The sequence below is a fragment of the Notamacropus eugenii genome, chromosome 7, assembly GCF_028372415.1.
Source record: "Notamacropus eugenii isolate mMacEug1 chromosome 7, mMacEug1.pri_v2, whole genome shotgun sequence".
Taxonomy (NCBI): Eukaryota; Metazoa; Chordata; class Mammalia; order Diprotodontia; family Macropodidae; genus Notamacropus; species Notamacropus eugenii.
In genome coordinates this window covers 77,102,414-77,926,460 of record NC_092878.1, presented here as the reverse complement: position 1 = coordinate 77,926,460, position 824,047 = coordinate 77,102,414, and the positions used below count along the sequence as shown (strand labels likewise).

At 38.7% G+C, this 824,047-nt stretch overlaps 1 protein-coding gene, 1 long non-coding RNA gene and 1 pseudogene across 12 annotated transcripts; all 3 read left to right on the top strand.

Moving 5' to 3' along the window:
* The first annotated feature begins 222,580 nt into the window (after window positions 1–222,580).
* FOXN3 (forkhead box N3) lies at window positions 222,581–734,190 on the top strand. Of its 11 annotated transcripts, none has more exons than XM_072622991.1 (7): window positions 222,581–223,842; window positions 438,948–439,504; window positions 511,198–511,334; window positions 587,444–587,508; window positions 695,024–695,086; window positions 712,280–712,385; window positions 726,069–734,190. In XM_072622991.1, the coding sequence occupies exons 2-7, from the start codon at window positions 438,962–438,964 to the stop codon at window positions 726,607–726,609; spliced, it is 1,455 nt and encodes a 484-aa protein (XP_072479092.1). In that variant the 5' UTR covers window positions 222,581–223,842; window positions 438,948–438,961; the 3' UTR covers window positions 726,610–734,190. The 11 variants fall into 11 exon arrangements, with proteins under 11 accessions (XP_072479092.1, XP_072479085.1, XP_072479094.1 ...); XM_072622984.1 differs by having other exon boundaries at window positions 695,024–695,089; XM_072622988.1 differs by lacking the exon at window positions 222,581–223,842 and adding an exon at window positions 414,768–417,383 and having other exon boundaries at window positions 695,024–695,089.
* On the top strand, window positions 265,096–312,395 carry LOC140513910 (uncharacterized). The gene is made up of 2 exons (XR_011970414.1): window positions 265,096–266,286; window positions 266,831–312,395. It is a non-coding gene; the product is annotated as an uncharacterized lncRNA (long non-coding RNA).
* LOC140513364 (calpain small subunit 1 pseudogene) lies at window positions 482,632–483,450 on the top strand (annotated as a pseudogene).
* Window positions 734,191–824,047: the final 89,857 nt, after the last annotated feature.

The following is an 824,047-nucleotide window of genomic DNA, read 5'->3' as shown; positions in this document are numbered from 1 at the left end:
CTGACCCGTTCCTGAATGGTAATCCTTCCTACAATATCTCCAATACGAGGTCATCCACTGTCCACTTAAAGTTCTCCAGCGAGGGGCGGAGCCAAGATGGCGGAGTAGAAAGACGCACATACACATAGCTCCGAACCCACAACCCACAGAACAGCTACAGGGGAGCAACTCATGGCGAATTCTGCACCCAGAGGCCACGGAATATTGGAGCGAGGGAGATTTCTGTTCCGGAGGGACCTGCAAACCTCTTGCAGGGGGTCCTTCGCGCTGCGGACTGGGTGCCGAGACTGGGAGCTGAGGGCAGCCCTGCAGCGGCCGCGGCACCAAGAGGAAAAGATCCGAGCGGGCTTCAGGGACGGGACCTCCAGCGGCCACGCGGGTCCCTCCACCCGCAGAGGGACCTGCAAACCTCTCGCAAAAGGTCCGTCGCACTGCAGACGTGGAGCCCAGCCCAGCCCAGACCTGCTGCGGCCACGGCACCAAAAGAAACAGACCCGAGTAGGCTTCAGGGACGAGATCTCCAGCGGCCGCACAAGTTCCTCCGCCCACAGGTGACGGGGGTCGGTGAGAGAGTCTCTTTGGCGGGTCGAGAGGGGAGTGGGGTGCCCGCATGGCTTGGGCCCCCCCCGGGAGATAGAAGCTGAGAGGCAGCTGCAGACCGGGGCTCCCCAAGCGGGCGGGAGCCTGGATCCATTGTGGAAGGTCTGTGCATAAACCCCCTGAGGGAACTGAGCCTGAGAGGCAGCCCTGCCCCAACCTGACCACCTGAACTTAATTCTCACACTGAATAGCAGCCCTGCCCCCACCAAAAGCCCTAAGGCTGGAAGCAGCATTTGAATCTCAGTCCCCAAACGCTGGCTGGGAGGACCAGGAGGCGAGGTGGGTGTGAGAAGAATATTCAGAGATCAAGTCACTGGCTGGGAAAATGCCCAGAAAAGGGAAAAGAAATAAGACTATTGAAGGCTACTTTCTTGGAGAACAGACGTTTCCTCCCTTCCTTTCTGATGAGGAAGAACAATGCTTACCATCAGGCAAAGACACAGAAATCAAGGCTTCTGTGTCCCAGCCCACCCAATGGGCTCAGGCCATGGAAGAGCTCAAAAAGAATTTTGAAAATCAAGCTAGAGAGGTGGAGGAAAAACTGGGAAGAGAAATGAGAGATATGAAAGAAAAGCATGAAAAGCAGATCAGCTCCCTGCTAAAGGAGAACCAAAAAAATGTTGAAGAAATTAACACCTTGAAAACTAGCCTAACTCAATTGGCAAAAGAGGTTCAAAAAGCCAATGAGGAGAAGAATGCTTTCAAAAGCAGAATTAGCCAAATGGAAAAGGAGATTCAAAAGCTCACTGAAGAAAATAGTTCTTTCAAAACTAGAATGGTACAGATGGAGGCTAAGGACTTTGTGAGAAACCATGATATCACAGAACAAAGAGAGAAGAATGGAAAAATGGAAGATAATGTGAAATATCTCATTGGAAAAACAACTGACCTGGAAAATAGATTCAGGAGAGACAATTTAAAAATTTTGGGACTACCTGAAAGCCATGATCAAAAGAAGAGCCTAGACATCATCTTCCATGAAATTAAAGTTCTCCAGCAAAAGGAAATGCACTTTCCATTGAAGCAGCACATTGTACTTTTTGACAGTTTTAATTGTTGGGAAGGATTTTTTCCCCTTATATAGAGAATTCTTTCTTCAAGTCAAATATTTCTTTATTTATGATTTATTGAGAACTGACTATATGCCAAGCACAGTACTAAATACTAAGGTATAAAGAATAAGGCTAAAAACCAACAATAAGAGGCAACACTTGCTCTCAAGGAAATCACAGTCTAGTGGGAAAACAACATACAAATACAAATACAGGATAAACTGGAGATAATGTCAGAGCTAGGGCAGCTACATGGCACAGTGGCTAGAGCACCTTGCCTAGAGTCAGGAAGACTCATCTTATTGAGTTCAAATCTGGTCTCAGATATTAGCTGTGACCCTGGGCCAGTCACTTAACCCTGTTTATCTCAGTTTCCCCATCAGTAAAATGAGTACAGACTCCAGAATCTTTGCCAAGAAAACCTCAATTGGGGTCATGAAGAGTCAGAAATGAATGAAAACAACTAAACAACAACAATCTCAGAGGCATTAAGGCAGACTGAGAAAGTCTTCTTGTAGGAGGAAGAACTTTAGCTGAGAGTTAAAGGAAGCCATAAAAGAGAGATAAGGAAGGAGAGGATTCTAGATACGATAGATAGCCAGCGAAAATGCACTAGATTGTAGAGATGGAAGTGATTGTGGAAAGAACAGCAAGAAGGACAGTGTCACTGGATTACAGTGAATGTAGAGTTGAATAATGTATATGAAGACTGGAAAGGAGAGGGTAGCTAGGAGGTACAGTGGATAGAGCATGGACCATGGAGTCAGGAGGAACTGAGTTCAATTTGACTCCAGATACACACTACCTGTGTAATGTAGGCAAGTCACTTAACCCCAATTGCCTCTCCCCCCAAAAAAAAATACTGAAAAGTTTGAAAGGGATCAGATAATGAAGGGCTTTAAAAATAGAATAGAAAATGTTGTATTTGGTCATAGAGGAAATAGGGAACTATTGGAATTTACTGACTAGGTGGGTGATGTGATCAGGCCTGCACTTTTAAGAAGATCATTTTGAGATCTGAGTGGAGGCTAGGCTGGAGTGGGGAGAGACTTGAGGCAGGAACACCAATCAGATAGGTATTATGATCATCTAGGTTTGAAGACATGCATCAGGTTGGTGCCAGTCCTCAGAGAAGAGAAGGGTATATGCCAGAGGTGTTAAAAAGGTAGAATTGATGGGACTTACAACTGATGCACCATGGGGCATGAGAAAAGTTGAGGATGATACCTAGGTTGTAAGCATGGGTGACTGGGAGGACAGTAACAGTAACCAGGAAGTTAGTAAAAGGGATCAGTTCTGGGAAAAAGATGATGAGTTCAGTTTTTGCCAGTTCTGTCCTTTGGGACCATGCAAAAATCAAGTCTTTCTTCTATATGATAGCCTTCAAACAGAATCACGCATTTTGACCTTCAGGGCAGGGGTATACTGGAGTTAGCTTGTAGCGAATTTTTTATTTGAACATTTACCCCTCAGAAATCAGCAAAGGCTACAAATTTGGGCTTTATTTATTGTTTTGTTGAGTAGCATTAAAGAGGATTGAGAAAGGCTTCTTGTAGAAGGTGAGATTTTAGCTGAGAGTTGAAGGAACCAGGAAGCAGATGAAGAAGCAAAGGATTCCAGACGTGACAGTCAAGCCTATACAGTTTAGACTTTAAGAAAGTGGTGGAGAAAAAAAACAAACAAAAAAAAAAGTGATGGAGAAAATGTTAATAATGGAAATAAAACTTAAAAGTATGTCGCAAGGGTGTGTCCAACCCCCTCCTTTTAAAAGAAGTTCAATGACTTGTTCAAGGTCAAACAGAGAGTAGATCACAGAGCCAGGATCTGAACCCAGATCTTGACTCCAAATCAAGTGCTTTCTCTATCAAATACTTGAAGTTAATTAACATTCTCTCAAATATTTTCTTCATCGGATAAAACCTCCCTAATTGCCTTAATCCTTATACAGCATTGTTCCAACTCCTCTCAATATCTTGGTGGTCTTCTCAATGTATTTCAATTTATTGATAGCCTTTCTAAAATGAACAGAGTTCTCTGGATGTGGTATAACCAGGGCAGAGAACATTTGAGTAAATAGGGACTATGGGAAACCCTTCTCCCTTCCCTTCCTGCCAGTGCTCCCTTCCCACCTCACCCTACATCCTCACCCAAGCAGGAGAGAATTCAGGATCCCCACTCCACTCCAAACTTTGGCTCTACTCCTCCCCTCCCATTGACAGTAGACTGGGCATCTACAGCCCTTCCTCTCTTGCTAGTCTAACAAGACCACTTACAGCACCCAGATTCACCAACTACAATCCTTCAACCACCAGGCTGGACCATCTGCCTTCCACTGGTCCACTAGGCACTGACCTCCCACTGTATACTCTTAGGCATTGTTATCTGCTAATTAATGCACCCAAAGGAAGACTCCTGGACCTGCCAGTCTGTCCTAGAGCTATACAGTCTTAGGACCACCAGACCCTCCATCTTCCCTGCAGCTCAAATTTCTTATATGTGTTTTCTCTCCTTGGATGAGAATACTCTCCTTAAGAGCAAGATTTATTTTACTTCTCTTTTTCTGTAAACTAGGACCTTAGCACAGTGCTTAGCATATAGTAAACACTTAAAAAAATGCCTTTTTTGTCCACTTATTCATTCATTCTTTGCACTGCACTTCTGGTGATGCAGCCTAAGGTCTTTTTCTAGTAGACTTTTCATTATCACAGTTAATTGAATAAAACCAATAAAATAAAACCAATAAAAATAGTTGGTTTGGTCAATATATCTGTGCTATTTCATAGCTACCAAATAGATTATTAAAAACATTGAAAGCTCAGTATCTAAGTGCCTACCCCTTCCTAAGTGTATAAGTTGATCTTTAAAATGTAAGTGTAGAGACATAAGGAGAACTTGGGTTTAGAGTCAATATATTGTTATTGCCATTACATCATTTCAGTCAGGTCTGACTCTTCATCCATGGAGTTTTCTTGGCAAAGATATTGGAGTAGTTTGCCATTTCCTTCTCCTGTGACAAATGGAGGTTAAGTGACTTAGCCAAGGTCACAGGTAGGAAATTTCTGAGGCTGGATTTGAACTCAGGTCTTCCTGACTCCAAGCCCAGCACTCTATCCACTGTACCACCTCACCGCCCCAGTATAAAGCCAGTATACCTTGGTTCAAATCCCAGCCTTGCCAATTGACCTAAAATTAAGGAATTGTACAAATTCACTTTCAGCTCTAGGGAAAGACCTATAATCTCATGACTTTACATTTTCCCATTATAAATTTCATTTTATCAAATCTAGACTACTATTCTAGCCAGTCAAGTTTTTGGTGGATCATGCCAGAAGTTTTCCACTGTTAGCTATTCCTCCTAGTTCTGTATCATCTGTCCCATCCCCCAGTAAAATGTAAGCTTTCTAATGGCAGAGACAATGTTATTTTTGACTTGGGTCCACGTTATAAAGCACAGTGCCTTAAATATAATAAGTATTTTTAATAAGTGTTTGTTGAATAAAATCTGCAGATCTGATAAGCATTCCAGATATGTCTTCATTCCAAGTAATTGATGTTGAAGAGACCCAGACCTAGGACAGTGCACTGTGGCACTCCACAATTGATTGCCCTCCAGGATGACATCAGTCCATTAATTTGCATTTTTTTTTTGGTCTAGTCATTCAACCAGCTGAAGCTGGTTTTATACCACACTAATTTGTTATTCTGTGGCTATTTATACTTTCCATCTTTTCCATAAAGATTTCTTGAGAGATTTTTGGAATGTACCTTGCTGAACTATGCATATTATATCTGTGGCATTTCCCTGATCTCCTAATCACTCCATAAAAGTGGAAATGAAATTAGTACAGCATTACTTGTTCCTGATGAAGTCATGCTGGTTCACAAGAATCACTTTCTGCAAATACTCAATACCCATTCTTTTACAGAGGCGTTCTTGAATTTTGCCAGGAATCAAAGTCAAGTTCCACTGGCCCATAGTTTCCAGAATCCACCTTCACTTTTATTTTTTTAAAAGTGTAATACTTGTCCATTTCTTGTCCTTTAGGACTGTCCTCCATGATTTTACAAAGGAAAACATTAGTAACCCAGCTATCACATTTAAAAGTTCCCTAGAATACAGATTATCTAAGCCTACCTTGAATTCACTGAGGGCTGCTAAGTACTCTGTTATTATTCATTCATTTTTCAGTCGTGTTCTACTCTTCAAAACTTCATTTGGGGTTTTCTTAGCAAAGATTCTAGAGTGGTTTGGCATTTTCTTTTCCAGTTCATTTTACAAATGAGGAAACTGAGGCAAACAGGGTTAAGTGACTTGCCCAGGCTCACACAACTAGTAAATGTCTGGGGTCAGATTTGAACCCAGCAAAATGAGCCTTCTTGACTCCCAGTCCAGCACTCTATTCACTGTGCTACCCTAGCTTCCCTTAGATACTCTATTACCATATTTTAAATTTGGATTTCAAATCCCTATTAACACTTTTAGGAGGTTTCCTCCTTTCTAGTCTAAAAGTAATTCACTTTAAGAGAGAAATCAGATGCAAAATAGGCTTTGAGTTCTGCTTTCTTTCCCATCTACTTCACACGGAGGTGATTTCCCTTTTAGCTTCCTCTTAACCCCAGATAGTTTTAAAAAGCCCTGTTTATTAACCTTATTAATCTCATCTTCAGTTTTCTGCCCCTGCTTCCATGTTGTAAACGTCTCTTTAATATCTAAGTTGGTTGGTATGTTTCCCTGTGCATTCATGCAAATCTCTTTACCACTATCACTAGAATAAATTGTGCTTGTCATCAGAATTTCATTCTTGAATTTAACTTTCCCTGGAAAATCTTAGACAATGAGATCCCACCTAGCCTTTTTCTGAACCCTTTGAAATCCACTCTCCCAAATTCCAGGTTTCATAGGAAACCATACTGGGCATTATTCTCTTATTGATTATTAAATGTGGTCACTTCCCAATATCTTTACTTTGGACATTTCTTGCTCTGTGTGAGTCAGAATCATATCCAAAATAACTTCTTTCATCCACATTCCAAAGGATGACATTATCAGAACTGAGAATCAAGAATACCTCAGCTGCATAGATAAGAATGTTTCCATGATGTCAATTACTTTGATTTCAGCATTTCTAATTAGTTTGCCTGAAGGCTTTATCACTGAAAAATGAAACATGGCCATTTTATGTTGGAATCAGTGATTAATGTGGGAGTAGAAGTAGGATATAGAGAGGCAGGATGTAGAAAGAGGCATGAATAGAGGGCTAACCTTGGAGTAGAAAGACCTGGGTTCAAGTCCAGCCCAGTCCAACACACGCAGGGCACATTTACAGGTCTGCTCCCAGACAACTCTAAAAGAGTAAGTTGTGGTAAGCAGCTAATCTAGATTGTTGGAGGACATCTCCACACCAAGTCAATTATATGAAATTATACACACACACACACACACACACACACACACACACACACATATACCATCCCCCTCACCTTATTTGTCATTTAGGGGATTAGACAGAGAATTTTATTTGAAAACATCCTATCCCCTGCACTACTGCTCAAGACAGGTCTTTCTCCCTTGAATAAAAAAAGTTAAATCCATACAAACACTAACTTCTTTAAAACAGGGGTTTTACTTCATTTCTAACTTAAAATAACCGTACTTTTGCATACTTTACAAGTTTAATAGTAAATATACAATTCAACAAGCATTTATTAAGTACTTCCTGTGGCTAGGCACTGGATTAGATAGAGTTTCTATAAGATGCCAGTCCTTCTTTCCTATAGTTTATGGCCTAGTAAAGGGATAAGACATACATAGATATGTCTCTCGCCACATATTCCCCACTTTCTCCATAACTACAGGAGAAGGAAGAGAAGTCAAGATTGGCTGTTAATTGGGAGAGTCAGAGCAGAAGTGATAGGATGCAGTAGCAAGACAGAAGTGATGACTGAGTCAAGGAAAGGGAGATGCCAGGGCAGAATGGCTCAGAATGGGCCAGCTGTTGAGTTCACCTTCCTTGAATTGAATTTGCTGAGCTAACCCAAAAGGAAGTGTGTCAGAAGACCCTCTTAGCAACAGGGCAGCAAAGAAAAAAGTGCTATACCCAAGAGCTTCAGAGTATATTTACCTCTGCATCCCATGCCTCATTCCTTAATGAGAAAATGAGTTGTCTTGGGTCCAGAATTCCAACATCTTCACCTAACTGGCCCTTCTGAATGACATGAGTAGAACATCAACTGGGACTATGTTTTATTGTCCATACTCCTTTGTCTACTTATAGGACAAGTAGCTGTAGATGAGTAAACAAATCAAACAGTTCCTTTCCTAGCTACCAAACATTCAAATTATGCTTCAGAGAGAGCAACTCCAGTGGACTGGCCACATTGTTTGAATGCGAAGTGTACACTTAATGGAGTTATGGAGAACTCACATGGGGCAGGCGATCATGGTGGTTCAGAAGAGGTATCAGAAGGACACTCTCAAGAACTTTGGAATTGATTGTATGACATAGGAGACACTGGCACAGGACAGCTCAGCATGACATGCCCACATCAGAAAAGGTGTTGTGCTCTATGAGCAAATTAGAATTGAAACAGCTCAAAGGAAATGTAGGATGTGCAGATTTAGAGTATCCACCCCAAATGTTCACACAGACTGTCTGTGCCCAATATGTGGTAGAGCATTCCAAGCTTGTATCGGTCTGATGAGCCATAGTCGAACACATTGAAACTTGACTCTATCATAGTGATGTCATTTTGGTCCTCTTTGAGAACGAAGGACAGCAACTGCTATGGACTATTGGGGTAGGACCTGAAATAGATTGTGGGCTTACAGCTATATGGTATGTGTTTTATTGTTATTTGTCCATTTTCAAAGAAGACCAATGTCATCACAAGGTGGCTATCTTGACTTGTGTGTAAGTTGTATTTAAGGGAGGCAGAGCTGTGTAAAGTTGTCAGCCTCACTCTCTTCCAGAGTCATCTAAGTCTAGTGGCAGGCAAAATCACTCTGACTAGTGATGGCCCAGGATGCAATGGATGACCTTCACATCTTCAATGTGTTACCAAGCTGTAGCTCTCCATAATGGCTACTCCAGCCACCTTTATGGTCTTTGGAACAAATTGTTCTCATCTTCCTATTCTACTGGGGGGAGTCTTCATATGCTTGGGGTAAAAATAGCTAACTCACCAATAGGTTTGAGACTTGTCAGTTACTCTAAACCTGCGTTAGCCTGTCTGTCCAGGTTTCCCGGGGTGTGGCCATTGAGCAAGCTACATCTTCTTAGAGCCACAAGGTGAGAATTGGGTGAATGAGGTGGACACCAAAAGTGGATGAGTATCTCTGAAAAGGACTCAGTAAGCCTTCATACCAGAGGTGTTCATCCTCCTTAAACAGAAAGAAGTGGGCTACGGTGGATAGAGAGCTGACCTCTAGGCTAGGAAGACCTGCCTTCACATGGACTGGTTATGTGATCCTAGGCAAACTACTCTCTCAATGCTCTTGGCAATTACCCAAGTCAATGAGTTCCAGAGAAGACACTTACACTGACAGAGGAAATTTCCTCATATGAGAGTTCTTTATATAATTGAAATCACAGATCCTGTTCTTATCCCTAGGTATTATTCATTGCTTTTGCTTTTCCTAAGCCAAAAGTAGAACTAGAATGGTGCATATAGTTGATGATGTTCTGTTGTAATTTCATTATGCCAAAATCATATGGCTAGGGTTCAGTGAAACATAACAAATGCAAGGATATGGAGCGGATTGTGCCTACACTGCACCATCTAAACTCATGAGACAGTGTGGCCATTCCAAGAGAAGAAGCTAGATTGAGGATAGGCTGTTTATTCTCTCAGAACCACGGAGAACTCAACATTTCCATAACACTTATGGCTAGGGATATGCTGGTGAATGTTTAACTGGATCTCTAGGAGGAAAACATACCCCAACATACTTTTGAGTTTAATTTGCATTACAAACATTTTCTCCAACACTTTCTTAAGTCTATATGTTCAACAAAATAGCAAGCAGACCCTGATTGCAGCATTTGCTGATTCCCAAAATGTGAATACACTAAAAATTTAACAAGTGGCTCCACAAGCAGGTGGCGGGGGTGGAAGGATGGCATGGTGATTTAGAGTACAATCAAGAGAAAACAAACTGGTGAGATAGCAAGATAGACTGTCAGATGTACATTGGCCTACTGTTTTGATATGTGTGAATGGTAATGATTCAATTGCCTCTGAACCAATTCTGGTTTTTATAGAGAAACTTCCCAATGGAACTTCCCATCCCTCTCAGAGAAGCAGTCAGAACCACCCTCCTTGAAATATTGGAGGTGGCATCAGGTTTGGCACCATGCCAATCATAATGTGGCAATGTCATTGCAAATCTGAGAGATCTGCAGCTTTGAGACCGTTAGCTGGAGACACTAAAAATGATTTTATTTTAATTTAAAACTGATTTTCCTGGTTTTTCAATGTTTCTATTATTATGTCATAGGGGTTTCACTGTTTAATATATCTAGTCTAATCCATAGTTTATTACACCAAGCAATCCACAGGACATGCAAATGGATTCATAGAGTAGATTTTTCATATTATGTTAATAAGAAAGTAATAGCAAATTTCACTTTTTCCAAGCCATGATATTGTAGGAATAATGCTAGACTTGGATTCAAGTTTCCACTCTGAAACTAATTGCATGACCCTGGATAAGCTATTTCATAAAGCAACATTTCCTTTTGTGGGTGTTCTTTATATCAATTGAGTCAGAGGTCCCACCAGAATCTAACTAATTCACTCAAGTTCTGTTCTGGTTTTTATATTTCTTGTTTATCAGTGCAGGTTCTTGGCCTACCCATCTGGCATCTCTTCCTCTCACTACATGAGCAACCCACTTCCTTTTCCAGCTCTGCATGGCTTCAGTGATGCCTTGTATACTGTTGTTCAATCATTTCTCAGTCATCTCTGACTTTTCATGACCCCATTTGGAGCTTTCTTGGCAAAGACACTGGAGTGGTTTTCTTTTTCCTTTGGCTTATTTTACAGATGAGGAAACTGAGGCAAGCAAGGTGTAGCACCAATGAGATATTCACAGCGCCTATTGTGATTATGAATATGCCAGTGCCAAATTGGTTTGAATGGCAACCAAGATATTATAAAAGTTGAAAAGAATCTCATTACTCTAGCACAAATTCCTCTTCAATTTTTCCATTTGGATTCCCCAGGATGTAGACTAATGCCCAATCTATGACAGAGATGGAATTAATTTTCTAACCCCGAGTCAAAGAGACTGAAATTCAGAACTGTACTGACAGACCAAATCTTGAACCCAGAAAAAGAAAAAGAAGGTGAAATGACATACTTAATTCATTTTAGCTTGAGAACTAGTGAGGGGAGATGTTTTTTGGTTGCCCAGTTAAATAAGGCTATGGCTGTGTTGCCACTACAAGTGAAAGAGGGAAAAGGTTGCCTAGCAGCTTCATTCCAACACACGGCAGCAGATAGCAGCAGAGGACCTGAAGAATCTGAAAACCAGCAGATGGTAGCAGAGAGCAACTCAGCCAATATAGCCTCAAAGGTATACTGCAATAATGGAGAGAGATGTCCAGCAAAGAGCAGCCTAGCAAAGACAATAGAGCATCACAGAACTGCAGCTCAGTAAAACCAGATCACTAAATGGCATCAAGAGTACATGGTTTTGAGTGATTTGGCTTTGAACCCCAACCACAGGAGGCCCACAAGGCTACCTAAATTTTCATCCAACTTAAAGTATCAAGTTAAAGTATCAAGGTACGTGCTAACCCTGTCTGGAGGATTTTGTCAAGTTTTTAATAGAATTTCTCTCTGTATTCTATATGATAGATGATGGTACATAAGTAGAAATTATCTTTATAGCTGTTTATTTGCACTCATCATGAGTAAAATAATCAAGGTTCCCTGAGATTTCACCAATTGCTCTATTTTTTTCTCCAAATAGAACCTGTGAACCATTCTTCCATTTAATGGAAGCTTCTTTATAAATGAATGAGTACAGCATTTATTAAGTACTTACTATATACAAAGGACTGTGCTAAGTTCTGGGGATGTATATAGAGAAGTAAGAGAGCCCCTGCTCTCAAGGCACTCACATTCTAATGGGGGAGATAACACATATGAAAGGTTTCAGCTCCAAATCAGATGGAAATATCCCGTGGTCCTTAGGATGCTAAGCAAAGAAAATGCTAGTACTTTTCTCTTTTATGTGTTCTTCTTTCATTTATAGTAGAAAATATCAATGTAGATATGGTTCATTTCCTCCAGTAATATATTAACTTGCTCATTAGACAAGGATTGATCATGCATTAAGAATATCAAAATTAAACTAATATTTGTAGGTGGGCTAAAATCAATGGAATTCTTATTATCTTCTGTCCCCTTTCTCCTTACTCTCCCATTGTAATTGTGAAAACAAAGCCATAGAGAGCCATTTTGTTTTTCATTTGTTTCATAGGACACCATAACCAAAAAAAATTCACTAACTAACAGCCAGCTTACCTTCCTTGACTAGGCTGGTCCAACTTGCCTCACTTGGCTAGGTTGAGCTTTAGAAGCAACCACATTCTGCCTCTGAGCCCACACATGACAGAAGTTGCCAAAGCTTGAGTTCTACAGGCATAGCATTCAAGACATTCAAGTGATCTCCCTGCAACAATTGTGCTACAAGTTGCCAGGAATTGAAATAATTCATAAAACCAAAAACAGAAATAAAAATAAGCAATTGCAATCTAATCCCCAGAGCCCTAACTAGATTCTTTACCCTCAGTATTTGTTGTTTGTTGCTGAGTCATTTCAGTCATGTCTGACTGTGTGCCATTTGAGGTTTTCCTGGCAGAGATATTGGAGTATTTTGCCATTTCCTTCTCCAGCTCATTTTATAGATGAGAAACTGAGGTAAACAAAGTTAAGTGACTTGCCCAGGGTCACCCTGTATCTGAGGCCAGATTTGAGGATGTGGTCAGTGTTTAGGACTCAGTATTTAGTACAATTTAAAGAGCTTAAATTCTTTACATATAAGTAAGTAAATAGACAAATTTATATATTTAGCAGGAACATACTTAATTTGTTTATATATTTTAGCAAAAATATATATCAAATATATTCCTGCTATCTTTTGGAGGGGTTGAGGAGTTATAGACCTTTCAGTAGTAATTTAATTATCTGTAGTAATGAGTGTTATCTTTGCATCTCAGGTGAATGAATGAATAAAAAAAAAGTATTTGCCCAGCACTATGATAGAAGTCACCAGGGGTCTCATATATGGCTTTTCAGGCAGACCTCTATTAACAATTAAAAAGGTGGAAGCCATTAAAAATGTATAGTGGTACTGATGCTACCTCTAATGAGCTGATTTATATTAACCTGTGGAGACCACAGCCAAAGTCATTCCCAAAAACCATTCTCCACCTCTTTACCCATGCCAGCCCTGACCTTCTGACCACTGACTTTACGATCAGAATCCTTTGCTCCAAATTCTGATTTTATTGCTTACTACGAATGTGACTCTGTACATGTCACTTATCCTCTCTGGATCTCAGATTCCTCTGCTAAAAATGAACTTCAAAATCCTTTCTAACTCTAAATATATGAGCCTATGATTCTCCTTTGGAAAACATTCAACTCTTTCCCTAGGGTTATATCCCTGATCCTTGTAGCCATCAATGTCCTACTTTTAGTAGTCTTAGCAACTGCTTTTGCCCATGATTGATGATTAGAAAAACAACTGCTGACCAACTTCTCTTAAGTTGAACAGACTTCTCCTTATCTCATCCTCTTCTTCAGTAGTTAACCTGTGCTGGATTAGGTTTTATTTGAAGAAATCAGGGTTGTTGTTGATCCTTTGAATGCTGACCCATGTGTGAGAGTATATGGGTAGGTAATAGACCATCTGGCCCTCATCTTAGCTTAGATCAATAAGAAGAGGTTATGTGACCAGGGATTCCAGTAACTCAGTAATAATGGTATATAATTACTCAGCTCTCTGTTATTGAGTTTTGAATACACTAGACAAATTGAAAGTCTGAGAAGCAAAAAGCTTCTTTTTTCATTCATTTTATTTTTGAGAAGGATAAAATTATATGAGGTTCATAGTCCATGCCTTATACAAATGCAAAGTTTACCATAGCTGTGATTGAAATACTGATTACACTCTCCTTTTTTTTTCAAAATCAAGAAAGGGGAGGGGTGAATAGGAGCTTATTAATTTTCTGGGTTTTTCTCTTGGAAATGAACATGCTGGCACAATTTTAATTGGGTTTTAGTTGTTGTTGTTGTTTTAATTCTCACAGCGATGGCTTGGCTGTGCCTTTGGGGACTACAGAGAGAAACCAGCATCTGGTGTTTGAGGATTCTAGGGATTTGCACCATATTTTTGTGTAATAACTATACAGTAAATAAACAGAATGAATAATTAAGTGAATAATGAGTTTCTCAAAAAAGATGTCTCTTCTAAAGATATCGATAGAAAATCTCACGTGTTCCACACTCCCACTTGGTGTTTCTACTGTGTGCCGATGGTGTGTCATTCCCCCCATGGAAATTAGTGAGAACATTTTCCAGGCAGAAACCAAGAGTGCCATTAATCAAGATACAAATGAGATACCTCGCTCCTTTTAATTTTTCTTGAAAAGGCAAGGATATCAGGTTTGGGCATTAAAAAAAAAAACTATCCTCATCCTCTTCCCCTAGATGTATAGTTCCTTCATTTAAATGGTTATACATTTGAATTTCATTGTTTCTACAGAAAGGGTGCTGAATTTGGAATCATGCTAACTGAATTCAAATCCTGACTCTGATACATTTGAAATCATGCGAACTGAGTTCAAATCTTGGAGTTATTACACAGAAGTACCTATGTGACCTTGGGCAAGTCACTTAATTCTGGGCCTCAGATTCCTCAACTGTAAAATGAGAAAGTTGAACAAGGTAGCATCTGAGGCCTTTTCCAGTTCTAAATATTTAACACTGACCTAATGACCTGCTAAGAGCCATGTTAGCTGACTAATACTGGTCATCCCCTTCATCACTGGTCTCTAAGCATTTTTTTTATTGTGTACCATGATCAGAAAAAAAAGAAAACCTCTAACATACACACTATGGTATGTTAGGTAGAACATAGGTAGAAATGATAAGATACACACGTACAATTACATTATTCTATCATACATTATACATACACAAAAACAAAAATTTTAAAGGATGAAGTAAAAATTAAATGAATAATATTTTAAATAATTTTCATTTTATTTACATTTTTGCTTTCAAAAAAGTATTATTCATTATATCATAGAGCAATATGATTGAGTATACTGTCTTCTTTTTAAAATCTTAGTTGAACATTTTATGATTGCCATAATTCAAAAGTTTGGTTCTAAGATCAGTTTATTTCAATAGTTGGATGTAATAGATGTCATAGCTTTAAAAAATAGATACATCACAAAGATATGTAGATCCAAGTGGAAAGAGTACATAGATGGCTTGATTAATTAAATCATGAAATTCATTTTTCAATCTCATCCACCAGTTACACAAATGCTTTTTTGAAATTTGTCTTTTCATCTTCCTTAATGTCAATCAATAATTACTACAAACTAACCAGGCGAGATTTTTAATATTTAACAAATGGATTTAAAATCCAGGGAAACTATCTTCAGAAGTTTTAAAGAGATTAGAAAATTATCTCCAACTTTTTTAGAGTGAACAAATATGAATATTTTAGGCATATATCATGTAGTTTTAGGTAATAAAATCTTGGAATAATAGAAACATTTCCTAACGTCCAGTTTCAAAATTCTCTCTCCATGTAGCACTAGCTGGTTTTAAAAAGCACTTACTTTCTTACTCATTGTTAAAATCTCACCTTCACCTTACAGAGACAGATTAAGTTTGTATGTATGTGTACATGTGTGTGTTTAATATCTATAAGGTTTATATCTATAATATTTCTGTTAATAACCATTTTCATTGCAGAAAACGTACATTTGTATAATTTTTAAAGAAACACATAATATCTTTACATTTAACAGTTCTAAGTACTTTGCTCTGAAATCATCATTTTTTAAATCTGATAATGTGGCTATCAAAGAGTTTGTACCAAGAGTAGAAGTATTGGCTTTGCCATTTTCTTGATTTTAAATTGTGTTTGTATTATTTGCATTGTCATCAGTTTCTTTGAAGGAGTCTTTTTGAAGTCAATTGTCCATTTTGTGTGTGTAAAACTGGATAATATCATCTATAATCCCACTTAATCAAGAGCAGGTCAGCTAAAGTCCAGCAAACAAATGAGGATGCCACTCATCCTCACTCACTCATCCCTCAGGATACCTCAGTATACCTCAGGTACTACTCATAATGTGACCAACTGACATAGAGAATAAGTAAAGTATCAATCTGTATAATAAATGTAGATCATTATCATAGCATTAGTATAATTTTTATATATATATATATATATATATATACATATATATATATATATATATATATATATAGTATTAGTATATATATATATATATATATATATATAGTATTAGTATAACACCCCACTGAAATACTCCCTCCAACTGGCTCTCAACACTTGTGGATTGGGTCCCCAGAAGGGTGACTACTACTGTCTAGTTTAGGGGTAACTGCATGGATAGATATTCTTACTACTGAAATTTCTGAGCCCCCACCATTGTGCTTCCCATTATAAATCAGGACTAAAACTAGTTAGCATTTAGCAAAGGTATTTACTAAGATGATATAGGAAGAGCAGTTGGTATAAAACATCTCAAAAAACCTGGGCTGCATTCTCTCACATACTCCCCAGCTGACTCTTGGGACTTGCCCTAAATTGTCCTCATACTTCACAATTAGGGAAGAAAAAAGAAAGATCTTCAAGAACCCAGTGACTTGTCTTTATATAATCCCTGACATATCCGTTCTTAGAACTCAGCAGCCACTTAAGAAGACCCATCATCACACAGTACAGTCCCCTGCACATGGCTAGAAGTAGGCTCCCCCAAGCTCCTACATGATAAAATGGAATCAGGCAGGGACTTAAGTAAGATTTAATTTTTTTCTTATTTTTTTTCCAGATTAAAAACTAAATGGAAATAAAAGTGCTAATAGTTTCTTCCCACATCCCAGTGAATCATTATGCATGTCCCACTTTAGAGTCCACTACCTGAGATGACCTCTGAGTTCCCCTCTAACTCTTAACTGAGTAATACTATACTGACCGGAAGTTTTGTTTATATAAGCAGCCTTCATTTTTTAGACAACTAGGTGGTATAGTGGATAGAGCTCTAGAGCTGAAGTCAGGAAGATCTGAGTTCAAATCCAGCCTCAGACACTTTCTAGCTGTGTGACCCTAAGTTAAGCAAGTCACTTAGCCTTTATTTGCCTCAGTTTCCTCATCCATAAAATGGGGATAATAATAGCTCCTACCTCCTAGGTTTGTTGTGAGGATAAAACAAGATAATAATTGTAAAGTACTTAGCACAATCCCTGACACTGTGCTTACTATAGTAAGAGCTATATAAGTGCTACTATTATTATATTAAGTTTGGCTTATATAAACAGCCCCCATTTTTAGACAGCTAAATGGTACGGTGGATAAAGTACTGGGCCTAGGGTCAGGAAGACCTGAATTCAAATTCATCCTCAACTGTTTGTCCCTGTACAAGTTATTAAACCCCCACGTCAGTTTCCTCAGCTGTAAAATGGGAATAATAATCACATCTACCTCCCAGGGTTGTTGTAAGTATCAGATGAGATATTTATAAAGCATTCAGCACAGATCTTGACACATAGAAAATGCTTAATAAGGGCTTGTTCCCTTCCATCTCCACTTTAGAAAATACATCTTAGGGTAGATCTCTGTAGACAAGATCTTAACTGTGCACACACCAGTTTGTGGTGTGGCCTTCGTGTCTTCAGAACATCATTAAAAGTAAATAAGTTAGTAAGGAAGATGATTGGCTAAACTGTCCATTTTAAGCAGCATTTAAAAACAGAGTGCCATAATGAAAAGCAGAGAAAAATAGGGACTTCTGTCACTTCATTATGTAGCTGCAGTTGGTGGTACCTACACAATACAAACATCTTTCACTAAGACAAGGTCTATCTATATGTTCATTAATAATATGGTCCTTACAGGTTCTAAGGCATCAATTCAACTTGTATTTACTAATTATCTAACATATTTCAGGCACTATGATAAGCCCTGGGATACAAAGACAAAAATGAAACAGTTCCTACCTGGAAGAGTTTCTATTCTATTGGAATGGTTCCTTACACAGGTTCATGATCATCAATGAGATACCAAGTTTGGTTGTTAGTTTATTTTTAGAAAGAGAAATCTCATTTATTTATTTATAATTTTATTTTCAACTCAAACACAAGAACACAAATATAGAATAGAGAAAAAAACCAAAAATATATCATAAACTTAAGTATTGAAACTTAAATACAAAGTTAAAAAGGAAAAAAAAAGCATGTCAGGTGCATAGCAGAACATAAGAGAAGATTCAGATTATATAACCATAAATTTTCATTTCAAAGAAAGCCTATATGATAAATCATATTTGTTGCATTGAAAATTGTCCATCTTTTCTTTGCTTCTTTGTGAGTTCTTTTGTTCTCTGCTGTGCACTTTTTTACTTTGTTTTTCCCCCCTTTTCCCCACCCCCAGAAGGCTACAATAAAGTTTAGATATGTTTCTCTACAGCTATTTGTTGGGGTTTTTAAAACCAAATTCACATAAGAAAAGTAAGGATCCAAACTACCCCACAATGCAGTCACCAACTTCTCATCTGGTTAAATATTGACATCAATTACTTGGAATGGTTGAGTTCCTGAAGATGTGTCCTACTCCATGGTAAAGTACATGGTTTGTATAAGTGAGGTCAATCTGGCATCTTCATCAGGCTCAGTGATCCCCAGGTATAGCTCTAAAAGTAGAAACAATAAATAAAACCTTGCCAGACACTACCACACCCAAAAAACAAAGAAGCACCCCTAACACATGTGAAAAGTGGAACTTTTCTATACAAAAAGGGAAAGCTAAGAAGTCAACTTCAATGCTACCAAATGATATACTTCAATATCTGTGCAGAGTTGGGAGATGACAGCACCCTTCCTATCTCCAACTTTGTTGAATTCTCAGCTAGCCATACAGAATATTCTTTAATAAATCTTGGTTGGACATAAAAGTCTTTTGCATGAGATTTTCTTTTTTCACTCCCTGGTGTAAACACTGACTTACCATATAATCAATGGGTTTGAAGAGGCTTTTGCCACCAAATGTAAGAATTGACACAGAGGGCAGGGGAATTAATCAAGGCTCCTTCTCATCCTAAAACTCCCACAAGGAGCCCTCATTCGAATATTTATACTGAGAGACCCTAATTCAAGTACCCATTATAAGTGATATTTGTCCATCATATCAGGAGAAAAGTGTTCTAAATCTTTTTAAACAACTCCAACTGTGTTTTGTCCAATGTTAAAGCAACAACTCAAAATCTATTTTTATCCCAGTCCTATGAGATTATTTGCCTTTGTAATACAAGAAGTTTTCCTTCAAACTAGTTAACATTAATTTTATGCTTACTCATTGTGTCACATGCTCCAATTCAATTTATTTTAAAGCAGATTCTTGGGGGAAAATTGTAAAACTAATTTGAATTGATTCTTTAGAGACTCCATTTTAAATGAAGTACTATAAAACTGGCAAAGTGAAAAAGTAGGATTGAATTGCATTCTTCAACTATCCATTGGATCCTGAAGTCTCTTTTTTGACAGTGGTCAGGGTTTTGATATGATATGATTTATACAATTTTCATAATGTTTGTCCTAAACATGGTTGTATTTAAGTTTTAGTTATTTGATCACCAACAGTACCTCTAAAAAAAAAAGCAAAACAGCTAATTCCATTGGCTGAAACAATCAAAGAGAAGAAATCTGTTGCTTTCATGCAAACCTAAACCCAACTCAACTCCCAACCTAAATTGACCTCTTGATTTAAAAGCAGATGTTTTCATTTTAGAGAATGAATATTTGTGGGCAAACTCTGGAGTGGGGGGAAAACTCCTCCTTCCTCCCACTTTGTACAAGTTATACACCTCTTTTTCATATTTGATGGATTTACAATTTGGAGAAAGTGCAGAAATAATAGTTGAGAAGCATGACGGCTCAATTTCCTGTCATGCACACTACCAGAGGAGTGTTCATTATTCCATCAGCCCAGGATGTTTCAACCCTAACCAGAAACAGCAGTTAATATATTGAGAAAGGTGCCTCATTCATTGAGAAAGGGCTTCGTTTTTATTGATTTAGTTTTTGATCAATGGCCATGTGACAAAATACAAGGAAAACACATATCTGCTTCCAAGCTAGGACCCTCCTCCTTCCAATCCCCACCACTTCCAACCAGTTTCTTTTGTCTGTTAAAAAGGGGCTTTATTTTGTGTTATATTTTTCCCCAGGGCCTCTAAATAATGACATCCACCCCTGCTGATTTAGTATATTAGCAATTGCTGGCAATTGGAGTTTTTCCTAGCATCAGTTATAAAATCATAGATTTGGAGCTAAGAAAGTCCTTTGTTAGAGGCCAACTAGTCCACCATCATCATTTTACATATGAGGAACTAAGGTTGGAAGAAGTTAAGAAGAGACTTACCCAAGGTCATACTGGTAAGTGCTTGTTGTTTAGTCATTTTTCAGTAGTATCTGACTCGTCATGACCTCATTTGGGGTTTTCTTGGTCAAGAGACTGGAGTAGTTAGTCATTTCCTTTTCCAGCTCATTTTACAGATGAGGAAACTGAGGCAAACAGGGTTAAGTGACTTGCCCAGGATCATAGTAAGTGTCTGAGGCCAGATTTGAACTTCAGGAGATGAATCTTCCTGTCTGCACTGTGCCACCTAGCTTCAGAAAGGTCCATCTAGAGACAATCCCCCCCCCCCATGTTACGTATGAGGAACTAAAATTAGAAGTTAAGAAGAGACTTGCTCAAGGTCACACTGGTAAGTGTGACTGGTAAGTAAGACTGAAGATTAATAATAATATTTATAGATTGCCTTTAAGGTTTGCAAAGTGCTTTAGATATCTTATTTATTGCATGAGTGAATTAATCCATAGTTTCTGGAACCAAATTAGAATAGGCTAATAAGTAGTCCAGTACAACCCAACAAGCACCTACTATATGCAAAGGTTCTCTGCAATGTAGAAACAAAGATAAATCCAAATGGAAATCTGCCCTTACAGAGTGCAAAGTGCCATTCTCAACCCTTTCACATCATGGAATTTCTACACTTTCCTCAGGATACTTTGTGCCTGGTATTTAACAGATGACCATCTGACGTAGACCAAAAGTGGACACAATTGTCAATCCAGATATTAAATATTAATAAAGCTTAGTTTCTTTTTAAGGATTAAAATAAATGGAATTAAAAATGCTAACATTTCCTTACCATTCCCCATTATATTATCCTGGGCACCCCATAGAGTATGCATGCCTCACTTTGGAAACCTCTGGGCTGGACAATAGCATAGTGTATGGGGTTGGAACTGACTGAATGATGAGATCCAAAGAGCAATAATTAGTGGTTCCGTGCCAATTTGGAAGAAATGTAGTGCCCCAGGGTTCTATATTTGGCTACATACTTTTTATCAATGACTTCAGTAGAGACAGCATGATTGTCAAATTTGCAGATGACACTAAGGGAGGAGGACAGAGTTGACCTGCTAGATGATAGAATTGGGACCAAAAAGATCTTGATAAACTATAAGACAGCTAGGTGATACAATGGATAAAACAACTGGTCCTAGAGTCAGGAAGACCTGAGTTCAAATCCAACTTCAGACATTTGCTAGCCATGTGACTTTGGGCAAGTCACTTTACTGCTTGCCTCAGTTTCCTCATTTGTAAGCTAGGAATAATAATACCACCCATATCCCAGGATTGTTGCGAGAGTAAAATAAGATATTTGTAAAGTGCTTTGCAAACTTTAAAATACTAAAATACTAGCTGTTGTTATCATCATCATCATTTTTAAAGATTGGGCTGAATCTAACAAGATGAACTTTTAGTAATGATAAATGCAAAGCCTTAGATTTATGTTCAAAAAATCAGTTTCACAAGTACAGGAAGTCATAGACAGATGAAATTTTACCTGAAAAAGATCTGGGGATTTTAGCAGACTGAAGCCCCAATATGAGTTAACAGCGCTATATGATAGCCAAAAGAAATGATGCAGTGTTGCCAAGATCATAATTCTATAGGACTTTGCTATGGTTCAGAACACTTTGTCTGCCATATAGAACAGTTTCTTCACTATTTGCTAATGTTCACTATGGCAACTAGGTGGCTCTATGTATAGAGCACTAGAGCACTGAACATGGAGTCAGGAAGAGCCTATGACCAAATATTTAACCCAAATTTACAATAAAGTACTATAAATATCCATAAAAGAATTCAAATCCAGCCTCAGACACTTACTAGCTCTGTGACCCTGGGCAAGTCATTTAATCCTGTTTGCCTCAGTTTCCTCATCTGTCAAATGAGCTGGAGAAGAAAATGGCAAACCACTCCAGTATCTTTGCCAAGAAAACCCCAAATGGGGTCACAAAGAGTCTGAAATGTTTGAACTAGTCCCCCCGTCTTTCCCATCTCCTTTGATGCGTTTTCTCTCCATTTTCCCATTAGATTGTAAGCTCTTTTGGGGTCAGGGGTTATCTTTCTTTTTTATTAATTGTATCCTCAGCACTTATCACATAGTAGGTGCTTAATAAATATTTATTAGATTGGATTTGGAAGGGAGTCAAGCCTTGGATATAAAACTTGGAGTCCTCCTTTCCCAATTGAGAAACAATGAAAAGAAGTTTAACTTGAACCTTAAAACTACATTCCCCCAGACTGATAATAAAAATGCAAAATAAACTTCAAGTCTTATGTGGTTACCCTCCCCCTTTCTGTTGCTACCATGATGACACCACAGTGGTAGAAGATCACTATGAACCTGTGGTCCCCTCCTCCCATCAGTTCCAATCTCCTAGAACCTCATTTTGAAGCATTACCCAGAGCCAGGGGTAGGGAACTTGGTGGGGAAATTGCGAAGTCTGGATTCAATCAAAGGGACCTAGAGGGCCACATGTGACCTTGAGGCTGCAGGTTCCCCATCCTTGACCCAGATCATCCATTTTTTACTCCTTTCCTACCTCTGTTCCTGACAGTATTTTGCCACCAAAGCTAAACTACCTTCTCATGCTAGAAGATCTCTCTGCCATTGTAGCTCCTCCTCTCCTGGAACTTCCATTTTAAGGAAAGAAAGTCATTCTTCATTCTTCTCCCAACTCTCCTCCTAACTCTCCAGGTCCTTTCTCCCCTTCCTTCTTCACCCCACCTCCCACTCTTGGTCTCTTTTTCACTTGTGTTTGTGTTCCCAGTGCTCAGCACAGTATCTGTTATAATAAATGCTTATTGACTCAAGAAAGGGGCAAAAGGTGAATCACACAGTTTTTTAAACTGTCTATAGGTATTTACTTAACCATTAGTACTGTAAATACTTTAAGAAGGAAAGCATTTTCTCGTAGAACGTTTCTTCACATCACAAGGAACACCACAGCTTCTTCAAATACAATTTTGGAACCACCAGCCTAAAATGTGAAGAAAGAAATTGAAAGAAAGCTCCCTGGACCCATATTTAAATGAATATTTACAGGTTCCCTATCCTTTGTTCTTTGTCTCCAAAAGGGTGCCAAAGTTGAATTAGAGTAAAACGGTTGAGAAACATTTAAAATCTACATAATGATATTTGGAAAAGACCAATATAGATATTGTGATATAATGCAAAAGCAAAAAAAAACTTTTGCAAAACAAGAAATAGACACACAAACACACATATATACATGCATTTAATACGTGCATATAATGTTTCATATGAAAAGAGACCAAAAAGCGTAACTGTGTAACCTTTTAAGTAGTTCTAAAAAGTCCATTATATAAATAAATGATTTAAATATCAAGAAACTTAGTTCAGGGAACATGAATTTCAGCTTTATTCTGTTCCATTCTAATGAATAGATTCCAATTTGAGCTGAGTAAAAATTAATTTTAATATATGTTTCATATATAATATTATGGACAACAATATATAATTGAATTTATATAAAAATAATGTATAACAACATATAATGAAAAATATATACATGAATACAATAAGAATATATACTTTATTATGTAATATGCACCTTCGTTCTCAAAAATGTTCATCCATAGCATGCAGCTTTCCTACACAGAGAGATTACTGTATTTGAAAAATTATAAAGCCTTAGAGAGGCCTCACAATGGGGATGGTCCATTAATCTGAATTGACTGGCTGGTTGACTGAACTGACCACTTTAGTCAAAAGAGCCAAATCAGTTGTGCATGTAGGCATAGATGAAGAACAAGATCAAACACAAACGATCGAAAGTGACCAAAAAAATGTAAGAATGAGCCAAAGAGAAGTCAGTCAGCAGAAAATTTAAAATGTTAATACAAATTGAAAGGGTCCTCTAGTGCAGATTGAGATGCATTCTTTTGGACATGGCCAATGTGTAGATCTGTTTTGATTGATTATGCTTGGTTTTTTTTACAAGTTTCTTTTTTCATTTTTAATCTGGGCAGAGGGATTTGACAGGGATGGGAAGATAGTGATGAAAGTGATACCCAAAAAAAGAAAGGAAAGAAGATCATTGTAGCATTTGTTTTAAAAAATGAACAGAAAACAGGAGGTTCAGAAGGATTCATAAACAAGTAGGATAACTGAAATTAACATGTTAAATTTATAATATAATTTAGAAAAGAAATGAAAGCTATGTGTGGAATTATGGGATTTTATATGCAATATCTTTCTGTTCTTTGTGTGTAGAAATGTTCATGTTTGTTAATGTTTACCAAGTTCTGTTTAACAAGAACAAAATTAAAACAACTATTTTTTAAAGAGTTCTATATGTGGTCAGGCTACAGAAAGTTGTCTAAAAGTGGGATGAAGCGTAAACAGATAGTAAATAATGTACGGGCATTAGAGCCAGGAAGACCTAGGTTTAAGTCCTGCTTCTGAAATAGACTTCCTGTGTCACCCCTGCTCTTAGTGCCTCCCAGGTAGTTACTTAATATAATAAGTAACAGGTGAGTTACCAGATATGCATCTGTGGCAGGACCTTATAGACTGGGATGTCACGTAATGATTTTCAGTAATGAAATCACAAGTCCAGAGTGGACAAGTTCCAAGAGTGGAATTGGTTGTCCTAAGAAGCAGTAGTTTCTTCCTTCCTGGAAAAGAAGGCTGGATGGCCACTTGTCAGGGATGTTATAGAAGGATTGCTTGTTTAAGCAAGGGTGGGACTCTAAAATTGGCCTCTTGAGATTCCTTTCAATGGAGCTGTGGTTATCCTGTGATCACTAGAATCAGATTTACCCTCACTATAACAAGGATTGTAGGTTAGTCTGATGAATGTTTTGTAAACTAATTCAAGATCTCTGAGTTGATAGATTTAAAGGAAAAAAAATCAGCACCACTAGAATGGATAAGGACTAGAGTAGCACAAACACCTTAAAACACTGCATATGGGAAGTGTAGAATAAATATTTATTAACTGAGGACACCCTCCTTCAGATGAAAGAGATCAAGGAATAGTAGATCGAGGGCCAGCCTTAGAGTGGGTAAGACCTCAATTCAGTCTTACGTCTGTATGACCAAAAACAAATCACTTAACCTCTCAATGTCTCAAACAACTCTGTAAGAATATTAATTGTGGACTGAACTGAGTTCCCTACACTGATGCAATACCTCTTTCTCCCTCTTCCACCTCTGAAAATGGTACATGAGTTCTTAAAGTATCTTTCAGCCTCATGATTTTATTCTACCAGTAGAAAAACCAAAAATGTTCCAGATTGCAAAGTTCCCAAAGGGAGGTTAGGAATGAGACAGAAATTTCAAATCCTTGATTGAAAAGCTATAGCTCAGAATCCTAGCTTTACCTTTCAACTCTTTCCCTGTAAAATAGAATTTATGCTATTAGTTGGATTGCTATGCCAAACACTATGATATATTGCTCTTCTGAATTAATAGGAGCTTAATAAAATCACTTTAAGCTAATGGCAACAAATGCTTTCAGCAATTTGATTATCCAGTAATATGCTGTAATTACTACTATTATTTCCATTCAGGTAGGCAACAATTACTTAGGTCTCTAGGTAAATTTACAGTAGAAGGAAAAATTGAATTTAGAAACTTAGCACCATTTCTCAAAAGCAAATTCAAAATCAAACAATAATACCCATTGCAATTAACTATCCCTTCAGTTTACTCTGTGTTTTAGATTATAGGATCATGGGGTTAGTAAGTTTTAGACCTAGACAGGATGTTGAAAATCTTCTAGTCCAGTCCTCTCATTTTACAGATGTGAAAACTGCAGCTCATTGTTTAAGTGACTTAACCAAACCCACCCTGGTACTAAGTCTCAGAACTAGGATTCACTCCTAGATTCTTTTATTCCAAATCAATCAGTCAATCAACATGCCAGTTGACAAGCACCTATTGTGTGTGTGGCACTGCAGACACAAAGACCAAAAGAAATGCTTGTACTCAAGGTGTTTGCTTTCTATCAGAGAATACAACATGCAAACAAATATGTAAATACCAAACATGTAAAAATCAAATACTAAATAAATATGGTGGGAGAGGCACTAGCACTTAGGGGAAGGAGGTGAATCAGAAAAGGATTCATGTCGTAAGTGACTCAAACTGAAGAAGTAGCATAACAGTGCTCACTGTTCTATACTATTTGGGGGCAGGGGGGAGTGTAATACTCTGGTTAAAGTGGAAAATAACTTCATTCATTTGGATCATTCAACTCCAAGTTTATTAGTGTAGGTTACAAATCTATTGAAATGAAAGTAAGGTTTCCACCTGGACTATTCCAAAAAATATTGCCTCCAGAGCAACAGGTATCCAAAAGTCTGAGGAACTGGATTAAAAGTTTGCTATTAACTCACTCTATGACCTTGGATAGGTCATATTTTAGGAAGGACATTAACAAACCAGAGCAAGTTCCAAAGATGGTGAGGGAACAAGGAAATGTCATACAAAGATAATTTGAAAGGACTTGGGATGTTTAGCCTAGCAAATATAAGACTTAGGGAAGACATCATATAGCTGTCTTTAAAGATCTGAAGGATTGTTAGATGGAAGAGGAGTTAGGCATGTTCTGTTTGGCCCTTGAAAATAGAGCTGAGAACAGTAGGTGTAAGCTATAGAGAGGCAGGATGGTGTAAAGAAAAACTTCCTAACAGCTATAGCTGTCCAAAAGTGAAATGGGCTGCTTCAGGAGGTAATGGATTTCCCCTTACCTAGAAGTCTTTAAGTAAACCTCAGATGAACATTTGCTAGAGATGTTACGAAGGAGATTCTCCTTGAGTATTGATTGGCACAGATAGTCAATCTGAAGTTCTATGATTAATTCCCTTGCATTGGCTTTATTTTTCCCATGTGTAAAATTATGCGTTTGGAAATAATAATCTCTAAGGTGCAACCAACTCAAAAATTCTTGGAAATTCATACGAAAGTTCTATAAACACTGCACTTTCCCTTGCTAATGTAGACCTGAGTAATGCCTGAGATAGGAGCATTACTATAATAAAATTAGAAAAAGACCCAATTGAATAAATGGACCTTGTGTCATTGACTAATTGCCAAATTCTTTGCCATCTGGACCTAGAAACCATACATGGCCTCTCAGACTCAACCTTTTCAACTCTGGGACTCCCACCCTAGGGTCCTTGTGGCTCTAGTTAGTAAATGGCTCATGTGTGATCCACTATATCAGACTCACTGCTCCAGCCATCCTTCATTTTACTCTCCTGCCATCTTCTCAACAACTGTCTTGCCACAACCACCCACCCACCATCTTGCTACAGGTATCTTCCCTGCTTCCCTGTGCTGGAATCATAATTAAATCAATACTACCACTCCCTAAACCTTCTGAAGTCAAAATGTTCCTGGCCATCACTCCCCTATATGTTTTGTGTCCCCTTATTATAATGTAAGCTCTTTGACAGCAGTAACTGTCTTCACTTCTGTTGTATTCTCAGTGCCTAGCACATAGAAACTACTTAACTTAAATGCTTTTTCATTCATTCATTCATTCATTCATTCATTCATTCGTTCATCATTACACAGTTTTAACTCAGTTGGTCCCTCTAATTTCTTCTGTATAAGGATCTCTTAATGTGGTACCTCTTTCCACCAAAGCAGATAAGGACCAAGTCTATAACTTAAAGTGTTGTAGAGCTGTCTAGGACACTGAGAGTTCCAAGGGCTTGCTCCTGGCCACATACCTAATATATATCAGAGGCTGTAGTTGAACCCAGATGTTTCTGTTTCCAAGACAAGTCTGACATCCGTTATTATGTGCTTCACCTCAAATATTAGTGCTTTAATTAGGTGAAGTGGAAAGTATGCTGGGCTTAGAGTCAGGAAGACCCGAGTTTGAATCGTGCCTCAGACATTTATTAGCTCTGTGACCCTGGACAAGTTACTTAACCTCTCTGTCCCTCATCTGTAAAATAAAGAAGTTGGACTCAGTGGCCTTTAAGGTCCCTTCCTGATCTAAATCTCTGATTCTATGAATGGCCAATTTGTGGATCTTTCAAAATCTAAATGGAATGACTTATTCATACCTGAGATAAGGATTTTAGCCTTTCTCCTAAGAGAAAGGCTCTGGTCAGCTTCAAGATGTTCCACTGATGTTAGCCTTTAGATCATTCAAGGTCATGGAAGTGGTGCTGTTCCTACACGTCTGAGGTCATTCACATGAAAACAAATTCTTCCCCTTTTTGATTCTCTCTCCATGTCAAATGCCACCCCCATGACTTGGCCCATTGTTGTACTTCATTTTTATTTACTTTCTCTCTCGGCTCTTATTGATTCACACAGCTTTAATTATCACTTATACACAGATGATATTCAAATTTGCACTTCATTTCCAACCATTTCAGATGATGTCACCCTTTGCATCTCCCCAAATTTGGCTCATATCTTATCTTGGAAGAGCCACAATTTTCTCTGATTGAATATGGATGAGATTGAAGGTTTGCAGTTTAGTTGTAAATAAACCCTAAATGTATGGGAGTTAATTTATCTCATTGATATCCTACCCCTGCAGTTAAGAGTATGGGTGTTCTTTGACTCCAAATTATCCCTCGCCATTCACTAGGAGTCTGTCACTGCCAAATGATTAATCTCCACAAAATATCCAAAGATATTTGACAGTTTCCATCATCCTTGATCTTGGCCTGGATCCTGGTTATCTCACAGCTGGAATTTTGCCACCATCCTTTGGAAAGGCCTTCTCTAAGCCTCTTGTTTACAGCCTGCTCAGAATATTTGCTGCACTTTGGACTGGGTCTGTACATCACAATACCCAAGACACTCTTTCCTTTAGGCAGCTGAGCTAGTTCTTGTGTGCTGGATAAAATGTAAATTGTTAACATTACAGTCAAATCCTACATATTCATACAAAAGCTTCTGATGGTGGGCTCCAAACTAATTACCTTTTCCTCATTCCTGTGTGCTTTCTCCTTTCACTCTCTATTATTTTTCCAGAATTCTTTTCTTTCTCCTTTTTTCCTTTTTTCTCTCTCTCCTTTGTCATTTTCTCCCTTTCACATTTGTTTTTTCTCTCCTTTTTCTTCCTTTTGCTCCCTTGCCTCCTCCTTCTACCTTCTCCTCTTCCTCTTCCTATCTCTCTTTCTCTCAAATTTTATGTTATTATTTCCTCTTATTTTTAGGAAAGTACTTTGCACCCAAATTAACTTATAAAGGATATTTGAAGAAAGATGTCATCTGTATCCAGAAAAAGAACTGATAAATAGAAGCATGTATAGCATAATTTTACATACATATATTTATTTGTGTTTAATGGTGGCCATTTCTAGGGTGGGGGGAGGAGGAAAGAAAAAAAGAAATTTACATGATAACTTTATTGTATGTTTAAAAGGAATAGCAAATTGTACACAGGAGACTTTCAGTTTCATGTGCAATCATCTTTTTTATTATACTATGTTATAGAAATGCTTCTTTTATTCCATAAATTAAAAAATATTCTTTTTAAAAAAAGAAAGTACCTTGCCCCAAACCTTGTCTTTAAAATTAGATTTCTAAAACCCAAATTTTTATATGAAAGCATCGAGTGTATATGTATATACATTTCAAATATTAAGACTTAGTCTTTTCCCTTTGTAATCTTTTGATTCTTTCTTTCGATCTACATTGGGGTGTTTTACATAACTCAGTGAAATTATTATTTCAGCTGGACTAAACTGAAAATCTCCAATCATATACACCAATGAGTACAAAAGAGCATGTTTAGAGTTGTCAATTAGCTGATTTGTCTTCCTTACTTCAGTTGGAGCTAATGGTTCATTCAACACATTTTAATTAAAAGCAAATACATGGAGGCCTGCTGAACGTTCTGGTGTCTGGTAGCTTAGCTTGAAAAGGAATGGCAAAATATTTTTATCAGTGACCATATTAGTTTATCCATTTCTCAGAGTAATAATCACTGATCTTATTATTTTCAAGATGACAGCTGCATTGAGTTAGGCTGCTTTAAAGTGTATTTTGGTACCCTATGGATTTATAACAAAATTTTTTTTTCAGTGTCCCTTGAGTTTCTGAAAAGGGACTACTGCCAACAATGCCACTTCCTTGGATGAAATCCCATCAGCATCAAGACTTACAGACCAGCTGTTCTCAGTGGTGAAGGTTTGTGTCAGTACAGCAAGGAAATGATCTCCTCTGTGTGTCACTCTCTGTCTATAGCCTGGTAGATCAGTCTTAGAAAGTTGCCTGAGGCACTGAGCTGTCGAGTGACATGGTCAAAGAGTAAGAGGAAGGGTTTGATCTTAGGTTTTCTTGACTCTAAGACAAGTACTATATCTATTATACCACATTGGGTTTGGGGAGCACTAGCCATTCTTTCTAACCTGTGTTTCTGTCACTCACCCAATGGAATGGCAAGGAAGTCTTTTGTCCTGTTGACAAGAACTTTTTCTCTGTAAAAGATGTGCGTGCGTGTGTGTGTGTGTGTGTGTGTGTGTGTGTGTGTGTGTGTGTGTGGATATATGAAAGAATGTATATACGTTAAACATTCAATATTTGAATAAGAGCAATATAACTATACATCTATATCAAAAAAGTAAACCACTGGCAACCATCATATTGATGAGATACTTTACTCTTGAGCCTATAATTAAAATGTGACAGTACTCAAATCCACAAATATCAATAACCTGTTATGTGCAAGATATTCTGTAAAATTCTATAGAGACTACAGAGGTTAATAAGAAATACTTCTTGCCTTCAAGTTGCTTAGAGTATAACTGGGGAGAGAAGAGATAAATACACAAAGTATAAATGGCAATATTGTTGTTCATCATTCATTTTTGAGGAGGACCAATGGTATCATGGAGTGATGTTTTGACTTGTATATGAATTGGATTTAAGTGAGGCAGAGTTGCACAAAGCCATCAGCCTCACTCTCTCTTCCAGGTTATAGAAGTTCAGTGGCAACACAAAAGTCAAGATGACTGGTGATAACCTTGGCATCTCCAAATGCCCTGCTTCAGTACCTGCTTCAGCTGCTTTCATGACTGTTGGAATAAATTGTTCTCATCTGCCCATTCTACTGGAGGGAAGTCTTCATATGCTTGGGGTAGACATCCCCCTAACTCACCAGTGGGTTTGAGGCTTGTTGGTTAATCTCAGCTTGATTTAGTCCATCTGCTGAGATACTCTTACCAGGGTGTGGTTACTGCACGTGCTACAGCTTCTTGGAGCCACAGCAGAGAGTTGGGTGACAGGTGTACACTAAAGGTGGTGAGCTGAAAAGAACTCAGAAAGTCCTCACATAAGAGGCGCTAGTCCTTACTGAACATAACTTAAAGAAGTATATGAGTAATTGTCATCGCTATAAAAGGTCAGATCTACATATTTAGAGGAGGGAGAAATCACTAGGATTTCTCAAGGACCAAGGACAAAGTACAAATTTTATCTGGCATTAAAGACTCACAGTCTCATCTCTACCTACCTCTCCAACTTTATATTTCTATTTCCTCAAACGAACTCTCTTTTCTAACCAAATCTCCTTGCCCCCCAAACAAATCATCAGCATTCATGCCCCTAAGACTTTTATCATTCTATTCTCCCCACCTGGAATGCTCTCTCTCTTCATCTCCACGTGTCAAAGTTTCACCCTCCCTTCAAAACCAAGTTCAAGTCCCATTGCCTCCAAGAAATCTTCCATGACTACCTCAATCCATAATCACTTTTTATCTTCCCCCTGAAATATTACTTGTCATGGGAAAGTGATTTCATTTTTAGGCTCAAGTTACTTTTCTGTTCACTGTCTCTTAAAAGGGCAGGCTTATATTCAAAGGTTTCCCACAAAATGATAGTTATGAAAAGAGTATTACAAATAATGAGGTGCAAACCCCAGAAACTAGAGAGGTTATACAGATTAGAACATACTAGATAATATAAGAGTGAATGAGTTCTCTCACTGGAAGCCAGATATCTCAGAGAGACAGAGAGAGAGAGAGACAGACAGACAGACAGACAGAGACAGACAGAGAGACAGAGACAGACAGATAGAGACAGAGATGTAGATGTAGAGACAGACAGAGACAGAGAAAAGAAACAGAGCATGATAGAAACAGGGAGAGACAGTCAGAGACAGAGAAAGAGAGTTTCCAGTCTCATCCAGGGGAAATTCCTCAAAGTCTCAAGAGAAGCAAGATGCAAATGTGAAACATGGTGGGGAGAGGCAAGGGAGTTTCCATTACATGTCTGTCACTTTACAGATTCTTTTTCTTTTTATCTTCAGGTTTAGGTCTGGAACTACATATGCCCTCTCTAAAAGCAGGAATAAAAATGCCTCTCTTCTTTGATGGTCTCAAGACAATTCTGTCACTCATGCAAGCATGCAGCATCAAATAACCATGCTCTCCACCAATGAAGAGATTCTTCTGCAAATACTAGACCTGAAGTGCAATTTCCCTATGTTTTATATCCTCAAGTTCTTGGAGGGAGAAAATCCTATCTTTTGCCTCTTTGTATCCCTCTTAGTGCCTAGCACAGGTGCGGGGAAGCTGCGGCCTTGAGACCACATGTGGGCCTCTAGGTCCTCAAGTGCGGCCCTTTGATTGAATCCAAGCTTTACAGAACAAATCCCCTTAATAAAAGGATTTGTTCAGTAAAACTTGAACTCAATCCCACTTGAGGACCTAGAAGGTGGCCTCAAGGCTGCAGGTTCCCCTCCCTCCCATCCTAGCATAATGCCCTTCCTATATATAAGAGTTGTTCAGTGTTTATTGATGAGGAGGAGGAAGGGAAGATAATTGTCATTTGGCAGGGAAACAGAATCAGTAAAGATTCAGAATATTGTCCCCCAAAATAGGAATATTTTTTATAGGAGGGAATGTTGGGTTAAAATGTCAGGGGAACATATAGCTGTTGCCTATTTTTGCCCTTTGGACACTGGAGGTCCTTTGCCTTTAATCTTCAGCAGAAGTTATAAAAATAACTTTTACAACCTGACAGTGCTTTTCTAGACTCTGATAAAAGGAAATTTTATACAGCTGTGTAGATACTAACATTACGCTGCTTTTGATCTATGACTCTTGGAAGTTGTGAGGGTCTGTTTTTCAAAATTCAAAACTAAGACTTAAAAGAATGAGAAAAATGCTTCCTGTATTTCAGTTTTGATTACATCCCCTCTCAGGAAGATTAGTATATGTGCACCAGGATCAGGTCAATATATAGACCAATGGATAAAATAATGGTTTGTGAATTGGGTATCTCTTTCTAGTTTGATATGGGGGAAATTGATCACAGTGCTTGAAAAGGAAGGAAAAAGCTACCCAACTATCATTATTTTCTCTTGTGAGAGTCTCTAGATTTAAGCTAAAGCTACATTATCCTTTTTGCTCATTTTTCTCTTAAAATGAGTCTGTCCTGGTTGGATTCCCATTGGAAAGGGACTTCATCTGGAGGTTGACAGATAAAGATGGTGCCATAAGGTCTTTGACCCTTGCTGACCCATTCTTTTTTTTAATATATAATTTATTTATTTTTCAGTATTCAACATTCACTTTCACAAGACTTTGAATTTCAAATTTTCTCCCCATCTTTCTCCACCCCACCCCAAGACTGTGTGTACCCCAACCACCCCTTCCTCCACTCTGTCCTCCCTTCTATCACCCCCCTTCTCCCATTCCCTTCTCCTCTATTTTCCTTAGGGCAAAATAGATTTTTATATTCCATTGCCCATACATCTTATTTCCCAGTTGCATTCAAAAGCAATTTTAACATTCATTTTGAAAGCTTTGAGTTCTGTATTCTCACCCTTACTCTCTCTATACCTGCACTCATTGAGAAAGCATGCAATTCGATATAGGTCATACATGCGTAGTTACGCAAAACAGTTCCATAACAGTCGTGTTGCAAAAGAGTAACCACATTTCCCTCTGTCCTGCCCTGCCCTCTATTTATTCCATTCTCTCTCCCTTGACCTGTACCCCCACAATAGTGTTTACTTCTGATTATCTCTTTCCCCAATTTCCCATCCCTTCTATTATCTTCCCTTTCCTATCCTCTTCCCTCCCACCTTCCTGCAGGGTAAAATAGATCTCCATCCCCAATGGAGAATGTATTCCCTCCTTAAGCCAAATCCCATGAAAATAAGGCTCACTTATGCCCTTTCATCTCCTCCCTCTTCCCCTCAATTCTAAAAGCTCTTTCTTGCCTCTTTTATGTGAGATGATTTGCTACATTCTACCTCTCCCTTTCTCTTTCTCCCAGTACATTCCTCTCAAGAGTAAATTTTATTTTTTAGGTATTCTCCCTTTATATTCAGCTAACCCTGTGCCCTCTGTCTATATATACATACATACATATAGATATATATATATGTACACACATATATACATAACTGCACATATACATACACATATATACATATGCACACATATACATATATATGCCCATATATAATATACATACATACATACATACACATACACACCTACATATATACATATATTCTCTCTAACTACCCTAATACTGAGAAAGGTCTCATGAGTTACAATTATCATCTTTCCATGTAGGAAAGTAAGCAGTTCAACTTTAATGGCTTCTGTTTCCTGTTTACCTTTTCATGTTTCTCTTGATTCTTGTATTTGAAAGTCAATTTTCTATTCAGCTCTGTTTTTTTCAACAAGAATGCTTGGAAGTCCTTTATTTCTTTTTTTTTAATTAATTAACTAATTAATTAATTTTTTATTTAACTTTTAACATTCATTTTCACAAGATTTTGGGTTCCAAATTTTCTCCCCTTTTGTCCCCTCCCTCCACCCCAAAACACCGAGCATTCTAATTGCTCCTATCACCAATCTGCCCTCTCTTCTATCATCCCTCTCTGCCCTTGTCTCCATCTTCTCTTCTGTCCTGTAGGGCCAAATAACTTTCTATACCCCTTTACCTGTATTTCTTGTTTCCTAGTAGCAAGAACAGTACTCGACAGTTATTCCTAAAACTTTGAGTTCCAACTTCTCTTCCTCCCTCCCTCCCCACCCCTTCCCTTTGGAAGGCAAGCAATTCAATATAGGCCATATCTGTGTAGTTTTGCAAATGACTTCCATAATAGTCATGTTGTATAAGACCAACTATATTTCCCTCCATCTTATCCTGTCCCCCATTACTTCTATTCTCTCTTTTGATCCTGTCCCTCTCCATGAGTGTTGACCTCAAATTGCTCCCTCCTCCCCATGCCCTCCCTTCCATCATCCCCCCCACCCTGCTTATTCCCTTCTCCCCCACTTTCCTGTATTGTAAGATAGGTTTTCATACCAAAATAGTGTGCATTTTATTCCTTGGAAGTCCTTTATTTCATTGAAATTCTATTTTTTTTTACTGAAGTATTACACTCAGTTTTGCTAGGTAGGTGATTCTTGATTTTAGTCCTATCTCTTTTGACCTCTGCAATATCATATTCCAAGCCCTTCAGTCCCTTAGTATACAAGCTTCTAAATTCTGTGTTATCCTGATTGTATTTCCACAATACTTGAAAATTGTTTCTTTCTGGCTGCTTATGAAATTTTCCCCTGGAACTGAGAACTCTGGAATTTGGTTACAATATTCCTAGGAGTTTTCCTTTTGGGCTCTCTTTTAGGAGGTAAACGATGAATTCTTTCCATTTCTATTTTACCCTCTGATTCTAGAATATCAGGACAGTTTGCTTTGATAATTTCTTGGAAGATGATGTCTAGGCTCTTTCTTTTTTTTTGATCATGGTTTTCAGGTAGACCAATAATTTTCAAATTATCTCTCCTGGAGATCTCTTTCCAGGTCAGTTGTTTTTCCAGTGAGATATTTCACATTTTCTTCTATTGATTTTGTTTTATAATTTCTTGATTGCTCATGTCATTAGCTTCCATTTGCTCCATTCTAATTTTTAAAGAACTATTTTCTTCAGTGAGCTTTTGGACCTCCTTTCTCATTTGGCCAATTTTGTGTTTTAAGGCATTCTTCTCATTGGCTTTTTGGACCTCTTTTCCCATTTGAGTTAGTCTATTTTTAAAGGTTATTTTCTTCAGCATTTTTGGGTCTGCGTTAGCAAGGTGTTGACAAATTTTCCATGATTTTCTTGCATCGCTCTTATTTCTCTTCCCAATTTTCTTCTATTTCTCTTATTTGATTTCCAAAATCCTTTTTGTGCTCTTCCATGGGCTGAGCTCATTTCATATTTTTTTGGAGGCTTTGGATGTAGGAACCTTGACCTTACTGTCTTCCTCCCCTTGTATGCTTTAGTCTTCCTCTGGTTGTATGCTTTGATCTTCTTCATCTGAAAGGATCTTTTCACCAAGAAAGTAACTTTCTCTAGTCTTATTTTTCCCCTTTTTGAGCATTTTTCCAGTCAATTATTTGACTTTTGAGCTCTTTGTTAAGTGGAGAGTGTACTACCCCAGGTTTCAGACATTTTGTGCTGCTGTTTTCAGAGATATCTCTAGGAACCTATAAGTCCTCAGTTCCTCCAAAGTGGTATAATCAAGGGAGAGTTGTTTACTCCTCTCCTGGCCTGTGCTCTGGTCTGTGAGCAAACACAAGCACTCTATACTGCCCTGGAACTATGAGGATTCCCTCTCCACAACCACCACCAGCTCCACCACACTAGCACTCCTCCTAGCCCCAGGACTCACTCAAGACTGAGACCCAGATCAGCCACTCAATTCCCCCACTGTCTGTAGGCTGAGAGCTCCAGAAGCTGCTTCTGCTGCAGCAGTGACTGCTGCTACCCTCGGGCTGGGGCTGGGATGATACCATGCTCCCCTCTTACCCAGGTGAGAGAGCTTTCTCACTGACCTTTGAAGCTGTTTTTGGTATTTGTGGGTTGAGAAATCTGGAAACTGCAGCATCTGCAAGAGCCCTGAGGCCTCCTCTAGTCTGGTTTGTGCTGGTACAGTCCATACTGGACTGTGCTCCACTCCAAGCCCAGTTCAATAGACCCTTCCTATTGGCCTTCCAGGTTATCTTGAACTGGAAATCTGCTTCATTCTGTCATTTTGTGACTTCTACTGCTCTAGAATTTGCTTAGAGTCATTTTACAGGTATTTTAGGAGTTTTGGGGGGAGAACTTGAGCAGGTCACTTCTACTCCACCATCTTGGCTCTGCTCCCAAGAGAATAGTTGTACAATGAGTTCAAGCAGAGTCCCAAAGAAAAGCATGACCTGGCCACTGGAATAAAAAGAGTGTTCTAAGGATTTTTTCTTGCTCTCCATTCATTAATTCCTGCTATTTCAGGTGTTCCTGGTACAACACATGGATTTCTCCAAAAATCTTCATTTCAGAGAAAGCAGAGAGACTTACAAGATTCATTACATCTCCACAAGCAATCTCAGTTTCCTCAGCTCCAGCCTGACACCACAGCTCTGAGTCTCATTCTCACATCTTCCAAACTACCCTAGCCTCAGATTCAAATGTGCTTGCTGACCCATTCTTGGTGTCCCACTCATCTTCTCTAGCAATTTCTTCTTAGTTCAAGAAAGTTCCTTCTACTTCTAGGTGTCAGGTGGGGTTCCAGACTTGACTGTGGATTTCTGTTTTTATTGAATCAATGAATGAACTAATCAGTATATTTCTCAGAATCTCAGAATTTCAGAGTGAGAAAACCATCTACTGCAGGGATTCTTAGCCCTCTTTGAATCATAGAAACTCTTTGGCAGTCTGGTGGAGCCTATGGACCCCTTCTCAGAATAATAAAATGTATTAATAATAATTGCCATTATTATTATAGCAAGCACTTATATAGCATTTACTATATGCCAGGCACTATGCTAAGTGCTTTACAAATATTATCTCATTTGATCTTCACAACAACCCTGTGAAGTACGTGCTATTATCTCCATTTTACAGATTGAGAAAACTTGGGCAGACAGATCTTAAGTGACTTGACTAGGGTCACATAGCTAGTGTCTGAGGCTAGATTTAAACCAAGGACTTCCATCCACTGCACCATCTAACTGCCTCTAAACAGTTTATGAAGTACTGTTTCCCCAACAGCAGCCCTGTGAATTAGGTGATGCGTTATTGTCATTCCCAAGGTGGCCTATTCCATTTTGTGTAGGTCTAATTGTTAAGAAGCTCTAAATTGTATTGATCTGAAATCTGCCATCCTGCAACTTATGCATTGCTTCTGGTTTTCCTTTTTGGGCTCCTTCTCCCAAATAATGCTATTAAATTATTTGAAGGCAATTTTAGGTCCTGATTAGTGTGAATAATGAATCCCCTGGAAGTGGTCACAGTATTCATATTCAACTGGTATATTTCCACTGGGCTAGAACAAATGACCATATTTAACATAATTAACTTCAAATAGTGCAAATTTGAATACATGTGTGTGCTTCAGGGGAGTTATTATTCATACTACTCAATACTTAACCAGAGTCATCTTCTCTCTAGTTTTCTTTTCTCCTTCAACTGATCCATGGATGACATGATTTCAAGGCTGCTCACCATTCTCACCATTCTTTTCTGGGACTTCTCGCACATCACTGTCCTTAGAAAAATGTAGCAGCCAAAACTAAACACATACTCCAGATATATACTGGCCAAATCAGATTTTAGTGGATAATTCTTTCATTTTAAGAATAATCCCAACCTGAAATCATGGGGCAACCCCAGGACAATACATCAGAACTCTCTCTGGTCTTTCAATCCTCTGTCTGATCTTGTCTTTCATCAAGAAATGCTTCTTTTTCTTCCTTCTTTCCTTCCTTGTTTTCTTTCTTTCTTCCTGGAATACCTGATATTTTATTTTTTTAAGGATTTGAATAATATTTTATTTTTCTCCAATTACATGTAAAAACACATTTTTGACATGAATTTTTTTAAAAAATTGAATTCCAAATTCTTTCCCTCTCTTCCTTCTTCCCTTCCCTGAGACAGTAAGCAATTTGATATAGCATATACATGTGAAATTATTCAGTCAGTGTTTCTTAAATAGAATGCTAGAATATTAGAACAGGAAAAGACTTTGAAGACCGTCATAGTTCAAATGCCATTTTATAGACCAGAAAACTGAGGCCCAGAGAGGAAGAGGGACTTGCTAATAGTCACATGGCTCATTGGCAACATATTCAGGATTGGAACACAGATCTCTTCATTCTAAACCTACCACTCTCTCTCTTATACCTCTGGAGAGTGTTGGCAAGCTGCATGCCAAGTAGGGTGCCCTTCTTAGACTGATTGCCAAGTTTGAAGCTAATGACAGCTACTTGTCTTTGGATGGGTTGCCCCATAGAACCACTGAACTTTTTTTTGTATACAAACACTCTGAATTCATAAAACCCACCTTACCAAAACAAATTGTGCCAACATCATAGTGGCTTCTTTTCCACACAATCTGCATTTCTGGAACACTACCATAATTTGAATGGTGTATTGCCATTTTGTGCATATTACACTGTGCAGGCAGCATGTGTGAAACTTCCTTATAATAATATCGTGTTTTCTTACAGCACTTTAGCACAATGTCTTTGCTAATTGTACAATAAATAGCTGCTAATTAATTGATTACAGGCAGCATGGCAAGTGGAAAGCATTGAGCTCAAGTCTCCACTGTGTCCTTACTACTTACTAGGATCTTACTTAGTTACTTTACTTACTGGGCTCTTGGATACATTTCTTTCCTCTCTGACCCTCAGTTTCTGTCTTCATCTCTTATATTTTTTGTGGGTTAATCATTTTCGGTCGTATTCTATTCTTCAAAACCCCATTTTCAAGGGTTTTCTTACAAAGATATTGCAGTCATTTGGCATTTCTTTCTCCAGCTCATTTTACAGATGAGGAAACGACACAAATAGGGTTAAGTGACTTGCCCAGGGTCATACAACTAGTAAGTGTCTGAGGCTGGATTTGAACTCAGGGCTTCCTAATTCCAAAGACAGCATTCTATACAATGTGCCATTTACTTGCCTTCATCCATACTTACAGTGTGAGACAGCTTGGCATTGTGAATAAAGAGCACACCTCAGAGTCAAGAAGCCACCATCTCCCTTATGAAGTAACTCTCAGTTAAATGTAAGGTCCTAAACAACAAAATTTATGAAGGCAAGGGTCCTCAATTATCTAAACTTTGTATTTCCCACAACAATCAGGACACTACTCTACCTGTTAGATTAGAGACATCTCTACTCCAAATATCTATGTGGACAATTTGTGCCTGACCTGTGGTAGAACATTCTGAGCTTATATTGGTCTGATCAGCCACAGTTGGACATAGCTTACCTCTACCCCAACACAGTGATATAATTTCATTTCTCCTCAAAAACAAAGAACAATTCTCCTGAAAGTAAATATTAAACACAATTGTTGAATGAATGAGAACTGTTATTATAATGCCACAGTGTCCATATTTCCTAGTCAATCATATTTATTTTTATACTCTTTGATTGTTTCTATCCACTTAAATTCTCAAGCACTGCTCCATGGACAGTACAGTTATCCCTTATACCCTGTGACTTTCCCCATCATGCTTTCAATATATTGGAGGTTGGCATAAGAAATTAAATGGGAATTTGGGGGGGGGGGAGTTTTGCAGAAGCCACAGATGACACGTAAAGTCTAGCAGATGACACAGAAAAGTTTAGAAACTCAGAAATACATAAAATATATATGCCTTGTGTTGTATGATATCAACATTTTCTTTTAATGCTATAGTAATTCAGATTTCTATGGTATGAAGGGATAGCCAAAAAATTTTACTGGTATGTTCCAGATCACAGGAACACCATGTCCCTAACCCCTATGATATGGAAGGGATAACTGTATTATAAGATCCCAATATCAGTCAACTAGCATTTTTTAAGCTCCTATTATATGTCAGACACTGTGCTAAGCCTGGGAAGGAGGCAAAGAAAGTGGAAAAACAAACTTTCAAGGACCTCATATTCTGATGGGGTTTTTATATATTGCTTTTCCTTAAAAAAATGCCCAGGCTTTGGGGGTAGAAACAGAAATCTTTACTTTGGGAATTCTACATCTTTGTCTCATTTCTTTTGTGTGCTCTTGGATGATTTGCATCCATGTAAGGATGGTTGGTCCCCTACAAAGGCCTTGCTTCACATTTCTTCCCTCCCATCCTTTCAACACTCTTGGTCTGGGCTTTACTCCAAACCTAAGACTTTCCTCTTTAATCTTCTTATTGGGTTAAATTATTTCTGTTAAGGTGCCCAGAATATTTTCAGCATCCTTACTTTCTGAATATAAGCTTCTTTGTTGTTTCTTTTCCCCTTGACTGTTCCAAATATATCATACTGATAATGAAACCAGAAAGGCATTTACGTTCAATATGATTTTACAAAAGTAAATAGCTCAGAGCTGCCATTTAGGAGCTCTGTTATTAGGTTCATATTGATGTCAATTTCAACATGCCAGTTAGGATTCTCATAATTTCTATGGAAGTATCTATGTCTGTGTTTATATGATGCTCATAGTTCCTAATATAGTTATTATATTGCAACCTTATATTGCAAAGTTCCTAGCATGGTGAAAATATTTGAAATAACTAGATATTTTATTTATGAGCTTCTGTAAAGAATTCCAAGTACTTAGTGGGCTATTTCTTCCTGATCATGGGGACCCAGGAACATTCTGAAAACTGATACAGTGTAAAGTATAGTCATTTTTCCATGTTCACTGTCAAGGAAGGCCCTGCCCATGGTTTCTTGATCTCATTAACCTTGATCTTTCTTGCCCTCATATAAAGAACTGGAGTCTCGGTCAATCAAAAGATTCTATTCAAGATGAGCTTGAAAGGATATTTACATTGTTTTAAATACCATATTTATATAAATCTCAGTGTTGTTGGTATTGTTTCTCTTTCATTCTCCAAGAGGACCAATGACATCGCACTTGCACATGAATTGGAGATGAGTGGAGCAGAGCTGTGCAAAATCATCCTCACTCCTCCAGAGTCATCAAAGTCCAGTAGCAAGATAAAGGTCAAGATGACTAAAGACAACCCAGCAAATCTCATGTAAATGAAAGCGTAGGAGTGTAGTATGCAAAAGGGAATTTTGTTGTTGGTAAGTAGTGTCCAACTCTTCATGACCCCATTTGGGGTTTTCTTGGCAAAGATACTGAAGTGGGTTGCCATTTTCTTCTCCAACTCATTTTACAGATGAGGCAACAGTGGCAAACAGGGTTAAGTGACTTGCTCTGGGCTACACTGCTAATATGTATCTGAGGCCAGATTTGAACTCAAGAAAATGAATTTTTCTGACTCTAGGCCCAACAATCTATCCACTGTACCACCTAGTTGCCCTAGGAAAAGGAATATACTATATTATTTTTTAAAAGATCAAACACTGGAGGATCTTTATTTTCTTTTATCTGCAAACAGTACATTTTGAGGAAGGAAGTAAGTGCAAAAGGTGATATTTTTCCTTTTCAAAATTTGTGGCTCTTAAAAAGCTAAATATTTCTTTCAGTTCAATTAACAAATACTTCTCATGTGCCCACATGCTTAAGATACTAGATTAGCTCCTGGAGATGCAAATATAAAATAAGATAGTACCTGACCTCAAGAATTTTGCAATTTCCTGAAGGGACAGAAGTGGAGAGTGAATTATACATGTGGGCTTGTATCTGTGTCTGAAGATAAAATGTGCTCAAATAACTGTAATGCAAGGTTGTATGTGATAAGTGAAAAGGTGATGTCCAAAGAACTCATTAAAAAAAGTCTGAGGAGGGAGATACCACTTTCAGCTGGAGCTACCAGGAAAAATTTCCTGAAGGAAGTTAACAACTGAATTGGGTTTTGAAAGGCTTTAGCTTCCTACTTTAATGGTACTTGATTAAGATGCCATGTAGTTTTTTTAAAGGTGATGTATTTGTCAAAATGTATAGAAGCTACAATTTTATTACTAAATTATTAAATCTAGATTATCATTCTATTCCACCAAGATTTGGGTGGATCATGACAGAAGTCAACTGATATATTGACTTCTCCTTCCAGTTCTATGTCATCTATCCTCCCAGTAAAATATAAATCCCTTGAGAGCACATACTTTTTTGCCTTTGAATCCTCATCACATATATAGTATCTTATATATGGCAAGAACTTAATAAATGTTTGTTGAATTGGATGGAATCTATAGATTCCATAAACATCCCATTTATATCTTCATCCAAGTAATTTATAAAATTTTGAAAATATTCAGACCAAGGACAGCACACTGTGGCATTTAATCTCATTGTGGATCTCTCTTCAGGATGACATCTTTCCATTCATTTCCACTTTTTCTGGTCTAGTCATTTTACCAAGTTCAAATCCTTCTGTGATCCAGTCTACATCTCTCCATCCTTCACATAAAGATATCTGAGGAGACCTTAGAAAATACCTGGCTAACACCTATACATATCATGACTATAGCATTTTTTTGATATCCTAGTCACTCCACCAAAAAAGGAAGTGAGTCCTTCCATTAGTCCAGCATTACTTGTTCTTAATGAAACCATGCAGACTTATAGGAATCACTTTCTGCAAATGCTCATAAACTGTTCCTTTACATTCTAGAATTTCTCCAGGAATTAAAGTCAAACTTACTGGCTATAGTCTGTAATGGTAATTTAAATGGTAAGATCTTTCCCATTCATTAAGCCCATGTAACCTGCTTAAATCATATAGAAGCCCAAGTCACATGTGGTGGGAGGAGCTTGCTGAATTGGTGGAGCAGAGCTTGGAGGATGTTGGTGAGAGCTGTTAGCGCAGAGGAGAGAAGACACAGGCAGGCAGGCACAGCTAGTCTGGTGAGCGTCTGTTTGTGGGAAGGCCTGGTGGTATGGGGAGTGGGGTAGAGGATGGGGTGAGGGGAAGGCTTGGGAATGGCTTTGTCTCCTGCAGTGCTAATGTATATTGACTTCTTGGTTACTATGATGGATATGGCTTTCTGGTATCTGAATAAATGTTTTTCTTTTGCCTCTATATGGAGAGTCTTTTATACTTTGCAATTCAGAGATAAACTGGCATATTCATAATCACCTTTGGTGTTGCGAATTGAATATTGACTTGGTGATACATAGTCAGAGGATGTGCTGGAGCCAGCTCATAACTCCTTTCAAAAACCCATTGTTAATACAGGAAGGTGGGGGACAAGGGGATAAACAGGGTGGGGGGGACAATGGAAGGGAGGGCATGGGGAGGAGGGTACAATTTGAGGTCGACACTCACAGGGAGGGACAGGATCAAAAGAGAGAATAGAAGTAATTGGAAGCAGGATAGGATGGAGGGAAATATAGTTAGTCTTATACAACACAACTATTATGGAAGTCATTTGCAAAACTACACAGATTTGGCCTATATTGAATTGCTTGCCTTCCAAAGGGAGGGGGTGGGGAGGGAAGGAGGAAAAGAAGTTGGAACTCAAAGTTTTAGGAATAACTGTCGAGTACTGTTCTTGCCGCTAGGAAATAAGAAATACAGGTAAAGGGGTATAGAAAGTTATTTGGCCCTACTGGACAGAGGAGAGGATGGAGACAAGGGCAGAGAGGAATGATGGAGGAGAGAGCGGAGTGGTGATGGGGGCAATCGGTGTTTTGGGGTGGGAGGAGGGGACAAGGGGGGAGAAAATTTGGAGCCCAAAAATTCTGTGAAAATGAATGTTAAAAGTGAAATAAATAAATAAATTTATTTTTTAAAAAACCCATTGTTAAATTTTCATTGAGAGCATTTATATCTCAGAAATCATCAATGGCTGAAAATCAAAGCTTGATTTATTGTTTTGCTGATTATCTAGACTTAAGAAAGTATTAAAGTGCAATTTAAACTGAAAAGTACACATATATACATTTTTCCCTGTTAGTAAACATTTACCAGCATATTCCTGCCCAGTTTCCAGAATCTGCCACCTTCTCCTTTATAAAAATTTAGGATAATATTTTGTCCATCTCTTGTCTTCATCCTTCACCACTGTTTTCCATGATTTTTCAAGAACATCAGTAGTCCATCAATCTTATTTAAAAGTTTCCCGTCATATGTTTCTGCCTTCAACTCATTGGTAGTTGCTTTCTTAGTATATCTGCAGTTATCTTGGATTTCAAATCTCCATAAACTATGTTTTGGTTCTCTTACTCCAAGTCTGAGGGTCATTCTCTTCACTGGAGAAAACAGAAACAACATGATTGAGTAGTTCTGCTTTCTCTTTATCATTCCGTCCATCCCAAGCATCACCAGTGAGAATGAAAGACATCATATGATCCATCTAAATGATTCACTGCTATTCAGAAAAGGTAAAAACACCTAGAGCAGGGGTTCTTAATCTTTTTTTGTGCCAAAGACTCCTTTGGTGAACTAGTGAAGTTCTCCATTAGTCTGCCAGCTCCTTGAGAGGAGGGATGTCATTTGTCTTTCTTTTTATTCCCAGTGCCTGGCATATAGTAGAAGCTTAATAAATGCTTATTGTTGTTATTGAAGTCTATGTGCTGCCATCTTGGAATGATTTTAAATGCATAAAATGAAACACATCAGATATACTGAAATATAAATATGCAAAAACCAAGTTCACAGACCTCAGATTAAGAACCCTAGACCTAGAAGAAGGCCATTAGTACAATGGGAAGATTCCCTGTGGACTGTCTACTAACTATTATAGACAAGAATCTTAGAGAAGACATGGATGGATCTTAGCCTGCCCTGGCGAAGAGAATACACATATTAGTGAGATCACAGAACTAATGAAATCTTGAAAAATCTACTTGTAACCTCCTGGCTAGATTTCAGTAAAATTTTACTTAGGGTTGGTCAAATATTTTAGAAATCTAAATATGACTTTTTTCTGCGAAATTTCTCCATCTTCCAGTAATACAACATCAGATTTCAAATTCCATTTTTATCATTGGGTCAATGGTAAACTTATAAGAAAAGTGGTGTCAGATAAATGATGTGCTGAAATTCACTTGGAGACACAGAAAAAAATGATAAATTAGATAGCAACACTTTCTTCTTCTCTCCATCTGTCTCTCTTTGAATCCCTATCCAGGCGAAAGGAACTGGCATTGTAGGAATGCAAAATACACAATAGACTCCTTGGCAGAAAGATCTAATATGGATGTAATGTTTCTATGGCTAAGGCATGTCACAGACATTTGTCTAAAGCTATATTTTCCTCAGTGGAATATTGGCAAAGCAAAATGCCATTCCCCAAAACATCTTCAGCCACTTTGGCTGTCTGGTTGCACAAGGCAGATATTTAATACAATCTTTATTGAATTGTGGGACCATAGATCTAAAGCTGGAAGTCACTCTAAAATTCATCTAGTGGGCTCCTTATTTTGCAGATAAAGTCTAGAAGTTAAGCGCATTGTCCAAGATGCCATAAGTAGTAAGTGGCAGAGCTGAGATTCAAACTCAACACTTGAACTGTAACATACTCTTTCCTGATTTATAACAATTGCAATAATAATTATTTACATGTTGCCTCTCCCTTGAAATGTAATTTCCTTGAGGACAGGGAGTAGTTTTTGCATGGTATAGGACAGATAGAAAATGCTTTGTAAATATTTATTGACAAACTGATGTTCATATGGCACATTAAAGCTTGAAAAGCAATTTATATTCATGGTGTCATTTGGCCTTCACATCAGCCCTTTACAATACATACTACAGGTATCATTATGCCCATTTTGTGATGGGAAAACTGAGGCTATGATAAGTTATGTGTCAGTAGCAGGTCTGCATCTAGTTCCTCCTGACTGAAAATATGGTATTCTATCTACTTTGCCTCTAACTGCTTTTCTGATTCCTGAGCCTAAAGAATAGGAATGTTAGAACTGATCCAATCATTCTGGAGAGCAATTTGGTACTATGCCCAAAGGGCCATAAAACCGTGCATACCCTTTGACCTTCTACTAGACTGATACCACTACTAGGTTAGCAACCTCAAGAGATTTAAAAAAAAAAAAAAAAGGAAAAAGATCTATATGTGCAAAAACATTTATAGCAGCTCTTTTTGTGGTAGCCAAAACCTGGAATTGAGGGGCTGTCCATCCATTGGGGAAAGGCTGAACAAGTTGTGGCATATGATTATAATGGAATACTATTGTGCTATAAGAAATGATAAACAGGATGTTTTCAGAAAAACCTGGAAAGACTCACATGAACTGGTGCAAAGTGAAGTGAGCAGCACTAGGAGAACACTGTACACAATAACAGAAATATTGTACAATGATCAACTGTGAATGACTTATCTGTTCTCAGAAATACAATGATCCAAGATAATTCCAGAGGACTCATGAGGAAAAAGGCTATCCACCTCCAGAGAAAGAACTGATGAAGTCTGAATGCAAATTGAAACACACTTTTTTTACTTTATTCTTGTTTGGTTGGGTTTTTTTGTCTGTATTTTCTTTTACAACATGACTAATATGGAAATGTGTTTTGCATGACTGCACATGTATATAATTGCTTGCCTTCTTAATGATGGAAAAGGGGTAGAAGGGAGGGAGAGAATTGGGAGCTCAAAATATTAAAAAGTAAATGTTGAAATTTTTTTTACACAAATTGGAAAAAATAAAATATTTTAAAAAGAATATTAGACATTAAAACATTCTTATCTTACTTTTGTATAATATGTAAGGGAGGGTTTGATCCCCATATGTTCATTCATTCAATAAATATTTATTTATTTATTTTTATTTTTTATTTTTAACACAGTTTATAACAGATAAAGCAATTCCAACTTTTGGTCAGGTGATACTTCTTTTTAAAGCATTTACAATATGGGCCACAAAAGAAATTTTTTTTAAACATTAACCAACTGAAACACAAACAATATTTATGTTGCTAACTTCACAAACTCTTGACCTAATTGTCTCCACAGTATTACTAAGAATTAAAGGACCCTAACTTATTGTTTTGTAAACATTTATTTTTATTATAAATAAAAATATATTTATTAAGTGCCTAATATGTGCCAGGCACTTTTGCTAAGTGCTGGGGATTCAAAAAGAAGCAAAACATTGTCCCTGCTCTCAAAGAGTTTACAATCTAATAGAGGAGTAGTGGAGGTATATAGGGCAGAGAATCACTCATCTTTGAGTTAGGGGGTGCCACAAGGGAATATCCTAGTCCCCACATGTGAGGAGGATGTAGTTGATGCTGCTGGTTCAGGAAACTTCCTCCTAGAATGAATGAATGCACAAAGCACTTTGTTACTAATCTGGAAGGACTAACCTATCTTGGCCTAGGTTTCTCTAGGTTTAACCTAGAATTTCAAAAAGTCAAAATCCTCCACATATAATATTCCACAAAGCTACCACAACTTTGGCTTGCATCTCACCCCCACTTAGAATTTTGAGCTCTAGGAAAATCTCTTATTATAGTGTACATTTTCTCATTTCTCATTAAGATTCTTATCCCTATCTTAGTTTCATATAATACAAAAGGATAAAATACTTATATAACAAATTTAGGTGCCCTTACAAGAAAGAATTGGGGAGGAAGGGAAGAAGGAAGGAAAGAAGGAAGGAATGAAGGGAGGGAATAAAGAAGGAAGAAAAAGAAAAGGAGGGAAGAAAGAAAAAAAGAAAAGAAGGAAGGAAAAAGAAAGAGAGGGAGGGAGAGAGGGAGGGAAGAAGGAAGGAAGGAAGGATGAAAAGAAGGAAGGAAGAAGGAAGGAAAAAGAGAAAAAGAAAGAAAAGAAATAATAACACATAGTATTGCTACTATCTAAACAGCTGCTACCTTCTCAGGTAAAAAAGACTTCATCAGTTCCTGTGGGGTAGGCTCCATTAATGATTTGAGTTCACAACTTCATTTCTTGGGCTTCATCGACAAAGTCTGTAGGAGGAAAGGGAGAGCATCATTCCATCACCTTTTCAGCTCCCGTGGCCTGAGTCCCATGAAGTCACAATGTCTGCATGAAATTCCAGCTGCATCCCCAGCAAAGTGTTCCTGTCTGAAAGCCAGAACTGACCTTCTCAGCAGTGACCACAGGATACTGTCTGTTTCTCCTTTGGCTGGACACCAACAAATCTCTATATAGCAATTCTTTAAGACCACAAGATCTTAAAGAGTAGTTGCCTGATCTGAATTGATAGGAGTTTTCCCTCCTAGAAACTCCCAACACAGAAAATTCCAGGCCTAACCCTTCCCATCCACCAAAATGTACCAGTCACTATGCCAGTCTCTGGGGATATGACCAAAATTAAAATAGCACTTACCATCAAATAGTTTATACTAGTGGAACAGAGCAACATGTGAGTAGGGAAACTGAGAGAGCCAAAAAGGCCCCATATAGACAACTGCCCTTGAATTGATTCTTGAATTAACCCAGGGATTCCAAGAAGAAGTGAGGGAAAAGGGCATTCCAGGCATAGGGGACAGCCTGTTCAAAGGTGTGGGGATGGGAGATGCAATGCCAGGATCTGGATTAAATTGAGTTAAAGTACTGATGACAATGGGAAGGACTAAAGGCAAAAGGAAAGGGGGATGGCAGAGAAAAGCATAGATAGTGTCATGGAAATAAAGAGCATGAAAATAGACAGACTTCAGGAGATAGTGGAGGATCGAAGGGCTTGCCAGGCCCAGGTCCATGGGGTTGCAAAGAGTCAGAAATGACTGAATAGCTGTACAACAACATGGATGACTTTGGTTCTATAGAACTATATAAGTGTAGAGTTTGGAGCAATAAAAGGTTAATGAAGGATGGAGAGTCATGAAAGGCTTTTTGACAAGACTTAACCAGGTAATAATTCCACATGATTTGAATACTATTTTAAAATTAACCAGGAGCATTCCATTCCATGAATTCATTTGATATTCTTAACAATGCTCTGAATTAGTTAGGCAAGATAGAATTACAGCATCTCAGATTTGGAAGGGACATTAGAACCCATCTAGTTAAATTAAACCAAAATATCTGTTTAGTCTACAACATAGCTGAGAAGTAATTGTCTTGGCCTCTCCTTAAGCAATCCCAGTGAGATGGAGTCCTCCCAAAAGGGCTTGTTCTAATTTTGGTTTGCCCTAATTGTTAGGAAGTTTCTCCTTATATTAAATCTAAATATTCTACTTTACCACTTCCATCTTTTTCCTGTTAGTTCTTTGTGGCCAAACATGACAAGTCCAATTCTTTCTCCCAATAAATAGGCTTTCCAATATTTGAAGGCAACTCTCATATCCCCTAGGTAGCTAAATCGCTCAGCGGATGGAATGCTGGACCTGGAGTCAGGAAGACCTGAGTTCAAATCCATTTATCACCTTTGTGGCCCTGGCTAAGTCATTTAACCTCTGTTTGCCTTAGTCCATTGGAGAAGGAAATGGCAAAGCACTCCAGTATCTCTACCAAGAAAACCCATGTGACCCATATGGGGTCACAATGATTTGAACAGGACTGAGCAACTGAACAACCATATCCCCAGAGGTTTCTTTCCTCTAGTTAAAAATCCCTAGTTCCTTCAATTGACCCTTCATAATATGCTCAAGGTGCTGCACCATTTTGATTGTTCTCCTCTAAATATTGAATAGCCAAACAACATATTCCTAAAATTTAGTGCCCAGAACTGAATGCAATACTGTAGGTGAGATCTCACCAAGGCAGAATGTCAAAGGACTATCACCACCCTAATTCTAGATATCGTGCCTCTTAATATAGAGAAGGAAGTATTTATTAAGCATCTACTATGTGCTAGGTACTGTGTTAAGCATTTTACAAATATTATCTCCTTTGATCCTCACAACAACCCTGACAAGTAGATGCTATTATTATCTCCATTTTACAGTTGAGGAAATGGAGGCAAAGAGAGCTTATGTGACTTTCTCAAGGTCATACAGCTAGTAAGTATTTGAGACTGGATTTAAACTGCAGGTCCAGTGCTTTCTTCACTGAACAACCTTTGCTACACTAAGATTAAGTTGGCTTTTTGGCTGCCATAGCACAACTTTGAATCATTGATTTTGCAATTCACTGAACCCCCAAATCTTCAGACCAACTCTGATCCAGTCTTTCTTTCCTCATCTTGTACTTTTGAGACTGATTTCCTTTTTAATTTTAATTTATTTATTTATTTTTAGTTTTCAGCATTCATTTCCACAAGATTTTGAGTTCCAAATTTTCTCCCCATCTTTCCCCTCCCCCACCCCAAAATACCATGCATTCTGATTACCCCTTCCCCTCAACTGCCCTCCCTTCTGTCACACCCCTCCCTTTCCTTATCCCCATCTTCTCTCTTTTCTTGTAGGGCAAGATAGATTTCTATACCCCATTACCTGTATTTCTTATTTCCCAGTTGCATGCAAAAACAATTCTCAACATTCATTCCTAAAACTCTGAGTTCCAACTTCTCTCCCTTCCTCCCTCCCCACCCATACCCACTGAGAAGGCAAGCAATTCAATATAGGCTATACATGTTTAGCTATGCAAAAGACTTTCATAACAGTCATGTTGTGAAAGACTAACTATATTTTCCTCCATCCTATCCAGCCCCCATTTCTTCTATTCTCTCTTTTGACCTTGTCCCTCCCCTAAAGTGTTTACTTCTAATTACTCCCTCCTCCCATTTGTCCTCCCTTCTATCATCCCCCCATACCCCACTTATCCCTTTCTCTCCTACTTTCCTGTAGTGTAAGATAAATTGTCATACCAAATTGACTGTGCATTTTATTCCCTCTTCAAGCTGAATGTGATGAGAGTAAGCTTCACTTTTTCCCTCTCACCTCCCCACTTTTCCCCTTCATTGAAAAAGCTTTTTCTTGCCTCTTCTATGAGAGATAATTTGCCCCATTCCATTTCTCCCTTTCTCCTCCCAATATATTCCTCTCTCACCCCTTAATTTTATTTTAGATATAATCTCTTCCTATTCAACTCACCCTGTGCCCTCTGTCTATATATGTGTGTACAATCCCTTCAAATACTGAGGAAAGTTTCAAGAGTTACAAGTATTATCTTTCCATGTAGGAATGTAAACAGTCTAACATTAGTAAGTCCCTTATGATTTCTCTTTCTTGTTTACCTTTTCATGATTCTCTTGATTCTTGTGTTTGAAAGTCAGATTTTCTGTTTAGCTGTGGTCTTTTCATCAAGAATACTTGAAAGTCCTCTATTTCATTGAATGACAATTTTTTCCCCTGAAAAATTATACTCAGTTTTGCTGGGTAGGTGATTCGTGGTTTTAGTCCTAGTTCCATTGACTTCTGAAATATCCTATTCCAAGCCCTTCAATACCTTAATGTAGAAACTGCTAGATCTTGTGTTATCCTGATTGTATTTCCACAATATTTGAATTTATTTCTTTCTGACTGCTTGCCATATTTTCTCCTTGACCTGAGAACTCGGGAATTTGGCTACAATATTCCTAGGAGCTTTTCTTTACAGATTCCTTTCAGGAGGTGACCTATGGGTTTTTTCAATATTTATTTTACCCTCTGGTTCTAGAATATCAGGGCAATTTTCCTCGATAATTTAATGAAAGATGATATGTAGGCTCTTATTCTGATCATGGCTTTCAGGTAGTCCCATAATTTTTACACTATCTCTCCTGGATCTATTTTCCAGGTCAGTTGTTTTTCCAATGAGATATTGCACATTATCTTCCATTTTTTCATTCTTTTGGTTTTGTTTTGTGATTTCTTGGTTTCTCATAAAGTCATTAGCCTCCATCTGTTCCATTCTAATTTTGAAAGAACTATTTTCTTCAGTGAGCTTTTGGACCTCCTTTTCCATTTGGCTAATTCTGCTTTTTAAAGCATTCTTCTCCTCATTGGCTTTTTAGACCTCTTTTGTCAATTAAATTAGTCTATTTTTAAAGGTGTTATTTTCTTCAGCATTTTTTTGAGTCTCCTTTAGCAAGCTGTTGACTCACTTTTCATGATTTTCTTGCATTGTTCTCATTTCTCTTCCCAATTTTTCCTCCACCTCTCTTACTTGATTTTGAAAATCCTTTTCAAGCTCATCCACAGACTGAGACTATTACATATTTGTTTTGGAGGGTTTGGATGTAGAAGCCTTGACTTTGATGTCTTCCTCTGACGATACGCATTGTTCTTCCTCATCTGAAAGGATGGAAGAAAATATCTGTTCGCCAAAAAATTAACCTTTCTATAGTCTTATTTTTTTCCTTTTTTGGGGCATTTGTCCAGTCAGTTACTTGACTTTTGAGTTCTTTGTCAAGTGGAGTTTATACTCTAGGGACATGTACATTCTCAGATCCTCCAATGTGGCACAATCAAGAGAGAGGAATTTACTCCTCTCCTGGCCTGCACTTTGGTCTGGAAGCAACCATAAGCACTCTTCTACCCAGGATCTGCAAGTAGGATTCCCTGCCCAGAACCTCCACCAGCCAGTGCTCCCCCTCACCCCAGGACTACCACTCAGGGCTGAGATGCAGATCAGCTGCCCAATTTTCCCAGGGTCTTTAGGTGGAAGGCTACAGAAATGGATGCTGCTGCCACCTGGAACCAGGTCTAGACACCATTTCCTTCTCACCCAGGTGAAAGTGCTTTCTTATCAACCTTTGAAGCTATCTTTGGCATTTGTGGGTTGAGTAATCTGAGAACCACAGCTGCTCCCTGTTATTCCACCCCCTGAGACCTGCTCAGGTCCTGTCCCTGCCACACAGCCAAGGCTGGGCTGGGCTCCGTGGGCTGTGCTCTGCTCCAAGACTGGTGCAATAGACCTTTCCTGCATGACTTCCAGGCTGCCTTGGGCTGGAAGTCTCTTTCACTCTGTTGTTTTGTAGCTTCTGCTGCTCTAGAATTTGTTTAGAGTCATTTTTTACAGGTATTTTACAGGCTGTGTGGGAAGAGCTTTTACAGTTCCATTCTTCTACTCTGCCATCTTGGCCCCACCTCCTGAGGTTGATTTCTTTAACCCAAGTGTAAGCTTCATACTTCCAATGAATCTTAAAGCCAAAAATCTTAAAGCCTTAGACAAATGTTATAAATAAATATAATATTTAAATAAATAAGTTGAATAAAATAAATACAAAACCATCCTTATGTAATTTTACCTCAAATAAATATACCATAATAAAATAGAATATATAAATTACTCATCCTTACTGCATTTCACTTCATTAGACATAGTTCAATAGTTTATTCTTTTAATATCATTTTTATTTCACTGTCATTCAGAGCTGTCTCTCATACTTATGCCACCTGCAGATTTGATAAGAAAACTGAGGCTTGGAGAGATTAAATAATATAACCAAGGTCTGTAGCTACTAAGTGGCAAAGTCAGAATAGAATTCAGATCTGTCTGCTAGTCCCGTGTTGTTGGGTTTTTTCCCACTCTAATATCAAGTAGAGGGGGAGAAATGGTACGATAGAAGCTAGAACCAATTTGAAGAATGCTGCAGAGATAAGAATGGACATAGTATATTTCTGAGATGATTAGGAGACCAGCCTATCTAAAGGGGAAGCTATGTGTTTGTGAATTAGAAGTAAAAGAAACGAGGTGCACTGAGTTCAGGGTCTACTGATCTGAACACCCTGGGCCTATTCTGCTCTAAACTCCTCTGGTCACTTGTTCCCTTTGATTCTCTGCCCAATTCCCAATTTCTGCTTTCCATCCAGCTGTCTCTTATTTCTGGAACATCTTCCTAATTGATACATGCCAGGTCCCATGAGCTGACAAGCTTTCAATCCACAGAAACAAATGATACAAGCTTAGATGAAAAGCCAAACAAAAATATAGTAAGCAGGAGGTGTTTTGTGTGAGCGGCAATATGAAATGAGCAAATTTCAGGGAGGTATTTTTAGAAGAGGGAAGCTGGCATATGTCAGCACCTGGTCTTTCTCAGTAATAGGGCAGTTTGGTGGCAGGTATTAAATGAAACAAAAAGGGGGGCAGTGAGGAGGAGGGTAAAAAAAAAACACTCCAACCCAGTAGAAGATAGAGCACATAGCAAGGAGAGGAGAGAGTTCATCACTCTCTGTCATCTTGTGTATATCTATAGACTGTTCAGTCCTTAGGGCAGGAGACCTTGTCTTTTGTGTTTTGTAAAACATTATTGTATTAAAGGCCGTGGGCACAAATAATAATATGGTCACTGCACTTAGGACTCAAGCCAGGAGAAAATATGTGGTGCCCCTGAAGCCCCAGCCGGCACTAGATTTTGGCTTAACAAGAGGCCAATCCATCCAGGGGAAATGTCAGCTGCTGCGCAAGGCCGAAACAGGGATGTACAAAGGAAAAGCCCTACAGTACAGAAAGGAGGAAGGGCACAGGAAATGTATCTGCATGGAGCAAGTACTGATGTCATGTAGCCTAAAGGAGTCAGGCAGAAATGATAAAGGGGGAAAGGGGGAATGTGAATGCAAAAATGCATACCTGTGAGTCACATGTGTTGGAGGGGAGAGAGAGAAGAGAATTTGGATTTTCCATCCCTGTCAGTGGAAAATACCAATGAGTGCTGGCAGTGGATTGGGGATAACAAACAAAAGAACAAAGTCTCCCCTGCCCCTTAGATGCTTTGGATGGTGTTCATAAACAAGCCGTTTTCTCTCTCTACCTAACCTATTCTTACCCAGGGGAATGAGGAACACAAACATGGGTTAAATGGGAGAAGGAAAAGTGTAAGTGTAGAAACAAGCCTGGATTCAGAGTCAGGAGACCTGGATTCTAACCTCAGATTTATTGATGACTAGCTATGTCAGTCAACAAACATTGTTTATTAAGCATTTATTATGTGTGAGGTACACATAATAGTAAGACACTCAGTGTCTTCATCTTTAAAATGAAGGCATTTGAATAGATGGTTTAAGCTCCTTTTCAGTAATTCAATTCTAAGACTATGAGAGGAAAAAAATTAGATCCTAAAATATCCAGAGATATAAGTGGCAGCTAGATAGGGCAGTGGATGAAGTATGAGACTTGCTGTCAAAGAAGACTGTGTTCAAATACTGGGTCAGGCCCTCACTAGTTGTGTGACTCTGAGCAAGTGTATTGATAAGGTATTTTTTGTTTTAGTATAATCAAGTGCCTTTGATTGAATAATATGATTAAAGATCTTCCCCATCCACTAATGGGCCTGGGAAGATTTGTAGGAAGGTCCACACCTTTTGTTGATGAGGCGCTGGTTCTCTGGGGTTGTGATGCCCTCTGGCTCTAAAAAATGCATAAGCACTCAGAGGTGAGATTTTACTTTGGGGCTTACAGACTGGAAGAGTTTGATTGGCCAGACCAGGACTCTGGGAAGCCACTAAGCAGTACCCCCCCCATCCCCCTCTTTGAAAACCCAGATGTTTGTGCTTCCCTCTCTGGTAAACTATTATGTATGGTCAGGTAGTTGCATCTGAATGTTGATTTGTGATATAAGTATTGCTTACTGTCAGACAGTTTGGAAGTGCTATCTGTTGATTTAGATTTCTCTCTATTTTCTCTGAAGTTCAGGGTGCTGACTTTATCCCATGAACTAAGTGAATGATACATGTGCATGATTAAAGTAATTGTTAACCCCTCAAAAGTTGCCTTTCCTTTTAGAAAAGCAGATCAAAGAACCTGGGATAGCAGCCCTGCCCTGTGTATGTCAGGGTGCTTACTGTTACAGCAAGTCACTTAATATCTCCACGTCTGAGTTTCCTGACCTGTAAAATGAGTTGGTGGGGGGCGGGGGGGAAGACTGTGATGGCTTCCCTTCTTGTTCAGCTCTACAGCTATGATTTTAGGTATTGCTAACTCTTTTCTGTCTTGTTCTTTAACAATGGTTATCCCAAAAAGGCAACTCATACAGTGTCAACATGATGACCAATTCTTAATTTGGTACATTCATAGAATCACTGAATTTTAGATGGCTTTTGCAAGGATTAAATGTGTGTCAAATATTTTGCAAATAAAGTAAAACGCAGCTATTATTATTATTTAAACCAATTTCCAGTTGAATTATATGAGTCTTTTCAGTAATATTATACACCTAACAATAAGGAGATGGCCAGTCAACAAGCATTTATTGAGCACCTACTATGTACCAGACACTATGATAAATTATTTAGTCAGTAAGGATGACCTTAGGAAAATTCCTCCTCCACGGGAAGAATAACCTCAGAAAGGCTGATTAATCAATAAAGATGACCTTGGGAAAATTCTTTCTCCCTATATCACCTCCCTAGGCTTCAGTATGACATTTATTTCTAAGATCCCTTAAGATTCTAAAGTTCCAGTATTCCAGTCCCAAGGAGAATTGAGATATCAGACCCACAGCCACTATTGCTCTGGTTTTCTGTCATTAACTATTAGCTAAATATGAAAAGCAACTATCAATACTAGAAAAAGCACCAGAAAAGGAGACATAAGACCTGGGGTCGTGGTCCCAGTTTTTTGGAACCATGGGGCTAAAGAATGACATGACCAGAGGCAATTCAGTGATGATTAAGCACCTACTGTGTGCTAGTTCTGAGGATACAAAAATGGAAACAATATAGTCCCTATTCTTAGGGAGCTTGCCATCTAATAGCAGGTAATGTGACATGTACATAAATAACGGCCTCTGGTTCCCCACTCCTGGTATAGTAGACAAAGAGCTGGCCTTGAAGCTAGGACGTCTGGGTTCAAGTCTCCTTCTTATACATATTATTTGAGCCTGAAAGTCATTTATTATCTCAGTACAGTAGGCAGCTCTCTCTCTCTTTCTTTCTGTCTCTGTCTCTCTGTCTCTCTCTCTCTGTCTCTGTCTCTCTCTCTCTCTCTGTGTCTCTGTCTCTGTCTCTGTTTCTCTCTCTCTCTCCCCCCTAGATCTCTATCTTTCTGATCTCTTCTTTCTTCTTCACTGATTGATTTTTCTTCCCCTATCCCCTGTGTGTGACTGTCTCCTAAGGTTTTGTAATTAGTTTTCCTCTCTTCTCTATTTACACTCCCATAGTGACCTCAATCCTATTACTTCAACGAATACATCTATGAAGATATAGAAGAGCAGTTATAGAAATCAAGAATGTTAAAAAAAAAAAAAAGTGGTCCACATTGTTGAGTGCTCAATAAAGGTCCAGAAGTATGAGTACTAAAACCAATGAAACTGACAATTAAGAGGTAACTAGAGAGGGGAATTTCAGCAGAATATTTAGGATGGAAACTAAATCTCAAGAGGTTAAGGAATGAGTGGGTGACTCAAGAGGAGAAATAGAGGATGACATCTAGAGTGAATAATATGGTCTAATGAAGGTTTTTGCAGTATAGCAGAGACCAAGGTATGTTTATAGGCAAAGAAGGAACCAGAAGAAAGGTAATAGTTGAAACTGAAAGCTAGAGAGGGAATAACTGATGGAAAGGAGGAAACAGGGAAGAAGAAAATAAATGGTAGATTAGTTTTGGTAAGACTAAAGGAGTTGGCAAATCAACTCATGTCTCTGGAACTCAGTTTCCGTATCTGTAAAGAATTTAATTTATCTAGAAAATTGGATAATAATACATACACTAAGCATCTGATAGGGATACTGTAAAGATCGAATGATTGAATAGCTCTTCTCTTTGGATCCTTCACAACTGACCCCAAACCATGTTATATATTACTGTCCTTCCCTGCCCCATCTGTGGATTATCCAGACTGAACTTCACTTTGTTTCTCACCTATGAGCTCCTCATCCCAGGCCTTTGCATGGGTTGTTCCCATGTACCTGGAATGTGAAATCTCTTTACTTCTGCCTTGTTTCTTTTAAAACTCAGACCACATGCCATCTTCTTTAAGGGGCCTTTGAAAAGGCTGTGCTGGTAAATGTTCAACAACCACCTGTTGGGGGATTGGTGGGGAGGAGGGAATGTGCATACAACACACTTTTAAGTTTAGTTGGCAGTGTTAACTTTTTCTGTACTAATTCCTTAAATCTAGACAATCAATAAAACAATAAATCAAAAAGGGGAAAGGACCTACATGTATAAAAATATATTTATAGCAGCTCTTTTTATTGTGACAAAGAACTGGAAATTGATGGGAGCCCAATCAATTGAGGAATGACTGAAGAAGTTGTGGTATATAATGCAAAGGAATACTATTGTGCTATAAGAAATGATGAGCAGGCAGACCAGGAAAACCTAGAAAGAGTTATATGAATTGATGCTGAGTGAAATGAGCAGAACCAGGAGAACACTGTACATAGTAAGAGCAACATTGTGCGATGACCAGTTATGATTGATTTAGCTGTTCTCAGCAATACAATTCCAAAAGACTAGTGACAGAAAATGCTATTATCTACATACAGAGAAAGAACTGTGGATCCTGAATGCAGATGAAAGCATAACATTTTCACTTTTTTTTTCAGGGCTTTTCCCTTTTGTTCTGTTTCTTCTTTCACAACATGACTAATGTGGAAATATGTTTAACATGATTGCACATGTATAACCTATATCAGGTTGCTTACCATCTTGGGGAGGGGGGTTGGAAGGGAAAAAAAATTGGAACTGAAAATCTCATAAAAAATAAATGTTGAAAACTATCTTTACATGTGATTGGAAAAAATTAAATAATATTTACTAAATTAAAGAAAAAGAAAAATAGTAAATTGAGGTCTGTTTTTTGATGCTTGCTAATTTCTGAGGTATAAACGCACACAGTGAAAATTTAACAGTTCGTCCAGTTGGTTCCAGATTCTGTTGGCTGCCTACATCCACTGCCACTACCGACTTTTTCCGTCACTGCCATACATTTCTCACTTTCAATTTCAGATCCTGGAGGCCAATAAGCCTCTGGGCTAATGAATACCTTTCTAATTCTTTGGTCAGTCAGACATCCATAGCCCCATACTGCAAACAGACAAAGATGCTGATTCACCAGTCTCAACTACATATCATAGTTGTCACCTCCACCTGAGTTTAGATGAAGAACTTCATTTACTTTTTTCTTTGGCTCAGGCTATAAGTTGTGTGGACAACTAAGTGGTACAGTGGGTAGAGTGCCCAGGCTGGAGTCAGGAAGAGTCATTCATCTTCCTGAGTTCAAATCAAGCCACAGACACTTACTAGCTATGTGAGGGTAAGTCACTTAACTCTGTTTGCCTCAGTTTCCTCATCTATAAAATGGCCTGGAGAAGGAAATGGCAAACCACTCCAGTATCTCTGCCAAGAAAACCCCAAATAGAGTCGGGGAAGAGTTGGATATAACTAACTGACGAAACAACAAAAGTAGTGTGCCCCCCCACTGTGTCTACACCTCCCAAAAAATCTTTCTTTGTTAGAGGATAAACATTCACACCTCTCTCTATTTGCCTTTCAACTCCAGTCTCCTACAATCCTTTCCTATCCATCACTCAGGCTCTGAGAAGTTTCTTAAAAGAAACTAGAAATATCTGCAAAGGAAAGGCAAAAGCTGACCACTGTCCACTCTGCTATAATGATGATGATGATGATGGCTAGCATTTATTTAAATGATGCTTTAAGATTTATGAAGCACTTTACAAATATTATCTTATTTAGTCCTCATAACAATAGAGTGAAGGAGGTGTTATTATTATTCCTGTTTTACAGATGAGGAAAATTAAGCAGAAAACGGTTAAGTGCTTGTCACACATTTATCTGAGGTCAGATTTGGCCTCAGGTCTTCCTAACTCTTGGCCCAGTGCTCTTACCAACTATGTCACCTTGCTGCCATGCTACAAAAACAATGGATCATGTTTCTGTTGTATTATTACTAATATTATTATTATTATGGGCATCTAGGTAGTGCAGTGGATAGTCAGACCTGAAGTTAGGAGAAGAGTTCGAATCTGGGCTCACACACATACTAGGCTAGGCAAATCACTTCATCCTGTTTGTCTAAGTTTCCTCATCTGTAAAATGAGCTGGAGAAAGAAAAAGTATCTCTGCCAAGAGAATCCCAAATGGAGTCAAGAAGAGTTGGACATGAATAAAACAACTAAACAGCAAAAAAAAGTAGTAGTAGTAGATGATTTCTTAAGTTCTTCTTCCAATCTCTCCCTACCCCAGTCTCCAGTGAGAATCATGAAAACTTTTATAGGATCATCAATTTATAGCTAGAAAGGAATCTCAGAAGCTACCTGGTCTAACCCCCTCATTTGGCAGATGAGGTGATGAGGCTGAGGGAAGTCAAATAACTTGTTCAAGGTAATAAGTATCAGAGATGTGAACATTTGAACCTTTAGACCTAGTACCAAGCTGCATCTATATAAACCCCAAGATCTGGTAGCTTGCAGATATAATGACCATATTGCAGGTGAGGAAATGGAAGCCCAGAGATTAAATATTTTGCCAATGGTCTCAAAGTTAAAATGGGAGATGGTGGAGGTGGAACTAAACCCAGGTTTTCTGACTCAAAGTCCAATATGACTTCTATTCTCCTTCAAGGTCCCTCAGTGGCAAAGGCAAATTTGGAAAAAGCATTAGTTAACAGTGAAACTTGCTAGGCTTCCCTGTTTTACTTTAGAGTGTGCAGATATTTTGAGAAGGTAAAATAGAGGCTACTAGACTATATCACTACCCGTTAATAAGATATTCAAATCATAAGAACTCAGAGTTGAAAGGAATTCTCAGTGTTACATGTGATTCCACCTTCCACTCCATGCAATTCTCATATTTCCTGACTCTCTGAAACATTTCACAGTATTGACCACCCTCTCCTCTCTGAGTTTCAGTGACACTACTCTCTCCTGGTTTTTTTGCCTGTCTGGCTGTTCCTTCTTAGTCTCCTTTGCTAGGACTTCATCCATATGCTTCCTGTGGGCATGTCCCAAAGCCCTCTCCTCAGCCTTCTTCTCTTATCTCTACATATAAGACTCAGTGATTGCATCAGGTCCCACGGGTTCAATGATCAGGTCTATGCAGATGATTCTCAGAACATTGCTCTTTCTCCTGAGCTCAAGTCTCATATCACTAACTGCCTACCGGACATTTTGTAAAGGATGTTCTATAAACATCTTAAATTCAATATGTCTAAAACTCAGCCCATCATCTTTACCCCCACACCTATCTTTCCTCAAGCTTCACTATATTTGTCACTGTTACCACAATTCTTTTAGCCATCCGGGTTTGCAACCTCAGGGTCATCCTCAGCTTCTTAGTTTACCAAATTCGTTTGCTCAAACACCTGTCAAGTCTTGTCCACTTCTCTCACTTACATTCAGTTCTCTACACTGATAACCTTCTTACCTAAAATGTCTGGTTTCCTTGGCTTATTTCAGAATTCAGCTCAAATTCCATCTTCTTCGAGGGGCCTTTCCAAACCTTCTTCTCCCACTCACCCCCACGCTCTGAGATTATCTCTCATTGACACATCTATGCATATCTTGTATGTACAATTTTTTGCATGTAATCCCCCCCATTAAAAGGTGAGTTTTGTAAGAACACGGCCTCTGATTTTGCTTTTCTTTGTACCTGCAATGCTTAGCACAGAGTCTGGGACATAGTAAGTATTTAATAAATACTTGTTGATGGATTGACTGTAGCTATTCAAATTTTCTGAGAACAATAACATTAATGCTTCCTCCTCTCCCCTTCTCATCTTCTCTTTTCCTCTTGGGGAGAGTGAATTCCCATTCCAAAGCTTATCTGTGTTCTTCAAAGTTACATTTATAGTTCTGTTTAATTGGTTTTGAATACTGACTTAGATAAAGGTTTGATCGATCATAACTGCTTCTGCTACTGTGAATATAGGGAGCTGCAAGATACAGGAGCAGGAAGAAAGTGAGAAAAAGGGACAGTGAACAGATAGACCTCTTCCCCACCACCTCTCAGAACTGTCAAGGGGTCATACTTGCTGGGGGCCCCGAAGCTATATGATAGAGAATATAAGTTCATATTTTATATGAATATATTATTTCTTCTTCAATAAAACATAACTTCACAAAGTGAGAGAAATATGGGTCTGGTCCTTTTCCCCTAGGCCAAAATTTGAGCTTAATATAATGGTGCCTGTCAAACAGGGAGTGGACTGCTGTTGTGGTCACAAAACCTTTTCCCCATTGCTCTCCTCCACACAAACTAAGAGAAATCCCTCCTTAAGGTGGGGTTGGGGGTAGTGGTGGGGAAGGTGGAGTCAATTGCAATGATTTTAAAACAGATGATGAGAGAAGAAAAGGAATGGCAACAGAAGAATGATAGTGTCCATATTCCAAGGGTGAGGGCCACAGGGAAGGCAGTAAGATTCAGGTAGTGGGTCAGCTGGTGAACTTTACCACTTCATACAAACAACTTCTCAGTGGTCTGTTATATTTTATTTATCTGTTTGTTTAAACTGTATTACCCTAAAGCAATTGATCAATCAACATTTATTAAGCCCTATTACTTGCTAGGCACTGTGGCTAAGGAAAGAGGCCAAAGACAGACTCTGCTTTCAAGGAGATTACAGTCTAATGGGGGAGACAACATGCAAATAATATATAGAAAGCAAGCTATATACAAGATAAATGGGAAATAACAGAAGGAAGACGGTAGAATTAAACAATGTCAAAATAACAAAGATTCTAATCTAGTACCTGGGAAGGACAGATGAGGAGGTTAAAATACAGTAACCAAGGAATGCCAAAATAGTGGAATCTTTTCTCAGGCAAACCTTCTATCTATCTCATGCTCTGCTATTATTTTTTTCTGTCTTTCTGAGTTGCTCTTCTGGAGCCCTAAATGGCTGGTCATTAACATTGATTCAACAAGCATTTATTAACCATCTAACATGTAATTTCCTATCACTGGAAGAAATATAAAGATAATAAGATCAATTGAACAAAGTTGTCAGTACTAGAAAATAAGGTCTGAATTATTTCAGTTTCCTGAACAAGAAATCAATTGTGTGTTTTCCTTGAGTAAAAATTAAGCCAATTATTCTAAAAGCAAATTGAACCCACTAACTTTAGGGATTCAAATTGGTCTGGGCAAAATGCAAAGAAAGCAAAGGGAGACGGGCAGTATAAGGAAACATTATAAGAAAAGGATAGAAAAATAAAGGTCAGTTTTACGTGACCACCATGAGATCAATCAGAAAAATTAAAGCAATAAAGGTATGAAACCATTAGTTCAAATTACTCAAAGTACCATTTCCAAAAGTCATTCCTAGTATATCCACCCCTATATGGGAAATCATTTATTTCAGATTGGTATTCAGTGTTATCCCCTTACCTAGCATGTATTATGGTGTGGTAGCTGAGCTGAAGTTCTGGGTTGGCCACTCAGTCTCCGTAGGAGCTCAGACAAGTTACTTAACCTCTCCATCCTTCAGTTTCCTCATCTATCAAAATATCAAATAATAATGAAAGTACTCATATAAACTGCATGGCACTGCACAAATTGGGGAGGGGAATAATTACACTAATTATATTTACTAGTCATTTGAACAAGAGATGGTAAGAAACCAGAGATAATAAAGATGCCATTTATAAGATTCCAAGAAAGTCTGTAATAGATAAACTCCATTTGGTTCAGAATTCTATATTTTTAAAATAATTTCTTCTAGATACTTTAGTTTCTTTTTCTATGAAAATGAAGTGTAGCTAATATTTACATAATGCTTCAGGATTTGCAAAGAGCTTTAAAAATATCTCCTTTGATCCTGACAACAATCCTGTGAGAAAAGCACTGTTATTACTCTCATTTTATAGTTGAAGAAACTGAGGCAGATAGAGGTTAAATGACTTCCCCAGGGTCATGCAGATAGTAAATCATGACTGGCTGGCTCCAAAATCAGTCCTCAATCATGCCACCTAGCCATGTCACAGAATCACATAATTTCAGATTCAAAAGGGACCCCAGAGGCCATCTAGTCCAAGTCCTTTACAAAGATTCCTTCTACATCCTCTACTTGAGGATCACTAAAGATAAGGGAATTCATCATTTCCCAGAGAAGCCCATTCTAAGCTTTGGGTACTACTAGTGGTTAGGGAGGGTTTTTTTTTCTTTCTTTAAGCTGAAATTAGTCTCTCTATAATTTGTCTTATTCTTCATATCCCTCTACTTCATTTGCATGACTAAAGGAGAAATATGGATATGTGATACTTTCTAAGAAAAAATGGAGGAGGAAAAGCATTGAAATGGGAGTCAATATAGTGTTTATCCAAATTTAATGAGGGCAGAAACTAATAGTCCAATAACCTTAAGGATTTGCAAGTATTTCTAATAGCCAAGAGACATTTTAAAGTCATTTTTAAAGATTAGTTTATAGGTTCAATAAGTTAAATATTTTAAAAGGATGTATGTGGAGACAATAAGTTTATAAAATACAATTTTGCTTTGTCTGCATGATATTTTCTATTTCATTAGGCATCTCAGGATAGACAGAATATCTTAATCTAACGTGAACTTTTCAAAAAGATTTTTTCAATATTTTGATATGATTACTTTCTTTTGTAATCCTATGTATTTATTTTATGAATTTAAAACCATTCTGATCTTCCAGAGTAGACCTTCTCTACTCTGTGGAGTAGAGAAGTACTTTGCTGAGCTCTCCCAATATTCCCCTCCAAATAACTTTTACAATACCTCAAATCAAATTCTGGAGCATCAAAGCCAATAAAATAACAATGTGAGACATTCTTTCAGCCCAAGGCAACTTAAGAAGTCAGAAAGAGAGATCTGTGACACAAGGGAGATGGCTGATCCAGAGCCTGAGTGGATGAACCACCAGTGATGGGACTAGGTGGTAGCAATAGAGGCAGCAGTTTCAGGGGCTTGCAAGCCAGAGATGGTAAAGGAACCTGGCAACTGGTCAGAAAGAGATTCTAAGGTACAGCTGTGTTAGCACTAGAAGCAGGATGAGATGTTGTTTGGCAGCTCTATTGCCAAAGAAGAGTACTTCTGTCAAGAAGGAGTGGGAGCCCTGAAGGGCAGCATCACTGCCAACCCAAATGTTCAGGGACCCTGAGTAACAGTAGAGTTTCAGGTCCTAAGAAAGGAAAGAGGCCCAGAGAAACAATGCTGATTAAATTTCCAAGGGATCAGGGCCCTTTGAGTAAGAACCAAGTGCAGACCAAGAGAGCACTACTGTTCCCAGATTATACAACCTAGGAAGCACCAAAAACTTCAAAACCCTCAGAACTAGCTCTGAAAACAACAATGAGAAAACACAGGAAGCTGGAGACAGAATCCCTAGGCCCCCACCAACTCAAGGGGAACTGAGTCCAACATTAACATAAAATTCCAAATCAAGAAATAAGGTGGGAAAATGAGCAAACAACCAGAAAACAAAAACCAGAAAAAGCTACTATGGTGGACAGGGAAGATCAATACACAAACTCAGAAGAAGACAATGAAGTCAAAATAACTACAAGAAAGGTTTTGGGGTTGTTTTTTTTTTTAATGTGAATTGGATACAAGCCCAACAAGAATTCCTAGAAATGCTCAAAAAAAAAAATCGAAATCAAGTAAGAATGGTAGAGGAAAAATTAGGTAAAAAAAAATTAAAGTAAAGGAAGAAAATTATAAAAAGTCAATTAAGAATCTGGCAAAAGAGAGAAAAAAACCCACTAGGAAAATAACACCTTAAAAAAAAGAATGGGCCAGATAGAAAAAGAGGCATAAAAATTTACTGATGAAAATAATTTCTTAAAAAGCAGAATTGACCAAATGGGAAAAGAGGCATAAAAACTCACTGAAGAAAATAATTCCTTGTAAATTAGAACTGGGCAAGTGGAAACTAATACCTACATGAGACATCAAGAAACCATAAAATAAAGTCAAAAGAATGAAAAAAATAGAAGAGAATGTGAAATATCTCAATGGAAAAACAACTGACCTGGAAAATAGATTGAGGAGAAATAAGTTAAGAATTATTGGATTATCTGAAAGCTGTGATCAATGAAAGAGCCTAGGCATCATATTTCAAGAAGTTACAAGGAAAACTATCCCTATATCCAAGAACCAGAGAGTAAAATAGAAATTGAAAGGATAACCACTTCAAATAAATCCCAAAATGAAAACTCCCAAATATTATAGTCAAATTCCAGAGCTCCCAGGTCAAAGAAAAAAATATTTCAAGCAGCAAGAAAAAGAAACCATTTAAAAACCATGTAGCCATAGTCAGAATCTCACAAGATTTAGCAGCTACCTCTTTGAAGGAGCAGAGGATTTGGAACATGATATTCTGGAAGGCAAAAGAACTATGATTATAACCAAGAATTACCTACCTAGCATAACTTTCCTTCAAGGAGAAAAATGGATATACTTTGAAATAGTAGACTTTCAAACATTCCTGAAGAGAAGACCAGAGCTGAATAGAAAATCTGACTTTTGAATAAAAGACTCAAGAGAAACATAAAAAGGTAAACATGAAAGAGAAATCATAAGAGATGCCATAAATTTAAATTGATTACTTACTACATGGGAAGATGATACATCTATCTTCTAAGAACTTTATCATTACTAGGAGAGTTAGAAGGATTCTACATTGAAAGAGTGTGTAGAAGTGAGTTGATTATGTTGAGATATAAAAAAATAAATGGTTGAGAAAAAGGGATGATTTGGGGGAAGGAAGAGAGGAAAAATGGAGAAAACTATCTCATGTACAAGAGGTGTTCAAGAAAGAGCTTATACAATAAACAAAGAAATGGGGAGGATAGTCCTTGAACGTCATTCACATCTAAAGTGTTTCACAAAAGGGAAATAGCTATATGCATACTCAATTGGTAATAGAAACCTATCTTAATCAGGAAATGAGAGGAAGGAGATATAGGAAAAGGTGTGTGTGAATAAAAAAAAAGTAGGACAGATAAAAGAAGACAGCAGTCAGAAGCAAAACAAAGAAACAAGGATAAGTAGAAGAAAATAGGATGGAGAGAAATGGACACTTAGTAACCATAACTTTGAGTGTGAATGGGATGAACTCATCCATAAAACAGAAATAGATAGCAGAATGGATTAAAAACCACAATCTAACAGTATGTTATTTACAGGAACCAAGGAGATAACACATGGAGTTACACTTGAAACAGAGAACCACAGACAGAGTTAAAATAAAGGGCTGGTGCAGAGTCTATTATGTTTTGGCTGGAGTAAAACTAAAAAGGCAAAGGTAGCAATCATGATTTCAGAGAAAGAAAAAGTGAAAATAAACCTAATAGAAGGGGATAAGCAGAAAAACTACATCTTGCTAAAAAAGGAACCACAGACAATGAAGTAAACATATGCAGCAAATGGCATAGCATCCAAATTCCTAAGGCAAAAGTTAAATGAACTATAGGAGGAAATAGATGTCAAAGCTATTCTAGTGGGAGACCTCAACTTCCCTCTCAAAGTTAGATTAAACCATAAAATAAATAAGGAAGAAGTCAAAGAGATGAACAGAATCTTAGAAAAGTTATATATGATAGACGTCTGGAAGAAGCTGAATAGCAATAGAAAGGAGAATATCTTTTTCTCAGCTATGCATAGCACCTTAATAAAAATCAACCATGTATTAGGGCATAAAAACTTCGCAATCAAATACAGAAAGGCAGAAACACTAAAATTATCCTTTTCAGATCATGATGCAATAAAAATTACATTTAATAAAAGGTCATGGAAAGATAGATTAAAAATTAATTGGAAATTAAATAATCTAATCCTAAAGAATAAATGGGTCAAAAAACAAATCATAGAAATAGTTAATAATTTCATTAAAGAGAATGACAACAATGAGACAATATTCCAAAACTTGTGGAATGCAGCCAAAGCAGTACTTAGGGAAAATTTTATATTTCTAAATGCATACATCAATAAGGGAGAGAAAGAGCAGATAAATGAATTGAACATACAACTAAAAAAATTATAAAAAGAACAAAATAAAAATCTCCAATAAAACACCAACATGGATATTCTGAATATCAAAAAATAGATTCATAAAACTGAAAGTTAAATTGAACTAAAAAATAAAACTAGGAGCTGGCTTTATGAAAATAAAAGCCAATAAAATGGATAAACCACTGGTTAATTTGATTTTTAAAAAACAAAACTAAATTATTAGTATCAAAAATGAAAAATGTGAACCACCACTGAAGACGAAATTAAAGCAGTTATTAAGCATTATTTTGCCCAATTACATCTCAGTAAAACTGACAATTAGCAAAACTGAAATGAATGAATATTTATAAAAATATAAACTGCCCAAATTAACAGAAGAGGAAATGGAATACTTAAATCTACCCTTCTTAGAAAAATAATTTGAAAAAGCCATCACGGCGCTCCCTGAAAAAAAAAATCCCCAGGATCAGATGGATTCACAGGTGAATTCTACCAAACATTTAAGAAACAATTCCAATACTACATAAGCTATTTTTAAGAAATCTGTAAAGAAGGAATCCTACCAAATTCCTTTTGTGACACAAATATGGTTTTGATAACCAAACCAAAGAGAATGAAAACAAAGAAAACTAACAGATCAAATAGCAGTGTATTGTCATGCTTAAATGGCTCTGCTATCCTCATCTATAGAATGTATGCTATATATTAACCAATATAAACATATGATATTTGTACAACCTACCTCACATGATTGTTGTAACAAAAGAAAACTACAAGACTATATATAAATGTTAGCTGTACAGAAGCTTTTTCTGTTTTTTACTTTCATTTTGGTTTGTACTCACCTCAATTCATTTATTCATTCTTCATCCAACAACATTGACTCATTGAAGTATACTTATTTTAACTGACATTTACAGATAATACTTACAGTAACTTAGAATCTCTTATAAGTAAATAAATAAAAATAAAAAAATAAAGTCAGCAAAGGGATATGTGAATTGGGTGAGCTGGGATCAGAGAAATGAAAAGTAGAAAAGCAAAAGGAAAATAGCTTGGGAAAAAAATAAAAATAAAAACAAAGAAAAAGTAGGAAAACAAAGGATGCTAGCAGTCAGTAGTCTCTCCAGGGACAGAGCAGAATTGAAAGGCAAACTCCATTCATCTAGACATGCAGTCCTACACACAGATTAAGTATCATACTATGTCAGTCTGTTGCAAAGTACAATTGATTTTAATTTTGTGTATGGATTTGTAGGCTAAAAACAGTAAGCACTTTAGAGTGGATAGATGGAAAGTGAATGGCACCAGGGGCCAAAGAGAGCCCAGTACTATCTAAAGAATGTCACCTCTCTTCCATTAAAGACATAATGACTCTGAGTGGGACTTCCATCATTAATGGAAGTGTCCCACACACATTTTGTCCAACTAAGAAAACAAAGGAAATTAACCAGTAAATGACATTCAAACACAAATCAAAACGAAGCCAAAATTAATTAACATCCTGACTAGAGGTGCCTAAAAATAATGAATTTAAGAAAGAAGAAAGCAAGTCCCTCCCTTAGATAATTGATGGCTAATGTTTTAGTCATGAAGAAGGAACAACTTTTCCGTTCATACATAGCTAACTCAGGGACAAGGGTTCCAATATTCCAAAAAGAATTCCTTTAGTTCAGTGTGGTATGGCAACTTGTTATTTTAAGCAATTTATGCACATATTTACATATACTATCAAGCATATTTTTGAGTCAATCCTTTCTATAACCTTACTTATCCCTACAGGTAGTAAACGATAAGCACTAGTATTAAATATTACCCAAGGTTTTGTATATGTGTATACCAATAAAACCACGTACTTATTAGGGACAATAACTGACTTCCACCATGCTTACCCTGTACAAATTATGTATGCACTCAACTTCCAATCAAGAAAATAGCTTATTCCCTGCCTCAAGCCTTATATTCACATGAGAATTTGAAAAGCTAATTCTCTACAGTTAAAAAACTGAGATAGCAAGATACATTCTCCTACAGAATACAGTAAAATGGTGATGGAACTGAAAATCAGGAGCTTTCTGTGAACCTTACCCCTACTCTTTCTTCTTCCCCAACCCCCAATCTATTCTATCAATCTAAGAATTGAAATTCTTCCTGGAGCACCTGAAAAGATTTAGAAAGAACAGCTATGTTTGCTGCATACTGATAACCATCCCTAATCTATTCTGAGAAGGTCAAGTTTTCCATAGTTAAAGCCTGTTATTTAGGCCTGGGAGAAGTTAGAGGCTGAGCATTTGATTTCAGAGTGTCATATACCATACCTACATGGAATAGGTTAGATGTTGTAAGGATAACTTCTCAATAGGAGAAGTTGACAGGTTATGTTTTCTTGTTAGTGACCTATGGCATCTGCTACCTTCACTACCTCAGAAGCCTGCTACACTTGAGATTTGATGGGACACACAGAAAGATTGGCTCCTCTGTAGCTAGAATCAGAGCAAAGGGAAGGAGCTGAAATTGACTGAAGATGAGTTAAGAAAAGCATATCCAGTGTTGTAGAGTACCAGCAGTGGAAAGAGTGAGGGAGATAAGGAGGAAAAAGGAAGTCCTATGAAAATCTGCCTCTCTCAGAAAACCTTGTAAAATCCTACCTTTTCCTGATGCTCAAAGGTGTTCCCCAAGTCTGGAGTCCCCTGCTTGGGAACCTTTCTACCAACTCAAGGCACAACTCACCTTTTAGATTCTTCAAGATGTTAATCTCTACCTCCTTGATGCTACTTTCCTGTACTATTATTAAATTTATTTTTCCCACTATCATACTGTTTAGAGCTTGACTAAAGGCTATTGTTAAATGTTCCCTATTTCAGGTTGTAGCAGGAAGCACCCTAGCATACCCAGAATGGCCTGCTAGCACAGCTTCTTTGATCTGCTTTATAAAAGAAAGAGAGCTTCAAAGGGGTTAACAATCCTTCTTTAAATTAAGCATATATAAGGCATTCACTGATTCAGGGGAAAGGTCAACACCCTCAATGTGGAGAAAATACAAGCAGAGAAATTAGCACAAAGATTAACAGATAGGGCTCCTGCTGTCTGAATAAAGTAATACAACCACCTACATACATCATCCAAAGGGAGAGCACAAACCTCTGAGCAGGTAGGGGGGCTCTTAACAAACAGCTACTCAGAGTCCCATCCAGGGAATCAAAAAGGCCTTTTCATAAGTGAGCTCCCAAAGCAAAATACCAACCTTCCAGTATATTAACAAAGACTTGGCCCCTGATTGGCTCAAAACCAGTAGGCATGAAACCTATGTGACTCAGCACATCTATGAATTATCAGGGTTCAAAGGAGGTCAATCCTTCAGATGCTTTCAATGAGCCTGGGAAACTGAACTCCAGAAAGAAAACAACAACAAAAAAAATCTCACTTTGCTTGGGCTTACACAGGTATGTCCATTTTTAATCCCCCAAAGAAATCATAAGGTCCTTGGAGGTGAGGAAGAACTTCTTTTCCATTTCATATCCCCAATACCAGACCCAGTGTTTTGCACATATCAGGTACCTAATCAAGACTTGCTGAATTTAATTTATTTATATTTGTAGCCAGTTGTCTTGTCCTCTAGCGCCTAGCACAGCGGAAGCCTTCAATAAGTATGATTGATGAGTAAGGAATGAGTGAAATTCCCATAATACTGTATAATTTGGGCCCAGTGCTAGGCAGTGGTCTGCCTGTTGCAGCTGTTAAATTTTCAATGTGACTATTTATACCTCAGAAATCTACAAACACTACAAATCAGGACTTGACTTATTTTGTGATTGTCCAAACTTAACATGATGAAAAACATGTTAATAATACAGATTAAACTTAAAAGTATGCCAAACCTACTCCCCCCAACCCTGAGAGTCAGTTGTTAAACATATCCCAGTATCCATTTCCTAAGAAGATTTCATTTGGTGGTTTATACTATAAATCTTCCAGAAAGATATGAGAAGGGTAATCAAGCTGTGGGAAAAGGTAAATGAGATCAGAGACTCAGAATCATTGATTTAGACCTTTAAGAGGTCTCCTTTTACATACCAAGAACATTGAACCTAGAAAGGTGTTTTATTCAAGGTCATATAACTTTAAATGGCAGAATAAGAATTTGAACACACATCCTCTGACTTGAAATCCAGTTATATTCTAATTACACCATACTATGTCCTAGTTTTCAGTTCCTGTATTTGGACAGTAGAAGAGATTCACTTAATTTCCTTCGGCCTTTGTTCTCTCATCATAAAGTTGAAGAGGTTAGACTAGATGACCTTTGAATTCCCTTCCATCTCTAAGTTTATAATGCTCTGAGATAATCCCAGGTACTCACCTCATCTGGGCAAAGGAAGCTTGGACATTTAAAAAGTATATATATTTTTTTAAAGGTGTAAATTATAATGAATTTGGCGTCAGAAGGTTTGCAATTTGCTTTTGCTACTTACTAATCATAACAATAACCTTAAGTTCTCAATTTCCTCATATGCAAGAAAGAGGATACTGGTCTAGTTGATCTCTCTCCCATTTTTATGTCCAAAGATTCTATGATTCTGAGTCAAATGCTAAGGCTGCCCTGAGCAGAAAAAGGTGGTCTACTATGAAGAACTGAGAACAATTCTTTGCTTCAAGAATGAAAGCTTTTTGAGGGCAGAGATTGTGATTTATTTCATTTCGCTGCTCCCCTAGGGAGCCTGAAATAGTACCTTGCACACAGTATGTGCTTAATAACTTTATTGAATAAGACTAAATTCGTTCTTAGAAATTAAAGATGGAGAGATTGGGGGGAAGGGAAGTACTTTCTTTAAGTGAGAAAGGATACGTAAAGCGTCTTGCAAATTTTAAAGTGCTATATAAATACTGGCTATTATCATTATTATTTCAATTTGCAGGGTTCCAAAGGTCAGATTCTTTGATGTGTTCATTTGCTTTGCTAAAAAAAAAAAACTTCTTCCTTTTACAAAAATTTTGTTATAAAGTAGGAATTCTTGGGGAGGGGAATATTCATGAACTATTCTAAAAAATTTTTTTTGATAACTGTATTTCAATATATTTGGTTTCCATTGTAATTCTCTGTTTTAGTCATTTAAAAACATTATTATGAGAAGGGGTTCATAGACTTTGGCAGACTGTCAAAGGTGTCCATGACCACAAAAAAGATAAGAACCCTTGTTGTATGGTTCTCTGCGAAGGGGAGAGAAAAATAAGAGAGAAATCTTTCTGACTGCTCCTTCTCAGTCTCCTCTGCTGCACCTTCATCTAAGTCACACCTGCTAACCATGGGTGTCCCAGGGGTGTCTCTTGGGCTCTCTTTTCTTCTCCCTCTTTACTATTTCACTTGATGGTCTCAACAACTCTAGTGGATTTAATTCTCATCTCTATGCTAACAATTCTCAGATATACTTAATGCAGCTCTAACCTCTCTGCTGACTTCCAGGATCACATCTCAAATTGCCTATTGGGCACCTAGAACTAGACATAGTTCCCTAGACATCTTAAACTCCACATGTCCAAAACTAAACTCATTATCTAATCAATTGGTACTAAACTGTGTAAATGCTTTTCATAGGGTTCATACAATCGTTTACCTAAACCTAAAAAAGATTTCAACGTTGATCAAGTCCATCTCTCTCATTTTTCAGATGAAGAAAATGGGGGCCAGAGAGTTGGAATGATTTCTCTTAAGTCACTCAAGCAGTCAGCATTAGAGATGCAATCTGAACCCAGTTCCTCTTACTACAAAGCCTGGGAGTGCTCTTTGATAGTACCCAGTTCCTGCTCACCCACTTGGGCCAAGCAACTAAATTCCTCACTTCAGCACCTGACACACTCCATCTCAAACTCCTTGTTTACCCAGGTGAGGAAGTTAAGACCTAAAAAGGGGATCAGGTACATCTGAGTCCTGAACTCTGAGACAAAAGACTTTTGGACCTGATTGAAGATAGGGGTCCACTTCTAAGTCATCCTCCCATGGTACTCCTTCCTTCTCTCTACAAATTAGTTAAAATGATTAGTTTAGGAGAAATACTCTGTATGTAATTTCCTTTCCTAATAAATCACCACTGAATTTTACTTACACATCATACTGAAAAGTTGAGCTGTCTAAAATGTCAGTTTATTTTAATATGTGCCTTTTGAAAATGTAACCTTTTATCTGGGTATTTATTTAGAATTTTTAAAAAATGAAAACAGATATACCCATGTGGTTTTTGCTTAAATCTAAAAATAATCAGAATATTACCCTTTTCTCCTTGATTATCTCTTCTCTCTAGGCTTTTGTGCCACTACTATCTCCTAGTTCTTCTACTAACTATCTGGTCATTTCTTCTCAGTGTTCTTTACTAGATCTTCATCCATGGAATTCCCACAAATGGTGCTTTTACTACAGGATTTTTTTCCATCTATACTATTTATATTGTGTTATGGTTGGTAAGTCATTTTTTCAGTTGTGTCTGACTCATCAGACTGGGATTTTCTTGGCAGAAATACTGAAGTGGTTTGCCATTTCCTTCTCTATTTCTTTTTAAAGATGAACTGAGGCAAACAGGGTTAAGTGACATGTTAATGTCACACAGCTAGTAAATGTCTGAGGCAGGATTTGAACTCCTGAAACTGAGCATTCCTGACTTCAAGCCCACACACCATTCACTGGACCATGTAGCTGTCAATTTATATAGTATAGGGATTCAATTTATATAGAATAAAGATTCAATTATTTTCACTATACTGATAAATCACAAACCTATTTATCCAGACCTAATCGCTCTCTTGACTTCCAGTCTCACATCTCCCACTGCCTGTTGGATATCTCAAAGAGGATGTCCAACAGACATCTTAAACTCAACATGTTCAAAACTGAACTCTATGTTCCCTCTTTTTCCCTATTACTGTCAGGATTCCATGATCCTTCTAGTCGATCAGGCTTAGTCAGTTAGGGGTCATAATTTCCTTCTCACTTTCTCACACCATCCCTCCATATACAATCAGTTCTCAAGTCCTGTCTTTCTCCCTTTACTTTGCTTCTCCCTCTCTTCTCTGATAGGTGAAGGTCATTATCACCTCAGGTCTGATCTACTTGTTGTAGTTGTGTCCATCCTCTGTTTTCAAAGAAAACTATGACATCAGAGAAATGATGACATAACTTGCACTTGACTTTGAGTGAGGGAGTGCTGTGCAAGGTCACCAGCCTTACCTTCTCCTCCTGAGCCATCTGGATCCAGTGACTTGCAATGGGAGACCTTGGTCTTTTTTGGCTAAGACCTATTCAGGTACTCCGAGTGAAGGACATGATCCTAGAGAGATGGGCTGAACACTTCCATAGCGTTCTCAATAGATCATCATCAATCAATGCTGAGGCCATTGACCCTTTCCCTCAGGTTGAAGTCAATTGCCTGCTGATGGGTCTCCCTGCCTCAAGGAACTCCAGTCGATCCTCCTTGGGTCAGCTGTCAAAGTGATTTTCTTAAAGGGTAACCTAACCAAGTCATTTTCCTACTCAATAAATCTAATGGCTCCCTGTGCCCTCCAGGATCTAATTTAAAATCTTTGGTGGGCATCCCACCTTTCCATTCTTCTTACATCTCTCCACCCCCTTCCTCCCCAACTCTTCCATCCAGTGACACTGGTTTCCTTGCTGTCCCTGGAACAAGACACTTGATCACCGGCATTCTTTCTGGCCATTCCCCCACACCTAGAATGCTTTCCTCCCTCATCTCTACCTCCAGCCCTCCCCAGCTCTCTTCAGGTGCCAGCTAAAATCCCGCCTTCTCCAGGAAGCCTTTCTCTGACCCCTTTAAAGCCAGTGCCTTCGCTCTGTGATTGTCTCCAGTTTATACTGTAAATCAATCTCGCCTTTGTTAGATGTTTGCACATTGTCTCTCCCATTAGCCTAAGCTCTTTGGGACCAAGAACTTTCTTTTGTCTACCAAATTTAGCACTGGTAGGAGTTTAATAAATGTTTATTGAATGACTGTAAAAACAAAAGAAATCAATAGATTAAAAAAATACTATGGGAAATTAAACTTTTTAAAAGAGAAAAATTTCAGGGATCTTTTTTGTTCCCTAGACTCAGGGCACAAAATGAAAACCAGAGGTCCAGGGCACTTGACAGGGCTCACTTTGATCCGTGGATGTGGGGAAGGCCAGGTGGGGGGGACCGGGGAGGGAGCAGGAACTGGAGACATCCTGGCACCACTCTGCCTCCAGGGTCCCCTCTTAGGAGAAACAGAAAGCCCTCTCCCCACGCGCATGCGTCTAGTCCTGTCTGGATGCCTATATTTTATGATCAGGAAAAATCCTAGCTGGAGACCGCAGAAACCCTGGGAGGGGAAAACAGACGCCAAGATGCTGTTTCCTAGGCGACTGGATTCCTCCCCAAGCCGCTGTTTCCTAGGCTGCGGCACTCCGCCTCCTCCCTCTTCCTTCTGAAGCTGGTCCAGGACTGGGGAGGAGAGAGAGAGGAGAGAAGTAGGCGGGGTCATTGGTTGCTATGGCACCGGGGCCACTTCTGTCCAATCGCTGGTTTAGCGGAGGGATTAAAGTCTCCATCTCTGCAGCGTAAATGAGCTTGAGGACTGGATGAGTGTCAGTGTGCCTGATGTGTGTGGACGTGCCAGGCTGGTTGTAGGCGCTTAATAAGCGCTTGCTGTTTTCTTGTCCATTAGCGGAGCTCCGGCTGAGTCAGATAAACGTCCTCACTTCACGTCTGGCCTCACAGACAGACATTCCAAGTTTTTTGGTAAACATTAATAACCGACTAGACAAAAGCAGAGTCGTCATGCCTCCACCTAAGGATAGTAAAGAGATTCTAAAAGAGCAGTTTACAGCATGCTGGTAGTTCAATGTATAGGATGTTAGATCTGTAAGGAAAGGGCATCTAGACACAACCTCTTCTACTGAAAAAAAAATCTGAGTACCAGGGAGGGAATGTAAAAAGTAGGGGGAGTCTAAAAATAAAAAGTTATCTTGACAGTTTGCATATATTTAGAAATGGACATGAATTTTGAAACTTTTGTCTTGCAGCTAAGAGTAGGAATTGAATTTTCAAGGACTACCCTGAAATCACTAACGTATACTCCAGAGGAAAAAAACAAATGAAGCTTACACATACTTTATTGACAACAGTAAGAAATTCAACTGATGAATTTTTATGGGAATAATAAAGTGTCTTATGTGCAAAAACCAAACGATCTATCATATGTTTTTATATTGTAGAAGAAAACTGATCCTATGGGTTTCATCGGATAATTTCAGTTTGAATTGTAGAACTAATGGAACATTAGGAGTAACATCATTAGCTCCAAGGAATTGCTTATTTTCAACTCTTTCACAGTCAAAACAGATTCTAGAAATCTTCCATATTCCAAAATAAATTATATAATTCATCTTTTTCAACCACAGGATAAGTCGTAAATCTGCTTGAAAGAGAACATGAGTTCATTTGTAACGACAATACAGTTTTAATAGAACTAACATATGTATCCCAGAAAGATCTGGCTACTAGCACTCTTCCAAATAAATCCTGTATTTGTCTCAGAAAAACATTTAAGTAGAGGATCCTCTTTCTCCATTATTGAGAATTTTTCACAAAAGATATTATTTGCTTTTAATTTGGTAAAATTTCAAATCCATTTAGACCTTTTTGTTCCCCCTTCTGGAATATAAATTCATTTGTTGTTGTTGTTCAGTCATTCACAGTCATGTCTGACTCTGTGATCCCATAGACAATAGTGCTCCATAACCTTCCAACTTAAGGTTCTCATCTTCCAAATCTTTTAGCATTTTAATAGTTCATGGTTGTTTTGTTTTGAGTTGTTTTTCTACAAAGATACTGGAGTGATTTGCCATTTCCTTCTCCAGTGGATTATCTTTCCTCAGAGCTCTCCACCATGATCTGCTGTGTTGGGTTACCCTGCATGGCATAGTTTGTTGTTTCATAGGGCCAGGAAGGAATATAAATGCATCATTGCTGATGATTTTTCAGTTTTCTGTCCATTACTTGTGAATTCACTTGGTTCATTTTAATTCTGGCAATTTGATTTTATTCCTCTTTTTTTTTTTTTATCAAATTGGCTAATGACATCAGTTTTGTAATTCTCTAAAAACAGATCTCAAGTTTCTTTTCATCATTTAGATAGTGGGTTTGCTTCCACTTTTATTTATTTATCCTCTAATTTTAGATATTACCTCTTTTGTTATTATGTAGATTTATTAATTTATTTAGCTTCTTAAAATTATATACACAATTCATCAATCTTCTTTTATTTTGCTGCTATATATTTTGGAGCTATAATTTTTCCTCTGATGACTGTTTTAGCTGCATCCCTAAATTTCTAGTAGGTTGTCTCATTGTTATCATTCCCTTTTACATAGTTATTAATTGTTTCTTTGATTTGTCCTTTGTCCCACTTATTCATGATATTGTTAGTAAGTCTAAATTTATGCCTCTATTTTTTCTAAAATTCCCTGTATTAATTACTATTTTTGTTATATTGTGGTGTATAAATCATGAGTTTAACCTTCCATCTTTCTGACATTTATTTGTTATTTCCTTGTACCCTAGCACGTGATCATTTTTTGTAAATGAATCATTGATGCTAAGAAACACATATGTTTTTTATTCATAAGACACCAGAATTCTTTTACATCTAATTTTTCCAACAATCTATTTAGCAATATTTGTTTTTTTTGGTTTATCTTTCTCTCAGATTTATTTTGCTTTTAAAGAGAAATATTAATGTCTCCTGAAAATATTGTTATTATTTTTTTTAACTTTTTTCTTACTTAGACATATGTCATTTGCTCTCTGTATTTAATAATAGAACTGTTTTATTTCTTATGGTATCATTAAACATAACATAATTTCCTTGTATATTCCTCTTGATATCGTGACTTTTTATTGTGACCTTATCTGAAATTATAATTGTAACTCCTGGTCTTGGGGAATCACCTGACAATATAATTAATTTTGTTCCAGACTTTCAGTTTCATTTTGTGTGCATCTTAATTTTTTAAACATATTTCTTGTGTGCAGCAAATTGCAGGATTTTCTTTTCTTATGCAATCTGCTATTATTTTACATTTTTTGAGTTTAAACCATTCACCTTGAAGGCTATTAGGTTTGTGTGTCTAGTCAATGAGAGTCCAGTACTTATAGACATATGCAGCTGACTCCATCTAACACAATGCCCTATGTGGACTTCAGAGCATGTATACACATTCTTTATCTGCTTCTGATCTATTAACTATACATCACGAAGAAATGAACTTCTGATTGAATGCTGAACCAGAACTGAATGTGCATTCAAAAGACACTAAAGAACCACAGTGAGCCACTTACTCTTTTCCACCTGGTAGTATTTGTGTTAGGAGTGGACAATTAGTAACCTTCTAGTTAAGGGATAGAGAGAAGAATTGGCCTTATCTGACAACACAGTGTGACTTCTCTTCTGGTTGTGTCTAATCTTCCTGCCTTAGGTGACAGTATTAGAAATGCAATTGGCTAACCTGTGGCCTTCTGAGCTTTGAAAGTTCAGAAGAATGAAGCAGGCATCCAATGATAACAATACAGGTCAAAGTTTGTTGACCACAAAGCCCAATGAGAAACAAGGCTGGAAGCAACTGATTTGATCCAGTACATCAGTGATTCAAAAGGAAACCAAGAGGGATTGCTTGTCCATTGGTTATAATACATTCAGAAGTGAATTTGCTTGGGGCAATTGTTTTAAGTCTTAGCCTACTCTCCTTAGGGACCAAGATTTTATAGGGGAGAGTGTCCTCTAAGATGTCAGGGAGAATAGTTTATACTTCTTCCTATATATTCTCAGCAAATATGCCTTTGTAAAATCTAATTGATGTTAATTGTTTAAATGATACTGATAGTGCTAATTAATGGTTCCCTTAAAGATACAAAAGAGATACTGACTTAACTGGTGATTAGGTTGTTGTGTTTGTCCTTCATATTTGAAGAAGATCATGACATCAGAGAAATGATGACATGACTTCCACTTGACTGGAGGGGGGACTGTACAAGGTCATCAGCTTCACTTTCTCTTCCTGAGCCATCTGGGTCTAGTGACCAGATATTCATCAAGATGACTGGAGATGGCCCAGAATGCAATGGGAGACCCTGATCCTTTTATACTAAGGTCTTTTCAGGTTCTCACTTAGAGTGAGGTAATACCCATTCAGTGAATAGGGAGAGTCAAGAGATGGCCCCTCTAAAAAAAAAAGAATCAAATTGAGAGGATGAGACCTTCAGGGTTCCTGACAAAAAAGAAAAACAGTTACTATTTACATTCACGTTGAGCCACAGGACCAAGAAAATAGTCCTTAAGGAGTGCTTGGGCAGGGACCTATTGTTGTCCAATCAATGAGCTCCAGAGTAAAATGGGTTTAAGGTCCAGTCTTTGAGAAAGAAATCTAGCCAGTAAACCCCAAGTTAACTAGGCAACTTTCGGCCATCAAAATGCACCTTCCTTTGGAGAGAAGGAGAAGGAAAGGGAGAGAGAGAGTGGAGTAGGAGTGGGAGTAGAGGAGCTGAGTTACCAAACTGGCTGGGTCCCCATTCAGGAAGCTCACAATACTCACAGGTTGTGTTTGTCCTTTGGTCTTGAAGAGGACCATGACATCAGGGAGATGATAATGTGACTTTGATTCAAGTGTGAGTTAGGATAAGAATCAGCAGCGCTAGCTGTGGGACTTGACTTGATACTGAATGAGAGTAGGGATAATAATTCTAAAATATAAAGGTAATCTTGCTCTGGGACCTGACTTGCTGGTGAGAGTAGAAGTTAGGTTAAAGATCCCCAGAGTTTATAACGGTTACATTCTGTTTATCAGTTTGTTCTCATTATCACTCATTTTTTCTTTTAAGTAAGCACTTGATCCCAGTAATTAGTTTTGCTAACACCAGTTAGATCCTAGTCTTTTTCCCCTTACAGTTCCATAATCTCTCCAAAGTTTCTTGATTTTACTTAAATACTATTCTTGCTTTCTTCCTTCTTATTCATTAATGTATTTTTATCATTTGATTCTTTCCTCTCCCAGTCCAGAAAAGAATATAACTCAAAATTCTCCCTGTCCTCATCACATCCATCTTAACTTTAGTATTACTAATTTGTGGCTCACTTTTCCAAGAAATTTCTATTTACTCCTCTTTTCTTCTTCTTTTCCTTTTTATTCTCTTCTGGAATCTAGTCTCTCAATCATGGGATATATATATATATATATATATATATATACTTGTATATTCTTTCTTTTTTCTTTCCATATTGTTGTTCATTGTTTATACATTGTTTTGTCCTTAGTCTCAGAAGATGAGCTTGACATTGGGAAAATGATGTTATGACTTGCAAGTGAATTGGATTTAAGTGAGGGAGGGCTGTGCAAAGTTACTAGCCTCACTCTCTTCTCCAGAGCCATCTGGGTTGAGTGGCAAAAGGTATAGATCAAGATGACTAGAGATGGTCCTGGATGCAATAGGAGACTTTGGCCTTTTTAAGCTAGACACTTCGAATCACAATTAGAAAAACTCCTTACAGTGAAGATTCAAAGACTTGGGATCAGTTCCAGATGAGAATTCACAAACACCTTGTTGATTTGCACAGTCCTTCTGACATTGTTAAACAGATTACTTCTATCAGCATTGCACCAAGTGTAGAAGTTGAAGTCATCACTGCAGATGCCTAATCAATCATCTCTTTTAATAAATTGATTGGAACTATTAAATTTTATTTGATGTCTTTTGAATAAAAAAAGTATATAAAAAAGAATATTTTTAAAAAGCAGGTCTCAGTTTGACTGAGGCAATGCCCATTCAGTGATTAAGGCTAGGTAAAAAATGAGGCAATGAATGGCCTCTTTTACCTAGTCAAAAAAAAATAATCTGGGAGGGAAAAACCTTCAGGGTTTCTGGCCTAAACAGAAACAATTGCTATCTACATTCACTCTGAATGAACAAAGCAATGACCAAGCTGGGACTCATTGTTGGCCAGTCAATGAGTGTCAGAGTGATTTGGGTTTAAGGTGTGATCCTTAAAAAAAGAAATCTAGCCAATAACTCCAAGACATCTTGTGAGACTTCCATGATCAAAATTTATATTCCTTTGGGCAGAGCATGCACAGGTAAGGGTATTATACCCTATGTAGGTACAGGGAGGAAAGGAATAAAAGAAGGAAGGAAGGAACGAAGGAATGAAGCAAGGAAGGAAGGAACGAAGGAATGAAGCAAGGAAGGAAGGAACTGCATTGCCCAACTGAAACTGACCAGTTGGGTCCCTGGTGGGGCAGCAACTACTACTCCCAGATTATTGTTTGTCCTTCTTTCTCAAAGAGGACCATAACATCAAGAAGGTGATCATGACTTGCAAGTGAAAAGGATTTAAGTGAAGGAGGGCTGTGCAAAGTCACTAGTCTCACTTTCTCTTTCCAAGTACTTATCACAAAGTAGATCTGGGGTCAAATGCATTGCTTTATCCTTTGTCAAATTCATCAATTAATATGATCATTGATCACATTATCTTCTTTTCCCCATATTTTTGTTTGTTTAGTTTTATTTATTTTGTGGAAGACTTTTTTATGTCTTACTCCTTGAGATCTTAATTCATAAAGAGGAAAGTATGGTATTGTAAAATATACTTAATGCCTGTCACTTGGCTCTGTACATGACTTATGTGTCTTCCAGTGATGCTGTCCTTTAATTCTCTTTTGACAAATTTTCATATGTCTGTATTTTTGTGTTCCAAATCTGTCATTCTGTTTCTCAGAACAGCTACTCCCTTAGGGATATTCTCTATCATGAATTTTCAATTACCATTTGTTTTATTGATATTTTTTTGAGAATTTTGATTTCTACTTTCGTTATCAATCTAAATTTATTTCATTTAAAAAATTTACTCTTTTGAACTATTATAGGCTATTTTGACTTTATTTCATTATTCCTGGGAATCTTATAGAATTTGTTATCTTATTCTCTTTTACACTGGTTGTACTCGGGTCACTTCTGGAAAAATATAATGTTTCTTCCTTGTGTTGAGAACTTTTCTTGATGCTGTACTCATTTTTCTTTTTTTTAGTATTTTTCTGACTTTTCACCTGGGTGAACGCTTTATTCCCAATCTTTCTCTGTCAGCCTTCTTGTCCTTTGTTCCTTAAACTTTTGCTCATGGAATTTTGAATCAGGTCTTTGCTTTATTTAGCATCTTCCTTAGTTACTGTCAGGACATTTCACTTTTCAGATCATTGGCACTGGACAATTTCAGAGACTACCTCAAATTGAGAGTTGGGCTTTCTGACAAGTAGAGAAATTCAAAGAGGGGAGGGGATGGACATTGGAGATTCAACCTGAGTCACTACCAAGAAGGGAGTGATAGAAGCCACTCCAAATAAAGCTGGAAACAGGAGTCTATATGGTGGTTTGTGCGGTGGGGATGAGTGGGGTCTCAGCCTTCTGTGGTTATCTCAGTAGGCAAAAGAATTTTTAGGAATCCTAGATGCCAGGCAACTGAGACTGGTTTGACCTTTTCCCTTACAGGTTCCCAGTTCCCAGATGCTTTCAGGCCTATAGCATCTCTGAGCACATTAAAGTAATAAAGTCATTCATTCCAACTGCTGCCTCACACAAATTAAGATAAACTATTGTGATGAAACTAGGTTAACTGAGATCCAACATACTGATTTCTTCAAAGTTTGTAGCAATCTTATGAGAATGTAGCACCACCATTTTTCCTGCTTCTAGAAGGTCTATTACAACTTCAGAAATTTCCCAACGTACAAGGACCATTTATGCTAAACTCAAAGTATCATCTCTCACAACCAGATACCCTAAGATCAGAAAAATGCAAGGTTATCTCTTCTACTCATCTTTTCATGTTCCCCTGGACTTGGACCCTTACTCTAAAGCTCCCAAGATTTTGTTTAGTCTTCTAACTTCATCCCTCACCATGTCATAAGTAACAGGGTAAAAATAACTTTGGTAGAAAGTAGATAACATACTTAGTCTGTTTTTAAAAATATTAGGGGGCCTATCTTTAGATAGATTTGTACTTTGGCTTTTTAGGGAAATGCTGAGGATTTTAATTTTTATATTAGTGGCGAAAACCATGACTATTTTAAAGTAGCTAAGGCACGAACAAAAAGCATTTAATTTTCTTCAGTGAAATTTGAATACTCAATACACTGTTGACAAATAACTGAAGTGTTCATCAAACCCATAGTCTAAAAAACTGACACAAATTAAAAGTCCTTCACTGCATCCATTCAATAAAAAATACTGCATAAGATAAAAAATTATATTTCTATGGTGAAATATTCTATTTTTGTTACCATTTAGTTGTTTCAGTCATGTCCAACTCTTCATGACCCCATTTGGGGCTTTCTTGGCAAAGATACTGGATTAGTTTGTGATTTCCTTCTACAGCTCATTTTACAAATGAGGAACTGAGGTAAACAGGGTTAAGTGACTTTCCCAGTGTCACTTACCTGGTAAGTATCTAAGGTCAGATTTGAACTCAGGAAAATAACTCTTTTTGACTTCAGACCCAGAGTTCTATCCACTGAATTAACTAGCTGCCAAAATATTGTATTAACAGAATATTCCCTTAACAGAATTTTTGAAGTATCATATTTTGAATATAATATTGATATGATAAGATATTTGAAGAATTTGTGAAGATACAGTGTCGCTCTCAGAAATAAATGTCATTTACCAGAGCTGTAACTGCCAGTTTGGTAGTTCTACTACCTAATGGTAGAACTTGTGCCTTCAGTTCAACTTGATAATTCATAATGTGCAAATGATACAAAAAGTCATTGAGAGAAATTCCATTGAGCTGGAGTGAGAAAGGGATTATTTTTTATAAGGGACTACAAATGAGTTTTATTTATAATGGTTAACTGGATGGATGCTAAGTTCAGTTGCTCCTGCAATGATGAATGAGTTCATATGTTGCACTTTTTTGCTCTCTAAATTTCAGTACACTAGGGATAAGCCCTAGCTATCTACTCTAATTATCACTCCAATACTTGCCATACAATCAATATCTAGAATTCTATTTCAATTTGAAACAGGATTTCTTAACCTGAGGTCTACAAACTTATTTTTTAAGATGTTTCACTAACTGTATTTCATTAGAACTGGTTTCCTTGTAATCCTATTTATTTTATTTTATGTATTTAAAAACATCATTTTGAGAAAGGGTCCATAAGCTTCACCAAATTACCAAAGGGGTCTAAAGGTAAGAATTCCTGTTCTAAACCAAATGCATCAAGAATTAAGTCCCTCTTTGTACTATCACTGAAGAAGCTTAAAACAGACTCAGAATTAAATATAAATGCATATAGTCTTGCTATATTATCTAGTATCTTACAAAACCATTTTTGAACATTTTATTTGGAAAACTGATCCATAAGGGTATAAAATTTTATATAGACATTGCACATGAATAACAAACTAGATATGAAACAAGACAAAAGTGCAATGAGTTGCATATGGAGATCCCCAAAACAAACATAAGAAAAACCTTACATTTTTTAGCAACAATTTTTTCTACAAATCACGAAAAAGTCAAATTTATGAAATTGTGGGCCACCCAAAAGGCATTGGCAAAACTCATAAATTACCAATGAAAAGCTGAGTAAAAGAAACTGTATAAAATATATTTTAATGTAACATTTTTGTTATTCTAAACTTGATAAACATCAATAAACATGAATGTTTCTGCATACAGAGAACAGAAAAAGAGAATTGTCTATGAAAACTAATCTCCTTCATATACCTGCATTCCTTCCCAAAATATTTAACAAATTCGACATATTGGTTTCAAAACCATGTAAAAGATATCAGAGATGTAGAAACCACAAAAGGTATGGTTTCAGAGAAACTTGAGATGACTGGCATAAACTGATGCAAAGTGAAGTATGCAGAACAAGGAAAACAATTTCTACAATGATAACATTGTAAAAAATAAACAACTTTGAAAAATTCAAGAACTCTGATCAATACAATGACCTACCATGATTCCAGAGGACCAATGATGAAGAATGTCATCCACTGCTTGACAAAGAGATATGGGAATGAAGATGCAGAACAAGACATATAATTCTTGATGCGGCCAATATGGGGAATTTGTTTTGCTTGATAATATACACTTAATAAAAGGGTTTTGTTTTTCTTTTTTTCTCGTAGGGAGGATAGGGGAAATGATAGAAGATAAATACTTGTTAATTTTTTAAAAATCTTAATGTAAAAAGTGAATCTGTTTAATGCAGTACTTCTGAAATTACAACTGCAGTAAAAACATTGTTTGACGATAAAAGGTACAGTAGAAAAAGTACTGCATTTGTAATCGAGTAACCTAGATCTGAGTCTGATTTTGGGCAAACCATTTAACCTCTCTGGTCCTCAGCTTCCCTATCTGTAAAATGAGGAGAATAGAGTAGACGCCCACTAAGGTCTCTTTAAGCTTTATATCTATCGTGCTATGATCCAAAAATATATAATGATTGAGATTCAGTAGGAATAGATATTGAATTAAGAGGTAAAAAAGGTGCACATGTACTCAGTACTTTGATGGCTCCTCTAATCCTTCACCCATTGTCCCAGTCTTCTCCTTTGCTTTTTAAGATAAAATTTTATTGATGCCTTTTGTTATTACATGGTAGCCATTCATGGACAAACCAATATTCTTTTAAAATAGCTTGAATAAAAAAAAGTGTAGGCAGAGAACAAAAGAAGACTTAGAAGGAAGTACCAAAAAGCTGGGTAGCTTTGAAAATAATATATAGTATTTATTATATAGTTAAAAATAAACAGTTTGAAATGGAAATTTATGGTTTTATATTGAATCTTTTCCTTATGCTGTATCACATACATGAAAATGTTCCTTTGTTTTCATTTTGTATTTAAGTTTAAGCTGAACAAAAAAAACATTTAAAAGAAAAAAATTCATAAAATAGCTTGAATTAAAGAAACAAAGGAATGAATGAATGAATAAATGATAAAATAAAATAGTTTAGCTATCAGCATGTGACAAAATCCCTAAATTATGGGATGTTGGGAAAAGTCATTTTGACTCTGTGAATCAGCTCTAATATTTCTAAAACACAGTTTGAGCAAATATAACTATAGCCAATGTAGCTGACAAGATCTGCTACCTGATTAGTTTTTAGTCCTTTATCAATTCAGGATTCATTACACATCTGATTTAACACAACTTTCACCCCATATACATTACTGATCATTTTAGAGACAGTACAGAATAATTAAAGAGGCACTATAGAAAATGAATAAATTTATTACCATGCCTTATTTTATTAATGACACTGGAATGCTTATGACTATTTACATATAACATCACAATCGCTAACATTTATATAGTGCTTCCTAGGTGCCAGGCATTGTGCTAAGCACTTTATAATTATTATCTCATTTGAACCTCACAACAACTCTGGCAGGTAGGTGCTAATATTATTCCCATTTTACAGAAGAAGAAACTGAGGCAAAAAAGTTAAGTGACTATGGTCATACAACTAGTAAATATGTGAGAAACTCTGAGGGTCCTCCCCTCCCAGACTGACACTTTTGTGATAATAAACTGAGCCATCTTTGTCTCAGCCCTTAGTCATTGAATGGATACTACCTCAGACAAACTGAGACCTGGGGAAGACCTTAAGTTAAAAGGATCAAAGTAATCCCCTGCATCCTGGGCCATTCCCTGTTATCTTAACTTTTGTCTTGCCACTGGACTTCAGTGATTCTGGAGGAGAGAGTAGAGATGATGACTTTGCACATCTCTGCCTCACTCAAATCCAATTCACTAGGAAGTCAAGACATCACCCTTGCAATGACTTTGGTCCTCTTAAAGAATGAACAACAAAGTGTGTGAGGCTAAATTTGAATTCGGTTCTTCCTGATTCCGGACCCAGAGTCCTATGCACTGCACCATATACCAAGTGGGGAAAGGAAATAATCAGTCTGCCTCTGTTCCAGCTAATCCTCAGCAGTCTCAAGACTTTTCAACTTTATCACTTATGGTTATATTTTCAGGTACTCTGTGTTTATCAAACATGAAATCCATTTTGCAGACTTACCTTTTCCCATTTTCCAAATAATCAGTGACCTTAAGCTTTAAGCATCTTATCGTTATTACAAACTACCGAGCTCTCACCTAATCTAGCATTAAACTCTTGATTTACTGACTTACCTATGCTCCTTCAGTCTCTTAGAGATTTAATATAATATGTACTCTAATGAAACATTTTATCATAAGAATAAACCAACCTTTCTCCTCCAGCTTTTTTTCCAAGCTCTTCATTTGCTGACATACTTTCATCTTCTCTATTCACATTGTAGAAACATATTAAAAACCTCATTTTTTGTAAAACTGAAAATGTTGAGAAATAATATTTTCCTCTAAAGCCCTTTCCAGAGTGCTGGGAAATGCCTCTTGGAAACATGAGTGATAAGTGAGAAAAACAAAAAGGCTTTTCTTAGAGAAGTGGATTATGGATGGTAGCTTAACTTTTGTCTAAAAGGAATTTTAGCCTCTCCACCCACCTAAAGCTATTGGTGCTGGAATCCACCCTTCTTCACTGAGAAAGGATTGATGGAAGGAAAGAAGTCTTTCTATTTATTCCAAGAGTGAAAGAATGCTAAACTCAATCTGTATTTTAGGATGTCATCTCCTTTTTCAAGATTCCTATCAATGTTACCTGAAATCTTGAGGCAGTAAGTCACATTGGAGAGCATATGCCAGTCTGGACATCTCTCTCTTCAAGCTAGAAATGACTTGAATATATATTGTTGTTGTTCAGTCATTTTTCAGTTGCATCTGACTCTTTGGAACCTCATTTGGGATTTTCTTGGCAAAAATGCTGGAGTAGTTTGCCATTTCTTTCTTTTCTCCAGCTCATTGGCAGGTGAGAAAACTGAGGCAAACAGGGTTAAGTGACTTACCGAGGATCACATAGCTAGTGTTGGAGGCTGGATTTGAACTCAGGAAGAGGAATCTTCCTGACTCCAGATGTAGTACTCTATACCAAGGGTGGGGAACCTGTGGCCTCAAGGTCACATGTGGCCTTCTAGGTCTTTGGGTCTTTTAGACTTCTAGGTCCAGGTCCTTAGCCTTTGGACTGAGTCCAAATTTTACGTACAAATCCTTAAAGGGGATTTGTTCTTTGAAGTTTGGATTCAGTCAAAGGGCTGCACTTGAGGACCTAGAGGGCCACATGTGACTGCCAGGCTGCAGGTTTCCCACCCCTGCTCTATCTTCTGCTCCACCTAGCTGCCCCTTGAATACACATACATGTGTGTGTACATACACATGTATACATGTGTAAATGTGTTTATATATACATGAATGTATATGTATGTATATATGTTAAATAAAATTGTTTCTGGCACACTTAAGCCTAAATCACAGAGTATAATATTAGTAGTAATATTTTTCAACATTTTTACTTGGTTTTTTTTCCCACAATGAAGTAAAACAGATGTCAGCTTATCTTGCATTACAAAAATGACTTCTTTGCTATAAAATGTGGCATTGTCTTATTTTTACAACTGTAACTTTATCAGGTATATCACTAAGTCTGAATTGATAAAGAACTAAAAGCTATTTACGCATAGAATAAGAATAGCTAATATTGATATAAAACTTTGAGGTTCATTAAGTGCTTTTCATTTGACATTTCATTTGATATTGACAAAAGCCCACTTAAGGAAGTTCTACAGGTATTATCTTCACTATACAATTGAGGCTCACAGAGTTTAAAAACCTTACCCATGGTCACACAATCAGTAGGGGTCAGACAAATTTGAGCCCATACAAATTTGAGCCACTACACTGTCTCTTTAACTGATCGAGCTTGAGGCGGAAAAAAACCTCACTATAAACGTTTATCCCTGGCGCCTCTGTTTCAAAAGAATTCTTCCACTAGTTGGATCAAATTACTACTTAGTCACTCCTTTGACTTAAAGAAAGCCCGTTCCAAAGGTTTCCCATTGCCTTAAGATAAGGATTCTTAAGTTGAGGTGTGTGTGTGTGTGTGTGTGTGTGTGTGTGTGTGTGTGTGTGAACGTGTGTGTGTTTATATTTTGATCCCCGTATTTCAATAATATTGGTTTCCTTTGTAATCATACATATTTTCCTTTTTGCATTTAAAACCATTATTCTGAGGGCTTCATCAGATTTCCAGAGAGGGCCATGATACAAAAAAGATTGATGATAGCTGCTCTACTATTAAATATAAACTCCTCTGTTTAGTTTTTAAGGCTCTACACAAGCTAACCCCCATCTATTTTTGCAGCCTCTTTGGATATTTTCCCTACTTCACTCTAGGATTCAGTCAAACTCTCTGCTCCTCTCACAGGACATTTCATCTCCCATCCCCTCTCTTTACACTTGAATATCCCCCCATGGCTAGAATATTCCTGTCTTACTTCTACCTCATAGAGTCACTTTCTTCCTTCAATATCCAGCCTAGATACCACCTTCTGCATGAAGCCTTTCTAGATCACTCCAAAGATTCATATCTTCCCACTCAAAGTACCTTACATTTATTTTATATGTATGTATATTTTATTGTTATGTGATATTTGTTATGTTACAGTTGTACTGTATTGTACGTGTATGTATGTGTGTATGCACATATGTGTACTGTTTCTTTTTTGTTATCAATTCTTCATGACCCTATTTGTGCTTTTCTTGGCAGAAATACAGTCGATGTTGGTCATCTTCTCCAGATCATCTTATAGATAAAGACACTGAGGCAAACAGGGGATAAGTGACTTGCCCACGGTCCCACAGCTAGGAAGAGTCTGAGGCTGGATTTGAACCCAGGTCTTCCTGACTCCAGGCCCTATACTTTATCCACTACGTCACCTAGCTGCCCACGCACATGCGTGTGTGTGTTTCTATTTATTAACTATTATTATCAAATACCTATTATGTGTCAGACACTGCACTAACCACTTAATAAATATTATCTCATTGGAACATCACAACAACCCTGGGAGGTAGCCAACTATTATTATCCTTGTCTTATTATTGAGGAAACTGAGGCAGACAAAAGTTAAGCAACTTGTTCACAGTCACACAGGTAGCATATCTAAGGCAAGATTTGAACTCAAGTCCACTAGACTCCAGACCCAGTGCTCTACCTGTTGTTGTTTCATTATTTGTACTTCTATTCCCAGCATCTAGCACATTGTAGGTGCTTAATAAATGTTCATCGACTATTGAGTAAAGCATTCTCTTTATAAGACTCTGGTTAAAACATACCTATGTTATAGAAAGGAGTCATCTATTGTTGCTTAGATGAATTTAACAGATTAGTTATTAGTTTAACAGAATAATAAAAATTAAGCAACGAAGGAAGGTAAGCAAAAAGGGAAGAATCCCAGATATGAGACTTGACCAAAGGAAGACAGGCCTACGATGTGTAGTGAGGAAGCCTAAGTAGCCAGAGAAGAACATGAGGAAAAGGAGATAAGGGATTATGCAAAAAAAGGATGGAATGGTGGGAGAATCACCAAAGATGAGCTTTCTCACTTTGTAATTTTTTTCTGGACCCTATTCTATCTAGCAGGACCATTACGCTATTTTACTGTCACTATTTCAGTGAACTGGAATAAAGTAGTAATTTATTAAAGTATTCTCTCATGTCTTGAAAAGGCTAATGCTCTCTTAATGGGGTCTAAACTTACAGCAAACAGATACCCGACTCATTTGACCATATTTCTAGGTGACAATTTTAATAACGTTAGTCAGTCAACAATATATGACTGTCCATTTTGTGCAAAGCAGTCTACAAGATGTATCCTATTATACAAAAGTAATAGGATAGTAGATCCTTTCTAACTCGAAATTTATGATCCAGTGACTGAACAGAAACACATGTACAGGACTTAACATTTGCAAAAAAAATTATGCCAATAAGGGGCAGCTTCTGATATAAACAAAAAGGGGACAGGTAAATAGGGAAGGTGCAAAAATATAATGGGTAAATTCAGTTTCGTTTTTGTTTAGTTGAGTCTGATTCTTCGTGCATCTGCTTGGAGTTTTCTTAGCAGAGATACTGGTGTTTAATAAGTACTAGCTGACTTACTATATGATCAAATTGCAAGTACCATTAAATTCCCAGAAGAATATGGTGTTCCAAAAGTGTTAATATAGTTTGAAGCTAGCTTAAAACTACATTAAGACATCGAGTTTATGTATATGTATGTATGTATACACATACATGCACACACATACATATACTTGTGTATATATATACAGGTATGTATATATGCATATATACATGCATAAATCAAGTATCAAACTATATATAGTAATATGTACATGTTTACACACACACATATTGTTGTCTAGTTGTTTCAGTCATTTCTGACATCATAGCCCATTTGAGGTTTTCTTGGCATAAATACTGTAGTGATTTGCCATTTCTTTTTCCAGCTCATTTTACAGATGAGGAAACTGAGGCAAACAGGGTTAAGTGACTTGCCCAAGATCACACAGCTGGTAAATGTCTGAAGCCAGATTTGAACTCAGGAAGATGAGTCTTCCTAACTCTAGGCTTGGTGCTCTATCCACTACATCACCTACCTGACCCCAAAATACATATGCATACAGTGAATACCAAATGTCTTAATGCATATCCAGCATATACATTTAAATATATGCATATGTGTTTGTTCATGTATACATGTATATGTACGCACACATATATGCACAACTACACATAAATACATTAGTGTATTTAGAGGATGTCCCAAAAGTATTAGGGCAGTTTGGGACCATTCTGTATATCTCCAATTCAATCTTCTTAAACAGAAGTAATAAGTAGTGCAGTACTATGGTTTCTGAAGTCAGGTAACATATAAATATATATTATATAGATAATAATAATATATTATACATCATATAGAAAAGATCATCATTATTTCCAGTTAATTTTTCTGACTTTCTACTCATTTATTCTGTGTCTTATTTTTCCCAGTTTCCCAGCATATTCTGAATAGAAGAAAATTCTAAACATAGTATGACATTCTCTTTCTGTCCATTTCCACATAGTTTTGCCCATTTTGTTTATGACTTTCTTTTATTCAGATTAATCATCTCTCTGTTAGAAACACCACTGGGAAAGATTGTCTAAGGTGAGTGTTGTCGTGTTGGCATTGAAGAACATTAATGGAAGTTAAATGCAGAAATTCTAGCATGCTGAGATAAGAGCTTACAAAAGCAGAACCTTGTTAATTTACTCCTCAGTCTTTTCAAAACTGAAAGATTGAGGATGGCTCATTAATCTCTAATATTTATGTGGTTTTGATATTATCAAGCAATGGCACATTGCCCCCCCCCCCCATTCTTTATTTTATCCTTGTCTTCTTTCAGCTTGCCTGATAATTCATTTAATTGGATTTTCCCTACATTAAGGAGGTGGGTAGATCCACAAAGACAAGCGCTGATTTGACCAGCATCAGTCTATGATCTAGTCTTCTAGCACAAACATCACTTTTGGCCTTAAAGTAGGTGCATAGTTCCCCAATGTGCTTAATTCAGAGGAAAAATTTAAGGCAGAAACAGGACCAGAGGGTACTTAAGGCCTGCCTCTTATAATCAGGCTTAGAGTTCACCTTTGCGTGTCAAATATGTGCACTAGGAAAGCTCTAATAGTGACTATAAAAAATAGTTAAGAGCATGATTTCCAAAGCTAACTAGTTCCTTTTCCCTTTTATCCAAACAATGGAGAATAGTCCTCTCCAAAGCCATGCTTACCTCCTCCCATTTCATCCTAAACCATCCTTCTCTATCTAACCAAACCTTCCTTGACCCTGATGGATAGATACGCCCTTGTCTCTGCTGTTCAGTTGTTTTTGTTGGGGTTTTTTTCCAGTTTTGTCTGACACTTCATGATTCCATTTGGGATTTCTTGGTAAAGACACTGGAGTGGTTTGTCATTTCCTTCTTCAGCTCATTATACACATGGGGAAACTAAGGCAAACAGGGTTAAGTGACTTGCCCAGACTCACACAACTATTAAGTGTCTGAGGCCAGATTTGAACTCAGGAAGATGAGTCTTTCTGACTCCAGGCCTGACCCTCTAACCCATTTTGCCACCAACAGGATAAAAGGCACCAGTAGTAAAGCTAGTGATAACTAAAATATTTTTTCTTCCTCAGACTCAGAGAATATATGTAATTCCAAAGGAATCAGTCCTTGTCTGACCAACCCAAGCGAAGCAGGTAAATGAGTGACCCCTGTAAAGGCAGAAAGTACATAGGCAGAGACAACTCTTTTTCTGACACTAAGACCCTAACAAAGAGAATAACCTAGATGATCATCTTTAAGGTAAACAAAGAGCAGAATGTAAGAAAAAGAATTTAAGAAAGACTTTGGCCAACACAGGAGCTAAATGGTATCCAGGGGTAAAGAGCTAGGCCTCAAGTCAGGAAGACTCATCTTCCTGAGTTCAAATCTGGCCCCGGACACTTACCAAGTGTGTGACTCTGGGCAAGTCACTTAGCCCTGTTTGCCTCAGTTTCCCCATCTGTAACATGAGCTGGAGAAGGAAATGGTAAACCACTCCAATATCCAATCTCTCTGTTGAGCAGATAGTAGACTTCTTTGTATGGTTTACCCTCTGTTTTACAATAACCAAAGTAAAGACAACATTGTCCTTACTTTGAATAACTACAAGAATCTTTCATTTGAGCTCAGCTATTTTTGGTGTTGTTTTCACTTACATTTTTGTAATCACAATACATATTTTTCCAGTTTTTCCTCTTTGCATCAGTACATATTATACCATTCTAGTGGAAAGAGCTTTGGACATGGAGTCAGAAAGACATAATTTATGAATCCTGCTTCAAGCACTTACTTAGCTATGGCCTGGCCCAATCACTTCTCCAAGTCTCAATTTCCTCATCTGTTAAATGGGGTTAATAACAGCAGCTACCTCACAGGGTTGTTGCACAGCATCAAATGAGATAAAAGCCGAAAAGTATTTTGCAAACTGAAGCCAATATAAATGCTAGATGATATTTTTTAATATCTTAGCAGAGATAGCATTCCTATTCAACAACTAAGAAAATGACGCTATTCAAATTGGGACAAAGGTCAAGAAGAAGAAAGGAGAACTTTACCTCTTCCTCCATTCCTCCTGGTCATGCGAATTTTGCTACTGGGCCCCAAAACTGTGTTCTTATTTCTCCATAATTCTCTTTATACATATACCAAGAGCCATGTCAAATACTCTAATAGACTCAAGTACCATCTGTATTATAGATGGCACATGGTTCTGTCTCTCCAGCTTTATATTTTTGATTCAGTTGCATATCACAATTAAATTGCAGGACATTTCAAATAATAACTAGCGGTAATAATAACAGTTCATGAAAGAGCTCTCAGAATCATGAAACCTGGCTTTAAATCTGTTAACAACAACTGTCTATGAGAACACAGTCATCTCTTTATTTTTTCTGAGCCAAAGTTTTCTTGTTTGTTAAAGAAAACAAATTGAATTATTCCAGGGTTATTCTGAGAAACCTTTTATGACATATGTGATACAGTGGGCCTGAAGCCAGAGGATCTGAGTTCAAATTCAGCCCATGCTACTCACTATCTCTGACATTGGACAAGTTTGTATTCATCTCATTATAAATGAATGGATGAACAAAAAAGCATTTATTAAATACTTACTATGAGCCAGGAACTATAAAATGGCAGGAGGGAGTATTGGGCTAGAATTCCAGGGTGGGCTAGATGTTCCCTTAGTTACCTTTTAGCTCTAAAATCATGATAAATGTGAGCTATTTGCATTTTTTTTGTATTTTTATATATTTATATAGTTAACACTTTAAAAGTAATTTCCTCACAATAACCCTGAAAGAAGTATTAGTATAATATTATTATTATTATTAAGCATGTCATTTTACAAAATAAAAAAGGAAAAATAGCTTCCTTCACCTGTGAACTTAACTTCAAAATAAAGAAATAAAGGAAAGAGGGAAAGAAGAGGAAGAAGGGAAGGAATTTCCAAAGATGGGAGGGAATACGAGGCAAAGATTGTCTGGGAATAGGGACGCCTGAATGCTTGTTGAAAGTTGAGAAGTCTTTGGGGGAGGAAAAACAATCAATATAGGTTATGAATCTTTTAGTATGGTCTTATGGTAAAAAGTATCTCTTTTTTAAGATTTAAAAATAATTGGCCATATGCATTAGCTTGGGTTACTTTTTTTTTTAAGGAAGAAGTTTAAGTAGGGATGGGGAAAGCAGATGAAAGAAAACGAAAACAAAACAATACAAAAGCACTTTGTTTCAAAAAGATTTTAAAATATTAGACTTGCTAAAGAATGTGCAAAATAATGAACAATAAACCTCTAAGTGATGCCTAGTATATGAGTTGCAAATGCAATATTCTCATTGGGATCACTTCTGCTATATGGTAGCAGTTACTGACAATGTTGTCAAAATAAGAATTCTATTTTTTACCTCCAAAGAACAATTCTTTTCTCTATACCATTCAAGGCCTGGATTCCTAGAGGCATATTCTAGAAATGTGTCCGTACTTGAGATCAGCCCTGTATGGCTAACATTATCTTTCTTTTAGAGGCAGCTATCCCTTCTTCCCTTGTTCCTTTCAGACCAGCTAGCCTATACTGTAAGCAAGGAAACACCATAATGAATTCTAGAAAGATGCAATCTCTGCCATCCAGCTGCTTATAATCTGAGTCAGTGCACATAGGGTTGGGGTTTTTTTTTATTTTTTTTTTTGCATTTAAAAGTTGTCTTCCATTGTAAATATTCTTCTTTTGCTGTTTTAATATATTATCCCTTTGGCAAGTGATGAAAGGAGGGATGATGAGGTTAAAAAAGATTGAAAAGAACAAGAAGAATAAGGTTTAGTTCATTGATTCATTCAGTATGTTGAAAGTGCAGATCTACAAAGCACCCCAATCAACAATCCCATGACTACCACTTTCATCTCTGTCCAAGTGAGCTAGTCATTATCTCTTCCTATTGAGTTTTTTATCTCCAGTCTCAGAATGTGGACACTTTTTGCTTCTACAGTGAACATGGAAGAATCAGAGGAAAAAAGACAGGTGATACCAAGAGTAACAGTTAATTTATTAACTGTTAGTTTAATAACTGTTACTCTCAGCATCATCCATCTTTTTAAGCAGTTTAATAACTGTTTTTCTCAGCATCTCCTGCCTTTTTTTTCTTTGGCCCTATAATAAAGGGCTAGAGATTGAGCCTGGAACTATGATGTCATTAGTAAAAGGAAGTTCTAGCTGAGGAAATTCACCCTGCCAATGCAGGTCAATATCTTCTTTACAACTTACAGTCTTAAATGATTGTCTAGAGCACCAAGAGGTTGGTTAATTGACTTGCCCAGGGTCATGCATCTGGGGTGTGTCAGAGATAGGACTTGAACCCAGATGTTCCTGGCTGTAAGATCAACTTTCTACCACTATTCCACACTATTGATTTAAAAGTTGGTACTCTAAATGAGTACCAACGAGTGAGAATCTTATCTCAGGACTAAACCAAATGACATCAGTGTTGATATTTTAGTTGTTTATTAAACCTAAGAATCTAAAAAGTTGCAGCTAAATGAGAACCTGGTATACAATTCTCCTAGAAGAAATCAACAAAAGAGCTATGTCTAAAAATAACAAGAAACTCAATTTCATGGAGAACTTGGTCATCTCACTATGTAGTCAAAAAACTATCTCAAATATAATTGCTAATTATATGCCAATGTCTATTGCAGAGGATGAAAATGTAGAAAATTATTTGAATTAAAATGTAGAAATATTATTTAAACAATGCAATAAAACCCTTTTAAATAAATTAATATATACTTTAATCCTGTTAGTTGATAGCATCATGTTGGTTGTGTCAAGTTCCAGAACACTGCAAAGCCTCCTACATGAACTATATAACCACTCAAAAGATTCTGCTATTTACACAGGGGGAAAGTACCAAAGTGAATGAAGAATGCTTATTGTCCAGATTACAACATACAAACAACCTATAGAAATCATCCATATGTACATTTGTATCTATACATACATATAAATGAAACCCAAGAACTTAGAAGTTGTAGCTAAATGGAAGCCTGGTACTTAGATTCTTCACTACATACATACATACACATCTTGGTCAGAACAAACTAGGCTTATAATTAAAGAGATGAAGGAGATGTCCTTTAGGAAATTGCAAAAGTGTTTCATGAATTCCTATTTTGTCCAAACAAGGTGGCTATAGTAGTTGATGTTGTTGTCGTTCATTCTTCTTTTTCGAAAAGGATCAATGACATCACAACAACAGTGTCTTGACTTGCCAGCCAATTGGGTTTGTGAGGCAGAACTGTGCAAAGTCACTGTCTCCTCCAGAGTCATTGGAGTCCAATGGCAAAACAAGAATAAAAACGACTGGTGATGACCCCAGATGTAGTAGGTTTCCTTGACCTTTTTAATTTAAGGTCTTTTGTAGGTCTCAGTTTGTCTGAGGCAGTGCTCATTCAATGACTAAGGGCTAAGTGAGAATGGAGACAAAAGATGGTCTAATTTACCATCATAAAAGTATCAATCTGGGAGGGAAAGACTTTCCCAGAGCTTCTGGCCAGAACAGAAAAAATTGCTATATGCACTCACTCCAAGTGAATAGACTGCTGAGCCTGAAGTCAGGAAGATTCATCTTCCTGAGTTCAAATCTATGTGACCCTGGGCAAATCTCTTAACCCTGCTTACCTCAGTTTTCTCATCTATCAAATGGACTGGAGAAGGAAATGGCAAACCACTCCAGCGTCTCTGCCAAGAAAACCCCAAATTGGGTCACAAAGAAAAGGACACAACTGGAACAACTGAACAACAACAAAATTTATCCATGAAACAAAAGCACAGTGTTTTACATGATTGCATGTATATGAACTATATTATATTGCTTACTGTCTCAGGGAGGGGAAAGGAGAGTAGAGAAAGAAAGTGAAGGATAGAATTTGGAACTCAACAAAAAAAAGTTTAAAAATTCTTTTAACATGTAATTGGGGAAAAAAATAAAATATTCTAAAAATAGAGAAAGATGGGCCACTAAACCATGCATAAAGATCCCTAGGAGTGCATATTGAATTAGAAAACCACATATTAACATTATCTATGTCTTATTGTATTTTTATTTATTTTGTTAAATATTTCCCAATTACATCTTCATCTGGTTCTTGGAAAGTATTGTGGGCAGCATGAGGCATGTGTTTGATAAATCTAACCTACAGTACTGTGAAGTTACATGATTTGTCCAGGTTCGCGCAGACAATATATGTGAGAGGAGTAGCATTAACAAGATTTTCCTGACTTTGAGACCACCCATATTCACTATGGTATGCTGCCTCTATGAACATAGAGGAGGATAGTGAAAAAAATTGTTGGAAGATATGACTTAAGATCAAATAATGAAAAAGGACAAAATATTCTAGGTTACATAGGAGCCTCATACTTATATCTCATGAATGATTTCTTGAATACTTTTTTATATCACAATAATTTCCTTATATAATCTTCCTTCATCCCTACCCCAACTTTCTTGCCACCAAAACTTTGTTTGTATCAAAGCCAGTCAAGCAAAAACAACCAACACAGCAACTTGTCTACCCATGTCTGCCAAATTCAGCAACTGTAATCATCTGACATCTGGACTCAATAGTATTCAGTTCATTGATTCTGAATTCAGTTGTCTTTTTGTGTTATTTTAATTTGCATTGTGATGAGAAAGGCATGGCATACACTGGAACTGTTGTAAAACAGCTCTAACCTGACCTATTCAAATGGGCTTCTAAGTTGCACAGTAGATATAGCTCCAGACCTGGAGTCAGGAAAACTCATCTTCCTGAGTTCAAATCTGGTCTCAGATACTTGCTGTGTGGCAAGCCACTTAATCTTTTTTACCTCAGTTCCTCATCGATAAAATGAGCTGGAAAGAGAAATGGAAAACTCCAGTATCTTTGCCAAGAAAACCCCAAATGGGACAAGACTACAATGACTGAACAACAACAACTGATGATAAAAAGTTAGAAATGGATAAATGAAAAGACATCAAAATAAATTATCACTATTTCTATTAGAATTTTAATGTAAAGTGAATTATATAAAGTGTTAGCAAAAAGACTTTATATATTACCTCAGCAAATGCACTTTTGATTTTTTCATGAAATAGAGATAGGGCAAGGGTAGCAGCAATTTAGGATATAAACTAATTTGCAAAACTTCACAGAAGAAAGTGGCAGAAGATTATATACAATGTTACTTCATAAAACAGAAGTACCAGAATGAAAAAAAGTTTGCAGAAGATTTAAGACCAATTAAAATCACCCCAAGAATTCTTAAAAATAAACTTGATGGCAGACAACAATTAGACTAAAAATGGAAAAGACTCATCAACATTATTATAACAAAATATTTTATTCCCCAATAACACTGGTGCCTGTAACATCTCAATTTGACCTCTAATATCTCATTTCTCTATTATCTCAATCCCCAATGTGCCATATATAGAAATGGAAATAGTAGTAAAAAAAATGAAGTCAGGAAGAAATGCTAATCCAAAACATACTCAGAAGCATTCTATGGTAGGGATGGCACAGTTTTGAGAGTGTTGTGGGATCAATTCTCAAGGTATTAGAAAAAAGTAAAAGATACTGGACAGTTGCAAAAAATGACAAATGCCATTACTACTCAAAATAAGTGATGTAGAGCAGATTTGTCAAGCTAAGGTTCACAAACCAAATCTGGCCCACCACCCATTTTTGTGCAGTCCACAAGCTAATAATGTTTTTTTTGTAACATTTTTAAATAAAACTTTATTAGCTTGTGGGTAATATAAAAACAGTCCAAATGGAGGAGGGATTCCCCATTATTGAAAAATTATATGAAAAAAATTTCCTTTAGTAGAACAAAATATAGCTTTAAAAGCTTTCCTCCAAAAAAAAATCTCCTTCTTTCAAAAATGTTTTTTATTTTATTTTCAGTTCTAAATTCTCTCCCTTTCTCCACCCACTGTTCTCCATCCATTCCCTGTAGATGTTGTTCTCCAGACATTCATGGTTTCTGATAATTGTGCTCATGGCATTATATCCTTAACTACTACAAAGCCTCATAAATGGGACCAAAAGACCTTGGCCTGATCTTGGAAACAACAAGTAGATGAAGACTCCCTATCATGCAAACTTTGACACGTGATAGATCAACAGTTCATTGAATTGGTCCATCAATATATATATCTTGCCAGTCCAGTATATATTGTCTCTACAGACAGGCAACAAACTGAATAGGAATAGATGTGATTATAAAACTTCCCCACTTCGCTTTAATGAGAAACCCCAAATGGGATCAAGAAGAACCAGACATGATTGAAACAACTGAACAATAAAACTCTATTGGAGTGCCCCAGGTATCTGGTCTTAGCACTATGCTATGGCAACAGATTGGATAGTGAGGAGTTAAGGATGATACTGAGTTTGTCATACTGAGGAGGGACTGGAAGGATGGTGTTGCCCTTTATAGTAATAGGGGAGTAAAGTAATACAATAATAGGGGAAGGAGAGTTTAGGAGACATATTGAGATTAAGATGTCTACTGGACATCCAGATCAGTACTCTGAAAGGTAGTTGGAAATATAAGATTGCAAGTCAGAAAAGATTTTGAGGCAAGAAAGGTAGATTTGAGAATCATCAGAAGGGAGGTGGTAAATTAAATCAATGAATGTTGATAAGGTCAGCAAGTGAAGAAGTTCAGAGGAAGAAGAGAAAAGGGCCCAAGACAGAACCCTGAAGGATACCTGTGCTCACAGGACATGATCTGGAGGATGATCCAACAAAAGAGACAAAGAAAGAGGGGTCAAATATGTAGGAAGAAAACCAAGAGAGAATGGTCTCCCAAATATCTAGCTAAAAGAGAGTATTAAGGAGGAGAGAATCATCAACAATATCAAAGACTGCAGAGAAGTCAAGGAGAATGAAGACTGACTTGAAGATATACATATATTCACATATATGCACATACATACATACACATATATCTGTTTCAACCAGATTAAAATTGGGAATTCCCAGATGCTTGAGCACTACATCTGATTATATAATCAGATCCACCTGATCTAAATGTTGTATTATTCAGAAATTTATTAACAGGAAATGTATTATTTATTTAGAGGGAAGTACATTTCTGAAATTCCCCCAATACTAAGCTTCAGTCTAGCAGTTGACACTTACTGGTGCTGACTAAAGCTAACCAGAATAGAATAGAGGTAGTTGGATGTTGCTGTGAATAAATAGCTGGACCTGGAGTCAGAAAGATGAATTCAAATCCAGCATTAGACATTGACTAGTTGTGTGTCCCTGGCAAGTTATTTGAACTCTGTTTGCCTCAGGGTCCTCACCTGTAAAATGGAGATGAAAATAGCACCTACCTTTCAGAGTTGTTGTAAGGATAAAATATAATAATGTTTGTGAAGCACTATATAAATGCTAAGTATTATTTTATATTAACATGATCCTCATACCTTCCCCAGGATAAGCTCATCACCTGAAATCTCATTCACATTTTCTCAGCACTCTCAATGCCTCTCCCCTCGATTGACAGTCAGGAGAGAAGAACGACAAACTCCTCCCAAAGTCTTCCTATACGGAGAACTTACAACTTTCCAGCTAGACTCTTCATTTTCCATCAGCTGCTGTGTGTGGTTTTGACCCTACAAACATGAACTCTACCTCACCCCTTTTGAGTTCCTTTTGTATATTGCCTTCCCCCCATTAGATTATAAGCTTCTTAAGGACAGAGACTGTCTTTCTTTTTCTTATTTGTATCCACAGAGCTTAGCACAGTGCCTAACACTTAATAGGAACCTAATAACTGTTTATTGACTGACTGACTGATGGACTACAAAACATCTTCATCTACACTGTTAGCCAAGTGGCAGAGTGGGAACCCAAACTGAGAATTAGCATTCTCTCTGATCATAAACTCCTGCCCTTCTGCCTTTTCCTCTGCCTGACTTCTAAACCTGTTCTTCCTCCTCACTGTGCCCTCCAGGCTCATTATCCCTCTTTTTTCTCCCAGTATATTTTCCCTAACCTGGCCTAACTTTTCTCTCTCCCCACTCTTGCCCATACTGTTCCTTTATGCACTGTCCTCTGTCTTTGATTTCCTTGTCCCCTGGTTCTTCCACTGTCACATTTTCCTAATTCTTAACTATGAGTCACCCCACCATCTGATTTCTCTGTTCTAACTCCCATGCATATGGATGAAGTCTTGGACTCAGATTCAGAAAGACGAGGGTCTAAGTCCTGCCTGTGGCATATACTAGCTATGTGACCACGCCATGCTCAGTTTCTTCAACTATAAACATTGTGATAATGCCTATAATACTTAACTCAAAGGGTTGTCTTAAAACTCAAACTAGATAATGCATGTAAAGTGCTTTACAAGCTTTAACACATTACATAATTATTGATGCTGCTGCTACTGATGTTATTGAATGGACCTGTACTGACTAGATCTACTACAAAAATCTGATTATTTAATATTACCTAGGGATGATCAATATCACTACTGCATCGTGCTTTTTAAGGCTATTTTCTATGTGCTCTGTTTTTATCTTGTCTCTAAGTACATGGAGGAGCAGAAGAAAAGAGGAAAAGCAGGAGAAGAGAGGAGGAGGACAAGGAGGATTCAGCTCTGCTGCCAAATAGAATATAAGATCCTTGAAGGCAAGAATTGTTTTTCCTTCATAGTCTCAGCATCAAGCTGGACTCTAGTTAACGTTTAACAACAAATGCTTGTGGATTGATTGCTTGGAAATACATTTATTCTTCTTTACTAACCCTTTCTTTGTCTATTCAATGTTATTCTAAAATTTCTTTTCTCAAGACCACTAGGCCACCCTCTATTCTTCCTCTCCCAGGAAATGATCTTACTTCCTACTTTACTGAGAATATAAGAATATCTACCATGAGCTCCTTTTCCTCCCATGCGCTATACTTCAAAATTTCTTTACATCTTGACTCGCCCTTCCTTTGCTCCAGTCTCTGAAAGAAAGGTAGCAGTACTTGCCAGGACTAACCCCTCTACTTGTGTCCTTGGTCCCATCATTTCCTTTCTCCTCCTTCTACTTACTGCGCGATAGGGGAAGGTAGATTTCCACCTCACAGATCTTTTGCAAAGAACATGGAAAAATTGCTAAAATTGGTGCCCTTTCCTTTGTGGGTCTTACAAGAATGGGCAAAGCTAACCTCCTAATTTGATTCTCCATTAACCAAATTTTGTCTAACCGACTGGCAACTCTATTGCTCTTACATGCCACGTGCAAAGCACTCACTGGATGAATGTGGTCATGTATTTTTGTTAGAACTGAATATTTTCCAAGAGATAAATTTGTCTAGAATGTTGGCTGAGTTGTATTCAGTTTTATGTTTGCACGCATAGTACTGCTGCTTCAGTAGACACAGTTTACTCCCAATCTGCAATAAGTCTTTCACTTCTTCAGAAATATATATTCTATTTTTATAGCTCCCACTCTATGATGCTTGCTATGCTAAAGTCCCAGAGGAAGCTTACTGTGTTTGAGATCCCAGAGAAATCCTGAATACATTTCCGTACTAAACTACAACTTAGCTGTCTGCAGTATCCTTCCATCTTCATGGTTTTGCAGTAGAAGAGGGTTCTGGGAACTTAATTTATACCTGATATACAATTTCCACTTTGAAAATAGTGTTTATATCACTAACCCAAGGATATACTAAGAAAGTAGGTCACAGAAAGACTTAAAAGCATTGGATTTCTACACAGTAGTAAAAAGGGATTTTTTTTTTTTAACAAATGTTGAAATCAAACTCTAGTTTCCAATGTGCTGAAATTGTTGTTCTTGCTGTGAAGCAACAGCTAACAAATCCAGTAAGCAATCCAGCCTCTGAAATAGGAGCCAGAAAAATATGGAGTCATTTTAAATTAACAAGTATTGCTTGCTGTCCATATCTCCTATAATAATGAAGAAAATGAAGACTGAGTTTCACAGAGCTTTTAACTCTGTCACTGAAATACCATGAATGCTCAGACTTAAACTAAGTCTTGCATTTCTCCATTAGAATATGAGGCAATGAAGAAATAAATAATTGATCTGACAAGTTTTCAAGTACATTACATTACTTTTCATAAGCAAGGGAGTGGGATCAAGGAGGTCAAATGCTAAAGTAACATGACTTTATGAAAAATACAACCAGTGGAAGAACAAGGAGAAAAGGAACTCAAATGTATCCCAATTTTACTTTTAGGTTCCTATAGTCCAGGGATTCTTAACTCTTTTGAGTGTGCTATGGATCTCTTTGGCAGTCTGGTGAAAACTATGGACTTCTTAAAATGTTTTTTAATGCATAAATACATAAGATTATAAGGAAACCAATTTATTGAAATGCAGTTATCAAACATTTGTTTTAAAATTAAAGTTAATGGACCCTGCTTTGGGGGTGTGGATATAGGGGGAAGATTTATGAGCCCTAGGTTAAGAACTCCCACTCTAGCCCATTTACATCCACCAAAACAGCTGCTTTTGTTGTTCAGTTGTTTTTAGTTATTTCTGACTCTTCGTGATCTCATTTTGGGGATTTTTTTTGACAAAAACACTGGAGTGATTTGCCATTTGCTTCCCAGATTATTTTACAGATGAGGAAATCGAGGCAAATAGGTTTAAATGACCAGAATCACATAGCTAGGAAGTGTCTGATGCCAGATTTGAACTCAGGAAGATGAATTTTCCTGACTCCAGGCCCAACATTCTCTCCACTGTACCACATAAGTGCCTATTTTTGTCTGAAACTTCCCCTAGCAACCAGAATTAGTCATTTGACACCACAACAAAGCAAAATTGTTTGCTTAAAAGAGAATCCAACATAACTAACAAGGAATTAAAATAAAAAGCAGATACTCAGCTATTTCCCTAAATTACCTCTTCCAATTCCTCTGATACTTGATAAATACAATTGCACCCGTTGCTGCTCCAAGATGTCTTATTAGCCCAGGACTGCCAGCAAAAACAAACAAAAGCAGAAATGAAAAAGGTCCAATGACTAGCCTGTTAGATGAACAGGGGCCTCCAGGTCTGAAAGCACACTGTCTTGGCACATGGTAAGTGCTTGATCAATCCTTGTTTACTTGATAGGCACTTTAGACTCAATGTCCACAAGCTTTAGATTGATCTGATGGAGGGCAAATGACCTGTTAATAATAGCTGAAGGAGTAAAATACAGCTGCAGGATGTGGCTTCAGGTCCTCTTCCCTTTACTTTTCCTTCCTCTCTAGCTCTCTTTTCTGTTTCTGTTGCTCAAGTCCCCAAAGAAACTTTTTTTTGCAATATTCCATGCCTGGGTAACATACCAATAAAGGAAAAAAATGATAAGGCATGATGGGTGACCTGTGTTCGCTATTATGTCTGTGCAGATAAAAAGGCCAGGCCAATCTCCACCTTCTCCCTTTTCCCTTACCTCCCATTACACTTTCTTATGGAGGTAAAAATGTGGTATATACAATGGAAACTAGACTAGATATTAAAGCTTTCATTCCTCTGAATTCTTTAAGGTCTCCCTAGCCAGGAGTGGTGGCTCACAATTACAATCTCATCCTCTCCACATTATGGTATTGACCTTTCATGGAGTCCTTCAACCTCCAGGCACCTCCGTTTCTTCATCGATAGCCTATGAAAACTTCTCTGGTTTTGTATCTTCAAAATTCCGCACTTCCCTTTAACCAAAATCAACTGTCTGTTTCATCTTCTGGGTATAAACCAGCCCTAACAGTCAGGCTTCTAACAGGTTATTTAGGGATTTTAGGTTTTTGGGGGGTTATGTTTTGTTTTCATTGAACCTCTGTTTTCATGGGGTAGAATTCTCCCCATCATGGAAATAACTCTACCAAAACACAGTCTTGGAGACTCTAAGGACTAAGCACTTGTGACTAAAAAATTAAGTAACTCACCTGTGATCTTCTAAAGTCAGTATAGGTCAGAAGGTTCCCCTCCCAGATTTACATTTTTGTGATGGCCTAATTTACCATCACAAAAATGGACATTGACTGAGACAAACTGAGGCCTAGGAAAAACCTTAAGTTAAAAAAGGCCAAAGGTCATCCACTGCATCCTGGACCATTACAGGTCATCTTGACTTTTGTCTTGTCACTGAATTCCAATGACTCTCGAGGAGACAGTGAGGCTGATGATTTTGCACAGTTCTGCCTCACTTAATTCCAATTCACAAGTAAGTCAAGATGTCACCCTCATGATGTTGTAGGTCCTCATCAAGAATGAAGGACAAACAACTACTACTGCTACTACCACTACCACTACCACTACCACTACCACTACTACTATTACTACTACTACTACTACTACTACTACTACTACTACTACTACTACTACTACTACTATTACTACTACTACATGTCAGAATCAGAACTTGAACCCAGGTCTTCCTGACTGCAAGGCAGGAGTATGCTAGAGCTAGCTCACAATCAATTGCTAAATTTTCTGCATGATCATTCGTACCTCAGAAGTCAGCAAACTACAAATCAGGGTTTGATTTATTGTTTTGCTAACTGTCTGGACTTAAGAAAGTGATGGATAAAATGTTAATAATGCAAATTAAACTTAAAAGTATATGTTGCACATTGTGTTCTGCCTCAAGTCATTTGTTAAACATTTGCCAACTCACTTCTGCTCTGAGGTGAGTTCTCTAATTATACCACAGTTCATCTCAAAGGTTATCTTTTCGGAGGTAGGCAGTCACATGTTAATTTTTCCTCCCAAAGAATCCTAGAACCAACTTCCCTTGGCGACTAAATATTCTCTTTTTCCCTTTTAAAAATTAATTTTTTCTCTTATTAATTTGTCCCACTAACTTGCCCTATTGAGAGAATTTTTTTAAAAAATAAAAAATGAAACCCTCTGTTTATGAATGTACAGTCTAGCAAAATAAATTCCTATATCAGGCATTTTCAAAAATGTATTTTTACTTCATTGTAAGTTTTTCACCTCAGGGAAGAGGGGAGTATCATGTTTCATCTTCATTCTCATGGACTTAGGATTTGGACTTTGAGGGCCTTGGGCTTCAGTTGGTCAGAGTTCTAAAGTCTTTCACTGTTGCTTTACACCTAGCTCTTATTCACTTCACTAGGTTAGTGTTCGTAGAGATCTTCCAAGTTTCTTTTGTATCTGTTCATTTCATTAGTTCTTGCGGTACAATGTTATTCCTCTACATTCATATAATATCCTTTGTTTAGTCATTCTTAACAGGAAGACAACCCTATTAGTTTCCAACTTGTGGCAACCATAAATAAATTTTCTAAAAGTATTTTTGTACATATAAGGCCTTTTCCTTTTTTATTGATTTCTTGGGGGAGAATGGGGTGTTCTAGGCCTAGTAGCTGAATCAAATGGTATACATGGTTTAGTAACTTTTGAGGAATAGTTCCAAATTGTTTTTCAGAATAGCTGGACCAATTCATAGCTTCATTAACTGTCTAATGTGGACCAATTATCTTATGGATCCTCTAACATTTGCTGATTTCTTCTATTGTCAATCTTTGCCAGTCTGAAGGGTGTGAGTTGCTTTAATTTACATTTTTGTAATTATTATTGATTTAAGGGTGTTATTTAATATGACTGTTGACAACTTGTATTTCTTCTCTTGAAAATTATGTGTTTATATACACTGACCATTCATCTTTTAGTTCTTAGTCTTATAAACTTGAATGTGTTTCTTATATATCTTGAATGTAGACCTTTATCAAAGAATCTTACTGTAAAGTGTCTTCCCCCAGTTACCTGTTCCCCTTCTAATTTTAACTACCTTAGATTTGTTTATGCAAAACCTTTTTAATTTTATATGATCAAAATTGTTTTTCAAGCCATTTTTGACCAAGAGTGTATACTTCTCCCACTAACTATAGTCTTAGGGCTTATCAAACACTACACTACCATGCTTGTTTACTACTGTATTTTGTATACCTAATCTGTTTCATTGATAGATCTCTTTCTCTTAAACAGTACCAAATCATTTTAATAATATTGCTTTGTAGCACAGTTAGACATCTGTAACTGATAGACCCCCTTCTCATTTTTTTCTTATTTCTGGACGTTTTGTTCCTCCACATGAATTTTGTTATTAATTTTTCTAGCTTTATAAAATATTCTTTTGGTACTTCAGTGTAGTACTGAAGAAGTAAATTAATTTAGGTAGTATTGTCATCAAAATTGGCTCAACTTGTCCATGAGCAATTAATGTATCTCTACTTATTTAGGTCTGTCTTTATTTTTACACATAGTGCTTGTTTTATAGTTGGATTCATATAGTTCCTGGATGTATATTGGTAGATAAACTCCTAAATATTTTATGGCTTCTATAGTTATTTTTGAATGGAATTTTTCTCTCTAGCTCTGTCTCTCTGTCACTCTTTCTCTCTCTCTGTCTCTCTGTCTCTCTCTCTGTGCATATGTGTGTGTGTGTGTGTGTGGTTGTGAGTAGCTAAAGCTGGACCTTTGTGGAGACCTACATCCACTAGTAGACAATAATTCGACAATGTTCCTCTATTGGGTTCCTTGATGACTTAACCTCTTCTATTCTTCCATGGGAAAGATTAAGAAAAACTACTAAAGAGGGATGTGGATCTAAAACTGGGCAAAAGTATCCTGGGTTGGAGGAAAACAAGGGTTATAGTGGGTGTGAGTGAAATCAGAGCCTCTCACCTCCACCTATGCCATGTTCCTTAGGGACTGGTAACCATAAGAATGAAATATGGCAGCTGCAGCAGTTTAGGGATACTCAAGAGCAAGTTGGAAAGGGGGGAAAAAACTCAGACCCTAAGAAAAAAACAGTAGTCAATCCATGAGGATGCTACATGGAATGGATTCAAAGTGTCTGGAGTCATTCATGCTACTGAGAATAGAACTGGCAAATCTACTCTTTCCCATCCTGAGCTTCATTCCCACTCTTACTGTTTCTCAAGAAAGAAATGAATTTTATTTATTCTTAATCCCAATCTTATTTCTTCAAGATAAAATGGTTAACAATTGTATCACTAGAGCCATCTCGTCAAGTAACTCAGAACATAAAGCAACTTGCAAGATGGCCAATTACATATTTTACATTTCACCAGCACTGTCTCACTTAAAGCTCACATTTTCTATAAGCCAAGTCAGAAGGCTGGGGTTCCTTTTCTTGTCAGTGGCTTTCTTTTCTGATAGAGAAGCTTCTCTTGAGTCCAATCAGTTCTAATCATTGGACCTGGGACTTGTGGACCTCTCCAATTCAAAAGCTTATCTTCCATCTTGGAGATAGCTTGTTCTCTGATCATCATCCCCATCTCCCCCTCAATGGGAACTTGGATTCTACCTCTGGAAACATCCTAGGCTTTGATAAATGAGATCTCACCTTATCTTGCCCAATCCAGGTCTCTACCTTATTTCTCAACATTCTTAAAACCATACTGCTCCATGTGTACCCAACTTCCTTACTTTCCAGTTCCATTTTATATATTATCTTCTCCCATTGAATGTTAAACATAGAGACTATCTTGCTTTCTTTTGTGCTCTGGAACTTGGCACAGTGCCTAGTACATAGTAAGCACTTAAGTACCCTATCCAACTTCTTATCTATTCATCTATCTATCCACCTATCTATCTGTCTTTCTATCTACCTATCTAGAGCAATGATCAATCACAAGAAAGAAATAAAACATAGTTCCTTCCAAGGACAGGGTAGAGAAAGCACTCATCTGAGCTCTCTCAATATTCCCTTCCAAACAACTTTAAAATAACTCCTCAAATCAAATTCTGGAGTGCAGTGCAAACAATAGCTCAGAGTGAGACATTCTTCTAGCCCAAGACAACATAGGAGGCTGGAGATATCTGTGACATGGGAGAGGAGGCTGAGTCAGACATAAAAATCAAGAAATAGGGTAGAAAAATAAGAAAACAACAACAAAAAAAGAACCTGACCATAAAAAGTTAAAGTAACAGGGAATATATTCAGAAGAAGGCAATGAAGATAAAATAACTATAAGCAAAGCATTAAAGAAAAATTTGAATTGGACAAAAGTCCAACAAGAATTCCAGAAAGATCTAAAAAATTATTTTTAAAAACAAGCAAGAGTGAGAGAGGGAAAATTAGGTAAAGAAGTGAAAGCAAAGGAAGAAAATTATGAAAAGACAATTAAGAGTTTGGTAAAAGAGGCAAAAAAACTATAAAGAAATGACATCTTAAAAAACAAAAGTGGGCCAAATGAAACACTAAAATTCACTAATGAAAAGAATTCTTCAAGAAGCAGAATTAGCCACATGGAAAAGAGATACAAAAGCTCACTGAAGAAAATAATTTCTGAAAATTTATAATTGGACAAGTGGGAGCTAATACCTCCACAGGGTATCAAGAAACAATAAAATAAGAATAAAATAATGAAAGAAAAACAGAAGAAAATGTGAAATATATCATTGGAAAAACAACTGACCTGGAAAACAGGTCAAATAGAAGTAACTGAAAATTTTTAAATTTCTGAAAGCCATGATCAAAAAAAGAGCCTAGAAATCATCCTTCAAAAAACAAATAAGGAAAACTGCCCTAACAGCTTAGAACCAGAAAATAAAATAAAAATGTAAAGAATCCAACAAATATCACCTGAAGGAGATACTAAAATGAAAACTTCCAGGAATATTGTAGTCCAATTCCAGGGATCCCAGATCAAAGAGAAATCATTTCAAGCAGCAAGAAAAAAAACATTCATAAGATTTAGCAACTACCAAACTAAAGGAACAGGGGGCTTGGAATATTATAATACAAAAGACAAAAGATCTAGGATTACAGTCAAGAATCACCTACCTAGCAAAACTCAGTATAATCCTTAAAAGGAAAGAAAGCTTATGGATATTTAAAGGAAAAGAGGACTTTCAAGTATTTTTAATGAAAAAACCAGAGCTGAATATAAATGTTAATTTTCAAGTATAAGACTCAAGAAAAATATAAAAAGGAAAACATGAAAGAGAAATCATGAGGGATTCAATAAGTTTAAACTGTTTTTCTATATGGGAAGATGATTGATGTGTCTTCTAAGAACATCATCATTATTAGGGCAATTAGAAGGATTCTACATAGAAAGAGGAGGCAGTAGTGAATTGGATATGTTGAGATAATGTAAAAAAATGGATAGGTGAGAAAAAGGGATGCTCAAGGGGAAGGGAGAAGGGAGAGGAAGAACGGGGAAATTATCTGACATAAAAGAGAATTACAAAAAGAGCTTTTACAGTGGAGGGCAAAATAGAGGGTGGAAGGACAGACAACATTTGCACCTCATTCCCATCTAAATTGACTTGAAGAGGTAAATAATACACATTCAATTAGTAATAGAAATATATTTTACCCAACTGGGAAGTAGAATAGGAAGGGGAAATGAAAAGGGGGGTAGGAGATGTGATAAAAGAGAGGGCAGATAAAAGTAGGCAGTGGTTAGTAGCAAAACAGACTTCAGGGGATGGACAGAACAAAAAAAAGGAGAAACAAGGATAAACAGAAGAAAACAGGATGGAGGCAAATGCACACATAGAAATCATAACGTGAATGTGAATGGGATGAACTCACTCATAAAATAGAAGCAAATAGCAGAATGGTTTAGAAGCCAGAATCCAACAATAAATTGTTAACTAGAAACACACGTGAAACAGAGAGACACACACAGAGTTGAAATAAGAGGTTGCAACAGAATATATTATGTTTCAACTAAAATTTAAAAAAAAGTAAGGGTAGCAATCATGATCTCAGACAAAGAAAAAGCAAAAATAGACCTAATTAAAGGGGATAAGCATTAAAACTACATGTTGCTAAAAGGAACCATAAACAATGAAGTAATATCAATATTAAACATATATGGACCAGATGGCATAGCAACTAAATTCCTAAAGAAAACGTTAAATGAAATAAAGGAAGAAATAGGCAGTAAACTATACCCATGGGGGACCTCAACTTAACTTCTCAGAACTAGATAAATCTAACCATAAAACAAATAAGAAAGAAGTCAAGGAGATGAATACAGTCTTAGAAAAGTTAGGTATAATAGATCTCTGGAGAAAACTAAAGGGGAATAGAAAAGGGAATACCTTTTTTACAGCTGTGCCTGACACCTTCACAAAAATTGACCATTTATTAAAGAATAAAACCTTCACAACTAAATACAGAAAGCAGAAGTGTTAAATGAATCCTTTTCAGGCCATAATGCAACAAAAATTACACACAAAAAAGCCACAGAAAGGTCATAGAAGCATATTTCAAAAGGTCATTGGATACTAAATAATGCTAAAGAATGGATGGGTGGGTCAAAGAAAATCATGGAAACAACTAATAATTTCATTAAAGAGAATAACAATAAGACAACATTCCAAAACCTGTGGGCTGCGGCCAAAGAAGTACTTAGGCTAAATTTTATATCCCTAAGTGCATGCATCAATAAAAGAGAGAAAGAGCAGAACAATGAATTGAGAATGCAAAAAACAAAAAAAACCTAGAAAAAGAACAAATTAGAAATTCCCAAGTAAATACCAACATGAACATCCTGAACAATCTAAATACAGATTAACAAAATTGAAAGCAAAAAAAGCCATTGAACTAATGAATAAAACTAGGAACTGGCTTTATGCAGGTGAGGGAGAAATGAATAAACCATTGGTTAACTTGATTTTTAAAAAAGAAAGAAGAAAAATAAAGTTGCTAGTATCACAGATGAAAAGGGTCAATGTTCCATCAATGAAGAGGAAATTAAAGCATTTCTTAGGAGTTATTTTGCTCAATTATATGACAGTAAAATTGACAATCTAAGTAAAATGGATGAATGTTTGCTGTTCAGTCATTTCAGTCATGCCTGATTCTTTAAGATCCCATTTGGGGTTTTCTCAAGAAAGATTCTGAAGGGGTTTGCTATTTGCTTCTCCTGCTCATTTTATAGAAGAGGAAATGAGGCAAACAGGATTATGTGACTTAAGTGTCTGAAGACAAGATTTGAATTCAAGAAGATGAGTTTTCCTGACTTCAGGCCTGACACTCTATCCACTGTACCACCTCGCTGCCCTAGATGGATATTTACAAAAATAAATTGCCTAGATTAACAGAAAAGGAAATAAAATATTTAGATAAACCCATTTTAGTAAAAGAAGCTGAACAAACCATCAATAAGCTCCCTAAAAATATCACCAGGACCAAATGAATTCACAAGCAAATTCTATCAAACATTTAAGGAACAATTAATCCCAATAGTATATAAACTATCTGAAAAAACCAGTAAAGAAGAATTTCTACCAAGTTTACTTTTATAACCAAAATACAGTTTTGATTCCTAAACCAGGGAGGGGCAAGAACAGAGAAAGAAAGCAGAAGGCCAATTTTCTTAATGAATATTGGCACAAAAATTTTAAATAAAATACTAGCAAGAAGACTCCAACAATATATCACAAAGATCATGCACTATGACCAGGTGGAATTTATACCAGGAATCCAGGTCTGGTTCGATATTAGAAAAACTATCAGCATAATTGCCCATGTCAATAACAATAAAAAAATTTATATCAACATATGCTAACAAGCTCTTTAACAAAATATAATACCCATTCCTATTAAAAACCTTAGGAAGCATAGGAATCAATGGAACCTTTCTTAAAATGATAAGTAGTATCTATCCAAAACCAAGAGGAAGTATTATCTGTAATGGGGATAAACTTAAAGCCTTCCCAGTAGAGTCAGGAGTGAAGCAAGGATGTCTATTATCACCACTATTTTCCAGTATTGTACCAGAAATGCTAGCTATAGCAATATGGCAAGAAAAAGAAATTGAAGGAATAAAAATGGAGAATGAGGAAACAAAACTCTCACTCTTTTCAGATGATTTGATGGTACACTTAAAGAACCCTCAAGAATCAGCTAAAAAAACTGGTTGAAACAAATGAACAACTTTAACAAAGGTGCAGGATATAAAATAACCCCACATGAATCATCAGCATATATATATATATATATATCCAACAAAACTCTGCAGGAAGAGATAGAAAGAGAAGTTCCATTTTAAATAATTGTAAACAGTATAAAATACTTGGAATTCTACATGATAAGACAAACAGGGATTATGCGAATACAATTACAAAACACTTTTCATACAAGTAAAGACAGATTTAAACAACTGGAGAAATATTAAGTGCTCATGGGAAGGCTGATCCAATATAGTAAAAAATGACAATTCTACTTAAGTTAATTTATTTATTCAGTGCCACACAAAGAATTATTATATAGAGTTCAAAAAAATAGTGACAAAATTCATCTGGAAAACAAAAGGTCAAAAACATCAAGGGAATCAATGAAAAAAAATAGGAATATTAAGGAAGGTGACCTAGCAGTTTCAGATTTCATATAATATTACAAAATGGTAATCATCAAAAAATCTGGTTCTAGCTAGGAAAAAAGTGGTGGATCAGTGGAATAGATTAGGTACACATTATGCAGTAATAAAATACCATGGTAATCCAATGTTTGATAAGCCCCTAGATTCATGCTTTTGGGGCAAGAACTCAACCCTTGACAAAAACTTCTGGGACAACTGGAAAGCAGTTTGGCAGAAGCTATACATAAACCAACACCTCACTCCATACACCAAGGTAAAGACAAAATAGATAAATGATTTAGATATAAAGGGTGATATCATAAGTAGATTAGGGAAACATAGAAAAATGCATCTGTCAGATAAGGAAAGAGTTTGTGACCAAACAAGAGACAGAGAAGATTATGGAAAACGAAATAGATAATTTTGATTACATGAAATTAAAAAAACATTTACAGAAATATATCTAATACAGCCAAAATTATTAAGAAAACAGGAAATGGAAAATTTTGCATCCAATTTCTCTGATAAAGGTCTCATTTTTCAAATATCTAGGGAAGCCAGCCAAACTTATAAAAGCAAGAGCCATTCCCCAGTTGTTAAATGGCCAAATTTGTCATTTTGACAAATGGTCAAATGAACAGATAGTTTTCATAAGAAGAAATCAAAGCTATCTATGGTCACCTAAAAAAAATGTTCTAAATCACTACTGATTAAAGGAATGCAAACTAAAACATTTTTGACAGAGAAACTCACATCTATCAAATTGACTATCATGGCAGAAAAAGAAAATGACAACTTTTGGATGGCATGTGAAAAATTGGGACGCTAATGCATTATTGGCAGAGTTTTGAACTAGTCTAGTCATTCTGGAGAGTAATTTAGAATTACAACCAAAAGGCTATAAAACTGTGTATACTCTTTGACCCAGCAATACTACTGCTAGGTCTGTATCCCAAACAGATTAAAGAAAAGGGGAAAGGACTTATTTGTACAAAAATACTTGTAGCATAAGATAATCAATATCAAATTTCTTGTCTTCTTAGAATGAGGGAGGGGCAGAAGTGAGGGAGAGAATTTGGAACTCAATATTTTTTAAAAGGAGGGTTAAAAATTTTACATGCAATTGAGAAATATTTAATGAAATAAATAAAAATGTTTAAAAAAGAAAAAAAACACAAATTAGCAAAGGCAGCCAGAGGCCTAGGTGCTAGCTTACCTATTTGATTTTACTTCAGCTGAAGCACAATAAATTCTGCTCCAACCCTTTATCTTTACTCTGTATGTGTCTCTGCTTCAGTTGAATTTCTTGTATGATTCCAGTTTTTGATCCACTGTGTTATTTGCTTCCATTTTATGGGAGAGTTCATTCCATTCACATTCACAGTTATGATTACTACCTGTGTATTTCCCTCCATCCTATTTTTCCTCCTATTTGTCTTCTTTCTCCTTCTACCCTTTTCCTCCTCAACAGTGTTTTGCTTTTGTCTACCACCTCCTCTAATCTGCCTTCCTTTCTGTCAGACCCCACCATCCTTTTCTTAATCTCCTGCCCCTCCTACTTCCCTGTTGAGTAAAATAGATTTCCATATCCAAATACTGTGCATATTGTTCTCTTTTGGGGAACTGATGAGAGTAAGGTTCAAGCAATGCCCATCGTCCACCTACCCAACATCCCCTCCACTGTAATAGGTATTTTGTGCCACTTCATGTGAAATAATTTACCCCATTCTACCTCTCCTTTTTTCTGCACCCATTGTACTCCCCTTTCTCATTCCTTAATTTTTTTCTGTCATTCCCTCACAATCCTTCATATCCTTATCCTCTGCCTACGTATGGTCCTACTAACTGTACTATTAATGATACATTTTTAAAGAATTACAAGTATTGAAAAACCATGTTTCAGGGAGCCAAGATGGTGGAGTAGAAGCAGAGACTTGCTAGAGCTCTCCTCCCAAGCCCAGCTAAATACCTGTAAAAAATGACTCTAAACACATTCTGGAGCTGAGGAACCCATAGAATGATGGAGTGAAGGAAATCTCCAGCCCAAGACAGCCCGGAAGGTCTATGAGAAGCATTTATCATGCTTCGCTGGGAGCAAAGCATAGTCCAGCATAGACCATGCCAGCACAAACCAGAACTGAGCAAGTCTCAGGGGGACTGAATCTCTGGCATCTGTGGTGGTTTCTAGATTTCCCAACCACAAAACACTGAAGATAAATTGGAATGTCAGTGGAAAACACCTGTTGGATCTATGTGAGAGAGTAGACTAGTCCAGCCCTGGCCCTAGGGTGGCAGAGGGAGTTGAGGAGTCTAGGGCAACCACAGCACCAGAAGGGGCAGCAATAGTGGCTGTTTCTAGAGCTATAGGCCCACAGATTATGGGAGGCTGACAGTACACCTCTGTATCCCCACTGGAAGCAGAGAACTACCTTGACAAAGAGCTCAAAATCAAGTAAATGGCTAGGGAAACAAATGAGCAAAAACTGGAAAAAGAATCAGACTATAAAATCTTACTTTGGTGACAAGGAAGACCAAAATATACAAACAGAAGAAGACAGCAAAATCAAAGGTCTTCCATCCAAAGCCTCCAAGAAAAATATGAATTGGTATCAGGACATGGAAGAGTTCAAAAAGGATTTTGAAAATCAAGTAAGAGAAGCAGAGCAAAAATTGGGAAGAATGATGAAAGTAATGCAAGAAAATCATGAAAAACAAGTCAACAACTTGCTAAGGGGGATCCAAAAAATGCTGAAGAAAATAGCACCTTAATAAATAGACTAACCCAAACGACAAAAGAGATTCAAAAAGCTAATGAGGATAATGTTTTAAAAAGCAAAATTGGTCAGATGGAAAAAGAAGTCCAAAAACTCGCTGAAGAAAATAATTCCTTAAAGACTAGAATGGAGCAGATGGAAGCTAATGACTATGAAAAATCAAGAAATTATAAAACAAAACCAAAGGAATTAAAAGTAGTAGACAGTGTGAACTATCTCATTGGAAAAACAACTGACCTGGAAAATAGATCCAGGAGAGATAATTAAAATTATTGGACTACCTGAGAGACATGATAAAAAAAAAAAAGGAAAAGAGCCTAGACATCATCTTTCCAGAAATTATCGAGTAAAATTGCCCTGATATTCTAGAATCAAAGAGTAAAATAGAAATGGAAAGAATCCATGGATCACCTCCTGAAAGAGATCCCAAAAGGAAAACTTCTAGGAATATTGTAGCCAAATTCCAGAGTTCACAGGTCAAGAAGAAAATATTGCAATCAGTCAAAAAGAAACTATTCAATTTTTGTGGAAACACAATCAAGATAACACAAGATCTAGCAGCTTCTACATTAAGGGATTGGAGGGCTTGGAATATGATGTTCCAGAGGTCAGAGGAGCTAGGATTAAAATCAAGAGTCACCTGCCCAGCAAAACTGAGCATTCAAAACTGAGCTTCTGCAGAAAAAGACAGAATTCCAATGAAACAGAGGGCTTTCAAGCATTCTTACTGAAAAGACCAGAGCTGAATAGAAATTGAGTAGAATACGAAGGGATATCTAAAAATTAAAATTAAGGAGTAAGAGAGGAATATATTGGGAGGAGAAAGGAAGAAATAGAATGGGGTAAATTATCTCTCACATAAAAGAGGTAAGAAAAAGCTTTTTCAGTGTAGAAGGTGGAGGAAATGAGAGGAAAAGAGTGAATTTACTCTCATCAGATTTGGCTTAGGAAAAGAGTGAATTTACTCTCATCAGATTTGGCTTAAGAAGGAAATAACACATATTCTCAATTTTGCATGCAAATCTATCTCACACTACAGAAAAGTAGGGGAGAAAGGGGTAAGTGGGGAATGGGGGAATGATAGAAGGGAGGGCAAATGGGAGGAGGGGATAATTAGAAGAAAATACTTTTGAGGAGGGACAGGATCAAAAGAGAGAATATAATAAATAGGGGGCAGAATAGGGTGGAGGGAAATATAGTTAGTCTTTCATATCATGACTGTTATGGAAGTGTTTTCCATGACTACGCATGTATACCCTTTATTGAATTGTGTACCTTCTCAGTGGGGATGGGTAGGGAGGGAGGAAGGGAGAGAAATTAGAACTCAAAGTTTTAAAAATGAATGTCAAAAATTGTTTTTGCATGAACCTGGGAAATAAGACATAGAGGCAATGGGTGTAGGAATCTATCTTGCCTTACAAGAAAATAGCAGAAGGGGATGAGAGAAGCGAGAGATGTGACGGCAGATTGGGGGAAGGTAATTGGAATGTACAATCTCTTGGGGTGGGTGGAGGGGAGAGATGGGGAGAAAATTTGGAACTCAAAATTTTGTGGAAGTGAATATTGAAATAAAAATAAATTAATTAAAAAAAAGAATTCCAAGTATCATCTTCCCCTACAGGGATATAGTTTAGCTCTACTCAATCTGTTATGTTTTCTCTTCCTTTTTTATCTGTTTGTGCTTCTCTTGGGTCTTGCAACTGGGAGATCAATTTTAGTTTAATTCTGATCTTCCTCTTATGAAAGCTTGAAATCCTTCTATTTCATCGAATTATTGTTTTCCCTTGATCACTTAATTTTTTCCAGTAAGTGATTCTTGGTTGTTGTCTGATCTCCTTTGCCTTCCAGAATATCGTGTTCCATGACCTCCAGTCCTTTTAATGTTGCAACTGCCAAGTCTTGTGTAATCTTGATTGTGGCTCCCTGCTATTTGAATTGTTTCTTTCTGGCCACTTATAGTATTTTTTCCTTAACCTGATACTTGTGAAATATGGCTATAATGTTCCTTGGAGTTTTTATTTTGGGACCTCTTTCCTGAGATGATTTGTAGATTCTTTCAATGCCAGTTTTTCCCTCTCATTCCAATATATCAGGGCAGTTTTCCTTGATAATTTCTTGAAATATACTGTCCAGGTCCTCTTTTTGATTATGATTTTCAGGTAGCCCAATGATTCTGAAATTGTTTCTCCAGGATCTATTTTCTAGGTCAGTTGTTTTTCCCTTGAAAGTATTCCCAGAATGTGTTTTACATTTCCTTCCATTTTTTTTATTCTTTTGAACGTGTTTGATTGATTCTTGATGTCTCATAGAGTTATTAGCTTCCACTTATCCAATTCTCATTTTTAAGGTGTTGTTTTCCTCAATTATCTTTATACTTTCTTTTCCATTTTATATTTGTTAAAGAGTTGTTTTCTTCAGTGTATATTTTTTCCATTTGGCCAATTCTAAAGCAGTTGTTTTATTTTTCTATGCTGTTGACTTTTTTCATAATTCTCTTGCATTTCTTTTCCCAATTTTTCTTCTACTTCTCTTATATGATTTTAAGCTCCCTTTTGAACTCTTCCATGAGTTTTTCTGGTCTTGAAACCTCTTCATGTTTTTCTTTGAGGTTTTTCCCATAGGTGTTTGGATATTGTTATCCTCTTCTGAATTAGTGTCTTGATCTTCCCTGCCACCATAATAATTTTCTATTGTCAAATTCTTTTTTTGTTGTTTTTCACTCATCTTTGTTGGCCTTTTCACTTTCTTTTAAATTTGAGCACTGCTTCCTGGATGGTAGGGGCACTGTATCAGGCTTCTCATGTCAGTGGCTATATGCACTGGCTATTTACCTGATGAATGCTATATTGATGTTGCCCTGCAACCCACTTGAGACCCTCATGTCTGGTGCTGCACTGAGGGGGTGAGATGTGGGGTGGCTGCCTAGTTGATTCCATACTCTATGTAGGAGTAGAAGTGAGAAGAAAAGAAAGAATACATCCCATTCCCCATCCTCTACCCTCCTTTCACAGAGAATCTAGAGTTACACAATTTGCTAAACAGGAGAATTAAGAGACACAAAGACAAACAGATACAGAGAGAAAATGGAAGCTATTTTTTCTTAAAAGGTCCATTTAGTCACGACTTCTTCCACCTCAACAGCCAATGAAGGAGATCCTTTCATCATCTTCAAGTGCCCACGTACTTTGGTGTTGTACTACCACATGATCAATCAGAAGCAGTCAGATAGTTCATTATTTCCAAATGTTGACTGGCCAGTATATATTTCAGGAAGGAATGCTCTGATACTGCTCCTTAAGAAAACCTTTCTATATTTTCATGGTTGATCTATGTTTTATTATTCAAATTTGGCCAAGAAAGAGTCCATATGTGGTAAAATATATTGGAAAAAAAGTAGATTTTAAATTGTGATAGATAGATAGATAGATAGATAGATAGATAGATAGATAGATAGATAGATAGATAGATAGATATTGACCAAAGAGAGAAGTTATCTTCCTAATTCCTGGAGATTCAAGCCAGGAAAAACAGCAAATTACTGATCCATATTTGCATAGTTTCCCAAAATAAGAGAAAGATCGGAACCACCTAAGATGTAAAATGCATCAGCAGTTGGTGGAGGGAGATGATAATTAATATTTCTGAGGCTGCTGACTCTGCCAGTTCTTTCCATTGTTCTTGGTACAACAGATTTGAAAGGAAAACCATTTCCAGAAGGGGTAGAGCTGAATGTGTTGACTAGAGAGAAATTCACATGTGAAGGGAAGAATTGAGAAAGAATGAGCTGTTTTTAGCAACATAGGGGTCTACCAAGAGGAAGTTACTTAGTGCCTTCCTCATCAGACTACAAAGCTCTAATGTTTATTTACTAAATTTATAACCTTTTCTCTTACCTACACTTTCATTTCCAAATACATATCTCCCTCTTAAAGAATAAAAAAGAAGACAAAAAGCTGTTGATCAAAACTAATGATAATAGTAATTTGGCATCATAGAAACATCAGCACATCAACCATATTTGATAGCATAGACACTTTCCCACACCCATAGATTCCCCTCCTCCATCTCTGTAAAGAAGAGAGGTGGGCAGCTAGCTGTTTTGTTTTTTCTTTCTGGTCATGACACACTTCAGTTTTCATGTCCAACCCAACTTGTATTACCCAGTTCTCTTTTGCTTGAAGATATGCTAAATACCCTCAGCAAGTCTGATGATAGGGTAAAGTCTACTTTTATCATCAGTCATGTCCCTGGAATTCAAATCCTCTCTCTGATTGCTTATTACCTGTATACTTCTGGGCAAGTCACTTAACCTCTTGGGTCTACATTTTTACCTGTAAAGTGAAAAGGTTGGATTACATGACATCTGAATTCCCTTCCAGTGTTAGATCTGATTCTATAATCCATAATTTGATGAGGCAACTACATAGAGCAGTGGATAGAGTACTGTGTGGAGTCAGGAAGATCAAAGTTCAAATCTAGCTTCAGATATACTTACTAACTATAAGACCTTGGATAAATTATTTAATCTTTATTCATCTCAGTTTGCTTGACTACAAAACAGATAAGGAGCAACTAGGTGGTACAGTGGATAGAGTGCTGGGCCTGGAGTTAGGAAGACTCATCTTCCTGGGTTCAAATCTGGCCTCAGACACTTACTATCTGTGTGACCCTGTGTGAGTCACTGAACCCTGTTTCACTCAGTTTCCTCATCTGTAAAATGAATTGGAAAAGGAAACAGCAAACCACTCCAGTATTTTTTGTCAAGAAAACCCCTGATGGGGCCACAAAATGTCAGACACAACTAAAAACAACTGGACAGCAACAAAATAGAGACAACAACACATATCTTGCAGGGTTGTGAAGATCAAATGAAATAGTTTGCTTAAAAAAAAGTGCTTAGCACTGTGCCTGGCACATAGTAGGCACCATATATGGTGCCTTTTTCTTCCCCTTCATGATGGCCCCTGGTCAGTTTGTTCCTTCACTTTAGAAGTTCATTGCAAGTCTAAAAGTGATTTTGTATACTATGGATTAAAGTGACCAACTGAGTAGGCTAGATTCTAGTTTTCTAGAAGCTTTCACCACACTCCAAGCCTCATCCTTAAAGGACTTTGCTTCCCCCTGTGCCCCTTCAGAAGAATAGAGTATGGGGGCTCAGTCTTTGGAGAAGTGTTCATATGATTAGGCCAGAAGAGACTCTGGGCAGCCGCTAAGGAATCCCTCAGCTTTGAAAACGCAAACATTGGTGCTTCTCAATCTGGTAACAATATATGTATTGTCTATGGTCAGACAGTTGGAAGCCCTGTCTGTTTGTCTTTCTGTTGGTAATTTCTTCTTGTAATTTCCGTTTGTATTTTCTCTGAAGTTCAGGGTGCTGACTTTTCCCTCTGAGCTAAGTGAATGATATATGTGCTTGATTAAAGTAGATTGTTGACCCCTCAAAAAAAATAGAGTATTACCAGACTTCTCCATTTATGAACATATCTCTTACAGAAAAACAAATATATCTTGTGTCCTCAATGTATATTTGTTAGATAATGATTGGTTAAAAGGCATAATTTATTTATGCCTTCCTGATGGGCTCAAAAACCTATTGTAGCAAGAGGAAGATCAGGAAACTTTAAAATTTCTTATGCCTGCTTTCCCTACAGACACTCACATGAACAAAACATGACTGTAACTAATATGACTGTTTAGATCCAGCTAAGACTGCTGCCAGTCTTCATTAGTACTCTCTTAATTTAGGTCAGATGCTATGAAACAACTGTCCAATCTGCCATATAGAGAATTCATCAAAAAAATGGCAGCATGGGATAAAACACTCACTTGAGAATTGGCTTGCATTCTGTATGCAGACTAACTTCCAGAGAAGGCTCAAATCTAATTTAAACGGGGACTGCATGGTTTTTTGATGGAGAAATGAATGGGCTGCAGCATGGCCAATCTGATATTGGGCTATTGTAATGCACTTTGATGATTTCATGACTGATTTAGGTGAAATGGTCGTTAGTAATCATGAAGATAGTTGAAATGAGATCAGCTATGATGTAGGCCAGGCCTGTTTAGCCATAATGTGTGTGTATTTAAAAACACATGTATTTGGTTATGTATTATATATGTATTTAATGTTTGTGGGTGTAAAGGGAATGAAGGAAATAAGAATTTAATAAGCACCTACTTAGCTAGTGACTATGCTAGGTGCCTTACAAATATTATCTCATTTAAGCCTTATAACAACCCTGGGTTATTATGAGTAGGATAGGGGTCAGCCTGGATCTGTTTTCTAGGTCAGTTGGGAGGTAGATACTATTAGTATCCCCATTTTATAGTTGAGGAAACTGAGGCAAACAGAAGTAAAGTGACTTGTACAGGAGCATACATCTAGTAACTGTCCATGGCTGGATTTGAACCAGGCCCAGTCCTCTATCTGCTGTGCTGCTTTGCTTCCCCTAGTGGGGACTGGTTAATGTACAGAGTGCATCAGTGTGCTCAGCAGATTTCCCACAGAGGAGAAGCTGGAAAGCCTACTTCCAGGAGAACTGTGATGGTGTGTAATGGAAATGCCTTAGAGAGACATTGGAGAATGAATAGTCAATCTGTAGCTGGCTCTGGTCTGTTAACCATGCTGTGAATAGCAGCCTCCTCTTTGATTGGACGCACAGCTGGACCTGGAGATGCCTTCACAAAGGCACTAGCTGCCAGAGATTTGGTTGTCTTGTTCTTTGGCTATGCTCTGGTGGCTTGATCCCTTCACTACTAGCTTCTGGTGAGAGGCAGTGACCTAAGGAGAGAGGCACTGACCATTCCTCATGCCCGCCCTTCAGGCCCATATGGCCCCAAGAAAATGAGCCTCAGTTTTTTCCCTAGCCTCCAGATACTTGAGAGTCAGTCCATTGTCCTGTTTTGTAGTCACAGTATAGATGCCCTGAGGAGAAAGGGGTGACATTTGGGAGTGACCTTTGTTCAGCTAGTCAACAAGCATTTATTCAGTGTTTGCTATGTGCCAGGCCTGTGCTAAGTACCTGAATACAAACAGAAGGAGAGAGAGAGAGACAGAGAGAGACAGAGAGGGGAAGGGGGAGGAGGAGGGAGAGGGAGAGGAAAGGAAAGGGGGAGGGATAGGGAGGAGGGAGAGATCTTGCCCTCAAGGAGCTTATCTAAAGGAGGAAGACTACACACAAAAGGAAGCTGAAGGGGAGGGATTGGAGGAGTTTGGTTTTCAGCCTAGTGAGAAGTGAAGAAATGGTTGGCCTGGGTGCCTCCCTTAAATGGAAATTCTGGGAGAAGCCATTCAGTCAAAGGGAGAGATTGAACAGTCTGAGCATACTTCTGGGGTGTGAAGTCCAGACCGTAGCCTGGTGAGAAACAAAGAGGGACCCAGCCTAAGCTGAAACAAAGACTCATCTGGCAAAAATACCACCTTTGCATGTGAACTCAGTGGAACCAATATTATGTAGAGACTGTTAATCCTGGGCTCACTCCTCCCAGAGACTGGCATAGGGTAAAGGGCTAGAGAAGGCCCTACTAGGGCCTTTTATTAAAGGAATTTGTTCTGTGAAGTTTGGATTCAGTCAGAGGGCCTCACTTGAGGACCTAGAGGGTCCCATGTGGCCTGGAGGCTGCAGGTTTCCCACCCCTGGGCTACTGTGTGTCCCAAGGAGAGATATGTTTGTACTTTCATTTTTAGTTATATCATTGAAATAAATGTCCTTTGGTAAAATTTAATTGATGTTAAATGATGCTAGTACATCATCCATGACTGGTGTCTAAGGGAAGAGGAAACAGTCCTAAGCCAGTGGGAGCTTGAGGCAATAACTTTAAACAGAAGCAATCTCCTGACCTCTTCGGGTACACCAGGAGGTGCAGTGGATAGTGTCGGGTCTAGAATGGAGAAGTCCGGACTTCAAATCTGGCCTCAGACATTTACCAGTGGTGTGACTCTAGACAAGTCATTCAATCCTTTTTGCCTCCGTTGGCAATGTATCTGCCAAGGAAACCCCAAAGGAGGTCACAAAGAGTTGGACAAAGAAACTTGAGAGGAATACTTAACTGGCCTTAGCAGGCCTCCCTCCGGGAAAGTGATGACAGAGCATGATCACTACTTATACATACATACATAGGCGTGTAATATGTTTGTTTATGTTTTACATGTACATCTTATGTATATTACATATATAGAAAGAAAGAGCTAGAAAGAATTCAGAATGCATATATCTATATCAGAGAAGTAGTTGTCATCAATGAATATTTAAGATATCATGAATTATAATTCAACTACTTAGTCTAAGAAATTGCTCTATCATGCATGGCTATTGATAGATAATTATTCAATTACCTATCTCAATCTACTATGAAAGCTGTAGATTTATTTCCACAGAAGAAAGGGAAAACATTCTATTGCTAAAATAAAAACTGCCTTTTCTTGGATTAGAAGTCAGGGGATACTGGGTAAATCTTTTGATTTCTTTTTCTACAATAAAATCCAGATGGGCTAAGCTAACAACAGTAACACAAGCAAAAAAAGAAAAAGATTGGCAGAAAGAAGTCATCTTTGGTAATTAACTCAATTGTTATATCTTACATTACTTAGTGAGATATTCATAAACTTAGTTTGCAAGATAATGTGGCTCATGGTCTCTGATTTTTCCCAATACAATTTTCAGCCCCTGGTTCATTTTTTTCCCTCAGAGATAATTAAGTAACTAGACAATAATAAAGTAGGTCTTTTTTCATTAGAAACAGAAAATGCTATGCCCACAAAGAGCACTTTTAGTAAAATCTCATGTATTCATTTAAATATTTATACATTCAAATCTGATACTCCAATTTATATGCACTTCTGTAGATGGATTTGCAATATGAAACTAAGTAATTACTAAGAATGTGCAATATATATTTTTTCCAAAAAGATATGAGTTTTAGAATAAGTATGAAGAATAAATACTCTGCATGTTTAGAAAGTGGATATAAAATATAGGGAAGGAATGATTATCCAGATTATTCAGTATTTTTAAAACTGCTTTTGAAGAAAAAAGAAGCTATTTTTATCTTGCCTATCCAGGTGGTTTATCCACATATCTTGCATTCATTGGCTAATTATTCAAACCTTCAGCTAGAATACAAGAATATTAGGACTTCAAGATATCTTCATTTTATAGATGATAAGACTGACAACTCATAATCCTTAAAATATTACAAATATACAGCTTCTGAGTGATCCTAGGAAGATGCAACTCCACAAACATTTAAAAAGCATTTATTCTGTGCTAGGTGCTGTGGATGCAAGGATAAAAATACAGTTTCTGCCTTCAAGGGGGCTTACGTTTTTATACTTTTGAGACTGAACATTCTAAAGATATGATCCACAGTTTCTGTCTCAATGACTCCCAGTGTGAGCCACCTTGGACTTCCTAAGCCATGTCCACCATAATTAATAATGCTCATTGCTATATGTGTCTACCTGTTACTTCCAAAGAACTTAAAATTATTACTAATATAAATATAAAATAATTATTATCACTAACAATAATGCTAGACATTTACATAGTATTTTATGGTTCACAAAGTAGATACATTCTCTCGCTTCAGCCTCCCAACAGTAAGTCTCTTAAAGGTGATTATTTTTACAATATTGCTGTTACAGCATTCTCCGGGTTCTGCTCATTTCACTTTGCATCAGTTCATACAAGTCTCCTAGGTTTTTCCAAGACCAACCTCCTTTTCATTTCTTATGGCACAATAGTATTCCATCACAATCATATGCCATAACTTGTTCAGACATTCTCCAAATGAGTAATATCTCTTTGATTTCCAATTCTTTGCTACCACAAAAAAAGCTACTCTTATAATAGCTTTTTTTTTTTTAACAAGGAGAGGAGTAGCTAAGTAGTAGAACGGATAAAGCACCAAGTCCAAAGCATTAAGAATTGAGTTTAAAGAATAGTTCAACACTTCAGTGTTGCATTTAAAAGAATTAATGACAAGAACAAGTCAAGAAAAAGGCAATCAGGACAGAGAGATTTAAAATGATGACATGTGAGGACGAATGAAAGGATCTAAGGATGTTTATCCTGGAGGAGAAAAGAATTAAGGGAGATCTGATAGTAATCTTCAGATATTTAAAAAATTGTGATGTGGAATAGACTTAGACTCATAGGTGTTGTGAGGCTCAAATAATGAATGTAATTTGTTCAGTCTCTTTGAGTTGTGTCCAACTCTTTGTGACCTCATTTGGGCTTTTTTCAAAGTTATTGGAGTGGTTGGCCATTTCCTTCTCTAGCTCATTTTACAGATGAGGAAACTGAGGCAAACAGGGTGAAGTGACTTGTCTAGGGTCACATAGCTAGTCAGTGTCTGAGACCAGATTTGAACTCAAGAAGATGAGTCTTCCTGACTCCAGAGTCAGTGTTCTATCTACTGCTCCATTCCTTTGCAAGTGTCAAATACTATATAAATGCTAGTTATTATATTATTAGAATTATCCTACAGTTATCAAGTCTCCAGTCTAGTGATGTTTCATTCCCTTAACATTTTAGTGGATTCCTACAGAGACTGATGTTTATACAGGGGTGTATCAGTAAGTATTTTTTAACAACCAGGGCTGGGAGGTGGAGGAGGGAGACATGGAGAGAGACATGGAAATGTATATACACCATACACATTTTTATGTTCAATCTGCATTAATGACATTATTTTAAATCCAAGCCAATCAACAAAACAATATATCAAGCCCTGAATTGTAGCCATTGCTGATTACTGAGATGTAAATGCTCAAATTAAAATTTTAACAACAGACTCTCAAAAGAAGGTATGAGCTGATTCCAGCACCCCCATAGTTAAACTTGTTCTGTTTATGATGAAATGGCAGTAAATGATGAAAGGTAGAACTAGGACCAACAGATGTTGGCCCAATAGACCAAAGTTTTTCTAGCAATTAGGACTCTCCAAACCTAGAACAGATTTCCTTGAGAAATGAATTTTGGCACTGAAGATGTTTACATAAGAGCCATGTTCCCTTTTTGTAGATGTTATAGAATAGACTTACGTAGTAGATAGGGTACTAGACTAGATTGGATTCTTTGAACTTTGAGAATCTTTGATTATATGATTGTACACCAAAGGTTCAAAATTCATGATTTCATCCTGGTTTTGATATTAAGAAATGGCTTATTTTCTTTGACCTGCTCTGTCCAGGGATGAAGTTAAGGATGAAACCTGAGAGGCAAGATGACAGAAAGGTCCTCCAAAAGACCAGTTAGGACTTTGCATGATGCTACAGGTCTGGCACCAAGTTAAGGGCCAGCAGAATTCATGGTAAAGTTAAGTCCGTAAAGAATCCTAGGCAAAAGAGCATGCCATTCAAGCCAGGACCTGAAGAACTGGAAAGATTTCAACAGACAGCTGTTGAAGGACGAGGGAAGAAATTCCAGGTGTGGAAAATACCATGAGAAAAAATGAAGAGACAGAAAGGTTTGGATATGCTCAGGCCTTCAGCCTCCTCAACATATGTGTAAAATATTCTCTCTGTGGATTCTGTAAACATGAGAAAGTAGATGTCCAAACAGATTAATTACCATCATTTCCTAAGGAAGTTTAACCAATGTAGGTGAATTGACACAGCAAGGAGAACAAAATAGCTTAGAAACCTCCACCAACAAATCCTTGCTCTCCTTCCCAAACAGAGAGAGATAACAGCCAAGTCCTTAGAATATAAAAAATTTTTAAATCATACTGCAAGGATGCTGCAAGGTTATAAATGATACTAGTTCACAAAATAGCAAGAAGCAGTCAAAGGAGGAAAAAACAAATTGACAGAAAATTTGTCAAGATATGTAATTAAGTCATAGCATATCAAGGGCATTTAAGGATGAAACTAGAAGAAGGAAAAGAGAAATAAAATGAAAAATATCTATGAAGATTTCCAAAATAAACTTCTTTTCTCCTTCAGTGATGATGGAGTGACCATATACCAATTTTAACGTCACATTCACCAATGTATTACATTTGGAAGTAGATATGGAATTAAAGAAAAATTAACAGCACTAATAAAGATAATGATAATAATAACTGGTGTTTAGATAGTGCTTACTATGTGCCAGCCACTGTATTAAGCCCTTTACAAATATTATCTCACTTGATCCTCACAATAACCCTGGAAGATAAGTACTATTATTATCTCCATTTTACATTTCAAAAAACTGAGACAAATAGAGGATCAGTGGCTTGCCCAAGGTCACACAACTCATAGGAGCAGCTAGACTAAATCAAATATACTCAGAAGATGTCCTTGCTGGAAGTGACCAAGTTTTGAGGACACAAAGGCATCGTTCCTGGAGCTATCTAAAAGAGATTTCTGAAAGATACCCAAAATTTGGTAATAATTACCTTATTGTTACACTGATACCTTATTACAAAAAAAGTGCCTGGAATAATGTTAACCACTAACGTATATATACATACCTACTTTTCCATTTTTCCAAAATCTTTTTGAGAATAGTCTATTCCCATATTATAAAAACTTTTGTTGAAGATATGAGAAAGGAAGAGATAGACTTTTCCAAGCAACAATTTGTAGTAGAATACATATTTGCATTCAGTCAGTTGACTTTAAAGTGCTGATTTTATTGTCTGCTGACTATATATTTTTTAAAACATTTTACTTGGTAGAACAAAATTCTATCTCCTCCAACAAGGCATCTCCAATGGACATTTAAAATCATACAAGACTCCCCTCAGCAAGCTCCAGGCTCCTGGTTTTATGTCTCACTTGATATTAATAATCAGACAGTCCTCAAACAAAATTATTCCTGTTGGTACATCTTTCCCTAAGAGGAAGAGAGTGGGCAGGATTGCCTTTGGGAAATTCCATAATGCATTTAATGATCTCAAGCTTTTCCCAGAAACAAAGGGGCCATCATTTCAACACATCAATAGTACCACCATGATGTTATGTAGCTTCAAGTTATAGAATAATGCTCATTTTATCTAGTGTTTATTAAATTCAGAATTTGAAAAGAAAAGAAAAACAAACAATAGTCCCCAAAGAACTAAAGTGGTTGGTTACTCAAAAAGTAATGGAGAAGCATGTAGTAAGTGCAATTAGGCTATAATATTTAACTGAAATAACCATGCAGAAGAAGCAGTATAAAAGATATCAGCAAAGAAATGTCCGACTGGAAAAGCAAATGAGTCAGTTATGCAGCAAGATGGAGAAATAACCAGTAGACAGCCTGAATCGCTCCACAGGCATGCAGTGTCAAAAGAACAAAAGGAAAGCTGCAGAACTTGGAGTGGACCTCCCACTGAGGATTTATGGGAGGATGTGGAAATGAGTTGCACATAATAAGATGTGAGTAGGTTATGATCTGTATTGCTGAAAAGAATACCTACATCAATGAGTTCAAAGGCCATTATTAAAGTATTGGAACAACAGAAAGTAGCCACATGGGTTATGCTTAGCACAGTATCTAGCAGTAGTGTTATTGTTGTTCAATAATTTTTCAATTGAGTCTGACTCTTCATGACCCTATCTAGAGTTTTCTTGGCAAAGATGCTGGAGCAGTTTGCCTTTCTTCCTCCAACTCATTTTACAGATGAGGAAACTGAGACAAACAGGGTGAAGTGACTTACCTAAGGTCACGCAGCTAGGAAGTGTCTGAGGTCAGATTTGAACTCAGCAAGATGAGTCTTCTTGACTCCAGATCCCATACTTTGTCCACTGTACCACCTAGTTACATTCTGGTAATAGTAGCCACTTAATAAATGATAGATGACTGACTGACTGATTGGTAAATATTACCTTGTTGATTACCATTTTTGGAGGTAGTAATCACGGTCATTCCCCAATTACTTTGTTATCTTCTCCTTTTTCTAGTTTCTTGAGACTCAGTCCCAAATCACCCTCAAAATTATGTCATTCAACCTAATCTAGCTACTTTACCCATTTGTTTTCTTTAGTACCATTTTTTACTTCCTCATAAAGCAAATGAGGAGCTGTCATGATGGAGTCCAAATATAGGGACTCCATTGTCCTTAATGGAAAGAATAGTTTATTGTAGAAATTTGAACAGATTTTCCCCATTTTTTGTGTTTGTTGTCCTTCTTCCAATTTCATCCTTAAATGCTCTCATAATGATCTGATTTAATTGGATCTCATGCCAAACTTTCTGCAAAATGTTTTTTTCCCTCCATCATTTCTCACTCTTTATGAGGTGATACTGCCAATAATCTTCCACCATCCTCCTCCACAAAAATTTACAAAGAGTTTATATTCCGAACAAGTGTTGCTTTTGATTGCCACATGTCTCCACTTGGCAAGGAGATGGTGTATCTGCTAACTAAAGGAATATCTTGAGTCTTTGAATCTCCTCCTCACAGCCATTGATTTACAACAACAGTTATAACTTCTTTAGGAAATGGTCATTATCTATGATAGATAGAGAAATGGCCCTGGAAGATAAAAAACTCCAGGTCAAATCCAACCTCGGATACTTCCTAATTGCGTGACCTTTGTGGCAAGTCATTTAACCTTTGTCTGTTTCCTCATTTGGAAAATGGGGATAAAAGTAGCACCTATCTCCCAAGCTTGTTGTGAGGATCAAGGGAGTTCATATTTATAAGGTACTTTGCAAATCTACAAGCAGTATGTAAAAGTGTTCTATTACTGTTATTGATAATAATAGCTAATGTTTATATAGCACTTACTATGTACCAGGTAGAGTGCTAAGTACTTTACAATTATTATATCATTTGATCCTCACAACACCCCTGGAAGGTAAGGTGTTATGATTATCTCCATTTTATTAACTGAGGCAGACAGAGGTTAAGTGACTTGCCCAGGATCATATAGTTGGTAAATGCCTGAAGTCACATTTGAACTCTGGTCTTCCTGATTGCAACCTCTGTCCTCCATTCACTGTGCTGCCCACCTAGGATTATCTAACTCACACGATCGTTAGACTTGTGATTTTGTTAGGGAATTCCCAATGCAGAAACTCACCAATACAAATCATTTAGTGGACAAGTCCTAAGGGGTTGTCTGAGGTACGTAGTATATTAAGTGATTTGTCAAAGATTCCCCATCTAAGCAGTTTCAGCAGCAATTAGAATCCAAGTCTTTCTGACTACCCAGCATTCCATTCATGCTGTCCATTTTTTTGTGTGTTCATAGGTGAAAGCTACAGGGCATCTGAGAGGTTATCTAGTCCAAACTCCTCATTTTACAAATAAAGTGAGATCCAAAGACTTAAATGACAAATGAGTCATATGCATCAGAGGCTGAATTTGAAGCCAGGTCCTCTGCCTTTTTTCCTCTGTACCTCCACAGATCTGTTGTCTAAATAATCACATTGGAGCTGTTTTGATTGCATCCCATATCTTCTCATATTTATTCTTTTTTTTTCTAACTTGATGTTGGTGTTAATTATTGCACTAAAAATTCCAGAGCCTGACTGTACACAGACTGCTGAAGCAGAAATGGCTCCCACTGCAGTAACTAGTCATTTTCTGTCTGCTAAGATAGAGCCAATTTCACTTTTTTATGATGTTATTAGGGAAAGATATTTCTGTATAGTCTACAAGGCACATATAATTTTTTTCTTGATTCCACACCATATCTTCCAATATATTTTCACCATCTTCACTATGCCTACCTTTCCATTGGAATTCCCTAACATCAAAATGTATGTTGATTTAATTAGGAGAATATTATCTAGTTATTTCATAGAACTCTTCTAGTTTTTCAGCCTCTGCAAAATATGTTGGTACATGTTGTCATTGAGTCATTTCAGTCGTGTCCAACCTTTCATGACCCCACTTGAGGTTTTCTTGGCAGTAGAAACTACTACAGTAGTTTGCCATTTCCTTGTCCAGTTTATTTTACAGATGAGGAACTAGGGTTAAGTGATTTGCCCAGGATTATATAGCTAGCAAGCATCTGAGGACAAATTTGAACTCATGAAGATGTCTTATAGCTAACAAGTGTTTGACCTAGCTACAGGGTCATATAGCTAGCAAATGTCTGAGGACAGATTTGAATTCATGAAGATATCTTTAGGAGTCCACTCCCAGTGCTCTATCTCCTGTGACACCTAGCTGCCCCACATTGGCACATAATCTGCAACTATTTATCTTCATGATGACCTTTTGGTTTATGTCCATCGTGAATGCTGAGGGGGAGTATTATCAAGTGTTCTATTAAATATTATTTCTTGCTGCCTTCAGATAAAGCCAACTCTGCCCATTCCTTTATTGGCCTTGCCTACTAGAATACTCAGACATCCTTCTAGTTGAAAATTTTTATGTCTTGTGCTTTCATTTATAGTGATACAACAGTAGGATATGCTACATTTGAAATCTAGGGTATGCTTCAACAACAGTAACATTCCACATCAGCTCAGCTCCTATACAGCCTTCTGTAAACCTACAGGGTGGAGGTATGTCATTGAATTAATTACCCAGCAAAGGACTGTAATTCTTGCTTTGTCCAATAGGTGGCTGTCTACCCATCAGAGATTTTCTGATAAGATTCTGTAATTCTTTGTCAGATGTGCATGCATGAGCTCATTTCCACCAAGTTACCATGCCTTCAAATTGCCAGACAAGAAAGAAACCAACAAGTTTCTGAAACTAAACTAAGGCATGATCAATCAGTCAATCAAAAAGCATTTGTTAAGGGCTTAATAAGTGCTGGGCACTGTGCTAAACCCTGCAGATGCAAAGAAAAGTTAAAAACAGTCCTTGCAGGAGCCAAGATGGCGGAGTAGAAAGACACACATATGCTAGCTCCAAACCCACAGCCCATAAAATATCTGTAAAGAGGAACTCCCAACAAATTCTGGAGCAGCAGAAGCCACAGAACAACAAAGTGGAGGAGATTTCTGTTCCAGAGGGACCTGAAAACCTGATGCAAAAGGTCTGTGGAACACCAGACCCGGAGCCGAGCCCAGCCCTGCCTTGGCTGCATGGCACTGAGAGGAACAGATCTGAGCAGGCTTCAGGGACAGAATCTCCAGGGGCCACGAGGGTACCTCCACCCACAGGTGGTGGGGGTTGGTGAGAGAGTCTTTTTGGGTGGCCGACAGGGGAGTGGGGTGTCCTCATGGCTCGGGCCCCCTCGGGAGGCAGCGGAAGGAGTGGCAGCGGACAGGGGCTCCCCAAGCAGGAAGGAGCCTGGATCCATTGTTGAAGGTCTCTGCATAAACCCCCTGAGGGAACTAAGTCCCATGTGGCGGCCCTGCCCCCACCTGAGCAGCTGAACTTAATCTCATATTGAATAGCAGCCTCGCCCCCACCCAAAGCCTTGAGGCTGGGAAGCAGCATTTGAATCTCAGACCCCAAAGTGCTGGCTGGGCGGATCTGGAGGAGAGGTGGGGGTGGAAAGAAAACTCAGAAGGCAAGTCACTGGCTGGGAAAATGCCCAGAAAAGGGAAAAAAAAATAAGACCATAGAAGGTTACTTTCTTGGCGAATAGATATTTCCTCCCTTCCTTTCTGATGAGGAAGAACAATGCTTACCATCAGGAAAAGACACAGAAATCAAGGCTTCTGTATCCCACACATCCAAAATAAATGGGCTCAGGCCATGGAAGAGCTCAAAAAGGATTTCGAAAATCAAATTAGAGAGGTGGAGGAAAAACTGGGAAGAGTAATGAGAGAGATGAAAGAAAAGCATGAAAAGCAGGTCCACACCTTGCTAAAGGAGACCCAAAAAAATGCTGAAGAAAATAACACCTTGAAAAATAGGCTAACTCAATGGGCAAAAGAGATTCAAAAAGCCAATGAGGAGAAGAATGCTTTCAAAAGCAGAATTAGCCAAATGGAAAAGGAGGTTCAAAAGCTCACTGAAGAAAATAGTTCTTTCAAAATAAGAATGGAAGAGATGGAGGCTAATGACTTTATGAAAAACACAAAACAAAACCAAAAGAATGAAAAAAATGGAAGATAATGTGAAATATCTCATTGGAAAAACAACTGACCTGGAAAATAGATCCAGGAGAGACAATTTAAAAATTATGGGGCTACTTGAAAGCCATGATCAGAAAAAGAGCCTAGACATCATCTTTCATGAAATTATCAAGGAAAACTGCCCTGAGATTCTAGAACCAGAGGGCAAAATAAATATTGAAAGAATCCACCAATCACCACCTGAAAGAGATCCAAAAAGAGAAACTCCTAGGACCATTGTGGCCAAATTCCAGAGTTCCCTGGTCAAGGAGAAAATATTGCAAGCAGCTAGAAAGAAACAAATCAAGTATTGTGGAAATACAATCAGGATAACACAAGATCTAGCAGCTTCTACATTAAGGGATCGAAGGGTGTGGAATAGGATATTCCAGAAGTCAAAGGAACTAGGACTAAAACCAAGAATCACCTACCCAACAAAACTGAGTATAATACTTCAGGGGAAAAAATGGTCTTTCAATGAAATTGGGGACTTTCAAGCATTCTTGATGAGAAGACCAGAGCTGAAAAGAAAATTTGACTTTCAAACACAAGAATGAAGAGAAGCATGAAAAGGTAAACAGCAAAGAGAAGTCATAAGGGACTTACTAAAGTTGAACTGTTTACATTCCTACATGGAAAGATAATATTTGTAACTCTTGAAACTTTTCAGTATCTGGGTAGTGGGTGGGATGACACACACACACAGAGAGACAGAGAGCACAGAGTGAATTGAATAGGATGGGATCATATCTTTAAAAAATGAAATTAAGTGGTGAAAGAGAAATATATCGGGAGGAGAAAGGGAGAAATGGAATGGGGCAAATTATCTCTCATAAAAGAGGCCAGCAAAAGACTTTTTAGTGGAGGGAAAATGAGGGGAGGTGAGAGAAAAACATGAGGTTTACTCTCATCACATTCAACTAAAGGAAGGAATAAAATGCACACTCATTTTGGTATGAAAACCTATCTTACAATACAGGAAAGTGGGGGAGGAGGGGATAAGCAGGGTGGGGGGGATGATGGAAGGGAGGGCAATGGGAGGAGGGAGCAATTTGAAGTCAACACTCTTGGGGAGGGACAGGATCCAAAGAGAGAATAGAAGCAATGGGGGGCAGGATAGGATGGAGGGAAATATAGTTAGTCTTACACAACACAACTATTATAGAAGTCATTTGCAAAACTACACAGATATGGCCTATATTGAATTGCTTGCCTTCCCAAAGGGAATGGGTGGGGAGGGAGGGATGAAGAGAAGTTGGAATTCAAAGTATTAGGAACAACTGTCGAGTACTGTTCTTGCTACTAGGAAATAAGAAATACAGGTAAAGGGGTATAGAAAGTTATCTGGCCCTACAGGACAAAAGAGAAGATGGGGACAAGGGAAGGGAGGGATGACAAAAGAGAGGGCAGATTGGTGATAGGGGCAATTAGAATGCTCAGTGTTTTGGGGTGGGGGGAGGGGACAAATGGGGAGAAAATTTGGAACCCAAAATTTTGTGAAAATGAATGTTAAAAGTTAAATAAATTAATAATAAAATAAAATAAAATAAAATAAAAAATAAATAAAAATAGTCCTTGCCTTTAAGGAGATCCGATTCTATTGGGAGATACAACATGCAAAAATATTACACATATAAGACATATGTAGTGCAAATAAAAAGTAATGTCAGAGGAAGGCACTAGTGGGGAGGAAACTGGAAAGGTGTTATTGCAAAAGATGGGTTTTAAACTGAGAGCTAAAAAAATACACAAAAGTCAGGAGACAAAGATGAGGAGGGAAAACATTCCAGGCATGGAGAAGAGTGAAAAAGCTCAGACTTAGGGGATGGAGCGTCATGTGCTAGGAACAGCAAGAAAATTGCTATTGCAGGATTAGACTTACACCTGTTGGATGAGTCATGAATTACACTTCCTCATTGGATAATTCAGTGACATACTGCCATCCTGTAGACTCTCAGAAGGCAGTACATGAACTGTTACATTGAGGGAAGCAATGAAAAAGAAGACTGGAAGTATAGGAGGGTTGCAAAGGCCTTAAAAAGGCAAGTAGAGGATTTTATATTTGACCCTAGAATCTATAGAACCACTGGAGTCTATTGACCCGGGGAGTGACATGGTCAGAACTTTTCAACAGCTGAGTACAGGATCAATTAGTCAATATGGCTCTGAATTATTGGAAAATTATAAGAAAATATATGGCTTCACCCCTAGCACACATCGGAAATTTTGCCTTTTCAATCAACAACCTCCACATAGGCAATGATAATTTGATTCACAATGTTCACATGGTTTATTAAACAGCAAAACATGTGTAGGGAAGGGTGGCTTAAAACAATGAAAATATTTATATTTGCCAGAGAGTAAAATATCATTTCTCTTTCTTCTTTAGAGTTAAATGCTGCCACATTCCATTTTCTTAAATAACAGAATTCCCTTATACACATATACATGTATGTATGTAAATATACAAATAAATTATATAGTGTTTCGCACTTCATCTTATATCTTAAAATACACAGATATTTCTATTTTATTCCCAAAGTTGAATATTAATTACATATTTACAAGCAAAGCTTTGTCATCCAGAGACAAAAATTAACATAGAAGGAGAATGACAATGTGGGAAAGTATCAATCTGTTTTCCCTAAGAGTATGTGAAACTGATTGATAGCTCTCTCTTTGGCAGACAAAGCAAGGATCCCCAATATCAGTTTCTAGTCGAATTTCTCATCTGGGAAACTTTACGCTTGTAATAAATAGGCATAGTCAGGCAAAATGAATCCACACAGGAATCATGTACAAAAATGTATATCTCTTTCTGCACTTGTTTCTGTTATTTCTCTTTCAGGAATTGGAAGAATGAGTAAATAAAAAGTACTTCCTGGACAAAAACTTATTGTGATGCTGGGGACTCCCAAAACAAACCCAGAAGCAAATAACTCCAAAAATTAATAAGTAAAAACTCAGAGAGGAACATATTGGCCACAAGATCAACTAGAATTCCTGAAAGAAATGGCACAAGAGTTTAAAAAAAGAACTATAAAAAAGATATTGTAAATGAAATGAGAACACTAGAAGAAAGAATTAGATAAGAAATGAGAGTTTTGCAGGGAAAATTAACAGCTTAAGTCCAAGTGACAGACTCCTAGAAAATTAGAAAGGACCAAAAAGAAATTAATGACTACTTGAGACAGTAAGACATATAAAAACTATGCCAAACAGATAAACAAAACATAAGAAAATATTAGATATCTCATATAAAAAACAACTTACATGGAAAATGAATTAAGGAGAAATAATTTTAAAATCATTGGACTACCTGAAATTCATGATCATGAAAAAACTGGTAGATCTAGGCATGTTTGTAGGCAGAAGGGAAAAAGCCAGTGGGATCAAAGGTACAAATAACACAGTTCCCATTTGCAAGAATGGCCATCTTTTTCTCTGAGACTAGAGTAATTCATTCCAATAAACATATGTTAACATACCCTGCATTACATAAGACTCTGGGGGTACAAAGATTAAAATGAAAATAATTCCTCTTCCCAAGAAGTTGACTTTGGAGGTGAAGGTGTGCATTCTTTGAGAAAGCAAAGATCAAAATGACCCTTTAGAATCATAGGTACACAGAGGTACAAAGAAGTTTACACTGCTATATTTTTTTATGAATGTGGCAGCTCCTACTCCAGCTGTCTATCTGACACCTTTTACAATCTTAAGTTAATACGAAGGAAGAGAAAAGCCTTTTCTAATATCCACCTGTGTTATTCCAGGCTGTAGCAATCCCCTGCTGCTTAGAGTCCCTTTCAACTTATCTCCCTTGGAATATTTCCCAGGACAAGTTGTCTTTAAATAATAAAGTTCTCTTTCCTCCTGATGGGCAAATGCTTGTAATGACTTCCATGAAACATTTGGGTCATTTGTAGCCCTTGAGGCATTTATGTGATTCTCATCATTACAAAATACATCCCATTAAGATGATACATAATCTGAAGAGAAGTTAATGAACCTGCACCCTGGCCAGATAATTCAAACTTTAAGGGTGATATTAACTAAAATAAAATAAGAAAAAGAAGAAAAATCAGGTTCATTGTACACCAGAGAGCACAGGCTTTATCCTTTTGGTTCATAAAGCCAAATCTACTACTCAAGAGCTTTTCAGAGTGTTATTAGAGGAGCCGAAAAACACATCTATGTACATAATTAAGTACTCCCTTGGGGACCATAAAAGGACTGGCCCTGGCTCCACAGGGAAACATGTGTGAAGCTTGATTCACAAGCCAGGAAGAGAATGGCATTACCTTTACCCTTGGTGTAAAACAGAAATGGAAGATACTGTATACGCCTATATGCCATGGGAAGGAAAACATTTGCTCAGCACCTGCTAGCAACACACACAATTGTAAAGGGAACTGAGATTATATTGGATCCTTCCAGTCTTTAACCTAGAGCTTAATGTGTGTACTAAAGCAGTCAAAGTATAAGACCTATATTTGACCTACTTCAAAGATTTAAGGAAAAAGCCTAGTGTAGATCATTTGGGCAGCAAGGGGAGATGGGAAGGGAAGGATTGTTTTAGAGGCAGTTGCATCAGAGCAGAAAAAGGCACTGGATTCAGAGCCCAAGAACCTGGGTTTGGATTCTGGTTCTGCTGCTTGCTAACTATGTGAACTTGGGGGAGTCGCTTCATCAGTCTGGGCCTCAGTTCACTTATCTGTTAAATGAGATTTTATTTTTGGACTGGATGATCTCTAAGGTTTTTTCCAGCTCTAAATCTATACGATCCACTAATCTCTTTTTTGGTTGCCAAAAATGTAATTTACAAAGCAAATAGCCACTGGTTTTGCAAAACCTACTGAAACACAAGGTCTTCTGTTCCCCTCATGACTCTGTAGCAGCTGTGAACTATCAAATACTATTTCTAGGAGTGTGCTGACATCAGTCGATGATCATACATCAAGCTGCTTTGGCATGACACACTGTGCATGTTTAGGTTGTGGAAATGGAAGAGCTAAACAGAGTTAGAGTTAACTCTATTTGAAGCGTCAGGACCATATCCAGGTTTGCCAAAGCAATACCTTCCTGTATCAGTCATTCCCCAACCTCTGAAAAGGCTATACTAATGTGGGAGATGAGAAAAAAATCTTACTTATGGTAAAACAAAGCAGTGGAGAACTTCCAAAAGTATGAAATGTAACTTCAAACTGATTCTACAGATTATTTTTTTTATGTAGGTCCCTTCTCTATATTTTTTAAAAATAAGTTTTATTGTTGTTGTTTGTTTTAATACCAAAGTAATTTCCAGATATACATTACCTTTCCTGCCCCTGCCATATCACCTTTTTGTGTTTTGTTTCTTTGTTTTTTGGACTGAATCTCTCCATCTCAGCCAAGCTGGGAGTGTAGCAGCCACTCACAAGCCAGTCTCAGCACAGTAACCTTGACCTGTTCTACCTCTGAGTAAGGCCAGTTTTCCTCTCCTTAGGCAACCCAGTTTCCACCCATTCCTCCTTCACCTCTCCCCCCTCTCAGGGGCTTACTACATTGATGTTGGATTTATTGAGGACACCTGATTGGCTTCCCACATTGCAGCTCAGAACTCTCAAGCTTAAGCAATTTACTAACCTCAGCCTCTCCCAGTAACAGAAAATACAGATATTTGCCACTATGTCCAGCTACATTAACATTTTGTGAAGCAAAATGAAGCCTCAAAAATGAGAATTTCTACAAGATGACTCCCACATATTTACTAAGCTCATATTCTAAGATTTCATGATAGATTTAATAATAGAAATAACTTTCTTCAATGATCTTCTGATGGTTAGACATTAAGTGAAGCATGGAACATTGAGACATACTTGCCAAAATATTTCATCACTGTTACTGAAGGTGCCTAGTACGGAGTCCAGATGGAAGGGGGAGTCCATATAGATATCGACATCTTCCACATACCTCTTTTTGCAGGTGATTCTACATTGATTGTGTTAAACCCTGAAATAGTAGGGTCCTTCCTTATTGAGCTCCATTACCATTCAAAATAATTCAATCTAACAATGCACACAAGCAAAACCAAGTGGATGAAGAATGCCTATTTTCTGTATTATGCCATGCATTTAGACTTTCCATCAATTTGGTCCATTAGTACACAAATTTTGGACAAACACTGCAAATGAACAACACGAAAATTGAAGAGGAGGAAGACAGAGGCTGAGGTAGATTTTGGGAAGTTGTACAAAACTTTCAATTATACCAGGTGACTGGGACTTAGAGCTCAGAGAAGGTAGAGACTACTGTAGGTTGTTTGCTATTTCCCAAACTTGGCATTCCATCTCCTATCTTGGTGGCTTTGTATGTAGGCTGTCCCTTATACCTATAATGTAATCCCTTCTCACTTCTACCTCTTAGGATCCTCAGTTTCCTTCAAGGTTCAGCTCAGCTGTAACCCTTATAGAAAGCCTTTCCTGATCCAACTAGTTGTTGATATTTTCTTCTTTCTCAAATTATCATGTATTTGCCTATCTGGCTATATATTATATTCCTGAGTAGACCAGAAGCTCTTTGATGACAGGGACTGTTTTTGTTTTTGTTTTTGTATTTATAGCTTCAGCATCTAACAACATAATAGCTATTTAATAAATGCTTGTTGATTTGAATCAGATTAAATGACCATAAACTAATCCCTGAAACAAAACTCTATTTAAAAAAACTATTCTATACAACATGACTAATGTGAAAATATGTTTAATAGGAATGTATATGTAGAGCCTATATCAGATTACATGCCATCTTGAGATGGAAGGGAATTGGAGGGGGGGAGAAAATATAAAACTTTTGTAAGAGAATGTTGAAAACTAAACATAAATAAACTAACTTTAAAAAAAAACAGTATTTTCCTAGTAATGTCATATGACAATGAATCATAGCACACCATAGTCTCTGAAGAATCAAAATTGTAGGGTATCTCACAGGGCAATTGATGAGCACAAATGGGCTGTAGCATATTATAAATTATGATTCATATACACAAGAAGTGTTTTAAGAGAAATTATCCAGAAGATATGTATCCTGAAAAGAAGATGGTCCAGTTATGTTACAAGAGTGGTGGATGAGTGATGGAAAGTCCAAATCCTGCACTACTACCCAAAGAATGGTAAAAGATCTAGAGGAAGGCCATTAGAACACTAGATTTCTGGACCTCTTTCCATTCTTACCCTTGTGGAAGATTTATAGAAGGATATAACCAAGAATTACCCAGAATGAGAAAGTATGACTAGGTTGTAATCTGTACCATTGGAAGGGGTGCTCATATCAATAAGCTTTCAGATCTATTGAAATAATGAGGTATTCTCTCAATGACACTGTGTAAGTACAACTCATGGAGCAATACTATCTCTGAAAAATCAAAATTATAGGTCACTTAAAGTGCAATGAAGAAACGGTATAGTAGTCATAAGAAGGCTACATGATAATCAGCCATAGTTAGGGGGAAGCAGTATGGTATAGTGGATGGAACAGTGATACTAAAGGCAGAGATCCTGGGTTCAGGTCCTACCTTTAATATTTGCTACCTCTACCTCCTTGGGGAAGTTATTTAACATCACTGGGCATCAGTTTCCTTCTTCATCTGTAAGATGAGATGACCTCTGAAGTCTCTTCCAGGTTTGGGCCTTTGAGCTATGCTTGCATGTAAGCAGTTGTAAATGTATATATCTAACACAAGTCGTCATCTAACATGGAAGATTGGTGCTACAGTGGAAGACAGAGTAACATAGTGCTGATGTGCAGTCTGAAATACAGGGCCTAAGTCTAACAAGTTGAACCTGGGCCCCGGTAACAAAGGAGGATTTGTGTTATAGAGATTTGTTTAAATATCTAAGATCTGAGATCTGGCCAGCTCTGTCTCCAGGGAGACTGCTATTTCTACCTTTCCGTGGAGTAGAAAGAAGGTCTTGCATCAACATTCATTCCCTATAGTTTCAGGAGGGTTGTTGTGTTAGAATTTTATCACTTATACATGAGATATTTTCAGTGTAAGGATTTGGTGCTCTTTTGGGGTTCAAGATAAAAATCATTTTCCTGTCACTCCAAAGGGGAGAAGAATAGTTAACTTGAGTTCCCATCCACCAAATGTTAATTACACAAGTCAATCAATCTAAAAACAATAAGAATTCTAATATGGCCTACATACAAAACTTCTCTAATTTACAACTCAGACTCCCCCAAATTCTCTCCAACTCAACATGTCCAAAGCAGAGTTCTTCCTCTTTCCTCTCAAACCCACCATTGTTCCTAAGTTTCCCATTTCTCTCAAGGGCACCACAATTCTTCTAGTTATCCAAGTCTGCAACTCTAGAATCATTCTCAGTTGTTCTCTCTCTCGCATCCCTTGTATCCAATCAGCTGCCAGTTCTTATAGATTCTACCTGCATAACAATGTCTTACATATAAATCATTTTGTCCACTCATACCACATCCAACCCAGTTCAGGCTCTCAACAGTTTTCATGTGCACTATTGCAATTGTCTCCTAATTGCTTTTCCAATCTCTAATTTCTCTCCTCTCTATTCCATCCTATACACAGCTGCCAGATCTCAAGATATTAGCAAGAGGCTGAGTAACTATGGATAGTCTTATCTTTAGCATTGGTTTTAGCATTTATGGTTGGCTGGATAACACAATTCCATTTTAATACTTCATAGATTCATTATTTCATTCTCATCGGCACTCCTTTTATCTGTATAGGTCTTGGTTAAAATATTCATCACTCTATAGTTCTCCTGGTGATGAATATCCTCAAACTTAGCTATGCTTGGATGACCATACAGGGTCATCTTCTGCAGCCTGTATTTCACAAACATAGTCCTCAGAAATCTAGGAATCAATACGGTAAAGCATCAAAGTAGGATTTCAATGGAAGAACAAACTTGAACCAAACAATTTAATGAATAATCATTTATCAAGCACCTACTATGTACAAGCAATCAGCAAACATTTGTTAATTCTCATTCATTAAGCAAGCAAGCCACTGTACTGAATGCTAAGGACACAAAAATAGATGAGATATAGTGTCTGCCTTCAAAGAGCTTACAAACAAGGAATTTCACATACACAATAAACAAAACCATAGACATCAAAACTGAGAACTGGAAGGATTTTTGTACCAAGCACAAGCTGACTCGGTTCTGCCATCTAGGGTCAAATTTACATCCTCAGCAGGATGCTGCGGAACATTAGCTAATTATGTTTACACAGTCATAGACTTAGCATTTAAGTATTTATTAAGCACTTAGTATATGTCCAGGACTATGCCAAGTGTTGAGAATACAAAAAAGCAAAAATCAGTTCATGCGCTCAAGGAGCTCAAAATCTAATGTGGGATGTTAGAAGTCCAGTTACCTCAAAGGATCATAGATGTAAAACTGGAAGAGACTTTGAGGGATGAGACTAAGACCCAGAGAGATTCAATGACTTACCCTTGGACACACAACTTTAATAAGGGCCAGAGCCAGGATTCTAACTGTGGTCCTTCAATTCCAAGTCAAAGCCTCTTTCCATTACACCATACTGCCTCCCCAAAATAGATAACTAAAACCTAATTAAAATCAGAGTTTTATCAGAGATGACTCACCATTCTTCTTCCCCCCCAAAAAACCCCAAAGCAAACTATATAAAATGGCACCAGGAGACCATATGTACTTTTTAAAATCATATTTACAACCTAAATTCCTGCTAGAATACCTTATAAGAAGGAACATTTTAAATTACATTTCCTCTTCTATGTCAGTTTCCCAAAAATTCATAATGTAAAGTTTATACATGTGTAAATTGATAACTAATGTGGGTTACTGAGTCACAATAAATAGTATTTAAACCTTTGAATCAAGAAGTGTGACCATATCAACCTCCCCACTTACTCTCCAACTCAATAAACTACAGAGGCTTCTTTTAACCTCCACTATCAAATATAATTATCTTATATACATATATATGACATAAACATAATATTTCTCAAATATAATAATGCTCTTTGCTTTGAAATCTCTTCACAGCTTAGCCCCTTCACTCCTTTCCAATCTTCTTATACTTTACTCCCTCCACATAGTCTACAATCCACTAACACTAGCCTCCTTTCTGTTCTTTACACAAGATGTGTCATGTCTCAGCTCTTTGCCTTTTCTCTAGTTTTCCCCATACCAGGAATGTTCTCCCTCATCCCTGCTTCTGGCTTCCCTGGCTTCCTTCAAATCCTAGCTAAAATCCTATCTTCTACAGAAGCTTTTCTCAACCCTGTCCTTAATGCCTGTGCCTTCCCTCTGCTGATTATTTCTAATTTGTCTTGTATATAGCTTGTTTGTACATAATTGTTAATATGTCATCTCCCTCATTAGACTGTGAGCGCCTTCAGAATAGGGACCGTCTTTGGCCTTTTTATTGTATGTTCTTGCAGAGTAAATGATTAATAAGTGTTGATTGAGTAATTGATTAAAGTCAATTTAAACAGGTAGTAATAATCATTTACACTGATGTACAGTTACAAAGCTTTTTCATAGGCATTATTTTGTTTGATCCTTATAGTAACCCTTGGAGCTAACTGGTACTAGTCACAGAATCTCAGAGTTAGAATAGGCTTGAGAGAGCATTTAACTGATTGTGATAAGATGTCCTCTGAGATCCTTTCCAGCTCTAGAGCTATGATCCTTTGAATCCAGCCTGAACAGAAATTTCCTCTATGGTGTCTAGAGATCCTTGGCATCCAAATCCTTAACAAATAGTCATTTAGCATTCTCTTCAAGGCTTTCAGATCTAGGAAACACTCTGTGAACTGAAGTAATCCCCTTTTATTTGAGGTAGCTCTTTTTTTAAACATTTATTTTCAGTTCCAAATTTTGTCCTCCCCTTCCACCCCTGAGAAGGCAAGGAAAACAAAACTCATTACAAATACATGTGTGTGTGTGTGTGTGTGTGTGTGTGTGTGTGTGTGTGTGTGTGTGTGTGTGTGTGTGTGTAGAGAGAGAGAGGGAGAGGGAGAGACAGAGAGAGAGAGAGAGAGAGAGAGAGAGAGATGAAAAACAAATTGCAGTAGTAGCCAAGGTGAAAGAAAGAAAGGGGGAGGGAAGGAGAGAGGGAGAGAAAAGAAGGAAGGAAGGAAGGAAGGAAGGAAGGAAGGAAGGAAGGAAGGAAGGAAGGAAGGAAGGAAGGAAGGAAGGAAGGAAGGAAGGAAAAGAAAGAAGCAAAGAAAGAAAAAATAAGTTTTGCTCTGTACTCTGAGCCTATCAGTTCTCTGTCTGAAAGTAGATAGCATGTTTCATCTTTAGTGCTTTACTAAGTCACAGTTGATTAGCTGTTATTGTGTACGTTGTGTTACTGCTGTTATGTACATTGTTCTCATTCTGATCATTTCATTTTGTATCAGTTCATACATCAGTTCATTCCTTGGTTTTCTGAAACCATTCCCTTCACCTTTTCTTACCACACAACAGTATTTCATCACATTCACACAACTTCTTCAACCATTTCCCAATTGGTGGGCACACTCTGTTTCCAGCTCTTTGCCAATACAAACACATACACACAAAGCTGTTATGAATACTTTTGTACATATGTGCCCTTTTGCTCTTTCAATGATCTCTTTGGGGTGTAGACCAAGAAGCAGTATTGCTGGGTCAAAGGGTATGACCAGTTTTATAGTTCCTGGGATATAATTGCAAACTGATTTCCAGAATGGTTAGACTAGTTCACATTTCTACCAACTGTGTACCCATTAGTGTACCCATTTTCCCACATCCTCTCTAGCATTTGTCACTTTCCTTTTTGGTCATCTTAGCTAATTTTATGAGTATAAAGTTGCATCTCAGAATTTTTTAATTTGTATTTCTCTAGTTATTAATGATTTAGGGCACTTTTTCACATAACTATTGAGAGGTTGCATTTCTTTTTCTAAAAAGTCTGTATCCTTTCACTGTATATCAAATTAGGTACTAGCTCTTATTCTTATAAATTTGACTCAATTTTCTATACATTTTAGAAATGAGACTTTTATCAGAGAAACTTGCTGCAAAGATTTTTTTCCCTCAGTTTCCTGCTTTTCTTCTAATTTTAGCTGCATTGGTTTTGTTCAGGCAAAAACTTCTCAACTTTAATCAAGCTATTCACTCTACTTTCTGTGAACCTTTCTATCTCATTTGGTCATGAATTCTTACTGCATTCATAGATCTGATAGGTAATTTCTTCCATTCTCTACTAATTTGCTTAGGATCTCATCCTTTATGACTAAATCACGTACTCACTTGGAGTTTATTGTGATAAAACTTTAATGCCTTGTTTGAACTCAGCCCTGCATGGTTGAGAAATCATAGCATATTTGTTTAATACTTATTATGTTATTGTGACCTCAGAAACTTTCTAGGGGAACCAGATCCAAAGATTAATATAAGGAATTTTCTCCCCCTATACATCTCAAACAACCTACGTGCCTTATCTGGAAACTGCCTCTGTGCTGACCAGTCAGCTGCTGTTTGCTTATTCCTTTGTTTAAATCTTATATATTGTATAACTTACAAACACTTGAGAGGAGTAGACTGCCCCTTTTTTGGCTCTCCCCTCCGCCAGATAACTTAGTAGAAAACTTCCTTCTAAATTATTTCAGTACTGATTTTATCCTTGGTACATCACCACCCTAATATATGGTGTGAAATGCTGGTCTATGTCTAATTTCTGCCAGACTACTTTCCAGTTTTTCCCAAATAATTTTTGTCATATAGTGACAGTAGTCAATATCTTTGGGTTTATCAAACACTACGTTACTATGTTTATTTGCTTTGTACATTATATTCCTTATCTGTTCCACTAATCACTCTATATTTCTACCCAGTACCAAGTTGTGCTAATAATTATAATTTTGTAGTATAGCTTGAGATCTGATACTTCTTTCCCATTTTTCTTTTCAATTCCCTTGATATTCTTGTTCTTTTTTTCCTTCAGATAAATTGAGAAAAAGAGAGAGATAAAGAGAGAGACACAGAGTAAGGCCTCTACCAGAAAAGCTATTATACACAGAATTACAAGTATCCCTAGAGTTTATGAGTATCTTTAAGATTAACAATTGCTTAATCAAGAATTTCTGTTTTGTTTCCCTCCTTCATTCTATAATAGTGTGAATTACACATCCACAATGGGTAATTGTCCTTAGGCTCCTAGGGAATTCCATGCATATGTTATCCCAGGAGTTTTGGGGTTGAGGGTTGGGGGTGGCGGTAGGAAGAAGGCCACAGGTGTAACTAGAATAGAATAACTGGATTTTTATCCCAAGGCAGAAAATTTAGAGGGTAGTAATAGTATCAGACTAGAGGGAAGTCACTCCTTCCTCCACCTGCCCCACCCTTACCTCTTCTGTGAGGCACTCGCCCTCTTTCCTTCAGCAGCCTACAAAACTTTTATGTCATGGGGTGGGATCCTTTCCTCTGGTGGCCCCCACATATTAGGTGATCCTACCACTTCCACTAACTGCTATATGGTTATTCAGTCCAAGGCGAAGAAATTGCTATTTATGACTTTACTGTGAAAATAATAATAATAATAAATATTTATATAGCATTTTAAGGTTTTCAAAATACTTTCTATACTATGTAATATGCTGTGTGTGTGCATGTGCACAAACTTACTTGACATTCAAAAGTACTCTCTGAGGGAGGTGCTACCATTAATCCTAATCCTATTTTATGCACAAAGAAACTGAGGCTGAGATCAGGAGTGAACTTCCAAAATGTACCTGGGCCATTTATGTCATAAGAGAATATCTGACATAGTGATTACTTATGGTATATGCCATTTCTATCACTCAGCATCGAACCTATATTCTGCTCTATCACTGAGATTGTTCTGAAAGTTCAAAAGAATTACAGTAGGAAGAAATGGTAGATTTAAGATAGGCTGAACCCTTTTGGGCCTGGTATGCTATAGTCCACGGGGTCACAAAAAGTCCTACACAACGGAACAACAACAAACCCCTTAGGATACAACTGGCTTGTCTGTGCAAAGAGGAGCTGACCTAAGTAAACCTGTTGAACACAAAAAAGGGCCCAGATGTTACCAAGTGAGTATCCCAGAGAGTCTGGCATTACACTGGCACTTGTTGTGTTCTGCTAGTGTTTCGACACTCTGGGAAAGCAGCCCAGGGCCTGGTCTCACCCTCGGGTAGGTGGCTAATTCTCTGGGGAGTGCAAGTCTGTGATGATTCAATAAGTTAGACACAATCCAAGGAACATATTTGCAAAGGTAATTAATTCAAGACTACCCTGCTCCCTAGAGACTTGGTTGAGAGCCCCAAATGTTACACTGATGACTAACTGACATGATCCAACCAATTGCCAAGTCCTGTTGATTCTAGCTCTACAGTATTTTTGAGATCAATTTCTATCATTCACTTTAAGCCATTCCTAATCCTAGAAGGCATTCCCAGCTTCACCTCTACCTATCAGAATCCTATCTCCCTTTAAGTTCAGGTACCACATCCTCTATGAAACCTTCCCTCTTAGCCTAACCTGTCCATTACTGCATCCTTCCTCCAATTATGGAACACATATTGTATTCTCCCATCAGAATGTAAGCCCTTTGAGAGTAAAGATATTCATCTTTTCATTCACTTATTTAACCTCTCTTTGCCTTGGTTTCTTTATAAACATATTTTGTTGTCGTTCAGTTGTTTTTCAGTTGTATCCAACTCTCTGTGTCACCATTTGGGGTTTTCTTGGCAAAGATTTGCTGTTTCCTTCTCCAGTTTATTTTACAAATGAAAAAAATTAGGTAAATAGGATTAAGTGACTTGCCCAGGGTCACACAGATAGTAAGTATCTGAAGCCAAATTATATGACTTTTGAGTTTCCTTCCAGTTCTAAAGCCTGGTTGGAATTTCTTGAATGAAATCTTATCCTTTGTTTTAGTTTGACCACCTAAAGATTAGTATGAAATATCTATAAAAGACAGGACTAGAGGAAGATTTTTCAGAACAATCTTCAGAGAAGAATATAATTTATAATATGGATAATATAAATGAATATATGATGATGATAGCCACTTGATTAGTAATGACACTTACTACTTAGAATAGCTCACATTTTTATATCTCCTTAAGTTTTCAAATCCTGTACAGGTTATTACATTTGATCCTCACAACAACTCTGGAAGGTTAACACTATTAATATTCCCCATTTTACAGATGGGGAAACTGAGACTGAGGTTATGTGATCTCCCAGGGTTACACAGCTAGTAAGCATCTGAAGAGGGAGATGAACTCAGATCTCTCTAACTTCAAGCCCAGAGCTATATTTATTGAGCTCCCTTGAATTAAACCATATATTATAGGGTTAAAGTTCATGAGAGGTCAGAAGAGAGGCAAATAATGATAACAGATAACATTTATAGAATATGTAGCTAGGTAGCACAACGGATAGAGTAGAAGTCAGGATAACCTGGAATCAAGAAGACTCATTTTCCTGAGCTCAAACATTCCTCAGACGTTTACTAGCTGTGTGGCGGTGGGCAAGTCACTTAACCCAATTTGTCTCAGTTTCCTCAGGATCTTTGTAAAGGAGATGGAAATGAGAGATGAAGCTTGATGTGTGGAAAACACCAAGTAGGCCAGTATGGTTGGACTGTGGAAGGATGTGAGGTCAAGGAACAATTTCCAAGGAAAGGAAGCAAGCAGTCAAGTTGTGAAGAGCTTTAAACATAAAACAGAGGAGTTTTTATACAGACAAAGGAGAGCAATGTGTGTCTAAAAAATCTAGAAATGCTTCACGAAAGAGGTAGCACTTAGCCTGGAACTTGAAGGACCGGTAGAATTTGACAAAATCAACAGTGGGGAGGGAGAGGGGGGTATTTTATTCTTTTTTCTGATATTCTACATATATACACATATAATATATATACATATAAAATGTATGCATATCTATACGTACATTGTGTGTATATATATAATATGTGTGTGTGCATATATATATACATATTATATATATATACACACATTTATACATACAGAGAGATGCAATTAGGTGGCATGGTGGAACAGTAGATAGAATTTGAGGTATAGAGGAACACCTGAATTTCAATCCTGTCTCAGACATTTACCAGCTATATAATAACCCTGGGCAAGTCTCTCAGCCTCAGCTCTCTGAGCTCTCTCTCACCCTCTGTCGAATGTGGATGATAACAGCATTCTCCTTCCAAGGTTGTTATAAAGATCAAATGAGTTAATATATGTATAGCATACCACAAACCATTCAACTCTATATAAATGCTTTTCTACTGTTAGGAGTAACTAGTAGTCACAAAAATTTACGAATGGGAGGGAGGAGGGAGCAAGGCAACACAAACTTTAGGAAAATCTCTTTGGTGGCTATGTGGTGTATAAAATGAAAAGGGGAGATTGACTGACTAGAGGCAGGAAGACCAAATAGGAGGCTAATGCAATATAGTCCAGCAGAGAAGTACCTTAAGTGTCTGTAGGAGTGGAGAGAAGGAGGCACATCTGAGAGAGGTTATAGTTAGAAGATAGATTGGGCAGCAGATTGGATCTGTGGAGTAGACAAAAGTGAAGTCTGGTTGTGAGTGAAGTGATGCTGTGAGCCTGGGTGACCCCTCAATAGTTACAGGGAAGCCAGGAAGATGGGTGGATTTGTGGGGAAAGAGAGGGAGTTTCTGTTTTGCACAAGGTGAGCTGGAATGCCTACACCCTGTTTAAGATGTCCAGTATCAGTTATATGCAAAGCTCTTTAAATAATTTCATTCAGTGCTCACAACAGCCTAGTGAGGTAGGTAGGTCAAGTGTTTTTATTCCATTTTATAGCTGAGAAATGGAGTGTCAGAGGAATGAGAGCAACATGAGACTGAGTACTCTGGGAAGGCTTCATGAAGGATATAGCACTTAACCCAGGCCTCTAAATATGAGGATGATTTGAACAAGTCAGCAGTAGAGGGGAGAATGAGGGGAAGGAGAGGGAGAGGGAAAGAGAGGAGGAGGGGAAGAAAGAGGAGATTTTTATTCCTTTTTTCTGATGTTAGCAAATCATTGTATTTAGGCTTAATGTCAGGAAACACTTCTCAATTCTTAAGCTGTCTGAAGGTGGAAGGGGGTGCCCCAAGAGCTGGGGTCTGATGACCACTTGTTGGATCCATGATAGTGAAGTTACCTTTTGTGTATGTGTTGGACTAGATGCATGCAGAGGTCCTTTCCTACACTAAAATTCTATCATTATATTACTCTGTGAAGGTGCAGACAGTTAAGACGGCTACATTTGGAAACAAGAAATTTGAATTCAAACCCCAGATCAGCCAATTTTTTTTTTTTACCTCTGTGACCTTGGGCAAGTTACTCAACCCCTTTAGGGCACATTTTCATTACTGGTAAAACAAGGGGATTCAAACTAGATAACTCCTAATATCTCTTGAGGGTAAAGGCTGTTTGAGGCATTTTATTCCTATCTTCAGAGTTTAGCACAGTACCTGGAACATACGAAATGTATGTTGATTAATTGGATCCAGATGAGACAACATAGGATTTAAATCTGAAAATAATCTTTTTTTTTTTTGCTATTAAAATAGATGTATTTTTTTAAAGAAAAGGAAAAAAAGAATTTCTTACAAATGCTAGAGTGAAAAAATGAAGTACTAGACTATGAGTCAAGGCATCTGAATTTTAACCCCAGCTCTGTTTTGACATGCTGTTTGACCTTGGGTAGTTGTTTGATTTTTTTTAACCTCCTTAGGCTTCAGTTTTCTCTTCTATGTAAACATGAGGTTTTCAACTTCTTATCTCTAAGGAACTTTCCTGTCCAAGTTTTCTATGCTATTTAACCATAAGGAGGGAAAGGGATGAAATAAAAAGGAGGAAAGAAAATAAATGAAATAAAATTTGATTTAAACTTTTACTTTAAAAGAAAGAGGGGAAAGAAAAAAGGGAAGAAATAAAACAGAATACAGGTAATGATAACTCATATAGACAAGAGACTCAATAGGTAAACACTTGAGATATTTTAGGGTTTTTTCTCCCACTTGGCAACCTGAAAGTTTTATCTGCAGTTTACTGTTAAAAATTGCTTCCCTGCTAAGAAACTACAGGACTTTTTAGATGCAATTACACCTATTCTACATACAGGCAGCTCTCTTCTTTCTTTCCTTTTCCATTAATGAGCCATTGATGACTCATGAATAAGTTTTAAGAACCTCTTTAGAGACTATTCTGTTCTCATGAAAATCCTCTTCCATTTGTGCCCTTTCAGGTGTTCTATTTGTGGTTGCCTTGATTGCTTATATTGGTGGCATATTCCTTTAATTACCATAGCTTCCTTTTGCTGGCCTCAGCTTCCTTCTCTGACTTCTTCCAAAGCTGGTGACGATACGTCAGTTTTCAATGTAACCCAGCTCTTCTGAGAAGTACCACAGCAATTTCAGTAGATAAAGAAGTATTTCAATGAAGCTACTCCCTGTGGTCTAAGATGGTGCAAGATGATAACCTGAAACCTGCAAATGTTCCCAGTAATGGGACCAGAAATGAAAATCAGGTCCCAACCTGCTTCAGTCATAGCAAAGAACAAACCCTTGTGGCCAGGCAAAAAGATGGAAGGGCTGAGGGAATCAGACCATGCCTGCGGCCCTTCTGGAAGCCTGAAGCCAATTCTATTTCAGATATCTGGTCAGGGACAAGGAACAAAGCTAGTTCTCAATGGGTAACCATGCAAAGAGATTGAGATGGGGAAGAAATTAGCAAAAAGTCTTTGCACCACCAGAAGTCAGGGGGAGAGGACAGAGATTACACTGAGGCCAGGGCCAAGTCAAAGTTGCAAGAAAAAAATGCTTTTAAAAAAAATATTCATTTTTGTTTTAAAAAATCATCAGAATAAATGGGCTTTTCTTAAATATGGCAAACAGTATCTTTCCAAAACCAAAAGCTAGCATTATCAATAACGAAGAAACATTAGAGGCCTTTCCATTAAGATCAAGGGTAAAGTAAGATGTCCACTGTCACCATTAGTACTTGATATAGTTCCAGAAATTGCTAGCAATTGCAAGAAGACAAGATAAAAGCATTTTCATTCAGCATTTACAAAATCTAAAAGGAAATAATAGAAAAGGAAATCTCACTTAAAATAACTAAAAAATGACTAAAATAACTAAAAAATGAATAAAATATGAATAAATGAATAAAATATGAATGAATAAAAGTGAATAAATATCTACCAAAGCATGTATTAATTAGGGAAATTGTTGTCTTTTTTCCCAAGGTAGGTTATATTTTCAAGCTTTTGTTCCTCAAACTCTATATTACTGTGGCCAATTATTTCTTATTCTTCCTTGTCTAGTCTTTTTCATCTACTTTTCTATTTTCTATTTTCTGACTATTACCAAATAGTTTTGATTATTACTGCTTTATAATATAGTATGAGTACTGGAAGTGTGACATCCCCTTTATTCCTTCTTTTTTCACGATTTCCCTTGATTTTCTAAATCTTTCCCTCCAAATTAATTTTCTTATGAGTTTAATTGGTTTAATAGCATTAAATCTATATTAATTTTCATAATATTGCCACATGCCCAGATAAACAATGAATATCTCTCCAATTATTTTTTCTGTATTTCTTGAATAATCACAAGTTCAAGAATTAAAAGGGAAATAGAAAAACAAAGTAGGAATGCAAGGTTATTAGCACTACCATATCTTGAACTTTCCTATAAAGCACTGGTTTCCAAAGTGAGAGCAATGTCATACTCTCACTCCCAAGGGGTATATGATCAACAAATCTCTGAACACGTGCATCATATCCCACCCTAGCTATGCAGGTAAATGGTTAATAACCAATTCTCAGGGGGGAAATGTATATACAATACACTTTTAAATTTAATCTATAACATTAACATTTTTTCCCATCACTTTCTTAAGTTGTGGAAATTAACAAAACAATAAATCAAACCTTGATTTGTAGTATTTGCCAATTTCTAAAGTATAAATACTCCCACTAAAATTTTAATAATGGGCCAGAAAGAGTCAGCTGGAGTTTACTCCTGTATCTTACCCTCCCTACAACAGCCAACTTACTTCCAATATCTACAACCACTCTTTACTTATCATAGTGCAATACTCTACCAGTCCACCTTCATTTTTTCCAAGCATTTCTTTCCCCTTGAGAGCTAGGTATCCCCCTTCAGGAGCAATAATGCCTTTACTCATAGCAGCTATATATCAGGAAAAAACTATTATCATAAACAAATTGGAAGAGAAAGGAAAATATCTTTCACATCTATGAATAAAGAGAGAATTTTTAACCAAACAAGGGACACAGATTACCATAAAAGATAAATGGATAATTTTGATTACATAAAATTGAAAACTTTTGCACAAAAGCAACCACACCATTAAAATTAGGGGAGAAATAATTAGTGGGGAAAAATCTGCATAGCTATTTTATCAGATAAAAGTCTAATATCCAAAACACATTGATATTAATTGATTTTTATTAATTGATATTAATTGATTGAAATTGATGTTAATATACAAGAACAAGAGACATTTCCCAAAAGATAAATTGACAAAGGATATGAACAGCAGTTTTCAAAGAAAAAATGTTATAACCAAGAGATAGAAAGCATTATGAGATATATTAAATATAATAAATATATAAATTATATTAAATATAAAAATTTTTGCACAAAATCAGTGCAACCAAAATTAGAAAGAAAGCAGAAAGCTGAGAAAAAAACTTTCAATAAGTGTCAATACCTCATTTCTCAAATATATAGTTAAATGAGTCAAATTCATAAAAGTAAGAGCCATTACCCAAATGGTCAAAGGATATGAATAGGCAGTTTTCAGAGGAAGAAATCAAAACTATCTAGTCATATCAAAAAATGCTCTAGATAATCATTGATTAGAGGAGTGCAAATTAAAACAACTCTGGGGTACCACCTCACACCTATCAAATTGGATAATATGATGACAGAAAAGGAAAATGATAAATGTTGGAGAGGATGTGGGAAAATTGGACACTAATGCACTGTTGGTGGAGTTGTGAACTGTTCCAACCATTTTGGAGGACAATTTAAAGCTATGTCCAAAGGACTACAAGACTTTCATACACTTTGATCCAGCAATACCACTACTAGGTCTGTATCCCAAGGAGATTTTTTTTAAAAGGGGGGAGGATCTATTTACACAAAAATATTTATAGCAGCTCCTTTTATGGTGGCAAAGAATTGGAAATTGAGGGGATGTCCATCAATTGGAGAATAGCTGAACAAATTGTGGTATATGATTGTAATGGAATACTATTGTGCTATAACAAATGATAAGCAGGATGATTTCAGAAAAACCTGGAAAGACTTACATGAACTGGTGCAAAATGAAGTGAACAAAACCAGGAGAATAGCATATACACCAAGAGCAATATTGTACAATTATTTCTTATAAATGACAGCTATTCTCAGTAATACAGTGATTCAAGACAATTCCAAAGGACTCATAATGAAAAATTCTGTCCACCTCCAGAGAAAGAACTGATAGATTCTGAATGCAAATCAAAGCATACTGGTTTTCACTTTCTTTCATTTTTTGTGGGATTTTTGTCTGTATTTTCTTTCACAAAGTAACTAATATGGAAATATGTTTTGCATGACTGCACATGTACAATCTATATTAAATTGCTTACCATCTCAGGGAGAAGGGAAGGGAGGGAGGGAGGGAAAGAATTTGGAACTCAAATTTTTTTTTAAATGAATGTTAAAAATTGTTTTTTTACATGTAATTGGAAAAAATAAAGTATTGTTTTAAAAAGAAGAAATGCAATCTAGCAATAATTATTAAAAAGAAAAATGTAAGTTTTTTTTAAATGCCAAGTTTTAGAATTTTTAACTTCTCAGACTGACACTGAGAAATTGGACTTACCCAGATCATATAGATTATTTAGACATCAAAGGCTGAACTCAAATCCTTGTCTTCCTGCCTCTTAGACCAACCTTCCATCCCTTTCAATGAAGCTATAGTTGTTTTACCTATTAAATTAAATTAAATTTTAGCTCAGCAGACCTAGATGTCATGGGATCACAGATTTAGGTAAACTAATCCACCCTCATTTTAGTTTATAATTTAAAAACAATTTCTTCTTTATTATGAACATAACACACATGAACAGTTCAATATGCAAGAAACAGAAAATTGTACATGAAACTGTGAATTTCCCTTGTGTACTGTTTCTTTAAAAATAGTGTATATTAAATTAAACATGGTAGCAACAAATTTGCCTTGCATGCCTATGTTCTAAACTTCCTTCTGTTCTCTTCCTGTGTGTATTTCAATGTTTCATTGACAATATTTTCCTTCATTTCTTTTTTTATATCGCTGTTACTACCCACCAACTTTCTTCCAAAAAGAAGCTCTCCCTCACTAAAAACAAGTTTAGTCAAACAAACCAAAACAAACATTGGCCCTAACTGAAAATGTTTATCTCATTTTCTATCTCTAGTATTTTTTATCTACTATGCCAATTCAAATAAAAAAGAAATAATGTCTTCTTTTAATAACATCTCACTTATCTAAAAGTCATTTATCTCAACACAATTGAGAACCATAAAGGAAACAGACCAAAAAAGAAGGCCTCCATAGGAGCTAAAATAGATATTGCTAAAACCATGATTTTCCTCAAACACTCAAAAAACAAGCATACTAAGGGATCACATTCTGGAGAAAGAAAAACAATTCTTAAAATCATCAACAGAAATTCAAAAGCATATGGTTCTGGACCTATTTAGTGTGAAGGGGAAACAACATATTTGAATAGCTCTTAAGGATATCATTATATTACGATATGGTACAATAATCAATGCTTTGAATAATGAACTTAAGACATGTAGAAAAAAATTAAATTTTCTGGCACTCTATCCACTGTGCCACCTAGCTGGTATGGTGGGTGAAAGATGAAATGACTGAGGAAACAAAGGTTTGAATTTCTGAGCATATTGATTTGTTAAGTAATGCATGCCAACTGCCCAACAAATTGGGACTACTTGCTTTCCTCAGCTTTGGTACTAGACCCTGAATACAAGGAGAAAGGGACTTTTATGCATGAAAAATAATTAATCAAATAAAGCCAATTAATTTTTTAAAATGAACCAGGATACAAAATTAGGTAATCTGATTTGTAATTGAAGGAAAGATTAGGCACTTTCTAAATTTGCAGGGGGAGAATGAACAGGTGCAGTTGCCTGAAATCAGAAAAGGAGCTGTCCAACTCCCTCCAAGTATCTGTGAACAATCAAAGGAACATGGAAACAATAACTGATTGATCAGTAGAGGGCCAATTTTCAAATAAGACATATGGATCGCGTGAGATGTACAATTGTAAGAAAGCTCCTTGCATCAGTCTTTAGATCTGACTGGATTTCTGGTCAGCATAAACTAGGTCCTTTAGTTAAGCGTCTCTAAGCAGCAGACAGAGGTGGTCCAGTTTCCCAGACATGCAAGGTTAGGTTTAAACAATACAATAAAGTTTTTTCCCCATTCCCACAATGGAATAAAGTTTTCTCCCAGGACAGAATTTGGACTAGATCCATAACTGAACAGAAAGGAAACTGAGCTAGCCTCCAGAATTGAGTCACAAGAGGTAATCAGTGCGGTTCATTCAATTTCTACCACCACTTACTGTTCCAATCCACTTAATTCCTTCATTTCCCCCAGTTGATAGAGAACTGGCATTAAAACCAAGAAGACCTGGGTTAAAATGTGGTCTCTGACACAAATGTGACTGAGCAAATCATTTAACTTCTCAGTGTCTTGGCAGCTCTCTAAAACTAAAGATGTAAAGAAGGTATAGACCAGCATTGATAGAATTTCTTTACTAGGGTTCCCTATATCAATGCAATTATAAATCTAGCTTGTTGAAAATTCTAAGGATGAACAAAAATATTTTTAACTCTTTTTGAGATGGCAAAGAATGGGAATCTGGGAGGTGCCCACAAATTGGGGATTCACTGGAAAAGTTATAGTATATAAATGTGATGGGATACTATTTATAAGAAATTATGAAGAAAATAGTTTCAGAGAAACCTAGGAAGATTTATACGAACTAATGTAGAGTCAAATGAACAGAACCAGGGGAACAGTTTATACAAGGATAACAACATGGTAATAACAAATGACTTTGAAAGAATTAGGGACTCTGACTATTGTAATGAACAACCATGATTCCAGAAAAATGAGGATAAAGCATGCTACTACCTCCTAAGAGAGATGTGATGGCCTCAGACTGCAGAATGATGTATACATTTTTTGGACATGGCCAATAGGGAAATTTGTTTTGCTTGACTATACATATTTGTAACAGGGGTTTCATTTTTCTTTTATTCTCTATTTGGGAGAGAAAAGTATTTCAGACAGATGATAGATAGATAGATAGATAGATAGATAGATAGATAGATAGATGATAGAAAGATAGGTATGTAGATAGGTAGCTAGAGAGATAGAGATATGATTTTTAAAAGAAATAAATATTTATTAAATTTTAAAAAGTTTAATGCTTATTCTGTTCACTCAACAATCTCTGTCATATAACGAATAAGTGATAGAGCCAAGATTTGAGTCCAGAATTTTTTAAGACACAAAAGTTTATATCTAAAAATGGTTCCCAAAAAAAGCGCCTAAAGAAAGCGTTTCAGTTATGAGGAAAATTCACTGTGATTGAAATTTTTTCTTCCACATGTTTGGATAAATGAGGTAATGCTAAAATGGCACATGTATCAATACTTCAAAAAGCATATAATTTTGTCAGTGTAAATACACCCTCCATTGAAAGAGGTCATGTTCCCTTTAGTCTGAGATTTCCTGAGGCTGAAAAATCCATCACCCTCTGGCCTACGATGATTCTCTCTAAAAGTAGCAAGGCTCATTCTTACACAGCTAATGCCTAGCTCATTACAAGCCCCACCCCCAGTTTGGCAGGACTTGCTGTATTTATTCTTTATTACTGGAGCCTTCATGAAGCCAAGAGTCTCCTTGCCATGTTGCTATTATATCCTCTCAAGATAGGAATAAACCATTTAAACAGAAATATCAAAGCAGTCCTTCCAACTGTGTAAAATCCCACAGAAAATGTTGTAGCACAGCTGCCATTCCACAAGGACTCTGGGAGATGCAGCAGCTGGCCTGTTGTAATGAGCATTTGCCAAGTTTGGGTTGACATCATGTTGGGTCAACATCATAGCAACTGCAGTGGGAATCACTGTTGGCAGGAGTTGGGTCAGCTTTACAAAGCAGGACCTCAGGCAAACCCTGCATGGCACACGTTGGACTTGGAATGGTTAATTAGCATTCACTCTCAACCCTCCCCAGAGTTCCCCTCAGGTTCCCTACCATTTTGGGGCTTTTTCTTATTTTTATGAACACATTTTTCTTTTTGTAGTTATTCAATCATTTCAGTTTTCACTTACTCTACATGATCCCATTTGAGGTTTTCTTGGCAAACATACTGGAGTGATTTGCCATTTCCTTCTCCAACTCATTTTACAAATTAGGAAACTGAGGCAAACAGGGTTAATAAGTGACTAGCCCAGGATCACCTAGCTAGTAAGTGTCTGAGGTCAGATTTGAACTCAGGAAGACTCATCTTCCTGACTTCAGGTCTCATGATCTATCACTTTTACTTCCCAATATATCTCTCCTTCTTCTACAGACATGCCTTGCAACAAAGATTTCTGCAAAAAAGCAGTTCAACAAAACCAACCAACATATCAATCTGATAGCATATGCAATACTCTCTACTCATGGTCCCCCATACACTTACTTTTGCAAAAAATGAAAAGATGTGCATATGTCAACTCTTCTTTGGGGCCAATATTTTGTTCAACATTTGTAGGTCAAAGTGCAGTCAATATATTGATCAGTTTTGTTAAATTGCTTTTTAAAAAATTTTTGTTATAATGAATGGAAGCAGTAAGAGGAAAGAAGGGAAGGAGATACAAATAACAATAATAGCTAGCACATAAGTGACAACATGGATAGAATGCTGGGCTCAGAGTCAGGAAGACCTGAGATAAAATTTGCAGGACTAGAGGCCCTTCCTGGGTAAGGACTGGATTGAAGACCAGGAAAGCAGTGACCATACCTCTCCCAGAATCATACCATCTTGGAAGCACCAAAAACTTGCACACATCCCAAAACTAGCTTTGAAAACAGCAGCTGAAAAAGACTGAAACTTCAGATGGTGCCTTTTCCACTCCTAGGTGAACAGAGCTCAGCTTTAAAATAAAGTGCAAAGCCAAGAAATAGATTAGAAAAATGAACAAACAACAACAGCAAAAAGAGAATTTGATCATAAAAACTACTATGGTGTTAGGGAAGACCAACATATAAACTCAGAAGAAGACAACAATGTGGGAAAAGCTACCCAAAAAAGCCTCAAAGAAAAATGTTAATTATATACAAACCCAACAAGAATTTCTGGGAGAGTTAAAGGGAAAGATAAGAGTGATAGAGGAAAAATTGGGGAAAGAAATGAGAGTGATGCAAGAAAATTATGAAAAGAGCATTAAGAGTTTGGTAAAAGAGGCACAAAAAATAATAAAGAAAATTGCATCTTAAAAAACATTGGCCTAATGACAAAAGAGGTACAAAAAAATGACTAAAGAAAAGAACTCAGGGGTAGAGCCAAGATGGCAGAGTAGAAAGATGCATATACTCTTCCTCCACAGCCCATAAAATACCTGTAAAGAATGACTCTCAACAAATTCTAGAGCAGCAGAAGCCACAGAACGAAGGAGTGGAGGAGACTTCCAGCCTAGAGTGACTTGGAAGGCTGATGGAAAAAGTCTGTCACACCAGATGCAGAGTGGAACCCAGGCCATCTTTGACCAGGCTGTGCAGGGAAGAGGACTGGAGCAGGCCGTGGGGGTGGAATTCCTAGCAGTAGCAGAAGCAGTTCACAAATCCCTCAACCCACAGGCACCAAAGGTCAGTGAGAGGGTTTGTTCAGCTGTCCCAGAAGGGAGCAGGGTCTCCCCCATAGTTCTGGCCCCAGGTGGCAATGGCGGAGGCCTCAGCAGGTAGTGGCCATTCCCACAGCAGGCAGCAGCTGACACCCATTGTTGCAGGGCTCATTGTGAAGCCCCTGGGGGAATTAAGCAGCCAATCTAAACCTCAGCCCTGAGTGTTGGTGCAGTAGAACTGGAGGTGAGGCTGTTGTGGAGAGGAAATTCTACTACTTGCAGATTTGGGGCACAAAAGTTTCTGGTTGCTCCAAGATCAATGTGCAGACTTGATTATACCACCTTGGAGGAACTGAGATCTTACAGGAACTGAGATCTATACAGATCTTACTCTTGACAAAGAACTCAAAACTCAAGTAACTAGTTAGGAAAATGCCCAAAAAAGGGAGAAAAAGTAAGACTGTAGAAAGATACTTTCTTGGTTAACAGGTATCTTCTCCCATCCTTTTGGATGAGGAAGAACAATGCTTACCACCAGGGAAAGACATAAAAGTCAAGGCTTCTGTACCCCAAACGTCCAAAATAAATATTCAATGGGCTCAGGCCATCCAAGAGGTCAAAAAGGATTTTGAAAATCAAGTAAGAGAGGTGGAGGAAAAATTGGGAAGAGAAATGAGAGAAATGCAAGAAAATCATGAAAAGCAAGTCAACAACTTGCTAAAGGAGACCCAGAAAAATGCTGAAGAAAATAACACCTTTAAAAATAGGCTAACTCAATTGGCAAAAGAGATTCAAAAAGCCAATGAGAAGAATGCTTTAAAAAGCAGAATTAGCCAAATGGAAAAAGAGGTCCAAAAGAAAATAGTTCTTTAAAAATTAAAATGGAACAGATGGAAGCTAATGACTTTATGAGAAACCAAGAAATCACAAAACAAAACCAAAGGATGAAAACGTGAAAGATAATGTGAAATACCTCATTGGAAAAACAACTGACCTAGAAAATAGATCAAGGAGAGACAATTTAAAAATTATGGGACTACCTGAAAGCCTTGATCAAAAAAAGAGCCTGAAGAAAAGAACTCCTTAAAAAATAGAATAGGTCAAAAGGAAGTACAAAAACTCACTGAAGAAAAGAACTCCTTAAAAATTAGAACTGCCCAAATAGAATAAGAGGCACAAAATCTCACTGAAGAAAATAATTCCTTACAAATCAGAATCTGAAAAGTAGAAGCTAATGAATATATGAGACATCAAGAAACAATAAAACAAAATCAAAGGAATGGAAAAATAGAAGAAAATGTTAAATCTCACTGGAAAAACAATTGACTAAGGAAATAGATCTAGGAGAGATAATTTAAGAATTATTGGACTACCTGAAGGCCATGATCAAAGAAATAGCTTGGACATCATATTTCAAGAAATCATGAAGGCAAATTTCCCTAAATCCAGAGGGTAAAATAGAAATTAAAGAACCTACTGATCACCTCCTGAAAGAGATCTCAAAATGGAAACTTCCAGGAATATTATAACCAAAGTCAGGAGTTCTCAGGTAAAAGAGAAAATACTTCAAGCAGTCAGAAAGAAACCATTCAAATATCGTGGAACCACAGTCAGGATTACACAGGATTTAGTGGCTTGCATGTTAAAAGAGCAGAGAGCATGGAATATCACATTCTGGGAGGCAAAAGATCTTGGATTACAACCAAGAATCAGCCAGCACAATTGAGTATATAATCCTTTGGTGGGAAAAATGGAAATTTAATGAAATAGAGGATTTCCAAGCATTTCTGATGAAATGACCATAGCTGAAGAGAAAATTTCATATTCAAACACTATTCAAAAGAAGCACAAAAAGGTAAATATGAACAAATAATCTTAAAGATCTCAATAAAGTTACACTGTTTGTGCTCCTGTATGGAAAGATTAAATATATATATAAACTCTTAAGAACTTTATCATTATTAAGGCAGTTAGAAAGAATTTACATAGATAGAGGTCATAGATGTGAGTCAATTATCTTAGAGTGATCTCCAAAAAAAATGTAAGGATGAGAAAGAGGAATGCATTGGAAAAAGGGGTAAGGAAAAAGTAGAATGGGGAAATTTTTCTCACATAAAAAGGTCATACAAGGAAGGGCTTTTACAGTGGAGGGAAAATGGGGGAGGTAATGGGAAATGTTTGATTTAACCTTACACTTACTGGAATTGGTTCAAAGAGGGAAGTATACATATGTGTGTGTACACATACATACATGTGTACATATTACATACACACATGTGCACATACATATATTCACATACACACAGTACACATTCAGTTGTGTGTAGAAATGTAACAATAGGGAAATAGGAAAGGAAGAGGATAAGAGAAAGGTGGCGGGGGAAGAAAAATTATAAAAGGGAGGACAGATTAAGGGAGGCCATGGTTAGAAGCAAAATATACTTTTGAGGAGCAACAGCATAAAGACAGAAGAAGCAACAGAAGAAAACATGATGGAGCGTAAAGTATAGTAGTCATAACTGGGAATGGGAATGGAATGAGCTCATTGATAAAACAGAAGCAGATAGCTGAATGGACTGACAACTGGAATCCAATAGCATGTTGTTTACAAGAGACACACTTGAAATAGAAAGAATCACACACAAGATTAAAATAAAGGGCTGGAGCGGAACCTAATATGCTTCAGCTGAACTAAAAAAAAAAGCAGAGGTAACAATCATTATCTCAGATAAATCAAAAGCAAAAATACATTTAACTAAAAAGGATAATCATGAAAATTATATTTTGTTAAAATTTACCATTGACAATGCAGTAATATCAAAAATGTTCATAGCAAGTTTCTCTGATAAGGGCCTCTTTTCCCAAAAATATAAACAACTAAGTCAAATTTATAAGTTTATAAAATTTATCCAATTTATAAATTTATAAGAACCCTTGATAAATGGTCAAAAGATATAAGCAGGCAGTTTTTAGAAGAACAAATCAAAGCTATCTATAGTCCTGAAAAAAATGGTCTAAATCACTATTGATTAGAGAAATGCAAATTAAAACAACTCTTCAGGTACCACCTCACACCTAGCAAAACTGACGAATGCTGGAGGGAATGAGAGAAAAATAGGCACACAAATGAACTGTTTTTGGACCAATGAACTGGTCCAACCATTCCAGAGAACAATTTAGAGCTGGGCCTAAAAGGCAATAAAACTATGCATACTCTTTGACCCAACAAAACCACTACTGTGTCTGTATCGCAAAGAGATCAAAGAAAAAGGAAAATGACTTATATGCACAAAAATATTTATAGCATCTCTTTTTGTGGTGGCAAAGAATTAGAAATCGAGAGGCTGCTCATAAATTGGGGAATGGTTAGACAAACTATGGTATATGATTGTGAAGGAGAACTATTTCGGAAATGATGAGGGGGTAGTTTCAGAAAAACATGGCAAGACTTACATGAACTGATGCAAAAAGAAGTGAGAAGAACCAGATAACCAGATATACAGAGTAACAACAATGTTGCAATGATGTTAAACTGTGAATGACTTGACTATTCTGATTAATACAATGATCCAAAGGAGTCATGAGAAAAAAAATTCTATCCACCTCAAGAGAGAGAACTGATAAATTCTGAGTGCAAACTGAAGTATAATTTTCTGATTCTCTTTACTTTTCTTGCTTTTTTTTAATGGCTTATATGGAAATATATTTTGCATGATTTTGCATGTATAATCAATATCATATTGCTTGTCTTTTCAGTGGGTAGAGGAAAGGTGTGAGGAAGGGAGAGAATTTGAAATTCAAGATTTAAAAAGAACAGAATGTTTAAAATAAATAATAATTTTTAAAAAGAACAGAATGTTTAAAATAATAATTTTTAAAAAATTTTAAAAGAAGTAGAAACAGACCAATGTTATCTTTATATAATCTTTACATCATCTTCCATGGAAAATTCTCAATGTCATAAAGCATTACAAAGTATAAGTATTTATAAGGCAAGAACTATAACTATGGACTATTCTTCTGCATTAAGAACAGCCCACCAAAGAACACTGACAACAGTAAAACAGTCATTAAATATATGGAGTGAACTAGTTTTAAAAAAAAAGTACCCTCAGATGCTTCCTAGCTCTTAATATTGGGCAAGTCTATCTGCCTCAGCTTCCTCAACTGTAAAATTATTTTGCAACCCAGCTACCAGGGTTTTTGAGAGGATCAAATGAAATCATATTTGTAAAGCATTTTAGCACAGGACACACAGTACTTATTCCTTTCCCTTGCCTCTGTACCACTTTCACTTTAAGATGTGCAAAGTATTTTATTTATGTGTCTGTGTTTGTCCTTCATTGCCAAAGAAGACCATTCTATCAGAGAAATAATGACATGACTTGCATTCGACTTTGTTCTTTGAGTGACAGAGGGCTGTACAGGTCACCAGCCTCACTTCTCCTCCAGACCCATCTGAATCCAGTGACCAGATATTCATCAGGATGACTGGAGATGACCCAGGATGAGGCAATTGGGGTTAAGTGATTTGCCCAAGGTCACACAGCTAGTGCGTGTCAAGTGTTTGAGGTGAGATTTAAACTCAGGTCCTCTTGAATCCTGCACTGGTACTCTATCCAGTGCACCACTTATATTGGAAAATACACTGGGATACACTGGGGAAAGAGGGTGATATAAAGACAAAAAGTATCAATAAAATTAAGAAGAAATAACCTCGACCTTAGTATTTTCAAAACAAAGGTTGAAAACTTGGTTCCACAGAAGGGTTGAGAAAATGAATGTCCCTATCTTTCATTGCACATGTGGGAGGCTATGGGTATCAAATGCTGCACATATCATCAGAATGGTCAATGAGTTGGTTTGATTTGTTGACCTGCCTTTACTTTCTCTTCCTTTTTTAATTCTGGTTAAAAGTGAGGACTCACCGAGAAAATGTAGAAGTATGGGAGGGGTGGGATATATCTGGAAGTGAATGTGATATAAAGACAAAAGTAACAATTTTAAAAAAATAAAACTTTTAAAAGTTGCTGCAAGATGACGGTGGCATTCAAGAAACCTCTTTGCTGCCATTCTGCCCATTCCTGTAGTATTTTTACTCGTCCTATTGATTGTCTGAAAAGAACCCCTTAGAGATGCTGGGGAGAATTGGAAGAAAAGCAACCTCAGACATCGGTTTCAACCTTTCCTTTCTTCCATATGACTCAGTGTAACTACATAAAATGCATGGATAATCTCGCACTTGAATCTTACAGGTTACTCTTTGTACGACTTTGCTTTAGGAACAGGATAAGCCCTTATTAGTTGTCTAATAAAAATGTGCCTCCATGTGCGTTTGTGTGTGTGTGTGAGCACATGTCTATTTGTGTATGTGTGTTTATCAAGGAGCCCAGTGGTTTGCAATGTTTACTGCACAGTTTAATGGCTCACTAAACAAGGTTTTACATTAAAAGTTTTTCCCCATCATATAATGAAGGAATTAACCATCAGTTTTGAATGTAAGGGCTTCTCAAAGAGCATGCATCTGCTGCACACTTGTGTAACTCAAATAAATTCTGGAAGGAAATGTTTTTTGCTAATTCCTTTTTCAATGAACCAAGTGGTTTGCCCACTGAACTGCTCCTTTAGTTTAATGCAAATTTCTGATTAAATTAACTAAAATGATGATTTTTTTCCATGATAAATCTTTATTTTTTTTGACCCCTTCAAATCTAATTTGACTATAGTAAGGTCTAGTCTATAAACTAATCTTGGCTGCAATTCTAGGCTTCTTTCCATTCCATTTATTGTGTCTTCTATGTGCCAGGCACTGTACACAAATGAGGCAACCCCCCTCCTCCCACTCCAGGCAATTGGGAATAGAAAGGCAAAATAAATGAGAAAAGAGCTAAAATTTTATTTCTGTAGATATTTACCATAACATGGACCTATAACATGATTTGTAGCAGGTATGATACAGGAGCAGTCAATGTATTCAATTGTTTAGTCATACTTCACTTGTGTCTGGCTCTTCCTGACCCCATTTGGGGTCTTCTTGGTGAAGATAATGGAGTGGTTTGCCATTTCCTTCTCCAGCTCATTTTACCAATGAAGACCTGAGGCAAACAGGGTCAAGTGACTTGCCCAGAGTTACACAGGTAGGAAGTATCTGGGGATGGATTTGAACTCCAGAAGATGAGCCTTCTTGATTCCAAGCCCAGTGCTCTATCTACTGCCCCATGTAGCTGGCCCCTCTTTATCTCATCTTGGCTAGAAATATAGTCCAATGGCAGCATTGATCAGCAAGGAAATGTTTATCTATTTTTCCATCCTAGGCCAATTCACCCCTCCTTAGGTAGCCTGGTGGCCCCTTCTCTTGGAGAGGGGGGTAGTGGTGGTTGCCATATTGGAGTTAGTGTAGACACTAAATCTTCCTAAAATATAAGGCCATGACTTGTTTGACCATGTCATTCGCTTAATCAAAAAACTCCAGGGTGTCCCTATTACCTCCAAGATCAAATATAAAATTTTTGTCTGACTTTTAAAGTCCTTCATTATCTAAACTCTTCCTATCTTTCCAGTCTTCCTAGACATTACTCTACCTCCACATTCTCAGTGATCAGTGACATTGGCCTCCTTGCTCCTCCTTGAACAAGATGCTTTGTCTCTCCCAAGTCTGCTCATTTTCTCTGGCATGGAATTTCCCATACATGGAATGCTGTTCCTCCTTGTCTCTGCCTCCTGGCTTCCCTGACTTCCTTTAGCTTCCAGATAGAATGCTACCTTCCACAAGAAGCCTTTCTGGATCCCCCTAAATGCTAGGACCTTCCCTCTGTTGATTATCTCCAATTTATCCTGTAGATCTTATCTGTATGTAGTTATTTGCATGTTGTTTCCCCATTAGATGGTGAGCTTATTGAGAATAGAGTATGTTGTGAAATTGTTGTGAAGTTGTGTGCCTTTCTTCTCACTCCCTAGTGCTTAGCACAGTGTTTGGCACATGTTACTATTGATTTGACTCATCTAGTCTCTTCTTCTCTCAACCCTAAATAAAGTGCAAGATGCTTCAGTTTACTGAAGCAGTTAACCTGATAGACCATTCAAGCAGTGTTTAAATTCAATTTAAGAGGTGCTGGAGGTGATACAAATTAAGACATTTATTAAAAGAAAGAGAACAGGTGGAAACCAAATGCCCCAATTGTTCATTCCCAGGAACTCTGAGGTGATAGCCCCAATCATCTCCAAATCTCATCTTCTTGTACTCTGTGGTATGCTAGAAATTCCAGTAGGTACCAGTATAGAGAACCCTTACCTGCATGAGGTGAATCAAAGTTCTCCTCAAAGGAAAGGTTCTGCATACAAAAAGAGAGCTAGATGGAAACATATTTGCTTTGTTCCCATGGCATGATCGAGGACAGTCTTGTGCAAAATAATTTAGGGAAGGGAGATATTGCTGGGAAAAGGAGTCATTGGGAGGTGAAGACCAATGCTATATGTCTGCCACATTAAATATTAAAGACTCAGGCCTTCTAAGCCAAGATATGGGCTCTTAGTTTGCTGTAATACTCTTAAATACTCAAATGGGCTTCTGGTCTCGTGGACTTGAATGTTTCCTCCAGTAATACAGATTGTAGTCCATTCATGCCTGCCCATCCTATGCAATTCATAAACTATGTTCTCCCATATAGGAGACCTTCCCAATATCCATCCTGAAGGCCTTCCTCACTTTCCCTTGACATCATGAAGGTCTGGTAGAATACTCTAGCTGTCCACCTATAATCTCTCACACTCACCCTATGACTAGTCCATCTTCTTTTGCTATTATACATTTCTCTGACGAATCAATCAGTAAAAATTTATTAAGTGCCTATTATATGCCTGTCATTGTGTTAAAGAATACAAAAAAAAAAAGACAAAAACTGTCCCTACTCTCAAGGTGGGGCAACTGGGGTACAGTGGATAGAGCACAGGGCCTGGAGTCAGAAAAGACTAGAGTTCAAATCTAACCTTTGACACTTACTAGCTGTGTGACCCTGGACAAGTCACTTAATTTCTGCATGAATTAAAAAAAAACTAAAGAGGGGAACTGGCAAACCACTCTTTTTTAGAAGCAGCTCAGTGGCATGGTAGATAGAGGGCTGGGCGTGGAGTCAGGAAGATTCATCTTCCTGAGTTCAAATCTGGCCTGAGATGTTTATAGCTATGAGATCTTGGGCAAATTACTTAATCCTGTTTGCCTCAGTTTCCTCCTCTGTAAAATGAACTAGAGGAGAAAAACCAAACTACTTCAGTATCTTTGCCAAGAAAATCCCAAATGGGATCTTGAAGAGTCGGACACAACTGAAAAACAACCAAAAACCCTCAAGGAGCTTACAATGTGATGGGACATCTTTCTCTCCTTTTCTTTGAAGTTTCTCATTGGCTATTAAGTTGCAGCCTACTTGTACCCACATATGCCTTTCTACTGCCGTCTATGTGGTATTCATTTTCAATTTCTAACAATTTAAACTACTTTGTTCCCAAGAGGCATTGCACCCATTCCCTTTCCGCTGACCTGGACCCACACATGGTGGTAACTCAGTTAAGTCTTTAGGAAGACTAATCACTTAAAAGAAGGGTCAGGTTTTTTTTGTGTTCCCACTTTTCTACTCATTATGTTCCCAAGCCAGCTTTCCAGGGTTAAAAAATATATGCATACATACATACACACACATATGAGAGCTTACATTTGTGTGTTATTAGGTTTCTCCAAAGGAAGAAATGGGAATGTCCTTATAAACAATATAAGTTATGGGACAGCTATTTATTTCCTACACACAAAAGAAGTACTTAAAACATCAAAGACTTATTCGTAAGCATGCATTGAAAGTGTGGTGGAAGAAATATTATAACTCTTCCCCCCCATGTAAATTCACTTAATTTTTCTTTAAAAGGCTTTGACATTTCCATGAAATTTGGTTAGTTCCAGAGAATAAAAGCTCAGACTGTTGATACTTCCTCATCTCCTAAATACAACGTAGCAACAAGAAAAACAAGGAACATGCTGATACTTGGCTAGTGGATCATAACAGGTAAGTTCTCTTAGCTGAGTCAATCTGAAGTGTTTTCCATGACTATATTTGTAGAATTTCTGTGTATTGCAATGGCTAAGTAAATTTGTTTTTGTTAACTATTCAATGATCTACCCATGTCTCATTTTGTTCCAATAGCTAAACTGTGATCCTCTAGGTCCTCAAGTGCTGTTCCCTTGACAAGTTTGGATTCTGTCAAAAGGCTGCACTTGAGGAACTAGAGGGCCACATGTGGCCTCAACACCACAGATTCCCCACCCCTGATTCTAACCCAAACTAACAAAGGACTAGGCTGACTTGGGTCCTACTCAGAAGAACTGACTTAGTTTTACAGGGTTGGAACATAATGGGCTTGTTGTAATGGAACATAAGCTGCACAGAGAAAAGTGAGCCCTGATTGGCCTTCAAGCTTCTGACAGTGCTATCATTTGTAACTAAAAATGATATCAGAGTAGCTAGGTGGCACAGTGGATAGAGTGCTGGACTTGGAATCAGGAAGCCTCATCTTCTTGAGCTCAAATCCATCCTCAGACACTAGCTGTGTGACACTGGGCAAGTCACTAAACTCTGCTTGCCTCAGTTTCCTTATCTGTAAAATGAACTGGAGAAGGAAATGGCAAACCAAGAAAAACCTCAAAATGGAAGTCAGGAAGAATTGGACATGACTGAAATGACTGAACAACAACAACTTAAAATGACAATTGCTTATTATGAGGCACTTCTTGTAACACAGCACACTTGAGGGAAGCTAGCACAGGTTCACTCTAGATATGGTCAGAAAGGCAGACACCTTCAGAAGGGTTAATAATCTAACTTTATTCTCGTTCAGTGTTCCAGTGTTCTCACAAGGACTGCTGACAATGGGACCACTAACTCCTACAGCATTCCCTAATCACCCTTCTCACAGAGGTTGGTGAGAAGGAAGTAGAGGGGGCAACTACCCCAATGCCTTGATGGAGTCAATAGAGACAGGCATAACTTATGCACTCCCCTAAATTCCCTCAAGCCTTGATGGGGGCTGGTCAAGGCTGTAACAGCAAGGACACTGACATACACAGGAGGGCCTGCTGTACAGGTTCTTAGATCTTTTCTTCTAAAAGGAAAGCAACTTTTGAGAGGTCAACAATCTACTTTAATCAAGCACATATATCATTCACTTAGTTTAGGAGAAAAAGTCAGCACCCTGAACTTCAGAGAAAATACAGAGAAATAAAGACCAACAGACAGGACTTCCCAGTGTCTGGCCATAAGTAATACATACATCACAGATCAATAGACAGATCCAACTGTCTGACCAGAGAGAGTAGCACCAATGTGTGGTGCTTCTTTTCAAAATGGGAGATGGGGAAGGGACTACCCAGAATCTCATCTGGCAAACAAACACTTCCAATGGGAAAGCCCCAAATAAAACCTCACTTCAGAGTATTTATACACTTTTCAGAACCAGAGTGCATCATGACCTTTGAGAACCAGTGCCTCATTAGAAATTAACAAAAGGTGTGGGCCTTCCTACAAAACAAATCTTCCCTAATCAAACTTCCCTTAATGGGTAGGCCCATTAATGGGTAGGGAAGATCTTTAACTCTCATTAACATTACAAAGGCCAACACAGATTCCCCTATGTGTTCCCCCCCAAGTCTTGATGGGGTCTGGTCAAGGCACACACAGCATTCCAGCTTGTGCATTCAATCCTAAAGATTCCCCCTTTACTCTCTCTCTCAGAGGTCTCCTCTCTTCCCAAGCCTTGATAGTGGCCAGTCAAGGCACACAAAGCATTCCAGCTTGTGCATTCAACCCTAAGGGTTCCCCACTCACCGATCAGGGCCCACCTGCTTTATAGTCCCCTTCCAATCTACAAAAATGATACTTTTTAGGGTAACAGATTGTTATGGCCATGGATCCTGCAAAAACCGAACTCTAAGAACAAAAATTCTCTTTACACTGCATCCCCCCACATACACACACACACACACACACACACACACACTCCTAGGAATTTAGAGAATAATTACCTGTGACCATTCAGCAAGAAAGCAAAGTGAGTATGTTCTGTGTCCTTAAGAAGTGTACCTTGAAGAAATTGTGCTAAATATACTTATTTAGCATATATTAGGAATAGCTAAGTGGCACAATGAATTTGAAGCCTGACAAAGAACTAAGTTCAAATCTGACCTCAGATACTCAGATACTTCTTAGCTGTGTTACAAGTCACTTAACTTCTGTTTGTCTCAGTTTCCTCATCCATCAAATGATAATAATAGCAGCACTTACTTCCCAGAAATGTTGTGAGGATCACATGAAATTATATTTGTGAAGCACTTAACACAGTATCTGCCACATAGTAGGCATTTAATACATGTTAGCTGTTATTATATCACATGACTTGGAGTTTGTTTCTATAAAATGCACATAACATTAAGTTATGGAAGTTTATCTCTGATTTCCCTTGCAAAGGGTCATAGGTAGTAGAAAGGATAAGTGAGGTCCATGGAGATTCCAATAAACCTCATTTTTCACTAAATTTCAACTTCTAACTCTAGCAGCATTGTCTGAATTGTTTGATCTCTTCTTTATTTTATTTTTTATCCCTCTAGTAGATAATAAAAGGCAGGGAAATAATCACCACAATACAGAGGAAGGAGAAATCAGGCTTCTGGTAATCTTCCTCCAAATGGTTTTGAATTGATAGATCTAGAACATGATTGACAATCACAGAATCCTAGGTTAGATAGAATTTCCATAATCCAATGCTTCCTCCAATCATGAATCCCATCTACACCATCCCAGACAAATGATCATCAAGCTTTCACTTGAACATTATTAATGACATAGAAACTCCACTACCTACTTAGTGGTGGTATCTAATTTCACTTTCACAGTGAAATTTCAGTTTCACTAAAAGTGAAATCTAATTTCACTTTCAGACAGATGCAATTATTAGGAAGCTTTTGGGATTAAAAATAATAATGTTCATGTTGATGATGATGATAACTAACATATGGAATGCTCTTACTATGTGCCAGGCAGCATTAGGCTGAATGCTTTACAAATGTGATATCATTTGCTGCTCACAACAATGTAGGGAGGCAGGTGCTATATTATCATTAGCATTTTACAGATGAGGAAACTGAGGCATACAAAGGTTAAGTTACTTGCACAGGATCACACAGCCAGTAAGAATCTGAGGCTGGATTTTAACTCGGGTCTTACCCTTTGCACCCCCTAGCAGGACCCCCAAAGCGGATCAAAGTGATAGAGCTTGAAAGGACCAACCCCTTTATTTTACATGTGAGAAAACTGAGGCCCAGGAATGTTAAGTGCCTTGCCCAAGATAGTAAACATCAGAAGTGGAAGGTTTCTTCATTATATTGAGTCAAAAGTCCTATAACTTCTATCCACTAGAGTTATTTCTTTGTTCTGGCACCCAGCAGAATAAGATTAATCTCTCCTTCACTTGATAGCTTTTCAAATACTACAAAACAGTGTGACTTTCCATTCCCCATCCTCTGAGTCATCTCTTTTCCAAAATAAATCTCCCTAGTTCCTTCAGACTTTCCTAGCTTAGTATAGTTTCTAGTGCCCTCATCATCTCGGTTCCCTTTATCCAGATGTGTTCCAGCTTCTTAATATGTCTTTTAAAATATACTTACATTCATTCATTTGTTCAATATACATTTATTAAGCTCCTTCTATGTCAGTACACTGTGTGCGGTGTGTTGGAGGTGATATAAAAGATCATAGGATGGGAGAATTTTGGAGCTAGATGGAATTTTCTGAGTTAATCTAATTCATTTTACATTTGAGGACATTGAGGCTTATAGGGGTGAAGTGACTTATACAAAAGCACAAAGCTAAGAAAGGCAAAGGCAGAATGTGACCTAGGTCTCTCCTTGCTTGACTCCTACAACCTGATATAACAATGCCCCTTCAATGAGTCCCTGCACCTCTCCCCCAACCCCCATTAATACATAAGCACTGTTTCTAAATCTAAAGATGTTTGATTAATATGAGTTATATTCTTATTTTCTTTCCATTTGTTCATGTTTATACACTTGAATGCATGTATCTATAGATGTAGTTAAAATAACATATGTTGAGACAAAAATACATGTTTAAGGAACTGATAAAAATATTCATCATCATCATCATCATCATGACAGCATTTATATAAGACATGAAAGGAATAAACATTTATACAGTGGCAGGCAAGTGCCTGGCTACAAATATTATCTCATTTGATCCTCACAGCAGCGCTGGAAGGTAGGTACTATGATTATCCCCATTTTACAGCTGAGAAAACTTAGCTAGAAATTAGTTGACTTTCCCAAGGTCGCATAGCTAGTAAGTGTCTAACTCGGTTTTTCCTAACTCCAGGTCCAATGTTCTACCCACTGCACCAACTAGCTGTATTTATATAATACTTCAAGGATTGAAAAGAGTTTTACAAATATTTTATCATCACAGCACCTCTATGAGCTAGGTGCTATTACTGTCCCCATTCTACAGATGAGGAAACTGAGACTTGGGAAGGTTAAGTATCTCTGCCTAGAATTACAGCTATTAAGTGTAAGGAGCTGTATTCTAACTCAGTTCTCCTTAATTTCAGGTGTAACCCTCTAACCCCTGGACCACTTAGGTGCTACTGGATAAATGATCAATTTATTCAATCAATGAACAGTGAGTTTGTAAATCCAAATTCCAACATGATGGAATTTCATAATGTGATTAAGATGGAAAACATAAAGAAATGTGGAACGATCTATATGAAATAGCGTGAAAGAAAACATTGTCTTCCCTCTTCTGATCAAACATATATGTGTGTGTGCGTGTGTGTGTGCGTACATGCATGTGTGTATATATACACATATATACATCCAATGTGTGTACATATATGCATATACATATAATGTGTGTATTTGTATGTATGTGTGTATATACATATATATGCACACATATCTTCAACACATTGCATCCCCTAACTTAAATGCAAGTCCTAGAACGCAAGGATCATCTTTGGTCTTATCTTTGTATCTCAGTGTAATGCCTCCCACCTGGAAGATACTTAATACTTGTTCTAGATTGTTGAAAAACAGAACTAAAAGTTCTGTACCCAGTGACTGTATAAAAGGGAAAACATCTTCATGGAGAGATGAATGAGGTAGGGTGGGGGCATGGATTAAAAAGGACAACAGAGGAAGGGTTTGACAAGTTTCTATGGACATTCTCAAAGCTGAAAATTCTGTAATCAAGAGTAAGTGGTTGTAAGCATGTTTAATTGGTTTTGTTGCCATTTGAGGTTGTTAATAAATCATGAATGAAGACAAAATAAACACGAGCTATTATTGTTCTAAATGGTTGATAGTAACCATTATTTAAATCAATAGTCCGCAATCTGTTCCCCTCACTTTTGCACTGGTAGTTTTAGTTTTGAAAATTCTACACTGTGCTTTGTGTATAACATTTGTTTGGATAAAAGATTGTTGAATGGAGCTAAAAAACTCCCTCCAATCAGAGGGCATTCTGGGGCTTAGATTTCTTCTCAGGCCTAACTGAACGTTCCTGAGGATTGAACAAAAACTCAGTCCCTTGAGCCTGGATATTCTCTCCTCTAGAGGTCCTCCCAACGCCATTGCTGTGGGTTCAAGCCTCAGGGCACAGGGGGGAATCTTACATGATCATAAGCTTAGAGACCTTTGAAATCCTCAAGTCCAGTCTTCTTACTTTAGCAGCAAGAAAGCTGAAACCCAGAAAGCTTAAATGATTTTTTCCAGGATAACAGTGTATGCACCCATCACTCTTCTTCAACCCCTATCATGGTTTATTGGACACTATTCCTTCTCCTTCTTAAAGTGATCTTCTAAAAGGATGTCTGACTATTCCAGTCCCCTAATCAATAAACTCCAGTACCTATTCTCTCCAGAATCAAATATAAACCCTTCTATTTGGTTTCCAAAGTATTTCATTATCTAGCCCCTTTCTACCATTTCAGGCTAACACTTTACTCTTCTACATATACTTTATGATCCAGTGACACTGGTCCCCTTGCCATTCCTGGACTAAGACACTCCATCTCCAGATGCTGGGCATTTTCGCTGGCTGCCCTCCCATGTGTGGAATTTGCTCCTTCCTGTCTCAGTATCCTTTCCACTGATGTCTCAGCTAAATCCACCTCTCCTCCCCAAAGAAGATTTTTCCTATTTCACCTAAACTTTAGTGATTTCCCTTAGAGATTAAACTTGATTAATCCTCTATATATCTTGTTTATACCTAACTGTTTACATGTTGTCTCCCCCATTAGACTGTAAGATCTTTAAGAATAGGAACTAGTTTTTCCTTTCTTCATATATACAGTACTAAGTACAATGCCTGGTACATTCAGTTGCTCGGTCATTTTTCAGTCATGTCCCACTCTTTGTGACCCCATTTGGGGTTTTCTTGGCCAAGAGAGTGGAGTGGTTTGCCCTTTCCTTCTCCAGCTCATTTTACAGATGAGGAAATTGAAGCAAGCAAGGTTAAGTGACTTTCCAGAGTCATACAGCTAGTAAATGTCTGATTTGAACTCAAGAAGATGAATATTCCTGACTCCAGGCCTGCCACCTAGCTACCCTGGCACATAGTAAGTGCTTAATAAATGCTTGCTGACTTGACCTAAAAAATGCCTGATCTGGTGACCAACACTTGAGCACTAGATCTATATGGAGAGAAAATGAGTTGGAGTCCTGGTTTTACCACTTATTTTATTTGTTATCCTGGGCAAGTCATTCCCAAGCCTAAGTTGTTTGTCCTTTGTTCTCTAAGAGGACCAGTGACATCATGAGTGATGTCTTGACTTGCTCATTAATTGGATTTAAGTGAGGCAGAGTTGTGTAAAGTTATCAGCCTCACTCTCTGTTCCTGAGTCATCCAAGTCCAGTGACAGGAGAAAAATCAAGATTACCTCATTAAGAAAGTGAGGGGCTGGACCAGTATCAGTAAATCATTCAATATTTATTAAGTACCTACTATGTGCCAGGCACAACGATAAGAGCTGGGAATTATAATAGGAGACCAAAGACAGTCCCTTCCCTCAAGGTGCTCACTGTCTAATGGGAAAACCTCTAAAGTCCCCAGCACAACATATGACTTTCCAATGACCCAAACTTCCTGAAGAAGGTCCACTTATAGAGGGGAGGAATTTAAAATAATTCTACCTGGACTGTGACCATAGGATCACAGAGATGGAAGGAACCTTAGAGATCATCTAATCCAACCTCTTCATTTGACAAGTGAGGAAACTGAGACCTCCAAGGTCATACAGGTAAGAAATAGAAGAGCTAGCATTCCAATCCAAGTCATCTGACCCCCCAACCCAGCGTTCCTTCCACTGCACAAGGCTGAATCAATCCATTGATCCTGCTCACCCCAGGTCTAATATGCCGTTGGGCCATACTAGGCTATGATGGTGGAAAACTGGGAGCTTTTGTCGTTGTTCAGTCATGTCCAACTCTTCATGACCCCACTTGAGGTTTTCTTGGCAAAGGTACCAGAGTAGTTTATCATTTCCTTCCTCAACTCATTTTACAGATGAGAAAACTGAGGCAAACAGGATTAAGTGACTTTTCCAGGGTCACACAGCTAGTAAGTGTCTGAGGTCAGATTTGAACTCAGGTCACTCTATCCATTGAGTCACTTAGCTGCCCTCTCTACCTAGCTCTCCTAAACAGGGAGCACCATCTTCTAAATCAGAACACCAACACGCATTCCAATTCTTCCATTAACTAATTGTAAAGCCTTGAGCAAGTCAACTTTACTGAGATCACAGAGACCTTAGAGGTCATATCATCCAAGATCCTTATTTTATAGATGAGGAAATTGAAACTCAAGGAAGTCCAGTGAATGACCCAAGGTCACACAAATAGTAGGAAGCAGAGATGGGATTGAATCTAGGCTCTCTGATGCCAAATGGAATGCTTCCCATTCCCCGCCCCCCTGCCCCAATGTATCAACCTGCCTGTCTGGGTCTCATTTTCCCCATATGTAAATTAAGAAAGTTGGACCAGACTATTTCTAGGACTTCAAAATCACAGTAACCCTTAGTCTCTTTTGCATAAGGTAAATTATGATTCCTTGGACACCCTCTCACATCTTCATAAAAGCCTGTATGGAAAGCACTGACTTGAAAGATATGCTTTGATAAAATGTTTACTGGAGAGAGAGATCTGGTCTTGTTTTTAAGAGCACTACCCTCCCAGGTCCATTTACACCAGCTAATTCCTTTTCAAAACATTGTTTTAACATCATGTTGACACAGCCTTTGTGTTCCCTGCTGAGGCCTGGCATGAGCCCTGCTTTTCCTGCCCATACCCAAGGACATGATGCTGTTTCTCCTCTGGCCTCAAATTCTCTGTATACTTCTCCTTTTTCTTCTATTCCTCTGTTTCAATATCATGCCAGTCTTCTTGGAGAGTGAAATTACATTTTCTAAAGGTCTTGAAGTTTTATAGGGTACAGACTATGAATAATCAATATTGAGCACCTTCTGTGTGTTCGGTCCTGTAATGGGCCTTAATATTGCTTCATCTGTAAATAAGGGCGTTGGAATGAGTGATGGCTAAGGTCCCAAATAATTCTGATTTTATTCTTTTACTGCCTATCCTCTCTTGAACTAAAAACCCCTGTTTTTGTCCCCAGCTGTCCTCTGGCTCCTACCTGAGTACCTGGGCTCTCATGTGATCTCTTATTCTTTCAGACCTAGTTATTAGCATCACCTGATGGCGGCGGGATGACACAACAGATAGAGTGCTGGACCTAAAGTCAGGAAAACCTGAATCCAAATCCCCCTTCAGACACTTATTAGCTGTGTGACCGTAGGCAAGTCACTTGACCTGTTTGCTTCAGTTTCCTGAACTGTAAAATGGGGAAATTAATAGCACCTACCTCATAGGGATATTATAAGGATCAAAAGAGATAATATGAGGCCCCATATAAATGCTAGCTATCTATATTATTACTGTTGTTTTTTTATTACTATTATTCTGAAGGAATTAAAGAAATAGTTTATCTAATTGCCCAGACACATTTGTACACAAAATACTTTGACCTAATTATGTCAAAAAGATGCTTATAACTCAATAGGGCAGCAGAAGAAGTGATTTCCCACATGCCTCCATTCTACTAGTCCATCACAAGAACTGAATGGAAAATGGATTTGAAAAGAGAGTTAGATCTAATGTATCTGATGTCCTTTATTTTCTATCCCACCATGCTTTTTCTATGAGCTCTCTCCTAATTTCATTTAGACCTATATTTGTTTTCACAACTATTTAAAGTCAAGGTCACTGAAATTATTGATTATGTTCCTTTTTCTTAAGAATTTTAAGATGTTTTGTTTTTATGTTATAGTCATTTGTGAACATCTGATTAAGTAACTCTAATCATATGGTATGGACTGCCCCTCCCTTGGAAACAGATCAAAGATAATCTAAAACATTTACCAAGGGATAGTTCAAACTGCTATAGACACAATTACAAAACAAAAAAACAATTACTTAAGTAATTGGAGGGACATTCAGTGATCATGGCTGGGACAGACCAATATAATAGAAAAGATGATGCTACTTAAATTAGTTTCTAGGCTTAGTGCTATAACAATCACATTAGCAAGATATACTTTATAGAACTAGACAAAATAATAACAAAATTCATTTGGAGGAATGAAAGGACTAGCATTTCAAGGGAAATAATGAAAAAAGTAGAAATGTGGCAAGAATAGCACTTCTAAACCTCAAATTATACCATAAAGTAGTAATCATCAAAACTATTTGAAACCATCTTTAAAAAAAATAGCAAGTAGATTAGTGGAATAGACTAGGTAAAGAAGAATCAGAAAAAGCTGACCTCAGTAATACAGTGTTGATAAACCTGAAAAAATAAATTACTTGAAGAACTCCCTGTTTGACAATAACTGCTGGGAAAACTGGAAAGCAGTCTGGCAGAAACCAGGGTTAGACCAATACTTTATACCATATGCCACAATAAACTTAAAATGGATTTGTGACCTGAATAGTTGAGGTCATACCATAAAAGGATTAGAAGATAACCAGCTCAGGTACCTTTTAAAGGAAGCTCTGGCTGGTCAAAATTTCATTTTGTTTTGTTTTTTAAAAAACACTAAATCTCCCTCTCTTGCACTACTCTGGAAGTATAAGGGCTACTCATGGGCCTGAATCCCCTCTGATTGAAACAGGAGATTTAACCTGCTCCATTTTTTCCATTGTGGAAATACTTACCTCTCCTTAAACAATCTAAGCCTCGCCATATTAATGATGAACTTAGTGTGGGATATACAATTGTCTTGGGTCTCTGTGGTTTAAGAGATCCACCAGCCTCAAATCCTTTGGTATAAAAGATTACAGGCCTGTGCCATCAGAGCCAGAGGTCAAAAATCCTCAACTAAAAAAGGAATAAAATCATCACAAAGATAAAATAGATAACTTTGAGTCTATGAAATGAACTTTGCATGAATAAAATCAATATAGTTAGGATAAAAAAAGGAAACTGTCAATGGAGGAAAAAAGTTGGGCAAACTATCTCTAATAAGGGTCTGATAGTCAAGATATACAGGGAAAATAAATAGATGAGACCAAGAGCCATTCTCTGATGGATAAGTGATTAAAGAATATGAGTAATGTTTCTCAAAATGAGAATTGCAAATTTAAAACCATATATATGGAGGATTGCTACAAATCACTAACATATGATGTTTTAACTCCCATCTCTATACCTTTGCCCTGGATGTCCCTAATACCTGGACTGTTCTCCCTCCTCACTTCTTTCTCTTAGAATTCTTGGTTTTCTTCAAGATTCTACAGAAAGCTTTTCTGGGCCCCTCCAGTTGCTGGTGCCTGCCCCACTAAGGTTACCTTCTAGCTCGTTGGTACATAGCTGCTTCTTGTTGTTCAGTTGTATCCAATACTTTGTGACTCTGTATGAGGTTTTCTTGGCAAAGAAACTGGAGTGATTTGCCATTTCCTTCTCCAGTGGATTAAAGCAAACAAAATTAAATTACTTGCCCAGGGTCATACAGCTAATGAGTGTCTGAGGTCAGATTTGAGCTCAGGTCTTTCTGATTACAGGCCCAGTGCTCTATCCACTAAGTCAGTCATCTACCTTCTTCTGTATATCTTGTATATATCAATAATAATAAGTAGCATTTGTATAGTACTTTAAGGTTTCCAAAGTATTTACATGTTAACTCATTCTATCATCACAGCAACTCTATGCAGTAGTTGTATCAGCAGCAGTATCTCCATTTTATAGATGAGGAAACTGAGATACAACAAGGTTAAGTGACTTGCCCAGGGTCACACAGCTAGGAAGTGCATGAGGCTGTTATTTGAACTTCTGAGTCTGGGTCCAACACTGGTCCACTGCATTGTCTAGCTACCTATATATGTACCTATAGAAGTGCTTGAGGGACACTGAAAGAATTAGATAACTTTCAGAATATTGGGTAGATGTTCTTTGGAAGATTTACAGGAGGATATGAATAAAAATGACATAAGAAAGTCTGGATGAGAATACACACAACAATGAAAGCATGAATCCACTGAAGCAACTATTATAGCCTTTCAAGATACCATTTTGTTATGTCGTTGTTCAGTTGTTTCAGTGGTGTCCAACTCTTTGTTACTCCATTTGGGGTTTTCTTGGTAAAGACACTGGAGTGGTTTGCCATTTCCTTCTCCAACTCATTTTATAGATGAGGAAACTGAGGTAAACAGAGTTAAGTGACTTGCCCAGAGACACAAAGCTAGTGTCTGAGGCCAGATTTGAATTCATGCTATTATTTTCTTCAGCATTTTTTTGGGTCTCCTTTAGCAAGGTGTTGACCTGCTTCTCATACTTTTCTTTCATCTCTCTCATTTCTCTCCCCAGTTTTTCCTCCACCTCTCTTACTTGATTTTCAAAATCCTTTTTGAGCTCTTCCACAGCCTGAGCCCATGGTATATTTATTTTGGATGTGTGGGATACAGAATCCTTGACTTCTGCGTCTTTCCCTGATGGTAAGCATTGTTCTTCCTCATCCGAAAGGAAGGGAGGAAATATCTGTTCACCAAGAAAGTAGCCTTCTATGGTCTTATTATTTTTCCCTTTTCTGGGCATTTTCCCAGCCAGTGACTTGACTTCTGAGTTTTCTTTCCACACCCACTTTGCCTCCAGATTCTCCCAGCCAGCGCTTGGGGTCTGAGATTCAAATGCTGCTTCCCAGTCTCAGGGCTTTGGGTGGGGGCAGGGCTGCTATTCAGTGTGAGGTTAAATTCAGGTGCTCAGGTGGGGGCAGGGCCACCATATGGGACTCAGTTCCCTCAGGGGGTTTATGCAGAGACCTTCAACAATGGATCTGAGCTCCTTCCTGCTTGGGGAGCCCCTGTCCGCCGCCACCCCTGCCACTGCCTCCCGAGGGGGCCTGAGTTATGGAGACACCCCACTCCCCTCTCAACCAGCCAAAGAGACCCTCTCACCAAACCTTGTCACCTGTGGGTGGAGGGACCTGCGTGGCCACTGGAGATTCTGTCCCTGAAGCCTGCTCGGATCTGCTCCCCTCGGCGCCACGTGGCCAAGGCAGGGCTGGGCTCTGCTCCAGGTCTGGTGTGCAATGGACCTTTCCTGTCAGGTTTTCAGGGCTCTCTGGAACAGAAATCTCCTCCACTCTGTTGTTCTGTGGCTTCTGCTGCTCCAGAGTTTGTTGGGAGTTCTTCTTTACAGATATTTTACGGGCTGTGGGTTCAGAGCTAGCATATGTGTGTCTTTCTACTCCGCCATCTTGGCTCCTCCCCCCAGATTTGAATTCATGAAATTGAGTCTATGCACTCTATCCACTGTGCCATCTAGCAGTGGATTATTTTTCTATAATGTGTTACATTTCTTTGTTTTTTTCTAGTTAATTTATTTATTTAACTTTAGTTTTCAACATTTCACTTCCACAAGATTTTGAGTTCCAAATTTTCTCATCTCTCCCTCTCCCCACCCCAAGACAGTGTGCATTCTGATTACCCCTTTCACCAATCTGCCCTCCCTTCTTTCACACACACCCTCCTCTTATCCTCTTTCCCAGTAGAGTAAGATAGATTTTCATACCAAATTGAGTGTGCATGTTATTCCCTCCTTAAACCAAATCTGATGAGAATAAGATTCACTCTTTCACCCTCACCTCTTCTCACTTACCCTCCATTGTAAAAACTATTTCTTTCCTCTTTTGTGTGAGATAATTTACCCCATTCTATTTCTCCCTTTCCCCTTCTCCCAATATATTCCTCTCTCACCCCTTAATTTTATTTTTTTAGGTTTCACCCCTTCATATTCAACTCAGCCTGTGCCCTCTATCTATATATGTAATCTTTTCAACTACTCCAATACTCTAACCTTGAGAAAACTCTCAAGGGTTACAAATATTATCTTTCCATGTAGGAATGTAAACAGTTCAATTTTAGTGAGTCCCTTATGATTTTTCTTTCCTGTTTACTTTTTCATGCATCTCTTGATTCTTGTATTTGAAAGTCAGATTCAGCTCTGATCTTTTCATCAGGAATGCTTGAAAGTTCTCTATTTCATTGAATGACCATTTTTTCTCCTGAAGTATTATACTCAGTTTTGTTGGGTAAGTGATTCTTGGTTTCTTTTTCTTTTTTAATATATAATTTATTTGTTTTTCAGTTCTTAACATTCACTTCCACAAGAATTTGAATTCAAAATTTTCTCCCCATCTCTTCTCACCCTCCACCCCAGGACAGCATAGACCCCATTCACCCTTTCTTCCAGTCTGTCCTCCCTTCTATTACCCACACTTCTTCCATCCCCCTTCCCCTCTATTTTCCTGTGGGGCAAAATAGATTTCTATACTCCCTTATCTGTATAGCTTAATTTCCAGTTACATGCTAAAACAATTTTTAACATTCATTCTTAAAGTTTTGAGTTCCATATTCTCTCCGATCCTCCCCATCCACCCTCATTGAGAAAATAAGCAATTCAATATAGGTCATACATGTGTAACAATGCAAAGCACTTCCATAATAGTTATGTTGTAAAAGACTAATCACATTTCCCTCTGTCCTATCTTACCCTTCATTTATTGCATTCTCTCCCTTGACCTGTCCTCCCACAATAGTGTTTGCTTCTCATTATCCCTTTCCCCAATTTACTGTCCCTTCTATTATCTTCCCTCTTCTATTCCCTTCCCCCTTGCCTTCCTGCAGGGTAAATAGATTTCCATATCCAATTGAGAGTGTGTTATTCCCTCCTTAAGCCAAATTCCATGAGAGTAAGGCTCGATTATTTCCTGTCATCTCCCCCCTCTTCCCCTCCATTGTAAAAGCTCTTTCTCCCCTCTTTTATGTGAGATTTGCTACACTCTACCTCTCCCTTTCTCTTACTCCTAGTACATTCCATTCAATAGTAAATTTTTAAAGTATTCTCCCTTCATATTCAGCTCACCCTGTGACGTCTGTCTATGCATACATATATATACATATACACATACACACATGTACATGTACATACCTACACATACATAATATACACATACATACATACCCACACACATGTACATTTACATATTCCCTCTAACTACTCTAATACTGAAAAAGGGCTCATGAGTTACAAGTAACATCTTTCCATGCAGCAGTGTAAACAGTTCAACTTCAGTGAGTACCTTTTCATGTTTCTCTTGATTCTTGTATTTGAAAGTCAAATTTTCTATTCAGCTCTGGTCTTTTCAACAAGAATGCTTAGAAGTCCTCTATTTCATTGAAATTCCATTTTTTTCCCCTGAAGTATTATACTCAGTTTTGATGGGTAGGTGATTCTTGGTTTTAATGCTATCCCCTTTGATCTCTGGAATATCATACTCCAAACCCTTTAATCCCTCAGTGTAGAAACTGCTAAATCCTGTATTATTGTATTTCCACAATCCTTGAATTGTTTCTTTCTGACTGCTTGCAATATTTTCTCCTTGACCTGGGAACTCTGGAATTTGGCTACAGTTCTCCTAGGAGTCCTCCTTTGGGGATCTCTTTCAAGAGGTGATCAGTGAATTCTTTCCATTTCTATTTTACCCTCTGCGTCGAAAATATCAGGGCAGTTTTCCTCCATAATTTCTTAGAAGATGATGTCTAGGCTCTTTTTCTGAACATGATTTTCAGGTAGATCAATAATTTTTAAATGATCTCTCCTAGATATATTTTCCAAGACAGTTGTTTTTCCAATGAGATATTTCACATTGTCTTCTAATTTTTCATTCCTTTGGTTTTGTTTTATAATTTCTTGGTTTCTCATTAAGTCATTAGCTTCCATCTGCTCCATTCTAATTTTTAAAGAATTATTTTCTTCAGTGAGCTTTTGAACCTCCTTTTCCATTTGGCTGATTCTGCTTTTTAAAGCATTCTTCTCCTTTTGGACTTCTTTTGCCAATTGGGTTAGTCTATTTTTAAAGGTGTTATTTTCTTGAGCATTTTTTGGGGTCTTCTTCAGCAAGCTGTTGACTTGCTTTTCATGATTTTCTTGCATCTCTCTCATTTCTCTTCCCAATGTTTTCTCCACCTCTCTTACTTGATTTTCAAAATCCTTTCTGAGCTCTTCCATGGCCTAAGACCATTGCATATATTTTTGGAGGTCTTGGATGTAGAAGCCTTGACTTTGATGTCTTCCTCTGATGGTATGTTTTGCTCTTCCTCATCTGAAAGAAAGTAAATGGAAGAAAATACCTTTTCATCAAGAAAATAACCTTCTATAATCTTATTTTTTTCCATTTTGGGGCATTTTCCCAGCCAATTACTTGACTTTTGAGTCCTTTGTCAAGTGGAGGGTATACTCTAAGGACCTGTAAGTTCTCAGTTCCTCCAAGGTGGCACAATCAAGGAAGAGGAGTTTACTCCCCTTCTGGTCTGTGTTCTGCTCCATGAGCAACGACAAACACTCTTTTCTGCCCAGGATCTGCAAGTAGGATTCCCTCTGCACAGCCACCATCAGCTCTACCATGACAGCAATCCTCCTCACCCAAGGATCACCACTCAGAACTGAGACCCAGATCAGCTGCTCAATTCCCCCAGGGTCTTTAGGTTGGGGGATCCAAAAGTGGATGCTGCTATTGCCCTGGGGCCTGGGCTGGGGCTAGACTTCACTCCCTTCTCAACCAAGTGAAAGAGGTTTCTTATTGACCTTTGAAGTTGTCTTTGGCATTTGTAGGTTGAGAAATCTGGGAACTGCAGTTGCTACCCATGATTCTGTGCCCTGAAGACTGTTCCAGTCCTGTCCCTGCTGTGCCACATGGCCAAGGCTGGGTTGCACCCCACTCTGTGCCTAGTGTGATAAGCCTTTCCTGTTGGCCTTCCAGGCTGTCTTGGGCTGGAAATCTCTTTCACTCTGTTGTTTTGTGGCTTCTGCTGCTCTAGAATTTGTTTAGAGTCATTTTTTACAGGTATTTTATGGGCTATGGGGGGAGAGCTAGAACAGGTCAGTCCTACTCTGCCATGTTGGCTCCAGTGATTCTTGGTTTTAATCCTATCTCCTTTGACCTCTGGAATATCATATTCCAAGTCCTCTGATCCCTTAATTTAGAAGCTGTTAGATCATGTGTTATCCTGATTGTGTTTCCACAATACTCAAATTGTTTCTTTCTGCTTGCTTGCAATATTTTCTCCTTAACCTGTGAACTCTAGAATCTGGTTACAATATTCCTAGGAGTTTTCCTTTGGGATCTCTTTCAGGAGGCAATCAGTGGATTCTTTCAATATCTAGTTTTCCCTCTGGTTCTAGAATATCAGGGCATTTTTCCCTGAAAGTTTCTTGAAAGATGATGTCTAGGCTCTTTTTTTGTTCATGGCTTTCAGTTAGTCCAATAATTTTTAAATTGTCTCTCCTGGATCTGTTTTTCAGGTCAGTTGTTTTTCCAATGAGAATTCACATTGCCTGCTATTTTTTCATTCTTTTGATTTTGTTTTATTATTTCTTGATTTTCATAAGCTTCCATCTGCTCCATTCTAATTTTTAAGAAATTATTTTCTTCAGTGAGCTTTTGCACCTGCCTTTCCATTTGATCAATTCTGCTTTTTAAGATATTTTTCTCCTCATTGACTTTTTAGATATCTTTTGCCATTTAGGTTAATTTACTTCTTAAAGTCTTATTTTCTTCAACATTTTTTGGGTCCCTTTTAGGAAGCAGTTTACTTGTTTTTCATAATTTTCTTGTATCACTCTCATTTCTCTTCTCAATTTTTGCTCTACTTTTCTTACTTGATTTTCAAAATCCTTTTTGAGCTTTTCTATGGCCTGAGACCAATTCATATTTTTCTTGGAGGCTTTGGATGTAGAAGCTTTGACTTTATTCTGTTGTATGTTTTGATCTTCCTTGTCACCAAAGAAAGACTCTATAGTCTGATTATTTTCCCCATTTTTCCTCATTTCCCCAGCCAATCACTTGACTTTTGAGCTCTTTGTCAAGGTAGCTCTCTGCTTCCAGTGGGGGTGGAGGTGTATACTGTCAACCACTTTATCCCCCCACAATCTGTAGGTCTAGAGCTCCAGAAAGAGCTGTTGCAGCTCCTACCACTGCTACAGCCTCCTCTTCCCCCTCTGTTGCCCTGGGGCTGGGCCCAGATCATACACCTCTCTCACATAGATCAGACAGGCTTTTTCCACTGACCTTCCAAGTTGTCCTTAGTGTTTTGGGGTCAAGAAGCCTGGAAATCACCACAGCTGCCAGTGATTCAGTCCCGCCACCCCCAGGCCTGCTCAGACCACACTGGACTGTGCTCCACTGCCACCCCAGCACGATAGATGCATACTGTCAACCTTCTAGGTTGTCGTGGGCTGGAAATGTGCTTCATATTGTTATTCTGTGGATTCTGCAGCTCCAGAAATTGTTTACAGTCATTTTTACAGATCTTTGGGGGTTTGGAGAGAGCTCAAGCAAGTCCCTGCCTTTACTTTTTACTTTTTACATCTTGGCTCCACCTATGCATTACATTTCCTAACAGAGATTTCATGCTATCCCTTCACTGGCATGTTTGAGAGGTTAAGACCTAACAAAGGTCAGAAGTTTTCTCTGAGGTCAGCAATTTTTTTTTATTTCATCTTTGAATCCCCATAGTAACTTGTATATACATAGGTTCAAAATACTTGGCTGTTGAATCTAATCAAAGCCCTTTCTACCTCCACTCTTGCTCTAGTTCCATATTCAAAAATTAGTCTAAATAAGCCGTGGCAATACAAGCATATTTGTCCTGTAAATATAAGACATGACTGAAATAACGTGATATTATCATTTATGCTTTGGTGGACTTAAGTCAGCAGTCAGGAAATGTGGGTTCAAGCAGTAATGATTCTGCCACTTACTATTAATCACTTGGTCAAGTGACTTATCATCTCTTCTCTTTTTTCCTCCTATCTGGGAAATGGGAATAGTAAATTCTAACCTTTCTATCTCACAGATTATTTGGGAGCATTATAGGATTATAGCTTTACAACTGGAAGAGACCTTAGAAGCCAACAAGTCTAAATACTTCCTTTTATAGATGAAGAAATTGATGTACAAAGAGGTTAATAACTTCCCAGGGTCATGGATAGCGAGTGCCTTTAGCAGGATTGATACTCTGGACCTTCGGATTCAAGTCTAGTAATGACCTTTACACCACTGGCAGCCACAATGAGATAATAGGAATGTTTTTTGAAAACTCTTTGGATCTTACATCTAGATTCCTCTGGGGTTTTAAACCTGGGGGCCTGAGAACTTTCCATTTATATGTTGATAACTATATTTCAAACTATATTTTCCTTGGTAACCATATGTATTTAATTTTATGCATTTTAAAACATTATTCAGAAAAGAGGTCTGTAGCCTTTGCCAGAATGCTAAAAGGGTCCATGGACAGAAAAGGCTAAGAATATTTGATAGTCAGAGACCTAAGAGGCTGTCTAGACCCACCCCTTACTTTACAGTTGAGAATACTAAGGCCCAAGCTTTCTAAGTGAAGTGTCTTGCCAAGACAGTGCCTGGCACAGAGCAGGTACTTGACATATGTTTGCTGATTGATTGATTGCCCAACGTGGCACTGGTAGTGTCAAAAATAGGACTCAAACCCAGATCCTTTGACTCCATTACCAGTGCACTATTCACTGTATCACCCTGATTCTTCTTGATGGTCACATTTCTTTTATTATTTTTTTCCATTTTTCCATCCAAAAGGTTACCCTCTACAAAATGGATACGGCACTTTTGGACTAACATCAGGGGTCTGATTACTAGGCACCCTGGACCTATCTGAATACTGAATTAAGCCTAGGGTGGTCTCTACCACAGAAGTATATTGTAGTGAAACAAAGTAGGCAAAAACAAAACAAACAAAAAAAAATGAAACAAAACAAATGTGCACTTTGCCTCTTTTCCTGGAGAATTTCAGGACTTAATTAACATGTGTAAAGTGATCTGAAAGACTGGGATGAGAAGAGCCAGAGAATTGCAAAGTGTCATTATTACCACCTGAGGCAAAAGAGCTGGAAAAGGAGAGAGAGAGAAGAGGGAAAGGAAGCAAAGCCTGAAGAGGAACTAGAGCCCCCTTGGCTTCTGCAGCCAGCTCTTTGGCCCATGGCCAAATTGGATTCCTCTCCTGGCTTTGGCTTGAACTGTTTTCTCAAGGCCTACATCCCAACTCTGCTCCCAATTCAGCCCTCTAGATTAAGAATTCTTAACCGTAGGGAGGCAACTAGAGGAGAGAATAGGGATGAGGCACAGGGGCAAAACTTGGGGATTAACCCAATTTTTAGAAGGCAGAGTCAAAGAAGAGCAGAGATCATGGGCCATCATAGAAGGTAGGAGCTGGAAAGGGACCCCAGAGGGCATCAGACCAGATCTTTTTGTTTTACAAAAGCAAACTGAGATCTAAAAAGCGAAGTAACTTGTCCAAGGCCATACAGAATCACAAAATTTGAGAATTAGAAGGAACTCCAGTGGCCCATATACCAAAGGAATCTCCCCTAAAATATCCAAAAGGGACACAGTAGGTAGAGTGCCAGTCCTAGAGTCAGGAGGACCTGAATTCAAAGCTAACCTTAGACACTTACTGGCTGTGTGACCCTGGGCAAGTCACTTAACCCTTATTGCTTCAAAAAATAAAAAGTAGCCAACAAATGTTCATCCACTCTCTGAAGCCACCCAAGGAGCGGGGAACCCACCACCTCTTAAGGCAGCTCATTCTACTTTTGGATGATTCTATTAGGAGATTTTTCCTAATGTTAAGCTTAAAATTGGCCCCTCTGTGAATGTCCACCCCATTGCCCTTGGTTCTGTCCACTGGTGCCAATAGAACACGTCTAAGCCATCCTCCAGGACAGTCTTCCAAATATGTAAAGATATAATATGTGTGCAGGTCAGAATTCAAACCCAGGTCTCCTGGCCTCTCATCAGTCATTACCAAGTCTGGAACCTCAGAAATCTTCAGCAATGGAAGGGAAATACTCCTTATCATCATCCCCTAACTCCTTGAAAATTCCTGGATTTTCTCAACTAGGGGATAAATTTTGCAAAAATACAATATAGTGAATAAGCCATAGAATACGTTTTGTTCATTCATTCTGACAAGCCCAGTTTCGTTGTAATAATTTAGGGCTGTCACCCACAGTAGGCTAATAAATGCCCCGTAACATGAAGGGTGAAAGTAATGGAGTCCAAGACACAAGCTTTAAATCTTCATTAGTAACAGAGTAAAGCTGGTAGGTTCACAGATGATGGTGAGGCTTGAGAAGATGAGCAGTATGAGGATGAAATAGGGCTCTAGTAAATCTGAGAATTCCAGAATTGTAGAAGGGAAAGGGACATCAGAGCCCATCTGGATCAACCCTTCTTTGGAGTCCAGTCCTCTCTGTGACATCTCTTACAAGTGGTCATTCAGCATCTGCTCTAATATAGAGCTCTAATCACAAGAAAGTCCTTACCTCACAGGAAGAGGCTCATCCCATTATAAGTAACTCTTACAATTGTTAGGAATGTTTGCCTTATGTTGAAATTGAAATCTGCCTCCATATAACTACAGACACAGCGTGGTGTAGGAGGAAAGATACTAGAGTTAGAGTCAGGAAATTTGTGGTTATGTCTGATTCTTCATGACCCCTTTTGGGGGTTTTATTAGCAAAGATACTAGAGTGGTTTGCAGTTCCCTTCTCCAGCTCATTTTATATATGAGGAAACTGAGGCAAACAGAGTTAAGTGACTTGCTCAGGGTCACAGTTACTAAGTGTCTGAAGCCAGATTTGAACTCTTGCTTTCCTAACTCCAGGTCTGGCATTCTATTCATTGCTCCACCTAGCTGCCCTTAGAGTCAGGAAACACATGAATTTAAAGCCCACCTCTGATACTTTCTAGTTGTGCGACCACGAAAAGTTGTTGGACCTCTCTAGACCTCAATGTGTTCATCTATAAAATAAAAATAGAAATTTCTAGAGTGCATACCTCATAAGGTTATTGAAAAGATCAAAGAAGATAATGTAAAAAATAAAGCATTTTGCAAATATATATATACATGCATATGTATATAATAATCTACATAGATAGATGGTATAGAAGAAGAGATAGAGAAAGTGATAATGAGAGCAATAGAGATAGAGATAGATATTTTTACTTCTAAGTGGTTATTTCATAAATAATCCTGTTTAGATAGGGAGCTGCCAATGAGGAATGCCCTCTACCTCTGCAGACTGGCACCTGCTCTACTTGCCAAAGTCTTAGGGAGTTGACTGAGATGCTTAAATGTTAAATGACTTGCCCAAGGACACGTTACCAGTACGTGTCAGGGGTATGATTTGAACCCAGGTGTGATTTATGATATATAAATCAAATAGTATATTTATTTATACACATCAAGTGTACACACACACATGCACTCTCAGATGCTGTTTCTACTTTTTGCCAAGCCAAATTTTCAGATGCCCAGGACACATCAGTACTACCTTAACAGCCAAGACCAAGAGGAGATGTTTAAAGTTCTAATCATCTGTTTGTTTGTTTGTTTTCCAGTGGAGTTCCTTCTAACTCCTGATATTCTGAATGGACACATGCCAAATGGTTAGCAAACTCCTATCCCTTCTTAAACTCCTCATCCCAGTGATAGGAACCCTCAACTGACAAAAAAATCCCCCCTAACTTTTTCTGTTTGCTTCCTCATCTCTACATCCTCAAATTTCCCACTCTATTTCTCCCTTCCCCTTCACTGTGTCCTCTGGAATTCCCACTCTGTAATTAAGAAACTTCCTTGTTCCTATTGCTCCTTCTTGTTTCAGGCACTTATTAACACTTGGCTGATGGCCTTCCTTCTTATCCCCTAACTTTGTAGCACTACATGCTTGGCCATCCTTTCTAGGGCTTCATTTTCTTCATACGATGCCCTCCAAGTCGTTGTTCTCAGTGAGGGAATAGAAATACTTCTTGCTCCCCACTGTTACTTCCAGACACTACCACCATCACTCTTGTTCTCTGATGTTCATGAACACCCAAATATATCACCTAATCCAAATCCTGATGCCTGTTTTCCACTGATCCCCCAGATCATTTTCTCTACCTTTTCAATCAGTTGTTTTTGTTCATTTGTTTCAGTTGTGTATGACTCTTTGTCACTCTATTTGGGGTTTCTTGGCAAAGATACTGGAGTGCTTTGTCATTTTCTTCTCCAGTTCATTTTACAAATGAGGAAACTGAAGCAAACAAGGTCAAGTGACTTGCCTAGAGTCACATAACTAGTAAGCATCTGAGGCCAGATTTGAACTCAGATCTTCCTGACTCCAGACTTGATATATATCACTTGAGGTAGTATTCACTGAAAACTAGTGCTTTTCCTATGAGCTAGGAGGTCATAGTTTCCCTCTTATACCCTAACCCCTGTCATCATACAAGGAACTTCAACATAAATGTTGAAGTTGTCTCAAAGGTCCTAACTTCCATGTTCCTCAATCTACTCAACTTCCATGACCTATGTACTATAAACCCTTTGTGTTACCATCACCCACCAAGTGTTCTACTTCCATCATTTCCTTCTTGAATGACATCATTTTCAAGAACTCTGCAATTCTATTATCTAATCACAAGCTTTTATTCCATTTCTCCTCATTCCTTACTACTTATTAGACTGATCTATGTCCTCACTGGGACCCCCAGCCTCTCCATCTCTCAATACATCCTCAGGCCATCACCTCAGCTTTGACTGTACTCTTCTCCCTTCAATCTGCAATCTCCATCCCTTAGTGAAACAATTCAGCACTACACTATCCTCTCTTTAATCTTTCACTCCTTTATCCTATCAATGTTCATGTCTTGCCAACACCTGCATTATTTCCCCCATCTTATTCATGAGCTGATGAGTAGAGTTGGAGGAAAGTCACAATTGAATCCACTACAAATTTGTTACCTAATCTCAACTGGGCACTCACTGCAGCAAAGCAATTATTCTACTCCTCCCTTATGAATTTTGTCCATTTGCCACGGCAGCTACTGAATAATACTTCCACACCCAAATTCTGCTATTCACTGCCTCATTCCCAACTCCACCTCCCCAATATCAAACATTAAAATGTGACTTGAAATTTTCAATGAAAGGAAAATGTTGGGGTCCTATGACATCTGCCACAAACACTTATATCATTGTCAGCCAAAGCTAACCTTAGGACAAAGAGCCACTATTATTCAGTCTTTAGATATTTTCTGTGTCCAAGGTCTCAAACAGTTTATAGCATAGTGTAGCTTACTCAAGTTCACACAGATAATAAATGGCTTAATTAGAATTAGAACACAGGTTCTCTGGACCTTCCATTTTGGTTTAAGAAATGTTCTGACATATGGAAATCTAAAACTAAAGAGCATGTCATTTGACACTTTAAAACTTTTAAAAAGTTTTCTCATTTTACAGAATAATTCATCAGTTGGAGTCCTTTAAATAAATCTCCTAATATTTATAATTTAACAATATAATAACAATTAAAGAGATAAGTTATAGAATTATAAGAGAGACTAGAAGGACTTTAGAAATAAAATAACAGTCAAAAGCCATCAGAAATGAAAATAAAGAACAAACTAAAATGCTCCAGGCATGGGGGAAGCATGTATTATGCATCTACTGTGTGCCAGGTCCTGTGCTTAGCTCTTTATAAATATTATCTCACTTGATCCTCACAACTACCCTGGGACATAGGTGCTATATTATTCCCATTTTACAGTTAAGGAAAAGGAGGCAGACAGAGATTATGTGACTTGCCGGGGGTTACACAGCCATTAATTGTCTGAGGAGGGATTTGAACTGAAGTCTTCCTGACTCCAGACTCCAGTAGTACATGCATTATGCAAGGCAGCTAGATAGTTTATACACAGCTTAACAGGGACATATCAATTTTACATGTAAAGTACACCAAGCTCCTTTGGAGTAAGGAGTATGTCATGTTAACCCTTCTATACATCACAGTACCAAGAAGAGTACCTTATACAAAGTAAATGCTAAAAACAAAATATTTTTCTTAAATTGAGTTGAATTGGAAAAGTTGAGGGCATGTACTCTCTCAGACATTTACTGTCTGTGTGTCCCTGGGTAAGTCACTTCACCCTGTTTGCCTCAGTTTCCTCATCTGTAAAATGAATTGGAAAAGGATATGGCAAACCATTCCATCTTTACCACAAAAACCCCAAATGAGGTCACTTGGTCAGATGTGACTGAACAAACTGATTCCTACAAAAATACCATTGCAGGGAATAATACTTTAAACCAGTGGTCTCTAGATTTTTTGATAGTGCATAGCTATCAGAAAAAAAAACAGCATGTGCATTCTTCCTCAATATGTGTATATTTACTTAGTTTTGGACAGTGTGGTACATAAGGAGTGGTTCTTGTAACAGGGAAGACCTGGGTTCAAGCCCCACCTCTGCCACTGGTTGGTTATGTGACCATAGGCAGGGCATTTAATTTCTCTGATCTCCAGGCAATTCTCTCTAAGACTGTAAGTCATAGAGAAAGTTCTGATTTTCAGTGACAGGAATTTCCTCATCAGAGAGTTTTCCATATCAATAAAAGCACAGGTCTAGTCCTTATCCCTTATAACTTACAGACATTTTCTATTGTACTAGTAATTATGTACATCATAAGACTTACACAGAAACAGAAATTTTAAAAGGTGAAATAAAGATGAAATAATATTAAATCTCAGAGTCAGTAGGGAAGGGGGTAACATAGACTTACATTTTGGGGAAATCATTTTGGCAACAACACAGAGGATGGATTGGAGGGGGCAGAGGCTTAAAGTAGAGAAACCAATTTGGAATATATTGTAATAGTCTAAGTGAGAGGTGAAATGAGGTTGAAGTAGGGTGCTAGATATGTGAGTAGTGGGAAGACAGATAGATGAGAGAAATATTATAGAAGAAGGAAAGATAAGAATTGGCAACTGATTAGATATGTAGGATAAGGGAGAACTAGGCACTGAAAAATGACATTGAGCTTATGAATCTGGATGACTAGAAGGACAGTGACAGGAAAGTTTGAAAGAGGGGTGGGTTTGGGAAAAAAAGATAATGTAATGATATCTATGATGCAAGTCAGAACCCATGAATTCCTGCTCATCCTGAGTGACTCACTCTGCAGTACCAAAATAAAAAGGAAGGAGATGGAACACTTACTCATAGGTCACTGCCCTGAACTTCAGAATTCAATCTCTGAGGGGCACCTGCCCCAGCCACAAGGTAAAATGGGGAGGGGGCAGTGGTAGGATATACCGGAGGCTTGGAAGGGGAGTGTGGCTGCAGAGATTTTCCCAATGGCAACCAAATCAGCTGCTGCTGTCAATGCCTGGTAGGTTATAACTGTCTTATGATTGCCTCAGAAAGAGGGACCTGGAAGCCTCTATATTGGAGGGAGGAGGTGGTTTGCAGGAGTATTCAGGAGAAAAGATAGGTATGTTTGTGTTGCAAATAGGTCTCAGGACTGATACGGGGGCAGTATGGGACAAGACTCATCTTCCCACCTTTTGAATGATTGGTCATGGTCAAGCAACGGGCAGACTTTGTGAGCTGTTTTGTTTTGTTTTTATTTTTGTGTTAGTCACTATTTTTTGAAATTCTACACATAACAAAAAAGAGAGCATTTCCATATACAAGGTAGAACATAAAAAAAGATTGCAAATGTAACTGTGATTCTGTACTATGTACAGCTTGTCTTTTTTTAAAAAGTGTGTAATAAATTCAACTTGCTACTTTCAAAGCTTTGTTTATTTGTGCCTCCTTTTGAATTTCCTTCAGTTTTCTTTTATATGTCTCAATGAACTTTTATTTCTTTTCTCTCTCTTTTATTTGGCAAAACTGTGACTGCCCCTTGATCCCATTTATTCTCTCTCCATCCCCCATTAAAAGGAAACAAAATCAAACCTGTTAACAAATATAATCAAGCAGAACAAACCTATAAATTTGTCAAGTCCAAAAATGAATCTCTAATTTAGCACCTTGAATCCATCATATCTCTTGGTTCCCTCATGTTGCAGTTGGCTATTGCATTGATTAGAGTTCTTAAGTCTTAAAATAATTTTTTACTTTACAATATTGTTATTATATAATTATTCTGGTTGTGCTCACTATAATCTTCTTCTGTGCATATAATTCTTCCCAGATTTCTCTAAAACTATTCCATTCATCATTTCTTATGGTGCAATATTATTCTATTAAATTCATATATCAGACTTTGTTAAACCATTTCCCAACTTATAGGCAGCCCTGTTGTTTCTAGTTTTTTAGTACAACAAAAAGAGCTTTTATAAATATTTGCATCCATGTGTGTCCTTTGTCTTTTTCTTTGTTCTCTTACAGAAATGGGGAACCTGAGGCCTCGAGGCCACATGTGGCCCTCTAGGTCTCCCCTTAATAAAAGGATTTGTTCTGTAAAACTTGAACTCAGTCAAAAGGCTACACCTAAGGACCTAGAAGGCCACCTGCAGGTTCCCCACTCCTGCTATAGGGTATAAGTCTAGTAGTATTATGGTGAGGTCAAAAGGTATGGACAGTTATTTGGCAGGCATAGTACCAAATTACTTTCTATAGTGGCTAGAGCAATTTACAGCTCCACCAGCTCTATATGAGTGTACCTGTTTCCCCAGCTCTTCCAATGACTGCCATTTTCTTTTTTGTCATCTTTGCCAGTCCGATGGGTTCAAGATAGAACCTCAAAGTTGTTTTAATTTGTATCTCTAATTTTTAGTTTTTTTGGAGCAATTTTTACATAGATCTTGAAGGCTTTGATTTTTTTTCTTTCAAGAACTGCCTATTCATATCCTTTGAACATGTGCCTATTGGGGAATGGCTTTTGTTTTTTATATTTAAATCAGTTACCTATATACTGTGAATGTAAAATCTTCATCAGAGAAACTTGCTACAAAAATTTCCCCCCAAAGTAACTATTTCCCTCCTAATGTTAACTTCCTTGATTTTTTTGAGTAAAACCTTTTTAATTCTAAGTAATAAAAATTATCCATCTTATCTTCTGTGATCTCTCGTTTGAGGTCAAACTTTCTCTTCATTGTAGTGAAAGCTATCACCTCCCTTACTCTTGTTTATTATCTGACCTCTTTCATCTAGTTTCTCCAGCCTTTTGGAGCTTATCTTGGCATATGCCATGTGATGCTAGTCTAAAACTAATTTCTGCCAAAATGCTTTCTATAGTTCCCAATAGTGTTTGTTAAATAGTGAATCTTAACCTCAGTAATTAGGGCAACTGTGTATATCAAATACTTTGTTTTCTTTTTGCATAGAAGGCTTAGATCTTCTAGCTGGAACATTTTTCCAGTATCCGTAGGCTTTCTCTTTGTATAGATCTAGGCTGGAAAAATGCACTCGTCTGATTTATGTTCTCCTAAGTACACTTTCTCTGATTTCGATTTTGCTAGAGACTTGGATAAATGGGTTTTCTTTGGTAATTGCTATATATTTTCATCGTGGAACTGGCTTCTCTTTGAATTTAATGATCATTACTCAGGCTAGCATTCTTTTTTTTTCATTCTTACCGGAGTAGTTTTAGGAGAATTAAGCTATTCTCCCCATCACTCCCATCTCAGCTAGAAGTCTATCATTCCCACTTTAGAGACATAGCTTACGCTGTTATTAGTAGCAAAATCATGATACTGTAACAAGAACACTAGATTAGATGTTAGGACACTTGGATTCTTGCACTAACTGTTACACTTACCAGCTATGTGATTTTCACTTAGACTTACAAGCTTTATGATCCTTAGTTACACAATGGGCCTGGTGGGACCACACCTTTTCTCATGGGTTCTACCAAGTACCTGATCGTTGCAGGAATTCAGGCTCTCCTCAGTGTCACAGCAGGTGGCCCTTAGGGCCACATGGGTGGAGTTTCCTATAGGGAAACATTAAGGGGGAAGATGGATGAGGCCAACCCTACTTCAGGTTGCCAAAGGCAAAGACTCTGGGAAGAAGCTGGCATTAGAGGAAATGCCATTTTCCTTCATGTCCCTATCCCCAGTTGTACAAGGGGCTTCAGGGAACTTCCCCTTGTGTGAGATCTGGGACTCCTCTCCATTAAACTGAGTTACATCTCTCCCACTGGAAGAGCTCTTTCACCCTGAATTGCTTATGTTCTCTTATGTATACTTTCTCTGATTTCTGTTCTACTACAGATTTGGGTAAATGGGTTTTCTTTGGTAATTACTTCATGTATTCATTGTAGTATTTGATGAGTATTTGGTGAGAAAGGGGTAAAGCTTTTAACATAGAGTGTAGGGTCCTCCTGCTTTCCCCAGTAATGAACCACATTCACAGGTTAGCTTGAACCTGACAACCTCATCCTCTAGACTAACAATATTTAAGGGAACAGATAGATATAATTCTAGCCCAGGGGTGGGAAACATGTGGCCTTCTAGGTCCTTGGTTGTAGCCTTTTGACTGAGTTCAAGTTTTACAGAACAAGTCCTTTTGTTAAGGAGATTTGTTCTGTAAAGTTGGAATTCAATCAAAGGGTTGCACTTGAAGACCTGGATGGTCACATGTGGCCTTGATGCTGCAGGTTCCCCATCCCTGTTCTAGCCCTTTCTCTGAAAAGAACAGAAGAGTCTCTGGCTACCACCACCTGCTTCCCTTTCTGGAAGGAATGAAAGTTTCCCTCGGAGAAGGGTAGGGGGGATATGAGGATAGAAATGTCTATTCTGACTCCCTTTGAAACATGCAATACCCCCATGATACAGATGGGAGGGGAAAATCTTTGTTATATTAACATGATGCTACAATTCAGAACAAGACTCAAAGAAATAGTATAAACATTCAAGTTCCACTTTGGACTTGGCACTCTCCTGCCACCCCAGTGTTTCTATTGATTAACAACTCTCGGGGGAGGAGCCAAGATGGCAGAGTAGAAAGATACACGTATGCTAGCTCCCAACCCACAGCCCATAAAATACCTGTAAAGAAGAACTCCCAACAAATTCTGGAGCAGCAGAAGCCACAGAACAACGGAGTGGAGGAGATTTCTGTTACAGAGAGACCTGAAAAACTGACACCAAAGGTCCATCATGCACTAGACCCAGAGCAGAGCTCAGCCCTGCCTTGGCCACACGGCACCAAGAGGAGAATTTCCGAGCAGGCTTCAGGGACAGAATCTCCAGCAGCCGTCCGCAGGTCCCTCCACCCACAGGCGCCAAAGGTCAGTGAGAGGGTCTTTTCAGCTTGCCAAGAAGGGGGTGGGGTGTCTCCATAACTCAGGCACCCTCAGGAGGCAGCAGTGGAGGCAGCAGCTGACAGGGGCTCCCAAAGTGGGCAGGAGCCCGGATCCATTCTTGAAGGTCTCCTTATAAACCCTGAGGGAACTGAGCCCTGAGTGGCGGCCCTGCCCCCACCCGAGCACCTGAACTTAATCTCACACTGAATAGCAGCTTTGCCCCCCCCCCCCCCGAAAGCCCTGAGGCTGGGAAGCAGCATTTGAATCTCAGCTCCTAAGTGCTAGCTGGGCAGATCTGGAGGTGAGATGGGTGTGCAGAGGAAACTCAGAAGTCAAGTAACTTGCTGGGAAAATGCCCAGAAAAGGGGGGAAAAAAATACGACCATAGATCATAGACTTCCTTGGGGAACAGATATCTCCTCCCATCCTTTCAGATGAGGAAGAACAATGCTTACCATCAGGGAAAGACATAGAAGTTAAGGTTTCTGTATCCCAAATATCCAAAATAAATATTCAATGGGCTCAGGCCATGGAAGAGCTCAAAAAGGATTTTGAAAATCAAGTTAGAGAGGTGGAGGAAAAACTGGGAAGAGAAATGAGAGAGATGCAAGAAAAGCATGAAAAGCAGGTCCACACCTTGCTAAAGGAGACCCAAAAAATGCTGAAGAAAATAACACCTTGAAAAATAGGCTAACTCAATTGGCAAAAGAGGTTCAAAAAGCCAAAGAGGAGAAGAATGCTTTCAAAAGCAGAATTAGCCAAATGGAAAAGGAGGTTCAAAAGCTCACTGAAGAAAATAGTTCTTTCAAAATTAGAATGGAACAGATGGAGGCTAATGACTTTATGAAAAACACAAAACAAAACCAAAAGAATGAAAAAAATGGAAGATAATGTGAAATATCTCATTGGAAAAACAACTGACCTGGAAAATAGATCCAGGAGAGACAATTTAAAAATTATGGGGCTACCTGAAAGCCATGATCAAAAGAAGAGCCTAGACATCATCTTTCATGAAATTATCAAGGAAAACTGCCCTGAGATTCTAGAACCAGAGGGCAAAATAAATATTGAAAGAATCCACCAATCACCACCTGAAAGAGATCCAAAAAGAGAAACTCCTAGGACCATTGTGGCCAAATTCCAGAGTTCCCTGGTCAAGGAGAAAATATTGCAAGCAGCTAGAAAGAAACAAATCAAGTATTGTGGAAATACAATCAGGATAACACAAGATCTAGCAGCTTCTACATTAAGGGATCGAAGGGTGTGGAATAGGATATTCCAGAAGTCAAAGGAACTAGGACTAAAACCAAGAATCACCTACCCAACAAAACTGAGTATAATACTTCAGGGGAAAAAATGGTCTTTCAATGAAATTGGGGACTTTCAAGCATTCTTGATGAGAAGACCAGAGCTGAAAAGAAAATTTGACTTTCAAACACAAGAATGAAGAGAAGCATGAAAAGGTAAACAGCAAAGAGAAGTCATAAGGGACTTACTAAAGTTGAACTGTTTACATTCCTACATGGAAAGACAATATTTGTAATTCTTGAAACTTTTCAGTATCTGGGTAGTGGGTGGGATCACACACACACACACACATGCAGAGAGAGAGAGAGACAGAGAGACAGAGAGAGACAGAGAGACAGAGAACACAAGGTGAGTTGAATAGGATAGGATCATATCTTAAAAAAATGAAATTAAGCAGTGAGAGAAATATATTGGGAGGAGAAAGGGAGAAATGGAATGGGGCAAGTTATCTCTCATAAAAGAGGCAAGCAAAAGACTTTTTAGTGGAGGGGAAAAGAGGGGAGGTGAGAAAAAAACGAAGCTTACTCTCATCACATTCGACTAAAGGAAGGAATAAAATGCACACTCATTTTGGTATGAAAACCTATCTTACAATACAGGAAAGTGGGGGAGAAGGGGATAAGCAGGGTAGGGCGCATGATGGAAAGGAGGACAATGGGAGGACGGAGCAATCTGAAGTCAACACTCTTGGGGAGGGACAGGATCAAAAGAGAGAATAGAAGAAATGGGGGTCAGGATAGGATGGAGGGAAATATAGTTAGTCTTACACAACATGACTATCATGGAAGTCATTTGCAAAAATACACAGATATGGCCTATATTGAATTGCTTGCCTTCCCAAAGGGAATGGGTGGGGAGGGAGGGATGAAGAGAAGTTGGAACTCAAAGTTTTAGGAACAACTGTTGAGTATTGTTCTCGCAACTAGGAAGTAAGAAATACAGGTAATGGGGTATAGAAAGTTGTCTGGCCCTACAGGACAAAAGAGAAGATGGGGACAAGGGAAGGGAGGGATGATAGAAGAGAGGACAGATTGGTGATAGGGGTGTTTTGGGGTGGGGGAGGGGAGAAATGGAGAGAAAATTTGGAACCCAAAATTTTGTGAAAATGAATGTTAAAAGTTAAATAAATTAATTTTAAAAAAACACAACTCTCTCTGTCTGTCTTCCAAGTGATCATTCAAATGCACAGTCAGTTCACATCAAGAATTATACAAGGTGTTAGGGATATAGAAATGAAAAGAGAAAAAGTTCTTACTTACAAGGAGCTTACATCCTATTGATGGAAACATCATATAGCCAGAAAAGTTAAATTTTCTCTCTCTGTCTCTGTCTGTCTGTCTGTCTGTCTCTCTCTTTTCCTCCCTGTCTCCATATATATGTATATACATGTATGTATGTATATGTATGTAGGTACATATGTATGTGTGTATATATATACACACACCAAAAAGTAGAAAAATATATGATGTTAGTTATGTGAAAGCAATAACAACTGGAGATCAGGAGAAACCACATATGGGAAATGGTATTGAGTTGTTTCTTAAAGAAAACTAGTCATTCAAAAAGGTGAGAAGATAGAAAATTCCAGTCATTGGGACAGCCTATATAAAGGCTCAGAGCTGGGGGATAGAATGTTCCATACTGGAAGCATCAAGCTAGAACATAAAGAGCTTGAAAGGGTATGATGTGAAATCAGTCTAGAAAAATAAACTGAGGGGAAAAAACTACTAAAAAAAAAAGCAGAAAAGAAAAAGAAGTTGAGGGCATTTGGTTGGCGCAGTAGACAGGGCACTGGGCTGGTAACCAGAAAGACTCATCTTTGTGAGTTGAAATCCAACCTCTAGACACTTGCTAGCCATGTGACCCTGAGCAAGTTGCTTAACCCTGTTTGCCTCACTTTCTTCATCTGTAAAATGAACTGGAAAAAGAAATGGCATACTACTCCAGTATCTTTGCACAGAACACCACAAGTGGGTTACGGAGAGTCAGATACAATGGAAACAACTAAACAACATAGAAGGTAGTACTTGTTCTGCATATTGAAAAACAAAAAGGATTCTTAGAAGTGGAGATGTTGAGACAATGCATGCTAGGTTACGGAGGAGAGTGTCCAGTTCAAAAGCAGAGATAAAACATCGAGTAGGAGGAACAGAGAAGACCAATTTGCTATGCATCATGGAGTGAAGGAACAATTATATATGATGACACTAAAAAAAGAAAAGAAAAAGAAGTTGAAACCAGATTATGAAGGGCTTGCAAAACCAAACAGAGGAGCTCACAGTTTATCCTAGGGGCCAAAGGCAGCCACTAAAGCTTCTTGAACAGGTGAATAATATCAAACCTGTCAAACTCATGTTTTGGGAATATCAGTTTGCAGTTGTGTGGAGGATGGATGGGAATAGGGAGAGACTAGAGACTAATTAGGTGGCTATTGCATCAATTCAGGCAACAGGTGACATGAGATTGAACTAGGGTGGTGTGAAAAATGAGAAGGGGAGGGATACAAGAAATTCTGGGAAGGTTAAGTCAACAATTTTTGGAAACTGATTAGATACTAGTTAAGGTCTGTGGATCCCGGTGTATGAGATGCCCTATCAATTTGTCCTCTATATTCTTGTTTAAGTCTATTTAAAACACTTTCAATAGCCTTTTCCTGAGCCACAGTTGGAAAAAATTAATTTATATATGCTACCAAAGACAATTCTTCTTTTCAAAGGAAGTGGAAAAGTAGATATTATCTGAAGGCAGAGGAAATAGGTTCAAATCTCAGCTCTACAGCTGAAAATCCGTGTAACCTTGGACAAATCAGTAAACCACTCTGGGCTTCAGTTTTCTCATCTGTAAAATGAAAAAGTTGTATCAGATGGCTTCCAAGATCCCTTTCTACACTAAATTCAATAGGCATTTATTAAGTATCAGCTATGTGGTAGGCTATTGTTAAGTGTAGGAATATACAAAGATGATCAAGAAAACAATTTCTGCCCCCAAAGGAGCTCATATTCTATGAGGGAAAAGCAATACATACACAGATAAATAAATACAAAGTATAAACAAAATCAGCATAAAATAATTTGGGGATATGTGTGGTAAATGCTAGAAACTATCAGGGGGGGAATCAGGAGGGTTCTTGTAGGATGTATCACTTGAGCTAAACCTTTAAAGCAACTAGAGAGGTTATAGGAGAGGGAGATGAGGAAGGGGACACAGGGATTTTCTTGTACCAAAGGTACAGAGATGGCAGACATATGGAGGACACCAAGTGGTACAATTCAATTGGAATGTTGAAGACATAATTGTCCACTCTGCCATTTACTAGCTAAGTGACCTTGGGCAAATAATTTCCTTCTTTGGACCTCAATTTCTTTTCTTGTCAAATGAGGGAATTGGATTAGAGGAACTCTAAGGTATCTTCCAGCTCTGATATTCTATGATTGTAAGTTTGCGACCTCTGGGATCATCCATTTGACATTTTCCCATATGCCTAACAAATATGGATAGGAATTTTCTAAGTGCCTAAGCCACAAAACAATCATCTATATGAATTGCATCTTTTTTTTTTTTTGTTTCTAGAGACACTAAAGGATTTTGGAAGTGCAAACTTCTTTCCTTAGTGATTCATTTCCAAATTTTTGTGTCTTCTCATCTGAAATATCTTATGGTCTTAGAAATATGGTAAAACAAACCAAAAAATTTTAAAAATCACACATTCCTCAGGCTCCAAAGTCAACCAGGCTGCTCTTCTAGACATTTCATCATTTGTCAGAAGCATTTATTTTTGTTGCCCAAAATCTTATTTAAGATTTTAGGTCCATGGAAATTAGTTGTTCCATGTCTCTTGGAAATCATCTATTTCCTCATTTATGTCATAATAGTATGATAGGTGACTTTAAAAAGAAATGGAAAGACTTGTATGACCTGATGCAGAGAGAAGTGAGTAGTTAGAAGAGCAATTTATGCTGTAACATCAATATTATAAAAACCAGTAATTTTGAAGACTTGTGGAAACTGAAGAATCAAATGAGCAGAGCCAAAACAGTAATCTATATGACTATAAAAAACAACACAGTAAAGACAAACAACTTTGAAAGCTGTTTGGATTCTGATCAACATAATAACCAACTATGATTCCAGACGACCAATAAGAGCTGGGAGATTATAGGTTTAGGGCTCAGAATGAGATTTTATTTTTTAATATGGCCAATGAAGGAACTGGTTTTCCTTGGTTATGTATATTTGTTATAGGGGACTTGTTTTTCTCTTTTTTATTTTTCATTGGGGTAGAGGGTGGGAAGGAAATACAGATTTCTGTTAGTTAAAAACATAAAATTTAATTCAAAAAAAGAAATAGTGAGTTCAGCATCCAATTCCTGGGTTTCTTCCGCCTCTACCACCAGGTACTATCATGGAACAGAATGTACAAGTCTAGTTTCTAGCTTCAATTAGTGTCAAGTGATCCTAGCATCCTATTAAGGTTCTGGCATAACAGCCACATCTAGATTGTGAGGGGAGTACTCCTCAAATATTTTCACCAAAGGAACTGCCCAGTTCAGGTCATCTACCTCCAACCTCATCATAAAAAAGGGTCTTCCCTCCCAGGTCTGTTGAAAAGGTTCGTGGCTGGGTCATAGAATCATAGCTCTCAGGTTAAAAAGTTCCTTAGAGGTCATTTAGTCTAAAAGACATTTTATACATGAAAAAATTGAGATATAGGGAGATTAAGTGCCCAAGGCAAAATCTGAAACCAGGTTACATTGTTTTTTTTATAACTCAGTTCCTACTAACCTAGGTGGTCTATCCCCAATGCTTCTGATAAAATGTACCAATGATAATATTAGCACAGTTTGAGTGACTATGGCCAAAGGAGCTAATTTTGTGAAGAATTCCTACTCTGCCACTAACTGAACAACCATCTGCTTTTGATCAGTCATTCACCTAATTTGTAGGTATACTATGTTGTCACTGTTCAGTCATTTTTAGTCATGTCCAACTCTTCATGACTCTATTTGGGGATTTTCTTGGCAAATATACTGAAGTAGTTTGTCATTTCCTTCTCTAGCTCATTTTACAGCTGAGGAAACTAAAGAAAACAGAGCTAAGTGACTTGCCCAGGATGACATGGATTATAAGTGTCTGAGGCAGATTTGAACTCAGGAAGATGAATTTTCCTATCTCCAGGCTCACCACTTTATCCACTGAGCCACCTAGCTGCCTCTATACATTACCTCTATTGGAAACTCTGCAGGGGTGGGGAATCTGTGGCCATGAGGCCACATGTGACCTTCTAGGTCCTTGGATACAGCCTTTTGACTGGGTCCAAATTTTACAGAACAAATCCTTTTATTAAGGGAATTTCTTCTGTGAAATTTGGATTCAGGGGAGTAGAAAGACGCACATACACATAGCTCTGAACCCACAACCCATAGAATGGCTACAGGGAAGTAACTCACGGCGAATTCCGCACCCAGAGGCCACGGAACATTGGAGCGAGGGAGATTTCTGTTCCAGAGAGACCTGCAAACCTCTCGCCGGGGGGTCCTTCGCGCTGCGGACTGGGCGCCGGGACTGGGAGCTGAGTGCAGCCCTGCCGCGGCCGCGGCACCGAGAGGAAAAGATCCGAGCAGGCTTCACAGACAGGATCTCCAGCGGCCACGCGGGTCCCTCCACCCACAGAGGGATCTGCAAACCTCTCGCAAAAGGTCCGTCACGCTGCAGACACAAAGCCCAGCCCAGACCTGCTGCGGCCACGGCTGCGGCACCGAGAGAAACAGATCCGAGCAGGCTTCAGGGACGGGATCTCCAGCGGCCGCACAAGTCCCTCCACCCACAGGTGACAGGGGTGGGTGAGAGAGTCTCTTTGGCGGGTCGAGAGGGGAGTGGGGTGCCCCCATAATTCAGGCCCCCCCCCCCCCCGGGAGGTAGAAGCTGAGAGGCGGCTGCAGACAGGGGCTCCCCAAGCGGGCGGGAGCCTGAATCTATTGCGGAAGGTCTGCGCATAAACCCCCTGAGGGAACTGAGCCTGAGAGGTGGCCCTGCCCCGATCTCAGCACCAGATCATAATCTCATACTGAATAGCAGCCCTGCCCCCGCCAAAAGCCCTGAGGCTGGAAGCAGCATTTGAATCTCAGACCACAAACACGGGCTGGGAGGATCAGGAGGTGAGGTGGGTGTGAGGAAAATATTCAGAGGTCAAGTCACTGGCTGGGAAAATGCCCAGAAAAGGGAAAAGAAATAAGACTATAGAAGGCTACTTTCTTGGCGAACAGGCATTTCCTCCCTTCCTTTCTGATGAGGAAGAACAATGCTTACCATCAGGCAAAGACACAGAAATCAAGGCTTCTGTGTCCCAGCCCACCCAATGGGCTCAGGCCATGGAAGAGCTCAAAAAGAATTTTGAAAATCAAGTTAGAGAGGTAGAGGAAAAGCTGGGAAGAGAAATGAGAGACATGAAGTCAAAGCATGAACAGCAGATCAGCTCCCTGCTAAGGGAGACCCAAAAAAATGTTGAAGAAATTAACACCTTAAAAACTAGCCTAACTCAATTGGCAAAAGAGGTTCAAAAAGCCAATGAGGAGAAGAATGCTTTCAAAAGCAGAATTAGCCAAATGGAAAAGGAGATTCAAAAGCTCACTGAAGAAAATAGTTCTTTAAAAATTAGAATGGCACAGATGGAGGCTAATGACTTTATGCAAAACCAAGAAATCACAGAACAAAGAGAGAAGAATGGAAAAATGGAAGATAATGTGAAATATCTCATTGGAAAAACAACAGACCTGGAAAATAGATCCAGGAGAGACAATTTAAAAATTATGGGACTACCTGAAAGCCATGATCAAAAGAAGAGCCTAGACATCATCCTTCATGAAATTATCAAGGAAAACTGCCCTGAGATTCTAGAACCAGAGGGCAAAATAAATATTCAAGGAATCCACAGAACACCGCCTGAAAGAGATCCAAAAAGAGAAACTCCTAGGAACATTGTGGCCAAATTCCAGAGTTCCCAGGTCAAGGAGAAAATACTGCAGGCAGCTAGAAAGAAACAATTCAAGTATTGTGGAAATACAATCAGGATAACACAAGATCTAGCAGCCTCTACATTAACGGATCGAAGGGCATGGAACAGTATATTCCAGAAGTCAAAGGAACTAGGACTAAAACCAAGAATCACCTACCCAGCAAAACTGACTATAATACTTCAGGGGGAAAAAATGGTCTTTCAATGAAATAGAGGATTTTCAAGTATTCTTGATGAAAAGACCAGAGCTGAAAAGAAAATTTGACTTTCAAACACAAGAATGAAGAGAACCATGAAAAGGTGAACAGCAAAGTGAAGTCATAAGGGACTTACTAAAGCTGAACTGTTTACATTCCTACATGGAAAGACAATATTTGTAACTCTTGAAACATTTCAGTATCTGGGTACTGGGTGGGATTACACATGCACACACGCTCACATACATAGAGACAGAGTGCACAGAGTGAATTGAATAGGTTGGGATCATATTTTTAAAACATAATGAAATCAAGCAGTGAGAGAGAAATATATTGGGAAGAGAAAGGGAGAAATTGAATGGGGCAAATTATCTCTCATAAAAGAGGCAATCAAAAGACTCATTAGTGGAGGGATAAAGAGGGGAGGTGAGAGAAAAACATGAAGTCTACTCTCATCACATTCCACTAAAGAAAAGAATAAAGTGCACACTCATTTTGGTAGGAAAACCTATCTCACAATACAGGAAAGTGGGGGATAAGGGGACAAGCAGGGTGGGGGGGATGATAGAAGGCAGGGCATGAGGAGGAGAGTGCAATTCGAGGTCGACACTCATGGGGAGGGATAGGATCAAAAGAGAATAGAAGTAATGGGGGACAGGATAGGATGGAGGGAAATATAGTTAGTCCTATACAACACAACTATTATGGAAGTCATTTGCAAAACTACACAGATATGGCCTATATTGAATTGCTTGCCTTCCAAAGGGAAGGGGTGGGGAGGGAGGGAGGAAGAGAAGTTGGAACTCAAAGTGTTAGGATCAACTGTCGAGTAATGTTCTTGCCACTAGGAAATAAGAAAAACAGGTAAAGGGGTATAGAAAGCTATCTGCCCCTACAGGACAAAAGAGAAGATGGAGACAAGGGCAGAGAGGGATGATAGAAGAGAGAGCAGATTGGTCATAGGGGCAATTAGAATGCTTGGTGTTTGGGGGGGGAGGGGATAAAAGGGGAGAAAATTTGTAACCCAAAATTTTGTGAAAATGAATGTTAAAAGTTAAATAAATAAATTTAATAATAAAAAAAAAAAAAAAAAAAAGAAATTTGGATTCAGCCAAAGGGTCACACCTGAGAACCTAGAGGGCCACATGTGGCCTCGAGGCAACAGGTTCCCTGCCAGGCCTAGAGGCCTGAGGGCTACCCAAGTCTTCCCTTACCTCTATCGGAGGTCTTCGGTTGGCCAAACCGGATGCTCGTATGAGAGAAAGGACGTTCCAGAGTTGAACAAGGGTTGAGCTTTATTTCAGGGTCTAGTTACAAGTGCAGGGGAATTCTTCCTTAGGAGGGAGCGAAGAATCTCCCAAGGAGGCAAAGATCTTACAATAAGAGATTGGAAGTAGAAGTATAAGCGGGGAGAGAGGGGGAGGGGAGAGAGGAGAGAGGAAAAGCGGAGCCTTCTGTCCTGTCCGCTCCGCGCCCCTCCCGCCAAAAAGAGCACTTCTCTAAGCTGTAAAGGTGTTGCATTCCTTCCTCTGGCCCCATAATCTCCTGTATTCTCCCTCCAAGGGGCCGTCCCGATTCTCTGCCAAAGAATGCATCTGTTGAAGAAATGATACAAAGATGTGACAGGGTAGGAAGTCAGGTCTACTTGGCACAGGTGCAAGGGAAGTACCTGGCCGCAGCCTTAAGTAATATCTCTTTGGAGAAAAAATGTTGTAATTGCGGAAAACCGGGACACCTTAAGAAAGAGTGTAGGAAAGAAATAAGTACAGGGAGGGGCCAGGACCCTTGTTTTTCATGTGGAAAGCCAGGTCACCTAGCTAGACAATGTAGGAAGTCGGGAAACGGGGTGAGGGGCCCCTCGAGGGCCCCGAAAGTGTACCCTTTGGCAGAGAATCGGGACGGCCCCTTGGAGGGAGAATACAGGAGATTATGGGGCCAGAGGAAGGAATGCAACACCTTTACAGCTTAGAGAAGTGCTCTTTTTGGCGGGAGGGGCGCGGAGAGGACAGGACAGAAGGCTCCGCTTTTCCTCTCTCCTCTCTCCCCTCCCCCTCTCTCCCCGCTTATACTTCTATTTCCAATCTCTTATTGTAAGATCTTTGCCTCCTTGGGAGATTTTTCGCTCCCTCCTAAGGAAGAATTCCCCTGCACTTGTAACTAGACCCTGAAATAAAGCTCAACCCTTGTTCGACTCTGGAACATCCTTTCTCTCATACGAGCATCCGGTTTGGCCAACCGAACACCTCCGATAGAGGTAAGGGAAGACTTGGGTAGCCCTCAGGCCTCTAGGCCTGGCAGTTCCCCATTCCTGCTAGGGTCATAGTAGTTGGGGGAGGGAATAATCTCTTTGCTGTGCTTGTGTTAGTGAGAGAATTTTGAAATAGCTGACCATAAATTCCCTACAACCTTTTACAAAGGCACATTCAAGAGATAAGGAAAAGTTCAGAAGTCATTCATTGACAAGGATGTAGTTGTCACTGGCTTGGTGAGTAATTTATTTCTAGGACCTAGGTCTGTGTCCAAGGCCTCAGGCAACTAACAGTCTAGTCTGGCACATAAGACTTCCTAAGGAAAATATAAAACACATTAGGAACACAGATATACACAGAGAAAGTCATGCTGGAATACCACACCCCCAGATCTGTACTATTCTGTCATAAAGATATCTCACCTAGTTCTGCTATCTGTTCATCCTTCCTCCCTCACAGATCAATTGCTCTGCCTCCCCAATTATGATAATAATAGTATTTAGGATTAGGAATGGAAAAAAAACCCATAGTTTATGGACAACTCAGAATCCTCAAGTGTACACATCATTAATATTTTTTTTCAGAAGAGAGTTGAAAGGTACGAACAAGACAAGTATTGAATAACATTATGAAAAATAAAACTGACCCTATCTTAATAGATAGGAAACTAGTTATAGATAGTCCCTTCAAAATCAGCTGTCTGTGTGCAGACTGCTTAGAGCAAAGGTCAAACTAAATTCTTGCTAAAGAGGAAATGCCAAATTTCTCAAAAGGATAAAGATGAGAAGATGACACTGCATATAATTACATTTACTGCTGCAACTTAACCTGTGTAAAAAAAAAAAATTATTGACTTAAAAAATAGTGTAACTAGGCTTTGCATAAGTCCAGATCACCTAAGATGAAGGTTACTCATGTGTGAGACAGCAGGGACTTGCTTACTACATAGATAGGAAGAGCTTCTTTCCATTGGTTATGTAAATGGAACAGGCTGCATTTTTAAATGTGACTGAAGTTCCCTCTCTCTCTGTCTCTCTCTCTCGTTTTTCTCTTTCTTTCTCTCTTTCTTTGTCCAATGGCTTTCCAAGGTTGAAAGTGTTGCTCAGTCACACCTTAGGCATTATGTACTAAGCTGGGTGAGACCAGAAGGTCCACCTTTCCCTTTAGCCCCTGTGACCCCCAAAACGGGCTTGAGTTCTCTTTTGTTTGTTCCTTGTGGGTCAGCCTCAGACCTGGGAACTCAAGCCATGGCAACCTTGGATCCAGGACTTCAGTCTAGGTGCTGTAGCCAGACCATTTAGGGAGTCCTAAGAAATCAGAGTCTATGGACATAAACCCAAATGGGCCTTGGCCTTGGAAACTGGTCAGCTGGAAGGAGTTACAGAAGGTTCACATAGATTCTTTCTTCATATGCTGTCATGATTCTCTTGAATTTAACTCCTTAATTTCTTCCACATGGAGATGCTGTTGGGGACTATACATGTGTTAGAACTCCATTATTTGTAGATACACATTTTGGACAGGCAGTATGAGTGAACACATATCTGGGTCCAGAATTGAATAGAAAAATGATAGTGAGTGAATGAATGAATGAATGAAAAAGCATTTATTATTTGTCATGAGCTAAGCACCTGGTTTTGCTGAGAATACAAATAGAAAAGTGAAGCAGTTCCTTCTCTCAAGGAGATCACACTCTAATGGAGGAAATAGCACATATTCAGGAATGGGGGTGTGTGAGGTTCAGTTGTAAGTCGGATGGCAAGGCCTGGGAGGCCTTAGCATATGCCAGAAGGGTGAATGGTAATACTCAGGAGGTAGCAGCAAGGCAGTTGATAAGGTTTGGGGATGGGGGGGTCTGTGTCCCTCTGTCTTACTGTAAGGATTATAGTTAGTTGGTAACTCCCTACTCATTGAAGTCATATGACTGGCTCTCAATAAATGTTTGTTGATTGTTTACAAAAGTTAGATCCACTCAAGAAAGTGAAAGTTTTGCCACTACTGGGGGCTAGAGTCTAAAGAATGACAGTCAACCAACCAACATTTATTAAGTACCTACCGTGTGCCAGGCACTGTGCTAAGCTTTGGGGATACAAAGAAAGGCAAAAAAATAGTAACTGCTTTCAAGGAACTCACTGTCTAATGGGGGAGATTGCATACAAACAAGATACACATATATAATATGTATATATGTGTATGTATGTACACATACATAATTTGTAATGTAATATGTTATATACACATTATATATAATATACACATTAATAATGTATACATTATATACATGTAAACATAAAATGTAATATACATACTTATACTATGTAAGCATTACATATATAAAGTATATGTCATATACATATAATGTAATATATACATAATGTTCAATGTAATATATTATATACGCATTATATGTAATGCATACATTAATAACGTATATATTATACACATATGATATATACATTATATATAACGGAACACATATTATACATATCATATACATATAATGTACACATTAATAATGTATATACCATATACATGTAATATAATATATACATACTATGTAATGTAATATATATAATTTTATATAATGTTCACATATATAATATATACACACATAATGTGTAATGTAATATATACATATAACATGCACATTATGTACGTATAATATACACATCATATATACATAAGGCAATATGTCTATACATGCACATGTAATATGAAATGCAATATAATAAATCACATTCACTAACCTTAGAGGGAGGGCACAAAGATTAAGGACTGGGAAAGGCTTCTTGCAGAATGTGAAACCCGAGATGTGGTCATTCCGCTTCTGCATGAATACTTCCAAGGAGGAGGAACTCACTACTTGTCAAATTGCACTTTTGGATAGCTCTTAATTGTTAAGAACTCCTTCCTGATATCAAGTCTAAATTGCTCTCTTTATTCCTGGGTCAGGTCTTTCACACCAAACAGAAGAAATTGAATCTCTCTTTTATATAACATTCCTTCAAAGCCACAAGGACAGGCATCCTGCTCCCTCAGAGTCTTCCCCAGGCCGGATATGTTCAGTTCCTCTGACCTATCCTCATGTATCATGGACACAACAATATGCCCAGGGTCTGAAGACAAACCCAAAGGAGCACCAGGAACATTTTGAATAAGGTCCACTTCATCATTTCAATTTGTAATAAGGGGGAGGAAGTAGTATTCTAATAGCAGCTTACCTTCCAGGCTTGTTGTAAGGCTCAAATGAGATAACTGTAAAGGCTTAGCACAGTGTCTGGCATATAATAGGTTCTATATAAATGTGAGCTATAATAATTATTATGATCATTAATATAATATCAATGACAATAAATTTATACTTTAAATAGTATGAATAATAGGTAGCAATACTTTTATTATTATATTCAATGAGGCAAAATGCCACTTTGTATAAAGACAGAATGGATAGTTGACACTATGATGCTACTTGGATCACACTTGCCCCAAAGTATTTCTCTTCCTGGGGCCTGCCAGTTCTTTGAAATTCCCACATTAGCCATTTCTCTTATGTCCTGATACTGAAGGATGCAAATGTATCATTCACTCATCTCACAATTTTTTATTGAGTCTATCCAATAGCATATTTATTCATAAATATTCATTATGAATAAGCATTAAATAAATGCTACATAATAAGCAGATATGCTATGGCCTTTTAACACCATATCACTAGTTAACTTATCAGTTCTCATAGCTCAACTATTTATTCCCTTCATGCATTCAACATCTTAGACCTATAAACCAATCCCAGGCACTCCACAACTCTAGTACCAAATCATCTGCTCTTTGAATATCACCAAATGAAGCATATCCAAAACAGAATTTATCTTTCTTCCACAAACCCTCCCCTTTCCTAAAATTCTCTGTTTCTGTAGGGGGCACCAACCTCCTTCCAGTCACATAGGGTTTATAACCTTGGAGTCATTCTCAGCTCTTTCTCAAATTCTTACCCCTGACATCCAATTAGCTGACAAGTTTTGTTTGTTTGTTTTGGCCTCTATGTCTCGCTACTGTTCTTTCTTTCCACTCACACCAAAACCAGCCTAGTTCAAACCCTTGTTGTCTTTTAACTGGACAATTACAATGGCTTCCTAATTGGTTTTCCCACCTCTGGTCTCTCCCCTCTCCAATTTATTTTCAACATGGTTAACAAATTGGTATCCCTAAAGCCTGAAATATATACTCCCTTCTCACCTCCATCTCATGTAATACCGAACTTCCTTCATGTACAATCCCCTAGAGAAAGTCTATCTTGATCCCTTCGGTGGCTAGTACTCGTCTCAAAAAAAACTTCTACAAATTTACTATTTAATTTTCTATTGATGTTTTCTCCCAATGGAATATAAGTGCCTTGAAATCAAAGACCATTTTATTTTTGCCTAGTACGGTGCCTATCTTGCTTGATTGATACTTGTTGAATTATGAATTGGGGTTTTTGTTTGTTTGTTTGGTATAAGTCATCTAGTCCAGGCCCTAACTGAGGCCCAGAGGGAAGATGGGACTTGCCTAATTCCCAGCCAATTAATGGCAGAATTCCTATCTTCTAGTCATTCTACCACATCTCAGGTCTGGATAGAATGCCACAGTAAGGGCTAGAGAGATAGATAACTAGAAGGGATAAAGGAAAAAAGATTACAGGCAGAGCTATAAACAATTGACCATTTCTGTCCTCTTGTGATATCCTTAATGTTAAATAGGGCTGACTGGTGAAGGTAGGGTTGGAAGTTGGGTGGGATATGGAAGGGAGAGTTGATATTCCAGCTAGAAGAGCCCCTGTCCCCTGTTATTTACATTTTATATGCTTCACAATTAATTCTGAGGTACCAAGTTCCTTCACACAGTCCTAGAGGACTGTGTGAAGTTATCTTGCATAGACTTAAATGAAGAATATTCAGGGAGAATTCTCCCCTGGGCACAGCCCGAAATCATTTCCTGAAGTTAGGAGTTGAGCAGTGAGAACCAGCATGGTGAAGACAAAAAAGTATTATTTTTACAGTTAGAAACACCTGGGTTCAATATTTATGAAGAAGGAGCATGATACAGTGGAAGGAATGTGGGGTTTTTTTTTATAAGGGAGAATGGGTTTAAACTTGGCATCTTACTCAATTTTGGTATCACCATTCTGCGCTCAAGTTTTCTCATCTAAATTTGAGGATTGGACTAAATGACCTTCAAAAATATCTCTGTACTTATGATTCTATGATCTAAAGTCCTACCTCTCACACATACTAATTATGAGATCCTGGGTAGGTCCCTTAACTACTTAGTGCCCCAAACCAACAGTCTTTGCTACTGAGGTGTCTCTGATCTACATTAGTAGAGGGAGTTTCCACACTGAGATTTTTACCCAAGCCAAATCACAAATCTGGACCTAAAAACACATATGCAGTGCTTTGTACATAATAAGAACTTAATAAATGCTTTATTCATTCATTCAAAAAGCAAAAAGAATTTGGAAAAAAAGAACATTCAATCACTCTCTTCTTTCTTCTCCCCTACCAATTAAACCCATTGCTGATATTGATTGACAGCTCCTCCACCCAGTGACACTGGTAGAATAGGGAAAAGGATGTATCTTCTCCCTCTCTACTTTGATGTGCACCCCTCCCCAGCTATGTCTGGGGGTCCCTTTGATACAGCATAGGAATGTGACTCAGGTGTCACAGTCTTAAATTTTCAAGGAGAATTAAGGCTACCTCTATGAATGCTTTTGTTGGGGGGCGGGGAAGCAGTTGAAGGTGGCAGATGACTTTTGGGACTCACTATCAGTCTCTCAGAATTTCCTTTACTGAGCAGGCGAGGAGGAAGTGGACCTACCACACACAGAATTCATTGATGATTTTCCCATGGGTCCACCCAGTATGAGATGTGCAGCCTGACTTGCCTTTCCTAAAGGCATTCAGAAATGTGATCTCCATAAGTCCTTGTTACACATGCAAGCTTGGGTAGTGAAGCACTGTACTATCCATGTCAGGAGCTGCCTAGTTGGTCATCTTGTGTCAGGAAACCTTGTGGTTTCAGTATTTGTCAAACCTTAGGACAGTGCAGCCACCGTATAGCCAACATCACCTTGGAGAAAAGGTCACCCTTGGAGTTTGCAAAGTAAAGGCCAGTTCTTGGCCTTTGATAAAGGGGAAAAAGGCAAACGCTGACAGGGAAAACCTCTCTCCTCCAGGGGAGATTTCTTGCTTTTTATAACTAGGCTGGGAGCAGATCTGGACATCTTCTCTGTGTAGGTCTCAATCTCAAAGCATCTTTGTCATTAACCAATTTGAGAAAAAAATCTGAAAGGAATATTGGTTTAAAACAACAACAACCAATAACTATAATAGATCTTCATTCTGGCAAAAGACTTCAAAAATGCATAGGCAATGATCATCGTAGTTGTGGAAACTTACTCTGAGTTATAGTATCTGAGATTCACATTTCCACTTTGTAAAGTAGGATCATAGATTTTAGACATTCCTGGAAAGGGTCTTAGAAATCATCCATCTAAATTATTTTTACATATGAAGAAACTGAGGCCCATAGGGGTTAAATGACTTGTCCCAGGTCACGAAGGAGGTACACATGAATGGTAGGATTGTCTTTTTATTGGACATAAGACAGGGGTGTCTTTTTTTTTTAATAGACAACACCCAATTTGTGTAACATTTACAGTTCATAAAGCTTTGTCACTTCTATTTCCTCACAACAACCTAGTGAAGTAGATAGGGCAAGTATTTTCATTCCTTCCTTTTGACAAATGAGGAAGCAGGCTCAGAGCCAAGAGAGTGACATCCAAACAAGGATTATGTAGGCAAACATAAGGGCAACATCAGGCAGCAGCTAGGTGGCTTAAGTATACGGAAGGAGGAGCTGAGTTCCAAACCAGTCTCAGCTACTTACTAGCTGGGTGAGCCTGGACACGTCATTTAACCTCTGTTGGATTTCATTCATTAATGAAAGAAATGGCAAACCACTACAGCATCTTTGCGAAGAAAACTCCAAATAATGTTATGAAGAGCTGGACATAATTGAAGGCCCGCACTAGAATCTGGTTCTTCTGATGTCTAATAGATAATCTTCAATTATATTTATTTAGATGTAGTTATGCAGGAATATCATAATATTTTCCATATATATTTGACTACAAAAGTATAACAATATGATATAGTCTGGCATAACTGCTTCTAGTCACTTTTTACAATTATGATTTTTAGGCTCTCTTTAGAATGTGAAGAAAGGACTTGATATTTACTATACATGTGATCTTGGGCAAGTCACTTAACTTTCTGAAGTATAAGTTTTCTCATTTGTAAAAAAAATAAAGGGGGTGGGGAGCAAATAATATGTCCTGTGAAGTCCCTGCCAGCTCTAGATTTTAAATTCCTATGATCTTTTAAACTAACAACACTGAACTTGACTTAAAGTCCAGTAGAATTATGCAAAGGCTCTGAACCTCTTTCGTGCCATGGACCCTTCTGGCAGTAAGATGAAAAGCCTAGTACAAATGTGATTTGTTGCTATATTTATAATTCAAGGAGATGCTAAATTTCAGTTCGAGATTAGTGAAAATAAAGACATATATCTTTATATGTATATATGTATACATGTGTATGCATATATGTATGTATTCCCTTCTCCCCCAGTCAAGTTCACAGATCCCTTGAAATCAATCAGCAGATAACAGGTTAAGACCTTCTGGTCTTGAGCATCACTATCAGCTGTACTACCACTTGGAAACTGAAAGTTTACCTTTCCTGTGGCCTGCAGTGACTAAACATGTTGATCCAAGGTCATAGGATATAGATTTAGGGTTATCATAGTGTCATAGATCAAGAGCTGTCAGGAAACTTAGATGTCCACCAAGTCCCATCACTGCATTTCCAAGTTGAGGAAATTGCATCACAGAGTTTAAGTGACTTGCCCAAAATCACACAGGTGATAAAGTATATTATCTTATGTTAATTATGGTTCTGCTTTTGAACATTCATTTGGGCTTTCTTCTTTTCTGACCCATCATTTCCTTTTCCATATCTAAAATACATGCCCACCCACTCTATAATTCTCCCTGTGGAAATCTGCAAGGTCTGCCTCAGGTGCTATCTCTTCAATCAAGCTTTGCCTCAGCTGAAAATGATTTTGCTTTCTTTTTTTTTTCTTCAGGGTGTTTTGTCTGGATCTCTCTTTTGCCCTTAACACATTCTATATCATAGCATATTTATTTTTGGTAGATGTCACTTTCCCTAATACACTGAAAGTTCCTTTAAGGGAAACAATAATAATCTGCTAGCTCTGACTGGCTAGCTGATATTTAAATTTTCAGTGTGAGCGTTTACTCGGAAATCTTCCAATGCTACAAATCTGGGCTTGCAAGATTTTTTTTTTTTTTTTTGCTGATTGTGAAGAGGCGCTAATAATGCTGAGTAAACTTAAAAGTGTGTCTTGCATTTCCCTCCCCCCAATCTATTGTTAAACATTTACCAGCACTCCACTGGTAATAGTTTACACTTACATAATGCGCTAAGATTTGCAAAGTATTTTACATACATTATCTCATTATGGGAGTCTTTGAAAAAATATCCCCAGGGCTTTGCACACAGCAGGTGCTTTATAAGAGTCTACTGAATTAAATGAATCCAAATGGAATACAATGTTTGAACTTTTAGGTTAATTTAGAGGTCATTTAGTTCCACCTCTTCATTCCACATTTAAAGAAACTGAGGCAGAAAGAGGGGAAATGATTTTCTCAAGGATGAGTAATTCCAATTTGTTGCACTAGCAAATTTTCACAGGTGTCTTAAATACTAATCAGATCTTATTTCTGAAGCAATCTATGTCAGCACTAATCCCCTTATTTTTATTTCTTCTTGACATTTATATGTGTGAATAGCTTGATGAGATTTTTGAGGTTTTATGAAAGTAAAAAACTTGCATGTTTGAACATGCAGCCTTCTCCACCCTTGCAGCCCAAAGTGATTTCTCCCTCTTCTGACCTCCCACTTTTTAAACTGTAATTATGAGTGCTCCGTCTTATTCCTCCCATATAATTATAAACACCTGTAGAGGAGGGTGATCTTCTTTGTCTATACAGAATGCCTAGCACATAACTTTACACATAAGTACTCAGGAAATGGTGCTTGTTTTTAAAATTATTCATTTAGAGTTAGGATAAGATATCTTCTTGTCCAAGTGCTTCATTTTTACAGTTAAAGAAACTAGATCCCAGGGAAGTGAAATGATTTGTCTCGGATCACACAGATACTAGATTTGAACCCATATTCTCCATAATCCCATGTTATCTTCATGATTTGTTTTCTGTCTCTGACGTCGAAATTCAATCCACCAGTGCAGATTAACAACTTATTTGTAATTTACAGTCTTGGAGAGTTTGCATAGGGCTCTGAGACGTTAAGCAGCTTGCCAATGGTCCCAGGCTGAAGTTAAAACCAAGTTTTTCTGTCTTTCATTCCCTATTGATCCTGGTCATATCTCAGATTCAGAAAAAAGAAGATGCAAAATAGCTGGTGGGGGATGGTGGGAGGAATTAATTGGAGAACTTTAAAACGCTGTTAAAAAGAAGAACCTTGCCAGTCCGGTATGCTCTAAAAAAACCCACATTTTCTTTGCGTCTTCTACGATCTTCTGTACTTCACGCACACGAGCGCACGCTTTGCATCGTGGGGACCACAAACCTTGTTTCTTCCCGTCACTGCCGGGCCCTGGAGGTTCCTGAGAACCTCAGACATTCTCAGTCCAGTTGCATTTCACCCTTTCCCCCCCTTTTTGGAGTCTTTGCCCATGACCCCTCTCCCTGCTGCCCCCCCGCCCCCCAGTTTCGCGAGTAAGAGACCCAGAGGCCCTAGTGGTGGGCACAAGGACGCCTTCCCTCCGCAAACCACACAAAACAAACCCAGGGCTAGCTGGTCAGCGGCGTGTTCACCAGCGGCCACCTCGTCTCGTGGGGCCAGGGTGCCGGGCAGAGGGCGTGATGAGCACTAGGACCCAGCAGGAGTTTGGGTAGTTCTCGGGGTTTCAGCAGTCCCTCTGACACCACCAGAGCCCCGGGAGCATGGAGCCTGGGCTGCGGCCGCGGTCCGCTCGCAGGCAGAGTTCTCGAGATTGAGCCGAACCAGGATGAGAGGATTAAGCGGGAGACTCTAACCCAACTGGAACGTCAGCCTGGGCCGAGGGGAGCCCCAGCAGGGGGGCAGAAGAGAAAAGGTAACGAAAATGGTTTCCATTTCCTGCCTCTTAATCTCCAGCTCGAGGTTGAGCATTGTCATTAGAAGCCTATGAAATGTAGAGGCAGCTGCATTCAAAAAATAATATTGCAAAAATAAAATATCCCACAAACTTTAATTTTTTCTTTTCTTTTTTTAAAAAAGGAGTTTCCCCCCGCCCCTTTAAAAATTTTCCACCTGGTTTTCGCATTGATTTACAGCATGCAGTGAAAATAGGAAAGCCTCAGACATGATCAAGGTAACTTTAAAAAAATAGCGTTATCTTAAAACTTAAGTTCACTGGTTTAAAAAAAAAGTTCCCCTCCCCCAAGCATTTGTCGTCGAGGGTCAGCGTCGTAATTGTTATTTTGTCCATTGCATTTCCGTGGCGTCTGCCAGGAGAGAAGACTCTTGTAAGTGACTCAGTGAATGGGGACAGTTAATGACTCGCCCGACGTGCAGAGGAGCTCCAGATGTTACTTTTATGGCGGTGGAACTCCCACGGGAGATGTGCAGTTCGGCGGAGTGGACCGGGCTGCGCTTCCAGCCGCTTCATTGTTGTGGGAGCGGTGTCAGAGCCGCGGACGTCTAGAGCAGCCTCCCGAGCGCCGCCGGGGCTGGGCAGACCCGGTAGGGTGTCCCCGCCGGAGAGTTGGGGCTGAAGGGGAGAAAAACGGTTCTCGTTCCGAGGCGAAAACCCTTAGGTTATCGGAAGCGCTTCGAAAATGACATTCCAAGAAGGGAAGCGTGATTCTTAGCGGTTTCAATGGTGGGTTTCTTTTCTTTTTTTCTCTCCCATCTTAAGGCAGGTGGTGGGCTGGTTTTTTTTGGAGGGGGGAGCACTGGAAAGTAGTTGGAAGATTATAATAATGTAAAAATTATCTCATCTGAAAGGGCTGGTTTGTTGGAGCCTGCCGCAGACAGTGTGCTTTCAATTGGTGGACGAGGAAAAAGGATCATTTTCCTAAGCTTGGGCAGACATCCTCTTGTATTCCTTTTGTTCCCGTCGTTTTCATGGATCGCCAGCTTTGACTTACTGGGGACCCCAGCCCAGAGGATGCCTATGCGGAAAGTCTGACCCAAAGGGCTGAAGCCCGACTTTTTCTTTAGAAACTGACTGGTCAAGTGTATTAGGACGGACTCTCATGAAACCTGTCAGAGTACACTTAAAAAAACAAAAACAAAACCTTTCTCCAATTTCAGATGACTTTTTTTCCCAGGGCAAATACTGTTACTGCAAGATTGACTTTTGAAATTAGGGGCAAATTGTATTGGTTATTTTTTTTAAATGATTGATTTTTAAAATCTACATTTTTTCCCCCAAGATAAAACAGGCCATTCCAGTGGCAAATGCTATTGCAATAGTCTCCTGCTGCCATCTTCTTATAAATATACTAGCCTAAGTAATTCTCTTTTTCTTCCTTACTGTACGTTGTAAACTGTAGAGGATTTTGACCTATTTTTTTCTATTCTTCCCCCCACCTTAAAAAACACCACCACCTAAGTATGTGTTGACTTCGGCAGATGTGTGTTTAATTCAGTGTCTGACAGTCCTGGTGGTCTGAGCCACCACCATGTTTCATGCACCAAATGTAAGACTGTGGATTAAAAAAAAGTAAAAGCAAACAGTGAAAATTAGAACGGATTTCACTAGTAAACGCTGTGAAGCGCTCTCCTTCCCTTTCTAAGCGGCGAGCTTACAAGACCTGTGGAAATTGACATGGGCACTGTCCCTCGGTTGTTAAAGCAGCGCCGTCCTGTGAGTTGGGTTAAATGCACAAACACTTTTCTGATTGGCCTAAAATTCAGAGACAGGAAGTGGATGGTATCTACTACCCGAAGAGCGGAGACGGGTTGCCATGGAAACTGAGAAGACTAACCATCTCGTCTCCTCCACCCCCCTCCCCCCACCCCCACCACTCTAAAAACAACAGAAAACAAACCCTGCGTGTCATCACAAATGCCTGCAGAACATGTTGGCTTCTGTGAGATTCCCACAGCATCTGTTGAAACCTGAGAACGTGCCTGTCAAATCAAGGTCATTTTCCAACAAAACTCTTAGTCTCCTGTATTTCATAACCGTATCGAACATGCAGAGAGCAAAGACTTAGGAAAACGAATGTGCTGACTTTGCATTTTCTAGTTCTAAAGAGAGGTTTAAAAGGACCGGGTTTGGAGACAGTGTAATTGAGATCTTAGCTCCAAAGACCAGCACTACTCTTAGAAAGGCTTTTCAGGGCAGTCAGGGCTGGGCTTTTTTACCTGTGGGGAGAATATATCTTAATGAAGTTTTTCTATATACCAGAGTGTGTTCAAAGTTGAGCTAAAGCATTTGAAGTAGGAAAAAAATGAGCTGTGGGCATTTAGGAATTTTGCTTGAAAGCAACCTGGGAAGAAAGACTTGCTGGGATTGGAGCTCTCTAAGAGACTTCAGACATAGCAGCTAGGTGTAGAGTCAGAGGAGGGGGGCAAGTTCTAGTTCAGCCAACCTTGGATTGGAAACAGGAACTGATTCAACACTGACTAGATCGTTTGTCTCTGTGTGCATATCTATGTACGTATTTATTGGGTTAGCTTTTGAAAAGTTTCCCCAACCTATTGGGGAAATTGCAGTGTTGCCTCAGATTTCAGAGTAAAAATGACATCCAGGCCACACTGGCCAGAGAGGACCCCTCTTAACTGGACAGCTGTTGGCTTGGTATTTGGCAGAAAGTAAAGGGCTCTTTAAAAAAAAAATGGCTTTGCGTTTCCCAGTTTTAAACTTCTGAATCTGATCAGACCCGATTTCTTCATCCTTTATGGCCCTTGTTAACGATTTAAGTATATGTTTTCTTTGGAAGGCTTTAATTTCTTTATATTCCCTCAGAAGTATTTCCTGTCCAAACAATGTATTATATGGGCTTTTAATGTTCTCTCTTAATCATACATACTCAGTTTGACATCTCTCTAAAATCACCACTTGTCTTCGCTAAAAAATGCCCTTTGTTTTAATCACTTAATTATATCTGCAGTAAAAAGAGCCCCAACATAAATGTTTACTGGGTTTATCTAATATTCTGTAGCTATGTAACATATAGAAGAGCTTTTGTGATTTGGCAAATATTTGGCAATCCTATTAAGTCAGATTTTAACTGATTTGGAATTTAGTGAAGAACTCAGACTTTAATAGCCCAAGTGTTCTCTTCTAGCAAAGGATTTCCTGTTGGGAGACTTCTTATCTGAAAGTGTGTTCATTGGCAGGAAATATGTCAGTTGCTTGTTTTTACAAACTGAAGGAAATGAACTGGATTCATTGGTTTCTAGAGTCTACCTAAATTCTCCCTTGCCCCTAACTCTTTTTTTCTCTATAGTTCTTTCTAAAGTTGTTATTGCAGTAGCGACTTTGGGGAAACAGCTTAGCCACAAAAGGAAAATTAAACCGTATCACCATTTATTCCATTAAGTTTGGGGCTTGTTATTTTTTGACTTGACAGTAAAAAGTAAAATCTAACGTTACCTTCCTTGTTCAGTTTGTTTCCCACGCAGGACCCTTCATCCCCTGCCTTCATGCCTTTGAACGCAAGTGGGCCCCTAGCTAGGAAAGCTCTCCTTTCTGAGCTCTGTCTCTTGGGACACCTGGTTTTCTTTAAGGCTCAGCTCTTGAGTTTCCTCTTACTGAAGGCCCTTTCTGATCCCTTCCCCCCACTTTGATTCCCTTCCCTCTATTACTCTTTTTATTTTGCATATCTTTTGTATTTATTTATATGTATGCCTGTTGTTCCTTTCCTCCCCAAGTAAGCTCCTTGAGGGTTGAAACTTTAATTTTTTTATCTGTATATCCTCTTGGCCTAATACCTGCCTGTTTAGCAGGTGTTTATAAATTCTTGTTGAATTGAGCTTAATTTATTTTTTGGATACAAGTAAACTAATAATAAGATGTTGAGAAAAATACAAATTAGTCTTATTTGTCAATTAACAGCGTGTTTACCCATTAAGGCTTAATTGCATTTTCTTTTTTAGCAAAGAAATCTGTCTCAGTTTGAATAACTAGTTGAGAATGCTGTTGAAATTCAACATTAGATTGGCCTGGTCATTAGATTATTCTAAAGAAGAGAAGGAAGTTACTCCTTTTAGAAATGGTAATCAAAGATAGGAAAGATACATTATGAATGTAGACCAGGTAAGTTTCCAACTTAATTGTTGTCACAAGAATGTTGTTGTCAGAAGAGATGAATGGATGCCTATGGCCTCCACCTTGGCCCTGCTAGCCTAGGCAGTATAGCTCCCCTCACCCCCTTTTTAGTTGGTATTTCCCTTGTATTTGTATGTAAACTCCCCAAGGGTAAGGACTTTCTTACTTACTTGTGTTTGTATCTCTAGCCCACCGCACCAGCCTGGTAAACAGTAAGGGCATAATAAATGCTCTTTATGTATGTCTGTGTAGGTGAGGTATACAGTTTGGGACGCTGTTGTTTGCATGTTGTATCTCTCATACAGCTTTGAGCCCCTAGACAATAGGAAAGTGCCTGCCATGTAATAGGTGCTTAATAAATGCTTATTGATTGATTGATTATTGACTAGAAGTGAATTTTGTCAGAAAAACAGGAAATAATCTTTCTTGGAGGTTGTGATACTTATTTAAGTTAATGTTTTGTTTTGTTCCTTGATAAAAATCAGATTAAGGGGGTGTTCCTGAATGAGGCAGTTATGAACAGCCAGGGAAGATATCTCTTTTACAAAGTAGTACGCTTACCAAAGGAAACTAACAGTATATGCTTGGAACATACCAATGTTTGTTGCTGTTCAGTAGTTTTTCAGTTGTCCCTGAGTCTTCATGACCCCATTTGGGGTTTTCTTAGCAGAGACACCAGAGCAGTTTGCCATTTCTTTCTCCAGCTCATTTTACAGATGAGGAAACTGAGGCAAAGAGAGTTAAATGATTTGCCCGTAGTCACACAACTAGTAAGTGTCTGAGGTAGGATTTGCACTTAGGTCTTCCTGACCCCAGGTTCTGAGTTCTTTGTGCCATCTCACTACCTACAAACCAATGTTTAGATCCTAGCAAAAAGGGACTAACAAGGTAGACTATTTGTACTTGGTGTCTTCTGTTTTTAAACATTTGCTGCCCCTGATATGAACCATGCTTTTTACAAGTAGGTTCATAAATTCTCTTCGAGCTTTCCATTTTAGAAATGAGACTGAAGCCATTGAAATGATTACCTCAAAGGTGCTTATTCGATCTGGGACTAGAATCTGTCTCCTGATTCCCATTTCATTGTTTCGTTTTGTTTTTTATTATAACATTCTTGCTCCTAAAAAGTGGGGAATTTAAAAATTTAAATTAAATTATGTGTATCATTGCTTAAATAAACATTTTTGTTTTTTATTTCATAAAAAATTAGGAGTGACATTTTAAAGTGGACTTTAAATAAGTCCAGCCTCCTTGACTGGAAGTAGCACGATGTACACCAGTGGTATCAAACTCAAATAGAAGAGTGGCCACTAATCTGAAGATAAAGGTCTTGTGGGTCACATGTTTATGTCTTAGAAAACCACATATCAACATTATCTTCATTGCATTGTATTTTTATTTATTTTGTAAAATATTTCCCAATTATATTTTAAATTGTTTCCTCTAGCACTGGTAGGAGTGTTGTGAACTGGGATCTTCATCTGATTGTGTTTCACACCTCTGATGTAGATAGATGCAGCTTGGCACAATGGGCAGAGCACTGGATTTGGAGTGACCCTTACTAGCTCTGTGACCTTGTAAAACAAGTTGTTAATCTCTAGCCTCAGTTATACTCATCTGCAAAACAGGCATAACAATGCTTTTCCCCCTTTTTTGAAAGTTTTTGTTTTATTTTCAAATTTTCTCCCTTCAACTTTCCCTTTCCCCATCCACTGAGAAGGTAAGAAAAATAAAGCTTATTATAAATACGTATTGTCAAACAAAACAAATTCCTGTATTAGCCAACATCCTGAATCTGCAGTCTAGAGTCTATCAAGTCTCTAGAGGAGAAAAGCCTGTCCCTCCATTGGTCCTTTGGAATTGTGATTATTTATCATGTTGATCAGTTTTGGGGTCTTTCAGAGTTGTTTATTTTTACAATATTCTCATTACTGAGTAAATTGTTCTCCTGGTTCTGGGCTTACTTCACTTGGTATCAGTTCATACAAAGTTTCCTGGGTCATTGTAATACATGTATTATCTAGTAGGTTGTCGTGAGGGTCAAATGAAAATTCTTTTAAGTGCAAAGTGCAACCAAAACATGAGCTGTTACTATTACTCGTCAGTTCTTGCATATAGGAATTGGAATTAGATGTCCATTTTCTGCCATCCAGCTTAGCCATGTAACCATAGGCAACTCACTTGACCTCTCTGAGGCTCACTTTCCTCATTTGTAAAATAGGAATAATGCATATTACTGGTTCTAGGTGCCATAATAGTATTCAACAACCAATTCTTAAGAACCTGTTCTATGGAAGGCTCTGTGTTAGGTGCTGAAGATCTGGAGATAACCCAGAATAGTCCCTTGACTTTAGGAGTTTTGGTTTTACTTGGTGGATACATGTGCATAGATAAGCAAACAAAAGTATATAAACCTATAGATTCATATATTTTATTATATATTCTTGATCTTAACTATTAGTATTCTCTCTTGAAATTATTGTAATATATAATGTAATATATTATGTATACTATATTATCTAGAAATAATATGGAGATTATTGAATATATTATTTACAACATATAAGTTATAAATAACAAACATAATGTTATAAGTAACATACATAATCCATGGTATATACATATATTTAAAATATATATATTATATACATATATATACAGTATAATGATTTAAACAGAAAAAGAAGTCACTAACAGCTGGGATCAGGAAAGATTTTTCATCAGAAGTAGAGTCTTAGTTATACTGTGAGAGAAGCTGTGGCGTCTACGAAGCAGGAAGAATGAGGGAGAAATAAACTATGGATAAGGGAGATGGCCTCCTCTATTGCAAGGGGAATAGAGAATGGCGGGTTTTGTGGGGAAGTGTTTTCTAAAATCTAGTGTTGGAGCAATGTAACTCTATGTGTTATGATGATCATCTGGAAGCGTAATCACACCAAAGAGAAATGAAAAAGATTTCTTTTACCTTTGCCCAGAAACCCTCAACTGACCAATGGAACCTGAACATTTTTTCTGATGCAGATTCTTTAATACTAAAATTAGAGAATAATAACAATGGTATCCACCTGTATCCAACACTTTGCAAAGTGATTTCCTCATATTAACCCTTTGTGGTAAGTGGGACAAGCCACACCAATGCAGGAATCAGGAGGACCTGAGTTCAAATCTCACCTCAGACACTTTGACACTTACTAGCTTGTGTGACCTTGGGCAAGAGACATCTTGTACAAAATGAGGCTTTTGGACTAAGTCTCTACAATGTCCTTTCCAGATCTACAAATTCTATCCTTCTTTTTGTGTGTCTGGGACATGTAAGATAGGAAGGGCTTATCTCTTTAGCTATATACAGTTTCATCCCTTCCAGATCCAGTTGCTAGCATCGGCACCACTCAACTTTACTTACTCAAGTGTCATACTGAAAGGGACCAACTGTTCATTGGTTAGTCTGCTTACTTAATCACACAACTGGAAGGCATATCTAATTGGAAACTGAGGCCCAGTAAGGGGAAATGACTTGCCCATGAAGCCATTTAACAAGAAACCTAGAATTGCAATCCAGGATTCCCAAGACAAAAATACACCAAATAGTCTCATAGGTGCTAAGCTCAGTTGTTGCTATGCTACTGAAAGATGGCAAATACTGTCAGCTCCCTCCAAATTTCATCACTCTGGAGCAAATCCCAGTTGCCTTACCCTAGTTAATGGCACTGTGTCTGGTGAGAAAGGGATTAGAGTGGGAATAGCAGGAGTAGATTTTGTATATATGACTAGATTTCTGTATTTTGCATAGAAGAGATAGAAATGCAGTGGCCATTCATGTTGCTGTTGTGTTGCTAATCACTACAGAAACTTTAACTTGGGCCAGTTTCCCCAATGTGTGCTGGTTTACCCTTCCTTGGGCAGCCTGGAAGCCTTTGATGTGGGGCTTGGAGTGGGAGATTGGTTGGTTGGTTGTTGTCCTTCGTCTTTGAAGAGGACCAAAATGACATCACCATTGTAAAGTGAAATTTCAGTGTGTCCGACTGTGGCTGATAAGATCAATACAAGCTCGGAATGCTCTACCACAGGTTGAGCACAGATGGTCCATTTGAATATTTGGGGTGGATATCCCAAATTTGCACATTCTGCATTTACTTTGTGCTATCTCAGTTCTGCTTTGCTCAAAGAGCAGAGCACCTCTCCTTACGTGGGCAAGCCATGCTGAGCGGTCCTGTGCCAGTGTCTCTCATGTTGCACAGTCAAATCCAAAGTTCTTGAGAGAGATCTTGAGAGTGTCCTTGTATCGTTTCTTCTGACCACCACGTGATCGCCTGCCCCATGCAAGTTCTACATAAAATAGTCTTTTTGGCAAGCATATATTTTGCATTTGAACAGTGTGGCCAGCCCATCAGAGTTGCGCTCTCTGAAGCATAGTTTGAATGGTTGACAGTTCAGTTCAAGCAATGACTTCAGTGTCTAATACCTTATCCTGCCAGGTGATCCTCAGAATCTTCCCAAGACAGTTCAAATAAAAGTGATTCAGTTTCCTGGCATGGCGCTAGTAGACTGTCCATGTTTCACAAGCATATAACAATGAGGTCAGCACAGCGGCTCTGTAGACCTTCAATTTGGTAGTCAGTCCAGTACCTCTTCTCTCCCAAACCTTTCTTCAGAGCCTCCCAAACACTGAACTAGCTCTGACAATGCGTGCATCAACCTCATTGTCAATGTGTGCATCTCTGGAAAGTACACTACCAAGGGAAGTGAACTTATCCACAGCATTCAAAACTTCTCCGTTTGTTGTAACCAATGGTTCCTTGTATGGATTGTGAGGTGGTAACTGATGGAGCACCTGTGTTTTTTTTGGTATTAATTATTAGGCCAAAATTAGCACAGGCAGCAGAGAATTGATCCATACTTTGTTGCATGTCAGCTTCAGAGGCTGCATTGAGTGTGCAATCATCTGCAAACAGAAAATCATGTGCCAACATTCCCTCCACTTTGGTCTTGGCTTGTAACCTTTTCAAATTGAAGAACTTACCATCAGTACAGTAGTTGACCTTGATGCCGTGTTCATCCTCATTGAAAGCATTTGTCAACATGGCTGAAAACATCATGCTAAAAAGCATGGGAGCAAGCACACAACCCTGTTTCACTCCATTGGTGACTGGGAAGGCACGAGAGCTTTGTCCATTATCCAGAATCTGGGAAAATATGCCATCATGAAATTGACATACAATATTGATAAACTTCTCCGGGCAACCAAATTTTGACATAATTTTCCATAAGCCCTCACAACTAACAGTGTCAAAGGCCTTCGTCAGATACAAATGTTGTGTACAGACCTCTGTTCTGCTCCTGCTGTTTCTCCTGGAGTTGTTGGGCAGCAAACACCATATAGACTGTTTCTCAGCCCATTCTGAAGCCACACTGGCTTTCAGGTATATGCCTATCTTTCAGGTGAAGGATCTTTGCCTGCGATGACTAAGAGAGAGATCACTCTGTGATTGTCGCAGAACAATCTATTCCCTTTGCCCTTATAGAGATGGACAGTGGAGGCATCCTTAACTCCTGGGGGATAACCTCCTCTTGCCATATAACCTGAAAAGTTTCAGTCAGCATTTGTATGAACAGTGGTCCTCCTACTTTGTAAATCTCAGCTGGAATAGAATCAGCACCAGGTGCTTTGCCGCATGAAAAGGAGCCTAATGGCCCTCAAAACCTCTTCTTCAGTTGGAAGTTCAGTAAGGAGGGATTGACTTCAACCTGAGGTAAATGGTCAATGGTCTTAGCATTGATTGATGATGGTCTGTTGAGAACACTATGGAAGTGTTCAGCCCATCTCTCTAGGATCATGTCCTTATCACTAATCAATGTGGCTTCATCAGCACTGAGTAGTTGTGATGCACCATAGGCTTTTGGTCCATAAATAGCTTTTAAGGAGATCATATAAGCCCTTTGGTTTGCTACTATCAACATAAATCTGAATTTCATCTGCCTTCTTATTGAGCCAGGAATCCTGCATCTCTCTAAGCTTTACTTGTACTTTGCTTTTGATGGAATTAAATGCTGCCTTCTTAGAGGTAGATGAACTATCCTAATGGTAAATCCGTGGAGTTCTCGTTTTTCATTTAGCAGCTTTTGAATTTCCCCATCATTTTCATCAAACCAGTTTTGGTGTCTGTGAGTGTTCTGACTCAGAGGAGCAAATGCAGTGGTGTATACCAAATCTCTGAGAGCTGCCCACTCCTTTTCTGTTCCACTGTTGCCAACTCTGTGTTGGCTCAACTTTCCCTCCAAGTCAGCAGCAAACTGTTCATGCTCAGAGAAGAGCTCTAATTTGTTGACATTAATTCTTCTGGTAGTCATTTTGCCTTGGGGGTGGCACTTTTGATGAAAGCAAATATTTAGCTTGAAAAGGATAAGACTGTGATCAGTCCAGCATTCTGCACCACACATTGTCTTTGTCACTCTCACATCTTGTCTGTCTCTTCTCCTTACAATCACATAGTCTATTAGATGCCAGTGTTTGCTGCGAGGGTGCATCCATGAAGTTTTATTGCATTTAGGTAAATGAAGGACAGTGTTGGTGATGAGAAGATCATGCGATGCACAAGTTTTCAGCAGTAAATGACCATTGCTGTTGCTGTTTCCAACTCCATTCCTCCCTAAGACTCCCTACCGAGTCTGGTAGCCTGAGTCTACCTGTCTGGTGGTACTGGTCCTCCCTGAACACACCCTACACCCCTGGAGTGGGAGCTAATCATAATATGGATGCCCAATTGCCTTTAGCCTTATCTGAATTTAAACAGTTCATCAGCCTCAGTTTTCTCCAGTGACAAGAGAGATACGGGCAAATCTGGGTTTAGTCTCTATGACCCAGTCTCTCCATTATACCTGACCATTTCCAATAAAATGATAGGTCAATTAGACAACAATGAATTTACACCTAGATTTGTGTGCAATCACTCCCCTGTGTATTCAGTAGAAGGATGCTTGCAGAATCCTGGATTTAAGAGAATTTAGAGGTCAGCTAGTCTGACTCCTACTTGAAACATTAATCTTCCTTCTCTAAAGTATCACTGACAGTTAATTCACCCTCTACTTGAATACATTTACTGACCAGGAACTTTGTTATCTCTTAAAGTGGTTCATACTATTTTTGGATTGCTGTAATTACGAGGTTGTTTCCTATTTTGAAGTGAAATTTGCCTCTCTAGCTTTTACTCAATAGTCCTAGGTTTGTGGGTTGTTGTTGTTTTTTTTTTTAATGGCAGTTAGGTGGTGCAGTAGATAGAGCACTGGGTTTGGAATCAGGAAGATTCATCTTCATGAGTTCAAATCCAGCCTCAGATACTTACTAGATGTGTGACCTTAGACAAATCACTTAACCCTCTTTGCCTCAGTTTCCTCATCTGGTAAAATGAGCCAGAGAAGGAAATGGTGAATCGCTGTAGTATCTTTGACAAAAAGAAAAACCTAAATAGGGTCACAAAGAGTTGTACACAACTGAAACGACTCAACAACAAAAGTAATAATTTCACCCAATAGTCTCTTACCCAGAAGCTCTCTAGGGCCAAGAAAATGAAATTTAATCCTTCCACAGAATAATCTTTTAAATATTTAAGTACAGTGAAGCAGCCCATCTTAAGTGTACTCTTCTCCAGAACAGATATCACCATCTGACTGTCATCAAGCTTTCCCTGCCTACTCCAATCCAAATCAGTCTCTCCTTTATCCGAATATCTATTACATTTACTTTATGACTACATAGTTTGTTTTTTGAAGCACTTAAGTTCTGCATTTGTTTCGTTGGTGTACATAAGTCTTAGAACTGGAAGGAAATCTAAAGTTCATCCTTCTGACCCTTCATTCTTCTGAAGAAGCTGAGATACAGAGAGGGAGAATGCTTTAGCATTCTCAGGGAAATAAGGAGCAAATTTGAAATTGGAACCTCCTCTTAATGCCTCCTTGTATTTACCCATTGCACTGGAAGCCTTCCTTTCTTTGAGGTCCTTCTGTTCTATGGGTATGAGTATAGTAATTATTCTGTCCATGTGTTAGCGCTTGACCTTGATACACGATTGATCCACTTTCCTAAGTTCGTGTGGTACCTCTAGTGTTCAAGTTTTTTCACAGTTCACTAACAGGAGTTAAACCATTGCATCTGCCAGGGGTTTTAATATACTAGAACGTAGATCATCTGGGTCTGGTAACTTGAAATAACAGCCCAGAGATAGGCTGTTTTTCCATCTCCTCATTTCCCTTTGAGTTTTGTTTTTCTTTATAGGAAAAAGCAGTACAATAAGAGTTGAGTAGTTCATCCTCATTGTTGTCTGGTATTATCATTTCTCCCACACATTGGAGTAAGTCTTATCCTTTCTTTGATCCTCCTCTTTCCTCTACTGTGGAATGATGATGATGATGATGATAAAAGATTCTCTTTTTTCTCAGTATTCCTTGCCAACTTCAGCTCATTCTGTACTTTAGTGTTTTCGATGATACTCTTAGAGGACTAATTCTTTTGTATTCATCCTCAGTTACATGGCCCTGCTGCTATTTGAATGTTTTTTTTTTAATGTGAATTGTTGATGAGTTCCATGTACTTTAACTTTTTTTTAAAGCAGCTCCTTTTTTTCATCATTATCAGAAAAATTTCTTAGATCTTGAGAATTTCACTCTTGAGTATCTTTTATTCCATTTGGGTCAACTTCCCTTGAAGAATATTAGGTCAATGGACCCTATCTGTTCTCTTTCTAAACTCTTTGAAATCTGCTCTCTCTCAACCTAGAGTGTTATCAGTCTATGCTTGGCTTTTCTTTCCTTTTTTGTTTTTGAAAAGTCCTAGAAAGCCCTTCTGGTACTAACCTAACCTTCAGTCTCCTTATTCATTATTCTCCTTCCCATACCCAACTTCCCTTTCTAAGCTCTGTGCTATAGCCAGCTGGTCTTCCCTCTGTTCCTTACACATAACCTTTCATCTCCAGTTTCCCTGCCTTTGTATTTGCCAGCGCTCCAGCTTTGAACATCGTCCTCCTCATCTTGACTGGTAGAATTCACCTCTTCTTCAAGATGCTCCTTAAGCCCTGCCTCCACATGAATACTTTTCCTGCTCTCCTGTCCCCAGGTGCTTGTTCCCTCTTTCCGTAATTACCTTGTATTTATTTTCTATTTATTTTAAAGATATTGAAGTACACCCTGTCTCCTCTGATAGACTGTAGGCTCTTAGAGACTAAGGATTTTGTTTCATTTTTTGTAACTGTATCCCTAGGACCTGACTCAGTACCTGGTAAGTTATTAGTACCAATAAATGCTTGTTGATAGGTCAATAATGAACTCTGATAAAATAATCACTTGCTCCCAAGGTTCTCTTCATTTTTATTTCAGCATCCAGTTCCTCTTTATTGTTCAGAATTCAGTCTAAAATACCAGCTCTTTGTCATTTCCTTCACTTTTTAAGGGTGATATTGTCATTAAACGAAATCACAATTCTTGGGGTGTGGAGAAGAATATAGAGAGAGTTTTTAACAAACATCGAATGAGTTGAAGTTCCCCATGACCACAACATCTCACTTCTGATAGGAGTTTTAGTTAAGGCATGATAGCTGTCTCTAAATATCCGAAGACCTGTGATTTAAAAAAAATAGAGTCTCATTCTGCTTTCCCCTAGAAGAGAGGACGAGGATCAACTGTTGTTAGAAATTGCAAGAAATTGCAGCTTCATTGCCAATTTGGAGATGTTTCCTGAGCCCTTCATCCAATTTTTCTCTTTTGTCTTGGGTGGTCTGGTGTAAACCTGTTTGATGATATAACTTGTGTTTCTCTCTCCATCGATCCAAATGCTCTTCTTTCTCAGGTTCCTGGATTTCCTTACATGGGTTAATCTACTTAATATGCAATCCTATTCCATGGTTCCCTTTATAGCTATTCTGCTCCTTTCCCTTTCAAAGCTGTACTCCAGGCTTGGGTCTCATCCTACCAAGTCTCAGTGATAATATGGAAAGACTGCTGAGTTTGGAGTTTGAAAGACCTGACTTCCAGACTACCAGGGCTCTGACACTGCCCTGTCATCTCTGAGCTTCAGTCTCCTTATCTGTAAAATGAAGGGATTAGGGCAGCATTACTTCTAAAGTCCCTCTCCCAACTCTCTTTTATACATTGCCATTTTCTTCTTTTCTCTGGGATCTTTCATTCAGCCTGTTGATCACTTCTATTTTTGTGCATGGATTTTTACTAAAGCTGTGGGATTTATTGCTGACTCGATTGGATATTTTCTTTCCTGTGAGTTACTTGTCTTTTCTTCTGTAATTCTTCTCCCCATGTTATACCTCTGCTCCAGTATATCAGACCCCAATTCTCCCATTTTTTTTAGTTTAAAGCTCCCTTGATCAGGGGTTGATCAATACTGAAATGATTCAGTAGAGTACAGGGTTCTTAACCCATTTTTTTTTTGTTATGGTTCCTTTTAGCAGTCATAAACTCCTTTTCAGAATATTTTTAAATGCAAAAAATGAAATATATGGGATTACAGAGGAAATCGATTATGTTGAAACATAGTTATCAAAATACAAAAATTATGAACTCCAGGTTAAAAACCTCTGCTCTAGTGTTATATTTTATACTTTGTATTTGTGTCCTTGGTGCCTGGCACATGCTGTTCAGTCATTTCAGTCATATCCAGCTTTTTGTTTGGAGTTTTCTTGGGAAAGCTACTGGAGTAGTTTGCTGTTTCCTTTTCCAACTCATTTTACAGATGAGGAAAGTGAGGCAAACAGGGGTAAGTGACTTGTCCAGGATCCCACATCTAGTAAGTATCTGAGGCCAGATTTGAACTCAGGAAGATGAATCTTCCTAACTGTAGGTCTGTTGCTCAATCCACTGCCCCAACTACTTCTGGCACATAGTAGATAGTTCATAAATGCTTGTTGATTGTTATCCACCAACTGCTTTTTGGACAAAGATCTCATATTGAGTGTATCGAAATTTAATATTTATAGATAATTTAAAAGCTGTGATTCACCTTTTTCTTTTTCTGCCATGTTGTAGTAGTCCCCGGGTACCACACACAAAGTTTGGGATCATTTTGTACTTTTTATGTCTTTCATGGGTTGCCATAACCAAAGAATTCTTTACTTAGGGATCAACCCACTGGTACTTAGCTTTTCTGTACTTAGGTTGGCCCTCAGAGGCCTGCACTTAGAATCTTTCCAGCTTAGTAGACCCTGTCAAAACTTGGGCTTCACTGGCATAACCTTTAAGAAGCCAGGGGTTACATTTATGCTACAGTGAGTCATTAGAGTAGAACATTTGCCAAAGTCACACAGCATTTTGGTGCCTTCACAAGGACTTGGACATGGAACAGAGATATCTTTGCCCTAAAAACAAGAAGACCATATATGTGAGTAGAGTTTCCTACATTCTCCTCCTCCTTCTTTCTCCCTGACCCTATATATAGTAAGGGTACTAATTCTCATGCTGTGCTTTCCTGCCTTGTGACAAATATTTGAGTCAGAGAGAGAGGTGTCCATGATGGGAAGTATGTGTGTTATTTTTTTTTCATCATAACCTAAAGGCTCATGTCCTCATGTAGTGTTTTGTTCAAAATGTGTTAGATGTGGTCGTTTTATTACTTACTATCACAGGATAGATAATGAACTGGACATATAATAATGCCTTATATAAAACCAGTATTTAAGATAAGTAAGCACACTTTTCACCTTCCTGTATCACCTCGTGGAATCTGTGATTTTACTGGTGAGGGTGTTCTGCCATCTTCTCTTATGCCTTAGTATTTAGAAGTAGATGGACTCATGACTTGTCATGGCCAAAATCATCATTGATGGGCAATCCTCTGGTAATGATCCTTTCCTAACTTAACTACTCTTTGCTAGATCCATACTGAATCAGCATTTCCTAATGAAACTTGTGCTTTGAGTCACTAAAGGAGGAATTGGTGGAGAAATTGCTATGAATTTAGAGTGAGTTTTGGAATAGAATGGGTCTATCTTGGACAACATCTACTGTAAGATGATTTAGTTATTCAAGTTCTCTTTGGATGCTATTAATAGAGCAGTTTTATCAATCACTTTCTTTTTATATGTTATCTTCTCCAAATAGAGGGGGAGTCCTTGAAAGCAAAGACTGTCTAGCTTTTTTGGTTTGCATCCACAGTGCTCAGCATAGTGCTTTACACATAATAACTGCTTAAGAAATATTTATTCATTCAGGTTCCATGGCATTGATTCCAAGTGTAATAGCAGAAATGCTCTGATCTAGGATGAAGGACATTTGTCTTCAAATTATTTGTATGACTTTGGGCAAGCCACTCATCTCTGTATTTGTTACCTTATCTATAAAGATGGGATAATACCTTCCCTGCCTATCTATAGAACTATTATGAGGTCCAGATAAAGTAATATATCTGAAAACATTTTTACAGCATTTCTCTTAGAAAGATTACTTCTGTTAGAAAGTTTCACTAGCTTATCACCAAAAAGCATTTATTAAGCATTTACTATATATGAGGCATATTGCTAAATGCTATGGATACAAAAAATGGTAACAACAGGGGCAAAAGACATCCCATGCTTATACCTTAATGGAAGATATAATATACAAACAACTATGTGCATGCAAAATATACAATATGTCCCAAAAGTCTTAGTGAAGTTTTAAGCTTTAGTGTGCCGAGATTTTTGGACACCTATGTGTGTTTGTCCTTCGTTGCTGAAGAAGACCATGCCGTCAGAGAAATAATGACATGACTTTGTTTTGAGTGAGGGAGGGCTGTGCAGGTCACCAGCTTCACTTCTCCTCCAGAGCCATCTGAATCCAGTGACCAGATATTCATCAGGATGACTGGAGATGACCCACGATGAGGCAGTTGGGGTTAATTGACTTGCCCAAGGTCACCCAGCTAGTGAGTGTCAAGTGTCTGAGGTGAGATTTGAACTCAGGTCGTCCTGACTCCTGCACTTCACCATCTAGCTGCCCCTATACCTATGTACCTACAAGTGTAAATGGGAAATAATCTCAGAGAAAAGGCACTAATAGGGAGAGGAACATTAGGAAAAATCTCTTGCAGAAGGTAGGATTAGAGCACCCAGGTGCATATTCTCAAGATCTTTTTTGACTTGATGATTTCTCTCATCTCACATATCCAGTCAGTTGCCAATAACTTTTATACCCATACATTTCTTTCTGCTCACATGATTGGTACCCTAATTCAGGCCTTCATTATTTCTTACCTGGACAATTGCAATACTCTTTTAATGGAATTCTACTACTTTCTCTCTTTGCCCTTTCTAATCAGTTTTCCATTTAATTACCAAATTGATATTCATAAAGCACAGATCTAACCATGGCTTCCTCTGTTTAAGAAACATCAGTGAAGGAGGGTGGAGTCATGAAGGCAGAATGAGAGTCAGTATTTTTTCCTAGCTTTTTCAACATATCCCATCCACAGCAATCTAGAAAATGCAAGAGACTGAATTCTGATCAGAAAATTAAAAAAAAAAAAAGTGACAGTGAGTCATTTTTCCAGCCCAGGGCAGCTTAGAAAAGACAGATCTGCAGACACTGGGATGGGAACTGACCAGGAGCATAAGTGGTATGGCAAAAGCAATAGGACTGAGACTAGTGTCTAGTCCTCTAGTGATTAGGGACAGACTGGGAACCAAGAAATCTCCAGGGCAGGAAGCAATGGACAAAAAAGAGATCCTAGTAGACTCCTGAACTAGTACTGGTGCAGGAACAGGTGCCTTCTGGAAGTTTTGTCATCAACTACCCAATTCTAGGTCATAGATACTGGGGGAAAAGGAATGGTATTAGTTCTGGAGTGCCCTAGCTGATTAGTGAGTACAAAACAAATTCTGGAGTTTCAGTTAGTCATGGGACTCGCAGCACAGGAACACAGTAGTGACTTAGTTCCAACTGTTAGTCCGTCACATACTTCTTCAGTGGAAAAAAAACCAAGGCAGGAGACCAAGACCAGACAGGAGGTAGCAGTTCAGTCTCTGAACAAGGAGAGCCTCTTAAAGGGCAAACAGTGACTGAGTCTAGCAACAGTCTACTGAAACTCAACTATATACAAACCAACAAGCTCAAAGTTTATGGTTGAGGAACTCACACAGCTCAGACCAGGAAAGCATTAGACATAGCTCTCTCTGGATGATACCACTTTGGAAGCACCAAAAACTTACAGGCCCCCAGACTGAGTTGTGAAAGCAGCAGAAGGATAGAAAAAGAAAGACAAAAGGTCAAACCAGAATCTCATCTCCGTAGGTGAGCAGAGCCCAACACTCACATAAAGTTATAAAGTAGACTGAAAGAATAAGAAGACAAAAAAGGAACCTAACCATAAAATCTGCTATGATGACAAGGAAGCTCAAGACTGAAGCACAGAAGAAGACAATGACTTCAAAATATCCACAAGCAAAGCCTCAAAGAAAAATGCAGATTGGCAAAAAGTTCAAAGAATTCCCAGGAGAGTTAAAGTAAAAGCTAAATAGATTTTTAGAAAGAAAAAAAAAAAAAGAAAGATTTTTAAAAACTAAGGGCTAACTAAGAAAGTCAGGAAAAGAGAATTAATAGCTTAGTCTCAGAGGTACAAAACTTACTGGAGAAAATAACTCATTAAAATTAGAATTAATCAAATGGAGGCTAATGACTTCATGAGATATCAAGAAATAATAAAACAAAGTCAAAAGACTAACAAAATAGAAGAAAATATGAAATCTCTGACAGGCAAAACAATTGATCTGGAAAAAAGTCTAAGAGAGAGAATTTAAGAATCATTGGTCTGGAAGCCATGAACAAAAAAGAGCATAAACATAATATTTCAAGAAATTATAAAAGAAAATTGCCCAAGTATCTTAGAGATTGAAAGAATTCTCTAGTTACCTCCTAAAAGAAACCCCAAAATGAAAACTCCCAGGAATGTTGTAGCCAAAATCAGAGCTCCCAGGTCAAGAAGAAAATATTACAGGCAGCCAAAAAGAAAGAATTCAAGTACTATTGAGCAATAGTCAGGATCACACAAGATTAAGCAGTCACCACTAATCAAGAAAAGGAGGGTTTGGAATATGATATTTTGATAGGCAAAGAAGCTAGTATTAGAACCAAGAATAACCTACCCAGAAAAACTGAGTATAGTTCTGCGAGGGGAGGGGGAAATGAACATTTAGTGAAGTAGGACTGTCAAGCATTCCTGATGAAAAGACTAAGAGCTGAATAGGAAATTTGACATTTAAATACAGGATTTAAGAGAAGCATAAAAAGGTAAAGATGAGTGAGAAATCATAAGGAACTAAACATGCTTAATCTATTTACGTTCTTGTATGGGGTGATGATATGTGTAACCTCTCAGAAGTTTATCATCATTTGGGGGGGGTGTCTTAGAGGGAATTTAATTAGACTAAAAGCCTGGGTATGATTTTATTATATTGAGATGATTTCTAAAGAATGGAGGAGGGAGAAAAAGGAATGCTCTGGGAGGGGAAGAAAGGAAGAGGAAGAAGGGGAAAAATATTTCACATATATGGGGTACATAAGGAAAAATTTATACAATGGAAGGGGCAGTGGAAGTGTATGGGCAGCACTTGAATCTGACTCCCATCTGAACTAATTCTAAGTGGAAGACTATACATACACACAGAGTTAGGTACAGAGATTCATGTTACCCAACAGGGAAATAGGAGGGAAAGGGATTAAGAGTAGGGAGTAGAGAGGAAGAATAGATTAAGGTGTCAGATACAAATCAGACTCTTGAGGAAGGGGCAATGTAAAAAAGAGTAGTATATATTAGAATAGGATAGAGAGAAATACACAGTAATAGTAAATATGAATGTGAATGGGATGAACACCCATAGGAGATCAACATCCAACAGTATGTTGGTTACAAAAAACATGCTTGAAACAGAAAAATACATAGAGAAACAGATGTGCACATAGTTAAAATAAGGAGTTGGAGCAGAATCTATTAGTGTGTGTGTTCATCCTTGGTTGCTGAAGATCATGCCATCAGAGAAATGATGACATGACTTTCACTTGACTTTGTTTTGAGTGAGGGAGGGCTGTGCAGGTCACCTGCCTCACTTTCTTCTCCAGAGCCATCTGAATCCAGTGACCAGATATTCATCAGGATGACTGGAGATGACCCAGGATGAGGCAATTGGGGTTAAGTGACTTGCCCAAGGTCACCCAGCTAGTGAGTGTCAAGTTCTGAGGTGAGATTTGAACTCCTGAACTGATGCTCTATTCACTGCACCACCTATGCTTTAGCTGAAGTAAAAATGTCAGGGGCAGCAATCATGATCTTTCAGGCAAAGCAAAGCAAAAATAGACCTAACTAAAAGAGATAAACAGGGAAACTACACTTTGCTATAGAAAATAAATTAAGGTAAGGCCCATACTGAACATATATTTACCAAAAGGCATAGTATCCAAATTCTTAAAGGATAAGCTAAATGAGTTTTAATAGGAAGTAGACAGTAAAACTATAATAAGGGGGGACATCTATTTATCCTCTCAGACCTAGATAAATCTAACCATAAAATAAACAAGAAGTTAAGGGAGATAAATAAAATTTTAGAAGTTAGATATGATAGAGCTTTTAAGAATACTGGATGGTAATAGAAAGGAGTATATCTATTTCTCAGCTGTTCATGACAGTGTCACAAAAATTGACTATGTATTAGGGCATAAAAGTGTTACAAATAAGTTGAAAAGAAGAAATATTAAATGCATCTTTTCCTGACCATAATTATGCAATAAAATTGAATTTAATAAAGGATCATTGAGGCATAGGTTTAAAATTATGGAAATTAAATAATGCATTCCTAAGGAATGGTGGATTAAAGACCAATCTTGGAAACAATCAAAAATTTTGTTAAAGATAATATACCGAAATTTATGGGTGATAGCAATATTTAGGGGAAAATTTGTATCTCTGAATGCTGTCATTAATAAAAGAGAGAACAAACAGATCAACAAATTGGGCATGTACCATACAAATTAGAAAACCAACAAATTAAAACTCCTAATTAAATGCCAAATAGAAGTTCTAAAAATCAAAGGAGAGATTAATGAAATAGAAAGTAAAACAACTGTTGAACTAATAAAAGCAGAAGCTTTAAAACAAACAACAAAATAGATAATCCATTGATTAATTTGACTTAAAAAAAATAAAATTATCAATGTCAAAAATGAAAACTATAAATTCACAGCCAGTAAAGATGAAATAAAAGAATTTATTAGAAGCTCTTTTGCCCAACTATATGCCACTAAAACTGACAATCAAAATTAAGTGGATCAATATATACAAAAAAATAAATTGCCAAGATTAATAGAACAGGGAACAACATAACTGTCTTAGAAGAAGAAAATAAAGAAGCCATAAATGAACTCCCTAAAGGGGAAAAAAACCAGGACCAAATGGATTTACAAGCAAATTATTTCAGACATTTAAAGAACAATTAATTCCAATATTATATAAATTACATTACTTTGCTACTTTGCATACTTATTCTGTACAAAGAAAGGAATCCTACCAAATTCAGTGACATAAATATAGTCTTGATACCTAAATCAGGGAGAATCTAACCAGAAAAAGAAAACTATAGACCAATTTCCCTAATGTATATTAATGCAAAAAATTTAAATAAAACACTAATAAGGAGATTACAGCAGTATATCACAAAGATTATATCACTATGACCAGACTAGATTTTTGCCAGTAGATCAGGACTGGTTCAATATTAGGAAAACTATAAGCATATAATTGACCATATTAACAACTAAAACCATATAATTATTTCAATAGATGCAGGAAAACTTTTTGACAAAATGCAACACTCATTCCTGTTAAAAACGCTAGAAAACACAGATATAAATGGAACTTTCTGTAAAATAAGTTGTGTATGATAGGTAAAATAAGCTAATAAATAGGCTTATTTTAAAAATAAGTTAGAAGCCTTTCCAGTAAGATTGGGGTGAAGCAAGGATGTCCAGTTTCACTGGATTGGAGAGTATGTGATAGGAAGTAAGGTGTAAGAAGACTGGAAAGGTGGGAGGCGGCAGGTTATGAAGAGCTTTGAAGGTGGAACAGTGTTTTGTATTTTATCCTGGAGGAGAGAGGTAACCATTGGAGTTTACTGAACAGGGAGGTGATGTGATCAGACCTGCACTGTAGGAAAATCACTTAGGAGACTGTTTGGAATGGGGAGACTTGAAGCAGACAGACCCATCAACAGGCCATTGCAGTAATCCAGTCATGAAGTGAGTGTTGGCACTGTCAGAAGGAAGAATGGGGCATATAGAAGAGATTTTGTAGAGGTGATATTGACCAGCCTTGGCAACAGATTGGAACTACGTGATGAGAGATAGTAAGGAACCCAGGGTGACTCCTGGGTTGTGAGCCTGAAGCACTGGGAGGATGGTGTTACCTTCTATAATAATAGGCATGGTAGGAGGTGGGGAGGGTTTAGACTCCCTTGAGGCCATATATGGCACTCTAGGTCCTCAGGTGCAGCCTTTTGACTGAATCCAAGTTTTACAGAACAAATCTTTTTCTTAAGGGGATTTGTTCTGTGAAGTTTGGATTCAAAGGGCTGCACTTGAGGACAGAGGGCCACGTGTGGCCTTGAGGCCACAAATTCCCCACCCCTGGTAGAGAGAAGGATGAGCTTTTTTTGGACAAGTTTAGTTTTGAAGAAGGGCAGTGGGGTGACACAGTGGATAGAATGTCATCCCTGGAGTCAGGAAGACCTGAGTTCAAATGTGGCCTCAGATTCTTTTTTAGCTATTCAACCCTGGGCAAGTCCCCTTACATATTTACCTCATTTTTCATCTGTAAAACGGGGATATATGTGAATAACATCTACCTCCCAGGGTTGTTGTGAGGATTGAATGAGATAATAATTATAAAACACTTAGAACAGTGTCTGGCAAGTAGTTAGCACTATATAAATGTTGTAATTATCATCATTATCGTTATCAATTTTAGTGACTGTCATCTCATATGGCAAATTACCTAATACCCTGGTTGAGGCCTGTGTTATAGAAAAATGCTGAGATATTTGTATCCAAAACATAATTTTAAATCTGCTAACCAAAACATGTCCATTGAGAATAGGAAGTAGTATCCTGAATAGCATCGTCTAAATTCCAGGAAGGGTCAGGATGTAAGCTACAGGATGAGGGAAGGCTGTAATTAAGGGTCAGCTTCAGTTAATTTTGATTAAGTCCCCGTTGTCCTTTCCTTGGCTCAGATATGGTGCTAAAGCACATCACTGAAGACAGATCTCTGGCCTGGATTCAGTATATGGGGGAGGCAGGAGGCAGAAGTAGGACGACGCTGGAGGAGAGGAAGAACAGGGGAGATGATAAACAAAAGAAAGAACCCCAGTGAAGAGAGTGATTTGAAAGTTGTCACTAACCCAGAGGATTTGAGTAGACAGGGTGAAACCTTAGTATGTTTTACTTGTGAGCAATGCTACGTTCCCCACCTCCCTGCCCAAATTCACTGCAAAACTGGGGTCAGGCTGTGATCACACAGTAGTTTAATGGGTCTTAGGTGCTCTCTCCCCCAAAGTTATTACTTTTCTTATTTAGCTTCCTTTCTCTCAATGTGAAATCTGGGGGTGGGAGAGGGGGAGTGTCTCTAGATCCAAGGAAAGGAGACGGGAGGGGAGAGAAGAATCAGTCAATCAATGGGAGAGAGACTGTATGAAAATTAAATGGGCTTAGCTCTTCATAAAGACCTATTTTTAAGCTTTTGTTGTCCAAATTTTGGATGACCAGGATTATAGCCCCCATTTATAATACTGTTCCAAAGGAGCTGATTCTCCCTCCTCCCAACCCCACGAATTGCCTTATATTTTCATGGAACCAATTAATGAGGTTTGTCAGGGTAGGCTTGTAATAGTTCAAGGCAAAGAGAGAAGAGATGTCATGAGGTATTCTATGATTAATTACTAAATGAATGTTACAGACAATAATTGCTGTAGGAGCTATGGAACTTTAGGGCAGGAAAGGGACCTTAGAGATAATCTAGTTCAGTCCTCATTCTCCAAATAAGGAAACTGAGGCAGAGACAAGTGACATAGAAGATCATAGAGTTAGAGTTGAAAGGGACCTTAGGGGTCATTGAGTCCAATCCTTTCATTTGACAGATGGTAAATGTGATACCCACATGTGATACCCACAGAGGTTAAGGCACTGGCTCAAGGTCAAACTATTCTTGAGTGCCCAAGGTGGGATTTGAACTCAGGTCTTCATCAGCTACCTAACTGCCAAGATCACACTAATTAATAAGAGAGAGAGCTGTGCATGATCTCCCCAACCATCCAAAATCTAGCTTAAATGCCATTGACTCCTTATAGCTTCCTTTGAACCCCTGGAAGCAAGTTCTCTGGCATATGACCTCATACTATTTAATATTCTTCCAGTGTACCTGAAATATATATTCTATTCCCCAATCCCTGTAGATTATAAGCTTATTGAGGACATTGTCATATTTGTATTGCCCTTCCCCCTGTGCCTAGTACAGTTTATTGCACATTGGTGAATGAATGAATGAATGAATTAATGAATGAATGAATGAGCCAGTTGAGGACAGAGATAATGACATATTTCTGTGTGTTCTCTACAATTTCTCTTGGTCCAGACCTATGATTTTGTGGATGTAGGAAACTCCCCCTGTCCCCCTCCTTTGCCTGAGCAGATCAGTAGCTTTTCTATAATTTATAGTCTTAAAGAGTTTATTTTGGAACACTGAGAAATTAAACCATTTGTCCAAAGTCACACAGTGTATCAGAGGTGGCACTTGCATCCAGGTCTTTCCTGCTTCCAAGGGCAAATTTCTATCTACTACATCATGGCACCTCTTAGTACCTGGGATGTAATGACTTGCTTTAGTACAGAGTTGTTTGGTTGAGTGACTTCTCTCTTGCCTGGCCTTGAACTACTCTGCTTGTTCCTCCTTCCTCTTGTCTGGTTCTCTGTGCTCAACACCGTTTCCTTTGCAGATGGACGGCCATGGGCAGTGCTCCTATGGAGGAGGGCAAGGGGGCTGGGAAGCTGATTCCTAGCTGTTTTCAGGCCCCTCCTCTCTTCTGCTGCCTGAGTGTAAAGGCAAACTTTTCCTTGGTCCTGCCAGCCATCAACCCACCACCTGTCCCTGGAGCTTTTGCCTCTCTTGGCCAAGTTGTCTGCTTTCCAAGTCTTTGAGGGTGCCAGCTCCCGGTTGCTTGGCGGTTCAGAGTTTCTCTTCCCCCTGGAAGCAGAAGGAGGACTCTCTTAAAATAGCCCGTGGAGTTTGGTGATGTAAATACAGCCACAGAGACCTTTACAGAGTCAGTTGATTGTCGAAAATAAAAATCACTGGGTAGACATAAACCTCCCAATTCGTTCTTATGGCCAGGTTTTGAAATGCAGCACCATCTACTACTGTTGCTAAGTAGTTTCAGGTTAGAGTGCAGCTGATTTCAGTGTCTACTGGGATGGCTTCAAAGGCATCTCTAATTTATGCTGCTTGGTGCTTACTGTGACGATTCTGATGTAGATCTCAGTTGGGTCTTCTTCCTCTCACTCCTCCCCTCTTGGAATTGAAGCTGTGACTGTTGACTGTTCATAAGACCTATGCGTACCTTGGAATTTTCAAACATATTATGTTTGACATATTATGTTAAATGATTTTTTATAAAGTTCTCCCATCTCCTGCCCCCCACCCCACCTTTTTCTGTCCCTCTCTCCTTGACTAAAAAATTGCTTTCAGAATGAACTGGTCTCTTTCTCTCTCATGAGATTTTAAAGAGGCATCATTTGGCTTTTATTTAGTAATTTATTCCTGTGGAAATGATAGATGTCTCTCTGTCCTATGGAGAATTATCCCCCTTTGAGCCTTTCAGCAGTGGCGTTTCGTGTGATTACTCAGTATTATCCTGGTGGGAGAGAGGGGTCCTTAGAAGTCATAGAATCATAGATTTAGAATCCAAAGGGATCTTATTATTCTTGTTGTGCAGTTGTGTCTAACTCATTACGAACCATATTTGTGGTTTTCTTGGCAAAGATACTAGAGTGGTTTGTCATTTTCTTCTCCAGGTCATTCTACAGATTAGAAAACTGAGGCAAACAAGGTTAAGTGATTTGCCCAGGGTCACACAGCTAGGATATGCCTGAAGTTGGATTTAAGACCTTAGAAACCACAGTGGGGAACCTTCATCTTCGAGGCCTCATGTGGCTGTCTAGATCCTCAAGTGTGGCAAAGGGCTGCACTTTAGGACTTAGAGGGTTACATGTGACTTCAAGGATGAAGGTTCCCCACCCATGATCTAATCCATCCCTGGAAGACCAACTTCCTTTTTTTTTTTTTTTTTGTTTAAGGAAGGCAGTGCTACATGTGGTGCCATTACATGGCCCATAAGTCTTTACTGTATTCTTATGATCTCCCAGTTTAAGTGAAAACCCTGAGCTGTTGTTTTCCTTAATACCGCTAATGAATTTTCATTTAAAGCTTTTCAGGGCTTCATGCTCTACAAATCAAGCCCCCTGACGGGGTACAGAGCATTTCTGAGACCCAAAGGGGCTGATTCTTCACAAGGTCCTTGTGACTTAAGTTGGTTTTTGGAAGAGAAAAATCAGAGTTTAGTGAGAAATGAATTCCATGAGTGCTATTTTTTCAAAGCCCCAGGAATAGAGTTCCTCATCCTGGGCTTCATTCCCAGCACTACCTTTTCTATGGCCACTTTCATGTTAGAGAGAAGACAAAAGCATTTCAGGGTGAAGGCCGCCCCCTAATACTACTGTCTCCATCCCACTTGTGCGGAACATTTACTTCCTCTAGAAGCAGAGAAAAATCTTAGTTCTAGAAGGGACCAAAGAGATCATCTCAACGTTTTTGTGTGTGTTAAGAACCTCTATGGAAGCTTGTCCCCCAGAAAGTTAAAAAAAAATTGAAAGAAAGGAAATGCTAAATTTCAATTAGAGGTTAGTAAAATGAAAGATCAAATTCTTTTTTTTTCTCATTCATGTTTACCAATACTCTGAAATCTGTGAATTGTGGGTCTCAGGTTAAGAACCTTTGATCTAATCTACACCCTGCCTCTATTTTAAGGAAGGCAAACTAAGGCCTCTAGAAAAAAAAGTTGTTTTCTCCAAGATCACTCAGGCAGTGTGAGGTAAAGAGCCCCTGATCTTATTCACCCCTTCCTCCCCCCATTTTACAAAAAGGTAGACTGAGAAATAGGAAGGGGAGATTTGTCCTTGACGTTTAACTGTCAGGCAAAGAATCTGTTCTAATTCAACTCCTCTAATTCAATTGCCTTCCTAATTCAATTCAGATTAATTCATTTTACAGAAAGGGAAACTAAGGTCTAGAGCGGGGAAGTCCAAGGATGCAAGGTGTGGTATAAGAGCCACAACTAGAAACTACCTTTTTTGATTTCCTGTTCAGTGTTCTTTCTCCTACACCAAGTGGCTGATTTTGTGTGAACTTTTGCATAGAGGCCCACATCTCACATCCTTAGAGTTGCAGGAATGTTCCTTCTCACTTTAATATGAGAACTCTGACAGCCATCAAGGTTAATGACTTTCTCAAACTACACAAGATGTTCCTCTGATTCCTGTATGGATGGTCAAAATGGAGCTGAAAGTGTATCAGTCAGAGAGGCCACCTGAAATAAAGGACCAAGCTTTGGAGTTGTAGTTAGAAGTTTTTTTGTTCTTATTCAGGTCTTTCAGTTGCCTCTGACTCTTTGTGATTCCATTTGGGGTTTTCTTGGCAAAGATACCAGAGTGATTTGCCATTTTCTTTACTAGCTATTTTAGAAACAGAGGTAAACAGGGTTACGTGACTTGCCCAGGGTCACACCACTAGTGAGTGTCGAAGGCTGAATTTGAACTCAGAAGCTCCTATCTCCAGGCCTGGTGTTTAAGAAGACCAAGATTTATATCCCAAGATTTATTATATATTTATATTTATATTTATATAGACACATACTAGCTGTAGGACCCTGATCAAGTTTCTTAAACTGCTCTTGAATTTGTTTCTTCATCTATAAAATGAGAATAAAAATCTCATCTACTTCACAGTATTATTGTGAGGATTAAATGACGTAATACCTATAAAGAACCAGACAAACCCTAAAGGGCAACAAAAATGTCAGCTATCATCATCCATTTTATCATTGTCATCAATACATAGATTCTTCTGAGGCAGTGGAGGGCATTTTTTTCAGTGGTAAGTGCTTCTTGGTGTTTGTCTTCCTGGGGATTGTAGAAAGGCTCCCTAAGTTCATTGTAATTAATCTTTCCTACTTGTCCTTAAAACCAGGGTAGCTAGCCGGACCAAAGGAGAAGAGCCAGAACTTGTCTGTGACGCTGACAAATGACCATGATATTTTTTCCTTAAAATTGGAGGCAGCTTCATATCTCTGGTCCTGGAGTTCAGTAGACCTGAATTTAAAACCTCCTTCACACACTTACTAGCTGAGTGACACTGGGCCAGTCACTTAACCTCTGTGTGCCTCAGTTTCCTCATCTGTAAAATGCATTCTTTCCCTACTCTCACCCCCTTTTTATATTTGCTTCATTGCTCATGAAGCTTAAAAGAGTCTTATAAAATTCCAAGGGCTATGGGTTGACCATCTTGGACCAAGTGGGGAAGCTAAATGGCTCAGTGGAGTCAGGAAGACCTAAGTTCAAATCTGGTCCTAGACACTTACCAGCTGTGTGACCCTGGGCAAGTCACTCAACCTCTGTTCGCCTTAATCTATTGGAGAAGGAAATAGCAACCCACTAAGTGTCTTTTCCAAGAAAAACCCATGGACAGTATTGGGATGCCATCCATGGTCCATGGGGTCATGAAGAGTCCGACACCACTGAATGGCTGAACGGTAACAACCTCCCAGGGTTGTTCTAAGGATAAAAGGAGATAATATTTGTAAAAACTCTTTGCAGACCTTGAAGTACTAACAGATGCTAGTTATTATTAAACTGTACCTAATTCATTTTTTAAAATACTGAGAAGAAAGGATAGCACTTTTCATCTGTTTGATATCACACAAGAGTTGGAAGGGCCCTCAGAAGTCGTTCCCTGTTGAATGATTATTCAGCCAATGTTTGAGGGAATTCATCATCTCCAGAGGCAGCCCGTTCCACTTTTGTACATTTCTGATTGTTAAGTTTTCCCTTGCTTTAAACTTCAGTACACATCTTGGCATAATGAGTGTTATTTGTTTTCTGTGTGGTAGCTCATGAAGTAGTTAGAAGATGGGGATGTCTTGAACATCTCTGTCCCATCCCTCCCCATTTCTTACCTTCTGCAGGCATCCTTGTTTCCTTCAGCCTGTCTTAGTATGGTAGGACTTTAGACCTCTCATCACTGCCTCTCTACATTACCCCGTTTCTTCCCTACTTCTGTTCTCTGGATCTTTTCCAGTTCATTCATATCTGTTCTAATATGTGATATCCCCATCTGAACACAACATTCTGTATGTGGTCTGACCACAGGCCCAGTCTGCTGTGTCCTTGTTGTGGACACTGGTTGTTTTAGGCCACCCACATTTTGGGGATTAGGGCTAGATTTCTTTTTTAAGGACCATGCCTTAAACCCAAATCATTCCTGCTCTCTTTGATTGGCAGATAGTAGTTCCCAGCTGAAGCTTCACTTGGTCATTGTTGAACTCTGATGACTCAGAGTGAGTGTAAATAGTAATTGTTTTTGTTTTGGCCAGAAACCCTGAGGGTCTTCCCCTCCTGGACTATAGTTTTGCTTTGTTTAGTTTTTGTTTTTTATTTCGACTAGGCAAAAGAGGCCATTCTTTGCCTCATTTTTTTTCCCTAGCCTTAATCATTGAATGGGCATTGCCTCAGTCAAACTGAGACCTGGGAAAGACCTTAGCTTAAGGTCAAGGTCATCCAGAGCCATCTCCAATCAACTTGATATGTGTCTTACCACTGGACTCAGATTGTTCTGGAGGAGAGAGTAAGGCTTGTGACTTTGCATAGCCCTCCCTCACTTGAATCCATTTCACTTGCAAGTTATCTCCTCATGTCATGGTCTTCTTCAAGAAGAAAGAACAAACACCAAGACTGCCCAAAGGGCATAAAGTTAGTTCTGCTCACACCATAACTACAATTAGAAATGGTATTTCCCATCCCCACCCTCCACTTTTATATTTGCATCACTGCTCAATGAAGCTTGAAAGATTGTTGTAAAACCCCATGGGTTTTACATGATCTCAACTATGCTCTGCTTGGACCAAATGGCTACCCTCACTTAAAGATTAGTCTTATGATGTGTCTTCTCTGTTCTTAAATTCTTAGAGTCCACTTGATTCAGTTTGCCCAGGTGTTCATATAGTTTTGACATTTAATGGGTTTTTTAGGAACTGCTTCAGGGTTTTTATTAATCACCCTTGTGGTTGCATAGAGGAATTTCGATGTGGTTATTATGAATTCCGTCTCTCTCCCTGATTCTCCCCTATCCCCAACAATTTCCATATTTGTTCATTCTGACTTTATAATAGACTAAAACGGAGGGTTTCATCGGTCCCCAGCAGGCATTTCCAATTACCTAGATTCAGAGATTAACTCACAGCAAATAGAACAGAGTTTGAGCTGTTTGAAGTTATTGGTAGTAAGACATTTTCTCTTTCCCTTACTGTAAGCAAATTTGAGATGCTTGGTGGCTGGCCCAACAGTCTTCCCTTTGTGAAATGATCAGACTCCTCCCTGAGAACATGAGAGGGGTTGGGGTGAGGGGAGCGATTTGCTTGGTTGGCTGGAGTCACTGCTGAGGCACGGGCCTATTCAGCATGTTGGTCTTAAGGGTTTTCTCCAGGAGGGCTGGTTATCAAGGTAGATGGGGGAACACAAAAAGATGCCTATCTGCATAATCCACTTCCTTAGGACAAAAACAGTATAATCTGTGCCTGGATTTTTTAATTAAAAGTGTTTGAGAGTGACTCATGAAAGGAAATATGAATGTGCCTGATGTCTGTTGATGCTCAAGATTAAACACTCAAGGAGGAGCAGCGAGGGGCTGATGGCTTGGCTTTCTTAAGAACCCCTCCTTGCTCACCCCTAGGTGTGCCTGGAGTCTAATGTGGGGTTCCCACCTGTTCCCTGCTTTCCTCCTGTTGTGAGAAAAGTTATGATCACTTAATGTTTACTGGCAATCATAGCTCCTGCTTTTGACTCTGACAGGAATAGAGAAGCTTCTTGGCACTGAGCAGGTCTCTTTTCGATGATTAGAGTGATTTTCCCTGATTCTACCATCTTCAGAACAGATTTCTGTGGCTACAAATAAAAAAGAAAGCAGCGATATCACTTCACCACTTTACTGGCATCCTGTGCTCTGAAAATATATTGAGTGAAAATACCTGTTATTGCTGTAACTGTCATTTTTTACTTTTCCTTGGGTTGTGACTGTATTGTGGTTGGGGGTGGAGAGGAGGAGTGGATGTTGAGGGTGTGTGTTACATGTGCATGTGTGCATGTGTGCATGCACTGGGTGGTGGGGGTAGAGAGGGATGAGAGTAGCAGAGGGGAGAAGAAGAATCCATTTGGAAAGTTAACAGCTGAAGGATTCAGGTAGAATAGTAGACATCTGATCTCAAAGTCTTAGAGATAAGGGAGAGATCTAATACCCAGCAGGTGAACTACCTTTCTAATTCCACACTAGCTTGCTGTGACACACATTATTCACTTCCACTTGGAGGGTATTTTAATCTTTATTTGCTTAAAGCCTACTTTGTGGAGGTAGCAATATTTCTGACCAAGATGACACAATTTGTTAAAGAAAGGAAAGGAAAAGAGCATTTTTATTAAGGGCCTGTGTGTCATCTGCAGTTGTGATCTCATTTTGATTCTCACAACAACCCTAGAAGGTAGGTGCTAATGTCCCCATTTCACAGTTGAGGAAACTGATCAACTCTCCCACTTAGCTACCTCTAAAATCTAACTTTAAAAAAAAAAATCTTTTAATATATGTAGGATTGGGTAGCTCTGTGGTATAGTGGATAGAGGCAGGCCTGGAGTCAGGAAGATCTGAGTTCAAATATGACCTCAAATACTTACTGTGTGAACCTGGGCAAATCACTTAACTCTGTTTGCCTCAGTTTCCTCATCTGTAAAATGAGCTAGAGAAGGAAATGGCCAAGCATTCCAGTATCTTTGCCATGAAAACCTCAAATGAGGTCACCAGGAGTCATAAATGACTGAACAACAATAACAAAGTTATGTAGGATGGATAAAAGTATATACATATGTACATATATCTCATATATGTGTGTGTGTGTGTGTGTGTGTGTGTGTGTGTGTGTGTGTGTGTGTGTATGAAGAGAGACCCAGAAGGGATATTTAAAGTCATCTAGGTTAACCCTCTCATTTTGTAGATAAAGAAGCTGAGGCCTGGAAAAGCTAAGGGATTTGCCCAAGGGTACAATATATATTTATGTAAAGAGATCATAGAGTAGTAGATTAAAAAGGGATATTTTAAGTTCAGTAACATCTTACAGATGAGAAAACTGAAGTCAGAGAGGTTAATAATGGGCTTCCTGCCCAGTATCACTATATGTATGTATATATGCATATATACATACATGATACATGCATATCCTATATAAAGTACATATATTTTTTCCCTATAGAATCTTATAACTTTCATGAATGAGACATTAGGCAATAAAATGGAATTCTTGAGGGCCTAAGATTTTTTGGAATTTATACCAATATTATATTCTTGTCTAAAAAGGGAAAGAAATTATGTGGGTGTGTATTTAAAAGCTTAGAGATCTTTTCCTCAGCATTCAAAAGCATCCAGTTAAGTCTGGTTAAGCCAAAGTTCCTGAAGTGGAAATTGTGAAGTATTCCATGAGCCTCCAATGCTACAGCTTGTGGCTGTTTTGATATTTATAACATGTTCCCCCTAGGACTCCCACTGCTAACTAAAACGGGTGTCTCTGGAAAATTAACTTAGGGGCCATTAAGGACTGGGGGAAAAAGGATTGAAAATAAGTAGACTACAGTGTCAGACTGAATTTTTTTTTCTATGTAATTATCTTATGCCAAGAGTCAAAGAGTTCTCTGCTCTCCTAGCTTGAGACAATGGGCTTATCCCTAAAACACTTAAGCCCTGGGGTTCCTCTGAATGAAGTTTCATGGCTTGTAGGAGATATGGGAGGATATGTAGAAATGCTTTGCTGAGTCGTAGGAGGGAAGATGTTTCCGATGCACGTGTTCTGCAGAAAAGGGGTAACCCCAATGTCAGAACATGAGTTTCTTAACCTTAAAACTCTAAATAGCCCTTTTTGTGAAAATATATGCAGACTCAAAAGTTCTCCAATTTAGGGATAAGATGAATTACTGTTGGTTGGTGTGGTAATCAGTAAAGTAAGATGTTCAAAGTACTGTTATAACAGATTGGGAGATATTGAAGAGAGGGGTTATAGACTATACTAGGTGACCTAGATGGATAGAAAATGGAGTCTGAAGTCAGAAAAGACCCAAGTTCAAATCCTCTCTCAAACATTTACTGTCTTGATGATCTTAGGCAAGTCACTTAATCTCTTAATGCTTCAGTTTTCTCATCTATAAAATGGAGATAATAATAGTATTGTTGTATAGATTAAATGAAATAATGTTTATAAAAGCACTTTGCAACTCTTGAAGTGCTATATAAATGCCAGCTATTATTACTATTAGGGCAGCTAGGTGATTGAGAGCCCTGGGCTTGGAATCAAGAAGACTCATCTTTCATGTGTTAAAATCTGGCCTCAGATACTTACTAGTTGTATGACATTGGGCAAGTTGCTTAACCCTCTTTGCCTCAGTTTCCTCATCTGCAAAATGAGCTAGAGAAGGTAATGGCAGACCTCTCCAGTATCTTTGCCAAGAAATCTCCCAGTGAGGTCACAAAGAGTCAGACATGACTGAACTGAAAATATTATTATCTTTGTCATGAGTGAGTGAATACAGTAACTTCAAACAGTTTTAAAAAAATCTTCAATTTCTATTTCTTTTAAAAGAAGGAAGGAAAGAGGTATTTATGTAGTTCCTACTATGTACTAGGTACTGCATTAAGTGCTTTTTGCAAATATTTCATCTTCACAACCCTGTGAGATAGGTCCTGTTTTTATTTTCCCTTTACAATTGAGGAAACTGAGGCAAACAGAGTAACTTTCTCAAGATAGCACAGCTACCAAAGGGTGTCTGAGGATGGATTTGAGGTCATCCTGCCTTCAAGGTCAGCACTCTTATCTACCTAGAGGTCTTAGAAAGTTGTGTAGGGGCACTAAGAAGTCAAATAGTGGAATAGTCAAGTAGAGACATGAATGGAACCCAGGGTCTCCTGACTCCAAAGCCAACTCTGTCTTCTTCTCCATCCTGCTTCTTGCTAATGAGGGCCATCTCCAGTCCTCCTGATCTATATATGGCCACTGGACCCAAATGACTCTGGAGGAGAAAATGAGGCTGATGACTTTGCATAGCCCTCCCTCACTTAAAACCAATTCATGGCATCATCTTCCTGATCTCATGGTCCTCTCTGAGAACGAAGGACAAACAATAGCTTGTTGTTTCATAAGCACTTAAGAGAGAAATGAAGATGTTTTGGGGTTCCTAAAAAAAGTGGGAAATGTTTGTAGTTGCCAAAAACTGGAAGTCAAGGGGATGCCCATCAATTGAGGAATGGCTGAATAAATTATGGTATATGAATGTAATGGAGTACTATTGTGCCATAAGAAATGATGAACAAGAAGACTTCAGAGAGGCCTGGAAGGACTTATATGATCTGATGCTGAGTGAAAGGAGCAGAACCAGGAGAACTTTGTGCACAGCAACGACCACAGTGTGCGAGAGTTTTTTCTGGTAGACTTGGAATTTCGTAATAATGCAAGAACTTATTTTTAAAAAAATCCCAATGGTGGTTTTCTAAGGCAAAATGCCTTCCACACTCAGAGAAAGAAATATGGAAGTCATTCGCAGAATGTAGCAGATCATGTTTGTGTGTGTGTTTTTGTGTATCATGTTTTGATTTGTTATATGATTTCTTCCATTTATTTTAGTTCGACTACATAGCATGACTATAGTGAAAATGTACCCAATAGGAAAGTATATGTAGAACCTATACAGAATTGTATGTGGTCGTGGGGAGGGAGGGGGGTAGTGGGGGTAGGTGTGGGGGGGATAAAATCTTAATTTTATGGCAGTGATTGTAAAACATTAAAAAATAATAATAATAAAATTAAAAAAACCTAACCAAATAAAAATTTAATTAGTTTCTTTGAAGAAAAAAAAGTGGGAAATGCTCCTTTTAGTGTGAAGACCCCTTTCTAGGGGTCACAAAATCACAAAATGACAAAATCTTAGAGCCCACCTAAATCAACCACATGCTAAAAAGGGATCCTTTCTGTAATCCCTTGTAAAGTGGTCATCTAGAGTGGTTATGTTAGACACAGCCCATGAGGCTCCCAAGGGCACCTGAGACTGATTAAAATATAATGAGGGAATATTTAACAAAATAAATCAAAATGCAATAAAACATCAAAAATATTCATATGTCATTATGTGTGTTGATAATGTGGCCCGCATATTTCAGTTTGGCAGTACTGATCTAATCTGGGCTTAAAGACTTCCAGTGATGGAGAACTCCTACTTCCTTAGATGGGCCATTGGGAAAAAGGACACCAGGAATTATAGTTATCATCTCTAAACCTGGTGTCATTGTCAAGAGGTCATGAAATTGAAAGACCTGCTCCTGGAAAGTTTTTGGAAGCTAATTGGAAAAGGTCAGCAATTGGAAAAGAGAGAACTAAGAAGAGATTCCCCAGTCTGGCAAAATATAGACTATAATGCTTGAAGACCTGGGTCTTCTATGAGATAGGGAAAACCCTAGAGGCCTTCCCATTTGGTGGAAACTGTACTTAGTGATGGAGATTTGCCTGGTAGAAAGTAACCTGGAGTCTCTGTGGACTTTTGGGACAAGGCTCAGTAAAAGTTGATAGTTTTTCTAAAGGTTCCATTTTGGATTCTGCTTCTTTTCTTTTCAAGATATTTAAACAAAACATCCTTCATTTATTTTGAAAGGTATCTGGGCAGGCTAGGATAATGGGATCAGACAGTGATTCTCTCAGCTTTTGTGTGGGGCAAGAGCTGTGAACCGAAGTAAGAAATTTCCAAAGTGAAATTAGGACCTTTGTGATTAACATGAGGGTTGCTGAAAAATGGGAAATTTCAGCTAACGTTTTGTGAATTAGTAAGGGGAAGTAATTATAAGACCTGGAATTATATTCATTCACACAAACCTCAGGCTGTCCAGTCAAAAATTTGGCTAATGTTTTCTGAGAAGATTTCTTGTGACTCCTCTAGAAAATTGAACTTCCTCTGCTTTTGATAATAAAGATCAGAAACTTGCTGTAGTACTAGGTAGCTTGATTCTCTTCTGCCATACTCTTCCTCTGCAAAAAGTTACAGAGAATGTGCTTTGTTATTGAATTCATGAAGGTCCTTGATGCCTTATAGCCCCACATTTAGAATATAAGAATATAAGCCCTTTGAGGGCAGAGACGTTCATTTTTTAATTTTTTAATCCCCAGATCCGAATACACACTTTTGGGATATGGAGAAACTTGGTGGTCTGTGTACTCAGAAGCAGTTAAAAACCAAGAAAAAAAAGCTAGGTGGCACAGAGCCTGGAGTCACTGAGTTCAAATCTGGCCTCAGACACTTAATAGCTGTGTGATCCTGAACAAGTCACTCAACCCTATTTTGCCTTGGTTTCCTCATCTGTAAAATGAGCTGGAGAAGGAAACAGCAAACCACTCCAGTATTTTTGCCAAGAAAACCCCAAAAGGGGTCAGGTAGAGTCAGACATGACTGAAACAGGACTAAACAATGACAACAAAAATGTTTCCTAAGTTTCTGAAATTTTTTTCCTCATTTTCCGGGACACAGAGAAGCCTAAATGCATTTATTATTCCTGGAACATTTTGGTCAGAAGGGAGAAAAAGATGTGCATGTACTTTTGGGTGGGCATTTTTTCCCGGACCTGTGATTTCATTCATGGAGGACCATGAATGACGATGCATGGACTTTGTAGCTTTTTAACCTTAGAAAGTGGCCAGGGACACTAGGAGGTTCAGCAATTTGCCCAGGATCCATATAGTCACTGTGTATTGGAGGTGAAACTTGAACGTTATTCTTCTTTCTCAGAGGCTAGCTCTCTTTGCAGTACCCCAGGTTTCCTTTCCCTTGAGGTTACATATACATGTACACTCATGCATACGTATAACACACACACATATATATGGATATATATGTGTATATTTAATGCATATATTTACCATATATCATCACATATATTTAATATATTTAACATGCTATACGTATATTTAATATATATTAACATAATTTAAATATATGTACATATATTTACTTATTTACATATATACTATATATACACACACATATATAGTGTGTATCTAATATACTATATATTTCCCATTTGAACAAATCAGTAAACATACTTTAAATTAAATATTTGCCAAGTATAAGTTCTCTTCTTGTTAAATTATTGATGACAAACTTTACAGTACTCTATTGGATTTTAGGATATTTCATTTTTGAGTGACCTGCCATTTATTAGACTTTATTTGCCCCTGAAATCCATTTCTAATTCATACTGTATCTACTTTGAGATTGCTCACCAGAAATCTATTCCCAAGTTTCTCTTTATTTTAGTGAAATATCTCTAGCTCAGCACCTTTCCCAAGGTGGCTGATATAATCATTACCCTATCTCTTATCATTCTTCATTTCCTTTGCTGTCTCTGTCAAACTGAATGGATAGCATATTGGGTGACATTCAGAAGTACTGGGTAAATCTCCCCCGACCCCAATCACCTTTTTTTACACCCTGGAAAGAGGGTATTTCCATAAACTCCATGGTTTCTCCTGGTCACAGTTAGAGTTTAGAGTGATCCTACTGGTTATTCTGACTGCCTCCATGTGCTAGGCTGACAGTGCCTGTTCCCAAATAGTAATAATTGTAAATGTCTTTGCATTTAAAGCCACAATCCAGTTACCCAGAGCAATAGACTTATTTGCATGGTATAGATGGCCTGCCAGACCCAGTGTGCCTTTGTCACCTCCCTGCCTTCTGAGATGCCTCCCTCCTATTAGAAACTTGATTTTTGGTTTTTCCTGGGGCCAGCTGGCAAGAAGACTCCAGCTTGTCATCACAGAAATAAAATTTGTCACCTCTGTGTTCCTAACCCCTGTTCTCTCATGTTTAACCAGCACTCTGAATTGATATAAACATGTCAGGTTTCTATTTATATTTCCTAATTAATTCTAAAAAAAGAACGGATGATGGACCTAATGATAGAAAAGGGGGAGGGCCCGGTAGAGCCAAAAGACACATTTTATCTTTGCTTTAAAAAAAGCATTTAATTGAATGAAGCTTGAAAGTGTGTTAACCAATTTCAAAAATACCTTAGAGTGTTGGTAGCTTTCATTCTTAGAACTTCCTTAAAAATGACCTGGATTTTTAGGCATGTCTGCTCTTAACAAATATGATGATATCAGCAGACAGCTTGACCCTTCATTTCTCCACATGCGTTGGGAATCAAGTAGTTCAATACACTATTTTGGTGAGAAGCAGTGTACTCTAGTAGAGAGAGCCCTGGGTTTAGAGTTAGGGGTCCTGGATTTGAATTTTGACTTTGTTATTTAATAATGTGTGTATCCTGATCAATCATTATCTTTTTCTGGTCTTCACTTCCCTCATCTGTCAAATAACGAGTTAAGCCAGTTAGGTATCTCAAAGGATAGGGTGTGGGGCTGAAAGTTAAAAAGAACTGATTTTTAATCCTGCCTCATACTCTTTACTGGCTGTATGACCTTGGGCTATGTGACCCACTTAACCTCACTAAGCATTAATTTCTTCATCTGTAAAATGGGAATAGTAATAGCCCCAACTTCAAATTGTATAATAAAGTAAATGTAAATTTATAACATAATATAATATATATAATATGGTAATATTATAAAAAAGTAAATGTATAATAAATGTAAATCTGTAAAATGGGGCTATTAATAGCACTTACTTTAAATGGTTGTTGTGAGGATCAATGTATATAAAAAGTATTTTGCGAACTTTATTGAACACTTTATAGACACTGGCTATTATTATTAGGTGATTCTTTTCTGGGTCTGAATTGTATAATTTTGCATGTTTTTTCAGATAAATAAAATTTCCCTTTTCAGCACCAAAACAATTTTTATATGAACTATTTTGGGTGGAAATCTTTCTAAAATAGATTACATAGAAACTGTCCAACTATTCCAAAAGCAGTTTGAAATTATGCAAGAAAATAGCTAGCATTTTGATGCTTTAAAGTTGCAAAGTGTTTAAGAAATATTACTTCATTTAATCTTCACAACGACCATTTCAGTCTTGTCTGACTCTTTGTTGACTCCATTTAGAGTTTTCTTGGCAAAGATACTGGAGTGGTTTGCCATTTTCTTCTCCAGCTCATTTTACAGGTGGGGAAACTAAGGCAAAGGTTAAGAGACTTGCCCAGGTTCACACAGCTAGGAAGTGTCTGAGGTCAAAATTTGAGCACAAGAAAATGAGTCTTTCTAACTGCAGGTCTGGTTCTCTGTCCACTGTACCACCTACTTGCTCTGAAGCTGTTACTTTTTATCCGTTTTGTATGCCATGTATATGGCTGTCCTGCATGTTGCTTACTTACTTTCTGTTGTCTTTTGTTCTCAAAGAAGACTAAAATGTACGGGGTGTCCACCTGTGGCTGACCAGACCAGCATATTGTCTGACTCAAAATGAAGAAAACAGAACCGGAAAATCAGTATGCTGATAATATAAATGAAAACAACATTAAAATACATCAGTCATCTGAAAAAATGAAATGATTAATCTTAGAGGATCAAAGAGAGGTGGTGGGCTTGGGAGAAGGAGGCAGAATGTTGACTAAACTGTTATATACAGTGTGTTTGACTATGCCTTTTTGGTTAGTAAGCATTTCTACTGTGTACTAGTAGCTAGGTGGTACAGGAGACAGAAGATAGGGCTTACTGTTAGAAAGATCTGAATTAAAACCTGGCCCCAGATACTTATTAACTATGTGACCCTGTGCAAGTTACTAACCCTGTTTGCCTCAGTTTCTTCATCTGTAAAATGAGCTGGAAAAGGAAATGGCAAACCACTTCAGTATCTTTGCCAAGAAAACCCTAAATGGGGTTACCAAGTCAGACATAATTGAAATAATTAAACAACAATGACTATGTACTAGGCATTGTGCTAATAAGTGGTACGGATACAAAAAAAGGCAGAACACATTTCCTGCCCTTAAATTTTCAGTGTGAGCATTTACAGCTCTGAAGTTGGCAAACTAAAAATCAAGGGTTTGACTTACTGTTTTGATGATTGTCTAAACACTTAAGAAAGTGATGGAAAAATATCAATTAATGCAGATTAAATTTAAAAGTGTGCCATGCGCATATTCCCCAGAACATCTCTGGTTATATAAGCAAGGATTCTGTGGGGAATTAGATGGAGGGGAAATTGAGAAATGAATACAGACAAAAATCGACAAAATGATACGAAAAACCAAAGAATTAGATGTTTCCCTGCTCCCTTAAGCAGACTAAAATATCCTCTATACTGAACATAATTTAACATTTTCTTGATGACTTAGTTTCATCACAATGAACATCCATTGATTATTGTATGTTGGTCAAAAAACAGCAGTTGAAGTGCAACCATTCAACAAGACAAGTTATTTCCTCTCCCTTTGCCTCAGTTCCCTCATCTGTAAAAACAGGGTACTAAAATTTGTATTGTCTGCCTCACAAGATGGTTGTATAGAAAACACTTTGTAAACTTTAAAGCACTTTAGCAACATGGTATTTTACTGAAATAGTACATTTATAACATATAGCATATACATTACATATAATTATATATTATATAATATATAGCATATACTTTATATTATCATGTGTTATTTATAATAGTGTTGGTAACTTTCATTCTTAGAATTTCCTTATATAATATAACATATATGTATAATTTATTATTTATTTTGTTATGTATGATTATATATTATATATAAAACATAATAGTATATTTCACAATAGAAATTCACTATTTGTTATCAGATATATAGCAACCATATATGTCCCAAGTGTTGAAGGATGCTAGTTTGCTGTATGGTCTCCATAAACTGTGGAAATAGCCCAGAAGTCTCACAAATAGTGACTGAGAGAATAGAGCTCAGTGAACAACAGACCACAAATTCATTGTGAAGGATTGAAAGTTTCAACAGACCAAGAATCACAGGCTAAAAGACATATTGTGAAGAACTCATAAAAATGTGCACACATCCATATTTTGCACATCTGGAACTAGATACGAGTCTATGTGCTGATGTAGGTGAGGCACTGTCATCAACTAGGCAAGCCAAGTCATCATAGTGCATAAATCATGGGGGAGGGTAGCAGGGGGCGAAGGATTTTGTTTTGGAAACTCAGGTCACCATAATAAATTTTCAGAGTCAAAAGAGACTTCAGGGTCCACGCCATGTCCAGCCTATTGTAGAACCTTTCTAGTTATGTTCTAGGAAGAGGAAGCCCACTCCCTCACGCCCAATCTACGTTTGCCTTCTTTGCAGCTATATGGGATCATTGATGTTGAACTGGATGGGACTTCAGAGGATATCTCGTCCAGCTCCTTCTTTTTCACACATGAGGAAACTGAAGCCAAAGAGGGGTTATGTATGTGACTTAACCAAAGTGACATTAGTAGTAGTGTCAAGAACTGCTTGAAGATTTGAGATTCAAACCCAAGTCCTTTGACTTTTGAGGCATTGTTCTTGACATTGTACCATGTTGCCCCCCTAGAGATATTTGGTAAATAGCATAGTCTAACTGATGAGAGGAGTAGCTATGTTTATGAGTAAAATTCCTTACTGGCTCTTGGTTGTATTCTTTTATCCTGGAGGTCATCAGATTTGTTGTTCTTCTTTAAGTCATTTCAGTTGTGTGATCCCATTTGGGGTTTTTTTGGCAGAAATACTGAAATGGTGTGCCATTTCCTTTTTCAATTCGTTTTACAGATGAAGAAACTTTACAGAAGACAGACAGGTTAAGTGACTTGCCTAGGGCCACATAGCTAGTAAGTGTCTGAGGCTAGATTTGAACTCAGGAAGATGAGTCTTCCTGATTCCAAGTCCAGAGCTCTATCTACTGGGCCACCTCACTGCTTGATCACCAGGTAAGTCAGTTGTAACTGTGGTTTGAAATCGTCTTGGAAACTACTTGCTATGATTTTAAGAGACAAGAGGGTGAATTTGGATCCAATTTCCATTTCTTTCCCACAAGCCTTTTAGATGGCATGACTGCCTTGATCAGACTTGCGTAATATTTGGGGAGGGGAGTGCCTTTCAAAGTATAGACATGACCCAAGGTTTTTGGACAGAATGTAGGTGCTTAAACTAAGGATCTCTGAGGTGGATTAGATGTGTTAACTGTGTGTCTGGGTCCTAGTCTAGACCTCTGTGGGAGTCATAAATTTAAACCTATTTGTTGCATAATGCTCAATCTGAAAGTGCAGCTGCAGAAATGAGGAAGTGGGCCCTATTGGTTGCCAGGAATCAAAAAGCAGACAACAGCTGGGACTGCAGAACAGACGGGAAATCTTAGTGGAAAGACATAAGCTAGTTAGTTGACTGTTCTCCTAGGATTTGGGTGGTTCTCATCCCTCTATGCTCCTTTCTCCCCAGACTGAGTCTTCTCCCCCTCATTCCTCTTTGCTTCAGATATCTACTGTAGGGAAACTAGGTCACCATAACTGGGAGCATGAGAAGATACCAAGAAGGATGAAATAAAGAAATGACAACCTTTAGAGGACAATGTGCAATTCTTTCCTCGCTGTTTGCCCAAGAGTAGCCCACATCCATCTATGAGACCTTCTCATCTATGAGATCTTTTTTGTAGATACAGTTGTGGATTTCCTACCTATTTCATACACTTGACCATGACTCTTGGGAAAGTTCTAGTGAAGCCAATGGTAAGTTCAAGCTGTCACATCCACTTCTGGTCTCTGCATAGCTAGAAATATGACCCCAGATCTTTGTTGCTCCATTGCTATAGTTATGAAGCAAGGATGCCACCACTCCAGAAGTAACTGGGTAGCCCAGAACACCTTATGTATCCTGGTCACTCTTCAGCTGAAGTGATTATTTGTTGACTTCTGCCTCCAAGAGAGACACCCTAGGGCAAGGGTTTCTAACCAGGGGTCTATGAACTTAAAATTCTATAACCAATTGGTAATAAACCAACTTTTTAATCAATATAATTGGTTTCCTTTGTATTCCCACATAGTTCATTTTATATTTAAAAATATTACTTTGTGAAGTAGCCCATAGGTATCACCAGATTGCCAGAGATTTGGTTGGTACAAGATTCATGATATAAAAGGTTTTAAGATCTCTTAAGAACTTCTGGCCAAGGGAAACTGTTTGGATATGTTCTATCATGGAACTCTGCACTTAGAACATCTGGTGACCAGGCCCTCTATTCCCTATGTGTGAATCTTTGTTTCTTTTGGGACCATACTAGGCAGTGATTTAAGAGAAATAAGTCTTGTATTTTATGTTGGCAAGGGGCCATATTTTCCTTTTAGGTCCATATTTGTCATTACACATGTCTACATGGGATCAGAAATATCTGGATGTGGGTCTTGAGCTAAGAAAGGGAAGGGGAGAAAGAATTGGCCACTGATGAAAATAGTTATGTTTGAGATGTTTGATGCATGTTTGAGAGTCTTTTTTAAAAAAGTCCCACCTGTGTCTAGTAGTTGGAGGGGGGAGATATCCAAGAAAGGCACAATATTACTGGCTGTTGTTTTAGTATGGATTAGATTTATCTAGAGCACTGGGCTTGGAGTCAGAAGGCCTGAGTTCAGTTATGGCCTCAGACACTTATTTGATGTGAAACCCTGGGCAAGTTACTTAACTCATCTGCCTCAGTTTCCTCAACTGTAAAATGGAGATAATAATATCACTTACCTTCACAAAGTTATTGTGGGGATCAATGAGATAATATTTGTAAAAGCTCTTAGCAGAGTTGATAGCACATAGTAGGTGCTCAACACATACTTCCTCCTCCTTCCTGGAGTCAGTATGTATTAAGTGCCTCCTCTATGCTAACCACTGCTAGGCTGGGGATACAAGTACAAATGAGCATGTTCCTGTGTATTACTAGATATCTTTTTATGTGTATCTCCTGTGGCAGATACCTTGTTTGGTTCATTTTTGAAACCTCAGTATCTAGCCCATAATAAATGCTCAATAAATATTTACTAGTCATAATGAACACTTGACAAACTTGGGGAGTTTGAGTTTAGAGAAGTAATGGTAATTTGAGATGAAATGGAGTAAAAAAAAGGGATTTTTGGCTTTTGTTTGCTTTTTTGACTGTTAGGGTTTGGGATTTGCATTTGGTTGTTTTGAGACTAGCTAGATATGTGATTGCCTTTTAGAGTCATATGAGACTGATGAGGGATAAGGTAGAATAGAAAAATGGAAACTGATCTCAACTCGACACTTAGAAAATGATTCCTTTCTTCCTTTCCTTTTTTCCTTCCTTCCTTTGATACTCATGTATTATGATTTGGTAGTGTTCTTGTTGCAGAGGACTGCTCTGTTTCTTTTTACTTTCCTTGTCAAGTATACCAGATTACCATCACTGGGCCTTCTTTCCAGGTGATGGAGGATTGGGAGTAACTCATTTTCTACAGTTCAGAGAGGCAAGCCCTCTGCTTGGATATATCCATGGCTTTCATCATCCCTTAATGTCTGCCATTTTGGTGAGCCCTGTGTATGGTTCTGGAGCAATACAAGCTACAACCCCAGCCTGAGGCAGACTCCTGTGAACACGCCCCACACACTGCAGTGGTGACCCAAGGACGAGAAGACCCAGGACCAAGCACTGCAGGTACCATAACTTGCACACTTGCACTTATCACTCTCAAGTGGTCTCTTCTCAGCCTTTACTACCCCACTGCCCTTTCATCACTTGCTTTCTCACCATGAGGTATGGGTCTGTTCAATCCAGGATACAGCAGCACCCTATAAGTCATTTCTGACCCACTTACATAGGTACTGGGGCAGTCTGCTGTTATTAGATCCAGGTGTTTCCCATATCCCCAGTGTGGTGCAGTGTGGAAGGAGACTGCCCTGTGCCTGCAAGGTAATGCCTCTGCTTTCTTCTATTACAAACCCCATGTTTATTGTTTGATACAGACATCTCTAGTCTTTCTCTCCCCCCACTTAGGAGGAAAAACAAATGTGGGGAGAACAAAACAATATTCTCCCCATCCCGTTGTATCTTAGGAATATAGGTGCTCTGAGGGCAAGGACTTTCTGAATATTGCCTGAATATATGCTGAACGTAAACATGAATGAAGGATTCCAAGGAGAAAGAATTTAGATAATAACAACCCGGTAACAGTCTGTAGTTTTAGGATTCTAGTGATGGATACCAATGATACTGCTACCTCTTATTAACTTAGAAGAGCATTTCTATGACACAGCCTGTGTCCTGAACTGGTAATTTTTGAAAAAGCAAAATAATGAGGGCAGTGTCTTGTGATTTTAAAAGCTAAGCAGTCCGTGCATTTAAAAAAAATTAGCTATTTCTTCCCTGTAGGAAAGTAAAGAAATCTGCGATAAAATAATAATTAAATGCTGACAGTGCTAAATTTCCACCCAGTGTGAGCTGGCAGCAGTTTCATACCAAAACATTAGATCACTTGAAGAAAAAAAAAAAGTCTGATTAAATCCCTCTGTAGGCTTTTCTGATTAGCCCTTCTGAAAAAGAACAGGACACAGTAATGAGGGGGTGCATCTGACAGTCGCAATTTGCCTTTGGATAAAAGGTAAAAGTAAAGTGTGAATGTATGTGGAGGTTTTGAAGGAATTACTTGTTGGTCTTTGCTGGTGGGATTTGTTTTTTACTAATCATCAGTTTCTAGCATACTTGAAGAACTCTACCAGCAAGGAATCTGTGAAATCACAATTACATTGTGTTACCAGGGTACAAAATAAAAAATTAACAGTTTAAATGCCTAATGCTTCTCAATTCTCCTCCAGTCACCCTCCCTCCTTCTCTCCCACACCAGACAGCTATTCTTGTACTTCCAGGTTTGATGACCTTGGCACATGTTGGACCAAAGAGTATCTCCATCTATTTACTCCCTGCCCAAGGAATTTAAACCAGACTTGAGGGATTACTGAGGGAAGATAGAATGATACAGTAGACCCAAGGATGATTCAACCAGTAATCCATAGTGTTTCCACACACTTTCACCAAACCACCTGCTGACCACCATGTTTTCCTAATCTTTTTTAAAGTTGTCTCTCTTCTTAACCGTTTCCATCTTCTGCCTTATGAGACAATGACTTCTCCATTGAGATGGAGACTTGTAGAATATTTACACCAGAAGTCACCTTTGAAGTGATATTTTGCAGAGGGGAAAGTTGAGGTGTAGAGATGGGAGGTAATTTATCCAGGGAAACACAGTCAGCAGCAGAACCAGCTCAAGAATCCTAATCCCAGTCCATTGCAGAATCCCACACTGTACTAATGTTGCTTCTATAGGGGAGAAACAAAAATGGTGACAGACATGAGTTTCTGGCTCAGTAGCTCAGACATAAGGTGACAAAGACCCATGGGAAGAGTCAGCTCCATTCTCAGTGCTTATTTTTCTTCCAGTGTTTCAAATGTAGTAATCTTTTCACTTCATTATTAGTGATAGTATAGGTTTCATTTTTTTTTTTTTTGGCAAGAATTTGGGCAAAGCCAATGACTCAACATAAGGAATGAGCTTGGAAAGGGCCAAGTCGAGAGGTAGTGCTGGGAAGGATCCGAGTTTACACAATTATTTACAAAGTATCTCAAAGTTATTTTGTAGTTAATGCAAAAACTGTAGCCTGGCTACTGTATACTCAGGCCCTCTATGAATAGCTTTACAAAGAGATTCTGCTGGTTTAGAGACTTGCCTCTGTATTGGTGATCACCTTTATCCCTACTTTTCTCCTGGGTTTGGTCGGTCGTTCCTTCTGTGTCCTCATCTACTGGCTGATGCTTCTAAAGTCAGATTTCTGTGTGAGTCAACACCTGCTGGTGGTTAGCGCAGCTGCTAGGCTTGACAATGAAACCCTTCCTCTGCAAAGAGAGAATGGTTTAAGTTGTGATTCAAAAGAGGGAGTAAGTCCCTTCTCTTCACTGGGTACTTAACATTAACTTTCTGATATTATTACTTATGTTTATATGAACTTAATGACTAGATTGCCTCTTTCATGGAATTCTTGTCCTTTGTATCTTTTTCTTACCTGGTAATATAAATATAAAAGCAATAATAATAAGCATTTGTATAGTACTTTAAGATTTGCAAAGCAATTTTAAAATATTATCTCGTTTTGATCCTCACAACAGTCATTAAAGGTGGATGCTATTATTATCCCCATTTTATAGATGAGGAAACTAAAGCAGAGGTTACCTGACTTGCTCAAGGTCACACGGTTAAGGAAATGTCTAAAGTTGCATTTGAACTCAAGTCTTCTGACTGGTGCTCCATCCACTGTGCCACCTAGCTGCCTAGGTTAAACAACTTGTCTATTATTATGCGTTTAGAGTCAAAGGAATAATTTGAATCCAGATCCTTCAGATTGTACCTCTAGAACTTTATCCATTAAGCCATGTTACCTGCTTTCCTTGCACATATTATGGGCTTGACAAAATGTTTATTAGTTGTATGGTTGGTTTATAATGAGTATAGTATTTCAGTAGTCTTCCAGGATAAATTAGGAGTATCTAGATGCCCTTGACAAATTCAAGTAATCTTGCTCAGAATAAGAAGATCCTTGGGCACAGAAGGAACTGGTAGATGTGAATACTGAACCCTCACTGTAGCAATATTTAAGAGATCATGGAGAAAGGGTAAAGGGTCATAGGGTTGATAAAGAACGAATGTCTTCATTGTCCAAAAAAAAAAAAAAGAGAAGGGAAAAGAGTCTGCCCACTAAAGACTAGTAAGTTTGACTTGGAATTTTGTGAAAATTGTAGAATGAATCATTAAAAATGTGTCAGTGAATGTCTGGGGTGGGAGATGGGAAGTGATTAATTACACTGAGCCAAGAGGCCTTCCAGAACAGGCCACACCACACCAACCTTATTTCTTTTTTTCAGCTTGGTGCTAGTAGATGAAAGGAATGCTGTAGGTGAGTGGTGTACTTTATTCAAGTAGAATGTAATGGTGTAATCTACTCCAGTAGATGGGACTTTGTTGTTGTTCAGTCCTATCTGACTCTTTGTGATGCCATTTTTGACAGAGATATTGGATTGGTTTGCCATTTCCTTCTCCAGTTCATTTGACAGATGAGGAAACTGAGACAAGTAAGTGACCTGCCCAGGGTCACACTGTCAGTAAGTGTTGCAGGCCAGATTTGAACTCAGGAAGGTGTACTTTATCCAACCAAGTGGCCCAGAAAGGGATTTAGAAAACCACAAATTAACATTATCTGTATTGTATTGTACTTTTATTTATTTCGTAAATTGCATTTCATTCTGGTTCTAGTCACTTGTTCAACACCTTTCCTATATATTTCTAGATTTTAGCAAAACATTAGAAACCATTTCATACTCTTCTTGTGGAAAAGATGAAAAATATGGGTTAGAAGATAATACAGTTAGCTGGATTCAGACCTGGATGAATGGACAGAATTAAACAAAAAGTTAATGATTCGTTGTCAACCTGACAAGTGTTCAGCTGAGTACCCCAGGGATCTTTACCCACAGGGACGAGCCCTGCGTTGCTGAACATAAAGTCATAGCTGGAGTTTGGGGAGGGACATTCATCAGAGACCATATGGTCCAGCCCCTTCATTCTACAGATGGAGGAATTGAGTCTGAGGTAGGTGAAGTGATTTATCCCATTTGTCACCTAAGGTAAGCATGCAAGGCAGAATTTGAACTTACATCCTCTGTAAGAGTAAACTGACTGGAATTAAAATACAACAACAAAATTTAACCTGAACTCTTCTAGTTAAAAAGCAAACAAACCAACCCAGCTTCACAAGGACAAGATGGGAAAAGTTTGCTTAGCTTTTCTGTAAAAGATCTGGGGATTTTCGTGTGTTGTATAATATAAGCTCAGCATGAAAGAGCAGGGCTTTTTAAAAACAGGATCCTGAATTGCATTAAAAAACATTTCTTCCAGGAGTTAAGGAGGTGATAGTTTCTTCCCCGGTTGGTCTATATCTGAAGTATTGTGTTTGATGCTGGGTCCCACAATGTAAGAAGAACACTGCTTGCCAGGAGACAGTCTAGAGTGGGGTGGGGTGGGGGTGGAGCAAGGGATAATTGAGGGTCTTCATGTTCTGTCATATGAACATGGATAAAACTGGAAATGTTTGGCCTGGAAAGAGAAGCCTTAGAGTGAGATAGCTGAAGTAGTATTTGAAGTATTCTGTACTGGAAGGACTGTCGTGTGGAAATGGGATTAATTTGTGAGTTAATTAATTAAATAATAAGTGACACTCTGCTTCTTAATAATCCTGATGGCTTTGGACTTCAGTTCAAAGGAACTGGAAAAGCCAAATACTCTGATCATGGAGCTTTTGCCCTTAAAAGATATCTAGATTAGCTTTCTCTGCATTTCTTTGATTCAAAGGTTAATGTAGATATATTTTAAAACGGATCACCTGTTAGTACAATAGAACACAAGATTTGTCATTTCAAACACATGGAAATCCTTTATCTTAACTGTTTAGCTATGAGTATGTTATAGTGATGTAGCTGTGGGAAGTAACACATGTCATGGAAAGAGCCCTCATCTTGGAATAAGAAGAGGCAGATTTTTTTACAAAGGAGAAAACTTGATTTTCAGAGAGATGACTTGGCCATCAGTCATATGGCTAAGTTAGTAAGTGTCTGAGCCAGGACTAAAAGTCAAGGCTTCCAACTCCATGTCCAATATTCTCTTCCAAAACAATGTCCAATACAATGCTTTCTTTCTCTGGCATAAGGGACCTTGGTCAGTACTAATAGGTAAATAACATAAAATGTACAGAGAAAAATCTAAGAAATGACATCTCAGTGTCAGTAGTATATTTATGAGCTAAAAATGAACTCCGTAATCTGCTTAAGTATGCCCCAGTGATATGTAAATCATGTGCAATATGATGTATATACTCTTGTGACATTTTTCTGGCACATGCTTGGATGTACTTTTTTGCCTAGAGATTGGCCCCAGGATATCAGTCTAAAGCAGATAGGTTATCACTGTGGCAAACGAGTCTATATTCTTTCTCAGTTTTTGTTCAGGGATGAAGTTAGAATCCATCAGGAACTAGTATTGCTGCCTTTTCTCTAATATCATCCTTTTCCCCCTCCTGCATGGGTGTGTTCACCTCCTCTTACCTAGCATGAAATCATATATACAGTTAGGTACTTGATAAATGTTTTCCTGTAATGTGTCTTCAGGATATACCTTTTTAATGCATCCTCAACGTGTGTCATTCTCAATGGAATTCTCTGTCATTGCACAAGAAAAGTGTATTTTTCATTTAGTTTCTCATCTGTAAAATGAGCTGGAGAAGGAAATGGCAAACCACTCTAGTATCTTTGCCAAGAAAAGCTCAAAAAGTAGTCACAAAGAATATGATACAACTGAAATGACTGTAACAACAACATTTCATGTACTACAATAACATGCCCAACGAACCTCATGTGTATATTTCTCATTGGACAAATCCTGATGTTTGCAAGTAGTTGGGGAGTGGGAATGAGTTGAAGTTTTAGGGTTGTTGGACTTCTCTCTTAAAGGGTCATTTTAAAATGGTGGAAGGTTCTACATAACTCATTTGGAGCTGAACTGCTGTGTTACTGTTGAGTTAGTCCACACCTAGGAATTCCTACTCACTGGTCAATGGGACTAAATCTTTGGCTGAGTCATGAATTAAAATATCAGTAGTTTGATATAAGGGTTATCCTTGAGGTTTAGGGGGAGACAGTAGCAGAATCAGAATGAAGAAATCTTTGGAAACATGGTTCTTTAAGCTGACAACTGTACCTTTTTATGACACACACAGACACAATGCACTTAGCTGTTGATTCAAAATGAACAAATGGATAGAAAATAGAAATTGGTCGTTGAAGAGGAAGTAGGAATTTCTTTCCCAACCTTTTCTGTACTTGTATAAGCAATTGTGGAACAGCAGAAAGATAATTTCAGCTCTTACAATTTTCTAGCCATGTGACCTTGGGTTAATCATTTACCCTCTCCAGAATGTTTCTTCATTTTTATTTGTTTATTTAGGTAGTTAGATGATACAGTGGATAGAGTGCAGGGTCATGAGTCATTAAGATCTGAGTTCAGATTTGGTTTCAGAGACTTACTGGTTGTGTGACCTTGGGCAAGTCATTTAATGTCTGTTTTGCTTCAGTTTTTCCAACTGTAAAATGGGGATAATATTACATCTACTTCTTATGGTTATTGTGAGAATTAAATGAGATAATGTTTATGAAGTGCTTAACATAGTATCTGTCACATAGTAGGTTCTATATAAATGCTAGCCAATATTACTGTTAATGATGTCTATTATTGTTATATTTTGGTATGGATTCACAAATTGTGCTTTTTTGCTGTAAGGGATTTTTACTGTTGTTTTGCTGAGAGATCACAAAATCTGAGATTTGGAAGGAACTCAGTTCAACCTATACACTTTAACATTCCCAACTCAGTTTCCTCAGTTCAAAGATGAGGGGAGTAGAAGTAGGTAATTTCTAAAATTTCTCATAATTCTAAAATAATGAACCTAGAGATAGTCTCCCCCGGAAGACCTTCAGTGATGGAGATCTCACTACCTCAGAAGTTGGTCCAACCTTTTTAGGGGCAGCCCTAATGCTTTATTTCTTACGTTTGAATCAAAATCTGGCTTTATGTCTTCTATCCTGTGCTCCTGGATTTACCTTTTGGGGCCAATTACATCAGTATTTTAATTGAGGAAAATAAATGGCCTTCTAAATTTCACATGCTCACTGTACTATTTCTTTAATTCTTTGGCACATTGTCTTGCTTGACTCAAACATAAAAAAGGGTTGAAGGTTTTTTTTTGTTTTTTTAAAGAAAAGTTAGAATAGAGAATTTTCTTCTTTGTCTATGGGCTGGGAATCTAGCTTTGGATGGATCTCACAAGGATGAAAGGGGAGAACTAACTTGAGTTGACTTCTTACAGCTGCAAAAATGATGTTATTTTCCCAGTTCTAATGAACCAAGTGGCTGTGTCTGTATTTCTTCCTTGATGTGTCAATCTTTATTTCTGGGATCTGAGTAGTAAACCTTGAAAAAGTTGTGAGCATCAAAACCTAACCCAGTTATTCACTGCTCCTAACTCTGCCCAAATTAACAAAGGCGTTAGCCTTATAGGTCTCTTGGTGCCTTCTGCTAGTGGAATTAATCTCTAGGGTCATTAGTCTCAGGTTGGTAACTGTTCGGGTTGCCTTGGGACCTAACTGGTGTATTGAGCCTTTGTAGAAGGCACTACCCTCCTGCTGTACTTGAAACTAAAAGTTTTGCTTTCCAGGGTTGGCTGCTTGCAGAATTTTGTTCAACCTTTTACTGCTTCTTTCTCTTTCATATTCAATTAAATTCAACAGGCATTTGAAAGCACCTGAAAGTCAGGCATTGTAAGTGCAGAGATAAAAAAATGACACAGTCCTTACCCTCAGGGAATTTACAACCTAACATTAACATAATAAAATTAGCACATAGTTACATATAGCACTGTACTTTCTTAGAATGTGATCTTCTTGAGGACAGGACCATGTTTTTACTTTTCTTTGTATCCCTAGTGCTTAGCACAGGGCCTCCTAGGTCTTACTAAGTTCTTAATAAATGTTTATTGATTTATTAGTAGCAAGCTAATTAATGTTGGTATTTTTTTCCTTCCTTAATTTCTGTGGCTCTCAGTTTCCTTGTCTGTTAAGTGACTTTCCCATGGTCACCCACCTACTAAGTAGAGCCAGGATTCTAGTGAAGTTTTTCTACGTTGAATTCTTCTATTGTTTCCGTTCTACAAAGGTGCCTCTATCTTACAAAGATTGTAAGATTTAGTGCTGGAAAGGATCTTAGATGACTTTCTCATTACCCGTACCATAAACTACTACCAGGAAGAACTAATACTCTGGCTCCCCACTTTCCTAATCAGTGACTACTTTCCAAATTGTTGTTTGTCCTTCATTTTTGAAGAGGACCTATCATCATGGGGTGATGTCTTAAGTGAGGCAGAGTTGCACAAAGTTGTCAGTCTCACTCTCTCTTCCTGAATCATTGAAGTCCAGTGGCAAGGCAAAAATCAGGATGACTGGTTGATGGCTGGGATGTAGTGGATGATCTTAGTATTTTCAGTGTCTGAACAAGCTCTAAATGTGCCAAAGTTGCATTTGTGGTTGTTGGAACAAATTATTCTCATCTGCCTACTCTGCCCAGGGGGAAGTCTTCAAACGCTTGCTTCATGTGCTTGGGGTAGACATCCCCCTAACTTACCAATGGACTTGAGGCCTGTCACTTAACCTCAACCTCCAAAGCCACCTTTCCTTCCTTCCCTCCCTCTTCCCACCTCCAGTTCTGGAGCCATGAACCAAGATCAAAATCAGTCCTGCCACTGTTCCTGGATAGGGCATGTTAGGCTCTCCTATAGCTCTATTTGCCATCCTTGTAATCTTCTGGAACAAAGGGCCTTTCATGGCCACCATTCCCTTTTGCATTTTGCTTCTCCCATTAGAATGCAAGTTCTTTCAAATCAGGGACTCCTGTCTTTGCTTCAACATTTGTATCCTCATTACTTAGCACAGTTCTTGGAGCATAGTAAGTACTTAATAAATGCTTTTTCATTTACTCCTCTAGTACAACTAGGCAGCTAGGTGAAGTCAGGAAGACCTGAGTTCAAATGTGGCCTCAGACATGTCCTAGATGTATGTCCCTGTACAAGTCCCTTAACCTCTGCCTGCCCCAGTTTCCTAATCAGCAAAATTGGGATAATATTAGCATCTACTTCCCAGGTAGGTGAGGATTAAATATCATATTATTTGAGTATTTTGCAAACCTTGAAGCACTAAATACTTGCTCTTAAATTATATTATAACTCACTTTATAGATGAGAAAACTGATTGCCCAGATAGATAAAATGACTTGCCCTATGTAGGTAGTAAGTGGCAGAGCTGACTTTTTAACTCATTGCACTTCCCAATCCATTGTATCTTCCTATCATGCCAACATTCCTAAATGAAAATTAATTTCATTAATTATTTGTCTTTGGAGGCAAATTGCTATTACTTAATTAGTCCACTTGAAGTGCGTATAAAAATTTACTTTCAGAATTGTTCTCTCTGACTTTTGAAAAATAGAACCATAACATTCTAAAGGTAGAAAGAATTTTAGAGAGTATTTAGATGTCTCCATTGTAAGCATAGAAAAGTTAAATATAGATGACTTAACTTTGTATTTAATGAGAGGCAGCATGGCAAATTGCATGGAGTGCTGTACTTGGAGACAGAAAGACATGGATTCACATTCTGCCTCAGTAACTTATAACTCTAAGTCTGGACACTTATCCTTTCTTTGCCTTACTTTCTTTATCTGTAAAATGAGGAGGCTGGTCATGATGGTCCCCAAGGTTCCTTCTGGTTCTGAATCTGGGATACTGTGATCATGTGGCCATGTTTTCTCTTCTTTCCCTTTCTCATTAAAGTGGAAAGCATTACTCAGGTTGACTTTACTCATTCCAACATCTTCAGAACCATTCTAAAATGGCGATGGGCACATCTCTTGGGTTAACTTATTACACCACAAACTCCTAGAGTGCTAGGAATATCCAACTTAATCTTTCTTTCTCTCCTAGTTCCCAGAAGTATTCCTTTATGTATAGTAGTTGCTTAACTAATTATTTGTTAGCTTGTATCAACTTTTGGAGAGATAGATGATTCCATTAGTGAGCAAATAAAATGCGTTTAGAATCTAACCCTATAGAGCTGTTTGAAAAGACTGCTTCATGTATACGTGTCATGATTATAAATTTGAAGACTCCATACCATGCAGAAAAGACAAGGTCCTCACAAAGCCATTATATTATACATATGTCCAGAGTAAAGATTAAATTTGGTCTTTAAGACAGAAAAATTAACACATTCATTCTTGAAAAGCTGTGTTTAGACTGCTGTTGTCAAGTCTAATCATTTGGTTGTTTGAAAGGAAGCCCTCTTAGTTTGTTAATTCATTAAAACTAGTCAGTAAAGAGATACCTGAATTTCACAAATATATTTGAATTGCACACTTGCTTTTGTTTGCTGGGACGACTGCCAATTTGCTCAGAGTGACAGTTCTCAATAAGGCGTGGGTTCTTTCTTAAGCTAATAAATGATTATCCTTTCATACACCAAGTACAAACAAACATGGATTTAAGGAGCTCTCCAGGAAGTGACCCAAGTTCTCTTCTGACATAAGAAGCGCTAGAGAAACCCACAGGAAGTTCTCAATTGAAGGAGAAAGATGCATCTCAGGCTCACAGATTTCCCCCATTGTCTCTTCAGAATGAAGAGTGAATGAAGTCTGTAACTACATACTTTTTTTTTTTTGGAGTGCCATTAAAGTATTATAAAGAAGACAGGCTAGTGCAATCAGGTTTGCTTAAGTGATTGTCATTTTCAGAATGGCCACTTTTGGCCTTGAGGTTGTCATCATATCTCTCAAACTCTTGGTAGGTAATGGAGACTTCAAACTTAAACCTCTGCTCTAGCCTACAAACCAGAGAATGTCATTGTATCCCACTTCAAAGCCTGATGGGATTTTAAAGATCCCTGAACCCTGGAAAGATCTGCTTTCTTTTAAAGCGTAGCCAGGCACATTCATAGGCAAGTTCCGCTATTAGGCAGAGAGACCTTTGAAATGATGAAGATCTAGCCTTGAGTTTCCAATATTGTGTGATGTGGCTTTGTGTTTTGCTAGTCTATAAAGCATTCTCTCTCCCCTACAATGATTGCTTTGTATCCTGATGATAAATGTCCGACAGGCATATATTAAAAACTTTACCTTTCCTGTCAGAACACGAGTAAGAAAAGCAGGTATGTTACATGGTGATTTCACTCCCTGGATGCCTTTAGATGAAGCGCTCACCCAAGGACTCTTGGTTGCCTTAGCTTGTGAGGATTATAGCCGACATGGAGAGGGCTGGTGTTTCAGCTTCCTTGCTATCTCTGATCAGTGATTGTCTGAAGCCTGTTGGTGACAAGTTACTCAGGTGTAGCCTGGAGTCTGCTGCTTGTCAAGGACACTCTTGCTCTTTTTTTTTTTTCCTTTACCCTTGGGCTACACCAAATGTTCTGGGTTTCTCTTTGCTGTCTCCAGCAGATAGATTGGTGGAGCAAACACCCTTAACGTGCAAAAGGATGGATGGAAGATTTTCATTTAATTATCTGGGAATGAGGGAATTCTTGCCGGTGCTGGTAATGGCTCATTACTTTATACAGAGCGTCCTCCAACTGGATGAGGTCATTGGAAGTTCTGATTTTTGAAATGGAGGCACAGATCTAGAAGGGACTGTGGAGATATTGAGTCTAACCTCACATTACAGAAGAGCAAAAGTCTGAAATAACATGGTGTAAAGCATAGAGTTCTGGGCTCAAATCCTGTCTTGTATTAGATAGGTGACCTTGGCTAGTCCTTTAATCTGTCTTGGCTTCATTTTCCTTATCTGTAAAATGAAAGAGTTGGTCTCAATGACCTCAAAGGTCCTTTTGGACTTTATATCTTTGATCACATGAGTCCCAGGAAGAAGTGACTGGCATAAGGCCAGAAAGATAGCAGTAAATTCTGAACCATAATCCAAATCTCCTGACTCAGTCCTGCATTCATACTATGGACCTTCCTTTCCATTACTGATAACTTTAAAATAATTTTATTTTAAATGAACAAATTTTTCTTCCTCCCATTTTCCCTGGTAGTACAGTAGATAGAATGCTAAGTCTGAAGGCAGGAAGACCTGAGTTCAAATCTAGCATCAAATACTTCCCAGCTGTGTGATCCCAGGCAAGTCACTTAAACTTTATTTGCCTCAGTTTCCTCAGTTGTAAAATAGGGATAATAATAGCCTCTACCTCCCAGGGTTGGTGTGAAAATCAAATGAGATAATATTTATAAAAAGGGCTTAACATAGTACCTGCCACATAGTAGGCTCTATGCAAATGTTCATTCCATTTTCCCTTCCCCAGTTTAAGAAAGAAATACAGACAGATGTAACTCTTGTTAAAATATTCATTTGTTGGTTAAGTCAAAAAAATGCCTGCCTGTTTTTGCATCTTGTGCTCATCAGCTCTTTATCAGGACATGAGTGGCATGCTGCCTCACCAGTCTTCTAGAATCATGGTTTATCACAATATTTAAGTCTTTCAGAACTGTTTGTCTTTATAATGTTATAGCTCTATAACTTGTGCTTCTGGTTCTGCTCACTTTGTTTTGCATCAGTTCTTAGAGGTCTTCCTAATTTCCTCCAAATGTCTCCATTTTGTAATTTCCTATAACACAATAGTATTCTATTATATTTGTATACCATAATATGTATAGCATTTACCCAAAGGTGGGTACCCCCTTAGTTGCCCTTTTTTATTACTACTGCAAAAAGGACTTCTATAAATATTTTTATACATATGGGTTCTTTTCCTCCTAATTTGATCTTTTGGGGTTAGTGGTGTTTTCCATTTTTTTTTTTTGAGGATAAAGTCTCAGACTCAAAAAGAGATGGTGAAAACTTGATTGTTTTATTTAATAAAGACTACCCCAAAGTGAATTTTATTATCTTCCCCTCAAACCTACCCTTCTCCAGAATTACCTCTTGTATCTGGACACCTCTTAGTTTGTGACCTAAGTGTGATCCTTGAAATACGTAGTCGTCAAATGCTGTGAATTCTTTCTCCTTAATAAAAAATTCTTTCTCTCATAAGGTGCAGAGTAGGTACCAGTGTTCTCACCACAAACTCATTCTACCACTGAAACAAACAAGCATCTCTTATGTTGGTCCCCTTCTCTTAATTCACGTAGCTGACACCCTGATTCAGGTCATCTTCTCTATGTTCATTTTTCTCTGTCTGAAATCCATCCTAACTATACAAGTCTATCCATCATAAACTTCAGGGGCTCAGTATCATCTCCAAGATCAAATATAAAATCCTCATTGGCATTCAAAGCCCTTCCCAACTTTTCTAGTCTTAGACCTTATGTCCTAATGCATACTAAGATCCAGTGACACTGACTTCTTTGCTGTTCATTGAGCAAGATACTGTGGGCATTTTTACCCCGGGACCTCCATGCCTATAATGTTCCTCCTCTTCCTTCCTTTAAATCCCAGTTTAAAAATCTATCCTCCTGCAGAAATCTTTTCCTGATCCCACTACATTCTAGTGTCTTACTTCTGTTGATTATTTCCAATTTATCCTGTATCAATTTGTACATAATTGTTTGCCTGCTCTCCACTGCCCCCCCATTAGATTGTAAGCTCCTTGAGAAAAGGGACGTTATTCACTTTCCTATTTCTGTGTATGCCCAGTGCTTTGCACGGTGCCCAGCACACAAGTAGGTCCTTAATAAATGTTTATTGATATTACCACTTAAAAATCTACTGTGATTTCCTTTGGCCTGGAAGAGAAGATGCAAACTCCTTAGACTAGTATTTCAAGTCATCCATGGTCTGGTTTCAACATATCTTTTCAGTTTTATTTGACGTGATACTCTTTACTTAGTCTACATTCTAGCCAAATTGGACTACTGACTGTTCAGTGAACTTGGCCTCGTGTTTTGCTTCATGTATTTGCCGCTGTTCCTGAAATGTGCTCCTTCTACATCTCCACCTTTCAGAAACCTTGCTGTACTTAGGTTCTACCATATCCTTTGTGAAACCTCCTCTGGGACTGCTGGCATCAGGGTTCTTTTTCCACTCAAATTAGCTTGTATTTAATTATGTGGGTATCAATTCTGTTTCCTCTCAGTAGACTAAAAGTTCTTTGAAAGAGGTAATGTTTTATATTTGTATTTGTGTTCCCCATACTAATCACAAGTACTTTACATCTAATTGGTTGGTTGTGGTCCTTGGTTCTTACAGAGGACCGAAATAGCATCACTGTTTTGGAGTCGAGGTATAGCATGTCCAACTACGGCTGATTGGGTCAATATGAACTTGGAAGGCTCAACCACAGGTGGGAAACAAATAGTCCATATGAACATTTGGAGTAGAGATAGCTCTAAATTTGCACATTTACATGTAGTAGGTGCTTAATGAATGCTTACTGGAATAAATATATTCAGTTTCATCCCCATTGTGCCTGGAGTGTAAAATGGGGATGACAATATAGCACTTACCTCCCAAGGTTACTGTGAGGATCAAATGGAATAATATTTTATAAACTACATAATTTATATGATAATTCATATTTAATAACAAACAAAAGTTTTATTATTCACTTGTGTCTGACTTTTTGTGACCCCATTTGGGCTTTTCTTGGCAAAGATGGTGGAATAGTTTTCCATTCTTTCTCCAGCTCGTTTTACAGAGGAGGAAACTGAAGCAAACAGGGTTAAGTGACTTGCCTAGGGTCAAAAAGCTTAGTAAATACCGAGGCCAGGTCTGAACTCATACCTTCCTAATTCCAGGCCTGGCACTCTTATCAAATGTGCCACCCAGCTTCCTTAGATACAGGTTTACAAAGCCCTTTGCTCACAAGGATTCTATGAGGTAGGTCTTAATAGGTATTTTTTGTGCCTGTTCTGTAGAGGAAACTTCTGTGTCAGGAGTCATCCATGGTTACACTGCTGTTAAGCATCAGATCATGGATTTGCATCCAAGTCCAGAGTTCTTTCTACTCTATATGTCTAATACTTAATGATGGCTTTGATGAAAATGAGGTCTGTGATATTTATGTCTGCCTCCATTTCCTTTTCTTTCCTGGTCCTTAAAGGTGACTTAATGAAGTCTCATATCATAGAGCCCTTCTGAACAGGCAGGTAGGCATGGACTTTGCGTTCTCCTTGTGAGTGCCCCATGAACTAGATGGCAATGAAATGAAAGTTGGGAGGAAATAAAGATGCAGGCACTTTCCAGTCTGAAGCTTCCATCCACTGATACCAAAGTGATACTCTGAGGCAGCACCAGGAGACCACTAAATGCAAGTGTATTTGTTATACTCTGGCTTCCATAGAGATCAAACTGCAGAGTCTGCCTTACCTGCTTGTACCTCTGTGGAAGGTTTTAAACTTGGAAGTCTAAGTCTGCCTGGTTTGGACTTGCCAAATGGGAGGAGAGCGTCCAGAAATCAGAGAAGGGAATTCCATGGATATTTGGATTCTCAAATGGATTCTTTGAAATTTCTCCCATCATGTTAAAATTTGAAGAGATTGTTTTATTGTTTTTCTCCTCAGTGGTGGGTTTTTTGGAATTGTTTTTATTAAACCTTTGAAGGAAAGTTGTCTGGACATACACAAAACCTTAAGTAGTATCCCACTGTCTGGAATTAAACTTTAACTTTTCTATCTAGAAGGTTTTTAGAGAAATCTAGGTTTCAGTGTTGGTATATGAAGGAGACAGCGTGGTATAATGGAAAGTACACTGACTCTTCATTCAGAGGCTCTGCATTACAATCTTATCTCTCTGACATAATCTGTGTGTCTTTGTGCAAGTCACATATCATCTCTGTGCCTCACTTTCCTCATCTACATGATGAGAGGTTTGGTTTACATGACTTCTGAGGTCCCTTCCAGCTCTTTGATCCTATGAGATTGGAGAGCCTTAGTGGGAAGTGATCTTAGAATGACCACCATTGCTAAACTGGGATTCATTTTTTTTGCAAGGGAATAGCAGTGGAGAAAGACTGAGTTGGTGAGAGGACAAGAAATCACCTCAAACAAGCACAGTTTGAAGGAACTGAAGGTGATTAATCTGGATAAGAAAAGGGAATGTAATGTAATGTACATCCAGTTTTCTCATTTTTGTGGTAATGGAGGAGAGTAGAATTTTGGCTAGTTCAACTCTTGAAAAATTTGAAAATAATTTCTGTTTAGCTTGAGAATGTGCTTTTGTACTTGAACATCTGAATATGGGTGTGTCTGATGTTCCCAGTATTCCTTGCAAATAAGATAATGATCTTACCCTCTTGCTCAAGTCCCTTTTATATCTTATCTGTGCCAGGAATCATTATATGACCTTCTCATCAGACCAACAAGCTTTGGCTTTTTATAAACCTGCCCAGGAAAGAGGAGAGGTGGTTTAAATGTTGGGATTTCAAAGGCCTCTCTGTTGCAAAGTCACTGGAGGGAATTAAGAGGTCAGAAAAGCTGTAATTAAACAAATTGGATGCCAAATTGTCAGCAGCAAACCTGCAGTGCCAGAGAAACGAACCAGTCAAGGGCTTGCATAGAGTGGGTCAGTCAGTTTGAAAGAAAAATTTTGCAGGCATTTGGATAATTTAGTAGGTTGGTCATCCTGAGGTGACTTCAGGTTTTCCTTCTGTCTGCTTGCTGAAGAGTTATATTGCTATATCCTGTGTGAATTTGAAAAAAATGTATTTACTTACTAAATAAACTTTATAAAGAGAGGGGCATATGTAGATGGGATCATTAGAAGAGACTGAGGATTGACCATTCATTACCATTTTTTTCCTCTCTCTTCTGCCTTCTATAATTTTTCTTATCGTTTGGCAGGCTGGAAAATGAGAAGAAAATATGATTTGGTGCAAAAACACTGGTCTTGAAATCAAAAGAACTGGATTCAGATGTTGTCTCTGCCCGTTCCTAGCTGTATGACCTTTGGCAAATCCCTTCCCCTCTCTAAGCATCACTTTCTTTATAAAATGGGAAAAAATGAGCCTTTGCACAACTTAACCTGGGATAATAATGATAGCTAACATTCTGCAAAGCACTTACTATGTGTCAGGCATTGTGCTAAGCACTTTACGATTATTATCTCGTTTGATCCTCATGATAACCCTGCAGTGTAGGTGCTTTTATTATCTCCATTTTACAGATGAGGAAACTAAGCAAACAGGCTAAGTGACCTGCCCATGGTCACACAGCGAAGAAGTGTCTGAGGCCAGATTTGAACTCAGGAAAATGAATCTTCCTGTTTCTAGGCCCAGAGTTCTGTTCACTCCACTAGCGAGGTGCGCCAGAGGGTTAGTTATCGTGAGGGAGTTATTTTGAAAATCCTAAATCACTTTATACTCATGAATTATTATCAGAGCAACATCTTACTGTTAAATTTTGTTATTCCATATTATCTATGAAATTTGGCTTTTCTTTTTTTCCTTAGGATCATATTAAATGTCATTTAAAAAAAATCTCTGCCAACCAATTGACTAAAAGACATAGAGAGGGTCAAAGGATTTAGAATTGGAGATCTTAAAGTTCACCAATCTTCTCATTTTACAGATGCGGAAATTGAGACCCAGAGAGATAAAGTGACTTGTTCACAGTCATGCAAGAATGAAATGCAAAGAATGAAAACAAGACTTGAACACAGGTCCCCTGACTTTAAATACCATGCTCTTCCCACTAGCTGGACTTCCTTTTGCTTTGTGGTAGACATGCTCCTTATGGCCCCTTTGAACATTAAAAACTTACCTACTTCTTGTGTCTTAAGGGCATATGGCTTGTTAGGGAACAATCATGATGTATAAATTTCCATCAAACTGCATTTTATCATCATCCTGGTTACAGAGTACTCTGTTTTTAGCTACTGCTATGCATTTTAATGTGTTGTAAGAAACATGGAAACGCTTCTCAAGTCATAATGAATCCATAATGGATATGTGGAACTGACCGAGTCCTGGAAGCAAGTATGAGGGTGCTGGAGTACTGAAGTGGTTTGTATAAAATCATCTACATTAGACAATGGGCAGGATTTGGCATCATCCACTCCTTCTAGTAGATGTAGGGGCAAAATTGTCCATTCAAATTGGCTTTGTAGACAGTCTGCCCTCAATCGCTTTCATGGAAATTCTGCACCAGATCATAATAATGGGTCATGGATTATACTGTCAGAGGAGGAAGAGCATTCTGTGGGATTTGTGGAAGCAGGTTTTGCTTCTGGATAGGCCATAGCCTATCCAGGCAGGAAGGAAATGAATTTGAACAATTATGCAAAAATGATGCGATGACTTTTTTAAACAAAGGAAAGGAAGAGTGAAGAAAGGGACTAAAAATTAAGCCTGAATGTATTTTATGATAATTTTATTGTCCTTGGGAATAAGACTACCTCTGAGCCCAACTCAGTAGAGTGAAGACAGAGATGAGATTTGAACCACCCTGAATCCTTTTGGGAGTTTGATCAGGTCAGCGAAGACAGGGTGGTGTCCATAGATGAACCAAATAAATACCAAATGAAGTATCACCCATGATAGTGGTTGAAAACAGGAGGTATCCTTTACCTTCTTCCCCAGTCCTAGGCCTACTGTGACAATCATAGAATCATTGAATGTCAAAGCTAGAAGGGACCCAATTAGTTGGTCCAGTCCTTTCAGTTTACAAAGAAGGATACAGAGACACAGGTAGCTAGTGGCAGAGTCTGTACTTTAGAAATGACAGAATGGAGGCAGAAACTATATCATCATTCTTTATCTCCTCCCTTCTTGCCACTCCTTCCTGTTCCCCGCCCCCCCAACTGCTTAGTTGAGGGCCAGACATGTCATTAGTGCTTATTTGTCCATGTGCCGCATTTGGTGCCTCTTGTTCACCCCAAATGTTGGGATTAAAATAGAGCCAGGCATAAAGATGATGGCGATAACAGGAAAACTACTAATAATACAGTTAATAACGATGTTTCTTTAAGGTTTACAAAGCACTTTTTTCAAACATCCTATAAGGTATTTAGTTCAAGTATTTATTAATTAGGGGATCATATATTCTTAAATCAACAACTTAATTCTTTATCAACTTAATATTGTATATCAGTATAACTCATTGAACTTGCTTTGTAGCTATTTATATTTAATTTCAGTATGTAAAGTATCACAGCTTTTCAGCCATTCCTTGTGAAGTCTCTCTCCATGAGGATGCTTTGTTTCATTTGTTCTTGTTTTCTCTTATCATCATAGTTGGAATGTTCTTTTTCCTTATAGTTTTGTTCATTGCAATTGCATTATTTTATCAAAAGTTTTTCCAGATTTCTTCAATTTCTCTTACTGATCAGCCTTCACTTCATTATAGTATTCCAATACTCAATGTAGCATAGCTTCTTTAATGATAATAATAATTTTGTTGTTGTTTAGTCAATTAGCCATGTCCCAACTCTTGGTGACCCCATTTGGGGTTGTCTTGGCAAAGATACTGGGGTGGTTTGCCCTTTCCTGCTCCAACTGATTTTATAGATGAAGAGAGTGAGGCAAACAGGATTAAGTGACTTGTCCAGGGTCATATAATTAGTGATTGAGCTGGATAGGGCCTCTTGACTCCAGGGCCCTATCTACTGTGTCCCCTAATAATAATGTGCCAGGCACAACGATTAACTCTTTATAATTATTATCTCATTTGATCTTCATAACAACCTGGGAGAGGGGTAAGTGCTATTATTACCCCTATTTTACAGATGAGGAAACTGAGGAAAACAAAGGCTAAGTACTTGCCCAAGTCATACTGCTAGTAAGTGTCTGAGGTCAGATTTTAACTCCGGTCTTCCTGACTTCAGTTCCTGAGCTCAGAGTGAATACACTGTGCCACCAAGCTAGTCTGCTGTTGTTGGGCCTTTGAGTCACCTACCTTTTTTTCAGTCATATATATATACATATATATAAAACAACCTTTGAACTGATAGTTGTTATTTTTTGTAATCCTTTTATGGTGTATCTGCAACAATGCAATTCTTGGATCAAAAGTTTGATTATTTTTGTGGTAGTTCAAGCATTATTATCACACTGTTAGGAAAGAAATAAAGGGAGATTTAATGGAAAGCCCAGAGTTCCACAGGTAGGAAAAAGTATGTATCAGTGCTTTCATTTGAATCTGGTTGTGTTGAGTTCAAGTCTACCCCTACCACAATAATATTGTGACTCTCTGACCTCTGAAACCCATGGAGAGCCTGGGTTCAAAATGGTGGGAACACCAAAGACAGCGATAGCCACAAGGGAACAGAAGAAACTTTTACTGGATGAGATCAGTTATCATTTCCAATAGGAGAGGGAAGTTTTGCCTATGTGAAAAGTTTCCCAACATTACTGGCCCCATCCATCTGAATCAAGCCCACTTCATCTTTTTTGTGTCTCATGGAACCCCTTTGTCAGTCTGGTGAAGCCTATAGATCCCTTCTCAGAGTAATACTTGTAAATGCTTCAAAAAAATAGAATCACAATGGAAAACAATTATATTAAAATATAATTTTCAAAATATATAGATTAAAAAAAGATCAAGCTAAAACTTGACTCCCAGTGAAGAATCACTGAATTCTGGAGATTTCAAGGAACCCAACTAGGATAGGCCTTTTTATTTAGACTCCCCCCAACCCCCACAAGGGAGTCGAATAGCTCTCTAGCCAGTTACATATAAAGATGTTCACCTAACCAGTGTCAGAATGTTACCTGACTGTGTAAGGGTTGTAGATGATTCGTCTAGGATTAGTCAGAGAGTGGTCACTGCTATGGCTAGAACTAGGGAAGAATCCTTCTTCAACCCTGTCCTTCCATATAATGTCTTCTTGAAAATTCCCTGCCTATTACAAACACCACACTTAGTGTATTGTCCTTGTTAAAGTTCTGTCTTTGCACAAGATTTGATCTTTAAAAGAATAAAAAATTTTAAAAGCAAACAAAACCTCCATGGTCCTCAGAATCAGTTCAGTGGATGAGCTGGATCGTCAGTGCTCTAGAGAGGGCCTTGAGGTAGGCAAGTGGGGGGAAGGGAGAACTTCCTAAAAAGTTTCTGAACTGTAAGGCAAAATGGATAATCCATCCATGAGTATTAATTGGGCCTTCCTAATGATTCTCATAATATAATCCTCAGCTGCCCTTGATGCTGTCTTTCCTCCTCTCTCTTGAATTTGGAAAGAAGGGAAAATGGTAGATTTGGATTCTGTTTAAATCTATCAAAATCAAGTTTAGTTCTAAGTGATAGAAGACTTTACTGTGTGTAGTTCCTGCTGCCTGGAGACATCATCCAAACTCCAAAAGCTTGCTTGTTGCTTAGCAACATTTGCTGAAGGAAGATAGATTTTTGTGCCATTGGCTCCCTTTTTTTTGGCTGAGGTGATATCTATTAAAATCACTGTTCCAATACATGGAATCAGAGCAGTAGCTTTAGCTTAGCTTCTGAGAATGGTTGGGTTTTGTTCTTGGTAGCTCAGCCCTGTGCTAGGATTGGTGGAGAATTTTTTTTTTTTTTGGCTTCTGGTCTCTGCTACTAATTTCATTGACTTCTTTATAAAGACTTACAGCCCATTCATTGTTACTCAACTTTGCCAGAGCTAAAGAGTTTCCTCCTTGTTCCAACATCACCTTTAACCTGAAAGCTCATTGGTTAATTTTCTACCAAACATGCCTCTTAGACTATTACCTAGGAAATCAGAATTGTAGGAGTCTATGAAATGGAAAGAACTGTAGCCATTTAAATTAGAGGTTCTTAACATGGGTTTCCAAGGACCTAACTTCTAAGGGGTCTTGAGATAGAATTGATGGGGTCCATGAATTTGGATAGGAATCCCTCCCCTTTACCTCTTTATTTTCATTAACTTCTAACTGAAACTGAACATTTCCTTCAGTTGTGAATTTTAAAAACAAACCAAAAAACCCTTGTATTATGAGAAGCACAGGGCTTCACCACACTGCTGAAGGGATCCAACACATTCTCTCTGTCTCTCTGTCTCTGTCTCTGTCTCTGTCACACACACACACACACACACACACACACACACACACACACACACTAAGAACCCCTATCTAAAGTAACCTATAAGCATTGAATTTGAATGTGAAATACAGCAAACAACAGTATTTGCATCAGTTAACATTTATTTAACGAATGCAAAAATAAAGCAGTTTCCTGGCAACAACCCTGAGAGACAGAGATACTACAAGTTAACATTCCCATTATATAGATGGAGAAACTGAGGTCCATAAAAGTGAAAGCCTACCTGGAGTCATGTGGCTTTGACTGTAAGCAGCATAGCCTGGCCTTGAGCTCACATCTTTTGTGTGTGAGTCCAAGCAGCTCTATCATCATCCTTTCCATCCATCCTTCAAGTAAAAACAAGAATGATTTTTCTACTTTATTTATTTATTTTTTTAGTTAAGTGATTCAGCTGCAGGATTGATCGCTTCCATCACATAGAGAGCAGTATACACTCTGCTGCTGGGGCCTTTGTTTTACTCGTACTGTTTATGTAATGACTGTGTTAGGGAAAGAGGCGATTGTTTTCCAAGCCCAACGTCAAGTGGCTGGTGTTATCTTGAAGATCTCGGTGCATTAACCCCTCGGTAGTAAAAGAAATGAAAATCCCCAAGAATGCCATCTAATTAAACTACACTTGCATCTCAAATTAGAATCCTGTTAACAGATCTCAGAGAATCCCTCAGGAGGAGAGAGGAGTGGTGGACTTTTTTTATGAATAAACATTGGCACCTCATCCTTCTCATTCACTCTGTAAAATTCAGACACCAGTAAGCACCGGGGTGTGTGTGTGTGTGTGTGTGTGTGTGTGTGTGTGTGTGTGTGTGTGTGTGTGTGTGTGTGTGTGTGTGTGTGTGTGTGTGTGTGTGTGTGTGTGTGTGTGTGTGTGTGTGTGTGTGTGTGTGTGTGTGTGTGTGTGTGTGTGTGTGTGTGTGTGTGTGTGTGTGTGTGTGTGTGTGTGTGTGTGTGTCTGTGTGTCTGTGTGTCTGTGTGTGTCTGTGTGTCTGTGTCTGTGTCTGTGTCTGTGTGAATTGGCACAAATATGAACTTGATAAAACCATGGGCTGTTGCATCATGGGACAAATGTGTCCTGCTTCTTTGTCTGACCAGTGTACAGTGTTGTCCTGGTGATAGGGCAGCCCCTCATCTCTATTTGGCAAAGCTTTTAAAGGTTGTTTACAGCTAGAGGAAACTGTAAGGTCATCCAATCTGACCCCTTGTTTTATAGATGACAAAAAAAAGAGGCCAAAGAGGTTAGGTGGCATATCCAAGGTCACTTAATCAATTAGCAGCACAGCTGAGACTAAAATTTCAGTGTTTCATTTTTTCCCTTTGGGGCAGCTAGGTGGCATAGTAGATAGAGTGCTGGACCTGGAATCTGGAAGAGTTATCTTCCTGAGTTCAAATCCAGCCTCAGATACTATCTAGCTATGTGAACCTAGGCAAGTCACTTTACCCTGTTTGCCTCAGTTTCCTCATCTGTCAAGTAAGATGGAGAAAAAAATGGCAAACCACTAGTATCTCTGCCAAAAAAATCCAAACAAAGTCATAAAAGTATCAGATAAGACTGAACAAAACCAATATTTTTCCCTTTAAAGATTTTTTTAATTGATGCCTTTCTTTTTTTAGTATCAGGATATACCCCTAGCACCACTACTGCTTCCATTAGCACTCCTTTTGTAATTAGGAAAAACTATTAGACAAAACGAACTTGAGCCATAGGTTGTATCAAGAGATACAACCAGCAGGAATAAGGAGGTGATATTTCTGTATTCTGTTCTGCTCAGATCATGCCTGGAGTGTTATGTTCTGAGGGCCATGGAAGGAGGAAGGTCATAAGGAGATCATGCATAGATCAACAGGATTGTTGAAAGACCTTGAATTCCTCTCATCTAAAGATGAATCAAAGGAACTGGGGATATTTAGACTGGAGAAAAGAAGATTCCATGGGTCCATGAACCCTGCTTTCAAACAACAACTCTAGGCTTGTTGTCAAGAGAAATTTGGCAACATGTAGTATATGAGTTGCCTTAGAAGGTAGTGAGTCCCCCCTTCGCTGGACAGGCAGAGGCTGGATAACTACTTGCCAGGTTTGTTATAATGTGGATTCCTTCTCAGCTATGAAATCGTGCCATGCTTCCTCATCTGCTTCATTTCTCTTGATTGTAACAATAATTAATTGCACTCATGCCAGAATTTATCCAATGTTTCCTCACCCTACGGACACCCACGTTGTTTCTCATTTTTTTTTTTTGCTATCAGATGTTCTTTTTACTTAATATCTAGTATTACTTTCAAAAATGAAATAACTTCCTCTCCCCCATCCCCTAAAAAAAAATAAAGCTGAGTAGTGGGAAAAAAACACAACTTGCTATTAATTCTTTGCTAGGAAATAAAATGAATATGAATTTTGGGTGAGAAGGATTGGGATTTAGATTTGATAGGGTGATAACTATTGACTACATTCTGTGTTTTTGTAATTAACTTTATAGGAGCAGATGCATTTCTTTTTCCTCTATCCTCACCTCTTTTGGAAAACTCATTTTAGTAATAAACAAGTTCTATGAAGGCCTCAGGTACACATTCTCAATTAAACATCAAATTCCATTTCAGTAGTTATTACAATGGTCTGTGACAGAATATTTCTAAGCCCCAGTCCATGACTCACTTATTTCAAGTAATATTTCATGCTACCAAATTCCGATACAGCAAAGCAATTTGGACAGTCTCTTCGAGTTTGTTGGAATAAGATTTGACCTGGAGGTCATAGCTTCTATGTATTTTATTAAGTTTTCTCTCAAACTGGTTACTTTGGGACCCCAGACAACTTTAAGTGAAAGTTTATTTCTCATGTGCCCTAAGAGATTCCAATGTGAAGAATTCCTTGAGTTCTGGAATCATCAGAGCTTTATCAAGGCCAAGGTGAAGGGACATTTTCTCTGCCAGGAAAATAAAAATATATTTGCCTCATTTCAATTTAGCCAACATTATGTTCCTTCTCTCCAGTATGAAGCCTGCTTCCCAAAGCTTTCTCAGTGTACTCAGAGAAATATCCACTGGTCTGCAGCCACTAGTACCTTTTTCTGCCATTACCTTGTGGATTTGAAGGAAAAGCCTGAAAGTGTTTATCCTGATGTTTTCTAGCTTGTGATTTCCAGATGTATTCAGACAACTAGATATCAAAGCAGATCAAAATTTTAAAAACTAAACTAAAAGAATGATCTACACATTTAATGCAGCTATATAACAGTGGGTATGTGCATTTCACAGACATACACACAAGTATACACAGAGTGTCCCAAAAGTCTCAGTGCAAGTGATTTAAGCTTGCTACATATATACTTTTTATTATGTAATTGTACTAAATATGTAATGATTCTTCTCATTATACTTTTAAAAAAAATCTATTAAAGCTCAAAACTGTGCGAAAACCTTTGTAGCTGTACTTAATATATGTGCAGATGCTACAGCAAAGCAATCAGAAAATTTAGGGCAGAAGTGGGGAACCTGTGGTGGCCCTTTGACTGAGGTCCTTGTGTGGCCTTGAGGCTACAGGTTCTCTACCCTTAATTTAGGGGTTCTTAACCTGAGGGTATATGTGAACTTGGATGAGAAAAAATTATATCTTTTCATTTATTTCTAACTAAAGTTTGGCATTTCCTTCAGTTATGAATGTAGACACCAAATATTATTCTGATTGGAGTTCTTTAGGCCTCCCCAAACTACCAGAAGGGATGTAAGAAAAGTTAATAACCCATGATTTAGAAGTAGTTATTGATAACTTGTTGCTACTTGTTTCTTTAAATATATATCTATATACATATATTATGATGATGATTATAAGTAGTCTTGAAAGTTTATAATGCACTTTCTTCCCATCAACCCTGCGAGGGGAGTAATGCCAGTATGATTACCTTTAATTTTACAGATGAGAATACTGAGTCTAATGATTGGTTGGATTTGGCCATCCTCCCAAGTATTTCGTATCTTTTTTTTATTAAATTTCATAGTCATACTTTATAAATATGGAGAGGGCAGGGTGGAATAGTGGTAGAATGCTGAATTTGGAATCAGGTGCTAGTTGATTGATTTAATGCATTGGATTGAGAGCTGAACTTGAAGTCAGGAAATCAGGAAGATCTGAATTCAAATCCAGCCCCTTATTAGGAGGTCAAAATACTGTATTTTGACTTTGGGGAAAAACACATAACTTTTGAGTACTCTAAACAACTCTCTCAAACTAAGGTGCAAAGACTCTGCTGACCTACTTTGGTAAAAGGATTTTCCTAATGTAGGGGAGCAACGAAATCACAGGTTCATTCCCTATCCCTGCTGTCCAGGTCCTTTGAATATAATATCCAATTGTTTTTTACTGTATAAAGTTAGTTTTAGAAATCAATTTTTAACAAAGTTATCTGGATATGAAATTTCAGAGGAAAGTAGAAATAGAACCAGGCAAAAATAGCCTCAACTTCTGCTTTTGTACTTTCATGTTAGATACATTTCCTTAAAAATCAAACTTGTGATGATTTTCCCAGAAACTCTCTTTGGGACTGGAGGAGAAGGGTGTTTCTTATACCTCATTTTTGCTTTTTAAAGTGCAATTTGTGAATGGTTTCTAGGAGATAAAATAAGAGTGAATTGGTTTATTTCATCCCTTGAAAAGTGTGTGTGTGTGTGTGTGTGTGTGTGTGTGTGTTTAGAGGGAGGTGAGAGGAAGAAATAGATTGTCTTGGGGCCTTGACATTAGAACTTTCTAAAAGTGGAATGAACTGCTTGTGATCCTGGATAAGTCACTTAACCTTGTCTATAAAATGAGAAGGCTGGAGAAGGAAATGGCAAACCACTACAGTATTATTTGGCAAAAAAAAAAACCCAAATGGGATCATTAAGAAACAACTTAACAAGAAATGAACTCCCAGTCACTGGGAAGTCTTCAAGCAAAGGCTGGATAATAAGGACTGTTGTAGAGGGTGATTGATGTAGGTAGCTACTGGACTAGATGAATCATGTCTTTTCGATTCTTTGAACCTATCATGGCATCGTACTTCAATCCTGTGCCTCTCCAAGGAACTACTTTTTGTTCGTATTAAATGTGGTCTCCATTTATTTAGGTTGACTTTAGTCAAGTGAGTAGAACTTTTTTCTGAATAAGACACTCCTTGACTGTTCCAGAGGATTATGAGGCATTGTAATGACTTTTAGATCTGTTTTCTTCTTAGCTCCTGCCTCACACCAAGAGGTGGCCTTTCTCCTTTGCCAAGGCAAACCCTTCTCTGAGCACAAGGGATTCTGTTTCATCATCCCCACCCTCTTCCTTACCTTCATTCACTCCCTGTTCCTTCCCTATTGTCTGCAAACAGACATATCCATATCCTTAAAAAAACCCTCACCTGATCTGTCCATCCTGGCCAGTTTTTTTCCTCCTTTTCATGACTAAACTCCTTGAGAAGACAATTGGTTCCTCCACTTGTCTTTATATTGATCTCTCTTTAACTCTGCTCCTTTTGGCTTCTGACCTTATCATCTAATGAAAACTTTTCTCCAAAGTTGCCAGTGACCTTTTTTTTTTTTAAAAAAAAAATTAATTTATATACTTTTAGTTTTCAACATTCACTTCCATAAGTTTTAAATTTTCTTTGCCTCCCTCCCCTACCCCCTTCCCAAGATGGTGTGCAGTCTGATATAGGTTCTACATATACATTCCTATTAAACATATTTTCACATTAGTCATGTTGTATAGAAGAATTAGAATGAATGAGAGGAGCCATTTTTCCTGGTGATTTCATCAGGTCCCATGGATTCAATTGTATCTCTAAATGATTCTTAGATCTGTTTGTCCAGCCCTTACCTCTCTCTTTACCTCCATTCTTGCACCTCCAAACTGTGTATTAGACATTTGGAACTGGGTGTCTTATAGATGTCTTAAATTCATCATGTCCAAAATTGAGCCAATTATCTTCCCTACCCCTTCCATTCCTACTCTAAATCCTCCCCTCTTCCTAATTTTGCTTTTGATGATGAGAGCACTACCGTCCTCCTGGTTACTTGAACTCAAAACACTAGGTGTCAATCACTGTCATCTCTGCTCCATTATCCAAGCAGTTGCCAAGTCCTGTTCATTCAACCTTTTTTTTTTTTTTAAACATTTCTTGTATATCTCTCCCCTCTTTCTCTCCTCTGATACTGCTGCCACCATCCTGGTGTAGACCTTCATCACCTCATGCCTGTGTTATTGTAATAGCCTGCTGGTGGGTCTGCCTGCCATGAGTCCCTCCCCACTCCACTCTAGCAGCTGTTAAAGTGATCTTCCTAAAGCACAGGTCTGACCATGGCTTCCCCTTCATTCAATCAACTCTGATAGCTCCCTGTTACCTCTAAGATCAAATATAAAACCCTTTGGCTTTTAAAGTCCCTCACAACCTGTTCTCTTCTTATCTTTCAGACTTCTTACATGTTATACCCTTCCACACTCTGAGATCCATCCAGTGATTCTGGCCTCCCTGCTGTTTCTTGCATAAGACTTTCCATCTTATCATTGTGACATTTTTAGTTTAAGGAACAAGCTGATAAATGTTTTCTGATAATTCATATTTAATAATAATAACTAGCATTGACATAGCTCTTTAAGGTTTCCAGAGTGCTCTACATACATTATTTCATTTGTTCCCTCACAACATCCCTAGGAGAGAAGTGCAGTTATTATTTCCATTTTACAAATGACCAAAAGGCTGAGAGAAGTTGAATAAATTGCCCAGGATCACACAAGTATCTGAGGCAGTATTCAAACCCAGGTCTTTCTTATTGAATGTTTTGGGTTGCGTCTACATTTTTGTAGCACTTGGAAGTGTGTGAAGAATTTTCCTCCTAAGAACCTTGTGGGGTAGGCAGTGCCAGTATTTTTACTACCACTTTACAGATGAGTAACTGAGGCTAATGATCTGTTGGATTTGACCCTCTGCCCAAATATTTCACACATTTTAATAACTCTTATTATTCTTCTTTATAAATATAAGGAGGGCACAGTATAAAATGATAAAATGATAGACTTTGAGTTAAGTACTGACTGAGTGCCCTGGCCCAAGACAAGTCACATAATCTTTTTGAGCCTGTTTTCTTACCTGTAAAATGGGGATAATAATACCTGCAATAACTTATAGGGGTCTCGTGAGGTTTAAATAAGATAATGTAAGTAAAGAGATGTGCAGATCTTAAAATGCTATATAAATGTCAGTTGTCATTACAGCATTAAGAGAAACTGATGAAGACTGCTGTGCCTTCCCCAGGATTCTGCAGTGATTAGGCCCTAGGGCCTTGAGTAGGAGAGTCACAAGTCCTGCCTTCTGGCTAGAGTTCTGCCGCAAACAGATACAGTTTTTATCTGCCAGCTCTAACTCCCTGTTATTTGAATACTGACTCAAGAGCTGTATGTTAAAGCCAATTCTATCTTATTGGACTAGGTTCCCTGGTATGTGTTCTGGAAAAAGTGATGTGCATGCTCAAAACTTATTTTTGGGAGATTGCCTAAGAATACTGATGTGGTTCAAATCTTTCTTCTCCTGGGAAAAAGCTTCTGGAGATGGCTTCTGATTAGGCAAGATAATTGTGAACCCTGCACTACTTTAGGGGTTGAGCTATTGGGAATCTCTCTCTGCCATATCTCTCCTTTCCCCAAGATAAGAAATCAACTTCTTTCTTTGACTTGTTTTTGCTGCCTCTCTTTCTCTATCTCTATCTTTACTGCTTTCTCTACCTCTTTCTCCTTTTTCTCTTTCTATTTCTCTGTTTCTATTTTTTCTCATCCCTTTTTCTTGTTTTTATCTTTCTTTGTTCTTCCAGTGGCTACCACAGTGCTTGGCACATGGCAAGCGCGCGCGCTCTCTCTCTCTCTCTCTCTCTGTTTGCTTCCCCTTCCCCCCACTTTTTATATATATTTGTGTGTAGATGTATATACATGTGTACACACATGTATAGATGTGTATATGTACATGCATGTATATGCATATGTCTATATGTATGTATACATAGATATGTATATGGGCACATGTATATTTGAGCGTGTATATAGATGCTTTTTTTCCTTATTTTTTCCTTTTCTTTTCTGCTTTTCTCTCTTTTGCCCCTCCCTTCCTCCTTCCCTTTCTCTCTTTCTCCTTCCCTTCCTCCTTCCTTCTTCCTTTCTCTCCTATAGTAGGGTAAAGCACTAAGAATGACACTATTGAAAAGGTCATCAATTTTTTTAATGTAATATTGTAGTGAAAAATATTAAACTAAAAATTTTTAAGTACATGAATATAGTATTTAAAAATATGGTGGAGGTTTTATTTTGTTCATGTCAGGAATCTAAGAAACTTTGCAGTGTTTTCCATTTATATTTTTGAAGTGCTATTAAGTTTACCCAAGTTTGATCAATTATATAATGTAATAAACAACATGGTGGAGGTAGGGGTGGAGAACAAACGATCTGAATTACATCCTGAGGATAAGAGAACTTTTTTTGGTATTAAAAGTAGAAAAGCATTGTCTGAAATGTTGATTTTTCCTAATAGTATTATTGAATAAGCTTAGTATAATTAGAGAGCTTTCAAGCAGAAGTTGCATGAGACAAGTTGCAGATTAGATTCCTGCTCAGGCATGGGTGACCATTTCTGTGAGTCTATATTTCTGTGATTCTCTCGAAACTGGTATAGGAACATTCTAGTGTGGAAACTTGGCAGATCATCAGTGGACATGGCTGTATTGATAGATGTTTAAGGACTGGCTCTGGGAGAAAGATGTATACAGGACCCACTTTAAAATTTAACTTGTATTAATATTTTTCCATTTATGTCTTAAATATCAACAGAATAATATAATAATAATAATAATATATAATAATAGTAATCAACAGAACAGTAATTAAGCCATGGTTTGTAGAGTTTGCTGATTTCCAAAATGCAAAATGGTCACTGACAATTTAACAGGTGGGGAAGCCCATGGGACATTGATCCAGCATACCACTGGATCTGTAACTTCTAGTCCAGGGGTGGGGAACCTGTGACCTCAAGACCACATGTGGCCCTGTAGGTCCTCAAGTGTAGTCCAAAGTTCACAGAAGGCCACAGGTTCCCCACCCCTGTGTAGTCTAATAATAATAATGATAGCTACTAATAGCTAACTAATAATACACTTACTATTTGCCAGGCACCGTGCTAAGCACTTTACAATTATCATTTCATTTGATCCTCACAATAACCCTAACAAGTAGGTGCTATTATTATCCCCATTTTACAGGTGAGGAAACTGAGGCAAATAAGGATCAAGTGACTTACCAAGGCTAACATAGCTAATAAGTGTCTAGGACTGGATTTGAACTCAGGTGTTCCTGGATCCAGGCCCAGTGGTCTGTCTTCTGGGCCACCAGCTGCGCGGAATCTAGGCCACTGAGAGGTTAAGTGACTTGTTCACAGGTCCTCAGGTAGAAGGATCAATGGTAGAACTTGATTCCAGGACTTCTCATTTCTAGGACCAGCCCTCCAGCCACCAGACCATATTTGTTCCATAACTTTTAGTGACCTTATCAAAGACCTTTTAGATGGATGGTCCTGTGCTAGAAGGTGGATATGGAAGAGGATGGGTGGTAGATATTAGGTTAATCTGTTATTATGTACTCATTTTATATCCAATATTTCTGTTAAAGATAGAATTTTTTGAAAACCAAAAATCAAAGCATAACCTTATTTTACTTTTTATATTAAAAGTATGATCATTAAAAAAATCGCTCTTTCTAGTATGTGTTGGGTCTAAGTTAATTCTCATCCATGTATACTTGCAAGGGACCCTAGAGGTCATTTAGTATCTCAAGGTACTATATAAAAAGCTGTCTCATTTTATACATGGGAATACTGAGTCTTGGAGAGAGATGGAGCATTTTATTGAAGGCTGCATAAGTAGTATACAGCAGAACAGTCATCTAAACCCAGGTCCTCCTAAAGAGTCCAAATTGTTTTCAGAAATAGGGTTGCCCCTCACTCATTTCTACTTCATTTTTAATTATTCAGATTTACCATTCAGCAGCCAATTTCTCAGGGGAGGAGACTAATTTTTACTATACATCTCATCAAAACATAGTTTGCACAGAGACCTTGGGACCACATTGACTTTGACATTTTAAAATGCTAGCAAGGTGCCAAATTAAATTTTTTTCTGTAATTAATCCATTTTGAACTTGCTTTTCAACTGTGGTCCATTGGTTTTGCTCCAGTTACTAAGTCAGAGAATAAAGTCTGCTTCTATCATGCAGCAGATCTGGGCTGCAGTAGGTTAAATTTTCCTTCTAGTGCTAATGTAAAATCAATCTACAGCTTCTAATCCATCTCTTTTGGCATTTCCTTTGAAGATTCTTATTAAGAAAAAGCATTATGAAGAATAAGCAAAAGCAAAGCTGAAGAGAAATGAAATCAGTTAAAGAGGGTGGGGGACCCACTAGTATGTTGTAAAGAGCATTGGACCTAGAGTTAGAGGACCCAAGTTCCAGTGCAGGCTCTAACATATATTCCCTCCATGACTCTAGACAAGTCTCTTTTACCCACTGAATCTCCAAGGTTTCTTCATTTATAAAATCAGATGTTGGGAGCTCATACAGTAGAAAGAACACTGGATTTGGAGTCAGTGTTCTGGGTTCAAATTCTGCCTCTGTCATGTCCTACCTGTGTGACCTTGAGCAAGTTACTCTCTTTTCCCTCTGGGCATCTGTTTCCTCATCTGTAAAATGTATGGTTTAGCCTGGAAAGACTTACATGAACTGATACAAAGCAAAGTGAGCAGAACCGGGAGAACATTGTATACAATAACATCAACATTGTATGGTGAACAGCTGTGAATGGCTTGTCTTGTCTCAGCAATACAACGATCTAAGACAGTCCCAAAATATGATGAAAAATGCTATCAGCCTCTAGAGAAAGAACTGTTATTGTCTGAATGCCAACTGAAGCATTCTTTCTTCCTTTCTTTCTTCCTTTTTTCCTTCTTTCCTTATTTTCTCCTTCCTTTCTCTTTCTTTCTCTTCTTGCATAAAATGACTAATATGGAAATATTTTACACAGTTGCACATGTGTAACCTATATTAGACTGCTTTCTGTCTCAGGGATGGGGGAGGGAAGGGAAGGGGGGATAGAATTCAGAACTTAAAACTTAAGAAAATAAAACCAACAAATGTTAAAAACTGTTTTTACATGCAATTGAGGGAAAATTAAATATTATTTTTTAAAAATACGGCTTGGGCTAGATGGCTTCTAAGGTCCTGTCTAGTTCTAAATCCATAATCCTATGATTTCTGATGACCTTTCTAGTTTTAACAGAATGGAATTCTGGGGCAGATATGAGGAAAAAAAGTTGCCCAAATGCTGAATGAGCAAGCTAGAGCAATGTCGGGAAGTAGATATGGCACTAATGGGAATGCACACACATGTTCCATTTGTTGTAAAGACATCGTGGAAAATAGTATATGTGCTTTACCCATAGTCAGTTGCAATCCAAGGACAAGTTCACAGTGCCTCATTGGTAAAGTAGTTTATACACTACATTCTCTATACTAGGTCACTAGAAAAAAAAAAAGATGGCTTTATCTGTAGAACCATGAATAAGTGTCTTTAAAGAGTGCTGCTTGACAATTCAGGGGTACAAGAAGAATAATTCAGACCAAGTACTATTCTGTGCCTTGACCTGTGTTCTTTCTACAGAAAAGAGCCTGGAAAAATGCTCGGGTTGCACATTTTGTGGCATGAGAGGGAGGTTTTGATCAGCCTACGGATGCTCATGAAAAATAAATACTGACTTGTTCTTATATGGACTGATCCTTCAAGATCTCTCAGAGTAGGTTTCCAGCTGAAATTTCACCTCAATTAAAAGAAAACAGCTAGATCTTGTTTAAGACATTCAACATGCCTTGCCAGAGTAAAATGAATGTGAAATCATAAAAGGGAAATGTTCTGTTGAGATAAAACAGCTGTCCTTTTCATTTGCGGCTCAAATAATTCATCTTCTTTTTTGTAGCTTCTTTAAATGGGAAAAGGTACTAAGGAGAGGGGTAAGGAGTGTTTATTGAATCTTGGGGTTGGGGGGGGGGGTAGGGAAGTTACATTTGCCCCTCCCTGCACCATCCCAAATGAAACCTGACAGGTTTGGGAGCTTGGGACAGAATCCCTGAAAATTCTGACTTTTGGCATGAATGGAAGAGAGGATGAAAGATAATTCATAAAATTGGTATGTCCTTAACCCTGGTAACTTTTCATGCTCCAAATCCAATTTTCAGAGCTGAGTACTGTTGGGGAATCATTCCACGGAGGATAGACTAATTCCTCCCTCCTTATAGGGTTTCTGCAGTTAGACAAACTTGCTCCAGGGCCAGATGCTCTTTCTAAAAGGGTCACTGTCCCACCCTGGCTACTCCACAGACATCCTTTTCTCAAGGGAGCAGGACCTCTTTTGGCAGATCTGCAAGGGCTCACTGGCTTGACTTTTTTAATCAAAGTAGTGTTTTGGTACCTGTAAGGAAAAAAAGAGGAAAGTTATGGTATATATATTATATATGTGTGTGTGTGTGTATGTGTGTGTGTGTGTACACATATATATGTAGCATACTGTGTGCATTATGTATGCATTATGTTGTATAGACTAATATGTGTATATATTGTTGTTTCAGGCATACTTGACTCTTCATGACCACATTTGGGTTTTCTTGGCATAGATATTGGAGTGATAGGCTATTTCTTCTCCAGCTCATTTTACAGATGAGGAAACTGAGGCACAAAGGGTCAAATGACTTGCCCAGGGTCATATAGCTAGTAGATGACTTAGACCAGATTTGAACTAAGGTCCTCCAGGACTCCAGGCTGGCTACTTTATCTGCTGTGCCACCTACCTCTCCCCATATATAATTTAAAAAAAAGAAAGTGGAATCCTGAGGTGAGTAGGTCAGATAGGTTTACAAATATGACAATTATATTCTAATTGAATCTTTAGTAGAATAATCATGTGTGTTCCAGTTGCTTGATAGGGAAATAAAAAATAAGATAGTGATTAGCTTAAGGGAGGTTTATCAAGGAAACCTTTGCGTAGGTAAGTTTTGAATAGTTTGTATTCGTCACAAAAATAGGGTCCTATGTCTAGGATTCTGGGTCAGAACTGCTTATGTAATGTAACTTCAAAGAAAGATTTTTATTACTGACTTTAGTGATATGTAAAGTAGGGGGAGGATGTGATTCTTCCTTTGTCCTCCTTGCCAAGATGTAGGGAACAATACTGAGATAGATGATGCTTGTGAAGATACTCAAATGTTGTCTCCATCATGAAGCCTTCCCTGATTTTCCCTGTCAATTAATGACCTTTCCTATCTTTGAGTTTATCTAGGCATTTAGACCTTAAAATCTTTTAAATTAAACTTAATTAAAACCTTTTTAATGCAGGATGGGTGGTGGAGTGAGTGAACAGAGTAGTGCTTAGGACCTGGGATCAAGAAGTAAATTGTTGATGTTCAGTCGTTTTTCAGCCATGTCTGAACCTTCATGACTCCCTTTGGGGTTTTCTTAGCAGAGATACTTCAGTGGTTTGCCATTTCTTCTCCAGGTCATTTTACAGATGAGGAAACTGAGGCAAAGAGGGTTAAGTGACTTGCCCAGGGTCACATGGCTAATAAATGTCTAAGACAGAATTTGAACTCTGAAAGTTGAGTTTTCTGGCCTCCAGGCCTCCCACTCTATCCATTGTGTCACCCAGCTGCCCCAGAAGCAAGAAGACCTGAATTCAAATTTGATCTCTGACATTTATTAGCTGTGTAACCCTGGGCAAGTCACCTGTCCATTCTTAACTGCAGTTTATTAAACTGTAAAATGGGTATTATAACAGTACTCACCATCCAGGGTTGTTGTGAGGATAAGATGAGATAATTTGTGTAAAGCTCTTTGCACATCTTAGAGCACTATATAAATGCTAGCTAATATCATTATTGCTATCCTTGTTGTTAATGTACTTTTTTGGTGACTCACCCTCTAATTCAAAAATGAATGTGGAAGAACTCTTTCTGCCAATAGACAACATCACCCGCTGTGCAACGTAGGCTTACAGAATTGCCTGGGTCTCTCCAAAGTGGAGTGATTTGTCTAAGATCACACAGCCTTTATATGTCAGTGACTGGACCGGGTCCTGGGGTGTCTTGGTTCCAAGATACTATCTATTCATGACCCCATGTGTCCTTTTCAAGGCAGATTAGAATGTTTGGTTCCTAAAAATGTACCATAGTTGAAAAACTTGCTTTACAAAGACCCTTTCCCTAAATTAGACGGGTAGGAATATAGCAAAAAAGGAATCTTTTTGGCCTTTGATTCATCTGGCCTCTTGCCATGTGGTGTGACCAGTTTTTTTTTTTTAATGTTCTCAATTGCCACTTTAATAAGTACTAATTTTTTAATATATTCTTCATTGATTATTTGAACTTCAGAAAAAATTGATGGTAAAAAGATCTTTCCTTAGCCATATTTTCTATTTTGTTTGGACCTGGGAAGGGGACCCCTTTCTCTCTCCAGAATATATACATACACACAGAGCACACTTCCTCTTATATTTTGTTAAAGGCTAAACATAACAAGTTGACTTCTCTATTATATGTTTTCATTCTTGTGTCAGTCCTCCATAGGAAGAACACAGAATCATGGGATGTTGGAGCTGGAAGAGATCTTAGGGGTTATTTAGTTCAGCCTACTATTTAAAAAGTGAAGAAACTGAAACACAGAGAGGAGGAAATGATTTGTGTTAGATCACACAGCATGGTGGTGGTCTCTTGACCTGTGGTCTAGATTTCTTTCCATACTCTGCAGTGCCTTCTTTCACTTTGGATCAGCAACCTCCCAGGATGAGTTTTTATAATCCTTTTATCGACTATAGAGTTGTAATCTCATAGAATCCTAGGATTTATAACTGGAAGAGATGTTGGATATCGTTTAGTCCAATGCCTTCCTTTTACTGATAAGGAAACTGAGTCTTAAAGAAGGAAAATGACTTTCCTAAAGTCACAAAGGGGGGCAGGTTAGGTGGTGCTGTGGAAATGGATTATCCACAGATAGATATGGTTAGAGTACTGGGCCTGGGATCAGGAAGATCAGATTTCAAATGTGGCCTCAGACACTAGTTTTCTGACCCTGGGCAAGTCATTTAACCCTGTTTGCCTCAGTTTCCTCATATGTAAAATGAGAGGGCAAGAGAAGGAAATGGCAAACTGCTCCAGTATCTTTGCCAAGAAAACTCTAAATGAGGTTAAGACGAGTCAGACACAACTGAAAAGACTCCAGAACAAAAACAAAAACGGTCACAGAGGTAGTAAGTATATCTGGGTCCTCCTTGACTCCACTACTCTCCTGACAGTGGCAGAATTGTTCTAAATAATTACCTGTGTGTCCCAGTCTCACCAAAGATATCTGTTTAGATGCTGATTAAAAAAAAATGGGGCGAAATCCTGCTTGCTGACATCCCTGTACATTGGAGTCTGCAGTTATACTGTTTACACAACTAGCAGACTTGTTTTATTCCCCAGAGATGAGCTGAGGGTGGGGGCTGCACTGTGTTAGATCTGATCACTTATAACATTTTCTTTTTTCTTTTTGCACATTACTTGAGGTTTGGAAAGTTTAAGAATAGATGTAGTTTTATATGCATTAATTTAAACATAGGGTTTGAAGAGAGAAGTGGGTTTTAAAAACATAGTTGTGACATGTTTATTGTAAACATGGTAAAAAATGGAGCCTAAAATTATGCTGCTGAAATATATACTACCTTGTCAACAAGTAAGCATTTATATTTGGGTATTTCACTATGGCGTTTTCTTTATATATTAAAAATTAAAAAAACAAAAACAGACTGGTGATCCTGCCTAGAATATTTCACCATCTTCTGACTAGGGACAGAGTTGGACTTCCTCCTGTATTATACATTTATTTCTTTTCCAAATATAAGTCCTTTGTAGGTGACTTTGGGTTTTTACTTTTGTAGTTTTGGGTTTTTACTTGCCCCCGGCTCTTGCTTCCTACTGGAAATCATAATCGTCTTACTTTTGGCATTGCAAATTTCCTGATTCTAACCTTCTGAAGTCACAAGTTTGGGATTATATGAAGGGATGTGAAGGTCTCCAGACAAAGTGAACTTCTAAATCCAGATTTAGTCCTCCTTAGCATGAAAGTATTCTTTGAAACAAGCTTGGGATGTTCTGATCATATTTGAATTTCAACAAATAAGTTCAGTTAGATAATATCGAAAATATATTTAAGAATTGCAATTTTTATTTTTGAAATTCAAAAAAAAATGTCTTCTTAGGCCCAATTTTTTTTTTAAAAAAAGAAACTAAGTGCATTTGGCCCATTTAATCATCAATCATCCAGAAACATCCTTCTTGCTGTTTTTTAAATCAGTATTTTCTGTTTTCTACCCCTGTGCAGGTTATGTTCAGTTCCTGGAACACATTGAGTCCTCTCCTTTACTTCTCAGAATCCTCCTGTTGTGAATCACTTTTCAATTGTGTCTTATTCTTCCTGACTCCATTTAGAGTTTTCTTGTCAAAGATGCTGGAGTGATTTATCATTTTTTTCTGCAGCTCATTTGACAGATGAGGAAACTGAAGCAAACAAGCCCAAGTGACTTGCCCAGGGTCACATGTCTAGTAAGTATCTGGGGCCAAATTTGAAATGAGGAAGATCTAGGCCTGGTGCTTTATCCACTGCGCCACCTAGCTTCTTTCAAGACTCAATAAACTCTGGAGCACAGTCCTTGATCATAGTAGGCACTTAATAAGTGTTTACTGAATTGAATCAGTAAGTTCCAGAATTATCCAGAATTAAAAGAAATATAATGCATCCCTACACTGGAAAGCATGAATAATCAGATTTTTCTTGCATGTTTTGCCCTCTCCCTTTATAACAAATGGCAGAGTAACTACTTAGTGCAAGAGGTTTATTTTTAAAAACACGATGAAACAGAACAATCTGTTCTGATCTAGGGAAAGTCGTGAATATTTACTAAATATTTAGTATAGTGATGTTAAATGGCCACAATCTTTAAGTGTGCACTGAACATTTCATTAAGGTATGCACTTAGGGAATTTTATTTTATTTTATTTTTTAAAGCAAACTGATTACTCAGTCAAAAACATTATTTTTATTCCTCACACTTAAACTTAATTTAAAAATTTTAAGAATCATTAAAGAAGCATTTGTCAAGTGCTTACTATTGCAGATATTGTGCTAAACACTGAAATACATATAAAAAGTAAAAGTAACCCCTTGCTCTTGAGGAACTTGCATTCTAATGCAAGAGACATCATAAAGGGTTAAAGCTTAAAATTTCACTAAGAATTTTGGAATATTCTGAGTTGATAAATAGGTACAGACTCTTTACTTGTGTGACCCTGGGCAAGTCACTTAGCCCTGTTTGCCTCAGTTTCCTCATCTGTAAAATGGCCTGGAGAAAAAATGGCAAATCACTCCAGTATTTTTGCCAAGAAAACCCCAAATGGGGTCACAATAAGTTCAACACAACTGAACAACACCTTCTATCACCTTTTCCTTCAAAAATGGTCAAAGCTAGCATATGATCAATCCTGATATGCAAAGTATCAACATGTCTTTAAAATGGATCCACATGCTGTGGAAAAGCCCATATTTTGGATGATTTTTCTCTGCTAGTTCCCCACATGGAACAAAATGAAGATCCATCAATGTTAGCAGTAAAGCCTGATGATTTTTCAACACATCTGCTGAGTTCCAGGGAATTTCAATTACTTTGGTGCCTGCCCACAAAAAAAAAAGGGCAGAGGAGTTAGCTGTGCCCACACAGAAGGACCTGGCTTAACTTGAGATATGTAGAAAGAATTATCTTGAATTGAGAAATGTTTGCTGGAAAAGATGTCAAGTTAAAATTCTGTGCTGTGTTGATGTTGCTTTGTGACCTTATTTTTGCATAAATATCATTTACTTAAATGTTTACATAAATATTATGGAGGAAAAAGCCAAGTGGGTGAAGAATAGTCAGTTATGGCTTATCGTGGCAGTTATTATGGCAGAGTGGATAGAGACAGCTTGTCTCAGATCCAGAGATACCTGAGTTCAAATACAGCCTCTGACATATATTGGTTTTATGACCCTGGATAAGTCCCTTGACCTCTCAATGATCCAGGCTGGCCCACTGTCTAAAACTATAAATTGAAGAGAGGGCGCTGACCTGTATTAGTATGTGGAGTTTCCTATCTCAGTGAAAATACCAAATTCAGCCCCCTGTCCCCATCTCCTGTGCTCTCCATTAGTCAAACAGCAAACATTTATTAAGTAACTATTCCATGCCAGGTCCCTCTATGCTAGGCACTGAGATTACAAATATGAAGAATAAAATAATTCTTATTCTCCAGGAACTTACATTTAATTATATGGATTAAGTAATAATTAGTAACTTGTGACCCTCGGCAAGTCATTTAACCCTGTTTGCCTCAGTTTCCTCATCTGCAAAATGAGCTGGAAAAGGAAATGACCAACTGCTCCAACATTTTTGCCAATAAAATAATTCATTCATCCATATCTCTGCACTGGACAGATACTCCAAATGGACAGTGAGTTGGGCCTTGTAATTAAACAGGAAGGATTGTTTTGGGGAAATGGTAGGAGTCTTTTACTGACTCCTAACTTTTCTCTGAAATATAAGACACTTTAAAAATCTCTATATGCCTATCAAATTGTCCATTTGCCTTCTAAGGTGTGTGTAACTAGTACATAATTATGTTTTTACATCTTGCCTCTCCCATTAAATTGAGAGTTCCTTGAGGGCAGAACCAGTTCTTTTTCTTTTTTTTATATCTCCAATGCTTAGTACAGTGCCTGGCACATAGTAGGTACTTAATAAATGCTTATCTATCAGTTGATTGAACTTGAACCCATTATTCTTCACAGTATTGGACAGGGGACTAATGAAAGGATGAAAGTTGGATTAGTTGATTTGGAGTTGTTGGTGAGACACCAAGGTGAAGACATTTACTGGTAGTGGACTGGTCCCAGGCTACATGGAAGATTCTCAGTAAAGACAGTTGAATGAACAGTGGAATGTCTTCCCTCCTCATTTCTGATGATTGGAACCCTTAGAGCAATTCAAGGCTCAGCTCAGGTGCCATGTCGTTGAAGAGATTTTTCCCAGTTTTCCCATTTGTTTGTGCCCTGCTCACAAGTCATTTTGCATTTATTTGTATATATTATTCGTTTTCTTAGCCATGAACATACTGTAATTTCTGCCATTTGTATGTGTTTGAAGGCTTGAAAAGTATTTGCAAATATTATTTTATTTTTGCAACAATCTTGGGAAGTAAGTGCTATTATTATCATCCACATTTTGCAGATTGGGAAATTGAGGCAGAAAGCTGGGGTCACCCAGCTAGGAAGTGTCTGAGGCCTGTTCAGAACTCGAGTCTTCCTGACTTCACGTCAGCTCTCTATTCCATTGCATCACTGCAGTCCTCAACAGAATGTTAAGTTCCTTAAGGTCAGGGATTCTCCCTACACTTCTGTATGTATTTGCATTGCCTGGCCCACCATCTGACATACAGTGGACCCTTCCTAGAATGATTGTTGGTTGGTTGAATACGTCTGTCAGATGCTTTCCTTGGTTCATACATGTCCACAAGTACATCTTGGCTGCTATGGTTCTATATGCAGTAGAGTAGCAAGTTGCTACTCTGGGTATTTCTGTTTTAATAACTGGAGTCTCTTTGTACATTACCCCTCAATACTATTTAACCAAAATTGAAAATGCCCTGTTGAAATGGCAGCAGAGTGTGTTATGTTTAGACTCAAGGAATGTCCCTATTAGAAGGACCTCAGATATTAATCTAGTAAACCTGTCCTTTCAAAGAGGAAGAAACTGAGGTGCAGAGAAGGAAAGAGACTCTCAGTCTGGTAAGAGTTCAACATTTTGTTGTTATTGTTAAGTCATTTCAGTCATGTCCAACTCTCTGTGACCCTATTTAGGGTTTTCTTGGAAAAGATGCTGGAGTGGTTTGCCATTTCCTTCTCCAGCTTATTTTACAGATGAGGAAACTGAGGCAAACAGGGTGATGTGACTTGCCCAGGATCACACAGCTAAATGTCTGAGGCCATATTTGAATTCAGGAAGATGAAGTCTTCCTTTCTCCGGGCCTGGAGCTCTATCTACTGTGCCACCCAGCTGTCAACCATTTTACTTGCATTATAAAATGAAAGAGTAAACAGTGAACACAAAGAAAGCAAACTTACCCCCAGTCCACTTGAGAGAGGTATAGGTTCCCTAAAGTGCCGATAGCCAGTCCATATAGTATCTGCACAGGATGGTCCTCACAAAGAACACCAGCCCCCATAGTCCTTTTGGCTGCATGTGGGTGAAAATGTACTCTTTTTCTTTTGCAATTTGAAGCATTTAATTGCTCATTTTAAAAAATCCCCTTGGCATTTTGAAAATGCTAGAGCCTTTTTTGAGTTGATTTGCTTTGACTTAGATGATGAGCACACCTGCTCCAGAGTCCCAGTGGCAATTGGGTTATAACAATTATGGTCCTTTAAACATACTTAAGGTACAAAAAGTGGTTGGAACAGACCATACAATAGCCAGGGACCCTCAACATTTATTATTTGGAAATCCCAAAGCTGAATATTTTCCCCCTTTTAATTATGTGTGTTATTTTAACAATTTTGAACGTTTGAGTGCATTCTGACTTATTTGGCATTTCATTAAATAGCTCTACCTGTAATTAAAGCATTTGGGCAGTAAAAATACCCATTTTGTGTAATGGTCACGTGGGCCACAGTTCGACTCACAAGATGTCGCCTCTATAGGGGACCTCAGGGTTATCTAATTTAGTCTGCCTTTTGTGGATGACGAAACTGAGACCCAGTGAAGGAAAGAGACTTGTTCAAAGACAGTGCCTAACATTTAATAAAGTAGTTAATAAAGGTTTATCGACTGACTGACATGACCAGTTAGTGGCCGAGCTTGGACTTGAATCCAGTCCTCTTCTCTGCAGGCCAAGGCTCTGTCAGCATGGTGCTTAGCATACATAGTAACCTCTGGGCTTGCTTGACTGACTGTGATTGGTATAACATGCAATGAAACAGAAACTTTGAAAAAAAATTTTTTTCATTGCCTTTGGACACACAAATAGAATACCAGACTTGGAGTCAAGAAGATTCAACTTTCTGAGTTCAAATCTGGCCTCAAATACTTCCTAGCTGGGTGACCCTGGGCAGATCACTTAACCCTACTTGCCTCGGTTTCCTCTTCTGTCAAGAGAGCTGGAGAAATGAAATGGCAAACCATTCCAGTATCTCTGCCAAGAAAACCCCAAATGGGGTCATGAAGATTCGGACATGGCTGAAAAACGACTGAACTGAGAGCTAGTTGTCTTGAAATTGGCCTCTTAAATTAAAAATGGAATTTTTGCTGGCTCAGATGTTACCTTCATCCTTACATTGTCAAAAATGACAAATAGAAGAAGATGAATTTAGGCTCTTGGATTCTCTCTCTGTTTCTTAACAAGGTTGATACAGATAGATACATGTGGAGTGCAGTAGGGAAAGGAGGATGCACAGATGGAGTGGAGACTATAAAATTCCTTGAAAGCACAGGCTGAATGTGTGATGAACTAAAATTAAACCTATATGTGAGAGGCAGTGGGATGTAGTGGGAAAAGACAAGCATTGAGCAAGGAACCAGGAAGCCTGGGTTCCAGACTGGGCTCTGCCACTAATTGGCTGTGAGATTCCAGATAAGTAAGCCACTCTCTCTGAGAGCTCAGTTCCCTCATCTGTCAAATAAAGGAGTATGGACAAGATGATCTTGGAGGTCTCTCGCATTCTATGAAATGAATCATTTCTTGGTAGTTTTCGTGAATATTAATGAGGTACTGCTGTTGTTTCAGAAATAGATTTGAATAAAGCTACATCGTGTCTGCTACAGATTAACCAGAATGACCAAACTTAGGAGTACAACTGATGACATGCATCTTCTATAAATAAAGAGTGAGGGTGCTCAGGATAGAGTGCTCAGCTTGGAGTCAGAAAGACCACTCTGGATTTTCCTATGTTCAGATCTGGCTTCAGACACTTATTAGCTGTGTGACCCTGGGCAAGTTACATAACCCTGTTTGCCTCAGTTTCCTCATCTATAAAAAGAAATGTTAAACCACTTCAGTATCTTTGTCAAGAAAACCCCCCATAGGGTCACTTAATGCTATTTACCTCAGTTTCCTCATCTGTAAAATAAGCTGGAAAAGGAAATAGCAATCCACTCCAGTTTCTCTGCCAAGAAACCCCCAATGGGGTCACAAAGAGTCCAAAAACAACTGAAAAACGACTGAACTGAGATCAGGACTGTTACATACATTGCAGCTTGATGGTTCAGTAGATAGAGCTCCAGATCAGACATCAGGAAATCTCAAATATAAATTTGTTTTTAGACCCTTACCATCTGTGTGATCTGGGGCAGCTTAACCACTGACTTGATTTCCTGAACTGTAAGATGACAGTCAGAAGAATTCCTTCCTCATAGGGTTATTGGGAGTATCTAATGAGATATAGTATTTTCAAAGCCCTGAGCTGACTGCAGGTACTTCATACATCCTGTTAGACATAGTATCAGTGGTTTTTCTGCTTCATTGTTTTCCTTTGTAACAAGTAACAACCAAGGGTTATACACTGCTGAACCCTGGCAAGACCATGTAGGGGTGTTCTCAAGGGGAAAGAATGGGAACATCCAGAAATCACTCTGATACAGAAAAGTGGAGTCATCAGGGAGGAGGTGAGACCATGAGCTTTTGATCACAGTCAAGTTTAACCAATCCTAGGGCCAAGGGTAAGTCAGTTTACAGTAGTCAAAAGACCTTTTGGGCTTGATGGTAGAAATGGCCAACGCTGTTGTAAAGCTTCTCTTTGTCCTGTGTGGTATATCAGTGGCAGGGGCTGAAGAGCTGTTTTGACCAGTCTTTTGACCAGTCTTATGCACAGTCTTATGGTGACCTCTTTCTAATTCTCTCCGCCCAGCCCCTGTAATGCCAGTGGGATACCCACAGCAGCTGCTATGGATATGCATGTGTATTTCCAGGGTAAATTTAGAAAATATAAACTCGCTTCCTCAAAAGATGAAACTAAGACATTTATTCAAACATCAGAAAGCCAAATCCATCATAGTAACAAGGACATCTATATACATTATCAATTCACGGAGCATAGGCAAAATCACTCCCTTTTTCACTAAGGCTAGCTGCTCTGCCTGTACATCTCCCTTTCCCTCCCTGCCTCTCCCTCTCCCTCTCTCCCTCTCTTTCTCCTTCCATTCCTCCCTCTCTCTCTCTCTCTCTCTCTCTCTCTCTCTCTCTCTCCCCTGCCTCTTTTCTCCTGAAGAAAAAAAAGGAAAAAGTGTCAGAATCTTTCTTCTCTCCTCAACACTCTGGAATAATCATCAACTTTATGGCACTTAATCTCTGTTTGCCTCAGTTCCCTCACTTGTAAAATGAGGATAATAATAGTACCTACCTCACAGGATTGTTGTAAGGATCTCTTCCTTTGTGTTCATGTGTGTATACGTGTGTGTGTGTGTGTGTGTGTATATTTGTGAATGGAAAGTAAGAGGAGATTTCAGGATGAAAAAATTTGAAAGCTGTTTTTATTTTACTCTGTTTTGGACATGTACCTTCTGGCTTCCAGACATTATATTTTATTACATTTTAAAATATATTAAAATATATTTATATCTTGGTTTTGGTCTGAACCTATGATTTCATCAGTGTATGCGTCAGAGGGTGAGTTTGAATGGTTTTTGCTGTTTACAATGCTAATTCCTCTTCAAACATGCCTCTCCTAAATATAGTTAATTTGATCTGAACAAACTTGTGAGGTGAGGAGAGCAGAGAATATGATTCCCATTTTATGGATGAAGAAACAGAGGCCTGGTGATGTAAGGTGCTTTGCTCAAAGTCATACAGTTGATTAACATCAGAGCCACAATTTGACCCTTAGATTGGTCATCTTTCCTCTTTGCCTTGTATTAACTTTGAAACTGGACACTGTCAAAGCTGCATTGGGGATGCATATTTTAGGAAAACGGTCTTTTGGAAGAGATCTGTCAACAGGCATTATTGAATGCTTACTATGTGTAAAGTGCTGGGAATAAATACAAAGAAAGGCAGAGATAGCCCCTTCCCTCAAGGATCTTACATTCTAATGGGAGAGATAATGCACAAAAAAACACTTATGGACAAGGTCCATATAGAGTTGACTGAAGTTGATCTCAGGGGGTGAGGCAGTAGCAGCTGGGGACCAATGAAAGGCCTTTTGTCAAAGGTGGGATTTGTGATTTGAAGGAAGGAAAGGAAACTTACAGGCAGAGAGAAGTGATGGGTAGAATGTTCCAGGTGTGGGAAACAACCAGTGTAAACACACGGAAATAAGAGATGGACTGTTGTATGTAGGAAACTACCCATTAAATTGAATGAGTTCTCTAAGCTGCATTGCATCCTGTCCTCCCCTGACTCCTCACTTCCATTTTACTCCAGTTAGAGAGGCAGTGCCGTAGAGTGGAATGAACTCTGGCCTAGAAGTCAGAGAACTTGGGTTTGAGTTCTATCTGGACCATTTATTAGCTGAGTGATTTGGGGCAAGTCACTTAATCTCTGACCCTCAGTTTCCTCATCTGTAACAGGAGGGGGTGACCTCCATAGTCTCATTTAGCTCTAAGTCTAAGGATCCTGGTACTCTGGAGAGAGGTAGAAGTGGATCACTTTATAAAATACTGTGGCTGTCAGTTCTCTTTAAGGCAGAGGGGCTTAATTAATTGAAAAATTTAAAGATAAAAATACCCCTGGGAATTTGGACTGACCGCCCTCAGCCTTAAGCTCCGTAGAAGCTGAGATAGTTTAAGGATCTGTCCAGAGGTCGAGTTAGATGCTTTTTTTTTTTTTTTGAGGTAATCAAGGTTAAGTGACTTGCCCAGGTTCACACAGCTATTTATTAAGCATCTGAAGCTAGATTTGAACTTAGGTCCTCCTGATACCAGGGCCAGTACTCTATCATCTGAACCACCTAATTGCCCCTGTCTGAATCAATTCCTGAGTAGCCTTGGGGATGTGGACTAAATTGGAATCTGTTCCCAAAGGAATCTAAGGCCTGTGAATCATAAAAACATAGAAATGTAGACCAGTAGAGCCAGAAGGCATCTTAGAAATTATCTGTCCCAACTTTCTCATTTTATGTTGAGGAAACTGAGGCCCAGAAAGGGTAAATGATCTGGCCATAAAGCTGGCATTTATATAATGCTCTAAAGTTTACTGTGTTTTACATACATTATTTCACTTGAGCCTCTTGACATCAGTAACAACAATGATAATTAATAATAATAGCTAGCAACTGTCGAGTTTTAAGATTTGCAAAATGCCATATATATTATATATGATTATATATAATATACATATTTATACACACACACACATATCTCATTTGTACCCCACACCAACCATGAGAGGTAGGTTCAATTATTATCTTCATTTTACAGGTGAGGAAACTGAGGCAGATAGCAATAAAGGGACTTGCCCAGGGTCACACAGCCAGTAAGTGTCTGGGGCAGGATTTGAACTCAGGTCTTTTACAAGTCCAATTCTCTCTCCACTGTGCCGTCTGACTGCCCAACGTTATGAGGTCAGAACTCCAGGGGATCAGTACTATAGGTATCATACTACAGAGCATTGCTAAATCCCTTGTATAGACCAAGAAACAAAGTTGTTGAGAGGATACTAATTATCATAGCAACAGCTAGCATTTATTTAGCATTTACTGTGTGCCAGGCATTGTGCTAAGTGTTTTGTAATTATTATCTCATTGAATCTTCACTACAATCCTGGGAGGCAAGTGCTATTATTATCCCCATTTTCCAGATGAGAGTCTTAAACAAACACGGGTTAAGTGACCTGTCCAGGGTTACAGTTGGTAAGTATCTAAGGCTGGATTGGAACTCTCAGACCTAGCACTCCATCCACTGCGCCACCTAGTGGCCTGTCCTTGGTCCTGCATGTAATGTCAAAAGTGGCATAGGGATTCAGGTATTCCTGAGTTTAATCAGCTGGAGCATTCTGTCCCTTTGTACCATACTACCTGTCTCTGGGTTTGTGATTCTTAATCCACTCCGATCTCCTCTTACACTACACCATGAATCCTCAGGCTTGCCTTTCCATCAGTCTGGTCTCCTGAGATCCTCTGAACAGGGATAAGTGGAAGCTAAGGTGACCTCCTTTGGGTATGCTTCAGGGAAGAATGAACCCTGCAGGCCTGCCATAGCCTGCATCAGTATCACTAGGGAGCAACAAGAAATGGTGATGCCTTTGGGAATGAGCTGAGCTTGGTGAGTCACCTGACAGTAAGACTAGTCATCCTTAGTCCCTGGGCTATAATAATAACTCTCATTCAGGTAGTCATTTAAGGTTTACAAAATGCATTTCTCACGACAACTCAATATGGCAGGTAGAGGAGGGATTGTGGTCTTTATCTTAGAGATCATTGTGAAGCTAAGAGAAACTGAGGACTTGCCTCTGACAGTTATTGTGAAGAAGGTGGGGACACAGGTTGGTACAGTTTAAAGAACACTGATACCAAGTCTAGGGCCCTGAGTTCAAATCTTGTCTCTGATGCTTACCATCTGTTTGCTTGAAGGGACTTTACAAACCATGGACCTTTGGCCAAGTCACTTCAACTCCCTTGGTCTTGGTTTCCATACCTGTAAAATGTTGGGGTTGATCTAGAGGGTCTTCTAGAGTTAGGATCCTATGACTAGTCATTCAGGATGCCTTTATTAAGCACTTATCTTTCAGGTACTGATACAGGCTACTAATGCCAGACTAGAACCTAGGCCTTTTGACTCCAAGGCTAGTGCTTTCTGTTGTGCCATGTTTCTTTCCATTTTAAAAGTGACATTCCTGACCCAACAACCACTAAGTATTTATTAAGTGCCTACTGTGTGCTGAGGAACTGAGTTAGGTACTAAGACAAAAGCAAAACTGTCCCTGACCTCAATAAGCTTACATTTTTAGTAATATGTACACATACACATATGCAAAAGAGATCCATGGGAGGGAGATACCAGTAGCCTTATGGAGCCAGAAAAAGCTTAACGGAGGGGGGCTGTGGGGAAATGCTAGAGCTGAGCCTTTGAAGAAAACCAGGGATTTCTAAGAAGGAGATAAACCCTGTGAGGGTCCCCTTCCCCCATGTCAGGTAAGTAGAGAGCTGAATGTTCCATGCCTTCCGCCCTCTCACCTGGTTTCCCTTGTAACTTTTCACAATGTGCATGTTCAGGATGGACAGCCATAGAACAGAATGAAATGTGCTGTCTATAGTGAAAGTAGAAGCAGCATTCTCTATAGCACTAGTCTTTTCAGGGTGTAGGGCAGACCAGCAGAGAACTTCTAGCTGGATTCTACCAAAAGAAAAATGTAGCAGTCCTGATCTAGGAGTTAGGAAATCTGGGCCCAGACTGAGGTTTTGCCACTAACTCTCTCTGGGACCTCAGACCACCAGTCTCTTTCTCAATCTGGGTCTGAATTTTCTTATGTAAGTAATGAAGGAAAAGTCTTGTTTAGCAGCCAGAAGGTTCCATGCTAAAGAAACCCACAGATGTTTTGTGTACTTGTACATTGCATATTAGATGATCTCTAAGATTCATTAAAAAATTATTAAGGGTCTCCCTTTCCAACTAGAGACAATTAGGTGACATAGTAGACAGAGGACTAGATCTAGAGACAGGAAAACTTGAGTTTAAATCCTGCCTCAGACATTTACTAACTTTGTGACCCTTGATAAATCACTTAACCTCTGTCTGCCTCAGTTTCCTCCTCTGTAAAGTGGGGATGTCTCCCAGGGTTGTTGAAAAGATAAAATGAGGCAATATTTGTAAAGCACTTTGCAAACCTTTTAGTGCCACATTGTTGTGGGTTAGTCATTTCACCTGTGTCTGACTCTTCGTGACCACGTTTGGGATTTTCTTGATGGTGATACTGCATTGTGGATACTGCCATTGCCCTCTCGAAGGGCCATGTAGCTAGCAGTATTGTTAACTCTATGGTCCTAAGTCTCATACCATCATAAAGCCCACCTCCAAACTCTTTTTTTTTTTTTCAAACAAGAATTCCCCCTATTTTTGCTTTTAAGCATGTCCCCAAGGCATCCACATTTGTATGCAGGAGTAGGAGAGAGCTATCCTCTGGGAGGTCTGACTGCCAGGTCTGATCTACTTCATGAGCCTAGGGCTCTGAAGGAGGATGGAGCCTGTCAAGTTGAACTGGTGAGTGAATAAGACCTACAGAGGGGGAATTTCTTTCTTTGTGAGAACACATACTCGAGTTTCCAGAGGGAGATGTGTTCCACCATACAAAATAACTGATGCTTTTGAAGTATGGAAGAAATTATTTTGTCATTTTAAAAATAAGGGTCATTATCCACAGAGTTAAGCCATGAACCCTTTGGGCCATGCTGATAATAGCCAAATTACTGATTAGCCTTCACAAATGAACTCTTTTTAATGAGAGATTATAATTAATTGCTTGTGTACAGTTGTAGAAAAAGCACCTGTTTAGAAGTTAGAAGGCATGAGTTTGAATTCCATTTCTCACATGTGACCCTAGGCAAATTACTATCATTTACTCATCTGTAAAATGGAGGTTAGGATACTTGCCTTACCTACTGCAAAGGGTTTATGTGGTTATAGATTTAAAACTGAGAGGGCTCATGGAAGATTTAGTCCAACACTCCTTGTTTTATAGATGAGGAAAGTGAGGCATAATGGTGGCTAAGTGACTTGCCCAAAGCTCCACAATGTAGTTCATGTCAGGGATGGGATTCAAATCCAGGACCTGACTCCAGAGCAAGGTGATTTGTGAGACAAGTGTTTTGTAAGTCTTTAAGCAATATAGAAATGTGAGTTAGTATCATTAATTAATCAATTAATTAATTAAAAAGAGTAGGGCGTCCTAAAAGTTTTCTTCTCTTTGGATATAGAGTGTGCCGCTTGGTAGAAGAACATAAATATAAACTAGTGGTGTAACAGAGTAATGTGGAGGAAAGAATGCTGGCCTTAGAATTCATAGAGCAGGCAGACAAAGTTCCTAGTACTAGACTTACCAGTTATTTGAACCTCAGTTTTCTCATCTATAAAATGGGATTACATGAGATAATTCTAAGATCTCTTCCAGATCTAACATTATTTTTAAAGTCCTTTTCAGCTCTGAATTCCTGTGTTCTGATACTAAGCTCAAAATAGCTCTGAAATTGTGCTTTTGCCATCATCATGGCATGAAACATGATGGGATTCTGTAGAATATGAAAGGATATCAAAGTGAACCTGCAATCTAAGTTATAAAAATTATAGGATTGTCCTTATAGCTTGCTGGAAAATGGAGTTTTTCTTTTGTGATGGTACTCACAGCTAGAATTTGGGTGGGTGGGAGGAAGGTGATGATTTATGCCCATGAACCATAGTGGTGGCGAAACAGAGCTAAGCCAGCCTTGTCTGTTTTCTAGCTCATACCTGCAACCTCTGTCTCACTAATACAGTAGGCCAACCATTTATTAAGCACCTACTCTGTGCAAAGTTCTGGACTAGGCAAGAGAGATTCAGAGGCCAAAGTGAAATAAGTCCTTGACTTCAAGACACACCTGCCACATATAAAGAAGTTTTCCCATGCTTGATGGAATGAATGGATGAGAACAGTTTGTTTAGTGGCCCTGAAAACAGCTGAAGCAGGTGCTGTGGAGCGCTTAGAGCTTGGTCAGACATGGAAGACACCAAAGTCATCAACCGCCTCCCTGGTTGTTGTTGGTCATCTTGACTTTTGTCCTGGCCCTGGACTTCCATGACTCTAGAAGAGAGAGTGGGGCTGACAACTTTGTGCAATTCTGCCTCACTTAAATCCAATGCACATACAAGTCAAAGTTTCACCCAATGATATCGTTGGTCTTTGAAAATGAAGGATGTACAATAATGACATACAATGAACAGAGGCAGTACTGCCTGTGTATAGGAATGAGATCTCTTCCACTTTTTAGGTAGTTTGGGGACAATGACTATATCATTTTACTTGTCAAAGTATGGAGGAGACATTTCTAATTCACAAACATGAGTATTAAGATTTAATTAATTAATAAAATTTTTAGAGGTGTCATTAAATGCTTCATTCCTAGCCAAGTCACTCCACACTGCTATGTGTAGTTCTACCAAATCAATTCAGTAGGTCATATAAGAGAAAGGACATTGGATTTGGATTCAGAAGACTGGCAAATCACTTAATTTTACTTGGTCTGTTTCTTCATCTGTAAAATGAAGCAGGGGAGGGATTAATTAAATGCCTCCTGTGCATAGGACCCTGCCCTTGTTATTTAGATATAAAGCTGAAAAAAAATGGTACAGTTTTACCCTCAAGAACTTTGTAATATTAGAAGGAAAGACCATAGAAACATGATAGCTCTAGACCTGAAAGTCAGAGGCTAGCCAGTCCGACTCCATTTTGCCAATGAGCAAACTGAGGACCAGGGAGGTTAAATCACTTGCTCATGCTTACATAGCTTGTGAGTGTTGTAAGTAGGATTTGAACTCACATCCTCTGACTAGCACTCTTGTTCTTTCCACTGAACTACATTGTATATATTAGCTTGGACAAATAGTTACACTGTAAGGTAGAATGTGATAGGGACAAAGACAATGTTCTCTAAGAAGATTTTTGGAGGAAGAGAAGACTTTCAGAATTGGATTGAGATAAGCTTGGTAAGAGAGAGAGAAAGAAAGAATGTGTGTGTGTGTGTGTGTGTGTGTGTGTGTGTGTGTGTGTGTAGAAATAGAGAATAATGGGGGATTAGAGACATATATATGAAATCCTTTCAGTTTTTATTTAATGGCCCTTGAATTTGATAGCAATGTCTAGTGATGATATCCACAGGATACTATGAGTGAAGAAGGAAGCTGGATACTGATTATTCATTGTTCATTTCTCATTCATGTTTTCCATCATTTTTCTGTTAGTGAAATGACCAACTTAAAGTATAAGTATCTCTCTGTCTCTCTCTTTCTCTCTCTCTTTCTCCCTCCCTCCCTCCCATTACTCCTCTCTCTTATTTTGTCTAAGAACATATAATTGCATATATATTGTATTTGCAACATATTTGCATATATTTTTAGATACATATGTCTAAGAACACATATTTGTTCAAAGTTAAATGCCTTTCCCAGCAAGGTATTTCTGAGAGTTGTTTCTTGTTTTTAACTCTCATCTATGGTATTATTAAATGTTAACTGCTAGATGCAGTCAGGTTCTCAAATTTCTTAAGTGTTTTGTGGCTACTCAGGCTTTTTTGCTAAAAGCAGCCTTTATTTTAAAAAAATGGTCGATAATTCTTGGTTTTTTCACATTACCTTAATTTCCAAACATATCCCTCCTCCCTTCCCTACCCTTGCAATCTTTGTAGCATCCCTGGCAAAAAAAAAAAAAAAGTCTATAAGAGAAGGAAAAAGCAGGTCAGCAAAACTAAACCAACAAATGATGAGCAGTGTTCCATGCCCATAGTCATCCATCTCTGGAAAGAAGGGAAGGCCAGGCATTTTTCTTCTCTTTTTTGGGATTAAGTTTGGTCAGTATAATTAAAAAGCGCTCAATTTTGTTGTTGCTCTTTTCTGTTGTCATCTATATATGATGTTTTCCTGGTTTTGCTTACTTCACTTTTGTTTGAAGAATGGGTCTTGCTTATCTCACCCTGGCTTGAAGTGCATGGACCACTCATGGGCCCAGTCTCACAATTGATTAGCATAGAAACTTTGACCTGTTCGTTTTCCAGCCTGGGCTGGCTCATCCCTCCTTAGGTGGCTTGGTCCCTCTCTCCTAAGCTATAAGCTTCCATTCCTCCCTTCCCAGAGGCACCATATTGGTGCCAGACTTAGTAAGGAGACCTCATTGACTTTAGCTTTATGGCATTTCAGAACTCTGGAGCTCAGGAGACCCACTAGTCCCAGCCTCCCCAGTAGCAGAGATTTTCAAGCATGTATGTGCTGCCAACACATTTGACCTTACTTCACTTTGCATCAGTTCATATGAGTCTGTGCTTCTCTGCATCCCTTATATTTATTGTTTCTTATTAATATTGCATTACATCCTTATACTACAGTTTGTTGATCCATTTCCAGGTCAATGGACATCTACTTTGTTTTCTCTTATTTGCTGCTATGAAAGTGATCAACCTTTGTTTTTATGGTTATCTTCATTGTGAGGACAGCCTCAATGCCATTCTCCTGTCACAGTGGGATCCAGGGTCCCTCAAGGCAGCACAGGGCTTTTTTTGGTTCAGGTATTAATTTCATCATCTCTATCACTTTAGGAGTAGATAGCCTGGGCAAGTAGTGTATAGATCCTGCGTAAGTCAGTTAACCTTTGCCTCAATTTCCTCATCTGTAAAATGAGCTGGAGAAAGAAATGACAAATCACTCCAATATCTTTGCCAAAAAAACCTAAAAATGGAATCATGAAGAACTGGACACAACTGAACAATAACAAAATACATAGTCTGATTTCCATACCTACATGGCTGACTACTAGTCCTTTGTTGTGACTACACTGTTGTGTGGTACGGGTGCTGATTTTAACTACTTGTATAATTTTCAGTGGAAATTCACACTGGTGTAAAGCCTAGATATAGATTTTTAAAAGCTCCTATGGACGGATTGGGGCAGCTTGGTGGTGTGGTGGATAGATAGATTGCTGGTCCAGGAGTCAGGAGGACCTAATCTGGTCTCAGACACTTACTAGTTGTGTGACCCTGGACAAATCACTTAACCTTATTTGCCTCAGCTTCCTCATCTGTAAAATGAGCTGGAGAAATAAATGGTAAACCACTGCAGTATCTTTGCCAAGAAAATATCAAAAGAGGTCCCAAAGAGTAGGACATGACTGAAAATGACAAACAAAAACCTGAGCAAATCATCTCTCTGGTGGCTTTTTATGCTGTGGATATAAAGATTCCACTTCAGGAATTTAACATGGAGATCACCATATGGAGTCACAGACTCACTCTTTTCATACTTTTTTCTTAGCCTAGTACTATTCAGCCTTGTATTACTACTAGTTTTTCTCTTGGCAAGTCATGTCATTTCTCTCAGCCTCAGTCTCCTTATCTGTAAAATACAGGGATTGAATTTGATGGCTTGGAAAATTTCTTCCTTCTCTAAATCTGTAATGTTATGAAAGCAGCATTTATGTTCCAGGAGCTTAACCAGAAGAGTCCTCTGATTAACTTAGCTTCTAGCTCCATGAGTGTTTGCTTGGGGTGGTCATTGCATGGGTTTCATTTATTGTAGAAGTCCTGACTGATTCTTACTCTTAAAGGAAAGGAGTTTTGTGGGAGGAGCCATTCTGTTTCTGGCTCATAAAACAGTAGATTATTTTCAGAGAGCTATGAAGTTACAGTCATACAACTGGGAATCAGTCTGAAGGGGCCTGCCAATTTAACAAGCCCTAAGTGCAGAGAATTACTTCAGTTCTTTGTGGGCTATCAGGAGTCCTTCATGGCTTTTCTGCATTGTTTATTAGCTCCTGTGAGTCTTTTGTAATTTTCTGTGGGATGGAATGCAAGTGTATTTATTTACGTAGTATATGCATAGATGGCTACCATGAGTGCTTGTATGGGATCTGGAATCCTTTACCCCATGTCTGGGGAGACCTAGACAAGAAGTTATATTTGGAGTATTTGGAGATGTTTCCCAGAGCAAACTCAAGGTGGGATTGTAAAGGAGAGGAGAAAGGAAGTGAGAAGATGAGAGGGGGGAATGAGAAGAAAATGAGAGAATTTTTGATACAGTTCTCAAAACTGGCTTCTTAAGCTCAGGATTTGTACAAGGCTTTGGGTTTTTATATGTGTGCAGTATGTATGTATATACATGTATGTATATATGTTTATATGTATGTTTGTGATTATACATGCATGTGTATGCATATGTACATATGTTGCTGTTTAATAGTTTTCAGTTGTGTTTGACCCTTTGTGACCCCTTTTGGGATTTTCTTGGCAAAGATACTGGAGTGGTTTGCTGTTTCTTTTTCTAGCTCATTTTACAGATGAGGAAACTGAGGTAAACAAGGTTAAGTGACTTGCCCAGGGTCACACAACTATTAAATGGCTGAGGTCAGATTTGAACTTGGGTCTTCCTGACTCCATGCCTGGCACTCCATCCAATGTTCCACTCAGGTGTGTGTGTGTGTGTGTGTGTGTGTGTGTGTGTGTGTGTGTGTGTGTGTGTGTGTGTGTGTGTGTGTATGTGTATGTGTATGTGTATGGAGTGAGGGGAGACAGAGAGAGAGAGAGGTATTAGATATACCTGAATAGATAAACAGCTTTAACTTATGGTTGATGACTGAGCTAGCCCTCTGAATTGGTTAATGGGAATCTAAGGCTTAGTAACTCTGGATTATACTGTCAGGTCATACTTTTCTGAAGGAGTTTTCCCAGGTGAACAATGGTTATGATTATGTGTAGTCAATACTGAAGGCTTTTCCTTGTGTGGAGGGATGTTTTATGCCCAGGCAAACTGGCTTTGTTTGTGGGCCTGGACGGGGTGCTTGGAGCTGGTCTTAGGTGCTTACATGAACTCTCCTTACTGTTAAGTGGTGGCTGTTTTCTGTTATTACTAATAGAGGCTCTAACACACTTGGTTCACAGCAACCCCCTAGAGTAGCTAGTAGGTATATTTTTATAACAAAACCTATGTTTTTATTTAGGCACTGCTTTTTCACTTTACCTGGGTGACCTTGGCCAAGTCCTCTAGCTACTTTGTTTACCTTTCCTCATCTTTAAATGAGAGGGTAGAATAAGACACCCTCTGAGATTCTTTCCAGCTTTGCATCTGTGACCTCCATTTTACAGATAGAATCCTGGGGCTAACAAAGATGAAAATGATGTGCCCACGTTTACAAATGGCAGAGTCTGAATTTCATCATATGTCTTTTGATGTCTGAATGAGTGCACTTTCTCTGTGATCTGGAACCTAGAGCTCAGATCTAAAGTCTATCCTATGTACATCTAATTCTGTGAAATTACTTAAAGATAGAGGCAGGAAAAAAATGTTATCACTTCCATGTTGTGCTGTCAAATGTCACCACCCCTTTGTTGGGGCCTTCATCCTCTCTTGCCTGGACTTTTATCATAGCCTCTGAACTAGCTTCTCCCTATCTGTAGTCTCTCCCTTTTCCAAATCATCCTTTCCAAAGCTGCTTAGTAAACTCCTTACTCCGGCATTTTAGGCTACAATCTGGCTTCAGCCTACTATTCTGACATCATTTGCTACTTCAGGGGCCACTGGGCCATGTTGTGAATGGAGTGCTGACCTTGGAGTCAAGAGGACCCGAGTTCAGATGTGGCCTCAGACACTAGCTCTGGACTGGTCATTTGATCTCTCTGAACCTTAGTGCTTCCTCTGTACAGTGAGGGCACCTCTAGCTCTTATTCCTGTAACCTGACTCTTTCATGCTCTGTACGAGCCTACTGGTTTTTCTCAGAACTCAGTCTACTGCCTCTTGCCCTTCTACATGTAGGCAGGCCATTGTTCCCATGCTTGGAAAGTATTCCATTTTCAACTTCCTTGGTTAAAATCTTTCTCTTCCTTCAAAGTTCAAGTTCAGTTGTTACTTCCTTTATGAAATTTTCTTCAATCTCATCTTGAAAGTGTTCTCTTCAAATTTTCCTAGAACATTTTTGTCTGGGCCACTAACTTGGGTTCAGAAAAATCCAAGTTTAAATCCTGCTTCAGACACTTTCTAGGTGGGTGACTGGGCAAATCATTTGCCCTATCTCAGCCTCAGTTACCTTGTAGGTAAAGTGAGGATAATCATTGTACTTACTTTACAGGCTTGTTGTGAGGATAAAAGAAGACAGGGTAAATGATACTGTTTATGTCTGTGACCTTCTCCATTTTACAGTAAATAAAGTAGTTTGCAAACCTTAAAACGCTATACAAATTCTAGCTATTCTATCTTTTTTATATTTCTTTATGTGTAGGTTGTATTGCTCCATTGGACTGTAAACCCACTGAGGGCAGGAAATGTGGTGTTTTTATATGTGTATGTATGTACGTGCATTGGTTTGAATATAGTTCATGCTTAATAAATGTTGGTTGAATTATGGAGACGGGAGATTGCCAATTAACTTCTCTTTTGAGCATCACTGTCAACTTCCCTAAAATTCTCAGATGCCCAAAAGTTCAAAATATCTAAACTACAGTTCAAAAAAAAAACATCTTGACTTTCTTCTGTGCATTGTTACGATGAGCCTGCATTTCTGAGCTGTGACTTGAAGGCTAAACTTTCCAAAACCCACAGATGGCAGTCCTCAGTGAGTTTATGGAGGGATGGGGACATGGTCTCCCCTCACCTCACATGAATGCCCTGGCAATATTCACAGGGTGGTTGTTAGGACCAGATCAGCTAAGGTATGTGAAAGCACTTTTTAAATTGGAGAGCCTTATATGAACTGAGCCTTGTATGAGGCAATCAGAACCAGGAGAACAATTTACACAATGACCACAGTAATGTAAGAGAAAGACAGGAAGAGATCACAGATCTGTTCCATGCGGTGACTAATTGACTCTATGGGACTCATGATGAAAAACTCTCCTCTCAGTACCAGGCAAGGCAGGAGCCTGTAGGTGAGGAATGGGGCATGTGTTGTCAGGTGTGATCAATGTCTCTGTTACTTTATTTTGCTTAATTCTGCTTTTATTTTTATTACAAGTGAGGGTTCTATTAGGTATAAAATAATTGGGAAGTAACAGTAATTTTTTTTTAAAAAGCATCAAAATTTTCTTTTCTTTTAGCTTTTAGTTTCAGGTATAAATATATACCCGGGAATTTGAAAGAAATAGATTAATGAATTGGAAATTGTAGCAGATGTGTTGGAAAAGGGAGAGAGGTTTTGAAATTTTTCCGTGATATTATTGTACGTACTGTATTTCACAGCATAATTGTTGCAGATTTTCTGACAATTTTTTTTCTGCAAAAAAGTGGGATGTGACCATTATGTGAAGCTTTTTTAAAAGTTGTGCTGGTATTATTTAAAAATCGTTTATTACTAAACTATCTTTGGTATAAGATTACAATGCACAGAATGCTCATGAATATACATTAAAATGGAATGCTGACAATGTGCATGATCTGAGAATTCTAGGCTGGTGGCTTGCAGTGTTGGAGAGATAAAAGCGTACCCATATGCCACTGGTGAATGCATTGCTGCTCTGTTTACCTTTTAAGTGGCCTCATGAATAGAACTGTAACAGGTGATGGTTATGTGATGAAAGATTATAAAGCAATTTTTGGACTGGCGAAAACAAACAAAACCCCCAAAAAACAAATGAACAAAATAAACCAGGGTGTGATAATTATGCAGCGGCAATGATTATACAATGAAATACAGTAGGTATTTCTGTGTGCGTGTGTGGTGTGTGTGTATGAGCATATATTCAAACACTCATGTACATATAAGTACACAAATTATTCATGTTTGTTCCTTAGACCAGAACAGTACAGGGACTCAACACTGGCCCTGGAATCAGGGGATCTGGATTCAAATCTCATCTCTGATACTACCTTTGTGAACTTGGCCAAGCCAACCACTTATGTCCTTGGTTTCCTAATCTGTAAAATAAGGAAGTTGCACTAGAGTGCCTCTGAGTTCTCTCTCAGTTCTATAGCTCTGAGCCTATATTCAAGTATGGGCACATGATGGGAGCATGACCCAGAACAGCATGAAGGCAGCGCCACTGAGCACATGACCAGAAATCCTTCCAGTTGCTGAGTTGCCAAGGGATGCCTTTACATCTCTGCTTCGATACTTTTCAGGAGATGCAAGCAAATGTTGGAGCCAGAGAAGAGACTCCTTGCTGTATTATTTGGCTCCAGGCAGTTCCTTGCTTGCTGTGTAGATAAATGAAAAAGAACAGGGAAAAAATGTAATGGGCTTTGTGCTTCCCGGTGGTAAGAAAATGCTCTCTTTAGGAAATAAAAATAACTCATATTTATATAGTGCTTTAAGGTTTGCAAAGCACATTGTTCACAATAACCTTGTGAGGTAGGTCATACAAATATCATTATTCCCAGGGTTTTTAAATTTTTATTTTATTTTATTTTTTTGAGCTAGCAGGAGAATTGAACCAGTGATTAAACAATGTAAGGAACTCCTGGCACGGAAACTCCCTTCACTAACACATATTGGAAACTCCTCTATAATTTAGTCTTAGAAAATTGCCTGGGACACCTGAGATATTCAGTGCTTTGTCCACAGTTATATAGTCATGATGTGTAAAAAGCAGGACTTAAACCCAGTCTATTTTCTGGATCTCAAGGCACGTTCTTTTCTTGCTTCTTTACCTTTTGTTTCAACTTGAGAAAACTCAGGGTCTCAGAGTTTGTGACTTGACTGTGATTACAGATCCATTCATGTTTTCAGAAAAGATTGAACCCAAAGTGTCTGACACAAGCCTAGTATTTTATGCCTGGTGCCCTACTATCTCTTTTGTATGAACGAGCCCAGGAGTCTTCCAGCAATGCTCATTGTAAATGGTATTCTAAGCCTTTCTCCCGTTTCTAACCATATTTTGAGATCTCAATATCAATAGGTTGCATTTGTAATGTTTTCAAAGATCTTTTCATACATTTTGTTTTTTGATTCTTATAATAACCCTGTGATATAAAAGAGGATTATAATAATAACGTCAATTTTATGGATAGACAATGACCACAGTAATATCATGAAGCCCAGAGACATCATGAGTTACTTTTGTTGTTCAGTCATTTCAGTTATGTCCAATCATTGTGATCCCATGTCTGGTTTTCTTGGCAAAGATTGTGGAGTGGTTTGCATTTCTTTCTCCGTAGTTGAGGAAATTGAGGCAAACAGGGTGACCAGGGTCACACAGTTATGAAGTGTCTGAGACCAGATTTGAATTGAGGAAGATGAGTCTTCCTGATTCTAGGTCTGGCGTGCTATCCACTGAGCCACCCAGCTGCCATGACTTCCATGGTATTGCCCTTAGTGAGTAGTGGAGCAGGCAACAGATTTCTAGTCTTTTCTAAGCCACATGGACTCCTAAATAGATTACATAATAGGTAGATTCTTCAAGTCACTGTTGAAAAAAGTAGGGAAACGCCTAATGTCCTTAGTTACTCTTCAGATATTCAGATGCACTTACTATTAGCATATGGTTAGAATTTTGTTTTTCTCCTAGATATGAATCTCAGTGAATTTCAAATTCACATCTGGTTTAAAGGATGAAAACAACTTATATTAACCAAACATAAGAATGGAAGCTAAAGTTTATAGTCCCACCATTGCTAATGACCAGCTCTTATCAGGCCTTACGTAGCATTTTTTAAAAATAATTCTCCAATATACTCATCATAGAAGGCTATATATATAGTTATATGCTTGGGTCTAATCTCCTTATTAGACTGTAAGCTCCATGTATAAGTTCTCTGTCTTGTCTAAGTGTAGGATCTCCCCTGGTACCCAAGTACTATGCTGTGTGTACAGGAGGTCCTTAATAAGTGGTAGTTGAATGAATGAAGGGACAAATGAACGTATTTGCTATGTCTTTGTTGTATTTGAGCCTGTTTACCATTCACTTTTCCTACTCTTTTTCCTGGGTTTGCCCTTCATGATTATCTCCTTCTTGTCTTGGTCTCCTTTTCCAGGTCATCATCCATGTCCTACCCAGTATGCGTGAGTGTACTTCAGGGCTCTGTCTGAAGACACCATCTCCCTCCATTCTTTGTCAGTGATTTCACCTTCTCTGGATTAGGCTATCATCTCGATCCCAGAAGATCCCAGATCTTCATAGTATTTGTCTTGAATTCTGGTTCTGCACCACTTTCGGATATCTCCAAATGGATGTTCCATAGACATCTCAAACTCATTATGTCTAAAAAAGAACTTAAATTCTTTCCTCCTCGAACCCTCTCCTCTAACTTTCCTCTTTCTGTTGAGTGTACTACTGTTCTTCTAGTTACCCAGGTTTGCAACCCAAGTCAACCCAAGTCTCCCTCACTTCCTATATCCAATGAGTTGCTTCTTTCTTCATTGTATCGCTTATATGGCCAACCCCTCTAGTTTAGGCCTAAATCATCTAGCACCTCGACTGTGACAGAAGTGTCCTAACTGATTTCTCTGATAACTGTCAAGGTGATATTCCAAAAGCACAAGTTTCACCACATCATTCTTTGATCAAGAAATTTCATTTGGCTCCCTATTTGTCTGCAGAATAAAAACATGAATTCTTCTGGCTTTTAAAGCCTTTTCACTATTTGGTTTCAACCTACTTTTTCAAGTTTAACACATGTAACTCTCCTTCATAAGTTCAATGTTGTGTTCAAACTGGTCTTCTTCCTGTTCCTCATTCATGACATTCTGTGTCCCTTCTTTGTCTAAGATGTCCATGGAATGCATTCCTCTCCTCACCACTATTTTGCAGAATCCCTAGCTTTCTTTAAAGCTCAGCTCTTGATCCTTCAAATGGGCATTTCTCCAAATCCTGCCCACAATTATTTATCTATTTTGTGTATACTTTGTATTTCATTTTCTGTGTATTTATTGGTTCCCCCCAAAAAGGATCTTTGAGGGCATTGGTTTTTTGGATTTTGTCTTTTTATCTCTGAAATATGACATGCATTTTGATACATAGCATTCACTTAATAAGTACTTGTGAAATAAATCAGTGATGATGGACTGGGAGATAGTTTCTTTGTGTTTTGGTAAGCCACTGGTGTCTTCAAAGGTTCTTATTTTTAAAGATTAATTTATATCTTTGGAAAAATTGCAACTAGTATGTCTCTGGGTAATTTTCACAAAATCTTTTGAATCCAGGTCAGATATAGCATACATCAGAAGTGTTAGACATATAGCCCACAACACTCTGGAGTGTGACCCAAACCAAATTAAAATGTAGTTACTATTGGATTTTAACGTGTTAATTATTAATAAAAAATACATAAACATGCATGGTTTTCCAAGTCATTACGTGATCTGCAAGAATCCTTGTATACAGTTCCATGACCCTCATTTCTATTTGATTTTGACAACACTGGCAATATGCCCATTTCCCAGGAGGAATAACTGACTTGGATATATGATCTGGCCTAGCTCCCCATTGCAGTATTGATCCATTCTTGTTTAGCTCATTGCTGATTGAGGAGATCGCTATCAGACCAGATCGGCTGTTCTATGTGATTCATTTGTCTATTCAAAACCTTTCCATTCTTAATTATTCTGCTTTTCCTTTGCATTTTGACTGGTTTCTTTAGGTTTATTAAGTGCACTTTAGTGGTCTCATCTTAGGATAGGTAGCCTTTGGGCGTTGTAAAAATTAAAGAGTGTTTTAGCAGGTGAGTGTTGGTAAATATCACAGGGAAATATAGACTGAACCTGCTTTTTACATCTTTTTCCAAATTTTCTTTTTCATTATGAACTTGAAATATATTTACAAATATAAACATTTCTGTATGCAAAGAGGAAAAAAATAGAAGATGGTCTTTGAAACCAATAAATATCTATTACATATAGATTGTTTCTTTTTAAAAAGTGGCTATTAATTAAATTTAATGCTACAGTTTTTGTATGTGTCCCATGTGCCCCTTTGTGAATTTCTCATCTTTTCTATGTATTTTAAAATTTTCATTAACCCATGTTTCTTTCTTTTCACTTTTTTCACATTGCTTTTATTCCCCCAGTCACTCCCCCCTTTCCTCCCAAAAGAAGAGAACCAGTACCATAGAGCAAAACACATTCACATATTGTCTATGTATAAAAATGTGTGTCTCATTCTGTGTCTACAAGCCTTCTCTTTTCTGATTGCATTGATCATAGTTCTTAAGTCTTTCAGAGTTGTTTTATTTTATATTGTTGTAGTCATTGTTTAAATTTTTCTTCTGGTCTTGCCTACTTCATTCTGAATCAGTTCACGTAAACCTTTCCAGGTTTCTCTGAATAACCCATCCCTTCCATCATATCTGATGGTTCATTCCATCAAGTTTATGCACCATATATTGTTTAGTCATTCCTTCATTTGCTGAATGCTCACTTTTTTTGGTACTTCATTGCAACAAAAGAGGTGTTATAAATATTTCTGTATGTATGAGTCCTTTCCCTCTATCTTTGATCTCCTTAATATATATATATATATACATATATATGTGTGTGTATATACACACACATACCTAGTAGTAGTCTCAGTGCATTTTCTCTGATTTGTGGTAAGTGTAGTATGGGATAGAGTATCAATTTAGAGGTGGAAGGGACCTTAGAGACCTCTGAATCTAGCCCCCTCATTTTACACATGAGAAAACTGAGGCATAAGGAATTTGTCACTTACCCGGGGTCACACAACTAGTAAGCTTCTGAAGATGAAATTTGAACTCAGATCTTTCTGACTACAAGTCCAGTGATCTATCACTTCAACACACTGCCTCATGGTATAGTGGAAGTGGTAATGGTTGGGAATCAGGAAATCAAGGTTCTATTCTTAGCCTTAACAATATCTTGTGATTTGGGGCACATTTTCTCACTTCCTTAGGCACTGGCTTTTTCGTTGGTCAAGTTTAGCAAGTCAGCAAAATAGTCAACAGCAGCAGCAGCAGCAGCAGGTGTCATGTCAGTGCAAAGTGCTAGGACTAAAGAAATGATACCATATATATCTTGCCCTCACAAAGCTTATATTCTAATGGGGAGGGGCAACTTACATAGAAATAACTACAGTACTGCATAAGGGATGATAAGATAAAAGGAAGTGGAGTAAATGGAGGTGGAAAAAATGTGGTTTAGTGGAAAGAACTTTGGACATGGATTCAGAAGACCTGGGTTTGAGCCCCAGTTCTTGTACTTCCTTAGCATTGTGACCTGGGACAAACCACTTCACCTTTTAAGTCCTCAGTTTCTCTACCTGTAAAATGAGAGAGCTTGACAAGATGATTCTCAAGGTCTGCAATTCTATGACGCTCTTTGGGCATTGTCCCCTAAATCTTGCTTAGGGAACAAGACAGCTTACCACCCATCCATGGGTGGGGAGAAGGATTGTCCTGTTTGTACTTGGTATTATACATGTACAAAGTCTGGTTGACTGTTCACAGAATCATGGAACCCTAGAGTTTGAATAGGTTATTTTTTCAGAGATTATTTTTTCCCAATCTTTGCCTGAGCCTGAGTCTCTTCTCCAGTATTCTTGACAGGTGGCCATCCAATCTCCACTTGAAGACATCCATTGATGAAGAACTCTGTTTGTTGTAAGTAGTAGGTACTTAATAAGTTTTTGTGTGGAATTGAATCTTAAATTTTCAGCTCAGTGTGGCATTTCTATGGATTTTCAATCAGGAAGGTTTAATTATCTCCTAAGTGTAAGCAATTATACTTAATATGCATAACCCTTAAAACATCAATAGGTTAGGTATGCAGAGGAAAGAATTGTTTGCTGAATGCTAGCTCCCTGTTTGAGCTTATGATGAAAAGAACATGCAGAGACTGAGTGATGCAATGTCTAAACAAGACAGATAACCTGTGAGAATATCTGAGTGCCTTCAAGATAGCATGACAGTATGGGGGTTCTTTAGGCAGATGTGTCTTTCTGGTCGTCTGCAGGTCCCCCATACCTCAAGGGCACACTCACAGAACTGATGAGCTACTTGGTCTCAGCTGGAATATACAATCTCTGAGGTTCTTTCCAGCTGGAAAATTCTGTGATTTAAAAAAAAAAAAATTTAGCAGCTCCACCCAGAGCTATAAATAACAGTTCTGATGCCTGGGGCGAGCACTATAAGATGTACCCAGGGAAAATCCTCAAGTGAATGTGTCCTCAAATCCACTTTTTAAAGACAGACAGATTTGACTGGGTTGGGAAAAAAGAGAGACCTCAAACCTAGGCTACAAGGGTATACAAGGCAATATTGGCAGGATACTTGAAGACCTGTAGAGGTAGAATGAGTTCATGGGAATTGGGATGTGGCAGGGGGGGAGGGGAAAGGGGGTAGAGTGCCGTCTTTTGCTTGATAACTTCCTCTTTTGAAGCTCTTGACAACTAGATGCTTGTAATAACAAGCACCCTGACACATCCAGGATGGCCTGCTAGCACAGGTTCTTAGATCTGCTTTTCTGAAAGGAAAACAGCTTTTGAGGGGTCAACAGTCTTCTTTAATCACATAAACCAACAGAGAAAATACAAGCAGAGAAATAAAGACCAACAGACAGGGCTTCTAACTATCTGATCATAAGCAATACACACATCACAGATCAACATCAGATCCAACTATCTGACCATTACATACATACATAGTTACCAGAGAGAGAAGCTCCAACATCTGGGTTTTCAAAGCAAGGGGGCTCCTTAACAGTTCCCCAGAGTCTCATCTGGCACATGAACCTTCTTCCAAAGAGTAAGCCCCAAAGCAAAACCTCAGAGTATATATACACTTTTCAGAGCCAGAGGACATCATGACCCTCATGACCCAGTCCCTCATTAGAAATTAACAAAAGGTGTGGACCTTCCCACAAACAAGCCTCCCCTAATCAAGCTTCCCTTTTTTTTTTTAAATTTATTTAAATTTTCAACATTCATTTCCATAAAATTTTGGGTTCCAAATTTTCTCCCCATTTCTCCCCTCCCCCCACCCCTAAACGCCAAGCATTCTAATTACCCCTATCACCAATCTGCCCTCCCTTCTAACATCCCTCCCTTCTCTTATCCCCATCTTCTCTTTTGTCCTGTAGGGCAAGATAACTTTCTATACCCCATTACCTGTGTTTCTTATTTCCTAGTTGCAAGAACAATACTCAACAGTTGTTCCTAAAGCTTTGAGTTTCACCTTCTCTTCCTCCCTCCCTCTCCACCCATTCCCTTTGGGAAGGCAAGCAATTCAATACAGGCCATATCTGTGTAGTTTTGCAAATGACTTCCATAATAGTCATGTTGTGTAAGACTAACTATATTTTTGTCCGTCCTATCCTGCCCCCCCATTTCTTCTGCTCTCTCTTTTGACCCTGTCCCTCCCCAAGAGTGTTGACTTCTAATTGCTCCCTCTTCCCATTGCCCTTCTTTCCATCATCCCCCCCCACTTATCCCCTTCTCCCCTGCTCCTGTATTGTAAGATAGGTTTTCATATCAAAATGAGTGTGCATTTTATTCCTTCTTTTAGTCGAATGTGATGAGTAAGCTTCATGTTTTTTCTCTCACCTCCCCACCTTTTCCTCCACTGAAAAGTTATTTACTTGACTCTTTTATGAGAAATAATTTGCCCCATTCCATTTCTCCCTTTCTCCTCCCAATATATTTCTCTCTCACCCCTTAATTTCATTTTTTTAAAGATATGATCCCATCCTATTCAGTTCACCCTGTGCTCTCTGTCTCTCTGTGTGTGTGTGTGTATGTATGTGTGTGTGTGTAATCCCACCAACTACCCAGATACTGAAAAAAGTTTTCAAGAGTGACAAATATTTTATTTCCATGTAGGAATGTAAACAGTTCAACTTTAGTAAGTCCCTTATGACTTCTCTTTGCTGTTTACCTTTTCATACTTCTCTTGATTCTTGTGTTTGAAAGTCAAATTTTCTTTTCAGCTCTGGTCTTTTCATCAAGAATGCTTGAAAGTACTTGATTTCATTGAAAGACTAATTTTTCCCCTGAAGTATTATACTCAGTTTTGCTGGGTAGGTGATTCTTGGTTTTAGTCCTAGTTCCTTTGACTTCTGGAATATCATATTCCACACCCTTTGATCCCTTAATGTAGAAGCTGCTAGATCTTGTGTTATCCTGATTGTATTTCCACAATACTTGAATTGTTTCTTTCTAGCTGCTTGCAATATTTTCTCCTTGACCAGGGAACTCTGGAATTTGGCCACAGTGTTCCTAGGAGTTTCTCTTTTTGGATCTCTTTCAGGAAGTGATTGGTGGATTCTTTCAATATTTATTTTGCCCTCTGGTTCTAGAATCTCAGAGCAGTTTTCCTTGATAATTTCATGAAAGCTGATGTCTAGGCTCTTTTTTTGATCATGGCTTTCAGGTAGTCCCATAATTTTTAAATTGTCTCTCCTGGATCTATTTTCCAGGTCAGTTGTTTTTCCAGTGAGATATTTCACATTATCTTCCATTTTTTCATTCTTTTGGTTTTGTTTTGTGATTTCTTGATTTCTCATAAAGTCATTAGCCTCCATCTGTTCTATTCTAATTTTGAAAGAACTATTTTCTTCAGTAAGCTTTTGAACCTCCTTTTCCATTTGGCTAATTCTGCTTTTGAAAGCATTCCTCCTCATTGGCTTCTTGACCCTCTTTTGCCAATTGAGTTAGCCTATTTTTCAAGGTGTTATTTTCTTCAGCATTTTTTTGGGTCTCCTTTAGCAAGGTGTTGACCTGCTTTTCATGTTTTTCTTTCATCTCTCTCATTTCTCTTCCCAGTTTTTCCTCCACTTCTCTTACTTGATTTTCAAAATTCTTTTTTGAGCTCTTCCATGGCCTGAGCCCATTGAATATTTATTTTGAATGTTTGGGATACAGAAGCCTTGACTTTTATGTCTTTCCCTGATAGTAAGCGTTGTTCTTCCTCATCCGAAAGGACTGGAGAAGATATCTGTTCACCAAAAAAGTAACCTTCATAGTCTTATTTTTTTTTTCCCTTTTTTGGGCATTTTCCCAACAAGTTACTTGACTTTTGGGTCCTTTGTCAGGAGTAGGGTATACTCTGGGAATCTGTAAGATCTCGGTTCCTCCAAGGTGGCACAATCAAGTGTGTATACTAGTCTGGAAGGAGGGAGAGATTTTTGTGCCCAGAATCTTAGCAGTTACGTCTCTACAGCCACCTGGCCTCCATTTCCACCAAGCAGACACTGCTGGGGCTGGGATTCAGTCAAGCTGTGGGGGCAGGGCTACCATTCAGTGCAAGACAAAGACCCGCTGACTCAGGGCCTCCACGCAGGGCTGAGGTAACACTCAGCTCTTCAGTGCCCCCAGGGGTTTTTACACTCCAACAATGAAGCAGTCCTTATGGGCTGCTATGCAACCTCTGTGGCCGCTGCCTGCTGCTGGAGCAATGGGAAGGACCTTCTCCCTTCCTGGCCAGCTGAAAATACCCCATCACTGAACTTTGGCACCTATGGGTTGAGGGTTCTGAGTAATAGCTGCTGCAACTGGAGATTCCGCCCCCAAGGTGTCCTCCTCCCAGAGTCGCACCATGCAGCCAAGGCTGGGCTGGGCTATGCTCACATCTGGTGCAACTGACCTTTCCCATGGGCCTTTCAGGTCACCCTGGCCTGGAAATCTCCTCCACTCTGTTGTTCTCATCTTCTGCTGCTCCAAAATTTGTTGAGAGTCCCTCTCTACAGGTGTTTTATGGGCTGTGTGGGGGCAGCCTCCATATGTGTGTCTTTCTACTCTGCCATCTTGGTTCCACCTGAGGCCTATTAATGGGAGGAGATCTTTAACTCTCATTACAGTGCTAAACTTATTTGTTTCTAACTGCTGAAGTAAAAATGTTAGTTTCCCTGCTCATTTTAGTATTCCTGGGACAAAGTCCCTATTACATCAGCCTAGTTATAGCTCTGGCTTTGCCTCTGTTGCCTAGTTTGATGGCATATTTTTTAGGTGACCCCCGGAGATAATTTTAGAACCCTAGCATTATACTGTTACAATATTAAAAAATCCTTTAAACATGTAGTAATAAATGAAAGGCACAGACTAGATGACCTGCAAGGTGCCTTCCAGCTCTAAAAGATGATGATATCTCTTACAGTTGATTTCACACACTTTTTCTGTTTTTAGCTTATATTTATATACCCCTTCACTGAATAATTACAATATTTCTACTTCATTTGACTGATTTTACAAGCCAGAGGAGCAGATAGTGCAAATATTATTACCCATGTTTTGCAGATGAGGAAACTGAGGCACAGTCAGGTAAAGTGATTTACCTAAGGTTGTATAGTTACTGTCAAGTCAGCAAGCCTTTATTAAGCATCTGCTGTATGCCAGACACTGTAATAAGCTCTGAGGATACAAAGAAGGGTGAGGAAAAAAGGACAATAAATAGTCCATGTTTTTAAGGAGATCATAACTTAATGAGGGAAGATAAAATCAAAAGAAAGATGGAAAGAGGGGAGGAAAGAGTAAGTAGGAGACAAGCCTGTTGGAGAGGAGGAATCAGAAGAACAGATTTTAATTCCTGATTCCATCAAATATCAGTAGCATGACTGAGATTAAACCATTTGACCTAAGTAAATGTTTCCCCATCTGTGAGATGGAAAAATAAATATTTCTTGTGCTTTCTGTTTCACTGAGTTGTGAGGGGTGGGCTATATACATTTATGAATTGCTGATATTACATCTTAGCTATTTCAACTTGACAAAGTTTTCTCATGGGCAGAATCTCCCTTATAAAAATAAAGGGCTTAGGATTTATGAAGGAGGAAGAACAAAACATTTATTAAGCACTTCCTTCGTGCAAAGCACTGTGCTGTTAGGGATAAAAAAAAAAAGTACAAAAGTTTCTGCTCATAAGGAGCTCACCTTCTAGTGGGAGAGACCACACATGGAAGGTTTCAGCTGCAAGTTAGATGAAAAAGTCCCATGCTCACTGGGGTACAGTCACAAAGGAGATGATAGTGCCTCTTCTTGAATGTCATTTCTGCTGTTAAAATCGTAAGTTTCTGATACTGATCCATTCGTGCCAAGAAGTGCCAAGAAGTTATTCAGTGTATTCCTGAAGACTGCAAAAAATTTAGCACCTATTGAATATCTAGAGACATGATCAAGTAGTCACAATTAGATAACTGAAGTTTGCTACTCTTTATAAGCTAACCGACAACAAATTCCTATACCTCATATCTACATCTCAAAATATCAGCCTGTCAATTGGGGAATGGCTGAAGAAGTTGTGGTAAGTGATCATGATGGAATACTACTGTGCTATAAGAAATGATGAGGTAAGTGATCTTAGAAAACATGGATAGACGCACAAAATATTGAAGAGTGAAATGAGCAGAACCAGGAGACCTTTGCATACAGTAACAGCAGTATTGTTTTTTAAGAACAAGTTTGAGTGACTGTCGTTTTGACTATTATAAGTACCCAAACTGACTACAAAGGATCCATGAAGGAAGACTTCATCTGCATCCAGAGAAAGAACTGATAAATAGAAGAATGTAGAGAATGATTTTACACACATATACATACATATATACACATATATACATATTTGTATCTAATATAGTCTTCTAGAGCAGGAGTGAGGGGAAATGAAAAAAAGGAAAAAAGTTACATGATAATTTTATTATATATTTTTAAAAAATATAAAGTTATCAATAATAGCTTTACAGTTTCATATGTAATACTTTTTTAAAAAAGTTCTGTGTTATGGAAATGCTTATTTTATTTCATAAATGAAATTTTTAAAAAATCACCTGGATATAACATTAACCCACAAAAACTTAAGATCAGCATTCTAAGTAGATTTTCCCATCCTGAATCCTCATAACCCCTAAACTACATGGAGAAAAACTTAAAAAATATAGAGACCTAGCAAAAGAAATCAAAACCATACGCAGACAGGAGGAAGAGTATTTTCCCTGTTGTCCAGGCTGCTCCTGGAGTTGTCTTAAAGAGACTTCGGTTATCCATTGAGTCTATAAAAGGTGAGATTGCACCCCAGTATTTTCATTTGGTTACATAGATCAATAGTTTTATCCATTCAAGCAATAGTCTGATGAATGTTAAACATAAAAGAATTAAGAAAGTCCAATTTATTTAAGAGCACGAATATCTGACAAGAACAAAATAAAAATAACTGACATCATGTAGCACCTTAAAAAGCTTGGCAAACTGCTGCTTTACGAACATTATCTCCCTAGGTATGACAGATATTATCCCCATTTTGCAGATGAGGAAGCAGGCTCAGGGAGAAGGGAACTTGCTTTAGGTCACATGACCAACAAGGGACTGATTTGAGAGCTAGAGAGAACACAGTATCTTGCCTCCCAGACTTGTACTCTTAAAGGCAGGTGAATTATCCTCCCTTGAAGAATCATTTTAAAGCCGACTTCCCATCTTCATGATGCTAATCTGAGAACAAAGGCGATGTGGTCTGAAATAGCAAAAGAGAAATGAATTTCTTCCTAAACTGCGTCTGTGCAGTAGAGCACGTAGAGTATGACAGACACTTCCCCTGACGGTTCCCTTTCCCTAGCAGCTGGCAGGGGCCTGGGGCTTAGACCCATAACTCTTTGCACCTGCAGAACAGGATTCAAAACTGGTAGCAGAGGAGTTGCTCTGGCAGGGGAGGGGGAAAATATTCTTAGAATGCCTGGGGTAATTCTTGAATTTTATATTAATGCTTACTCTTTAGCGGGGTTAAGCATGAAGCTCTAGGATCAAGGTTTAAAAGGTGCTCCTTAGAGACCATGCTGAAAGCCTTCAGCACCACAGGTGGAGGAAAGCGCCTCAGGCTGGGAAGCAGAGGTCCTGAGTTTGAATGAAGTTTCGGTTACCTGCATGCCATGTAATTTGCTATATGTATTTGTCACTTAACCCTGAGACTACAGTAAATATAAATGAGGGGGGATGGACTATATAAGCTATATAAGAAGGTCCCTTCTAGCTTGTTAGAGCTAAGATTGAGTTACCCTATAGCATCCATATGGTTGTGAGTGCACCCACCACCAACCAATAGATGGTCTGAGCAACCAATGTTTTTTTTTTCTCTCAGTCCATTATAGTCTTGCTAGCATACCCTCCAGCTGGCCCAGCTTTTCTGTGACTCAGCTTCGATTTTGGCCTTGGTAGAAAGATGGAAAGACAGTGCTGGTCTTTTGTTTCTTTGTTGACACTGGGGAAAACAACCTCACTTTAAGGACCCACAGCAACAATACTTTGGTTATGTCTTGATTTCACAGAGGCTTATCCAGTTGTTGGCCTTGTTTGACAACCCTAGATCTTAGAGCATTATTTTCTTTATCTGATGGTGGCTTTTTGATTAGGGATTTTCAGAAAGGTTTTCATTTCATGGATGACTTAATTGGCACCAAAGCCTATGTGCAGGGCACTATAATAGACGCTGGTGTTACAAAGATGGAAAAAAAAAACCCCCATCATTTTCCCTACCCTCAAGGAGCTTATAGTCTAGTGGTAGATAAGAGACATTTCACAGATAATTGTATAAAGCAAGTTAGACAATGTTAAATACATTGGAGAGGTCAAAGAGAGAAAGATAAGACTTTCACAAAAAGAGAAGTCACTTCCAGCTGTGAGTTTACAATGGTTTCTTGGAGGAAGCAACTGAGTTAAATTTTGAACTCTTTACCCAGCTTCCATGCACTTAAAAGTAAATAACATCCATAACCCAACACTAAAACCACTTGAATGAGTGGAAGGGCTGGCTCTATTTTGTATGAGAATCCAGGAAAGTGGCTTCTAGTGAGTTGAATCGGTAAATTAAATTTATTCCAGTAACAATAATACAGTGACACCTGCCCTTCACTATTCCCTAATGATCCAATATACCACAGAGGAGCTAGGACAGAAGAAAAAAGGTTCTTTCAATAGCCAGAAAAAGATAAATCAATTACTTATTAACCTCCTAAACGGCCCCTTTACCTACTTCGTTGACTCTGTTGCCAAAATAATACTCCCAATATATAACTTTGATTTTAAAAAACATTTTTTTGGTGCTTTTTTATGCATCACTGTCACTTCAAATATCCTTTCCCTCCAATAGAAATCCTCCTTCTATCAGAGAATTATAGGCAAACAAACAAGCAGCAATACCATATCTAAGAAAGTATGCCTCATCCCAAATCTTTAGGGGCCTGACCAACCCCTTTATATGGTGAGGAAGGAGAGGGTCATTTTATCATCACTTCTCTGAAATTGACTTAACTGTTGCATTGGTCTGAATGTTGATACATTTACCTGTTGTTTTCTTTTATATTATTGTGACCCTTGTGTATGTGGTTCCTTACTTTGGCTTATTATAGCAATTTAAAAAACCTCTGAATTTCCCATGTCTTTTTTTTATGGCGCAATAATATTCTGTTACATCCATATAGTACAATTTGTTCTGCCTTTCACCAGTCTATGGGTTCCCACTTTGTTGCCAAGTTTTTGCTGTCAAAAAAATAGCTGCTCTCAAAATGTTTTGGTGTTTATGAGATCTTTCTGCCTTTGATTCCATTGGGACATATGCCTTGTAATGGTATTTCTGCATTAGAGGATATGAACAATTTAGTCACTTTTCTAGTATATTTCCAAATTGTTGCCCAAAACAGTTGGCCCACTTCACAGTTGCACCAACAGTGTATTTTTGCCTCTCCCTCCACATTCTTCCATTGTTTAAAAAAAAATTCTTTTGCCTGTTTGTAAAGTAAGTGGCAAAACCTTAGAACTGTTTTAATCTCCATTTTTCTTATTAATTGCTTGGAGCATTTTCTAAAAAATGTGGTTTGTAGTTTGCTCTTCTTTTGAAAATTATTCCTTTCCTTTAGCCATTTATCTGTTGGGAAATAGCTTTTGATTTTAAATATTTGTATCAATTCCTTATATATTTTGGCTATCAGACTTTTGTCAAAGATATTTAATGTTATATTTTTCCCTATTTATCAATTTCTCTTCTTATTCTAGTTAAATTGATTTTGTTCATGTAAAAGCTTTTAAGTTTTATATAATAAAAATGATCTATTCTGTCTCTTGATTTTTGCTCCATCACTTGTTTGGTTGTGACTTTTTTTTCCAAAACCATAGCTATGAAAGTTAACTCCTTCCATTTTCTAACAAAATTTTTTAAAAAGTGTTTTGATCTGTACATGTCCTCATTTACCATTTTCATGATAATTCTTCTGCCCAATAACCTTTGTTGGTTCTCCCATTGTCTATAAGGAAGAAAATCCAAACCCCACTGTCACAATAAAAAGTGTCAAATTTAGTTGCTTTTTCTGCAGTACCACAGACTTCACAAAGTTTCTGCTCTGAAATTAATGTACCTACTTATATATAATCCTCTCAGGATCCTTGCTCCAAGACTAGTCACTTGTACTTTATACATAATTTTAACTATGATGTAACACTGATAAAGTCATAGATCCTTGAAATACTGGAATATCTAACAAATATAGAATCCCATAATATATTAGAAAAGGGAAGAAAGAAATGCTAAATTCAGGCAAATCTGTAGCAATAAGAAGTGACCATCAGGAAAGATAAACTATACTATAAATATATATATATATATCTCATTATGTGTCTATGCAGATTATATATATATGTGTATATATATATATATATATATATATATATATCTGAAGGTAAGTATAAAGATAAAGAAGTATAAAAATTTTAAAAAAGCTATAGCAGTCTATTTACATTTAGTGTAGTGACAAGTAGTCTCCAGGGCCATCACTATTTTGCAATATAGTTGCATGCTTGATAGGAAAGGTTGATAGCATAGTTGATGCTTGATCAGGAAAAGGCTCACGAAGGGTGTAAAGTATGTATTACATTTCAAAACTATTTCTATGCCAAAATGATTAAAAATAAAAGAAAAAGTTTCGGTATTTCAGGGAGTGAGCTTCAGATATCTGAAAAATTCACTTCAGGAAGGGAATACTTTATTTCTTTAAAAAATTTTTTTAACATTCATTTTTAAATTTTGAGTTCCAGTTTCTTTCCCTCTCTCCCCTATCCATTGAGAAGGTAAGCAGTATAATACCCATTACATATGTGATCATGTAAAACATGTTTCTATATTAGCCATGTTTAAAAACAAAACAAGAAAAATAAAGGAAGTGCAAAAAAATATGTTTCGTCATCAATTTTCTCTCTGTAGGTAGATAACATTTTCATGGATCGTTATATTGTTCAGAGAATCTAAGTCTTTCATAGTTGATCATTGTTATAACATTGTTACAGCGTACTTTATTCTCCTGGTTCTGCACATTTCAGTTCGCATCAGTTCATGTAAATATTTCCAAGTTTTTCTAACCCCACACCTCTTGTCATTTCTTATAGAACAATAGTGCAATACCTTGTTTTTTTATATTGAGTAAATGAGACAAATTTTTTTTTAAAAGATCTTATACTTCTTTAGAGACTGAAGATTATGAAATTATTACTACCACAGGAAACCCCCTCACCTGGAGGCAATTTCCTCATCTTAAAAGCTTTTGACTTCCTTTAAGTCTCAACTAAAATCCCACCTTTCGTGGTCCTGCTTAGTGTTAATGTAGTCTCTCTGAGATTATCTCCATTTTATTCTTTGTGTATCTTTTTTTTTTTTTTTTTGCCTATAGTTGTTGGCATTTAGTCTTTTCCATTAGCACCTTGAGGTCAGGGAGTGTTTTTGCCTTTCTTTGTAAACCCAGTACTTAACATATGGCCTGGTACCATAGTAAGGGCTTAATAAATGATTGTTTATTTGACTTTCTTTTAGACTGGTTGATAGTGTAATTTCCTAGTTATTCTGGGAGGACCCAAACGCTTGATTTAGGTGGCTGACAGCACAGTGCTTTTTTAAAAGAGTGTGATACCACTCATCTCCATTGAGATGCAATTTTTAGCTTTGCTAACCCTGGTTGATGAAGGCTATAATAGAAACAGTCTGTTTAGGGAAATACTTCAGTGCTTTGATAGAACTGTGAGCTTATCACTGGAATGACTAACCTCAAACATCCTGATTTCTGTCCTTCCATGCCTTTGTATAAAGTCTTCCTGAGAGCTACTTAAAAAATAAATCCCATTATGTCCGTCCTTCTCCAGATGAGCCTTCCTAACTTTAGGCTGGTCCTCAGGAGATAGACATACCATCTGTTTGCCTGTCTTGTATATGGAATTTCCAGTTCTGTCAGGACTGGACCAACCAGAGTTTCTGCTCTGCTAATATAGCCTCCAAAAACCTTTTTGAAGTAATGAAGCATCAGAATGGGACTTCAGTGGAGGTTTAGGGAAGAAACATTTTCTGGCATTTCGCCCCCATGCCCTCTCCATGTAGCCTTCTAGGTTTGGGGTCACAGAAGAGAGAATCTACCTGACTTTCATCTGAATACTTTATTGAGCCTGTAGGCTAAGTATTGAACTATGACTAAATGCTATAAGGGATTGAACCTTGTTGAAAATACATGGATTGAGTCCTACTTGTTCTCTGGATACAGAGCCTTGATAGTCCTTTAGTCTTATCCCTTGCCCCTGACCCATGAAAGCAGCAGGCTGCCATGTTTCCCTTTGTCTGGTGGCACTGAAGGGTTGATATCTTCTTCTTTCTGTAGTTACAGGACATTGCTAAATTTGGAGTTTCCTTATGTTTTGTGTGGACAAAAACATGTCCGTGCTGTCTTCCCCAGTAGCATGTAAGTTCCTTCTAATAAGTAAGGGTTATCTAATTCTTTGTACTTGTGTCCCCATGTTCTAACACAGTGCCTGGTACATAATAGGTACTTAATAAGTGCTTGATAGACTGAGTCAGTAAGATCTAGTTTAAAATCTTGCCTCTGACATGTATTATTTGCATGACCTGAGGCAAGTCATTTAACTTCTCCCAGATTATTTCCTCATCTGAAAAATGGAGATAATCATGCTATGAGTACCTACTTCACTGAATTGTCAGTTAGCAGTCCTTTATTAAATGTTTGCTATGGGGCAGGTACTGTACTAAGTACTCATCAAAGACAAAAATAACTTCTAGGCTTCACAGTGTATTGAGGGAGGCAACCTGAAAACAGCTCAGTCAAAACAAGACAAATTGGGGGTAATCTTAGAGGCAAAGTAAGAAGGATTGGGAAAGGCTTCTTGAAAGAGCTGAGACTTGAAGGAAATCTTGGAAGTGAGAAGATGAGGAAGGTGAGTGTTCCAAGCATGGGAGAAAGTCAGTGAAAACACTCCTGAAAATGTTATCTGGGAGGAACAGCAAGGCTCAATTGACAAAAATTATGAAAATCACTTGTTAACTTTACAACTTTACAAGGCTATATAAATGTGCTACTTGCTAGCATCCTCAGTTATCATCATCATCATCATCACCGCCCCCCCCCCCCCAATCTTCTTTTCCCACCATCTACCACCTTGTCCTCCATGACCACTCTGACCTCTTTCTATCTCCTCACAAAGGCCATAGAGGGTTTCTTTGCCTCTCTACCTAACATTTAGTTTGGAGAGCAAATATAGTTCTTCTAGCATGGATGTGTTAATTTTCAGGAATCTACATTTGTAAAACATAAAGTTGATTGTTTAGCCAGGAGAATGTGTTGAATTTAAGCTGTACTTCTTAAATGTAAACATTTTCACCCATATTGAATATTATTAACTAGCCCAAGGGGGTAAGAAGTAATTAAGCATTTGAACAGGTTGCTTTAGTCAATGACGATAAATAACCTCAAATATTTAACGTGACTTTTTTGAGTCTAAAATGCACAGCTATTTTGGCAGACAATAGCTAATGAGCTGGGTTGTTTGTCTTTTGTTTTGATTGTGTACATTTAGTTTACAGTTTTTAATGAAAGAGTTTACTGTCTGTCACCAGAGCTAACTAAATGAAAGCTATTTGCATAAACCAGGGCAGCAATCTGAACTCAGAGCAAAGAGGAGAATTTCATAATTTGGGGAAAATTATATTATTCTGTGATTGGCCCTAGACTTCCACCTCATTACTCAGTTTTTCATTATGTCTGATTCTTGGTCAGGAGTCTAGACAAAGGCAAGGCATGGGATGGTAGGTGGACCAAGCCCCGACTGAACACTTCTGCCTGATTAAAATGACGATTCCATCATGCAAGATTTCTTGGAAGGGAGGAACACAACTCTTTCTGAGATCCACTTCAGAAAGTTTGCAGGGCCTGTCGGTCTGCCTTTCACAGAACAGAACAGATTAAAAAGACTGTCTGGAGACACATCTCTCCTCTGAAGACAGTTCCTCGATAAAGGTTTTGTTAAGTCAGTAGACAATGGTTACCTCTTTGACCTTCCCGAAGCCATTAGAGAAGGAAAGTTGGGCTTCCCATTTTCCCGTGGGAATTGGGGAGAAATCTCGGTATAGCTGTGCCATCTTGCGCAGACACCCAGCAGGATTGCTTGGTGCCACAAGTTTCCGCCATCAGAATTTTTTCAGGTGTGTCATATGTATTTAGTACATCATTTGATAATGTGGGAAAAGGAAATATTAAAGCAGCAAGGGACTAAAGGAGAATGAAGATGAATGTTAGCGTTCCCCTGGGGTTCATGGGTGAAGGAATTAACACAGCTTGGCACTCTACCCTAGCTGTGTTTGTTTCCATGGCAACAGCTACGTACATGTTTCAGACTATCTACAGTGACACACTTGCAGAAATAGTAGCTTGCAGGTTTCTGATATCGCATCAGTGGACAGGCAGCACGCACTATATTAAGTAAGTGTAAAAGAATTTAAAATACAGCCCTGGATTCAGATGTATGCGAGTTCGGCTGAGCAATGTACCAAGTGTTGCTGCATCCCTCCTCCCAGCTGTAGAATCATCTGGGCAAAGTTGGAAGTTGCAGAATACCGTGCAAAACAATTGCCCTTGCTTGGGAAAATAGCATCAAATGTAGCCAATGTGTGTGAGTTGCAAAGGTAAGGAAATGATCTTTCCAGATGAGATCTTTGAAGAATTTTGTGGCTGGGGTTTGCAGTGGGAGCGGAGGGGAGGGAGGAGGTGGCGGCGCGCCATGGGGAGAGTTGGCTGGTACTGGTGGGGTGGGGGGAGTCAGGTCTGGTAGGCTTGGTATGAAATAGCTGAGCCTTACAGCAAATCTAATTTGCGGCTGAATCTTTTAACTGCCGCAGAGTTTAGAGGAACTAATGGCATTTAAAAAAATAAAAGGAATTGTTCTCAATCTTAAAAAAAAAGATAAAGGCAAAACCCCAAACACCAGGATGAGGTGGGGAGCTGGGAGGTTTGTTTTGCGGTGTAATTAATGGCAAATTGAGATTCCATTGTCTTTTCTGAGCGCTTATGTAAATCTCTCTCCCTTCTGTCTGCGAGATGACCCTGGTTTGTCTTTGACATTAGTACTTTTTTTGTGGCATCTGTTTATATTGTTGTGCCATAGCACAGACTGATCTTCCCTTAGTGTTGTTTAGAGGGCACCCGAGTAGATAAGACTTTGCAAGTGTATGACTTTGCAGTCCAATCGCGCAATAATTTGGAGAAAGAAATGTACAAAAGAGTATTTATTTAAGAGCTTGCCAGCCCTCCGCATTTGAATGGCAGCCTAGGTATTAGGTTAATGGGTTTCAACTTCTGCATTGTGATTGTGAGGGCTTTCAAGGCAGTAGTAGTTCAATTTATATTGAGTTTCTGTGTCACAATATTTCTGTTTATGTCCATTATCCCATTTAAGAAATGCATTTACCTTATAGTTTTATTATTCATGTATCAGCTGAGGTAAATAGGATGGTAATTTAAGCTAATCTATTCATCTGAGGAGGATTATCTGCTCAGAAGTGGACTTCTGTGAAAAGTGGCATGCCACACGTACCTCTTTCCATGTCTAGGAGACATTTATGTCTGGGAGACTTTTATGAAAAGGTGCTATTTCCCAGCACCTACAACCCAGCATGTTCCTCTGTCTGGCAGTGGTTGGGTTAGAAAGGGAAGAATTCAGTTTCTCCCCTTGTAAAATGAAGGGAATGGATGAGATAAATCTCTGTGATCCTTTGCCTCTCTGCATGGTGTGAGATACTATGATTGGTGATCAGGCTCAGGGGTGATTTGAATGTCCCCTGGGTTCGAAGGCTTTGAAGGGTTGATCCAGTTGAAGGGTCATTTGACCAACTGAATCATGGGTTTCCTAGCTTTGCCAGTGGGGGTGTAGCTCACCTTGTCTAAATAAGGTGAGCCAAAATTAGACTCTCCTGGAGCCTCCCACTTACGCTGATCTGCAGTCTGGGCAATACTGGTAGAAATGGCAAAGCTTATGTCTTTCTCAAAGGGGAAAATGGAAGAACAATTCAAGTTCTAAAGCAAGCTTCTTTCTTCTTGAATACAACACCTTCCCCCTACCCCATATCCTTACCTGCCCCCTACCCCAATCCCCCACCCCCACCAACCCTGCACTAGCTCTCAGGAAAGGGAGGGCATCCTTCAAAAAAAGACATCCTTCAAAGAACTTGGTCTTGGTCCCCCGTGCCCTCTCTTTGCCTGTTGTGTAGTTTACACATCCCTTTGAGCTACTTGGCCCTGTAACAGCTGCTCCACAGCAATACATGCTTTGCCCTGGAGGCAGTTTATTGGTGGGTAGAAAGCACTACATATGTACTGCACATCATTGGTTAGTTGGAGTTTGCATAATGTTGGTTCTTGCATCTGAAGCGCCATGGGCGGGCAAAGCCATTAACCTTGAGTTCTGAAATAGGAAATCAGCCATGGTGAAATTAACCATTTTGAGTGACAAATTCTACTCCTGTCAGAGTAAGATGGATAGTTTAAATGACTTTAGACTTGTGTATATAATTTAATATTTTCATGATCTAGAGTTGTAGAAACCTTAGAGTGTGTGAAAATACACACACATGTATGTAATATATATGCATACATGTGAAGATGTGTCTTTCATTGGTCTGTCTTCATACAGACAAGGGGTCTGTCTTACATTCAATGAAAGAGTTAAATATGTAGTTTTTCCCCTTATTTTTTAAGTCTGAACAAAGTTAAAACTCTATGTACATATATTGATGTGAGTGCATATATGTATATATATTTCCTTTATTATAAATTTTGTATATGTACATAGGTAAATATATTCCTTGCCTTATTTTTAAACTCTTATATTGCACGAAAGAGTTAAATTTCTTTGTGAGTCTGTACGGTCTTTGCCTTATTTTTAAACTCATTGCACAAAAGAGTTAAATTCTTCTGTATGTGCATATGTGTATGTGTGATACACACACATATATAGTCTTTGATTATTATTTTATTTTTTAGCTCTTTAATAGCATAGAAACCCTACTCATGGATTCCAAAAGTCAATTCAGATACCTGATGTGATTTGGTTGCCTAATATCTAAGGTATTTGTAAAAAAAAAAAAAACAAGAAACAAAAACAAAAAACCTACAGTTCCCTTGAATGATTAGATATATATTCAGAAAAAAAATAAGCTTGAGGGGTTTCTGAACAGCAGCAGCATGGGACAAAATAAGAGCTAACTGCTATTTGACTGATCCTTTTACTAAATCTGAAATTGTAACAAAGCAACCTTCTTAGAACCTCTTAAAATCTAGTGAGAATAGTACCAACAGTAGAAGAATTGACATTTAGCTACCCCTGTTGTGTGTAACTTACATTTATGTAATGTTCTCATCTGATCTTCCAAATAACCCGGGGAGACAAGGTAGTATAAGCATTATTATCCCTATTTTACAGATCAAGAGACTGAGGCTCAAAAAGGGGTTAAGCAACTAGCCCAAAGGTACCACTATCCTCTCATAGGATTTTCTTAGCAATCTTGGTAGGCAGGGTAGAACAACCATTATTATCTCCATGTTATAGGTCAGGAGACTAAATGACTAGCCCAGTGTTATCTAGCTTCAGATTTTTTGACTCCTAAATCCATCAGTCCTTCTCTCTTTTCTGTACACCATCCAGCCAAAGTCCAATCAATAGTCCAGTCAAACATTTATGCCCTTTGTCTTAGCATCAAAACAAATGCTCTTGGATGCTGAGATGCTTAAGATTGCAAATACAATGTTAGGTGTGCCTATGAATTCAGTTAATCATTTGGATATTTCCAGATTTCCCATCATTTGGCAACATGTCCATCATAAGCTTTTGAAACTGCAAGGTACCTGAGAGATCATCTAGTTGAAATATCTTTCCCAACATCTCTTACTTTCTCATCATTTTATAGGTGAGGTAGTTTGTATAGTATAGGAGAAAGATTTGGAATTAGGAGGACCTTGGTTTAGATTCTGACTTTGCCACTTAATACCCATCTGACCTTGGGCAAGTCACTTTAACTCTCTTACCCTCGGTTTCTTCATATGAAAAACAAAGAAGTTAGATTAGAATTGTAAAGTCCTTTCTGAGACTGACACAGTGACCTTAAGAACCTTTTCCAAGGTTATGTAATTTGAATGTGACTGCCAGAACTCAAAACCAGTTCTCCTTTTGAATGACTGATGGAATTGTTTATATACCTCCTAGTCATGCTAGAGTTGTATAACTGCCCCCTGCCCTCAAGAGTGTTTTTCCACTGGTCCTTCCACTATAGTCTGTCTATATTCTATTTATTACATCTTTGAGAGACTTATATGTTATTCATTTATCCAGATTGACTGGGAAGTGAATGCTTTGTGTAAATCATTCACCGTCAAATAATCCAGTGAGACTCATGCTTATTGCTGGTATCAGTGGCACATAATTAAAACCCAAAGTGGACCTACCCTGGGGAGCACCAGGAGCAGTACTGACAATTTATTAACAACCCTATCACCAAAAACACTGAAGCTGCTCACCATTGTCAAGTACCAACTCTTAATGACAGTGGGGGGAGGGGAGTGGGGGGGAGAGCACACATTCTTTGCTGAGGAGTGCCAGGGTAAGCTGTGAATTAGCTGCCTGCATCAAGATGTCAATAAGATCTCTTCGGTTTCAGAAACTCTAGACCCCCAGCCTTGCAGCACAAAACAAGGAGAATGTGACACTCAGCTTGACCTGATTTATATTCTGAGTAAAATTCTGCCCTTGCTTCTACTCAGTAAACTTTTATGAAATGCCTACTATGTGCCAGGGCTCTGTGCTCAACTCTGGGGATATAGAGAAAGGCAAAAGATAGCCCCTCCCGTGGAGGAGGTCACAATCTAAAAGTCAGGACCTTTTTTTGTAACTTGAGAGAACCTGGATCTAAATCTCTATTTGGCCACTTAGTACCTCTGTGACCTTGATAAAGTGCAAGGTCACCTAACTCATTCAGTAGTATCCTCACCCACAAAATGGTGGGGGCAGTTGGACTTTTTTTGTTGTTATTTAGTTGTGTCCGATTCTTCATGACCCCATGGATCATAGCATTCCAGGCCCTTCTATCCTCCACTATCTCCCAAAGTCTGTCCAATTCATGTTCATTGTTGCTGTGACACTATCTATCCATCTTCTGCTCTCTGCTTTTGCTTTCTTCTCATTATGTGGCTGAAATATTAAAGTTTTGACTTCAGTATGTGAGCTTCTAGTAAATAAGCCTAAATTAATTTCTCTGAGTATTGACTGATTTGATCCTTGTCCAAGGGCCTCTCACCAGTCTTCTCTAGCATCAGAAGATCTGCTATAAGGTGACTTCCTACTATAAATCTATTATCTTAAGCTGAAATGAATAGTGAAATATAATAATATTAACTGACATTTATTTATATAGCATTTTGTGGTTTGAAGGTGATTTTGCAACTATCTCATTTGATCCTAATCACAGCTTTTTATGGTTTGTAATGCAAGTGGAATTATCCCCATTTTAAAGATGAGGAACTTGAGGGGAAGTAGCTTGCATAAGGTCACTAAGCTAGATAAAGAGGCAGGGTTGCAAATATTATCTTCCCCATTTTACAGATGAGGAAACTGAAGTTTAGACACATGAAATAGTCTAAGGTCACACAGCTCCTAAGTGGTGGAGTAAAAACTGGAACAGAACTGGCTGTGTCCTTTTCATGATCTGATGCTGCCTCTCAATAATTTAACTTTTTTCCAAGTCTCTCTTGATTTTAAGTTCTAGATTTTTCCCACTATGTTTCATTTTTGTTTTTGTTTGCAGCCATATCTGATGCTTCATGACCTCATTTGGGATTTTCTTGGCAGGGATACTGGAGTGGTTTGCCATTTCTCCAGCTCATTGTGCAGATGAGAAACTGAGGCAAACAGGATGAAATGACTTGCCCAGGGTCACATAGCTAGGAAATGTCTGAGGCCAGATTTGAACTCATGAAAATGAGTCTTATTCACTTCAGGCCTGGAAGTCTATCCACATTGCCACCTAGTACCCCTTTAGCACTATACCACATTGCTAAAAGGTGTGTGTGTGTGTGTGTGTGTGTGTGTGTGTGTGTGTGTGTGTTATAAAACTGGAGATAGCCACAAGGTAGTGTAAAGGTAGTGACTCCAAACCCCTGGGTTTGCAGACTACCTGGAGTTGGTTGAATGCAGACCCTCTTATGTACTACCAATGTAACCGTGAGCAGATTTTCTTGGCCTCATTTTCCTCATCTGTAAAATGATGAGCTTGGATTAGCCATTTGTAATGCTCTACATTCTGTGTTCCTTAGGCTCTGAGCTTGTCAAAGGGATTTTTTGTTATTGGTATTTGTTTCTTAAAGACAAACACATGTATTTCTCTGTAAATTCATGTATTCTCTTACCCAGGATTAGGTTATTAGGGAAATAAAACGCAATTTAGGTTTTAGAGTTGGAAGGCTGATTAATTTATCTGCCAGGTACATATGGAAATAAATTAGTAAATGGTCCACTTGGGACTGAAAGACTGCTGAGATGATGAATTGATCCCCTCTTATGTATCTGTTTCGCTAGAGACTGAGTTGTGTTCACTCCTGTTTGCTGAGAGGTAGCTGGGTATACTCTATAGTATTTTAAAGCTTACAGAGCACGTTGTAACTACTATTTTACTTGATCCTCTTTTTTTTTTGAAGTAGTCAAGGTTAAGTGACTTGCCCAGGGTCACATAGCTAGTAAGTGTCTGAGCTGCATTTTCATTTGATCCTCTTCCTCTGGGAGGAAGGTAAAATTATTAACCCCATGTAACAGATGAAAAAACTGAGGCTTAAATGGTTAAATGCCTTCAGAGGTTAAGTGACTTGCCCAGGGTCACACAAAAAGTGTGTGAGGCAGAATTTGAAGTTTGGTCTTCTTGATTCCAGGTCCAGTGATCTAGGCACTGTACCACTTAAGCTTTCATGTAGAATTCAGATGTATACCTCAGACTATACAAATATTCTTAAAAGGCTCATAGATAGGTAGCAAGTTGCAGAGCCAAAATTTGTACCTAGGTCCTCTGACTCAAAATTCAGCATTCTTCCCATGGCACCATCTTGAGAACATTGCAAGAAGACATCGTAGGACAAACACAGGGCTTTGACAGAAGATTAAGGTTCAGATGTCATCTCTGCCACTTAGCCTTCTGTGTGATTTATGGCAAGTCACTCTTAGTGTTTCAGGAAATTCTCAAAAGCTATAAATTATGCTGACAATACAGATTCCAAACAGTGGAGGGAATTTCCACACTGAAAGTGTCCAATGCTGATGAAATCTTCAGTCTGGACAAAAAGAGAAAAGTGTATTTAAAAGCTTTAAAAGTGCTTTCCTTACACTACCACCTGGTAATGTAAAGGAAATAAATATTATCATGATCCTTTTGAGGATGAGGAAAATAGGTTCAGAGTGGTTGACTTACAAAGGGCTAACCAGTTCATAAGGAACAGAGTTAATCATTTAAATTCAGGTCTCCTGATTCCAAGTTCAGCTCTCTTTTTACAGCAGGGTGTGCTTTCTTTTGATAATTTAACTTTTTTAAATGATCATTCAGGGTCATTACTACAAATATCAATGATACAGTTGGGTCTGTTGAGAGGTGAATTACTCATTTGTCCCAACTTGGAACAACCCTAGACCGCTGTGATTTTCTAGATCTTCTGTCTGCTTCATACTTACTTTCTATCTCTTCTTTTAGCAAACTTAGCAATTTCTTGTTGTTATGGTACCTGCATCTAAGAGTCCCCTCTCTTTTTAAATTTCCTGAATCTAACCTGGTTTGAGCTGAGAAATCAGATATCTGGGCTTGATAGAACTATGTGCAAAAGAAAAGTCAGAAGTCTCCAAGTAGGAGCCTTGATGTTTCTTCACTGGACTGTGTGGTACCTTTTTCTGCTGCTCAAAAGCTTTTTAAAAATCACTTCCCACATTGTGGCTATGTTCTAAGACGGCTGAGATTGTCAGAATAAATGGTTGTTGAATGAATGAATGAAAGGATAAGTGGCTTCCTTTCTATGTTAAACACATAATTATGTGTAGTGCTACACAAAAAGTGCAAGACATGTTATTATTGATTTAATACATAAGGAAAATGAAACAAGGAAGGACTGAATCATTGTAAATTGGGATTAAAGATGTGAAACCTTTGAACCCCAAACTGTTTTCAAATGCAGATGATCTATTAGTTATAAATTCCTAACTTGAGTGGAATGTACATAGAGAATGTATAAAGAAGGAATGTGGCAGGTTCTGTATTCTTATTCTGTATTTCTGGAAGTCATTGAATATTTGAAGCATCCACACCGACACTTAGGAAAATGATCCTCCTTCCTTTTCATTAAAGGCTCTGTGTCCATTGTCCTTCTTTGAAGGCCAGAAACCTTCCACTGAAAATTGTAATGCAAACTGATACACCAGCTTTTGTTTTGCAAAATTCCTTGAGATCACTGTGGTCTAGTAACTTGTAGTTCCATTTACTGAAGTGATTTACTGAAGTTGTCCTTGAACATAGAGCCATCTTCTTTTCAAGGAGGTGGAGCAGATTCGTTTTCTTTTTATACTTCTTCAGTATTTCAAAAAAAATCTATGTTTTCGTGTGTGTGTGTGTGTGTGTGTGTGTGAGAGAGAGAGAGAGAGAGAGAGAGAGAGAGAGAGAGAGTAATTTCTAAGATCTGAGCTCTTTATTGCCATAGTATGTGGTTCCATCAGATTCTGTGCCCCATCCCCATATCTTATCACTTGGGGATCAGATGTTCAGTGAGGAACCTTTCAGTAGTTAACTAGTCTGGTCTTCAGAGGACCTCTAACCTGCTTTAGGCCAGTGCTTTTGCAGTGGAGGGCCCCTTCCTCTAGTTAATGATTGGTTTTGTGGTCAGTTTGCCAGGTTACATCCCCCTTAATCCCCCAGTGCTAATCCACTTGGTTGAGCTTTCCAGAATTTTATGAGTTGGATTGGCAGACAAGGGGGTTTTCTGTGGGAAGTATAATGAATTCCATCACTAAAGATGGTACGGGACAATCCTTTGAAAGCTATAGGCTTTCAGGGAAGATTGATCTCTGGGGACCCCTAAGGAAGACAAGATAAGTACCAGCAGACAAAGGGGAACAGATGGAAGGGGAATGACTCGGAGCTGAAATACCCCCAAAGTGGGAGATTTCCATAAGGGTTGGGGGAAGGAGGAAACAGGTTAATGGACTAGTGTGATTCCATGTTTGCAGATTATCTAACCTGAAGGAGCATGGGCCCTGAATGAGGGCTCTAGTGTGCTTGTGGGCAGAGTTTAATGGTATAGGTCACTATGAGGATCAAGCTAGCTAAGCCAGTTTCAGGGTACATGATGTTCAAATTACTGTGTGTCTCTAGGGGCCTTGACTACAGGAAGAAGCAGAGGCTAAACTTAGGAAATTGGGGGGTGGGGGTGGGGAAGTTGTCCTAGTGACTTGTCATTCACTACTGTGTGTATGTGTGTATATGTGTGTGTGTGTATGTATATTTTTTTCCACAGCAGTGAAGTATAGTTCTCACCACTCTCAAAGAAGTGTCAATGAAATTTTTAGTCAATAAAAGGCAAAGAGGACAAATAATGAGATATGCTTTGTTTTAGCCACTGATGTGCGCTTATCTTAAGGACAAAGTCCTGAAATCATTAACAATAATAATAGCATTTGTATAGTGCTTTCAAGATTTACAGAGCACTTTATACATGTTATTTCATCAGATGCTTATAATCCTGAGGGGTAGGTGCTATTATATACTCTCCTTTCCTTCCCTCTTTTACAGAGGAGAAAGCCGAAGCTGAGAGAAGTTGACTTGCCCAGGGTTAGTAAGTCAGTAAACATGTATTAAGCACCTTCTATGTGTCCTGAGTTATAAACTGTTCCTGCAGGTCTGTAGCTTTCTCAGAATTGGATACAGTCCCCTGCTTTCCAGGAGCTCACATTGAATGTGGGAGATAACATGCCAAAAGTATGTACCAACAAGCTGTATGTAGAATAAATCATCTGAGATATGATAAATTATCTGAGCTAGAATTAGAATTCTGATTTTCTCAGTGTTACCACTATCCCACTATCACCTAGCTGCTTCTTGGAACAACTGGGAGTTATTATAGTCTGCATGCTATGAACAGTGAAATTTGTTAGAAGAGGTGAGTCAGACTGGAGCACAGCTGACCTGTTAGTTGTATACTTTTTGAGCTTCTGGCAGCCCCCTGGCCTTCCTTCTCGACCTGGAATAATAACATATGTTTGTAGGGATAGTTCCAAAGTGCTTTTCTGTCTTTCCTTGCTAAAACTAAGCAATAATCCTCTGAAGGTGGTGGGATGAGTATCATTCTCCCCGTTTAATAAATTTTTAAAGAGCTTAAAGGGAGATGAAGGGACTATCCCAAGGTCACAAAGCTAGTAAGTGAGACTTGAAACTGGAGCCTGTGTTATCTACCACCAAGGCCATAGTGTCTTTCTGTTATTCTAAATCTTTTGTGACTTCTTCATCTTTCAGCATTCACAGTCTCACATCTTCTCTGAAGCCTTGCCTGATCACTTCAGGAACCTCTTTCTCTCTTTTGAATTCATTTTATATCTGTAGCATTCCTTGGACTAGGGTGGGGAACCTACAGCCTAAAGGCCCGACGTGGCCTTCTAGGTCCTTGAGTACAGCCTTTTGACTGAGTCCAAGTTTTACAGAACAAATCCTTTTATTAAGGGGATTTGCTCCATGAAGTTTGGATTCAGGCAGAGGGCCACACTTGAGGACCTAGAGGGTCACATGTGGCCTTGAAGCAGCGGGTACCCCACTCCTGTCTCAGACATTCAACCATAGCCTCTAGGGTTTAGTTAAATTTCCATGGGCTGTTATTGTTCAGTCATGTCTGACTCTAAGTGACCACATTTGGGGTTTTTTTGGTAAAGATACTGGAGTGGTTTGCATTTCCTTCTCTAGCTCATTTTACTAGATGAGGAAACTGAGGCAAAGAGAGTTAAATGACTTGCCCAGGGTCACACAGCTAATGAGTATCTGAGACCAGATTTGAACTCAGGAAAAGTCTTCCTGTCTCTAGGCCCAGGACTCAGTCCACTGCACCACCTAATTGCTTTCCCATGGCAGTAGAGTACAGCGAATAGACAGCTAGCCTCATAGTCTGGGAGATCTGGGTTGTCATTGTTACACTAAGAATGTCTGTCCCCTCAGGCACCTCTCTAGAATGGAAAATTGCAGAGCAGGTGCATATCTGCATTGGTTAGAGAGATTCCTCCCTGGGTGTTCCCTATACCAGTGATGTCAAAACTCAAATAGAAACAGATCCCTGAAACTACAAATTGACATTATCTATGTTGTATTATAGTTTGTTTTGTCAGCTATTTCCCAATAACATTTTAATTTATTTTATTAAAAGATTACCAAAAAAGCTGAAAATGTTCCTGTCCTTGAAGTCCTTATATTAGTAAACTAGGGAAAAGACTGACTTTGAGGAATGGTGGCCTGGTAGGGGTACCTTGAAAGGAGAGTGGGACTCTAAGGGTTGACGTACACCATGCAGGAACAAAAACCCACTTGATTTGGTTATGGTTTTTCAACTCTATTCAATAAACATCAGTAAATGGCTTTTATATGCTAAGTATTTTTAATCTCCAAAACTGGAGAGGTAGAGGGAGAGAAGGGTAAGTGCCCTGAAAGGAAAAAGTTAGAGACAGAAAGTTGTAGATCAACTAACCAGAAAAGGAGGGAGAGGAGTGAAAACATGGTGAGAGGTTTTCTGATAAAGAGGTAAATCAAGTTCCTTTCCTTTTCTGAGACTCAGTTTATTCAAATGTAAAATGAGGCCTTTGACCTAGATGACCCTTCTGGCTATACCCCTGTGATCCTGAGGCATTTAAGGTCTTTCATCTTCACTTTCTGGGACAAAATTGTGGTTGTGAGGAAAGCCCTGTAGAAAAATCATGAGCTTGCCACTTCTCTGCTGCCATGATTCTTGGATGCCAAATTGGAAACATGTGAGTACAAATAACTACTCGAAAGATAGGCCTAATAAAAATCAAGTTTACTTGCAAATGTTGTTCAGCACACAGTTGGTTTGGCAAAAATGATAATGTCAGCCAGAACAGCCAGGGAACCCAGTGGATGGCGCTGTCATTTCCCCATGTCCCTGGCTCCTTCTAATCAGTGTTCTAAACAGAATGCATGGAGCGTCAAACGGAATCTCAGCAGATGAATGAATAGAATGCGCTACAGTAATCTATTCTGTGACTTGCTTCAAGGAACCCCCTTGAAAATTATCCGTGTCTTTTTTTAATGTACAAAGAAAACTAAAGAAATTACATTATGAATGAGAAATGAGATGAAAATTTCTAATCCTGTCTCATAAACAGTATAGAGCTAACTTTAAAATATTCTGCTTTAAGCAAGCATTTAATTTGTGCTCTGGGAACTAAATAATGTTGCTAAGATAAAACATTCTAATAATGATTTATGTAAATTTATTTGTACAAAGTAATGGTGTCGTTGCCTATAGCAGATTGCCTAGAATATGAGATGACACTTATGAGCTCACTTTGTCTCTCTTTCCCTTCTTCCTCTTTTATGAGTACAATGGAGGAAATGAAAGATTTGGGGAAGAAAAAAGTCCACATTCAAAATGGAGTCCGAGGCCATGTTCTGTGAGGTTAAAGATGTATGCAGTATGTATATTTAAGAAAATGACTCCCACAAAAAAACAAAAATCAAAAAAACCATTAAAATGCTCATTGTTTAAACTGATTTCTAAGAGAAAGTATATCCTTGTCTCACATGGCAAGAGGCACATCTTTTGTATATTCTGGATGGTGTTTATAGATCAGTGATCACCAGAACATAGATCTAGAAGTGGGAGGGACTTCAGAGCCTTCTACTTCAACTGTTCATTTTACCAGTGAGAAAACAGAAACCTAAGGAGAGGCCTGACTAAAATACCATATGGAATAGAATCATAGAATGCCATAGCTCAAAGGAATTTTATAACATAGATTGTTAGAGCTATGGAAGACCTTAAGACAAAGAATGTTAGATCTGAGAAGGAGCTTTAAAATATAGACTGTTAAAATTAGGTAGGAGTTGAAAACATGGACTGATAGGAACTTTATGACACTGAAGGTTTAGAGGTGAGAGGGAGCCCAGAGCATGGAATATTAGAGCTGGGAAGAAGCTCTCAGAGCACAGGATGCAAGACCCAGGAGGGACCCCAGAGCATAAGATGTTAGAGTTAGGAGGGACTTCAGAGAGTAAGATGTTAGAGTTAGGAGGGACTCCAGAACATAGATGTTAGATCTGGGAGGTGGCCCCCAGAGTGCAGGATGTTAGAGCTAAGAGGGACTCCAGAGCACAGGATGTTAGAGCTCAGAGCATAGAATGTTAGCCCCTTCTCAACTATAACACATTATATATATCCAATTTATAAATCTCTATCTATCTATCTATCTATCTATCTATCTATCTATCTATCTATCTAATCTATCTATCCGATTTCCAGAGGAAGAAATTGAGTCCTAGGGAAAAGTGACTTATCCAAAGTCATGTGGTCAGTTGGTGGCAGAATGCCATCCTTCCAGTGTTTCTCCTGTTGCCTATAAGTGTAATGGATAAAAATATGACAGTCCACATATCCTTAGCAAAGTAACTTCACTTAAAATCAGAGCATCACAGAGGGTTAAAGCTGGAATAGACTTTAGTGATTAAGTCTAAAACAGAGAGGCCTGAGATTTGGTCAGTTTTAAACTATTTTGCAGTTGCTGTAGCTGTGTAGTGGGGAGTGAGTTTGTGACCTCACTGGGGAAAATGGTTTTGAAATGTGGTCAGCGTCTGTGGTGTGTCCAGGGCCTGTGGGTTGTAGCCAGAACTTCTGAGAGAAGGGAAAGGATAAACGGGACCTTTTAAAGTGGATGCAAGGTAACACTGACTTGGGAGGAAAGACATGCTTTCCCAAGTTTTCAGCTGTACCAGCTGAAGGACAGGTGAAACAAAGCCAGCCTGCGGAGCTGCTGGCTGTCACTGAGGTTGTGCTTAGAACCTCCAGCAGGAAATCTTCAGATGTAATCTTACAAGAAGGTCCATTGAATGTCCCTGGGAGATAAGATTGTAAACCTGATTAAAACTGACTCTTCATTTAGATGTGAATTCACGCAGCAGGCTTCTAGATAATTTATTTTCACATGTTCATCGTGTATGGCAAGATGTATGTGAACATTCATTCAGCAAATAAAGTGTGTCCACTTTATGCATTTTCTCTACTCTCATGAAGCAAAGGGACGGTTGTAAACCATATTTTATGCCCCCACCCACCCACTCACCCACACCTCCCTGGGTCTCCCAGTTGGTAACATTTCAAGAAGGATCCCAGCCATGCTTCACCTCACTCAGACCTTAATTCACTTTCCAGATTTCTCTTTTTCTACAGCTCCCTTTTCTACCACCCCTACTGCCTTCTGGGTCTCTTCACTGTTGTTTTCTTCTGTTAGACTGAAAACTCCTGGAGGATTCTCCCTGTCCTCTGTCTTTTCTCTCCCTTCCTTAACCTTCTCTGTTGTTCCTCTCTCCTCTCCCTTCTCTCTTCTTTCTTCTCCTTTTTCTGTATTTTCTCTTTCTTTTTCTTCCCTTTCTCTTTCCTCTCTCCTCTCATTCTTCCCTCTCCTGTCTCCTTTTTTCTTTCTCCTTTCTCTTTCCTCTGTCTCCTTTCTTTGCTTTTTCATTTCTTTTCTACTTTCTCATCTTTCCTCCTCACTTCTCTTATCTATCTTGAACCTTCCACCACTACCACCACCACTGTTATCAGAAAAAATTTACCAAATACTTATTTACACACAACACCATGGGAAACACTGAGTTGTAATAGACACAACCCCTGTCTGCTAGGAGTTTAGGTCAAAATATGTCCCATCATTATTTGCTACTGAAAATCCCAGTGTAGAAAACTGGAAAAGCAGTTCATTTTTTAGACTTGTGATGCTGGTGCTTAAATGTAGACTTGTACCATGCCAAATGAATAGCTACCCTGTACTCATTCTTTCCCCCTTCTTCTGCATGGGAAAGAAAAGTAACTATTCTTCAAAAACCTTAATATAGGTCATTTGGGATGAGTCTTTGCAGGGAGAAAACACAAAACCATTCTTCTGTTAATATGCCATTAGAAGCATATGTAGAGGAATCTCACTTGAAGAGGGATTTGAAATGAATCCTCTGTAATAAAGACAGGTGTTGAATGTACTTTTTAAAGTAATTTCATATTGTTATTTTACAAGCCAAAATGTTTAATAAAAATCTCTTCCCCACCCCTGCACCCTCAATCCCTTCTTCACTGGTAACCCTAGTTCAGGATATACTTTTCATTGTTAAAATTATTAGCAGGTGTTAAAGCTATCTTTGGATTTAATTGAAGCATTCTCATTGATTTATACTCTGAAGAGTTGAAAGAGCATTGAAAAGGGGAGAACTTTGGAGAGAAAGTAGACAGCAGTAAAGCATTTTTGTTGAAAAAAAATACTGTGGATTTGTCTTTTTTGTAGGAATCCCTTGAATTTGTTCTGTACAAACAGGAAAGGATATCTTGCATTAGAGAGGCATAGGACTTTGAAGTGGAAGGTACCAGAGAGGACATCTAGACCAACTCTTTTCATTTTACAGTAAAAAGAACAATTCTCATCTATAGAAGCAGCTTGCTGTAGTAATTGATAGAGAATTGGTCTCAAAATTGGGAAGACTTGAGTTCAAATTCTGTCTCTGATGCATCCTGTCTTTTTTACCCTGGACAAGTCACTTAACTTTTTAATGTTCATAGCAATTCTCATAGACTGTGAGTTGCAGAGATGTTGTTGAACTACTTTGGTAGAGGGAGTTTGCTCATTCAGGGGTTACCTGTATCATTGAAATAAGAAGTCCATTTTCTGTCCCACATTTACAATGCACTTTTTTGCTTTACATAGTGCTGCCCTTACAACTACCTTGTAAAGCTAATTATCTCTCTTTTACAGGTGAAAAAACTGAGGCCCAGAAGGAGGTAATTTGCCTCAGGTCCCAGAGCCAGGAAATAGCAGAAGGGGTCCCCAACTCCAAATCCAGGACTCAAACCAAGGAATATCATGCTTCATGTTACAAACTAACTCCTTCCTTTGGAAGCTGTTATGTTTCACTCAATTATATGTTAATTTTGAATTGTCTATACAATTGTCCCATCCACAGAGCAAAGGGGTTACTGGTGCCACTCCCCAGTGATCTGGAAAATCCATGTAAAATTTTGTCCCTCTTTTCCTACCAGAGAAGTCTGAATTTTTTTTCTTTTATGGGGGGTTTATAGTACCTTATTGTAAAATTTGGGTTAAATATTTGATTATAAACTCTGTGTCATCTGCTGGCCTTTGTGTATTGTCTGCCACTTCCACAAAACTCCCCCAGATTTCCATTTAATTTCTTATGCTAACTCATGATATATCAGAATCACGATGAGGAAAGTTGTAATGTGGAAGAGATAACTGTATTATAATTATTTCATTTTTATGTTGGGTGTGTATGAACTGAAAAATAGAATTGAGAATTTGGATTCGGTCTCATGACAGTGTTCTGCAAGCTTAGGGCCTGATCAGTGGTGGGATTTACAGCCCCCAGCATAAGTTTCATGGCTCTAATAGGACATAATTTTGCTCAGAGGAGCAAGAGAACCTTCGAGCAGAGTCATCTAGAGCTGGGAGCTTCAGGAAGGGCAAAGCATTTTAGAGTTGATGCATCTTCATGGAATACACATTCCAGACTGGCCAGGGGGACAGGGTTTTCATTAGTAATGAAGAGGGAGAAGAGCCTGTGTAAAAGACTTACAGTCTCTCACCCCTAAACCTTAGTCAGAGCTTGTGACTCTGCTTGGTATTTAACACTTGCTTTTGAGATAAATACATCTGGCAGCCCCCCTTCTTTGTCACAACTGTTGTATCTGCTGAGGGGGACTGAGCTGTCTTTTATTTTGACTGAATACTAAAAGATACTGATGACCAGACAGTGATGCGTATTTTCCAGGTGAAAAAAAGAAAGCCAGGAAATTGGTTTTCGGCAGCCACCAGGAGGACTGAATTACTTGCCAATTAGAGCCTAATAGACTCTCCTTGTGATTAGTTTGATGTGGTAAACATGCACCCTGACTCTTCAATCACAATCTTTTGTGGGGCAGCAAAGAGACAGGAAACGCTAAGTTCCATTGGCGGCCCAAATGATTTTTCAAGTACCCTGGTAAGAGCCTCCAAATGTAAATGAAGAGATGGTTGGGTAACCAGTCTTGTGCTCATCAATGTCTGTATTGATGGTGCAGGGCACTGGCAGATGCTTGAGGGATTTTTAAAAAAATTTTTATTAATTTTTGGTGGGAAATGAAGGGATAGACTGCTCTTGGAGGTCCATAATCTCGTCAATGGAATTCTTCTGCCAACTCAAATAACAGTACACTCTTTGGGAGGTGGGGTACATGAGTTGTTGTGGTACCCCTCTGGTACTGAGTTCCTTGGCTCTTACCTTAACTTTCTTGGATGATGGACATGCATTTGTCCATCAGAGCCTGCCAGGAATTTCAACTCTTCTGGCTACAGCTCTTGCCCTTTTCAGGTCTCAGTTTCGTCTTCCTTCAAGTGGGTTGGAACAGGGGAAAACTGAGGATTCTTCCAGCTCTTTGATTTCCTGTGGCTCTAATCTGATTATTCTAATGACCAAAGGACCTGGCCCATGAAAAACCAGAGTCACTTCCTTTGCTGAAGGATTGGATAGATAGATATGTAGAGCATTTATTGAACACTTATGTGCCATGTGAATAGCAAAACTAGGGAACACAAGACAGTTTCTACTCTCAAGAAGCTTATATCCTAATATGGGAAAATAAATAGCTAATGGAAAGAGGAGTTTACATTCTAATATGGGAAGACAGAATATAGGGGGAAAGCGGGGAGGGGGGTGGAGAAGGGGGTAGGCAGGCACCTGATATGGGGATGTGGAGCAAAAGTGAGAATGAGGTGGGAGTGAAGTGAGCAGCATTGTGGCTGGGACTTCTCAAGATATGGTGACCCAAGGCAGGAATTCACCATTCAGCAAGCCAGCTTTAGGTTAGGGTGGAGTCATGGTTACAGGGACCAGGCAGCTACTGGTGAAGTAGAAGACCAGAGAGTGAGTTCAAGTGAAGTAGTAAGGAAGGATTCTGTGAAGGTCTGGTGATCATTTTTATTTAATTATTTACATATTAATAGTAGTCCCATTTAAATTTTGTTTTTGTTTTTTGTTTTAATTTGGTATAACATAATAATATAACATAACGTCATAGTATAACATAGTATGACATAATAGTATAACATAACATAACAGTATAACATAATAATGTAACATAGTACAACATTAGTACTGTTGATGAATATATATGTATGTGAATATATAAATGGGTTTTGCTTTCTTCAATTCATGGTGTGGAAGTTTCCTCCATCAATATTTATGACTAGTAGATTTACTTCAATTTAACAACATTTATTAAGTGCCTACTAGTGGTCAGGTGCTATGTTAGGTCTGAGCTGGTAAAATAAAGACAGAAATAAAAATATTTCCTGCCCTCAGGGAGGGAACTTTGATTCTACTGACACATAACATCTATATAGTAAATAAAATAAGTAAAGGCAATATATACACAAATTAGTAGGCAGCTAGGTGGTGAAGTGGATTGAGAACTTGAGTCTGAAATTGGGAAGACCCGAGTTCAAATGTGCCTTCAAATACTTACTAGCACTGGGACCCTGGGCAGGTCATGTAACTGCTGTTTGCTTCAGTTTTCTCACCTGTAAAATGGGGATAATAATACCATTTACCTCTTGGAGTTGTGAGCACCAATTGAGATATTTATAAAAAGTGTCTTAGCACAGTGTCTGGAACATAGTAGGCACTGTATAAATGTGAATTCTTCTTATTATTATTAATGATGATAAAATGAGGGAAGTACTAAAAATTGAGTAAGTTCCAAGAAAGGCCTCTGGTAAGAGGTGGTCTTTGAGTTGAGCATAGCTATATTCTAACCCCTCACTACTGGGGCCCCTCTCCGCCTCTGATTGGAGAGGGTAGAAAGTGGACACTTGGAGAGCTCCTCCTAGATCCTCCATTTCATTCCCAGGGCAGCCACCTCTGAGCTGCCTCAGCTCCTCTGGACTTTTATCATGCTCTTCCCTCTTCCCCCTTAAAGTTTATTTTTTTGTATTGTCTTCTCTCCTTAGATTAATTACCTGGCACTTAGCAGGATATTTAATAAATATTAATCAACCTAATGATTAGGGGCTAAACCTGATTCCCTGAGAGGTTAAATAAAGACCCGCCCAAGGGATCACACAACCTCAGCTATAGGATTTTATATTTTATTTTATTCTATGTCTATATCCTGGGTGTCCCAAAAGTCTTAGTGCAGTTTAAAGGGTTTTTCTAAAAAACAGCTTAAAGGCATGTTAAGTGTGAGTATACACATACGCACACATATGTATACATATACACATGTGTTTCCTCATACCAGCACATATATACATATATTCATGTTTATGGAAACCAGTGTACATGCATAGACATGTGTATGCATGTATACAGCTGTGTATATGTGTATGCATGTATGTACACAGAAATAGGTTGGAGATTCCCCCACCTTGTCTCCCCCCTCCATTGTTGTCTCTCCCATTAGAACGTACGTTCCTTATTAATAGGAATTGTTTCATTTTTGTCTTGTATCCCTAGTACCCCAGCACCTACTAAGTGCTAAAGAAATAGGTGTTGATTTATTTAGAGTCAGGTCTCCCCAATTCCATACCCAGAACTCTACCAGTGATTCCATCTTGCCTCTTAAGTGTGTATGTATGTACACATAAGGTGACAAGTTGTGTATGTGTACATTTTTGTGTATGTGGATATGCATATATCTATAGCTATATCTGTTTAATTTAGCAAGTAGATATTAAGTACTTGCTGTGCTGTGTGCAGGACCCTAAAGCCTCTTGATTTTGTTAAGACATAGCCAAAAGTCTTACCTTCTGAATGAATGTCCTTGCATAATTAACCCCCCCTTCCCAGTTCCTTAAGATATACAAACACTGTGGTTGCCATGATAACTAGCTTTACCCTTAAACCTTCATGTTCATTTCCCTTCCTCTACCAGAGCCACAAACAAATTATTCCCTTGTCTCAGGAATTATGCCAATGAGGCATAGTGCTGTATTAAGTTGTTGCAGTGGACACTTGGCCTGTTAATCTGTATGTCTCTGTGTCTCGTAGTTCTGTCCCAGTTATTCTTATCCTTTCATTTTTAATCACTTATTATAATCATTATCATCATCATGTAAAAGGAATTTATGTGCAGAACCTTTCATGATTCTGAGCATTTGCTCTTTCATTCCTAACAATCATGTGAGTTTTTGTAGAATCCTTTGACCTCAAGAAGTAGTGAATACTGTGGAAGGGCCTAGAGACTGGCATTTGGGTCCATCCCTTGAGACCCAGAGTTAAGAACTTCAGTTGTCCAAGGACTGACTACAGAATTGGTTGAATGTACTGTTTATCCAACTGCCTCTCGGATGATGTTTATGAGAAGAGGACTTCACTAACCATCAAGAAACCTAGTTTCTAACCTTTGCCACTGATCCTCTGGGTGATAACGATCAAGTTACTTCCCCTTTCTGGGCATCTGTTTCCTCCTCTGTAAAATGAGAGCATTGGAACTAGACCTATAAGGTCTCTTCCACCTTTAATGTTCTTGATTATCTCTGGCTCCAATCTGATTATTCTAATGACCTAAGGAACTGCACCATGGAACTGTTATTACAGTCTTTTATGTTGCCAGAATTGTCAGGACTCCATTGATTGAGACAGTGATGACAACTGTAACAGTCAATTTGGTCAGAGAATGATTGAAACAATGGCCTCATGGAGACACAGCCTGTGTCTATTGATCCTAGTTTGCAGATGCGGACATTTCGTAAATACTTTGATGATGATGGTGAAGAAGATGATATCATCAGCCCCAAATTCCGAGTCCTCAGGTCTCATCAGTCTACTACAATTGTAGAAAACATAGATGTGTTTGTCCTTAGTAGATACAGCTTGCCAGGGGTCTGGCTTGGAGATTTTAAAATGTGTCACAGATAACAGAATTTATCTAAAATTCATTTAGGGAACAAAAAAATTACTGATGCCTTTAAAAAATATATTACTATCATTTCCCACTGATATCACCTCTTCCCCCATAAAAGAATGCTTCCTTAGAACAATGAGGTACAGTGAAGCAAAACAAAACTGGCTGCTGTGATACTTTATTCCTGCTCTTATTATCTCCTACCCTGACGCCTGAAAAGAGACTTATGTGTCCCAGGCAGTGTTCTGAGGTCAAGTTTGAGCTCTGCTTCATTCATTCTTCGCATCATGTGAAGGGATGTTCTGAAACTTATATTGGAAGAGGTGAGAGAATGACCTGCACTCTGAGTTACACGTCAAACTTTGGATTTAAAATGGAAAGTCAGGCAAAAGCAATCATTTCTATTTGGCAGGTTCTTTATGACCCTAGCATACTTTTATGAGAACTAATGTAGTTTATTGGTCAAGAGTCTCATCCATTGTAGGGAAACATTCCAGTGCACAGAGTAAATCTTTATTGTCAGAAATTATAGTGTTTCCTGAAATGATTGCTTTTTCCTCAACTCATGGTGCATTAAGGGCAACTTTTAAATGCCTGGCATTAGCACTTGAGAATCTGTTTGCTAGTGCTTGGTGAATTGATGTGAGGTAAATTAACTTCCTGGAGTAGCTGTGGGGACTATTGGTTGGTTGGAGTTTTAGAATTTACATGGTATATGGCACTTTGGTCTCCAGTCTATAAAAATGGTGTGTGAAGACATAAATAAACAATGGAGCCATAAATAAACAATAGATTGAATTGAATAATTGAAAATAAATCCCAAATCTTGGAGCAGTGGGCATGGTTGTTAAACTCTGCATAGTTCTTGAGGATTCTGGAAGAAACTCCAGCAACCTAATTCACTTGGAAACAAATAAATGTTTCCCCAGTTTCCTGCTAGATAGATCATGAAGTCATGGATTTAAAGTTAGAAGAGAACCTTTTGAGGTCATCGGTCTAAATAACCTCCTTTTACAAAGATGGAAACTGAGACATAAGAGAAAAAATGACTTTGCCAAGGTCATGAAGGTAATATGTGGCAAATCCCGAATCTCAGTCCTCTTCTGTCTATACAGGGCTTTATGAGAGGAGGCAACTAAAATACTAGAACTGGATTCTAGTGTTGATTTTGTTGCTCAGGCTAGATAAAATATGTGACCTTGGACACATCACCTCTCTGGGTTTCTGTTTGCTAGTCTCTAAAATTAAAGCCTTGATGTTTCCCAAAATTACTGATTCAGTGCACCATTTAATAATATAAACCAACATTTAGAACAGTTCCCAGGACATAATAGGTGCTTAATAAACATTTATTGAATTGCATTCAGGAAAGAGAATAGAGACAATAATCCCAGGTGATGTGTTCCCAAAAGACTACTGTATCCCAACTATCACTTTCCAAAGGGCAAAGTTAAGTTGGACTGATGGAAGTAAGAGGAGAGAGACTAGAGCATAACAATTTGTTTAAATCTCTCATAGATCACAGGTATAAAGCTGGAAAGGACCAGGTCATCCTGTCTAGCCTTCTTATTTTACAGATGAAGAAGTTGAGGCTCAGAAAGGTTAGGAGATTTGCCCAAGATCACAAAGGTAGGAAGTCGCAGAATTCAAATCTAAACCTAAGTTCTCAGAGTCCAGATCCAGTGACTTTGTACTGTAGGAGATCTGCCTTACCTTAGAGTGTTGTTATTTTTTTGTTTTTTTGGTGCATTTGATTTATCTCTTCTGTTAGTCTAAGCTCCTTGAGGGCTGGGACCATAGTGCTGAGAGCCTTGACTTGCTGGGTCCTTTATAAATGTTTGCCAGGTGAGTGAATGAGATATACAGAGGGCTTAATACATTCTTAATCTATGGGTAAAGACACAAGGGTGTAATAATTGTTGACTGGTTGTGAAAACCAGTCCCTTATGTCAAGGAGTGTATGATCTAGTTGGGGGTGGAATGGGGGATGGGAGGTGGGAATAAGATTAAAGTTGCCCAGTGGTGAGCAAGATGGTAAATCCTCCCCTCCAGAATCTTCTACTGTCTACATGCTCCTCCTGTAGCTATGATTCCCTTTCCTATAGCAATGATTTTTACCACCAAGAGGGTAAAGTTCCATTTAATAAGAACAACAATTAATAATATAGCTAGCATGTAAATAGTTATCTACTATGTACCAGGCACGGTGCTAAGTGTGTCTAACAAGTATTACCTCATTTGATCCTCATAATAACCCTGGGAAGTAAGTGCTATTATTATTCCCATTTTGCATTTCAGGAAATTGAGGTAAATAGAAGTTAAGTACACATAGCCAGTAAGTGTGTGAGATTGTATTTTACCTCTGGTCTTCCTGATTTCAGGCCTGCTGTTCTATCCGTTGTGACACCTAACCACCATTTGCAAAAAGCAAGAAAAGGTAGAGTTGGATGATATGAATTTCTGCAGACTACTAAACAATGTCAGTTCAAGGAGCACTAAATACAAGAGTGCTCAAGGTGTATCTGAAGGTTTCCTACTCCAAAAAAATCTCTCCTTCACTCTGCCAGTTGGAGATTAATTTCAACTAACTAGCTTTTCTTGGATGACACACATATTTATTACATGGGAAGGTGTTCTATTAATCATTCACCCCTTATTGAAGATTGCTATAATTTTATTTTCTTAAATGAAGGGAGACAATAGAGAAGCAGGGAGGAGGAATCAATCAGCAAGAATTTATTATATCCTGCTTTGTGCCAAGCACTGTGTTAGGTGTCAGAGATGCAAAGATAAAAGAGAAAATAGTCCAAACTTAAGAGGGGAGATAGCATGCAGATAAGTTGTTCAGTCATTTTTTTAATTATGTCTGACTTTTTGTGATCTCGTTTTGAGGTCTTCTTGGTGAAGATACTGGAGTAATTTGCCCTTTCCTTCTCCAACTCATTTTACAGATGAGGAAACAGGGTTAAGTGACTTGCCTGGGGTCACACAGGTAGTAAGGGTTTGGTTTGAGGCCAGATTTGAACTCAGGAAGATGTCTTCCAGATTCCAGGCCTGGCACCCTATCCACCAGGATAACTGCCCATGCAAATGTGTAGATAAATAAAAATACATATAAAACAGGTATAAGGTAACTTTTGGAGGGTAGCAGGGAGGAAGACATTAGCTGAGAGGACCAGGATAAGTTTCATGAATAAATATGGTGGTATGTGAGATGTGTCTCAGTGGAAACCAGGAATCCCAAGAGGCAGTGAGGAGGGAATGCATTCCAGGCATGGGAGACAGCCTTGAGTGCCACAGGAGATAGAGTGTTGTATGTGAGGAGTAGAAAGAAGCAGTTAGATTGTACTTTGTGTATGGAAGGGAGTTATAAATAATAAGGTTAAAAATGTAAGATGGGACCAGTTTGTGAAGAACTTTAAATGTCATTCAGAGGAGTTTACAGTTGATCATAGGTAGGCTAAGGAGTCACTGGAGTTTTTAAATAGAGAGATGACCTAGCTAGGACTACATTTTTGGAAAATCATTTTGATGGCTGGGTCAGTCAGTCAATAAGTATTTATTAAGCCCTTATTACTATGTGCCAGGCATTGTGCTAAATGCCCAGAATATAGATACAAACAAGAAGAAAGATAGTCTTTGCCCACATATCCCAATTGGGGAGGACAACACATAAAAAGAAAATGAAAATATGGAAGGAGGAGGAAGTTTCCACAGTAGAGATGGTGGTGAAGTCTAAAGAGTCAAAAATGGCACTAGGGGAAGAGTGAATAGTTAGGCTAGGTCTTTCCTCAAAATGGAGGTTCTAGGAGGAACTCTTCAATGGAAAGAGGTGGCTTTGGTGATGGTGGGATTTTCCAGGTAAGAAGGCAGCAGGGTCATGGTGGAGAAGTCCAGAGAAGTCTATGTAGAAGATGGATTGGAGTAGGGAGGGATTTCAGACAGGGAGACCAATTAGGAGATAATGGCAGTGGTCTAGGGGAGATGTAGTGAGGACTGGATCCAAAATGGTGGCCATGTGAATGGAGAGAAGGGTTCCAGTGTAAGAGATGACGTAGAGGTAAGAGCAACAAAGACAAAAGAGAAAGTCAGTGTGATTTAGTGGAAAGAGGACTGGCTTAGAACCAGAAGAGCTGGTTCCCCCACTTAACCACTGATGAATTTGGCTAAACTTTTAATCTAACTCAGCTGTTGGTGAGCAGTTTTCTTCAAAAAGACTGAGGCCCAGAGAGGTGAAATCATTTGCCTACAGTCACACAAATAGGTTCTGGAGCCTAGTTTCAAACCCAGATCTTTTAGCATCAAAGCCGCTGCTTTATACCATTTGAGAAGTTTGAATTGATGACTTCTGAGTTCTCTTTCAGTTCTGGATATCCAAGTTGATGAGACATCCTGCTTGAGAAACTAGTTCAGAATGAAATCTTTCTTTTATAATATCTACTTTATATATTTCCCCTTTCCTTCCCCCAAACAAAAGCAAAAAACAAACAAAAAAATAGCCAAACCCTTATTCCTTCTCCAATCTTTATTATAGGTACTTTGGGATTTCCATAGTAAGGGGATCCTCATGAAACTAGTTTCACGTATCTTCAGTATCCCCTGCATAAGACTAAGCACTAAAAAAATGTTTTCTTCAAGCACATTTATGTATGTTAGAGTGACCTGAGAAAGCTTCCTGGAGGAAGGGGAAGCTAGGCCTTATTCTTGCTCTGCCTGAGTTTTTTTCTATGACTCATTTGGGCTCATGATGGCTGAGGCTTTTGAGTTTGGTGCATAATTTATAAATGTAAATAAAACTAATAGGATGGAATTGTGGGAGGAGCAGAAAAATCTAATGACTAATCCCCAGATAGCAAAAACACCCTCTGCAATAAATAACTAGAGGACTGTAGTAAGTGTTTAAAATTTGTTGCAAAAATATGATCCACAGGAATGATCTGTGCAATCTACATGTGAATAGTGCAAGATTCAGTATCTAAGTTAAAAATCCATATGGACCCAGCAATTGTAGTGATGACAACAGTAAAATCCTGTTGGGTGGAATGTAATTTGTCTCATCATGTTAAATATTAAACTCTTGGCTTAAAGCCTGGAAGGGACCTCAAAAGCCATCTAGTCCTACCCTTTCATGCTACAGATAAAGAAACTGAGGCCCTGGGAGATTAAGAGACTTGCCTAAAGTCACACAAGTAGTCAGAGGTGGAATCTGAACCTAGGTCCAGTGATTCCAGAGAGAAATTAAAATGGAGGACATAATCTGTCTCATTTGCCAAAATTTCAAGAAGTACCAAGGAAATTGGAGGAGATCCTGTCCCTTTGCCATTATCCAGACCAGGAAATGTTAGAAAAGCTGCTGTTGGACACATCTGAAGGCCCAAGAGACGGGACAACGTCCTTCATTGTGGGCATCTCCTCCATGAAATAGCCTGAGAATGTCAGCTGTCTGGAGTAGCCCAACCTGTCAGGGGAAGATTTCTTAATGGAAACTGGCTTGGCAAGGACATATGGAAAAGAAGTTTGATATGCAGGCCAAGTGTACGTGATGCTAAGATTGCCTTTCATCAAGCATCAGGGCATCTTTGACTGTCAGGTACCTAAGGGAAGTAAGTGTTTTTTAACCACTGGCCAGCTGAGCACTCAGCAGCCACAGAAGACCACTCAGCTTCTGACCTATTCAGGCACAGGCTTCATGCCACATTGCTAGTTGTTTTCAAATTGAGGATTAGATGACCACTTATGAGGGATGTTCTAGGTCAGTGTTGTCAAGCTCAACTAGAAAGAAAAGGGATCACTAAACCATAGTAAGGATCCATGCAAGCCACATATTGACTTAGAAAACCACATATTAATATTATTTATGGTTTTTTGTATTTTTATTTATTTTCTTATCTATTCCAGTTACATTTTAATCTGGTTGGGCCTCACTCTGGAGTATATTGGCCCTGATGTTTGACACCTCTGCTCTCAGGAAATCACAGGCACTCGATTTGGGGTCAGGGACACCTAGCTTCATATTGCACCTCAGAAACCTAATAACTGTGTGACCCTGAACAGGTTACTTAATCTCTGTCTCAATTTGCTCATTTGTGAAATGGGGATAATAAAAGTAACTACCTCTCAAGTGAGTTGCCAAGATAAAATGAGATGCAAACCCTATATAAATGTATAAACATGATATTAGTCAGTTAAGATTTATTAAGCACCTACTATATAAAAGACACTATGCTAAGCACTGGGGATACAAAAAGAGGTAGACAGCCCTTGCCCTCAAGGAGCTCACAGTCTAATGGGGGAGTCAACATGTAAACAAATGATAAGCAGAAAATAATCAACAGAGGAAAGGCACTAGAGTTAAGAGAAGCTGGGAAGTGTTTCCTGTAAAAGATGGGATTTTAGTTGGGACTTAAAGGAAACCAGGGAAGTCAGTATACAAAGAGTTCTAGAGATAGGAGAAAGCCAGAGAAAATGCGAGTTGTGGAACAGTAATTGGTAGAACAGCCAGGAGGACCAGTGTCAGATATAGCACTAAATAAATATAAACCTGATACAAATAAATTATATAACCCTGTATAAAAGACCTACATAAAAACTAGCCAACTGGCTATCCCAGTTTTATCTATTGGTCCTGGCTGCATTACAGATCAGGGGAGGAAGAACTCAAAACTAGACTAGTTATTTTTCTCTATGGGACAGCTAGGTGGTGCAGTGGATAGAGTGCCAGGCCCGGAGTTAGGAAGACTCGTCTTCCTGAATTCAAATCCAACCTCAGACATTTAGTAGCTGTGAGGCGGGGCAAGTCACTTAACCCTGTTTGTCTCAGTTTCTTCATCTGTAAAATGCTTTGGAGAGAGAACTGCCAGACCAATAATCTAGTATCTTTGCCAAGAAAACTCCAAATGGGGTCACAGAGATTAGAACATGACTCAATGACAATTAATTTTTCCCCCTGTATCATGATGTTTGCTTATTGGTCAAAAGGAAGTCTGCATACCTCGCTGTGACCTTGTTCCCCATTTCTTTTCTTTGGACTATAGAGCTGACACACACACATGCACCCGCGCATGCACGCACATTGTTGTTGTTGTGTTTGTCCTTGGTTCTCAAAGAGGACCATGAAGTCAAGATGATGAAATGACTTGCAGTTGACTTTGATTTGAGGGAGGGAGCTGTGCAAGGTCACCAACCTCACTTTCTTCTCCTGAGACATCTGTGCAACTAGAAAATGGTGGTTTGGTAACAGATTATAGAATAGTCTGCTTTCCTCCCTAAAACCTATCTCAGTTAAATGTAAATTGAAGCCCTGAACTGTTTTGGCTTTTTTCTTTGAATGCCCTGAATTTAACTTAGGACTTGGTATACCATAGGTGCTTAATAACTGCTTGTTGAGTGAATGTTGAATATACGTGACTTAAGAGAGACAGTAGATCCAGACAAGACTATTGATAATGTATCTCAGGTAGGGAGTTGAGAGTTTGTTGTGAAGAGGACAGAGAGAGGGGGGGAAAACGAAATCTTCCTATCCTTACATCTGTCTACTCTGACAAAAGCTAATGCTTCATTGCTGAGTGTGCCATATGCAAATATCATTGACATTTATTAAACATGGAGAAACTCTTGTGCCTGCTGCTATTTAGATATTTCCTCCAAGTCCCCTTATTAGGGAGAGCAAGCCCTGTTGACTGTAGTAACATACTCTGATTAAAAAGGAACCGATCACCAGAAGAATCCAACTTCAAACCGGGGGCTTTTCCGTTCCTCTCATTTTCATGGCAGCATTTACAGAATCAGGATTTGGTCGTGACCTTTTTAAGGTTGTTGCTTCATAAGAACAATCCTGTTATACACAGCTGATGACCCTCATACTAGAAGAACTGAAAAGCAGTCACTGGTAATGTTGCTGCTTTCTCAGCCTAAGATGGAAGAGAAAGGAGGCCATTATTTTTTTCTCATTGAAACATACCCTGGATTTCTAGAAGAAGTGGAAATGAATTGATTCTGGATAAGTATCAAATTTATATACCTTCACATCTCGAGGGGGTATGTGGGGGGAGAGGGCTTCAAAAAGAGCTGTGGCGGGACATTGGCACATTATCTCTGTGCTTTCGTGCAGCTGTCCAGGAGGGTTTGCACCATCCCTCTCTCTCCCCTGTTATATTTTTTGACAGTTTTGAGCCAGATGTCAGCTCCTACAGATGTGCTGCTCACTCACTTTTCATCAGAAATCCCTCTTAGCTGTTGGGCCCCATGCACCAAGTTCCTTATACTCATTGACTGAAGGAAGAATCACCAGCTAGAGGAGCGGCTACTTCATTAGTCAAGATTTCTGGGTTTCATGATTCATAGGGGAGGGACTGCTTTTCCTGAGTCTGTGTAACTCTTGGGAAGTAGAGAGAGGGAGAATTTATAGTATTTTTGTAATATCAAAATGTTACATCGTTCACTCCTATGTAAAAGTCTGAACTCATAGGTTGCCTCTCAGCCTGTAAAGATTGATAGACAGCCAAGTCAGTGAGAGACATAATTGAGAAGTTCTATTTTTTCTGGTGCCAAAATAGCCCTGTGCTACCTGGGACATGATTTGGATAGGGAGTTAGTTTCTACTCTGTCAGTGTGTATGAGAGGATTTGGACTTATAGGAACAAAAACACAGTCTCTCCTTTTCAAATTGAGGGCCCCCAGGATGACAGCCAGCATTGGAGGGAGCGGTACAGTGGACCAAAAAATGGTTTTGGAATGAGGAGACCTAGTTTAGAACCCTGGCTCCTACAATTCGGCTGGGTAATCACAGTGAAGTCATTTAAATACTCTGAGCCTCAGTTTCCCCATATGTCAAATGGGAGCTTAAAAAAAAATACATGAAGTAAGTAGAGAGTGTGCATTGTGAATCTTGTAAAGCAATTCATCCATAAGAGTACCAAGGATTGGACCTGGAGGTTTAAAGTGGCTACCTGTGTGATATTTGAACAAATCTCCTTGTCTCTTTGGCCCTCAGTTTCCCGTGAAATGATAACTGAGATCTCTTTTCACCTCTGATATCTGGATTCAGAAATGAAAAGTCAATTGAGGAGATGGCAGCAGCATATAATTTCAGATTGGGTAAAGAAACACAAACTCACATTGTTTTCCCTACTTCTTAATCGTCACTGCATACCATAAAATATGACCTTTTATCTTTTCCCTCTCAGTTAAAGAAAGTTTTTATAACATTGATTAACCCCAACAAGCAGTCTCATAATGAAGATAACTATTCCTGAGGTCTAGAGTGTGTTATTTTTAGTATTTGCATTATTACTTCCTATCTCTTCCCTCTCTAGTACATCCTCCACACAATTGCCGTGCTGATTCATATTCTTAAATCACAGATCTGACTACCATGTCTGTCGACTGCTCAAAGAAACTTCAGTGCCCTTCCCCATTGACTTCATGAAAAAATAGGATTTGAAGCTAGAAAGGCCCTTACAGGTCATCTCGTTCAAGTCCCTCATTTTACAGATGAGAAAACTGAGGCCCAGAGAAGAAATCCAAACTCCTGTATTTGTGACTGAAAGCTAGATGGTTCCAATCTAGTTTTACCAGATTGATTTCATGTAATTTCCCACATACTCTTGAACCAAACGTCCTTGATCTTTACTGTATATGAAATTCCATCTTTTTCTTCCCTGCCTGTCTGTTTCCCATCTCTTACCCCTCTTAGCCCTATCTCTTGAAAGTCCCCTTAGCTCCTTTCCAATGTCAGTTTAAGGGCCATCTCTTTGTAAGAGATCTTTGTTGATTCTCCAGTTGTTAGTACCCACAACCTTACTGAAAGCACTGTTTATTTTGCATTTACTTACCTTGCTATGTGACCTCCTCTTCTGCATTCCCCACCTCCACCCCTATCGCCTAGTGGACCATAAGGTCCATGAGGGCAGGCTTTTTTTTTTTAAGTTGTTATGTCTACCCTCCCCCTTCCCCCAACAACTTGTGGTGCCTGACACATAGTAGGGACTTAATAACTTCTTGTTGAACTACACTGGGTTTTGAAAAGAGATTTTTTGTTTTTTCCTACTTTTTGTGGCTGCTAAACTACAACCCAATGAGGGAGCAGATCAACGATTTGTGACTCAGGGAATCTTTCAAAGCCTGGCCATTAGTTAAGCCTGTTTCCTAGATGAGACAGGACCACATAAAGGAAAGGGGACTGGAAATTCCTTGCCGCTCCCGCCTTCTGTTTGGAGAGCTTGCAAACAAATTTGTTTCCTTTTGTCCTTTTCCACTCAGCAAATATCGACTTTGCCCCCCTTGGCCCTGAATGGAACTGAAATGAGTTTGGCTAATCTTTGTTTAAAGGCTTTATCACCGATCAGTCAAAACAACTTGGGGGTGGGGGGAAGTGGTGGACTGAGACCAACCCAGAATCATGGCCAGTCCTGGCTGGTCCCTGCAGCTGGCCACCCCTGAGCCAGAGGAGAGACTCTCTGCAACCCGTGTCTAAGTGCCAGCCTGCACTGATCAGGCAGCTAAGTAACTTTTTTTATTAGTATTTATTTTAAGGTACGTCTAGGCTACACTTGAAAACCAAGTCATCATGAGCGATAATAACAGAGCTGACTGTTAACACCGTACCACCCTGCTGGGGCCAGAGGAACAGGGTAATTTTCCTGAGAGTTGCATTAGAACGCATTTGGTAAAATGGTGTAATCGAGGCAGTTGGCATCCACAGCTAATTCTGCCTGCTTGCTTTCCCATGGAAATGATACTGAGTAATCCTGTCGGGTGATTTTGCTGTTTGTTCCTCAGCATCCAGCTTCTGGGCACATGTTAAGACAGGAAAAGAAGACTGGCTTTCTAAAAGGCACTACCTTTGTATACATCTCTCATACCTGTGATAAAGAAGCAAACCTGCCAATCTCAGAGAGCCCCTGTCAATGTAAAGGGAAATCAGATGGGGAGGGAGGTGAAGAAAGTAAATGATGGATTAAAGAATTCAAGGGGAAGAGGGAAAGTGAATGCTGAGAGTGATAGAAACGTTGCAACTACAGTCTTCTCCCTCACCTAACACCACCTCCCTCCCACAAATCCTCTAACAGCTTCCTAATATTCTGTACATCAGAGTTAAGCTCCTGATCTTGGCTTCATGACCTTCTATCAGCTTAATCTCCTTCATTCTCTGCCTGTCTTCTTACCTGCTTCCTATATTTTGGCTTTGCCTCCACCTCCAGACTTGACACCTTTGTCTAGTTCTTCTAACCTTATCCTCCTTTGTCTTCCTTCTGGACCATCTTCTTTTAACAGAAATCATTGATTCTTAGGTGAAGTTTCTTCAAAAGTCCTTACAGAGCATCTAGTTCAGGAGTTCTTAACCTGTGTTCTGTGAATAGATTTCAGGGAGTATATGAACGTAGATGGGAAAAAATACATTTTTATTTTTGCCAACCTTTAACTGAAATATAATATTTCCTTTAGTTTCTATTTTTTCCTATTCTGAGGAGTCCATGGGAGTCACCATAGTGCCAAAAGGATCCATGACCCCCCAAAAAAGATTAAGAATCCCTAATCTAGCACTGGCCCTAGAGTCAGGAGGACCTGAGTTCAAATATGACCTTAGACTCTTACTATGTGACCCTGGGCAAGTCATTTAACCCTGATTGCCACCCCCCCCCCCCCAAAAAACCCCCAAATCTCTGCTATTGTCCAACAACCTTATTCTACAGAGGCAGAAACAAGCTTAGGGAGATTGAAGGTTTAATGTAAGGTACACCAACCAAATGACTAGCCTAGTGGGAGAGGCAGGTAATAGGAACATCAGTTTTTAGTAGCTGAGTATCAAAGTGGATAGAGAAGTGTTAGACATGGAGTCTGGAAAACATAAGATCAAATCCTGCATCTGACACTTACCAGTTGTGTGATCCTGGGCAAGTCACTTAATTGCTCTTAGGCTCAGTTTTCTTTTCTGTAAAAGGGAGATAATAATAGCACTTGACTTCCAGGGCTGTTGTGAAGATAAAATGAAATAACATGTAAAGGGCTTTGCAGACCTTATTGTATGGTGTGTCTGACTCTCCATGACTCCATTTAGGGTTTTCTTTTTCTTTTTCTTTTTTTTTTAATTTATTTATTTGACATTCATTTTAACAAAATTTTGGGTTCCAAATTTTCTCCCCTTTTGTCCCCTCCCCCCCCCGAACACCAAGCATTCTAATTGCCCCTATCACCAATCTGCTCTCTCTTCTATCATCCCTCTCTGCCCTTGTCTCCATCTTCTCTTTTGTCCTGTAGGGCCAGATAACTTTCTATACCCCTTTACCTGTATTTCTTATTTCCTAGTGGCAAGAACATTACTCGACAGTTGTTCCTAACACTTTGAGTTCCAACTTCTTTACCTCCCTCCCTCCCCACCCCTTCCCTTTGGAAGGCAAGCAATTCAGTATAGGCCAAATCTGTGTAGTTTTGCAAATGACTTCCATAATAGTTGTGTTGTATAAGACTGACTATATTTCCCTCCATCCTATCCTGTCCCCCATTACTTCTATTCTCTTTTGATCCTGTCCCTCCCCATGAGTGTCGACCTCAAATTGCTCCCTCCTCCCCATGCCCTCCCTTCCATCATCCCCCCACCCTGCTTATCCCCTTATCCCCCACTTTCCTGTATTGTAAGATAGGTTTTCATACCAAAGTGAATTTTATTCCTTCCTTTAGTGGGATGTGATGAGAGTAAACTTCATGTTTTTCTCTCACCTCCCCTCTTTATCCCTCCACTAATAAGTCTTTTGCTTGCCTCTTTTATGAGAGATAATTTGCCCCATTCCATTTCTCCCTTTCTCCTCCCAATATATTTCTCTCTCACTGCTTGATTTCATTTTTTAAAGATATGATCCCATCCTCTTCAATTCACTCTGTGCACTCTGTCTCTATGTGTGTGTGTGTGTGTGTGTATGTGTGTGTGTGTAATCCCACCCAGTACCCAGATACTGAAAAGTTTCAAGAGTTACAAATGTTGTCTTTCCATGTAGGAATGTAAACAGTTCAACTTAAGTCCTTTATGACTTGTCTTTGCTGTTCACCTTTTCATGCTTCTCTTCATTCTTGTGTTTGAAAGTCAAATTTTCTTTTCAGCTCTGGTCTTTTCATCAGGAATGCTTGAAAGTCCTCTATTTCATTGAAAGACCATTTTTTCCCCTGAAGTATTATAGTCAGTTTTGCTGGGTAGGTGATTCTTGGTTTTAGTCCTAGTTCCTTTGACTTCTGGAATATCCTGTTCCATGCCCTTCAATCCCTTGATGTAGAAGCTGCTAGATCTTGTGTTATCCTGATTGTATTTCCACAATACTTGAATTGTTTCTTCTAGCTGCTTGCAATATTTTCTCCTTGACCTGGGAACTCTGGAATTTGGCCACAATGTTCCTAGGAGTTTCTCTTTTTGGATCTCTTTCAGGTGGTGATTGGGGGATTCCTTGAACATTTATTTTGCCCTCTGGTTCTAGAATCTCAGGACAGTTTTCCTTGATAATTTCATGAAAGCTGATGTCTAGGCTCTTTTTTTGATCATGGCTTTCAGGTAGGCCCATAATTTTTAAATTGTCTCTCCTGGATCTGTTCTCCAGGTCAGTTGTTTTTCCAATGAGATATTTCACATTATCTTCCATTTTTTCATTCTTTTGGTTTTGTTTTGTGATTTCTTGGTTTCTCACAAAGTCGTTAGCCTCCATCTGTTCCATTCTAATTTTGTAAGAACTATTTTCTTCAGTGAGCTTTTGAACCTCCTTTTCCATTTGGCTAATTCTGCTTTTGAAAGCATTCTTCTCCTCATTGGCTTTTTGAACCTCTTTTGCCAGTTGAGTTAGCCTGTTTTTCAAGGTGTTATTTTCTTCAGCATTTTTTTGGGTCTCCTTTAGCAGGGTGCTGACCTGCTGTTCATACTTTGACTGCATATCTCTCATTTCTCTTCCCAGCTTTTCCTCCACCTCTCTAAGTTGATTTTCAAAATCCTTTTTGAGCTCTTCCATGGCCTGAGCCCACAGAATATTTAGTCTGGATGTTTGGGTTACAGAGGCCTTGACTTCTATGTCTTTGCCTGATGGTAAGCATTGTTCTTCCTCATCAGAAGGGAAGGGAGGAGATGCCTGTTCACCAAGAAAGTAACCTTCTATAGTCTTATTTCTTTTCCCTTTTCTGGGCATTTTCCCAGCAAGTGACTTGACCTCTGAATATTCTCCTCACACCCCCCTTGCCTCCTGATGCTCCCAGCCAGCGTTTGGGGTCTGAGATTCAAATGCTGCTCCCCAGCCTCGGGGCTTAGGCAGGGGCAGGGCTGCTATTCAGTGTGAGATTAAGTTCAGGTGGTCAGGTCAGGGCAGGGCTGCCTCTCAGGCTCAGTTCCCTCAGGGGGTTTATGTACAGACCTTCAACAATGGATCCAGGCTCCTGCCTGCTTGGGGAGCCCTGGTCTGCTGCTGTGTCAGCTACTGCCTCCCGAGGGGGCCTGAGTTATGGGGGCACCCCACTCCCCTCTCGACCTGCCAAGAAGACCCTCTCACTGACCCCCGTCATCTGTGGGTGGAGGGACCCGCACGGCCGCTGGAGATCCCATCCCTGAAGCCCGCTCAGATCTGCTCCTCTTCATGCCGCGGCCGCGGCAGGGCTGGGCTGGGCTCCGCGTCCGCAGTGCGACAGACCTTTTGTGAGAGGTTTGCAGGTTCCCCTGGAACAGAAATCTCCTTTGCTTCACTGTGCTGTGGCCTCTACTACTCCAGAATTCGCCGTGAGTTCCTTTTTACCGATGTTCTATGGGTTGTGGGTTTGGAGCTATGTGTATATGCGTCTTTCTATTCCGCCATCTTGGCTCCGCCCCCATTTAGGGTTTTCTTGACAGAGATAGTGGAGCGGTTTGCTATTTTTTCTTCCCCAGTTCATTTTACAGATGAGGAAACTGAGGCAAACAGGGTTAAATGACTTGCCCGGGATCACACAGGTGTTAAGTATCTGAGGTTGGATTTGAACTCAGGAAGATGAGTCTTCCTGACTCCAAGCCTGGCACTCTATCCACTGGACCATCTCACTGCCCATTGCAAACCTATATAAGTACCATTATTATGTCCATTTTACAGATGAGGAAACTGAACCCAAGAGCAGTGTAATAGATTAGTGCTATATGAATGCTGGCTGTTATTGTTATTTTAGAGCTGGAGGAGACCTTGGCCATCATCTGGTCCTTCATCCCCACTTACCCAAGCCTGAACAAGAACTTATCAGGGTTCACACAGTTAAATCAGACAGTCATAGTACTTAAGAGATGAAAGGGGTCATACTGTACCCCCTCCATTTACAGATAAGGAAACTGAGGCTCAGAGAAATTAAAAGTGCTTTTGCTGTACCCTTTTTGGGAGGCAATTGGGAATTATCCTAAGAACGTGACTAAAAAGTCCTTACCTATTAGCCCAGTGATCCCAAGATTCCATTTTAAAAAAATGGAGATGAAGGTCCTATAGGCATGCTAAACATTCTGTGGTAGCAGAGAACTGGGAATGAAGTAGATGCCCATCCACTGGAGAATGTCTAAACATGGGAATATAATGAAATATTAATTACACCGTGAGAAACGTGCAAATAAGAACACAGAGACTCAGGAAGACATACGAGAATGGATACATAGTGAGACCAGCAGAGCTAGGAAAATAACATAAAGAATGATGACAACATCATAAGTGGAAAAACACAAGAAGGTGGATCGGAATGATTGAATGATTTCAAATTAAAATAACTTTGTTGAAGACATAAGGCCCTGAAGAAGTAAGAAAATATTATCTTCCTCCATTGGAGAGGTGAGGGACCATGGATATGGAATACCTTTTATACTGTGATATGTTGCTCAATTGATAGATTGTTTAGTTTTGTGAAACTTTCTTTTTCTCTTTTTATTTGTTATAAAAGATAGCTCTGAATTGAGGTGTATTTGGAAATTTAAGATGATATGAAAATAAAAGATATCAACAAAAATTTAAAATGTTTAAAAATGAATGCCGGAATTAAAACCTGAGTATTTTCATTTTTCTCCCCTAGGAATTTTCTTTCAGGAATGACCTTGTAACCAACAAGCCATTTACCCTTCAAGGGATAGATTAAGTTTAAAAGCAAGCCTATTCATAATTTACTAGTTGGTAAGCTCTCTGAGGGTGACGACTGTGTCATTTTCCATCTTTTTAGCTTCACTGCCAACCACAGTCAGCATTTGTTAAATTATACCAAGGTGGCAAAACACAGAAAATATGTATGCTTAGAATGTCTTCTCTTGTGTGGGTGTCCAGGTCTCTTCAGGTGGGTGGGCTGGTCCATTTTTGTAATTACCCATGAGGCTGCTGTAAATATTGGCCTCTCTGAGAAGTGTCTGCCATGTGAACAGCAGGCGGGCGTTCTCCTGAGAATACCACACAGCTGACTGCACAGCTGAGGACTGTTGCTCCTTTAAGTGGATCTGCCCAGCTTCTGCAAGTGTAGTTATTGCACACAGGCCAAATGTGCTCCCTCTCCCTCCCTCTCCCTCTCCCTCTCCCTCCCCCTCTCCCTCTCCCTCTCCCTCCCTCTCCCTCTCCCTCTCCCTCCCTCTCCCTCTCCCTCCCTCTCCCTCTCCCTCCCTCTCCCTCTCCCTCCCTCTCCCTCCCTCTCCCTCTCCCTCTCCCTCTCCCTCTCCCTCCCCCTCCCCCTCTCCCTCCCTCTCTCTCCCTCTCCCTCCCCCTCTCCCTCCCTCTCTCTCCCTCTCCCTCTCCCTCCCTCTCTCTCCCTCTCCCTCTCCCTCTCCCTCCCTCTCTCTCCCTCTCCCTCCCTCTCCCTCTCCCTCTCCCTCTCCCTCTCCCTCCCTCTCCCTCTCCCTCTCCCTCTCCCTCCCTCTCCCTCTCCCTCCCTCTCCCTCTCCCTCTCCCTCTCCCTCCCTCTCCCTCTCCCTCTCCCTCTCCCTCTCCCTCTCCCTCTCCCTCTCCCTCCCTCTCCCTCTCCCTCTCCCTCTCCCTCTCCCTCCCTCTCCCTCTCTCTCCCTCTCCCTCTCCCTCCCTCTCCCTCTCCCTCTCCCTCCCTCTCCCTCTCCCTCTCCCTCTCCCTCTCTCCTCCCCCCCTGTCCTCTCCCCCTCCCTCCCTCTTTCCCTTCCTCTCTCCTCCCTCTCCCCCCACTCCCGTTTTCCACACACCTTCATTGTTTGATTTCCCTAATTGAATATGTTCGATCTCATTAGCCTAATCCAGAATCAGAATGGAACTTGTTTGGACTGGAGCCTGTCATGGGCTGTTTGTCCCAACTGGTGGATGGGTTATTGTAAAAGGAGGTGGGATTTTGAGTCAGAGGGACCTGGGTTCGAATCCCAGTTTTTCTATTTACTGGCTGGGTGAATCTGAACCAATAGAGTCACCTCTGTGAGGCTCAGTTTTCTCCCTTAAATGAACATTTTGGAATTAATAATCTATGAGGACTCTTCCAAATCTAAAGGTGTGTTTTATAATCCTCATCATTCTTTGTGCTTCTCCGAACATATCCCTCAGCTGTTCTCTGGGACCTCTGAAGTGTGGTACAATGGAGAGTGTACTCACTCTGGAAGGAGAGGCTTTTGGGTTCAAATCCCACCTTGTGACCTTGGGCAAGCTTCAATTTTCTTATTTGTAAAATAGAAATGGGTTGGACTGGATGGCTTCAGAGTTCCCTGAGATAAGATCTATGGTCTTACAATTGTGCTATAAATAGTGCTGATTATTATGTGTGCCGTCTCCAGAAAACTGTCTTCAAGGCTTGACAATTCTCTCAGCCTCAGTTTTTTTTTATCTGTAAAATGGGCATAAATAATTTAATAGTACCTACCTCACAGGATTGTTGTAAGGATAAAATGAGACAGTATGTGTATCTTATAATGCTTTATCAAATCCTACTTATTATTATTCACCACTATTGATAGTGTTTAAAGAACTTTAGTTTTTGAACAATGGTTTCCAAAAGGCAAGTATTTGTGAATTTTGTGATCGTTGAGAGGTCAAAGTGAGTGGATTATTTATCCACTCCCTGAATAAAGAACTGATCCTGAAGTTGGGGAAGACTTGGTTTTGAAAAATCCTTTGACACTCAACGTCTATATGATGAATTCTGGCCAAGGCACTTTCCTACTCAACCTGTTTCCTAATCTGTAAAATCGTAGGGTATAGTAGTAGCAACCTACCTCTTAGCCTTGTTGGGAAGATCCACTGAAAATGTATGTAAAATATTTTTCAAGTAGGGGCAGAGAATGAAGGAACTGGAAATGTGATGTCATAAGTATAGGGGAGTTTGGATGAGGACAAGTCCTCCATCAATGTCGATGAGTTACTTTCCTGCCATCTACATTCCTTAATTCCATTAACATGATGGAAGTGGAGTTCTGACCCAGGTCTTTTTGACTCTGAGGTTAGCTTTCTTACCTGTTTTGACTTGCTGTATTGGCTGTGAGCAGTTATTATTATCCTTCAAGAAATATTGAATCTCCTCATTGGAAGGAACCTTAGAGATCACGTAGTCCAACCTATGCTGGAGAGCAAATCCCCCCTAAGATAAATTGTCATCCTCTGCTTCTGCAGTTGGAAGCCCTGGGTTCAAATTCTGCATCTGACTTTTATGACCTATTGTAGCCTTTGGGGAAATCACATAACCTCCTTTTCCTTCAGTTTCATTATCTTTAAAATAACAGGGTTTGGACTAGATGACTTCTCCCTTCCAGCTCTGTCTCTGTGATGGTGTGAATCCCTGCTTAAAGAGTTTCCCACCATGCCTGTGAAGTTGATCATTCCATTTTCATAATTGCCATTATTGGGAAGTTTTTCCTTATGTAGGGCCAAAATCTTCCTCTCTATGTTTCATGTAGTACAACAAATGGTCATCAGTTACCTACTCTATATTGTGCTATGTGCCAGGCAAGACCCAGAAATTTAGATAACATGTAGTCTTTGTGCTCAGAGAGCTTATGATCTAGTTTGGAGCTGGAAACACCAACCCAGATAACTATAAAAAAACAAGATGTATGATAAGTGCATTAAAAACCAAAGTATGTATGAAGTCTAAGAGAGAAAGTTGTAAACAGTGGGGTAATGCAATATCTACACTGCACTGTGTTTGAACTATATACTAGTTAGTAATAGGATAGAACCACAGCTTTACTAATGATCCTCCAGAAAAAATTACACAAACATGAAAATATAACTGGGGAAGGGAAAAGGATGGGACAAGGTAAGCATTCATCTGGGAAAGGGAAGAAAGTAATGATTAATATATAGTGCCTACTCTGTGCCAGGCATTGTGCTAAATACTTTTTACTGATACTGTCTCATTTGATCCTCTCAAAGGCCCTAGGAGGCAGGTGTTATTATTATCCCCATTTTACAGCTGAGAAAACTGGGGGAAACAGAGGTTAAATAACTTCTTCAGGAGTATATTTTAAAATGCCCTATTATAGTTATGGCTTCATATCAGGTATTCAGTGGGGCCTTGAAACAAAGACACAGACATAAGGTGATTAAGACCTTAACCTAAAACCTTTATCAGCAAGCTTAGAAACCACTTTCAGGCAAGTGAGTAAGAGGTTTTATTATTTATCAGTTGGTTTTTTAAAGCGTTTATCATAGTGGAAGATCTGAAATCTACAATCCTTGGGCTGTATAATTTATAAACTTCAATTTTTGCAGATTTGGGATTAAGGGTCACAAATTGACATCTGAATGTATGGGTTTCCATGTACCTTTCTCACCAGTTTTATTTTTTTTCTCATCCTTTTTCCCCTTCCCTGTGGCTGTCTTTGCTTTATAAAGTGTTTTCAAAGGACAGCTAGGTGGTGCAGTGGATAGAGCACCAGTACAGGAGTCAGGAGGACCTGAGTTCAAATATCACCTCAGACACTTGATACTCACTAGCTGTGTGACCTTGGGCAAGTCACTTAACCCCAACTGCCTCATCCTGGGTCATCTCCAATCATCCTAATGAATATCTGGCCACTGGATTCAGATGGCTCTGGTGGAGAAGTGAGGCTGGCGGCCTGCACAGCCCTCCCTCACTCAGAACAAAGTCGAGTGCAAGGCATGTCACCAGTTCTCTGATGGCATGGTCTTCTTTGGCAGTGAAGGACGAACACACACATAAAGGGTTTTCATATATTTTATTCCATTAGAATTCTGTGAAGTATTAGGTGTTGCCCCACAGTAGATAATGAAACAAATAAAGAGTTTAAACAACTTGTCCAATTAATCAGTCATTTTGTTAAGGACTTACTGATTCCAGTACTATTGAAGCACTGGTGGTATGAATATAAAGAATGAAACAATCTCTCCTTACAATGAGTATAAATTTTAAGGGAGGCTATGATAAATACTTACAAAATATGCACAGCATAAATATCAACAAACTGTATGCGAAGTAGTTAAATATGTCCTTCATGCTCTCTCCAATCTAGGTTTAGAAGACCCTGCTCTCTCCTGGTTCTCCTTCTTAGTCACCTTTGCTGATTCTTCATCTGGGTCACACCTGAGAATGGAGAGTATTCCCCAGGACCATGTCCTGGGCCCTCTTCTCATTTCCCCCTATGTTATTTTACTTGGTAATCTTATCAGCTTTCCTGGTTTCTTCTATCATCTCTATGTAGATGATTTTCATATTTGTTTGTCCAGCCCTAATTTCTGTCCTGATGGCTAGTTTTGTATCTCTAATTGCCTGTTGGATATCTCAAATTAGATGTCCTCTTGACCTTGTACACTCCACATGTCCCAAACTGAACTCATCATCTTTTCTCCCAAATTCTCCTCTCTTACTGAGTTTCTGATTACTTTGCAAAGTATCGTGGTTCTTCCAGTCATCTGGTCTTGAAATGGAAGTGTCATCCTCACCTCACTCCCGCCCCCATCCAAACTGTTGATAAGTCTTGTTGATTCTATGTATTAAGATAATTTTATAGAAATGAACAAATAAAAACCCTTAGCACAGTGTTCACCATGTGCTAGACACTTTATAAATGTCTATTCCTTCCTCATCCGTACATCACATGGAAAGCCACAGTTGTGGAGGCAGTGATAGGGTACTCTGCAAAGAATACATTTAAATCAAGATTGTGCAACCAGGATTCAAATCTCAGCTCTTCTGCTACTTGAGGACCTGTGCACCCTTGGGTCTGTTTACTTAACCAACCTCCTAGAACTCTCTTTGTTCACTTGTAAAATAAGAGAGAGGGATTGGACTAGATTTTTAAAGTCCCCTTTTCACTCTAGGGTATAATCTTTCTGCCAGTCCTGGATCTCAGTATTCTGGGGGCTAGCAAGCATCAGGACACTGGGGAGCTGAATGGGGAACCAGCCTGCGTGGTGAATTAGAGAAGAAGCGTGGAACGAAAGTGTTAGCATCTTTTTCTTTCTCTCTGGAATAATGTACCTCCATTAAGCTGAAGAGTTAAAAGCAAAGCCAGTGCCTTTTAGATAAGTATTTCTTAATAGGTTTTTATCTCAGCTTTTGGAAACCTGAAACTCAAGTCTGGGCCTTTCTCAATAATTTTTTCTCCAGCATTGCATGTTCATGCTGATTGGTTTACTGGAGAGTTGCCCATAATCTCTGGACTGCTGATTCATTTGATCTTTACAGACCAAATGAATCAGAAGACATTTTTGAAGCTCCCGAATGCTCATGCAGTGGCAGGAAGGGATAGAGTAGTGGGAGGGTTGAGGTAGCATATTAAAAGTAATTTCCTACCGTAGCTTTAATGAAAGTTCCTAATACAGCAAAGTTCCTTGGGCAGTATTTAGACCATGCTTCCATACCCAGATGGCCACCTGACCACAGAGAATGAAGGCATCATTCTTCCCTGACTTTTTACTGCTGCCCCCATGGTTCCTGCTAACAGTTCTCAGCTGTGAAAGTTGTTGAGTTCTCAACCTTGGAAGTTGAACTCCAAGATAAAATAGTCCTTGGTGGGATGGGGGGAGAGTCTCCTCAAAGGTCTCCTGACAGTGAATGAGGATATGATTTTTAAAACTAAAAAGACTGTGAACATCATCTGATTCATACCTTCATTTGACAGAAAAGGAAACTGAGACCCTTATTGAAAGCAGTAGATTGCTGAATTACTTTAAAGGAACTGGGGATCAGCTCCCTCGTTTTCAGGTCTTGCTTATAGAAAATGAAGTCATTGTGCAACAACCAAATTTTCCAACTGCCTTTTCTTTGAACATCATTGTTAGTTAATCTTCAGAATGTTTCCCAGGAAATGACATTCAGAATGGTACTCTGCAGCCCTTGAATATAGCTCATGAAAGAGAAAGGAAGAAAAGAAACAGATATTTATTAAAACACTTATTGTATGCCAGTTACTTTACAAATATTATCTCATTTGATCCTCTTGACAGCCTTGGGAGGTAGATGCTGTTATTATCCTCATTTTTCAACTGAAGAAACTGAGGCAGATAGAGTTCAAATGACTTATCCAGGGTCTGTTCAATTGTTTCAGTCTCTCTGACTCTGTGACCCCATTTGGGTTTTTCTTGTCAAAGATACTGGAATGGTTTGCCATTTCCTTCTCCAGATCATTTTACAGATGAAGAAACTGAAACAAATAGGGTTAAAGTGATTTGCCCAGGGTCACACAGCTAGTAAGTGTTTGAGGCTAGATTTGAACTTAGGTTTTTCTGACTCCTCTACCCACTGTACCACCTAAGCTTCCTCTTGAGAATATGTTCAGAGGAGGAATCATGTAATCATAGATTGAGAGCTGTGAGGGCCTTAAATGTCAGCAAATTCATCCTTTTTTGAGAATTCGAGAAATCTGAAGGGAAGGTCAATTGATCTACTTAAAGTCACATAGTAGTAGGCAGCAGAGGAAGGATCTTAAATCTGGGTCCTCCATTTCCAAATACTATATACTCTTTATACCATGCCATATTATATTTTGTATTTCTGGGCCTCAGTTTCCTCTTCTGTTCCATTTATATAGTACTCACTGTGTGTCAGGCACTGTGCTAAACACTTTTCAAATATCATTTCATTTGATTCTCACATCAACCCTGGGAAGTAGGTGCTGTTATTATCTTCATTTCGCAGTTGATAAAATTGAAGCAGACAGAGATTAAGTCACTTGCCTGGGATCACACAGCTAGTAAGTGACTTGCCCCGGGTCATACAGTTAATGTCTGAGGCTGCATTTGATCTCAGGTCTCTCTGACTCCAGGCCATTGCGCCACCGAGCTGCGGTAATGAAAGAACTAAACTTGATGATTTCCAAATGGCTTTGTAACCTTCTACTTTTGTGAACCTGGGCAAGTAACTTCCTCTCCCTAGACCTCAGTTTTCTCATCTGTAAAATGGGGATATATATATATATATATACTTCCTGAGAGAGAGAGAGAATTTATATTAAAGTGTTATATAAATAGGAGTTTGTTATACTCTACCACCAAGGGCCTTACCTGCTGTCCAGTTACATTCCACTCCCCCAAGGAGCCTATCCATTGGGAGTCTATTTCATAATTCTTAACGTAGGGGATATTGGCCATAGATATCAAATCCCCTCATTTGGTTGACTGAATTCTGAGAATTTGGTGTGGTGAATGTGGCAACTCTTCTATTGGTTCAAATTTAAGTTGAAGCGTGTCCCATAAAAGATGCCCTCCTCTTTCCCCCACCCCCAACTGGATAGATTCCAAATGTCAGCTTTATATCTTGGCATTTCAGGCTTAATGGAATTCTGTTTTGTTGAAATTGCAGTAAAACCAGGACACGGTTTTTTTTGAACTCCTATATTCTCTTTAGCTTTTGACTACTGTGAAAATGCTTGGTGACAGGTTACATAGTGAAATTTCTTGATGGTAGACAGTGAGGCTTGATTAATATTTTCCCAACTTGTAGTCCACAAAAACCTGGTTTCTATGCGATGTGATTGTTAGTCTAAGAGAAAGTTTGGACGCCAACATGATTTTTCCTTCACAAGCTAATAATATGAAATTATGTATGTTTCAAAAAGACATAGTGTGATTTTCTTCTTCCTCCATTTTTGCCCAAAAGATTCATAGAAGACGCTTTGGAGATCATCTCATCTAACCCTTTCATTTGTTTTATTTTTTTATTTTGTTTTTCACAAGAGAAAATAGTCTGCTTCATTCTGTGCTCCTATTCCATAATTCTTCCTTTGGATGTGGATGGCATTATGCCCCAAGAATCTTGTGGAAATGTTTTATGTCCTCGTATTTCTGTGAAGGGCTTATCAGACTGACTTATCAGAAACAGTCCTCACACACTGTGGCTGCTGTTGTGTATAATGTTCTCCTAGTTCTGCTCATTTGACTCAGCATCAGTTCATTTAAGTGTTTCCAGGTTTTTCTGAAGTTCACCTGTTTGTCATTTCTTACAGCACAATAAAATTCCATTACATTCATATACCACAACTTGTTCAACTATTCCCCAGTTGATGGGCATTCCCTCAATTTCCAGTTCTTGGCCACCACAAAAAGAGCTGCCATAAATATTTTTGTACATGTGGGACCTGTTCCCATTTTTATCATCTCTTTGGGATACAGCCCTAGAAGGGATATTGCTAGGTCAAAGGGTATGCATATTTTTGTAGTCCTTTGGGCATAGTTCCAAGTTGCTTTTCAGAATGAATGGATCAGCTCACAGCTTCATCAACAATGAATTAGTGTTCCAACTCTCCCACATCTTTTCCAGCATTTATCATCTTCCTGTTTTGTCATATTAGCCAATCTGATAGTGATGTGGTATCTCAGAGTTGTTTTGATTTGCATCTCTCTAATCAATAATAATTTAGAGCATTTTTTAATGTGATTATAGATAACTTTAATTTCTTCCTCTGAAAACTGCTTGTTCATATCCTTTGACCATTTATCAATTGGGGAATAACTTGTATTCTTGTACATTTGACTCAGTTCTCTCTATATTTTAGAAATGAGGCTTTTATCACAGACACTAGCTGTAAAAATTCTTTCCCAATTTTCTGCTTCTTCTTCTAATCTTGGTTGTATTGGGTTTCTTTGTGAAAAAAATTTTCAATTTAATGTAATCAAAATTACCCATTTTGCACTTCATAATGTGCTCTGTCTCTTCTTTGGTCATAAATTTCTCCATTCTCCATAAATCTGACAAATATACTATCCTTCACTCCCCTGATTTGTTTATAGTATCAGCCTTTATACCTAGATCATGTGCTCATTTGGACTTTATAATTATGTACAGTGTCAGGCATTGGTCTATGCTCAGTTTCCACCACACTAATTTTTTTGTGAGTTCATTTTATTTTTTTAATTAATTAATTTTTAGTTTTCAACATTCATTTCCACAAGATTTTGAGTTCCAAATTTTCTCCTCATCTCTCCCCTCCCTCCACCCCAAGACACCATGCATTCTGATTACCATCTTCCCCCAGTCTTCCCTCTCTTCTATCACACCCTTCCCTTCCCTTATCCCCATCTTCTCTCTTTTCTTGTAGGGCAAGATAGATCTCTGTACCCCATTACCTGTATTTCTTATTTCCTAGCTGCATGCAAAACAATTCTCAACATTCATTCCTACATCTTTGAGTTCCAGCTTCTCTCCCTTCTTCTCTTCCTACACATCCCCACTGTGAAGGCAAGCAGTTCAGTATAGGCTATACATGTGTAGTTGTGCAAAAGACTTCCATAAAACTTCTAACTACATTTCCCTCCATCCTATCCTGTCCCCCATTTATTCTATTCTGTCTTTTGCCTTTGTCCCTCCCCAAAAGTGTTTACTTCTAATTACTCCCTCCTCCCATTTGCCCTCCCTTCTGTCATCCCTCCCCCACAGCCCACTTCTCCCCTTCTTTCCTACTTTCCTGTAATGTAGGATAGATTTTTCATACCAAATTGAGTGTGCATGTTACTCTCTCCTTAAACCAAATGTAATGAGAGTAAGCTTCACTTTTTCCCTCTCACCTCCTCCTTTTCCCATCCTTTGATAATTTGCCCCATTCCATTTCTCCCTTTCTCTTCTCAATGTATTCCTCTCACCTCTTAATTTTATTTTTTTAGATATCATCCCTTCCTATTCAACTCACCTTGTGCCCTCTGTCTATATGTATATAATCCCTCCAACTACCCAAATACTGAGAAAAGTCTCAAGAGTTACAAATATTATCTTTCCATGTAGGAATGTAAACAGTTCAACTTTAATAAGTCCCTTATGATTTCTGTTTCCTATTTACCTTTTCATGCTTCTCTTCATTCTTGTGTTTGAAAGTCATATTTTCTATTCAGCTGTGGTCAAGAATACTTGAAAGTCCTCTATATCATTGAATGACCATTTTTCCTCCTGAAGTATTATACTCAGTTTTGCTGAGTAGGTGATTCTTGGTTTTAATCCTAATTCCTTTGACTTCTGGAATATCATATTCCAAGCCCTTCAATTCCTTAATGTAGAAGCTGCTAGATCTTGTGTTATCATGATTGTATTTCCACAATATTCAAATTTGTTTCTTTCTGGCTGCTTGCAATATTTTCTCCTTGACCTGGGAACTCTGGAATCTGGCTATAGTATTCCTAGTTTTTCTTTTCAGATCTCTTTCAGGAGGTGATTGGTGAATTCTTTTAATTTCCATTTTACCCTCTGGTTCTAGAATATCAGGGCAGTGTTCCTTGATAATTTCATGAAAGATGATGTCTAGGCTCTTTTTTTCATCATGGATTTCATGTAGTCTCATAATTCTTAAATTGTCTCTCCTGGATCTATTTTCCAGGTCAGTTGTTTTTCCAATGAGGTATTTCACATTGTATTCAATTTTTTCATTCTTTTGGTTTTGTTTTATAATTTTTTGGTTTCTGATAAAGTCATTAGCTTCCATCTGCTCCATTCTAATTTTTAAAGAACTTAAAAGAACTTTAAAGAAAAAAACTCTTCAGTGAGCTTTTGAACCTCCTTTTTCATTTGGCTAATTCTGCTTTTTAAAGCATTTTTCTTCTCATTGGCTTTTTGGACCTCTTTTGCCATTTGTCTTAGTCTATTTTTAAAGGTGCTATTTTCTTCAGCATTTTTGGCTCTCCTTTAGCAAGCCTTTGACTTGCTTTTCATGATTTTCTTGCATTGCTCTCATTTTTCTTCCCAATTTTTTTTCCTCCTCTCTTACTTGATTTTCAAAATCTCTTTTGAGCTCTTCCATACGCTGAAACCATTGCAAATTTCTTTTGGAGGTTTTGGATGAAGAAACTTTGACTTTGATGTCTTCCTCTAATGGTATGCTTTGTTCTTCCTCATCTGAAAGAATGGAGGAAAATACCTGTTCACCAAGAAAGTAATCTTCTATAGTCTTTCTTTCCCCTTTTTTGGGCATTTTCCCAGCTAGTTACTTGACTTTTGAGTCCTTTGTCAAGTGGAGGCTATACTCTAGGGACCTGTAACTTCTTGGTTCCTCCAAGGTGGCACAATAAAGAAAAGGAGTTTACTCTTCTCCTGGCCTGTTCCTTGGTCTGGGAGCAACCACAAGCCTTTCCTAGGACCTGTGAGTAGGATTCCCCCTCCACAATGGCCTCCAGCTCCACCATGCCAATATACCTCCTCACCCCAGGGCCTCCACTTAGGGCTGAGATTTAGATCAGTTGCTTGATTCCCCCAGGGTCTTGAGGCCAGAGTGCCAAAAGTGAACTCTGCAGTCTCCTGGGTCCAGGGCTAGGGCAAGACCCTGCTCCCTTCTCACCCAGCTAAAAGAGCTTTCTCACTGACCTTTGAAGCTGTCTCTGGCATGTATGGATTCAGGAAGCTGGGAACTTCAGCTGCTACCTGGGATTCCATGCCCTGAAGTGTGCTCTGGTCCTGTCCCTGCCATGCTGCACAACCAAGGCTGGGCTGCGCTCTTTGGACTGCGCTCTGCTCTGAGCCAACTGCGATAGACCTTTCCTGTTGGCCTTCCAGGCTGCCTTGGGCTGGAAATCTCTTTCACTCTGTCATTTTGTGGCTTCTGCTGTTGTAGAATTTGTTTAGTCATTATTACAGGTATTTTATGGGCTTTGGGGGGAGAACTACAGCAGATCCATCCTTCTACTCTGCCATCTTGGCTCTGTGCCCCCCCCCCCCCCACTATTATCCAGTTTTCTCAGCACTTTTTGTCAGACATTGAGCTCTTATCCCAGAAGCTGGGGTCCTTGGGTTTATCAAACAATAGACTGCCATATTCATTGACTACTGTGCACTCAAAACACAGTACCTAACCTGTTGAATACCTAACTTATTCCACTGATCTACCCCTCTATTTCTTAGCCAGTACCAACTGGTTTTGATGATTGCTGCATTATAATACAATTTGAGATGTGGTAGGGCTAGGCCACCTTCCCTAGCATTTCTTTTCATTAATTCCCTTGATATTCTGAACCTTCTGTTCTTCCAGATGAATTTTGATATTATTTTTTCTAGCTCTAGAAAGCAGTTTTCTGGTAGTTTGATTGGTATGGCATCGAATAAGTAAATTAATTTAGGTAGAATTGTCATTTATATTATATTAGCTCAGCCTACCCAAGAGCAACTGATATTTTTCCAGAAACTTAGATCTGAGTTTATTTGCGTGAAAAGTGTTTTGTAATTGTGTTCATATAGTCCTTGGGTTTGTTTTGGCAGGTAGATTTCCAAATATTTTATAGTGTCTACTGTAACTTTAAATGGGATTTCTTTTTCTAGCTCTTGCCGTTTGTGTTGGTTTATTTTGTAACCTGCAATTTTGCCAAAGTTGTTTATTATTTCAAGTAGTTTTTTTACTTGATTCACTAGGATTCTCTAAGTATATCATCATATTGTCTGCAAAGAATGATCGCTTAGTTTCTTCTTTGCTTATTCTAATTCCTTCAATTTCTTTTTCTTCTCTTATTGCTAAATATAACATTTCTAGTACTATACTGAATAACAGTGGTGATAGTGGACATCCTTGTTTCACCCCTGTTCTTAGTGAAAATGCATCTAGCTTGTCCCCATTACATATAATGCTTCCTGGTGGGTTTAGATAGATACTGCTTATTTTAAGGAAGGCTCCATTTATTCCTATGCTCTCCAGTGTTTTCAATAGGAATGAAATCTTTTCATTTTTAAGATGAGCAAACTGAGACCCAGAGTGGTTAACATAACTTCATCATTGTGACCCAGGTAGTGAATTGAAGAGCCAGGATTTGAACCAAAGTTTTATGAGTTCAAATTTGATATTCCTTCCACTTGCACTTGACCCAAACAGCAAAGTTTTAGCTATTGTTCTGCACTAGGAAGAAGGGGAAAAAATCCCATTTTAGAGAAAGTAAAAGGGAAGCAAATAACATGAATTATTCTATAGGAAGTATAAGATTTGAATTCAGTTTTCTTGACATTATTATTGGAGAAGGGAGAAACCTTCTCTTCACTCTCCCCAACTTCTATTTTCCCCTTTCTCTTTTCCTTCTGTTCCTTCAAAGACACTAATGAGTTCTCTGTCTTGAGCCAATTTTCCTGGTGTGGGACAGATGGTGGAGAGAGCTGGGGAAGGAGAGGAGAGAAGTAGTAGTCTGTAGAATGAGTGGTCAGGAGAGATTGAAAGAGTATGGGTGTGAACACCAGGAATGTCTTTGTAGGTAGCAGCTGTTCAGATCTATCAGCATACTTCCTTAGAGAGACCAAGGAAAAGAGAAGGCACACAGATTTGAGAGTTTCTGACTTTGGAGAAGCTTCAAGTCTCTTAATGAAGGCCAGCTACACAAAGGGTATGGACCAGTCACATCCCTGCCAGAAACAGGGTATGGAACGGACTCAGTAGCTATTTGAACAAATGGTTTCCTAAAACCTCCCAGAAGAAAACCAAGGTGAGATGGTTGGTCAGTTTGAAAGTTTGTCATATATCAATACATTTAGGCTTTATTTCACTCATGTGGGAAGAAAAAGGATAAAGTAATTATGGAAGGTCATTAATTTTATTTATTTAAATTAATTTAATTAATAATTTTTATTTAATTTATCTCTTTCTTTTATTCTCTTCTTCCTCTTTTTCCTCTGCTTCCTCCTTCCCCTCATTTCTCCTAACTTGAAGTAGTGTGTCACTTATAAATTTAATAACCATTAACAAAAATAAACAACCAGATAGATAAACAGTGAGGGAAATATCATAAAGAAAATATCGTAAAGACAAATCACTTTGAAAACCTTAGGAACTCTGATAAACACATTGACTACCTGTGCTACCTAGAGGGTTCCTGATAACAGACCACTTATGTCCTAACACACAGATGATGGACTCAGAATGAAGACTGAGACATGTTTGTTTTTTATTTTGATACAGCTAATTTCAGAAATTTGTTTTGCTTGACTATATATGTTTGTAAAGAGTTTTGTTTTTCCTTCTTTCTCAGTAATGAGAGGGTTGGGGGAGAAGGTAAGAAAGAGAGAGCAGGAGAATTTTCCTTGATTGAGAAAAAATAAATTAAATTTCTAAAAAGCATATAAACTTTAAAAAAATCTCCATAAATCCCCAGAGTTCAGCAAGCAGAAACAAATGAATTACAAACCACAACTAACAAGCAAAGAAAAAAATTCTTTTTCTTCCTGTATTCCCTTTCAGGAGTGTCTGAAGTTCTTTTTTCTCTGATTTTGTTGCCTTCTTTCCTTCTTTCCAGCTGTGACATACACTTGTTTGGTTCTGCTGATTTGGCTATTCAGTTTTAATTGCAGATATTTATAGAAAAGGTGAATAAGGCATAGATGATGCCAGCATGCTATGTCCAGATCTCTGTGGGGATTCTATTTATCCAGAAGGGCTGGGCATTCTGAAGGAATGTCTAGAAGAATCTACTGGGTTTGCAAGTGTGCAAATTTCTTTGGCATGCTACTTACTTAGTTTATAGGGAATGGAGGCTTTTTTCCCAAAACATAGGATGAGGTTTTATTTCACACTTTATTGAACTGGCAAAGATGGTTCAAGACAGAAATAGTAAGTGTTGGAGGGGCTCTGAGAAGATAGGCACACTAATATAATATGGATTTTTCTGGTAAGCCATTTGGCATTATGTGAGAGATGTTGCTAAACAATTTGTAACCTTTGACCCAGGTCCAAAAAAAAAGTCAGTGACCTCCCCCACCAAAAAAAAAAGTCCCATTTGTACCAGAACATTTGAAGCCATTTTTGTAAGCAGCAAAAATAAATAAATAAATAAAAATAAAATGAGAGCCCATTGATTGGGAGAACAGATGAAAAAATGTGGTATATGAATGCAGTGCAATATTATTTGGCTGTGAATATGAGGAATTCAGAGAAACGTGGGAAAATTTGCAGGAGAGTGATTCCTACCAAAGAATACAGAAACAGGACAACAATGTACAGCATTAGAATTCAGCTTGAATGAAATCTTGGTTCCAGAAGATCAATGAGGAAAAAAAAACCAACAACTTTAGAGGACCTTAATGGTTCCATATTTCAGAAACCATTTCATCTGGCACCAGAGAAGAGAACTGAGGAGCAACTGGAATTTGAGAAACAAATGCATGAGGTTAAGGGCCAGAAAGCTCAGAAACTCTCAGGGAAACCACACAGTAAAGGGGGTGGGGATGGGGGTTGTTCTGTGGGGAGAGGAAGAAGGAAGAACTGATTAATGTGTAATGAGAGCTGGTGAACAAGGAGAATCCCAATTGCAAATATCAGTTCAGAGAATGTTCATTTGGACTTGAGCTAATTTTATCACATCCCTGCCATCCAATTTATTCCTACCACTGAGTTGGGAAGGAATGTCTAACTCCGTTTTGTTGTCATGTTCCACCTTCTATTCAAAACCCTCATCTGATCCTTCAGGTGCTAGTCTAGTCTCCTTCCTCTCCAAATTGTCATGTTTACTAATATGCTTATATGTTACATCCTCACAGTAGAATGTAAACTTTTTCAGGGTTCATTTGAAAATTCTTTTCTTTGTGAACTCGTACACAACTAGCACACAGTGCCTTACCTTACCTGTAACTTCTAACAAATGGTTGGATGAGACTGGGTTGGGATCTTTAAAATGGAGGCAGAGATGAAAATACTTTCATTATGATATACCATGTAACATTAATAGGAATAGAATGCACACATTCTCATGTCCAAATAAAAGGTTAATAGAATGGATGGAAAACTGCTTTTGGACTTAGTGGACATGAGTTTAAATCCTGACACTGCTACTTAATACTATATATAACCTAGAGCAATTTATTCATCCTCTCTGGACCTCATTTTCTTCATTTGTGAAAAGTGGCCAGATTAGATCAGGATTTTTAAACCTTTTTTGTGTGTCATGGACCCTTTTGGCAGTCTGGCAAAGCCTAAGGTCTCTTTTTTAGAACAATATTTTTAAATGTATAAAATACATAGGATCTCAAAGGAAAACAGATTTTATTGAAATAGTTATCAAAGAATTTTTTTAGAAAAGAAAGCAAGTTTGCTAACTCCGCTTTAAGTTATAAGGTTATTTCCAACTCTAAACCTATATGCTAGTAGGTTAGCCTGGTTAGGCTGATGTTGTTTAAGCTGTGACCTTCAGAAGCAAAGACCGAACTTCTCTTGGCTCTGCTTCATCATCTTCCTGGGCTTTCAGGGTCCTCTCTCTTTTCTGCTTCTGAAGGCCCTGGCCAGTAATACGGGATGAGTGAAAAGGAATACAAAATCAGGTTAGATGTGATGAAATTTTAATTGGAAAGCTGAAGTGTGTTACAGGACAATTATACCCCTGATTGGGAAGTCCAGTTCATTGAATCAGAGTTCCTGCTTTATTTTGTTCCTTGACCATAACCTGTACCCCAGTTCCCAGTCACTAATCTGGAATACTTTTGCTCTTTGTTGTAAAAGGTATTGACAGATTGATCAATTTGCGGGCAAAGTGGTTCAATGGAGAGTCTTCTGACTTGCCAAACTTCTCTAATTGAGAGGTAGGGTGGTATAGTCAATGAAGTTCTGGACTCAGAGACCTGACACTGCCATTCCCTTTGGAGTTGTATAACCTTGGGGAAAAATCACTTACCTCTGTGAGCTTTGGTTTACCCATTTGTAAAATGTAAAGTAAAATGGAAAATATAAAGTATTGTGCATCAGTCTTTTGTCTTGTCTGACTCTTTGTGACCCCATTTGGGTTTTCTTGGCAAAGATACTTGGAGTGGTTCGCCATTTTGCTCTCTGGCTATTTTACAGATGAGAAAACTGAGGCAAACAGGGTTAAGTGACTTGCCCAGGGTCACACGATTGTTTGGTCACTGTAATTGTTTGTTATGAAGGGGACAGTGAATTGAAAACTTTAAAGTATTTTAGAAATATGAGCTATAATTAATGATGAGTTATCTTATTATCATATGTTTTGGAATGATATATGGAGTATATGATATATATATGTATATAGACAGAGTATTTACTAGGATCATAGAATTGGAATTGATCTAGAATTTGAATAGATCTTAGAGGTCATTCAATCCAGTGTTCTTCCCATTTTACAAAAGAAGAAACTGAAGCTATATTAATAGAGTCCCTAGCTCTTCTATTTAATACATCTGAATATAAACCTTAAGAAAATCCTACTTGAGACAGTTATATATTTTGAAAGTTCCCTCATCTGGCCTCAGACGCTTACTAGCTGTGTGACCCTGGGCAAGTCACTTAATCCTGTTTGACTCAGTTTCCTCATCTGTAAAATGAGCTGGAGAAGGGAAGGGCAAATCACTCCCCTATCTTTGCCAAAAAGATCCCAAGTGGGGTCATGAGAAATTGTACATGACTGAAATGACTGAACAATAACGAAGTTCCATATATATCTGTTCTCCTTTGTAATGATCTGTTATTGGAGAAGGAGCTGTCCAGGAATGTGCTGCTCCATTAACACTGAGGTAACTTTCATTTTGTGGGAAGTGGTACTGGTGATGGCAGGTATCCTTCCCTTGAGAGGAAAAGGTAGGTTTAAAAATAAAATGTCTTAAAAAGCTAATTGCCAATGTATTTAGCTTATCCCCCTGACTCCTCCATAGAGAGTGAATATTTTTACAAGGGTAACTTCCAGCACATAGTTGAGTGAACTATTATGAGGTGATTATTATTTACTTTAAGAAAATATATTCCTTAAAAAAGAAACCCAAAAAACAAAAACAAACCCCCCCTACAACTATTTCGATGTTTAAGTAAAGTTTCTATTCTAAACTTACAAAAGACCAATGAAAACATAGAATGAAACCATTTGTTAAACCACAAACTGAAAAATAGCTTAAGAAAAAAAGTATAGGTTCAATGTATTAACAGTATTATCAACAATAATGGTGGCACCTGCCATTTGCTTAGCTTTTTGAAATTCACAAAATCCTTTGCACAAACCGTCTAATTGGAGTCTCTAATAAAATAATAACAATAATAGAAATAAATAATAAAAAGCAAATAAAAATCTCATTTACTTCTGTGCCCCCTTCTGAGCTCTTTAAGAAAATGCAATCCAATGTTCTGTGCTTCTAAACCAAGTCCTGGTCATTTAAAAAACAGAAATAAAACAAAACAAGAAAAACAATCCAGTAGCAGAATCTGGGATAGGAATTTGTATTTTTTTGGCCTACTTTTTTAGTTCATTTATCACAGCAGATTGACAAGAGTTTCCAGGGGACACTTAGCTCTTAGGTCACTTGGGTGAAGGGAGTAAGAATATGGCACCTACTATGCAAATACCTGGCACTATGCTAAGTCCTTTTCACAAATATCACCTTCTTTGATCCTCACACACTGGCTTCACTGCAGTTATAGTGATGGGTCCTGTAAGGTAGATACTGTTATTATCCCCATTTTATAGTTGAGGAAACAAGCAGAGGTTTAAGTGACTTGCCCAGGGCAACACAACCTGGGAGTGTCTGAGGCCTGATTTGACCTCAGATCTTCCTGACTCCAGGCCTGGCACACTATCCACTGTACCACATGGCTCCCACCTTGATTTGCTTGCCCAGTTTCCCATAACCAGACAGAATAATCTTTCAGAGATCCTCAGAAAATTATGGAAAACGTAAGTATTTGTTAGAGGAGAATTTTCTTCGGTTTTTATGAAGCTAAAATGTAAGAAGAGACAAAAGAAACCATTAACTCTAGGGCAATATGAACCGGTGATGGCCAATGAGGGTCTCAGGGAGAAAAATGCTTAAAAATGAGATCTGTAAATTTGCTCTGTTCTCTTTATAACATAGGTATTTTAACTGGATTTGGGGGAACTGTATTATTTTAATATGTTAGTTATTAGGAAGTATAGACCATAAAATGTCTGTTTAACTTGGATAGGAATTAGACTGTGTAGGACACTGCCAAAGACTGCAGGGTGCTAAATAAATAAATAAATTTATATATACATATATATATGTATGTATATATATATATGTATACATATACACATACATATATATGTATATAGGCAGTGCTTAGTGATTTAGAAAATGACTTATTTCCATTATGTCTTTTGAACTTTGTAATAACCCTTTTAGGTAATGTAAATATTACTTTATTTTACATTATGAGACTTTTAGAGGTCAGGTAACATTGCTAGTAAGAGCTGGTTAGTGACAGGATTTGAACCAATATCTTTTGACTCCTGAGTGCCATCCTTTTTCTATTCCCACCATCATGCTCTTCAAAGTCTTATGTCTCCCTAGTACCTTGACATCCTCCATATTTCCCCCATATGACACCTTAGGGAGCTTGGAGAGAATACAAGGGCTCTGTGATTCCCTGGGTATGGAGAAGTCCTGGTGTAGCAGGGTAGAAACTTCCCTCCACCAGATAGGTCCTGGGATACAGAGAGGATAAAGGCTCAATACTTAAGCCAAAGGTGGTGATTTTGGAACAAGGTCTTCCTGATTCTAAACCCAGCATGCCATCTGATAAACTCTGCTGCATCTTAGTGTGAATTTTTCAGTGAACATTTACTAAGCATTACCACGTACTCTGTGCTGTATACCATAGGGAATACAGATGGGTAGGAACAATGATCTACATGCTCTCCTTATATGAAAAATACTATGTAATACTATAAAATATTATGTACATGTATATGTATACATGTTTTTATACATGTTTTTAAAAAGCACTCTAAACCAGAAGTTCCCAAACTTATCTGGCCTGTACCCCCTGGGAATCTATTTTCTTAATTCCTTCAGTGTCTTTTTGTTTTTAAATTTATATTGTTTAAAAAAATACGAATTTTTTTTTAAATGATGCATCTTCAATTTAATAATTTATTATGAATTTGGGGTTTTTTCTCCTTTGAAATTTTGATGATGCAATATTATATCATATAACCATGTAGTACTATATTGTGAACAAGTCATTACATGCACATATTTCTGTTGATACGTGCTGAACTCTTAGCATACTCTTCTGCCAACACTTGTTTGTTAAGACCTGTTGGAGGACTTGACAATTGATCAATTATAACTTGCATTTTGTGTGTTTACTTGGAAAATAATGTCATCACTATGACTAACTCTGTTATACAATAGATAAAACATGTATCAATGATTTTTCAAAATTTTCTTCTCTTCTTTCCTTATACTTCCACTGCCCCCTTATTTTTATTCAGTGCCCTCCAATTGTACCTGAGGCTACTACCACCCCCTGGATCATTCCTTCACCTCCTAGGGATGCCCACTTTGGCAACCCATTCAACCAAAACAATCATCATTAAAGGAATTTTATATATATGTATATATATATGTATATATATATATATACACACACACACACACATTATATATATATATATATATATATATATATATATATATATATATATATATACACTTTGTTTTTGCATAGAGCTTAATAGATGAACTTTAAATCTCTGATAAAATATAAGCTTCTTGAGGGCAGGAACTGTTTTATTTTTGTCTTTGTCTCTCCAATGCACACATATTAGGAACCTAATGAATTCTTGTTGATGGATCATTTGATTAGAATGTACTGTTATAATTGTCCTCATCTTAGTTAAAATAAAAACAACAACAACAAAAAAACTTGCTTAGGGCATCTGTAAAAGCCTGAAATTTTCTCAGTAGCTCATATGTGAATCAGGCAAGCTTGAAAATTAAGTCCCTTCTGGGATTGTGCTCCCCTCAACAGCCAGTGGTGTTTGCTTTTACTATTAAGAAAGGTGCAGTGGAAAGAGCACCAGCGCAGGAGTCAGGAGGACCTGAGCTCAAATCTCACCTCAGACGCTTGACACTCACTAGCTGTATGACCTTGGGCAAGTCACTTAACCCCAGTTGCCTCATCCTGGGTCATCTCCAGTCACTCTGATGAATATTTGGTCAGTGGATTCAGATGGCTCTGGAGGAGAGGTGAGGCTGGTGACCTGCACAGCCCTCCCTCAATCAAAACAAAGTCAAGTGCAAGTCATGTCATTATTTCTCTGATGGCATGATCTTCTTCAGCAATGAAGGACAAACATACACAATCGTCAATAATCAGAGTTTTGTTTTTCTGTGCAACTTACATGTTCTGATATTATTTTTCCCCTGTTTTGTAGAAGAAAAAAGAGTAAAAGAAAGTTGTTATTATTACACAAGATCTTAAGCTTTGATTAGCTTTAAAGTACACTAAGACTTTTGGGACATTGGTAAATATGTGTCTGTGTGTATATATAATAAATACATATATGCGTGTGTATGTGCCATGCTGCTCGAAATATAAAAGCCCCTTCAATTGTTTTCACCTAAATAGGATGAAATAACTTTGTATTTAATTCTCTCTTGATTTTCCCCTTTCCATCTAATATTTAACTTTTTTAGCTGGTGGTAGAGGTAAATCTGCATACAGTACTTAATTACTTATTTAAAAGCCTGTTGCCTCTCTTAGTGATTTGAGCTTCCCCATTTTTGTGGACTTTTTTTGATAGTTGGATAAAACTCATGGATCCCTTCTGAGAATAATGGTTTCAAAATTTTGCTTTTCTTTTAGTAAACAAAAATTTGTATTCTCTTTCTTCCCCATCCCCCCCCTCCCTATTTAAAAAGAAAGAAAAACAAAACCTTTGTGGCAAATAGGCATAGTCTAGCAAAACAAATTCCCACATAAGCCAAGTCCTAAAATTATGTCTCAGTCTGCAGCCTGAGTCCATTCTCTCTCTGTTAAGAAGTGAGGAACTTATGTCATTATTGAACCTTCCAAATCATGGCTGGCCATTACATTGATCAGAAATTCTTAAGTCTTTCAAAGTTGTCTGCCTTTATAGTGTTGTTCATTTAAATTGTCCTTGTTCTCCTCATTTCATTCTGTATCAGTGTCTAGCATTCTTCTCAGGTTTCTCTGAAATCATCCACTTCATTAACTGTGATATTGATTGAACTGTGAAAATGATTGAAGGAAGTGCTAATATTCAGTTGCAAATGAGTGAAAATAAAGATGTAGGGTTTTTTTCTACCTAAGTTCATGGACTTTCTTAAATTTATCTCCCCCAGACCTACTCTGTGAGTGAGCCCTATATTAAAAACCCCTTCTCTTGGGTAACCAGGAAGATTTATCTGGTGATGTTTTCTAAAAGCATCGGTATTTCTTATGTTGAACCAAAATTGAACGAGGCTTGTGAACAGAATGTTAAACTGGTTTTGCTGACTGGGTTCTGTAAACACTGATTTGTTGTTGTTCAGTTGTGTCAGGAACTCACTGACTCTTCATGACCCTGTTTGGGCTTTTTCTTGACAAAAATAAATGGAATGATTTGTCATTTCCTTCTCTAGCTCATTTTACAGATGAGGAAACTGAGGCAAACAAGGTTAAGTGACTTACCTAGGATCACATAGCTAGTAAGTGTCTGAGGTTGGATTTCAACTCATGTCTTCCTGACTCCAGGTCCAGTGCTCTATCCACTGTGCCACCTGTACCCCTTAAACAGCATTATGGTAGCATTAACCCAAATGATGACCTTCCCCTATTCAGTGAGAAGATAAGCCTGTTGATCAAATGGTATTCAGTATAACTTTTTTTAACAGCTTCTATTATCAATGTTTTCTGTGTCTTCCTCACAGGACTATTGTCCTGCTATTTGATAGTAGCCAGGTGGCAAAGTAGATTGAGCATAGGGTCTGGAGACAGAAAGACCTGAGTTTAATTCTGGACTCAGTCACTTCACAATATTTGTAAAGTGCTTAGCATAGTGCCTTGAACATAGTGGTTGTTGTCCTTCATTCTCAAAGAGAACCAAAATGACATCCTTAGGCCAGAGTCACGTTTCAGTGTGTCTGACTGGTCTGACTGTGGCTGATCAGACCAATGTAAGCTGAAAATGTTCTACCACTGGTTAGGTACAAATAGTCCATGAGAACATTTGGACATCTAAATTTGCACATCTTGCATTTCTTTTGAACTATTTCCAGCTCCTTCTCTGATGAGGGCTCACCATGCTGGGTGGTTCTGTGCCAGGGTCTCCCATGCCATACAATCAATTCCAAAGTTCTTAAGAGAGACCTTGAAAGTGCTTGCCTATTAAAAGGAAAGATAGGAGATGCAATGGATAGAGTGCAGGCCCTGTAGTCACAAAGATCTGAGTTCAAATTCAACCTCAGACACTTTCTAGCTGTGTGACCCTGGGCCAGTCACTTAACCCTATTTGCCTCAATTTTCTTATCTTTAAGATGAATTGTAGAAGGAAATGGCAAACTACACAAGTGTCTTTACTAAGAAGATCCCAAATGGGCTCTCAAAGAGTCACTCACCACTGAAATGACTAAATAAAACAACAACAGTTTTTATTATTTAGGAAAGCACATTACATATGCTAAAACATTGCAGAAATGTGAATTCTTATTACTAGTTCATCACAAGTATCACTGAGCAATTACCATTTACTTAGCATTTTATCAGGTGCCCTAGGAAGAAGAAATCAAGTCTTTTGAAAAGGTTAAGAACTTTTTGATGAAGAAAGACCAATGCAGGAATCATTTGGAGAACAAAACAAGGTCATTTGAATTTAATGCTAACTTTGGTGATAATAAGCCATAATTGCAGAAGGAAATGAAACAAAGCATTTTTAAAAAATACCTCCTACGTGTCAGGCACTATGCTAAGCTCTTTACAAATATCTCATCTGACTCTCATAACAATTCTGGGATAGAGCCTTGGGCTAGGAGTCAGGATGAAGACTCATCTTCCTGAGTTCAAATCTGACCTCAGACAATTACTAGTGGTATGATCCTGGGCAAGTCACTTAACTCCGTTTGCCTCAGCTTTCTCATCTGTAAAATGAGCTGGAGTAGGAAAAGGCAAAAGGCAAACTACTGTAGTATCTTTGCCAAGAAAACCCCAAATGGGGTTCATGAGAACACAACTGAAAAACTGAACAACTCTGGGAGGTAGGTTCAGGTATTACCCCCATTTCATAGTTGAGGAAACTGAGGCAGACTGAGTTTAAATGACTTACCCAGGGTCATAGAGATAGTAAATGTCTGAGGCTGAATTTGAACTCAGGTGTTGCTCCCTCTAGGCCCTGTCTTCTAGCCACTGTGCTCCTGAGCTGCCCTCAAAAGGAATTCAGAGAAGAATGGGAAAGTGCAGGAAAAAAAGTCTTATTGCAGTTTTAAGCTACTAAATTGAAAACTGTGTTTTAGTAGTTTAAAACTGGGATAAGACCTTTGTGACACCCTGTGTTGATCTGAGGTTAGGTAACTTGGTTTCTAGTACTAATCCTGTACCTAATTATGTAGCTTTGGGTAAATTCCTTAATCTCTTTGGGCATCTATTTTCTTGCCTGTAAAATGAAGTCTGAACCAGATGACTTTTAAGTTCCCTTCTAGGGCTTACATTCAGTGATTCTGTGTGTAGCTTCATGAATGGGGTAGGAAATGAGTTAGAACTTGAAGAATACCTATGATTTATGTAAATGGAAAGTGGGGACTGTCACAGCAGAGGTTAAAGGACAATAGGTGCATAGGATCATAGATTTTGAGCTGGAAGGAACATTGAGTTCATAGAGTCCAGCCTCCTACTTTGACCAATGAAGAAACTGAGGGCCAGGTAAATGACTTGCCTGGTGTTATACCTGTAGTAAGGATGTAACAGAAGTAGGATTTGAACCCAGGTCCAATGATTCCACAACTAGCTTTGGTGTACTTCTCCACTATGCAACAGAACTTTATTAAGAAGTATTGGGTGATGCAGGTGGCCCTTCGTAAATGAAGACTTAACAACAGAGATGGTATATAGGACTGAGATCTGTGTTGGGAGTTTGGGAAACTGTTGTGCATGTGAGCTCCTGCTCAAGTTAAGTCTGCATAAGAAGGAAAGAAAGGACAGTGTTGGCAGAGAAGACATCAGGTGTCTGGGCAGTACCCTGGATGTGTGCCAAAATACTGTGTGGTTATGCCAGGACTGCCACAGGAGCTCTTCTGTTCCAGTCACTAGGCAGTTTCCTCATACTTATTTTCTCATTTTAGGTGCTTGATTTTGCAGTTTTTAAGGGGTTAGCTGGTCAGTGTAACCAAGGAGCTGTCCCTGGTAGGTGTTAAACATTGAGCAGGAGTTAGTCCTTGTTTAGAATCTTGAACCAACCTTGAACCTTTCCTTATAAGTCATTTATTTAATATTCACTTATTTATTAAGTGCCTTTTATGTTCCCTTTTCTGTTCTGGTCCCTGGGAATCCTAAAAACAATAATTAAATAGACCCTGCCATCAAGTAGTTTTCAGAGGGAGTTTGGCATAATAGCTAGCTAGCATTTATAAAGCAGAGAAATGGAATGTTATGGATTGGGAATGGCAAACAGTCTCATTGGGTCTGAAGGTGAAGTGAGTGAAAGGGAATGATTTTGGTAGGGGGAACAATTTATAATCGAATTCTTGAGACAAAGCCCTAGAAAACCTCTGGAATTGTGATTTCTCTCAGGTATGGGCTGTTTTCAAACCTAAAGCTTAGTTGAGAGGTAACTAGGCAGCCCAGACAATGTTGGGCCTGGATTAAGGAGGACCTGAGTTCAAATCAGGCCTCAAATGCTTACTTGCAATGTGACCCTGCACTAGTTACTTACTTTCCGTCTGCCTTAATTTCCTCAACTGTAATAGAATACCTACCACATAGTTTTTTGAATCAGATGAGATATTTGTAGGGTGTTTAGCACACTATTGGGCACATAATGAGTGCTTAATAAACACCTATTCCATTCCCTCCCTAAATCTCATCTTCATCTTTCATCCATAGTGGATCCAGGAAGGTTTGTTTTTCCTAGCGCACCAGTACAAGGGGAAATTCTGCCCTCATGCCACTGTCATTTGGAGGAGGAGAAACAGGTTTAATTTGACTGGATAGGATTTGGCCTGGACATGGACCAAAGATTTATTCTTTAATGACTGTGGAATAAGGTCTTTGTAGGTGACTGAATATTTCTCAACAAATAAACCACAGGCCTGAACTTTTTTTTTTGACTCACTTCCTTTGCAATTCATAGTGTGAATTAGGGTGTCAACAACGCCATTATTGATTTAGAGCATTTTTTCCTGTGTTGTTGATAGATTGAATTTCTTCCCTGAGTTCATATCCTTTGACCATTTATTTTTTGGGAAATGACTGCTGATATTATATATTTGTAAAAGTTCTGTATGTATCTTGGGTATCAGACTTTTAACAAAGAAATTTGTTACAAATATTTTTTTCCTTAAATATTGACCCTCTTTTGTTTATGGGAAAGCTTTTCAATTTTTTGTAATGAGAATTGTCTATTTTTCTTCTCTGTCTGAAATACTCAGGAGCTCTTCTCTCATCTATAGTATTGAGAAGTATCTTTTTTTCTGTTCCTCCAGTTCATTTATAAAATGACCTTTTATATCTAGGACCTGTATCCATTTGTAGCATTTTGTGGTAAAAGGTGTGAGATGTTACTCTATACCTAACTTCTGATACCCTGCTTTCCAATTTTCTCTGAAATTTTTGTCAAATAGTAAGTCATTACTCCAGTAGTACAGGTCTTTGTTTTTATTGAATATCATGCTTATTGTGTGTGATTGTTTCTGGGTCTTCAGTACCTAAGTTGTCATATTGATCAACTGTTCTATTTTTTTTTAACAAGTAGTAAATAATTTGGAAGATTACTGCTTTGTAGTATAATTTTAGATTTGGTACATTTAGGCTCTCTTCCTTCCCACTTTTTTTCCATTATTTATCTTGAGATTCTTGACCTTTTGTATCTCTAGATGAATTTTATTATTCTTTTTCTCATTCTTTAAAGTAATGCTCAGGGAGTTTTGTTGGTACAGCACAGAATCTATAAATTAATTTAGGTAGTATTGACATTTTATAATGTTGACATGATGCAACCGTGAGCAATTCATATATCTTCAATTATTTGTCTTTATTCCTATAAGTAAAAAGTGTTTATTTGTATAATTCTTGTTTGTGTCTTGGTAGATGGGTTCCCATATTTTTTTTTTTACATTTCTGATTATTTTGTAGGTAATTTCTTTTTCTCCTGCTAGATTTTGTTGGTGACATATAAAAAGACTGATGAGTTTTGTGGATACGTTTCATATCTTGCTATTTTACCGAAATGACTGATTGAATTTTTTAATGGAGACTTTAGGGTTCTTTAAATGAGGGATTCAAACTAAAATTTAAATACAAACCATACGAAAGGATCCCTGCCTGTGCATATTGACTATAAACTATATAAACCACATATTAACATTATGAATGTTCTGTTGTATTTTTGTTTGTTAAGTATTTCTCAATATTTTAGACTTGTTTACAAGGCTGGTAAAAGCTTGGTAAAGGTGGCATGGTGCTTAGGTGGTTACATTGCACATGTAGAATACTAGAGTTGGAGTAAGGAAGACCCGAGTTTGAATCATGCCTCAGATACTTACTTGCTCTATGACCCCGGGTGGGTCATTTAACCTTTCTTGAGGCCAATACTGAACATTGAAGCACTATTAAATACCTTTTTTTAAAATTTAAATTTAAATTAAACTTTTAAATTTTAAATTAAATTTAAATTTTTAAGTTAAAATTTTAAATTAAATTTTAAATTTTTAAATTAAATTTTTAAAAAATTTAAATTAAAATTTTAAATTAGTGTAAAGAGGTCTGAATTTCAGTCTAAGATCAAGTAGCAAAGCCAGGATCTCGTTCATAATACCACTAGGTAACTAGTTATATTAAGCACCTGTTCTATACCAGGCCCTGTGCTAAGCCCTGGGAATACAAAAGAGGCAAAAGACAATTCCTGTTCTCAAAGAAGTTCGCAATCTAATGGACTTTGAGTAAGCTAATTTAATTTAAAAGAAATGTCTTAAACATTTACTTTGTGCTTGACTCTGGATAAGAGGATTGATATGATGCAGACATCTCTCTTAAAGGGCATATATTCTAGTTAGAGAATAGACTTGGACCTGGGGAAAGTGCTGGAGAAGTTGGAGGAATGAGAGACCCTTCTTACTTTAAATTTGGGAGGGGAGGAATCAGAGAAGATTTCTTGAGAGGACTGGAGAACTGAGTTAGAATTGGAGAAAAGGAAGTATTGCAATAGGTGAATATGGAGAGAGAACCCATTCCAGGAATGAATTCAAAACTATTACACTGGCTTGGAATGCACTTGCACCTTGTTTCCTTCAAAACAGTCTTCAAGATAGGATACCTTCTATGTAAGCAGATCCTTTCTAGTTTCCCTTCTGCCCATTCACCTTTTTTTAAGTTCTGTTTATAAAATGTATGTCTATGTTGTCACCCCTAGTAGAATGTAAGTTCCTTGCGGGATCTATCAAATCTATGGATTTGTGATCCAAGGCAGATTACCACCCAACTTACTCATGTCTCTATGGGCAGCTCTAGGCCATGACTTTCCAAAAGTTTGCCATAGGGAGTACTGCTAGAGACCTGAGGCAGCAAGGTGGCTCAATGGATAGAACATTGAACCTGGAGGCTGGACAGAATTGCATTCAAAACTGGCCTCAGTGTCACCCTGGGTAAGTTGACTCAGTTTCTTTATCAGTAAAATGGGCATTAATTTTTCCTTAAAAAAAGCAACTATGGTCCAGAGTTTCTATGAAGATGAAATGAGATATCTGTGAGGAGCTTTGCAGGCTTTGAAGTACTATATAAATGTTAGCTGTTATTGTTATTAGTAGTAGCAGATTTTTATTATTATTGTGTCCCCCTCCATATTGAACAAGTATCAGTGATGTTCTGACTATTCGCCTTCTTCTAACGCATCGAATGAGATATTTGGTAGTATGTTGCAACCTGCTCACATCTACCATATGTCTATCCATTGTCTTCTGTTACGATAATCATTTTTTAATTCTTTGGAGGCAGTGGTATTCCATGTCTTGCTGTCATATAGCAACACCAATAGAATGCTAGTATTAAAAAAAAAAATAGGCCTTTGCTTTCATAGGAAGCTTTGGGTCATTAGAGGAGCTTTGCAATTTCCTGAAGGCAATTCAACATGTTCTTCCCTATTTTTTCCACTCTGGGCCCAACTTATCCTTCTATAGTTTCTATCCCACATCTACTGAGGGATATGAAAAACATTAAATTATGGAGGGCATTTGCCTTGTGGAATTTAAAACTTCATATCTATGTATGTACATACACACATACATACACACATGGAGGGCTGTGTGACATATACAAATATTTATAATGTAAAATTGAACATTAGTGTATAAATAAATATATGCATACATATACATGTGTGTATATATGTAGGTATACACACATGCACATATATAAACACACACACACAGAGACCAAGGAAAGGGACAAGATCATTTTCATCTGGTGAGGAGTATTAGTGGGGAGATAACAAAGCCATCCTAGAGAATATATCTTAAATTTCATAGGATTTAAAGCTGGACAAAACCTTAAAGATTATTTAATCCAACTGTTGTGTTACAAATGAGGAAACTCAGACCAAGGGAAATTAAATAGCTTCTCCAAGGTCACGTTAACAAGATGCAAAGTCAGGATTTAAACCCAGCCCTTCCAAGTCCATATCTAGTGTTCCCATCATGGATATGTTGCCCAAAATTTACCTGAATCTTTCTTCAACCTATTTGTATTTCTAGTCTCATTCCCCAGTATTCCAGGAAGGAGATCTGTATGATCATTCCCATTGTTATTCTCATATTTATATTATTATTGTTACTTTTGCACAATGTCTGGCACAGAATGTTTAACATGGTTGTTTATTGGTTTTGTCTACAGAGTCACAGAATGTCACAGCTAGAAGGGACCTAAAGTCATAGAATGTTGGGTTGTGTTGGATGTGATGGGACCTCAGAACATAAAATGTTAGAGCTGGTAGGAGTATTAGAATATGAAGTATAAGCCATCAGAACCAGAAAGGGTGTTGAAACATGAGATGGCAGATCTGAAGAGGAAGGGACCTTATAGTTCATTTGGTTCAATTCCAGCATTTTACAGAGGGGTAAATTGAGGCCCAAAGAGAGAAAATTAATTGGCCACGGTACATTTAAGTTGGTTCTTGAAAGAGATAATCACACTTTCAAAGAGGTGGAGGGAGAGGAGAGAAGAAAAATGATGGAATAGATTTTCTTTGTTGCTGAACAACATTTTGTTCCAATTAAAGATGAATTCTGGGGAGATACAGCTCACTAGGCCCTGGAAATGAGTTTTGGGGTGCATTTTAGAGAAGAAACAAATCTATACTGACTCCTGAAATTTTTCTTCACTGTCACAAGCCCTTAAAAACACAGTGCCATTTGACTCAGACAGAAGCATCCCCGGGTATGCTACTAAAATAGTTGCTTCACTGCCACTTATATGTGTGTATGTTTGCATTTTGAATGTTTATGGATTTAACTAATGGCTATGGATTTCCACATTTGCATAAGGAGTTAATCTAGTGAATAGGAAAGCAACTCTTAGCCTTCTCTGAATATATGCTCTGGAGGTACACAATAATAGTGTTAGCAACAGGTCACTTTCCATAATCTTGGCTGTACAATGGAGCACATGGTATGTAAGTCTCTTAAGGGTCCTACTGGAGATCATTGGGAAGATGAAAAGCACAGTCCCTACCTTCGAGGAGCTTACAGCCTACTAGGGGAGATTTACTTGTTTACTAATCGTGTTAGTAACAACTCAAGTTTATAGCGGGTGCTCCAAAAGTCTTTGGGCATTTTTAAGCTTTAATGGCTAAAAAACAGCAGTAAGACTTTTGAGACACCTTGCAAACTTTAATCATGTAAAACCACCCTAAGAATTTGGGACACCCAGTACAGCTTTACAATGTGCATTACATATATTACCTCATAGGTATTGTACAAGGTAGAATGTAATAGGAGGGAGCCAGGTTGCTTAATAAAGTGGTAGACCAAGGTGCAGGAAGTCCTGGGTTTACATAATGCTTCTAACACTTAGCTCTGTGACCATGGACAAGTTATTTTAACCTCTGTGAACCTCAGTTTCTTTTTCTGTAAAGTGATATTACTAATATCCATAGCATTTTTCTTAACAGGGTTATTGTAAGGAAGACTCAAATGAAATAATGTATGGTAGACCTTAAAGCACTATGAAAATGCCTTTTTTTTCTCCTCCTTTTTCTCCCCCTCCTTCAAAGGAAAAGGTTAGGTCTAGACAGAATGTCCTCCAAAAAAATCTGAGGTCAAGTCACTTTCTTCTCTGGTTCTTACATTCCTCATCTGTAATTTGAGCAGGTTGGACTGTCAGATGAGCCCTAATGGTCCTTCTGACCATGAGCTCTGACATTCTAGAAATTGAACTGTATAAGTCTCTAGAGTTTGAATCTTAAGTCTTTTCTCTTGTTTTGCCTCTAATGGTTCAGATACCATCAATTTCCCCTGTGGCAAACCTGACATCACTTTGGGTCCTCCTTGGGAAAATCAGGAGCTGGGTGTGGAGCTGGGCCAGCAGGAAGCTCTGTGGTTTCCCACCAATGAACTGTGAGGTGAACTCACTCGTTAGACAGGTTATTGGGGCAGGACATGTGACCGTCTTTTCAAAGCTGCATTTTGCCAACACCCTTTAGCTATGAGAAGTACAGGAATCTAGTCGGGTGGAGAGATCTTGAGAAGTTGAGACTTGTTTGTGAGCTTGTTTCAGTCTTTTCCATTACTTTGGGCCTTAAAAAAAAAAAAAGTTACATGTCAACTGGCCAAAAGGGCCCTGAAACGCTGCACAGACGACGGGAAGAAAAAAGTGACTTCCTACTAGATTGAGGAACTTGGAAGGAAAAGATAGTCTAAGTACATGAAGGCAAACCAGATTGCTGTCGGTAGGTGGCAAAGTACTTTACTATAAATATTGCAAGAGGCTTCTTTCCTTTTTTTAATCACTTTGCATTTCAGATGACTGAAATGTCTAGAGAAGCTTCTACTTCATGTGCTACAAATTTGAAAACGTAGAAGGGGGTATCCTTACATGGAGAAAAAGTTTGGCTCTGCATCAAATTTAAAGGGAAAGTCTCAATCTTGGCTAGATTCCCTTGTTTAGTATTATTTCTCGCATGTTATATAAGGTCTTGGAGACCATTCAGTTTGTCAGGTACAGTGTAGAGGGGGCTGGATTTGACATCAGAGAACCTACCTTCAGATTCAAACTCTGTCACCTGTGTGACCTGGGGGCAAGTTATTTCACTTCATTTCACTTCTGGGATCTTTTTTCCTTGTCAGAAAAATTAGAGGGACTGGATTACATCATTGGTGTCAAACTCAAAGGGGGCCCACTAAACCCTACCTAAGGATCCCTTCAGGCTCCATATTGACTTAATTTTAAAATGTAATATTTTAATTTATTTTGTTAACCAATTGCCAAATTTATTTTAATCTAATTTGGACCCACACTTGGGAGGGTTGTAGACTCCATATGGGCCGATGCATGTTTGACATTTTTGAACTAGATGACCAGTTGGAAATTTGTGATAATACCACCATATTTGCAGTGGTCCCAAGAGGTATCCACACTAGCTGCAAATTTATTTTCATCTCTTTACTTTCACTTTTGTCTATTCAACTGTTATCCTTTAGATATGACTTTGTGATTGCATTATGTGATTTTTTTTTTGAAATTGTTCTTGCAATATATTTTAGAGCAGTATGTACAAGGCAATATGAATTGGATATGAATTGTCACTCTGCCATTTAATATGTCTGCTACCTCTCACATGTCATTTAAATTCTTTAGTCCTCAGCTTTGTCACGTGTAAAATGAGAAGGCTGGTTGAGATGATTTCTAGTGCCCGTTCCGGCTTCGGATCTAGGAACCTTTAGATTTAGCAGTGGAAGATCCTTCAGATCTTCCTGATCTGAATTTTACAGACAAGAAACTGAGGCCCAGAGAAGTTAAATGACTTTCTGAGGTCACACATGTTTGGTGGACATAGCATGTTTTAAAAAAACAGAAAACAACCCAGCAACAGCTTATGCAATGAATAAAGCATGTTAAAAACACATGTGACCTGACCACGTGTTGTTGTTGGTGGGGATTTCTTTTACGTGTGTTCTAACTTTTTCTCTCCTGGAAAGAGATGGTAAGATTTAAAAATTATCTTAGGATTTTAAAAACATGGACTGCTTATGCAAAAAGTTATTCTGCTTTTAGTAACAACATCAGTAGCAAACATTATGGTTTATAGAAACAGTAGAGTTTTAAAGTCTCTATTTAATATCAAACAGGAAATGGCAAGTTATCTTAAGCCATGAGGCAGGCTATTTTTCCCCCCTCAACAAACCTGTTTATCATGTTTCCCCAAGTCTATGGGAAGTATCCCTTCTTAGATTTGGTTTGCAGATCCTAAGTTTTTCTGGAAGTCCCGAATGCAGCATGATCCATGGAGGCAGGTTAGAAAGGGGTGTTTTGCAGAAAACCGTTAATTGCTGGAACTCAATTTAATATAAATGATTGAGAATGATTTGCTCTGTTTCATCACCCCCCTATTTGTGTCAGTGGTGCCAGTCACCCACCATATGCACATGAATATTCTTTCTGAAGACCTAGGATTCATTTTAAGGTCAGCCTTCAATTTTCAAAGAATATAATTTGCCGCTATATATAGAGCCTCATGATTGCTTCTAATAACTAATGGGGGGAAAAGGGGAAACTCAACAGAGAAATAAATGCTTAACAGCTGTGTCTGTTTAAACTTGATTAAAGGCAGTTAAAAAAAGTAAACAAGTACAGAGGAGACAATGGCAATAGAGAAAGACAAGTATCTCTTATTGTGAAAAGTTTTACAGACACAACTTGCTCTACTTAGGAGGCCTGAGATGTCTGTGTTTAAAGTTTACTTTGCTCTTTGTCTTGAGTGGGATCAGTGTTGTAGTGAATAATTTATAGCCAGCATGAATGAGCTCATTAGTCACCTTTTCAGACTTTAACTGAGTTTCATGGTTGTCATTACACCAGCCTTCTGTTCAGCCACTGAGCAAAATGGCAGTTTGGCAGTTGGCTGCCTGTCCTGGGGCAGGCTGCCTCCTTTCAGGTCTGCATTGCCTTTTGTGTGCTATTAAGACCTTCCTCTTGTGACCCTGGGTTGGTCCAGTAAGTCTCAGTCTTCAGATGGTTTTGCAACTCTGAGTTCAGATGACATGTTTTTGACGAAATCTTTAAAAATGCTCTCTCCCTGCTAGGCAAGATTAAGTGCAATGAGATGAGCACTAGCCTGTCCTCCTGTAGAATACAGGTTTTCTTTGGACTGTGTTTGATATTGTGTCCTGAGGTCACTTGAAAACACAGAAGCTAGGTAGCAATTCTATCTAATAGAGTACCTGAGACTTTTTGGCAGGTAAGAGCATTACAGTCATGAATATGTTTCAGTGAAATCATGTTAAATCTCTGAAAACTGGTGTGATTTTGGATTAGCACTTTGCAGCAAATTAATCAGTTTGGATCATCACAGTTCAGAACAAGATCAGAAAGGTTGGGGGCAAACCAAGGTCCTGTTTGGCCCCAGAATTTGGAAATTATTTTCAATCCTCCACTTTATCTCTGGACCTTGCTCCCCCAAGTTAGCAAGAAAAAGCTGGTAGTCACACTAAATTCCCACAGCACTTTAAATTTGGAAAATAGTGTAGAATGCAAACCCAAAATCTAGGACTGGGTTGCCTAGAGACAGGTGGCAGTTATGTGGAGGGAATTGCCAATATAGTAAATGCCTCATACCTTTTGAACCTGTTCATGGAGGCCTTTAGATGGGTATAACAACAACAAAAGACTAAACTTGGGTGAAACCTCAGTAAAAAAAAAAAAATGGTGGTATGCTCACCCCTAGCCAGAGACCAGACCCTTCTGGCAGGGGACCTACAGAGTTGTCACATATAGTGGATGGGGTTGTTCCTAATATTGACCCTGCCTGGCCCCAGACATCTTGACTTGAGGCAGAGAGAGTAGAGGTCTTAGTATCAAGGGTGTTCCAGTATGTAGAAGTACTTCTTACTGGCGTCTGTCATTGACATGGGCAGTACCCCCTTCTGAATTCCGTAGTGTTAGACAACTGGCCAAACAATGTCTGTGACAAGTAAGAAAAGATAATTCAGTGCTCTACTGTGAATAAAACTTCCAAATGAAAAAGCAGGCTTTTTAGGGTGGGGAGAGGTGTTGGGGCCAATTCTTTGAAAATAAGCACATTCATGTTTCTTTAGGTACAAAGTTGTTTACATATTGTCTCCCCCATTAGACCTTGAGCTCCTTCAGACTTTTTTGTTTTTGTCTTTTTTAACTTTTCTTTGCCTCCCCCGAGTTTAGCACAGTGCCTGGCACATAGTGCTGCATAAAGGTTTATTGAGTGAATGACTGACAGAGAATTTCCAATTCTGTTAGCTACCTCCTCTAGAATATTAGTTAACATTTCTGTACTGTTTAAGGATCACTAAGTTTCCCTCTAGGAGATAGATAATGAAAGTATTATTAGCCTCATTTGACAGATGAGGACGCTTTGGCACAGAGGGGCAAATTGGCCCGTGCTGCTTTGTAACACAGTAACACAGCTAGAAAGTGTTGGAGGCAGAACCTTAACCCAGAAGCTTGCGCCTTCCTCGGTAACTTGAATCTTACACGGTATTCAAGTGACCAGTCACTTACAACCACTCTTTGATGCCTGAGGGTACCAAGGATTTCCACCTGAGCTGCAGTACTCTTTAAAAAGTAGAGGGAAAAAATCTTGGGGGTTTTCCTCTGAAATATTTATCACTTAGGAGAATTTCCGTCCAAAGAAAAGTCTTGATGAACTTTCACCAATCTGGAAGAGGACAGTTACTTGGCCTTTAATTTTTCTGCATCGGGTCCTATCAGTTCTGTTGTAATTCAACACTAGTTGCTGATGGAATGATTCTTAGGTGGATGTTTGTTGTGCCTTTCAGCCCAGCAGAGAATAATCCAGACCAAATGAACTCAATTCATTACTGTTTTCCAGAAAGTTCATCAAAGTTAGAGCTTTTACTTTGCTCCAGAGGGAAGATTTTGCTTTTAAGGATTGACTAGTTTCCCCCACTCTCCTACAAAGAAAATAAAGTGAGAGAAGTTTGTTTTTTGGCATTGTTAACACTTTGGCAGGTTCACTTACAGAGACCCATGAGACTCGGGGACTTGGTGTACTCACTGAAAAAGGCAATAAAAACTCTTGAAAACTTGGAAAAAGGAAAAAATTTGTTGGAATTTCTTTTCTATGGCAGGGCTATGAATTTACAGAGATAAAAAGTTTTGAGAAGGAGGACTTTCCAAGAGCATTATGATTCTTGTTGGGTGAAACAGTCAGTCAATAAATATTTCTCAGTCATCCACTTTGCACCAGGCAAGGAGTGCAAACAAGACAGAGTCCCTACCCTCAAGGAGATACAGATTGGTTGGCACCTGTCATCTCATTTTCCCCCTTTTCTGCTTTTGTTCTTCCTTTAAAAAATTTCAACGATAATTTTGTTTTTACATCACTTATATTTTCATATGTATCTCTCTACTCTTTTCCTTTTGTTTTGATTACAGTGAAGACAACCTACCATGCTAATCATAAGATGAATTAAAAATATCAAATTGGAAGGAAAAATAGGCTGATATTTGTTTCTTTTCAAGTAACTACTTTTCTTTAGGTTCACAGATTTAGATCTATCCTGGGCCCTTCTCCATTCCTTCTCCACATTGCTTGGCATGGAGAAGCAAGCCCTGATTACATACTCTAGAATCTGATTTTCAATCCCCAATTGGTGACTATCTGAGGGTTGGTGGACAAGGAACGAATTTCACCTCCATGTCTCTTAGGTTCACCTGTAAATCAGGGGTTGAGCTGGCTGGCTGCCAAGTATTCTTCCAAGTTCTAGAGCTCTGATTGTCTGATGTCTCCATCTTTCTCTTGGTTGATCTCCATAGCTTCTGTGGGTTCAGAGGTCATCTCTGTGCGAATGACTCTCAGATCTTCATAGCAGAGTCTCATTTCTTCAGAGCTCCAGTTCTGCATTTCCAATTGCCCGCTGGATGTGTTCACCTGAATGGCCTGTGTCGTTGTTCATTCTTTTTAGTTGGATCTAATTCTTCATGACTTCGTTTGGTGTTTCCTTGCCAAAGATAATGGAGTTTGCTGTTTCCTTCTCCAGTTCACTTTACAGATGAGGAAACTTAATCAGGTTAAGTGACTTGCCTAGGGACACACTGCTAATAAGGCTAGCTTTTGAATTCAGGAAGATCTTCCTGCTCCAGGCCAGGCACTCTATCCACTGTACCACAATCTCAAACTTTGCATGTCCCAAACTGAACTTCTACCTTTTCTCTTAAACTCCCCCCTCTTACTAACTGATCTGTATTTCTCAAAAGCACCACCATTTTTCTAGTCACTCAGTTCCCAAATAATATTTTTGACTTTTCACTCTCTCATATCCCATATATCCACTCTCTTGACAAGTCTCATCAATTTTTTCCTCCTCAGAATCTCTCAGGTTCATATCTACTGTCCTGGTTCGTGCCCTTGTCACCTGAATTAGCCTCCTAATTGGTCCCCCTGGTTCCAGTCACTTCCTCCCCAATCCATTCTTCACACAGTTCTCAGATTGATATTCTTAAAACATAGGTGTGACCATGTTACTTCACTGCCTAAGAAACCTCAGTGAATTTCCCTTGCCCCTGACATACCATACAAGCTTCCATGTTTGATATTTGAAACTCTTTACAATCTGGCCATAGCCTTCCTACTTTTCTAGCCTTACTGGGCTTTTACTCCCCTGCATGTTCCCTTATGGTCTAGTCTAGATAGTCAGTCACCTTATTTTCCTGAGACTCAGTTTCCTCTTTGGGGAAATGGAGAAAATGTTTGTACTACCTATTAATATTAGAAAGCTAGGTGATCAGTGTGCTGGGCTTGTATTCAGGAACACCTGAATTCAAATCTGGACCCAGTCACTGTGTAGCTGTGTGACCTTGGGTAAGTCATTTACCTGCTGTTTGCTTCAGTTTCCTCAGTTCTAAAATAGGAATAATAACAGCACCTACTTCCCAGAGTTGTGAGGTTCAAATAAGATAATATTTGTACAGTGATTAGTGTAGTATAGTACCTGGCACATAGTTGATACTATCTAAATGTTTTTTATTATCTAATACTACTTACCTCACAAAGTTATTGCAAGGAAGGCTTTTGTAAACCATAAACCATTATAGAAATAGGAAGAGCTATCAAAAAGAGTTATAGAAATGTCAACTGTTATTCTAGTGGGTGCTCCCTGTTTCTGATTTGCAGATCTAGTGTTACAAGGAAGGGAGGCAGAGACAGAGGACAGTTTTGTACACATGAAGCCTTAGCCTGATAGAATAATTCCATTATGTTTGGGTGTGAGGGAAGCCAGATATGTATAGACTAGTCTGGAGATAGAAGGCTTAATTTAAAAAAAAATCAAAATCATTTAATTTAAGGAGGGTTCGCCTTATATTTGGACCCATATGGGAATTTATGGAAAGTTTGGTAGTAATATCATAGATACTGTAAACCTGCTCACATCAGTACAATAGAGTCCCTAATGGGAAATACAGTGTTTATTATACTAAACAGCTCTCCAGTTTACTCAAAACACCAGCACTTTTAGAAAGGTATAATTTCGTCCCCACTGATTGATAAGATTTTTAAGCCTTTTGTAAAAAGCACTGCAAGGATACTTATTTTCCCATAAGCTGTCTGCACTGATTCTCTGGAATTTTTGCAAATTGTTTCATGAGTATAGTACATGAGAATATGAGGAATGCTTAAAATGAAAGGGTTAGCTTCCCTTAGGACGATGGGGAAATTCAAGTGGAGGTCTGCCATTTTAAAGATGAAATAGAACTGTAATGTAGTCTGAACTCATTTATTCATTTAATTCAACAAGCATTTATGAAGTGTTTACTATAGGCTAGGTACAGAGGAATATAAGGACAAAAGCAAAACAGTTCTTACCCACAGAGAGCTTACAATTCTACTATATAATATTCATCAGTACCTCTAAACTCAGAGGTTCCCAAGCTTATTTGACCTACTACCAACCTTTTTTTAAAAAATTACTCAGCACCCCTTGGAAATCTACTTTCTTTAACTCTTTATTGGGTTTTCCTTCCAAATTTGCATCATTTCAGAAATATATCATTTTTTTAAATGACACAACTTAAATTTAATAACTTATTGTAAATTTGTGGTGTGTCCCCTTCCCCCTCCCACACTGAAATTTTGATGACACAATATTGTATCGTAACCAGTATTGTATTGTAAATAAGTCATTACATGCACATATTCCTACCAATGCATGCTGGACTTCCTGACAGTGTGGGACATACTTGCCTGCCAACACTTGCTTGTTAAGACCTATCGGTGGACTTGACCACTTATTACTTGTAACTTGCATTTTGTGTGTTTTTTTGGAAAATAATGTTGTCACTATGATTTTAATTCTTTTACACAGCAGATGAAACGTGTAGACAGTTTTTCAAAATTTTCACATCTTTTCTTCTGTCTTTATGTTTCCACCGTCCCCTTATTTTTATTCAACTTCCCCCTACCCCTGACTGCACCAGAGGCTACTAGTGCACCCCCCCCCCCAATTATTCCAGCCCCCCTCCAGGAGGCAGTATCGCCCTCTTTAGAAACATCTGTGAGACATTCTCTTCTTTTCCATTTAGCCAGAGAAGCCATCTTGAACTACTCTGAATCCACCTTAATTTTCTACTATCCCTGAACTATTACACTTAGACTCTGGATCACATCACTTGCAAAACTGATGAAATATTGATGCATAGTGTTTTCTAATCATTTCATTTGTGCTAATCTTATCTTCCCAACTAAATCGTAATCACCTTGAGTGGAAGAAGACCTTGTGTACATCTCATATGTTCCTCTAGTGCCAGGTCCACAGTAGATGTTCCTTATTTACTTATTGACAGAATGGAATGACTGAATCTGGACTCCAGATTCAGTCAGTCAATCAACAAATATTTATTAGGTTTCACTATCTTGCTCCTAACCAGGAACTGTGCTAAAGATTAAGTGCCCTTGAGGAGCTCACATTTTAATGGAGGAGATAGCATGCCAATAAATGTATACATAGTGCAAAAAAAATAATAAATTGGAGATAATCCTGTAGAGGAAGGAGAGAGGAGGAAATGACCAGAATAGACAGTAATTTTGTAGACAGTGGGATTTGAACTGAGTCTTGAAGGAAGCTAAGGAAACCAGTAGATTTCCTTAGAAGGAGAATTTTCTAAGCAAGTTATACAACTAATGAAAAGATACAGAGTTGGGAGATGGAGTGTGTGTTTGAGGGACAGCAAGTTAGGTCAGTGGGCAGCTAGGTGGCATAGTGGATAGAACACTGGGCTTGGCATCAGAAAGATTCATCTTCATGGGTTCAAATCTGGCCCTCAGACACTTACTAGCTGTGTGACCCTAGGCAAGTCACTTTACCCTGTTTGCCTCAGTTGCTCATCTATAAAATGGAAAAGGAAATAGTAAACCACTTCAGGGACTCATGAAGAATCAGACCTGATTGAAACAACTGAACAACAGTAGGTTGTTGACCAACAACAGCAGGTCAGTGTCACTGGATCATTGAGTACAGTGGAGGGAAGTCAAGAATCTATGTTCTTATCTGTTTATGGTTTAAAAAAAAAGAGCTTTTAAGTTCAGTATTTCTGTTTTTCCTCCAGCAAGAATTCTTGATACAGTTTAGTCTTGGTTATTTCATTTTACCTAAGGAAGGAAAAGATACTGTCTCTCATACTCATACCAGTCATGACGGTACTTTCTCATGTATTACTCTTATTTGGCTTCCTTCCCACCTAGGGAACATACCTAACTAGTCATTTCCCAGGGACCTCCCATGGCCTACACTCATGCTTATGTAGATTATGCACCAGAATGAAAAGTACAGGAACTAAAAACATACTCAAAAGTTACTCTAGACAGGGGTGGGGAACCTGCAGCCTAAAGACCACATGTGGCCCTCTAGGTCCTTGAGTGCAACCCTTTGACTGAATCCAAGCTATAGAACAAATCTCCTTAAGAAAAGTATTTATTCTGTAAAACTTGGACTCAATCAAAAGACTGCACCCAAGGACCTAGAATGCCATATGTGGCCTCGAGGCTGCAGATTCCCCATCCCTGATCTAGTCTATCTAGAATGGTCAGTCATTATCTAGAACCATTCTTATCTAGAATAGTATTATAGCTGGTCTCCAATGGGATTACATTTCACAACACCAAGTGTCCTTTACTCTTACTATACTACATAAAACAAAGAAAGAAAGCTTCAGTTTCCAAATCCAAGTAGGCATTGATACTCAGTCTGGACTTTCTGCAGCAATCCCTAAATTAGTTCCTTACCACTTGAAATTCTGCCATCTATCTAGTTCCTGCCCTCACTGTCTCCAAAAATGGGTCTCTCTGCCTCTAGTGTCATCAGGTCTTCAAGTTCATCCCATAACCATTAACAGATTGAAAAAACTGAGCATGTCACTCACCTGCTCAAAAATACTCAATAGCTCCCAGTTGCTTATGGAAGAGACTTCTGAAGGTTCTTCCAATAGTAATGTTCTACACTTCACTCCCAAGCTTCTCCATATTTTTTTAAAATCTCTGTGCATACTATGAGTATTTTTCCCCCAATAGAATGTAAGTTCTTTGAGAGTAGGGATTATCTCATTTTTGTTTTTATATCCTCCATTATTTAGTATGATGTAAATAAATCCTTGTTAAATAGGTGTTATTCATCTTTGTTTCCCGAGCAGAATATATAGTGTCTTGTACATAGTAGGGATAGGGAAAAGGAATAAGCATTTATTTATCAGACACTTTGCTAAATGCTTTGCAGATTTATTGCAATTGATTCTTACAACAACCCTGAGAAGTAGGTGTTATTATTATCCCCTTTTACAGTTAAGGAAACTGAGGCACATAAAATATAAGGGACTTACCCAGAGTCACACTTAGATAGTTAAGTGTCTAAAGCCAGATTTGAACTCTGGAGTGACTGACTCTTGGTCTCATGCTCTATCTACTGTGCCATATAGCTGCCCTGGAGCTGGCTCTGTGATTTTATTGATTATAGTGAACTAGATGAGGAAATTCACTTTGCTAAAGCAAGTCAGCACCTTTTTGGCAACTTACTGTCTTGGAGAATTACCTATCAGGCATTCAATAAATGATGAATGAGTGAGTAAAATAGGAAATGGAGAATTGAAATATCACAGGGCAAAGTTAAGGTGTGGGAAATGGGAGGTGTTGAAGAATTAGGGTAGAAGGGGCCATCCTCTGTATCTAGAATGGACTTTCTCCTCATTTCTGTCACCATCCTGATCCTCTCTGAAGGTCCATTCAAGGGCTACCTCACCTGAGAAATGTTTGCTGATATCCACCCCACCTCCTCCAGTTTTTTAGGAATCTTTTCCTTCCTTAAATTACCTTATCTATGTACACATATGTCACCTTAGTAGAAAGCCTTTTGTGGGCAGGGGATTTTCTGTTTTTTCTCATTGTGTTGCAATCTAGGGGTGCTGGGAACCCCAAAATGCATGGGGTACAGGTCATGGGTCTGTCTCAAAAGAATTTGATTACCCGAGCCTTTCAGTTCAAGTATCAGTTTGTTTGTGATGCCTGTACAAGCTGGCCAGACTTCTTGTGAGTCTATGCATTTCACAGGGACAAAATTGATATTTTTATAGAGAAAAAGATTGTATCAGAAGATTTGGATGGGATTCAGAAGTGTCACGAAGCTAATTAAGTAATCAAGGTGGATTGAGATGGGCCCTGATTCCTTAGGCAGAGGCACTGGAGATGGAAATATATGGGAAAATTCAGGGACTAGGCCAGAGGTTCAGGGTCTGAATTCTTGTGTTTGAAAGGTTTTTTTCTTCTTTTTTTGGAGAGGAGAAGGCAAGGCAGTTGGGGTTAAATGACTTGCCCAAGGTCACACAGCTAGTAAGTATCAAGTGTCTAGGACCCGATTTGAACTCAGGTCCTCCTGACTCCAGGACCTGCACTTTATTCACTGTGCCACCTAGCTTTCCCTGTTTATGGAAAAGTTCATGTGGGTATCCAGATCCCATGCCCAGTCAATTGTGGCACTACTGCCTAGCACAATATGCCTTATACTTAATAGGTTTTAGTTTATTCACAAGGATTTATTAAGTGCCTACTATATGCCAGGCCCTTAGCTAGGTGCTGGAGTTACAAACAAAAAAGTGACAAGTGCTTGTCTATCAGCTTACAGTATGGTAAAGGGAGAAATCAAGGGTAATAACGTGTACACATACTTGAGTATATGTGAAAGAGCTTCAGTGAATTACTGGTAATAGGACAGTCAGGAAAGGCTCTTTTCTTATATAAGGGAATGTTTGAGCTGAGTCCAGGCATGAGGAATTGCTAGTGCTAAGACCTGGATGGAGTGCTATGCTTAAAGAGAAGTAAGAAAGCCTGAAGGAGAATAATGTGCAATAAGGCTGGAAAGGTCAGCTGGAGCAAGGTTGTGAAGCCCTTTAAATACCAAACAGGAGTTTAAACTTGATTCTCAGGGTAATAGGGAGCCACTGAAGTTTATTCAGTTAGGAAACTGACATGGGCAGAAATATGCTTAAGGAAAATAACTTTAGGTATTTAATAAATCTATTCATTGAGTCAGAGGAGATTCCATGAGGCTCCTATCTCAGCATCTAATAAACTCTTAACCCAAGAAATTCTTTTTCAACTTTTTTTTCAAGTAATAAGCATTTATTTCATTTCCTTACCAACTTTCCCCCTCAGTGAAAAAAAGAAAAAAATACAAATGCTTGTATAATATATAGTCAAGCAAAATAAATTCATCATTGATCATGTCTAAAATATGTTTTTCATTCTGCATATTGGTCATCATTGGTCTGTTCGGTCAGGAGGGAGCATGTTGAATCATCGTTGGCCCTCTGGAATTGTGTGTGGCTGGTTGCAGTACTCATCTGTGAGTTGACAAAGTTATTGTCTTTACAATGGGGTCATTGTATAAAAAGTTCATCTTATTCTGCTCACTTTTCTGCATCAGTACATGCGGGTCTTTTTAGGTTTCTTTGAATTTGCCCTTCTCATCGTTTCTTACAGCACGATTCTCTTACATTATTAAACCATAATTTGTTCAAACATTCCTCAAATGAGATTCCCCCCCATAGTTTCTAGTTCTTGCTACCACAAAAGAATAGCCCCTATAAATATATATTTTTTTCGTATGTATGGGTCCATTCCTTCTTTCTTTGGTGCTTAGGCCCTATAATACCAGGGTCAAAGGGTGTGCACTATTTAGGGACCTTTTGAACATAATTTAACATTGCTTTCCAGAACAACTAGACCTAGTCCCTACTCCACCAACAGTGCTTTAATGTGCTTCTTTTCCCTCAACCCCTCCAACATTTTGTCATTTTCCTTTTTTTTTTTTTTGCCAGTTGCTCTAAATGCTCATTTCTCTAATTATTAGTGATTTGGAACATTTTTTCCACGTGGTTATTGATAGCATGGATTTTTTTGTTTGAAAACTCCTATCCTTTGGCCATTTATCAGTTAGGGAGTGGTTCTTAGAAATTTAAATCAGTTACTTATATACTTTGGTTGGGAGACCTTTATCAGAGAAACTTGATGCAGAAAGGTTCCTTTCCCACCCTAGATAATTTTCTTTTCTCATTTTAGTCTGGAAACTCTTCTTAAAGTCTAACTTAAGTTTCTTCCATTACAGTAGAAAGGGAAGATAGGTCAAGAAATGTATGAAAATGGAAGCAACCATAAGGGCAGCAGAAGAAAGGCTTGCTCTTGGAAGTACTTACTCCATAGTACTTTGAACAGTATCTTAGACCTACTAGGTGCTTAACATAGTTTCTAAATTCTTATGACTTAAAAAAGCTCCTTATTCCACCCTCTGCATTTTTAACCTGCTCTTTTAAGGCAGAAATTCTCTGGATTTTAAATTAGCTTGTGCTTCTACTGCATGTGAAGGTACTCTAACTTGTTTAGACTATATAACTGGGGAAGTGGGATTTTAAAAAGCAGCATGAGATAGCTGACATAAGGTGCTTAAGGATTTACAAACATTTTGTGTTATTTCTGAGGTAGGTATTACAAATATTAATTCTATTTTACAGATGATCCAAGAGGTTGTGACTTGATTTGCCCATGTTCACACTTGTTAGGCAGAATTTGAACACAGGTCTTATGTTTCCCTGTACATCCTCTCTTTTAAAGTTGTATTAGCTAATATTTTAAAATGTAATAGCATTTTTGTAATGCTTCATGGTCATAATCAATCAACAAACATATATAAAAAACACCTGGTATGTGCCAGGCATTGTGCTAAGACCTGAGAAAAAGCTTACAGCTGGTATTTTTATTCCCATTTTATAGCTAAGGAAACTGAGGTTTAGAGAGGCAAACTTACTTTCCCATAGCTTCACAGTTAATGAGTGTTACAGGCTTGGTTTCAGACAAAGGTCTCTTTTGACTATCTGCCTAAAGCTTATTCTACTACATTACTCCACCTCTTATATTTCAAGGCATATAGAAGGAATTGGGAATAATGTGTCATATTTCAATAGAGATTTAAAGAGAACTTTCATTCATATCTTACTCTGATGCTTCACTGTAGTGTGGAGGCGATCCTGGGTTCTTCAAAGCTACTTTCCTTTAGAATGTTAGATTCTTAAGTGAAGGAGCTGTCTTATTTACTCAGAATCCTCAGACACAGTAGATGCTTAATATTTGTTGAATGGAATTTAACTGAATGCCAGTGGAACATAAGCTCTGGCAGGCCCTCCCAAGTTGGTCAGTTCTCAAGACTGGGCCAGTGATTACCCTAACCAACTACTGAAAAAGCTATCATGAGAAGAATAGCCACACACATCAATTCATAAAGACCTTCATGGGGTTATGATCTACCTCTGTGGAGGAAATACCCACAATGACGAAATCAGTGAACTTTTGAATTATTAAAAAAGGATGTGAAACCCTGGTTTGAGTGAGCCAGTCAATAGCTTGGGGGGTCAGGGGCATAGAAAGGAGAAGGCTGCCAATATACTTCTGATCAGTAACATTAGGAGCACTTAAGGAACTTATCTGAAGACACTTGAAACATACTGAAAGGGAAATAGGGTTTGTTTTCTTTCTTTTGTTTCCTTGATTTCTTTCTTTGCTGGCCTTATTGTTCTCCAGGTCCTGAGACTACCACGACTTTTATACTCCAGTTGAGATTACTGTCAAAATCTCCTTCCTTCCCCCCACCCCATGGTGTTTTATTTTTCTCACTGATTTTTTTTTTGGAAGGGCATTGTCTTTTTATTGGCGTCCCTTGCCCTTTGGTTGCTGTGAGGGGTGAGGGCATCCTACTGAAGCTACCCTACCATCTTGTGAGATTGACGAATGGTACAGGATTGTGTTTTCCCTTGTGAGGAGCTGGCCTTGTATGGAATGACTTCCAGGCTGGTTTCCTTCTTTTCAGGAATGAAAAAAATATAATCTAAAAGCCAGTAAGGTCATATCCCTCCAATTCATCCAACTTGGCTGAATCCTGCTCCAAAACAGAACGCATGTAAACAGGTTCAACATCTCCTTAGAGTCCATGAGAATTCGGCTCTTTAAAAATGGTCTAGTTCAGTCTCCCACTTTACAGATGAGGAAACTGAGACCCAGAAAGGTTAAAGTGGACCTGCCCAAGGTCACAAGGGGGAGGAGCAATGGAGCCCAGGCCTCTGGACCCCCTGTCTGACCCCTCTGCTTTTTCCCTTCATAGCCCTTCCCCCGAGTCAGTCCTTGAATGGACCAGCCAGTCAACAAGCAGATGTTAAGAGCTTACTGTGTTGCAGCCTGAGCATCGTTTCTGTTTCGTCTGTGCGGGTTCCCTGGGGTGGGGGACAGAACCTCCGACTCGGTAAAGCCTCGGACCAACTTTGAATCGATCGCCTGTCAGGGCAGCGGCTCGGTATTTTTCCCCCTTTTGCTTCAAAAACAAAAACCAAACCGGACGCTAGGGTGTCCTGTTGGCCAGCGCTGGCGTCCTTTGAAAGACGGGGGCGTGGGTGGGCTGCCGGCCGGGCTTGTTTGTGTGGGTGGGACCAGGACTCAGTGACTGGGTCGGGAAGATAAGGTTTGTTTTAGCGGCCGGCCTGCGAGTCGCCAGCCGCCTCCGAGAGGCTGCGTTCCAGCGGACCTTGGGCTTGCCTTCATTCTCTCTCGGCCCCAAGGCTAGATAAGCCAGACCGAAAAGTGTAATTTTAGCCCAGACTTTCCTCCTGGGGGGAGCGCTGGAGGGGAGAGAATTGGAAAGGCTTTGGGAGTTATGATAGGAATTTGTAGTTTGGGAGGAGCAGCGGAGACTCGACCGCACAGTAATCCCTTTTTTAAATTTTTACTTTGTACTGTGTGCGGCACAAGGACTGGGGAGGACCCGACTGGGTGACACGGTGGAGCTTGGGTGGCTTTCGGGGAATGGAGGTGGCACCCCCTCCGCAGCTTCGGCAGGTCTGGGACGGTTTCGGGGTGCGGGGAAGGCCCCCACCCCTCCTAGCAGGGCGGAGAAGAAGGGAGCTTTTAGAACCCTTGGCGGGCCGGAATAGGTTTCTCTTTCCTTTTCTGGCCGAGTCCCCTCCGCCCCGACCCCCGCAGCAGAAAGGGAAAGTCTGCTGTGGCTCCCCGGAGCCGCGTCCCCCCCTGCCAGGCCCCCACCCCCGCCCGCCCGAGGGGCATCGCCGGCTGGGGAAGTCTCCCGTGCGTGCGTGATCCCAGAGTGGAACCGGGCTGGGACCTGGAGCTGAGGGAGCGGGGGGAAGGAGAGAAAGGGGGCCCGAAGCGTGACCGCCTCCCTCTTCCCCAGGGCGGCCGCTGCCCCCCCAGTTCGCCGCCCCAGACGAAGAGAGAGCCCCGCGCTGCTCTCCCCCAGGCGGGCGGCAGGCAGGCTGGCAGGCAGGCAGGCAGTCTCCCTGCAGCTCTTGTCGCGGCTGCCTGCCGGCGGCCCGGCCCACGTTTTCTCTCTCTCCGGCTCCCTCCCCCCTCCCTCCCCTCCCCTCCCCTTTCTTCCCCCCTCCTCTTTCCTGGTCATGTGTCGCCTTTTTTTGTTTGCAGTGGAAACAATTTATCGCTCTTCTGCGAGCCCTGGCCCCCTAACGCTGCCGATCTCGAGTGGGGAGGTTGGACGGGCCGGGGAGGGGGCGGGGGAGAGAAAAGAAAGGAGGCCGACTGCCGCAGGTCCCATGTCTCTCTCTCACCCTTCTCGCCCCTTCCTCCTCCTCCTTCTGTTCCCCACGACCACCTCCTCCCTCGCCGCTGCCCGCTGCACATTGTTAGCCAGGGGAGGAAGCGATGTGCACTTCCATCAGATGAAAGTTTGTAACCTCACGCCCAAGGGCAGCGGCGCCATCTAATCCCCCCTCCTCCCTTCCCCCTCCCCACCCCACCCGGACCCCACTCCCAGCTGAAGCCAGGTAAGTTTATTTCTAGCTTTTGCAGGCGTCTGGGGGGGTGGGGGGAGAGGTGGATCTGGGGGAGGTGGGGGGGGAAGGGAGGCCGGGCCCCAGCGGGATGGGCCTGAGAGGGGTGAAGGACCCACTCGTGTGTTTGAATTTCTGAGGGTGGTCCTCACTCCTCTGCAGCTGGGCATCTGGGTGGGGTGGGGAAGGATGTTTGCTCTGGGGTGCGGAATGCGGCTGGGCTGGCCCCAGTGGGCAGAGGAAGAGAACCCCAGCCGAGCTAAGTTGGTTGGTCTACAGAGTTTCCTGACCCGACGTACAGGATGTTTTCCTTTTGCTTCGATTTCCGAAAAAAAAAAAAAAAGAACGAAGGAAAAGAAAAAGAAAGAGAGCCCTTTAGAAACAGACAAGAGTTGGCATTGTGTGAAGAGGACTAGGTCTCTGTCATTCCCACTGGGGTCTGGGGAGGGGGGCACCGTAGTGGAGGGGACAGACCCTGAGATAATGAGATGTGCCTGACAAAGATTTTTGCTTTCTTTCTTTTTTTTCTCTCTTTTTTAAACTGTCCAGCCTTGGCATGGGGTAGAAGGGAGTAAGTCTCCTGAAACGTTACCGGCCACTCAGGCCACGTACCCCCCTTCTCTATCATGATTCCTCGGGTGCATGATAAGTTGGGGGCTGTATTTATTTTATGGCACGCAACCCGTAAGGCCAATAAAACGTTTATGACATCTGACCAGAAGTGAAGGTATGTGTGGGGAATCAGAGCGGTTTCCCCGTCTCCTAGCAACAGGACTGATTGACTCGAAGCTCAGCCAATCACTGCCTTCCCTGTTCCCCTTCAAATGTTTTTGACAAGTACAGTAGAAAGGAGCCCAGTGTGTGCGCGCGCAGACGCTGGGCTTGGGGGAGATGGAGTTGCCCCTGGCCCCACAAACTCTCGGACTCCTCTAGCTTTGCTATGGAAATATCTATCACCACCCACTCCCCCCTTTTAAAACCCACAGTGAACACCTGTTGAGGGCTCAACATTTTAATGCGTCTGCCAGTTATTGTGAAAATCTTTTAGAAATGGGCAAGAAACAAGCTTTTCTAAAGCGCTTTATCTCTTTAAAAAAGCAAAGCATAAAAAACGGAGCGGGGGGGGGGGGGGGGGAGGGACAGTTGTAATATAACTAATTCCAGAAAGAAAAGTTTTAAAGAGGTCGCCACGGAGTAACTGTTGACCTGTCTTGTGGAACAGCCTAATTGGCAGCAAATCAAAAAATGTTTGCTTAACTACATACTCAGTTTTTTCCCCCTTTTCTCTAGAATAGGGAGGGGAAAAGATTTGGCTAGTGATGTAGTTAGAATAGGATAATGGAAAAATCCTCAGCTGTGGTTTCTGGAAAATGTGTTTTAAACCAAACTTAGAGGTCAAGAGCCCTGCACACTGTTCCTATAAAATGCATGATTTGTAGGTATGTAGTTGGGGTGGGTGGTTGGGGGGAGCTAAAAGGAAGGCTGTCAAAATATAGACAGAGCAAAGAAATACAAGGTTATTGGACCCTACTCCCTTACTCTTTATTTTTCTAAACTTATTTTTGAAGTATCATTTAAAGAAAGAAACTATTATTGCTGGCCTCTGAAAATGTTTGTTTAAAACAAAAGAAAACATGGAGAATAGCTTGTTCATTCCTTTGGGAAGCTACTGACAAATAAGCAAATTAAACAGAAAGAGCAGCATGTTGTCATAGCAACAGTGCAATTAAATTACTTTACTGTCAGCCATGATATAATTTTCCTGTTTAGAAGCTCATGAGACATAAAACTTTCATTTAGAGCTCAAGTTGACTTGAGCTTGAATCTATCCTTGAATCTACCTAGCTTGTTCAATCCTTTGAGGAGTAGAAAGTTCTCCAGAAATCAGATATTTGATGGGAACTCTAGGACCTTTGAGAAAGAAGCCCAGATTTGATGTAATTATAAAGAAAAGAAATTCAGGTTATAGTAGAACTCCTCCCCCTTGTCCACTGTAGTTGCTCCTGTTTGGCAGGAATAAAGTATACCTTTGTAGGCAAAATTTCATTCTTGTCTTCTGATTTGGGAAACTTCATACTGATATCGTACATTTCCTTTCAAAATAGCACATGAAACTCATAGTTTTCTTATCCTTTTGAAGTTGCAAGGCACAGTAGAGGTCATTTCATGTACCACTTTCCCTTCCCTCCACCCTCATTTTACACATGAGGAAACTGATACCCAAAGAGGTTGGGAAAGGACATGCTCAGAATCACAATGATAGCTCAGGTTTAACTGATTAACTTCTTGAAGTAGAAAAAGTATTCTCACAGTTAAACTTTTTTTTATTCATTTATTCAAAATAATGATTATTAAACCTTTGCTCTGTGTGGAGGCAGCTAGATGGTGCAGTAGATGGAATACCTCGCCTGGAGTCTGGAAGACCTGAGTTCAAATGTGCCCTCAGACACTTACTAGCCTTGTGACCCTGGGCAAATCACATAACCACTGTGTGCCTCAGTTTCTTCAATTGTAAAAGGGGCTAATAATAGCATCGTTGTAAGGGTCAAATGAAAAATTACTTGTAAAGCACATAGCACAGTGCCTGCGTTGTAGATGCTCTATAAGTGATTTTTCCCTGTGTGTGTGTGTGTGTGTGTGAGAGAGAGAGAGAGAGAGAGAGAGAGTGATGGGTAGCAATATGTTGTGGTACTTTGAGAGCAGGACTTGAAGCAACAAAGAGATTTGTAGAAATTTATTAATCACCCTCTGCTTCACTTCAGGCACACACAGACTTTGTGTGTCGCGTTGATGAAGTCACTGAAATGCTCATTGCTTTAGGCAGCTCTAAGACTGGAGTTGCAGAAAAAGGTGTGGACCCAGTTTGGTTGGAGGAGTTTCCTCATCCAGGGAGTTCCCTTCAAGTGAAGCCAATAGTCCCACAGTCCCAGGGTATGTAATGTACTGGAAGGAGTACAAATGTAAATAAGACAGGGCCCTACTAGAGGGATGACTTGTCCACAGATAGATTCTAATACAAATTAGACTATAATAAGCCCATACATAGGAGGAAATCCCAGAGGTTAAGAGATGAGGAAGAGATCCATTTTAGCTTTGGAAAATCTGTGAAGACTTGCTACATACGTATTGCCACAGTGGAGAGATCCTTAGGTCAAGACTGGGAGTCAGAAAACCTTGGTTTGTATCCTGACTGTTATTTACTCCCTTCTCAGTATATGACCTCTGGTAAGTCACCTCCTCCCTCTATATTTCTTCATTTATAAAATGAGGTTGCACTCTATGACTGTGGAGGTCTTTTCCAGGTCCAAATACTGTGATCCTTTGAGTGTCAGGGCTATTGGACACAGTCTTACTGATTCTTTTGATAGGCCTTGTCATTTTGTGTGTCTTGGCTCCTTTCCAAAATATAACACCCACCCCTCCTCCCGCCCCAAACATCAAACTAAAAAAGTAAGCACATCCACAAAACCAAACTTTCAGCTGTAAAACAGAGCATCCAAATGACCTTTTGCATTATTTCTGCTGTGTTTCAAAACTTGTGTTGAAATTTAGAAAATTAACCAAAATTTGTATCTGTCTAGGTCGTTCTGTTGGGAACTGTTTGCCATTCCCTCATTTAGTTTTTTAGTTGCCATTTTGTTATATGCTTCTTGTTCTAGGTCAGTGATAAAAGTAGGGAAATATAATTGTACAGTGATACATGTATCTGCCTTCCTAGTTTCTCAAGCCACTAGTAGCCCTTCTGATCCCTCCCTTTCATACATGCTTAAAGTTATTGCCTTTTCCTTTCCATGCTCATCACCTCAGTAAATAATCCTCTTCTTTCAGTCCAGATCTGTAGAATTCCTTCTTGTTTTTTCTTCAGACTTTACAGCTATACTTAAAATTGCAGATTTTGTAGCTTCTGAATAGAAGTGGCTGGGGAAAGGGAAAGAGAAAACACTAAAATTGATGTGTCCTCCTGGCAATCCAGTTAATCACAATATAGTCACAGTGTATTCAAAATGGGAACAACTAATTTATTCTGAAACAACTGCCCTTAAGTTATAACACACACATGTATTACACATATGTACATATGTATATGTGTGCATACATGTGTACATATACACACTGCATTTTTGAAAGCAGAGTGGTGTGTTTATACAATATGATGCATATCAGAGTTAAATACTGTTGTTTTCCCTTAATAATATTTATTGTAGGATTTGGGGGGATATTGGCACAAGTAAATATTGATAATAAAGAAACACATGATTGAGCCCTCTTTGACTTAGTTTCAGAACTTGGGGATTTCAGCCCCAGTTCTGACACTTATTACATGGTCATAGGGAAAATCACTTTCAACTCAGTTTTCTTATTTGTAAAATGGAGATAATAATACTTTACTCCCTGCCTCACAGGATCATGAGAAAATTGCATTGTAAAATTAAAGTTTGATAGAAGTACGAGTTGTTGCTGTATCTTCCTGTCTCCTGGAGATGGTGAAACCTTAGTGTTAAAAATAATAACTTACATAGGGGCGGGGAGGGGAGGTCACTTGAGGTTTCAGTAGAGAACCCAAGAACAGTATTGCGATTCTTACTTGATTTCAGTGATTTCTAATTTTTTATTTATTTGTACCTCATCATTCATGATTTATGAATGTGATATAATATCACAAGTATTCTACTATTTCCCATGTCAGTATTGTTGTTACTATCCTATTTAAAATCAGTACCTCTTCCAGATTGTAAAAGATTTCCTTTATTAGCTTTTTCATGTGTAGAATAATGTGAGCAATGCATAAAGAGTTGGTCATGTAGGGGAATATGTGGGTGAAGGTGAGGGAAAAAGGGAGGGAAGAAGGAAGCTAGTTTTGTGTACTACTTCCTTAAATTTACCAGCTAATCTTTTCTCTCTCATTTTACTTTGCTAGGAGCCTCCACCTAAATGGGTCCAGTCATGCCTCCCAGTAAGAAGCCAGAGGGCTCAGGAATTAGTGTTTCCAGTGGCCTGAGCCAGTGTTACAGAAGTAGCGATTTGTCCAAGTCCCTTCACGATGATGATGACCTCGACTTTGCCTTGCCTGCCATCAGATTAGAAAAGGGAGCGATGGAAGATGAAGAGCTCACTAACTTGAACTGGTTGCATGAGAGTAAGAACTTGCTAAAAAGCTTTGGGGATTCAGTCCTCAGGAGCGTTAGCCCTGTTCAGGACATTGATGATGACACCCCCCCATCTCCTGCTCACTCTGACATGCCGTATGATGCCAGGCAGAACCCCAACTGTAAACCTCCATATTCTTTTAGCTGCCTCATATTTATGGCCATTGAAGACTCTCCAACTAAGCGACTGCCAGTAAAGGATATATACAACTGGATCTTGGAACACTTTCCATATTTTGCAAATGCACCCACGGGGTGGAAAAACTCAGTGAGACATAATTTGTCATTGAATAAGTGTTTTAAGAAAGTGGATAAAGACCGAAGCCAGGTAAGCCTTTCAGCGTCTGGAAATGATGCGTATAATTCTGTTACCCCTCTCTAATTTTGTTTTAATCTTCTCTGCTAAAGGGGAAGAAAAAAACATCCTTTTGAAGATCTCCTTTTAAAGGAGTGCAAATTCGTCATGCCGAAAAAACCAGCATAGTCCGATGGCCAATTGTGACTTTATTTAACTCATTGTCTAGACATCCCAAAGAATTCTTCCTAAAAAAAAAAAAAAAAAAAGAATTCTTCCTCTTTTGCCCCCCAAAGCTGGCCTTCTCATGCGTATTTAGTCTAACGTGGTTTTTAGATATCATTACTGAGACTCCTGCTTGTTGTACTTCTGCATCATCGTTATATGAATGACATGCATGTTATTGCTAGTGTTTAGTCTTGACCTTTCCTCTAAAGTTTTAGTTTAGATTAGGGATACTTGGGTTTGAGTTCAGGGAAGGCTTCATGTGCCATCACTGACTGTTGAAGTTTGCATGTATCTAAGCAAGTTGGCATATAGAAGAGGGCTGTGTCTGTATCTTATCTGCATTGTTAACCTGGAGAAAGAGAGAAGGCACCTTAATACTGGGGTGTAAATAGGTATTAGATTTGGAGCTTTCAGAGTGCCCCTTTGATGTAAAACCCAAAATAGACAGTGGCAAACTACATAAATTACTTTATTTAACTGTTTGTGTAAGTAAGTAGTTGGCAACTTGTGACTACTTTGTATGAAACTATTGGCAGAATTGCATTCTGGGATAACACAACTGAAATGTGAGGGGTTTTTTTTTTAAGTTGTACAGAGAACAGTTACTTGTGTTTTTCATCATTTATGTGGGCTCTCGGATAATAGGTATACTGTTTGCAGTATCAGTATTGACTTGGAAAACTGAGCTGAGATCCAATGTTGAGTGTTATCACTATTTGCGATGTATTGCCTCTTCCTTCTTTCCTCCTTTTCTTTTTTCATTCCTTCATTTTTCCTTTCCTTCTTTCCTTCCTTCCTCCTTCTTTCTCTCCCTTCCTATACCTCACTCCCCTTTTGAAGTTTCATTTTGGTCTCAGGGATAGATAGCTATTGTGTAGGGTCAGCTGCTATGGAGAATTTGGGCCTTGGCTTCTATCTGGGAGAGAGTTCTGGTTTAAAATAGAATCAGGAAGCTGAAGAAGCTACTCATGCCTTGAGTGGAATAAAACTACATAGGGAAATGGAAAGAGCAATGGTTTTCCATCTGCTTCTTGGATTTATAAAACCCAGCTCACTCAGAGTTCATGTTTAAGTTATTGAAAAGCTGAACAGGGGAAGGAGGGAGGAAGAGGATTTGGATATTGAGGGACTCAGCCTTTGATCTCTGAGAGAAGCCTGCCTAAAGTGTACAGATTTGAATATTCATAAGTGATCCTCTTCCCTCCTTCAGACCCTTGTTTCTGGAGTTCCTTGTTTTGTTATAGAGTTGTTTAAGTCATGTGTCACACTTTGTGACCTCATTTGGGGTTGTGTTGGCAAAGATACTGGAGTGGTTTGCCATTTTTTCTCCAGCTCATTTGACATATGAAGAAACTGAGGCAGACAGGGCGAAGTGACTTGCCTGAGGCCACATTTGAGTTCATGTCTTCCTTACTCCTGGCCTAGCAGTCTATCTACTTGTCCCCTAGCTGCCCTCTGTTTTAATGTAGGCGTAAGGATTGGATTTGCACTTCCTAGGCCAAACAGTGATAGAGACAGACCTCCCCCTCCCCCATTACTCCAGTCACCCTCAGTTTTTGAGGATTGCGATTTGGCTTGGTCTACTTACTGTATTAGGTCACTCTCATACTGGTATTCTGTCTTTTCTTTGCTCTGAGGCACTGTGTGGCATTTGGAGACCTGAAGGTTGGGCAGTTGTTGACTTTAGCAAATGCACCAGGATGTAAGCTCCAAGACAAAGCAGCCCTGGGATTGTTTAAAGGCTTGTTCCCTGGAAGAGAGAGGAAAAAATCTTGTGATACTCTTCTAAAAGCAGAATCACTAAGAAGAAATCTACTCTCCTCCCCCATACAAAAAAGATGCATCATATCATTAATTAAGCAACTTTCACCAAGATTTTTAGCCTGTTGGGAAGTGTTCTTGCAGGTTCCTACATGTATGTGTCCACATGTTTGACGTATTGTACATGTGCATAAAAGTTAGTGACCTGTTCTGAAACTGAAAGCAGAATGAATTCCAAAGCATGAGAAGGTTTTGGAGGATTATTTATTAGCTTTGGGAATTGAAGGCAACTGCTAGTTGGTGTTGTATGAATACATATCCCACTGGGAGGAGAAACTAAACCCTGCCCACTTCTTCTCCCTCCAGTTTCTCAGTCATGTTTGCCTTGGTACCCTTTTCAGAATGAGTTCAGATACCTAACAGTGAACAAGTGTTTGTTTTAAAGACTTGAAAAGATTAATCCTTTGCTGTCTTTGAGTTTTTGTCTTCTTATCCGTTCTGACCTGTATTGACATGTTTTTGATGGGTTTCCAGGAAGCGTTGTGGTTTAGGTGTCTGTAGCCAACATGTGCAGTGCCATGGGAAGAAGTGGAAGGCTTCTGGAGACTTTTCCCCTTTTTATTTATTTATTTTCTTCTTGATTATCTTGGAATCTGCTAGTGGCCAATTTCAGACGCATAGAATTTCAAAGAGGCTAGCTTAGAAAAAGCAGACCAGTGACTTTAGTCCTTTTTTTCCCCTTACTAGTTAAAGACTTGCTTTTCACATAATCTCGGTTTTTAGATCCAGAGAATTTTACTTGGCTGCCTTCCTTACATAGTACTGAAATTTGGCATTGGCATGGTCTTTGAAATGTGTGTTGGATGACAGAAAAAACAGCCTCATATACTTGCCTCTTATCTTGAATGAAGCCTTGAATGCTGCCTCAAAGACCTATTGGTCATTTTGGTCCCCCTTTCCCTTTTTTTATATGTCTGTGGCAAAGTTTGCAGCTAGATTTTCAAGTGGGATTTGGTGTTTTGTGGCCTGGACACAGAGCCTTTTTGGATTCCCTCTTCCCCACAGTTGTCCATGCCTTCTCTATCAAAATTACTTTCTGTATATTTTGAAAATACTTGGCTATGTAAGTTCCTTGAGGGAAAGAATGCTTATTATTTGATGTCTTCTCAGTGCTTAGCAAAATGCTTCTGATAATTAGGCAGTTAGGCAGTATTGTGCTGGGCCTAGAGTCGAGAAAACCCGAGTTCAAATCTAGCACCAGTTACATACTAGCTAGGTGATCCTCGACAAGTCACTTAATCTCTGTTTATTTCGGTTTCTTCTTCTGTAAAATAGAGATAATAATAATATGTATTGTTGTGAGGATTGAATGAGATAATATTTGCAAAACTTAGCACAGTACCCAGCTAATAGGAGGCAATTAATAAATAATTGTTTCCTTTCCTTAGTAAATGCTTGTTGATTAATGAATTGACCTAGCCCTTTCTACATAAAATTTAATTCCATTTGAGTGTTGGTCTGAGATGTATAGAAACTTCTGCTTTTCCCTTTTTAAAAGTTACTTTTGAGGCAAAGTTTTAAATGTTAAAATTTTTAAGGTTCTTGGCATTTGCATGATTAAGATGACCTAGTGGCTTGGAAAGAGTGACACTGTTCTGGGAGCCAGGAGATATGGCTTCTACCCCATCTCTGTTGCTCACTGCGTGACCTTAACGTGGAGGTTGCTTGGACTAACTGATCTTTTTAAGCATCCTTCTGGCCCTAACATTCTATGAATCCAAAAGAGAAATAAAAGCCAGTCTTATTTTTAGAGCTCAGATCATAAAGATTGGAGCATATATTCATCTTCCTCTTCATCATCTACGACTACTGTTTTTAAACAGAATGTTGTTCAAAATTCATGTTGTGTAGAAACAATAAAAGTCTGTTTTATGGACTATTGGGACCCTGAACAGAAAACTGTCTTTTGAAAGTTTGAATTTGTTTTTTTTTTCCCAGAGTTTTTTAACTTGGAATTGCCCTTAAGGAGGTCTGTGGATAGATTTGAGGGGGTTTATGAACTTGTATGGGGGGAAAAATTGCAACTTTATTTCAACATATTTGATTTTCATTGTATTTTATTTTGTGCTTTTAAAGACATTATTGTTAGAAAGTGTCTATGGATTGCGTTTGAGGTCCGTGACACAAAAAGGTTTAAGAGAGTCTGCATTTTGGGGTGTGAAGAAAACATTGGGGTCAGGTAGAAAACAAAGCCACCTGGGAGTTAATTGATTTGAATTTTAGTCTCAAAATTGCTACTGACTCTCTGTGTGACGCTGTGCAATTTACTTCAAATTCTGCCTTCTTGTTGGTAAAAATAAAAGTGGTTAAACAGAATGAGCTCTTCTTCTAGCCCAAAAAGTTTATGAAAATGTTTTGTCAGAGAAGTGCTTCCTCCAATATACATACCACATGTGGCCTTGAGGCTGCAGGTTCCCCACCCTTGGTATACCCTTCAGAAAGATAGTACAGTAAATCCAGGTATTTGGAGTTCTTCAGAGGTTGCAAAAATCCTGTTGTTTATAAATGGAGAAGTCATTTTGTTTTCATTAAACTTGGCCCAGGTCTCACTGTTGGTAGTCTTTATACTTACCTGGTTCCCAAGTCTTTCCTCTCTTGTTTCTCCTGACTTTGATCTGGCAAAGGCTCCCCCCACCACATTTCCCAAAGCCCACTGTTATTTTCAAAGTCTCATTTCCCTACTTCTATGGGCAGTTATCTTTTTTTTTTTTTTGCAAAATGGTTTGGCAAACGAGCTTGTGTCTTATGTGATAGCACCCCCATATGCTCAAAAATATGATATGCTAATAGCTTTTAATCTCTGCCACTTGATAAAATGAAACATGCCTCTGAAGCTTTATTTCCCACCAAAGTAGCCACAGATTTATTGGTATGATTTTTTTTTTAGAGGAGGAAAAGGTTAGTTTCAGTGGGAAAATGCCCTATAAATCAGTGCCCTCTGTATCTAGAGACTAAAAGCCCCTAAAATTAAGTGATTACAAATTATATGAAGTTATGACAAAGTCTATAGAGCTCCTCTGTGGTGTGACAACAAGGGCTGTGGGTCTTAGAGTCAGTCTTGCCTTGGAATTCTTGCCCATCCACTTGCTAGCTATGACTTGGTCAAGTCCAAATCTCTGAGCCTTTATTTCCTCATCTATAAATGGGAATAATTTTACAGATACCACTTGGTGATGAGACATAAAGTTTGTAGGGTGTTATTTCCGCACCTTCTTTGTCATGTTTGCATTACTAGTCTCACAAGATTTTTTTTGAGTATCAAGATACTATTTTGTCATATCCTAATAAATGTGAGCTATTTGTGAGGATCCCATAGGCAGAGGCTATTTAATATGGTGTCAGGAAACTGCCTATGTTAGAAAATGGTTTGTGTCTGACTTGCATTCTCACTGTCGAATGTGGTATTTCTTAGTTGTTACCTCCTGCAAGGCCTTTCTTCAAGGGTAGACCCAGGTCAGGATTTATTTTGACCAAGATGAGTGGAGAACAAAGACACAGAGGAGGCTGAAACAGCAGGCAACCTCAGTATTAGGGCCTTCTTGCTGCTGCAAGTTCTTAAGGATCTCCTGTTTGCAGGTTGTGTTTCTAGACCCTTTGACCAGCTTCCTTGTGATGCTTCTCCAATCCCTATAGACCCGTTTTTCTGACTACCTGAATGGACTTTGGTTGTCCCACATACTCTTATCTTCTGCTATTTGTGCACTCACAGATTTGTTTGCTTACCTCGTTTCTAACCTGACAGTTGTCCTGATTTCCTCACCTTTATATTTCATTTGGGCTGTGCTTTTCCTGTCTTAACTCTTCACCCCATATCCTGAGATTTACACCTTGAAACTCAGTAAGACATACACAGCTAATGAGAGAGGACCCCAGAGGGGGAGGATTGGGAGGATCTGGAGCAGTGGTGGGTGGGAGTTACAGGGAGACAGGTTTCAAACAATCAGTACTGTCTAAAAATGGAATGGATTAATTCATGAGGTAGAGAGTTCTCCATCACAGGTAGAGATGTGATAAAGGGATTCATGTTTCAGGTAGCATTCACCTAGATTCTTTGTTTACTCTTAGACCATCTTAGAACTGACCAGGATGTCCAGCCTCAGTTTGTTGAGAAACCTCCCTTAGAAGGTCCAGCTAGACATTGCTCTGGACCCAGATGTGGTGGTTTAATCTAGTGCTTATCTGATATCCTTTAGGAAGGTGATCTTATCTCCCTTTGACAGATACTAATGATGCATATTGGTGCCCATGAAGTCCATCTTTTAACTTGTTGTAGTTGGAAGGAACGTTTCTTCAGGTAAATTCTGTGTTTGTCAGATTGAAGTGTAGGAGTAGCAGGATAATTTAAGGGCCTTTTCTCTTTCTTATTTTTCAATTGGTGTATAGTTCTCCTTATAGTAGGGTACACTGCTGATCTAAAGTTGTGCCCTTTAAGTTCAATTTTTTTCCAATAGCAATAAGATGAGTTGATCTGGATTTAGTCCACTTTCTCAGCTCACTCACTTATCCTCCAGAAATGAGCTATTCTATGTTCTCAGCTGTGGCATAAGGTGTGTTCTGGAGAGAATCCTAGGAAGTTTTTAATCCTAAGTACTTGGAGGTATGGGATGGGCCATCTTAGGTGATATGACTTATTTAATGAAATCTTGTAGTTTCAGTAGCCTAAATGGACAAAAAGCTTAGTAGTGTATCTGGCTTAGTGACCCTGATTGTCATGTTTGGTTGTATTCATTCCCAAGTCCTTGGCCCAAGTGAAATAGGTTGCCTTTTTATTTCTCATCTCCAAAACCTTTTTGTTTCTAGCCTGATTCAAAAGTTCCATGTTTTTAGGCTGTATGTATTCAAGAAAGCTATACAGTACATGTAAAGTGGGGCAGGTAGGTGGCAAAGTGCATAGAGTGCCATGCCTAGAGTCAGGAAGACTCATCTTTCTGAATGTGAATCTGGCCTCAGTCACTATACGTGAGGGAAGCAGCCACAGCAGAAATAGTGTGTGACCTTGGGCAAGTCACTTAACCCTGTTTGCCTCAGGTCTTCATCTGTAAAATGAGCTGGAAATGGAAATGGCAAACCACTCCAGTATCATTGCCCAGAAAACCCCAAATGTGTTCATGAAGAGTCAGATATGATTGAAACAACTTTTTAACAACAAAAATATATGTAAAACAACAAGATAGTTCAGTGAATAGAACGTCAGCCTGAGAGTCAGGAAGACCTGAAATTCTGAGCTCAAATCTAGACCCAGAGGCTTACTAACTTTGTGACTCTGGGCAAGTCGCTTAATCCCTGTTTGCCTCAGTTTCCTCATCTGTAAAATGGGAATAATAAAATGGGAATACAAAGGGATGCCCACCCTTTAGGATCAAATGAGATAAAACTTGTAAAGTGTTTAAGCACAGTGCCATAAATATTAACCATTAGCTATTATTTTTATTAAAGCATATCTTTTGTATTTTTATTTTTTAAATAAATTTTAGTTGATCATTTAAAAAAATAAATAATTTCTGCTAGTATCTCTCCTTCTCCCTTGCTCTCAGCTATTCCATATGGCAAATAGTATTTTTTTAAAGACAAAAAGAAAAGGAAAAAAAAGTCAGCATGACTGAATCATACATTAAAAAATGTCTGAAAACATGTGTAGTATACAACACTGTGTTATCTTCCACCTCTGCTAAGCAATGAAGGATGGGAGTATCTTTTCACGTCTCTTCTTCTGAGACAGCCTTCTTTTTTATGATTTTGCAACATTCACTCTTAATTTTTGTATGTGGGGGGGTGTTTTTTGGTTTATATCGTTGCAGTCGTGTATATTGTTTTTTTGTCTCCACTTACTGAAGTGAGTGCAACATTTGATAGATTTTTCCATGCTTCTCTGTATCTATCACAATCATTATTTTTTAACAGCATAATAATATTCCATTACATTCATGCACCACAATTTGTTTAGCCATTTCCCATTTGATGGCCATCTACTTTGTTTTCAATTTTTTGGTGTCATAGAAAGTGCTGCTATAAATATGTTGGTATATATGGGCACTTTCTCATCATTGACCTCCTTCGAGCATAAGCCTACTAATGGAATCTCTGGGTTAAAGACTATGGCAATTTTAGTCACTTTATTTGTGTAATTCCCAATTGCTTTCCAAAATGGTTACACTGATTCATGGCTCCATTGAAAAGTATCTTCTTTAGTGCATATTCCCTAGATTCCATATTTATAGGGCTCTTGATAGTTTAATGAACAAATATTGGAAATGGGTAGGTGGCCTAGGAGATGGAAGGAACACCAAACTTGGTATCAGAATATCTTGAGTTCAAGTCTTAGCTTTAAAGCTATAATCCTCTTTGCTGGATGTAGAGTATACAAAAGAATTAAAAGCTCTAGTCTCTATCCCTGAGGGACCAAAACTCTAGTTGTGAAGATAAAATAGATACAGAAGAAACAAATGAAAGACTAGAAAATATTTTTAAATACTAATGTGTGCAGACTGTCATAAGTACAGAAGGTTGTAAAGCAGTGGGGTGACCTATATGTGTGGATTGAAGTTAATAATAAGTATCAATTTTATTTATATCTATTAATCATACCTGTGATTTCATCCATATGGTAAAATCGCAGTAAGGAACTCCTTTTAACAACGGAAATTGGTACCTGCTCTGCAATTTATAACTTTAAAGAGTTTCCTGGGACAGTAACAAATTAAGTGATTTGCCCAGGGGCACACAGTTTATGTGAGAGATAAAACTTGAATCTTTAGGGACTCTCAAGTCTTTTTGATTCTATCCACCATCCCATGCTGCCTCTCAGGTATATAGTGTTTTTATAGTTTTTGCAAAGCCCTTTCCTCACAAATAATCCTGTGAAGGTTTTTGTAGATGAAGATCCTGCCGTGATGTGAGTGAAGTCATAATAGCCAATAAGTGACAGAGCTGGTATAGAGCTGGTATAGAACTGTCATTCCACTATACTCCTCTGCTCTTTCTGGAAGAGTAATGTTAAGAGCTGGTTCTTTTTTTTTTTTTTTAAATAGTACTTTTTTCCAGTTACATGTAGAGACAATTTTTAATTTTCATTTAAATTTTTTTTGAGTTGCAATTTTTCTCTTTCTCACCACTCCCTTCCTAAGATGGTAAGCAATTTGATATGTAATATATGTGCAATCATGTGAAATATAGTTCCATATTAGTCATGTTATAAAAGAAGAAACAGGCCAAAAGAACTATGAAAAAAATCAAGAGAAAGTATATGCTTCAGTCTGTATTCAGATCATACTCCAATGGTCTGTATTCAGACTCCAGTCGTCCTTCCATTATGAGTCCTTTAGAATTTTCTTGGATCATTGTATTGCTGAGAAAAGGTAAGTCAGTCATAGTTGATCCTTGAACAGTGTTGCTGATACAGTGCACAATGTTCTCCTGGTTCTGTTCACTTCACTTTTATCAGTTCATATCTGTCTTTCCAGGTTTTTCTGAAATCTGTCTGCTCATCATTTCTTATAGCACAGTAGTATTCCATTACTTTCATCTTACCACAGCTTATTCAGGCATTTCTCAATTGATGGGCATCCCCTCAGTTTCCAGTTCTTTGCCACCACAAGAGGAGCTGTTATAAATATTTTTGTATGTGCAGGTTGTTTCTCCGTTTTTTTATGATCTCTTTGGACACAGACCTAGTAATGGTATTCCTGGATCAAAGGGTATGTATGGACAGTTTGGTTGCCCTTTGGACATAGTTCCAAATTGCTGTGAGCTGATTCTTAAAGAAGGTGAATTTAATGGGAAGAGCCCTGAGTCCAAATAGTAGTTCTGCTACCTCTTACCTATTTCACCTCGTAAAATGGGAAGCCAACGTTCATAGCCATGGAAAATGAGAGAAAGGTGGGTGTTGGAGGACAGTGAAGGGGGCTCCCCTGGCTGAAAGAGTAATGAAGGGATGCGTTGAAGGCACAAGGAGAGACAAGGTTAAAGAAATGTTGGGGGTGGAAGCAAAGAATGGAGAGTTGGTGGAAAATCTGGGATTCTCAACTGAGGAATCTAAACTTGATCCAGTAAAGGCATGCCATGAAAATGAAAGAATATTCTTTTTCCATTTTCTAAGTATCCCAGTTAATCGAAGTGTTGTATTGTTGTTTTTTTTTTTTTTTTTTTAGCATTAGATGTTAATTAGATGAAGGAAATGAAGAAGGGAGCTTTTGGAGTGATAAAATGTGTCCCAGGTATCCCCCCTGCAGCCTTATATCCCCCCTATAATTATGTCAAGACTAATTGAGTAAGGCCAGGTAAGACTGCAAGTAATCCCAGTAATAGAGTTAAAGACTTGTATGTTTTCCTTACTCAAGTACCTAGTATGCTGTTGGGAACTTCATGAATACAGACTGTACTCTAGTTCTAAGGCACAAAACTCCACGATTACTTTCTCGCTTTCTTCTTTAGAGCCCCCAAGAGTAGAGTTCCACAGACCCCTCTGAGCCAAGTTCAGTACGTGCCCTCTGTTACTTTGATTGTCCTGTCCTCAAGAGGGAACCAAAAAAGGTGGGGGAAGACATCATTGGATAATCTCACACTGTAAGAACTTAAGCAACCAGACTTTTTCTGTATTTTCTAGTGAGAGTAGAAATTTGAAAATAAAAAAAACAAAAACCTAGCCCCCCTCTTCCCCCCCGCAAACTTAGTGACAGCAGAGATTTTGTAAAGTAGAACAGAGCCAGACTTCCAGCCCTAATGCTGTTATGCCAGTCATAGAATTTCTCCATTTTTTCTGTCCACAATGCTATTGTTGCCTGAGATTTCTTATTCTAGAGAACCTAGATCTGAAGACAAAGATCACATTGTTTATTTTGGTGACGCAATGCAAAGAGCATTAGATTTTGGAGTTAGAATACTAGTGTTTAAACCCCTATTTCTGCCCCTTATTACCTGCTCTGGGGCAAATGATTTAACCTCTCAGTTTCTCCATCCAAGAAATGGAGGTAATGATAGTCCTTGTTCCCCAAGGCTGTTAATCTGGCTATTGTCAGCTTTCTTTCTAAATGGAATGCTTCAACTGAAGTGTTCCCTAAGGTGGAAAAGTAGCCCAGTTTTCTGTGGGAAGATTTTTAGCATAGGTTAATTTAAAAAGACTTTTTAGTTTGGACTTCAGTTAACCAAAAACCTTTGTTTTGGTTAATTGAGCTGTTTCCATAAATATTCCCCAAAGCAAATAATAGGGAAAAGTGAAGAGACGTAGCTGGTATTGAGTGTTCCAATGAATGAGAGCGATGAGGAGTATGAGATAAGAGGGTATTATTGAATTGTTGTCTCAAGGATAACTGAATATTTGGCAGTGTAAGATTTCAGAGAATCCTACAATAAAGTGGGAGCCTTTGCCTTCTTGTTAAGGAAGCTAAACCTGCAAGCGTGGTCAAGGTCTCAGTCTCCTTGTTGATGGGGAAACAGAAATGTGCTACAGTGAATATCTCATTTAGCAGAACCTTCCCCTCTTCCTCACCCCCCCCCCCCCCCCCCCCCCCCCCCCCTTTAGCCCGTGACTTTCCCGAGTTAGCTGCCATCTGGTCCCTGGCTGGAGAGAAGAATTTTTCTTGTATATGTGTCTCCATGACAACCAGTTTGTGGTTGATATGGAAAGTAAGCAGTTGCCGTAGCAACGGAGTTACTGATGTGGCGGCTTTCCTGCTTTCAGGGAAAAGGATAAACTGACCAAACTAGTTGAGATGCATTATGTAGGATTCTTGTAATAATAGTCAGAGCTGCTAGCCCTGCTTGTGTTAAGATCAGTCCACTTCCCCTTTGGATAGGGAGGGTTGAAGGGTTTGATAAATCAGACAGAAGTAGTTGCTCTCAGGTAAAGTAGATCATGAGAGATACTCTGTGGAATTGATTTTTTCACGCTTACGTTGAGGGAACATTTCTCAGAAACTTATTAAAACCCCAAAGATTCCTCAGCAATAATACTTATTACTTATAATAAAGAGGGATTTTTTTACTAAGTGTTCTGTCTTCTTCTCTACAACTGTCATTATATTGTATTCCCTCAGGATGAAATCATAAGATCGTAGATTTAAGAGCTGGAAGAGATCCTAGAAGTCATCATGCTCAACCCCCTTATTTTACACAAAGGGACACTGTGACCGGGAGAGCTAAGTGACTTGTTCTGGCTGACAGGGCTAGTAAGCATCTGAGGCAGAATTTCAACTTGGGTCTTCCTTCCTCCCCATGCAGCACTGTGATCATTAAATCACATTGTCCTTGTTACCTTTTCCCTGAAGGGTATAGGTTGGAACAAGAAAATGCAATAGACATTCAGTACAACCAGTATTTTATCATGGTGGAGTAGGAACTTTGAGACTGTACCTTATCTGTTATATTACTCTGACCCTTACTTTGGTTACACCCGTGTTTCTCAGCGATAAATCTTGGTGTGCACACCTACTCCCCCCAGTTTTATTACCATATTGTGTCTCTTGGAAGAAGGTTCGCTTCTTCCCACCTCCCTCCCGCTTCAGGGTTTAATACTATTTCACTGCCTTTCTGTTGTCTTTATCTCCATGGAGTTTGTTGATTGTTGCCAAGCTAGTGAAGCTGTTCATCAGTGATAACCTCTTCCTGCCAGTGGCCCTCAAATTGTGTGCAATCCCAGGACTGGAGTGACCTTTCAAGGTTACTAAATCCAGCCTCTACCATTCATAAAGACAGAACCAAATGCAGTACATCTTGGTGTCTGCCCCAGTTTAAAAATTTCTAGGCATGGAAATTTTGTGACCTTCCTTGTTGTCGATCCTGACCTTATAATTATAATCAATACATATTTATAGATCATCTACTTCTATAAGGGGCCATGTTAGATACTAGGAATACATATAGTCCTTATTCTCAAGGCCCTTCTAGTGGTAAAAAATGTACATAAAAAAATAATCCAAGGCAGCATGTGCCAAGTAAAACAGGACAAGTGAATTCAGTATGAGTTCAGAAGAAGGTATATCAGAATTATAGAGGTCAGATGATGATCCATACAGTAGGTAGGTATTGAGCTGTATATTTTGAAGAAAGAATAAGACTTAGGTAAGGAGGAAGGGGAAAGGTATTTTAGGCAGAGGGAGCAGCTTAATGGAAGATTTGAATGTGCATGATGTGTCTTGGGGGGGCCACTTTGGCCAGAGTAAAGAATTCACATAGAGTAGCAATGAAAAATGAGGTTGGCAAAGGTAGCGTCAGATGGTGGGGGGCCTTGAATGCCAGGCTAAGGATTTTGGCTTTTGTCCTATAAACACTGATGATTCATGGAAGGTTTTTTTTTTTTAATTAAATTTATTTATTTAACTTTTAACATTCATTTTCACAAAATTTTGGGTTACAAATTTTCTCCCCTTTTATCCCCTCCCCCCCCCAAACACCAAGCATTCTAATTGCCCCTATGACCAATCTGTTCTCTCTTCAATCATCTCTCTCTGCCCTTGTCTCCATCTTCTCTTTTGTCCTGTAGGGCCAGATAGCTTTCTATACCCCTTTACCTGTATTTCTTATTTCCTAGTGGCAAGAACATTACTCGACAGTTGTTCCTAACACTTTGAGTTCCAACTTCTTTACCTCCCTCCCTCCCCACCCCTTCCCTTTGTAAGGCAAGCAATTCAATATAGGCCAAATCTGTGTAGTTTTGCAAATGACTTCCATAATAGTTGTGTTATATAGGACTAACTATATTTCCCTCCATCCTATCCTGTCCCCCATTACTTCTATTCTCTTTTGATCCTATCCCTCCCCATGAGTGTCGACCTTGAATTGCACTCTCCTCCCCATGCCCTCCCTTCTATCATCCCCCCCACCCTGCTTGTCCCCTTATCCCCCACTTTCCTGTATTGTGAGATAGGTTTTCCTACCAAAATGAGTGTGCATTTTATTCTTTCCTTTAGTGGAATGTGATGAGAGTAGACTTCATGTTTTTCTCTCACCTCCCCTCTTTATCCCTCCACTAATGAGTCTTTTGCTTGCCTCTTTTATGAGAGATAATTTGCCCCATTCAATTTCTCCCTTTCTCCTCCCAATATATTTCTCTCTCACTGCTTGATTTCATCTTTTTTTTTTTAAGATATGATCCCATCCTCTTCAATTCACTCTGTGCACTCTGTCTCTATGTATGTGTGCGTGTGTGCATGTGTGTGTGTGTGTACTCCCACCCAGTACCCAGATACTGAAATGTTTCAAGAGTTACAAATATTGTCTTTCCATGTAGGAATGTAAACAGTTCAACTTTAGTAAGTCCCTTATGACTTGTCTTTGCTGTTCACCTTTTCATGCTTCTCTTCATTCTTGTGTTTGAAAGTCAAATTTTCTTTTCAGCTCTGGTCTTTTCATCAAGAATACTTGAAAATCCTCTATTTCATTGAAAGACCAATTTTTCCCCTGAAGTATTATAGTCAGTTTTGCTGGGTAGGTGATTCTTGGTTTTAGTCCTAGTTCCTTTGACTTCTGGAATATCCTATTCCATGCCCTTCGATCCCTTAATGTAGAGGGTGCTAGATCTTGTGTTATCCTGATTGTATTTCCACAATACTTGAATTGTTTCTTTCTAGCTGCTTGCAATATTCTCTCCTTGACCTGGGAACTCTGGAATTTGGCCACAATATTCCTAGGAGTTTCTCTTTTTGGATCTCTTTCATGCGGTGTTCTGTGGATTCCTTGAATATTTATTTTGCCCTCTGGTTCTAGAATCTCAGGGCAGTTTTCCTTGATAATTTCATGAAAGATGATGTCTAGGCTCTTCTTTTGATCATGGCTTTCAGGTAGTCCCAAAATTTTTACATTGTCTCTCCTGGATCTATTTTCCAGGTCAGTTGTTTTTCCAATGAGATATTTCACATTATCTTCCATTTTTCCATTCTTCTCTCTTTGTTCTGTGATTTCTTGGTTTTGCATAAAGTCATTAGGCTCCATCTGTTCCATTCTAATTTTGAAAGAACTATTTTCTTCAGTGAGCTTTTGAATCTCCTTTTCCATTTGGCTAATTCTGCTTTTGAAAGCATTCTTCTCCTCATTGGCTTTTTGAACCTTTTTTGCCAATTGAGTTAGGCTAGTTTTCAAGGTGTTAATTTCTTCAAGATTTTTTTGGTTCTCCTTTAGCAGGGAGCTGATCTGCTGTTCATGCTTTGACTTCATGTCTCTCATTTCTCTTCCCAGCTTTTCCTCTACCTCTCTAACTTGATTTTCAAAATTCTTTTTGAGCTCTTCCATGGCCTGAGCCCATTGGGTGGGCTGGGACACAGAAGCCTTGATTTCTGTGTCTTTGCCTGATGGTAAGCATTGTTCTTCCTCATCAGAAAGGAAGGGAGGAAATGCCTGTTCTCCAAGAAAGTAGCCTTCTATAGTCTTATTTCTTTTCCCTTTTCTGGGCATTTTCCCAGCAAGTGACTTGACCTCTGAATATTCTCCTCACACCCCCCTTGCCTCCTGATGCTCCCAGCCAGCGTTTGGGGTCTGAGATTCAAATGCTGCTCCCCAGCCTCGGGGCTTAGGCAGGGGCAGGGCTGCTATTCAGTGTGAGATTAAGTTCAGGTGGTCAGGTCAGGGCAGGGCTGCCTCTCAGGCTCAGTTCCCTCAGGGGGTTTATGCACAGACCTTCCACAATGGATCCAGGCTCCTGCCCCCTTGGGGAGCCCCAGTCTGCAGCCGCCTCTCAGCTTCTACCTGGGGGGGGGGCCTGAGTTATGGGGGCACCCCACTCTCCTCTCAACCCGCCAAAGAGACTCTCTCACCGACCGCCGTCACCTGTGGGTGGAGGGACTTGTGCGGCTGCTGGAGATCCCGTCCCTGAAGCCTGCTTGGATCTGTACCTCTCGGAGCCGCGGCCGCCGTAGGTCTGGGCTGGGCTCCACGTCTGCAGCGCGATGGACCTTTTGTGAGAGGTTTGCAGGTCCCTCTGTGGGTGGAGGGACCCGCGTGGCCGCTGGAGATCCCATCCCTGAAGCCCGCTCGGATCTTTTCCTCTCAGTGCCGCGGCCGCGGCAGGGCTGCACTCAGCTCCCAGTCCCGGCGCCTAGTCTGCAGCGCGAAGGACCCCCCGCGAGAGGTTTGCAGGTCTCTCCGGAACAGAAATATCCCTCGCTCCAATGTTCCGTGGCCTCTGGGTGCAGAATTCGGCGTGAGTTACTTCCCTGCAGCCGTTCTATGGGTTGTGGGTTCGGAGCTATGTGTATGTGCGTCTTTCTACTCCTCCATCTTGGCTCTGCCCCCTGGAAGGTTTATGAGTAAGAGGTAAATGTGTACAAAAGGGTATCAAGAAATCCTTCCCTAAATTTATCTTAGACTTATTTTATAGTCCTGTTTCCTATATTAAGGTTTCCTGTTCTTCATCAGTCACAGAGAATTAGATATAACTCAAATGAAACTTTGCCTGTTTAGGTATGTGGAATCAAAATTCTCTTCCATTTAGAAGGGAAATGAAAAAATTATACTCTAGTTCTTTATAAGTATACTTTTCCATCCTTCTTCATAGAATCAAAGGAACTTCCTGGCTGGAAAGGATTTTAGACATCATCTCTAAACCCTTTCTTTAACAAAGGATAAAAACTAAGGCCTAGAGAGAGAAATGCTGTGTTCTAGGTAATACTCAGAGTTAGTGATAGAGGTGGAATTCCAGAACCTTGGTCTCCTCAATTCCAGTCTAGTGGTTTTTCACTTTACTTTCTTTCTAGTTTAAACTTTTACCCCTCAGTCCTGGAGTTTGTTTTTATACTGCCGGCATTTCCCAGTGTAACTCTCATACCTCAGAGAGCAAAAGAAAAAAAAAGTACTCCAAAAGTAACAAAAAGATTGGAAAAGTGCAACACTTTATGCAGTGTTCTCCACCCTTTGTTTTCCATCTTTTTGGAGAAGCAGGTAAAACGGCTCCTTCTTCTACTTCTTTGCGGCAAAGTTTGGTCAGTGTAATTTTGTAGCATTCAGGTGTGTGTGTGTGTGTGTGTGTGTGTGTATGTGTGTGTGTGTGTGTAATTTTGTAGCATTCAGTTGTGTGTGTGTGTGTGTGTGTGTGTGTGTGTGTGTGTGTGTTTCCTGGTTCTGCTTACTGAACTTTATGCCTGTTCATGTAAGTCTTCCATGTTTCTACATTTTCATCATTCCTATGTAACTTTTCCTGTGATTATAATCATCAGTTTTTAAAACATGGCAGTCAATATTTCATTACAGTCCCATACCATAATTTCCTTATCTGTTATCTTCAGTTAATGATTGTCTACTTTGCTACTAATTCTTTGCTTATCCAGAAAGTTCTGCTATAAATATTTTCATGGTTATAGGGCCTTTGTTCTTTACATTGATCTCCTTGGGGTTATATAACTAAGAGTGGAATTTCTGGGTCAGTGGGTTTGGATATTTTTGCCACTTTCTTTGCAGAGTTCCAAATTGCCTTCTAGAATGGTTGTGCCAGTTTCACAGCTCCAGCAACAATGCATTAGTGTGCCCATCTTTCCATATCCCTTCCAACACTGGCTACCTTTATCACTTTTGCTAGTTCTCTGAGTGTGAAGTGAAATCTCAGGATTGTTTTGATTTGTTGTTCTCTTTGGAACATTTTTCTTACGTGGCTGTTAATAGTTTCCTTCCTTCCTTCCTTCTTTCCTTCCTTCCTTCCTTCCTTCCTTCCTTCCTTCCTTCCTTCCTTCCTTCCTTCCGATACTTTTGGAACACATTGAGCCATAGCAGATGATGGATTGGGCTTTTGAGTCAGGAGAACTTATACCATAAGTATTGTTTTTCACACACTATAACTCTGTAATCATGGACAAGTCTTTTAACATCTCAGTTCCCTTACAAATGATGTAAGACTGTGAAATTGAAGCTAAGTTACTGAATGGTGGAGGGAGGTCATAGAATTATGGAAAGAGAGCTGGAAAAGCCTAAAAAAAGACCATCAAGGCCAACTGCCTTCTTTTCTGGAGGAGGAAACTGAGGTCCTTCCATTAAGTCCAAAGTTAAGTGTCTGGAGTGTGTCTGTCTGTTGAAACAATTCATTGAATTTTCCTTTATACTATCTATTTTACCAGGAGTTCTCCACATTTATGAAATCACTAATCTAGATTAAAAGAAAAAAAACAAGCCTATTTAGTGTTAATTCAGATACTTTGGTATTAGTGATCTTTTATTTTCTATTCAGTATGGCCTTATTGTGCTTAATAGTAATTCTAAATGATAGACTAGAGTTTTTTCTCAAATAATTATAATAGCTAACATTTATATAGTGCTTACTGTGTGTCAGGCACTCTGCTAAGTGCTTTACAATTATCCTCACAACAACCCTAAATGGGTGTTATTATGTACCCCATTTTACAGATGAGACAAACAGTTCAAAAAGTTTCAGCAACTCATTCTATAGAGTGAAATACAGATCCCTTTGTTTAAGGCTGGATTTGAACTTGGGTCTTCCTGACTTCAGGCCCAGCACTTGCTACTGTTGCCACCTGTATTTATCTACTCTTATCACCTGTGTTTGCTTTGCTTCAGATGTATGGAATAAGATAGGGGTGGGGAACCTCTGGCCTTAAGGCCACAAGTGGCCTTCTAGGTCCTTTTCTTAAGGGGATTTATTCTCCGAAGTTTGGATTCAGTCAGAGGGTCACATTTGGGGACCTAGAGGGTCACACGTGTGACCTTGAGGCTGCAGGTTTCTCACCCCTGGAATAAGCCATTGCTTACATTAACAGATGCTTTTTTATTACTCTCGGTCATAGAACCAAACCAGTGAGTTAGTTTTCTCTTCCAATCAGCTTGATTGAGGGTCATGACCTTTATTCTGTTCTCTCATCTATGCCACTGACATAGGTCAACTTTCCTAGTTGACCTATGGTTACTTGGTATGGGGTGGTGAAAGTCAAGTATAAAATATAGTCTGGACCATATTGTTCTGATCTCCTTGTTTTGTGTCTTGGACATCCATGACTTGTGTCTGCCATATCTTGGACATCCATGACTATGAGTAAAGTTTGAGTACTCAACAAATGGGTAGTCCTGCAGTAGGCATGTGTTTCTTAATGTCTCTTATGAACAGACTGGGTTTCCTTCACCCTCTCTGCATTGCCACAAATAGCTGTCATGATTTCATTAGTGTGGTTGCTCCTTTCCTCGATACAGAGAGAATCCTCTTCCCATGGTTTGTCATTGTTTGTCATCTCTTGTTCATGGCTTTCCATAAATTCTCCAAAGACAATCTTGCCTAGTGTACTATGGTCATTCTTCTGGATCTTTTTGTATTTTGTAATTATTATGTTTCTGATATCCTTCTGTCTTTCCAAGTAACTGACAAGTCCCAAGAGTACCTGATGCTGGTTTTTATTACTTGTCCCTGGCAAGCCACTTGCCTCCAACCATGGTCTTGTCCTTTGGATCACCTGTGTTTGGACTAAATCTGAGCTTGGAGTGTTCTGTGATTCTCAGGTGTGCAGTGTTGCTAGAAGAATATTGAGATTTTACAATGAACTTTGTGCTTTTAGACTCAGGTGCAGAATGAAACCCTTCTTTTTTTTTTTTTTAGATATGACCAATTTGGTAATTTGTTTTGCTTGACTATATATATTTATTACGAGAGTTTTGTTTTTTGCTTTTTGTTATAGGGGATGTGGAAGGGAGAGAAAATGGATTTTTGTTCACAGAAAAAAGTTAAATTTAAAAATATGAGAGAAAAAAGGTGGACTTTGGAGGTAACGTGTAACAAAGTCATTGAGAGAGCTGTAGTTTACCAAATTGAATTCATTTCAGTTTACTTTGCTGAATCATTTCTGGATCCAGTGGCACCACCTGTCAGAGGTATGTATTCTGGTGGATTAACTCATTGCACATTAACTCTTTGTAATGACCTCGGCAATATAGGGCAATAAAAGGGCAACAAGAGTTTTATTTTTTAAGTGTGAATTGTTAGGATAGGGACTCCGAGGTGAGGAAACTTCCTCCTTGATTTCAGGTAGGTACCTTCTTTTCAACTCTGTTTTTAGAATTGCCTGGGTCAGGGATTTTCCAAGATTAAGGAGCCTTCTCCAAGGTCTCAGAAACCGTTTGTTTCAGAAGTGGGACTTATAGCCAGGTGGGACCAGCTCTCCATTCCTATGTCACACTGCCAGATATTCTCTTTTGAATGACTGCCCTTCATTGAGGAGGTTTCACAGTATTCTGGGAACTTAAAACAGTAAAATAAATGTGAATATGTGCATACAAAAATACCAACCCCCTTGACAAAAATGACCACCAGTCTTTTTTCTCCTTATAACCTCTGTGGTTGTCACTACTTCTATACTGCTGGTCAAAAATCCACTCAAGGAGATGATGAAAATTCAGGCTATTTTAATACACAGAGGCATCTTCATGACATGCTGAAAAACTATCTTGACCTTTTAGATGGTGGTGTGTTTAGAAGAAACAGTAATAAAAATTCAGCAGTTTGTGGCCTTATAGATTCTATTGTTTATCAGTCAGCAATAATTTATGAAGCATCTGCTATGTACTAGGCACTGTGCTAGGTATTGGGGGGTAAAAAGCCAAAAAAAAAAATAACCTTTGCCCTCTAGGAGCTCATGTTCTCTTGAGAGAGACAACATGTAAAACTAAAATTCAATTTGAAACATACAAAGTAAATTGAAGATATTTTAGGGAGGACAAGCAGTAGCAGGTGGGAAAGGAAGGAGACACACATTAAGCCCCTACTGTATATCAGGCATAACTAAGCACTTCATCTCAAGTGATCCTCACAACAACCCTGTTAGGTAGTTGCTATTATTAGTTACAGTTTTGCAGTGCAGGAAACTGAGGTAGATAGAGGGTAATTGATTTGCATGGAGTACAGAGCTAGTAAGCATCTGAATTCTAATTTGAACTCAGGACTTCTTGACTCCAAGTCCAGTCCTGTTTCCACTGGGCCATTTAGCTGTCATTAGGGTGGGGGAATCAGGTACCATGTCCTATAGGAGGTGGCACTTGAGCTGAACTTTGAAAGAAGCTAGGTATCCTAAGAGATGGTAAGAGAGGAAAGTGGGCATTTCAGGAATGAGAGAAAGCCTCTTTTCTGTGCTTTATCACAGGCTTGGAATGTTGTGTATGAGGAAAGGCAAGTATGACAGGATGACTGGAAGGTAGAATTATGTGACAGGAACTAACATATAAGAAGTCTGGAAATGGAGACTGAGCCAGATTGTGAAGTGTTTTTAATGCCAAACAGGGATTTGTATTTCATTCTACACAATGAGTCACTGGAACTTTTTGAGTAAGGGGGTAACATGGTTAGACCTGTGTTTGAAAAATTATCACTTTGGCAACATAGATTGGAGATCAGATAGACTTGAGGTAGGAGACCAGTTAGAAGACAAAGGTGATGAGAACCTGAAAAAGAGTGGCAGCCGTATGAAGAGAGAGGAGAAAAGAGAACTGTGGGTGACTAGAAGGATGATGATGCCCTCGACAGAAATAGGGAAGATAGGAAGAAGAATGGGTTTGGGGGGAAAGTTAATGTTCTCTCTTTGGGATGTTTTGAGTCTGAAGTATCCATAGGATGTATAGGTGGAGATGATAAGCAGGAAATTGGAGATGTAGGACTGGGCATTGGGGCAGAGATGAGGGATGGTAATGTGGAGTTGGGGGTCATCTGTCTAGAACTGCTAACTCAACCCTCAGGAATGGGTAAGATTGTAGAGAGTAGAAAGAAAAGAGGACTCAGAGTGGAATCTTGGGAATGTACAACTACGGTTAGAAGGCTGAATATGGATGAGGTCCAGACCCCATTTTTGAAATTACTCCATGTTCTTTGCTAATGAACATTATTATGGTATGTCAATCTAATTATAGAACTGTTTTATTCCTTTATAAATAATTGTTTTCTTGGTGCCTTATTATTATTGGTACCTTTTGTCTTAGGAGATCTTCTCACAGAATCATAGGCAATTAGAAATGGAATCAGTTCCCCTAAAACTTAGGTCCCCATCCCCATTTTACAAAAGAGGAAGCTGAAGCCATTATGAAGTAAATTCTTTGCTCAACTTCTTGATGGCGTTTGGTAGTTGGGTTGGAAATGTAATCTGTCCCTGATTCCTGGTCAGCTCTTTGTTGTGACATCTGTCACCTTCATTCAACCTTTCCTTAGGTTCTCTCAAGGGCCACAATTTAGATGTGACTTAAATTTGAGTAGTTTATGAAGACTTTTTTCTATTGGTATTTTTATGTCCCCTTTTTGAATTGTTGATTGTATTGACTTTTTTGTTAATGAATCACGTAGTGTGAAAAGTCTGTGACTTTTGTGATTTTTCAAAACATGACAGGCCCATCAAATTTATTTTATATGTTATTAGTCTTTTAAGATGCCCATGCTGTTACTTAGTTTTCTGAGCTGGTAGGTGCTGCTGTGTATTAACTAATTAGGATTACAGTCCTTAAATAAAAAACAAACAGTCAGGTCTTTCATGACCCTAGCAGAAGATCTGATCCTGCTTGTTGGTAGAGATGAGATATGGAGAAAACTTAACTTGTCCCAGAAGCAGAGATAAGTGTATCTTGAGGACACTTATAGGATTTTTTACTTAACTAAGTGCCTACCCTGATTAACTCTAGATTCATTATCTTTGGTTTGTAAGCTTGTTTTGAAGGTATTTTCTTCTAAATTACAAATCATGGATTCATCCTGGGAAGTTTTGTTTTCTTGAATAACGATATTCTGTGGAATTCTTTACTTTCTCAAAGCACTTTTCCATCAGTTGGCCTCATCTTTAGATGGTCATATGCCTCTTGGATGGATGAGTAAAGATCTGAGAAAGTTCATTCTAAAACAGTGAAGTTGTCCTAGGGAAACTATTGAACTAGATAGCAGGAGAGCAGGGTTCTGATTCTATCTCTAAAACTTAACCAGACTATGGGAGTTCGACTTGCTTGACCTTAAAGTATCCCTGGGGATAAGCAACAGAAATGGAGCCTTTGGATCAATTTTAAAAGACATATTTACCTGTGAGGCACAGGAGAGGGAAGGAGTTCTATCATGCCACATGTGTAGGAGAGGAGACAGAGAGGCCCATGGACATAAGAACTTCCTTTAGGCATAATCTTCTAGAAGAAATCAGGAGAGCGATCTTGAGAGAGGAGTTGACCCAGTAAGTTTCAGTAAGCTGGGAGAAAGAATCAGGCCAACCTAGTAGCTTCCTATCTTAACTAATAATTGTTAACTGTGTGCCAAGCTTAATTGTTTCTACCTGCTGAAGGGAAGAACAGTTGCTGTCCGTAATTTCTAAATTTTAGTGCAAACAGCAATTGTTCTCTGAGTCATGGATTCTTTAGGGGTAAAAAGGAGAGGGTAAAATCTAGGTAATCTCCAGAATTCCTTCAGTAATTCAAAAGGCTTTGCTCTCAGGGCCCACTAGAGTTCCCTTGAAGTTTTCTTCATACTGTGCAGCCTCTTAAGTGACAAATCAAGATTAATAGATGTAGAGCAAAAAAAAAAAAATCTCTCCTCCCCTCCCATAAATATATACATGGAAGAAAAATAGAGTGGAAGAGAACAGAGAAATAAACAGGAACACTTTTTTTGTTTTTGTTTTTGTTTTTTTTGTTCATGCTAATTACCTTTTTAACATTGTAAATAATTTGGAGGTTATGGTTTCCCATATTTGTAATATTGTTTATGGTGATGACTACTAAATATAAGATTAAAAAAATCTCACTGTCCTGAGAATTTCTTGCTTAATCAGTGGGTTTTAGGAATAAAGATAATAGACTTTCTTTTCTACCTGGTAACAACTGTTTGGGAAACTTGAGGATATTTCTGTTCCGGTCATCATTCTGGAGTTGCCTCCTTCACTGGAATCTTCAGGGCACATGTGTCTTATAATAGTTTATTTTCCATTGTTCTGTGTACTGTAGATTTTACTTAAACTGTCTTCATTAGAAAGCAAGCAGTAAGTAACCAGCTATGCATTGGTAGTGTGCTTCTTTGTTGTTGAGTTATTTCATTCTTGTCTTGCTCTCTCTGACCCCATTTAGGGTTTTCTTGGCAAAGATAGTGGAGTGGTTTTCCATTTCCTTCTCCAGCTCATCAGATGAAGAAACTGAGGCAAGCAGGATTAAGACTTGCTCAGGATCACGTAGCTAGTTAAGTGTCTGAGGCTAGATTTGAACTCAGGTTCTCTTGACTCCAGAATTGTGGAACTCTTCCCTTTGGTGCCACCTAGCTGCTCAGAGCACTGACTTCTTCATTTCAGTTCTTTCCTGGACAATCCTCGACATTTATCCAAACATACCCCTTTATTTCCCAGTGTGTGCAACTGCTGTAATGTGTCTCCCTCAGTTGTCCCTAGGTTTCTTGTCAGTCTCTTTTCTGTTTATTCTCCTTCAGTGTTAATCTTTCCTCCATTGCCCAGTCCACTAGACTCTTGCTTTTGTGTTCTAAAGAGTGGAATCCTTCTTTTGCTCTCACCAAAGAAATTTGACAAGTGAAGTAAGAAAAGGAACTTGTTGAAAGGCAGTTTTCCTTAGAAATGAGTCCTGTGTTGTATCTTTGAAGAATGGGGTTATATGGCCAGATTCTCATCAGTAGCAATGATAGATCTGGTAGTTCTGGTTTTGGTTGTTGTCCTTCATCTTTCAAGAGGACCAAAATGATATCACCATGATAAAGTGAAATTTCAGCGTGTCCAACTGTGGATGATTGGACCAATGTGAGCTCAGAATGCTCTACCACAGGTTGGGCACATGTGAATATTTGGAGTGGATACCCCAAATTTGTGCATCTTTTTTTTACTTTGTACTATCTCAATTCTGCTTTGCTCAAAGAGCACAGCAGCCTTTCCAGTGTGGACACGCCATGCTGAGTGGTCCTGTGTCAGTGTCTCCCATGTTGCACAGTCACATCCAGAGTTCTTGAGAGAGACCTTGAGAGTGTCCTTGTATCATTTCTTCTGACCACCATGTGATTGCCTTCACCATGCAAGTTCTCCATAAAATAGTCTTTTTGGCAAGCATGCATTTGCATTTGAACAACATGACCAGCCCATCAGAGTTGCGCTCTCTGAAGCATAGTTTGAATGGTTGGCAGGTCAGCTCAAGCAAGGACTTCAGTGTCTGGTACCTTATCCTGCCAGGTGATCCTCAGAATCTTCCTAAGACAGTTCAAATGGAAACTGTTCAGTTTCCTGGCATGGCGCTGGCAGACTGTCCATGTTTCACAAGCATATAACAATGAGGTCAGCACAGTGGCTCTGTAGAACTTCAGTTTGGTAGTCAGTCTAATACCTTTTCTCTCCCAATTCTTCGGAGCCTCCCATATGCTGAGCTAGCTGTGGCAACGCGTGCATCAACCTCATTGTCAATGTGTACATCCCTGGAAAGTACGCTACCAAGGTAAGTGAACTTATCCACAGCATTCAAAACTTCTCCATTTGTTGTAACCAATGGTTCCATGTTTGGATGGTGTGGTGGTGGCTGACTCAGCACCTGTGTTTTCTTGGTGTTAATTATTAGACCAAAATTAGCACAGGCAGCAGAGAACTGATCCATACATTGTTGCATCTCAGCTTCAGAGGCTGCATTGAGTGCACAATCATCTGCAAACAGAAAATCATACACCAACACTCCCTCCATTTTGGTCTTGGCTTGTAGCCTTTTCACATTGAAGAACTTATCATCAATACAGTCATTAACCTTGATGCTGTGTTCATCCTCACTGAAGGCATTTGTCAACATGGCTGAAAACATCATGCTAAAAAGCATGGGAGCAAGCACACAACCCTGTTTCACTCCATTGGTCACTGGGAAGGCACGAGAGCATTGTCCACTATCCAGAACCCAGGCAAATATGCTATCCTGAAATTGACATAAAATGCTGATGAACTTCTCTGGGCAACCAATTTTGACATAATTTTCCATAAGCCCTCATGACTAACAGTGTCAAAGGCCTTGGTCAAATCTACAGATGTTGTGTACAGACCTCTGTTCTGCTCCTGGCATTTCTTCTGGAGTTGTTGGGCAACAAACACCATATCGACTGTTCCTCAGCCCTTTCTCAAACCACACTGGCTCTCAGGTATGTGACCATCTTCCAGGTGAAGGATCAGCCTATTAAGGAGGACTTTAGCAAGAGTTTTGCTAGCAGTGACTAAGAGAGAGATTCCCCTTGTGATTGTTGCAGGACAATCTATTCCCTTTACCTTTATAGAAACAGACAGTGGAGGCATCCTTGAACTCCTAGGGGAGTTCATATAACCATATAACCTGGAAATTTACAGTCAGCATTTGTAGCAGTAATAACAGTAATGTTAATAGCAGGCATTTGTCTATCACTTCAGGTGTCATAAAGCACTTTGTGTACAATCATCTACTTGAGCTTCACAGTAACCTTTTGAAGTAGTTAGACATAGTGTTGCTACAGATCTGAATTTAATTCCCAGCTCTTCTGCTTGTTACCTGTAAGAACTTTTATCATATTGCTTAATTTGGGGCCTTAGTTCTTCCTCTTTAAAATGTGGGGTTGGACTAGAGCAGTGGTGGGTTCCCTGCTCTCTAAGAGGTCTATGAACTTGAATGAGAAAAAGTACAACTTTTTATCAGTATAACTAGTTTTCTTTGTAATCTTATATATTCTCCTTTAGACATTTAAAAGCATTAGTCTGAGAAGATCTCCATGGCCTTCACCAGACTCTTTAAGGGGTTCATGACACAAAACAGATTAAGAATCGTTGAATTAGATAATTTTGTAAAAATCCCCTTTCAATTCTAAATAGTATGACCTTTATTTTAGAAACAAGGAAACTGGATCTCACAGAAGTGAAGTGAATTGCCCAAGATCGGTCTTTTAAATGACAGTTCACGAAATCAAACTCAGATCATCCAACTCCAAGTCTTGACCACAGCCTGTGCTTTGTCCACTATGTTTTGATGATAGGAAGTTGTGCAGTCACAGAATGTTGGAGTTAAAAAGTACCTTATGCATGATACATAAAGAAGACATAGTTATGCTCCAGCAGATTTAACTTCCTGACTTCTTTTTTAGTTTTAGAAAAAGGATTTCAGTGTTTTGATGAACAGCTTCAGAGTGGGGTTTTGCTCTTTTGGACGATGATTGCTTTGAAATTACTGTGTTAATGGTGGACAACATGTAATTCCAGAAAATGTATTACTCAATTTATGACAAGTTTTTCTTGTAACTGTTGAGATCAACCATGGATACCACCACCATTCCAGAGAATACTTATGGTCTTTGAACTTGTGGCTGTTGTTTTATGCAGAAGAGGAGAGGAATTTTAGCAAAGAGCGAGGCAGTCCAATTACATATTTGATACCTTACTTATTATCCTTTGCTATTTGAAGACCAATAGGGTAGTTTTTGAACTCATCTTTTCAAAAGTTTATTTTTACTTGACTTTTAAAATAAGTTTTTACTGATGCCTTTTTAAAAGATAGCACCATAAATTTCCCCAGTATCCCTCCCCCTTCCAGAGAGTCATCCCATATGACAAATAGCATGTTTTTAAAGAAAAAAAAAGAGAAAAAAGGGAGCATATGTTGAAAAAATCTGAAAAGATGTACAATGAACAAAACTTATGAACCTCCATGGGATGGGATGGAGTTGGGGTTTTCTTCTCATTTCTGTTCTTTTGGGCCTTGATTGTTCTTCATAATTTTGCAGCATTCACTTTTTTATTTTTTAGGTTGTTCTTTCTGTTTGTATTGTTGTAGTCATGTATATTATTTTAAAATTTCATTTTTTATTAATGACTAATTAGTATTTTAGCCATCAAAAATGCACTTCATTCTATTTCCTAACCAGAATAGCTTGTTAATATAGAGATATTCCATAGAGAAATGTAACTTTTTCCAGAAAGCAGAAATTTGCATGATCTTAATGTGTACAGATTGTGGTTTCATATTGTACACACACTGTATGTTTTGATTTTCCACGCAGAAAGAAATGGGAATGAGTTTTTGTCTCTAGAAAATTTAGTCATGGAAGTAACCTCTAGTTTCTTGAAATTATAAAACTTCTGAAGCTCAGAGAATCTTAGGGAAGGGACATAATCATCCATCTCTTGATTTTTCAAAAGGGAGTGGAACTGAGTCCCACAGGAGTGACTTAAGCTAGTTAATGGCTACAATGGGGAGGAAAACTAAGATTTCTTGGTTCCTAGAGTTCTTGCCACTACATTGAGTTAGCCTGCACTTTTGACTTCTATGAAGTCAAAGCTGAACCCAGTTGTGTTGGTAAGGATCCCTGACTCCCTAGCATTAATTCTTCTATAGTACATACAAAGTAAATTTTACTACTTATAAATACTATCTGAGGTGACTTCAGATTGGTAGACTTGAAATATACTGAACTTCTTCCCTCCTCCTCCCCTCACATTCTTAACATGTTTTCTCTTAATACATCTGTGTTTTTTAAATTTAGGTGAGAGTTTTTATGCTGGTTCACTCATACATATATCAGTACTACAATCTAGAAATATTAAGTATGTCCTTTTAATATTTTTTTGACTGTGTGATCTGATCAACCAGTGAATACACATTTATTGAGCACATATTATGTGCCAGGCATTGTACTAAGTGCTGCTAGGACATTTTAATGGAGAAGACAGCATGCAACTCTGTATGTGCAAGATATATACATTGTAAGTGAGAGATAATCCTTGAGTGATGGCAATTGCCAAGGTCATCTTCTTCAATTACGAATCTGATCATGTCGCCTCCCTACTCAATTAACTCCAGTGGCTCCCTATTACCTCTAGGATCAAATATAACTTCCTCAGTCTTTTAAAGCCCTTTGCAATCTGTCCCATTCCTGCCTTTCTAAACTTCTTATACTTTGCTCTTTTTCTCGTGCTCAATTGCCTAGTAACAGTGGACACTGGAAGAAAGGGGGAAGGGGGGAAAAGTTCCCTTAAAGAAGGTGGCATTTAGTTAGAGTTTTAGAGGAAGCCTGGTGGCTGAGATAGAAAGAGAGCCTTCCAGGCATAGGGGACAGCCAGTGAAATGGCATAGAATCGGGAGACTTGGAAAATGGCATGTTACTGTCCAGTGTCCAGCATGAGAAAAGGAGCAAAGTGTAAGAAGCTTGGAAAAGTAGGAATGGAACAGATTGGAAAAGGCTTTAAAAGACCGTGGAAGTTATATTTGATCCTGGAGGTAATAGGGAGCCACTGGAGTTAATTGAGTAGGGAGGTGACATGATCAGACCCATGCTTGAAGAAAATGACCTTGGCAGTTGTTGAATGGAGGACGAAGTGAAGTGGGAAGAGACCTGATGCTACTCAAAAGAGTGGAAGTGGCAGAAACAAAGCTTGAAGGCCACTTGCAGCCTCACTCAGTAAGTTATTGTTTGGATCCTTCCTACTTTGCCCTTGTTAGTGAATGATAATCACTGGTGATTCATACAAGTCTTAAAATACACAAACTGAGAATCTTAGCAGAAAACAGCCATGTCTTGGAAGAAAACTGGCCACACTGGAGTACGTACTGGTTATCCTTCCCCTTTCCGTTTCAAACCCTCCCTTTTTATAGCTGTGAATGAAGAGATTACAGACCTTGAGTACTTGACTTCAGTAGAGTGGTGGCTTATGTAGTTCAAGCTGTCTTTACTACACGAATAGCAATCTGACAGCACTGTGGTGTGAATCAACTGGACTTAATTTCGTGACAGTTGATGTTTCGAATGGATAATTTTCCCCTTTATTAGAAACCATTTGTACTAAGAACTAGGGTGGATGTTTTCTCCATTTTTTTCTTCCCTTCTTTTACCTGCTTGCCTCCTCCCCACTCCTCAAGTGAAGCCCTTGTGCCATGTTTTAAAAGAAAAATGAGGATTTTATACTTGATCTTGGAGTTAACAGGGGTCCTCTAGACTTTATTAAGGAGTGGTATGACTTGCACTTTAGAAAGTTACTTCAGTGTTCTTAATGTTCAATAGTCTCTATTGTTTAGTCTTCATTCTTCTCTCCAATTAATAAATAATAAATGAAACTAAAACTGTTTCCCTCATATTTACTTTGAAAATTAAGATAGTCCTCCCAGCTAACTTGCTGGTGATTTAAACATTTTACATAGGACATGGAGCCTTTGAATCAAATCAATGAGGGAGTGCTTGCAGTATGGAAGTTGTTACTTTAATTTTTAAATTTTTTTTTAATTTTTAATTCTTATTTTTTTCCCCAGCCACATAAAAGTTATAACTTTTAGACAATTGAGATGTGTGCTTCCAATTTTTATTTATTACTTGCTTAGATTTTGAACTTCTGAGGGATCACTTGGCATTGGTTTTGTGGAATTGGAATAATATTTCAGCATTCAGGTATAGGTCATTACATTTAAAGTATGAAACCAATCAGGCCTTGAATGTAGGAAAACTGCTTGGTGGTTTATGTCCTACATTTTCAATAAGATGGCCTACCTGCATCAGAGTCATCTCTAGGTTTCAGGAATTGGATGGGCCTTCGGGAGTTGGAAGGAGAAAGAGAATAATCTTGCTGCCAAATATTTTACCATGTAGTCTATGAACCATGTAGGGAGAAAAGATGGATTTTCAGAGAAGGCTGCACCTTGGTACAGGTGCCACCTCTTATAAGAAACCTTCTTTTGTAGCTGGGTAAAGTGGAAAGAGCTTTTTATTTGACTCCTGAGAAAGGGAACCAGGGTTTGAATCTCATCTCTGATGGTGACTTTTGTAATGTTGGCGACGTCATTTAACTTGCCTGTTCCTCTTTAAGGTGAAGGAGTTAAACTAAAATGCCCCTGAGATCTGTGATTCTATATGAATATAACTCTGTATACTCTCTCTCTCATCATATTATACATGCATATGCATACATACGTATATGTATGTGTGTGTACACACACGTTGGCTACTTCGATAGAATATAAGATCTCTTAAGGGTAGAGACAACTTTTCATTTTGTTATTGTACTCCCGGTGCTTTTGTATTTTGGGCTTAGTAGGTCCTTAATAAATGCTTGCTGAATGAAATTAAAAACCAAACGAAAACAAACAGGAAGATCCAGTTGCCTTCACAGAACCAACCCATAATTGTTTTCTTCTCTTTCCTCCACCTCATCCCTAGTCATAACAAAAAGCAACAGCTAGGTATTGTTCATTTCTGGCCACTTGTGCTGGGAGTAATATCCTGACTGCTCTCCCCCTCCCTCCCAGAGACACACACCCCTTTTGAAAATTAGGTTAGTTTTCCTTAAAAGGTATCGAAATTGTTCTTGAGATTTGATTAGCTCTTGTTGTTGTGTTTGTCCTTGTTCTCAAAGAGTACCATGATATCAAGATGATATGACTTGCAGTTGACATTGATTTGAGTGAGGGAGGGCTGTGCAAGGTCACCAACCTCACTTTCTTCTCCTGAGCCATCTGGGTCCAGTGATGTAATATTCATCAGGAAGACTGGAGATAAAGGCCCAGAATTCGATGTGAGACCTGTCCCTTTCAGGCTAAGGTCTTATCACATTCTCACTTTGAGTGAGATGTATCCATTCAATGGATAGGCTTCTTTAAATAGTTACTCAAGGGATGGTCCCTTTAATCAAAAAAAACCAAAACAAAACAAAACTGGGAGGGAAAGACCCTTAGGGTTCCTGGGTCAAAGAAAAACAATTACTATTTAGTAATTAGCTCTAGGGACTAAGACTTGGGTGATTGTTCTAGCTTATTGATCACCTGGAGGTAGAATAGGACAAGAGGAGCTGAAGCTCCATCAGGAGGCTTCATTTTGTAGACCCGCAGCATGAGCAGTACTGTCAAGTTGTGCTCAAGTAAATTTATCCTGATTGGATAGCCTTTCCTTGCCCTGAATATTCTTACCCCCTGCTATGACTCGGTAATCCTCCTTTTGTTAACTGATAGTTGGATGACAAGTGTCTCATTTTATTTTGATATTAGACCCCAATTGCTGGGGACCCACCTGAGGTAGGCCCAGCACATTATAATACCCCAAATAACTTTTCTCTTCTCATTCATAATTACTTTGAATGTTTATTTTAACTTGTGTAAGACTTATAAGAATTCAAGGGGAAGGAATATCTTCCACAGTGTATGTAATTTTGTCTCAATTCTAGACAACTTTTCTCCTCTTCCGTTCCCCCCAGACATAAGTGTGTGTCGTTTCATAAGCTGTACAAAAATTACTTTCCATACTTGGCTGGTTGAACAAAGTGTTTGTGTCTAACATGCCCTTCATAAGAGCTTGGTTAAACATGTCCAATAATGAGGTGTTACTATCCTTGGTGCTGAATCTTGAGGCACCTTTATTAAGACTATTCCAACAATTTATCCATTGGAGGCAGCTGTTGCATAATAGAAAGATCTTTGGATTTGGAGTCATAAGATAAGAGTTCTCATCTTGGCTCTACTACTTACTAGCTATGCCACCTTGGTCAAAATGCTTACTTTGAAGTGGGTATATTACTTGACAGTATGGTTGTGAGGAAGCAGCTTCATAAGCCCTAAGATAGTATAGAAATGTGAGTTGCTTTAGAAGCTTGTTAAAAATGGCTATGGAGGCCCTATTGAGCACTGGCTTTTGGGTTGTAAAGTCTTACATTTATTATTCTGAAAAAGAAATTCATCTTTCAGTCTAGATTGACTTTTGATGCTAGGGGTCTCTCCATTAATACCAAGAATGGTCTGGGTAATGGGCACTCAAAGTAAGGAGTGAAATTGTTCAGTTGGTTGTGTTATAAGAGGTTTTCATGAGGTCCTTCTATCCCTCTACCTCCACCCTGAAAGTGATTGTGTTTTCCAGTATCCAATTGACCTTCTCCCCCCGCAAAAAATTACTGAAACTTTCTGTAACTCTGTCCTAAAATATAAGATAGCTCATATTGGATTCAAAACTTCTTTTACATCTTGTTGGAAGGACTGATGGCTGAACATGCCTATCCTTTTAAAATGTAATGGAAGGACAATGAGTTCGCTTTTCTAAATGAGGTAGGAGGAAACTTTGAAAAGAAACAAGAGTTGGCTACTATTTATGTTCTCTGTGAGAATTTTACTCTTTGGAAGTTGAGGGGCAAGAGCACATGAATAAATTACTAATGGTCCCCATCTTGCCTGTCGCGAGAGGCCTTTCCGGTGTTAGAAATGGAATTGAGAGTCCCTTGCAACCTGGAAGCTTTTTCTGATGGTTTAATTGTGGAACTGGATTCAGTTACTTACTAAGAAATTTCTTTATAGACTTGCTAGTATCATTATTTAACAGTTCACACAATTCACACCACTAATGTTCTCCCCCCCCCCCCCCCCTTTCAAAAATAAAGGCATACTCAATAAATACAATTCTCTAGTATCCAATGTAAAATGATACTGCTTGTCAGCTTGGGGAGAAAACAAATTGCTTGCTCTGTGAATTGGGATTTCCTCTCTTTAAAATCAGCTTAGAGCAAATCCCTAGATATAACATCCTGATTGAAAAATGCATTAGAGGATCCCATTGCTATGTTATTTTCTTAAAGTAACAGTTTTTCTTTTCATAAGAGATGATTAAAACCAGATTGTATATTATTTTAAATATTACATTTGTGTTTTTCTTTTGAAATATTATCACTCTGCAAAACTCAGAATGGTTTTTAAAAACGTATAGGTTATCACAGACTCCTAGAGTTGGAAAGTATCTTAAAGGTCATATATTCCAATTTTCCACCTAAAGCAGGAATCCTCTCTTATAGCATCCCTGACAGTTGGTCATCCACCATCTATTGAATATTTCCAGTGATGGACACTACCATATAAGGCAGCTCATTACCATTTTGTGAAATCCTAATTCAAAATCTGTCTTTATTGAGGCAAATCCTGGTTCTCTTTATCTTTCACATGTTGGTCCTAGCTCTTTTCTTTGATGTTTAATTATTTTGTTCAACAGTTATAAATTGCTTTCTGCTTATAATATGTTGTGCTTAAGTGCTTCAAGTGACAGAGCTCCTGCCCTCAACAAGTCTATAGTCTAGGAAAGAGCATAAGATAGTCTACAAGTAACTCTTTTACATCCAAAAAGTCCTAAATACCCAAGAGAGGCACCAAGTACCCAAAGATTCATAGGAGAGTTCACATCTGATTGGGAGGATGAGAAGAGACTAATTTTGTGCTGGGACTTGAAGGATGGTTAGGCTTTTGAGAAATGAAGATGATGGTTGGGAGTAGGATGCTTAATGTGAAAAGAACCACATTAATAATATTAGGAATATTTCGAATTTGTTATCCAACAAGTAGTCTGCTACTCAACAGAGCTCTGCCTCATAGCAAGGAAGAAGATTTTAAGCAAATCCATCTAAAACACTGGCTGTACTTGGTGCCTAAAGGGTCCATCACTTTTTCCCAGAGAGGAGTCCAAATTAAGTATGTAGCCCTACATAAGGTGCTGTATAGGAAACAAATATCTGTAATAAATGTATCACGTTAGTCACCAAGTTATGTCAATTTGTCCCCCTTTTGGGATGTCTTTTCTGCTGTCTTTTCCTTCCTATTCCTGTTGCTTCTACCACAGTAATACTAATAATAAACAAGAACCAATATGATAAAAATAACAAACATTTGTTTTAACATTTTAAAATTAAAAATTAAATTAATTTTAAATTAATAAAATATATGTAAAATAATATATAAGTTATAAAATAACATATTTAAACATATCAAATATATCAAATAAATAAAAGAATAACTAAAATAAATAAATTAAATAAAAATTAAATAATGTTTAAAATTTTAACATTTGCAAAGCACTTCACATATATTCTTAGTCAGCTCTTACAACTGACTTACTACTTACATACTAAGAATGTAAATACTACTTACTGAGGTACTATTATTATCCTTAATTTGCTGATGAGGAAATGAGGCTGAGTTTAAGTGACGTGTCCAGAGTGACACAGCTATAAGTGTCTGAGGCAGAATTCACATCCAGGTCTTCCTGACCCCAAATCCAGCATTCTCTCTATGGTACTCCTAATTCAGGCCTGCATAATTTTGTATGTAATTTACTATAACAAGCCATCAGATTATAAACTTTTTCAGGGCAGGAACTGCCTTTCTTATTTGTATCTCCATCACTTACCAAAGTGCCTAGAACCTAGTAGCAGCTTAATAAATGTTTATTGACTGTTGACTATTGATAGTCTTCTACTTGGTCTCCTAGACTTGTTCTTCTTGAGTACATCCAGCATACCACTTCCAGAAAATAGTCTTCCATAAAAAACATTTTCATTACATTAATCCCCTAAAAGAATCCTTCTGTGATGCTGCTTATTCTATCCAGTTGAAATGCCTTTGTCTAGAAGGACTTTTTAAGTACTGAGGTGTCCCGTCCCCTTCCCCTGTCCCTACCCCACATTCTTCCTTAACTATGTGTGTTTGTCCTTCATTGCCTAAGAAGACCATGCCATTAGAGAAATGACATGACTTGCACTTGACTTTGTTTTTGAGTGAGGGAGGGCTGTGCAGGTCACCAGCCTCACTTCTCCGGGGCCATCTGAATCCAGTGGCCAGATATTCATCAGGATGACTGGAGATGACCCAGGATGAGGCAGTTGGGGTTAAGTGACTTGCCCAAAGTCACACAGCTAGTGAGTGTCAAGTATCTGAGGTGAGATTTGAACTCAGGTCCTCATGACTCCTGCACTGGTGCTTTATCCACTGCACCACCTAGCTGCCCCTCCTTAACCATATGCACAAACTATATAGGATCATTGATTTAGAGGTGGAAGAAACCTTAAGAAGCCAACCCCCTTATTTTACAGATAATTGAAGTATGGAGAGGTCAAGTGATTTGCCTGGGCTTCCACGCTGAACTCATGTATTTCTCATTCTGTCCATTTAGTAAATTTCAATATAGTACCTTCTACTTGAGTTAATCTCTTGGCTCTGTTGCCTCACAAATACAGCCATGCTCATTCTAACTGGCCTCTCAGCGTTTGTTCGTGGTGACCCCAGTGTGGCTCCCCTAATCTTTGGCAGGATGGTGAAGGGGAAAGAGAAAAGGATTTGGAGGAGAGGATCTAATTCAGTTCCTGTTTCTGCCATTCACTTGTTGTATATTCCTTAGCAAATGACATCTGGATTTCAGTGTCCTCATTTTAAATGAAGGCTGGTCTGCGTTAGCAGTTCTTTTTTTGTGTGTCATGGACCCTTTGGCAGACCTGCTGAAGTCTATAAACCCTTTCTCCAAATAATGTTTTTAAAGAATTGAACCAAATACTAAATCTCAGCTAGAGGTTAGTGACCTCTAGCTGACCTTACCTCATCCCAAATTAAGAATCTCTCAGATTAGGAATCTCTAGCAGGGATGTCAAACTCAAAATAGAAATAGAGGCCACTAAACTGTACATAAGGATCCCCATGGGCTGCATATTGACTTAATTTTAAAATGTAATATTGTCTGCATCTTACTGTATTTTTATTAATTTTCTTAAATATTCTCAATTACATTTTAATCTGGCTTGGTGGAACCCAGGAGTGAGAACCCCTTGCACTCCCAAGTCTATGATCCTGTGGTTCTATGAGCTTTTCCTTTCATCCTTCTTTTCACTGACTATTTTGATCCAAGGCTCTTCAGGGAGCAGTTCAGATCCCACCTCCTTCATGAAGTTCTCCTTGATTTTTCTCTTTTCCCCAAACTCCTCTTAATTCCAGCTTTCTCTTTCTTATTTTCTATGTACCCTGTACATAGCTCACTTTGTATATTTTCTGCATGCTGTCTCTTCCTCCTTTCCCCTGCTCCCAACAGATTGTAAGCTTCTTGAGAGCAGGGCCTGTCTTTTGCCTCTTTTTCTATCCCAAGTGCTTAACACAATGCCCGATACATAGCAGGTACTTAATAGATGTTTATTGAATTGAATTCTTAGGGCATTTATAGCCCACACACTCACGTTGCATTTCATTGTGTGTGGTTGCACATTGGATTCCTTTTTTGTGTTATATATGTTAGTTTTATATCCTCTAAGAGACTGTAAAGTATTTGAGGATGAGGCTTGTGTTTCCCAGTTCTTTGTGTTGACTTGTGTGTATCTGTCTAATTTCCATGTAAGTCAAGGATGGAAAATCTCTCCCAACAGGGAGAGACAGTTTAGTTTCCCTGCCCTCCATTCCTACTCTTCCAACTTGGATCCCCACAGCTGTTCTCTCCATTGTACCTTTCTTACTTCCAGGTAAAGTAAACCTTTGGGTTTTGCTTACTCAATGATTTGTGTTTCTTGGATATTAAAGCCATTTCTTATTAGTCATAGAGTCCATATGTTAGATTCAGCTCTTGGTTTGGAATCCATCCTTAGTGGGAGAGATATACCTTGTGATAGGCAGATATGTGTACAGGTTATGTAAGTAGCATTTACCTACTCTCTTCCTTGCCCATCTTTTGGGAGCAGAATTTAAGAAACCAAAAAAAAGGGTAAAGACTCATTAGCATTCACCAGCCCTTCTTCCTGACTGCCTGTGGTATTCACAGTGAAGTGGGCTTCACCCTCTTCAGATCACAGGCTTCGATGATAGTGATTAATTAACCCCTTTCCTCTTGAAAGCCTTTGTGTCCTTTTGCGTTTGGGCTGTTTCAAAGAGATTGGCTGTCTTGAGCCTAATTTCAGACGTAGCTACAATGTGATAAGATTTATTGACTGAACTTCCAGAATCCAAGCAAGGACATAAGTCAGAATTCAGGAAAGAATGTCAAGGAGGCAGGGGTTAAAAGAGAGTGTGCCTTCTCAGTGTAGGAGAAGCCAAACTTTGTCAGCTGGAATTGCCTATCATCTGGTGCCTTTCACTGATGGTCTTTGATAGTAAAGCAAGACAGCATATTCGGCTCTGTGGAAGGACAGATCTCATTATACATATTGTTAAGTGCTGGTATTGAGAGTGCATAAGACATAAAGTCAGGAGACCTGGATTCTAGTTCCGCTTCTCTCACTAACTAGTGTCATGATTTGGGGCAGTTTGCTTTCTACTTCTCACCACTTCATTTTCATCTGTGAAATAAGGGCATTTGACTAGATCTCTCAGGTCTTAGGATGATAACAGCCTCATTGATCTAGAGTTAGGCAGGAGCTCAAGGAGTCATCTAGTCATTTTACAGACAAGGAAACTGAAAGTTAAGGGAATTAAGTGAGTTGCCCAAGGTCACATAAACAGTAAAGCCTCAGTGGCAGGATTAGAGCCCATGTCGTTTTGACTCAGACCTCTTTCCATTGATACCCACATCATCAGTCTCTGAAATCATGAAGACTTTCTATTCATTCCTTTCTAACCTACTTTTCTGTTGGTTCTCCTGTTCCCCTCCTCTTGTTATGCCCCTGTGTCTCGCCAGAGACATCTGACATGTCTGATGACTTCGTTTTTAGTATGTTATGTAAGATGCATATGAATACAGAACTCACAGGTTCTTTAGAGGTTGTCTACTTTAAGTGTCTCATTTTATAGATAAGGAAATTCAACCTCCACCAAGGAGAAAGTTATTTGACCAAGGTCAGATGGCAGAATCAGGACTAGAATCTGATTTCCTGACTCCCAATCCTGTCTGCACTGCTGGAGCATTGTCATTTAATCAGCTACAAACTCATTTACTTAGCTTCCATTGATTCCTCCTGTCTGCAAGTATATCATGAGAGGTTTTGTCACATGTCTTGCTGAATTCCAGCTAGATAGCATTTCTTTGATTTATTAATCTAATAACCTGATGAAAATAGGAAAGGAAATGAGTATAGCAGGACAGTTAAGTTCCAGCTTTGCCACTTAAGAGGCACGTGACCTTTGAAAGTCACTAACTCTGATCCTCAGTGTCCTCACCTGAGGAGGAGCATGGACTGGATGATCTTCCAGGTCCTTTCAAACTCTAAAAGTCCTATAAAAAATTCTATTTAAATATGTTAATAAAACTATCTTTGGTGCTTCCCATCACTGCTTAGCTCTGCTTAGCTCTAGAAAGTGTTTATTAAGGATGTTGAAAGTGATAACATTTTTCTTTTTTTTTTTTCTTTTATTTTTTTTATTTAACTTTTAACATTTATTTTCACACGATTTTGGGTTACAAATTTTCTCCCCTTTTATCCCCTCCCCCCCCCCCCAGACCCAAGCTTTCTAATTGCCCCTGTGACCTATCTGCTCTCTCCTCTATCCTCTCTCCCTGCCCTTGTCTCCATCTTCTCTTTTGTCCTGTAGGGCTGGATAGCTTTCTTGACCCCTTAACCTGTATTTCTTGTTACCCAGTGGTAAGAACATCACATTTGGTCCTAACACTTTGAGTTCCAACTTCTTTAGCTCCTTCCCTCTCTCCACCCCTTCCCCTTGCAAGACAGGCAGTTCAATATAGGCCATATCTGTTTGGTTTTGCAAATGATTTCCATACTAGTTGTGTTGTATAGGACTAACTATATTTCCCTCCATCCTATCCTGTCCCCCATTACTTCTATTTTCTTATGGTCCTTTCCCTCCCCATGAGTGTCGATCTCGTATTGCATTCTCCTCCCCATGCCCTTCCCTCTATCCTCCCCCCCACCCTGCTTGTGCCCCTGTCCCCCACTCTCCTGTATTATGAGATAAGTTTTCCTATCAAAATGAGTGTGCATTATATTCTTTCCTTTAATGGAATGTGATGAGAGTAGACCTCATGTTTTTCTCTTGCCTCCCCTCTTTATCCCTCCACTAATAAGTCTTTTGCTTGCCTCTTTTATGAGAGATAATTTGCCCCATATAACTTCTCCCTTTCTCCTCCCAATATTTCTCTCTCACTGCTTGATTTCATTTTTTTTTTTTAAGATATGATCCCATCCTCTTCAATTCACTCTGTGCACTCTGTCTCTATGTATGTGTGCGTGTGTGCATGTGTGTGTGTGTGTACTCCCACCCAGTACCCAGATACTGAAATGTTTCAAGAGTTACAAATATTGTCTTTCCATGTAGGAATGTAAACAGTTCAACTTTAGTAAGTCCCTTATGACTTCTCTTTGCTGTTCACCTTTTCATGGTTCTCTTCATTCTTGTGTTAGAAAGTCAGATTTTCTTTCCAGCTGTGGTCTTTTCATCAGGAAAATTTGAAAGTCCTCTATTTCATTGAAAGACCATTTTTTCTCCTGAAGTATTATACTCAGTTTTGCTGGGTAGGTGATTCTTGGCTTCAGTCCTAGTTCCTTTGACTTCTGGAATATCCTATTCCATTCCCTTCTATCTCTCAATGTAGAGGGTGCCAGATCTTGTACTATCCTGATTGTATTTCCACAATACTTGAATTGTTTCTTTCTAGCTGCTTGCAGTATTTTCTCTTTCACCTGGGAATTCTGGAATTTGGCCACAATGCTCCTAGGAGTTTCTCTTTTTGGATCTCTTTCATGTGGTGTTCTGCGGATTCCTTGAATATTTATTTTGCCTTCTAGTTCTAGAATCTCAGGGCAGTTTTCCCTGATAATTTCATGGAAGATGATGTCTAGGCTCTTCTTTTGATCATGGTTTTCAGGTAGTCCCAGAATTTTTGCATTGTCTCTCCTGATTCTATTTTCCAGGTCAGTTGTTTTTCCAGTAAGATATTTCACATTATCTTCCATTTTTCGAATCTGCGTGGTATGTTCTGTGATATCTGTCTTTCTCATAAAGTCCTTAGCGTCCATCTGTACCATTCCAGTTTTGAAAGATCTATTTTCTTCAGTGAGCTTTTGAATCTCCTTTTCCATTTGGTTGATTCTGCTTTTGAAAGCATTCTTCTCCTCATTGGCCCCTTGCACCTCCCTTGCCAACTGAGTTAGGCTAGTTCTCAAGGTGCCAATTTCTTCAAGATTTTTTTGGTTCTCCTTTAGCAGGGAGCTGATCTGCTTTTCATGCTTCTCCCTCATCCCTCTCATTTCCCTTCCCAGTCTTTCCTCCACCTCTCTAACTTGATTTTCAAAATTCCTCTTGAGCTCTTCCATGGCCCGAGCCCATTGGGTGGGCTGGGACACAGAATCCTCAATTTCTGTGTCTTTGCCTGATGGCAAGCATTGTTCCTCCCCATCAGAAAGGAAGGGAGGAAGTGTTTTTTCTCCGAGAAAATACCCTTCAATAGTTTTACTTCTTTTCCCTTTTCTTGGCATTCTCGTCAACCAGTGACCTGACCTCTGAATGTTCTCCTCACACCCACCTCGCCTCCTGATCCTCCCAGCCAGCGTTTGGGGACTGAGATTCAAATGCTGCTTCCTGCCTTAGGGTTTTTGGTGGGGGCAGGGCTGCCTCCCTGGCTCAGTTGCCTCCGGGGGTTTATGCATAAACCTTCCACAATGGATCCAGGCTCCCGCCATTTGGGGAGCCCCTGTCTGCAGCCGCCTCTCAGCTTCTATCTCCTGGGGGTGCCCGAGCCACGGGGGCACCCCACTCCCCTCTCAACCCGCCAAAGGGACTCTCTCACCTACCCCTGTCAGTCCCCTGTTGGTGGGGGGGCTTGTAACGTCGCTGGAGATCCCGTCTCTGGAGCCTTCTCGGATCTGTACCTCTCGGAGCCGTGGCCGCCGCAGCCGCAGGTCCGGGCTGGGCACCGCATCTGCAGCGCGAGGGACCTTTTGTGAGAGGTTTGCAGGTCCCTCTGTGGGTGGGGGGACCCGCGTGGCCGCTGGAGATCCCGTCCCCGTAGCTCTCTCGGATCTTTTCCTCACGGTGTTGCTGCCGCGGTGGGGCTGCTCTCTGCTCCCCGTCCCGGCGCCCAGTCCGCGGCGCGAAGGACCCCCCGGGAGAGGTTTGCAGGTCTCTCCAGAACAGAAATCTCCCTCGCTCCAATATTCCGTGGTCTCTGGGTGCAGAATTCGCCCTGGGTTAGTCCCCTCTGCCATTTTGTGGTTTGTGGGTTTGGAGCTATGTGTATGTGGGTCTTTCTACTTCGCCATCTTCGCTCCGCCCCGATAACATTTTTCTTAGTTTAATCTGTGCCCGCTCCTAGGATCTCTTCACAAATCAATCTGTACAGTAATCTGTTTGAGAATTTTGTGGGAGATGGACCTCAAGATCACTGGTCTGGGTTTTCCAGAATCCATCTCTAGGATAGAGCACTATAATTTAATTCAAGAAGACCCAAGGTCAGATCTGATCTGTGTGACCCTGGACAAGTCACTTAACATCTTGTCTTCCTCAGTTTTCTCCTAGTAAAATGGGGATTGTATTAGCCTGTACCTCCCAGGGTTGTTGTGATGATCAAATAAAATAATATTTATAAAGTGTTTTATAAATTTCAAAGAATTTTATGAAGAGCAGCTTACTGTTATTACTGTTTTCTCCATGATGTCTCACAGATTATAGACAGTGGTTTGGGGAACATCTGTACATCATTTCCTTACCTTAATTAAAAATGCATTTGAACCAGGTGATCTGAACTCATTTAAAAGCTGCAGAGTACTTTCTTACTATCTCATTACTTATCTTAGTCATTAGTTTCCTGCTTAACCGTGTTTATTCTTCCATTTCCAGTTTAAAGATCATTTTATTTGATTGAGGACAGATACAGAATCAAAAAAAAAAGTTGAACAATACAGCTTTCTTCCAGTTTTGTGTTAATGCTACCGTAATTGCAGGCCTTTAGTTTATTTGGTTTTATGGCTTCTTTGTTCCTTTTATTGGTCAATCAAGGGCAAAATTTAGTGGATCCATGATGCTGTGTGGATATTCCAACCACTGATGAAAGTTACAACCCCTGTTTGTTTTAATAGTCTACCTTCATGAATAGGTGGCTAAATAATTCATTACCCTATGACCATCCCAGTGATGAATCTGTCTGGCCTCCTTCAGACACACACCTCATGTCTATTAGGCATAGCGGACCTATCAAAGCTTACATTTCCCTGGCATGACTCTTAGGGACTGAGATCAACTCCATGCCACAAAAAGGCAAAAGAGAACTTTATTTTGCCCATTATACTCAACATATACTCCCTCTACTTCCCTGCTTTTTTTAAATTTGTTCTTAGCATTTTTTCACCAACTTCAGTACATTTTGGAATTTAACTTTCCTGATCCTAGTCTTAGAGATCCTTGTTAACTTTTATATTCTTGCTAGTTATATGTTCTTTCTGTCCTTTGGATTTTCATTTTTTAAAAATCTAAATTTATGGACCCAAGTGGAGTGGAACAAAGAGGGCAGGAAGCCAGGCCTTGGCTGGGGAAACTGAGGCCAAGATCAGGGTCCCGGAGACATGTTCCTGGTTAATTCATTCCTGGGCGGGAAGGGCGGTGGTGGCAGGGGCACAAGCAGAGCTCTGGGCTGGGGGTGGGGGGCTGCTCAGCAGAGGCGGCGGCGGCAGTGCTGGAGGCATCGGCAATGTCATGGGGGGGCTACTTAGCGGAGGCGGAGGTGGCAGCAGCGGAGGAGCTGGGGGTGCCCTGGGGTTCCTAGGCGGTGTCATCAGCACCATCAGTGAAGCTGCAGCCAATTATAATCCAGAGCCCCCGCCCCCTCAATCCCACTTCTCCAGCATTGAGGCCAATGAGAGTAAGGAGGTCCGGCAATTTAGAAGGCTGTTTGCCCAGCTAGCAGAAGATGACATGGAAGTCAGTGCCTGTGAACTCATGAACATCTTAAACAAGGTGGTGCCTCGACATCCTGACCTGAAGACTGATGGCTTTGGCATCGACACCTGTCGGAGCATGGTGGCTGTCATGGATAGTGATACCACTGGCAAACTTGGCTTTGAGGAGTTTAAGTACCTTTGGAACAACATAAAGAAATGGCAGGCCATCTACAAACGGTAGGACCTAGACCGCTCAGGGACCATCAGCAGCAGTGAGCCTTTTCAGCTGCAGGCTTCCAGCTCAGCCCAGAGCTGTACCAGGTGATCATTCGGTGGTACTCAAATGAGGATGGGAACGTGGATTTTGACAACTTAATCAGCTGTCTTGTGCGCCTGGACTCCATGTTCTGTGCCTTCAAGTCTCTGGACAAGGATGGCAGTGGTCAGATCTGGGTGAATATCCAAGAGTGGCTGCAGCTGAGGCCCATGTGTATGTCCACCTGACTGATCATCAGCCCCCACCACCACCCAGGACAGAGGTTACCAGGAAGCTGCCCTCCCCCTCCCCTGCACTTCTGTCATTCTCAGCCCAATGAGGGAACCCTCTGGCATAGACGCCACCAGATGCTGATGTGGCATTGTCCCAGGGGCGCCCCTTCTACCCTGATTGTACCAATATGACCACCACCAAGTAGCCCTTGCTTCCTGTTCATCCTCACCCCCAGCTCTGGAACGTGCCAACCAATCACACGCTTCTGCCTCCCCCCCCCCCAAGCACCGCTGCAAACACCACATACTCTAACATGCCAGTTACATGCATCTGTCCCCCTGCAAACATGTCACATGCTCTAACATGTCAGCTGCATGCTTCCTGGCATCCTTAGAAATAACGCATTAATGTGCTGTCCCCCCCCCAGCTTCTTTGTAAACATACTGTAATATGCTTGCCATGGCCCCTGAATCCCTACAAATACACGTTACGTGCTTTAACATGTCAGCCAGGTGCCATCACATGCTACCCCCACGGGGCTCATCTGGTATCTACTGCCTTCTCTCATCCCCCATGTGTTTCAGGCCCCATCCCCTCCTCTCTGGGTGGGCCTGGGAGCAGGGGCAGGGCTTCAGGGCTGCCCAAAGCCCAAAATAAACAGTGGTCACAAGAAAAAAAAAAATCTAAATTTATACAAAGAACTCCTTTTGTAGCTAACTCATTTAGATAGTTTCTCCTTTTCTTGGTCATTAGAATTGTTCAGGGGCTTTTACTGTCAATTTTATTTTTGAGTCTTTCCTTTATCTCTTCAGCTATCTTCATTTTTAAACTCTTAAGTCACATTATAATGACTGTTTTTTCCCCATGAACTTTTTGAAATCTACTTTCCTATGTGTCTAAGGTGCCCTATGAATTATAAGATTTAGGCAGTCACTATATTCCAGGTTACTTGTTCATTTATACTTTTAAATTGTTTGGGCAGGTTAAAATATATTTTATTTAACTACTTCAACATTCATTGGCATACCAGAGACATTAGAAGAGACTCGTAATCTTTTTCTAGTGAGTTAATTATCTTTGTATGTTAACATATGCTTTGCTCAGGCTCTTAGTAAATACCTGTTGAGGATTGATTGGTTCCCCTTCTCTCTTTAACTTGTTGTTGTTCAAGCTGCCATTAAAATGTGTTTATGATTCCTCAGGAATTTGGCTTGGTGGAGGTTTAGTACCTTGACCTAGAATTCAGTAATTTACTGATTGATCTGTTATTTACAAGTCACAGTACAGGAAACTTAGGAGGGATACCAAGAAATGAACAGAAAGACATCCCTGCCTTCAGGGTTGTTACAGTTCCATAGCTAAAAATACAAGGCAGTCATGTCAGATGAAGAGAGTGGGAGTCTAGGGATGGGAGTCTAGAGGTCACCATGGTTTGGGAGTGGGGCATCAAAGAGGGATGAACCCAGGAGTATTCTGGACATTGGAGGTAAGTCACCTTTCAAATAAATAACAGTTTGTGATCATCTGTGTGTAATGAAAAGCTTTACTCATACGAGCAAAGAAAGAGCAACACAGTACAACAAAATGTCTTGTCTTAGAGATCAGGAGATCAGGGTTCTCTTCTGGGTTTTGCCATTCTGTGACTTTGGGCAAGTGATTTTCCTCCCAGGGCCTCAGTTTCCTTTTCAGTAAATCAAGGCAGTCAATAAAATCTATGTTTTGGATAGAACTACCAGAACGGTAGTAGGCTGTCATTCCCTTCCCTTTCACACTGTTCTGGAGAGACCATCTGAGAGTTGGGAATACACAAGGTTCACATACCTACCATACTGGTGACATGACCCTGGGGAAGTCACTTAACCTCTCATTGCCACAGGTAACTCTGGCATTTTGAGCTGCAGAAGAATTGCTGATTGGCAGTGGTTAAATGAAGAAGTTGATTTTATGAAGGCAGTGGGAGTAGTCTGGGAGCAGTTTTATAGTAATGTCACTTGATGTTGGAAGGACCTTGTAACATTAAAAAATAAAACATCCTCAACATCCTAAATCTATGTGGTTTTGTAGTCCTAGTCAGTGTTAAAGAACATAAACTACTTGGGATTTGTCTTGGTAACACTCATGATCATAGTCTAGGGTACAGGAAAAAAATTATCTATTAATATGGGTAATTTTGAGAGGTACAAGGAACACAGATGGATTATTTGTAGGTCACTTGGAGAATGAGTTTTTCTTTGGATTTTGGATATGTTTTCACGTCTTGAAAAAAGTTTTGGGTATTTCAGAGATGCTATTTCTTTCCAAGCATGATGGTGACATGGGATAACTAGGGTGGTATGGTGGATAGAGTGTTGGACCTGAAGTCAGGAGGATTCATCTTTCTGAGTTCATATCTGGCTTCAAACACTTGCTAGTTAGGTGACTCTAGATGAGTCACTTAACCCTGTTAGCCTCATTTTCCTTATATGTAAAATAAGCTGGAAAAGAAAAAGGCAAACCAGTCTAGTATCTTTGCCAAGACAGCCCCAAATGGGGTCACGAAGAGTTGGGCACAACTGAACAACGACTTAACAGCGATTCTTTCAAGATTGTCAGAGAACCTTAGGATCATGTATCATTTGATTTTAGTTACATCCTTGTAAAATTTCTCATTTTGTTTTACAATGTAGATTAACTATTGATACAATAGTACCTGGTCAGCCAGATGTTATTGTTGGCTTAGTGGTGGACTTGGAATCAGGAAGTAAATTCAAATCCAATCTCAGATTACTTTCTGTGTGACTCTGGGCAAGATACGTCATCTTGAGACTTTCAGCCTCAATTTCCTCATCTGTAAAATGGGAAATAGCAACTACTCACAGAATTTTTGTGAGGATCAAATTGTGTTTGTGTTTGTGTGCGTGTGTGTGTGTGTGTGTGTGTAAGTAAGTAAAGTGCTTTGCAAACCTTAAATATTTGTAAAACTTGAATGTTGTTATTACTAAATAATATTAACATACCCTTGGGGGTTTATGCTTAAGGTTTTTGGTTGCTGTGTTTTGCTTACAGGGATATGTAATCCAGAAAGTTCAGAGACGATTTTTCAAGTCTGTGTAGTTTCACCTTCCTTTTCAAGAGGCAGGTGATAAAATCCCTCTTAAAAAGAGTTTCTTATAGAAATGTCAAATCTCCTTTAGAAGGTCAGGTTAATCTTGCAGGCATACTGTGGAGGAATTGGGTCTTTTCAGGCTGCCTACCCCCTTACCTGGCACATGCAACTCTTCATGACCCCATATGGGGTTTCTTGTCAATAATGCTGGAGTGGTTTGCCATTTCCTTCTCCAGCTCATTTAGGAAAGTGAGGCAGACAGGATCAAGCGACTTACAGCTAGCGTATGAGGCTAGCTTTGAACTTAGGTCATCCTGACTCCAGGCCTGGCACTCTAGCAAACACTGTGCCATCTAGCTGCCCTCCTGGCACATGGTAGGCACTTAATAAATCTTTATTTATTGATTTATTGCATGAGGCAGCCTTTTCTATTTTGGGTCAAAACTCCAGCACAAAGAAATTGAACTTTAAAGTCTCTGGAATGAATTGTGTCTTTCATTTGAATCTTTCAGAGTTACTGAGAAATAGATCATCAGAACGAAAGTGAGAAAATAAAGTACTTGGACATAATACTCTTCAAGTAGCAAGAAAACAAAGTATAGTGAGTTTTCTTAAGTTAAATTGGGGATTCAGTTCAACAAATTATTAAATCCCTCTTGTGTACGGTACACTATCCTGCCATAGGAACGATGCAGCATTTGTATAAGATAAAGTTTCCATATGCTTGGGGTTTTCATTCTAGTTGGGAGATGGCTAGAAGCCCATAATAAGTCTTAGAGAGAGGTCAGGGTTTTAATCTGAGTTTAGCTTACTCTGTAACTTTGCGCAAGTAACAACTTCTTTTGGGTTCAGTTTACAAATTAAAGGAAATGGTCTTTAAGGCTTCTAAATATTAATCAAATTATATTTAATTTTTATCTCATTCTAGGATTGACAATTTCAAATCATCACAAATAAGTAGGAAAACTTTATTTTTCTTTATACTATCACACTCCTGGATAATACCCCCCAAAGTCTAAAAAACCCCAAAATTTGAACAGCATTTGATAAATATGGAAGCATTTTTAAAAATTGAGCTGTATTATTGTTATTAAGTACACTAATTTAAGTATGAGGTGAAGTATTTTTTTAAAATACACTTAATGTGTTCTTATCCAGTGAGGAAAATACATCCTGACCTATCTGTATTCACTTACAACTGATAGACATTTGAGTTTTTAATGTTATCTCCTAAGATACCACTGTTACTATAACTACCTATACATCTCTGGCCCAGAGATGAGGACTCCTGATTGGACTGGCAGCTTCGATTCCAAGCTGTCTGGGTATTTCCCAGCTGACACTCTAACCATTAAGTCACTGCTCTTATCTCAGCCCTCTTCCCCCCCACCCCAAAACGCCTTGCAGTTTACTTTTATCTGGAAATTTAACATTACCAGGACCAACTGCAGGCTCCTTAGCCTACCCTGCCCAGCATGAAGGTGCTTAGGCGCAGATAACCAAAAAGTCTTCACCTGATCGATTGAGGAGGACAGGACTGCCTCCCTTATGGGAACATCTGTTATAAGAAAGTGTTGGGGGTGGGGAGGAGTTAGGACCCATCTCCCATCCTCCACTTACGTGAAAGGGATCTGTAACATAATCTCCTTTCACTTATAAATCTGAGTCTTGGATTTGACTCCAAAGGCCCTTGTGGCCTTTGGCCATTTTCAAATTTCCTATTAAGGAGATGGTTTAGGTAAATTGGTATACAAAATATTGTCTCACAGGTATTTGATTAGGATCTATTAATAGGCTTCCCAAAGAAAAAAAGTCTTCTGCATACCTTCTCTTTTTCCGTCCAGACGCTTGATGTACAATTTTTAGAAGGGTTTAAGCAGTGCCAAACTCCCTGGCTTCACTTCCCAGCCATCTCTTCCTCTTGTTAAACCTTCAATGAATTGCAGTTAAATCTTTATTGAATCTGCAGTCAGTCTTTGGGTTTAAGATGAACGTTTGTTGAGATATTCCTTAAGGAATTTTGATTGAAGGTTTGATTGGGGTACTGGTCTTGGAGTCAAGAAGACCCAATTTTGAATCCTGCCTCACTCCTCAGTGTGAAGCTGGGTACCCTGAGCCAGTCTGAGCCAATCAGGGCTCCCTGATGTCACCGTACTCTTTGAGAATGAAAGATAGACAATAACAATACCCTGGGTGCCTCACTTAAACCTCAGTTTCCTCTTCTGTAAAACAGGGATATTGCTAGCAGTTACTTTAGCAGGGTATTTTGAGCATCCAATGATGCTCTTTGATAGATGCTCTTTGTAAAGCTTAGAAGTTCTATGTAATGTTAGCTATTACTATTTGAGGAATAAAGAATCGTTTCCCATTTAATTTGTTAGAGTAAAATTCAGCAAAAAACATTGTGCCATGTTTATGTTATGGGCAAAATACAATGCTGCATTCAAAGCTCTAGAGCTGAAAGGAACCCCAGAAGCCATCTAATGCAACCCCCTCATTTTACAGATAAAGTAACAGAGGAACAGAGACACTGAGTGATGTGCCCAAGGTCACCAAGTAGCAGAGCAGGTATTAGAATCCTGGTCCTCTACTGTAAATCCAGCACTTTTTCTAAGTTTATATTCTTTCCCTTTTAGAATTTTCTGAACCCTAAGCTTAATTGTTGGCCCTGAGAAAGAGAAAAAAAATTCAACTGTGTGATTCCCGCCCTTCCCCCTTTGTTGGATTTATCTTAAAATATTGATTTTTTTTGGTCCAAGCCTGTGATCAAATGATCAAATGATAGGAAAAACTCCTGGTGTGGATATTCCCTGTAACAGTGCACATAAGCACCTCTTCTGTACTTAAGATTTTGGCCAGGAGCACTGAGATCAACAAAATAGAGGCATCACTTAGGTCTTCCTGACTACAAGGCCCAGCACTTTGTCCTCTCTTCCATGTTGCCTCTTTTAAAAAGTTTTTGCATTTGACTTTTTTGGAGGAAAAATCCTCATTTCAGTTTTTGGGTTTAGTTTGTTGAAGAGGATTTTTCTCTGTGAAACATTCCATAACTTTTTTAGGCTTTTGACTTTCAACTCTAGTTTCCTGTAGGTCTCTGTCCTGGTATAAAATACCATAGTAAATAATGTTCCTCAGGATGGGGATAACTGTTAGGTCTTGTATTCATGAACATTTTATTTATGATGTTAAGGTCATCGTAGTTAAATTCTTACTCCATTGTTATCATTAACTATATATGGAAGTGTTTTGAATAAGGCATGAAGTTTCAATTCATGATGTTGGAAGCTGTTTTTATAAGTTTGGACGCCCTCCATCTCAGTTACTGAATGCTACTTGTAATCTTCATACATTGTTCCAGTGGTTCTAAGAAAGGGCTCTTCAGTAGTAATTATTGGCATTGCATTCATACAAGAAAAATAACAAGTCTTCTCATATTAGAACAGGGGGTCCTTGATCCCCATGGTTCCTAGTCATGGCTTTGTCACTAATTCATTGTGTTATCTTAGGCAAAGTCATTTGCTCCTTCTTGGCTTTAGTTTCCCCTTTGTAAAAATTCAGGATTGGACTAGATGATCTCTGAGGGGTCCTTTCAAGACTGCAACATCCATGCTCTCTATTCTAATTTAGTATTCTAGATTTCATGAGCATTTAAATGCCTCCTTCATGCCGACTCCATTGCATTTTATAGGATGTTATTCTTTTTGAATAAATATTTTTTTCTTTTTCAGAGTATGCAACTATACTGTTGGTGCCATTATTTTTCTTCCCAATCCTAGCCCCCAGACCCACATCCGCTCCTCTTCTGATATACTGTAATTGAAGAGAATTGGTTTGCCTGTGTTGTTGAATCTTTTAAGTTCTCTGGCTACCATGGACCAAACAAATGAAATTCTTGGGGTAATCAACTCAATTTCTTTACACAATGTAGAATGCAAAATGCTTTGAAGATTTAATTGGATGAACCTTTATCTATTGACCAGTGCCAGTAACTGGAGGGTTACTGACTGGGAGAGGTTAAGAAAACCTTCTTAAAAAAAGGATTATTTAAAACCAAGATGGACGTTTTTAATATTGATATCTGGGTAGCCTTTTCTGCTTGAATTTCAAAACAAAAAGAAGATAAAAACCCAACCAAACTCAACAACCAGGCAAGGCTTTCTTCATTGCCAGGCTTTTAACAACTGCTTTTCCATCAGTGGTGGATGGTAGATGTTGCAGACAGAGACAGAGAGAGAGAATATCTTTCCAAAAGGGAAAGTGAGTCTTTCTTTGCTGTGCTATCTTTGAGAATGAATAGAACAGAGCTTGCCTTTCAGAGCAGTGTTCATCATAGCACAAGTCCTCTTTGTATCTCTGAAAAGCTCCCTGCCCTTGGTGACCTCTGGGTGCTGCACTGCTGAGTCAACAAGCCTCCAATGGTCACTTTGCACTTGGGTTTCTTTTCTTCTCTTTCTTGCTTTTTTTCTCTTTTTTTCCTTTTGGTTTTGGACATTGTTACTGAGCCACTTGCCTCCACTGTCGTCGAGGATGGAGTATGTAAGCTACCAAAAAGGGCTAGCGCCCAGGGAAGGAAATGTTAAGTGGAACTTCCATTGTAGAGCAATTGTTTGGGAAACATTTGAGAGGTGGCCTTCTGGACTTACTAGAGGGAGATTCTGGTGTCTTATGAGGCTGAAAATAGGGCCTGTCACCGTTTAGAAAGGTAAATCACTTCCTCCTTGAGATATGAGAATGCTACAAGCTACAAGACCTTTCTCCTAGTAATTGTTATAGTGGTCCTGGGGTGATCTCAGTCCTAGCATTAGAACTGTGTGTGTTTCATTGGTGAGCAACGAGACAAGTAGTGAAATTATTTCACCCCTTTTAGGGGATGAATTGACTCCTGTTGGAAAAAGATCTTCTAGCCCATAAACCTCTATTTCCCTATTCCCTTTTTCAGAATTATTTTTTTTTCTAAATGGGAGAGGGAATAAGCATTTATTAAGTACCTAATATGTGCCAGACACTCTGCTAAGCACTTTACATAAACCTTCTTAGGTCTGTACTGTAACTCTGGGAAATAAAAGTTATTATGACCCCATTTTACAAATGGGGAAACTGATACAGGTTTTTGTTTTTTAAGTGACTTGCCCAGGATCACACAGGTAGGAAATGTCTGAGGCCATATTTGAACTCAAATCTTACTGACTCTAGTCCAGTGCACTATCCACTGTGCCACGTTACTTACATGGGAGGAAAAAAAAAATGAAAGGTTCCTTGACTTGTGACTGATTGCATTCAGAAGAACCGGCCCGCATTTGAGAGTGGGCAGCATGCATGCTCTGGAAAGAACATTTACAAGTTGTCCAGAGTCTTAACTGTTTTTGTCCAGTGCTTTTGGCAGATGTCTGAGCCATCCAGATCATCCAGAAGCCTATTTACAAGCATTTTCAGGAAAACCTTGCTTTCCCATTGAAGCTAATGGGAATGTCTTTGTAAATAGAGTTGAGAAGTCTCAGTAACCCAAATACAAATGCCGTAAATTATTAAATTTTTTAAAGTGAAAGGTTTCCACCCAGTCAAATTAAGTATTTAGATTGGAATTCACTTTTGAAAACAAAATATTTTGTCAACTCTCTACCCTTCACCAGTGGAGGAAAGGACATAGTGGAGCCAATTGCCTAATAATAGTAGGTTATCCAATAATAATTTAAATTTGGCTGGAGAATGTTTTATGTAGTTTTATTGCAGCAGATTTACCTTTCCATTAATGTTTAGCTTAGATTTATTCATAGAGTTTGGTTGCAAAGCCTGAGCATCCAAGGATGGGGCTTGGGGAAGGACTTGCAGGTAAGGGGTAGGTAACTGAGGAGTGTATTGAACAATGGAGAAAGCCAGTCAAGGAGTAACAATTTGATGTGGGTAAATCTGTCCACAGATAATGAAGAATTTAGAGTGTTTGGGAAACAATAAAGATATGGCCCCTGAATCACTGTATGCCTGTTCCTGGGCAACTCATTTAACTCTCTTTGCCATGTTTTCTCTGGTAGAGAAATGGGGATACTATTGGCTGCCTGTTTCCTTCCCAGGGATGTAGTTGAGGATTAATGAGATGATATTTATAAAGTGTTTTCAGACTGTCAGATGAAATGGGCTGTGTAAAGTGTTAGTTAATCCAGGGATTTCTTTTCTATGCATTATAATAAGGTAACTCTTAACCCTTGGCAGTGCTTCCTGGGCAGCTCTCTTTCATTCATTAGTATAGTGCTCTGTGTGCCTGTCAGTTATTAATCGAGTTTGTAGTAAACTTGACTGAGCCTCTTTGAATTGTCAAGCACAAGCCTTTCCTCTCCTTTTACTTCCTCGCTAGTTATCACTTCAATGCAGATAAACTGAGAAGCATCCAGGATCCCTAAGTGGGCCTTTAGTTTGTTGTTTCTTGCTCATTTTTTTTTTTTTTAAAGCAAACAAACAGCAAAATTGAGATCTCCTTCTTGTGTGGTCTGAAACCCAGTGACTGCTCTTTCAGTAAGAACTTGGGATAATTTGACCCTTTTATTACATTTCCACCTTGGAAACCATGAGTATTCTGGGGGTAGGAAGTTGGGAGAGGGTGGTCCTTTCTATTATTTCAGGAGTACCAGGCTTCTTTCATCTTTGTAAGACTTTTCTGAAATTCTTCATCATAGTGAAATTATCTACACACAGCTATTCACAACTTGAAAGATAATAAATGTTGTCTATTTCCCAACCCCAAGAATGCGTGTGGTTTCTGGGGGGAAATATGATAGGGGGATAACTTATCTTAGTTTTTCTTCTATCAAAATTATCCATAAGAGGACCTGTGTCTGAACTTGGAAAGAGTCTTCTGATGCTGACCAGGATGGTGGATGGAGAGTTGGTGTTAGAGTCAGGAAGAACTGGTTTTAAGTCCCCTTTCGGACAAAATTTGGATTTCTCTCTTCCTGCCTCTACATCCTCCAGTGGTTCACCAGTAGTCCTGGAAATGGGAAGAGGTAATAGGTACATATCTGATTATTCATCTTGGAAAAATAGTTCCTTCTCCAGAGGAGAATGCATACTAGTAGCATCATTTTTATGTAACAGGTGTATAGCATATAAAGTGTTAAACTCGTAAGCCCAGAGCATAGCTCACAGCTTAGATTTGTGCAGAATAGTTTTAAAGATCTTTTGGCACACTTGTGTGCCCATTTCTGTATGCCTTCATGGGCTTTTAACATTGTTTTCCCACAGGAATGATTAGCATATCAAAGTCAAATGTGCCAAATGTGTAGGATCATTTCAGGCCATTTACAGATAATTAGTGTGTGACAAGTAGAATAGAAAACTGTTATCAGTTATAATAAGGCAGACAAGTGATGAAGAGGTTGTATTTTCATGTATTATATGCATGTATGCTACATATTATATATGTGTGTGTATATAGATATATACACATACGTGTATGTGTGGTGGGTTGTTTTGGTTTTTTTTGAATGATTAGTTGTGTCTGACTCTGTGATCCCATTTGGAGTTTTCTTGGCAAGGATACAGGAATGGTTTGCCTTTTACTTCTCCAATTCATTTTACAGATGAGGAAAACTGAAGCAAACAAGGTTGAGTGACTTGCCCAGGGTCATACTGCTAGTAAGTTTCTAAGGCCAGATTTTAACTCAGATCACCCTGACTACAGAGTTGGCACTCTGTCCACTATGCCATCTAGCTGCCTCTTTCATCTAGACACACCTGTCTATATCTTTCCTTCCATAAGATGTTGGTCATAGAATGTAAGAGGTATAAAAGGATCTTAGATATGATAAGACTGAATCTGTTTTTCCCCTGGCCCTTCTAAATAATTGACCACATTCTAATCAATGCAAGATATGGAGAGGTGTTAGGTTATAGGATCATAGATTTAGAGACTAGTCTAAACCCCTTAATTTTACAGATGAGGAAACTGAGGCCCAGAGACATTAAGCAATTTGCTAAAGGTCAGACAGATAATCATAACTCATAGAAAGTTAGAAGAGCTGGAATTTGAACTTAAGTCCTCTGATAACAAATCCATTTTTCTTTCTACTTTAAAATTCAGTGATGAATCCATTAGCTCTTCCTTACTGGGGACTCCCTGTGTATCGTGTCTTGATAATTATAATAAGTTTCTGTTTGGTGTAACACTTAAAGGTTTGCAAAGAATTTTCATCCTAATGACCCTCTAAGGCATGATGGTCACCTTTGGAAAAAAAAAAAGTTGATGCGACTCTGATTCATGGCCTAAGTAATGGTTAGTAGTAATACTTTGGCTGATTTTAGGTCCTGCGTTCTTCCTGTTGGATTACATTTGCATAATGATTTAAAACTTACAAGCCTCATAATAATCTAATGAGAGAGTGTCTTTACTTCAACAACCATGTATCAGGTGCCTACTGTGTGCCAAGCATTGTTCCTGATATCATCCTCATTTTCTTGAACTGGTATTTGAATCCAGCCAGGTCTAACGATTTCAGGTCTCTCTTCCTACTACATGGTTTTTGCTCTTACAATCTCATTTTTGTAATTCCGAATTTTTAACCATAAGTCACTTGAGATGTCAACATTATAGAAACAACCTAACATCTTCCTGGTGATGAGCAGTGAATTTTTCCTCAAATCTGATGGCCTTAAGTCACAAGAATTGTAGAATATATAGTTTATGTTCTTATCATTGAGAATAATGTGGTACATGGCATAGGGACTGGACCTGTTATCTCACAGGCATAGGGAGCTTTTATAACAAAACTCTTGCTATCTGTGCACATCTGACCCTTCTCTGCAGTTTGATTTGCTCAAGGTCACACATAGTATGTGACAGGAACAAGACTCGAATCCAGGATTTTGCATTCCAAGACGAATTCTCTATTTACTCTGCTTTGCTCTTACTAGTGTGCTATAGACTTTCCTATATATAAGATCCTCGTAAAGTTCTTTTGTATAGGAAATGACAGAAAAAAAAATTTAGGGATGACATTTTAAGATAAATTTTATCCAAATTTAGCAGAACTTTATTACATAGCTGTATTGAGTGTTATTTCGTATCTGTAAACAAAAAACTTTTAAAACTATTCAAATTTATTAAAAGTATACAAGGGCTTTTGAAATACCCTGCATAATGATTAGATATCATAATTACTTGTCTTTTATTTTACTCAGAATTGTCCATGGAGGTCCTTTTGTAGAAACCTAGCACAGCCCTCTAATTTAGTTTTTATAGTGTTATCATTACCATATAAATTGTTCTCCAGGTTGTGCTCACTTCAGTCTAAATCTGTTCACAGAGATCTTCCCAGTTACAAAGAAATTGTCCCCTTCATCATATCTTACAGCACAGTAGTATTCTGTTGCATTCATATACCATACTTTGCTTACTGCTTGGATATCCTCCCCGTTAGCAGGAATTTATTAATTACTAATTCTTTACCACCACAGAAAAGATCTGCTATGAATTTTATTGTACATCTGTGATTTTTTTCTTCTTCTTTAATTTCTTTGGGGCATAGGCCTAGTAGTACTATCAGTGTGTTAAAGGATATGTGCAGTTCAGTAATTTTGGGGACATTGACAATAACTGGGCCATTCCATATATCTCTACCAACAGTGTGTTAATGTGCCAGTTTTCTTGCAGTGCCGCTAATATTCTTTATACTTTTTTTGTCAACTTTCTCAATTTGATGGGCATGATGTAGAGTTGCTTCAGTTTTCATTTCTTTAATTGTTAGTGATTTGGGGAAATTTCATGTGCTTATTTGATAGCCTGTACTTCTTCATTTGGGAACTGCCTGTTCACAGACTTAGATATTTATCAATTGGAGAATGACTCTTATTGTTATAAACTTGTATCATCACTTCTTCCTTATATATCTTGGAAATGACACCTTTGTCAGATAAAAGATTCCCTATTCCTCCTCCAACTGTTTCTCTTTTAATCTATTTTGTTTGTCCAAAACTATTTAGATTTTTTGTAATTAAAAGTGTTTATTTTGTCTTTGGTAATCCTTTCTAACTCTTTCTGACCTTGAACTCTTCCCTATTTATATATTTGAAAAGTGCTTTCTTCTTTGCTCCTTTAATTTGTTTATAATGTGATCTTTTTATGCTTAAGTCACGTATCTAGTTGGAGCTTATGTTAGTATATGGTGTGAGAAGTTAATCTGAACCCAATTTCTGCCAGACTTCTTTTCACTTTTCCTAGGAAATTTTTTTAATCAAAAAGTACATCTTTATCCTATTGGAACATTTGTGAAGTCATCCTTTGAAGTATATAAAATGATTAGCCTTTTTTGCTTCCCAGGTACAGAGGACTCTTGAAAGGGCTTTTTCATAGCTTAGTATATCAGCATGATTTGTCACTGTACCCAGATTGTCATTGGTCCTTGATGAGGTTTTAGATAAATACAGAATTGGTTACATTTCTACATTTTTACTGGGAAGAAGTTAGAGTATGGAAGCCTACCAAGAGCAGAGTCTTGAAACAAACTTTGGACTGTCGGAGGAGCCCAGTGAATGGAAGCAGTGCTGAAAACATCCTTGTTTCATTTTTGTTCTGAATTTCACCCTGAAACATACTCTCTCTCTGTCTCTGTGTGTGTGTGTGTGTGCGCGCGTGTATGTGTTTCTGTCTCTATCTGTAATTTTACTATCCTTAAATTATGGTTTTTCTTCCTAAAAGAAAAAAAATATCTCTTACAGATATGAGTATAGGTAGAATAGTTCAGTCAATCAGTAAATATTAACTGAGTACCTACCATGTGCTAGGGCACTGTGTTAAATGCTGGGCATAAGAAAGAGGTAAATACATTCCCTACCCTCAAGGAGGTTAAAATCTAATGAATAACTCTCACCCAAAGCTCCAGCTTCTGCAAACTGTTTACCAGATGTACTAACCACCAGCAAAACTGACAAGTTTAAGGTTCACCAGCCTTTTTTCTTTCCTTTTTCTTCCTCTTTTGGAGTTGCTTGAGAAGAAGTGAGGCCTCTGTGAGGATGTAGGCAACTGAAGAGAAGGAAAAGATTGAACAGAATGATTTGCAGGCTATTCACCAACACCTGAGTGGTGGAATTTCTTCTGTAAGGTATTGCCAGTTTGGTATTGTAGGAATAGCACTGTTAAGGGAATTTAACACCTGGGTTCCTGCCTCAAGTTTACTAGCAGAGTGACAGTGAATGTGCTAGCTGACTTCCCCAAGTGGCAATTTTCCGGTTTTTTTTTTTTTTTTTTTAGTTAATCTGCTCCTGAAGATGTTTTGTAAAACTTAAAAAAAGGATCATGGGACCAGCAAGATGGTGGAATAGTTGCTTTCCACAAACTTTTTCAGTCTCCAAACCTTAAAAGAAGAGAATTCTGTACTAGGTATATATTAATTATGATGACAGGATCTGCATTAGATTATAAATTCCTTGAAAGCAGAGGCTGTTTCTTGTCTTTTTTTCTGTATCCCCACCACTTAGTGCAGTGCTCAGCACTTAGTAGGCACTTAATAAATGTTTATTGAGTGATTGATTGAAAATAAGACAATCTCTACATAAGGTAAAATCTCACGAATCAACATTGGAGAACTTGAATACTTAAAACTGCCAGCCATCCTTGTATCCAGCTAACTCCATGCACATACCTGAGGGAGTACGAGAAAACTTGGAGGCCTTTCGCTTTGGACCCTCCATAAACTTGACTCCCACAAGAGGAGCTAGGCCCTGCTTTTGCCTAGTGTTTGGAAAGACAGGCATAGTGTTTGGAGTGGGGAGGAGAGGTCAAAGATACAGGCAGGATGAAAAATGTGCAGGTGGCCCTTTTACTATCCCCAAAAGGGGATGAGCATTTGAGTCTAGGAAAGGGATCTGAAAACCCAGGTGGGGTCAGTCCTCTGCCCCTAGAGATAATTCAGGATAGGACAGGGGCCAGGCCAACTTTTCCTCCTCAAATCTACCAGTTGAGGAGGCAGGAGCTACCCAGTACTCCAGCCTCAGATTTTTTTGTAACAGTGGGAATGGGGAAAACCCAAGCATGAAAAGGATTGACATCAAGATGTTGAATAAAAATCTAGCTCATAAGAAGATAAGCCAATAGAGATGATCATAAAAGCAGAATGAAGAATGAGTAAAACCTTAAAAATAAAACATATATTTTGAACAAATATTTACATACATTAATACATTAAGAAAGGAATTGTATTACCAAATGTGAAGAAATCCAATGAAGTCTCTAGGTATTATGGAACGTTAGCAAGAAACTGCAGAATAGTTCAAAAGAGAAAACAAAAAAAATAGGGATGAATATAGGTTAAAAATCAGATCTCTAAATGCAGAATTAAAAAGAATGCAGCCAAGAAAAAAAAACAACTGAGTATATGATAAAGAATGACTCCAAAGAAGTATAAGCTCTCAGAGAATAATGACTTTAGATAGTGAGAAAACACTGAAGTGGAGGAACATTTGGCAGAAAAGAAGTTAAAGGCAGCAGTGAATGAACTCTATACAAGCAATGAATTCTATGCAAGTGACTTTAACTTTGAAGAAACCATGTTCTGAAATAATCTCCAGAAGAATATGAGAAATTCTAAGACCCTACAGTCCATAATGCAGGAAATAGTCCAAGAAAGTAGTCTAGGACTTTTGAATTTTGACAACCAACGCTGAGAAAATCTATAGATAACTTCCAGAAAATAAAAGCTTCATTCTTCAAATTCTAATTCCATGGGAGATTAGTAAAGGGATAATAAGTTATATAGGCAGCTAGGCTGGAGTCAGGAACACCTGAGTTCACATCTAGGCCTCAGACATTTACTAGTTGTATAACCATAGGTAGATTATTTAACCTCAGTTTCTTCACTTATAAAATGAAGGTAATAAAATAGCAACTGTGGATTATTGTGAGGCTAAAATGAGATAATATTTTTAAAGTGCTTCAAAGACTTCTTTAAATACTAGCTATTGTTACTGTATCAATAAGAGAGGGAGTGAGAATATGATTTAAAAACAGTATAGGGGAAAATCTGAAATGGAAGTTCTGGAAAGTTGAGGGATGTTTTGCTTTGCAAGGAAAGGAAAAATGAAAGGGAAAGGACAGGATGCCACTAAGGAATGTTCTCACAGGATAAAAGGTATATGTTTGCAGTAGCAGGCAGAGACTTTATAATAGACTTCATCTGAGTAGAATTTTCACACCCTTTGACTATCTGCTTTGAGAATGAGTTGTACCTTCCTGAATAGCATCCTACCCAAGGAGAAGAGGATATGTGTCAGCCCTCAAGGGCAACCAGCACCTATAATGGTGTAGAGTGACATAACACCAGAGGCAGAATATCATGAATTTAGCATTGGAGATTGAGTACGTTAAGAGCAGGGCACAGGATTGGCCCCACTATTGGGATGCAGAGTTACTCCTGTCATATAATACTGCTTCCTTCTGACATGGTTTCTCTTACAAGTAGATATTTTTAAGATCAAGGTGCATCAGCACCTCCTGATGCCAACCCCCTCCCAAAAAGGAGAATGGGTACATCTTGTATAATAGAAATGAAATAGTTATTGGATAGAAGAAGAAGCTAAGCTTTATCCCCATGAAAGATACAGAGAAAATTTGGAAAGAACAAGTCAAGGTGTAGCCCGAGAATCAGGAAATAAAATTTGTAATAGACTGAGAGAGAAGAGAGAGGAGAAAGCAAAGCAAAGCTTCTTGGAGTTGAGTAGAAAAAAATAAAGACTCTTAAAACAAGAATTTGGAGGGTAGGAGGAGAGATTTTTGGACCACATCTTTGACCAGATAGGAAAATAGAAAGAAGAAATAAACAAGAAAATATTGATTTAAGTAAATTCCAAGAAATTAAGGTAGAGCAGGTAAATGAAAGAGTGGGAATTCTGGGAAGGGAGTCTCTGGGAAGAGATGAGATGAGAGATAGCATACTAAAAATAAGAAGGAAAGGGGAAAGAGATAATAAAAAATTAAGTGCTTTAAAACAAGCTATTAAGATATATTTTCTTAAATCCTAAAAACTGTATAGAAATGTGAGTAGTTTTTGGTGCTTGTTTCCAGAGGCCTTTTGATGTTAGACCGTACTTTTGGGACTATAGCCCCAAGGTAGAATGGTTTGTATGGACAAATAGTATAATTCTCTTTTAAGTGGAGACTGGAGGGGATTTCTGCTCAAGTATGGATCTTAAGGGATGATCTCTGAAGGCCTTTTCCATTGCTGAGATTCTGTGAATTTTTTTTTACTGTTGTTGGTACGAAGAAAATAGTGATTGTCCCATAAGGGTTACAAAATGAACTGTCCTGATCTTACTGATGAAGTGTTTCAGGAAACTACCAAAAGTTCCAAACACTTTTGTACCAAAGTACCAAAAGTGTTTAGAACTTTTGGTAGTAACTGGAGAAATGTGCCCAAGGCATAACATCCTTAGTTCCTTAGAAATTTAGGAAATATATATTAGGAAAAAATTATATGAAAGCATCATAAGGACCAGTTGTTGCACGATGTATTTATGCACAGAACATTAGGAATGATTTCTGTCTTTAAGGCTAGTTATAGGGACTGGACCTATAATTTCACTGGTATGGGAAAGTCCCTAGTTAGCAAACACCCCCTTTACCATTATAGAATCTTACATACAATTTATAGTCCTTTCGAGTTGATTAGGAAAGATATGTCAAAGACATCTGGCTAGAGCTAGATTAAAATATAATTGGGAAACATTTAACAAAATAAATAAAAATACAGTACAACATATATAATGTTAATTTGTGGTTTTTCTGAATCAGTATCTAGCCTTCAAGTGTCTCCGTACTTTGAATTATATATCACCTGAGAGGTGAAGTCATATGCCTTGAGTGACATAGCCAGAGGCATGACATAGGCAGAGGTAGAATGTCTATCTTTACAGCTATATAAACATTACTGTCTTTAAAAGACTTCAGTAAAATAATATGTATTCTAAAAGTAGGGATTTCTACATTTGACATTCAGAGGGCACATTTTTAGTAAGTTTGACTGTTATTGGGACTTTTTTTTTTTTTTTTTGGTATGAAGTGGCCCCAAAGTCTTATTGCAGCTTTAATAGTTTGTTTTCAAGGCATTTTATTTTTAAATAACTTATTTTAAGTTATTAAAGCTTAAAACTGCACTAAGATTTTGGAGACACCCTGTATAAGTCCTTACCACTCCTATACAGCTCTGGTTGCCTAGGAGACCAGTCCCATAGGAGACCAGCATAATCCAAGTGGAGGATTTCCCCTCCCCTACTTTTAAATTTTTATTGATGTATTTACTTTTTATATTACAGTTACTGATTATTCTCGTGCTATGAAAGGTCTTTTGTAACAAAGTAGAACAATTAAGTAAATCTATTAATAATGCTGTAACTTTACCTGAAGGTAATGGCATGCAGTGTTCCATATCTATACCCTCCCCCAGTCTCTTTTATTTAAAAAAAGAATTACAGAAATTTATTTTTTCCTCCCTCTCATTCTCTGCCTCATTTTTTAAAAAAGGAAAAGAATTCCTTATAACAAATATGCATAGTCAAGCAAAATAAATTCCTTCAAAGACTACACAAAACAATATTTGTTTCATTTTACACCCTACTAGTCTGTCATCTCCCTCATAGATTGCATGCATCCTTGAGATTTAAGATTTATGTATAGTCACTGTAGCGATCACAGTTCTTATACCTTTGAGAATTGTTTGTTCTTACTGTATTGTTCTTATGGGTCTCCTGGTTCTGCTCATTTTATTCTTCCTCCATTTGTAAAAACCTTCAAAATTGTTCATTTTTATAATATTGATGTTATTGCATTTGATTGGTGATGCCATCAACCAGTTTGTGGAGATACCAACATACCGCCACAGGAGATAAAAAATTCATAACTAAGAAGGCATAGAATTCTTTTTAAAAGAATTTCTCCCTCCCTAAGTCTGCATTTAACATAAATTAGAACATTCTGAACACTGGAAATAGGAGTAACATTTTTAGATGTTTTTATCAGATGCTCACAAATCCTTTCCTTCAAACCCTCTTCCCCTCCCCCCTTCTAGAATAATTGTCTATTATCCTATGGAAAATGAACAAAGGGGAACTTAGAAAGCAAAATTCTTTATAGTTAATCATTGAGCCTTTGTTTTATGAGTCCTTTATTTTTTCCTTCTTGCCCCTCTCATTCCCTTCTCCCTTCCTTCATAAGCTTAGGAATTCCCCAAAGAAATTTTCTTTCTTCCATGCTTCCGTGATCAGTGGGTCTTAGATCTCATCAATGGGGACACTCATGCACTAGTGCAGAGCACAGTGTTTAGAGTCAGGAAGACCTTCATTCAAGTCCAACATTTGCTAGCTATGTGACCCTGGATTAGATAGACACTTAACCTCTTAGCATCATTTTCCTCATCTGTAAAATGAGGGGGTTAGATCTCTCAGATCCCTTCCAACTTTAGCTCTATGATCATTTAATTAGTGCAGTACAGGTATCCCCCAAAACTGTACTAAACTGTGAAACAGTTTCAAACTGTATTAAGACTTTTGGAATGTTATACGTTTATTAAAAGAACTAAGGAAGGCTTCTAGTACATTGAGTGGTTGCTGTATAAACACAGAAATACGTTAACAAGAATCTTATATGATGGAAAGATGTAGGATCATAGATTTGGAGCTAGAAGGGATGTTAGAGTCCATCTAGTCCAGGGGTGGGGAACCTGCAGCCTTGAGGCTACATGTGGCAACTAGAAATTCTCTGGTCCAGTCCCTTCTTTGTACAGATGTAGTGAAATAACTTGTCCCAGATCATGTATGTAGCAAGTAGGGAAACAAACCAGAGCTGGGAGTTGAATCATGGTCTACCTATTTTCGTTGGTCCATCCATGAATGTAGGACAACATAGGTAGGTGTGTGTGGTGTGTTACAGTGTTCATATCTCTAGCATGTCCTTAGCTCAACTTCCTCATTACCAGTCCCAAAGGTACCAGTTTTTCTCTACTCTGACTTTTCAACCTCAGATTCCCTCTAATCCATTGCTTTCTAAACCCTGATAGTGTTCAGATCATTAGTTTAGAACCTCAGGCCAATTCTATTTGTTCCCACAGGTACTCCATCTTGGGACCTGACTCTAAGGCTTTAGATGCTTTGGGAATATAAGAACCCTCGAGCATGTCTCTGGGTGCCCTAAATAACTTTTTCTAATCTTGTTGAGCATTTGCAGTTGTGGTTAGTGAACTCAAGTAAGATAGGAAGAGTATGTTCATTAGGTTCTTTAAGGTACCTTAGTCACTTCTTTCCTGGTAGAATTACAAGAGAATTTTCAGAGCTGAGACTTTTTTTTTTTTTGACTAAAATGCCCATTCTTCCTCATTTGTTTCTCATTTTATAGGCTTTTTGTTTGTTTGTTTTCTGAATTCCCTTCAGTGTTTTGATGCCTTACTGGTTAAGGAACTGGATTTTTGTTCCATATCTGCCTTGATTATGATGTGTTACTTGGGCAAATCACTTCTTTCTGTGTCACACTTTGTTCATCTGCAAAATAAGATAGTTGGATGAAATGTTCTCTGAAGTTTTTTCAGCTCTATCATTTTATGAGTCTTAAGAACAAATATCTGTCTGTAAAAGATAGATGGTGTGTATATATACAGAGGTTTGTATTGATATCTTTGTGCACACATGCATGGTGGGAGTTTATGTATATTTATGTATCCTCAAAACATATCTTTTCCCCCATAGATTTTTTTAAAATTTCACCTTAGTTTTGGAATCCTGTCAGACTTTTGATAGCTAGCCCCTTGTATAATATTCTGTCTTCCTATGTTTTTGTAGCTCTTTAAAATTTGACGTTGCCTGGTCATATAGTCATTTCTGATAGAAATCCAAGCATCCACATTATAATCTTGGGAGGAGGTGCTTATATTACTGTAAAAGCTCTGATCCTCCAACTCATGACAAAACTAAAATCAGATTAGGCTTCCCTTGATGTCCCTGTTGGGTACTTTTGGGTAATTTTTCCTGATCTAAGACACTTGAATTTTCCCTCCTTCTGTACGTTTCTGTGTTAAAAGTTTTCAAAGCCAGTGTTTACTGTTCTGAGCTGATACATGAAACCAAATGTAATATTTGAGGATGGGATTGCAAACATCATCAGTTTCTGTATTCCCTTCAGTCACCGCATAGAACCCTCCCTAACAAACTCGTCACAATAATGGACAGCATCAGTGCTTTCCCTTTTGGAATCTCAGTAATTTGAAGTGTGAAAATATTTTGCTGAACTACTCAGCAATTACAGACAGCTCTCATTGTAAGTCAAATTAACATGTAATTTCAAGCAAACTGAATTGATAAACTGAGGAGTTAGGGTTTTCGGGTTTGTTTTTAAACTTGAAGCCTTGAAATTAAGAATTTTTTAGACTGGAGTACATTATCAAGCACTTACTAATGAAATGTGATGATAATAACTCACATTCTATGGCATTTTAAGATTTCCAAAGTATTTTCCTTATCACAACTCAGCAAGTAGTAAAAGTTTGAGAATCCTCATTTTATAGATGGGGAAACTGAGGTTACAAAGAGGTTGAGTGACTTGCTTTCATTAAGTCTTCTCTAATAGCTTCCCTTCCCCTACCTGAAAATGTTCTTCTTTTCCTTTTTCTAATTATCCTAGAGTACTTCTATCATTCCTTTACTCCATCACTCACCACATTTTACATTGTTCTTCCCTGTATTTGTATCTGAAAATTCATTCCCCTCCTCCCTTTTGCACATGAAAGAAAGTAATCTCTTTTAAAGGCAGGAATAACATTTTCCTTTTTCTCACTGTATCCCCAGTGCCTCTTACATAGTGGACATTTAATTTTTTTTTTTTATTGAATGAATGAATCTAGAGGCAGGCTCCTATAGGAGGCAGAAAGAAAAAAAAAGCATTTATTAAACTGTGCCAAGCCTTATTTAATAGAATTGTAGCCAGACATTTATTAAGCAGAAGAACATTTTTTCTAGGAGCTAGGGAAGATGCAGGTTTAACTAAAACATGGTCATGGGGCATGTGGACTAGGACCGAGGTTAGCGGTCCATATTTTCTACTTATTAGCTTTTAGGTTTTGGTTGTCACTTCACATTTCTATTTAATAGCCCTGGTGTGATCCATCTCAAAGATGGGATGGTGATCAGATGAGTTTCCATGTTATGTGTGTTAGTTATTGAGATAGTTTGAATTTGTTACAAAGGACGAACAGAGTTTCCTTGTTTGATAATGGCTATTTGAATGACTGGATTTGATCGACTCAAATTCATTTTACGTTTAGCTTTGTATCAATGGCTCTACCTTGCTGAGAGATATTCACCTGTTAAGATCCAGAGGCAGTTCACTTAGTCATGGGAACATGCCATATTTGTAGGATTCTTTGAGTTTGTCGTGAAATGGTGGTTTTATTTATTGGTTTGTGCTGGCCCTGTGTTTCACCTGCTTAGTAGAAACTCTCTCCTTGTCTTTGGCATCTCTCAGTGATTGGCAGCCTTAGTGTTCCCAGGGGCAATGAAAAAGTGACTTGCTCAGGGTCAGCTAATCTGAACGCAGGGATTTCTAGCCCTTTCTGTACTGCTTCTTTGTATAATTTACATTCTCAAATACCCTAAAGACTCTGGCATATAATTGAAGTGGATCCCACACCGTATTCATAGCAACCCATCCAGGCCTGCCCACCCTGAGTGTCTCGTTCACCACAAGGGGTCTTTCCTTTATTTTGACTTCATGCTGGGATCTGTGAAGTACATGGGCCATCTACCAAACATAGTCTCTCTTCTCATACATAGCCAGTCAGTTCATCTTCCTTTCCTTCACATATTTGTTGTTATTGTTGTTCCTTAGCCATTTTAGTTGTGTCTGACTGAGACTCCATTTAGGTTTTTCTTGGTAAAGATATTGGAGTGGCTTCCTCATTTCCTTCTCTAGCTCATTTTATAAATGAAGGAACTGAGATGAAATCGCTTGCCCATGGTCACACTCCTGATAAGTGTCTGAGGTCAGATTTGAACTCAGGTCTTTCTGACCTCAAGCCCGGAGCTCTATCCACTGCTCCACCAAACTGGCCTCTTCACATATTCATTGGATGCCATTCTCTACCCTGCTTGCTCTTCATAGTTGGTAATTTGTTATGGTCCCGTCTGCACCCGCCATCTGCCTCTCTCTTACTCTTCCAAGTGATGCCAGATTTCATCACTACAACTTATTTATATTGGGCCTTAGTATAGGACTTGGTACAGAGGTATTTAATGATACTTATTGATTGATTGAATAGTTAAGCTTCTTCAATTCTACTTAGCTTTGTTTTCTATGCATGGGCAAGAAGCTTGCTTGGTAATGTGACTTTTACCAAGGTCAGGCTATGGTAATGCCATGCTCCCTGCTTTAATGTGGTACAAAGGCTCATTGTAGCATGTGTTTTATAGAATTTATTACTCTCGTTTTGTGGCCTCATCAGTTTCCATGTAATTATCATCTCTGTGTTAAATGACTCCTGGATCTATGTATCCAACTCTATCCATTCTCTAGAGTCCCAGTCCCACTGCCTAATGAATATTTCAAACTGAATATCCCATAGACATCTTACCTCAATATGTTAAAAAACTCATTCTCTTTACCCCTAAAACCCACCCCTTTTTGAACTTCCCCACATCTCTCAAGGGCACTGCTATCCTTCTAGCCATCCAGGCTCATCAGCATCATCCTTGACTCCTCACTTTTTGTCATTGAGCACCTTCTGTGTTCCAGGCATTGTGCTAAGCTCTGGGGATACAAATAAAGGAAAAATTCAGTCCCTGCCTTCAAGGAGCTTACAGTCTAATAGGGGAGGGCTATGTTCCAAAGCTGAGGTTTCTCTTCACCTCAGTTGATAGTTATTTTTCTAAAGCACAAGTTTGATCTTAGTGTCCCTCTTACTTAACAAACAAGTAACTCCCTATTATCTTTAGGGTTATATGAAAACTCCTTCTGCTAGACATTTAGGATTAAATAAAAATCAAGCCCCACCCTACCTTTCCAGACTTTTCCGTCCTACCGTGCTGACCTTTCTGCTATCCCTCACACTAGACAATCTTACTGCCCATCTCCCTTTTTATGTTGTCTGTCTTTTGGGCCTGGAATGTCCTCCCTTCCTATCTCTGCTTCTTGGAATCTTTGATGTCCTTCAGAGTCCAATTAGAGCTCTCCTTTCTACCCCAGAATGTTCCCCTCACCCCACCCCACCTCCTCCAGCTGCTGGTGCCATAACCTCCTAGGTTATCTCCTATTCTTTTGTTGATGTTTTGTATATATCTGTCCATAAATGCCTGTGTTCTCTCTCCACTAGAATGGAAGCTGCTTTGGGGCAAGGACTGTTTGACTTTAGAATTCGTGCCTTCCAGTATTGTGACTGAAAGTGAGGGGATACTTAATTAATGCTTGCAGAATAATTCGTTCATTGATTTAATCATTAATTAATGATAATTTAATCTTAATAAATTAATAATTTAATTTAATCACGAATTAATAATTCATTCATTGAATTAATCTGGCATGTGAATGCAAGAGAGTTGAGACTAGGTGTTGGCCAAGTGACTAGTCACAACCTGCACTTGAGGACTTGAGAAACATTTCTACTTCTAAGCCATAATTTCATCCCTGTGGATACTCTTTTCACCTCAGTAGAGGGTTTTCATGAATTACTGGAACCAAAAAGACAAATTATGACCAACATTCTTAGAATGGAGTTACCCAAACTTAACTAGAATGGCCCTTGGATAACAGATAGTCTTGTCCTTTCTAGCTTGGTGGGATCAGAATAAAACCTGGGTTCTATTTAAAGGTTCTGACCATGAAGAATCCAACATCACCTTCATATCACAATGAGACATCAGAGGAGGACTTGAACATTAATTTTATAAATGTACATGATCTAATGCCAGAAAAATCTCCCGGCATGCTGCATAATATTTACTTTGTGGTGCAGTGGATAGGACTAGATCTCGAATCAGAAAGACCTGAATTCAAATGAGATATTTAACCCTGATACTTACTTGCCCTTTGACTCAAGAAGTCAGTTAACCTCTGCCCACCTCTCAGTTTCTTCATCTGTAAGATAAGTACGATAATAGCACCCACCTCCCAGCTTTGTTAGTGGTATAAATTAGTTAATATTTTTAAAGTGCTTTGAAAACCTTAAAGTGCAATGTAAGTGTTCACATTGTTATAAGTCAAATTGTGTGTGAACGTCCAAATCCTGTGGTGAACAGAAATGCATGATGTCAGGGGAGGGGTGGGGAAGCAGAGATGGAATTTTCATACTTGTCTCATTTGCACAAATGCTGCCTTGACACATTTTGGGTGACAGTTCTATTGCCTTGTTGTTGGTGCTGTTTTTGTCTAATCTTTTAATTGTCTCCTTGTTTAAAAGATGTTTAATACTTACTCTGCCTTCTTTCTGAAAGAAGGCTGGTTATTTTGGTGTAGGCTATTTGCCTGTGGTTCACCCAGTATTTGGAAAGAATGATCATAGCTTCCTAAACAATTTGAGTTTTGAAAATTGGTTCATGAATTAAAAGTTTCCAAACAGATAAGACTACACATATGTCAAATTGAAACCAAATAAACATAAAAGGACCCAAATAAGCTGGGAAATTTGATGTTTAGAATAGAAACAACTTACTTTAGTGATGCAACTATATTTAGGCGTGTTTTTGTGCATAATAGATGTCTATGGTAAGCATTGATGTGTTCCTTTGAGGTCATACTGAAAGGGTTAAACAGTTCTGGGAATAGTGGTTTTAATGATGGTAAAATTGTGACAAATTGCATTTCTAGAGTTCTTTGCAGTTTTGTTTAGGACCATGTGAAATAGGTAATCTTTTTTGTGGAGCCAAGCTAAGTGGTTCAGTGGCTAGAGTCCTGGATATCTAGTCAGGAAGGCCTAAGTTCACTTCTAGTGCCAGATACTAGCTGAGTGGGTCATTTAACCTCTGCTTGCCTCAGTTTCCTCAGCTGTAAAATGGGGATGATGATAATAATAGCACCTACCCCACCCCAATCCCAGGGTTGTTGTGAGGATCAAGTGAGATAATATTTGTAAAGCTCTTTGCAAACCTTAAAGCGCTTTGTGAATATTTGCTATTATCATCATTATTTTTATTACTCTCATCTTAAAGATTAGGAAACTAGATCCTCAGAAAGGTTGGGAGTTGCCAAGGTCATGGGGTAGATAGGTGACTGAGCCTCCAGTTCAGGTCTTCTGCCTTCCAAATCCATTTCTCTTTCCATTACCCCGTATTGTTTGATCATCCCATATACGATGTCACTAGTCTTAGTACAGTTATGAAACTATGGAAGCTTAAAAACTGCACTAAGACTTTGGGGACATTCTGCATTTAACCAAACAGTCTCATCCAGAGAAATTTAATCTCACCATTGTAAAGTAGTTCAGGCTGTTCATAAGAGACAAATTTTATATTTTTTTGAGTGAAGTTCTAAGTTATGTGTTTGTTGAAATCATATGAGAAGCATGAGTTTTTAAGGCTAAAAATGTTGGAAATTAGAGATTTTTAAAAACATGATACATTGAATTTTCCCTGGGTATGGTTTCTTCCCATCCTCACCTAACCTGTTTAATTTTCTTTTTCATAACAGTTTTTGTTTTCTTTACAAGTGTTCCAAGACAAATGTTAATCTTACTACAATAGTTATTAAAATGGAGTGAATTCTCTGGCTTAAAGTACTTGGGGAAGAGCAAAGGTTATGTAATTTAACTTTTTTTCTCACTAAATCAGTAAATATTTACAAACGACCTTATCCGAATACCTTGGGTACACTGGGTCACTTGGAAGCGTGCAGTTAATGCAGTGACCACCCTACAGGGCTGCTTCCAGGTTTCCTGTGTGTCTAAGAATTTTATGGAGGGAAAAAATCCTTTTTCAGATTGCTCACACAAATTTCTCAGTCAGTAATTCATGTTGGACTTAAAAGCAAATTGCTGTGCTCTGATAGCACAGTTGACAAAAATCTACATTTTTAGACTGGCCTCTGAATTCTTAAGGGCAATTGCTGCACACTAAAGAATAAATATTGGATTTTGGCTTGGGCTTAGAGAGACTGCCTATGTTATTGTGTTTGTTAGGAAAGGGTAATTCCAGAGACTGTTGGTTAAGGAATCAGAATGGCACTCCAAGCTAAAACTTTTGTTCTTTTATGAACAAACTGAAAAAACCAAACAGATTAATTTTCTTTTGTGGTGAAATGGTTCTGATGTTATGTGGCTGAAGGACTAAATCCTTTCATTTTAAGGAAGAAAGCAGTTGCTAGGATGTTCTAGCCAGTTTCTTTTTCCTGTTTTCTTTTTCCTGTTTTCTTTTCCTTCTCATTTAACTTACTTTCAAAGAGAATGTATTGGTCTTCAAAGTTGACAGTGAAATATAGCGAAACCCCTTTGTATTTTCCTTTGGTGGGTGAAGTATGAAGATTACAATAATATTATTCTAACAGTGTAATGTGGTAACAATAGCTATTCATTTTCCACAGTCAATTTTAAATAACAAGATTGAACTGAATTCCTATGGAGTAATGCTGTCAAATAGTCAACAAATAAAAAGCTGATGCCTTTTAAAAATAAATGCTGTTCTAACTATACATACATCAATCAGTTTACCTTTTCTCTTTCGATTCTCTTTGCAGAGTATTGGAAAAGGGTCCTTGTGGTGTATAGACCCAGAATATAGACAAAATCTCATACAGGCCTTGAAAAAGACCCCCTATCATCCATATTCACATGTGTTTAATACACCTCCCACATCTCCTCAGGCATATCAAAGGTAAGAAAAACAAACTTTTTTTTTATTTCATAATTTGCTGTCTACTGTTTTTGCTCTTTCTTTTGTACTTAAAAACTACTATGATAGTAAAAATACTGTGGATCTTTAAAAAGTATAATTGCAGATAAGCAAGACAGCTAGTATAAGTTCAGTTATTAGTCATATCTGCTGTTGCCTTATGGAATGAATCTTACCCTTGCATCTCTTCTGAGGTGGAGGCAGGCTTAATCCAAATAGTGGCCGCATAAAGAAGCAAATCTCTCCGTATAATAAAAGTTACTTGAAAAGAAATACCTTACAAGATTGGTTTGTCAGATTTTGTTAGGTTGAAAGAACAAGACTGAGAGAAGAAAGTGAATTCAGCTTAATGTAGCCAGCTATAGTTTTTTCAGTTATGAACTGTAAGACTTCACGCTATTGTCCTTAAATCCAGTCTCCATGTTAACCATAGTCTTGAGAGAGAATTTTGTTGTGGTTACTCAGTGTATGTGTTTGTCTCTTCAAGGTGAACTGCAGAGAACAATGGAGGCTTTTTGTTTTTTTTCTCACATACCTATTTGCTATGGGACTATTAGATCAACAAAGTTATTTTTTTTTTAAAAGATATTATTTGAGGGGAGAAGCATTCGGACTTTTAAAAGTAATTTTGATAGCTACTTTATGTCAGTCATGAACTATGTAGATTAATGTCAATATCAGTAGTTGATTTTTTTTACACTGTACTCGTTTACCAGATTCTTTTACAAGTCTAATACTCTGTAAGAAGGGAGTACAAAGTGAGCTTTTCGAATAATATTAATGAAGTTCTTGGGTATCTCAGTTGAGAAGCATTCCATCACATGCCTAGACAATCAATCTTTAGCAAGAGACTGGGAAGAACAGCTGGGCTTTCGGGGAAGACTGCTGTACGTCTGCCCTTGCTAGACGATTAGCGTGATGGTAGCCATAGTAACTGGAGCGTCTCCATAGCAACACATAGCTGAGACAGGTGCAGTTGCATCACAAGACTGTTTGTTGCCTGGCAAAAGGACAGGCCATTAGTACTCAGATATACGCTGTTGCCTTGGTAACAAATAACCCTACATAGCAACTACAGTTGGTTTGAAGGGTAAAAAAAAAATGTTGTACCTGCTTTTGTCTGTTTTCATAAAAAATCAGCGGAAGCACACCTTATAGGAAATGACAAGTTAAGGTTATTGGAATCTTTTGGTTGATTCTGGAGTGTTAGTGTGTATCTTTCCTCTGCTTACCATTCTCTAGGTATTCCCTCAACCCCCCACTTTCTCTCCCTAGTTTACCCCTGAGAGGCAGTTACTATTCTGTCTGCTCCTAGAAAGTTATTAGGAACATAAGAATTGCCACACAGGGTTAGAGCCATGGTCCATTTAGCCCAGGATTCTGTTGCCAACAGCGGCCCCAAGGGGAACTCAGTAATTATTCAATAAATTGAAAGATTATGGTGCAGCTCTGGGATTGCAAGAGCAGAGCAGATATTTAGATGAGTCTCTTTCTAAGCTGGCATAAGCCTAATGGCTTTATTTGATCATTAATTTACTTGTAAACTCTGGAAATAGCACATAATGGGCTAAATTTTTTTTAGGGAGCCATTGTTGTACTGGGCATAATATGAACATAAATACTTGTATAAAGGAAAGTTTGTGTAATAAAAAAATAAATTTCAAAAAATAACTTCTCAGTTACTCTTCACCTGGGCTAGTTGAAGGGATGCTTTCTCTTTCTCTTCCACCCTATTCCATCTTAAAAAATAAAGGACAAGAACCTTCCAGATGTGAAAGCTCAAGAGGATGCCTGTGAAGGATCATATTATTGAAGAAAGAGCAGTGATCTCCGAATCCAAAGACTTGCATTCAAGTCCCAACTTTGGGAGTTACTAACCTTGTTATAGTGGTAGGTGATACAACCCCTCTGTTCTTTAGTTGTGCCCTAAAAGGGGGTTATAATACATTGTTTACTTCTCAGAGCTGTGAAGAAAGCACTTTGTGTAACTTGTAAAACATTTTATAAAACTATATTGTTTTATCATTGGCACTATATTTAGTGTCAGAGAACTTTGATTTCGTATGCTGCTTCTCATACCTCCTCTCTGTGATCTTGATAAAGTTTTAAGACTCAGTTTTCTCTTATGTTAAATAGAGGTGTTTGAATTGAGTTCTTCAGTCCCTTTCATTACTAAAGCTATGATTCTGTTAGCTTTGCAAACCTTAAAACACTATGTAATTGTCAGTAACAATAATTTTTGTCATGATTATTATCAGGCAGTTGTGGTGTGGCAGACAGAGTTGGCCAAGACCCAGGAAGATGCTGATTCAGATGTTGTCTATGAAATATTCTGTCTGTATCTCTTCATTTCTTAGTGTCCTATCTGGACCACTCTTTTAGACTATAAATTGCAAAGAAAGTACTTACCTGCACTGATAGTTGGTTTTCTCATCTTATCCCTATATCATTGAAATTACAGGTCCAATCCCTGTCCTCCATTGTCATCACCACCATCCTCCACTGTGTACCATCATTATCATCTACCATCACCCTTACCACCACTGTCCACCTCCATCTACCACCACCTGTATTTCTGTGGATTGGCAGATTCTTGGCCCACTTTCAGTCCCATGTGCTTGGTAGGGCAAAAGATGGTCTCTCTGTTCCTTTAATCCCAGGTTTGAAAATCAGGAATTTTCTTTTCCTCTTCCTTCATTTCAGTATTTTAGTTCCTGCACATTGTGGTGAATAGAATGTAGAGGATTTGACAAAGACCATAAAAATAATGGCTTAAAATTTTATGTGCTTCAGTTGTGAAGTTGAGTTCCCTTCTAAGCCACTGAATAGTGTCCTGTGTGTTGGTATCAAGTGGGTTATTCATTAAGCAGGGATAGAAAAGACCCTATCAGATGATAGTCACTTGGGGAAATACCAGCTTGATTTCCTTAACTAATTTAACTCATCCCTCTTATAGCAGCTGTCATGAGGATCCAGTAACTTTGAGTTACTTAACGATGGTAACTAGGAGGATGATGAAGAAGGTGATGCAGCATACGGTGCTGTTTTTGCTGCTACTTTGTAGGTGCATCTGGCAAATTGTGCTTTGTACCCAACCCCTGGTGGCTAGGCTCTTGGGTAGAAAGAGAAGCACTATGAAAAATTCCCCCAAATCAGGTTTGGTCCATCATCTCTTCCAACCCCTTTGTATTCTCACAGACATGGGATAATCTCTCTCTTCATGTCTACCTCTTGAAAATCCATTCTTTCTTCAAAGCTCAATGCTAGTAATCATCTCCTGCTAAAAACCTTCCATGTGTCCCCTAGTTGTTTATGTTGTCTCCAACCTCAGTTTTTTTTGTTGTGTACCAGAGGTTCTTAACTTTTTTTGTGTTCCAGACTTCTCTGACAGTCTGGTGAAGTCAATGGACCCCTTCTCAGAATGATGTTTTTAAATGTATAAAATAAAATAACTACAATCACCAAGCAAACCAGTTATATTGAAAAAAGTTATCAGAATATTAACAAATATTTTAAAAATTATATCTATATCTCATATATAAATTATACATATAAAATATTGAAAAAAGAGTTATCAGAATAAAAGCAAGTTCACAGACCCCAGGTTAAGAACATTTTATTTGAACCTGTGTTGTGTTACCCTCTCCCCCAGTGGAATGTAAGTTCCTTGAGTTCAGGGACTGTTTTATTTATGTTTAATACATACTTAATAAATGTTTGCTGAATTTTTAGGTCAGAAGGTGTTGCTAAAAATGTGGCCATAGTACTCGCATTTTGTTTTCTTCATACATTTTCTAGGGCACATAATACTGTACTTAATTTTGATAGTACATGTGCTAATTTTTAAAAATGAAAATGTGATGCTAAGTGACATAAATCCTTTTCTCAAATAAGGCATTTTGCTGTTAAAAATGTGAGTAATTATTCTTAGAAATTCAAGCAGACAGATTTTAAAAAATCTTACATACCAAAATAATTATTGGTTAATTGAAAGCAAAATTACTATATCTTGTTGCCAGTGCTTATCTTGTCTTAATATCTGTCTCTGTACATTTCAAGAAAATGATTACCTCAGTGGGACTGACTCAGTTACTTTCTAATCACTGTTAAGATAAATTGGGGAGAGGATAGGGGAGAGGTTGTCAACTGAGTCTTGTTTTAATTTCAAAACCATTAGTCTTGAGACTGCCTTTATTTATTATTATTAAAAAAAAAAACTGCTGAAGATCGTGTTGCAGGCTCCCATGGCCTGATCTCCCCAACTCCATCAGGTTAAGCCCTGGTAAACAACTTGCCTAAAGGAGTATGAACTTTTGCCAAGAAGGGAATGGGGTTATGAAGCTATAGAGTCTCAGTCTGGAAAAGATCTGCAGAAACGAATGGTAGGCTATATTGTAGAATCTGATCTATCCAGATCTCCTGCCTTCTTATTTCCATTATTTTATAGGTTATTTTGGTATCAGTTGTTCTAAAATTAAAGGTTGTTTTCCACCCCACCCCTAACCATTTGGTGATGGGTTTAAGAGGTCTCTTTAAAAGTTATGTTTTTTCCATTGTCTTTGTTGATTTCCTCTGTGTATTACATCATTGCACTAGTTTGTAACTCCCTATGTTTGAAGTTGATAGGAGTGTGTGTGTCCATCTGTCTGTGTTTTACACCTTAGCTCATCACTCTGATAGAAGTCTTGTGGCTTTTCAGTCATGAGCTGAATGAATCCAGATGGCTAGAGAAGTTTCAGCACTGAGTGTTATGATGCTGGTGAAATTGTTCTCTCTTAAGCTTATAGTTGAACTCCTGCATGACCATTGACATCTGGAAGGAATATCATGTTTGCAGCCTACTGTGACCTGTTGTATGAAAGTAGAGAGTGGAATGTGTTCTGAACTGAGGCCTCCAAATGAATTTCACAGGGTGGGTTTGCCAGCCTTATGCTATTCCAGGGATCATTCTTTATCACCAAATTCCTAGCAATATCCTCAACTTAATTTTATGTTACAGTCAGTGTAGTGTGATGGAAAAACACTTGAAAGACCGGTTCAATTCATAGCTCTATCATTTTCCTGTGATTCACCCTCGGTTTCCTCCTCTGTAAAATGCTGGTAATAAGAGTTGTACAGCTTATCTTAGATGGGTGTTGGAAGTAAGGATTAAATGAGATCATATATATGAAATGTTTCCTAACAGTAAAGCATTTTCATACATTGTTGTTTATAACTCTTAAGTTATAGTAATAGTAGATAGAGAATCAGTCCTGGAAGCAGAAAGACGTGGAGTCCTGGGGCCTCTGACAAATCCCATCTGTGGGAATCTGGTCAGATAACTCAGCCTTCCACTGACCTAGCAGTTTTCAAACTTTTTGATCGCAGGATCCCTTTACACTCTTAAAAATTATTGAGTGTTACAAAGAACTTTTGTTCATCTGGGTTATATCTATTGGTATTGGTGGTGGTATAACAGTATTAGAAATTAAAATTAATCTTTGTTTTTTTTTTTTTGTCATTCAGTCATTTCAGTTGTGTTCAGCTCTTCATGACCCCATTTGGGGTTTTCTTGGGAAAGATAAAAAATTAGAAATATTTATTAATTCATTTAAAATAATAATAAACCCATTATGTTAATATAATTAATTTTTTTATGAAAAATAACTATAATTTCCAAAACAAAAAAGATTGACATTTTATACATGTTTTTATAAATTTTATAAATCTTTTTAATGTCTGGTTTAATATGACAGCTGGATTCTCCTATCTGCTTCGGCATTCATTCTGTTGCACTCTGTTATTTTGGTTGAAGTATATGAAGAAAGTCTGGTCTCACACAGTTCCATAGTTGGAAAAGGGAAGATGATTTTAATAGGCAAATACTATCTTAACATTTTTATGAAAATGATTTTGACCCCCTGAAAAGGTTTGAGGAGTCTTGCTCTCATTTTGTAGGTTGCAGACAATGGGCCAGTTTGCATTGGTAGTGGGAGTTTCCTCGCCTGGGGGTAACAGGCAGTGAGTCTCTTTTTCTGCCCAGACCCTCTCCTAACTTGAGGAACTGCATAACATTATAGATTCATAGGTGTGGAGATCATGTAATTCAACTCCCTCATTTTACAGATGAAGAAACTGAGACCCATTGAGGATTAAGAGGTCAAACTCACACGGAGTCTTAGGCAACAGAACCAAAACTACAAGCTTAGGTCCTCTGATTCCAAATTTAGTACTCCTTCAGGGAAACAACACTGTGGTTTTTTGGTTGATTTGAAAGCAAGATGTTTGACTAGTGTAGGGAAGAAGAAAAGACCTTAGGGAGTAATAGTTGGGCATTCTGAGCATTCAGATCACTAAAAGTCTGTAAACAAATCATAAAACAAATCTCTCTGATGGTTAGTAATAAGAATAAGTAACTTTGAATTACTTAATAAGTATAATTATTGAGTAATTATTAGTAAAATTAATAATTAATAAAATTAATATTCTATTCAATATATAATTGCATTACTTAATAAAATAAGAATTACTTTGTAAGTAATAAGATGGGATAGGAAGTTTAAAAATTCAGCAGAACCACACTAGGAACCAGTGTTTTATCATGAAGACTCCTTTGTTTCAAAGGAGGATCATGTGGATTTCTAGTGAAATGAATGAATTTAATACTATGGAATGTTGATTTTTAGAGTCATCTGTGTAAGCAGCCTCAGAACGGAAGTTGGCAAGAACTGAGTTCAAATCCTGTCTCATATACGTACTAGGTGTGATAGCCCTGGGCTGGTCAGTTAATCTTTTTTTGCCTTAGTTTCCTCTTCTGTAAAATAGGGATAATAATAGCACCCACCTTCCAGGGTTGTCATGAGGATCAAATGAGATGTTTGTAAAATGCTTTGTCCACTTTAAAGCAATTTATAAATACCTGTAGTTTTTATTAGTAGGAGTTGGAATGGTCATGGTAGTGGTGGTGCTAGTAGTGGTATAGTGGTGATGGTGTTAGTAGTAGTAGTGCTGCTAACAATTGGAGGAGTGGTAGCTGTTGTGGTGCTGGTAGTGTTCTATTAGTTTGGTGGTAGTGGTGGTGGTGGTGGTGATGGCAGTAGTATATTTTGGTGGTAATGGTAGTTCTAGTGATAGTATAGTGGTGGTGGTGGTAGTAATGATAGTAATGTTAACAGTAGTGGTGGTGGTGGGTGGTGGTAGTAGTAGTACTAGAATGAATTAGTAGATCCAGGGGATTGGCCTGTAAACAAAAAGACCTAGTGCTAGTAATAGTATTATGGTGGTAGTAAAAGAGGTAGTAGTATTAACAGTAGTAGTAGTGGTGGTGGTAGTAGTAGTAGTAGTAGTAGTAGTAGTAGTAGTAGTAGTAGTAGTAGTAGTAGTAGTAGAAGAAGAAGAATGAATTAGGAGACTAAGGGGATTGGCCTGTAAAGATAAGGACCTAAAGATAGAACATTACTTCATGATGCACAGGTGCTAATCTCAGAATTTACCCAACAGTTGCAAATTGGACAGAGTTGGGGAGAACATAGCCCATTGTTCTCAGACTCAGCTTTTAGTAATAAAGCAGTATCATGTTAAGCTTAACAATATGCATGAATAGTAGAGCCCAAGTAATTATGGTATGAAAAAAGGAAACGTGTTTATGAAAGAGGATTGATGTTCTTTTTCCCCCTGAGTCAAGGCACTGTAACATTTTTAGAAATAATCATTTCCTGATTCTTCATATAGCTCAATATTCTGGAGCAGACTCTATTTAAAGTGCTTTCTGTAGGATCCCCAGGACTAAGAAAAGACTTGGATGTACTGAGTCTTTTTTTCCATGTGGCTGCTGTTGTAATCTATTAACTGAAGGGACACATTGGCTTATTTCACTTAGGCTTGGAGTTTTGTGGGACAGTGACAAGATACTAGGTTTGGAGCCAGGGAATCTGGGTTTGAATCTTGCCTCTACCACTCTTTACCTGAATGAGGTTGGATCAGGTCATTTACTTTACCTCTCTTGGGCCTCACTTTACTCATCTGTAAAAAATAAAGGGTGAACTAGATGGTGTCAAAGCTCTTTTCCAACTTGCAACCTGCGATTCTCATAAAGGAGCTAATTTCCAAACTTTTTGGTCTCAGGCCCCCTTTATATGCCAAAAAATTATTGAAGACCCCAAAAGCCTGTATTTATTGGGTTATATCTATTTATATTTATCGTAATAAAAATTTAAAGGAATAAAATTAAAAAAATTTATTAGCCCATTTAAAAATAATAAACCTGTTACACGTTAACATAAATAACATTTTGTGAAAAATAACTTTTCCAAAACAAAAATTAATGAGAATGGTGGCATTGTTTTACATTTTTTACAACTTAATGTCTGGATTCGCCTGTCTGCTTCTGCATTCATTCTGTGTCATTATGTTATTTTGGTTGAAGTATATCAAAATCTGATCTTACACAGAAAAATAGTTGTGAAAAGGAACAATATTTTAAGAGGCAAATGTCATCTTATGAAAAACGTTTTGAGCATGGACACCTTGAAAGGATTTCAGCAACTGCCAAGGGTCCATGGACCACACTTTGAGAAGCACTTTGCTAAAAAATTATTCTGGCTTTATGCAGTGGGATTTTATTCTGCTTGAGGAAGAAAATAAAATATGAGTATATTACTCACTTTGGAGAGGCAACATGTTGAAGTGTATAAGAGTGATGAATTTGGAGTCATGAATTCCTGGGTTTGAGTCTTGAATATTTCTGTGCTATAAGAAACAGTATGGTGAATACTGAGAGAGTATGGGAAGACTTAAATGAACTGATGCAAAGTAAAGTAAGCAGAATCAGAAAAAATTACATACAGAATGACTACTACAGTATGAATGGAAACAACATCAGTAACAAAACAGTAAAAACCGAATGTTGTGAAATTTTAATGACTAAGCTTTTCTCCAAAGAAGAGATATGAGACAAGACTTCCTTCTCCATTTCTTTGCAGAGTTTGGTGACAACTGGTGTGGAATTTTGCAAGTATTTCTAATTTTCACTGTGTAGCCTAGTTGTACTAAGTTATTTCTTCTCTCTTTAGTCTTTGTTACATGGGGTTACTCTGAGAAATATAGGTATTGTAAAAATAAATAATACTAATAAAATTTTATTTTAAAAGAAAATTAATGATATATCCCTGACATTAGAAGTATTTTAGTAGGTTCTGAATGACTCTACTTGTCAGCAGTTTTTGTAGAAAAAAATAGATTGCTGTATTTGAGGGTGAGGCAAAGAAGCAGATACTTTCTAAGTTCTCTTCTAATTTTAAGTCTTAATTCTAATTTGAATACTACTCTACTTTTATGTTTTGATACTGAATTGTGCAGATTCCTCCGAATTACAATATAATTAACTTTTACAGTTCAGCCTTTTGTCCCACTCTCAATAAGGTAATTTGATGTTCAGTCATTTCAGTTGGGTCCAACACTTTATGACCCCATTTAGGGTCTTCTTGGCAAAGGTACTAGAGTATTTTGCCTTTTCCTTTCCTTCCCAATTGAAGGGGTTAAGTGATTTGCCCAGGGTCACACTGCTAGTAAGTGTCTGAGGCCATATTTGAGCTCAGGAAACTCAGTCTTCCTGACTCCAGGCCCTGCACTCTATCCACTGCACCACCTACCTGCTCTTTCAGTAGGGTAATAGGAAAGATAGACCTATTCTGCACGGTTCCAAAGGATAGAAATTAAAGGAAAGCAAATTTTGACTCAGCCTTAAGAAGTATTTACCAGTAATCCTAGCTGTCCTTTAAGGGAATAATAGACTACCTCCAGCATTAGTGAATGCCTTGTTGCTGATGATTTTCAAGCAGAGGCTGGTTAACTATTCCATGGGCACATTGTAGAGAGGATACGGTATTTTTAATGAGTCTACGAGGAGTGTGTTGCCATTTGATTTTTGTCTTTAAGATACATAATTTTGTCAAATTAAATAATCCATTATTAAAATAAACCTAGAGGCTGATAGGGTAGCATAAATTAAACCTCTTGGTAACCAAGAGAACTAAGCATTTGTGTTTCAGGTAGAGATTGGATGAGATGAGCACGGAGATCCTGTCCAAGTCTGGGATTTTGCACAAGTTAATGGCTGTTTTGGTGCCATCTACTTAGTGAATGCCCAGCAAATGAATTTACTTACTGCTGCCATGTTTGCCTGAAAACCAGCTGAATGAATTAACTTGCAAATAACAGTATTAGTGATGCTTTGCTGTTGGAGTTCTAGTTTCCATGGTGGTAGAAACAGTATATGTGTACAGAGGGAAAGTTTATCAAGAATACATTCTCGTCTTCTGTACAACAGCATTTGACACCTATTAGGCACTTAATAAATCCTTGTTGATTGATTGTATGCTCTGTTCTAAGGTTAAGAATTTGTGGGTGATAATATTTGTCATTTTGCCAGATGTATTTTTCTCTTTTCTTTTTTCTTTCTTTTTCCTTCCCTCCCTCCTTCCTTCCTTCTTTCCTTCTTTCCTTCCTTCCTTCTTTCTTTCCTTCCTTCCTCTCTCCCTCCCTTCCTTCCTCTTCTCTTTCTTTCTCATGCTGTTTATCTATGCAATGAAATGTCCAAGAACATCTGTAGGGAAGTGTAGAAATTTTTTTAAAATATGCATTTGCACAGAACTTAATGTTTCTTTGCTACCATGATATTTATACAGCATATAGATACCATATGGAAAATCTTACCTGATGTAGATTCTACCTAAAAATTACCTTTATAAAAAACATTCACATTTTCATTAAATATTTATTAATCACCTACTATGTGCCATGCATTCACTGTGCTAAACACAGTACACTAAACTCTTTTCTCTGTATGTTTGGGAGTGGAGTATAGTGGCAGCTATCATATGAGTTAATCAACAAGCATTTATTAAATGTATATCATATGCCAGTCACTGAACTAGGCCCTCAGGGTGCAGAAATAAAACATAAAGTTGTCCTTATGCTTAATTACCAGCATTCTACTGAGGGAGACAGTGGGTACATGTTATAATTGCTGTCCTTCATACTTGAGGAGTACTAAAATGACATCACTATGTTGGGGTCAGCGTACAGTGTGTCCAACTGTGACTGATCAGACTAGTATGTGGCTGTACTGCAAGTCGGGCACAAATAGTCCATATGAATATTTGGAGTGGTGATGTCTCTAAATGTGTGCATCTCATGTTTCTTTTGAGCTACTGTAGTTCAGCTTTGCTCATAGAGCACAGTTCCTTCTTTGATTCAGGCATGCCATGCTGGGCCATCCTGTTCCAGTGTCTCCCATTTCTCACATTTTCAAAGTGCATTGTTTCTTCTGACTGATGTGTGAGTGCTTACCTTGTGTGATTTCTCCATAAAATAGTCTTTTAGACAAACATACATTTGGCATTCGAACAATGTGGCCAGCCTATCAGAGTTGTCCTCTCGGCAATAAAGATTGAATGCTTGGTAGTTCAGCTTGAGAAAGGACTTCAGGGTGCAATACCTTATTTTGCTGGGTAATCTTCAAAACGTTATAAATATGTACTGAATATATACAAACCCATTACAAGGTTGTTAGTGAGAGAGGACACTAATAAAGGGGGTGGGTTTAGGAAAAGTATCATCTTGGAAGATGGTTGGTTCTTGAGCTGCATCTTGAAGGAAGTGAAGGATTCTATGACATGGAGGAGATGGAAAATGAAGTCTCCTGTCTTAGGGAAAAGAGAAATCCTATTTGGCTGGATTGTAGAATGTAGGAAAGAGCATAACGTATGCTAGAAAGGTAGGTAGCAGCCATGTTTTGAATGCCACATGGAGGATTTTATATTTTATCTTAGAGGTATAGAAAAGTCACTGCAGTTGGAATTAGGGGAGTGATGTGAGCCTGAAGGAAAGTTTTTTCTTTCTTTTAAAAATTAATTTATTTTTAGTTTTCAGAATTCACTTCTATAAGTTTTAAATTTTGTCTGCCTCCCTCCCCTCCCCAAGACGGCATGCAATCTTATACAGCCTCTACATGTACATTCTTTAAAATACCTATTTTCAAAGAAATAGTACATAAGCATTACGTGCTTAACATTGTACCCTTGTTAATAGGAAACACTCAGTAAATTTTTTTTAATTGAAGGATTCAAAATCCGTTTCATCATTTTACATTGAGCCTTAGAGGAAGCATATTTACAGGACTTTGGGGGCAGCTAGTTGGTACAGTGGGTAGAGCACTGGGCCTGAGACTGAGACAGACTAAGCCTCCTGAGTTCAAATCTGGCCTCAGACGAATACTATCTGTGTGACTGTACGCAAGTCATTTAACCCCGTTTGTCCTCATTTTCCTCATCTGCAAAATGAACTGGAGAAGAAAATGGCAAACCACTCTAGTATCTTTACCAAAACAGACAAACAAACAAACAAAAACCCACATAGGGTCATTGAAGAGTTGAAAGTGACTGAAAACCTCTGAAAAACAATAATAGGGCTTTAGTGCCAACTACTGTTTGCCTTAAATTAGTTGTGTGACCATAGTCAAATCACTTCCCCTTTCCAGGTATCAGTTCTGCGTTTGTAAAAGGAGGCAGTAATTGATTTCCTTTTGGCCCCATTAGCTCAAAATTATAAGTTAATTTAGATGCAACATTGTGTGGGAAAAACATAGAACTTAGATTCAGAGGACCTGGTTTTGAGTCCCAGCTCTGTAAAGTCATGGTCATATTTATACCGTCTGCCCCATGGAGTTGTGGTGAAAAAAGCATTTTTCTGTGACCATAGCTTATATGAATCTCAAGTTACGTAAAATGGGGATAGTAGTGTTTGTCCTGTTGAGCTCATAGGGTTATTTCAAAGAAAGTCGTTTGTAAGGTATAAAATTGTGTATAAAGATGAACTGGTAATTTGGAACTGTGCCCAAAGGGCAATCAAACTGTGCAAACCCTTTGATCTAGCAATACCACTACTAGGTCTGTATCCCAAAGAGAACATAAATATACAAAAATATTTATAGCAGTTCTTTCTGTGGTGGCAAAGAATTAGAGATTGAAGGAATGCCCATCAAGTGTTGAATGGAATGACTGAACAGGTTGTGGTACATGATTGTAATGGAATACTATTGTGCTATAGGAAGTGATGCGCAAGTGGATTTCAGAAAAATATGGAAAGACTTACATGAACTGATGCTGGGTGAAATGAGCAGAACCAGGAGAACATTGTACACAGTAACAGCAACATTGTGTGATGATCAGCTATGATAGATTTGACTCTTCTCAGCAATGCAATAATCCAAGACAATTCCAAAAAATTCATGATGGAAAATGCTCTCCATATTCAGAGAAAGAACTATGGTGTCTGAATGCAGATCAAAACATACTATTTTCATGGGTTTTTTGTTTTTTTCTTTTTCGTGGTTTTCCTTTTTTGTTCTGATTCTTCTTTCACAACATAAACTAATGTGGAAATATGTTTAACTGGATTCCACATGTATAACCTATATCAGATTGCTTGCTCTCTCGGGGAGGTGGAGGGGAAAAATTTGGAACTCAAAAATCTTATAAAAAAATAAATGTTGAAAACTATCTTTATGTGTAATTGGAAAAAATAAAATACTATTTACAAAAAAAAAAAATGTGAACTGGTAGTATTCATAATGGATATTTCCAAACAATATATTCTAGGACTCTGACTTAAATAGGGAGAAAACAGAGCTGTTTTGCTTGTGAGTTGAATTGGCTCATTTGGTCAAAGAACAACTGGAATGGTGGGTAGCCAGATGTCTTGAATGATTTAATTGTACTTTGTCTTGCATATACTTTTTGCTCTCTGAAAAGTGTTGTTTGGCATCTGCAGTTCTAAGAAGAAAACATTAAACTTTCCATTGCTAACGTTCTTCCAAGGATTAACACTGATTTTTTTTTTCTCAACAAATGAATTTGGCTAAAGCTTGCACATTCAGAAAATTTAAGGGAAAAATCAAATTTCTTGCCCTTATTTTAAAAAAAAGGAAAACCTCATTTTAGCTTACCATTTATCACTCCTTGTTTTTATTTGGTTCTCTAGAGCAATTTAATGAGCCGCTAAAAATATGTAATGGCTCCTTCAGTTATTTGGGGCTTTCAGATATTGATGATCTTTGTGAAAATGGCTTATTTTTGTGCAAACTCAGCAAAAACTTTTATTTCAGCCTGTCAGCTGTCATGCACATGTGTACTGAGCTTATTCTTAATTTCTTACAATGCCTATGTGGAGGGAAAGTCATCCGTCCAAGAACATGGAAATCAGATCAAGCCTAAATTCAGTCATTGTAGAGTCTATGAGGAATGTGTTGACATTTGATTTTTGTCTTTAAGATTTATAATTTTGTCAAATGCTTAGTTCTCTTGGTTACCAAGAGGTTTAATCTATGCTACCCTATCTACCTCTAGGTTTATTTTATTTCATATTTCTTGTAATTCTCTTTCTCTCTCTCTTTCCCATCCTTCTCTTCCCTCTCTCTCTTTTTATCATCATCTTTTTCTCCCTTTCTCTCCCTCTCTAGCTTACAGATATGTTAACATACCAGAAAATTATCTTTTTTTCTTCCATTTTACAGATAAGGAAACCCAGACCCACAGAGGTTAAAGTTACTTGCTCTAAGATTTCATAGCTAGTAAGGGACAGACCAAAACTTAAGTCTACTGATTTTTCAAACTCTTTTTCTTCTTTCAGTGTGTGGTAACAATATACAGGTTTACTATGCATTTGCAGCAGTAATATGTCCTAAACAAGTCCTACAATAATATTTTGAAACTCTGCTATAATGTTATATATGTGTTAACCAACTGAAACTAATGAAATACTTCCTTTTAGAAAGTTATCTTTTCTCCCTAGACTTGAAAGTATATTTTGGCACTGTCAAATAGATCCCTCTGGCACATCTGGAATATTCTTGACATATCCTGCCCAGGATATAAGCATCCTGGCCCCTTTCCCTTTTGCACAATATGTTGTAATAGCTCCTTCCCTGGCCTCTTCTCTTTAAAAGCCACCTCATAGAGCAATACAAAAATACTGGGCTTAACTGTTCCTGCAGTTGCTTGGCTCTAGGCACAGGCACCATTTTCTTGACAAGTCAAAACAAAGGGAAGAGAGACCCTTTCCCCCAAACGCAGCCACCTCTTTCCTTTTCCTTTTTTCCCATCAAATGAATTCTCTGTGAGGTTTTTATGGGTACACCCCATAGGGCTTCTCAATAACCCATCTTTGTCCCATCATTCCCTGCTCTCAGCTTAATATTTTGATTCTTTATTATAGTAAAATATCTCTGTAAAGTTCCATTTAAAACTTTTATTGAGTGAACTTTGGCTGCCCAAGAATTCATCTCCCATTTATAACATGGCTTCTGTGGAACTAACTGCCCTGTGGAATTTCTTTTCACTTAAGGGTGTGGGTTCATTTAATCAGAATGGAGATAGCAATGGAAAAAGAGCTCTGGATTTCAAATCAGATAACCTGGCTTCTGAATCCAGCTCTGCCACTTACCCAGGCTCATTGGATCATATATTTGGAATTATCATGGATCTTGGAGGCCATCACCACATCTAATGTCCTCGTTTTATATTTGGGGAAGCTGAGGCAGAAGAGGTTAGGTCAATTACTGTGGTCACATAGCTAGTAAGAATCTAAGGTGGGATTTTAAGTGAGGTCTTCCTAACTCCAAGTCTGGTACCCCTATTCACTGTGTTCTGCTGCCTCCTCAGAAGCCGTGTGACCCTGGGCAAACCACTTACCTTCTCCATTTCTTGTTTCCTCACACGGAATATGAGTTTGGATCAGATAAGCTTTTAGCTCTAAATGTCTGATCCTTTGTGTTGGTAGAATATGCATGTATGGAGCTTCTACATTTTCTACATGACTTAGTGAAAAGGGCATGAATGTGCCCAGGTGCTCCAGACCTGGTTATTTGGCAAGTGAGTGACTTCACCTCTATGACCTCATTTTCCTTTTCTGTAAAATGGGAGTAGTGATTGATCAGGCTTTTCCTTCTCAGAAAAGCCTTAGACGTTGTTTTTAGACCTTTGATCCTTAAGGAAGATGAATAACACAGTCCTGCTGCAGAAAACCATAATTAATCTACTTAAAACCTTGTGATGAATAGCAGACAATTATATTTAGCTGATACTAGTTCTATTTATTTGGTAGTTATTGAGCAATCTTTCTGTGTGGGAACTGTACTCTACCCCTACCCTCCACTCCCACCCAAAAACTTTTAGCCTAGTGTACTTCTGTAGAATGGGGTGTGTGTGTGTGTGTGTGTGTGTGTGTGCGTGTGTGCGCATGCGTGCATGTTGTGTGTTGTGTGTACTCACTTCATTTCCATTTACTAGGCATTTATTAAGTGCCTACTATATACCAGTCTTGGTGCTAGACTCGGGGAATATATAGATAGAAATAAAAACGGTTCCTGTCCTATTTCCCAAACAGTGAAGACTGCACAACTCAATGTAAAACCGTCCCTAGACCTGCATCAGATTTCTTCAATGCTAACAAAAGTACCTAGTGATTTAAGGTATAAGTGCATTCATTACCATAACCCTCTGGTATCAGTAGCCAGTCATTCTCCCCATTTTGCAGATGAAAAAACTGAGGCCAAGATAATTCTACATTTAGAAACGTTCAAAACTGAGGCGCCCCTCCCCCCCCCCCCATTAAGTATCCTAGCAGAAATCCAGGGAGATCAAATTAGCCCCTTTGGAAGGTCACTCATTTGGGTAGAGTAATTAAGGTATTAGATAGTCCATTGGAGCAGTAATTCACCAAATGTTAAGCCAGGTAACACTGAATGAGTTAATACACTTGTAAAAGTGCTGAGTTGACATCAACGAATAATTGACTCTTATCTGGGATAGGCCCTGATAATTTAAATGTATGAAACATATTTCATTCCAGTTACTCAAGTGCTCTGCATTTTACAGCCGCCAAGTACTGTGGAACCACAATAAAATCAGTTTGCCTTGAAGTGGTTTAATTGTTTGATTTTGCGCATCACTGCAAGAGTTTCATTGCAGTCAGGCATGGAGAGAGTGCCAGGATCCAGGCTCAATGAATCATTATCATATTTCCTGGTACCTGCTTGTTAGTAAAGATTTTAATGGAAAGCATAAGTAGTTTCCTGTAAATGCTCTCTCATTTCAACATAGATGTTAGTTATATTTTTAATAGGGCGAGGTGCAGCCATGGGGTATGTGTGTGTGTGTCTGTGTGTGTCTGTGTCTGATTAAGCACAAAATATGCATTTTTGCCAGGCATGATTTTTACAAGGACATTAAAATAGCTTCATCAAATGTGAAGCTTTCCCTGTAGGAGATTGTGCTAAATGCATGCAAATGAAATAGATTTATGTTTAACTTACTAGGGTGTTTTTTTTAAACATAGAATTACCCCAAATATGAATTTTATTTTGTTAAAATATTTGGAATTTAAAAATCTATACATTCTCTTGAGGGGAAAAAAAGCAGTATTATCTTAATTTTACAGATTAAGACATTTAAGTACTTCTGTGTTGAGTTAAGGATTTAGGGAAAAACCAAATCTAAACAAAATTTGTCCTCTGGAGGTGGCCCGATGAAGTATAGAAGGAGTGTTAGATTTGATGTCAGAGGACCTGCATTCAAAGCTTGGGTTTTACACCTGTAGGAGCTCTCTCTCTGGGTCTTATTTTCCTCACCTATTAAATGGAGGAGTTATATTTGATGATCTCTTAGATCACTTCCACCTCTAAGTTAGATTTGATGACCTCTTAGATCACTTCCAGTTCTAAGTCTGTGAATTACTTACACACACATGCACACAGGCACGCAGGCACACATGCACTACAACTTTTAAAAAATAGATTTCTATCATTTCCTAATTAGGGGTAAATTGATATTTTTGGGTATTTATTAGAGAAGAAAGTAGAGAAAACCATCAGACCATATATGTATGACCTAAATAATATCCCTTATGAATATGAAGTGGAAGCAATGAATAGATTTAAGGGATTAGATCTGGTAGATAGAATGCCTGAAGAACTATAGATAGAGGTTCACAATATTGTACAGGAAGGAGGCAGCAGTGAAAAACATCTCAAAGAAAATGCAGAACCAGAAGGCCAAATGACTATCTGATGAGGCTTTACAAACAGCAGAGGAAGGAACAAAAGCCAGAAGTAAAGGAGAAAAGGAAAGATATGCCCAATTGAATGTAGATTTTCAGAGAATAACAAGGAGAGATAAAGTTTTCCTAAATGAGCAATTCGGGGGAAATAGAAGGAAACAGTAGAATGGGAAAGACAAGAGATCTCTTCAAGAAGATTAGATATATCAAAGCAAATGTTTCATGTAAAAATGTGCATGATAAGAGACAAAAATGGTAGGGTCTGAATACAAGATAGTAAGAAGTGACAAGAATACACAAAAGAACTGTACAGGAAAGATCTTAATATCACACAAAATCATGATGATGTGGTTTAGAGCCAGACATCCTGGAGAATGACGTCAAGGAAGCATTGCTAACAATAAGGCTAGTGGAGAGGTGATGGAATTCGAGCTGAGCTATTTAAAATCCTAAAAAGATGATGCTGTTAAAGCGCTGCACTCAGTATGCCAGCAAATTTGGAAAACTCAGCAGTGACCACTGGATTGGAAAAGATCGGTTTATATCCCAGTCCTAAAGAAAGGCAATACCAGAGAATGTTCAGATTGCTAAACAATTGCACTCATTTCACAGACCAGCCAGGTTAGACTTAAAATTCTGCAAGTTAGGCTTCGTAATATGTGAATTGAGAATTAACAGAGGAGCAGGCTAGTTTTCGAAGAGGCAGAGGAACTAGAGACCATATTACCAACATTTGCTGAATTATGGAGAAAGCAAGGGAGTTCCAGAAAAAACATCTACCTCTGCTTTATTGACTACACTAAGCCTTTCAGTGTGTGGATCACCACAAAATATGGCAAGTTCTCAAAGAGTTGAGAATACCAGATCCTCTTATCTCCTGAAGAACCTGTTTTCGGTCGAGAGGCAACAGTTTGAACTGAACATGAAACAGCTGATTGGCTGAAGATTGAAAAAGGGGTACAACAAGGCTGTATATTGTCACCTTATTTGTTTAACTTATGTGCACTTATATGCAAATCATGTGAAGTGCCAGGCAGGACAGATCAAAACCTGGAATTAAGGTTGCTGGGAGAAATATCAGATATGCAGACAATACCACTCTGATGGCAGAAGAGTGAAGAATTAAGAAGCTTCTTGATGTGGGTGAAAGAGGAGATTCTTAAAAAGAGGATAGTGTAAAAGCTGGTTTAAAGCTTAACATTTAAAAAGTAATAATAATCTAACATCTTGCAACTGGTCCCATCATTTCCTGGCAAATAAAGGGAGAGGAAATGGAAGCAGTGTCACATTTTACATTTTTGGACTCAGATCACTGCAGACAGTGACTGCAACCATGAAATGAAAAGATGCTTGCTTCTTAGAAGGAAAGCTATGACAAATCTGGATAGCATACTAAAAAGCAGAGACATCACCTTGCCTATGAAGGTCCATATAGCCAAAGCTATAGTTTTTGTGGTAACAAGCTATGGCTGTGAGAGTTGTACTTATCAGGAAAGCAGAGAACCAGAAAATCGACATTTTCAGACTGTGGTGCTGGAAAAGATTTTGAGAGTGCCTCAGACAGCAAGGAGTTCAGTCACATTGGTCAATACTCAGGGAAATTAATTCACTGGAAGGTCAAATACTAAAGCTGAAGCTTAAATACTTCAGTAACCTAATAAGATGAAACTCATTGTTAAAGACACTGATGCTGGGAAAGATTGAAAGCAAAAGGAAAAGGAAAAGGCAGAGGATGAGATGGATAGTGTCACTGAAGCAACAAACATGAACTTGAGCATACTTTGAAAGATAATAGAGGTTAGAAGGACCTGGTGTGCTATGGTCCATGGGTCATGAAGAGTCAGACACAACTGAACAACAGAAAATAGGATAAGGTCTTGTTCTCAATTAACCCTTGTTTTTCTTGTAAATTAGGCAGTGTAGTCTCATAAGTCCAGTTTTGATTATTTGGTTTTCCAAAGATCCTTAAGGTGCCAAGAAAGGATGCAGTAGAATGGAGTGATCCACCCTGAAAACCCATGTTAATTAACAATTTGTTAGTGAATCATCTGGAGTTTTCCAGGAGTCCCTTTTAAGCCTCTTTTGTCCAAATCTGTTGAGATGATCTAAATCGACATAGGCAAGTTTTGTCTTGACTGTTGTGTAATGGAAAGTTTTTATCTTTTGTCGAGTAATGATTTGCTATTCCTATAGCTCTCCAACTTCCTTGGGCTTTTTTTTTTTTTTTTTGGTTACCCCTTCTAATTTAAATGGACTACTAAATCTGATTATCTTCTTGAGGTAGGCATATGGAAGGAAAGAGGGACACATTATTTTAGTTGCCTAGTATTACTAGTAGGTAGGCTTTTCTCATTCACAGGATACCTAGCATTTCCTATTTCTCAAAGTTATTACTTTCTTAATGAAAGATGGTACAGTATAACCAAAGTTTTTTGTTTTAGAAGATGTTAGAGCATAAAGTGTCGTCCCATATTGTATAATTAAATAGCAAAGTATTTTTGCATCTCTAATAAATGTTTTTGATATCAGAAACTCAACTAATCAATAAATCTAGATAGTTTTTTTTTTTATTTATGCTGTCATCCTTTGACTTTTAGGAAACTATAATCTCATAGTTCTTCTACCCCTCTGACTACTTGGTAATCTGCTTTTTTTGTATAGTGTGTAGGTCATTTATTCTCCTCCTGCCTCCTCTATGTAGGTACGCACCAAAGAGTCTGTCTTTGGTCCCTTTTTTCCATCCTTTCTACACTTTCTCCCTTAGTTGAAAACAATCCATTTCCTTTGCTTCATATCTATCTTTATTCCTAATTTCCCTCCAAGCTTTATTCTCCTAAATAGCTGATAGAATATGAGCTTTCTGAGAGTAGGAACTTTAAGAAAAATTATGTCCCTAGTATTCAGCGAAGTGCCTGGCTCATAGTACAGCCTTAATAAATATCTCCTGAATATAAGAATAAATCATCTACTTGCTTTTCTTTCTATCTGAATGCTACTCATTGGTGGCCTGGTATCCTGGGTCTCGGTTCCTCCTCTGACATTATGTAGTCTTCAGCAAATCATTTGGTCTCTTTATCATCTGTAGGAGTGAGTGGATTGGAGCCTTTCAGCTATGAAATTCTTTGATTTTATAAATCGCGGAATGGAGGCCCAGTTCAAGCCCTAAGACCTCTTCCATGAATTGATGATTTTTAGAACTAGAAAGAACATTCGAGTTTACTTTGTTCCACACCACCTCGTTTTCTGCACTAATCTATCACTTCTTTCTGTGAACCCCTTTAGGATTCATTCTTTATAAACTCATATCTTTTCAGCTGGGTATGTAGTACCCATCAAAGCTTGCCTTCCCTGGCATGACCTTCAGGAATTTTTACTCCAAATTTTTACTTCCTTGGAATGATGAGTCACGGGAGTGTAACTTTGGTAGGGAATTTTTTTCATAGGGGTGTGTGTGTGTGTGTGTACACACTGGGGGCATCTAGGTAGCGCATCATTTCCTTGAGTCAGGAAGACTCCTCTTCCAAGTTCAAATCTGGCTTCAGAGACTAGCCAAGTCACTTAACCCTGTTGGCCTCAGTTTCTTCATCTGTAAAATGATCTGGAGAAGGAAATGGCAAACCACTTCCAGTATCATTGCCAAGAAAACCCCATATGGGGTTACAAAGAGTCAGACACGACTGAAATAATTGAACACCAACAACAGAAGTACATACTATATGTGTTTGTCCCTTTACCTTCACAATTAGATTGTAAGCTTTTTGAGGGTAAGAACTTTGTCCCTTATGCCTCTTGTTATTACTCATAGCATCTAACACAGTACTTTATTGATTTAAAAAAAAACTCAATATTTATTGAAGGCCTACTGTATGCCAGCTACTGTCCTAAATGATGGGAATGTAAATACAACAAATAAAACAATTCCTACTGATAAGGAGCTTTCCTTCTAATTGGGGAGACAAAATTATACAGAATAAATATAAAGAGAATAAATACAAATAAATGTAATATAGCTAAAAACAGCATAGTTTGGTGGAGAAGGCAGTAACCGGTGAGGAGGATCAGTAAAACTTCATACAGGTGATGCTTGATCTGGGTTTTGAAGGAAGAGAAGCTGGGTCTTGAAGGGTTTGTGAGTCAGTACATTCAAGGGATTGAGCAGGGGTGAGGAACTTGCAGCCCCGAGGTCCTCAGGAGTGGCCTTTTGACTGAGTCCAAGTTTTACAGAACAAATCTTTGGGATGTGAGTATAGAGTGACATGGTTCAGATATGTATTTAAGAAAAATCACTTGGGCAGCCGTGTGTGGGGAGAGAGGAGCCAAGGAGACCAATTAGGGAGGTCATTATAGAAATGTAGATGAGAAAGTGATAAGGGCCTTGAACTAATGTGGTAACTGTGTGAGTGGACATAAGGGGTGTGATGGGAGAGATGCAGAGATAGAAATACCAATTCAGACAACTATTGGCTATATGGAATAAAAGAGAATGAATGAAGAGTAGAGAGTGATATTGAAATTGTCAGTATGGGAGATTGGAGGAATGGTGTTGCCTTCAACAGAAATAAAGAGGTTTGGAAGGGCAGTGAGTTTGAGGAGAAAGATAATGAGTTCTTGGACATGTTGGCTTTGAGATCTCTTTGAAACATCTTTGAAATGACCAGTAGGCAGCTAGTGATGCCACCTTAAGTTCAAGGGTGAGAAATATAGATTTGTGAATCATTAGCATAGAGGTGATAATTAAACTCATGGGAAAAAGTAAAAAAGGGATAAATACCGGGGTGACTTACTTCTTCAGTAGTAAGTAAGGGGTCTTGGAATGAGCCTTGGGGAATATTCACAGCTAGAGAAAGTCATATGAATGATGAACCAGCAAAGGAGACTAAGCAGATGCAGTAAGATAAAGTTGGGGAAATGTTCATAAAAAGCTGGAGTGGGGGGGAAGTATCTAGGAATGAGAAGCATGGCCAGAGCTCAGAAATAACACCAGAGAGATAAAGAAAATGAGAACTGAGAAAAGACCATATTATTTGGCAGTTAAGAAATCAATGATAACTTTTGAGAGAGAAGTTTCAGTCTGAAATCGGGACTGAGGAGTGAATGAAAGAAGAGGAAGTAGATAGGCAATGTACACAACTTTTTCTTGGGGGTTGAAAAAGGGAGCAGTGATAAGTAGGCTCTAGTGAAGGTTTTTTAAGGATGGGGAAGACTTGAGCAAGTTTGAAGGCAGAAGAGAGTGCACCAGCATATAAAGAAAAGTTGAAGATGTAAGAGAAAGAGAAGGGATGATTGAAGTTGCAATTTCTTGGAGGATATGAGATGGATGGGATTAAGTACACATGCAGAGGGGTTGGCTTTGGCAGTCCTTGAAAGCATTTATTGTAAAAATAAAAAATAGTACAAGTTTACCTTCTTAGTTCAGAGTAACCAGGAAGGGATGTTTAATAGGTGAGAGAAGAGTAAATATCCTTTCATTTGTGGACAAGATAATTTAGACATAATGCTTTGTCATTATCACGGCCCTATCCCTTCTTTACCATCTGTCTACCAAAGTATAGATATATTTCTGGGTATGCTTGTGGTCTCACATTTTAGACTTAATCTCTCCTGTAAGCCTTGGAGGCCCATCAAGCTGCTCCAGAATGGAAAGATGATAAATTCTAGGCAGCTGACTGTGACACAAAATATTTTCAGGTACTAAGCATTATCCAACTACCAAAGAAAATGTAAATGCTGTTTGTTGGTTCAGGCCAGTAATTACTCCAGCACTGTTTCTCTGAAAAAGAAATCTTTCCTTTTTCTCTTCTGTGTACTCAAGTACAGAACACAGAACTTGAAAGATAGGTTGGTAAGGTGGAAAGCCCTGCTTCCCTAATCATAATGAGAAAAAGCTGGCCAAAACATTCTATTGTATTTTTCCTCTGGCAGATACATAATCCCCTGGCAGTAAGTCATTACTTTTTTCTACCTTCTTTTTCTTTTTTTGATGAGACAAAGCCAGTCTCTCCTCCTTGCTCCAGATCTTACTTCCTTCTCAGAGGAAATCTGTTCCCCTTTCATCCCTGAAGAAGAAAGTCACCCAGGTGTTTACCCTTTCTCACCTGTGCAGAAATGCCGGGCTTTTAGATTAGCTGTAATTTAAAATCTGTGTTGAGAATTCACAAATGTATATGAGTGAAGGGCCTTGATAAATGGCTAGTAGTGGGTTCCTAACTTCCCCACATTGCTGTAAGAGTTTTCTGAAGAGGTCTTACTTTATCAGCCCTCTCCAGTCTTCCCCTTTCAATTCATTTTCCCTTTAATAAACTTCCCTTCATGATAGAAAGGCTTATCTATCATCTGATTACGCTATGAAGTTTTCTTCTTGTTTTTTTTTGTTTTGATTTTTAGGGCCTCTTTTTATTTTGAAGTTCAATTGAGGCATTTCCTTATCAGGAGGGATATTGGAGTGCAAGGTTACTAAAAACTAAGCCAAACTCTCTGTAATATAACACTTTAATCAATGTTAAAAACAAGACAAAACACCTCCTTGTTTGCATGTCTAGTATCCTAAACATTTTAGTGAGCATAGGGATAGGAGCTGCACTATGAGAGTATTATAGGGAAATCCCAGGTGAGGAAACTCCCTCCACTAATGTAGGTCAGCCCCTTCTCTGCATCTTAGTCTTAGAGAGCTATCTAGAACACTGAGAAAGTAAGCATCTTCTCCATGGTCATATGGTCAGTATGTGTCAGACAGAGGTTGAACCAAGCTCTTTGTGGCTTTGAGGATAACTACTTGTTATACCATACTGTTCCTCCTTAAGAAGTGAACTATTAAGCTGATGCTTTATAACATCATATGATTGCAAAGGATTCTGAAAGTTTAACTGGTCTCCTTCCCTTGTTTGCATGTTGGGTCTCTCTAATCCTTCCTAATGGATTGACATCTCTCCTTGCCTTAACTCCCTCCCCAGCTTCTTTTGGGAATCCAATCCAGTCTGCATTAGTCATTAGTTAAGAAGTCCTTTATATCTTACCTAAGTTATATATTCTTGATTCACAAAATTAATTTCAGAACTTGGAAGGACCTTCAAGGTAATCTAGTAGAGATTCTTCTTATATATTCTTTAATTTTAAAATTGTCTCAATTTTACAAAAATACTTGTTGACTGTACACTAAGGTGCTAAAATAAAACCCTTGATTTAACCAGACTTAAACTCAGTGGAACCCTTACTTATTAACTGGTTCTTACCCCAGCCATTCTTAGTTTTTTCTCTTAAAAGAGCAATCCTAAGAACAAAAAATCAAACCTCATAGAGAAATGACTACAAATAGATTCAAACCATATATATATATATATATATATATATATATATATATATATATACACACACACACACACACACACACACACACACACACACACATATGCATATTTGTATATACACACCAAGAGGCAGCTAGGGGGCACCATTAATAGAGCACTGGACTTGGAGTCATTAAGACCCAAGTTCAAATCCAGTGTCAGACACTGACCAGTTCTGTCATCTTGGACAAGACACTTAATCTCTGATTGCCTCAGTTTCCTCCACTGTAAAATGGGGATACTCGAAGCACCTTCCTGGCAGGGTTGTGGTGAGGATCAAATGAGATACTGTTTGTAAAACTTAGCTCAGTGCCTGCATAAAATAGTTACTATAAAATTAAATGCTTTTTGTTCCTTGTCTTCTCCTCCATGCCCTCCAGTCAGACTCTACTGTCCCATTCTCCTGTTATTCCAGATGAAGACCAAGGTTTAAGATCTTCTTGGAGCCCTTAATGACTTGTTTTGTATTTTCCTTTTCATAATGGGATTGAGCAAAGCAACAAACAGTATATCCTCAGGGTGCAAAAATTTATTCTTCTAAGACTGAAGGGAAAAAGAAGATGGGTTTATACATGGAAATAAAAAATAATATTCTCATTGATATGTTACTTAGAACAGCCCTGTGAAGGAGTCAGCACGTGTTCTTGTGTTTGTCCTTCGTTGGCTGAAGAAGACCATGCCGTCAGAGTAATGATGACATGACTTTGATTTGAGTGAGGGAGGGCTGTGCAGGTCACCAGCCTCACTTCTCCTCGTGAGCCATCTGGATCCAGTGACCAGATATTCATCAGGATGACTGGAGATGGCCCAGGATGCAATGGGAGACATTGGACCCTTTAGGCCAAGGCCTATTCAGTACTCTTTAGGGTGAGGTAACGTCCATTCAGTGAATAGGACTGTTTAAGAAGTAATCAGGGCATGGCCCCTTTAATGAGGCAAAGAAAAATAACTAAATCAGGCTGGGAGGGAAACAGCTACAGTTACTACTGATAATCACTCTTAAGCGAGGCAGGTCCAGATATGTTGTTACCCCTATTTTAAAGATGAGAAAACTTCAGGGTTGATTAGGTGAAAATGTCTTACTCAAAAAAGTCACACAACTGAGAGTTAAGATTATTTCTCTCATATATTAATAAACAATTATTGGATTAGGACTAAGGTTTTTCCCCTTTCCACTTCCTCATTCAGAAATCAGCCCCTTACTATACGTTTTTCAGCCAGCATCTAAAGGACATTGCCTATAATGAAATTGAATTCACTTTCTCCTCAGTCTTGTTTAGACTCCACCTGAGCAAGGATAGCTGGTTATAGATTGTCCTTGGCTTCGTGGTCTGGGAGTAAAAGTGACATAATCAAAGTTTTGGCCCCAAGCCTCACATTAGATTAGATTCATCTCTCATTATAATATTCTTCTCATTAATTGTTAAACAGTCCAAGTTAATTACTGTCTTTTGGGAACACCTACTCTTCCAGTGGTATGTGAGCATCAAGAAACCGCCATGATCCCTCTGTGGTTCTCAAGAAACAGCCAGATGAGCAGTTCTTTTATTAGTTATTCACTAGCCATAATTCACAAAATGATTAATTATCCAGAAATTATGTCTCTTGAACTTTTATAAGTCATACAACTAGCAAGTGGCAGGGCTAATTAGGATTTGAATCCAGATCTCCAAATTCATTAGCCAGTTAGTTGTTCCAGTCCAAGTTTGACATTAAAGCTGTAGGAAGGATAAGAGTATTGTTGGGTTTTTTTTAGACATTAAAGGGCATAGCTTCAAATAGCCCCTAAATGATTTTCTCTGAAGGAAGACAACCTCACTTTTGAGTTGACCTTGTATCAGAGAATCAAATCCTGTCAGGCCTTGCACATGAAATCTTTAGTAAATGAAAGTTTGTTTGAATTACAACAAGTATAAGCATTTCTCAGCAGGGAGCCTTTTCTTAGCAAATACACTTTCATATGCTAAGTAGCTTTGATTAAGATGGGGCCTTTACTTAAACTAACAAATAATTAGCCTTCTGAAGGCTAAACAGAAACACATCTTATGAATGTTTGCCTCTTAATCTTCCTTTAGCATCAGTTGTATTCTGCTGTGGCATAATATTCACCCCATTATCTGCTGCCCCTTCATCTGTGAAGAGCTGGAAACTCTGTTCCCCCCTGTATTGCCAGAAAGACTGAAGTGCCATTGTAAGCCAGTTTGTTATGGTAAAATCCCACTTCTGTTTCCTCAGTATCTTGAGAGCTAAGAATCCAGCCGATGATAAGAACTGGGTAAAGGGGCATTAGAAAGGTAGAGGATTGAGGCCATGGAAAAGTGGATTTCCAGTATAGAGTCTAAGTGTTGGTTTCTCAGAGCTGGGAAGTCTGCTTGGAAAAAGTAGAGGCAGATGGATGATGCTAGGCACAGATCAAGGTAGGCCTTGATGACTTCTCTTTGCCAAAAGATCACCCTTTTGTCTTCTAGCTCATCCCTTGGTATTGACACTCTACAGTTGATGCTTGGGGCCATTTGTCTGTTAGACCTTTTAAGATAGCCAGCTGTTGGCATTGATGTTGGGGGGAACTTGATTCCTTGATTGTCCATTCTAAGTGTTTCAGGACTTTAGGTAGTGTTTAATAAGGAGCAGGGAAGCTACTTTAGGATAATTTTTTAAGCTAATTACAAGGAGAAGAATAAAGAAACCTCATTGGGTGCAACTGATAGGTCGTTCCAGTTAATGGGATCCTGATAGAACAGTATCCCCCAAAGAGAACTTACTAACTATGTAAATAATTAGTCAGTGCTCATGCAGGTGTCTGTTGTGTAGCAGGCAGTATGCTAGGCACTTGACAAAGAGTGAAATGTAAATTTTAATAGTATTTTAGACAACATTTTATAAGTCACTTTTTCTAGACATCAGTTTTCTCATTTGTAAAGCAAGGGGATTGAACTAGATTTCGAAGGTTCTTTCCAACCCTTTCTGAGGTTTCTTTTTAGGAAGAGAATTTTAACCCTAAATTCTTAATCGTAGTCTATCAGAGATTCCCAAAGTGGGCGATACTGCTCCTTGCAGGGTACTGGAGTGATCCAGAGGGAGTGGTAGTAGCCTCAGGTGCATTTGTGGGGGTTGAATAAAAATAAGGGAGCTGAGGAGAGGGTGAAAGCATAAAGAAAGAAGAAAATTTTGAAAAATCATTTGTACATGTTTTGTCTGTTATATAACAGAGTTAAAGTCATAGTGATTGCATTATTTTCCAAATAAACACACAAATGCAAGTTATAACCAATCAGTGGTCAAGTCCACCTACAGGTCTTAATAAACAAGTGTTGGCAGGCAATTGTGTTGCAGATTAGTGGGAAGTTAAGCATGTATTGGCAGGAATATGTGCATGTGATGACTTGTTTATAATATGGTATTATACCATTACATGATTGTGTCATCAAAATTTCAGTGCAGGAAAACCCCCCACAAATTTATAATACATTATTAAATTTAAGGTGCATCATTATTTTAAAAAATTACATATTTTTGAAATGATGCAAATTTTTTATAGTTAGAGAGTTAAAGGAAGTAGATTTCCAGGGGCACTGAGTAATTTTTTTTTTAAAGGGAGTGGTAGGCCAAATTAGTTTGGGAACCTCTGGTCTAGATTATAGGTATGGCAGACCTCAGTAAAGATGAGAATGATTAGTATGGCATAGAGGAGGAGCACCTTAAAATTTGAATCAATAGGCCTAGACTGAAGGCCTGGTGTTTAATTAGCTGTGTAACCATTTAAGCAAGTCATTTAACCTTTCTAAACTTTAGTTCCCCTATCTGCGAAAAGAAAAAGGAGAAAAAAAAAGGAATAATCGTGGCACAGTGCCTAGCACATAATAATCTCTTAATAAATGCTTGATGGACTAATACTACTTGGCCTGCTTATTTAAACAGAGGTATTGTGAGTAAAGAGGTTTTGGTGTTTTTCTTTTAAACAGGAGCTGTCTATATTTGTCTCAGACCTCTCTGCTAAGCATAAACTGCTAGGAGGTCAGTGATAAAAAGAAAAGACTCCATATACACTAAAGTATTTATAGTAGTCAATTTTTGCAGAAACAAAGAATTAGAAACAAAGTAGATGCTTGGAAATTGAGGGATGACTAAACAAGTTGTGGCATATGAATATTATGGAAAATTACTCTGCTGTAGTAAGTAACGACAACAGCAACAGTGAAAAAAGAAACATGAGAGAACTTCTGTGAAGTAACTTAAAAATTAAATAAGCAGAACCAGCACAACAATATGAACAGCAATATAAACAGAAAGAAGGACCACAGAAACATAGTTGAAGCCAATTGCTGTGAAATTCTAGTGACCAATTTTGAGTCCAAAGAGCTTTGAGAAGGCACCTCCACTGCATGTCAGATTTATATTTGTTGACTAATTTTGCTGAATTGTTTTTCCCCTTTTTATTCTTAGAAAAGATGTCTCTTTGGACAGGATAGAAGATGATATATATTAGGAAATGTAAGTGATTTTTAAAAAAACTCACATTTCAACAAAAATTTTTTTTGAAAAACATGCTTTATAAATATGAGTTGCCTATGTTTATTATAGATACAGTGGGGAATTGAACAATTATTGTGATACCCCATCCCCTACGTCACATTTGGCCAGTGGCCTCTGCCCAAATCAGTCATTTTTGACTAGGGATGATCTATTGCATTATAACCCCTTTAGAAGACCAGTGTCAGAGGATGGAACCAGTATCTATGTTAAAATGTAAGTAAGAATGTGGAGAGCCCAGAATAGAAGTGAAAATGGTGTTAGAGATGGCTGGATAATTAAAAGTATGAGTTTTAAGTGTAAGTTCCTTATGAATAGTCAAAACTTCCCCAGATCTTTGCTTGTCTTGAAGCATTTCTTGTATTTAGTTATGCTTTGGGAGGTATAAGTTGTGACTTTTTCTGATTATTTAAAAAAATATATTCCATGTTGTAATGAGTTTCTTCCCTGAGATGAAGTATATCCAGTTGTAGAATAATATTTCATCCTTCATGGTAAAAGTACAGAGTTGACAATAACAGGATAGATTTAGATGTGTGAAGACTATTATTCATAGTAGCCTATGTAGTTCATGGAATTTTCTTCTTGACTTCAGCAGTTATTTGATTGACTGGCATTGATGAGTTTAATTCCAGCCCTTTCTGTGAGAGTGTTTCCTAATCTCCTAAAAGGATGGGTGATACCTACCCTCTCATCTCATTAAGTTGTCATGAAGGTCAGGTCTCGTGGTTTGTACAGGTAAATACTGACTTATCACATCAACTGTTTTAGGTCTTGGGACTCTGTTAAACCTCTTCCATAAGCACTGTAGCGTACCAGGATTCCATCATGCAGAATGATCCACTTAGTTTCTCATAGGCAAGACCAATTCTAGAGTTTGCCTACTCTTTTTAGCTCTTCAGAAGGTAACTCAACAAATATAGTATGGTGGTTTGATTTGGAGGCAACGTGGTATAATGTAGCACTTCTCAAATGTAGGCTCCTTGAGGGGGAGTTGGTATCTGAGATCCTTGCAGGGAGTCCATGAGGTCAAAACTATTTTCACAATAATAATAAGAAGAAAAAGACATTATAATTTCTTATCCACTAATTCTTACATATAATATAAACAGTGATAAAATTTAGGGGGCCCTCAATAATTTTTAAGAATATAAAAGGAATCCCAAGATCAAATATATAAAAATATATATCCTTATGTAATGTGAACTTATATATAACAAAATTAAATAATATTACATGTATTATAATAATATTGGTAGATATAATCTGTATTAACAAAAACTCTTTGGGGACATTCTCAATAATTTTTAAGAATATAAAGAGTATCCTGAGATCAAAAATTTTGATCTCATGTGAAATGAACTAGAACACTAGTGAAATGGCAGTTATGGGCGTACATGTTCCCATAGCCTGAGTTCTTGGAGAGCAGGGACCATCTCTCCCTAGGGGCATTTTTTGTTCTCTATAGCGGAGGCTAGTACACTAGGCTTCTGTGGTGAGTTGCCTGCACAAATACTTTTTGAAATCCAAAGAACCAAAGTGAAAGTGGATGATATTGCTTCATGTTTTAATTTTCCCACTTTGTGATGGTTTTACTAGATGTTCTTTAAGACTTGCTTGTGCACTAGAGCCTTCTAATGATATTACACTGCTTATCTAGATAACCACAAAGCTTTTATCTGCTTTGCAGTTCAGTATCTCTCCCTCCCTTACAGCAATGTTTACCATTTCTGGCCATTATGTGATCTAATAGAAAAATTTAATTAGCTTCTCCCTTATTCAGTTACTGATTACAGCTCTCTTTGTTTGCTCTATCAACATAACCTACATAATGAGAATGAGCAAATTCATTACTTTTGACTAAAGACCAGTGGTGACCTGCAGAGAGCACAGAGCTTGGTGTCTGAAGTCCTGGGTTCAGGTTCGGAACCTGCTGCTTACTTGGGGTGTTTAATCAAGTTACTTTATTTTCCTGAGTCTCTGTTTCTTCCTCTGTAAAATGAAGGGTTTGGACTAGATAAAACCTGCTCAGATATTCAATAAATATGTGACTGCAAGGATTCATTATTTCAAGTTTTTTTTCAATAGTTGGGAAATTTTGGAATGAAATATTGGTAGGTATTCTCTCAGTCTCAAGGGGTGGCTTAGGTTTTGTTTTTTAAAACATTCATTGAAGTTTGGGTGCACTTGGGAACATGATCATACAGTAGGGGAAACTTTGAAGAAGTAAGCTGTATGTTTGTGTTGGTCCAAAAACTGACTGAAAATTATGTATCATCTTCATTCATCATTATTCAGAACCTATAAGCTTCCAAAGAATTAAAAAAACCGCATAAAACATGTTTGTTCCCACAGGGAGCTTACTTTATCTTTTAAAAGCAGCTAGCTCTTAGATGAGTAGACCATTAGGAGGTAAATAAGACTGAATCAACATCTTCCTTGGAAGAAATGATTTTTGGTGTATCTGAATCTGTAATGAAATATGTTATGATGAGATTCTATCAGAAGGTGAAATAATATCTACTTTTTAAAAATCGTTGTTAAAGAATCATTCTGCGTAAAGAATGATTCTGCATAAAGAATCAAAGGAGAAAAGTCTAACGTGACCAAATCTTCAATGTCCCAGGCCCAAGGTATGCATAGTCATCTGTTGTTTGGAAGGAATCTTGGTTTCATGGTATTTACAGATAACACACAGGAGTCACTGGAGTTTGGGACTCCAGCCTCCCACACAGGTTCACTCTTGATCTGGTCAGAGAGAAGACACCTTTGGAGTAGTTAATAATCAGCTTGATTCTAGTCTGGTCTTCTCAAAATGGTTGCTGATAGTGGAAGCACTAACTCCTACAGCATTCCCTAATCACCCTTCTCACAGGGGCCAGCAAGAAGGGAGGCAACTACCCCTGTGTCTCCATAGGGTCAATCTAGATAGGCGTAACTTGGGCGCTCCCCTAAATCCACTCAAGCCTCAGTGGGGGCTGGTTGGGGCAGGTACATGCATTCCTCTGTGCATTACCTGTGGTTTCCCTCCTCATTGACCAGTACTTACTTGCTTTATAGGGCAACATACAAAGAAGGCATATCGCCAACAATGGCCTCACAAGTTAACTTTAGCAATATCGTCATTCTGTGCAAGTATAGTAAATATCACATCATGTCACCCTGTATCGCATGGTGCAGTCTCAGTAGGACTTAGAATCATAGTGATTCTAAGATTCTAAGAACTACTATCTAGGATCTGGGAGTTATTGTCCAACACTTGGAAACTAGACATTGCCATGGCCATGGATCCTGAGAAACTAAACTCTAAAAGAATCACAAGATCCTCGTTACTTACACATGGTCATCTTCAGGTATGCCAGATTCTAGTCTTGAAGTACACAATTGAAGAGGAAAAGACTTGGCCCCTGGATCACAGTTACTGAATGGATTGTACTGTTTAATTTCCATTCAATTTGGGCATGAGAGTGCCCAGTAACAACTAGGAGCCCTTTTGTGTGTTTTCCACATTGTTTACTGATTTCCAACATGAGTTCTTCCAATGACATGGGGCTTCCCTGGCTTCCTTAAATTCCAGTTACAATCTTACTTTCTACAAGAAGTTTTCCCAATTTTCTTTAATGCCAGTGCCTTCCCTCCATTCATTATCCCGAGCTTATCCTGTCTGTATCTTACTTGTACATAGTTGGTTTACTTGTCTCTCTCATTAGACCTTGAGATCTTTGAAAGTAGGGACTCTAAGGCCCCAGTACTTAACACAGTTGCTGGCACCTAGTAGGCAATTAATGTTGTTATTTGTCCTTCGTTATCAAAGACGACCAATGTAGTATCTTGACTTGTGCATGAGGTAGATTTAAGTGAGGCAAAGTTGCTTAAAGCCATCAGCCTCACTCTCCCTCTAAGTTGAAGTCCAATGGCAGGACAAAACTCAAGCTGACTGGTCATCCAATCCTGGGATGCGGTGATGATCTTGGTGTCTTCCATGTCTGGCTAAACTCTAAGCCCTCCACAGTGCCTGCTTTGTTCATCTTCATGGCTGTTAGAACAAAGAGTTCACATCCGCCCATTCTATAGGGAGAAGTCTTCCCATGCTTGGTTAGATGTCCCCCTAACTCACTGATAAGTTTGAGGCCTGTTGGTTAAGCTCAGCCTGGTTTAGCCATGTGCCCAGACAGTTCTACCAGGGTATGGCTACTGGGAATGCTACTGCTTTTTGGAAACATAGGTGAGTTGAGTGACAGGTTAATGAGCAGCCCTGAAAAGGACTTTGAAAGCCCTCACCCCAGGGATACTAGTGCTCTTGAACACCCAAGGAGAAATATAAGATGACTGCTGAAGGGTTTGAGAGCATCTTCTATAGGTTGGGTTTTTTTTTTAAGTGTGGTATTGTTGTCACATCCTTCACCTTAAAAGTGTTTATTCCCTCACTTTATATTTGATTAAAATAAATATACAGAATTGTTTATGTGTGCTTCTAGTGAGAAACTTAACACCAGCACAGTGGTAAACTTCTGTTAAACCTTTCTGAGAAATAGTTTATGGATTAATTGGGCTTAAGGATAACTTATCTCCACACTGAAAATTCTATTGTTGTTGGTCTTTAATGGTATTAATGTAGTTATAGCCACACATCTAATATGTGTTTTCTTCCAAGATTATGAACATTTTCGTTGACATTAGCCAAAGTGTGGTCTTTAGTATTTCAGTGTAGACTTCCTGTTCTCTGTAGACTTTCTTCAGGCCAAGAGTGAATAGTGAGGCTCACTCTATAATTGAAATGAAATATGATGTTTCTATATGATATCATATGGAACCTAAATAGTTCCTTTCAGAATTGCAAGGGATTTCTCAAAGGCATCTTAGTTCTGTGGATTTCACATACAGACCAAAACTGGAAAAAAAAATGTTTTTTTGGAAATCTCCCTTCTCTAGACTTAAAGTGTTCTTTGGCTCTACAAAATCTTAACTGTTCAAGCTGTGAGACTTAAAGACAAAATGCTTCCTGCTAATTATTAACAGTTACCCTGTAAGAACAGAGCCATTATAGGGGCAGTGAACTTTGGCATGCTGCCCCCTTTCACCACCCAAACAATGCAAAATGTGTGTTGGGGATGGGGGGGATGGTGGCAAAGGATACCAGAGTGTTGGCACCAATTAGTCCTGAGATTACTAAAAGAGGATTGCAATTTCAAGGCCAGAAAAAGAGTAGGGAGTGGGTAAAAGGATTTGAAATGAGATTATGGGACCTAAATGCTCCTTGCTTTTGTTCAGGAAATAATTCCACAGTTTTGCTCAAGCCAGTGAGACAATCCAGTTTAGGGTCTGAAGTGGTGGATCAATGTCCTGGGGCTTCTTAAATGCTTAAAAATAAGTGGATCTCTGTTGTACTTGTCAAGCTTCTCACTGAGACAGCAACAAAACCCCAAAGTCCTCTAAACAAACACACAAATAAGGGAGGAAAGCTGTCAGAGCATCAAAAGTGTTGCCTTTTCTTCAAAGCAAGTTTTATATGTACTATCTTCTTCAAGGAGAAGGCTCTTGATAGATCATCTTGATAGATGCTTGCCAGCCTAGCATTCATTTTCATTTTGAAACAGATGTGGAAGATCAACTTGTTCTTCAGTCTGACTCAGTTCATACAAATGTGTTGATCAAAGCTGACGTTAGCCCTTAAAGCTTACAGAGGATGTTTGCACATGTTAGGAGACATCTGGTGACTTGGAGTCAAGAAATGTGAGAAATGTTCTTGCCTCTGACATGTAGTAGCTGTGGAACCTTGGGAAAGTCCATCCAATCACTCTGAGCCTCAGTTTCCTCAACAGCAAAAGGAAGGTCGATAAAGGTATTTAATGCCTTTATAGGTTGTGAGGATTAAATGGGATAACATGTCTAAAGATCTTTGCAAGCCTTAAAGTACCACATCAATGCTAGCTATTACTGTCCATATATCAGCTGATCCTTACTCCAATTCCATAAAGTAGTTAGTGCATAATCTACATTTTGAAGAAGAAATGGCCTCTGACAAGTTCATTGCTTGCCTGTAATTACTGAGATGAGAATGTGTCAATCAGCATATAAATACTTATTAAGTGCCTACTGTATGCCAGGCACTGTGCCAACTGCTGGAGGCTGCAAAGAAAGGTGTAAAAGGCAGTCCCTGCACTCAAGGAGCTCATAATTAAATGCGGAAGACAACATGCAAACAACTACAGTCAGTCCTCAACATTTGTGTATTTAAATTTCACAGCTTCAAGGATTCCTATGATTTTATCAGTAACCACATTTTCCCTTTCACATTGGCTGCTGATCGCATGGACAGCTATGTGCAGAACAGACGAAAGGAGAGGAGAACGAGTGTCTGATCTTTCCTGCTGCTGGTGGCAGACTTCTGGATCATCTGGGCCAGAGCGGCAAGGCCTCTACCCTAGGTGGGAGTTCCAGGCTCAGATTGAGAGCTGAGGACTCACCCCAGAATTGTGCTTTTTATCAGGGAGTTCGTGGGAGCCCAGAAGGCAATTCGTGATGGCAGGTTGCCTTTTTCCCATTTTTACCTTGGAGTTCTTAAGACACTGCTGCTGCCTCTGCCCCTCCTGCTACCATCCTGCATTGCCTCTCCTCTCCCCTGCATTTTATGGCTTATTTCATAGTCACTTTGTTAGGAAAAGTACATATTATCAGAATTAATGTTTTACTATAAAGATTTGTATGCAGAAAAGTATATTTTCAGCATTCTCTAGAGAAATATTACAGTTTTTAGTGGTTGTGGGAACCTGACCCCACATTTCCCATAGGGTCAGTGTATCAGCATTATAATTTTTAACTTTTGCCTCATTTGCTAGTAACATTACCCCTGCAAAAGTTAAGGATTGACTGTATGTACAAACAAGCTACATCCATGATAAACTGGAATAGTCAACCCAGGGAACCCCTTTAGAATCAAGAGGCTTGCTTGCGTCAAAGACCTTTCAAAAATGTATTTGTGTTTCGTGCCTAGGTAGAGTGCACTCAATGGCATTCTGTCTTGAGTGATGGGGGTCTTTCTGTGACATGATGATCATCTTTCTACGTGTGCATTTAAAGTAAAAGCTCCTTTGTGTTGTCATAAGTATGATATCTCCATTTTACAGATTTCTATACTAAGTACCATGGATGGAAATCATCAGCCTCCCAACCTGCCCAGATCTTTTTCCTGCTTGTTTTTGTATTACCAGTGCTTAGCACAGTGCTTGGCACATAATAAGCACTTAATAGATGTTTCTTTCCTTGCTTGACTTGACAGATGAGTACCCTTGAGGCTCAGAAAAATAAAATAATTTGACTGAACATAGAGCTAATTAGTTAGCATCAGATTCAGGTATTTGAACCCTAGCCTTACTTTCCACTACAAAATAAGTTGCCTTACATTTCATTTTATACAATGTTTTCATGTTAGTCCCCTCTGTGAGCTAGTAGGTGCAAAGATTTATTCATACTCATTTGACAGATAAGGAAACTGAGGCTGGGAGGAGTACCTCTTCAAAGTTATACTGCCTGTAAATGGCAGTCATAACCAAACATCAGGCCTACAAAATCCAGGTCTCTTGCATTGTATCATGAAGCATCCCTCATTATATAGTTACATAGGTAAAACACAAATAAGGAATACACAACTCAGGACATCATTTGAAAATTATCTTGAGCAAATTCTTTACTTGTATGTGTTCTCTTGTAATTCACAATTTCTCTTGAATGTAGTAAGCAAGAGCAAAAAACATTTCATCCAAGACAGAGATTGCTTGGGCTCCAGTTAATTGAAGCTTTAATTGCATTTGACTCCATAATACACAACATGGTTCTTTTTGCAGCAGACTTACCTTCCTAATTATGTTTACTTATGTTAATAATAAAATGAGTTTGTATTCCCTGTGCATACCCTGGCTTGGCAGCCTGGGGAAGTAGCCTAGAAACATTCTGGACATTGGAAAAAAAGCCAGCCTGAGGATGAAAAACTGACTATACAGCTAAACTTCACATTGGTGATTCAGATTTTATCATGGACATTTTTTTAAAAATTGGGAAGAAAATGTTTGGTTTACAAGTTGTATAATCCAGACAAATAGTGAATGGTCCCAAAAATCAGTTTGATAATTTATTAGCTATGGTGTTATTCTGAATACTGGGAGCTCTTTTCCTTCTGAAATTTGGCTTATTTAAAATAGCTTTTTGGTATCCCTTCCATTCCCTGAACTACCATTCTTGCTTCCCAATCCTTTAGCTATCTTGCTCCTAAGCCTATCGACTCTGTCTCTCAGTTGGGGGAGACTAGGGCTGAGTGGTGGAAGAGTCTTGCTCCCCAAATGGTCCCCTGGTTTCACTTGCCACATAGATGACCCAAGGCTGCTGCTCACAACAGACCAGTTACATGGAGCCCAAGGTCATAGAGCAGAAAAGGAGCTAGGAAGGGGGAAGAGTGGTATATGCCTTGGAGTGCTGGAGTTTCTAAGCATTGCAATTTCTTGAGTCTCCCGATGGGATATAGTGGTAAGGAGTAATTACTTTCCAATGTGTCTGTATGTACAGGACAATGTGTGAATAGTATTACAATATGTAATATAGTGTGAACAGTTTATGACACTATAATAGAAAAGTATAAGATACAATCCTAGCTGTAGTTGGGAGACAAAACATTTGAAAAACCTCACAAGATAATATATGCTTGGTACCCATGTGATTGATCATGGGCATAAATTTAGACAAGGGAAGGAACCAAGGGAATAGAATAAGGAAACAAAAGGAAAACCTGAATTCTAACAAGACATTTGACAAAATCGTAATATACCTTCTTGTACAAGATAGTGAGATGTCGCCTGACAGTGCAGTAGAACTAGTAGATTTGGAACTAGTAGAAAGATCAGATAGAAAGAGGGGAGGGAAGTTAGCCTGTAACCTCATTCTGTTTAATATTTTTATCCATAACTTGAATGAAAACATGTCACAGACCAATTTGATAAGCATATTAAGCTGGAAGAAATAGCAGGAAAGAACGTGGATTCAAAAAGATTTTTACAAGTTGCCATTATGGGCATAATCTAACATGGGGGAAAAATACCAAATATAAGATCCTGACTGAAATATACCAGCTATGCAAATACAGAATGGCCAGGGTTGGGAGTGGGGATGGGTTTTTAGTGGACTATGAATTCACAGTAAAATGTGGCAGCCAAAGAAATTAAATGCGTTCTTAAACTGCATTAATAGGAATCTGGTGTTCAGAGCAAAGGAAGTATTGATTGTATAGTACTGTGCCCTAGTTAGACAGCATATGGAATATTATTTTGTCTTCTAGGCACGTTTTAGGAGGAACTTTGACAAGCCAGAGATTTTCTAAAAGAAGGAAAGGGACTGATGAGAGGACTCCAAAGGCAGATTATTTGAAAGAACTAGAGTAGGCAGGGATAGAGTTAGTCTGATATTGCTTTTATCTATCTTCAAAGATTTAAAAGGGTTAGGTAGAAAAGAGATTAGGTTTACCCTGATTGACTCAAGAGGACACAAACTAATGGAAGGTCTGAGGGAGGAGTTTTCCACTCAATATAAGAGCCCCCTGCAATGAGACTGACCACCAGACTGATCACAAGGTGATGAATTTTTCAGCTGTAGCAAGTTTTTTTAAAATTCAGTTTTATTTTCAGGTCCAAATTCTCTTCCCTTCCTTCCATTTGCCACCCATTGAGAAGACAAGAAAAACAAAGCACATTACAAATCTGCATAGTTATGAAAAATAAATTGTTGCATTAGCCATGCTTGCCCCTCCACCCCCACCCCAAGAGAGAAACCGAGGAAGAAAAGAAAACATGCTAGGAATCCACTGCTTCTCTATCTGAAGGGGGATAGAAGGTTTTGTCATGAGTCCTTTGCAATTGTGGTTGATTCTTATGTTGATCAAAGTTGCTAAGTCTTTCAGAGTTGATTTTCCTTATAATATTGTTATGATATAACTTGTCCTGCTCACTTTACTTTGCATTAGTTCATATGAGTCTGCCCAGATTTCTCAGAAACCATCCCCTTCATCATTCCTCACAACATAATAAGTATTCCATCACATTCATATGCCATAACTTGCTCAGCCATTCCCCAGTTGATGGGCATCACCCTTAGTTTCCCAGTCTTTAGCATTACAAAATGAGCTGCTATATTTTTGTGCATATGAGTCCGTTTCTTTCTTTGGTCTGTGAAGATAACTGTAGTGGTATCACTGAATTAAAGGGTATGCATAGTTTAATAGAAGGGTTGAAGTAAGTCATAGCTCCATCAGCAGTGGATTAGTGTAACTGTTTTCCCATTACCCCTTCGGCGTTTGTCTTTTTGTCACCTTAGTTAATTTCATGGATGTGAGGTGGTATCTTTCAATTTGCATTTCTCTAACTATTGGTAATTAGAACATTCTTTCATGTAAATATTAAGAGCTTGAATTTCTTCCTCTGAAAACTACCTCTTCAAAACCTTTTGACCATTTATCAATTTGGGGAATTGCTCTTATTTTATAAATTTTGCTCAGTTCTCTATCGATTTAGAAATGAGACTTTTATAAGAGAAACTTGCTGCAAAGATTTTTTCTGTTTCGTGCTTTTCTTCTAATTTTAACTGCATTGGTTTTGTTTATGCAAAACCTTTTAAATTTTATGTAATCAAAATTATCCATTTTACCTCCTGTGAACTCTTTTTCTCTTGTTTGTAAGATGACATAATAGATAGGGTGCTAGACTTAAAGTCAGGAGACCTGGATTCAAATCTTGCCTCTGATAGTAGCAGTGTATCACCATGGGAAAGTCACCCGTTCTCTCTGAGACCTAGTTTCCTCATCTGTGAAATAAAGATGTCAAACTCGATGGCCTCTAAGGCTAGATGGCTTCTGGCTCTAAATATATGTTCCTAAGAGTATTATGTACTATCTGTACCTTTGGAATGCCTGAATCACACCTAAGACTCACTAAGTTGACCAGGTTTTAAAATTTCATTTCGTATTATATCTTCATACCTGCCTTAAGTCTCCTATTAAATCAATTTCCTTGAGTTCAGTGACCATATATTTATTTCTCTCCTTGTCCTTTCCATCTAGCAAGTCTCTGGATCTTACAAGAAAACATGAATGGATTATATCTGCCATGATCTTTTCCCTACAACCCACCATATTTGTGGGTTGAAGTCCATTCTGTTGAAGTCCTTCTCTTTAAGCCCTATCCCAGATACCTTTTTCTCCATGAAGCCATCGTTTCCTAACAGATAATCCCCTTCCCCATTTCTCTTTCCACGTATGTCTCATAGTACTTTGCCTGGGCCCATCCTTTGCAATTATTTCATTCTCCCTATTATCAGTTATTTGTATACCCATCTTTTCTTTTATCACTCAGCGTAATACACAGTGCATAATACTTAGGCACTTAGCTCAAACTCATTGCTGATTTTCATGTGTGAATTGTCACATGTAATTATAACACAGGTGTATTAGAAACTTCAAGATGTTTCCTCAGTATCCATTGTGTTACATGTTTTCTCTGGACTAGACAAATTTGTTTCTGTCAGTATTCTTGCAAAGAGATATGACTGAATTGTGTGGCTCTGATTTTGTGATGGACACTCAAAAGGGTTGAGGCAAGCCTGTATTAGAACACTTGTCATGTTAGGCAACATGATTTAGTGAAGAGGTCACTTGACCAGGAATCAGGAATTGATGATTATCTAAGCCTAGCCTTTCCCATCTTGAGCATGTCACACTAACCATCTGGGCCACAGTTTACTCCTTTATAAAATGACAGGGGTTGGGCCAGATGTCCTCTTAGGGCTCTTCTTTAGCATTCCATGATTCTTTACATGGTCTTAGATTGGCACATTGATTGCCTCTTATAGTGTAATGAATAAATATCCAATCTATGGAAAGCTGACTCTGTCATCAGAATAGTCCTTTAGAAATTGATAAGAGTCATAAATTTAGTGCTAGAAGGAGCCTTGGAGACCAGCTAACTCACTCCCCTCATTTTATTGATGAGTCACCGAGACCCAAAAGAAGGCACATGTCTTAGCCAGAATCACATTACAGATTAGTTTAAAAAAAAAATAAGCATTCAAACCCAGATCCTGTGTTTGCAAATCATAATCACCTTTTACTATACTGCTGCCCTTACACAACTAGAAATCCCTAGTGACTACTGTAGGATTGCTATTGCCAGTTAATTTCAATAATAGAGCATTACACTAATTTGGACAAGGAATTAGAAAAGTGTTTTGAGATCAAATAGATTTTAGGGTGCCCATGGGCAAACGAGAATACAGAAGAAGGCAAAAGATAGACTGCCATCCTCTCATTTTAGCCAACATTGATCTCAGAAACTAAATTCTCTGTACAGAAAAGGGATGATTTAGAGTTGTTAGAAATCACATACAGCATCTGGATTAGTTGCAGCAGTAACAAGCAGGAGCATACTTAACATCAAATAGCTAGACAACCAGTTTTGGGGGTCCTGGAGTGCAGTTGAGCCTTCGGCATCATAGGCAGACTCATTACATCTGAAGCTGTCTGGCTCAGACAGGTGAGGGTGATGGATGAGGACAGGATAGCTAACCAGCTGCTGCCTGGTGAGTCAAGTTGGGGGGCGGGAGGATATGTTTGAAGAATGGAGCCAGAGTTTATGACTTGGAACAACATTGCATAAATCTTCTTTGTTACTAGAGTGTAAGTTCTTTGAGGACGAGGAGAATGTCATCTGAGCTTTATATTTTGCCCCTCCCCCCCTTACTTGGCCTGTATTTTATGCCCAGCAGATGATTGATGTTGGTTGAGTTGTTATATTATGTTACTTCCAGGGAAATAAATTCTGTAAAATAATCATATGGATAGACCACAAACAAAAAATTGAGGGGACTCATTTTGAGTCACTTGGGTTGAGTGACACTATCTTCAGGGACTTACCAGGAGCCAGATTATAATCATTATGGAGAAAATTGTAGGCTCCTTTTTCCTATATGTAAGTAACAGAGATGATAGCAGAATCCTTGCAAATGAAGGATGTCTCTGTGTGTATGTGCAGCCCCAATAGTTATCACAGTGTATGCTATGTAGTAGACACCTTAGTAAATCCTTGCTGACGACTCTACAGGTGTGGAACAAGGCTGGGTGATGTAGGAATAAGGAGAATTGAAAAAATAAAGCCTCATATGTATCAAAACTTGAAAAAGAAGAAACTATCATCACTATATGAGTATTAGAGAAATGATCAGGTAAACTGGCAAGAAAGTCAAAGGCCCAGGAGCATATGTAGGGAAGGACAAGAAATGTGGACCCAAAATGAAGCTGGAGGATTTATATTATTTCCTATCTAAAGTTCCTCAGTCCCAGAAGGCTGAAGCTGCTGCTTTTTTTTTTCCAGGATATAACAATAAAGGAATGGAAATTGTTGGTATAGTGTCTAACATAGGAAATCTCAACCTGGGAGCGTCTATGGACTTAAAAACTTCTTTTGGGATAATTTTATTTCAATGTAATGTTTCCTTTATCATTTTGTAAACTTTTTAATTATATACATTTAAAGGTATTGTTTTAAGGAAGGGTCTTGTCCAGGGGTGGGAAACCTGTAGCCTCAAGGCCACTTGTAGCCTTCTAGGTGCTCTGATGCAACCTTTTTACTGAGTCCAAGTTTTATAGAACAAATCCTTTTAATAAAGGAGATTTGTTTTGTGAAGTTTGGATTCAGTCAAAGGGCCACACTTGAGGACTTCGACGGCCTTATGTGACCTTGAGACCATGGGTTCCCCATCCATGGTCTCATTCATGTGTTTCACCAGAATGCTGACAGGGGCTCTCTGACATACAAAAGGTTAAGAACCTACAGCCTGGTATTTTAGGAGGGTGAATTTATTAATAAGTAACTCTTCACTCATTAATTAGGATCGATTGGAGAGGAAGAAAGTCAGAAAGTAGAAAAATTTTGAGTGATGGCACATTTTAAAGATTATTAAATCTTACTAAATTTCTAGCATGTACAGTTTCTTCAATTAAGTATTTTGAAGTGTTTTTAAGCTAAGCTCCTGTCCATTTTTGTTCTTTAATAAAGTGCATTGATGACTTATGCAGTAATTGTATACTAACAGCACTTCTAAAGTACTTTTAAAATATGGTTTAGTTCTTCTAGTCCCACTCCCCTTGTTTTTTATTTGTTTAACACCTCTCTCCCCCTTTCTCCTTGAACAACTTGAAAGTAAACATCACCCCAGCCTTGGTTTAACAAGTTTTGTCTTAAATAACCAAGATCTAGAAGAACCCTTCAGAAGAGATTGTATTCATTTAAGTTCTAGTGAACTGGGAAAATGTGAATTTTCTTTTAAGAATAATTACGTGATTTGTGATATAGCTGTATGAAGAGCCAAATCAAAACAAGGACATTGCCCTCTCTATAGAAATCTTGGAAAGGTTGGCTGTATAGTAATAAACCCTAAAAAGTTAATGCCTCTCATTTAGGATGTCATTGTGTAGAGAGGGAGCATAGTGGAAAGAGCAGTGATCATCATGAGCTAGAAAACCTGGCTTTTTATGCCTGACCCTTTCTCCATCTTGCTGTGTGACTCAGGCAAGTGACTTGGGCCTTAGTTTCTATATCTCTCAAAAGACAGAGTTGGATCTAATGATTGATGGTCCCTTCTAGTTCTAATATGAAATTATTCTAAAAAGAAAAAAATTTGGCAGTCTTCTTGTAGAGGTATCAGCTGGAAAATCAACATGCCAAATCAGGATCCATAGTGAAGAATCTATACAAGGGCAACTGAGGTGATAAAAGTAATAAAAGCTAGTGTTACTTTTAACAGCGACATGAAATCCACATGTACTCATAAATTGATTGCCCGTACTTTCATTTTAGCTATTTCCTTAACTGATCAGCTATGTCCAATGAATTAACATTCAGTTTTATTTGACTAAAGTGGAGAATGTTTCAGGATTTTTTTTTCTATTAAAGAGAAAAGTTCTGATTCTGTTCAATTATAAGCAGCATATAGAGAGCACTGCTCCAGAATGAGTAGAGCTGGATTCTGGTTCATTCCTTCCCTATTTCTCTACTTTTTTCCCTACTTTCTTCCCCACTTTCTTCCTTTTTCCAAACAGATAGCTTGAGGAATTGCTGTAGAAAGAATGTACTCAGATCTTAGTAAGGCCCTTCATAATGTATCAGATGAGACACTATTTATGAAGCACTCAGCACAGTGCCTTGCACATAGTAGATAGTAAATAAATGCTTCTTCCATTTCATATAGTAGGTAGTAAATAAATGCTTCTTCCATTTCATATCTCTTACTCTTCTTATATTTTAAAAATTGGGGAGATGTGGATTAGATAGATGGTAATACCATTAGTTAAATGTATTCAGACCTGGTTGGATGGGCAGACTCAATGAAAAATGGTCATGGAAAGTAGTCTCCAATAGAGTACCCCAGAGATCTGTATTTGGTATTGTTATGTTTAATGTTTTTAATCAATGACTTGTTAAGGGCACAGATGGCATTCTTAACAGATTTGCAGATGATGTTAAGCTGGGAGGGATAGCCACACACTGGAGGGTAGTCAAGATCCAAAAAGATCTTGGCAGGCTAGAATACCCAACTAAATCTAATAAGATGAAATTCAGTGGGGACACATGTAAAGTCTTACACATGAAATAAAAAAATCCATTTCAGAAGTATATGGTGGAGAAAGTAAGACTTCACGCTGGAAAAGATTCAGGGATTTTTACTACCATACGTGTCAAGAATGTGATGTGGCAGACAGTAATACTTTCATGAGCAGTATTGAGTTGTATAGCCTTCAGGACTAAGGAGGTGATAGTCCCTCTGTGGTCTGCCCTTGTTAAATCTCAGGTGGGGGATTGTGTTCAACTCTGAACATTACATTTTAAGAAGGAAATTGATAAGCAGGAGAGTGAAGGGAGGAGGCAACCTGGATGGTGAAGGGCCTTGGGTCCATTTCATAAGATCAGTCAGTGGACTTAGGGCTGCTTACTTTGGGGAGGAGAAGACTCTGGAGAGACATTCGTTTCAAGAGCTCTTATATTGAAGGATTAGACTTTTTCTATCGAAGTGCTAATTTAGGCTTGATGTCAGGAGAAACTTCCTAACAGAGGTGTTCAAAAGTGGAATGGGTTACCTAAAGTGATGCTGGGTTTCTCTCCCCCCACCCCTTAGATATTTCATTTAGAAGTTGGATGACTACTTGTTGGTTATTCTACAGTGAGGATTCTTTGGCGTATATAATGGCCTACCAAACCTTCTAAATTGTTGAATTCTTTTTAGGGTATGTGTTGAACTAGAATGGTCACCAAGACGCCTTCCAACTTGAAGAATTCTGTAATTCTATGTGCTTTTCACGTAGGTTCTTAGTTTTCTTACCTGTGAATTGAGGGAAGTATATTAGGTGACTTCTTAGATACTTTCCAGTTCCAAAATTCTGTGATTCTGTGCTAAACAACTTACCCAAGATCTTATAGCTAATTGTTAGTTGACACAGCTATTGCTTGAAACCAAGGTAGTACCATTTTGAAATTTGCATGACAAGAATTAAGTTTTTTATTGGGATGAGGGAGAGAGAGATAAAAGGGGATGAGGGATGTAAGGCTTCCCTTCAGTGTATCACACTACTTTCCAACTCCATAAGTCTGCTATTCTTCTAGCTTTATGATTTACGTAGTAGTAACTCCCATTTATGTGGCACCCTAAGGGTCTAGGTCTTCAGATTCCATGATTCCTTTTTCTGTAGGATTTTGTGCTTCTCTGTGAATGTGGCAGTGTAGAAGAGCATTTCCATTATGCCTGTAGCCTGACTCTAGGAAGTGTGTTAGGTAAGCTGTTGAAAAGCAATGCAGCATTTCTCCTTCCCTTGGAGAGGTAAGTGGGGGTGGGGTGTGTGTGTGTGTGTGTGACTGTAGGTGTCGAATCATCCACCTCTCCCCCTCCTTTTTTAAATGACAGAAGAAAAGCTCACTAGCATTGGGGTGGAGGGCCTGTTTTATATCTTGAAATGACTGTAGTGTAAAAACAAAAGCATCAAATAAAGATGAAAGAAAAAAGGGTACTCTAGGGGCAAAAAAATGATTTTGGGAACCTGAAATTGTCTTAAGGCCTTTGATAGATTTTTTCATATTTGGAAAAGCAAATACCATTACCACCCCTACCCTCTCACCTCTAAATAATAGTGAATTATTATGCCATTTACTCTCATGAGATAATATTTATAAAAAGCACTTAGCACAGTGCCTGACACATAGTAGGCACTATATAAATGTTTATTTCCTCCTCCTTCAGAAGAACTCCAGGGTTTGAAATACCAATGAAACACACAGATCTTCCTTTTAATACGTCAGTCTGGTGAAGGACCCAGATTTTGCCTAATGGAAATAGATCTGGGTGTTTTGGCAGTTGTCAGTGAGTGAGAATGATAGGCTTAACAAGTGACCATCTTTTTTGACTGGTTGAGGGAAGGGTTGGGAAATAGAGGATTGGTTGCCCTTAGATCTTAACTTACTGGTTCCTATGGTTATGCAATATCCCTGACTGTAATGTGATACAAAACCTGTGTCTTCCAAAGTGTCAACAGAATTTGTCTGCCAGTGAGCTTCAAGGAAGTCCACTGGAAATGATAAAGTGAGAACCCTCAGGGTAATATCACAGAAGCAAAAGGCCCTTTTTGGACCATATTCCAAATCGGAACCTAGGCAAAATCTTCCCCAAGTTCTCATGTGACTTTGTAGTTTTCCTATGAAGTTCACCAACCATAGTAGAGTTCCATTCATGTAAACACAGTCTTGTTGCTGGTTTAAACATGAAAAGCAGTTGGTGCCACATGCTTTTGGTCCTGAAGTCTGGTCCTATTACTTGTAGTAATAATTATCATCACTTATTGTAACATACAGTTAAAACAAATCAACACATATTGGTCATAGTGGAAATATGTGCCTTATTACCCACCTGTAGTCCACCACCTTTCTGCCAACCATGAGGCCTCTCAAGTCACAATTGATTGCTTCATTCAATAGTACTGAAGTCTTCAATGTTACTGTGGTTATTATGTTATGTTATCGCATGTTATGTAGTTATTGTAGTTATGATGTAGTTTTTTTTTCTCCTAAGGTGTGCTTTACATCCATTCATGCAGGATTTTCAAGTTTTTCTGAATTTGTATTTGTCATTTCTTTGGTAGATGATCTTCTAGCTCTTTTGATAGCTTTAGTTTATATAGAACTTTAAGATTTGCACACCACTTTATAAATTTTATCTCATTTAATAATTATAATAATGATGATAGCTGATATTTATATAGTGCTTACTATGTGCCAAACATTATGCTAGGCACTTCACAATTATCCTCAGAGCCCCTCAGACAAGTGGAAGTGGAAGGGAGTGGGGGGAGGAGGTGAAGCGCTGGAGCTGGTACTTTGGATGGACTGTATAGAGGGATTTGAACTCATGTCTCCCTGACATGACACCATTTTACCTAGTGCTGCATCACCTAGCCTACCTTATATGCTGCATTTTGTAAAGCGCTTCCCAATCATTGGGTCCTTATTTTATTTCCAGTTATTTACTACTGCAAAAAGTACTTTTGGAAGAACTGGGGTACTATTAAAATGAGAGAGACAGAGAGAGAGAGGTCAGTGAATCAATCTGTAGATATATCCATGTATGTGTGTATGTTTATGTCCATCTGTCTATCTGTTTCGTCTTTTCCTCTTTCCTTAGGAAGGCTTATGCCTAGAACACGTATTGCTGAGTTGAAGATTATATACAATTGAATATTTTTTTAGTATTGTTCCTAAAATGCTTTCCAGAAAAATTGAACTAATTCACAACTCTGCCAGCAGTACATTATTAGTGTGACTGTCTTTCCACATACCTTCCAGCATTTGTCATATTGAGTCTTAACACCTCTTATTGCATGCCTGGAAAGTGCTATCCCTTACCCCTCTTAAGTCAGTCAGCAAGCATCTGTTAATACCACTATATGCCTGTCAATGTGCCAGGCTCTAGGGCTATAAATATAAGAATGAAACAGTTCCTACTCACAAGGTACTTACATTCTGTATGTGTGTGCACATGCGTGTGTATATGTGTGTGTGAGAGAGAGAAACTGTGTTAAGTGACTGGCCTAGGGTCACACAACTAGTGTCTGAGGTCAAATTTCAACTCAGGTCCTCCTGACTTCAAGGCTGGTATGCTGTCCACTGTGCTATCTACCTGCTTTAGTACTTACTTTCTAATGAGACAATAAGTGTATATAAAAATATACACAGCATAAATTTGAAGTTAATAAATAGACATACAAAGTAGTTTGGAAAAGAGCATAAACAATTGAAGAGGTCAGAAAAGGCTTCATGTGGAAAGATGATGCCTAAGCTTTGTCTTAAGGAAGAGAGAGACTCTGAGAAGGATGTAAATGGGGAGTTGATTCCAAGAAACGGGGAAAGAGGAACTCTGAGAAGGAAGTAAGGAAGGCAAGTATATTGCAGGAACAAGAGATGGCCAGTGTAAAAGCAAGGGGTAGGAAATAGTGTCTTATGTAAAGAACAGAGAGAATACCAGTTTGGCTGTAGAGAGCTAGAGGGAGAGTAATGTCCAGTAAGGTGCAGTTTTCTGCCTCTGAGAAATGAGGACAATAATATTTGCTCCATTGTGTCATGGGCTGTTTTGGGGAAAGCTCTTTTGTATGAAGCTCTATACTTTGAATTATTCAGATTTTAAAAATTGGTCTTTTGTTTGAAGGAAGGAGAATAATACTGTTCTTAGAGAGAGTGTAAGCTAGCTTTGTTTCTCGAGGATAAGAATTAGAATTATGATTTAACGGGTACAGTGACTCTTGGGTGAGGAAGTGCCCCCTACCAATGCAGGTTGGCACCTCCTCTCCAGCTTTTCTTGAGGCAATCAGATTTAAGTGACTTACCCAGGAAGCTAGTAAATGTCTCAGGCTGAATTTGAACTCAAGTCCTCCTTACTCCAAGACTGGTGCACTATCCATTGTGCTATCTAGCTGCCTCTCTTTACAGCTCTTCATCTTAGGTACCTAGGGCACATAAAGGTTAAGCGACTTGCTCAGGGTTATCTGCCAGTGTGTTTCATAGGTGGGCCTTGAACTTGGGTCTTCTTTTGGCCTCTTATCTAGCTCTCTATCCACTACACCAAAAGAAAATCATGTTCTCTGTGCTACCTAGATCCGCTTTATTTTGTTTGCAGCTGAAACAGAGGCTTACACATTTGTAGAGATGGCAGGCCCCTTGACTACAGGGAAAGGAGACCCACTTTATATTTCATTTGCAGAAGTGACCCTGTTTAGGGAAGGGGCTAAGGGGCCTCTATAGTAGCTGGGGAATATTTCTCAGCAGAGGAGGTTATGAAGGAAAATTCTGAGAGTTAAAAGAGCCCCTCAGAGAAGTGGAAGGGAGTAGGGGGGGAGGAGGTGAAGTGCCGGAGCTGGTACTTTGGATGGGCTGTATAAGCTTTAATTGGTGGCATTTTCTTTCCAGCAATGTGGTTTGTATGAGTATAGCTTAGCTCTCTGGTGGCAGGTAAAGGACAGCATCTTATTCGTAGGACTTAACAGAACCCAAGAGTTTACATCATTCAGGAAGTTCTTGTCACACCCTGAAATTGGAGTGATTATTAAAACATCTCATTTTCCCAAAGTAATTGATCTTTTGCATTGCTGTAAAAACAAAGATAAAAAATATGTTTGTGGTTTGCACTTGATTTGAAATCTATTTAAAAGCATCCCTTTTTTATTGGAATGGGGGGGAAACTTAATAAATACATATATATAGCTTCCAAATATTTGTTCCATTTTATAATTAGTACTGATTTAGCAATGGCTTTTCCTGATTTGGGAGGAAGCATGCTTGACTGTTACTAGGCAACAGCTAATTGTGATATTAACTGCCAGCAAGCTGTTGGCAGTAACTGTAAATTCTTTTGTCTTGTTAACAAAAATGTGTGTTAAAGGTACAGCAATATATAAAGTCTGTGCTGTTCAAAATATATATAACTTGGATGATAAATTCCCCCACTAATATAACCTTGATATACTGCTGACTTTATAGTATATTTAGATAACCTGTTTTCAGCGAGTTTTTGTTGTTCATAGTTAGTACAGGGTTTAATAATGGCAGTGGAAAAAAAAACCCAGAAGAAAATGATGTAACAGAGAGGTTACTTTCCCAAGATCCTTCTGGAAAGAGTCTGAATTTTTTTGTTGTTGTTAAATTATGGATTGGGGGGATGGGGTGGGATGTACATCTATGTATATGTTTATCTTGAAGACTTGAAATGAAAGACAAATATCCCCAAAGAAGAGCAGTTCAGAAGCACACATTCTCAGTCTCAAATGTCATTTTGTGTCTCTCAGGGTCAAATCATTAATAAAAATTCAAATATTCACAGCCCTGTTGTACGACTCCTTCCCAGAGTGAAAATAGCTGCCATTTACCTAGTGTTTCCAGGTTAACACAACCTTTTACTCTCCTCAATCCTGTGAGATAGTAGACCAAGTTCTGCCTTACTCTGCTTGTCTCCTTGAAACTATGTCGTTTTCTAAACATGAAAGCAATTCTCATTTCACAAGGGAACTTACTGTGAGTCATACTGTGGAAACATGAAATTAGGAAAGGAAAAAACCTCAGTTTGTTTGGTCGGTGCATTTTTCATTTGATTGGACCAGGCCCCTGACTTGCCCCCAGATCATTTCAGCATGGAACTAGCAGAGTTTGTTGGTCTGAGAACTTTGTGTCTCCCGAGTAATACATTTCTCAAAGAAGAGACCACAGCAGCCTTCCAGTGGGCACTGTTTTCACAAAGTATCTTCACAGGGCTACATACCCAAGGGGACATATTGTAGGTATTAAATAGAAAAACAATGATTGCTAAATGCCTTTTCTCCTGATTTTCTTCTGATGTCTACATCCAGTTCAAGTAAAGTTTCTTTTTTTTTTAAATGGCAAATATACTTTTAGCCTCTAATATGAAAATTGTCATCTCTTCCTACCCCTTCTCTTCTTCTCCCCTACTCCAGCTCTGTGGAAAATCATAGGATCACAGATTTACAGATGGAAGAGGCTCTTATATTGATGGGAAGGCTTTGGAGGGCAGCTTGTACATGAGAGTTAGTGGTGAATGCTAAGAGAATCTTCAGCAGAATTTGTTAACCTTTTTTGTGCAGTCCAGTAAAGCCTGGGTAATAAACCCTTCTAAGAATAATGTTTTTTGTGAATAAAATAAAATTCATAAGATTACAAAGGAAACCAGTTATTTTGAAAGACATATATATGTGAATATAATACATACATATGTGAGTGCATATATAACTAATACACGTTAAGAACTCCTCATTTAGAGTAAAATTACCTGCCTTGAAACCCTGACACTGATGACCTCTGTGACCTTATGCATATCACTTCCCCCTAATGGGCCTCCATAGGTTGGTCCAGATGATCTCTAAGGTCTAGCTCTAAATTCCAAGAATCCCTCTGAATTTCTCATATGCATAGTGATTGTGTTTGTGCCCTGCTTGCAGAGGCAAGCTGGGTTGTACAGTGGATGGAACACTCAGAGTCAGGAAGAACTAGCTTTGTGAACCCTGAGCAAGTCATTTAACCTCTGTCTGCCCCAGTTTCCTCAGCTGTAAAATAGAAAATAATAGCAACTCAAACATAGAGAGTTGTTGTGAGGACCCAATGAAATAATACTTGTAAAGCACTTAGAGGTGCCTGGCACAGAGGAGACACTTCATAAATACTGATTTCTTTCCTTCCAAAGTTTTGAAAATTAAAATGGAACATGTTGATACATCTTCTTAGAAATACCAGTAATCCTACTCACGTTTCTGCCCCACTTCAGCAGAGAGATGTTACCTTCTTATGTGCTGCAGAATGAAAACAGAACTGGTTGTGGCATGTCATCGGTAAGAATGCTCCCAGGACTGACCAGACCAGTCATATATGGGCCATTTGGCAAGCTCTGCTGCAAACCAGTTTTTGACCCTTTTTGGGTAGTGTTTCCATGCCTGGAGTAACTTTAACAAGATATAAACATGGTCAAGTATGGGAGCAGCTGCCTGTCTTTTAAGGTTGAACCAGCCTAGACTCTTTCAGGTTCAGCTCGGGTTTGGATCTGACAGCATCAGCTATTTTTAGCTGGGGAGGGATCACCGGGAAAGGCTCTCCGAAGTGTGCTTTCAGCTGCAAAGCTGTGGAAAGAAAGGATCATTTATGCACTGCTGCTACTCCTAAGTCCATTTTTATGAGAGACAAAAGGCCTGTGTAAATCTCCCCTTCAAAGTTATGCAGGCAACTTGTCCCTTTTCAGAGCCCCATCACCTCTTTGGAGTCAAAGTGATGTTAATTTAGCGCTTGGATGCCTCAGGGGCACCAGACTCTGAGATGCCGTGATAGAGAGGAATTTAGGATTGATCTCTCTTCTCCAGGATTCCCCTTCTAAAAAGGAGACGATGCAGAGACCCCAACAAATTTGCTTATCTTTAGAGCGAAATGATTTGTTTCCTAGGATTTTATTTTTAGCTCTTCAGAAAGCCCAGGGGTGCAAAACAAGGTATAGGAGACAGCTTTCTGGTTATGAGAATTCTATGTGAGGAATTCCTAAGGAGAAGTTAAGAGTGTGTGTGTGTGTGTGTGTGTGTGTGTGTGTGTGTGTGCGCGCGCGCGCGCGCGCACGTGCTGAATTTGGGAAACTTGGTTCTATCTAGGATTGTAATGTAGCGCCGCGTGCTGAATTTGGGAAACTTGGTTCTATCTAAGATTGTAATGTAGCGCCGGAAGAAACCCCAGGGGTTATGTAGTCCTAATCCTTCATTTTAGAACTAGAGCCATGGTTAAGTGACTTATTCAAGGTCACTTATAAAATAGTTTTAAACCTACAGTACTCTTTCTACTGTGCCATATTGCCTCCTTATCCTGAATTATCATCTGTGTGACCTTGGGAAAAACTCTTCCCCTTCCTGGGCCTCAGATTTCTCATTTGTAAAATTAAGTATTTAGGCTAGATGATTTCTTAATTCCTTTCTCACACCAAATTGTAGGATATATACATTAGATGCAAAATATGCATAAAGCAATTATATGGTAATGTAAGACCAAGTCCTTACTGACAGGGGCTTCCCCATTACCCAGCCCTGTAACGGAGCAGGTTAGTGGCACAAATGTGGTTGATGAAGTTAGTCTGTGGGACTGGCATTAACAGTGAGGCACAGCCTAGGATGAAGAGTTGGGACAAAGGCTGAAAGCAGAGGTCAGTGTAATGGAGTAGCTTTGAGGAAGATGGGACTCTGACCTGGAAAAACTGGTGGTTGGAGGTTCTGTGGGGAGAGTGGTAAATTGGTTCAGCCATTCTGAAGAAACCATTTAGAGATATGCAATAAAGGTTGTTAAATTGTTCACAATCTTTAACCCAACCAGATATCCCACTACTGGTACCATACCAAGAACATTATTAACAGAGGTGGAAACTTACAACAATGTACATAACAACATTATTTAGGATAATTAAAAGCTGGAAATAAAATGTGTCCCCATCAGTTAGGGAAGAAGAATGGTTGAATAAATTATGGTCTCTGAATGGAATGGAATATTACTGTGGTATAAGGCTATGAAAAATATGCATAATTAAAAGAAAAATGGGAAAGCTTATATGAAATAATATGTAGTGAAAGAGCATAATGACTGAAGCAGTGTGAGTTGAAGGAGTAGAGGTAACTAAACTGGTCAAGTACGGTGACCATTGTCAGAACAACACACCAAAGGACACAAGGGAGGATCCGTTGCAGAGTATTAGCTTAAGGAGTTACATTTAATTTTTGGAGGGGCACTTGGAGCCAGTTAGCCTTACAGAATTCTTGTAAACTGGAAAAAGATACTAGTTTAAAATGAAAACCATTACTCTTTGTTATATAAAACTGAACAGCAGTCTGAAAGCTTGGGTTCAGAGCTTTTGAGTCACCAGTTAGAGAATAATGCAGCTGTACATCAGCTATATTTTGCAAAATCATCCGCAGTGCTTTCGTATGCTTATAGCGGCTGCACTTACATAACTGGACTCTTGTCCTAACAGTATATAATTGTGGGTGTCACTGAGATTCCTACTGTTTCCTTAGGTTAAGGAAGTGAAGTTCTTCAAGGTGATAAAAGTATCCCTTTAAACTTAATGTTTTGCTTTGTCTGACAATTCTGTAGGAGTTTTCTTCCCTCGGGTGCCTTTGCTTCTGCTAATATCATCTTCCCCTCTTGTCTCTACGGTTCCAAGGTCCTTCCCATCCTCACAGCCAGTTACAATGCTTTGTTGTTATTGTAGCTTAGCCAGTTTTTAGTTGTGTCTGACTCTGTGACTTGATTTGGAGTTTCCTTGGCAAAGATACTGGAGGAGTTTGCCATTTCTCCATTTCATTTTACAGATGAGGAAACTGAGGCAAACAGTTAAGAGTCTTGCCCAGGGTCACACAACTAGTAAGTGTCTGAGGCCAGATTTGAACTCAGGGAAAGGGAGGACTCTTTCTACCTCCAGGCCTGCATCCAGCTACCCCTGTTCCAATGCTTCTTCCTCCAAATAGTTCTTATTCATCCTAGTCCATTCCCCCTCCTTCTTAAGTCAGAAATCATCTTCCCTTCTTCCTGTTTCATATGGTCCACAGTACCATCTAACCATAGGGTACCACGTACCACACTTCACCTAGTACCAGAGACTTCAGTTCTTTTCTTTCATATTCTATTCTCTAGTTTTTGTAAATATAAAATATTTGTGTATCTATCATGCTCCCCTGCTCATTGTAAGTAAGCAGTATTGGTCCAGAATGATATCTTATTTATTTTTGTATCTCCTCGGTGACCTAATAATGCTTTCTTTCCAGTAGGCAGTTAATACACTGTGTTAAATAAATGAATGCATGAATGAATGAATAAATGAATATAAGACACATAGGAAAAAGTGCAAGATTGGATCAGACTTAGATACATCAATAAAAAGCTAAAAAGAAATTATTCTAAAGATATGTCTCTGCTAATGAGACATTTCTTAAAGGAGTTGGTATGTCAGTGCATAATGTTAATTATTGCCAAATTAGGGTAGTTTGCAGATGTCCTTCATGTCTGAACATTGTATGCTTGATGAGGCTTTCTATCCTTATGTGTGGATAGGATTCTTAAATCCCTTCCAAGTGTAATAATCTGTGGGTTGCTGAGCTGATGTGTAGTTACCCGCCCTTTCCAAACTGTGAATGAAGGCGGCCTCGCGATTCACAGAACCTGTCGTTTAGCTCAGCATGATGCTTTTTTACGCCGAGACTTCTTTTCTTGTAGAGTAATGTCTGTTTTTAAAACTAGACTGTCATTTGCTTCAAAGCTTCCCAACATGTCAGGTGGCTCTTGGGAGGATCTGATCCTCTCTTGCTTCCCTGTCAAACAGAGGAGACAGTACCTCTGGCCTATCATGACAAGTCCTAAAGAAAGAGGGGGGCAGGAAGATTTTCTACATCAGGGGTTCCCAATCCTGTAAGTAGGAATCACCTGCTAGATATAGAAGCCTTTCCTAGTAGATGTCTGTAACTCTCATTCTTTCTTTTCTGTAACTACGTTGGAATGTGTACCTGGTGTTTATTTTTATTTATTTCCTTTGTATTTTTTTTCTCTTCATCTTTATCTCCCTTATCAAAACTTGTCTCCATCAAAATGCAAACTCCTGAAAAGCAGGAATTATTTCGTCCTTTGAATTTCTATCACCAGTTCTTGGCATAGTACTTGGCCAAAGCTTGTTGATTGATTGATCACTCGCTCAGTCTCATTCTCTGTAATAGGCTGAACTTTTGGGCAGAGAGGAGGACCTGTTGGCATAACTCCATGCTTCTTAAACTGTGAGTTTCCACTCTATATGGGGTCGTGAAAAATTTGGCAACAATAAAAAGTTTCTGAATGCGCGTTCAGACCAAAATGAATTAAAACTCAGACTTGTAATGGATCCGAGGTGTTTCTGGAAGCACCTGCCCATGTTGCATCATGCAACTTCACTGCAGCCTTGGTTCTGAACACAAAACATGTGCACTTTGCACTGCACATGCTGTTGTGCCACATAATGGCAGCGAATGCTACCGAAACGCAAAAAGGAGCCATGAGTGTTTAGTTTTAAGATGCCCTGGCATAGCCAACACTTCCAGATGGTTTTTAGGAAAATGAGAAGTAGCACTTCCTTCCTCCAAATTTTGGGGAATCTTAGTTTTGTATGAATGTGAACCAAATCCTATTAGCTGCTGACTGCCCCACATTACTGGTGCCTATGTGAGTATGAGTAGTATTGTGGAGATTGTTCTTATGTTCTCATGAATCCAGTTGTGCCTTGTATATTTAACTAAAAAGACATAGCTCTTTTGAACCTCCCTTATATCATTTAACATACCCAAAGAGTAGAGGCAGTGGATAGATTTGGAGCCAGGTGTTCGTCTTTCATTCTCAAAGAGGACCATGACATCAAGATGATGACATGACTTGCAGTTGACTTTGATTTGAGTGAGAGAGGACTGTGCAGGGTCACCAACCTCACTTTCTTCTCTTGTGCCATCTGGCATCTGTCTGCAGATGGCCGAGGATGCAATTTGAGACCCTGGGCCTTTCAGGCTAAGGTCTTATAGCATTCTCACTTTGAGTGAGATATACTCATTAAGGCTTCTTTAAGTAGTTGCTCAAGGGATGTCACCTTTAATCAAAAAAAAAAAAATCAAACTGGGAAGAGGAGACCCTCAGGGTTCCTGGGTAAAAGAAGAACAACTGCTATTTAATATTTAAGTCCACTCTGTGTTAGGTAGGTGGCGACTTTGTTGTCCAGTCTAAGAGCTGTAGAGTGAATTGGGTTTGAGTCTCGATCTGTGAGCAAGAAATGTAGCAGGTAAATCCAGAGGGGGAAAAGGGCAGCTTTTAGGGGGGGAACACTAGAGGAGGAGAAGGAAGAGCCAGGTGGGTCTGGGTTCAAGTCTCAACTCTGAAACATACTGATGGAGCATCTCATTTTGAGCAAGTTAGGCAGTAGTCTAAGTCAATCAGCCTGCACTGGAGAAAGAAGGAAGGAGCAGTTCTTCAAAAATGACTCCATTTCTTATTTTCCAGTTTTCTTATACCTTACTCTCCTCCAAGTACTCTGTAATTCAGTGATGCTGGTTTCTTTGCCAGTTGTTCCTGATGTAGGACACTCTAACTCCCAAATCCAGGCATTTTTCTTGGCTGTCCCCTAATGCTATAATTGTGGTAAACTGTGTGGCTCCTTTTACTCATTTGTAAAATTAGTGGGTTGGACAAGATTTTCTCTAGTATCTCTTCTAGATTCGAAATTAGATGACATTGAGAATATAATGTAGCAAAAAGAAAACCAAATTTGCATTCAGAATACCTGGGGTTGAGTCCTATCTCTGAAACCGACTCTGCAACTATATGTGAATCACTTAACTTTTCTCAGCCTCAGTTTCCTGGAAATGAGGGTGATACTTTGCATGACCTACCTTGCTGAGCTGATGTGAATAAAGTGCTTTGTAAACTGTGAAGTGGCATATAAATTTGAGTAGTAATTAAACTGATGAGATGTTTGAGCTGCTTCTGGAGGTATCAAGAGATATTGACTTGAGATTGCTGTTCAGGTATGCATTGGATTAAATAACCTCTGAGGACCCTTTCGACTCACAGGTACTGTAAGAAGCATAGCTAAATATATATGGCCCAGGCTCGTCAGGGAAAAGCTTCATGAAGCAATTTCTGATTGGAAGGTTGGGTAATCTTTGCATCAGCTCCTAGTAGATCTTAGAGTAGAAAAGTAGAAGGAGGCTTCATTGGAGCAGTTTCTAACATGATGACTGGGTAGACTTTGTTTAGTTCCTAATAAGCCTTAGATTATGAAAACTGGAAGGTAGCTTGGGGCTCATAGGTTCATAGATTGAGAGCTTAAAGCAACCTTGGAGAGATGGTCTACGTTAATGTCCTCATCTTGTACACAGGGAATCTGAAGGTTGAGTAGCCAGAAGTGACATAAGTTAATCAAGCCAGGTTTTAAACCCACATCTTCTGACACCACATTCGATGCACTTTTGTGCCTCATATAGTCAAGCCTACTTATTTTTTAAAACTTATATAAACCATCCTCATTTTACAGATGAAGAAAATGATTCCTGGAGAAATAAAGTAGTTTCCTCTTACCAGATAAGTGAAGTAATTTAGCAGAAATTATTTAAGGCTTGAGTCAGTTCATGTCTCTGAGTACTTCTAATTTTGCTGTTGAATGTCCAGAAGACACCTAAGATTATATTCCCCATCTTCCCCTCTCTGCCCCCAATCATCATTAGTAGTATTATCACCTCCCTCTTTGCTATTCTGGCTTCAGGCCAGGATGCTAGAAACATGGAGCAGATTCGTTAACATGAGTAAATCTTCCCTACCCTCAGTTTCTGTGTTGGTACTCTTCATCCCTCCCTCCCTGAGAAGTGTATTCTCCCCACAGGCCACTGGATAGATCTCCTCTGGGAGCAGTTACAGGCTACTCTGGAGTTCAGCTGGATATGAACTGGCCCCAGAAGGGCAGCTCTTGGAACATCTGTTCTGCCTTCTTAGGCCCTGCCATTTTAATTGTGATTAGTAAATTCATTTACATTTGAAAAGGGTAGTTTTCTTATCAGCGCCATTGAGTTTGGTGCTGGGGTGCTCAATTTATATAGAGTGGCCCGTTTAAAATAGGTCCCATTAAACCAGGAGGGGAGAGAAGGGGGGTGGGAAGTGGATGTGGGTGTTTTACAAATGCAAATATATCATGCAAATAATGTATTTTATGCTGAATGATGCCATGGTTTTCATATGTAAAGTTAGAAACTGCTGCACAAAGATGATGATAAACACCTTTGCATCTGTTCATGAGATACATCACCCAAGAGCAGTAGGCATCTAAATTGTAGCAGTGATTTTTAAGTGGAGTTGCTTCAGTATACCCAAACCTACATCTTATATTGTAGGGAGGAAAATATATATGCACTTATCTAGTTATTTATGTATTCCCAGGTAATCAGGAAATCACTGAAAAGAGGAGTCCAAATTGCCTTAGCCTATTACTTGCCATCAGTGATGCAATTTAGACTTTTTTTCCTTTCGATTTTAAAGATTTTGGATTTGCATGTGATTGTCACAGGAAGGAAGAAGAAATTGTGATTGGGGGATGAATTTCTAATATTCTCTCCTGTGGGATCAGATTCTGGCCTGTATACATTTTTCATCCTTTTTTGGCATTTTGATCTAATCTGGTGTTATTTGGAGCATTGAGGATAGCAGTTCTCCATCAGTGGGTAGTACTTTATTTTTCATTGTTATTTAGGCCTTTTTTGAATGTTATTCAGAGTGCTATATTACTGCTGCTAGCAATAATGCAAAGTATTTGACCAGAGCTATTTCATTTGATCCTCATAGTGTCCATACTAGGATGCAAAGACTTCCACAAAGGTCCGCATAAAGGTAGTTTGTTTGGGAAGATAAATATAACATTAAGTTGTAATAGAAGACAACAGAATAGGAAATAAATATCTCTAGGTTGTGGTGTATGTTGCCATTCTAAATGAGTAACTATAGAGAGTGGGAGAAAAAGAAAAAAGAGAATCTCCACCATGGGCAGGGATGGGGGGGTGGGGTGGGGTAAAAGGACTAGACTTACTTTCGATGCTAGGAAATGCCTTCCACCTATACAGATTATTTCTAATTTATAGTCTTAGAGATTTTCTTTGGGAGCACTGGGAGATGAAGCAGGTTGCCCATGATTATATGGCAAGTGCCTGTCAGAAGCAAGACTTAGAATCAAGATCTTTCTAGCTCCAAGGCTGGCTCTTCACCCTCTGTTCCCACTGCCTTAAGGCCAGGAATAACAGGTGGAACCATGAAGCCTGACCTGTTCTATGCAGAATGGGTACTTTTTGAACATGTGGCAGATGGTCTGAATGTATTAAGCTTTGTATTTTATTTTTTCCAATACAATTTTTTAAAATTATATTTTATTTTTTCCAATTACATGTAAAGACAATTTTTAACATTCATTTTTTAAATAAAATTTTGAGTTCCACATTTTCTTCCTCCGTCCTTCTCCCCTCTCCCTAATATATAGGGATTTTTTAAATGTAGGTTATATATGTGCGACCATGTAAAATATTTCCATATTAGTCATGCTGTGAAAGAAACAGAACAAAAGGAAAAAACCATGAAGAAAATACCAAACCATTGCCTCTTGAAGGAAGTCATAGAGTACATGATAGAAGCAGCAAAGAGAATAACCAGGGAAAGAATGGGAAATAAAAGTTGGCAAAACCAGGGAGGGACAGATTATAGAGGGCCGTGTGTGTGTGTGCGCACTCGCCTTCTCCCTACATACATCCAAGAGGCAAAGACTGTAGGTTTTTTCTATCTGTGGGGAGTAAGAAAGTTCTGTTGTCCACATTCTAGGTGATAAGAGTCGGGACCTAGCATGGACAGGTTAGAGGTCAGAACCTAATGCACAGGTGCCAAGGAACTGTGTGAGGAAGGGCCTGTCAGAGAGGAGAACATGGGGTCACATGACTATGGAAAATAAGAAAGTTCTGTTGTCCACATTCCTAGGTGATAAGACTTGGGGACCTAGTATGAACAGGTTAGAGGTCAGAACCTAACGCACAGGTGCCAAGGAACTGTGTGAGGAAGGGCCTGTCAGAGAGGAGAACATGGAGTCACATGGCTAGGGGGTGGTGTCGGGGGAGATCCAAAGTATAAGAAGCCTCATCTTCCTGCACATGTTGTAGTCTTCCTGTAACCTTACTGGGGAGGCTACCCATCCATTCAGGGGAAATGGAAATAAAGATTAACAAAGGCTTTCCTGATTTCACAACAAGTATTATTCTTTATTTAAGTTGAACATGTTTCTCACTGTTGGGGGCTTGTTAAACGGGCTCACTTCTAACATGTCCATTTTGCAGATGAGCAAACATAGGTTTTAGAGATTCCTGGGATTTGCTTATGGTCACACAACTAGTAAGTTCCTGAAGATGGTTTTGAAACCAGGCCTTCCTGCCTGAAACCAGGTCTGTCTGCCTGTCTACACAGACCCATGCTGCATCCAACACAAGTTCATTTCCCGGGGGTTAGAGTGGGAAGGTCACAGGGGCGCTTGGAAGGAGCATCAGAGTTGTTTTGCAGCCATGGAGCATCAGGGAAGCTACTGCAAGTCTCCAATTTAAAACAAGTTTTACTCAGCTCCCCAAACAGATTCCGTTTCTTAAAACACAATCACTGTTCTGCTATCAGAGTAACCATACAATTCTTTTGCTTATGTTTTTGAGGCATTTGACAGTAACTCTGATGATCATTTCAATAATTCATTTCCTTCTATTATGTTAGTCTGAGATATAACCATTCTCCAGTACCTTTTGACTCACTCTCCTCTCTACTTTGGATGAGCCTGAAAGGTCATGCCTTTGCACAGTGAAAATTGTCTATTTTAATCTGTGGATACTTATAAAGAATGATATTTGTGAAGTCATCTATTCTAATTCTAATCCATTGATTTAAATGAAATAGTTCCTAAGTTTGACCTAAGTAGGGTTCTTATGAACAAAGCACTTCATAAAAATTAAAGGATTAGCACTACTAGGTCTGTATTCCAAAGAGGTTTAAAAAGGGCCTATTTGTACAGAAGTGTTTTGAGCAGCTCTATGTGTGGTGGCTAAGAATTGGGAATTAAGGGAATGCCTATCAATTAGGGAATGGCTGAACAAGTTGTGGTATACAGATGTAGTGGAATGGAATGGAATTGAATTTTGTGCTATAAGAAATGACGAACTCAATTTTAGAAAGACTTACATGAACCCAGAGTGAAGACTGAGCACAACTGATGGAGAGTGAAAACTGAGCAGAACCAGGAGAACACTGTATATAGTAACAGCAATATTTATGAATGACTTCGCTATTCTCAGCAGCAGTGATCCAAGACAGTCCCAAAGAACTTATCATGAAAAATGTTATCTACCTCCAGAGCAAAACTGAAGAGAGGCTGATATAGACCAAAGCATACTCCTTCTCTGTCTTCTTTGTTTCCCTCTAGTTTTCTTCAGAATGACTACTATGGAAATATTTTACATGATTGCACACGTATAATCTATCAGGTTGCTTACTGTCTTGGGGGGAGGATCAAATGGGATCACGAAGAGTTGAACACAACTGAAAATGACTGAATAACAACAATAAACTACAGGTCCACTCCTCTACCCACTGTACCACCTGGCTGCCCTCTGTGTCAAGGAGTTATCCTGGAGATCAAATGAGATGATTTATGTCAAGTGCTCTATAACAGTAAAGTGCTATCTATATTGCTGTGACTTTTATTCTAGTCTCCTCCTTACCATTGACTGTGAGTGTCACTTCCCAATCTAATCCAGTGAGTCCTTTTTAAGTACATACTGTTCACAAGTCCCTATGGAAACAAAGACAAAATGGAAGAGACATTCTGTTGGGGAGGTACACAGAACAAATATATGTGTTTGCTTTTGTGTGCCCACGTACTTGGTGGGCACACAAGAAGAGAAACAGAGAGGACTTCCTATATGAGATGATGATGATGGTGGTGGTAGTGGTGGTGGTTCAGTTGTTTTTAAATTGTATCTGACTCTTCATGACTCTGTTTGAAGTTTTCTTGGTAAAGATATTGGAATGGTTTGCCATTTCTTTCTCCAGCTCATTACTCAGATGAGGAAACTGAGGCAAATAGGGTGAAGTGACTTGTGCAGGGTCACATAGCTAGTAAGTGTCTGAGGCCAGATTTGAACTGACAGAGAGGAGTCTTCTTGATTCCAGGCTGGGCGGTGGTGCATGAGGTGGCACATGAGCCAGTTCTTGAAAGATTTGGGCATTCTAAGAAGGACATGTATTCCTAGCATTTGGTGTTAGGGGGAAACTTGTGCAAAGATGTAGAGTTGGAAGTTGGAATATTGAGTTTCAGAATTTTTCTAGAAAGTAGAGTGTGTAAAGGAAAGTAATATGCAATAAACTTAGAAAGATAGCCTAAAGCCAGGTTGTAAAGAACCTTAAATTTAACTGAGGAGTTTGCATTTTTTCCTGGAGGCAATAAGAATTCAATGAGGTTTCTACTTGAGCTTTAGAAAGATGATTCTGACCTCAGTATGTAGGATAGATTGGCAGGGAGAGAGACTAAAATTCACAGACCCAAATTGAAAGGTCTGATAATAGGCTCAGCAAGATGTAAGGAAGACCTTGAGAATGGGCCTGATGGGTTGGAGACATAGAATCAACAAAACTTGGCAACTCATTGGATAAAAGAGGTGAGAAAAAGGGAAGAGAGGTGATGAACCTGGATGACTGGAATAGTACTAGAGGGTCTTAATTTTCTGACCTATAAAACAAAGTGGTTGGGTTTGAACTCTGAGGACTCATGTAGCTCTGACATTCTTGCCAAGTATGCTAGCTGTGAGAATGTTCCCCATTGAACTATGAGATAACCTCTCCTCTTGAAGCATAAACAACTTTCTGCTAACTGTAAGGCTTACCACAAAAGCCTGGTCTGTCTAGTGGGCTAGGCATGTTGCAGTCAAAATTTATTTTCTAAGAAATTAGATGTTTTTTACACAAGAGGTCCTTGTTGATGTGAAGTACAGAGAAGATTTGCCTTCCTATTATTTCCTGATGTTTCAGTAGTGGTGAAAAAAAAGTACAAGGTAATTGCATGTAATGGGGGTTTTTTAGCATCCTGCTTTGATTCTTTTTTATCTCCATGAGAACCCAAGTTAGCTGTTGAGGAAGTGCCCCCCAGATTTCACTTCCCAGTTCTCAGAGGATTATAAGAAGTTACTTCTGCATTGACTTCAGGGCAGAGGGGACATATAGTCCTTTTTCCAGAGCCCTGAGATTAGATCAGGATGGTGGTTGTATCTTACACACCCTCACCCCCACCACACTACCCCAGTGCACAGTGGACTTTTTTCTTTCTTTTCTTTTAAATCTCGATTGTTAGGTCACTTTCATTTCCAAAATGCATCTCTTCACCCCCACTCATTTCCCAGAAGAGTCATTCCTTGTAATAAAGTATGAAAAGAAAGGGGGTGGGATGGGAAGTAGTTCATAATTGACACATAGTGAGTCTGGCAGGAATAATAGTCATGTAATAGCTGGCATTTTTATGGTGTTTTAAGGTTTGAGAAGTTTGTTATGTTTGATTTGATAGATATATATGTTGCTCCATACCCATTACCCCTCTCCCACACCCCTCTTAGTGAATTCTAAATGCTTTATTCTGCACAGTGGATAGAACATGGAACCCGGAATGAGGAAGACCTGAATTCAAATCCCACCTTAAACACTTACAAGCTGTGTGACCCTGGGCAACTCACCTAACCTCATCTTGCCTTAGTTTCCTCATTTGTACTTCCCAGGGTTGTCATGAAGATCAAATGAGATAATAGTATAAAGTGCTTAGCAAAGTCCCTGTCACAAAATAAGCGCTATGTAAATGTTAGTTGTTTTTGCCATGGTTATTGGCAGAATTGAACTCAATTTTCAAAGCCGTGGTGCGAAGTGAAAAGGAAATAGGCAGGAGTGACCTGATAAATGTTTAATAATCAGCCCTCTGGAAAAGGTAACATACTCCTGACACACTTTTAAATTCAACCTGCATTATTAATATGTTCTCCATTAGTTTCTTAAATCTTTTCAATCAGCTAAACAATAACTCAGGCTCTTCCATATTTCTGAGGTATAAGTGCTCACAATGAAGATTTAACAACTCCATTCGAGCTCACTCTAGCACACCACTGAGTGTGGGGGAGATGCAGCTGTTGGTCCTAGTTAACAACAAACATCTTAGTCATTTTCGTCACTTTTTTATTCCCATATGCCACCTGTATATTTGTGACTGTGATAAGACGGTATCACGATTCCAAGAGAGGCAAGGTGTCTCAGGCCATTTTGGTTCAGCGGACCAAAAGAAACCCCAGGCATCCCCAGGTCTTAGTACAATGCCTAGCACTTAGCAGGTCCTTAAGAAATATTCAGTTTACTGACTCGGTGACTTTAAGATCCCTTCTAATGCTAAATCAATGATCCTATTCATATGGAACGTACATTAGAGATACTTTGTGTCCAGTGTTGCCTTGGGCATATGTTAGTTACCGTTTGGTCCATGGTGTTCCCTTGTGTCGTTGGCATGATTCCCATTGGTAAGTGGGAGTTTAAGTAGGATCATGTGGGACACTTAACTGCTTGAAAATAGAGTTTGTTGTTCACGTTTGTGCCACAGGTCCCTTGGGTCTTACTTGCTTAGACTGGTTCTTAATGATCAACCAGATCAATATACTGAAATGCCAGTTCTCAAATTGCCTTTCTGGTAGGTAATAATCTCTCAACCTGTGGGTTCCTCTTTTAAAAAGGGGGGAGAGGTATTATCCTGCTAAAGGGCAAATCATCTTGTTAGAACATCAAAGAAATAAAGTTTTTGATACATTTGCTCCACCAATATGGTATTGTTTCTACTAATATGTGCTCTCTAATCTGTCTATTGCATATGGTAAGCTTGATAGCTTTTTCTATCCTGGTTCTTTGCCGTCCTTGGATAGTTTCCTAGCCAGATATATCATCTCCGTCTTTCTCTCATAAGTATGTAGATAGCTAAGACTCTAGAGATTTGGAACAATATAAAAGGCAAATCTTGAAAAATTAGAAATTAAATTGTGAATTATTGATTTATTTAGGTAGGGTTATTTTATACTGATTCATATAATTTTGTCTATAGTATCCAAGCCAATACCTACCACCTGGATAGCTAACTAGCCTCTCTGTTCATCTAGTTCTACTGCTTTGTGTGGTAAGTATGTGGTTTTGCTTTGGCTGAGGCCTCAGTTTCTCATCTACAAAATGAATGGGGTGAATTAGGTGACCTGACCTCCAAGCTCCTTTCTGCCTCTAAATCAGTGTTTCTGTGACAAGGCCTCTTATCCTGTTGAACTCCTTTACTCAAAATACTGATGAAGCAAAGGGAACCTTCATTCTTTCCTTTTTATAGATTGTCAGTACATTAATTTTTTTGTAGATTGTTAGGGTATTAATAACTTTCCCCACACACACACACTCTCTCACCATCATCCCTCTTATTGTGAATAGTGGTATTTAGTAGTATTTACAGGGATAATGTTAGGATGGGTAATAGCCATCCCCCTTACATCTCACATGGGTCATAAATTGAAGAATTTAGAGCTAGAACAGACCTTACAAATAATCTAGTCCAGTCATGAAGGTATAGTTGTTAAACTCAGGATTTAAACCCGGGTCCTCTAATGCTAAGTCCTGTGCTTTTTCTCATATTTTCTAGGTTGGTTTCTTATTTTCTGACTTTCCTGTGCACTTATCACATAAAATTGTGTATGAAAATTAGAATCATCTGTGTTTCTGTCACCTTGCTAGAATGTGAGCCCCACAAGGGGACTGTGACTTATGAAAGCCCAATAGATCGACCCTAGCACCCAGTATGGTGTTCTTCACTTATTCTTGTATTTTAGTAATGCACTGAAATCAGTCATACAATAAATCTTTTATGTTTGCATGGATTTACTGTGACATAATCATGTGAAAGGTAGATTTATATCTAGTAGTTACTACAGGGGACTATTTTAAATGTAAAAAGATGTTTCTTCTTTACCCTTGTGAGATTTCAAGAAAATCAAATTGTGAAAGTACATCTTTTTTGCTTTGAAACACTCTCTTAAATTGTGTCCTTTTAGGAATGTCAGTTTCTACAAATTATCTCTAGGGTTTTGTTTTTTTTTCAGTTCTGATATACTTGTTAGTCACTATGACTGTCCAAATTCTTGTCTCCAAATTTACTTCTTTTAGGGAAGCCTTACCTTGTTAGTCAGATTCAATTCTTCATCACTTTACTTTGAATATTAAGGTTTAGTAGCCTAACATTGCAATAAGATTTTTGGGACACCCAAGTATTTGAGGCAAATTGGGATACTAGAAATACTTAGTCAAAACAAGGGCTTTGAATATGGTACTGTGCCTAATAATAGACAGGGATGAGGAAGGAAAGCTGGGGACAGAGATTTGAAATCTCCCCGTGTTTGAAGAGACGATTCTAATCTGTAGCTTTAGTGCTAGTTTTCTGTTCCAGAATGCCTGCAGGGGCCCTCAAGGCCCACCTTGATCCTGCTGCAGTTCAGCTCTCTTTTCATTTTCTGCTGTCGTCCCAGGGATTCTTTGCTGAAGTCCTGGTGGGGGCTGAACATTTTGGGTCTTTTACTGAGGCTGCTGCCTGGCTCATGCAATTGATACCATTTCTATAGCACTTTAAGATTTGCAAAGCACTTACGTGTATTCATGTGTTTTTTATATTTAAAACATAAAATGTTTGTGCTTGTTTGTTCATGTTGGGGGTAGGTGAGGGGAGTGAGCTCATTGAGTGCAGAAACTGTCTTTTGCCTCTTTCTGTGTCCCCAGTGCTTAGCACTTCCTTACACATAGTAGGAGCTTAATCAATGTTTATTGACTGATATATGTCTGTATGTAGATATGTATGTATATATATGTAGGTATGCATGTGTGGACCATTTCTGTCTATCTCTGTCTCTCTCTTTCTAAACTCCTCACATGTCTGTCTTACAGCTCAAAGGCTGTGACAAGATTACTTTCAGGACTGAGAGGATGATTGTCTCATGATGCCAACCAAACCTCGTGTGATATGATAGCCAGAAATGCTAGTGCTATCTTGTTGGGTTGTTTAAGTTGGGTTTTCTTGGCACAGATACTGGAGTGGTTTGCCATTACTTTCTCCAGTTCTTTTTACATATGAGGAAACTGATGTAAACAATATTCAGTGACTTGCCCAGGGTCACACAGCTAGTAAGTGTCTGAGACCAGATTTGAACTCAGGAAGGTGAGTCTTCCTGACTTCAGGCCCAGTGCTCTATCCACTGCACCACCTAGCTGCCCAGTGTCTTTTTAGATAGACCTGATTTCCAGGAAGATGGAGGTGGTACTTGGGATTTGCTTGCCCTGATCAGACCATATCTAGCATGTTATGTTCAGTTTCTTAAGTGCTACATTATAGGAAAGGCATTGATTAGCTGGATAAGGTCCAGAGGAAAGTTACTAGGAAAAACTCAAGGACTTTAAGGTCATCAAAGGAACTAGGGATTGGAGGAGAACAGACTGAGCTGTTCAAGTGTTTTGTGGACAAAGGGATTTAGAACTGTTCTGTTTGGCTTCAGTCCATCAATAAACATTTTTCAAGTGCTTCCTATGTTCCCAGTGTTGTGCTAAGCACTGGGGATAAAAAGAAAGTAAAAAAGTCTCTACCCTTGAAGAGTTTCCAGCCTAAAGGGGGACAACATGTGAACAGCTATGGACAAACAAGATCTGTACAGGATAAATTGGAAATAATCAACAGAAGGAAGCCACTGGGATTAAGAAGGGAAAGCAGAGATGCGAGCATTGGGGAAAGTAGCAGATTGAGTAATGAAAAGACTTGGAACGTGCCATGCCATGGTGGGATGGGCGCGTCATAGGATCATAAACTTTTCTAACCAAAGAGACCTTTAGACGTCCTTGAATCCAAAGCCCAAAGAGATTAAGTGACTTACTCAGGGTCATTCAGCTAGTATTATCCAAGGTAGAATGTGCACCCAAGTCTTTCTAACTTCATATCCTGCTGCTACACATACAGCCCTACAGCGTGGCTTGTTGATTGTAGATTACTATCCCAAAAGGTCTTCAAAAAGAGCCCTTGGACAGAGTGTAGAAGGGATTCTCATTCAAATAACAGTTCTATTATGTAGCCTCTACTGTCTCTTCTGACTCATGTTCTTTATGTATTCTGTTAGTGCTCCGTCATCCTACACTTACTGGCATGTTTCTTTTCAGGGTAGTTGTCTTTTCATGTGTTGTGTGTGTTTTGTCTCCCACACTAGGGGCACCTTTGATTCTTCCCCATGACTGCTATGGCTCCACTTTCTCATTGCCAACAACCATCCTAAAATTTGGGAGAGAGGAATAGCCTCGGCTTCTTCCTTTCCCCTACCATCTCTTGTAGGCCTCTACTTCCTCCTCCTTTGAGTCTTTGACTACAAGCATTAGCCACAAATAGAAATGAACTCTGAACATTTCAGTGTCTAACAAGGGTTTACCATCTCTCCTTGGATGCATGCAGGTCCTCTCATACTTAAAATACTTACAAGCTGGTTCTTCGGCTAGAAAGGAAGAAGAGTGAGGTGGGAGAAGGCATCAGATACTTGGTCTGAATTCCAAATCACATCTTTCTGGCACTTAAGAGGTTATCTAGTCATAAATTAGTCATCTGATTTTACAAAAAAGTAAAGTGAGGTCCAGAGAAGGAAATTAACTTGCCCAGGGTCATACAACTAGCTAGTAACTGGTCCAAGTTTTGAGTAAGGGTCCTCTGATTCCATTCCTCCTTTTGCCTGTATAGTACCAGCATTCTCATCACTCAGGTTTGACATTTCTGGGTTGTTATTTTGAGGGTCTCTCTGTCAAAGAAAAGTATAATATTGTGGGTGATTTCATTTGTCAGAGCAGGCTTGGAAGCCAAGTGAGCTTTGTTTTTAGATTATATAAACTGTAGACCCTTCACCCCAATTATATAAACTGTAGACCCTTCACCCCAAACAGTTCTCCTGGGAATGCTTACCATTGTTTCCAGAGATTTATTGAAAGAATGTGGATGGCTCCTTATTCAGGCTATTGTCCTGTCTTCCTTTCCACTCCCACAGAGGGTTGTATACCGCGTTAAGTGTGTGCTTCAGACGCATTCCTCAAGTGAGATTACTCTGCAAGGTTTCCAATGATCTCTTGACTGCTCAATTTAAATAATATATGAAAAGTCCTTGGCTAACCTGAAAGCTCAGTATAAATGTCAAATAGTATTATTGTTGCAATTCGGTGGCCTTTTCTTAGTCTTTACTCTGTTTTGCTTTTCTTCCACTTGTGGCATGGTGAATCATTCACTTCTCTCAGAGATAACCTCCCTTGGCCTCTGGTTATCCTCTTTTAGTTCTCCTTTTGTCTAATAATTCTCTGTCTCTTTTGCTCAGTCATCTCTTTCCTCCCACTTACTAAATGTGTATCCCCCAAGGCTCTGTCCTTGACCTTCTTTCTGTTCTCTTACTTAATGATCTTATCACTTGCTATCAGTTCAGTTTGTGTCTCTGTGCAGATGACTCCCTTCCACATGGTGGGGCACAGAGTGTTAGGACACCCTGAAATCTGGAAAATCTACATAAAATTTTTTGACTCTCCCTTTGTAGCAGAGAAGAAGTCTGCATTATTATGGTATTAAAAGATAAAATATGGATATTATATAATACCATTCATATATTTTATACATTTCTGAGTTTCTAAACTATTTCTGTATCATCTGTGGTTTCCTTAAAACTCCCCCCAAATTTCCATTTAATTTCTTAGGCCAACCTGCAATATATTGAAGCTGCAGTTGGGAAAGTCATGATGTGGAGAAGGGGATAAGTGTATCAATTTTCAACCCTTATCCTCACTCCTAAATTCTAATCTGACTTTACCAGTTGCATGTTAGACATCTCTTCTGGATATCCCATAGGCTTCACAAACTTAACATGTCCAATAGCAAACTCATTTCCCACTAAAACCATTCATCCTCTGAGCTTCTCTATCTTTGCTGAGGGATCCACCATATACTTAATTACTCAATTTACACCTTTGGAATCTTACTTAATTCTTCCTTTCATCTTTTCCTCCACTCTCTGGTCCAGTCACTGGCCAAATCCTGTCATTTCTGCCTCCACAATATCTCCTCCTCTCCATTCATACAGCCTCCATCTTAGATCAAGCTATCACTGCCTCTTTCCTGGGCCACTGCAGTAGATGTTCCTGCTTCCAATCCTTCCTGTTTCCAGTCCATTTTCAACACGTCTGACCACTTTACCACAGTTCAACTCTCCCATGGTTCCCTGTTTTCTTTGGGATATAAGATGAAATCCTCTACTTAAAGTGTTTCAATTTGATTCTATCACCTGTGGGTTATCCATGGGTACCATACTTAACTTCATATCAATTCCCCTCATATATTCTCCATTCTGGTCAAACTGACTTAATGGGGGTGGGGGAACATCTCCAGTTGTCCTCAACTAAATGTTGCCGTTGGATCCAGATGGCTCTGGAGGAGAAAGTGAAGCTGGTGATTTTGCGCAGCTCTGCCTCACTTAAATTCAGTTCACTTGCAATTCATGGCATCACCTTCCTGATGTCATGGTCATCTTCGAGAACGAAGGACAAGCAGCTACCGTATGCACCACCTCCTATGTGAACTCTGTCCTGAATCCCCAAACCCCAGTTTTTAACCCCTCTCCTTGAAATTACTTTGAAAAGATAATGCATTTGCTTACATACCTATCTGTTGTATGTACTTACTCAGTAGAATGTAGGCTACCTGAGGTCAAGGACTACTTTTGTTGTTGTTTTGGTTTTACTTTTGTATCTTCCACCATCTGGCATAGAACCTGACATACATAATAAATGTTTGTTGCTGAATTGAATCGATAATTCAGGACAAACTTATCTCTCCCATTGGTGAAGTAACTTAAATAAATTGTGTGCCTGATACGTGAGGCAGGACCCACAAATTACCAAGATTGCTGGAATTACCGGAAATTACCAGAATTATAAAAAAAAAAGTACCAGAAAAGTGACTTAAAAAAAAAAAAAAAAAAGGACTTGGCCTCTCTATCTCACCTAGGCTTACAAATGCATTTGCCAATGCCAGTATTAAAAGGTACTGAAGCTTTAACCTCCTCTCTTTTTGTAACTTGATATGCTTTGCCTTGCCCCCCTACAGGCAACTTAGTATCCCTTTGCTCCCCACTGATCACTCTACTGGACTATAATAGTACTAAACTTAGTGTAGACACCCTGTTACTTTTAGCGCAGCTGTGGCTCAGAACTCAGAAATTCAGTGATCCCCAACCTCAGCCTCTACTAGCATATGCTTCTATGCTTGGTACCTGTGCCAAGGCTATACCTGGCACAGCAGTGGCTTCTAGAAGAATGTTGGCATCCTTGTCTTACATATCTGAATTACTCAGAAAGCATCTTAATGTTTACAAATTGAGAAAATCTAAAACAAAAATGTATTGATTGCATAGGTCGTCATGTTTTTCTTCTCCAGGACTTAGAATCCTGCACATAGTAGGGACTTACTACCTTAGTAAAGTACCTTTGCTGACTCAGTAAATATTGAACATATGAATGAACGAACAGAATTTGCCTTCTGCCTTTTCTATCCCTCTAATGTCACTTCCTCTTCCGAAAAGTCAGAATAAAGCAGTGTTCTGAATGGTCTGATGGGGGAGTGGCCTCTGTATATTCTGAGGAAATCTAAGATAATACTTCAGTTAGCAAGTCCTTGGTGACAGCAATGTTTAAAGAAACACATGCAATCCAAATCATAAACAACTTCTGTAAATCACAGGAAGCAATGTTAGTAGTAGAGAAATTGCTGTTTACTCTTTTCTAATGAGAAGCAGGTTGTAAAACTACTGGTTTATCTGCTAGGGTGGTTAAGTCCACAAGAATTCACTGAGCTCTACTAGGTATCAGGCACTATGCTAAGTTCTAGGGATACAAAGAAGGGCCAAAACCAGTCCCTTGCTCTCAAGGATTTCACAGTCTAAGAGGGGAGACATCATGCAAACAACTGTAGACAAACAAGATATACATAGGATCAGCTGAGATAGTCTCCATGGGAAGGCACTTAGATTAAGAAAGTACTGGTAAAGACTTCTTGCAGAAGGGTAGGACTTTGAGATAATTTAAAGCAATTTTATGCCTTTTAATTAGTTTTTTCTTTGAACCTCAGATGTTTGGAGAGCTGGAGTCAGGTAGAAGAGAAATATGTTTACTGATTCCCAGCCCTTAGGTAGAAGCACCACAGTAGGTCCATCTGTTGTTAGTGCAAATCTTGGCCCCCTTCTTTGGCTTGCAAATCTGTTTACGGAGAGGAGGAAGCAGTAAAGACAGAGAAAACAGTAAAAACCACAGCACATATATCAGATGTATTTTTATCTGCACTGCAGTATACTGATAATGGAAACAATGCTTCATTGAGAGTCAGATCACCTGGCTCCAGCTCTTATTAGTTGTATGATGTTGGGTAAATGACTTTGCCCACTCTTTCCCCATCTTCTGCAGGAATCCTTTCCAAACCCCTCTTAATTGTAGTACCTTTCCCCTCTTATTTACTTCCTACTCATCCTCTCTATAGCTTGTTTGTACATATTTATCCACTTGTTTCCTCCTTTTGATTCTGACCTCCTTGAGAGCAGCAGGGTCTTTTGTCTTTCTTTGTATCCCTAGTGCTTAGCACAGTGCCTGATACATGATGGATATTTAATAAATATTTATTGACTAACTGTAAAACAAGAATATACCTTACACTATCTTTCTAACCCTCCAAAACACTACACAAACTGCCATTATTTTATTGTTTTCGTTTCATATGGTTTTAAAAAATATACTCATTGTTTAAAAAATTAATATTAAGGCATGTTTTGTATCCTGACATGCTTCACATAATTTTAACATTTGAGGATCTTTTTGTATATTAAGTACCCTAACTCTTTTAAGTCTGAGTGAATACTATATATATGGCTTTGCGTGGACTTAGTGTAGGAGGGTTAAAATGGAAGAGCCCTTGAAGTTAGCTAAAACACATAAGAAAAACTGGGACTATGTCCAGGTTAGTCATGTAGTAATGTAACAGACCTGAGACTCGAACTCAGATCTTCTGATTCCCAGGCCAAAATTCCATGTATACACTATATACCATGTTGCCTTATTAAGTTATCATCTGGCCACTGCTTCTGGTTTTAAAAAATAGATGAAATGTTCTGTTGTACTGCAAGTCTGCTTATCCTTTAGATATCTTGTACCTCATATACACTCTAATGTGCTGGTCTCTTATTCCATCCAACATATTTAGATTCATATATTTGTATACAAGCACACACACATATACAAAGAGATTAATAACATTCTCTTGTGCAGAACTAATTTTCATGGTATTTTGGGTTTGATATAGCAGTGTTTTTGGCTGAGTTTTCTGAAATTGATCTAAACCATTCCTTGCTTCAAAAGACTTCTTCATTCCCTATTTAAGTCTCAGTATTTATCAAGATCATCTTGGTATAATTTTTTTTCCTGTCTGGACCTGTGATTTTATTAGGCTAGGAAGTTCTCAGCAAGGAAATTTCCTTTACCAATACAGGTTAGCTGTTGTCCTGTACCTTAGAGTTATGAGTACCCTGATACTCAAGGATTAAGTGACTTGCCCAAGATTACTTATGGAGTACAGGTGGGACTTGAAACTCAGTTTTCCTGACTCAGATACCCTTAGTTCACTGTAGTGCATTTCATCTCATTACTTATTTAAAAATAGGGTAAATTTTCAGCTGTTAAAAGCAGCTGGAGTTTCTGTGAAATCTTTCTATTTTTCTCCTTTCCCCCCATCTGTCTTCTGAAACTATGGTTGTAGGCACATCTTTTAAGTCTTGTGGAGAAGACAGAATGCAGTTCTTTAATGCATGAAATTGATAAGACATATTACATCCCAAAAGTCTTGGTTATATTAATAATAATATTATTATTAAATAATATAAAAATGCTATTAAAGATTAGAATAGCACTAAGACTTATGGGACAGCCCATATATGAGGCTGGGAGCTAAAACCATGAAACCAAAAAAATTCAGTAATTTACATAAAAAGAAAAATACATATAAAGAAAGTAGTAATAAGTCCCCATGAGTGTACAATATTGTGATTCAAGGAAAGAGGCAGAGATTACACACAAACACACTGAAGTTAGTGAAAGGCAAAAGGTAGTTTTAATGAGAGAGCAGTGTACTTACCTAAGGTAATAAGGAATACAAAATTCAGAAAATACTTCTTGTGGCTTTTTTAGAATTTTTGTGTGCAAATAATAGTGCTGATGAAAGCCTGAGTGCAAATAAAATGGACTTAATGCTCATTTCTTATTCTTTTTTAAGCACATCAGGTCCTCCCATCTGGCCGGGAAGCACCTTTTTCAAGAGAAACGGAGCCCTTCTACAAGGTAGGTCCCCAATTATCATTTGTTTTTCCCACCACTGTTCCTTAATTGTAAAAAAGGTGAGTTTTTCTCACAGTTCACAATGGATGACCTCATTCTGGAAAATGAGAAGTTCTGTGGGCTGGATCATTTTATTTCCTTCTATTTGTTTTCTCCTCCATTCTCTTGGAAATGACGAATTACCAGTTTGAGATGATAGAAATATATGTCTCTGTTTTGTCATTTCTTGTTGGCTATAAGTTCCAGCTGTGTTTGGTTTTTTTGGTGAAATTGGGATTCATGGTGTTCATGGTATGACAGCAGCAGAAACAAGAGCAGTAGTCAATTCCTTTATGAAGGTCCCTCCTTTTCCTTATTTTCTATGTCTGTCCTATCTAGCAAGCTGCAATGGCATTCAGGGACTTAATGGTGTATCATAGCAGTGTTTGGTTTATCTTCAGACTTGGCAAAGTTAGTTTTCCAAAAGTGAATTATTTACTTCTTTGTTCTCCCCACGCCCCCACCCCATTCCTCGAATATGGAGCCTCACTTCTTCAGCTTCCTTGCTCACATCCTCAGGGAACATAAATTGCCTTTACCATCTGCTTAAAGGAAACTAAGATGTGTGGGCAAATATTCACCTAAAGCCCAAACTGAAGAAGTTTGGGGGAACTACCCAATATTTAGGGTCATCCTCACCATTTGTGTGGATGGTTGGGAGTTAGTTGGTGGTGTACCAGGAACAGCTCAATCTTCTCTCTAATATCTCTTCAGTAGCTAGAATTCAGAATTGTGGCATCTATCAAGAATGTATGACTTTTCTTCTATCAAAAATTTTGATTCATAGCTCTTCTGGGTAGGAGGTGAAGAGTTTGAGTACTTTTAAGTCACTTTTTCCTAAAAGGTGCAGGTTTAACACCAACCTTCTGTGTAGGGAGTGTAATGAAGACTTTCAGAAATACATTTTACCTTCAAATGGTAGAAGCAGCTCACATAGTTAGTGCAATTGAATGACCTTGTTGTTGTGCTGAATAATTTGATGTCTGCATTATCAGGAGACTGTGAAATCAGTGAACTTTGGAGTGCCTTTGCTTTTCTTCTCTATACCAGCTGGCTTTTGGCAGGTATGTTCCATTAACACTAATCTTAATTACCATATTATGTCTCCAAAATGGTGGCAGGAGAATGAAAGCCTCTGTTAATAGCTTAGGGGTAGAGCTCTATCTGTAATCAGTGAGCACATTTTTTTAAGGGTCCATTTTTTTTGTAGCCAATGTAAATAGAAAGCAGTAAGAAATTAAGCCCTAGTCTTCCTTGTTAATTTCAAGGGATTATTACAATTTTTACTCCAATGTTTGAAACTTCTGATGAAAGTAATTTTCACAGAATTTGTAGAGTGCTTAATTCTCAGATCATTTTGTCCTGTATTAAGAGGATGGATGGGTTATTATTAAGTTCTGATTCATTCATTAAGAGGATAGCCTGGCAGAATAGACAGGGTTCTCAGTTTGGAAGTTCTGAGTTCAAATAATACCTCTAACAGCTACCATGTGATCATGGGCAAATCACTTAACCTCTCAGTACCCCAGGCAGATAGGCAATGGTACCTGCAGTTCCATATACGAGGAAATCATAGATCCACACCCTTAACATAGATGTGATTGCTCAAAACATCCTCAAATTTTCTTTTTATTGTCATCCAGGCTGTTGACCTGCCCTTGAAGTATGTGTTCTGTGAAATCTTGTCATCATAATATAGTTTTCTCCTAACCATCCTCCCCTCTTTTTTTGTCCTTTTCCACCACACTAGCCAAAGATCCTGAGGACCAATCTCTTTAGCTACCCATTGAATTCAAAGCCATTAAATGAAAGCAGCATGGTATAAAAACCTTCGTTTGGCAGCTGAAGACCTGAGTTCAAATCATTTCTGTGCCACTCCCCAACCTTGTGACCTTGGACTTCTCCCCAGTGAATATCAGTTTCCTTATCTATGAAATGAGAGGGATGGGGTACATGGTTATAAGATCAGAGATCCAGAGACCATTTTGTTGAACACCCTCATTTACCTGATGTCTAGAGTTATGCAGAAGTAAGCATCAGAGACCTTGTATATGAACCAAGTTCTCTGACTCCAGGCCACTTTTCCTTCAGCCCTAAATCCTGTAAACATCATCTGTTATTTTTTGTGCATTTGAAAATTGTACACATTTTGGGGTGAAACGGATGGATTTGCTAGGTTAAAGCAAGGAAATACTTGTTAAATTTAGTTTTCCGTTATAGGTTTCCTTTACTTTCTTTAAAAAAAGTTTTCCAACAGTGGATGGTTTTAACTAAGTAACCTACTTTTGTAGTTATTTAATAATTTTTTTATGACTAGATTTTTTAGGGCTGTGTGTGACACAACCCAACTAATGGTTTGGTTTTTTAAAAATTTTTTCCCTTTAGAAAATTTCAAAGCACTTTTATATTAATGTTGATAATATTAATATATTTATAATTTATATAATGCTCATTTTACATAATGCTTTAAATTTGGTAAGGTGCTCTCTTCACAGTAGCCTTATGGGCAGTAGTTACTGCCCATATATTACAAATGAAAACTTAGAAATATGGAAAGATAAGAAGTGTTCAAATTATGCCAATAATAAATTAAGAAAATGGAAAAATCTAGAATCTCTGTGTCTTTCCCTCTCCTCTTCCCACCAAAAAGTTCCTTGACATGTTCAATATGATGTATGCAGTATTTTTTTGTTTTAATCAAGTAAAACCAAGTTGAATTCAGGTGATGTTGGAGTTGAATAAGAGATTGAACCAAAGGGTAGTAGTTATTTTAGTTTAAGATAATAAAAATCTGTGATACTAGCAAATGTGTGACTTGAATGCAGATGTTTTCTATCTGTCCTGTAGCCTGAGGGATTTAAGTTAGACATAAGAAAGAATTTCTGATGGTGATGTGATTGCTCTTCCACATCTGGAAGTATTTCCTGGGGGAGATTAAGGAATCTTCTTGTTGAGGGAATGAATGTTTCAAAACAAAATTTATTCATAAATTAATGAATTGAAAAGGTGTAATTAAAGGCTTGCTTATTGTACAAAACTGCGCAAAGTTCTGGGGATACAAATAACCAAAGCAAGGCCCTCATAGCTCTTGAGGAAGTCATATTGTAATAGAGGGAGCCAAGTTGTGGAAGAGGGTTCAGGTCCAGGGCAGATGGAAAGGCCCAGTCATTCTTAGGGTACTGTAGAAGGGCAAATGGTAAAAAGCCCAATGGTTCAGATGGCAAGTTTGAATAGAATGTAGAAAAGACAAAGGGCTGCACAGGTTATTCATAATTTCTTTTGTGTCATGAATGATAGAACTATATCTAGTTTTTATGTTAAATCATTTGGCAGTACCCAGGGACTTTAGTGATAAGAACTCTCTTTTCTGGTTCTACTTTAGGGAACTGTCTAGAAGGAGATGGGGGTCGGATGCAGTGTCAGCTACTCCTCTGAACAACAGGAGAGATTGGATGTGGGGGAAATAAGGGGACAGATGGGTCGAACGCAAAGCCATTGGTCTGGGGGGCATTGCTGCTGCTTGGGGCTCTTGTGCACCAGTCCTGGGTGACAGCCTCCATTAGTACCTCCTGGGGGAGAGAGGTTAGTAATGGTCTCTTCCTCCACATTCATGCTACTTCCTATCCCTTGCTCAGCATTCATTGGACAAGCATTTACTAAATGCATGTCATATACCTTGGTAGGTGGCTGGGGGTAAAAATATTGGATGTCTTGGTGTCTGTATGTATTCAACCCCACTTCCTTCATTTTGAATATTTATTACACAATTTTTTTTCCCAGTAGAGTAGGTATGAAGGGATCAGTGGTGGAAGGAGAGACAGACAGACAGACAGAGAGGGAGGGAAGGAAGGAAAGAAGAAGAGAAAGTCCATAGAGCATTTTCATTTCATGAAGTAGGATGGTGAATCAGCTTCCAGTGAAAATTGATGCTCAAGGCAGTGCCCCTAATGTACCATGAGATGCTGAGTCATCAAAGAAAGATTAAGTTATGTCCCACTTGTGGTACTTAAAAAAGCAAGAAATTGTAATAATATGGTTTAGGTATTAACCCTCAGTGAACCAGAGTACCACATGCCCTGAGTATTTTAGTCAATCTGGATTTTTATTATACATCCAAAGAGCACATAGTACAGTATAGCAACAGACCTTCCTAAGAAAATAAAGTACACAGTAATGTTTTATAAATCCATGTCTTTGTCCATTTTTTATTTTGGTAAATAAAACATTAAACTGAAATCTAACCTATATACTTGGTTCCCTGGTGCAAAAGTGGTTACACACCTTGATTAACTGTCTGTGTGCAGAGTGAAGTGATAAGAACTGGGAAAACAGTCTCTACAATAACAACAACTTTATATAAAATAAACAACTTTAGAAAGTTTAATAATGTTGATCAATGCAGTGACCAGCTACAATTCCAGAGGATAAGATATCTTGTTGTTAGCCCATATCTTGAGAAAGGTGATAGACCCATGATGCAAAATAAGACATACAGTTTTGAGAACAGCTAATGTGAAAAGTTATTTTGCTTGACTGTGCATATTTATTACAGATATTTTTTCCAGTGAGGAGGGTATGAGGGGATTAGAGGTTAGAGGTTAGAGGAGACAGAGACATAGAATCCATTGAGCATCTTTTTAAAAAGAAATTCACAAAAGGAAGGCCAGAAAGAATCAAGACAAGTAGAATAGCTTTAAAAGTTACGTTAGACTTACTATACATTTAAAAGAAAAGCAAATTATGCATACTAGAGATCTGCAGTTTCATGTACATCCTTTTCTTACATTGTGTATATGGAAATCCCCATTTTAGGTGGGAAAGGAAAGGAAATGGGCATTTATATAACACATAATATGTGCCAGGCACTGTGCTAAATGTTTCACTGATAAGATTTCATTTGATCTTCACAACAACCCTGTGAGGAAGGTACTAGTATTAGCCCCATTTTATGAAGCAAACAGAGACGGACTCACCCAGTGTCGCGTAGCTAGTAAGCGTCTGAGGATGGATTTGAAGTCATTTCTTCATTAGACGAGTCCTGGTGGCCATTCACTATGCCTTCTAGCTGCCTCTATTGAATTTAACTAATTTATTACTTAAGTTCAAATTTTTTTTAAATCTTTGGTAATAGAGGACAGTAGGAAGAGACTTGGTTTGTATTATTCAAGGCAGAGAACCAGATATGTGATGTCATCAATATAGGAAATTTCCAGGGTGAAAATTCATTCTTCATTTTTGATAAGTTACCAATAGTTTGCCCAAAGGCACACTGCTACTATGTATAGTTACCTTCTTTCTAATTTGTGTCTCTCTTCTATAAACTTATTTATTTACACATTGTCTCTACTGTTTAGGGCAGCTTTGGTGGCTCAGTGGATAGAGTGCTGGTCAGGAGGACCTGAGTCCAAATGTGGGTTCAAAACATTTACTAACTGTGTGTCCCTGGGCAAGTCATTTTAGCCGTTTGCCTCATTTTCATCTGTAAAATAAGCTGGAGAAGGACATGACAAACTACTCTAGTGTCTTTGCTGAGAAAACCCCAAACAGGGTCATAAAGAGATGGACAAGACTAATTAACTCTATCACTAGAATACAAATTCCTGGAGGACAGGGACTGTTTTTGACCCCTTTTGTACTTTTGGAGCTTAGCACAATGCTGGACACATAGTAAATGCTTAATAAATACTTGGTGATTAGTTCCAGACTCTAAGACCAGCCCTTTGTCTACTACACTGACTTTCAAGGCACAGATGATTGACAGAATTAGCAAATGAGCCAGTTCAAGTATTTGTAATTCCACATAAGCTTATTATTAATGTCAGGATAATAGCCAACAATACATTTACTGCATAGTAGAAAAATGCATGCAAGCTGACCAAATAGCATAAACTTAAGAGAGTAAGCCATGTATGTAGTATCTACTATATAGAGGTAGGTGGCACCATAGTGGATAGAGTTCCAGGTCTGGAGTGGAAGACTCGTCTTCCGTAGTTCAAATCTAGCCTCAGTTACTTACTAGCTGTGTGACCCTGGCCAAGTTATTTAACCCTGTTTGCCTCAGTTTCCTCATCTGTAAAGTGAGGTGGAGAAGGAAATGAAAAACCACTCCAGTATCTTTACCAAGAAAGCCCTACATAGGGTCATGAAGAGTCAGAAACGACTGAAAAACGACTGAACAACAACTGGGAGGAAGAGGGACTGCCTTCTTTTTTCTAGTAGAAAGGAAACTTATTGAGGACAGAATCTGCTTCACCATTTTTTTCTTTTTATCTCCAGCTGCTAGCATGTGCCTTTATGTTGTAGGATTAAGTCTCTTAATTTGAATTGAAGGTTTTACAGAAATTGGAATGAGAATCCTCACCCACAGATATATTTGTACCTTGTGAATTGGTGAATTTCCTATCTGGGGAATGTCAAGGAGGCATCTTCATGTGCTGGCTGGAACACTGGTTTTAATACTTTGTCACCAGTGACCTGTTTGGTCTTCAGCAAAGAAGTTTCCCTCCTGGGCTTGGGCTCTTCTTTATAAAGTCAGATTCTTTGCTGTATTCATTTTAAAATTATTTATGTAACTAAATTTATATAACAGAGTTATATTTTATTCTTTTTTGCCAAGTAGGGGCTGCACTTCCGTGGCAGTAACTGTGTTTCATTTTTTTCCACACTTACTAATCCACCCATTCCCTGTGCCTCTCTTACTATGAACATAATAGTTGCTCTGTAAATATGGCTTAATGAGTGAAATATCTCCTGAATAAATAAGAGTTGGCCAAACCAGCTCTACCAAAGACACAAAGCTGGGAGTGGCAATTCAAACAGTAGAACACAATCAGGATTCAAACTGATCTTGACTGATTGAAATGATGGATTTAAACCAGCAAGAGGACATTTTAACAGGGATGAATGTAAAGTCCTGTGATTAGGCTCAAAAAATTCATTGTGCCAATAGAATGGGAAAGACCTGGCTTAGCAGTAAGCAGTCTGGAGTTTTAAGTAAGTCATTAGGGCTCCAGAGTGACTTCAAAAGTCATTTTTAGGTGGTGTTAATAGAATTATGATGATCATACAGATCATGACAAGTAATAGTTCTACTGTAGTTATCTCTGGTCAGAAAGTTTAATGAAAAGAATATTGGTTGGTGTTGAGTTTAAGCACATCAAGGACCTGAGCTGAAGTCCCAGGAGGTAGGGGAGAGGGTGACGTGGTCAGACCTCCATTTTAGCAAGATCACTTTGACAGCTGCATTGAGGTCTGCCTTGACCAACCAGCAGGCCATTAGAATTGTCCCAGAGTCCTTCTAATCTCAGTGAGTGTGAGGGTGACAAGATTTTTGAGCTGTGTTGCTTTTGAGCATTTATCTGCCTTATACAGAATTCTCAGGCACTGTGCCTTTGTCCCTACCTGCTCCTTATTTACACAAGGTCTACTTGCATGCACCACACCCTATTTGGCCACAAGTTTAGGCCTCTAAATTTGGAACAGCTCTCCCTCTTTCCCTCCATAATCGAATTTCTCCTATGGTGGGACATTTGTAAGGATGTATATGTAATCTCAATAAAGAATACAACTCATTCATCTTGTTGAACTTGAGATAAATTGAAAGGGGTCAATTCTCGCTATAGTTTGGCCCATTAAAGTTTTATACAGTCACCTAATGAATTTTGTTAGTTCATTAAAAAAACAAATAAATAAAATAAAGAAATGCATTTTCACTAGAGTGGAAAGCTAGAGGGGTAGGAAAGGAGAGAACTTTCAGTTCTGTTCCTAGCCCTTTAACCAGTTGGAAGTCTGACCTTCGCCAAATCACTGTGTACCTCTGCTTGCCATCTCCACAGGAAGATAATAGATCAGAGTACAAGTTCAGCACAATCCTGTTCTTGTGAACAATGATGCTTGGTCATTGACATAGCTCAGTTACACAGTTGTGGTTCTTAATCTTGTTTTCAAACTCTGCTCATGAGGCCATAAGGTAGCACTTTGGAAAGTATGTTGAGGTATTGTCAACTCTTGATAAATTTAAAGTCAATTAAACTTTTCATTAATTACTTCAGCACATTTTTGTTGATTTTCTGCTGTTTAAAAGGCATTATGGAGGACATAAAAAGTCTAAGGACTCCTGGGCCTTGCCATCCTCCCTGATACTACTACATGCTCAGGACTGCCAAGGATTTTCCTATGTCCTACAGATGAATTGCTTTTATGTGTTGTCTGCCTCGCTTACATTATGAACTCTTTGAAAGCAGAGACTAACTTTTTCACTTTAAATCCCTAGTGCTTGCCACATAGTTTTTGATAAAGCTTTCCTTCCTTCCTTCCTTCCTTTCCTCCCTCCCCATCCACAGTCTAATTGGGAAAATATGTAAGGACAAGGTTACATTTAATCAGTGCTATTTGAATGTCAAAGTTAGTGTGTAGGAGTTCATTAGAGAGCCCTTTGCATACCCTGCCAGGACCACATAGCATTGTAGCCCTGGATCTGGAGTACTTCAATCTCAGTCCCATCTCTGCTCCCCCACCTGGGTTGTGTGTCCTTGGGGGAAGTCTCTTAACCTAGTAGCCTCATTTTCCACACCTGGAAAATAAAGGGATGAGACTAAATAATCTTTAAGTCCCTTTGCAATGATGAGATCTAAAGACTGAAGGCAAAACTTATTTTTGGGGTGTGGGGTAGGGAATGATTGTGACCTGACTTGTCTTTTGTATGCTGCCAGTTGAAAAATATCATCCTTCAGTTATCCATGTGATTCAGATTGCAGCCTATCTTTGTTTTCTCATCCTGTGAGAATCTTGTTCATATGTCCACTGTCCTTGCACAGTGATTCCCATGTAGCATGTGGTAGATTTGACTTGAATTTTGGCCATAACTCAACTTGTCTTCTCAAAATGAATGGTTAGTGTAAAATATACTAGTTTTTTTGGGGAGGGGGGTGTCTGGACCTGTAATTTCATTGTTGTAATATTGGCGTCAAAATTCCCCACTCCAATGTAAATTGGCAACTCACTTATAATTTAGAATCTTAGAGAATTGCTTGGGAGGTTACGTGACTTTGCCACTGTCCTATAACCGTTGAAGAGGGAACTTGAGCACAGATCTTCCTGAGTCTAAGGTTGGCTTTCTGCCCAGTAGAGCTGGTATTTCTAGAGAAGCTTAAGGTTTGTAAATTGCTTTACATGTGTTATCTCATTGAAGTAGCTACCTCAAATTTTTTTGTAATTTGAAAAAAAAGTATATATAGTTCTGCTTTTTAAATCTTCCTTCTTTTGCTAATTAAGGAGACTTTCTCCTCCTTTCTCTTTTGTGTTTTAGATGGAAATGAAATTTAAAAACTTTTATCAGATATGTTAAGATCTTTAAAAGATTGTAAAGAGATGGGAGGAAATCCTAGGAGTCTAAAAAAAATCAGTCTAAAAAAGTTAATAAAAGCATCAGTTTCCATAACTCAACAAAATATATTACCTAAGATTCTAGGCAATTCTTTTAAAACTATCATACATACAGCTTAAATAACAAATAGGATGGTTTAGACCAGTGGTGTTAAATTCAAATAGAAGCTGGGCCACTGAATATGAGGATCCCTGCACACTGCTTATTAACTTGGAAAATCATGTATTAACATTATCTATGGTCTATTGTATTTTCATTTATTTTGTTAAATATTTCCCAGTTACATTTTAATCTGGTTAAAGCAGCTACATTTTTTATGCTTTTGGTTTGGATGGATGGAGAGCTTCCCTTGGAGCCAGGAAGACCTAGGACCTGAGTAGACAGGCTAGGTTATTTAATGTCTCTGTACTCCAGGGAACTCCCAGACTATAAATTGCAGAGAAAGTGCTGACCTATGTTGGTAGAAGGAGTTTCTTCACTTGGGAGTTCCCTAAACCAGTGAAACCATTGTATTTCCTATCCTTATCCTTTATAAACATTTTTAAAAATTCAATTTAAATCACCCGGAAGACTATAATTTAACTCTTATTTCAAGTTTTCTTTGTTTATGAAACAGAAAGACTAGAGAGTCCAGACCCTGGTTTTTGCAAAGTACATATAATTTTTTAAATGCCAGAAGGAAAAAAAATAAGATGCTTTGATTGCAGGTGGAAGGTGTCTTTGTGTATCTGTGTCTGTATGACAGAGTTTTATATAATTTCTAAGACAGTTATGAGATAAACTTATTAGGAAGAGAAATTGTTTTAGAAGACCTTTCAAGTGAGTTGTTCACATTGGAGTGTCATAGGAAAACATTTCAGGAGCTACCTGTGAAAGGACTCTGGGTAAAGTTTACTGTGATTGTTTAGTTACCTAGACAACCTAAAGGTGTGGCTGACTACTTCATGATAGGTCATGTTATAGTACAAATGGACGGGTGTGTGCTACAATTTTGCTTGTAGTTTATTTGACTCTTAGTTCTCAAAAAAAAAAAAAATTGTATTGCTTTTTCATGGACCCTCTTGTCCTGCATCTTCTTCCTCCACCCTTCCCTTTCGCTTCTTTAGTACTTACCTAAATTTCTCCTTACTTTCACTGGATTTGTGGAGTGTTGGCATGGTTTATGGAAAGAACACTGGACTTGGAGTCAGAAAATTTGGATTTGAGACCAGGTTCTGCCTTTTACTTTGGGCAAGACACTTAATGTTTCTTATAGAAACTTCTCTGTTTCTAGATCTGTAACAGAGGAAATGGTGCCAGATGTGGTGGCACATCTCTGTAATCCCAGCTACCAGGAAGGCTGAGGCTGGAAGATCTTGAGCTTAGGAGTTCTGAATTGCAGTGAATGATACCAGTCCCTTATCTTAACTAAGTTCAGCATTGATATGGTGAGTCTCTGGGAGGGGACAGAAAAAGGGGGTGCCACAAGTTACCTAAGGGGATGGCAAATTGGCCCAAAATGAAGCAGATCCAAGTTTCCATGTGATTTCCGTAGTGGAATGAATTAGCCCCTGCCCCCGCATGTCCAGTCTGGACAAGCTAGGGAGACCCAGCCTTGAAAAAAGGGGGAAAGAGATAATAACATAGCAACTTTCTGAAAGGGTTTATTATGAGGTTTGAAAGAAAAATTGCATATAAAGTTTGTTTGTAACCCTAAGATGATATAGTGGTAGCAGTAGCGTATATACATACTTCAAGAATCCACATTTTCTTCCATGGGTAAAAGTACCCATGCAGAGTGCCTTGTCTTAAAACGTAGGTTGTCATAGATTATGGCTAGAAAACCAATTCACCACCTAGTGGCCATCCAGAGTGTAGCAATGAGTCTGATCCTCCAGTGACATCCTTCTGACTCAGCCAGGTCTTCAAATGAGAGCCATAGATATATGGGAACCAGTACTTGAAATATGGCTAGCTTGACTGGGACCTGCCAGAACTTCAAGTCGCTGTCTATCTCCCTCTGTGCTACCAAGAGGCATTATATTTGGAGTTTAGCAGACATACTATAACTACTTCTAGCATTTACATGGTGCTTGGAGGTTTGAAAAGCTCTTCTAACATATATCACCTTATGTGAACCATTATTACCCTCCTTTTATAGATCGGGAGGCAGACAGAGGTTAAATGATTTGCCCATGGTCATCCCAACAGTAAGCATTTGAGGCAGGACTCAGACTCAGGTTTGAGTAACTCTTAAGTCCCTTGTACCACCTAGTTGATTTAAAACAGTTCCGAGGTTTGATTACAAATCCCTGCTCCTTGTGGCATTGGGATTCCCTTCCATCCATGGTGTTTGTAGTGTGCATTTATCTAGGTATTTATATACTGTCTCCCTCATGAAGATCTGATCTCTTTGAGGGCAGTGATGGCGTTTTTTGACTTTCTTGATTGTCACCAGTGCTTGATGGTACACGGTACCATAATACTGTGGTACGTAGGAGGCACTTAACAAATGCTTAATGACTGGCTAAATAACCATGAACTAGCCAGTCTTTTTCTGGGAACTGATTTTGTTATGGGGAGTTAACATTTTACTCTATTTACTTAATAAAAATTGTGGCCAGAAGCTAGAGATGTGTATGGTTTCATGATTGTATCTGGTGGTAAAGGTAGAATGATCTGGGAGTTTAGTATAAAAACTCATTTCATAAGGTTATAGATCTAGAACCAGGGGGCACCTTAGAGGCTGTCCAACCTCCTAATTGTGCAGGTGAGAAAACTGAGGCTGAGGGAGGTTCAATAATTTGTCTAAGCATCAGCCAGTCAGTTAGCCAGCATTTCACACTGTGTTAAGTACTGAGGATATAAAGAAAGGAAAAAATATTTCCTTCTCTCAAGAAACTCACTGGCTAATGGGGGAAACAACATGCAAATAACTATGTACATGTAAGATGGTGGCACAGCGGATAGCGCGAGGGGCCTGGAGTCAGGAAGACTCTTCTTCCTGAGGCCCTGGACAAGTCACTTAACCATGTTAGCCTTAGTTTTCTTATCTGTAAAATGAACTGGAGAAGGAAATTGTAAATCATTCCAGTATCTTTACTAAGAAAACTCCAAATGAGGCCACAAAGAGTCAGCTACAACTGAACTGACTAAACACAGAGCAAGATTTGTGTGTGTGTATGTATGTATACACACATATGTGTATACATGTGTACATGTATAAGCATATACATACATGTATATATACACACACATATGCATACAAACATACACGTATAGGGAAAATGGTAAATAATCAACAGAAAGAAGACATTAAAATGAAGAGGAATGGGAAAATTTTAGCTGAGACTTGAAAAAAGCAAGGTTGACAGAGATAAAAAGGGGGAGAATTCCAGGCATGGGAGGCAGCACCTGGAAATGCCCAGAATTGCCAGATGGAGTATTTTGTATTAGAAGCTTCAAGGTAGCTGCTGTCGTTGGATCACAAAGGAGTATGGGTCGAGAAGACTTGGAAAGGTAGGAGGCCCTATTCCCTATTATGGAGGCTTTGAAGAGCAGTTAGAGGATTTTTAATCCTGGAAGTCATTGGGAGCCAGTGGAGTTGATGGAATGGCAAAGGGTGAGGGTAACACTGTTAGAACTGTGATTTAGGAAGGTCCATTTGGCATCTGAATAGAGAGGATCAACTGTAGTGGGGAGACACTTGAGCCAGGTTCCACCTGGGTCATATGCTTTCAGAAATAGGATTTGAACCAACTCCTTAGATCCTAGGAACAGTATTTTTTATGTTAGAGGTAATTGTTTCTCTGATTTCAGGCACAAAAGTTGTTCCCTGGCAAGCTTGAAAAATCTCAAATAACCATCTAGTCTGATTCAAAGTCTAAGGAGGTTTGTTTGCCATATTATTCAGACTATGAGATACTTCAAGCTATGACCCATCAAAATTTGGAGATAAAACACTGAGAAAAGAAATGTTTATTTCCATAAACCCTCCATGTCTTTACAGTAAAAAAAATTGTAGTTCAGATACATAGAAATAGTAATAATAGCTAGCATTTACATTACATAGCATTTTTAAGATTTGCAAAGTACTTTACAAATATTGATTCATTTGTATCCTCACAACAACCTTGGTAGATAGGTGCTATTATTATCCCCATTTTATAAATGAGGAAATTGAGACAAGCAAAGATTGAAGTGACTTGCCTAAGATTACACAGCTTGGTAAATGTCTGAGGTCATATTTGAGCTTAGGTCCTTCTGACTCCGCTCCAGCACCACCTAACTGCCTAGGTAATTTGCCTTCTGTGTGCTCAGTCAGTGTTGTTCAAGTTCTGGTTGGTGTGTTATGCCAAGATCCCTGAATGGTTTGGCAGGCACATGGGAAAGCAATGAAGGGTGTGGTCCCGGGGTCAGAGTTAGAATCATAGGAGTCAGAGCTGGAAGAAACCTAAGAGTTCATCTTGTTCAGCCTTCTCATTTTACAGTGGAGGAAACTGAGACCCAGAGAATGGAGTGATTTGCTCAGGATCACACAGGGGCAAGCAGGGACTAAAACTCAGGTCCTTTAACTTAGTTCGAGTACTCTGCCCTCTGTGCTCAAAAATTTCATTCCAACTCAGGTTTTTTAGCAGGTTGACCTACATTGTAGAGCTCCCCTTCTAGAGGACTTCATTTTCTTCTAAGCAAGCAAAGCTTGAATATGTGTCATATTATAAGACAGATGAGTATTTAGACCATTTAAAGTAACTCATAGTGTATTATGTACAGGGTTTCTCAAAAACCTTAGTGCAGTCTTAATCTTTAATAGATTGATATGAGTGTATATACATTAATACATGTGTGTGTATGTATTTGTGTAGTGACTTATTCTGGTTTGCCACTCAAACCAAATGACAAAATTTATAAGTTTTTTTTTGTTATTTTGTATTTGGTGTGAATATTTTACCATTTTGTTGATAGTTTTTTAGTCTCATTAGGCATGTTAATTTTAAAAATTAAATTGCTATTCTAGGAGTGAGATTGAATCTGAAACTGATGCATCTTTGGTTCTGAATTGGATTTCCATTACTCAATTACTCTGCAAATTACATCGATTTAAGATCTGATTATTTTTTTTCTCTAAATAGATTAGGTAATGATAAAAATGAAAAGGCAACAGTCTAATGGTAATTTGTGGGCCAAGTGATCTATAATATACCCCTTTCATCTTTCCCTTTTCTTCCTCCCTGACAATAGGACCAGTTACACTCCCTCTTACTGCCCCCCCCCATCCAAGTTGTTGCAACCTATTTGCTCTTGCCTCTGCGTCTTCAAAGGCACATATGTCCCTGTTGTTATTTTAGATAGATACAAAGCCAGTATCTTACCAGATTTCTCTTTTTGCTTTGACCCTATCATATAACTCCCAAACAGCCTGCAGTATAACTTTCTGTATTCTTGTAGAGCAGGTGCAAGGTTCCCACTCTCTGCTCTAAGCCCCTTTCAACATAGTAATCTCATTCCATCATTCAACAGAGATTTTTTAAAGCAGCTGCTCTGTCCAGAGTGCTGTACTAGGTGCTGAAGGGAAGATTATAACTTATATACAAACTATTTTCATATTCCATTTGGTCCTCCCAACAACCCTGTGAAGGGTGGTATGATCCTCCTATGTAGAAAAGGAATCCTGGGTAAGTTGTGACTTCAAATCATAGGATTGAAAACCGTAAGGGATATTGGCATTCATCTTGTCCAGAGATTCTAAACCTCTTTTTGTGACATGAAACCCCCTTAGCCATCTGGGGAAGCCTAAAGATCCCTCAGAATAATGTTTGCTGTCTATGTACATAACTGAAGGCAATACTAAATCTCTTTTAGAGGCTAGTGGAAATGAAGTTGGCTTTTTTTTCTCTTCCAAGTTCCTGAATCTTTTGAAATCTATCCATGGACTCCAGGTTAAGAACCTCTAATCTAGTCCAAACCCCTTAATTTTAGAGATGGGAAAGCCAGACAATGCCAGAATTAACGGGACTTGTCCAGAGTCACATAACTTGTGAGAAAGTGTCAGTATGAAAATCCCAAGTAGAACCCAGTAGCTCCAAATCCCATGCCCTTTCCTCTACACCAGAGTCACAAAGTGAATGGTAAAGCCAAGGAGACAGAAGGGATACAGTGAGAAGCACCTGGCTTTGGATTCAAAGGACTGGGTTCCAATCATGCTTCTGTCATTTTGTGACTTCTGTGGCCTTAGGTAAGTCACAGCATCCCTGGGTTTTGGTTTCTTTTTTTTTTTTAAATGAAGAAATTACGCTAGAGAACCTCTGAAGTCCCAAATCCGAATCCAAATCCGGCTCTTCCACCTTTGGAATCAAACCTTCTTCTGCTCTCCCTCCTCATCTCCTCATCCTGGTTTCCCTGGCTTCCTTTGAACATAAATTCTATTTTCTCTATACAGGAAGCCTTTCCCATCCCCTTTAAGGGCCAAAGCCTTCCTGCTGTTCATTATCTCATTTATCTTGTATATGGCTTGTTTGTCCATGCTTGTTTACAGATTGTCTCCCACATTTGACTGTGAACTCCTTGAGAACAGGAATTTTTTGTTTGTTTGTTGACCTATCTCTTATATTCTCAGTGCTTAGCACAATACGCATCAAGTATTTAGACTTCAAACGTTTATTGATTGACGGCTAGTTCTACTTTCTCAATTTAGTAGTGTCTTATCTTCCCCAAAGTGAAAGCTACTCATTTCTAATTTCCTGCATTACAGATAGGGCAGGACAGACTGCTGGACTTGGAGTCAGAAAGCCCCGAGTTAGAATATTGACCCTGATACTTATTAGAGAATCTAGAAAAGTATTTATTCCCTGTCTCAGTTTCCTCTTCTGTTAGATGAGGATAATAATAGCCCATACCTCCCAGGGTTGTTATTAGGATAAAATGAGGCAGTATTTGCAAACCACTTGGCAGAACCTTAAATCGCTATGTAAACATTAGCTGTGATCTTCTCAAACCACTGTCCCCTGATTTTTCCACTCCTAGGATTCTCTGCTTCTTGTCCTTTTCCCAGGAATCAGTGAGCTCAGTCATTCTGCCTCCTCTAGAACACTTCTGTGGACTGACTTGACGAGAGACAATGATTTTTCCCCTTCCAAATCCTAAGCAAATAGTTTCTGTATGCTTGACTTTGCTTTTCTGTTTGTGGTCCCATTTACCTGAATGTTACATATCTTGTTTAGGTATCTGTTCAGTGGTTGTACAGCCACATGTGCACGTGCTTTTCTGTACAGATACTTTAGATAGATAAGGCTTCAGAGAGCCTGGTAACAGTTTTGTTTTGAGGCCTAGTGTGGTTTGGGAAGTACATGACTGACTGACTAAGGTTGCACATACTTAGGCAGTCTCAAGGGTCAGGCAGAAGTGGCTCCCCAAAATGTAATACTGTGGAAAAAACGCTCCCTTTGGAGTCAGGACTTGGGTTGAAATCCTACCTCTGAAGCTAGTAACTATGCAATACTGGGCAAGTCAGAAAACCTCTTGAACCTCAGTTTCCCAGCCTGTAATAACGAAGGGGTCATCCTGTTGGGTCCTTTCCAGCTCTTTATCTCAAACTTGTGCTTCATCCTCCTCCCAACCTTCTTAATGGAAATTACTCTAACTTGGTAGATACCAGGTATCAGCAGACAACCCTGAATGAATTGTTTAGGAATATCTATATGATGATACTTATAGGAGAGGGCATGCAAGGGATTGTGTATCCTTAACACAACACAACATCCCTGAGATTATGGATTCATCTGTGTGAAGAAACCCTAAATATGCTCCTTGAAGGAAATGTGTCAGCACACATTTGTTAAGTGCTTAATGTATACCGGGCACAGTGCTAAATGCGAGAGAGTTGAAAACCCCCCCTTTCCCCAAAAAACCCTATCCAAAAAACTGAGTCTGCCCCACGTGTATGTTGAAGTCAAGTCCAAATAGTTCAGTAAATTTTTAGTGTGAATTTTTACACTTGGGAAATCTGCAAACACTATGTAGCAGTGTTTGATTTATTTTGCTGATTGTCTAGACTTTAGAAAATGATGGAGGAAATGGTAATAATTCAGATTAAACTAAAAATTGTGTCCCTGAGCCTCACAAACCAGTTGTTCAATATTTACCAACCCTGCCCTGCCCTGCCATGCTCTCAAGGAGTGTAAATTCCAGTGGGGTAGACATATAGATAACTGGGAATATATAAGGTATAGATAAGTTTGTGTGTAATAAATGGGATGTCATCTGAAAGGAGAGACATTAGCATGAGGGGAAAGGAAAGTTGTTCTATGAAAAGTGTTCTTTAAGCTTTGTTTCAAAGGCAGACAGTGAAATTAAGGGATTAGAAGAAGTAAGCAAGATGTGCAGGGAACTGCCACTGGGAGAAGGCACAAGAGATAAGGCTTGTTCAGGGAATCAGCTTTCTTTTTTTTTCTTCTTTCCTTTGTATCCCTTGTGTCTTGGAAATAGTGCTCACAATGTCTATTGGATTGAATCAAATAAAGTAGCTAAAAGATGGGCATTGGTGACACAAAATAGGAAATTTTTACTGAAATCTGTACAAATGCATTGTATTGTGATAAAGGAAGACCAAATTCAGAAAGTCAACAAGTCTTTCTGGATAGTAGGACATTAGTGTAAAGATGCATTACCCAATAAGGCCAGAGTCCCAAATAAAGCCTTGTAGCAGTAGGATAGTTTCCCATGTGGCTTTAGGATGAACATCTGTCTTGAGCCTATCTAGATTTTGAACCCAGTTCAAGAACTTTGAAGTGTACTAAGAGACCAGATATCTCAAATGAATTTAATTGGGCAGATATTTAGTATGCACCTCTTTGTAAAGCATTGTGGTATGGGAGGCAAGGAGATTATAAAATATAGGTAAAAGAAGATCCCTCATTCCAGGACAGGGATAAGGTATGATAACAGACAAACATAAAAGGTGATATTACAGAAATGGATTTAGAAAGATGCAAAGCTAAGTATGAGGTAAGGTCTGAGCAGAGGGAATGGTCTCTGTCCAGTTTGTCATACCTCCATCAACAAGTGACCTTTCCCAATACAAGTGTAATTGGATAAACATCATATGTTGTAGCCTTTAAAGACTATTTTTAGGAACATTAAAAACCAAATGAATCACTAACCCCGTTTGGAAGAGGCCTCAATCTAATACAAATGCTAAATTACCTCTGGCCCAAGCTAAACAAATCAAACCAAACACAAACCTATTAGGAGGTATTTGTGAGATGGGTAAGCTCCAGGAACCTTGATTAACTAACTAAACAGCTTGGGAGTCTATGTTGCTCAGGTCAGAGTTAACATCCCTGGTGGTTTGGGACAAAGCTTATTTATATAGATTGGGAAGATTTCCTCATAGTTGGCAGTCCTTGATTCTAACCTCATTTATGTATGTATATCCACATCATCTGAGTAGCCTCAAAAGCTCCCCTTTCCTTCCAGCTCTCACCTTTAGATTTGCCCTCCCCACCCCCTTCCCTTTTGTCGTTGTAGACCCTATTATATGACTTCCTGAGATTTCCTTTCCACTAACCCCTTTGCATTTATCCTTTTGTCCTAGCTCCAGCCCATATTGGGGCCTAGGTTAGCAGGATTGTCAGTAACCAAGAAGAAGAAAGAGAATGAAATAGACCCATCTTACTGTCTCCCCAGCCTTGTATCAATCTCCTTGGATCTCCCTTCACCCCTGATCTTCCCTTCTCTATAGCACCAGTAATCAAATGTCCCCTTATCTCTCCTCTAGGACCTCTCTGATCATTTCCATTCTTTACCCTCAGGCCACAAACATTCTCAAGTCCCCCTAATCCTCTTTAAAAATTGTTTTGACCCTTTTACCCTGTCTTGTCACCATATTATCCAAATTTATTGCAAGACAATCTGTGGGCCCCTGCCTATACTTTACCAATTCATTTTGGAATCTCTGACAAACTAACTTCCATCCTTAATACTCAACTGAAGCTGTTTTCTCAAATATCTTTTTCTTAATTCTCGTGTTCCTTGACTGCCCTGTAGCATTTGACACTGTTGACCGGCTCCTTCTGCTTTTAAACTTCTCTCCTCTGGGTTTATGTACCTCACATTCTGCTGATCCTGTTCTTGTCTAACAGTATGTTCTAGTGCCTTCACTCGACTTGCCCTCGTTGTAGTCCTTTAAGGGATCCCTTCATTGTCATCCCTTGGCCCTCTTTTCTTTCTCTTGAAAATTAATGTATACCTGGAAAGCAAAGGTAGGCTAAGATAGAACCAAACAAATGGAGAATATGGAAAAAAATGTATCAAGTGCACAGGATTTAAAGTGGTTATTATTTGTGCTTTTTAATCATTGTATTAGTAAGATGCATATTCTGTGCAATAAAATAAAAAGAAAATTCATTTGCATTTTGAGTTGTCATCCTCAAACAGATCGTTACCGGGCTGTCTGTTGATTTCTAATGCTGAACACTCTTTATAAGTTCCAGATTCACACTTTCATTTTTGGCCATATTGGAAAGAGTACAGGGATACCTGGGTTTAAATTTTGCTTCTGAGGCTCAAAAGCTGTTTTACTATTGGTCAGTAACTGAACCCATTTGAATTACTTTCTTTATCTGGGGATACTAGTGCCTAGGCAGTTAGGTAGCTCGGTGGTGAGGGCTCTGGCTTGGAGTCTGGAAGACCTGCATTCAAATTTAGTCTCAGACATTTACTAGCTGTGCAACTCTGAATAATCTAATATCTAGTTACCCCATCTTCCTTATTAGCAAAGTGTGGATAATACAACTCTTGCAAGGCTGTTTTGACAGTCAAATGAGATAATATTTGAAATGTGCTTGGTTAGCATAGTGCCTGATATGTAGGCACTTAATAAGTGCTTGTTTCTTTCCAGACTTCCCAAGGTTCTTGTGAAAATCAGAATCATTTATGAAAAGTGTTTCAGTGATCTCAAAGCTTTATTTATAGAATTCATAGTTAAGAAGAAGAAAAGAAAGTCAACCAACTAGTATGTATTATGTATCCCAAACTGTGCTAGCCACTGGCAGTACAAGTAGAAATATAGAAACAATCCCTGCTGGAAAGGAGCTTATGTGACCTTCAAGTACCTCCATCTTGGCACCATCTTGCCTTTCTAGCCTTATCTCATTCTGTGATCTACCACCTATTTTGTGCTCTACCCAGACTGAATTGCCCATTGCCCTCCATGAACAAAACATTTTCCCCTGCCTCTGGAGGTATTAGGAATTGCGCAAGTTCCTAACACTTGGTATACCTTCCAATTTTGCATGTTCAAAATCATACACATCCTACAAGTTCCATCTCCAATGCCACCTCCTCCACATAGTGCCAGGGAGCCTTTCCTGATTGTCCCAGCTGGAAATGATTTTCTTTCTTTAAACCTCATACAGACTCTTTGCCTTTCTTATGCATCTAGCATGTTTGTATTGTATTATAGCTATGAGTTTATGTGTCATCTCCTTTATTAGATTCTAAGCTTCATGAGGACATCTTTCCCATCTCAACAACTAAAACTCTGCATCTCTGTCAGTGACTTTGGCTACCAGGTTCTTAGAGGTTAACTGACTGTCTTAAGGTCCCAGAGTCATTTAGTTTCAGAGGCAGGATTTGAACCTACTCCAAGACCACCATTCCTTCTAGGTTGATTCATTGCTGAATTCCTATCTGTAGTATCCAGCACAGTGCCCTGCACTTAGTAGACACTTAATAGCTATTGAATTTCATTAAGTTAATTTCTACACATATTAAAGATACATTACATTCATGGCACCATATAGGATGCTGAAGATGCAAAGTCAAACAGTACAGGTCTTGCCCTCATGGAGCTTACCTTCCTTTTAGGGAAAGTAGGGAAGCAACATGTATCTAGATAAGTATGATACAAGGCACAATGTAATCGAAACCAAGTGCTTTAGGAAAGTTTGAGAAGAGACAAAACCTTGTTTAGCTGTAAAAATCAAAGAGGGCTTCATGGAGGAAGTAGTACTTTAGCTGGGCCTTGAAAGAAGACAAGAATTTTGACAAGAGGAGATGAAGAGAGAGAAGTGCATTCTGGGTATGAAAGAAGGCCTTAGGAATGCTGGAAAGAATGTGTTTGAGGAATAGTCTGGATTTTCTTTTAAGAGGTAGGTAAATCTTTCGTTCTTGGTATATTTCAGGAATCATCATTGTCAGCCTTGTGTCTTCTTGGGGTCCAAATTTGGAGCAGCTCAGTGAGGCAGTGGGCCTGAAATCAGGAAAATTCATTTTCTTGAGTTCAAATCTGACCTCAAGACACTTACTAGCTGTCTAATACTCAAGATAAGTCACTTAACCCTGTTTGCCTCAGTTTGCTCATAAATAAAATGATCTGGGGAAGGAAATGGCAAAACCATTGCAGTATCTCTGCTTAAGAAAACCCCAGATGGGGTCACGAGACTGAAATAACTCAGCATCAACAATCCCAAGTTTACACAGGATCACAGCTTTAAAGCTGGAAGGAGGTTGAGATATCATCTGATAGAATCATCACATTTCACAAAAGGCTCACTGAGGCCTGGAGAGATTAAGTGATTTGCCCAAGCATCCAGATGTTGTGTCAGATCCAGGTTTCCAACATGGGCTTTCTGATTGAGCTTTTCCACTGTAGTCTACTACTTTTTCTGAGTAAATTTTCCCAAGGAAGCATTTTTATATAATAGTGGTTAAATCTAAAACATTTTTATGTAATACTGGTTAAATCTAAAATATGCATCTGACCATGTCTTTTCTCCCTTATTTGACTTAAGCCAGACCTGCAAAACTTAGTAAGTAGGGAACAAAATTAAAATAGGCTGAACTTCAGGCAGCAGATAGGTTTTTAGTGACTCTCTTTACAAGTATCAAACTATTTTACAAATAAACCATTTTTTAAAAAGGGAAAAACAGTTTTATCAATTAATTATAGTTATTACTTAAGATTTTTTATCATGGATTCACATTAATGTTAAAAAAATTACTTTTCCAAGTGGTACAAGTTTTGATATTTTTTGAGGTTTTCTTACTGTTTACATTTAGTTAATGAGAGGTATTATACTTCTTAGTGCATTCAGTTTATCATACTCTGGAATCATGTTTGAAATCAGTTTCTTTAGAAATATGAAAACCAACCTCAGTAGCTACCTCATTTTCTGAGTTTACTTTCTTAAAAACCATTGTTCCCCACTGAGATTTTTCAATAATTTGGATACTGTTTTCCATTGGTTGGGATGTTTTGATTTGAAATGGCGACGAAGATTTTATTTCTTCAGAACAGCTATTACTTCTCAGCAAACAAGGCACAATATTTTGTCTGTCGTTGTAAGTAAACTATATCTGTCCACTCCAGATTAAAAAGTCTATGTTCTAACTCAATTTTTCATTTCTTTTTATCACCCATTTTACAAAGTCACCCCAAAAACTTTGATGTTAGAAGCCAAAAATCTTCACAGCAACTTCTCAGATACAAAGAAATACTATACCGAGTGGCTGGCCCTGAAGAAAGCCCCAGACACTCATGTAACTCAGAGGTGGCATGCAGTGAGGGAAGGGAAGACACCCTTGAGTTGTTGGCTGCTTATTGTTCACCATGACTGTATTCACTTTGTCCCTGTTCAGTGCCAGTAATAATAATAACTGAAAACACAGAGAAAAGATACAACACTCAGACTAGACACAGACTGACAATGGTTGGTTGCTGAAAGTCACATGACAAACAGGAGACAGTGCACAGTGGCAACCTACCTGCCAAGTTACATGACTGGTACATAGTGAGTAGGGAAAGGCAGTTTATGTAGGGCACAGACAAAGCATTCATTATATTTTTACTTTCCTTTATATCCTCTACATTTTTCATGGGTCACCTGCAATCCTTTGGTGGGCTGCAAGTGGTTGGAGGGCTGTATGTTTTGCAGGCCTGACTTAAACCTTCAGTGGTTTCCCATTACCTCTGAGGTAAAATACAAACTTCTCAGATTAGCATTTAACTCACAACTGAGCTCCAGCCTGCCTTTCCAGTCTTATTTCCTATTATTGTCACACACACTCTCTCTCTCCCTCCCTCCCTCCCTCCCCCCAAAACATGATTGCTGTTCTCTGAACTCAACATTCCTTCTCCACTCCCATGAATGGGCCAGTACTCTGTTGGTACCACTTCTTAGAATTCCTGGCTTCCTTCAGTGCTTCATTCATTGACTCTTTCTTTGGGAGATCCTTCCTTATTCCCCCTAACAGTTAATACTCCTCCTCAAATTCTCATATACAGTTTATATTTACCTGTTTAATTCTTTATTCAGTTCATTCACCAGCTTTTATAGTCATGCCAGACACACTGCTAAATGCTGAAGATAGGTTGTTACTGTTTGTTTTTCCTTCTCAAAGAGGACTGTGACATCAGGGAGGTGATGCCATGACGTCCTAATGAGTTGGATTTAAGTGAGGGAAAGTTGTGCAAAGTCACCAGCTTCATTTTGTCCTCCTGAGCCATCTGGGTCCAGTGGCCAGATATGGATCAGGACGACTGGAATGGCCCAGGGTGTAGAGAGAGGCCAAGCCCTTTTAAGCAAAAGTCTTTAACATCTCTTAGTTTGACTGAGGCCACATGCATTCGGTGATTAAGGATAGGTAAGAAATAAGGCTGAGAATGGCCTCTTAACCTAGTCAAGGGGGGGAAAAATCAGTTTAGGAGGAAAAGACCCTCAGGGTTTCTGGCCAAAACAGAAACAATTGCTATTTATATTCACTCCGAACCAATCAGGGCCCAAACCTTGACCAAGTGGGGCCAACTATTTTTAGCTAATGAGTGGTTTGGGTTTAAGGTGTAATCTTTAAGAGAAAAAGGTTTCTGGGATCAAAATCGACATTCCTTTGGGCAGAGCCACCTTTAGGTTTGGACAGCAGAGAGAACAGGGAGAGGGGCAGAGGTTACCCAACTGACCAGTTCCAGTTGGATTCCCAGTGGGGATATAAAAAGAAAAACAAGGCAGGTAGCTTTCCTAGTACTAAGGGAAGAAAATGTCCAATGATACTTAACATTTGTTTTATTTAATTATTTTCAGAGGTTGTTAAGTACTGTTAATAAAGGGGTGTGTTAAGGGGGACAAGACTTGGCTGATTCTTAAAGTGCTGGAGGATTCCAAGGAATGGGTAGAAGAGAAAGAATTTTTAAAGTATGGAAGGATAGCTTATGCAAAGATACTAAAATGTCATATTTAAAACTTGATGCCACAGGGAAGAAGCAAAGATCCTTTAAAGAGTAGCTTCTTAGTTCTTGCTAGTAGAATATGAGCTCCTTGAGGACAAGGACTGTTTTTTTTCAAATTTTGTCTGTATTTTTGGTGCCTTGCATATAGTTGGAACTTAATAAATGCTTGTTAGATTAATTAGGTTTTTTGTAGTGTGGCCTGGGAATCCAGTTAGCTAGAGGCATCTAGATAGAGTGGTGGCTAGAATGAAGGACATGTAGTTAGGAAGACCTGAGTTACTAACCTTCCTAATCCTGGGCCAGTCACTCTCTCAGTGCCTCAGTGTCATCACCTATAAAATGGAGATAATAATTAGCGCTATCTCTCTGGGATTATTGTGAAGATCAAATAAGTTAATATGTATTAAGTACTTTGCAGACCTCAGTGGACTGTACTGTTCAAATGCTAGCCACTACAATATACAACATTTTGTCTATGGACAAACCTATTCAAATTCCAAACAAGTGACTTAACATGGGAACTTTTGAAATACAGCCCCCTTGACTCTGTATATATATTTAGACAGTAAGCTCTTAACAGATTATTCTATGTTAAATTGTACCATGGCCCTGGGAGTAACTGAAAATTACTTTTTAAAAAATACTGAACAGGTGGCAATCATTCAAACTGGGAGGCAGAACAAATTAGCATAGCCTTGGTCGATCTTTGCAAAACAATACTTGTCCTTAGCATTAGACTGGGGAGATTTACATGCCTCCTGCAGTAAGAACAAGAATTTTAAGGAAAGAAAAGAAGAAAGTTATGTGTCACTACAGATATCTGATGAGAAATATGTCCATCTTCATGTAATAGAATGCAAAACTGTTATGTAAGGATGTAATATTATAGTGAATTTTCTGAAATCAGTTGTGGCTGTTTTAGGTCAGTTAAAGTAATACCATAATAACAATTTCAATCACAAGTTAAATATATTTCACAGAGGCTCTTAACTCTGATCACTATCAATAGTAGTTCTGGGGTATTAAGAGCCACAGGGGTACAGAATGTTAGAACTAAAAGGGAATTAGAGATCATCTGATGTTATTCTCTCTCATTTTACAAATGAGGAAGCCAAGGCAAAGAAAAAGTTAAAATGACTTGTCTGGGGTCACACGACAAATAAATAGCAGTCAAGATTCAAACTGAGGTATTCTGCCTCCTAAGTCTAGGACTCTCTCCTCTAAATCAAAAGGTATTTATTTTGTACTGTTATTGAGATATCACTCAAGGCAAGTAGCTATATTTTAATGAAATTCATTCTTACCAAGTTTTGCTTATGAATGTAGGTTAAAGTGAACCTAAATGCAAAACTAATGAAAATAATAGAATTTGTGTATATCACATTTTGATGAGGCAAACGCTCATTTGGCTTTGGCCTGCATACAAACATAATTTCTTCTTTCTTAAATTTCCTTTCTCAGATATGGTTTAAGATAATCTGTCTGAGAATCTTAAAGGGCACATGGACTGATGACATCATAAATTGATCTGCTTCATCTGAAAATTCACTCTTGGACTGATGTTTTATTCATTTAACAACATTTAATAGATATTTATTAAACATCAAAAGAACTAGGTGCATCAATTGATGAAAAAAATTTATTATAATTTTACTTTGAAATAAAAACATTCTTTTTCTATTTTCTTTTGACATGGATTTTTTAAAAATCCACCATAAATAAATTATACAGAATAAAACTAGAATTCAAAATCTTATGGAAGTAAATGTTGAAAACTGAAAATAAATAATTATATTAAAAAGTGGACCATCAATTGATGTGGCTTGGTTCTTCCAGGTATTCTTAAATTCCTGTCCTTCTAGTGTTAAGTGCATTGGGAACTATGCCTCCTGCCTTCAGGAAGCTTAGAGCGCTCCCTGTAGGAGGATTAATTCACAGATATAATGTGTTCATGTATATTACAATTAAATTCATTCAAGAAGGTCACAACAAAGTGCTGTGGGAGGTGCAGGAAGAAAGTTGCTTGGAAGTATGTTAAGGAATCATTATAACAACACCTAGGATCTAATAACATGTCTGTCATTCATTTTATGTGTTATTACCTCTGTATTTTTAGTTTGGTTAATATTTTAAATAATCAGTATCTTTTTTCAGCTGAAAGTACCGTCCATTTTAATTTTGCCTTGATTTAAATAGTATTGGGAAAATACTTTATTCCCTTGCAGACCTTTGTTGAGATGATTAAAGTGTTCAATAAAACTTGTCAGATCATACTGAGTCTGTCATTATGCTGAAATGAACCATGGGTCTTCACATTCACCCTTGTCTCTACAACGCTAACACTTTCTACCAAATCTTGTAAGAACCCATCTCTTTTTAGTAACCAACATTGGAATAAATTTCGGTCATAGAAAGTACATTCTTTTTTTATTTATATCTATATCATCTTCATATTAGTAGTAGACTTTAAAATATCTTAATATGTAAACATCTTGACTGTACAGCATGAAAAAATATTAACAATGTATAAACATTTCACAGCTCCAGAACAGGGAGCTCTAAAGTGTACTTTTTTGGGGTTCATTTAAAAAAATATTCACTTAGCTTTTATTTTGTTTAAAATATTGTGCTGAGAATTGAAGGAACAATGAAGATGAATAAGAAATGGTTCCTGTCCTTAAGAAGCTTAAAATCTCTTAAAGGACAATAGATGGAAAGGAAGACAAATATCACATAAAATTGAACGTTCTTAAGGATGTTAGAAAGGTGTAAAGTACCAGACACACTTAGAGGATAGAGAAAAGACATTGGTGGCTTCTAGGAAGGCTTCATGGAAAATGGAGCGTGTGAGCTAATCCCTGAAGGACAGGTTTAGTAAATGGAGACAAGACAAGGAAGTGGTCCAGGGAGAACTAGGGCACAGTGATAGGAAAATGTAGAGTGTTTGAGCAATGGCCAGTAATCCTTTTTGACTGGGATGTAGGCGGTATGTGATAGTAAGAAATCTAAAGTAAGACTTCAGAGTACTCCCCTGGAAGTCTTCCACCACTTGTTGGAGATACCATAAATTGAACTAGGTAATCCTGAAGTTTCATCTGTCAGGTTTTATGATTCTTTTATTGTGATGAGTCTTGAATGACAAGCTCTAAAGAGCTTGGGAAGCCATTGTAGCTTTTTGAATAGTCATAAGAATGACATGGTCTGACCTAATCATTAGAAAGATACCTTGTTCCAGAGTTTCAAATACACTGAGAACTATGTTCTGACCTTAGGGACTGTTGCTAGACCGAGTGTAGCCAGCTGTTATATTACAGTTTACAATCATCTGATGACTTAATGAGAGGCAGTTAGGTGGCTCAGTGGATAGAGCACTGTGCCTGGAGTCAGCAAGACCTGAATTCAAATCTGCTCAGACACTAGCTGTGTGAACCTGGGCAAGTCACTTAACTCTGTTTGACTTAGTTTGCTCATCTGTAAAATGAGCTGGAGAAGGAAATGGCAAATCTCCCCAGTATCTTTGTCAAGAGAACCCCCCAAATGGGATCATGAAGAGAGAGGCTAATGAAATGACTGAAAAACAATGACTTTACATTTCCTGGACTACTCATGGGTTCATTAGCATTTCGGGGCTCTGTGGTTTCATTGATTTGGGTACTCCCTCCTTTGACACAAAGCCCAACCTTTTAATACCTTAGTAGATGATTTGGGGGAGTTACTATGGAAGAAAAATCCAACACCCTGTGGCCAACCTTGTATTAAGTGTGCATAGTCTGATACACAGCCCTGGACTTGAAACAAGAAAGGCATTCCAGCTTGTCAGGACCCTCAAGAATTTGCAGTCTGCTAGTTGTAGCCTCCAGTGACCCACAGGCACACCCATGCCATGAAGAGACATGAGAGTGAGACTATGATGTTAAGTGTTAATGAATTCAAGCCTCTGAAAACTTCTCTCTTTAAGCAAGCAAGCTTTTTAGATACCAGATATCAAGAAAGCTTAAAGTAATTTGGCTGTTTCAATGCCTCAGACGTCAAATTTTTTAATTTTATGGTACCTGATTTATCCATCCTAGAATATTTATTTTTTATATGATCATATCAAGTTGTTGGATGCAGGATTCTATGGAGGGGCCTGAGAAAGGTAAGAGAAAAACAGAATGTTGTTTTATTTTGACATTTTAAATTAATGAGCATATATGACTTGTAAACTTTTATATTATCCCTCAGTAAGCATTTACCAAGTATCTACCATTTGTCAGACTGTTGTGATCTGGGGACACAAATACAAAGAATGAGCAATCTCTGTTCTCAAGTGATTTGCATCCTAATGGAAGAGATGAGTATGTAAGAAATATATAGAGTATAAATTTGCTTCTTTCTGCATATATGAAGTCCTTATTTGGATTTTAAGTATATGATACTTGATGATATGTGATAGCTGCACATATACTTTATATACATAATACTTCAGTAGATCCATAATGCCACAGTGAGTATCCCCGCTCAGCTGGTGTGATCATACATGCCTAGGATGCCTTCTGATCCTGTGCAGTTTTCATTCTCATTTCTGTTGTGAAGTCATCCTTAGCAGATACATTTGGTATACTGCAGGCCATTTTCTAGTGTTCTTCATATTTTTTAGATGTGCATTTTAGCACTTGGCCTGTACTGTCCTTCATCCCTTCCTCTTGTCAGTAGGATTTGCCTATCTTTTCTAGTCATGCATGTCCGTCATAATGCCTTCTATTATTCATGTTATCTCTGCTGTATGTATACATATTTGCTGTCATTCAGTTATTTTCAGTTGTGTCGACTTTTTGTGACCCCATTTGGGATTTTCTTGGCAAAGATTATAGAGCAGTCTGCCATTTCCTTCTCCAGTTCTTTTTACTATTGAGGAAACAGGTAGACAGGGTTAAGTGATTTGCCCAAATACACCCAGCTGGTAAGTGTCTGAGGCAAAATTTGAACTCAGGAAGATGAGTCTTCTTGACTCCAGGCCCTATGCTCTGTCTATCCACTCACCACCTAGCTGCCCAGTATTGGTAAGTAACTTGGCATAATAGAAAGCATGCTAGACTTAAAGCCAAGAAATAAGTTCTACCACAGCCCATCTGTAGTTCTTTAGTCAGTTTCTGCAACTAAAAAAATGGGTATAATATCTACACTGTATGTCTTACCAGTAGGTTGTGAGAAAAATGTCTTTAACACTTCTATGTTCAGTTAAAGCACCTAGGTGTAGAAGTGGATAGAGTGCTGGGCCTGGAGTCAGGAAGACCTGAGTGTAGAAGCAGCCTCCGGTGCTTCTTAACTGTATGACGGTAGGCCAGTTATTTATAAGTCTCTGCCTGCCTCTATTTTCTCAGATGTAGAATGGGTTAATAATAATACCTTAGCTCTCAGGGTTGTTATGAGGATCAGATGAGATAGTATTTGTAAAGTGCTTAACCCAGTGCCTGGCACGTACTTGGTTCCTTCCCTTCTGTATAAATGGGTATTGTATGTGCTTATTTTAAAATTTTTAATTAATAATATCATCCATTTCCCAGGAGTCTTATAAAGATTCAAAGGAATAATATTTATAAAGAGCTTTACATGCCTTAAAACACAAAGTGTTAGTTATTTATTATTGTTATTATTATTGTGCATACATAGACACATACTCATAAGCACTTTAGTGATTGGGCTTACAGCATTGGATATGGTCAGTGGAGGACCTTCCCAGGGTCAAAGGTAAAGCAATGACCAACTGTTTTTTTGTCTAGAACATCAGATCTTAGCAACACATATGAGGAGCATTTCAATTGAATTAATTAATTATAGATCAAGATCTCTTTGATCAAATTTAGGAATAGGGAGTGAATTAATAAATGTGGGGTACTTTGTATTTCTAAAGATAAGGAGGTATGTTATAAAAGAATTCGAATTGGACAGTCTTGTGGATTTGTTTGTTTTTCAAATACTCTATGGAATAGTATCCAAGATGGCCTCTTTGCTCTTGGGTTGAACAAGGAAATTTGCTGTGCCATATGGTGGTGGTGGTGTTGTTCAGTCGTACCCAACTCTTGGTGATCCTGTGGAGCCATACTGTCCATGGGGTTTTCTTGGCAAGGAGAGTGGAATAGTTTGCCCTTTCCTTCTCCAGTAGTGTAAGGCAAATAGATGTTAAGTGACTTCCCCAGTCACACAGCTAGTAAGTGTCTGAGGTCAAATTTGAACTCAGGTCTTTGTGACGCCAAGTCCAGTGTTCTATCTACTGAGCCACCTAGATGCCTCCAATTAATTATAGCACCTACCTCTAAGGGTTGTTGTGAGGATCAGTTAAGAAAGCCATGATAAAAATTAGCACTAGATTAAGCCAAGGATTCGAGGATGTGTGTGTGTGTGTGTCTGTGTGTCTGTGTGTGTGTTCAGGACTTGAAATTTAGGCTTCCTGAGTTTGGCTGTGTCTGTGACCCTCTTCAGAAAAAAAACCTTTACAATCTTGAAACTTTTTTTTAAATAAAAATTTTAGTTTTGTTTCCAGATGTTTAGTAAGAACTCGATCCTTGAAAGGGGAATTAGTTCTGATGATGAGTTAATAGTTCATCCAGATCTTGTTTCCATTATCCTTTTCTATCAGTTTTGCTTTTATTCTGTTATGCCAACCTGTGCCTCAGTGTCCATAAAATGCTACTTGTGCCTTTCTTTAACTTGTTTTTTCTATAGTTTCTTCTGGCCTAAAGTCAAAAAGAAGTGTCAGAGACTGTATTCGAACTGAGATATCTGACCCCACATTCAGCCTTCTAGAGATGCATGGTACTATGCCACTATTCTCTACCTGAGAAATTATGGTATCTCTAGTATTGTCTGCTAGGATGTGTCCACTGTTTAAACACATCATTATGTGATTTCTCTAACCCTCTGTTTTCTCCCCACTATGGAGGCTGCAACAGTTCTTTGTAATCTGTCAGATGGTATTAGTAGCTACATTTCCACTTCCAATGTTTAGCCGGTTGGTTTGACATTGCTTCCATGTTTGCTATCTGGAGTGTCCTGTCATCCCCCTATACCACCATGATCACTTCTGTATCTCTTCAATGTAAAACTAGGTAAGACATCTTTTAGGTCTCTTTTTTCTAGGAACCCACTCAACTTTTTTCATGGAATCCACTCCTGCCTATGTTAAGGAAAATGATTCTTAGTAGAGACTACAGGCTGGAGTGAAGTTATTGGTAATTACAGAGACTAGTAAGGAGGTAGTGACACAAGTTTGTACATGAGAAGATCATGACTTGGATATAACACTGTGGTTATGGGAATGTAAAGGAAGGTGGAAAGACTTGGCAAGACCTGGTGACAGATTGGATAAAGAGGGCAATGGAGGTAAAAGTTGAAGAAGTTTCTCAGCCTGGAGGATTAGGAGAAATATGATGCCTCTAGTGGCCTTTGTAAGTCAGAGAGGAGAGTTGGACATGATTGGACACTGGACATGATGATGTTCAGACGACAGGGGGCCATCTAAGCGGATTTATCCTCGATGCAATGAGAAGTTCAGTAATAGAGATGGGAAAAGCTAGAATTGTTGATTTGAGAATTGTTCATGTAGAGGTGACAAAAAATACCATAGAAACCAGTAAACTTCCAAAGGAGTAGAAACAGTGTTGTGGGAAATGCACAAGGCCTAACGTGATAAACACCTGAGGCAGGGTTAGGCGGAACATGACACCTGTGGGTAGAGATGAGGGAATGATCATAATGAATGTCAGATAATTTTGTATAATTGAAAGAACCTAGGACTTGTAGTCATATAGACCTGAGAACAAGTCCTGCCTCTTGGACCCTTACTCGATCTCATTCATAAAGTTACTCATTTACCTCTCAGAGTCCCAATTTCTTTATCTGTAAAATGAGAGTAATAATACCTGTGTTGCCATGGCCAGTGCCACCACTAGTACTACTAAATAACTGACGCTTATATAATGCTTTAAATTTTGCAGTGCCCTTTGCCAGTGATGAAGAATAAGGAATGAGTGGGAAAGACTTTATAGGTAATCTAGTCCAATTCCTTCATTTCACAGTTGAGGAAACTGAGGCCCAGAGAGGTTAAGTGCATTCTGCATTTCTTCTTTTCCTCCTCTTCCTCTGCCTCTGATACTTATAGTTCAAAAAGGACAGTGGGGGAACATGTACATATTGTTTTATAAATGTATTACAGATAAAATATTTAATGTTTCACTTGGAATTGACAACTCAAAATATCAGCTTTAGTTATTTATGGACCGTAACAGCTCTTTAAATTAAAAAAAATGTTTAGACAGAAATTGAAAGCTTAAAATTAAAACAACACTCTGGTGGCATTGCCCATGGCATCACATGTCAGCAAACCATTAGGTAAGGAGGAGTCATTTCATGCAACTAAATAGTACAATACCTCTGAGTAACCTTGAAACCCTGGCACTCATCTGATGGGTGTGTGTGCATAAATGTGCTAGGATTTTCATCAAGAGATTTAGAGTTACCACTTATTTCATTCTTTCCAGAGTCTTATTTACTTTGTAAATCATAGAAAATAAAAACTGTCAATAGACAGTTCTTGCCAGTATATCCTAGTGAAATGCTACATCTTAGCAAAGGTTTGGTTTAAAGTCACGGCTGCTGTTTATTTTAATTCACCCATAGTACTCTCTGCCAGGTACTGAAAAGGAAAAGACAATCCCTGCCTTCTTAGAGCCAGCCTATGAGCTATTAGGAAAAATAAAATATGCAGAAGTAATGACAATATAAGATTGAAAATGATAAATGAAAAGGATAGTGCCCAAGTAGAGAAACTGTAATTCTTGTGTTCTCCTCTCTCCAACAAAAACGTCAGTTATGATTTTAATAACGGTGATGGCAGTAACAATAAAAATAATAACTAGCACTTATCTTATTTGATCTCTAACAACTCGAAGAGATGGGTGCTAGCATTATCTCCCTTTTACAAAAGAAGAAACTGAGGCTGAAAAAAAGTTTAAATGGTTTATTTAGATTCATTCAATTAGATTGTGAAAAGGGCAAGATTGAAACTCATGTGTTTCTTGCTGCTAACTCTGGCGCTCTCTCTACTGTGTCATTGTGTGCTTGAATCTAGGGATCCTCTCCTTCCCATTTAAAACCGAGGGAACATGGGACACATTTCCTCTACTCACCGTTATTTTTATTGGCTGTTCAGAAAGCCCCACAATATTAATACCAGCCTCTGTTGTCCTGATAAAAGATGATGCTCTTAACCTATCTAAGGAGAGAGAGAGAGAGTGTGTGTGTGTGTGTGTGTGTGTGTTCTGAGTTGTTCCTACAGTTTAAAATATGTCTTTGACCCAATCCCTGCACAATCCTTTCTTGAAGTATACATTTGCGAGATTACTGCCTGTGATCAACAGTTCAGTCTGTGACTGAAGGACAACTTTTCTCTGTACAAACCTGTGACCCTGAATTTATTGGTACCCTGTTTTGTCCAGCTGAACTCACTAGAGTCAGCGTGCACACTGTCCCTTTCCCAGTGAGTAGAAAGCAGGCTAATAATTTGGTGACTCTGTGTACTGATTTTCACACACACACACACACACACACACACACACACACACACACACACACACACACACACACACACACATACACACCCAACTCCGTATTAGAAACAACATTAGAATATCCTTGATTTTACCCTAGGTTCTGGTTGTCAAAATGCTGTACTCTGGTCAAATGAACGTGGTCTTTTTTGTTTTGGTTTTTACCACATAATAAGTCAGTTTTCAAATATGCAGAAAGAGAAATCAGGAAACCTGAATTTCACTAGAACCTGTGGAGAAGGAACTTTGTACCCTAAATCAGTTGCCACGTTCTGTGGATTCTATGCCCAAAATATCTCCCACATTCTTACAACTCTTGACCCTGCACATGCTCAGGGGCTCAGCACTTGCCCTCTAGAATATTGTAGTGGCCTCTTAATCTCTTGCCTGTCTAGTCCACCCTTCACACTGCTACCCTGCCACTGCCTCTCATCTGTACAACAGAGTCTCCAAGAGCCATTTCAGCTACCACATTGTACGAATGTAGAAGATGATCTAAATTTGGTGTGTTATGACTTCTACACAAACATACTGCAGGGCCTCAGGATTTTGCGGGTATGAATCTCTTCTTTACCCCTATCCTCGCTCATTCATATTACTACCTTTAGATTAGAACACATTTTAGTTGCTGTGGCCAAAAAAAAGGTCCCTTGGTGGTCAACATTCTGGTTGCTGAACTTCTCTACACTTAGCCAGACTGGCCCTTTGACAATAGATTTTTTTAGGCTGATGTAGGGAGTATCAAGCAAGGTTACTCTGTTCAAGGATCAAAGAAAGCATGGGGAATTAGTAGAGGCACTTGTGACACAGAAACAACAACTGGACCCCCTCCTTCAGAGAGTCTTAGAGAAAGTCAGAGAAAGAAGCTTGTGGAGATACACTTATGCTCCTACTAAAAGTATGAATTTAGAGATAAAAGCATTGTGCCATTATATGCACACATAATAAGTGTGTACAGCTTATATAGATCATATATAAACACATTTAGATGCACTTGAGAACTGAGGAGACAAGGAAAAGTTCACGTATTCTTGGTCAGGAGATCTGAGAGAATAGCTGCGGGTGTTCTTATGTTTAAGTAAAAGAAAGAAATTGCTCAGAGCCTTCCTGTAAAGGAGGTGGTAGGATTTTCAGGTGCTGCTTAATGGATCCTAAAGAGACAGATTGGATAAGATCCAGGCACATGAAATTAAGCTTTTTTAGTTGAAAAGGCTTAGAGGTGAGTATAAGATGAGCCAAGTGGAGGGACCATACTGTATCTGTACTGGGATAAAGGCAGAAATAACGATATATGAAAAGAGGAAGAAGGGAAAGTCTTATACTCAAGAAAGATAAGAAAAACACTCTAAAGCTTTCAGGGTGAGTGGAGAGTATCATGGTCAAAATATTGCTGACTGGCAAAAGTGATAAACGTTGACCAGGGTCAAGGAGTTTTGAATAGATGAGGTAATAATTTTATTAGCTCTGTTATTAATATAACATAAACATTGGTCACTGTATATGTCTTTCTGAAACACTTTCACATTTTGTTGGGCTAATTTGCTTCTGACTTGCTTTTGTTCTTAAATTATTCTGTGATTATGACAAACTTTAGAAATCAAATTATTCATTTGCCTTTCAAAACACATACGTATATGTATAAATTTATATATAATATAGTTTGTGTATATTTGTGTGTCTGAATGTGCGTGTGTGTGTGTATGTCTTGGTCTTAGCATCTTCCACAGCTTTCATGGCTATTAGAACAAATTGTTCTCATCCACTCATTCCTCCAAGAGAAGTCTTCACATGCTTGGGGTAGACATCCCCCTAACTCATCGACAGGTTTGAGACCTGTCAGTTGCTGCTGCTGCTGTTTTTCCTTTGTTCTGGAAGAGGACCATGACATCAGGGTGATGATGCCATGACATGCAAGTGAATTGAGTTTAAGTAGGGGATGGCTGTGCAAAGCCATCAGCAGCACTTTCTCCTCCTGTGCCTTCTGGGTCCAATGGCCTGCTATGGATCAGGACTACTGGAGATGATCCTCAGTCTGGTGATCTGGTGCCTGTCTGCCTAGATGGTTTACCAGGGTGTGGTTGTTGTGCCTCCTACAGCTTCTTGGAGCCACAAATGATAGTTGGGTGGCAGGTGAATGAGCAGCCCTGAAAAGCCCTCACTCCAGAGGTGCTAGTTCTCCCACAATACCCCATTCGTAAGTACATAATAGGAGTACAAAGTGCTTCAGAATCACATGAGAGAGAGAGTGGCTCAAGAGTCTGTAAATAATAGCGTGTCTGGGAATTGAACAGTATGGATTTTTATACACATTCATAGACATATACTCAGCTAGAATGATAAAAAAATAAATGGAATTGATGGTGCTTATAAGATATATATTTTTTCTCTGCCCAGTTTCTTACCTCACTGAACAGCTTTATAGGAAGGTGTTCCATGTTTTCCCCTTTGCTGACCTTGTAGACTGTGTATTCAGAGAGGGAGGGAAGGAGGGAAATAAAATTTTAGTGTGGCAGGGACCTGTTAAAAATCTCAAATTCATAGAAATGTTACCCTTACACACCTTCTATCATGCCTTCTTATTAGAGTTCAGATTTAGAGTTCTAGAACCTTAGGGCAGTGGCATCCAGCCCTATAACATGGATAAGGGCCCCAGTGTCACTACAAGGAGTCTCTGAATATACATACCACATATTGCTGTTTTTATTTAACTCCCAACAAAAAATGTGACATGAATGACCAGTTTTATGTCTGCTCTCACTGCTTTATTTGTGCCGATAAAAAGTATTCTTCCTGGACATTTAGAGTGAGCTTATATTGATGAGATAGCTTTTCTTGCAGTGGACCATCTGCCTTGTTTATTCCAAGGTATCAAATGTGCTTTCTCATAGATAACATTATTTGATTTTGAATTGATACTTGGAGTACCCAGAAATGTCTGATAAAACTTCAGAGTGCCTGAAAAGAATCTGATGCCTTTTCCTACAAGATATTCCTGGGCAGGAGCTGTGTAGCAGAGAGGCTTGTCTTGGAGTCAGAAAGACCTGTGTTTAAGTATTACTTCTGATACCTACAAGTTGTATGTACATGGGTTTAAGTGTATATGACGTTGACCTTTCAGAATCCCCAGGCCACTCTCTCCACCCAAAGGACCTGTTGTCCTATGTGTTTGTTCCAATGATGTAGATTACTACCCATTCATGTCTACCCACCTCCATGCAACACGTATCCATTTTCTCTGTTGTTTGCTACCTGATATGCTATGGAAGCCTTCCTTTCTTTGTCTTTGTGAGGATACCAGTGGAGGAGTGGGGTTGTCCACTGATTTTTGCCTTGCCATATGAAAAATTTATCCTGTCTTTTCTACATTTCCCTGAAGACTTCCTTTATTCCTTTTGCTCTGAAGTTTCTTCTTTATAGCTCTCCATTGCCCTCCAGGTGATGCTCATTTGCATTTCTTCAGTGTCTATAATGTTCCATACTCCACAACCATATAACAAGACCAATAGAATATTGGTATTAAAAAGATGAGTTGGGGCAGTTAGATGGCTCAGTGAATAGAGCACCAGCCCTGGAGTGTGGAGGACCTGAATTCAAATTCGGCCTTGGGTACTTGATACTTACTAGCTATGTGACCTTGGGCAAGTTACTTAACCCCAATTGCCTTGTCTTCTCCCCCTCCCAAAAAAACAAACAAACAAAAAGATAAAAATGAAAAGATAAGGCCTTTGTTTTAGAGAGAAGTTTGGGAACATTAAAAGAAGCCTTGCAATTTTTTGAAGTCAGTCCAATTCTCCTCTTGTTTAACTCTGGGACCAGTGTCCATCTAATACCATCTGTCCCAGATGAATAGATATAGATAGCAAGATAAACAGGTCTGGATCTAGCTATCTTTCTTTCTGTCTACCTGCCTACCAATACACGCGCACACACACACGCACACACGCACACACACACATTCTATATAGATTGTCCATCCAGCTTCATCTAAACCTGGGAAATAGCTAATCTTTATATGCTTGTTGTGGATGGTCAGGCCAAACTGTTTTGGGGATGTGCATCTCTGCTATGAGGATTCACAATTGTTCCAAGACTTGATACAACCAGCATAATGTCACCCATGAATAAGAGTATCTAGAGGGCTTCACAGTCCTCAGGAAATCCCATTGTTGAAGAACTGTGCACTAGATCTCCATGATGTTGGTTGTTTTGGCAAGCATATTCTCTCTCATGTTTGGTGTTTATGGTGAGAGGAGCCTTAAACAAAGCAATTTCTGTTGTTCTATTTTTGAAGGAACATTAAGTGTTTTTCTTATGTGGGTGAGCTCTGTTCTGAGAATAGAGCCTTTAAAGTATCTCTATCAAATCAAATGCCTTTTTGCTAATTAACAAACAGTAAGTGTCATAGGAGCTGGTATTTTCTATATCTTTTAATCATTTGTATAATAAATATATGGTCCACTGTAGAATACTTATTGTGAAAGCCTGCCTCTTCCTTTTTAATACCTTCATCAGGGATATCCCTAATGTGTGTATAAGTGGTTTACACAGAAATTTTGTATAAATGGGAAAATAGACATATGTTGTTGATGTTTTCTTGGTTGCCCTTTTTGTTCTGATTGAGCACCAAGATTTTTTCCGTGCCCATGACATCTTCCCCTCCTTCTGATGCTCTGTGATTTTATCATAGATCATTCTCAAAGTGACGTTGCCTCCATCATACACCTCTTCTGTGTATACTTGATGTAATCCAGTAACTTTTCCTGCCCATGTTCTCTTTAGTGTCATTACCATCTTCTCCATAAGTTCATTATAGACTATATGATATTAGACTCCCAAGTGTGGTGCCTTTACTGTCCTTGATAAAAATGAAGATGAAAAATGTTTGTTACACAGATCTTTGTCTTTTCCAGTCTTCTTCTGTTGTCCTCCTTTATTTTCATCCTTAAATGTTCTTGTGATAATTTGACTTAATTGGATCTCTTGCCAAATCTTGTAAAAACCAATTTTACCCTCCATGTTTTTCAGTGCTATATATACTGTTCATTCTCTTTAATCTTTCTCTATAGAATTTTACAAATAAGTTTATTCTGTAAGCTAAGGTGATTTTTAAACTTTTTGGTTCTCCCTGTTACGGAAATTAGGCCATGTAGTGAAATGAGGTAGTTTAGTGGACAGAATAAGGAGCCTGGAATCATTGAGAGTTTATCTTTCTGAGTTTAAACCTGGCCTCAGAAACTGACTATGACCCTAGGCAAGTCATTTAACCGTTTGCCTCAGTTTCCTCATCTGCAGAATGAGCTGGAAAAGGAAATGGCAAACAATTCCAGTGTTTCTGCTAAGAAAACCACATAAGGGGTCACAAAGATTTGAATACATCTGAAAACAATGCAACAGCAGCAAATTTATGGAAATTGATGTGTCAATATCTGTTTTCCTCTCCAGTAGTCACTTTTCATTACCAATAATTTGTTAGAAAAGATTAGGATTGAGTTGCTTAAATTGCACATTATGTCTTTATCTCCTTAGCCTTCTTTTATCTTATGTTAATTTTGAGCTTTGCTTTAACAAGTCATTGGTCCAACTAGACACAGACATCTATTTCAGGAATAACTGCCACATCAGTAATAAGTATTTTCCTACTCATTAAAATATAATCATTTTCCTTTGGTGAGGTGATTTTGTTCTCAGCATGACTAACACCTAACAGTTACTTCTTGAAGAAAGTATTTAGAGTTGAAGTCATCAGTTTACAGGTAAACTTAAAATTCTCAGGCCTCTCTCTCTTCTCATTCCTTATTCCTGACCCATGATTTCCACTGTTTCTCACTAACCTTACCAGTTCTCACATTTGCAGTGGTCTCCAAATATCAAAGTATGTTGATTTAAACTGAAGGTTTTTTAAGTTCTTACTAGAACATCTCTACCTCTTCATCCTCTGTGACTGTTGTTGGTAGAAAGCTGTAGTTATTTTCATGATGATCTTTTACAAAAACTTTTGAGCACTGCAATACCAGATGACCAGACTAGGAAATAATCATTTATTGTCTTTGGGCACACTTCCCACCCCCTCTTCAAAGAGAGGTCATCCTTCCATTTTACTATCCCCTTTTTCTTCTGGTTTAATTTATCTCAAGAGTGTTAAGATTGCTGTGATTCATTTCCTCCAGTAGCATGTCCATTCATTGGTTATTGGACAAGGATTGCACATTTAGACTGCCAACAGCTTGTTAAAGATTATAGATGGTCTAATAACTGAGTCATCCAGATCACCTGTACCTTCTATTGTGCTACTCTGCTGTCGTCGTTGCAGAAGTAGAAAGAAGCTTTACAAGATTGAAGACCATTTTGTATTTTTCTTGTTGTATGACCAAAGAAATCCATCACCCAGTGACCAGTCTGCTGGAGATGAGATTTTACTTAGCTCTGCTGGTCCACAGAAAAGCCTTTCCAGCATGGTAGAACCAATCAGAGCTTATGCTTCATCGACATAGCCTCTGAGAACCTGGGTCACTTCGTTTTCACAAGAGGAATTTTCGTATAAAAGCACCTCTATGGGATTATAAATTACATATGAATTGCAACTCTGCATCTAAGGAGTAAATGTCCACCCTGGGGCCTCTTCACATCAGTTAAGGCACAGATCCAGACCACAAGCAAACAAAACAAAAGAAAAAACATTTGTTGTGTCAACCAGACTTGTTGCATTGAAAATTAAGTACAGAAACAAACTGAATATAAAGCCAGATCTAATGTTGAAACTGTCATCACTTCAACCAGACATATCTTCTCTAAAAACTGCAAAACACCAGCAACCATTCTCTTATTAAATGGTTCGTTATAATAAATGAGCAAACATATCATCTGTAGAGTGAATAATCATGTATGTATTAATATTTTGTGAAAATATATAGATGCTGTTGTGATTAATATCATACACATTTATTTTGCAACATGATTGAATTCAAGATAGCTTTTTGTCATTATGTGAAACAGGTATAGTGTCTGTAAAAATTTTTTTATGTTAAATTTAATACTTCCCACTGGGAAATAAGGGAATCCTCTGTCCTAGATAAATCAGTCAGCCAATCAGTAAACAATTATTAGACACCTTCTATAGTCCAGGCATTGTGCTAGAGCAAATGCTAGCTTTTCCGTTGAATGGATTCCCAGTCTCAGTGAGTCTTCATCATCCTGAGATATGAGATGGCCTCTTGAAATATAGCAGTACGCCATTGCCTAAGGTGCTGAGGCCCACGTCACCTCAGAATTAAATTTGACTTGAGCTCACACCATAGGGACATAGCTGACTCATAACTCAACCACAGTAACAGAAGGCTGATTCAACAATAGTTTCAATTCACTGAACATTTATTAAGCACCTACAGAGTGTGGGAGGCACTATGCTAGACCCTGACCCATACTTGCCTTTTCTTTAGCAACATCAAAGTCTACAAAGACCAATGTGGTTATTCTTTGACAGGCCTGTATGGAAAAATAAGCCTCACACTGAACAAACTAGCCCCAATTACCTTTAAAAGCTTACCTCCTACCACCCCCTGGCCTTTAACTAGCTTTGCATATCTCTTCCTCCTCTTTTCTATTTGAATCCTTCACTTTCTTCAGGTCCTAACCCTGAGTTCTACCATTCCATCACACTTATTGTTTGTACCCCAAGTACTGCCTTATGATGTGTGACTTGGATTATTAATTTTATTGTTCAACTCTTGATTTAACTTTTCACCTGAATATATTTCTTCTTCCCAGTAAGAGATACCCTTGAGGGAAGGGGTCAGGAATATAGGTGCCATATACTTCTTTGGGCCCTTACAGATCCTCAATAAATAGCCATTAAATTTTAATTTAAATCAAATGTGCCACCATATTCTTGGCTTCTTTGAATGACAACACTCATTGTTTCTTCAAACATTTCCCACGTAAAAATACTTATTGTAGTCATTGAATCAAAACAGATGTTTTGGGCCTGGAGCGACAGAGAAGTACTTTGGCAGATTTTTTTTTCTTTTTGCCAACCAAAATCCTTGAGCAGAATGTCAGGGAGAAGCTTAAAACAACAGCAAAAACTAGTGTACAGTAGGGATAATAGCAGTGCTTTCTAAAACTTGCATGAGTGGTTCTGAAATGGCTTCCCACCCCTATGATGCAACATCTACTTATATAGATCTATACTCAAAGGTACTTATTAGCATCCTGATTTGCCAGTGGCTAATTTGTCCCATGGCTGCTTTCAGAAATCAGGAGCTTTTAAAGTTTCTTTTCCTGCCAGCCACTTTTCCTAAGAGTTACCTAGTTGAAGAATCACCGACCTAAGTGCTGATAGGTGAAGAATATGCCAGATCAAAAGGGAATGGGCTTTGAAAAATCATATAAGGAAGGGACAGGTAAGACAGTAGGAGAGCCCTTTTTATCATAAAGGTGTTCTATAAGTAGATGAAGCTACATACTAAAATCTGAGTTATTTTATATTCATTGCTAACAAGTTTTCCTTACTACATGGTACCTGCTGTGTTGTTTCTCAAGGGATTTAACAAACCCAGAACATGCCTGTCTTGCCTTGCTGTCCCCCCCCCCCAATTGATTTTTAATTCATTTGGTATAATTTCAAGTAGGAATAATGTTCAGTATTCAAATAATGTGTACCTGTATCTCACCCCCTCCTGCCATGATAGAAGTAGAAACCCTAAGTATCTCTTAACTCGAAAGATAGTGAAAGATGGTAAATATTAAGACCTCTTTGTGCATAGAAGAAATCATAAGCATATACTTATGTATTCTTTTCTCAGTTTTGAGCGTTTGAATTACAGAGCTCTCAAATTAAGCAGTTGAATTCCTGGCACTTTTAAAGTGTGGCACTTGAATAAGCTCTTTAAACTATTAGAATGATTTTTTAAAATTTTACCCATTTCTTCAAAAGCTTACTCTTGAGAATTATTTAATTGAAGATTTTTGCAATCCGCCCCCCCCCCTTTTAGCTTCAAATCAAAATTATTTTCATAGTTAAGGAATAAAGAAGTTTTTGTTTTGTTCCTAGGAATGAATTGGATTTCCTGTCTCTCTTGTTTATTCTTAGACTATTGAAAGTGTACCACTTACCTTATGTGAGAAGTGTAGCATGCAGGTTCAGGCTCTCCCTCTATGTTTCCTCTCTCTTCTCCCCCCACCCTTTCTTATAATAATGGGGGACCACTGTCTCCTCTCTTCTCTCTTCCTTTATCTCCCCTTCCCTTCTCCTTTTCTCCCCCTTGCCCCAACTTCATATTCTTGATCTTTTAAGAGTGTATTTTTAAACCATTGACTCCATAAATACAGAGTGCCCCCAAGTCTTTATTATCTTTGGTTCATATCGCTTCTCTCTCCCCTCAGTGCTTTGCACTAAAACTGGTAATCTGGAGGCAGCTAAGTATTACAGTGGGTAGAGCACTGGGTCCACAGTTAGGGAGACCTGAGTTCAAATGTGGCTTCAGACAGTTACAGGCTGTATGATCCTGGGCAAGTCACTTCACTCTGTTTGCCTCAATTTCCTCATCTATAAAATGGGAAAAATAATAGCATCTACCTCGAAGAATTGTTATGAGGATCAAATTACAACACTTAGCACAATGCCTGGCAAATTGAAGGCTCTAAATAAATCCTTATTTCCTTCTGCTTTCCATAGTTATTATTAAAAGTGATCATAGGATTATAAATTTAGATTTTAGAAAGGACCTTAGAGTCTGAGCCCCCTCATTTTACAGGGGAGGTAATCGAGACCCAGAAAAGATAAGTGACATCTCCATGGTCACCCAACAAGTGTACATAGCAGGATTTGAATCTAGGCCCTCCTGACTTCAAGTCCACTGCCTCATCCACTATACTGTGCTTTTTCTGTTCAATAATTAAAGGCTGACTGATGGAAATGAGCTCAGACATCTAGTTGACCCTCAGTGACTAAAATTCACCAAGTCCGATATAACAGGATTGTTGAATCAAGACAGATTTTTTTGGGTCCATTGTTGGGTTTCCCTGTAGGTGGTTAGAGCCCAGTACAGAATGTTGAACTTGACTGAATCTTTGTAGCCTGAATGCCAGGATACTTTATGCTGTAACAGTCAGTGACTTAACTGTAGTGTTTGCTTTGCCTATGATACTGTCTAATAAAATCTTGGTGTTTGTTCCCCTGAACCACATTTCATGTTTCGCTGTTGGGTCCTGCGGGGAAGGGCAGTGGTAGGAGAGCAATGTTAGAATAAAGAGCATATAGATTAATGTAATACAATCCTAAAACTGGAAGAAACTTCAGAGAAAACTGAGCAAAAACCAGTTATTTTGCAGATGAGGAAATTGCCTTTGGCCAAACTATTGTGAGAATTTGGAAAACTCTAGAATTCTAGACCTGAAAGGGATTCTAGAGATTATCTCATCCAACTCATAAAACACATAAAAGATTTCATTTAGAAGAACCCAGACTATGTTTGTTTCAAAATGTTTTCTAGCCTTGTTTTCCCCATCCTATCCTTGAGTGGTTAATTTTTTTAAACTTATGAAGGCTTTATATTTATCCCATTAAATTATATATTATTAGATTAAGCTCATTATATATGCTATTTTAAGATTCTGAATGTTATCTAATATCAATTATCAATTCCATTTTATTATTGTTCTTTAGTTGTTTTTCAGTCATGTTTGACTCTTCATAACTCCATTTGATATTTTCTCAGCATAAAAAACACTGGAGTGGTTTGCCATTTCCTCTAGTTCATTTTACAGATGAGGAAATTGAGGCAAACAGAGTTAAGTGACTTACCCACAGCAACCCAGCTAGTAAATGTCTGAGACCAGATTTGAACTCAGGTCACCTAGCTGCCTCTATCCATTCCAATTTTGTGCCATTTGCAAAATTTGATGAGTATATTTTCTGTTTATTCAAGTCTTTGGTAGATATATTGAATAGAACATGTTCCAAGACTCCATTAGAGACATCCATCTAGGTTAATTTTAATCATTTTCATTCTAAATCTTTTCTTCTCTTATTCCTTCAAGCAGTGTTTGTATGGTTTAATCTGATCTCTAAGTCCTTCACTAACTGGGTCACCGAGTTGAATGTAATTATTATAGACTGAGCAACATCCCATACTCTGGTCCAAGCCATGCTATTGTATTAATAATTACAACAGGCCTAAATCATTGTAGCATCTTATTTGCTTTTTCTACCTAGATCTTACCTACTTCATATTAACATTTCCAAATTTTGGCCAAAGTTGACACACAATCCTCTTTTACTTGGGTCTACTACAAGCTACCTGTGAAGCTGGATAACTATATACTAAATGGGGAGGAAAACATAACACCCACATAACAGGAAAGCTCCATTCAGAGAAATAGAAACTAGAGAAAGAAAACCGTCCTGTTACCTTTTTTCCTCTCTCTCTTTTGAAGTGCTAAAAGGCCAAGAAAATTCAAGATGAGAAACCTACAGAGAAATGTTGTCTCTCACTTTCGACCAAAGAAAACATTTCTTGCCCTTTTAAATTGCATGTCTTTTGTGCCCAGAAACACTTTCTTGACATGTTTCATGCTTCAGAGTGAGCGTTTTCAGCCTTTGGTCGATGGATCAGTGCAATATGGAAAGTTAAAAGAAAAACAAAACCAGTCTCACCACGTGTTTCTTTGTCGGTACTTAAGTAAGTTGGGCTGATTATATGATATTTTCTTCACTGTGAAATGTTTGAGGGACAACAGAATTTTATCCTGTGATAAGCTACAATTTCTTTTATTGGTTATAAATTTCCATGTTTGGAATTATAATGGTGGGTAATGATTTGGGGTTGTTAAGAATATCCTTTTTAAATTTAATTTTAAAAATTTTTATAGTTGCTTTTACCTTCTTTGCAGAGGGCAGGTAAATGGATAGAGTGCTGGGTCTGGAGTCAGAGAGAATCAAATAGGACCTCAGACACTAATTAGCTGTGTGACTCTGGACAAGTCATTTAACCCTGATTTCCTCAGTTTCCTCATCTGTAAAATGAGCTGGAGAAGGAAATGATAAAACACTCCAATACAGCCACAAGAGCAACATACCTTCTTTATCCTTATGCCATCCCTATGAATATGGGATGAATGTTTCCCTTTTAAAATAAAGTACTTTGCCTAGGTAAAGTTCAGATCAAAGTCAGAAGCTTAAGTAATCTCTTTAAATTCCAAATTTCTGGATTTAAAAAAATGTTTATAAAACTTAGTGAGAAGAAGGATGCCATGTAAGTAGAGCCCAGAGATCAAAATGCACGACTACAATAACAGCTATGAAAGAAACACTAGAAGACAGTTACTCTCAGCTTAAAAATTCTCTCTTCCTCCTAGAAAATAGATGATGAAACACACTTCCTTCTTCTTGATTAGGAGGGTAGAGGGGGCAGGGTCAGACTCTGGGAGCATAGTGTTGCATAAATATGCTCTGAAGAGCTTACTGAGTTAGCTGAGTTTCCTTAGCTCATCCTTTGTTGCTGAGCTGAGGCCTGTGAGTGGGCAGAAAGTAATCGGGATTGGGGTCCTGGTTTGGGGGAGGGGGAAGGAGGAGAATCAAGCTTAAAAAACAAAACCAGAAAAATTGGAAGACATGGCTAGAAGTCCCAACTCTGTAAGCCATCTACCCTCTCAGCTTCAGTATGATTCATTATTTTAACAAATATTTGAGTGCCTGCTACTGTGTTTGGCACTGTGTAAAATGAAGGGCTCAAGCTACAGAATCTCTGAGGTCCCTCCCATCTCCAAAATCCACTGATTTTCGTGACAGAAATTCTTTGGAAATTTGTATTTTAACAATCACTTCTATGAAGTATTTTTGACATTCCTTGATTTTAACAGTTTTTTTTTTCATAAGGGCAGAGAAAAACAAAGTCCAAGGAATCCTCACTGTCATGTGTATAAGAATTAAACTCCTGGTATGCCTTCAACCTCTTCCCCTGCTTTCTAAAGCTAATTGTCCCTAATCCCAAGAGGGTTCCCAGGTACACCACCCCTTCTTTAATCCCTTTTATGATCTGCAGGAGTATGTGGTATGGGGGAAGTTATAAAGATGATCAGGCAAATTATTCCAAGTGAGTGGAGTACTTGACAATTTCCCTTGCAATTTTGCTATGTTTAATAAACCATGTGGCCACAGGAAAGTTGATTGCCTGTGTAATATCAACAGAGGGTTGAGAGAGAGCTCAGAAATTTCCCACACAGCAGGGTGGGTGACTTTTGTCTAGAGTTCTATAAAATTGTCTGATTTTTTTTTTTATATAGTCCCAAGCAAAAATTTCTTTTCATACCCAGGTCAGTAAAATCTTTGCTTCCAGATCTTTTTCAAGCCAAGACTTGACAGGGATGGACTTCTTGCATAGGCTAATACATTCTCCTTGGCACCATTAGATTGTGAGCTTCTCAAGGTCAGAGTTTGACTTTTGATTTTCCTTCGACCATAGGACGTAATTAATAAAGACCGGGTTTTGATGGAACCACTGGGCTATGGACTGGGACAGAACACCACCTGATAGGGCAAAATTACAAATGGCACTCCCTTGATGCTCACTTTTCCTCTTTGTAGGCTTATAGAAGAAAGGATAGAGCCAATGTACTTTACATAAACTAGTACATTGCCTTAGGAGTGACCTGGGATATTTACCAAGTCCACGTATAAAGGGAGATAGAAGCAGTTTTGTTTTATAGTATAGCAGCTTTCATCCAGTTAAGTCTCAGATCCCTCATCAAGGTGACCCTGGATTCTGGGTTCATATCCTACTTCTTTCTGACCCTGGGCAAGTAATTTCACCTCTCTAGTCCTTAGTGTCAGACACTTACTAGTGATGTGACCCTAGGCAAGTCACTTAACCCTATTTGCCTTGGTTTCCTCATCTGAAAAAGGACCTGGAGAAGAAAATGGAAAACCACTCCAGTATCTTTGCCAAGAAAACCCCAAATGGGATCACAAAGAGTTGGATACAACTGAAACACCTGAACAACTGCAACAAGTCCTTGGTGTAATCATCTCTAATGAGGAGATTGGGCTAGATGACCCAGAGGTCCCTTTCAGTTCTAAATCTATGATCTTTTACTCAAGTAATAATTGTTGGAGTTATGATTTAAACCCAAGGTATCTTCTTAATCCAAGCCCTTCACTCATTCCATTGACAGTGATTGATTGTGTGCCCAAGTTACTGGACTAGTATGTTTCCAAAATAAATATAAAGAGGATAAATGAGTAAATATTAATATGAGATAGTTCAGTGTTTGCCTCCTGTCTGCTCCTTTGGACTTCACGATTATCTGCAGAAAATCATCTTCCTGAAAGATCAAATTGACTCTAAAGCCCCTACCTCCTTAGTAATCCCATTTCCTTGGGCCTCTACCTTTCTCCCAATTGTTAGAGAGGATGGAGGTATATATCAGAGAGCTTCTCCCTTAAGGAATGGACTCTATTTAATAATTTCTATCATAATTTCCCACCTGGCAGCAAAACTACCCCCCTCATCTTTTCTTTTTATATATTGTTATTGTCTTTCTCCATTGGATTGTAAGTACCTTGAGGGCAAAGATGTCTTTTGCCCTTTTTTGTATCCCTAGACCTTAGCAGAATGCCTGCAATAGAAGGCATTTAATAAATGTTTATTAACTACCAGATTGAGGGGTGGAGAGGAGGGCAGGGATAAGGAAGGAATAAGTATTTCTGTAGTGCCTACTATGTGCCATGCCCTGTGGTGCTAAGAACTTTATACTTATCTCATTTGATCCTTATACCAACTAAGAGGTAGGTGCTATTATTATCCTCATTTTACAATTGAGGAAACTGAGGCAAACAGGTCAAGTGATTGCCCAGAATCACACAGCTAGTTAGTCTCTAAGGTAGGATTGGATTTGTGTTGCCCTAGCTCTAAACCCAGCAATCTATACACTGTGCCCCTAGTAGTTGGCAGGGAATCAAGAAAAGCTTACTGTGGAAGCTTTATTTGAGCTATACTTTGAAGGAAGAAATGGGTTTTGTGAAGTGGAGGTAAGGAATACATTTCAGACATGGGGCACAATAAATGACCAAAATAAGAAAACACATTTTAAAAAAAAATTCACAGGTTAATTAAATGTTCAGGATGAATAGAAGACATCTTTGTGCTAAAGTAATGGTGTAGATGCCACATCCTAACAAAAAGTAAAAACCAGGAAGTGGTCAGTCACAGCTGTAGCTCTTTCCATCAAGTGCAAACCACTATTCTGTGACCTTCAACCAATAAGGAAATCCACTTAATGACAAATGCAAAGTGGCCTTGCAATACCTTACAATTAGTGGGTCACAAAAGTATATTTTAAAAGGAAGGCCATTCTCTGTTTTTTAGCATTAAAGACTGTCTGCAAAAGCATGTCCCAAGATGCAAAGGTCGAAGACAGGAGATTAGTGATCCCTTTGTGAGGAACAGAGAGACCCTAAAACAGTTTGGTTGCTTCACAGAGGGTAGGAGGAGATGTCCAGTTCAGTGAGGCTGGAATGCTAGATTGGAGCCAGGTTCTGAAGGGCTTTCAAATAACCAAACACTAATTATGTAAATAATTGTATCTCTTTTAAGTCTCACTTTTCTCGTCTGTTAAAATGCAGGGGATTGACTCCATGATCTCCAAGTATTCTCCTAGCATTAAAATGTTGCTATCATTTGTCTGCATATGTATACCTGTGTAGTACAGGAATATATGCAGGGGTGCAGGTGAGATAACTCGAGTCATTTATGTTCCTTTCCTTAGAGAACGTGGATTTTTGTGCCTTTTGAAGCAGTAGGTCTCATTTGTTTCAGAGTTCTGGGTTTTGTGTGTTGCCAGGGTTCAATGGGGGAAAAGAGATTCTTGGACATTTATAGTTAGATTCACTGAATATTTTAACCTGTTGACAAAAGAGTTTAAAAGGAGAAGAAAAAGCATCAGACCAATTTTCCTTGAGCATCTTTACCAGGAAATAGTGTCTCTCTTGTGTTGGAAGAGCTGAATATAGCTTCTAATTGTTTTCATTCGCCTGCATAATGTAGCTTAGGGGAGTCCTTATATGAACTCATGCATCACAATGAAAGTGGTCATGTGATGAGATTCCATTTAGCATGCAAGCAAGTCCTCGTTGCTATGTTTAGATTCTTCTATCAGATTTGCTCTGTGGCAAATGCACCATTGATAGCTCTTTCACTTACCTCCGTAGGTCATGGAAAGCATTAGTAATAGAAATTTTGGGATAGAGTTTTGAAAGCCGTGTTACTGCAGGTGACATCACTGATTTGGGGCTGCAGTGGTTTTTCATGATGTCAAGTTTACTATATTTACCTGCTTACTATATTTAGTTTATACCCAACCGGAAGGATTAAAAGGGGAAATAAATGCACAAATGGCCAGCATTGGGTTATGAAATCAAAATAAAACCTCATTGCATATCATTTCAACCATTTAGGATAATGTATCCTTTTATAGAAAAACAAGATAAGGCAGATGCTTTAAATATTACAAAAGAACACTTGTCAAAACCATGTCTAGATTTTAAAAATTAGTCGACATTGTTTTGTCCCATTTGTAACAGGCCATTGATAATCCACTGCAGATATCTGTTCAGCTTGTATTTCTGTGTGGTTTGTCACTGAGGAATTGGATGTTCATAAACTATGGTGAAAAATAAACCCATGTTGTAAAAAAAAAAAAATCAGACTTAGCCAAGAAAGAGGGAGGCTTGTTCATATGTTTTTAGATAGAGACTCCTTTTCTAAAGCACACTCTTTGGGGGTATGGGTTAATTTGAACTGGTATGTGCAATATATATTTAAAAAACAACAAAAAAACCCCAAACGTTATCCTGGAGGGTGGGGGTGGGGGCTTCTGATGGATAGGCAAACTGCCTATAGGATTTTTTTTTTAAGTTTTTCTGTCCCTGTGTCTTTGATATTTTGAAAGCACCCATATCCCAAATTTCTCTGTTCCTAAGAGAAATCCAATCTTGGAAGGGAAGTCCCTCAAGCCTTAATCATTCTGTCTCTTCCCCTAGCACTAAGTCCCTACAGTAATGGGGAATGTGGTAGGGTGAGGAGACTCCTAAGTAAAGCAACCTGGTAATTAACTATGTCCTTATAATAGTCTAGGGTTTTGTTGTTGTTTTTAAATAGTCCTTCCTTGCTGAAGTGTTTTGTTTGGGGGATGGGGGTATGTTTACTTGGATTTTACTTATTTTTAAGAATCTTGGGGATGAAGTGATAAAAGGAAAAATGTGCAATCACAATAGTGTAAGGTATTTAATTCCTGATACAATTATCCCTACCTCTGTAGATTGATTTTACCACTCATCCCCCCAGTTACTTTAACACTAAGTCATTGGAATTTTCCTAGTGTTCCTGTTGATTAAGTGGTGCATATATCGTTATGATTATGTGAAAATTACTATCTTCAGCCTTAATCTTGCAAGTATCAAACCTCAAATATTTTACCTTTAGGCAATCTTTTTCCTCCATAGGAGCATTTACCAGTTTGATTAATGTAATCAGGTAGAATGTAATGGAATAATAATCCAAATTCAGCATTTTTTATGACGATCCTTTGTCTCAGGATTGAAAATGCAGTCTCCACAGCATGCTATGCTGTCATCTGCCCGGGGTGACTCACAAAGATAGGATTGGGAGCTACTTATATACACCATGGCAAAAGAGCTGATGCCTGCCTCTGCTCTATAGCTTGGCTTTTATTGGTCTCTTCATATTTTCTTCCAGAGGTCACAAATACAACATGCCAAGACAACAAGAATTATAAGAAAAATGTGTTTTCAAGTTGATAAACTAAAAGAGATTTCAAAAAACTAACGACTGTCTCTTACTCATCTAATGTAAGAGAAGGGTGGCGTGGATAACCACCAATCATTACTGTCTGCCTTTGTTTGCGTTTATGATTTTTTTTGTGGGAGGTTTACCTTTCTTACTCTTTTCTTTGATATTAAAGCTGATTTGCATTTCAAGAAGCACATCCTCTCCAATTCCCTGTTGGTGAGAAGATGAGTAAGAGTAGAAGGGGAAGAGGACAGAGGGAGAGAAATTCATCCTGGGATAAAAATTGTCATGGATTAATCTACAAACTAGAAGACTGTTGTTCAGTTGTTTTTTAATTGTGTCCAATTTATTGTGACCCTGTTTGGGGCTTTCTTGGCGAAGGTATTGGAGTGGTTTTACGTTGCCTTCTCCAGAATATTTTACAGATAAGGAAATTGAGGCGAGCAATAAGTGGCGAGCATAAGTGAATTGCCCGCACAGGTTGGAGCATACAGCTAGTAAGTGTCTGAGGCCAGATTTGAGTTCAGGAGAAAGGGTCTTCCTGATTCCAAGCCCAGTGCTCTATCCACTGTACCACCTAGGTGCCCAGAAGGTTTTTATTAGGGTATAATGGTAAGTTAACTACCTTTAACATGAACTTTGTAGATGGAAAGAGGACTCAGAATTATTTTGTTGTTGTTTAGTCATTTCAATTGTGTCTGACATGTGACACCACTTGGGATTTTCTTGGCGAAGATATGGGAGTGGTTTGCCATTTCCTTCTCCAGCTCGTTTTACAGCTGAGGAAACTGAATCTAACAGAATTAAGTGACCAGAGTCACACAGCTAGTGTCTGAGGCTGGATTTGAATTCAGAAAATTGAGTCTTCCCGATTCCAGGGTCAGTACTTTATCTACTGCACCACTTAGCTACCTACAGTCCAAAGACCTGGGTTCAAAGCCCAGGCCTGTGGCTAACTATATCAGCACTCCATAAGCTTTTTGATTTTCAGGTTCCTTACCTGTAAAATGGTGATAATAATGCTAGCATTTCCTGTTTCAGTGAATAGTTGTGAAGGCAGCCCTAGCTCTGAAGCACTCAAAAAACGTTCTTAAATTTTCCATGTGGTATCCAAAAAGTTGGAGATGATAAGGCTCACTTAATTGGGTCATCAAATGCATCTCTCATTTGGGAAGCTACCCTGCTCAATATAGTTCACAAAGAGAAGAAAGAATGTCCCTGGACTAGAAATTTTGCCAGGCTTCTTGGCCGTCCTTCCTGCGAATTTGAAGGCAATGATGTATTAATATGGTGTTAACTTGAAAATTGTGAGTTACCAGATCAGAAAGAATTAACAGAATCACACAGCACAAGAAACAATCCTTTTTCTCTCCTAAAGTATGTTGATTATAGACCACAAAACATTGAATAATGGAGAAAAGCCTTAGGAAAGTAATCTGTCAAGTTGTATTAAGAGAAATGAGTCCATTTTGTAGTAAGAAACTTCATTAAATTCTGAAATAATTGTTGTTAGGCCAAATGTGGTCAAATGTGACTTTACTTGAGCAGTAGATAAAAGCACTGTCTTTGGAGACAAGAAGATGCAGGTTCAAATTCCACCTCAAGCTTGTATTAGCTATATGGCTCATAAGTCATTTGACCCCTCTGAGCCTCAGTTTCCTTATCTGTAAAATGGAGATATCATCCCAGAGGGTGAGGCAGCGAGATGGCTCAGTTGACAGAGTGTCAGATCTGAAGTCAGGAAGATTCATCTTCCTGACTTCAGATCTGGTCTCAGGCACTTTAGCTGTGTAACCCCTGGGCAAGTTACTTAATCCTGTTTGCCTCAGTTTCCTCATCTATAAAATGAGCTGGAGAAGGAAATGGCAAAATATCTTTGTCAAGCAAACCCCAAATGGAATCATGGGGAGTTGGACACAACTATAATGACTGAACAACAACCACAATAATCTGAAAGGTTTGTTCTTGAATCTCACATGTGATGAGGTATTTTAAAACAGATTGCAAATTGCTATAGAAGCTATAGAGATTTCAGCTCTCCACAACCTTGCCTTTCCTGCCCTAGGATAGTGTCCTTAACAACTAGAAAATTGCATGCAGGGGAGAGCTAAGAAATACACTGCTAGTGCCCCATGTTAGTGATTTGATAGTTATTTAAGTAAAATGCCTTTTCCACTACGTTGTAGGAGGATTACTGACATTTCCGTTGGAACCTAACCATGTTATAGCAGACAGTTACTACATTGGGTTTGTAAATTTTAGGTGACGTGATTTGACCCATGTTTTATCTAAAGCTGTGAATAATAAATCGTTTTTAATGGGACTCTGCTGTGGTGTATTTATTGGCCTGGAGTTTGATTTTTTTTCCCTTTCTAAAGATACAATTGCATTTTCTAAAAGATTTGTGCCCCTGTTGCCAAATATAGTACATAATTCTTGCCCACCTTTCTCTTCTTGAAAAGGGAGAGTGACTTGAAAGTACTGTCCTTGAATTCTATGTGAAAGAATCTGAAACTCACCAGTAAGTACTGAGGGAGGGAAAAAATAGATCCTTCTCTCCAGATTCTTAAGCACAGTTCCTGAAGTCAATGAAAGAAGATGGATGCACTGGAATAAGACTTCTGGAGAAAAGAAGAGGAACCTAATTGATTCCCACAAAGCTGCTGGTTATTTACAACTAGGAAGATTGTCTGCTTGGAGATACCAATTCTGTCCTCCGGTTCCACCTGTTTGCTGGAAAAGCTCTTGGTGATGCTGAAAGAGGACAGTTCTATCTGACTGTTTAACAGCATTCTCATTCATGGCTTTGTACTTCCCTCTCCCCACTCCCTATCCTTGCTTGATTATTCCTCAACTCATATAGTATCTAATTGTTCATGTTAAATTTTCAGGTTTGCTACAGCAAGTGTCTGTTAATTACCTGCAGACTGTAATTAGGGTGTCTGTGGTTTATGTACAGGCGAATATGGTAAGACAGGATTGTGCTGAGGGTAACACTGGGTTGCCTCTCCTTAGATATTACAAAGGGGTGTGACCCTTCCCAGTTTGTAAATAGACATGCTTCATTCACAGTCTGTTATGTGCTTATAATATATATATATAATATTATTTATATTATTATATTATATTATTTATATATATTTATATATATATATATATTATATACAGTAGGACTAGCCAGGGGGAAAGATTGTTTTTGATAATAGTAGACACTGAGTGTATTTTCAGACCAAATACTTGAGGCTATGCTGGGAAGACCTGAGATATTTTGGAAGAAACTAACCAGCATAGAGGTGTCTGGGTCTCATCCCTGATGATCCCCAAATGAATTTTGCCCTGAAAATATACTCACTAACTACTGTTATCAAAAAATGTTTCTCTTTGGGTTCTTCTCCTCAAAGCACATAGCAGACTAGATGTTTAGTCATTTCAGTCATGTCCTATTGACACTATTTAGGGTTTTCTTGGAAGTTATTGAAGTGGTTTGCCATTTCTTTTTCTAACTCATTTTGCAGATGAGGAAGCTGAGGCAAATAAAGTAAGCGATGTTACTTGCCCAGAGCCACACAGCTCGTAAGTATCTGAGACCAAATTTTGAACTCAGGAAGATGAGTCTTTCTGACTTTAGGACCCAGCATTCTATTCACTGTGCCACCTAGCTACCCAGGTCATTTAGTCTTTAGTTCAAAGATTATCAAAATGTGTTCTGGGGACCTCTGGGAGTCCTTAGCACCCTTTCAGAGGATCTCCTGAGGTCTAAACTTTTTTTATAATACTTTAGTTTCTAATACAATCCATCTAAATAGATATAACCCACATTTAAAAAAAAAACTCTTTGTATTAGCTCCTTTCAAAATATCTTAGGTTTTCCCAGCATAGCTGTGGGGGGGTGGGGGGTTGGAGGGGAGGTATGCAAAAAAGCCATGAAAATCGTTCACAACTAGCTTGTGGTACATTCCAAAAATGGTTAGATCCTAACAGTCAAAATGTACCACGTTTCCCACCATGGCACTTTGCATTTCTAATTGGGTTTTCTTTTTGTGGTAGGTTTGGGTTTCTGTCATGTAAGGAATAGGATAACCGTACCAGAGTATGGCAGTTCCTGTCTTCCAAGTTCCTTTTGAGAATAATACTGACAATAGATGGGAATCAGGATATGTTAAACAGGACTCCTTTTAAAACCCTCCATGGTAAAGACAGATTATAGAATCAAGGATCTAGGGACCCCACAGCCTACCAGTCCAACTCATACTATTACAGAACCACAGTTGCAGTCTTACAAAAAACCTTATAGGTCCTATAATGTAGAGTCCATATTCCATTTCTGGATTTAGGTCTGTTGAAATCTGATAAAAGACTGCAATAGATCATAATCTTTTCTTAAATGTGAGCCAGTAATCTATTGATTGAATCAAATAGAGTAAATTGATAATATGAAGAAAAGGAGGCCTAGGGAAATTAAGTGACTTACAGAAGGTCACATTAATTTACCCTGAGACAGTAAAATCTAATTCCTTGAATTCGAATGAGGCTCAAACTCTTGGGGAAAAAATTAAAAGGTTATAAACCACAGGTGCTAATATAGCCTCTGATCCACAGGGGAAACTCCAGGAACTTAATTGATACTGGATTTCTTAGATATTACAAAGGGGTGTGATCCTTCCTGCAGTAGGGTGGGATACTTCAAGATGTTTGCTGAGTGGCTTAACTAACCATTCCTGGCTGGAGCTTCAGGCCACAGATTTCTGGATATCCTCAGTGGAAGAGGAGACATATTGCAGTTACTCAGGGTAAAAAGCCCACCTTGCAATCTAACTCTTAATACAGAGAACACAGAAACGTGCCCCCTGCTGTTGACTCATCACTAAGTAACTGTTTGAGTTTGGAGTACTTGCTTTATTTCAGTTTAATCCACTTCATTTCATATGATTTCAGTAAACATTTGTTAAACTCCTACCATGTGCTAAGCACTGTGGGCTACGAATACAAAAAAGGAAACTTCCCCTGATGTTAAGGTCTCATATTCTACTTCTGTTCCCTGTGCCTTAGTTTCCCCATCTTAAAGGTAGGGAGGCCATGCTAGTTGCTATTTAAGGTCCCTTTTAACTACTGGTTATGATTCTATGAATGCCTCTGCTTCCTTTGGCAAACTCTTCCTTCAGAATCTGGATATTTAACTTAGAACACTAGATCTTCGCTGGGGGGAAAGAAGGCCAGGTAGATTTAAACATTATTTTGACCTTCAGAAAGGGGATTTGAAAGGCTGATTAAGTGTAAGTGGCAAGAAAAAAAATACTGTGAAAGTACCATAATACAGTGTGTCATTGCTAAAAATACTGAAAGCCTGGGAAATTTCAGGCTCATTGCAGACATTGGTTTGACCATGGTACCTTGGTATTGCAGGGTTTTAGAACTCAAAATCAAAAGCTGCTCTGATTCCCCTAAGCACAACAGAAAGTGTTTTGTAGCCTGCCTTGCTTTGACTCTCCTGTCCTTCTGCAGGTCGAAGTGGAGGAACTAATGTTGTTTCAATAGATTTCAGCTTTTTGGACCTGTTTTAAATCATGAATGTGGAATGCTGGGTAGGTGGAGATGTGGCAGAAGTGATGCATATAGGGCATCCTTAAATCAATATATCTCTCAAGTGTTTCTATGGAATGTCATATAAAAGGCGCATTTCCTGCCAAGAACATCTTTTGTGCTGGGTACCCCTCTAATGTAATATCCATCAGCAAGAGAAAAAAAAGAAAACATGAGCTTAGGATTGTTTTTCTTGACATTGCACAGTGAAGGGAAAGAATTTTTTTTTGTTGCTGTTCGCTTTTTAAAAAAATCATCATCATTGTTATTATTATTTCTTCATTCCCTCACATAAAGAAATGCTGTATGGCTTTCAAAAATCTCTTAGTGAAAATGCCTCCTGTCACAAGTGATCAATGTTCTGCCATCTTGAAATGATAGAAGTGGCTGCAGCAGCGTTTTAAAATTATCATCCCATGCTTGAAGCTAGAGACCAGGCTCTCAGAGAAATTGTAGCTGTTGTTTTCAATCTCCACATATGTCTTGTAATTGCTAACGTACTGTCACTTTAACAAACAGTCTCCCTGAGATGGGACTGTTTCCTGGGATACAGTTAAAAAATGAGGTTAGAAGAGCACAAGACTTTTGTAGATTGGCAAGCAATTGGAATTAGTTTTTTTTTAATAGTTCTTTAAAAATTTATTTAAGTGATTCTTTCATAGTTTGTACCACATGTTTGAAGACCATGCTAAAGAAATCTTGCTGGTGTATCTTCCATTGGCGGTGATACAGTTCAAGTTAGAACCAGAGTTACATTTTTATGAAAAAAAAAAAAAACCCTTACAGGTCCTATGATGTAGATTTCCTTTTCTGAATTGTCTATCAAAATATGATGAAAGACAACAATGGATCATGATCTCCTCTTAAATGTGAGGTAGTAATCTGTTGATTGAATGAAATAGAGGGAATTGTTTGATAATATGCCATGTACTGGCTATTTTTCTGTACATTTTGAGAATGAAGAGGAAAGAAAGAATTTTGGACACACATAAAATTGTTGAGACATTTGGATGGACTGAACTTCAGATTGAGGTTTGTAGCTATCTTCTGATTTCTGTTCCATATTTCCTTACATCAGAGGTTTCTTAACCTAGAGTCAGTGGACTTTTTAAAAAATTGTTTTGATGTTAATATTTCAATATAATTGGTTTCCTTTGTAGTCCTAAATATAGTTAGCCTTTCCACATCATGATTTTCCCAATCTCAGTTTCAATATATCACAGGTTGGTATGAAAAATCAAATGGGAATTTGGGAGAAGTTTTGCAGAGGACACAGATGGCTCAGAAGAAATTTAGAAACTCAGAAATGCATAGAATGTATGTATAGCATTATATATTATCAACATTTTTTATCTTTTAATACCATAATAATTCAACTTTCTTCTCTAGTGAGAAGGGAGGGCCGAAAAATTTTATGTGGATTTTCCAGATCACAAGGGTGCTGTGCCTCTAACCCCCACAATGTGGAAGGGTTACTTTTATTTTATTTTATGTATTTGACAGCATCATTCTGAAAAGGAATGTATCATCTTCAATCAGATTGATAAAGGGGACCATGAAACAAAATAAGGTCTAAGTAGTCTAAAGTCTGGCATATATTGGTTGATTTGATTTAAAACAAAAATAACATTAATTAAGCATCTAGTACAGTGGCTAGAGCACTGGCTAATCTCATATCAGGAAGACCTGAGTTCAAGTCCAGCAACTGGCATCTAATGGCTGTGCAGTCTTGGGAAATTTACTTAACTTCTTAGCAGCCCTAGACAGTTTTCTGTGGCTGTACATTTGAGAGAAGGTACTAATCTGCATTTATTAAAAGGGACTTTTGGTGAGAAACTCCCTGCATACATGAAATAACAGATTTGTTAAAAAACAAACTACTCTGCTCCATTCCACCATGCTAGGTTCTGGGGATGCAAAAACAGCCACAACCCAAGTCCTCATATCAAGGGGCTTACAAATCTTATACTAGAGAAAAGTTATATCCACAAATGACTCAGATAAAAGGGAGATTAGGATAAATGCTAGGAGACTGTTACAGGCCAACTGCAGTGCCAAATTTGAGGAGGAAAACGAAGATTAGGGAAAGCTTTATTGAGAGGTTGAGACTTGGCAGGAATGCATAGATGAGGAGGAGGATTGGGGAGGGGATCAGGAAGAATGTGGAAAGGTCAAAGAAGGAGAGATCATCCCAGACATGGGGGATGCTATGAGCAAAGTCACAAAGACAGATGGTAGCTCAAGAAAGGTTTGAAGGGGAATGGTGTGAAGAGGAAGCAAGAGAATATTGCAACTTGTCTGGAATGTAGAGTCATTGAATAATAATAGTTTATAATAACTGATAAAAATATGGTACTTTGAAGTTTGCAAATATATACAACAATCCTGAGGATTATATACTAAGTATATATACCTGAGGGTTATATACTATTATGTACTATATAATACGTATGTGTGTGTGTATATGCACTATTATATGTTATTATTATATATTATATGCTACATATACTGAGTATATACCTGAGCTTATTATGTACTATTATTATATACTGTATAATATATATGTGTGTATATATATACTTATATATGCTATTATATGCTATAATTACATATACTGTTATTTTATGCTATGTACCATTTATGTTTTATATACTATTATATATATTATATTATATACTATTATCCCCACTTTTACAGGTGAAGAAACTGAGGCTGAGAGTGCTTAAATGAGATGCATGGGGGTCACCACAGTTAGTAAGTGTATAAGGCAGGATTTGAACTCAGCTCTTGCTGACTCCAGTTCTGCCTCTTTATCCACCATGTTACCTATCTGCCTCAAAGAACGAACATCATAAGCAGATTAGAAAGCCAAGCTGGAGACAGACTGAAAAGCCTTGAATGCCTGGATCACAAATTTATCATTTCTGTGGCTGGATGCTGCTAGTAGTTTTTGAGTAAAGGAGTGAGATGAGCAGTTATGAATGCATTAAGAAGATTGGTAGTAGTGTAAAAATGAGCAGCACAAGATCATTTAACAGGCCTTTCCAGTAGACTGTTCAGGAGGAAATGAGGGCCTGAACTCAAAGAAGTGTGAAAGGAGAGAGAAAGGAACTGAATGTAAATTATGTGGAAGTAGAAATCTGCAGGACTTGTCAGCGAATTTGATACAGGAAATGAAAAAGACAGAGTCGTCAAAGGAGACCCTGAGGCCATCAACTTAGGTGCCTCTGAATGGTAGTGCCATCAGTAGAAATAAGGTAGTTGGGAAGAAGGACTGGTGGTGGGGGTGAAAGTGAGTTGGAAAGATGAGGTACAAATAATGTTTTATTTGGGATTCATCTGCACAGAGATAATAATTGAAACTTTCAGAGAGAAAAAAGAGAGCCAAAGATAACACTTTGGAGGAAATCATGTTTTGGGTGAGGAGGGAGGCAGAAAAGGAGACAGAGCTGGAACTAGCAGAGAAGGAGGAGGTGGCTCATGAAGGAAGGGAGGGAGATAAACATTTTTGTAGCACCTACAATGCAGCAGGCACTGTGCTAAGGGCTTTACAGATATTATCCCATCTTATCCTTATAACATCCCTGCAAAGTAGGTGCTATTATTATCTTAATTTTACAGTTGAGGAAACTGAGGCAAACAGAGGATTAAGTGGCTTGTCCAAGATCGCACAGCTAGTAAGTATTTGAGACTGAATTTACTCTCAGGTCTTCCTGACTCCAGGACCTGTACACTATTCACTGTACCATCCAGATGCCTCATGAGCATGGACTATCATCATTGTCCCGTAAGAAAACAGAGTGGAGGAGAGGGTAGTCAGCAGTATTGAATGTTACAGTGAGGCTCTAGGAGGAAGCGGACCAAAAAAATAGGGGTGGGGGGGGAGCGTGGATATGATGATAGTGAGATCATTATCAACTTTTGAGAGAATTTTTCAATTATAACATCCAACATTTGTATAACACTTTTAAGGTTTGCAAAGTATTTTACAAGTATCATCTCATTTGATCCTCCTAACAACTCTGGAAAGTAGATGTTCTTATTATTCCCATTTTACATATGAGAAAACTAAGGCAAGCAGAGGTTATATAACTAGACCAGTATATATATATATATAACTACACAGCTAAACCAGATTTGAATTCTGATCTTTCTGACCACAAATTCCGTACTCTAACTGTGCACCTAGATAGAAAAGGAAGCAGTAGTTATAACAATATGATGAGGTAGTTTAGGTTTCTTTGTTAGTGTCCTTTCCAAAGCCATCTCTTATCCAGTGTTGGAAAAACCCCATACTCTGAAATCTATAGGCACAGAACCCATAGGTCATGAGAGGTGATTTAAAAGCTGTTGTTGCCTTCTTGGAACACTAACCATACCACTTAATATTTCAGTCAATTTGATATAAAAGAATGTGTCTTCTGTAATAATTCAGTTAATGCAGCAAGCTTTTATAAATGCCAACTATTACACAGGGTCTTATGCTAGTGTCTTGGCTTACAAAGACAAAAACAGAACAGACCCTGCCCTTGAGTTACTGAAAGGATGAGTATTTCCTAAAGTAAACCACTGCCAAAGAAAACAAAAACAAAATTTTAAAAACCTAAGCAGGCTCTTCCTTATTGTCAAAAACTGAATGATTTTTCACAAGGGGGGCAGTGCATGAGAGAGTATTTTAATTTCCTGTTTTTTTCCAAGCCAACAAATATTTTTTAAGTGTTTACTATGTACTAGACACATTGAGCTACAGAGTGAGAACTAAGCTAGGGACTGAGAAAGAATAAGACATTGTACATGTCCTCAAGGAATTTACAGTCTTATAGAACTGATATGACAGGAATATGAATAAGAATAACTTGCATAGTATAATTACTGTCAAAGCGCTCTGAATTCATGATGCAGTTATCCGCAAAAGGTAATTGTTATCAGGATGCTCTGAATTCACAGGAGAAATCATAACCATTTGTACGTAGTTGAGCGAGAATCCAGGAAGGCTTCCTTGAGGTAGTTATATTTGATAAGGGCCTTGAAGTATGACTAGGGTTTCAATAGGGAGAGATTGGGAAACGGTTTCACCAGAACAAGAAAGAATGGTACAAGTTTTGGGAGAAGTGGGTGTAGAGTCATTTGGATGGGATATAGAACACACACTTGGGGCTGAATAATTAGCATGTATCCATTCATGGATGATGGTGATGGCCACCAGATCTGAAAGAACTTGGTACAAATCCTTCCACTCTTAAATACCAATCCTGGACAAGTTACCCCTCTGATATTACAAATTGCCCAAGGCCAGGGTGAAGGGGGAAATGGCATTGTTCCTCATTGTTAAGGTAAGATCCTCCCCATGGATTCTCTATGTCTAGGAAGTCACAGAATGGGGTGAAGGTGGGAATTACTGCCTCCCTAGATCCCTGCTGTCCTTCTCTACTGATAAACTTCTTGTAGCTCACTCTCTGTTGCCCCTAGGATAAAATGCAGGTGAGCTGGAGAAGGAAATAGCAAAGCATCCTGATATCTTTGCCAAGAAAACCCCAAGTGGGACATGACTGAAAAATGGCTGGACAACCAAAAAAGCTCACTTCCGTACTTAATGCCCTTCGTAATCTGGCTCCTGTCTATCCTTTATTCACTCCAAGGTCCAGCCAAACAGACTGACTTACTGTTCCTCTTATATCACAATCCATCTCTTGTCACTTTGCCTATCCCCAGACCTAGCATGTTCTCTTTCTCTTCACCTGTACTTTTTAGCATTCCCTAAATTCTTTCAAAGTTCATTTCACACACACATACTCTCTCCTCTCTCTATCCCAGTCTCTTGTACATAATTGGTTATTTTTACTTAAATGTTTACTGGTTGTGTGTGCCACCCTTTCCCTTTGAATATAATCTTCTGAAGGACTTGGTCTGTCCCCTCCCTACTCCCGTTCTCTGTCTTTAATTCCCCAGTACTTAACACATACTGAAGTTCAATCAGTGCTTGGTTGATGAGTCAAGTTGACTTTGAATTCTATGGTCTGTTCAGTAGAATGGATGTTACATTTAACTATCTTTGTTAAAGCTTTTTGTTTTTTTACCCTTTATTACCTTTCTCTTATAAATGTCTAGCTTTAGGGAACTTTCCGAGCATTGATGACCTCTATCCTTATGGATATTGATATAGTATCAGTTACCTTCTCAAGAGATTGCTTCTAGAATAAAAAGGCCCATTTTATCATTAGCTGTTTTTTTTAGAGTATAAGGTTAATGAGACTAAGGTCGTAGGTTCCAGTACTGTGTGACACAGTTAACTTCACAAAGTTAATTTATAAACCCCCTAAATTGGAATGTTTTGCAAGTGTGGACCTCACAAAGAGAGTGAAGAAGAATAGAGTAGCGATGGGTCAGTTCAAACCCATGAGTGTGATAGGAGAAAGAACCTGTTAATGATAGGTCAATAACATTTACCTCCTACCCTAAAGACATAAGCATATTTATTCCCTCAATTCATTTTCCTTGTGAAATTTAAAATGTCCTTGGTGGTGTTCATTTAGCTGATGGTGAATCCAGCAAATCTTCTAGAATAGGTCTATGAACATGTTTGTTTTTAATATTTTGATAACTATATTTCAGTGTAGTCAGTTTCATTTATAATTCTCTATATATTTTTCAGTATATTTAAAAACATTATTCTGAATAGGTATCCACATTAAGAGCTCCTGATCTACTGTCTTAACTTTTTTTCTTTCTCTTGAGTAACTCAGTTGCCATCAGAATGAAATGACATTTTTGTCTTGTGAGTTAGGCTGCTTTTATCCAGGTGTCAGAACTTAAGAGGCCTCAGATCTCATGATGAATCATCTTGGGCCATGCAGGTGCTAGGGCATTATTGTTTACTTTTATTTGGTTTTAGGATTTTTCTTTCTTTTCTTATCTGCTGCCATCACGGAGTAAGTCTGAATTATCTTCAATACCATTTAAGTTTAAACTGAATAATACAATCTTAAGATAGATCAGATCTCTCTGAATTGTGTGTGGAAGGATTCATGTTTTCTTCTTCACATGAGTGAATATAGCTGTGGTAGTGTTATTTTTAATGTTTTATTATATTTATCCTCTCTTTTGGAGGTGGAATGGGGAGTTGGAAGGGTGCTAATGTTTTCATAAAATTTTTGAAAAAATATTTTTTTCCGGTGGGAGAAAAAGAACTGGTCTTTTATTCTACAACATCTAATTTTTTACTTTGTGCCTGTCATCCTGGTTAAAGAAAGGAAGAGTAAACATTTTTTCCTTGTGAATTAAGAAATTTACTTCCTATGTTAGTATTACATTTTTCTATCTGTTCTACACTGGCGTAAAAGCATACTTTTAAATTAGAGGGTTTTTGATGTTTTTGAGATCCAGAACAAAATCATTTGGAATTATCTTAATTCACATTTTTATTGGTTGTTGTTGAGTTGCTTCAGTGGTATCCAACTCTTCAGAACCCCATTTGGTATTTTCTTGGCAGGGAAGTAGCTTTCCATTTCCTTCTCCAGCTCATTTTACAGATCCTAAACTGAGGCAAAGAGGGTTAAGTGACTTGCCCAGGGTCACACAGCTAGCAAGTGTCTGAGGCCACATTTGAACTCAGGGAGATGAGTCTTCCTGACTCCAGGCCTGGTGCTCTGTGCACTATGGTGCTACCCAGCTGGCCTGTTTTTTGGTTAAGATGATGAAATAGACATGACAATGTTGTACTCATCCTATTCATTATTTCCTGTAACCTTTTTCATTTTCTAAGATACTGCTTGACATAATGCTGTTTAACATGTCAATGTCATCTCTATAAACTTTTAAAGTTGCTTGTTGGCATACATAAAACATTTTAATTTATTCATTCATCACGAGTTTGTTGTCTGCAAAGAACTTGGCAGAGATTATGGTGAGGCAGGGAGACAAAGTTTAAGAGACACAGTTCTTGCTCTTCCTGCAGACATTGTTGACACATTATATTATAATGAAAACATCAGAGAGGTGTGAAGCCGAATTCTATATAAGGAGATACAGAGGGGAGTTCTTGAGAGGCTCAGAGATGATTTCATTGAGAAGGTGGAGGGATGACATTCCAGGCATAGGGAACCACTTAATTGAAAGGCACAGGTATAGGAGGATAAATAGTAGGAGTTGGAAAATAATCCTGCTAGGTTTAGGCTTATTCAAGGAAGGGCCGTAATAAAAATAATAATAATTCCTAGGGACAGTTTACGTTGAGTTGGTATAAGATTCTTCTTCCTTTCTTATCCACTCACATCATTGAGTAAGTCTGAATTATTTTCTGTACCACTTAGATTTAAGCTGAGTAATACAAGGTGGGAAAATTAGGGAGGCAAGATTTTGGAGATGTTCGGGTGTGAGGTTAAAAGGAATTTGAACTTTCAACAAGAAGCAATAGGAGGCCATTGGAAATACTTTTAAACAGAGAAATAAAAGAACCATGGACAAGACCCTTTAAAAAAAACCCTGCCTCAGTTTCCTCATCTATAAAATGGGGGTAATAGTCTCTCTTTCAGGGTTGTTGGGTGGATCAAATGAGATAATTAGGAAACAAAAAAAAACATATCATAGTACCACATAATAAGTACTATATGGACAGCTAGGTGGCAGGATGGATAGAGTTACCAGACCTGGAGTCAGGAAGACCTGAGTTCAAATCCAGCCTCAGACACTTAGCAGCTGTGTGAACCTGGATAAGCCATTTAACCCTGTTTGCCTCAGTTTCCTTATCTGTAAAATAAACTAGAGAAGGAAATGACAAACCACTCTGGTATACTTGTCAAGAAAATCCCCAGATGAGGTCACAAAGTGAGTCGGACATTACTGAACAAAGCACTACGTAAACGTTAGCTATCATCACTACTAGTCCTATATAAATGTGAACTACAGTTATTTTTCCTGAATAGAAAAGTGATATCATGGAGATCTTATTTCCGATCTCAGCTCTTACACCAACTGTTGTTATGGACTTAGGTTTTCTGAGTCTCAGTTTCTTCCTCTGTAAATTCGGAATACCTACACTACACAGAACCCTCAGGGTTCTTGGGAAGAGAAAGTTTGGTAAGCTTTAAGTCAGTATATACAAGCCAGTTATCTTTTTTTCTTTTTCTCCCCCGACACTCAATAGCTCCTAGCAACGTCTGCATATAATGGTTGCTCAATAAGCATTTATTGGATGAGAATGCCAGAAAGTATTGCTGTACACCTTATTTTTTATCCAAAATTATCTCTATTTTCTTTAATATGCCTTAAGAAACAAAATCAAGAAAAGCCATTAAAAATCCTAAAATGTCTCATCCAGCTAATCAAGTCGGTAGCTGTGTGTCAGGGATTTTCTTTGACTGTTCCCTCAAAATCCAACTTTTCTAGCTGATGTTTGCCATGCAAACTTCACTTACGGAAACTCTGGAACAGCTGGGATTCCTTGTAAGAATAAGATGTTACTAAATGAGGGGAGAACCCGAAGGGAGCAACTGTATCTCTGAAAAATCATTGCCCATAGAAGCTACTTCACGGGAATCAGCTCCAAACTTTTTATTCTCTTGAGACTAAAACACCCTTTATTCTAAACCTAAAAAAGAGATGGCATCCATGCGTTCCTTCACTGGTGTGTAGCACAAAGATTTCCATGTGAGAGTTTTTGAATAATGAAAAGGTAAAAGCTTAAGAGATCCAGATTATTGACTTGTGAATCTTTCCCTTCTAGATAAGTAGATGAGCGGCACAGTAGATAGAGCGTTGGGCCTGGAGTCAGGAGGACCTGAGTTCAAATTTCACCTCAGACACTTGCTATGTCACCTTGAGCAAGCCATTTAAGTTCTGTTTGCTTCCCTTTCCTTAGCTGTAAAATAGGAAGCATAATAGTACACACACACACACCCCATCCCCAGTGTTGTTGGGAAGTTAGCAAATGAGATCTCATCTGTAAGGCAATTAGCATAGTGCCTGGAACATAGTAGGCATCATATAAATGCTAGCTATTATTGTTATTAGGTAAGTTGCTGTTCCACTTGGGAGTGAAATCTTGCAGATGTGGATTAAAAAAATACAGTAAAGGACCTCTTTCTCATGTCAGAAAGTTGATAAACAAAGCTTTTGTTCTCGTTTTGGAAACCAGTCTTGTCTTACTTTGTTTGGTATAGATTTTTGAAAGGGTGAAGACTCTTGCTACCCTTTGATATCTTCATCATAAAGCATTCTGTACCCAAAGGTTAGAAGATGATATTGTGAATAATGCACTGAGTGGTAAAAGATTAAAAAAAGAAAGGTGGCTTTTAAGTACAGTATGGCATTTCCTTTTCTGCCATAGTGATACATGATATACTACTCTGTGGTATGTGAAATGTTACTGGTTGCCTCGGCAACAGAAAGCTAGCACAAGACCAAGGAAGGAAATGCTACCGTCAAGATGCCTTTGCTAGAATAGAGGTACAGTTGTAAGAAAATGAGGATCATGAGGACTTGATTTGTGGTCGGAAATTCAAGCTGCATTTTTATTGATGGAAACATTGAAGGGCATGGATTTTTTGTTCCACTATAGGTATAATCCTTTTAAGTTTCAAACTTTTGTACATCTTGCCTTGGCTACAGTGACTTCTCAGAATAAAAATAGCTTTCTTTAAAAGAAAAAAAAATGCACCTCTTAACCAACTTTCAGCTACCTTGTCCAGCTCTGTCAGTTTAAAGATTTGGACCCAGTTGGCATACAATCCCATAATACATCTTGCTACTGCTTTTTTTTTTTTTTTTTACTGTCAAGTTAAGCCTCTACTCACTCACTTTTGAGAGCTATTAATAAAATGTTTAGACTTTTAAAGCATAGTACTTGTATTAGAACAGCCTACATGGTGCCTCGTCTTTTGTTAATAATAGTTCCCATGGTATTTCTTGCCATCCAGTTATAATCCCCAACTTACACTGTCTTTCCTAATGTGTGCTCTAATCCAATAGCAGATGATAATTTGTCTTTACTGGTTGATTTCCTGCTATATTGACTGCTACTGAGGCCTTTTTTTTTTGTAATTTCAGGCTCTATTCAGCACACTCTACTTCCATATGTCATGGATTGCACCTAAAATTCTGGCCCTCCCTTTTGACAATTCCAGATGTGTATCACAAGGGGGCCCAGACCTTAGTCTTTGAATGATTGGTGCAAGATGTCATTCATGCAGGTACTTTCTTAACTGGAGTAGATCCCAAGCCCCTCCACATAGACATTTAACTAGGACGGGATGACTGGGTCTTTGTCCTGGGTGTCAAATTTAGAGCACAGTTTCAGCACTTGGGAGTTCTTGAACAGCCTAGCAACACTAGAGCTTAGTACCTAGTGAGCAAGAATAATTACAGTAAGAAACTACTCAGTGACCTACTGGGGCAAATCCCACCAACTCAACTAAGGACTTCATGTCCTTTGTCTCAGACACTGTTTGTAGCCCTTCCCTCCTAGAGGGAGTGGGGGTGGAGGAATTGGACTTCTGCTTCTGTCTCCTTGACATCTCATCCTATTATTCTTTCCTATTATTTTCAGTATGCCCAGTCAATTCAAATTTATTAAGCACCTACTATGTGTCACACACTGTGTTAAGTACTGAACATAACAAGAAAGGGGAATAAAACATTCTCTGCTCTCAAGGGGCTAAGAAAATCTTATGGAAGAGACAACATGCAAACAAATATGTACAAACAAGATATAGAGGATAAACTGAGGATGATCCCAGAGGGAGACTATATACTACAGAGAAGATCATTCCAAAATCTTGAATGCTTTCCTCTGGCTCTTTTGGTATTTTATGATTATAGCACTTGGGCTCTCCTATTTTCCCTCCCTTTCGATACATAACCAATATGCCTCCTTTCCTGGTGACATTTTTAATGCCACCTTTCTCACATAAGTTATTATTGGTAATGTGCCACAGCTTACCACCCACCAGGCATTTTTCCCTTAACTTTTGTGTCATCTAACACCAATCCTACATCATCTGGCACCAGTACTGGTGATAGCAATGATTCAAAACACATCCTCCAAAACAGAGGTATCATACATACACCTACAGTACTCCTGAATATGGGAAGAACCAGATGAAAATATTAATTGGAAATATTTAACAAAATAATTAAAAACAATAGAATGTGGATAATATCCATATGTAGTTTTCCAAGTCAGCATGTGGTCTTCAGGGATTCTTAGGTCCAGTTTAATGCCCCCTCTCTTTCTATTTCAGTTTGACGCCACCACTCTGAAGATGGTTATGTAACAGTATCTTCACAAAGGGCCAACATATTAACTTTTATCTCTTATCATGACTTTCTTTCTAAGAGTGTGAAAATTGCTCAATTAGAGGTACCTAGAATTGTCTCTTTACTAGAATGTGACCTTTTCAAAGAAATATACCATATACATTGAGTCCCTACTGAATACTAAAAAAATGTGAAGGCTCACAGGATCCTCCCAATAAAAATTTGGAGTAGAAACAGAAAAGAGTGTGTTATTATTGTTGGGACCAGGGAAGGTGGTAGTTCTGAGAGATAAAAAGGAATAGATCATAAAAAAATAAAATAGATGATTTAGACTATAGCAAACTGAAAAGCTTTTGCATGAATAAAATCAGTGAAAGTGAAATTAGATGAGAAATGGTAGAATAGGAAAAAGACTTACATCATATGTCACCAGTAAAATCTGATAGCCACAATAATGTGGAATTGACATTAATATATAATAGCAGAAACCGTTCCCCAATACATAAGTTGTCAAAGGATATGAAGTTTTCAAAAGAAGAACTGAGAACCATAAATGACTATATGAAAACATTCACTATATCCCTAATAGAATAGTAAGACCAATGCAAATTTAAACAACCCTGAAGTGTTTTGTTTTGGGTTTTGTTTTTTTTTTTACCTTATACCATGCCAGTTGGCAGGATGACAAAAAAAAAATGGGAATTACAGGGGGGGGACTGTAGCAAAATAGACACAATAATACCCTATTGATGGAGGTAAGAAGTGGTCGCCTTATTCTGGACATCGATTTGAAATAAAGTGTCTAAACTATCTAGTAATCTCACTAGTTTAAGAAAAAACAGAGGCAAGGGTCTGTCTACTATGTATCAAAATTTTCATAGCAGCACTTTTATGGTAGCAAAGTATTGAAAATGTGGGTGCTCATCAGTTGACTGAAAAGCCATGGAAGTACTTAATCTGTGCTAGGCACAATGCTTAGTGCTGGTGATATAAAGAAAGATGGAAACAAACCTTGTTCTGATAGAGAAAGATAACATATATTGGGGAGAGATTACCCGGGAAGGAAATTTTATTTTGGGCAAATGAAAATGGGGTGGGGGAGGTGCAAGGGTAGATAGTTACGAACTCCAGGCAGGCAAATAGAGAGAGAGCCAGGTCTGGATCACTGGTTGGGGATGTAAAGCTTATAGCATGATCTGGTATCTAGACTCAGCCAGTAGATCAGTTGAGCTAAGCAGGCTAATTTTCACATACTTGATCACCAATCAACTGGTTTGGGTCCTAGGGTGGGAGCTCCAAAGACAGTGGGTTAACTGTCTTCCTGGATTCAGGGAGTCCTGAGTAGTAAGGATCATTTGGGTAATAGCTGGGGGAAGAAATAACATGTTAGTGAATATTATCTTCTATTTAGAAATGAGAGTTTGAAAAAAACATGGGAAGGTTTGAATGGACTGACCCAGCGAAATAAACAGAACCAAGAGAACAACATATACACCATCGCTACAACAATGTATAAGTAGAAGGAGATCACTAAAAGAAAGCTGAAATGTAAGTGACTGAAAAACCAAAGGAAGTCTTAGGGAACAGATAAGAAAACTCTTCATGAAAGAGATGAGAGAACTACCAGGTTATTGTATATATTGTCTGGTACTAACACTGTAGCAGTGTTTTTACTTAATTGTTTTACTTCATCATGAGGAATAAGTACGTGGGAAGGGAAGTGTTAGAGGGATTGTGATGTAAGGAAAAGGGACAACAAATAAAATTTATTCTGAAATAAAATATTTTTAAAAAACTTAAGTTTGGCAATTAAAAAATTTACTGTTAGTTTATTCTCAAGTTTCACATTGCTCAGCGATTTTCAGTATAAGATTTGCAAATTACTATCTAGTTCATGAAACAAGATTAGACTAACACACATGAAACAATTAGAGAACAGTTAGTATAATGAGCACTAGACTAGAACATCTCCAAGGTCCTTTTCAGCTCTAACAGTCTGTGATTCTATGATTCACTTCAACAGACTTTTATTAAGTGACCTATAATAGTCAAGGCTCTGTGCTAGCATCTGGCCTTGTAAAGACAGCTGCTTTGGACTACTCTCCAAAAGAGGCAACAGAGATATATACGAATAACTGATAGCAAATGTCATAATAGCAAGGAAGAAGTCAAGGCAAAATGAAAAGTAAGGAGGAATAGATAAATTACTTGAATAAAAAAGAAACAGAGAAGACCATGGATGACACAGTACTTGAATTTGGAATGCGAAAGAAAGTCAGGGTTTCAGTGGCCAGAAATCAGAAGAGGAATGGCGGTAGGCCAGAAGGTCATGTCAGATATGGAGGATAATCTGAGACACTGGTATGTCAGTGGAAGAGAGCAAAGACTTTTCTAGTTTAGCGAGAGGAAAGAAAAGATTAAGGACAAAAAAAAAAGATTAAATAAATGGGAGATTTTGATATGTGCATTATGTATAAAGGGGCAGTGAGGTGGCACAGTGGATAGTTGTTTGTTGGGAGGTCTCATCCTTGCCTTTCTACCATAGGATTTCCCTTCACATTATGTATAATAGTGAACCTGATTCTCTCCCAGACTGTCTCTTCCAGAAAGACTGTATTTGAAATGAAGGGAAGTTATTGAAAAGAAAAACTGAAATGAAGGATCATAAAACTAGTGCCAAAAGGGACACTCAAGATCATGCAGATATTAAGTTGTAGAGCCAGTATTTGAACACATATCTTCTGATACTAGATCTAGACCACCTCCTTTCTATTCTTTTTCCCTTATCTTCCCCACTTGTATCTTCTACGGAAGCCAGGTGGGATGGCAGATAGAGCTCTGGGTCTGGATTCAGGCCTCACGTCAAATCTAACCTCAGACACTCACTAGCTATGTGACCCTGAGCAAGTCACTTAACCTCTGCTTCCTCAGTTTCCTCTTCTATAAAATGGGAATATAATGGCACCCATCTCCCAGTGTTGTGCGAATCAAATAAGATAATATTTGTGAAGTACTTAACATGGCCCCTGGGACAGTTAGGTAGTACAGTAGAGAGAGCACAAGGCCTGGAGTCAAGAAGACCTGAGTTCAAATCTGACCTTAGACACTTACTAACTGTGTAACCCTGGGCAAGTCACTTAATCCCATTTTCCTCAGTTCCTTCACCTACAAAATGAACTGGAGAAGGAAATGGCAAACCACTGTATTTGCTTGGCCAAGAAAACCTCAAATGGGATCGTGGAGAATCAGACATTATTAACTGACTAAACAACAATTATGTATAATACTGTACAGATATGTTATTTTGAAGGATAAGGGGAAGCCTGGAATATTTATAGGTTGAAGAAAAGGAGTAACTATCATATGAGTGATTGAAGATGTTTGACAAAGGAGGAGGAATGTGTAGAAGGAGCCTGAAGGGGGAGATGGGTGCACTGATTTACAGAAGGGAGTGTGCAGTATAATAGAAAAGACTTCATGAAGAATTTGGGCCTTGAAAATCTGATGTAACAGAATTGTAGGGAGTTGGAATCAGTATTAGTGACATTAGCTGGTGAGTTCTTGATTGAAACAAAATGTTCATGTCAGTGAACAGTAAGAAAAAACAAGGTAAGATGGGTAAAGTGGATGGAGCCCAATTACAAGAAGGCTTTTAAAAGCCAATTTAGGCTTGTTACCAAATATTTTTAATTTAGAGTATTTACTTTAGGCAACAAGGAACTTTTAAACCTGCCTCAAATAGGTATAGTAGCTACTGTAGAAAGATAAGAAAAATTAGATCTACAGGAGACCATAGTTTCTTATTTTACAGATGAAGGATCTGACATCCAGAGATGTGATATGACTTAGACTAAGTTAATGTGGCAAAGACAGGATGAGAACCTAGATCTTCTGAATTCCCCATCTAATAACACTTCTGTTGCACTACACTGCTTCTCAAATATTATATGCAAACTAAAACCCTAGAAAGTGAGAAAAGAGTTGGTTATCCTACTTCTGGTGCCCAGATATTTCAGTAAGAGGAGAAATCTTCACAAGCTAAACAGGATTTGAGAAAGTGTGTGAACTTGGAGATCCCCAAAGTCATTTAAAAAACTAATTGAAACAAAAACTTCGGCAAAGTTGCAAGATTTAAAATAAACTCAGATAAATCATTAGCATTTCTGTATATTACCAATTAAATCCAGCAAGAAGAGTTAGGGGAAAAATTCTCTTTAAAGTAATTGTAGAAAGTATAACATCTTTGGGCATCTTGCTGCCAAGACACACACAGAAACTATGTGGACACAATGATAGAAACATTTTTACACAAAAAAGGCAGATCTAGATAATTGTAGAAATATTGTGTATGAGCTAATATAATGAAAATTACAATGCTACCAAAATTAATTTATTTAGTGTCATACCAATTAAAGTATGAAAGGGCTAATTTTTAGAGATAGAAAAAATCATAATGATTCATCTGGCGAAACAAAGGATCAAAAATCTCGAGGGAAATAATGAAAAAATGGGAAGGAAGGGAACCTGGCAGTACCCACTCTCAAACTATAGTTTCAGAGGAACCATCAAAGCAGTAATCAATCAAAACAATTTGGGACTGGCTAAGAAATATACTGAATCAGGAGAAGAGATCAGGTACACAATACCATAGAAGCAAAAACATGATAGCCTAGGATTTGATAAAACCCAAGATTCCGACTGTTACGTAAGAGCTCACTATTGACAGAAATTGTTGGGAAAACTAGACAGTGTTCTGGTAGCAACTAGGGCAGACCAACATTGCACACTGTATACCAAGATTATCTCCAACTGATCATGTGATTTAGATGTAAAGGGTGACAAATCTGAGAAACGGAAAAATTTACCCATCACATGTACAGATAAGGAAAGAGAACATGGCAAAACAGAGAGGATAACAAGGGGTAAAATGGACAATTTTAGTTACACAGAATATAAAAAATTTTGCACACACAAAATCAGTGCAGGTAAAATTATAAGAAGAGCATCAGGTTTATCTGATAAGTCTCATTTCTAAAATATATAAAGAACTGAGTCAAATTTATAAGATTAAAAGATATTCTCCAATTGTTCAGTGGTCAAAGGATATGAATAGGCAGTTTTCAAAGGAGAAATCCAGACCCTTAATAGCCATATGAGAAAGTGCTCTAAATCACTAATAATCTGAGATATCTAAAATAAAACAATGAAGATGGTGCCTCACAGAATGGCAAAATTGACAGAAAGGAAAAATGATAAATGCTGGAGGTGCTGCGGGAAAACAGGTACATTAATGAACTGTTAGTGGAATTGGTCCAGCCATTCTGCAAAGTAATTTAGAACTATACCTCAAAAGATATTGTGCATACCCTTTGAACCTGTGATACAACTGCTAGGTCAGTTTCCCCAAAGAGATCAAAGAAAGAAGAAAAGGACCCATATATACAAAATTATTTATGGAAGGAAATCTTTTTGTGATGGCAAAGCATTGGAGACCAAAGGGGTTAATAGCTAAATAAGATATGGTGTATGATTGTGATATATACTATTGTGCTTTTGATTGTGTATACTATTGTGCTTTATGATAGAGGTAATGGTTTCAGAGAAATCTAGGAAGATTCTTATGAACTGATGCAAAGTGAAGTCATCAAAACCAGGAAAACAATTTATACAGGAATAGCAACATTGCAAAGATAAACAGCTTTGAAAAACTTGGGAGCACTGATCAAAACACAGTGACCAACTACGATTGCAGAAGCCCTATGATGAAACATACTGCCCATTTCCTGATACTGCAAGTTGAGCCTTTTTTTTTTTTTTTGGATGAGGCTAATGTGGGAATTTGTTTTATTTAACTGTATATGTTTGTAACAGGTTTTGTTTTTCTTAATAGGGATGTAAGAGGGTGAGAAGACAGATTTTGTTTTAAAAAAAATAAAATTTAATTTGGAAAGGAAAAAAATATGTGAGGGAGAGGTATCTTTTTTTTTTTAAGTAGGGAAAAAAACCCCTGAAACTTTTAATGACATTAGTATTCCAAGCAGCTAAATCTCAGTCAGGAGAATTGTAGAAATGATGATTGCTCATTAGCAATTAGAATACAGATGTTATGTTCATTTTGCCTGAGTGCTTCACATAAACACCTTGGGGAGTAACTGGCACCGAGTACTGAACTCAGTAGCATTTCACTTTGGGGTGGGCAGCATAAGTTCAGTGCAGCATTGGAAATGGATAAAAAGGCGTACATTTCCAGGTTCTCAGGTGGTTGGGTCATAAGAAATCTTCCCACCCCTTTTTTCATTATGAAGGAGGGTAGGAAAAACAATGAACATGGAAAGAATCTTGATATCATGTGGTGATAATTAGCATTTATTTTCCTAGGCTTGGATCTTGGTTGTAGGAATTTGCAGAAAAGAGAATGGAATATAAGAGTCCAGCAGAGTAGATGGCACATAGTAGGTACTTAATACATAAATGTTTGTTGAATCAACTCAGGAACAGGTACATAAGCACTTTATTTCATTTAACCATTAAAGGGTATCCTGGAAAGAGTAATGGACTAAAAGCTTAATTTGTTTGTAAGTCTTGACTTTGCCTCTCACCAGCTTTTTGAACCTGTACAAGTGATTTCCACATCTTTAAAATGAGAGGAAGAGACAAGAAAGGTACCAGCATTTACTAAGCACCTACTATGTGCCAGGCACTGTTAGGTGCTTTACAAATATTCTATCTTTTAGTGAGATTAGTTGATTTCTAAAGTCCCTTTCAGCCCTAATGATCCACATCCTGGAATACTTTACACCTAGTAGGTTCTCTGACCCCTATTTGCTAACCAGTACAAATATATTATCCCCATCTTACAAATAAAAAAACCTCATCAATGTTAACTGGTTTTTGCCCTGAGTCACCCAAACTGTTACCAAGTCCTATCAATTTTACTTTTGTAACTTCTCTTGTATATGTCCCTCTCCTCTGCTGACACTGCCTCTCATCACCTCATCCCCTGTACTATTAATAACCTCTTGGTTTGTCTTCCCCCTTCAAGTGTCTCCACCCCAGTTCATCCTCAGTAAACATTTAATAAACACCTACTGTGTGCCAGGCATTGTGCTAAATACTGAGGATACAAAGAGAGGCAAAAGGCCTCCACTCAGCAGTCAGTTTGATTTTCCTAAAGTGCAGGTATGACCATGTCAACCTGCTTCCCCATTCAGTAAATTTCAGTGGCTCTATAGTTCAGCTCCTTATTTATTGGCCGGGGGGGAGATTGAGGGGAGAGAGGCAATGAAAGCTATTTGTAATTTATATTCTTACTCTAGTCACCATTGCTAAGTGTGGAGTTGGATATATGTGATAAAGGGTTAAATGACAGAGGTCTCTCTCTCACACACACACACACACACACACACACACACACACACACACACACACACACACACACACACACACACACACACACACACACACACACACACACACACACACACACACACACACACACACACACACACACACACACCCTGAATTCCAGTGACTCCCCATTGTCCCAAGGATCAAATGTAAAATCTACTTTTTAAAGTCTTTTTCACTTTTAAAGTCCTTGGTTACCTGACCAAGTCCTACTTTTCCATTCTTCACACTCCTTTCTTGTTCCCCCCGTTTGGCATCCACACTTTAACTCCATACCTCTCAAGATACTCCATAGCCCCATTCTGTGCATATTTATGGGTGGTCTCCTTTACCTGGAAATTCCCTATCTTCTGGGCCCCACAACTGACTTCCTTCAAGACCCAGCAAAAGTCCCACCTTTTTCTAGAAGCATTTCTTAGTCTCCATCAATTCTAGTGCCTTCTGAGATTACTTCTACTTTATCTCATGTATATCTTGTATGTACAAAGTTGTTTGTATTTTATGTTCCCTGTTAGATCTTGAACTCCTTGAGAGCCGGGAATGTCTTTTGCCTTTCTTTGTATCCCCAGAGCTGAGCACAGTGCTTGGCACAAAGGAATTGTTTAATAAGTTCTGGTTGACTCTGGAAACAAACCTAGACTTTCTGACTCCAAATCCAACATTCTTTGTTTTGCATTTGCCACCATGCTTTTCCAGGCGTGAGATTATTCTTGACCTCGAGAAGTTGAATTGTTTCAAGATTGCATATAGTAAAATAAGTGTTAAGTGTGATGCTATTGTAGCAATAAGATCAGAGGAAAAAGGGCACAGTAGACTAGCAAGGATCTGCAAAGTTGATGAGATATATGACTTGGGTCTTGAAGGATGAAAGAGAGTGGGAGGTGATGAGGGCATTACCAGCAGATGGGATGGAGAGGGAAAACTAAGGGCCCATTCAAGAAAAAGCGACCAGAGCCTCTGAGAGCTTAGAAGGGTGAATATGTAAAAAGAGTGTAGGAAAAAGTTCCCTGGAAAATTAGAAAACAACCCCATTTACCAATTTCCCTTGAGTTTCTTGACCTTCCTATCACATAAAACTTTTGTTTTTCACTTCTCTAATAGAATTGTCTATGTTTGTGCCCTTTCTAGACCTGCAAACTCCAGGAGGATGACTTTGTATCTCACCCAGCAAGCTCCCAACCCCTTTTCATTCTAGCATCTTCCCTCTGTTAATTTCCTCTTAGTCCTGTATGCAGCTTATTTGCTTCAGAGCTGCTTGAGACCAGTCTTTTGCCTCCTTCGGTCTCCCCAGAGCTTAGCACAGCGCCTACCACACTGTAGATACTTGATAAATCCATGTGTATGTAGTTGCTTTAAAGTTTGCTGGAATGCTGCATATATCATTTAAGCACACCCACCCCCATCCCCAGATACAGATGTGCCCATTTTGAGAATGTGGAAAATGAGAATCAGACAGAGTGGGATTCTAAACCAATTGGGTTCTGTCAAATGAGATATTTGTAAAACATTTAGGACAGCGCCAGGGCAAGGAGTGTTGAGTCTTTCAGTTGTGATGCCATTTGAGATTTTTTTGACAAAGATGATGGAATAGTTTGCCATTTCTTTCTCCAGTTCATTTTACAAATGAGGAAACTGAGGCAAACAGTTAAGTGATTTACCCAAGGTCACACAACTAGTACGTATCTGAGGCCAGATTTGAACTCAGGAAGCTCGATGCTATCCATTGAGCCAGGAGGTGCTGTGTAAATTCTCATTCCTTTCCCTTCCCCTCTTCCCTTCTGATTCTCAATTCCAGTGCTCTATCTACTCTGCCACGTAACTTCTCTCTCATAGTAGGCACTTAGATGATATATGTAAATGATATATTTGCACTATATAAATGCCAGCTGCTGGTGGTGTGCTATTAATAAATACTATTCATGAAATGGTTTGACCTGACTGTAGAAGGCATTGAAAGCTGGCATACGATGACTTGCCAGTGAAGCTTTTGGAGGTAAAGGGCAGGTCTTTCATTAATATATAGAATGGATTAGAGCATCACAGGTCAGTTAAAGCCATTTGGGGTGACCAGAAACACTGTTGCAAGGGTTGAACCAGGTTAGTGTTTATGCCTAAAAAAAAAAACAAAAAACAAAAAAACTGGTTATGAAGAATTCATTTGCAAATTGCTTTTTGAGAGCATCTCTTCTGGCTAAAACACAATCCACTTGTCTGTCCGTCATGCTGCAAATAGGTTGCATGCTAGTCTCATGGCAGTTCATGTGTTGTCACTGTATCTCTCCTACCAGATTGTGAGTTTGCTCCTCAAGAGCAGTGGTCACAGCTTTTTATTTTGTATGTCTCTCCCTCCTTCCTCTTCCTAAAAAGTCATGTGGTACTCTATACACATTCAGTGCTTACAAATTGACTGGATATCACATAAACAAAATGCGCTGGCCTACTATGGCTTAGTACTTCTCTCTTAGTACTTCGGACTTCTCTCTAGTGGATTTTTTCAAACATGTGGATGGCTGTTGGCCCACTTTTAGATCCTCAGGAGAAATGCCATGCTTTTGAAATTGACTAGAAAGAGCCAGTAGATAGATAGACCTCAGGAGAGACTCTCAGCAGAACTGTATAAACTATGCCAAGGAGAGCATTAATTTGAGGAGAATTGTTCTCCCCTCTTTCCCCAAGACTCTGGCCTACCTCTAAAGCCAAGTAAAGTGTCTTATTTTTTAAGTGTTGTACTACATTCTGTCAGCCTCTACACAGCTGTTTTCCTTCCATAACCCTCCCCCTCCAGGACACACCAAGTGCCTTGTTTATCACGGCTGCCATTGGTTTTTTGAATCCAGCAGATTCCCTGACTGTTGCACTCCCAGAAATCCCACAGTAGAGGGAGGAGCAGTGTGGAGGAACCACACAAGCATGCCTTAAAAATTCTCCAAGCTTTCTTCCGCATTCAGGTTGTTGGGGTTGAATAATCATGGGACACTGAGTAAGAATAAAATCACTGCTGACAGAAATTAGCTGACTTAGGACCTGTAAGTTTTGCCTACTGTTTTTCCTAAGCAGTCCAAGAGTTGTCTCCAATCCCCACATCCCCTTTTACTCCCCCTCCCCTTTTTAATAGCATCACTGACTGTGGTGCTCTGGAGAGGCTGTAAAATTAATTTATGAACAACATTTTAAATAGTGAAAGTCTTTCTTTTATGATGCAAAATTGTTCTGGTTTTGAAAATCAGAATCAAACTTGTAGCAGTGTGTGTTTTTGTCAAGAAGTCAGATGTCTTGCTGGGTTATTACTTTGGCAAGGTAAAAAAAAATCTGGATTTTTTTTCCCCCTGGGTGGTAAAAAATAAAAACAAAGGCATATCTGGGGAGAGGAGAGTTGTTTTTTCTTTTTTTTAAAGTCAGATTTACAAACACAACATATATTAAATCACACATACATGTTGTATATGACTTACTATATATACATACATATATGAGCATTGTATGAATATATTACATGTTATAGGATATGCATGTATAAAAATACAGGGTTGGAGATTTGTTGGCAGCCCCATATGAAATCTTCAAATTGTGCCTATGCAAACTGGAATTGTTGGTTTGACTTTTTAAACAGCCCCTGCCAGGTGCTGACTGCAGCTTAATTGGAATATAAACATACCAGTCCTGATTCTTATCTGTTACATAGACACCTTGCAAAATTATTTTCCATATAATATTAACTGCATTCATGCTACATTAAGCACTCTACCTCTCCCTTCTTAGTAATTGTTTGACAGGGATATTTGTGGATGGGTTGGTTTTTTGTTTGTTTTTTTTTTTTTAATTTGTCCCCTTTGAAGCATGTTGACTTACTTTGTCTTACCTTGCCAGACAACAGTTTGAGAGTGAGCAGCAGGACTAATCCCGTAAGCTGAGTCAGATAATGGACATGAACTCTCTGAGAACTGGTTCATTCTCTTTTAGGTAAATACTTTGCTTAGGCAGAAGGAGTTAACATGACTTTGTCCCTGCTGAGTTGAAAACTATCTCTCCAACCACAGAAAACATGGCTTAATTCACATCAAAGTTAAACCATTTCTAGGGGCAGAATTAAATTAAAGTCAAGTGAAATAAGTTGGATCCAAATGAAGTGACTGATCTATAAAGAGTACTTTACTGTATCTTTTCGCAACCATAATTGAGAGAAGACTATCACTAACTTCACTAAGTAACCAAAGCTGCCGGTGGCCATCTCCTTTTTTGTCCTAAAGTAAACAAAATAGGCAGGTTCCCAATTTGGAGACTGCTGAATGAAACCATGGCTCTTGTTTGTAGTTGGGTTGTCTTGGTAGCAAGGCAAATAGATGTAGAAGATTAGCCTGACTGAAAGCCTGCACCCACTCACTCACTGTTGTCCAGCCTTGGAAATAAAGTCACTTCAGTTCAGCTGGTATTTCTCACATGCCTACTGTGTGTAAGTGAGCATACAAGTTTTTTGATTTGGGGTTTGGTTTTTTTTTTCCTTTCTGAGGGAGAGAAGGGACCCAATCCCTGCTCCATAGTCTTGGAAGAGATTTGCCATCTGTACGCTTAACTGTATTAAAAAGTTAAATAGGAGATGTGCGAAGAAAAAGTCCAGAGAGAACTGAGAAATGTGGAGAAGAAATCATTTTCTTTCTTGAAAGCATAAATCCACAGTAAGTTGCAGTTCACCACTCAGATGCTGCCTGGATTCCAAGAATTTGACCAAAGAAGTCACTCCCAAAGATCCATAGGATTTGGAGGGTACAGGAAATGTTAAGACATATCTGTATATAAACTTATTGAAAGTAGAGATTGTTTCTTTGTGGGGGGGTGTTTGTGTGTATGTGTATTTGCATCTCATGTCAATCAGTAAACATTTATTAAACCCCTACTATGTGCCAGGCACTGTGCTAAGTACTAGGGATACAAAAAGAAGCAAAAGATAGCCCCTGCCCTCAAAAAGTTTACAATCGAATGGGGAAAACAGCATGCGAACAAATATATACAAAGCAAACTATGTACAGAATAAATAGGAGACAAAGGAGGAAAAGCAACTGTCAATTAGCTTAGTGTTTGGAATGCTATAGCCTCTTCATAAACACTTGTTGATTGCTCTTGTACCTTATTGAGGTCTACTAAGGAAGATGTATGGGAGAATTTAAACAAAAACCCAACACAATAAGAGGGCAAGGGTGGGTAAAATCTCTACTGATAGAGGTTGTGCCCATTCCAATACTGTCAGATCCATTCAGTGAGTCATTAACTATATGTGTGTGGGTGTGTGTTCACTGGACTTGGAATGATAAACATCTTACGCTATAATAGATGCAGGTTAAGCAAATTGGAGATATAAAGGCTTAGGTTTTAATTCTGGCTCTGCCATTTGACCTTGGTGAAATCTCTTAATCTCCAAGGGCTTCTGTTTCCACATCTATAAAGTGAAAGCTCTAGACTCAGTGATCTTTGAGGGCCTTTCCAATTCCAACCTTCCAGGATTTTCTGATTCCTTCAGGTCTGAGCATCAAGTGGTCCTTCTGGATGAAGCAGAAACAGAAGCAATGGAGCATAGTTGAAAGAGTACTAGAATCAATAGAGGTCAGAGTTTGAATCCAGCCTCTGAAACTCATTGGGTGTCCAAGGACAAGTTTTTTAACCTTCAAACTTGAAGTTTTTTATCTATAAAATAAGGATAAAAATACCTGTAGTACTTAGCTCATAGGTAAGTAAAATGAAAATAATAATGGCACCTACCTGACCAAATGGCATATTTATAAATCACTTTGCAAGCTTTAAATTTCTATATAAATGCTATTATTTTTACAGATGAGGAAACTGAGGCTGAAAGATGTCAGATGACTCATCCATGGTCATACAGTGTCACAGCTAGTCCCCAAACTTAGGGTTACAAAAATCAAAACTAAAATAATTGGCCTGTCATGAGAATAAGCACTGCTATTTCTCTGTTGTTGTTCAGTCATTTCAGTCATATTCATCTCTCCATGATCCCATTTGGAGTTTTCTTGGCAAAGATACTGCAGTGGTTTGCATTTCCTTCTCTAGCTCATTTTACAAATGAGGAAACGGAGGCAAACAGGGTAAAGTGACTTGCCCAGAATCACACAACCAGTGTCTATAGCCAAATTTGAAATCAAGAAGGAAGAGTCTTCCTGACTCTAGGCCCAGGTGCTCTAAATATTGCCTAAAACCCCACCTCCCCTACCCCAAAATGGTATGAGCAAATTGGCTAAATTTGTGGCTAAAATGCTAGACAGGCCAGTTAAACACTGGCTGTTTTATCAACGCTTACTTGAATCCAGCTCAGTTCTCTTTCCCCACTCCTAGACAGCTGGCTGACTCACTTATCGTTTTGTTTTACACCTCTCTGGTGCTTTTGTATAATGTTGTTTATTATGGTCATCTGTAAAAATTAGATCATCTTATGCAACCTCTTAGGGGAAAAGGTCTAAATATTGTAAATAAAAAATGATGGCTTATGTTCTGCATAATTGTCAAGAACTACAGATTGATGAGATCACAAATCCATGTGAGCATTATCATTTATTTTCAATCCAGACCTGTGGTTTCAGTAATACAATGAACTTGTGATGAGCAAATGACTTCTACCATTGCAGAACATTTTTCTCTGCAGCTTTATTGTCTTGGAGTCATCTGGGAAATTGAAACAATAAGGGTCTAGCCCAGAGTAACACAACCAGTTTGTGTGTAAAGTGGGACCAAACCCAGGCCCTTCTGACTCTGATTTCTCTATCCCATGCTGTGTCTCTTTTTTTTAATCCTTTCTATTGTTTTATTTCAGTACTTCAGAAAGTACAAGTTAATTATTATTCCTCTTGAGGATAATACAGAAGGGAGAATAGCCTTTTAATTCTTAGATAATCTTAACTCTTTCTTGAAATGCAGCTGCCTGTCTCCTTTACACTTTAGATATACTCCTTTGTACTATTCCCAAGCACAGAGGAAAGGTAAGACTCCTTATATACAGTGATGTGAATGATAGAGACCTGAATTCAGCTCTTGATTTATACAGTTAGGAGCTGATTCTAGACAAATCACTTGACTGCTCTGTAACAAAGTTTTCTCATCATTTAAAGTCAAAGGGGTTGGACTGGATGGCCTTTAAAATCCCTTCCATCTCTAAATCTGTGATTCCTATGAATTAATTTTTTGGAGCCACTCTTTCCTCAGATGTCCTTAGATCAAGATCTGCATATCTCTCTAATTCATACTCTACTTTCATGCAAAAATCATTCCTTTCCTAACAAGGAATGTACAAGTACACTGAGGTATCAAAATTATCACTCTGTCCTTACAGTCCATAAGTCTCAAAGATCTTAGCTTCCTGATTAAGCTCTGAGTCTCTTGAGAGTTGAGGTTGTGTTGGGTTCTTTTTCATCTTCGTAGTCTTGTTACCTAAAATAGTACTTCAGCACATTTATTATTTATCTTGACCTGTGATTTCTTCAATGTAAGGAACGCTAGGTGAGGGATCTCTCTCTATCCATGCATTTCAGTAACTGTTGTGCAACTTACAGTCCTGGCTAATGGTGGATGACTTGCCCTGGGTCGCATAGCAGGTCTGTGTTGGAGATGGAACTATGCCCAGGTCTTTACTCTAAGGCTAATTCTCTGTCTACTCTACCATTCTGATGTCTCTCTGTTGCACATAGTAGATACTTATTAAATATTTTCTTGAATTGAGTACTCAAGCACTCTTAGTGTTCTAGCTTGCCACCTGCCCCTCCTCCCCCCCAAGTTTTCTGCTGTAACATTTGCTGATGAGCTTTTGAGAGCCAGGAAGAGAATGTGTATGAGCAGGTGCAAAGCAGCCATTGTTTCTGAGCCAGAAAAGTACCTAAAAGGCTCTTAGACTCCTAGCAAAGCAAAAAACAGAAGGGTCACAGAAAAAAAATGTCTTCACTCTAGTACTACATTAGAAAATACGATGGAAGAAAATGAGACTAAGATATTCACCACCTTCTAGTCATGTCACCTGTGGAGTGGGCATAGGTACACAGCCATTGGATTAGAGAATCAGGAAGAATGTCTTTAAGTTGTATTTCATTTAGAACTATGAATATAGTATATTTTGATTTGCTTATTTTATAAGAGGAAGTCAGGGAAAGGGAGAGGGGAGAGAGAGGAAAGAGAAAGGAGGAGAGAAAAGAAGACAAAGAAGAGGAAGAGTACAAGGGGGAGCCTCAAACCCTGATAGCAAAAGCAGGCAAGCTAAAGACTTAGGAAAGAACCGAACGTGGAGTTACTGTCTAGTTGAGATAGTATGAATACACTGGAGCTAAAGGCAAAGTCCTTGTTGGTAGGAAGAACTAATGACCCAGGAAGCTGAGCCTTCCCAAGCACTATGTTCTCATGAGCTATGCCAAGTAGCTCCAGTACAACTATAGCCAAGAGGTTCTCTTTAATTTTTCTTAGTGGCCATTTTGGCAGCATTTAGTTCTGAGTTTTGATAATACAAAGGTAGAAATTCCAAAATGGCTGGAGACCCACCTGCCCGACCAGTTCCTAGAAATATCTCTGAATTGGAATTGATCTATGCTGCTGCATACATTGGTGGTTCTGATCAGAATCTTTCCTTATTGCCTTTAGATTTTGGTCATGACTAATGTGAATTAACAATTATTTTTTGTAGCACAGAGCATGGTGATAAAATGAGTTACATGGATAGCTTAATCTCCATAATGACTTTGCATTTGGGCTAACATACCACAGGGTGGGCCACTTGGGATCTGGGGAGATAGAGTCTGATAGAATGGCATGCACTAGCTTAGTACAGTGCTGAGTGTTTGGGATAAGAGGTATTAAAATGAAAAGAACTGGATAAATTAACATTTCCTGTGCAAATGGGAATTATACTAACATTAAATTTACTTGGAAGCCATTGGTGATTCTGCTTCTCAGCTCACCCTCCACCCAGTGATAAAACAGGGAAACCAGGTAGCTAGAGAACATCAAGCAAAGGAAAATGAATTGTGTGGACAAAAATATCGTTTCTTTGGGGAATAAACTAAAACTACACAGAGTACACTTGATTTGCTGTACAGCAGATGCCAGGATTATATGATGTGGAAGGAATTTTTTATGTTTCAATCCTTTCAAGCCAATGAAATGCAAAAAAAAGCACTGACCTAACAATGGCCTTGTTTTTAACCCCTCTCAGTCCCATGTCAGGAGACTGGGTAGTTCACGCAGACACAATTCATTTGTCTAGCTACGCTTTGGTGAACACACAATTAAATGAAGTGTGTGGTTCAGAATCCAAATTTAATTGAAATAGAAAATGATGGTGTTTAATTTGTGGCTTGTTTGTGTAAATTAATGCACCACACAAGAGTGATGGGCCAGTGCATACAAGGCAGATTCAGAATTCACTGTGCCATAGGACAAAGCTCTAGGAATCCAGCTTTTATTTTAATAGTAGACTTGACTGCCAACAGTAGCCTTAGGTGCCCTACGGAACACATAGGGCATGGTACTACTGGACCTGTGAAGCTTTTGAGTAGCCTTTCTCAAAATAACTAGTTGGATTGCTGAATTTCCACTACATGTGCTCTCATATACTGCCAAAATACAAAATATAAACTCAAAGTTATCCCTAGGATGACAGACCTAATACTGTAATAGAATGAACTTTCATCAGTTCATTTACATTGGTATATCATGCACTAGCTGCATTGAGATGCAAATGAACCGGTCCCCATTGAATACCTTTGTTGTGATCTATTGAGGCGGGTTTCTTTGACTTGTATGACTGAACCAAAAAGAAAATAGTATAAAATAGCCTACTTTCTTAACAGTAAAGGGCGTATAAGAACAATGGAGCAGTGGTTCTTTTATTGAAATTGTAGTTTTGAATACCTTGTAATAGTAAAGTTTTTGTTTCTGAATAAGGAGGCTTTTCTATTTGCGGAGACCATGTTGTTCATTCTATGAGTGTTCTCTTCCAGAAAACTTAGAGCATATTTATAAAACTGTATTTCCCAGGGCTGTTTAATCTAAGTCCTTGCTTTGTAGCTGAAATCAACATGCAGCTCTGTGAATGTTTTGAATTCATATCAGCCGTTGTCCATTTGAAACTATTTTTGTCGGTCTTTGGTGTTTTCAATCTGCTTTACAAATGGGAGGAGATTGCCTGATGCTGAAATTTTTCTCTCTGTCGTGTTCTTTTGCTCTCCGGTTTTTCAAGTGTTGGGTGAAGATTTAGAATACTTCGCATGACGAGAAGTTGGCTTTTTGTTAGGATTATCTAATGACTGTATAGGGAAAGGTAACAGGAGCAGATGCTACGGTAGAAGAAAATGAAATAGAGAATCAAAACTGAGTTAGAAATAAGGACTCAGATGGAAAGGGTCGATTTCTAAATAGAGTTATAACCATAGTGTGCTTCTGAGGTACTTCTTCCTTTTCAGCTTGTCACTTTACTCTTGCCCATTCTCTAAAAACAGCTCAGGTTCTACTTGTAATTTCTTATCCTTGATCTTTCTCATGCAGTTTTACATAATACCTAACACACAGTGCTTTATAATTTACAGGGTGCTTAAGTGATGCTTTTTTCCTAAAAAATACTTTATAGTACGTGGTAGAGTAGAACTGATAGGTTTTGTTTTTGTCTTTCATTACTTCTTGGTATAGAGATCATTTTATTTTATAGTAACTGTCACCATAATGCTACAGTTAGAGTATTGGACTTGGAGTCAGGAAAATCTGATTTCAAATCCTGCCCCTGGCACCTTAATAGTTGTGTGACCCCAGGCAAGTATCTTTAGCCTCTCTGAACCTCACTTTCCTTTTCTGTAAAATAGATGATAATAACAAGGTCATTGTAGAAGTTAAATGGTGTTATGTATGTAAAGTATTTTGCAAATTATGAAGAAATATATAAATGTTATCTACTGTTATTGTCCTTATTAATGTGTAGAGAAACTATATACTTTGTATTTCTTTGAATATGTTATATCTTCCCATAGAAGAGGGACTCTAGGTTTGTACTTGTTTCCCCAGGACCTCACACAGTGCCCCACAGGTAGTAGACTTTTAACGTTTGTTGAATTTAATTGAATTATGTATATTGTTAAAATATAAATGGCTACTTTATAAAAGGCTAATGCTTCAGCCTTCTATGTGTTGTCTTTAAACTTCCAAGTGACTGTACAGTTATCCCTTCCATTATGGTTTCAATATATTGTGGGTCAGCATAAGACATTAAATGGGAATTTGAGGGGAGTTTTGCAGAAGCTGCAGGTGACACCTGATGGCCAGCAGGCAATACAGAAAAAGCTTAGAAACTCAGAAGTGCATAAAATATATGTATAGTATTATATCATGTCAACACATTTTATCTTTAACACTATAGTAATTCAGATTTTGTCTGTGGTACAAAGGGAGGGCCAGTTTTATGCAGATTTTTTCCAGGTCGTGACCCCCACTCTATGGAAGGGAGAACTGTATTTGCTTGGTACAGGTATTAATTGTCTGTAGAAAAATTTGCATAGTTCAGAGCTCTCCAGACTGTCCCCTCTCCCATTCTCCACATTTCTGCCCCGATGGAAAAAATAACCAAAAATGATCTACATAAGCTAATATTTGATGGGCAGGAGATGGAATTACTAGAAATTACTGAAGCAGTAGGAAATTTTCACGTTTTTAAAGAATTAAATGAATCTGTGTTATACCTTTCTATTTTGTCATGAAGTGAATATCTTATGAATTATAATTATAGTTGTGGATTTCTCTTTTATCATTTCCCCCTCATACTCCAAAGTACAGACATCTTAAAGTCACTCTCCACCAGTAGAATTAAGTAGCTACGCAAGATAAATATGGTCACACAGAGGCCCAGAATAGCTATCAGGACACTCAAGGGGGAAGAGATCTAGAAGCCTGACCTCCAAAGTGAAATTGTGTCTTGCATCATCACTACTATTAAACTGATGTATAGGACCTGAATTGTCTCCTTTATGCTGTTTCACAGCATGGAAGCAAAAGTGCCACAGGAGGTCAATTTGGATACTATGGTTGCATTTTTTAAAAAGAGGACTATAATTATGACTTCTAATTATGTACAGTAACACTTGCTGAGATAAAGATAATGACACCTCCTGCTTGGGAGTATAAGTTAATTGCCTTCAAGGGTCAGACACATACTCCATCCCACCCCCAGCCATGCATAACCCCATCAGATTGACTAAACTGGGCTTGCAGTGACTTTTCATGCTGGGAAGCACCAGGTATTGACCACTGCTTAACACTTATTACAACTGAAAGGTCAGATGTTCATGGGGGAAAGCTTTAGTGACTTGCTGAACCCCTACTGCCTTTCCTGTTGGCCTTCTTAAAAACACAAGGAGCAGCTGGGCCCTTTTGGTAACAAAGTAGGCCTTAACTCCAGGAGGAAATTTGTCTGCTATCCCTAGGCTATTTCATTTTCTGTGAATAAAAAGAAGATACTGGTGTCCAGAGCCTCCAGGATACTTTATTTTAACCAGGGTCTTAGCTGAGAAAACTGAAGGCTAGGGACTAGAGAATCAAATGCCAGAGTGACCAGGAGGATCTTAGAAGCAGCTAGGATCCAATTAGAACAAAATTAAGTCCTGCAGTGTAACCCATTTTCTTGCCTGTATAGAAAAGTCCATCGAGACCAGGCATGGATAACATACTTTTGGTTACTACCTTTATATTTTGGCACCTCCAAATATCAGTTCAAGTATAAGGAGACCTTTGCCTTTTTAACCCCCTTTTCTTTGTGATAACAACCCCTCTCCCCCAAGTTTTTGATTTCACTTCTGTTTGGTCTTGGATAAGGATATAGGTTTCTCACAAGCAGGGATGCTCCCAATCGAGCCCTCCCTATTTAGTTGGAGAGATGAGACCTGCACCCAAGAAACATTTTGAAAATGATGTACTACATTGCATTACATAAATAGTAAATTCAGACTGAAGGAAAGACCTTTGGTAAGGAAAAGTGGTTGTGTTTGTTCATTCAACAAACATTCATTACTTTCAGACACTGTCATAGATGCTAGGGAAGTAAAGTCTAGAGAAGACACAGTCCTCATGGACCTTAATGGTCTTTATGCTTAACCATTAAGTCTTCTGCGTTCCATCAATAGAATCTCTAGCATCTGAATGACTTAAGACTGGGAAAGATCTGGAAATTTGAAAATTCACACACTTCTCAAGTTCTCCAATCTATTCTTTTTCACCTGTTCTTTATTCCCACCTCAGCCCCAAGCCAAAAATAGTCTAGTTGCTGGATTAGACACACAGATAAACAGTAACATGAAATAATACAAGATATGTGCATCAGAGACATGTAGAGCCAAGTATGAGTGAGGTCCCCAGGGGAGGTATGGGAATCAGAGAGGTTTCATATAGGAAAAATAAAGAGGTGGCATTTTAGTCCTTCTTTGCAGGATGAATAGGAATTCATGAAGTGAAAGGAGGACTACCAGGTCAGGACAGGGAACTGTAGTCTCAGTGCTCCAGAGTAACACAACATCCCAAGGCTGGCAGCACCTGATGATCACTAGAGGTGCTGTCCTAAAACTGTTCTGGGCCCTGAGACAGTGATGAGATCACCCTAGGGCACTCTTTTGTAAGAGAAGATTGGCAGCTCAGATTTTTTGCATGTCAAGTATTTTGCAAAGTGCTTTCTAGAGAATATTATTCTGAAATGTGGGAGTCAAGGTTAATGCATTTTATTTTGTTGTTGATTCTGTCAGTCTTGAGAGCAAAAACAAAACAAAAGACACTGGTTAGTGAAAGTAATTTTTATATACTTAAAAAAAAAATGCTACCTGTGATTCCATTCCACTAGGGTACTCCAGGTAAGGAACTTCCTCCATTCATGCTGATCTATACATTCTCTGGAAATTGTCATTTTTTAGAGGTTTATGTGGAGCAGTGAGGGGTTAAGGTGACATACCCAAGGATCACAGAGCCACTGTGAATCAGTGGTAGGCTTAGAACCTAGATCTTTCTGATTTCCCAGGCCAACCATCTATCCCCTGCCACATGCAGCCTCTCTCTTAATTATAGTAATGTTGGATATCTATCTTAAGCAGTCATGCCAGCAGTATTTTAAAGACTAGAGTGTAATTTCCTTCAAGAATCCTTTCCTGGGGGCGGAGCCAAGATGGCGGAGTAGAAAGATGCACATACACATAGCTCCGAACCCACAACCCACAGAACGGCTAGAGGGGACCAACTCACGGTGAATTCTGCACCCAGACGCCACGGAATATTGGAGCGAGGGAGATTTCTGTTCCGGAGAGACCTGCAAACCTCTCGAGGGGGGTCCTTCGCGCTGAGGACTGGGCGCCAGAACAGGGAGCTGAGTGCAACCCTGCAGCGGCCGCGACACCATGAGGAGGAATCCGAACGGGCTACGGGGATGAGATATCCTGCGGCCACGAGGGTCCCTCCACCCACAGAGGGTCCTGCAAACCTCTCGCAAAAGGTCTGTCGCGCTGCAGACGTGGAGCCCAGCCCAGACCTGTGGCGGCCGCAGCTCCGAGAGGTACAGATCCGAGCAGGCTTCAGGAATGGGATCTCCAGCGGCTGCACAAGTCCCGCCACCCACAGGTGACGGGGGTCGGTGAGAGAGTCTCTTTAGCGGGTCGAGAGGGGAGTGGGGTGCCCCCATGGCTCGGGCCCCCCCCCCGGGAGGTAGAAGCTGAGAGGCGGCTGCAGACAGGGGCTCCCCAAGCGGGCGGGAGCCTGGATCCATTGTGGAAGGTCTGTGCATAAACCCCCTGAGGGAACAGAGCCTGAGAGGCGGCCCTGCCCTGACCTGACCACCTGAACTTAATTCTCACACTGCATAGCAGCCCTGCCCCCGCCAAAAGCCCTAAGGCGGGAAGCAGCATTTGAATCTCAGTCCCCAAACACTGGCTGGGAGGACCAGGAGGCGAGGTGGGAGTGAGGAGAATATTCAGAGGACAAGTCACTGGCTGGGGAGAATGCCCAGAAAAGGGAAAAGAAATAAAACTATTGAAGGCTACTTTCTTGGAGACCAGACATTTCCTCCCTTCCTTTCTGATGAGGAAGAACAATGCTTACCATCAGGCAAAGACACAGAAATCAAGGATTCTGTGTCCCAGCCCACCCAATGGGCTCAGACCATGGAAGAGCTCAAAAAGAATTTTGAAAATCAAGTTAGAGAGGTGGAGGAAAAACTAGGAAGAGAAATGAGAGGGATGAAAGAAAAGCATGAAAAGCAGATCAGCTCCCTGCTAAAGGAGAACCAAAAAAATGTTGAAGAAATTAACACCTTGAAAACTAGCCTAACTCAATTGGCAAAAAAGGTTCAAAAAGCCAATGAGGAGAAGAATGCTTTCAAAAGCAGAATTAGCCAAATAGAAAAGGAGATTCAAAAGCTCACTGAAGAAAATAGTTCTTTCAAAACTAGAATGGTACAGATGGACGCTGAGGACTTTGTGAGAAAGACAGATATCACAGAACACGGCGAGAAAATTGGAAAAATGGAAGATAATGTGAAATATCTTATTGGAAAAGCAACTGACCTGGAAAATAGATTCAGGAGAGACAATGTAAAAATTTTGGGACTACCTGAAAACCATGATCAAAAGAAGAGCCTAGACATCATCTTCCATGAAATTATCAAGGAAAACTGCCCTGAGATTCTAGAACCAGAGGGCAAAATAAATATTCAAGGAATCCACAGAACACCGCATGAAAGAGATCCAAAAAGAGAAACTCCTAGGAACATTGTGGCCAAATTGCAGAATTCCCAGGTGAAAGAGAAAATATTGCAAGCAGCTCGAAAGAAACAATTCAAGTATTGTGGAAATACAATCAGGATAACACAAGATCTAGCACCCTCTACATTAAGGGATCGAAGGGAATGGAATAGGATATTCCAGAAGTCAAAGGAACTAGGACTAAAACCAAGACTCACCTACGCAGCAAAACTGAGTATAATACTTCAGAGGAAAAAAATGGTCTTTCAATGAAATAGAGGATTTTCAAATTTTCTTGATGAAAAGACCAGAGCTGGAAAGAAAATTTGACTTTCTAACACAAGAATGAAGAGAACCATGAAAAGGTGAACAGCAAAGAGAAGTCATAAGGGACCTACTAAAGTTGAACTGTTTACATTCCTACATGGAAAGACAATATTTATAACTCTTTGAAACATTTCAGTATCTGGGCACTGGGTGGGAGTACACACACACACATGCACACACGCACACATACATAGAGACAGAGTGCACAGAGTGAATTGAAGAGGATGGGATCATATCTTAAAAAAAAAATGAAATCAAGCAGTGAGAGAGAAATATTGAGAGGAGAAAGGGAGAAATTGAATGGGGCAAATTATCTCTCATAAAAGAGGCAAGCAAAAGACTTATTAGTGGAGGGATAAAGAGGGGAGGCAAGAGAAAAACATGAGGTCTACTCTCATCACATTCCACTAAAGGAAAGAATAAAATGCACACTCATTTTGATAGGAAAACCTATCTCACAATACAGGAGAGTGGGGGACAAGGGCACAAGCAGGGTGGGGGGGAGGATGGAGGGGAGGGCATGGGGAGGAGAATGCAATCTGAGGTCGACACTCATGGGGAGGGAAAGGATCATAAGAGAATAGAAGCAATGGGGGACAGGATAGGATGGAGGGAAATATAGTTAGTCCTATACAACACAACTATTATGGAAATCATTTGCAAAACTACACAGATTTGGCCTTTATTGAATTGCTTGCCTTCCAGAGGGAAGGGGTGGGGAGGGAGGGAGGTAAAGAAGTTGGAACTCAAAGTGTTAGGATCAACTGTAATGTTCTTACCACTGGGAAATAAGAAATACAGGTTAAGGGGTCAAGAAAGCTATCTGGCCCTACAGGACAAAAGAGAAGATGGAGACAAGGGCAGAGAGGGAGGATAGAAGAGAGAGCAGCAGGTTGGTCACAGGGGCAATTAGAATGCTTGGGTTTGGGGGGGGGGGGGATAAAAGGGGAGAAAATTTGTAACCCAAAATTTTGTGAAAATAAATGTCGAAAGTTAAATAAAAAAATAAAATGAAATTTAAAAAAAAAAAAAGAATCCTTTCCTGATTACCCCAGTTGTAGCATAGTAGGAGGAATACCAGGTCATCTGATGAAGGGTGTGGGGTGGGGGAATAGTGGAGTCTAGCTCTTGAGGAGAATATAGTAGAGAGTGGGGATATAGTAGAATCTGGTACTTGAAGAGACTTGTAGGGAATATAGTAGATAGATCAAGATGAATTTGGATCACTGTACAACACCAAGGAGAGTCCATGTGAAATAAGATAATAGGAATTCTTTAATGGACCTATTTAGCAAAGTTCTGTGTTTTTCTATCTTGGTGTTTGGGAGTAGGAACGGAGAAAGGAAACGATGAAAGCCATGCCTAGAATTGTTCACACGAACAACGGTGTGAGCTGCAGTCAGGATGATGAAATGAGAGAATATGGGAGGGATCAAAGGTTTGGGAATGTTTGGTGAGAATAGAGAATAGGTTTTAGGGGAGGCATGAAATAGAGAGAAGGAGGACAGAAAGTTGTGATCAAAAGATCAAAAGGCATTGTCAGGAGTTGTGCAGCCAGTCATTTACCATCTCTGAAGCTCCATTTCCTCACCTGTAAAATGGAGATGCTAGCCCTTAATTACCTGACTTACAGGGCTGTTATGAGGAAAGGACCTTGTCAATGTATCAGTGCTCTATAACTTTATTGATATTACTCTGTAATTAATACTACTATTAATAACCAGGGAAAGACAGAACATTGTTTTTAATGGATTTTAATTTCTACTTTATTATTTCCCAGGTCTTCCCCAAGGCCCAGCCCTTTCCTTAGAAGTAAAAAGAATTCCCTTGCTATCCTTTGCCTGAAACAGAAATCTGTGCTCTTTTAAGCTCAGGACAATTTAAATTTCATTGATTAAAAAATAGACAAAGAACTTTTAACAAACTATCTTGGTGGAATGAGAGAACAAGTCACAGGTGCCAACTGTCAACCGTGGCTCCCTCCCCTCCTCCTCCGATACCATGTGTGACTATTTTCTTCTACTTTAAAAATGAAATACTGCTTACTTGTAAAGACCAAAGTCAGTTACTCCTGTAACATAACCTGATTTTCCAGCTTGAAGGCTGTCTCCAGCTGCTGCCGCTACTGTGGTAACAGAGATGGGAACTAGCCCTTTACCCATCTCAGTCCCCTTATGCAGATTAGAGCTTTTTGTGGATTAGTTAAATGGGAATATTATCCGGAAATTGACTGGGCATTTTTTGTCATAATTTTCTAAAAGCAAAAATTCCTCATATACAGATTTCTATTTATGATTCTATAAGCACCAGGGAGAGTGGATGCAGAGAAAGCTCAAATGTTAGAAGTAGATCAAATGTTAGAAGTAGAAAGGATCTTAGGAATGGGATCAGCTACTCCAACTATTCTTAACCTGTAGTTTATTAATGTAATTCTTTAAAGAGATATTTTGATAAATGTTTCTATGTAGCTGATTCCCTTGTAATCCTACATATTTTTAAAATTTTATACAGCTAGGTGTCACAGTGGAAAGAGTGCCAGACCTGGAGTTAGTAAGACTTCAGTTCAAATAGGACTTCAGACACTTACCTGGATAATTCACTTAACTTCTGTTTGCCTCAGTCTCTTTATTCAGTCGTTTTAGTTTTGTCTGACTCTGTATGACCCCATTTGGTATTTTCATGGCAAAGATACTAGAGTGGTTTGCCATTTCCTTCTCCAGCTCATTTTTCAGATGAGGAAACTGAGGCAAATAGGGTTAAGTGATTTGCATCAGACTCACAGCTAGTAAGAGTCTGAGGGTAGATTTAAACCTGGGTCTTCCTGACTCCAAGACTGGTACACTATCCACTGTGTCACCTAGCTAATAAATGTCAAATTGAGCTGACTTGGATTATTCACCAGATTTGTCTTAAACTGACCTTTACCTGTTTCTAAATATCAGAGCATACTCAGTGGATAAAGATACAGATCAACAAACATCTCAACAAATCATGAACCACTATTTTATCAGAAGAATTGGAATTGTAGGTAAGGAAGGCAATGGTTAGGTATATGAATTGTGTCGGATTAAATCTCAGCTAGATTGGGTTTTAGCACCTTCATGGAGGCAGGATGGGTCTTATATACAGAAAGATTGTAAGAGGGATGTAGGGATGCTCTAGTAGTCTGGGATAACTAGAGGAGGACTTTAGGGAGGGTCTTGACAGGAACAGACAATGGAAGGCTAGGCTAATTTAAGGGTAATAGATTTGGGCATAGATATTTTGATAGGATCAAGGGTGGGAAATAGCTGAGGGTGGGAGGCATTAGACAAAGCAATTGTAAAAGGCTTGTGGCTTCAGGTGAACGCTAGATCAAGTGGGAAGATTCGAGGAGAATTCAGGGGGTTCCCAGAGCCTGTACCCCATCAAAAGTAGACTGCACTCTAATGCAGTGATAATGACAGGTAGTGTCTCAGATATCCTCAAGGACATTGTGACTATCAAAACAAAACAAAAACAGGTGGGCCAATGATACAGAGATTATTATATGGGTCCTAAGTGATCATCTTGTAGAAGAAAGAGAGATTAGACTTGGACCTAGTATGTGGAAAGTTACAAATGGGCAGAATCTTGCTCAATTTGAAGAAAATTTACCCAATAGAGCCGTCCAGGAGTAGAATGGGCTTTCTCCAGAGGTAGTAAGTTCTTCATCACTAGAAATTTTCAAAGACTTAGATGTTCATTTGTTAAGGTTCATAGGATCATAGATGCAGATTCTCAGGTATGGATTTGTCTCAATGGCCTCTGAGGTTCCTTCCAGTTCTGTGATGCTGTGAAATGCTTTATTGGAGTCTTGTTTTCATATTTTTTTCCCCCAAACCCACAAGCTGACAGTGCCAGAAGTGTTTTTGAATAAACATTATGCAGCACTGTGATTCTACCAGCTAAAAAAGAAATACTCTCCTTTCTTTTATCTTCTTCTTTTTCTGTATCAAAGAATTGGAAGAAAGGATTAGCCCAGAAAGAGTAAAAAAAGGTTAAGCATTAAAACGTGGTCTCAGCCGGAGTTCTGTTAGATAGCGACGCTCTTGCTAGGACTGGCAGCCCGGGGCCTCGAAGCTAGCTGCTTCAGAATAGAAAGGAATCTCCTCCCAGCAGCATTCAGCATCACTCCCTGTGGAGAGTGTTCAACAGCTGTCCCTAAAGCAATGTAAGGGCTTGAGAGAGAGAGAGAGAGAGAGAGAGAGAGAGAGAGAGAGCGCGTGTGCACAGATTGAGGTTGAAATCAGGATTTGCAAATGTTCTAGGGGGAAATGTGCTTCAATAACTCTTTTGGTTCCTTTTCTGAGAATTCTGTATCTAATCCTTTGATCTCAAAGGGAAATGGGGATGCATTTTGAAAGGATGTCCTAGAGAAAGGAAGAGTATGCAAGGGGGGGGAGGGTTGGGAGGGTTGTAGCTCTCCCCCTCCCTTCATTTTAGAGTTGTTTTGTTTTGTTTTTTTTCTAAGGGGCCCCAAGCGGTATCTAAATCGTTGAGTAGCAATAAATTCTTCCAGTCTTTTGTGGCTTATAATCTTCTTAACCAGGAACAGAGCAGGGGAGGAGCATCAAATCTGATTCCTTTAAGTGCTGGACAATGATTTTTCTTTAAAGTGTGTGGTATGTTTGCTCTAAAGACAGATTTAAAAAAAACTTTGGTGTAGATCAGGGGTTATGAAGCTTGTTTGAAAACAGTTTTGATAATTGAATTTCAATATAGTTGATTTTCTTTGCAATCCTGTGTTGTTTATTGTGTACATTTAAAAACATTACTGTGAAAAGGGATTGATAGGCTTCCTCCAGAGGGGTTTGTGACATAGAATATCTCTTTGTCAATTCAGTCACAAAATATCTTTACCTGGGTTAAAAGTATAAGCCTTTTCCTAGAACAAAGACATGAAAATTCTTAAGAGCCATTTCTCCTCTCCATCTGTCCACATCCTCTTGATTCTCTAAAGGCTCATATTAAATCTTTCAAAGCCTTTGTTAACTTTCTATCCATTGTTCCCTTCCCTGACTCCTTTTCACTTATTGTCTACACTGCACATTTAACATCTTATTACACATTGTCTTGTTCATGAGTTATATTCCTGTCTACTAGTCTTTTCATTCCCAAATAGGTTGTAAGCCTTGTGTGCACCGGGACTCTCTTGCCTGCTTTTCTGCTCCATGGCACCTCATAGCCAGAGCTGGGCAGGTAGGAGGTACCCCACAAGTGCTTGTTTGCATATGGACCTACCTCCTTTGCATAGAAAATATAAAGAGTCAGGTAGCAATATACGGGGTCTGCAGGGAGGAGAGGAGAGCTCATCGGGGCCCTTGGTAGATGTGCTGCTCTTGGGGTCTAGACTGGTAGGTAGGAAGCTAGAGGGGCTAATTATTAAAAACTTGTGGTTTTTCCATCACTGGAACCACAGTAAAAGGAATGCCAGGTTTTCTTGCACTATTATGAAGTTCCTTCTGAGCTCAGACAAAGTGGACATTGCCACTGTCTCCTAAACTTCCCCTCCACAAAGTGTTTTTATTCACCTTAAAACTTGTCTTTACTACTGTGTTTGTTCCCTTATGTCTCAGTGTCTACTTGATTACAGCACTAGGATTGACCGTCATGATTTACAGTGAATTTTCTATTTAAGTTTGCTCTTTTTCAACTTCTAGTTTTTAAAACTTAAGGTAAGGAATGTGAAAGGCTTTGGAATTCAGGGATTTGGGGGAGTGAAGAAACCCTATTTAATGTAGGGGCTCTTATTAACACCTTTGGGTGTCATGGACCCCTTGGGAGTTTCATAAGTTTGGCAGTTTAGACTCCTTCTCAATCAGTTAGTCAGTAAACATTTATTAAGCACCTACTATGTGCCAGGCACTGTGCTAAGCACTAAGGACACAGAAAGAGGCAAAAGACAGTTCCTATCCTCAGGGAACTTATGGAGACGACATCATGCAAACAAATATATACAAAGTAAGCTATGTACCTGTTTTTAAATGCCAAAAATAAAATATGCGGGATTCCAAAGGAAATTAATTGTATTAAAATACTATCAAAAAAAATTTTTTAAACAAATTCACAGACCACAGATATTAAGAAACCATGTCTGAATGACATCTTAGCATTTGGAGTTGGAAAGTATCTTAAAGATCTCTTTTTCTTTTCTTTCCCTCCCATTCTTTGAACAGTGAATAAGTCTTATGATGTACTCTTACCTGTTATGAATTAAAAAGAATTAGACCACTAATATTAGTTACTTCAGCAGTGTGCATAATATAAAATTCAGAATCCAATTTTTAACCTCATACTAGCATCTTAGCACTTTATGGTTAAAAACTGATGTTAAAATATTTGTATTCCAGAAGTTGTCACAAATTCTTTTTCCATCTCCTTGACAAGTAGATTGTTTTCTACCAAACTTTTTTTTTTTAAAGCCTTTCCATCAATTTCTTTGTGTTTTCTCCCCATCCTATCAATTTTGACATAGGAAAAGCTTTTTTTTTTTTTTTTTTTTTTTTTTTTTACAACCAAGCTGATGTTGAGTAAGGACTGTTTCATTTTTCTCTGTGTATCTTTAGCACCCCGCTTAAGTGCCTCCCACATTGGCACTTAATAAGAACTTGTTGATTGACTGAGTAATAATCATGGATGCCTTTTGTACTTAAGTAATGAACAGAATGATTTTTAGCACTCGTGCATCTTTGTGGTTCATTATACTTACAAGAGAAAAGCTGGCTACGTTTTTTGTTGTTAGTAAAGGTTCTGTATTACACGAGCAATGGTATGATGGAAAGAAGGCTGAACTTTCAGGAAACAGAAGAAGCAAGTCCAAATTTGCTCTACCATTTATTAGCATAGTCAACGCAATTTGTCTGAGGCTGTGTCCTCATCTGTTAACTGGAGATAACAATATTTGCTAAACCCACCTTACAGAGTTATTGTGTAATGATCAGTCAGTGAGTCAACAAGTATTTATCAGGAGCCTGCCATATACCAGGTGCTGTAGCAAGGGATGGGGAAATGAAGGTAAAAATGAAACAATTCCTGTTATCAAGAAGCTTAAAATTCTAGCATGTGCGTGTGTGTGTGAGAATATAAATACACAATATACATACAAAGTGAATACAGGTTAGTTTTAAAAAGAGATGGCATTATCAAGAAAAGCTTCATATAGAAGGTGGTGTATAAGGTAAGTATTGAAGGAAAGCAGGAATTCCATGAGGAAGTAGAGAAGGGCTAGCATAGATCAAGTGAGAAAGGTCATTCAGTTCAACCTAATAGCCATTTAGATACCTACAAGACATCATGCTAGGGAAACCTTGTGCTTGGATGGCAGAGATGAACTTGATATTCTGCCTGCCTTCAAGGACTTAATGATCTGGTGGGGAAGGAGGAGACATGCATATAGATAACCACAACACAAATTAAAATTATTAAAGGGTTAAGATGAAAATGAGGTCAAGCAAGTTGCTTTGAGAGCTTGGATGAGGAAGGTTCGTTTCTCCTTGATGTAATCATTGGACAGTATACATGTACAGAAGCAAGAGACAGATGAGGATGGGGAACCACTGGGAGTCCAGTTTGGCTGGTGGATCCAGTGCATGATGGGTAACTATATGAAATCTGGAGAGAATGTTTAGGGACTTCTGAAGAAACTTGATTGCCAGGGTAAAGAGTTGATGAGAGACACCTGAAAGTTTTTGAGTAGTGACTTGATTTGACCTGTACATTAGAAAGATCATTTTGATGGGTGTGTGAAGGGTTGTTTGGAGTAGGGGTGAGAGGGACTGAGATAGAGATGCCATTTAGTCAAGAGAGGATGAGAGGGCCTTGAACTAGGTTGATCACAGTAAAAGTGGAAAAGAGGATACAGATGCCAGAGATTCTGCAAAAGTAGAATCAGCAGGATATGACAACAATTAAGATATAAGGGACAGCAAGGTGTCCCAGAAGGTGACTGAGGTTTTGAGCCTGGATGACTATCAATAGGTAGAGAATGAAGGGTCATCAACAGAAATAGTAAAGGCAGAAGAGAGAGGCAGGTTCAGAATTACTCTGTAACCATAAAACAAACTTAATCACCCTGAATCAGAGTTTGTCAGGATCTTAGATCATGTATTTCATCTGCTTTACAGGTAAGGAAACAGAAGACACAGGGGAAATGACTTGTCAAGAATCACAGAGAGTTAAGTAGCAGAGATAAGGCTGGAACTCAGGTCTTTTGACTTCCAAGTTCAGTGTTCCTTCCATTTTAGAAGGAACATATATCTGTGTGTGTTTGTATGTGTAGACAGATAGATAGATCGATAGATCGATAGATATGCTTTTTATTATGTAGCAGTGCAATAGGATCTAGTTGTTTTTTTTATTATTGCCCCTTTGGAATGAATACAAGTGGGCATAATGTCTAACACTTTAGGACAAAGTTAAGTATAGGTTCTGAGCTGGATCCTCCTCATATTCATCCCTCAAATTGGTTGTGGTGGGGGGAAGTTGGGAAACTGTCCCTAGCAAATGATTGACTTAGGTCTTGAAACATTTAACTCAGTATGCTTTCTAAGTTGCTCCATTCTGGCTAACACACTTGTAGTTGTCTATTTTAATTCAGTTGGAAGCATATAGGAAAACAATTATTCATATAGCTATTTAACTGACCTTCTCTCTGTACACATATGCAAAGTGGAAAATAGATTATGTTTTGCAAATATTATCAGTATTATAGTTATACATATAATTATATATATAATATGTTATGATACATTAAAAATGATAAGTCCATATTTCTATATGACTTTATGGTTACAAAGCACTCCAGTGCTTTCAATCATTGGATCTCCTCCACTCTGGAGGAGAGCAGTGTATGTATTATTCTCATTTTGTATAAGATGCGGTTGAGACCTAGAGAAGTTCAAAAATGACTTGTCCATATGGTATGATTAGCCTTTTACCCAAGCTCTGCCCTGGACTTCTCTGACACGGGAAATCTCTCTTTCCTCAAGGTCTGTCTCAGATGCTAGACTCCTCCATGGAGCCTTCACTTATACCCACAACTGAAGAAAGATCGAAAATTGGTCTCTTTCCCCAGATATTTCATTTTATTTGTGTTTTATCAACCTGAAGTCTAGTGGGGGTTTTTTATTTCATTCTATCTTTCTGTTATAATAGGCATTTATTTTCTCTTCCTTTCACCTATCTCCCCTGCCCTTTTAAAAGAGCAAAGATGGCATAGTCCAGCAAAAAAAAAAAAAATTCCCACATGTCCAAATTATGTCACATTCTGCATTCGTGAATCTATCCTTGTGTATCTAGTCCAACCTTTACATTTCACCAATGAGGGGGGAAAAGGCCTAGGAAGATAAAGGATGATAACATTTCAGGTTTTAAAATTCCCTTCTATATTTTCCCTCATTTGACCCTCCCCGCCACCCTGTAAGTTAGGCGCTCCTATTGTTCCCACTGTGGCTAGCAGAAATGGGATGACTTGTCTAGGGCAAGATTGGAGAGCCTGCAGCCTCAAGGTCACGTGTGGCCCTTTGATCCAGACTTCACCCATTGTTCTGTTCCCCACCCTGGTCTCAGTTTACATGGATAGTAAGTGTCTGAAGGAGGATTTAAACTTGGTTCTTCCTTACTCCAAATCTAGAATTCAGTCCTCTTATACCACCTGAGGTCTGGAAGGTCTTCACTGGAAGAACTGGTTCTAGAAATCAAATCCTCTGACACCTACTTCCATAGCTTTTCTTACTACACCACATTATCTTCTAAAGTCCCTTCCCTCATGGAGTAGAAAGAATTAGACTTTTCAGAGATAAGGAAAGACAGATTTCATAGGAAATTGCTTTCCCGTACTTCTTAGCTGATAGGAATGTTTGTCGCTCACCAACGTGATGATGTAAACCTAACCTGGACTTTGGAAATTAACACTGAAATGAAGAACTGTTTTTTGGTTTTTGGGGTTTTTTTGAAGCTTCATTTAGAGTCCCTCCATCACTGCCTTACATTGAGAGAAAATCTCTACTTAGATATAGAGGACATAATATTACATAAAAAGAAAGTCCAGATTAGCTTATCTTCTCATCTTGCCAGACAAAATATTTGTTTTGATTTGCTCAATTTCTTCAGAGCAAAAGGTTTTTAGGTTGGGGGGAGGAAGTAATATATATTTTTTTCAAGATTAAAGGTCACTTCATTAAAGCACTATTCTGTCATGGATCTCCTTATCTTCATGTTCCATATGATAGATTTTTTTTTTTTATTTCACACATTAGAATCCAATTTATGGCTTTCTTCTACTTCTTTAATCATATCATTTATGATCAAATCATAGTATTAGCCACTGACTTCAGCAGGGTCACTTTCTGTCTAGTCTCCATGGATAAGAACATCTCCTATTTTTGCCATGTAAAGGGTAACATCATCTCCTGTGGTGAATCCCATCTCCCATTTCCTACTTCCTTCCCTTTACCAATCATCCCTACTATCTTTCTTTCTCTTTTAATGAATTGTCAACTAACACTGAAAGGGAGAAAGTAGAATTCAAGGGTGGTAACATGTTGTTTTAGTTCAACCTTATCCCTTTGTCTTTCTTGTCAATTTAAGACTCTATTCATCTCTGGCTGTTTCAGTTTTGCTGGTTTGGACCAATGTCAAAAGTAATGTTGCTGAATTCAAACCCTACTACTTGTGTGACTATGAGCAAATCATTAAACATTGAGCCTCACAGTTATATGGGAGATACCGCAGAAGAGTGTTAAGCACTTTGCAAAACCTTAATACCCAATAAATGTGATTCAAGTTGTTCCACATTAATAACAAATGATACAAAGCACTGTGTGACAAGTGACCTGAAAGGTACAGTTTGGGAAGTGTTCTTGAGTTTGGAGGAGGCAAAGAACATTGTGGGCTACCAAGTCAAGACATGCTTCATTCTACAGTGGACCTTGAAGGATGGATGAGATTCAGATAAGGAGAAAAGAGAAGGATACTTACTCAATTATTTATTCATGTACTGTGTTCTGTGGTAGGGACAGCAAGTAGACTTGTTAGACCAAAGTTCCAAGATTTGATAGGGGTAAAATTGGAAAGTAAAAGGGAAAGAAAATTTTGTCTCTGTCCTCCAGGAAGTAAAAAAGACAGCAGCAATCGCAGTTAAACAAAGATAGTTTCTAGCAAACTTCAGGTAGAGTAGAAAAATCTGAGATGTTTTACTAACTTAGGAGAAGGCTGAGCTAGCTAATTTGTTTGTGTTTAAAACCTTGTAAGAAATGAAAAGGATTTGATAGCCAACAGGATTTAAACAAGGTGGACAGAATATCAAAAAGTGACTAATGAGTTAAGTATGTTAGAAGGCCTGAGTGTTGAGCTTAGAAGACTTGGGTTAGATTTAGAACAATAGTCCACTGAAGTTTGAAATATCTCATTTTATCCTCACAATAACCCTGGTAAGTGCTCTTACTATCCCCATTTTATAGAATGTGACTCTAGAAAATAAATAGATAACTGCTAAGCAAATTTCGATTTAGAAAAATATTTGGTCTATCATCTTAAACTTCTCTTTCTTGCTTTTCTTAAGTCTAGGGTAGTAGGCCTCATTCTAATCATTACACTAATTAATTAGAAAAAAAATTAAGACACCACTGCCCTCACCTCAGAAAAGGGTTGTCATTTGCTGTTCCAGTTTTCATTCACTCCTCTGTCTGTGTGAATTCACTTAATATGGTCAAATATATACAGTTCAGTTCTTTGGGCCCAGTTTTCCAAGGTTTTAGTGTATCACTTCCAAAGCCAAATAAAGAAAATCGTGCATCACTTCTGTCATTGTTGTCAAGGCTTCCAAATTCCCTCACCTTATAAAATTACAGAGGGCTTGATCCTCTGCATTTGCGCTGCCCAGCTTTCAGTCCTCAGAGAGTAGAAAAATGGAACTCACTGGAAATCACGTGAATGAGAAATGAAAAGCTTGGTTATCTATGCTCAGACTAGAAACTGAAGGAGATTCTGTTTTATTTGTCATGGATCCTTTTGCATTGTGGATGGTTGTGTGTTCTTTCATTAACTTTTCTTCTTCTTTTTTCATATTAAAATACCTACCTTTCTCAATGCTCTCTCGTATCCAAGTATGCCCTTTTTTCTGAAAGAAAACAAAATTTTTCACCTACATTTTCTTGAAAACTCCATTAAAAAAAAAGATCTCTAGCCACTTTATTGAATTTCATTTGTTCTGCTTTGTGCAAATCTTATAATGACTTAAAGCTGAGCACTCTGAGTAACTAATTTAAAACCACCTGGCTAGGCAACCAGAAATTTACTTTAGCCTTTACCATTCTCCAGCGATGACACAAGTACTTGATGAGAAGAGAAAAGAAAACGTTTTAGTAACTGTTACTGCAAAAAGGGACAAACGAGGAAAAGCTATTTTAGGCAATTTGGTATCTGATAAGAAAAAAAATATCTCTTGCAAATATACCATAACCTACACCTCCCAAAATGCCAATGTGAACTTGAGTTTACAAAATCCCATTTCTTCAGAAATACTCTAGCAAATCTTGACATGGGAAAATCTGCAGATCACCACCTGTTGGTGTCTGTTGGCCACCTATGTAAGTAGGAACCATGTTAGGCATGGCAAGAGAACTCCCCCTATTACAGATAAGTTTTTAGTTAATCAGTCAAGAATTACTTGTTGGGCGTCTACCAGGTTCTTAGCACCATGAGATGGCTGTTTCAGGAATTCAGTATTATAGGTTGCTGAACAAATTGTTTTACCTGTTTCTTGTAAGATGTATTCATTAAAGTTAAGCCCTCATTCCATTAGGGATTGTGTGCAGCTGGCCTCCCAAAGGCAAAAAGTACTTCAAAGTATAGTTAGTTTACCTTGTGGGGAAGATGGGGAGGGGAGGACAGTGTTCTTTATAGCCAGCATAATTCACATTATTAATAGCTTGTGGAGTTTTCTCATGGATCACATTATCCCCTTGGAAATTAAACGGCACATCTAAAGCATGAAAAATGTACTTTTTTTTAAACAGTAAAAAGTAATTTTCCAACATAATACCCCAAATAAAGTACCATGGAGCTATTCACAGTAAATTGAATTTTTTGGTATGTAATCTAGTACAAAAACTGACAAATAACAACTCCCCCCACCCCCCAAATCATTAGTCATTCAGTTTGGAGGCACAGAGGCTGTAATCTGCAAGGGCAGGCATTTTGATGTCGGCTTCAATTGCACACTTCATTTATTTGGACAGGGTACAGGCGGCGGCTCCTGTCACGGGGCATCACTGCACTATTAGCAAGTTTCGCCCCAGGGCAGCTGGGACACTGTGCTGGGGCAGATGTTCTTTTCAGTGTATTCAGTGGCCATTCTTGGGGGTTGTTTACTGTTGCCATGGTGACCTTTATTTCCATAGTAGCGGCCTCTGCTGCTTCTCAGAGGAAAGTGAATTTAGTTATAAAAGGATAATATTTTTCTCTGTCTCTATAACCTGCCATCTGTCAACTGGCGGATCGGTATGGATTCAGAAACCTATTAAGAATAACGGCAGTGATGTGATGACTTCTTTTTTTCTCTCTCTCTTATTAAAGAGCAGCAATAGATTTTGAAGCAAGTGATGGTGCCCTCAAGAAGGGAACTTTGTATTTCCCAAAAATATATAGAGGCTCTGCCACCACTGTGTGTACTCACAGTCTCAGAAATGACCATTTAAATTCTGAAAATGAGTAGAAATGACCAGATGTCATGTTTGTATCCCCCCAGATGCAGGTGTGCTTAATTTTTTTCCCTGAGCTACAAGAAAAATGGCTAGCCCTTTTTTTCCCCCCCAAGGGAGAAGGGGGGTGCCAGGCAAGTGGCATAGATTACTTCTCAGGAAAATACAATGCAAGCTATGAAATCCATGTAGTGAAAAGGAGCCCTCTTTGCCAAAGCAGAGGTCTCTCTCTTTTTTTTTTAATGTGTTTTTAATTGAAGCCTAGGGACACGTCCTTTGAATCCTAAGTCAAGAAATAGTCTTTTTCTATCCCCGGATACAAAAAGGAGAAGGAGGACACCCTTGGGATATCTCCTCTATTTCCTAGTTCTTTTCACTGTTGCATTCAGTAAACAATAACTTACAGGGGGAAAAACACACACACACACACAAATTGGCCCCGTTGTAAATAATGTATTTATTGGTTGATTTTTCCAGATCCTGACATTGACGCTGCCACTGCCATGATGCTTTTGAATACTCCCCCTGAGATACAAGCAGGTTGTGAGTAGATATTTCTATAGCATACAGCACCATAGACTTGTCAACTTAACCTTCTCATTTATGTGCCAGACTCTAGGAAAAACTAATGCTAAAACCCAAAACTTCCCTTGAAGACTTCTCACTTTCTAAAATGCATAGGCTTATGGACTTGCTTTCATGTACATGTATGTATGCATACATCTGTATGTGTTAAGGCTTAAGGAAGAGCTCAGTGCTTACCAGTTAGTGTGGGAAAAAGTGAAGTAGATCATCCGATGAACTTTTTTTATTTCTTTCTCTTGAAGAAAAAATCCTTTCAGTATGGGGTCTCCAATCAGAGAGATTACCTGGGGATAGATGAGTACATGAGCCCTAGGCAGTACCTGCTCTTAGAAATCTCTCTCTCACCAGGACCAGCATGCCCCTCACTTTTCAGCAGCAGGCTCTTGGGGATGAAATAGAGAGCATTCCAGGGAAGAGAATCACTTGGTTGCAACCACAGGGGTCAATAAGGAACCTTGAAATAGAAACCCTAAAGCACCTTTCCTGGCATTTGGGGGTTGCTAAGTTCATCCCCCCTCCATCCCTTCCTGATTATGAAAAACTGGGACATTGGTGACATTTCCCAGCAACACTGTTCCTTTGTTCAGCCCATGTTAACTCTTTAAGTTACCAGGTAACAAGTACCAGGTTTTGAGAGAAATTCCTTTCTTTCTAATGAAAATTTCTTCCTGTTACCCTTTCTCAGTTTTCCTGGCTCTGTCCAGTGAGTCTAGGATAGATCTTGCTCATCAGACATGAGAAGATATCTCTATGGATCAGATTTATGGTCTCAGGAAGATCTAACCTGTGAGTGAAGAATTGTGCTAATTAAACAAAGCTTCATTGGATCCTGGAAAAATCATCCTTCATGAGGCTGGTCCTACTCTGCCTGCTCTCCAAACTCAGAACTTCTGAGGATAGGTGGCCAGCCACTACCTCTTCAACCCAAGCTCAGAACAAGCGATGCAATAGAATACAAAAACCTCCTTCAAAAAAAAGAAAAAAGCATTCAAAAGTAGGAGCCCCATTTAAAGAAAAAAAAATAACACAACTTTAAAACTAGGAACTCTCTGGATCTCCAGCAAAAGTACCTTGGGTACAACTGACCAACCTGGAGCTCTTCTTTTGGAAGTATTGGCTTTTGTCAGGCTACACTGACCAATCCACCCCCCAGCACCACTCATCAGGAGAGAGTGGATCCTGAAAGTTTCAGTGGCCCACAAGTCTGAAGAATGTGGAGACTCTTTGGTTGCAAACAATTTATCATCTTGGCAAACACCCAAGTGTAGTGCATATTGTTAATGGGGGTGTACTTTGTTTACAGCTTTCCCTACTGTGAGTATTCTCAGTCACCTCTCTTAGAAGACCTCCCCTTTGCAAGTCTTAGGAAACTTGACTCAATCATTTCTCTCCATTGCTTTTGAAATGAATCTAGCAATTTCAGAGTTTAGCCAGGAGTTGTTACCATGCCTTAGAGTTTATATTGTCCTTGTCTGGTAATCCCCTTTAGAAGATACTCCCAATTTTTCTTCTCTGTTTGACTTGTGCTGGTACTAGAATTGTATCCAACTAGCCACAGCATATAAACACATCCAGTAAGCAGATAGACATTAGCCAACCCATCTTTCAACCTGCACTTGAAATTATGGAAAAATGGAAATTCTCCATCCAAAGATTATGTTTCAAGAAAAGTAAATCTCAGAGTTGCAGTTCCTAGTTATAGGATAGATCCACTTGCCTAACTTATTGCATGACAACCAAAAGGACTTGATCATAGCAGCGTAAAAAAGACCTTTTCCACGTGACTTGTCTTTGCTTACTTGTGATCACAGCAGCAAATTTCCTTTCGAGACTCAAGCTGCTGAGGAGGAGTTTAAAGACAAGTGAAGAAAGGTGTGACTGGGTTATTCATCTGTAACCATGAATCTGGTGACTTTGATCACAAACCTCTATTATTGTGTCTAAAAAGAAAGAAAAAAGAAAAGCAGAAACTAGAAAGAGGGATCTTGATTTGTTGAGGATAACCATGTGACTTGTCAGTCGTTTCTGAACATCCACATCATAATAGCTAAATGAGGTTCATTTAGTAGTCTCCTGACTACTGGCTCTGCTGGTTTCACTGCTATTGCCCAGAAAGCTGTGGGCCACGAAGAAAATGCTTTTACTTTGTCTTCTTGGCCTTGTTTGTTGCAAAAAGGGTAAGCATTTAAAACAAACAAAAAAACTACTTCTTGTTTCCTTTTGAAACTGTTTTGGCTCTCGCTACTAGTCTGCTTTCCATTTCTTATACTCATTAGAGTATCATCTCCTTTAAGATGCATACTTCCTGAGTGGTGGGAGGTTGAGAAGAGAATTGAGCCATTATCTGAAAGGATGGAAATAGAGATACCATCGTAGTGAATCTGCAGGTCTTCCTAGGGTGAGTCCTTGGAGAGGGCCCAGGGCCACAGGAGACTGATAAGCACAGAGACTGTGAATAATCACGAAGGTGATAGTGCATTTATATGGTACCTACTGTTTGACAGGGTAAACACTTGACAAACTTTTTCTTTTTTGATTTTCACAACAACCCTAGGAAGTAGGTGCTGTTCTTATCCCCATTTAACAGTTGAGGAAACTGAGGCAAATAGAGGTTAAATGATTTAATCAGGGTCACACAGCTAGTGTGTCTTCTGTTAGATTTGAACTCAGGTCTTCCTGACTCCAGATCCAGCTTTCTATCCACCGCCCCATCTACCTGCCAAGTAGAAAGAGTGCTGGACCAAGAATTAGTTAGCCAGACTTGCCGATTCACTACTAAGGTATTACTCTATTTCCATCCTTCCAGATAATGACTATTTTCTCCCCAGTCTTTCACCATACAGGAACAAGAGTCAGGAAGAGTCTTGCTTCTAAAACTTAATAATAATGTGACTAGCAAGCCACTTAATCTCTCTGGGTCTCAACTTTCCTTACTTGTAGAATGGAGATCATAATAAAGCATACCTCACAGGGCTGTCATGGAAATAAGATGAAAAAGTTCTTTGAAAACCTTCAGGTTCTAATATAAATGTCAGCTGTTGTTATAGGCAGCACCAAAGGTTAGCCTTCTGTTATCCAAGATTAGCCTCCTGTTGTCCGTTGTCTTCCCTGCCTCCCTTCCCAAGTAATAATCCTATGGTTGGAAACAGGGATGGCCGAAACTTCAGATGGTAAGCAACCCAACATGTCAGACCCAAAGGTTAGTCAGGCCAAGAGCAATCCAGTCACTGGATCATTTGTCACTCATCTGCAGCTGAACAGGAGGGACCCCAGCAGAGCTCAGGCTTTTCCTTTCCCGCTGCCCCCTCTATTATAGCATTCATGGTTCAGTTTGAAGAAGTATTACAGAAATGTGGTTATTAAATAAGAACAACACAGACTGACTAGCCTGTCAGTGACTTATATCAACCAACCCACAATTATTTATGTGTTCTGGGCATTGTGGTAGAAAAATAGAAGTAGAAATCGTGCCTACTTCTTCTCAAGGAGCAAGTCTAGTAGGCAAAATGACATCAAGATAAATTACAAAAGAAAACATAATTAACGGATGGAAGTAGCACAAGCCGGGTGTTAGGAGAGTTCCAAGGAGAAAAGATCATTTTCATTTAATGAAGGAAGAGAGTTCCATGTAGGAAATAGCACCGGAGGTAGGTAGGCCTTGAGGGTTAAATAGGATTTCAACAAATAGAAGACTGATTAAGGGAAAGAAGGTAGATTTCAGGTGTAGAGAACATGATGTGAGCAAAGGTACAGAGGCAGGAAACCTATAGATGTTTTCCTGGAACAGCAAGTCTTTTGGAAGAGAGAATAAGGCTAAGGATGTAGATCTAAGAAAAAAAAAATTTTTTAAAGAATGTGCTTTTCTGAGGAAGCCTCTATATAAGAGTGGAGGTGTTATTTTCAGGTCTCAAAAAATTTAATTATGTAAAATCACTCCATTCTCTTTAGAGATGTGACCTTTGAAAATAAATTGTAATGTCCCAAGTAATAATTCAGTAACTCTCGACCTTTGATTTTCCTAAGATGTATGCCCCACTGCCCATGCAAAGTCAGTTGAAAGATAATACCTTAGTAACTGATTGGTCCAGATAATGACCACACGTTGGGAAAAGCAACCAGTGACTGTAGATATGGGTGTATACATAAAACAGGTGTGTGGGAATGTTTCTCAGTGGACAGATGCATTTCATTGTGTGTTGGAAGACTTTGCCACTCACTGATGGTGCTATTTTTGTGGGTTGCGAGTGGCTAGAAAAAACGAAAGGAGCCAAAGCCCTTGACATGTTGAGTAGGCCTGGATCCTTTCCTCCAGTTCACAGCTGTGGCCAAGCTACTGTTTACAAGGTGGTACTGTGCGACTGCTTTCTTCAACTGCCTTTACTCAAATCGCGGCCCCCTAACCTGATCCACCTACCACTGCTGCCTGTTTCCTAGCAATTAATGGCTACCAGGCATCACCTGAAAGGCCTCCCTTTTTCACGCCATTCTTGCCGGTCACCCTGCTTGAGCTTTCCCATCCTGCAGGTCTTTAGATCTCTTCCCCCCATCCACACCTGCCATGTAACTCAGCTCCGTTGAGCTGGCTGGCTGTCACAAGCAAAGCTGCAGTAGCAGTAAACTTGGCAGAGCTCCAGGGCTCTGTCACAGAGCCAGTCTTAACCATTTGAAGTTGTATAGACCTCAAGAAGGGGCTATTAGCACAGCTCCTCCAAGCTAGGTAGGAAGTCTGTATCAGCCGGTCAAGAGGCATAGCTAATTCTGAAGGTTGAAGGTTTGCTGCTGTTTTATGGGATCACATTAATCTGGAAACCTTCCTGTGTGGTCAGATTTTATTTTGGGGGTTTTTTTTTAGCCATCCTGAGGCATATCCTGGTTTCTTTGCCTTTTGGTGCATTGTTACTGGGCTGCTGCCTGAGTACCCGAAGAGTTGACCACGTTTCATCAGGGTATATTTTGAGGGCCTCTCTGTGATTATTATCAGCCCTTCCAAGGAGGCAGATTGCAACCCATTCATGTCTACCTGTCCTTAGCACCTCTTGACCGTGTTCTCCCATAAAATTCACCATAGGGGGTCTTCCCCATGTGCTGGCAGTAATGGAAATCTAAGGCTGTGCATCCATTCTTCGGGTGCATAATTTCCTGGTGACTTCAGGGTTTGTTTAAAGATTGAGACAGTTTAGAGGTACAGGCTGTGTTCTGAAAAACAGCTTCTATTACTTTGAGGATCTCTATGTATACAAATGTACTTTTAAAGAGAATTCCTGCCTGACTAATCCCTAGGACTTGTAGTTACCCAAACCCTGTTCTACCACAGCCTATCATGATGTCATGAGTGGTATACATGAAGATTCTATGAGAAACCTTTTAAGGTTTATTGATATTTTCCTCTCCAACATATTAAATTCAATTTCTGTGGGTGAACAATGCATACATGTCTGCATCTGTTTTTCAGCATGAAAATATATCTGATTTCCCTCCTTTTGCCCCCAAATTCTCCTGACTTGAACATTAATAGAATCATAAGATTTTAGACCTGTGAAGGAACTTTAGATATCCTCTGGCCTCATCCTCTTATATAGAAAAATGAAGAAACTAAAACTTATTGAAGGGGAAGTGATTTGCCCATGGTCACAGAGCTAGTAAGAGGCAGAGCTCAAGGTCCATCAGCCCTTCTGAAGCCAATCCTAGTGTTTGGTTTTGATTTTTCCCCCCCACCATAAAGTACTTGCCTCTTTTAACCAGGAGGAAGATCTTCCATGTTTCTAGATTGCTCCAGTCCTGCATCTAAGGGTTCTTCTATTATATTTCAAGCCCTATGCTATCCTGTGGCCAAATTAGCTTGAGAAATGCCAAGGCAGAAAAATTTTTCAAAAGATTAGAGGTGCCATCTTCGAGGTTTGAGCTCTACCATTCTTTTCTGGTAGGGTGTGAATTATCCTATCCTTAACCCCACCTGAAGTCTTAGGAAGTCAGGAGAGACCAAATCACTATTATTCATTTATATCACCTGTAAAGTCTTATCATGTATTAATTATAGTTCACATTTTTGTGGCATTTTAAGGCTGACAAAGTGCTTACTTAGCCTCACAACAACACCCTTGGGGAATTTTGTAGATCCATCATCCCCCACTTTTACAAGTGAGGAAACTGAGCCTTAGAGAAGAGAAATAACATGTCCCTCAATTTCCAGGTTTTAGAGTAGGGTTTTGAACTCAAGTCTTTTAGCCTCCAGCTTCAGTATCCCTTTTCATATACCATAAATACTTCACTTACTCTTGCTCATTGGAAGTAGGCAGAGACAAGCCCCTAGGTAATGAATCAGACATCCAAATCTCACCTGGGAGAAAGAAGCAAGTTACCCATGGTCACCTAAGTGTGGTCATTGTGCCAGCATATGAAATCAGAAGCCCCAAACAGAAAGGAAAATGACAGAGTCAGAAATGGCAGGCCTCCCCAGCAACACAGAGGCTTTCTGCCTGGAACCAAGGATCTCCGTCGTCTGTGCCAGCAGGAGTAGAAGGAAGGGCATCCTGGAAACAGTGTGTTCTCTCTCCCTTTCCCCATCACTTCCAAAGAAGCAGGTGGGAGAATCAACTTCAGGAAAAGGAAGGATTAGCAGAATCACCTGCTGCTCAACTTATGGCTTCTATTAGTGTTAGCCAGGGCTCTCCTCCAAAAGCCCCAGTGGGAGCGCTGAACTGCATTTAGTAACTGAAGCAATCAAGGCAGCTCGGCACCAGAATGGATGTCAAGGTGGGTAGCGATAAGGGTCTTCCAGTTCCAGAATTTCTTTTTTTATGTACTCCAGAGTGTTATCCTATTTAGAAAGCCAGATCTAGTCACAGAGGGTTTTATTTCTGAATGGTGATCTTAGATTACTAATTGAGTTTGTGTCTCTTGAGTTTTTATCCTGGTGAAAATAAAGATTCTTAAATAGTCCTATCATCTGGATATGGTTGGCAGGCAGGGGTAGGAGAAGAATATGAAGATACCCTTGGCATTATTTCATCCCTGTATGAAATTTTCAGGCCTTAGTAGCTTGGCTACTAAGCTGTAGGTATCAATGGTACAGTCTCCCAAGTAAAATGTAGGAAATTTGGGCTATTTGCTAGTTGGTTTGGTAGATGAGAGGTTGGGCCTCAAGTCAGGAAGGCCCAAGTTGAAATCCTGCCTCAGACACTTTCTAGCTTTGTGACCTTAGGTAAGTCACTTAACCGCTATCTGCATCAGTTTTCTCAACTGCAAAATGGGAATAATAACATCACCTTCCCATCCCTGGTTTCTTGTGAGGATCAGATGACATGATATTTATAACGTATTTAACACAGTGCCTGGCATATAGCAGGTAATTAAGTATTTGGGGTCTTACTTCCTATTTCCAGTGAGACCTGCTAATCCATAATGAAGAGTTCTCAGTTTTGAACAACTGGCTTCTCTGCCCTAACAACTCAGATGTTTATATACCTATAAACTTACTAAACATTCTTCTTACCACAACTTCTGTGAAGTGTAGGTAGTGACAGTAATATCCCCATTTTATGAATGAGAAAACCAAGGCTCAGAGATGGCAAAAGCAGCTTCTCTATAGTCTCCCTACTAGAGTGTTGTAACCAGCATTTGAACTCATTCCCGTTCTCTGGCTCCCCGTCCAGTATACGTCTTCTCGATTGTACAGTCTTTTAACTGACTAAAACCTAGAGTCCTATCTCTCCTTTCATCACCTTCCTTCAACAAAATAGGAATGTTGCTTTGGGAAATTTTTAGATTTCTGTTGTATGAAGGGTGAATGAGAACAAGGTAGAAGTGATGGTAGGGAAAATGCCTGTGATGTGATATCAGAAATTTACCTAAACAGACCTGAATAAATGGCATTCACTTTGAGGTAATTTATATTTGAGAAGCTTAGTTCAAAGCAATAAAAAAAGAAAAGGGTTTCAAGCATTCTTGATGAAAAGACCAGAACTGAAAAGAAAATTTGACTTTCAAACACAAGAATGAAGAGAAGCATGAAAAGGTGAACAGCAAAGGGAAGTCATAGGGGACTTATAAAAGTTGAACTGTTTACATTCCTACATGGAAAGACAATATTAGTAACTCTTGAAACTATTCACTATCTGGGTACTGGGTGGGATTACACACACACACATGCACACACACACACATAGAGACAGAGTGCGCAGAGTGAATTGAATAGGATGGGATCATATCTTAAAAAAAATGAAATCAAGCAGTGAGAGAGAAATATATGGGAGGAGAAAGGGAGAAATGGAATGGGGCAAATTATCTCTCATAAAAGAGGCAAGCAAAAGACTTTTTTAGTTTGGAGAAAAAGAAGGGAGGTGAGAGAAAAACATGAAGTTTACTCTCATCACATTCCACTAAAGGAAGGAATAAAATACACATTTTGGTATGAAAACCTATCTTACAATACAGGAAAGTAGGGGATAAGGGGATAAACAAGGTGGGGGGGGACGATGGAAGGGAGGGCATGGGGAGGAGGGTGCAGTTTGAGGTCGACACTCATGGGGAGGGACAGGATCAAAAGAGAGAATAGAAGTAATTGGGGGCAGGATAGGATGGAGGGAAATATAGTTAGTCTTATACAACACGACTGTTATGGAAGTCATTTGCAAAACTATACAGAGGTGGCCTATATTGAATTGCTTGCCTTCCAGAGGGAGGGGATGGGGAGGGAAGGAGGGAGGAAAAGAAGTTGGAACTCAAAGTTTTAGGAACAACTGCCGAGTACTGTTCTTGCCGCTAGGAAATAAGAAATACAGGTAAAGCGGTATAGAAAGTTATTTGGCCCAACAGGACAGAGGAGAGGATGGAGACAAGGGCAGAGAGAAATGACAGAGGAGAGAGCAGATTGGTGATGGGGGCAATTGGAATGTTCAGTGTTTTGGGGGGGGGAGTGGACAAGGGGGGGTGAAAATTTGGAGCCCAAAATTCTGTGAAAATGAATGTTAAAAGTTAAATAAATAAATAAATAAAATTAAAATAAAAAAAAAAAGAAAGAAAAGGGAAAGAAAAACTAAAGAAAGGAGAAGAAGTAGTTAAGCATTTATTGTTGGCTGATAGCAACCAGCAAACCATCTGAGACATACTTATTTTCTGTCTTTACATGAACGACTTTGTAATTGAAAAGCCCTTATAATACCTAAGTTGGAGGAAGTTAGGGGCTGCAGTTGTGATGTCTTTCAGTCATGTCTGACTCTTTGTGATCCCATTTGGGGTTTTCTTGGCAAAGATACTGGAGTGGTTTGCCATTTTCTTCTCCAGCTCATTTTACAGATGAGGAAACTAAGGTAAATTGGGTTAAGGGTCTTGCCCAGGGTCACAGAGCTGGTAAATGTCAGAGACCAGATTTGAACTCATATAAATGAGTCTCCCTGATGCCAAGTCCAGTGCTCTATCCACTGTGCCACCTAGCTGCCCTGCATTTCATCTGAGAATGTTCTGAGGGGCTTGATGGGATGTGCCCAGGTCAGTGAGCCAGAAGTCCTAAGAAATACAAGGAATTGCTTGGGGGGAAAACCTAATTTAGTGAGATAGATTTAGCTGTTGATGGTCCCTTTGAAGTGAATACATTTTATCCAACAGGGTGATGCTTTCATGGGTTAATTTCATGTTTCAAATGATGACCACCACCTCCACCACCCCCCAAAAAAAACAACCCGATAGGAGTTTTTCCCAAAAACCTTTCACCCCACACCTTACCTGGCCTAACTACTATCTGATAGAAGGCAAAACAAAGCCACTGTTCTTTTCTCCTGGTTTGCTACCGTGGTTATTTGCTGTGGGCATGGGAATGTGTAACTTTCTGCAAAACTGGAGCACTGTGTAGAACTACTTTTCTTGGAACTGAGATGGGGTTGGCTTGACTATGAGTGATTTATTAGGCATGTGGAAAATAAAGGCTTTGGGAGCTTAGAAAACTAGATCCGGAACTTCTTGTTAAAGTTTGTGGCCGTGTATTTCCTCCTGCAGCCTGTGATGCAGTGTATAGAGTGCTGGACCTGGAGTCAGGATGACCTGAGTTCAAATCGGGATTCAGACACTTCCTAACTGTGTGACCCTGGGCAAGTTACTTCTTAACCTCTCTCTGCATGTTTCTTCAACTATAAAGTCAGGATAGTAACAGCATCTACGTCCCGAGGTTATTGTGAGGATCAAATGACATAATATTTGTAAAGCGCTTAACATAGTTCCTGGCACACAGTAGGTACTGTATAAATGCTTATTCTTTTTTTTTTCTCCCTTCTCCTTAAGGGAAGGTATCCAGGTCTTCTCACTTTGATGAAATTTGAGAGACGTACGTGGGCCAGATGACTGTCAAGGCTGAAGTGGTTGATTCACATTTATTTATTTATTTATTTATTTTTTAACTTTTAACATTTATTTTCACAACATTTTGGGTTACAAATTTTCTCCCCTTTTATCCCCTCCCCCCCAAACCCAAGCATTCTAATTGCCCCTGTGACCAATCTGCTCTCTCTTCTATCCTCCCTCTCTGCCCTTGTCTCCATCTTCTCTTTTGTCCTGTAGGGCCAGATAGCTTTCTTGACCCCTTAACCTGTATTTCTTATTTCCCAGTGGTAAGAACATTACATTTGATCCTAACACTTTGAGTCCCAACTTCTTTAGCTCCCTCCCTCCCCACCCCTTCCCTTTGGAAGACAGGCAGTTCAATATAGGCCATATCTGTTTAGTTTTGCAAATGATTTCCATACTAGTTGTGCTGTATAGGACAAATTATATTTCCCTCCATCCTATCCTGTCCCCCTTTACTTCTATTTTCTTATGGTCCTTTCCCTCCCCATGAGTGTCAACCTCGGATTGCATTCTCCTCCCCATGCCCTCCCCTCCATCCTCCCCCCCACCCTGCTTGTGCCCCTGTCCCCCACTCTCCTGTATTATGAGATAGGTTTCCCTATCAAAATGAGTGTGCATTTTATTCTTTCCTTCAGTGGAATGTGATGAGAGTAGACCTCATGTTTTTCTCTCGCCTCCCCTCTTTATCCCTCCACTAATAAGTCTTTTGCTTGCCTCTTTTATGAGAGATAATTTGCCCCATTCAACTTCTCCCTTTCTCCTCCCAATATTTCTCTCTCACTGCTTGATTTCATTTTTTTTTTTAAGATATGATCCCATCCTCTTCAATTCACTCTGTGCACTCTGTCTCTATGTATGTGTGCGTGTGTGCATGTGTGTGTGTGTGTACTCCCACCCAGTGCCCAGATACTGAAATGTTTCAAAGAGTTATAAATATTGTCTTTCCATGTAGGAATGTAAACAGTTCAACTTTAGTAAGTCCCTTATGACTTCTCTTTGCTGTTCACCTTTTCATGGTTCTCTTCATTCTTGTGTTACAAAGTCAAATTTTCTTTCCAGCTCTGGTCTTTTCATCAAGAAAATTTGAAAATCCTCTATTTCATTGAAAGACCATTTTTTCTCCTGAAGTATTATACTCAGTTTTGCTGGGTAGGTGATTCTTGGTTTTAGTCCTAGTTCCTTTGACTTCTGGAATATCCTATTCCATTCCCTTCGATCCCTTAATGTAGAGGGTGCTAGATCTTGTGTTATCCTGATTGTATTTCCACAATACTTGAATTGTTTCTTTCGAGCTGCTTGCAATATTTTCTCTTTCACCTGGGAATTCTGCAATTTGGCCACAATGTTCCTAGGAGTTTCTCTTTTTGGATCTCTTTCATGCGGTGTTCTGTGGATTCCTTGAATATTTATTTTGCCCTCTGGTTCTAGAATCTCAGGGCAGTTTTCCTTGATAATTTCATGGAAGATGATGTCTAGGCTCTTCTCTTGATCATGGTTTTCAGGTAGTCCCAGAATTTTTACATTGTCTCTCCTGATTCTATTTTCCAGGTCAGTTGCTTTTCCAATAAGATATTTCACATTATCTTCCATTTTTCGAATCTTCACGCTATGTTCTGTGATATCTGTCTTTCTCACAAAGTCCTTAGCGTCCATCTGTACCATTCCAGTTTTGAAAGAACTATTTTCTTCAGTGAGCTTTTGAATCTCCTTTTCCATTTGGCTAATTCTGCTTTTGAAACCATTCTTCTCCTCATTGGCCTTTTGAACCTCTTTTGCCAATTGAGTTAGGCTAGTTTTCAAGGTGTTAATTTCTTCAACATTTTTTTGGTTCTCCTTTAGCAGGGAGCTGATCTGCCTTTCATGCTTCTCTTTCATCCCTCTCATTTCTCTTCCTAGTTTTTCCTCCACCTCTCCAATGTGACTTTCAAAATTCTTTTTGAGTTCTTCCATGGCCTGAGCCCATTGGGTGGGCTGGGACACAGAATCCTTGATTTCTGTGTCTTTGCCTGATGGTAAGCATTGTTCTTCCTCATCAGAAAGGAAGGGAGGAAATGCCTGTTCTCCAAGAAAGTACCCTTCAATAGTTTTATTTCTTTTCCCTTTTCTGGGCATTCTCCCCAGCCAGTGGCTTGACCTCTGAATATTCTCCTCACACCCACCTTGTCTCCTGGTCCTCCCAGCCAGCGTTTGGGGACTGAGATTCAAATGCTGCTTCCCACCTTAGGGCTTTTGGCAGGGGCAGGGCTGCTATTCAGTGTGAGAATTAAGTTCAGATGGTCAGGTCAGGGCAGGGCCGCCTCTCAGGCTCTGTTCCCTCAGGGGGTTTATGCACAGACCTTCCACAATGGATCCAGGCTTCCGCCCGCTTGGGGAGCCCCTGTCTGCATCCGCCTCTCGGCTTCTACCTCCCGGGGGGGGGGGGCCTGAGCCATGGGGGCACCCCACTCCCCTCTCGACCTGCCAAAGAGACTCTCTCACCAACCCTCGTCACCTGTGGGTGGGGGGGCTTGTGCTGCCACTGGAGATCCCGTCCCTAAAGCCTGCTCGGATCTGTACCTCTCGGAGCCGCGGCCACCGCAGGTCCAGGCTGGGCTCCGCGTCTGCAGCGCGACAGACCTTTTGCGAGAGGTTCGCAGGTCCCTCTGTGGGTGGAGCGACCCTCGTGGCCGCAGGATATCTCGTCCCCGTAGCCCGTTCGGATCTCCTCCTCACGGTGTCACGGCTGCTGCAGGGCTGCACTCAGCTCCCAGTCCTGGCGCCCAGTCCTCAGCGCGAAGGACCCCCCTCGAGAGGTTTGCAGGTCTCCCCGGAACAGAAATCTCCCTCGCTCCAATATTCCGTGGCGTCTGGGTGCAGAATTCACCGTGGGTTGGTCCCCTCTAGCTGTTCTGTGGGTTGTAGGTTCGGAGCTATGTGTATGTGCGTCTTTCTACTCCGCCATCTTGGCTCCGCCCCCTGATTCACATTTATACAGCAGTTGCCAATATGCCTCTCCCTCCACTGAAATAAGTATATGATATAGTCCCTGCCTTTTGGAAACTCCCAGTTTTATGAAGGAGATGTCTATCTCATGTGAAAAGATTCTAGTTCCATTACAATATAAAACCTAATGTAATCAGGTGCCCAGATCCATGGCACTGAAAGTGTTGAAAAAGAAGATGTCACTTGGGAAGGCATGACCTGCCTTTACATTCTTTTGATGTCTTCGATTCAGTTCAGTTTGGTGAACGTTTAGTGCAGGCTGTGTATGATATAGTCCTGGGCACTAATGAGAACTCTCTAGTTAGTTTCTCTGTCATTTTTGAGTGTTTCAAGTTAGCAAACTTAGTGTAATATGTCCCCAGACCCTTAGCAACCACCATTGTCAGTACGGTGAGTTACTGCATGACTGATGTTATTAAGGCACCATGTGTCCTGCAGAATTGCTAAGTCTTTCTAGGATTTTCTGTTTGGTCTAATTTTTACCTGCTATTCTTCTGTTGTGCTAACTGAATGGAAGCCGAAATATTTTCCATCACTGTTTTTACAGCTTCTAGGATGGTTCATATGTCTGTTTCTACGACTTCTGGCCATCCTACATGTCTGTCTGTTGCTGCTCAAAGGGATTTTATGTCTTCCTAGCACTGCAGGAGACCCATTTGCCTTTACTAGGTTCACAATAGACGTCCTTTCCAAACTGCTGTTTTGTAGAAGGGATGCTCAGTTGGGTCCAATTGTCTTATCATTATATGTTCTCATTCTACCCCAGCTCACCTACACCTGCCACACATGATACTGCGGCAACTGCAAGATTCTTCTGAGATAATGAACATGACCCCTATTAAATACATAGCTTATTGGATCAGATTAATCTGAAGCATTGATGGAAAAATGAAGTATTTGGTTTACTTTTTCCATGAATGCATTAGAGAGTAACAGAAGTAGCTTTGAACTGGATGCGAGATTAGGACACTTTGAGCAGTTACCTGGCTTGTTGGCATCTAGTTCAATTCAACACATTTATCAGATTTCCTATGTGCAGGGCACTGTGCTAGGAATGTTAAAAAAAAAAAAAAAAAAAAGATAGTTTCTTCCTCCAAAGCTTACATATTCTACTGAGTAGGTACAACATATGTGCTAGCAACTTAATACTACTTAATACATATAAAAAAGCAAAACAAGGGAGAGTATAAACATGTTCTAACTGGAACAGATAAGGAAAGACCCTCTGTAGGAGGAGACACCACTGTTGGGCTTTGAAGGAAACTAGAAATTCTGCAAGACAGAGGCAGGGAAAGACTACATTTCAGAAAGGGGAAACTTTGAACAAAGACGTAAAGTTCAGAGGTGAGAAGACATTGTGCATGGGTAACAGATAGCAGGTCAGTATGACAAGAACAGAGCGTACAAAAAGAGGAAGCCAGATTATAGAGGGCTGTGAATGCCAGGCTGAGGATTTAGTATACTTTATCCTCAAGGAAGTAGGGCAAATTGAGGGATTTTGAGTAGGGGGTGACATGGTCAGATCTCTTCTTTGGAAATATTTCAGTTTGATGGCTTTGTAGAGGATGAATTAGAGGAAAGAGACTAGAGTAAGGAAAATTAATTACAAGGCTTTGAATATGGAAAAAAGTAATTGATAAAAGCTACATTGTTTTAGGAAGAATTCAGACTTGAAATACGCTTCTACATGTGTCTAATATTATATTGCATATATCACTATGTACTTAGGAAACTTCCATCTAATAATTATTGTAGACTTCTTACCTCTAAAATTAACAGAAATTTAGATTTTTTTTTTTATGAAGATGTGATCTGTCTCATTTAAGTGAGTTGTCACACAGTATGCCAGAATGCTTTGTTATTAAATCAGTTTCTTGATCTTGATATTTTGTCAATCTGTTGTCTTGAGTCAGGTGGACTCAAGAGACTTAAAGGGACTTCTGAAATCATGCAACCATCTCTCAATTGTAATAGAAAAGAGGTATTGTCTGATTCACTGAAATCCACAGATAGTCATAAATCCATGTTTTAGCCAACAGTTTCAGCCTCATCTAAGCCATTTTCCTGAGTTGGTAAGAAGGAACCAAGTTAACTTTTCCTTTTCCTTACCTAACAAGGAGTGAATTGGCTAAAAGGCAGGCATCACAATGGACAAAAAAGAGAACCCAACCACCATGATTATATCTTTCATTTATGAAGTACTTTCCAATCTTCAAAGCACTTTCCCACAACAACCCTGTGAGATAGGAAGTACAAACATTATTATTCTCATGTTAAAGATGAAGGAATCAAGACCCAGAGTGATTAAGCCACTTGTCATGATCATCTGACAGCTAGAACTCAAATGAAGCAGAACTCAAACCTGGGTCTTATAAGCCCTTCCACTGGCTCATGCTGACTCGGAAGGTATTGTAGAAATAACCAAACTAGATCATTTTCTAAATAATTGAGATTTGACTTTCGCAGTATTCCTTTCATTTTTGTTTTACTTGAAATATTTGTTATAGAAAAGTATTTCATACATGAATGTGCTGTAGGTATTTCTTGGCCTTTTCACTCTGAGAATTTCATGTGAAGACCGTACTTCACAAGAGCTACTTTTTTATTTTTCTTAAATGATGGTGATGGCTGACTTCCAAATTTCAATACCTGTGATGGTTTCCATTTTTGGACTGAAACTCCTTAAATCCTCCTACATACACATTAACCATGACCTAGGACTCAATCTGCCTTCTGACTGGCTTCAGTTTTCTCTCTTACAAAATGAGGAAAGCTGGACTCGATAATGACTTCTAACTCCAAATCTATGATCTTAGGATCTTCTAGATGGAATATTTGATATTCTGTGTTGTAAAATGTTTATTCGTCATATTCTTCTTTCAGTGCTATGCCAGAAGCTTAAATGGTAACTATCCTTGACCTCTTAAAGTGTAGGACCTGAATGGGAGACCTTAGAGACCAGCAACTAGTTCAGCCTCTCTCATTATATAGAATAGGAAATAGTCCTAGGGAGATGAAATGTTTTGCCTATCATACTGCTAGTAACATCAAAAAGCAGGGAAATAAAAAAGGTCTCTTCCACGTTGTTTTGGGAGAATTGGATGGAGAAGGGGGAGGAATCTGCGACCTGAGCATGCTACTTAGGAAAAAGTTGGTAAGTTGACCATTCCAGATCTAATGTGCCATTTGGGAGAGGCATGTTGAAGAAATTTTCCTTGAAGGAATTGAAGGCAAGGAAGTTGTACAGAACAACCCCCTGAGTGGTTTGGAAGCAGAGGCTAAGGGGCTGCTTGATCCTAATTCTTAATCCCTTTACAGTCTCTGAGGAGGAAAAGGCGTGTGCTGGAGGTAGATGTCTGTAACATTAAATAGAACCATTTTATTTGTTAAGGTGCCAAAACTCTCATAGAATCAGGTTTGTATGTTTCCACTATTGGCTGTGTTAGTGTAAAAAATGGGAAAATGTTGACTATTACTGATCAAGGCCAGAGGACTCTATTTTAAAATAAGGAAATGCTCACTTCTGACTAAGAGTATATCAGGCAAACATAATGACATTAAGTTTTGTTTCTTGACTAAAGTTTACCCAAAGATGAAAATTCTCTATTCAGTAAATTCCAGTTACTAAAAGAAAAACAAATCTCTGTCTCTTACTTACATTGTTTTTGACCTAGGCAGGCAGCACTACTTTGGCTCAAGTTTTCAGTCTGACCTGCCTAACTGAATCTGCCTCTCAGAGCTATCAACATTTTATTAAGCCTTTGACCTAAAATCTTGATACTTGATTTCCTGCATTCTTTTTAAAATCTTGTATTTTTTTTTCTTTTTCAGTCCCTCCAGGAGTAATACAAAATGGAGCCCGGGTTCTGAGTCGAGGTATGTTCCCTGGAGTTAGACCACTGCCAATCCACCCCATAGGAATGGCGGCTGCTGTGAGGTAAGTGATGGTGATGATGTTGATTGGTTATACCTATGGGTTAAGTCAGCAACACAGACTTAAAGGCAGCTTTGATTTTTTCCACAGTGGAAATCCAGTTGCATAGGAGAAAAATAACCACCAAAAAAATAACCAGCAAATCTATCTGTGTTTTTCCTAAAGGGTTAAAATAATTCTCAATGTTTAGAATGAAAATACTTTTTGTGTAAAGAAGGTTTATCCAATGCATTTTTCAGGCAGTGAGATCTTTGGGTTTCTAATCTTTTAAATTGAAGAAACTGAAATACAGGGAGATTAAACAAGTCATATATGCTTACTCTGAGAAGATTTAGAAGCAGAGATCTGTGAGAAGTACTTCCTTTCAGAAGCATCGATAAAGGTCAGATAATACTTTATTCCAGCCATTCTTGTACGGCTGTATTCCTTCTACACTGGTGGACTATGTTTGTCCTCATAGAGCTTCTTTTGACCCATTGGAAAAATCCCTTCTTGAAACTGTGAAGAGCGTGGTTGCTTTTGTGTGCATCCTGCTGTGTAAGGTTTTCATGTAGCTCAGAATACTGATGGGTTTCAGTGATTGCTGAGGTCTTCTGAAACCCAGGGTTATACCTGGTTTTGCCATAGTATAAAGAATAACAGAGAGGAAGCTTGGTGTAATGGTTAGAGTGCTCAGCAACACAGGAAGACCTGGGTTCAAGTCTCACTGTCATCTCTGAAATATGCTGGCTGTAGGACCTAGACAAGTTGCTTAACATCTCAGGGCTCTAGGAGACTTTTTAAGGCTCCTAAGTTGCAGGAAAGGTGCCAGCCTGCATTAGTAAAGGGAGTTTGCTCACCTAAGAGCTCCCCATACCAATGAGATTTCAAGACCTATATCTCTACAAATAATAACATGAATTTTAAGGGAAGGGAAGAAAAGAGTAGGATATGAAAAGGAAAGAGGGTAATGGGGAGGAGGAAGAGTAAGGATTGGAAAGATACCTGTATTATGTCTAGTAATCATAATTCTGGGTTGCTTTGAAAATAAACATGGCTCAGACAGCCCCTTTTCTTCTAGTTCTCTATTCATAGGTCATGTTTACCCTTAGATTAATGATCTTAATCCTGCTCCATAAAGTAGGGTTACTGATGTTCCTGCCTTAGGTTGTGAATGGCCTTTGATTTCTTGTTCTTTTGTTATAAAACATTTTTTAGGCCCCCCTCATTTTCTCTCTTTCCTTCCTTGGGCTATTTTAATAACATCTATCAATTTTCATTAACAAAACCTAAACATAGATTTCTGCTACAGTATTGATCATTCTTAAATTTGATCCAAGATAACATTCTTACTAGGAAGATTGATCAAGGAAGATGAGGGAAATCCAGACAAGAAATTGCCTTTCTCAAAACGTAGAGAAAAAGGTGACCTCCAGCAGAAGCTGAATTAGACCCTACTGGTTTTAATTGTTACCTTTGCATCCTGTCTTCCTTGCAGGTTTTAATAATCAGTGTCTCTAGTCGTGTTTGCTTTGGAGTAGTGAGAATGTTCAGGTTGAGAGGTGGCAGAGTATTTGAAAGTGTTGACACAAAAACTGTTAAAAAGCACCTCATTCTTAATAAATGTCAGGAAATCTGAAGAGAAACAGAAGAAATAAGAGTGATTCCAGTTTTCTCTGCCCATGATTTTGACCATTCTGAGTCCCATTGGTTGGGGAAGATTTAACCTGGCTGAATGGCAGACCTTATTTATTTGGAGTTAAATTATCCAAGACAAACATACAATTTGGGTTTCAGAACCCAAGACACATATACTATGTCTTAGAGTAGAGTTTTTAATGGCTGAAATTCTGTCTCCAAAAGAGTTGCGTTGGGAAGTACTTGAAAAGTATCCTAATTTACCTCTTTTCATAACAGCTATAATTGGAAGTCCATCATTTTATTTCCCTTTTGAAATTTAAATGTGTTTGTTTTTGCGGTGTGTCAAATGAACCTCAAGACCATTTAAAATTAAGAAAAATTAAAAGGCAGGGTGGGAGGTGAGGGATGCAGGGATAAAGGAGATGGAGTGAATAAGTGGTCAGAATTGTTCTGGGACCTCAGATAAACACACCCAGAAGGGACCGAGGACTCTTGTGGTTGTAAACAATTTGTTCAGCAAATTCGGGGAGGAAGCTGAGGACCTATTTCCTGCTCTATTTCTCACGATGGAGCATATCTCTGTATGAATGTATCTTTGTGTAAATGGCTTATTCTTAAGTAAAAACATTTTCTCTGTGAAAGGGCTTTTCTCCCTCTGCTTAGTGTCATGGGCCACGTTTGTTTACCTTAACTCCTGCTATTGATACAGATGACGTGTTATTTTATTAGCCAATCATTATCCAGCTTGTGTTTGCTGGATTTTTCTGCATATAATTATGATGTAAAACCTCCTTGTTAAGCGTATCAGTCAATAGTGTAATTGACTTCACTTTGTTGACTTTTTACACAATAGCTCCAGGTACTGGCCTATCATAATGCATGTGAAATCTGCCTATTTTTAATTTGCTTGGGAGTATATTCCCCCATAACACATTATGCTCAAAATAACAACTCCTGAGGTCCTTCAGCCTTAAGTTATCTGAGTCCTCCATACCTTTCTCAGTCAAATGTGTTACAGCAGTTACACTGGGTAGAGCAGAGACCACTGCAAAATAGGAGAGGAAGAGTTTCTGACGTCTGGAGAGATGAAGAGGTCTCAAATATTTTAAAATCATCACTGGAGAATTCTGTATTCAGGAGCTTCACTGATACCTCTGGGTCAGGACTAGTCAACTTCTAGCCCTTGTCTAAGTTATTTTTGACCTAGGAGACTCTGGAGTCAAGTCACTTGAGGACTGGAGGTGGAGGGGGGGGTCAGTTGATGGAGAGTCACTGGTGGGATGATGGGTGAGCAGGAGCTAGTCCTTCATTTGGAAAAGGTAGGGCAGGCTCTTAACCTGGGGTATTGGGGTATTTTTGAGGGTCTGTGAATCTGAATAAGAAAACAATGAAATCTTTATTTTCACTAGCTTCTACCTGAAATTAAGTATTTCCTGCAAATTATTTAAATCATTATTCTGAGAAAGTGTTCATAGGCTTCATCAGACTGAAAAAGGGTCTGTGACAAAAAAAGTTAAGAACCTTATCATAAGAGTAGCTTACAACTTGGTCTTACTCCCCATCTACAAACTTGCCCTCTGTCTATTACTTAAGTTTTAGCGAATTTCAGGAGAATGAAGGTTTAAATTGGATTACTTGTCCTACTTAGTTGCTACCTAGAACCTAGGTGGGAAATACTCTATGTCTCTTTAGGCTCAGATGTAGACATGGTAGGGAAGCCAGTAGAGTAGTTTAGAACTGAGTTACTCCAAACTACACTACAAAATTAAAATAAAATGACTCTCTACAATCAGTCCCTTTTGACGTTGCATGCAATTTGAGTGTGTGATATAGAATATTTTCCTCTATTGTCTTCAAAGAAAACTTCTTGGCTACATAAACTCCAAGTGCATCAACCAAGATCATAAGCCCAGGCCCTCCTGCAATCAGTAAAACTAGTTTATAAAGTCATTGTTAAAAGGGAGCAAAAAAAAAAAAAAGAGCAATAAGGAGGCTGATCCCATACCTTAAGACCTGTTATTTGTCTATTTTCTTTGTTTTTCCATGATATCTCCTGTTTGCTCCTAAAAAAGTAATGAGGTGTTAGTTCAGTCTTCCTTATCAGGCTGGGTCTGAGATGTAGTAGTGCAGGGGGGGTTTGTATCATGGATCCCTTGGGTAGTCAGGTGAAGCCTGTGAACACCTTCATAGAATCAGGTGTTTAAAATGCATAAAATATCATACAAAGGATTACAAAGGAAACCAGTTGTGTTTGAATACAGTTATCAAATTTAAAAAAAAAAAGTTCCTGCCCTTTATCTTCCTGACTCCAGAGTAACTCACGGCCTGTTTTTTAAATTCAGTCTCCAGTTTACCTGGTGTCTCCTTGATTCTGTCTTCAAGAAGACGTAATTGGGCTTTTCAGTGGGGTAGGAAGAGAAATTAAATTTACCAAAAAAATGAACAGAAGACATTACTTAGAGACAGTTTATTTTAAAAAATTAATCCAAGTACAATTTCCTTGTAACTGACAAGAGTCAAGAAAGCCTGAGTTCGCATCTTACTTCAGGCACTTAGCCATATAAACCTGGTCCAGTCACTTATCTGCCATAGTTTTCTTTATCTGCGAAATTGTAATAATAGCACTTTCATAATACCCTACAGAATTGTTGTGAGAACCAAATGAGAAGTTGTGTTCAGTGCTTTGCAAACCTTACAGTGTGATATGAATGTTAGCTATTATTATTACCATAGCAGTATATTAACATGCTAATGAATAACTAATAGAGTAGCATATTAATAATGTACTGTTATTCTTACTGTCATAAGAAATAATACTTTCTACAAGGCTGGGGTGGGGTGAGGGAGCAGTAAGACAGAAGTAGAGGAAAAATTTATGGGGTTAGGTTCCCAGGTTAGACCCATTGCTTCCACTAAGCATAATTAATGTAAGCAGCATTCATTATGTTTTCTGTTTCTGATTATTCTGAATTCTAAGCCATTACCCAAACTTTTCATATGTAAAATATGATATATCGTAATGTCCCACCTCATCTTCCAAATGTATGCCCATAGTCAGCCCCTGTGTAGTCCCTCTGTGTTCTCCTGTTTTGTTCTGCTTTGTTTGAAACTTGAGCCAGAAGGCTTCCTCTCAAGATAACAACTGGTGAAGAACAAAAATATTAATTACCCTTTTGTTTATGATGTTTTGATCTAGTTACGTTTTTCTTTTTCTTTTGTTGTTGTTTTAGGAATCATTGTAGAGATTGGGAGGTAGGTAGTTTTTCAATTAAAAAAACAATTGGAGTTAGCCCATTTTGAAAGTACTACAGCAAAGCCCCTAGTGCTTTTGAAGGTCTATTAAAGTGCAACCTCTGTTTTAGCCAAGGATAACTTCTTCTTACTGTCTTCTTGAATGTGTGATTTGTTACCTAGAGCTTTGTATGGTTGTGTTTGTCCTTAGTTCTCAAAGAGGACCATGACATCAAGATGATGACTTGCAGATGACTTGGATTTGAGTGAAGGAGGGCTGTGCAAGGTCATCAGCCTCACTTCTCCCCCAGAGCCACCTGGATGCAGTGCCTGATATTCATCAGGACAGCTGGAGATGACCCACCATGCAGTGGGGTACCTTGGCCATTTTAGGCTGAGGTCTTATCAGATTCTCACTTTGAGTGAGATACGTCCATTCAATGAATAGGCCTCTTTAAGTAGTTACTCAAGGGATGGACCGTTTAATCAAAAAAAAAAAAAAATCAGACTGGGAGGGAAAGACCCTCTGGGTTCCTGGGTAAAAGAGAATTAGAAGGGCCTTTAAGGATAATTTAAAATAACTTCTTTATTTTCTAGGCATGGAAGCTTATAAGATTCAGCTAAGATTGTACTGGATTATATGAAGTTGGACTAACCAGTTGAAAAGAACCCATCCTTCTAACACTTTTTAGAATTCTAAAACTGCTTATGGGGGCAGTTAGGTGGAGAAGAGGTTGGTTAAAGCGCCAGCCCTGGAGTCAGGAGGACCTGAGTTCAAATGTGTGACCCTAGGCAAGTCATTGAACTCTGTCTGCCTCAGTTTCTCATCTTTAAAATGAGCTGGATAAGGAAATGGCAAACCACTCCAATATCTTTACTAAGAAAAAGAGTTGGACGTAACTGAAAGGACAACACCATAAAAATTACTCTTAAAAAAAGCTTTATATTTTAATTTTCTAAAAAGTTACCTATTATAATATTTTCTTATTTTCTCTTCCTCAGTTAACCTCTTCAGGATTTTTCTTCATTATGTTTCATTTTTCATTCTGTCTTTCCACTGGGGTCTTGCTTTTTGTGGGATTTTTTTTTTTAGCTATTAATGCCTTTACATTTTTTTTCTAATTACTGTTTTAAGAAATGGTCCTTTCTAGATATGTCCCAAGTAGAATACTGGGTTTGTTACCCCAGAATTGAGCAAAGCCATTCGTTAGGGATTAAGTGACCTTTTTGTCAGTTTTCCTAATCCATTCATCTCTCCCAAATCTTCCTGGTTCTAATTCTTAATAGACAGAACTTGCTCTTGGAGAGACTAGCCTGCCATCAGACTATTGCTTCAATGAGCCTTTGATTTTGGCCCATTTGTTTAGGCCCACTAAAGGATTGGACCCTCCAAGTAAATCTTTGAGTAGGTGACTTGGCTCTAAACAATAAGAGGAAAGTTCAAAGATAGTAACTCCAGTGTGCTCACTAAGTGGAGGCAATAATAATAACTCACCTGCTTCTAGCACTGAGTAGATCACAAGTCAACAAGCATTTATTATACAAAGACCTTTCGATCAAGGAGCTCACAGTTTAATGAAGAAGACATCACACAAACAGCCTCATACAAACAAGATACGTACAGAATGACAAAACTCTTTCCTTATATCCATCATCAGCCCAAACCCAAATGTCACATAAGATTTAGAGATTTACTGTTTGTAAACATTTAAGTTATAAATTAATTATGCAAATAATTAACTGTTGGAGAAGATTCATTGATTTGTTCAGCATCGAACACATAATTGTGGCTATTTTTTATTTACTTTCCTGCGTTCATGCTTTTTCTCCCCCTCCCGCCATTGTATTATAGATTTTTTGAGAGCAGGACTTTTGTCTTACTGTCAGCGACCACCAAAATGTCTGGCATATAGCAGGTATGGAATAAATGCTTGTTGAATTACACTTTAATGTCTGCTATGTGAAAGGCGTTATACGAAGACCTGTGCGGGATACCAAAAATATGAAACAGTGCCTACTCCTGAGCTTGTAGTCTAAAAGGGAAAGGGCTACTTCCTTATAAAAATATGTTAATAACAACCTCACTCCCTTGCTATCCCAACCCCAAATTAAGTTACAGGAAGCATTGATCTTTCTTGGTCTGAACTATTATGATTTCTTCTTTGCCAAGTATTTTCAGTTCTACCTGACAAGAGAATTAATACCGGGTTCATTTTGAAGATTAGTAGCATATGGTTTTGTTCAACCATATTACTTAAAGTATTATAAGCTTGTAAAATCAAGAGACTTTAATTCATGCTAATGTATGATCATTTTGAGCATCTTTACATGTAAATTTAGCTAAAACAAAAAAAATGCAGCTGTTTAAAATGCATCCCTTGTTTCACTTTAATGAATGATTTTGAGGCAATAGTTATAAATTCTGCCTACAACTAGTTTGGGATGGCTGATTTCTCCTTTTGAGCATTTGGTATCCTGTAATGACAACCCCTGCAGTGGTGAGCCATCTCCAAGTAAATGCAGCTGGCTTGCACAATCATGAATGACTTTGCACTGAGTTATTAATAATTGAAGGAGCTTGTCTCTTCCTGCTGTGTTCCATATGTAATTTATGCCTTTTAAGCCCGTGCTAAAATCTAGAGAAAAATCAATGCTATTAAGTAGGAGAAGTAGACTTTTATATCATTTCCTTTCGCTAAATTTCTATCACTGCAAGCGCAGGTTTTTGTGGTTGCTTTGGAAGCTTGAAATATTGTCATTAGAAATGATGAGTTCTTACTTTGGTGATGGCAGTAATCCTCCTTCCCTGGCACGTGAAATCTGAAGGTCGAAATGAGTTTCCTCTTGACCTGTCCTTGACAGCTGAAGCCAGTTACTTTCCTACCTCTTCTTGCCCTCAGTTTCTTCATCTGTAAAAGGAGAGAATTAGACTAAATAGATGACTTTCCAGGCTTTTTTGTTTTATCAACAACATTCTCCAGTTTTATTCTGTGCTGTTTTAATTTAAAACAAACAAAAATATCCAAAATCACTTTAGTACATTCACATGCAAAGTTGGTACTTGTTCCAGGGGGCTTAGTCAACACAAGGGAGAATCTGGTCTTGCCACTCTGCAGTTATAGACCCTTTAAGATCATCTACTTGAACCTCATCCCCAAAGTATGAATGAAAATTCAGGGGAGGTGTGTATGAAGCTTCCAAAAAGCCAAGAATAGCATGGCCCCCTGAGCTCCAAGCAGTGAGACTGTTTTTGTGCTGTTTTTATGAAATTTTTTTTCTTAGTATTTAAGTGACCAGTCAATGAATCAACAAATCATTTATTAAGTACAGTTATCCCTTTCACACAATGACTCACCATCATTCTTTTGATATGTCATAGGTTGGCATAAGAAATTAAATGGGAATTTTGGGGGGGAATTTTGCAGAAACCATGGATGACATGCAAAAGCCAGGAGACAATGCAGAAAAAATTTAGGAGCTCAGAAATGCATAAAATATATTTATAGCATCATATATCAACATGTTTTATCTTTTAATACCACAAATATACCAAAATTTTATAATAAGGTACTGTAAATACCCCATAAAAGAAAAAAATACAGACTAGTCTGAAGAGGGGGCCAAAAAATTTTACCTGAGTTTTCCAGATCTCAGGGGCCACTACGCCCCTAACCCCCAGGATGTGGAAAGGATAACTACCTGTCTACTATGGATCAGGCACAGTGCTGCCAGGCACTAGGGATATAGGTATAAAACAAGAAAATTTACCTATTTTCAAGAACCTTACTTTCTAACAGAGGAGAGAATGAGTACAATAACCTTTTGTTTTCATACACCTTTGGTAAAACCACCATTGTTGTAATTATCAGAGCTTATTGACTTCACAACCTTATTTGCACATCACCTGTCCATCTTGGCTACCCTGGTATACAGCCAGGAAACATGAAGAAACTCCACCCCACTGCCCAAAAAAAAGAAAGTAGGGGGAAGGAAGGCCCCAAGGAGCCAAAATAGCTACCTATATAGTAGAACCCACGTAGTTAACTCATTAGGGTAAGCCCTCCAGGCCTTACAAAGCATAAACCTGCTCACTCTTTGCACCCAGTTCTAATAAGCCTGATTACCAGGTTTCTCAGCCCATAGTAGATTAGAAGTAGGATGGGAGCTGCTGGAGGAACCCTTAGGGAGAACAGCAAGAAGTAAGCTCAGAAGCCTTGAGGGTGCAGGAAAAGAGAAAACCTATGAAAGTAGATCCCAGAACTTTTTTTTTTCTTTTAAGACAGCATTCTGGGACCACTTACTGCATAGTCAGAAGACTTCACAGAGTTCAGTGATCTCCTGAGGTATCCACTCACCTCAGTGAGTGACGGTTCTGTGGCAGTGTGATCATTGGCATTCATAATTAGGGGTGAAGATACTCCCTATAATCATATCAGCAGCTGTGCTCCAAGTTACAGTCTTGGAGAGCTGCCTGAGCCACCAAAAGTTTCAGGGAATTGTCCAGACTCAAGGTATGTCTCAGAGGCAGTATCTGAGCCCAGAGGCCTCCCGACTCTGAGGCCAGCCCTCTGTCTGCTGTGTCGTTCCCTCTCACTGTGAAAACATATAGCAATCATTTATGCTTATGATGATGTGCTGGAGATAAAGTATACTTGTTTATTTGAGGAAGCTGTGTCTTTTTAATTGGCAGGGATTTTAGCACAAGCTTACTTGTATAACTGTAGGAAAAGAGGGAGAGTTTCCTTATGGAAGGAGTACTGATCATGGAGTCAGGAAGTTGACCTGGGTTCAACTTAAACTTAGATGAGGGCGATGATGTCTTTTGCCTCTTTGTGTATCCCTGGTGCTTACTTAGCTCAGGGCTTAGTAAATGTTTTGTGTTTGTTTTAAACTGACATATTTTTAATTATGGAATAAAATAAGCATTTCTGTAATATAGTATGATAAAAAAGATGATTGTACATGAAACGGCAAATCCACTACGTATAAACTTACTATTCCTTTTAAATGTACAACAAAGTTATCGTGTAAATTACCTTATTTTCTTCCCTTCTCCTGTCTCTCGCTCTTGTTTGTCTACTCCGTCTCTCTCTCCCCCCCCTTATCTCTTCCCCATCTCACTCTTTCTATCCCACCCATCTTTCTCTGCCTCTGTCTTCTCTTCTCTCTGCTTGTGTCTTCCCCATCCATCTCTGTCTGTCCGTGTCTATCTCCTTCTCTTTCCTTGCTGTTTCCCTCCCTCCCCTCCCCTTCCCCCCTACTCTCATTCCTCAAGGATTCTGGATGGCTGAGATTTTACTACATTTAGTTTTAGAAGACAGGAGAAGGGGATTATACATTATAGCAGGCTTTCCGTCCTCAGACATCACAGTTTAAAAAGTTTTGGAATTTTAAAGGAGGAAGGAGTTATCAAACTTCATTTATATCAGAAATTTAGTTCCAAAAAGCACATTTTCCCAATGATGGCTGAGTCGCTGTCACTTAAGGTTGAAAATCCACATTTCAAGGTTGTTTCTTACACTCACAGGTCTTTGAGGTCCACACAAGTTTGGGAGGGGAAGTGCATTCTCTTGTCTAAGCCGCTGAGGTTTTATTCAGTCAGTTCCATCTAGGGTCAGTGAATCAAGGTGGCTTCAGTGCTGACCGAGAGTTTATAGGATAGATCTGCCTTTTGCTCAGTTTTGTGCAGTATCCCTTTTATCCAGCATCCAAATATCCCCAAAGCTCAAGTAAGTTGAATTTTTCCCACAGGACTATGGAGTGATAATTAATGTTCATCATGATGACCCGAGGCAAGATCTTGATGTCTCTTCTGAATATTTGAAGATTAAATTATGTTTGATAGGATATTTGTGTTAATTATATTCTCATTTGTTGGAAGTCAGTGATGCCCACTTAACCAAAAACAGTCACTTAACCAGGATGCCCTTTTTCCCACCCATTCTGACTAAAATAATTTTATCCCATGATCATGCCACAAAGACTGACTACTAGAAGTGTTCACTGATAAGATAATAATAATGGAAAAATTCCCTTTTTCATAACCCTCATGGAAGAAGTCCCACCTATTACTAGGATTCCATCAAAAGTTAATCATTCAATAAAGTGTCAAGAGCCTCCTGGGTTTCAGGCACTCTGCTAGTCTTTGGACATAAGAAAACAGAAATGAAACAAACCAAGTCTCTCTAGGGAAACAATATGTATACATAGAAGTATATACAAAGCACGTACTAAATATATAGTAATCTTGGAGCTTTGGTACTAATGGGGAAGGGGTAACATTCCAGAAAGCCTCCTTTAGGAGGGGGCTTTTTTGAGTTGGCTTTGAAGGAAGAGAGGAATTCCAAGAGCTAATAATGAGGAGGAGGAAGTACATTCCAGTCATAGAATACAGCCTGTGCAAAGTCACAGAGGTGGGAAATTTAATATAAAAGAAATAGTTTGATTGGAATGTAAAGTCCAGGAAACTGGAGAAGGGAAGAGAACAAGCATTTATTAAGTACCAGCTGTGTTTCTTTGTGCTAGGCATTTTAAAATGTCATCTCATTTGATCCTTACAAACAACCCTGGGAGGTAGAGGCTGAGAGATGTTAAAGAAAAATAATGTGTAATTATCCTGGAAAGGTATTAGGAGCCAGATTACAAAGAATCAAATAGAGAAACTTGTTTTTTATCCCAGATATGGAGTCACTGGATTTTTTTTTCCTTAAATCAGGCTAGTCCTGTTATACTTGTCATACTTGTGTTTTCAGAATATCTCTTTGGTAACTCAGTAGAGGATGAATTATTGAGAAGAGAGATTTGAGTTTACTCCTCACTTCAGTTGCTAAATCTTGTCATTTCTGTTTCCACAACATCTCTCACATCCATTCTATCTTCTTCCTACTCACATAGCTACCATCTTGGTTCAGACCCTCATCACTTCTATACTATTGTAATGGCCTCCTCATTGGTCATTCCTCTCCAAGTCTTATCCCCTTTCCAATGCCTCCTTCCCAAAATTGTCAGAGTGATTTTCCTAACATGCAGTTGAACCATGCCACTTTCCAATACACTTTCCACTCTCAGTACATTCCATTGGTTCCATAATGCCTCCAGGATCAAATATAAACTCTCTCTGTCACATTTAAAGCCCTTCACAGCCTTGTCCCAGTTTACCTTTCCAATTGCCTTATTATATATTACTCCCATTCACATACACTACAGTGCAACCAGACTGTCCTTGCTGTTTCTTACACAAGACATACTTCCACCTCTTTGCCTTTGCTGGGGCCATCTCCCAAGGCTTAGAGTGCACTCACTCCTCACCTCTGACCCTCAGGAAGCCTTTAAGGCTCAGCATAGGTGCCATCTTCTACAGGAGTCCTTTCCTGAACCCCACAGCTACTAGTACTTTTTCCCTGAAGTTTTTTGGTATATGTGTTTTTTATCTATGTCTTTCTATATGAATGTGTTGTCTTTCCTGGTTAGACTTTAAGGTGTTTGAAGACAGAGAATGTTTTTACTTTAGTCTTTGCAATCCCATAACCTGGCACATAGTAAATGCCTAAATTTTTGTTGTTTGATTGATTAAAAAAGACCATAGCAGGTGATATGTAATGAAAAGCCTGACATATGGTTGTGGCCATGTTAGTAGAGACAAAGGAAATTATGCCAGAAATGCAGTGGAGTCATAATTGACAAGCCTTGGCAGTCTGTTGAAAACAGGGGGGAGGGCTGGTCAGGAACAGTGAGAAATGAAAGATCACTCCAAAAGTTGTGGACTTAAATTCCTGAAAGGGTGGTGGTTTTATCAATAGAAATAGGGACACTAGGAAAAGAGGGATGTGTTTTAGGGGAAAAGATAATGAGTTCTGTTTCAAACATGGTTGAGTTTGAGATGAGTATTCAGAAATGTCCACTAGGCAGTTGGTGATTTAGGACTGGAACTCAGGAGAGAGACTAGGACTGGATATTTGTAAGTCGTCAAAGAGATGGATTGTTTGAACTAAGAATGGATTTTAGCAATCATATGTGTTGGGTCCTCCAACTACAGCCTACAAATCACATTGAACCTGTTTTTATACAGCCCATGAACTAAAATTGGTTTCTGAGCTATTAGAAACCACTACCCCTATTTTACAGATGAGGAAGATGTTCCCTAGGTCACTTGTGAACCTAATATTTAACTCCTAAGGATCAAATGGGAGAAAAGTCAACCACCTTCCACAGATGATCATCCTACCAACTCAGCTCTTCAACCCTGGCTTTATATTTAATCTCCTAGCAAAACATATTTGTATGCATACATACACATATATGTGTGTATGCATTCTATGCATGTGTATATGCACATGTACATACGTGTGTATGTGTACCATAACACTTTTATGTGAGTAATTGCCCTGAGAAAAGAGTAGGCTTCCTCATTCACTCTCAAGTCCACCCATCCATGGCAACATGAGATGCTTTCTGATTCCATAATCTTTACTAATTCATGGAATGGAACAACAACCTGATTTTTAAGATAATAAGCTTCCACCAACTGTCAGAGAAGTACTCTTTTGACTCCTTGGTTATCCACACTGAATGAAAATATCATTGATGGAAAATAAATATGGGTTATTGAGACATTGGTATTGGCAACCATTTCTTCACACCAGTTCTCTGTCCTCCCATAAGAGTTCTGAGGTTCTTTCAGGTATAGCAGTGCCAAGTTACCAGGCTCAATCTTGAATAAGTTGATCACAATTTGACATTTCTGAGGTGAAAATAGCTTTTCCATAGGCAAAAGCAGACTATTTGATTTTTTTTCCTGCCTCTGTTTTGATGCCATACTTTCTCTCCTTTCTTCAGGAATGGCATGACCAGTTGTCGGATGCGGACAGAAAGTGAGCAGTCCTGTGGCTCTCCAGTCGTTAGCGGTGACCCAAAGGAAGATCATAATTATAGCAGTGCCAAATCTTCCAACCCCAGGAGCTCCTCCCCAGCCAGCGACTCCATTTCCTCTTCTTCTGCTGATGACCATTATGAGTTTGCTACGAAGGGCAGCTGCGAGGGCAGTGAGATCAGCTTCCAGAGCCATGAGAGCCATAGTGAAACTGAAGAGGATGACCGGAAGCATAGCCGAAAGGAGACCAAGGATTCTTTAGCTGACAGTGGGTATGCGTCCCAGCACAAGAAAAGGCAGCATTTATCCAAGGTGAGGAAAGTCCCTAGTGATACGCTGCCCCTTAAAAAGCGACGCACAGAGAAGCCCCCTGAGAGTGATGATGAGGAGATGAAAGAAGCAGCCGGGTCTCTCTTACACTTAGCAGGAATCCGATCCTGCTTGAACAACATCACCAATCGGACGGCGAAGGGGCAGAAAGAGCAAAAGGAAACCACAAAAAATTAAAGCAAATCACTTGATTTGTTTTGAACGTACTAAAAAAAATTTGTTTCAACACGTCAGGAGAATTCTAATGATTTGTGGCAATATCAGCAATTTTTTTTTTTCCCTTTTGGTTTGGTTTAATTTCTTTGTTTTTGGACCCTTAAGATTTTTTATTTTTAAAGGAGATTGAAGCCATAGAACTCGTATTGACACTCAGCTGTTTTACAAAAGCTTTTCATTATCTGAAGACAAAACCATCAAAGCCAAAATTACATTGCTTTCTCCAGCTTGTCAGAAATACATGGTTGAATATGCCGTGACACCCGCTTTAATGCAATGGACATACAGTTTGGCACCTAGAGGAGATGTGCACAAATCAGTCATTGGTCAGGCCCAGCCCCTAGGATTAAGAAATTAAAATGATCACAAGATTGGGTTAATTAGCTGAATGTGAATTAAGGAGATTTGGGGAAAGCAGGAACCCCCCTTCCATCTTGACAGAACCGGAAACCAGCCAGTGGCAGTATGGGTTCCAGCAGTGACGTTGCAAGTCTGGAGTTGCCACATGTCAGGCACAGTTGTTTCCTGCTTTTATATACCCTGTGGTTTGGAAATGTAAAGACTGATGCCTTTTTATATGGTAGAAACTGAACTGTGTATGTGATGGGTTTCATTGAATGATGAGAACACATAGGGCAAATTGTTAGAGATCTCACTAATCATTGAATTGTCTTCTATAGTAGATTCAGAAGCCATAAACCCGAAGATTGGCGCTGTGTACAAAAATAACAGTGATGCAGAAAACAAGCTATGTCTTCTTAACTGCCTGAGTGGAAAGCAATCAAGTCTAAGAAATTACAGTAGATATTAAGGAAGGAAATAATGATACAGATCTTTTTCTGTGGGTCAAAAAATATTTGATCTAGTTTTTAAAAAATTTAGAAGCTACAAAACCTGCCATTAGTATTATGATGTGTTTAAAAAAATTTTTGTTTTCAAGGCATATTGGTGGACAAAAAAATAGTATCTACCAAAAAGAGCTCCTAAGCTGCCCTCAAAATGGAGTTTGCAGTTAATGTCAGTCAGGATTCATCTGTGCAAAAATCATTAATTTCCAGATTCACCCAGTGTAGCCAGCAAAAATATCTGATCCACAGTGCATGGATTCCTTTTTAGGAAAACAAAACAAATCACACACACACACACACACACAAAACAAAATAAAAAAACTTTTTTTATTCAGAGATAACAAAGTTCTTGTAAGGTAAATAATGTATTTAGCATGAAGCATGAATTATTTTCATATAAATAGAGAAAATAGAGAAAAGGCTATGCCTCTAATTTTTAAGCCTTTAGGCTTAGAAGTTTTTTGGTTTTTTGTTCCGGTTGGGGGTTTTTTTGTTGTTGATTTTTTTGTTTGTTTTTGTTTTGTTTTGTTTTTGGTTTTTTGAAGCAGGTGTTTAAGGTTTAACCTTCTTCAGGGACAAACACTGACTGTTGGGGAATTTACTCTGCAATATATATAAATATAAATATATATATATATATATACACATATATATATATATATATATATATATATACATATATATAAATATATATAAATAAACTCCACGCTCTGGTAGGGCTTGGATGGTTGAACTATACTGCCTTGTCTGAACATTCAGCCCCTTTCTCCCCCCACCCTGACTTCTCTGTTTAAAAGAGTGTGTCCTTTCTCTTTGTCTGTACATGTCTAACATGATGCAATAATTTGAGGGCAAATTTAGTAGTGAGTGTGTATGATAGAATCAGGAGAATAATGGGAAGCTGAAGCTGAGAAAATCATGATGATTTGGTTCTGGGATAGATGGCAGTGAATAATTATGCAAATTTGCCCCTAAGGAGGAAGAAGAAATTGCTAACAGGCCTTATCTGATGATGGTGTGAAATACGGTACAATGTTCAGGAGACAGTGACACAGGTGATAGAAATGCAACTCCCAGGATGTTTTATAGTAACAATAGAATTTAAAAGGAGGCAAGAGAAAGGCCTTGTCCTCAGTGCTCTAGAATCTTCTCCTAAAATCATCTAAATCAGGAGGATACAGTATAACAGCACAACCTAGTAAAAAAGCAGAAACCCCCCTTATTTTTCATTTATTTAAAAAAAATGCAAATATGCCTGTAACGTCTTAGGTTTTTTCTCCTTTTCCAAAACCTGAAAAGCTAACAACAGAAAGATCTAATTTTTTTTCTCCACCTCCCCAGTGAATTGAAATGAAAACAAACCAATTACTACCTGATATAGAAGGACTTGGGTAATTTTGATTAACAAACTGAAGTCTCGTGCAAAGGGTTCAAATCTGTCTGTGGTTGTTTGGTGAGGGAAAGTAGGCCTTTAAATTAAAGGAAGATGACAAATTGGCCCACCCCACAGAGTTGTTTTCCTCTGATTCAGTGAAGAGGGCGCTCTTTGTTGTATAAATATATTACAAGTACAACCAGTTAATTGAGCCTGAATTAATCTTTTAACAATTCAGCAGCATTACTCAGGCAAGATTTAGTCACTGAAGGATGAGTACTTTTTGTCTGGGTGAGTGGGCACAGAAATGGAGGCAGTTTGTTCTCTCCGGCTCACATAAGATCCCTCGCACCATGAAGGAGGTCACCCAAAGACAGAATGAATCTGAGTTCTCCTTCCAAGCATCTTGTCATTGTTTCCTGCCCTGGAATCTCTGTAGATTAATAGAAGAGATTCCCCTCTCCAACCTCTCTCCCTCTAAATCATATTTAATCCATATTCTGCAGAATACTTTCAAGCCTGATTCTGGCAAGGTGCTGTTCCTTCCAGTAAGTATCTGTAAACAGTTCCTGATCATTTCACTTTTAAATGAGCAAAGACCCTTTTTAGAAAACCATAAAACGTATCACATAATTTCTTGTTTTGATCCTTTTGAGAAATAGATCTATTAAGTGTTGTGTTCTTTACTCTTGAACCACTCTTTTGCTTAAATACCTCAATCAGCAACTTTCCAAGTGTCATTTTCCCCAAGTCTTACTTTATTGGGGCAACTTTAGCAGGGGCTCTTTCTTCTCCTCTTTATTTTGAAGCTTATACATTGTACATAACCAAAACGGTGAATCAATACAGAATCACAGGATCTGAGTAGGAGGGGGCCTATGAGGCCATCCTGTCCAATGCATACCAGGTCAAGAGTGTCCACTGTAAGAAATTTGGAACTAGGTCATGTAGCTTTTCCATGAAGACCACTATTGTGGTGGAACCCACTATCTCTTAAAGAAGCCCTTTCAACCGTAGCTGTAATAAGGAAGGTTTTCCTTCCAACAACTCGAAATGTGTGTCTCTTCTACTTCCCTCTGCCCTTTATTCAGCCCTCTGCTGACAAGTTTAATCTTAGTCTCCACCTATCTCCTTCTGGTTGTCTTTCCCCCAGTTCCGTCCCAATGATCCTCATATGGCATGATCTTCAAGAAACTTCGCTATCCTGGTCACCCTTCTCTGAATATTCTCCATCTTATTCATGTTCTTAAAATGTGGCACCCCAAACTGAGCACAAGTCTCCAGACAGGGTCTGATCAGGGCAAAATGCACTGGGATATTCTTCCTTCCCTTGTCCTGTACTAGACCTATCTAAATGTAGCACATGATAGAAGATTTTTAATTTTGGGGGTTTTTTTGGTGGCACTATCCCACTGTTCACTCATGGAAATGGCCATCTCCTGGAATCCCTAAATCTTTTCCAGATTAACTGCTATCTGACCACACCTGAACCATTTTGAAACTGGGAAGTTAATTTTTTTAAGCCATCATAATAAGCCATTTCCCTAATAAATTTCATCTCATTAGTTTTTGGATCTATGCCCTAGCCTTTTAGGATCTCTTGGGCTCCTGATTTTGCCATGCAGTGTGTTGGCCAACCCTCTCAGCTTTGTGTGATCTACAAGTTGCATCTAAGTATTGCATCTGAACCTTTTATCCAAGTTACTGGAGTGAATTGACCCCTAAGATGCTCAAATACATACCTCCTTCCAAACTGACATCCAACCATTAATTACTATTCTTTGGGCTTACCCTGTTTCAAATGTACCTGACTTTACTGTGGTTTAGACAGCAATGAGATACATTGTTGCATACTTTCTTAATATCTAGGTAGTCTCCATCTACCACATTCTGGGGACCCACTGACCAGCACTTTTAGTATAGGTAAGAGTCACTTGCCTGGGGCCAAAAGATAAGCATGGAACACACTCTATGCAGATCACTGTAAAATTCATCTTTCATCCCATGCTTTCTCACTCTTGCTAGTAGCTCTTAGGGCCAACTTTCCTGAAAAGCAATTATATTTAATATTTTAAAAGAAAATTTTCAGCAGTGTACCTGGGGGGAGAGGGGGAGAAGGGGGGCAGGGAGTGCTATTTATAATGTACCTAGTTGAAGAACAGGATGGTCAGTGTCTTTGAAGGCAAAGAAACAGGAGACATGTAGTTCACTAAAAAAAATTTAATCAAAGCCCTATTTGTGAAAGTATGTTTTGCTTAAACAATCCACTTTAAGCCTAAAATTCCCTTCCAGACTTTTGATCATTCAATTTCCAATACCCATTTATTTTTTAGTTTGTCCTAATAAACCTAGGTACTCACCATTAGGAAGTGTTTTTCATTCTATTTTCATATTTGGTCTTTTGGACCTTGGTTCCAATGGAACACTTAAAGCTATCTTAAGTGGCCTACAACATATTTGTACTCAGTAACCTAGAATCACATATTATTGATCCTGACACATTTGAGAGAATATCTTTAGATTTTTGTCTTAAATGATATGCATGTAGACAGGTTTTTTTAATTCTATTAGATGTCATTTAATCTTTCCTCAGTACTCAGAAAGGGGATTGCATTATTGATTTCCCTTCCTCCCCTATCCATAATATTCCATAACCTCTTCCTCCCCACCCCAATAGATCTTTAAATTTCTGGGAGTCCCTTGGTATAGTTACCTACGTAGGAAATTACCAAATCTTTATTGCAGTGGTGTCCCCCAAGAAACCTAGATCCAGCTAAGCAAGCTATGAAAAATTTTTGCCCTGATTCAACCATGGCACTTATTTTAAGGGCTTTGGAAAACTACATAAATAAACATAAAAGAGATCTGTAACAGGCCTGGACTGAAAATCCTTCACTTTTTCTAAGACAAATTCAAGTATTTGGGACTAGCATAGTGGTTACTGATAGAGTACTTCTGGTGAAAAGCTAGGCATTCCTTTAATGGGATTCAGGAAACACTGAGCCACAGATGAGTGGAACTTCTAGAGAGGAAATCCTTTAGATAACATCTCTCACTCCATGCCCTTTTCTCATTCTCTTCTGCCCCCCAAGTCCTGCTATACACAAGGACTAACCAGTGTCCAAGTGATATCAAACATAAGCCTGAAAAATGAAGTGTATGTTCTTCCCACACTGTGTTCATGGACCTTCAGCCTCCTCACTTGAATGGACTGATTGGAAAACTAACCACAAGTTACTCACAAGTGACCTGATGAGAGGAATTTAGGATAGGGGATTGGATTAAGTACGTGTTGGTTTGGTCTGGTTTTTTTTTAAACCCACCTCACCTCTTTCAGAATGGGAATGATTTCTTTGCGGTGGATTATAGCTGCCCAGATGTTACAATATTATTACTTTTTCTTTTTTCTTTTTTTTTTTTTGGTAGACAAGCAACTTGTTTAATCTTCTAGATTTTGCCACCAAAAGACCCTTTGGACCATGTGCATCTTCCTCTTGATCATGCCTGCATTATCAGTGTTGACTGTTAAATCCCCAGTATCATAGTTCACAACCCTCCAGTTATCTATCAAACACTGTTATGCACATAATCCAGCACTGTGATCTAATTTAAATAATACTTTTTTATTATTTATACTACTATAGATGATAGACATCAACACTTTTTTGCTATATAACCTAAGTGATAAACCCTCTCTTAGTTACCTGCCAAACTCAGAAATTGTTTGGCTTCTATTGCAGTTAGCACAGCTACAACAATGTCGTAACAATGTCTTTTCCTTCGTAACGTGTAAATCAAAAGTATATGCAGTATGTGTGTGGTTTCTGTTTCAAGCTGGAGTTTTGCAAGGATTTACACATAACATTGGATGTTCTATATACTTTTGTGAATCCATCTGTTAATCCCCTCTCCCTTGGGACAAGTACTCACCAAGGTTGGTGGTTCTTTTCCTTTTTTTTTTTATTCCCTCATACTGGTTTATTCTTGAATTAAGCACAGATTTGTCAACTGGGTTGCTTTATCATTAATAGTATACTCGACATTGCAATTTTTCTGTGTTTTGACAAATAAGTGCTAATTTCACTGACCAAAAATTAAGGGAAGGATAAGGAAAACAGAATAAAGAAAAACAAAACTACTCTTAAAAGTACAAACCTGATGTGTCCATGGTGCTGCATCATTGTTGCACATTCGAAAATCAGAGATGTTCTGATCACTTTGATCACTTCTGACTTACCGTACTAACAAGTAGCCTTCCTCTTTGTTATCTTTGTGATCACTGAAACCAAGAATATTTATTTGGAAAGATGAACAGTGTTGTATTTTTTCCCCACTGTATTGCATTTGCAACAGGTGCCGAATGGCCTTCTCTGCCTTTTGCAAAATAATTGATATTCCATATTGGATTCACAAAGACTTCGATATGGTTGAGCTATCATACCTAGCAATCATATTTCATTCTTTTTTATTACTGTGGCCTGAAATCCCCAATCCCTTCTTATAGATTGAAACTGAGCTCACTTTCAGTTATTTAAACCTGGAACACTTCTCGAGTTTGTATGTGATGGCCATTTATTTAAGGTCATTTTGTCTGGCATTCAGTAACCAATTTCACATCTGTGTCATTCACACTCACTACTTTAACTGTCATGGTAAAAATATCAAGGGGAAAAAGTATTTGTGTGTCTAGAAAACATTATACACGTACTTTTTTCTACTCTGATTCTGTAACGCTTCTGAGTTTAGATTTTTGTTTTGTTTAACAAAGAGGAAAAAATGTGATGAAGCAATCAAGACTGAGAGGTTTAGGACTGATGCTTAGGGATCAGTTGATCTTCACTGGCCAATAACCTTACCTGGCCAAATTAATTTTAGTTGAGAAGTAACTTTTCAAAAGCCAATTTCTTTTGTATTTGTTGTATGAAACTGCCAATATCATGAATAGAAAATAAGAACCCAGATGGAGGAAGAAAAAGTAATGTTAAGTTGTATTTTTGTGTTACCTAAGTGAGCAGTCCGAAGGCAAGAGCAAGCAGCTGAACTTTAGGGAATGAGAAGGTGTTGATTTAGAGGCATACATACCTGCATTTTACATTTTCTTGATGTGTAATCATATTGCCAAAGACAAACTATTTCATCAATTATTGTAAATAACACTTTTCCCCAAACCTCCCATAAAGTTTCTGTGATGTATTGTCTTCCAGTTGCAATAAAAATTACTGAGTTGCATCAATTGAAGAAAAAAAATAGTAGTATTGTGTGTACTGACTCTCAATATGTAAATGTTGAGCAGTAAAATAATTTATATTTCTTACCTGCTTTAGGGCGTCTGCTTGTTTTTGTAATCTAGCTTCAGCGCCTGAACCATACATGTGATACCCAATCCATGCCATGGTTGTCCTAATCTGATGGAATATAACTTTCCTATCAAGAGGAAATATAGATAAATCAACTGAGGCAGTGGTAAGCAGCTTCCAGCAAGATTTACATAAGGCTTGCATGTGTTCTCAGACTTCAGCCCACCGGTACCCTGTTTATATTCAGATTTCTCCCATCATTGCCCTAACCTACCTTGGAGACCATCTAAGACGAAAGGTCAAAATGAATCATTCATTTAGTCATCCCCAATTAGTCCATTTTGGTTTCTAAGGCTATATGAGACCATAGGATAGGGAGCTAGAAATTTCATCTACAGTTATTATGCCCTGCCTATCATCACTAGAGTACTAACACTACCCCCTGCCCCCAGCTCAAGGACCAGGAGAATGTGAGAATAAAGGGAGTGAGTGTCAGAATGACAGTTTACCATATGGAGGAAGTTGACCACCTTACCCTTCCTCTAGTTTTTCTTAATATTTTTAAAATGCCTCCTATGTGTCAATACCTTCAAATCCAAGATGATATTATAAAACAATACAATTGATTTCATCCCAGACATCAACACATTACGCTGTCATTCACCACCCCAGAACTATCATCTGTGGTCAGCCACATGTTCCCAGGACACATGAAATCTTTGGAGATACCCTTTTGGACTTTCTTGTGGTATATTCTTTCATGGTGGCCAATCTTGATCTTTTTGGTGATAGGATTGGATTTTTGGAAACAGCCCAAGATCGTTCAAAGCCAATTCTGATAAATAAGTGGTTGAGATACATATATAAATACATATAATATATATTTGTATGTATGTATGTATCCCTCAACCCTTTGCCCCTTCATATTAGTCAGAAAGGAATATCAAACATATTCACTGAACCCCTTAGAGTGAGAAGAATGTAGAGAATATGAGGGGATATCCCCCTATAGCTGGAGTTCTTAACCTAGGGTCTATAAATTTGTTTAATATTTTGATAACTATATTTTAATATATTGGCTTCCTTTGCAATTCTATTTTATGCATTTAAACATATCCTGATAAGGGGATCCAGACTTCACCAGACTGTTGAAGGAACAGATAGCACAAAAAAGGTAAGAACTTGCCCTAGCTCTAAGACCTTTATTCATAGGGCAGACAAGCTATGAATACATGAAAAGTTAAATAACAATGAAAGATACATTTTGAACATTCCAAAACAATGGGACGGGTTCCTGATGAATTGCCAGATTAGGTGGGGCTCTGAAAATGGTGCCAAAGTGGATTTCTGAAAATGCTCTGAACAACTATTGGAATAAATATGTCACCATCCAAGGAAGTTACTTGGGAGGATGACACTCATTTAAATGGTAAAATTGGAGTGTATTTAAAAATCCAATTTTGGATAGATGCCCAGTTTGGGTATTTAAAGCAATTTACAAATTCTCTTCCTTTTGGATGATCTAGACATGAGGTTTCCCCATTCCTAGCTTCATGGTCATTGTGTGTATGTCTCATCTACTCTCTGAGGTCTTCTTAGCACCAGCAGACTTTTTTTCTTGATTTCTTCTTTCCCTCTACTCTCTAAGAAATAACACATTTGTGTCCCCACAAATCCTGCCCCAGAGAGGGGGAAATAACACTGAATCTGTGATCTCCTGGATGTATTCTGTCCAATAATGTACATCACATGTAATGCCAGCACATCCTTGCCGTTGTCTATTTGCCATAGGAATCTACCCAGCATACTGAGTGTCTTTCTGGAGTTCTGGAGTCAACGGTGAATACAAGTGGATCACACAGACTTTGTTTTTTGGAGGCATTCAGAGTTATGTGACTTGCCCAAGGTCACACAGCTAACAAGTGTGTGAGGCCACATTTGACCTCAGGTCCTCCTGACTCCAGGGCCAGTACTCTACTGTGCCACATAGCTGCCTCACACATAGGCTTTTAATAAAAAGGAAAGAAAGTTTTCATAATGGTCAATTTTGAATTTTTCCCCCTTTCTCTTTTTAAGAAAAAAAGTTATTTGTTCTATGACCGAGGTGGGGAACCCACAGCCTTGAGGCCACATGTGACCTTCTAGGTCCTTGGGTGCGGCCTTTTGACTAAGTCCAAGTTCTGTGAAGTTCGGATTCAGTCAAAGGGCCACACTTGAGGACCTAGAGGGCAACCTGTGGCCTCAAGGCTGTATGTCCCCCACCCCTGGTTCTATGGGGTGATTTTGCAGAAGGGACAGTTGTCAGGGAAAATTAGGTGATGTCAAAAAAGTTATCAATGAAAGTTTATTTTTTTAAAAAATGACAAGAAATACACATGAGTAACCACACTATAAAGCAGTTCATTTCCATAAAAGGAGAGTTGGAATTTTTTTTAACTGCTAAATTGGAAGGGAATTGTTGAATGCAGTGCAATTCCTATATCAGAAAAAGACATGGATGCTTGCTTCTGGGTGCCTGCTGAACTAATAAAGTACATGGGCCCGTTTGCCATTCTGGTGAAACCTATACCCCTTCTCAGAATCATTGAAACAACTGAAGGATATACTAAATTTCAATGAAAGTAGTAAAAATAAAGATGTAATTATTTTATGCTTCCAAGTTTATGGACCTTCTGAAATCTATTCACAGACCCCCTTGGAGGAGAGGGGTCCATGGAGAAAATTCAAAGGGATTTTCTTCAGAACTCTTGTCTTGAAGGAACAACATTATCCATTGTCTCCCTGAGTGCCAGAACTTAGGAACAATTCTTTTTCTTGCCTCTTCTGAAAGAGTGGTCAAGGGGCCGAAAGGGAAAAGTGTGTTTGGATGGAATTACTGCCTCTCTCCTCATCATATAAGAGGAAATCATTCTGATACATTAAAAAGTGCCACTGAAGAATTTAGTACTAAATATGCTATACTCAAATCATTTTAAAGGTCCAAAAGAATGAATTCTAACATCAACAGAAATAGAAATAGAAAAATTCATTCATTGAACGCAAAACATGAACCGTGTAAGGAGCTAGTGCAATGGTTGGACTCCATCTGAAATACTGGGTTTAATTCAGTTCTATCAGTAGATAGAATATTAAACTGGAGAGTGTCCCAGAGTTGAGGAGATTTAAAATCATATCATATGAAGAACTAATGAAGGAACAAGGATTATTGATCCTGGAGAAGGAATGCCTTATGGAGAACAGGACAACTATCTCCAAGGAGAACTAAGAGACATGATACCTCATATTGAACATACTACCCCAGATTTGAATTAGAGTACAATGGACTTCCCAAATTCTGGGTTCTGGGCTTCCTTCAGTGCAACCAGCTTCAGTTTGCCTGAGTTTGGAGGGTTTTTTTTTTTCTAAGCTATCATGTCATTTTGTTGACTCCTAAGCTTATAGTTAGCTAAATACCTTCCTTTCACATAAACTGTTGTTTAGCTATATCTTTCTCATCCTGTACTTCCAAACTGATTCCTTCAGCTCAAAGGTAAGAAGACTTCAGGCAGGCAGGAATTTGATACAGTTAAATGAGTCCTAACTCTGGGTTCAAATTTAATCTTGGCTACTTCCTAATGTGTGACCTTGGCCATGACACTCTCCTCCCTGGCCCTCATTCCGTCATCTGTAAAAAGAAGAGATCAGACTAAATGGTCTCTAAAATCCTTTTGAGATCTAGATTTATGCTCCTATGACTTTAAATTTATCTCCATTAAGGTTAATCATATTGAATTCAGTGTTTCTAGCCTGAGTGCCAGAACTATATTATATTCCTAATAAGGGTTAGCAATTATGTAGGGTTTTCAAGCTGGCGAAGTGCTTTACATATTGTGGTTATAAAAAATCCAAGAGACATAATTTCTGGGTAATTAATCATTTTGTTAATTTTGGTCAGCAAGTGATTAATAAAAGGATGATCGTTTGGCTTTCTCTTGTAAACCAAAGACTCCCTCATGGAGGTCTTTTGACATTTCTATACCCCTGGAAGAGTGGGTGATCCCAACAGGTGGCAATCAACTCTGGTTAATAATTAGAGACTGAGTATTATAATTATAATATATTCTAATGAGGGGCTGAGTACATGACTGTACTCACCTCAAGCCAGATTACTCCCTCCTCAACAATCTATAGGAAGGGATGTATCCTCCATTCAGTGAGTGACTAATGAACAATGGTGGGTCTCCTTGTGGTGGTTTGTCCTTCAGTCTTGAAGAGGACCATGACATCAGGGAGATGATGACATTACTTGCAATTGATTTTGATTTAAGTGAGGGAGGGCTGTGCAAAGTCACCAGCCTCATTTTCTCCTCCAGAGCCTTCTGGGTTCAGTGACCAGATATGGATCAGGACAACTGGAGATGGCCCCCAAATTCTCCTTGTAATGTCTTCCAGTTGGGTGGAGTCCTACCTGAGATAGAAAAGCATGTATCCCAAGGATTTGGGCAATCTCAACTATCAGCCACATTCTTCAGATGCTGCTGAAAAACATACAAGGCATTGATTTCTGAATAAAAAAACAAGAAAGGAAAATCTTCATCTCAATAATTATTAATATGAGAGAAATAAATTTTTCCCAATGTTAGCGAACCTCACAACAACCCAGTGAAGGGAGTGCTGTTTTCTCATTTTACAGACAAGGAACCTGAGCCAGAGAGTGATTAAAGTGACTTGCTCAGGTTCACGCAGCTAGTAAGCATTAAGCAGGATTAAAATTCAGGTTTCTCTGATTCCAAGTTTAATACTACCTCTGTAGTGGAGAGAGTACTAGATGTGGAATCAGAGGCACTGGGTTTGAATTCTGACTGCCCCTTATGAGGTATGTGACTTTCCCAATCAGTAGAATGAAAGTGTTGGACTTAATTTCTGAAATCCCTTCAAGCTCTAAATCTATAATTATCTATTTGAATCTTGATTTAACATGTTAGCTATCCATCCCAGCTCATGTCACCTGCAGTTCTGACAACAAATAAATGAACAAAAGTTGTCTCTGCTGAAGAAATAAGGCCATCTCTGCCTACCGATATAACCATCTGCCCCACCGATAAACCCTAAGGACTTCTAGGCCCTTCAATCTGCCCTTTAGTTGAGTTTAGTTTCTTTTATGTTCAGTGTCCCCCAACTAGAATGTGAACTCCTAGAGAAAAGATGTGGCCTTAACTTTATCTGTTTGTACCCCCAGAACATAATAAATGCCTTTTCTTTCATTCATGCATTCCACAGTACAGAGTCAAGACTGCTAAACGATGTGCTTCCAACAGCTCACTAGAAATCTCATACCTTGGTATGGTAAATGTTTTGTTATACCTTGTTTGCAGTGTTGACTAGTAGCTGGCATCAGATGGGAACAGTGAAAAAGGCTGTACCAGTATGTAAAATGGAGTTCCAGTTCATAAAATGGGACATAAAACTGGGGTATTGACATAACACCAGAAGAATATTTGGGAAGGTAAATATAGATAAAGAATTATTAAGAAATAAAGGAGGAAAAGTAGAGGAAAGCAGGAAGGAAGGAGGAAAAGAGGGAGAGAAAGAAGGAAAGGAGGGAGAGAAGGAAGGCAGAAAGGAAGAAGGAAGGGAATGAAGAAAGGGTAGGAAGGAGGAAAGGAGAGAAGAAAGGAAGTATAGAAAAAAGAGGATAGGAAGGAAGAAAGGACAGAAAGAAGGAAGGAGGGAGAATGGAGGAAATAAGGGAGGGAAGAAAAGAAAAAGAGGAGGAAATATGAAGAAAGGAAAGAAGGAAAGGGGAGGGAAGTAGGAAGAAAGAAAGAAAATAGGAAAAGAGGGAGGGAAGGAAGGAGGTAAGAAAGAGAGGAAGGGTGGGAAGGAAGGACATAAGGGAGGAAGGAAGGAAGGAAGGGCTAGTAACTGAGAAGTCAGGATTGTAGTCTCTTAAATGTAGGACTAGAAGGGACCTAGGATCACCCAGTCCAGCTCCTTTATTTTATAGATGAAAAACCCAAGGACCAGAGAGTTTAAGTCTCTTGTCCGAGTTGACACAGAAAGTGAGTAGAAGTCATAAGATTTAAATTTGGAAGGTATCTAAGAGTCCATCTAAATGAGAGAACTGAGTCCCAGAGAACTTAGTTGACTTGCCCAACGCCAGACTGGCAGTAAATAACCAAGATCCAAATTCACATCTTGTTGCTCCATATCAGTTACTTTCCCCCAACAGTAATGTCATATTTGTTTACCAGGTAACCACATTCCATACCTACGGTATTAAAAAACAAAACAAAAACCAAGAAACCACAAGGGATCAGGCTGTGGCCTCAGGCTGGTCTTTTGCAATTGTTCCTTAATCTGAGTCAATCGACCTCAGCTCTTGTCCCAGCTCTTCCACTTGCCAGCTATGTGACCTTGGCAAGTCAATTCCTCTCTTTGGATTAGACTGATGTCTCTTTTAGCCTTGAGACTCTGTGATTCTGAGTTAGTGTGCTGTTTGTGTCTCCTTGATACAAGGGAATTTATCTTCTACTTGTATTTTTCCAGGTCATGAATAACAAATACCCTTGATCTACAAAATACTCTGAAATGAATTAAGGGAAAAGTCAGTCAGACAGTAACTATGTGCCAGGTGTTGTGCTAAGTGCTGAAGACAAAAAGTAAAATCTTGCTCTTGAGGAGTTCTCTATCTAATCGGGAAAAATAAGACATAACACAAAAGGTCCCCAGAACAGGGGGCACATGGTCAAAGGTGGGAGCTAGACAGGAGGCATTAAGGAGGTGAGTTTTGGAGTTGATGTAATCTTGCAGCATGATGAGATCCCAGAAAGCATCATGAACCTAGCTAGGATATAATGACATGGCCACCCTGGGCATTCTCCTTAAACAGAGGATCTGGGAGAAGGCCCTGGTTTGGGAGTCAAAAGACTTGTTTTCAAATCCCGCCTCTGATGAGCACTACTTGTATGACCTTGAACAAGACACTTAAACTGTGTGGACCTCAGTCCCCTCATCTTCAAAAATGAGGGAGTTGAACCACTAAAGCCTCTATTTGCTGTTACTGAATCATTTCAGTTGTGTCCTACTCTTTGTGAGCTCATTTGGTGTTTTCTTGGCAAAGATAGTGGAATCATTTGCCATTTCATTTTCTTCTCCAGCTCATTTTACAGAGGAGGAAACTGAGGCAAACAGTTAAGTGACTTGACCAGGGTCACATAGCTAGTAAGTATCTGAGGCTGAATTTGAACTCAGATCCTCCTGAACTCTAGGTCTGGAGCTCTATCCACTGCACTACCTACCTGCCCAAGGTCTTTATGGTCCCTTCCAACTCTAGATTTGTAGCCCTATATCCTTTTGCTATCCATATACCAAAGTCAACAAACAGTGTGATTGGAAGAAAGCAGACTGAATTTGGTGTCAGAGAACCTATGTTCAAATCTGTCCTCTGCTACTTACTCTCAGGTCCCTTCAGATATGATTCAGTTAAGGACACAAAGAATAAAGTATGTCCTTTTCAAAGAGAGGTTGAAATTTGTGCTCCTGGCCCCCAAAGTCACATAGCTTGTGGGGAGGAAAACATTCCATAAACCTTCAAAGTGCTACAGAAATAGGAATTTGTATCACAGCAAATTTTGCCCTCAGTTTACCTTCTTTTCCCCATGTGCCACCTGAGAACTTCAAAACAGGCACGCTTTGGGGCCTGTGCCTGAAGTGGATGGAACTGAAGGGGCTGGCTCCCAGAGTCAGGAATGTATTATTCCAGGAGCAGTAAAGCCAGGGTCATTGGATCAACAAGTATGTGAGAGGGAAGGGGGAAGTCCCAAGAGATCATGTGACTTGTTTAAGATTACACAAGGAGAAAAGAATCTATACTTGAACCTAGGCCTTCTGAATCCTGGGAGAGCACTCAAGTGGTTTCTATAGTATTTTATACTGTTCCTTTTATCTCCTTTGATCCAAATGACACTGCTTTGAGGTACAGAGTCCAGATGTTGTTATCTCTAGTTGAGGAGCGAGGATGAGGGGAAGGTCCAGGACTAAGATTTCATCCATGTAAAAATCTCCTGATGTTGAATACTTCCTCCTCCAATATAAATTGCCAATTTGGTCATAACTTAGAGTCTTTTTGTAAATTTTTTTTCCTCCTTAATAGTATTTTATATTTTTTTCCACTTACATGAGAAGATAGTTTTCAACATTCATTTTTGTAAAATTTTGAGTTTCAAATTTTTCTCTCTGCCTCTCCCCTCTCCAAGACAGCAAGCAATCTGATATAGGTTATACATGCTAGCATGTTAAACATAATTCCACATTGGTCATGATAGTTAAGGTCTCCCACAGGTTGTAAATGATGAAACCAGGATGTGAACCCAACTTTTTTGACTTCAAATGCAGAACAATTTCCACTAAACCATAGTTAGGTCAATAGGCATCTAATACATATTTTATGTGAGTGAATGAATGTTCGTCCTTCAGTGCCGAAGAAGACCATGCCATCAGAGAAACGATGACATGACTTGTACTTGACTTTGTTTTGAGTGAGAGAAGGCTGTGCAAGGTCACCAGCCTCAATTCTTCTCCAGAGCCATCTGAATCCAGTGACCAGATATTCATCAGGATGACTGGAGATGACCCAGGATGCTCTGGGAGACCTTGGGTCCTTTAGGCCAAGGTCTTTGCAGATACTTAGGGTGAGCCCATTCATTGAATGAATGAATAAATGAATGCATGCATGAATGAATGAATGAATGAATGAATGAATGAATGAATGAATGGCTAGTAGGAAATACAAATTAGTTTTTAGATTCAGAAGCAGAGGCCCAGATGAACCTAGAACACAGGTCTTCTTATGCTCAGTGACTGTCTCCATACCACTGAGCTGTATTTGGTGGACCAGTGAATCCCCTACAATTTCTTGGCTCTGCTGCTTGGTTTCTGCTTGATCAGGGATTTGGGAACTCATTTTCAAGTAGAAAAGCAAATAATGTGAAGGGGGCAATGTTTCAGGCAAAAAATTCTCCACCTTCTCTGATGGAGACAATCAATGTTCTCACCCAGCTTTTAATGCCAATCAGTTCCCTCTCCAGGTCTTTAGTAAATAAATGTCATCAGGAACAATTGCATTTTGTAAAAACTGGTTGCTAGCCCTGAGTATGCAGCTTCCTCCAGCTGATGAAAAACATAACATCTTGTTAGCTCTCTGTTTTCAGTCAATTAGACAATATGCACAGATGTACAAGGAATATTCTTCCTGGGCTAGTTATTCAGCTAGGGTGGCAGCTCCACTAATCAGAACAGCAAAGAAAGGCCCGTGTGCTCACCTACCTAAGAAACTAAATCAAAGACTGGAACTGCCTGAATCAGGACTGTATTTACTGCAGCCCACCATGTGCTGTATAGGAGAAAGAAATACATAGTAGGCTCATTCATTCATTTGACAAGATTCAATAAACATTCAGCAGTTCCTGTGTGTGAGGAATGCTAGCAGGCAGTGAGAGCAACAAAATTTTATCACTGAAAATATAAAATAACAAAATGTTTAAAAGAAAAGGTTACCTGAGCATGCAATTAAAAATCCTAGAGAAGCATCAAATTAACAGTCCAAAAAAAGGAATCTTGAAAATTAAAGTAGATAAAATAGAGACCAAAAAGGCTACCAAAATTATAAACAAAATGAAAAGGCTAAGAAACTCAATAAACCTTTAACCTATTCAAAAAAGAAAGCAAAGTCAAATGATCAAAATAAAATTTGAATAAATTGAGCTCACATCAGAGAGAAAATACAAAGAATCATCAGAACCTGATATATACAATTATATACGAACAAAATGAAGAAGTTCATGGAAACAGATGATTATTACCTACAAAAACATGAAGTACCTGCATTTACCAAACAAAACATTGAAATCTTATACAACCTGATCTCAGAAAATGAAGTCGAAAAAGTAAAAAAGGAGTTGTCAAAGTGGGAGAAGAAGAGAACTCTGGTCCAGATGGATTTACATGGGAATTCTAGTAAATGTTTAAAAAGTTATTAATATGTAGTCTACACAAATTATTCTTGATAACTGACAGAGAACTTTACCAAACCCCTTTTATAAAACAAATATGGTCCTAATAACTAAATCAGAATGGGCTAAAGCAGAAAAAATAAAGTATAGGTCAATATCATAATAAATACTGATGCAAACATTTTAAATAAAATTCTATCAAAACACGACAGCAATATATGTTTTTTAAAATATTCACTTTGAAAAAGTTAGATTTATACTAGGGATAAAGAACTAATTCAATATTAGGGAAACCTTTAACAGAATTAATCAATAAAATCAAACTATATTATTATATCAAAAGATTATTATGGCCTTCTCCTTGTGACCCCATTTGAGGTTTTCTTGGTGAAAATACTGGAATGGCTTGCCATTTCCTTCTCTAGGTCATTTTACAGATGAGGAAACTAAGGCAAACAAGGTTAAATGATTTACCCAGACTAGTAAGTGTCTGAGGTCAGATTTGGACTCAGGAAAATGATTTACCTCCCCACTTCAGGAAGAAAGAAAACAAATACTTAAGTGCCTACTATGAGCCACAGGCTGCTAATATTTATCATTTCTTTCTTATTTGATCCTCACAACAATCCTGGGAGGTAGGTGCTGTAATTGGAGGCAGCTGGTGACTCAGTGGATAGAGCACTGGGCTTGGAGTTAGGAACCCAGCTTCCAATCCTGGCCTCAGACACTTACTAGCTCTGTGACCCTGGGCAAGTCGCTTAACCTTTATTTGCCTTCATCCACTAGAGAAGGAAAAGGCCAACCCCTGCAGTATCTCTGCCAAGAAAACCCCATGGACAGTGTTGGTGTGCTGTGGTTCATGGGGTCATGAAGAGTTAGACATGACTGAACAACAAGGTACTATCATTATCTCCATTTTATGGTTAGAAAGCTGAGGCAGGCTGAAGTTAATTTGTCTAGGGTCATATAGTCTGAGTCCAGATTTGAATTCAGGGTTTCCTGACTCCCAGCCCAGAGCCGTATCTACCGTGTCATCTGCTTTCTTCTAGGAACTCAAAAGACCAAGTCCCATATCTAAATAATCAGATCCATGTGGTGGATGATGCCAAATTTATAAGTTCACAGTGGGTGTCCCTGTGTAAAAGAGAGCTAATGAGCAGGAGCAGTACCAGCTATAGGCTACTGTGAACATGATGGCACATTCTGCATACTTACTACTCCACATCATGGATCAGTCATCTGTAATAAGGAAGGTAAGAGATGGTTACCTTCTTGAATGCAGCCTATTCCAGTGCTGGGTGGCACAGTGGATAAAGTACCAGGACTGAGGTTAGGAAGACTCATCTTCCTAAGTTCAAACCTGTCCTCAGACATTTACTAGCTGTGTGACCCTGGGCAAGTCACTTAACACTGTTTGTCTCAGTTTCCTCATCTTTAAAATGAGCTGGAGAAGGAAATGGCAGATCACTCCAGAATCTCCACCAAGAAACTCCCAAATGGGGTCATGAAGAGTTGGACATGACTGAATCTACTAACCAACAAAAACCAGTACTAGAGTCAATATTGAAAATAACTCCATTCTGCTCTTTGTTCCTTGGTCCTCCCAGTCAGGACCTCTCCTTCTCTGAGAGCCAAGGAGGGGATGGAGGTGGCGGGGGCAGGAATAGTGTAAGAAAAATACCAAATCATTATCCCTTTGGAGGTCTCTGAGGATCTGTTCCTCTTCTATCAGAACACAGAAAGCAAGTGACATTCTAACAGCATCACCCGTTCTTCCTGGAAATTGTCAGGTGGCCACTTATGGAGGGACTTCTTCCGTTCCAAAGTATTGGAACCCTTCCTGCTGCCCATAACAGTGGCCACTCCAGGAAGACCCATGTGGCTTTCTACCCTATTTTGTTGCTGGGGTCTCTTCTGCATTCCAATGGGCCTAAATGCCGCACACTGTGGTGGCACTTAGGATTGTCCCCTCCATCCCACTGCTGCAAGGACTGCCATTGGCCACCCCACCCCCTATACTCATTCCCACCCATGAGATAAGTGCATTGCTTCAGGTGTTTCCATTTCTGGCCCTGGGGACTTCATTTCTAGGATCCATGCTTCTAGTGCCTGGGGAAGTCAATTCACTGATTTGTGGAGCTTTTACCCTCCACCCTGTCTATTGATTGCTACCTCTTGTTCTGATTTCACTCTACATCAGCTTCCAATTCTGAACACTCTCTAGTGCAGCCTTGAAGCCACATGTGGCCCTCTAGGTCTTCAAGTATGGCCCTTTGACTGAATCCAAACTTCATAGAACAAAAATAGTGTCCTAGATCATAAATCTGGTTCCCTTACCACCATCCCCATTAGTGCACAAGCTCATGTAGTGGAGGGAATGTCTAAATACTCAGAATTTAGCACAGGGCCTGGCGCATAGCAAGCACTTAATAGAAGTCTCTATCTATTCTTTCCAGATCTTAACTTGCCATACAAGTGTCCGCTTATTCCATGAAACATTAGAGTTAGACCTGAGAACAGAGCTGGACCAGTCCTCTAATCACAATGTTAGAACAGAGCATGTTAAAATTTGGAAGTATCTTTAGAATGGGGGTTATTCAATCATAGACTATAACATTTGAAAGAGGCCTTAGAGATAATCTAATCAATCCTACTTTACAGATAAAGAAACTGAGGCCCAGACACATACCCAACGTTAGGCAATGGGTTGTGGGCAGAGCCAGGATTTGAGCACTAGCATTGATGTCTTCTTTTGTTTTTTCACCACATGACATAACCTTACAAAGCCTTTCAGCGAATGAAGAAACCCCGGGGCACCTTTGCATTACCACTTAGAAAACATTAGCCTGTCGATGAGCACAAGCCCCTGCTTCTTCTTCATGCTGGGTTTTTTTTTTAATAGCTACAAAATATAGAACCAGACAGTTTTGTGGGCACCCACTTTAATCATCTCCTTACAGAATTCCTTCCTAAATTTGTAGTAAATATCGATGCTGCTCAGTGGTTTAAAAATAGATCCATTCTGCTATTAGCATACTAATTAACACATTTGCTTCTCCCTGCCTGACTCATTCATAGTTTCATGTGAGAGGAGCTGGGTACCCTCGGTGTCATTAGAAAGTCAGTCATCTTTACTTCAGGATCCTGCCAATCAGAGGATTGATGGGGAGAAGTTATCAGGTTCCACATCCTGCTCCTAGACTTGCCCCTTACCTCTTCCCACATTGGAGTTAAAATGTGCCTTCCTTGAATTGAACAGGAAGCACTAGACTACCCTGCAGAATGGATTTTTTTTAAAGCATGATTTAAAATGCATTATTGGTAGAGCTGTGAATTGGTGCAGCCATTCTGGAAAGCAACTTGAAACTGTGTCCCCAGAGTTACCAAACTTTGATCCAAAGATACCAACACTAGAATTATATCCTAAAGATATCAAAGAAAGAAGAAAAGGAGCCACAGGTACAAAAATGCTTGTAGTAAACTCTTTTTGTGGTGATATATAACTGCGTAGAAACTAGAGGGGATGTCTATCAATGGTAATGGCTACATAAATTATGGCATATGAATTTAATAAAATATTATTGTACTGTAAGAAATAATGAATAGGATGACTGAACTGATGCAGAATGAAGTGAACAGAACCCAGAGAACAATTAAACAACAATATTATACAAACAACTTCTAAAGACTTGAGAACTCTGATCAACACAGTGAACGGCCACAGTTCCAAGGGACTAATAATGAAGAATGCTACCTGTCTCTTGCCAGAAGGTTACTACATTCAAGGTACATGATGAGATATAAGTTTTTGGATGTGGAAAATGTGGGGATTTTATCTAGTTGACTATGCTTATTTAATACGAAGGTTTTGGGGTATTTTGTGATGGGAAGGAGAATTGGGAGGAGAAGAGAGTTAGAAAAAGAGTTGTCAAAAAAAGAAAGAAAAAGAGGTCATCAAAGCATTATTTGAATGTACAGAAAAGACAGAAGGAAATACAGACAAGAAGGACAGCTTTGAAAGTTATATGTTGAATTTATTATATTTTTAAGAGGAAAAGCAAATTGTGTATAATAGAAATATGCAATTTCATGTATAGTACTCTTATTATTACTTCATATTATAGAAATGTGTGTTTAATTTAGTGTTTAATAAATTCAGAAGAAAAATAGATACAATTTTTAAAATACTGTGAGCCATTTGTGTAGTGATTTTCATTATTCACACTGAATTTCCCTGGGTTTCTGAGTCTCTGGCTAGGAAAATGATATGAGAAAAAAAGCCAGTGTCAGTAGAAAAGGTTTTGAGGGGCAAAGGCATCTGTAGGGAAAGTGCTGTAATCATAGGCTCTAAGGCCGAGGATTGGGTCAAAGGCATGGTGACCTTTCTTCTGAGGCTTCTGTTGCTCAATGAAAAATGTGTAGCTATGAATTGGTACGACTATTCTGGAAAGCAATATGAAAGATATGGCTAGAATGTCCATTCCTCTTGACCCTACAAACAATTTCTCTAGCAGTCATATACCATGAAGAAGGTTAAAGACAGAAATCAAGGTTGTATTTACACCAAAATATTCATAGCAACACTTTGGTACCTGTTGACTGGGGGAACAGTTAAACAAATTGAGGTACATTAATATAATGGAATGTAAGAAATGCTAAACATGAAGAATATAAGAAGCATTGATTGATTTGAATTGATGCAGAGTGAAGTAAGCAGAACCAGGAAAAGAATGACTATCGAAACCAAAAACAGTTTAATATAATTAAAATAACCTCGGTTAGCCTGGGAGAAAAATTGCAAAAATGCAGCGATGAGGGACTGTGGACATACAATACTGCATATACTATAAGATATGGCCAATGTATTGATGAATTTTGGTGAAGTTTTCTTTTTTTCTTTAATCTCTGTGGTGTGACTTTGTGGGTAGGGATATATAGTTAAAAATAAATGTGATATAAAAATAATAATAATAAATATCTTATCAAAAATCAGATAATTAAATTTTTGACATTTTATTTTTAAACAAGTATTTCCCAACAGCATAGTATAATAAAAAAAGACGATCACACATGAAGCTGCAAATTTATCATATACAACTTGCTATTCCTTTTAAATATATAATAAAGTTATCATGTCCATTTCTTCTTTTTCTTTTTTTCTTCCCTCCCTCCCCATTCCACCACTCTTCAAGTGGCTACCATTAGATACAAATATGTATATATATGTAAAATCATTCTATACATACTTCTGTTTATCAGTTCTTTCCCTGGATGCAGATAATGCCTTCCTTCATATGTCCTTTTTGGTTGGGTTTTTATAATAGTCATATATATTATATATAATAGTCAATATGACTATACATGTCATATATATTACATATAATAGTCAATATGACTATATATCATATATATTATATATAACATATTATATTATATATGATAGTCAATATGACTGTATATATGTCATATATATTGTATGTAATAGTCAATATGACTATATATATATCATATACTTTATATATGCAATAATGTGACTATGTCATATATATTAAATATATATTAGTCATTATGACTACATATATGACTTACTTGCTCAAAGTTGTTAAAACAATATTGCTGTCACTGTGTACAACATTCTCTTGGGTCTGCTCATTTTATTCTTCATTATTTTTAAAGAAGATATTTATACAAAGTCCCTGGGCTAAAAGTAAAATACCCGAGATGCTGGATTCATACCAAGGATGGGGATAAGGATGGAGGTGGACCAAGCAACAAGACTGAGGGCTCAGGGATAGAGTCAATCACCCAGCATTTATTAAGCATCTGCTGTTCATCAAGCACTGTGTTATGCACTGTATATAAAAAGAAGGGTAAAAAATGGTCCCTGTTTTCAAGAAGTTCATAGTCTAAAGGAGGAGACAGGCAAATAATTATGTACAGATATATGGTGGACACATTAGAGATAATCCCAGAAGGAATGTACTAAGTAAGATTAAGACAGATCAGGAAAGGCTTCCTGTAGAAGTAGGATTCTAGCTGAGACTTGGAGGCAGGGCAGCCAGGAGACAGAGATAAGGAGAGAGTTGCAGGAATGAAGGACAGCCAATGAAAATACTGAGAGTCAGGAGATGGAATATCATATGAAGGAAACACTAAGGAAACCAGTGGTTTGAAGAGTACTTGTTGGAGGGGAGAGGAGAAGGGACAGTATAAGATGTAAAAAGACCAGAAAGGGAGGTGAGAGCCAGATTAGAGAGAGCTTTAGAAGCCAAAGAGAAGATTTGTAGCAGATCCTGGATGCAACAGAGAACCAGAGGAGTTTATTGAGGAGGGGAGTGACCTCTGTCATTTAGTCCTCTATCCCCTACACTAAGTTCCATCCTTAGCAATGGTGGCTGGAATATGAACACAAATTATAAATAACTGTCATCCTCTTCCTTCCTGACCCTCCCCTCCACCAAAATAGTTCTTCTCCCTTCAAGGATCCATTGGTTTATATTGAACCAAGTCCATCTTGCTAGAGAATCATAGGTTTTAAAGCCCAAGGGAATCTTTGAGATCATCTAGTCTAGCCTACTCATTTGGTTGCTATTTGTCCTTGGAATTCAAAGAGGATCAGTGACATCACAGGGCGATGTTTTGACTTGTGAGTGAATTGGATTTAAGTGAGGCAGAGTTGTACGAAATTGATAGCCTCACTCTTTCTTTCAGAGTCACTGAACTCTAGTGGCAAGGCAAAAGTCAAGACTACAGGTGATAGCTGGATTGCAGGCGATGTCCTTGGCAGCTTCCATGTCTGACCAAGCTTTAAGCCAGGAGGAAAATGAAGCTTAGGGAAGTTCATGAAATCATAGGTATAGAGGTAGAAGGGACCTTAGGAGCCATCAAATGCAACCCCTCATTTTATGTATGAGGAAATAGAGGCAGAGAGAATTTAATTGACTTACTGAGGGTCACAGTTAAGTGTCTGAAGCAATATTTGAACTCGTCTTCCTGACTTTTTGCTCAGCAGAAGAATTCAAACCCAAGTCCTTAGACTGCTGATCAAGTCCCTTTTTCTCTCCTGAGAGAGAAACCTTGCCTTGGTTGCCTTCTCCACTTCATTTCTTAACCTACTGTACTTTAAACACCAGGAGTATTCCATTCAGCAACACAGTGAACAGAGCCAGGAAGGCTCATCTTCCTGAGTTCACCTCTGACCTCAGACACTTGTTAGTTATGTGACCTTGGGCATGTCACTTAACCCTGTTTGCTTCAGTTCCTCGATAGGACAAGCCCTGTGCCTTCTATTTCTGACTTCAGGGCAATGTCCAGCTAGCTCTTGCCTCCATTTGCCTTGGTAAATTGAAAGAATTAAATAGATGATAGGGGCTTGGGGTTGTGCTGAAATCTGTTTGTCCAAGGGACCAATGACAGAGCATTGAGTCTTCCTAGGCTCTCAGGAGCTGATTGCTTGCCCTTTTCTTTCCCTCACTCTCCACAAATACAGTGCATAGCTGTGGGAAAATTAATGCTCTGTGACTGTGCCCCCTAACTACTCATTAATCATTGACTACTGACAGGCAGGCGATCTCACTAACACTAATTTGTGTAGACTTTAACAGGGGCAGAGTGCAGGAGCCACAGGTCTTCATTCTCAGTGATGACTTGATGTCCTGGGAATAAAGTCTTGGTGTGGGTTCATCTTCTCTCAGATAAATGGGAATGAGGGCTGGGTAACCTCATGCTGGGGTCAAGTAGTAAAAATTAGGATAAATTATTCAGAGGGAAGGTGTTTTTCTGGTGTCTCTCATACCTCAGAGCTTGAAAGCAATAGTTTCTATTTAGCTAGGGCTTGGTGGGATGGAGCCACATCCTTTCAGCATAGGAGTGAAGATTGTAGGCTGACTCAGGGGAAGTTGCTTTCCTTGAAGCTGATAGGATCATAGCATTTTGGAACCAAAAAAGGACCTTTGAAATCCTCTAGTCTAATCGTATCATTTTTCAGATGATGGAAGTGTGGCTGAAAGAAATTTCATAATATTGAGGTTTTAGAGCTGAAAGCAGAGGTTTCTTGGTAAATGTTTAATAGTTGAGTTTCTGAAAAAAAAAAAGAGGGGCAGCTAAATGGTGCTGTAGACAGAGTCTGAAGTCAAGAAGGCTTCTCTTCATAAATTCAAATCTGGCTTTAGACATTTAACTAGCTATGTGACCTTTGGCAAGTCACTTAACCCTGTTTGCCTCAGTTTCCTCATCTGTAAAATGAGCTGGAGAAAGAAGTCGCAAACCACTCTGGTATTTTTGCCAAGAAAATCCCCAGTGGGGTCACGAAGAGTCAGATGTGACTAAAAGAAGACTAAACAACACTGAGGGGGAAAAGTATGATGACATATTTTAAGTTTAATCTGCATTATTTACATTTTTCCATCACTTTCTTAAGTCTAGACAATCAACAAAATAAATCAAACCTGACTTGAAGCATTTTCCTATTTCCAAGGTATAAATATGCACACTGAAAATTGAACAATTGACTCTCCTAAATTGGTTTGAGTTGGCTCCATCGTGCCCCTGGCTAACTGGCGGCAGCTAATGTAACCCCTCTTTTTCATGTGAAGAAACTAAGGGTCATAGAGATTAAGCAATTTGCCAAAGGTCACTGAAATATTAAGTTACAGGCAAGATTTGAATACAGATCCTCTGATTTAAAAGCTACTTCTCTTCCTGCTGCTCCACTCTTGCTCAAGGCTATTCAGTCAACCAACAAACATTTATAAAGTGCCTACTATGTGCCTGGCACTTTGTTAGGTATGAGGAAACAAAGGCACAAGTGAAAATAGTCTTTGCTTTCAAGGAGCATAGATAGAAATGGAGATATGTTTAGTCCTTTTTGTCATGGCTGACTCTTCATGACCCCATTTGGGGTTCTCTTGGCAAAGATGCTAGAGTGGTTTGCCATTTCCTTCTCCAGCTCATTTTACAGTTGATGAAACTAAGGCAAACTGGGTTAAAAGATTTACTCAGTCATTCCACTAGTAATTATCTGAGGTCAGATTTGAACTCAGTTCTTTCTTACTCCAGGCCTGAAACTCTATCCATTGTACCACCTAGCTGTTCCTTTATATATAGATACAAATATAAATATGTGGATAAAGATAAACATAGATATAGACTTGCACTTTAAGAAAATCAATTTGTTAGCTTTGTAGAGAATGTTTTAGAAAGGAGGGGGCGAGATTTGAGGCACAAAGGCCAATTAGGAAGCTATGTCAGCAGTCCAGTCATAAGGTGGGGTGATGAATGTGTGAGTGGAGAGAAGATGGATGTCAGAAATGTTGGAGAGAAAAGAAATTTACATGATAATTTTATTATATATTTAAGAGGAATAGTAAGCTGGTCACAACAGATTTGCAGTTTCATGTGCAATCATCTTTTTATTATGCTATGTTATGAAAATGCTTGTTTTATTCCATAAATTAAAAATAAAATAAATTTTTTTAAAAAGGGAAATGTTGGAAAGGTAGCAATGGCAAGCATGGACAATTGACTGGATATACGGAGCAAATGAGAGTGAAGAGTCTAGTTTGACCAAGATTGTGAACCTAGGTGATTGGGAGGATGGTGGTGGCCACCACAGAAACTGAGTAGTAAGTAAACACAGGTTGGAAAAAGTAGAGAGGTGGGTGGGAAGGGGGTGGAATATTCAAATTAACTCAGCTGATTTCAAAATACCTGGTTCCTTCCCAGGATAAAACACTTTGGGAGAGACTATGACAACCTAATGCCTTTACCTCTTTCAAGAGCTTTATTATCTATGGCTTCATTTTAGCTTCACAATCACCCTAAGAGATAGATGATCTTAAAAGAAAATGGACAGAGTTCAGGAAAGAGATTAGGGCTGAATAGTCAAATCTGGGAGACAATTGCTTAGAGGTGGTAATTGAAACTATGGGGAGCAATGAGCTCCGCAATGGGGTGAATGTAGAAAGAGAAGAGACAATCAACAAACATTTATTAAGTGTTTCCCATAGGCCAGGTGATATGCTAAACAGCCATACAAAGAAAAACAAACCCTATCTCTGCCTTCAAGGAGCTCTCTTTCTTTTTTTTTTAATTAATTTTATTTATTTTCGGTGTTCTACAATCACTACTACATAACTTAGTAATCACTACTATATCACCACTATATAACTATATAACAGATTATTTTTTTTCCTCCCTCGCCTGTTTCTCACCCCTCCTTCCCCGAGATGGCATACAATTTTATATAGGTTCTCTATATACACTCCTATTAAATACGTTTTCACTATAGTCATGGTGTGTAGAAGAATTAAAATGAATGGGAGAAATCATATAACAAATCAAAATGTAAAACAAAAGAAAATGATCTGCTACATTCTGTGATTGAATTCCAAAGTTCTTTCTCTGGGTATGGAAGGCATTTTGAGTTAAAAGACCATTGGGAATTTTTTTTAAGTCCTTGCATTTCAATGAAGTTCCAAGTCTACCAGAAAAAACTCTGGCACACTGTGGTCGTTGCTGTGCACAAAGTTCTCCTGGTTCTGCTCCTTTCACTCAACATCAGGTCATATAAGTCTTTCCAGGCCTCTCTGAAGTCTTCCTGTTCATCATTTCTTATAGTGCAATAGTATTCCATTACATTCATATAACATAATTTATTCAGTCATTCCCCAGTTGATGGACATCCCCTTGATTTCCAGTTTTTGGCCCCCACAAAGTGCTGCTACAAATATTTTTGTACCTGTGGGGCCCCTTTCCCATTTTTATGATATCTTGGGGATACAGTCCTAGAAGCAGTATTGCTGGGTCAAAGGGTATGTATATTTTTGTAACCCTTTGGGCATAGTTCCAAATTGTTCTCCAGAATGGTTGGATCAGCTCACAGCTCCACCAACAATGAATTAGTGTTCCAACTCTTCCACATCTTCTCCAACATTTGTCATCTAACTGTTCTGTCATGTTAGCCAATCTGATAGGTGTGATGTGGTATCTCAGAGCTGTTTTGATTGGCATCTCTCTAATCTATAATGATTTAGAACATTTTTTCATATGATTATAGATATCTTTAATTTCTTCCTCTGAAAACTGCCTATTCATATTCTTTGACCATTTATTAATTGGAGAATGACTTGTATTCTTGTAAATTTGACTCAATTCTCTCTATATTTTAGAAATGAGGCCTTTATCACAGACACTAGTTGCAAAAGGAACTCTCTTTCTAACTTGAGAGATGACATTCCAAAAAAATGGACATATAAAATATATCCAGGGTAAATCAGGAGTCCTTAACCTTTTTTTTTTGTTTGTTTGTTTCATGGCCCCTTTTCCCAATCTGGGGAAAATTCTCAAAATAATAACTTTTTTAAAACTTTCACTCATAATAGAAAGAAATGCTAAATTTCCATCATTAGAGGTTTTGTTATTGTTCAGTTGTGTCCAGGTCTTTGTGACCCCATGGACGATAGAGCACCAGTACTGTCTGTGGAATTTTTGTGACAAAGATTTGCCATTTCTTTCTTCAGTGGATGAAGGCAAACCGGTTAAGTGACTTTGCCTAGGGTCACACAGATAGTAAGTGTCTGCAGTCAAATTTGAACTCAGGTCTTTCTGACTTCAGGCTCAGTATTCTATTGAGCCACCCACTGAGGTGCCCACCTGCCTCCTATTAGAGCTTAGTGAAAATCAAGATGTAATTTTTTCCCGTCACAAACGACCTGAAATCTGGGCACAGAATCCTTAGGTGGGGCTAGGGTGGAGTGGGAGTAAGGGGCATTTCTTTGAATCCCAAGTTAAGAACATCTTCTCTAAAGAGATTCTGTGACTTTGGCCTTCCCTTTGGCAATGAACTTAAGAGTAATCAGAGAATGTGTTGTGCTCTATGAGCAAAGCAGAATTGAGACTACTCAAAGAAAATGTAGGATGTGCAAATCTGGAGTATCCACCCCAAACATTCACATGGACTATTTATGCCCAACCTATGGTAGAGCATTCTGAGTTCATATTGGTCTGATCAACCACAGTCACACACACTGAAACGTGACTCTAGAAAGTGATGTCATTTTTGTCCTCTTCGAGAACAAAGGACACCAACCAACCAACAAACCAAGAGCAGTCAACAAGCAAACAGGAGACAGTCACCAGAGTAGACTAGAAATGACTGTTCAGCAATGAACTCTTCTCTGGTCTGAGATGAGGGATCATTGGGATATCTGGTCATTGTACAGTGTTCTGTTCCCGAAGCAGGTTGGGCTTCTGCTCACTTTGTCCAGGACTCTGGTGTTTGATTACAAAGTGACAGGACAGACAGTCTCCTCAGGAAGTCTGGCAGTGTGGCAGGTTTGAGTATGAAGGTCAGAGAGGATCTATATCTATGGAATGGAGAGGTGCCTTTATGGAGTAGGCAATGAGAAATGAATGGAACTGGGGAGAAAGAAAACCCTACCTCCCTGCCCCAAGGCCTTGGACTTTTAAAGTGGGAAAGAATTTCAGAAAGCAGAATTTAACTTAGATAGCCTCACTGGGTCATCTTAAATTATAGTTACAAATCTTCCAAAACCCTAGTTTAGTTTCTTATCAGCCAAAGTCTGGCATGTTGAGCTCTGATTGATTCTGCACATTACGGATCCTGGGCTTTAAGAAGCCCATATCAGTTTGTGCTTGAATAAAAAATAAAGCCATCTTTATGGCTGTGCTCCTTCTTCAGCAGTGATTAAAGCTGTACCTGAATGCAGTGGACTACTACTCCTTGTTAGCTAGTTAGCTAGCATTTCTGTACCATTTAAGGTTTGCAAAGCCTTGTTACATGTGTTATCTCGCTTGATTGTCATAGCAACCCTAGGAGTTGGGTGCTATTATTTTCCCAGTTTTACACATGAGGAAACTGAGGCACAGATGTATTAAGTGACTTGTCCAAGGTCATACATCCAGTAAGTGCCTGAGGCAGAGATTTGACCTCTCATTTCAGGGTCCTATCCACTGTGACACCTAACTGTGGGTATGGGTTTTTACAAAAGGTCCAGAGAATACACTCAAGGAATTTCAATATTGAAAGGGACTTCAAAGGGGGCCATCTAGTCTAATCTGTGCTTCATCTATATAGCCTTGTAAAGCATGGGGTTCTGTACCTGGGATCTGTGGACTTGGTTTTAAAAAAAAAACTTTTTTTTGATAGCTATTTCAACATTATTAGTTTCATTTGTAATCCTAAGTGCTTTATGGTAATGCATTTCAAAACATTATTTGGAGAAGGGGATAATAGGCTTTGGGGTTAAGGTTTAAGAACTTCTGTAAATGTAAAGGGTCATTCAGTTTCTCCCAGAAGAACTCAACCTGTTACCTCTCAACGTAACCGAGTTATTACACTTTCAGACATCTCTAATGGGCAACTGTGGTGGTATAGAGAAGAGAGGGGTGACCTAGAGTCAAGCAGACCTGGGGGTTTAATACACTTCTGACCTATCTGTGTGATCTTGGACCCCAGTCCTATGTTGGGCTCTTTTATTTCTGCATTGATGGTGGTGAAAGAAAGAATTTAGAGACCAACTTATCAAGAAAGTAGTCTTCTTGCCATCTATAAACAGTTAATTAACTCTTGGCATATTTCAAGCCAATCAGTCAATCAATAAACATTTATTAAGTGCTCTGCTTTGTGTCAGGCACTGTACTAAGCAGTAAGAATACAAAATGAGGGAAAAGACAGTTTTTGCCCTCAAGAAGCTTACAATCTGTGATGTTTAAAAAGTTCAGGAGACATAGTTTCTGGATGATAATCATTTCATTAATAATGCTAACATTTTATTAGTAAAAAGAATTGTTCTTTGGCCATCTCTAAAGACAGTCATGGTGGTAGGCTCATGGCTTATATACCCTTGGAAAAGTGAGTGTGTCAGAGGGTAGCAATCAATTCTGATTGGTTAACAATTAATGATAGGTGGACCTATTTTAATAAGTACCTGGAAGAGTGACATGCTGTCATTCTCATACAGGTGGACTACCTCTACACTCAGACAACCCACAACCTTGGGCAATCTAGACCACCAGGAATCCACCTCTGCCCAAATAAGTGTGAGTGGAATGCTATGGACAGTAATTCACTTTAGATTAGGCATTTGATCTAGTTGGGTGGAGTAGCAATACCCAGAACTAAGACAATGTTAATCCTATCTTCCATCAACCCTGTCCTTTATCAGGGCTTCTTAAACTTTTTCCGCTCAGACAGTTTGTTGTAGTTGTTAGTTGGTGGTGTGACCTGAGGGTATGCACAATGCAAAGTGCACATGCTTTGTGTTCAGAACCAAGGCTGCAGTGGAGGTACCCTGTGCCACATGGGCAAGCACTGCCAGAAACACCTTGGATTCATTACAAGTTTGATTTTTAATTTTTGGCTGTTACATGTTCAGAAACCTTTTATTGTTGCCAAATTTTTTGCAACCCCATATGGAGTCATGACCCACAGTTTAAGAAACTCTCCTTTAGCCACTGGGCTTCAAACAGGGAAATAGGACAGGAAAAAAAGCTTGGATCTCCCTAATTTTAATTGACTGTTAATATGAGAAAAAAAATCATGATTTCTCTCAAATCTAATGGGAGAGACAACATGCAAAAAAAATGCAAAGAAAATTATATACAGGATAAATAGGGAATAATTAACAGAGGGAAAGCACTAGAGAGAAGTGTGAGATCCTTGTCCAGTGACTGATGAATTGACAAATAATTAAATAAAATGATATGTTCTGGTTATCTGTGTTTTGATTCTTTTACTCTGCCTAGCCTCCCATGAAGCTGAATGTCACCAGAGGAAGTTGCCAACTAAGAGTCCTACAAAAAGACATTTTCTCATTTCAGATGGGCCCTCACGATAGCACAGCAGTACATTTATTCTTCCTTGATTGATTCTATCACACTCCTTGCTGCAATTGTTCCAAATCATCTGTTCTCTCTGTAAGCCCCCAGTGCTTCCCTCACCCACTGTCTACCAGGAGATAATGTTGCCTCTGACTTTACTGAGAAAACTGAGCCTGTCTGCCATGAGCTACTTACTTACCCAGACTCCACACCTCGAAACCCCTCAATATCTTCCTCAGTCCTCTGCTTTGTTCCCATCTTTTGAAGATACAGCAAAGTATTTATGTTGCTCTTTGAAATCTACACAATTATTTTCCAAGTCCTAGCCTGAAATATCATTTTCCAGTTCCAGTTCCCTGAGGGTTTTTACCTTGGAATGGTTTTCCATCCTAGGAGTCACCTTCTGTGTATTAATGGAGTTTTTTAAGTGGAGTTTTAGCCGAGTTTTATGCATCCTGGGCCATTGCTAGTCATCTTGACTTTGTATTGCCACAGGACTTCAGTGATTCTGGAGGAGAGAGTGAGGCTGATGACTTTGTACAACATTACCTCACTTAAATCGAATTCACATGCAAGTCAAGACATTACCCTCATGATGAGAATGAATGAGGAGCCACTTGTGTTCCCATCTATGACAAAAAAAAAAAAAAAAGATGGTCACTCTCTACCATGGCCAGCCCCTCTATTCCTGCCCTTGTTCTCCTCCCTTTCTGCTTATCCTGAACTCTAATCTTCCTTCTCTCTTCCATCTTCATATCTTTTGTCTTCACCCTTACCTGTCTACAACATCCTTGTGAAGCAATACCGAAAGGTCTGTGAATTAGGTTTTAAAAAACTTTATTTTTAATAACTGTATTTCAACATAATTGGTTTCATTTGTTAATTCATTCATTTCCTAAGTGTTTTATGTTTATATCTTCCATCTTCAGTTCTTTCTTACCTACAGGTTCTTTTCCCAATGTTTAAAAACCTACCCTGAATTTCCTTACTCTAAAAAAAAAAGGCAAAGTATATTTATTTTGATCTGCCATGTGACTTTGGGCAAGTCACTTAACCTTTCTGGGTCTCCATTTCCTTATTTGTAGAATGAGGCTAATAATAGCATCTGTCTCCCAGAGTTGTCATGAAGATCAAATGAGATAATAATTATAAAGTGCTTAGCACAGTGCCTGGCATATGGTGAACACTATAAATGTTAGCTTTATTAGCTTTTATTTTTATTTACTGCTTTGAACAGCTAGGTGGTATAGAGTAGATGGAGTGCCAGACCTGGAGTCAGGAAGACTCATCTTCTTGAGTTCAAATCTGGCCTCAAACACTTTCTAGTTGTGTGACCCTAGGCAAGTCACTTCACCCAGTTTGCCTCACGCTCCTCATTTGTAAAATGAGCTGGAGAAAGAAATGGCAAATCAGTCCAGTATCTTTGTGAAGAAAATGCCAAATGAATGAGGAATTCTGGGAAGATAGTGCAATAAGTCAGGCAACTACTAGGCTCTCCTAAATTCTCCCACAAATAATGTAAAATAATGCCTTGAAGTGAACTTTAGAGTAGCAGAAACAATGAAAAGTTGGGGTAAAGCAGTTGTTCAGCCTAAGACAACTTGGGAAGACATTAGGAAAGATCTGACTTTCCAGGGTGGTGGTCTGGCTTGACTGAAGCCAAATCAACAAACAACAAACCCTGGGGGTAACTGAGTCAGTAGTAGCCTCAGCTTCAGGAGCTGTCACCCCACAATCCATGTGGTGACCAGACAGCTAATTAGGGGAAGATTGTAGGGCTCTCCCCTGACTCATGCTGGATTGTGCTGATAGACAACATGCTTCAGGCTGTGGTTGTAGGAGAGGAGGAATAATTGCACTTAGGGGAGTGGTATCACAGGGAGGGGAGCTGTTGGCTGTGGTCACCCTCAGGAAAATTGTGTCCCTGGTTTTGCTTCTAGGACAAAGCGGGGAGCTGAAGCTTGCAGACACTAGAGGGACCTTAGGGAACAAGAGCATTTGTGGCAACAGATTTCTGAGGTCCCCAGTCATGGCTCAGAGATGAAGAGGAGTACCTGGGGTCAGGCTCCCATGTAGAGCTCAGAAAACAACAGCACAAAACACCTGAAGTCTGGGACATCATCACTGATACCTCCAGACTAGAACTCAACTCTACCATAAAGTTAACAGCCAAAAAATAGATAACTAAAAAAAGAGTAAGCAAAAGAGAAAAAACTGGACCATAGATAGCTACTATAGTTATAGAGAAGGTCAGGGTTCAAACTCAAAAGAAGGAAATGAAGTCAAAAAAGCTAATTCTAAACTTTCAAAGAAAAATGTAAAATTGTCACAAGCCAAAAAAAAAGTTTTTAGAAGAAATTAAAAAGGGGTTTCAAAATCAAATAAGAGAGGTTAAAGAAAAATGAGGGAAAAAAATAAGAGTAATGCAAGAAAGTCAAGAAAATTATGAAAAGAAAGCCAACTAAATGCAGAAAGAGATCCAAAAACTTATGGAAGAAAATAACTCCCTAAAAATTAGAATTGGATTAGGGGAAGCAAATGATTTCATAAGACACTAAGAAATAATAATACAAAATCAAAAGAATGAAAAATAAAAGAGAATTTGAAATATCTCATTATAACCAGGAAAACAGATTGAGGAGAGACAATATAAGAATTGATACACTACCTGGAAGTTATGATTTTAAAAAGTCTAGACACTATGCTTTAAGAAATTATTAAGGAAAATTGCCCTGAAGTTTTAGAACTAGAGAGTAGAACAGAAACTGGAAAAAAAAACTCCAATCACCACCCAAAAGGGATCCTAAGGGGAAAACTTGTTCGAACATTATAGCTAAGTTTCAAAGTTCCCAAGTCAAGGAAAAAATACTACAAGCAACTAGAGAGAAATAATTTAAATATTGTAGAGCTGCAGCTAGGATGACACAAGATTTAACAGCTTCTACATTAAAAGACCAAAGGGCATGAAACGTGATGTTCTGAAGAGCAAAGGAGTTAGATTTGCAACCAAGAATAACTTATTCAATAAAGTTGAGTATAATCCTGCAAGGAAAAGAAAGAGTATTTAATGAATTAGAGGACTTTTAGGTTTCAGTGAGGAAAAAATCAGAACTGAATGGAAAATTTGGCCTGTAAGAATCAGGACAAACATAAGAAAGTAAACATGAAAGGCCGCTTATAAGGGATTTAATAAGATCAAACTGTTTACTTCTTACATGGGAAAACATTTGTAACCCTTAAGAATGTTATCATTACTAGGGTAGTTTGAAAGAACATACATAGATAGAAGACTTGGGATTGAGTTGATTATGAAGGGATGATCCTAAAAAATATAATTGGGTAGGGAAGGTAAAATGGAGCAATTATCTCATACAAATGAAGTATGAATGGAAGAACTCTTATAGTAGACTGTAGGTGGGGGTGAAGAGCTGGTAGTGCTAGAACCTTATTCTCATCAGAGTTGGGTTAAAGAGGGAATAACATATAGATCTAGACGGGTATAAAAGTCTTCTTAACTGACAGAGAAATAGGAGGGTAAGTGATAGTATAAGGGGTCTCTGAGAAAGGTATGCATATTAAGAAATAAGAGGGCAAGAGGACAAAATAATGGAGGGTCCCTTTGAAAGGGTTGTGGATTAGGGAGGCCCTGATCAGAAATAAATTAGATGTCTAAGGAGAGATATGGTAACAAGAGAGGGAGAGAAAGATAAATAATGAGGAAAAACAGGGTGGAGGAAAATACACAATTAGTAATTGTAACTAGGAATGTGAATGGGATGAACTCATCTATAAAATAGAAATGGATAGAAGAATGCATTAAACAGAATCTGAAAATATGTTATTTACATGAAATGCATTTAAAAACAAGAGACACAAATAGAATAAAAATAAAGGGCTGAAGTGGAATTTATTATGCTTTTGTTGATGCAAAAAAATAAAAAAAAGCAGGGATAGTAATCATGATCTCAGAAAAAGTTAAAGCTAAAATAGATTTAATTAAGAGATAAACAGGGAAATTATGTTATGTGAAAAGGTACCATAGATAATGAAATAATAGTAAAGCTAAAACTATATGCACCAAAATAGCATCTAAATTTTGAAAGGAAAAGCTAAATGAGTTACAGGTTGAAATAGTCAGCAAAACTAGTGGGGGACTTCCCCTCTCAGAACTTGATAAATCCAACACAAAAATAATTAAGAAAGAAGTCAAGGAGATGATTAAAATCTTAGATAAACTAGATATGACAGATATCTGGAATGATAATAGAAAGCAATATACCATTTTTTCAGTGGTACATGATACCTTTACAAAAAATGACCACATATTAGGGCATAAAAGCTTACAGTTAAATGCAGAAAAATAGAAATATTAAATGCATCCTTTTCAGATCATAATGCAACAAAAAATATATTTTAAAAGGGACCACAAAAACACAGATTAAAAATGAATTGAAAACTAAATAACCTGATCTTAAAAAATGAGTGGGTTAAAGAATGTCATAGAAACAATAAATAATTATATTAAAGAGAATGATAGTAATGAGACAACATATCAAAACCTATGGGATGTAGAAAAAGCATTAGTCAGAGGAAAATTTATGTCTCTAAATAAAATAGAGAAAGAGCAAATTAATGAATTGGGTATGCAATTTAAAAACCTAGGTAAAAAACAAATTAAAAATCTCCAATTATACACCAAATGAGAAAAATCTAAAAAATTAAAGATGAGATTAATTAAATTGAATGTAAGAAAACCATTAAATTAACAAGTAAAACTAGGAGTTGGTTTTATGACCAGATGTGAATTCTATAAGTGAATTCTGTGAAACATTTAAAGACCAGCTAATTCCAATATTAAATAAATTATTTGGAATAATAGGCAAAGAAGGAGTCCAACCAAATTCCTTTTATGAAACAAATATGATGCTGATACTTAAGCCAGGAAGAATAAAATAGTAGACCAATTTTACTAATGAATATGGATGCAAAAATCCTAAATAAAATACTGCCTAGGAGACTACAGCAATGTGTCACAAAGATTATACATTATGACCAAGTGGGATTTATACCATGAAGGCAGGGATGGTTTAATAAAAGAAAACTATTAACATGATTGATTATCTCAATAACAAAAGTAAAAATTATATGATTATATCAATAGATGCAGAAAAAACTTTTCGTATTAAAAACACTTGAAAGCATAAGTATAAAAGGATTTTTCCTTAAAATGATAAGAAGCATCTACCTAAAACCATCAGCAAGTATTATTTGTGATGAGGATAACCTAGAAGCCTTCCCAACAGGATCAAGAGTGAAAAAAAGAATGCCCTTTATTATCAATATTATTCAGTATTTTTTTTAAAAAATGCTAGCAATAGCTATACAAAAAAAAGCAACAAAAGAAAAGAACGAATCAGAGTGGGCAATGAGGTAATAAAACTATTTTTCTTGCAGATGACATGATGATATACTTGGAAAATCTTAGAGATTCAAAAAACTAGTTGAAACAATGAATAATTTTAGCAAAATAGCAGGATATAGAATAAACTCACATAAATCATCAGCATTTCTATATATCACCAATAAAACTGCAAGAAGAGATAGTAAAAGGTACCCCATTTAAAATAATTGTGGATAGCATAAAATAACTGAGCTGCTAAGACAAATCCAAGGACTACATGAATATAAGTATAAAATGTTTTTATTCAAATAAAGTTAGATTTAAATAACTGGAGAAATATTAATTGTTTGTAGTATTCTTGAACTTGTGTTCTTCCAAATGAATTTTGTTATTTATTTTTAACTTAATAAATTTTTTTTTGTCATTTAACTGGAATGGCATTAAATCAGTAGATTCATTTAGGTAAAAGAGACATTTTATTATAGTGGCTCTGGCCATGAACTGTCTCCTGCACATTAATTTGGTGCTTCATGTGAGATCTCCTGGGTGCCAAGAGACAAAGCTAACAACCGTCCCTACTCATAAGAAATTTAGATTGTTATAGTGGTGAAATAACAGGTACATAGATAAATAATTACAAGTACCTCTTCACAGGTTATCCAAAGTCATTTCAGGGTGGGGAGAATACCAACAGGCCCTGTACAGAGGTTGACATCTGAGTAAAAGGGAAACTGGAGATGCAGATATGGGCATTATCTGGGTAACCATGAAAATTGAACATATAGAAACAGATGTGATTTCACATAGAGCAAGTCTAGAGCAAATATCTATTAATAAGTGATTATTGAATTAAATTAAGCTGAATAGACTCTGCCCTGTGAGAACAGGGGCCATGTTTTAACTCAAATTTATATCTCTATCAGAGTTTAGTATAATATTCTATACACAGAAAATATGAATGTTTGTTGATTAATAGGAAGGCGAGGGGTACAGGAGTTAGCTAGGTGGTACATTGGATCAAGTGCTAGATCTGGAGTCAGGAAGATTATTCTTCTTGAGTTCAAATCCAGTCTCAAACACTTACTAGCTGTGTGATCCTGAGCAAGTTACTTAACTCTATTTGATTCAGTTTCTTCCTCTGTAAAAATGAGCTAAAGAAGGAAATAACAATCCACTCCTGTATCTTTGCCAAAGGAAACTCCAAATGGGGTCACAAAGATTCAGAAATGACGGAAGCAACTAAACAACAACAACAAAAAGTGATATGGGGGAAGACTTGCTATTTCAAAGTAACATAGTATGACACAGTGGAAAGAACACTAATTTTGTTGGCAAAGGATATGGTTTGAGGCTCTTGATCTGTTGTTCAAGCTGGATGATCTCGAACAGTTTATATATCTCCTCTCCTAGCCTTAGTTTCCACCCCTGTGAAATGAAAGGTCTAGCTCAGACCATCTCTAAATCTAAACTCAAGCTTCCTTTTGTCATTTTATAGACTTGTACTTCCTGTTCTTTATCTGGACGACATGGCTGAATGGGGCACGTCCTAGGTCAGGCACCAGAGATGTGTGGTTAGAATCTGCTCTAACATTTAGGATTTGTTCTTTCAAGAATCAGTGAATTTTTCCCTTTCTTCTTCACAGAAATGTACGTGTATGGAGTGCACTGGAGGATTGATGAGAGGAGGGACTTTGGACATGGAATATTGTCCATACTGTCAGATTCTAGCTTGTCATACTGGCAGTGATACTGACTGACTGGCATGATGGATGGGTGATGGGGAGGGGAGGGTGAGAGGATATATTTGGAAGTTATTTGAGAGCAAAAGATATCAACAAACATTTTTTAGAAGAATATATGAATTGTGATGCTATATCTGGGAATTGTTCCCAAGATGGTAGGCAGTCTCTCTTTAGCAGGTTTCCAATCCGAAATGGCTGACATGGGAGTCATGGGTGGAAGAAAGGAGAGTTAAAATAGGCTCCAGAGATATCAATGATGCCAGAAGCAGCAGCCATTATGCTTTTAAAATTACTGTTTTCCTTTGTGTTGCTCATTTCGGGGGCCATAAGAAAGAGAAGTAGGGGGATGGGATGAGGTAGTCTGAAGAACTAAGCTCCTTTTGGATGTAAAGAATGAGGAGGGGAAAGATTCCTGAGCACGATATGGTGGAAAGAGCACTGAACTTGAAGTCAGGATACTTGAGTTAGCATCCCAGCTCTGCCATTAACTGGCTGTTCAATTAGTTCATTTAGTCTCCCTTTCTGATCCTCAGTTTCCTCATCTGTAAAAAATGAGAGTTGGAATAAAAGATCCCTAAGGTTAATATGATTGTATAAGATAATGAGGAGTTTGCAAAATCAGGAGTCTGTAGTGAAGTTGCTGCCTGAAAGAGGAAAGCAGGATGGGGACAGGTGATTGTTTAGGGAATGATACTTGGAAGAGTTTTGAAAAGAAACAAGGGAGTGATGGGAAAAGCAAAGGTGACATTTGTCAGGATGAAGGGCTAAGGCTCAGGAAAGTCATGGGTTCAGTTGGCAGCTCTGCCACTAACCAAATCATGTGGCATAGAAAATGTCAGTTCAGATTCTGAACCCAGAAAATGGTGGTGATACTTCCTTAGACTTAGCTGCCTCACAGTGATGAAGTTGATGTTACCATGGTGATCTCCGTAAGATGTTTGGGTGTTGTCTACATCCATGTAGGGTGGCTATGTTAGTGTTCTTATTTTTACATTTCCTGTGAGCACCACTTTTCTGCACTCTAGAGCAGTGGTGTCAAACTCAAATAGAAATGGGGCCATGAAATCATACATAAGGATCTCTACATATTAACATTATCTATGTTTTATTGTATTTTCATTTATTTTGTTAAATATTTTTCAATTACATTTTCTGTGACTCTGCCTCACTCACCCAAGAGTGTTGCAGAGTATTTGACACCTCTGCTCTACAGGTCTCTGTTCACCAAAGGTTGTGCAGTGATCCCAGGTATTAATTCAGAAGGGAGCATTTTATAGCTGTGTTGATTCACTTCAGGAATCTATCTTTCTGGTAGCAAATAAATTAAGGCTACTGGGAATTAACTCTCGAGGGACTAAGTATTTAAAATCCTTAAATGTAAGAAATACCATATTAGGTCTCAGTCATGGGGCATCCAGCTTAATATCCTGTTTTTGATAATGTTACCAAGGGATACAGGGTAGGGGATGGCACTGCCCAATTCTCCCCTTCCCCCAAGCTGTTTTGTGTCCCTTCTTTCCTCCTCCCTCCTTCCTAAATGAGTGCTTTGAGAAAAAAAAAAAAAAAGGTGAATCACTTGCCATCTCCGGAGCATGCCTTACCTTCAGTTGTGGCTCGTCCTTTGTGCTTGAAGAAGACCAATGACATTACCACCTAGAATGGCCAGAGTGACCTGTCTCCTTTCCACCATTTGATATCTTGGAGGACTGAGTCAAATGCTACTTCCTCCATGAAATGTTCTGTAATCTTTCCAATTGGATGAGATTTTTCTCTTACCTAATTCCATGATCCTTTACATACTTATCTACTCTTCCCTGCTCTAATTTCCATTCCTTTTATTCAAATTATGTTCTAATTGGTATCCTATTAATCTGAGTTCATGTCTTGTTTTTTTTCTATTAGAGTGTAAGTTTCTTGGGTTACACACATTAATTGATCAGTTAATTATTAATTAATTAGTTATTATTTCATTCATTCAATATCCAAGAAATATTTATTAAATAACTACTAGAATAAGACTGCTGTTGCAGCTAGATAGTACAGTGGATAGAGCACCAGGCCTGAAATCAGGAAGACTCTTTTTCCTAAGTTCAAATCTGGTCTTATTAGCTGCGTGATCCCAGGCAAGTCACTTAACCCTGTTGGCCTCAGTTTCCTCATCTGTAAGTGAGTTGGAGAAGGAAATGGCAAATTACTCCAGTGTCTTTGCCAATAAAACCCCAAATACGGTCACAAAGAGTAGATATGACTAAAAAAGGACTGAAGTGGAAATAAGATATACTTTTTAAAGAAACGGCAATGTGGAGATTTTGGTTTCTGGCTTAACTATGTCTGTTTCTTATGAAAGTTTTGTTTTTCTTTTTCAGTTTGGGGCAGGGTGAAAGGGAGAGGGTGACTAGAGAGTGGGTAGTCAAAAAAATGTGAGGGGAAAGAAAAGAAAGAAGAGGGTCACAGAAGCATTTTGAAATGTATGGTAGAAAAGAGAAGGCAGGCCAGAAGGAATCATAGACAAGCAATCCAGCTTTGAAACTTACATGCAGTGGTGCGAAGGTAAATGTTTAACAACTGGCATTGGACAAGGGAAAGGGAAATGTATTCAGGACACACTTTTAAGTTTAATCTACTTTTTCTCCATCACTTTCTTAAGTCTCAACAATCAGCAAAATAATAAATCAAGCCTTGATTTGTAGCATTTGCCAGTTTCTGAGGTATAAATGCTTGCACTGAAAATTAAAAAATCAGCTCTCCCCAGATGATCAGAGCTAGTTTCAGCATACTCCTGAATACATGCTGAATTTATTACATATTTAGATATAAAAGCAAGCTGTGCATAATGGAGGCTCACAGCTTCATGCTTTCTTCTTTTCTTTTTTGTTCTTTTAGGAGAGGATGCAGGGCCTGGAGTGAGGAATAACTGAATTCATATCCAGTCTCAGACAGTTTCTGGCTTGTGTGATCGTGGGCAACTCACTTAGCCACTACCTGTCTGTAAAATGAGTCCCCTTCATCCTTAGCTTACTCAACTCTAAAATGGGGTTAAAAACATCACCTACCTCCCAGCATTGTTGTGAAAATCAAATGAGAGGATAATTGTAAATCAACATAGCACAGTGCTTGGTACAGAGTAAGCATTAGATGGATGTTAGCTATCTTCATTATGACTACTTTTATGGAAATGCCTATTGAATTTGATTGATAAGTTCAGAATAAAAATAAATTTTAAAATGAAAAATTAAGAGCCTATTGTGTTCAGACTGTGCCTTATTTATTGCTATGCAATGACTGTGTCAGAGACTCCCAGAGTATAAGGGTGTATTGGAGTATGGGGCATTCAGGCAAGGCCGCAAGCACTGATTAAGCACTTTGTAGGTGTCAGGCACTTTGCTCAGTGCTGAGGGATACAGACACAAGCAAAATGAAAAGTCCCTCTACTCTCATAAGGGAAGATCACACTTAAAAGGGAGCTTAAAAGTATGTGTGTATACAGTGGGAGGGAGGGGAGTAGGTGGTCCTAGTGGGACATGGTGTCACAGCCCAGAAAGTCAGAAGCAGAGCTGGGAGGGGAATGAAAATTGGCCAATCTGGGCCCTTCCACAAAATGGAGGTCCCAGAAGGAACCCAGTACGACGGAGGGATGCTCCAGGGTGAGAAGGCCCCAGGTAGGGAGAGAAATTTCAAAATAAAGACAGTAGCTAAGCCACAGTGGCAAAGTCTGGAAAGTCAGGAGCAGGGCTGAGAGGGAAATTTCAGGAAATGTCCTCTCTTCTTCTGGCTTATATGACCCCTCGCAGAAAACTTGGGAAAATTCTTGCATAGCTCTAACTCATATGCTAGCACCAACTCTCAACTTGCAAGCTCAGACTTCACAATATTACAGAAAAGTTTGGTTTGTTTTATTTTTACTTTTAAAAGCATGGAAAACAAAATAGAAATCCTTGGCAGGACTCTCATTTTTCTGAGAGATTGCACAGTGTGAATCCTTAGGGTCACTCATAGTTCCCATTAGGAAGGTTCCTCTGGCTCAGGCTTCTCACAAGTCTGGTTTCTGCTGTCTGGATGGCAAATGGTTTGCTCTCTCTAAAGATTACAACTGATCTTGCTTTAGCATCTCAACTTGGCTGTTCAGTTTAGTACAGTTTCTCTAACAAGAAAGGGAAAAATATGAAGGGTTTCTCTGTCTTTTGGTACCATCTCTAAAGTAGAACCCTAAATTATTAGAGTTAGAAAGAACATCATAGGTTATCTTGTCCAGTTACTATAAAAAGCAGGAACCCTCTCTACATCATAGCCAACAAATGGTCATCATGCTTCAATTTGAAAACCTGCAGGGATAGCGATCTCATCACCTACTAAATGAAACCATTTCCCTTGGAGACAGTTCTGTTGCTTAATTTCCCCTCTATTGAACTGAAAATTACTCCTCCTAACCCCCCTATCACCTTTATCTATTTATCCTAGTTCTGCCCTCTCAAGGAACGCATGTTTAATCCCTTTCCCACATGATAGCCATTCATATATTTGAAGTGTCTTTTCTAAGGTATGCCTAGTTTTTTCAAATGATTTCATCATTCTATCCATTCATGCCTTAATTCGTTGATTCAACTGATCTTTGTATGGTGTGGTTTTGAGGCCTCTCACCATCCTAGCTATCCTTCTATGAACACTGAGCCAGTGCTCAATTCCCAAACTCAAATAATGGCCTGACCATTGCTTTTGCCTGACCTAAATTATGGCACCTAGAAATAAATATAGAAGGACTGATCAGAGGAATTCCTGATCAATTTGATGAATTGCCCCAATCAAGTTGTTTCTGTTCTAGTTTGACCTTCCTTCTTGAAGAGGACCATGACATCAGGGAAGTGATGCCATGACATGCAAGTGAATTGGATTTAAGTGAGGGAGGGCTGTGCAAAGGCACCAGCCTCACTTTTTCTTAGGGATCCATCTGTGTCCAGGGGTCAGATATAGATCAGGACAACTAGAGATTCCTCAATCAAATTGATGAGATTATGTGGCTGAACCTTTTTCTAAAAGACTCCTCCCATAGTGCTAGATTTGTAGCACTAGCATCTTGCTGAGATGATAACAGAAATCTTTGGATTTGTCCTTAGTAATTGGAGCTGCTCTCAGGATGATTAGCAACTGAGAATCATATGGGATGGACTCATGTTTCAAGGGCTATACCCTATCCTTATGTCAACCTGAAGGAGAAACATGTGGTAAGTGGTCTAAGAATTCCCAGGTAGCATGATGAGAGATATCACGTACCTGAGTTCCTGGCTGCTCTATTTGCCTCTCTTTTCTGAGCATAGTTCACACTAGAGTTCCTGAGAATGACTTGACCATTGCTTGTAGTCAATATGGAGTTCCAGAATTTGAGAATTGAGCACTGGCCTTCCAGAAGGAGAAGATAAAAGAGCTTCACTAGAGGGTAGCCTAGACATGATGGAGTGAGAGATCCAGACCTTACCAACTCCGCTGTTGCCTTAAATTGTTTGTTCAGATGGTACAGGCTCAAGGTAAATGGGAAATATTTGGTCATTAATGTCTTTCTTTTGTGTAGGAGAGTTTAATGGCCTTTTTTGAGTGCTTTATATTTCTCTGTTCATGGGTTTCAAGGAGCCTTTTTTGTCTTGTGTATTTTCTATGGAAGGGAAAAGAAAGAGTGTGCTATACCCAATACCCATATCATACACTGATTACCTGTGAAGGAGTAGGGGACTTGGTTAGCCACTGTGGGGAAAGACAAAAGTCATATAAACCTTATTTTGGAGATTTTCTTGGGTTAATGCCAGGTAAGGGCAAAAATGAGTTAATGGCACCTTTGCACAGGAATCATGGAGCCAGTTCCTATTGGCTAAGGAGAGCCAATTTCAAGGTGAGCATTTTATACCTTGGAGATCAGCAAATGCTGAAAATCAGGGTTTGATTTATTTTTTTGGTTGGCTAGACTTAAAGTCTAGATGATGGAGAAGATGTTAATAATGTAAACTTAAAAGTATGTTATACATACTTCCCCGCACTCTCAGAGAGAGTTGGTTGTTAAGCATTTACCAACACACTCCTGCCCTTTGAGCCAGCCCCCATCCACAATACTCTAGCTGTGGTCTGATCATTTCAGAGCAGGGCAGAGTTATCTCTCCCCTTCCCCTAGACACGGTTTCTCTTGCTCTGTTATAATAGATAACATGAGTTTATGAACTTCATTCATTTACCTGGAAATCACAAAAAGCCCATGAATATGACCAAGGGTATTTCAATTAAACATGTTTCCTCTAAGCTCTTGATTCCTCAGAGAGGAGAATTCACAGTCATTGCACTTATTGACGGCTTTGCAATAAACACCAGTGAATCATCAGCATATGGTGCTGTGTCATGTTTTTGCAACATAAATAAAAATGTTTAAAGTGAAAAAGTAGTGGGATGGAGGCTCCTGGATCCCACACACTGTATCAACTGCAAGAAACTGTGAAGAAACTAATGTGTTCTGTGCCACAAGACTCATTGTGGTGGCACTCATTTCTGAGAGTGTTGGCACTCTGTGGCTGCCCGTGCCCAGTTTGTGCTTCCCCTCCTTATAGCAGGTGGGCCAGATTTGTAGGAGGAGAATGTTTTTGGTTAATCTGATTCCTTACTGAGGAGCTCAGATTTTATGAGTTGCCTGGGGAGAAGGGATATAGAGTGGCTGGAGAGGACCAATTGTTTTATGTGCTGCCTTCCCACAGAACTGAATGTCTTCCAGGCACAGGTGGCTTCTCTATGCCTGGGCACTGTGCTTGTGGGCTGACCGACTGTCATGCTTCCTCCTTTTCAACACTGTAAAGAGAACTGGCTGCCTGCTCAGGGGAAAGTAGGCCAGCTACCAGATTTTTTTTGGTGGGGGGAGGAGGGGGGACCTGGCTAATAGCAACTCACATTTCTATAGGACCTTAAGGTTTACCAAGGACTTTCTTTTCAACTTCCTGACCAGGCAGATAATGCAAGTATTAATTCCATTTTACTGATAAGAAAAAAGATACACAGAGGCTTAAAAACATTCCCAGAGTCACACAGCTAGTAATTTTTTGGTCTGGAACTTGAACTCAGATTTTCTCAATCTGTAAATTTATCCATTGACTGCCACCATGTTAATTCACTATATTATCACTGAGACCTCACCTCATTTGTGTAGGGCTTAATACTTCTGAAAATAATTCCACATCTAACATCTCAGTTAGTCTCTGCCACAGCCATCGGTGTGCTGGAGCCAGCTCTAACCAGAGAGCCCATTATTAGTTTTTCAGAGGGAGCTGCTGCTACAGTAGATAGAGCATTGGACCTGGAATCAGGAAGAACCAAATTTAGAAGTGGACTCAAACACTTCCTGGCTGTGTAACCCTGAGCAAGTCACTCTGTTTGCCTCAGTTTCCTCAACTGTAAAGTGGAGATAATAATAGTACCTACTCCCCCAAGATTATTATGAAGATCAAATATGATATTTGTACAGTGTCTGCTACATGGCAGCCAGAATGTAAATGTGTTTATTTCCTCCTCTTCCCCTCCCTTTCAGTGGGAGCATTTGCACCTCAAAAACTAGCATTTCTACATAACAGGGCTTGATTTACTGTTTTGTTGATTGTTTAGATCTTAGAAGTATATATGCAAACATTCTTTCTTGGTAGAGAGTCTGGTTGTGAAATATTTACTAGCACACCTCTGTGTTGCTTTACAAACATTGCTTAAGATCAGCAGGAGTACAATAAAAGGCTTAGGGAATGAAGTCATCTTCAGACTGGGGGCCTAGGGACCAGAGGCTCATGATAATGTTATTATATAATAGAAAATATAATATATAACAACCAAAAAAGAACTGTATAAGAATGTCAACTATTATTGTTATTATAACTAGTATTTATATGATGCTTTAAGATTTTCAAAGTATGTTACATACAATATCAAATTCTAGCCTCCCAACCCTTTTGACCACCATACTCCATTAAAGCTCAACTCTTATGTCAATTTTGGATCTTGCGTGGTACTTTGTTTACAAGCTCTTATTGTTATGCATTATTTTGCATGATGGCTATTATCATTTCCCTTTATGAGATATTAAACTCTATGAAGGCATGGAATCATGTTTTGTGTAAAGTTTGTATTGAGCTCAGTGCTAAGATACAATAAATGTTGACTTATTTATTTTTGTTTTGTTTTTTTTTTATATTATTAAATTTATTTATTTAACTTTTAACATTCATTTTCACAAAATTTTGGGTTACAAATTTTCTCCCCTTTTCTCCCCTCCCCCCCCAAACACCAAGCATTCTAATTGCCCCTATGACCAATTTGCTCTCTCTTCTATCATCCCTCACTGCCCTTGTCTCCATCTTCTCTTTTGTCCTGTAGGGGCAGATAGCTTTCTATACCCCTTTACCTGTTTTTCTTATTTCCTAGTGGCAAGAACATTACTCGACAGTTGATCCTAACACTTTGAGTTCCAACTTCTCTTCCTCCCTCCCTCCCCACCCCTCCCCTTTGGAAGGCAAGCAATTCAATATAGGCCATCTCTGTGTAGTTTTGCAAATGACTTCCATAATAGTTGTGTTGTATAGGACTAACTATATTTCCCTCCATCCTATCCTGTCCCCCATTACTTCTATTCTCTTTTGATCCTATCCCTCCCCATGAGTGTCGACCTCGAATTGCACTCTCCTCCTCATGCCCTCCCTTCTATCATCCCCCCCACCCTGCTTGTCCCCTTATCCCCCACTTTCCTGTATTGTGAGATAGGTTTTCCTACCAAAATGAGTGTGCACTTTATTCTTTTCTTTAGTGGAATGTGATGAGAGTAGACTTCATGTTTTTCTCTCACCTCCCCTCTTTATCCCTCCACTAATGAGTCTTTTGATTGCCTCTTTTATGAGAGATAACCTGCCCCATTCAATTTCTCCCTTTCTCCTCCCAATATATTTCTCTCTCACTGCTTGATTTCATTTTGTTTTAAAGATATGATCCCATCCTATTCAATTCACTCTGTGCACTCTGTCTCTATGTATGTGAGCGTGTGTGCGCATGTGTAATCCCACCCAGTACCCAGATACTGAAATGTTTCAAGAGTTACAAATATTGTCTTTCCATGTAGGAATGTAAACAGTTCAGCTTTAGTAAGTCCCTTATGACTTCACTTTGCTGTTCACCTTTTCATGGTTCTCTTCATTCTTGTGTTTGAAAGTCAAATTTTCTTTTCAGCTCTGGTCTTTTCATCAAGAATACTTGAAAATCCTCTATTTCATTGAAAGACCATTTTTTCCCCTGAAGTATTATACTCAGTTTTGCTGGGTAGGTGATTCTTGGTTTTAGTCCTAGTTCCTTTGACTTCTGGAATATACTGTTCCATGCCCTTCGATCCCTTAATGTAGAGGCTGCTAGATCTTGTGTTATCCTGATTGTATTTCCACAATACTTGAATTGTTTCTTTCTAGCTGCCTGCAGTATTTTCTCCTTGACCTGGGAACTCTGGAATTTGGCCACAATGTTCCTAGGAGTTTCTCTTTTTGGATCTCTTTCAGGTGGTGTTCTGTGGATTCCTTGAATATTTATTTTGCCCTCTGGTTCTAGAATCTCAGGGCAGTTTTCCTTGATAATTTCATGAAAGATGATGTCTAGGCTCTTCTTTTGATCATGGCTTTCAGGTAGTCCCATAATTTTTAAATTGTCTCTCCTGGATCTATTTTCCAGGTCTGTTGTTTTTCCAATGAGATATTTCACATTATCTTCCATTTTTCCATTCTTCTCTCTTTGTTCTGTGATTTCTTGGTTTTGCATAAAGTCATTAGCCTCCATCTGTGCCATTCTAATTTTGAAAGAACTATTTTCTTCAGTGAGCTTTTGAATCTCCTTTTCCATTTGGCTAATTCTGCTTTTGAAAGCATTCTTCTCCTCATTGGCTTTTTGAACCTCTTTTGCCAATTGAGTTAGGCTAGTTTTCAAGGTGTTAATTTCTTCAACATTTTTTTGGGTCTCCCTTAGCAGGGAGCTGATCTGCTGTTCATGCTTTGACTTCATGTCTCTCATTTCTCTTCCCAGCTTTTCCTCCACCTCTCTAACTTGATTTTCAAAATTCTTTTTGAGCTCTTCCATGGCCTGAGCCCATTGGGTGGGCTGGGACACAGAAGCCTTGATTTCTGTGTCTTTGCCTGATGGTAAGCATTGTTCTTCCTCATCAGAAAGGAAGGGAGGAAATGCCTGTTCGCCAAGAAAGTAACCTTCTATAGTCTTATTTCTTTTCCCTTTTCTGGGCATTTTCCCAGCCAGTGACTTGACCTCTGAATATTTTCCTCACACCCACCTCACCTCCTGATCCTCCCAGCCCGTGTTTGTGGTCTGAGATTCAAATGCTGCTTCCAGCCTCAGGGCTTTTGGCGGGGGCAGGGCTGCTATTCAGTATGAGATTATGTTCTGGTGCTGAGATCGGGGCAGGGCCACCTCTCAGGCTCAGTTCCCTCAGGGGGTTTATGCACAGACCTTCCGCAATGGATTCAGGCTCCCGCCCGCTTGGGGAGCCCCTGTCTGCAGCCGCCTCTCAGCTTCTACCTCCCGGGGGGGGGGGGGGGTTGTATTATGGGGGCACCCCACTCCCCTCTCGACCCGCCAAAGAGACTCTCTCACCCACCCCTGTCACCTGTGGGTGGAGGGGCTTGTGCGGCCGCTGGAGATCCCGTCCCTGAAGCCTGCTCGGATCTGTTTCTCTCGGTGCCGCAGCCGTGGCCGCAGCAGGTCTGGGCTGGGCTTTGTGTCTGCAGCGCGACGGACCTTTTGGGAGAGGTTTGCAGATCCCTCTGTGGGTGGAGGGACCCGCGTGGCCGCTGGAGATCCTGTCTGTGAAGCCTGCTCGGATCTTTTCCTCTCGGTGCCGCGGCCGCGGCAGGGCTGCACTCAGCTCCCAGTCCCGGCGCCCAGTCCGCAGCGCGAAGGACCCCCCGCGAGAGGTTTGCAGGTCTCTCTGGAACAGAAATCTCCCTCGCTCCAATGTTCCGTGGCCTCTGGGTGCGGAATTCGCCGTGAGTTACTTCCCTGTAGCCATTCTATGGGTTGTGGGTTCAGAGCTATGTGTATGTGCGTCTTTCTACTCCGCCATCTTAGCTCCGCCCCCCTGATTCTCAATGTTGACTTATTTAACAAGATTTTAGTTGTTTTGTCATTTTTCAGCTGTGTCTGACTCTTTGTGATCCCATTTGGGATTTTCTTAGCAAAGATACTGCAGTGGTTTGCCATTTCCTTCTCCAGATCATTTTACAGATGAGGAAACTGAGGCAAACATGGTTAAGTGACTTGCCCAGGGTCACCCAGCTAGTAAGTATCTGAGGCTAGAATAAGAGGAGTCTTCCTACTCCAGACCTGATGCTCTATCCACTGAGTGACCTAGCTGTCCTTAACAAGATTGGTCAGGCATTGTTACATTCATCATTCAGATAGGAAAAATAATCAAAGAAAGGCAACAAAACCTGTGTAAGTTCATACAAGTAGTCAATGATTTTACAAACCAGGACAAGAAACCAGGGTTCCTGATTCCTGGCTCAGTGCTGTTTCTTGTAAACAACATATTGTTGGATTATAGTTTTTAATCCATTCTACTATCCTCCGTTTTATAGAAGAGTTGATCCCATTCACATTCACAGTTATGATTGCTATCTGTGCCTTTCCTTCCATCCTCTTTCCCCCATTTATGCTTTTAGCTCTCCCTTCTCCCTTTCCCCTCTACAGCAGAGTTTTAATTTTTGACCACCACCTCCCTCAGTCTTCCCTCCCTTCTTTCAGCCCCCCTCCCTTTTACTCCCCTTTTCCCTTACTACTTCTTCCCTCCCTTTTAGCTTCCCCTCTCTTTTCTTTTCCCTTTCCCCTCCAACTGCCCATAGAGGTAGTTAAATTTCTATACTTAACTGAGTTTATTGCTCCTTCTTTGAACCAAATCAGATGAGAGTAAATCTCAAAAAATGTCCATCTCCCTCCTCTCTTTCGCTCTACTGTAAAATATTTTTGTGCCTCTTCCTGTGATGTAATTTACCTTTTTCTGCCTCCTCTTTTTCACATCTCCCTTTACAATCCCTTTGCACCATTAAATCACATTTTTATCACCACATCATTTAATTTATACCCACTCCCTCTATCTATGTATATCCCTTTTATATATCATAATAAATATATAATTTTCAAGATTAACAAGTATCATCTTCCATTATGGGATATAAACAGTTTGCCCATATTGAGTAACAAGTTTTTTTCCCTTCTGTTTACCTTTTTATGCCTCTTATGAGACTTGTGTTTGAAGATCGAATTTTCTATTGAGCTCTGGACTTTTCATCAGGAAGGTTTGAAAATCCCTTATTTCATTGAATGTCCATCTCTTTGCCTGAAATGTTATGCTCAGTTTTACTGGGTTGTTTTTTCCTTTCTGTTACACAAATACAGGCATATTTGTGTAGTGTGGCAGTGTGGCATTGTGGATAGAGAACTAGACTTAGCATCAAAAGACCTGGGTTTGAATCCTGCTTCAGACATTTAGGTGTATGGCCCTAACCAAGTCACTTAAACCTCTCTGTGCCTTAGTTTCCTCATCTGTAAAATGGGGATAATAGTAGCACCTTTCTCACAGGGTTGTTTTGAGGAGCAGAAGAGATAATATATATCAAACACTTAGCGAAGTGACATATGAACATCAGTTGTTTTTTCAGTATATAAAATCTCTGTCACTGGATCAGCTGATCCATATCCCAAACCACAACAGTTATGACTTTAATTTCTTGGTTGAGGTATCTATCTGCTATAGCAGAAAGCCTTGGGCTTACAGGCCAGAGACTCTGCCACTTGCTATACATGTGCTTTTCTGAACTACTTTCCTCATTTGTACAATGGGCATAATAATCCTATCACTGGGTTGAGAAATCCTCCTACAAGTTAAGTTATTAAATACTTTCTCACCTGAAACCTTTCACCATTTTGGTGTATTTTTGAATGTCTACCAATACTTGAATGAAAATAACTCATAGGTGTTTATGGATGAGATTTAAGGGATAGTGTCACAATTTTCCTCTAATTCTTGTTTGTTTGTTTTGGTTTTTTTTAAATTTAAATTTATTTATTTAACTTTTAACATTCATTTTCACAAAATTTTGGGTTTCAAATTTTCTCCCCATTTGTCCCCTCCCCACCCAAACACCAAGCATTCTAATTGCCCCTATCACCAATCTGCCTTCTCTTCTATCATCCCTCCCTTCCCTTGTCCCTTGTCTTTTGTCCTGTAGGGCCAGATAACTTTCTATACCCCATTACCTGTATTTCTTGTCCCCGAGTAGCAAGAACAGTACTCAACAATTGTTCCTAAAACTTTGAGTTCCAACTTCTCTTCATCCCTCCCTCCCCACCCATTCCATTTGGGAAGGCAAGCAATTCAGTATAGGCCATATCTGTGTATTTTTGCAAATGACTTCCATGATAGTCACGTTGTGTAAGACTAACTATATTTCCCTCCATCCTATCCTACCCCCCATTGCTTCTATTCTCTCTTTTGATCCTGTCCCTCCCCAAGAGTGTCGACCTCAAATTGCTCCCTCCTCCCATTACCCTCCCTTCCATCATCCCCCCACCCTGCTTATCCCCTTCACCCCCACTTTCCTGTATTGTAAGATAGGTTTTCATACCAAAATGAGTGTGCATTTTATTCCTTCCTTTAGTCGAATGTGATGAGAGTAAACTTCATGTTTTTCTCTCACCTCCCCTCTTTTTCCCTCCACTAATAAGTCTTTTGCTTGCCTCTTTTATGAGAGATAATTTGCCCCATTCCATTTCTCCCTTTCTCCTCCCAATATATTTCTCTCTCACCCCTTAATTTCATTTTTTTAAGATATGATCCCATCCTATTCAATTCACTCTGTGCTCTTTGTCTCTTTGTGTGTGTGTGTGTGTGTGTGTGTGTGTGTGTGTGTGTGTAATCCCACCAACTACCCAGATACTGAAAAGTTTCAAGAGTTACAAATATTGTCTTTCCATGTAGGAATGTAAACAGTTCAACTTTAGTAAGTCCCTTATGACTTCTCTTTGCTGTTTATCTTTTCATGCTTCTCTTCATTCTTATGTTTGAAAGTCAAATTTTCTTTTCAGCTCTGGTCTTTTCATCAAGAATGCTTGAAAAAACAACTCTGAGGTACCACATCACACCTATAAGACTGGCAAACATGACAGAACAAGAAAATGATAAATGCTGGAGAGGATGTGGGAGAGTTGGAACACTAATTCATTGTTGGTGGAGCTGTGAGCGCATCCAACCATTCTGGAGAGCAATTTGGAACTATGCCCAAAGGGCTACAAAAATGTGCATACCCTTTGACCCAGCAATATCGCTACTAGGACTATATCCCCAAGAGATCATAAAAATGGGAAAGGGTCCCACATGTACAAAAATATTTATAGCAGCACTCTATGTAGTTGCCAAAAACTGGAAGTCAAGGGGATGTCCATCAATTGGGGAATGGCTGAATAAATTATGGTATATGAATGTAATGGAGTACTATTATGCCATAAGAAATGATGAACAAGAAGACTTCAGAGAGGCCTGGAAGGACTTATATGACCTGATGCTGAGTGAAAGGAGCAGAACCAGGAGAACTTTATGCACAGCAACGACCACAGTGTGTGAGAGTTTTTTCTGGTAGACTTAGATTTTTGTAATAACACAAGAACTTCTTACAAAAAAAAAAAAATCCCAGTGGTGGATCTCAAGAAAAAATGCCTTCCACACTCAGAGAGAGAAAGATGGAAGTCACTCACATATTGTAGCAGATCATGTTTGTGTATGTGTATGTGTTTGTGTATCATGTTCTGATTTGTTATACGATTTCTTTCATTTATCTTAGTCTGACTACATAGCATGACTATAGTGAAAATATACTCAATAGGAAAGTATATGTAGAATCTATACAGAATTGTATGCAGTCGTGGGGAGGGAGGGGGGTAGTGGGGGGTAGGTGGGGGGGGATAAAATCGCAATTGTATGGCAGTGATTGTTAAACATTAAAAAATAAAAAAAAATAAAAAAGAATGCTTGAAAGTCCTCTATTTCATTGAAAGACCATTTTTTTCCCCTGAAGTATTATACTCAGTTTTGCTGCGTAGGTGAGTCTTGGTTTTAGTCCTAGTTCCTTTGACTTTTGGAATATCATATTCCATGCCCTTCGATCCCTTAATATAGAAGCTGCTAGATCTTGTGTTATCCTGATTGTATTTCCACAATACTTGAATTGTTTCTTTCTAGCTGCTTGCAATATTTTCTCCTTGACCTGGGAACTCTGGAATTTGGCCACAATGTTCCTAGGAGTTTCTCTTTTTCAATCTCTTTCAGGTGGTGATTGGTGGATTCCTTGAATACTTATTTTGCCCTCTGGTCCTAGAATATCAGAGCAGTTTTCCTTGATAATTTCATGAAAGATGATATCTAGGCTCTTTTTTTGATCAAAACTTTCAGGTAGTCCCATAATTTTTAAATTGTCTCTCCTGGATCTATTTTCCAGGTCAATTGTTTTTCCAATGAGATATTTCACATTATCTTCCATTTTTTCATTCTTTTGGTTTTGTTTTTGTGATTTCTTGGTTTCTCATAAAGTCATTAGGCTCCATCTGTTCCATTCTAATTTTGAAAGAACTGTTTTCTTCAGTAAGCTTTTGAAACTCCTTTTCCATTTGGCTAATTCTGCTTTTGAAAGCATTCTTCTCCTCATTGGCTTTTTGAACCTCTTTTGCCAATTGTTAGCCTATTTTTCAAGGTGTTATTTTCTTCAGCATTTTTTTGGGTCTCCTTTAGCAAGGTGTTGATCTGCTTTTCATGCTTTTCTTGCATGTCTCTCATTTGTCTTCCCAGTTTTTCCTCCACCTCTCTAACTTGATTTTCAAAATCCTTTTTGAGCTCTTCCATGGCCTGAGCCCATGGAATATTTATTCTTGATGTTTGGGATACAGAAGCCTTGACTTCTGTGTCTTTCTCTGATGGGAAGCCTTGTTCTTCCTCATCAGAAAGGATGGGAGGAGATACCTGTTCACCAAGAAAGTAACCTTCTATGGTCTTATTTTTTTTCCCTTTTCTGGGCATTTTCCCAGCCAGTGACTTGACTTCTGAGTGTTCTCTCCACCCCCACCTTGCCTCCAGATCTGCCCAACCAGAGCTTGGGGTCTGAGATTCAAATGCTGCTCCCCAGCCTCAGGGCTTTTGGCGGGGGCAGGGCTGCTATTCAGTGTGAGATTAAGTTCAGGTGCTCAGGTGGGGTCAGGGCAGCCACACGGGACTCATTTCCCTCAGGAGGTTTATGTGGAGACCTTCAACAATGGATCTGAGGTCCTGCCTGCTTTGGGAGCCGCTGTCCACCGCCACCTCCGCTGCTGCCTCCCGAGGAGGCCTGAGTTATGAAGACACCTCGCTCCCCTCTTGGCGAGCCAAAAAGACCCTCTCACTTACCTTTCGCACCTGTGAGTGGAGGGAACTGTGAGGCTGTTGGAGATTCCATCCCTGAAGCCTGCTGGGATCTGCTTCTCTTGGTGCCGTGTGGCCAAGGCAGGGCTGGGCTCTGCTCCGGGTCTGGTGTGTGAGGGATCTTTGGTGTCGGTTTTTCAGGGCTCTCTGGAACAGAAATCTCCTCCACTCCATTGTTCTGTGGCTTCCACTGCTCCAGAATTTGTTGGGAGTTCTTCTTTACAGGTATTTTGTGGGCTGTGGGTTTTGGAGCTAGCATATGTGCGTCTTTCTACTCTGCCGTCTTGGCTCCTCCCCTGATTTTCCTCTAATTCCATGAGCTAGGTAGTACACATCTGATATTCCCTATTTTAGAAACTAAGAAACTGAAGCTTTGGGGAGTTAAGCCACCTGCCCATGGACACACAGCTAATAAGTATCAAAGGTGGAATATAAGCCCAAATAGATGACTCAGTAGATAGAGTTCTGGGCCTAGAGTGAGGAAGATCTGAGTTCAAAATTGGCCTCAGACACTTTCTAGCTGTTTGACCCTGGGCAAGTTACTTAACCCTGTCTGCTTCAGTTGTCTCATCTGCAAAAATGAGCTGGACAAGGAAATGGCAAACCATCCCAGTATCTCTGCCAAGAAAACCCCAAATAAAGTCACGAAGAGTAGGACAAACGTGAAAATGACTGAACAACAACTAAGAAGTTAAGTGACTTGATCAGAGTCACACAACCAGTATGAGACAGAGGCAAGACTTGAGTTGAATCTAAGCAGGTGTTCATTTATACTGGTATAGGGAATTTCCTTACTGGGACTTCCCAGAACTAATCCAGTCAATTGCACACAATGCACACGCACTCAGTAAATATGACTTGTGGGTACTCATTATTGGAAGAGTACCTGCTTCCCACGTTCACCCCCTGGCCTTTCAAATTATTTGGATGTATGTCATTTCATTGTCTTTTTCTAAAAAGACTCAGGCAAACGTAACACGTGGATCCAGTTAAATCTGCTTCTATATCGATGCAGCTCTTAAGCAAAATATATTGATCTGTGAAGCTTTGGACCCACTTTAATCAAGTAATCTAAACAGGGCTTAAGCTTCAAAAGCCTAGTGATGCTCCTAGCTTCAAAGCTCCCTCTTACACTGAATTAATTTATCCTGGTTGTTCTAATGCTTCCAGCAACCCTGCGGATTAGAATGTTAGAGGTTGCAATCATGCCTCTGATAATATTCCCAAAGCACAGCCGCCATTGATTGTAATGTAAAAAGGCACAAAGAAGGGTGGGAGGGGGAACAAAAGGATTTGGCTTTATTGAGCCAGGCTGAATCTTCCTTTACATTCCTGCTCTGGGGCCTTCCTGTGGAGTGTAAAGACTCTAAGTCAGTCATTCACTTTGAGGTAGCAGAGTGAGCTGTTGGGCCATCTTTAGAGCACTGGTAGTAGGGAGACCACGGATGCAGGGGCTACTTGAATTGCTGTGAGAAATGGCACTATGGGTACAAGCCATGACTATCCATGACTGACAAAAGCACCAAGGGAAGAGATGAGGCTTCTTCTTTGACATTACCCTCTGTAGTGTCATAGAATGAACAATAGGCTGAGGACTGTTATTTAACCTCTCTGAGTCTGTTTCCTTGGAAGTAAATCAATCAATCAATCAATCAATGAGCATTTAAGTATCCACTGGGATAAATGGAGTATTCAGGGAGGACTAGCACCTCCGGTGTAAGGTCTGGTCAAGCCCTTTTCAAGGTTGTACCTTTCGAGTCCACCTTGACCCAACTCTCACCTGTGGGTCCAAGAAGCCATAGCATGAACAGTGGCTGTGCCCCAGTAAACCACCTCAGCAGACAGGCTAACTCAGGTTGAGGGTAATTGAAGGGTCTTAAACCCATCAGGGAGTTGTGGGGGGGGGGGGGGGGGGTGTCTATCCCAAGCATGTGAAGACCTCCCCTTGTGAAATGGGAGGATGAAAACAATTTGTTCCAATGGCCACAAAGACAGCTGAAGCAGGAACTCTGAAACTCTTAGAGCTTGGTCATATATCGAAGACGCCAAGGTCAGCCATTGCCAGTCATTCTGACCTTTGCCTTGCTGCTGGACTTTGGTGATTCTAGAAGAGAATGAGGCTGATGTCCCCAACTCTGCCTCACTTAAATCCAATTCATGCACAACCCATGATGTCATTGGTCTTCTTTGGAAACAAGCAAGAAGTATCTGTTATGTGTCAGGAACTGTCCTAGGTGCTGGGAACATGAAGACAAAAGTTGAGACTGTCCTGGTCTTCACTGAACTTACATTTTACTAAGACAGAGGTTCTCAAACTTTTGGTTTTCAGGACCTGCTTATACCCTTAAAAATTATTGAGTCCCCCTCAAAAGAACTTTTGTTTATGTGGGTTGTTTTTACCAACATTTATCAAATTAAAACATATAGGTATTAGGAAAATAGTTTTGACCTTGTGGACCCCCTGAAAGGAGAGTCCATGGACTATAATTTGAAAAGTACCGTGCTAGAGTGATACAACATATGTACAAAGAAGTAAATGCAGGATATGTAACACACACACACACACACACACACAAAGTGAGGGAAGGGGCACAGACACATTTTAGGGAAATTAGGGAAAGCCTCTTGAAGGAGGTAACACTTGAACTAAGCCTGGAAGGTAGCTTGTGGCTCCAAGAGGTAGAAGTGAGGACAGGGAACATTTAAGGAATGCTCTTTGCAAAAACATAGCAGTAGAAAGTAGAATCAAGTGGTGGGGGTTAGGGGAGAAGGGGCAGCTAGATGATGCAGGGGATAGAGTGCTGGACCTAGAGTTAGGGTCTTAAATTTAAATCTGGCCTCAGGCACTAGCTGTGTGACCCCGGGCAAGTCACTTAACCCTGTTTGCCTCAGTTTCCTCATCTGTAAAATAAGCTGGAGAAGGAAATGGCAGACTATCCCAGTATCTTTGTCAAGAAAATCCCAAATGGGGTTACAAAATGTCAGACAAAACTGAATAATAACAGAAAGGGGAAACAGTAAATGAGTCAGTCAAGGTGGCACAGAGTACGTGATGGAGAATAATGTGTTATCATCTTGGAATGGTAGCTTTTAATGACAAAAATCCCCTACCAAATTTGAATTTTCTGTTAAGGGCAATAAGAAACCAATTGAGCCTCTTGTGGAGAGAAGTGATGGCAGCTGTGCTTTAGAGATATCCATTTGGTAGCTAGGGAGAGAATGGGTGGGAGAAGGGAGAGACTGGAGACAGAGAGAACAATTGGAAGGCTGTTGCAATAGTGTGATAGAGAGGTGATGTGGGTCTAGTCTACAGTGGTGGGTGAATTAACTGGGAGAAAGAAAATTGATTAAATGTGTTGACTTCTAAAATAATCCTTATAACTTTTCACCTCTTTAAAAAGTTTCAATATGCAATATGTTCTTATCTTGCTGCAATTACTTGTTTTACATGATTTGCCAATGAGTTAACAAGCCACAAGTGTGAGGCTCATTAATATAAGCCACTCTCCTGACTTTAAATTCTCGTTTTTTCCCATCTTACCACATTGCTTCACTGTAGTAAGTATGGAGAAGGCAGTTAGTGGATAGAGTGCTGAACCTGGAGTTGAGAAGACCTAAACTCAAATGTGACCTTAGACACTTCCTAGTCTTGTAATCCTAGGCAAGTCACGTGACCTCTGTTTGCCTCAGTTTCCATAACTGTAAAAGGGGGAGAATAATAGCACAGGGTTGTTGTAAGGATTAAAAGAGGTAATGTTTGTAAAATGCTTAGTGTATTTCCTGGAATATAGTAGGTATTATACAAACACTTATTATCATTATTATCTTTGTTAGAAAGTTTTATATAGAAAAGAGTCCTAAACTTGGGATCAAAAGCTCTTTTTTTCATATAACAATAAATAATAATAACATAAATAATAAATAAATGTGTATAAGAATATAAATTGTTTGATGTAATATATAAATAAAATATACAATAATAAAACTAGCATTTATAGAGACCTCTAAGATTTTTGAGGCACTTTTGAAATAACAAATGTTATCTCATTTGATCTTCAGCAACTCTGTGAAGCAGACCCTCATTCTTCTCATTTTTATAGATGGGGAAACTGAGGCTGAGAGGTAAAGTGATTTGCCAGGGAGTCACTCAGGAAGTATCTGAGTCTAGATTTGAACTTAGCCTTTCTTGACTCCAAGTCCAGAGTTCTTTCTACGTAGGTGGCAGAGATTGCTGACTCATTTGTGTGACCCTGGTCAAGTCATTTCATGGATGAGGAAACTGAAGCCCTGTGAGAAGATGTAAAGAGATTGGATTTGATCATCACATTCCATTCTGGCACTCTGACCTTTGACCAGTTTTGAGTTGGCTAGATGTCTGGCTGGTTTCTCATCTATTCATCCAATTCTTATTTCCTGATATCATTGCCTAAGAAATCACCATCTGGACAAAACCTACCTAAGAATTACATAAGATTGTTGGGCAGTTGGGGTATGTTCCCCCACTGTTTTAATAGGTGATTAGTTGGTGCTGTTAGACAGATATAGCTTAGTGTAATTTTTAATAGCCAAATGTCCCTAACCTGGAGAGGGAGGCATAGCCCTATTGAGGGGATTTCACACAGAGAACCCTGATTGCTTCAGCAATAATTTCTTTCAACAGCCATTAAAATACTTTTGAGTGATTTAAAAAGAAGAGGGGAAAAAAGAACAGTTCCTAAGCTTTTTCCCATTTTGCAGCAAATATCAGTGTTCACAGTATGAACTTTAACTAATCAGATGAAATTGTCATATCTTTATGTTTACAGTTATTAGTGCTGTGTCAGTTTCAGGCTTTTATCTTTCCAACTGATGACACTTTGGAGATGGGGGATTGTGGGCAAGTATATGAAGCAAGCTGCTACTGAAGATTCCACAGATAAGGGGAGAGTTTGGAGAGCACAGTCTTCCCAGATTGATCTTCTGAATTCATTTGAAAGGCTTGTTTTCTTTTGTTTTTATACCAGTCATTTCCCCTGCTTGCTCTCTCCCCAGCCTCTCCCAAACCCTTCTTTGAAAAAAGGGAAAAAATGCAAAAGCCAATAACTCAGCAGCCATGTCCAAGCCTAACAGTATATATCATATTCCACATCCCTAGTCCTCACCTTTTACTTACAGAAGGAAGATACATTGCCTTAGCAGTTCCCCAGATCCAAGATCATTCATTATAATTCACCAAGGTTCACCTACTTTTGATATTATTATCATTTACAGAATTATAGCCCTGCATGCTGGTCTCTTGGTTCTGCATCTTCACTCTGCATCACTCAGATCTTCCTGTTTCTCTTAATTTGCCATTTTCATATTCTTTATTTCTTCCAGCACAGTAATATTCAATTACATCTATGGAACATAATTAGTTCAATTATCTCTCAATTGATGGACTCTTATTTTTGTCCCAGTTTTTTGTTTGGCTTGGTTTGGTTGTTGCTACCAAGAAGAGTACTAATATGGATGTGACCTTCTTTTCTGTCATTCACCTCCTTGGAGTATATAGCCATTTGTGAGAGGTCTGAGTGTGTTCATCCTTCATTGCCAAAGAAGACCATGCCATCAGAGAAATAATGATATGCCTTGACTTTGTTTTGAGTGAGGGAGGGCTGTGCAGGTCACCAGCCTTACTTCTCCTCCAGAGCCATCTGAATCCAGTGACCAGGATGACTGGAGATGACCCAGGATGAGACAATTGTGGTTAAGTGACTTGCCCAAGGTCACATAGCTAGTGAGTGTCAAGTGTCTGAGGTGAGATTTGAACTCAGGTCCTCCTGACTCCTGCACTGGTGCTCTATCCACTGCACCACCTAGCTGCCCCTTGAGAAGTCTGAGTAAAGTGGATGTGAACAGTTTAGTGACTTTTCTTGGATAATTCCTGGGAGCACATACATGTTGTTTGTCCTTCATTTTTGAAGAGGACCGATTCCCTCATGAGGGTGATATCTTGACTTGCATGTGAATTGGATTCAAGTGAGACAATGTCTTTGGCCTCACTCTCTCCTCTAGAGTCATTGAAATTCAGAGGCAAGACAAAATCAAAATGACTGGCAATGGCCCTGGATGCATCAAACTTGCCTGAAATCCACCTGATTGCCATAAATATACAGAAAGTGACTTCTAGGATAGAAAGCCATTCCAAGACCAAATTAAAAGCCCTTAGGCAATTGGAAAACTTGATGTTTCAGAGGAGGATTTGGTTAATAATTATGCAGATTCTATATAGTATCAGAAATACTTTGCTGAGTATTTAAAAGATAGGAACAAAGGAGAGGGTGGAGGAAGATATTGAGAGGTTACAAGGGGTGACATCTGGACAAGGAAGGAGCTCATGGCAGATGGCCTCAATTTTCTCACTAAAGTCTGAGGCAATATTATCTCCTGGAAGAGAGTGGGCTAGGGTAGCTTTGGGGGCTTATGGAGAGAATCAATGGTTTGGAAAAATTGCAGCAAGGACTGGAATAGGGTCAATCAGGGAAGAATAAATGTACTACTGTGCTATCAGAAGACCCTTTCACAGTTTCATCAACATTGTGTTAGTGTTTCCATCTCCTCATAGCACCTCCACAATGGATCATTTCTATATTTAACATTTTTGCCAGTTAGAGGGGCATAGTAGGTTCTGTTGAATCTTCACCTTGTAAAGCCAGAAGCAGCTTAAATCATTACACCTCTGGAATTGAGATTAGTCATTATATTGATCAAAAAATCTTAGTCTTTCAAAATTGTTGGTTTTTATAATGTTGTTATAGTATAAATAGTTCTCTTGGATCTCTTCACTTCACTCTGCATTAGTTAATATAAGTCTTCCCAGGTTTCCCTGAAACCCTTCACCTCCTGGAGCCTTATCCACCTAGTTCATCAACTCCTCTCTGTGTGTGCTGCTTAGCTGGTTATGTTGCCAAGGCAAGGTATACCTACCTTGGAGGAGGCAGAGCATTAGTGATATGATTTCAAGGATATCAGAAAGCTTTCTCTTTGAACAGAGATCATATTTAGAGCTGAAAGGGATCTTAGAGATCACCTACTCCATCTCATCATTTAATGGAATGAGCAAAATGAGAGGGGAAGTGATTTGTCAAGATATCATACTGGCAAGTTGGAAACGACATTAGAACTCAGGTCCTCTGTGTTCATAAACAACTCAGACTATATATTTTGCTGGGTTGGATTTCCTTGGTATTTTTTTTAATGAAAAAAATTTTCTTCCTGAGTCCAAATCTGACCTTAGATAATTACTAGCTATGTGACTGTGGGTAAGTCACATTACCCTGTTTGCCTCAGTTTCCTCATCTGTAAAGTAAACTGGAGAAGGAAATGGCAAACCACTCTAGTACCTTTGCCAAAAAACCCCAAGTGGGTCATGAAGACATGACTGAAAAAATAATTGACTGCTTCTTTGTAATTAACAAGTATTTATTTTCTCTCCTTCTACTTCCCTCCCCCACTAGAAAAAAAACACAGCAAAAAACACCGCAAAAATCTTCTAATAAATATACATAAACATAACAAATATTTACATTGGTCTTGTTCATAAATCTGTGTCTCACTTTGAATATCTAGTCTATCCTCTCTCCATTAGGAAGTGACAGCAGCTTATATCATCAGGCTTCTGGAATCATGGTCATTATATAGATAAAAAATCTTAGTCTTTCAAAATTGTTGGTCTTTATAATGTTGTTATAGTATAAAAGTTCTCTTGGTTTCATTCATTTCACTCTACATTGGTTTCCCTGAAGCCAGAGGTTCCCCCTGCCTTCTGGGGCCTTATTCACCTAGATCATCAACTCCTCTGCGTGTGCTGCTTAGCTGTCTATGCTGCCAAGGCAAAGTAGGTAGAGAAGGCACAGAAATAGTGATATGATTTCAAGGGTACCAGAAAGGTTTCCTCTTTAAGAATTAAAGTTCCCTAGGGAAGGTGAAGCTGTATCAGTCATTTATATCTCAGTGTAAATTACTGCAATCAGACTGCTTTGATATTAATAATCAGATGATACTCACTTAGAGAATAAGAATTTGACTGAGACTAGGTAGGATGTGTTTTGAAGAAATGATTTTGGAATATGCAGACATTTGGAGTGGTCAGAAGTCTGAAGAGAGAGAAGGCCTATCTAGGTAAGTCCATACATTCAGAGGAGAGCATAAGGACTCTGGGTAGTTGGAAGGTTGAGGAGAAGAGAATTTAAGAGGTAGGAAAAATGGTGATAATTTAATTTTGGGGGAAAATTTTTATACTTTTTCCCAATTTCATGTAAAAATATTTTTAACATTTGTCTTTTAAAATTTTGAGTTCCAAATTCTTTCCTTCACTCTTTCCCCTTCTCCTGTCTTGAGAAGGCAAAATATTTGATATAGATTATACATATGTAGTCATGCAAAACATATTTCCATATTGGAATGGTGGTGATTTTAAAAAAAAAATCAAAACTTGCAATTTTACCTAAATTGACTTCTTTCTGTTGCTACAGAGTGAATCCTGAACTCCAGTCAAGAGTTTCCCAAGAGCACCCTCCTGAGGCAGCTAAGTGGTACACTGGATAGACCACTAGGCCTAGAGTCAGGAAGATCTGAGTTCAAATCCAACCTTAGATATTCATTAGCTATGTGATCCCAAGCAAGTCGTTTAATCTCTTTGCCTCAGTTTCCTCATCTGTAAAATGTGGATAATATAGATAGCTTATAACCCAAGATTGTTGTGAGGATCAAATGAAATAATATTTGTCAAGTGCTTGGCACAGTTCCTGGAACATAGTAAACACATTAATTGATTATCTTATGTTGATAAGATTAAATATAGTCTTACCTATGAATTCAAAATATCAACTTCATAAGTACAAGACAGAGAAAGTGTAACTAGATTTTCATCAGTTCTTCTCAAAAAAGATCATTGGTTTTTAATTACCAAAAGCACAATGTGAGTCAATGGTGTGATATAGTAGCCACAAGACCTGGTACGATTTTTGTTTGCATTAAGACAGGTGTGGCAAGCAGTTCCTGAATAGTTCCATTGTATTCTAGCTGGGACTGAACCCTACTGGAGAATTAGGTTCAATTTTGAGTGCTGCATTTTAGGAAAGACATTGAAAAACTGGAGAGTATACAGAAACGGCCAACACCTTGAGTTCATGGCAGATAAGGATTATGTAAAGGAATTGAAACTACTCAGCCTGGAAAAGAGAAAACATAAGGGTGTAGGAGAACTGTCTTTAAATATTTGAAATTCTGTTACCCAGAAGAGGGATTAGCTTTGTTCTACTTGATCCCACAGCGTAAAAGTAGGAGCAGCTTATGGGAGTCACAACAATGTAGGATTTTAGGATCAATGTAACAAAACACCTCTCAACAATTAGAGCTATCCCAAAGTGAAATGGGCTGTTTCTCGAAGTAGTGAACACGCTAATAGTTGAGGTCTTTAAGCGAAGGATGGATGAAGACTTACTAGGAATGTGGTAACATGGCTTCTTTTTCAGATATGTATTAGACTAAAAGAGGCCTTAAGGTTCATTCTATCTTGGAAAATCTTTGATTCTGTGAACCAATCTATGTTTGAGGCTGACTTCATCTCAATATATGGGGGTAACCCCAAACTTTTAAATAGTTAGATCTGTCACTGCAAAAGCTTCTTCATTAGGTAGTGGATTCCCTCCCTGGAGGTCTTTAAGTTGTTCATCCTTCATTTCAAAGAGGTATCATCGCCAGGTCATTTCTTCTTGACTCACTTGAGAATTAGATTTAAGTGAGGCAGAGCTACACAAAGTTGCCAGCCTCGCTCTCTCTTCCAGAGGCATTGAAATCCAGTGGCAAGACAAAGACAGGATAACTGGCAATGTTCTGGGACACAGTGGATGACTTTGGCATCTTTGATGTCTGACCAAGCACATTAACTGCCTTCTGGCCATTGGAATGAATTGTTCTCACCTGCCCATCTGTCAGAGGAATTTAGGGTCTTTGTTGCTGTTGTTTGGTCGTTTTTCAGTTGTGCCCAACATTTTGTGCTCCCATTTAGGGTTTTCTGGGCAAAGATACTGGAGTGGATTGGCATTTCCTTCTCCAGTTTATTTTACAGATGAGGAAACTGAGGTAAATAGGGTGAAGTGACTTGAACAGGATCACACAGCCAGTAAGTGTCTGCGGCTGGATTTGAATTCACAAAGTTATTCTTCCTAACTTCCTAACTCCAGGTCCAGGGCTCTATCCACACACAGTTACCTGGTTACTTCTTTAAGGTCGTTAACTACAGGCTCTATGACCACTTAAAGGTCATGAAATTCTTGGGTTGCATTAAACTGGTTCTGAAGTCCCTTCAAACAATGATTTTATGAGACTTGAAGCAGATCAGGTCTAAAAGCTAGCATTTATACAGAGCTTTAAGGTTTGCAAAGTATTTTATACATATCTCATTTGATCCTTACAACAACCCTGTGATATAGGTGCTATTGCTATCCCCATTTTTTTTAGCAGTCAAGGAAACTGAGGCTGAAAAAGTTACTTGACCAGGGTCACCCAGCTAGTGAGTATCATTAGCAGGATTTGAACTCATGTCTTTCTGCTTCTGAGTTTGGCCCTGTCTTGTGCCACCTTGCTGACCTTTATGATAGCCCTTCAGGCATTTAATTAGATGTCATTCCTCTTCATCACTTAGCTAAACATCACAAATTCCATTATCCAGTCCTTAGATGGCAGAGTTTCCAGGCCCCTCACCATCCTGGTTAACTTTCTTTGGACTTACTCCAGCTTGTCATAAGGTAGACCAGGCAAGAGGATGTGGGTAGATCAGCATGAACCTCTCCTTGCTGGTGGAAAGATATTTCAAAGGGCATGCCTTCCTGTTGGAGGGTCAGGAACACCATCTGCCTATAGGCAGGAGAGCACATGCCTGGGATCAAAGTGATCCCAGGTAACATAGGGACACCCACAGATACCTGAGACAGATGGAAAATCACACTGGCAAGGATGGAAGCTTTCAGAGCCTGGTAGAATAACGTCAGAGGACTTACTGGGAGAATCAATAAAAGAACTCAAGAATAGCAGCTCTGAATTGTTTTAATTTCTGGATAGTTTATTAATTATGTCTGGCAGACTCCTGATATCCAGCACATGCAGGATGTGGGGAAAGATTATTCTCATTGTTAAAATAGAATTTCTTCATTTCATTGGTATGTTTTTTTTTAATGCAGCAGTCAGATTGGGGTTTCTTTTTTGTAGTGTATTTATTATAAACTCCTACTATATCAAAACTGGAAGAGACCTTAGAGTTTAAGGACTTCTATATGTAGTTAGCTGGCATGTGCCAATTAGGTGACAATGAATATTGTATGGCCTGAGAATTAGGAAGACCTGAGTTCAAATGTGGCCTCAGATAATCTGGGATATCTGGGATAATCTCAGATATCTGTGTGACCCTAGGCAATTCACTTAACCTCTATCTGCCTGTAATATTAATTAGATCTTCCCTATCCATTAATAGGCCTCAAGTTCCTTTTGTTACTTTTCTAATGAGGCACTGGTTTTCAAGGGTTGTGATGCCCTCTGGCTCTTAAAAATGTATAAATACTTTTTGGTGAGGTTTTACTTTGGGGCTTAGTTTTTAGAAGGTTTGTTTGCCAGATGAGTCCCTGGGAAGCACTAAAGAACCCCCCTCTCTCCTCCTCCCCCCGCTTTGAAAACCCCAGATGTTGGTGCTTTTATGTATGTAATGGTGAGACACTTGGATTTGTCTGTTGATCTGTGATGTATGTATTGCCTATAGTCAGACAGTTGGAAGCCCTGTCTGTTGATTATTATTTCTTTGTATTTTCCCTGATGTTCAGGGTGCTGACTTTTCCCCCTGAACTAAGTGAATGATATATGTGCTTGATTAAAGTGATTGTTGACCTCTCAAAAGTTGCCTTTCCTTTTAGAAAAACAGATCAAAGAATCTGTATAGCAATCCTTCTTGTGTATATGAGGGTCCTTGCTGATACACATGGGCCTATTAATGAATGAGAAAAATCTTTCCTTTTAAATTACCATTACACTGCCTCAGTTTCCTTATTTGTAAATGAATCCCCTGTAGCCTCTTCTTTTAATTGGATAGTTCCTCCCAGACTCTCCATTGAAGGAGGAAACTCAAATCAGTCATGTCTCATTGGAGTCCAGGCTGCACTTCAAATTTTCTCTACCATGCCCTCAAGCTGGGTGCTGTTGTTCCCTTACTTTCTTCTCTACTTCCTTTTATATATTGTCCTCCTGCTTTTAAATGCAAGCTCCTTGAGGCCAGGAACTTTCTTTCTACTTGTATTCATACATATTTAGTACTGGTGCCTCGCACATAGTAAGCACTTAATAAACGCAAGTTGACTAACTAAATAAAGATAATAACAGTATCTACCTCAAAGATAATATATAAAAAATTTTACACACACACACTTTGCAAGCCTTAAATTGCAAAATGCTAGCTTTCATGATCTTAAATTGAAGTCCAGAGAAAGGAAATTACTTGTCCAAGATACCAGAAAGTTAGCAGCAACTTGGTGTAGCATAAAGCATATTGGGTATGGAGTCCAAGGATCTGGGCTCAAATCTCAGGCATTATTCTTGTATGACATTAGGTAAAACAGTTGGACTCTTCATTTTCTCTTTCTGTAAAATTCAGCTGGGCGAGTACAGGGATTCTTAACCCTTTTTGTGTCATGAACCTTTTCGGCAGCATGGGAAAGCCAATGGGCCTCTTCTTGGAATGTTTTTGAATAGACATAACAAAATACATAGCACTACAAAGGAAATCAGTTGTATTGAAATATATTTATCACAATATTAATTTAAACCCCCCCCACAAATTCATAGGTCCCAGGTGAAGAACCCCTAAACAAGATGGATCTCTAAGGTCATCCTGGTATGATCTATGCTTTAATAACTAGAGCTTAGGTCTCCTGAATTCCAAGCCAGTGATCTCTATCCTATACCATTTTTGTTCTTGTTAGTCATTTTTCAATCATATCCTTCTCTTCATGACCCTATTTGGTGTTGTCATGGCAGAGATACTGGAGTGGTTTGCCATTCTTTCTCCAGACCATTTTACAGGTGAGGAAACTGAGGCAAACAGAGTTAAATGACTTGTCCACTGTCACACAACTAGTGTCTGAGACTGGATTTGAACTCAGGAAGACTCATCTTCAACAACAATAACAGCAGTAATGGGATTTATATAGTGCTTTAAGATTTGTGAAACACTTTATACCTATTACCTTATTTTATCCTCACAGCAACCCTGGGAAGTGGGCGCTATTATTTTCCCTATTTTACAGATAAGGAAACTGAGGCAAACAGGGTTAAGTGATTTTTCTGGAGTTACATAGCTAGTAAGTATGTGAGGTTGGGTTTGAACCTGTCTTCCTGACTCCAGGATCAGCACCCTATACACTGCACCATCTACCCACTTTAGTGGTGGTGTGATGAGGTAGAAAAAGCACTGGACTGGGCATTAGAAGACCTGGGTCCTAGTCCTCAGTTCACCTTAAATATGTGTAACCATGTGTAAGTCACTTTACTGCTGAGACTATTTCCTTCCTGATAAAATGAGGCCAGGGAAGAGAGAAGGTTGTTCTTCTAGCTCTGATAACTATTACTCTGTTTCTCCTTTTTTTTTTGGCTATTTTTGGCATTTTCCTTCCTACCCACCACCCACCATCAACCCCTGCAAACACAAGGTTGTTGGGTTTTTTCATGCCTCTTACAGAGAAGAGAAATGATTGTTAATGAATTATAAGCATGGGGTATGGGAAGATCAGTTAACTTGGCCAAATGTTCAGTGATGCAAACATGTTAAGATGATCAAGGCATGAATAGAAATTCACCTGAGGACCAGGCTCCACAGAGACATCCAGCATGTAAATTACAACGGTTTGATGAAATCTGCGGTGTCATAGCATAGCAGAGACCCTGACACATCCCACAGAATGCCAACATAAGCTTTTTCCTTGAAAAGTCTTGAAAAATGTCACTTTCACATCTTCTCAAAATATAAACAAAGGACCTTATTACAAAGAAGGTTTCTTAGCAGTTGTCAAAATCCCAAGAGCTCCATTTTAAAATTTTTCAGGTTACCCACGTTCTCTCCCTCTCTGGCCCCATACAGAAACAAGAGCAGCAAAAGCAAAGTTAATGGAACAATCCACTCTAAAGGAAAAAGCTCTAAATTTGGAGTCAGGACATTTGGGTTAAGACTCAATTCTGCCCCTTAATGCCTATGTGACTGATTCACTGTCTAGCCTCAGTTTCCTGAATTACAAAACAAAAGGGTTGAACCAACTGACCTATAAAGTTCTTTCTAGCTCTGAAATTTTGTGAATTTGTGGATGAGAAGCATTCTTTAAAACAAAAAACTAGTACTTTCCTCTGATGTCCTAATTTTTTATTTACAAAAATTTTTTAAGTAACATATTTTTAAAATTAATCTGTCCTTCCCCCTACTCCTCTCCTCTTATTGAACAAATTAAGAGGAAGCACCACCACCAAAAGAAGTCCCCCAATATATATCTACATAGCCTGGCAAAGTAATTTCCCACATTTGTTGTTGTTGAATCACGTCTGACTTCATTTGGGGTTTTCTTGGCAAAGATATTAGAATGGTTTGTCATTTCCTTCTCCAGCTCATTTTATAGAGGAGGAAACTGAGGCAAACGGTTAAATGACTTGCCCAAGGTCACACAGCTCGTAAGTGCTCTGAGGTCAGATTTGAACTCAGGAAGATTGATCTTTACTCTAGACTCTCCACTCTGTCTACTGCACCACCAATTCCCACATCAACCATGCCAGAAAATAGGCCTCTTTCTGCATTTTACATTTTTTAGTTCTCTGTCAGGAGATGTGGCAAATCACTTCCTGATTACTAACTTCCAACGTGTTTCCTCCACTCTGTCATACACACCTGCACCTCAAAGGAACCTTGGACTCTTCCCAAGTACCTTCTTGAGCTCTAGTCAGTAAGCTTTTTCCTTGCCCTGCCCTGACCAGACTTCTACCCTATTTCCTAACTACCAGCCCCAAACCCTGCTGCCTTGTCTGTGTGCCTTTGCCCTTTCCAGCTCCTCATTATGTGTGGTCTTCACCCATTAGAATGTAAGCACCTTAATGACAAGGGCCGTTTTGCTAAACACGTAGTAATTAATAAATTTTCTAATCTGTCTATCATCTATCTATCTATTTATCTACCTACCTATCTATCTATCTATCTATCTATCTATCTATCTATCTATCTATCTATCTGTCTGTTTATCTATCTGTCCATCTATCTCTCTATCTATCCATTCATCTATCCATCTCTCTATCTACTGCAATGTTATTTCCTAGGAAAACACAGGACAGAGAAGATTTGAGGTTTGTTTGTATAAAACTACAGGGAGTGGAAATGACCCAGTGGGAAAGCATGAAATCATTGCCACTAATGAGGATGGTAGATTCCCTCACTGGAAAGAAAGGGGTCAGTAGCCTTCAGATTCACAAATCATAGCATCTGGAACCAGCAAGGCTCTTAGAGACTGGTAGTATGGTACAGTGGAAGTTAGAAGGATGGTTCTGGAGTGGAAGGACATAGGTTTACCATCCCACCCTTGATTCTTACTATATTACGTTGGGCAAGTCATTGAACTTTTCTAAGTTTCAGTTTCTTTATGTGTAAAATGAGTGGGTCTCTGAAGCCTTTTCTGTTTATGTATGTAATACATATAAATATATATATGATACACATATATAACACATATGTGTACATATACATAAAAGTCCTCTCTGTATATGTATAATACAAGTGGGTCTCTAAAGTCCTTTCTAGCTCAAAATCTATTATCCTTTCCAGTTCTAAACTTATGATCCTGGCACACTGGGATTTTGGTTAAACCCCAGTTCACCTAAAATGGAGGTACCCATGTAGAAAATGCCAGGGACCTGCTTTTGGGAGGACGGGTATATGCAGTGACATTCTGCATCTGTCTGCCACATTTGGGGGAGCAGTCTCTTTCCATTGGCTGCTAGCTGGAATTGGTGGTATCTTTAAAATTACTAGATTGGAACAGCCTCATTCTCTTTTTCTAGTGGCATCCACAGATGAAGAATTCATTCTTTCACAGCAGGGGCACGATGAGGTAAGTTGTCTGGGAAAAGATTCAACTTTCCTTTCCCATTAGTCTCTGAGGCCCTGTGGAATGGGCTTGGGATTTTGTTCTTTTTTCATTTGTCTTTTTCAGTTCTAGGTGTAGGGAGTGGAATTCACTCAGCCAAGAGCTCAAACTGCCAGGAACTTGGAGCCCAGTATTCCAGGTTATATATTACTGCCAGTCTAACAGGGATGCTCTGAAAAGCTGGGATGCTGGGACAAAACTTGGTGGGACCAATGCTATGCAGAAATTGAGTTAACTTGCAAAATTAATCCCCCATCCCTTACTTAGAAACCAAGGTGGTAAAGGAAAGATTATGCCCTAACGGTGTTTGGGGAGATGTTTGTGATTGTTTTTGCTATACCTTTGAAGTTAATAGTGCTTTGTGGCATCTAGTCTGACTATGAAGTGGTTAAATAGAACTAGAATGTTTGGACCCCTAAACGTGGAACACAGTTGGTGAGGGACTGAGTCAAAGGCAGAGATGAGAGACCTCCTCCTGATACTCAAGAGGGTGCTAGGGAATCCTGGAGGATTGGCAAAATGTAGTACACCTGGTCTCCAAAAAGAGGACCAGAGGAGTCTCTGTTACACTAGACTAACCCCTTCATTTTATAGAAAAGGAAATTGAAAACTAAAGTCTAAATGACTTGCCTAAAGTGGCACAGTAAAAAAGCAGAATTAGGATTTGAATCCAGACCTTAAGACAGAGTTCTTTCTACTACATCAGGCAAATTGTTACTAAAAAGAGCCAGACAATTTACTTTCTTTCTCACTGTCATTGCTTTGTCTTTTCAATAGTCAGCATCTCCAGAAAGAATAACTCACTCTGACCCTGTCTCTCTTGTGAGATGGGCCTAAGAGATGAGACTATACTATTCCTTCTGATCTCCCTCTTGGATTAATAGTCTTTATTCATAGTTTCTGGCAATTGTAGCAATTTATAGTTACCAGTTTCTTGCCTTCAGTTCTCTTCTCCTTTGTATATGACTGTATTTTTTTTTGCAAGGATGAAAGATAAGAAAAATAACAGAAGAAGAAGAAGTCAGGGACAAAGAATGTTTTCTTAAAAATCATATGTGATACAAGTGAAACAGTAGCATATTGCTTGAACGTGTCCTATAAAGCGTCCCCAATTCCCCCATAGAATAGAAAACTGATGAGAGACATTACACGTCTCTATCACCCTCATTTCCTCATTGACACTAAATTTGAGTCCAGGTGATATCAATATGGACTCTACTAAATGGCTTCCATCTTTACTTAGTAAGTTAAGATTAAGGATGTCAATTTACATTAGGATAGGCTAACATTCAAACATATTGTACATTCTGTTGAAAAGTAGAACCAATTCAACAAGTGGAAATCAAAGATATCAATTTGTCTGAGAGAGTCTTGGGGGTTTCTGTGAGCTGAAGGCTCAATCTGAGGCAAGACTATGATAATAAATATAGCTAGTATGTATGTAACATGTTAAAATCTGCAAAACATTTTACAGATATTATCTCATATGATCCTCACAACAATCCTGGAAAGAGGGTGTTATATGTTGTTTAGTTATTTCAATGGTGTCCAACTCTTTGTCACCCTTTTTGGAATCTTTTTGGCAAAGTACTGGAGTAGTTTGCCATTTCCTTCTCCAGCTCATTTTACAGATGAGAAAACTGAGGCAAACAAAGTTAAGTGACTTGTCCAGAGTCACAGTTAGTATGTGTCTGAGGCCAGATTTTAACTCAAGAAGATGAGTCTTTGTGACTCTAGGCCTAGCATCACCTAGCCATTCTAGAGTATTATTATTATCCCCATTTTCCAGATGAGGAAATTGAGGCAGATGGAGATTGAATGAATTGTCAAGGGTCACACAGTGTCTGAGGGTACTTTTGAATTCAGGTCTCAACTCCAGACCCAGCACTCTATCCACTGAGTCACCTAGTGGCATCATTATGACATAGCATAGCATCAAGGACTAGGATAGAGGTCTTCTCTATACTCCCCTGATCAGACCACAACTGAAGTATCATGGATGACACATTCAGGAAAGATCTGATGAGCATCCAGAAGTTGTTCCCTAGGATAGTGAAGAGTCTTAGGATCATTCCATATTGGTTGAAGGCATTACAGTTGATTAGCTTGGAGAAGAAGAGACTTAGGGACATAGCTTCCCAATAGTTGAAGGACAATCAAACAGAAAAGGAAAGGTCTTGTTCTCCTTGGCCCCAGGAAACAGAACTAAGAGCAATGATTGACTAGAAGTATTTGAATGCATTATTAAAGAAATTCGTTTTGAATACTTAGAAAAGGAAAATGGTGATCCCTAAGAGCCAGCATGGCTTCGTCAAGAACATGTCATGCCAGACTACCCTTATTTCATTTTGAACAGGCTTACTCTTAACAACAAAAAAACCCCAATAAATCAAGTTTTGATTTGTAGTATTTGCTTATCTCCAAGGTGTAAATGCTCACTCTGAAATTTTAAGAATCTGTTCTTACTGGACCTTACTTTTATTGGACCTAGGATACTCTTGGATATATTTTTCCTAGGCCTTCTAGGTCCTTGGGTGTGGTCTTTTAACTGAGTCTGAGTTTTACAAAAGAAATACTTTTATGAAGGGGATTTGTTCTGTGAAGTTTGGATTCAAAGGGCCATAGTTGAAGACATAGAAGGCCATAGGTTCCCCACAACTGATCTAGATAGTAATATAACTAGGAGGATTCAGACCTAGTTAAGTGATTGGATTCAAAGAATAGGCATAAATAGCTTAATTTCAACTTGGAAGGACATTTCCAGTGGAGTTCCCTCATGGATCTGTGTGCTGCACTGTGTTTTTGAAAATTCTTATCAGTGACTTAGATAAAGGCATAGACATCATTCTTATCAAATATGTAAATGACAAAGCATGGAAGGAGGGGCTACAGGCTAGATGAGAAAATCAAAATTCAGAAAGATCTGGATAGTTGGACCAAATATAATACAATGAAATTTCATTGGGGCAAATGTAAAATCTTACCTTTGAGTTAAGAAAAAAAATCAGTTTCAGAAGTACAAAAAGAGGCAGAGTGGTGGTAGGGCTAACCAGTAGTTCTTCTAAAAGATATGTGGAGGTTTTAGTGAACTACAAATTCAATATGAGTCAAAAGCTACTTTGAATTTAGAATGCATTAAGAGAAGTAGGAAGATAGCATAGCGGATAGACCACAGGTTCTGAAATCAGGAAAACCTGAGTTCAAATCTAGCCAAAGATTAACTAGCTATATGACACTGGGCAAGTCACTTAACTTCTGTCTGCCTCAGTTTCCTCAGTGTAAAATGGGGGGATAATAACATTTAATTCCTAGAGTTGTTGTTAGGAAGAAATGAGATGTTTGTAAAGCACTTAGCATAGTGTCTGGTATATAGTTGGTGCCTAATATATCCTTTCTCCTTTCCTCCATAAGGAATTAATTAATACTTTTTTGATAGATCACACCTAGAGTATTGTGTTCCATCCTGGGTAGTATTGATTAGGGTAGATATTAATAAGCTGGCAGATAGTGGATAAAGTGTTGGACCTAAAGTCAGGAAGACTTATCTTTTGTGAATTCAAACCTGGTCTTGGACACTTAACTAGCTGTGTGATGCTGGGCAAGTCACTTAACCCTGTTTGCCTTGGTTTCCTCATCTGTAAAATGAGCTGGAGAAGGAAATGTCAAACTAATCTAGTATCTTTGCAAAGAAAATTCCAAATGGAGTCATGAAGGGTCAGACACAATTGAACAATAACAATATTGATAGGCTGGAGAGCTTCTAGAGGAAAGGCTAAACATCATGCCATGACATAAAGAACTGAAAGGGTAAGGGAAAGGGTAAGATATGGTGAGGTTAAGGATGGGACAAGATATGGGAGAATCATTATTCTTCAGGGTCCCATAGGACAGAACAGCAATGGGGAGAGATTGCAAAAGAGGCAAGTTTACGCTTCACACACACACACACACACACACACACACACACACACACACACACACACACACACACAAAACCCGAATAATTTGAATTGTCCTAAAGTAGAATGGATCACCTAAAGAGATAGTGGGTTTTCCCTCACTTGAAGTTTTTAAACAAAGTCTGGATGGCTTCTTTGCAGTTTTATTGAAGAGAAAGTGTTTGTTGTTTTTCCGCCACTATGAGCTGGACCAGACTTCTGAGATCCTTTCCAGGATCTCTGAAATCCCGTGATTATTTGATTCATTGATGTTGCAGAGAGGTAGCCAAAATGGCGTTCCCAATATATAACATTCTATCTTCCTATCTCAGTGCTTTTGTCCTGGCTGCTCTCCATGCCTGCAATGTTCTCTCTCCTTACCACTACTTCTTGCAACTAATACCTTCATTCAAGGTGCCACTTTATGTGCCACTTCCAATGGAAAAGTTATCTTGATCCTCTTAATTGTTAATACTCTTCCCTCTCTCTAGAAAATAATTTGGATTTGCTTATCTGTGTCTATGTAATTTTCCTCCTATAGAATGTAAAATCCATGAGGGCAGGCACTGATTTATTTTTGTTTTTTTAACTTTGTTGCACTGGTGCCTGGCATAGCAAGTGACCCACTGCAAACTTTTAGTAAATGCTTCTCAGGTGAGAGAATGAATGAATGAATGAGCTTCATCCAGGGGTAGTGAATTCCTCCTCACCACAGGTCTTCAAGAAGGCTGGATGACCACTTGTTAAGTACATGTTAGAGGGTTGTCATGTTCATGTGTGGGTTGGAACAGATGACCTCTGAAGTCTCTTCCCATTCTAAGATCCTGTGATTGTTTATTTTGTCATTTGTGTATAGGAGAAATGAATCACTTTAGAAGCATGTAAGGAAGAGAATTTAAAGGAAGATGATGACCTACTAAAACATAATTTCCTGTAACACTGAAAAAGTATATTTGGCCAGTTATTAAACTTTTTTTTCCCTGAAAGTCCTTTAAAAATAAGAATTTTTTCCCCCTAACAAATGGTTTACATTATTCTTCAACAGGCTAATTAAAGAACAAATAGTGTTTGTATTAAGTGTCTGTTGTGTGCAGAACACTGGGCTAGGCCCTGGGGGAAATAGAAAATTTGTGTAAGACAGTATCCCAAACTTGCATATAGTCAAGTGCTGGGTGGTGGGAGTGGTGGTGGTGGTAACACTAACACACATAATAGTATTACATTAGAGCTACAAAATAGTGTTCTACATTCATTCTGGAGGAGAAGTGAGGCTGGTGACCTGCACAGCCCTCCCTCTCTCAAAACAAAGTCAAGTGCAAGTCATGTCATTGTTTCTCTGATGGCATGGTCTTCTTCTGCAACGAAGGACGGACACACAAAATATTCATATTCATTTCTAAATATGTCCATCCCCACCCACTGAAGCTTTCCTTGCAACAAATTGAACTTAAACCCAAATCAACCATATCTGATAGCATATGCAACATTCCACATCCACTGTTCTCAGTCTCTTTAAGCAAAGGAGAGAGGTGCATTTTCTCATTGTTTTTCATTGGGGGCCAAGGTTGGTCACCATAATTACACAGCATTAAGTTTTATGTTATCATTGTTTCCAGGAACAGTGTTGTAGTTATCGTGTCTATATTTGCTGGTCTTACTTCATTCTGCAACAGATTATATGCCTTTCTGAATGTCTCCGAATTCTTCATGGTTCTTTGTTTCTTACAGTACAGTTAGATTCATGGAATATAAAGGGAGACAGTATAGTGCATTGGATAGAGAGTTGGCCTTGACACCAGGAAGACCTGCCTTCAAGTCCTACTTCTGATACAAACTGACTGTGATCCTGGGCAAATACTTTGACCTCTCAGTGCTCTTAGGCAATCTATAGGGAGTTCCTCTGCCAGTGAAATCACATGTATGGTCCCTATCCCCTATCTTTCTATTCCTGTACGACAGTCTCATTACCCATTTACGTCTGATGAGCACTTATTTTGATTCCAGTTTCTTGTAGTAAGTATTTTGGCATACATAGGACCTTTTATTTCTGTCTTGGACTGCCTGAGATATATGTCTTGGTGTGAGATTTGTCCTCTGGATCAAAATATATGGACATTTAATATTTTGGGGGCATAATTCCAGCAAATTAATTTACCTTTAAAGGGACATTTTCACAGAAATAACAGTGGCATGATTTCAGTCTCCACTAAAGTCTTCTTCTGCTGCCTAATCATAGCTTGCAGGTGACCCTGGCTTATTTTCTGTGACTCTGGATTCTGGAAGGCAATGCTAGCAGAACATAAGCTCTGATAGGCTCCTCCAAGATAGAAAGATTTGGAATGTGAGTCCTTTCATGGAGAGCATAAGTGCATTGATGGACTGCATATCTCTTGTCTGAAGAGCAGCTTAGCTTCTTTCAGAGTCTTATCCTCTTATTGAGCAGAGAGTGATTTATTGTTTCAACTACTTTTGTTGTTCATTCTTTTCGGTTGTGTCTTACTTTTTGTGACCCCATTTGGATTTTCTTGGCAAACCTACCATTTCCCGCTCCAGCTCATTTTACAGAGGGGGAAACTGAGGCAAATAAAGTTAAGTGACTTGCCTAGGGTCAAATATGAGGCCAGATTTGAACTCAAGAAGATAAGACCTCCTGACTCCAAGCCAGGCACTCTATCTGCTGTGTCACTTAGCCACCCTCCTCTTTTGACTACAGCAGCTTTCTAAGACTCCCTACCCAATAAGTTAAGGTGGGATTTTGACTTCTCTTAGTATCTGGAGTACTCATAACAACAAAATTACAGGTCCTGCAAGTTTTAATGTATGGTTAGCACTTATTGGATTGTGTAAGAAGAAACCTTTGATCTTTGGTAATAGCCAAGAGCATTTAGTTGCAGTATTATGTTGGTAGTTAGAAATCACGGGAAGTCTGTGAAATTTCCTTCTTTCTTGAAGAGATTTCTGTTGTAGACTAAAAAGATTTAGGTTTAAGGGTAGGGTTAGGGTGATGTACATATTCTTTATAGCTAGCCTGGGAACTCAGTTCACTTAAAAAGCTCAGACTTAGCAAAATCAGTTTTTTGCTGTGTACCTATTTCTTGGATCTCACAGGCATGCACATAGACCTTTTAATTGGACGGAATTTCCATTTTATGTGCATGTGGCCTTTGGGCTCTGCACTATTTCTTCCCTCCCTCTTTGTCTCAGTAATCTGTAGGCACTACATGTCATGTCTGATCGGTGAATACAGTACAACTGCCTGCTTTTATATGTTATTAATTTTGCTTGGCTCTCCACTCACGTAAATTCTACTGGGTAGTGTTGACATTTTCCGGGTGAAGGATGTTTCACACAAATCAGAGGTGCTCAGTTGGAAAATGAAACAGATTGCTTTGAAATGAATACCACATTTACTCATATAAATCTCCAGAGCCAGTTTATGGAGGGCCTTGAATGCCAGACAGAGGAATTCAAACTTGATGAGGTGGGCAGTGGGGAGCCATTGTAGGTCCTTGGGTAAGGGAGTATTGCAAACAAAATGTTGTTTTAGGAAAATTAATCTGGCAGCAGCATATGGGGGGGAGGGGAGGGGAGAGACCAGTTAGGAGCATGCTGCAGTAATGTAGATATGAGGTAAAAGCCTGGACCAGGAAGCTTGCTGCTTATAGGAATGGAGAGAGGGTGTAAATACAGAAGCCTCTTTTCAATTTTGTGCCTGCTCCGTTCCAGGCATTATGCAAAGTGTTGGAATACAAAGATATCAGCCTCATTTTATCAATGATGAAATTTAAATGACAGACAGGATCCAGGGTCACACAAGTAATTAAGTAAAGAAGCTGAGGCTCAAACCAGGATCTTTGACTCAAAATTCAGTTCTGTATTCACTACACCACAAATCTTCTTGATGGTATTTTTCAAAGTCATCACTAAGATGAAAAGAGTAGAGCTTTGCAAGGTGTCGAAATTTAGAGAGTCCAGACAGCATTTCTATTTTTTCATCAGGTAAGACACAAGTGAGCCTAGCATGTAGACAGCAAGAATAATTAGATAAGAGAGGAAGCCAGGCTGGATCCAAATCTGAATCTTATGCTCTGACCACTTTGCCTCCATTCTGTGGTCATCTTTAAGAGAAAGGGACAAAATTCATAGATTTATCCATTTATTTTCCCTGTTATTTGTTAACCTTTCATTCATGCACCAGTGTTCATACAGCCATATCAATTATCTTTGAACTTGAACACACATTCTAGTGGTCATTGCTATCTCTGCCTTTGAGTCTAATATTTTAGGCACATTTGCAAAAGAACAGAATCAAAGAATTACAATAGTAGATTTTTTAAAAAAAAAGAAAGAAATGAGAAAAGACCTAAAAATCATCTGGTCTAGGAACCCAATTTTTTTAAAATTAATTAATTTATTTGTTTTCAGTTTTCAACAAACTCCCATAAGTTTAAATTTTTCTCCCCCTCCTCCCTCCTCTCTCCCCGAGATGGCATGAAGTCTTATATGGATTCTACATTTACATTCTTATTAAACACATTTTCACATTAGTAATGCTGTATAGAAGAATTAAAATTAATAGGAGATACAACATCCATTCCTACTAAAAACATTGGAGAATGTAGGAATAAAGGGAACTTTCCATATAATAATAAGCAGTATCTATCTAAAACCTTCAGCAAGCATTATATGCAATGGGGATAAGCTAGATGCATTCCCAATAAGATCAGGGGTGAAACAAGGTTGTCCATTATCACCACTATTATTTAATATGGTACTAGAAATGTTAGCTGTAGTAATTAGACAAGATAAAGATATCCAAGGAATTAAAATAGCCAAAGAAGAAACTAAGTTATCACTCTTTGCAGATGATATGATGATTTACCTAGAGAATCCCAGAGATTCAAGTAAAAAATTACTAGAATTAATAAACAACTTTGGCAAAGTTGCAGGGTACAAAATAAACCCACACAAATCTTCTGCATTCCTATATATTAGCAACAAAGTCCAACAGCAAGAGATAGAAAGAGAAATCCCATTTAAAGTTAGGGTAGACAGTATAAAATACTTAGGAGTCTACCTGCCAAAACAAACCCAGGGATTATATGAACACAATTACAAGACACTTTTTGCACAAATAAAGTCAGATTTAAGTAAGTGGAAAAACATTAGTTGCTCATGGGTAGGCTGTGCTAATATAATAAAAATGACAATTCTACCCAAATTAATATACTTATTTAGTGCCATACCAATTAAACTATCAGACAATTACTTTCTAGAGCTGGACAAAATAATATCAAAATTCATTTGGAAAAACAAAAGGTCCAGAATATCAAAGGGACTAATGAAAAGAAATGCTTGGGAAGGTGGCCTAGCGCTACCAGACCTCAAACTGTACTATAAAGCAGCAATTATCAAAACCACTTGGTATTGGCTAAGAAACAGAGAGGTAGACAAGTGGAATAGACTTGGCACTCAAGATGCAGTAGGCAAGGAATATAGCAACCTTCTGTTTGATAAACCCAAGGACCCCAGCTTCTGGGATAAGAACTCATTGACAAAAATTGCTGGGAAAACTGGATAACAGTGTGGCGGAAATTAGGCATAGACCCATACCTGACACCATACACAAGAATAAAGTCCAAATGGGTACATGATTTAGGTATAAAGATTGATACCATGAATAAACTGGAGAAGGAAGGAATAGTGTATTTATCAGATCTATGGAGAAGGGAAGAATTCTTTACTAAAGGAGAGATAGAATGCATTATGAAATGCAAAATGGATAACTTTGATTACATTAAACTGAGAAGTTTTTGCACAACCAAACCCAATGCAACCAAAATCCGGAGGGATGTAGTAAATTGGGAAAGAATTTTTACAGCTAAGCTCGGGGATAAAGGCCTCATTTCTAGAATATATAGAGAACTGATCCAAATGTATAATCATACAAGTCATTCCCCAATTGATAAATGGTCAAAGGATATGAACAGGCAATTTTCAGAGGAAGAGGTTAAGGCTATCTATAATCATATGAAAAAATGCTCTAAATCACTATTGGTTAGAGAGATGCAAATCAAAACAACTCTGAGGTACCACATCACACCTATAAGATTGGCAAACATGACAGAACAAGAAAATGATAAATGCTGGAGAGGATGTGGGAAAGTTGGAACACTAATTCATTGTTGGTGGAGCTGCGAGCGCATCCAACCATTCTGGAGAGCAATTTGGAACTATGCCCAAAGGGCTACAAAAATGTGCATACCCTTTGACCCAGCAATATCGCTACTAGGACTATATCCCCAAGAGATCATAAAAATGGGAAAGGGTCCCACATGTACAAAAATATTTATAGCAGCACTCTATGTAGTTGCCAAAAACTGGAAGTCAAGGGGATGTCCATCAATTGGGGAATGGCTGAATAAATTATGGTATATGAATGTAATGGAGTACTATTGTGCCATAAGAAATGATGAACAAGAAGACTTCAGAGAGGCCTGGAAGGACTTATATGACCTGATGCTGAGTGAAAGGAGCAGAACCAGGAGAACTTTATGCACAGCAACGACCACAGTGTGTGAGAGTTTTTTCTGGTAGACTTAGATTTTTGTAATAACACAAGAACTTCTTACCAAAAAAAAAAAAAAAAAAAATCCCAATGGAGGATCTCAAGGCAAAATGTCTGCCACACTCAGAGAGAGAAATATGGAAGTCACTCACATATTGTAGCAGATCATGTTTGTGTATGTGTATGTGTTTGTGTATCATGTTCTGATTTGTTATACGATTTCTTTCATTTATCTTAGTCTGACTACATAGCATGACTATAGTGAAAATATACTCAATAGGAAAGTATATGTAGAATCTATACAGAATTGTATGCAGTCGTGGGGAGGGAGGGGGGGAATGGGGGGTAGGTGGGGGGGATAAAATCACAATTGTATGGCAGTGATTGTTAAACATTACAAAATAAAAAAAAAATAATGATAAAAAAAAAATTAATAGGAGAAACCATGAGAAAAACCAAACCAAAACAAAACATAAGACAAGAGAAAAGAGTTTGCTTTATTCTGCATTCCAGTTCCATAGTTCTTTCTCTGGATGTGGTTGGCATTTTGCCTCAAGAGTCCTTTGGGAATGTTTTAAGTTCTTGCATTGCTGTGAAGGGCTAAGTCTATCACCCCAATTTTATTTTTTTTAAAAAATTTTATCAATGCTTTTGGAAATTTGTTTTTGTTTGGTTTTTATTTATTATTTTATTTTTTCCCCAGTTACATGTAAAAACAATTTTAGCATTCATTTAAAAAACTTTGACATCCAAATTATCTTTCTTTCTTTCTCCCCACTCCACCCCCATTGAGAAGACAAGCAATTCAATATAGATTATACGTGTGTAGTCATGCAAAACACTTCCATAACAGTCATGTTGTGAAAGACTAACTGCATTTCCCTCTATTCTGTTCTCCCTCCTAGTTATTCTATTCTCTCTCTTCTTTCATCCTGTCCCTCCTCAAAAGTGTTTTAATTAATTTTTTTTAGAATATTTCCACTGTCTTCCTTTTCTTAACAACAACAACAGTCATAACAGCTAGCATTTATATAGTGCTTACTATGTGTCAGGTAATGTGCTGAGCACTTTACAATTATTATCTCACTTGATCCTCACAACAACTGTGGAAGAGAGGTGCTATTATTATCCCCATTTTACAGATGGGGTGAAACCGAGGCAGATGTCCATTAAAAGACTTGACCAGGGTCAAATATTCTTGTAGTAATTGTATCTATTGTTCTTGTGGTTCTAGTTTTTTGCTCCACTTCAGTTAATCTACATTGTCCAAATTTCCTCTGACCTATCTTTTTCTCACATCAAAATAATGTTCCATTATCATTTGTATACCATAATTAGTTCAACTATTTGCCAATCAATACCAATCACCTTGCTTTTAATTTTTCAGATCCTTCATTTTATAGCCAAGGAAACTGAAGACCACACAAATCAAGTGATTTGTCCAAGGTCACTGAGGGGATCAGTGAGAAAATGTGAACTAGAATCTTAGTCTCCTGACCTTTAGTCAGCTGCTCTTTTTAATATATGGGGAGAGCTTATGGTTCATGACATATAGCAACTAGAACAATTTAAGTTTCTAGTTTTCTGGTAGAAAGCTTTTCCCTTTTTACTTCAGGGAAAATCATGGGAAGTGAAGATTTTAAAAGGGCAATACAGCTCTTGAAGAATGAGACAGCAACTTGTCTCATTTAAAATTTCATCTGAAACATGCAGAAGACCTTTTCTACTTCTGTTGGAAGCAAATAAATCTAAAGGATCAATGAAAAATTATGATTGCTTAGTGTTGTCTGGTTAGGATCCAATTATATACAGTGTATTTATTTTAAATTTAGATGGTGCACACAAGAAATTTCCAGGAACAAAATGAAAAGAAATTGGCAGTATAGTGAATGGAAAAATTAATGATGTGAATTACATAGCATGTGAATTGAAGATGACAGAAATGGAATAGGGAAGAGGGGATGAAACTACATTTATTTACGCTGTACTTTGCTGATAGTATGGAGAAGAGGTTGAAATGTGGTCCCTCTCCCTGTGCCTCAATTATGATGCTACTACATCTTCACTGTGACTCCAGTCTATCGATGATACCTAAAAGTGTCCCTGTTCAGAGGCCCCCAAACCAAGCTGACCATACATATATAACCTTTAATCAGAGGATCTACAGTCAAAAGGAAATCTTGTTTAACACCTTTTCCTGCCCCTTCATCTTACAGATAAGAAAATGGATCCCCAAAGAGGTGAGGTGATGAGCAAAATTGCAGATAGTAAGTGACAGAACTCAGATTTGAACTGCTGTCTCCAGTCTCCAAGATCAGCACTATTTCTCCTTCTTTTTCTTCAGGAAGCTTCAGATTAAAATTTCAAGTTAATCGGGGAGGAAGACAGAAAGACAGAGAGACAAAAGGGAAACAGCTAGATAAGCAGAGACTGACGGAGACACTGTCAGAGAGACAGAGATACAGAAAGAGTCAGAGGGAGAAAAGAGACAGACAGAAAAGAGAAAGACAAAGGAGAAAGAGCCAGAGATAGAGATGGGGGAGGGGAACAGAATGAGAAAGAAAGAGATAGGGGAAGGTAAAGCAGAGACAGAAAGAGACAGAGACAAAGGGAGGCAGTGAGAGAGAGGGGGAAGATAGACAAGCAGACAGAGACAGAAGAGACAGGAGAAAGAAATAGAGACAGAGATGGGGTAGGAGAAACAGAGTGAAAAAGAAAGAGATGGGGGAGGGAGAGAGAGGAGAGACAGACAGAGACAGAGAAACAGACAGCTGAGACAGAGAAAGACAGACAGATAGAGACAGAGAGACAGAAATGGAGAGAGCACACAAGGTTTATAGACCTAAAGCTGGAGAGAGTAGGTACATAGATGTTGAGTTGGAAAGGGCCTCAGGGAGCATCCAGTACCAAACCCTTCATTTTATAGATGAAAAAACAAAGGCTCTGGAAGATCAAGAGACTTGCCCCAGGTCGTACGGACAATCAATGATTGTCTGAAATAAGAGTTGAACTTAGGTTCCCTGATTCTAGATTCAGGGCTCTTCCTCTTCCATTGTGCAGGGCTTAGCTTGTTCACGCCAAGATAGCTCTTGAGCTTTGTCTTATCTATAGTCATAGACTTCTTTTTTTTTCTTTTTAAGTTTATTTTTTCCACTTAATAGTATTTTATCTTTTCCAATTACATATAAAGATAGTTTTCAATGTTCACTTTTGTAAGATTTTGAGTTACAAATGTTTTCTCCCTCCCTCCCCCTTCCCCAAGATGGCAAGCAATCTGATATAGGTTATACATGTGCAACATATTAGATATATTTCCACATTAGTCATGTTGTGAAAGAAGAATTAGAACAAAAGGGAAAAACCAAAAGGAAGAAAAAAATGAAAATAGTATGCTTTGATCCGTATGCAAAGCTGGAAGGGAGCTTAGAGATCATAATGGTAATCTGCCTCTCATCCCTCCATTTTTCAGATAAGGAATCTGAGACACAGAGAAGGAAAATGATTTGCCCAAGACCTTACAACCAGTTAATGACAGAATCAGGACTAAGAACCAGGGTCCCAAGATTTCTAGTTCTGTGCTCTATTACATCCTAATTCTGTTTTTATTTCCTCAAAATTCAGAGTTTTTTTTGAGCTGTCATCGTATGGAGATCCTGAAAAGGCAGGAAAGACAAGGTGGGGGAAGAGTGTATTCTTAGATTTGATAAGGATAGAAATATGTCTAGCCCGGAATGATTTGTATACCTAGTCACCAAGTCCACTCTATTCTCAGAGCCTAATAGAATACAAACAGAGTAGAACCTAGGATTGCCCTTCATCCCTTATGGGATTAGGGGTCAAACCAAAGGACCACTTGGAAACCAAGGTATCACAGGATAATGAGATTCTATTTTTTGAGATGTGTTCAAGTTCCTAATTTTAAATCTATTTTTTTCATCACATCCAAAGTCACTGATAGAGAGGTTAAAGACAATGAGAATGTGAGAAGGTATATAACAGCATCTTCATGTTACCAACTGGCTGCCCAGAGTACATAGCTGATATTAGCCCAGGGTAAAATGGCACTTCGGCCATAAGTGCTGACAACAGGTGTGAGGGTGATGAGCATTTCTTCCCAAATTTATCACTGCTTCCATATTTCTCCTCTCTATCTGCTACCAGTCCATGCAGCCCTCACCCCTAGAGATCTATTTTTATGGGCCCAGTTGCTCCTCAACCCCTGTAGAAGTGAGGGCTAAATCGTTCTCTCTACCATCACTACTGGACCAAAAATGGGACTGTATTCTGTCCCTCTCCTCCTCTCTTCTCTGACTCTTCTCATAAACTGAACACTCTAGCCTAGCAGTTTTTAACCTAGAGTTTGGGAACTTAGTTTTTAAAAAATAGTTTAATAACTTTTTCAACTAATTGGTTTCCTTTGTAATTCTATGTATTTTATGGTACACATTTAGAACATGATTCAGAAAAGGATCCAAAGGCTTTCACCAGACTGCCCAAGGAGTCCATGACTCAAAGAAGGTTGAGAGCCCTCCTCTAAGGTTAAGAATCCTGCCACTCTGTTTCTTCTTCTCTTTCTCCTTTTCTAAAAATTCTTTGGCTTTTGCTTTTTTTAACTCTAGGTCTTGCTAAATGACTAGCTTGTTAATCTGAAAAATTATTTCATTACAATGTCTTCATGGCTGCCAAGTCTTACCTCTCCTGAGGATATTTTATTTTAACCAATTAACAGGATTACTTGAATTCAGAGCTGGAAGGGACCTTAATGTATTTATTATTTCAGTCCCCTTATCTTACCAAAACTGAGGAAACTGAGGTACAGAGAAACAAAATTATTTACCTAAGGTCACAAAGATGGCAAGTGGCAGAGCTGAGATTTGCATTTATGTATTTTTACCCCACATCACTTGCTCCGTCTCTTACCTTGATGTTTATAGACCTCCACATTTTGGCCTCAGGCTACTTTATCAGCTTTAGCTCTCATTAACTCTTCTTAGTTCAATTCAATAAAAATGTATTCAGTGTATGCTTTTTCTTTTTAAAAAAATGATACTCTCGGGAGGCGGAGCCAAGATGGTGGAGTAGAAAGACGCACATACACATAGCTCCGAACCCACAACCCACAGAACGGCTAGAGGGGAGTAACTCACGGCGAATTCTGCACCCAGAGGCCACGGAATATTGGAACGAGGGAGATTTCTGTTCCGGAGAGACCTGCAAACCTCTCGCGGGGGGTCCTTCGCGCTGTGGACTGGGCGCTGGGACTGGGAGCTGAGTGCAGCCCTGCAGCGGCCGGGACACCGAGAGGAAAAGATCCGAGCGGGCTACGGAGACGGGATCTCCAGCGGCCACGCGGGTCCCTCCACCCACAGAGGGACCTGCAAACCTCTCGCAAAAGGTCCGTTGCGCTGCAGACGCGGAGCCCAGTCCAGACCTGTGGCAGCCGGGGCTCCGAGAGGTACAGATCCGAGCAGGCTTCAGGGACGGGATATCCAGCGGCAGCACAAGCCCCCCCACCCACAGGTGACAAGGGTCGGTGAGAGAGTCTCTTTGGCTGGTCGAGAGGGGAGTGGGGTGTCCCCATGGCTCGGGCCCCCCCCCCCCCAGATAGAAGCTGAGAGGAGGCTGCAGAAAGGGGCTCCCTAAGCGGGCGGGAGCCTGGATCCATTGTGGAAGGTCTGTGCATAAACCCCCCGAGCGAACGGTGCCTGAGAGGCGGCCCTGCCCTGACCTGACCATCTGAACTTAATTCTCACACTGAATAGCAGCCCTGCCCCCACCAAAAGCCCTAAGGTGGGAAGCAGCATTTGAATCTCAGTCCCCAAACGCTGGCTGGGAGGATCAGGAGGTGAGGTGGGTGTGAGGAGAATATTCAGAGGTCAAGCCACTGGCTGGGGAGAATGCCCAGAAAAGGGAAAAGAAATAAAACTATTGAAGGCTACTTTCTCGGAGAAAAGACACTTCCTCCCTTCCTTTCTGATGAGGAAGAACAATGCTTACCATCAGGCAAAGACACAGAAATCAAGGATTCTGTGTCCCAGCCCACCCAATGGGCTCAGGCCATGGAAGAGCTCAAAAAGAATTTTGAAAATCAAGTTAGAGAGGTGAAGGAAAAACTGGGAAGAGAAATGAGAGGGATGAAAGAGAAGCATGAACAGCAGATCAGCTCCCTGCTAAAGGAGAACCAAAAAAATGTTGAAGAAATTAACACCTTGAAAACTAGCCTAACTCAATTGGCAAAAGAGGTTCAAAAAGCCAATGAGGAGAAGAATGCTTTCAAAAGCAGAATTAGCCAAATGGAAAAGGAGATTCAAAAGCTCACTGAAGAAAATAGATCTTTCAAAACTGGAATGGTACAGATGGACGCTAAGGACTTTATGAGAAAGACAGATATCACAGAACATAGTGAGAAGATTCGAAAAATGGAAGATAATGTGAAATATCTTATTGGAAAAACAACTGACCTGGAAAATAGAATCAGGAGAGACAATGTAAAAATTCTGGGACTACCTGAAAACCATGATCAAAAGAAGAGCCTAGACATCATCTTCCATGAAATTATCAAGGAAAACTGCCCTGAGATTCTAGAACCAGAGGGCAAAATAAATATTCAAGGAATCCGCAGAACACCACATGAAAGAGATCCAAAAAGAGAAACTCCTAGGAACATTGTGGCCAAATTGCAGAATTCCCAGGTGAAAGAGAAAATATTGCAAGCAGCTAGAAAGAAACAATTCAAGTATTGTGGAAATACAATCAGGATAACACAAGATCTAGCACCCTCTACATTAAGGGATCGAAGGGAATGGAATAGGATATTCCAGAAGTCAAAGGAACTAGGACTAAAACCAAGAATCACCTACCCAGCAAAACTGAGTATAATACTTCAGGAGAAAAAATGGTCTTTCAATGAAATAGAGGATTTTCAAGCATTCTTGATGAAAAGACCAGAGCTCAAAAGAAAATTTGACTTTCAAACACAAGAATGAAGAGAAACATGAAAAGGTGAACAGCAAAGAGAAGTCATAAGGGATTTACTAAAGTGGAACTGTTTACATTCCTACATGGAAAGACAATATTTGTAACTCTTGAAACATTTCAGTATCTGGGTACTGGGTGGGAGTACACACACACACACACATGCACACATGCACACATACATAGAGACAGAGTGCACAGAGTGATTTGAAGAGGATGGGATCATATCTTAAAAAAAAAATGAAATCAAGCAGTGAGAGAGAAATATTGAGAGGAGAAAGGGAGAAATTGAATGGGGCAAATTATCTCTCATAAAAGAGGCAAGCAAAAGACTTATTAGTGGAGGGATAAAGAGGGGAGGTGAGAGAGAAAAACATGAGGTCTACTCTCATCACATTCCACTAAAGGGAAGAATAAAATGCACACTCATTTTGATAGGAAAACCTATCTCATAATACAGGAGAGTGGGGGACAGGGGCACAAGCAGGGTGGGGGGGAGGATGGAGGGGAGGGCATGGGGAGGAGAATGCAATCTGAGGTCGACACTCATGGGGAGGGAAAGGATCATAAGAGAATAGAAGTAATGGGGGACAGGATAGGATGGAGGGAAATATAGTTAGTCCTATACAACACAACTAGTATGGAAATCATTTGCAAAACCAAACAGATATGGCCTATATTGAATTGCTTGTCTTCCAAGGGGAAGGGGTGGGGAGGGAGGGAGCTAAAGAAGTTGGAACTCAAAGTGTTAGGATCAAATGTAATGTTCTTACCACTGGGAAATAAGAAATACAGGTTAAGGGGTAAAGAAAGCTATCTGGCCCTACAGGACAAAAGAGAAGACGGAGACAAGGGCAGGGAGGGAGGATAGAGGAGAGAGCAGATTGGTCACAGGGGCAACTAGAATGCTTGGGTTTGGGGGGGGAGGGGATAAAAGGGGAGAAAATTTGTAACCCAAAATTTTGTGAAAATAAATGTTAAAAGTTAAATAAAAAAAAAAATGATACTCTCCCTCCAGTTACATGTAAAAGCAAATATTAACATTCATTAAAAATAATTTTGAGTTCCCTATTTTCTTTCTCCCTCCCTCCCTTCCCCTTCCCTGAGATAGTAAGCAATTTGATACACGTTATACATATTCAATCATACAAAATATATTACGATATTTGTCATGCTATAAAAGAAGACACAGACCCAAAGGGAAAAAAATACAACCAATATACTTCAATTTGCATTCAGACTCCAGTTTTTTCTCTGGAGGTGGATAACATTTTTCATGAGTCCTTTGGCATTGTCTTGGAGTATTGTATTGCTGAGAAGAGGTAAGTCATTCACAGTTGATCATTGTATAGCATTGCTATTCCTGTGTACAATGTTCTCCTGGTTCTGTTCACTTCACGTTGTATCAGCTCATATAAGTCTTTTCAGATTTTTCTGAAATCAGTCTGCTCATCATTTCTTATAGCATGGTAATATTCCATAATAATCATCTACTTGTTTAACCATTACCCAATTGATGGGCATTCTTTCAATTTCCAATTCTTTGCCACTACAAAATGAGCTTCACAACATGACTAATATGGAAATATGTTTTGCATGACTGCACATGTATATACTGTATCAAATTGCTGTCTTCTCAAAGAGGGAGAGAGAGAATTTGGAAGTAAATTTTTTTTAAATGGACATTAAAAATTGTTTTTACATGTAATTTGGGGAAAATAAAATAAAATAGTTTTTCAAAGAAAAAAAGAAACACAAGTAGCACCAGATCACTTTCACTCTGGATTTGAGGAAGGACTCAAAGCGTACACTAAGTGGACCCTGGGGCTAGGCATTGAAGCAAGAAGATTATTGACAATAAGGAAAGAATATGAATAAAGGCAAGGAGGTGGGAAAATATGAGATGAAAATGGAGAAACATATTTCAGTTTGGCTAGAATACAGAGTGTATGAAGGGGAGTAGTATAAGTGAAGGCTAGAAATGAATCACAGAATGTAAGACCTGGAAGGGACCTTAAAACTCCTTCAACCCATACCTGTACAGACATCTCCTCTATAACAGGTAAGACAAGTTGCTATCTGAGGCATCTAGGTAGCAAAGCAAATAGAATGTTGAGACTGTAGTCAAGAAGACTGGAGTTCAAAACCAGCCTCAGACACTTCCTAACTGTGTGACCCTGTGCAAGCCCCTTACTGCTTTCTGCCTCAGTTTCCCTATCTGTAATATGAGAGCAATATTAGCATTTACCTTGCAGGGTTGTAAGTATAAAATAAGGTAATATTTGTAAAGAGCTTAGCATAGTGTCTGGTACACAGTAGGCACTTAATAAGACTTCTAGTAATAGCAACCCAATTAACTACCTTATTCAATTTTTGGATAGTTCTATTAGGAAATTTTTGCTTATTATCTCCTTTTCTCCTCTTCATCTGTCTCTGTCTTTCTTTGGCCGTCTCTGTCTCTCTGTCATTCTGTCTTTCTGTCTCTGTCTCTGTCTATTTCTGCCCCAACATGAGAATAGCTGGATGATAAGTTAGGAAGAAATACATTCAAGTCTTGTCTCTTATACCCAATGGCTGTGTGATCCTGGGCAGGTCACTTAATCTTTCATTGCCTCCAAGCAACTCCCTAAACACTAGAAAGCATTTGTCTTTATTGGCAGGAGTTTTCTTACCAGGCAGCTCTATAACTATGAAATCACAACTCTAGATCAATATGCGTATGTATGTATATGTATGTATATCATATATAAATGTACACACACATATGTGTATATATATGTATACACACACACATATATATATGTGTGTATATATGTGTGTGTATATATATATATATATATATATATATGTATACACTTTTTTTTTTTTAGATGAGAAGCAACTGAGATCCAGGGAAATTAAATAGCTTTCTTCTTTAAGTCACATAGCTAATAAACAATGGACATGGAGGTAGAAGACAAATCCACTCCTGTATACTTTTGCAGTGTTTTTTCTACTAGCAGGATATCTCTATTTAATCAGATCCTTTATTTTTATAAAGTGTCAGTAAAATAGAAGGAAATCCTCAGGACACAAAAGGCTATGATACCTCAAAGAACTTGAACTAACTTTGCAGGCTTCCTTCAAGTTTCAGCTAAAATCCTACCTTCTACAGGAAGTCTTTCCTGATGCCCCTTAATTCTAGTGCCTTCTCTCTGTTGATTATATGCAATTTGTCCTCTATGTAACTTGTTGTCTCTCTCCCCTGCCCCCACTCCCCTCACCCACCCACTCTTTGAGCTCCTAAGAGCAGGGATTATCTTCTCCCTTTCTTTGTATCTCCAGTGCTTAAGCATAGTGGGTGTTAATTGCCTGATTGCCCTGAAATTCACAAAATAAATCCTGGTCCAAAAAAGGATCTTCAAGTGAAACCTGTTTAGTTTGTAATTAAGCAAAGTTAAAGAGAGGGCAGAGGGCTGACCCTTTGGAGGAAGTGTTTGCTTGGAGGACCCAATTTTAAACTCTTACTACCAGCTTAGACTGTTTAGTCTGGAAACCCACTACATAAACTCACAATTGATCTGGTCTTCCTGGAGACCTTTCTTCCTGCTGAGAATTTTGTGTCTTTGGTCATCTCTCTGGAGTTGAAGCTGGGTCTTGTGGAGGGCTAGCAGTGGCCAGAAGTCTTCCTTATTCCTTCAGAGTGATTCCTTGGGGGCCAGTAAGCCCAGGAAAGGAAAGTCTGGTTTTTCCTCTCAAGGAAAGAAAGAGCCAGCTGTTGGATTATGTTTATTCAGCCTTGCTTATATAGCATTTTTTGGATGAGATATTTTTTGTTTAATGTAAGCACAGCAAATCTATCTGTAGAAAATCAGAGAAAATAACTTGTTGATGTGTAAACCAGGATGTCACAAATAACCCTGTTTGTTTAATTATAGCCCTACGTTGCTCTACTAACTAACATTAGTGGGGGTGGTGGATGTTGGGAAGAGGATGAATTCAGGATACTTCATCCAGCATTATTAAAGGACTAAAAATGAGACCTGAAGAAAAATATTAGGGCCTTCAATAGATAAATCCAGAGATATGGTAGCAGTGATTCAGGCTAAATTAAGCTGGTAGAAAGACTCTAACACTAACAGAAGCATACTATAGAATTGTTAGACTGAAAAATCAAATTATATGTGATATAGAAGATATGTAGAAATAATAAAGTTGTGATCATGGGAAACTTTACTTGAGAGTTTAATAATTACTTTATGAGAAAATATGATCCTGGAGTATAATCAGATTTGTCCTGTATGTATATGAGTATGCGAGAAATACTTTTTCTCCCTATAAATTTGAATGGGATAATAATGACATTAGAAAAATTTGAGATATGAGCACTAACTAGAAACTAAGATGAGTTAAATACTACAGATTGTTGCACCAGACCAGGCTCTTACCAAAGTGGAAGAGGGGATTATCTAAGTTTTGTGATTTAAAGAACATAAAATTTTCCTTTCCAAACATATATCCTTTCCTCTCCTCATTACATTACCTTAGGTATCTAACAATGTCTCATCAATATTGCTATTTGGAGTCACCTCCAAATGCTGAGAGTTTTTCAAAAGTGAAAACAGACTGCCCCAAGAGTCACAGATTTACATCTAGAAGGGACATTCAGTGTCTTTTATTTGTTTTCCTGGCAACTGGGGTCAGCTAGTAAGTGTCTGAGGTTGGAATTGAACTCAGATCCTCCTGAAACCAGGGCCAATACTCTATCCACTGAACCACCTAGCTTCCCCAAAATCCATCTAGTCCAAGAACTTCATGTTACAGATGAAGACACTGAAGGCCAAAGACATTAAAGATTTGCCCAACATCAGATAGGTAGTAAGTGGCAAAGTCTAGCTTTGAATCCATGTCCTCTGACTCCAAATCCAACACTAAGGTCATAGGCTTTTCATCATTGCAGGTCTTCAAGCAGAGGATGGACAAAACTTATTGGGTATGTTGTAGGGGTGATTTTTTTTTTTTGGCAGCTATGTGGCATAGTGGATAGAGTGCTGTTGTCAAGAAGACACTAAGTTCAAATCCAGCCTCAAACACTCATTATCAGTCCCCTGCTAGGGTTGTCATGAGAATCAAAGGAGACATATGTAAACCTTAAAACATTATACAAATGCTTATTATATTATATATTATTATATATTGTATATCTGCTGAAGTCGCTTCTAGCTCTGAGATTCTGTGTATTTCTCTACAAAATTCTTTCTGTGATCCTTACTATGATAGGAGGTGATTCTGGACTCTCAATAGTTGTGTCAGAGGTATGAGTTCAGTATCTGGATGGTCTTACAGCTCTGGAAAGGCATTGACTACAGTCCTAGAAAGAGACCATGTGTCCCTTGTCTCAGGAACAGACCACTAATCTATCAATCAATCAATCAATCAATAATATGCTTAAGAGCCTACTACATGTTAGGCACTATGTAGGTGCCAGAGTTATAAAGACAAAAATGAAACATCCCCTGACCTCAAGGAGCTTGTATTCTATAGAGGGAGAAAACATGTAATCGTATAAGTATAGACACAATTTTTTTTAAAACAAGGCAATTTCTTGGTGGAAGATTAGGGTCCATGTAGTAAGTGGCATTTGAGCTGTCTTGAAGAAAGCTATAAATTTTAAGAGCTAGAGGTGAGGATGAGGAGTCTTCTAGACAGGAAGGGACCACCATGGTAAAGTTTTGGTTTAAAGAGAGGCTTATTACCACAGAGACTGATGAAACTAAGGTAGGCATGAGTTGTGAGTAGCATCTATCAAGAAGGAGGACCCACACTGATGTCATCAACAATTCTTGAAGTATTGAAACAAAATAAGGCATGTATGTTGTCCTTACTCTTGAGCAAGCTTTCAGGTTTATCTGTTTAACTCATTCTGTTTCATTCCCAGGATCAGAAGACAGGACCCTGAAAAAATGGAGCAGATAGAGGACATAAATTTTTATTTTTTAGGGGATAAAATTATGTTCAAGATATCAGGAGCTTGAAATGTTATCTAGGCCAATGGAAGGAAGGAAGGGGGGAGGGAAAGAAAGAAGGAAAAGGGGGAAAGAAGGAGAGAAAGAAGGAAGGAATGAGAGAATGAGGGAGGGAGAGAAGGAAGAAAGGAGGGAAGGAAGGAGGGAATAAGGGAAGTAGGGAATGAGGGAGGGAAGGAAGGGGGAAGAAAGGAAGGAGGAAAGGAAGTAAAGAAGGAAGAAAGGGAAAGAAGGAAAGAGGGAAGGAGAGAAAGAAGAAAGGAAAGCCAATATCAAATGTTAGGAACCCAAATGATGTTAGGTAGGGGAAGACTGCCAAACAAGGAAAGAGCATTAGATTTAAAAATGGCAAGTCCTGGTTTTGTCACTTAGAAATGTGTGACCTTGAGCAAACCACTTAATCTCTACAAGTCTTCATTTCCTTGTTTCTAAAATAGGACTTATAATATTTGCTGTGTATATGGAAATGCTTCTTTGTTGTTGTTATGTGCAGAATTAAAAAAAAATACAAAAATCTCTTTTTATTTCATTCTTCATCTTCACCCCACAAAATGTAGATAATAAGAAGAAACCCACAAACAAATTCAGAAAACACATGTAACACTTATATTCATCACCCTTCACAGAAACTGAAATCAGGGTTGTGAGCAGGACAACACTCAGACATTCCAGAGAAACTTTAAGTTTCTCAAGAATCTTACACAATTCCTTCCAGCCTTGTAGTGCCTCCTATGGTTTGAACTTTGCTTTGAGGGCAAATTCACTTTGGGACTGCTGGAAGACACTCATTTTCCTATCCGACCTGTATTGTTTACACCACTCATAGTAAAAACAGAATGGAGTAAAATAAATGTCTTCTGCTTTCCTATCTCATGGTTTTAATTGGAGGTGGGAGTTGTAAAGGCAATCCCTCTTCTTTCCCCACTGTGCAGGAAATTCCCTTTTTCTCTCCAGAAAGGCTCATTCCCAAACTCTTGAAGCTGAGGTTACTCTTGAGTCATTCTTGGCTTAGTTCTTCTTCCTCTTCTCTACTACCTTTAACCAGAGGAAGACTGTGTGAATTTTGAAGGGTCTGGAGAATTTTGGACTTTTCATTTTCCCATCATTATCCTTACATCCTCAGATCAGTTGACAGTAGTGTCAGCCAAGAACAGACTACACATAGATTTGTAATTCCACAAGGGGCTCAGAGGAACTTCTTGAGTACCTTGAGCACCATCTATGAACACCATGAATGGGAGAACAGGATTTCCAGCAACCAAGAACTGTGAGTTACCCTTTTGACACATGTGTTCTCCAAGCTTGAGCCCACTTTCCTCATGACTCTGTGTGTTCTTGTGGGGAAATTTGTCATAGACTATTTTTTAGGGATAAGGGGGATGTTGTTCCTATTATAATTTAATAAATAATCCCTTTCTAAAGTGGGCTGACTAAAACATTTTTCAGCTGATAATCTTGTGAGCAAGTGATGGGGGCTTACATTAATGACAGTAGAGAATCAACCTTGACCTTTCTGAGTTATCTCTAGAAACTTGAGGGGACAGATCTACCTAACCTCTAAGAACTCCAGCCTCCCTCCTCAGTCATGGTAGGAGTTGGGATACGGATCCTTCACGAGGACATAGGCTACAATAGTTTGAACTGGGATTTACATAGTGCTTTACTTTTTATAAGGCACTTCCACATATATTCTTATTTCATCATTGCGATAACCTTGTGAGACAGGTAGTATAAACTTTATTAT

What these genes read in the sequence shown, in the direction of transcription:
- FOXN3 (XM_072622984.1), top strand. Translation starts at nt 438,962, where the DNA reads ATGGGTCCAGTCATGCCTCCCAGTAAGAAGCCAGAGGGCTCAGGAATT. An exon ending in AAACGGAGCCCTTCTACAAG is followed by an intron (nt 587,509 to 695,023) that starts GTAGGTCCCCAA and finishes TGATTTTTCCAG; the next exon opens with ATCCTGACATTGACGCTGCC. An exon ending in CCCTGAGATACAAGCAGGTT is followed by an intron (nt 695,090 to 712,279) that starts GTGAGTAGATAT and finishes TTTCTTTTTCAG; the next exon opens with TCCCTCCAGGAGTAATACAA.